This window comes from Equus przewalskii, chromosome 12 (genome assembly GCF_037783145.1).
Source record: "Equus przewalskii isolate Varuska chromosome 12, EquPr2, whole genome shotgun sequence".
NCBI lineage: Eukaryota > Metazoa > Chordata > Mammalia > Perissodactyla > Equidae > Equus > Equus przewalskii.
In genome coordinates, this window is record NC_091842.1 from 9,354,468 (window position 1) to 10,480,908 (window position 1,126,441).

Below are 1,126,441 nucleotides of genomic sequence, written 5' to 3' on the forward strand. Positions count from 1 at the left end.
ATGGTTCGGTCCAAAGAGCCCTGGACAACGAGTGGGTATTTTTCTGGCTTAAATTTTTTGAGCCTCAGTTTCCACTTCTGAAAAATGGGAGTGGTACCTCCTAACACGCAGGGCCATGTTGCGGAGATTAAACAACTTGGCCCCGGCGAAACTGCCAGGCACAGGGCGGGGGCTCCACAAGCGTTTGTGGGCTCGAATCGCCTTTGCTTGCGAAAGTTCTAGAAAGCGTGCGTGCGGGATCCCAGGCGCAAGGTCTGCCTCTCCGGGCACGAGGGACCCCCTGCGGAGCTGGAACCCGGGCTCAGCGGCCACGGCGCCTCCTGGGCCCCGGACCGCCGAGGGTTAATGAGAAAGCCCCACGCCCCCTTTGACGGCGCAGAGCCCACCTCGCCGAATTTGAAAAGGCGGCCCCGGCGCGGCGTGGGCGCCCCCCGACTCCTCGGCTCGGCCCCGGCTCGCTCGCTCGCTCTGCGCCGGCGGGGGCGCGGGTTCGGGCCGGCCGCGCTGCGCTCTCGCCCGTCCTGCGCCCGGGCCTCCGGGGCCCCGCGGCGGCCGCGCAAGATGAAGCTGGCCCTGCTCCTGCCCTGGGCGTGCTGCTGCCTCTGCGGCTCGGCGCTGGCCACCGGCTTCCTCTACCCCTTCCCGGCCGCAGCCCTGCCGCAGCACGGCTACCCCGAGCCGGCCGCCGGCTCCCCGGGCAGCGGCTACGCGGGCCGCCGGTGAGCGCGAGGGGCGGTGGGGCCCGGGGGCGCGCGGGAGGGGGGCTTGGGGCAGTGGGACTGGGGGCCGGGGACGCGGGACGGCCGAGGACTGGGGGGCTGTGGACTCGGGGCGACGGGGCTGGGGGTCGGGGGCTGGGGATCGGGGTGGTCCGGGGCTGGGGGCGCCGGGCGGAGGGACTGAAGGTGCGGGGCTGGGACTGCGGTGGGCTTCGGCCGCGCCCGCCCTCTCTCTTCCTTTCCGTGCTCTCCCACCCTTCGCCCCTTCGGCTCCCGGCTCCGAGCGGAGGTGGCTCCAACCTGCGGCGGGGGCGCGCGGAGGGGGCGCGCGGCGGGGCGACCGCGGCTCGCCGGTGCTCGGTGGCTGCGTCCCGGGACGTTGCCCGGCTCACGTGGCTCCGCCAAGCTCACCTGCGCGGCCCGGCTTTGTGTTGGGAAGCAGGTCCCGGGGCTGCCAAGGCCGGGTGCCCCGTCGCTCCTGTCGGCCGCCCGGGGACACTGGAGGGGCGATTCCGTTCGGTCTTTGGGGCTGGGGCCACAGGGGCCTCGGCTGCGGCTCGCTAGCCACCTGGGGGCATGGAAGCCGCCGCGATCGATGCATCCGCGGTGGGGTCGGAGGAGCAGCGGGGTCACCGCGGGACCCACGACGGCCTCCGCCGCCGCCGGCAGGTGGCGCCCTGGCCACCCCGGGACGGTTAGGGGAGCGTGTCCTCGCCCCGCCGTTGCCTTCCCCCAGAAAACGCGAAAGCATGCGAATGAGAGCTGCCGAGCGCCTCGTTTGCCGCGATAGCCTTCTAGAACACACACCTGCGTTCGTACCCTCCGTCTCTTTGGATCCTGGAACCACTCCGGGGTTTGCTGTTGAGTATTATCTTTCCGCTAACCGAGGAGAGGTCCCCAAGTCGGTGGCAGCTCAGGACCCACCTCCTGTCTTGTTTCTCCAAATCCTGTGCTTTCCAGGGCACCCACTGCCATCTTTACGGAGGAAGGCCAGAGACAGGTCCCGGTTTTTTCTCCTCCTGGGTGTTTACCAAACGCGAGAGGGCTACGCCGATGAACACGGGCGATGTCTTGTGGCCGGGAGACGGGCATGCGTCGTGCTGGGAAGAACGAACACTTCATGGCCGGATAAGGCGAGACTCAGAAAAGCATAAAAGTGCTTCTGGAAGCTTTGCATGCAACTTTATGTCCCTCATTTTGTTTGGAAATACTCACCCAAGACTTCTGTTGGTGTTAATTCTCCCAACACCGACAGTAGTGTGGCCTCTGCTCGCTTCCATGTGAGAGTAGTCTATAAAATAGGGTTCTCAAGTTACAGAATGATATGGCTAACATCATCTCATTTATGGAAAAAAGTCTTATGTATACTTAGGTATATGAATGCCCAGGAAAACGTTTGTAGGACACCCTTTCCGACAGTTACCTATAGAGAGACCTGGAGCTGGACCAGGGGAGAGAGTAAAGAGGGCTCCTGTGTTTTTCCTGTCTCTGCTTGTGTCTGGTTTGCATGTTTGGCAAGGAGCATATGTTCCTGTATTACTTTTGTAATTAGAAAGTGTAGGAAGGGAAAAAAGGCTCCCGCAGCCTGGAATGTGCATGCCGCGGGGAGCCAGCCGTGAAGTCTGTGAAGGGAGGGAGTGACTGGGGACCAGGCTGCTGGCGTCCGGTGGACTGGAACTCAGGGACGTCCACAGAAACCTTGAAGGGATGGGTTTATCATAAATAGAAAGTGGCCCAAACAAATGTGGTTGTCTTCCAGAACTCTTCCCACCAGGATGGGAGCAGGGAGAAGGTGTAATTAGGTTCAGGAAGGATCCGGCTGAATCTGTGGGAAATGGATTCCCGAATAGGATACGAGAAGGTGTTAAGGGGGCTCGGAGAAGGTTCCAGATGCTTGAGACGGATGCTCCAGAGGGTAACTGAGCCCTTCCACGGAAAGCCCAGCGTGGGCAATGCAGGCTTGAGCTGGCCCGGGTGTCACATGTTCGTGTGTCTCATGAGCCATCAGTCACAGGTGGCCCATGTCCTTGAAATTCAAGAGCCCTGGGAGCAGAGGGCTTGGGGACAGCCCATGACACAGCGCTCTTCACAGCTTTAGCTGCATACATGTGTTTGCAGTGGCTTGGTCTCCGTTGATGGGCAAAGCAACAGAGCTGTTTCTTGATAAATAACCTTTGTTTATTCCGTGGTTGTTGTGCCCGTTGGCGTCTGAATTTTGGATGTGCTCTGTGTTCTCCTTTCTGTGTGTGTGTGTGTGTGTATGTTTGCATGTGTGCCTGCCTGCGCACACCCTCCTGGGCCGGGCGTCTGGGTGTGACGTGCTGGGGGCCTCTTGCCTTACCCTGGTCACCTGTGTCAGAAGCCCAGGGTGGACCCCTCTGTTTAAGCTATTTTTGCAAAGAAGAAGAGGACCCATATTCCTTAGAGGCCTGTTTCCAGTAGAATCTTGCAGCCCCACGTGTGGACCGCTAATGGTTTTTGTGAGCCACAGAGTTCAGATGCCAAATAAAAGTTGAAGGGAAATGCACTGGTGATTGCCTGGAGGGCTGCGCGAGGATGGAGCGCCCAGCTCCCCGCCCCAGTTCTTCCGTTCCACCCTAGTAAGGATAATGGGATAATGCGTTTGGGAAACTCTTCAAAGTATGCAAATCTCACTCATTTCCCTCCCGTCCTCCCTCCTTCCTGTCTCTTTCCCTCCCTGCCCCCCTCCCCTCCCCCCTCCCTTCCACAGATGTTTATTAGGGGTCTTGTCTGTTGTCTCCTCCTTTATACCTCTATGTCCCACCCTGAAGAGGCCAAAACGGCAGTGAGTGACAGGGCGCAAGGGGTGGGCCTGCCCCCATCCCATGTTGCACAGCCCCCAGCTCGAGGAGGAAGAAGTTTTAATTTGGATAAAAGAGAAATTTATAATATTAATTCTTGGACGGGAGTATTCTTCTGACTAAGAGAAACCACAAGGGGCCGGCCTGGTGGTGTAGTGGTTAAGTTCACATGCTTCAGGTTCACAGGTTCAGAACCCTGGGCGTGGACCTACCACTTCTCGTCAAGCCACACAATTCTAGAGGAGGATTGGCACAGATGTTAGCTCAGGGCCAATCTTCCTCACAAAAAAATAAAAAAGAGAGAGAGAGAAAAACCAGAAGAACTGTGGGACCTACCTGGATTTCAGCAGAGGAGGGAATGAATACACCCAGTGTGGGCAGGAGACACGGACAAAATTGGTTTTGCTTCCTTCCCCCTGAAGAACGGTGCTCATTCCATAAACCGCTCACTCCAGCCACGTGTCTGCAGGTTACGAATCAAGCTAGCCAACAGTTCAATAAGTAGGTTCTATCCTTCAAGTGTGACAAGTCCCCTTTCACAATGACCTGGAAAGCCAAAGCCAGGTGAGGAAGGCTTAGAATTCTGGTCTGGAAAGTGGTGGCCGGGGAGGGCCGGCCTGGGCCCTGGCCCACCCTGTACCCCGGATTATTCCCACACTGTGAGGGGCTTCATGCACAGGCTTCTGGACCCCTCAACCTGCACATGCGAGTTCAGTCCACACCCCTTGGCCTCAGAGTGGGCACACTGGCTCAGGGTCTGCCCTGGAAGAGGCACGTGTTCCAGGCGCTGAGAGCAGAAGGGGAGGCACGGATGCTGGGTCTGCAAAACGCAGATCTGCCCTCGTTCCTCCCAGCCTGCATCCTTCGGCCGTGCCCACTGTGGTCAGGAGACAGTTTGAGCTGCTTAACCCCGGATGCTGGTCCTTGTCCAGCTGACATGGACCCCTGTGCTGCAGGCCGTCCCTCAGGCTCCTGTGGGTCATCCAGGTGCCCTGGGTGCTCTGCTCCAGGCCGCACCTTTAATGATGCTGGTACTAATGAATGAGTGACAGTTTCTCTGGACCTCTCACCAGGGGAGGGCCTGTTCCATCCTTGTGCTTTACCTGCAGCAATGGGTCATCCTCACTTCCCCCCTCGAGGCCACCTGCTCACTCTCTACCCGGCCCCCATTTTGCCATTATCCTGGCACCTGGACGTCCAGTTATGTGGCTCCCCCATGGCCGGTGTCACTCTTCTCGGCCTCTCCGTCCACGTCAGCCACTCTCCTTGGCCATACCCCGCTCTCACTCCCCCGCAGGAATCTCATACAGGATCTCAATATCTTCAACTCAGGACTCGGGCCCTGCGCCCCCATCACTCACGCTGTCCCTCGCTGATCCCAGGCCTCTACCCACTCCATCTTCTCTCAGCCCGCGAGCCTGTCCGGTCTTCACGGCCTTCCAGTCCAGCCCGGATCTCACTAGCATCCTCAGCTTCCGGTCCCCTGGACCTTTCTCCCAGCTGCCTAGAAAGGCACCCCCCCCCCCCCACTACAAGGGGACCCTCCAGCTTTCTGTGGAGGGTCAGGAGGGCTGTTTCTGCAAAGCCGCTGCTCCCTGGCAGTGGAGATGGGGTCTGGCACTGGGGCTTCCTGCCTCTCTGCCCAGGATGTGGAGGTGCCTGGCCACAGGGTGCTGTAAGTGCCAGCCCTGTGATGGGAGGCCTTGTGGCACAGTCTGTGACCAGCCTAGCTGCTGTCTGGTGGGGCCCCGTTTATTTCCATAGCAGTGTGTCTTTCTGCTCTGTACTGCTGCCCAATGGACCCTTCTCAGCTGCAATGGAGACCCTCTCTCGCCAGCTTAAAACCCTGTGGTGTCCTATCGTCTCCTATGTCCTCTTGGCAGAGAGGTCAACGTTTAGGTCAACTTTCACCGACTGGCAGGAGCTGCCCAGGCCGGTGTGTTAAGAAGGATTCTGAGGTGGGGCCTAGGCTCTGAGAAGGAGTGCCGGGACAATCTACTGATCACCGTGAGTGGAGGACAGGAAAGTGGAGGCAAGTGTGATGTATTTGCAGCCCTGGCCTTCGTGATAAAATCCAGCCCCTCCGGCATTACGTATGAAGGCTGGCTTTTGAAAGCCCATCTTCCGTCTCTCTATACCAGCTACGTTGTATTCGTTATTTCTGTCGCGCCTCTGTTTCTTGGCGTGTGCTGCATCTTTTGTTTGGAATGCTTTCCCTGCTGCATTAGATGCCCTCCTTTGAGCACCTAGAACATTCTGCTTACATCTATCTCAAGATTTCTCAACCTTGGCACTCTTGACGTGTGGGGCTGGATGATCCTTTGCTATGGGGCCGTCCTGTGCATCGTAGGATATTTAGCAGCATCCCTGGCCTCTACACAGTAAATGCCAGCAGCACCCCCTATCCCCAACTGTGACAACCAAGAACGTCTGCAGGGCCTGCCCAGTGTCCCCTAGGGGACAAAACCGCACCCAGTGATAAGTCACTGTTGTTTCTGAAGATGAACATTTTGATCTGGGGGATATTTAAAAATATTGTATTTAAGGGGAGGGCCACCTGGTGGCATAGTGGTTCACACACTCCACTTCGGGGTCCATGGGTTGGTGGGTTTGGATCCTGGGTGTGGACCTACACACCGCTCATCAAGCCATGCTGTGGCGGGGTCCCACATACAAAATGGAGGAAGATGGGCGTGGATATTAGCTCAGGGCCAATCTTCCTCAGCAAAAAAAAAAAAAAAAAAGTAAAAATTTTTCAGTGGAAGTTTGCAAGTCTATGCACAAGTAGAGATTAAGATGAACCCTCAGGTACCCTCACTTGGCTTTGCCAACCATTCCATCACACTTATTTCAGCCCCCCTCATATTCTTTTTGTGTGTGTAGGGTATTTTAAAGCAAATCCCAGACTCATGCTCATTTCACTTGTAGCATTCAGTACGTGCCTGATTCCTCCCCACCATGCCATCCTCACGTCTAACAAACTTAAAATCAGTCCTTATTATTATTATTAGTAATGCTTATTGCTTATAATTGGATCTAAAATCCGATCCACATTCAGACTTCTCCAATTTTCCAAAGAGCCTTTCTTCATTTTCAGTTTGTTCAAATCTGGGTCTAGATAAAGTCCGTGTGTTGGTGGTTGAGCGTCTGTAGTCTCTCCCCTCGTAGGAGAGTCCTCTCTCCTTTCAGAGAGTGCCCTCAGCTTGTTGGAGGCCCGTCGTCCTGTAGGATGCCCACGTTCCAGGTTCAGCTGGTTGCTTCTCAGTGGAGTCATTAATTTCATCCTCTCCCCCCTGTATCTCTTCTCTGTTGGAGATCGGCTGTAATGTTTTGCTTAGATTTAGGATCTTTTTTTTAGGGGAGGCAAGGGTGCTTCCTGGTTGGCCCCGTTTACCATATCATCTCAGGAGGTCTTATGGGCTGAATGTTTGTGTCCCCCAAAATCCATACGTTGGAGCCCTAACCCCCACTGTGATGTGCTTGGGAGTGGGGCCTTTGTGAGGTCACTGGGTTTAGATGAGGTCATGAGGGTGGGGCCCCCATGGTGAGATTAGTGTCCTTTTAAGAAGAGACAGAGACCAGAGCTCTCTTTCCCTCTGGCCTGGGAAGACACAGAGGGAACGTGGCCGTCTGCAAGCCAGGATGAGGGTCCCCCCCAGGAACCGAATCTGCCAGCACCCTGATCTTGGGCTTCCAGCCTCTATGTCTGAGAAATAAATGTCTGTTGTGTCAGCCACCCAGTCTGTGGCATTTTGTGAGGGCAGCCCGAGCAGGCTGATAGAAGAGGATGTGATTTTTTTCTGGAGAGCTGGGAGTTGGAATTCTCGAGAACACCGTCTGTAGGTTTCTTCTCTCTCTTTTCCTTGCAATTTGTTTGTTGAAGCAGCTAGGGCTCTGCTGATGGACAGCAGATGTTGTTCTAACCTTTTGTGTCACATATGATGCCACACTCTATGTTGTCGTGCCTTATTCGTCTTATCTTTTTGTGAATGAATCTTTAGGATACATTTTTGAATGTGAGTTTTCTGAGTTAAAGCGTTAACACGTGCATCATTCTGCCAGATATGTCAAATTTCCCGCCACAGGCGTTATCCCATTTGCATTCAGCAGTTTTTTCGTGGGGTACATTTTAGAGCCCCGTTTGAATGATGCTGGGTCAAGTGGCCTTGCCGGGGTGACAGTGGACTTCCCTGGCCCACACCGCCTGTGAGCCTGGGCCACCCTAACATTTGCAGGGCCTGGGGCAAGGGGACGGATGGAGGCCCACCCACCATGTGTGTAAATATTTAACAGTTATAAATCAACCTTGCAAACTGTTAAATAAAATATTTTCTGTCATCGACCTTGACAGACACACCATCCTCATGACCTGGCGCCAGGCTCACGTTTAGAACTCTTGACTGCCTTGCATTTTGTGCTGGAACTCGGCGGTGCAGGGAGAGCCACACTCCACTTCCCTTCTCATCCCACCTGACGCCTCGTCCCTAGTGGGGTGTCATGAACACATTTGCGGACACTCTAGCCCAAGTCCTGGCCCCACTCCTCATCCTGGCAATGGCCACTTGGCCGTACCTTGTCCCCACCTGTTTGGGGAGGAAATTCCAGGCCCCTGGGTACCTGTGCTTGGCCTCCAGTGGGGGCTGTGGGCTCTGGGGGTCATGTCCCCTGGGCCCCACAGTCTCCTCATCCTGTGGGTATGGCCAGAGGGGGCCAGAGTGGGCTCCTCAAAAGCACAACGCCAAGCTGGGGCTCCTCTTGCCCAGCTTTCAGGTCAGTTCTGTGTAAATGTCACCTCTGGGGGGATGTGGAGTGAGTCTCAGGGGTGGAACCAGGACACGTGTACCCCAGATCCTCAAAACTTAGATGGCTCTTCCCCAAACGACCCCACTCAAAAAGGCTGCATTACAGTGACTGAGTTAAACGGTCAGTGTCCCAGCGTCGCGTTCCCGTCTAGTACCCTTCTAGCAGGTCATCTCCCACTGGGCTGTGAGCACCAAGCGGGATGTCCCCTGCCTGTCGGGGACCCAGCCCGGGGCTCAGAATAGAGCTGGACTCCGCCGGTGGTGTTGAGTGAACTGGAGCGCCTCCATCAGGGACCCACCGAGGCTGTGAATCTCCAGAGGATGTGGGTCCTTCCCAGTTTCCTCTGCAGTGCCAGCAGCACCGGTCACACAGTCGCCCTGCGCCCGGACGCCTTTCAGAAATGACGAGGAGCGGCAGGGGGGGCAGGCTCCAGGGCTGCTTGTGGGGACTTGTTTCAGCTCTTTTAGGAACACAGCTGTATTCTGGCCGGATGCTCGGGGTTTTTACCCATTTTCACGCTATTCTACGAAGTGATGGAATGGAATTCAGAACTTGCGACTGCTTTTTGTTTTCCATTTAGAAACTCTGGCGGTCAGTTTTGGAAAGGGTCTGATCCTGATATGACAACGCTGCTGGATCTGGACTCTTCCTTCCCCCACCCTCCCCCTCATGTGTCCCCAGGCAGGGCCAGCGTCAGGGCCATGTGACCTGTGCAGATACCAGGGCCCGATGCTCAGAAGGGTCCCATGTTTGGGGTTTAATTCTTTGCATGCACCGTCTCAAAATTCTCAATACTCTCATCTTTAAGTTTGTGCTTTAGGGGCTGGCCTGGTGGCTTAGTGGTTAAGTTCACACATTCCGCTTGGCGGCCTGGGGTTCACGGGTTCAGAGCCCGGGCGTGGACCTACACACCACTCATCAAGCCACGCTGTGGCAGCGTCCGACATACAAAATAGAGGAAGATGGGTGCAGATGTTAGCTCAGGGCCAATCTTCCTCACCAAAAACATAAATAAAGTAAAAATATGTGTTTTGTACGTGAAGTCTGATGGGACAATGGAGCATACCCTGGGGACTTGAGCCTCTTAGCTCATGCCATGTCCCACCTCTCACCTCCTACCGCCTCCCTGGGGTGGAGTCTCTGCTGCTCACTCCCTACCCTCTGGCACCCCCTCTCCATCCCTGTCCAGTAGCCACTGTCACCTTCTGCCTCTGGCTCTGGCCTGGTGTGGGCTCAGGGAGGGGTGGGGCATGGTGGCTGCCGTCCCTGCCCTGGGCTGGCAGTGCCTGGTGTGGTCCGCAGGTGACTCAGCAGGGGAGAGCCTCTCACCACCCCGATCCTAGTGCATCCATGGCAGAGTCTGCACTGCCCTTGAAGGTTGCCTGTCCGCCTTAGGATGGTCGCCCTTGGGAAGGGGAGGTGCCTGCCTTGACTTCCCTGCTCCAGACCTGGAGATAGGTGTTTTAATGGCCTCCCCGGTCGTTTTCCTGGGCAGCCGGGTTTACAGAGCACAGCACAGAGAAAAGCTTTTTTTGAGATTCTTTCGCCATGACCCATAATAAGAAATACCTTTTATATGGTGACTGAGTGCACGTACATGTGCACACACGCACACACACATCTGAAACAAGTTTCACAAAATAATACTTACTGTTACCATATGTGGTACTCTCTTTTTTATGGTATTCTATCTAGTTCATAAAAAAGTACTTGCCAGACTAAGAAAATTGATTCCACAGCCCCTCTGGGTTCAGACCTGCCGTGGGAGACCCCTTGCCCTGGGCAAATGCAGGGGTCCCTTCGCCTCCTGTCTCTGTGATTGCTTGTGGTTTCGTCCTGAGAACTCACTTGCCACTCCCCCTCCCTGTTGATGGATTAATTTCTCCCGTTTACTCCCCAGCCTGGCCCTGAGCGGCCCGCCTGTGACAGGAGCATGTGCGCCCACGCTGCCCACCGCCCTCCCCGCCCCTTGGGAATGTGTCCTTGTCTGGGCCAGTCATTTAACCACCTGACCTTCACCCAGCCCACAGTAGGCAGGCAGGAGCTGGGGACTCAACCGTGAGGGTGGGGCACTCTCCCCGGAGGCCTGCTCGTGGATGGCTCTCTGCAAACTCGGGGAGCGAATGACCACGTCCAGGGGAGGCCTTGTCCCTGTGACTGGATTGTGGGTTCTCTGGTGCCTTACCTTCAAGAAGCTATAATTGAGCGCCTGCTGTGCGATTGGGGCTGGGGGAAGTGAGACCACTGAAGATGCAGAGCCAGCCTCTGCCCTTGAGGAGCTCAGAGACGGTTGGGGAAGACCCACGAGCAAGTGTGGAACTTCCCATGACGTGAATGTGTGTGGCGTGGGGTGGGCAGGCCAGGGCGTGTGCGCACTTACTCGTCCAGGGGAGTGTGGCTGTGTGGGAGCTGGGGCGTCTTTGTGTTTAGTTTTCGCCTCTGTAAAACGGCGGTGATCACGGAGCTAGCCTGGTGGCCCACTGGTTAAGTTCACACGTTCTGCTTTGGCTGCCTGGGATTCGCTGGTTCAGATCCTGGGTGTGGACCTACCCACTGCTTATCAAGCCGTGCTGTGGCAGGCTTCCCACATATAAAGTAGAGGAAGATGGGCACACGTGTTAGCTCAGGGCCAGTCTTACTCAAAAAAAAAAAAAAAAAAAAGGCAATGATCATAGTATTTCCTTCACAAGGTGGTTCTAGGGCTTAAATGAACTAATATTAATAAAGTGCTTAGAAAAACAAGCAGTAAACACTCTGTTTGGGCTTGTAACCAAATGTGTTAACATGCCTTGCAAAGGTGATGAGGAGAGGGGGTCTCACAAACACGTGAGGCCGCAGAATCCTGCTCTGAGAATGGGGTCCCAGCTTCCATACTTCGGGAAATGCTGGCCTGGTGGACCAAGGCTACATGCCGAGGACGTCCTGGAGGAGTCAGTGTCTGCCGTGGGTCCTGCGAGATGAGCAGGCGTGTTCTCGGAAGTGACTGGGAGGGCGTTCAGGCTGACCAAGGGCTTGGACGCGGGGTGGGGCCTGACGTCCGTTGGTGCGGCTGACATCAGAATGGCTGGACGTGGCTGCAGGCAGGTGGGGGGCAGGCAGGGCCTTTGAGGCCTGGGCGCAAAGCCCCTTTTCTGCCACCCTAAGGAGCTTGGGCTTTATGTGGAGGCACGGTCACAGTGGGTCCCGTGGGGCTTTGCTGGTGCAGAGGAGACCAGCAGAGGCAGGAGAGCGGAGAAGGGGGGCCGGCTGGCAGAGAGGCTCAGGGGACCTGGAGTTGGGCGGAGGCCGTGGGGATGGTGCCGAGGGAGGAGGGACCTCTGAGGCTGTATAGCTGGCAGCACCTGGCCACCTGGTGGGCCGCGCACAGGCGAGGACAGGTTGTGGACTGGGCCTCCTGGCTGTCCCCACTGCTCTGGGGGATGCCGGGAGCCAGCTGCTTTGAGCCTGGGAGCATTGCAAAGACTCTGCCGTGTTTTCTCAGTGTTGAAAAGGCAGCAAAACGCAGAGCTCAAGCCCTCGCGTTTCTGTAAAATACTCATCTTTTTCCTCCATGGGGTTTTTGTAGCCGAATTTAAGCATCTAGCCCCGGACTTGCACACATGAGGTATTCAAGGGCTGTTTGTTGAGTGAATGAATGAACGAATGCCTTGACCTCTCTCCTCTAGGAAACTGAGGCAGGGGCCTCTGCCTCTGTGCAGGTCTGCTGTTCTGAGGGGGCCTGGAGTGAGGTCCTTGCCTGTGCTTTATCCCCACTGGGCCGGCTCTGGAAGCCACTTTCAGAGGAACCACCGCTTCAGGGGATCCTGCCTCTTCCTCTGAAGCAGGAGAGGGTGGAAAAGGGGGACCTTTCCTAAAAATCATGCGGAATGACCTCGATATAAATATCTGGTGGGGCCTTTCTCAAAGGCTCCAGGGCTTTCTGAGTCTCCTCTCCCCCATCCCAGCTTGTCTGTTATTTTAAAATCCTTTCCCAGAGACACAATTCCTAAGGCAGCGAGAACCCCGCTCCAGGCTTCCCTTGGCTTGAGCTGGGCCGACACTTCATTGCCGCTTCGACCGTGTATGAGCTGGACCCTGACCAACTCCGCCTGCGCCAGGGACCAGAGGAACAATAACGAACTGTGAGAGGATTTTCTGGAATCCCGCAGCCGATCCTGGGGATGTAGACACATGGCACACTGTTCTCCTCTCCCAGGAGTCCGGGGTCCTCAGCCTTTCCTGCCTCCCAGAAACCGGGGTCTCGGTGTTTCTTTGGTGGCCTGTACGAGACCACCTTGCGAGGAGCTGGGCCCGGGCCAGGTTGATGCTGTCACACTCGAGGAGGGAAGCAGGGCGCCCACCTTGTGCGCCTCTCTGTCTGCCCCACCCACAGCCGCCTCCAGAGGGATCTGCAAGAAGGTGGGAGCGGCCGTGCTGCCCCTGACCTTCGCCAGCTTCCCCTGCCCGGATATTTCCGGAACTTGTTGCGTCAGGTGTTAACAGAAGCTGCGAGGAGAAGCTTGGGAAGTGCTTAGAACCAAGCTCAAGTTTCCTGAATAAAGAGGGAGGGCCTAAAGAGCAGACTCTGGAGCCAGGTTGCCTGGGGCTGGATCCCAGCTCTGGGTGGCCCCGACTGAGTCAACTGACCTCTCTGTGCCTCAGGCTCCTCATCTGTAAAGTGGGGGTGATCTTAGTTTTCACTTCATCAGGTCGTTCTGGGGCTGCATGAGCTAATATTAATAAAATGCTTAGGACCATATCAGGTGAACACTCTGTGCAGCCGTGGAAAAGGATAAAGGCTTTCACAGACAGGGTAGCGTGCCGACCGGCCTTGCCAAGCTTGGGAAATGGGGAGTTGCACAGACATCTGAGGCCTGGAATCCTTTTCTGGGGAGCGTTTCCTTAGGATGGTGTTCCAGACTCCAGACTTTGGGAAACGCTGGCCTACGGGTCAAGGTTAAAAGTCTCAGCACTTTGCCCTCACCCTCCGGGAGCTGGTCCTAAGCTCTCTCGCCGGCTGGGGTCGTTTCTAACCTCACCCTGCCGTCGCCCACCGTGGTGCTGCAGAGGAGCCAAGAAATACAGAATCAAGGGTCCTTTCAGTTTTTCTGAATCCCTGAGGACCCTACTCAGGTTTTGAAGGCCGCAGGTGAGGGCTGGGGACCTGTCTGTGCTCCCAGCCGAACCTCAGCCACTGGAGGGGGAAGCGTGAGCACAGAGGGCCGCCCCCAGAACGCAAGTGGGGAGGAGGTTGGAGAATCTGGGGGCCTGAGATGCCCACGGCAAGGTCGGTGGCCAAGGAGTTCAGATGAGCTTCGTGTCCCAGGGAACCCCGTGTGGCCCCGGAGTGAGGGAAGGGCTTCTCCGGCAGGTGTCTCCTGCAGCCGGCCTGTCGTGACCCTTCAGGAGCCACAGTCCAGCCAGCGCTTCCCTTCGTAGACTCACAAGTAACATGAAACTAATAGGATTGGGCCGAGATCAAGTGAGGAAATGTGTTTGTGAAATATGCAGACTAATTATTCCTGAGCGTGCTCCTGCTCCCTGGATGGGGCCCCGGGAGAGGGGGCGGGAGGCACCCACACGTGCATGAGGATGGTCGTTTGCTCTGTGTGTGTGTAAGTGGTTTGCATCTGGGACTGGCTGTGATTTGCAGCCCAAATATTTTATGTCTTTCTTTGAAAGTCCCCCACGCCCTTCCTCGTTCTGAAAGGACAGGGCCTGGGTGGCAGTGGCTGAGAAGCCCCCCAGGTCCTGGCACTCGGGGGGCCCGGCTGAGGGTCTGCCCTGCTGGGAGCTATTGTGGGAGCCTCGGGCTTCCCTCTTCCAGGGAGCAGCCTGTGGAATCAGGCCCCGCTGCGGGCTGCCTGCGGTCCCTGCCGGCCCCCGGAGGCGCCAGGGCCTGCCGGACACCGGTCTCACGTGGGCAGCCTTTGCCGAGAAGGTGGCGGTTTCCTTCTGGTTTGGCTCCGGCCGTCTGCGCCCCGGCCAGTTGCCTCTGGCATCTGACATTTTTGTCATTCCTGCTCCCCTGGAAGGGCTTCTCTGGGGAATCAGCACTTCTCTCTTCCTGTCCCTCTGTGATTGACTTGGCCACACGGCTGAGTCTCCGGATCTGAGAGGGCTCAGCCTGCTGGACACCCGCTGTTTCTGGGTGATGGGATCCTGGGCTTCTACAGGGTCTGCCAGGCTCTTCCTGTCTTTTGTCCTGTGGTTGATGCTGACAATTAGCTCAGACACTGAAACTCTTCGCACAAGAGCTCTGAATATCTGCCTTCCTGCAGAGGCAGCTGAGCAGGCGGGAGAGACCCCTACATCAGGGGCCCGGAGGGAGCTCATCCAGACCCCCCCCCCACAACCTGTTCCTTGTCTCTCTGGGTGCTCTGCTCCCCACCAGCTGCCTTTTAATCTCAAACTGCTTCCTGCCTCAGGGCCTTTGCACTGCCTCGATCAGTCTTTGCTTTCTCTTGGCTTAGCTAACTCCTGCTCAAAGCTCAAAGATCAGCTTAAACATCAGGTCTTCAGGGAACCTTTAGCTATCCCCCAAGGTGAGGTCAGTCCCCTTGGTTAAATGCCCCCGAGCTTGCTCTTGGACGTAGAGGCTCATGATAACTATAAGTCAATCCTATAACTGATTGATAATTGGTCAATAGTTGTCTACCCTGAGACTGTGAGTTCTGTGAGGCCAGGGATCCCATCCATCTTGTTTGGTGCCATACCTCTAGGTTCTTGCAGAGTGCCTGGTCACAGAGGGGACTCAGGAAAGGACTAACCGCTTTGCCAGCTGTGTTAGTTTCCTCTTGACGCTGAAACAAATGATCATAAACTTCATGGCTTAAAAATCACAGATTTATTATCTTACAGTTCTCGAGGTCGGAAGTCCAGAATAAATCTCACTGGGCTGAAAGCTGTTCGAAGGGCTGGTCCTTCTGGAGGCTCCAGGGGAGAAGTCATTTGCTTGTTTTTTTCTGGCTTCTAGAGGCTGCCAGCATCCCTGGACTTAAAGCTCCTTCCTCCATCTCCAGAGACCATCCTCTAACCTCTCTTTCCAACCTTTCCTCTCTCTCTGACTCTCATCCTCCTGGCCCCCACCCCCATCTTATAAGGACCGGTGTGGTTAGGTTGGGTCCAGCCGGACAATCCAGGGTCACCTCCTCCCCTCAAGGTCCTTAATTTAATCACACCTGCAAAGTCCCTTTTACCGTGTGAGATAGCACAATTCCAGGGATGGGGTGAGGCCATCACTGGGGCGCCATTATTTAACCTACCACACAAACAGAAGCGAAAAGGGAAAGACACACCAGACTTTCGGGGCCCTGCAGGGTCGGATTGATCCTAGGTTTCCAACAGTATTAAGACCGACAGTGGCTTTGAGCATCAGAAGCCTGTTAAGACTCAGCCTTGTGTGAAGAGTCATGATAAGAGCATCATGGCCTTCCCACCCAAATTTTTTACGTCGGCTGTGAGGTAGGGATATAACTTTAGGGGTTTTTTTTTTCCCCAAAGACCTTTCCCTCTCTGATTTCTATTGAATAATCCATCCTTTTCCAATAATTTGAAGAGCCACTTGTATCCTATAGTAAACTGGTCCTTTTTCTCAAGCCTTAATCTGACCTGGGGCCAAAACCACACTTTTAATCATTCTTGTATGTTTTGTTAGCTGATGGAGCAGTTCCTGCTTGGCTGTTCATCTTTATCCAAATGTTCCTAGCTGTGCTACATTTTTTCTTTTGGGTGAATTTTAGAATCATCTCTTCCAGTTCTATAAAGCCTGCCGCTGAGATTTTGATCTAGGCTGTGTTGACTTAGTGGATTAATGGAATCACTGTTTATAATCTCGTGTGTTTTTCAGGCACGAGGTGTGCTGCTCCATTTATCCAGATCTTGTTGGATTTATTCATGGGCATTTTGTAGTCTTTATTGCTATTGTGAACGAGTTCTTTTTGTTCCTTGATGTTTCTAAGGGTTTCTGTCTGGCAAATAGACATGTTGGTCTTATATCCAGCTACGTGCATTTAAAAAAATTGTTTTAGAGACCCAGGCCCTGATGGCCTGGTGGTCAAAGTTCCATGCTCTTGCTGCTTCGGCGGCCTGGGTTTGACTTGCGGTGGCAGGATCACACAACCCGCCTGTCAGCTGCCGTGCTGTGTGGCAGGTCTCACAGAAGAACCAGAAGAACTTACAACTAGGATGTACAACCATGCACTGGGGCTGGGGGAGGAAAAAATAAATAAATAATAAAAAATAAAAATTATTTTAATGGTTTTTAGGTTGTTCTCTAAGATTTTTGAGGTAGAGGATCCTATTGGCTCCCAATGTGTGTGTGTGTGTGCGTGTGTGTGTGTGTGTGTTGATCATTGTGTAAGTCAAAATCTTGGTTGAGCTAGAAGGATGGAGCTTCGTTTTTCCTACAATGGTGACCCGGCAGAGGCATTTTAAGAGAGAGAAAGGGCGTCTGGAGAACAGATGATGGTTTGGTCTCACCCGGAGTCGTCCTCTCTGCTCCCTCTTTCCTTCTCCTTGTTCGCTCTGAAGAGAGGCAGAGGTATGTAGGACATGGTTAAAAGACGAAGATATCTTTGCCCCAATTCTTGGTTTATAGAAAGGATATTTTTTGGAATCAGAGGACCCAGGATTCATTCACCTTTCCCTCCCCTGCCTCCTGCCATGTATTACAGAAGGAACCTAATAATGGACTGTGGATTCTAGACTCCTTGTCATTCTGGGCCAGTCATTCTGAATTAAGGCTTCATTGTTTCTTCCATCATCACCCATCTGTCCCCACTCCTCCCAGCAGCAGCCACCTGCTCTTCCTGCAAACAGCGCTGGACGTAGACCGCGAGCTGTCAGCTTCTCTCTGGTCTTTCTCTTTCTCCCCAACAGAGGCCAGCATCTGTCTGAGGGGGTCCAAATGCTGGGGGTCGGGATGGGGAGCATGTGAGTTTCCTCCCTCACCCTGCCAGGTTTGTCCAGTTAAAATGAAAACCAAGGGCCATCTTGATTAGCAGAGCTAAGAAGACAAGCTACATCCTTCCACACAGATGTCCTAGGCGGATGGCATCCCCTGAAAACCGCAGGTGGCCCAAAGCGTTCGTAAGGGTGAGAGAGCAGTGTTTCAGAGTGGCCTGACACGCTTTTAGAGACTGATGCGAGCTGTGTTTTAGTCCACGGGTTAGCTATCCAGTTGCCCCATACGGGCTGGGGCTGGCCGTGTGCACTGATTCTGGTCCTCCTGTGCCTGTCAGTGTGCCCGTGGGGGAATCATAGAGACGGCCAGGACTGAGTCACAGCTGTGTCCCAGAGAATGCAGAGGCCAAAATCGTGCATGCCTGGGATCTTGGGATGCCTTAGCAGGGAAGGTTTGGGGGTTCTGGGGTTGTCTGTCTGGGTTATCACTCTATCCCCGCCATCAATACAGAGCCAGAAAGAGGTGACAAAGCCAAGCAGGTTCATGCTGGGTGGGCACCTGCCAGCTGGGAGCAGGTGGGCGGGTCACTTTATAAAGGCGCAGCCAAGTTGGGCTGGTGGGCGGGCCCGAAAGCACAGAACTTTGGAGTCAGGCAAATTTCTGTCGGAATTTGGCTCCCCCTCCAGCTGTGGGCAAGTTACTGGTAACGTGCATCAGTTTACCCATCTGTGAGATGGGACTAATTGCAGCCAGTTCCTGTGGGAGCAGCAAAAGAGCCGTTTGAACGAGGGCTGTGTGTTGCACTTGGAGTCCGGCGAGAACAGTGGCCCCTGGAGTTGGTCGTGCCGCCATCTGGATTGTGTAGCATCTGGCCAAGTGGCCGCCATGAGCAGCTTCCCCCTGGGTCCTGTCCTGGCTTGCTTCATTCTTGTTTCATGTGCGTCTTCTGCAGCTGGGCTGCAAGCCCCTTGGGGTCAGGAGCCCAGCTGACCCCACGATGGCTTTGTCTGCCACAGCAGGTGACCCAAGACTGAGTGCAGAATGTGGGCTGAAACAATCCCTTATTGGTTCGACCACAGCAGGACCCACCGGGACCCCGCTGTGTGTGCCCTGCAGGCTGGGAAGTCCAGGTCGGTCCGGAGCTCATGGGTCTGGGTTGCCTTCTCACCTGGAGTGACCCGGGAGTGAACAGAGAGCCTGGTGGACCCTGATGCTGTGTGAGGGGCCAGGCAGTTGCATGAGCAAGAGATTTGGCAGGACAGCCCAGCTTTCTGCTTGACCGTTGGCAGGGAGGCGGCAGTGCTGGAAATCGTCTGCCTGCTGGCCTGGGGCAGCTGCACGTGGGGACAGCTGTCTCAGTTTTGGACACAGGATCTGCCCCAAGATTAATAACAGAGCCTGGCCGTGCCCGGGGGGAGCGGGGAGCGGTTTGGGTTACAGCGCACCAGGAAGTTCGCCTGCCCTGCTGACAGTGGGTGGGTAGCCTGCAGGATGGATGGGCTCTGGGGGCTGGAGGCGTCTGGGCAAAGCGGCTCACCACTGGCCGAGCCAAATCCACCCCCACGGGATGCAAGCTGACCCTCCCAAGGGCCGCTTTCTTTCCGCTGGACCCGAAACCGGCAGGCGCTGATCTCCAAGAATTATGTGAAGAGTTGGGAATGGAAACCAAATGTTGGTGTCAGGTAGAGAAGGCTGATGGGAACCGGTGGCCCAGCAGGCCTGTGAGCAGGGGATGGGGGCTTGGAGGTCGGTGGCCAGCACAGATGTTTAGGTGAAAGGGGCCTGACACGTTTTCTTTTAAAAAAAAAAAAGGTTTATTTTTTTCCTGATGATATTTATTATAGATCATTTGGAAACTATGCATAAGTGGAAAGAAAGCAATTATTTATAATTCTATGTTTTTCAGTTTTAGATTTTTTATTCTTTTTATTGTGGTAAAATACACATTACATAAAATTTACCATCTTAACCAGTTTTAAGTGTATAGTTCAGTGGCGTTAAATACATTCACGTTGTCGTGCAACCATCACCACCATCCTCTCCAGACCCTTTTCATCTTGCAAAACAGAAACTCTACACCTTTAGACGCTAACTTCCCCTCCCTCCTCCCCCGGTCCCCCGGTAACCGCCATTCTACTTTCTGTCTCTGTGAATCTGACTACTCTAGGGGCCTCATGTAAGTGAAATCATACAGTATTTGTCCTTTTGTGACTAGCTTATTTCACTCAGCATAATGTCCTCAAGTTTCATCTAGGTTGTACCATGTGTCAAAATTTCTTCCATTTGTAAGGCTGAATAATATTCCATTGTATACATACGTCGTTTTGTTTATTCATTCGTCGATGGACACTTGGATTTCTTCCACCTTCTGGCTGTTGTAAATAATGCTGCTATCACGTGGCTGCCTAATATCTCTCTGAGCCCTCGCTTTCAGTTCTTTTGGGTATATACCCAGAAGCTGAATTGCTGGAGCATATGGTAATTCTATTTTTAACTTTTTGACGAACCGCCATACTGTTTTCCACAGCGGCTGCACCTTTCTACATTCCTACCAATGGTGCAAAATGTTGCAGTTTCTCCACATCCTTGCCAACACATGTTTGGTTTTTTTTTGGATAGGAGCCATCCTAATGGGTGTAAAGGGGTGTCTCATTATGGTTTTGATTTGCATTTCCTTAATGATTAGTGATGTTGAGCATCTTTTCTGAGCTTATTGGCCATCTGTATGTCCTCTTTGGACAAATGTCTGTTCAAGTCCCCTGTCTATTTTTATTTTAATTAAGTACTTTATTTATTTATTTCTCCCCAAAGCTCCAGTACATAGTTGTATATCCTAGTTGTAAGTCATTCCAGTTCTTCTACGTGGGACGCCGCCACAGCGTGGCTTGATGAGCAGTGCCATGTCTGCACCCGGGATCTGAACTGGCGAACCCTGGGCTGCTGAGGCGGAGCACACGAACTTAACCACTCGGCCACGCGGCCAGCCCTCCAGTTTTAAAATTAGATTGTTGTTGTTGCTGTTGTTGTGTTGTAAGTGTTCTTTGTATATTCTGGGTGTTAATTCCTCATCAGATATACGATTTGCAGTTTTTTCCCGCATTGCACGAGTTGCCTTTTCACTCTGTTGATTGTGTCCTTTGATGCGCAAAAGCTTTAAATTTTGATGCAGTCTAATTTATCTATATTTTCTTTTGTTGACAGTGCTTTTGGTGTCATATCCAAGAAATCATCGCCAAATCCAATTGCCCTATGTTTTCTTCCAAGAGTTTTATTCTTTTAGGTCTTACGTTTAGGTCTTTGATCCATTTTGAGTTAATATTTGTATGTGGTGTAAGATGAGAGTTTAACTTCATGCTTTTCCCAATGCCATTTGTTGGACTTTCCTTTCCCTGTAATTCCATTTTTTTCAGTTGTATTGAGAAAGAATTGGCATCCATCACTGGCTAAGTTGAAGGTGTACGGCATGGTGGTTTGGTTTACATATATTGTGAAACGGTGACCACAATAGGCTAGTTAGCACCCATCATCTTGTATCAATACAATAAAAAGGAAAGCGTTTTCTCCTTGTGTTGAGAACTCTTAGGATCTATTCTCTAAACAGCTTTCCTATATATCAATCAGCAGGGTCAGCTATAGTCATCATACTGTATGTGACATCCCTGGTACTTATTTATCTTATGACTGGGAGTTTACACCTTTTGATCACCTTCCTCCAATACCCCCTCCCCGCCCCCCATCTCTGGTAACCACAAATCTGACCGCTTTTTCTATGAGTTTGGTGGGTTTTTTTTTTTTTTTAGATTCCACATATAAGTGCGATCATAGAGTATTTGTCCTTCTCTGTCTGACTTATTTCACTTAGCATAACGCCTTCAACGTCCATCTATGTTATTGCAAATGGTAGGATTTCCTTGTTTTTATTATGGCTGAATAATACTCCGTTGTATATGTATATACCCCATCTTCTTTATCCATCCATCTGTCGATGGACACTTAGGTTATTTCCACATCTTGGCTATTGTAGATAATGCTGCAGTGAACATGAGGTAGGATTTCCTTGTTTTTGTTATGGCTGAATAATACTCCGTTGTATATGTATATACCCCATCTTCTTTATCTATCCATCCGTCGATGGACACTTAGGTTATTTCCACATCTTGGCTATTGTAGATAATGTTGCAGTGAACATGAGGGTACATATATCTTTTCTAGCTAGTGTTTTCATTTCCTTTGGATATATTCCGAGAAGTGGAATTGTTGGCTCTTACGGTCATTCTATATAATTCCATTTTCAAGAGGCGTATTTCTTCTTGATCTTTGCCCTGAATGTGCTTGCTTATTTATTTCTTTACGTATTTATTATCCATACTTTGCAGAGTTGCGGTCACACAGGCTGTATTAAGGAAGAAGGTCAGTATATTTGGTTTTGGGTCCTGCCTTTTCTTTTAACGCATGTGCCCAGGAGCCTCAAAGAAGCCATCTTCATTCATTCCATAGATATTACAGATGCCCTGGTTTACCAGGGACTGTGTCAGTTGCCGAGTGTGCAGAAATGATCCAGAAAGGGTCACTGCCTTCAACGTCCCGATTAGGATAATAAATGAACAATGATCACAGCAGGGCCGGAGCCACACAGTTCTGGACAAAGGGACGCGAGGAGGCAGAGGTACCCCAGAGCACTCTGGAGGAAGAAGAGGCTGAGAGCGGGGAGTGAGCAAAGGCCCAGAGAGGGTGTGGGAGGGGGCCTAGCATGGCAAGGCCAGGGTTCTGAGAACAAGAGTGGGAAGCAAGGATGGAGAGCCTGCCTTGCCAGGCGTAGGAGCTGTGGATCATCCTGGGGGCCGCGCGGAGCCTCTGGAGGCCTGGAAGGAGGGGAGTGACATGGGCCACCAGATATGCTGCCCAGTCACAGGTGCAAAGAACTGGGTACAAAAACAAGGAATGAGAAACTGAGGCCCTCGCTCCTCCTCCATAGCAGGTCTGCGATTCCTGGAGTGAGGTCCTCATCTGTGCCTTGTTCCCGCCAGGCCAGCTTTCCAAAAGCCACTTTAAAGAAGCCAAGGAGGCCACCAGCTTTGGGGTCTTGCCTCTCCCTTTGAAGTGGGAGTGGGTGGAGAAGGGGGAGTTTTCCAGAAAATTCCTTGAGACAGCCTCAATGTAAATATCCGGTGAGGTCTCAGGGATTGGGAACCACTTCTCTGAGGCTGGGAAGCTGAGGGCCTGTTGCAGGGGGCTGTGTGTGTGTGTGGGCGGCTCCCACAGAACCCCCAGCTCTGTGCCCCTCTGTCCCCCGGCGTGGCTCAGGGCTCCCCCAGGAGAGCATTCCCCTCCTCAGGTCTCCTGCTTGGCCTATGGCCTTTGCCCCCGCCCTGCCCCTCTGGCCTGACCTGCTAACGAAAGCCTTCTGTGTGAGGCCAGCGCGGCCTGGCTGTGGGGGCAGAAGCCTCGTGGGGGACAAGGCCTCGGAAGGAAAGGGGGATGGGGAGGCCCAGCCCTCCGAGGTGGAGCAGATGGTGAAGGCAAACACGGGCCTCTGTGGGGTCTGGTTCTAGCACAAAATGGAGGTTTCTCTGGCCTTGGGGGCAGTTTGCTGACTCACAAGCGAATGTGGGAGTGTGTGGGGACGTGGGTCCCCCGCCTTTTTGCTGGAAGCACGGGGACCTGATGGGGTTTCCTGTTGTTGTTTACCTCCCTGAGGGCCTGACTTTGTCTGGGCTGCGAAGTCATCCCGGGCAACGGCCGAGACACACGCCCAGGCCCTGTGTGTCCTGCGGGGGGCGCCGTGTGTGTCAGCCAGGTCCCGTGGAGTGGTGGCTGGACCAGGAGATTTCGGGAGGAGAGGACAGTCTCCATGTTCCTCGTAGGTCTTCCCCGTGACTCTGCGGGCGGGAGCCACCTCTGCATTTGGACCCAATGTTTGAGGGCTTCCAAATTCTGAGGCTTTGGTTTGGGAATAAATGTTCACCTTTGTAGTTTTAGGCTGACCACGCGCGCCTGCATTTGTTCCTTATTTCACGGGCGGGTCTTGTTCCCCCTGAGCCCCCACCACCGGGAAACGGGGCGGGTAGACCAAGAGGGACTTGTCCAAAGACGCGACGCTGGGGAGTGGCCGGGCCGGGGCCCGAATCTGTGTGTTTTCTGGCTTTACATCCTGCGTATGCAGCTTAGGGTCTGTGTGTGGATTGATGGGGTGGTAGGTGTTCTAAAATAGAGTGTGCTCTTAGACTACGTGAGGTCTAGATGGCTGTTACTCTCAGTTCCCAAGAGGAGGGGGCACGCCGAGCCACACAGGGCTACTCAGGGGAGCACCAGCGTTGGTCAGGAGGCAGAGTGGGAGGAGTGGAGCAAGAGCCTTCTTGTGATTTTCGCTGCAAGGAACAGGTGAGGGAGGGTAAGCAGGCTTAGGATGGGCTCGTTTGGATAATGTCAACAGGCTCTGGGTGCAGGGGCTGCCCCTAGCCGGCTAGTGCCTGGCCCTGGGGAATTGAGACAGGCGGGCAGTGCCCCTGCGAGGGAGACACCCACAGAGGAGGTAGTTGGGGTGTGGACTCTGGATGGAGTATTTGAAATGCATGCCCGGGGGGCAGGACTTCAGGCAGGGCGGGCAATGAGGGAGCAGGAGGCCAAGGCGAGGTGCCTCAGGTGTGTCGTGGCATTGTCCAGAACAAGGCGTGTCTGGTGTGTGCCCAGAGGCAGATGTGAAAGCATGAAGTTCATAGAAGCTAGAAACACGGCTGATGCGCAGGGTCCTGTGGCAGCCCGTGTTGACTGTTGCTGACTCGGAAGCAAGTGTAGGTACGGCTGGTGCACGGCTGGGCAGGGGGCGGCCACTGTTTTAGCTGATGTGGATCCACGGGGGCCCCAGACAGGCAGGGGCGTGCAATCCCGCTGCCTGCTATTTTAACTCTGTAACTAAGTATTTGTTTAATATCCGTGTTCCTCTGTTGGACTATAAACTTCCTGAGCCTGGACACTACAGTGGCTGGAACATCCTAAATACCTAATTACAACGGCAGACACTTAATTAGTGCTTCTTATGTGCGGGGAGGTGTTCTACGCACGTTGGTACACTTGCTCACTTATCCCTCCCAGCAACCCCCACCAATGAGGAGCCATCATTAGACCTATTTTATGGGTAAGGAAACTGAGGCACAGGGAGGTTAAACGGCTTGCCCTGGGTCACACGTCTAATAAGGGGTAGCGAGGATTTGAACCCAGGCTGTCCTTAGTTCATGCCCTTAGCCGCTGTGCCACCTGCCCATTTGGTGCTTGAGAGTGGAGGGTGAGTGGAGAAGGATGCACAGACGAGGGTGACGCGGTCTGCTCAGTGCGGGGAGGGCCATGTGTACGTGTGTCTGCACCCATCATGGGCTGTGGGGTGCACTCCTGGAGTAATGCAGAGCAGGATGGGCGCAGGGAGGCGGGGGTGGGGAGGGCTGCGGGCCTGAGAGGCAGGAGGATGTAAGCGGCCGGGGAAAGAGGTCATTCTAGGCCGGGGGAGGGAGAAGTTGCTGTGGGTGTCACAGCAGAGCTGGGATGTGGGAGGTGGGTGCAGAGGCGGAGGGGCCCTCCAAGCTGGTGGGGACAGTGGGAGCAGAGGTGCCCTGAGGGCAGCGGGTCTGGCGCTTCTGAGCCATGTGCACCTCCCTCCTGCTTCCCATCTGTAGGTACCTTTGCACAGCTCCTTTTTGCATCAGTTATGTTGAACCACACGTTGTCTGTATTAACTAGGAAGCAAGTTTCCAAAAACCAGGCCTATGGTGACATCTAGGAACGCCAAAAGGGGGACAGGCGCTCCTGATCCAGTGCCCACTTGTCTGAACTGCACCTCCCTCCACAGGCCCAGTGTGGCCACCTCTTGCCCATGTGGTCTGGGGCCAACCATGCGTGGGAGGCAGAATAATGGCCCCCAAAGATGTCCATGTCCTGATCCCCAGAGCCTGTGCGTATGTTACCCTCTGTGATAAAAGGGACCTTGCAGATGTGATGAAATGAAGACTCTGACTTTAGAGATGATCCTGGTTTATCCTGGTGGACCCAACCTAATCCCGAGGGCCCTTATAGGAGGGAGGCAGGAGGGTCAGAGGGAATGGGAGATGTGATGACGGAAGCAAGAGTTCTGAGTGATGCGAGGAGGGGGCCTCGAGCCGAGGGATGCAGGAGGCCTCCAGAAGCTGGAAAAGACACGGAACAGATTCTCTCCTAGAGCCTCTGGAGGGAACCAGCTCTGCACAAACCTTGACTCGAGCTCAGGGAGACTGATTCTGGACTTCCGACCTCCAGTCCTGTAAGATATCAGTAGGCACCATTTTGCATCACTAAGTTGGTGGTAATTTGTTACAGGAGCAACAGGCAACAAGTACACTGTGTCCCCGATCTGAACCACAGCCTTTTCATCCATATCATGGTCACGACACCCGTGTCCTGACTCTGACTCTCCGGGGATCAGAAAGCAGGAGAACTTCCGGTCATCTGGGCTCTTGCCGGAACTTTCTGTCACCATTAAGCAGGTTTCCCTCCATCGAGGGACCAATAGATGATAAAGAAAATTTGGTATTTACATACAATGGAGTATTATTCCGGCTTAAAAACGCAGGAAATCCCTCCATTTGTGACAAGATGGATGAACCTGGAGGACAGTGTTCTAAGCCAGACACAGTAGGACAAATGCTACAAGATCCCCTTTATATGAGGAAACTAAAAGAGCCAAACTTATAGAAGCAGAGAGTGGAATGGTGGGTGCCAGAGGCTGGGGGCCGCTGGGGGAGACGGAGGAGGTCATCAAGGGTACAAAGGTTCAGTTATCCGAGATCAAATAAGCCCTAGAGATCTCCTGTGCAGCCAAGTGCCAACGGTTGACAACTCTGTGCTGTGTACTTAAACATTGCTAAGAGGGTGGGTCTTGTGTTAAGTGTTCTTATCACAAAATAATAATAATAACAACAACAAGAGGGCAGGAGGAAACTTGTGGAGGTGACGGGTATATTTCCCGCGTAGATTCTGGTGATGGTTTCAGGAGAGTATGCCGGTCTCTGAATTCATCGAGTTGTACCCGTTAAATATGTATTGCTTTTTGTATGTCAACCGGACCTCAAGAAAGTGACTTAGAAAAACAAAGGTAGGTTTCCAGGCCTCCCTGTCGTATGGATGCAAATGTCCCATTGTGAGGTCTCCTCTGGAGGAGAGAAAACCTTTTCCCGAGGAATTCTAACCCCAAACTCCGCCATCCCACCGCAGGACTGATGAAAAGAAACCTTTCGAGCTGGAAAACTGCAAGTCATTAGTTTTCAGCTTTTCCATGTGTGACCGTGGGGTGGCCTGGTTCAGAGCATTCTGCAGCTCGGGATGGATTTAATTTTCTTTTTTGATCCCACGGCGAAACCCACAATCAAATAGAAGCACATTAGGCGGCCCGGCCCCGGCGGTGCTCCGGGGACCCGGTGAGGTGCGGAAGCCGCCGCTCCTCCTGGCTGCTCTGTGGGAACTGCCTGTCTGCGGGGGTTCCTGGGGGGGAGCCCTTTAATCAGCAGGGCCGCGGGGCAAACCAGGAACTTGAAACAGCATCTCTCCTCCGGATGCAAATTCTCTCTTTGGTGATTTTGCGCCTTTCTTGTGGCCAGCCCCGTAGTGCCTGGAGGACTTGGGGGAAGCAGCCAGATGAGAGGGGAAAGGTGAGGGGAAGGTGGGCTGCCCGACCAGAGGGCCATCTGCCTTCAATCACAGCTGAGAACAAAGCAGGCCGAGGGATTGCATTCGACCAGGCAGCTCAGGGCTCTCTGGAGGCTGCAGCCTCCTGGTTGGGGCTCAGCCCTGGGGTCGTGCCTGCAGGGGCTGCTGGAGAAAGCTTTCTGGAGCTGGGCTCTGTTCACATCCCGCCCTTGCTTGAAAACTGCTCTGATGGCTCCCCTGGCCTCAGCGTAGGTCTCTACCCCATGGGTGGCATGGAGGCCTTTAGTGGTCTGGCTCTTCCCAGCCCACTCTCCATTCTCAGCCTCCCTTCCAGCCCCGAGAGCTGTTCCTCTGGCAGTTTCAGAGCTTAGGCCCCTGTGAATGGCCATCCTCTTCACGAACGTTCCTCAGCCTTGACTCAGAGTCAGGCTGATGCTGGATGCTGGGGATACCACGTCGTGGAGCACGATCTGGTCTGATCTGTCCCTGCCCCCACCAGCGTGGGGGACCTGGAGAAAGTAGGATTTCGTGTGTCCTGGGAGGCACCTGTGAGGCCTGGACCAGGGGCGGCAGGAATGAGGGGGGAAGGCAGTGGCCAAGTGAGTGCTAAGGCAGCATGAAGCCACAGTGCAGGCAAGGGGGCCGAGAGGAGATGCCTGGAGAGTGGAGCTGCTCCCCAGAGAAGGGCCTCAGGAGGGAAGCCCTCTCGGTGTGTGGGATGCTGAGTTTGCGTTTGAGCTGGGACGTCCTGGTGAAGATGCCCCAGGCCTTCCCGGTAGAAGTCTGGAGTGGACGAGCTCCCTCAAGGAAGGCACAGACGGGAGGAGGAAGAGTTCATGGACCTGGGGTCCCAGGGAAAGCAGGAGCTGGTGGAGCTCAGAGAATCGGGATGGAGACACGGGAGGCAGGGCTTGAGAAGTCTATGTCACCAAGAGGCTGAGGAAGAGGAGGACAGAGAAGAGGCTCTGGCTGGACCGCGCAGGTGTGGCTGGTGGAAGGGAGGGGACGGGGGCCAGTAGGTGGGCAGTGAGTCTGTCTGGGGGTGTGGACTCCTCTTTTGAGGACAATGGTCCCCAAGAAGATGAGGAGAGAGAAGGACGTAATCCTGGGCTGTGGGGACCAGGGTTTGACGGGCGAGCCTGGAGCAGGCAGATGGATGGAGTAAGACCCCGTGGAGAATAGACGTGAAAGCATGGAAAACTGGGAGTTTGGACGTGGGGGGATTCCTGGCTTGGTCTCCTGCTCCAGGTGAGAGGCGGCGAGGGCACCTGCTTCCCTGAGGCTGGGGAGTGGGATGGGGAGGGCGAAGCCCCTTGGAGGGGCTGGGGAGGAGGTCGGGGGGTGCTGCCCTGTGGGCTCAGGCTTCCCAGTGGATTGGGGGGCGACACCGCCTGCACCTGGGAGGAAAGAAGGAGAGGGGTCGGGGAAGACAGAACTGCCATTGGCATGGAGGGCTCCGCCCAGGGGGTCATGGGTCTCTGGGGGGCTCCACAGTGTGGCTGAGGGATGTTCCATCAGCAGCCCAGGCTAGGGCCTTGCTGGGTAGGCAGAGCTGCAAGACCAGGAGGAGGGGGAGCAAGGAGTGAAGACAGACGGGAGCCCGTGGATGCCTGGGCTGGGCTTTGTGGGTCAGAGTCCCTGGGCCGTGAGTGGGGTTGACCTTCCTGTCCTTCCCGAGTGGAGCCAGGCGCCTCCTCCTCAGGGCTCCCAGCACTCCAGGTCTTTGCATTTTCTCATCACCTGCCTCATATCTCTGGAGTTCTTTGCATCGTCTGTGTCCTCTCCCCAAATCCAGCTCTGTTAGCCAGTGACCCCATTAGGGTCTGGCTGAGCCCACAAAGGGCTCAATGTTAATTGACCAAAAGGCTTAGAATTGCCCTTGCCTGTTATTTGTTTGTTTTTTTAACTTTTTTTTTCAAAGCATCCCTTAAATACAGTAACGTGCTTACAGCTTGACGAGTTTCTACGTACGTGCACAGTCACGTAATCACCGTTCAGGACCAGAGAGACAGCATCTCCAGCACCCCAAGGCCCCTGCCCAGGGAGCACCCCCAGGGGGGACCTCTGTTCTTATTTCTTCACCATAGATCAGCTCTGCCTGTTCTCGAACTCTGTGTAAACAGAACCACATGGTGTAGACTGTGTTGTCTTGTCTTCTTTCATCGACACTGTACGTGAGACTCACGCTGAGGCGGGTATTGGTTTTGTTCCCTTTCTGCTGTATTCCACTGTGTGGATTCGATACTTTATTCACTGTCCTCTTGCTGGCCATTTGGGAAGTTCGCTGCTGTCTCCGTTTTACAGCCTGTTGGTGACTGAGAGCTGGACAGCTTCAGCTTGAGCCTGTCATTTTCAAATGAAGAGATTGAGGCCTGGAGATTAGGGGTCACGCACCCAAGGTCACTCAAAGCATGAGACCCCTGTTTCCTGATTCACAGGCCAGTGATTTTCCCCCAAAGAGGCCAGATATATAGACTCCTGAGCTTCCGCAGCGGCCCAGCTCAGCTGGTGCCTCTTACTGGGTTCAGGGTGGCCATATTCCCACGTCACCTGATGCTCGACTGTCCGGGGCCCCGTGAAAGTCAGCGGGTCACAGAGGCCTGAGCCGTCTCCAGGGTGTCTGAGTTCTTGCCTCCTGACCCGAAACAGCAGTAGAATCAGCAGGAGCAGCAGCCTCTCTTCCTGCCTTTACTGTGAGCCAGACCCTGTAGGGGCTTCTGTGCATTATTTATCCTCTCGTCCCCTTCCTTGTTGGTGCCTTGGGAAGCGCATTCCCAATTCCCTGCCTAATTTTTGTCTCTCCCCAAAGCCTCGTGCAGAGTTCTCAGAGGGACTCCACGGGGGCGGGGGGTGTGGACTTCACTGATCTGAGGCCCTTCGTGGTCAGATCATAATTGGGTGACCACATCCTCATTGATCTGATGCGATCAGTTGCCCGGCTGGGGTGGACGGGCGAGGACAGGCCACTTCAGCAGTGGGGAAGGTGGTGAGGCTGCCTGCTGGGGGTGGGGGGGGGGCATGCCCCCAGGGTGTGGGCAGGGCTCTGAAATACTCATCGTGGGTTGGAATCTTCTGGATTAGAGATGACGATGTGTGTGTAGAGCTATCAGAATACGACGGACATCCAGGTGCGTCATCCATCGACACCGGATTATAATCCTGGGAGGCAAATAGCAAGCGTGAATAAAACGAGCCACTATTTCCTGAGAATTTAGCAAGTGCCGGCCGCTCCAGTACCCGCAGGACTGAATCAGCCGCTCCTCACAACGACCCTTTGTGGTATTGGTCTTATTCTAATTGTGTACCCAGGGTTAGGTCACCTTCCCAGATGCCTCGGGTTATACCTGGTTTACAGGTGAGGAGAGTGGGGCAAGGGAGAGGTAGGGACCCCTGGTGCATGTCCCCTTCGTGTTCGTTCGCAGTACCCCGGCTGCGGAGGGTGCCCTCAGGGCGGGGGCGCGGTCACATGGCAGTCAAAAAATGGGTGGGCCCTCCTGGTGCACCTGGCCGGTCAGAGCTGCAGTTTTTCTCGAACACATCTGTGCATTGCACTTTGTGGCTTTCCTCCCCTCGTATATTATGTAGAGTCTCTCAGTGTGGGCAAAGCACATATTTGTGTAAGGAATCCTGTTTCTAATGAGCGTTCATTCTAATTTCCAAAATGCTTTCCCATGGGAAGTAATCGGATCGGATGGTAAAGGATGTTGAAATTTGAATGTACGAAGCTTAAAGTTGTTTCTTCCAATACATTATTGATGTACATTTAATCCTCCCACTAGCTCGTTCATTCACAAGCGCCTTGCTCATCACCCACTCCATGCCAGACACCGCCGTGCAGAGACAAGTTGAGTGGCTTTCTGCTCTCAGGGACCAGAGAGAGAAAGGGACGGCGGTGTGAACCCACAGGTGCCTGGCGGGGTACAGTGGCTGTGAGTGGTGGGCAGAGTTGAGGGGACCAAGAAATTTGAGAGAAGAGGGGCCGGGTGAGGACGGAGGGGCATTCCTGGGAGAGGCTACTGGGGGCTGAAGGCCCAGAGAGGGCACCGGCACAGTTTAGCCTGGGTAGGGGGTGTCAGGGGCCCTGTGTTCCAGAGGGAGCCGGGAGAGGGCCACCGGAGGGCCAGACAGGGCTCAGTCAGGAGACCTCAGGAGATGGTGGCAGATGTGGGCTTTGTCCCTTCCAGACCTCCTCCACACCATCTCTGCACCTCCTTCTTCATTCCTTTGCTCATTCGGCACACATTTACTGCCATGCACCCCGTGCTAAACACGGGCCGGGGGAGGGGGAGATAGGAGCTCGGGGCGTCTGCCCTCCGGGAGCCGTGGTTACACGGGGCAGGTGGACATGCCCCATACAAGTGGCTCTGTTCTGCAGGGAATTCTCCCCGAGCCCCTGGCTTGGGGACGATTTTGCAGACCCAGGTGTTTGCAGAACTGCCTGCCTGGAGGGGCTGGCGCACAGGCTTGCCCTGACCTCCAGCCCCATGGGTAGCGGAAGCTTGGCCCTGCCTGGCTGGAGGACAGGAAGAGGCCGCTGGCTCGGCCAGTCTTCTTTCCCAACCATGTGTGACTTCTCGACCAGCGAGGGGCAGTGTTGCTGGGGCCCTGCTGCCCAGGCCAGCATGGTGGCCTCTGAAAGTACCCCAGTCCTACTGCTGCCTTGCCTGCTCCATCTGCTGACGAGGAGGAGCTGGGGGCCTAGAGAGGGTCGGGCCCGGTGCAAGGTCACACAGCCATTCCCGCAGCGGGACCCCCAACCCAGGGTTCTGGGAGCTCTTCTGAGGAAGACCTTTGCATGTCGGACGGAAAGTGCAGGATCCAGCGGTGTCTAACCAGTGTTTCCCCTACCTGCTGGGGGGTTTAATGAGCTGCCAACGATTAGTGCTGGTAGAGGAGAAGGCAGGTTTAAGAGAAGTGGCGATCCAAAAGAAAAGGCGGACTTCCTCACCAGCAGGACTTAATTCGGAATGCAGTGTTCATACCCCGGATTCCGAGTCGCCTTGAGTTCCCAGGGGCCTGCCCTTTGCAGGGGAACTGAGGAACTCCTTAGAGCCCCACAGACAGCTGCGGGCGGCAGGGGTGCCGCGGGCCACCCAGCAGGGCCCGGCGCCTAGACCCAGAGCTCGGTTCTTTTGGAAATGGACACAAGTCCAGAAGGTGTGCTGCTCCCCAGAGACTCGCTCGCCCGTAATTGTGTGTGATCCTCCAGCGGGTATCGAATGCCAAATTCCACAGTCCCTTTCAGCAGTCACATTCCTCAGATTCTTATCAGTTTTTTTTTTCTCAAGTGAACACTGGGAACCAGTCTCCCCGCTGATTGCAGGAGGATGGGAGAAAATTAAAAACAGGAGTCCTGGCTTTCCTCCCGACCCTGCCACCAGCCTGCCCTGCCGCCTTGGGTCCGTCGCTTTCCAGGCCTTGTTTTCTCACCTCTGAAGAGGGGATTGGAATGAGAGCATCTATGCAAGGCCCCTCGCAGTGCAAGACTCTCATAATTCTCCATGCAAGTCCCTAGCGGGTTGCTTTCTGGAAAATACACCTAAACAAAAGTGTGTCTGCTTCCCAGAGCGGACGCTGTTCCAGCACACTTGAGCAGTGGGAGCCTAGGAGGGGCAGCCTCTCTGTGTGTCCCCTCCCTCCCAGGGAAGCACTCCTCCCCCTGAGATGCTGCAGCTGAGACTGTCAGAGACTGGCATTCCACGTTCCAAGGGGCCGGGCCCTCAGGGGAATGCTCCAGTGAGTTTGGACCTCCCCGCCCAGCGGTACGGCCTTGGCTGTACCTATTTGCAGTAATACCCCCGAGAGTAATTGCCGCTGATGTTCTTGTCCAAGTTTCAGACTGCTTGCACATCCATTAATTTTTGTGGGTCCCAGGCTGCATCTCATTATTCCCATTTTACACATGAGGCAACTGAGGCTCGGGTGACATAAAGCCTGTTCAACTGGGCAGAACTGGAGCCTGGTTCACCTTAACCCCCCCGGTCCTGCCCCTTTTCCACCGTCCCAGAGCGTGGGAGGGCACGCAGTGGCCACACAGCTGGTCTGGGCCTTGCGTGAAGCAGGGGCTCCATGAACGTTTGTGGGAATCAGTGAGGGAGGTCGCCTTTGGCCCATAGCATCCAGAGCCAGCACCTCGGCTGGCAGTTGGCGGTGGGGGTCACAAGGCACATGCTACGCTGAAGTTTATGGAAGTGAAATGTTTACACCCCGAGGAGCCTAAACTCCCAAACCAAGGGGCTGGTCAAGCCAGAGCAGTCTGGCCCTCACTGACCCAGAAACGGCCTACGAGACTGGCCGTAGTCTAGTGGAGAAGAAAATGCAGAGACCATCTAGGTAAAGACTACAGTCTCCTTTTGTTCCAGAACAGTTTGAATGAGTTCAGGATCGTGGTTGCATTTCCATCATGAAATACAATCATTTACCACCTGCGTAGCTTTGGGCAAATCTCAACTTCAGAGCCTCAATTTCCTCATCTGTGAAATGGACACCGTCCTTCCAAAGGCTGCCAAAAGTCTCAAGATGTCAGGGGGAGATGTGTCGGGGGCTGGCCGCAGTGCCTGGCACCTCGTAAGTGCTCAGTAAATGCTGATTACTCTTCTTTCTGCTTTAGTTTCTGATTCCCTCAAGTTCCTAACTTTGGTGGGCATCGGTGGGCATCAGTGTCACCTGGGAAGCCTGTCATATGTGCCTATTCCTGGGCCTGAAGCCACAGAATCCGAGTCAGTAGGAGGTTTTGAGAGACGCTGCATTTGAGAAAGACCACCAAGGACCACCACTGCTGGGTCCTGTCCAGATCTTGGACACCCAGAAAGCTCTGGTTTCTGCGGAGGTCACTCGCTGGCCAAATGCATCATGGTCCATGCTGGACACGGAAGATCATAGGTGGGTCTGAACAAATGCCTAGCGCCCTCCCGGAGCCTGGTGGGCTCTCGGTGAGTGCCGGTTGGTCCCAGTAGTGGTGGTGGGTCCTGTGTAGCCAGGGCGTTTCTCAGCGCGTGGCCTCCCGAAGCGTGTGCGGGAACAATGGTTCCATGGAAGGCATCTCACCATCTTCCCACAGCTTGTCGACCCTGGCGCTCCTCTCACGGGAGTAGCTGTGGATTGCTGTCGAAAAGCTCAAACCGCACAGTCTGATCGGCCAAATCATATACTCCCTTAGCTGCCTGCATGTGAATGGGAAATTCAATCCATACGTGGCCGATGTTCCATGTGAGGCTCTTTCCAGCCTTCTCTCAGGTGGGGGAGGCCTCAGGAATCCCCTGCCGCTGTGGAAGGTGCTAGAGAGTGAGTGCAGATGATAATGAAGTGGGAGGAAGCCGAGAGGCTGCCTGCGGCACAGCTGTGCTCTCTGGGGGCGCGCCGGCTCCCCGTCTCCCACGGACACGAACCCACACGCCTCCTTCTCCCATCAGGCCTCAGTGCTGGGCCCCGGAGCCCCTGTCCTCGCTCTCCTGTTTTTACAGAAAGATTGGGTCAGCTGCCCCCGGGCATTCAGCTCAGCATCCTTCCCCTCCAAAAGTCAGCGGCCTGACATTTCCGTCAGTTCCTCCCCAGTATTGCCTCGAAATGGACACTTCCAATAAAAACTATCGTGAGAAAATGCAGGCAAATTTATCTGCTTATGCAAACACTCCTACTGGTTTGTGTGCCCTAAAAACTGATCAGGACTTAGCGTAACACACACTCAGTCATCCTTATATAAACAAACCGTGGCTCCGGATGGTGCTTCGGGTGGATGAGAGGGAGAGCAATATCGGCCACAGAGACACTCACTTTGTTGGGAGATTGTGTGGCCGTCCGTGTGCTGGCCCAGTTCAGCCCCAGTTTGCCTGAATAGGGGGCGGATGATGAAGAAGACCATCTTGGGGGGGCTGCCATGGAGCTACGGTCATGAGCACCTTCATGGATTGGGTCCATTTATGCTGACTGGGTCCCCCTCCAGCCTCTGCCGCTCCCCACCACTCGCCACCAGAAGGTCCTCCTGGATCTCACTGACCCAGTTCCCCACTCCTTGAAAAGCCTTCTGTGTTCTCACTGCCTCTTTTCCAATGGGGTGGGTCGTGGGCTGATCGTGGATCTTCATCCTCCCCCCACTGAGTGGGTATCCCGCCTCTGCTCACCCCTTTCCCGGATGGGCACCCTCTACAAGTGCCGTGGGCAGCTCTTGCACCCGTGGCCGGCTCTCCCGGGAGCAGGCACGTCCTGAGCCTGAGTGCAAGTCTGTCTCCTAGGAGCCTTCCTGTTCTGACCCGACCCGGGGCCCTCTGGGGCCACGTGGGCAAGTCCCGGCTGGCCCCCCTGCAGGTATCCCGGTGTGGACAGCTGGGCTCCCAGAGCTGCCTTCTCCTGCCACAGCGCTCAGCTTGTTTCTGCTCCACTTATCTGAGGGACCCGCTGCTGGCAGTCCTCACCTGCTGGAGGGGGCAGATGTGAATCCGAGGGGCCCGGGGCCTCCCTTCCTCCTGGCCAGATCTTGGGCTTCTGACCTGTCTTCTTCCACAGACGTTCACCACCCTGCCGGTCGGCCTCCCCTTCCCCGAGCCCTGTCATCTCCTGCGGGTGGCACGGTGGCCGCAGCCCTGTCCTCCCAACACACCAGATGTCAGTTTGTCTATTTCCCTGTTGGGGCTCAGTGCAGACACCGGGTTGAGTGCCCACGAAGCAGACTCTGCATGGGGTCCATCACGGAGGATGCGTATTGGGGATGGCTCTTAGGACTAATATCCGTGGAAGGGAGGGGACAGAAGCAGGTGTGTGCAGAAGGAGGAGCTGGGCTGTGATGCGGGCCCCATGACAGCTACTGTCGACCTCCCGGGGCCTCTGTGGCTGGACTAGCCCTTCACAGTCCTGATGACCTGGCACTGGATGGGGCCCACCTCGGGAAGAGCTGGGCCTTGGCAAGGTGACTCTGCGCAGCTGGGACAGTACCGGGAGGGGCTGACCACTGAACAATGCCTGCTGACAGGGTTTCTGCTGCTGGGGCTGAAGGCCCTTCATTGAGGGGGCTCTGGGTGGCACAGCCCAGTGTCCATGACACGTGGGACGGCGTGGAGGGGAGTAGGGGTGTTCGTGACATCACTTTGCTAGTAAGACAGCCTGAGATCCCCTTTGTGCCCTGGAGGCCGCAGCTCACCATTGCCTCACTGAACCTACTGTTGGCGAGAAGCGCTCCACCCCTCCTGGGGCTCGTCCGCTGGGTTTGGGGCTGCAGTGCTGGACTCCACAGTCGCCCGCTCATGTTTCATCTCGTTAGACTTGGCTCCTGGCTCCGGGCTGGGGAGATCTAGCTTGGATCCCGACTCTCTCCTAAGACCCAGGCCCCCGTGTTTGTGAGCTCCCGGTCTTCCGCACTTGCCATCAGCAGCCCGCTGCCTCCATCACGGTCTGCAAAGCAGCCTTCTCCTGGCCGTGTGGCCCCAAGGGAAGAGACCACAGCTGGTGAAGACCCAGATCCTCTGGGGTGAGCTTCAAGTCACCAGTGGTGTAGCCAAGTGGCTTAGGGCTGGGCTTCAATCTTGGTTGCCTGTTGACTTGTTGGGTGGCCTTGGATGTGTTATGTACCCTCTCCCAGTGCCTCACTTTCCTTACCTGTAAAGTGGAATAATCCAGTCCTTACTGCCCAGGGTCATGTGGGGATGAATGGGAGGTAGGCACAGTGAGGAGGAGGCCGGGCACAGCCCACCCCATCAGCCCCACTGTGGCCTCATCTGCCCTCCACTGTTGTCTCGATGGTTTCACACATGGGGTGGAGGCGGTGCCTCCTGCTTGCTGTTTTGCGTGTGGATGGCCCCCTGAGGGACATAGCTAATAAGGGCCTGCCAGGGGCCATTGTACATCTCAGTGGCAAGGTGGATGTGGCATGGGGTTTGGAATTCAAGACCTAAACTGACCACGTGCTCGTTGTACGCCCTTGAGTCTCCTCCGGAGTGTCAGGTCCCCTCTCTGCCAAGTCCCTACATGAGAATCGTTGAGAAGATTAAATGAGGTCACGTGTGTGCTGGTTTGCTAGGGATGTCATAACAAAGCTCCACAGACAGGGGGCCCTCCACAGCAGAAATGAACTTCCCCGCAGTTCCAGAGGCTGGAAGTCCAAGATCAAGGTGTCAGCAGACTCGCTTTCTCCTGGGGCCTCTCTCCTTGGCTTGCAGACAGATGCGCTCTCCCTGTGTATTCACATTGTCTGCCCTCTGTACAGACTTGCATCCAAATTTCCTCTTGTTATAAGGACGCTGGTCATAGTGGATTAGAACCCACCCTGATGACCTCATTTTAACTTTAGGGTCTCTTTAAAGACCCTGTCTCCAAATACAGTCGCGTTTTGAGGTCCTTGGGGCCAGGGCTTCCACATATGAGTTTCTGGGGGGGCACAGTTCAGCTCGTAATGCTATGTGGAACTGCTTTGCGAACTGAAAAATGGGTCTTGGGATGTTGGACCCTACCCTGCCTGTGGGAGAGAGTCTCTGTGTGGTCAGGGGCCAGGCTGGCTGACGCTGTTTGTGGCAGAGTTGGCCTTCCTCTCGCTGGTAGGGGCTGGAGGCTGGCTCCTCTGCCTGCATCTCTCTGGGGACCAGCCAAGGCCCGCGGGCGCTGCTTCATGGGTGTGACCTCAGAGTCATCCAGTTTCCATCTGTTTGGCCATCGTCTTCAGGCTGCAACCTCCTTTCTCACGGAGCTTCTTGAGCCCAGCTGGCAGGCACCTCCTGGAACTGGCCTCTCTGGGGATCAGGCAGGGTGTGGCCAGGCAATGAGAACAGTGAGGGGCAGGTGGAGAGGGACCAGAAACGGGATACCCCCGACCTCGAGCAGCCATGGAGCAGACCCCACTGGGGCTCAGGGCCTGGCACATAGGAGAACCCAAGAAGCAGTGTTTGGTGAGTGAGTGTGGACTGGAAAAGGTCCTTCTGGGATGTAGGGTTTGGGGTCGGAGCAGCACACTTTACGAGGCCTGCCCGGAGCCTGCTGTCCTCAGGAGCCTGTCTGTACCCGGATGATGAGGGTTAAGATAGAGGTGCAGGGGCCGCGTGAAGCAGGAGGCAGGAGTCCGTTCTTGGCCAGGGGCTGGGGGTGGGAGTGGGGGTGGGCCTTGCGGGAGGGGATGGAGCCCGAATGAAGAGGGGTAGAGTAAGAGTTGGCCGAATGACAGAAGGTGACATGGCATGCCAGGGAGGACAACGTAGCAGTGTAGATGGCAAGATGGAGGATGGTGGGAGGTGGCACCAGGGAGGTGAGCGGGAGCCTGGGGGGATGGGCAGCTAAGAAGGCGTTTCAGGGAAGGCCACAGGGCCAGATTTGTGTTTTAGGGAGCGCCCTCTGGTGGCATGTAGAGAAGACTGCAGGGAGATGCGGCGGGAGGCTGGGAGCCGGCGGGGCGGAGGCTGCCCTGATGAAAGATGAGCATGCCCAGAATGAGGATTGAGGGGAGGGGCGCCTAAGGCAGACTTTCCCGGCCTGTTGGCTAATTTGGACATGGAAGTGAGGGAGGGAGAAGGTGGAGTCAGGGGCGATTAGCTCCAGGAGGTTTCTGGGTAAGGGGACCTGGAGCTTAGTGGTGCCCGTCGCCAAGATGGAGCAAGTTGGGGTTAGCATAGTGATGGGTTCGGTATTGAACAGATGGAAATGGTGGGTTTTGGGGTGTCCCACGGGCTGTGATGATATGATGCTGTCCAGGCAAGTGGGGCCCAAATGTTGGGGTTGAGAGGAAGCACTGAGGTGACTCCACATGGGGGCGGAGCAGGACAAGAATTGGGGGCAGAGTAGGTGGTCCTCATGGAAGGATGGTCTCCTTGTGAGGGGGAGGGCACAGCAAAGCCCTGGGCCTCCGTTCAGAGCTCAGGGTCCTGGGGAAGGAGGGGTCGCAGTGGCATCTCCCCGGGTGGCAGGTGACATGGGAGATGGGGTCAGTTAGTAACGTTCAGGGTTGGGCCAGGCTTGTCCTGAAGGCCCCTCCGTTCCGTCTGACATGATTTCCTTAGCGCTTGTTTTCTCAAAGGATTTCACGGCTTGGCCAAGCCACGGACCCAAATGCTTAGCCAAGTCCGTCGCTGTTCCCCATCAGGGAGTGGGCCTCTTCTCATAAGGAAAGGGACCTGGAGGGGAGCAGATCCGTCCCCAAGGCTGGGAGAGTTTCCCCTCCTGGACTCCATGGGAGCTCAGCTGGGGAGGGGGAGGGAGGATGACGAAGAGCTGTTGCCGAGATGATGTTCAGAGATGATGCCGGTCCCTTCCCATCCTGATGAAGGCTGCTGAGGGCACCTTCACGTCCCAGGCCCTTTGAGGAGCACTCCCAAAGTCTGTGCTCCTGGGCCAGTCCTTCCAGGGTCGTAAAAGGGACGTACGTCTCCTGCCAGGCCAGCCTCTGGGTGGAGGGCTTCTGTGGCCCATACAGCCCTGTTCACCCACCACTACGCACCCACCAGGGATGGTCGGGGGCGGGGGGGAGGGTAGAAGATGTATACATAGTGCTCAGGACGTGGGGATCCTGACTCTCTGGGGAGCAAGATTCCCCCAGAACCTCAGGTGCCTGGAGACGAACGCGGTCTTGAATTCCATCTGGAAAGGCCTGGAGCCCTCTTTCCTCATCTCCGCCTGCCTTCTTTGTTGTTTTTGGCCAGGTTTTGATTTTGGGAAGCCATTTACAGCCCATTAAAAGATCAAATGTCTGGGGATGATAAATCGAGGCATTTGAAACTGTTTTCCAATTCAAAGCTCGCTCCCTATGGAAAGTGCTGAGCCAGTGTAGTTCTGAGACGGCCGCACAGTCTGTCTGCTCCGGACCCGCAGGGGCAGCTCTCAGGGTGGAGCATTGTCCTCAGATTGACGGTAGTTCATCCTGAAAAGAATCACACAGAACGCCTGAGATGGCGCGACGCTCCTGGTAGGGATGAAGGAGGGGCTGGGGGCTGCTGATGTCTCGCGCAGTTTCCAGTTTCCCTGAGTAACTGGCGGAGGCAGGAGCAGTGGTTGGTATTGGGTAGGTGCGACCCTGCTGGTCCCGTGGGCAGGAAGCCTGGATTGCTTTCCCATCTCTGCTTTGGACTTTGGGCCATGAAGTCGAAGCTCCCAGTGCTTCTTTTCCATCTGCAAAATAGGCAGGACCATCCTTAGCTCTTAGGAATATCGTGGGCTTTCAGTAGCCAGCCAAGCAGTAATACCTTGGATTATGGAGTGCCGCATGGTTTACACACCATTAACCTGGATGTGCTCACTGAGTCCTCACAATAACCTTCAGACGTAGAATTTTTTGTTTAACTGAGGCTCAGAGAGGGGACATCACTTTGCTCAAGTCACACAGCAGGTTGGTGGCAGAACCGTGTTTTGAACTAGGTCTCCTGGTGCCTTTGGAGAGAGGGATCGACTTTTGACCACTTTTTCATTTTTTTCTATGGCATTTTTGACTGTGTCAATAGTGGTAATGTATATTTTCCTAGAAAATTGTCAAGATCTTGAAAAACTTTGCCTGGGTATAGAATTCTTGGTTCTAAATATTTCCCCTCAGAACTTGAAGCAATTGTGTCACTATATTCTTGAATCTGCTGCTGCCAGTAAGAAATCTGATTTCAGTTTATGATTGGGAATCTCTTACTCTTCTCTTTCTGGAGCATTTGGTAGTTTCTCTTCATCCAGAGTGTTCTGAAGTTTCACCACAATCTATCTGTTTGTTTTTCTTTATCTCCTTAGCACTCAGGGGGCCCTTTCAAATTAAGAACTCAGGTCTATCTTCAGCTCTCGGAAATTTTCTTTATTATTTCTTCAAGTATATACTTCCATTTGCTCTCTCCGATCTCCCCTTCCAGAGCTACTAACAGATCTATGTTGGAACTTGGTCTGTCTTCTAGGTCCCTCACGTTTTCTCCCTCATTTTCTATCTCTCTGTCCCTTTGCAGTGCACCCCTGGAAAGTTCATGGCTCAGAATTCCAGCTCATCCAAGGCTCACTCTTTAGCCATGTCCCTTCTGCTTTTCAACCCATCTGGTGAGCTTTTTATTTTCACAGTCATACATTTCATTTCTGAGATAACTAGTTTTTTCATTTCTTTCCTTTTTTTTTTTTTTTTGGGGGGGGAGGCAGATTGGCCCTGAGCTAATATCTGTTGCCAATCTTCCTTTTTTTGCTGGAGGAAGATTGTCACTGAGCTAAGATCTGTACCAATCTTCCTCTATTTTATGTGGGACTCTGCCACAGCATGGCTTGACGAGCAGTGCTAGGTCCACACCTGGGATCCAAACCCACAAACCCCGGGCCACCAAAGCAGAGTGCACGAACTTAACCACTATGCCACTGGGCTGGCCCCTATTTCATACTTTTTTTTTTTTTAAGATTTTATTTTTTCCTTTTTCTCCCCAAAGCCCCCCGGTACATAGTTGTGTATTCTTCGTTGTGGGTTCTTCTAGTTGTGGCATGTGGGATGCTGCCTCAGCGTGGTCTGATGAGCAGTGCCATGTCCGCGCCCAGGATTCGAACTAATGAAACACTGGGCCGCCTACAGCGGAGCGCACGAACTTAACCACTCGGCCACGGGGCCAGCCCCTCATAATATTTTTTGAGTGGAAAATTCTCTTATCTCTTTGAGGACATTAATTATGCTTTAAGAATTGTCTCCATCTATTTGCTTTATTAATTGTTTTCTCTTGTCTGTTGAGTTGGTGCCTTGCTTTCATAGTCTTGGCCTTTTTTCTCAAATGAGCTGAAATTCTTGATATTTGGGGTTTTCCACGAGCTTGTCCCTCTTTCTCTGTTTCCTGCTGCGTTTCCTCTTTGAGGTGGGTGGAGGTGAAGGGCAGAGAAAGAGTGTGCGAGAATTCAGTTGTCTGAACTTGAGAGGGTCCCCTTTTCTTCTGGAGGTCATCAGCTTTGGAGGCACCCACTCTGACCCCACCCGCCTCAGAGCAGGCGGATCCCGTGCCTGATTCTTGACCCCAGCAGGAGGGGTCACTGGGTCCTTCCTGGCTGGCTCTCCCTGTGGTCTTCTGACAGTCACCCCCAACTCCCTCCCCGATCCCACCAGCCACATCTGCTGCTTCTAACTTGCTCCCACCCTTAGCTCTGGTCTCCTTCCCTGTGTGTTTTGGGCTGCGCCCTCCTCCTTCAATTGAGTCCCACCTACTTTCAGTCTCTCCAGGATTCCTCAAAATTTCCGGCCCAATTCCTTCCTGTTTTCCAATGCCATTAGGGACTTATTTTTATCTATTTATATTTTCTGCTTTATTGAGTTATGAATGACACATAAAAATGTATATATTTACGGCCCAGCCCAGTGGCACAGCGGTTAAGTACACACATTCTGCTTCGGCGGCCCGGGGTTCATCAGTTCGGATCCTGGGTGCAGACATGGTACCGCTTGGCAAGCCATTCTGTGGTAGGCATCCCACATATAAAGTAGAGGAAGATGGGCACGGATGTTAGCTCAGGGCCAGTCTTCCTCAGCAAAAAGAGAAGGATTGGGAGCAGATGTTAGCTCAGAGCTAATCTTCCTCAAAAAAGAAAAAGTATCTATTTAGGTTGTACAATGTGATTTTTTTAAAAGGTGTACAACATGATGATTTAATATATGTATATATTGTGAAGTGATTATCACAAATGGTTGACACATCCATCGCCTTGCATAGTTGGCGTCTTTTTTGTGTGTGTGCTAAGAACACCGAAGATCGACTCTTAGCAAATTTCAAGTCTACAATACAGTATTATTAACTGTAGTCACCATGCTGTCCGTTAGCGCCCCAGAACTTGTTCATCGTATAACCGGGAGTTCGTGCCCTTTGACCAATGTCCCCCCATCTCTCCCACCCTCAGCCCTTATCTGATATCTGGTTTGCAAAAATCCCACAGCTCTCACAAAGGCATTTTTGTCTGTGGCTGGCTGCCAAATTATTGTTACTGTCGGGAGATATGAGTGGGGAACCTTCCACCCCCCCATTTTGCTGATGTCACAGTAGGGACTTATTTTTAGATTTTAAATATCTGAGATCTGCGGCTGGGAGGGCCAGATAGGAGTGTGTGCTTATCTGCCATCTTGATCCAGTCACATATTGTCTGCATGTGTCCCCTCCTCCCCACTGCAGCGCCCCAGCTCAGGCCACCTCACCTCTTACATGTTGCACCAGTGAGGCATTTTCTAAAATCAGGCCCATCTGAGTCATCCCCCTGCTCAGGATCCCTCAGTGACTTCACAATAAGACCTCCATCGAGCCTGATGGGTGCCATGCCTCTTTCTCTCCCCGGGCTGTCCCCTTCCTCCAGCCATCTGGCCACGTCTCATTGCACACAGGTCCCCGGACCAGCCATGGCCTCTCTCGCCTCCGTGCCTTTGCTCACACTGCTCCCTCCTCCGCTAATGCCATCCCCTCTCATTGCCCCACTTTTGGTCGCTGACTCTTATCTTTCAGTACTCCACTGGTTGGCCTTTCTTAGGACCCGGGTTGGGTGTCCTGCTCCGTTCCCATAGCTCCCTGAGCTCATCGTGTGGTTGTACTCGTGACCCCGAGTTCCTGTGGGTCGTAATCCTCTCCTCGTCCGTCTTCTCCAGCAGAGTGGGATTCCCCGGGGCAGCGGTTCAGTCTTTTTCATTGACTCCATACAGCGTTCAATGACTGAAATGATGCCAGGGCTTGGTGGCCAAGGGATGTGGGTACTCGCGCTCCCTCTTAGGCCCCGACAGAGGGTCTCAGCGCCCCCCTTACCCAAGAGGACGAGCCCCCCGGCTTGTGGAGAGGCCCTTCTCTGCCGGCACGGCCTTTTGACCCGCAGTCCGTGTCTCAGCGTCAGATAGGGCTGATGAGATTGTTGCTCTCCCACAGGCACTGGTGCCATCACACGGTGACGCGGACGGTGTCCTGCCAGGTGCAGAACGGCTCGGAGACAGTGGTCCAGCGCGTCTACCAGAGCTGCCGGTGGCCCGGGCCCTGCGCCAACCTCGTGAGGTAACGGCCGCGGGGCTGGCCTGCTCTGCCCTTCCTTTCTGTTCCCTTGGGTGAATCCAGCCCCAGCACAGCTGTCCGGGGAGGCGGGTGGACGCTCCGAAACCAGAGCTGAGCATGCATTTATGGAGCACCTTCTGTGTATAGGGCATGGGGGTATGTGTGTGCAAAGATGAAAGGATGCGCTCCCCACGACAGAACCTCACCACCCAGCGGCTGATTGGTGGGGGAGAAGCCAGCAATGGTCAATGAGTGGAGCGAGGGGACAGAGCGGCTTGGGAAGGGCCAGAAGAGGATGAAGAAGGAACTAGCCAGCCTTGCTCCAGATGAGAATGTGGGCCTATGATGCCCTTGCAAATCCGGCGTGCCTCCAGCCTTGCCCCCGTTATAAACCCTTCCCCTCCCGCAGCCCCGTCCCTCCCGCAGCCACGCCCATCTCTCAGCCCCGCCCTCTCTCAGCCCTGCCCCTCACAGCTCTGCCCCGTCGCAGCCCCGCCCCTTCAATCCCCGCCCATCTCGTCAAACCCCACCCCCCAGCCCTCAGCAGGTCCTCAGCATTCACATGGAAAGATCTGAATATGTGGCCCAATGCAGGGTCTCTGAGACCCCGGCCTCGCCCACCTCCCCATCCTCTTCTCTTCCAGGCCCTACTCCAGCTCCAGGGCTGGCTTCCTTTACCCACTCTCGCCCCACACCCATCCAAAGACCCTTCGCCATCTTGGATTTGACTCTAGCCCATCCCCATCAGGCCCCGTTGGGACACCCTTGAGGTTTGAAGGCCCAGCTCCCTTCCTCCCACAAATAAACATTTGTTGACCTCCTCCTGTATGCAGGAGGCGGGGGTGTTACTGAAATAAGAAAGGCTGAGGATTGTGTAGCCCCCTCCCAGTGTGCTTATTATGCTTCTTGGTGTAATTTATTTTTTAGCGTAATTTTAGCTTTTTTTGTAAAGAGTCTGGACGCTGCGGGAGTCTGTGCTGGGCTCATCTCCCTGAGCAGAGCCTCAGGGTGGGAGGAGCTTGCGGGGAGCGGGTTCCTGGGAGCACTTTGAGGCAGGGACTGTCTACGCGCCTGTTTCCTCGTGTGTCACAATGCCCCAGGCTGAAAGCGAGAGACGACATCACCACAAGAGGCTTGGATAACGGAGCCTATTAATCTCACGATAAATCTGGGAGAGGCGCTATGTAAGAAGCTCTCTGGGGGGATGGGAGCAGAGGTGGGGCCATGGCTGAGCCGGGAAGCGGATCCCAGACAGGTATCTCCCGCGGCAGCTCCATGCTGGCGTTCAGGCCTGGGCATGCTCTGAGCTTGCCTTTCTCTCCTAGGTTAGGGTGGCAAACCCCAGCGGAACCCCCCCACCCCCGCCGTCACCTCCCGGTGGGTGCCGTATTCTGTTGCTTATAATCCTGGCTGCTCAGCGCGTCTTGCACATTGCAATCTCAGTATTTACATAGAAATTTGCAGGGTTCCGTATTTCTTGTCTGTTTCCCCTCAGCACTTTCTGAAGCTGTGTGTGGCCCTATTCTTGTTCCCTTCATCTTTTGAAACATTCTGGATGCTTTCAATTGTGTTCACACAGAACTTTTGCAGGGAAAATGAGAGGGAATATGATCATGGTGTGATTGTGAACTGCCACTTCCAGTTCTCTGCTGTTCTGAGTTTTCCCTGTTATGGGGGTTGGGGCTAGTACAGCTTTGGAATCCGAAAGACCAGCTGTGTCTCCTTGAGCAAGTTACCTACCCTCTCTGGCCCTTATCTCTAAAATGCAGTCAACCCTTGTCTCATAGTGCCCTTGTTAGGATTCCACGAGAGAAAGTGCTAGTTTAGTGCTGCACGTGGCGTATTTCGGGACATGGTAATGACCGTGATTAACTGCTCCTTCCCCTTGCCCAGTGAATTCCTTCTTCCCTTGAAGGTCCACCTGCAGCCTCCCCTTTTTGAAGCTGTCGCCTGCACCCTCCCAGGCAGAATCGATCAGTCCTTCAGTTACGTTCTCCCAGAGCCTTATCTGTCCTTCACAGAGCGCAGCCGGGCTGGTTTTAGTTAATTGTCTGCCTGTCCATCCCTCCCGCTGGAGTCTCTCCCTCCAGGCCAGGGGAAGTCTGACCTTCACGTTTAGATTCTCCCGCAGCTTTGCGAGTGCCTGGAGAAGATGATCATGAACTTGGCAAAGTTTTGCCCACCTCCCCCCCCGCCCCGTTCTGCCTCCTGTCCCCACGCCCCCACTGTCCGGGTACTCACACTCTGCAAGGGAGGGACCCCCTCCGCTGGATCCCTTAGCCAGAGGTCCCCACACCTCAAGGGAAGTCATATCTAACTGAGGGCTCCTGGGCCAGGCCTCACCCGGTCATGTGTAGAATTGTGGGCAGTCCAACCAGAAGAAGAGAAACATGACAAGGCAGCTTGGAGAACCCTAAAGGGCATTTCTGTCTTCCTTCTTCTGGCTGGGTTTGGAAACGGGCTCTGTCCCAATTCCCTCATGTGGCTGTGACAGTGTGACCAGAAGGGACGTGGGGCCTTGGCCAGTGTCAGGAGAGAGTGAGTGAGTCCGGATGGAGAAGGGTTGGAGGAAGGATGAAGACTAAATGGCTGTTGAAGCAGAGTTGGAGTGGGCCCGGTAGAGGCCCCGACTCCAGGGCGGGGGTAGCTGTTGGGTGTGAGCCCCATGGGGACAGCCCCTGCAAGGAGGTGTCCCCTGGTCTGTCCCGGTTTAATCTGGCTGTGCTTAAGGGCAGAGCGCCCGCTGGTGGGGAAGGGCTGGTGGGGGGCGCGGGGCAGGAAGTGAGAGCCGAGGGGCACCTGGAGGGGCTGCTCTCTGACCAGTGTGCGTGGAGCCCTGTGGCCGAGTCAGAAGCGCTGCCCTCCTCCCTGGCTGTCTGCCGCCGTCCTCCTGCCTTCGCCCCAGCTTGGGTCTCTGAGTGGGCCCGGGACCCTAGCCCATCCCGCGCCCCCTGACTGGCTCACTCCCCATGAGCCCCAGCGAGGCAAGGGGCCTGGCGTGAAGTGGAGCTTAATGAACGGTTGTGGATGGGCCGGCCCAATCACCTGGACGCGGCTGTCCACGGGCGTCCCCTCCTTGGAGTCGTCGGGATATAGGGATATTCTCCTGGGGCACATGGGCTGTGCCATAATCCTGCCACTCGGAATGAGCAGTGCCTTCATCGTCACACCTCTTTCTCCTAGAGATGAGCTTAGCTTTGCCTAGAAATAGGTAACGTGATTTTGGGGTGCTAGGAAACCCCCAAGCCCCAGATATCCCCTCCCAGGGTGCCTGCAATGTTGTATTGGTTCACTCACTCACCATTCATTCATTCATCCATTCATTCATTCATTCATTCACATGTCCTGGAGGCTGGTTGCATGCCAGGTTCTGGCTGACAGCACTGCTGTCTGTCTGTCTGTCTGTCCTCAAGGAGGTGGCACTCCAGGGGCAAATAACTGTTTCCAAATGGTGGCTGGGGTCTAGGGTAAGCCAGGTTACTGTAGGAGGGCCACCCATCCTGACGGGGGGCCGGGGGAAGGCTCCTGATGGAGGTGGCATCTGAGCTGAGGCAGGGCCTGGCGGGCACAGGGAGGGAACAGCTGGAGCCCCGGCACAGAGGGGCTCATGGCAGGAGGGGCTCAGGAGCTCCAGACCCCTGAGTGGGGCTGGGCGATGGGGGACAGTGGGGGTGCATGAGGCAGGACGGCCACAGGGCCAGTGCACTCAGCTGAGGAGTTGGTGCTCAGCTGGTCATTCCCTTCGATTCGGCAGTGCCTTGTCCAGGAGCTTCCAGTTAAATATGATGATCTCCTCACCCCCTCCTGTAGAGGCAACTGGCTGAGGGACCCCCTACTGCCCCATGATGGGGGCACCTTGGGCAGTGAGGGCCCAAAGCAGAGGGTAGGAGGCAGAAAGGAGGGTGAGGGGGGTGAGAGCTCGTCCACCCATCACATTTGTGCCTGGGGGGGGTCTGCGTGCTCAGAGCTATGGGTTTCTGAGAGGAGCAGGACCGCCACGCTTTGCCACCTCCAGCCGTGGGAGATGGAGTCGGACTCGAGCGTGACCAGAAGCTGCCTGCCCCCTCGGGTTCCTGGGGCATATGGCCCTTCCCCCAGGCAAAGAGAACCCTTGTCCTGGACCCTGCCCATTGAGGAGGCCACTCTGGTCCTCCTCTAACCATGCCCATCTTCACAGGGTGAGGAGTCCATGAGGCCAGGTGGACGTGTCCATCCCAAGTCTGCGCCCATCTTCTAGACCATTCTCTGGATACCTGGCTAAACAGCCCTGAGTGGCTTCCAGGCCCGCCCTGGCCTCTCCCCTGAATCTGGGGGACTGTGCCTGTTGGAGGCACACTCTGAGCCTCAAGGGGTGGGTCAGGGGTGGCTATTTGTGAGAGTAGGGGGCGTGGATGGAGCTGGGATGTGTGGCCTGGGTCCACACACAGGGTGTGGGATGGAGCTGGGGGTCGGAGGAGAAGGGGTGGGGGTTGGGGTCTCACTTGTTTCATCTGCACAGATACGCATGCTGCGGTGCGTCCAGCCCAGTGTGTGGCTTTGATAAGCCCTTGGTGAGTGTTGGCTGCGGCCCTCTGAGAAGAGGTGTAAGTATCAAGTGAGCAAACAGTGGCCGGTGAGAGAACACGAGAACTGTTTGCTGGCTGAGAGCTGGGGACACCTGTCTCAGCGTCCTCCTGCCGCACACGCCTGCTCAGTGCGAGCTCTGGGCCAGGGCCATGCACGGGGAAGGGCCTTCTGCATCTCTGTGTAGCTGGATTCAGGGATCAGCCTGGCCGTCATCCTCGGTGGCGCCTCTCTCTGCAGGGCACTATGATGCCACACGTTATCGTGTTACATCCTGCATAGAAATGATGACCTTTCTACGACAAAAGTGTGCAGGTGGGGGAAGGGAGGTGTGGATGTGGAAACGTGAAGTGGGGCGCACTTAAGCCTATTTGGAATGCTCTAGGGGACTGGCATGTGCCCCCAGTCCCGCCTGTGCCCCCAGGAGCCCCATGGATGCCTCTTTCTTTCCATTTATTCATTCACTCAAGCTTTTCGACAAATACTTATTGAGGGCCCACTGTGCACCATGCGGGACTATGATGCCGAATACCGCCAAATCCTCTCTCTCATGGAGTTTATATTTATCTAAATAGGAAAACAAGAAAAAAATCTCCCCTCGTAATGATGGGGCCAGCCAGGTGGCATAGTAGTTAAGTTCATGCACTCCTCTTTGGTGGCCTGGGGTTTGGAGGTTTGGATCCCTGGCGTGGACCTACACACAGTTTGTCAAACATACTCTGGTGGTGTCCCACAGATGAAATAGAGGGTGAGTGGCACAGGTGTTAGCTCAGCAACAATCTTCCTCAAGCAATAAGAGGAAGACTGACAACGGATGTTAGCTCAGGGCCAATCTTTCTCACCAAAAAAATACCCCCAAAACCAAATCCCCTAATGAGTGTAGGAAATTAAAATAGGGTGATGTGACTGACTAATTAGGGTTACTTTAGAGGAGGTGGGAGAGAGATGCTTTGAAGAGATGACATTGATGCTGAGCAATGAGTCATGAGAAAGCCTCCATGTGAAGACTGGGTGAAGAGAGTTGGTGCAAAGACCCTGAGGCATGGAGGACCTGGATGAGGAGGTCAGTATCCAGAAGCAGACAGGAGAGGAGGAGAGTATAGGCAGAGCCTGATCTCAGTGGGTTTCAGTTTGGATTTTATTGTAAGCATATTGGGAAGCCATTGAGGGTTTTAAGTAGAGATGAGAAATGATCTGGTTTAGGGTTTTTTTAATTAAACTTTTTATTTTGAGATAATTTTAAATTCACATGTAGTTGTAAGAAACAATACAGAGAGATCCCGTGTCCTCTTTAGACTGTCCTCCCAATGGTAACATCTTGCAACACTGTAGGACGATGTCACAACCAGGGAATTGTGATATTGGCATTGATGCCATCAAGATACAGAACATTTCGGTCACCACAAGGACCCTCCCCCCCATGTTGCCACTTTATAGCTACATGCACTTTCTTCTCGCCCCCAACCTCTCCTTAACCCATGGTAACAACTAATCTGTTCTCCAGTTCTATAATTTTGTCATTTCAAAAATGACTCATACAGTATATAACCTTTTGGGAATGGATCTTTTCACTCGTCCTAATTCTGTGGAGATTCATCCAGGCTCTTGGGTGTATCAGTAGTTCATTCCTTTTTACTGCTGAGTAGTATTCCACGGCATGGACATACCACAGTTAGTTTAACCATTTCTCTGTTGAAAAAACATCTGGGTAGTTTCCAGTTTGGGGCTATTATGAGAATAAGGCTGCTATAAACATTCACGTCCATTCAGGTTTTTGTGTGAACATAAGTTTTCGTTTCTCTGGGTGAATGCCCAGGAGTGCAATTGTTGGGTCATATGGTAATTACATGTTTAGTTTTTTTTAAGACACTGCCAAACTGTTTCCAGAGTGGCTGGACCATTTGACATTCCCACCAGCAGTGTCTGAGCGATCCACTCTCTCTGTATTCCTGCCAGCATTTGGTGTTGTCACTATATTTTATTTTAGCCTTTCTGAGCCGTCTGTTTCATTGCGGTTTTAGTTTGCATTTCTCTAATAGCTAGTAATGTTGAACATCTTTTTATGTGCTTATTTGCCAGCTGTGTATCTTCTTTGATGAAATGTTTGTTCCTGTCTTTTGCCCATTTTCTAATTGGATTATTTGTTTTCTTTTACTGTTGGGTTTGAGATTTCTGTATATGTTCTAGATACAGCCCATTGTCAGTTACGTGGTTTGCAAATATCTTCTCCCACGCTGTGGCTTGTCTTTTCATTCTTTTAACAGTCTTTTGCAGATCAAAAATTTGTAATTTCATGAAGTCCAATTTATTAGTTTTTCCTTTTATGGACTCTGCTTTTGGGGTCAAGTCTCAGAACACTGCCTAGCCTTAGATGTTGAAGATTTTCTCCTACGTTTTATTCTAAAAGTTGTATAGTTTTGTGTTTGACATTCAAGTCCATGATCCATTTTGAGTTAATTTTTGCAGAAGGTGTGATGTTTAGAGCGAGGTTCATTTTTTTGTTTATGGATGTCCCAGATGTTCCAGCACTGTTTATTGAAAAGGCCATCCTTCCGTCACTGAATTGCTTTTGCATCTTTATCAGAAGTTCTTTGGGCATACGTATTTGCATCGGTCTATTTCTAGGTTCTCTGTTCTGTTCCACTCATGTATGTGTCTAGCATTCTGCCAATACCACACAGTCTTGGAAGCTGTAGCCACATAATAAGTCTTGAAATTGGTGAGACAGATTCCTCCCACTTTATTCTTCTTTTTTGAGATTATTTTAGTTACTATAGTTCCTTTGTCTTTTCATATAAACTTTAGAGTAATCTTGTCTATATTTGCCAGAAATCTTGATGGGATCTTTATAGGAATTGCATTAAACCTGTATATCCACTTGGGGAAGAATTGACATCTGTACTTTATTGAGACTTCCAATCCAGGAACATGGGAGGTCTCTCCATTTATTTAGATCTTTTTTGATTTCCTTCATCTTTCTTCATTGATTTCTTTGATTTTCTGTAGTTTCAGCATATAAGGCTATTCATTTTTTTTTGAGTGATTGTAAATAGCTTTTTTTTTTTGGTAAAATTGTGTTTTTAATTTTGATGTCCATGTGTTTATTGCTGGTATATAGAAATTCAGTTGATTTTTGTATGTTTATCTTGTATCCTCTGACCTTGCTGAACTCATTTATTAGGTCTGGGAATTTTTTTGTAGATTTCTTGAGATTTTCTACAAAGACAATCATGTCATCTGTAAACAGAGGTAGTCTTGTTTTCTCCCTCCTGATCTGTGTGTCTGTTATTTCTTTTTCTTGCCTTTTCACTGGCTAGAACCTCCAGCACTAGTTGGAGTGGAGAGAATATTTTGTTCCCAATTGTAGGGGGAAAGCATTTCACTATCAAGTACAATGTTAATCATAAGGGTTTTGTAGCTGTTGCTGATCAAGTTGAGGAAGTTCCCTATGTTACTACTTTTCTGAGGGTGCTTATCTTGGGGGCTGAATTTTGTCAGATATATACATTTTTGCATTGATTGATGCAATCATGTGATTTTTCTTCTTTAGCCTGTTAATATGGTGATTACATTGATTGATTTTGGAATATTGAACCAGCCTTGCATTCCTGGAATAAACTCCACTTGGTCATGGTATATAATTTTTTTTCTATATTGCTGAACTCTAATTGCTAATATTTTGTTAAGGATTTTTGTGTCTATATTCAGGATGGATAATGGTCTGTAGTTTTCTTGTTTTGTACTGTCTTTGACTGACTTTGGTATCAAGGTCTCATGAAATGAGTTAAGAAGTGCTCCCTCTTCCTCCATTTTCTAGATGAGATTATATAGAATTGGTATTAATTCTTCTTAAAGAATTAATTTGTTAGAATTCTCCAGTGAAACCATTGGGATCTGGAGATTTCTTTTAAGCTACAAATTCAATTTCCTTAATAGTTATAGGGCTATTCCAATGATCAATTTCATGTTGAGTGAGTTGTACTAATTTGTGTTTTTCCATGAATTGGCTCATTTCCTCTAAGTTGTTAAATTTATGTGTATAGTGATACTCCCTATTTCACTCCTGCTATTGATAATCTGTGTCTTCTCTCCTTTTTTCTTTATCATCCTTGCTAGAGGTTTGTCATTTCATTGATCTTTTCAGAGAACCAGTTTTTGGTTTTATTGCTTTTTCTCTATTGTTTTTCTCTTTTCAACGTCATTGATTTCTGCTGTTATCTCTACTCTGTCTTTCTTTCTTCTTGCTTTGGGTTTATTTTTCTCTCCATTTTGGAAGTTCCTGAGATGGGCTGATTTAGATTTTGAAAAGATCCCTGGCTGCTGTGGGGAGAATGGACACGGGTGCAACACAATGGTGGCTCAAGCTAGGAGGATAGCGGGGGAAGTGGGGAGACGTGGGCGGATTCAGGAGGTGTTCTGGAAGCTGAGGTGAGAGGAGTGTCTGATCACGTAAGGGCAGGGAGCGATCGGGGATAACCCTAGATTTTTGGTTTGGGTGGCTGGCTGGCTGGGCATGTCGTTCATTGAGTTGGGGCCACTGGCAGGAGGTCAGCCCTGGGAGGTGCAAACCAACAGCTTTGCTTTAGTCGAGAGAAGTTTGAGATGCCATCCAGCGGGAGGGGTGCAAGTCGGAGGTCGAAGACAAAGGTCTGGAGTGCCAGGAAGCCTCCGGGGCTGGGGCCATGTTGTGTTTTGTGGGTTCTAAGATGACTTTGGCAGGAAGAAGTACATTATCTTATCATCACTATGAACACTGCTAATTAAACTATATCACACCACCCACTGTCACACGAATGCCAACGTCAGAGATGTGAAAATGTCACAATCCGTGCCTTGCAGCCTTGAGGAAACGCGGAGTGACGGAGGATCAGGAGCGTGTAGACGGTGTTTAAAGCTGTGGGACTGGAGGTGAACTTCGGGATGAATAGATGGAGAAGGGAACAGTCGGGGCCCCCCAGCCTTAGAGGTGGGGCTATAGAGGAGGGGCGAGTGGTGGGGATGGAGGCCAAGATGGTATGGGCGGAGGAGAGAAATGAGAGGTGGTGAGAAAGTGAGAGGGGGACGACAGAAGAGTGTCTAGAGGTTCTGCTGGGAAGGGAGCGTGGAGCGGGGCTCAGAAGCGGGGGCAGCGTGGGGCCAAGGAGGTGCTCTGTTTGTTTTTAAGCTGGTTTCTAAACTCTAAACGGCCAGCAATGATCCGGGCGACAGGGGAGAAGATGGCGCAGGTGGCAAAGGGCAGCTGTTGGGGTGAGATGCTGAGAAGCCCAGAGGGGTGGGCTCGGAGCAGGGGGCAGTGGCCTCATCAGAGCAGCAATAGGAGGAAGGCCAAGAGTGGGAGCACCCGTCACCTGTGGGGGTCCATCCATGTGACACTCAGACCATCTGCCCTTGGGGCTCTTTCCACCAACCCATGAGCACCTGGAAGGCAGGACCATGATGTCCTCACCCCGCTGTTCCCAGGGCTCCGGCACATTAAGGTGCTTGACGATGGTCATTAAAGAAACACATCCATCCTCTTGTTAAGTGAACAAAAAATTGTAATACCACTGCGTCCCCTGTAGATTTGCCAATCCCATGATTTTTTTATATTGGATTCTTATGGTGTGTGTGTTGGAGGTGGGGGTGAGGGCGGCACCCACAACCAACACTCAGAGACATACATGAGCCCCAGAGGACTGGGCCAGGCGCCCAGGCAGTGACAGCTGGTGTGGAGAGATGCCAGTGGGGCCTGCGGGCCTGCTCCGGCCTGGGGAACTGCAGCCTCGCCCCCAGTTTCTCAGATCCTGCGTTTGGGCTGACGGAGCACCTGGATGCCAGGCACTAGTGCGCCCCTCCCTCCCTCCCTCATAGGGCTGCATGGAGAGAGGAGCGGCACGGGCCAGTCAGCGCTGGGAGCTGGTCCTGGGGTTTCCCTGGGGGAGGGACATTTGAGCTGAGACCTGGGGGATGGGGGACTGTCACTCGGGGAGGGCGTTTGAATGGGGGAGGGGGAACAGCCTGTGAGGGCGACGCGGGCGCCTCCCTGCTGGCTTCTGGGCAGCTCCATAGGGAGGGGGCTGGACCTGGAGACTTGCCTGTGAGGGACCCTCAGAACCAGCTCGCGACCCGGAGGAAGGCAGAGAGGACAAGCCACGCTTCCCCTGCCTGTGCCTTAGTTCCCCTTTCTGGGAAATGGGGACATCCCCCCCACCCACCCTCGTCTTGCTCCGGGGTGGAAATCACACCCCTGGCTCTGCCTTGTTCCTGGTGGCGGGATGTCAGGCGTTTCTGACGCTGTCCCCTGCCCTCCGGAGCCCCTCAGTCTGCTGCTGGAGGGGGTGGGCTGGGCCGCAGGGGGGACGAGCCCCAGGGACGAGGAGGAGGGGGGTTAAGTTTTCCTCGGCCTGACTTCCCTGCCCTCGGCTGTCTCCTGGCTCCTCAGAGCTCTTTGATGGCATTAGAGCCAACCTTTTCCAGATGTGCCGAGTGGAGGGGTTTTCCGGAACTCTCCGGGGCTCCATCTGCCTCCTCCACGCCCCTCTGCCAGACGGCCCCCCGCCAGCCCGCCTCCCCGCTCTGGTTGTCTTGCCTGCTGGTGAGGCCACATGGAGTCCTGGACCTAGTGCTTTCTTAACACGTGGCTTTTCTTTCCTGCCCCTCCTCCTCAGCTGGCCTGGGTGGGTCGGGAAGCTCACCCAGGCTGCCCCCGCCAGCAGTTGGGCTTGTCTGGGCTGCGAGCATCTCCCGCGCTGTGGCCCCCCACGCAGACTGTGGGCCTGGGCTCGAGTGAGGGGGAGGGCTGGGAGGAACACAAACCTGCTGGGCCCGCTGTCCCTTCCGTCTGGCACTTAAGAAGGACTAGCTTGGATTCTTGGAGGCCAGAGGCTAGAGGCTCCCGCTCCTGCCCCGGATCTGCAGTGGGACGGCCCCCTCCCTGTGCGCTGGCCCACTGCTATTAATCAGGAGATTAATAATCTACTGCTGCCCTTGCTGAAACCCCCACTCCCGTTTCCTGTTGAGTCTCCAGCCTGTCTCGGTACCTCCCAGTCTGGTCCTCCTTGCCAGGGTCCCTGGTGAGGAAGTGGGGCCAGGGCAGGAGCGGAGGCTGCAGGCTGGAGTGCCCAGAGATGGACGGGGTACCTGCTCCCTCAGATGAGGTCTCTGGGCTGGCACAGTCATTCTGAGCGGGCGATGCCTGGATGATGGCCCTGTCCTGGCATCCACCAAGGGACCTCATGATGCTTTGGGGACATTACCTTTGGAGGCCAGAGAGCCATGGCCTCTGCTTGCTTACCTCTGGTGATGGGCACCTCACTCCTCCTGGGATCCCTTTTTTCAAATGCCCTTTCACGTGATCATGTGCACCCAGGGCCACCTTTGGGGATGCATGGGACACATCTGCACCCTTTCCAGGACAGTCATTGGGCTGTAGGACTTCAGTGGGGTCCCTTGGAGGATCTCATGACCTCAGCTCTCAGTGTTTCCCACCCACCCCGCTTTGTCAACCAGCAGCTGCCTGACTCTCTTCCCCACCTCCCACCTCTCCCTTCCTATCCAGCTGCCACACCGCCACAGGTGGGACACTCCCACAGCTTGGGTCTTTCTTGAAAGCAGATCTGATCAGAATGTTCCTCTGCGCCACAGTCCCTGGGTGGTCTCCCCATGGCCAGAAGGGGTGGTCTCCCAATGGGTACACAAGGCTGTCTGTTGACGGGTGGAAAAACCACATCAAGTCTTCTGTTTATTTTTTAATCTGTGAAATTAAGCTCTACTGATTTTTAATATATGCAAAGACAGTAAGTAATACACATATATATACATGGAAAAATTAATATGCATATATCGCAGACTCAGAAATATTTTGCTGATCAGGAGCATGTTCAGGAAAGCTGAGAGGGCGCTGGCCGGTCTCCACAGGCCCAGGCCAGACTCCCTGCCTGCGTTTGAAGCTTCACTGCTGTCCTGGCTGTGCCCCATCTGCCCGTCAAAGCATTCTGCTCCCCAAATTTCACCCCAAACGACCTCCCCACTCTTCTGCTGTCAGCTGCCTCCCTGCCTTCTCGGCTCAGCAGAGCTCCCTCAGGGGTCCCCACAAGTGAAGGCCTTTTCTGGCCCCTCCTGGTGGCAGTGGCCACGCCCTGCTCCCCCATCCCTGCAGCCATCGGTTTCCACGGATGCTCCAGGGAGCCCCCGTGTCTTGGTCAGCGTGGCTGTTCCCAGCCTGGGACGCCATCTGGCACGTGAGTCACTGATGGTTTCATTCATTCCACCGGTCTTTATTGAGTGCCTACGACGTCCCCCGCCCGCCTGAGCTAGGCCTGGGGTGTGGCCCGCAGCTTAGCTGAGGAGACAAACGACATCAGGCAAGTGGTGGCCCAGGTAGATGTATAACGGTGAGGAGACTAAGTGTTTGGGAGGGAAGTCAGGGTTCTATGACAGTGGAAATAGAGGGGACCCAGCCTGCAGTGGGGCGCGTGGATCTGAGGATGGGCTGGCCAGGAAGGGCCTCTCAGAGGGGATGGCACTTTCACCAAGCCCGGGGGCTGCGTTGGAGTTAGGGGGCATCTCAAGCAGAGTTCCTAAACTCGAAGGCTGATGCTGGAGTTCTGAGCCGGCTCGAGGAGGAGAGAGCGGCAGGCAGCCAAGGTGGACAGTGGCCGGATCTTAGAAGTCCACGTGGTCATACTAAGGGTTTGGGTTTTGTCCTAAGATTGAACAGAGAAGTTGGGAAGGGTTCATGGAGGAAATCTGTGCGTTGATAACATCTCTGGAGCTTCTATGTGGAGGCTGGCGGTGGGGGTGGAAGCTGGGGCACCACTTAGGGGCCATTGCCACCATCTGGGAGGGCAGTGATGGAGGCCGGACAAGGGTGGGGTGGGCAGCGAGCAGAGGACAGGTGGATCCACGCGGTGGAGGTGGAATTCCCTGGACTCAGTGATGAGAGGGGGCAGGGAGGGGAGGGTCAAGGTGTCTGTGGATATTTGTTGAGTGAATGACAACCCCCAGGAGAATTTACGTCCTTGAATTGGCCAAGTGACAGTGAGGGAAGCCCCGGATCTGCCCATCTGAGGGAACAAATGCAGAGAGGTCAGAAGTCCCCAGACTTGGGCAGTCTTGGGAAAAAAACCATGGCTGGTGAGGTGGGAGACCCCAGATGGAGACTCCCAATTGCATTTGGGGAGTTTCAGGGAAGGAGGGGAACTTCGAGGTTGTCACGGCTCAGCCCAGACTTTCCGGGGGCTCAGAGAGGCAGGGCTCGCTCCACGGCTCACAGACGGGCAGAGACGCGCTGGAATCAACTAGAAGCAAGGCAGTCGGCCTGGGCTGTCCTTGCAGGGGTCGCCTGGGACATGTTCCCCAGTGTCGCCCTCGCTGGATCCCCATCTCGGCTGGGCCTCATCTCATCTCGGATGCATCTACTGTGGGGACGGGTGGCAGCTGATGAAAAGACAGGCCCTGGGGGTGTGCAGTCGCGGATGGGGAGCGGGTCACACCTGGATCCTCCACTTCCTGACGGTGGAGGCCCAGCCGGGGCTCCGCTGCCCACCAGCAGCACAGTGCAGGCAGGACTCAGTGTCCTTGTCCATAAAATGGGAAGAGACACTCACAGTGTGAGCAGGCCGAGCACCCAGGTGTTAGTGGCTGCAAGTCCCTTGCATTCTCCTTCCTTTTCAGAGCTGACTTTGCCATCTGTAAAATGGGCATAGATAGCACTTTCCGTGGACCAGCGGGGGCTCCCCCACCTTCAGCCCATTCACGCAGTTGCACAGCCTCTTGGCCAGCAGGCTCCAGGAGAACCGCCACGCCACGGGAGTCAGTAAATGGTCCGTCAGTGGATCCGTAGTGTTGCCCACCCACGGCGTGCCAGGCACAAAAAAGGTCCCTGCCCTCCTGGAGCCCACGGTGTGGCAGAGACACGGGCATCAATTAATAGCCACACGTGGGAGCACAGTTTGCAACCTGGAGTGAGTGCTATGGAGGCAGGGCACCAGGAGCCACTGGGAATGCTGATCTGGTTGGAGGCCTCAGGAAGGCTTCCTGGAGGAGAGGACCTTCAAGGTGAGAGTGGAGGTGATTGGGCCTTAAGTGGATAATAGAGAGAGAGAGAGGGGTGCAGCCTCTCGGGGGAGCCTTGGCAAGCTGGGTTCTTCCCGGAGTCCAGCGTCCTCAACGGAGACCCGCCTCAGGGCTGTCAAAAGTCCCACGAAGTCGGGAACCCCTGGGATTGTTGCCGTCTGTCATATTGTGGGGGTGGTCTGGGGGGCTGTTCTGATTTGAAAGGAATTGCTCCCTGGGGTGAGGGGTGGGAGTGGGGCGGGAGGCCTCTCTGCCCCTTGGGAACAGTCTTGAAGCAGCAACAGATGGTCCAATCACCTTCGTATCTCATGTGGGCGCTCAAGGTTGTGTGTGTGTTTGTGTGTGTGCACGCACGTACACGTGCGTCTGTTTGTAGTTTTGTTCATTGATCCATTTATTTATTTTTGACAAAAATGGTATATATTTAAGGTGTACAAGGTGACATTTTGATAGATGCATATACACATCGTGAAATGATGGCCTCCATCAAACTAATTAACATATCCGTCGCCTCCCATAGTTACCATTTGTGTGTGTGTGGTGAGAGCATTTGGAATCTATCCTCTTAGCAAATTTCAAGTATATGATCCCTTGTTATTGACTACAGCCGCCATGCTGTGCATTAGGTTTCCAGAATTTATTCATCTGGTAACTGAAAGTTTGTACCCTTGGATCAACATCTCTCCTTCCCCCACCTCCTCGCCTCTGGTAACCACTAATTTCTCTGTTACTACGAGTTCTGCCTTTTTATTTGGTTCAGTATTTGAGGTCTTGAAATATTGTCTTCTGTGTCTAGCTTATTTCACTTTGCAAAATGTCCCCCAGGTTCATCCACATTGTTGCAAATGGCAAGATTTCCTTTTTTTAATGGCTGAATAATCTTCCATTGTGTATGTGTGTGCATATATGTCACCTTTTCTTTGTCTGTTCGTCTGGTGATGGGCAGGAAGGCTGTTTCCGTGTCCTGGCTATTGTGAATGATGCTGCAGTGAACATACGGTGCCGATCTTTTCGAGATACTGATTTGGGTGCCATTGGATATATACCCAGAAATGGGATTGCTGCATCGTACGAGAATTCTATGTTTAATTTTTTGAGGAACCTCCATACTGTTTTCCATAGTGGCTGCACCAATTTGCATCCCCACCAGCAGTGCTGGAGTGTTCCGTTTTCTCCGCATCCTCGCCTGCATTTGTCATCTCTTGTCTTTTTGATGACGGCCGTCCTAACAGGGGTGAGGTGCTGTCCCTTTGTGGCTTTGATTTGCACTCCCCTTCATTGGTTGTTTCTTGACACGACTACACTCTGCCCAGTAGATGAGGCAGACGAGGTCACGCTTGGGGAGGACTTCCCAGTCTGGAGGTGGCAATTACTAAGTAACAAATAAATAGTTTCATTATCAATTATAATTGGCAATAATAGCTGTATTAGCCAGAGGTCTCCAGAGAAACAGAGCCAATAGGATATATATAGACATATAGAAAGAGGTTTATGATACGGGATTGGCTCGTGTGATTATGGAGGCTGAGAAGGCCCACGGTCTGCTGTCTGCCAGCTGGAGGCCCAGGAGACCCGGTGGTGTAGCTCCAGTCCACACCTGCAGGTCCGAGAACCAGGAACTCTGATGGCCAAGTGCAGGAGAAGTTGGAAGTTGTTGGAAAGAACAAATTTACCTTCCCTCCATCTTTGTGCTTTATTCAGGCCCTCAGCGGACTGGATGATGCCCACCCATGCTGGTGAGAGCGATTCTCTTCACTGAGTCTACCAATTGGAACGCTATTTTTCTTCCAGAAACACCCTCACAGACACACTCAGAAATAATGTCTTACCATATATCCGGGCATCCCTTAGCCCAGGCAAGTTGACACAAAACTAACCATCAGGATAGCTCACTTTCATTATCGTTTGCGTCTCCTGCCTGGACGCTGTGTTAACCACTTCGTCGGCTTGGGCTGCGATGGCAAAATGCCACACCCTGGGTGGCCTAAGCCACAGACATTTATTTCTCGAGGTTCTGTAGGCTGAAAAGCACAAGAGCCAGGGGCCAGCGCATTTGGGTCCCGGTGAAGGCCCTCTTTCTGGCTTGTAGATAGCTGCCTCCTGTGTCCTCACGTGGAAGGGAGACAGAGAGAGCTCTGGTCTTCCTCTTCTTCCGAGGGCACTAACCCCATCATGGGGCCCCACCCTCCCGACCTCATCTAACCCTAATGACCTCCCAGAGGCCCCGCCTCCGAATACCGTCACCCTGGGGGGTAGGGCTTCAGCATACGGATTTCGGGGGGACACAGACATTTGGTCCATCAGAGAATCATCTAAGTTTTTAATTTCGCATTTACATTTTTATTCCTTTTTGAGTGATTCGAAAGCCACGAAATTCAAAATCCAAAAAATATAGACGAATATCCAGTGAACACAAAGGTCCCCCCACCTTGGGGGCAATCCGCATGATCGGTTTCTTGTGTTTTTTTCAGGAGATAAAGGATCCCAACTGTATCCCTTATGGATATCGATGCAAAAACTCAAAACAATATATGAGAAAATAGAATCCAGTGAGATGGGGGAAGGGTGGTACGGCACGGCCGTCTGGGACTTAACCCAGGAATCCTAGGTCGGTTTCACATTTGCACACTGATTAATGTGATTTCATCAAAATCATGGAAGAAAGGAGAAAAACCATGTGATCATCTCAATAGATGCAGAAAAATCATTTGATAAAATTCAGCACCCGCTGAGTGAATGAGAAAAAAAACAACTCTGAGCAAGCTAGGAACAGAAGGGAACCTCCCCCCAGCTGACAAAGAGTATCTGTTACGAAACCTGCAATCAACGTCCTGCTTAATTGATGAAATATTGCACCTTCCCCCCTTAGTTTGAGAGTAAGAAAGCAATGTCTGTGGTTGCCACTTCTATTCCGCATTGTTCTGTCGGCAATAACGCGAGGAGAGGAAATAAAAGGCGTTTAGCTCAGAAACAAGGAGGGAGAACTCTGTTCACAGACGACATAATCGGGTACACAGAAAATCCAAAGGAAGAGACAAATACGGTGCTAGAACTCCGCAGGTTCACTGGATACGAGGCGCCATAGACCAAATGTCTGTGTCCCCCCACAGTCCATCAGTTGACATCCTAACCCCAACATGAGGAATTAGGATGTGGGGCCTTTGGGAGGTGATTAAGTCATGAGGGTGGAGCCCTCCTGAATGGGATTAGTGCCCTTAAAAAAGAGACCCCAGAGAGCTACCTCACCTCTTGTGCCGCCTGAGGACACAGCGAGAAGACAGCTGTTCCGAACCAGGAAGCCGCCCCTCGCTAGACCCCGACTCTGCTGATGCCTCCATCTCGGACTTCCCAGAACTGTGAGAAATACACTTCTGTTGTTTGTAAGACACCCAGCCTGTGGTGTGCCGTTACAGCAGCCCGAATGGGCCAAAATACAAGGTTAATAAAGAAAAAATGAATAACGATATACTAGCGGAACCAAAGCGGAAAAAGAAAGGTAAAAAACCTCCCCAGGTACAGCAAAGTATTAGAGCGTCAGATACTGGTGTGAGCTGAATGTCTGTGTCCCCCACGTTCATAGGTTGAAGCCCGGACCCCCAGTGCGGCTGTATTTGGAGATGGGGCCTCTAAGGAAGGAAGTAAGGTTAAATGAGGTCATAAGTGGGGGGAGCTTGGTCTGACAAGATTAGTGTCCTTATAGGAAGAGACCCCAGAGAGTTCCCTCTCTCTCTCTCCCTCCACACGCACACGCACACCGAGGAAAGGCCGTGTGAGGACACACACACTGGCCACTGCAAGCCAGAAAGAGTCCTCACCAGAAACCGACGTGGCTGTGAACTTGATCTCAGCCTTCCCAACCTCCAGAGCTGTGAGAAGATAAATTTCTGTTGTTCAAGCCCCCCAGCCTATGGTATTTTGTTACGACAGCCTGAACAGACTAATACAGAGATCTAGCAGTAAATTTAACGAAAAATGTGCAGACTGCTGAGAAAAAATCAAGACCTAAATAAATGGAAACTTATGCCATTTTCATGGATAGGAAGACAATATTATTAGGATGTCAGTTTTCTACAAATGAGTCTATAGATTCCATGTAATCTTTATCAAAATGATAATGAGCTTTTTTGCAAAGATTGATAAGCCAATTAAAAAGATCTTTGGGAAGGCAAAAGACCTAGAATAGCCTGAAAGAGAATAAAATCATAAAACTTACATTACCAGATTTCGACACGTACTATGAAGCTACGTTAATAAGGCAGCGTGGTTTTGGTGCAAGGACAGACAAACAGATCAGTGGAACAGAACAGAGAGTCCAGAAATAAACACACATTTAAACAATCACTTGGTCGTCAACAAGGCACTCAAATAATTCAATGGAGGGAAAAAAGGTCTTTTTAGCACTGGTGCAATTGGATATCCAAATGAAAAACAATGAACCTTGACTCCTACCCAACCAATAGTAAAATTTTTAAAGTGGTAAATTGGACTTCATCAAAATTAAAAACTGATTATGATAAATACTCCTTTAAGAAAATAAGAAGGCATGTCACAGATTGGGAGAAAACATTTGCAATGCATAAATCTGACAGAGGTCTCCCACAAAAAATATATATCTTACAAATTAATAAGAAAAAGCACAAAACCCAATTTAAAAGTGGGCACAAGTCTTAAACAGGAGCTTCACAAAAGGAGATGTCCATGTGACAAACATGAAAAGGGGCTCAACTTTATTTAGTCAACAGAAATTGCAAATTAAACAGTAAAGAAAAGTACTACGCACACCCTTGAAGGAGTAAAGTGAAAATGGCGGACAGTGTAAACGTCGGCGAGGTGATGGGGCAACTGGAACTCATTCGCTGCTGCTAAGATGCGAGCGGCTTCCTCCGCGTGGGTTCGGCACATCTGTTTGTTGCATCTACTAAAGTCTGACATATATCCATCCCTGGGTATATGCTCCAGAGAAATGAAAACCTGTGTTCACATGAGTTCTACGAGAACGCTCACAGCATCCTCTTTCATCATAGCTCAGAGCTGGAGACAACCCAGATGTCCATCAACAGGGGAATGGACAAACTGTGGTATATTTATCTAATGGAATATTATTTAGCAATAAACGGGAACAACATACAGCTACACTTAGCGACATGGATGAGCCTCACAGACATAATGGATGGAAGAGGACAGACACAAATGAGTGCCTCTTGTAAGATTCCGTTATAGGAAATTCTAGAACAGGCAAAACCAACCTCTGCTGAGAGAAGTCAGAAGAATGGTTAGCTCTAGGGGCTGGGTAATCGACTTGGAGGGGACGCAAGGGGACTTTGGAGTGATGGAAACGTTGGTGTACACATAGGTAAAAATGCATTGAGCTAGACATTAGATTGACCTATTTTACTGCATGTAAATTACATTTTAATAAAACAAGAAAAAAATCCATTATAATGTGGCCGTGAACTCAGTGCTTCCATCATAGCACTGACCCAAGTGTGAGGTCATCCATCCACACGTGTGGTCATATGTTAGTGCCACAGCTCTGGCAGAGCGGAGCCCACACTGCCGTATTCAATCTGTATTCCCAGTGCCTGGCACGCAGCGGGCTCTCGGTATATATCTGCTTAGTACGCGAATGAGCACTGGGTCAAAACCGAGCTCTGTGCAAGGTGTCATGGGGGCGCTGAGGAGGGAGCCTGTGAACTCTGGCCAGGGCGTAGGGGAGCTTCTCAGAGGAGAAGGGGACATTTGAGTCACACCGTGAAGTCCTTTGGAGACTTTTCTCAGGCCGGGTAAATGAGGAAGTGCAGGTAGGCAGAGGAAGCTGCTCGTGCAAAGGCCCGGAGGCAGGGAGAGCAGCTTGTTGTACTGTGGTGGTAGGAGCTTCGGCTGCTGGTGGTAGACGGAGGGGAGGGTAGAAAGGTAGGCAGGGCCTTATTTGCCGACCTGAAGAGTTTGGTCTTTAGTCTGTGGGAGTCATGGGAGGTTTTGAGAGAAGCCAGTCGCAAAACTGGATCTGCGTTTTAGAAAGATCCCTGGGTTTGCAGACTGGACCCCGGCAGAAGGGCTAGGAGTTCTTCGCGAACGTAGGAAAGCGAAGCTCCCTCAGGCTCTTGCCCAGACCGGGGACAGGCCACCAACCCTGAGCCTGCCTTGGGCACTCAGGTGAAACCGCGGGGGTCTGCCCTGCCAAGCCCTGGCCTGCTGGGCTGGTGGAGCAGCGCCACCTACTGGCACCCCCTGCTCCTGGACTTGGCAGACCACCTGGTTCCTCTCGGTCCCAAAGTGGGACAGGCCAGCCCCATGGCCCACAGATGAGGGGCAGAAAGAGACCTTCTCTGGGGGTCGAGCTCTCCCTCCGGTTCGGAGGCCTCAGATCAGTACTTTGTGCAGACGTAGGAAGGAAAAAATATTCCCTCGTCCTTAACAGACACAAACTAGCATTTTTAGGCTGTGCCGCTTCTGCCTGGGTTTGGATCCTAGTTCCACTATTTTCTAGCAGTGTGACCTTGAGAAAGTTACTGAACCTCTCTGTGCTTCGGTTTCCTCATCTGTAAATTAGGAATAGTCATAGTACCCACCTGTTAGGGTGGTTGTGCGTCAGCAAATATAAAACACTCAGAATGTGACTGGCGCGTGGTGAGCGCTCGGGCCAAGCTCCTAATCTATCTATTATTGTTTTTATCATCGTCGTCATTCAAGGTATGGACTGCAGAATGACCGGTGCATTTGAGGGCTCACGGGCTGGAGGCTGAGGGGTGGCCTGCGACACAGGGGGCCATGTCAGCTGAAGAAGGGCCAGTGCTCGTGACCAAGCAGCTCGGACTGTCTCCTGACCCCAGTGGGCACAGCCGAAGGGCGGGGGCTGGCAGGAAGGAGGGCACATCTGCGTTGTGCCGACCCAGCATCTGTGCCTCCACTTCTGCTCTCAGCGCCTTGAACATGCGCCCTCCCAGGGAGCCTCGCCCCTCCGCCCCGCCCCCACATCCTGTCTCCAGGGGGTCCTCAGCAGGCAGACCAGGAAACAGGCTCAGGGAGGTTGAATAATGTGCACAAGTCGTCCAACACCATGAGTTCGGGGTGAAGCCCCCGCATCCCGGGAGTCCGTCTGCCCCAGGGTGCTGAGGTGACAGGAGGGACCCCTTGGGATGCACAGATTCAAGCAACAAACGCTTTCCTGCCGGCATGTGGCCCCGGCTAGATTCCAGAGCTTTCCTGCTTTCTCTCCACTGGAGCAACGATCTCATTTCAGAAATTAGTTTTAAACCGGGCATCTTTTACGCAAATTAAAACTTCTCTCCTCTCCCAGCCTGACCTGCTTCAGTTGAGTGTGTGAGTGTGAAAGTGTGTGAGTGTGTGTTTATTCTGCAGTCTCTTTGTACTCCTTGCACCCAGGTTCATCAATCCACTTATGTCCCACCGAGCCCCTTGCTGTAAGGAGTGGCGATGGTGACACTGTTCCTCTGTCACCTCCCCACCCCCCGTTGGCCTACATCACTGGCTCCCTTGGGGCATCTGATGTCCAAAGGCCTGGGCTCGCCCTCCAGCTCCCAGCTGTGGGCACCTCTCCGTACAGACTCTCACTCCTCTCTCAAAGGTGCCAGCCGCTGGCAGCGCACACAGTGCTGTCATACCCCCTTTAGATTCCAGGGGCAAGCTGGTTTGCTGGAATGCTTATGAAACACGAGTGAGAAGATTTTTTTAAGAGAAAAAATTAGTGTAACAGGGTTTTTCACATTTAGTGCTGTATTTCTGAAATTCGAGACGTGACTTGTGTGTTTTCCTGTCCACGATGCATCTCAGAACGTCACGCCCACTGCTACCAATTAATTCATGATTTTTCCGTTCACCGGTTAAATTGCTTGGTGTCAGCAGATTCAAATTTTGTGAAGTCATACAGTTTTGTTTTCAACAGGAAGTCGTGCCAACTCCATCAAGCGGCAGGGTTGTAATGATGCCTGTAAAGCGAATAGTAAAAGCCCAATTTATCCCCCTTGTGAAATTGGGCCATGTATTTTATATTCACTATTTTTGCAGTTTCACAAAATAGTAAAAAGTTATTTGTAAGAAAAATTTCGAAACCGTAGGAGCGTGAGATTTGACCACGGAACCCACAGCAGTGTGCAAGAGCTTTCGATGGCCGCGAGGGCCCCACTGCTGGGCTTCGAGTTCTCCTTGCAGCGTCTCTCTCGGCCGCCGGGCTGCGAGTGTCTCGAGGATGGGCACTCAGTGTTGTCAATCTGTGACCACCGTGCAGGAGAGCATGTAGTCGGCGCTCAATAAATATTCATTAGATGAATCAACAAAAAGTAATAACGATTGGGAAGGAAGTTGGAGTCCAGTGACTTGCGAGTGGCTGGAGTTTGTACAGGTTCTAACGATGTTTTTCTTTTCCTTGTTCGTTATCTTGGTCAACGTCTCAGTCGGCTCGGGCTGCTGTAACAAAATATCCCACACTGGGTGGCTTCAACAGTAGAAATTTATTTTCTCAGATGGCCGCCTTCTCGCTGTGTCCTCCAGTGGCCCTTCCTCAGTGCGTGCGTGTGAGCGACGTCTCTCTCTTCCTCTTCTTATAAGGCCACCAGTCCCATTGGATTAGGGCCCCACCCTGACGACCTCAGTTAACCTTAACTCCCTCCTAAAGACCCATGTCTAGATAGTCACACTGTGGCAGGGGTAGGGCATCAACACATGGATTCTGGGGGACACGATTCAGTCCATAACAGTCGGTGTGGAGGACATTTACCCCTTAGGTGGCCACGTTTGGACGCTTGCAGGAAGGCAGAGCTGGAAGGAACTTAAGAATTCACCTGGCACAGAGATGAGTGGTCACTTGCCCGGGACCACACAGCTGCCCGCCACAGAGTCAAGGCGATGGGTGGCTCCCGGAGCCCTGGGCTGGGCTGTCCTGCAGGGCTGGAGTCTGGGGCGGCCGGGCGGGCGCTCACACTGTCCTGTCCTGACGCTGCCCTTGTGTTAGTTACAGGACTCTGATCAGACCCACATACAGAGTGTCCTACCGCACCGTGACGGCGCTGGAGTGGAGGTGCTGCCCTGGCTTCACCGGGAGCAACTGTGACGAGGGTGAGTCTGCAGGGGTGTGGGGGGCAGGGGACAGGGCGTGGCCCAGCCGGGCTGTGGAGTTCTGGGTGCTCCTCCCTCCTCTGCCCTCCTCCTGGGAGCGGGTCTCCATTCCTCCACATTCCTTCCTTCCTGTTCCCAAGCGCCTCTGAACCAGACGCTCTGGACCCTCCAAACTGGGGTGAGGCTGCCACCTGCACCAGGGCGTCGAGGTGGGGTCCCTGTGTGCACCGCTTGGGTGGGGGGTGGAGGAGAATCACGAGCCCTGGCTTGGGGGGGAGCGTTCGACCTACAGTCTGTTTCTTCTGCCCTGGCTCCCACTCACGCAGGGCCTGGGGCAGAGAGAGCTGGGTGTCCGGGCTCTGAGCAGATGCATACGAGGGCCCACCAGCCTTGAAGGCTGTTGTAGCTTGAGGCAGACAGACCTGGTGGCAGGCCACGGCAGGAAGGCCTGGCCCACTGCCCCTGCCCTCTGCCCAGCTGGTGCCCAGAGGGAGGATGAGAGGTCGGGGTCGGGCTCAGCCTGGCTGCGGAGCCCGATGGGGCCGGACAGCAGCGCTCACGTGGAAGTCAGGGCTGGCCCACAGCAAATCCCTGCCACCGTCACTGCCAGGGAAGGCGGGTCCTGCCCACCCAAGAGGCTTGCAGCCCGCCTCAATCCGCGGAACAGCTGGTCAGTCCCGAGGCTCAGGGGTCACTGTCGTATTTGGAAACAGTAGCTCTCCTCAACCTGACTTTCTGACAAAATCGTTCTCTCTTATCTTTTTTTATTACCCAGCATGTATTTTTGTCATATATATATATATATATATATATGCATATACATAGACCTATATATATGTTAGGTTATAATAAAGTTATAATAAGTTATAACATAAGTATATGCTTTGATTGTGAACTGCCTAAAATGCTTTGGGTTACAAATAATAGCATAACAACAGAAATAGCAGTAATAATAATGATGGTGGTGATGTTTTGACCAGCCGGCGGCCCAAAGCTGAGCTGCAGGACGGGGTTGGGATGTGAAAGTGTCGGAGGTGGCATCCTTCCTCCTGATCCTGGGAGGGCCGCTGGGCAGCCTCCGCAGCTGGGCCACACCTGGGGGCACAGACTGCCCTGGGCCTTTGCTCGGGGAGGAGCAGGAGGGAGCTCAGGGGCGGGGGGTGAGGAGAGGCCGTGCTACCCTGGGTGGAGGCGTGGGTGGCAGGACCCTGCACTCTGTGCTGAATGACCACAGCTCGCGCCAGGTCCCTCAGTGAGGTCAGAGGCCCTCGAAGCCAGGACGTGGGCCTGCCTTTCGGGTCAGTGCCATGGCCGCGGGGAGAGACACCTGGTCCCCCTGACAGACAGGAGTGGCCCTGCTGGCTAGACTCTGCGGGGCTTCTCGCAAATCGATTGATGACCCTTGAGTAACCGACTGAGCGCTTTTCAATGATCAATAAAATGAGTAACGTTGGCTCCACCCAACGAGGTGCCGGTTTACCATCGAGGCCTCATCGTTAGAAGCCTTCCCTCGGCATTAAGAAGGCTTCTGGGCCCTTCTCTCAGCCCGCAGAGCCTCTGAGCACCCCCACACCCCATCGTCGCCTCAGCTGACTATAACCTGTGTCTCCTGTCTACCTCCCAGCCGCCCCTCCCCACCCAGCGGGACTGTCTGGTTCTTCCCAGGTGACTGGGTCAGGCCTGAGTGGGGCCCCTTCCTCCTTCTCCTGGAAACCACTGAGGTGCTTGAGCTCGTCTAGTTTGTATCTCTCTTCACGTTCTCTTTATTGAAGAAAGGCGTGAACTCCTAGATGAAGTCTAGGTCTCAGAATGTCTAAGTCCTCATTCTCCCACGAGGAGCTGGTGAGCGTGTTTTACAGAACACGTTTCACAAGGGAAGCAGCAGACTGGCAACGCTGTTCAAAGGAGGGTTAGAGCAACTGACAGAGATGCAGACCAGGGGCCCCAAGACCACCCCTGGGTTTGGTAATTCACCAGAACTCACAGAACCCGAAAGCTGCTGTGCCCACGCTGATGGTTTATTACGGTGAAAGGATGCAGATGAAAATCAGCCAAGGGCAACGAGGCATGGGCAGAGTCCAGGAGGGCGCCACACGCACAGCATCCGGTGGTCCCCGTCCAGTGGAGAGGTGCACATGCTTAATTTCTCCCAGCTACAACACGCGACCATCTGCACGGAGTATTGCCCACCAGGGAAGGCCCCCAGAGTTCTTGGTGGGATTGGTGGTGTGTACATGATGGATGCGTGTGGCTGAGCTGTTCCTGGTGCTCTGGTGGTGGAGCTGGCATCACCTGGTCCAGGGATGTCCTTATAAATGACATTGTCGGTGCAGACCGTCTGGGTGGCCCAGGGCTCCCCGGTCAACAAAGACCCTCATTCCAAGGGCTCAGGAGCCAAGTGCAAACAGCAAACCTCTCTGAGGCGGAGGGTGATCCTTTACTGATATATATACATATACAATGTGAGTATATACATATATCATGTGAGATAGATTTCATATATGCGAACTATACGAAATATATGTGAAATAAGAAATATATTTTGTATATATATGAAATAAGAACCTGAAGTAAGATCATTCAATTAGATCCCACAGGACAGTAAAACAAAGCCTTTGGGGTTCTCCTCTCCCCCGAGCAGAAGGCATTTGCATCTTCCCAGTTTTCCAGAACCTGCGCTGTCATCCGTGGTCCACGGTAACTAAACAAAGCGACCTTCTCCCCGGGGGTCGGAGGCACTGAGGCAGCCTCATTCCAGAGTGCTCTAGCATGATGTTACCAGGCCGGGCCATCGCCTTGTTGCCATTTTTCCAGGGTTTGGATAATTCTTCTTGTGGGCCCAGTGAACCAAGCACAGGAGGCTGGCGGACCATTGGGAGCGATTCCTGCCATCCAGGAGGTTCTGCCCATTGGGGCAGGTGAGGGTTCGGCAGGGCTGTGGGCCCACCCTTCTTGGGTGAAAAGACGGGGTGACTATGAACTGGTCAGATGCCCCCCAAAGGTGCCCACCCTTGAGAGCTTGGCCCCTCACCTCCAAAAGGAAGCTCTTATCTGATAAACCACGTACCTGGCGATGACCAATACACTCACCAGAAGCATCTGAGCCTCCTGGGCTGGTTATTAAGAGTTGCTGGCACCTCTTGAGACACTCTCAGCCTCAGAGCGTCTGCCAGCCCCTCCCTGGTGGAGGAACCTTCTGCACTTGCCCATCTGGACCAGCCGTGTATCCATCTCAGGGCGAGGGCAAGGCTAGCCTCTTTCAGAGAGCCTCAGGGTCGAGTGGCCCCTTCCCGCTGGGAGCACGAGGGTCCTGAAAACCCTGAGGGGCTGAGGATTCCTGGGAGCCTGAGGGCCTGGGCTGAGTTTGGGGCCGGCTCCTGAAAGCCCTTGTAAAGATTTTACATCCCCAAATACGCAACAGTAAAGACAGAAGGCGAAATCAGAGCCATGTCTGTGACTTTAGGCACATTCCTAAGCTGGTTCCCCCTCAGTCCCCATGGTGGCCCCTCTGCAAAGGATGCAGGTCCGAGGCCCCCTCCTCAGTGGGTTTGCTGTGGTTCGGATCTTGTTCCCCGGGGAAGCGTCTTTTTCTTTGGCTGTGACTGGTCTTCCTTCCAAGTGTTCAGATCCCTCCGGTCTTGCGACTTGGGACTGTGACTACCTAGGGGCAGGTGGCCTCTCTCAGGTCCTCCTTCCCATCACCCCCCTTCTTCCTCCCTCCCTGGATGCCCAGGAGGGCAGGGCCAAGACTGCGGGAGGGACCTTCCTTCCTAGACATGTCTACAGACAGTCAAGGCTAATTAGTTGAGAATTCTGTGTTTGTGAATCTGCCTATTTGCCAAAATTTATTTGTAACCCCCAAATCAATGCTCGTGGCACTTGCGTGATCATTCAAGATGCGTGCAGAACAGCACAAACTTTGAGTCACCCGCCGTGCGTGCTCCCAGCTGAGGTCAAACAGGGCGACGCTCTGCCTCGTTTCACCTCTCAGACTGCAAACAAGTGTCCTCTTCATGGTCTGTTTGGTGCCATGCTTTTTGCATTATCGTGCTTTTTTGTGATCTCATTGTTTAAAATGTCTCCAAGCGTAGTGCTGTGTAGTGTTCTGAAGCGTCAGAAGGCTATGATGTGCGTTATGGAGAGAATACGTGTGTGAAATGAGCTTCGTTCAGACGTTGGTTACAGTGCTGTTGGCTGTGAGTTCAACGTCACGGAATCAACAAGGTGCCTTTAAGCAGAAGCACACGTGAAACAAAGCTACGCATTGATCAGTTGATGAAAACATCGTGACCAGACGCTCGGGGGAACCTAGTCCTGTCTTTCTCTCAGGAGCAACGGCTTGGTATTCGCTATTTCAGGGTTTCCTGTGACTTCATAGAACAGAACTGCTGTGAATCATGAGAATTAACTGTGTCTGTGTATCTATGTCTATAACTATTATGTATGTATCTAGGAATAATTTTTTCTTATTACAAAAACAAGTACGTGTTCAGTGTAGAAACAGTGACAGTACGCAGAATTCCACCGCTCAAGGTGACCTTGACTCTCACTTCGGTGGAGGGCTTCCAGCCCTTCTGTGCTTACACCTCAGTGGTACTGTACGTGCTGTTGGATAACTTCATTGTCACCGACATCTCTCCTTGTGAACAGATAGTGTTCTGTAGTATCATTTTTAGTGGCTGTGGAATTTGGGTGCACACTTTATAAACTAAACCCCTACTACAAGATATTTCAGTTGCTTCCAATTTGTAAATCATTAATAACATTGCTGTACGTGTCTTTTTTTCTCACTCAGGTAAAATTTACATACACCAAAATGCGCTGATCTTAAGCGTACAATTTAATGAGTTTTGATAAATGCATACACGTGTTATCACCTCCTAGCAAGTTCCCACCCCTTAGCAACCACTGCCTGCTCTCTCGCATCATGGATCAGTTTTACCTATTCTGGAGCTTCGTATAAATGGAGCCGTATAGTGTATACTCTTTTGAGTATGGTTTCTTTCACTTTACATAATGTTTTTGAGATTTACTCATGTCGTTACATGAGCATCAGTAGTTTATTTGTTTTGTTACTGGGGATCGTCCCATTGGGTGAATAACCACAATTTTACTCATCCATTCTCCTGAGGATAGATATTTGAGTAGTTTCTAGTTTTTGGCTTTACCAATAAAGCTTTTGTAAACTTTCTTGTATATGTCTTTCTGTGGACATATGATTTTACGTCCCTTGGCATTTGAGTGGAATTGCTAGGTCGTGGTGTGTGTTTATGTTGTCCAATGTGGTTTTACCAGGTTACACCAGCAAAGTATGTTCCAGTTGCTCCACGTCCCTGCCAACATTTGGTGTTGTCAAGTCTCTTTAATTTTTGGCTGTTCTAATGAGAATGAAAGGGAATGTCATTTCTTCTTCCTTTTAAAATGTCTTCTTTTTTAATACTGTTTTGACCACTCTAGTTCATTTGCATTTCCGTCAAAAATTTACAATCAATGTATCAATGTCTACCAAAAATATGCCTCTTGGGATTAGAATTAGGATTGTCATGAGTTTCTAGACCAATTTGGGGAGAATGGATGTCTAATAATGAGTCTTCTGGTTCATGAACATAGTATAACTCTCCATTTATTTAGATCTTTCATGTTTGTCAGCAATGTTCTGCATTTTTCAGGCTAGAAGTCTTGCTTGTCTTTTATTAAATTTATTAATAAGTATTTTGTATTTTCAGTGCTTTTTAAAAAATGGGATTGCTTTTTAAAATTTCATTTTATTATTTTGCTGCTAGTGTATAGAAATATATTTGATTTTTAAATATTGACTTTGTATGTGAAAATGTGCTAAATTCATTTGTTAGTTTCAGTAGCTTATTTATTGATTCCTTTGGGTTTTCTACATAAACTATCATGTCCTCTGTAAGTAAAGATATTTTTGCTTCTTCTTTTCAAATATTTATGCCTTTTATTTCTTTTTCTTGCCCTATTGGACTAGCTGGAACTTCTAGTAAGATGTTTAATAGACTCGATGACAATAAATGTACTTGCCTTGTTTCTGATCACAGGGTGGAAGTTCTCTATATTTCACTAAGTATGTTGTTAGCAGTAGATTTTCATCTATGCCGTTTATCCCATGAAGATAGTCACTTTTATTCTTAGTTTGTTGAGAGTATTCATCAAGAATAGGGGCTGAATCTTGTCGAATGCTTTCTCTGCATCTATATTGAGGTGATTTTTAATCCTTTATTTTGTTAATGTGGCAAATCACATTGATTTGGAATATTAAACCAACCTTTTGTTCTTGGGAATAACCTTATTATTACTGAGATAAAAACCTCATTTGGATGTGTTATTCTTTTTTATATTTCTATATTTGATATTTGTCTGTAATTTTCTTTCCTTATCATGCCTGTCAGTTTAGTTATGAGGGTTATGCTGTCCTCATAAAATGAATTGGGAAAATCTCCTCCTCTGTTTTCCTCCTCCTCTATTTTCTGAAAGCATTTTTGTTTTTGTAAAGTTGATATTACTTTTCCCTTAAATATTTAATAGAATTCACAGTGAAACCATCTGGACCTGGAATTTTCTTTGCAGGGAAGTTCTTGATAACAAATTCACTTTCTTTAATCTACATAGGGCTGTACATGTTTTCTATTTCTTAATTTAATAATCACTTATGCATTTAAAAAATTAACTTTACCAAGGTGTAATTTACATACCACTTATTGCATACATATAATTTACACACGTCACAAGTGTACAGTTCAATAAGTTTTGACCCTATACATAATTTTCTATTTAATTTGCTTTTCTCTGGTGTTCTGTCCACCGAATTTACCTCAGCCTCCCTGAACTCTGATTTCTCTTTCTTTAATTCAGAGAGATTGCCACGTTCTTCTTACTTCCTCCTCTATGTGCTCCGGGCCAGAAGGTGCCTCCAGGAATCACCTTGTGTGTTTCTCTTCCCTTAGGAATCACTTTTCCTAATTGCCTCCTGTCCGGTGTCTGTAAACATTTGTTTCATAAATTTTGTCCAGTTTTCTAGTTGTTTATGATGGGGGGGCAAGTTCAGTATGAGTTAGTCTATCATGACTGGAAACAAATTGCATGTTTTCCTTTATTGGATTTTTAGTTATACTTCTCCGTATTATTTCTCAGTTCTAGAAACAGTATGATTCCGTTTATCTACCCCCACTGGCCTTTGTGCTATTGTTATCATATGTTTAAAATCTAAATATGTTAAAAGCTTCACAGTTCATTATTATAATTTTTGTATTAACCAGATCACCTTTTAAAAAGGGAGGAAAAAAATAGTCTTTTATTTACCCAGTAGTTATCATTTCCATGATCTTTATTTCTCCTGGAATCTGAGCCTCCATCTGGTGTCCTTTCTTCTCAGCCCCAAGAAGTTCTTTCAGCATTTCTTGTAGCGTGGGTCTGCTGGCAGTGAATTCTCTCAACTGAAAAACATTTTTTAGTATCTATTTTGCCTTAATTTTATTTATGGTAAAATACACATAACATAACATTTACCTTTTTAACCATTTTAAAGTGTATAATTCACAATGCTTTGCAACCATCACTGCTATCTAGTTCCAGAAATTTTGTATCACCCCAAAGGGAGACCCCAGACTCTTTAGGCAGTCATCCCTCATTCCCCTCTTCCCCTAGCCCTTGGCAGCCACAAATCTGCCTTCTGTCTCTATTGATTTGCCTGTTCTGGCTATCTCATATAAATGCAATCATACAATATGTGGCCTTTTGTGTCTGGCTTATTTACTTAGCGAAATGTTTTGAAGCTTCATCCAAGTTGTGAGATATATCTGAATAATGACTATCATCTTGTTACATAGATATACCACATTTTGTTTATTTGTTCATCAGTTGATGGACATTTGGGTTGTTTCCACCCTTTTGGCTATTTTCAGTGGTGCCGCTGTGAACATTCACGTACAAGTTTTTGTTTGAGTACTGTTTTTGATTCTTTTTGAAATATACTCAGGGTTGGGATTTCTGAGCCATACGTGGTAATTCTATGTTTAACTTGCTGAGGAGCTGCCAAACTGTTTTCATAGTGGCTGCACCGTTTTACATTCCCACCAGCAATGTATAAGGTTCCGGTTTCTCCACATCATCTCCAATACTCCAGTTTTTGGATAATATTTGCATTGAGTTTCATTATTCAGAATTCTGGGTTGATGATTTTTCTTTCCGTGCTTTCAACAGATTGGTCGTTCCATTGTCTGTTGGCATCCATCGTTTCTGGTGAGAGGTCTGCCATGTTCATATTGTAGTTTCCTCTCTAGAACCTGTCTTTTTTTTCCTCTGGTTGATTTCAAGATTTTTTTTTATCCTTACCTTTCCACAGTTTGACTACAGTGTTACCAGGTGGGATTTTCTGAATCCTGCTTGGAGTTCTTTGAGCACTTTGGATCTCTTAAGTCATTTTTTTTTTTTTTTACCAAATTAGAAAAATTTCGTCCATCATTTTTTCAAACATTTTTTCTGCCCCATTCTCTCCTCTCCTCTTAAGCCTCCACTAGCATGCATGTTAGATTGCTTGATATTATCATTGAGGGTCTGTTTTTTCTCCTCTGTTCTTCAGACTGGATAATTTCTGTTGATCTGTCCTCAAGTTTGTTGACTCTTTCTTCAGACGTCTACAATCTTTTGTTAAGCCCATCCAGTGAAGTTTTCATTTCAGATATTATACTTTTCAGTTCTAGAATTTCCATTTGTGTGTGTGTTTTTGGTTAATATTTCCCTGATAAGATTTCTCCATCTATTCATTTATTATGACCATAATTTATTTTATATCCTAGAACTTATATATAATAGCTGCTTTTAAGTCCTTGTCTTCTATTTCCAACTTCTGAGTGATCTTATGGTTTGTTTGTATTGGCACTTTTTTCTTGGTTTGGGTTGCAATTGTTTCTGTCTCCCTACCTTTCTTCCTTCCTTCCTTTCTTTTCTCTCTCTTTCTTTCTTCCCATGTTAATGCCTTTTGCTTATATGCTGAACACTTTGGAGGATATGTTATAGAGATTCTGGTTTCTTTGAAGAGTGTGGATTTTCACTCTAGCAAGCACTTAATTGCTGTAAATGTGTGAAGGTTTGGTTTGTATCCTTTATGGGGTGGGTATGTAAATCCCTTAGACCTGGGTTATACTTTTTACTCGTAAGGCCTAGCTTTTCTGTGGTTTCAAAGGCAAGCCCTAGCTGTTAACTCTGCCCCAACTTGGAGAGACTCCGGTTCTAAAATGTCTCCCTTCTGTTGAGCAGCGGCGGCGGTCTCTGCTCAGCTTTCATCGCCTCCCACGATGGTCCTCTGCTGAACTCATTGGCATCCCCTCTACACTCACACAGTTCAGGGGTCAGCCAAGGACGTCAGGGGAGTTTGTACACCGAGTTTGGGGCTCTTTGTTCTATGTGGCTCCTCCCTTATTAGATTTCTTCCCTCAGTTTCCAGGTCCTCTGGCAGCCTTTATCCAGAACAACTGAAGTTTTTGACTTGAGTTCTGGCCACCCTGCACTGCCTGAACTGAGATGTGCCCTCAGGGACAAAGCCATGTCATGTGGAACTCACTTAGTTCTAGTCCAGTCTGCAAGAGTTGAATCCCCTCCAGTTTCTGCTGGCTCTTTGTTGCTCTCTAGTGCCTTCAAGTAGTTGTTTAAAAGACATTTATCTGGAGTTTATAATTTTTATCTAAAGTAGGCTTAGTCTGATATGAGCTACGCCATCATTCCTGGAACTGGAACTTTGTGAAGATCTTTTTGGCTAAATCTTTGTCAACACTTTTAATAATTTCATTAGGATAAATCCTATGCAGAATTATTGGGTCAAGGGGCATGGAGCCACATCAAGGGTTTTGAATCATATTTGCCAAATTAGACTTTACACTGCCGTTGGACAGGCTGAGAGGCTCTGGAGGGCAGAGGCTGTTGTCATTATCTCTTTGCTTTGCGGTGCCCAACACAGTGCCTGGAGCTTAGTTAGGGTTCTGTCAGGATTGTTGACTGACTCTGCACCTGGAGCGTGATTTTTGCCACGCTGATCAAAGGAGTAGCATCGTGCATGGGACACAGTGCGACTGCTTCACCACTAGATTTAAGTTTCAAAGTAGTTCCTTAAGCCACATTCTACCAGTAGATGTCCGTTCAGTTAGTTCGGTTGGCTGGAGCAGAGGTGACATCATCACCCTTATCAACGTCATATCATCATGTCATTACTGTTTATCTTTGAAATGGTGCTTCACACTTTGGGAAGAGCTTTAGGTCATGTTACTCTACATTTCCACGGTGTGGATGCTGCTTTAGATCGAATGTTTGTGTTCCCCCCAAATTCATATGTTGAAACCTCTTTCCCCACGTGATAGTGTTAGCAGGTGGGGCCTGTGGGAGGTGATTGGGTCCTGAGGGTGGAGCCCTTATGAATGGGATTTGTGTCCTTATAAAGAGGGCCCAGAGTGCTTCCTTTCCCGTCTGCCACATGAAGAGACAATGAAAAGACGGCCATCTGTGAACCAGAAAGTGGGCCCTCACCAAACACTGAATCTGCCAATACCTTGATCTTGGACTTCCAGCCTCCAGAGCTGTGAGAATAAGTGCTTGTTGTTTGTAAGCGCCCCATCTGTGGTGTTTTGTTATAGCAGCCCAAATGGACTAAGACAGACGCAGAAACTGAGCTCAGAGGTGAGAAGAGATTTGGCCAAGATCATCCAGCTGAGGAATGGCCACTGCAGAACTGGAACCTGGGTCGTTTGCTCCTGATTAAGTGATTTTTACTCTAAGCCAACTGGGACCTTTGAGGTCTTGGGAAATCCCTCCCAAAGTTGTCCCAGCACAAGGGACAGGTCCACTGGATTCTGGGCTGGCTCCTTCCTGAAATACCTAAGGCGGCCTGGTCCCTTGTGTTTTAGAGGCCAGATCTCACGTTGCCTTGGTGTCGTGGAGGAGATTTGCCATAAAGTTGATGGACTCTATCATCAGGAGATGATAAATTTAACTCAAGTAGGAGATTTTTCCTCTTTTTTTTTTTCTTTCAGCTGGAGTCCTGGCCAGAATGGGAAATGAATCCCTGGGCCCCCATATGGGCGAGGGCAGGCTCGGGGCGAGGGGGCTTAGTCGGTGCATCCAAGCGTTGAGCTGATTGATTTGAGTCCAAGGCGATGCTGACCTTTCACCCCTGGCTCGAGCTCTGTGTGTGAGTGTGTTTGTGTTTGGAATGGCTGAGGGTTCAAAGCCAGAAGGAGTTCTCTTGGGAGGAGGCTGCAACCTCCTGGCCAGTCTGCTGAGCTCAGCATTTTAGGGAAATGATTCTGGGGGGATCTGATGATGTCTCTGAGACTTGCCTACCATGGCTGTCATCAAGGGAGGGACAAGCAAGTAGGGCCATTTATTCAACTTACCCGAGTGCCTGGGAGGTTCCAGGCACTGTGCTAGGTGCTTGGGTCACATTCATGAAAAGGGAGCTCCCAGGTGGGGTGGGGTGGGGGCGGTGTAGGGGTCAGAGGAGTGAGCAGATAATCCTCAGGCTGTGAGTAAGGGCTTGGCCAAAGGTATGTTTGTGGTGCTGTGGGACCCGCAGAGTAGGGAGTTGGGGGGCTCCTCCAGTCCAAGGCCTGGTCCTCTGGACCCAACGTGGCTGACTTTCTCAAGGCTCCACTCCATGGGGCATCCCCTACTCCTGTAGGTTCCATCTTTCTTCTCCACTGGTTCCTTCCCGTCAGCCCGTGAGTGCATCAAGCATCTCCCATCTTGAAGGAAACAATCTTACCGACTCTGCATTACCCTTTGGCCACCACCCCATCTTGGGCTTCCTTTCTCGGCCAAGCTTCTTGGAAGAGCTATCCACCTTCCCTGACTCAGCTTCTGTGCTTCCAGGGTCTTCTCCAAGCAGCGAGGTCAGAGCCCTGCCCTACTTACCACTTAGAGAGTCTTCTCGCTGAGTGACCGCCATGCAGGGTATGTCCTTGTCATATTTATCTCTACTTCCCAACCCACTGGCAAAGAGTTGGAACTTGATGACATTTCTCGAATGAATGAATGAATGAATGAAAGCAAAGGCGATTTTCATGTGTGTGAGATATGAGGTTCGGATGGCGGATGGACGATTACCCCGACTGCGTAGATGAGGATCTGGGACTTACAGAAGTGTTGATAGTTTATGTGAGGCCCTGCTGGAGCCGATGGGGGAAAGTAGGGGTCGAGTGACCAGAAGAGGAAGGTGCCATCGCTGCTGCCAGCTCTCTGGCTGGTTGAGCTGGAGAGGACATTTCATAGGGCCTGCCCACTCGGTCACTTCTGACACCTGCCTCTTTCCTGGCATCTTCGGTGAACTTTGGGCCCTGGCCTGGTGGGGAGGACGAGCTGAGGGCCTGCTCCAGTCGGCATCTGCTCTTGCTCTCAGCTTCAGCAGACAGCATGGCCCTGCTGATGAGATCCGGGCCCTTTGATACTCCCTCCTTAGCCTGGACTGGTTCCAGCCATCGGCACGGGTTTTGTTGTCAGGCAAGCATCTTTCGGCACCTCCCGTCATGCTTTGTGGGGCTGTAAATATCCACAGATGTCACCTGCCTTTTCCTTTTCTGGGAAGCGCTTGCACGGGGGCTGGCCCAGGACGCAGGCGCATTGCTCGGCTGCTGGGCTGTCTGCACGTCCAGAGCGCTCTCAGCACTCCGCGCGGGGGCTTCTTCTTCACCCAGGGGCATTTCACAGGGGGAGGCTGGGGCCAGAGCAATGCCGTGGGAGATGATTGCTACACTCATGAATTTTCTGAGACTCCTCTGGGCCAGGGTTAGACCGCCTCAGGGGGAACCTGGGCATTTCCCTGTTGGCCACAGGGCTCCCCATCTCTCTGGGAGAGGCTCCAGGTGCAAGGCAAGGCTCTCCTGTTAGTCTGATGTGCTGACCGCAGGGAGGGAGATGGGGGCCTCTGCTGAGGTCTGGGAAGGGCGGGCAGAGCCTGGCGAGGGGAGTCTCTCCTTTTCTTTGAGAGGTGAAGTACAGGCTAGCCCGGAGACAAGGAGCTGGACCACATGAATGGTGCAGGCGCTCTGGGGGTAAGATGTGGGGGAGCTGTGGATGGGAGAGAAGCGGGGCCAGGCAAAGGGCAGCAGATGTGCGCTGCGCTTGGCTGAGCCACTGGGCCAAGGCGGCCTTTGGGAGGGCGGGGTCCCTCAATTAGCTTCTGAGGCTCTAAGGCGAACATGTCAGCCCCCCAAGTGGCCTGTTCAATGCCAGTGGGCTTCTCTCCAGAGCACTCAGCAGGCGAGTGGAGAGCCTTATGGAGCGCGGCCTGCGTGTTGGCGGGGAGAAGCGGGAGCTGTGTTAGAAAACCAGGAGAAAACATAAAGAAAGGGGTAGTTATGCTAATTCAGCAGATCAAGGAGCTGGTTTTCTTCTTCCCCTTCCTTCTCCTTCTAATTATGATCCTCTCTAGGGCCAAGGCCACACGCTGGGGCTCAAAGTCACATACTCTGGTTTCGAGAGGCTGTGATAGTTGCCAGGCCCAATGCACTGAAGAGGACTGGGTTGGCCAGAATGCTCAACCTGACCCACGACTGCAGGGAAGCATTTCCAGAACCTTCTGGCTGAGGCTAGGGTCCCAGGCAGTGAGCACATCACAACCACACTGTGGCCGAGAGAGGGGAAGGGCCTTGGCCAATGTCATCAGCCATGAACTCAGGGTCCAAGCTGTGCTGGCCCAGGCTGGGCAGAGCCAGTGACTGGCAGGGGCCATCTGTCCATCCCAGTCCCACCCTCAGGGACTCTGGGGTTGACTGTTTGGGGCCTGCCCATGCTTAGCAGGACGCTTGGCCTATTATGGTGGACGGCGATGGATGGGCTCCACCCAGACAGCACTTGTAATTTGAAGCTCCGTCTTCTAGGTGTTTCTGCTTCTCCTCCTGGGGCCTCCTAGACTACAGTGTCATCAGCAGCTCCCCGTAGTGCTTATCCGGGACCTCCATGCCTCTGGCCCCCGGTGACACATGGGAGGGTTGGGGGCTGGCAGGCCGGACCCATCATGACAGTCGTAGAAGCAGACAACAGAAGCATCCACACTGAGTCTGAGAGGAGCAAACCAGGACCCGCCGCCTGAGCTGGGGAGGGCATTCCCCCCGGTGACCCCCGATCTTAAGGGGTGATGCAGCTGGGAATTACCCTCTCTTTTCCCAGAAGAAGGGTCCAGACCTCTTAGAGGGTGAGGACGAGCCACGGCCCACAAGCCAGAAGTGGCTATCCATCTCTCCATCCCTCAATCCGTCTTATTTTTTGGTGCATTTCAAAGTAAACTGCAGACATGAGCCCATTTCTCTCTTAGGCCTCGCGTGCATTTGTATCCAGCAGGCGTTCAATGCTGGGGGCCGTGGGCTTTCATGGACGTGAGCCGTATAGCCCTCTGGACCACCTTGTGAGGAAGACATGGGCCGTCCTTTTCGTCCCCGCATCCCCTCTGTCCAGCCAGGACTCAAACAATGGGTGTGAGATGAATGAGGATGAAGTGACCCAGCTGGGAGGGTGGTGACAGAGCTGCGATGTGAGCCCCTCTGGTTCACCAAACCCCAACCCTTGCGCACGCCACTGCACCACAATGCCTCTCTGCTTTTCCTGCAATAGTTTACCCACCCGCGGCACACCCGAATGCGAAATCCACCCTGCCCGCCCCTCTATTTGGAGGTTTCCCGACTCTGCGCCGCCCTGCCCAAATGTAGTCCCCAACTCAGAGCCGCGGGCTTTTCTTTCCTCGAGGGAATGGCCTGTGCGCCTGGCTCGGTCTGCACCCGGGAGGAGTTATACATCCTCACACAGCCAGGGAGTGAAGGAGCTGGGCTGCGGGGCCGTGAGGAGCAGGGGGGCACCTTTCTGGTCCCGTCCTGAGAGCCCACTGAGGGCCCTGGCCTTCGGGGCTTCCAGGTTCTCCCCCCGGAGGGAAGAACAGCCGGAAGGGAGAGGAGAATCGTTTGCACATCCTTGAGTCTGCTTCCCGGCTGTCCTCAGCTGGGCCACTGGCGACTTAGGCATGGCCAACAGCACATGGCCTCCCAGCATGGGGGCCGGGGCGGGAAGGGCCCTTCAGCTTCGTCCGCAGTGAGAAAGGCACGCCTGCCAGTCAAATGCACGTTTTCACCTGATTTTCGTTTTCCAGGCAGGCACAGAGGTGTGGATGAAGGACCGGGGATCACCTGGGTTGAGCGATGTAAGATCGAATCCACGTCTCGCTCTCCTCATCCCTTCACTGCAGGTTGTGCCTGCCCAACCTCACCTTTGGGGTCGTTTAGCAGATGAAACGAGGGAGTATATAAGGAAGGACTTTGGGGAGCGAAACTGGGGGCAAGTGTTCTTTACTATTATCAGTGACTCTGATTCTATTAAAAGAAATAAATAGCATAGAGTCTTCTAAGAGTGGCATGTAATTAGACAGTGTTAGGTTGTAATAGCTCTGTTTTGGACATTTGAGGTCATTTGGGTTTCGTGGGACACCTGTTTGCAGGTAAATTGCTCACAGCATCCACCTGAAGCTTAGATAATATAATTTTCATTTCCTCCCTGTGGGGCTGTGGCCTCAGCTGCTGATGAGGAGGCTGGAGGGCGCCTCATGCTCCTTGCTCACTGGCCGACCTCAGAATCACCCAGAGAACAGATTAGACATGGAGACCTCCAGAACAGGAAACCCTGGGGCAGCTCCAGGTATCTGTGTGTTTAACAGCTATCCAGGTAAGGTCTCTGGTGCCAGTGGTCCAGGTCAGGGGTGTGACAAACGCTCCTGGAGCCCTGCCCTGGGGCGAAGCTGGCCTTTCCTGGGGCCACTGAGAGCAGCCCTGAAGAGAAAGCCAGAGAAACAGAGCCAATAGGACGTATGTAGATACATTGAAAGAGCTTCGTTATAAGGAATTGGCTCACGAGATTTGGGGGTGGAGAAGTCCCGCGATCTGCTGTCTGCAAGCTGGAGACTGGGAAAGCCAATGGTATAGTTCCGGTCCAAACCCGGAGGCCTAGGAACCAGGAGGGCAGGAGAAGATGGAGGGCCCAGCTCGAGTGGAGAGCAAATTTGCCCTTTCTCTGCCTTTTTGTTCTATTCAGGCCCTGGAAGAATTGGATGGTGCCCACCCGCATGGTGAGGGCAATCTTTACTCAGGCTGCCCATTCAAATGCTCATCTCTTTTGGAAATACCCTCATAGACACACCCAGAAATAACATCTTACCAGCTATGTGGGCATGCCTTAGGCCAGCCAAGCCTACCTATAACATTAACCATCAGTGTGTGAGACAAGGCCCCCACCCCTACTCACGGTGGCCCAAGTCCGACCACAGGGCCAAACACACATGGATTGAGAAAGTGGGGAGGCCGGAGAGCTGTGGCCGGCTGGGTTCCCCAAGATGCAGACCCTGGGAGGGAGGTTTGTGCAAGAGGTTTATTGGGGGTGCTCTGAGGATCAACACCTCTCAGGGCAAGGGAAGCAGGATGGATGGAACAAGCTGAGAGGCTGGGCTGCAATGCAGCCTCCGGGAAGGCCTCCGCCCACCCCACAGGAGCTCCGAGATGGACGGCCCTTCAGAACCGCCCCGAGTGGGGGTCCTGAGAGGAGACTTCGAGTTCCTGTGCCCTCCTGCAGCGCCGCCCAGCGGCCCGTGTCTGCCTCCCACTTGGAGGCTGAGGCGGGGCTGGCGGCTGCTGAGATGGAGAGGCAGGGCCGGGTGGCCTGGAAGGTGGTCTACACGGAGGGGCGTTTCCGCCTGCGAGAGCCTGGGCCTGCAGGGCCGATGCGGTTCTGATTCTGGGTCTTCCCGAGGGGGTTCAGCCCAAGGAGCACTGGCTCTGTGGCTTCTGGTGCTTTTCCAGCCACAAACTCCCTGGCAGGTGGCGGAGGGATAGCCGAGTCCCTGCCCCCAGCCCGAGACCACCGAGGGGACAGCTCAAGGCTGACAGGGGCATTTAGGCAGGGACTGGAGACCTGGGGAGTCTGCCCAGGCCCCTTCTGCCTCCAGAGAGGCTGCAGTCCCAGCCCCAGACAGAGGTCCCCGGGTCCTCACGTCCTGGGTGGGGGCGCTTGCCTTCAGAGAGGCTGCCTCTTTTCTGTCTCACCTGAATCCCAGCCCTGTGCCCCCTGTCTGCGCGTAAGCCATGCTGTGTATTTGCAGTCCCCCATCCTAGGCATCTTTGCCTCTCTCTTGCTGGACAGACTCAGTTTCCCCAATCCTTTTCCAGACCAGACAGGCCCCCGTGGCCTCCATCCTTGCTGCCTCGCCTGGTTCTCTCGCCCCTGGGGTGCGCGGTGCATGAACTACACCAAGACTGGTGGGCAGGTCTGGTTTGCCTTCCGCTCCATTTAAACATTTTCTTTCCGACACCACATGACTCACCAAGGCCAGTTTGAGGTCCAGTGGAAGCCCGGAAGCTCCTCTCTGCACCATTTTAACAGAGTCACAGCCCTGGATCCTGGGCTGCTGGGTGGGGAACTCCAGCTTGGCTGTCCAGCCAGTCCCCTGACCCTCCGACACCCCCATGCAGGACATCAGGGTGGCGGTGGTATAAGGCATCGGACCCCTTCCTGTGTAACCAGACACCCACGGACAGAGCATGGTGGCTTTCCAAACAGGACAAGCAGAATGGAGAACAGAGTCTCACCTCCCGGGGCCCGCATACAACCCCCCGGAGTGCGAGGATGAGCTGGGCCAGCTTGCTGAGGGCAGGAGCGCCCTGCAGCAGCCCTTGGCTGGGACTCTCCACCCTGCCCAGAGGAGAGAAAGGGCTCCACCCCCCTCCTTCCTCTTGTCACGTGACTGGCTAACTGTTTTGCCCGTGGTGACTCAGTTTCCCAGCTAGAGCTCCCAGGAGGGGATCTGGGCTTGGCTGGTGTATCATTCATGCTCCCAGCACGGTGGAGCCATCGGTCTGTCCATGCCGAGGGATTCTGTGTCCCTCACCCGCTTGGACAGTGGAAGGACCACAGGCTTCAACCCAGACCGAGGGTTGAAATCCTGGCTCCACACACTCGCTCTGTGGGCAAGTCAGCTCCTCTTTCTGAGCCTCCATTTCCTCATCTGTCAAGTGGGTACAATGATAGCTGCCTCACAGAGCTGCTGTTTGTCCTATTGTGTGTCAAATGAGGGGAATACAAAGTACCTGATGTGGCACAGACCGTGGCACATAGTAGGTCCTTAGTAAATGGTTCTTGCTGCTATTATTATCCTCCCAACCTGCCCAGGGCTAGGCGCAACGTGTTGCAGAGACACACTGACTGATTTTGGTGTCTTCCTCTTCAGAAAACAGGTGCTTAGAACTGAAATGGACCTTAAAATCTTTGTTGTGTCTGTGTGTGTGTGTAAGAGAGATTGATTCAGGCTCTGCTTTTTGTGAACGTGACTTGGGTCTGAGTGAGCATGGGGTTTAGGCCCACATATTGCCTGGGCACCAGGGGACCCCAGAAGTGGGGATCACTCAGCTGCCAGTGACCCTGAGCGCCCCGGCAGGTGGAGAGCATCAGGAGGTGGTGGCTCTGCTGCGAGTGCTGGAGCCCCGCCCTGAGGGCCGGGGGAGTGCCCTCACCTGCAAAGGTGAGCTCTCCTCTGGGGGCAGCTGGGGTCTGGGCTCCAACCACGTCCCCCTCGAGGCGGCTGATCAGCAGCAGGGATGCTGTGAATGGAGCTCGGGAGGCGGCAGGTGGTGGGCACTGAGCTTGGGCTTTGAGGCCAGATGCTGTGACTGTTCCTGGCCACAGGACCTTTGTAAGTCACCTGCGGTCGGTTTCTCATCTGGAAATGGGGTCCTCGTAGTCATTCTGCTGGGGGTCAGGGGGCGCCTTTGAGGTCTGTGAGCCCGTGGCTCTGCGCTCCCCCCACGGGGCTCCCCGCTGCTGCGGAGCGAGGCTGTCGTAAGGACGATGCTGAGCTCTGGTTATTGTAAACTTCCCGCAGAACGAGGCATACCTTACCATGATGTCATGTCTAGACGCCCAGGTCAGGTATAAATTATGGAGACAAAGTAGCATGTTCAGCGGTTAAACTGTAAAACTTTAACGAGAGATTTCTGGGACTTGAACGTGCTGGGAAGACTGTCCTGGGGGGGGAAGGCGAGGTGCCCACTTCCCTCTGTGCTTCCTCTCCAGCCATCCATGGGCGCCAGGCACCGCCTCGAACACTCTGGTCTCACGTGGCCGCTTCCTCCAAAGCGGGACGTGCCCGGCGCTGGTTTCTGGAGCCCTGGTGGCTGGAGCTCTGCTCTCCTGAGCTGGGTGGACGTGGAGCGAGTTGCAGCCTCACGGGGCCTCAGTTTCCTGACCTGTAAAGCGGGGCGGGAGAGAGAATCTCCCGGCACGAAGGGTTCCACCTCCTGATCCTCGGAGACCTGGCGGGGCGGATCAGTAGACACGCCTGTCGAGCGGAAGGAATGCCTTTTCGAGTTTAAGACCCACCTCCTGGGGCCACGGTGAGGAGAAATTTGGCAAGACAGGGACGACTTTGTAGGCTGTAAAGTGCCGTGCAGACACGAGGGGCCCTGTCCTGGAAGTCCTGGGGTCTGCTTCTCTGAAAACTGTGTCGGTAGCAACTTCAGGAATGTTTTTGTAGAAAAGATAGATGCTGTCGTGTTTTTTTTTTCCTAACTCCAAATTCTTCATTCCAACACCGACTCGCCGACACCGAAGGGTGTTCAACACTTCAATTCAGTTCTGACACCAACGACCCGGAGGTTCTGGAGACGCCACAAGTGAAGGGCTCAGTCCCACAGGACTGCCCCCACTTCAGACGCCAGCTGCAAATGAGGTCCCCGGGGGCCACCCACACATCCGCCTCCCTGCTGACTACCAATTCGTGGTTCCCACAACTCCCACCTCAAATTCCACGATTCGCTAGAATGACTCCCAGAACTCAAGCAAGCACCGTGCTTATGATACCGTTTTATTGTAAAGGATACAACTCGGGAACAGCCAAGTGGAAGAATTCCACAGGGCAAGGAGTGGGGGAAGGGGCATGGAGCTTCCATGTCCTCTCCAGAGGTACTGTCCCCCAGCACCTTGATGTGTTCAGCAGCCTGGAATCTCTCGCAGCCCCGTCGTTTAGGATTTTTATATGGGGTTCCACAATGTAGGCACGATTGAGTTAATCATTGGCCATTGGTGACAGAGCCCAATCTCCGACTCCTCTTCCCTCCTTGGAGAGGGAAGTCACGGGGTGGGATGAGAGTTTCAGCCCTCCAACCACACAGTCCGTTCCTCTGGCGACCAGCCCCCATCCTGGAGCATCCAGGGGCCACCAAGTGTCCCCTCCTTAGCACGAACTCAGGTGTGGTCAAAAGGGGCTGATTTTGAATAACAGAAGATGCTCCTCTTGCTGACGAAATTCCAAGGGGTTTAGGAGCTCTGTGCCAGGACCTGGGAATAAAATCCAAATAGGTATATTTTATTATGCCACAGAGATGAAGGCTTTCCGAGCTGCGACTGGAGCTGCTGAGGGGCCTGAAAACGCCCACTTGGGGCCTTAGGTTTGAGGTGGGGGGGCCCTGGTGTCTGCAGTGTCGTTCCATGGTACCGAAAGCCACGGGGCGTGATGCAGGGGTCTGCTCCCATGGATCACATGCATCACAGCACGAGGGCTCCGCTCCAGCCAGGCGCGTGGCTGAGGATGGCAGTGCCTTTGACAGAGTGTAGAGTTGCCTGATGCTCGTGCCTTTACTGTGTCGGTGGACCCATTAATCACGGACACATGGGTGCCACACGACGGTAAGCGATCCCAGTGCGTGTGGACTGCAATCGTGTTCATCACGCCACAGGAAAATGACTTCCAGGAGACCTCGGAGCAGCTGGGATGAGAACAGTTCTCGCCTCAGCCAAGTGTTCCATCACCAAGTCGTATTATGAAATGCCCACGTGCCCTCAGGAGCCCATAAACACGGGAATCTATGGTGCAAACCGTGACTCCTTCCAGCCGAAGTGTCCCGGGGTCCCACGGGACCCCCAGGTTCTGTGGAGGTGGTGCATTTGGCCCTGGGTCCCCTGTTCCCACAAGAACCTCCTAAATCTTCTTTATGGCCAGGCACTGCCTCGAGTTCCCCTCAGGAGGGGCTGCGTTTCCCGACGTGGAGTTGGAATGTTCCAGAATCACTGTGCCTCACTCTGCTGTGAATATTTATTTATTGCCTGGGCCTCTCATTCAACGCTCCTCTCACCGGCTTGAGGTTTTCCTCTTTGTCTTCTTCCTTTTCTCTCAATCACCTACGTGTTTATCGTCCCAACTAGTCTGGGGCTGCCTGAGAGTTAAATCTTTCTCTTCAAGGACGCACCACCCCGAGGAGAAAAATAGGGCTTTGGAGCCTCCAGACCTCCAGTCAAGTCTGGCCCTGCCACCTCCTAGCTATGAAATTCCGGACAAGCAAACGATTTCTCCGAGCCTGGCTTTCCCCATCAATGAGATGGGTTAGGGCATCCCCTGCAGGTGTGTTAGGAGGTCTAGAGGCTTCTGGAAAGTGCCCAGTTCAGCGCCCAGCAGCCAATGAGCACTCAGGGCATTAGATGATTAGATGAAACCCTCGTGGGTGTAAGTGATGGATCCTGGACCAGAAACCAGGTCTCGTGTTTCTATGGCCCCACACTCACTGAGGAGGAAATGGATGAATATGTGATTGACATACGGGGCTGTGCTGTTGCCGAGCTGACGCTGGGCTTCGGGGCTGTGAGGAGAAGCCTGGCCGTGGTGAAGAGAAGCAGGCGGCCAGCTGGCTGGTTCGGCAACAGAATAGGTCTCCAGAGGCCTCGTCCAGAGACCAAGGGCGACGGTGGATTTCAGGGCCATTGGTCACCGGGTCCACTCATGGAGTGGGGCTGTGTCTGCGTGCAACGTGTGTGTACTGTATGCATTGTGCGTATCTGTGTTGTGTTTATGATGTGTGCGTGTACCTAGTGTGTATAGGATGTGTGTGGTGGCTATGCATGTTGTCCACATATGCAGAACATTAGTGTATGTGCACACATGTGTGGGGGCGTGTACTGTCTGTGTGTGGTGGGTGTGTGTGCCCATGGGGGTGTGTGTCAGTGTGTGGATTGTAGGGTACTGTGTGTCTGTGGGGTATCCACGTGCTCTGTGTGTAGTCAGTGTGAATTATGCGTGTAACATTTGTGCGTACGTGTTCACGTGTGTGCATTCGTGGGCAGGGTGTGAGGTTTATGCGTGTGTGTGGCGTGTGCAGATGTGCTGTGAGTGTGTAATACGTCCTCAGTGACGTTCTCTTGGACTGGGAGATTCTCCTGAGAAAATGTGTCTAAATTTGTACTTGGAAGGTGTTCATCTGGCCATCTGCCTTCTGGAAGCTGCGCAGGAGAGGGGGGCTGGGTGGGGAGCGTCTCGACATTCACATATGAACTCGCACTTAACCCTGTTTTTCAGTACGGCTCCCTCACCCTCCATCGTACCTGGTATCCTTCCATCATGAGAGCCTCGTTTTTTCCTCTCCAGAGAATAAGTCTCCAATTTTCTGCCTGAGCAAGTCTGAGGACTCAGAGACTCACCTTATGGTCTTAGAAACTGGCCTATTTTTAGCACCTCTGCGTATCTTCACTTAGAGGTCACTCCGGACGTCTAGGTACCTGATAGGCCACCGTCTTGGGGAGGGGCTTCTGCAGTGTGACAGCTTTCCTCAGCTCTCCTTGTGCTGACTGAGGAGCATCCTTGTGCAGCATCCTTGGGTGAGCAAAGTCGCCCAAAGCCGGTGGAATTTGTCCATTCATTTTGCAGATCCCACATTTCTGCTGCTCTTGACTCCTCTCCTGTTGTCTTATCCTTGTCAATTTATACATTTTACAGAACCAACTCTTCCTGTCACTTCAGTGGGGAGGTTTCAGGAGAGTGTGGTGGTCAATGTGGATCTGCCATCTGTGCCGCAAACGGGTGCCGAGGAAAATGTCATGCCCCCTTGTGGAGGTAGGTCACAGCACGGGGCACTTTGGCTCAGCAACCCTTAGTCTCTCTCACCATCTTGATGTTCCAATTAAACTCTTAATTTTTAAAAATTTACATGGGAAATATCTCAGACTAACTAAGAAGTACATAAAACACCCAATAAGATACGTCTGTACCCACCACTGAGATTCAACAGTTAGCATTATGTCATATTTTCTGCAGAACAGTTTTTTCTTTTTAACTGCTTATTCAAAAATAATTCAGCACAGTGTATTTTAAAGACGTAAAACGTTACAGATATGGCTAAAGTCAGGCACAGTTGAAGCCCCACCCTCTGTGCCTTTTCTCCTTTCCCATCCCACATGGAGCTAGTACAAATCTCAGACTGGTGTGTGTCATTCTTGGGCAAACTTCTGTACTACTGTTATTTATGTATGTTTATATCTATAAATAATATATATGACTATGTGCTGTAAGATTTGAATACATGTTCTGCTGAATTCATCCTTCTGCCTTCTGCTTTTTCACTTAACGTATTTGTGAGATCTATTCATGTTGACTTTTTTTTTTTACCTCTAGTTCATTTACTTTAACTGCTTTATAGTATTCCACTGTGTGAACATCCTACAGTTTATCATTCTCCTACTGAAAGATAGATTGCTTCCACTTTTTCACCATTACAAGCGGGACTGAGAGAATACCCTTGGATCTTTGTGCATATGAGCAAAGCCTTGCCCAGAATGAAAATGCGTATCTGAACCCTTCTAGATCTTGTGAAATTGCTTTCCAGGGGCTGGCCCCGTGGCCGAGTGGTTAAGTTCGCGCGCTCCGCTGCAGGCGGCCCAGTGTTTCGTCGGTTCGAATCCTGGGCGCGGACATGGCACTGCTCGTCAGACCACGCTGAGGCAGCGTCCCACATGCCACAACTAGAGGAACCCACAACGAAGAATACACAACTATGTACCGGGGGGCTTTGGGGAGAAAAAGGAAAAAATAAAATCTTTAAAAAAAAAAAAAAAAAAAAGAAATTGCTTTCCAAACTCATTGTTCCAATTGCCACCTCACCAGCAGTATGTGAAAGTTCCCCACTGCTCCATACCATAGGCAACATATCGTGTTACCAGACGTGATTTTCTGTACTCTGATGGAAGAGAAATTGTAAAGTGTTTTAAAGATTTGCATTCCCCTGGTGCATCTGAGTTTCAGCTTCTTTCAGTTTTTGTCTGTCCAAAAATTATTGTGCTTAGGCATGACTCTCGAATAATAGTTTGGTTGGGTATAAAATTCTAGGTTGATGGTTATTTTCCCTCTGCCCTTTGGAGATTTCATACCTTTATCTTCTGGCCGCTGTTGTTACTGTTAGAGATCTACTGTAGATGTCTTTGGAGATAATTCAACTTTTTCCTTTGGTTGGTTGTAAGATTTTGTCTGTCTTTGGTGTTCTGCAAATTCACTCTAACTTCTCTAGAGATGGATTGGTTTACTCATCTGTTTGGGATTCATTGCAATCCTTGATTTATGAGGATCTGTGTATTTTTAAATCAATTCCAGAAAACCTCAAGCTGTTATCTCTCCCAATTTTGCCTCTTTGCCATTTTCTCTATTCTTTGCTTCTGGAATTCCTTGTAGACAGGTGGAATCCTCATTTGATCCTCCATGTCTCTTAACCACTCGGTCTTTCTATTTCTTTGTTTCAATTTTGCATTTTGGGCAATTTCCTCAGATCTAGCCTTGATTTTATTAATCTTATCCTCAGCAGTGTCCAATATGCCTTTTTACCTGTCCATTTAATTTTTATCTTTATTATATTTTTAATTTCTACAAGTTATATTTAGTTCTGTTTCATTTCTGTCCTATTTCCAACTCCTTCTTTCAGTTCTTTAATGTTTTAAAACATGCTTATTTTATATATTTTTGCATATTGGAATTCTATTTTCTCGTGTTGTTGGGGTTTCATGTTCCTGATTGTCTTATTCACCCTCTCACTCATGGTAGCTTATTTCCTTGTTTGTTTTGCAATTTCTGTTGGTGAGCTCATCTTTGTTGCAGCCTGTTTTCCTGTGGGAACCCCTCAGCGCCTGGATTGTAGAACTGTTCTCCCACAACATTTTACAAGGCACTTCAGAGTATCACTGGACAGGAGTAGACTTTTATGTTGATTTCCTGGCTTGTGGGTTTCTGGATAAATTCTCGTGGGTTTCTAAGATTAATTCAAACCCCATTAATTCAGATCCACGTAAGGCACAGGCCTGAGGTTTGGATGCATCAGAGGAGATTTTCTGTTTAAACTCAGGCAAAAAGGAGAAGCTTCATTATTGCCCCCTTGTGCTGATAGACTTCCAGCAAAGCTTTCACAGGGCTTGCTGCCCTCACTCAAGTTGTGGATGCTCAGAGCTCACAGATGTGAATCCCCACACTGAAGCAGCCGGATTCCTGTGATGATAACCAACCCCCCACCCAAGGTCCCGTACAGCAGCCGCTCATGTCTTACCTACTCTGTCTTCAGTTTCCTCTTTATTTTTGTAAGCACCTCCTTTCTTTCTTGGGAAACCAGCTATGCATTTAAAGTAATTTTTGTTACATTTTACCCAGCATTTCTAAGTGTTTGTAGAAAGTTTTTCTGTTTTCTTATATACCATCTTGTTAGAACCAGAGGTCTCCACTTAATCCCCTTGAGCCTCAATTGCTCCATTTATGAAGTAGGAATAATGTTGCCTTCTACAATGCATTATCAGGATTAGGTAAGGATTTGTGTAAACCATTTAGCCACATGGTAAGCACTCAATAAATGCTGGGAATAATGATTACTATTACATTGACATCATATGTGGTTTTTCCCTTTATTGGTATTTTTGTGGGGCCCTGCTGGCAACTTTTGAAAATAAAATAGCTAATTTTCTCCCAATGTAAGCTGTGACCTTTAATAGTGCCAAATTTATCCTGAGAAGGAGGTAGGGAAAAAGCAATGAAATTGAAAGTTGCTGTTCACGTTATGCTAGTTACATTAATATATCTTCTCTCACATCATCCCTATAATAACCCCGTGATGGGGGATGTTGTAACAGTCAGGATGGACCAGGTTACACTTTGGTAACAAACAGCCCCAAGATTTCAGGGAGTTGACCCAACAAAGGTTTCTTTCTTGCTCAAGCTACGTGTCCGGTGCAGGTCAGCGGAGGGCCCTGCATCACAGAGCATCTTAGGGCTCCAGTTGACAGACATTCCGCCATCTTGCAGGTGTACCATCTGCATCAGATGGGAGGCTGGGAAGTTGCCCATGGACTTTTCAGCAGCACTTCAACCTCTCGGAACTTACTGGCCAAAAGCAGTCATGTGGCCCTGGTCAACCCTAAGGGGTCAAGGAAACGTAAGGAAGAAAATGGGAGATTGGTGACTACGTCTATCTCTGGAAGAGACAGGAATGGAGAGAAATGAACGTTTCTCAAACCCCTTCTAAGTGTCCAGCCCTGTGCTGGCCACAGTCCCTCTCTGCTCCCAGCAGTGCTGCAAGGCAGCTTTGCGTATGAAGAAACCAGAGTCAGAGAGGTTAAGGAGCTCATGCAAGATGCCCCAGCTACTTAGTGGCAGAGCCAGAGTCTGGATTCTACCTTCTGATTCCTGATCGTATATTTCTACCACTGGAGAAAAAGACCAGAGACACGCAGGGAGGTGAGAGGAATCCAGAGGTCAGCTCTGGATGTTTGCTGCCAAGAGGCGATCTGTCTCTCCAGGTGAGCTCCAGGAGCAGGGGTGCCTATCAGCTCACCTGTGGGAGGGGTTGCCCCTCGGCTTCAGAGGCTGGTCATGCTTTGCCTGACACACACCTACCTGGAGACACATTCCAAAACAACAAGTGTGAGTTTGGGCCCTTTGTGCCATAGGCTGTTGTGCTGCAGGGGCCCCTAAGGCTCCCTTGGGACATACACTTGGGAGCTTATGGACCAGAAAGGAGGTGGTCCTCACGGTCCCTTCCTTCCCTGTGCTGCTGTGGAGCTTGTCCCGGCCTCTGTCCCCTGACTTGTGGCTGCCTTTGTTTGCTCGGCTGCTTTGGCCAGGATGCTGGGGACTCATTTGACTCACCTCTGTGTCCCCAGTGTCCAGGACAGGGCCTGGCCCTGGAGAGGCCTCAGGAAGGGCTCTTTGTTGGGACAGAACTGACTGTTCTGGCATCCCCGAGAGCAGGTCGCCACAAACGTGCAGGTGCCTGGGCTGTGGGGGAGTGGACGGAGGAGGCTTGGCGTTGCATCCGTGTGACTTTGGGAAGCTTCATCCTCTCCCTCAGCCTCCGACTCTCATCCTAGATGGTGGTGTTGGGGGCAGAGTGATCTCAGCGGGTCTGAGATTCTCTGGGATTCTGGGATCTGGCTTCACCCTCTGGGCGTGGCTGAACCTTGGGGAAGGGATGTTCGGGGAGCGTCAGCCCCGTGGAGGGACCAACTGAATACTTGGTGGCGCCTACCCCCAGAGCCCAAGGCTGCCTGTGTCCTACCCCACGAGGACTCCTCAGGCTTGGTCTTGGGGTTCACAGGCCAGGCTCAGAGGAGACCCTGGGGAAGGCAGGGGCTGGGGCCCTGACCCCGAGCTGGGGGTCCCCACCATGCGGTGCCGCAGGGGAGGGTTGGAGACAGCCCCCAGCCCCGCCACTGCCTTTGCCACCGGCAGCTGCTCCGGGAACAGGACCCGGCTGCATTTATAGAATTCCTGTCTGCAGAGGCCCCACAGTTGTTTTCGATTAGCATACAAATCGCCATTAGTGTCGTACATCTGTTGTTAATCCGCATCCCGGTGGAGGGGGATGCCAACACGCCGTCTATTAGGCACGTCGATCCTGGAATGTCCTTCCCGCTGCCTTTGTCTTCTGTCGGAGTCCGTAATGGGTTCCAGGATGTCTTTTATTTCGCTACAGACCACGTTTCCTCCTGCCTCGCAGATCAGAATGTAATGGATTCCAGGATGTAATTTATGCTCTTTTGGAATCAGACTCTGTACTATTAATTCTGAAGTCTCTGGACCATCTCCAGGGAGGCCGGAGCCCCGCATTTGCCCCCGTGGCCATCAGACAGGCACCGGGAACCCAAGCACAGTCCCGGGGCTGGAGGGGGAGGAAGGGAGCCTGGGCCGACAGCTCCCAATTAAGGGGATTCCAGGCGGGCGTGGGAGGGGAGGCTGGGGAGATGGACGAAGGAAGCTGAGAGGATGCGGGCTGGGAGGAGGCACAGCTGTTCTCAAAACCCGGCGACGAGGAGCAGACCCTCCGGGGCTGGTTGCGGGCACTGGACCACGATTTTCTAGACTCTGGAGAAGAGAACCTGGAGCCTGGGCATCCAGGGAGGATGAAGCCCCAGGGAGGTGCCTCCCGGAGGAGCGCGAGGCCATGTGAGCAGAGCACTGCCCTTGGGGCCACCAGGCCTGGCCCCAAGGCTGAGCTTGGTGACCCGAGTCCTCATTCATGGCTAACCCCGGGATGGTCACTCCCCCTGGCTGAGGCTGGCATTGTCTGTCGAGAGCCATCCCGGAGCCCGAGAGAGGCCTGGGAAGTGTCAGAGACACATGTAAGTTGTGGAGGAGTCTGCAGGGTTTGTTCCTGAGGGCGGAGCGGTGGCCGAAGCACTGTCCACAGGCCCTCCGCCCGCGTGGTCCCCTCACTCCTGTTTGTTGAGCAGGGGGCAGGGCTGCAGCCAGCCCACAGGGTGCCTGTGTGTGACTTAGAGAAAGGTGTCCAGGCTCTGGGAGCATGGGGCCCTGGGGGTCCTCTCCCATCGGGCCCTCAGGGCGAGAAGACACTAGGGTCTCTTCTGTGCCTTGGGCCACAGACCTCTGGGGAGTGGGGCGGCAGGAGGAGGCACGAGCTTCTGGGCGGCCTCCACTCTGCTGTGGCCGCTCACTGCTGTCCTGCCAGGAGCTCAGTGCTCTCTCCTCACTGGCCTGGACACCTTCCCACTTAAGCGGGGTTCGTCCCTCTTGGGGGAGGGGCTCAGGACCAGTCTCCTGCTTGGGGGTGTGTTTTGGGACGTAGGGAGTGGATGGAGTCCAGACCTCCCCTTCCTCCTCTGAGACGTCATGCTCACGCACAGACTCGCGGCCTTCAGTCACTTCGGCCACCGCTCTGTCCCCAGGGCCTCAGGCCCGCATGCTGGCTTTTGGTGGGCTGTCCTCCGTGGGAGGGAAGCCCACCCCCTGAGGCTGGATTTGGGGGGCTTCTAGGCAGAAAAGACCAGCCGTGGGGTGGCGAGACCTTCACAACTCTGGTGTTTGAGACCCCGAAGCGAACCCACAGTGTCACTTGGGTTGGGGCTATTGCGGTAGCTTTTAGGCTATAGAAATTGTTTTTTTAATTGTAATAAAACATACGTAAGATAAAATTCGCCACTTTAACCAGTTTTAAGTACACAGTGCCGTGGTAGTACGTACATTCACATTGCTGTGCGAGCATCAGCATCCTCATCCAGCACTTTTTCATCATCCCAATTAAGTTGCAGACTTTCAAAGGGAGAGAAAAGTGTACTGCACGTCCTGTCCAGCGTGCCCTCCCGGGCGAGCTCTCCCTCTCATTGTCTTTGAAATATTTTACACAACCCGGTAACGTTGCACAGCGCGAGGGAGAATGGGAAGATCCTTGTCCCTATTAACGTCCCTTAATTGAGGCCCGCGGATCGCAGCTGGTCACGCCGAGGGCTGGGCCTGGTCTGCATTTATTTGTAAATTCCCGGAGCGATCCTCGTTTGCCTCCGCGTTCTTGTGGTTCTCTGAGTTTTTCTTTGAACCGTTCGTAGCATCTTACTGCTTTGTCCCCGCTTTCATGAATGCGTTAAATAAAATCCTTGACACGTGTTCATTTTATATTTGTAAGGGAGCCATGGTTTCCCCTCTTGTTAGACTTGGTCCTTTCACAAGATTTCAGTCTGCAGAGTTGGGGGAGCTGTGGTTTAAGTCCTGAAATTCCTCAGCCGGTGTCCCCGTTCCCAAGGGGGTCGGAATGTGTCACGCCCAGCAGGTCTGCAGCCGCCCTGCATGCCTTTCACAGATTCGCCCTCGCTCATCGTGGGCCCCTGTGAGGGGCTCGCTGCTGACAGATGAGAGGGTCACATGGAGGCCCCCCAGGAAGCCTGGGCCTGAGTGGGGGCTGCGGGCTGGCCTTTCCCCGGCTGTAGGAAGGGCAAGGCCTAGGGTCTTCTGGGTTGTTACAGCCCAGCTGGGAAAGAGGTGCCAGATGTATTCCATCCTTTGTCACCCCAGGAGCAAACGACCGAAATGCCACCATCAGCCAGCCAGAGCCGGAGGGGGCCCTGAGGCCATCTCACCACCCCGCTCACGTTTTAGCCGAGGCCTGGCAGCCAGGTTCAGACCGGTGGGCTGTGAGCACCCGCTCTGTGCTCGGCACGTCCACTCCTGTCGACCCTTGGACACCCCTGGGAGGCACGGGTGTGGGCACTGGCTCCTGTTCAGAGATGATCCAGCCCAAGGTCACAGTGCGGCCGGGTGGGCAGTGGCGACAGGTACCTGGCCTCCAGCACTGTCCCCCAATGACACAGGGAGTCAAGGGGCAGAGGGACCCAAGGGGTCCCCAGTGGAACACAGCATTCCAGGGTGCCTGGAACTGCTCCAACAATGAGCTTTTGTTTGGTTCAGAAGAAAGGGAGCCGTTAAAGAAAAAACCGAAACAATAGAAAGGACTTGCAGGGGAACCATAAAGACCGCCTGCTGGGTGGCTGTTCATTTTGTTGGAAAAATGCATCTGTCACTGGGGGGACCTGTAGGCTCTGATTCCTTCCACAGCTGTCCCCGAGCAGGCAGGTCACCTTGGGCCCCGGGCTGCACCGGGGCTGGGCCCCTTCCGAGCATCTGTGGATAGCGCAGTGCCCCTTGCAGCTGGCCCCCACAACCGGAGCATCTCCCACTGTCCCTCCCTGTCCTTCTGTCCTTCTGCCGGCTCTCCAGGGCCATTCTGAAGCCAGGGCAGTTTCCTGGGAGGACTCGTGGTAAAGCAGAGCGACACAGATTCAGAGTCTCTAGGTGTGTGGACTTAACTCCTCTGAGCCTCATTTCCTCACCTGTGACACGGGGACCATCATGCTCTTCCGTCTAGTGTGTCATTAGCTATGCACTGAAGCTGTCCCCTGCTCTCTCATGAGGGCCAATTTTATGCATCACCTTAGACATTTTCCTCTGCGTTCTAGATTCTTCTGGCTGGTCTAAGAATGAAATTGACAAGAGACAGCTTAATAGGAGAAAATCAAATTTAATTGTGTGTGTGCAGGAGCCTCACATACACAAGAGGCTCAGAGAGCCCAGACACATGAGAGGTTCACAGACTGAAAGGAAGAACGAGGAATATCTGCCATCTTGAGCTGAGGAACAGGACAGGGGCCTGCGGCTGCAGGGGGGAGAAGGGTAATTCCTGGGACGACAGGAAGAGCAGAGGTTCAGTGATTAGAGGTTTGCTGGGCCCTACGGATAGGTCATAAAAAGTTATTTCTGGTAATAACTCTTATTATGGGCAAGGGACCCCCATTTAAATTCCTTAAGGGAGAAATAAAAGTTTCTCTTGAGTCTGCAGAATACTCCACATGCCAAAGTGGCGCATCTTAGGGAGACCCTGAACCCCTTCAACCTCCGACCTTTGTGTTCGGTGATGTCACATTGGTACCTTGAAATTGGCCACGGTGGGAGCATCTCCACCACGGGCATCAGCGAGCTCTACAGGCATGGGCTTGTTCCCACAGACAGCTGGTGGCTCACCTTTGCCAGCACACCACTGGTGGCCGTGCCAATGTGTAGCCGCTGTTTGGTGCCCGGCACTGGGGACGCTTGTTCCCTTTGGGGTGTGAGGACTATGGTGTAACAGGATGCAAGACCACTGGGTTTGGGTGGGCTGACAAGGGTGGGGTCCTTGCCTGGAGACACTAGGTGCCTGGGGGCGGCTCCCCGGGTCAGTGCAGATGGTGAATTTCGGAGGGTCAGAATGAAAGGGACACTGCCTGCTCTTCCTCTTGCCCATGCAGTGGGATCTTCTGGGAAGAGGCTTCTTTGTTTTTTCTTAAGAAAAAACCCAGTAGATAGAAGCAGTGGTAGAAATAATACAGATAATGAGGATGATGATTTGTCATCATTTCTTGGGCAGCCTCCGGGTACCAGCTGTGGTTGGCAAACTACAGCCCTTGTTGCATTTCATCCTCAAACAAGGCGGGCATGGTCATCCCCCTTCACGGAGGGGAAAACTAAGCCTTGAGAGGAGCAGACACTTTGCTCATGGGCGTGCGGTGGGTAAACGACTGAGCAGGGGTCAACCCTGGATCCGTCTGAGCCTGAAGCACGTCCTTTTGCCTCCTTACTGCAATAGGGAGCCAGAAGCAGGGAGAGAGCAGGCTGCCGAAGTGCTCCCACCTCATCCCCTCCCCATTCGCCCAGGGCTCCTACTTGCCTGTAGAGGCCCAGCTTAGAAGTCACCTCCTCCGTGAAGCCCCCCCTGACTCCCTGGGGGTCCTGTGGTGGTGGCTTCGCTCCATCAGTCAGAGTCCTCGCCACACTGAGTGCAAACAGCAGACTTGACAAATCATATAGAGAATAACGCATATGCTTCTCTGCTAACACCCAGACAGCAAGATCTAACAGTGGGTCCAATGACTTCTAGAATTTCAAAGTAGCAATGAACGTGAATGATGTCTCTAGATAGTTGCAACAATTGTGATGTGAATTCTATAGGGAACGAAGATCCAGGTACTCCTACTTCTGCCTCGGTGATGTTGTTAGTACATTCGTAATGGAAAGAAATGCTAAACGTCAGTTAGAAGTTGGTGAAAATAAAGACGTAATTCTGTTTCCAATCACAGTTCATAAACTCCTGATTTCTACCCTCTAAGAACCTGTGCTCCAGACTCAGGCATCCTTGAGGTCCAGGATGAGGTTTTGTCTGCATCTCCAGTACTTCGAGTCACACCTGGTTTGGACCATGCAGACAAGCTGAATATAGCGAACCGCAGGTTTGTTGAATGAGTGAGTGAGTGACTGAGTGATTTAAGTGAAGGAAGTCGTGGCAGGGGGCCAGGCCTTGCTCGTCCCCAGGCTCTAGTCCTCCAGCTGTGCCGGTTTAATGGCATGATCGTGACTTGGCTTGGCCCGGCACGAGACCCCCTCTCAGAATCAGTTTGTCAGGTGCTGCCCTGAGCTGGCTGTGATTTTCTCGTCTCCGGGGGAAGGGGCTGTGCTCATCCCGCCGGGCGTCCCTCGCTGCTTCCAAAACTTCCTCCTGGCAAAGGCAGCCTGAAGGAGCTGCTGCGGTTTTAGAAATTAATTGACCTGACGCTATTCTGGCCTGGAGAAAAAAACCCAGCGAGGGTTGTCTTAAAGAGCCATTACACTAACCCACTGAGAATGTCAGCCTATCAGGGAGCCATCCGCTCTAGCCGTCACCAGCATGCAGCGATGGGACATTATCTGCCCAGCACAGCCCGACGTCACTCAGACCCGGCGATGGAAGCTCTGCGGACAGAACTTTCCAGAGCACGTGGCCCCGATTCCTTTTCTTCCCAAGGGCAGCTGCTAGCTCCCTGAGTTTCCAGGGGACCTCGGGCAGTGGCATTTGGTGCAAGAGCAGAGGCAGGCACTCTGGGCAGCCTGGGGTGCTGTGCCACCTCATCCGGCCCCAGGGAATGGCTCCGAGTCACTCAGCGTGTCCTGTTTCCCAGCAGTCCCACATCTCCTGGCAAACTGGACATTACACTTCCAAGATCATTTGTCACCATCCAGAAGGGACCATTCCTCCCAGGCAGGGTTTCAAACCAGCTGACTCCTGGGCCAGTGGGCTGTGGCCAGGGCCGCAGGGCTGATGCCAGGCCACACCCAGCAAGAGCCATCAGGACTCAGGAGCAAAGAGTGGCTTGGACTACTGGCCTCCAACATGGGTGGGGAGAATGGTGCACCTGCCGGGCGCCAGAGGCCCCATGGGCTCATCAGAGTGAGACCCAGCAAAACGGCCCCCTTGGGTGCTTCTGTCCCCAAAAGGTGGACGCTTGTGGCTCACCAGCAGGCTCCGTCTGGCAGGCTGGAAACCTTGCATCATCCTGTGCCTTTGTTTCTTTCTTCCTCTGCGTTGTCGCTGGCAGGAGAGGCGGGCCATGGCTCTGCACTCCCCATGGTCAGAGCCATGACCCGGGGCTCGGGGAGCAGGAGGTTCGTCCTGTTTTGTGTTCGTCTTATTTTGGGTAACCTGCGCTGAGCACGTCCCATGACAGGCACCGGGCTGAGCCCTTTAAAGGCATTTAATCCTCATTGAATGCCTGCAACAGTGAGGAGAGACTGCAATGATTTTGTGGACGAGGAAACATCTCTCAAGGCCGAGAGAAGCTGAGTGGTTTGCCCAAACTCACCTAGCCTGTAAGTGCCGGGGCCGGGACTTGAACCTATAACCTGTAGCGATCTGTGCCCGGAACCACTGAGCTGTGTAGCCAGAATCTCTTCGTCAGAGCCTGTGCTCAGTGCTGGAGATTCAAAGGGGAGTAAGACCCAGGCTTTGTCCCTGAGGAGCTCGTGCCAGTCAGCGAGGAGGCAGCCACAGAGGCAGATAAACTGGACACGGCCTGATACATGCCGTAATAGAGGAGAACATGGGGTGGGGCGGCCAGCTCCCCAGGGGCCTGGGGGCGCTTCCCAGAGGAGGTGGACCTGGAAAGATGAGGAGGAATTGGCCCAGTGAAATGAGTTGGAAAGATCCTCTTGGGGGGGGAATAGCAAATGCAGAGGCTTGGATGCTGGTTCCGGAAGAAGCTAGTGGTTCTTTGCATGCCCTGGAGCGCCGGTGCTGGGGATGGACAGAGGGGACTTGTGGCTGGACGCAGTGATGCCGTCTGCCCAGGCTGACTCGAACTTGGTCCTGTCGACAATAGGGAGCCATTGAAGGTTAGTGAGTGAAGAAGTGAGCAGAGCTCAGACCCATGTTTCAGAAGGACCTCCTTGGTGTTCCAGGAGGAAGATTCCAGGCAGGGGAAGGGATTCAGGGACAGTGGGGGTCATTGCTCTGCTGTTTCCCCCTCTCCCTGTCCATCTGAGAAGAGCCATTGGACTGGTGAAAAGGGGGCACCCAGGACTTCTGGTCCAGGAATTTCCCCAAACTCAGGCCCTCAGTTTGCCTCATAGAAAAACTAAACCTGGGGCTGCCTCCTGTGCTGGGTTCATCAGTGCTTCCCCGGCATCCTGCCCCTGGGCTGTCAGAGTCACATTAGAGTGATTGACAGAGGAGATGCAGATGTGGCTAAAGTGGCCCTGGCGTTGAGGTGTGCGCACTGGGCATGGGGTAGGAGCCCTGGGTTCTCCTGTCGGCTCTGAGAGACCTGGATCCTCCGGCAGCATCCCAGGCCTCCAAGCCGCTTCCTCATCTGCACCGTGCGTGGCGCGCTGGAGCCGCTGCACCCTGGAGAGTTGCTCCCTGATGCTGGTTTGAGTTCAGAGATGGCTCTTGACAACCAGCGAGCAAGTGGTGTGTTTCCCTTGACGTGTTTGTGCCCAGCTTTGGTGAAATCCCAGTGGACGTTTTCCCAACACAAAGGCTATTGTCTTTTGGAGACAGCGGCTGGAGGCGGATTCTCTGGGGTGTGCAGACTCCATCCAGGGAGGCAGCGAGCGAGCGGGGCGGGAATCCGGTCTCCACCGAGGGCTCGCGGGCTCGGTGTAAGCTGATCCACGCGCGCCGTCGCCGCCGTAATGAAAGTTTTGACAGAGAGATTTCATCTTGGAGCTCGCGTCCCCTGAAGGGTTTGTAATAATTGCGCTTGAAATGGAGCCATCCGGCCTCAATGCTTTCCAGATTGGGCCAGCGGAGGCGCGCTCCTTCCCGGGAAGGCTGGGCGGGGGAGGGGAGGCTGCGGGAGGGGCCGCGCGGCGGGAGCTCCAGCCCCGCTCTGCGTGGATGCAGGGCCACTGCCGACCCCCGGGCCTTGTGTCCACCGCTGTGATACCCGTGTCCTCCCAGCCACCCCGGGACGGGGCGTCAGGACGCTCAGTTGAGAGCTGACCAATGGCAGTGACGGGACTTGCCGTGGTCTGTCACAGTGAGTAGGGGCAGATTTGGGGCTCCTGGTCCCTCCCCAGGCCTCTTCTTCCTTGCCCCAGAAATGCAATGGGGAATGCCTGCCTCCCAGAGCCCAACCCTTGTGTGCTCTGTTCTCAGGTACATGGGGGCATTTTCCAACTGGGCTTCTGCCCACCTTGGGGGGCAGCCACCAAACGGGGCAACCCTAGCACACACACCCCCCGCCTCTGTGGCTCCCTCTGCCTCAGCCCCACTGGCCCCTGCTTGTTCCTCAACACTGCAAGTCCACGCCCACCTCAGGGCCTTTGCACTTACCATGTCCTCCAGCTGGGACACTCACTCTCTTGTCTCTCCACCTAACTGGCGTGGCTGCTGCCCCATGGCCCCCACTCTACCTATCTCTTTACTCTGCTTTCTTCTCCCCCCAACACCCTAGCACTACATCACTGACTTAGTCGTTACGCTAATTATCCTTCTCTTCAGGAATGTCCAGCCCTCTAAGGCTTTGTCCACTCTTTTCCCTGCTGGATCCTGTTGCTCCATAAATACTTGGGGAATGAATGAATGAGTGAATAAATGAGTGAATGAACAAACCAGGCATCGGGAAAGGTGACCGTCCACCACATGTGGCTAAGGGGTTGGTGGAGGGGATGGAGGGGCTATTTAAGGAGGTTTGTTCAAGGTCAGTTTGGGCCACTTTTGCTTGCATTTGTTCTGCGTCGGAGCTGACACACTCAGGCTTCGCTGTGTCTCCATCCTCCTGCCCCCAACGCTGTGGGGAGTGAGGTCGGGCTCCGCAGCTCCCTGCATGCCTGCCTGTGCTCCCCTCGGCCTGGAGGTGACAAGGCCCATGATCGCCCCACTTTGCAGATGGGGAAACTGAGGTTCAGAGATAAAGGGAGATCTGACCCCTCAGGGATTAGTGTTGGGGACCACAGAGAGCACTGAGTCTAGCGCCCTCCCTTAGAGCCCCTGACGTGACCCCAGGATTGGGGAGGGGGTGCCACCAAGGGACCTCTGGTGGACCTGGAGGGATGCTGGCCAGGGATGCAGGCAATCCTGGGTTCAAGTCCCGGTGACGACAATTCCCAGCCGTAAGACACGGCAAGTCACTTCACCTGCTCCTTTGTAAGATGCAGATAATCACACTTTGCTCACGGGGTTGCTGGAACGTTGTATTTGCGCGACAGCTGTGTGAGCTGAGGAGTGCCACGCCAAACAGAGTTTGATGAGGGTCATGGGCACTAGCGTGATCATCCTGGCGGGGAGGTGACCTGGGCTCCCACAGCACGGCGGGCTCTGCAGACAGCCCGGCCCGTCAGGGGGAGGCTCCCTCCCTGCTTCTCTGGGAAGGGCTGGGTTCACCTGCAGGCCTTCAGCTACAGAGACAGGAGCCTGTCGCACATGGGGGAGTCCCACGACCATGCCGATAAAGGGGTGGCGGGAGCCAGGGAGCCGCCTTCCGGCCCCCCCGCTCTCCTGCCACATCTCTTCCTCTGTCTCTTGTCTTGGGGTCTTTCCCTGCAGTGCGTCCCCTTCATTTTCTCAGAGGAGTCTCTTCCTTCAGGAGGGGGCACAGCCATGAGGTTGCAAACTCAGCCTTAACTGCTCGAGGTCTGAGAGGAAAGGGAGCTCTTCCAGAGGCTGGAGAAGGAAAAACTCCCAGGGAAGGATTCCGATTGGCCCAGCTGGGTCACATGACCACCAGCCTCGGGGAGGGGCAGGGGTATTTAAGGGGATGGCAGTTCACACTTCCCAAGGCAGGAGGATGAAGGACCATCCCTGAGGTAAGGGGGGAACCTTCCCTGGGGCAGATGTCTTTATTCTAGAACTGGAATTGAGAAGCGGGACCGGCAGCTGTGGTGGGGAAGCACCTTTGTTATTGCCACCTATGCTCCCTTTCCAGTTTGCTCAAGGGGGCAGTTTCACCCCTGCTCTGGAGCAGGAACTGGGTATTCCCACGATTTTTCTGGTCCCTCGGTAGGGAACAGAACGTTTGACAGTCAGCTGACGTCACAAACTCAGTCTCAATCGTCAACCAGAAAAAACTGGAACCAGGTAATCCTCAAAAGTCTAAACTTGATTTATAATGCAATCTGCCCCCTTCCCCAGTTGGGCCTGCCGCGGGCTGGCTGCTCGGAGCCCAGTGGCCCAGGCGTCCTCGCCTTCTCTGCCTCATCCAACTCCCGTCTGCCGGATGGAGGCGGGTGGGGGGGGGGGGAGTGGGGAGGAGGGGAGGCCGGAACAGCAGGCATGTGGCTTCCTGTGCGACACTCATCAACCATTAACGGCTCCTCCTTGGGGCTGGCAGGCTTGGAACTGCCTTTCTCCTTGAAGGGGCGCCTCCCCCCTCCAATCACCTGGGCAAATGCCATCCTGCTGGCAGTTGCTGGGGCTTTTTTCAACTTCCAGGAATCCAGAGGCTGCCTCGGCCTCCTGCTGTGGGCTGTTCGTCCGCCGTGGCCAGGAGCTGAGCTGATGCGCTGGCCAGCTCGCTGTGTGCATGGCCCCCCTCTGGTCCAGGGAAACAGCCACACCTCACCCCATCCTGCAAACAGAGCTTGGAAACTCCTCTCCACCCCTTTATATGCTAATGGGGGCGAGTTTCCTAACAGGTTCTCCATCACATGCTCTGAACTGTCTGCGCGCTGGTTTGCTTCTGAATTCTCTTGGTATTCGACAGCGTGGCGCTCGGTGGAAACTTCCAGTCGAACATCCTGATGCATAGCGGAGACAATACCACAGTTAGTGAACACTTTCTGCCAGGCACTGTGCGAAGCACCCTGAGTGTTCTCCCCGGGGGTCCTCCCAACACCACCACGGATCAGGCCTTATTATTATATCATATCACATCATACCATATTAATATATCATATGCAATTATAGAATGTATAACACAATAGTATATAACACTGTTACTACTGTTGTTCCCAATTATAGATGACAAAACTGAGGCTCAGAGAGACTGAGTAACTTGCCAAAGGCTACACAGCTGGCCGGTGACCACTTGCAACCAGGCCTTTGTTTACCACCAAACTTGTCTGCCTTGATCCAAGTGTAAGGGCGAGAACAAGACCTGCCTCTTTGCAAAGGTCGTTTCTCAGGAGATGTTGCTGCCCAAGGGGCAGAGGCAGCCTGGGGACTCCGGCACAGCCTCAACGGCCGATCTGCTCATTCCTGGAAGGAGCTGGGTTATTCTTGCCAAATGCTCCCTTCCCTCCTGAGTCCCCGTGGACCTCAGGCTCCACTGGGAGTTGGCATGTTTGAGGAGGGGGGTGGAAAAATGTCCAGTGGGGTCTCCCTTTCCAGTGGCTGGTATGCCCAGGGCTTGGGTACGAGGGGCTAGGGAGCCATGTAGAACGGTGCCCTGGTGGGCATGGAACCAGGCCTGGTGGGCTGGTAGCAGCTTCTGCAGGTCATGGTGAGGCCCAAGGAGCCTGGCCTTATGTAGAGACCCCTGACCTGGGGAGGAAGGGGGTGTTTTGAAAGCAAAGCCTACAATCGCAGCCTTCTCGGGTGCTCCTTTTGCGCGTTAGTTAGTCTTTGGTCCCTGTTTGAGTCACATTCGTGTTTAATGTCCCCTGTGAAAGCAGCCCACCTGCGCATGTTGGTCCAGCAGCTTCAGCTCCAGGGTGGAGGCAGGCCTCCAGGTGGGGCCCTTAGCTTCATCAGACCCAGGTTCTTAGTGCCCAGCCCAGAAGAGGGGCCTCAGATCCGGAGGTGTTTTATTTTTATTCTTATTAAAAAGAAAATTGTCCTGATTGTCTTAAAGAGGCTGTTAAGTATTGCTTAAGAATCTGCCAACTAAAATAAGCCCGAGGATTAGGGAGGAAATGAGTTGGTGGCCGTGAGAGCTGTTGGCTGAGACCCATACACATTGCCACGCCCGGCCCGTTCTCGCCCCCACTTGCCCCCACTGCTCCCTGCCTCTGCGGCGGTGGCGGGGCGAGGCCGGGAGGGGCTGTGCGCTCAGAGGTGACGCCCCTCAGAGATGGCCCATGTCTTCAAGTCCAAAATGTTCCACCCTTCTTCCAGATTCACCAGGCACCTCCTCCAAGATGCCAGCCCCATCGGTCTGGAGGGAGCCAGGCTCTCTTTACGAGCTGTCCCTTTTTTTGGTCCTTGTCACTCTCTGCCTGCTGTTTCTGCCCCAGATCGGCCGCATGCTCCGTTTTGGCAAGACGGCCGTTGGGTTTATCCCCACCGTGCCCAGTGGGGCTTAGACTGCTGGTGGTGTTTGTTCACGTGTGCATGTGCGTGTGTGAGTCTGAGTGTGTGCCATGAGTCTTCTCTGCAAGCATGGGCTGTGTGTGTATATAGTACATGTGTATGCACTTGGGATGTGTGTGCATGCACTGTGTGTGCACGGGCCATGTGTGTACATGAGCTGTGCAGACCTGGGCTGTGTGTGCAAACATGGGCCATGGGTGTGCGTGGGTCATGTGTATACATAGGGTGGGGGGGGCTGTGTGTGTACGTAGGATGCATGCGCATGGGCTGTGTGTACACACATGGGCCGTGTGTATAGGGCTGTGTGTGTGCATGGGCTGTGTGTACACGGTTCTGTAGTCTTAGTTCAAAGCAGCTCTCTAGAGAAACACACGTGGGATAGATCACCCCTGCCAAAGCCTGGAACGTCATTTGGCCTACCCCTCTCTTTGTTCAAATGGAGAAACTGAGGCTCAGAGAGGGGACTGGGCATTCCATACCCACTGGCTCCTGACTCAGAAGTGGCTTCAAAGCTGGCGGCTGGGCGTGCTAAGGGACGGGGGCTGCCGGAGAGGAGCGCCGGGCTAGGGTGGGAGTGGGGCTGGAGCCCCACCATCCCCAGGGACGCACGAATGGGGCTGTGCAGCTGAAGCCTGGAAGGGCAGCTTGACCAGGAGCCCCCTTCCCCCACCCGACGTGGGTGGGCAGCTCAGCATGTGGGGGCCCTTGGGGGACAAGCCCTCTCCTTGGCATGCCCACCCAGCAGCTGTCCGCCCTCTTCTGGGCACTTCTAGAGATGGGCACGCCCTCCCTCCCTCCGTTTCCCCCTCCCCGGGGCAGCCCCGCCTCTCTGCAGGGAGCCCCTCCTCTGAGGGAGCTGGGACCTTGTGTGGAGTCTGCGCACTGACTCTGGTTGACCCAAGTGGGGCCCACCTGCTCGTTCTGCCCCATGACAGATACAGCCTGTGTCGCCTCCTCCTGCCCACGGTGAACGGCCCAGTGCCTTCTGTGGCTCCCCAGGGCCCTGCCTACCTGCTTCTCCCAGATCCGCCCCAGTTCGCCCGCCACCCCACCAGGCTAGGGCCCCGCCCCTACATGGTCCCCCCCATTACCCTCCTTTTTCATTGTCTCTTTTCTCATCAGTGATGGGCCTTCACCCCAGGCCTGAGAACTGGGTCTTGGGCATCAAGGCTCTGTGAGGCTCCCCCTCTCCTCTGCTCCTGCGACGCTTTCTTTCCTGTGTCCCCAATGACACCTGCTGGTGACAGCACCAGTCACTGCTCCGTTTGCTTGTCTTGCTGTTCCCAGTTTTGTGTGTCTCAGAAACGATGGCTGGAAAACGACCCAGCACTTCTCAGATGCCCGGTGTGCACGGATCCCCTGGGCTCCTGTTACGGTGCAGACTGGGACTGGGGGGACCTGGGGCGGGCCCAGGAGTCTGCATTTCTAACGAGCTCTCAGGAGACACTGCTGCTGGTCGGGGACCCCACCCAGAGGAGCAAAGGTACTAATGAAACACAGAGCCAAAGAAAGGGAGCCTCGAGGCCAGGTGTGGGGCCTCTCGTCCTTCAGTCCGAAATCGAAACCTACGTGAGCGTGCCCCCTATTCAAGGAGCTGGGCAGGGGGGCGTGGTTGGGCGGGGCTTGTTCTTTTCCTAAGAGAGTCGGTTGCTGGAACCCTCTTTCGGCTTATTGAATACAGCTCCGAGCTGTTGTCGCAACCTGTTTGGGCGACTATGGGTCTGCAGTTCCTTTTCACAGTGGATCGGAATTTACGGTGATTTCCAAGAAGGGGACCGCGTGTAAGGCGTCACCAGACCCTTTCTCTGCAGCGGGCCCACGACGTGGGGAGGCGGCCCTGAACCAAGTTGTGTCTGTCCATCTCCTGCGGACTCCAGCTTCCCAGTCCCCCTGGGTTGGAAACTCATCCGGCACCTGCTCTTGGCCTCAAGCTGACCCCTCCTCACACTTTGGATTTAGGGATCCAGGCTCTGCTCCGTCCCCCATCTTTGCCGTTCCTGATTCCAGGGGTTTCCATCACGCTACTCTCCACGCAAGAGCCTCTGGCATCTCTGTCTGTTGGGGTGACGCTGATGCTGCTGAGAGTGACACGTGGGCACTGTGAGTCACCAGCCATCTTCCTTTTGCCGCCTCATTGCTCCTTCTCCAGGGTCCTGCGCAGCCGGCCCGGCAGAGGGGTTTTTATGATCTTTTCACTTGCTCATTACACACGTGAGGCCCCTGAGCTCAGAATTCAGTGACTTGCCTGTGGTCCCCAGCCACCAAGCGCAGAGCCTGGTTCTTGACTGTTGTCCAGATTCTCCGACTCCAGTGGAGTCAGAGGGCCACGGTCAGCTCTGCCCGCGGTGGGTGTGCATGCACATGCGTGTGCGTCCGTGCAGGCCTGTGTGTCCATTCATGTGGGTGGAGGGGCCTGAGTGGGTCTGGATGTGCCCATGTGTGAACACTGTGTGCGTGCATGAGTATGTATGTGTGTGCATGAGTGTACACAACATATCCAGAGAGGGCCTGGAGCCTGGATGACTATGGGAAACTGCAAACTGCAATATTTGCTTTTCATTTTATTTGTGCCCCACCCTGAAGCCTTTTTGGCATCCATGGCAAATGGAACTCCCTTGGAAGCAGGCCCCAGAAGGTTCTGGTAAGCAGGGGCAGGCCATCCCATAGAACAAAAGGAAGAGGGGCAGGAAGGAAGGGCGGGAGCTGACTTGGGGCTCCCCCTCCTGGTCCGCCCTCAGCGGGGTGTGGGGCCTGGCTGACAGCTCCCAGGAGCCTCTGGTCCTCGGTCAAGCCCATGGGGTTTCGTCATCTCTCAAAGAAGCAGATGCCACTTATCTCTCCTCCTGAAAGAGGTCCTTTGTGCGGTGGCTGCCGGTGCCCCAGCACTCTGGTGGAGTCTGATGGAGCCGGGTCACACGGTGCCCAGCGCGGCGCTGTGACACTCTGTGTCCCACACTGTGCCAGGCGCTTTACGGAAACCAGATCCCACCACAGCCCACGGAAGTGGGTACTAATATTATCCCCATTTTTCGTATGATCAGTGAGGCCTGGAGAAGTTAAACAACTTGCCTGGGGTCGCACCGCTGAATAGGGGTGAGGACAGACAGGGACTCAGCACTGGGCTCTCTGCCTCTGGGCCCTTCTGAGTGCTATGTGTGAGCTGCGCAACTTTGGGCAAGTTACACGACTATAAAACAGAGGCACCCAGGAGGAGAGACGACAGATGAGAGAATCGTGTCTTGTGCATCTTAGGTGCTCAGGAAGCGTCTCCCGCCTCTGCCTTCTCTCCTCTGGACGTCCCTGTCGGGTGGGGGTTGGCAGGATGGCTCTTGTTCACATGAGCTGCCTGACATGGCCAGGCCTGGACACCGGGCCCTGCAGGTGGTAGTGTGGGGATGTCGGACCAAGGACACGGAGATCCAAGGCAGACCTGTCCGTGCTCCCCAGACATCCACAGGGCTGTCATGGGTGGGGAAGGGGGCCAGGGTCTCCCTGGGAGCACCAGCGGGCACACCCAGGACCAAGGGATGAAGACGGAGGGATGAGCTGGGGGCACATTCCCAGAGAGGCAGTGGTCTTCTTGTCAGTGGGGGGAGGTTGAGTCAAATAACACATTCGGGTGAGTTTGATAATATTTAAGGCACCCTCTGACCCTACATAACTGCAGGGACCCCACAAGATCCTGTCGGGGCTCGGGCCAGCCACCATCCCTGCTCCACTGTCTCCACCCAGAGAAACCAGAGAATGTCACATATAGAAGTCACCTTTTGACATCTAGGCCAAACACCTTCTCTTATAGATGGGGAAACCGAGGCCCAGCTGCCCTGAGATGAGCAGGCACTTACCCAAGAGAGCACAGTGTCGTTACAGGCTCCATCTCCCCATCGCCTGCCAGGGAGATCTTCCTGCTCCCTCATCCCACTGCGAGGACCCGAAGACAGGAGAAGGCATACCCCAGGCTGCCCCGTCCCCACGCCACACCCCAGCCCTGGAATTCTCCCACCCTGTCCTTCCTCCTCCCCCTGCCAGGCTCAAGAAAGCCTTGGGATTATAAAGGGAAAAGATGCAGGGTGGAAGCAGACCCATTCAGAGCCTTTAGGACAAATATTTGAGGCACCAATTACCTGACCCTCACCGACACGCCTTTAACTTCCTTCCTGTTGCTCTTGATTGCGCGGCCCCCTGGAATCCCGACGGTGACAGGCCATATTGCACGCACATGTTCTCTGTGAGCAGGGCTGCTCGCAATAAACCGACACTGAAAACCACATTAAAATGAGCTGGAGGAGAGGGAATCACTTTGTAACATGCTTTATTTTATTTTATTTTTGACTTGGAAAGAAGCACGTCTTGGCTGCTAATCAAAGACTTGGTGGGGGCCTCTCAGCAGAGACCAAACCGGTCCCAGCCAGACCTGCCGGCCCGGCCCCCTCGGACAGCGGCTCCGGCTCGAGGGAGCTGAGAGGGGGCCCCCAGATCATGGGTGGGCCGCGGGGCTGGTTCAGAAGCTGGAGGTGGGTCCTGGGCGCGAGCCCTGAGACCACTGCATCCAGCTGTGGGATCCCGGATCGCTTTCTTCCTTTCGCCCAGCTGCAGGTTGGTCACTACAGAAGAGATCCCTGTGGTGTCCAGACTCCATTTGTTTCCAGAAACATGACCTCCTTCTTATTAGTAAGCGGGCTCTGCAGCCCCCGTGGAGAGTATATTAAAGATCTTCTTGGTGCAGGAGGGGGACAGTGACTCGGGGTCCCAGTGTGGTGGGATGGAAGAGCATCCTGGCTTCACCTGGACTTGCTCCGGGACCACAGGTAGACCTGCTCCGTCCCAGGTCTCTCAGGGAGCTCTGCTAGACGGTTTGGACCACTATGGGATTCCTGTGGAATGTTAGTGTCTTGTGTGGATGGGTCATGTGCTGAGAGCCATTCCTTTCCATCCAGCCCCCTCCAGACGTCCCTCTTGGATTGCTGCCCTCTCCTCACTCCCTGCGTGTCCGAAAGCCACTCATCGCTGCCCCCGGAACCATTGCTGACTCCCCCTGCTCAGCAACGAGTGAGCGACGCCACTGCATCTGTCAGCTGTTGAGTCCAGGAACCTCAAAGCCCTAACGCTCTCCTTTCCTTGTGCCCCAGTTCCAGGGATCCCCATGTCCTGCGAATTCTTCTGTCTACGCAGCCCTTGAACCCATCCTCTCTTCTCTGACCCCTGCCCAATCTTAGGTTAGCCCTCGCCCACCTATCACCTGGAGCGCCCAGCTGTCTGCAGTCCCAGATGGCAATTAAACAGCCCCTCCCCGTTTGAGAGGCTTTGGGTACCAGCCAAGCGGCACCTCCGCCAGTGCCGGTTAGAAGGCGTCCTGCCTCAAGGCCCTTGACTGCCATCTGCTGGAGGACAGTTGTAATGAGCATACAAATCGATGACTGTGCAAGGGGTGTGCATGCACAGTGTCCTGAATCCAGGTGTCCCGGGGCATCCGAGACCCTGGGTGCCCTCACACCTCCCGCCCCTTGACCCACTCACATCTCACCCTCCACAGACATGGAGCTGTTTGAGGCTCCACACGCGCCCCAGCGGGGTGGCTAAGAATGTGGACTTGGGAGACAGAATCCCAGCTGGACCAGCGCCTGCTGTCCAGTTCCCTAACCTCTGCATCCGACCGGTTTCCTTATCCGGGAAACGGGGCTCAGAGGAAGACCCTCCTCCTTGGGTTTTTGTGGGGATTAAATGGTTAATATTTGTAAAATGTGAAATAGGGCTTGGCACGCAGAAGCGCTATGTTAGTCTTTTTCCTTTCTTACTCTTCTCCTCACCTCTGCCCTTTCACGGGCATTCTTTCTGCATGGCGTGCCTCCCTCCCACCCCGCTCTGCTCGGCTCTGCTTGGTCAGCTTCTTGTCACACCTCAAGGCTCAGAAAGCCGTTCCTCACCAGGGCCAGGAGGGTGTTCCCGCTTCCTCCTCCAAGCTCCCTCAGTCCCTGGGCGACCCTCAGGCACCACTCTAACAAAAGCTGTCCTTGTCCCTTAGGTGTCCCTGCCCTGTGAGCTCCTCACCAGCAGGAAGCAGGTCTTATTAGGGTCTGAATGCTCAGGCCCCAGCCTAAGGGTGGCTTCAGAGTAGGAATTCCCGAAGTTTGTACTGAAAATCACCTCAAATAGTTTTAAGTATTTTGCTATTGAATACTGATTTTTTTTTTTTTTTTGAGTAAGATTAGCCCTGAGCTAACATCTGCTGCCAATCCTCCTCTTTTTGCTGAGGAAGACTGGCCCTGAGCTAACATCTGTGCCCATCTTCCTCTACTTTATATGTGGGACGCCTACCACAGCATGGCGTGCCAAGCCGTGTGTAGATCTGCACCCGGGATCCGAACCCACAAACCTCTGGCCAGCAAAGGGGAACGTGGGAACTTAACCACTGTGCCACCAGGCCGGCCCTATTGAATACTGATTTTAAGCAACGTACCATTGTATGGGATCACAGTTCAAAATGGTAACATAAATTCAGTATCCCTCAGTAAATGTCATTTATTTAGTAGGTAAGCCCTTTAACAAAAGGGAGCTAGAGGGCAAAAGTGATTAATAACAACTAAGGGATTGACACTGTGGTGAGCTCACCATCCTATTCGGAGTCCCATTTTACAGAAGAGGACATTGAGGCCCTCGGGATTAGGGAATTTGCTCAAGGCCCCAGGGCAGTAAGGGGTGGACCCAGGATTGGAGCCTGGGTCTGACTCTGGGCAGAAGAGATGGGGAAGCTTGCAGGTCTGCAGGCTGCTGGCTCCTGCCCTGGAGTCTAGGGAACGTGGTGGGGAGAGAGCAGGGCCTGGAGCCCCAGGGCAGAGGAAGGCAGGTGCAGTGGGAAGGCCCGTGCCCAGGACTTTGCCGTGAGTCCTTGTCTTGGCGTCACGGCCATTCCCGTGGGAGCTGTGGGATTGTACACTGGGAGGCAGGAGGTGAAATGGGCATCAGGCACCACACCAGCCTGGGGGTCAGAAGCCTGGGCTCACGTCCCAGCTCTGCCGCCCTGCTGTGTGGCCCTGGGAGAGTGGCTAACCTCTCTGAGCCTCAGCTTCATTGTGCTAATACCATGTCCTCCTGGGGCTGGCCGATGAGAAAGGCCCTAAAGAGAAGCAGTGCCTGTGGGGCAGGAATTCTGTAGTGAGGTTGGCAGGTGCCTTTTTGAAAGGAGATAGAAGCCTGGGGCTGAGGGATTGACGTTTCAAACTGGAAGTGGCGCCATTTTAGACCAGCCCCTCTCCTACTGGGGCATGCCATGGTTTCTCATGGCTGAGGCGGCAGCCATGCGGCGGAGCAAAGCCCAAGAGGCCGGGCTGGACGCGTGGTGCGTGGCTCAGCTTGGGGAGAAGCTGGCGTGAGCTCTCCATGGGGTGGTTGGAGAGACCGTATTGGTTCCGGGGTCTGAGAAAGGATGAGGGTGGGGTGGGAAGCACCCAGCCTAGGGAAACATAGCCTGTGGTTTATAGTAAATTTTCTGGTTTATTTTTTAGCAATTTATTCAGGTAAAATTTACATAACAAAATTGACCATTTTACACTGAACAATTCAGTGGCGTTTGGTATATTTTTACAGTATTATGCAACCACCACCTCTCTCTGGTTTTAGAATGTGACCACTTCTCCGAAGTAAAACCCCTTAACCCGTTAAGACGTCACTCCCTGTTCTCCCCTCCCCCCAGCCTCTGGCAGCCACCAATCTACATTCTGTCCCCGTGGATTTATCTATGCCAATATGTCATATAAACAGAATCACACAATATGTGACCTTTGGGTCTGACTTCTTTCACTGAGCATAATGTTTTGGAGGGTCACCTACGTCGTAGCCCAGATCAGTGCTTCCTTCCTTTTTATGGCTGACTAATATTCCACCATTTGTTTATTCATTCATCCATGGGTTGGCATTTGGGCTGTTTCCACCTTTTGGCTGTTGTGCAAAGAGCTGCTATGAAGGGTGAGCGTGTTTGTACGTGCAGTTGTGTGAGTGTCTGTTTTCAGTTCTGGGTGTATGTCGAAGAGGAGAATTGCTGGGTCATACGGTAATTCTGTGTTTAACTCTTTGAATAACCACTAAACTGTTCTCCGTGGGAACGGAACCATTTTTTATTCTCATGAGCAAGGTACAGGGGTTCCAGTTTCTCCACGTCCTCATCAATGCTTGTTATTTTCTGGGTTTTTTTTTAAATATGTTAAATTATTAAGCGTCCTGGCAGATGGGAAGTGGTATCTCACTGTGGTTTTGATTTGCGCTTCCCCAGTAACTAAGGATGCTGAGCATCTTTCCATGTGCTCGTTGGCCATTTGTGTATCTTCTTAGGAAAACTGTCTATTCAAGTCCTTTGTTTTTTAAATTGGATTGTTTGTCTTTTTTGTTGAGTTGTAAGATATATTCTGAAAACTAGACCCTTTTCAGAGATACGATTTGCAGCTATTTTCTCCTGTTCTGTAGGTTGTCTTTCACTTTCTTGGTAACGTCCTCTGATGCACAAACATTTTTAATTTGGATGAAGTCCAATTGATCGATTTTTTCTTTCGCTTGTGCTTTTGGTGTCATATCTGAGAATCCGTCGCCAAGTGCAGGGCATTCCCTTGTGTTTTCTTCTCAGAGTTTTATGGTTTCAGCTCTTGGATTTAGGTTGTTGATCCATTTCAAGTTAATTTCTGTGTACGGGGTGAGGTAGGGTCTCACTCCGTTCTTTGCATCTGGACATCCAGGGTTCCCAGCACTACTTGTTGAAGAGACTATTCCTTCCCCATCGAATGATCTTGGCACCCTTGTTGAAAATCAGCTGGCCATGGAAATATGGCTCTGGCCTATTTTGAAGGCCTGGGTTCTTTCCGGGCGTGTGCTGTGGGGAGGGCCTCACTCCCTCTCAGGCTCCATTTCCTTGTTTGTGAAATGGAGACCTTGGGGTTACTGGCCGCCGAGGCTGTGAGGCACCTGCAAAGGCCACGTTCTGAGTTGCAGTTGCTGTGGGAGGGCCGGTTCTGAGTGGGCCTGGCAGCCTGGCGTGAGGCTTGCCCCTCGTTGCCCTGCTTCTTGCTAATCCCTCTCTGGCTTCTGCAGGGTTCACCTCTCCCTTTCCCTTTGGCGTGGTGACTGGAAATCTGCGGGGCCACCCAGCCGCCTGCAGCTCCCCTTTCCTCAGCCCTCGTGTTGGAGCTGGACTTTGCACCTACTGTTCCCGGGGATGCTGGTCTTCCCATCCACCTGCCTGTTAATTTATTCTGCAACACTGAGAGAATTTGCCCAATAAGTTGGAAGCGAAATCCCAGAATCAGGCCCAAGCCTCTGCTGTGTTGTCAGGATTACATTTCTGTTGGGGGTGCTCTGGGATTACTGCAGTCCTGAAGATGCCAGAAAATTCGAGATACCCACCCCGCATCTCCTTCCCTCTCGACAGTGCCTGGTGGTGATCTGTCCTGTTTTTTTCTCATCCAGGGAGAAAACTCACATCTGTATAGAGCGCCCGCTAACCGGGCCAGGCTCGGAGTCGGGGTAGGGGGGTCGAGGTGGGGCGGGGGCCGGGATTCAGGCCCGCTCATGCCTGTAATTCTCCCCGCAGCCACATGAGGGCAGTAGAATGCCCCGCTTGTATCTGATGATTGACAATCGTGGCGGTCCCCCCAGTTCCGTTTTCTGTACCCCCACTTACCCCGGCTTCATCTGACTTTTCTGCCTGATGTCTCCTCCCCTCCATCTTTCCACCTGGTTTCGACCTGTTGCACTCCACACCTGTGTCAGCATCTGCAGCCGGCCCCTCCTCAGCTCCTCATCTATAAAAGGAGAGGTTGAACTGGACAGTCGAGGCAATGGTCTTAACACATAGAGGGTCATGGATCCCCCTCTCTGAGAACTGGACAAGGCTTTGGACAGTTTCTCCTGAAACGGGCCCAGGCACAGTTTATCTTGCTTACACTTTCCACGTTTCAGAGACTGTGAGAACCTTGGGGTTCCCTAATCTCTCATTGAGAAGCTTCTACCAAAGGTCTTTCAGCTCAAGTGGTAGAATGAGGAAAGACTGCTGATCCTTGCTGGGCCCCATGGCACGTGGGGTAGCGGGCACTTTTCAAGTTCTCAGGCACTGGCCTGCCCACCTGCGTGGCCCGGACGTTCCCAGCTGGTCCTTGGGGATAAACACTTAGTTCTGATGGAGCAGCAGGCCCTTCAAGACCCCTCACCCCTCCTAAGTGGGGCAGAGCCAAACGCTCTTGGGAGCAGAGCAGTGTCCTAAGGAGGTGGCTGCGGATGGAACTCCACCGGCTTCCAGCTGCCCTTGGACGAGGCCCGGCATCTCTCCACTCCATCCGCGAAATGGGGCTGCACCGGGACAGCCCCAGTGGGAGCGGGCTCACCCGGAGCTTGGCTCTCCCTTTCCACTGAAGGGCTGGGAGATCCTCTGCCTCTTCCCATAAGTGGAGCCCGTGTCTGTTTTCCTAGCTGCGACTGAGTCACAAAAATCCTTTGATGATCCGTTTTTCTGGCCTCCCCTCCTGTTTTCTTTGGAAACCTGAAGCAGCATCCCAAATTTCCTCTGCCTAATTTTAGTCTCTGGGAACATCAGCCAGATGATGTCAGACTGAATATTAGATGCCATTGGTCTTCCCAGGCCCGGCTCTGTCACCCGCTCGCTGCAGCTGCCCCGTCCCACAGGGTCAGGTGTGAGCCGGGAGATGTCACGGTCGTCGGCCACAAGCAACGCCGAGGCTGGGAGTATGGGAACCGCTCTTCTCTTTAGGACGTCCCTCAGCCTTCGGCAGCCGCCTCAGTGCAGGGCTGGGAAAGGGTTTTTCCAAAGGGAAGGGGCAGTTCCCACGCGATCAGCAAGCTTTTCCAGAACACCCAGTGTAGGCCGAGAACCTGCTGTTTGTCCAGAGGTGTGCAAGACCTTGCTCTGTGAAAGGGGACCCCATCCGCCTCTCACACTGAGCCTGGAGCACTTTCCCACTGTTCTTTCTTTTTTTTTTTTTTTTGCTGAGGAAGACTGGCCCTGAGCTAACATCCATACCTATCTTCCTCTACTTTATACGTGGGATGCCTACCACAGCATGGCTTGCTGAGTGGTGCCATGTCTGCACCCGGGATCCGAACTGGCGGACCCTGGGCTGCCAAAGCAGAATGTGCACACTTAACCGCTGCACCACCGGGCTGGCCCCCGCAGTTCTTTTTGTAAGACTTCATTTTTGTGGAGCTGTTTTAGGTTCACAGCAAAATTAAGCAGGAGGTACAGAGATTTCCCACCCCCGCCCCGTGCATAGCCTCCCCCGTTATCAGTGTCCACCCCCCGACTGGCACATTTGTTACAACTGATGGACCTACAGTGACATACCACAATCACCTGAAGTCCATAGTTGACGTGAGGGCTCCTTCTGTGCCAGGAGCACCTCCCAGCAACCGGAGCTGATTCCCCATCCAGAGGCAGATCCGGGCCCGTGGATCGGATGCTTATCCAACTGGAGGGGCTTTTAAATAAAAGGAACACATAGAAAACTCCTAGGTTGGCAAATTTTATACAGACATGTGAACACATTGCCAGAGTCTCTCTCGGGGCCTTGAAGGGACCCTTGCCAGTGAAGGTTCCAGAAGTGTAAGCTTCATGGTGAAGGTCCCTCTGCTTCTCACTCCCTGTTTAACGTTGTTCCTCAGCTTTTGCCACCCTGAGGATAGATACCGGGCACCTTAGTGGGCTCGCAGGGCCTGGCACGATGCGACTGAGGTTTGTGTTCTAGCCGCCCTGACCTGGAACGTGCTGAGCTCTCTCCCTGCTCAGGGCCTTTTCACAGACTGGCCCCTCCACCTGACCAACTGCTCACTCCTGCTCTGGGAGCCTCCGCTGATAAATCACGTCTGGATTTGAGGCCCCTCTCCCTTTTCCCCCAGTGGCCCGTCCCTACGGCCACCACAGCACGTGGGACACTGCAGGACCTGTTTGGTGACCCTGTGTCTCCTCCAGCAGACTCGAAGCTCTCAAAGGGCAAAGAGCGTGTTGCACCCACGCCACTGTGTGTTGTAGCCCCTGACACTCAGCAGGGCGCAGGGAGCATCTGCTGAATAAGTGGCCCAATGGGAGGCTGGACATCGAGAGGAGGAGGGAGAAGCGTGCTGACCTCTGTTCTCCTGAGCGCTCCTCCGTTCTGGCCTCAGTGTGTGATCCTTTCCTCCCTCAGCCTCCAGTCGCTTTAGTGACCCAGCACCCTCGCCCTGGCCAGAGGGAGGGGTGTGGGACATGGACTCCCCAGACCTGCCTTTCCCGCCTCCCCTCCCCCCTTCAGCCCCAGACACTCCAGGTTCAGGTTGATGGAGGCCGTGATGCTGGCCTGTTGCCCGGCCTCATGCACTTCCCTGGATGGAGCAGACCAACGTCCCCTCCCTTTGCACACCCCAAGGGCCCCAGCTGCCAAGCTTCTGAGTCTCTTGGAGGTGCTGGGAGCCCCAGCTGGGCTCTGGCTGCCGGGCCTCCAAGAACTCACGGAGCTGGAGGGCGGATGCTGGAGATGGAAGCCTCTGGCTTGGAGATGCTGCTTGAGGTTCCCCATCGTCAGGTCGTAAAGCTTAGGGGTGCCGTCCCCTTGCAGGCTCAGAGCCACTGGGCTCCCTACACTCTGCCTGGTTCAGTGCGAAGCTTTCGGGATTTCTGCATCCTGCGCTGAAATGCTGGTCCAGGGCGGCACTGCCGACTCGCCATCTGAGGAGCCCGGCCCAAGCCCCCTGGCCTGGGGAGGCAGTGTGGATGGAGGAAGGAGCCCTGGGCTGGAACTCAGGCAGACCGGGCTCAAGGCCAGGCTTCCATGGCTAGTCTTGGCCAACTCCATCTCCTCTCTAGTCTCTACTGCTTTATCTTCAACGGAGGTAAGCGGCTCCCCCTCCTTTTTCAGAAAGTGAAGGATGCCTTGGTCCCTCCTTGAGTTTGCACTTGGCTGGCTTCTGCATCCGTTGATCAAGCCCGCAGCCCCCACATCCTGGCCCAGGGGTGGGGCTGCAGTCTCTGTATAAACAGTGGTGCAAAATATGGGCAGTGCCCAGCCCTGCCCGGAGCAGCAAGGGGTGGTGGCTTCCTCGCAGCCGCCGGGACCCCCAACCTCCCAACATGGGCCCCAGTGCTTCCGTGTCCCTTGCTCGGCCGTGACTGAGGTGTGTGGGAGGACGGCACACAAACGCAGCCTCTTCCCTTCCCCTCACACATGAACGCGCTCACACACGGCACGCAGCGCACAGTCCACACCCCTGCGTAGGAGACAGACACGGACAAGACCCACGAGCATACAAGCACCGGTATGCACAGCTGGTGTACACATGTGCCCATGGGCATCTGCACAGTTGGGCCAACAGGAATGTACCCATTTACATACTCACGTGCAGACACATTCACACATACGCACGCATGCCATGTATCTTCTGTATCTTCCTTCTTGAGGCTTCTGGCGGCTGCTTCTGCTCCTGGACGGGGCCGGCCTGGAGCAGAAAGAGCGCTGGAGCCGGAGCGAGAGCTCCTCGTCCTCCCTTTCTTTTGGGTGCACTTAACCCTCTGCCCGCTCGAATTCCCCACCTGTAAGGTAAGGATGCTCCGAGTACTGTGCGCACCGCCCTGGGTCGGAGGAAATAACGCCGTGGGTGCTGCCAGCTGTCCTCCGAGGGCGTGTTCTGGAGGACAAGCTGGGCCCAGCGTGTGCCCGGTTCCCCGGGGCCGGAATGGCGGGGCCCCAAGTGTGTGGATTCCCTCCCTGGACTGAGAGCGAGGACGGCTCATCGCAGCAGGTGGACGTGCTGAGGAGCCCACCCTGCCAGGGGCGGCGGGGATTGCTGCCAGCTGAAGGCTGGGACTGCTGAGGTCCGGGCAGGGCCCCGGCCCAGAATATTCCAGGCGGGCCCAGCAGTGGGCGGGATGGAGCTGAGAGCTGAGGCCCCAGCAGTATGGGGTGTGGCTTCTGGGCCTCTCAACACGGGGGGCTCTTCTCGGCTGTCCACACGGGGTGATTCGAAAGCACTTGAGCATCTCGCTTCTTTTCACGAGCGCTCCTGCCTGAGTCCAGGTCGATGCCGGGCGGCCGCACACGGGCGGGGGGCCTCTCTGTGCCTCCAGTGGCCCGGCTACGTGGAACCCTTTGGAAGGCTTCAACTGAGAAAGACAGAGGCCCTTGGGGGAGCTGACGGGGGTCCCTGGGAAGGCGAGTAGCAGGCCTGGACCCCATCTCAGGGCTGGGACTCCTGGGTGCTCAGTGGGAGGACCACAAACTGAATGCCCAGAGCAAATCCTGGATGGCTGACCTGGTGCCCTGGGGATGCTGGTGTCCTGAAGGTGCTTGATCTGGGGTCAAGTCAGAGTTTATCAGGCACGTTTTGGACGGTAGCCATCGAACTAGCTGCGTGACAAGCTGTGTGATGTCTTACCAGCCTGTTCTCTGTGCCTCAGTTTCCCTATGTGTAAAATGGGTGCAGCTTCATAGGGTTGTTGTGAGGATTAAATGGGTTAATATATGCAGTGTGCTTAGAACAGGGCCTGGCACCTGGGAAGCCCTGTGAGTGCCGACTGCTGTTATTGCTATTATTAATATTATCCTAGCAGGATGAAATCATGACAGAGGAACTGACCACTGGGTTGAGCCCTCTTCTGCAGAGGCCACACCTCTAGGGCCCGCAGCCCAGGCAGTGCCAGGAGCCGGCTGAGTCCTCCTGGGCTTGTACAGTGGCACTGCCATGCACTCCAGAGTGGGGGGCTCTTGGGGAACCTCGGTTTCCCCATCTGTCAGAGGGGACAAGAAGGCCCACACCACAGGGGTGGTATGTGGAGGCCAGGAGCCAGGGAAGAGTGAGGTCTGTTTGGGGACTGCAGGCGACTGATCCGGTGCAGAGGGAGAACGTGGGGAGGGTGGGAGAGGGGGAGACAGCCTGGGAGGCGCAGAGGCCACACTGCGAGGGCCTTGAAGGGTGAGCTGAGGAGTTTGCAGTTTACACTGCAGAGACGGGGAGCCCATTGTCCAGAGAAGTTGAGACTTTCTTTAAGGGAGCTGGTGACGGCCTGGGGAACCCCGATAGGGCTGAGAACAGTTTTGGGACCGAGAACTTGCAGAAGTCTGAGCCTGCAAAACTGGCATGTGGGCCCCGGCTCAGGCCCAGCTTTGCCCTGACTGGCTGGGTGTTCTTGGGTAGTTCCCTACCCTCTCTGGGCCATTGTTTCCATCTGCATAAGATGGAGTTTGGCTTCAGTGTTTGCTGAGGGACCACCTGTGGTTACAGCCCTCATGGACCTCCTGGGAATGCTGACCAGCCCCTTGTTGGGAAATGGGTCTGATGGCCGGGGGCAGATCCTGCTGCTTCAGACCACTGGACAACTGGCAGAGCCCTGGGCAGACCTGAGCTGGGGCCTCGGGCCCCCAGCATCGTCTTGGGAACTATTAACCAAATTAGGTTTGGAAACTACCTAAGTACTACTTTCCCTTTCCAGTAATTCCAACTTGTTCTTATATTCTGGTGCCGCCACCCTCAGGAAGGCCTCCTTGTGTACCCACCCTACCCTCTTGGCTTCCTCAGCTTGCTGTTACAATGGTCTCGTGGGTTGTCTCTCCCAGGGCCATGGAGCTCTCAAGGGTTGAGTCGTGTTCTCACTCCCTGAATCCTGAATGCCCAGGATAGTGCTTCCTGGCCAGGGTGCTTGGCAGTGTTTGTTGAATGAATATCTGTAAGGTCATTCACCATGTGTTTCTCCAAATGTTGGGTAGTGGTAAGTGCCTTACTTTCCTTAGAAAGGATTCTGTGCTGCAGAATTTTCCAAAATCATTTCTATCTAGAGAATGTTCCAGAAGCTGACGCTGAAAGCCTGTCTTCCCCTTTACATGCAGCCTCTAACCGGCCTCCCAGAGCTGGCCACTATTCCTGCCCAGCTCCCCCAGACCCTCCCATTCCATGGGCCTTGGGGGCTGAGGGAGGGGTGGCCCACCTCTCAGCTTATGAGTCAAGTCTCAGCCTGGAATGTTCTAGAAGGAAGGCTTAAGAGACTGCCATGGTACGTGTGTGTTTGTGTGTACATGTGCACGTGCATGTGTGTGACCCCAGCATCAGAGTCTTCATGCCCATACAGAGCTTGGATGTCAGAGCTTGGACGTCATATTTTGTGAATATATGTGTCTATTTATACATGTATGTGCTTGTATGTACATGTAAGCTGTGTAAAGAAGCCTGGGCCCATGGTATGGGACGATGGCCCAGGAGCAGGAGCCCTCGTCCAAGCTCCGGAACGGTGGGACCCCAGAACCCAGCTTCACACTCTGGGAATCTCTTCGTCATCTGGGCACAGATGTCTCTTAGCACCAAACCACTGAGAAATTCTACCAGCACTGGAGTCCTGCGTGTTAGCCTGTACTGGAGCGGCTGGCTGACTCGTAGCCAGCGTTTTCATCAAATTTCACTTATTCATCAGTGTTTTCCAGAACCATTTCTTTTACATTTTAAATACAACCTCAGCTTGGGTAAAATAATCAGGGACAAGGCTGCTGGCCCCTTCTCGGCCTCCCCTCTGGGACAGGGAGCAAGGGCTCCAGGCGTCCAGGTACCCTAGGAGACCGAGTGCTCGCTGCTGGTGCTGGGGGCACCAGTGGTAGGTGGTGGTGGGGTGGGGGGCATGGGTCTCAGGAACCCGGGACTGGAGTCTTCGCCTGAGCCGGAAGGGGGGAGACTCAGTGAAAGAGGAGACAGGAAGGGTCCCCTCCCGGCTCACGGAGGCCACGAGGGAGCTTGTCCGTCAGACTCTGGATGGGGAGAAATAGGCCTGAGAAATCAGAGCCCCAGGCCTCTCCCTCCCCCGGGTGCGGGACTGAAATTGACCTCACCTCTGTGGCCACACAATGGTTCCGGGTTGGAGCTATAAAGGATTCAAGTGAAAAACCCGAAATAAAACAGTAGCTATTCAAGTCGAGCGGAGCACAAACGAGTCATAGATCGCCACCAAGCAGCGTTCAGAACGGTGGCTCCTGTAATTCAGTTCATTCACAGTTTAAAAGATACGATTCAACATCTATTCGTGGTGAAAACTCCTGGCAAACTAGGCAGAGAAAGGACCTTTTGGCCACATAGATCCCGCCTACCAGTCCCACAGCCAATGTCACACACGTGAGTGAGTCTTTGGAAGTGTCCCTTCAAAGTCGCGAATGGGGTTCGGAGGCGGCTATGGCGACTTCACGAAATGCCTGGAGTTAAAGGAATAAATGGTGAATCAATTGGAAAACGTCTGCACGACAAGAGACAGTGTTACCGGGGCCAAAACACAAGCCACAGACCGGGAGGCCATATTGCAACGTGTGAAATCGCCAGCGGGTTGGTATCGGAAATACGGAGAGAACTCCTATGAATCAATATGAAAAAGACAGAACAGTCCAGTAGAAAAATGGGTCAAGATCGCAAACGGGCATTTCATAGAGGGGTCGGGGAGAGAAGCGGCTTGCAAACCTATGAAAAGATGCCCAGCCTCATTAGCAATGTGGAAAATGCAAACTCAAACCATGGCGAGATCGCATTTCACGCCCACCAGATTGGCAGACTTTGCAGTCTTGGACGGCTGCATCTCGGGGCTCCGGGGGCTCTGGGGTACAGAGCTGGGGTGGGGGTCGTTGGAGGAGGCAGGGGACTGGATGCTCCCCCATAGGGAGGCTCGTTCCTGACTCCTATCTTCGTTCGGGGCTTGGCTCTGGCTGGGACAGCGAGCAGCCCCAAGGCGGTGCTGTTTGGGTCCCCCCAGGCCCTCCCCACCCACCCCGTACCCCCGGCCCAGACCTGAGACTGCTTGCCTGGAATCTACTGGTGTCAGGGCCCCTTCCCGGGCGGCCAGGTGTGCCTCTGGCTAGTGCCTGGGTCTGGTCTGCAGGGCAGGGGGCAGGAGAGAGGGAGAAGGGGACCGGGGGTAAGTGGATCAGACCAGCCCCCTTGCACATGGACAGACCCCTTCCCCGGGAGAATCTGCAACCCAAGCCCCAGCCCTCCCCTAATCCCTGAAGCTCAGAGAGGCTGACGGGGGGAGATCGGGGCTCTCTGCGCCCCCCATGCACCAGCCCAGCTCTGAACAGGGCACAAGTGTCAGCCGCTGAGGCCAGCCTCTGGCTGTCCTCCCACCTCCCCTGTAGCGGCTTTGCTTCTGGCCTGAGCTTTCTTTCCTCTGCCGCTTGGTGAGTCCAGCTGGGCTCCCAGAAGGCTGGGGTAGGACCAAGTTTAGGCATCAGCCCCAGTCGTGGAGCAGAAGCTTCTGCCGCTGCTCCAGACCAGCGTCTGGGTGCTGGAACACGCGGCCAACAGGAGCCCCCTCCATAACTGTACATTGTGCCTGAGCAGAGGGCTTCCTGTCCCCTTCCTTGAACCTGCACACAGACGGAGCCACTGACTCAGAGGGATTGGCATTTCCAGATCCCGGACCACCCTTCACCTTTCTGGGCTGGATCATCTCCCACCCCTCCTTAGTTCTGGGGATAATATTATTTTCTTGGGCTCTCCTAGTGGGAGAGAGGGACGGGAGAGTGATTTGTAAAGCATTGTGACCTCAGTGGTACTGTATGGACTCATTCTTACTATGGTGTAAATGACTGAGGGGAAGTAATGTGGCGCCTACCCCAGGAGGGGGAAAAGGCCACTGGACGTATGCCCAGAACCAGATTTCAGACCTGGGTTGGCCACCATCTCAAATGTGTGACTGTGGCCGTTAACCATTTACCATTCCAGATCCGTTTTCTAATCTGTAAAATGAAAGGCCAGGGTGAGGTAGCGTGAGATCCTTCTGGACTGTATAACGGCGTGGGCGGTGTGCTTTCCAATGAGAGTCCAGCTAACAGCCGCCCTTCCTGGGACGTGCGGTCCGTGTGTATCCTGTTCCTCTCTAACTGGTCCGGGCCCTAGGAGGCGGCCTCGATTATTCTCCTCTTCCCAGCAAAGCAACTCGAGTTCAGAGAAGTAACTTCGCCAAGGTCACTCAGCTTGTCGGGGGGCAGGGCCCGGAGAGGTGACTAAGCCTTAAGCTATGAGACAACGACTGTAAATCCTGCACAAAGGCCTTCACGTTGTGTCGTTCAAATGTGTTTTCAACTATTGGGGGCGGGGGGTGGGGAGGAAGTGTCCCTAAGAAAGAGCCAGGTTGTGTCTGAGTGATCCTCCAGGCTGGAAAACACAGGCAATCAGCAGGGAGATCCATCGTCAGGGAGGGTCTGTGCCTGGTGAGGGGAGGGGCCCCATCAAGTGGTCCTTTAGTTGCCATGGCAACCTCTTCCGGGGAAAGGCCTGGTCCAGGTTTGACCCTGAGAGTCAGGAGTCTTGTCTACAGCCCCAGTGGGCGTGGGACGGGCCTCCTCACATGCTGCTCCCTTGGGGGTCTGAGGCCCCGGGGCCGGGGCACCAGGACCCGTCCACCCCGTGCCCACCTTGAGCCCAGGAGGCAGGAGGTAGCTGATTCGGGGGCTCTGGGCTCCCTCCCCCTGCATGGGAGCAGCTTCTCTTTGATTTGTTATCTATGAGGGTCCCTTCAGCTGCCTTTGGGGGAATAGGACCCCAGAGGGGAAGGGACCCGCCCAGGTGCCTGTGGAGATACGTGCAGACCTGCTCCCCAGGCCTCCCTCCCCTCTGCTGTGGGCTCCTCCGCCACCACGCTGCCCTCCTGGGACGGGCCAGGGACTTTGACTTGAGTTCTTAAAACTCTGCTACTGTTTCCCTCTGAAGCCCCGGGCACCAGGGAGCCCGCCCCTTCCTTTCTGTCTGTCTGGGCACCTCCCGTTTCCCCAGGAGAGCTCCCTGCGCCTCTGGAGCCTGGACGGGCACAGCAGGGGGAGGCTGCACCAGGGCCGACGCTGGGCTGCTCCTCCGGCCCCCTGGGGAGCGGAAGCCCCGGCGGCGTCAGGCCACCCCTCCTGGGGTCTGGAGGCCCCCGTCAGCCAGCTTTGCTTGATGGCCCCTGAACCTTGACCTTCGGCTTGGAGCCCTGTTAAACGGGATTCTTTCCCAGTGACACACAGCCGTGGTAGCCCCGACTCCGCGTGTCCAAGGGGGTCTAGGATCGCAGCTTATCTCCCTTGGCCGTGCCTGGTGTCATCTTTCAGGCCCGGGCAAGGCCGCCTGCCAGCTTCCTGGGACCTTGGAGATATTTATGATTTCTTTCTGGATGAGGAAAAAAGCATAGAGGGCTTCCAGCAATAACTTCAGATTAACCGCACGAACCTCAGGACTCCACCGAGAGAAGCGGCCGAATACAGAGAGAGAAAACATATGCAGGGAGGGTCCCCCGGCCCCCACCAGCTTCTCGCTTCCCCAAAAGGCCATAGAGACTGGACCACTTATTTTTGTTGTATGAAATCCCCTTCAAGACCTGAGGGACATTGCTGGAAAGCTGGAAACCCCTCTGTTGTCGCACAGCCGCCTTGGTCCAAGCACCCCAGCCACAGGGACGGAAGGCCACGCACTAACCGAAGGCCAGCGGCAAAGGTCTGGGCCCGGCCTCCCAGCCACACAGGGCAGGCGCTATTGCCCCATTTTTTTTTTTTTTAAAGATTTTATTTTTTCCTTTTTCTCCCCAAAGCCCCCCAGTACATAGTTGTATATTCTTCGTTGTGGATCCTTCTAGTTGTGGCATGTGGGACGCTGCCTCAGCGTGGTCTGATGAGCAGTGCCATGTCAGTGCCCAGGATTCGAACTAACGAAACACTGGGCCGCCTGCAGCGGAGCGCACGAACTTAACCACTCGGCCACGGGGCCAGCCCCTACTATTGCCCCATTTTGTCGTGGAGGAAAGCTGAGGCCCACTGAGAGGCAGCGGGTGAGCCGAGATGGGACTAGAGCCTCTGCGCCTCACCTGGGCTGCACACTGCCTGCCCCCTGCCAGGTGGGCAAATGGCCCCTTCAGCCCACGGAGGCCCCAGGCTGCTTCACAGGGGATCACATGTCACCCTAGAAGCCTGAGAATGAGCTGCCATGTTGTGATCCATCTGCTCACAGGAAGCAAGGCTGGGCTCCTTTGCCCACAGGAGAGAGAAGGGAAAAGGCGGATGTCCAGCTGATGCACCTTCTGGCTCCCGTTTGGGTTACTTACTGACTCAGAGAACGATGGGCGACAGGGCCCTGAGAGAGCATTGAGTCCGTCCCTGTATCTGACCTTTGGGAAGCTGAGGCCCAGAGAGGGCTGCACCCTGCCTGAGGGCACACAGCGCCATTCCTGATGCCTGACCCCACTCCTGGTCCATCAGGGGGTGCATGCTCACAGAGCAGGGGGCTGGTTCCCTGGCCTCGGCCGCCACTCCTCCTGGAGCCTCTTGTGGGTTCCTTTTGCTGGAGCGGCCGTGGGAATGGGGGGCGTGGTGGGGTGGGAGGGCCCCTGGCCTTCTCCAGAGGACACTGGCATTTGGTCACAGCACTGTATGACCTAGGAAAGACCCCTCCCCTCTCTGAGCTGCCCTTGACATGGCTATAAATTGGGACCGTGGATTCTGGGGCCTCACTAGCCACACGGGGACCAAGTGAGGTTGAAGGTGAAAGGGCTTTGTGAACCCGGGGCCCCGGGGGAGGGGAGAATGCTTCCTATTCCCTCCCAGAAATAGGACCAGACGTGCACACTCACACACACACACGTGCACGCACACACACACATGTTCTCGAGTGTCTGCACCGTGGTGCGTGGCCATGTGCATTGGTCTCCCTCCTGTGCCCCCTCCCCCTCAGCAGTGCCCTGACCCTCTGGGAGCCCTGAGGTCCCTCCTCAGGTGGCAGCCCCTCGCCCCTGCAGCCCCCACCCCCCACCACCGCCAGCTTGAGTGTCTTCTTGGTTGGGCCCAGCTGCCCTCTGGGGGAGAGGGCAAAGGGAACGTGTCAGCCCCGTCGAGCAGAGGGACACAGCTCACTTTGGGTCAGGGCTCATTTCCCAAAGAAATGCATTAATTTAATTCCTGCTGTTTCCCCACAGAAGTCAAGGGCCCTAATGTTTTCAAAAGGAAATGCTGTGGTGCCCTCAGCTGGGGCAAGGGGAGGAGATGGCATCTGGGGAGAGGCTGTGGAGCCCTCGGCGCGGGGGTAGGCATTCCAGAGGACAGCTGGTGGGGCTGGGGCCAGGAGGAAGCCTGGAGGCAGGCTCCCCAGAACCCCTGGGTCTCAGGTGTTTTCACCAGGCAGGTCCCCGAGGCCGGCCAGGGTGCCACCCCCTGACTGCCTGGGTTTGGATCCAGGCTCTGCCACTTCCTAGCTGTGTGACTTGGGGCTATCTCCCTAACCTCTCTGTGCCTGTTTCCTCATTTGTAAAGTGGAGGTAACAATGGTCCCTACCTCATGGGGTTAGTGTAGACATTAGACGAGTTTACACGAAAAGGGGGTGTCAGCACAGGTCTAGCCCTTTGAGCAGCGTCCGGCACACGGTAAGTGCTCCCTGGACCTGAGGGGCCATCTCTCCTTTGGATCGTTTTTGTGACCTGCCTCATGCCACGTGGGCCAGACCTGCTGCTCCTGTGAAATTGGAGGAGAGCGTTTCCCCCCTTCCTCCCGTCCCGTGGTGACACAGCCAGAGTATAATGAGCTTCAGCATCAAAACGTCCTCCTTATCTCTCCCTCAGCCGCTTCCGCTCCGTCTGGCCTTGGTGGAAATGGGAAACAGCTGTTCTCTGCTCGGGGCTGTGGCCCTTCCTGTGCAGGGAGGGAGCTCGGCACGGAGCTGCAGGGGGCACTGGGCAGACACCCAACCGTGCTCGCCTCCCCCACTGACGAGAGCGGCCCCCTCCCTCGCTGTCCCCCGAGGTCCTCCCCAGGGCAGGCTGCCCGGACTGTGAGCTGGGGGTCCCCTTCCAGTTCTGCTCATCCCCCAAGGGCAGCGCTGCCACCTCCCATGAGGACACATGAGCATCTTTGCAGCCCCATGTGACAGGGGAATATGCCTCCCCCATTTTTCTAGAATATGAGAATGGATGAGACATGGGCCCTGCCCTCAAGGGGTTCACAGCCCACAGGAAAGAGGGGTACACAAGAGGCCAGCCCCATCCAGGGTGCCCAGTGCTGTCAGCAAGGTGTGCACTGGGCGCGTGGCAATTGATGGGAAGGCAGGTGCCGATGTCCAGCTGGAGTGGTCCAGGAAGGATTCCTGGAGGAGGTGATGCTTAAGCAGGAGTTAGCTGATCAACGGGGTGGGCTGGGAGCCATTTCTTGATGAGACAACAAGGCCTGGGAGAGTGAGAGGTGCTCAGAGCATGGCAAGTAGCCCACACTGTTGGGGTTTGTCCTCAGAGTGACAGGGAGCCCTGGGGGCAACATGTCAGATTGGTGGTTTCGGATGAGCAGGGGAATAGTTCCACGTGTTTTTCGAACTGACGGCACCTGTGTCCCAGCACCCACGTCAAGAAAAGGAACATTGTCGTCATCTTAGAGGCCTCCTCCCGCCCTTTCCAATAGCCGCCCTCCCCAAGGTCATCTACCCCGAGGGTCCAGCACCTTAGTCGGTGCTGGAGCTTGAGAGAATGGGGCCCGCCCGGCGCACGCTCCCCCGGGGTCTGCCACCCTTCGCCCAGCCTTATCTTCCTGCGGTCCATCCACACAGCTGCACACGGTTCGTGCAAGCTCGTTACTGTGAGGAACTCCATCTCGTGAATATTCAGTTTATCTGGTCGGCCGTCGATGGGAATTTGGGTTATTTCTGGTTTTTGGTGATTGTCAGCAGTGAACATTCTTGCACACGGCTTTTGGTGAACGTGTTCATTCATTTTTGTTGGGTTTATACAGTGGCTCTCAGCCTCCCTAACACCGGTGTTGTTCATCTTTTTACTTGCACCCATTCTGATGGGGTGTGGGAGTGTGGCGCTGGGGGTCATTTGCATTTCCTGACAGGGCGAATGAGGTGACCCCTCTGTGTGTGATTATTGGCCATTTGGACATCTTGTGGACACGGGAATTCCAACCTTCCTCTTCCACCCAGTGGCAGCCTCTGCATTCTCTTAGTGGTGTCTTCTGAAGAAAAGAAATTCTTAATTTTAAGGCAGTCCACTTTATCACCGTTTTCTATGATGTTACTACTTTTTATGTCCTGTTTAAAAACATCTTCATCTATCCTGAGGTCATGAAGGTAGTTGCCCATGTTTTCTTTTAAAAGCCGTGTTGTTTGACCTTTTCTATTTAGATCTATGAGCCGTCTGGAATCGACTTGTGTGCGTGGGGTGGGTTAGAGGTCCGATTCTTTTATTTTTCTTTTCTATTTGGATATTCAATAGACCCAGCACCATTTATTGAGAGTCTGTCCTTTCTCTACTGTAATGCGTTTGTGCCTTTTTCCTAAACCGGGTGACTGTATAAATGTGGGTCTGTTTGTCTGTCTTTGCACCCAAAATACAGTCTTAATTACTATACTTGTATCATAGGTCTCAATTCTGCTAGCATGTCCTCCACTTTTGTTCAATTTCTTGCAGATTGCGTTGGCTATTCTTGGATCTTTGTATTTCCATATACGTTTTAGAATCAACCTGCCAACTTGCACACACACACGCCCTCTGAGATCTTGAGTGCAATTGCACTGACTCTAAAGAACAACCGAGGAGAATTAACATCTTTACAGTGTTGGGTCTTCCAATCCATGAACATAGTATTTCTTTCCATTTATTTAGATCTTGTTTAATTTCTCTCAATGATGTTCTATAGTTTTTGGTAGATTTATTCCTACATAATGATGCTTTATGATGCTTTTGTGAATGGTATTTTAAAATTTCATTTTCTATTTGTTTATCACCGGTATATAGGAATACCATTGATTTTTGTAAACTGTCTTTGTATTCCAACGACCTTGGTAAAGTAACTCAATAATTCTAATAATCCCTCTGTAGATTCTGTTGGGGAAAAGATGCTTTGGGATGTGGTCCAGCCGTGGTGCAAGACCCATCAACCTTGAACTCTGGGCTGGATGTGGAGGTAGAGAAGGAGGAAGACAGACTTGGCCAGCCAGAACAGCAGATCCCTAGGGCCATGTGGGGTGCAGAATTCACAGACTTTGCCCATGCCCAGCCAAGATCCAGGCACTGTCTTGACTTCGCATTGAGAGTTGCTGCCCCAGCCAGGGCACCTAGCCAAGCCCACCATGGCCTTATGGGAAGGGAAGACCTGGGTTCTGATTCTGGCCTTTAATTGACAAGCTGTGTGACCTTGAGTACATTGCCAAACCTCTCTGAATCTCATCCTCCTCACTTGCAAAGGGAGGGCAGTATGCCAGGGTATTTCTGCTTTTTACCCAGTGGGTGCCTGATAAACACCAGTGAACCAACTTCACTCACCAGTGTTGTCCCTCTCCCGGTGGGGTGTTTCTGAACATCGCCAGAAAGTGTCGCAGTCCAGGGGCTGCTGATGTGGGTGCCAGCAGTCGGGGTGGAGGTGGCCAGCTACCATCATGTTCTGAGAAGTTTCGGGGCATCCAGTCCTTCGCGCATTTGTGTTTCCAGTGAGGACACCCCTGCGAGGCTGCCCCTCTTGAGAAGGAACTCAAGTTACTCTTCAATAAAAGTCTTGGCAGAAGTTCCTAAAAAATCTTGCCTCCTCTGTGATCCCTGATATAGAAAAGGATGGAATTTAATTATTCTGTCCTGTCCGTGAACCCCACGGCTGGGCCTGGCATGCAGCCATGGCTCTATCGCACCAGCAGGCTCCCCAGCCCCCGATGAGGTTCATTGCTCTGGTGTATATTGGGGAGCACAGAGGATGCACAGGGCAAGGCTCCCCCCCCTTTGGCCTGACCTTGCCCCTTCCGCCTTTCCTTTTGGGGCATGTGGCTTCGAGAAATCCAGCCTGGATAAGTGGTGCTCTAGAAGCTGGCTGGAAAGGGAGCTTCCCAGGCATAGGTCTTCCCAGGGCCTCTCTGCTACCCATGGCGCTGGTTCAGAGCCCCTGAGGGCCCCGCAGAGCTGCAGGCTGAACTAGACACACATTGTTTCACCCCTGACCCATGCTCCAGGCCTTCTCTTCCTCCCCTCCTCCCAGAGAATTGTATCACAATTTGGGTTAGAGCGATAGACAATGAACAGAGGATTCTGACAAAGCAAACCACAGCTGATTTGGGCAGTAGACCAGGGTACTTCTCCTCGCTTTAGATTTTTCATTTTCCGGAAAGTTAATAGTTCGTGTTTTAAGTGCTCAGTTTTCTATGCCATGTTGTGGGTGTGCGTTCCTTGGCATATCACTAATTCACCCCAGATTTCCCCCAAAGATATTTGATTCTCCCTTCCTGACATTCCCACCCTCAGAGGCTCTCTCTTTTCTAGAACGCTCTGTCTCCTGGTCTAACGTGGTCAGGTTGTCCTCCAGGCCTCCTGTCCTCGCGTGGCATTCCTTTAGTTCCCTACTCAGGATACCCCTTTGTCTCTCTCCCATGTGGAACTTCTTGCCTCTGTGTGTCCCTGTTTCCTGTCCTCCTTTCTCTAGTTTACTCCTTTGTTTTGGTGGAGTACATCCTTTAACATCTTCCTGAGGGGGGGCACATGAGTATAAGTGTTTTGAGGCCATGCCTGTCTAAGATGCCTTCATTCTACCCTCAGACCTTGGTGGATAGTTGAGCTGGGTACAGAGTCTTAGCCAGGAAATCCTCTTTCCTCAGAAGAATACCTCTGTCTTAGAGACTGGAGGGAGCCTCTGGGCACTGGGGAAAGCTCAGGTAGTGTGTCCTGGCTGTAGGGGTGTGTCCTGGCTGTAGGGGTGTGTCCTGGCTGGGGGTGTGTCCTGGCTCGGGGTGTGTCCTGGCTGGAGGGATGTGTCCTGGCTGAGGGGAGTGTGTACTGGCTGGAGGGGTGTGTCCTGGCTGGAGGGGTGTGTCCTGGCTGGGGGTGTGTCCTGGCTGGGGGTGTGTCCTGGCTGGAGGGGTGTGTCGGCGGGTGTGTCCTGGCTGGGGGTGTGTCCTGGCTGAGGGGTGTGTCCTGGCTGGAGGGGTGTGTCCTGGCTGGGGGTGTGTCCTGGCTGGAGGGGTGTGTCCTGGCTGAGGGGAGTGTGTACTGGCTGGAGGGGTGTGTCCTGTCTGGAGGAGGTGTGTCCTAGTTGGAGGGTGTGTCCTAGCTGGAGAAGTGTGTCCTGGCTGGGGGCGTGGTATTGAGAGAGAAGAGAAAAGAGAGCCCCCATCTGGGGCAGTGTGCCCAGCCAAGACAAGGACTCTCTCCTGAGCACGTGGGAGCTGCTCAGGGTTCTGACAGAGGGGGAGATGACCAATCTCTCCAGTGGGGTGAGGTGCTGAGTGACCCCCAGGGTCCCAGTGGGTGAGGGAGGCACTGAAAGAATGTGTGGCCCAAGGCTGACCTGTGTCAAGGACAGAAAGGTGCCAGATGTATTTGTGCAGGGCCCAGCCCCACTCTTGTCATATTGGGGAAACCGAGTCCACTCAGGATCTCCTTGTTCCTGTGGTCCCCTGTGAGTACTCACGGCCATTCCAGTGGAGCTGTGTCCTCCTAACAGGGCCGAGGAGTCTTGGCTAGGGTCAGAGGTCTCCAGGAGGATCGAGGGATCTCCTCCAGCCGGGCCCCACTGGTGACACTGCCCCGCGCATGTCCCTGCCTGCACGGCCGTCTCTGAGACCTCTCATGGAGGGAGCTGGGCCTCTGGGGACAGGACCACCTTTGTGCCCTGGCTCCCCCTGTCGGGGTCTCGTGGCCCGAGCCTACAGTGGACTCACTCTGCCCTTTTAGTTTAGGTTTCGCTGCAATAGCCTTATGGGTGAAGCCAATCTCAGAGCCCAGGCCTCAGGAGTCTGGCCCCATTCAGGCGGCGGGTCCTGAATTCTGGGTGCCGAGCCATCACCAGCACAGTGCTGGCCAAAGGTGAATGGCAGGCGGACTGGCAACGACTGTCCTGCAGTGGACAGAGCCCGGCAGCAAGGCCCGAGGGTGAGGGCACAGGTGGCAGGAGCAGGGTCCAGGAGCCGGAGGCCCTGGGAGCTGATCTGGCGTGAACCCCTTTTACAGAGGGTCAAACCAAGGCACAGAGAAGAGGGTCTCATAGGCCGCACAGGGAGTTAGTGGCCTCCAGAGTTCTTTCCACTGAGTGCACCAAGCAGTCTGGTTCTGTTTCTCTCTTACACACACGCGCGCACACACACATGCTGGTTTGCCTGGCACATCCACACTTCCGAGACGCACATGCTGTTCTGGCAAAGATTTGCCGACAGGGGTTTCTGCACCTGTGTCCTAGCCACCGGGACGTGTCCTGTGGCCCGGGGCTCACGGGCCTGTGTGCGCTGGGAACATGGGGACCCTCAGAATCCCAGGAAGTGAGAGCACTGCCTTCAGGGGAAACCAAGGCCCGGAGCTCGTCCGCCCCAGAGCCAGGCCCAGTGCCACCTGTGCCGTTTCCGTGCATCCACTGAGCCGATGGGTAATTCGAGAAAGTGAAACAAACAGGCTTCAGTGATGACAGGATGCCAGGGGAGCCGCGGGGCCAGCCAGTGTCAACGCCTGCGGCCAGGTGCCCGCTGGCTGGGCCTCTCCGCAGCCAGGGAGCTGGACCCCCTGTGCCTGCCGATGGCCAAGCCGCCGCTCAACTGCCAAGCAGGGAGCCCAGTGCCAGGGCAAACTGGAAGCAGGCCCAGCACACTTTCCAGAAATAGGTCCCGCCCCTCCCTCTGCTGACCTTCTCCCCTGCAGAGAGTCCTATTTGTGGCCTGAGAGCCTGGAAACGCTCTGGTCATGGCCCCTAAACGCTTCTAGAATGTTCTCTGGGCAGGGCTGGGGCTCTGATTCACAGTCACCCGCGTCCATCCTGTTCCTCCGGCTCCTGCTCTTCCTGCCGGCCCCGGGGTGCGGGGGATGCCCTCTCCCATGCAGAGTGCGGACCAGGCAGCTGGGGCTCCAGCAGGAATGTAGCTCTTTCAAAGTCCTCCGGCCCGTCCTCCTCCGGAGTCGGCGCCTGTTCCCCCTCAGACACGGCTGCGGGGGACGGTCCATGGGCCTTTGCTCCGAGGCAGGCCCCCCGTGCATACTGCCCTGCCGCCCACCCCATCAGTGTTGGCACAGGGTCACCAAGGGGCACAGGGAAGCCGCCGAGCTCCAGGGGGGTGAGGGGATGGGCGGGGGTGGGTATGGTGGGTGGGTGAGTGGGGTGCAGAGCTGGTAGATAGGTGGAGGGCAGGGTGGGTGGATGGACACACGGAACCCTGTTTTGGTCTCCGTCTTTCTCATTACAGGCTTCTTTCAAAGGCCGGGGAGTCCTGGGCTGTCTGTTTCAGAGGGCCCGTGGAGCCCCTGGGGCTCTTTCCATGTGGTGTGGCCTTGTCGGCACGGGGCCTCCCCAGCTGTCAGTGCCTGTGGGCCTTTCCCTTGGGCAGGTCCCTTTGCTCAGAGAGGACCCCTCGCCCCACCCGCCTGGGCTGTCCCAGCCTCAGGGGAGCCTGGAGGCTCTGGTGGCCTCCGTGGGTGTTGGCGAGGCCGGGACTGGCCTGGCTGCCTGTCACTTCCTGGCAGCGCTGGTCCCCTGAGAAGCCCCCCAGTCCGTCTCTGCTTTGTGGTGGTACCTCTTTCTTCCTCTACCCTCCCTCTCCTGGAGCGACCAGAAGGAGACATGTGTGTTCAATCTCCCCGTGTTTAACCAGAACACCACCCCCGCCTCGCGGGTCCCCTGTGAAGTCGTCAGAGAGTCAGACGACTGTGTACATTCTTCTGTTCTTTAAAACTTTAGTGTTTATACCTTAGGCTTTAATCTGTTTTATGTGTCGGGGTTACTGAGAAGCTTTTACGAGAGGGGAGGAAGAGGAGGAAGAGTTCTGGTCCTAAAAAAATGCTAATAAACCACTGACTGAGCCCAGCCCAGGGAAGCAGAGGAGGGAGACGGGGAGCGGGGCGTCTGCCGGCCCCGCAGTAGGCCCTGCAAAGCCCCCTGGGGCTGCTGAGCAGAAAGCCGCAGGGGTCAGCCCCCCTGGCCCCGAGGCCGGTGGGCAGCCCTGGGGAGGACACGGCAGGAACCATCTAGCGCCGTGGTCCTGAAACCCCGGCACTCCCCCTCTCTCACAGAGCAATCGCCATTTCAGGATAGGGACGTTGGCGAGGTGACTCGCATCCAGTGATGGAGATGGGGGACCTTGCCAAGGACGGGGGCATGCGGGCCTCGCTGCCATGGTCAGCCCAGCACACGCAGGGGGACCTGATCTCTGTCGGGTGTCTGTGTGTCTGTTTAACCAGAATGAGGTTCCTGTGGGGTCAGCCTTTGAACTGACAGAGGCATTTCGGCGTCCCTTGACTTCCAGAGCAATAAAAGCTCTTTGGAACAGCTTTGAACCATCTATTTCCTCATTAAAGAGCTCCGGGTCTCCGGGGCAGACAGACAGAAAGAGATAATTACAGCCCAGGGAGAGGCGTGCCCGGGGGGTCGACGATTACCGCGCTCCTAATTGGCCCTCCGGCTGCCAGTCCCTCCCACTCCCGCCCTCCGTACACTTTGCTGCCAGAATGAGCTTTAAAAAACCCAAATGCAACCTTGACTTCCACCCCTGCCAACAGCTGCCCCCTGGCCTCAGGACCCTGCCCAGCTCCTTCCTCCGGGCCTCCTGTGTTAGGGGCCCCCTGTTCAACCTCGGGGGGCCTGCAGGGGCCCTCTGATTCAGCCAGGCTGCTGGTGGACCCCTGTTCTGTTCCCCTCTGCTGAACCTGACCATTCACTGTGCCTCTCCCGGGCCTCACCCTAGATGCCGCTGCCTCCAGGCTGTCCTCCCTGACCAGCCCCTCCCCCACTGCAGACTGGCCTGGGCGTCCCCGTGATGCTCACCTGCAGGTCCTGTTCTTACAGCCCCAGCACAGCCCTTCCCGGCCTGAGTCTATTCACCCGGCTCCTTTCCCAGACCACAGTTCCCAAAGGCAGGGAGCGCAGCTCATTGACCATCCATTCCTCAACTCTCAGAACTTTTTTGAGCCTCTACTTTGGGCCACACACTGAGATTCGTGGGCAAACAAAATAGACAAGACCCTGCCCTCGGGACGCTCATAGACTGACGAGACAGCCCAGGCAGCGGCCCGGCACCAGCTCAGAACTTTGCTGGAAAAAAGATGGTGCAATGTGCTGTGGGTACTCAGAAAGGAGACTCGGAGGTCCGGCGGGCTGCGCTGAGGATAAGGCCCTGAAGGATGGGTAGGAGTTTTCCAGGCACATCCGCAGAGATTTCCCTGCGTGTCTACCCAGAGGCCGTCCTGGTGGCTGAGCTGCTCTCTCCCCAGGGTCTACACCCCACCCTCACTGGGTGCCTCTTCTCTTTCAGAATGCATGAACTGTACCCGGCTCAGCGACATGAGTGAGCGGCTGACCACGCTGGAGGCCAAGGTCAGACGGCCTGGGGAGCTGGCCGGGGAGGCTGCAGCGGGCGCCCACAGGGTGTGGCTGGGGAAGCGCCAACCCCAGGGAGCCCAGCAGGCCTGAGCAGCCTGGGCCCGGGGCTGGGTGCTGCCGGGGGCCTCGGGGGCTGAGTGGCCTTCTCTGGGCTGGGCCAGCCTCCTGGGTGGGGGAGGGGAGAGGGGAGAAGTCTGGAGGCTCCAGGAAGCAGGCTGGTCTGGGTGCAGGACTCGGGGACGGGGAGGCTGGACGCCCAGAAGTCAACCCCTTGGAGGAAAGAGCGCGGAGTCACTGCCCCCCAGGGCCGCCACCCCCAGCTCCGGCTTCTCCTCCCTCTGTCTGGTGTGGAGCTGCGCACTGAGTTGCTGGTGGAGTAGGAGCCTTGGGCGCCAGGCAGCTCTTGGCCCCTGGACATCGGTGGGAGGGACGGGTCACCCCAGAGGGAAAAGGACTGGGATAAAGGACAAGTCATTTATTTGGCAGTGGTCCCAGGCAGCATTGGGCCAGGAGACAGGAAGCAAGCCAGGGAAGGGAGGGCTGGGCCAGGCGCAGGGTGTTAGCAGGCAGCCTGCCTAGGGGAGCCGGGCAGGCAGGTGTCCTCTGCAGACACACTCACACCACATAGACACACACACACATCAGACACACACTGCACAGAGACACAAACACACACACAGACACACACAGCACAGAGACACATACACAGACATACACGCAGCCCTTGCCAACCCTACCTCGCCCCTTGGCCCTGCCTCCTGCCCTGAAAGCTGGACTCTGAGGGCACTCACCTGGTCAGATGGAGGCTGCAGGTGCCTGTCGCTTGGGGTCAGATGCACACGGGACCACCCTCTACCAGCTGGTGGCTCTCGCCAAGCTCCCAGCTCCTCCCCCGTGGAGTTGACAAGAGGACCAGCCTCGCAGGGCAGCTGGGGGCCGCAGGAGACATGGTGGTGGGACCCGGCTTTGGAAGAGGTCCAGTGCCCGACAAGTGTGAGGGTCCGTGTTACCATCTACGCCATGTCGCTGTCCCCATCTTACAGCTGAAGACACAAGTGTGTGGGAGGCGTCCGTGTGGAGCGCATGGCACGAGGAGCCCCAGGGTGTGAATGGCCTCCCCGTCCTGGACCCCTGCTGCTGGCTGGGGGTCCTGGGCACGGGCCGGGGGTGGAGGACCTGGGCCCTCCTTGGGGTAGTGGCTCCCTGGGGGTGGGGGCGGAAGGGAGCAGATGCTGCCACGTGGGCCAAGCCAGGGCTGGGGCAGCCCTGGGACGGGAGTGGGTGCGGGGAGGGTGCTGGGGTGAGCTTCTGGCACCTAAGAGTTTAGGAAAGGGGGATCCCCAGGCCAGCCAGCCAGACATTTCCTAGGCCCCCAAAGCGGCTGTGTGGTTTGGCAGAGCAGCCCCGACAGCCAGCCCTGGCCCCACCCAGCGCCTCGGGGTGTCAAGTCACAGCTCCCCCACTGTTAACGCCAGCTGTCCCCGCCCACCTGGCCTGTGCCTGTGCCCTCCTGCCATGAGCCATCCCAGCCCCTGGTCCTCTCGGCCCTGACACTCCCGCCGGCTCAGCCCCGGCATCGCAGCTGGGCGCAGGGCTGGCTCGGTGGCACCTTGGTGGCTGAGGGTGAGGGTTGTGACCCCTCTGTGGACATCAGGGGAGGGAGGGAGGGACAGCAGGATGTGCTGGAGGAAGCAGAACGAGGATGCCCGGCCTGGCAATAAATAGCCCTGGCTTGGCAGCTCCCTTCTCAGCTCGGCCTCATTCTGCTGCCCTGTAAAATGGACACGGAAGACGTCACTTCCCTGTCCCTTGCTGGGTCCTTCCGAGGCTCGTGCACAAGGGCCAGCTCAGGGCGCTCTTGGGTGGGGAGTAGCGGGCGCAGCTTGAGTCTGGGGAGGTGGCTGCCTGCCCCTCCTGTGGGGAGCCCCTCTCAGCAGCCTACCCTCCTTCTGGATTCCAGGGAGGGCTGGCAGGCTCCTGGCTCAGCTCCCGTGTCTTGCCTGGGCCACCTTCCAGCTGCCTGCTCCATGTCCTTGTCCCCCGAGGATACAGGGCCACTGGGAGTTTTGCTGGCCTGGGTCAGAGGGCACTGAGAGGCAGCGGCCTGGAGAGGGAGGGGACACAAGCCAGGCTGGTGGTCAGGACAGCCCAGCAGCCCTGGGGCTGCGCCAAGGCCAGGCGAGCCTGCAGGGGTCAGAGAGAAGGTGGAGCTGGGGTCAGCCAGGCCAGAGGCTGGATCAGGAGGGTGACAGCAGAGCCAGGCAGGGAGAACCCAGACGGGGAGCCAGAAACGAGGCAGCTGGCATGAGAGAGCAGCAACACAGAGGCCTGGAAACAGCCTTCTGCTCCCTCAGACAAGAAGCCTGTTTTGGTTTGTCAGGAAGGAGGCATTCAGCTGCAAGTAACAGAAACCTAGCTAATGACAGTGTATTCCTTAAGGACACTTATTGTTTGTTTAACAAAGAGTCCAGGAGTAGGTGGTCTTTGGATTGGTTTGGTGACTCAAGAACCCAAGTTATTCAGGAGCCTTCCCCTCCAGCTCCTTAGTGAATTGGCTTTTGTCCTCATGGTCAGTGCCTCATGGTTACAAAGTGGCTGCTGCAGCTCAAGGCATCACATCCTCACACTTCCTCAAAGGCAGGAACTAGAGTGAGGGAAAACACCCCAGCAGACTCATTGGCCAGCACTGGGCTATATGCCCACCTCGTAGTTGCAAGGGAGCTGGGAAAATGAGTACCTGGCCAATCAGGATTCCTCCTCTGGGGTACACCCACAGACATACAAGAGGGGGTTCTGGAGCCAGGGGAGAGGGGCAGTTGGTGACCAGGCAACCATCAGGGTCTGCTCCATCTTCACTCCCCACGGGTGCCCGAGTTGCCATAGGACCCAGACTTAGGAGCTGATGTAGCGTTCCTGCCCCCCTCTTTCCCTAGGACAGGCGGGCCCGGCTGCTGGGGGCAGTGGGGTGGGAGGCCAGCTGGGGAAAGCATCCTGCCTTCCTTCCTCTCTCCCCCCTCAGTTTACACGCTGCCTTCAGGGACCACACGCAGGCAGTTCCCCCACGTGAGGGTCACAGGAGCCACTGAGTTCGGCTGGTCTCTGGTGCAGGGGGGCAGCATTCCGGCCAATCAGCCAGGCCACGATGACATCACTGGGGCCACTGCCCTCGAAGGCCGGCCATGTCTGGTTTTCTTGGGCTGAGTCCTCACGCCCACTGCTGCCCGGCCTGGTGAGCTCATGCCGCCAGGGTGGGGCCTGTCGCTCCGGGACCTTGGCCACGGCCTGGCCAGGGGGCTTGGACTCCGGCGGGGCCTGAGGCTAACTTAGCCGTGGCCAGCGCCCCTCTGCCTGGGGCCGTGGGCTCTGTGGACCTTGGTGTCTGCATGGGAGGTGGTCCAGGAAGGAGTGAGCCAGGCCTTTGGTGCAGGGGCCGGGCTGCAGGTGGTAGGTCCCCTATGGGGGTTCTTGAGCCCTGCCAGGAACGAACACTGGGGGTCAACCCCGGGAGCCCCGGCGGGGGCCCCTCCCCCTCCAAACTGCCCCACCCCTGCTACTCCCTGTTAGGTATGTCCATCTGGAGGTCCCCCAAGACACTGCAACTCAACGCGACCCCACACTGGTCACTGTCACCCCACACCTGCCCTCTCTTGTGCCCCAGTTTGACTGGCAGCAATCCCACCGTCCCCAGAGCCAGGCCAGAAACGGGGGAGCCGCTCCTGCCTTCACCCGCCCTCCTGTCCCCCAGCCCCGGGCACCAGTCCCGACGGTTCTCACCCCGTCCCCACGCCCACTGCCTGGCGTCCCCCATCACCTGCCCCCGCAGCCGAGTCTCCTTGCCCCCCTCGCCAACTCCTCCGCTGCCCGGAAGCCCCCAACCTTGGCAAGGCTGGTCAGCTTCCAGTGGACACTGGGCGGTTGGGGCAGGAAGGGACACCCTCTCCTCTTTGTGGGGGTTCCCGGGGTCAGGAGACAGGGTTCCACCCCAAGCTGCTGTGTGATCTGAGCCAGCTGCTCCCCTTCTCTGTGCCTCCGAGAAGCTCTGCTGAGGACAAAGCGGTGGCCAAGCTGTGACGAGGTGGACGAGGCATCTCATGGGGCCCATGCCCCACCACCTACTTGCTGGGTGACCTTGGACAAGTCACTTACAGTCTCTGAGCCTCTATTTTGGCCTCACCTGTGATGTGGCCACAGGGACCCTTCCTGCCTCATGGGCCTTTGTGAGGACCAGAGGGGAGGGGCCCAGAGACGTGGCTTGGGCGTCACCAGAGCCTCACGGCACAGGAGCCCCCTCAGCCAACACAGATGGAGGCCCTGAGACCTGGTGCAGGGGTGGCACGTGTTCCCAAGGATCCTGGGAGACTCTGTCACGCAGGCCCAGGGACACTGCAGAGTGGGGGACGGGGGTGCCCAGAGGGACCCGCGAATCCTCAGCGCAGCCCAGACCCGGGGGCTGTGCGGGCAGCCGTCTGTCCCCGTGACCCCCCAGCAGCGGCGGACTAACCAGGGTGCGCGTGGGCTGCACGCTCCTCCCATTTTGCTGAGGGGGAAACTGAGGCCCACAGAGGTCATGACGCTCGCACAGGTCCCGCAGGGACCACCTTGGGGGAGAACCAGGGTCCAGACTGGGCTGTGTCGCACCAGGGCCCTAGCCTCCCCACCACGTGGCACTTAACGCCAGCCGGGCTCTGGGGACCAGCAGCAAGGAGGGCGCGCGCCCCGACGTGGTCTCGTCTCCCCAGGGCAGGGCTGGTGGCACAAAGTGGTGGTGCAGGGGCTGAGGGACACACAGAAGGGGGTGGCCCCCTTCTGCAGAGGGCCAGGCGGAGGGGGCACTCAGAGCCTCAGCCGCTTCCAGGGGCTCAGGAGGGGGCGGGGCGGGCTGACGCCCCCTGCCGCAGGCGGGGGAGGGGCAGGCGGGGGTTGGGGGGCTGCCGCAGGCCTGGGCACCGGCTGTGGCCTGAGCGCGGGGGCACCGGGGGAGGCCACATGCAGGGCCCTGACCCTCCGCGAAGTGGGGGCGGATTCCGGGAATCCAGCAGGACGCAGGGGCCCGGCTCCCGAGGCGGGGGGTGTGGGGTGGGACCCCGAGACCCCGACTTCTTCCTCCCCGTCGGCAGATCGGGGGGGCTGAGACCAGGGACACAGGGGGTGGGAGCAGGAAGCCGGGCTCCACGTGACAGGGACCCGGGCACCCTCTGCCCGGGTTGGGGGCGCCCCTGGCTCTCGCACCTGCCGGCGCCCGCGCGGATCCCGGGCCTGCAGCGCCCCCTGGCGGCCTCTTCGGGGGCAGCAGGGACTCGCGGGGGCCTCCCGCCGGCTCCCAGTTCACCTGAATCGGGGACACGGTCCCCTGGGGCCTTCCTGGTCTCTGGCCCCTGCGTCCCTCAAGGGGAGAGGACATGGCTGCCTTCCAGGCCCTGGGTGACCACGACCACCTTCCGTTTTCCTGGAGCTCCCCTAAAGATCATGCGCCAAGCTGGGCACTTTCTTCCTCCCTTTTTTTCTTTCTTTCCTTCCTTCCTTCCTCCCTCCCTCCTTCCATCTGTCCACAGACATTTCCTGACCACCTTGCTTGTGCCCTGAGCCGAGCAATGTCAGGGACAAGTGCCCCCAGCGCCGCCCTGGGAGGACCAGTGAAGTGGGGTGACAAGGGTCGTTCCGCGACGGCCACAGGTCTCCAATCCCAGTGGCGGCCACTCCGGAGAGAAGTTCAGGGACTCTGCGAACATGTGACGGGCCTGACCCTCTGCCCTTCTCCGGCCCAGGTTCTCCTGCTGGAAGCTGCAGAACGGCCCTCAGGCCCAGACAACGACCTGCCGGTGCCCCAGAGCAGCCCACCGCCCTGGAACGAGGATTTCCTCCCAGATGCCATCCCCCTCGCCCACCCGGGGCCCCAAAGGAGAAGACCCACAGGCCCAGCCGGTGAGTGAGGCCTGCAGGGGAGGGCCCAGGCATGGCCTCCCAGGGCCTCCACCAGTAGGTCGCAGGGTAGGCCCTCTGGGTCAAATACGCCCACGTGGCATCTAGAAAAATTGAACTAACATTTAAAAACTGGAGGTTTTCACATGAATATCAGGATTTTTTAGCTTCTCTTAGGAAAATGGAAGTTCTGGCCATTGGGGCTGGCAGTCCCTCATGGAAACAATTCGCTGCAGTCTAGTTACGGCTGCCCCACAGATTCTGTCCAAGCTCTGCAGTTTGCCACAGGCCTCACCATTCCTTATTGCCTCCCAGTTCAGCTACTGTCCTCGTTGTCTGCCCTGCTGCCCCTTAGCTCTACACTTAGGCCCCCAGCCCAGCCCCAACCTTGCTCGGCTCCATCTTACGGGGAGTGACTGCCTCCCACCACCTTCTGGGGGTTCCTTGCTGACCTCTGACTACAGTCGGAGGACACCTGCCATCCTGTTTTCTCCCTTCCGGCCACATTGCAAAATCGGGGTAAATGTTTACTCTCTGCAGCTTCTATCCCCTGGGCTTTTCCCTCTAGGATGGTAGAATAGTAATAATAATTGTAATAATAGTCGTTAAGATTGTTGAAGGCCTACCTTGTGCCAGGCGCTTACCCTGGGCAGACGTTTAGCTGGCACCTGTCAGAATGACTGAACTCGGGGTTAAGGCTGATGTCCCTTTTCATTGTCAGTGTCCATGTTGTGCCAGTTATTAAATACTTTTATGTCACCCCTGGCTGTATGGATCTCATTTCTAATCATTCCACTAAAGCTGGGGGTTACAGAGGAGAAAACTGAGGTTCAGAGTGGGGGTCACCCAGGGATCCCGGGGCATTTTCTCTCCATGATTGTCAGCCCCATGAGAGCCCTTTGCAGGTGACACCTCCCTTCCCTCCTGGCTCCCAGTCGAGCCCACAGCATCTTAGCACCCCGGCCCTGTCTCAGCTCTGAGCACGTGCCCGGCCCCTCCCGGCCTCCTCTGCCTGTTTCCTATCTGTGCCTGTCCAGCCCGGCCAGCAGAGGGAACAGAGCACGAGGGAGACCCCCTGCTGTGAGGGAGCTGCCCTCCACAGGCCAGTCCTGGTACTGGGGGAGGAGCAGATATTCTGTACTCTTCCAAGGGGCTGGGGGCTGGGGGGCGTGGGGAGCATCTCTCCCTGGGCCCCCAGGCCCACTTCTCTAGCCGCTGTCCCCAAGATCTCACCCCCAGGGGCTGCCCCATGCCCGTGTTCTTCAGATCCTTCCTCTGGAACTGGGGAGGAAGGAGCCTTCCCGTCCCTGAGGCCCCAGGCCCCAAACCCGCTGGTGGGACGCTGGGAGAGGCTCTGGGTTCCCGCCCCCGCCTCCCCCCGGGAGGTGCAGTTCCAAGAAGTGGCCACCAGGTGGGGCACAACCCCCACAAATGGTGACACCCCAGCGCCTGGACCTCCTGAGAGCAGAAAACAGCAGCCTGGGTCAAGGCCAAGGTCGAGCCCTTATTCCAGGACCACAGTGAGGCGGTGGGAGCAGGAGGGGCCCGCGGAGCCAGCACAGGTCCCTCCCTCGGTTCAGCGAGGCTTCCTGGGCATCCTCTCTAGGCATTCCAGAGGGAGAGGGGCCGGCCCCCGCCACTCCCGCCCACCCTGGGGGCCTGCAGACCCCGGGGCTGGGACGCTGGGCAGGCGTGTCCTCCAGGGCAGCCCGGGGCTCCGAGGAGGCCTTACTGGAGAGCTCTTCGCCACAAGCCCAGTTCCAGACCCCGAGCAGGGAGACGGTAGGTCGTGGAGGGAGGAGCCTGAGTCACCTGCAGCCTGGCTCTGCGAGCCTGAGCAACGGACCACACCTCTCTGAGCCTCAGTTTCCCCACCTGTCAAGTGGGACAAAAGTAGCTCCTGAGATCACGGAAGTTAATAGGTACAAAAGTGATTTGTAAACTGTAATGACCGAGCGAGCCGACAGGGGTCCCGGCTCCTGGAGCAGGTCTGGCCGGACAGCCCAGGTGGTCAGGCCTGGAGCCACCAGAGGCAGCTTGGCCCACAGTGTCCTCAGGCCTCCCCTCATTCTCTCCCCAGGGCCCCCGGGGCAGACGGGACCACCAGGGCCTGCAGGCCCCCCAGGCTCCAAAGGTGACCGGGGCCAGGCGGGAGAGAAGGGCCCAGTAGGGCCTCCAGGTAAGGACCCCCTACCTGACTTTGTCCCGTCGGGGGGGGTGTTTCTCCCCTATCTGAGCAGGCATCCTGTGTACCCCGGATCTTGCTGGGGTTAATGGCCGCCATCTTGGGGGGCTCCAGCCTCACTTCCTCCCTCCAGCATCCCCATGGCTGCCCCATCCCAAGCGCCTTAGGGCCGGGGCTCACTGTGGCCTCAGGGAGAAGAGAAGGCTCTGGGACCGTGGGTGCTGGCATGGGGTGAGGCCGTGGGGGGCTGGCGGTTGTTCCCAGCCATTTTAACGACACCTCCAGAGAGCAGGGGAGGTACGGGTCCTGTCAGGGCAGGCACAGGGCTGGCCCGGGCTGACCGCCACCCTCGGGACCCCTGCCCCAGAGCTGAGGCCCCTGGAGGGGCAGACGGCGTCTGAGCAGAGCCTCGCTGGTTCCTGGCCCCCCCTCACTCCCACCAGCGCCCCGCTGTGCCCTCTGCCCTGGCCGGGGAGGGGAAGCCGTGTCACTCACATCCCAGGACAGCCCTCCGGGGAGACAGTGATCTAGACGCCCCCACTGACTCTGGCCCCCCAACCCGTCCTTTGGATGGGCCTGCTCCCATCTGCGATGTCAGCGGCCAGGCCCGGGCCTCATGTGACTCCTCTTCTCCCCCACAGGCCTCTTGGGGCCGCCAGGGCCCCGCGGGCTTCCTGGAGAGATGGGGCGCCCTGGCCCCCCTGGCCCCCCTGGCCCCCCTGGCCCGGCAGGCAGCCCTGGCCTCCCTCCAGGTGGCCCCCAAGGCGTCCTCTACTCCCTGCAGCCGCCCACCGACAAGGACAGTGAGTGTCATGCCTGGGGGGTCAGCCTCCCCTAGGGACCCGGGAAGCAGACGTCAGGGAGCAGGGCGTCGGCTGGGGAGCCAGGCGGGCAGGGGTCCCCTGGGGGCTGATGCTGGCCCCCAACCCTGCTCTCGGCCCCAGTGCGGCCTGTCCATGCCTGGAGCTCCTGCCCCTGGGTCCTGACCCCCAAAGGTCACTCTGTTCTCTGGCCCAGCCTCGGTTTCCCCGCCTGGTGACGGCAGCGCCCCCAGGTCATCCATTATGGCATCTGCTTCTTACAAGTCCCCTCGCTGTAGGTCACTTCACAAGTGTTGGTTGGGCACCTACTATGTGTCGCACACACTGGGGACTCATCGAGGAGCAAGAGACAGACGCCTGCCCTGGGGGCCACAGCCTGTGCAGGAGGGGCCTTGGCACATGGGACCATCCGCCACACTCAGGGCACAGGGACAGGAAGGTGGCAGGGTGCGGGTGGGCAGAGGGGCACTGTTTTTGTTAAATGCCCTGGGAAATCAGGGGAGGGTTTTAAGAAGCAAGTGACAGGGTTGACTTTAAATTCTGAGAAGAGAGGCTGGGTGGATGACGTCCCAGCTGCTGTGGGGACAGGTGGGTGACGTCCCAGGCACCATGGGGGGATGGGTGGGTGACGTCCCAGTTGCCGTGGGGGCAGGTGGGTGACGTCCGGGCACCATGGGGGTGGGGGGTGACGTCCTGGGTGCTTCGGGGGTGTGTGGGTGACATCCCAGATGCCGTCAGGATGGGTGGGTGATGTCCCAGGCTCCGTGGGGGGTGGGGACCTCCTTGTCAGCTGTCAGAGAAGCCCAGCCCCCTTTCTGCGGCTGCTTCTGTCCCCCCAGGCAGCACAGGCCTCAGCTGAGCGTTAAACCCTGGACCTGAATTGCACTGTCCTCCGAGCCTCAGTTTCCCTATCTGTAAAGTTGGGGTGGTACTACTCCCTGATGGAGTTGCTCTGGAGCTGAAAACCAGCCCCCAGCCAGTGCCTGCCCCGGAAGGGAGCAACTCATTCCTGGGCACGTGGGCGTCCTGGGCTGCGCCGGTGGGTGCGGCAGGGCCTGGGGAGGGGCTCAGCTCTCAGGGGCCTTCTGGAGCGAGTGTTAGCCCTGAAGACCCAGCTTCCTCAGCGATGCACCTGGGCAGGGAGAGAGCAGAGGGTGTTTGTGAGGCCCGCGTGGGTCTGCGAGTCCAGCAGCCGCACCCCGGACCACGAGGGGCCGCAGGAAGGTTCTAGCCTGCCCTGGCCTGGGCACCACGCCCTGCCGCTGCCACCTCCAGTGCCCGGAGCCCTCCTCAGACGGGACCCTCCTTCCCCCAGCCCTGGGGTTCCTGACACAGGGCGGCCATCCTGCAGGGCTGCGGTGTGAGTGTTTGGAAAGAGTGGGGAGGCCCCAAGCAGTGGAGGCAGCCAGTGGGGACTGAGCGCCCGCAGGAGGACCACCTGCTGTGTGGCCCGTGGAAGGAGAGTCCGGGTGTGTGAGGGAGGGGCGGAGGTGCCACCCCCATCCCAGACATTCCCTGAGCCTGGCCGCTCTGGGCCTGGCTGTGGGATGGGGCAAGGCGAAGTCACATGGGGCTGCTCTGGATGAGAGGAGCCGTTAGCCAGGCCTCACCACTGCCCAGGCGTGAGGGAGGCAGGCCAGGGCCCTGTGGCTGAGAGGAGTGGGCAGGCAGGCTTCCTGGAGGTGGAGGCCCCGAAGGAATGAGCCAGCAGGGTGCATCAGAACGAGCATGTGGGGTGGAGCCTGGAAGAGAGTGCCAGCCTTTCCAGCAGTGAGCGGGGTGGGGCCAGAGCCCAAGGGCCTGGAATGTTCAGGAGGGAATTTGTCTTGATAGGAAGACCATCAGGCTCCCCTGCCCTTTGACCGGGGCTCCCTTGCTCTTCTGAGCAGTGAGAGCATCCGTGTCCGCGTGCCGGGGCTGCTGTGAAGCCCAGCGGCGTGGGTCGGGGCCCGCCCTGGCCCAGCCCCCAGCCCTGGGCTCTGCCTGCCAGTCACAGGCGGCTCTGCTCTTACCACAGATGGGGACGCGCAGCTGGCCTCTGCTGCTGTGGACACCGTGCTGGCGGGCGTCCCGGGGCCCCGGGGACCCCCAGGTCCTCCAGGTAAGCACACAGGCCGGCCTGGACAGGGTGCCCCTCCTGGGGTGGCCTGGGCCGAGGGGCGCGAGGGCTGGGTGGGGCCCATGGCCTCCGCAGGGTGCCTTCCGCGTGTTCCTGAGCACGTCCCCGTCCCCGCTGCCCGGCGGTGTTCCAGGCTCCTGGCCTTGTTTCGACGGTGGCAGTGGAGCGAAGGCTGGAGGAGGCGAGGGCGTGAGCTTGGAGGGGACCTGGGGACCGTGAGGTCATCTGCTCCGACTGGAGGGAGGGCGTTTGTTTTTAACCAGACCACGTTCAGATCTGTTCCCCTCCCTGTGGGTCCTTGCCAGGCGTGGGGGCACGCGGGCACAGCAGGGGGCTCCCTGCAGCCCGGGAGGCACAGGCCTATGCTGGCGCCTGGGGACAAGGCCTCACGCTTCCAGACGTGTGGGAAGTTCAGTCACCAGCCTGACCCCCTGGGCGCTCCCTGGGCCGTGCCCCAGTTTCCAGACAGGGAATCTGACAGAGGCCGTGCGCAGCGGCTGGTCCACGTCAGGGATGTGTCTAGAGGGAGGAGGGAGTAGGAGGGCTTCCTGGAGGAGGTGATGCTCAGCCTGAGACTAGTAGGAAAGAGTTTGCCGGGATCTGGAGGGAATGGAGAAGCTCCAGGAGGAAGGAACAGTGCTGGCACAGGCACAGAAGCAGAGGAAACTTCTGGAAGGGCATCTAGGGAATGAGGGTGGAGTGGGCTGGGCTGAGAGGGACCTAACTGGAAGGTGGCTCTGGGTGGCCACAAGGAGGGTGGATGGTCAGGACGCGGTTGTAGTACCCCGGGTGAGGATGGCCTCGGAGGGCTCAGGTCTGAGGTCCCGATGAGGGGCAGACGCGATTGATCTGCCAGGGGTTGGGCTGGCTCGGGGTGGGGGTGGTGCAGCGCGGCCCCGTGGATGAGACCCTGGGAGGGGGAGCAGTATGGGGTGTGGGGGCTGCAGGGAGAGAAGAGGTGAAGGAGGGGGGTCTCAGCTCGGGGTGGGGCAGGGGAGGCCAGGGGAGCACGTGCCCCCCGCCCCTGACCATTCCTTCATCAAACCCCCCCGTTTGCACCAGTGGAGACAGACCCAGGCAGGCTGGGCTGGGAGCGGGGAGGGGCCTCTCCTGAGCTGACCCAGCTTCTCTGGGCTCTGAGACCACCTGTGACTCTGCCAACAGGTCCCCCTGGACCACTCGGTCCCCCAGGACCCCCAGGTGTGCCTGGATCCCAGGTAAGGACTTTCCCCTTTGAGGGGGACGGGGGGCGTTGTCTCCCGGGAAAGGAGGAGCCAGCTTCTTAGCAGCACGAGTTGCTCAGGAAGGAACCAGCCGCTGGGCCAGTCCCCTGTGGGGCCAGGGGCGCCCAGAGGAAGGTCGGCAGGGATCCTGGCTGTATTAGTGGCAGTGTCCCTTTGCTGCCCGCTCCCTCGTGCCAGGGAGGTGTTAGCGTCACTCCCATTTCTTAGATGAGCTGAGACCCGGGGAGGCCCAACGTCGCACAGAGGGTGTGGTGGGGCCAGGCCAGGATCACAGGACAGCCACCCCAGCCTGTCACCCCTCCCTCCAAGAATTCCCTGTGTGGGAGGGGGCACCCCAAAGCCTGCCTGGGTGGCCTCGAACCCCAGCTTGCTCTGCCTCTCTGGCTGTGTGACTTTGGGTGGAAAGGCAGCCTCTCTGGGCTCTGGCTTCCTCAGCTGCTAAGACGGGGGGCACAGGGCCTCCCTCGTGGGTTGTTAGAGGGAGCGAAAGAGAACTAAGGTGCCAGATGGAACAGCCTGTGCGGCAGGCGCCTGGGGCCTGGGAGCAAAATCGCCCCCGAGGGGCAGGACGGCCCAGGACGTCCTGCGGAGGCCAAAAGGGAGGGGTTTGGGGATGTCCTACCAAAGGGAGCTTCCTGCAGCCCCCACCCTGGGCCTTGTCCAGACCCGGGACTCCGCTGTACTGGGGCTCCGGCTTGGCTGGGGTGGGTGCTGAGAGGTGACCCCACACGGTGAGGGGCGTGGATCCGGGCCTTGACCTGTGGGCGCTGGGACCTGGGCAGTCCCCCACATTCATTGATCCCTTTAGTCGCCTGACAAGTGTTCCCTGAGCACCGCCAGCCTGGGACACAGCCAGCCCCGGGGCCACAGCCCAGCCCTCGAGAGCGGATGTTCTGGTCGTCAGAGGACCAGTGTCCCCACCCTGACCTGCTCCCCGTTGTCCCCCGTGTGTCACACCTGGAGGAGGCAGCGTGGAGAAGGGCTGGCGGGATGCACAGGCGTGGGAAGGGGCACACGGCACAGGTAGAGCGACGCTGGCTGTGCCACCAACCAGGCTGGTGGCAGGGCCTTGGGTGGGGCGGGGGCTGCAGGGGCAGGGGGCCCTCAGGTCTGCTCTGCTCCTGAGTCAGGGGGCTGGCCAGGGAAGCTGGGAGGCCAGGCCCGCATGGTCCCCTCCTAGCCCCTTGAGCCGCCAGCCACAGGCCCCGGCGGGGGGGGGGGGGGGGGCAAGGGGAAGAGAATGACAATGACAGAGACAGGAATGTGGGGAGGGATAGAGGGGCCCAGGGAAGCTGGGGGCAGCCTGGGGAGAGAGGTGTGGCAGAGATCTGTCAGCCACAGGAGCCCTGTGCGGTCAGGCCCTCCAGATGTCCCAGCCCACGGCAACAGGGAAGGCCAGGGACGTGGGTGTTCCCGGCCCTTCCCCCACCTCCTTGTGCCCACTGATTTTGGGCATCCCATCATTTAATCCCAGCAGCCACGGGGAAGTGGAAGCTCAGAGAGGTTCCATCACCTGCCGGAGTCACACAGCAGGGGAACAGAGTGGGGGTCCCGCAGGGCCTGGGCAGCTCCAGGCCCCTCTCAGGTTCTCTCCAGCTGCTTCTGGCCCTTGCCGAGGATGCAGGGGCCGATCTGGGGTGGCCTCATCCCGCCAGGTGGTCTGTTGTCAGGGTCTCCCAGGCCCTGCAGGCAGGGCTGCCTTGGGGGCTGTGCAGACCCTCAGGGCTTCAGGGGTTTGCTTTGTGGGGGCCCAGGCCTGCGAGATTCCAAGGAGGTTCAGGGGTCACGAATCCGAGCTGCTCGTCCAGCCCCCTCTAGAGAGTGGGACCGGGCATCAACATGAGGGGTCTTTGGGCTGCTGGCATCCTGACCCCTCCCCTCCTAGCTGTGGTCTCTCCCTACAGCCGGGGGCCTGTGGGCAGGGCTGGGATGCCAGAGGGACCCAGGCGGTGCCTGGCCTGTCCCTGGCTCCCCAGAGCCCACAGTCTAGGGACAGAGAGAGATTCCAAGGTTAGGAAAGAGAGAGATTCCGAGGTTAGCCCACAAACTGACGATGTCGGAGTGGCCAGCAGCCTCCACTGCTCCCATGGGAGGACTGGAATGTGGCTTCACTGTGGACGGTGGGGCCAGTCTGGTGCCCCAGCCACTGTCTCCTTCCGTAGCCGAGGGGTCGAGGCCTCTGAGCACTGGGGACGGGGTCCCCTAGACAGGGATCAAATAGGAGTGAGATGGGACAGTGACGGAGGACCAGGTGGCCCCTACTTTCTCCTCTGAGTGGGACAGACAGACCAGGGTTTGAAGCCCATTTCTGCCAGTTTCCAACTGGGTGACCCTGAGCAGGCCACTGCCCCCCGGGCCTCAGTTTCCCCATCTGTGAAATGAGGATAAAGATCCCTCCTGGGTGGGCTTGCTTTGAGGAGTAAAGGAGATGCCAGGTGGGAAACGCCAGGCCCTTAGGAGAACCTCCATAAACGCTGTTCACCCAGCAGATGTCTCCTGGGACCTCGGCTGCGTCAGACACTGTACTGGGCACAAGAGCAGGGCCGCAGGGAGCCCTGCCCTCCGGGGGCTGAGAGTCTAAGGGGGGAGGCCGACATTGAACAGTAAGGAGGTGTCATGAGAGAACCAAAGGAGGCCACGTGAGAGAGTGACTGGGAAGGGGCCTCCTGCGACACGAGGGAGTGACACATGTGAGGAGGGAGGTGACGCTTCAGCTGGACCCCAGGAACCAGAAAGAGCAGCCCTGCAAAGATGCCAAGAAAGAGCGATCCGGGTAGAGGGCGGAGTGAGTGCAAAGGCCCTGGGGCAGGGAAGTGGCTGGAACACGCTGAGTAGAGGGAGTGTGGGGAGAGATGAGGTGAGGTGGGCAGGGCCCAACCTGCAGGGCGGAAGCGTGGATTTTTGTCCCAGTGGGAAGGGGGCTGACTCATGGAGTGTCAGGGAGGTTAGTCCTTGATCTGATTCTCAGGGGTCATGAAAGACCCCTCTGGCTTTTGTGGGGAGAGTGGACGTTGGGGGCAGACGTGGAGCAGGGAGCCCCAGCTGCATTAAGGAGGTGGCAGAGTGAGTGACACGTTGAGAAAGTGGAGCTGATGGTTAGCTGCTGGAGTCGATTTGGCGAGTGAGGGGAAGGGGAGGCGAGCTCCTAGGTGGGCGCTGGAGCGGCCGGAGGACCTGGGGCTGGTCCGAGAAGGGCGACTGGGGAATGGGGGCGAGTGTAGCGTGGGGAGCAGGAGTTCCCCCTTTGGTCCGCTGGGTGGGGATGCTGGAGGACGGCTGGACGTCCAGGTCTGGGGGCGGGGGCCTTCCGGCTGGGCCCCAGCACTGACGGGCGTCCAGGGGTGGGACCGTCTCGATGGCCTTTGCTGTCACTCGATTCCGGGGGCCACTCTCCGCGGGGGTGCGCAGGCCATCGTTCCTTCCCCCAGCAATCGGCCTCCCTGGCGCGGCCCCATCTTGCAGATGAGAGGCGCCTCTTCCCAGGGCCCGGCCGAGGCTCCTGGAGGGGACGTGGGACGGGCCATCCTCCTCGGTCCTCCTTTCGGACGCGGAGCCCAGGGTCGGGGGGGCGGGGCGGCTTGGCGCTGGGCCCGGGCTAAGCTCTGTCTGCTGTCCGCAGGGTCCGGCTGGAGAGCGGCCCGGGCCGGTGCCCGCGGTGGCGGTGAGTGTGGGCCCTGGGGGTGGGCCGCTCCCAGGCACCGGGGGCTGGGGGTCTGTCCCGGCCACCTTGCCAGACCTCAGCCCCCAGGCTCCCCGAGCACGGCCTTGTCCCCCCGACGCTGGGCTGGGCCAAACGAGAGAAAGGGGCCCCCGGACTGCGGTCCCAGATGCCCAGGTTGGGGAGGGGAGACCTCAGAGCCCAGACTCCCCGGCTAAGGCGCGGTGTGACCTGCAGATCTCTCCCTTCTCTGAACCTCCCAGAAGCAAGCGTCTTAGACAGCTCACTTCTAAATTCCCAAGAATCTGAGTCTCAACTCCTGTCTCCAGGGCCAAGGAGGCCGCGCCTCCTACTACGTGCCCAAGCCTTACGTGGAGGGCACAGGGCGGGGGAGGAAGGATGGGTCTTTGCTGAGCACCTACTGTGTGCTGGCCTCCGAGGAGGTGCTCCTCATCCATAGTGTCTGTAAGCTTCACAGTGACCCAGAGAGACCAGGCTTTATTTTCCCCATTTGCCAGAACTGGCAGCTAAGGCTCAGAGAGGTTAAGTAACTTGCCCAAGTTCACACAGCTAGGCAACGGTAGAGCGAAGATTTAAACCCAGGAGTGTCAGCCTGCAAAGCCACGGGCTTTGTTTAGTAGCAAATAACAATAACGGTAAACACCTTCACAACACTTTTAGGCTCCAGTCTAAGCTCACTATTGGTATTGATTTATTTAATCCTCCTCATAGCTCTGTGAGATAGGCACTATTGTTACCCACTTTTTAGAGATGAGAAAACCAAGGCACAGAGAGGTAAAGTAACGGCTCAAGGTCACACAGCAGTAAGTAGCCACGTAGGTGTCACCGTGAGGCTGATATTCCTGGCCCCATTTTAGAAACAGGGCAGCAGAGTCCCGAGAGAGGCAGGGGACTTGCTCCTGGAAGAGCCAAGACATGAGCTGACTCCCTCGCAGCCCCAGGCTGTGCAGGGACACCCAGGCCTTGCCCTCCACTGCTCCCTGTCCCCAGGGCACTTCCCATCCAGCTCTGGGCCCCGGGCTGCTGCCCCCCGACTTCCTGGAGGCCCCCACGGTCTGCCCTCGAGGCTGGGGAGGGTCCCCCACACCCGCCGCCCCCCTGGTTGTTGACAGCCTGCCTTTCTTCCCAGGGCGAGCCTGGTGGGAAGGCTGAGGAAGAGGAGAAAGCCGCCGCCGAGGTAACTGCCGTGGCCCCTCTGCCTCCCTCCCAGCAGATCTGAGCCGACGCCCCTCAGCCGGAGCCGGAGCCGGCGCGGCTACGGGGTGACAGGGACCGGTCCATCGGGGGAGGCAGACGCGAGAAGCAGTGCTGGCGGCACTGTGCGAGGGTGCTGCAGTGGGGGGAGCACGGAGGGGGGACTGGCTCGGGCGGAGGGTGGAGGAGACCCTCGTGGAGAGGACAGGAGGGGCCACCGGCTGCAGAAAAGACCCCTCCTTGAAGGAGGCTTCACGCTGTGGGGTCCCTCTCCAGGGACAGGATCCTCTCCCATGACAGGATGCGCCCACTGGGTTACGGCTCTGGTGGACTGAAGGGCACATGGGTGCGTGGACACGTGGCTGGTGGAAGTGGGACAGGGCGGACGAAGGAGTGAGGATGGGAGCAGGAAGGTGGCAGGGCAAGATGGGGCGGGCAGGGGACACAGATGGGGCAAGGGCATGGCTGTGGGGCCCCCTGCCCTCTGGGATGGGGAGGGGTGCTGGGGACCAGGGTGATGCATAAAGGGGGCAAGGGCAGTGGGGCCAGCTGGGAGGCCTTGCAAGCTGGGAATAAGAGTCCCCTGGTTGTGTCAGTGCTGGCCAGGCCTGCCAGCATGGTGGGCACCCAGAGCCCCTTAAGTGAGCGAGCTTGGGGAGGTTCCAAGCAGGGGAGAGTCTGGCAAGGTGGGAGGTGGGCGTTGGAGGCAGACAGCTGCAGGAGGCGGGCTGGGCTGGAGGGACGAGCTGGGGCGGACCTTTGGAAGGTACGTGCAGGAATGGAGAAATGGAAAGAGGCTGGAACCACAGCAGCCGTGGTGGGTGCAGGAGGCAGTGGGAGGAAGATGTGCATGCAGGAGCGTGAGCACAGATGGAGACTAAGAGGTCACCGTGACTTCCCCCTCCCCATTTCTTAAGAGTGCAGCCTGTGGTCCAGGGACTTGGGGCTTAGCTGGCTCCCTGAGAGAGGAGGCTGGACCCCTGCTGCTCGCTGGGGACACTCCCATCCCAGACACTGTCCACAGTGTGTGCGGCTTCTCATGGCCTTTGGCTTCCCCGTAGGAAGACTTCTCGCCTGTAACCCAGTAGCACGCTTTTTGGTTTCCTTTTGTTTTTTAAGCTAAATTAATCTGAATGTCATGACAGAGCTGTCATGTTATTCCAGCAAAAGGCACCCATTTTGCTGCTGACCCAGCGCAGGGCCTTGACCCTTCACCGTCGCTTTTCTTTTCAAAGTGGCCTTGACACCCGTCTTCTCAGTAAATCAGCTCATTCAGGAGTCTTGATGCACAAGGTCTGTTGCCCATGTGTCGGCCGGGTCCCAGAATGTGGCCTCGCCATCATCGCGCCCTGCCGCTGGCAGCAGGAAGTGGTGGCTCCCCCTTCTCTTGTTCTTGCCGGGGTGGCTGCCCCGGCCTGCTCTGCACGTTTGGTTGGCAGAGAGCTCACAGGTGGGCAGCTCCAGGAAGGACACCAGCAGAGCACCCACACTGGGGGCCCGTGCCAGGTGCTCTGCCCGCAGCAGGGCATTTTCTGGAAGGAAGGGCACGGAGGGGGAGCAGCCGGGCAGCTTTCGGAGCAGGAGGAGCCCGACAGGAGGCAGGCAGGTCTGGGTGTGAAGCCCCGTCAGCCACTTCCAGGCTGTGTGGCCATAGGGACGCTGGTTACCTTCTCTGTGCTTCAGGTTCCTTGTCTGTGAACAAGAATTCGAACCCCACCCCTGGCACATTTTGGATGATGGTTATTTGTGTTGACGGTGACAGGAGGGAAGGGGGGGGTGGGGAGGGCTCCGATGACAGGTGCGCTGGGGTGGGACGGCCCTGACCCTGGTGGCTTCCTCCCCGGCAGGGCGAGGGGGTCCAGCAGCTGCGGGAGGCCCTGAAGATCCTGGCGGAGAGAGTCCTCATCCTGGAGCACATGATTGGGATCCACGGTGAGTGGCGACCACCTGGGGACTGGTGGACGGGCGGGCCCCCTCCTGGCCCCCGAGCTGGACTCTCCCTCTGCTCGTGCCTCCTCACTCCCTTCTGCCCTCCTGGAGGCTGCCGCTGGTCTCTGGTCTCCCTGCCTCCAGGACCCTCCACTTGGCTGCCGGACGGTCCTTCCCAGACCCCAGTCTGACCCTGTCCCTCCCCAGCTCGAGGACCCTCGGTGGCTCCCTGCTGCCCGTGACCGACATTCAGACGCATCAAGTCCCAAGTTCCTCCCCAGCATAGGCTGGTGCCCAGGGACACAGGCACCACCCAGTCACCCGGGTCCCCTCCCACCTCCATCCGTGCCTTTGCTCAGGCCGGTCCCTCCACCTGCTGGACACCAGCTCCCACTTCAGGACCTGCTCGAAGATCCCTTCTTCAGTGGAGGCGCCCTCTGCTCTCCCCAGGGCGCTCTGTGAATCCTTCTGTTCCCGCAGGAGGCGGGCTGTCCAGGTCTCCCCCTGGCACATTAGGAGGCTCTTGTGGCAGGGTGGGGACTGGCACCTCTGCAGCTGGAGCCCAGCCTTGGTCAGCGTTTGTTAAAGAATGAATGATAGATGAATGAATGAGTGAGTGAATGAATGGATGCATAGATGAATGAATGGGTAAGTGAGCAAGGGAATGATGGATGAATGAATGAATGGCTGGCTGAGTGAGTGACGGAATGGATGGATGAATGGATAGTGAACTAATGAATGAATGAATGGGTAAGTGAATGAGTTCATGGATGAATGAATGACTGAGCCCATGCCTGAGGCATAGGAAGCCGGCTGCTGCCTTGCCCTCTCCTCTCCTGGCACAGTGCTTCCCTCGCCGGGGACCAAGTGCCAGGGTGCCCTGGAGTGCCCCCAGGCCTGTGTTAGCCCACTCTCCCACTCTCCTTCCAGATCCCCTGGCGTCCCCCGAGGGGGGCTCCGGCCAGGACGCCGCCCTGAGGGCCAGCCTCAAGATGAAGCGGGGTGGCCCACCCCCCGACGGCTCACTGGCCGCCCTGCTCGGCCCCGACCCTGGGCAGAAGAGCGCGGGCCGGGCCAGCAGCAGGCAGTAGGGCCAGCTCTCCAGGACAAGCCCGGCCCCGAGAGCCCTAGCCCAAGAGCCCCAGCCCGAGGCCTGTGCCACTGCCGGCTCCTGAGGGCACCTCCAGTGGGCCAGGGCTCCAGGTGGACGACGATGAGGGACACTGGCTCCTGAGGCCTGGAGACCTTGGGGACAGATGGCGTCTCCAGGGGCAGGGTCCAGAGGGTCCCAGCACGCTTGGCAGAGCCCTGCCCCAGTCCCTGCCCCCTACGCCCCCTCCCTGCAGGAGCTGGGGTCCGGGTGGGCGGAGAGCGTGGGAATAATCGTAATCCCCGTCATTTCCTGAGTCCCTGCTAGACAGGCGCCTGTCCAGGGGCTGGCCCCACATTCTCCTTTAGCCCTTAGATAGGCTTATTGTCCCCGCCTGCTGGGGGAACGGAGGCTTGGAGAGGATGAGTGACCCGCCCCAGACCACCGGACCGTGGGCGGCTGGGGCCGGATTTGAACCCAGGCCTCTCCCTTCCGAACTCTCCACCCAGCCAGCTTACCCTCTTCACGGGGAAACTCGGCCAGCGCGGGCGCAGGGCTGGCGAGGCTGGACCGGCCGGCGGGTGGGGAGGAGGGTGGGGAGGAGGGTGGGCCCTGCCCAGCACCCCGAGACTGCATTCGAGGCACCTGGGCCACCTTCCGTGACGGCCCTCCCCGGGCTCGGGGTCTGCTCCGAGGGCTGGCAGCGTCTGGGCCTGTATCTGCTCCTGGAGGCCAGGAAGGCCTTGAATAAAGCCACGACAGTCACATGGACTTGGGGACCGTGAGAGAGGAGCCCTGGGGTGCAGGGGCCCTCAAACCGTGTTGGCATGGCCACCACAGCATCCCAGTCTCTCTGAGCCCACCCGCCCCCAGGCCCCCGTCCCCGGAGCCGGGAGGAGGTAAGATTGAATGGAATGTGCATCCTCCAGGGGCCACCACATGCCCCCTCGCAGGCTCCTGGGAATCTGTAGGCTTGGCCATTTCTGCCACACGGCAAGTCCTGTGTCCCCTTGACACAGAGGAAGGAGGGCTGTCTATGTCCCAGGCCCTGGTGGGGAGAGACGCCCCTGCCCTCAGGGCTGCGAGCCCAGGCAGGCCCCCCAGCAGACGCCCGGAGCAGCTCAGACCCAGCCATCTGGGCCACTCAGGCCTCTCAGGCCTTGGGTCCCCTGTGACCCGGACCAGCCCTGGTGCTGCTCCCTCGCTGGGCCTCACAGGTGCTGGCGCCCCCCAGGCATGTGTCCCCTCAGGAGAAGTGATGGTCCCCAGAGCCCTGGGTGCTCCTGGGCAGCTGTGGCCTGGTCCCTGGCCCCTGGTAACCTCTCTCTGCCCTCGAGGCCCTGACTGCCCTTCATGAGGCAGGGCTGGCCCTAGGGCCGAGGTGCGGCCTCCCGCAGGCCTGCTGTTACAGAGGGGCAGTCAGAAGTGGACAGGACGTCTGTAAGACTCTGACAATAAAGGTGGTCTCCTCATGTGGCTCTGGTGTCGTGTCGGGTAGCTGGTGGGGGGCCTGGCTGTGCCCACTGACCAACCGTGTCCCTGGTCAGCCTCACCGAGGCCCGGCCCCTCAGGGGTCTGCCAGGAGCCCTCCTCCCAACAGCGTGGCATCCAGGTTGGCCTGGCCCAGCTCTGCAAGACGGAGAGTGACATGGGGAGGCCTCAGGGTCCTGGGCAGAGGGACCCCTGCCCCCCTGCTCCGGCCCAAGCCTGGGGTCGTGGACATTTTCTTTCAGGCACAAATCCGGTTTGGGGCCCAGTCGCTGGGTCCTTTCCCTGGCCCTCAGCCGAGGTGGGGGACTGAACTGAATGCCACCCAGGGCTTCCTGCAGGCTGTCCCCGGCAGGACTCAGAGCCTCGTGGGGCTACCCACCCCTCGTGAGGGGCCCCAGGGGAGTTATTCTCTGACCACAGCCCCAGCCCAGGAGGAGGCCCACGCTTCCAGGGCCCAGGGAGACCCTGTGTTCCCAGCTGGAAGCTTCGGACTGGGCTCCTGCCCCTGGCCCCCATGTTACCCCTGGTCTGGCCTCGTCCCAGGGTGACATTACTGAGATCCTGATCACCAGCTTGTCTGGTCACCTCCCCCCTTCCCAGCCTCCTGCACAGAGCCTGGCCCAGACGAAGTGTCCGTTTTTTAATAAAGGAATGCCATCCTCCCTATGGGGACACAGACCCAATCACACAAGAACACTGAGGGACGGCTACTTAGAGCCAGCGCTGAGCCCACCCTCGTGCCCCACAGGTGGCGTGGGAGGCCGGCCCTGGAACGAAGGCCCCAATCTAGTGACAATGTGGCCGGGTTTGAGGACAGGTGAATTCCAGCCAGTGGGACATGCGTGGCTCACCATGTCGGAGAATGGCCGCGTGGTCACACCAACACAGCAGGGGGCGCAGCCAGTCTGCTGGGGGCCGGAGCAGGAGCCACAGAGGAGGAAGGGGTCTTCAGGCATCAGCAGAAGTGGGCTAAACAGGAAAGGACACTGCAGGCAGGGGAACAGCATCAGCAAAGGCTCGGGGAGTGAAGGCGGGTGTCTCCTTGGTGATCCTTTGTGCAAGGGGGACACACGGTGTACACACAAGGGTGCAGGAGGGAGAGGATGGCTCAGAGGGCTGGGCAGAGGTGTGAGTGCCCCCCCCCCGGAAGCCGAGCCCCTTTTTCTTCTCCAGGCCACACTCTTGGCTCCCTGGAGGCCCCCACCCCATCCCCCGCACCCCGTCCTTATTGGCTGAAGCCTCATGGAGGTCCCTGGGGCCCCCACGGGACCAAATGCCGTCTGACAAGCTGAGTCCTCCACCCCTTGGTGAAGCAGGCCAGGAGCATTTCATTCTCCCAGACCCAGTGGCAGACGTGGGACCCTAAGAGGGAGCCTGTCCTGTCTCACCCAGGACACCAAATGTGCCACCCCCCTGGTCCCAGCCCAAGGTCGGCGTGTGCCTCTCCCCCCGGATGTCTGGAGGGCAGACCGCGTCCCCACCGACATCTGCATCCTTAGACCGGGGGCTGCTGCTTCCCAAGGGTGACTGAGCATGGGTGTGCAGGGTGGGTGTCCACACGTGCACACAGGCCCTAGGTGCCGGACAGAAGCAAGCAGGGGTGGCCGTGGTTCAAAGGGTTGGGAGCGGCTCTCCCCGGGCCCTCACGTTCTGGGGTCACAATCTGAAGTCATCCTGGCCTTCCAGGTCCTCATAAAGGACGTTTGTCCAAGTAGGAACATTGAACATTTTATTTAACTGTCGGTTAACTCAACATCTAACTGAAATATTCAGATATATGGGACGCCTCCACGTACCCTGGCCCTGGACCCTGCGCTGTCCGGGGCAGGCCTGCGTGGGGGCTGGCAGAGTCTGGAGTGAGCCCCCAGGATGGGCGCAGGATCGACGTCCAGGTGCTCCCGGGCCCACTCGGAGCTGCTGGGAGTGGAGGGGCACAGGGGGAGCCAGCTTCCGACGGGAGCTCCACGGCCGCAGGGAGACAGGCCAAGTCTGCCGTGTGTGTGGACAGGGCCCAGGTGCAGGTATTGTGGACCCCAAAGGAGGCCCCGGTCCCCAAGGGCCAGGGGTGTGGGTCTGCCGGGGGAAGTGGATGTGAGCTGGTCTTTAAGGATGAGGCCAGGCAGCGTGTGAAGCACGTGGCATGCATCACCTCCCTTCAACTTCACAGACGCCTTCCCCACTTTGTGGAGAGTCAGCTAAGCCCCAGAGAGGCTGAGTGGCTCACCCGAGGTCACACAGCCAGCTGATGGTGAATCTGGGTCTCAGATCAGGTCCGTGGGACTCGGGGAGGCCGTGTTCTTGGCTGCTGGGATTCTGGAAGGAAGAGCGGAGCCCACGTGAACCGAGAGACTTGGAAGGATGGCCCCACTGGGAGGGGCGAGTATGAGCAGATGCCGAGGCGCTGCTCTGGGACAGGGTTGCTTCCCATGGAGGGGTTGGACGGCCTTGGTCAAAAACTCAGAGGGGTCCGGCCCCAGTGGCCTAGTGGTTAAGTTAGTGTCCTCCGCTTTGGTAGCCTGGGGTTTGCCGGTTCGGATCCTGGGTGTGGATCTACACACCACTCATCAAGCCACCCTGTGGCGGCGTCCCACACAGAGGAACTAGAATGACCTACAACTAGGATATACAGCTATGCACTGGGCCTTTGGGGAAGGAAAGAAGGAAAAAAAAAAACAGAGGAAGATTGGCAACAGATGTTAGCTCAGGGCCAATCTTCCTCACCAAAAATAAATAAATAAATAAAAAGCATACCTTGAAAAAAAAAAACAAAAACCCGCAGAAGTGGGCCAGAAGCCCTGGTCAGCCCCAGCAGGGGCCCTCTTGGGCATCCCAATGGGACCCCACATTTCCTGCTGCACCTCCTTGGGAATGGAACTCAAGAGAATTCCATGTGACCTGGGACGGGGAGGAAATCAAGGCGTGGCTGGAAGTTGGTCAGACACTTGCCTGACCCTCAGGGTCGCTGAGCATCTCCCTTCCCAGAATGCAGCGGGCGGGGTTGGCCCACTCCATGCTGGACAGGAGGGGTATTTGGGGGGCTCATTCTTCTCATCCTGTGTGTGGTGTGTTCCAAAGACCCACAAGGGGCTCTTCTCCTGCCGAATGGGCCAGGAGCACCAGCCAGAGGCAGTCCAGGCGCCAGTGGGGTCCCCCAGTCCCAGCCCTCATCTCCCTGGAGCCAAAATGTGCCCTCTAGGGCTGGCCTCACGGCCGGGTGGTTAAGTTTGCACACTCCACTTCAGCAGCCCAGGGTTTGTGGGTTCAGATTCTGGGTGCGGACCTACACACCACTGATCAAGCCATGCTGTGGTGGCGTCCCACATACAAAATAGAGGAAGATTGACAACAGATGTTAGCTCAGGGCTAATCTTCCTCACCAAAAAAAAAAAAAAAAAAAGTGCCCTCACAGCTCTGTCGCCCCCAGTAGGCTGTGATGTTCCTGTGGGCAGGGTCTCATCTTCGTCCCAGTGCCCTGCAGTGATCACTGCAGTGAGCCACAGAACATCCCAATAGGAGACCCTAAGAGGCAGTGGCTGAGGTGGTGGGCAGGGGTGCAGGCCCAAGACGGGCCTAGGTCAGAACAGAAGCCCCTCCCCAGCCTGACTCTCCCACACCTGCAGCCCCAACCACCCCCAGGGTTTCTGGAACACCTCTCTGCCAGACCTGTTTTATGGATTATAAAATAGAGAATTTCACAAGATTGTCAATTATTTGAATTCCAGGGAGATTTATTTCCAATGTTATTAATAAATTCTAATGCCACCTATAACTTTCAATTGCCAGTTAATTAACTTGCAATCGGTACATCGTAAAAGGCAAATTAAATACCTTTTCAGGCAGAGGCTGGGAAATCTAAGGAGCCAGTGTGCCCCGAGGGGACAGCCCGGGCTCACACATCTCAGTCCCTCCTCCTCCCTCACGTTGATGGGGGTGTGACATGGGCAAGTGACAACATGGCCTCGGTGTTCTCCTCTGTAAAAGGGGATCACAGAACCTGCCTCGACACTTGTCGTCGGATTTCAGGCTCACCCGGTAATCCAGGACGATCTCTTCATCTCAAGATCCTTAACTTTGTCGCATCCACAAAGACCCTCTTTCCAAACCAGGTCACACGCAGAGGTTCCGGGAATGAGGACCTGGACGTGTATTTTATTGTGGGGGCTGTTCTTCAGCTTCTGACAGTGACCTTGGGCAAGTCGCTTAACGTCTCGGGGCTTCCATTCTCCACCTCGTCCAACAAGGGGCTGCCTCACTGAACCGCGCGGGCAGCTGCCGACTGAGCGTCGGGCCCTGTTCTCACCGGTCGCGTGCTGACTCGTCTAACCCAGCCCGACCCCCGACCCCTGACCCAGGAAGCAGGTGCTTTATCAGCTTCTTGTTGCAGGTGAGCAAGCTCGGGTGCAAAGAGGTTAGGCCGCCTGTCCCAGGAGCCAGCTGGTAAGTGAGGGGCAGGATTGGAACCCAGGCCGTCTGCCCTGCGGCCCAAACTCCCCTTCTTTTGTAGTTGAGCTTTTTCAGTTGAGCTATGATTCACATACCATTCGACTCCCCCATTTCAAGTGTACAACTCAGTGGGTTCTGGTATATTCAGAGCTGTGCAGCCATCGCTACAATCAATTTTAGAACATTTTCATCACCCCCCCAAAGAAGCCCGATATCATTTAGTAATATCCCCAGTCCCCCCATCCCTCCACCCCTGTCTCTATGGATTTACCTATTCTGGATGTTTCGTAGAAATGCAATCATACAATGTGGCCCTTTGTGTCTGGCTTCTTTCACTCAGCATCATGATTTCAAGGTTCATCCATGTTGTGCTGTGTATCAGGGCTTCATTTCTCTTTTTCCCTTTTTTTTTTTTTTTTTTTGGTGAGGAAGATTGGCCCTGAGCTAACATCTGTGCCAATCTCCTTCTATTTTGTATATGGGATACTGCCACAGCATGGCTTGATGAGCGGTGTGTAAGTCCGATCTGAACCCATGAACCCTGGGCTGCCGAAGTGGAGCGCGTGAACTTAACCACTACACCACCAGGCCAGCCCCAGGGCTTCATTTCCCTTTTGGCCAAACAGGAACCCACACTCTTAGCCACTACAATGACCTGTAAGGTCCCCGGAAGCTCTGAAAGTCTTTCTGTAGGATTGGGATATTCCAGAAACCTCAGCCAAACCTCAAGGCCTGATCTGCAAGGATTCTGTAGGACATGGGGGACACGATCTATTACCCCTCTTCCCACAGCAGTGTCCTCTCTTTGGACAAGACTCCTGGCACAGCCAGCAGCCCAGAGACGGGGGCATCAGCTGGTGAGCTTGAATGCCAGCCGCCAGGCCTGGTCCGCCCCCACCTGGGGCAGAGCTTCTGACCTTTCTCAGGTCATGGCTCAGAGAGCAGGACAGTATTTGCACAGCACTTGGGGGAAATGGCAGGCCTGCCCAGCCCGGGTCTCTGGCTGTCCCAGCACGGCCCTGGGAGCCTCCCAGAGCCCCCACCCTCACCTCGCTGGAGCCCCCACGCAGCACAGGGCTGGGAGCTCTGACCTCAGGTGTTGGGTCCACACTGCAGGACACTCCTGTCGGATGTCAGCAGTGTGCTGGCTCTTCACCCCCCAGCCCTCGGACTGTTCTGTCGTCAGCTGAGGAGGGGATGGAGGGCGAGAGAGGAAAGACACTTGGGCCGGAGCTCCAGCAGGCCTTGGCACCTGGATCCTCAGGAAGAAGGGGGGAGGGGGAGGGGGTTAAGGCTGGAGACCCAGGGTCAACAGCGCTGCCGACAGACATGCCGCGTGGAGGGCCACAGCACCACTGCCAGGCCTCACACTGCCTAGGACACAGGCTGCTCCGATTGCAAGCAAGAGAAACCCACTCCAAGTGCCTCGAGTAATGGGGGCTAACTGCAAGGCTCCAGGGATCTCAGGGGACCCCAGGGCTGGGGGCCAGGCCCCAGGGGACAACGGCAGGAGGAGGCTGCTGATTCCCACAGCTGTCGCATGTCCCTCCCTCCTCTCACTGCCACCCGGGTTCTGTCCCTGGCCTCATAGCTTCTGCATCTTCCTGCCCCGGCTCACATGGTCTCTCGCCTGCTCTGCCCTGCAGCAGGCGGCTTTGCGATCAGCCAGCATTCAAAGTGGTCGTCAAGCATCCTCACCGTCTCCCCCTCCGCGCTCAGGCTCCCTGGGACCGCCCCCAAAGCAGGGCTCCTTCTCCTCCTTCCCGAAGGATGAGCGCAGGCCCAGGTCTCATCCCCACCCAGCTGGACACAGACCCCTAATAAGGAAGAGGACTCCAGGGGCCTAAGGCCGGAAGCCCCAGAGAGCAGGAAGTGTGGGCTTTGCTGCCCATCAGTGGCAGAAGCTGCCACCCCAGGAGGGGAAGGGGTGCTTGGGACCCAAGCTGGGCTCTCGCTGGGCCAACAGCGCAGTCTCCGCTCCATTTTAAATAGAGGTTCATTCTCGAACAGCACCCTCCAGCTGTTCAGGGACCTTGACGACGTCCCTCCAGTTCCTCAGGATGCAAGAGGAGCGAACCAGCATCCACCTTCTCAGCTTGCTGCCTCCTCTTCCCGTGCTCCAGCCACCCTGGCGGGCCCAGCTCATAATACACAGGATGTGAGGAGGCCTCGGTCTCCACTTCCTTCTGCATCGTGGCTATAAAGGGAGAATGTTTTTAAAAGACAAAACCAAAAGGTGCATCTTAATTAGGGAAGACGTGCAGTGAGGCCAGACTGAGCCCTGCTGGGCACCAGCCGCCGCTCTGTGAGAACAAATGCTTTTGAGGCAGCCCTGTTACCATGGCGACTGTAGCGTCTCCGCTTCCCGAGGTGGCACTGCAGATCTGTGGGGACAGAACAGATTATTCAATAAATGATGCCGGGACATCCGCTTAGCTATTTGGAAAGAAATGAAATTAGCTCTTTCCTTCACACCATGCTCTGATATAAATTCCAGAGGATTTAAAGAATTGAATGTAAAAAAGGAAAATCATAAAAAAACGAGAGGAAACTAGAGACAAATATTTGATCCGGGAGTGAGTAAAGACTTTCTAAACATAAAAGCAGGGGAAAAAATGACAAAGAATAAGATAGATAGAATTTAATATATAAAAATTTAAATCTCTATGAACCATTTAATTAAATTTATTGGGGAACTACAAACCAGGATAAAATAGTTACAACAAATAGACAAAAGGTTATCACCTCTAATATATAAAAAGCAATTACAAATCAATAAAAATGAACATTCCAGTAGAAAAATTTCTTGTTCTTCAACAAGAAATGTACAAAAGAAGAAATAAAAATATGTAATAAACTATTTTAAAATATTCGGCTTCACTGGTCATCAAATGCCCTTTAAAACACCAGTGAGAGTCTCCCCTATCAGATTATCAAAGATTGTTTAAAATTATAATACCTCGTCTCATTGAGTGGAGTGAAATTGAGCATCCTTAACTGTGAGGGTACAAATTGGTATAACGTTTCTGGGAAAAAATTGGCTTTACGAGACAAGAGCTTTCAAAATGTTCATGTTGTTAAGCCAGTACTCCCACTCCTGAGACATCCTAAGGAGATAAAGATTGAAACTAAGGGGCCGGCCCTGTGGGCAAGTGGTTAAGTTCGCGTGCTCTGCTTCAAAGGCCCAGGGTTTCGCCAGTTCGGATCCTGGGCATAGACATGGGACCGCTCATCAAGCTATGCTGAGGTGGTGTCCCACATGCCACAACTAGAAGGACCCACAACTAAAAATACACACCTATGTACTGGGGGGCTTTGGGGAAAAGAAGAGGAAGAAGAAAAAAGGAATATTGGCAACAGAGGTTAGCTCAGGTGTCAATCTTTAAAAAAGAAAAAGATTGAAACTAAATATGTGAACACAAAAATATTCATTGCAAGCATTTAACAGAAATTTATACTAGGGAATGGCTAAATAAATTTACTCAAATACTAGGCATGGCTAAATAAATTATACTACATGAGTACGGTGAAATATGCAACCATTAAAATAACATTTTGAATGATAATAGCGTGGAAATACGTCTGTGATATATGTTAAGTGGAAAATAGGATATCAATTGAGATTTTAGCTGCTGGCAATTGAAACCCACTCCAGCAGGCTGGGTAAAGCGGAAAAGGAATTCACTGGGAGACATTGGAGGGTCAGAATCAGCAGGAACACAAGAGAACTGGACTGAGAAAACAGTCAGGCAGCAAGACAGCCACAAACCCAGGCAAGATGAGGAACCTTTGGGTGAGGCACGTGCTCTGCACAGAATTTGGCTTCCAGTGGCTGCCGCTGCTGCCCCTGCAGGCCTGGTTGGTCAAGCGAAGCTGTGTGCCAGGATCTAAGAGAGAGAGAGAGTCAGAGGAGATGGGGGTCAGGACTCAGGGGAGATCAGGTATCCAGTTGTTTCATCTTTGGTGGAAGGCAGGCACCGCTGCCCTCAGAACCACAGTGGGAAATTCAGCACAGTAGGAAGGGAATTGATTCAAGTGCTGGGCGGAGGAGAGAGAGAGAGAGAAAGGGAGAGAGGGAGAGAAGAAGGAGGGAAGCAAGCAAGAAGGAAGGAAGGGAGAGAGAAAGAGAGAGAAAAAAGACGGAGAACAAGAAAAATGGAGAAGAGAAAGATAAAGAGAAGAAAGAGGAAGGAAGGAAGAAAAAGCGAGCATCCATCACAAGGAGGATACAAAAGTAGACCCAGTGCATGACCCTAAGTCACGGAGAACAGGCGATCCAGAGACGAGAAGGCACCCTGAAACCTCAGTGATGTCGCCCATTGATGTTCATTTCTTACTCACCCAACACAGTTCTTACCACGCTGGGCAGCCGTTCTCCATCCTGTGGCCGCTCCATCTGGAGCACATGGCCTCCGAGATTGTCACCACAGGGAAGAGATGGGTGGAGGAGCTCGGTGGGAGACCCCAGTCATTTCCCTGCCTGGTGCATTGGTCAGAACCAGTCATACGGCCCCCAGTTAACTGCAGTGGAGGAAGTGAAATGGGAGGAAGTGGTCCTTGGGGTTCCAACAGGAAACAGACAGCACACTCAGATTAGCATAATCTGAGGAAGATTTAATTCCAAGGAGACTGTTTATACAGGTGTAGGCGGGATGTGGAAGAACCAGCAGGGAGAAGTGATGAGCTAGAGCCAGGAAGACCCCAAGGGTCAGGGCAAGATGGAGCTTTAAAATCCTAAGTATACGCTGTTAACAAAAGGCACAGTTTGGAGTGACATCAGCAACATGGCAGAGTGAGCAGTTTTCTTTGTCTCTCCTCCTTCGAACTACAACTAATTGGACATTCATGGGTCAGCAAAGGATATCCACACAGCATCTCAGGATGCCTGAGAGACCCGGGCTGCTATACATCAGAAAACGGACAGACATCCCCCCCGGAGGAGGTGGAGATAGGTGAGAACTCTCCAACCCCCAGACAGCCTTGTACCTGCAAGCGGCTTTCTATTGGCTGACACGCCCATGGCATCGCCATGGCACCAAGGGCGCACATCTGCGGTGCAACTGTGGAAACAGGTGACTACAGCCCTAAGCCCCCCGTGATTGCTCCTTAGTCCAGTGGGAAAATCCACAGTCCCACAGCAGCCACAGGGAAAGCCTCCACTCGGCCGTAGGGGAGAGGCCCCGCCCAGCAATCAGACTTCTGGGAGGCCCTAGGGCAAAAGGGGACTGGCTGGCTGAGCACCCTGCTGGCTGCATCTAACAAACAAAGCCTGGCTGCAACCCCGAGGGTGCAAGGGAGACCCAGAGGGACTGTGTGAGTGGGCAGTGACAAGTTGGAACCCCAGCCTGACTGCTCCCTGGTCCAGGGGGAAAATCCACAGTCCCACAGCAGCGGCAGGGAAAGCCTCTGCTCGGCAGTAGTAGAGAGGCCCCACCCGGCACTCACAAGGCTGGAAGGCCCTGGGTCAGAAGTAGCACAGCTGGGTGGGCTAACCACAGACGGCAGTAGATACCCATAGCTCTGCTGCAGCCCACAGTGGACAAGTGAGACCCTGTGGGACCTGATGGTGGCAGAGCTGCGAGTCTAGGTGAACCTGCTCCAGGCTGCTGTGAAAGCCCATAACACTTTTGCAGACCCTAAGGAGGGAGTGCATCTAGGTGGTCTGCGACAGTAGGCACCAGCCACTGGAGGCCCCTTTGCAATTGTCCCCACAGCTGACAAGAGACCTCACAGGGCCACTGTGATCACAAGGAGGGGCCCAGGCTCGGTCAGGAACAGCTGACAGGGATCCTGGTTGGTGCAGATTACACAGCTCCTGCCCCACCACCACCACCAGTAGAAGCAAAAGGAAGCAGTAACCAAACTCTGTCTCTATGTGGAGGCACAAATCCATGCCATCAAGCAGTATGAAAAAATATATTAAATCTCCAGAGCAGAAGGAAAATGACAAGTACCCAGAAAATCCTGAAGACACTGAAATCTGTAACCTAAATGACAATGAATTCAAAATAGCCATCATTTAAAAACTCAATGAATTAAAAGAGAATACAGACAGACAACTCAAGGAGTTCAGGAGCTATGTCACAAAGGAGCTTGATATTATAAGGAAGAACCAATCAGAAATGTTGGAGACGAAGAACACAATGGAGGAGATTATGAAAAATCTGGACTCTCTGAACAGTAGGGTCAATAATATAGAAGGCAGAATTAGCAATTTGGAGGATAGGAATATAGAAATGCTGCAGATAGAGGAGGAGAGAGAACTAAGACTAAAAAGAAATGAAGAAACTCTCCAAGAAATATCCGACTCAATTAGGAAAAGCAACATAAGGATTATAGGTGTCCAAGAGGGAGAAGAGAAGGAGAAGGGGGCAGAAAGCCTGTTCAAATAAACAATGGCTGAGAAATTCCCAAACCTGGGGAGAGAGATGGAACTCCATGTCACAGACGCTAATAGATCTCCAAACTTTATCAGTGTGAAAAGACCAACCCCAAGGCATATAGTAGTGAAGCTCGCAAAAGTCAATGACAAAGAGAAAATACTAAGGACAGCAAGGCAGAAGAAAATAACCTACAAAGTGACCCCCAACAGGCTGTCAGCAGATTTCTCAGCAGATACCTTACAGGCTAGAAGAGAGTGGAATGATATATTCAAAACTCAAAGGACAAAAACTTGCAGCCAAGAATATTCTATCCAGCGAAAATATCCTTCAAATATGATGGAGAAATAAAACCTTTCCCAGATAAACAAAAGTTAAGGGAGCTCATCACCACAAGACTCCCCCTACAAGAAATGCTCAAGAAGACCCTCATACCTGAAAAAACAAAAAACGGAAAGGCATTATAAAACCCAGAGCAAAGGAGATAAGTAGAAAGACAAAATCAGAAAGTTGCAGCTCTCCATCAGAACAGGTTAGCAAAGGCTAAGTATAACTTTAAAGATAAAAGGAAGGGAAACACCAAGAATAAATATAATCTTGCCATCTTAACCACAAACCCACAACACAAGAAGGAAGAAAAAAAAAATCTGACAATAACAACCTAGAAGGCAAAGAGGAAAGGGATGGAATGGCTTAATCTAAGGAAATAAGAGGCTATCGGAAAATGGACTATCTCATCTATGAGACGTTTCATACAAACCACTTGGTAACCACTAAACAAATAACAAGAATAAAGACAGAAATTACAAATAAGAAGAAAGCCGATATAGAAAACTACCTCCCTGAATTGGTAGTCCAAAAATCATGGGACGAGAAACAAAAGAAATGCAAAAGAACCCGAAAACAAGCAATAAAATGGCAGCGTTAGGCCCCCACATTTCAATAATCACTCTAAATGTAAATGGATTGAACTCTCCAATCAAAAGACACAGAGTGGTAGGATAGATTAAAGAACAAGACCCAACAATATGCCGCCTCCAGGAAACACACCTCAGCCCCAAAGACAAACACAGACTCAGAGTGAAGGGATGGAAGATGATACTCCAAGCTATTAATGAACATAAGAAAGCAGATGTTCCCATACTAATATCAGACAAAGTAGACTTCAAAGCAAAACAGATAAAGAGAGACAAAGGGGGGCAGTTTATAATGATAAAAGGGACACTCCACCAAGATGACATAACACATAAATATAAATGCACTCAAGACAGGAGCACCAAAGTATGTAAAGTGACTATTAACAAAACTAAAAGGAGATATCAACAACAACACAATAATAGTAGGGAAACTCAACACCCCACTAACACCAATGGATAGATCATCCAGACTGAAAGTCACCAAGGAAATTGCAGAATTAAATGAAAAACTAGACCAGATGGACTTAATAGATATATATAGAACACTCCATCCAAAAACAGCAGGTTACACGTTCTTCTCAAGTGTGCATGGAACATTCTCAAGGATAGACCAAATCTTGGGAAACAAAGCAAGTCTCAACAAATTCAGGAGGGTTGAAATAATACCAAGCATCTTTTCTGACCATAATGCTATGAAAGTAGAAATCAACTACAAGAATGAAGCTAGGAAAGGGGCAAAAATGTGGAGATTAAACAACATGCTACTGAACAACCAATGGATCATTGAAGAAATGAAAGAAGAAATAAAATATTATCTGGAGACAAATGAAAATGAAAACACATCATACCAACTCATTTGGGATGCAGCAAAAGTGGTCTTAAGATGGAAATTCATTGCAATACAGGCTCACCTCAATAAACAAGAAAAATCTCAGATAAGCAATCTCAAATGACACCTAACAGAATTGGAAAAAGAAGAACAAACAAACCCCAAAGTCAGTAGAAGGAGGGAAATACATAAAAATTAGAGCAGAAATAAATGAAATTGAAACAAGAAAGACAGTAGAAAGGATCAATGAAATAAAGAGTTGGTTCTTTGAGAAAATAAACAAAACTGACAAACCCTTAGCCAGGCTCACTAAGAAAAAAAGAGAGAAAACTCAAATAAATAAAATTAGAAATGAAAGAGGAGAAATCACAACAGATACCACAGAAATACAAAAGATTATAAGAGAATACTATGAAAAACTATATGCCAACAAATTGGACAACCTAGAAGAAATGGATAAATTCTTAAACTCTTACAACCTCCCAAAACTGAAGCAGGAAGAAATAGAGAATCTGAGTAGACCAATCACAAGTAAAGAAATTGAAACAGTAATCAAAAACCTCCCCAAATATAAAATTCCAGGACCAGATGGCCTCTCTGGAGAATTCTACTAAACATTCAAAGAAGAATTTAATACCCATCCTTCTCAAACTATTCCAGAAAATTGAGGAAGATGGAGCACTCCCTAACACATTCTATGAAGCTAACATCACCCTGATCCCAAAACCAGGCAAGGACAACACAAAGAAGGAAAACTACGGGCCAGTATCACTGCTGAACATAGATGCAAAAATCCTCAACAAAATTCTGGAAAACCAAATACAGCAATACATTAAAAAGATCATACACCATGATCAAGTGGGATTTATACCAGGGACACAAGGATGGTTCAACATCCGCAAGTCAATCAACGTGATACACTACATTAACAAAATGAGAAACAAAAACCACACAATCATCTCAATAGATGCAGAGAAAGCTTTTGACAAGATCCAACATCCATTTATGATAAAAACTCTCAATAAAATGGGTATAGAAGGAAAGTACCTCAACATAATAAAGGCCATATATGATAAACCCACAGCCAACATCATACTCAATGGGCAAGAACAGGAACAAGACAAGGGTGTCCACTCTCACCACTCTTATTCAACATAGTACTGGAGGTTTTGGCCAGAGCAATTAGGCAGGAAAAAGAAATAAAAGGAATCCAAATAGGCAATGAAGAAGTGAAACTCTTGCTGTTTTCAGATGACATGATCTTATATAGAAAACCCCAAAGAATCCATTGGAAAACTATTAGAAATAATCAACAGCTACAACAAAGTTGCAGGGTATAAAATCAACTTACATAAATCAGTAGCATTTCTATACTCTAACAATGAACTAACAGAAAAATAACTCAAGAACACAATCCCATTCACAATCACAACAAAAAGAATAAAATACCTTGGGGTAAATTTAACCAAGGAAGTGAAATACCTGTACAACGAAAACTAAAAGACTTTCCTGAAAGAAATTGATGACGACATAAAGAGATGGAAAGACATTCCATGCACATGGATTGGAAGAATAAACATGGTTAAAACGTGCATACTACCTAAAGCAATCTACAGATTCAATGCCATCCCAATCAGAATCCCAATGACATTCTTTACAGACATTGAACAAAGAATCCTAAAATTCGCATGGGGCAACAAAAGACCCCAAATCACTAAAGCAATCCTGAGAAAAAAGAACACAGCTGGAGGCATCACAATCCCTGACTTCAAAACATACTACAAAGCTACAGTAATCAAAACAGCATGGTACTGGTACAAAAACAGGTGCACAGATCAATGGAACAGAATTGAAAGCCCAGAAATAAAACCACACATCTATGGACAGCTTATCTTCGACAAAGGAGCTGAGGGCATACAATGGAGAAAAGAAAGTCTCTTCAAAAAATGGTGCTGGGAAAACTGGACAGCCACATGTAAAAGAATGAAAATTGACCATTCTTTTTCACCATTCACAAAAATAAACTCAAAATGGATCAAAGACCTAAAGATAAGACCTGAAACCATAAGGCTTCTAGAAGAAAATATAGGCAGTACACTCTTTGACATCAGTATCAAAAGGATCTTTTCGGACACCACGTCTTCTCAGAGAAGGGAAACAATAGAAAGAATAAACAAATGGGACTTCTTCAGACTAAAGAGCTTCTGCAAGGCAAGGGAAAACAGGATTGAAACAAAAAAACAACCCACCAATTGGGAGAAAATATTTGCAAGTCATATATCTGAGAAATGGTTAATCTCTATACTATATAAAGAACTCACACAACTCAACAACAAAAAATCAAACAAGCCAATCAAAAAATGAGCAAGGGACATGAACAGACATTTCTCCAAAGAAGATACACGGATGTCCAATAGACACATGAAAAGATGCTCATCATCACTAATCATCAGGGAAATGCAGATCAAAACTATACTAAGATATTACCTTACACCCGTTCGAATGGCAAAAATAACCAAGACAAAAGTGACAAATGTTGGAGAGGTTGTGGAGAGAAAGGAACCCTCATACACTGCTGGTGGGAATGCATAATGGTGCAGCCACTATGGAAAACAGTATGGAGATTTCTCAAAAAATTAAAAATAGAAATACCGTATGATCCAGCCATCCCACTACTGGGTATCTATCCAAAGAACTTGAAATCAGCAATTCCAAAAGTCCCATGCACCCCCTATGTTCATTGCAGCATTGTTTACAATAGCGAAGACGTGGAAGCAACCTAAGTGCCCATCAACTGATGATTGGATAAAGAAGATATGGTATATATATATACAATGAAATACTACTCAACCATAAAAAAAGAATAAAATCATCCCATTCACAACAATATGGATGGACCTTGAGGGAATTATGTTAAGTGAAATAAGCCAGATAGAGAAAGACAATCTCTGTATGACTCTACTCACATGTGGAAGTTAAACATGTAGACAAAGAGAACAGATTAGTGGCCACCAGGGGAAAGCCGGGGTGGAGGGTGGGCACAAAGGGTGAAAGGGGTGCACGTACAACAAGACTGACAAAGAATAATGTAAAACTGAAATTTCACAAGGTTGTAAACTATCATAATCTTAATAAAAAGTAAAAAAAAAAAAGGCACATTTTGAATAAAGGACACGGAAAAGAAGAAAATAACAGAAAATATACAGCATGCAAATACTAACCAAAAGAAAGCTGGTGTAGCAAAATTAAGAGCCAAAATGGACTTTAAGGCAAGAAGTATGCTAAAGCTAAAGAAAAACCTTCTGTAATGATGTCAAGGTCAGTTCAACAGGAGGCTTTCTGTACACCAGTACCACAGCTCCAAAATACATAAAGAAAAAGTTTACCAAAATAGACAAATATGCAATTATAGTCTGAGATTTTAACACACCTCTCTCTCACTAACTAAGAAGACGAGGAGAAAAAAACTAGTAATAATATAGAATATTTGAAGTATATAATTATCCAACTTGACCTAATGGACATATACAGAACGCGCCTACTGATTGCAGAATACGTGTTCTTTTAAGGGGCACGTAGAACATTTTCCAAAATAGACCATGTGTTAACCAAATTAAGAAATCTCAGCAAATTTCAAATGATTAAAATCATACAGAGTATGTTTTCTGCCTGAATTGAAATTAAACTAGAAATCAATAACGATGAAAGAATAGAAAATACCCCAATACTTGGAAATTAAGCCACACTTTTAGGTAATCGATAGGTCAAAGAAGAAATCGCCATTGACATTAGAAAGTATTTTGAATTAATGAAAATAAGCGCATGACGTACAAAAATTGTGAGATGCTGCTCGTTCAGCTCTCAGAAGGAAGTTTATAACTCTAAATGAATAGATTAGAAAAAAGGTGGAAGACAAATGTTCTAGGCTTCTATCTCAGCTTGCCAAGGCTGCCATAAGAAAGTACCACAGACGGGGCGGCTCACACAACAGAAATTTCTTTTCTCACAGTTCTCGAGGCTGGAAGACCAAAAATCAAGGTGTGGGCAGGGTTGGTTTCTCCTGAGGCCTCGCCCCTTGGCTTGCAGATGGCCGTCTTCTCGCTGTGCCCTCACGTGGTCTTCTCTGTGTGTGTGTCTGTGTCCTATCTCCTCTTCTTATAATGACACCAGTCATAGTGGATTAGGGTCCACCCCAATGACCTCATGTTAACTTCTTAAAGGCCCTGTCACCAATACAGTCACATTCTAAGGCCCTAGGGGTTAGAACTTCAACATATGAATTTGGGGGCAACATAATTCAGCCCATAACACTCAAGAAACTAGATAAAGAGCAGCAAATTAAAAGAAAGAAGAGGAAAAAATAAAACAAAAATGAGAGCAGAAACCAATAAAATAGAAAACATATGTATAGAGAAAATTTTAAAGGCCACATTAACAAAACTGATAGATCCTTAGATTGGTTGATCAAAGAAATGAAAAGAAAAACACAAATTATCAGTATCAGTAAATATCACGAGACCCTAAAGACTTTAAAAAGATAGTAAGAGGATATTATGAACACCTTTATGCCAATAATTTGAAATTTTAGATGAAATGGATAAATTCATTGGAAAACACAATTTATCAAAATTGTCATAAGAAACAGAAAACCTATAGTCTTATATCTGTTAAAGAAATTAAATCCATAATTAGACACATTCCCTTAAAGAAAACACCAGCCTCAGATGGTTTAACTGGTGAATTCTACCCAACAGTTAAGGAAGAAATGTTACATATCCCGGGCTGGCCTGGAGGTGTCGTGGTTAAGTTTGTGCACTCAGCCTCAGCAGCCAGGGTTTGTGGGTTCAGATCCTGGGCATGGACCGAAGCACCTCTCATCAGCCACACTGAGACGGTGTCCCACATACAAAATAGAGGAAGATTGGAACAGATGTAAGCCCAGGGACAATCTTCCTCAGGAAAAAAAAAATAAAATCAACATTTATTTAAGGTGTTGGATAAGGAATATAAGGAATCTTCCTTACCTCATGAAGAGTATATTAAAAAAATTACAGCTGACACCAAACTTACTGGCGATCTAGTGAATGCCTTTCCCTTATGGTTGGGACAAAAGACAAGGGTATGAACTCACCCACCTCCATTCAACCTTGTGCTGGAGGTCCGGGACGACACAATGATGTGGGGGTTAGGAAGCTACTGCCCGTGGCCTGAATCTGGCACCTGCCTGTTTTTCTTTTTCAATAACAACTTTATGGAGATGTAATTCACATGCCGTAAAGTCCATCCCTTTAAAGTTCCAATTCAGTGGTTTTTCGAATCTTTAGAGTCGTGCAACCACCTACCTCACCATCTAATTTTAAAACATTTTCATCACCCTTCCCCAAAACCTGTATCCATTAGCAATTATTCCCCCGTCCTCCTCTCCCTCAGCCCCCGGCAACCACTTATCTGTTTTCTGTCTCTATGGATTTGTCCATTCTGGACATTTGGTACAAATGGAATCACACAACATGTGTCCTTCTGTGTCTGGCTTCTTTCATTTAGCACGTTTTGAAAACCATCCATGTTGCAGGATGTATCAGTTCTTAATTCATTTTGATAGCTGAAGGAATATTCCACTATATGGTTACACCAGATTTTTTAATCCATTCGTCAATTGATGGGCATTTGAGTTGTTTCCACTTTTTGGATATTATGAATAATGCTACTATGTGCATTTTTGTACAAGTGCCCTTTTTGCACAAATACGTTTTCGTGTTGACATATGTTTTTCTTTCTTTTGGACATAGATCTGGGAAAGGAGCTGTGGGGTGTAACTGTTTAACTTTTTGAGAAACAAATTATCTTCCAAAATGGCTGCCCCATTTTATAATCCCACCAGTGTATGAGGATCCGAATTTCTCTGTATCCTCATCAACACTTGTTTTTGTCTGTCTTTCTTGTTTAGCCATCCTGGTGGATGTGAAGTGGTAGCCCACTGTGGTTTTGATTTGCAGTTTTTTGATGACTAACAACGTTGAGCATCTTTTCATTGCCTATTGGCCATTGTGTATCTATGAAGAAATGTCTATTAGAATCCTTCACCCATTTTTAATTGGGATGTTTGCATTTTTATTGTTGAGTTATAAGAGTTCTTTGTATATTCTGGATACTAGTCACCTATCAGATATATGATCTGCAAATTTTTCTCCCATTCTGTGGGCTGTCTTTTCACTCTTTGATAGTATCTTTTGATGCACAAAGTTTTTAATTTTGAGGAAGTCAAATTTACCGATTTTTTCTTTTGTTGCTTGTGATTTTGATGTCATAGCAAAGAAACCACTGCTTAATCTAAGGCCACAAAGATTTATACCTATGCTTTCTTCTAACAGTTTTATAATTTTAGCTCTTACATTTAGGTCTATAATCCATTTTGAGTTCACTTTTTATATGGTGAGAGGTAGGGGTCTGTTGTGGGTTGAATTGTGTTCCCCCAAAAGATATGTTGAATTCTTAACTCTAATACCTGTAAATGTGACTTTATTTGGAAATAGAATTTTTACAGATGCAACCAAGATAAGATGAGGTGACATTGGATTAGGGTGGGACCTAAATCCAATGACTGATGTCTTCATGAGAACACCATGTGAAGACACAGGGGCACAGAGACACACAAGGAGAACACTCATTGAACACCTGTGACGATGACAGAGGCAGAGATTGGAGCGATACACCTACAAGCCAAGGATTGCTAGCAACCACCAGAGGCTAGAAAGAAGCAAGGAAGCGTCCTTCTTGACTCTTCAGAAAGAACATGGCGCTGACATGTCACTGATTTTGGACTTCTAGCCTCCAGAACTATGTGACAACAAATTTCTTTTGTTTTAAGCCACGCAGTTTATGGTAATTTCTTATGGAAGCCATAAAAACTAATACAGGGGATCCTTCAGTTTTTGCACGTGGCTATTCAATTGTCCCAGCACCTTTTCTTGACAAGACTATTGTGTCCCTGTTGAATGGACTTGACAGACATTGAAAATAAATTGACCGTAAGTTTATATCTGGACTTTCAGTTCTCTTTCATTGATCTATATGCCTGGACTTACACCAGTTTCACACTTTTAAATATGACACCTCAGTAGTAAGTTTTGAAATTGGAAAGTATGAGTCCTCTAACTTTGCTCTTCTTTTCCAAGGTTGTTTTGACTATTTTGAATTCCTTATTTTCCACATTAAATTCAGGGTCAGCTTGTCAATTTCTGCAAAATAAAAGCCAAGTGGAATTTTGACAGAGATTGATCAATTTGTAGAGGATTGTTATCTTGACAACATTAACTCTTTCAATCCATGAGCGTGCGATGTCTTTCCATTTATTTCTTCTTTCATCAATGTTCTGCAGTTTTCAGTGCACAAGTCTCACACTTCTTTTGTCATTTCCAAGTATTTTCTAAGTATTCTCTCTTTTTTATGGTATTGTAAATGCAGCTGTTTTCAACTTCCTTTTCAAATTGTTCATTGCTAGTGTATAGAAGTAAAATTGATTTTTTATGCTGATCTTATATTCTGAAATCTTGCTGAACTTGTTATTAGTCTAATTTGTGTGTGTGTGTGTGTGTTCTGTGGATTCCTTAGGATTTTGTCATATCACCTATGAATAGGAATAGTTTTACTTCTTTCTTTCCATTCTGGGTGGCTTTATTTATTTATTCTTTGTCTAATTACTCTGGGTAGAACCTCCAGTACGATGTTGAATAGAAGTGGTGAGAGAGGACATCCCGGTTTTCTTCCTGATCTTAGGCGGAAAGCATTCAGTCTTTCTCCATTAAGCATGATGTTAGCTGTGGGTTTTTGTAGGTGTCCTTTGTCAGATTAAAGAAGTTCCCTTGTATTCCTAGTTTTTTGAGTGTTTTTATTATAGTAGAGTGTTGGATTTTGTCAAATGGCTTTTATGCACCTATCAAGATGGTCATATGTGCTTTGTCCTTTATTCTATTAATATGTTGTATTACATTGATTGATTTTCAGATGTTAAACCAACCTTGCATTCTCGGGATAAATCTCCAATGGTGACAGTATATAATCCTTTTATATGTTGCTGGATTTGATTTTCCAGTATTTTGTCAAGGATTTTTGGCCACGTTCATAAATGATATTGGTCTTTTCTGGTGATGTCTTTGTCTAGTTTTGTTATCAGAGTCATACCGGTCTCACAGAATAAGTTGGGAAGCGTCCATTCTACTATATTTTCTATATTGCTAGATTTTTTGAAGAATTGGAGTTAATTTTTCTTTCTGAATTTTTGGTAGAATTCACCAGAGAGTCCATGTTGGCCTGGACTTTTCTTCATGGGAAGTTTTTTCATTACTAATTCAATCTCTTTACTTGTTACAGGTTTATTCAGATGCTCTATTTCTTCTTGAGTTAGTTTCAGTAGTTCATGTCTTGCGAGGAATTTGTCCATTTCATCCTAATTTTTTGGCATACAATTTTTCCTGGTATTCTCTTATAATCTTTTTTATTTCTGTAAAGTCAGTAATAATGTCCCACTTTCATTCCTGATTTTAGTAATTTGAGTCTTCTCTCTTTTTTTCTTAGTCAGTCTACCTGAACGTTTGTCAAATTTTATCTTTTCAAAAAACCAACTTTTGTGTTTTGTTTTTTCTCTATTGTGTTTCTATTCTCTGTTTCATTTATTCCATTTTAATCTTCATTATTTCTTTTCTTCAGCTCATGTTTAGTTTACTCTCCTTTTGTGATTTCCTTAAGGTAGAAATTTAGGTTATTGATTTAAGACCTTTATTCTTTTTTAATAAAGGCAATTACAGCTACAAAATGCCCACTAAGCACTGCTTTAGCTGCATCCCACAAGTTTGGGTATGTTGTGATTTTATTTTTATTTATCTCAAAGTGTTTTCTAATTTCCTTGTGATTTCCTCTTTGATCTATTGGTTATTTAGGGGGGTGTTGTTTAACTTTAACATATTTGTGAATATCCCAAGTTTCCTTTTGTTATTGATTTCTAACTTCGTGCTGCTGAGACCAGAGAACATACGTTGTATGATTTCAATCCTATTAAAGTTACTGAGTCTTGTTTTATTGCCTAACATGGGGTATAGACTGCAGAATGCTCCATGTGCACTTGAGAAGAGCATGTATTCTGACGCTGGGTGGGGTGCTCCATAGACGTCTGTTTAGGTTCAGTTGGTTGCTAGTGTTAACTCTTTAGACATGGTTTCCTTTAGTTCTTTGCACAAATTTATAATAGTGCATTTAAAGTCCTCATCTAGTAAGCCCAGTGTTTACACTTCCTCAGGAACAGTTTCCTGTAAATGGGCCATACTTCTTTGTTTCTTTGCATGTTTCATAAAATTTCACTGGAAACTGGGTGTTTGAAATAACAGAATGTGGCAAGTTGGGAAATCAGATTCCCCACCCCTTCACCTGCTTCCCAAAGGTTTGTTGTTACTGCTATTTATTGCTGCTGTTGGTTTCTTTCGTGGCTCTCCTGGACTAATTCTGCAAAGTCTGTGTTCTTCGTTGTTTTTAGCCACTGAAGTTTCTGCTCAGTTAGCTCAAAAAATGACAGAAATAGCTGTGAGTTCCCTGGTTTTTTGTTTTTCTCCACATCTCCTGGGTTAAACTCTAGCATGGACCAAATCCTGGGACCGTGAAATGGATGGAAACAGAATGAGCTTTAAGAAAAACCATCTTTCTGGCCAGAGAACCAGGAATGAGACATTTTTTAGGACAGAGGACACGGTGGGAAATCCCAGTTTTATTCTTTCACTTTTAACTGTCCCTCTCCTGAGGCAAGCCCCAGTTATGAATCTGTGGTCCTGGGGTGGCGGCAGCCCCACATGCACCTAAAACTCTGAGAAAAATTTCTCTCTGCTCAGAGAAACTGGGCAAGTGCCTCTGTGATTTGAAGAGGGTGGGGAATCCCATATGTTTCTCTTGCCACGTCTCCCTGAGTGGACCCAGTCAGAGGACATGCATGATAGAGAGATTAGACCCTCGGCTTTCTCACCAGAAAAAGAGGAGTGGAGAGACGGAGATTGTGGGGGAAGTCCTGGGGAGGAGGGAGCTGGCAGAACTTGTGAAGAAAAGGCATAAGCCTTGAGTCGTGCATGCAAGGAATAGCATAGGAAAGGCTTTGAGAACTGAGGTCGAAAAGTTCTCCATAAAAGGCCAGACAGCAACTATTTTAGATTTTGTGGGTAACATATGTTCTCTGTCACATATTTTCTCTTTTTTTTTCTTTTTCACAACTGTTACAAATATAACGACCAATTTTATCACTTAGGCCATCACAAAAACAATCCACAGGCTGGATTGGGCTTGTGGACCAGTTTGCCAACCCCTAGTATAGACCACTATCAAGGTCCCAAACTGGCCTCTGGGTAGTGTGCCATGGGATGGGCCAGGATAGCATTGCAAAGGCTTTAAAAACATAACTTGCATTGGAATCACAGCTCAAAGAAGGAGGACCATGACTTGAGGTCTGAACCTAGTCACAACGACTTTCTCCTTTTAGAAAAATCAGCATTTAACAGAATATTTTCACAGGACCCAGAATTTCAAAATTCTGGGATAAAATCCAAAGTTACTCAGGAGTGGGTGGAGCAAAATGGCGGGGTGAGCTGACCCGGGATTCTCTCCCCTCCAAAATACAACAAAAGATTGGAAGAACTGACTTTCAGAGAATAAACATAATGCCAGCTCGTTAGAGACCTACGATACCAAGAAGGCGGAGATCATAAACCTTGCTTACACCCTCGGAGGCGCTGGAAGGTAGGAGAGAACATCACTCCCTCCCCTTGAGTCTGCGATCGCTGCGGTGCGGGTCGGGAGGGAGCGGGGGAGGGGCCGCGCGACCAGGGGTTCATCCAGGACTCCTGCCACTGATTCAGTGGAGACCCGCTGACGGGGGAAATCTTCCGTCCGCGGGGACCCTATAAATCAAGGGCCTTGGGAGACCAGAGAACAGAACTGATCTGAACCCAGACCGGCGCGTGTGAGTAACAGCCCCTCCCCCCCAGCAAAGCCAGTGGGCGCAGCCATCTTGCCCCAAGGCGGAGAGCTAACACGCCGCTCTTGACCCACATCTAGTGGCGACAGGCTGTAACTGCAACTGAATTCTACCACCATGAGAAAAAACCGCTCCTCTACCATCCAGCAATTTATAAAAGCCCCAGACGAGAAGGAAAACAATAAAAACACAGAATTAAGTCCTGAGGACTTGGAATTAGGTAAACTAAGTGATAATGAATTCAGAGCAGCTATAATCAAAAAACTCAATGAGGTAGAGAGGAAGATAGAGAAACAAGCCGAGTTCTGGAGTTACTTCACAAAAGAGATTGAAATCATAAAGAAGAATCAAACAGAATTACTTGAGATGAAAAACACAATGGACCAGATAAAACAGAATACGGATTCCCTGAATGCCCGTGTAGACAACATAGAGGAGCAAATCAGCATAATCGAGGACAGACAGGCTGAATGACGCCAGACAGAGGAAGAAAGAGAACTAAGAATTTTAAAAAAATGAGGAAAATCTCCGAGAGATAATGGATTCAATGAGGAGTAAGAACATAAGGATCATAGGAATTCCCGAGAATATGGAAAAGGAAAATGGAGCAGAAAGTGTGCTTAACGAAATTATTGAAGAGAACTTCCCAAATCTAGGGATCAATGGAGAAATGTGTGTAGAGGAGGGTTTTAGATCTCCTAGATTTGTCAGTGTAAAAAGACCCACTGCAAGGCACATAGTAGTAAAGTTGGCAAATAGGAATGATAAGGAGAGAATACTCAGGGAAGTAAGGAAAAAAAAGAGAATAACCTATAAAGGAGCCCCTATCAGACTGTCAGCGGATTTCTCTACAGAAACGCTACAAGCTAGGAGAGAATGGAGTGATATATTCAAAGCTTTAAAGGATAAAAACCTTCAGCCAAGAATACTATATCCAGCAAGAATTTCCTTCAGATATGAGGGAGAAATTAAATCTTTTCCAGACAAACAAAAGTTAAGGGAATTTGTAACTAAAAGCCCTCCATTACAAGAAATCCTCAAGAAGGCTCTCATACTTGAAAAAAGAAAAAAGGGAAAAAGGGGACACAATCCACAGACTAGGGAGACCAATGGATAGAACCAGAACAGGATAGCAAATATTCAACTATAGCATTAGGGTAAAAATAAGGAAACTACCAAAACAAGGACGATCTTAGCACTCTAACTACAAATTAATAAGACGAGTTGGAATAAAAAATGAAAATAATTATTTAGGAGGGGAAGAGCAAAGGGTCTAAATCAGTATTGGTCGAGTAAGTAAGAGACCACCAGAGAATAGACTATATTATACACGAGATTCTAAATACAAACTTCAAGGTAGACACTAAAATAAAGTACAAAACAGAGTCACAAATCATAGATAAGGAAAAATCTAAGAAAACCAGCATAAGAAATTGCAGTATTAAATGGGTAGTCTAAAGCACACAGGAAAAGAAACACAGGAAAACAAGATAATGAGCGACAGATTGACAGCATTAAGTCCACATGCATCAATAATCACTCTCAATGTGAACGGATTGAACTCTCCAATAAAAAGACACAGAGTGGCAAAATGGATTAAAGAACCAGATCCAACAATTTGTTGCCTCCAGGAAACACACCTCAGCCCCAAGGACAAACACAGACTCAAGGTGAAGGGGTGGAGGACAATACTTCAAGCAAATAGCAAGGAAAAAAAGGCAGGTGTTGCAATTCTCATATCAGACCAAGTGAATTTCAAAATAAGACAGGTAAAGAGAGACACAGAGGGACAATATATAATGATCAAAGGGACACTTCATCAAGAAGAAATAACGCTTATAAATATCTATGCACCCAACACAGGAGCACCAAGATTCATAAAGCAACTATTAACAGACCTGAAGGAAGATGTTAAAAACAACACAATAATAGTAGGGGACCTCAACACCCCACTCACATCAATGGACAGATCATCCAGACAGAAAATCAACAAGGAAATAGTGGAGCTGAATGAAAAACTAAAACAATTGGACTTAATAGACATATATAGATCACTCCACCCTGAAGGAGCTGAATACACATTCTTCTCAAGTGCACATGGAACATTCTCTAGGACAGACCATATGTTGGGAAACAAGGCAAGCCTCTACAAATTTAAAAAAATTGAAATAACAAGCATCTTCTAGATCATAGTGCTATAAGGCTAGAAATTAATTACAAGAAAAAAGCTGAGAAAGGCACAAAGATGTGGAGACTAAACAACACACTACTGAACAAGCAATGGATCATTGAAGAAATTAAAGAAGAAATAAAAAAATACCTGGAAACAAATGAAAATGATAGCATGCCATACCAACTCATATGGGATACAGCAAAAGCTGTATTAAGAGGAAAATTCATCGCAATACAGGCACATCTTAACAAACAAGAAAAATTCCAAATAAGCAACCTTAAAGCACACCTAACTGAACTAGAGAAAACAGAACAAATGAAGCCCAAAGTCAGCAGAAGGAGAGAAACAATAAAAATCAGAGCAGAAATAAATACTATTAAAACGAAAAAGGCAATAGAAAGGATCAATGAGACAAAGAGCTGGTTTTTTGAGAAGATAAATAAAATTGACAAACCACTAGCCAGACTTACAAAGAAAAAAAGGGAGAAAGCTCAAATAAACAAAATCAGAAATGAGCGAGGAGAAATAACAACAGACTCTGCAGAAATACAACAGATTATAAGAGAATACTACAAAAACTATATGCCAACAGAATGGATAACCTAGAAGAAATGGATAAATTCTTGGACTCCTACAATCTCCCACAGCTCACTCAAGAAGAGGCAGACAATTTAAACAGACCAATCACAAGGAAAGAGATTGAAACAGCAATCAAAAACATCCCAAAGAATAAAACCCCAGGACCAGATGGCTTTCCTGGGGAATTCTACCAAACTTTCAGAGAGGATTTAATACCTATCCTTTTCAAGCTATTCCAAAAAATTAGGGAAGATGGAACACTTCCTAACACATTCTATGAGGCCAACATCATGCTGATACCAAAACCTGACAAGGACACCATGAAAAAAGAGAACTACAGGCCAATATCATTGATGAACATAGATGCAAAAATTCTAAACAAAATTTTGGCAATCAGAATTCAGCAATTCATCAAAAGAATCATACATCAAGATCAGGTGGGATTCATACCAGGGACACAGGGATGGTTCAACATCCGCAAATCAATCAACGTGATACACCACATCAACAAACTGAGGAATAAAAACCACATGATCATCTCAATAGATGCAGAGAAGGCATTTGACAAGATCCAACAGCCATTTATGATAAAAACTATGAACAAAATGGGCATAGAAGGAAACTACCTCAACATAATAAAGGCCATATACGACAAACCCATAGCCAACATCATACTCAATGGGCAAAAACTGAACCCCATCCCCTGAAAACAGGAACGAGACAAGGATGCCCTCTATCACCACTCTTATTTAACATAGTACTGGAGGTCCTGGCCAGAGCAATCAGGCAAGAAAAAGGAATAAAAGGAATCCAAATAGGGAGGGAAGAAGTAAAACTCTCGCTGTTTGCAGACGACATGATCTTATATATAGAAAACCCCAAAGAATCCATTGGAAAACTCTTAGAAGTAATCAACAACTACAGCAAAGTTGCAGGGTATAAAATCAATTTGCATAAATCAGTAGCATTTCTATACTCCAGTAATGAACCAACAGAAAAAGAACTCAGGAATACAATACCATTCACAATCGCAACAAAAAGAATAAAATACCTTGGGGTAAATTTAACTAAGGAGGTGAAGGACCTATATAATGAAAATTACAAGGCCTTTCTGAGAGAATTGGATGACGACATAAAGAGATGGAAAGACCTTCCATGTACATGGATTGGAAGAATAAACATAGTTAAAATGTCCATTCTACCTAAAGCAATCTACAGATTCAATGCCATCCCAATCAGAATCCCAATGACATTCTTTACAGAATTAGAACAAAGAATCCTAAAATTCATATGGGGCAACCAAGAGACCCCGAATTTCTAAAGCAATCCTGAGAAAAAAGAACACAACGGGAGGCATCACAATCCCCGACTTCAAAACATACTACAAAGCTACAGTAATCAAAACAGCATGGTACTGGTACAAAAACAGGTGCACAGATCAATGGAACAGAATTGAAAGCCCAGAAATAAAACCACACATCTATGGACAGCTTATCTTCGACAAAGGAGCTGAGGGCATACAATGGAGAAAAGAAAGTCTTTTCAACAAATGGTGCTGGGAAAACTGGAAAGCCACATGTAAAAGAATGAAAATTGACCATTCTTTTTCACCATTCACCAAAATAAACTCAAAATGGATTAAAGACCTAAAGGTGAGACCTGAAACCATAAGCCTTCTGGAAGAAAACGTAGGCAGTACACTCTTTGACATTAGTATTAAAAGGATCTTTTCGGACACCATGCCTTCTCAGAGAAGGGAAACAATAGAAAGAATAAACAAATGGGACTTCATCAGATTAAAGAGCTTCTTCAAGGCAAATGAAAACAGGATTGAAACAAAAAAACAACCCACTAACTGGGAAAAAATATTTGCAAGTCATATATCTGACAAAGGCTTAATATCCTTAATATATAAAGAACTCTCACAACTCAACCACAAAACATCAAACAACCCAATCAAAAAATGGGCTGGAGACATGAACAGATATTTCTCCAAAGAAGATATACTGATGGCCAATAGGCACATGAAAAGATGCTCATCATCGCTGATCATCAGGGAAATGCAAATCAAAACTACACTAAGATATCACCTTACACCCGTTAGAATGACAAAAATATCTAAAATTAATAGCAACAAATGTTGGAGAGGTTGCGGAGAAAAAGGAACCCTCATACACTGCTGGTGGGAATGCAAACTGGTGCAGCCACTATGGAAAACAGTATGGAGATTCCTCAAAAAACTAAAAATAGAACTACCATACGATCCAGCCATCCCACTACTGGGTATTTATCCAAAGAGCCTGAAGTCAGCAATCCCAAAAGTCCTGTGCACCCCAATGTTTATTGCAGCACTGTTTACAATAGCCAAGACGTGGAAGCAACCTAAGTGTCCAGCAACAGACGAATGGATAAAGAAGATGTGGTACATATATACAATGGAATACTACTCAGCTGCAAAACAGAACAAAATCATTCCATTTGCAATAACATGGATGGACCTTGAGAGAATTGTGTTAAGTGAAATAAGCCAGCGAGAGAAAGATAATCTGTGTATGACTCCACTCATATGAGGAATTTAAAACTATGGACCAAAGACAGTTTAGTGGGTACCAGGGGAAAGGTGGGGTGGGGGGTGGGCACAAAGGGTGAAGTGGTGCACCTACAACATGACTGACAAACATTAATGTACAATTGAAATTTCACAAGATTGTAACCTATCAATAACTCAATAAAAAAAAAAAAGAAAAAAAATCCAAAGTTACTCAACATACAAAGAACCAGGAAAATTTCCATAATTCTCAAGGGAAAGGATAATCAACAGATGCTGTATGCATCAGGGTTCTCCAGGGAAACAGGGTAATATGAGATTAGATATAGATGTAGATAAGAGGAGCTTTATTATAGAAATTTGTTCATGCAGCAATGGAGGCCAAGAAGTCCTACAATCTGTGGTCCACAAGCTGGAGACCCAGGAAAGCCAGTGGTATAATTCAGTATAAGTCCAAGGCCTGACAACCCGGAGCTGCAATGTCTAAGGGGAAGAAAAGATGGACGTCCATCTGCTGCAGATATGCGTTTGCCATCTCTGCTTGCATTCCAGCACCACACACAGGCTTATAAAGTGACTGATCTCCCAGTCTGGGATCCTGTACAGCCGTGCTTTGGACCAAGAGGCCTATTTTACAGCAGAGGAAAGACAATAAATGCATGACAATGGGATCCATTGTTCCTACCAACTACCACATCACGGGGAAGCAGCCAGCCCGGTTGACCATTGGAATTCCTGTTTAAGGCTCAGGTAAAGTGCCATTTGGAGGAAAATGCCCTGTGGGATTGGGAGCTTGTGTTCAAATTTTTCAAGATTTGTTTTAATCAGGTATGGTGAGGCCAACAGATCAGGAGAAGACTGCCATGAAGGAAGTTTTTATTCACAGTTCCCTAGAAACAGGAGGCATGGTGCACCATGCAGGGCCACATGGAGAAGCACCTGGGTTGGTCAGAAGGCAGAAAGAACAAGGGGAAAAGTGGGCAAAAGGCTTTATTGTGGTTTTCAAGAGAAGGAAAGGGTGAGGCAGGGGGAATGGGCTGAGTAGGTTTGGGATTGTTTAGTTTGAATGATTTTAGTGGGCTCTAGGGTGTCAAGGCTGTCCCTATGTGCCTGATGCCTGGCCCTGGCATGATTAGGGCAGAAGAATACTGCCTCCTGGAGTGTAAAAGCCAAATAGAGGAGGTTGTCCAGCGGCTTCTGGATTGGTTGGTTCGCATAGCAAATGTGTGCTTGGAGGCAAACTATTTACTCTCTCTAGGAATTAACTAGTCCTGGGGCTGACAGCCCCTAGGATTATCAAGGTCCCAATACATCAAACCATCATAAAATACAGAAAATAAAAAATATGATTGACACAAAGCTGTCCTACACAATGTGGTACAGTCGTGCAGGGCTTAACAACTAGCATACATCCTGAGAAGTGCATCATTAGGCCATTTCATCATTTTGCCAACATCATAGAGTGCACTTACACAAACCTGGACGGCATAGCCTACCACACACCTAGGCTATGTGGTACTAATCTTTTGGGACCACCGTTGTATATGCAGTCCATTGTTGACAAAAACATCACTATGCAGCACATGGCTGTATATGCATTGAACCAACAACTGATATGCTATACCCCTGTAGCTAGAACATCTTAGCTAGAACTCAGATGTTCAGGAACCAAGGATTGGTCCCTCTCACGTTACTCCCAGAGACCCTAGTGGAATCTGTGCTGCACCAGACCTGGAGCCCTGTTTCCAGGGTCTGGGGAGATATTTCCACTAGAAAACCCACTAAAAGTTCCACTGAGCCTGCACCTATAAATGTTATCTGTCTCTTTGGGTTTCTTAGGCTAGTAGAATAGAAGGCAAAGGAAGGAGTCGTCATACCGATGGGGGCGACTATCAATTACTGTGAGGAAGCTGGGTTGCGATATAGAGTAGGGCAGGGGCAGTGTGTCTGGAACTGGAGGTTCCACTGGAGCGTCTCTTGGTGCATCGATGCCTAGTGATATGGTGAACAGGCGGCAACAAGGGTCTGACAATGGCAAGGCAACCAAGGGCTCAGATCCCTCGGGGATGAGGGCCAGGGTCCCCACAGCGGCAAGCAACTTGGACCAGCTGAAGTGCTGACTGACATGAAGGAAATCTTGCATGGGTGATGGAGAGGACAGAAGATGAATATTGGTCATGGACTTGTGACCAGCTGTAGCTGCAAGGAATGTAGCTTGTTCCAATATACCTCTGTATTAAGGTGGGTTTTTTTCCAATTTTTTTTATTGTGGTAAAATATATATAACATAAAATTTACCATCTTAACTATTTGTGAGTGTACATCTCAGTGGTGTTAAATACATTTATAATATTGTGCAACCATTACCACCACCCAACTCCATAACTCTTTTCATCACGTAAAATTGAATTCTGTGCCATTAAACACTAACTCCCATTCCCCACTCCCCGCAGTCCCTGGAAACCTCCATTCTACTTTCTGTCTCTATAATTTTGACTACTCCAGGGACCTCATGTAAGAATCATACAGTATTTGTCTTTTTGTGACTGTCTTCTTTCACTCAACATAAGGTCCTCGAGGTTCATCCAAGTTGTAGCGTAACAGACGTCCCTTCTGTAAGGCTGAGGAATATTCCATAGTATGTATATGCCACATTTTGTTTATCCATTCATTGGTCGATGGGCACTTGGGTTTCTTCCACGTTTTAGCTGTTGTGAATGATGCTACTGCGAACATGGATGTACAAATATCTCATCAAGACCCAGCTTTCATTTTGTTGGGGTCTATATCCAGAAGCGGAATTGCTGAATCATATGGTAATTCTATTTTTAATTTTTTGAGGAACCACCATACTGTTTTCCAAAGCAGCTGTACCATTTTACACTCCCACCATCAGCACACAAGGGTTCCAATTTCTCCACATCCTCGTCAACACTTACTGTTTTCTGTGTTATTGCATTTTTTCAATAGTAGAAACAGTAGTTTCTGGGGACTTTTTAAAATAGTTTTTTTAATAGCAGTTTTTTTATAGCCATCCTAATGGGTGTGAAGTGGTTTTGACTTGCATTTCCCTAGTGATTACTGATGGTGAGGATCTTTTCATGAACGTATTGGTCATTCACATATCTTTGGAGAAATGTCTATTCAAGCCCTTTGCTCATTTTTTGATCAGGTTGTTGTTTTTCTGTGATTGAGTTTTAGGAGCTCTCTATATACTCTGGATTTTAATGCCTTATCAGATATATGATTTGCAAATATTTTCTCCCATTCTATGGGTTGCCTTATTACTCTGTTAATAGTGTCTTTTGATACACAAAGTTTTAAAATTTTTCTAAAGTTCAAGTTGTCTTTTTCTTTGTTTCCTGTGCCTTTCGTGTCATATCCAAGAAATCATTGCCCAATCCAACACAGTAAAACTTTCATCCTATGTTTTCTTCTAAAAGTTTTATTCTTTTAGGTCTTACACTTAGGCCTTTGATGCATTCTGAGTTAATTTTTGTATATGGTGTTGGGCAAATGCCCAACTTCATTTTTTTCCATGTGGATGTCCAATCTTCCCAGCACCATTTGTGGAAAAGACAGTCCTTTCCCCCACTGAATGGTGATAACACTCTTGTCAAAAATCACTTGGCCATATTTGCAAGGGTTTGTTTCTGGGCTCCCTATTCTATGCCATTGGTCTATATGTCTGTCTTTATGCCAGAACCACACCGTTTTGATTCCTGTGTCTTTGTAGCAAATTTTGAAATCAGAAAGTGTGAGGCTTCCAGTTTTGTTCTTCTTTTTCAAGACTCTTTTGGCTATTCGGGGGCCCTTGAGATTCCATATGAATTTTAGGATGGGTTTTTCCATTTCTGCAAAAAAAAAAAAAAGTCATTGGGATTTTGATAGGGATTGCGTTGAATTATAGATCACTTTGGATAGCATTGCCATTTTAACAATATTAAGTCCTCAAATTTGTGAATGTCGGATCTGTTTCCATTATTCTTCTTTAATTTTCCTAAGCAATATTATGAAGTTTTCATTGTACAAGTATTTCATCTCCTTGGTTAATTCCTACATATTTTATTCTTTTCAATGTCATTGTAAATGGAACTGTATTTGTAATTTCCTTTTCAGATTGTTCATTGTTAGCTTAAAGAAACACAACTCATTTTTCTGTGTTGACTTTGCATTCTACTACTTTTCTGAATTCATTTATTTGTTCTAACAGTTTGTGGGGATTTTTTTTGTGTGGAATCTTTAGGGTTTTCTCCATGTAAGACTATAGCTGCAAACAGCATTTTACTTCTCCCTTTCCTGATTAGGTACCTTTTATTTATTTTTCTTGCCTAATTGCTCTGGCTGGAATTTCTAGTACTATGTTGAATACAAGTGATGAAAACGAGCATCCTTGCCTTGTTCTTGATCTTAGAGAGAACACTTGCAGTCTTTCAATGTTGAGTATGATGTTTGCTGCGGATTTTTCTTATATGGCTTTCATTATATTGGGGTAATTTCTTCCGTTCCTAGTTACTTGAGTATTTTTATCATGAAAAGGTGTTGAATTTTGTTAAATACTTTTCCTTCATCAACTGAGATGATCACGTGGGGTTTTTTGGCCTTCATTCTCTTACTGTGGTGTATTATACTAATCAATTTTGGTGTGTCAAACCATCTTTGCATTCCAGGAATAAATGCCACTTGGTCATGGAGTATAATTCTTTTAATATGCTGCTAAATTTGGTTGGCTAGTATTTTGTTAAGGATTTTTGCATCAATGTTCACAAGAGATATTGATGTGTAGTTTTCTTGTAGTGTCTTTGTCTGATTTTTACATCAGGGTAATACTCGCCTCATAGAATGAGTTAGGAAGTGTTTTTTCCGCTTTTTGGAAAAGTTTGAGAAGGATTGTATTAGTTCTTCTTTAAATGTTTAGTGGAATTCATCAGTGAAGCCATCAGGTCCAGGGCTTTTCTTTGTTGAGAGTTTGTTGATTAGTGATTCAATCTACTTGCTAGTTATAGGTCTATTCAGATTTTCTATTTCTTTGTAATTTAACCTTAGTAGATTTTGTTTCTAGGAGTTTTTCCATTTTTATCTAGGTTATCTAATTTGTTGGCATATAGTTGTTCATTGTATTCTCTTATAATCGTTTTTATTTCTGTAGAATCAGTAGTAATGTCCCAACTTTCATTTCTGATTTTAGTAATTTGAGTCTTCCCTCTTTTTTCGTTAGTCCATCTAGCTGAAGGTTTGTCAATTTAGTTGATCTTACCAAAGGACCAACTTTCAGTTTCATTGATTTTGTTTATTGTTTTTCTATCCTCTATTGCATTGATCTCCGCTCTAACATTTTTATTACTTCCTTCCCTTTGCTGAGTTTAGTTTATTCTTCTTTTTCCAATTCCTTAAGTTGTAAAGTTAGGTTGTTGATTTGAGATCTTTTCTGTTTTTTAATGTGTTTATAACTATAAGTTTTCCCTTAGCACCACTTTATTTTCATCCTCTAAGTTTTGGTATGTTGTATTTTTATTTTCATTTGTCTTTGAGTATTTTCTAATTTCCCTTGTGATCCCTTCTTTGATCCATTGATTGTTTTAAAATTATGTGGTATGATTTCCACAATCTTGTGAATTTCCCAGTTTTCCTTCTGTTACTGATTTCTAACTTCATTCTGTCATGGCTAGAGAAGATACTCTGGATAACATCTGTCTTTTAAAATCTATTGAGACTTTATTTGTGGCCTAAGATATAGTCTATCCTGAAAAAAGTCTCCTGTGAACTTGAGAAGAATGTGTATGCTATTGTTTTTGGGTAGATATAAATCTGTTAGAATCAGTTGGTTTACTGTGTTAAATCCTCTATGTCTTTACTTAACTTCTGTCTGGTTGTTCTATCCATTATTGTGATGGATTATAGAAGTCTCCAACTATTATTGTACAACTGTCTATTTCTCCCTTCAATTGTGTCAGTTTTGCGTCATACATTTTGAGGGTCTGCCCTTAGGTGCGTAAATGTTTATAATTGTTATATTTTCTTGCTGCACTGAGTCTTTTATTAATATATAATGTCCTTCATTGTCTCTTGCAAACTTTTTTGATTTAAAGTCTATTTTGTCTGATATGAGCACAGCCGCTCCTCTCTTTTGGTTACTATTTGCACGGAATATCTTTTCCATCCTTTCACTTTCAGTCAATTTGTGTCTTTGGATCTAAAGTGAGTCTCTTGTAGACAGCACACAGTTGGACCATGTATTTTTATGCATTCTGCCAGTCTCTGGCTTTTAATTGGAAAGTTTAATCCATTTACATTTAAAGTAATTCTGATAAGGAGGAACTTACTCCTGCCATTTTGCTATTTGCTTTCTAGATGCATTATAGCTTTTTAGTCCCTCATTTCCTGCATTACTGTTTTCTTTTGTGTTTAGTTAATTTTTGTGTGTGAAATGTTTAAATTCCTTTTTCATTACCTTTTGTGTATATCCTATAGCTATTTTCTTTGTGCTTACCATGGGGATTACACTTAAGATTCTGAAGTTATAACCCTCTAATTTGGATTTATATCAGTTTAACTTCAATAGCGTACAAAAATTCTTCTTTACAGCTCTGTCCCCATCCCTTTCAGTTCCTGATGTCAGAAAATTACATCTTTAGACTTTGTGTTGCCAAAAACATAAACTCATAATTCTTTTAAATGGATCCGTGTCCTGAATTATGTAGAAAACAAGATTTAAAACCCAAAGTTACAGCAGTACTAACCTTTACACTAGTAGGTGGGTTTTTTTCCTTAAATATATTAGTCTCTTAAATCATGAGAAAACAAACAAAAAGTAGAATTACAAACCATAGTTACCATAATACTAGCTTTTATAATTGCCCATGTGTTTACCTTTACTGAGATCTTTATTTCTCCACACATCTTCAAGTTTCTGTCTGGGATCCTTTCATTTCACCTGCAGGACTCCCGTGAGCGCCTCTTGTGGGGTAGGTCTTGAAGTCACAGACTCTCTCAGCTTTTGTTTATCTGGGAATGTCTTCATTTCCCCCTCATTTTTGAAGGACAGTTTTGCCAAACATAGGATTCTTGGTTGACAGTTTTATTCTTTTGGCTCTTTGAAGATATTGACCCGCTGCCTTCTGGCCTCCAAAGTTTCTGATGAGAAATCTGCTGATATTCTTACTGGAATCCCCTAGACATGATGATTCCTTTCTCTCTTGCTGCTTTCCAGATTCTTTTTCTGTCTTTGTCTTTTGAAAGTTTGATCATAACGTGTCTTGGTGTGGATCTCTTTGAGTTCATCTTATCAGGAATTTGTTGGGCTTCTTGGATGTTTATATTCATGTCTTTCATCAAATTTGGGAAGCTTTTAACCACTATTTCTTCAAATATTCTCTCTGACCCTTTCTCTCTCTCTTCTCCTTCTAGGATTCTCACGATGTGTACATTGGTCCTTTTGATGGTGTCCCACAGGTCTCCTAGCTTCTGTTCACTTTTCTTCAATCTTTTTTCTTTCTGTTCCTCAGCCTTGACAATTTCCATTTTTCTACCTTCCAGTTCACTGACTCTTCCTTCTGCCTGCTCTAATCGGCCTTTAAATCCCTCTAGTGAATTTTTACTTCAGTTATTTGTACTTTCCAGCTCCAGAATTTCTTTTTGGTTTCTTTTTAGGTTTTATATCAGTTTATCATTTCCATTTTATTCACACAGCGTTTTTCCTGACTTTCTCCACATCTTCCTTTAATTCTTTGGGCATCTTTAGGACAGTTGTTTTAAAGTCTTTGTCTAGTACATCTGTCATCAGAACTTTTTCAGGGACAGTTTCTTTTGAATTATTTCTTTTCCTTTGAACAAGCCATACTTTCTTGTTTGTTTCTATGTTTTGTGATTTTGTTGTTGTTGAAAATTGGACCCTAGAATTTAATTATGTGGTAACTCTGAAAATCAGATTCTTTCCTTTCCCAGGGTTTGTTCTTTTCTGTTATTGTTTCTTTGCCTTTCTTTCTTTCTTTCTTTTTGATTGTTGTAGGCTGTCTCTGTGCTGAGGATCAGCCTGAGGTATAAGCTTAAGGTCTTCTATAGTCATTTCTAAGCCTTTCCCTGGGCTTGCTTTCTAATTTTCCCTGTATATGTGGTTGTTTTTTTAATGTCTTACTATTTAATGTCTGTCTCCCCAAAGGGGGGAAAAAAAAAAATGAAGAAGGAGTAGAGGGATGCTAGCCCTTTAAATTCCCCAGATGTCACTTCAGCTGGAGGAGGAGGGGTTTGCAAGAAAAAGGGGAGATGCAACAATAATGGCTGCTCACCTCTTTGTCTGCACCTCTGTGATCAGAAGCAGCAGTCAGCAATCAGAGCACAAATCCTCAATATTTGGCCCATCTGGCTCTCACCAGTTATGTGCAAGCTGCTCCAGGAACATATGCACATCTGCCTGCCATGTGGCTGGGGGCGAGGGATGGGTAGCTGCTACTGTGCTAAGAGCTGAAATCAACAGCAATTTATTGTCTAAGCTTCTCCCTGGAAGTTGCAAGTCTTCAATAGACCCCAGAGTTCCCAAATAGTTGTATCAGACAGATTTTGCCAATGCAGTTGTTGTCTACATGGAGAGAGAGATTCCTGATGCTTCGTACTCCACCACCTTCCCAGAATCCTGCATTAAGTTCTTTATAGATTATGGCTGTACACCACTTGAAGACTCAGTACACAGTGGAGTTAATGTGGACACAAAGAGATCCAAGTGCTGCAAGGGGTGGACCGTAGCAGATGCTTTTCGGTGCCCTGCATCACATTCCCTCAGCTTCCCTCTGATTTCATCAGCAGCTAGGACGGACAGTTATAGGTGAACTCAGGCACACTGATAGTGTTCCATGTCAGGCATGTGACATGCGTCCTTCCCCTTTCTGGCTCAGGCTCCTCTCCGACAACAAGGGTCTGCTCAGTCTATGAGCAAGTACTGCCCAGAAGTGTGGGAGGGTCAATCCTCCCAAAGGAAACTCTCAGCCACTGGGGCACAGGAGACAATGGACACATGCTCCATCCTCCTCCTTCCAGGAGGACAATTCTGGAAGACACTCTGTACTCTTCTCAAGGGCCCCTACAGAACCACGTCCCCGTCTCTGACAGCAGTGCCCACGATAACACATCAGGACTCTGGCTTTTCATCTTTCTCCTTAACACTCCCCTTGCTTCTACTTACATCCTAAAACACCTCCCAAATGAATTCCCAACTCCTAAGACTTTGTCCTAGGTTCTCCTTTGGGGGCAATCCAAATTAAGACACCCCTTAATCAAGGGGTCCTGGTGGAGGGGCTAGGATGGCCGAGGCAGCAGGACAGGCACTTCCAGTGTCGAGAGTGGTTGTTATTTACTGGCACGTCTGGAAGAGACAGTCATATGAGCGCCTACTGGCATAATGTCAGCTCTTGTTTCCAACTGTGCCAAAGTTCAGGGCTTAGTTAGAGATCTACAGGTCTGAGACCGGGGCAGGTTAAGTCATTCCCAATCAGTTCTTTCATTTATTCATTAAGTTCCAAGATAAAAGCCGCTTGTAGGTGGTTATTTGACTGGCTGGACCTACCTCCCTGGTATCCAGTGTGTGCAAAGCAGCTAAGTGGGCCTTCTTTTACCAAATGGGCTTCAGCCAGATATTTGCCTTGTTTGGTTTGGTTTGATGGTCAGGTTGTGCCAAACATTACATATGATGCTTAGAGTAATAATCACGATGACAACAGACAAAAAAACATTTATGGGCACTTACCGAATGCCAGGAACTGTGCTCGGCACTTTACATGCTGTGTCTCGCACACCTCCTAACTACTCTTTGGGGCAGCCATCCTTGTTAATTCCACTTTCTTGACGAGGAAACTGAGGCTCAGAGAAGTTAGGTAGCTCACCCAGGGTTACTCAGCAGTCACGTGACAGAGTTAGCATTCTCACCCTACCTCTGGGCTACCTCCTCAGCGTGCCTGTGAGACCCAGCACCTGGCTCCGTGCCTGGCACAGTGGGGTGCAGGCAGGGCCCTGTGAGGCGGGTGAGTCTCTGCACGCTGGCTCCAGTGCAGGGCCCGGCTCGGAGCGCCCGCTGGCCTGTGTCCGCCTTTCGAACCTGTGCACACACCAATGAGATCAGCTCCAGGCCTCCCCGGACAACTGGGAGAGCTGTCTTGAACTCCACTCTGGACCAGCGCTTCTTGATGCAGACAAACTACTGTTCGCATCCTTTGGACATAATTTGCAGCGAGACGGGATCATTTGGAGAGCCATAAATACACATTCAGATGCACGTGATGGGTAATAAACTTGGCTCCAACGAGTCACTTGAGCCCCCATAAATCTTGGCTGCGTTTCCTTCCCCAGTGCCTGTAAATCAGGCCCTATCTCCGCCACCCTGGTGGCCCCTACCTGCCATCCATCACGCTGCAGGTGGAGCATCTGACAGCCGGCCCCACACGCTGCCCTCATGCCCCGCACACATCCTGCCACCGTCCTTGGGGCGCCCAGGCGTCTGCCCCATTTTAGTCCTCCTTTGTGCTCTTCTGCACCCAGCCGCCCTGCATGGCATAGTTTGCATGAGCCTTATGGGGTTTTAACAACACGCAGTTTTTTACCAGTGGGCTGTAGCCGCTCCTTCCTCTCCCCTCTCCGGGGCCTCTGTCCTTGCACTGTTTTCAGCAGGCCAGCAATGCAAGGGGAGGGGAAAACCTCATGGGGGCTGGATCAGGCACCGCAGGCTGACGTGGTTCTGGAACTAAAGATTCCAGCCTTCTCCAGACCCAGGTGTGCTCACCTGCAGGATGGAGACCATAATCCCTATTTCCCAGGATGGCATGACTCAGAGTACTAATACTCAGGTAATCAACATTGGAGAAAGCCTCAAAGCTCAGTGACTTAACCCAGCACCTAGTTTAATTTTTGCCTCCTACAAAATCGGACGTGGAGGCCTTCCTCCGTCTTCTAGCCTTATTATCTGGAACGTATGTTCCTCCAAGATTGCTCCTGCAGGAGCGAGGGATGCTGAGAGCTCCTTGGCTCCTAACTGCTTCAGCCCAGAAGGGACGTGGGTCTCCTCTGCTCACATCCTATTGGCCAGAACTAGTCACATGACCCAGACTAATCAAAGGATGCTGGGAGGCATAACCGGTGAGCATTTACATTCCCGCCAGGGCGGTGCTGAGTGTTTACTCAAATGCAATTCACAAGAGAGGCTAAGGAAGGGCTCCAGCAGAGCCTCGCGGTGTCAGAGATGAACCCAGATCAGGACTGGCTGACTTACACTCAACTCCCTTCTGAAATGGTGGTCCCCGCTCACGGGGAGAGCGTTTGTCATCATGCCTCCCTTGGGGCCTGGCTGGGGCGGCACAGGGCCACACACCTGGGACACCTCTTTGGGCCAAATCAGCAACCTCTCCTCCAACATCGGCCAATGGGGAGGGCCCCGGGGTGCTCCCACCACTCTAAGTAGCCATCAGCGCAGGCTCTGAGGTCAGATAGATGTGGGTTCAAATCCCACATCTGCAATCGACTCCCTCTGTGCCCCCAGGTGGGCCACGGATCCTTCCCAGCCTTCTGAGTTTTCTTCTGTGTAAAATGGGGCCAATGAGGTCACTACAAGAATTCCATGATGGTCGTAAAGGACCCAGAGCTGGGTTTCCAATCGGTGCTCAGGAAGTGGGGTCATCCAAGGCCGTGCTGTTTTCCGTGACACAACGCAGGCTCCCTGAGGGTCCGGCTCTCTCCCACCACCCACCCCTCCCTTGGGCTAGCAGCTAGCAGCACCCATGGCCTTTCCAGCCCCCGGCTCCTCCCAGCTTCTGTTGTGGCTTCAGGCCCCCATTACTCAAGAAGACAACAGGAAGGCTCCCGCCCGCAGCTGGGCCCTGCCTGCAGGAAGCCCTCTGGGATTTCCCCAGCTCTTGTGAGTGTGGGGACAGAGTAGGCTGCTGGCAATCCTCCGGACTGGGGCTGGATCAGGAGGAGGAAATCTGGCATATGAGGGTCTCCCTTGTCTCCGGGGCCAGCCTGCTCGCTGGACAGCCTCCTACAGCTGGGCCATGTGGTTTCAGGGCTGGAACTCCGCACACACACTCTGCCCCCTTCTTCAACTAGAGACGCAGCAGCTCATGGTAAGGCAGGCAAGCAGGAAGTCCAGGAGGCCAGGGCCTGGTGTGGCTGGAGGAAATGGACGGGTAGGGTGCCCTCTGCTGTCAGGACAGGAGGCTGGAGATGCCTGGGACCCCTCTCCCATGGCTGGAGACAGCTGGGTAGAAAGAGCCAGGCTGGACTGTAGGGGCAGACGCCCTGAGTTCTAGTCCTTGCCTGGCTGCTAAGTCAGCATGAGGCCTTAAGCTAGCCCTCTCCTGCCTGGGCCTCAGCTTGCTTACCTGTAAAATGGGCATTGTGTTCAGCCCGCCCGCCTTACAAGGTGAGCTGCAAAGCATGTGAGAAGGGGTTCAGTGTGGGGGTGGGAGAGGAGGGTGTGAGAGCCAGAGGGACCCTCTGCTGGGATCCAAAATCCTGCCCGTGACCAGCTCTGGCAGCACCTCCGGCTCCCCAGGAGTCCAGGTGAGGCCCAGAGATCAGCGATGGACCAGAGGGGCTTCTGCGCCTGTCTCCGCCCTCCCAGCCCAAGGATGAAATGTGCTTCTTGTCGCTGGTGGAACTCTCCTCCGTCTCCCAGGCCCAAAAGCACCTCATAAAATACCAAAAATAAACACTGGGCATGGCTTTCATTTGCGGAGGGTTTGTCTTGCCTTTTTTATTACTTCTTACCACAACATACCAGCCTTTCATCTTTGCACGCCTGGGTCAGTGACCCCGGGAGGCAGGCCAGAGGTGGCGTGTCCAGGCCTCTTTGGTCAAATGAGGACTCGCTTCTTGGAATGCGGGGTAAGCACAGGGGCTGCCTGGGCAAGGCAGCAAAGGCTGAACAGACAAGGAGACACTGGGCCTGGGTTTTGAAGGATGAGTAGAAGTTTGTCAGGTGGAAAAACGGAAGGGAGAGCATTCCTAGCAAAGGGAATGTGCAAACGGATAGAGAGAGGAACAGACTGGCATCTTCTGGGAGCAACTAGAAGTTCAGCGAGTCTGGCTATTAGGGAGGAGAGGAGGGCGCTGAGAGACTGACCGAGAGGGCTGGGTTGTAGAGCCTTGAATGACAGGCTCAGGAGCCCAGACTTTATCCTGAAGGCCAAGGGGAGCCAAGGAGGAATGTAAGTGAGGTGGGGACACCTGCCCTCCAGGGCCAGCCTTTGTGACAGTGCCGATTCTCCTTGTGTTGATGGGAGGTGAGAGGCGGCCGAGTGATTCTTCTCCCCAAACTCAACTTTCCCAGCAAAGGAAGACTTCAAAGAATATAAAAGGAGCATCCACATAAAACAACTCTATAAAAAAGTCAACATTTCTGTGATTTTGTAGAAATTAATCAGGAACACATGCGTTCCATTTTTCATAAATTTCAAAGGATCAAAAGAGAAGGAAAAACCTCTTAGGGGAGAAGACAGCTTGGGCCCCATCCCCAGCTGACACGCCCACGCGGCTGCCTTGGGGTGTGGGCCTTCCTTCCACTCCGTGTCCCCTGTGCACCCCGACACATGTGGCCCCGGGCTGAGCGTGGGACACACCCCAGGGTCCCTGCAGACAGGAGGGAGCAGCAGCCAGCCAGCCGTGGCAGTCGCCGTGACCAGTGCAGAGAGAGAAAGCCAGGGGGCTGGCGAACCCAGAGGAGGCCTCTAGCCCAGCCGATGGAGGGAACAGGACAAGGGACAATGAAAGAAGAGAGCAGATGAGGGAGCTGGGGACAGATCAGGGCTGGCTGGGAGGCACTGCTGAAGAATCCAGATTTTCCCCTGCACTCTTCCCCACGGCCATCTGAAGACCAGGGCTTGGGGACAGAACTTTCATTCATCCTCCCTCTTGCAGTGGGACCATCCCTGAACCTCAAGCCCTCAAGGGGATAATCATGAGGAGCGGGGAGGAGCTTGGACAGGGGGCCCCCGGCTCGGCCTCTCTCGCCTGGCCTCACCTGGCTCTGTCCACTGTGGGGGCCAAGGTCAAGGGCAGGAGAGGTGAGGAAGCAGTGCCTTAAGCCGTGGCCCAGCCAATGCCCTGCGTGTCCCAAGGCCCAGCAGTTCCACAGCACGGGAGAGGGGCCAGGCATCGGGGTCCCCAGTTCCTGTGTCCCTCCCAGGGTGGCGGGAAGTCAGGAGGCGCGCCAGGACGCAGAGAGGCAAGGCCCCCTGTGCTTCATCCTCAGCGCGCCAGGTCAGGGGCTCCCCCCTCCCCCGACCGGGCAGCACCCAGCCCGCCCCCGTGGGCGCCCTGCCAGCCCCGCGGGCGCGCGGGGAGACAATCCGGCCAGACGGGCTGCCATGTTGGCACGGCCCGAGGCGCCCGGGGCCGCGGGGAACTTCAAAAGGAAAATGAGTGTCTCTCACCAGCAATTAGAGGAAATTATTCAGATAGAAATCTTGTTTTCTATCTCCTCATCCTTGTTTTCCAATCCCCGGGCTTTGATTGCTTTCTTCTTCGGGGGATTCTCAGAAAGACACCAAGAGCCGGGCGCGCACGGCGGCCTAATGAGCAGCGGCGCGCACCTGGCGTCGCGGCCTTGCCCCTGGAGGCGGCTTCTGGGGGCTGTGTCCGCGCACCCCAGCCCCGGGCTCCCGGAGCGCTGGCGGCCCCCTGGCGCTGCCGGGTGGGCAGCCGTGGGTGGGCCCCTGCCCTGCTGGCTGGCTTTCCCACTGCCTGAGGGGGTGGCACTGGGGCCCAGGCCTGGCTGAGGTCACAGTGGAGGCGGGGGGGGGGGGGGAGGGGGGGGCGGGGGGCGGGCTCTGAAGCCGGCCAAGGAGGCCAAGAGGGGCCTGAGTGAGGGCCAACACCGCTGGTCTCTCAGTGGGGAGATCCCTCTCACATCCCTCCCTTCAGCATCTCCCAGCCGCCTCAAAGGAGGTCCCAACTCTGCAGCCTGGCCCTCAGAGCCCCTGATCCATCCCCGCCAGCTTCCCTGGCCTTATCCCTGCCCCTTCCCCCACCCCCCTTCAGATGCCCAAGATGCCTGGCTTGCCCCAGAGGGAGCCGAGCTGCTGTGACTGGGGGTTCTGTACAATGTCGGCCATAAATCACCGGCCTTGTCCTTCTTGACCTGGCCAACTCCTGCATCTCCTTCCAGGTCCAGCCCTGCCTCACTTCCTCAGAAACACCGACTCTGATACCACCTTCCAGAACGGGTGGTGCCCTGCCACTTAGCCCAGGTTCTCCCCAGAGCCTGCCGAACTGTGCATGCCTTGCTCCCTAAGAGCGTCTCAAAGCCAGGAAGCAGGCGTGCTTGATTTCCGGGTCCCCAGCCCTGAGTGGCCCAAAATGGGCTTCAGCAAGCTTCTGCTTGAATGCATGATGCCCAGTGATAATGACTGCTTGAATAAATGAATGAATGAGGGACTGCACAGAGCTTTTGGAAGAGGCACCGGGAACAAAGTGTGAAGAGGCTAATCTTGACACATGGAGCAAGGCGCTTTACCAGTTTTTTACTCAGTGTTCATTCTGTGGATGTGATTGGTAGCTCCAGCCCAGCCTTCAAAACAGTTGTGAGGATAAAACAAAATAAAGGAGTTGAGAATGCTTTGCAATCGTATTAAAGGGCCTGTACTACCTCTCCCTCCCTTCCTTCCTCCACCCATCCATCCATCCACTCACCATCCATTCACCCTTGCAATTATCCATCCATCCATCCACCCTTCCATCCATCCATCCATCCACCTATCCATCCACCCATCCATCCACCCATCCATCGCTCCACCCATCCAACCACCCTTCTATCCATCCATGGATCCACCCATCCATTCACCCTTCCATCCACCTATCTATCCATCCATCCATCCATCCATCCATCCACCTATCCATCCATCCATCCACCTATCCATCCATCCATCCATTCACCCATCCATCCACCTATCCATCCATCCATCCATCCATCCATGCATCCATCCATCCATCCATCCATCTATCCTCTCCTGCATTCATTTAACAAGCACTCACTGAGGTCTCCTATGTGCCAGGTCTGCACTGGGATCTGGGGGACAGAGAGGAATCAGAAGCAGGACCTGCCTCCAGGACCCCCTCCCAGGGAGAGGCCACCAGTGTAGCAGAGAGGCGCAAGCGGGAGCTGAGGGGGATGCTGAGCCCCAGTCTTAGAGTGCAGCCCGAGAGCGTGGCCGCTTCTGACTGCCGCTGATGCACTGCCCCTCTCGAGCTCGGCTTGCCTGGGAGCCTGGGAGACCAGAAGCGTTTCCACCAAGAGTCCAGATAGGATGGGGCCTGGAGGGCGTGGACGTGGAAGTAGAGGTGAGATGGGGAAACCTGGGCACAGAGAGGTTAAGAAACTTGACTACCTGATCAGGAAGCTACTGAACGGGGCCGTGGGCCCAGAGCCACACTCTTAACCTCTGCCTTACACTGACTGGTAACAGCCTGCACTACGGGCCCTCAAGCCAAGTGCTCAGAAAGCCTCCAATCAGTGGCTGTCCAGCATCTGCTTACACACCTCCGCTGATAAGAAGCTCACTACCTTTCCAGGCTGCGAGTCTCATCTATGAACAACTGTGACTGTGCACTGCTCTTTCTTGGACAGAGGTCCATGTTGACCCTAGTTTTGTCCTCTGGACCCAGTATATTCCTGCTGTCCCAGAATGTCCCTGTAGAAACTTGAAGATGGCAGTGGTGTCCCTCAGCCTTCTCTTCCCCAGCCCGGGTCCCCTCCAGGCTGCCCCCAGACCCTCTCACCTCCCAGCTGTTGGTCTGGCACAGAAGGCCAAGTGTGTCATCAAGCCACAGGAAAGGGAGGCAGCCCAGGAGACCAGAGGAAGGAGAGTACCTTGTGACATTAACTTGGGGTCTTAACCTCACCCCTGGCCTTGCCCTACTGCTTCCAAATATTACCTTTTATCAGACTCTAAATACTGTTTGTCACTCCACCTTGTTGCAGTGTTTTCATTGCTGTAAACTGCCTGGATTCTGTTTGGGGGAGAGGAGAGAGAGATGAGTAAAGCAGCCAGCCAACCCTCCTAAGCTTCAGGGGATGGCCACATCTGGATCCCACCTCCCTCATGGTCACTAGCCCAGTCCTCCCATTATACCCACCATGGACGTCCCCGGGCACCCACCTCGCTCCACCCTGCTCTGTGGAGTAGGAGGGTGGGGGTAGAGCTCCCCTAGTGGTCCCGGAACCTGCCGGTGCCAGCTCTGAGAACCAGTTGTTAATTTCTCAGTATGTTGCAAGCTGGTTGATGTCATGATGAGAGCTTGAAATTAGCCACAGTGAGAGCATTTAAACCATGGGAACTGGCAGGTGCTACAAATTGCAGCTTTTCCCCACATTTTCCAGCACACAACTAAATCTGCCCCTCGTCTTTCCTCTTCCTGGCGTCTTCCAGCCACCACGTGGGGAGGGTCCTGGGTCTGCCTGACCCCAGAGACCCCAATCCTCCCAAGAGGCAGCCAGGGGTCCTCAGGGGACTTTCCCACTGCCAGCCTCTCCTCTGTGTGCACGCTCTCCTCCTCTGTTTCCTCCTAGGAGCTCAGGATGTGTTCATGATATGCGCATTCAGCTATGTTGAGCGCTGCTCTCCATCAGGCACTGGGCTGGGGACCCAGGGGTGGGATAGAGCTGCTGTCCTCCACCAGCTCAGGGTTGGGAGGAGGGTGCCCTGTACTCCGTGTGTCATACACATTATCTCACTTACTCCTCGCAAGACCTGGGCCCATTTTATAGATGAGAAAACTACAGGGGCTGGAATGCTAAGTGAGTAGTCCCCATGTGCCCAGATCCACAGACCCTCAGCACTTCAAAATGGCAGCGGTGGTGACTTTTTTCGGGTCTGACCTTCCCCGCAGCTCTGAGAGGAAGCCATTATCTGCTCTGTTTGCCGGGGAGCAGCCTGAAGCTCAGAGTTGACTGGTTCACCTTGCAAGTGTGGATGAAAATGCAGCGCTCGCTCCCGAGTCCCGGGGGTGATGCCACACCCCCCCCCCCCCCGCCCCCGCCGCCGGCCTGGGTTCTTGTCTCAGCTCCACTCAGGATGCTGGCAGTGTGGCCTTGGACAAGTCGCTTCCCATCATCTAAACCTGGCTGCCTCCCCCAGCCCTGATCTCCTTCTGAGCCCCAGCCCCTGCACCCCTACCACCCGGGCTTCATCCCCAGGTGTCCCTCGGCCCCTACAACTTAGCAGGTCTTGGGTGGAAGTCTCTAAGCCTCTATTTTCTCATCTGTGCAACCGGAATAACAATAGTTTCTGCATCACAGGGTATTATAAGATACTACAATATCACACTTTCATTGCGCCCATGGTAGGTACTCAATAAATGTTAGCTATTAACTGGCTGGGAACGTGTCCCCATGGTCCGGCCGGCTGTGTGTAGTCCCTGAACATTCAAGCATCCAGCAATCACTTGAAATCCACACCAGGTCATCCACCCACCTGGTGGCCTCAACAGGTGGGAGGGTAGACTAAAGATGGCCACAGAGTATTTGTCACTCCCTTCAAGGGGTCTGTTCCCTCTCCCCTCGAGTCTAGGCTGGCCTTGTGGCTGCTTAACCCACAGGATGTCATGGAAGGGACTCGGTGCCAGTTCTAGTCCTTGCCTCAAAGAAGACTGGCGGCTTCCGCTTCTTCCCTCTGGGACGCTCCTTCTCGGGGTCCGGCTATCCTGCTCCGGAACACATCAAGCCCTCAGAAGGCTGCAGCCCCAACGACCATCACGTGGAGCAGAGGAACCTCCCAGCCGAGCACAGTCGCCTCACAGAACCGTGAGACTCAGTGAGATGGTTATTGCTTTAAGCCAAAAATTTTGGGGGCAGTTTATTAAGCAACAATGGGTAACCAACACAGATGGTAGCCCCATCCATGAGATGTATATGCATTTCTAAGTGTTTATTTACTAGTTTTTAAAAGGCCTTTCTACACTATCAGACAACAGCCAAAAAACTACAGAAAACTGCCTGCTGCCTGTTTTTGTACAGCCTGGAAGGTAAGAATGATTTTTACATTTTTAAATGGCTGGGCAAAAAAAATCAGAGGGATATTATTTGGTGATCCGTGTGTGAAAATTATCTGAAATTCAAATTTCGGTCCCATAAATAAAGTGTGATTGGGACGCAGGCACGCTCCTTCACGACATATGGTCCACGGCTGCTTTCGCACGACAAGGGCCGACTTGTGTGGTTGCGGCAAAGACCGAAAGGCTGCAGAGACTAAAAGATTTACTGTCTGGCCCTTTGCACGGACTTCCCACCCCTGCAGCAGAGCATTAAATATGTGTCACCATTTTGGTCTTAAATCACTGCATAGAAAACGCTGCATGTGTTTCTGAGCTTCTATTTACTTACTCTACCAAGTAAAAAAAAACGAACATTGTGGACTTTTTTGCTTACTTGTTTGTTTGTTTATCTAAAAGCTTGGAAGCTTTAAGAAATCTAAAAAATGGCCAAACTGTGCAAAATTTAGCAAATTGTGGGAGGAGTGCCAAGAAAGTGTTCAAGGAGACATCAAATTAAAACTTTCTCATGGTGGGGAGAGACTGAGGATTTTGAATAAGGAGAACAGGGTTTGGAAAAGAGGCCCAGCTGGACCAGGACGCTCCCTAAGGCCCGCACTGCGGCCCTGCAGCCTCCTCCCCCGACCCCCACCCCTGCCCCATGCTCCAGGCCCCTGGCGCCTCAGTCCTGCACAGATTCCTTCACCCCTCCGGGGCCCCTTTCTCCACCTGGAAGTCCGTCATCATCCATCTCACCCATTCCCACATCCATCACAGGCTTCTCCAGGCACGTTCCTCTAAGTTCCCACCTGCCATATCGTATCGTCCAGACCCACCTCCTAGTCGTCCTGCTCCTGGGCTGGAAGCACTGCGAGGGCAGTGGTGGGGCCCCAGGGAGGCATCAGGGCCCAGGTGCTGAGTGAAGGAGCCCCCACAGCCCTTCCTGAGCATTTGGGTACCAGAAAATTCAAGGATGCTGAGTGGGCCCGACAGTGCAGGCCTCTGTGATCCGGCACCCCTCCCACCCACCGCCTGCCAGGACCAGCAGTGCAGACAGACTGGGGCCCCCCAACAGGTGGGCACGTTTGGGGCCGAGCCTGAGCTGCCTCCACCCTCACCTGGCCTCTGGCAGGGCCCCTGGCCTGGCAGGAAAAAGCCGGGTGCTGACAACCGGGTTCCGGAGAACAAAAAGCCCATTCAAGGCACAGGGAGGGTGGGCCCCCCTTTCAGGTGCATGACCTCACCTCACAGAAACCCAGTGGGCCTGCCAGAGGGCCTCGTAAACCCTTTGATGACCCCATGTGAGGGACACAAACCACAGGCCCCGAGGCTCCCAGGTCTGACTGACACCCCACTCCATGGACAAACGGTTGAGTTCTGAAAGGGGCTCAGATGGGTGGCACCGCAGGGCACACAGGCAGACAGCAGGGTGTCCACCCCAGACAGCAAGCCCAGGCCCAACTGGGGCACAGACCCCATGGGGCAGCCCAGCCCCCACCTGGCCCCCGCTCCCCCAGGACATGGCATCCCCTTTGTTCTGGTCAGTCCATTTTGGCACAGCTGACTGGTGACATCAGGCAGACACACACCACACCAGAGCGATGACATCGTCACATTGGGACCAGCTGGAGGCTGGAGCTAAGAGATGTTGGGTCTGTCCTTTGGTCCCCGATGGCTGCCAGCTCCCTTCGGGGAAGGGACGCACCAGGGGAGCAGCTGGCTCGTCTGGGATGGAATCAGCCCGAACTCCTCGGCCTGCAGAAGCTACTGCCCTCTGCCCTCCTGGTCGCCTTCTTGGTTCCACCACAGAGATGGGGCCACAGCCTTGGGCTTCTCCAAGGACCCCCGGGGCAGGAGTCCAGGACCATGCACACCTCTGTCACTGTGCCCGGCCTCGTGTCAGCAGTGGCCTCTGTCACCCCCTCTGGGGACGGCAGCACAGACTTCCATTCAGTCCCGGCCATGCCACAGTGCCTGTGTGGGCCCCACGCCCTCGAGGGCGGCTCCCTGTACCCTCAGCATCACCACCCAGCTCTGACTGGAGCCAAGGCCCTGCCCCTCCCCCAGAGGGCACGCTGGGCCTCCGGCCGCCTCCAGACCACCCGCCGAGCTTGGCTGTTGGCTGCCTCCCGCAGCAACTCCTGCCCTGGCAAGGCCGGCTCATCAGTGCCCGGCCTATCCCTCCGCCCCTGGCAGCGAGGGCCTCTCCATCCTCCGGGCCCCCAGGACTCTGCCCAGCCCAGGCCACGGGCTGTTATGGACCCACCCCCTGCTCTCTGGCCACACTGCTCAAGAGCAGAGGCTGGGGGTGAGCAGGCCCGACTCCCAGTGCCCAGGACCGGCCTGGCCAAAGGAGGAGCCCATTGGTGGTTTGCAAAGTGACCAGTGCATTCAGAAAGTTTCTGGTCAGCGGAAGGCATTCCAACCACCCCCTGGGAGGAGAAGGATAGCAGGCTGGGAGAGCAGACAGCCCTGGGCATCCTCGGCCGTTAGACAGGTATCTTAGCCTCTCCGAGCCTCAGTTTCCTCCTCTGCAGAATGGGCATAATTAGGGTCCATCTTTTTCATTTTAGCCAGTCTGCTGGGTGGCTACCTTATTGAAGTTTTAATTTGCATTTTCCTTGTGGAGAATGGGGTTGAGCATCTTTCCAGGCCTTTATTGGTCATTTGGGTATCCTTTTTAGCCACCTACCTGGTTTATGTTTTTTGGTTTGGGGTTTTTTATTGTTCTCTTTTCCTTATTGGCACGTAGGATTTTTAACAAGTATATTCAGGGTATGAGCTCGTTGTCAAGATCTATCACTTCCAACTTCACAGGGCTGAAGAGCGGTTTCAGAGAGACCGACCGCATGAAGCCCAAGGACAGGGCATGGCCAGCAGGTGTGCGGGAGACGGCAGCTCCCCCTCCAGCCCCAGGCGTCCGCCATCCCCCGTCCTCAGGGTCCACCTCTTTGCTCCATCCCCAGATCATCCAACACGCCCCTTCCTCCTAGGCCTGCCCCCTGCCCCGGTGTCTGCCTCAGGGCCCAGGACCAGCCCCATTCCCAAGCTGCAGCGCCCCAACCTTGAACACTCTCTGGGGACCCATGTCCTCCTTGTCCAGCCCCCAGGAAACAGACCTGAGCCAGGGGCTGGACCCCCAGAGCAGGTGATGGGGAGAGCCCTGGGCCCGGAGTCCTCATCCTTGGCTTCTGAGGTCCACTCTGCCACTTCCTGCCAGTGTGTCTAAAGGCAAGCTGCTTTTCCTCCCTGGGCCTCAGCTTCCCCATCTGTAAAATGGGTCCTCCTGCCTGCCTGGCCCACCCCCCAGGTGGCGGCAGGCCTGATCCTCAGAGTGGGGCCCCAAGGGCCATGGAGATTGTCAAGGGCTGTGGAGCAGGTGGCCCAGGCCACCCAGCACTCGGTGATGGGGAGCTCACCCCCTCACTGGCAGGTGTTCATGGAGAGACCCTGGACAGTGGTCCACTGAGGGTCCTGAGCCCCGAGCCAGGGCCACTCTGGGCCCAGCTTGATCCGCGGTCCCATCTCCCAAAGTCTCCCAGGCTGGACAGTGGGATTCGGGGGCCGCTTCCCTTTCCGTTGTATTTGGATGTGCCCAAGCCATCCTAGGCCTCCGGCTTTCACAGCACAGCCCTGTCGGTGAGCAAACACTTGACGAAGCTTGGAGGTGGGGCAGGAAGAAGAACCAGAATTAGAGAGCCAAGGAGGGCATTTCCGGGTAGGGGCAGTGACTCAGGGGTCAAACTGCTCTGACAAGTCCCTCCCAGTGGAGGTGTTGGGGGCCTACGTCCCTGGGGAATCTGACCCCTAAGGGGCATGTGAGGGAGGAAGGCAGAGGCTGGGGAGGTGTTAGAGCTGGAAGTGGCTGGAGGTATAAGGTCACCCCATGCGAGGGCAGAAGACGAGGCCTCGCAGGGTGGGTCACACGACAGATGGCGGCGGCCGTCTCCTCCCACCCGCGTTGTTCCCAGTGGGCGGCAGGGTTGGGCGATGCAGGGGACCCACAAGGAGAGGAAGCCTTCTCCCCACAAATTTGGAGGAAGGCGTGAATCAGGCTCTGACAGGTGAGGCCCCGCCATGGCTGCTTCTCTTCCACCCGAGGCCCCAGGGCTCAGGCCGCCTCAGTCCGGTCCCCTGGACACAGGAGCCAGGATGAAGGTCCCTTCTCTCTGAGCACCCAGCCCCCTCCCCAACTGTGGGCCTTCTCGTGCCCGGGGCTGCAGGACTGTGGCAGTGTGAGGACTGCTTCCTGGACCGTCTCTGGTGCACGGGCACCAGGAGGGGCCACCGGCCCAGAGGGGGACATCGCGGATACGTGAGAACAAGCAGGAGTTCACTGCCACCAGGTGCTGGGTGTCCCCTCCGTGCTTCATCTCTGACTGTTGCGCCAAGCAGCCACAAAGACACGGAGGCACCAAGCTTTGGGTGACTTGCCCGGGTCCCACAGCTAATAAGGAGAAGTGCGAGGACATGAACCCAGAGCAACGCAAACCCCGTGCTGGAGTCACTGGAACACACCACCTTGAGCCAAGAGCTGTCAGCCGAATTACCAGGAGGCGCTCTTACCTGCAACCCGGCTGGGCAGCTACACCAGCTGCGTTGTACTCGGTCTAGGGGTGACAACAAGCAAGGGCTGAGGAGGCAGACTTCCTGGATTCAAATCCCAGCTTTGCCACTCACTGGCTGTGCAGCCTAGGGCCAGTGTCTTTCCCTCTCTGGCCTCAATGTCCCGTCTGTAAAATAGGGGTAGTAGTCAGCTCCACTCCGAGTGGTTGTTAGGAGAGGTATCTGAGTGGAGGCACATAAAGTACCGTCCCCGGGGCACCGTGGACGCTCTCTAAGTGCTCGCTGCTGACTTTTACAGGAGTTTTCCCTGTCGTCCAGCCAGGAATTGAGGCTGCCGGGACTCACATTCAGTCTTGTCTGCCCCTAAATTGGGCTTTTAACCCTGTGCCCCTGGCTGCGCAGCAGACACCCAGGCTCGCGGGCCTTGGAGAAGCCGAGCCGGGTGCAGCTGCTCAGCTGTCAGTAGATGGCGCTGTGGGGCCACAGGGCCACCCTCGCAGCAAGCCGGTGCTCACACGCTAGGTCAGGCACAGACTGGGGTCCCCCCACCCCCGGGCCAGATCTACACCAGGTGCTGCCCCGAGAGGGAGGTACCACTCGCCCTTTTTCTCTGAGGGGGAATACAAGGGCCCAGAGAGATTAAGCCACCGCCCGAGGTCACACAGCTCTAAGGGGCTGGGGTGGGACCCAGATGCCCCCGCTGAGATCCCCAGCCCTGCCCTCCTGCCATCCACCCCACCCTCATGGCCCCCAAGAGGCCACAGTTGCTCTCTGGAGCTTGATGGGAACCAGGCATCCCCCTCCGCCCCCGCCATGGCTGGACATTCCAGCGAAGCTGAAGCCGCCAGCTTTGAAGTCAGAGCTAAGCCCCAGATTAGGGCGGCTCCAGGCTGGCCTGTGCCTCCCAGCCCCGTCGCCAGGCCCACGCCCACGGGCCCCTCTCCAGTCCAGCGTGCTCATGGCACAGAGAGGTCTGGGGCCCGGAGAGGGAAAGACCCGCTCAGCAGCCCATCTTCAGGACGCCCTCCCCCTGCACTGAGGAGCCCCAAGTCCCCCAGCGTGCCCAGGGCCTGAAGCCCCACCTCACAGCCCCCCAACCTCACCCAGGAGGCCGCAGGTTAACATGCTGTTCCCTGTCCCAGCCACCGACACACGTGCTCAGCACCCATCACCAGCAACAGGTCTGGGACAGGAATGTGGTCCTGAGCATGTTTCCGGGGCAACAGGAAAGAGGGAGGGCACGTGGATGGTCTGGAGCTGAGGAGGACGAGTTCCCTCGTCTGTTCACAGAGCTCTTGGCACCCGGTGACCCAGAGGGTCCCGGCTCAGCCTGCCATGGGCCCTGCGATTCTGGTTGGGCCACACCGAGGCCAGGCAGGCAAGTGTGGGACGGGAGGGATACCCACTGTGTGCCAGGCCGGGTGCTTTATGCGCCCCATCTTTCTGCCCCGAGAGGCAACTCGGGTCCTAAAAGCCAGCCTGCCCCGTCCCTGCCACATGATCACCAGTACCTGCTTGCATACCTCCAGTCACGGGCAGTTCACTCCCACTCGAGATGCCCATCCCCATGATGTCTCAGGCTTGCAGAAAGTCCTTCTGCAGAGCAGTCTGAAGACTGAGTCCCTGTCACCCCCAGCTACCTCCTCGGCTCTGCCTTCTGGGGCACCTGAGCCAGTCCCGCCTTCTGCCCCAGGACAGCGGTTGAAGATCGGGTATCCCCCACCCAGCCTGCATGGGCTCACAGGACACTGTCCCCAGCTCCCTCCCCCTGCCCCGTCCTGGCCTCTCCCCCTCGGGCTTGCCTCTGTCTTTGTCCCCCAGAGAGCGGGGGGGGGGAGCCTGTGGGGGGTGCCAGCCCTCCTGGGTGAGCAGGCCCATCCCCTCTGCATCCTGGCTGAGGCTGCTCCGGGAGTGCAGCCTCTGACACTGCGGGCTCCTCTGGTGGCCACATGCCCCTGCTGAGTGACCTCGGCTTCTGGTCAGTGAGGCCTGCTGACCCCAAGGAGAGGCTGGGCGGTCTTAACCAAACCAAGAACAAAGGTTTGACTCCCCCTCTGCTCCATCCTCGCCAAGCTGGGAGAGGCTGGGCAGAGGGGCCTGTGGCGCGGGGCGGCAGGCACAGGGCAGGCCCCAGGATGCCACATCCGCCAGACTGAGCTGCCCCTGAATCACCCAGGGAGACTGGCTTCAAGGCAACCAACTCTAAGCTCGTGTACGTGCCCCGCAACCAAGTCTCACCTGGCTGGGAGCCTGTCTGTCTGTCTGTCAGCAAGCAACGACACTCCCACCGCACCAGTGACCCCACCCGTGGCCCCACCCCACTGGTTTGGGCTCTAGGATGGAGCTTCTTTGTTCAAGGGGACTCAAGACTGAAAGCTGATGATTTCAGCATAGGCATTTTGGAACCTGTGTTCCAGAGAGTTCTGGAACATTCCCCTTCAGTGTCATCTCTCACAGCCTCTTCCCGAGACTTCAGCTCTTCCCAAACCTCAGTGATTTCCCATCCCCGCTTCATGATTTTTGCCCCTAAATATTGCTTACGTTGTTTTCTTTAAATCAACTCAGGCACCTATTTTGCAGAAAGCTTTTATAAAAAACTTCACTGCCAAAAATGAAAAGCTGGTCCCACACGCCACCAACAGAAGATGACCATAGCATTTTATATGGTGAAAACAATATTGTTCAAGTCCAGCTGGCTGCTGTGGCCAAAGGAAGGCTCTTGGCCTGTGGCCGGCTCCCGGTGGCTAAAAAGGGCAGTGGACTGGCAGAGATCCACTAGTGCCAAACTGAGCCTCCCGCTTGGTGTAATCAGGAACGGACTCTTCTGGAAGAAGGCTCCCTTTCTCCATCTTCCACCTGGAGGCCCGTCATCATCCCCTCTCTGTCTGCCTTTCTCCCACCCATTCTTCAGGTGATCACCTCCTCCAGGAAGCCTTCCAGCCTGGAAGGGGCATCTCCTCTGTGCTTCCTCAGTTCCATAGGCCTTTCCTGATTTTGTACTTGCTACCCGGGGTTATTAAACCACATTTCTGATCATGTCACTCCCAATGGAATGGAAGTGTCCCGACTCCTGGGATGAACTTTACCACGGCCTACACGGGTGGTCCACTCCCTCCCCTCTCCCCACCGGCCGTCCACCTCTCCACCAACTGGAGTCCTTCTTGCATCTTGATGTCATCATTGCTCGTGGTGTCTGCCTCCCCCGAGATGTAGGCTCAGTGGGGGCCCAGATGATGTCTGTCTGTCCACCATCGGATTCCCCGGCCTGGCCTGTGGTTTGTGACTTGCCCAGGGTCACCCGCCTAGTAGTGGAGCCCGATGAAAATTCAGGCCCCAGGCTCGAGAGCCGGCACAGGTCACCTTTGACCGTTTCCCTTGCAGGATTTTTCTCTGCTTTTGTCAACTGTGAACTTTATGCACGAGACAGACAGAAAGAAACAGATACTTGGGGGCTGCTTGGAGGCCCAGACTGACCCTCAGCCGGACTGAAACCTTGGCCCAGCCCAGGGCTCAGCTCACAGCAGCGATGGAGTGGAGTTTCCCGTCAGACTCTGCGGGGGCTGGGGCCTCCACCACCCTGAAGCCTGAAATTCCACCAGCACGGTTCATGGCCTGAGGTCTGCTGTCCCTTCACCATCGGCTCCCCCACCCCCACCACAGCCACTTGCCCCCAGGCTTGCCACCGAGACGCAGAGGAGCTACGGTGGAGCAGCGTCAGGCGGGGTCTCCTGCGGTCAGCAGAGGCTCTGGGGAGACTCCCTGCCCAGCCGGCTGCCGGCCCCTGGGGTCCATCCTGGAAGGCCCTTCAAAGGACTTGGCCATTCTTGAGTGAGCGCCAGGAGGGAATCTGCTCTCCGAGTCAATTTAGTCTGCCACACGGGTGGAAGGAATTTGCTGTTTCTCTTAACAGGGACCCCCTCGTGATTTATACGGGGGGCCACGGTCCGAAGGCCCGGCTGACGGATCGCAGTGGAAAATGAGATGCCAAGACCCAGGCGTCCCGCTGGGCCAATTACCCTCAATGAGACCCAGCTGGCTGGGGGGCTGGCGGGGCCAAGGCGGGTCGGATCCCTGCACACGGGGAGCCAGGGAAAGGAAGGCCTGCCATGGCCATGCCTGGGCTCCCTGCCCATCGCCTGCCAGGCCCTGGTTGGGGCCACCAAGAATTCCAGGGGAGCCGGTCTGGCCAGCTCCCGAGACAGGTCACCTCTGGGGAGGCACAGCCAGGAAAGCCCAGGGATGGCCATGGCCTCGGGGTTTGCTGCTGCCCGGGGATCCCAAGAGCCTCGAGGGCCCGTTGCTTGTGGGGAAACTAAGGCCCAGATAGACAGGCCAGGCCCCGTGGAGTCCCAGGGACGGCTCTGGACCGGCCTCAGCCTCTGGCCCACGGTGTCCTCTCGGAGGCCCAGAGCCTGCAGCGCTGGCCCCGGGAGCTGCCGCCACAGGCCTTGTGCAATTCGGGGGTGGGTCTCTGGGCCCCCCGGAGTCGGTTCAATGTTTCTCAAGAGTCCTGATGCGCCGGGCCCGGGGCGGGGTGCTGGGGGTGCAGCGAGGGACAGTCTAAGCTGCTCCCGGGCTTACAGATGAACACCGCTTAGTCTCTCTAGCAAAAGCACTTGATGCCATGAAAGCGCATGCAGGTGCCTGGGGAGGTGACCCAGAGCCGAGGGCGGAAAGCTGAGAGTTGGGGACTGGGCAAGAAGGGGGCGGTGCCGGGCGGGAGAGCGTTCCAGGCAGAAGGAACAGCATATTCAGAGACCCTCTGGCAGAAGGAAAGGCAGGGCACTCAAGTCGCCAAAGGAAACCGTGCAGCTGGAGCCCAGCAGCAAGAGGATAGGGGAACAGGGGAGGGGAGGGGGCCACGAGGAGTTCCTGTGCCTTTAAGAAGGTGGCTCCAGATATGACACAGGAGAGAGGATATGTCCACCAGTGTGTGTGCTCCTCCCAGTTTCTCTCTAGCTCTCAGGAGCCTCGGCCCCTACTCCTGGAAGGGGCAGCTCTGTAGACCAGCCCTGCTGCCTGGACCAGAGGGGGGCCCAGGGGAACACATATGGGGGTAGTGCAGAGCCAACCCAGGTGGCCCTTGAGAACTGGATGGAGAGTCACGGAGACTGAAGGTGGCTGATGGTGGGCCCAGGTCAGGCGCAGCCAAGAGCATCAATGACACACAGCTGGAGGGAAAGGGTCCTGAGCGAGCAGTGCTGTGGGGCTGCCGAGAGAGGCAGAGGCCAGGGCCTCGGAGCCACCAGCAGCCTCACAACTGGCCATCGCTCACCTCCCACCTTCTTTTCCCGGAGCCGGGTCACTCCCGGGCCTGTGGCTCTCCACTCCACCCCCACCACCCTCCCTCAGGGCCCCTTGAGAGCAGGTAGTGGGTGTTATTGGTGTAATCGATTGTCTCCGGGTCCTGGAGCAGAGGAGGTGTAAGTAGATGGATGTCTGAAGGATGGAGGGATGAATGAGCAAAGAAATGGCCCCCAGTCTCCTCTCCTGAGCTGCGTGGAGCCCCTCTGGCCTTCCCCACTGGCTGCCCCTGTGACCTTGTGGAGCCAGGCCGCTGCAGGGCAGGGAGACCTGGGTGTCATGAAGCAGGGCAGCCGGGAGCTGCCAAGCAGGCAGGCAGGTGCCCGCGGTGCCCACTCCCTCCAGCTTGGCTCCGGCCTGCTTCCTCGGGACACAAACAGGTCTGACGAGTTCGTCCGAGGCAGAGCCCTTGATTTCCAGGAAAGCCACCCTTTTAGAGAGCAGAGGGAGCCAGGCCAGTGGAGGGAGGGCTTTTTCGGAAAACTCCCCCTCTCTGCCTCAGCCTCCCCGGCCCCTGCTCACTGATCTTCCCCTCATGTCCCGAGCCAGGGCTCCAGGCAGAGGGGACACCTCCCTCCCCACCTCCCCCTGAGGGAGCAAGGAACAAGGAAAGGGGCCCCATTGTTAAGACCCCAAACTCAGTCCCCGCCCCCATGTGCCACTGCACCGGGTGGCAGTGTGGGGTAGGGCTTATGGGTGCAGGCTTGGAGCCGGGCTGCCTGGATTCCACTCCCAGCTCTGCCTTGACCTTGGGCAAGCTCTGTGCCTCAGTTTCCTCCCTGTACTCACAGGGATGAGATGATGAAGAGCACACGCAGTCCAGAGCCTGCGGCCTGGCCCTTGGGATGCAGCGTTGTGGACATTCCTCCACCTGATCCTGACCTCCTCAACCCCTCCAGCCCTCAGTTCCCACCTCCCAGCCTAGCTGACCACCGACTCTGCCCGGCGCACCTCCTGCTCCAAGTGCTCAGAGTTGGCCCACGGCCTCTTCTCGTCCCACTAGCTGCTCTTCCTGCACAGGCTCGCCCAGGCCCCGCTCTCCATCCCATTCTAGCCGCTGCCTGCCAGAGCTGTAGGCACAGCATCCGGCTGCCTCCAGGACTGCGCCACCTCACGCTCAACAGGCCCCCAGCCGAACTCGGCCTCTCTCCCCAGAGCCTCTTCTCCTCCAAGTTCTCCTCCTCGGGGCACAGTGCCATCAGGCACCAAAGCCGAGTCCCCACGACTCTCCTCCGCGTTGGTCAGTCTCTACCCTACCTCTTGACCACGCCATCTTTTCTCTCTTTCTTTCCTTCTTTCTTTCCCTTTCCTTCTTTCTTTTCTTCCTTCTTTCCCTTCTATTGGGATATAACATAAATATAGTAAAGTGCATGAAGTTCATGAGTCCTAAGGGTGCAGCTCTATCATCTTTCATATATGCTTACGCCTGGGTACCACCACCCAGATCCAGACATGGAGCATTTCCAGCTCCCATGTTTCTCTTATGGCCCTCCCCTACCGCAGAAGTAACTATTATTCTGCCTTCTTCATAAATTAGTTTTGCCTGGTTTTGAACTCCACATAACTGGAATCACTTACACCCTTAGACACAGAGACCAGCGGACTAGAAATGAAAGTCTAGAAATAAACCCATACATCTACAATCAACTGACTTTCAAAAAGGATGCCAAGACCATTCAGTGGAGGAAGATAGTCTTATCAACACATGATGCTGGAAGCACTGGATATTTACAGGCAAAGAATGACATTGGATCCCTACCCCACACCGTATACAAAAAACTAACTCAAGATGGCTCCAAGTCCTAAATGTGAAAGCTAAAACTACGAAACTCTTAGAAGAAAACACAGGCTTAAAAAAACACTATCAAGAAAGTGAACAGACAACCTACAGAATGGGGGAAAATATTTGCAAATCGTATATCTAAAAAGAGTCCAGTATCTAGATCATATAAAGAACTTACAACTCGACAACAAAAAGACAAATAACCCAATTTAAAAGTGGGCAAAAGACCTGAATAAACATTTCTCCAAAGAAGACATACAAATAGCCAATAAGGACATGACAGGGTGCTCAATGTCATAATCACTAGGGAAATGCAAAACAAACCCAACATGAGATCCCACTTCACATGTCTTGGAAGGCCATAATAAAGAAAAATAAAACAGAAAATAGCAAGTGTTGGTGAGGAGCCGAAGACATTGGAACCCTTGAACGTTGCTGGGGGGCATGTAAAATGGTGTAGTCACTTTGAAAAGATGCTTTGAAAAGTAGTTTACTAATTCCTCAAAAAGTTAAACATAGAGTTACTGTGTGACCCAGTCGTTCCACTGCCAGGTATGTGCCCAAGAGAATCGAAAACATGTTCTCGCAAAATTGCACGTGAATGTTCATAGCAGTGTCATTCATAATAGCCAAAAATAGGAGCATCCCCAATGACCATCGAGAGATGAATGGATAAATGAAATGTGGTGTAGCCACACAATGGAATATTATTCAGCTATTTAAAAGAAATAAGAACTATGACACAGACGAACGGTGAAATATTATGCTAAGAAGCCAGACACGAAAGGCCATATGTTATATGATTCCATGTCTATGAAATGTCTGGAACACGCAAATCCATAGAGACGGAAAGTAGATTAGTGGTTGCTTAGGGCTGGGGAGGAGAGAGCTGGGGAGAGCCTGCTAATGGATTTCTTTTGGGGTTGATAAAAATGTTCCGGATATAGATAGTGGTGATGGTTGCACAACCCTGTGAATGTACTAAAAGCCACTGCATTGGATTCTTTAAAATGGTGAATTTTATGGGATGTGAATTATATCTCAATAAGGAGGTTTTCTAGAAGTATGCTCTCTTATGCGTCTCTTCTTCTGTGCGATGTCGTGTGTGCGAGCAACACCATGTATGGGTGTGTCCAGGTTTCTTCTTATTGCTGTGTAGTGTCCCAACGCACGAACGTACTGTTCTTTCTTTATCAGCTCTCCTCTTGATGGGCAGTTGTCTTGTTTCCAGTTTGGACTCATAAATCGGTCCGTTCTTACACAAGTCTTTGGAAGGGTAGATGACGGACATTTCTGGTGGAACAGACCTATCAGTGGAACAGATGGGTCAAGTCAGGCATGTATTTTAACTTTAGTAGGCACTGTCAAAGATTTTTCCAAAGTGGATGACCACGTTTACACTCCTGCCACCAAAATCTAAGAGTGCTGTTTGTTCCACATCCTCACCAACACTTGGTATTGTCAGCCTTTTTCGTCTTAGCCATTCTGCCGGGTGTGCACCTTCTGGAAGTTTCCATTTGCATTTTCCTTGTGAGGAATGAGGTTGGGCATCTTTTCAGGTCTTTATTGGCCATGTGAATATCCTCTTTGTGTTTACCTGATCTTTCTTTTGGTTGTCTTTCCTTTATTGAGGTGTAGGGTTTTAAAAACCATATCTGGATGTAAAATCTCCGTCAAGACCTATCGTTGCCAATATCTTCTCCAGCCCTACCCGTTTTCTTGTCACGTTCTTACTGGTGTCTTGCTAAGCGGCAGGTCTTAATTTTGATGAAGTTCAATTCACTCCCTTTTTATTTTACGGCTGGAGCTCCATGTGTCCTCTTTGAGAAACCTTTGCCCACTCCTCAAACATCCCTGGAAGCCCCCCCCTCCTCGCCACCTGCTTTGCCTCTGCCAGGTCTCTCCTGGGCCGCTCCCTCCTCCCCCCACTGCACCTCCCTCCTCCCTGACTCTTGCCCTCCTCCCGTCTCCATCTTCCCTCCCAGGGCCAGGGCTGGCTCATCCCCGCGTCCCCGGGCCTGGCACCAGGTCTGGCCCGCATTAGATGCTCAATAAAAGCTTCATAAATGAAGGCAGTGTCCTGGGGCCCAGCTGGGGATCATTAAAACTGTCAATTGGTTCTAAACACCAGCTCATCAGGAACCTTTGAGCAAAGCCAGGGAAGTAAAAAGTTTTGGAAAAACCAACGACATAGGAATGTTTCGCTTTCTCCCCAACCGGAGCATTCATCACGAAAACCCAGACCTCGTTAGCATTATTTATTCTTGCTTCGCCCCGACCCCCGGGGCGCGGGGAGCGGGGGCCCCACCCCCATGTCTGCTGCCTCTGAATGTGGCAGGGGTCCCCGGTCGCCTCCTAGTCCTTCTCTTCGCCGTGCGTGATGACGTAGCACAGGTTCCTGTAGTCCAGGTTGCCGCTCACATCTGGTGGGAAAGCCGCAAACATCTGCCTGACCTGGGGAAGGAGCAGGGAGTCAGCCTGGACCAGGTCGGAGTGGGCAGCAGGACAGGGGCTCCCCCAAGGGTGTCAGGAAGGACATTTTTCCCCTCTGTGCAGATGAAGGCATTAGGTTGGAGGGCGCAGAGGCCAGGCCGGCAGGCCGGGGTCCCACAGCCACCCCCACCCATCCGTGTTCTCATCCAAGTTGTCGAGGGGGACGTCACCTCAGCATCTAAAGAAGAGTGACGGGGGTTGGGGGGACGAGAAGGGCAGGGCTGCGCCTCCCAGGAAGACCCTCCACAGCGCTGGGCTGCGCCCCCAGAAGCCAGCCCTCACCTCCTCCTCGCTGAACCGGTCTGCCTGCGTCATGAGCTTCTCTTTGATGCTGCTCAAAGGAGAGAAACGGTCATGCTCAGGGAAAGAGCACCTACGTGGACACGTGGCTGCCAGGGGTGAGGAGGGCAGGCAGGGGTGGGGGACCTGGCCCAGGAGGACAGCAACCTGAGCCTGGCCCTCCGGCCCCCAGATGGCCGTGTGGCCTCAGGCGGACACTTCTGCTCTCAGCCTCAGTTTCCTCCTTTGTGGCATGGACTCTTCTCCCAGCATCAGGTGCAGACCAAATGAAATGACCTCAGGACTCCAACACGACCTTGGGGCCACTCTGATTTCCCATCATACACTAATGATCAGCCTCCCGGTCCCCGAGGGGAGGTCTTTGCTTCAGTTCTGGAAGCACCGCTTTCTTAGCCTGTGATTTTCTCTGACGTCTGTGCGTGTTTTACGGTCAGCAAGATGCTCACTCAGCCGAGGGGTGGGAAGGTGCACTCAGGTCGGTGTCCTCCTGGGCCTGCTCTCACTTGCTCCCCACAGCCCTGGGAAGTGAGTACTAGTATCCTCTTTTACAGAGAGGGAAACTGAGGCTGGGGAAGCGTAATGATCTGCAGTGGCGGGGGGCGGCCTGTCCTCTGGGCGGTCCAGAAGAGCAGCTGCCCCCAGGGGCCAGAGCTGCCTGGTCCTGGAGGAGCTGCCGGAGGCGGGGAGGATGCTGCATTCGAGGCTGCGTGGGAGGGACTGATGCCCCCAGGAGCTCGGCTGGCCCTGCAGGGTTCCCAAGGGATTGCAGTGGGCGGCGATGGGATCCGAGGGCTGAGCCGGGCCCTGTGTACCCAGAGTGTCCCGTGGCGCCGGCGGTGGCGGGCCCGCTAAGGATGGATGCTCATTTTCCATTATTTATGTTACTGCAGCACAGTCACAGTTTCCAACTCTCCAAGCTGGAGACTTTTCACAAGACTCTGTTTCAACCAGAGCCTCCTCTGTGGCCTGCCTGGCCGGCAGCCACGTCTCTCAGGTCCCGTATCCCGGGGGCAGTGCCTTCGCTTCCCAAATTGGGTCCCCACAGGGTTCCTCCCAGCCCTGGCCTTGTGCTAGTGGGAGAGAAGGTGGGTGGCAGGAGAGGGGCTGGTCCAGGCCACTCCAGGGGGTGCCCCCCTTGCCTCCCACCCCGGGTCCCCAAGATGGGAGTGGGAGCCATGGCCCCCGAGGGAGGGGTGAAGTAGAGGGCTGCAGCCGGGAGAAACCCTGAGACTCCCTCCCTACCCCTGGGGAGAGTGTGACTCACAACTTTGGGGTCAGGAGATGGTGAGAACGAACGTCCGAGAGACAAGACAGACACTCCGTGTGTCCCCCCACCGCGCCTGCCCCTCATAACCCACCTCCAGTGCGTGATGGTTCTAAGAGTCAGCAAGGCCAGCCCCGAAGCCGAGGCCTGAGGCATCAGAACGACTGGTCAGGAAGCCTGTGATGGCGAGGAAATCCTGCCTGCCCGGGGCCACCGACAGGCCCAGCGAGACCTTAGAGGCTCTGAGTGGACTGCCTGGAGACAGCTCAGAGGTCAGCCCAGAGTCCGGGCACCTGGGGAGGCTGCCACTGCCCTGCCTGCCCCTGCCTGCCACCTGTGGCTCTCTGCCTTGAGCTCCCACTGGCGTGAGATTCTCAGGCATGGCGGGCATCAGGGGCCCCACCCCAATAACGCCAGCCCAGTGGCCTGCCGGACAGCTGGCTGCAGCCACCTCACTCTCTGTGCATCCCTGGCTGAGCTGGTGCCTCCATCCGGGCATCCACTCAGACTCCAGCTAACATCTGGCCCAACTTTCTCCCCAGAACCCTGGATCCCATGGGTGCTGGCCCCTGGGGCTCCACTTATCTGACCACTCCCCTCCATCGCTATGGACACGGCCCTTGTGGAGGCTGCAAACTTCTCTCCTCCTCCAGGCTGGCCTCCATGTTGCCCCTGCCTAACTCTTTCTTGGGTTCTCCATGTCCCCAGGGCAGACCCTGAGTCTAGAGCCACTCCACACAGGCCCTGTCTGCCCTCTGTGCTCAGTGTCCCCCACCCATGTCCGTCCACGCCCTCCAGCCACAGCCCAACCCTGCTCCCCAACCCCACACATGCCAAGCCCTGGCCCTTCACTCACTAAGTTCCCGCATCTAGAATGTTCTCTGCCCCAGCCCAGGCAACCCTTAGTCGTCCTTCAAGGCCCACCTCTGCCCCCACCCCCACTCTCGCCCCTGGGAAGCCCGGCCCTGGTGACCCCACTCTCCCTGTCCGCTTCCACACAGAGATGGAGATACTGAGGCCCAGAGAGGGGAAGGGACGTCAAGTGATGGCTGAGCTGGGCGGGGCAGCAGCCTCCTGGCTCCTGGCCCGATGCTGCCCGAGCCCACTGAGTTCTGGGCGGGAGAGGAGGCTGGGCTGCCACCCACCCTGACCCCACCCGGGCTCATTATCACCTGAGACTTTGGGGAAAGAAAAACCAAAACAGAGGGCAGGGGGAACTTACAAATCAGCCTTGACAAAACCTTTCCCCTCAGTGTCGAACACCTTGAAGGCGTGGAGAATGGTCTCCTCTGGGTCCGTGCCTGGAAGCAGCACACACAAGGCAGGGAGAGCGCCAGGATGAAAAGGACAGACAGGGGCGGGTCCCATGGCCCCTGCAGAGGGCAATGGGTCCGGGAGCTTCCTCCCCAACTTCCACTCCACAGTGAGGGCCAAGTCCACTTGAAGGTTTCAGAGAAACAAGGAATAGCAGTAATAGCCAAGGGCGCTGCGTATAGTTATGAACAACCTGCACAGCTGTCCATGGCGACCCTGACTGAGCACTCACTACGTGCTTAAGCCTCCTGATGACAGGTCTAATTTTACAGAAACTGAGGCTCAGAGAGGTTAAGTGACTTGTCCAAGTTCTCACAGCCGATGCTGCTGTGTGATTAGTGGGGCGGGAGGGTGGCCACTCTGGGGCTCTCTCATTACCCAAGATGTGCACGAGAGGCTGTGGGTGGAGGAGAAAGAGTGTCACAGTTAGGGGCCAAAGACTGGGGCTCGGGCAGGGCATTGGAGGGGTCTGCAAGGTTGTCTGGGCCAGAGGTGGGGCGGGTGGGCCAGCAGGCTGCGGGGTCGGGGCCCCGGGTAGGGGCCCCGCAGCCAGAGCAATTCTGGTTTCATCACCTTCACAGCGTGAGCTTCAGGAAAGATGTCGTTAGAAGAAATGGTTCTACTTCCACAAGGGGACTGAATACCCAGCGCCCTGGTTGTAGAGATGGGGAAACTGAGGCCCAGAGAGAGGAAGGGTCTCACCCAAGGCCTCACAGACTGTGTGAATGACAGCAAGTGACCTGGTGCTCTTTCCCCTCTGTCACACGGCCCCCCTGCTCACTGTGGACCAGGGGATGCCCCCTTCCTTCTTCAAGGTCCAGCTGCGTCACTGGTGAAGTGGAGACAACAGCAGTGTTGGCTGTCCACCCCCCAGGTAAGAAAAGACAACGGATCGTGGACGGTAAAGGTCCTGACGAACAGTGGTCGGTCATGGCCGCAAACACAGCTGAGGACTCTGAGCCAAGCTCCAGCCTGCAACTTCGCCGTTTTCTCCCACGGAACCCCCAGAAGCGCCCATGTGGTGGGTATTGATGTCCCCAGTTTATCAAAGAGGAAACTGAGGCTCAGAGGGGCTGTGTGACTCGCCTGAGGTCCCCACTAATAAGGAGAGGAAGGATTTGAAGCCCCCTGCTTGTTCTTCCGCTATATGTGCCTGCCCATCAGACTGGGTCAGGGCCAGCTGAGCCTCCCCAACCAGGCAGGATTGGGGCCAGCTGTGTCTCCCCCATCAGACTGGGAGCTCATCCAGGACAGGATGGTGTCTGAATCACTCTGCATCTCCGAGGCTGGCCCAGAGTGATGGAGCCTGGCACTGACCTGGGAGCCGGAGGGCAGAGCTGTGGGCATGATCTGGGCAGAGCATTGGGGAGCCAGTATGCCCGGCCTACAGGCTCAGCCAAGGGGCCAGCAGGGGCAGAGCTCCAGGCCCGGTGGCGGGGGGAAGGGGGGTGGGGGGCTGGCCAAGGGATTATTGGTGGGGGGTGCTGGTAGGGGTTTTGGCCTCCCGGGGTCTTTGAAGGGGCCTCACTGCTGGGGCAGGCTGGCTCCAGCCTGCCTTCCTGAGGACCAGCTCCACGTGGACCAGCTGTCCCACGCCCAGGCCTGGTGGTCCTGGTCCCCGTCCCCCCTCCCAGAGAGGGCCTCTGCTCTGCAGCCTTCGAAGCCCATCAGACAGGCTACAGAGCGGCTGCTCCCAGCTCCCTGTTGGGAATCTCATGACAAAGTGTCCTCGTCCCAATTAGAGGGATGAGGCGGCGCCTGCCCCAGCCCCCGGCTCCTGTCCCCACCGCCGGCAGAGCATGCAGGCTCAGCCGAGTTCGCGTGACAGGCTCAGCTGGAGCCTCAGTCCCTGCAAAAATGAGAAAAAGCTGCAGGCCTGCAGGCCCCGCCTGGCCCAGGGTCACATCTCCTCGCTCAGCCACAGACTCCGGCCCCCCTTTAAAGTCACCGGCTGGAGCACGCATGTCTGTCCCCGGGAGTGTACCCCTGGGCTTCTGAGCTCTTCGAGGAGGTAGCCATGGTCCTGGGAATAACCCCTAACAGCTGCCCGGGCGGGGGGCCCAGTGGCACTCCTGGTCAGGCGGAGAGCACCCGGCTCCCAGCCCGCCCCTCTCGGGCCCTCAGTTTCCTCATCTCTGACACGGACGGTGGGCTGCTTGATCATAGGTCCGTTGCTGGCCTCCCTCTGCCTCTAGGATCGGCCAGGACGGGGTGTGTGAGGCTGTTGCACTGTCCAGCAGGTCACGACCCTGAGAAGCTTGTGATTTTTCACCAAATAAAATCTGATATTAGGCAGGACACCACTTGACATAGGTCAAATGGTGGCCCCCAAAAGATACGTCCACGTCCTCATCCCCGGAACCTGTGCATCCCCCTTACTTGGAGACAGGGCCTTTGCACATGTAAGGAAAGGATCTGGAGATGGGGGGATCCCCCTGACTATGCAGGTGGCCCCTAAATCCAATGACAAGCATCCTTATTAGAGTGTGGCAGAGGGAGACAGACAGAAAGGGGGTGTGGACCACGATGATGGGAGTGATGCAGCGGCCAGTAGCTGGAAGAGGCGAAGAACAGATTATGCCCTGGAGCCTCTGGCAGATTTGGGACTTCTGGACTCCAGAAGTGGGAAAATACATTGCGGGTTTTTTGAGCCATCAAATCTGTAGTCATTTGTCACAGCGGCCTTGGGAAATGAACACAACCCCCATCTTACAGACAGAAAAACTGGGGTGCAAAGGGAAAACAAGCCTTGCCCAAGGTCACCCGGGGGTCGGTGGGATGCCAGGTCTGGAACCCACATCTAGCTGAGGCCGAGGGAGGGCATCAGGCAGGGGCAGCCTGAGGGCAGAGTGGCGACAAGGCCCACCTCCCAGGGCAGCCGCAGCCCAGGCTGGCCCCTCACTCTGACCGTGGAACCCTCGAGCCCAGGGGGAGGGGAGAGCTCCCCAGGGCCCGGAGAGAAAGGGACAGAGCTGTCCTGACCCCGCCCCCATCCTGCATCCCCAGCCTGATGCTGTGTCTCAGGAGGTACAGTGGTTAGAGCCAGGAATCGGGGTTTGGGGGCCATCCCTGTCACTCTGTTGCTGGAGCACCTGGGGCAGGTGTGGCAACCCCTCTGAGCCCGAGGCTCCTCGCTTGTGAATGAGGCCCCCCAGTCCTTTCCCTGGAGGCTGTGTGTATAACCCGTCCTGCACTGGAGTCAGCCATGGTAACTTCTAGAACCTCCTTCCAGGTACCCCTCCTCCCATCGGCAGTGGGTGGTGAGGCAGATCATGGAAGACGAACCCGGGGCCAGGGAGGTGGGGCTGGGGCATCGTCCTGATGGTGGGCAAAGGGCTTCCACACAAATCTTCCCGCTGGGCCCCTCACAGCCCCAGAAGGTGGAAGTTCCTATAGTTACTCCCCTCTCTGGGGTAGAGGGAAACTGAGGCAGGGCCCAGGGAGGTGTGTGCACCTGGGGGCTGGTGTCTGGGGGAGACACCACGCTCCCAGCTGTGATGGGCATCTCTGGGGGACTCGTCTGCACACGGGGCCCCACTGGCCCCTCCCGCTTGCCCAGCCCCTCCCCAGGGCCTCCTGGGGCCTCACTCACCCTTCAGTTTCTCCCCAAACATGGTCAGGAAGACAGTGAAGTTGATGGGCCCGGGGGCTTCCTTCACCATGGCATCCAGCTCCTCGTTCTTCACATTGATGCGGCCTGGGGGAGGAGAGAGGCGGGGACATCCAGGAGCACAACAAGGGTCAGCAGGGTCCTGCCTGCAGGCAGCCCGAGAGAGGGGAGCTCGGACCACAGAGCATCCAGGAGAGTCTCCCAGCTCCACGGCCACCCCTACTCCCACTCCCACTGGGCCGGGGCCCTGCCCACCTGCTGGGGACTTTGGAAGGTGGCTGCTCAGTCTCCCCACAAAGGAGAGCAAGGTGGTTGTTATCGCTATTTTACAGATGGGGAAACTGAGGCCCAAAGAAGCAGCAGCTGAGGTGCACAGAGGCTGGAAGGCCCGGGCCGCAGGGGCTCCTGTGCCCCAGGAGGGGGTCAGCTGGCTGCCTGGAGGTGGGGACTGTGGGATTCGTCATGGTCCCAGCGGACAGCAGACTTCCAGGGGCCCACAGGTCAGTCCAGACGTGACTTGATTGTGCCCCCTTACCCCCGCCTCACTCCCACCGCCACCCCATCCACGCCATAAGGCCCCTCCCTGGCCTTCATGCCAGAGCCCGCCAGGCAGCTGAAGCCACTACCCTGGAGCTCTGTGGACACCTCCAGGCTCCTCCCTCCCCCGCCCCCAGCGTCTCCCCCTGCTCTCTTGACCCCTCATCCCACCCAGCCCTCCCACGCCGCAGGCCTTTGCACAGGCCATTCCTGCCCCTGCAACGCCCTCCCCTTTCCCTGAGTCATCCTCTGACACCCAGCAGCCCTCCCAGGCAGCGGCCGTCCCTTTCCTGCGCCCCCATGGCTCATGAGCCCCTCACCACCCCCCATGTCTACTGCCCTGGCCTGCCCCCAGCCTCCCACTCTTGCTGGAAGGCCTGGGCTCAGCTCCACCCCAAGCCCCAAGCCTCCCCAGCTGCTGGTCACCCACCCAGGGCAGCAAAGGTGTCCCTCAGGTCCTCTTTGTCGATGAAGCCATCCCGGTTCTGGTCCATGATGGTGAAGGCCTGGCCGAGACACGGGCACTGAGCGGCCGCCCACCCAAGCCTGGCCCCAGGCCCCAGAAACCGCGCCCACCCAAGGGGCCGTTCTCCTGTGACCTGCCACCTGGGTTAACAGTGCAGCCCCCTGGGGCCACCCGGGTACCCCGCCTGGTGTGATAGCAGCGTGAGAGCCCTGGCCGACCTGCCCTGAGCTCCTACTGGGCACTGGAATGCAGCTCGGGCTTCATGCCCATCCCTCATGTCCGGCTCCCAGCAGCCCCGTTTTACAGAGCGGGAAACTGAGGCGCAGAGAAAGGAAGGACTTGCTCGAGGTCACACAGCAAGCAAAGGCTCTGTAGAAAGGGTCAGGGCTGCCAGAGGGCAGCAGCCACCCTACTCCAGCAGGTCCAGAGGTGCAGCGTGGCGCCCCTCAGAACAGTGACAGCATCGCCCCCAGGGACTGAGGGCTGACCCCACGCCTCGTGGGCTCCTGGGTGTTTTCCATGCAAGACATTAATCCCCCCGAGGGCCCCGGGGGCACTGACCTCTTTAAACTCCTGGATCTGGGATTGGTCGAACATGGAGAAGACATTGGAGCTGGCTGCGCCTTCTGCTCTCTTCCGGGCTCTTCTGGGTGCCTGTGAGGTGCCAGGGGAGGCCTTGCAGAAGCCCCCTCCATGGGAGGGCAGCCATCCACCCCCCAGGCCTCACCTCCCCCAGTGTCACCATCCTGAGTGACGCTGCCCTCCCTCAGGGCCCGAGACAGACAGACAAGGCTCCTCAGGAAGCCTCGCAGATAAGCGGGAGGGTTTCCCAGCCCCCCCAAGGGGCCGGACAGCTGCTTCCTGACCTGGGCCCCGGGGCTCCGGAAGGCGGGTGGTCTGCGCCCAGGCTGTGGAGCAGAGAGGGGCATCTTTTCTACCATCGGACCCTCCATGGGGCCCCCTCCTCTCCTGCCACCCTCCCAGTGTTCTCAGCATAGCACCTGGGCCCTCAGGCCCGTGAGCTCTGTCCTTTGTCCTTCTCCCAGAGTGCCCACCCCCACCCACCTAGGTGCCCACCTCTGCCCCAAACCCACTTGGAGCCTCCTTCTCTCCCAAGGTCTGCCTCCCTGGAATGCCTTCCCTGCCTTCCATCTGGAAGAATCCACATCCTGCAGGCTCAGCTCCTCTGCCACCTCCTCTGAGAAGCCTTCCCTGACTCCCAGGCCAGCTTAGAGCTCCTCCCCACCCCACGCCCCTTCCAACCAGTCTGGGGCAGCCGTGCCATACTGCCCTCTATGTCTCCCTGTGTCTGTCCCATCTCTGGGCTCTCCTGCCTGCTGCCCCTACCCCGGGGCCTGGCTCAGAGTGGGGCTGGGTTTGGAAACAGCCGTCCAGAGCTCAGCAGGTAAAACAGGTGACCACCCGCGTGGACTGATTCCAGGCTCTCTGGCCAGCCTCCCACCAAATGTTTCTTTCAGGATGTCACCGTGCCGAGGAGTCCACTGTTGGGCATTTACTGAAAGCTCTCGGTCCCCAAGACCCCCGAGGGACCTTCCACTCAGCAGCCATCACTAGGGCCGCTGTGCAAGGAGCCCCAGAATTGGCTCAGAGGGGTGGAAAAGACAGGGTCCCCACTCCCGGACCCCCACCCCCAGCTCCTGCCTCCATCTCAGCCTGCACCAGCCTCTCTGCCAAGCCCCTGTCTACCGCACCCCAGAGCACGGGCCTCCCCTGTCCCCCCAGTGCCTGTGTGGTCTCCCCTCCCCACAGTTCATCCTTGTCCCCCAACCCCAGCTTCCCCCACCCCCACACTCGCCCCCACTTCCCTCCGGCTCCCGGGCTCATTTCAAGAGCGACAGCGCCCGGCTGACTTATAATTAGCTTTTACTGGGTCCTTTGTCTCCACTAATCCTTTGAAAGGGGCTGGCAGGGCAGCCGGGACGTTATGATGCTGTAAAACCTCTGTAATATTTATAAATCCCTTCAGACATCATAAAGAAAGGAACCTCCCCGCGGAGTTCATCTCGCATAATTACATATACATTTCCCTCTGATTAATAAAAACAATCGCTTCCCTTCTGCCCTTTCTCTCCGCAGACCTGCCCTCAGCCTCCGTGTCCCCACCCCTGCCTCGACCCAGCCTTTCATGTCCATCTCGTGAACCGTCACCCTACTGTGTGCCAGGCCCTGTTCCAGAAACCTGCAAGGGAGGAAAGTGTTTTCTCTGACTGCGCAGAGGGAATCTGGGGCTCAAGGCCCCGGCCGGGCGTCGGATCTCCCAGACGGGACCCTTTCCAGCCCAGCTGGCTTGAAAATTCCCTTTTATAAAGTGTCCCTAAGAAATAAAACTCCCCCAAAAGGAGCACCTCAGGGCAGAGGGGGTCACCCCGACCCGAGAGCTAATCCTTGCTTTCCTGCTCACAGCCTCTGTGACGTTAAGAAACTCAGTTGCCTGGTCTGAGCCTCAGTTTACCCATTTATAAACCAAGACAATGCCTACCTCAAAGCATCAGGACATTTATTAGGGACCTGCCACCTCCAGCCAGGCCCTATGCCCAGTCTCGGGGACCCAGGGCTGAATCAGGCCCCATCTTTGTCCCCAAGGAGCTCACGGTCCAGCTGGGAGTCACACGGTCAGTAGAGGAAGATAGAGGGAGGGGCAAGGGCTGAGAACACAAAGAAACCCCTCTGCCACTGGGGCACTCCGGGCAGACTTCCTGGAGGAGGTGGCTTCTGAGCTGAGGCTTGACACTGAGTCAGAGTTCTCAGGCCAAGTGGCACTGATGAGGGCGAGGGCGTGTGAGACAGAGGCAGGACAGAGCAGGCTGTTAAGAGCCTGCAGGAAGACCCACACGTCTGGAGCCCAGGGGCGAGGGGAGGAAGCAGGGCGGGCCCCAGGCCGGGCTCAGTGGGAACCATGCTGTCATGAACACCAACCCCAATCCCCACAGGAACCAGGGGATGACACCAAGAGGGTAGAAAAGGTCAGGATATCAGGTCAAGGTCAAGGATGCCAGTGAGAGGAGCGAGGTCAAGGTCAGAGTGAGTTCAGGCAATGAGGTGAAGGTCGGAATCACAAACCAAGTAAGTCCACGGGGTGAGGTCAGAGTTGAGGAGTGAGGTCAGGGGCAGGAGGCAGGGTGGCCCCAGCCTACCATGGTCTGGAGGGCTCCCTCGCGACGCAGCAGGGCTGGCGGAGCTCGGGGACAGCCCTTTAAATAGTGCTCCAGTCCGGACAAGAGTTTGGAAGGTGACAAAGGACAGGATGGGGGCTTCCCTGCCAGGCACCTGTCTGGGGCCGTTCTGAGTGGGTGGGGCTGTGGGATCCAGAGAGACGCTCCAAGCCACCAGGATCTCCACCAGGCCCAGGCCAACCGGATCCCGGTAGCCAGGGACAGAGGCCCAGGACGGGGCTCCCAGCCGAGGCCTCAGGGTAAGTTGAGGCCTGAAACCATCTGGGAAGACTTGGCTATGAGCCGTGCAGGTCAGGAGAGCTCCCACGGCAGGGCCACCCATGCCAGCTGGGAAACTCAAGCTGCGACATGTGACGGGGCGGGGCGCCATCCTCCAGAAGGCTCAGTCCTCTCCTATGAAAAGTGGGGGGCACATGACCCCTCTGGTCAGCTCGTGGAGAGGGGTTCAACACCAACCTGGTCCTCAGGGGCCCCTCAACCATAGGACTACTGCTCTGTGGTCATCAGTGCCATCCTTACCCACCAGCCCGGGCCCCCTGGGGACGTTGGCAATGCCAGGGAGTTGAAAAAGCAAAGAGACAAAAGAACAATGGAGGTGACCCTGATGAGGGACCAGATCCCCATTCCACTCTGGCCACACACACATATCCGGACATGGCCTGTCCCCACCAGGCCTGGCCCAGCCCAAGAATTCTCCAGGCCACGTGCCAGGCCGAGCCCACACCTGCCCCTGGCAGGCCCCGAGTGTGGCCGACACAGCTCAGCTGCCCCGTCCGTCCAGCCGAGTCGCCCCCGCCCGGGGCCCACCACGTCTGATGGGCTGCCAGGGCCGGCAGTGCTGGGCTCAGGCGGCGAGTCCACCCGTCCCCAGACGCAGGACAGCTTAACTGTCCCCGGAGCTGGCCCCAGGCCTCCGGGCCCCGGTACGGCTGATCCCTGCCTGGGGGCGGGAATGCGATGATGAGAAGAGCAGCAAACGTTTATAAGACACAGGAAGTCAGGCCGTGTACTAAAACGTGTCCTCACTTTCAATCCTTACCCCGTTTTCTGGGGAGGGAAACTGAGGCACACACTGGTTAAGTCACTCACCCAAGTCTGATATGTGGTGGTGCCAGGGTGAAAGCCCCTCTTGCTAGTGGCTCCAGAACAAAGCTTCTAGAAGGTTCTGCCCATCCAAATGCCCCCCTTCCATAGTAGCCGTCCCTGACTAGCTGACTCTGACCTCCTGAACCTGTGATAGAGCCCTCTGCCCTGAGCTGGGCCAGCCCCTGCCGTGTTGTCCCCCACAGGGACCAACCACGTACTCCAGAGGTGCACAGCAGGCCTGGGTGAAGGGGACTAGACAGGGGGGCAGGGGCCCTGGGTTCCAGCCCTGGCCCCTCCTCCACCTGCTGTGGGAGACGGGCCACGTGGGTGAGGCAGGTGCCTGCCCCTTCCTGGGCCTGGCTTCTGGCCCGGTCCGTGAGCCTGGCCTTGGGGCCTCCTGCTCTGGGCTTGCTGAGCAGGGAGACACGCCACCCAGGACAATAACACCTCCTTCCTGCTGGCCACAGGCCTCTCCATGTGGGACTGGATGCCCCAAGGCTCCTGTCTCCAGGGATCACCGCCCAGGACCACGGAGGGCTCCTGAGGGCCAGGACAGTCCTGAGCGAGCAGTGAGCCGGCCAGCCCGCCCGGGGAGGGACATGCCAGAGGGGTTCATGGTGAGACTTGAGTTAGTCACCACCGAGCTTACAAGCGCTTAGCAAATTAGTCCCCCGCTTTCCTTCCCTGGCCGCCTTCTCCTCGGGATTACGAAAGCAGGAAGAGCGAGTCAGAAGTCTGGCGGGGACCATGGAACCCCCGGGAGAGATGGTTGGGAAACATTTGTCCCCGGGGCTTGGGCTGTGCGGGGCGTGGGGAGGATGCGATGGCCCTGGGGGCAGCGGGGGGCTCGGAGCTCTACCCTCGCCGTGGGACCCTCGCTCAGCAGCGTACAGACCCTCAGTTTTCTCCCTCTGAGAAACAGTGCCAGCAGCCCAGCCCCTCCGAAGCTGCCGTCGGGCAGCCCAGCACCGTGGCAGGAGCCCCAGGCGGTCAACAGCCCGAGTTGGGAGGGCAGACCCCCAGCAAGGAGGGCGTCCTCGGCAAAACTCACAGCCTCTCCAAGCTGCCCTCCCTTGTCAGCCGGAAGGGGCACGGGGAGGCCGGGTCACAATTTTGACTCAAGTGACCACAGGCGATGACCAGTTCTTGGGGTCAGAGAGAGCCCCAGGGTCTGTGCTCCCAGCCAGGGGGCCCCTGGGAGCAAGGAGCCTCGGAACTGGAATTCCGAGTCAGCCGGGGTGAGTCAGAGGAGTACTTAGCCCCTTGTGATGAGCACCCACTTCCTAGAGGGCGACCTGAGGTCTTGGGGGTGACCAAACCTGGAAGGCAGCTTGAAAGAGACCTTAGGACAGACCACACGGGAGCAAGCCAGGGAAGGTGACTTCACCCCTAGCCTCTAACTCCTCACGGGCAGCAGGCGGTCACCTGCCTCCCCGACGGCAGCCCGCCAGCCGCCCCCTTGACCTCCACTGCTTTCCAATCTCCATCCTCCACGGGCCTTTGCCAGAGTGGCGTCTCCCTCCCTCATCACGTCCCCATCCTCCTGCCTCCGTCACCTCTCACCTCCTCCCAGGAGCCTTCGCTGGTGTGCCTCTCCCCCTGGAACCGCTGCCTCTCTCCAACCTCCGCTCTGCAGAGCAAGGACCGCCAGCCTTTCCCTTGGCCATGGGGCCCCGTCTCCTTTGCTCCTCAGCCTCCACCTGCCTGGCCTCCAGGATCACAGGGGGGCCTCAGCAACTCAGGCTCCTCGGGACTTGTTCATACACGGCACTCCACGTGGAGAATCCTTGTTACAGACTTTCTGGCCAAAGGGATCTCGGAGGCCCAGTGGAATCCATCAGCCTTCTGAGTCCAGCCCTGCTAGATGCTGAGTGTCCTTTGCAGCCTCCCCATCAAGTGGTCTTTGTGTGCATACCACCTGTGACGGGGAGCTCACCACTTCCCAAGCAAAGGCAGCTCACATTGGCAAATGTTCATCGATTGTCTACTGTGGCCCCACACTGAGTGTGCTGGGGACTAAGCACTCATCTTTGACGATGCCTGCGTTTGGACCACTTTAGTAACCCAGTTAGACAAGGTGTGCGGAGTTCGTTCATTCATCAGATGCTTATGGAGTACTTACTGAGTGCTGGGCACTGCAGACACAGTGGTGCACAAAACAAGTGTGGCTGTCAGGGTGAGGGGATCCAGAGGAAAAGCGCCACCAACGTTCAGAGGGGGCCTTATGGGCTGGGGTCCAACAAACTGGGCCTTGAAGGACGAGGAACATGACAGGAGCTGTCACTGTGCTGGGAGAAGAGCAGGTGACTGTCCCAGGCACCCGCAAAGTGGCTCAGATGTGAAGCTGCACCGTGTGAGGGGCCAGGCTTGGGCTGGAGAGGAGAGCTGAGGGGACAGGACACGGCATCTGAACCATCGAGACGTGACCTCAGAGGACCTCGGAGGTAACGGAGGAGAGCTCAGCAAGGAGTTCCCAGACCCGGCTTGGGGATTCCCTCTTCTGGGTTTAGGGTGACCCTTGGCCCTCTGGGCAGATGAATCGTGCCCTCTCTCTTCCTCCAGCCATCCAGCCCACAGCTATTTTTACAGCAGGATGCTGCAGCCACAGGCCCCTTGAACGGGCTGCCTCTCTCATGCTTCTGCAAGACGAGTGCATCCGCCAGCTCCCAGCGCAGCTATAAAGCGGGCGGGAGGCATTCTTCTTAGCTTTAAAGGTTTCCCCGTCCATCCTGAGCGGCCCCAAATTAGAGGAAGGCTCCAGACAGGGCGGGCCTGGGAGGAGGGGACACCAGGGAGTTTGGGAAAAGACAGACCTCCCTAATTGTCCTCAAAGTTGCAGTCGTTCCATCTGGCGATTAGAGAGTTGGACGCAAAAGGCAATTTCCTTTGGGGTGAAAGGGAGGAAAAGGCTAATTGGTCCTCAGTCTGGGCTCTGCCGGGAACATTAACTGCAGGGTCGGGGCTGCTCTGGCTGAGCCGGACTCTGGACCCTGGTCCCGGGGGAGTGGGGGACGCCTCGACCACGAACATGGGCGCTCCTGTGCCAGCGGCACGTGTTGGTGTCCCTCGGCTTAATGCCAGATCTATTGGTCTAGATTCTGAGTGGGGAGGGTGGTCCTCGGGGAGCACGTACCCCCCTGGTCTAGGGCCCTGCTCCCAGGCGGCCGGGACAATCTCTGATCTCATGACTGAGGAAGCAATGGGGAGCTGGAGGATGGTGAGAAGCAGGTATCAGGACCCTGACCTCCTCCTCAGAGCTGAGTGGCTGCAGAGGTGGACAGGGCTGGCCTGGTGACTAAGCCACGGCCAGGAGGATTCAGGGGTCCAGGGTTGGAAAGGAGACCTCTCAGTGCTTCGTTGCTCCCTGGAGAGTGATGGTGACTTGTCTACCCAGCTATAGCAGCCACAAGGCAGGTCGAACCTAGCACTAACTTATGCTGAGAAGTTGCAAGGATTTAGCAGCACAGAAGCGGCCATGGATTGTAGTCACAGTCAGCTCAACTCAGACGTGGTTGTAAAAGTGAAGATATTCTTGGGCTGCGTTAATAGAGGTCTAGCTCCTCAATCCAGGGAGGTGACAGGGCTACCTTTGGTTGACCTACATAAACAGCAGAAGACTTATGCTTGGTCCTAGTACTGGGCTTTGTGAGGAGGGCTTTTTGGAGGATAGCAGTGTTCAGTCACACGAATTGTGGCTAAGGGGTTGGGGGCTCTGAGCCAGAGCGGAGCTGTCTTGGTGGGGAGCATAATTGTGGCGGCTGCGTCAGTTTGGCAGCTGGGCCAGGGCCTGTATACACACCCAACTGGGACCCACGCCGAGCTCTGTGGCTGCCATCTTCCTTCCTCCTGGTGTTTGCAGCTAGGCTCATAGCCCATCTCCAAGCTCAGCCCCTTGGGAAAAGCTTTCCCCCACTTACCCCATTTAAACCCCACTGTTTGGGTTATTAGCTATTGCCAGCTGAAGAATCACCCCAAAACATTGTGGTGTGCTCGCAGGTTCTGTGGGGCAGCCATTCCGGAAGGGCGTACCAAGGGCGGCCTGTCTCTGCTTCATGACATCTGGGACCTCAGCTGGGAAGACTGGACGGCTAGTGCTGGAGTCCTCTGAAGGGTCCACCAGCCACGTGTTTGGTGTCTGGGCTGGGAGGACCCCAGGTCAAGGTCTGCTGCCCAGGGCACTGACACACGGCCTCTCTGTGTGACCCAGGCTTCCTCCCGACATGGCGGCCCCACAGCAGCCAGCCCTCCAACACGGTGGCTCGGGGCCCCGGCACAAAGGTCCCGGTGATAAGGCGGAAGCCCACGGCTTCTCGTGCTCCAAGCTCTGGAGTCACGTGGGAACCCTTCTGGCCTACTCTCTTGGTCCAAGCCGTCACCAAACCCTGTCCGGCAGCAAGGAGAGACGACACGGACCCTGCCTCTCCAGGGCACGTGGCAAAGAACTTGCTGGAGCGTCTTACAGCTGCCGCTCCCACCGAGCCTGGGCTCTGGGGCCTCAGAAAGTGGCCTCAGGCTGCAGACCTGGGGGTAGAGGAGCCAGAACTCAGATCCAGGCCTGAGGGACTCTGTCCACAGGAAAGGACGTGAGCCCAGGAAGGCGGGAGCTCCCCTGGGGCGGGCAGCGTGGCGGCGGTCGCTCTCGCCCCACAGCCAGGACGGCCTGCGTTTGGAAAGCAGCAGAGCCGGGACGGGGGCGAGGGCCCTTTCTCCTGCTGAGAACAACCTTCGGGGTGGCCCCAGCCTTCGTCCTGTGCCAGCCCCTCCCACTCGGCCTGGACCTGGCCTCGCCCTCTGCGTCTCAGCGTCGCATCTGCCTATCCCGGGCCCCTGGATGCCGCCTCCTCTCACCCCACCCTCCTCGACAGTTGTGGAAACTGAGGCTCAGAGGCTAAGGGGCATTGGGCCTCCAGCTGGCTCCAGTCCCTTGCTCTTTCTGTTGTGTCAGAACCCTGCCCTCCACAAGTAGGCAACAGGAGGGGCAGGTGGGGTCAGGTGCGTGCACCCCCCAGGCCCCAGTGGGCATTTCTGTGGGGGCTTGGAGCAGACGAGAGCCCCGCGGTGGGAAGAGTCCAGGAGGTCACCCTGGTGGAGGAGAGAGGGGACGAGCAGGGCCACAGTGGATGGTGGAGGCCACGCCCCTTGTTCACAAAGCACATCCTTTTCCTTCCCCCAAGATGCTGGCAGGCCTCATCCTCCTGGACAGATGAGGCAACTGAGGCCCAGAGTGGGGAGGGCTGGCTCAGGGTGCCACTGTAAGACTTACACCCCATCCCCAAAGGGACGCCTGGGAGCCGAGCAGCCGGGAGGCTGGCACAGGCCCTCCCCTGAGACTGGGGGTAGCCCTGCCGCGGGCGGCGGCAAAGGCACCCTGTGCACTTGGGCCTCCCGGGGGCCTGGACGGTGCCAACAAGCCCAATTTGCTGTGCTAATGTGCGCTTTCTGCTGCTCAGAGCCGCCTCCCCGCTCTCCTGGGAGCCGGGCCGGCAGCCATGGGACAAACTGTAATTATGTCAAGCCGCACCCCGCCGCCCCGGCTTAGCAATTAGCCAGGTTACCCAGCATCCAGCAGCTTCCACCCCAGCCTGGCCCGGGGTGGGGGCATCAGAAGCTGGGAGGAGGGGGGTTCGCTTTTTAAACCCCCCACAAATCTCCCATTCTAGAGATGAGCCTGCAGATGGGGCTTCCTCCCCAGCTGGGCACCCAGCACCCCAGCCAAACCTCAATGACCCTCAGAGGGAGAACTCGGAGCCGGAGCCCCTCCCGCCCCACAGGCTGGGCCACCCTCACTGGAGGGGACGACGGAGGGCCCTCCCTGGAAGGCGTCCCCTCCCCAGCGCCCCGATCCGTGGGCTCATCTGTAGGGGCACCCCATTCTGCTCCCCAGGGCTCTGGGGCTGCAGAAAGACTGGAATGAAATCTTGGAATCCGACAGACCTGGGTTCGAGTCCTGCCGGGCCTGCCTGCTCGGTGACCTCACGCACATCCCTGGTTTTTGTCAGGGTCTCCGACGCTTCACCAGCGACACGGAGCAGGTCACATTCGCTGTGAAGGTTTGGTACGAGGACTCGAGCCTGTGCCTGGGAAGCGATGTGGGCTTATAAGCTGTGACTCGTCATTGGCAGAGGACACGGTTGTCAGCGCCAGGGTCCCCTCCAGTTTCAAGACCACACAGCCCCACGCTCCCTGGGCCCAGTGTCTATACGGGCCCTTATGTCACTGCCCTTCCAGAAGGTGGCTTCCAGGGGAACGCCGACGGGGTTCCCCCTCCCAGAACGGGCCTGCACGCCGGCCCCGGCCCGGCAGAGCCTCCATCGCCGACACTGGACGGCGTTTGCAGTTGATTCCTTCACCGTCCCTGGCTCACCAGCTTGCGCAGGCCCTGCACCGGCCTCTCTTCAAGAATCCGACTGACTTTGAACTCGTCCCAGTTGTGTGAAAACTGTTCGTTGCTGCCTCCTGGTGAGATCCAGGAAGAGCCGGCCTCCTAGACTGAATGGGGTGTGGGTGCACCGGGGGACGGTGGGCTGGGAAATGTGGATCGGGGCGTGTGCGTGTGTGTGAGGAGCTGAATGCTCACCTCCCGTCGTGGGAAGTCCACAGAAAACGTTGACGCTGAGGAGCCAGCTGGCAGCCAGGCCAGCGCGTCACTGAGTGCTGTGGAGGGAACCACGCAAAGAATCGGCTGGAAGGGAGAGCCGTGGCCTCCGAGGTGGGAGAAACGGGCGGGAGGAGGGGCCAGCCCTGGTAACCATGCGACGCTTCCTACACACCCTGAAAGCGGGCACCCCGGGGGAAGCTCCGCCTCTCCTTGGAGTCCCCAGGAAGAGCCGGGCGGCCCTACCTCACCCCCCAACTCGGCCGGCCTGGGGTGAAGCTGAAGGAGCTGGGCCACCCAGGCCCCCATGGTGGGGCCTCCGGCCCGACAAGGAGTGTATCATTTACGCCTCACTCTCTCCCTCTCTGTCCCGCCACTGTCAAGGGGTGAGGGCTGTCCTGTTTGCGCAGAGCTCCGGCCTCAGGAGGACAGGAAGACGGGAGGAGAGGAGGCCGAGGGGCTTGTCCGATCTTGTTTCTGCCTGGCTCTGGCCCTTTGTCGCTCGCCTCCCTCTGGTCTGCGCCTGAGCCCTGGGTTCCCCTCTGAGCCTCCGTCTGGCTCCACGCCTCCATCAGCCCAGTCCCTCTGGATCTAGAATCCCAGGTGTCCAGTGACTCTGAACGCTGCCTCTGCCACAGGAGACTGGGGCTCCTTGGACATGGCCCATAGTGACCCTCGTGTTTCAGTCTTTAATCCCACACCTCCAGAGCCGGTCACTGAGGCAGGGCCACCAGGCACAGCTCCGGGGGGGCCACTAACACACACAGCAATGACCTAGAACTTGGCCAAAATGGAAATGGTAGCTGCTGCGCTGCAGTTGAGCAGTGCACAACCTGAGTGGCCGTCCCCGGCAACCCTTCTCCAAGGCACAGATTCTCAATTTCTTCCCTCAACCAAATATGACACACATCCTGGAGGCAGGGGACCAGCCACCCAACTGAACCCTCCTGCGAGACTATAACTCCGGAAGGACTGCCCTCTCTTCTCCTCTCTCTTCTGGGTGGGTGCTATCTTTGAGTTCTGAGTACAGCTCTGGGCCTACTTTGGGAGAGAAACAGATACACCGAAGGAGAGATTCCAGGAACTTGGGAGAGGGTGAGGGCGCAGACCCACATTGTCCAGGCCTAGCAGACGGCCCAGCAGAACTTCTTGGACCTCAAGTTTACAGAATTGGATTAATCGTGAACTTTGGTCAATGGGATACCCTCATCACCGGCCCAAGCCTGGCCTTTTCCTCTTCTCCATTTAATTGATTGACTGGTTGACATAATGAACACCCACGAACCCACCACACAGCCGATAACTAGAACATCACCAGTAACTTGCATCACTTCTTCCTTCCTATCCCCCATCCTTCTCCAAGCCGAGAAACAACCAGCCTGAGTCTGGTGTTTATCATTCTCTTGTTTATTTTCATTATATCACATATTCACATGTGGTTAGATAGGATGCTGTTTGGCTTTGCTTATTTTTAAACTTGAATATAAAGGGGCAGCCAAGGTCTCTGAGCCTTGCTTTTTTCACTTGACATTATATTACTAAGTATGGGAAATTGAATGACGGGCTCCGACCTTTTCCGCCTCCCAGGTCAGCCCCCTCGCCACAGCCGGATCATGGGCAGACCATTCCCATGCCCAGACTTCGAGCTCGGCCGTGTTGTGTTGTAAGACCTAAAATATCGAGGCTTGCCTTGACACCTTGGAGCAGAGCAGCCGAGGCAGGGCCGCCAGCACAGCTCAGTCGAGATCAGGAGAGATCAACCAAGCACCGGCCGGGCTAAAGACCCGCGAGAACTGAGATTGTAGCTTTCCCCATCGGAGACTTGGGGTAAGTGGTGACGCAGCATCTTTGTGGCAATAACTACTGGTTACCCCAAAGTTCGTCTTTGCTGACATACAAAGCTTTCCCTGGTTTATTCTCAGCTGTGTGACTATAGCATCACTAATGTGTCTGGTTTTCTATTAATGGACCCCCCTTTGCTGTCACGAACAGCCCTGCCTCGGACATCCTTGTAAATGTCTCTCGGTACATGTGTGCAAGAGGATCTCTTGGGAACATAACTAGAAGTAGAAACGCACAAATTCAACTTTACAAGATAGTGTCAGATCGTTTTTCTAAGTGGCTCTATTAATTTTCGCTCTCGTCAGCTGTTGAGCCCGTCCTCTCCAACCCCTGCTGTCAGACCCGTTCCTTCCGGCCAATTCAAGGGTTCTAATCGGTATCTCATGGTGTGTGGGTGGAACTGTGTCCCCTCCAGAAAGGTATGTTGGAGTCCTAACCCCCAGGACGTCAGATGGTGACCTTGGGTGGAGGTAGGCTCTTTACAGAGGCGATCGAGTTAAAATGAGGTCGTTGGGGTGGGCTCTAACCTGATATGACTGTATCCCGACGAAAAGCAGGAGTTGGCACAGAGACATGCGCAGAGGGAAGGCAAGGTGAAGACACAGGGAGAGTGCCATCTACAAGCCAAGGGACATCTGAGGCCACCAGAAGCCGGAGGGAGGCCCAGAACAGACCCCCTCACAGCCTCAGAAGGCAGCAACCCTGCCCACATCTTGATCTCGGACTTCCAGCCTCCAGAACCGTGAGGCTGCAAATGTCAGCTGTTGAGGCCCTTTATCACAGCAGCCCCCGAAACTAACACACGAGGACGCGCACGCGCACCTACCTGATCGCGTGGTGAGGTTGAACGTGTCCTCGCATATTCATGGGTCTCATTTTTTCTTCTCGTATGAAATGTGTGTTCTGGTCTTTTGGCTATTTTTCTACTGGATTTTTTTCTCATTGACTTACAGGAATTTGTCATTTATTCTTGATTCCAAGCCTTAGCTGGCATTTTCTCCCAGTTTGTGGCTTGTCTTTTTATTTTCTTTGGTATGTCTTTTCCTGAGTAAAAGGTCTCAATTTTCACATAGCCAAATTTCTCCATCTTTTCTTTGGGGTCTGCAGTTTCTTGAGCCTTGTTCACTAGCAGCAAAAGACACCAATAACAGCTGGATCCTAAATGTTCTATAACAGGGAGATGTTAAATTCCATCAAATTCCCACGATGAATCTACTGCAGTTAAAAATCATAGTTCAGGTGAATATGATGGTATAAAAAGATTTTCACATTCTAATGAGAAAAACAGCAAGTGGCAAAATATTATGTATGCATGGTTCTGTTTTTGTATGTGTCGGGCAAACCGAAACCTCCTACCTTCCACGAGACCTGGACTTGGAAGAAAAATTAAATAATCAAGCAGGGTCCATTCCCTGAAGGGCGAAGAAGCCAGTCGTTTGCTGCTCGAGCCGGTTCTGTCGTGACCCAGCCGGGCTCTCGCCACCAGCAGGTGCACCATGCAGGAGGGAGCAAGGCCAAAGTCACCTGACCAAGGGAAGGACTTTACCTTGGCTTGAAACTGGCCTGGGTTGCTTCTGAGGCAGAAATCGTGAACTCAGTGCTCACTCTGGGGAGACGTTCGTAGCTCTCGTCCTACAAGAATGGCCCCCCAGCTCTCTCTGGGAGGGTCTTGAGCTGGGCCTGGGCGCCCATCTGCATCCTGAGCAGGCATCAGAACGGGGTGGGGGCGGGGGGCAGACGGGAGGGTCGGGATTTCTCTCTCAGAGAAGCCCAGGAGAACAATCGATGGGAGGGGCGGACTCGCAGATCCTCGTTGCAGTTACGTTCGTCCAACGCCACCCTGATTTGTTTACATTGTCTTCTTCAGGCGGCTGGGGTGGCGGCAGGGAGAGAAGGCACCTGCAGAGGTTGGTGGGGGGAGCCGAAGACCCTCTAAGCCATCTCTTGTGCCATGTCAGCTCTAGAGACAAGCAACAGGGTTTCTTTCCCCAGAGGGAACGGGAGGAGTATCCGAGATGAGGAGGCCGGCCGGGGATGCATCGGACGCCCTGACGAGGGGCTGGGGGTGCAGGGGGAGGGGACAGGAGGAGAGAGGCAGGAGCCCGCCCTTCCCCACGGAGGACACTTCTCTCCTAAGGATGAAATGCACGGGGTGCTGGTGTTTTCTGTTTCCTTCCTCCATGCAGTCCTGCATCTGGAGTCCCTGGACTCGGCAGTGGGGTGAGTGTCTCTGGCCTGCATGTCCCCATCTCACCATCCACCTGCCTGGGGACTGCAATAGTTCATTTTATGTGTCAACTTGGCTAGACCTGCCCAGATATTTGGTGAAACATTATCCTGGCTGTTTCTGTGAGTGTGTGCTTTGGGTGAAATTAACCTTTAAGTCAGTGGACTTTGAGGAAAACAGACTGCCCTCCATAATGTGGGTGGGCCTCATCTGATCAGTTGAAGGCCTTCATAGAACAAACACTGAGCTCCCTCAGGCAAGAGGGGATTCTGCTAGCAGACGGCCTCTGGGCCTGGACTGCGACCCTTCCTGGGGTCTCCAGCTGCTGGCCTGCCCTGCAGATTTTGGACTTGCATCGCCACAATCTCATGAGACTTAAAATACATCTCTCTCTTGCTCTGGAGAACCCTGACCAATACAGGGACTGGCAGGGAGCAGGCCAGGCCTTGCAGGAGGAATGGTTACAGGAGTCAAGTGCTCCTGGGCTGGGGCGGAGGGAGAAGTCAGATTTCCACCACACCTAGGAAGGAATGCAAGAGAGTGAGCTCCCCGTCGCTTCCACAAGCAGCCGCGGGAGGAAATGTAGAACCCGGCACACAGTCAGTGCTCAATAAACATCGTCAGATGAACGGTGAGTGAATGAGGTTGTAGGGGGACCCCAACTCTGGGGGAGGAGCAAGGGCTGGACTCTCCAAAGACAGAGGCGAGAAGAGGGTCTCGCTCCCCCTGCCCCGCCTCAGAGCCCATGCTGGGCTGGGCGCAGCGGGATTCTCGGTGAGGCCCCCGAGGTCACGCTCCTGCTCCCACCCGATGCCGGGGCAGAGGTGCAGCAGACGCCCTGAGCTGACCCTGGGTGCTCGCGCCGTGGGGAGCCCGCGAGGCGCCTCAGTGAACCGGGCTGCTGTTTGAAGTCCAGGCACCTTCTAAGGATTCCCTTTAACGAGCTGGGCGCTGCGGGCACCTGGATGGAAGACGTGATATAGACATGAGATAATTACCAATTAAAGCCATTTTCTTAGAAACAGGAAGGTCCCATCTGCCAAGAATAAACAGCGGGGGCAGGCCTTGCCCGCACAGGGCCAGGCGGTCGGGAAAGTCGTTCTGGGTGGGCTCAGAAGCTAGTGTGAGTCAGAGTGCAGGGTCAGGTGGGGCCAGAGCTTCTCCCATCCCAAACCCCAAGGGTGAGACGTGGGCTGAGATCCAGCCGCCGGCCCCCCGGGTGGCAGGAGGGCACCGCCCCACTGCCCTCCACCCTGCCTGGCAAGAATGGAGGGATTACTGGGCTGGCCCAGACAGTGGGGCGGCTCCATCTGACGCAGGGGCACCCCAACATCCTCTGCAGGATGCAACCTCGCTAAAGAGACAGGGGAAGCTGGCCTGTGGTTCCTGGCCGTTAATTTCACAAACACCTACTGAGCGCCTTCCGCGTGGCACTGGCGCTTGGGGTACAGCAGCAGGCAAGGCCTTAGCTTCTCACGGCTGAGCCTTGAAGGGGCTTAGAATGGACCAGACACTGTGTCGAGAACTATCCCTGGGCTGGGTCCCTTTCCCTTCACCCTGACACTAGAAAGTGGTCTGTTAGGGTCCCGATTTAAGAGGCGGCTGAGTGACTTCCTGAAGGGAGAAACTGTAAGTCCTGAGCTAATGACCACTGCACCGCCCTGCCCCTCCCCGAGTTCCTTGGCATCTGCCTGCCTGCAGCTTGGAAGCCCTCTGAGGCCTCTCCAGCATCCATCCCTCCATGGGCAGCCTCACCTTGGGGATTCTCAACCTCCAAACGGACCCCAGACTGCTCCCCAGCCCTCGCCTCTCCCCTGGAAGCCCCTCAAAGCCAGGTCGGGGAGTCAGGCGCCCCCTCCACACACCCACGCCGAGTCACCTTCGTCACTGAGAACCGTCCGTCCAACAAGCCAGGACCAGCTCCGGCGCGTCCCGCTCCTGCTCCCACATTCCGTCAGCACGCGGAGCGTGGAGGCTCCTTGTCTCCAGGGGGCCAGTCGGAACCTGGAGCCAGGAGCCAGCTGCCCAGAGCAGATCCAAGAAGAGACTCAGCTCCATTCGCCACCTGCCCTGCTTACCTGGCTCCGGCTTGTCACTGGTTCATTCCCGCTCCCCTGCCCAGCGGGAAAGCTCCCCCGTAAACCATAAGGTCACCCGTGATGGAAGCAAGCCTTATAACAGCCAAATCAAACGCGCAGGCGTAGCCCGGTTTCCCAAAGTCCCCTGGCGCTGGGAGACCACTGTATTCAACATTTCACAGAGGAAGTGACCTACTGTGGTCTGGCACCTACTGTGTGCCAGCTGCCATGCTGAGCGGACCCGGGACCTCGGCTGACCCAGGGTGGCTCCAACAACCCCCTCCTTACAGACAAGGAACTTGACCTTCAAGGAGTGGAGGCACCACCCCAGGTGAGGGGCAGCTACGTCGGGGACCCGCTCCCTCCCCGATGCCTCCTGGATTAGCTTTCTGTTGCGGCGTAAAACATGACCGTAGGTCCAGTGACTTGAAACAACGCACACGTCTCTCACTTGACAGCTTCCGCGGGACGGGGGCCTGGGCACAGCTGCGGAGTCACGTGCTCAGAGTCTCACAATCAGGCTGTTGGCTGGGCTGCACTCTCCTCCGGAGCCTTGACTGGGGAGGACTCCGCTCCCAGGCTTATTCGGGGGCTGCGGAATCTGCCCCGCTTCTTTGCGCCTGGATGACGGAGAGCTTCCTGTGGCTGTCCGCTGGAGGCTGCTGAAGGCCCTGGAGTTCTCTGCAGTCCCTTCCACGTGGCCATCTCCAACGTAACTCTTTACTTCACCAAGCCACCCCTGAGGGTTTCTCTTCAGCCGGCTAAGTCGGCGTCTCCTATAAGGTAATGGAGTCCCTGGAGTGACGTTCCTTCACTTTTGCCACATTTTTGGGGGTTAGAAGCAAGTCACAGGTCCCACCCTCACTCAGGGGAAAGGGATTACAGCAAAGCATGAACAACAGGAGGTGGAAATCATTGGGGGTCACCTTAGGGAGTGAGTCCTACATGCCCCAGGATGGGTGGGGGGCATTCCTGAGCCCAGTGGGGTTGTCACAGGTCAGGCTTCCAGAAGCGAGTGTGCACACACACACACACACACACACACACACACACACACACACGCCAAGCATCCCCCTGCTGGGAATTTCACATCAAAGGCCGAATGACAAGCTCTCACTTTCTTGGATTCTCATCTCAGGAGCTTCCTCTGACTCAAGGGGCCAAGTTTTAAGCTGGATCCCGTCCACAGGGAGAGCTTGAAGGACCTCTGTGACCCTCTGATCCACCCCCAGTTCTGTGAGGAGGGAAGGACTTGAACTGCTCTCCAGGAAGGCCACGCACCCCCTCCTGGCCACTCCAGTCTGAGCTTTTGGCGACATCTGCTCCATCCTCTCCCTCACCTTCATCTGATCCACACCACACACCTCTGGCCCCCGCTTGTCATCCCAGGGCCCCTGCCCAGGCCCAGTATATGCCCAGACACCCCCTGGGCTGCAGGCACTGCAGGAACCCCAGTCAACCGCATCCATCCCCACCCCCAGACACACAGGTCCTGCTCGCCAAGCCTTCCGCATCTTCCGGGACCCAAACACGGCCCCAGGAAGCCCTCCGTGACTGTGGGGGCCCACGCTGACGTAATCAGATTGGCCACTTGGAACTGAGGACACAGAAAGTGAAGGATCCAGTGTGAGGACTCAGGTCTGTCCTAACCTGGAATGAATGAGAGAATGAATGAATGAATGAATGAATGAATGGGAAGAGACAAGTCTGTGCAGAGGAATTCCGAATAGTTTCTCTAGCTCCTCCACCCTCAGGGAACTCCTTAAGTGTGGCCTGCACATTGTGACTTCTTCCCAGAGAGGACAGAGGGATAAAGGGTAAGTTTACAGCGGAGGAATTGGACAGACACCACCTCGGCCAGGAGGTACAGCGACGAGTTATGTCGACAGAATGTGCCCTTGTCCTGATGTAAGGAGGGCACGTCCTCCCCAAACCCATTACCCCGTCTGATGGTGAGAATATCAGACAAACCCCGATGGCGGGACAGCCTACACTGCCCTTGGCCCCAGTTCCTCCAAACTGTCACGGTCACCCAAAACAGGGAAGGTCTGAGAAACTGTCACAGCCAGGAGTTGCCTAGGAGACAAGGAGACTGACTGTGCCGCGGTTCCTGGATCCCGGAACAGACGAGGATGTTGGGTAGAAACTAAGGAAATCTGAATAAAGCACGGACTTTCGTTAATAAACATGTATCAGTACTGGTTCACGAATTGTGACAAGTTTACCATATTAAAGTAAGATGTTAATAATGGGAGAACGAGGTGTGGGGCGTACGGGGACCCTCTGTACTATCTTTGCACCTTTTCTGGAAATTTAAAAGTATTCTAAAATTGAGTTAATTTTTGCAAACCATACATATTGTATAATTGCATTTGTATAAAATTCTATAAACTGCAGACTAATCTTTGTAGCGACAGAAAGCACATCGGAGGTGGCCTGGGGCTGGCGGGAAGGGGCAGGGCAGGAGGGAGGGGCCCCCAAGGGTCAAGAGGAAAATCTGGGGGCGATGGACGTGTGCGTGATCTAGGATCTTCATCCAAGATTGGGGTGACGCTTTTAACGGCTATACACATCTGTCAAACTTATCAAATTCTGTGCTTTAAACATACGTTCTTATTGTGTCTTACTAAAGCTGTTTAAACATCTCCTGGGGGAGGGGTGTTGTCCCCCCCGGGATCCGCCCCGGGGCTGAGCCTGGGAGCCTCTCCCCGGTAGGTATTGGGATTCCCTCTTCCACCGCCGTGGGGCGTTTCTGCGTCAGGCGGACTGCCCGTGGCTCCCCAGAGCGGCAGGGAAGCCAGCAGGAGAAAGTGCGTGGGGGGGACCAACCCCGCCCCCAGCCCCCCCAGACCGAGGGGTTTCCAAGATGTGGGAGGCAAGAAGCTGCTCGCCTACGTGGCCACGTGGGCTGGGGTCCGCCAGCAGCCGCAGCTCCAAGAGGAGAGGGTTCAGGATGTGGCCTTCCCACGGGGAGGGCAGAGTCCCCACCGAGGTTGTCCCCTAAGCCCCTGTCCCAGGTCACCCTTGGGAGAGCTCTCTCTCCTGCCTTTCTGGAACCTTCTCCCTCCCAACGGGGCCAGAGCCCTGGAAAGCTGGCTGATAAATAGCGGGGCTGGGATTCAAACCCAGACAGCCTGGCTCTGCGTCCACTGCTGAGCCCTGCGCCCTCACCTCTCTGTCCTTCTGTGACGGAGTCCAGGACACGGGCAGCTCCCTCGCTTCCACATCACCTGCTCCTCCTTTGGGGACCAGGTTTCGCCTTCAGAGCTGGACACTCCGGAGGAATCAGACTCCACTCCTGCCGCAGGAGCCCACTCCAGTGCACAAGGACCCAGCCCGCCCAGCGGCCAGTCTTGGGGACCCCAGGGATCAGGAGGCTTAGGGAGGGTGGGCTGGACACTGCTGGCAGGCCGCCAAATATCCATCCCCCTCTCCTTCCTTCCTAACAGAACCCTGACTCTGTCAGGGGCATCAACATGCCCAGAGGAGAGACGACATTGCTCAGTCTCCCTTGAAGACAGACTAAATTCTTGTGAAGACATGACTAAATTCTTGCCCAGAACACGTGAAAGGCATTGAGTGCTGTTTCTAGCAAAGTACCTTCAGAGGAAGGCACAGACTCAGAGGGCTTGCACCCTTTTGCACGTCCCCTTCCCTCTTTGTGCCACTGAGGACGTGGATGTGATGGCTGGATCTGGAGCAGCTATCTCATGGCCAGGAGGTCTCTCTGAAGATGAAAAGCACACCCTAAGGAGGGTGAAGAGGAGAAGAGGAACCAGGGACATTGAGAACATCGTGGTGTTCCAGCACCAGCCAAGAGCCTCCTGTTTGTCACATGCTAACCCCTAGTTTGTTTGAGCCATATCTTGGAGAAAGGGCCTCTTACTTGCAGCCAAACACAGTCCCTAAGTGATACAAAATATTTTTCAGAAGAGGAGAGGCCTGAGCTTTAGACAAGGATAAGGAATTCAGTGGCAGACTGAGCAGCAAGGAACAAGCACCCTGCCCGCCGCAAGGCAGCTTTTCCCCCAGTGCCTCTGGAAATCCTCACGGGGTCCCCTGAGTCTGCAGGGGGTACTGTCCCTTCATGAGCATGAGGCACCAAGGCTCCCAGGGGCCCTGTGACCCCGCCATCCCCAGGCCTCCTGCCCTCACCCAGCTCTCCTGCCATGCCCTGAACTCCAGGTCCAGCGTGTGGCTGTCGGCCCAGGCACTGGGGCTGGGCCACCTCTCCCTGACCCAGAGACACCAGGCCCCAGCGTCAAGGCAGTCCGAGCCGCCGCCCTCTCTGAGCCCGGGAGGAGCCGGCGCCGCTCCCCGAGAGCGTTTCTGCGGCCCGGTTTACTGTTGTTGAACTATTTTTGTCAAATTAATTAAATACATGCTAAATCCTCTCCAATTTGTTGTGCGATAAATGAAAGATGCAAAGATTGTGCAACGCACAACAAAACCTGTTTATTCTGATAGCAGCCCGCACAACAGTCAGGCGTCAGACGACCCAGAATCTGCCTCCCCCGTCGCTTTATCAGAGCGACTGGGGTCCCAGGGAGCCCTCTGGCTACCCCAAATGGTGACTTGAGGCTCAAAGGGAGGGGACAGGCCCCAAGTCACCGGAGAAGCTGATGCACAGAGGCCAGGGCTGCAGAAGGCAGGTGCTGCCGCACAATCTCCTGGTGGGCTTCCTGCTGCGCCCGGGGCACAGGCCCCCCCCCCCCCGGGGAACAGTAGCAGCCGGCACAGATCTGGCGTCGCGGTACATAAATGCAAGCCATCCTCATGCAACCCGGAGGGAGGTGCTGCTTTGCCCCGCGGAGCAGGGGAGACAGTGGAGGCACAGAGAGTCACCCGCCAGGTGTGGGACGCGGGGGAGCCTGGGTGGGGCTGAGCCGTCCAGCTGCAGAGTCTCTGCTGGTGACCACTATGCATACGGATCCTCCTCCAGCTCTGGCCGCCCAGGCACCCATGCCAGGCCACACCCTCCAGAATCCCCTTGGGGTCCAGGACACGTACCACCACCACCACCCACCCCATCGCCCCTGCCTCACTCCATCCCTTCTCTGGGTGAATGTGCCCCGTTGGCTGACACCAGCATGGCAGGTCACCTGCAAGAATCCCCTTTACCCATACGGGGCCTCCCGCAGCTGCCTGGGAGGAAGAGGCACGGGTGTGCCAGCCAGAGAAACTGAGGCACAGAGAGCCCTGCTTCCATCAGTCGCTGGCCCAAACCCCCTTCTCCGAGCACGTGGATTTACAGATTCAAAGCGGCTCCCCAGGCACGGCCCGCGTGGGTCACTTGGCAAAGCCCGGAGCTGTGTCTTATTCCCACTTTGTGGATGAGGAGACCAAGCCCAGGGGAGAGAAGGTACTCACCTGACCCAGGAGAGGCGGGAGGAGACCTGAGTTCAGACCCGGGAAAGGCTGAGCTGCCACTGCCTGACTCCCAGCGCCCCACGGCAGTGCGCCCAGCCACCACATCATGGCCCCCACAGCCCCTCCGGGTGCCCTGGGAATCTGGGGCTCAAAGCGCATGGACAGAGAACCAGATGCAGCCTCCTCCGCTCCGCCCGCGCGTGGGCGCCGCAGGACCCCCCGCCAGCCCCTGAGAGGCTCACACCCGTGGATTCAGGGCGTCCTATAAACGCTGAGTCCCAGAGGGATGGTCACTGTAGCTGCTGCTGCTGCTGATGATGATAATGATGACAGGGACGAGCTCCAGGCCGGGCCTCCCACCGAGGCAGGCTCCCCCCACAGACCTTGGTCCTGCCCATCCCCTTGGCTGCGCAGAGGCCCACACCGCCCGGAGCCTGGCTGCCCACGGGCTTCCCAGGAAGGGAGGCAGTGCGCACACTCTCGGTGACCTTTACCGGAGCTCTCTTGCCCCTTCAGTGTCCCCCAGTGGTGGCCTCAGCTCCCCTGCAGGCTCTTTGATGACAGGTTGACCACGCGGAAATCTCCTGCTGAGAGGTCTCCATCTGCTCCCATTACCCTGGCACACAGGAGGTCCCCAAGCCTTTCTGGGTGCCTCCTCCGGGCCTGGGCTGAGCCACACCAGGACACAGGAGTAGATCAGAGCCAGTGCCTGCTGCCTGGTCCTCATAGGAACAGAGAGCAAAAAGGCCGCTGCCATCCAGTGGGACAGAGCTAGGACACGGGAAAGCTCAAGGAACCATAGGAGAAGCATAAAGGAGTGGGGCTGGTGGGGAGGGTGTGGCCAAGTGAACAAGTGAGCAGAGGTGGACACTGAAGCTGAGGTTTTGATGGACGAGTAGAAGTTTTCCAGACAGAGATGGTGGGTGGGGGTGGAATGGGGAGGAGGATTCAGACAACCTGTCTGCAGGACGCTGTGTGTTCCTCTCATTTTTCCTAGGATGATCACTGGAGACACTGATTCAGCTGGCTGACCCAGGTCACAGGATGAGTGAGAGGCAGGACTTGTCTGTGAAGGTGGCGAGTACCAGGTTCTGGGGGGGCCCTGGACCCAGGTAAGGGGCCTGGTCCTTGTGGAAGACAGGGAGCCACCGAGAGGTTTGGCGCAGAGACAAATATGAAGCAATCTCTGGCCAGACACAGAGCTGGACCAGAGCTGGAAAACCAGAAAAGACTCTGATGAAACAGTGCAGGTGAGTGGAGAGAGGGGCCCAGGAGGGCCAGGGTGTCAGCTAGAGGGACACTAGGGGGTCAAGCCAACAGCCTGTGGGGAGCAATCAAGTGCGAGCTGAGCAGGAGCGAGGCCGCCCCACTTGCTAAGATGTGGGTGACGTCAGACTTGGGCAGGGAGCAGCCATGGCGAGCATCGCAGCACAGGAAGCAGCCTCACCCCCAGGGGGGTCTGCGAACAAAGGTGCAAAGAAGGGAGCCGTGCGGGGACCAGGGGAGCATCTCCAGCCAGCCATCTCAAAGCCAGGGTGCAAGAGGAGCCCACAGAGAAATCCGGAAGCCAGGTGGGTCCAGCTGCTGCAGCGGGGCCTGGCCGGTGTAGACGTTGCCGGAAGCCTAGGGAGGCCCATGGTGTCTTCCTGGGAGCCAGCCCAGCCAGCAATCTGGAAGAGGAGCTGGCACACAGGAGGTCCCCAATCTGGAAGAGTGGATCAGGGACACTCAGAGGAAAGACGAGGACAAACTGGAACCTGTCCTCTGCTTCTGTCTCTCCCACCTCCAGCTGTGTTAGGTCAGCTCTGACTCAGACCCATAGAGGAGAGAGGATTCTAGAGACAAGGTTCCAGACAACTCGACCCAGAGAAAACCACAAGGGAAAGACGGAGCAGTTGGCTGAGACCAGACACCTGGGGAGGGGGCAGGTGTAGGGCCACCTGGTACGGTTGTGTGTGTTGTTCACTGCTCAAGGGCACTTGGCTAAGGGATCAGTGGGAGCTGAACCCCTGACCCTAGCATGAAGCTGCACCCACCTGGAGTCGGGGGTGTCTTTTCCGAATTTATATAAGACAACGTTTGAACTTGGGCAAGTGGGGAGAAAGAGGGTGTGTTCCAGCTGGGATGGGAGTACCTCGGTGTGTCGGGGGTTGAGCGTCTTCCAGTGTCTGTCTTCCCCATCTGTGGCCAAGACTGAGGAAGGACCATCCCCTCTGGAGAAGCGGGCACACATTTTCCTTGTTAACAGTTGGACTGACCACGAACAGGCTCGGGGCATACGGTGACAGTCCTACAATCCCCAGAGGGCAGAGGTGCAAACTCGGGCAGTGGCCCAGGCAAAGCTCTTTCAGAGACAAGCTGCCTTTGGATGTGATGAGCTCCCCATCACTGGAAATGTGCAAGCAGGGCTGGATGGAAGCTGGGAGGGCTTGGTGCAGGGTACGTTGGGAAGCGTCAGGTGGCAGTTCAGCGACCCACCCCTCCCGGGCTGTGAGTCAAACACGAGAAAGACCTCGAGGATGGGAGGGTGGGGCTCCCCCCGGTCTCTCCCCCACCCTTTCTCCCAGCTCGCTTCTTTCTGGAACCAGCTTGGGTATTTAGAAGATTAATTTCAGGTTTGCGCAAAGCGGGGGATTAGGAGGGAGGGGACCGAAGTTCTCTGTAGGTTGTTAAGAAAACATCATCTAAAAAAAGACTGGGGTGAAATCGCTCTGGATCCAAGTTCCGGCTGAATGCGCCACTTACCAACAAGACCCTGGGGCTTGTAGCCGGTAATTCCCTTTCATTCTCTGCAGTCTCAGGACCAAACCCCGGAGCTCAGGGACATTAAAAGACAGAGCATGGTGGGGTTGCCTCCATCCCTCAGAGCAGGCGGGTGGCGGCACCTACCTTCACGCCCACCCTGCCGGGGTCCAGGCTGCAGACCTCAGAAAGATTCTGCTCTGGGGACCACTGGTCCCTTGGTCCACCGCTGCCTCCTGCATCACTTCTCAGTGTTCCCGGCTCAGAGAGGGCACAGGCTCACCCCAGCACACACAGCAAGGTGCTGACTCCGGGTCCGGAGTTAGTCCTCTGAACAATGGAGGCGGTGGGAGCCGCTGGACCACAGCAGGCTGTTCCCAGGGCCAGGAGACAGAGCCCATGCCGTCCAGTGTCCTAGCCTTTCTTTTTTCTTTTATAACACCTTTATTGACACATAATTCCTACAGCACACAATTCACCCATTTAAAGAACACAGTCCAAGGGCTTTTAGTGTATTCACGTAGTTGTGCAACCATCCCCACAACTGACTTAAGCACCTTCCCGTCACCCCAAAAAGAAGCCCTGTGCCTTTGAGCAGCAGCCCCCCAACCTCTACCCACCCAGCCCCTGGCAGCCGATAATCTACAGTCTGTCTCTATGGATTTGCTCATTCTAGACATTTCCTGCAAATGAAATCATACGGTACGTGGTCCTTTGTGTCTGGCTTCCTTCACTTAGCGTCATTTTCGAGGTTCATCCACATTGTAGCGTATGTCAACACTTCCTTCCTTTTTATGGCTGAATCATACCCCCGTGTGTGGCTGCCCCACATTTTGTTTATCCTTCATCCACTGATGGACACTCGGGTGCTTCTGCTTTGGGGCTATTGTGAATAGCGCTGCTGTGAACGTGTGTGTACATTTCTACTTCTGTTGGGTGCCTCCATCCTTCTGAAGAGAAGAAATGAGCAGACTGGAAGTGTTCGGAACCATCCCGAGGGTGGGTGATAACAAGAGTGGGCAGAAAGATAACGGAGTATGGGGTGGCCTTGGCAGGCTTCCTGGAGGAGGGGGCATTACTCCAGAGCTGGAAGGACAGACAAGAATTTGGAGAGACGAATGGGCTGGGAAAGGCCTTCTTGACGGGAGAAACACCCTGAGCAAAGACCTGGGGAGGAGGTGTGAGGGCCCCATCCTAGAACTTTGACGTCTTCTGAAGTAGCCATGGACCCAGAACTGTGGGGGTGTGGGCCCTCCCCACCTTGGAGAGCAGAGGGTCTCAACGTGCGGACCCTGGACCGGCAGCATCCACCTGACTGGCGAACTTGTTAGAAATGCAGATTCTCGGGCGCAGCCTGATCTGCTGAATCGGAAACGCTGGGTGGGGAGGGGAACCAGCAACCTGCGTTTTAACGAGCCCTCCAGCGGACTGATGCTCTCTCGGTGTGAGACCCCCTGCTGTCAAGGCTTCGGCCAGCGCCCGGGTGTGAACAGTGTGAAAGGAGGAAGAGAGCGAAGAACACAGCCCACAGGCCCTGCCACTGTCCAGGCACCCGCTCAGCTCTGACCACCCCACCCCCGAATGGCACCACAGCTCCCTCCCCTGGGGACTGTGTCCCATGCTTAGGACCTGGCCTAAGGCTTACCTCCTCCTTGTCGTTATCAGCCCCCTCCGGCTGACCACCAGCCCTTTCCCCACATCCTAACCCCACCCCGCCTCACCCCTCCTTTATGTCCTCTTCAGGGGCCGGTACAGGCCAGTGCACACAGCAGGTGCCTACTACAGACCGGAGAGCAGAGGAACAGTCCATGAATGAATGATCCCTGATGGCGTCAGTGATGCGCCTCTGCCCGGGTCTGGGCGCTGGTGCCTCGGCCATTCACGGGGGCTGAGAACTCCCGGGTGCGACAGACCCTCAAGTACCACTCAGCAATTCCCGCAAAGACGCGACGAATCTCGCGGTCATCACTGTGACAGGAGCGAGCCAGGCACGAAGGGTGCGTCCTGCAGGATTCCGCTTACCTGCAGCTCAAAAGCAGCAAAACCAATATCCCGTGGGAGAAACCAGACCAGTGGCTGCCCGAGGGAGGGAGAGCCTAGCTGCGGAGGACAAGGGGACTTTCTGGGGTGAAGGAAATGTTTCGTATCTTGATGAGGGTGGCGGTCACCCAGGTATGCGTTCGTCAAAACCGTGTCACTGGACACAAAGTGAGTGCATTTTATCGTATGTAAATTATACCTTAACAAAGCAATCTTACTTTTTCAAAAATATCCCCCAGGATGGGGTGCTCCTCTCTTGGGAAGGGCAGAGACCTCAAAGATCCTCCGTGATCGGTGCCTCCTGCAGCCCCCCATGCCCTGCCCTGAGGGCCGAGCCCTCCCCGGGCCCTGCCAATCTGCCTTTTCCCCAAAGTGCTCTTTCTGCGATATTGGCAGATCCAGGGACCAGCTACTGGGTGGTAAAGTGGGTTCTGGGCCAGCCCTGCCCCCCCAGGGCCTCTCCTGTCTCCCCAGGCCCTGGGCTGCCCTCTCTAGACCCTCGGGCAGCACCCTGGCAGGTCAGATCTGGGTGTGGGCAGAAGCCAGGCGGAGGGATGAGGAGGCAGGGAGGCCCCCAGAAGGAAGTGACTGGATGACTTGGGGATCTCCATACAAGCAGGAACAAGGGATAGCCCTGGGTCCTCCCCTGGGACCCCCAGCGTCCTCGGCACCCAGGCAGCCAACCTTCCCCTCTCTCCCTCCGGCTCCTGCAGGCCCTGCTCCAGCTCTCAGACCCTGCCGCTTGACTTAGGAATTGTGTTCATTCATTCACTCAACAAACCTTCACTGGGCACCTGGTAGGTGCTGGGCAGAGCACAATACAAGCCGGGGCTCCAGCGTGAGCACAGCCACAGGGCATTGCCCTATGTGAGTATGACATGCGGGTGGGCACACAGGAGGGGCAAATGCCCATCTTATGGGTGTTGGGAGGGGGGCTCCTCAGAAGACAGAAGGACAAGCACCACTTGATCAAGCAGAGAAAAGGAAGAGAATTCTCGGTCTCGGGGTGGAAACCTCTGGCATATTCTGCATCAGCGCATGGCTTGTTATTGCTGGAAGAGCGTGCACAGACAACGGGGAGGTGGCCTGGGGGCTGGAGGGGCCTGAGCCGCAGAGCGCTGGGGACAGACCACGGCAGGGAAAACAATCACTGTCCCGAAGGTGGTGAGAAGCCACAGAGATCTTTAAGCTGGAGCCAATGTGGTTCGATTTGCATTTTTAGAAGCTCACAGTTTTGCTACAACGTGGGGAAGGAGTTGGAGGGAGAAGCTGAAGGCAGGAAGAGAGGCCAGTGATTGGACCAGGGTGGGAACAGCAGACACTGCAAAGATCGCTAGTTGTTCACCAAAACACTTCCTCTTCTTCCTGGGCACATGGCTAAACAAAGTTTCCCAGGGTTCCTTGCAACTGGGAGTGGTCTTGCGCCTGAGCTCTGGCCAATAATGTGACAGGGGGTGATGTGCACGCTTCAAGGCCTGGTCCACGAAAGTCGCCATTTTCGGGTCTCTGCGCTCTTTCTCTTTCTGCCACCGAAGGTCAACAACCAGGATGACCTTGGAAGCCTCCAGCTGAAGATGGCGGAGCTGCCAGGAAGGCAGGAAAGAGGCACGGGGGTGGGGCACGTGGATGGAATGGCAGCTTGGCCCAGACTCCCACACAGACAGACACATCTGGGGAAACTCCCACTGACCGCACATGAATGAAAACAGACATCTACGGAATTAAGACAGTCCCGGGGTTTGCTGGTTACACAGCAGGCCTTACACCGACTAGTACCGAAAAGAAGCAGAGAAGTACCACTGGGATAAAAATGGAAACCAGGTGACGTTGGCTTAGGGACTGGGCGGGAGATGGCCCAGAAACAGACTTCTCAGGTGGAAGGCCGAGGGGCTCTGTGAAACCACGACAAAACTTCGGGTAATCCTGCAAGGCTTGGACTGAGAAAATGTGGAAGGCAGGCCGTGTGCGCACTGCACCTGTAGCTTTAGAGAAAGTGGCTGGAAAGAGGCAGGGGGACGTGTGTGTGCCACTAAGGCTGACTTCAGTCAGGCACCACAAGAAAAGCTCGGGGAAGACTGGGCCAGCTCGTAAACACAAGTAGAAGGGGATAGACAGAGTCAAGAAACGAGGGGCTTTCCAGGTTTGAAAAGGCAATTATTTCTGGCTTTTAACTTTATGTGTGTTATACATCAATAAAAGCTACTCTGAAAAAAATGTGTTCCAAGGAAAGAAAACTAATTCAGGAGTTAAAGCATCATTTCAACAAAAACTCCAATGGACGTCCCCAAAGGAGTTCAATAGGTAAATAAAAAACAACTGTAGGAAATTTAAAACCTGTTTGCTCGAATTTTTTAAATGTAATAATAAAACAGTTAATGATGAAAGTTGAGCAATATCCCACAAAGTAGAGGAAAAAAGGGGAGAAAGATGGAAGATGAAAGAAAAGATTAATTGAAGGTCAATTAAGAAAATCCAAGGCCTAACATTGGGAGCCGCAGAAAGAGAGAGCAGAGAATACAGAAGGGGATAAACTGTGAAAGACACACAGGAGAGAAGTTTCCAGAACAGGAGGGCCATGAGGCTTCAGATCACACCTGGCTGAGCAGACAGCACAGTGAGTGAAACTAATGGAGAAATGCACAGAAACGTCACCGCGAACCCCACTAGGTGCACCAGCGGTGGACAGGTGGCCCTAAACATTTCTGGTGGCAGAGGCGGAAAGGAGTCACCCACAAGGGACTACAGACCAGCTACAGAACTCGCGTCCACACCACCTCCTACCAGAAGACAACAGAGCTATGCCTTCCACAGTCTGAGGGGCAAATATTTTTAACCTTGAATTCTAGACCCATTCAAAGCGGCGACCAAACTGGAGAACCAGACAGTGTTTTACACCTGCAAAGTCTCAGCAGGTTTACCACCTACCTACCCACTCTCCACCCCCTCCGCCCCCCCCCCCCGCCCCCCGCCGCCACGAAGGGAAAAAGTAAGTAAACCAAGAAAGACAAAGAATGGGCTGCAGGCAATGGTGGTTCCAGCCCAGAGGAATAATGACAGAAAGAGGAGGGTGACAGGGTCACGGTGAGCAAAGAGGGTGGTGGAGTAACAAGCACCAGAGCAAAGGGGCCCGGAGAAACGAGAGATGCTGCAGATTTGGTGGTATCCCAGCCCCGGAACGTCAAAAGAATTTAGGATGCAATAAATGTGAGCAAAAGAACAGCACCGAGAAACTTCCAGAGAAATAAAAGCGAGACTTCAAAGAAAAGACGCTCACAGAACCCCTCTGAGTTTCGAGGGGAGCACTATTTACATAATCGTAACAATGGAAGCCCTCTACTTACTTTCCACTTTCATAATCAGCATATGCACAAAGCAGAGAAGGCTGAATTAAGGTTCAAGGATGCAAACATTTTCGACCACCACAACAGAGAAGGACAAATGACAGCTGTAGGGAGGGCAGAGTGAAGAAGAGAGTTGACATAAGCGGGAGAGGCATCGATGGCCTTATCCTGTGCAGCACGTTGTCAAAATTGATGAAGCAATGGAAGTTCTGAAGATAAATAACAGTAACTAAAAAGGAGGGGGTAACTATGTGGGGAGGAGAGGTGGGGCTGGAGGGGCGATAAAGCAGTTGAATCTTCAGGTGTCAGAGCAAGGTGTCAGATGTCTAAAACTGATCAATCAAGAAGTACCAAGATGGTAGACATACGTCATCCCCCCTGGCCACTTGAGTCTGGGCTCCTCTCCATTTTTTGGGAATTCCTCCTCCTCCCATAGAAGGGGAAATGCCCAGGACTCCACTCCTGCCCAGCCGCCATCGCAGCCAGGCTCAGGGCCACGCCAGCTCAGCCAATCAGATGCGCTCGCTTAGACTGTGACGCCAAAGCCAGGAGATGGAGAAGCAGAGGCCACGCAGAGCCCATTCTGGCGAGACTGGAGGCTGCTTGGGGAGGCCACGTTCAGCTTCTAGAAGTGGCGGGGGCCGCAGAGCAGCGTCCGGCATCAGAGGGGCTGGAAACACAGGCTGCAGTCTGGGCCCCACAGGGGTGTTCACCAGGCCAATGCTGGGATGTGACTTGGAGTGTCGTTCCTACGCGACTTCCACGTGGATCCCCAGCCTCCCGATGACTTTGTGACTCTCATTATAGATTTCTAATAAATGTCCTTTCCGTGTCTGTTACCCAGCGTTGGTTTCCATTGCCTCCAACTCAAAATGCTGACAGATCCAAGCGATATGAGCACGTTCTTAGAGACAGAAAGGTAATCTCCAGGGGGAAGTGGAAACAGAATGGATCCCAGTGGGGTCACTGAAGAGGGGGAGATGAGCTCTCTGTATGAGCTTTTGTTAACCCATGTGTAATTATTAATTTGATTAACATTTAATTTATATACTTTTTTTTTAATTTCAGGGGTCAAGTTCTAGTTGACGACAAGGCTGAGGTGTGACAGTCAGGGGAAGTCGCTGAGTGGTGTGCGGAGAAAGTCACCGGCCGGGGTGTGACATGGGGGACCCGCAGGCACAGAGGCCACCAAGTGGTGGTGTGAGAGAAAGCCTGTGAGTGGGGCCTGAGTCTTCACCGCGAGAGGGGTGAGGTGGGTAGATGAATCCGGCCGCCACGGATCCTCAGAGCTGTGTCTGCTGCCAGGCCAGGCCGGCGCCCTGCAGCCCCGGGAGACCAGACTGGGCACTTGGTCCATTGCCCCAAGCTCTCCCCAGGCCCCCAGGCCCATCTTCCTGCCCACCCACTGGCCCCTCCCACCTCGTATCCAAGTCTGCCCAAATTCTGACCCAAACCTGCACGAAAGATTCCCCCAGCCTCATAAAGTCCCACACTGGTGTGTGCCCAAGAGCGACTGGATTAGGGTTTCAGACCAGTCAGCAGTGATGTGGGAATGGACAGAGGCTCTCCCAGAAGGAGAAGATGGGGGTCGGGGGAGGGGAGGACTGGGCTCCCGTCGCACATCTGCAGAATATCCAGGAAAGAGAGGTGGTCTGACTGTGGTTGGGACCTCAGATTGCCGGGCCGTAAGCAATGGGTAGATGCTACAGGGAGTTAGAGTTGGGTTCATTACAGAAGCCCATGTGGAGGAGTGAGTTGCCTGTCAGGGGAGGTATGTAAGCAGAAGCTGCACCTCCACCCAGCTGGGAGGGTGTTGGCAGGATTCATGCACGGGATGAGAATCTCCTGCCACCCTGAAGCTCTAAGAAAAGGAGGTGGAGGAGAAGAACAAGGGGAGAGAGGAGAGAGCAAAACAGGCCCCACGGCAAGAAGGGAGACGCCACAATAGCAGCTGCCGAAACAGCAGCTCAAGATGGAAACCCGCCCTTATTTGTGGGGAATTTATTTCAGCAAATGAGAGACAGTGATGATGCTCAGGCTGTCTCCTGAAATGAATACCATCTGGAAAGAAATACCACATTCAACAGGACCAATTTTTTTTCCCCCGCTAATGAACTAAGCCAAGTTTTGCGCCCATCTTGATTTATCTGTTTAGAAAGAAGCTCTTTATTCCCACGAGTTGGGCCTCCCTTCTGGCCAGATAAGGGCTCACCACCACAGAGAAGTGCCGTGTCTGAGCTTTTTGGGAAAATGATGTTTATTGTGAAATGTATCAGCTATACGCCTAGTGGATTAAATGGATAGGTCACTTTATATGATAATTATGAACAACGAAGTACCCATCCCCTGATTTAAGAACCAGAATACACTTAGAAGCCCCTTGTGTGCCTCTGAAGATTGCTACTGTTCCAAATTTCAGGTTAATATTGCTTGTTTTTCTTTAAAACCACCCACATATGTATCCCTAAATAATACATTGTTTCATTTTGCTTGTCTGTGACCTTAAGATAAATGGACTCATCCTGCCTACATTCTTCTATGACTTTCTTCTTTTGCTACATATTGTTTAAAGATTCGTATATATTGATGTGTGTAGCTGTATTCACTTTGTTTTGATTCTGTTTTCCACGCAGTGACCATGGATATTTTTCTATTGACTTGTGGATGGAGATGTTTTTCTTTTTTAATTTCCAAATGTATACTGTTTTTCCAGTTATCTATTTATTGTTGATCTCTAAGTTAACTTCATCGTGGTCCTAGAGTATAGTCTTATGACACACATCCTTTGGAATTTGTTGAAGTTAGCTTTCTGAACAAACACGTGGTCATTTTTCATTAACGTTCACGTGCCCTTGAAAAAAATAAGTATTCTCCTATTGTTGAGCTCTCTATATATGCGCTTGATCAAGTTTGTGATACATACTACTAAATCTTTTAAATACTTTCTTATTTTTATCTACTTGACTTGTAAATTATTGGAAGCAATAAGTTTAACTGTCCCATTATAATTTTGGACTTTCATATGTCGTTTTTTGTCAGTCAATTCTAACTTTACGTATTTTAGCCTATGTTATTAATGTATAAAAGATTAGAATTTTTCTCTCTTCCCAGTGAATTAACTCATTTATTCCTCATTGCCCTTCTTTATCTCTAGTAATGCTTTTGGCCTTAAAGTCTATTTTTTCTGACATTAATATAGCCATCCCATTTTTCTTGGTTTTTTAAATTTGCCTAGAATATATTTTTTCATCCTTTGATTTTCATACTTTGTGTCCTTATGTTTTCCGTGTGTCCTTTGTAAATAGCATATGATTGAATTTTATCTTAATGTTGTTCAATAGTCTTTGTCTTTTTAACTAGAGAGTTCAGTCCATTTATATTTTAATGGTTGGTGATCAGTTTGGGTTTGTTTCCACTCACTTACTATGTTTTCTTATTTGACCTGTATTTTCTACTTCTCTTCCCCTCCTCTTTTTTTTTCTTTCTTTCTTCCTTTTTTTTTTTTTTTTTTTTGGTGAGGAAGATTGGCCTTGAGCTAAGCTCTGTGACAATCTTCCTCCATCTTGTATGTGGGACGCCACCACAGCGTGGCTCAACGAGCAGTGCACAGGTCCAAACCCACAAACCCTGGGCCGCTGAAGCAGAGCATGAGAACCCAACCACTACGTTCCCAGGCCGGCGCCTTTTCTTGTCTTATTTTGATCTGTGTATTAATTAGATATTACTGCAATACTAATGTATAACACACAACACCAAAATCTCAGTGACTTACAACAAAGAAAACGTACTTCTCACTCTCGGGTCTGAGGCTGGCTACAGCTCTGCCTTATCTTCTCACTGTTCCACGCTGTGAGTCTGCTCCAAGAATATCCTCACCGGGACCAGGCTGACGCAGCAGAGGCCATCCGGGGCAGGTGGCAGAGGCAGAGGCCAAAGCACATGACACAGAGCCAAATCATGTGAGGACATTTAAAGCCCCTGAGCTATTTCTACTCCCATTCCATTGGCTGAAGCAAATCACGTGGTCTAGTTCGACGTCAATGGAGGGGTGGGTAGGCAGAGTGAATACTTAATGAACAATATAAATCCCACCATGAGTGATGGAGGTTTCAGGGTTTTTCTCTCTTTTTTTGCATTTCATTTTCCTACCTTGCCCTCATGCATTTGAGATATATTATACATCTATTCATTTAGCCATTATACTAGCTATTTTAACATGCATTCTTAATAAATTCTAAAGTTATTTCCTCCTGACAAATCTGAGAGGGCTAGAACTCTTTAAATTAAATTATGCTCCTTCCAATTTATGTGCTACTTTTTACCAGCATTTTTGTATTAAACTGTGTCCCCACATACATTAGATGTTATTATTATCGTATATAGTCAGTGTTTATTTTTTGCCCTCAAATTTACCATGATTTTTTTAAACTGCTCTTTTTTTTAAGGTATGCTTTTTTTTAGTGAGGAGAGATTGGCCCTGAGCTAACATCTGTTGCTAATCTTCCTCTGTTTCTTTTTCTTTTCTCTCCAAAGCCCCAGTACAGAGTTGTACACCTAGTTGTAAGTCATTCTAGTTCTTCTATGTGGGATGCCGTCACAGAATGGCTTGATGAGCGGTGTGGAGGTCCATGCCCAGGATCCGAATCTGCAAACCCCAGGCCACAAAAGTGGAGCACATGAACTTAACCACTCAGCCACGGGGCCAGCCCCACCATAATTTTTGTTCTTCATTCCTTTTTGCGTCTCAGTCTTTTCCCTGGAGATCATAGTCGTTCCTTAAGTATAACCCAATTTCATTTCCTCTAGCTCGAGCTGAATTTTTGTTTATCTGAAAATGTCTTTATTTCCCACTCATGCTGAATATAGAATTGATTCATTCCTTCAACATGTATTTATTTGGGGACCTACCATATGCCAGGACACATCCCAGACATTTGGGACACCTGAGTGAACAAAACTCAAAAACTTTCTGTGCTTGTGGATCTTACATTCTGGACCAGAGGATAAAAAGCATAAGCAAAATGGACAAATCACAGATCTTATATGCTACCATGTGGAGACCCACATCAGAAAGGAAAGTAGAGGTTAAGGGAGATCAGAAATGCCTGGTAGAAAGAGGACATATGACAGCACTACATAGGAGGGTCAGAGTGGACCTCTGAGAAGGTGACCCACGTGGGAAAACTCCTGTGAATATCTGAGGGGCAAGTATTCCAGGTGGAGCAAAGAGCTGGTGCAAAAGCCCTGACACGAGTGTGTGCTTGGCACAGTGAAGGAACAGCAAGGAGGCCAGAGAGGACGGAACAGAGTGTGCAAGGGAGAGAGTACGAGAGGAAGTCAGAGATAACAAAGGAACTAAATAACACAGGGCCTGTAACCATTGTAAAGACTTTGAGAAAATGAGGAGCTACTGCAAAGTTTCAAGCAGAATGACGTTTACCTGGGTTTTACAATGATCACTCTGATCCGTGTGTGGCATCCACCGTCTTCTGGCTTCCATCGTCCTGTTGAGAAATCAGCTGTCAACCAAATCCCCATTCTTTCCCTGATGATCTAACTTTTCTCTTTTTCTCTGGAGTTCTGCAGTTTCCCGGTGAGCTGTCTGAATGCGTATTTCCTGGGGTTTTTCTTCCTTGCAATTCACTGGAATCCCTGGATCTGAAGATTAGTCTTTCAATGATTCTAGAAATTCCTGCCCACTATCATTTGAAATGTTGACTTTCCCCGTTCCCCGTTACCTCCATCTAGAACTCTGATTAGACACACATCAGACCTTCTCACTCTATCCTTTATATTTTTCCTCTATTTTTGACCCTTTACATTATGTTTTGAATAATTTCTTTAGATCTGTCTTCCGTTTACTGCTTTTTCTCTTCAGCTGTGTCTAATTTTCCTCTTCATTTGTAAACACAGATTTGTTTCATTTTCAATTATCGTAATTTCTATTGGCAGAAATCCTACTTGGCTCTTTGGTTCTTTTTTCAGATGTGTTTATTTCAAGTTCATATTTTCAAGCTTATCTTACTTTTCTTTAAACATAGAAACATAGTTATTTTACATTCTGTCTAATGACTTCAGTATTGATATCTTTGTGGATCCATTTTTTATGTCTTCTTTTCCTGTTGGTTCTCACTTATGGTGCTTTTATTCTCCATAATTTTTGCGATTTTTGACTGTGAGCTGCTCATTTTCCTTGGAAGTTTGCGAGGGCTGTTTGAGCATGAAAGCTGCTCACCTGAGAGTTTCCAGTGGCACAAACCAACAATGTCTACTGATGTCCTAGCTCCAAGCTGCTCTTGCTCCCCGTCTCTTAACATCTCTTTCCAAAATTCCTTTGTCTTCTTTCTTGGGTAAATGTGAGAATAGTACAGTCAATTTTCATTTTTCATAGAATTTAAGCTCTATAAAGTTGCCACAAAGACTGAATGAATACTGAAACATTGCTCCTAGGAAAAATATATCTAAGCTCGTGCATGCATACACACACACACACACGTCTCTCACATAGATCATAATCTTAAATCTTAAGAACAACTCATCCTGGTATATTCTATTTTCTTTATTTTAAAAAAGATAAAGTTCAAAGTGTTAAGTGACTTGCCTGGGGCCTCGCCCCAAACAGGTGCCAGAGTTGGGATTCAAACCCCAGCCACTTGGTCCCACAGCTGAAGCTTCTCGATCACACTGCACTGCACCTGCCGTCTGACTCCTCTGGGCGCCTCTGGATGAGAGCTGAAACACGAAGGCAGAGCACGGCCTTGTTCCACCTCAGCTGGGGTCATGTGGATCAGGCAAATAAGACGTGTCACTGCTCTGCAAACGTCCATGATTGACAGCAAAAGCATCAGCAGTGTTGACTTTGGGATTACAAGTAAATTTTAGCGAGTAGGTGAATTTGCAAATATGGAATCCACAAATAATGAGGATCGACCGTGTCTAATCTTCTTTATCCTCTGCCACAAGTATCTACTCCCTAATCATTGGTCTGGTTCTTTAAGTCTATCTCCGGGGTTGGGGGTGCATGAGCAAAATGGTCTATATCTCTGTGCTTCAGAATCTTCACCTGCGAAATAGATGAATATCACCAGTTCAGAGGACCAAACGAATCACGTAAAAGTGTTTATCACACAGCATGTTACAGCTGCTCGTGTTCTTGTACCGGGACTGAGCCCACAACACTGGTTCCCGGCGCCGTTTCCAGTCATTCCCACAGAATGGAAGTCCACGTAGCCAGTAAATGTCCTAGGAGTGATCTGACCCCACTCCCCTTCTCTGGTTAGTCATTTAATAAACTTTCATCAAACGTTGATTAGGAATCCAACCCAGAGAGCTGCTGGATGGAAGGAACATCAGAGCTGAACTAAAGAGACAACAAGTACCAGATGCTGACCTCAGAGGACAGGCCAAAGGAAAGACGCATCCACAGCTGAGAAACTGAGAGGACAATCTGCCCACACGCACTGCCCGGGAGGAGCTGCAGGAACAGGCTGTCCGCCTGGACCACACCAGGCCTCCAGGAGCGCCTGCCCATCCTGACCGCACAGGAGCCACTGAGGAGCAGCCAGCGTGGGAGGAGAGCGCGGGGACACAGGCCGAGCGGGGAACGCGCTTCTGGGAGAAGGCAGGTCCATTGCGTCAAACGCTGATGAGAAGTCCAGTGACACAGACCAAGACCGGCCCACTGGACTGGCGCGTCATCTCATTTCATCCTCGTGCCTCCCTCTGTCTTCTGGAGGTGCGATCAGAGGGTCAAGCAGCTTGCTGCAGGCCACGCCGGTGGGAGGGCCAGAGGCAGGACTTAGATGCTTCCAGCTGTGGGCTCCTCTCCTGACCCCCAGGCAGCCTCTGTCAGATGACGGAGTCTGTCCCAGGAGGCCATCCAAACTCTTAGTCGCAGGGGATGTTTCCCAACCTCTTACCACCCAACAAGCCTACTTCTAAAGTCTTGGCCCATGTGGACTCTTGCTCTTCACAGGAGTTCCAGAACATTCCATAAGGTGACAGACTGGGCGGGGTGTCGACATTGCCTTTTGAGTAGAGTTCTCAGAGTCCTGCCTCATGCTCACTTCATGGCTGGGGAAACTGAGGCATGCAAAGCGTAGGAACCCGCCCGGCATCACCCAGCAAGGCCAGGGCAGAGCTGGGACCTGGACATAGGCGGTCTGGCCCCGAAGCCCACGCTCGTTGTCCCGAGCGGCAGCCAGAACTTTTCAGCCTGTCCTTCCTGGGTCAAAATCTCCTGAAAAGGCAGGAAGTCGGTTCCTGCCTTGTCTGGTCCAGGCCCGAAGGCCTCAGACCCCCATCTGAACCGCCCAGAGGCTGGATGGAGAAGAGGAAGGTGCCGGAGATGGCAAGAACTTGGACTTGTCTGAACTAATCTCAGAGGCCTTGAGTGGGGGTGGGGGGTTCCAACCCTACCCCGCAGCCCTGGCCGTGGCAGAGCTCTCTGGGGTTGATCTGGGGGGCTCATTTACCTTCCTGGTGAGACGTCATTTGAATCAAGGGTTGTTGAGGCAGAAAAAAGAAAAAAGGTTTGAAAACCAACGGCCTCAGATTCACTGGTCTTGAAACGTGAACACGATCAGGATGACCCTCACCTCGCACCTGGGACGGGATCTGCTCCATCCCAAGAGGCCCCAGGAGATCCCGGGGGCCACTGGGAGACCCAAGAGGGGAGCACAGCCTCCTTCCTAATGGCCTTGTAGCTGGGTTCTGCTGGGCTCCCCCTCCTGGTCCTGCCTGCAAACACCCATATCTGAGCCCGCCATCTCGGCTGCACCCAGCCCTTGCACCCTGGGCTGCAGGGTGTCCCCTGGGAGAACACACAGCCCCTCCCGTCTGTCAAGCCCAGCCCTGAGCATTAGCAACTGGAAAGCCGGCCCCACCGCCTCCCTGGGCCTGGCAGGGGCTGAGAGAGGCTGAAATGACAGCCCAGCTGGACCAGCTTCCCACAATCCACCACTGTACCCTCCCTCGCCGTGCCCCCATCAGGTAATTCCACTGTTAGTTGAGATCCTGCAGCCTTTAAGGACACAGCTCATACTCGCTGTTTCCCCAGCCCCGATGGGCTGTGCAACCTTGGGGCCGTCCCTTTGGGGGACACGGGGATTTGTTTCCCGGGCTCAGCTTTGCAAAGCTCTCAGGCAGTACACCCACTCACCCGCCCGTGCCCTCGAGCCCAGCTAGGAGGCCGAGTCCTGCACACGCTTCAACAGCGGGGTGATGGGGACCAGAGTCCCCACCCTGGGGCCACCCCAGAGCCCCCTCACCCCCTCCAAGGAAGGAGGCAGGCTCTCCACTCCCTAGAGGCGAGCTCCTAGCTCTGAGCTCTGAGGTTCAACCCCAGCAACACAGCCCAGGCGAGGGCTGGCTCCCGCGTGCACACGTGCACACGCACGCGCACACACACAGACATGGTGGTGAAACCCACAGAGGCCTCCCACCAGCCTTGTCTACAGGTGCCCAGGCTCCTTCACCTCCACGTCTCCTCCGATGCTCCCCACTGCCCCGAGCCCCAACAGAGCACGTGAGGAAGCTGAAGATCAGAGGGGAAGGAGAGTTTCCTGAGGCCACACAGCAGGCAGCAGCAGAGCTGGGGGCCCGGAGGCCAGAGCACTGGACTCCTCTCCTCTCCGCCATCAATTCGCCTGTTGACTGGCACAAAATTTTTCACTCTCTTGCTCTCATCCTCCACATCCCAGCCCTCCCCTCACAACTGCCCCACACCACTCCCTCCCCCCCAACCCGGGCCGTGCTTCTCTTCCTCGGCCGCTCTGCGGATGCCCACTTGAGAGGCGGGGGGAGAATGGGAAGGGGACCAGTGATCACGAAGGTCAGGGACTGGGGGCCCTGCGGCCACAGGGAAGCCAGGACAGATGAGTTTGGCCCTGGTCTAATGACCCGCTGCAGTGGCCACTCTGCTGCCCCGCCTGACCTCCCCGAAGGCCTGAAGGATTTCCCCTGTAGCTAGGAGGGCTCTCCCCTTACCCTCTGCTCAAGAGAGCCACCACGCCCCCCCCAAGGCCGGACCTTTCCCGGGGCTGCCCGTACCCTTGAGCCCAGCTAGGAGGTCCCACAGGGCCGCCTAAGGCCTGGCTGCAACCCCCAGCTCTCCCTCTGCCCCCTGCTGTCCCACCCCCCCAGGTGCTAATCCTAAGACCGTCCCCATAACCTCCCCGCACGCGAGTCTCCATCCGGATCCACTTCCGGGACCTGACTTTCCTGAGTCGTCCGTCCCTCTGGGCCTCCAGGTCCTGCTGCCTCCACTCTGCTCACCCCCACGCACCCCTGGGCCCCAGGCCCCTGACACCGCCGCCCGTTACCAAGCCCGGCTCACGCTTCTGGCTCCTCGGCTCCTCCAGACGGAGAGCGCAGTCCACTTGAGCTGTGGAGAGCCTCAGGTGCCCCCAGATGAAAATTCTGGAGGCCAAGGCCCCTTCCAGCACCCTCCATGCCTCTGAGGTCAGCTGTGTCATCCCCGTTTTACAGAAGGAACTGGAAAAGCTGTCACCCGCCCCAGTGTGCACAGATGGGAAGTGTCAGAGCCCGAGCTCGGGTCGCAGCTGGTTCCTGTCTCATCAAAGGCTTGGCTCCACTGCCTTGGCCGCCCCTCAAAGCCCCTCACTCACCACGGCCTCTGAGTACCACCTCCACCCCCAGCTCCCCAGCCCTCACTGCCCCCAGGGAGGTTCATCCCTTCTCTCATCCATTCATTCACTCACTCACTCATTCTCTCATTTATGCCTTCTCTCATTCATATACTCATTCACTCATTCTCTCACTGATTCTCATTCATTCACTCACTCATTCTCTCATCCATTCATTCACTCACTCATTCATTCCCTCATTCTCTCATTTATTCATTCACTCCTTTATTCACTCCTTCATTCCCTCACTCATTCAACAAACATGTTTTGAGCACCTATCTTGTTGCCGGCACTGGGTCTGGCGCTGGGGACACCTCTGTGAAGAAGATGGGCGAAGGCCCTGTCCTCACGGTGCTTACTTCTCTGGAGGGAGACACACAGTAACCAGGAGAAATAGGTAAACCATGTAATAGGTAGGATGGTGGCAGTGCTGATGAGAGAAAGGGAACAGGAGATATGGCGGGGGGGAGGTAGCGGGTGGACGTCGGCACAGGGTGGCCAGGGAAGGCCCTATGGGAAGGTGACCTCTGACTAAAGGCTGCGGGGTCCAGCCTGAGTGACAGGGCATCTGGAGCCCTTTCCCGCTCTTGCTGGGGTGGGGAAGCCCCCCGGGCAGCGCCCGAGCAGAGCAGATGGCCACCACGCCAGCCTGGCTTCCCTGCCTGTGGTCCTGGTGGTGGCAGTGCGCAAGGCCCCACCAGGGGAGGCGGCTGTGAACAGTCAGAGGCCGCCTTGGCCCTGGGCTCCGGCCACTGCAGCCGGCTCTGCACCCACCTGGGCCTAGCTCACCACTCTGAGCGGCCTTCCCCGCACTCAGGACCTCCCGCAGGTGCCTCCTAGCACAGAAAGACCCGCGGGCTCCTTGCAGAAGATTACTTTATGTTGGCAGGGCCCCCTAAGGTCCCAGATGAAGGGGATCACTTACCCAGAGGTGTTGTCAGTCCCACAAGCAGATGCCAGTGGGCCCCGACTACTCGGCTTCAAGCAGGACCCCCGGCACTGTCCTCCTGGGCACGGCTCCTGGGAACCCCCGAGCAAGTCGGCACATCCTGCAGCTCTGATTAGCTGGCTTCCATGTCTTCATCTCAGTCAGTGACAAGGCCCAGTTCCAGGCTAGAGCCCTGTGGCACGCCACCGGAGACCTTCAGTGAACCTGCGCTGGCCGCCCTCTCCGACAGCTCGCCAGCCTTCCTTCTCAGGAATCAGGGACACCCACTGAGCCCTCCCCGCAGTGGGAGCAGAACGCCTCTCTCTGGCTCTCACGTGGGGAGGAAAGGATGGAAAAGGTGGAGGAGCGAAAGCACGACAGATACGCGACCAACGGCCCGGGGTCCTGTTGCACCCACCAGGCCCTGGAGGCGGTGAGCCCACAAACAAGACTCAGGGGGAGTCACACAGAAGCAGTCTGCTGGAGACTGCAGGGCGGCTGGGATGAGCTTAAGCAGTAGTGGCGGACGGCCCCAAATTCCTGAGAAAGAGAAGCGCCGTGGATCGGCCAGCGGGGTTCCCCCCAGGGCCCGCCCGTAAAGGGGCATCGTCACCCCCTTTTTATTTTTATTCACGAGGAAGCTGAGCTCAGAGAACGGCAGCACCTTCCCCAGGGGCTGCAGTGGGGAGCCGCACCTGCACCCCTCTGACGCTCCAGAGGCAGCTTCTCTCCAACAGACACCCGGGCCCCAGGATTAGATCCCTCCACACTGGGGGGCCTGGTCTCTGCCCCTGGCCTGCAGCAAACCCTCCTCAGGTGTAGGGGTGAGCTCCCCGAAGACCTGAGCAAGGTTCTGTTCAGACTGTGGCCTGAACGGGAGGTTCACCCCCGGCCAAGAGGGTCACAGATTCCTCTCCACTCTGTTTGTGTTTCTCCGCCCCATTCCCAGCACCTCCCACCTAGAGTGCCAGCAGGAGGCCGTGTGGAGCGGAGGGAAAGAGCAGGGACACGGGAATCAGACTGATCTGGGATGAGGTGTCAGTGTTGTACCACCTGGGTCGAGTTACTGAACCTCTCTGAACCCAATGGATTAGCTTCCATCACTGCTGTAACAAGTTCCCACAAATTTAGTGGCTTAAAATAGCACAAATCTATTATCTTATAGTTCTGGAGTCAAAAATCTGAAATGGGTCTCACTCAGCTAAAAATCAAGGGGACTGCAGGGCCGTGTTCCTTCTGGGGGCATTTCTTTCTGCCCCAGCCCACCCACGTCCCTTGACCCGGGCCCCTTCCATCTGCAAAGCCAGCAGGGGAGCATCTTCAAATCTCTCTGCACCTCTGACCTCCTCTTCTGCCTTAAAGGGCCCTGTGACTACACTGGGCCCCGATAACGCAGAGTCACCTCTCACTAACATCGGCTGATTAGGGACCTTAATTCCGTCTGCAGCCTCAAACCTCCCCTGCCACACAGGTGCCAAAGTCACAGGTCTAAGATTAGGACATAAAGGTCTTTGTGGGGCTGGGGGTGGCATTGTTCTGCCCACCACGCCCACTCTCCTTCTTGTATCAGAAGAAACCCAAACACAGTCGCTGTCACAGCAGAGGTTTAATAAATGGTCCCTCTGAGTATGTGTTTTTATACTAAATTAAGTAAAAAACAGTTTAGAAAGCGAGTTCCTCACCAAAGGGATCAAAAGCCATAAGGGAGGCAGAGGCAGGTCCTCCCGACAGGCCACCCTGGTAAGTCACAGGCCTGACAGCGAGGGTCCCCAGGGCAAGGGCCCCCTCCAGCTGGGCCCCTGGCTGCTGTGCTATCCTCTGGGGCCGTGGGCCGGGCAGAGTCTGTGCCCGGACTTAACCAACCCCAGTGCAACCGCGTCTACAAGGCCAAGCTCGGGAGCTGCTGAGACTGAGCCCCCAGACCTGGCGTTTCCCCAAACAACCGCAGGGGCGACGGGCTTGGGGGCGCCTCCCAGTCAGCCAAAGCCAGCTGGCCCCTGGCCTCCGGAAGTGCTAGGACTTGGGGTCCACTGAGCTTTCCGACTCTGCCTCAGGTAGTTCAAAAAATCCCAGCCTAAGTGAATTTATTATTTGAGGTCTTATGCATTTAAGTGAAATTCAAGCCACTGATTCAGGAGTCTAATGTCACCCACTTGTTTTAGGAAAAGACAAGCAAAGTCCTAGAATCCTTCAGCACTTCTCCTTAAGAGACAGGAAGTCAGATTTCTCTTGTGAGGCAAGCCCTGAGCTTCCAAAGACGTAGCTTCAGAGATGAAGGACAGATTTAGGCTGCTTAAGTCCTGATAGCAGGGATAAGCCTCCACTCTCAGCTACCAGGGACAGTTGCGCAGTCTGTGCACTGCACAAATGCACCCAGCTGGGGTGTGGGGAGAGTGAGCACGGGGAATGAGATCCAGCCCACACCGCACTCACCAATGGCATGTATGCCCTGGGGTTGGCTCCTCCCAGAGGGGATACACAACGGCACAGTACAGGCTCAGACTCTGCTTCTCAAACTAGATGTCCATCATGGACAATACGTGGTCCTTCTGCACACGATCAGGGTGCTGCTCAGGTCAAATGTGACACACCACACAAGTTGACAATACTCAAACTGTTTCCTGGTCAAAGAGACAGGCCTATGGATCAAAGCTTAGCTGTCATGGCAACGTCATGACACCCACACTCAATTTCTATGCTCATCTTGTTTCTACCGGTTAACTGCTTCCACAGCCCCGGGCCTGGAGGCAGCCCTGCTCCTGCCCATCGAGGCCACCCAGGGACATCTGGGGCCTCCTGACCTCACTTTGGAGAGATGGGCAGAAACCGCAGGCAGAAGTGAAGTCTGAGAGGGACCTGCGAGGAAAGCGGGCCCCTTCCACAGGCCCTGGCCTTCCACCCCACCTTGCGTGCCCTCAGCCGCGGTGGACAGGCCCTCGTAGGGGAGATGCTGGCTCCCTGGGCTCTGAGAGGCTGCCTGGCGTGTGTCCTGTTTGTGAGAAGGCTGATGCTGGAGGCGGGGGCCAGGCCCAGGGGCATCAGCAGCTGTGTAACAAGGCGCCGCCAAACACAAAGGCTTTGAAATGTTTTATTATTATCCCTCTCGTGGTCCTACAGAGCTGACAGGTGCAGCTGGGTGGGAGGCTCTGGCCTAGGGTTGCTCACGAAGATGGATTATGTGGGGGCGGGGGCTAGAGTCATCTGAAGGCTCAGGGGGGCTAGAGGTCCAGGATGGTTTCTTCGGTCACATGACTGGTGCCTCCACTAGGATGGCTGGAACAGCCGGGGCCCGGCCAGAGCTCTCTCTCCCCACCAGGCTCCTCCGTGGGGCTCGCTTGGGCTTCCTCACAACGTGGCTGTCTCGTCACCATCAGACTTCTGACACGGTGATGGCTTCCCCCAGAGAGCCAGCTGGGAGCCACAAAGATGTCTTCTTGGCCTTGGAAGTCACACGGTCACGTCCACTACCTTCTCTTGGGCACAGAGGCCCAGTCCACTGTCAAGGGGAGCCGGATACACAAGGCACGAATACCAGGTGGCGTGGCTTGGAGTGAGGGCCATTGTTGGAGATGACCCACCACAAGGTGGGGCTTCCCAGGGCAGGGGCAGGGGGGTGCCCGCCCGACAGCTCCCTCTGGCTCAGGACTGAGCCGGGCTTTTTCAGAAATGTTGTCTTGCATTGATTCCACAATCTCTGCCGCCTGCCAGCGAGGCCTCGGCACCAGCCCTGCCCTCGGGGTGCCCAGAGTCACCAACTGTCAGAACACAAGTGCCTTTGTCCTCTCGGAAATTGTCCTTCCAGGTGAAGAACTACTCAGTCTGAATCACGGATGAAATATCTATATTCTAATAACTACAGCCCACTCCGTGGTCCAGCTGGTTTAGAAATGCCTGGGAAATTTTTCCTCAACCACAGTCTCAAAATTAGTTGACTGGCTAGTAGAGTGACAGCCGGACCAAGGAAGCACACAGCTGTACATCCATCCACACCTGCGAGTCTCAGTTTTCTCCTGTAAGAAAAGGGGCCCTGGGAGGGGGACGAGGTTGACCAGATGACTGGACTCCAGGAGCTGTCATCACGACCAATGGGCTCCAACTCCCTCTGTGGCCTTGGGCAAGTGCCTACCCCGTCAGGCGCTTCATCTCCCACCTGTAACATGGGAAGTCGGACAAGACGACTCCTGGGGTCCTTCCTGCGCTGCCATTCTTCAGTTCAGACTCCCACCTGGACCCACTTCAGCACACGCAAGAACACATCCATCACCGTAGGACTGGGACTCAAGCCCGGCTGTTCAGCTCAGATTGTTAGTCCCAGATCCAAGGCCCCAGCCGTTCAAACCAGCACAGACGGGCAGACACAGCCACAGAAACTGATCTGGAATCCACTCACTGGCCCCCAGCCACAGCTGAGTGACGGGCCAGGCTGGGACATGAGAAGATGAGGGGTCAGCCGGGCTGGGTAAAAATCCAGGCTCCTACTTGGTTCTGCTGTGACCTTGAGAAATTCCTTAACCTTTCTGAGCCTCAGTTTCCCCATCTGTAAAATGAGGGTTATAACACGCACCTCCCAGGACAAGCCCCAGGATTAAAGATCATATCTGAGAAAGCCTGTTGTAGTATCTGTTATTACTCAAACTGCGCGCTGGAAAGCAACGTCTGTTTCGAAGGCAGTGTGCTAAGTCTTGTCACTGGCGCAGAGCCTTCCCCGGGATAATTTAGGAGATCTGGGCTCCGGAGCGCTCCCTGGGCAGAGCTGCCGTCTCTCCTGTCGGCCGCCGGATGGATAGGTGGGAAGGGCTGTCCGCGCTGTTGCCTCCAGAGATGCCCCGGGCTGTGGCACTCTCCGGCACACCCAGCTAAAAAGTGACTCCAAAGACAAGTAAGCAGACACTCCAGGCCATAAATATTTCAGAGCGGAATGAATATCCTTTCTCCAGCACTGACTTGCCATATATATTATTTATAAAACCATAACTTGAGTTGAAAGGTTGTCGTCGAAAGAATAGACAGTCTTCCTCAGATTCACTCAGTGATTGGAAAAACAGTCTAGAAAGGGAGAAAATGGTATCTGGGCTAGATGAGGTCACAGGAGGTCACCTGGGCCCAGCCTGGTCCAGAGGGACTCTGGCCAGAGTGACAGGACAGGATAGCTGGCAGCTTGTCCCAAGAGAAGAGGCTGAGAAACACAGCCCAAGGCTACTGTGTGGGCAGAAGGGGCCTGGACAGCAATCGGGAGGCCTGAGCTCGAATCCTGGTTCTGCGCGTTCATGGTGCGACATCCGGCAGGTCCTGTGCCTTCCTGGACTCGTTTTCCCATCTATGAAATGGAGGGCTCGGCCTTCCTCAGTCTGTCACACCCAGCATCCCCAACCCGTAACAAGTACTCTGCAACGTCTCCTTTTCTCTCCAGAAATAAAGTTCATAACACAACCTACCACATACGCAATTTAAAAAATCAATATAGTCACGCCTTGACCTGTGATGCAAGGGAGAAATAAAAGGAAAGTGATTGATAATCAAATAAGATGTTGATATTAGATGCTTGGGCTGGTCTACACCGGAGGACAAAAGGGAGCTGTCGGGCTGGACCCGTCCACGTCTACTCACCACCGACATGGCGTTTCCAGGCACAGGCTGACGCCGTGCTTTTGCGTCGGCCACTCAAACGCCACGAGCAGCCTCGCGTTTGGGACGTGATCGTCTGACATGGTGAGCGCTCTTGGTAAAATCCCGCCACGAAACGAAGGACACTGTCCCCTCATCTTTTGCTGTGGTTGCAGCCCTGGGAGACCCGTGTGTGTTAAAAACAGCGCAAAAACAGACCACACGTTAATACGGAAAACAAAGTCTGGTTCTACGTGCAGAGCGTTTTCAACAGGTTTTTCATCCATAGCTATGTCTGGTGGGACGTTTGCAACTTGCGTGGGATCCAGTGGCCGTTCTCCACGGAGCGGCTGCCGGGCACACTACAGAGTCCTGGGCACCCCGGCCGCCATGTGCCTCCCAGCATGCTGATGACCATCAAATGTCCCCACGTACGTCCAAAACACCCTCTAGGGGAATGAGCCACCGGACAAGCGGTTTCCCAGGCCCTCCTGCACTGCTGTCACCATCTGATGCCACCCGCCGTCATTGACTGACTCAATGACAAACACCCACCTAAAGGCCAGACTGGCCATGCAGTGACCGCTTAAGTTCCTGCCCTGTTGTCACGCTTGGGTGGCAGCGGTGGCCGGAACCTTCCAGACACCCCCGACACTGCTTGAATGGAGCCTGGAACCAGGGTGTGTGGGAGGAATCCTGACCCGCCCCTCCCCCCCGCCCACTCCGGGAGTCTGATGGGCACAAAGGGACTCCAGCAGCCCACAGGCCGGGACTCCAAGCTGTCAGAGAGGGTGAGGGGCCCCAGCCGGTCTCCCAGGGCTGTGAACATCCACACCGCCCACCCCTCACCACCCCCAACTGCCAGCATCCAGCCAGTGCAAAAGGAGCAGAAACAGGACAGCTGACCACCACGAGACGTGGACGAAGAGCACGGGTTGCACCCCTGAGCTGGCAAAGGGGAGGGCTTGTTGCTTGATTGAATATATATACGAATCTTAACTCCTTCTCGCCCCCCGGCTGGGGTGAGCAGGGAGCTAGAAGATGAGGTGCAGCTAACTCGAGGAGTCAGGCGTCTTGAAGACAACAGCAGCTATGCTCCAGAAGCTCCAGGAAGCTCCTGGGTCCTTCCTGTGAATGAACATCTCCCCAACACCCCCACACCCCGTCCTCAGCCCCAGCTGCCCACCTGCCGCCAGACCGGACCAGACAGGCTGAGCCCGGGGGCCAGCTCTTCAGGCCCAAGAAAGGCATGCAGCACAACCGCCCCTGATGGCCGGAGAGCCGGTTTTGTTCATAATTTTTCTATTACGTGTTCATTATAGGAAATTTAGAAATTCCGGAATGCATAAAGATAGAAATAAAAGTCACAGGTCATTCCATGACCCAGAAGCAGCCCCAGTTAACATTTGGTGTGTATATGTGTGTGTACATAAGCGTTACATATATATGCATATATACACATGTACGCATATATGCATATACATATCTTTCTATATGTACACATACGTAGATATGCCTACGGGATAGTAAGAATGAACTTTAATTCAACTGTTCCCTAATTTTGTTCCCATCCAAGGGGTAGGATCTCCAGCTCCTGCTGGGGAGAGACTGTCACTGGGGCAGCCCCGTGGAGCCACTGAGATCAGTGGGCCGCAGCAGAAACGGGACCTCCTGGAGGAAGGAAGAGGGCTCAGGACACGCAGACGCTCCTGGCATCAAGGCCCCGCCCAGCTGCTCCTGGGCTGCAACATCTGGGGGTGACCGAGGAAGAACAGGCTCCGGTGTGGCTTCTCCCTGGTGGTGTCCTGCTAAAGCGAACACAGTGCCATCCTCAGCTCCCCGGCCAGACAGGCTGCCCCCGTTTCCCGCCCTCTGCTGGCAATCAGGGAGCTTCTGGGGACACACGCACCCCATCGGAGAAGATCCCCGTCTCTACAAGCCACTTGGGAGCTGCCCAGCCTGTGCCAGGAACCAAGAGGGTCCCAAAGCACGGGGGCTCCCCTCTGCGTTAGGGAGGGAGACTCACCCACGGGACCACAGTGTGACAGTGCAGGGCCCCATGCCACCACGGGGCCACCTGTGCAGGGCCTAAGGGCAGCCTTGCTGTCACCCTGCTCCACCACTCAGCAGTTGCCCTCGAAGCCTCAGTTAGTTCAGCTTCAAAATGGGTATAAAAATTGTACCCACACCATAAGTTTATTGGGAGGACCCAACGAGATACACGTAAATGGTCAATAAATGGTCTCCTCGTGATTAGCATATCCGGAATTTCCCCAGGCCTCACAGCCAGTTTCTTGTAATCAGTCTTATTTCCCTGTCTCTTATGTCCCTCCCAGATATTCACCCAGCACCTCGAAGTGCCTGGGGTGTCTCATGTGAGCCCGTGGTTTTCTCTGCTACCAGCCGGACCAATGGGCAGCTTCCTCCCACCTGATGAAGACCACCTGCCTGCACAGAGGCCCCTTCCTCACTGCCACAAAGATATGTGCCCCCTATCTGTAGTCCCAGGCCAAGTCTGGGGGCGGGTGCCTCCCCACTCTGAGCTGTGCCCTCTGACCCCAGGCCGTGGGCAGAGAGCCTGGTGCCTCGGGATCCCACAGCTGCTCAGGCCCTGTGTCCCAGCTCTTGCCTCCGGGCGCCTCCCCATGGACCAGACCCCAGGCCATCCCCTTCACAGCTCTGCTCAGATTGACGGCTCCTGGCGGTGGCCCAGCCCTCCCCACATCCTGTGCGTGCTAGGACGTTTCTCCATGCCCACAGTGGACACAGATCTGGCACCCAAGGTCAGCACACCATGGTACAGAGCAGTGGGCAACCGGAGGTGGGGGGAGGGGAGAGGAGAGTACACGGCTGGGAACAGACTGGAAGGCTCCTGGGAGAAAGCAGACCCTGAGCTGCTAGGGCCTGGACCATGATGGGGCCTGATGCCGAGAGGGGTGGAGGTGCACCCAGGCCCCAACCAGAGACAATGTCATCTGGCCAGCTGGGAGCTCACGAGGCCACGGTGTCACCCGGGGAGACCCCCAGGGTCTGAACCCTCGGGCACTCCAGGCACTTTAAGGTCAAATACATTTTGTGTCCCCCAACCTGGAGGGGAAGGGGCACACGCCGGCTGGGAGGTGAGGGAGCACGGTCTCGCGTGACCGTCACTTCTCGGAGGGCAGACACCTCACCGGGGAAACGGGGTTTGCAACCCCTGCCTCGGGGGTAGATGTGAGCATGAGGCTGAGAGTGGCCTTCAAAGGCCTAGAACTGTAGCCTGGGCCTCACCGAGCCACCCGAGTGACTGCAGTGTGACCGTCACACACAAGCTGGCCTGGTGGAATCTTCCAGACTGATGTCCTCTGCCAATGGGACAACACGTCCCGGGAGGCCTGCTCAGGCCCTGGGAACCCTCCACCATGTGCTCACAGGGGGTATTACATTCTTCTCGTCGGTGGGCACAGAAAAAGTGTCCAGGAAATGTGCTCTGTGGACAATGAAGTTCCTCCTACTCCACCGTGTCTTTCCACCCAGGTCCCAGCAGGCCCGAGGCCACACCGCCTCCAGGAGCAGCGGCCCTGCCCCGGCTTCACCGGACTCCCTCTCTCTGGAAGTCCGTTCGCAGCAGCCGCCCAGCTCCTGCTCAGCCTCTACCAACCTCCCCCCAGCCATACCCACCCCCCAAATTAAAAAAATAGAAATCCAAAACTGGACAAGTTAATTTGCTAAGTTGGAATGGAGTGCATTAACTGATGACATTTTTCCCCAAAGGAAACTTGAGTTAATTTGGCTGGTGACTCATATGCCAGGCTGCCAGTTACAACACAGCAGCCCAGACACAACTCCTCACCGGGCCCAGCTGGCAGCCGCCGCTGCGCGCACTGCTGCAGCCCCGTTCCCTCCTCCAGAGGGGGGACCCGGGGAGCAGAGCGCCCCTGGACAAAGTGGCACTTCTGAAGGGCAGGGCACACACGCGTGTGTCCGTACAAGCACGTGCGTCCACACCAACACCAGGCACAGACAGGCACACGAGTGCCCACACAAAGATGGACACGCACGCACGCACACTCCGACACTGCAGCAAAACTCTGGCGTGGGCCACTCAAAAATCATTGGATGACAACCTCTGCCTACCAATCCAGGGAAATCCAATCAAAGCAACTCGTCACTAAGCCGGTCCTGTTTCCTCAGCATCTTAAAGCTCCTGGGAGAGAAGGGAGGCAGACAGGGTGCTAACGTGAGCTCTGGGCAGCTCTGGCTGCAAACCCTTGGCCCAGCACCCCTTGGGGGTGGCCCCAGATGGGCTTCTCTGTCCGCTTGGGTGAAGAGAACCTTGGGACCGCCCCCCCCCATACTCCTTATGTAGCCACATTTCTAGTGAAAGCAGCACCCAGCTTGAGAAGGATCCCTCAAGGCCAGCCCTAGAGTCAGGGGATCCACGAGGCCGCATCTTGCTATGTGACTTTGAGCAAGACACTTCCCCTCTCTGAGCCTCCACTTTCTCTATAAAATATCTTCATCATCTGGTTGTACAACAATACGGACGTACTTAATGCCACTGAACTTAAGATGGTAAACCTTACGTTATATGTATTTTAACACCATTTTTAAAATTGAAAAAAAAGAAAAGAAAGGCATAAGCTTTCCCTTTCCTCCTTCCCCTTTGCCACTTAGCTGGAGTATAGAAATGATGGCAGGAGCTGGGGCAGCCTTTTTGGAGTCAAAGATGAAAGTCAACTTTTGAGCAAGATAAAAGAACAACAGTTCCTGTGACGTTGTGGGGCTGCCACATAACCCTGGATTGCTTGTGCTCGGACTGTTACATGAGAGAGAGGCAAATTTCCATGTTGTTTTAAACATAAATGTACACATATGATTGTACATGGAAAAAACTAAAACCACTTGTAGGAGTTCTTTGGGACAAGGACGAGAGAATTTCCAGGACCCCTCACCTAGTTATCCCCAGCAAGGGAACATGGCCCAGGGTTCTAGGTTCTGGTCTAACTCACCCACCAACTTCTCTGCTTCCTCAGGCAAATCATTTTCCTCCTGGAGCCTCAGTTTCCCTACCTGTCTTTTGACACTGATGCTATCAGCCTCGGTTTCTCAGATCTGGTTAATGAGAGGTCAGGCGGAGAAATCACTGGGCAAAGAGCGGGGAGGAGCAAGCTCAGTCCGAGCGGTCTGACGGAGGGCCGGAGCAGAGAGGGCAGAGGGGGCGCAGCACCTGCACTCGGTCCTCTGGCCAAACCCATCGTACCGGGGGAAAGCTGAGGAAGAGCAAGGAGGCCTGAGGAGCCGGCCAGGGCCCAGGGGGCGGCCAGGAAGAGCAAGAGGCCCAGAGTCCCACATCCTAAGGCCCACGTCGCAGGTGCGGGGGCTCAGAGCTTTCCGGAGCCCTCACTACTGGAGGAGAAAATGGAGCGGAAGTCTGCCCCCCCCCCCCTCGGAGTTCAGGGCTCTGAGTGTGCCCCGGGGCCCCGCCGTCAGCACTCACTCTGTGCGTCTCCCTGGGGCCCTGTGGAGGGGCTGACCAATCCCTGGAGGAAGACAGCAAGGAGCCTAGTGGCCAGTCCCAGCACTTGGGGTGGGGGAGGGGAGGAGGGAGAGAGAGAGAGGAGTGGCGGGAACGCGGGGAGAGGTGGGGACTTGCCTCCTGGGAAACCCCAGCCTTGTTATCAGGAAGGAAGGACAGAGATGCCTGTCCTAGGATAACTCCACGGAAATTGCTCCCTGGGGGCTGACACCCAGGTTGGCGCTCAGAGAGGCAGGGCCCCGCCCCCCACTCCTGCCTGAACGCGGGGCCCAAGGCCCAAGCAGAGAAGCCCAGTGTGCCCATGACCTTGCAGCCTGGGAGCAGCGGCCAGGTTTCCGGGCAGCAGCCACCAGCCGTGCCCACTCTGAGGCCCGCCCGGCCTGAGGCTAAGTGAGCTGTGTCCTTAGCCAGGGGGAGCCCCTCGCCCTCCCGGGGACACCGTGGCCTGCCGGCTCCTGGGAAGGGCATTACGAAAGGACAAACTATGCCGGTCAAATGTGTGGCCAGCATCCTCCGATTCCCACAACCATCCTCGTTTCGAGATCTAAAACACACGCTGACTTGCCCCTTCCTCTGCAGAAAGCAGACTCAAGCGGGGCTGAAAACTAAACAGGCACCTAACCGCCGGGGCGGAGCATCTGGGTCTCTTCTCCTCTCCCGGGGCCTCGAGCAGCAGGTTCTGGACTTTTCCGGGCCCCGGATACAGCAGAAGAAATGCGGCCCTCGTGCCCTGGGCCCTGTAAAGCACGCAGCAATGACTGCTGAATGGCCTGTCTTCCACCTGCAGGTCCTCAGAAGGGGCTCTGGACTGAAGCCGCACAGCTGGGGACCCCGACGGCCAGCTTTGAGGAGAAATTCGCCTCCGCGGCCGTGGCCTGAGCGAGCATCTGCGGCAAGCAGGGCTGTGCGGGGGGCCGGGGCGGGGCGGGCAGGGCCCACCGGGGGGACAGAGGAGGGCCTCCCGCTGCCCCAGGAAGGGGTGCAGCGCGTGGAGGGCAGGGTGTCCCAAAAGGCACAGCCCAAGGGGCCGATCTGCCACTACTTCACTCACACTCACACACACACGGAGGTGCATTTACACACACACTCACACACAGAGACACGCATTCACACACTCACGGGTACACACACATAGACACACACGCACACACACACCAACCTAAGGCCCCCACCGTCCTAAAGCAGGTGTGTAGGGCCTCGCCTTCCACTGAAGTTCCGGCTGTCATGGGCTCCCACTCACTCCTAGGCCCAGGGACCACGGACACCCCCAGCTTCCCTGGCCGGAATCACCCAGCACCAAGAGGACTTCTGCTGGTGGGAAAACTGGCCCAAGATCACTGGCAAATTCAGGGCAGAGCCAGAATTACTGGCCCCCCAGCATTGCCAGACAGAGCACACGCTCCCCCCACAATCCTCAGTGTCATATGGCCTGGGTACCCCCATCATGGGGCTCAGTGAAGAGGTGTGCATTTTAGCGACTTAAACACGGCATGTTGCTTGTATCTGGGCACAGAGGGGGAGCCAGTGCCGGGCAGGAGGGTCGGGATAGAGGTGGACCATGTCTGAGACAAGGGCTCTGTAGGAGGAGAGTGGGGGAGCCCTCCAGCCCCGGCCTCTGGCAGCCCCAGGCAAGTCCTTGACCTTCTCACATCGGGCATCCTCTGCCTCCTGAGCCCCCCCACAGCCCGTCCCTCCCTCCCTCCTCCCAGCCCCAACTCCACCCCTGCTGAACCCTCAGGGCTCTTCTTCCTCCCTGCCACGTCTGGACATCTCCTGCTTTCTCTTGCCTCCTCCTCCTGCCCAGAGGCTGGGGCTGAGGAGGGCAAACTACAGAGACCAGGGTCAACGTCAGAGCCTGAGGTGACCCCGTGCCTCCCTCCAGCCTCGGCCTCCAGCCTCCATCTCCTCCCATTCAGCCCCTTAGGTGTCAGGCGTCACCTCCTGCTCCTCTGGGCGAGGTCAGGGGCGGCCCCTCCCTCCTCTCTGCCTGTCTGCCCGGGTCCCGGGGGCGCAGTTGCGGCGGGAACCGGGGACCCAGCCCGCCGGCAGGGACGCAGTCCCGCCGCCGCTTCCCCCGGGCGCCGCTAGGTGGCGCCGCGCTAACGAGGATCGGGACGGGAGGGACCGGCGCGCGGAGAGCCGGAGCCCGGCCGACCCCCCCAGCCCCGCGGCTGCGCCCCCCGGGGTCCTCCTGCCCCCGGGCCCCGTACCCCGACCCCGGCCCCGCTCCCCCCGGGCCCCCGGCTCAGCTCTGGGGCTCAGGGCACGCGCCCCCGGGTCCCCTCCACCGCCTCTGCGCTTGGCCCGGGGCAGCTCCCCCGGTCCCCTGGGCCTGGACTGTTGTCCCCCGCCGCGCCCGGGCGCCTGGACCCTGTCTGCGCGGCCCCGCGAGGCGGCCTGCTTCTGGGCAGCGCAGAGGTAGCCAACTAGGAAACTCAGGGAGGGAGAAGAGCCTGTGAGTCTGGGCTGGGGGCTGCCGCCCCACCCCCCCCCCCCCCCCCCCCCCCGCCGCAGGAGGATCCTTTCCCCTCTGAGCCTTTGCTTCTTTATCTATAAAATAGGATAGATCCGGGTCCTCAGAGTTGATGAGGACAGCATGCATGAGGCATAGCACAGAGGGTGCTCAGTGAGCCACTGTGCCTCAGTTTCCCCTTTACATCGGCCTGGGAGCATCCCTCACCTCTGCCTTTGCCCCTCGGTTTCGGCGTGCTGGTGCCCCCAGGCATCCTCCCTGCAGCACAGGGGGCAGCTCAGAAGCAGCTAACGGACAGCCACCTGCACCCACCCTGCCCCCCCAACAGGAAGACCATGTTCCCCTCCTTGGGAATATTGGCCCACCCCCCAGCCCCCTGCAGAATCCAGAGACAGAGGAGGCCTTTAGGACATCCCCAACTCCTCCTGGCCTCTGAGTCTGTCCTGCGGGTCCACCTCGCCCCCATTGCCAGGTGCCTGGGACTGAGCTGTCTGGCCTGCTCAGTGTTGCCTGGCCCAGGGAGCGGGACACGGTAAATGCTTGTTCACTGGACTCATGTGAGAAAGAGGCAGGGCACTAATGACAGGTATTGACCCCGCTCTGTGCCAGGCCCCAGCCAGGGCTTCTTGAATATATTCCTCCCAATAATTCCACCAGGGGTTTGACGAGGAAGAAGCTGGGGCTCAGAGAGCCTGAGGTCACACAGGGTGTCAATGACACTGGTTGGAGCCCTGGTCCGCTGACGTCAGCTCCTCCCTGCTGTGCTCCGAGGAGCGGACGCTCACTGCAGCGAGCCCCTCCCCACCCCGACCCTGCGTTCCACTTCTGTCCTCTGAAGCTCCCGCTGTCCTCATAGCCACCTCCTGGCCCTTGCGGGGGCTGATCATCCTGCCAGGAAAGCCAGCTTTGCAGCCTCATCCCTCAGGGGCCACCCTGGCATCGCCGCCTGCAGGAAGCCTTCCATGATTAGTCCCTAAGTGGAGGCTGCAGTGGACCCCCCAGGGCTGGGTCCCCGGCCTCAGAGCCTCGCTGTGTCCCTGGCTCAGCCAGCTGTCAGGGACCAGCTGAGGACACACCACCACCGTGAGGCTGTTCCCTGGGGGAGCCTGCACCACCCACAAACCCAGTTTACAAAGAAGCTCTTAGAAGGGCATTTAGGGAACATTATAGACTGAATGATTGTGTGTGTGTGCCCCCAGTTTATATGCTGAAGCCATAACCCCCGAGGTGATGGCATTAGGAGGCGGGGCCTTTGGGAGGTCATTAGGTTTGGATGAGGTGGTGAGGATGGGGTCCGTGATGGGATTAGTGCCCTTATAGGAGAGGAAGAGACCAGAGCTCACTCTCTCCATGTGCACACAAAGAAGGCAGCCGTCTGCAAGCCAGGAAGGCTGGCGCCAAGGACTGGATCCGCCAGCACCTTGATGTGGGACTCCCGGGCCTCCAAAATCGTGAGAACCAAATGTCTGCTGCTGAGGCCCCAGACCATGGTATTCCATTCCAGCAGCCTGAGCTGACTAAGCCAGGGTAGATGATGACGCTAGGGCCCTGAGGGGCTAAGTGACTGGTGCAGTCACACAGCACACCAGAGCAGAGACTAGACACAAACCAAGGTCTGTCACTACATTTAGGGAAAGAAAAAGAAACGGATGAATTTAAAACACACAGTCACACAAGACAGGGCAAAGGGAAGTTGAGGAATGCAGCTGGGAGAGGGGGCAACTCGGACCGGAGATGCCCTGCACTGGGCCCGAGCCTCTGTCACCCCACCACACATCCCTTGTCATCACCCGGCTTGTGTAACTGAGAAAGCTCTGCCTTTCCATCACCAGGGCTAATGTCCCTGGACCCTTGGGGGTAAGCTGGGCTGGCTCAGGCCAGAAGCCCACCACCATCCATCCTCTCAGGGTCTCAGGCTGAGAGTCACTGGGCACCGTGGACATTCTGGAAAGTGCCCGCTGGACGGCATCATGGAGCCAGCCCTGGGCTGGGGGTTGGAAGTTGGGGCTCTAGCCCCACCGCACCCCTGCCCCTGTGTAGCTTGGGCCCTTCTCTGAGGTTCATCGACACAACTCCAGGCCAGGCGGGCGGGCTCTGAGCTGCGGCATGCTGGAGGCGGCTCGCATTGCCCCAGAGAGACCACGTGCACCTCAGCTCGGCAGGAGAACACACACCACGGCCAGCAGCAAACACGATCGCTTCCTCCTTCTCTGTCTCTGTCTGTCTCTCTCTTTTTTTTAGAGCAAGCTGTTAATCAATTACCTTCAGGGGGCAGCACAGGCCGGCCCAGGGAGCACACCAGCCTCTCCAGCAGCCGGCCTGGCCCCTCTGGTGTCCCCACCGCCCACTGGGCTGCACAGAGGGGGCTGCAACATCTGTTCTTCCACTCGCTTGGTTTCTTCCCACCCTTGCAGGAGCATGGGAAGCTGTGCTGATCCGCCTCAAGCATGGCTGGTCCCAGAGTATCCCCGGAGGAGACAATATTTAAACAGAGTCACCTCTGGGCCTCACAGGGACCATCAGTAGCAAGCAGGGGTGGTTTCCGAGGCTCAACGCAGGGGGACACAGCTGCCAACCAAAGCCACAGAGAATCCATCCGCCACCCCCATGATGGCAAAGGCAATTGGTCAGGGAGGTCGGCAGGCAGGGCCGGTGGGAACCCGGGCAGCACCAGGGCGGAGTTGGCCTAACTCAGACACAGGCTCCATTCGAGCTGGCTTTCAAACACTTTAGTGAAAAAGAGGCTTTGCTATGCTCTAAGCAGGACCGAAACGGACATGCTGAACCCGCTCAGGGAAAGCGATCACTTTCAGACACTTTCAACGCACGCGTTTGTAGGCACACCAAAAACTGACACCCGGATTGGGATCTGCCCTGTGCTCCTAGAGGTTGATGCCCTCCTTAGTGCAACCCAGAAATCAGAACTGCTGCCGCCCTGAGCGCTAATAAAACTCCCTTTTAAGAATATCCAGCCAGCCAGCCATTCAGTTTCTCTCTTTCCTTTGGCAGTATTTATGAAACGACAGCTGTGGCCAAACCCTGCGGGGAAATTTCTGTGTCACCTTGGCCTCGCTGCCCCCTCTGTGGGATCCGACAGCAGAGGCCCTGGGGACAGGACCTCACTGGACCACACGTCGCCACGCTTGGTGCGGGGGATGCTGCTGACCTCCAGCCCGAGTCTAACTTCAGCTCGTGGCTGCTCGGTCAGTGTTTGCCTGATGAATGTTGACTGGCCCCGCTCACACCCAAGCAAGTGGCTGGCAGGGAGGCTGGGGGAAGAAAGCCAGAGACTGTCTGCTCTGGCCTAGATCAGCGGCTTGTCGTTGGGTCCCGCCCTCAAACTCTCTTTACACATGAGATCGGACGCAGAACCCCAGGATGCACAGCGGACGAGAACAGAGCCACTCTGGCAGACCTGTGTCCCGCCAGCCCCTCCTCCTCCTGGGCCTTCCCTGGACCCTCCAGCACCGGTGTCTTTGGTTTCCACAGAGGCCTCATCTTCCCTTCATCCGGGAGCCCAGAGTTAGAAGTCACTCCAACCTGGAAATGTAAAAGAAATTACAAGAAACAAAAACTGGAGGTGACAATCACGGCCCCAACACTGCTCCCTGGGCCCCACCCTCATCTGCTTCCCCCTTATTCACTCCATGAGAATGCTGGCTCCTGGGAGCCCCCAGACAGAACCCTCAAGTTGCCCACCCAATGGTGGCCCGCTCCCTTCTCCTGCTCCAGGTCACTGTGGCGATGACATTTCTGTTACAGCCTCTGCCGCACCAATGACTGGGATGCTGAGGCCTGGAGAAGACCTTGCTGCCCCTGCCTGCCCCTGGGACAGACCGGGCGGAGGAGCCATCTCCCATGACCACGCGAATGACAATAATCATGCAATTATTCATTTATTCAATACCTGTGTGCCAGGCCCTGCTCTGGGCACCAAGGACACGGTGGGGCCCAGGTGAAGCAAAGCTACTGCCCTCAAGGAATGTGAAACGGGTGCTGGAAAGGATGCAGAAAGTTCCAGCCTGGAGCCACGTGTGCACATACGAGGGCAGGAGGGGGGCTTTGGGGCACAGGGGAGGAGCCCAACTCAATCTGGCAGTCAGGCAAGGCTTCCTAGAAGAAGTAGCCTCTGAGCTGATAGCTGAAGGGTTAGCCAGATGAAGAAGGTGTGGGTGAAATGGGTTTTGCCAAAGAGAAGAGCATGTGCAAAGGCCCAGGGGCAATCAAGAGTTGGAGAATGCTTGGGAGGAGTATGGGAGCTGGAGTTTGGTGTGGCCTGGAGTGAGAGAGCAAGACGAAGGGACAGGCCAGGTAAGGCTAGAGAAGGGCCTGCAGGCAGCAAGGGCAGACAGCCTGGGGAGGGTGGCAGCCAGCTCTCATGGGGAGCCAGCCTTTACAGTCAAGGTTGCACCCCGTGGGGCTCAAGCGAGGGTGGCTGTGGGGAAGCCAATGGCTGCACTGGTCCACGTATGCCTTGAGGAAGGACACAGAAAGGCAGCTGAGGACCTGGACGGGGTGCTTGGGGCTTACCCTTTGTGCTCCAGTGTCCCAGAGCCAATGTCCCAATGTGCCTCTGGAGTGGGGGTGTTGTCTGGAATGCTGCCCTCCACCCACCCCAGTGCCTGCTATGGGAACGCACAGGCCTTTCTCCCAGGCCTCAGGCCCTAGAAAGAACATCCCTCTGCCTGGCAGCTGCTGGGTCCCTGTGGGTCCGAGGATGTGATGACCGGTCAAGTTTCCCTCTTTGCTTGGCCTACTAGGACCTTCAGAGTCCCATTGTGAGACCCAGCAAGTGGCCCTCTGGGCACACAGGAATCATCACACTACTGATTGATGATTGATTGGTGACCGGTTAGGTACTGGGTCTCCGTAGCAATCACTGCGTTGATGGCTTTACCGGCTTCATCTCTGTTCATCCTCACAGTAGCCTGGGGGTCTGTATCACCCCCATTTTAGAGCCGAGAGACTGGAGGCCACCGAACCATGCAGACCTGAGGGTCCGACCAGACCCGCAGCCTTCTGCCTCTCGCTTCCCTCCCTGCTGGGGACCCTCCTACTTCCCCTTTGTGTTCATTTTCTTCTTTGTTTTTTGTCCTATTGTCTACACGCATCTCGGTACGCCTTGTGAAATCCTTCTCCAGATAACGTAAATACAACTAGCAAAAAAACCCAAATAAATTTAAAAGGACCCCTGCCCCCAGCACTGAGCCATCGTCCTCCACCCAAAGGTGTGTGTCGTGAGGCCCAGGTGACTTTATTCCCAGGAAGCTCCAGGCTTCTCCTGCAAACAGACCCCGGGCAGGCCTGTCTTCCGGTTCTCCACGCGCCCTGACATCTCAGGTGGTCGCAGATTGGACCCAGCTAGGACCTCCCCGCCAGAGTCATCCATTCATTCACCCAGCCATTCACGGTGCAGCACCTGGTCGGTCTGAGGCCCCATGGGATCCCCACACTAGATAGGCCGTGTTGGGGGGAGCCGGGCCTTGGTGGTTGATTGATGGGGTCAGCGGGGGTGACACTGCAGTCCAAGAGGAGAAGGGCAGCGTGGGCCTCCAGAGCCCGGATCTGGCCCCGGCTGCACCCTGGAGCCGATGCCTGCTCCCCGGCGGGGCCCCCACCTCGGCGGCTCTGCTCTCTGCTTGAACCTCCCTCACCTGCGCAGGCAGCCCCGGGCCCCCCTGCAGACAGAGCATCAACGTCCCAAGCACCACTCCAAGGCCCCCTGAGGAGCGGCTGCCACCCCAGCGGGCTCCCAGCCCCTTCCTCTTCAGAGGTCTCCCGGCCGCTGGGACCTGGAAGCAAGGCCATGGGTCTTGGAGAGGATTTGAGACACCCAACCTTGCCCCTCCTCCTACCTCAGCCTGGCTCTCCCTCCCCAGGAGGAGAGGCAGCGGAGAGGGGGAACTTCCGTTTCTCCTTTGTGCCGACAGACAGACAGACAGACAGACAGACCGGCTTGTGGGCAGTGCAGGACTCCCAGCCTGGCGGGGACTCTGACAAGACAGGGTGGCAGGTTTCTCCGGCCCCCTCGACTGCGATGATGAGGGCTGGGGGTAGCGGCCTCCAGAAGCGCAGAACTAAGGCGGGACGAGAGGCCCCCTGTTCCCACCCTGGGCCACCGGGGATCACCCCAAGGACTCCGCTGGCCTGTGAACTCTCCCTGGCTCCCAGAGGCCCTCGTCTTCCAGAAGGGCGCCTTGTGCGGCCGAGCGGTGGGGAGAGTGGCGCATTATTGTGCACTTTTTCTTAAGTCCGTGATAAGCTCCTTCTATTAGACTATAGATCTCGTCACATAAAATAGATTTGTGGACTCGCAGCCGGGGAGAGCCACGTTCCTGAGCCGCGGAAATGGCTCATTCTACCCCCTCTTCCTCGAGTAACTGATGGTCATGAATTTTTCACCCAAATGTCGCCACTAAAGATGTCACCAGCCTCCCACCCCTGGAGATTTTATGATCTGGCTCTAATGGGGTGGGGGTGGGGGGCATAGGGAGAAGGGGACGGCAGTGTCCTGGAGCCAGAAAGAGAATGCTGAATGGAGGAGAGTCGGGTACAGGGCGCAGAGGCTGGGGTTTCAGTTCAGACGACAACAGAGCCCTGTTGACTGAGCAGTTACTGTGTGGCAGACCACGAGTCAAGGGCTTGACTCCCACTCTCTCATTTCATCTTCCCAACAACCTGGTGAGGGAGGTGGCAGACGGGCCGGGACTCAGAGAGGCTGAGTAACTCGCCCAAGGTCACAAAGCCTACTACGGCAGCAGATCCACAAGCAAAGCTTGGGCCGTTGATCGCTGTGTTTCACTGCCCGGGTCACAGACTCAGGACCTGGGACAGGTCGTGTGCCCCCTGCTCTGGCTCAGGATCTTGATGAGCAAATAAGACAACCTGCGGAACAGCAGGGCGGACAGGTCGGACACACACGCCTTCTCACCTCCTTGGAGGAGGGACGTGCTCTTTTGTGAGGATCAGAGTCAAAGTCACATTCGATGGAGAAATAGCCTTTCTTCTGCAGGGCTAACCTCTGGGAAATTGAGATGCTCCCGCGGCAAGCTGTGTTTTGCTTTTGGGTAACTAGTTAGGGTGACGTTCACAGCTGTGTGGGAAAGGGGACGGAATTGGGACTGGAAACACCCCCTGTCTGCCCGCTCGGGGGACTACAGGCAGACTCCCCCAGGCCGGGGGGGGCTTCATCGGCTCCTGGCCAACGCCTGCAGCACCAGAAGGGGTGAGACCATGATCCCCAACCCTCTGAGGAGGGCTGGGTTGCTAGACTGATAGAGGATTGGGAAGCAGAGGGAGCAAGGGCCAGATGTTGGGAGAGAATGTCCTTGGGGTACAGCCCCCCGAAGGTTTCCAGAGCATCTTCATGTCCACTGTCTGCTCAACACACAACCCTTTGAGGTAGGAAGCACAGGCCAGGGGTACTGTCCCCATTTTCCAGGTGAGGACATTGGGGCCACACGTGGAGGTGGTGGAGGAGAGGACCAGAAGAGCAGGCTCTGTCCCCTGCACTGGGTAACCAGGGCCAGCTCCTGCCACCTCTGCTCTCCCCAGTTTCACGCCAGCCGCTCAGAACCAGCTCCATGTTGAGCCCTTTGGCCCCACTACCCCAGACCCAGGCCGCTGGCTGGGAAATCGGGGTCACCCAAGGAAGCCCCGAAACCCCCCCACAGCCCACCCAGCCTGAAAAGCAGGGAGATCCCTCTGTCCGTACCCAACTCGCCTCGGCTTCCTCCTGTGAAAGATGAAGAAAGGAGCTTATCTAACGAGGGCAGCCAAGAAAGCCGCCCTTGGTGACCTGTTGCCCTCGGAGTTGCCAGGGCCTGGGCTGGGGGATGGGCACACGTCAGCTGGGCCCCCGGAACCCCAGTTGGGCCTGCTGTGCCACAGTGAGGTGTCCAGGAAGGGAAGATGGCAGCCCTTCAGCTCTCCAGGACGAGGATCCAGGACAAGGGGAGGTCCAGGCCCTCAGCCACTTTGCAAAGCCCTCTCCCCAAGGTGAGGAGGCCCCTCGGGGGTCTGCGTGGAGCCTGGGGGGGTGGGGGGCAGCAAGGCAGAGGGGTGGGAGCAATTGGAAGAGGAAACACATCCAGCAGCGAGCCCCTAGAGGGAACTAGAAATGTCCACGGATTGACTGACACTTGACAAGAACCAAGAGCTTTGCACGTGGCACGTGGGCTGCAGCCAGGTTATTGCCCTATAAATGAGTAAGAAGCATGTTGAGCGACTCACGACCAGGAGGAACCCAGGCCGAGACGAGTAAACAGGTGATTACAATGCAGCCCAATAACTCTAATGGGCGCTGGGAGAGAAGGAAGGTCAGGGAGCTCGCCCAGCGCGTTGCTGACTCTGCCCAGGGGCAAGGAGAAGGCCAGGAGGACTTCCTGCAAGAAGGGCAGCCCAGCTCGTATCCATCAGGGACACTGGACCTGCAGCTCCCCTGATAGCAGAGGGTGAGTCACACCCTGCAGTGGGTCGGAGGGAGGGGCTGGGGCAGGGTGAGGGCAGGGGGCTGGGGGCTCAGAATCCCTTTGAAGCTTAGAATTTTATCTTGAACATACAGGCAAATTTTACATTCTGCTCCATAGTGTGGGCTTAGTGTTCATAGGAAAACAAGTTTTCCAATTACTTACCACCCACGAGTAGACAGATCAACGGGACAGAAAGCAAGCCCAGAAACACATCCCCACACTCACTGGAACTTAGTGTACAAGCGAGGTGACCCTGACATCAGGGAGGTAAAGATGAGAGTTTTAAGAACTGGTGTTGGCACAGCCAGGAAACCATTTGGAGACCAATACAGCTGGATCTGTTCCTCCTCGGGACACCAAGACAGACTCCAAGTGGATCCAAGATCCAGATGAAGAAATGAAACCTTAAGAGAATCAGAGGAAAACATGAGCAAATCCCTTTAGAACTCCGGCATGGGGAAAATCTTCCAACAATGACTCGAAACCCAAAAGTCAGAAAAGAAAAGATGTTGAATTAAATCAGTAATGATAGTAACTAACTGCTCCATGATAAAGAGCACCATAGGCAAAGTCAAAAGACAAACAGGGAGAAAAGATTTGCAGCTCACATCACAGCCAATGGGCTAATTTCCTTAATATATAAAGAGTTCCTAGAAAACAAGAAGAAAAAGACCAACAACTCAATAGAAAAGAAGTCCAAAGATTTGAACAGAGCATTCCAAGGAAAAGAAATACAAGTGGCCCTTCAGCCTATGAAAAGATAGTCCACCTCACTCATATTAAGAGAAATATGATTAAAACTACACCAGGATGCCATTTCTTACCTATCAGATAGGCAAAAATCCAGAACTATGACAACACAGCCTCTTGGTAAGGCTGTTGTGCTGGGAAACAGGCACTCATCCATTGCTGGTGGGAATGCAAACAGTCCAACCCCGATGAAAGATGATTTAGTCATTTCTTATCACAGTTCCGGACGCATTTACCCAGTGACCCACAATCCCACTTCTGGGAACTGACTCGAGAGGTACACCTTGAACCCGTGAGAGAGGATGTAGGTACAAGCTTATTCACTGCAGACTTGTGTGATGGCAACAAGCCGTCTGAAAGAGCTGGTGAAATAAACGGTGGTCCATCCACATAGTGGAGTACTACGCAGCCGTTTGGGGAGGGGGAGGCAGAAGAAGATGTACGAGGCAGCTCTCCGTGGACCGACATGCAAAAGTCTCCTGTGTATATTATTAGGTAAAAAGACAAGGAGTCAAATAGCATGTGTGTATGCAAATATGTATTGCTTTACACATTTACATAAAGAAAGACTAGAAGGACACGGAAGAAACTCATTCAGTGTTTCTCTCGGGAGCAGGGGGATGGCATGGCTGGGACGCGGGTGGAAATGGGACCTCTGATGGATGCCTCTTTATAGCGGTTTGGATTTTGAATCACGTGAATGAGCTGCACATTCAAACTTTGATAATGAGATCAAAATAAATAACCCGCCTGGTAAGTAAGCATCAGTGTGCACCAGGCATTTGTCTGATGGTTTGTGTGTCTCTAAACATCAAGTCCCAGACCCCTAAGAATCTGCCCAGCGCCCCTAGTTTGGGGAAAAGGGCTGTGGGCGGTGGGAGCCACTGTCGGGTTCTGAGCAGGGCAGGCACAGGTGGGCAGGAAAGCCCACAGCCCCATGGCCAGGGCTTGAGGCCAATAGACACCTGCAGGGCAAAGCGATCTGTGGCCGGAGGCCTGGGGACAGCCCTGGATCAAGTCGGGACCTCCTCTGGCCCAAGCCCCCACACCCTCCATGTCCAAGGGTCCCAGCTCCCGGGAAGCAGCCTAGCATCCGGCTCCCGGCTTCTCTGCGGGCTGTTTTCTGCTAAAGAGGAGGATTCTGTGATTTGGGGAGAGAGAGGCCACCTCGGTGGGCTCAAGCAAGCCCTTGAGAGCCAGTTTCTGAGCTCTGGGTCCAGGGACTGGGCTGACTGGACCCGTGCCCTTCAGCCCATAAGACGGCAGGTGGCCAGGGAAGCAGCCGCAGCACTCAGTGGGGACATGGTAGGTGTCCCTTTCCTCCCTTTCAAAATGAAGACTTCCTTCCAGCTGCAGACGAGGGAGAGGTGGGGAAGAAGGGAGTCCTAGATGGCTCTCCACAGCCCACCTCCTCCAGGCAGCCTTCCTGGGTCCATCAGGATGGGGGGACATCTTTTTGGAACCCCTCTGCTGGGCCACAACCTGTCCAGGGCTGGGACGCTTGGTCCTGATAGCATGCCACCCCATAACCCTCACCCTCAGCGCTGGCATGTGGGTCCCCTGACCTGGAGCACCCAGCCCCTCACGGTCCGGCCCCAGCGTGGGCGGGGCTCGTCCCTGTAAACACACCAGCAGGAGCAGTTTGCAAACTCTAAAGGGCTGTGCATCAATAATGTCTCCCTGGGGTGGGGTGTGGGGGAGGGGAGGAGGCCGTCTGACAGTGGGTCCCCCACAGGCCCGGGTTTTACTGCTGTGTAAATGCCGTGCTTGCTCGCACCCCACCCGGCGGCTTGTACACACCCGTACGCAGAAGGCTGTAATTTTTCTGTATGAGTCACAGGCAGGATCACACCCAGGTTACCGGCACCCCGCTCCTCGGGGCGGGCTGGCCAGGTAGTCGCCTTTGTCTTTCAATTATGCTGTTTTTTATTGCTCTTTTAACTGTAACAGAAACACCCATAGAGGCGAGGTCTGGAGGACAATTAATGCCATACGGAAAAGCCACGCAAAGCACCGGATTTGGGGCCCTGAGGAAGCTCTGTGTCTGGACTGGCAGGGGCCCTCCAGTTGGGCATAAGGAGGCTGTGTGGGGGAGTAGCTAGCGCGTGCGCTCTGGCATCCTGCGGGCCTGGGTTCAGATCTCGGCTCTGGTACTATCCAGCTGTGTGACCCCAGACAAGCCACTTCACCTCTCTGAGCCTCCATTTCCTTTCCTACAGAACGACATTGCTGGAGGTACCTGAGCTTCTTCGCCGACGTCCCATCAATGCTGGGTTCCCCACAGGCCCTCCCACAGTTAGCGCTCACTGTTTTACAGGTGTATGTCTCTCCCTCCAGCTCCTGTCACTTTCAACAGTCCCTCGCACACGGCCGCACATGCAGGGGGAGCACAAAGAGCGTGCACTTTCCGGTCCATTTTCCACCCATTCCATAAATAGTAACCAAATACCTCAATGTGCCAGGCACTGGGGATTTAGAGAAGCAATCGGTGCCTCCTAGGGGCTCACAGTCCTGGCCAGAGAGGAGACGGGGAGCAATAACAGGCGAGACAAGGCAGGTGGCAAGTACCACCATTAAGGGAAGCCCAAGGGTTGCTCCCCGCCCCCCAGCAGGCCCCGACAGGCCTGAGGGTGCAGGAAGGCATCCTTGGGCTGAGGCACGCCTGACCCTGGGCCCTGGAGGAAGAGCCGGAGCCAGCCAGGAAAGGAGGAGAGCAGATCCTTAGGCAGAACAACACGTGCAAAGGTCCGGAGGTGAGACACAGCCGGCAGAGGTCTGGGAACGGCTGGATCGTGGAAGGGAGGGTGGAGAGAGATGAGGCCCGAGGTGAACTCAGGGGGGCCTTTTCAACCAGGCTGAGGAGTTCCAGCTCCATCTAGAGAGCTGGAGGGGCCCCGGGAAGGGTTTAAAGTATTCTGATGCTCTGAGGTTGAGAGTGAAGGACGAGGCCGGGGTGGAGGCAGAGACGGTTCAGAGGCTGCGGCAGTGATCCAGGCAGAAGAGACACAGGGACTGAATCAGGGGAACTTTGAGTCCCTTCTCAGCCACCTACCAGGCGGGGGAACTTAGGCGAGTAATTCACTTCGTCCCAGCTGCATTTCCTCATTCCGAAGTCGCAATAATAGTGACGCCCAGTTCCCAAGGGAGCAAGATTTAATAGGGATTGAAAGAGGGACTATACCATACTGATATAAATAAATAATTGGGTAAATAAACAATCGGGAGAGAAAGGACGGCTCTTCCGTACACCAGAATGCCAATTAGGACTGTAGCAGGAAAGAAGGCAATGGAAAAGTCGTCATTAGACAAACAGCCCGGTCATAATTGTTGCAAATGATATCCTCCGATGGCTGCTAAAATTAATGGACAAAAGTTTGAAGAGAAACAGGATGTGTCTCATCTCAAAGTATCACTCCCCAGATGCTTATTAGCTAATGAAAGAAAGATGACAGTAACCGTACAGGCAGAAACCTGGCCGGCGCACTGCAGCCACGGGAACAGGCTGAAGCAATAAGACACACCCTCACGATGCGCCGAGAAGGACACAGTGCTGCTTCTGTGATATGCCTGCCCGAAATGCACAGCCTCACTCCAGTCATGGGAAAACACTGGACAAATCCAAATCGGGGGCAGTTCGACAAAACAACTGATCAGTACTCTTCAAGAAGTGTCGAGGTTATGAAAGAGAAACTGTCAGCCACTAGAGGAGAATGAGGCAAAATGACCGCTGAAAGCAATGTGGATCCTGGACAGGGTCCTGGACCCGGAAGAGGACGGTAGCAGAAAGTCAAGTGAAATTTGAGGAAGATCTGTAGTTTACTTAATGGTATCGTAGCAAGTTAATTTCCTGCTTTTGATAATTGCGCTGTGGTTATATACGACGCTAACGTGGCGGGAAGCGGGGTGAGGGATAGGCAGGAACTCTGCAACTATTTTTACAAATTTTCAGTAAGTCTAAAATTAGCTTACAATAAAAAGGTTTCGTGTTATGTTTTGTTTTGTTTTGTTTTTTGAGGAAGATTAGCCCTGAGCTAACTACTGCCAATCCTCCTCTTTTTGCTGAGGAAGACTGGCCCTGAGCTAACATCCATGTCCATCTTCCTCTACTTTATATGTGGGACGCCTGCCACAGCATGGCTCGACAAGCAGTGCCATGTCTGCACCCGGGATCCGAACCAGTGAACCCCAGGCCACCGAAGCGGAACGTGCGCAGTTAACCGCTGCACCACTTGGGCAGCCCCTAAAACGCTTTAGTTTAAAATAAAAAGTTTTGGCGTTTTTTTTTTTTTTAATGACTATTTCAGTGGTTCTTAGCGTCGGGGACACATTTGAATCACTTAGAGATTTTTAATGCCAATGCCCAGGGTCCTCCTGGACCAACCGGATCAGCATCTCCAGGAGAGGGGCCCAGGCAGGGGTCTTTAGAAGTCCCCAGGCGATGCCGGTGGCAGCCCCAGGTGAAGGGTGAGCTATTTGTAAACCACTTCACCCACAGTAGGCCTTCAATAAATCATCATTCCCCCACATCAATGTGTTGGTTCATCAATCGACACCTTGGTGCATTCACTAAATACTGTTGAGTACCTACTATGTGCAAGACACAGCAGAAGGGCAGCGATGGACAAGAAAGACAAGATCCTTATATTCTAGTGGCGGAGACAGACAATAAATGGTATTATTACACATGCAAAGGGGCTTTAAAGGAAATAAGTTCATATGATAGGGAGTAACTGCAGGGGTGGGGCTGCAACCCTGAGGAGGTGACATTTAAAATGGAATGATGAGCAGGAAGGAGCCCGGAGAAGAGAAGGGGATGAAGCAGCACTTGATACAAAAGAGGACAGCATGTGCCAGAGTCCTGAGGCAGCCCTGCAGCTACTGGGAGTGAGGGAACATGGGAGGGGGGTCACGATGAGGAGTCTGGGTTTCATCTTATGTGCGATGGAAAAACTTCTGTGAGGGTTTAAGCACAGCATGGTTGGGGGATGTTCTTCGTTCTGATTTAGGATTTTCAAAGATCTCTGGAAAACAAAGAGATCGCTCAGGTTGCCAGATGGAGAATGATTAGTGGGGACTCGAAGGAGGCTCCCAACTCTGTCTGGAGAGACACGATGGTGGCTCGGACCAGAGAGGCAGCAACAGACAAATGAAACCAGCCTCTGTGCTGAGCCGAGGCTTGGGGTGAGCAGCTCCCTGGCGCCCAGCTCTCCTCACCAGCTGCTGTGCCGGGCAGCAGAGCCAATGTCCCTTTCAGATTCGGCCAGCACCTTCTGTTGGATCCCTACTGTCCCCCAGTCCAGCGCTGTCATGGCCACGAGATCTCCTCCCGCAGAGGCACCCACCCTCCCTAACACATCCCGCATCAACGAGCTAAGTCACATGCCCGCAAGTCCCCAATACTGACAGGAAAACTGAAGCTCAGAGAGGAGAAGGCATTCACTCAGTATCATCCAGCAAGTGAAACCCAGGATGGACTGTCCCACTGCCCCAGGTGGGTCCCTGATTGGGGCCCCCTTCTTTCTCTGAGCCAGGAGGATGATGGGAGTTGTTGGCAGAAAGCTGCCCAGGCACTCTGGCCAAACAGGGGCAGGACTGACAGCCTGAACCAGGCTGGGTGCATGTAGCCTGAAGATGGCAGCACTATCATCTCAGGGTGCCTGGGGCCTCAGCCCAGAGATGTGGCTCCAGCCTGGTTCCTGGATTCCTTGACAGCCCAGCCCAGAGAGGCTGGGCTTCCAGGAAAGTCATTCTCACTAAGATGTGAATGACTGATAGCTAGTCCTTTCCTGAAAGGGAGAGAGTGCATGGGAGCATACACGGGGTTCCAGAAGCAGGAGAAAGAGGAAGGCACTAAAGACAAAAACTTTGTCCCCCCTCCCAGTTGCACCCTCTTGGCAGCTGCAGCCCCTTGGGGCTCAGTTATTAGCTGCAAACTGTTCCATTGAATTCCTGAAATCAACACCAGATGTAGGAGCTCAGCCTTGAGTCTGCCCCCCAACTCGTGCTGCAGTCCCCTCCACAGCTGGTGGCTGTGCCTCCCCTGGATCGATTAATTCCCCTTTTACAGATGAGAAAACTGAGGCACAGGGAGGTGAAGGATTGCCTGGTGTCACACGGTAAAGAATGGAGCTGGGATGAAACCCAGGCCAGGAACTTGATTCTGGAAACCCCTCCAGTAGGCGATCTGAGGGGTCCAGCCTGGCCCACCTGCCCCGCCATTAGCACCCACTGTGGCTAAAGCGTGGTCTCCCAAAGGCCACTGCAGGGCAGGGGCATAGGAGACGGCATGGTGGGGGCGCAGAGTCACAGGCCACATTCAAGATGAGGCTTCGTCCTTTTCTGGCCAGGGATGGGGGATGCTCAGGAAGTCCCTTCACCTCTCTGAGCCACACTCTCAGCAAAGTAGGGCCTGGATGCCAGGCCCCCCGTGGGCCCTGAAGGAGATCCCCTCCCCAAACCGTCCCAGCCTGCGGAGCACACACAGAGCTCTCCGTGGTGACGCTGGGACTCAGGGACAGGGGAGGCACCCCCTCATCCCCCAGGAGGCCCGACCGCCCCCTCTGCCTGCTCCCACCTTCCTCCCAGGCTGACCTAGCCCCTGCCCTGTTCTCTGGGGGGCCCCAGGCCCCGACTCCATCCCCCCCAGGCCTCGCAGCCTCCATGCAGGCCCCCTCCCTCCCTGCAAAGGCTGTGAAGCTTCCGAGGGCTGGAACATCTGGCTAATGACGGGGAAAGTGCTGAGACGACAGGTTATTTCAACACTGTCATCATCCGTTGGGTATTTCAACACTCTGCGCTTGTGCAAGAGACATAATGGAACCTGTCATAAACCCAGGCCGTCTCACAGCTCGGGCACGTCGCGGCCGGGCTGGCGGGGAGCTGTTGGGTTTACAATCGGTGCTGTCTTGGGGCCTGCAGCCTCCTTAGGGTTATTTTGGCTCCACTGCGGAAGGGCCGGGAGAGAAATCTCAAGGTGTCAGAGAAAACCCAGAGCAATTACCTCTCGGGGTAATTAGATGGTGGCGGAGATAGATGGCCTGCCTTCCCACCTGCCCTCCTGCCTGCCAGGGAAAGGGAGAGGGGAGGACTAGCCTGCCCCATCCACCCGGCTGGCCCCCACCCAGCCCGGCCCGAGCGAGCGGGAGGAGGCCTCAGATGACCTCATGGAGGCAGCAGCTGTGAATCACCACTCTGACCATGTTCCCACTTCACTGGGGTGGGCAGGCGTGTGGGTCCTCAGAGGTACAGCTCGACACCCACAGCTGGTCACCCTCCCATCACGGCGGCTTCTCTGAAGAGCTGTCGGGAGGCTGCAGGAGTCCGCCGGCCTCTACAACAGAGCAGAGTCAGGACTGGGCCTCAGAATCCTCGATTCAGCTCCGCCCTGATCTCAGATTCTGTCTGAGCCCCGACCACCCCTTCGGAAGGCCAAGTGGAGGGTGCAGGTAGCGCCGGCTGGGACAGGAAGTGAGGTCCAGGGCAGGGCGGCTGCCAACCACACGGGGACAGCTACACTGGGAGCAGTGCTGAGCTCCCCGCCACCAGCTCTCGTGGGAAAAGTCTCAGCACTGGCCCGAGCTGGCGAGGCTGAGGGATGAGTGACGAGAGACCCCCAAAGCCAACTGGAGCCCATGCTGAGCTCATCCAGGCCGAAAGCCAGCCCCCACCCTGGTGCTGACCCTCTATGCCCAACATGCCCAACACGCATGTCTCCAGAGTGGCCCAGGAGACGGTTCTGGTTGGAGATCTGGCGAGAGCTCGTGGAGGGCGGCCTGGGAAGCAAGACAAGGATTTCCACCCCTGGAGAGGAGGTGCAGGAGGCACCAGGAGAGGACGCCCAGGGAGAAGGAAGAGTGTGGGACTGGGGTCCGGGACAACAGGACGCAGGCCGTGTGGGTAACACGCAGACCCGGCCAAGCCAGGACCTGAGGCAGGGGAAGCCTGGGAGCATGGATTCCTTTGAGAAGGCACTGGGGAGCCAGGGCAGGTCTTTGACCACGGGAGTCCAAGTGCACCACGGTGCTCTGAGCCCCTTCTTGTGTTCCACCTGGCAGCAAGAGCAGGTGAAGAGCTCCAGGGGTGGGGAGGGGGAGGCAGGAGGCACAGAGCACAACCAGGAGGCCGAGCAATAGCCAATGGGGAGGGACATCGGCTGGCACGAGGCAGTAGAGGAGAGGGCAGGAGGGCGTGTGGGCCATTTGGGAGCAGACTCCCCGGGATTCGGTTCCATGCTGGGAGGACTGGGATGAGGAGGGGGCCCTTCTCAGAAACAGGCTGCAGAGATGGGGAGGGTTCGAGTGGGACTTCCGGGTCTTTGTGGAAATTCGCCCCTACACGAGCCCGCTGGTCCTATGCCCCTCCCCCAGCAGGGCCCTGATCCTCTGCTTGATCAGACCTTTCAGAGCCTCGCTTTCAACCCCTTCTCCCAAGGGGACACATCATTCAAGAAAATGGTTTTATATAGTTACGGGTTCCTGCTCCACGACGTAAGCTCCTTCCAGCCTACAAAGGTCTCTCTCCCCCAATCCTGCCTCCTGGCCCATCTCCTCTTTCTCCAGATTCGTCTCCCTTGGCCTCTCCTGGGCTTCCTTCGAGGTCCACCATAGGGTTACCGGGGAAGCCCTCCCCAGCCTGCCAGCCCCCTCCACTGGTCCCTACTGACTCCGCAACACAGCCCACGTCTGTCCCTCCACGTGCTGCCCATAGCTCAGCCCCCACTCCAGGCCCACCTCCCATTTGGGATCTGGCTGGAGCCTCTCCTCAGCCCACCTGCCAGGGCTGCAGCCACGTCGCCTCCCTCCAGGCCCGAGCCTCTGGCCCCAGCCAGCTCCCCCGCAGGAAGAGCAGCCTCCTTGCCCTTTGCCTGTGCCGGGGCAGGGAGCTGTCGGCAGGACTGTCACATGCCCTCTGCCAGAGGTTGTTTTCCAAGTGTTTTTACAGGAGAGCGTCACCACCTCCCGACACACAAAGGCTGGGAGGAGGACCGCTTCCTTGGACTGGCACCTGGGTCTCAGTTGATGCTCACACCTGTCCTAGGTGACAGGCACCGTCAGCATCTCATTTTACAGGGGATGGACGCGCCTCTCCAGATGGCAAGGCCCCTTCTAGCCTTCCCCGCATTCACCCAGCCCCTGCCCTTCTCAATGCCTCATCCGGGCTTCCTCTCAGGCCTCCCCTCTGATGCCCGGGACCACCCTTGCCCAAGTCAGATTCTGCGATGAAGCAGCCGCGAAGTGGCCGGGACCCTGGCATTGCGGTTGGCAGATGTGGTGGCGGGTCCCAGTTCCGCCCTTGATTTCTGCTCCATCATCTCGGGGGACGTTATGAACCATCACTGGGTTTCTAGTTCCTCCCCTAAGAAAGGAGGCAGTGGCCTCTCAGTTTCTCCGGTCAAGAGGCAACATCCCAGCCTGGTGGAGAAACTCCTCTGAGCACAGGCTGGCCCTGGGGTGGGGTTTTAGCTCTGCCACTCGGAGTTAGGGCCCCCACGGCTCTGGACCTCATTTTCTCATCTGTAAATGGGCTGTAACAACATCTCTCTCATACATAGCCCAGGGCAGGTGCAATAGGGGTACTCTGTGATGTTTTAAGTGTGATGTTCAAGGCTCTCCCAGGTTCTAGAACCATCTATTATGCCTCGAGAGACTGCCTCCCTGGGGACAACTCAGCAGCTCTGAGGCGGGACCACTAACCCCAGGCCGAGAACAGGTCTGTGGTCTCAGGAATGTCACAGCTGCAAAGCCAGAGATGAGTTCATTTCCCAGAAGCACTCAGAGACCTGCTGGGGCCAAACCAAGGGGTCTCTGTGGGGGCTCGACACCCCTGAGGCTGGGCAGTGACTCAGGGGTCCCCCAGCCCCTGCCCACCCGGTGGGGGTAGCCCAGCTGGTGCACGCTCCCTTGCTCGCTTGCTGGCTGGCTCTCCTGCTCACGCCCTCCCACACATACCCCAAGGATGCCCCACCCAGGCAAGGTCCTTCTTTGCACTTGACCGTCCCTCCCAATGTAAGGCACATTCAAGGGATTTGGAGGCTGACTCACTCGACGGGGTAACCGAATGCCCAGCGAGGTGAATGCGTAAGGAACTCAGGATGGGGAGCAGCAAAGGGAGACCTGCATCCCACACAAGGGCTGGGACGGCGGTGGACAGGGACAGCCACATTCCCTGACCTGCTCAATGCCAGGCTGCATGCCAGGCCCTGTGGCCAGAAGTCCCACTCCCCTGACTCCAGGAGACACAGCCCCTGGGGGGCTGCACACAGCATGGGGCTCCCAGCCCTGACAGAATGGGGCCCGCAGGGTGGCCGTGGTGTCCTGGGAGGTGTCCAGTCTCCCGTGATTCCCTGGCACCAGAAGGGCCTCTCTGCCTGGCCTCCTGCGTGGCGAGTATTGGTCCAGGCCGCGGGCCCCGTGTTGCCGCCTCCCCCACCGCTCTGCCGGATGGCACTCGTCTCCTAATGCATCTGCCTGTTTACATTCCCCCAACGAAAAGCAGCTTTGTTTATGGAAAAGAGCTATTTTGGTTCCACGTTTTCTCTCTCAACTCCTCCAACTCGCAGGCTGAATGGCTGCTGCTCTCTTGGAGAGCCGAGAGGAGCGAGGAGCCGGTCTCCACCTCCTTGGGGAGGGTGCCTCAGGCCCCCACCCAGGATAGGGCCCAGGGCACAGTGCCATCTCCTCCCACAAAGGCTCTAGGAAGAGGACAGACACAAGGGCCAACGTTCCACACAGCTCAGGCAAGTCTCACCCGAGGGCAGGAGAACGAAGTCAGAGGCCGTGACTGGGGACACCACCCCCCACCCCGACCCGGGGCTCACCAGCCTGGCCCCTCTCCTGCCCCTACTGGGTGACTAATCTTATCGCCATTACACAGATGAGAAACAGACTCCCAGAGGTAAAGTGGCACCTCCAAAGCTGGAAAGCTGGTGAGACCCAGGGGTTTTACTCGGATCTCATGATGGTCCCCACCGCACTGCCCCAGGATAGATGGAAGGTATGCATCTAATAGGGGGAGTGGGGTGGGAGTCCATGGTCACAGCCATTTCTATAAACAGCCACAGCAAACATTTCATTCCAGGCTCAGGAAACAGAACAAAGCGCGAGCGGGAATAATCGAGTTCTACAATACGGGCACTTCTCTAAAGGGAAGCTGCCATTTTCCAGATGGGAACCCCCAAGCTTGAGGGAAGGAGGAAACGAGTCACGACATCCCTTGGAGAAAGAACAAGAGGTGGCTCCTGTGCCCCGTGCACCTGCCTCCTGGGCAGGAGAAGGCGTGCTGGGCGGGCAGCAGAAGGTTCTAGCAAAGGCTCACCACGATCCCCACAGAACTCCACTCCCACCCTCCCTTCTGCCATGGAATTTGTGATTTCTGGCGCACGCGTGTTACCTGGACTGCTGAGGCAGGTCAACGGCTGTCACCATGACGACAAAGAAAAGGAAAGGCTGATGGAGGTGGAACACCTCTGAGGGAGACTGCAAGACACCTTCCCAGGCCCTAACTCCTCCCCAGGATGGGGAGCCCTCATGGGGGCAGGGACAGCCTGCTGGAGCCCCCCACGCTGGGGATGGTGATGAGATCGTGATTAGAGAAGAGCTTAAAAGTTCTCAAACAAGAAGCTGGCCACACTCATGGCCCTGTGCTGGTCCCTTCCCCTGGTCCACTGGGGGACTCAGCCTGCGGTCCCTGGCGTCTGGGACCTCCCGTGTGGCTAGAGCATTGACGTGGGCCTGGGACCACCCGCTCTTGATAAAGCCACCAGCTCTAAGCCTTGGGGAGACCCTCCTTCTCTCCGGGGCCTCTCGTCATAGGCTCCTCTCCCCGACGCCGCCCCCTGCACCACGTGCAAAACCCCAAAGGAAACTTTGAGAGCCCCCTGGCACAGGGACAAACAGTGCCAGGTGGCCTTGCTCCTTGGACAGACAGGTGTCCACTTCACAAAAGTACCTAGAAGCCTCCTGGCGCCAAAGCAGCCCAGCCCCAGATGCTTTTCCTCAGTCCTCTGGGGTCAATCCCTGTGGGGAGAGGCATCCCCAAACGAGGCCGACCCTGGGTCAGGAAGGGAGGGAGGCCCCGGGTTCCTCTACTCGGCCTGGGCCAGGGGTGGGCGGGCAGGGCTTTCCCAGCTGGACTTCTGGAGGCCACAAGACCGAGTCAGCACCCAGGGCTCTTCTCAGAGTGTCTCCTGCAGAGCCGTCCCCAGTAGAGGAAAATGTGGCCACTGGGCCTCGTGGCCCCCTGCCCCGGGCCTTTTCCCCACCAGTGATGTCTTCAGTCTATTTATAGGAACAGTGGGCTGGAACCTGGCCTCGCCTGCTCCCGGCAAAGAGCTGTGGTTGGCCGACGGCAGGAGTTTATAAAATATAGTCACAGTCTCGGCCACCCCTGCCACCCTCCCAGGTCACCCCACAGGGGAGGGACTCCTGTGACCCGGGAGGTGCCAAGGCTCCCTGGGCCCAGCTACACCCCACGGGCCCAGGGCCCAGATTCCAAGGACCCCTCACACTCGAGCACAGCCCTTCACAGTTTACAGAGGGCTTTCCCCTGCCTCACCCCGATTCACCCTTTGTGGTGGAAAAGGGAACAGAGAGAGACGTCAAACACCTAGAAAGCTCGGTGCCCAGACTCAGCCCGGCTTTTCCTCCAGCTCAGCTCCCCAGCACTGCCCAAGTGCCGACTCCGGCCCGGCGGTGGGCGGTAGAGGCCTGGGGTAGGGGTCGGCCTGGCCCTGCCCTGGGCTCAGCCCCTCCATCGAGCCCCGCATGCAGCAGGGGGATCCAGCCGAAACCCAGATCCCCTTGCACCCGGGCCGGCCCAGATCCTGCAGTGGCTTCCGCTGCTGAGAAGGTCAACTGATCCCTTGGCCTGACTTTGGTCACCCCTCTCCGCTGCCTCCTCCTAATTCCTTCATCACTTCACACGCTCTGCTTTGGCCAGGTAGACCCAGCGCTCCTTTCCCGGAACTGCTGACATACGGCAAGCACGCCCTATTTCCTGTCCACCGGGACTGTATTAAGCTGCCAGAATATTCCATGTACACACTCGGTGCGCCCATCCTCCAGGCCTTTGCCCACGCCGTTCCTGCTGCCTCGAATTTCATGTTCCCCCACCCATCCATCTGTCCACCCGTCCGTCCATCTTTGAATCCCACCAGAGTTCCATGCCCAGTTCAAATTCCACCCTCCACAAAGTCCCCCATGTCACAGCTGAAGGGGGTCACCCTCTGCCTGGCGTCAGAGGTGCAGGGTCCCCTCTCGTTCCTGCCACCAGACAGTGAGCTCCTGGTGGCGTGGGGTGGGGTATGCAATGAAGGATATGGCTCATCTCAGGGACCCTAATACCCAGCACAGGTACCCAAATACAAGATCTGTCGTTGGTGATTGGCCGAATGGATGAACGAGCAAAAGGATGAATGAGAGAAGAGGAAGCAGAGGCCTGTGGCAGGCTTTGGGGTGCCCATAATGGCAGTGCTCAGATCTGCTGGATGTGGGGGCTCCTTCTCCAGGCAGATCCCTCACTCTCTTCTTCGGAGAGCACGCGCACATCATTCTTTTGCCTGCCCGACATCTTGGACGCTCCTCCTGCGTCTGGAGAATTCTCTGCCTTCTGTGTTTCCATCTTCCCTCAGAAAAGCCACCAGCTCCCTTCCAGGCTCCCTTACAGCTAGGGTTTGGTCATGTGACCTGGCTCCACCAATCACCCACCAGCAGACTCCGGACGGGAAGGGGTGACCCAGGAAGCAGATGCTGAGCAGAATCCATTCTGGCTGGTGAGAGGTCATCTCCCATGTCCAGTTTCCAGAGGCTGGTGTGGGGGCCCACGGTGGGCCAGCCAGGGTAGCCCACCACAGCAGTCCCACAGTAGGATTTGGGGCCCTCTCCTGGCTCTGGTCCTCTGGCTTTCCTGGAGTTTCTGTGCTGTGGAGCATCCTTGAGTAAATTCCTCGTCTGCCTGATCCAGCCAGAGTTGCCTTGTGTGTCTGAGATTCCGGAGCCTGAGGGGTTCACCTCACAGCAATGAAAGTGCCCCAGGAAGCCTGGGCTGAGCCCCACTTAGAGAGGCATTTGTGGGTGAGCAAGACATCAGGGTGGGAGGGAACTGAGGTGTGCCAGGTGGGCCCTCCCTGGCCTGTGAGATGCCTGCCTACCGAAGTGGGACCAGGACCGGGGTCTGAGCAGGGGCTGCCTTCCGTTCCTGAGGTCCGCCCCACAGCTACGGGGTGGCTCTCACCTCTGTGCCTTCACCCCTACACGTGCTTCTGCCTATCGACACCCCCCCCCCAACCTACCCAAACTCGTTTTCATCATCCTTGAAGACTCAATTTCTCAGGTCTCTTTCAGGAAGCTTCCAGCCCCACCCCTGCTGGGCTAGATGCCTCCTCTGTGCTCCCAGAGCCAGAGCTGCCAATGCCCTTCCATGCTGTATGTAACTGTCCATTGCCACATCCCTCTGTCTTCCTACTAGATGGTGACCCCCTGAAAGCAGGGGTCATATCTGGTCCACTCTGAGCAGTGTGTACCAAGCACAGTCCTGGCACACAGGAGAGGCTCAAGGAATGTTTGCTGAGTGACTGAGTGAGTGAACATGGGAGAAGCAAGAGGTCTCTGGGCTCAGTGATTGCTGGGAGAGAGCAGCACAGTCGCAGCATGGCCTTGGGACTTGGTGGGCACGCCCACCCTTCCCTGAGCCCCACAGGCCAGCCAAAACCTACTCAGCTTGTCTCTGTGCAAAGGGAATGTGTTGGGCAGTCAGCGCCTACCTCTCTGGCTACCATGGGTTTCTGAGCAAATCCAATGGAAAAACATTGCCCAGGAAATAAATCTGGGGCTACTGACTGGCTCGAGGCCCCCCTGATCCCACACTGATTTGCATCTCGATGATTTAAACCTCTCCATGTGTTAGCCAGGGACACGTGTCAAGCAGACGTCCAGGAACGAGGCAGCCATGGCGGTTTCCTGGGCAGCCTTAAGTTGAAGCCAAGCGCATCCCTCTGGACTCACTCCTCCTCCCCTGACATGGGCAGGCAGGGGAAGTTCCCAAGTTGCTCCTCGGAGGGAATCAGGTCACCCCACCCCACCAGCCCGGCTGCCACAGGCAGCGCAAGAGGAAGTTCGACGACGGTGTCTGCTCCCCCAGGCTGCGGCCACCAGAGACTCATGCTGTGGTGTTGCAAGCCGGGGTCAGCGGGGTCATGCCTGCAAGGCTGCACCAGCGTGATTCACGGCCCACACCAGCCCGTGGATGGCGGAAAAATGTGAACTCGTTTCCCAAGATGTCTGTGGAGTGCTGTGGTCGGGGCAAGACAGGTCGCATCTCACCATTACCCGTCCGTGTGTGGGGACTGTCTCAGCTTCTTGCTCAAGGCACCTCAGTCCCCCACCACAACCACGCAGATGCCGAAATCCTTCTTAGTTTTTACCCCCAAACCCACTCACACCAGGCGTCTGTGTGGGTAGAGGGTTTACTAACGGTTGGAGAGACAGAGGGCTCTGCTTTGCAATTACAGGAACCTATTAAAATCTTTCTCTCTAGATGTCTCTCTGCCGTCTCTGCCCTGGCATACCACTTCCCCTTCCTCCTCCCGCCCCTCAAGTCCTGCCTGCTGTCAAAGCAGAACAGCCCAGCCCCCGTGGGCCTGTTTCCTCCCTAGAGAGTCCAGTCAATTTTCCTGAGCAGAGACGATTCGCCTCTAAGGGGAATTTGGTGCCAGTTCTCAAAACAATGGATTTTTATCCCACATCACTGGTCCCGGACTCACCCTCACGGCACACACAGCTCCCGGCACTGTTTGCATTCCGGGGGCCCCGAACTGAATGGAGCGCAGATCCAGACCTCCCGGAGTAGGGGGTGGGCGGCGGGACAAGCCCTAAGGAGATCACCCTAAGGAGACCGCGGCACAGCAGGTGGGGAGATGCTGGGAGGAGGGAACACAACACAGACCCGCTGAGAACAGAGGAGGGATGCTCCCTGTGCTTGGAGGAGCCAGAAAGGGCTTCACCAAAGAAGTGATGAGAAAGACGGCCTCGAGAGGGCTTCCATGAAGGGAAGCGGCAGGTAGAGCAGAATCCGCCATCAATATCTCTGTAGGATGCACCGCTCACGCTGGGCTGCGGTCCTCGGGTTTTGTGTCTGCCTCCCCCACCAGACCGGGAGCTCTGGAAGGTAGTCTCCCTTCAAGGGCCAACTTCAATCAGTCTCAGCCCAGGGAGGAAGAAAGGGAAGAAGACAAGCAGGAGTGGAGCTGCGGGAACAGAGTCCCTGGGCGCTCGGAAGCCACAGGACCCCTGACGCTGCAGCAGAGACAAGAGGCGGCATGGCTGGATTTGCATCCTACACAGGGCAGTGGAAATGGTAGCTTCAAGCTAACAGCGGACGGGATAGGGGGCTGCAGGGCCGGGGGCCTCCTATGGAAGGCCTCTTCCCTCCAGCATTTGTGACCCACCAACAATCCCGTCACAAGCCCTTGCTCTGACAAGGGCCACGAGCCCACATCTGCCCAGCACTCTACAGTTAGGAAGCTGCTTTAACGCCCATGAGCTCAGTGGAATCAAGGTGTGGACCCCACACTCCCCCCCAGGACCACATGGGATCGAGGTGGAGGGTGGGCAGGAATCACACGGGAAGCTGCGAGCACTGCGTGCTGTGTGGGGTCATTCGTCAGCGGGTTCTCCGGTCCGCTCGGTCTCCCTGCTCCTGGAATTTCCAGAGCAGCGAGCGCGGGCAGCACGCAGTGTCGTGGTTAATGCCAGGCTGCCTTGTGTTGTTCTCCAATTCCTGTTTCAGGCTTGGGAGCCTCCTCACCTGCACTGGGTCCTCTGGTGCGGAAGATGTACCGTCTGCCTCTTTGTGCCCACTCACGCCCTGTAGTGCCAGCCCGAACCAGGTCCACAGCATGCAGGCCTCCAAAACCGGCAGGGGAGCCTGGTTCCTCTGCATGGGCTGCACGCCAGCATCATCTGGGAGGTCGATAAAACACTGATGCCCAGCCCCCACCTCCAAGGAGACTGATTTAACCGGTGGGAGGTGGCGCCTGGGCAGGAGTATTTTATTAAACTAAAGTGCTCATTCTCGCGTGCAGGGAGTGCTGAGTACCTGTGCTGTAGCATCTCCTGCAACAAAGGCAGCAAATGCTCCTGGGAAAGGTGTACTCGGAAGACTGGCTCTTGGGGGTAAGTTTGGTTCTTTTCAGCTCTCGCCCACCTCAATAGCTGCGAGGCCTCACTGCATCCGTTGACTCCCAAATCTCAATGTCCAGCCCAGAGAGACTTTAGTTTCCAAAATACAGTCTCACACAGACAGATTTATACTGTACGGAGCTCCATCAGTACTGGGATCTCAGTGAATGGGCCCATCATCGTGGTGAACAGCTGTATTAGTCTTACGCTTTAGGCTCTTGGTGATGGAGAACCAGCTTGAACTAGCCTAGGCAATGGAAAGATTCGGGGTATCATCTGCAGTTATGGGGTGCGGAGTACAGGTGGGCCCAAGGGGCATTTGGCGCTAGGGCTCACTAACAACACCAAGAACCACATCTCTAGGGAAGGACTCTGATTGGCCTGGTCAGGCGCCCACTCTACACCAGTCAGCTGCATCCTTGGCGTCTCCTTGGCTGGACAGAACTGGAAGCCAGTGAGAGCCCAAGTGACGCAATCCACAGCGGTCAGTTTTCCAGGCACAGAGCAGGTGGAGAAGCACGGAGAACACATGAGAAGGAACAAATGTGCAACAGCCTGCACGTCGGGCAGCCGCCCAAATGGAGTCTACTCTCTTGGCTTCTGTCACCCAGGGGCAGTAACTTTGAAGCCCCCCCTGCCTCCCCCATTTGTGCTTCCCCCAAATTCCATCACCGAGTCCTACTGACGTCACCTCCCAAACATTTCTGGAGTCTACCTCCTCCTCTGTCTTCATTATCTCTCCCTTGGATGTTGCAAATTATTTCTCAACTGGCTTCTCTAGGTCTAATCAGAGCCAGCCACCAAGACGGTTGACTTGACCATGACCCTTTCCACTGAAACCCTTCCAGGGCCCACTGCCTTCGGGATAACAGGCGGCCTCACCCTGCCTGCTCCGGGGCCACAGATCTGCTCCAGGTGTTGGAGTAAGACCAACAAGGTTGGTGACAGTCTGGCTAAAGGATTAGGCCCTCCCTCCTTAGGCAATGGGAAACTGAAGGAGCTTTGAAAGCCAGAATTTTTTGTTCTTGTTAACTTTTTGTTGTGAAGTAATTTCAGCCCTTGCAAAAACTTGCAAAAATAATACAAAGAATTCCCATGTACTCTTTATCCAGATTCTGCAAATGTTAACCTCTTACATAGCACAATTAGCAAAATCGGGAAATACTACCACCTCACCTACAAACCTTATTTGAACGTCCCCAGTGGTCCCACTAAAGTCCTTTGGTGGTCCAGGACTCAATCTAGGATCACCTCGCTTTTAGTTGTCTCGAGTCTTTAGTCACCTTTGATCTGGAACAGTTCCTAGTCTTTGTCTTTCACGACCTTGACACTTTTGAACAGTTCTGGTCAGTTGTTTTCTAGAATGCCCCTCCATCTGGCTTTGTCTGATGTTTCTCACCATTAAATTCAGGGGATGCATTTCTGGTAAAAATGCCACAAAAGTGAAGTTGTATCTTTCTTGGTACATCGTACCAGGAGGCACACGATGTCAGTTTCCCCAATATTGTATTTTGACTATTTGAGATGTTGTCTGCCAAGTTTCTCTAGCATAAAGTGGCTATCTCCCCCTTCAATACTAATAAGTATCCTGTGGAGAGAGTCCTTTAAGACTGTAAGTATCCTGTTTTTCATAGACTTTTCGCCCACAAACTTTAACATCCATCAATGATTCTTGCCTCAAACAATTTCTACTATGGCATTTGCCAAATGATGATTTTCAAGTCCATCATTCCTTCTAAGTTTATTAGTTGGAATTCCACTGTAAGGAAAAGGAAAGAAGAATATCTACCAAGCCAGAAGATGATCTGAAAAACAGTCCAAAAATCATCTACCTGATAAGGCACTTGCATCCAGCATATATAAAGAACACTTACAACTCGATAATAAAAAGACAACCCAATGTAAAAATGGGCGAAGGATCTGAACAGACATTTCTCCAAAAACACATTTACAAATGACCAATAAGCACATGAAAAGATGTTTGACATCATCAGACATTAGGAAACTGGAAATCAGAGCCACAGTGAGGCGTCACTTCATGCCCACTCGGATGGCTATGCTGAAAAAAAAGAAGATAACAAGGTTGGTGAGGATATGGAGAAACTGGCACCCTCGCAAGCTGTTGGTAAGGATGCAAAATGGTGCAGCCACTTTGGAAAACAGGATAGCCTGACCTCAAAAGGTTAAATTGTAACCACACGATGGAGCAGTTCCACTCCTCAGTATACACCCAAGAGAAATAAAGGCATATGTCCACCACAAAAACCTGTGCACGAATGTTCACAGCAGCATCGCTCATGTCACAAAGTGAACAAATCCAATGCCCATCAAGGGATAAATGGATAAAGAAGATGTGGTCTAGCCACACAATGGAATATTATTCAGCCGTCAAAAGGAATGAAGCACCAGTACATGCTATAACCTGGAGGAACCTTGAAAACCTTGTGTTACGGGAAAGAAGCCAGTCACAAAGGACTACATACTATACGATCCCATTTATGAAACATCCAGAATAAGCAAATCGATAGTGACAGAAAGCAGATTAGTGGTTGTCAGGGGCTGGGGCAGGTAGGGAGTGACTGCTAATGGGTACAAGGTTTCTTTTTGGGGTGACAGAAATGTTCTAAAATTGTGGTGATGGTTGCACAACTCCATGAATATACTAGAAACTATTAAATTGTACACCCAAAATGAATGCATTGCATGGTGAATAAAGCTCAATAAAGCTGTCAATAAAGCTGCTACTAAAACACACACACACAGACACAGCAACAACCCTCCCAGAGCCTCCAGAGAACAGGAGGCCTCCACCTCCTGGCCCAGCCCAGCCGGCCTGAGCTCCTGCTCCCACTGCTCTTTGCATACAAAGGTGCTCACACCCAACGAGCCAGGCAGCAGCACAGCACCTCTCCGGCCAGGCACACCCGGTGCCAACTTGACAGAGTTTCCCGTGATTAAGATCGGGAAGATTCACGGCTGCATTTTTGACCAGCTATCGCCTTACTCCCCGGTGAAATACCCTGAGCCAGACTGTGGTTTTGTGACTCGAAGTCCAAGGCCATGAATCAACATAATCCACTTATCAAGACCAAAGGCTGTGGTCACTGTGCGTGCAGAAGGAACAACTCATTTCTTGGCGCCTTCCTGCCAGAGGGCGGGGCCGCACCCTGGTGCCCAGTGGGGGCCGGGCCCAGGGATCTTGCTGAACTAACCACACAGCACCCCGGGCCACACCTTTCCCACAGCCGTCATGGCTGTGCCACTCGGAGCCTGGTGATCTGACGCCCCACTTGCCGGTCAGCGGCTCCCGGAGGGTCAGCCAGGCCCGGTGAGGCCCATGCTGGGTTCTCCGGCTTTAGCTCTCTTGCTGTCATTTATACCATGTTGTAAGACACAACTCCATAGGGGGTGGGCGAAATGGGAGAAAGGGGTTAAAAAGTAAACTCCCAGCTCTAAAATAAGTAAGTACAGGGGATGTAACGTACAGCATAGGGACTATAGTTAATAACATGCAGTCACGCACTGTGTAGCAACACTTCCATCAACGACGGCCTGCGTGCACCACCGTGGTCCCCTACGATCAGCGCCAGTAGCCTAGGTGTGTAGTGGGCTGTACCCTCTGGGTTTGCACAAGTGCACGCTATGACGTTCACACCACGACAAAACCGCCTAGCGACGCATTTCTCAGAACACACCCCGGCCGCTCAACACCGCATGACTATACTGTACCTTTGAAAGGTGCTAAAAGAGTAGACTTTAAAAGACTTCGTCACAGGAAAAAACCTTTTGTAACTCTGTGTGGTGATGGATGTTAACCAGACTTACCGTGGTGACCATTTCACCAAATACAGAATCACGTTGTATACCTGAAATTAATGCAGCATTATAGGTCAATTATATCTAAAAACCCCACAACTCCAATCGAGGCCCCTTCCTCCGGCTTAAAGCCTTTCAATGCCTTCCCAGGAGGAAGACGGAGCTCCTGAACCCGGCCTGGTGTGACTTCTGGGAGCCCTGTCCCCACCGGGGCCTCACCAGCTCATGATCACCGTGGTCTCCTCACTCCCGACAACGCTGGCCTTATTTCGGCTCTTCCCAGTCCCCCTGTCCCTCTCACCTCCAGGCCCCTGGACAACCTTCATGCCCCACTATATTCTTACACCACTTAGTAGCTCACTCCGTTGAGATCTCTGCTGACACCCATCCTTCAAGGAAGCCTTCTCTGATGCCCCAGGACTCTTGAACGTCTCTTCCAAGCACCGGTCAGTGTGTCCATGTTGGTGAAATTATTGACTTCATGTCTGTCTCCCCCTCCAGGCTGGGCACTCTCTGAGGGCAGGGGCCTGTCTGCTCCACCCAAGCTGACATCCCCCTGTAGCTGGCCCAGAGCCTGGCACACAGCAGACATTCAAAAAGCCTTGTAGATAGAACGAAAGAATGTCGTTCTGGATTCTCACCGGAGCCCATTCCTGTGTTCAGCTTCCTGAATTACCCCATCCTTCCCAGACACAAATCAGATCACAGCCCTGTCTGCCTAGAGCCTCCAAGAGCTTCTCGCTGGGCTCCTAACAAAATGCAGACTCCTTGCCTCAGTCCACAAGGCCCTGCGGGGCTGCTCCCTCTCTTACCTCATCGGGGGAAGCCCCGGGGAGGTTATAAGCTGAGAAAGGCCTTGCCTTCTGAACAGCCACGTTGACTTCTTTGTGCCCCTTGACCTCTCCAAGTTCATTTCTGTCTCAACCTTGTGTGGGGCCAAATCAATGGAAAGGAGGCCCAGCACTGAGCACTGAGCACAAGCAGAAGAATCGCCCGCCAGCGGTGCAGGGGTGGCACCCCCGCGACACAGCAAGAGGCAAGAGGGTGGGCGCACACTGCCCAAGCCGGAGGCGTGGCTAATCGTTGACATCGTTGAGAATTGCCAGCACACAGCGACGATAACAAGCCAGCTGACTCGGAGTCAGTTTCGTTATTGTTACTAAATTCTCTACAGATGATGTACCTTCTTACCTCCTCCAGCTGGGAAGGGCCACTCACATACCTGGCCCCACTCAGCACGTCACTGCTCTGCGGGCCCACCGTTCATTCCCCTCTTGGTGAGGTGCAGAAGGGGGAGTATGCAACCTCTGGTTCACCCCTTAGGGGTGACCTGACAGGGCGTGAGGCAGGCGCAGGGATGAATTTTATGTCACCACACACGGCTGGTCTGGCCAGGCTGTTCCCTCTGCCCAGCATTCCCCTCATGCCCGACCTACACACATCTCACCCCCCGTTTTAGGGAGGCCAAGTTCTCTCCATTATTTTGGATGAGAAAATTGAGGCAAAGCCAGCCCTGGTGGTCCGGTGGTTAAGACTCAGCACTCTCATGGCTGCGGCCCTAGGCTCGTGTCCCGGTCAGGGAACCACACCACCCGTCTGTCGATTGTCACACTGTGGCGGCTGAATGTTGCCATGATGCTGAAAGCAGTGCCACCGGGCTTTCAAATACGAGCAGGGTCATCCGTGGTGGACAGGCTTCAGCGGAGCTTCCAGACTAAGACAGACTAGGAAAAAGGACCTGGCCACCCACTGCTGAAAAAATTGGCCATGAAAACCCTATGAATAGCAGCAGACCATCATCTGACACAGCGCTGGAAGGTGAGAGGATGGCGCAAAAAGACCAGGCAGGGTTCCGCTCTGCTGTCCACAGGATCATGAGGAGTCGGAATCAGCGCGAAGACACTAACAATAAAAAACTGGGGCAAAGTTATAACCAATGGGCAGCCAGCTAGCTGGTCAGGCTCCAGTGGGGGTCTGTGCAGCTTGCCTCACTCCCCCACTGGGCTCTTGCCACGCCTCTGCCCCCCAACAACAGAGAGGGAATAAATAACCAGAGGGAGAAGGGGCAGGATGAGGGCCCTCTTCTCAGAAAGGATCAAACAACGTCCCGCTTAACGACTGATCGGGCGGTGGAAATCCTTGTGAGTTGTAACATTTCAACAGAAACACCAGGGAAGGAAATACTGGCCAAGTGGGCAAAGAAACCTTGGCCAGGAAAACAGCCTCCTGTTCCAGTTTCCGCAGGGGGATTCAAGACAGATTCGGCCACTCACACCCAGCCCTTGCTGGGGGCCCGCCGCTGAGCCGGGCGTCAGCACACACATTGTGACTCATCTTGACCTCCTCACCTCCCGGCGGGGGGAGGACTAATGATGCCCATTTTACAGGTGATGGAACTGAGTCTCAGAGAAAGGCAGGAACTTGTGTCAAGAAGCCAGGCTCTCCACCTTCTAGCCCAGGGCTGTTATCAGGAAAACGGGACCCCTACCTCCCTAGCCCGCCCCATCCCCGCCCCAGCTCCAGGCTCAGGCCCCGCCTTGCCTGTCTTACCACCTGCCTGCAGGTCTGTGGCTGGCTGCTGCCAGAGGAATTCCAGGCCTCCCCCGCCCCCATCCCTGAATATTTAGTAAGAAGGGAGCGGCCCGGAACTTTGGGCCCAACATGAAGGACATTAGTAGGTGTTAGAAAAAATAGCCAAGTGTGAAATGAATTCCTCAACCTCCCAGGCACGCTGGGATCGTTTGTTTCACCGTCTGACAGTCCCACAGCTAATAAATCAAAGAGGACGGCCAGGGCTGGAAGGACCGAAACAGAGCTGGGGCCCGCAGGGACCGCGCTGGCCGCCGGCCTCGCCTCTGTATCTCCGGCTTCCTGAGGCCTCTGAGTTGGAGGTCTTGACCTCTCAGGTAAACCTAGACTCCCGGACGACCCCAGGAAGGGACTGCCCCATAGCCAGGCTGGGGGCCCCCAACAGGATGCGGTATCAGGGCTTCTGGACAGACAGGCCAGCTTGAGGGTCTCCAAGAGCATATAGCTCCCCCTCACGAAGCCTCTTCCTGTGATTGCAGCCCCCCCGAATCATATTCCCAGCTGACCAAGCCCCACCTCATCCCTTCTCACTATAAACCCCTCTGAGTCCACGAGGCAGAGATTTTGGTCCAAGGAGCAGAAGAGACTTGTCCAGAAGCTTTCTTTGACTTCCCTCCCTCTCTGAGCCTCAGCACGTTGGGTCTGTTTCTCATGTGGACATTTACAATCTGACTTCCATCTTGCTGGCCCACCCAGAATCCAGGCTCCAGGAGGGCGAGGCCTGGGTCTGGCCTTATTTCTGCGTGCTTGAATGCTAGCTCCGGGCCAGGCTGCAAAAGGAAAGGACAAGACAGGGAAGGGGGAAAGGCAGGAGATGGAACAAGGCAGGTGGCGTCATTCAGGGCCAGAGATTTTACTCTGATAGGGCCACCATAACGATGGGAACCATCCTCTCAGCAATCTTCACTGAGCACCCCCATAAGCTCAGTGGTGTAGACACTAAAGTGACAGCAGGGGACGATGCTGGGTCCCTGCTCTCATGGCACTCACATTCCAGTAGAACTTCCCAAGGGGCAGCAGTTTGGACTCTTTGGATGCAAGTGACAGAAACCCAAGTGGAATAAGCTTAAGCAAAAATGCGGAATCTGTTGACTCCCGTGGCCCACGTGTAAGTCAGGCGGGGCACATGCTGGTCTCCAGGCTGGTGGAGGCAGGGCTCTGCGTGCCTCAGGCTCTGTCTGTCATTTCTGCCTCTCTCAGTGGGCCAGCCTCGTTCGCTCCCACTGCAGACCCCTCTCTCCATGAGGCAGGGGACGTGACCACTGGCAGCTTCAGATTCACTTCTGCAAGCTCCATGGGCCAAACACGAAAAGGGTTTTGCACTTCCTGCTCCAGATTTTAAAGTCCCAGGGAAGGACTGTGATAGGTCCAGGCAGTGTCATGTGACCACCTCTTGGACCAATCAGAAGCCAGAGAATTGGGTCTGTTAGAAGAAGGAAAGAAACAGCAGAGGGCAGACAGACTAACAGACATCCACTACCCACGGATATGATTAAGTTTGCTCCTCATACCAGCTCCAGAGAGGAGGGTGTCTTAGTTCGTTCAGGTGCTATGACAAAAATACCATGGATCGAATGGCTTATAAACAACAGAAATTTGTTTCTCACGGTTTTCGAGGCTGAGAAGTCCAAGATCAAGGTGCCCGCAGATTCGGTGTTTGGTGAGAACCTTCTTCCTGGTTCATGGACGGCCCTCCTCTCTTTGTGTCCTCACATGGCAGAAGGGGCGAGGGAGCTCTCTGGAGCCTCCTTTCTAAGGGCACTAATCCCATTCATGAGGGCTCCACCCTCACGACCTAATCACCTCCCAACGGTCCCACCTCCTGATACATCACATTGGGGGTTAGGATGCAACATGTGAACTTTAGGGGCACTCAGACATTCAGACCATGGCAGAGGGCAAGAAGAAAGGTTAAGTCATGGGGCCCCCATTTTCTGGCTGAGAAATGGAGGCCTTGAGAGCTTTTCCCCATCATCACACTGCTAAGTGGAGCCTGAGCCTGCCTCAGACTCAGCCCCTGATGGCCTGGCCACACCCGACACCAAGGGAAACTGAGTTGGGACTTAATTCCTCCTGCAATTGAAGTGAGAGAGGGAAAATGGGTTTCAAATGTTTTGAGAACTTTCACCGTGATCAAAATGGCATTTTCTAGCACACATCTCAGCGCGAATCCATGCAGAGGGAGGGAGCCTCATTCGGATCAGCATCTCAGAGCCACACATGTTAGAATCCGAAGGGGTTTTAGGAATAACACCCTCCATCCAGGTGGGTGGTCAGAGGTGTCCACGCAAGGCTGGAAATGGGATAATAACAGCTACAGTTTATTGAGAGCTGGACACGCTCTATTTACGGGGGAGCGCTTGTTCCCCATCCCTGACGTTTCCACCGAGGGTGGGGAGCCCCCTCTTCACTTCCTGCTCCCCGTCCCACGCCCTCCCTGGATTGGTGAATTGGGGAGAAGAAAGTGACCACGCCCAGCCTAGTCCCGTCTGGGCATGCTCCCTTCCAACCCGCCGCCCACAGAGAGGGTCCAACTCCTGCTAGTCCGTCTGTCAAATGGGCTCTCAACTCAGGAGGAGAGGAAGTATATTTATTGACCTCCCTAAATCCCCACCAGCACGTACTGCTATAATGACCCAACAACACAGTAAGGAGAGTATTGTTATTAGTCCTATTTTAAGGACGGGGACAGTGACGCTAAATGACCTCAGATCACCCCACTAGGCAGGGATGGAGCCTGGCCTACCGGGGCCTCGCTCCAGGCTCTCTAGAACTCAGCCGCAGTTCTCTCTCCGTAGCACCTGGTCGTCCCCTCTCACAGAGCAGACCTCAGAGAAGGCCATCAGACGTCACCACCGCCTTCTGGAAACTTGCAATGGAAAACAGACACACCAGAGGTAGCATCCGAAAAGACCACAGGAGATGCCGCGTCCAATCTCGGGTAAAGACAGGCTGCTAGCTAACCACGGAGAAATAACACTCCCCACCTCTCAAGAGTAGCGTGTGAGCATTCAATGTGACAGCGCACGGTGGATGAGGAGAAGCAGGCACAGCACACAGTAAACGCTCGATACCTTCTGGCTCCTGCCCTTATCCTCTGTGTGACCTTGGGCAAGTCGCCTGCCGTCTCTGAACCTTGGCTCCTTCACCTGTGTGATGAGTGTGATAGCACACAGTGAGGGGGTCATAGGAGGGCCCTTTGGGGAAAAGCGTGGAGGAGCTCTTTGCAGTGTGTGCAGCTCAGGCCAACGGCAGGTGCTTGGGGTTCTCTCTGCCTTCAGCAGCCCAAGGAGCTCTCCAGAGTTCCTGACTAACCCGCACTGATCCGCCTCACTGAGGGCCAGACGGCCACAGCCTGGCAAGAAAGGGCGATGCTGGTGGGCAGAGCGCTGTCCCTTGGGCTGGGTGCTCTGTGTCACTCCCCTTGCCAGCCTAGGGATGCGGGCAAGACAAGGATGGCCCTCTGATTCACCTCGGTTTCCCCAAACCAGTGCGGGACCTGGCCTGGAGGAGGGGCTGGGTGAAAAGCTGGGGGTGAGTGAGCGATGAGCGAGCGTGTGAGCACATGAGTCAGATCCACCAGGATTTACTGAGTGCCCATTATAGGCCGAGCATCACGCAGTGAGACAGGAGTGACAATGGCCTTGTCCCTGGCCTCACAAAGCTTATAGTCCGCTGGGGTGGGATATGAAACAGCACAAAGAGAGACATCATGGAAGGCCTGTTGGCTGTGGCAAGGAATTTGGGATTTATCCTGAGTCTAACTGAAAGCCACTAAAAAGTTCCAACAGGGACAGAGGTGAGCAGACCAGCACTTTCTTAAATGACTCTGGCTGCTGTGCGGAGAATGGATGGAAGGCGGAGCCAGTGCAGAGGCCACCACAGAGTGGAGCCTGGGACATGGGGAGCTGGGCATGCCCTGGAGACACCCAGGTAGACGCGGTGGGGCAGCAGGGCACCTGGGTCTGGTACTCAGGGGTGAGATGACAGATGAACGACTGAAGGGACTGGATGAGGGGATAGATGCGTGAGTGGCTGCTGCTGCTGGGGCCAGGGAGAGAGGGGCCGGCTGTCCTGTCCTTGGAGTGAGCTCTCCCAAGGAGGTAGGGGACTCTCCGTGAGGGAGCCCTGGACGGCCCTGCCTCTCCTTCCACCTCCCTTTCAGGTCTAGAACATCACCGCTAACGTCGTGCAGTTCCAGGGAGAGAGCAGCATTGGCGGGAAGGGATGAAGGCAGTGTGGGGCAGACTCCGGGGCGGAGGAGGGGGCGGGGCACGGAGGCGGCCTGGGAGCCCCTCCCTCTGTCTGTTTGCACAGCTGTCCAGGCCGAGCTGGCAGGGTGAGTCACAGGCTGGCACTCCACCTCCTCCACCTCTAGGGGAGGGCAACTTGGTGACCCTGGCCTTGGGGACCCTCCTCCTCTCTCCCTCCTCCCCTGCCTCTCTGAGCCCCACGAACTGTGCCCCTGTGCCCTCTCCTCCCAGCCACCTCCCAAGGCCTAGATCTGGTTTCCCAGATCCCCTCCACTCTGTCACTTTCCCCCCTGGATGCACGGCCCTCCTCTGTCCCTCATGTCCCATCCCAGCTGCATTAGAGTCACTCGTTTCCAGTCCCTGCAAGACGGCGAGCAGTTGAGGACACACTGTGGGCAGCTCTGGACACATCTTTCCACTCTCTCGTCCCGCACACACTCGGTGCTTAATGAACGTTCGGTGCATTGAATTAAACCTGCTTGATTCACATTTCTCGAGCTGGGAGGAAGATCCATCTCTTTCTCTGATCTGACGGTGCTCAGGCTGGGGCAGGGTGGGGGACTTCTTCCCTGGGAGACCTGCCCCAGCTCTGGACGATTGAGGAAGATTTTTATCACCAGGTTCCTAGTCTGCAAAATGCCCCACCCAGCCTGTCTCCCAGCCCCCAGCCCCCTCCCCAGGTGCACAGAGATCTCCCCTCTGGGACTCCCACTGCGCTAGCCTGGGGCCAAAGGCACAGTGTCTCCTGCCTGGGAAAGAGAGGGCCACCCTCCCTCAGTGTCAGTGACGGTTTACCCACTCGGCTTCCTGTTAGGTTTCTCCTTCCTTCCTTCCCCACCAGGCATCTCTAATCTTAAGCTTCTTAGGGGGTTTGCACTGGGCTGTTTACCATTGGGTGACAGTTGCTGCCAGAACCAGTCTCTTGGGGAAAGTGAGGGAGAGAAAAGCAAGCCCAGGAGGACCCTAGGTCATCCACACGGCCACCGGGGCCAGACGGGAAGGGACAAGCAGGCCCTGCACAGTCAAGGCCAAAGCCACATCCAGCTGCCCCGAAGTGTCAGACTCCATCTTCCAAGAGGGGCCGACTCAGGCAAGGAGAAGGGAGTTGGCTGACCCTGAGCTCCCTCTGACCATGGGGAAGAGGCAGGTCGCTGTGAATAATCCACGATAATCGAGAGGCGGCTGGGTCTGCCGGGCGAAGGGGCTGGCTTTGGTCCCTGAATGAGGAGCTCTGGTTACTCGTGACTAACGCAGAGAGAGAGACTGCCCTAGAAACCAGGCCTGCCTCACCTCCCCCTTCCTGGCGCTCCTCAGGCAAAGACCTCTTGATGTCCCGGTTCTAATAAGTGTCCCGCATCCTCCTGGGGTCTGTACGGTGTAGCTGAGCCCCCGGCCCTGGCCTCCAATTGCCCTGGGCCCCACCTTGCCTTTGTCAGTCTGCCCAGAGCCCTTGGCAGTCTGGGGCCCTGTCTGCACCCCATCATCCTCACCCCTCCCAGACGCTGGAGCCCCAACCGCAGCTTCGCTCAGTGCTGCCAGGCTGCGGGGCCCTCCTCTGGTCTGCTCCTGCCCCCAGATGCCCACCCACCTGAGGGACCACCTCCTGACCACAGCTCTGGGCCTGTCCAGGCTCCAAGTTCAAAGCTGATCCAGATCTGACCAACCCTGAACCTCCATCTGATTCTCCCAACCTGTGTAGAGTCAGGGCCACGTAAGGAACAGAGGCAACAAATGGACAGAGAGGCAGACAGAGCTGAATGGTTCCATGGGGAGAAATTGTCCTACGGCAACTGGGGATGGAGGCACGGCCCAGGGCCAGGCTGGCCAAAGTCTGCCCCGAGATGGAAAAACAGCTTCTCTCTCCTGTTCCCCAGAAACAGCCCACCGGGCTAGTTCTCTGAGACCTAGGAGAGAGCTTAGCACCGAAGAGGGCCGCAGCGTCTCTCAGATGCTGCCTCAGACTATGGTCATGTAGAAGGCAAGGTGGCCGTCCCCAGCACCTCGCTGGCTGCCTGGCTGCTTCCTCACCCACACCCAGGCAGGAGAGTGCTGCCCAGGAGGCGCCGGAGGGAGGCCAGAGGAAGCCAAGGGAAGGAGAGAGAGCTGAAAAGGCGGAGACTGGTGTTCATGCACCGCCACTGTGAAGACACACACAGGGGTCGATGCGCCCAGGGCCGTGGGCGAGGAGCCTGCTTTGTGTGAAGGCCTCTGAAGTCACTCATTCATTTTCCCATTGGTTCCCTCCACAAATATTCACCGAGCCTCTTCTAGGCACATAGCATAGTGCAGAGACGAGAGCACAGACTCCGGGGCCAAAAGGCCCCGAGTTCAAATTCTTGCTCTGTTTGGTTTTTTTTTAGTGTGTGATAATATACACATAACATAAAATTTACTATCTTAACCATTTTAAGTGAGCACTTGACCCTGGTCTGTGCAAAGGAAACTTCTGTACTTCTGGCTCCACCTAACAATATCTTTCCAGTGCTTTCTGTCTCCTGGTAGACAAAGGCTGGGAGGGACATCATATTATGGGTAGAAATCCTGGGCCTTGGGGTTGCTCCAGCTGTGCCTCCCTTGGGCAGAGTAGGGTAATGTGCGTGTGTGTGTGCGTGTGTGCGTTGCGTGTGTAGGGGGTCCCCAGGGAAGACAGTCCTGTACTCCACTTCTGCCTCTCCCAGTTCCCCTCAGCCCGCCCCCCTCTAACTTTGGAAAGCTCAGAGGCCCCTTTGGAAGCAGGAGTCAGCCTGCAATCTGCTTTAGCTCTGGAGGTAGGACCAGCCCTGGGATGCGAGTTGCGGGGAGGGCGGGGGGTGGGGGGGAAGCTCGGGCCACCCTCAAAGTGCCTGGGGGAGGGGGATGAGCAGGGCTGGGCCACATGCTGACCACTGGGGGGAGGAAATCCCCGAGGGGCAGGTGGGCAGCGGTGGGTATCAGGGCAAGGCGCTTTAGGGGAGACAGGGATGTGGGGCCTGAGGGAGGCAGGGGCGTGTTGAAGACCCAAGAGGTGAAAATGAATAGAGAGGAGAAAGCTGGAGGGGTGGGGGTCACGTCTTCCCCTGAGAAGTGAGGGCCCCTTGTGCTCCTCCACATCGATGAGCAGTGACTGTCCAGGGAGGTGGACTTGGCCTGGCTCAGGTGACAAACGCTCACACAGACGACATCACTGGCTCTGGAATGTAGAGAGAAGGCTGGGAATGCGGTGACAGGGTCCAGGCAACTGGCATGACATGAGGAGGGCTCCTCCGGTTCCCCAACGAAGGGCTGGTCCCTCTCCCTCCACCAGGGCCACATAGAGAATCACAAGTGACAAGAAGGGACTCTTAAAATGTCCCCACTGGAAGGGCCCTTAAAATCCAGCCACCTCGTGGGACAGACTGGGAAACTGAGGCTCGGAGAGCGGCCGCCACGCCACCCCGCGCGTCCCCGCCGCGCCCGCGCCAGGCAGGGGGCGCCCTTAGCCGCCGCCGGCCCCGCGCCGCCCGCGCCAGGCAGGTCCCCGAAGGAAAACGCTCTTAAAGAGGCTTTCCTTCGGCGCGAACTTGCCGCCTGCATCCAGCCCCGCGGTCTCGGAGGTGACCATCACACAAATGCCTTGCAGATGTGCTGCCTTCCATTTTTGGCTACCGCGGCGCGGCGCGCCGGGAGCGGCAGCAGCCACGGCGCGATCCAGGCCGCGTTTTCCGTCCCGCCCGCCAACTTTTGCAAGCTGTAGTTATTTGATAATGATTTTTTTTTTTTAAACCTCTCCCAATAATTGTTATCCTCCCCGCCCGGTGCAGCTCAGGTGATGGGCACAGACTGCAGACGCCCCGTCCCGGTGCACGGCTGCCGCCCGGGGAGGAAACCACAGCCCAGGCGCCTTCTGCAAAGCCAAGGTTGAGGGTCCTTGTGTGGGACAGCCCAGCCCTGGAGCACGACCCGCGACCGACCCCCCACGAGGCCTCTGCACGACCCCTACACACACATACACACACACGCGCGCGCGCCCGCACGCACACCAGGCCACCTCCCCAAAGCCCACTCACCAGGGGCCGTGGCTGCCTGATGGATAACTGAACAGAGAGGGTGTGCTGGGCACAGAGTTCTACACTGCAAACATTTATTGAGCACCTACTGTACTCCCAGGCGCTGAGCAAAGCACCGGCCTCAAAAAACGAAGGAGAACAGCCCCTGCCCTCAGGGCTCCCAGACCAGGAGGAGACCGGGGGCCACACACCACTTATCTGGGAAGAGGAGAGGGGCTTCTGGAGCCAAATTCCGGACAGAAGCTGCTCACGGTGACGGGGCTGGACAAATGGCGCGTGACCCACAGCAGAAGAGTCCCCCGCCCCCATACCTTCATCCCTTCCTCTGGCCCTGCAAAGGGTCCCCACCAGCCTGGAGGGAAGCCCCTCAGAGCCTCCTCTAAGAAGCTACAGGGCTCAGAAAATAGGGTCCCACAGGTGGGAATAGATAAGGCCGGGGCCCAGGCTGCTGGGGTCCCTGAAGCCACCCAAGCAGATGGCTGAGAGGCAAGCCCGTGACAAAAGCACTGAATCCCCTCAGAGTTCACCCCCAAGGGCAGGGCAGGCTGAGAGCAGCCGGGTGAGCTCCTGCCTGCCCCCACCCCCACCCCACCGAGGGTCCCACGTGGATCTGATGGTCAAACACGAGGGGTTTGAGACGAGCCCTTGGCCGGAGAGAAGTGAGTCCAACCTTAGCTTGGTTACACCCCCAGAAAGCCTGACTTCTTTAGTTCACCCTGAATTCATTTTACGTTTTGAGATGAATACATCTGAGGCAGCGTTTGGGCAGCCCGCAGCGGGAGAAGGAGCAGAAGTGGCAGGTTAAGAAGGCGGAGGGGCGGGGTGGGGGTGCTGGGAAGAAAGACGCGCTAGTTGAGGGGCTACCCTCTCCAGAAAGGGGCATCCTCAGGCAAAATCAGATTGTTCTGCCCCTCTGCTCCCCTCACCAATGGCCCTTATGCAAGCCCCCCACCCTCTCGAAGCATGGCACCCACCACTCCCCCCACCCCCAGGGGCCCCACTCAGAGAGGCAATGTGTTCAAGAGATGCCAGCCGGTGCCAGTGAGTCCAAGGGCAGGTGAGGACAGGTCGGGAGGTGTGGCTGCAGCCCCCGTGGCCTTGGAGGGTTTCCTGGGGGGCTTGGGAGGGCCCTGACTTGCTAACTGATGGTGGCTCCCCGTCCTTCTCTAGATGAAACCAGATCCCCGCATGTGGCTTCCTGGGCCCCTCTTCCATCTGTCCCTCAGACAGGCCTGTGCCAGCTCCTGGTCAGGGCGGTCGAAGGGATACATGCCCTGCCCCAGAGCCACTCTGGGATAGGGGAAAGCCGTAGACTTACGAGAGTCGGGTACCACCTGGGTGGCCCCTCCTGCCTGGGCACAACTCCACCACACACCTCCAAGCACCGGGAGCGCCAGCCACACGGAGCCACTGCTGGCGGTAACACCCCTGGACCGCATTCTCTCAGATCCTCTGTGGGTGCCCCGTACACACACACTCATGCACACACATACCTACTCTCTTCCGCCTGGAGTCTCCATTCAGCCAGTGCTGGAAGGTACCCAAGCGTTTGCATATGGCACCAGCAGGACCCAAGAAACTAGGATAGAAACGTTCATTGATGGGCGTATCCAAATTTTCCAATCAGAACATCCAGAAAAAGCTTTTATTTGGGGTATAAGTTTTATGATTTAGGGTTTAGTACTCTGTTCTGTTTTTAATTCTCTATACGCGGAGCACATCATCTGTGCAGTGTGGAGCCTGCACAAGGTCTAGATCAGGGCTGCCTCCTCCAGGAAGCCTTCCGGGCTCCCTAGGCTGGGTCAGGTCCTCTCTGCTGACCCCAGGCTTCCACCATTGCCAGCCCAGCACACAATATGGGGGGCATCTGTTGCCCATCCTTCTCCCTTACCACAAGCCCCGGGGAGCAGGAAGTAGGTCCCATTCATCCCTACATCCCCAGCGTGCAAGGAAGCTGTCAGGGCTGTTTGTGGAACTGAGCCTGATAAATGGTCTAGTCTAAGTGGTTTTCCTCTTGCTGCAGCTTGGACCCCAGGGTCTTGCTGGGATAAGGCATGCCCAGCTGGCCCCTCCACAGCCTGCTGCCTCCCCCCGCCTAGTGGCGGGACCCTCTTCGGGGCCTTGGAGAAATCCCTGTCTTCCTGTCTCCCTGGGTCCAGCCATGGCCCTCACAGCCCTCCAGGAGAGGGCTCCCGGAGGTGCCTCCCGGCCCGTGCAGAGGGAGGAGGGGATCAGATGCAGGCCTGGAGGCCCCTTGTCTGTGCAGAGGCAGGATTTATCTCAGTTTGGGGAGGTCCGGGGCCCCGGAGCCCTAGATCATCATTAGTTCCATCAAAGAGGCGGCTGTGATCTGAAGGGGCAAGATGCATGCGTCCAAATTGGAAACAGCCTGGTGGGCTACGGGGCAGGAGCCTGGTGGGGAGAGGGCTTGGGCCGCCCCGGGGGGAGCCCGGGACACTGGAGGAGTCCCACAGACAGTGCACAGGAAGAGGAGGAGGAGGAGGAGGGAAGGGAAAACATTCCACTGGGGCTCCAGGGAAGAGAGCCGTGCGAGATGGCGCACAGCCAAGTCTGCGAGTCAGTGTGACCTCCCCAAGGAGTCTGGGGAGAGAAGGCGGCCAATCCCGCCACGACACGCGGCGCCAACTGTGTGTCACCTTTAGTGGCACACCGGCGTGCGCCCTTTCTCTCTGCCCATGGAAATAGAAAGCATTGCTTTTGCTTTACAGATGGGGAAACTGAGGCTGAGAGGGGTGTGCCCAAGGTCACCGAGGGCACCTGGCAGAACTGGGGTTCCAGCTCAGGTGCCTTGGTCTCCAGAGCATCACCACCTCCTTGGAAAGGCGGAGCAGAAGGAATACTGGGCTCGTAGGTTCTCCATCCTCATATCTCCCTATTAGCGCCCAGCACAGAGGCAGTGGTCCAATTTAACACAGAGATAGAGAAACAAGACAGAAATATCTTGTCAATATTGGGAAGTGGCGATACTGGTGGTAGCGGACAGAAATGGAATGGAAATGACACATTCAACTACAAAAACAAATGTAAAAGATTTCTCCCATCTTACTGCTCTTGGCTGATGACCACACTCTTTCTAGACCACCCCCTACTCCAGAGGATGTCCTGTGAGCCCTGCAGCCCCACAGGCTCCAGACATCTGCCTCTCCGCGCCCCCACTCACCAACAAGTTCCTCTGTTCAGGGGACAGGAGAACCTGGAGCCACAGTCCCTGGCGCTAACCAGCTGTGGGCCACCTGGGTCCAGGTGCCCGGCCTGGGAGGGAGGGTCTCTGCCTCAGTGAGCGAGACCTCCAGCCCCAAAGGGACCCCAAGAGGTGGCCCAGAAAGGACATTAAAATGTGTGTAATGGGAGATAGAGCCAGAGAAATGCTCAGGCTAGGAAGCCATCCTGAGGGAAGGGGGACAGGGATGAGCAACAAGACTTCCGGCCGAGAATGTTCCAGAGGCTTTATTCATAATGGAAAATGGGGAACAACCTAAATTTCCAATAACAGTTAAATAATTCCACATAATGGAATATCACGTAGCCATTACAAATGACACTTGTGGACCCGGCTCATGGACACGGGGGACATACTGTCAGTGCAACGTGAGGATGGAACAAGATAACTTTCGTAAAGGGCTCATTGCAGCTCCTGTGCGTTACAAGCAGGAGTGAAAAAAATATATGCGGAAACACCCCAATTTTGTAAAACAAGGACAACAAGTGCATAGAAAAAGCAGGAAGGAGACACAACAAAATATTGCTGAGTTGTAAGATTGGGGATTTGGAAGTTTTCTGTATTTTCCAATTTTTCTATAAGTGGATTTTTAAAATTCATTTTAATGAGTTAAGTTTTTTCCAACATTTTATTATGAAAAGTGGCAAACATACAACAGAGTTGCAGTGATGTCACCGTGAACGCACACATGCCCCTTCCTGGGTGCTGGCACTAATATTTGACTATTCTTTCTCACATATCCATCCCTCTCTCTTTTTCTCTCTCTCCATCCGTAAGTCTGTCTTATTTTTTTTCTTATGCATTTTAAAGTAAATTGCAGACAACAGTACGCTTCCCTCTAAATTCTTCAACACGCATGTCAAGGAAAATTGTGTGTAATGGTTTTCTAGAGGACAGAGGACTCTGAGAAAGGCAGCCCCAAGCCCACCTCCTCGCAGTATGCTGGACAGGAGGAGCTGGGGCCCGGGTGGGCTGAGAGCTAGCCCTCCTGCCTTCCTCTCTGGGTCACCTGGTCAGTCCCTGGAGCCCTGTGATTTCTCCCCAGATGAGGCAGGAATAACAAATCTGTCAACTCCCAGTCACCTGGGGGTGTGGCAAAGAGGAACTCAGATAAGGCCTGCACTCATCTTGGGCTTCTTCTGGGATGGAATTGTCAGATTTAGCAAATGACAGTCGGTTACCTTTGAATTTCAGATAAACAACACATTTTAGGCTAAGTATATCCCAGGCAATATTTGGGACATACTTATGCTCCAAAGCTATGCAGTCGGGATTTCATCTGGCAGCGCTATGCAGGAGGAGGAGAGGGAAGCCCTAGGAAGGGAAGCGTGCCGGGAGTGAGGAGGCAGGACGGGAGTTTTGATAGTCAAGTCTCACATTTGTGCTGTCCTTGGTAGTTCACAGAGCGTTTTCTGTCTGTCGTCTCCCCCGAGACTCCCCATCCTCCTCCAGGCAAGGATGATTTTATTCCCATTTTACAGTCGAAGAAACTGAGGCTCAGGGAAGTCCGGGGTCCCCATCCAGCTGACACGGTATGGTGCCCGGGCTTCGAGAGAGCCTCTCCCCACGCCGTCCCTCTCTTTGAGACATCAGCAGACCACAACGTCACCCCTGAATCCCGCCAGTGGGGCTCCAGGCCAGGGCCCGCACGCCTGCAGCTCAGTGCTCAGGGGCCCCATCTCTGTGATGTTCATTTTGTGTGTCCATTTGACCCGGGCGAGTGGTGCCCAAAGATTTGGCCGAACATTGTTTCTGGAAGTGTCTGTGAGGCTCTTTCTGGATGAGAGCAGCATTTGAATCAGTGGACTGAGGAGAGCGGATGGCCCTCCCCAGCCTAGGTGGGCGCCATCCAATCCGTGAGGGCTTGGATGGAAGGAAAAGACGGGGAGGAGGACATGGCGCTCTCCCTGACCCTGTGATCCAGGCGGCGGGCTTCTCCTGCTCTCAGGTCGGGACTTACCCCCGGCTCCCTGATCCTCAGGGCTCGGGTTTGGACTGGAACTGACACCATCGGGTCTCCTGGTTCTCGGGCCTGTGGACTCAGACTGAAACCATATCACCAGCTTTCCTGGGCCTCCAGCTTACAGATCATGGGACTTCTCAGCCTCCACAATCACATGAGCCAGTTCCTTGTAATAAATCTCTTTGTATCTCTCTCTATGTGTCCTGTTGGTCCTGTGTCTCTGGAGAACCCTGACTAATACAATCTCCCTCCAAGAGTCATGTCGGTCTCGGGGGGCCAGCCATTGGCCCCGCCCTGTGGAGTTGGAAGGAACAGATCTGAGTTGGCAACATCCAGCAGAGGCCTCGGCAGGTCACATGTCACATGGTGGGGCTGAGGCTCCCAGAGGTCACAAGGCAAGGCTGCAGGAGAACTGAGAAAGCATCCAGGCTTCCCACCACAACCTTTTCTTCAGGGCATCTTCAGGCCCAACTCATGGATTTGGGGGAAGACACAGCTGCAGGTAGTGGCAGTGTGGAGTGACAGGAACTACATGCCAGGTCATGTGAGTGGGCACGGCAAACAGAAAAGCAGGTGTGCCTGAGGTGGTAGACCGGCCAAGTCCTCCTTTTGACTCACCACCTGCTCTGTCCCATCGAGTGGCAGCCACCACCTGGTGCCCAGTGCAGCACCCCTGAAGGAGTCGGGCCCACAATGTTGAGTCTGGGCAAAGGAGGCTGGGCCACCCTGCTCTCCTCCTGTGCCCAGACTCCTGGGTCTCCAGCTCACCAGTCCTTCCTGCCTGCCTGCAGCCAAGCTAGAGACGCCCATTCACTCACTCACTCATTCACTCACTAATTCATTCATTCAGTAGAATTTGATCTCTCTGGTTAACTATTTTCCGAAGGCTTACTTATTTTTTAATAACCTGTGAACAGTTTCACAAAATAACGTGGTGATTTCTATTACGTCATTCCCACAACCACACCTCATTCAGCTGAAACTGAGGCAGCCAGTTGGGACCTGTGAGTTAAGACTTGGAGGGTAACCTGCAGAAACTGGGCCCACCCAGGGCCAGCTTCTCAGAGGTGGGAGAGAACGTGTAAAGCCCGCCCACCTCTCAGACGGGGCCATAGGTACCACTGAGCTCCTTCATTTCCCTCGTTTGGTATCAGCCCCTGCCCGGCTGTCCTCACTGTCAGCCACCACGTCTGACACAGGGTCTAAAATGAGCCTCCTCACCTGCTACACCGGGGCCAAGGACACAGCCGAGAGGTAGGCGCTAACCGGGTAAGGGCGTTGCCCAACCAGCCGCCAAGGCAAAGGCTCGGCTCTCCGCAGCTCCGGTGAGACTCCAGTTCTCCGGTCTTTCCTACGTCAGGTCTGCAAACCCATTCCACACGTCTGGCCACTGCTTCACACATCAGTTCTTTGCATTCAAACAGTTATTTAAAAATATAATTTGTTTTGCTGTAATCATTCGCTGAAAAGTGTTCATTGAAATTTCATAATAAATACGGAAACCAAACCTTTATGGGTTGAATATTGTTGGATGCTACTCTGACAAAGTGGAGAAAAATTCACTGAGTGAATTTCTGTGATCTCCCCACCCCCACGCACCCACTCTACCCACGCCAGAACTTTTCTTCCCTGAAGGGAAGTTTTCTTGTTTGGTTTTGTCTTTATTTTGAACCCCTGAGATTGGTATCTGGCAAGTTTCCTTCGTGCTCTACCAAGTGGTCTCGACAGAGTCCTCATTTCTCTGAGGTGACGAACAGGGAAGGATGGCTTCGACTTCGGAAGGCAATGAGGAAAAAAGGCCCCTAACATTTCGCCTGGGTCAAGGAGCGCTCGATCCATGGGCCACCTGTGTGTCTGCTCATCATTTGGTGCTGCTGCTTCCGGACTTTCAGTGATCCCTGAAGCCGCTCCGTTGAATGGCACCCGGCGGGGTACGACCCAGTGTGACTTCAGCCGACTGCCCGGCGTCCGACGTGTTGCCTCGCCACTCCTGAGACACGCGTTTTGGGTAATCGCCAATCTTTTCACAGATGAATGGAGAGCATAGAACAAAGAGTTGAATGCAGTGAAAGCACATCGCAGCTTTTTCATTTTCCTGCAAAGGCCTCAGCATCTCAAAATCTAACCGATGGTCGTGACAATGAGCCTAGATAGCGTCGTCTCTTCCTCCTCACGCCACATTGCAGTGCAGCCAAATCGTCACCACGTTTGTCCAGGCTTCCGTTGTGGGTTTGACCACCCGGTTATGAGCCCCACTTTGACTTGCTGCAGAGAAGTCTTTATGACCGTGTATAAGTTGACCTTACTCATCTCTCAATTCTAGCAAAATTCCTGTGTCTCTTTTGTGGAGATAGCGATTAAGATTTTTCTTACATAAACTACGGTGGTTCTTTCACTGCCCAACCTGTGGCCTTGTCACGTACATCACTGAATCAGGAAACAACGATTTCATATGTCATGCCCAGTAGTGTTTCTGGTTTTATTTTTTTGGGTGACTTCATTTTGAATTTGCTAACTTCTATAGGCATCAAACGATTCATACGTTAGAACACCTCGCTTCCTCTCTTCCAGCGACTCCCTCCAAATTGCCTTTATTCAGAGATGAAATACACATGTCATGACTTCTTAACGATAAACACTATTTTCCAGGGAATAAAAGAAGTTTAACTCTGAATATCAGGTAGCTTCTGGTTTCCTCAAGCTGTTCTGAGTGAGTAGATAATAATTCGTTAGTGACAGTTTCATCAGGAAATCAATATTCTCTCCCCCCACTGCAATGATTTCAGGTGCATTTTACGTCTCCGTGTTTTCAGAATTTTTATAGAGATTTTTTTTTTTTTTCCAAAACAGAAACTCCTTGTGCTACGTGAATGAGTCTCCTCCGCAGGTGTATTTTGTTGGCAATACGTTGGCACAAGTAACGAGGGAGAAGACGGTATCGTCATTTCCTACCGCTGCACTGGGTAGGGACACGAGGCGTCCCCAACGTTTCCGGATCGGCCTTAAACACCTCATCTGTTAACAATCAGTCTGAGCTTACCCATCACACATTTCAAACTTTGTGTAGTATCCTGGCTTGAAGCCGTATTATTTTGTATATCTATCTTGGCATCATTTGTATACAGATGAATTATTGGTGAGAAAAAGTACGTGGGGGCCGGCCCCGTGGCTGAGTGGTTAAGTTCGCACGCTCCGCTTCTGCGGCCCAGTGTTTTGCCAGTTCAGATCCTGGGCGCGGACATGGCACCGCTCATCAGGCCACGCTGAGGCGACGTCCCACATACCACAACTAGAAGGACCCACAACTAAAATATACAACTATGTACTGGGGGGCTTTGGGGAGAAAAAGGAAAAATAAAATCTTAAAAAAAAAATTCTTGAAGCACTGGATGGCACCATTTTGGCTCCATCATAAAAGAATAAGAGATCGATAACGTATTGTTGGTATTCCCAAGCTTGGAGTCAACCTCCTCAGAGTCGGATTGTCTTGTACCCGAAATACTCACAGGAGGCACGTTTCGACTCTAAACACGAGTTTTTAGATCAGCCGAGCTGAAATTCTTAGAAACGCCAACACAGTCTTGGATTTTCACATCTTTTTCCAATAATCGCACTCACCAAGAAAAAAACCATAGCAGACCATGACCAATATATCCAATAATTGAAGGAGAGCAAGACATTTGTCTTCCTGGCTACACAAAGCTACACAGTTGTCAACGTGAACATGGAGTTTAGCTGGGCGGGCGGGCAGGGTGTGGAGAGAGAAGGACCGTTGGTGGCTTCTGCCACCGTGCATGTGGTGGTGGTAGCCTTCGTCTTCTCTTGATGAGACGATGACTATTTTTTGATACTTCCACGGCATAAAGGAAGTATGAATTGTGTTTCACATGTACGTAGCTCATTCCACGTCTTTCTCACTCTTCTCTGCCCCTGCTGACAGTTCGAGTAGTTTTTTCTTCTCTCTCTTTGGGAAATGGGAGGCCCCGTTCATGCTCTTTCTCCCTGAGCTTTCAGGAGGCACTTCCACGCCGAGTCCACAGCTGGACCCTGGGCACACACTCGAGCCATCCATCTCACGTCCTGGGAAGCTCGTAGCTCAGCCGGGAAGGCGGATGTTGACGATTCTAAACTCTTCTCACCTACAACACTTTTTTTGGGGGGGGGAGGGGAAAGATTAGCCCTGAGCTACCATCTGCTGCCAATCCTCCTCTTTTTGCTGAGGAAGACTGGCCCTGAGCTAACATCCGTGCCCATCCTCCTCTACTTTATACGTGGGACGCCTATCACAGCATGGCTTGCCAAGCGGTGCCATGTCCGCACCCGGGATCCGAACCAGTGAACCCCAGGCCGCTGAAGTGGAACATGCAAACTTAACTGCTGCGCCACCGGGCCGGTCCCATACAACCCTTTTGATACCAAATGTGGGGGATGTTTCCCCAACACCAACCAATTCTGCGACTTTCTGGATACCAGCTTGGTGTCCACAATTCAATTCAATTCTGTCACTGACGACCTGGAGTAGGGCAGCCGACCCACAGGATAAGGGCTCAGCCCCACAAGACTGCCCCCGCTCTGGATGCCAATTGCCAGTATTGGGTGCCCCGGGTACCCACACTTCTGTCTGACTTGACTACAAAGTCAGGAGTTCCCATGACCCCCTCCTCTGGTTCGATAATTTGTCAGAATGGCTCACAGAACTTGGGAAAACACTTCAGTTGCTATTAGGAGTTTCATACAAAGGATATTATGAGGGCACAAATGAACAGCCAGATGAAGAGGTCCACAAGGCGAGGTCTCGGGTGGAGGGTGCAGGCAGCTTCCACGCCCTCTCCAGGTACACCCAGCACCTGGATATGGTCACCAACCTGGAGGCAATCTGAACCCTGCGGGATACGGGAGTCTATGGAGGTTCTACTATGAAGGCACGGTTGATTAAATGATTGGCCGTTTGTGATTAACTCCATCTCCAGCCCCTCTCTCTTCCCGGTCAGAGGATGGGGCTGAAAGTTCCAAGCCTCTAATCACCTGGTTGGTCCTCTGGTGACCAGCACGCATCCTGAAGCCTCTCGAGGCCCAGGAGCATCGCCTCATTAGCATAGACTCTGGTGTGGTTGAAAGGGGCTTGTTATGAGGAACAAAAGATGCTCCTATCTCCCTTCCCGCTCTGGAAATTCCAGAGGCTTTAGAAGCCCGGGATCAGGAACTGGGGACAGAGACCAAGTCTCTATTTCTTACTGTGCCACGACAATACAGTGCAGAAACTGCAGAAGACAGCCGGGCCATTTCGTCCCCGGCTGTGAGGGAGGAGGAAGGAGCCGAGGTTTCACAGAAGTGACGGGGGGCAGCAGGGAGGAGGGGTGACTGTGGCCACCATAATCCTCACCAAAGCCCCCCAAAATATACAACCTAAGTAAAAGGAGCCTGCATCCTCATCCTCAAGACCAGTTCCCGCTCCCTATCGCAACCTGATTCTGGCCCTCAAACCCCCAAGAGAAACGGGTGGGGGCTCTCTCAGGACTGTCTCCCCACCTTCGGGGAGAAACAGGCCCTCTGCTGGCGCTAGGAGGATGCTGGTGGCAGCTCACTCCATCCTTCACATCCAGAGAGGCCCCCCCGACCACCAGCACCCAAGGAAGGCCTTGTTTGACCTGTGATGGGTGCCTGTGACAGACAACTGCCTGGCCCCAGCTCAGACACTGCCGCAGGGTCTCTGGGCCTGGGACATCCGTGTCTGCATTTTAACCAACTGCCCGATTACCGGTTATACAGACCGAAGCGTCAGAACCACCGCACAGCACATTCTGTTTTGAAAAGAGGGGTGGGATTCCCTGGGAAGCCACCCCCTGGACTGCCACTGGGGTCGGTGATGCCCGTTCGAGGGCTGGCGGCTGCTCTGGAAAGGAAAAGCCTGCCTGGTTGTGACCTTGGGCTCTGCCCAGTGGCCTCACCGGGGAGCGTGTCCTCCGTCAGGTCATCCTGGCCCCCAACCAAGTCGATCTACAGTGTCTGGCTTCGGCCAGGGGCTGGGCCCCTGGAGAGCCTCACTCGCCAGCTTATCCTTTTGCTGTGCTCCCAGCATCCCCGCTTCCCCAGCCCCCTCGACACTGCCTCAGATCGGGCCTCACGGGCTCCTCCTCGGCCCTTCTGCCTCCAGCCTCTGCCCCTCCAACCCACAGGCCACGCTGCTGCCTGGGCAATCATCCATTATGCAAATTGATCTCATTTCTGCCCCATCCAGATCCTTCAGTGACTCCCCATTGTCTACAGGGTGATGTCCAAACTCATCAGCCCAGCATTCGAGACTGTTTAGAATTCTGAAAGGCCTTCCTTGTCTCTGAATAACCCCGTTAATGTCCCCACCCCCTACGCACCAGCTCCCTCAACGTGGCATGTTAGGGCGCCGTCCACGTAGCCCAGGACAGTGGTTAGGAACTCAGCTCTGCCTGCGGCCAGATCCAAGTTTGGGGGCACATGAATTTGAGCAAGCTGCTTGAATTCGTTCTGCCTCAGTTGCCACATCTTTAAAATGAGGCTCAAGATTCCTTCCTCATGGTTGTAGTGAGAACAGAAACATTTAACACAGATAGGAGCCTCAGAAGCGTGCCTGGCACCAAGTGAGCATCTAACGGGGATTTGCACTTCTTTTTGAGTCTCTGCTACACTGCTCCTTCCACCTGCAAGCCCTTCCACTCCTCTCACTTCGCGAACTCCTATCCATCCTTCAAAACAAAACACAAAGGCCAGCTGCAGAGCCCTCTGGGATTCTTCTGGGCTATCTAGTCCCTCTTCTGTGTTCCCTTCACCTCCTGGGCTCCCTCCAACCCAGCTTGTATCGCCTTAAGCCCTGAGTCCACTTAATTAGCTGCCTCCTCCCTTAGACTGTGTCCTATTTGCCCCTTTTCAGTGCCCACAGGTCCAGTTTGATGCATGAAGAAATAAAATCTCAGAAATGGCGAAAGTAGGAGATTTTTGCCTAGTATCATCGTTGAGAATAAACAGTAAAGACCACATTATAAAGGAGAAACCTGATTTCTATTTATGCAATCTTTCTTAAAGCCACAAAAGACTATTAATGCTTCCAAAAAGAAGACAAATGTGAACAACCGAATAAAAGGTTGGACTTTTTTTCTTATATATCAGAGAGGTAATGAAATAGAAAACCTTTTTTGTTTAATTAGTCATTATGATCAGGTATCTATGGAAACAACTGGATGTTCACGCTCAAAATAGACAATCGCCTTATTCGTTGAACAATGCGTAATCAACACGAAAGTTGGCGCCTCGAGCGTCAACATTTGTTCCTCCAACAAATGCTTCTTGACCATGAACGGTGTGATGAGAAAACAGAGCCCAATTCTTGCCTTCAAAGGCAGCGCAGGTCAATAGGCAACTTCAGCCCACCCTGTTCCGACAGGAAAGTGTGTGGGGTCAAAGGCGGCGGTGCCAGATCGGGATTGCGCAGCAACGGGAAAGACCTCCCAGCAAAGGAGCTGAGGTGGAAGAGAGAGAAGAGGAAGATAGGAGCAAAGTCCTTGAGAAGGTTGGCTGTGGGTAGGGGTGAGCAATAGCAAAAGGGCACGAGGGAATTTTTTGGGATCATGGAAAGTTCTAGAACTTGATAGTGGCGATGGTTACATGAGTGGATACAATTGTCAAAACGCACTTTAAATGGGTTTATTTTTATTGCGTATAAATTACACCTCAATAAAGTTGACTTTTTTGGAAAAGTCCTTGAGAGGAAGAGAATGGTGGGGAATACAGGACAAGGGCAGGAGAGGGCGTGGAAGGGAAGATACAGAACTCCGTCTCTACCATGCTGACTTTCAGGTGTCTGTGGTCTCCTACTGAAAGAGTGGCCCCTGGACGCGCAGCATCAGTGTCACCGGTTACAAAGATTCTCTCCCGGACCAAAGTCTACTCAGACTCCCCAGAGCTCCTTCTCAGCCAAGCCTTGACTTTCGGACTTGCACGTCCACTTCTGCGTCGTCCAGTCTTAGCAAGAATCCTGCCAAGTCAGTTGAACCAGAATCTCGCGTCCTCCGTATCTGATCGCCCTCCCTATCTAACCAAATTCCTCTCGTTCCCCGGTCCCCCAGCGAGGTCTGAGCACCCGGCTGCCTTCAGCAAGAATCCTGTCAGGGTGGTTCGGCCAGAGCCCCTTCCCCGAGGTTTCCTCTTAGTCATTTTCCCTCCGCTGACCCCCACCCTGCTCCTTGGCTAGAAATCCCCACTTTTTCTTGTTGTGTTTGGCCTTGAGCCCAATCTCTCTCCCCGGCTGCAAATCCCACTGCAGAGGTCCCTGCACCTGGCGCGACAGTCCCCCCTTGAATAAAGTCTGGCTCACCTCTCAACAAGTGTCCTCGAATAGTTTTTTCTTTAATATCAGGAGCTGGGTAGAAATAGCTAGATCTCAAGTGCCACCCCAGGCTTGCCAAACCAGAGCGCTCACACTAGCAAGGTCCCCAGGTGAGTCACATGCGTGTCAAAGTTTGAGAAGCTCTGATTTAAGGGGCCTGGCACAGCTCCTTGAAGCGAACGCACCCAGCTGTGAAAACCTAAGGCCACAAGGTAAGTGAAAGGGACGGACAGGGTGGTAGGCAGGCGGAGAGGGCAGAGGAAGGAGTCCGGGGCCCCAACCTGGGTCCTGGTCCTTTTTGCAGAGGAAACCAATGCGGTCCTAGGACCACCAAATTCACCAAGGGCTTTCCATGCGCCTGGTGTCACTTAAGTCTGGCTTCACCCGACACAAGTGAGGCTTTTCTCAGCTCCCCGGATGAAGAAGCTTCAGCTCGGAGCATGGGGAGCTTCCTCAAGGCAAGGCTGCTCAAGCTGAGAGGCGGGACCCGCTGGTCTTCGTGGGCAGCTGCAAGTGCCCCTGCGAGGGGGCCGGCCCCGGCTTGGAGGGCCTCCCAGAGCAAGCCCTTGCTTGTCCCCGTGCTTGCCAGTGGCTGGCTGGATTTCCAGGAACGCCAGGGCAGCTCCCAGCAACACCCAGGCAGACAAAGTGGCTTTCGGGTACCAGGCCTGCTCGGAGGAAACTGCACCAATGGCTGTCCCCTGGACCCGCAGGGGACCCTGGGAGAGCTCTGTGCAGCCACTTCTGCCCACTCTGCTGCTTGTTCCTGCAGCAGCTGAAACCAGGGAGAGCGAGGGGCTGGAGTCTAGGGCGCCATGGGGCATCGCTCTGCCACCTCTGAGTAGCGACGGTTCATGTCCCACCTTGGTGAGGGTGGTTTCCCTTCGCTCTCCACTCCACTCCTGATCTGCACCCCACAGGCCCGTTTGCTGGCCTCTAGATTTTAAGCTCACACACCTTAGAGGCCACCCTTCAAGCTCAGGCCAACTCTTCAATGTGCAGAAAGAGAACTAGAGCCCAGAGAGGGAAAAGAAGCTGTCTTTGTCACACAGCAGAACCAGACCAGCATCCAAGCTTTCCCTTTCCAAGGCTTCAGTCTGTGTGTGTGCTTGAATCTGGGCACAGCCAGAGCCTTGCTTACAGGAAGCACTTCCTGAACAGCATTGGTGACAGCAGTGCTGGCCCCAAATGCCAGCCGCAGGGCCTTTGCACCTGCTGTTCCTGCTGTCTAGGAGACTCTTCCTCTCTGCATCCCCAGGGCTTATCTTCTCAGGACACACAGGTCTCTGCTCACCAGTTGGCTGATCCGAGAGGACCTCCCTGACCCCCCTTTGTAAAACAATCCCCCGACTCTGCTTTGCTGTTCTTCGCAGGCCTGAACATTCCCTGACATATGTCCTCTACTAGTTGTAGTCTTTTGCTTACTTTCTGTCTCCCCTGAGCGGAAGACGAAAGCCAGAGTGGCAGGGACTTTGTCAATTGCTACAGTCTCAGTGCCCGAATAGTATTTGACATTTAAGAGGCGCTTACTAGGTGTCTGTCGAATGAATGAATGAATTCGACCCTGCCGTGGGGTCTGAGGGGAGTGAGGCCTTCCCTCACCGTGAGGCTGGAGACCTGTGAGCCCCATTCCCACCACCCCTCCCGCACCTCGCTGATCCCTCCAGCGAGAGGAGGGAGACAGAGCCTCATCTTCATCTTGCCCCTCCCCACGCAGCCCTGACCATGACATCCTTCTAATCACTCGTCTGAAGTGGCCGACGGCTGCTAATTCTGTCTCATTGCCCGTGTAATCCTCACAACCACTCTGGGAGACAGACGATGACCCCCAGAACCCAAGGCTCGGAAAGGGTAAGTAACTTCCCTGAGGCCACACAGCCGGGAAAGGAGCCGAGTGGAGACTCAAACACAAGTTCCAGGACGCTGAGCTCTCTTGGCCGTCCTTCTCTGCGCCAGCTCTGGGGTCTGGCATCGAGGGAAGACAGCTAACCTGGAGTCACCACGGGGGCCATCGACGTGAAGCGCCTGCTCGGTGCGGGCCTGAGAACCCAGACAGGGCTCTGCTCCTGGAGCCTGCTCTCTTGGAATGTGGTCTGGCAGGTCGGACCGCCCTCTTTGGGCCCTTCCTGTAGAACACCCCCCAGGAGCGGGGCGTCAAGGGGGAGGGGGGCACTCGGCGGGAGATCGGGGGTCACGCCACACTGGGTGCTGCTCTCCTGGCCCTGTGGATGATTCCCGGTGTCAGGAGCAGAGGGGCCGGGTGGGGGCCATGCCGCCATCTGGAGCAGCCCACCTCACTGGGTCCTGATCCTGGAAGGAGGAGCCCCCGCCTTCCTCCGTGACCAGCCTGTAAGCAGTGACAGACAGCTCGTTACCCCGTCACGTTTCCCCACAGCTCTGGTGACAAAGAGTGTCCTTCCTCACATTGAACTGAAGTCATGCTTCCTGGAAGCTATGCCCAGGGGCCCTTTGTGGTCTCACAGAACAATCTTCCTTTAGCGGGGGAGGATCTCCCACCCCACCAGAAGTGATCAGGGGTCCTGTAACCGCTCCCCACGTGACAGAACGCCCTCATCACTCTGCTCCTTCTCTAACAACTCTCAAATATTCCAGAGACCAGGACTGGCGCCTCCCTTTTTGTGGGTACTAGGCCTCTAGTAATGCAGCCTAAAGTCACATTTGCCCTTTGGGCAGCCATCCCCGAGACCATGAAAGGTGTGAGCTGAGCTTTGAAGAAGGACAGGATTATAACCCAGCATCCAGCACATTCTCAAAAGTCAGAGAAAACAGGCAGAGAGGAGGAAGGTGTGGCTGAAGCCGTCAAGTCGGAAATGGCCATCTGGGGGAAAACAGGTCTGGCCAAGCCAAGGGCTCGTGATGGGAGTCCTGGGTTGGACAGGGGAGTTGGGACAGATGTGAAAGCCTTGAACGATAGGTTCAGGGGTTTGAACTTCTGGCAGGCCTAGGGAAGTGACCGCAGGCTTGTTAGCAAAGTGACATGATGTCCCTTGATTCAGAAAGTCTGTGGAATAGACTGCAGGGGTGGGAGGGAGCCTATGTTAAGAGGCTGCCCTGCCGCCCAAGTAGGCAGTGAGGAATTATAGAATGTCACCCTAGGAGGATCATGAACGATGATCCTCGTCATCCTTCACCCGTAGGTGACAAAATGGGGGCCCAGAGAGGGAAAGTGACTTGCCCAAGGTCGCACAGCTATCAAGGAACAGAGCCTGGACCAGACAAGATTTTTGTTTTTTCAATTTGCAGCCTAGATGTCTTTCTGTTCCACGGACCCTCCCAGGGGGCAACTCAGACCTTCGTATACCCAGTAGGTGTTGAAAAAATAAATGTGGGCTTGGTTCGATGTGCTGCCAGGCTGGGCTTGGTGGCAATAAGGAGGCCTTATAGAATAAGTAGCAATGAGAAAAGGGCGGGCAGGGTGCAACTTGTGCGATATAAGGGTAAACTCATTCCAGAGGGTCTCCTCCAGGATCAAGAGGTTGGGAGCCCCTTCAGATCCAAACAGCTTCAGACACCTCTCTGGTCCGTGAGGCCAGGGTGTGGGCACACCAGGGACAGGCACCTGAGCTCTGGAGGGGGGCGATACACACGAATCCATGGGGGCTGCAGAGGGACACCCCGGGGCCTTTGCCATCCTCCCTCCGCGGTGGGGGACCCTGCACGGGGGAAAGGACTCCGCGGCATCCTGCCCGCTGAACTGGCGGGCTCTCCGGGGGACCTGGAGCTAGCTAATCACTCACCCTCTTTGTGTCTTGGCTTTCTCATCCGCAAAATGGGGATGATGATACTGACCTACCTCATCGCCGAGTTATGAGAATTAATTAATGTTTATAAAGGACTTGGAGATCCACAGATGAAAGGCGCTCTAGGACTACAAAGTAACATTCCGGTAATTATATTACACCATCGTATCGCAGGCCAAGGGCTTTCCGCGGCTTCGCTTATTACTGAGACTGGTGATGGGGTGCAGATAACACCCAATCTCCCCCACCATCACTCCAGCTCCAACCAAACTCCGTCCAGATCTAAGCTCCCAGAGATTCCGTCAGGCCTGGAAGACCTGACAAGCGTCTCCAGCCCCAGGATTGCCCAGGGGCAGAGAGACAACGAGAAAGCCTGCGTTCTGTGTCTGCTCCTGAAAGCGACCGTTCCGGGGGGGTCTTAGGGGATCAGGGGCTATTCTGGATTCATCCAGAGGCTGCACCCCACAGGCAAGCCTGACCCTGGCTCATCTCACCGGGCTCTCTCTTCTTGGGGGGCCCTCTTGGTGTTAAACCGGGCCTTTTGTCGGGGGGGGGGGGTCCCTTCTTGCAATTTCCCTGGCCCCAAGCCAGACCCTACTTCCAGACCAAGAAGAAGAACGCCGCTTGGCCTCAGATGCCGGGCTCCCCCGCGTTGATCGAGCTGCACCTTCAACGACTCCTGTGCTCGCCCATCATCGCTCGTTTCACAATCTCCCGGCCGGACTGGGTAGGCGAGAGCCAGATCAGAGAGAAATATAATTACCTTTTTACAAGCTTATGACATGGTTGCACCCTCCTCGCCTGCCAGCTTGTCCAGTCACTCCAAATGATGATATGCATGCTATAAATTATATCATTATCGACCTGTAATTACAGGCAACAGAGATCTGAATCCCCCTGAAGGAGACGGAGGCTCCAAGATTGCGTCCCCTCGCCCCTCGGTCCCTTGGGAAAGAGCCCGCTGCCAGGAGAGCTTACCTATTTCCAAATATCACAGACGCGCGGCTAAAACAACAGAGCCCCCTGCCATCCTCATGCCCACGCCCCAGGGCTCCCGCGGGGAGTATGAGCTCTCCCCACAGAAGGCATGGAGCCTGGGACGTTGGCGTGAACAGATCTGGACGTGTGAGGACAAACTCAGGGGGCACTGGGAGCAGAAGCACCCTGGCCCAGGGAGCCCCAGGGGGAAGGGCAGTGCCCAGACAGCAGGAGACCCTAGGACGCTCCAGCTGGGTGGCCAGCAGCCCGATGGCTCCCCTAGGGCCTTGGAGGACATCTTCAAGGACACCTCTGCCTTCCAGGACTGGCTAGTATCGGTGCCCTCAGAGATGTGCTCACTCCTCTGGGGCGATCCCCAGGGCCTGGCAGTGGTCTGGTGACATCCACAGCCTGCACTGTCCTGCAGGGCGGCCCTGGGGGCAGGACCTGGCTGAGGTGGGCTACCTACCCTCCCAGCCCCTCAGCTGATGGCAGGGAGCTGCAAGTCACTGAGTCTGGCTCAGTTCCTCATGGGACCCCTGGACAGAGGGAAGATAGTAAGTGGGAACAGGACAAGGTCTGCTCCTCCAGGCCGCAGCCCCAGCTGCCCACTGGGCGCAGGAGGCCGCCTGCCACTCCTCTCTTCCTTCCTTCCTTTCCCTCTTTCTTCCTTCCTTCCTTCTTTCTGCCGCCTCCTTGCAGCTCAGAGCCTGGCTCTGGAGGCAAACATGAAAAGGGCACAGGCCCATCCTTAGGGAGCTCCGAGGGACTCAGAGGGAAAGGCCCGTGGCCTAAGGAACACCTGTGCTAAGGTAAATATGACCCCAGAGCACCTGGGCAGAACAGGGGGAGCGGTGAGGGAAGGCAGCGGCAGGAATCCGCGAGTGGATCAGCAGCGATCCCACCATACCACCTGCTCGTCCTCAGGCAAACCCCCACTCGACCCCCTGACCCCTTGGCCTCCCCTTAGTTCCCTTTACACTCCAGTGGTCATTCCTCCTTCCTCCTCCTGCCAACCCAGTCGTGGCCCCTTCAGGCCCCAGCTCAGGGACCCCTCCTCTGTCACATCCCCTCCTCCAGGTCCCACCAGCACGTCTGGTCACACTTGGTGTCTGAGGGCCTGGATGTTTCTAGACCCTGGTCCCCAAGTGGCCTGGTCTCAGCAGCTCCCGGACCCAGCCCCCTGCCCCGTCCACCGGCAGCAGGGAGCCGGAGACAGCAGGGCCTCGCCGGGAGTCACAAGTGGCAGGCTCTGAGCAGCGGAGAGCTTCTCCATCTGGATGGCAGGCGACCCCAACTGCGGCTCGTCCTTGAATCACGTCTTGTAAAAAATCGTTTGCACATTTGAATTCAAAGCCCCTCAAAACAGTATAAACACCACCATTCCAAGTACCATAAAAACCACGTTGAGCATTTATGGAAACTAAAACATGTGTATTAACATATGGCAAAAATTTCACTGACTGCATCTTTTTAGCATTGGACTGATGCACGAGGCATCTGTGCTGAAAACGTTTGAATGGAAGCTTCAGAAAAGAGCAGAACGAGAAAAAGGCTGTCGCCAAGCCTGGGCTGCTTGGCAGGGCTGTAGGGAAGCCCGAGGATCGGCTCCCAGTGGGGCTGGGGGCTTGGCAGAGAGGCAGGGGGTGGGCTCACCCGGGGCAGGACTGGAGCACCCACGCAGCACACTCACTTCACAACCCCCCGAGGCAGGGTCCCTCTCTCCTGCCCGCCCTCCTTCCTCTCCCTTCTCTCGCTTTCCTCTCCTCCCACCTCAAAGAGCAGATGGGTGCCAGGGGAGAGGGTGGTCAGAGCTGGGAGCAGGAGAGAGAGGCTCTTCCGGGTCTTCTCTCCCACCTCAGGTCCCAGCAGGAGAGAGCTGAGTCTCCCAGTGCCCCACAGCCCCCAGATCCACCTCTGATGCGGGCCCCATGTAGGGCTTTCATCAGCTTCTCTCTGGAACCAACAGTTCCGGTGGTTCTTCTAGGTCGCTCCAGCCTCCCCGTTACTCCATCTAAAAGGCCAGTCAGGAGCCCTCCTCTTGCTGTTCAAAGGAGTGTTCAGCGTTCTGGGACACATGGGGTCCCCTGACTCCTTAAGCCTAGCTCTGTTTCCAGGGGTGGCAGATCCAGGTCAGAATGCCAAGGCCCATACAAAACCCGACGATGCGTTGGTTGGTCGGTCTTGAGCATCTCTCGGCTCCAGCTTCAGCCTCAACCTGGCACCTGGGGGGCACCTCCAGGCTTGCACAGGGAGCTCTGACCTGACTCCGCAGGTCAGCACGCAGCCAGGGATGCTGCGCTCGAGGATGTATGGGTCCCGCTGAATTGCTTTGGAAGAAGCAGCCAGCCATGCCACTTGCTACTAGCTCAGGGTGAGTTATGGCTTCGATGAGAGAATTAAGAAATTCACTCTGATTTATTTTGTTATGGTATGTCTTTGAGAAGAGGCTGGGTGGTCTTCCCACACCCCTGAAAGTGAGAGCTCATCCTGAAGGGTGATGCAGAGCGTGGCCGTGCCGCCACGGAGCGTGTGGGCTGAGGGCTTTGCAGCAAATTCATTCTTCTAATCACGTGAACATCAAGCATGGAGGTACTGGATCTGGACACCTTAACACCTTGTAGGTTCAGGCCTGGGGCTGGCCCTCTGCCATCTGATTGGGTCTCTCCTAATTGGGGGTGTGGGGGGTGTGAATGAAAGCCACATTCCTGGCAGCAAGTTGGAGCTCCATCACTATTTCACCATGACACTAGCCGCCAAGGAAAGCCCCTCCAATGTGGATGCCAACGGGCCCTTGGGTTCTCCTGCCCAGGACTGAGCAAACCTGTCTTTCTCTCAGGCGACAAGATCACAGCAGAAGGCAGGCAGCCTGGGGTAACCACGACAGCCTGGGGCGGGGAGCTCCACTTCTTCCAGGTCCACCCTGGCGATATGCTCTGCACCGGTGTCCTCTTTGTCAGTTGATAGTGGGCGACAGACTGAGGAGGGTTGGAAAGATCCCCACAGTGCGTGTCAAAGAACATGGAGGCCCTGGGCCGGCCCGGTGGTGCAGCAGTTAAGTTCGCACGTTCTGCTTCTCGGCAGCCCAGGGTTCGCCGGTTCAGATCCCGGGTTCGGACATGGCACCGCTTGGCAAAAAGCCATGCTGTGGTAGGTGTCCCACGTATGAAGTAGAGGAGGATGGGCATGGATGTTAGCTCAGGGCCAGTCTTCCTCAGCAAACAGAAGAGGATTGGCAGCAGTTAGCTCAGGGCTAATCTTCCCCCCACCACACAAAAAAAGAAAAAAGAACACGGAGGCCCAGCCTTACAAGGAAAGGAGGAAATGAATCGCTGCCCTCTGAACCATGAGAAAGATCCTAGCTGCGCCCAGACACGCAATTTGCAAAGCGCTTTTCCCAGTTGAGGCATGCAACCACCTGTGAGGGACGCATCGTGACGGTCAGCGCTTTCTTACAGATGGGGAAACCAAGAATCAAAGTGCTGAAGGGAGCGGCTGAGCACACGGTTGGTGGCCGGTAGGGGCAGCCAACAGTCTCAGGACTGTAGACACGTGCCCGCCCGCTGGCCCCTGATCCGCTTGCTCCACAGATAAGCCCCAGTCAGGAAAGCTTGACTCACCTCGAAAGCCTACCTCTGGAAGTGGATCCCACCCTCTTCCTTGCACGACGGGTGCCAGCTGGGTGCCTGCTGACTCCCCACCAGAAAGTGGCCCCTCATAGTGAACCGGTTGCCTGTGCTCCATCTCTTTAACAATCAAAACCTGACATGGAAACAAAATAACGTCCAGCTTTCCTGCCTTGCTTTGATAGAGATCACAGCCCCAAAGAGAATGTCAAAGCCCGTCAGCCCTTGCTCCGAGCCCACATCCTGGATTTGGGATTTCGCCTGGCCCCCTGGGGTCTGCGGCCAGAGACACAGAGCTTCCCAGCTCACTTTCCCTTTCTTTCCTGTTCCTCTAAAAAAAAACCAGCGAGAGAGCGTGGGGCACAAACAAGCTATAAGGAGATGAGATGACAGCCTCCTGTCACCCTCCTGGTATTTGGACATCCAGAGACGGAGGCCCAGTGCTTGCATTGGCAAAGAACGTGGGGTAATTGATCTCCCTTACGACATCTTCCAGAACGTGCTCCTCCCTGCTTTAATTTCAGCCTCAGGTGTGGACAAGCAGGCCGTTCTCCGAAAAACAAGAAAAACACATTCCCCACCCCTACCCCGTTAAGCAAAATGGCTGCCGGCCTTTCTCACGCCTGCGACCCGAGAGGGCCCCGCCAGTCCATGGGCCCCAGCAGCCTTTTCAGCTGGATCTCTTCCAGCCTCTTCCTGCTGGATGACCTTCCAGAACGCTCTGTCCTGAGTGGCCTTGGGAAGCCATGCCATGACCTCTGGAATGAAGGTCCAGAGACGAATGCTCAGAAAGGGAAGGACAGTGGTGGGACGGGGCAGTAGGGGTTGCTGCGTCTCTGGCATTCAATGACCCTGTGATGGGAGGCAGAGGTCCCTCCTGACTTCCGTGGGGAACTTGGGTTGCCTCATTGGAAGCAGGCATGTAGGCGTCCAATGGGTGTTTGCCAAGAGGACTGCAGGAGGCAGAGGCTGGAGCTGGCTGCAGGAAGTGCTCCCTGGGAAACTCATGTTAGAAAAGGGATGCTGCATAGCAGGTGGAGGGCCAAGCACCTGCTCAGAGCATTTAGCCCGCGCCATCCACTCCACGGACATAACGTGGTGGGGAAAAGGCAAGGTCGAGAGCCTCAACACCAACGGCCGAGTGACCTCGTGCTGTCAGTTCAGGTCTCTGGCCTCAGTGTCCTGCTCTGTAACAACAGATGACAACCGACCTTCCAGAGTCCCCAGAAGGCCCAAGTATGGTGATGGACGTGCAAGAGACTTACAATTGTAAAGCCTGCTTCAAAAGTCAGGAGGCAGCCAGGGCGAGAGGACGTTGGTCTGGACTGGAGTGACATTTCTGAAGTTCCCCCCGAATCCTCCACTGTCAGCATTCCTTTGGGAAGAGCTGGTGTCTTAGAACAGCCATTGGGAAGCGGACGGGAGTGGGCCCACTTATAATTTTCAGAGAGAAAAAGAGGCATCGCCTGTGCTGGCTGGCCGACGGTCACACAAAATTCCTGGGTCCTTCCCAAGCAGGCTATGACATCTGGTAACCCCATTGTCTGCTATCTGCAGGGAAAAAAGTGTTAGACACGAGGGGCAGATGGAGTTTGCCTAACGTGTCTGTTCTCTTCTTTGCTGCCTTTTCAAATCTTCTTGAGAATGCAGCAAAATAGCAGCTGTTTATAATTTCATGAATAAAGAACTATGTAAATTTCAACTAGGAAAATGTGTTGCATCTCTGGTGGGTAAAGTGTGGTATATGCTCCCATTCCGTCTCTATTTCCATCTCATGTGCATCTTGGAGTTGATGTAACGGCAGTCTCTGGGCAACTGCTCAGTTTCAGAATCTGTCTCAGATAATTGATGACAAAGGATGACGACCCATTCCTATTGGCCAGAACGACAGCCTTGCAGGCCCAGCTTCCGGGTTCCAACTCCAGCTCCATAGCCTCTGAGCCTGGTGTCAGTCTCTCTGTGTTTCTTTTTACTGATCTGTAAAATGGATATAATCGCCTTTCTCTCCTTCAAAGAACACCTGCAAAATAGTTGCGTATTTGTGAACTAACTTCCAGCCACCTTTGGACGAGAAGGCCAAGTGTGTTTTCAGTTTTCTTCTCAGTGCCTGCACGAGGCCAAACTCACCAGCTAAAGATTCCACCGTGACTGGGTCTAATCAGGTACGCGCGGTTCTGGAGCTGTCTCCCACCTCCCTTCCTCTGCTCCTGGGGGCTTCCAGCAGCCTCCTGGCCCTCCATTGACGCTATCTTTCCACGAACAATCTCAGCAGCTCAACTCAAAAATGGCAGGAGGGCCCGCCCTGGTTGATGGGTAAGCCATCAAGCCTGTTGTAAATGGATCCAAGGAAGCTATAGTGACTCCAGTTTCAGCTCCTTAGACGGGGGAGTTTTCCGGCCATGCCCTAAGAAATGGGCCAGGCCACTAGGGAAGGAGGAGGGCAGAGGCCCGGGGGCAGCTGGTCAGGGGGCTGCAGGGACTCACTTCTCATCCTTCAGTGCTCACACGAATTAGCCAGGGACCTTATTCGAATGCAGATCTTGACTCAGCGGGTCCACAGTGGGGCCTGAGACTCTGCATTTCTACCCAGCTCCCAGGCGATGCCAACGCTGCTGGTCCCGGGACCACGCTTAGGACTAGCTGAACTTTGATATCTCTTTCTGCCCCCAGTTCCTATATTTCTGTGATTCTATGATCGGGTGACCATTGAGCTAATCCCCTGGGGGATCCTGGGCGGCTTGGGCAAAGGAAGGCAGAAACGCGGAGATGGAGAGCCGGCCTCCACGGTGTGTTCCTCCTGGTGCCCCCCCCGCATCCTCTTAGACAAGTGGCTTTCTGTTTGGTGATTATCAGAGGGACACCTGTTGCTTCTGAGCCTCCTCACTGAGGCCCTTTGGGAATTCTTGGAGTCAGGCCATTTTAGAAACCTTGGTCCCAAAAGGCTTCCACCAAGGCTGGGGCTGGTGTGGCCAGTCGGCTTCAGGCAGCGCAGACAAAGATGCTTTCCACAGTCAAGGTGAACAAAGAGTGAGTTACAAGAATGTCATTGTGCCCACAGGCCACTGGCTGATCGGCCGAGGGAATTTGTGAACAAGACCTTGTTTCTGCCCAGCTGTCCTCTGTTGCCCCAGGCTCCGTCCCATTCTCCAAGCCCAGCGCATTCCTGCCCACTCCCCATCACACCGGGTCAAGCAAGCATTTTCCAAAGGTTTCCTGCCTCTTGCAGGTACCGGGTCTGGTGCGGGGAGCAGAGAGGTGGGCTGAGCACAGGCTCTCCTCATGTGGTACCTCAAAGACAAAGCAAGCAGTACAAGGAGACAGGGAAGAAGATCCCTGTGGACTTGGACAATCAGGGAGGACTTCCTAGAGGAGGTGAGATTTCAGTTGGGCCTTAAGGACAAAAAAGAGAAAGATCATTGTAAATGGGTCAGAGGTGAGGATGGGGAGGGGGTGAAGAATTCGCATCCCAGAAAGATCCCCACAGGAAAAGCCTATTCAAGAAGCATGAGGCTACGCACGCTGCTGGGAACGTCAAACAGTGCAGCCACTTTGGAAAACAGTCTGCAGTTCCTCAAAAGGTTAAACACAGAGTTAGCCTGTGACCCAGTAATTCCACTCCTAGGTGTGTACCCAAGAGAAAAGAAAAGATGTGGTCCCACAGAAACCTGTACACAAATGTTCATAGCGGCATTATCCACAATAGCCAACCAGTGGAAACAACCCGAGTGTCCGTTACCTAATAAATGGATAAACAAAAGGTGGTATTATCCATACAATGGAAAATTATTCGGCCATAAAAAGGAATGAAGTCCTGCCCCACGCTACAACGTGGATGAACCTTGAAAACATCATGCCAAGTGAAAGAAGCCCGCCACAAAGGACCACATGTTGTATGATGCCATTTCTATGAAAGGTCCAGGAGGGGCAAATCTAGAGACAGAAAATAGGATAGTGGTTGCCAGGGGCTGGGGCAGGGGCTGGGTTGGGGAGGAACAGCAAGTGACTGGTCATTGGTACAAGGTTTCTCTTTGGGGTGATGAAAATGTTCTAGAACTGATGGAGGTGATGGTTATGCAACTCAGTGAGTATGCCAAAAACCATTGACTGGAACAATCTAAATGGGTAGATTGTATGATATACGAACTGTATCTCAATAAAACTGTGAAAAAAGAAAAGAAGATGAGGCTTAAGGGTTGTTCTCTTCCTAAGAGTCACCGGTCACGTTCTTAGAGTTTAGAGTTTAAGCTTAAAGACAAGCGCCCCGGGACCCCTTAGGAGACAATTCGCAGGCTTGTCCCCTCCCACTTTCCTGCTTGTGTGAGCTCGGGTTCCCCAGGAAGCAGCCTCTGAGGCAGATTCGTGTGCAGGAAGTCTACTGGGAATGGATCGATGCTTCTGGATCAATATTTTTAAGGGAAGCAGGCTTGGGCAGGGGGAGGGTAGAGCTGTGATGGAGTCACAGAAAGGCCTCAGCCAATCCCATGGGGTCCCCTGGAACTGAGATGACCCAGAGGAGTCGTCCCACTTTGAGTCAAGGGGGTGGGTCTCTATGCCCCTTGCGTGGACCAGCCACGGGATGGGAGTTGCCCCCAGGGGAGGGGTACGACCTTGAGCAAGGTGGCTTTTTTTGGGCCAGGATCCAGCTGAGCCCTGTCAGCCATCAGCACTCCCAGCAGCAGGGGGACAAGAGGGTGCCAGCGCTGGAGAGAGGGCCTGGGCAGCATCCCCTTTATTCCCTACGTTTCTCTTCCTACAGCTGGGCTGATCCACCCTCCACCTGGTTGGAGCGAGGAACCTCACCGCTGAGGAGTGAGGCCGCTTGGCCTCACAACACAGATGAAACAGAAGCAACCAACTTGTTTCAAAAGGACGTGATAGGGATATTCTTGAAAATAGCTGCATTATAGGACATTTCTGGAACCCAATCCTTGAATTCTCTCTCGTTTCTTCCATGTTTTTTAAAAAAAATTTTTGAAATTGAGATAAAATCCACAGAACATAAAATTCATTCCTCCTCGTTTGTAAATCTTTTTTTCTCCTCTCCTGCTGTTGGAAGCATTTTGGCGCAAGGTTGTCACCCTTGCAAGAGCAGTAACTCTGACAGCAGAGAAACAAAGGTCAGCGGAGAGTTTTTAAATGGCAATAATGACGACAGGAATGAGTCGTCTTGCCGCTCATTGGAGAGTTGGTGAAGCCACTCTTTAGTCAAAAAGATGGGATTCCTGGCAGAGTTACACTATGTCCCTTACTCGTTATGTGCGTAAACCACCAAAAAACATAGGAGTAAAATAAAAAGAGATAGGCTGTTTCTTTGAATCTTCTTCCAGCAGAAAAGAGGAGAAACTGACTTTGGGGTGTTGCTGTAGCTTTTTGTTTTGAATAATATGTGATGTCCTGTCCCACAAATGAAAGCAAATTGGATCATCAAATTGCCTGAGTCACCTGAGAAACCACAATTTAATGCCACCTTCCAATACCCAGAGCTCCTATCTCTAAATCAAATTCAGTAGAAAAACAAGTAAAAAAAAAAATTCTTAAATAATTATGGCAGTGGGCAGAGGTTTTTTTTGTGATCAAAATGGTTGATAACGCTTGTATAAAGAGCGAAAAACATCTCCTATAAAAATTTAATCCGAGTGTTTTTGTTGTTAAAAATCTCATGTGAATCATGAATTATGAAAAACATGACTGGGGAAAGCTGTGAACAAGTCGGTTCAAGCATCTCAGGCATCTGATGAGCTCACGCCCGGTCCAGCCTGGCTTCTGGATGGAGGATGTTATCAGGTTCAGAGCTCGCTGACGGCCTAACGCTGGCTCCAGGCCTCACCCGCTGCTTTCACACCGGCGCCAGATGTTTGCAAAGAGCTCAGGAAGTGGCGGAGAACCGAGCTCGGGCTGGTCACCCTCGGGCGGTGGCTGGTGTTGCTTTCCCAATCTTCAAGACACAGAAAAAGAGACCCTGAAAACGAAGGACACAGCAAGATGGACTTAGACCTCGTGACCCTTGACCTTTGACTCAACTGAGGAGTGAACCTGGTTCCTTCCTTCGTTCCTTCCTCAAACATTTATGCAACACCTACTATGTGCCACGCCTAGAGGTGATGAGAATGCAAAGAGAAATGACAAGGTCTCTATCTTCAAACAGCTCAGGCCATGGGGAGAAACTGAAAAATAACTGAAATCCGGTTTGATTCCGGGATGGAATCTGTGTGACGTGCGTGGGGGCAAAGGGCAAAAGACGGCCTTGACCCGGAGAGTCGGGGTTGCCCACCTGCCCCAGGGAAAATGAGGGAGAGCCTGTAACAGCAGCAGGAGGAAGGCCAGGTGGGAGCGTTTCAGGATGCTCACCCAGGTGGCCCTGTGGGTGTGTCAAGTGGATGATTTGGTCCCTGTGTCTCGTGTCCTTGAAAGCACAGAAGCCGAGATAGAGGGAACGAGAGGACTTGAAAAGCAGAAGGGCCTGGACCGTTGGTCCCCATCTTCCTCTCTTTCTGAATGCAAAGCCAGCATCCGGTCACTTGATGTCCGCTTCCATCATGTCACCATTCTTCATGATCTAGAAGCCAAAAGCGAGAACTAGGCCATGCAGAATTGATTTCTTAATCACCTTCTATTCTCTGTTTTTCCAGCCTCATCTCAGACCTGGTGCAACCCAGCCCAGCCTGGAGGAGAAGTCCATGCTCACCACGCTGGCTAGAGGGGCGCTGCCTTCACGGAGGCGTGGGTCCATGGAGCCAGGCCTGCTTTGAGAGTTTGGCCAGAGGACTTGAGACGTCCCCAGCACACCAAGGGCAGACTAATGACATCAAAGTGGAACCACAATGATAAGTCCCAGCTCCCAAGGATTTGAGCTTCTCCTGTGGCACCAGACCACGTGCCAGGCAATTGAAACATATACTACTTAATTTATCCCCCACCGCACATTTGAAGTAGTCCCTCCTTCAAATCACAAAGTCGCAGAACACACTGTCTACCCCTCAAAATGGGTAGGCAGTGGTTAGTAGAACTCAATAAGGATGCCGGACCACATGCTAGACAACTCTTTGGCAAAGTGACCAGCTCCTGTGCACTTGCCAGCTGGGATCCGGTAAAACCACAAATTAGCACAGATCCCAGACCTTTGGGGTTGGTCCCGAATCCTGAAACCCACAAACATTAAGTCCACCTATTCTGAGGGGCTACAGAATTATCACCACTTTAGATGAGGAAGCTACTGCCTTATTTGCCGAGAATCCTTCCCGGTTGCCACCCAGGCTCAGAAACCACAAGTCTCCCTGGAGAGCAGGGGCTCCCTCCCAGGGTACCCTGTGAGCCGTTTGCAAGAGAGTGTCTAATCCTTAACTGCCCTTTTCTTCTCTCTGTGCTGCAGGAAACAGGGGTCAAACTGTCCCACCTTTCCAGGGCAGCCTTTTAGTGGCTCTCCCTTAGTCCTCTGAGCTCAATGCCCTCAGGTCAGACTGCAAAGGACCATTGCCTCAGCCCTAGCAAGAGATGCTGTTGTCGAATAAGACTGGCCATTGACAACTTCATTCATTCAACACCTCATTATTGACATAGTCAGGCCCTGGAGACAAAACAATGAGAAGGAGGGAGACAGGCCCGGTTCCCGCCTCACCACTCTTAGAGGTTGGCCAGAATGACGAGCGACCCAGGGATGCTTTCAAAGCTTGGTGTGATGCGTCCTGATGACAGGAATAAAATGGACCAAGTCCTGACTCAATTCCAATTTGCTGAGTTGCGTATGTGTTTTCTTTCTTCATTTTCATTCGCTTATATATAACTTAAACACATATTTTGAAATTCCTCCTGCATCAGTCAGGGGCCCAGTAGGAAACGGGACCAAATGTAGATGATTCAAGAGAAGTTCAGAAGAGACTAGGCACAAGGTGTGGGCCACATGGAGGGAGCCATCAAGGGGTGATGAGGCCCCCTGAGATTAGCAACAGCAGGAAGCTGTTACCACCCGTTGGTCCGAAGGGACAGCGGAGGGAAGGGACGGAGGAGAGCCGAGCCACAGAGGAGGGAGGGGTGGCTTGGTGAAGGGATAGCCTGGTGGAAGCCATAGTTGCGGGAGGATGCAGCCACCGCCCAAACTCCAGAGGCCAAGCAGGAGGGAGTGGGAAGGCAGAGTCCCAGCCTCTCCTTCCTCCCACTCTACAATATCCCACAAAGCCATTAGCCAAACCCAGTGGGAAGCCGGAGAGCAAGGGGACATGGCAATGTGGCTTTCGTAGGGCACAGGGCAGGGGAGTAAAGGGCGGAGACTGGCTGTAGGGGTGGGGGAGGTAAATGATAATAACCAGGAACTGTGCAAGGGCTGGAGGGAGGACTCCTCAGGGAAACGGGCTCAGATGTCAGGCCAGGGCCGGGGGTGGGGAGTGGGGGGGTTCATTCCTCCGGGGTGGATGCTGCTGAGAAGGTGGAGCTTTTGAAGAAGGAAGAGCCTTAGCACAGAAGGAAAGGCAAGTTAGGATAGCTGGTTAATCCGCGCTGTTTAGCTAATCGGAGCGCATAATTTAGTCTCAAAATGGGAGAAATGGGAAGGTGGGGGTGGTGACAGTGGCGGTTTCTCCCTATTCTGTCTATACCGATCGACTAAACCGATAACCGCCAGCTGTGCCATCCCTTCGCGCTGTGAATCCGCAACCATCACATGTGTGCATCTGGCCCATAACGCGAGTTCACAGAGGCTGAGTAATGTTTGGAAGGAGAAAAAGAATTATTGCATTTAGCAATATGATCCTCAGCAATCGACAGCTGGTGAAAAGAGGAGCTTTCAATCTTTTATTTTGTCTCAGGCTGAGCAGCTAAGTCTGGTGTTTCGCTGTATTTTGTATTGATTTCCAAAATGACAAAGAAAATTTCCAAAGCTGTCAAACAAACATGAGACATTTATGAAATGAAGTTGCGTTTCGTTGCAGGCTAGGCCTTCTGCTTCATCTATTATGGATATTTCATTAGTGATTCATCAGAAACTTTTGACGCGAGCTCTGCAGTTTGTCATTTAGAGCTTTCATATCAATTTCCTTAAAACACAAGAAATAACATTCCTATAAATAAAGCAGAAGGCTAAGTTTGTAGGCAGATAATGCAATGCGGAAAGGGAAACATCATTTCCAAACATAGGCAATTATGAAAAGTAGAATAAGAAAGTAGGCAATGTTTCAAATTAATTTCCTAAATGTACATTTCATTTAAGCTTAATAAAATATCACTTATATTGCAATAATACCATTTAATTATTAAAAATCCTATCCAACCTGATTAATAACTATGTAAAAGATGCTTGTCTAATTCTAAATTTTTCTTCCACTCAGCAGCCCCTCATTATGAAGACGATTCTTCATTTTAGAAAGAATTTTCTTCTGTCCATCAAAAAACCTGCTGTTAACTCATTTCTAACACTGTAAATTATTTACATCACAGGCTTGGGAAAGCAAAACAAAATAAAGAGGATGTCACCCATACATCATTTTATGCTTGTTTTTCACCTACTATGTCTTTTTGGGCTCAGGCAAATTTTAGAGAAACATTATTTATAAAGATTTGCAATGATGTTTTAAGGAAGAAAACCAGCCTGTGCTGGGACATGTGCTGGGGACCTTCCCAGACACTGGACATGTTTCATCTTAAACACTCTTTGCAACAAGTCGGTGAGGCAAGTTTTAGTGCTCCCATTTTACAGATGAGAAAATAGAGTCTTGAGGAAGTCACACGGCCACTAAGCAGCAGGGCCTCATCTGACTTCACACGTTCTGCTTCCCCATTTTGTGCTCTCTCCACTAAATCACGCCGCTAAAGCAGCTCGTAATAATTACCTACGTAATTCCCAACATGGCTGTTCACATCAAATTCCATTGCCTTATGATTTGGCTTTTGTTGCATCATTAGCAACCTTAACGCCCAGCAGCAATGACACGCCAAGCAAGGGTATCTAGATTGATGGTTTTATTCATCTGTGACAGTCCATGGAAATTCAGTCTCACGGGTAGGAGTTTGGGGCCTTGGCAACCGGACAGGATGTGCCGGGGAAGTTTCTGGCTGTGTTTAAAATAGGTTTTTGAAGTTTCTGCTGTCCTTTTGTGGTTCCTTTTTCCTCCATGGTTATTGTGATCTTGGCCTCGGGACACTAAACAATCTGCCCTCGGTTGCCCGGTGGGATTGGAGCTGGTGGGAAGGCTGGTTTCCTCCCGTGAAAGCTGTTGCTTCTTTCCCTGAGTTGGCCTTCGGAGCCTTCGGACTCAGAGAAGAGCTTCGGGGATTCACTGGACCAGCTCATCAAATCTTGAAGGCAGGATGATGAGGCCAGTGGCTCAAGGGTAGAGGCCCAGAGCCTGGGAAAGACAAGTCCATTATCATGGTTACAGCAGAGCCCAGGACTCGAAAGGTTGCATTTGTGTGGATGGTGGGGAAGGGAAATGACAGTTGGTCCCTCCCACTCTGTGAACTCGGAGACACGAAGGTAAGGGCCATCCACTCCCAACACTGTTTACTCCGGGCCTTATGAGACGTTGAAGGGACCTTGATCCAGACACCCCTGGCCAGGCCTGAGAATGCCTCCTGTCTGTTTCACTGTGTCCAGGGACCAAGCTGGCTCACTATGGGTCATGAGCATACGACCCGAGAACAAGATAACGGTTATTAATTTCAGGTCATCTGCGAAGGGATGCTGTCACTTCCTGGCCACTGGTCATTATTTGTGAGTGTGTTAGGAGGGGCAGAGGGATGGAAGAGCATCTGCTTTATTCATTTTTTTAAATTAATATGCTTTATTTTTTTAGAACAGTTTCAGATGTACAGAAAAACTGGGCAGATAGTGCAGAGAAGTCGCATATACCTCCCTCCCCACGCACGGCTCCCTCTCACGAACACCTCCCAAGAATATGGTCCGCTGCTTACAATGAATGACCCTGTCGATGTGTTATTATTAACCACAGTCCACAGTTTACATTAGGGTTCACTCTTTGAGTTGCGTATTCTGTGGGTTTGGAAGAATGCATCACGTCGTGGACCTACCATTGCAGCGTCACACAGAACCGTCTCTCTGCCCTAAAAATGCTGTGCTCTGGATCCTTTCCTTAGGCATATGCTTCATCCTGAAGTTAAGCAAAAACCGTACTCCTGGAACAAGAAGGCATGAACAAATATTACCCTTCTGATGGGCTATGAGCATTCTGTGACGTGGATCTGGGCTGGTGAACAAGAACGGTGACAGCTGTGAAAAGAGCTAGAGACAGAAGAGCGTGGAACAGAACCGTCAAGGAAGAGTGGGGCCAAAGATCTGGAGTGAGGATGGGGGAGGGAGAAGAAAATCTTCACTGAGTGATGTCCCAGCCCAAGGCCAGAGCTTTCTGTGTGTTAACTTTACTCCCACAAGGTGGGTGCGATAAGTATCCTATTTTACGCATGAAGAAGTGCAGGCACAGAGTTTAAGCAACTTGAATCCAAGGACACAGAGAAAGAACATGTTGGAGGTGGGATTTGAGTGCAGGCAGCCTGGCTCCAATGGACGTGCCCTTAACCTTGATCATTGGGCAGGAGTTTGCTACATCATTTCATCTCATTTCACTACAGCCCTATGGGACAGGTGAGTTGCGGTTGAGACATCACAGGTGAGAACAGGGAGACTCAGAGAGGTTAAGCAACCAGCTCAAAGTCACCCAGCTACACAGCTGCAGAGCCTAGAATTTGCACAGGGGCGGTCCCGTCAGATGTCCAGGCCTGTGACCTTCTCTGCCCCGTGGCCCTGTCTCCTCTGAGACAAAGGGCGGGTGAGGGTTTAGCACCTTTCTCCATCGGTAGAGTGGCCGCTGTGATTGTTCCAGGGAGCGTGAGGGAGGCAGTTTTTAAGAGAAGCAGCGACAGGAAATTTGGTCTATTGTTTGAAACAAGAGGCGCAAACAAGCCTCCGCTTTGAAGCGCTGAATAACAAATTCCGCTGGGAATGGAAAGGCGAGAAGCTACAAGATTCTTGAGCTGGTGTCAAATGCGCTCGGCAGAGGGCAGGAGGGAAAGAGGCGGCCCTGGGAGAAACTGGGACAGGATTTGTTTGAAGAGAACACGTCTTAAATAGATCAGGCTACAGAGGACAGGAGGGGGGCCCCAGGGTCAGTCTTTTTTTTTTCCTAGGGGAGCCCGTATTTGAAGAAAAACATCGCATCCGAAGATGGGGGCGGGAAGCAACTGGCTCAGCAGTAAAATGCAGAGCCGTTCCAGAAGAAAACAAAACCAAACCCCACCACCTGGTCCGACTCGGTTGGTAATAAAATGCTATCGGATAAACGGAGCTTGTGTAAACTAATCCCACCTCCCACTCGCAAGGCAGCGTTAAATTTAGGAAGGAGAGACGGTGAGATCCTGAACTTGGAGTAACTTGCAATTGCTTTCCTAAACTGCACGCCTTAGACTCTGATAGCGTATCCATGACCCCACCCTCCCAGGCGGACTTGTAGCCAGAAAGGGATTGTTAATCAGATACTTCCCCAGACAGTCCATTAGACTAGACTCCCCTAAAGTGAAGAAGTAAGAACCTTGGGCAATTAGCAAGGCAATTCCCAATGATGCCTAGAAAAACACACCCTTCTCCCACTGCTTAGATTGCCAAACATCTCGTCTTCCTGTACTTAAGGGGACTTTTGACTCTCCCCATTGTCTCTGACTTGCAATCGATGTCTCATTCAAGACCCAGGTCAGGTTATCAATCTTTACTATAGATGCCCTGGACCCGAGTGTCTGGAGCCTCCACTGCTGCAGAGAAATGTCTGGAGATAAAAGCTGCCCCCCGAAGGATTGCTGGCCAGCAGGCTGCTGCAAGGTAAGATGGAGGGAGCCCTCCTGGGTGGGCAGTACCCAGGGTTTCCTGAAGGGGTGGAAGAGAGGCGACCTGTCCCACATCCCAGGTAGGTTCTGACCAGCTTGGAGGCCAGGTGTGACAGAGCGGCTGCAAGTGGGTCTAGGGAGTGCACAAGGCAAAGACTTCAGCTCACCAATGAGGATGTCACATTGGAGGATTGTCTTTACCTTCTGGGCCTCAGTTTTCTTATATGTAAAAGGGTAATAATGCTTGCTGCCTTGCAAACCTGCTGGAGGATGAGAGGTAAAGCTGTATAAAACACAGGACAGATGGCAGGTGCTCAGTGGATGACAATTGTTGCTATTAGGTGGCTTTACAGACAAAGATGACTCTTCCAGGCTTGTGACTCTCAATCTGGCCTTTCCAGCCTCAGGACATTAGTAGATAATAGGATGTCCTGCATGGCTCTCTTCCCAATCCCCTTCCAAGAGTTTCCATAAATATGTTTTATTTGGGGGAAGCCTGACCTCAAAAGTCCCCAAAGGGGAAAGAAGTTAGGGAAGGTGCATGGCTGAGTCAGAATGGGGCTGGGTGCCTCGGACCCTGATGTCTCCAGAGCAGTATCGATGAGCTAGAGCAGTGGACCGGCGTGGAGCTGGGGAATGTGGGGTCTTTACCTCCATCAGATGTTATTTTCTTGTGCACATCAAATAACCTCTGGGATGGAACCGATGACGTGCTCCCAATGTCGTCTCAGCCAGATCTTAGATTCATTCCAGGGCAGGAGCTACCACATTTCATCTGGCTTGATATCCACCCCCACCTTGCCTTCTTGCCTGCCCCCAGTGTGCGTGTGCACGTGCATGTGCACACGCGCACACGCACCCTACACCAGCCTGATACAGCTTCAGGAGCAGTTGCAGATTTGAATTGACTTTATTTCACACCACAGTCAAGAAAGCAGGACACCCTGCTTCTCTGTCTGTGGATGTGGTCTTAGCCCTGAGTTCTGAAATAACAGGTCCAGGGTGAACAGGCCTTGAAGCTGAACAGGAAAATAGCCCTGGCCAAGATCAGACCTACCAGGGACTTCAGCAGGGTAATAAGTGCTTACGTTGCCAAAGCGAAGGGGCCTGAAGCATTACGATGCTCCGCGGCATGAGGAACGTGTGGCAGGGCAGGGAAGGACATTTAACAGCCAGCGATGACATGGCACAGGATGAGACCGCAGTGCGGGGGGATCCTCTCTCACCATGGGATTCCTCCCCATGGTGCTCAGCCCTCAGATGGAGGGGGAGCAGGGAATTCCCTCAGGCTCCAAACCTGGTGCACAGTAGGCCTTCAATAAATATTTGTTGGAGGAATAAATAAATAAAAGCATCAATCATTTTGGAAAGGTATTTGGGAGGGGGGCAGCTGAGATCAGGCCATTAAAATGTGGTCAGAAAAGTGGGTAGGTGCTTGCCAGCTTGGTTGAGAAATCCAGTCTCTCTCTCAAACAACCACTTTCTGGGGCTCTGAACCTCAGTCTGCCCGTCTGTAAAATGGTATTTAAATATCAGCGGGATTGCAGGGAAGCAAAGTGTGGATGGAATGCAGATTAAATAAGGAGAGCTGGCGTTTATTGGGTGCTTACTGCATGCAGGTAGCACTCAAAGTGTTTTATGTGGATTTTCTCATTTAATCCTCACTGCACACAAGGAGGTGTGCACTTCTGTTGTGGAAACTGAGACTTAGTGAAGTTAGATGACATGCTCAAGGTCAAACCATTCTTCACCAGAATTTGAACCCACATCTGACCTTGGGGTTGTTTGCTTCAGTGCAAACCACCTCTCCTTAGCTCTGTCGTTTAAACGCTGTCTGGACTGTTAAGGCAAGGGTCCTTGTTGACACTGTGAGTTGGAAAAGGGCGCTCACATGGGAACGGGTCGTTTGCAGGAATAGCACGTCACTTGCAGCACAGTGGCACATCGTCCAAAATGGCGGTCTCCCCACCTTCCCCTTCAGAGATGCCACCATCTGGGCAGCCTTTAAGATGCCAGCCTGCTCTCCACCTCCTGGGCTCCCAGCTGAACAGCCCTCTCACTGTGTCCCTTCTTCATATGTGTTTAGTCTGTGCTGTATTGTGCGTGCTTTCCTGACCCCAAATACCCTCCAGCTTTCTTTCTACCCCTTACATCCTGTCCTGTCCAAGACCCCATCATTTCTGGGATCTTTTGCTCATCTAAACTGAGAATGAAGCTCAGTTAATTGCTCAGATTGACGCTCATGCTACGGCACGTACTAAGATTTCATCAGCTCCTTTCCCGGCTGTTGTGTGTCTTGTGCTTAAGTTGAATCATTATATTTTTTCACACGTTATTGCCCTGTTCCCAATGAAAGCTCCTAAGGGCAGGGACCTCGTTCACCGCTTCTGTGTTTTTTACAGTGTCTGACACTTCTTTCCTCCACTGAACCGTAATGACTTCAGTTTCTCTCAAATGCCTTTGTATTTCATATTTACTTCAATTAGCACTAATACAACAATACTTTGCACCTTTATAGGATCTTTCGTTGGCGAGCTCAAAAGCATTTTACAAGAAAGGATTAATTATTCCCATTTTACAGGCGGGAAACCTGAGGCGAAGTCAAACAGTGACTCAGTGGCAAAATTAGGATACGATTTTCCCTTTCTGTTTGCAGCTGTCTGTTACGAGCATCAGACCACGTGACCCCTTCTCAGTTGGAGTTGTTACTATTTAAAGAAATGACATATCAGGCTTTTTCATCATCCTTATTTTAAATAATGTCTGCTATTTCCCTGCACTATAAAGGTAGCATATGCTCATGTAGAAATTATCTAAAATACAGGAATGCTAAAGAAGATAAAACTTACTCAAATTCATTGTCGAGAGTCACCCACTGTTAATATCATACTGTGTTTTCTTTTGGCATTCTCTACATCTATAGAATGTGCTATTTATAGTTGAGCTCATAATACATACTATTTCACTATTTATTGAATAATTTCTGTATTGTTGGCCATTTGGCTCATGCCGTTTTGTTGTTTTCTGGTTTATTTTGTTACCAGAAATATCTCTGTGATGAAAATATTTGCATTTTATTCCTTTATTTAACACGTATGCTTTTCAGATTATGCTTGTGTGTGTGTGAATATTTTAATAAGAAAAAATAGTTGCTAGATTCCAGGCCCATTTTCCGGGCTTCCTCCTTCTATCTCACACACAGACCAAATTTTCACATCCTATGAGACCCGCTAGTGACTTAAACCTCTAAAGATATTATAATACAGATCCTCAGAAACGGACACTAAATCAAATATTTAATGTGAATGGAGCTTGATGGAATGAAGAAAGTTTCTACCCAGTGCTAGAAATATCAGCTTCCCTATTTACGACCGGAACAAGCTTTCAAATCTTACAAACCACACTTACCCAGGAAAAAAATAATATACAATCTGACAGTGCTTATGACAAAAGAAAATCTAATTACATTTCATGCAAACAAGTCTTCATTCAACTGCAGAGACGTGTCATAAAAGATCTTGTGGAGAAACAAAACAATACTTTGCTTCATGTCGTGAATACAATTTTTAAAAAACCATGTCTCCGCCCTAAATGTCCTGGCCAGGGACATAGCTGTGTGTTTAAAATATCGGATGGCAAACTGATATTGTAAGAGCAATATTAATAATGAAAGGCCAATATAAATAGAATGCATACGGCTCATAGATCCCAGGAGGAGAGAAAAGGAATTAATATAAGATCCCAGCACAGAACTTGAACTTTACATTAAGCAACATAATAATAATATTTATGTAGTCCTTTACATATTTAAAGCCCTTTCAAGCTACTGATGATGTACACTATTCTTTCTAGTGATTCAGCGATGACATCAGTAAGAGTCACATAAGGGGGTATTTATTTCAATAGTTTACAGGAAATATGTAACATGACATTTACAGGGGCATCTTATGATGAGGAAGAAGCAAAAAAAGGCAAAATGAGATGTGATATTCCAACAAACTCTAAATTTCAAGAAAATTTATGTTAGAATATAAGTTTGGTTAAAGAGACTGGGGCAGGAGGTGGGGTGTGACTGGTGAGGTGGCGTCGGGAACTTGTGGGGTGATGAGAAGTCCCAGGTGCCTCCTAGGGGCTTGGGAGTCCCAGAACAGTGAGCAGTTGAGTCTGTTAAGCTAGACGTATTTTCCAAGCATAAGCCACCTCCACGTGAAAGATCGAGCGGCAAGCTCTCTTGTTTAAGACGAGTGGAGGAGAACAGAACGTAATCATTGGAGGTGTAGAAAGATACCTCGAGCTAGTGGCATCGACATGTGCCGTCCAGAAGTGGAAGGCAGAGTTAAACGGTGGGCCAGAAATTAGCCTTTGAAGATTCCGTAAAGGGTCTTGGAGACTGAGTTGCTGTCACCAGAGAGAGGCTGAGGGGGTGGTGAACAGCAGAGTCTACTGTTTAGAAATCATTATAGTCGGTTCTTACAAGTTTGGCAGGTTCTCGGGACAATTATATAACTACACATACATTTGGCGTATAGAGATGAATGATGTACCATGCATGTAATTACATGCAGCAAAATGTGTACTTTTATTTGGTGGGTATTTACATAGTACAGTGAATAGTGTACTTAGAAATAATTAACATAAAGTATTATTTAAAAAACAAAACAATTAAAAGTAGTTTGGTCTTCTTGAGCTCCAAAAAAGAAAAAAAAAAGAATCTGGAATCTTTCTTTTATTTATTCCAATAGTCTATGCCAAATTGTCCTGGAAGGCGGTCGCCAAAGACAAAAGGAAGACAGCGTAATTTCCCTTTGTTATTCATAATCTTTTGATTTAAGGAAAAGGCCTTTTCAAATGTAAAGTATCTCAAAACTTCTGTCTGACCTGAGATATTCCTAATTTGAAAACATTTACAAATTCAGTCAACTTGAATGATTACCTTGATATAATTTTCAGCTTCTATATTTGCAAAATTGAGATTCCCATATGATTTCTTCGGAGTATGATTTGTTTTTACCATGCATCAAAAAGTAGCCAGGTTTTTATGTTTATTTGTGAATAAATGATGATGTAAGCATTTAGCATTATGTATTGTCTCTGGTTATCTGAAATATTTTTTATCGAAAACTTTTCAAAACCAGTTCTCATTTGGGTACAAAAATATTCAGAAAGTGAATTAAGGTTTTAGAATGAATCTCTTGAAATTTCTTTTTAAGCTTATCGCATAAGATGGAAGATTTCTGACTATTTTCATTATTCTTGGAGTTGGGTTAAAAAACTCTACATTATTCTCCGACTTTTTCTGGAGATAAAGTTTCTAGGTGAAACTTAATTTTATGAGTCCATTATAAATAAGATCTCAGAACATAAAGACTCTTTTGTATGGGATAAAGAGGATGGCTTTTTTTTTTTATAATGCCCTACATTGTAAGACATTTTTCAGTCTGGAAGAAATTCTTGATGGTTAATTCCTTCAAGGAATTAGGTTAAGTGTATCAAAACAATTACTAAATTAGAATCTTTAGAAGACAATGTAATGTATTTTCATTTCGTGGGGCTACTCAAAGAGGGCCAATTTAGTAATAATCAACTCATATGGCATTTTAGAGAATTTGCAAATTTTTACCTTAGTGTATTTAGTCAACCATATGTAGATGTTAGAAGAGTGATGGGTCCACCGATGCCAGGAGCAAGGCAATGCCACTTTCCTAAAAGTATGAACTTTCGAAAGTGTTTTACAATTTTCTCTAAGTTACATCAATTAGTATTATCACATCCCCAATATGGCCACTGAATTTTTCTTGGGCAAAATAAAATGGGTCAGAAAAGAAACTTAGCAATTCTGGGCTCATATACTAGTTATTTAGTTGCCTTATTTGGTGCTAAGCTGGATTTCATTTGAAGATGTCAGGAGCAAGCACGACCCCCCCCCCCCCCATACTTGGGGCTTGAGGCTTGATTTTTGAAATCTTGGAATGACAGATTAGTTGAATACTTGGGAACTGTGAGCTTTCTTTCCCTAAAGGGAGAGCCTGAATGTCAAAAAGTAAAAATAATGCCTCTGAACTGTTTTTCTTGTGTTTCATTCTAAGTAATATTTTCGAGTCAAGGTACTTCTTGGTCCTGGGCCAGCTATTTTGCTAGCCTGCCTCTTTCTCACACTTTGGAGGCGGGGAGGTGATAGCCATTATTCTGTTGTGTTTGTAGGTACTAATGGAGATTTAGGTCCTTAAAGCTTTCCATTTTCTGAATATTTTATACAGTACACAGCTTTCTAGATCTACTGTAATTGGATGTTAGAGGGTCCTCCTGCCCTCCTCTATGGTGAAGACAAAAATCAATCTAAAAAAAAGAAAGAAAACAGCCTTTAGAAATAGATACAATTTGTTCTTATTCTATGTCTATACTCCAGAAAAATAACACGTACTTTACAAAGTTTTTAGGTCCCTGCTGGCTACTGCACTCAGCTGAGACAATTTTTGATCAGTGCTTTTCCTTTTCTAATGGTAACACGTTGTGGTGCTGGCCAAGTTATCCTAAACTTCTCCTTTCCCCTGTCAAGAGCAAGAAGCCTTGTATAACCCAAAACTTTGGTAGAAGAAATCTACATTTTATTTAAATAGAGCTTAACCGCTGGGCCGTTCAATGTAGCGTTTCTCTACTGAGTCAAGTCAGCGTGTAAATAATGTCAATATAACCAGAAACGTAACAAGGGTATTTAATACGGATCAAATTTATTTCTAAAATATTGCGGTGGATTCAGAACCCTGAATTTTAACCAGATGTACTCCTGGTGTATTACACAGGTCGTATATATTTCACTTTTTTGGTTCAAACCCAGGGGATCAACACGATAATTAGATTGAGAACATCTGCACCAAATCCAAACCATTTTCCTGATCCTTCCTCGGGCGTTCCCCACGGGAGGGATTTTTTTTTTTTTTTTTTTTTTTTAAAGCCCCTGCACATTTTGTCTAGTTACCTTCAGGGCAGTTTCAACGTCTCCTCTGCCTGCCACGACACAAGTAGGACGGGAGGGCAGACATCCCCAAGTGTGGGATAGGGGAGGAAACGTTAGATGCGGCGTTTCGTCGGCACAGGAACCGCCAGAGGTGGCAATGCCATTTCCCGCCAGGGGCCTGGCTCTGGGACAGGGCGTGGCCAGGCGCGGGGCGCGCGGGTGGGCACGTGCGCAGGGACCCGAGGACGCGAGTGTCGGGGCGGCGCTGCCCTCTACCGGGCGGCGCAGTCGGAGCTGCAGCGCGGCCACCGGCCGACGGCGCGCGCGGGCTCAGGCGCCCCACACCGAGGCTGCCCTCGCGTCCCGAAGTCGGCAGTCCCCTGCGGAGCGCGGCGTCGCAGCATCCGCGAACGAGGCTCCCGGCGCGCTCCCACCTACCTGCCTCCTGCCCCTTCGACTGACTATACAAAGCTGCCATGGGGACAGCGAGGGGACCCCCTCCAGACCTCGGGAGCAGCGCGTTTGACGAAACTGAGGCTCCTGGTCGGCAGTGCCAGTCCTGGGGGCACGTGCGTTCTCTACATCTCGAGGACTTTCATTTCCAGTCCCTTCATTCAAAAGTGCTGAATTCACCGCAACGACCCTCGAACTCAGTTGAAAAGCAATTATATTCCACTTAGGTGTTTTATTTTGTATTCCATACAGACTTTATTTACATATAATTTTCAAGATTAAGGAATTTGGGGATTTGTTTTAACTAATTACACGTTAAATGAAGTGCAGGAGAGTAAAAAGTGCAGTATTCCCACTGGAAACTCCAACTCACACGTGTGTGTATAATCAATTAAAGATAATCATAAAACGTGTGCTGTTGCAAGGTGTCTGCGAAGAAATCAAAAGAGAATGGACTTTTTGGTTGAAATGTTAGTATTTCTGGAAACTAGCGATCCCGCTTTCTGTTTTAAGAGCACCCACACTTTCCAAGTTTCTGCACCTAAAGGAGTGAAAACCCAGGAGTCTAAACTACAGGAAGTTTCTAGGGCCGTTCCGTTGAAGCGGTGCGGGGGGCATACACAGCTGGGCTCCAAGACTTTTCCGTCGTGGCCTAAGCTGGCGCAGCTCGGGCGCACAGGGGCCGCTGGGACCCCTGGCCACCGGGGACGCGGTGCGGGGACTGCGCGGCCACCGTGTGCAGCATTAACGTGTGTAGCGACACGAGGGTCGGGGCTGGTTTCCCCCAACGCCACTGCCACCAACGTGAAACGCCGTCCCCGGCCGTCTCGGACTCTAAGTCCGGCTGGGGCGCAAGGGGTGGGCGCGCGGCTGCGGGACCCCGGTGCGCGCGGGGTCGGGGCTCGGGCAGGTGGTCGCGGCGGCTCCGAGCGCTCGGGGCCCTGCAGGAGGGCGAGCGAAAGCGGCGCCGTGCCGGCGCCCGCTCCCGGGCGGCCACGGCCCGCCACCACGGTGCCGCCGCCGGCGCCTGCGCCCCCCGGGGCCCGAAGCCCGCTCCAGGTGAGCGCGGCCCGGGGCCTGCCGCGGGGCCCGCGCCCCTCCCGCCACCCTGCAGCGCCCCCTCGGGGCCGGGCCGGGGCCGCCGCGCGCCGGGGCCGGGGCCGGGGCCGGGGGCCGTGGGCCGGGCGGGGCGGGGGGCGCGGGGCGCGGGCCGGGCGCCGGGGAGGGAGCAGGGGCCGCGCGCGAGAGGCCGGGCAGCGGCCGCCGCGCCCTCGGGCTCCGACTCCGGCTCCGGCTCGGGCTCGCCATGGCTGCGGCGGCGCCGTGAGGAGAGTCCGCGTCCTCCGTGGCGGCGGCGGCGGCCGGCTCCAGGCCGGGTTTTGGCGCCGCCCGCCTGCTGCCTCCTGGCGGCTCCTGAACTCCAGCCCCCTCTCTATCAGCCTCTCACTCCGTCTCAATATGTCTCAAGATGGCGGCCAATGTGGGATCGATGTTTCAATATTGGAAGCGCTTTGATTTACAGCAGCTGCAGGTCAGGCTTCTCCTCGCTCGGCCTCTCGCCCGGGGGTGGGGGCTGCGGGCGGTCGCGGCCTCCCCCGGGGCCCCGGGCTGCCCGGCCGCCGGGGGGCCGCGGCGGCGGGGAGGAGGGGGGTGCCGGGGAAAGCGGGGCCGAGTCGGGGACAAGTCCCTCTCGCTCCCCGGCCCCCATTGATAACTCGCTTGATCAGAAATTGATCCTCTTTGTTCAATTCATCGATCAGCCCAAGATGGCGCCGGGAGCCGCCGCCGCCACCGCTGCCCCCGGGGTCGGCCCCCACCCCGGCGCCCCCCCGGCCCTGCCCGCCGCCGCCGCCGCCGCCGCCGCCGCGGCGGGACCGGGGAGGGGGCGGCCCCGGCGCCCGCGGGGCGCGCGCGCGAGCGGGGCGCGGGCGGCGGCGGCGGCGGCGGGCGCTGAGCCGGGAGGGGGCTGCGGCCCGGCGGCGGCGCCCGGCCGCGCGCCCCGCGCCCCCGGCCCGCCGTATTCCCGGGGAAAGTTTGTGGGGAGTTGCTGTGGGGGGTGAAGTGCCTGCCTCTCCAGGAGGAGCCGCCGCCGCCACTGCCGCCGGCGCGGCGGAGCTGGGGCTGGTGGCGCTGTGGTGCCGCCGGCTCGGGGGAGGGTCAGAGCGGCCACCGGCGGCGGCGGCGGCGCGCCCGGCTCCGGCCAGGCGGGCGGCCGTCCGCGCTCGCGCCCCGGCCCCGGCCGGCCCGGGTCCCGGCCGCCGCCCCCACTGTCAGCCGGCCGGGGCCCCGCCGCCGCTCCCGCCCCCGGCGCCGGGCTCTCCGCGCGCACCCCGGGGTTGTTTACGTCCGGGCGGGCGCCCCGGGGCCCCCGCAGACCCCGCGGCCGCCGGCTCTTTTGTGCGCCTGCACGCGTGTCGCGGACCGGCCCTCCGCGGCCCGGCAGCCCGGCAGCCCGGCAGGGGCGCTTCGGGGAAACTTGCGAGGGGTGGCGGGGGCGCACGGCGCGCGGAGCCCAGGGTGCTGGCGCCCGGCAGGCGCGGGTGCGGGCGGAGGGCTGCAACTTTCCCCGAGCGCAGGCCCCGCGCGGCGCCCCGGCGGGGGGCGCTTCCTCCCCGCCGCCCGGCCCGGCCGCCCTTGCCCCGCGCCCCGGGGCGCCCGCGGCCCCCAGGGACCCGGCCGCCCCCCTCGGGCCCTCTCTTCGGGGGCCCTGCCCTCCCCGCGCGCCCCGCGGGCGCCATGGAGCGCGCGGCGGGTCGGTTCCGAAATGCCTTCTCCGATCGGGTTCTTGAAAGCAAAGCCCCGGGGACCCCGCTGGACGGCGGCGTGCCGGGCCGTGGTCCACGCGCCGAGCCCCGGGCGCCGCCGGGGGATCCTGCCGGGGCTCCCCGTCGGGGGCCCGAGCCGCCGCCGCCCCGCCCAGGGGGTGCGTCCCCGCCTGCCACCCCCCACCCAGAGGAGCGGCGCGCCCTCGGGGTCCTCCCGGAACCTGCCAGCTCCGCGCTCGCGGCGCCTGGACAGCCCCTGGACTCTGCCAGGTGGATGCTGTGTGTAGCCGGAGCCAAGATGAAGGTGAGCGGCCTGTGGGCCAGAAGCTCCCTGAGCCCTGGGGGGCTGTGTGGGGGGGTGTCCGCGGTTTAGGAGGGCCCCTGGCTGGCTAGCGCTCCGGGGGGTCCCTCCGTGTCCCCGGGGGACGCTGCTGCTCTCAACTCGAGATGTGCGTGAGGGTGAACTTGGCTGAACTTTCCTACCCGGGAGGACGGTGATAGTGACCCGCGGTACTTGTAGGAGGAAGAGCAAATGAGGTCCAGATGCAGACCTGTATAAAACCCAGCGGATTGGGTTGAAACCTGTCTCAGTGGAGTCTGACAACTTTAATTGTATGTGCTTGTTTTCTGCTCTCGCCTGCGTGAGAACGATGAAGCAGGCTCCCAGGCGTTAGGAAATTTCTTCAAAATTCTCGCTTAACTAGGAAGAAGACTATGTGAACTATTTCCGATAAGATTAAAACTTAAAGGAGTTTGGGTCCTTATTGACTAAAATAGATTACTCCAAAGTGTCTATTGTGTAAATTAGATTCCTGGATGTAATGAACACAGCCGAATGGCATTTTTGATAAATTGGTCTACCCCGTTTTAGTAAAAATAGCTCCCTTTTATCATAATTTAATTCCTGTGCTTACTGTAAAACCCGTTGTGGAGTTTTAAGAGACACCCTTAATTTTTTTTCCCCCTTGTCTTCTTAAATGTGACATTCGAGCTTAATATCAATGAAGTTTCTTTTTTAAGCTTCCTAGCAAAACGGCCTGGGAGATGGGTTTGGTTTCCAGAGAGTTATTAGTTTTAGGCGCTCTTTCCTGCCCCCCTCCGGCCCCCGCCCCCCCAGCGATTAGCTGCTTCTTCAGGGTATCCTGAGGACGTTTAACTGTAACTCTAGGATTCGATTGAAAGTTTCTTTGTCAGTTTATGTGAATGAACGTTCAGGTGTTCGTCTTGAATAGGAAAGTCCTTTATCTGAGCATCATTCTTGTTGCTGAGCACCCGTTGGCTGTGGGTGGTGGGTGACGGTCTGGCCTCAGATGCCACTTCATGGCACGTTTGGAAACTTCAGTTGACTATGGAACACGAGAGTTCAAGTATAAGGCGAAACTGCTTCTTCCCCTGGGCGCCGAAGAGGCCTTTTGAGTTGATATCTAGTTTAGCGTCATCTCTGTTCCCACAGTCAGTCAGCGAGCCAGTGAGACTGCAGCTTGAAAAGAGAATTCATTCCTTTCAGACTCTTCTCATCTTTCCAGAACCCTTACGCTGAGGTCGAGTTTCCTGGAGCCCAGGGTGGGGTTCGGCATTGCCACCTGAGGGGGACAGGCTGCTCTCAGCTGGACCCAGGTCCAGTTCGAGACTTCAGGGTCCCCGGGGGGCAAGATGAGGCGGTGGTGCGCCTCTCCCTCGCCACGGTCCTCGGGGCTGCCGGCTTGTCCCTCTGCTTGGTCTGTCCTGAGGCTGCCTTGGGACGGGAACGGGTCCCCAGGAAGAGAGTTTCTGAAGACGGAGGTCTGTTTCGTTTCCTTTTTAGTCCCAAAGCCTGTGGTCTGGAAGTTTCGATGCCCTGGTGTTGCTAAGACTAGTTGGACAAGTTTTTATCCTACCCTAGACTTGTAAAAACCAGACTTTTTTTTTAAATAAGAAAAACACCATTGTATAAATTTTCCTTTTGAATACACTTTTGAAAAGAGGACATTTTAGAAAACAAGCTCATATAGCTGTATGTTAGTGTAGCTTTGGGGATGCGGCCTGCCGCCGAGTGGTTTTCCCTGGGGGACTATTCCCACATGGTGCCTAGCGTTTCCCTGGAAGGAGCTTCTGCCAAAGGGAACTTGAAACGTTTTCCTCTTTTTCAAAATAAAACAATTTCAGTTTTGCTGAAAAGTCCTTTTTCTGCTTGCTTTTATTTTGTCTTCTGTTATGGAAGCGTGTATGTTACCGACTCTTCCCTGTGAGAATTATATTATTTTGATTAAAATATGCATCCCCTCTAGCAGCCTTTTTAAGATAATGAGTAAACAAATGGAAGGGTCCTCCGCAGCTGCTGTCTTTGTTTCCTTGGTTCTTTAATATCAGTGTCTTGGAGATTGGATGTGGGAAGGGGTCATCATCAGTTGATTAAAGTTTTTTTTTCTGTGTGAAACCATGTGTAGGTTTTTTTTTTTTGAAGGTGCAAGTCAGCGAACGGAGGGAGTTATGCAACAACTCCTGATACAGTCGGATCCTTTAAGACCCCCTTCGCCTGTTTCCTTAGTCCCACATATCTCCCACCAAGAGTTAGCTACCTGAGAAAGATGAAAAGGGGACACGTGGCCAATCCCTTCAGGAATTCTTCTCTCCTGTCCCACTGAGCTAACCTTAAAAATGCTATCTGGGGAGCTGATTGAGCCCCAAACCTTTAGTGGCAGTTGAAAAAGTCCTCTGCTCTGTTGTATACAATTAAAACAAACCCACCGGGGTTTATGCAGGAGTTGTGCAGAAGCGAGTCTGTGCTCTGTGGCCCCCGCTCCGGCTCTGCCTGTAGCAGTCCAGTCAAAGCTGTTCCTGAGGCTGGGCTCACATTGCATCTTAGGAGAGAAAACAAGGCTCAGGGTAGAAAATCCATATTCGTTTCAGCTCATTTATAAAGCCCGAGGAACATCTGCAGTGAAATGAAGGAAGGACAAATTTGTTAGAGGAAAACGTATGCATTTTTTAAAAGAGAAATTCATCATGTGAAAAATCCTACAGAGCTAGGCCAGCTTCCTACCTGCGCTTCCATTTCATAGAGTTCACACATTTGGCCTCATGTAAGTTTCACATATTTAAAAGACAAGTGTGTCTGATGAACCATAGCACAAATGCCAGCTAAAAGTTACTATAAAAGTTAGTCTAATATCCAGGGTCATACATTTATTTTAGCATCTATTTAAAAACCTGTTTATTTAATGTCTTAACTTTTTAAAAAGTATATACTTGCTTTCCCTGTGAAAGGTCTGATTTTTACAAGTAATTGTCAACGAGAGTAATCCGTGTATCTCGTCCTGTTTTGTCTGAAGCTCTGCATTATGGCTACAGAGAGAGAGTTTGGGTTTCCACTGAAATTCCCCTGCCTCTGATTGTTTAAACCAGACCCTTAATCTTATTTTAACATACTTAAAATGTTCAAAAAACCCGGAAGAATTGTTTTGTATAAGTAGCAAGTGAATGTAGTTTAAACACTCAAGCAATTCTCGTATCTAATTGGAAACAGGTGGAATTCTTGGAATCCTGTGTTTGAATCTTATTCTCGCAAAGCAGAGAGACACTTCTTCCTTATGGCCGTTCATTCTGTTGAAGCTGTTTGAAGAGGGGCCCTGTGACCTCTCACTGTGCCCCGCTCCTGTTTACCTGGACGTTCCAGTCATGCTGGGCATTTTAGGGACCGGACGCCTGCATGTTCCACGTGGGTACCCGAGAGAACTGTGCATGCAGATCGTGGGGTGAAAAAGGAACTTTCGTGGCATAATTAGGCAAGCGATTTAATATCTGTATTATGTAACTTTTATAGCAAAGAAGTTGCGAATTCCTTTGTGATTTCTGATTGAATAAATATTTGTTGCCATAAGCGTTTGGGGTACATTTTATTATACCCTGATAATGACTTAGAATTCAAAGAAACGGCTTTCCCCAAAAGTTCTTCATTTAGAGATTTAAGCTTAAATAACAACCAAAATAAATTGGTTAGGAGGGTATTTCAGTCACATATTAACGGTGGGGCCCTCTGAATTGTCTAAATCATTTTTCCTATTCTAGTTTTCAAAGCCGGCTGATAGCTTCAGTTTTGCTGTATGTTTAAGAACCAACTTTTGGTTGGTGTTGATTCTGTCGGAGAGGACGACTACGATTTGTATTGAGCTCTTGGTCCTGGCACAGTTTTGGATTTGCTTTTCAGCTGTCTTCTGAGAAAGCTGGTGGAGGAGAGTGGTCTTCGGCTGCACAGGAGGTGATCTGGGACTGAGGGGGACCTGCGGTGTCACCCTCATTTGCGCCATACCTGAAGCAGCTTTGAAGCTGGACAAATGCACCTGGGCTGTGACTTAAAGAGTTTTAAAAAGTGCTTGTGCTCCCCTGTTCATGTAAGATGACACAGTTAGAAAACATAACGAGGGCGAACACCTCTTTCTGAAAGGCATCGGATTTGTTGCAAAACCTGTCAAGAACCTCTCCTTCGAAAAGTAGATGACTCTCTAATAAAAATAATTCTAATTCTTGCTGTAATTAGATTCCAGTAGGACGATGTTAGTGCACAGAATGAATGTGGTCGATTTCTTCATTTGAGTCTGAAGGCTTTCCTTTACTGCAGGAGGCCCGGGCGGTCGGCGGAATTTTGGTGTTTATTAGAGCCCTGGGCTATGGGCAGCCCAGGAAGTTCCTTGGACGGGATTGGTACAGATTCCTACTCAGAAGACACCCTCTTCCCCCCATCCCATCCCTGAAGTTGTTCCTCGGGAATACCAGCAGACAGGTGACTAGAAAGGAATGGAGTCAGGAGTGTTGGTTCCTTCCAAGGATTTACCTAACGCTGCAGAGCCGCTGGAAGGATAGCCAGGTAGGAGATGCACACGAAACTCACTAGGTTCTGCTTTCTTTCATTAAAGCATTTGTGGAAACAAGTTAGGAATACCAACCAGGTGGCCCATGGCTTTATAAAATATGAGAGGCCGCTAGGTCTTGCCTATGGCCCACTCAGCTGACAGTTGAGATCCTAGATGCTTTTGACTCTGTGATTTACGATGTTAATGTCGGAAGAAATCAGCAGAGCTCTCTCTCAGGCTGGCTCTTAGTACCGCCCTGAGTGTACCAGCGTGGTGGCCTCTTTCCTTAAAGACATCTTTCTATGGGGCCGTGTTTATTCAATAAGTAAAAGCACTTAATGTTTTTTAAAAAGTTATGTATGTCTGTGAGTTGTTCCGAGTTTGGTTAAGGGAAAAACAAATTGACAAATTAGCTCTTTCTTAAGTGAACATTGCAAAATTGTGAGAAATAGAATGCCATTCTTGCTGTCATTAAAATTTTCTTTGGGTGTTGACAGCTTTTTGCTAAATGTAGGATGTTCAGATCCTGTCCACCCAGCTGTAAAAAAAAAAAAAAAAACCCAAAACAACAACCCTCTCCAAAGCTTCTTCCCAGTTTCCCCCAAAAGCAAGATAGTCTTTCTCAGATTGGATCTTTCCCCCTTAAAAATCGTTAGTATTTTATTTTCTAACATAGTTTTATGTTTTTAAGACCAAAAATCTGAATCTGAACTCACTTTAGGCCCTTTGCTTCTTCACTTGTTACTTGGGACCTATGAGGGTCTGCCCTCCTGTTTTTAGGGAAGAAGTAGCTATTTAGATCAAAATAATTTGATTAAAGCTAGTAAATGACACCAGCGGTAAATCCTTGTCGTGAAGAGCCTGAAGCTGCAAATCGGAGCAGGGCTGGGGGGCTGTTGGTACAGGAAGGGCCACCCTCTGCCGGGGCGCTGCCAGCCCTGGCGCCTGCTGTCGCCACTGCCTGCCATTTCTTGCCCCTCTTCTGAGCTCCTGCTCTGCCAAGCCTGTCCCCCCACTTTGTTGTGACAACTGTTTTTTTAAAAGTATTTGTGGAGCGCCATTATTTTGAGATTCTTGGAAGAAAGATACTATGTAAATGAAAATTAAAAATAAATTTCTTGCTGGAGGGAGTTGTACATTTAATTTTTTGATTAGGTTTGGAAAAGACTTTTTTTTCCCCTTACCCTGAAAATAGGAACATTCTGTTGCTCCTGTCACCATTTTTGCTTCTTTCTGAAAGGTGTGGCAGACAATGGTGAAACACGTTCTTTATTGTCTACTTTTCACCTTGGTAGCTGACCTGCAGCTTGAACTCATGCACAGTGAGTTATTTCTGTGTCACATTGTTCTGCTCTGCCCTCACCAACCGTGTAGACAGCAACTGCCCGTAGAACACACGTCTTTTAAAGGGCAAAGATTTTGAGTTGCCAGCATGCAGAAATCACAGCTAAAATTATAAGTAGACCCGGAGTTCAGATTCCATCTTCTCTTGGTGTTCACGCAGCAGAGATGTTTATAAGTCTTAGAATTTTAAAACAGAAAACTGTGAGCACAGGAATGTTCATGTAAACCACTGTAGAAACATTAATTTACTGGAATTGCTTCATTTCAGCTGTACCTCAGCTCCTCGCTTACATAACATCTTGTGTTGTCACAGCGTTCAGCCAAGTAGGAGACAAGGTCAGGTTGGGAGTCTTGCTCTGCTCCATAGGCATGTGGGGGACCCGGGAGCCAGGCAGGAAGCCCAGGCTGCCTCAAGGCTCCCATTCCAGTCACCTGGTTCCCATGGACCCCACAGTTGCTGAAGAGCACAGAGGACCCCTGCGGTGGCGGAACCTGGGGAGCACTCACCTGGGAGAAGCCTCGCCTGGAGCAGGCCGTCCCGGGGGACACTCAGTGATCCCTCTTCTCCCCCACCTGCCCCTCAGCCCCGGCACCCCAATTTGTCAGCACTGACGTGGGATAGGCAGAGCAAGGCGACTGCCAGTTATGGTTGGACGTCATGGTCGGGCGTCCGAAGTGGTTTGCGATAGTTTTACGTTGCTTGGTGTTGGTATGTAATTATGCTGTCATTTTAAAACACGCCGATACTTTATTAAATCTTTCGTGTGTGTATGCAGTTAGTTTTGGGGGCTGCCCGTTGTGTGTGAGAGCCAAATCTTTCTAACACACACAAGCTGAGTTGTAGCCTTTACTTGTTTCACAATCGTCCGTTTGAAACAGGTTGCAGTCCGTTATAGATGTGGCTACCAGATTCGTCTTCCCAAACCATTGATTTTAAAATGTCGTTCCTCTCCTCCAACACCCACAGTGGCTCACTTTGGCACAGAATGGAGACCGCGTTCCTTAGCCCGGCAGGCAGCATTCCTTATGGTTGTGTCTACCTTACCTAAACCTTTTGCCCCACTTAGAAGCATCCCAGATTCGGGCTCAGTTTGGGAGACTCCCTCATCCTCCCTCTGCGTGTCTTGAGTGTGGAGCCTCATTTCATGCACTCCTTCATTTCACCAATGCCGTGGGAGCCCCGTGCACCAGGCCCTGGCATGCAGGGTGGGGTAGCTGTGGTTCCCACCCTGGGGGAGTGGGCAGCCTTCCGTGGGCAGAGCTGGACGGGGCGGCTGGGCTTCAGCTGTGATAGAGCTGTGTGTGTGAGATGCTGGGTGGAGGGGCAGGGAAGCCCCACCGGGGGAGGGAAAGCTTGAGCTAGTTCTGTGCGCCTGGGGAGACGTGGAAGAGAGCGTCTTCCAGCACAACAGTTGGGGGCTGGCTGGTGGTCTCCGAGGCGTCCCCTCTGAGCCCTGGCTTCCCTCTTTGGTGTTTCCGATGGACCCCACTGAGCACCCACCGCACCCTGGCCGTCCTTCCCACTCGTGCTTTTGTTCTCCACCTAGTGATGTTGTGCACCTGCTGTTTCTCCCCACCCTCTGCTGTAGCACCCACAATTCTTGGCACCCAGGATGTCCTCCGGTGTGAGAACTGTGGGCCTCTTTGAAGGGAGCAGTCCCGTGTATTCTGACTTAGGACTCATTCAGCTCATTAACTGAAGAGTGCCAACGGAATTCTTTTAAGGATTGTGGAAGACAGGTGGGCTATTTAAACATGGCTGGATTTGGAAAGCTACTGATAGGTGCGCGCCGACAGAACACGTATTTCTTCGTTATTCCCATTAAATTCCTTCTTTGCAAAGTGACATACACATTGGTTAAAATATACATAATTGTCTTTGTGGCACATAAAATGTAAAAAATTCCCGTTTTTAAAAATAGAAGGGGGCAGACAATTCTTTGACAGAGATTTATTCTCTGGCTCTGCTCACAGCCCAAATGGGAAGAAACTTCCCCATGTGAACAGGGAAAGTGGGTATCGTAATGATCAGGACCAAACCAGCGCAGGGGAAAGCGAGTTGCAAGAAACCCGACTGTTTGGGTGTCAGCCCTGGAGAGATGTTCCCTGCGTGCTCAGCCCCGGAAGCTGCCCCGGGGGTCTGGTGTGCGGCTGAGCCAAGGCTCCCGGCCAGCCCCCTTTCAGAGCTGTGGCCTTCAAAGCCTGTGAGCTTTCTCTGCTTCTTCATTTACAAAGAAAGTACCTAGGGTATTTTTGTGGTGATGACGTCACTGTCTGGCTGCAGAATCATTTGCATGGATTTGGGGAAGTGAGGGTAGCCAGGGCTGCACCTACCGGGCCTAAGAGGAGCCACAGACCCCATGTCCAGCGTGGGTGGCTGATGCAGGGTGGGGCCTGGCGTCCACAAGGACAGGGAGGAGGGAGAGGAGCTGCCCCAGGTGGGGGAAGAGGGTGTGCTCCTTGTGGGATATATAGGATTTGGGGGACCTGGGGGGAATTCGGGAGCTGGGCCCTGGGGGAAGGGAGGGTGAAGCTCGGTAGAGAGGTGGGTGCTGAAGTTCAGACGGTGAGCTGAACCCTGGGGTGTGGAGCCTGTGGAGGGTTCATTTGTGTGTTGTTGGATGCTGGAGTGGGCGTGATTTGCGGGGGGAGCGCTGAAGAGCTCATCCTCGCAGGGGGGCCCCACCGCCCTGGTCTTAGCTCTCCCAGTTGTGGAGCCAGGACTGCTCCGATGTTGAGTACAAGGAGGCGGAAAGAAGGAAAGCGTTGCTCGTAGTGCTGGATTCCACATATTGTAGCTGGTTTCATGTCCGCTGGCGACAAGACAGAAACTTAAAAAAAACCCTCTTTTTTTTGTCTATCCACCACGAGCTATCATTTCCTTAGTGTTGACCCTGGGCAGTGGTTGTCGCAGCTCCTGCTTTCTTTCCTGTCACCCACACAACAGCCCCCCGGGGGAGGCGGGATCCGACTGGGAGCTGGGGAGCTGGCGAGTGGAAGGTGGATCCGTGGGGCTGCTGTGCGCCAGTCCGGTCCCTGCTTTTCCTGCTGATCCCTGCTGTCCTGAGGCCTGCTCTCAGTAGAAGTGGTGGGCTGGCCATGACAAGGCCATGGGGGGACTCAGCAGGGGGCCCCTGGTCACAGGCCGCCCTAGATGAGCTCTGGGGTGGGATGGGGGGGTGAGTCGCTTAATGTGAGCGGCTGGAGAGTGGACTAGAGCCTGTGAGGCGGATGTGAAGGCACCTGCGTTGACTGGTGGGTGGAGCCCTGGGTGAGGCCTCGCTGGAGCCAAGAAGTTTTCTGGAGCCTCCGCTGGCCCAAGGCTTCAGTTGGCTCATAGGGAGAGAGCTCTGCCAGGTGGTGCTCCCTGGGTGAGGGGCACTCCTGCTGGCAAGCTTCGCCCGATGGTCGGATGCAGTATTGGCATCAGGCTGGGAGCAGCCCTGCTTAGAGCCCCTGCTCTCCCTGGTACTCTAGCTGTGCCGACAGTGTGTCTGTCGGAAGAGTCACAGGGACATGGAAGGCTGGAGAGAGGCCTGGTCGTGGGTCCTGGGCCTGAGGGAGGGAGGGATCTGGCGGTGGACAGGCCACCACCGTCCAGCAGGCAGTTCCCTGCAAGCCCGACCTGGGCCGCGGGAGTGTCAGCCAGGACTCTTCTCTGAGACTCGGGGCCTGGCACTGGCGTTGGCCACGATGGGCTGCTAGATAACTTGGATTTGTGGAACCCCATGGCGGCCAGACAAATCCCCGCACTCTCCGCCCTGGGGGTCTGGCTGATGGAGTCACTGCAGGGACACTGGCTCCAGATCCGTTCAGACCCAGGCCCCCCACAGCATGCACTGCACAGGGTCTCTGTCCGCACATGACAGTGGCACTGGGGTGAGCTCAGTAGGAGACCGGCTTTATAGGGTTCTGCGGGCGGGCATTGTCTGAGAGGAGCCTGGTCAGAGGACACTCCTTAGATCTTAGCTTATTTTCTTCCAGGAATTACCGTGGAGAAACGGAAGGTTTGGGCTGCTCGGGATTTGGGTGATTTTTTTGCATGCCTGACTTTTTGCGACAATGCAGCTTGTTTTGTAATGAAGTTCTAAAGTTAATAAGAAAACAGGTATGAAGGTGCACTGGGCTCGGGAATAACGCAGCATGTTTGAGGGAAGTTGTTTGCAGCTTGGTTTGTTTTGGGAACAACTCATTTTTTTTCGGACTGGTGGAGCCATTCATTCGTTCACTTATCGAGCGAGTCTCCGTGGTGCCCGATGGGTGTGCTGGGTCCTGTCCAAGCCCCTGGGTGCCAAGAGGAGTGAGCCCCCAGCCCTGCTGGTCAGGGAACTGCAGGACACACAGAGCACCCCCCCGCCCCCCCCCGGCGTCAGGTTACAAGGGCTGGGGCGTCTGATGTGTGGGCAGGCAGGTCAGCTGCCTTGAAGGATGGGCCTGGGCTGTCTTGCTCCTCTGACTTATTTCATCTCCTTTGGGCCAGGGACTGGTCTACAGGGCGTGCTCGGGATCAGAGCAGCAGGAAATCCCTGCCCGCAAGGAACTTACATTCCAGCAGGGGAGACAGACAGTAAACAGGAATAAGTAAAGTACAAAGTGCCCAGATTTGTGTTTAGAAGGATCCCTCCAGAAGCCCCTTGTGAAAGGCTGACCCAAGGGTGTGGAGGGAGAGGAGGTAAAGAACAGAGCCAGGAGGTGTGAAGTCATGGTCCAGGAAGAGAGGGGGAAGGCTGGCCCCAGGAGGGGAGATGACAGAGTGCGTGCTTGGAGGCGAGGGTGGCGCCCGGTCGAGGTGGCCGTGGCAGAGATGGGGCCGGGTCAGTGGCATTTAGACAGGCACTCGTAGGGGAGGCTGCAGTGGAGGAAACAGGGTGGGGAAGCTGCTGTGGAAGGGGCAGAGAGCAGTGCATGGACGGAGGGTCTTCAGGGTACAGTTGACGCTGACCGGGACTGGCGCCTGGTGCTGCCCTTCCAGAGGCAGCCCTTGCGCACGGCCGCCTGTCTGGGCCCCATGGGTTTATTAAAAGCAGGTGGGGTGACAGGCCCCAAACTCAGGCGTCGGGTGTGACTCAGATGTGCTTGGAGTCAACTGGAGTTTCTTTATTCATCCCTATTTGCTCTTTGTCGTTAATCCTTTGTAATTCCCCAGTCCATGATGTAATTTTAATGGAATTAAACTTGAACACTTCAAAATTATGTAATTAATTACGTTCGGCTTCAATTACAATGACTAATTATAGTGCGATACCTGGTGGCAAGTCAGGTACGTCCTGGGTGGGGGGGGTGGTTCGTGCCGGCTGGCTATTAGGATGGCCACTTTCTGTTCAGCCTGGAATGACTGCCTTTGGGCTGCGCAGGGTGCCTTCTCCTGTGGCCATGAGCAGCTCCCTGGGACATGCTGAGGTGTGAGACGAGTGGGAAGAGAGGGAGGAAGGGCGGGCGGGGGACAGTGCGGGGAAGGGAAGGGTCGGTTGGGGATGCAAGGGCTCGAGCTGGTTTGCAGGCTGCAGAGGACTCCTGCTGGGCCAGTGAGCTGGGGTGGCTGGAGGGAAGTGAGGGCACTGCTGCAGGAGTCTCTGTCCACTCAGGGATGTGGGAGGGAGGCTGCATGCGAGTGAATGCGAAGGCTTCTAGAACGGGAGAGACAGTTCGTGGAGAAAGGAAAAGGTGGGAAGGTCTTTGACCTTGGGGTGCAAGAGGAAGGTGGAAGCCAGGTCTAAAAATGTTCCTGTGTGCCATGAATTCCAAGAGGCCAAGGGCGCAGGGCTTCTGGGACCGGTAAACTGAGCCCCAGCTGCCGAGGCTGAGCTTTGTGTTCGTGGACCTCCTCTTTGCAAGTAGCGGTGCTTTTATTTTGTGTTAGGAGGAGGGCGTCTTGTGAAGAAATCTTCACCCCAGTTGCCCGTTGCCCCTAAAGCTGGGCACTCCCGTCTCCCGCCGATGAGGGATGCACAGACCCTCCCAGGATGGGGAGCAGTGTTTGCACGAAGGTGGAGTGGCCGGGCCCTCCCTTCCTGTCCCTGAGCAGCCGCTGCTCGCCCTTCCTTGTTCCCCAGGCACACCTGTTGTCCAGCTGTTCTTCCAGGGAAGCTTCTCGGAATGGACTTGAAACAGTGGTGCCCACGTGTGGCATTCAGTGGCCAGCGTCCTGTTTCCGAGAGATACCTGTTACTTATTTGACAGGCTCAGGGCATCTTTTCAAAAGCTGATCCTTGGGTCTCAAACTAGAGTGGTCTTCATGCCGTCTGTGAGTCTCCTGGTGGATGTACAGAGGGCGCTGCGCCAGGGGGCACTCTGTGCAGAAGCACAAGCTGAAGCCCGTATGTGGGGTACAGCCATTAGGATGTCTCAAAGTCTTACAGACTTCTGTTTTTAAGGGGGAGTGGGACTTGAAAACGTCCGAGTCTACAGCTAGTTTTCCATTTTGGGAGGCATGACGGCGCAGAGCACTCTTGGAAAGAATTTTTTTCTGTTGAACATGCTGCGTGTTGTCTTGGTGCAAAGGGCAGCTCCCTTGACACAAGGCCTATACCTCTGTTCTGTTACTTCGTATTTTTTAAGATAAAATTCACCATTTTAAAGTGTACAATTCATTGGTTTTTAGTACATTCACAGTGTCATGCACCCATTACCACAGTCTAATTCCAGAACATTTCCAACACCCCTACAAGAGACCGCATACTCATTAGCATTCACCCCAACCCCCCGCCCCGCCCGCACGTAACCATTCATCTACTCTCTGTCTCTGTGGATTTGCCTATTCTGGCGATTTCGCATAAAATTGGCATCATACAGTACAATCACATCTGGCTGCTTTCACTCAATGTAATGTTTTCCAGGCTCATCCGTGTTGTAGCTGTCCCGATACTTCATTGCTTTCTATGGCTGAATAATATCTTGTGGTATGGACGGACCCCGTTTTGTTGATCCATTTATAAAGTGATGGGCGTTTGGGTTGTTTCCACTTTGGGGCCGTTATGAACAGTGCTGCTGTGAACATCTGTGTGCAAGTTTCTGTGTGGATGCGTGTTTTCATGTTTCCTAGGTATACGCTTAGGAGGGGAATTGCTGGGTCATATCTGGTAACTCTGCGGTCAACTTTTCCAGTCTGTTACTTTTTGATCTCTTATGTGTAACTCCTCTCCACTTTCCATAGTGCTCTTTGTTCCAGTGTCTTCTCTTCACTCTGGTCTTTCAGACCCTTCCTTGGGTTCCTCACATGGTGGGTTGCCTCCCTTTGGAACCGCTGTGCTGTACAGGTGGATTTGTGGAAAGGCTGCAGAGCAGTTTGAGAGCAGACGCTGTTGGTTGCCCACCTGGGATCTCTCCCCTCCCTGCCTGCCTTCCTTGTCCCCCAGCAAGGGGCGTCTCTCCTGGGGAGGAGACTTGAAGTTTCTCTGAACTAATCCTGGTGGTGCCTCCTCCTGGCCGGGTGTGGTGGGCATTTAGCTTTGTTTTGGCTGAGAGAAGGGAATGTCAGGTAGCGTGGCTTATGAGAAGGTGCATCTTCTCTGATCAAAGGAGATGAGCCAGGACCAGCTGCCATTTTCTGGCTGTGAATGAACATGCCTGTGGGTGAAGAGGCTGCCCCGGCCTGCTCCCACCATCTCAGCCCTCAAGGGGGGAGCCTTCGACACGGGGCAGCTGCAGAGGACGGCAGAGCAGGAAGGTGGAAGGAATCTGGGCCCTCAATTCTGCTGTCGCCCTTGACCCCAGCTTTCCGTGACGTGAAACAAGAATATTACAGTGAAAATCCGGATCCTAGACAGTCTCTCTTGACTGCTTTGGCTGGGCGTGGACCTACAAGTCCTGTTGTTGAGACGCTCTGGTCCTGGGTGAAGCTCGACTTCAGAGTGTGAGAAGAAAAGGGCTCTCTAAGCTCCCTGTGCTAATAGCAAGCAGAATTCCCTTTGCTAAGCCAGATGTCCCTCCGTTCTTTAGATCCGGCCGATAAAGCATTAAGCAATTAGAATGGTTAATATTCAGTTAAGTATAATTAGAAGCTGGTATAAGTTGTGAATGAAATTGACAGGTTCCATAAGTTACAGCAAAATCCCAGATCTCTTTCGGTTGTGTGTGTGTATCTGTGTGGGTCTGTCAATTCAGATAGGCGGGTTGTCTTACCTGCTCAGGGGAACAGACATGAGGGGCTGTTACCAGCTCAGCCCACGGCGGTTTTGAAAGTTTAGGAACATCTTGCCAGTTGTTTTACTATGTTAAGGGTTGAAATCCTTAAGTCAAATTGTAAGAGTTTTAACACTATCATTTCTACACCATGGGTAAGAAAAACCATATCCATGTTTTCTGCTTGCCTTCGGGGGATGTGTGTTGTGTGTGTGCACACACGTGTGTCACCCTGCGTGCATCACTCCTCAGTTCACGGCACATTATGATTCATCTTATTAAATTATTTTCTCCTCTATGTTCCATCCCCATTTCTAGTCCCCTCCCCTACTCATTCTGGTGTGTTTCATATGCCTTTATATGGATGTATCCTTATAAATTATGTGGCCTGTTTTGTATGTCTAGTTGTAATTCTTAAGTATTGTGCTGTAAATCTTTCTCCCCTTCTTTTTCGCTCATCACTGTTTAGAGATCCATATTGCTCCCTATAAATTTCATTCATCATGATAAATTCACGATAGCTGCGTTGGCTCCGTCTTAAGAATCCACTTGTCTCAGCTCAGGCTGCTGTGACAAAGTGCCATAGACCAGGTGGCTTAAACAGCAGACATTGATTTATGGCTGACAGTTCTGGAGGCTGGAACCCCAAGATCCAGGTGCCAGCAGGCTGGGTTCCTGTTGGGGACCTTCTTCCTTGCTTGCAGATGGCTGTGTGCTTACTGTGTCCTGCATGATGAGGGGATTGAGGAGGAGGGAGGGAGCTCTCTGGGGTGTCTGTAAGGGCACTGATCCCATCATGGGGCCCCACCCTCATGATCTCGTCTAAACCTAATCACCCCCAAAGGCCCCACCTCCAAATACTGTCATCTTGAGGGCTAAGGCTTCAACAGATGGATTTTGGGGGCACTCACTTCAGTCCGTATGCCACCTTAGCTTACATGTCCATTTCCCTGGGGGCAGACCCCCTCGGTGGTCTCTGACACCCCAGTGCCTTGGGCATCCTTACACACATCTCTTATTGGATGTCCAGGAGTGGCTTCTTGAGTCCCAGGGCGAAAAGCGTTCTTAATTTCACTCAGCACGGCCAGATTGCTCCCCAGAGCGCCTGTGCCCCTCCGCTGTCCCTCTGTCTAGAGCCTGTCGTTCTGATGGTTTCAAAATGGTGCTTCAGCATCGGGTAAGTTTTCTCTCATCACCGGTGAGGGTCAGACTTGTTATAAACCTCATTTTATCCTTGTTAGCTTTCCAGATTTTCCCCTTTGTAAATTATCTGGTATATATTTTGTCCTTTTTTTCCTTTAAATAGTTTGCCATCTTTTTGTGGATTTGCAAGAGTTCCTTCTATATTTTACATGCTAAGCCTGTGTTGGTTTTCACTGTGGCAAGTTTGTTCTCCCAGTCTCTAGTTTGTCAACTGTAGTGTCCTTCAATAAATAGAAAAACTTAATTTAGATAAAGTCAAATCCATCAGTTTTTTACCCTGTGTTGTGTCATTTCAGTCTTGTTTGAGAAAATCTTTCCCCACTCAAGATCGCAAAGATGTTCATGTTTTGCTAGTCACATAGATTGGTCTGCATTTATTCTTTCGGTGGGAGATGATTTTCGTGCAGCATGCCCGGTAGTCAGTTTTTTGAGCACTGCCCGCCAAACAGCCATCTCCTACCGCTGATTTGGGAAGTGGCCTCTGTCATGCCACACGTCCCCGTGTACGTGTGATCTGTTTCTGGGGTCATTCTTTTGTTCCACTGCCCTATTTCTTTCTTCTTGCACTGGTACCATACCATTTTAATTACTGTAGCTTTAGACCATTTCTTAATTTCTGATCGGGTGAATTTCTCCTCTTTGTTCTTTTTCAAAATATCTTAGCTACTCAAAGTCCCTTACCCTTTCATGCACATTTCTGTCAAGTTCCCTCTAAGTTCTGCTGGAATTTTTACTGCATTTGGAATAAATATACAGATTAATTTTGGGGACAATTAAACACTTCAAGTTGTGCCATCCTTGAACAAGGATATTTCTCCATTTATTTGTCTTCTTTCTCCATAAAGGTTTTGTGCAGTCTTTGTTAGATTAATTCCTAGTTGTTTATAGTTTTTGTAATGTCGTGAACAGTGTCTTATTGATTTTTAAAGAAAACTTTCTGATTGATTATTGTGGTATAGAGGACAGCAACTGGTTTTTGTTTACTGATGTTGAAACTGGCAGGCCTGCTAAATGTCACTAATTTTACTGGTTAACTTGATTCTGTTGATTTCTCAGGAGACAGTCTCATATGCAAAAAAGTGACCCTTTTGTTTGCTCCCTTCCTTCCACCGCTTATTCTGGAGTGCCTCGTTTTGTCATCCGGAACCTCGAGGACTCTGCATAGTGGCAATGATGGCCTGCCTTCGTCTCCTGGTCTCAGAGGGTGTGCCTGCCGGAGAGTTTTAGTGGAAGCTTTAATCAGGTTAGGGAACTACCTTAACTCCGTTTTCCCTAGTTTTCTGAGAGTTTTTGTCATAAACACAGGTGTTAGCCTTTAGCAAATACTTTTCCTTAAAATCTATTCGTGTCCATGCAATTTTTATCCCTGGTCCATGAATGGGCTAACATTGATTGATGCTGTGATGTTGAATCATCCTTTCATTCTGGGATAAAGTCTTCATTGTCTTGTACAATAAAAATACTGTTTGGGGGCCGGCCCTGTGGCCGAGTGGTTAAGTTTGTGCACTCGTCTTTGATGGCCTGGAGTTCAATGGTTCAGATCCTGGGCGTGGACCTACACACTGCTCATCAAGCCATGCTATGGCGGCATCCCACATAGAAAAAGTAGAATGACCTACAACTATGTACTGGGGCTTTGGGGAGGGGAGAGAAAAAAAAGAAAGATTGGCAACATATATTTGCTCAGGGCCACTCTTCGTCACCAGAAAAAAAAAAAATTGTTGGATTTGATGTACAGTTTTCAGATCTGTGTTATTAAATGAAATTGGCCTATAATTTTCTTATCCTTACCCAGTTGGAATTGAGGTTATGTAAAATCGGTTAAAATAGTTCTGGAATCATTTGTACAAGATGAGGATTATCCGTATCTCCTTTTGGTAGGGCTCACCTGTAAGACCGTTGGGCCTGAGACAGCACGTGGTCTGGGCGGCCTTTCCCATCTCACCTGCCTTGTTGTTGGTCTGTCCAGGTTTCTCTGTTCTTACACCAATTTTGGCATTTTATAATTTTCTAGAAATGTATCCATTTCATCTAGGTTTCAAAACTTACTGTTGTATTATTGGCCATAATGTTTTTGTTATTCTTTTACATCTGTTTTTAGCTCTAGCTATTTCTGATTTTCTTCCTACATTCTCCATTTTTGAATTTGTCTAAATTTTTCGTTTTTATTTTCCATCTCATATGGAATTCTGTTTACCTTATTAATCGTTAAAAGAACGGCAGCTTTCACTCTTTTTAACTCCTTGTCTTTTTTGTTTGCATGGCTGATTGCTCACCTTTATTTCACTGTCTCTGTGAGGCCACTCTCTTCTCCTAACTTCTTTTTTTGAACGCTCAGCTTTTAATTGAATTCTTTCTTGTCTCTGATAAATGTATTCAAAGCCGTAACATTTCTTCTGTGTCACTTTAGCCGTATTCCACAAATTTTCACACGTAGCGATTTCATTTTTATTCAGTTTGTAATTTTGTTTTCGGTTTGTAATTTTCCTGATAATTTCCCCTTTAACCGAAGGGTTATATAATAGTATATTTCCTAGATTTTTGACATTTTCCTTTAATAACTTTTCCGATGTCCATTTTTATTGCATATTATCAGAGAACACAGTTGACATGATGCCGATTAGTTTGGACTGTTTAAGAGACCTTTTTGGTGTGTTTGCTCATGGCAGATTTTTGTAAATGTTCTATATGTGCTCAAAAAGAACGTGATTTTTGTTTGGGTATATTTTTTCACTGTGTGTATTATTTTGAGCTTATTCATGTTACATGAGTCTGTGTCTTTGCTAATTTTTTTCCGATGGTTTTCACACTTGTATTAAGGCTATCATGTCAGATGCATATATGATCATGTCTTTTTAGCTTCCTGATTTCTTGTTCCTTTTTCTGGTGTCTTTGTAGACTCTTCATCCTTTATGATGTTTTTCACCTTAAATTCTGTTTGCTTTGATATTAAAATTATTCTTCTTTTCTTTTCTTTTTTTGTTTCTATTTGCCTGATAAAGCTTTGTCTCTTCCATTATTTCCAGTCTTTCTATAGCCTCTTGCTTTAAATGTGTCTATTATAGATATACCATGCAGGATTTTGTTTTTTAAACCCAGGCTGAGAGTCTTTGATTAGTGGATTTAACTGGTGCACATTGATGGTAATTGTGATTATATTAGGACTTATGCAGTATTATTTTGTTTTCTTATCCTATTACTTTTGGGGGGTATCTTTTCTTGTATTATTGGGTTGAATTTTCTTCTGCTGGATTTTAAAATTGTGCGATTTATTTTATTCTTCTAGAGTTCAGAATCTGGATGGTTCCTGAAATTATTAAAACCCATTCCTGTGTTTCTTTATTCCCGTCAGTTTCTGAAGTTTGTCCATATCTGTCCCATTTCCTGTGCCCGCAGCCTCTCTCTCCTCTGCTGGTTTTTACGGTGCTCATCTTGAGTTCTCCTTCAGTGGCTCCGTTAGCTCTGCTTTCTCTGTGCAGGCTGTTGGGTTAGTTGGTCTCTCCTAGTGTTTCTCCTTCCGGCTCTTCTCCCGGTGACCCAGCTGATCCTTTGCCCCTGAGGGGAAGAGTTAAGGCCGCAGCTTATCAGCCCAGGAGTTTGGTGGAGAGGGGTGTGCCTTAGGCTAGAGGGCTTGTGGGGTTGTGGGGGTGGGGAGTGTGTGTGTGTGTGGGGGGGGCACATGCGCACGCACAGTTAGGCCCCTCAGGACCTCCTGGGGCCCTGCTCCAGTCACCTGTTTTCCTGGGGCTGCCTCCCTCTGCTGTTGTTTCGGGATCACCCCGGGTGGGGGAGGTCACCCTCAGAGATTCTGATTCTGTTAGTCTGGGGTTGGCGATGGTATTTTTAAAAAGGTTCTCATGACAGGAGTGGGGCACGGTATAGCCTGGCCATGACTTGACCGTCATCGAAGTTGGGAGCTGGGTACTTAACGGGTTCTTTTACTGTTTGCGTCTGAGGTACTGTCTGTACAGCTAAAATTCTGACTACCTCCTGGCTAAGCCCCACTGGCCCTGCCCACGGTGTGGCATAGAGGCTGGGGCTCCGGGCCCTCTCCCAAGCCTGTTGGAAACCTAGCTCCTTTCTACACACAGTTCTGATAGTACCACTGATCTGCTTTGCAAGGTCCTAACACGTTAAAATAGCAAATGGGAAGCAGGTGAGGGAAGTTCTTGTCGGCTTGAGAGCAGGAGGAGACAGAAAGGCGGGAGGATTGCAGGCAGGGCTGTGCCTGTGTGGGGGAAGGGGCGGGTCCCCCGTGCGGCTGTTGGGGATGTAGGGACTCACTGCCGCTTTCGGTGCTGACCTTCGGTAGGATTCGAAATGACTCCGCGATGTACCTGGTGTTTGCACCAATGTTGTCATGAATGTCGGGGCCAAGCCCGAAGACAAGCACTTCTTTGGAAAATGAACTTTGGGGAGCCTCTCCTCCACTCCTTGGGCCGGATCCACAATGTCCTGTCACCTGGAAATGGCAGCCCTTGGTGCTTGAGATCGAGGGGTTGTCTAGATGGCCCGCCTTTGGGATGTGCCCAGAACCATCAACTGCCCACCCCCAGCTGAGGGCGCTCTGGCCTGGGCGGCCAACAACCCGGGTGCCTTGCAATCTCTGCTCTTCCATTTGTTAGCTATGTGCCTCTGGGTGCTTAACCTGCTCCTCCGTAAAATGGGGCTGGCAAAACTCCCTGCTTTATAGGGGATTTGCTAAGACTCCACTTAGGACAATGCCTGATGGACGTTCCTAAGTTTTTTTTTAGCCTCAAAATGAAAGAGCCAAGGAGACTATTGTGGTATCAGCAGCTCACCAGCGGAGCCCTCCTGGTATTAAATAAAGCATGACAGTGGCGGTACCCAGCCTGGGAGGTCGTGTGTCACAGTGTCAGCATCAATGCCTGGGCCGCCCGGGTCACTGGGTGCATCTCAGTGTTGTGTTAGTTACTATTTTTACTTCTTTTATGCTTTTCCCCAGAGATTTTTTCCCCTTACATGATTAAAAATATCTGCTTACACGTTAAACCCAATTCATTTTGAATAATGTATTTTTTAAGGAAGCCTGCTTCTGGGTGTGAGTAACTTCCACGTCAGATGATCAGTGGGCAAATGAAAAATGTGAGTCACACGATACTTGCACCTTTGATTTTTCCCATTTGGTGGCAAACTTCAGTTTCAAAGTGGAGGTCTTCTTCCATCCAGATGGCAAATGGATTTTTCGGAGGAAGCAACTTGATTCTTGATGTTGATTGAGACGAGTAATTGTTTGAATTTTCTCCTCCTCCGATTTCCTCAGCCTGCTGGGCCTCCACGGGGCCAAATTGAGTTCAGAATTTACCATTCTGTGCAAAGTGAGGCTCTGTGCTAATGGACTGTGCTTAACTCTAAGGAGGAGAACAATTTCCAGTAGCTTCTTAAATGTATGGCACGTAGAAGACCAAATGTGCAGAGACCGACAGAATCCTTGTAAGGTGTCCTTCTGTCTGGAGAGCTTGCTCTCTCTAGTGATTGCCGACAGCGATGAGCAGGACACAGTGATTGTGCCCTGTGACTTACATGTTGGGCTCTGCGTTTTGTTTTCTTGGCCAAGATCTTGAAGACTGTTTCCAAGTAGGTGTTTCGTCCCTGGCAGCAGGTCTGGGGGGCCCTTGCGTGGTCAGTCCTGTCTTGTTCTGAGGGAGCTGAGTGAGCTGTGGGAGAGGGGCAGAGGGTGAAGGTTGGTTCATCTTAGCCTTCCCTCCTTTATCACGTAGTTTGAATGGAGTGGCAGGATTGCGTGAATTTCAAACGCAGCAAATTCATATAAAACACACTTTGATCTGACTTAGATATATAATGGAGGGAAACGTGAAATTTGGAGAAAGTGGTACAAGAGTTGTACCAAGTATGATCAGCAAGGATATCAGAAGCAGGGTCAGAGAGGTCACTGTTAGAAAATCTTGGATGACGAAGACAAAAGAACTCAGTGCCAGGCAGGGGCCCAGGGCTGTGGGAAGGGCCCAGGGCTGCCCTTCCAGGCCTGGCAGCCGCGGCCCGCCTCTGGGGAGGCCTGAGCTGACAGCCCCCTCCGCCTGCCATTCTGAACCCAGGTTGGAGCCAAACTTCCAGGTTCAGCCTTTAGAAAAGGGGCATGGGTGAGAGCGGCTTGGGAGTAAGACAGTTAGAAGGCAGAATTCACACTTTTTCTTGTGGTCCTTATGGTTGTCACGGTTGGGAATTGTTAAGGAACAAAAAAGAAAAAAGAAAGTTCTACATCTTGAGTGTATTTCATTTGAAAATAAAAGTTGTCTAAAGGTAGGCATTGTTTTTGCATCTTTTCTTTCTTTCTGAACACTTATCACAATTCTGGAAGGCTTAGTATTGAGAAGCACCAGCCCCGTCCTCATCCCGCCCTCCGTCCCCGCACCCGGAGCCTCTGTCCGTCTCGCTGGCCCCGGCTCCTCCTCCTGGCCTTTTCCGTGCTGGGTGCTTACTGCTGTGGTGCTGTGAGGTACACCAGGATGTGGCCTCGCCAAAGTCCCCTCCTCCTCTCTCCCCTTCTTCTCGGAGTTGTCGTATTTCTCTTTTTGGGTCAATCGATTTTAAAATACTCAGTGTTTGGATAGCTGCATCTACGTAAATATTAGTTTTCTGTGTACGAACCTAATTTATGCCTAAACTGTCCTCCAGCAATGTAAACCTCTTACAGTGTGGGAACCTATCAGATAGGTAAGTTTCATCTTTTCTTGGTGACACCTCCCCCGGTCCCTTGTTCTTCCGCTTCAGCTGGGGTGGCTGCTGCCAGGCCCGGGGCCCCGCTGCCCTCCTGCTCCCCCTCCCCGTCATTTTGGGACCTCCCTCGCCTCTCTCTTCTTTGGCTCCCCTGTCGTCTGAATTCTGTGGTTTTATCTTTCTCAGTTAATCTCTCCTTCGGGGGGGATCTCCTCCAGTAGCTTCCTGTTAAGGGGTGTCCATATCTGCGGCCCAGCAGGGTCTTCATTCTGTTCTCCCACCATCGCGGCCCAGGGTAGCATTCCAGGCTGGAAAGCAGTGCCCTCGGGACCGGAAAGATGGCCAATTGTTCTTCTAGCTTCCAGGATTCCCCTAGTCCAGGGCGGTCTGTTTTCCCGCCCTTTTGCTGTTTCTCTCTAATCCCTTTGAGAGGCGTCGTCGCCGCCTTCACCTTCTCGGGTGCATGAGGATGTGCCCCGTGGGTCTCCTTTTCTTCCCCGGGACGCGCTATTCAGATGTTGGGCTTCATGAACTTACCTGCTATTTGTCCTCACCTTTCATTTTTCATGTCTTTATCTCTTTTGATATATTTTCTGGGGAAATTTGTCAACTTTCTGATCTTTCTGGATCTTTGTCTGTCGTATTTTTAGCCTGCTTGCTTTCTGGTTCTCTGAATGTTCCGTTCGTATGACCCGGTCGTGTTTCACAGGGGCCGGGTCGTCTTTTGTCTCCCTGGCTCTGCTCGCCACCTTCTTTAAAAAAGTTTTCTTCTGTTCTCTACATTGACTTGTCTTTGTTTTTACCTTTTAGAATGTTTGTGAAAAAACATTATTTAAACATGTAAACAATTGTATGTGGCACGGTTTGGTTACAAAGAATGTAATTAACACCCGTGAACTCTGCCCTCAACCCAAAAACCAGGGCATTACCAGTAATTTGCATCCGCCTGTGGACTCCTGCCACTCCTGTTTCCCTGCCTGTCTATCCAGGACAGGTGACCGCCAACCTACGTTTGGTTTTTGGTGAGGAAGATTGGCCCTGAGCTAACATCTGTTTTCAATTTTCCTCTGTTTTTTTTTTTCTTTTTGCTCCCCAAAGCCCCCCAGTACATAGCTGTATATCCTATTTGTAGGTCCTTTTAGTTCTGCTGTGTGGGACGCCGCCTCAGCATGGCTTGACGAGCGGTGTGTAGGTCCATGCCCGGGATCGGAACCGCAAACCCCGCTGATGTGGAGCACATGAACTTAACCACTACACCACTGGGCCGGCCTCTGTCCTGAGTTTTGTATTTATTATGTCATAGCCTTAAAATAACGTTGTTTTGTCACAAATGTATGTGTGCTTAAATTCTGTGTTTATTGAGCTCTATAAAAACGTTATCATGGGGGGCTGGCCCTGTGGCCAAGTGGTTAAGTTCACGCGCTCCGCTACAGGCAGCCCAGTGTTTCATTGGTTCGAATCCTGGGCGCGGACATGGCACTGCTTGTCAAACCACACTGAGGCAGCATCCCACATGCCACAACGAAGAATATACAACTATGTACTGGGGGGATTTGGGGAGAAAAAGGGAAAAAAAATAAAATCTTTTAAAAAACAAAACAACAAACAAACAAACAAACAAAATGTTATCATGCTTCTCGTGTAGACTTCCGGAGCTTGCCTTTTGGACTCGTTCCGTTGTGAAGATGCCTCTGTGTTGCAGTAAATGTGGTCACTTTTCTCTGATGTTTGTACCCAGTTGTGTGACCAGACCCGCATTTATTATCCTTTCATCTGGTGATTCGTCTCTGCTCCTTTTTTCTGTTTTGGTCCCAGTTAGAGGTTTCCTCAAGTGTCTGGTGACATCCCATCGTCTGTCCCTATATAAGAGCAAGGCACTAGCATGTGGAAGCTCTTTGTGCACGTGTGTTTACATGAGCATGTGTGTCGGGGTGTTTTTGGGGGGCCGTCGACTGGTGGCCTTGACTGTGAGTGATCAGCTCCATGTTTTGTTGGGGGAGTCCCCAGGGTGTCAGTATCTGTGGCTCTTCTCTCTTGGGCTCACAGTTTGTCGGGTGGGAAGCCCTCAGTTTCCCTGCTGGGTGGGGTGGTTGACAGCTGTGCATCTGGCCACCTGTCTTCCAGGAGCCAGGCTGGGGAAGGGCTGGGGATGGTCACTCAGTCCCTTGCACATGGCCTGGAGAAACCGTGTCTTCTGTCAACAGTGGGGAAGGGGGTCCCTAGGCTGCATGAGGGAGGGAGGGGTCTGCCTGCTCCTGTCAATGGCATTTTGCCCACCTTGCACACCCACCTTCCCACGCCCCTGCCGCTCCACCCTCCTGAGCAGTGAGTTTGCGGCCTGCAGTCTCCGGTCTTGAGGCCGAGCTGTGAGCTTCCTCTGGTCTGGTGAGGCCGCTGTGGCTGCTCCAGCAGCTTCCCAGCTTTAGGATTTGGTGGATTTCTCCTTTGCCCCCCCTTTCTTGTTCCCTTTGTCCTGTGAGTTTGGACCTTACTGTTCGGAGGGAGCAGAGACAGCTTGGGTGTCAATCTTCCATATTAAACTGGAAGTCTCATTTGCACAATGCCTGAATTTTTGTATGGAGTAAGGCTGTATGTGGTGACACTGATTTTATAGGAAACAGATCAGGTTTATCTTTCATGGCAATATTTGAGGAGCTCCTTCCAACCAGGCTGCCAGCGAGTGACACGTGATGAACACATGTTGGGATCACCTTTAGAGCGACTTCATGAAACACCGGGATCACCAGTCTCGTTAGTGTAGGAGCCTTAGTTGTGGTGAGAAGAAGGAAGCAGTGCAGGCTTTGGCGCTGAGGCCTGGGTTCAAATCCTGCCTCCATCATTTAGTCGTGGGATGTCTCCACTCCCTCATCTGCAAAAGGCGAGACCTTCCTAACTGGGTTGTTATAAAAGCAAAATGAGAGAATAGACGTGAGGTGCCTGTGGGTAGCTGCTCTGTACATGGGAGCTATTCTTACTTAACCGTAGCATCCTTACTGGACTAAGAAATGACACCCCCATCTCACGTTTATGTGGCACCTCATTCTCCATAGTGGTTCCCACCTGTTTTCTTCACGTACACGCACACACGCCAGGACACAGAAGGACTAAAAACGGACTCGTTTTGCATTGCGATGGTCTGCCGCAGTGGTTGCATCTTCCCTCTCTGTTATTTCGTCTCCTTCCCTCTGGCTTGTAATCTTCCCCAACACGATGACATCTTACTTCCTGCCTTAGAACTCACTCTTCTCCCCTCGTGCAGGGGTGGACCACGTCAGCTCAGGCTCTGCGTCCTTGTGAAACCCTTTCTGCCTGCCCAGCCTCAGGAGCTCCCTCTCCCCTGAAGCCCCACGGCCCTTCGCAGCCTGCCTCCTGCCTCTGCGGTGCTTACTGAGTCCCTTGATCCGGCCTGGGGGTCTTGCCTGCGGGGGCATCCTCAGGTGAGCAACCACACCTGATGTGTGGCCTCCTCCACAGGGCCGGGTCATTTCTCATCGATTGACAGAGAAAAAGATGCTTAGGGAAAGGTCGGGTCTTGCTTGAGTTCCTGGGTGGCACAATAGAAGAGTCATTGATGGGTCTGCAAGGAGTTTCAAGTCACAGCATTCGGTCTGGTACTTTCTCTCTGTTCTCCTCCTGTGTTAAGAAACAGCTTAGGCCAGCTGGACGCGGGCAAGCCGGGCAGAAGTTTTAAGTTATCCACGATGCATGATGACCACGAGGTTATTCCACAGTTGCCGTCTGTTTACTTCGTTAGAGCTGCCTCTTCATCCATTCCCCTCCCTAACTTGACTTCATCCCAGCCGGTGTTTTCCGGTCTCTAATTGAAGGCTCTAGACCTGGGCGGGTCAAGAAGTCGGCGGCTTTGGCAGATGAAGCGGCCCGAGCAGACGCATGTCGTTCCCTCTAGATGGAAACCCCTCACAGGGCTGTGCCTCCCTGCTCGGGACAGACTCAGCCGTGCAATCTCCTTCCTGCAGGCCCGAAGGGAGTGCTTCCTCCTTGTGGTTCTCGACTTCAGAAGCTGCTCCGTTAGACGAAGTTCAACTGTTTCTCCAACTCGCACGACTTTGGGGCAGCTGGTCGCCCTGCTGTGCCACCGTTTCTCGTGCACTTGAGGAAAAGCCTCCTTCTGACCCCCATGAGCACTTTCCAAGGTTTCCTCTTCTCTGCTTCCCTCTTCATCAGTAAACTGAAACCGCTGTCTGGAAGCCGCAGCAGTTCTGTGGTCCCTCCTCGGGCCTCATCCTCCGTGACCTCCCGGTGTCCCCTCCCTCCGTTGCCTCCTTGCCTCCCACACGTGCCGGCTGATCAGGCCCCGGTGCTTGAGCTGGCCCTCCTCTTTTGTGGCCGCGCCTCCGCCATGCTGTGCCTTCTCCTTGGGGCACCCTCCCTCTCCATCCTTCTCCCTCCGCCTCGGAAGTCCTGCCCAGCTCAAGTTCCTGTTTCTCTTTGAACGGCTCCCTTCCGAGCCCCTCTGGCTGATGGAATCGGTCCTCTGAACCCCCAGGTACTCCAGCCCCGCCCTGTGTTTCTGCCTCCCTGCACCCCGTATCACAGCCATCTGGGGCCTGGTGGTGTTCCTCTTCTGGGTGGTCAGCTTATCCACGCAGGGCTGTGCTTGACTCTCAGACTCCAGCACCTCCCACGGTGCCTTGCACATAATAGGCATAGCATTCAATAAATGTCATATTTTTGAAATATCTGTAGAAATAAAAAGACATGGTTTTTTTTTTTTCAGGAGTCAAAATGCATGGCTTTCATCCACTTTCAACACATAAAAGATGTTTTCAACACAGAAAGGCCTTTCACCGCTCTTAATAGTCGGCTTTTGGAATGATGTGGACTAGAATGAAGGATGAGGACGAACGTCTCTGAAATCAGCTGTTTTGAATTAAATAAAGCAGAGCGAGGCTGGAGTCAGGCGAAGCGCGGGGCTGGGCTCTAACCAGTTGAGGATGAACGTGCTGGGCTCCTTAAACTTGGGGGGGGCCGTCTTCCCAGAAACGAGGCAGGGAGGGAGGGACGGCACCTGTCTGGCTCCCACTCCTGCCCTCACGAGGCTGTCACCCCCTTACGGTGACTTGGTTCAGATGACGCTGCCCCTCCTGTGGCTTTGCATAATGGCAAGGAAGGTTTTTTTTGTTTTTGTTTTTTTTTTGGCAGGGATTTTTTTTCCCTAACTGTTCTTCCTGGTGATTTTCAGAGATGAGCTTCATCAGGTTTACTTAACAACCATGAGGGCGAGTTGTAGGAAGGGCGAGGTGGCAGGAGCCCGCCGGGGACCCTCGCTGCCCTGTGGACGTCTGCAGGTGTGTTGGGCGGACTGCGCGTCCCCGTCCCCTGCTCTCCGTGGGTCTGCCTGCTCCACATTGAGCGTGGTGGCTTGGACGTCCTGTGTCCAGCAGCCCCCCCAGCCGCTGTGCAGTAGCCAACTTTGCACAGAAAGTGTACGTTCAGCTAGCCGTAGGAAACCTGATTAAAGAAACTAAATATGAAGCAAGCCTCACTAAGTCCCTACACGACGTGCTGAGCTGACCTCTGTCTCAGGGGGCCCTTGGTCTGTGAAGATGGTGGAGGTGATTTTCCCACCCCGAGGCAGGCTGTTTAATAGACGTCCCCAACACACTAGGGGTTCTCTTCTCCATGCTGGCTGGGGACGGGACGAGGCTGTGCTGTTGGCTGGCTGCTAGAACGAACCCCTGGAAATTCAGGGGCCTCCAGGTCTGCTGGCTTGTGATGAATCGTCTGGACCGCGGTGCAGCTGAATCTGTCTGCTGCCACGTGTTTCCTCCAGCCGGGCTTGTCCCCCGTGGGCAGGTGGCTCTTGGTGCCGGCAGTTCTTGCAGGAGCTGCATTCCTCCGGTAGAGCCAGCCCTTCCCTGGGCGCTGTCAGGACGGTCACCTGGGGCCATTCCAGACCCTGCAGTCCAGTACGGATCAGGCCGTGCGTCAGCGACCCCGGGCTGACGCTTCAGCTGAATGCCGAGAGCACACACCCCAGGCACACCTCAGTACAGTGCTAAGGCCAGGACAAAGAGGAATTTGAAAACCGGACACCGTCTTGCAGTTGTCCGGGGACTGGGCCCACGACCAGGGAGCTTGATTGAAAAAAAAAGTCATATCTAGATGCCTCAAGGTTATGACAAAGCCAGAGCAGCCTGTAACCAAGCAACTGGACAGAAGTCTCGCAAAGAGCGTTTCAGTTTCTGTTTTGGGGGTGCTGGCGGGGGTTCCGCTCTGGAGCCTGACTCTGGTCTGCGTTGGTGGGTTTTACTCTGTTCAGGTCTCAGCCCAGATGTCCCCTCCCCACCCTGTCTGAATGGCAGCCCCTCCCAGCCCCTTGCGCCCCTCTCCTGGACTTTTTCTTCTTTAATGACTTACCGTCACGTGAGCCACTATTTATAACAGCTGTCCCCTCCCTCCCCCTCCGCCCTGTGAACTGTGGCGGCGTAATGAAGGGACACTTGGCCCCTTAGAATGGGAACGGCTTTCTGATCCCAAGAATGTCTTCCTATTTGTTGATGGATCGTGAAAACCGGTACACATCTACTTTTTTTCGCTGAAGAAATCTGGTAACATTAAGCTTTCTAGCTTCAAAGTAGGTCAGATGGCTAATGATTGAAAATGGATTGGCGTCCGGAGTCTTTGGAAATGTAAAGCTGGACTCTGCTGTAGCTTTGTTTCCCTGCTTGTCATTAAGCGGCTCGGGTGGACGCTCAGGTTGCAGGAGCTGCCGACCCAGGGGCTGAGGGCAGAGCTGCGGAGAAACCAAGTGCAGGCGCCCCTCCCTCCACCTGAGAGGCCAGTTTATGATTAACTCAGTGAGTCTAAAAGGCGATTTCTGGGGGCTGAAAACATTCCCTTTGAAAAAATGATTTAAAATTACCAATTGACCGTATCCGGGGCCGAACCTGCATGATTCAGCTCCTTTTAAAAATATCTTTTCTCAACAAATTGCTTCCTTAACATTTTAATTTGTTGATCATGAAGGAAGCTTGCCAAATATTAGCTGTTCTTTTCCGTTTCCTACAGCTTCGAGCTTGCCTTATTTGGCATATTTCAGTGGAACTGTAAGGTCACTCCCTATTTTTCTTCCCAAATAACTATATTTATTACTGTCAAGTATTGGCGGGTTTGATCCAGCTGTCATCAGAATGTTTGGAAATATTGTTTTTTGCCAGAAATGTTGATTTAATGATCTAATACTGACATGGCTTGTTTTCTCTGCTGACTTGATAACTTGTTCAATAAACTCCCCTCTTAGTGAAACCACACTGCTCCTTTTTTTTCCCTCCTGCCGTAAACTTCATGGGCACTGTCTTCAAGACAGTAGTAGAAAGGTGTCTTTTTCTACGTGCCCCCCCCCCCCCCCGCCTTTCTGTCTCTTTCTCTCTTTTCTCTCTTTTTCTCTCTCCTTTTCTTTCTCCGTCTCTCCTCCTCCCTTCCTTGTCTTTCTTTTTTTTTGTGGAGGAGTGGGGTTGGGGGAGGACCTAGATGATAGCAAAGACCCTCCTTGAAGAAGCTAGCATTGCTGCCACTCGGTATTTTGAAGAGTACTTAAGAAAAATTTTTCCGTACGGAAACTTTCAAAAGATACAGCAAAGCAGAGCAACACCTGTGATAAACCCCACCTGTGCCATCGCCAGCTTTGCCAGTTATCAGCTCACGGCCAGTCTAGTTTCATCTCTACCCCCACTTGCTTCTGGAATTTTGAAAAGGATGCCTTTATTTTATCCAGAAATATTTCAGTACGTATCTCTAAAAGATAATGTCTCTATTTTTTTTAAAAACAGCCTAATACCATTATCACATCTGAAAAAATCAGTGGATGATATGAAGCAGGCGTTTTTTCTGCGCGCTGCCGCAGTGAGACAGCCTTGGCTGTCCCCGCAGAGAGGGGCTTGACGCAGAACCCCGCCACGGGGCCAGTGCTGCTGCTGCCCTGGCCGGCCTGGGCCTGGGCCTGGGCCAGGCGCTGCTCTTTCTGAGCCTCCATTTCTTGTCTGTAAGACTGGAGAGTTGCACTCTTTCTTCTGACTCTCAAGGTCTGGAGTCTCTGAGCGTGGGAGGTGCTGGCTGGCTTTGGACCTGGCCTGTCACTCAGCCCGGCGGAGGAGGAGCTGGGCAGGCGCTTCCTGTGCCCGGCAGGTTCCGCGCAGCCCTGTGCTGCCTCATTCCTGCCGGGTGTGGGAGTTTGTCTCTTCCTCCTCCGTTGCATCCTCCAGCGGTTGAATGCGCACTCCTGGCCATCTTTTTTGTCCTGGCAGGTGGTTTCCTGTGCCAGGGATTCTCCTGTATTGCCCGTGCTGATCATCTGAAACCGAGTAATAGCTGATTCTCTAAGTGGAAGATCTGTTTCCATGCTCAGTAGTTAGCTGTTAAGGGTCAGTAACAGGTGTCAGATTTGTAACCCATTTTCACCCCCATCTTTTGGAACTGAAATGTCTCCGTCATCTGAATTTAACAAACTGTCCGGCCCTGCGCCAGGTAGATGCTGGGGCTCCTGGCTCAGTCAGGTGCTGGCTGTGTCTCCAGGAGCTGCCGTCCTGTGGCAAGAGGGCCTGTGCCCAGCGCCGCACACAGCAGGCTGGGCTGGGTGTAGGGTTGGGGGCCCGGGGCTGGGGCAGGGCAGGACGACAGGTCCTGATTTGGTGGTAATGGTACTGCTGGGCCTTGGAGCATGAGTGGGCTTCCCACATATCTGGGCTGGTGGGGGATGGCGTGTAGTCACGTGTCAGTCACGCATAATCCACTGTGGGGTTATAATCACCGTTAACATTGCGATTCATTTCCTTTGGATATTTTTCTGTGAACGTAGGCATTTTTGACATCTACTCACGGAGTCAGTACCTCAAGAAACGTGTAATGAGCCTCTGGCCACGTGCCAGACACTTCTTGGCTCTGGGGTTGGTGGGGAGGGGTCAGGATCATTCTTGCCCTCAGGGAGCCTACATTCTGGTAGGTTTAAGTGATAAATCAGTGTCGGACAGTGGGTGATGTTTGTATTCTGTTTAGTTCACTTTACAAATGACACCAGGCTGCCAGTAGAATAGTCGCCTGCCTTTCAGCCTGCGATTGCCCTTCAGCTTGACAGAGGACAGCAGCCCGTGACGTGTGACCGTCTTCGTGCCAGCCCCTTATGCAGGCTCAGAAGGTGCTCACAAGGCCGGGCGGGCTCAGGACCTGCCCCCTTCCCCTTGGAGTTGCCTGCGAAGGGGTGGGTTTTTCCTCTTTTTGAGTAATGATACTGACCTGGTACGCATTGAGGGAGATATTTAAAATCCTGGTATAATTTGCAACCCAAGTATTTCCTTAAATTGTTTCATTACCAGGGTTGGTGTAGGGGCAATTGTGTTGATTTTCTTACAATTTACAAGGGCTGGGTATATGTTTGGAAATGTCAGACCTGAAGTTTAATGCTCAGAAAAGATACCTCTTACTGTTGGTTTATCTGGAAAATGTGGCTCCAAATTCAAATATATGCCCAAACAGAAGAGCATGTTGAATCCCTCAGTAGCCATTACGCAGCTTCAGGGATTATGTGCTCCTGGCCAACCGTGTTTTAGCTGTGCCTTCTCATTCCCCACCCCAGCTTAGCGTGGAAGCAAATCCCAGACAGCATATCTTATTTCATCATATTTCAGTCTCTCTAAAAGATAAGGACTTGTTTTGTTTTTAAACACAAACACAATACTGTTATCAGATCCCCCCCAAAATGGCAAAAAATCGTTAGTGTCAACTCTCCAGTCCATACTCACATTTCTTTTTTCCCATAAATGTCATAATCTGAAAAAGTTCGTCTGACTCCCAATCCATGGCAGATCCTGGTGTTGGGATGGGTTCGTGCGTCTCGTGGTCTTTGAAGTCTCTCAACTGACCAGTCCCCCCGCCCCCACCCCATGTAATCTATTGCTGGATCTGAAGATCAGATCTGGGTCTTTTTTTTCAGCTGGATTCTGTTTTAGGTGATGGTATATGTTTCCATCAGGAGGTGTATAATGTATGTGTGATGGCAGGGTTGTTTTTTTTCCCCCAATTTTTTAAAATGTAAAATACACGTAAAATTTACTATCATAACTGTTTTGAAGTGTACAGGTCAGTGGTCATAACTCCATTCTCATTGTTGTGTAACCATCACCACCATCCGCCCATAGCACTCTTCATCTTCCCAAACTGAAATGCTGCCCCCGTTCCACACTAACTCCCCAGCCTCCCTCCCCCAGCCCTGGCGCCCACTGTCCTCTCTGTCTCTATGAATGCCTGCTCTAGGGGCCTCATAAGTGGAATCATACACTGTTTGTCCTTTTCTGACTGGCTTATTTCGCTCAGCATAATGTCCTCAAGGTTCATCCATGATGTAACATATGTCAGGGTGTCCTTAATTTTTCAGGCTGAATAATATTCCATTGTATGGATAGACCATATTTTGTTGATGTGTTCCTCCAGGTACGGACACTTGGGTTGCTTCAACATTTTAGCTGTTGTGAATAATGCTGCTGTGAACATGGCTGTACAAATAACTCTTGGAGACTCTGCTGTCAGCTCTTTTGAGTATATGCCCAGAAGTGGAGTTGCTGGATCATATGGCAGTTCCATTTTTAATATTTTGAGGAACCTTCATACTGTTTTCCACAGCGACTCTGGCATTTTACATTCCCACCAGCAGGGCACAAGGATTGTGACTCCTCCACGTCCTTGCCAACGTGTTTCCGTTTTTTTTGATAGAAGCCACCCTAATGGGTGCAAGGTAGTATATCATTGTGGTTTGGATTTGCATTTCCCTAATGATGGCACTTACATTTAATACCTTACTTAAACTTTATATTTCATCTGGGGGTGCTTCAAGATGGGGAATATATTTAGTGAGCCACCTTAATTATTTCTAAAAAAAAAAAACTGGGAAATGCTGTTTCTCACACAGTATTCACAGTGTACGTCATTTGTTTGAAACATTTTGTAGAATCACCAAAATTAGACCAACCCTGTCAGTCACGCAGAAGCTGAAATCCAGACAGGTCGAGGCTTTGCCCAGGGCCTCGGCCCGGTGAGCTGGAAGAGGGGGCCAGGCCCTGGGCCCTGAGTCCCCTCCCGGCCCTGGCTGGCTCGTCCTGCTGCCCCCTTCGCAGGCCCTGTGGTCTTTTGGGGGAGGCCCAGGTGCACAGCGGCCCGGTGGTTGCTGCACGGGCCCACCCGCAGCTGCTCTTATTATAGCCTGGTTATTCTTATTTGTCAAGAAACCCAGAACAACTGTGTTCTTCACAGTGGATGCTTATGCACATGACCTTTTGAGAACATATTTCTGGATGCTGCAGAGGCACTGATGTTCATGTAGATTAGCCGAAGTGCAATCCTTATTTCTTTCAGCTGAAATTGCCTGTCTGTTCCTTTAAGACTTTCACATGGTGGAGTTATTGTTTCTCATGCCGTTAAGTGTTTATTAGTACCCCTGTATAATTTAGCATATTATTTTCAGATGACAGAAGAGCCCCGTGAGAGGGGTGGTAAAGTCTGATGTTGGTTAAACTTTACCGGCCGCATCGCTGTCGGGGGTGCTGAGTGCTGGGTGCGAATGCGGATGGGACAGGCAGGTTGGAGGGGGCGTTGGACCGGCCAGCTGCAGCAGGCATGTAGCACGTGTCATGCGCATGTCCTCCTGGGGGCAGCTGGTGTCTGTTGACACACTTGTGTGTAGTCTCTGAACACGGCTGCTTATGAATGTAGGAAGTGTGTGTGCACACCTGGCACGTGCAGAGACGTTGTCGAGCCCTATTTATGATGGCCATGGTGGGAAGTGCGTCCCCTTCTTCATTAAGCTAATCTGTTTTTTGTTTAGTAAGGGCCAGGCACAGTACTGGGGATTATGACAGCCCTGCCTTCATGGGACTTATATTTTAATGGTTTCCAGGGAAAGCCACACTTGTTCTTGAGAGACTTTGGCAAAGCAGATGACCTTAAAGTCTGCCAATACTTGGAATGCTTGTTTTACAGTCTCCAGACAAAAGCATCCTTTCAGACCCTTCATTGCAGACGAGAACATTTATTTTAAGGACTCAAATTAAGCCAGAGGAGATAAATGAGCAGGCCTGGTTGTTTGCTGAGCATTCATGGCCGACACAGCGAACCACTTATACTGTTGGTGACAAATGCAATCATGAGAATTTCAACCCTGAGACACTGTAAGCAACACGAGCCGTGAACCGTTGAGTTGAAGGTGATACTTTGTCCTCTGGCATTTGATCGACTTCAGAACCTACATGGAAGGCGGCATGGGGGCCTTTGGGGAAATTTCCGTGTAAGAAGTTTCAGAGAGTTTTATAAAGTTCATTTGAAGTTTGTGTGATTTGATTTTCCATGGTGATAATGCGCCGTGTGTTACTGCAGCCATTTTACTTCTGTTTTTTTCTGTGTGCTTAATGTGACAAAGTGGAGAAGAGTCCACAACGGTGGCTGAAATGATGGTGGATCCTTACACACAGGCACCTTCCAGAACGCGTGTGACGGAGCCAGCTCAGGCGGCAGCGTTTTGGTTGTTCAGGGGGCTCTTTGGATGCTCAGTTTTAATGGCAGACTATTTATTAGGTCTGGCCATCAAGCAGTGAGTCCCACAGCCAGAGCCACATAGAAGCCCTGCTCGTCCTGGGGGCCGGCAGCGTCCAGGATGAAGTCACACCCAGCGTGCCGAGTGGCATGGCCGTGGCAGACCTGAGGCTTTGTTGTGGAGGAGAAGAGGGAGGCAGGGGGGCAAGGACAGGCACAGAGGAGCCGCGGAGCCAGCAGGTGCATCAGCAGACCGACACTGCACCTGCTGCTCTTGTCCTTCGGGACCTTCGTCTCTGGGTGTCGCCATCAGAAGCTCAGACTTCAGAGAATTTGCTCTTCTCTTTTTTAGCCAGCTTCTTTCTAGAGTCATTCACTTGTGGCTTTAACTGTCACCGCAGTGTGGATGTGGCAGAAGTGCAGTCCCGCCAAGCTTGGTCACTTGGTGGCCCAGCTTCCATCAGCTGGGCTGGGACCGTCTCACCCGTTCTCATTCCCGTTCGTGGAGCTGCCTGTGCCCGTGTGGGGCTGGCTCGTATCCTCCTGCCGATCTGCTGAACCTTGGCCTCGGGGTGGCCTGGCACCTTCCCTGGCTGGCACAGGGCTTGAATTTGCCCCTCTCTGGTGTCCCTCTTCCCCTCCTGTCCAGGCGGCTCTCGCAGTGGGAGATGGTGTCTGTATGTGGCCCACCCTCCCTCCTCGGCCCATCTTTATTGCAGGTGTGCGAGCTGTGGGTGCTCCTGTGTGGGGTGCTTGCTGGACACACAGCGCCGTGACCCATGACCACTGCGATGCTGTCCCGCCCTCAGGGAACCCCTCACTTAACTGGGTATGGGAAAAGTTGGCCGTGTAGAACTTCGTCTAAGTTAACTGTGCAGGAAGTACTGTGAGCGGACAGACAGTAAGTGCTTTAGGAACCGACAGGAGAAAGGGCACTGCTACAGGAGTGATCAGGAGGGCTTCCAGGAGGAGCTGCTGGCTGAGTGGGAGACGAGGGATGGAGACCATTTGGCAGGCGGGGGAGGGAGCGGTGTCTTGGGCAGGGGCACATACCATGAGCGGGCTCCTGTGCACTCAAGGATCCATGGCTAGATCTGAAAGGGAGTTGGGGAGAGAGCCAGACGTGTTAGCAGGAGAGTAAGGCCCCGAGTGCCAGGCGCAGCAGCCCTCCAGGTCTGACCTGCTAGGCGGTGCCATCGAAGACTTCCAGAGGAATGTGGTATGGCTGCCGTGATGTGTCCCTCCCCGACTTCCGGAGAGTTCCGTGGGTAGAGGGCCTGGAGCCTGGACTCCAGGGTTATGAGGGCCCATGGCACCTGTTGTCGGGGGGCCAGGAAGGGAGGGGCCCAGGAAGAGCCGAGGTGTGCCCTGAGGCATGACTGGAGGGGAACGGAGGGCTCAGTCAGAAACACAGACGGGGGAGGAGCATGGAGAGCATAGCATGTGCTGCCTTCAGACATCCTGAATAAACAGAGCAGTGCAGGAGGCAGGGTGAGGCCATCCTGCCTGCTAAATTCCCAGTGCCTGGCACATAGTCCTTAGTGAACATGCGGCCCGAGCTTGGGAGGGGGCGGGGCAGGCAGCACTGGCCACTGGACTGTCCTAGGGCCTGGCAGCCTCCTGACTTCCATAAGCGAGTGGCTTCCCTGAGGCTCGAATCCAATGGGAAAGGCCGAGGGCTGAGCGCTGGCTCGGGGAGCAGTGCACTTAGTGGGCGTGGAGGGAGTGGAGGGCGCAGGAGGGGATGGGCACAAGGTCAGGAGGCTGCCTGCAGGCGGTGGTCACTGTGGGCACGGGAACCTGGGCTTCTGGCCGGGGGGACCTCGGTGTCCCCAGTGTGAAGAAGGCGGACACGTGGGCTGCCAGAGGGTAGAGTGAAGGCTCGTGGGCAGGGGCGCGGCGGCAGGGCTGTGCCTTGTTCCGTCTCTGATGGCTTCCCTCTGTCCCCCACCGCCTCGTCAAACAAACGTAAACACTGTTGCTAAGACTCCTCTTGTCCTTCTCCCCCCATCGCTTCATTTCCCACTCAGGTGTGCCTCCCACGTGCACCCGCCATCCCCACGCTCCCCCTCAGGGCTGCCGCCACCTGGGAAGCCAGGTCCTCGTCCCTTCTGGCCTGACCCCCCCTCCCTGAACGCCCTCTCTCAGCCCCTCCTGAGACTGCCACGCTGCCCCAAGGCCACGTCGCCCCCTTGGCCCTGTGGGCCCTTGAGCACCTTGCTGTAGTTGGTCCCTGCGTCTTCATCCCTGTTTGGCGCCTTACAAGGCCACGCGGGTGCAGAGCTCCGTCCTCATGGTTAGTCGTGTCGTCCACTCACCCCTGGGCCCAAAGTGGGTGTCCAGTGACCCGGAGGAAGTGTGCTAACTCGATCGGAGCTCTTTCTTCACTGCCATTCCTAAAACTGTCTAAAAATTAATGGGAGGGGGTCTAGGGCATCTTGTCAGCTTGTTTGTTGAGGAAACCTTGAGAACATGAACTTAAAGGGCAACATCACAGCTGTCTTGAGACTGTCGGACAGTAAATACCCTAACCTTAAGTGGCAGAACTGGTTTAACAAGATTTTTCCAACCCTTTGTGGTGTTTTCATTTTCCCCTTTTAAAGTCATCCAGATAAAGCCGGAGGGTAGTATAGAGTTTTGCTTTTTAAAGTTAGTAATGAGTAATTTTGGGGTAGATGCTTTTGAAGTCTGTAAATGATATTTAGGAAAACCCTTGCCTAGTGCCATGCACACATCGGGTTTATAAATATTTATGTAGCTGGACTCACCTGTCTGCTGTGGAGGGACCGAGATGCCCAGGGTGCGGGTGTCACTCAGAGCAGGGGGGACCGTGTTCTCCGTCTGATGCTTTCTTCCTGGAAGCCTGTGGCACGTCGTCATTGAGATGCTCTCTGAGCCCGGCTTTTGGGTTGATTTTAGTATCTGACCGCAGCGTCCAGGGCCGGGGAGACTGCGGGGTTAACCCTCCTCGCTCTCCGGCCTCGCTGGCGCTGTCGGATGCCAGGTCGTCAGCAAGATACAGGCTTTGCCTCAACTTAATTCAGTTCCGTCGTGAGGACTAAGAGGGGATGTGCTGTTAGATGATGGCTTTCAACAGTAAAAGCCGGGCTGTTTTTTTACACCCATCAGAAGGCAAGGTTTTAAGTCTGACTAGATTGAGGGTTTGCAGTGTGAACTCTGTCCTGTCGGTGGACGTGCAAGCCCGAACAGCCACTTCAGAGAGTGATTATTGAGGGTGCCTACAGGAGATGGCGCAGTCTCCTTCCGGGATGGAATAAATGTGCTCCAAGAGACATTCGCGGGCGTGTGCCCGGGGAGACACGCACGGGAACATTCACTGCATGTGGGCGGCGGGAGTAAACAACTGGGGGACATACAGGTGGGCGACCGTGTGCTGTGCAGGGGCGGCAGGCGACAGCAGGCCTCGTGCCACACCTGCAGACGGACCTCACAGTCACAGCACAGAGCAGAAAAGGCCAGCTGGAGGGTGTGTGCAGGGTAATCCTATTTATGTGGAGTTAAGTATGCACAACCACACCTGAGGTTGTTAATGGCACCATGAAGAGCTAGTAAATACAGGAAGAGTTTTTGAGAAAAGTAAATGCCAAATTCTGGGAAGTGATTGTTTGGGGAAGGAGGCGAGATTATGAGACCGAAGAGGGTATAATGGGGGCTGCAACTATAGTATTTTATTCCTTTAAAAATAGCAAATATGGCAGGATGTTACAATTTGATGAAGCTGGGTGGTAGGTACATAGGATGTTATACTTTTATGTATGCTTGAAATATATCATTATAAAAAATTACACACTATACCCTGTCTGTGTGTGTATGTATATGAATAGGCTTTGGTGATCTGTGGCACTAACTTTTTAGAGATTGGGGTGTTTTCTGGGGGCCCCTGTGGATCTCTCTTTTTCCTGCTCATTTATAGAATACTAAAGTTACGGTGGCTTTAATTGTATTTGTTGAAGAACTTTGATGTTCTCTGTTCTTATTTTAAATATTAGACGGTGGGTGAAACTGTCTAGGTTTTTCTACATTTTAAGAAGACAGTTTTAAGGTGTATTTCTCCTGTGGATTATGCCCTTTGATAGAGAAATAGGTCCCTGCCTCTGTTTCTCTTCTAAACAGTGAATTTTCTACAGAAAAATGAGGACAGAACTGCTGAAGTGAAGAGATCATAGTGCCTGCATGTCCTGATGTCGTCCTTAGAATATTCGGGATGCCTCGACAGAGGTAAACCGTAAATTATACTGAATGTTATCCAGGCCGCGAGTCTGGAATGGTTTCACATTGACCCTGAAACAAGAGATGCTTCTCAGAGTGTGGCTTCTGGCTTAATTGGATTAGGATTATTGCAATCAGGATGGGAGTAAGATGCTACATTCCTTTCGTGCCGGTCTGGGGATGCTCCTAAAGCAGGCCGTTGATAGAATAATATCCTGTGCTTCCTCGGTGTCTCTGTCTGAGGAAATAAGAGCTTAATATGCCCCATTCAATTAATCCTGACAACATCCTTAAAGCTGAATAGAAGGCGGGGGGGTGTTAGCTCCATTTTACCGAAAAAGAGCGGAAACTTGACGAGTGTGAGCTCCCCGGGAGTGCTTGAACTTCTCCCTGAGTACCAGTCAGGAGCACGTCACCTCGACCCATGGCTGAGAGGAAGAGGACACACAAAGGAGGAAGGGAGCATTTATGACCTATCGCCTTGGTGCCGGGCTCTGCCGGGAACTCTCAGGACTGTGATCTCTTGGCTCCCGAGAGCAGCTCAGCAAGGTGGTGGCAGAGCCATCCTGGGTTCTCCCGGGAGTCCAGGCATAGGCCCAAGTCCCCAGGCTGCTCAGGACAGGCTCAGCTCTGCCCATCAGACTCTTGAGTTATGCCTTCGCCACCAGGCCGTGCGTCCAGCCTGGTGGTGTGCGAGAGAAGCTGTGGGGCTCTACGTTGTAGGTGACAAAGGTTCCATGTATTTGAAGCAAAACCGACAGATTCAGTTGTGGTTGGGATGGTTGAAAACAGTCTTACCTAAGTGAAGTAATCTGGAATCATCGAGTCGAATACCAGAACGTTTGCTCTCTGCCTGTCCCAGAGCATCAAGAGCGGGTGCGACTCTCACAGCGTCTGTTGGTTGACTTTCTCCTGCTGCTTTAGCAGTGGTGTCCCACCGTGGGCCAGGAGCTAGCCGGTTTTCATTTCTAACCCTTCTGGGTAGTAATTGTTAGAGAAAGGTCAAGAACAGGGCCTTACAGACGTTCTGCCTTACAGGTGAGGAAAGGGACACTTGGCAGATGAGCTTGTCCGGGGCCACTTAGTATTAAGTGGCAGAGCTGGGATGCACACCCAGACCTCTTCGATTACAAAGTTCACAGTCTTTCAGGTAGAATAAACTGTGTGCCATGCCTTGGGTGGGGTGATTTTTAAAAACAAAATAGTGCGAATCGCTTATGAGAAATAAGGATGAGGGCTTAAATTTCGGCTGCTTTGAATGAGACAATGATTTCTCTTTTTATAAGCAGAGCTCTTTATTAACCAAAAACACTTGGCTGTTAGACATGGTGTTTAATTGCTGTTAGAATGTATTTTTGTCACACTGCCCTGTAATAAGCCAAAGAGCTGTTTGTGCCAAACATAGAAGGCAAGAGGAGGGAGGATGCAGGCGCTTCTCCTCCGCTCCCCGATTGAGCCCGTGGCTTTCTGTTTGCTATTTTGGTGCTGGTTTCTGTTTACCACGTCTACCTTTTACGGAAAGAACACCTGGTCTGAAGGCTGGTCAGGACCTGTGAGGGGGAGACCCCCCACCCCCCCGCCCCCCAGTGCCGCTCAGGTGTGCCCATCTCTGTGCTTTAGCCAAATGCTCTTTTTTTTCTGGCCTAAGAGGTTTTTTCCATTCTCTAATGTGTAGGCCTTAAGGTTTTACCCAATAGAGGAAGAACAGCTGTTTATTTGGCTTTTCTTTTGCAAAGTAGAAATGATTTTATCTCTGACTTTAAAAGTAAGAAATGTTACTAAAAATTAAGAAACTACAAAAAAGTATGATGAAGGAAATACAAATCACCTGAATCCTATTACTGTTAACATTTTGGTCTATGTCCTTCCAGACCTTTCTCCTGCTGTGGGCTTTTGTAAACATGAAACTAGGTGAGTAGAAGAACACTTTGGACAGATTGTTAATCTTTCCCCAACGGAGAGTTTACAGTACTATTAAGAGTATCTTTCGGTGTTAAAGAAGAAGTTAATACACTGTTTGTGGAAGTGACATGTACATTGTTTTCCACTGTAGGATTTCCAGTGTTTCATTCAACTGATCTTCTCTTTCCCAACTTTTTCCTACTCTAGATTACATTGGGATGAACATCCTCATACATCTGTGCATGTTTTTTATGATTGTTTGATGTCTGATTATTTCCTTAGGTTAAATTTCTAAAAGTAGAAGTGCTGAGTGAAAGATGTGTGTATATTTTTAAGACTTCGGGTATGTATTAACCAGACTTTCCAGACAAGGGGAACCAATTTATAGCAGCAATTGCACTAAATTCCTTGTATGACTTATTTCTGAGTAAGTAACGTAATCTCATGGTCCCCCCCACCCCAAAAAAGGCATAAAGGGAAGTCTCCTGTCTCTCTGCCCCCACCATTGCTGATTTCTTTGTGTATCCCTCAAGAGTTTCTTTATACATAGAAACAAATATGAATATATGTTATTTTTCCCTTATGTACACAGAGTCTAGCATGCTATGCGTACTCTTCTGCACCTTGCTTTTTAATTTTTTTTAATTAACAGTGTTTCTTAGACTTTCCAAATTAGTACATGAAAGCTTAAATTCTCTCTTTCCATTTCTCTCTCTCTGTCTCTCAAAGCTCCATGATTTTCCCTGATCTGAAGGTCCATATTTCATGTACCCAGTTCCCCATTGATAGATATTTGAGTTGCTTCCATCCCTTGCTCTGGAAACAACGCCGCCTTGAAGAACTTTGCACGTCCACCATTTGACATTGATGCACGTTGATCTGCAGGGTACCTGCCTGCAAGGAGAGCTGTGGGTCCGTGGACGTGGATTTGTGAATGTCATGGGTACTGCCAACGTGCCTTTATGTGTCCATTTAGACTTTCCCCAGCGCCATTGGAGAGAGCCTTGTCCACAGCCCTACGGAGTCCACTTTCAATTCTAATTCTTTCATGATCACTCTGGTCGTGCAAATACTGTGCACATAAGGAATGCAAAAAACACAGCAAAACAAACCACCCGCTCTTGTAGGAGAGTGTGTAAGTGCCCCTTGAATTCAATCAGGAGTCAGAAGAGAGAATAAAGCCGGTTACTGTGGGACGCCACCCCCAACACTCCTGAGCCGCCTCCCTCCCTCCCTTCCCCTTCCCCTCCCCTCCCCGTCTGTCTCCGAACTGAAATAACGCCACTTCCTTTTATGAAGCGGGCACTGGCTCCCCGTGTGTGCCACCAGCAGAGCAATGAGTCCTTTTAGAGCCCCACCTCGCGACTAGCAGTCACCTGGCTACAGCTTAGCTAAGTGGTATTTGAAGTAAACATTCCAACAGTGAAAAGCTTGAGGAATCCAAACAACTGCAGCTAAAACTGACAAAGCGTGGGCGTGGCCAGGTGGACAGGGGCCGGTTCCTGGTGGCTTTAGCCCCGGGGCCAAGCAGTGCTGCAGCCAGCCCAGCCCTGGGCAGAGGGCCACCTGAGTCGGTGGTGCAGCTCTAGCCAGCATCCTGGTGGACCAGACAAGCCCACCTTCATGCAGTTTTGTTCCAAGCACTATGGTTTCCAAACCACAGAAACAAACTGATACTTTTTAATACAGTGTGATTTTAAAAAATTCTACTAATAAAGAGAAAGAAGATGAACTGGTGGCTTACAAGTTTTTTAATAAAAGTGGGAGGAACTGTTTTCTTCGGAATACCGATAGGGTAAGAAGCCTGTGTGCGCTGATAGGCGATCCTGGCCCAGTCTGTTCTTTGTGCCCTACGTGCTGAAGTATCTAGAAGTGTTGCATTTCGGGCTTTTCCAAACTGCTATAGCAGCCAGTGTCCCCGGGGCTGACTTGTCAGTTCAGCTGAGCCCAGGAGAGTTCTGGGGGCTGCCCGTGGGAATGCAGGGCTCCACCTGGTAGCTTTGCGGGACTCTGACTCCATCCCTGCTGCTGCCGGTGTCCCTTTCTGATGGCTTTAACATGCAAACATTTGAGTCACCTGTCCCGTGCAGGAGTGAGCTCCTCTAAAACACGCGTTGGAATCAGGGCGGATCCCCCTACCCCCATTTTATTTCTAGTTTCAAGTCCTCTAAACTCATGTAACTTTCTACTTTATTCTTCTAGATGAGTACGTTCTAACCACGGGCCTTTCAGAGTTTCCTTCCCAGGGGCTGTTTGTTGTTGGCCCTTCCTGGACCAGGCTGGTTTCTCCAGGGCTCCGGTGGTCTTCGACGCTCTTCCGGGGCTTGCTGCCTGCTGCTCTGGAGGCCCAGCCAGTGGTCTCTCAGGCAGTGTGACCCCCACAGTGGGCTCGCCTGGTCTGACTGAGGGCTGGTTTGCTTTCTTCTGAGACCCGCTGTGGTCCTCGTCTTCCAGGGCCCAGCCGCGCTGAGATGAGACTGCTCCCACTGGGCACTTAGCGGGCTGCCCGAGGGGTCCCTGGTGGGGTTCCAGATGGAGCCTTGATTCACCCGGAGGCTCTGCTCCTGCCTGGAGGCAGCACAGCGGCTCCCGGTCACTCAAGGTCACTCCGTGCAGGCAGCCTGCTTCCGCACTGGGGCACGTGTCTGCGTGTACAGGACTGTAGGATCATGCTCTCGTCGTCCCCCACTTGGGGACCTCCATGGTGGGTGGAGACAAACAGGAGTCAGCTGGGACTGGAGGGGACGGTGACTTTGCTGGGGGAGAGGCTGTGTTTGTGGACCGCAGTGCACACCTCGTCCAGAATTGCGTGAACACCTGCGGGAAAGGCCTGCTTTCAAAACAGCTAAAGGCGCATGAGACTCTGCACAGGAATGCCAGAATGCGTTAGATAATGTGCTCCATCGAAAGGGATGTTTTGAACAAACTTAGGAAAGGATTTTTTTAAATGGCTTTCATAAAAACAGTCCTAGGAGTAGGTCATAGAGTTTGGAGAATTTGTCTTCAGAAAATTCAATTCCACCGTATTTATTTTTGATGGAAGCTTGTTGTGGAACCTTCAGAAGTCCCTGTTCCTTAGAAACGGCCACATTAGGAGTGACTGTGCACAGCGAGTTTGGAGGAAGGTGTGCATCCCCCTAGAGAATGGGCCTTGGGGCCTTTCTCCTTATCACGCATCCCCCAGACCCCTCACTGGCCTCGTAAAGAAACAGATGGCGTACCAGGAATAGCTCAGAAATCACCTTGGCTCCTGGCTGTATAAAGAGAAAGGACTGGGACCATAAAAATCTGAAATCTCCCAGGAAAGGAAATTATTCCCTCAGTGAAATATTGATGTAGGGGGAGCATTTAAAAAGACAAAAATTATGAATCCGGATTCGAGTTGAACCAGATCCTGTACTCTAACCTTTTTGAGGATTGTTCATTTAAGAGCAAATAGAATGAAATATAGACTGTAAAAGCAAATCATTTTTATGCTTCCTGGGTTTTTCTTGTCACGTGATTCAACGAACTAATACAAGAGCAGGTTTGGGAATGAGGACTGTGGGGCTTGCGTCAGGTCAGGCACACACTGTGACTTTTTAGGGCCGGGCGAGGGCCTGGGTGGGGAGCGCGGCAGAGCCAGAGAGGCCTCTGGAACGGGATCCTCTGTGAAGAGCATTCTGTTGAGCAGAAATTGCCTGTCCTGTGTCCGAGCAGGGGGAGCAGAGGTTTGAGAAGAGTGTCTTTGTCTGATTGATTTGGGGGGAGCCCCCCAGAAGCTGATGTTTTATGTGGAGGTGGGGAAGCTGGGCTGGGTTACATGTATGTACCTGTAGGAATAAACAATTCTTTTGAAACATCACTAGAAGGAAAAAAAAAAAAAGGCAGCTGAAGATTTATCTGAAAAGGAAGTGGGAAGTTAAACTTGCTGGAGATCTCATTACTGTCTGTCTCGCTAACCGTAATTAAAAAATGCCTGAATGATCTTAATAACACATGATTCAGCTGACAAGCACTAATTGCCCTGTATCAGGCCAAGAGAAGATGAATGTTGTCAAGAAAACCACAAGTCAGACAAGCTCATTCTCTCTGAGTCTGACACCGTGTTCCCATGTACAGACCAGTTTTTACTGGAGCCTTTCCAGCATCAAAAGAAGCTCTTTACCTTCCCATTAATTTCCATCGCTGGCAGGCCCGAGTTGTTTGTGACGCCCCGTTCTCATTCCTCCTGCTCGCCCGCTCAGAGCCTGGGTCCGCAGACAAAGTGTAAATATGTTTCTTGCTCTTATCTTGGTCCTTTTTAAGAAAAGAAATCCGTTCCCATTCAATACTAATGCCCCGGTGGGCTTGTCAGTGAATTACATGGCATTTGGGAATTGATTTTCTGACGCCGCCAATTTGTCAAGAATTTCTTCTGCCTTTTCAGCGATTTGACAGAACCTCTTGGGCCACGAGTCATGTGAGTGGGTATTCCGCCTGCAGAGAAAAGAACCAGCAGCTCCTTATTGCTTGGGCATCCAGAAGCCGCCTTGAAGGGGGTGGTTTTGAGGAAGGAGAGGGAAGAATACTGATATTGGCTCCTTCCTACACGTCTGAAGGATGGCACGTCATTCTGTCACGCTAGAACCGAGTCATAGTCTGAGTCTAATGTTGAAACTCAGTCCCCAAAAAAGGGGCCGAGCGTCTCCAGGCCCCGGGCGGTGGGCCTGTGGGAGAAGGGGCTGCAGCTTAGTAGCCGGCCCTGACTGCCCACCACGTCCTTTCCTCACCATGCACATCGGTCCCTTGGCACCCAGCCCTGTGCTGGGGAGGGAGATGGACATGGCACCTGCCCTCACCCGGGCTGGGCGGACGTCTGCTGGAACACGCAGAGGCACAGTGCGTGAAGTCCAGACCAGCATCCTCGGTGACAGCCCTGTCCCTGTCCTCCGGAGAGGCAGGGGAACTGGGGTGGGGAGATTGGCTCTGAAACCTGGCCGAGCTGGGCTCTGGCCGTGGGGCCAAGGGCACAGTTCTTGACATCTGAGCATGTCCTTGTCTGAGAAAGGGCAGTAGCCCCTCAGGGCCGGGGTGAGGTCCTGATGAGGGGCCGCTCCTTGTAAGGCTGCCTGGCACAGTGCTTGGTCTGCCGTCATCACTTCGAAGGTCAGGGAATTAGATGAGAGTGCTCACATTGCCCAGGGCGGCGAGGTGCACATGTTAGGAGCACAGTAAAGTGCTGAGAAAGGAACTCATGTCGTCGTAGAAGGAGGCCGATGAGGCTAGTAAATGAATAAGCGTAACACTGTGCGTCAGTCCGTCCACCAGCTTGGTGAAGTGATGCGACCAGTCCCCGAGTGCTCCCTGCTGGCGGGGGGATGACCATCTGCCAGGAGCACTGCGGAACCACCCCCACCCAGAGCTGTGGGTTTATCCTAGTTAGCGAAAGTGTCTCTTTTCAGAGACCTATTTTCTTGAAATTAAAGTGAAATTTGTGATGATTACCAAATACTGTCAACGTGACTTAGTTGTAGAAAAAAACAGAATCATGAAGTTGTGCGTGGACATAAAGCCAGGTGCCTATGGGTCCCTGCTCTGAGCCAGCCTCCTTGGTTGGAATCGTCTTTCTTGATGACCTGGTGACCTCGGGAGTCGCTGGAGGCCTGGACTTCCCCATGGCCGGGCACAGGCTGTCCCCCGCCTCCCTGCCCCTCTGGTTGTCCTGCAAGTTGAAAATCAGGAGTAAAGCCTCTGCAGACCTCGAGACCCGGCCGGTTCTGCGTATTCTAAGTAACAGCACCTCTGTGTGGTAGCATGTCACCTTTGTCATTTAATTTGTGTGTAGTCCTGAGTCACCGGAAAGGGGACCAGAGAATCCAGATCAGTGACGGATTCCAAGCCTCAGCCTCGCTGGCTCAGTTTTTAAATTTTAGGCAGTGAAGGGGATGGTTGTTCATTTAATCTTCAGATTTCACTGAGTTTTCATATGTGGGAGTGGTGCTCATCACACTGATTTTTTTTTTTTAATCAAGTTATTTATATTATGGGGCCAGTCTGTCACACGTCTGAACGCGGAATGTTGCCACCCTTTTAATCAGAATCCTGCCAGTAATTTCTGTTTACAATAGAGCTATTGAAAATTCTATTGGAATGAAACTAGCATAATATAGAAATTGTTGGCTTGCATGAGATCTTTATAATATGTACATGCAGACAAAGTTGGCTTTAGTTCAGAAGGCTATTTCTATTTATTGTTGTGCTTTTCTTAGCTAACGATATAGAGCCCCCACTGCGTGCCAGATGCACAGATTGAGAAACACGGGGGAATGGAGTCCCTGGCCACGGACCTTGGGACCTCGCCATCTCTCATCTTATCTCTAGAGTCCGGTGGACTCCCAGCAGTATCTGATTCCAGAACTCCTCTCTTCTCTCCCGTCACTTGATGTGGGCTTGCCTCTCGGGTAGTTGCTGCAGGAGTTTGTATTTGGGAGGGAAGGCAGCATGCCCATGGGGGCCTCATCGCAGAGCTGCAGGGCTGTTTTGGATGGGTAATTATTTAAGCCCCTGCAGGGTGGGTGAGTGTTAAGCTTCCCCTCTCCAGTGTCCCAGCCCACCCTGCACGTTGGACCGTGGTGCCTGGGAAAGCTGGCTTCTCCAGGAGCGCAGAATAGCTAACAGGCGGGGCTTTGAAACAAAACACATGTGATTGTCAATTTCATGGATTACAGTTAATTCTGTTTAATGTCCTCTTTTTTTCTTTCTGCAAAGTCCTGTGCATGATAGAACATTGACTTTAGCGTGGAGTGCTTAATACTTGATTTGGCGCTTTAATGGATATTTACACAGTGACACCACAAATGTTGAATAAACAGGGGATTTGTCCTAATGAGATCTTCAGCGACTCGAGGCCGTTTTCGCCCTTGCCTTCTGGATTGCTGCGCTCCACTTCTGCCTCGTTTCCGTGGAGCTGGTGGCCCTGCAGCAGCCCAATGCTCTCGGCTCTCCTCAGTGGGTTCCAGGCTCTTTGAAGCGCTCGCTTCCTCCCCTCTCTCCACGTGCCCTCTGCAGAGCCTCGTTCTGTGATTTGCATGTAGCGGAAAGATTTGTTGAACTGAATTATTTTTACACACAAGCCTTTCATGTGGCCAGCGTTTTGAGGTCTGTTTCCTTTGGCTGGAGGCTGGGAGAAATCTTCCAGTTCACCGAGGAGTGTCGGTAGCTTCGGGTACTGGGGTGCCCTGCTAGGGCCAGATGCGATGGTCTCGCTGGGAGGATTTCCAGCCGGGAGGGGGCATGAGGCAGTGCACATCCCCTCACATCCCCACTGCAGTGTTTTGTGGTGGAGACGAGCGCGACTTGTCAGTGGTGACGGTCAGTAGGGCGGTCCAGAAGGTCTCCGGGGTCCATGCTGTTGGAGAGGCAGGTTCCTCCTGTGGGCTGAGCGGGAGGAGGGCAGAGGGAGCGAATCAGAGATGGAAGAATCAGCCCAGGGAACCCCAGATCTCAGAGGCCCCCGTCCCGTTTAAAGGCCCAGCTCAGTGCTGTCGAGATCTCCGCATTTTGTATCTCATGGATTAGTCAAGAAATAGTCATGTTTTCCAAGGATATTTTGCTGGCTTTTTCTGATGAGGCTGTTGGCTTCAAGGAATAGTAACGATAGATTATACTTATGGAGTATTTACCTTGTGCCAGGGGCTCTTCTGAGCTCTTCTCATCTTCTGACTCGGTGCTCACAAGCTTTATTTGTAGAGGAGGAAGTAGGCACGAGCAGGTGGGAGGTCTGGTCCCAGGGTCCGCGCACCCCTGTGGGAAGACCCTCTGGGAGTGGCAGGTGGAGAGTTCCCCAAGCCCCTCCTATCTTCTGATGGAGCCGAATGTCTGCGCCGTTGTGAGCCAGCTCTGCCTAGTCACCTTTCAAAACGTCAGCCCCAGCCTCGCGGAGCTGCGGGTACTTACAAGGGGCGCTGGCTTTTTGTGCTGACTTTTACGATGACTCGGCTGCACGCAGTACCTATGGTGCCACTGAAAGCTCACAGTCCACTGTGAGGACCCACGTGTCCAGCAAGTATTTGGGAAGTCCTGACCTTGAAAGTCTGCGCACCAGCCTGGCTGAAGGTGGATTTCGTCCCCAAGTGTGCCGCCGCACCATGACAGTCAGGCGGGCCCTGGCCTTCGGAGGAGGCCCCGCACGGCCGCTCCTGTCCGTCTTTCCTCCCCCAGGCTCCAGGTCACACTCACCTTGTTGGGATTCAGAGGCAGCTTGAGAGCTCACACGTTCTCTGGCCCACCTGGGTTTAATGCTGCCCCATGGTGACAAAAGGAGCCCTCAGGACTCAGCCACGGTGCAGCCCCCACCCCGTCCCCAGCACAGAGCAGGGACAGCGCTGGTGCCCAAGGACATATGTTCTTGCGAACAGGGTGGGTGACGAATGCTGTTGGGAGTCGCGTCTAGGCTGGTGGGCACTGGCAGTGAAGCTTTACAGGGGCTTTGCCCGTGGGGAGACTTCTGGGAGGGGCGCCCCCACCAAGGAGGGAGGTGCCGGTGCCATTTCCTCCCTTCTTCCCGACATGGGCAACATCCTACCCTCTTTAACCACTCACTCCTTGTCCCCTCTCTTTCTGCATTCTGCGTTCACAAAGAGGGTGAGGGCCGCCCAGGACACTGGCATCAGCGTTAGGCCCACCTGCGAGAACCCAAGGTGGCAGATGCCCCCTGACCCTGACGGGGCCTGCGGGAGGAGCCAGTGGCAGGGCAGAAGGTGCACAGCTGTGTGGTCCAAGCCAGCGGCACAGCGTCGTCCTCTGGGATTCGTTCTCATCCGGCATTTCCTGCTCTTAGTACCAGGGATTGAAGAACCAAATCCCTAACTGTCACTGATGAGGAGAATGACCTTCGTTTGCCTAGAAGCTGCTGGTTCTTAGTGTCTCCTGGTTTAAGTGCAGCTCGCCGATCTTGGGGACCTTTGCGTGCTTGTTCCAGGAGGATGCATCCCACGCCAGGAAACTGTGATGGGTAAAGTTGAACTTAGGAACTTCCAGGATAAAGCTCATCGAGCATCAATAAGTTCAATAAACATTTTCAAGTGTCTTCCTTGTGCCTGGCACAGTGCTTTTTATCTCATTCAATTCCATTGGATTATAAATTCCTATTTGCTTCTAACTTAGGTACACCTGTTTATTCACGTTTACTTATAAACAAGTTTACTTAAGCCAGCCCTGGTTAAGGTTTGGTGCTTTCACGGCTGCGGCCCAGGTTTGTCTCCCGGCCAGGGAACCACATTACCCTCGTCTGTCGGTTGTCACACTGTGGCAGCTGTGTGTTGCTGTGATGCTGAAAGCTATGCCACCGGGATTTCAAATACCAGCAGGGTCACCCATGGTGGACAGGTTCCAGCAGAGCTTCCAGACTCAGACAGACTAGGAAGAAGGACCTGGCCACCGCTTCTGAAAAAACTGGCCATGAAAACACTGGCCTCTGAATAGCAGCAGAGCCTTGTCTGATAGAGCGCAGAAGGGGAGAAGATGGCACAGAAAGACAGGGCAGGGTTCTGCTCCGTTGGACACAGAGTACCTAGGAGTTGGAATCGACTCAACGGCACTAACAACAATAAATTTATTTAACACGTGAGGCTGTTGGTTTATCGTCTTTCTCCTGTTTGTACTGTCAGCTTGAATATCTTGTTCACTGAGAGAGTTTCAGTTCCTAAACTGCATGCGTGAATGAATGAATGAGTGAATGAATGAATCAGGCCCATCTTTTCCTTTCTCCCCAGGATCTGGCACACAGGACGGACACATGGTCTGGCACACATGGTCATTAAAGTTTGCTGACTTTAATCAGTGCTCACGAAACCCTACAGTCTTATCTTGCAGATTAGAAATTGATGCTCAGAGAGAGAATTTTCCCTGAGGACGGCTTGTGAGGGAACCCTGCCCCTCTTCCAGTCCCGGGCCTTCTTCCCCGTTGCCACAGCTTCGTCTCCAGGTGCACGTTAGCTTTTAGGATTTTTTTCTCCTTTAGCTTTTGACTTGCTTTAAGCTTTAAGGGATTCCTAACATAGATGTGAGAAGAGGAAACCAGCCTTTTCTCTTTCTAGAACGTCCAGTGCCTGTGAAGGGCTCAGGAAATGATTTCTCAGTAGAAGCCACTGCAATGGAAAGAATCGTTTAGCTGGTTGCATGCAGCTGCTGAAACTCTCCTTTGGTCCAATGACTGGAGATGCTCTGTTTTCTGGAAGTCCCAGCTTTTCCGCCCTTGCTTTGCTTAGACAGGGTTCCAGGGTCTTTGTAGCAGAAACACAGCTGTTTTGAAAGTAGAACCATTCCTGCTGGTCTGTGGTGGGGTGTCCTCAAGGATTTGGGGAGAGGGGAAGATGGTGGTAGGAACCCATTGGAAGAAGAGAATGCTGGGAAAAACAGGGAGTTTAGTATCAGGAGGCCTAATACGGGTTAGCAGACAGGTGTGGTGAGTGTTCAGAGATCCAAGGAGTCTGGGCAGTGAGGAGTCTGTTGGCTCAGATCAGGAACCCCACCCAGGTGCAGTGGAGTAAGAGGGCAAGGTGAAAGGCAGGGGTCAGTTCCAGAGGCACCAAACTCCCAGACGGTGACCAAAATGAGGACATGAGAGCTTGAGAGTCAGAGCAGAGCAGTAGGCGGGCTCCTCCTGTCCCCCTCTCTCCCTGCCCCCCTCCTGCCTTGGGTCAGAACTGGCTGGGCAGCTGCCCCCGCCATCTGCCCTGGGCAGGAGTCAGGGCTGGAGGGGGCGCGTGCCCGGCAGAGCTGTGCACTGGATCTATTCTCGGCATCAGAGGGAAACACGCACCTTACGTTTTTGAGCTGCTGCTTTTAGGGGTCAGCATGGGGCAAAGGGGTGGGTCTCTTTTAGAAAGCATGTGTAAAGGTTGGTTGCAGAATAGCAGCGTGGTTCTCCTGTGTGTCTTTTCGCACACTGCCGGAACACAAGTCCACCTCTGCTTTCTGGCTGTATGTATTGGAACCATCATTAATCGTTATCTGCCTAGCGAATCGGACGGGTTGACCTTGAACCTCTTGGTGTGGGTGGCCATTACCATCCACCCCTCTCTCCTCACGCGCTAACAGGAGATGGTTTTTATTTCTGAAGTGTGGCTCGACATTGTTTGAGCTGTTGCTTGCTTCTTATTTTTGACTCTTCTTTTGTCACTTAAGTAGGATGTCTTAATTCTTAATTTAGTGTTAGATCATTTAGCAGAATTTTTTTGCTTGTTTTTTCTTTTTCTAATATTTTTTGGATCGCATTTTGAACGCTTGCCTCTGGAGATATCTCAGAATTACTGTCGATCCTGTAGTTCTGCTCTCAAAGGCGTTTAGCTGTTCGATGTAGACGGACGCGCTTCCTTCAGTCGTTTCATTTAGAGCTGCCGTCCAGGGACACCGGCCCTTTGGAATGAGCTCCAGAGTCTGGGGCTGGACTTGGGGAATGTGGAGTGGACCTTCAGACTCCCTTGATGATGGGGTGTACTTCTGACCTGCATTCGGTGCTGTGGGGAACCCCACGATGAGTAAGACAGCCCCTGTCTTCCAGGAGCTGCGTTTAGTAGGGTCAGGAAGACCCACTAACACTAACAACCAAAAACCACCAGAATGTGATACGGGCGACAGGGGCGCAGGCGAGGCAGAGAGAGTTTGGACTGGGGCGGGGGAGCAGGGAAGGATTCACAGACATGGTGGCATTTGAATTCCAAGTTTGCAGCTTTTGCCTTCAATATTAATTTGGGGGCAGTAGTTCGTTATTCTTCCCCCTAAATTCAAAGAAATTGTGACATTTGGGTTTTTAGACCAATTGGGGTAGATGCTGAGTTTCTGTATGGAGACAGTCTGCTCACTTCACTTGTCTCCTCCATTGCATAGTGTCAGTAAATATTAAATGGAATCACTTTTAAGCCTTTGTTGTTGCTGCTGTTAATTATCTTCCTCTGGGTTGCTATATTTTGTGTCACGTAGACTGTAGACTGGAAGCCCCGTGTGGGTAGGGACGGTGCCCACGTTAGCTTTTTGTCCCCACAGATCGGCTTGTCGGAGGTGGGGGGCTCACTAAATGTTCGTTGAGTGAGTCAGACCCCGGAGCATCTTTTTTGAGTTTAAATGGAGCGCTTGTCCACGTTCTGTACCTCTGCTTGCTCTGAGCTGACCGTGGGCAAGCTGAGCACGGGCAGACTTAGCAGTTTGTTGGTCAGGTTCTTTTAATTTGAGGTTGAGTAGCGCTCCTTTTCCTCCCGTTTGGTGAAGTGGTGTGATGCTTTAGCACATTTTTGATGCGATTACGTAAGCTGCTGTTACTCACCATCAAGTGTCTTCTAATCCGGAGAGAAGATGTTCCCTCCTTCGTTTGCACAACAGAGTGTTTCTGGCACCGAGTCCGCAAGTGTCTTCTAGTGGTTCCGTTTTTCAAAACTTATTGTGGGCTTCTGATCACCCTCATGTAGCCGTCCAGGGCAGAAATCGCCACTTCAACAAGACAACTTTGTAATGAACGGGAGGAAATGGGCTCGTCATTACTGTGTTATATGCAGCCTAAAAATCTATGTGGATTTTTATTTCGTGAGAATGTGACTGTTTAATTGAAAAATGTTGTTAAAATGTGCTTTTCTTTCCCGTCAGTCTGTTGTTAATGCTTATATATCCAAACTCGAGTCGTTCACATCGGCGACCCTTTGCCAAAATACTTCTTTTCATTTTTTTATGCGGAATTTTGTGATGCTTGATCTGTTCTTGTTTAATTAGGCCCTGCAAGAGAGTGAAGGAGAGCTGTATTTAAATTTTTAGACAATTAAAGGGCCTAAAACTATCCTAGATGAAAGGCACAAAAAATTAACTTTAATATTTATTATATGAATAAAACCAATAGGGACAATATCTCCAGAAACCCTTTCTCTTTTTCCTTCTTCAGCTGGCTGGATAAGATTAACAGCAGGCTTGGAAGTGGCATTTTTGCTAGTTTTTCTTGTTCTGTTACTAGAAAATAACTCTAAGAGGGAATAGAAACTCTGGGTCTCCTGGTTTTCTGGGGGCAGGTTGTAGAGTTTATAACTCACTAATATAATAAAATGTTGATAACATTACCCTATTTCGTTCTTTGATAGAACAGTCCCAATTTCAACTTTTATTGGGATTCCTTCTAAAATTTTAATCTCGGAAACAAAACCATGTGCGACATACTCGCCTTGTACACGGAAAGTTCCTCGAACACCGGTTCCAGGGCTGTGGCCAAAAGAAGCTCGGGTGGAAGCACGTCGTGGGCCTGGCTGTGAACACTCTTTTCACTGTTTGGGCAGCCGTACCCCATCTGGGCTGTGGATTACCAGGGACTTTTCTAGAAAAATGGACAGATCCAGTGGCGTCAAATGAAGACGATGGGCAGAAAGAAGGAAGGGGACATGGCCTAGCTCAAGCGCTTGTATTTCTCCTGTAACGTTTGATTTCCCAGATTGGATTGGCTGTTGTGATGGAAAAGATTGTCAGCACTATGTAAATGAGAAGGAGAAGGGAAAGTGCATCTCATGCAGATAATTTCTATGTAGATAATTTGCCATAAAAATTTATATTGCAGTCCTTAAAACCTTCGGAGATTTAGTCTGTCTAGGGAAAGGTGATTTATACGGTATTAAAACAGTTTTTATGTTCCAGTCCTTTAGATTTAATGTTTATTGCCTATAAAAATGAAATCTTCTTGTGGATATTTAAAAGTTTTGGTACTGTGTGAAATATATATTCGAGTTAGACTTTGAAATGCCTTGGAGATGTTGTAAATAAGTGGCCCATCCTTTGCTCCAAAGTCCGCGCTGCTGTCTGGGCCCATGTCTCTGCTTTGCACACTTTGGAGGTTGCACAGGTGCGGTGTCTCATCACCATGGTGAGGTTGCCAGGTAGGCAGATGTCTTATGTGGGGATCATGTTGGTTTTTAAAGAAAATTTCAATTAGCTAACAAGTCTAGAAATATCACAGTTCCTCAGAAAGTTATGCAAGGTGTGACCAGAATTTCATTCAGATCTGGAGAACTGCATGAATTATGGTCCAGGTTTTAAAGCAAGGAAGTGCCTTGGCAATGCAGTATCAGGTGCAGAGCAGTTTGGGGCTTTTGCAGCCCCTTGGATTTATAAATAATGGCGTGCTTTAATGCCAATCTTAAATAAAACTCTTAGGGAGTAAATCATATGGTGGGAGGCGGTGCTGCTGGGAAGGGGGAACCATTTCAGCATTTTGGGGGCCCCCGAAGGATGTCTTGTGAACTGACAGGCCCAGAGACCAGGACTGGTTTGGTTGTGAACTAAAGCCTTGTTTCCGTAGCCCTGGGGTGTGCTTGGCTGGGCTGTCCTGTCTAGATGCGGTCCGTGCTGGGTGGGTTGGCCGGCCCCCGCGTTGCATATGCGCCAAGCGCCTGTCTCAGGCTGAGGCCTGCTCACCTGTCCAGCCTCTTAGGTGCTGGACATTTTAGAAATTACATGGGAAATGCTTTTCCTTGAGATTTGCAGGAAAAGGTGGAGCTCATCAGCAAGGCCACCCCATTATAAGCGCAGTGGGAATCCCCGCGGCAGGGCCGTTGGAAAACAGCCTGTAGTTGGGGTGAGCCTGGCCTGGGGTGCCGGCTGCTCTCTGCGGACTGGAGTGGCAGGGAGAGGAGGCTGGATGTGGAGACTTCACTTGGGCTGCCCGGTTTGGAATTGGGAATAAAATTTCAAAGTAATAATATTTGGATAATATCGGGAATCAAATCGGGGAGTTTGAAATTGCTGCGATGGGGGTGTTCTCAGCTCTCCAGTGGAGGATGCTCGTCCATGGGGGCAAGTGTCAGTAAGCTTCGCCGGGGGCTGCGCCGTGAGGCTCAGCCTCCAAGCACCAAGAATCACCTGCATTCTTAAAGAATGCTGGGGAAAGAAAGACTGAGAGCCCCTGAAATTCTGAACCTTCCAGATGGAACTCATGTGGCTTCCTGCAGTAATCTTGTCGAAGCTATTGGGTTTTAAGGCAGAATCAGTGAATTCAGCGACTGTTGCCTAATTATTGTAGCAGTGAAAGTGGTGGCGATACTCCAGGGGATGGATTACTGGTGGACTTGTGTCACCAATACAGTGAAGCCAGATCGGTGACTCACAGTCGCCAGCCTCTCAGCTTTCAGCTTGCTTTAACCTGCACAGGTGGCTTTCCAGGTTGGGCAGAGTTGTTGGTGACGGGGGTTGGGGGGGTGGGGGAGGCAGTTTGAGAAAGGGGGTCGGTGAGGGAGCAGGTGTCAGGAAGAAGAAGCGCCAGGCACTGTGGGGACAGTCCCCGCCCAGAGTTAGGTATGGAATCAACATGCGTTTGCTGAAAGTAAATGGGTGTGTGCGGTGACAGCCCCTCCCTGAGTCCGGAGGGGACGAAGTAACGCCACCGTCAGCTTTGTGCGACAAGGGCCAGTGAACAGATTGCCGGTGTTGCTTCTCCTCAGGAAGGAATCGTGGGCTCCCCAGCTTTAGAAGCTCCTTTGTCAGCGTGAACTGTACGATCTGAAAGGCATGCGAACATGCAGACTTTCCAATGACAGTGTGTGAAGCGAGGCCAGCAACATAGCTACATCGACTAATATTTTTGGTATAAAGCAGTTGCTAAAATTAATTCCAGTCTGAAACTTGATGAATTCTCAGTCATGGAATTAACAGGTTTCAAATGGAAAAAAAAAACTAGCTTGATTAAAAATAAATGTGTATGCAGGAAATTTGGAGCCTGTCCCTAACAAACTGAATACAAAGTTTTTCATTTTAGACAATTGGTTTGCCTTTTTGTATTTATGAGGAAAGTACTTATTCATATCTAGAAATTTGTAGATCATTAGCCATTTCCCGCCCCCAACAGTCTCTTCTGAGCAGTCAGTGTTGTCATTTGTGCCTAAGGCCAGCAGGAGCAGGCTGTCCATATGGGGAGTGAGACACAAGCTGGCTCCCCGGCCCTTGGCTGGCGCTGCTGGGCAGTAAAGTCATGCACGTGCCACCTCATACGATGCTCCTGGTACCCAGGAGGGGCAGCCTCCTTGCAGCCGGCACACCAGCTTACCTCCAGTCTTATTGGGCCTTCCTCTGAATTTACATCAAGTCAACTATTTAGGACACCTCTGTGTGTTTCACTTTGTTTTTAATGAGCTTTCAAACTCCCCCTGCCCATCTCTGTCCTCTCAGTGACAGCACAGAGTTTGACATCATGGGACATTAGACAGCTGTGGTTTGACACCCTTGCAGGCTTGGCCACTCCTGGGCGTGTTGGGTTAACACAGCAAGAAAAGAACAAGGGGCTCTTTGTTAGGCATTTGGAGATTCTGCACTTGGTTAATTAGAAGATTTCTAACAGTGGAGAAGGACTTAGGCTTTCTTCTTTTTGCTGGGTTGAGGATCACACGTGGGACATTGTAAACAGTTTACTCTTCCTGCCCAGCTTCAGTGTTGACTGACACCCAGAATGGAGCATGACCAGCCCATTATTGTCCCCAGATCTCTATAGGTTTTGCCATAGGAATCGAAAATCGAGTAACCAAATTTATTTCTAGCGTGTGTGCCTTTCAAGAGAATCCTGTGTTCCTGGATTCATTTAGGAGCAGCAGTCATGCCAAAAGCTGGACTTTATCAATTGTTTTGTAAAAAAAAAAAAAAAAAAAATCCGTACCCAGGTGCCACTGTAGTCCCAGGGCTGTGAAGTAAGGCGTCCTCCCCCGTCTGCTTGCTGGGAGACCCAGTAGCACACCCCAGTCTGCCCCGTCAGGCTTGCCTGGCAGCCGGCCGGGCGAGGGATCCAGCAGAGTGAGGTCACCCTGGGAAGCGCACATGCGCTGGGAGGGGGAAGCCCGTTCCCCGGCTTTAAACCGCAAATGTCTTTTGATAACTAGTAAAATTGGCAGGCAGAGTGATTGAAAACATGTGAGAGGTAACTGGATCTAAGTTTCAAGTAGTACATATTTGAAAAGTTTTCCCCAATGTAAAAGTTACTCTTTAAGAGCCTTAAACTAATAAAAACAAGGAAATTCCATGTTACGGCTGCCACTCGGCCTTTCCATTTGTATTCCAGCAGTCAGATTTGACAGGTCCGATGCTGATTGGCTCCGGGACCCCCTTGAGCACTGAAAGCAGGGGACGCGAGCAAGGTCTGGCAACAGCTGGGCTGGAGACAGCCTCCGGCGGCCTCCGTGCCAGGCTCCTAATTCCATTCGGGTCTATCCTATTTTCTCTTCTTGCGGCTGCTTCCTGTGTGTACTGTATTCACTGAAGCTGATTCAGGATTCTTTTACAGACAGTTCTTACTCCTTTTCTCCTTCTCCTCAGTGTTAGCCTGGGCCTCTCTGGTCCTTGGTGAGCCTGTCCCTTGTCCCCTGGCTTCTCTGCTGCACTGCTGAGCGGCATGGCCTGATCTCAGCCTCTCCTCCCTCTAATCCGTTCTTCCTGTCGCCGCCAGAGTGATCTTTCTGAAGAACTGCGGTGGCGGTCAACACCCTGGAGAGTCAGCTACACGTTGACTCGACACCGAGTCAGGAGCACATTCAAGGCTCCGACCAGCACCCCCCACCTTTTCCCTGATCCACCTCCCGCCTTTCTTAGTGACCCAACAAGTAAGAGCAACTGGCGCTTGAGCCCCCCCCACCCCCGTCTTGCCTTTCCTCAAAGCAGACCTGGCACTAGCAACCTGACGGAAGGGCCGCCAACCCCGCTTGGGGGGGACAGGCGACGGGGTTACAGAAAAGGAAAGCTGAGGGTATGCGGACCAGCCTCACCCACCCCGTGATGAAGACACAATCACAGGACTTTAGGAGAGGGAGGGACCTAGAGTGCTTTCCCCCTTGTGCCCCTGGAGCCCCCCCCCCCCATGTCCACCCCAAGCCGGTTGCACTTCAGAGAGCATCCTGCTGGAGTGGAGGGAGCAGATTTAGGTGCAGAAAGGATTGCCTCTAAAATCTCGCTCCACTGCTGTGTGACCTTGGTCAGGTCACCTTTCCCTCTGAACCTCAGTGTCCTTGCTCATTGGAGGAGCGTACATGTTGAGCAAGTTGTAGGATCGTGTGGGGATTACAAATGACACAGGATGAAAAGCCGGAGTCCCCCCAGGAAGCTGTGGCTGCAGCCATTTTTATTGCCTCTGCCCATTCCGGGCCTCTGGAATCCTCCCTCTCCCCTTCCCCACGTGGAATCTCACCCATCCTCTGAGGCCGTCTCTTGCTGCTGTCCCTGTGAAGTCTTCCCTGTTGCTCCCAGCAGAAGGCCTCTCTCCCCTCTCCTCCCGAGCAGTCTGGGGCCCTCTCCGTGGCATCCTGCCTCCCCGCCAGCCGGTGGTTTCACTGAGTCGTAAGCTCTGTGAGCTCCAGTGCCTTCTGTCGGCCCTTTTTGCCGCGTCTCTCCCGGTGAGCCCAGGGGGCTCGGGAACGCCTCTCATGAGTGGATAGTAAGTTGACCATGGGGCTGAGCGGGACGGGCAGATTGCCAGAGCATTCGGGCTGTCTGGCTGTCCCCCAGGAATGAAGCCTTTGGTTTCCTTTGGCCTTCGCATCCCCTAGGTGTGCAGACGAACCAACCATCTCTGAAACCGGTCATTTCCTTCCTTCTGAGAGTCTTTGGGATGCGGATGGATTCTCCCTGATCCCAGTGGGCCTTTCCAATTCAGGCCTTCCCGCTGCAGCTGTGCAGGCTGAGCCTTTGCTCTTGCAGATTGTGTGCGGTTTCTTAAGTACAATACAGGTGGGTAGAAATCCAGTGACACGCGTTAATTAGACACTTAGGGATGGGGATACAGCTAGGAGTAGAGTAGGAAGTCCTTTTTTGTCTCAGCTCTTGTTGAAAATCTTGATAAAATAAATATATTGATGTGCTTTCTAGAATTAATAGAGCATCCTGAACATAATTGGTTGTTTTTGTTTTTGAGGATTGAAGATCTTGATTATCACTTTGGATCTATGGCAGTATTTCCCTTATGTTTACATTAGCTTGGCAGAATCAGATACTCGCTGGCATAGAAGACAGTGGCTGCCGCTCGTGCATCGCCCCCGTGGCTTCCTGCCTGGGGTGGGATGACGTGGGCAGAGCAACAGAGTAACGGAGGTTGCTTGGCCAGCGTTGCTTCCTGATGCTCATGGGCAGTGTCCCGGCGTCCGGGCCTCTGCCCGGTATTGCCGGGAGGGTGATGGGGTTGGGGGCGGTGTCCTTTTGATCACACTCTACTGGGAGCTGCCTCAGCCCCCCAAACCAGATCAGAGCCCTCTCCTCCCCCCGCGCCTTAAGAAGTCACGAGAGGCACAACACGGAAAGAACCAAGAATGCAGAGAATAGAGGAATGTCATTCCCGGGCCAAATCAGAGCAGCGTCATTTCGCTGAATTTGATAGAGAAAAATCTCCTTGATGTCTGTGGAATTAAGAAAGGACGTCTAGAGTTAGAGAAACCAGATGATGAGAACCTGAACTCGGAGCAGTCACGGAGAGATTGGGAACGCTTTGTAATTGACATTAATTTCCTGCCTCAAGATCTTGCCCCCTCCTCCCCCTCGTCCTTGTGGGACCCCAGGGAGACCCTGGAGTTCAGACCTGGGATAAAGAAGGTCAGAACCTGGGGGGTCTGGGGGCTGCTCTGGCTGCGGGCACTGGACGTGGATTAACATCAGAACCACATCATAGTGTTAGGGGCGGTTTGTTGTAATGGTGCTTGTATCCTCATCGTTTCGTGTGAGTTTGGGTGGTTGGCAGGAGCTCTGTAGCGGGCTCTGCGAAGTCTGAGGTAGAGCTCCCCTCTAACTGTTCTTTAGAAAGCTCCCTGTACAGGATGGCTGGAGTCGTCATTCTGGTGCCCGGAGTGGGCAGACTGGCAGCAGCACTTCCCGGCAGCTCATGGACAGTCCTTTGCCTCCCTGGGTGTCCCTCATGTCTAGCATAGCTAGAGGTGACACTCTTTAAGGATGTAAATGGCCCCTTTAAAATCACATTTCTGTTCTTGGCACTGGGAGCCCTCGTGTCGTGTCACCTGTTGGTGCCCAGCACCCAGGTTTCCTGACGGCGGCCAGCAGCACTGGTGCCAGGAGAGAGTGAAGGAATCATAGGCGACATTCATGTTCTTTGCCATATGAGTGTCATTCTGCTGGGCCATCTGGCTGGCAGCAGCTCTCAGCCAATGGCAGAATGTTGCAAACCTTGCTTGCTGAACACGGCACCAAAAATCTTGAAAATTAACTGCAAAAATAAAATCAAAGCTGGCTCGGAGGTGGCATCTCTTGGCCTGACATCAGCTGTTCAGATGAACCTGTTCTGTGTTGTTGATCGATGTCTGTTACTGGGTTGCTTCTCCCAGGAGCCGCTTGGGGTCTTAGAACTTTTACTTATAAATTCCAGGCAGAAGCATTTCGAGAGCTTTTTGGAGTTTTTATTCGCTAATTAAAATGTGAGAAGGGAGTGCAGCTACAGGTGGGGTTCTAGTGCGAGCCACAGCTGTGATTTAAAAAAACCCAAACCTGACAGGTTCAAAATGAAGTTATTAGCACCTCACCTGTAACTGTGATGGCTTTTAACTTTCATGATCTGGCTCTCGAGCACCCCCACCCCCGGAGTAGACAAAAACGGAGCTCAGAGAGGAAGGTGGAGGGTGCTTTGTCCTTGCAGAATAAGAACTGCCATTTCTCTGGAGCTTTTTTAACTTAGAAGAGTTCTTCTTCTTTATGTCACGCAGTTTTCCAGCAACCCTGTGAGCCAGGGTAGGTGGTACGTTTTACAGATGAGAAAACCAAGACCCAGGGCATCCTGAGGACTTGTCCAAATTCCTGGAGCCAGGATGGAGCCAGGTCTCCGCAAAAGTCTCCTGCTGCTCGCCCCCTGGACGTCACTGACACCGGAAGAGACAGGGCCATGTGTGAATCCCGAAGATTGGGCCACCAGGCTTCTGCCACTTACAAGATCATTGAAATCGACTCTGATTGTGAAAATCACATTCGGCCGATTGCCCACCAAGCCCAGTTTCACATTCCTAATAATCCCCAAAGCGTCTCTGTGCTGGCACACACGCTGGGGGCGCTTTGATGCACAGCCGTGTCTGTGCCGGCAGATGTGGCTGGGGTAGCCCAAACAGAGAGCGAGCGACCGAGTGAGAGAGAGAACGAGCCAGTGAGCGCTGCTGGGCGGTGGGTGGTTTTGCGCCAAGCATTCTCCCGGAGAAGCGGAGGGAACCTCTGCCAGCGTGGCTGGTGCCCTAACAAATTGATTCCTGCCAAACAATAGAAATAAATATTTCCACCAGACAGAAATTTTGGCTCCTAGAGTATTCAAATTAAAGGCTTATTTCTGAAACAAATTGTTTAGGAGGAAAACATTTACCAGCATAGATGAGATCAGAGTTCTTCTTTCTGGCACTGGCATAATTAATTTTGAGATTAAAACACATTTTTTTCCTGCTCCTGCCTCTTTTAAAAAGGCCCATGGCCTTGCCTCCTGTTTCCTGGAGGAAGTCAAGTGTGTTAAGCTGGGGCACGGGGAAGAGGTGTCATCGTGGTATACTGTACAGAGCCTCGGCGTTAGTACCCAGAAGATCTGGGTTCGAATCTGGGCTTAGCCCTCGTGGTGTGGTTTGGGCAGAGCCTGTCATGTAATCATCAGTGTCCTCAGTCTGTGAAATGGGGCAGCAGTGTCTGCTGTGTAACCGTTAATTGCATCACCCTCAGAACCTGGAGAGTCCTTCTGGACCAGCGCTGTCTCACAGAATCTGCGCCATCAAATATCATTGCCACTGGCCCTCGAAATGTGGCTGCTGTGATGGAGGAACTGAGTTTTAGTTTAATTTCGATTTACGTAGCCACGTGTGGCTAGTGGGTCCTGTTTTGGATAGCATGGTTCTCCTTCATCCCCCTCATTCAACTAATTGGTCACTTGATCCAGTTAATTGGTTGACAGGCCAGCCCACTAAAGATCTCTCGCGTCTCACTCTTTTCCCGTTCCGAATGCAGGGTTAGATGGATCTGTTCCCTCTGCCATCCCTTTCCTGTCCTGCAGCTAGAGCAGGGGGACAGTTCCATCGAGCTGGACAGGGGAGTGAATGCTTTAGCCACAGACCGCCCCCCCCCCCCATCAACTTCATGGACATTTAAAAATTATAACATGTTCCCATTTGGTTTTAAAATTTGTCTCATAATATATATATACTAGGTATAAAACGAAGAAAAGCCGCGGAGTCAGGACCTGTTCCCTGGGCATTTGTTAGCAGGGGCAAGTGACATATGGGCCCAGCCATGGTCTCCTCATCTGTGACGTGGGATTAGCAGAGCTCCTGTGGCTGCTTCTCTCCCGAGTTCACCCAGAGGCCCATGGACAGGGAGTGCCAACAGGTCGGCCTCAGCAGCCCCTCCCCGGTCCCCAGTGCCGGTCCTGCAGGGCGAGGTGGAGGCTGAGGCCTGGGGAATGCAGTGGAAGCAGAAGACAAGGGACCCACCCAAGGAGCCCCTACGTCAACCCAGGACCAAGATGAGTTCAGGGATATGAGATCCCAGACAGCAAGGACCAATGCCGATGGCTCAGTGCGGGTGCTCATGAGAGGAGGAAGGGTCCTTTGGGCTCCTTGGAGAGCTCCAAGGAGGGGTGAAGCACTCCTGCCATTGGGATCCATGTGTCTGGAAGGCTGAGGCTGGCAGGCAGAGTTGAGGTTTGTTTTGCGATACAGCCAAAGAGAGCAATGAAGAATGCTGCTTGTGAAACAGACATTTTTGTAACTCAAAACTGGTCGGGTATCAGCAATTTCTCATGGTTCGATGCCCATGTAAAGCAGGATCCTTTTCGTTAGGGTTCAGAGACATCCTTCCCTCCCAGCCCTGGGCCACGAGTGCCTGCTGTCAGTGATACACCCGTCCCCTATCCGCCTGTGTTTCATTATGCGTCTCTGAGACACCGGCTCTCATGTCTCACTGTTTAAATGAGAGTCTGGCAAGTGTTCTGTGTGGTGCAATGCCTGCTGGATACATCTGGCATTTTTGTCTCCGCATAGTGGGTTTTCGACGGGGTGCAAAACAACGAAAAACAAAATCTTGGTTCTCTGTTGCAATTTCTCAATCCCAAGGAATTCACAAAAAGGCTTGTATGAAAACTTTGTACTCATAGCTTTTGTTAGGCCAGTTTATTTATTTTTATTCAATTTTATTTTCTGAATAGGTAACACATTCACTTGATGCAAAATCAAAATTATATTGAAAAATGTACCTTGAGAGACCCCCCTGCCCCCGTCCCCACCCTCCCGCACCATCCCCAGGCAGGTGGCCTTCAGACGGGAAGGCCACAGGTCGTACGTGTATGTTGAGTAAATTGTTTCACTTGACTTTCCTGGACTGGGAATTAATATCAAATCATCTCCCAGAATTGAGAAATATCCAGTATGTACCAGATGTCTGACACTATTGTAAGAATTAAAGGAGCATGAGGAGATCGTCTTTGTCTGAGGTGGGGTCGAGTTGAATGGCGAGAGGAAAGGAGAAACGTCATCAAGCGTTTTCTCTTATTTAATCCTCGAGGCAGCTCTCTGAGGTGTGCATCGACGTTCCCACTTTAGGGTAGAGAGGTGTCCTGGTCACAGAGCTGAGGGGTGGTGGGAGGCCCTGTGCAGACGCTTCTCCCAATTCCTGGTCCCAGACTTCCTCTCTCCTTGCTCTGGGCACTGGGAACAAGACCCACCCTCATGGGAGCCGGGGCTGTCAGCACAGCCGCCATGCTCTCTGAGCTCTGGCCAGCGGTGGCCGGCTGTTCCTGGACTCTGATCTCCAGGATTGGAGAGGATGGCTGACTGCACGTGCGGATTTCAGCGAGGGTTGAGACGCGCAGCCTTTCCGATCAAGCCCCCAGATAACTGGAAACAGGAGCTCTGGGCAGCCCCTTGCTTGTCCACCCAAGCTTGTCCACTTTTTTGTTCTCCGAGTCAAAGAACCACAGGGTCTGCTTAACCCAGATGGCTCACTTCTCATCCAGCCAGTTCAGCCAGTGTTTACTGAGCACCTGCTGTGTGCTGGGCGCCCCCAGGAACCGCACCTTGCCTCCCTGGGAGAAGCGCTCCCTCCCCAAGTGCCCCCTCCTGGGCTCTCCTGGGGGGCGGCCACGGGGTGCAGAGATGAAGCAGACTTCCCTTGGGGAAGAGCCTCCGTGGCAAACCCCACGGCTGCTTTGCCGCTCCCTACTGTCCCCAAAGCACTGTTGGAATGGCCTCTTCCCCTCCCTGTGTTCCTGCCTCGTTCTGACGGTGGAGCTGTGATGAAAGTTACTTTCCAGGCTGCAGGGAGAGCTTGCCCAGGCGGCTCCCGCAGGGAGGAGGCCCTCTTGCCATATGATCCTAATTCTTAGAAAAATGGTGCCATTCTAGGGCTCGACCCAAGATCCTGTGAGGCTGAGGGCGAGGAGGGTGTGGTCTCCCCGGGCACCCTGCCCTCCGTCCGCATCCAGTCTTGCCTTCAAGAAGCTGGCCCTGTCAGCCTGCTCCCTTGCTCCTCCTCAGCCCTCACAGCCTCCTGAACTGTTCCAGACTGTTCTTAGCCATCGAAGGCCTCAGTGCTTGGGCTGGCCTTTTCCTTGCAGCCGGCTCTCTTTCCCGCCAGAAGCCTGGCTGTCTGCAGAGTTTGTAAATCTGTTCCCTCTCTCCTTACATCGGTCTCTGTTTGCAGAGGTTGTCCCTGCCACCCCCAGGCTCTTCTGAGTTTCTCCCAAGCACAGTAATCTCTCCTCCTTTGAACCCTTTTGCACTTTTTCCTGGACTTCTGTTATAGCATGTTGTTTATTTTGCCGCCTTTTTTTTTGTTTTTTAGCTTTTTCTTTTAGCAAATTCTGACCACTTACCTGTGATGTGCCCCAGCACGGCATGAGGTTCTGGGAAGCCCGTAGGGAGCACAGGACAGGCCCTGCTGGAGCTCTAGCCCACGGGGAGACACATGTTAACCATGCCCACACGCACGGATGGAATTGCAAACTGGAGTGGCTGCCGGGAGGCAGGGTTCGGGGGGTTGGGTGCACACCTTACCGCCTCTTCTCGGGCAGGGGGAATGGAGTAGAGGGGTCGGGGAAGTGGTATTTGAGCAGAGATCCGACAGTTTCATGGAAGAGAGAAAGAAAAGCTTCCCAGTGGAGGGGAGAGCCTGTGCTGAGGGTCCGAGGGAAAGGAGGGGCCCCAGCCCTCCGGGGACACTAGAGGAAGGCCAGTGTGCCAGTGTGGGGGTCTGGTGGGCCGTTGGTGGTCTTATCCCAGGCCCTGGGGAAGCCACTGAAGGCTTTTGCGCAGGGAACGAGAAGCTCAGATTCGGGCTGGGCCACGGCACATCCCTTCTTCTGCAGGGAGGGTGTGTCCTGGTCATCGTTAGGGCTGTGCGGTGATGGGTGCCCGTGAGGGAGTGAGGGGCGCCTTGACCTCGCATCACGCTGAGCTTCTGCAGCCCTCACACTCCACACGCCGATGCCTCCTGCCTTCCTGCTTCGCTGCCTCTCTCCTCCATTCAGTTCGCTTTTCCCTCCTTGCCTTCTCTTGAGCTTCTCCGGGAGGCTTGCAGGGCGCATGGGAGCTCAGGGTTTGGGGCACAGCAGGGCAGGGCGGGTCTCTCTCCAACTGTCCCATCTTTGCCACTTGTGTGCTGCCCCTGACTGTCCCTGTTGGACGTCTGTCTAATTCCGTGGAAACCAGGGCTTCCTGGGTGGCAGTGCTTCCTGCCAGCCCATGTGGTGGACATCACGTGACAGAATAGCATAGCCATAATTCAGATTGTTGTGTTTTATGAGTGGGAAAGTGATGGGTAAGGATTAAGTGTCTGAAAAAAACCCCTTGGGAAATCTGGGTCAGACTTGGGTCTCTAGCTAAACTCACAAACTGAATGAAAGCACGGGTGTTTACTTTGGGAATTCTGCAAGGTTCGCCTTTAATGGAGCCAGTCGTCAGTCCACAGCCCCAGGAACAGCACGGTGCACTTCCCACCGGGCCACGTAGGAGCACCCTTCTGGAAGGGGGCATTCACAGGTCCTCGTCAGTCCTGCAGAGCCTACGTCTCATTATAGGGACAAAGTGAGATTTTGAAAGATGTGTTTACTTTTTGGAAATAGTCATTACATTTACCTGCTCAAAATTCAGAAGCTGTAAAGGGTAGAGGGGAAAGGACCTCCCTCCCCCCAGAGTCCCGCCCCGTCACTTTTCTCCAGAGAGGAGGTGTGTGTGTGAGCACGTTATACGTGTGCATGCCTGTCTGTGCCCCTACAGTGGGTGTCTTGGTCACTGTCTGGGCACATGTTTGGGGACGTAGCTTTTACATTTCTAATCGAACACAGTTATTTCTGTGTTGGCCCCAGCTTGCCTCTCGGAGGCGCCTTTTACCACCTCCATGCCCAAGCCGTGCTGACCTCTGCTCACCGATGGCACTTTCCTGTCATGTCCCCACCACCCCCACTCCCACCCCAGGGGGCCTCACCAGGCTCCTGGTTCCTGTGAGCCCCGTTCTTGGTCTCTGACAGCACCTGCCCCTCGGGTTGCGCGGGTCCCAGTGAGCCCGTCCCCGGCACTGGCCCCAGCCGAGATGGGCGTCTTTCACAGGAACGGGGACCCCAACCTCTCTTGCGGGCAGTATTTCTCCCTTTTCTAACATCTGCCTCTGTTCTCATTCCACCGGCCCAGTCCCTTCTGTCTTGTCGCTCTTCCATGCCTGCCTAGTTTCCTCGGCTGGGCTGTGGGCACTTGGGGGTCAGTGTCAGCTTCTGATTCATCTGCTTCCCTGGAAACCCTAGCCTCGTTGGGGGTACTGGTGGCCGAATGAATTCAGGCCTGAGGTCAAGCGCGTGGCTATGAGAGTACAGAAAACTTTTCTTTGATGGAGCATTTATTATGTGATGCAGTTGACATGCAGTATCTTCACTGTCTCCAGAGAGGGGATGTCATTGACCAAAGCTACACAGGTTACAGCAGGGGTGGAGGCTGGATTCCAGGCCAGGGTTCTCTGAGGCCACTGTCTGCAGGGTCTTCAGATGTTCTGTGTAGGGGGTCGTAGGGGTGGGGGTGACAGAAGGAGGCTGGTAAGTGGACTTGGGCCCTTCCCCCTCTCTAGCCAGAGCAGCTTCCATTTCTCCAAATGATTCTGTTGCTGGAAGCGAAACAGAAAATGCCCCAAGGACTTCCCGGTGCACGTGGCTGGCCTTTCGCTTTTCGCACAAGTGTTCTTTGACGTCACTGATGAAGCCATTTTAAATTCTTACATGGAATTTGCTGTTTGATTAGTGTAACAGATTAGCCCCGAAGAAACATCAGATGAACGAACTCTCTGGATTAAAGTTCGCGACACTAAAAAGACATTCCTTCACTTTCAGTGGACCCGGGTGTGTGTTTTCTCTGCTGGCCCAGGGTTGCGAGGCCCCAGCGGCCCCATGCATCTGTGCGAGAGCACCAGCAGGCCTGGCCCGGGGCCTTAAGGAGAGAGTTTCACAGGAGTGGCGGTGGCCCTGCAGGTGCCCCCCACTGGGAAATAGACACACAGCTGAAATACACACCTTAAAGAGGAGCAGTTCTAAACTGCTCACTGACATCCTTAAAAGACTTGTTTTGTTTGGGAAGATATTTTTCCCACCATTTCTTTTAAATAAGCAGCTACATGGTCCCTTTTTATCTTTTGTGTTTTAATAAATCTTTAACACTTGGCTGAGAGGCTGGATTCAGGCAGAGAGTAATTTAAAATGTTAAGAGCTTTGCCCTTTGAGGTCTGTCAGAAATGGACACAGAGCATCCCGGAACTTGTCGTCCGTGAGGAACAGTGGGGCGCAGTCAGCCACAGCTCTTCGGCAGGACGCCCGTTCGTAGGAGGAGGTGTGGCTGTTGCACGGAGCCGCTTGTTCCAAAGCCGGAGGTTTTCCCCACACCTCTCGCCTCCTGGCATCAGTCATCCCATGAGCACTTTGAGAGAAAACCCCACAGCTTCTGCATCCATGTGGCTGTCCTGGCAAGACCTTTCCTGAGCAGTCTTCAGGCCTCTCAGCCTGGCGGGAAGCGCACGTGTGTTCAGACCCCGTTGGTTTGCTGCCAGCCCTGCCAGCTTCCCATTCCCTCGCCTCTGAGGCTGTGGGGTGTTTCCAGTGGGAAAACAGTTTTAAATAGTTCTGAGGCGACGCGCCGCTCTGCCCTTGCCTGGGAGAGTGCTGGCCTGGCCGAGTGGTGTTCTCTGTGGCCGGCCGCCTCCTCCTCGTCCATAAGCCCTGAGACTGGCCCATGTGCAGTGCGTTGTGCAAGAACCAGCTGTTGTTTTGACAAAGGACGCGCTTGCCTCACTTTTTGAATCACAAGAGTGAGTCAAGAGGTCACCCATCTCTTCCAGGCCTCTGCCTCTGGGCAGGTGGACGTGCAGACCAGGAACACTCATATATGAGACAGCTTATGTAAATATGTTTCTATAACCATTAGTAGGATTTTTTTAAACTAATATATATATTGCAGTGTTTCCAGTTAGCTAATACATGCACATGGCAAAATAGTCTAAAGATGTGTACTGAAGAGCAGGTCCCCTCCTCCCGGGTGCCTCAGAGCCACACATTTTCTAATGTCTCCTGTATCTTTCTAGAGCCAAACAAAGCTTATGCAAGCGTATGTATAGATCCTCTTTTAAACAATGCTAGCATTGTTTTGTACTTTGTTGTGGTTTTTTTTGCTTAAATATATCTTGAAAATCATTGCATCTCACATAGTGCGTGTAGGACTGTAGATTCTTTTCTTTAACCATTGCAGAATAATCCTGGAGTGAGCATGCCGTCACGCCATTGCGGGACATTTAGGTTGGTTCCCGTCTGTTTTTGTTATTTTTTTCTCTTTGCGAGTTTTTACTGCCTTTCAGGTGTGGGGACTCTCCATGCTCCTTTTTACATGTGACCAGTGACTCAGGGGCTGAGGGTTCTGTATTTTAGGCCCCCACTGCAACCTTCTCTAAACACATTAAATTCCCCATTAATGTGTCATTGTATTTGACACTTTGAGTAAAGGCAGGCTAGGTAGATAATGAAACAGTATTTGGCTTAATGTTTAACAGTGTCGCTTCCCTTTGCATTGTCCCCACAGTCTTAGCCTTGGTGTCCTTCAAAGGGATTTGGTGGTGTTCTTTCAAGGGACTTGGTCAAAGACTGTGAGCCTTCAGTGTGACCTGGGGTGGGAGCAGCTCGGTATCTTCTCCTGGCTGTGCCCGTCTGTCTCTGTGGTGGCGGGTGGCGGCACCATATTAAATTTGGAGATCCTGTTGGTTTCTCGTGTGGACTGCATATGTGTGCATGCGTGTGGAAGGGAGTGTGGTAGGCCCCTGGAGGGTCCCCGACTGCCAGCAGCCAGTTGCCTCAGGCAGGCTGGCCCTGCAGCCCATGATAAAGGTGGGTTTGCTCCCCTCCATCAAGTGGCATGTTCCAGGCTCGACCCTCCCCAGTCGGGCTCCTCGGTGCTGGGCTGGGGCGGACCTTAGAGAGAGAGGGACATGTGGGGACCCAGCAGCAATAGGGGTCCCACGGACCATGTGCTCTTTGCCATCATGCGCGCCCCGCCCGCCACTGTCCCCAAGCTCTTTCTCCTAAATAGGAAGGCAGGGGCCGGGACCCCACAGTCACCTGTGTACCCCCAGCATCCAGTGCCTGGCGCAGAAGTCACCCTACATGCTCACAGGGTGACACCCCGTCCCGGGAAATAGCATCCTCGTTGAAAGCAGTCAGGGCTCTTTGTTTTTCTCGAAGTTTTCTGCATCCGTGTGTGATTGGAACGAAACATCAACTTTACTTTTTTTGTCATATTTCAATATTGGCTTTTTTCCCCCATCTTGAAGTCTCCTTTTATAACTTCTTCTGCTGCTGCTTAAATATAGATGTCTAAGTCCTCCTCCTTCCCAGATTGTTTATATTTCTGAGAAGCCTTCTGCTTATCTACGACTGCTCTCTCTCCTCTCCCTCGCCCGCGCCACCACATTGGTTCGCTGCTCTTTTTTCCTCCTTCCCTCGCCTGGGATGTGTTTCAAATGTGGTCTATCAGAATGTGCCGTGTTTCCCTCTTCTCTGCAGTAGCTTTGACATCTGTTCTTGAATGCTAGCCCACGGTATTCTTTGGGGCTTGTTTGCCCAAGATCTGCTGTCATGCCAAAAACGCTAAGGGGGAGAGTGTGGTGTGGTGGTATCTCCCTCCATCCCCAGTTTTTCTCCCCCTCCCCCCTTTTAAAACTATCAGCGATTTCCAAGTTGACAGCACCCTGGATGTTTGTCCCAGCCCTCTGTCATCTTGTCTGGCAGTGGGCCACCCCAGAGTGGTACGAATGAAGTGTCCACCGGGAGGGCTTCCAGACCACTTCGGTTATTTCCACCAAAAAGGAAAGCAGGTGGAACTTCATGAGCTGGGTGGAGGGTGGGTGGAGAAGCACACAGGTGCTTCTGGATGTCTGTGGATGGATCTTCATCCTTGATTTTCCTCGCCGTTCAGCCTTTGATTGGGTCCTTGCTCTCCTGGGCCTCGGGGGGTGGTCCAGGCATTGAGAAGCCATGTGGAGCAGCCATCTTTAATCCTGAGCAGAGTAACAGCAAGGAAACAGGCCTTTCGGCTGGCTCCAAGAGTGTGTCCTTGCGCTCCTGCTGTCAGCCTAGGGCACCCCTCCGGGCCCGTCTGCTGCAGGCTTGTTGGGAACAGATCCTCGTGGCAGCTCCTGCTGGGATTGCTGAGGCCAGGCCCAGGTTCTCTTGTGCTCTGAGGGTCTTTTGTTGTGTGCCACTCTTACAGGGGACCCACTCCCCTGGTGGCTGTCAAGAGTTTTAGTGCCTGTACAATCGTGTGAGGACACCTGCTATTTCCAGGGGCCTCGTTTCCGAAGTTTATGAGATATTGGAAATCATTCTTCTTGGAATTTGCCTTTCAAAGGTCACTCTTAAACAAGTGGCAGGTTCGTTTTAATGGTCCTGGACACGATGTCTGGCCTGTAGTAAACCCACAATAAGTATCCGTTGTGTGAAAGCAGATGAAGTGTTGCTATAGAAGCTTCCAAGCCCCCACTGGAGAAGGACAGACAAACAGAACACACCGTTGAGAAGCCCAGAGTAGAGCCAGGCTGGAGTGCGGTACCTGACGAAGGGAGACGCTGGTTAGGAGCAGAAGCGAGTGGCACCAGTGAGGGATGGCACTTGGGCACTGGCCTGACTCTGGTTTCAGCAAAGAAAAACGGATCTGCGTGTTCCGTGATATAAACAGTCTGTGTGAGGTGTGTGTCATACACAACATGTCAAGCCGAGCAAGTTTGTGTTCTCGAACCAGCATAGGGGGATGGACAGGGACCCCATCATTGCCGCCAGCCCCAGCCCCTCGTCTGCCGATGAGTTGATCCCGGACCCACGGGGGCTTCTCCACTGTTCTGGTCAGATGCACACAGGCCCTCCTCTGTACAAAGTACGATTATAATCTCCTCTTTCCTTTTTCTTTCTCTCGACAGAGGGAACTCGATGCCACCGCAACAGTATTGGCAAACCGGCAAGATGAAAGCGAGCAGTCTAGAAAGCGGCTCATCGAGCAGAGCCGAGAGTTCAAGAAGAACACTCCAGAGGTGAGGTGGCGTGACCGTCACAAGCTTTTTGAAGGGCTCTTACTATTCTGGTGTATTCAGAACACGTGTTGTAAGCATTTCATGTCTGTCAGTCTGCCGCCTTCTTTCGGTTGTCCCCAGCCCGCTCCAGCAGCCTGTGTGCCTCTGCGAGGGCTGGGGAGCGCGGGTACTCATAGGTTGTCTGAACGCATTCAAGCACCAGCTGGCATCCACGTGCAGGTACTGAGCAAGCTGGTCTGCAAGCCTGCAGCCAGGTATGTGGCCAGCCCAGGTCTTCAAGCTCACCCCCGCCTCTAGCCCCTGCCACATCTGTTAGCGTGCCACCTCGAGTCTTAAAGGGCATAGCGGGACAGAGGGGCCTCAGAGGGCCCCCTTCCCTGGTGCTGGGGCAGGCGAGTGCCTGAGAGCTGCCCAAATCTGAGGAAGCCATATGCCAATACTTCTTGTAGAACAGACATTTAGTGTGGTAGGGCCTTTTAAACGCCTCTGTGTTTCCTAAAATATGCTTTAAAGGGCGCTGGAAATGTGCTCTTCATGCGCTCCTGTCTTTTTCTTGTAAGTATGTGTTTGGAGGACACTGTTTTAGAGTGGCTGGGGCAACATTCTCCTGGTCTGTTTTCTAGGTCCCTTGTTCCCTCAGTCCCTATCAAAGGCTTCGTAGGAAATAAAAAGAAAGAGTTTTACAGACAGTTGAGCGGGAATTGCTTTGAGGGGAGCTTCTGCCAGGTGGCCCGCGATGGCTGTCCTGCATGGACAGTGCCCACAGCCTCCGCTCAGATGTCAGTGGATCGCAGCTGCACACAGCTTTGGTTCTGGCTTCCAGGCCTCCAGATTCTTCCATGGATGACAAAGGCACGGGCCTGGAAGAAAAGCTGCTGTCTGGGAGGATGCCTCTAACTTTTATAATATTCCTGAAAAATGATGTGTGAATTGAATTTTTGAAAGTGGGCTCATTTTAAGCGTTCTAAAAGAGTTTGCTGTTTAAGGGAGTGCCATCGTGAATCGTTGTGGGAAACAAATATTTAACCCTCTGTATATTCAGGACAAATATTTTGGAGAAAACTTCACAGCCCAGTGGAAAGAAAGAGGGCTCCCGGGGCAGAGTCACCGAAGGGTTTTAGATTTTAGACTCAGCTCTTCCGTCTCCTCCCCACCCTGCCGTTACACACGGATCTGCCACGTTCTGTCAGACCCACAGTGCGGGTCAGGGTAGCTCCTGCCTGGGCTCGCTGGCCTCCGTGCAGCTGTGGAGGGAACTGCTGTTCTCCACGTTCCATCTTGTTGTGAAAAGAAAGCAACCCAGCGACAGGACTCCCTCCTTCTGCTTGCTTTCCTCCGCTCAGGCTGCTTCAGGGCAGACCTTCCTGGAGGGTAGCTGCGGGTTTCCCATGTTCTCCTTGACTCCATTTCCCCAGGCTGACCCCGTCGCATCTGTCTCTCGATCCGCTCTGAGCACTGTTCTAGGAATTAGCCGTCGTTCACTGTCCTCTGTTCTTACTGCCCTCCTCTTGGTGACCGTATGTCCAAGGGTGTCCATAGAAAATCTAAAAAAGAGCAAGGTCACTCTTCTGAGGTGACAGACGATAAGTAAATAGAATCTGTCGTACAGCAAGTCCAGTGAAGAGGGTGAGGCAGAGACCTGGGTTCCTGGCCGTCCCGCTGGAGTCCCAGGGTCCTGGCAGGTGTCAAATGAGGACGGGCCTGTTCCCCTCCCGCCACCTGGGTCCCAGCCCTCGGTTAATAAATGTTCATTGGACCGAACCGGGCCCGCTCCTTCCACTGACATCTCAACAGGCTTTCTTCTGCAGGAACTGGGGATCGGTTCACACGGCTTGTGTGGAATCCTTGAGGAAACCCAGCCTTAAACTTTGCATTTTGTCTCCTGACCCCAGTAAATAGAAGAGGCTTAGGGAGGGAGCAGCCCGGTTGGTAAATGCCATTGGGGGCATTTCTTTTCAGGGTGCATTTTTAGACATTGTCTTCCGTGGAGAAGAGGACCCAGAGCCCCACCTGGAAGGGACGGAAGGTCACTGTCCTGCCTGCCCCAGCCTCTGCCTGCGGGTCGTGGCTGGTGCCGCTCAGGCTGCTTTCCCTGCTGTCAGGAGAATCTTGCTGCGGCATGAGCCTTGGGGAAGCGTGGAAGGTGGTCTTGCGTGCAGGCTTCTGTCCCTGCTCCTCCCACTGCGTTTTCCTGTCCCAGGTCCATTCTTGAAATCTGCATGGGGTCCCTGTGGGAGCCCTGAGGCAGGACCTGGTAGAGAAGGCAGGTCCACTTACTCCGCCAACCAGAATCTTCTGTAAATTTTGCAGCCACTTAAGGCCAAAGTGGAGGGGGAGGCGGGTAGCTGCGGCCGAGGTCCTCTGGGGTACACAGAGGGAGGGGTACATGGGGGGTCTTGGTGGCACATGGGGGCTCTGGCAAGTGTGGGGCCTAGGATCCAGAGGGGATATAGGATTGTCACTTTGTTTGGGGTTTCAGTCCAGGGGAGCCTGCTGACTGTACCACTGACTATTAAACAACCAAGGACAGGTTAGTACTTACTGTCGAAGGAACTCTTCTAAAAATTGGATGTGTAAAAATGAAGATTGCTGAGAACTTTGTTCTCAGGGATAAAAAAAAAATTGGCTTATTGGCAGGGAAGGCATCTTCCTCGTGTGGACACGCCCTAGGATCCCTGTGCCTCACACAGTCAGCTGAGTGAGCACCAGGCTCTCCTCCCCAGGGCGGCCAGCGAGGCAGAGGCAGGGCCAGTGGTGTCCTTGCTGGTGTTGCACCAAATGCGTTGATCCCTCCTGGAAATGCTGCAGTCCCTGTTTGTTCTGGGAAAGAGGAAAATGTCCTCCCAGTGTCTGTTGAATGTCTGGTAAATCTCATGTGCAGGATTAGGTGCCAGGGAGAAGTCAGCGGTCGATAAGGTTGTCCCCCGACAGGGAGTTTGTATTTTCCCAGATGGCCCCGCCCAAGGTCCAGGGGACAGGTGGGCTCTGACGGGAAGGCCAGTGAGGGGCTGCTGGCGGCTGGCCCGGCTCCACCAGGTGGGCTCCTTCACGTGGGACAACCCATGGTGCCGGGGAGATGGGCTCCGAGGCAGGCAGAGCCTTGCAGTCCTTGTTTAGAATGAATTTGTTTAAGTGGCGGTTTATGTCATTAGATTAATATGTTCATAGTCTGTTGATATTACTGCTTACGTCTTTTTAACCCCAAAACTGCAGTTAATTTGAAGGAGATTGCCATTACTCCACAAAAGTTTTATGTATTGTTTTGATTCAAAAAGAGAGTCCCTTTCGAAGAAAAACAGTTTTTAATTTTAATTTTGTAGCTGAACGTCCATTCCCTGTTGAATTAGTAATCAGTAGTTGAGCATCAAAGACTGTGGGGGTGTTTCTAGGTTTTGTCACTTCCCACGTGTCTTGCCTCGGGTGACTTACCAGCTGTGTCCCTGGGAAAATTACTAAACCCCCCCCAGTCTCAAGTTTTGTCACCTGTAAGCAGTGTAATGACCGGCCCTGGCTCACAGGGCTGCTGGACGTGTGTGTGCACGCACGTGTGCAGGGCTCCACACCAGCCTGGCCCCTGGAGTCCAGGCCACATTTGTTGCTGGTTTAACTTGGAACTTACACTACAGAACACATTAGATGCAGTTGATTTCTGCTTCTCAAAGCCCTGAGAACTTTAAAAAAACAACAAGTAGGGGTAGTTTCAACGTAAAGTGTTCCAAAAGTCGGTTTGTAATAACAGTTAATCATTTTACAGCTATTTTTTGAACACCTTCCATGTGCCAGACGGTACAGCCCTGGGGATAAAATCCTGTCCCTGTTCTTAAAAAGTTTCTTATCCAGGGCTGGCCCTGTGGTGTAGTGGTTAAGTTCAGCATGCTCCACTTCAGCGGCCCGGGTTCGTGGGTTTGTATTCTGGGCACAGACCTACACCACTTGTCTGCCATGCCGTGGAGGCAACCCATATATAAAATAGAGGAAGGCTGGCACAGATGTTGGCTCAGACTGAATCTTCCTCAGCAAAAAAAGAAAAAAAACGTTTCTTGTCTTTCTTGCCAGGCAGGTAGAACATCCTGATGTGGCATGTTAAGTGCTAGGATGGTATAGCTGGCACCTCCTGAATGCAGACTTACCCCAGAAACACTCTCATATGGATGGTAGTAAGGTTCTAAGCCATGTATGCCTCAGTAGCCCTTCTAGGTAAACAGGTCTGCTCTTTGAGCTTGATTCTCAACCTTTGAAATACTGGCGAATGTTAAGGACCCGCTCCCCTGAGAAATGCACGTTTGCGTACGGTTTCTCCTGGACTCCCTGAGACTCACCCGGGAGCTCCTGGCTTAGAACACAGCTCCAAGGCACACATTGGCAGTCTCGTGTGCCGTGCTGGGGGCACAGGGTGTGTCTCCTTCTTCACCCTCTCTCCTGTGTACCCAGGGGAGGGGAAATGGAACTGGGGGGGGGTAGGGGCTGTGTGAGAGATGGGCGCCAAGGCCCTGACCACTGGGCACTATGCTCCAGCCTCCAGGCTGGATGCTTGGGAGTGGGAGACAGGTGAAAGAACTGAGCCACCTTGTGGGGACCTCACAAGCTGGCAGCCGGGGCAGGCACCTCTGCGCTGGGCGACACTTTCCTTCTGCCCAAGGCCGGTCAGGCGCAAGGCTAGGCTGGCGGCAGTGTCACAAAGCCTGGAGGTGGTGGAACTGCGTGCACTGCGGGCCTGAAGTGCTGCCTTTTGCTCCTCTGTGGCTTTGATCTGAGATCCAAGGAGCAGGCCAGGGTCACCTTTGATGCCCCAGATGGCACCTGTGTTGATAAAGCCGACTGCGGATTGGGTCACCAGGGACGTGGAAGCATGTGGGCACTGCTCAGAACCAGTCCAGGGTGCTGGGCCACCTCCTCACTCCCAAAAACTCACTTATTTCCCACTGGGGACCGAGAAAGGGACAAACGTTAGGGTTTTGTGGTTCTGCCTGGGAATTGCTTTTTTCTTGCTATTCCATTCGGACCAGAGTTTGACTTGAGGATGTCACAGCTGCTACTCCGCTCAGCCGGAACTTGAACCCAGGCGTCCGGCCTCTGAGTTGAGGCTGTCTTACCCGCCGGCCTGTGCTGCCTCCCCGGCAGGCCGAGCATCTGAGTGACTCGGATGTGGCTGAGTGCAGTGCAGGCCGCAGACGTTTGCAGGGGCACGCAGCCCCTGCTCGGCAGCCCGTGCTCTCTGAATGTGATGCTCGACTCTCAGAAGAAAGGTCTTCAGGCTTGGACTTGCTTCCAGAAAGGGCACAGGGGATGTTTTTTGTTCCAATTCTTTTCAGCAAGGGAAGAAGCATCCTTTATAGGGGGAAGCGGAGAACCACAGTGCTGAGATGCAGCGATTCGATCGTAAAACTGTCCTCGGCGTTCATTTTTGTCCTTCGGTGTGTCCAGCTGCTACCCCCAAAGGTGTCTTAGGTGTCAGTCTGTCAGACTTGCCACATCAGTTTACGTTTTCTGTAAACGCGGCCACGTCTCTTCTGTGAGCTTTAAAACTGAGCAGCAGTTTGGGAGCTCTCACTGGCCGCTTTGTCCTCCGATGTATTTTTCCCTGAACGTTTCTTGCTCTCTGCAGCATTAATCCTGTGACACCTGGTCCATCAGGCTCCCATTCTGGGTCTGTGTTTTCTGCATCGTTCCTGCCTGAATGCATGTGACTTCTTTCCCATGTCACCATCTCTCGCTCCTGTTGTCAGCAGCAGAGTTCCGCCCTGGCCCTGACTGTTTGGGGCACAGCTCCCTGGGGTCAGCGCCGGGACTGGCCACCCCTTCCTCACTCACTGTCCCCACCGGGGAAGGTGGCCCTGGACCTGACTCCAGCCCCAGCCTCACGGCCCCGCTTCCTGATCAGCGTGCCCGGTCTGTGACGGGGAACATTCTCTTTGCTGCTGACATAACGGCCTGTTCAGTGGTGTTCATTTCCTGAGGGCCAGAATCTTAATTTGCCCTTTCTGTCTCAGGCTGGAGGGTTTCTCTGATTTTTACACTCTTGGGAAACTGTTAGAAAAAATCAGGCGTCATCTTGAGATACGGCTTGGAGAGAAATCCTGTGCCCTTGTTGAGCTAGATTCGTGGGTTCCTTCCCAACTTGGGCAGGTGGGGACAGGGGCGGGCATCCTCTGCAGGAAAGCCACTGTTGTCTCCTTATTGATCAGGACGGGCTCCTCCTGAGATGAAATCAGCGCCCCAGCGCCAGGTCCTTCACATGTCAGTCACCTCTTCCCCTTTTGCAGAGGTGAGGGAGCCAGCAGGACGAGAAGGCACTGCAAACTTTGTGACTCCTTTTTTACTCCCTGTGAGAAAAGGAGTCAGCAGGCTGGGGGAGGGGGAGTAATATATAGTTGTGGCCCGGGCCCAAATGCATTTAGTCACTGCCTCTACAGCTTTATATAGACACTGCAGGCAGTGACTCAGCCTGGAAAAAGAGAGTCACTTAAAAATAAAGTTGCGACTCAGATGGACACGTCCCGCACGGGCTGCCTTGAGACGGCGCGGCTGGGGCTCGGTGAGAAGCCTGGGTGGGGGCGTCTTCGCCCTGCATGGCGCTGCCGGGGGCCCGGGAGAGTCGGGTGACGAAGGTGAGGATGAGCATTAGCCTCGTGGAATTGGCATGGGGATTAAATGAGCTCACCTATGACTCCCTGTGCTTTTTAAACTGAAACAGTGTTCAGACATGATTAGCTCCAACCGGACACGGTTGTGTGTCGCATAGTGACCCAGCTCTCAGTTCTTCTCTCGTTTTCTGCAAATTGACAGGCTGCGAGACCTGCATGGCTCTTCAGTTTACCACTCAGCTTTTGTTTTTCCTTCCGTCCTCGTAAGGATCCAAACGACGAGCCACACCAGCGTAATTTTCCTTGTATCTCGTTGGACATGTGTGTGGGTTAATTGAAGACCACAGCACTGATTTGACTAATTGTGACTTTGAAAGAGGAGGCAGACCAGACATGGCCCTAGGGACAGGAGCCTTTCAGGGAGGGCAGTGATGGGAAGGAGATCTGGAAGACCTGGAAGATCAGAGGGTGCAGGGTGGACACCAGCCAGGAACACGAACACCCCACCACCCAGCAGACTGCCCGTCCTGGGGGTCCGGGAGTCTGCCGAATCCGCAGCTCTGGGCCGGTCACTCTGTCCCGCTTCTGAAGGCTGAGGGTCTTCGGGCCGAAGCTGGGCCTCCGCCGTGTTCGATTTAGCCGTGCACCTTGAGTACCGTGGGCACTCGATGGGGACTGGAGTGTGAAAGGTCCTGTCATATTTAGAGCATTCTTTACACAACAGAGATTTAAAAAAGGGGTCAGTTATGTTACTCGGTGAGATTCCTATCTCAAACAGGTAGATGATAAAGTTTTTTTTGATGCTTCAATTTATTTTTTGTACAGAATTAGAAAAAAAAAGAATTCAAGAAATGTCTTTCTTTGGCAGTTCCTTAAAATGTTAAACATAAAGTGACCCTGGGACCCAGCATTTTTACTCCTAGGTATGTCTCCAAAAGAATTGAAAACATGTCCACACAAAAACTTGGACGTAAACGTTCATAGCACCATTATTCAACATGGCAAGAAGTGGAAGCAACCCGGATGTCCGTCAATGGATGAATCAATAAACAAAATGTAGTACATCCATACAATGGAATATTATTCAGCCATAAAAAGGAATATAAGACTGACACACGCTACAACATGGAGGAACTTTGAAAACATTATGCTGAGTGGAAGAAGCTAGACACAGAATGCCACGTGGTTCCATTTATATGAAGTGTTCCGAAAAGGCAGCTCTGTGGAGACCGGTGGTAGATTAGTGGTTGCCAGGGCTGCGGAGTGATTCCTGATGCTCATAGGGTTTCTCTTTGGGATGATGAAAATGTTCTGGAATTAGATAGTGGTGATGGTTGCACGACTTTGTGAATAAGCCAAATGCTACTGAATTGTACACTTTAAAAGGGTAAGCTTTATGGGATGTGAATTATATCTCAGTTAAACTGTTAGTTGTTTTTAAATGCCTCTCTTTGCGGGGCTGTGGGAAATCCTTCTTAGGTGTTCTATTCGTTCTCTCTGATACTCTGAAGAACTCTCCCTTGTAAAAGCAGCTCATGACTTTTCATTTTTGCAGGAGTAACTCAGTTTTAAAAAGGCCACTGTAGTGTTTGGCAAAATTGTAAAGCCCACAGGGTGTTCAGTCATTCTGGAATCACCCACCGTTAAGGTATAATAAGACTTTAACTAGAAAAAGTTTAAAAATTAAAAGTGAACTTTTAACTGTTACCAATTAAACTCTTTAAGCCAATTTGTCAGCCCAAGAGGTTATTTCTTGTTCCTTTTGGGTTCCTAGGAGAGAAAACCTGTGATATAATGCACCTCAAACCTAATTCAGCCCCAAGTCAGTAAGTGGCTGGTGGCTGTGGTATTCCACCACGTTCTAGAAAAACTCTGTAGCATGCTCTGAAGGCGCGGGGGAGGCCTATGGAGCAGAGGAGTTCACTCGGGCTTGGGCACATTGATCAAGAATCCAGGCCTAGCTTCAGTGCTTGGTAGCCTTGTGACCTCAGTAGCACTGGGACAGAAACTTAACCTCAATTCCTTCATCTGCCTGCTTCAAGGGTCACAGTCAGAAGTGTGTGAGATTCCTGGAAGGTTAATGTCCAGTCCTGGGCCAGGAGTGGAGTGGATAGCTGGTGAGCGGTGACATGGATGTTCAGCCCGAGTGACCTTCACCAAGGTCACTAAGCATTCTGAGAGTCGGGCCTCATCTATATAAGAGGAGCTGATGGTGTCCCGGCGGCTGCTGGGGAGACGGATTCAGGTGTGCCGAGCATAGAGTAGGTGCTCAGTAAGTACTTCTTCCTGTGTTCTTTCCTCTCTTCCTTCCTTCTACACGTAGTTGTGCTCCCAGCCTCCCCTCACTCTGCTGGGCCTCCCACCCACACTCCGAGGGGCCCATGGGTGGGCCTCACACCCACGATCCTTCCCTTCCTCGTAGGCTTCTCTCCTGTTCAGTGTCACGGATCTGAAGCGAAGCTGAAGCTGAGCGTTCGACCGCACAAGCTTTGTTCAATGGCCAAAGAACAGGGAAGCGGGAACGAAGTTCACGGATCAGCTGTGAAAGAGAACGTGTTAGGCCTGTTCTGAGCAGGGTTGTGGTTAGTGTCACCTGGGGTCGGTGGGCTGGGGAACAGTTCTGAGTGCAGGGACAAGTGAACAAAAGACCACAGGATAACTTCAGGAGGTGCTAAGAACTAGAGCGGGACAATATGGCAGGGAGGGAGTGTGGATGGCGAAGGTCCTTCGGGAAATGAGGGAAGTTTTTTGAATCAAAAAATGGAAAATGCCCCTCTGTACCACCCCCCACCCTCCCACATTGACGAATTCGGGCAGGGTGTCAGCAGTGGGGGCCCTGACATTTCTTTGAGCCGAAGGGCTGCTAATCTGTGTTGGCTCTTACCACCCGTTTCCTTTGAGGCATCAGACTCAGTCCCTTCTCTTTCTCAGACCAGGGATGCTGTTTAATTTGGACGTTAGGAAGTTCGATCAAGGAACATTGCAGTTGGAAGGAGACCTTATTTTGTTCGATCACCTTCGGCCCAGAAAAGTGAATTCTTAGGTAATCCATGAAGAGTTAATGTCTCAGTTTCTGTGTTCGTGACACAGGAAGCAGTCAGAATGTGTGTGGAGCCCTGACGGGCAGGAGGGTGGCGTCTGAGGAGCCGCGGGCCACACTTTCCTTCTGTCCAGACTCACTGGCTGGACGCCGACAGGCCGGCATTCCCTTCCTTCCTGAGCCCGTATGTCGCTTCCTTCATGTGTCTAGCAGTTTTTAAAGGGCTATTTTAAGTATAACAGACAAATTATCTGAGAGTTTAATAACTGTCGAAAGGAAAAGACTGTAATTAGCTTCATGTGGCATGGAAGTTTAGTCGAGACCAGGCTGAGTTGTGTACCCTCTCTGAGCCTCCATTTTCTCATCCCAAAATGGGATTGATGACAACGAACTCAGAGTTCCTCTGAGTCAAAGTGTTGTAGAATGTCCAGAGTAATGTTGGCAAATAGTAGATGCTCGATAAATGGCACATCGTGTGTATGTTATTAAAATCTAATCTTTTGAAAGGAGAAATTTGTTCATGAGTGGATGTTAAAGCTATAAATGAACACTAAAGTTTAAAAAAATACTCTTTATAGAGTGGACCTATAGGTCTAAAAACTATAGACCTGGTTTCTACCGCAGACCTGAATAGATTCAGTCAAATAAAAATGTACTCCTTCCACATGTGTCTAGAAGGTCATTTTCTCCCCTTTTGCGTTAGCTTCACTGTTCGGAGAATGGAAATATTTGCTGCTGGACTCTCTCTTTGGAAGCTGTTCTTTGAGAATAGCCATAACTTGTCTTTCTGGTCAATAACCTCAGCTGAAAGGCATTTTGAATGGAGAAGGTCATTCTGTGTAGGATGTAATAACAACTTGGGTATAAAAAGAAGCACGCAGCTTCTTCTCAATAAATACCCTTGTTGTGAACAGTTTGTGAGATGTAATGGCTAAAGGTGAAAGCCATAAAATTTGGTTGAAATTGTGGTGAACTGTTATTTATTGGTATTTATTGAAAGTACTTACTAAGAACCAAGCATTATGCTAAGTGCATTCAAACATTTCACTGGCCCTCGCAGTCACCCTAGGAGGTGAGTGTCATTATTGCCACTTTGCAGGGTGTCAGCCACCTGCCTACCAGGCAGACAGACTCCCGAGCACCCGGCCATAACCACTGTGCAAGACTGTCTCCTTTTAGCTTCTAGAAGTCAGCTTTTAGTCACTTAATTGTGAGCAGTTTCTCTTCTATTAGTTAGGAAAAAAAAGGGGGGGGGGGCCGGCCCAGTGGCATAGTGCTTGGGTTTGCGTGCTCCACTTCAGCGGCCTGGGGTTCGCAGGTTCAGATCCCAGGTGCAGACCTACACACCGCTCATCAGGCCATGCTGTGGCAGCATCCCACATTAAAAAATGTAGAAGACGATTGGCACAGATGTTAGTCGGGGCGATCTTCCTCATCAAAAAAAAAACATGATTTTAAGTATTGCTTTGAAGTGCCATGCTCATTAAAGGGTTTTGTATATTGGGGAGTGGTTTTGTGGGAGTATGCCCAGGGAGGAGAGTTAGGATAAGATCTGAGATTCCCTTGAGAATGCTGGTTAACTTGTTATCAACCGAAGTGCAAGAAAATCTCCCATTCCGTCAGTCAAGAAAGAGACAATCGGATGCCAGGTCCTGCAGCTGGGGGCGAGTGGGGCTAATCCTTTGACTTTGCTTACTGACCAACGGCGGCTCTTGGTTTTAACTTGCCAATGAGAGTTGCATAAAAAGCCGGTTTACAAGGAGCATTACCAGCCTGCGGTGCAGAGTCTGATAATTTTGTTTCTGGCCCAGGGTTTGAACGGGAGGACGTTATGGTACAGTTGATAGAGTTAAAGGAGCATTTTATTGGGAATCAGGACTCCTGGATCCTCATTCTGGCTCTGCTGCTGGCTGGACTGGAGATCTCAGCACAAACCAGGGACCTCCGTTTGGTTTGAGACAGAAGGTGAGGGCGCCATGCCGTGTGGCCCAGCGCCGAGGGCCCTGGCGCCTGGCCCCTCCCCCTCCGCACCCCTGTTCATCTTCCCCACAGGCCCAGGACTGAGGTGCTGCCCTTTCTCCCTAGGAGGGCTCACCTACTATACCTCTTGGGGTTTTTCTCTTCAGAACTCACTTGCGTGCGGCAGGAGTCACGGTGATCCCTTTGTGTTTGGGCACGTGACAGGGCCTCTGCTAGGGCCCTGGTCACCGCAGAGACACAGCAGGGGCAGCTGAAAACAACAGCTGACTGCGTGCCAAGCACGGTTCCAACATTTTACACGTACTGGCTGATTTAAGACTCACAGGATGCCTAGGAAATAGGTACAGTATTCATCTCCATTTCAAAGAAAGGGAAACTGAGGCCCAGAGAGGAGGAGGAGGAGGACCCCCAGGGAAGTCACAGGTAATAAGTGGTGAAGCTGGCTGGATGTTTCGAGTCCAGGCCACCTGGCTGCAGGTCTGGGCCAGAGCAGGTCCTTGGGGAGCACGTCCTGAGCCCTGGCGGCTGCCGTCCAGGCACACTGAGCCCCCTGCTGTGTGCCATGGGTCCCCAGAGCTGCCTCTCCTGCCCCCAGGGGCCCAGCCCGCAGTTCCGGCCCCGCCTCCCCAGCAGATGGCCTTTCCGTGCGCTTAGGGGAGAGAACAGAAGTTGGACTACTTCTCAAGTGGGTGACTGGCATCCTGAGGCAGCTTCCAGTTGCAGGACCCCTCTTGGTGGTTGGTCCCCTGCTTTACATTTGAAAGGTCACCAATTCAGTTCAGGGGGCCTCTTGGGGCTCCAGTTTGACCCCGTGTTTGTTCATCCATTTCCTGACTGCGCTTGGGGCTCTTTAAAGAGGGCCGGCTGCAGAGAGCGTCTGCGATCAGGTGTCTGAGCATGGACAGTGGGTGACAGTTCAGCTCTTCGCTGGGGACTCCAGCCTTGGGGGGTCCTCTGTCAGCCCCGACACCTCCCGCTCTGCCGTCAACGCTGTGCCAGAGAGCGTTCCTTTGGAAGGTACGGGATACGTTTCAACCCTAAAAAAGTTTTGCGTCAAACAGACCCTGGCACACGTTTCTTCCAAGAACTCCTAGTCCCGGGGGGAGGCTGCTCAGGTGGAAAGACCCAGAAGGGACAGCCACCCGGGCCTCCCTGAACCCCACTCTCCCTCACCCGGGGTTCTACCCGCGGTAACTTGGTGCTTTTAGATGTGAAGCTGTGCAACTGGGTTTAATTGCTGTTTTTTGTGTGAAATATTTCTGGCATCCTGAAAAGCATAGAAAACAAAACCGACGTTTCTGCGTCTTCGCAAAGATTGGGTAGATGTTAATGTTTTGCCCATTTGCTTCTGATGTCTCTTTTTTGAAATAGAAATAAAACGTTACATAAACAGCTAAAATCCTCCTTCCATGCCTTCTCCCTTGCTCCTTCCTCAGGCCTAAACCCCATCCTGAAACTGGTGTTTCATTTCCATATGCTTTTTGCGTTCACAGCAATGTTTATGCATTCATAGACAATAGATGCTGCTTTATGGACACCTGTATTTTATAATTTACACAGGTGTTATTACGCACGTGGTGTCTTGCTCTCTGTGTATGTGTCCTTCGACACCTTGCCTGTTTCACCCAGCGTCACCTTGTAGAGATGGAGCTGTGTGTGCAGGGGATGCCTCTGGTTTATTTGTTTAAGCCGTGACCCAGGATTCCCGTGTGCGTCAGCCACAGAAGATACACCGCTTGCCCTACTGAGATGGCAAGCGGGCTTGGGGTCATTGTTGGCCCCCTTTCTTTACTATTATTCGTGTCCTGGGGAGTGGGTTCAGGGGTTTCTTGGGCTGGACACCCAGAAGTACAGCCCTGGTCGCAGCTTGACCAGGTAGGTGTTGCCGGTGACTTGCTCTCTGGGGTTCTGGGATGCTGTCACCCCCACGGACCAGCCCCGTTCCCATGATGTCCTGGCTGATTTTTGTTGTATTTCCTTATTTCTGATGTGGGTGAACATCCTTTTGTGCAATGACTGGCCTATCCAGGTTCATCTTGTGTGTCTTTAATAGCTCATATGCTTTGCCCATTTTCCTGTTGGGCTGTGTGCTGTTTTCTTACCGACTGGTAGAAATGTTAATATTCTGAATCTGGATCCTTTTTTCCCCCCCAGGAAGATTTGCCCTAAGCTAAGTGCCAGTCTTGCACTTTCTGTATGTGAGCTGCTGCCGCAGCATGGCCGCTGACAGACAAGTCGTGTAGGTCCATGCTCGGGAATTGAACCCAGGTGCCTAAGCAGAGCCTTCTGAATTTAACCACTAGGCCACTGGGGCTGGCACTGGATCTTTTGTTGCATGTGTACATTGCTGATATCCCCTCCCAGGCCGTGGCCTCTTGTCACTATGTTTATGGTGTCATTTGTCACATGGAAGATTTTTTTTTTAAGATTGGCCCTAAGTTAACATCTGTTGCCAATCTTCTTTTTATTTTCCTTCTTCTTCTCCCCAAAGCCCCACAGTACATAGTTGTATATTCTAGTTGTAGGTCCCTCTGGTTGTGCTGTGTGGAATGCCACCTCAGCATGGCCTGATGAGCGGTGCTAGGTCTGTACCCAGGATCCGAACCGGCAAAACCCCAGGCTGCCGGAGTGGAGCATGTGGACTTAATCACTCGGCCACGGGGCCAGCCCCCACATGGAAGATTTTAATTTTAATGTAGGTGAATGTTTTCCGGTTTTTGTTGTGAAGTTTACGTTTCTTGGTATCTTGTTTGAGAAATCTTCCCTAGCTGCTGTCATAAAGATGGCGTCCCGTGTTTTCTTCCAACAGTTTTTGGTCTTGCTTTTCACGTTGGGGCTGTAATGCATTTGTGTGGATGGCGCTGGGTGAGCCTCTCATTTATCTTGTCCATTAAGGGCCCCTCGTCCCAGAACCGCTTACTGTGGAGTTGCCTTCCCCTGGCGAGTTAGCTTCAGTGCATCTGTCAGGTCCTGTGCCCGGCTTGAGGCTCCTGGTCTGTCCCCATTGCCTGCTTGTTTATTCTGGCGCCAACCCCACACTGTTTTCATGATGATTACTGTATCATTACTGTAATTATTTCTGTATTGTTACCAAGTCTTGATGCCCAGTAGGGGAAGAGCCCATCTCATCGCTCTACACAGTTCCCTAGACTGTGCCTCCGCGTGACTTTTAGAATCATTTGTTCAGTTCCATTTTTAAGTTCTGTTGGGATTTTTATTGGAATTTCACTGGATGTGTAGATTAATGTGGATAGACTTTATAAAGTGTTTAGAGTTTTGATGGAATTACTTTAGCTCTTATTCTTAGGCGAATTTCATTCCATGTATGACTCGAGGGATCCATGAAAACTACACACTCTCTAGTTCATTGTGTGGATACGAAATAGCCAAAATTGAAGGATTGATCATTGTAGTCTGGAGCCAGGCATAAAAATAAACCCCAGTCTGTTATCATAGGTGGCTGTGATTAAGATCGGGGGAAAGGTCGGCTATGGGCCTCCTCACATTGACAGTTTCCTTCAGAAGATTAAGTGGCTCTTCATTTTTGGCCCAGGTCATCAGTAGCTTAAAGCCATTACTGTCTATTGGCTGTTTGGTTTGTCTGAAATATGGGGCTGGTCTCAGCCTATTTCCCTGGGGTCAGGTGTGTTCACATAATCAAAGTGCCAGGAACCCATATCGTATGCGCGAGCACGTGTGTGTGTGTGTGTGTGTGTGTGTGTGCGCGCGCGTGTGTGTGTGTGCGTGTGTGTGTACACAAATTAGCCTTCTCTGGGAAGGAGTGCACAGTGCCAGGATCCAGAGGTGTTCTTTTGTACTTTGCATTTTAAAATGTGTGTTCTTTATTAGTAGCGTGTTTTCAAGCTTATTTTTGAGATAGGCTTGTTCAGTCACAGCCATATGTGCTTTTGAAAATGACCGTTTGTGAAGCTGTCACCCACTGGCAAACTGAAGAAAAATGAAGATTCCTTTTCCGTTGGTGTGTGTTCAGAGATTTTCATCAGCCCGATGGAGTTCCCATGACCTATTCAGAGAAGGGTGATAGCTTTTGTTTCCTTTAATTAAAAGCCGAAGACCAGGATATTTTTATTTATTTTGTTTACATATAAATAGCCCATGAAAAATATTTCGTATATATTTAAATGATTACTTTGCCACAGTAAAGAAAAAATGCTAGTTCCAGCAGTGATATGAGGGGGGAAAAATGACCTGTGAATAGGGATGAAGAAATTAAAGTAAAAAATATGATCAGGGCAGGTTGGGCTAATAAAGGGAAGAAGGGGACTTGTGCTTTAACTCTTTTTTGCTGCTATGGGATAAGGGAAATATTTATATTTCTTTTTTTTCTCTTTCTTTCACATCCATTTGTACTTGAAACTAGATAAAAATGTTTGACTGTATTAATTTTCTTGATTACAAGTGTGGGAAATGAGTTCTGTGGTAACCCTTTTAAAGTAAATGAACTGATGTATTAGAACTAGCAGAGTCGAGAGTAATTTTTATTTTAAAATTCTTTGTGCATTAACACATCTGCAGTGTTGAGGAATATATGGAAAATTGAAATAGTGCTTCCATCCTGCCCAGCCTCCAGCACGTCAATAAATCACCTTTTTTTTCCTTTTAAAATGTCTGGCCTTGTAATTTATGTTTGCATAACCCATTACTAAATTCATAGTAGGTGTTTTAGTTGGCAGGCATTATTCCAGGGATTCTGAGGATCTTTAAAAAACGAGACAGAGCCTTTGTTAGTATTTATATTGAAGTGGACATTTTCCTTTTTAAAAAATGTAATGAGTTGGCTTTTTAAAAAATAATTTGGAGCTAGCTGTTTGCCTTTTTCTTAAGCAATATTGAGTCCATATTCCCACATTATGAGTTGTCATGGTTTTCTTAGTAGACATTATGGTTTTTCTTTCTTTGTATTTTTATTAAACCAGCAGAGGAAAATGATTCTAATATTAAGATCATACTAATTTCTGTATTGTTTTCAGTAGGTTTCATGTTGCATAGAAAATAAAAATTTCTGTTTTGGTAATTTTCTAATTTCCTAAATGCAGTTGACTGTTTTAGTTATAGAGTGAAGATGAATCTATTTGTTCATTTACAACACTATTTGTTGCTTGAACAGAAATGGACACGTTCAGGGTTAGTTACATACTTGTGGCTTACCTTTGAGAGTTTCTGATTTTTAACCAGACATTTAAAAATAATCATTATGTTTTCTAGCCCTAAGTTAGGAAAGCTTTTCGAGCTCCACTTTGATGCGATGAAAATAAGTTATTTCTGTTTTCTACTGTAAAATTTTTAAGTGATTTTTATGGTAAACAGCCAGAAAGACCACTTAGGGTTTTCTGAAGGAGTCTGCTTTATTCGGTCATGCCTCCTCTTTCCCCAACCCCCATCAGCTGGTTAATAATGTTTTCGATATAAAATACGTATCTCAGCCCATCGAAATCATGGTGGCCAATCAGAAGGGGAATCCTTTCTCCCCTCGGGAACCTTAATATGTTCTCAGGACGCCTGCGGCCTCCTCAGTCTCTGTGAAATAGAATGCATGTGACTGTCCCAAGGATAGTGGTATGTTTAAAAATCCAGAATTTAACATGTTCAAACTATGGTCTAAAAAGTCTAGTTGGGCTGTAGAAGTTTGAAACTCTCTCTCTGACTTCCTCCTCCTCAAGTTAGGGATTAAAAGAAATGACGGTTTTCTTATGTTTTTGTTTATTTTAAAGATATAGCTAATCTGATATTTTTAAAGTACCTTATTTCATTATAATATTATTTCATTTTCAGAGATGTGTATTCTGCTGTGTTGCTCTGACAACCTTCTCCACTTATCAAATAATTTCCATTGGGTTCAAAAGGAGCCTCTTGTATTTCTGCATTGATTTCTGGAAACTTTGGGGGTATTATTCACTTTTCCTGATGAGGTGCCGGGTTCCAAGAATCTGTCCGACTTTTAAAAACTCGGCTCTCAGACCGGAGCCCCTCCTGAGCCTTCCAAGAACGATAAAAGTAGATTACAGAAATGGTATTGCAACTTTGAGTAGGCGAGAAACACAGCTGATGGCTTTCTGTGACGTTTCCTCCCCCTGCTCCATCCTCCCTGGAGGTGGTGGCCCCGTCATCATGAGCCTTGTGGTTGTGTCCCAGAAAGTGTTTCCACCAGGGGAAGGTACTGTGCCAGAAGCTGGAAGAAAGGAAAAAGGAGGTGTTTATCGTCCCAAAGATGCCTTCCAACTTTTATTATTAACTCCTTTCCAAAGTAAACTTTTGGGTTTGTTTCAAGTCACTTCTGGCCAAAGTACAGTTGGGTTTGCTGTGTCCTCTAGGAGCAGAGGCGAAAACAGCATCGCCCGGGCCGGGGAGGGAGGAGGGGGAATTGTTCGTGCAGTGAGGCGGAGGAGCGCTGAATGACGGCTGCAGGGCCAGTGTGGACTTGAGAATCGGTGCTTGAGTGACCGAGGCCCACCTCGGTTAGCATTAGCCTTTCCTACACCTGTGCTGTGCCGTCTGCTGGAGGCCAGACCCTCTCAGAGGCGCTGGGTACCCAGAGCTCCCCTGGGCGCTCCTGGCCCTGCTAAAGATGGGTGTGAAATAGAGTGTTTCCCTAAAGAACAGTAAGTGACGAAATGGAGTGGCCAGTGCCCAGTGGATGCTTGGAGCACCGAGAAGGGGTCTGGGCGAGATGCAGGAGCCGTGGCCTGTCACCCAGAGTGAGTAGTCCACTGGAGGTGGCAGGAGGGAGTGACGGGGTGGAGAGGCTCAGGCCACTGCTGGAGAGGCTGGAGGGCCAGGCTGAGGATGTGCACGCTTAGGCGTGACACGGCCTGGTTTACGTCTGTAGTTGGTGCTGCATGCTGTGGTGTGGGAGCACAGATGTCCTGGCAACAGAGGTGGAGCCAGAAGGGCTGGGACCCTGCCAGAGTGGACTAGGAGAGAACCGGCTGCTCTCTGAAGAGGGAAGGGGTGGCTCCGTTGTACTCATGCAACAGATGCCCGTTGTGCGCCCTCTGTGGGCCAGGCACTCGTCTGGTCCCTGAGGGTGCAGCAGTGAAGAGAATACCGAAATCCTTGCCCTCTCCCTGCCCTCTCAGTACTTCCATTCGAGCGGAGGAGACAGATAATAAACCGGAACACAGGAACGAGCTCCAGGGCACGCGGGCTCCAGGGCACGCGAGCTCCAGGGCATGCGGGCTCCGGGGCATGTGGGCTCTGGGTGTGGAATTCTGATCATTGATTTGGGGAAGTGGAGGGGTGAACTTTGAAAATGCTTGGCTGAGAAGGACAGGAAAAAGGGCAGTAGCTAGAAAGGATGAGGTTTAAGAAGGCGATTTCCCTGCCCTGGGGGGACCTGAGCTTGTTTTGGGGGGAGACTGTGAAAGGGAGAACCCTGGTTGGGGGGAGCATGATTCTGGAGCAACAGTCAAGGTCAGAGGTGGGAGGCGAGGGGATCAGGCTCCTGGCTGGAGGGCAGGACTGGGCTCAGGTGGATAATAGGGGTGGGCCAGGAGTGTAGGTGGCAGCTAGTGGCATCAGCTTTTCTGGAGAAGTAGGAAAAAAACTGTCCTTGAAGGATGAGAAGGGCCAGTGCCAGGGGAGAGTTTAAAACCAGCACAAGGTTTCCAGTGGTCGTGCAGGCGGTGGGGGAGGGGTCGGAGGCCGCGCAGTGGTTGCGCCCTGCTGTGCCTGGGCCGGGAGGTCTTGGGTGTGTGGTGGCCCCTGTCCACCAGGTGTGTAGAGGAGACGGTGGGTGTCCTGTTGGGGATAGCGGAGGACAGGGTGCCCAGCCCTGCTGTCCCCAGTGGTCTCCTTGCCTGCTTTGCTGCACTTGGGTCTCCGGTGGCTTCACCTGCCTGCCCTGGGCCTGGACGCTTTTGCAGTCACACAGGACCAGTTCCTTACAGGTCGTGAAGTCGAGGCTCTCGTCTCTCCAGATTTTAATGGTTAAGAAATCAGCTTTTCTTCCAGTAAGCAGGAGCCACCCAATGTCAGTGTTTTCCTTACTTGGCTAATTGTAAAATCGCCTGGGTGTGTGCTGGTTAAAAATCCTGTCCCTGGGCCCCACCCTAGACGAGTGAGACATGATCAGCCTGGAAGGGCCTGGGGACCTGCATTTAGACCAACATCTCGAAGTCTTACTCAGAGGCTGGCTGGGGCACCCCGCCTCCCACGGTCTCCCCACTTGGGATGTTGCTTCCTCCATGAAGACGTAGGTGTTTCCCCTGCTGGGCCACCAGAAAGCCGAGGCTGTAGTTTGCATTTACCGTCTCCCTGCGACGTCAGTGCTCGGGGAGAGCGGCCAGCTGAGACCTGGGTGGTGCCAACCACGCCCTGGGGTGCCCTGGGCAGGTGGGAGGGCTTAGCCTCCCTCATGAAAGGTATCAGTGCTGTCATTCCTGGAGGGGGGCTGGGAACACTCGTGGGGTTCAGGAAGGCCCCGTGGAAGCGGATACTGCCGTGACTGCGTGGACCTGGAGGGGCTCTCCGGGGCTGTCTAGTCCAGTCTCCTCCTTTCATCCAGGCAGACGTTGAGCCCCTGGTGGTGGGGGCCCAGGGCGTCATGGGGTGCCCTGGAGGGGCAGGCGCCGCGAGCCAGAACTCCTCCTCCCTCGGCAGGACTGTGGGCGCTTGTCCCGCAGGGATGGCAGCTGCCTTCAGAGTGTGGTGAAGGTTAGAAGCCACGCTGGCAGGCCCTGCCCAGGGCAGGATGGAGTGGCACTGGTCTCTGGGGCGCTCTTTGTGCAACACCGCGCTTGTGTGTGTGTGTTTGTTGTTTGGGTGGCTTAAAGCAGCTTTACCAGCAGAAAGTATGCATCTAATAATGATCATAGACGCTAAGCGCTCAGAGCTCGCCCTGTTGCAGGCGCCGTGCACGTGTGTTCTGCGTCCTTCTCCCTGCAAACCTCAGGGGCCGGCTCTGGTTGCCCCCAAGCTGCAGAGGAGGGGACTGAGGTCTCATGTGCCCGAGGTCGCCTGCTGGGACATGGCAGAGTGAGAGTCTGAGTCTTGCTCCGCTCGCCCTCAGGCCAGGCCTCCAAGTCTCCTGTTTCTCCACTAACGATGTCAGTCGTTTCCTACCTAGTTGTTTGACCATCACAAGCCCTTTCTAGCAGATCTGAGTTAGCAGGCGCCAAGGATTTTTATAAATAATGGGAGACAATCTTAAGTTGAGAAAATTCTCTGTCTTCTACCCACACTCTTACCACCTACCTCGCCCCCGCCCCCAAGATAAAGCCAGAAGAGGACGAATAACTGAGTTACAGTAGTAAGTATTCTGGTCTAGCTACTCTTGCATGGAAATGATATCAGTCAGGAGCAAAGGTTTGGACCTTTTTTGGGTGACGCTCCCTCCTTTTCTAGTCCTGGCATGGAGATATTGGTGTAAAATCACCTCTTCACTTGGAGAGACTTTTTTTTAAAATCAGGTTTACATTCAGTAAAATTCACCCTTTTCAGGTGTCCACTTCTGTGAATTTTGGCAAAGGTGCCATCATGAACCACCACTGCCACAATTTAGATGCAGGGCCACTCCGTTATCCCCAGGTTCTTCTGTGCCTCTTCGTAGCCAGCCCTTCCCTCACCCCCAGCCCGGCGCAACCACTGATCTGTTTTTCAGTTCCCGTAGTTCTGCATCTTCTGGAATGGTACACAAGTGGACATACTTGTCTGCTTTTCTTTCGCGTAATGCACTTGAAATTCAGCATGCTGTTGCCTGTATCGTAGTTCTTCCCTTTTTAGGGCCAAGTAGAATTCCCTCGTGTGGGTGTACCACACTGGGGAGACATTTGTGAAACTGTTCGGACCGCACTTCCCTCAGGATCCCCACTATCCACTCCCCTGGGACATTTACAGCCTCACACAGCCTCGTACCTACTCCAGCCTGATGCCCTGATTGACGTCACAGGGGCCCGGGCGTCCTTACCCAGAAGGATCATGTGCCCCGCTCTGCCACTCCTGTTCGCATTGCCTGCGCACCCTCCTGAATGAGAGTGGTCTTCCTTGAAGGAGGAGGGGTTCATGTTGGTAAAGCTGACCGGTTTCTGCTCCCGTGTCCCGAAGGAAGAAAGGCTTTGAGAGTTGTTGGAAGGACGCTCACGCAGAGACACGCTCCGTGAAGGTGCCAGCCCCCCCAGGGATGCGGGCGCTGGCTGAGGCTGGGAGGCCGGCCTGCGCTGAGCACACAGCTGTGCTGAGGTGGAGGGTTGCGGTCTGCGAGTTTCTGGGAGGAGCAGCACTTCATTCTCTGAACTGTAGGTGCTTTTCTGGTGTTTCTGTTTATTGTTATTTAATTCCTCTCTCCTTAGATTGTAAACTCCGGGAAGGTAAGCACTAGACCTGGGATCCTCCTTCATCCTTGGTCGGGTTTGTTGATTGGTCGGTTGATTAAACGTGCACTGAGCGATCCAGACCCCTGCCTGGTCCAGGGATACTGTCATCACAGCTGGGGTGGGGGGGATGCTTAGCAATCAGTAGCCCACCCTGTCACATTCTTCAGGAGAAACCTGAGGCCCAGAGAGGGATGCCAACTTGCCCAGAGTCACACACTAGTCCATCAGAGGCCAGGACACGTGGAAAGGGTCTGCTTCCCACCCCCACCCCCTGGGTCAGCAGCTCTGCGCATCTCATCTTGGTGCTGTAAATTGGAAAAGTCAGAAGGAAGGGCTGTGTGCCGGGCTTCCTGAGGCAGGTGGCTCTTTTAAAGCTGGGGCTTGTTGCCAATCTGACCTCGTTTCCATGGAAGCAGCCAGCGGGGGCAGCTTGTTCCTGTCAACCTGAGGCCTGGTGGAGCCTCAGCCCCTGACAGGCTGCAGGAGCGCGCCAGCTCGCTCGGAGGAGGGGGCCCTGCTGGAGGCCCTCTCCTGCTTACTTCTGGCTACAGGACCTGGGTTTGAAGGGAAGGCTGGTGAATTGCTAGTCCCAGCCTGCGCTTTCCCAGAACTGGCACTGAGGGTACCTCCTTTGGGGGCCCTGCTTAATGTTGGGGTGCCCCTGTAGACTCTGCCTTTCCTCGTTGTTCCCAGAGAACCTTAAAGACAAAAATAGAAGAAACCTTTGTTTTGTTCCTCAAGCAGACTTTTCAATAAGCTAATCATCTCTATGGAATCTCTTTCTTGAACTTAATTTCATCCACCTCCCGGACTGTCTTTCTTGCTGAGGTCGCAGTTCCCAGTTGCGGTTTGATAACTAGTTGTGAGGGTAGATTTGCCTGCTCTCTCGTCCAGGAGTTTTAATGTCTTGGCATTCCTGAGCTTGGTCTGCTTCATCTCATGCTGGGATCACAGCTCAGTAACGAAGCCTTTATTATATTAACTAGTCAACAGATACATTCTTTGAAGAATTCTGAGTTTTTAATTACCCCTCTTAAGCCTGTGGACACATTGGTGCCGAGGGGCATTTTGCATTGCTAAATTCCAGAGTTGATTGCGGACCTTAAAAGACTAGAAAATGCTCAGAACGACTTGTTAAATCACAGACCAGCGAGGGGCCCCTCCCCCCTCCTGTTTTTCTGTCTTTCTGGTCGTTGTGCTGTAAGCGCAGTTTTATCAGACATGCCAGCACACATTGTTTCCCAGGCCTGTTTTTGCATTAGTTTGGGTAGAAATGGCCCCGACTCCGTTCCAGTAGGTGGAGAGAGCTGCTTGAATCCTAGAAGCACGGCTCACCTACCTTTTTAGGGTATTGCAGGTTTAGCTCGAGGGCTGGAGGACTTCCAGAAAAGTATGACTAAGGGAGAAAAGGACTACTCCCAAAGCTGACAGGGTGGAGTGTGTCACGGCCGGACAGGAAAATTCCCAGCGGGGGAACTGCCCGTCTGTAACGCAGACGCACTGGGTCGTGGATTTGCTTTCACAGAATAAGTGAAACGGAACACAAGTTTTTTGCATTCTCATTCCGAAAGGCCGTTTCTGCAGGTGTGTCTTTTGGTCTCAACTTGTATTCAGTGTTATTTCAAATGATTTTTGCTGTAGGCAGTGTCTCCTCCAAACCAAATTGCAGGCTGAAAAGGGGAGACATTCTGTCGCCCTGTCACTCTGCCAACCACTTGTCTTAGCACAGAAAGTGAGCAGCATCTTTCCTGAAGGTCCCAGCCTCCTCGCTTTTCCTTCCTCTGCTCTTCTTTCTCCTTTGCCTTCAAGAGCCAGCGTGTGGTGTGTGTTGTGTATTGTGTGTGTTTGTCTGTGTGTCGTGTGTGGCTTTGGAGCAACACAGACCCGATTTCAAATCTTGCCTCCATGGGCTGCTGGTGGATCGCTTAACTTCCCTGCACCTCAGTTCGACTGGGATGGGAATCTGTCCTCTGACGGTGGCTGGGATTAAATACTCGAGGCTCAGCACCCTGCACACACGTGTCTGGTGAACATCGCTTTCCTTCCCAACCTGGTAGGTGCTCATGTGCAGAGTTGCAGAGAAATCAGCAACTCATCTAACTAGGAGCAAAGACGTCGAGCTTTCCCACATGTGCTCAGCCCTTCTTTGGGCGTCTTTTGGCCCAGTTTTAGTGTTTTCTCTCAAGTGGGCTCTTTTCAGTTTTATGTGTCGTGGGCAGGATGCCAGGTGAGGAGCCAGGCTCAGAGATGTTGCGAGCAAAAGGGGCAACAGGGCCAGAGGTGAGGGGGGTACTTAATAGTATGAATGTTTTATTAAAAAAAAAAAAGGCAGGGCCCGGCCCAGTAGCACAGCAGCTAAGTTCGTGCTCTGCTTTGTTGGCGTGGGGTTCACAGGTTCAGATCCTGGGTGCGGAGCTAGTGCCGCTGGTCAAGCCATGCTGTGGCAGCATCCTACATAAAATGGAGGAAGACTGGCACAGATGTTAGGTCAGCGACAATCTGCCTCACCAAAAAAAAAAAAGGCAGACATTAGGTTCATGAGTACCTTTTGGCTTTTGGGGGTCCAAAATGTGATTTTGCCATATACACAGCACAGTGCCTGCCACGTAGGCATGCCATAAACATGCTTAATAAATGAATAAGTAACTTGTGAAAATGTTGTTAATACTCTTGCGTTTGCAGAGACAGACCTAATTGCAACTCTGTTGATTGTGACTTTGTCCCACGTAGATCTTCCTGTGCTGTCCTGCAACGGTGTAGGAAATCTGTTTGTACAGAGACCACCTGTAGAGTGCAGCTTTGCTTTTCCAGAATGGAAAAAAAAGCTTTGTTTTTCTCATTATTAGGATAATATGGATTAGTTATAAAACATTCAATTAGTGAAGAAACAAAAAGTCACCCCAAATTCTGCCATCCCGATATAGCCACCGTGAAGACTGTGCAGTGTTTCCAATAGCTCTCTATGCTTAAATGCACATACAGGCTCAGTTCTGCTCACTCATATTGAAAAGCACCTACTATGTGCCAGGGACTTTGGGGTCATACTACTTACATGCACTTTTGTGAGCTTGTGAATCAGGAATGTCTGTGGAGTCCATCTATGCTAGCCTGTACTTTTCCTGGCTGTATCATATGCCCATGCTTGGCCCACCCTGGTGCCTTCAGCCATTCCCCTCTCAAATAAAGTTGCTTGTTATTTTAAGTAAACCACGTCTAATCAAACCACACGACGACTTGAACCACGCACAGGTTCTTGCCAAACCCTCCATTAGTACCATGACTCAGGAAAGAAAAATTGTTTTTCGCTTCAGTTACTGGGCTCAGCCATTCCCAGGTGTCAGTGGTCCAGGCCTTGAGAGCAGGTAATTGACTTGTCAGAGGCATGGGAGGGAGCCCTGTCTCCGCAGAGAGAAACTGCCCCTGCCCCTCCCAGTGGCTCTTTCCAGAAAGGGAGGTGGGCTGTAGGCAGCAGAGGTGGCCGTGTCAGAGAGTCCTCCATGATAGAGCGGGAGGGGCCTGTGGTCTGCAGCTCCAGCTTTTCATCGGCTCCAGCATAATGGAAATAAAACCCCTGCTTTTCCCAAGGAGGACGTTGCTAAGTTGATAGGATGGTGTTAACCATAGGTGATGCGCCCCGGCAGTCTCGATGGTATTAATTATCTAGCCCTACCTGCTGGGAGGTGGGGAGCGAGCTGGGAAACTCAAGGTGTTGTGGTCAAAGGCCCCAGGGAGATGGGTGGTCTGGGCAGATGGACCTGTGGGAGCTGAGCAGAGTACCACCTGTTGCTGTTAAGAGCTCTCTGTTCTGCCCACACTTACTTCTGCTTTCCAGGGGCGGCCAGTGAACCTCCAGTTGAGACCAGTGGTCTGGTCCACCCCTGTCACTCCACGAGGAGGGCAATGGGGACCTGCTCCTGTTTGCACTTCAGCGAGTTATCAAATCGAGTCTCGGAGCTGGGCGCTGAATCTTTCCCCCCAGCTCCCGCTAGGAGGACAGTGTTGCCACATCTCCTCTGCTTTGTCATCGTCATCTGCCACGCTGTGTCTGTCGGTGATTCTGTTTTTAATAAAACTCTCTGCCTTGTGGTTGATGCTCTTACTCCTTGAGGCATCGGCAGACCCCTTAGCCTAACCTGAGAGCAGGTGGGCATGTCCAGGTTGCCCCAGGAGAGCCAGAGCCGCCCCCGTTGCCCCCTCAGTGTAGATTGCGCCCACCTCCTGCCTGCCGGGTCTGAGGTGAGAGAGCCCTTTCCCTGCAGCCAGGCTGCGGTTTGGCCTGAGGAAGAGCATGTGGGTCAAGGTCAGCCCTGCTTCTTCTGTTACCTGGAGGCAGGACCAAAGGCCACGAGAGTGAGAAAGTGTGGGAGCAGTGCCTTTTCCGAAGTGCTGTCATTCATTTATAGAGCACCAAAGCCAAGGGCTGTGCCGGGCCGTGACGTTTGTTCCCCCGGGATCCTCCGAGGTGGTTCCTAACTACAGATGAGGAAAACTGACGCCCAGGGCCACTCAGCTGGACTCCAGACTCGGTTCCTCTGACTGTGACGATGGTGCCCACCCCACAGCGCCACTGGCGAGGGCTGGGGGCAGGTGTCAAGTGAGACCGAAGAGGCCGTGCCCGGACCAGTCTCTCCACGGGCCTGGCGGTGAACAGAGGAAGATGCAGAGCAAAGGGAACCAATGGAAGCATCACGACGTACTGTCCACATTTTCAGCTGGGGACGGTGCTGGTGGCGAGGAAGAGGGAAGCGGGCCTAAAGAACAAGAAAGCAGTGACCAGCCTTTATTTCAGATGCTTTGGTGGCAGGTTTAAAACTTGACTAACTTCTCGCCAAAATACCCTCAGTGTCCCAGGAATGACCCCAAGCTTGACTATTTTCCCTATAAATCCATAAGTTATGTTGAGTGCAAATCCACCAGTTCCATAAAGGAAGGGGCTCCTCAGAACGGGACATGCCGATACCTCAGCTAGGCAGTGACTTAGCATGGGGTGGAAAGAATTCGGGCTTAAATTTGAAAGTACACAATAAAATCTCTAAAATTAAAGATTTATTTTTTTAGAAAGCCTACAGTGAAATAATTGTCTCAGTCTGTGGATAGAACCAATTGCGGGCGAATCACATATTTTCATTTCTGGAATTTTTTTTAAAGGCAACTTTTCAAGCAGTAAATTAAATGTTTTTGAATGTAACTAAGATGACTGAGTTGGCCGTTACATCAACAACATGGAAAGTACAAAGACAAATTTGGGGTCAGCGAGGACACCTTCAAAAAGGCTGGCTTCTGTGGAGTGTTGACCCGTAGCAATAAAATGTCTTTATTTTTGTAGGGCCCCTGCTTAAGAAATTAATTGAGAATAATGTCGATTGCACCGGATCTCTAGCCAAAACATTCCCATTTTGCCTCATCTACAGAGAGACCTGAGCTGAGTTTTATCTCTGCGTCTTTTTGTAAGTGCTCCCGCTCTGTTAACAGAGCTATAATTAACTCGCAGGACGCCAGGCAGCCAGATTCGGCCAGGCGCCAAGAAATCAGCCCAATTACTATATTCGCATTGTCAGTAATGCCCACTTCACAGCTTCTGCTAATTTGAAATGGCAAGTTCCAACTTTCCATAGTAAAATTACCATTTTTGTCCTCTTCTATTACATGGTGATATTTGTCCATTATTTTGGCTGTGTAAACTTGGTATTATAACAGCAATTAGTTGTTGAGCATTTTCTAAAATGATTTGCAATTGCATCTCTGAACGGGGAAACCCCTGTCTGCTCTGATGGAGAGGGCTGCAGTCCCTCTGGGCCCCAGAAACACTTCAGGAAGCAGCTTCTCACAGGAGAACGAAATGCCTTGGGATTTCATCATAAAGGGGAGTGTTTAAAATAAGAGGTAGCCTTCGAATGTTGCCTGTTTTGTGGGTTTTCAGCGTTAGTTGTCTGATTTCTTTATAGTGGTGGAGGCGCATCCCTCCCTCTGTCTCCCTGAGACCCCAGGGGGCTGGCTCTGGTGGCTTCGCTGGGTCTGCTCTGTGCCCCAGACGGGCAGCCCCGGGGCCTCTTCCCCGATGATCGCTGGCCTCCGGCCCGCCGTGGTGTCGTGACAGTGGTCAATTTTCCTGCTGGTGGGCAGGAAGGTTCCCAGTTCTCCAGAGGGTTGTCCCTGGGGACTCCCCTGCCCGAGTCCCGCTCAGCTCGGGGCCCGACTGTCCTGACTGAGTTGTGTGTCTTGCTCTCTTCTCAGCAGAGAAACTTCAGGAGGCCTGACCGAGGCCAGGGTGCCTCTCAGAGTGTGTGGGAGTCCGGCCCAAGGAATGGTAAACTGGCCGTACCGGCCTGCAACTAGCCAGGCACGAAGTTCAGAGCAGGCGTTTGAAAACGTTTCTAGCATCTCAACATTACGGGGACATCCAGGTGGCATTTTTATCGCCTTTTATAAAAGCACCAGTCCACAGCAGACTGGAAATTTAAATATCCTTGGGATGTCCTTCCCTACAGCCCATTTGAGACAAGGTCCTGGTCGTTATTGAACCCCTCAGCCCTGATTGGATTTCATCGTGTGGATTTATTTCGGATAAGGCAGAGTACCTTGTTTTTCTGCTGGGCAGTGGTCTGCAGGGCACAGCCCCTGGGAGGGGCTTCTGAAAGAGGGCAGGAGTCCCCAGAGGCAGACAGGGGCCCTTGGGGGAAACCAATGACTCCCAGGGGCTGGCAGCCCAAAGCGTGGGCCTCTCTGGGGGTGCTGGTATCTCCTGAGCATGTCCCCTGGCACCTGAGCGTTCTGTACAGGCATCCCTCTGAGTCCCAGGCCTTTCCTCTCACAGGCTGGCTGCGCATCTGGACCCTGCCTGCTTACCCGTATTCCCCTCCCTGATTCCCAGTCCCTGATGGGGAGGAGGGGGGACAGCAGCCCGGAGACAGAAGCCCAGACTCCTCCCTCCCCGTCAGCCAGGCAGTCTCCAGCTCCTGATTCGAGCCTGCCAGGCTCGCGTCTCTCTGTGCCTGTTGCCCTGGTGCGGGGACCAGCAAAACACGTACAGCCCACCACCTGTGCTGGGATGCCGCGTGAGCTTAGAATGGTGTTTACATTTTTAAATGGTTAAAAGAAAGCAAAAGAACAATATTTTATGATACATAAATTATGAAATTCAAATTTCAGTGTCCATATATATTGTTTTATAGTAGTGAAATATACCTAACATAAAATTTACCATTTTAACCATTTTTGAGTGTACAGTTTGGAGGTGTTAAGAACATTCACATTGTTGTGCGACCATCACCACCATCCGTCCTCCCATACTGAAACCCTGGCAATAAAGTTTTATTGGAACACGGCCCTGCGCATTGGTTTACCTATTGTCTGTGCCTGCCTGCGTGCTGCCAGGGCAGAGCTGGGTAGCTGCAACAGAGACTGTATGGCCTGCAAAGCCAAAAATATTTACTCTCTGGCCCTTTCCAGAAAAAGTGTGCTGACCCCTTCCCTGGTGCGTATTCTTGTCACGTCCTGTAAGTTACCATAGCAACCGTCTACCTGGTCTCCTTACCTCCAGCTCCGTTCCTTCTCAAGTCTCTGCTCCTAGACTGATTTTCCTGAGACTCAATTCTCTCAGTGAACCTCCTCGGTTAGAATCCTTTAGTGGCATCCCTTAGAGTCATGTGTTCCTGAGAACAGCAGTCCCAGAGTAACGACAGTAGTTATTAAAGGCTCTGAAAAGTCCTGCATGAAAGAAAGCTGCTGAACATTGATTAATCCAGTACCTTCCAAAACTAAGTGATTGTAAAACTATTATTATTTTCTCATCACTTATGATCTCCCTCTGGCAGGGCTTCGCTGACTTTCCCCATAAAGGGCCACATGGTGAAATGCAACAGGCTTTGCGGGCCACACGGTCTCTTTCGCAGCTGCTCACCTCTGCTGTATAGATGATACATAAATGGTGAGCTTGTCCTAGTAAAATTTTATTTAGAAAAATCAGATAGGCCGTGGACCAGATCTGGTGCGCCGATCCGTTCTGGTGAACAGTGATCTCGGGGTGTGGCCCCAGACCAGCAGCCTCACGTCGCCTGGTCCCCCCAGCCCTCCTGAGGGCAGCCCAGCAGCCTGCGTCTTGGCCAGCCTGCCTCCTGGCTGAGGTGAGGACCCCTGCTGCCGAGCCACAGAGCACACCTCCGGGAGCGTCGGCCTCAGGACTAAAGGCAGCAGAGCAGGGGCAGAAGGCCCTTCGAGAGCCCAGAGCCCGTCTCTGACCACTTCCCTCCCTCCCCTAGGAGCTGCTGCACCCAGGCTGAACTACCTGCAGGTTCCGGAACACACCATCCTTCTCCCGACCCGTGCATTCGCACAGGAGTCCTTCTGTGAGGAATGGCTCCCTTCTTGAGCCACCTGCCCCTTCCCTGGCTTCTGCTGCTCATGTGTGACTCAGCTCGGGCCTATCTGTCTTCGCAGTGTTTTCGGGGCCCCCAGTTCTCCCGCTGCCCCGCCTGCTGGGTTTTCCTCCTCGCATCTGTAGCTGCTGGTGCATCCCTGAGCAGGGCACTTCCCAGGTGTTGCCCTGCCATTGGGGGCTTTCTTGTTTGCCTTTCCCGTGTGCATGTAGATTCCTCAAACAGGGCCGTTTGCATCATCTCTGTGTTCCCCCACGCACCTTGGGCACCCCAAAAATGTTTGTGAGCTAGTTCAACGAGTGAGCCAAGGCGCCTTGTCCTGGAGGTGAGCCCTGGTTTCCAGGGAGGTGCCTGGTCTTGTGTGTGAGGAGATGGGGAGTCGAGGAGGCACCTGGGGGTTCCTGGCTTCCTGGGGTTCCGGGAGGCCCTGGCGGTGGATGCTCCCCGTCATTTCCTCCTTTCCCCCTCTGACTCACCGATTGATTGATGTTTGGAAACTGTGACTCATCTCGACAGAGAAGGAAAAGGAAATTTTATTCTCGTTCTCCCTCCCTTTCGAATAAGTAATAAATAAAAGCGGCTGGCATTCCGCTGGGTGCAATAAGAAGCGTTTAAGTGCATTTCTGGTTTTCATAATTGGTAGCTTCTTGCAGAAGGGTGCTTATTAGAAGAAAAAAACTTCCTTGTGTATTTGTTTTCGGCCTTCTCGTCAGTAAAATCATAAAGTGAGTTGATGTGGGAACTGGCCCGCCCTCTTTTGAAAGATGTTTGTGGCCGTTCATGTCTTACCAGTGGAGAATGAAGCTACTTCTCTTTTAGTAAGAAATGAGGTGTACCCTCTCCGCCTTCAGAGTTTCAAAATGAGTTCACCAGGGTGGTGAGTAATATGTCTTAAGCTGGTTTATTAAATGTGAAAGAATAAGATGTTCTAGGTTGACATCACGTACCAAATATAGGGAAGGCCTGGATCAGCTGGGCTCTAGGCCTGGGGCTCACGCCGGGGCCAAAACCCAGTTGCATCTGGTGATGTCTGTTTTGTCTCATGACATTGACGATGGAAGTGCATGCTCCGCCTGGCCTTTGCAGTCTTCTCCTGGGAAATCCAAAAAAAGGTGCCTAGTGCCCTTATCAGCGTGGTGCTGGAAGGAGCATGCCCTTCACATTTGCCTCTGGTCTCCTCCTGTTCAGCGTGTCCTAAATGTCCTAGGATCTTGATTCTGGAAAACTTACCAATGAAGTCAACATCTTTTCAAATCATAACTCAAAATAAGGGCTCAGTACGACTTCACCGTTGTAGTTATTTTCTTACCGTCATCCTTATTATCTGCCTGGCATAACGCCTAGCATCTTAGGTTCCCTGATGTGTTATCTAACTTGATGTGCATAACAGCCTTATGACGCAGGTGCCACGATATCCCTTCTGTAGAGAGACGATGTTGCAGCCTAGAAGGACTTCCAGAATCACTTGCTTCCGGTCACACAGTGGTCGGCAGCTGAAGCAGGGACGCACACCTGGGTCATCCACCGTGCCCACTGCTGAGCAGTGACTAGCTCCATGGCACTCGAGTGCCCTGTTGCTGACACCTGGCTTGTCTCAGGGAACACGTGGCTGGGGCCCCTCTCCTGGGCCAGCTCACAAGTCCAAGACTGTGACCTTACTGCTGGCCAGTCACCAAGCCCCTCTGCCATGGGCCTAAGGGCTGGGTGGCCTGGGGAGGAGGCCAAGGAGCTGTTCCCACAAAGGGGAAATCAAATGAGGGAACTCATGAGAGTGCCGGCCAAGGCCAGACGCGGGCATTTGTAGCTGCCCTCGAGAGGCTGATGTGTGACAGCTAAGAGGCCGGATTTACCCTCTACCCAAAGCATCTAATACTTGCCAAGCCTTGTTTCTAAAGTTAAGAAGCAAAGAGGGCAGCTCAGGAGGAGCGAGAATCAGCACGGCCCTCTCCTCATTGTGCGGAAGGGATGGCATGCGCAGGGCCGCACTGACGTGAGGATTTCAGTGTCTCCGTCACTCTGTGCCCTCGGCCGTGCCAGGCTTAGGTCATTTCCGTTTCTGTGTTGGGAATGGCCTTTTGCAGATACTGGTTATATTTATCACTAGCTAACTTATCAGCATATGACACCAGATACGCAAAATTGTAACCTGACTCATGAGAAAATAGATAGTTCGTGACTCAGTGGTGAAGTAGACCAGTTTTTAAAGTTCAGATGGATCACGGAGTCAGCTTTCCCTTAGAAAACTCTGCGGGACGGTCTGACGGGAATGTGAGTTCAGATCTCTCTAGACCTTAAGAGGGTTTATACTCCATTGACCCAAGAATCCCACTTTTGAGAATCCATCCTCAGAGAAAAAACTAGAAATGTGATCAAAGCTTTATGAGCAAGAATGTTCACGGTAGAGTTATTTATAACACTACAAAAATGGGAGCAGCCTGAGGTCCAATGGACTAGTTAATTTATGTTAAATTCATTCATTGAAATGGTTATGTAACTGATGTTGTTCTCCAAGAATATTTAATAACATGGAAAATGACCATGATAGAACCTACATAACAATTATAGATGCTGTATCACCCTAGTTTTATTTATGAAAGAAAAATATACAAAAATATAGACACGACAAGAATACATGTGCATATAGCATAATAATGCAAATATCTAGTACGCATTCGCAAGGCCTGGTGCGCGTAAGTATGTAGAAAAAAGACTGGGAGAAAAGAATTCAGAGTCTCAACAGGGGTTATTTCTGGAGGGTGTGAGACTGTTTGATTTCTTAAAGTTTGTTTGTTAGGCTGTATTTTCCAAATTTTCTATAGCAAGAACATTATTCTTCTTTAATTTGAAAACCATGGCTAAGAAAATGTTCAACTTTGCAAGAGTCTTTGTGAAAGACTGGTATTATTGATCCCTCCGCCACACATTTTGAAGTGGAAACAGGTAAGGTGCAACAGCGCAGAATGCCAGGCTGCCCTTCACAGGCTATAGCCCCGCGCGGGGACCCAGCCTCTCTTAATCTCAGTGTCCCCGCCTGTAAAATGGGAGTGTCCTGGCACCCATCACTTAGAGCTTTTGGAGTGATTAAGTGAGACGAGGTACGTTAGCCCCTGGCTGGAACACGCATCTGGAACCTCTGCTATTCTTACTCTACTGTTGCCATTGTGACGAAAGTCCCAGCCGTGTGCCAGACTTGGCGTGAAGTGCGAGGAGTGTTATCGTGGGTAAAAATAGTCCCACTCCCCCAGGAGCGCCCAGCCTGGAGGTGGGAAGGGGCGCTGACGCCTGGCAGGTGCTGTGTGAGTGAGGATGTGCGTGCCGGACCTTGGAGGGCTTGGGGAGGATGGATACTGGGGTGTCATGTGAACTGGGCCAGAACCGAGGAGCCAGCTGAGGGTCCCATCTGAGGCCACAGCAGAATTCGAGAGCATTTAGGAGATAGAAGAGTCTAGAGAACTTGGTTTGATGAGAGGGTGGCCAAAAGGGAGTTTGGGATGGCATTGAGGTTTTACCTGGGGCCTCTATCCAAAAGAGACTTCTGCCATTGTAAGGAGATGATGTCTTTATTTTAAGGGAAAACAGACTCTCTTCCAGAGTGTCCACCCCACTTGAGCTGTGTGTGTGTGTGTAACGGGCAGGAGCATGGCTGCAACAGGAGTATTCGCCTGGCATCACCACTTCTGAGTTGCCAAGCCTGTGACCCCCACCTCCCCTTAACTCACCTCCTAGGCCCGTCACCCCATCCTGTCTCAGAACAATCTCACCCCCTCCTCAAGAACCCCTTGTTGGCCCGTCATCTGTTACATGGCAGACCAGAGGCCCCCCTGCCCTGGGCCAGGCCTCCGTTTGTGTGGGCACAGCGGCCGGGGGCCCTGCCTCCTCTTTCTGCTGTTTGGAGCCGGGCGAAGCCCAAGCAGGATCTCTAATTATTTCTGTGAAAACGGATTACACTGAGGGTGGAGTGCGTTGGCTTTAATTTCTTTGTGTTTGTGTATTTTTTTTGCACAAGGAGTGTGTTCTTTCTTTCCCGTTTGTTCCTGCTTGATTTGGGGAGGCTGCTGTTTTTGTTGCCTAATTAATGGGGAAACATTCTGGGGAGGATTTCATGCCGTACGTGTTCTCTGTTTGAACATGGTGCGACCTGTGGGCCCCTTTACAACGTAGTTACACGGTGACTCTTTATGGGGCAATAACTAGGTTAATTTCAGTGCATTTCAGAAAACCATTGTTCTTTTTAAAACAATAAGTTTGCTGTTTTACTAAGACTCAAATGCCATCAAGACGCCTTCACTTGGCACAGTGGCTTTTTTTTTTTTTAATTTTTAAAAAATTTTTCCTTTTTCTCCCCAAAGCCCCCCAGTACATAGTTGTATATTTTTTTTCAGCTGTGGGTCCTTCTAGTTGTGGCATGTGGGATGCCTCCTCAGTGTGGCTTGAAGAGTGGTGCCATGTCCATGCCCAGGATTCGAACCAGCGAAACCCCCGGGCCGCTGAAGTGGAGCGCGCGAACCCAACCACTCAGCCATGGGGCTGGCCCCCACAGTGGCTTTATGATAGCATGGTCCCCTAACATGAATTTTCAAGAACTTTGATGGCTTCCGGGCTGATTCAGGCTGCCTCAGAGCTTCTTCCACCCTGGACCGCAGTGACTGACCGCGCTCACGTGACCTCGTGTTCTCTTCAGTTGCTTCGCTCACTGTCTTTTTAGCTTATAGCGAGGTTCATTGTGTTCGTCTTACCCCATTCTGGGTTTCACCAGTGAGATCATTTTGTAAAGGAGGATTGAAAATTAATTGGATGATTAATTGTGAGCTTGTTTTTCTTACCAAGGAGAGCTGTAGAAGCTGTGGCTTTGGACAAAATTCGCAATGAACCCTTATGTACGTTTTTTTATTTGTTATTTTTAAGAACCTGATCATGTAAAGGGAAGTGAGTTGGAAGATTTTTTTCTATGCATTTGCCGCCACTTTAATTCCCTTGTAAGGCAGTGTGTTGCCGGCACAGAGTGTAGTGTATGGAGGCAGAAGACCCCTCCCTTCCTCCCCATGTCCATCAAAGGTCTCTTCTTTGCCAGTCACCGCGCCCTGTGATTGAAGGAGGGCTCAGCCAAGGCCTTTCCGTATGATGGGGCTTGGGAATGGCTGGATGTAGGGGTGAGGGAGGAGGGAGCTCTCTGGCTTGCGCTGTTGTGGGTGGTGCCATTAATGAGCATCCAAAAAGGATAAGTTTGGGATATGGTGAAGGATGAGTTTGAAACAGTGGGACACAGATGTAGATACATAGACAAGGTATAGGTCTGTGGAGCTGTCCACAAGGAGAGACACGGGTGACATGTTTCCAAGATACCTCCGAGCAGAGCAGCCCAGTGGGATAGGCTGGCCCTCAGGAGAGTGGTGTTGACATGGGAGCCATTGACCTGGAGACAGCCCCCACCTGTGTGTCCTGCCTGTTCTGACAGTGCGGTCCTGGGAAAGGCTCTTCACCTCTCATCCTTGGTTCTCTCTGTCTGCAAAGTGGACGTAAAAAGAGCTCACGTATGAGGTTTCTGTGAGGATCGAATAGCTTGCTGCACATGAAATGCTTTGTGAACTCTAAGCTGGCTGTAAATATTGGTTATTATTGTTATTATCGTGCTTACGTTAAAATCTAATTTGCCCAAACCATTTGGGAAGCGTTGCATGGGAAAGCTCCACCTGGAGATTTCAGGGCCTGTTGCTCTCTGTTGGTTGAGTCAGTCACAATGCTGATGAGTATTAGAACAGGGAGCAGTCCATCTTCAGCAGCAGCCGGGAGCAGCCATTCTGTGAAGTGCTGTACAACCATTAAAAATTGCAGTGAGAGAGTTTGTAGTTTGTGGGCAGGCTTCAACAAAACAAGCAGCTTGGGAAGTTTAGAGAGAGTATGATTAGAATTATAAAAGAAATACACAGAAAAAGTACTGGAAGGAACTATGCCAAAATAATGAGTACCTTAGAGGGTGGGTCTTGGAGTAATTTTTCTTCTTTTTACACTTTTCTATGCTTTAAGCATATATAGTTGTATAATTAAGGCATATATGACTTCTGTAATCAGAAAAATTAATTAACATAATAGCAGCAGCCCCCCCCCCAATACAGGTGGGAATTAGACGTATGGAGAACTGAAAGGACAAATGTGTTGATTTCCTCTTTTTAATATTTTCCTACTTCTTCTCGCCTTAAACCTCATTTTCATCTGGCAGTGAGGACGTGAATCTGACTGCACAGAAACTGGAGGAGCGAACCCAAAATGTCCCCGAGCAGAGTCTCGAGTTGCTCTGCCCTTTTGGGATCTCCTGTTTAGATTTTTTGATAATGAAATTTGCTCTTGATTTCAGCTAAAGCCATTGTGTGTTAATCTAACAGTTCTGTTCACTGAAGGTTTTCAGCAGCCCATAGAGACCAGAGATAACGAATTGTTATCCATCTTCTGTTTTGCCCATGAGTGCCATGGATTTTGGTTTGCAGGCAAATATAAATGGATATATTTATGTGTGCCCTGTCATGCATAAGAGGATGGCGGAAGTGTGCAGAGTGTTCTTTTCTTGGAGAAGTGGGTTTCTCCAGTGCTTCTGGTAGTTCTTGCCTTGTTCCTTTCATTACGAGGAATAGTCATCTTACCGTATTTATCAGTCTCAGATTTCTAACTTGGCGTGAGGCACTGACTATTCAGGTGTAGCTGTAATTTGTGCCTCTATTCTGCATTTGGGGTCTCCTTGTTCCCCTCTCTAGGACTTTTCCCCGCTTGGCTGTTGCCACCTACATCTTCCGGTTCTCCCTGCCGACACCTGCTCTTTGCCACCTGCCGCCTTCTCCAAAACCATCTCTGACCTCGCAGGAAAATTCCCTGGATGGCTTCACCCCTGCCACCAATTTTAGTGTCAGGAAACATGCTGTGCTTGCTGTATTTGGAGAGCCAGTCCTCCTTTTAACAAATATTTTGTGCTTATTGGATGGTGGAGGCCTCATGCTGGTTAACTGCTCATCCATCCATTCATTTATCCACCTATTCATGGCATATCCATGGCGGGCTCCCATGCGGGCACGGTGTGAACCAGACAGACAGCTCCTGCCCCCTGTGTTGGACCCAGCAATTCACCCCTGGTCCACACTCGGCCTTCGTTCCTTCCCCCCACCTCTTCTCACCCTTCAGAGGTTACTGCCGCTGCTCGCGGGCGGACGCAGAGGCGGGAGGGCATTCCATGGCAGAATGGAGAAGCAGCGGGTCGGGGGTGGAGGGCAGACCTGAGTCTAGTCCTGAGTTGGTCACCAACCTGCCAGTTTGCCCACCTGAAATGGACTAAGAACCACAGGAAGGCTGCCAGCTATTCGTTCCCGATGAGCACAGGCCCTTCACCTGCATCGTTCGCTGCGCCTTCTCAGCACCCGTGCTGCAGGCTGGCGATTTTTGTCCCTATTTCACGTGCAAAGAACCTGAAGCTCAGAGACTTATCCTGAGGGGTAGAGCAGGCATTTGGCTCCAGGTTTGGGCCCGAGGCCTGCACTCTTTTCATTACAGTGAACAGCAGATTGGCCTGAAGAGCGCAAGTTGCAAAAGGCGTTCCTCGGACAAAAGGGTTAGTGACCAGTTGACTAGGAAACGCTGAGCCCTGAGTTCCTTGTCCACGATGGTGTTCCTTCCTTCGCATGGCACTTTGTCCATCTACTCAACACATATTCCCCAAACACCCAGGAGACAGTGCATAGTTGTGATTAAACGGCACACACTGAGGGCCAGACCCCCAGGCATGGATTCTGGCCCCAGCACTTACTGTGTGACCTTAGGCAAGCCACTTAACCTCTCTGTGTCTCAGCTGTCTCAGCTCCAAAGAACCTACCTTATCGGGTTGTTATTAGAATTGGATGAATTAATATAAATAAGTACTTGGAAAATACTTGACACATGGTCAGTGCCTTGTGTGTGTCCGCTGTTATTACTGTTGTCACTGGTATTGGCTCAGGGCATAGAATGGTGTGCAGGACACATCCAGGTTCTCAGAGTCAAAAAGAGAGAAAGCCAGCTTTGTTTTGTCCAGAGTTTCCCTTCTTTTTTGCGCTCATACTCTTTGATCACGAAAACGCCCGCCTGCACCCCAGAAACCACAGCTCCATGGGACACACTTGGAAATACTGGTTCAAGTGGTTTTGATGGTTTCACACAGATTCTGAATCCAGCAGGCAAACCTCACTGCCTTCAGATCATCTCCAGTCAGGGGCAGGTCGTCATGTCAGAGACGGAGGGGGCCACAGTGGTCCGCCAACCCACCCTGTCTGGTCGCAGGCCTCATGGAGGACAGTTTCATGTGGAGCAGAACAGAGAAGGACATCCCTTTGCTGCAAGGCTGTTAAGGAAAAGAAGGGCTTGAGAAGCAGCTTCTTGCCTAATCTCCACCAGATCGCTGGAAGAAAGGGGAACCTTTCCTTCCCAATGCGAGTGTGCACGCGCACACATGTGATGGGGGGTGTGTGTGTGCCTAGAGTTGGATGGTGATGGGGTGTGCGAAAGTTGAACAGTGGTGGTGGGTTTCGGCAGAGCCCTGGCCGCCTTTGCTGTTACACCTTTGCTCTGTATCAAAGCTGACTCGACGAGCGCCTGACAGCAGTGAACCTGTTTCCAGCCAGATAGTCGTTCCTGCGCCTCTGAGACTGCGGACCCTCAGCAACGGCAGATCTGTGCGTGAGGAATTGCATCTTCCTCGAACAGCAGCGTGTGGTTAGGGTTCCTTTCCTGACTCAGCTTTGTCAATCTCACCAAGAAATATCCCAAGGAGCAGAGCTGTGACACCCACCGAACTCGCACAATATCCTGAAATAATCAACTCGTGGTCCAAGTTCATGAAAACGGCATCGGCGTCGTGTCTGCAGTGTTACACGCTGGGCCTGGTGAGCTATCAATTGTAAATGGAATCCACGAAGAATACAACTTGAATGCGTCGTCACCACTGTGACCTGTCTAAAACAGATCTGTTGGGACATAAAAATTAGATATTTAATCATGTCGGAAGCGGTTTTGAGTTTTTAAGTATTGGCAGTCTTAAATCTCTGGGAAGCAGATGCCTCTGTATTCTTTAAGCAGTGAAGATAGAAGACGGTTCTTCTAGTTTTTAACGTGTTCACAAAATTGGGATCGTGCTTTTCAGAAGTGTCTTCTGAGGCTGTGAACGGGGACCGACCCGTGACCTTCACCGGGAGAGCTCAGGGAGGACGGGTGTGCAGCACTGGTTTTACTGGGCCCTTCTGGGCGCTGAAGGGGCATAGATCAGCACCCCGTGGGTGTCTGCTGCTGCTCCGTTGTGCATGAGGAGCTGGCTTGCTGGGTTTGCTCCCGCTCCAGCCCCTTCACTGCACTGTGACTTGGGCAAGTTGCTGTGCTCAATGTCCTCAACTGAAAAATGGGGATGACAAGGATGATGTTGTGTCCCTTTAATGAGTCAGCGCAGGTAAAGTGTGAGAACAGAGCAGGGCACAGAGTCAGGGCACGTGAGCGTGGGTTACTAATGTGGTGGAAGCTTGACATAGCGTTTGTGTGACTCCCAGGAACCAGAGGAAGCCATGGGGATGTGCGGGGAAGACGCACCGCCTGTCATTCAGATTTAGGGAGAAGCCGTGGCCCAGGCAGCCCCTGTGTGCAGGCTCTCTCTCATGGACACCGATCTGTGCCAGACACCAGCACCCTTGGTCTGGAATCTGTCCCCACCCTGGAGGCACCTGCATGCTGCGCAGGGACAGGTCTAGAAACAGACCCCTAAATGAGAGATTAGTTTCACCTGGGGACCTGAGGCAATCAGATGTGAGTTACACCCTCCAGGGTGAGCCACCCCACTGGGCGGTGCTCCAGTTAGGGGGTGTCAGTGGGGACATTATCTGGAGACACTGACAAGGAAGCATGGTTTTCTCCCACCAGTCTGGAGTCCCCAGGTCCCTCGAGAGTGGCTTCAGACCATCCAGACTCAGACGAGAGCCTCACTCACAGCCTTTTCACTCAGCGCTGTTGTCAGCGGCCTGTCCTTCCCTTGCCTCCTCCAGGCTGGCCTTCCGTCCTCACAGGTGGGTGACTGAGGGAGATCGGCACAGGCCAGCAGGCCAGGTAGGGGTCTGAGGACTTTGGTGCCTGGGGGCCTGAGGCTGGGACCATTGGAAGCAAGATCAGCTCCTCGCCAGTGCCCACCACCTTGGCCAGGACCAGAGACCCACAGCGCCTTCCGTCTACTGGCACCTGCTCCCAGAGCCCAGGGTGGTCAACCCAGTTCCCATCATGCCGCAGAGGCTCTGCCGGGGTCACCTCAGCTCGACTTTTCAGGTGCCTATGAAATTTCTCAGCCCTGAGCTCTTAGGTGATGGCTGAGGGAGCATCCCTTTAATGGGTGGCTAATCTCACTCATATTTTTCCTACAGTTTTATTCTTAGAGGGTAAGCTTGCCTCTGTGCTTGTGGCTATCTTGCCCTTGTTCCCTTTGATCACTGGCTGGTAGTGTCTAAAGTGGGAACATTCTAGAGAAAGAGAAACAGGCTTCAGGGAATGGTGAGCCATCCTGGATTACTGGGCATGGGGAAGACGTGAAGTCATGTGTGTTACGTTATGGAAAACTCTCTATAACTTATGAGAGAGAGAGAAGGCAAGCAGGGGTGAGTGTGTGCAGGGGTGTCGGGGTGGGGGAAGGTTTCCTACGGGATGATTGTGCAGATGGATGAGGCCCGCCCTGTCCCACCCGCTGCTGCCCGGGCCCCTGCCCAGGTGGTGCGTGCTGTCTGGCAGGGTTTGCTTCCTTGGCAGAGAGTGGGGTGGGAGAAGTACTGAGAGGGGAGGACCCGTGTGGGTTTCTGGATGCTTTCCTTCTAAGAGCTGCCCTCGCAGCTGATGTCATGGTTGTCCTGTGTCTGTGACGTGTCTGATCTTTGCTCAGACGTGCCTTTTCTTGGACCGTTGGTCCTGACCAGAGGACAGTGGCAGAGTGTGCTGAGTGACGAGGGCCTCAGATCAGGACCTCATTTCTTTCTCGTGCGTGATGGCGGCGTGATTTGCGCTCTGGAAAGGCCACCCTGGCTGCAGTGCAGACGGGGAGGTGGAGGCGAGGGACAGGTAACAGATGCAGGGGAACGGCAGGGCCTGGCCTCGCCCTCCCTCTGGGGCCCCTCGGCGCTGCCACATGCCCCAGCTCCTGTGTCCTGAAGTCCCCTCCGAGACCTGCTTGGGAAGGGAGGGCACAGTGGCACCTCATGGCTGCCCCAGTCACCTGAGCTCTCCAGGGGCTCATTGCTCTCTACCTGTTTTAATCCGTAACCTGGGGGTCCCTCTGAATAGATCACACAGCCGTCATCAGGTCCTCTGGGCTGAGCAGAGCTGCCGGGATGACACCTGACGATGGGCTCGATGGACGAGCTGACGGCTCCTTTTCAGAAGGACAAGGACATGGACCATTTCTTTTTTTTTTTTTTATTGAGTTATTGATAGGTTACAATCTTGTGAAATTTCAATTGTACATTAATGTTTGTCAGTCATGTTGTAGGTGCACCACTTCACCCTTTGTGCCCACCCCCCACCCCACCTTTCCCCTGGTATCCACTAAACTGTTCTTGGTCCGACATGGACCATTTCTTGAGCATCTACTCCGTGCTGGCCTCATACCAGGACGTCCCCACCCATCTGATAGGGACTTGAGTCCATCCCAGCACCGACACCCAGCCCAGGACTTGGGTCCCAGCTGCCTTCGGAAAGGGACTGTTTGGAATCTTTTTCCGTTTAACACATTTGCGACTTAGCTAAGTGTCTTTTTCAAAGACTAATAAAGCCTTAACAGCTTCTGAAACACCACACTAGACCTGAGAGTAGCTGACAATTTGGATTCCGTCTCCGGTGGGAAAGATTCAAAGCTGCAGGTTTTAGAAGCTTTTAAAAGCTTCTTGTTTGTATAATGTTCATTGAACACAAATTCTTTTCCAAATAATGGTCTGCGACTGCTTTAAAGAAATAAACTCAACTTGCTTAGCCGGGGCGTGTATCTGTCAATGGGAAAACCACAAAACACACATTCTATTAGCTGAATTGTGTAATTAAACCACATCCTTGAAATGATCCGCACCATATGAAGGCACAATATGCATACCACACTTTCTGAACAGATCTGGAAAGGGTCCCCAGAAACAAATAAGCAGAATTTATCCTAGACAAGTCATTTCCTCTCTCTGGAGCTGTTTCCTCATCTGTAAAATGAGGGAGTAGGCCTACGACACCCACAGAATCCTTGGGGTAATGCAGTTGAAAGATTCTATGTTATTTGGAGTAATCGTAATCCTTAGGGTTTTATCCATTTTCCCCCCTCTGTCTTCACATAAAAATTAAATGGTAGGAGACCCCATAGCAAATGCCTGTTCTCAGTATGAGAGGCAAGAGACCAAAACTGTGGGTCTCCTGGTCAACCTGTCCAGGCTGCCCTTGCTTTTAAAGTGGCTCCAAACCCTGGGCATGTGGAGGTGAGGGCACAGGAGACTTGTTAAGTTCCTGGAACCCTTCAGCCCGGTCCAGGATGCCCCTGCTGCCCGAATGGGAGGCAGAGCTGTGGACGAGCAGACCCAGAGGCCGACCCTGGCTCTGCAGCCCCTCAGCTGGATGGCCTTGGGCTGGACAGTCAGCTCTAGTCAAGTGGCCTGGCCAGGCCACCTAACAGGCTAGTGGTGGGAATTGATGGAGATAGAGCCGGGGTTGTCACAGTGAGCTCCCAACAGCTGGCGGCTGCCATCCCACTAAGGGTGTTAGACCCCTTGGGTGGAGTTAACTGAATAAGCACCCAGGTTTCCCTGGGCCTTAGAGAGAGATAGCTCGAGTCTAGATTAGGAGGGACTCTGTTACAGACCAAAGTGACCAAGTCATGCTTTTTGAAATTTCACCTCCTTTTTTTACTAAACTTGAATCCTCAGAATAAAGAAAACCCTGATGTCAAGTTCTTCCTGAATTTTCAACTTTCCCAACATGCGGGTTTATAGAATCATATGCTTTCAGTAGTTGAAAGGAACTTAAGATGTGCCAGTTATTTCAAAGTTGTGAAGCAGAGACTAAAATAGTTGGAAGCTAAATTTTCAGCCTCTTTTGGCCGGATCAAAGAAACCCAAACTTCTAAAAATACCAAATTAGCTTTTTAAGCATAGTTTCTATCTTTAGTTGAAAAATGTGTGCAGTGTGTGCTCCTGGAGCCTACTTAAATGTAACCACTGAAATTAGCATTTACCTTGAAAAATGAGGCTTTGGGCCTGCGCTAATAATTGTCGCTTTCTCTGCCCTTGACCTCCGCCTGCCCCAGTCCTGTGTCAGGATGCCACAGTGCAGACCGACCCTCCCTTTTCCTTTCTTAGTCCATCCCTGCCTTCTCCTAGAGTTATAAGTTATACTTTTGAAAACTGAGATAGACAGACATGGGCTAGAACTTTCATTTCCGTGGCACAGATTAGGATGGGTATTCCTACAGGGGGCCTAATCCGAGATCTTTGTATCTGGGTTTCGAGTGTGCTTGCACGACGCCCCACAGCAGATTGGCTTTCTAATTGCTGTGCTCGTTAAGATTCAAATTAGTCCTTGCTTTCTTAGCAAACGTTGACTGACAGCCGCAGAAGGTGGCCCAGAATCCTGTCGAGTGATGGGGGGCCGGGTGGCCTGGGGGAGGAAACCTGGGACGGGCCGCTCAGAGCCGTGGCTCTGACTTCAGTTCTTCACCGAGGACTTCAGAGCTTCTCGCCGCACCGGGCAAGGCAGCTGTGTCCCTGCGGTCATTGAGGGGAACGCTGTCTCAGACACAAGCTGCATGGGAGCAGGCCAGACCCCACCCACGTGGAGCACAGGGGTGTCGCAGTGGGCCGCACTCCCAGGATTGCCAAGCCTCGTCTCCAAGAGTGGGACACAGTCTCCCCAGGCCTCTGCTGAACATCTCAGACCTTCCCATTCCCAGCCAGGACTGACCGTTGGGTCAGCTGCCCTCCTTGGGGTGCAGAGGTGCCCAGGGCTGTCTGGCCTTTGGGTGGGATCTCCTCCAGTTGTGCCTTGTTAAGAGGAGCAGGGACAAGGGAGCTGGTGTAGTGGAAAGAATGGAAAGTGACTTTTCTTAAGCACATACTTTATGCCAGGACCAAGCTGAGCAAGTTCACACACATCAGCCAATTAAATCCTCAAAACAGCCCTGAAAAGATGCTGCCCCCATTTCACATCTAAGAAGACTGATGCTCAGAGAGGTCCCCGGCCTGTCCAAGGTGGGGCTACCGGTAAGTGGTGGAGCAAGTATTGAGTCCAGGCTTGTCTGACCCTACAATCAAGCTTGCCACTATGCCATTCCTGCCCTGTTGGCTGGTTGTGTTCTGCCCACTTGCCAAAAGATTTCAGATGGCTTACGAAGGTATAACAAGCGAGGTAGTGAGGTAGGAGCCAGCGGGAAAGAAGAAGAAATCAAGAGAGGGAAAAAGGGTGGTGAGACCCAGAGGTGGGCAAAAATCCAAAGTCATGTTCCCAGGCCCAGTACACGTCATAGCAATGAGAGACAGACGTGATTGTGAGCTTCCCAGCACCCAGTGCAAAGAGGGCAAGCAGTTGAGTCGTGTGACTCACACTACCCATGAGCTAAAAACTAAGCATTTCGGGAAAGCACAGCTCCTCTGGTGTCAGAAAAAATTTCTCTCCAGGATCCTCATAAATAGGCCTCGCTTGGTTTTATTGCTGGTTATAGGTTTCTGGCAACCCAGTGCCTTGGCCTGTATCTTCTGGGTTAATTGAGGCAGCTTTACATTTCTCTCAAAGAAGAAAAGAGAGTTGTAGGCCCATTGTGGGGAGTGTACACCTGTGTCTAAAGGTGGAGGAGCTTTGGTCTGGATTGATGAGGTGTGGGTGACACATTTTGATTTCAGATACAAGGCACACACGGCATGGAGAATACAGATGGTCAGAGGAACCCCCCCCCCCCCCGCCCCAGATCTGCCTGGTTCCCTCTTTCAGGGTGCAGCCTGCTGGGACAAGGAGGTCTCTAAGGATTTTCTTGGCCATAGGTAACAGCATGTGATGCTGGCAGGTTCAGGGGTCTGTTGGAGGGAGGGGCCTCGCTGCAGATGGCCCGGAGGAGGCCCTGACCATGGGTTCTTCTCTTTCTGACTCTGTTGACGTTGGCTCCGCCAGCAGCCTGTGCCGCCGCGTCCGCGTGGCAGATGTGCCCTCAGCGTGTCCTGTGTCTGTGTGCCTGGGGGCAGCCCCTGAGAGGGAGAGAGGGTCTCCACTCCACACAAGCTTAGTCCACTTCTAGAACTGCAGAGAAGGACCCTGGCCCAGCGTGGCCCAGTGTCTCCTTTAGGCCAGCGGGCTGGCCGCGGGGTCACTGCGTGGGGCAGGTGTGGTGGGAGGGCGGGGAGGCAGCTCCTGGGACCGGGCCGCCCTGGGCGCTGTCCGCAGAGGCACCGTGGTGTCAGGAGCCTGTTGTGTGGCGTCCTTCCCCCACTTTCAGCGATGCAGCCCGATGTCTTCAAGGAGTCCTGACTCCCTGTCACACTGCCCCAGGCAGCGTTCCGATCAGTGACCGGAAGGAGAAATCTCCAGGTCTTACCTCCGACCATCCAGCCAGCTCCCACCTTCCTTTATCACTTCTAAAAGTGACACTTGGGTTTCGAGGCCGCGGCATCACTGCTTGTACATTCTGGTACATTCCGGGAGGGAAGAATCAGGTCGCCTCGTTTTGTCCTCGTCCAGGCACTCAGATCCATCAGGGTGCCTTTCGGGCTTCGGCAAAGCTGGGCCACTTCCTCCGGCGGAGGCTGTGCACCTCTGTATTCTCCTCGTGGCCTGAACTCACCCCCAGTCCTTTTCTGCCCCTGAGTGGCATTGGCCCCCTCCCCCTGGCCCTGTGACCTCCGCTGGACTCGTGTGTTTCGGCCCCTAGAAGGCACGTGTTTTCCAGAAGAGGCGTGGGAGGGAAGAAGCGCTCCTCTTTGGCTTTGACCTTTGGGGTTAAGGTTGATAGACCTACAGAAGAATGCCTACTTCATGAATGTGCACTCAGTCCGTTTTCCCAAACTGACTGCACACACGTCACCAACACCCAGATCAGGAACAGTCCAGCACCCTCAGAAGCCCCTCTCGGGCCCCCCTAAATTGGTAAGAGTTTTAAAGAAAGAGGGAAAGGGAAACAGTATTTACTAATTAGCTCTTGCCCCAATCCTCGTCTTAAAGATTAGGAATCAGACCCAAAAAGGATGAGTGACTTGACCGAAGCCAAGAGCACAGAGCCAGTCTCCTAACATCTCAGTTCAGTGCTCGCTCACCTAAACCGCTCTGTTGAGCCGCATGCTCTCTGATCTTTTATAGGTTGTTAGGAAATGAAATATTAATATTTTCAAAACTTCTTATAAAATTGAAGTGCTGTATAATGATTGAGCTAGGAACTAGAGACCAGGAAACGAGAGCTTTTAATCCTAGCTTACAGGAAATTCTAACTAGTAGGAAATCTAATTCAGGCAGTCCTGGGAAACATCACACGCTCTGAGATGAAAGTCAGCTAAATTGGGATCTAATTCTATCGTCTAAATATAGATGTAGATATATTACAGGTTGGCCTTTTCGGCCTGGGAGAGGATCATTCACTCTAAAAAGTGCCTTTTGTGTCACAGAGAAGAGCGGCTGGCCGCGGTGACAGCTCAGGAAGGCAAGGAGGGGCTTTTCCTTTTTTATTCCTTAGTCTTTGTTTTCCTAAGTTTCGTAATAAGAATGTACTTGTGCATTACATGTGTAATCAACAAGTTGAAAGGACGAGCGGGGAGACCTCTCAGCAGAGCGTTTTCGCTGTGGCCTGCGGGAGGTTTGCAGGTGGTGTCGACTTTTCCTGCGACAGGGCCCGTGGAGGATGGAGGTGTGCTTGCTGCTGTCCCCCATCCCTGGGACACAGAGACCCTCCTGGAGTTGACTGGCTTGTTGGCCTGTGTGTGACAAGGGCTCATTTATTTAAAAAATGTTTTATTACAAAATTAATAAGCTCATAAAAATTAAACCACTACAGATGTGCATAACATAAAAGAATTTAAAGTCCCCCCTCCCTCCCTCATTTCGGAGGTCACCACTGTTAATTACGTGGTGTGTAGTTATTTATTTTGATTATTGTTTTTCTCTATGAGAATGTAAGGGCGGAGACCTCCTGACTTATCTCAAGCACCCAGAGCTGGGTTTTGCACGCAGCGGGTGGTTCATAAATGTCTGTGGAATGAGTGAGGGCTGCGGCAGACACCTGTGTGCACGAGTCCCTGACCACCGGTGCAGGCGAGAGTGTGGGATGGATTCAGGCATGAAACTGCCGGGCCAAAGGGTGTGAACATGTTTTCCTTTTGCTGGTTCTGCCAATTTGGCATCAAAACGGCAGCCTCGGTTGTCACTCCTCACCTGGTGGCCAAAAGGACAACGGGACTGTCCTTTTCTTCACAACCTCACTAGCACTGGATAAGAGAGTTGTTAAATCCTCCACTGGTTAAAATATATATATGTGTGTGTATATCTGTTGCTTTAAGTTCACGTTTCCTCAGTCACCAGGGAGGTTGGCCATCCTTCAGAATGTTTATTAGTCGTGTCTCTTGTGTAAACTGTCCTTTGACATCCTTTGCCCGTTTTTCCAGTGGGTCACTTGCCTCATCTTCTTGGTTCTTACTGGTTTTCAGAGAGTGTGGTATTAACTCTTTCTCTCTTAGGTATTGCCAGTATTTTCCCCAAACTTGTCGTTTGTCTGGTAGATAGAAACATGTTTTCCCACGTCCTCTTACAGTAATTGAGGAGTGCTGGGTTTTCAGCTGACGGTAGTTCTCTGTACGCACTGTGGTGGTGGGGCCGGGGGTCACACTGTTTTTTCCCAAGTGGATAGCTGATGTTCCGGTGCAATATTCTTTTAAATACTCTGAGTCAAAGAGAATCAAGATTTGTCTTTGAGACTTGGGGATTGTGAACCAAAAATGTGCATAGCAATTTTTATTTAAAAACCCACACGGGAGCAGGCTTTTGAAATGAATTTCCCCCATAAGCCAAAACTTGTGGGAGTGGTAGCCCGAGGCCTTTCCAGGGAGCTGTAATTGAATGTTTCTGCCATCCCCTTTCTCCTCTTTCCGGTCCTTTCTTGAGCAGCCATTAGATATCTGATGGCTGGTGTGGATGTGGCAGCCTTTTGGCATTTAGGATGGTGGCGTAATCACACATATTGAAAAACTTGACATTTGCATCTATTGGTCTACTGTCTTATTGTCCTGAGGTATGAAAAGTCCACATCCCTCTTAGTACAGTTGTCCTGCTGTATCACGGTTCAGGGGGAACAGAAATAACTCACATTACAGAGAATTATTTAAATTAGACTTTATTCCGTTTAGTTGGTACTGAAACTAGAATTTGAATGTCCTTTTCCTTTTCTTCTTTTCACTTCCCCTTAACTCGTGTGGTTTAGATCACAGAGCTGCCCAGCTTGGACCCTCTGATGCCGTCCTACATGACCCACCCCCGGCTGGAGGCCCCGGAGACTCACGGCGCCATGGGCTCACCAGCCCGGTCCACGGGCCTTGAACTTGCTTCAGTCTGTGGTCCCTTCTCCCTCCCTGGCAGGCCCAGGAGTTCCTGGCATCACATCCCAATCTAAGGTCATTATCCTGTGATGGACACGCCTTGTCCCCTTTTCTCCTTTTCTGCCTGTCTACCCTATTAAGATGTCAGGCCCATGAGGACAGAGACCCTTCTTGTCACTTCACAGCTATACCTCCAGGCCCTGGTACAGAGCCTGGGACATAATAGGGGCTCAGTAAATATCTGTTGACTGGGCTGGCCAGCTAGTCTTGTGGGCAGAGTAATGACCAGCGATCACACGTTACGGAGGGGCTACCCGCCCTCTCCCATAAAGCCGAGAGTACCCAGTTAATCGTTGAGGAACTTGACTCCTGGACAAGCTGTACAGATGGAAACTCTCAGAGGAACATTTTTACTGCTCAGGAAATGTTCCAGGAGGTGACTAGAAAGACACTGACGTGTCCCAGCCTGTGAGGCTAGGAAATGGGTTCTGGGCTGGAAAGCAGGCTCTCCATGGAGCAGGCGGGTGCGCAGGCCCCTGGGCAGAAGCGGGGCTTCACTGGGGAGGTCCCTGGGGCTGTCACCCCGGAGCAGGTCATCACACACACAGGTCGAGCCAAGTTTGAATTTGGTAATGCTTAAAAGTTTGAACTTTTGGCAAAAGCCCAAGTTAATGAAATAGCATGGAAATTGAATTGCAGTTAGATAAACCATGTAATTATCAGGATACTATTATAAATCAGATAGTGGATTTAAAGGATCACTTTTAGGGTCTTACCCATATAATGGGAACTCAGGAAGAGCCTGAAGTAAGAGACCTCAGGACTGACTCCTAGTGGCCCTCCCTGGGCCCCAATTTCTTATGTCTTTGTTCATTCGGGAACCATGCTCTGAGCGCTTGTGGATGCCAGCCCCAGCAGTAGGTTCTGGAGTGCATGGGGCAGGGCCTCCTGGAGAGCTGTGGCTCACAGGACCTTCCGCCCAGCACTAAGCCAGTGAGGCAGGGGCCAGCGGGTGGCTGCGGGCGGGGAGGCTGTGACGAGTATTGTGATAAAGAGGGCCGCCTGGGTGGCGACGCCCCTCTCAAGAACAAGATCGTACAGAGCGAGAACCTTTATGTTCACACATCTGACCAGTTCTGCACCTGACACCGGCGTGGAAAGTGACGATGCCAAGGCAGGGGCAGGTTGATCCCAGGCCGGCCGCTGTCGGACTGAAGACACAGCTGCTGGGATGTGACGGCCTCCTCCTGCTCACTGTCAGCTTTTCACTGTTTACAGTCCTCAGAGCCACGCTGTCGTCCTCGAGGTCTCGGAAGCACGGCTCTCTGCCCCGGGGAGGACTTTCTCCCCAAGATGAGCACACGCACCCCTGCTCCCCTCTGCCTGAATCCAGCCTTTGCATCCAGTTTCTTAGGGGCTTAACTCTGAGGGAGTTTCTTAGCCACCAAGTTGCACGCTTGTGTTCTGGAATTTTGAAAACCAATGGAAAATTAATGAGTGACCATCAGGCTTGTCCTGGGTCGCTACGCATGCCCCACACTTGCCACAGTAGCTGAGCAGGGTTCGGTCACCCCCCTCCTTTTCCTGCATCCTGATCCAGCACTACTCCCGCCCCACCCCCATCCCCTTGACTTTGCTGTCCTTTTCCCCACTGTACACACCATCTCCTGACACATTATCTGTTTGTCACCTGTCTTTCCCTGTTGGGATGTAAGTTCCATGAGTACAAAAACTCGTTCCATTTCCATATCCACAACAGTGGCCGACGTAGAGTTGGCACTGAAATATTCTATAGGGAAGGATGAGCATCAGGTCAGAGCACAGAACGTGAGTCTGGCCTGGGCCCCATGGAACCACCGGTTAGTGGCTGAACGAGGCTGGTGAGCCATTCCCAGGAGGGACCCTCCGTCACTCTCTTTGACGGATATGTGTGTCTTAAAATGATGTCTCAAGGGTTCTAAATAATGTTTAAACTGTGAGTGCAAATGTCAGGGACTCTGAAGTTTCAAGTCTTGACGCTGCTGAGACCAGGGCGGTTTTGCTGGGGCTCATACGCACGAGGGCAAATCGACGGTTGTTTTCTGTACTTACCAGGATGACCTCAAATAAGAAAATAGCAAAGGAAAGAAAGAGAACCAAACCCTTTGAGGTTGTGCAAGTGTACCTTTGCAGGTATCTTCTTGCCTGTTGATTGCTGGATTTTCTCTACCTGCATTTCAGGCTGAAAGGTATGACTCAGCTGTGGCCGATAACACACCAGTGAAGAATAGCTTCCCCTCCAAGCTTTCTCTTCTTCCATAGTTGGGAGTGCTGACGGTGCCCACAGGAAGTGAGAGAGCCTGGGTTTGCTCTGGCTGCCTGCTTTTTCTCGCTGAGCTGTTGTGGGCTGGGGAGGGGGAGGCTGGGAGCTGGTGCCCGGCTGCTGTGGTGCCTGCCATTGGCCTGCTCTGTGCTCGTGGGTGCAGGAGCCAGTGCCCAGGAGCTGCTTCTCCTTCTCCTCCACCTCCACCCTCCCACCCCCGCCAGCACTGCAGGCCCTGGAAAGCTCCCATCTCATAGTGCAGGGGGGAAGCAGCCCTGGAATTAGTGTCTGGAGAGGGGAGGAAAAGTCCCACGGCCTCTGGAGTTTCCTCATCTGCAGAACAGGAACTGTGTTGATCCCCTTGCTGGGCAGTGACAGGGCACCCACCAACCGGTGTGTGAGCGCCTTGTGATGGCAGCGCGCTGCGCCCAAGAACCACATATCTAGGAGCCGATTCATTCATTCAACCAGTGGTTATTGTCATCCCACCTTAACAGGAAGGAATATTACACAGCCACTAAAAACTAAAGCCACAGATAGCGTTCAGGAACGTGGAGAAGTTTATGTTAGAGCGATAGCGGGGCGGGGCCGCTGTGTCTGCAGGAGGTTGAGGAGTGAGGCCAGAGGGACAGAGCTCTGCCAGGGATGTGGGATGGCTCATGGGTGTTTGGAATATGGAATCTTTCTTTAATGCTGTCGTATGTGTTCTCCTTAAAATAATTACTGTTATAATGGCAACCTTTGGCTTGGAAATTAAACCTGAACAAAAGGGAAAAGCAAATATTTGCATAAAACTCAGCCCAGGTACAGTCTCATCCCCCAGGAGCCCTCCCTGCCACCCCCGTCACCAGTTGTTCCTCGTGCTGTGGGACGGGGGTTAAGTCCTGTTCCTCTGGGCCCCCCTAGTGCTCTGGGCCTGCTGCTGCCCGTCGCCCTCAGCTGCTACCTGTGTGTCAGTCAGACTGTAAAGTGTGGGTTTGGGCCGTGTTTCTCGTTGTTGTTTCCTTGTTGGTTAGCACACAGGTGTACCTCCTAGGGATAGGATGAGAGGGCGGGTCATTTTTCTGAACCTGTTTCCTGACCTGTAAAACGTACCCGCCCTGCGGATCCCTGCGAAGCAACGCACATAAAAACCTCAGTGCAGGCCCGGGAACGCAAGATGCACTCAGTAAATGTCCTCTTCCGCCTCTGTGGCTTTCATTTTCAAATGCTCAGATCATTCTCCAAAAAAAAACTGCTTACAACGAGAGCCTGCCCTGCACTCGAACAGGCTGCTTTTCCTTACCTGGGTTGTGAGGATCCGAGGGGACTGGGTCTGAAGCCACGCGGCCCCTGAGCTGCCCTGTGAGGACAGCGCCCGCGGGCACAGGCCCAGCCGCGGGAGCTGGCTCCGCCTGGGAACAGTAGATGTCGGTGAAAAGCGGTGGAGGAGGTTGGTTGGCATTGGCAAAACCTGGTCATAAAACCCGCGCTTTCTCAGTACAAAATGAGCGCTGTTAAAAATAAAACGTACAAGAAGAAATATATTTGAATATGAGGGCACTGCAAACAGTTTCGCAAGGTATTAAGATCACATTAATCTTAATTTTATTATATATTAAAGTTTCTAACTTTTCAAATAATGCAGTTTTCGTTGTTTTAAACCGTCTGAGAATTATAGAGCTATTTGGTGGGGCTGTCAGGCAAGGACTCCTGCCATTTATTGGGGCCCTGGTTTTATTTAATAGCCAGATGAATGGAACAGTTAATAAAAGAAATATTGCTTTATTCCCTGACATTTATGTCCTTGGTTTCCAATAAAGAATTGAAATTATGAATAGTTGATGGTTTAAATTGATGTTTTATGTTGAACGCTAGCTATAATTTGCCCTCTGAGGATTGTAATGCCGAGAAACAGATGGTTTTTCACAGTAACAAATTGCTATGTGTATATAGTCTATAGTCTTGGCTTTCAGATACTTTCACCTTCGATTCTGGCCTGCCCTGCCACTGGCAGACCGGGGGAGACGCAGAGTCGCTGGGCAGGGGCTTCCTCCGCTGGGGGAGACGTTGGCAGGCCCCGCAGCCCAGTTGCTGTTCAGGTCGGAATATGGGGAAGTGCTGTGCCCCATACACAGCTGGAACCTGTGCTTCAGGCCCAGCCTGGGGAGCCCAAGGGAAGAGGAGTGGTCTGCCTTTGGAAGTGGCTCATCTGAGGTCATAGTGGCGGCTCTGAGGCCGTGGCCACAGCCTTGTTGCCCATGACAGTCCGAGACCATGCACACTGCAGACTTCACAGTCCTGGAACAGGCAGAGATGTGCCGTGGAGACGAGCTGTTGTGTTTTGTGGGCACCCTGCAGTAGAGAGATTGAGAGCCAGCTCATGCTCCAGAGCCAGGTGGCCCGAGTCCATGGCCTGACAGCCGCTGGCCGGTCGGACGACCTTAGGGAGGTTTCCTGAGACCCCGAGTCTCAGTGTCCTCATCTGTAAAATGTGAGTGACAGCAGAAGCTGCCTCCTTGTTATGGAGATTGAATGAGATGACCCTGTAATATGACACTTAGCACAGTGCGGGGTACCAAGTACAGTAATGGTGCTGAACACAAGAAACAAAAATTACAAAGCAGATTGATGTCTGTGATTCTTAGCGTTACAGTAGCTTCTTGTTCATCCGGGCAAGTTCCCACAGGGCTTCTTTAATGGCAATGCGTTAGGGCTGCAGAAATGTACTTTCTAGAACATTTAAAGGAGCAGGGCTTCCATGGAGCGAGGCACTCGAACAGGGACTCTACAAGTGTCTCTGTTGTGTTGGCCTCTGCGGCGCACTCCAGGGACAAGGACCTGGGCTGTCTCCGGCTGACAGCCGCTGAGGCTGATGCATCTCCGGCAGGAGCTGGAAGCTTGTTAAACTGTTGCCGTGTGATCAGAGCCGCTGGTTGACAATTCAGGAACATTTACTGGTAGAAAATGGTGCCTGGTTTTATATGTAATTTTGCACAAGTGATAACAACAGTTGGTAGTTGGAAGTAGTAATGACGCACTTGGGGTTAGATCTTACTATTTTGTAAAATGTCCTCAGTTGAGATCGGTGGTTCTGTCTTCTCCAAGAAGAGTGTCGAGTGTAGTGTTTGCCCTTGTTTAGGTTGCAATCCAAGAGCTTGTTTTCAAGGCCTTTATTTATTACTTAGAATGCCAAGCTGTTTTCCACAAGGAAAGAAAACATCATAAAAATGTTTGAGCTCTTAGTTGACTGAATGAAAACCCTGCTCGTCTCCTGACTCACCTGGGAGAGAGTGAGCTGCGTGTCGTGAACTCTCCTTGGAGCTGCACTTTATCCTGCCACTTAACCCTCCCAGGGTGGATGCGAGGTGGGTGCTTCCCAAGCCCATCACCGTGCTGCCGAGTGACGGAGCCTGGACCAGACCCGCTCTTGCTCTGCCTCTTATACCCCTGTAGAGGCTCCCGGGGCTGAGCTCTGGAGCTCAGCTCGCAGGCACCACCCCTGGGAAGCGTGCCTCCAGCTTGAGTTCCTGCTCTAGCACAGAACTCAGCAAGTGGCCCTTATTCTCCAAATTCGTATGACCTGGTGATAGTTTGGAGATAGGAAGAGGTCCTGGGTTGGCCTAAGGAGACCAGGGCCCGATTCTGGACCCTGCTGCTCTAGAGCAGATGTATTTCTGGACCTCTTCCCCATCTGTAACTTGAGGGTGTTGATCTAGAAAGCTCTTTCTCCAGCACCGAGCTGGTTCTTTTGGGGCTTCTGCTTCAGATCCTTCAGCATCTGCCTGCAGCCTCAAGGACACGTCCACCTCCTTCCTGGAGAGCATGGGACGTGGCCCTGGCCTGTCTCCAGCCTTGCTGATCTCCATGGAATCCAAGTCCATCCCCCTGGGCTCTTCCTGCACCCAATCCATTGGCTCCCTCCCCACCCCCACTTCACTTCTTCATTCTTGCCCTTTGCTCATGACTCAGCTCAGACACAGCCGCTCCGGGAGCTCTGACTCCTTCCTGGCTGGGCCAGATGCCTCTGAGGAATGCCAGGGGCTTGCAATCCTCTGTTACTTTGAGGCTCCCGCCACCTCGTCCTGATACAGCGCCCAGCACACGGCAGGCATCCTCCGTGGAGAGTGGATTCGCGGACAGAGGCGCTCATGAGAGCCGTGTGCTGGGCTGGGAACTGTGCCTTTCATCCCGATTGGGAGATCCTCTGAGGGAGGGGATGCATCTGGCCCACTGTGCAGTGTGGGTCGGATCACGAGCACGACATTTACTGGCCATAGTTACTAAGAGATTTTCGTGTCTTCAAGTGGAAGAAACGATGAATCCAGGACCACCGCTTGTTTTGAAGTCTGTTGGAGAGTCATGTTTCAAAGCACTTGAATTTTTTTTTTTTTTAAAGAAAATGTTTCATGAGTTGGGTGGTCAGGGGCCATGTTTCATGAGTAACCAGGGGCCGTTAATCTCGTTACTCCACGTGACAGTGGGGACCCTCAGGCTCCCCTACAAGAAGCAAGGGTAGGGAGAATGTCTTTCTTGGTCACTGCGGTGTCCTGGCCACCTCAGGGACCCGGGAGCACTGGTCTGACAGGAAAGGGCGAATGAACAGAATCTGTCTGGCTCCATATGCTTCCTTACACAGATTAAAAACAAATATACGGCGTATTTTATGCTGGAAATAGGTCGAAGTTAACTATTGACAAGAAAAGCCGAGGTCAGGAGAGGTGAAGGTCTGGTGGCAGAAGCTGTTGTGTGTGAGTCAGCCGCGGTGTCCCCTCAGTGTCCCCAGCTCGTTCCTCACAGCTGGTGTCATCCCAGTCTGGGCCGGGGTGGGAGGTGAGAAGGCAGGCCGAACCCTGACGTCCTCCATGAGCCGCGAAGACAGTGCCGCCTCCCCGGGGCTGTGAGAGCTCGAAGCTCTATTTGTGGTGTCCACGCGGCAGTGGCTCGACCGTTCTGAAAACTTTCTCATCAGCTGCCTTCCTCAGATGCGTCAGTGCCAATTTTCCCTCCTCTGCACCTCCCGCCTCGGCTCTCTCCCCGAGGCTCATGTCTCTCCACTGCCGTTCTCCTTTCATTCCCCAGTCCACAGCCCTGCTCAGGCCTCCAAGCCCTGCAGCCATCTGACAGCCTGCTGGTCTCCGGCACGTGGGCTGGCCAGGCTTTTCTGTCCTCATCGTCCTCAGGATCTTCTGGTCCCCAGGCCTCCACACCCTGACATACACTCAAGGCTCTGCAAATGGGCCCCCCACGCCGGTACCAGGCAGACACGGCCTCGCTCCAGTGCTTTGGGCATCCGGTGCTCAGGATGCCTGGATCCCCTCTGGAAGCAGGGTTCCCATGTTCCCGGGCTTGGGGCCTCCTTGTCCTTCCTTTCTTCTGTCAATATCCTGCTCATTTCCCAAGGCCCAGCTCGGATGCCTGCCCCTCGCTGACCCTTCCCAGGCCCTCTCCCCTCCCGCAGCCCCTTCTTCCTTCCACCTGCATCTCTGCATGGCATGGGCCCCACTCCTCCAACAGCCTGTGGGCCCAGAGACCCCGGATGGTGTCTGATCCCACACGTTGTCCCAGTGGCACCTCGCCAAGGACTTTGCATGCACTGAGCACTGTTACCCATGACAGTAATAGCGGGAACGCCTGGCTTCATGGTGAGGCACGTGCGTAGCACTCTGCAGCCGTTCCTTCATTAACCTCCCAGCATCCCGGCGGGGTGGGTCATCATATCTTGATTTCACAGATGGGAAAACACAGGCTCAGAGGCATTAGGAGATTTCCAGGCTCTCACAGAAGGTCACGGAGCTGCCAAGGGACAGAGCTCAAACCCACCCCTGAACCTGAGCTTTCCACCGCTGGCCTTGCTCGGCGTTCATTTCAGCCAAAGGTCCGAGTGTTTCCGAGTCTGAAGGCTTTTTGGAGGTGACAAGGCCCAGTGCTGTCATTTGATGGAAGCCAAGACAGGTGTGGGGATTGCCCAGGTTCTCGCAGGAGGGCAGGTGTGATGTCCTGACTCCCAGCTTGGTTCCCTCCGGCTGTTCCACGTTCCCAGCTCCTGCCCCAATCCTCCGCTGCCCCTCCTGCGCAGATGGCAGGTGCATGGGTAGACTCGGGTGGGAACTGACCCACCCCCACAGGGGACTGCTCGAAATGCAGTGTGTCTCCACACACACTTTCTGTGACTGTAGTTCGTATATGGCTTCCTATGCTCTGGGGAGTAACTTGAAATGACAGCTTCCCCACAGTGGAGACAAGACGTGACTGGGAGAGGCTGAAAGGCGGAAGGCAGCCGTCCACAACATGGACTCCCACAGCCTCAGCCCTGCCAGGAAGAGCAGGAACCAACAGGAGTTACGTCAGTTCCACTGTGCGCGCTTTCCCGCTAATCTTCCCACGAGTTCTCCAAGTGCGTGTTGTTATGTCGCTTCGACAGATGAGGAACCTGATGCTGTGGAGGGCCCGGGCCCATACAGGTAGTACGAGAGAAGGCCTGTTGGGCCCTGTGGCCCTGGCTCTTCTCTTTCGTAGATGCTTCTGGGTGCATCTGTAGGAGATGAGTGTTTGAGTAAAAGGTTTTGTGTTAGAATGGCATCCTCATGCAAATGAGAGTCAAGGGGGTAGCTGGAGAAAATGAACTTGAAGCAAGAGCAGATAAGTAAACGAGCTGCTAAGCATGAGTGACGGGATTTCCCCGTGTGTGTGTCAGGGCACCACTTGGCTGTATTTCTTCTGTCTTTACCCCCCAGCTCTTAGCCTTTGCACCCGGTAACGCTGCTGATGTCCCTGCTGGAAAGCTCTGGGCACTGGACAGCCAGCCGTGTCAAAGGATGAAGGCCACAGAAGGATTTCAAAATTCCCTTTTCCTTTCCGTGTGTACTTTCCCTGAGCCTGGTCAAGGCGTTTCAGACTCCCACAGGATGTGAACTAGCACACGAGGGCGCAGGTGGCTTATCAGGCTGTCCAGGTGCTACTGAGGCAGCACCCTCCAACCCCCCTCTCCAGGCTCAGAAAGGACTCTCGTGCCTGGGTGGCTCCTGAGACCCAGCACTTCTGTTTCACTTCATTAAAAACACAAAACATAAGAAAAAGGCTATTGAAATACAAGCAACGTTTGAAGCAAACACTGTGTTCCCCACCACCGCTGTGGGCAGAATGGTTTAAGTGCTCCAGAATGCCAGCTAAAATGTTTTACCCAAGAGAGGCCAGGCACCTGGGCCAAGGGGCCAAGGTCACGCAGGTGTGTCTGTATCCCAGGAAAGTGTGGCCATGGTCACAGGGTCAGAGCAGAAAGAGGCCTGGGAGGCCAGCTCCTCTAGTCCAGAGGCTCTGGGGGAGGGGGAGGAGGCTGGCCCAAACCCCGCCCCCACCTGTCTTGCGCCATCTGTCCTCCAGTACCGCACAGCCGTGTAAAGCTTTGTTTGAAAATAGTGTTCTATAACTGAAAATGCAAAAGAGTTTGAAAATCACCAACTTGGACTCCAGCCTCTTTGTTTTTCATCTGGGAAACTCAGGCCCACGGAAGGGAGGTGACCAGCTAGTGAGCTGGGTCCAGGCTGTCACCTCCCCTCAGAGGCCACCTGTGGCTGGTGGGTCCCTGAGGGCTGGGCAGCGTCCTGACTGTGTGCCCAGTGCTGGCAAGTACCTGTTTGTACAATGAAATAGAGATGTTTCCCAAATGGCCGTCTGGCCCACAGAGTCGACTTAGGTCTTCCTGTGTCAGCCTGGCCAGAGAGGCGAAGTCAGAGGCGGGTGAGGGACCGGCGGGGCTGCGTCTGGAAGCGGACGCCACAAACCGTTCGCAGGTTGAACCTGGGTTGAGGGCTGCCAGGACTTGGATCTTTTCTTGTGTTATTTGAGGGGTTTCTGTTTACGGCAATTGTATACTATTAGAAAATAATATAGTTCCGTTTCACTGGAGAATAATACAGAATGTCTAAGTGTGTGTAATACCTCAGTCTTCAGATCTGGGGAGCCTCAGACCCCCCGAGGATGGCCCGGGTCTCTGTGCCAACGTCGCCAAGCTCAGGGTTTCATCTCCTTGGGCTTCCACTGTTCCCCTTATGAAGAGAAGGGCTTGGCCCCAAGTCCTCACCTTTTCTGACATTCTCTGACTTCTGTGCATGGTGAGGGGTCGCAAGAAGGCGGTTGTGACCCAGAGAGTCCAGCTGGCTGGTCCAGTGCAGAGATGGAGGAACGCCGAAGACGGGTCACAGGCCAGAGGCCACTGCGCTGGCGGGAGGTGATGGCTGAGGGCTGCAGCTGCTCTGACAGGGGGAGGGTGCTCAGGACCGTGTGGGGCTGGCTCCCAGGGGAGCCCTTACCTTCCCATTTCAGGATGTCACAGAACTGCTGATGCCAGAAAGCAGCAAATCGCTGCTCAGCCAGACTCGGCCGTGTGTGCGTTAATTAACGTATTCATCCCGTGGCAGGTTAGAAGGAGCAGCCCCTCCACTTCCTAGCTGTGTGGCCTACACAGGTTTCTGAAGCTCTCTGAGCGGCACAGACAGGTTTGGTCTTCCTGGGCGTCATCCTCTCCTTGCCACCCACTCCTTCCCCAGTTCCTTCTAGCCTCGGCCTCTGTCCCCCAACCATGTCTCCAAGTGTGGAGGATGCTCTCAGGCCTCGTGCTAACCAGCCCCTCATCTGAAGACTCCCAGGACCGCCCTGCCTGGCTCTCCTCCCGCCTCGGCAGAGCCTCGCTTCCATCACACGGTGCTCCTGGGAGCGCTGCACCAGCCCTTTGAACCTTCATTCTCTGTCCGGGAGCCCGGGCTCTCCCAGGCTCTGGTCATTCTCTGTCCTTTTGGCTCCGAGTGTGACCAGCTCTGGATCCGCTCACCCAGCTGCCTCCCGACACGGCGTGTCCGGAGCCGACCTGGCAGTCTCCACTTGCTCGGGCCCCGCTGCCTACCACGCTTCTCCCTCGGAGGCCTGGGCGTGACCATGTGATGACCCCCGCCCTTTCTCTCACCTCCCTTATCAACTCATTACGCAGACTGCCAGTTTTATCTCCCGAGGCCCTTGGCTCCTTCCCTTTCTCTCCCTCACACCTTTCTCTCCTGGGTGTCTGCTGGCCTTATCTTGGCAGCGATCTCCCTGGGACATGCAGCCGGCCTTGCTCACCTTGAGTCAGCTTTCTCTGCCCAAATCCTTGCCTTTGGGTCTGGGCTAACGGCTCAGTCTCTCCTGTTGTCACCTTCAGCAACCTGCTTGTTCCCTGCCTTCCAAGAATGTCACAGAAGGCCTTGGTTTAGTCTTTGGGGGCATTTGAGTTAAAGCCTTGTCTTGTTTGTCTAGAACAGAAACGCTAGAAAGGCAGGCGGCTTTGGTGCCTGGCTGCGGGCCACCACTGGGAACCGTGGGCACTGGGGTCTCCAGGCAGGGCCCCCACCCCAGCTCCCACGATTTTGCCTGAATCGCTTGGGACCCTGCCTCGCATTCCCCAGAGAAGGCTCCTTACAGCCACCCTGGCTTACTGTTCCTGCTCCGTGGACCCCAGAAAGCATTCTTTACGTAAACCGCAGCAGCCGTGCACGGCGCCAGAGCGTGTTGCTCGCCTCCTCAGGGTCTTCGTTCTTCCTGGTGTTCTTGCACAGTTCACTCATCTGGATCCCTTCTTCCCAGACATCACCGTCTGCACCTGCTTGCCTTCGCGTGCGGCCGGATGCCTCTTGATCCAGTGCCCTCGATCACATCTCTAAGGGAAGGTCATGTATGAGAAACGTCAGAGCTGCAGTCTGCAGTTCACTGGGGAAGTCATTTTCATCACAAAATAGAAAAACAAGTGTAAGAAATAACCCCGCAGACTATTCTGCAGTGTCTTAGACAGCGGTCGTCAAAGATGAGATTTGCGTGTCCAAAACTCTTGTTGATGTTTGAGAAGCGCGTGGGCCTGGCCCTGGGCCCGTAGGAAGACGACACCCTGGGGAACACAGCGCGATTTGTGTTTGCGGGACTTAGCAGATTGGTGGGGAGTTTGCAGTACGCTTGGCAGTGCTCGTTAGTATTTATCCAAGAGCTGCGGGGCCATCTGCCTAGTTTACATTTTGGTGGAGATGTCTGACCTTCTTCAGGAGGAGAACTCCCAGGGAGGCCGCACACGTGAGGATGGCTTTCCAGGTGACCACAGGCCCTTCCTGAGTCGCCAGCCTCTGCTCCAGCTCGGTCCCGGGCCAGGGGGCAGGAGGGAGGGCTGCTCAGAGTCAGGCCCCTGCTCCCGAGCCTGTCGACAGCCCCCCCCTGCCCCCCCACCCCAGCCTTCGGAGTGGACGGCCACCCATGCGCCCATGCCTAGGGGCAGCCAGGCCCAGCTGCTCAGGCATATTGCAGCGAGTCGCTGTTTTCTGGTTTGTCTCTGCCCAGCCTGGCAGGACCGAGCCTGGAAGGGGCCCCGAGCAGATCTGGAGGCGCCGTACCGAGGCGAATGCGGGAGCTGTGTGGTCCCCAAGGGAGAAAATGAAATGGGATGGTCCCCAAATCCAGCCTTTCCTTGTGACTCCCTCCCTCCCCTCCTGTCAGCCTTTTTTCCTTCCTTCTTTCTGTGCCTTGTCGATACCAGCCCCTCGCTGTCTTCTCTTTCTCCTCGACAATGGCCCTGTCCTTACCTTGCCGTCGGTGTCCGTCCATGAAATCTTGTACCGCTTTCAGTGTTCCTGCCCAAGCAGCCTCCTGCAGGCACTCCTCCAGCATGCTCACCCAGACGGGGCTGCACCACCGGGAACTCTCCTCACAGTCCTTGTGTGCGCCAGCCTGCCCTGCGTGCTCGCCTTACTTCCTCCCCATTTCACACTCGCCTCCCAGCCCGTGCTCGGGGGCGAGGCTTTCTGACAGTCCTCAAGTGTCTCCCTTCCTGGCACAAGGATCTCAGAGAGGGGTCACTGTGGGTCAGAGTGTCCGGTCATAAGGCTGACCCCAGGCTCCTACCCCTGACCCCACCTGGCGCCACTGAGCCCTGCCAGCACCCACAGCGCCGTTCTCGCTGGCCTGACTCCGTCCCCAGCCTCAGCGGTTCCCGCACCACAGGAGCACGAGCCGCCCAAGTGTCAGGCACTTGGCTCAGTTACTGTGTCTTAAACCAGGCACCTGTAGCAGGACCTCTAGCTCGGGGCTGTGTGCCTGCACCCCACGGCCCAGTGCAGAGCCAGGCACTGTGCCATCATGAGCCTCAGTGAAGATGGCCCTCAGCTCCACTACGCGTGTCCTGGCATCTGCGGTGCCCACTGCAAAGCTGAGCCTGGGGTGCAGAGATGAGGCGCCCGTCCCTGCCCTGGGGGTGAGAGTTGGTGACCAAGGCCTTGGGTGTCTCTCCCAGCACAGGACATGCCCCTGGCCGAGGTTCACCCAGGACAGCCTGCAGGGCATCCCTCCTCTTAAACTGGCCAGTGCTGCCTGTTGTGGGCGAAGCACTTTTTCCGCACCCCACTGAGGCCTCTAAGGTCTCAGGAAGGAGAGAGAGTGAGGGGTTGGCTTCCCGACTCCATCTTCCTGAAGGGGAACCCATCGCTGGTGGAAAAATTGGCCTTTTGGAGCCAAGAGAGCGGCCTCAGTATCTGGTCCCCGAGTAGGCCCTGGCTGGGAGGAGGGCCCACCTCCCAGGATGCTCGGTGGCGCATGTGGGCAGGGAGCCACTTCCTTGTCTAAATGTCAGTGTCCAGCTCTTTCTTCCTCCTTTTCTTCAATGGAGAGAGCCTGATAGACAAAGGCCCTGACCTCCCAGGTTTATGGCCCAGCTTTGAAGTGTGTTTCCTCTTGGCCCTGAGGCCACACCTCTGGGGGTGCCTCCTGTGGTGCTCGCTCCTCCAGCGCCTGGCACACCCGCCCACAGAGAGCTGCCAGCTTCCTTCCCGTTCTGCATACAGGCAGGAAAGACACATTGCCCTCCACCATGCCACCAAATCCTGTGTCTCAGAGCGTCTACTGCCCCCATGCCAGCTTGAGGCAAGGTGGTCTGGTTGCTGGAAGGGAAGGGGGCCAGTGCCACGGTCTCCGTCCCTTACGTCGGTGTGCTTCCGGGAGAAGCTGCTCTTCCCTGCTCTCTCTGAGGATTTTCATCGCTCCTCCCGTGGGCTGTGCCTCTGCATGGCCCTTTGAACTTTACTGACACCACTGTTTTAGAAGATTACTTTGAAATCTCATTTCTCTAGCAAATACACCAACTCGGGAGCTGACTTGTCTTTGATTTATGTGGGCTACATCCAGACGGCAGGATTGCCACCGCTCCCAGAGAGCACCCCACAATTAGAGTGAGTGAGTGAGGTTTCTGCTCCACCACGGCCAGTGACAAATTGCCTGAGAAGACCCCTGACAGAGGATGATGTGTTCCCCAGCAGCAGGGCCACTGTGGCCCAGCCGCTTCCAAGATTCCACTTCCCCGAAGGGTCTGTGCTGCCCTGTGAGTGGTCTGGCTGCTTGGTTTAAGATTACTGACAAATGTACTGAATTGAACCTACTTCAAAACTATATAGGTTTTGAAAGTTTTAGGTCTGGTAAGAAAATGAAGTCCTTTGTCCCAAACCAGGGCCAGTTGGTTTTGTCACCGTCGTGTGTGCGTGTTTTAAAGCATCTCTATTTTGAGCTATTTGGAAAAGCAGCTGCCCTGACTTGAGACACATGTGTCTTAAGCTTGTTTCCCGATGTTGGCACTAAAATAGAAATCGGACTCGGTCTGCAGTCCACGAAACCGCTTCCAAATGTGTTCTCAAGTCTGCGCTCTGACAGCTTCTTTCTCATCTGCCTCGTGTTGGAAAATAACATTTTAAGTTCTAAAGATTTTTAAACAGTTTCATACCTGGAGCAACATATATTCCATCCACATCGAAATTTGAAAACGCTCTTGTATAACCAACCACCCTCGCCCTGCGTTAGATTCCTCCAGAAACAACCAGATCGTGGACACGGGGGGCAGAGCGACGTCACTTTGCAGACGCCCGATTTCCTCCCTCAGACCTTCGTTTGCACTTGAGCAAACCATCCATTTGGTTGGCTTCGCGCAGGCCCCCGCCATCCTAATGGGCTGGGCGTCAGTATTTAGGGGAAGATATTTTTAAACATTTGCTTTTGACCGATGTCCTACAACCTTCACTTGGAGAGTGCCCGGGGCAGCTTGGGGTCTTTTAAAAATGGCTGAGCCCGCCCACCCGCCAGACTCGGGCTGGAAGGGCCTGCGCGACCGTCATCTTAGGCAGCTCCCGGTGACCTCTCCCTCTGGAGCAAGATCGTGTTTAATTTTTGTGTTCCTTGTCTTTTAACTGAGAAGCTCGTGTTTATTTCGCCGTGATCTGTGGAGAAGGCTGGGGAGTGGAGATGCTCTTTCTCCACCTTTAAGTTCGTTAATAAGCATTTATATTAAGTACGTCCTATTTGCCAGGTCCTGTGCTGGGAATAGAAACGTCTGTAAGGCGTGGCCCATGCCCCCGCAGGGGGCTCAGACCTGTGAACAGGGTGTCTTGGGCGTGGGGGACACAGGGCAGGTCCAGCACTCAGTCCTCTCTGGGGGGACGGCTGGGCTTCGTGCAGGAAGTGACCCAGCAGGTGTACTTAAGGCGCCCCCTCCTCTAAACTCTGTCTGTGTCTTGGAGGTGCCCGTTTTCTCTTTCTCGTGCTACGTTGCCGTTATTTGCGTGTCTCTCCTCCTCGTGGAACTCCAGTTTAAGCGGCCAAGACGCTCTTCTGGCCATGTGGGCGCAGGCACACAGCAGGCACTCTGTGCGTGAGTGCTGAGCAAACACCACTCATTCCTCTGGAGAGTCAGCCCGGGTTGCCCGAAGGAGCCAACCCTCACCCTGCTCAGAAGAGCTGACTTATTAATTAACTGCTTTTACTGAATGTGCTGGAGTTGGAGACGTTGCTCTTCATTCCGTAGTTACGTCAATGAAAAACGTGATTCGTTTACAAAAACTTGACTAAGAACATGGTCAGCGAACTGTTGTCTAAAATGAGGTAAAGTGGCGTGGTTGAAACTTCTGCATGTCGCTGGAGTCCTGGGCAGAGGGAAGACGTTTGGTGTGGTCCCTCCCCCATGCACCACAGGTCTGGGGTGGGGTGGTTCTCTTGCTCCGTGGCTCATTCCACCACATGTTTTCTTGCAGGTTTTGCCCCATTGGAGCTCTCAGGTCTTGTCCAGCTCTTATTAGTGTGAGCAGAATTCCAGGTGGTGGCCTCCCTGGCTGTCCCCATCCAAGGACATCTTGCTATTGGGCCACAGTCCTCTGAGAGCTTGGCTCCCCTCTTTGCCGGAGGCCAGCTTGAGGTCCACTTGGGTGTTCTGGATGGGGCCCCTTGTCAAAGAATCACAGTGTATCTGCGGGCCTCCAGGAAGTGGGCGCTCCCTGTGGACCCGAGGACAGCGCTGGGGTCCCAGCCTCCTCCCCCCGGAGCATCTGCATTCCTGAAAGGCCGCCCCTTGGGTAGTTCTTTCACTCCTTGGAAGAGGAGTCTTAGTAGCTGCCACCTGTTGGGGCAGTCTCTAGAGAAGATTCTTTGCTCCTTCTAGGGGGGGTCTCTGTCCCACCCCAGGATCCCCCAGACCAAAGGGGCTGCCGTGCATCTCCCTGCTGCTTCAGGCGACTGGGGGAAGCTGTGGTAGTGAAGGCAGTTACTTCTCAGCTGCCCAGGAAGTAACCAGAGAGGGGCTCACCACCAGCCTTGTGTTTGCAGATGAGAACAGCCCGTTGGCCATATTAGACGGTGCCGGGCATTGGAGGGCCGGGGCTCTGGTGCGGTGGACAGAGCCGGACCTTCCCCGGGTCAGAGGCCTGGGTTCCGTGCCAGCACCGCCCCCCCCAGCCTCAGATTTCTCATTCTCAGAGTGCTACGTGCCCTCCTTTTAGGCCATTACATTAAATGACCAGGATTCCTGAGGTAATCAGGTCACCGTGGTGTCACTTAAATTAATCTTCAGTTGCGACCCCAGTTTTAGAATGACCTCGGATGTAGCAGTCACCCTTCCCCCTGAATTATTCGGTGCTTCGTGTTATAGGATGTTTGGATGGTCTGGGCTTCCTAAAAAATGCAGCTTAACCCTCAGTCTCCTGTCACATATGTCTAGATGCAGAGTCAGAAAGATTTCCCAGGGGGCCAGCCCGGTGGCATAACAGTTAAGTTTGCGTGATCTGCTTGCACGGCCCAGGGTTCGCCAGTTCAGATCCTGGGTGCAGACCTACACACTGCTCATCAGGCCATGCTGTGGCGTCCCACATAGAAGAACTAGAATGACTCGCAGCTAGGATATGAAGCTGTGTACTGGAGCTTTGGGGAGGAAAAAAATAAAAAGGAAGATTGGCAACAGATGTTAGCTCAGGGCCAATCTTCCTCACCAAAAAAAAACCAAAAAGACAAAAAACAGCACCCTTCTAGAAGAGACAGGATTGATCAGACACCCACATTTCAAGCATTAAAAAAAAGGAAAGGGGGCTGGCCCCGTGGCTGAGTGGTTAAGTTCCGCTCTCTGCTGCAGGCGGCCCAGTGTTTCGTTGGTTCGAATCCTGGGCACGGACATGGCACTGCTCATCAAGCTACGCTGAGGCAGCGTCCCACATGCCACAACTAGAAGGACCCACAACGAAGAATATACAACTATGTACTGGGGGGCTTTGGGAAGAAAAAAGGGGAAAAATAAAATCTTTAAAAAGAAAAAAAAAAAAAGGAAAGAAAATTTCCAAAATGGCAGAATGGGCTGGGTGAGCTGTCTCCAGCGGGCGGGCAGCCTCTCCCGGGCAGATGGCTTCAGGGAGGTTGGAACAGAGAGGTTACCCTGACCTGGCGATGACAGCAGATCGCAGGAGCGTGGGTAAGACTGCTCAGGTCATCTGCTTGCCAAGTTCCCCCACACGTTCTATATTTGTGTAGACTGGGAGAGAATGTTTACGAGAGAAGCAAAGAAATTTTGGTGATAAATCAACTCATAAATAACCACAAATGACAATAAACTTTCATCCCCAACATGAGCTTTTAAAAAATACTTGCATATCCTACATCTCATTTGATGTTCATGGCAACCTCTTTGCCAGAGTCATTCCCAGATGGGGAAACTGAGGCTCGAGGGCGACCCCTGCCTGGGGTCCACAGGTCGAGAGTGACGGGGCTGATGGGGGCTCTGGTCTCCTGCCTCCAGCCACTTGGCCTGACTTCCCGGATGGGAGGCAGTGCTCATCCTTCTCACAGGTACACACACCTGTGACAGGGGAGTGTCGAGGTGACTATAAAGGAGAAGAACAAGGAATCCATCGGGGGCCCCAAACCTTCTCTTAAAGGGTCAGATAACTAAATATTTTAGGCCTGGCTGGCCGAGAGGCAAATTCAGGGTATTTTGTAGGTATTTATCTAACCATTTGAAATATAACCATTTGAAAGTGTAAAAACTATTCCTAGCCCACCAGCCATAAAAACACCGGCAGCCAGCTGAATTTGGCGGGCCGGCCGTGCCTTGCGACCCCTGGGGTTGAAGGTGTGCTGCTTGTGGGTGGGGTTCTGCAGGTTGTGTGCCCTCACGCCCCTCCTGTGCCTGCTGCAGAGGGCTTCTTACCAGAAGTCACTAGCAGTCGTGGAGTTTCCCTGTGTCACAAAGATCTTGGCCTTTGATAGAGGCAGAAGGGACCCACGGGAAACTCCTGTGGGCTCATCGGAATGTCTCCTTGTACTGCTCCTTACTGACATCACAGTTCCCTCCCCACAGACTTGACTGCTCGGCCCCGGGCTGGCCCAGGTCCTCCTTGTGTACCGTTTGCATGTTCTGTCCAGAAAGATGAGTTCTTTTGACCATTTGCAGGCGCCTGCCTGCACCAGCCTTTTCGGTTCCATGTTCTCGTCTAAGCTCAGTGCTGCCCACCCTCAAGGCTTGGAGAAGCAGGAACTGACCAGGCCTGGCCCCAGAGCGCCGCCCTCCCCTGTGGAGCCACCTTTGCATCCAGCTGGAGCTCATGTAAGGCCAAGTCTGGACTGCTGGCCTCTTTTCTCTCGAGGCCAGTTTTCCTGCCTGTGAGGTTCCCAGAGCTCTGCCCCGTTGATTCTGGGTCCGTCTTCTCTCTACCCTGTCCACCGTGGCCCCCCGGCCCACCTCCTGGCCGAGGCTGGGGGCTCTCGAGGAAAGAGTCCAACAGCACAGCCTATAGGAAGCACAGAGATCTTTTTGCCTTCTAGAAAGATCATGTGCCTTCTGGAACCTGCTCTGGAGGTGCGACTTGCATTAGGCCCCTTCCCTGAAGAAAGAGCAGCTCCAGAGGGTCCCAGAGAGAAGAATAGTGAGGGCTGGGCGGGAACGAGGGTGGGCATGTGAGGAGCTTAGCCAGAGCAATCTTTGGCGGGGAGGTGATGGAAGGTTAGCTCGCAAGATGAGGCCTCAGAGTCTCGGGAAGCAGCGAGTGCGAGGTTCCCAGGGGGAGCTGCAGCGTTCCAGAAGGAAGGCCCCCGCGGTTCCCTTTCTGCCTCTTCCTCCTCCTAACCTGGGAATGGAGGAGAAGCAGCCTGGCGGGGGCTGGCTAACACAGGGTCCACTCTGTTGGTTAGCACCAGCTCTGGAGGTTTGTTGGTGACCTGGTTTTTAACCACTAGCTACTGATTAAACAGGGCAGCCTCTGAGACTCGCTCGGTGGCGACTCCTCCCGCGCTGTCCCCTGAAGGATGCGCTGGAATGCCGGAACCTGCTGAGTCCAGGAGAATGGGTTCATTTCAGGGAAAATAAGGTTCTCAGGGAGTAAGTTTGGCCCTTTATCTTCCAAAACGGACTTAATCTAGAACAAGGTGCATGTGGCAGGAGGGGGATAAAACCGTTTGATACAGCAGATGAAGTGTCATTGCAGCTGCCTCGCAAGAGACTGTACGTGCTGGGGGCGCAAGAACAACGGGAAGCAGGGTCGTTGCCATCCTCCTCCCCCCGCAGAGGAAGCCTCTGCTTCTCCAGATGTTCCACGTGGAGGTGAAGCCTGGCTTCTCCAGATATTCCACGTGGAGGTGAAGCCTCGCTTCTCCAGATGTTCCACATGGAGGTGAAACCTCGCTTCTCCAGATGTTCCATGTGGAGGTGAAGCCTCGCTTCTCCACATGTTCCCCGTGGAGATGTCCTTCTTTCTGACTCGTTGTCTTCATCCTCCACATCATGATAGCTCTCCGTGAGCTGCATTGATGGCTCTCTCCTTATCTCTGCCACTAACTCTTCAGAATAGAGAACTCGCCAGCCTAGTTGCTCCCTCTGTCTAAAATGTTTTCAGTCAGGTCTGTCTTGACCTCTGACTTTTAACCCCTCTCTAAGGTCATAGCACACTCCAAGCCCTGTGGCTTTTTCATAGGCCTCATGCTGCATCTGTGACTTTCTGTCCTCTGTGTCCTCTTTCCCACTCCTGGCACGTGGACGTCACTTAGGGCTCCAGCCATCTCCCCCACCCGCCTCGGTCCCAGCCCCCGAGTCCCAGGGCCTCCGTCTGCAGATCATGATTTCCTCCCGGGAAGTCCTGCTAGTCCCTAAGTTTTCCAGAAGCAGGTTTCTCATGGTCTTCACCATTCCTGGGCCTGTTCCCGTCCCGTGTTCCTCACACCTGGCTGCAGGGCCGCCAGCCCCCTCCCCTGGCTTGAACCTCACACCCCCTTGTCTCACCATCTCTTTTCTCTTCATGTCGCCTCCCTCCCCAGGCCCGCTTGTCTGGGTTCTGGAGAACACCATGCTCCTTCCACCTCTCCACTGCCACCGCCCCACTTCTGGTTTGACCGCCTTTGCTTGAACTTCTTTTCCCGTCCGTGTCCTTGTCTCCGTGCTTTCGCCCTCCAGCTCGTCCTGTAAACTGCTCTCAGGCTAACCTTCCTAAAACCAGCCGTGGTCATCAGGTCACAGCGTTCCTTTGCCACGGGCGGTGGCCCTCCTCCCTCTTAGGCCGTGTCTGGGTCCCCTCCAGGGCCTGGCTCACTGGCCTTGTCTCCCACACACCCACCTGCGTTGGTTTTTCCTTGAACTTACCTTTGGCTCTTTCTCTTTCTGCCTCTGCGGTTGCCTCTTCCTACAAAGCCCCCCCACCCCACCCCGCTCTCCCCTCCATGTCCAAGCCTTGCCGGCTCCTGTTCTCCTCCCCATGATGTCCTTCCTTGATTCAGTGAGAAGGGCTGACTCTCCTTGAGCCTCCGTCGTATTTCACCTCTCATCCCCCGACCCCATGTCACATGTGCGCTCGTCTTTCTTCCCCTGCGTGACCTTTGAGGGGGACAAGCAGGCCCCATGAGGCCCTCTGCTCCTGCGATGGAGCAGACGTGCTTGTCCCCATTGGCAGGAGCACCTGGACACCGAGCCCACCCTGCTCTGCTCTGTTGTGAACTTGTGTGCCTGGGGACCAGGCCCCCTTCCTTACCTGGAGCAGGACGAGATAGGTGTAGGAACTTAACATTTAGCAAATAATCAATTGCACATTTAAGGTGAACAAAATATTCTCTCAAGAGGAGAGGCTACGGGACAGTCCAGTGAAATGACTTCGCACAGGCAGGCCCTTTGTGGGGATTTTGTTTGCCTGGTGGGCACAGGCTTCCGGAGCATACCGGAGGGTTCTTCATTCGCTCCCCACAGTTCAGCCTCGCCTGCGTGAGCTCAGGGCTCCGGACAGCCAGGGCCGAGAGCCGGCTCGGGGACCCTCGGACCCGCGTGCTGCAGCAGGTCCGAGCCACGAGCCTGACCGCCGTACGCTGGGGCCGCTTCCTGTGCACCGCAGCCTAGGAGACAGCGTGGCGGAGTGGCTTTGGCGCTAGCCGGCCCCTGAGTTTGTCTTGTAGCCACATGGCCTGGGGTGAAACAGCCCCTCCGAGCCCCAGCTCTCCTCCGTACACAGGAGGCTGGTCCTGCACACCCGAAGGCCTTTCTGCTGCACATGGGGGACTACACGGTACAGTGCCTGCCACAACGCTGGCCACAGCAAACTCCCCGCGGGTGTGGCCAGGCCTCACCCAGTCCCCTAATGTCCCTGCTGAGATGGCCAAGGAAACGGCTCAGTCAGACCGGCTCCAAGAGCAGTGGGTGAAGTGAGCTAGGGCCCAGGCCAGGTCTTGCCCTCCACCCTCCACCCCTCCTCTCCTACACTGCGGGGTCTTCCTGCTTCCCCACGCTGGGGCTGGGGAACTTGTTCATCTCCAGCGTATGTTTCTGTAAATTAAACTTTCTCAGTTGGGTAAAAGCTTTAGAATTACTAAGATTCCTTTTGTATTGCATAATGTTCTTGCCGTTTAGAAGATTAGCAGGCATAATTTCAGTGAGCCTTCGTGAATGGCATGCCTCACTTAGCTTAATCTCTCTTTGGTACATGTTAAAACACATAGAGAGCGCGTCTCCAGCACTCAGGGGAGCTTGGAAAGGAGGGGTCACTCTGCTCCCACCTCTCAGAACAGTGCTCTTCTTAAAAAGCAAAAACCGGGTGAGCGACCTCCTTCGCTGTCAGCACCCAATCCTCCCATATACAAGTACCAGGTGCCCACGGGCCATTCCCACATCGTCCGGGAGAAGAGGGCAAGGCACTGAGTTTGAGGTGACGCTGGAGGAAACTGGTGACATTAATGGACCTTCCCTGGCCACAAACTAGCAGGCAGAGATCCCCTTTGGAAATTTCTGTTTGGGAAATGCTGTCTGCCAAGCCCTGTGTAAGACATCGTGAGCTGAGTTTGGCAGCCTGAGGGACAGAGCAGGGCAGGGCTTGAGAGATCAGGGACCCTGACACCGTGCCGGCTGCCCAGAGGTGAGCAGTGTGCAGCGAACACCCAGTGAACGCCAGGCCCTCGACCGAGTGCCCGGGAAGAGGTCACAGCCTTGCTGTCCATCACTTAGACTTACAGGTAGACCTGAGCGCCTGCCTGTCACACAGGAACCCTCTGCAGACCACGTCGGTAAAAGACATAGAGGTTTAGGGGCTCTGAGCAGTGCACATGTTGGTGGGGACAATGTCGTGATCGTCTGTATCATCATCATCGTAACAGCTACAGTGACAACTTACTGTGTTCGTTCTTTCATAGTGTTTGCTGGATGCCTACTCTGTGCTGTATATTATCCTTACGATGGTGTCACCCCTGCCTGACAGGAGAGGACACTGGGGTTCAGAGGGTGGGTTCTGTGAGCAGCTCCATCCACCAGCTCTTAAACGGTGGGGCTGGGCCTCGCCCCAGGTCGGTAGAGTTTTCCTGCAAGGATGACTCTGCAGGTGTACTTACATAAGGACGGGAGACTCCCGGAGTGACTGAAGCGTGCACAGCATTTCTTGAATAACATCTATGTTCAGATAATTGGTGTATCAGGCGTCTGTTATTTACAAGGCCACACCCAGGGAGTTTGTCGTCTGCAGGGAAGGAGACAAGTCGAGATGGAGTTGTTTGTTGACTTGGTGCGTCTGTGCACATGCTCGTCTGCGTGACGCAGTGTCCCAGAGAGGCCCAATGGAAGCTCTGATGGAGCTCTGAGCGGGTCGCGCCTGTGGACACCCAGGGCTTGCAAACCTGAGGCAACTCAGAAGATGCCAGAAGCTGTCGGTGTACGTCGCTTGGTCCGGGGCGTGTATTATATTTGAATTTATTACACTTTATTTCTACGAGCCCTCGAAAGGAAGTTTTGTTTGGAAGAAGCCCTCTCTCGATGTGTCATTTTATGGTATATCCATGCTGCCGTCTCTCCTGACATTCCTACCAAGTAGTGGAATCAGATCAGAAAGAACCAGAAGAGGCCAGGGCGGCAGAGCACTGTGACCCCAGGACTTGACGGCGGGGCACACTTGCAGAAGGACATGCTGATTCCATGATCCTCCACCCGACAGAAGCCACCCATTCCCCCAGACTCCTTCCCCAAGACCACCAAGCACGGCCTTTCTGGAAAGGTGTCCCACTCCTAGGATGTCAATGGTACTGCAGAGGCAGAGATGGCCTCTTCAGCCTGCTTTTGTTAACTGCCTCTGTGTAAGAGGGCTCCCGTGCGGAGCTGGTCCCCAGCCAGGGCAGGAGACTGAGTTGTACCCATCTTCTTCGAAGGGGGAGCTTTGATTATTTTGCCTAGACACTGGAATTTCAAATACGTATTTTGTTGCACATGGTTTTGGACTACAGATAAAGGATGTCTTTCAAAATAATGTCACCAAATTAAGTTTTGAGTATAGGTCAGCGTATTCTTGATTTTGAGTTGTTTTTATGTAAACAGACCTTCCAGTGGTCTGCTGGACATGTGAACATTCCCAACAGTGCCTAGAGTGTGGACATGGAGTGTCAGAAGCTGCCGGGTGGCGTGGACTTGCATGTGGGGCTCGCGCGTGTGTCCACAGGGGAGTCATCGAAGCCTCAGGTTGGACAGCTGAAGGTTTCAGCCCCGTGCTCTGCAGCCGGTTTTCGTGACTTATCTTTTGCGGGCCTTCAGCATCTGTTAAAGTTTAGGTCTCAACACTTAGCGCTTGTCACAAGGGGGAGTTTGAGACTAAAAGGAGAAGATAGTCTGATCTGGCTGGACACCCTTGTGTGCGGCCAGGGGTCGTGAAGAGGCCTCGCAGCCTCCAACAGCACATGGACCCCTTGCCTGGAGGACCAGCGACCTGTGCTGTTCCTCTGGGCAGCTGCGTGACCTGGCCACTGCCCTCCCATAGCCTTGCCTGCACCTGCGCCCCTACCTCTCCATGGCCAGCTCCGTTTGTTCTCTCAAAGCCCTGCTAACCCCACCCAACGCCCCCACAACTGCAGCCCTCTCTGAAACCTGGAGCACTCTGTCCTCCCCTCCCAGTGTGTCCTGCTCCCTCCCTGTGTCCTCAGAGGTGGGGCGGCCCGGGGCCATTCATCCTCAGGCCTTTATTAGCTTGACCCTCAGTATGAATGAATGAATGAATGCAGTAAGCATTCCCTGGGCATTTCCTAAACTGTCTTAGCCAGTCATGGGATTGCCCCACAGTCGGCTTCTGGAGGCCTCAAAATATTTTTGATTATTTATCCATTTAGGGAATATGTAAAAAAACCCCATCACCAACCACTGTTTTCAGCTGATTCCTGAATGTGTGATAAGAAACACGATTTCTTGGGGGAGAAAAGTTGTTCAGGTTAAATTCTTATGGAAATCCTTCCAGCTCTGTGTTGTTCAGCTAAGATGTAGCAAGAATGTAAATGGCTAGGTAGTTTGACCAACCTCAAATATTTACCGACGTGAAACATTCTGTCTTCATACCAGAAAAAAGAAAACTCCAGCCCGGGGTTACGAATGTCAGTACTGTCATCGGGTGTACTGTCTTGTGTGGCTGAGTCGTAGAGCAAGAGAAATTCTTAAGAAAGGCAGTAAGGTAAGAAAAACGCCAAAGCCAGAGTCGAGATGATTGGAGATAAATAGACCTATATTCGCCATATATGGTAAGAAACGACAAGTCTGTACGAATGTTCTCGACATTTATGGACTTCTCTATGATTCATCTAGCGGGACCAGCAGCCCCGGCCAAGAGATATAGAATTTGTTAAACTGTATCTCTTTCCTGAATTGTTTCACCACAAGGAAGCCATGCTGTGTATTCAAAAGAAAATTCCAGGACTCTGTAAAAGTTAGTATTTGGGAACAGGCCTGAGAAAGATTGCTAGAGGAATTCCAAAAGCATTTTAAAGCCATTTGTTTACCAAAACACGTAATAATTCTCTAAGCGTTAGCAGTTTTCTGCAGCCCCAGGTCCACACGTCCACCCTGTTTCCTAGTCAGCCTTCCCTCCCCTGCCAGAAACAGAGGGCTCTGTGCTTTTTCGAATGAGTTGCTCATGTGCACACTCTTCTCGCTCTCATCTGTCATGGAGTTAGGTGTGAGTCCTGGCTCCATTTCCAGGGACAGGATTAAAAATGAGCCCCTCACCCTGTGTTTCCTGAAGTCCGGTGCTTTCTGAGCTGGGGCTGGTTTTTGCCACCCAGGTCCCTGGCGCTCCTGGGCAGCAGGCCCGGAGGAGACCGCCTTCTGTGGACTTCACCGTGGGTTGCTGCTGCATTTCTGCCACCTGAAGAGCAAGAGTAAGGGGCGCTTCATGTGCCCTTTGCTCCCACCACACAGCCCCGCTTCCCCACACAGGATTTCCTATGAAATGTGCTAATTTTGTAATGGCACTCGTGCTTAGAACTGCAAAGTTCGGGCTGTGTGTCAATACCAAGAAGACTTCTTTTCAGACATACTCCTTGAGCTGTGCAGACTAACAAGAGTGAAAAGTCCGTGAAGCAAGGATCTTTGGACCTTGAGGACGCAGCATCATCAGCATGATGTGTAACTCACCTTTTCTCCCCGCCCTTGCCGGGCGCATAAACTTCATCCCTGACCTCTGGGGTCTCGGGGCTGGCACCTGCTGGATAAGACCTGACGCCGCTGAGGAGGCACTTCCTCAGTGCCCTTGGAGGGCTGCCTTTGGTGGGAGGAAGTGGGTCTCTTCCCAGCAGCGTGCTCGTCTGGGCTGCTGAAGCAGAGGAGGCCCAGGCTGCCCCCGGGAAGCCTGTCTTTGCCCTGGAAGCTTTTGTTTTGTCCTAATTACCAGGTAGAGATAATCCATTAGGAAGCCTCTGAGCATCTCTAAACAGAAAACCCGATTCCAAAGGCTTAGATCCCCCAGTCGCTCACTGAGTCGCATGCATTTCTTAGACTTGGTTTCCAGCGTGTGATATAAATAATTCCATTTAGAAATTAAGAAATTATGGTCTGCATTTCATATGCCCGTGCCACTGTAGTATTTTCCAGAAAAGAAAATGCATGTAAAAATCGTAAGGTCCCTGTGGATGCCATGTATGTGGGCCACTCATTCTGCTGCTGAAGAGCAGGGCCTGCGGACGAAGGGCCTGCCTCTTGCTTCCATTTGTGCGTTTGAGCGAGTGTCTGAGAAAGCATTTACCGCGGCTCTGCATCTGCAAGTAGATTTTCCCATCGTTTATTATTAATTATTCCTCTGAGCAGGTCTGTGAAACAAGTAAATATTAGTAAACAATACATGCTGATTATTAAGCTAAGATGGAGCTATAGCTCCTTTATGCTCTTAGTTTTAGGTAAACTAGTTGCACACAAACAATGAGTAAATTTGGTGTGAGGCCTTCGGGTTGGGGGACAAAGAAAACTGAGGCCCGAGCTGAGAAGGAGTGTGTTTGCCATCTGATTCTAGGCCCTCCTGCTTCTCCTTGGCCACGTCGGTCCTCGTTTATGATCTGCCTGCTGAGTGCCAACCCCTCCTGTCTGGGCTGTGGGTGGGGCTGGCCCTGCCCCTTGGGTCCGGGTTTGAGATGATGTTGTAAGTCTCCCTCGTGTTGTCTGAGATCTGTGACACCGTCCTCTGCTTACAAAAAGTAGCAATGTTCATCATAGAAATCTGCATGTGGCATAAAGGAGACAGTAATAAATCACCTGTGATCCTCGACGGAACGTTAGCATGTTGCTTTAGGTCTTTCTTGTCTTTTTGTGTTCATAAATATTACATGTTTTGAAACAGGAAAGATGATGCTGTGCATACTGTTTTGTAGCAGTATTTTATGTAAATGGGAAAAAACATGAGACACGTGATGGGCCAGTGGGGCTCCTGCTAACGCTTGCTGTACTGCGTAAATAATTTTTCCTTGGAGAAACATGCATAGTTTAGCTGTGCTTTAGCAGGGGTGGTAGTTATTTTCTTTGTGGGTTGTGCACAGGCTAATGCTGGCCGTCTCTCTGGCCCTCAGTTGGCCACGTGGATGTCACTGTGTCTGGAGATCCTGTCGTTGAGGACCAGACGGGATAACTCAGTTGCTCTGTGAACCTCAAAAAGTCAACTGACTCTTTTAAACTATCACTTGATCCCCATCCTCAGTTTCAAAAGAATGTTTTTGATGTTAAAAGGATACAATTTATTTAAAGACAGAGAAGTGAAAAATAAGCCATAATTCCATTCATCTGCCGTTAACACTGATGTGGTCCTTGCCATTCTTTTCCAAACACGTACATGTGTATGTTTATTCATTTTTACAACGTTGGGCCCATTTTGTAGTTTGTGGCTTCTTTTTCCCTCTTTGTGCACATTTAAGCCCTACTCATCCTCCAGATCCGGGCTCAGGTGCCCTCTCCTCAGAGGGGCCCTCCCTGCTGTCCGGGGCCAGGTCTGCCTCGCGAACATACCGCCAGCACCATGCACCTCCTCACAGCTCTAACCATCGTGGAGTGTTCTCCCTCGGGTGGCGATGTGACTAGTGCCTCTCACCCCTCGAGACGGGAGGTGTAGGGACCCACTGTTGCTCCTGATTGAAGGGGCACTTGTAACAGTGTCTGGGGGCATGTCATAGCCACCCAGAAAATCCTTGTGGAATAAATGGCAATCACGTGCATTATTCCATGTTTTTAGCTATCCTTTGAACAATAATTTTACTGACTACCTAACATGCCAATGTCCTGCTCTACTAAAATTTACCTGATAAGTAATCCCCTACTGTTGGAATCTACAGTTTTTCTAATTTCTCTCTCTTCTAAACACATGCTAAACATTTCTGTGCATAAATCTCTGCCTACATTTCTGATCATCCTTATGATAAATTCCTAGAAGTAGAAGCACTGACTGAAGGAGTGAATTACAGGGTGGGTGGGTGTGCTGGAAGTCAGAGTCACACTTCCTGGTTCCTTTCAGAGAGTCCCAGGGTAAAATGGCGCCTCTGGGCACGTCCCCCGTCTAGCACACGAACCCCCTTTGCAGCAGTTCCTGTAAAGGGACAGCTTGGTGATGAGTTTGGGAAGAGCACCTGTCTGTTCACGCATTCCGTCCACAGGTATTCACTGAGTGTCTCTGGCCTGAGCACCATCAGGGGTCTCCAAGTGGAGTGGGGATGAGCACGGCCCCTCAGCAGTCTACTGGAAGTCTAGACCCGTTCACACTAGGATGTGAGCCCCACGAGGACGGGGACCACAGCTCCCTCATCACTGCGCATGGTAAATGCTCACGGTTTCATCATCAATTACACGTAGAATACGTGGTTCCTCTCTTTGACAAAGCCAAAACCTATGATGCCCAGACACGTGAACAAACCACAGCAGTCTTTTCAAAGTTCTGAACTAAAACCAAAGGTTTAGACATGAGTATTTATTCAGAAAGTGACCTGGAAGACTATTTTGGGATCAGACATATTTAGAAAATTAGAGAAAGATCAAGTGCCCTCCCCCTGCCCCACCACTGAACCCCTGGCCACCAAGAGTCCTGCAGGAAGTCCCTGTGCCACCAGCAGGGGCAGTGCTGGCCCACGCTGTGAGGGCCAGCGCTTCCAAGCCTGCAGGCCGGCGGAGGCAGGGGGAGGATCCTGTGCCCGGAGGCGGCTGGCTGTCTCAGCTGCTTCGTGGACCCAGCAAGACATCAGTGGACCCAGGGCCTTGACATCCTGACAGTGGCTTCAAGACTAGAAACCTTAGAGCTGCCGTTTCTCAAACATTTGCTCTCTGAAAATTGAGGGCTCCAGAGAGTTTTTGTGTCTTTGTGTATCTGTCAATAGTGACTGTGTTCAAGATTAAAACTGAGACTTTTTAAAGCACAAGAATCCACAGGCACGCGTGCTGTTACATCAGAATGATGACGTCATCCCATGTCACATGGTGTCTGGAAAACGACGCTTGTGAGAGTGGAAAAGACAAATGACAAAAACAGCTTTGACCTGGTGGACCCCTGGAAGCGTCTGAGGGAGCCAGGAGTCTGAGGACCGCTGGCTTGGCAGCATTTGGGCTCTCCCGTACCGCCGAGCTGCCGCCATGTGCTACCAGCTCTTCCTCCAAACCAGGGCCTCTGTGTCTGGAATCTGCCTTCTTCCCTGTTCTGGGCACCATCCTCAGCCTTCAGCACCTTGGGTCCAAGTCCAGGCATTGCCAGTCTGATAGACCTGCCACTTTTCATCATCAAACAAGTCTTCCTAAAGAAGAATGCCACTCACTCTCGCTCAGGAACCCAGGGGTCCTCCCCTCTGCCTGGCCCTCACTGCTCGCCACCAGCCCTGAGTACCCTCCTCCTCGCTCCTGCTCCCCTCTGCCTCTACGGAACCGGGCCCTCCCCTTACCAGTTTTGTTAGGCACAGTGCTAAAGGCACATCCATCAGTATTAGAGACTTTCTGCCAAGATCCAGAACATGTTTTAAATGGAGCAAAGAAATTTAAATGGGAAGAAATTATAGCATGAGTGAGTTGATCCCTTTCAAGATAATCTTATTTAATAACCAAAAACTCACAAAGATGTGCATTTTATCCAGCTACAAAGGCAGCATGGCAGGTTATATATTGTGCTAATTACATGTTTGGGGTTTCATTCCTTCTTTAAACTAGATTTCTATTATTTCAGAAAATCAACCATTGTAGAAAAGGACTATTCATTTATTTCATTGCTGGGTGGCCCATCCACTGTAAAAATAGGTCAAGAACAGTAATCTAAATTGACTGCTGATAAATAATTAAAGCTAATGGAATTCTCTCAAATCTGTGAACTAAAATCTTTGAGAAATTGCCAGGATATACTGTCTGCTGTTGTATAGAAAGATATTTTTTATTTAACACTTCGGTTTAAATGCCGTTTAAAATTACCCTTTTCTATCACAAAGACTGGAAGGAATAAGTGTTCATCTGTAAAAGTAACCGAAAGTATGCTCCAGTGACGGCTGCATGAGTCAGCTTCAGATGATGAGATGGGAAGCGAAGCTTTCAGTATCCTGGAACAAAGAGGAACTTCGCTTCTCGCTGAACTGTTTGAAGTTGAGCTCTGCAGTCTGCATCAGACAACATGGCTTGTCTTGTTTTAAGAAACTCCATCCCTGGTCTGTGCTCCTGTGTACATAAGGGGAATCCTAGTTATCTTAAATGACGTCCAGGGAAATAAGTATGAAAAACCGTTTTTCTTTTACAGATAATTACCATTGTCTTTCTGGTGCCTCCAGGACCTTATAAAAATACGTAGATGTTATTTTAGAAGAGATGGCTTATCAATAAGAAATCAGGTTGTTATGTTACAGTCAGTAGAATTAGCCTTAGATACGGTGCACTGTGTCGGTTTTTATTAATCAGGATGTCTCAGCCGCCATCAGGATGTTTTAGAATCTTTAGACATGAGAATAAAGGATCCATAGCTAGATGCTTTGAAGGTGTCTTTAGTATTTTGACTTTAAGTTGTAGAAAAACGGTCATTTTCTCATTTCTCTTTGATTGAATATCTTAGTTGAAAAAAAATCACCAGTTTGCTATTTATTACTTTTTAGAAAAGTTGTGGTTTTGTTAAACTGCAATAACATTGTATTACTATATTTTAACATATTTATAAATGGTGGACTCTTTCTGAAATTAAACTTATTTGCATTTTTCTTTAACAAAATACTCTATATAGAAATTTCTTGATTTAAGAGGAAATTATGCCATTCAAATTGCTCCATCTAGCATCTGTATAATCTAGAATCTGAGTATTTGTATTTTGTATTTTTAAAGATCTTTGACGTCCTTTGTTTCAGGGTAGCCCACCTGGCTGTGTAGAGGTCGTGGATATTAGTGGCCCATCAGAATCCCATTCTTCCTTCTTCTTTAGAGCTTTGTTCCCACGTGACTAAGTGGCTCCGTGCACAGTGCAAATCATGGGACTAGATGGCGTTAGAGGCAGAACAGGGACATAGAACAACTGACAGATGTGTCCTGTCCAGCGCGGGAGAGGGACACGAGACCCGGGAGCAGTCCAAGGAGCGAGGACCCTGGGCAGGAGGGCTTTGCTCACGGTGTCACCCAGGAGTGTCTAGAGCGGCCTTTGGTGCAGAGAGAAGATGGGGGGCAGAGAGGAGGGCGTGTGGAGGGAGACGGTCAGGTTCCCAGATACTTGGTTGGCTGGAGGGCGAGCTGAGCACTCAGCAGACAGCGGCGGTGGCAGAGGGCAGGCGTGGGCCTGGCGGGGGGAAGGTTCCACCGTTGGCCTTCCATGCGGCCCGGGGGTACCAGCGACTGCTGCTTCGATCTCCCACACCAGAGAGCGCACTATAAAGCAAGCCAGTGGGAGTGGAATCAGCTAGAATCTACTCTAATTTCTCTTTTTTAAATGTGTATTATTCACCGACAAACAGTTATTGGTACTACAGTGTTGTTTGCACGTGCTTTAGGACAGCTTTCCTCCGACTGTCAGCATTCGGAGGGTGCCGGTAGCCTGGTGTTTGATGCTCCCCATTCCGCGATGAGGCCCATTCTAACACCAGGACTGTCCCAGCACGGGACTGTGGCCTTGGCATGGTGAGCCCTATGGCCAGGACACCGCAGAGAGGCAGGAGACCGGACCAGGTGACCCTTAGATTTCCAGGGGGGCTTGATAAAGGTGACCGTTAACTAGCTGGGAGATTGTAAATTAGAGAGACAGTCCCTCGCTCTAATCTCATACTTTCTTTTCCTGTTCTGTCAGCTGAGACTTAGTGTGCCTCAGAGTGAAACGCAGTGACTTAAACACAGGGTAGGGTGAAGCGTACAGTGAACCCCGTGTCCCCTCATCCGTCTGTAACAACACCAACCCATCAGCACTCTTGTTTCGTCCTTATTCTCACCCAGTACCCCTCCCCATTAAATTATTTTGAAGCAAAAATTGTATTTCATCCATAAATATTTTAGTATGTATCTCTAAAAGACAAGAACCCTTTTAAAAAACATAGCCGCAATACCTAAAATATAGGCCACTACAGTTTAAACTAAAAACAGCTTGGGACCTGTTTTCCCCTCAGTTCATTTCGTGGTGTGCCATATTTTGATCATAACGTGTACACTTTTACGCATTTTACCATCTTCACAATCAGAATATTAAAATCAGTGACATCACAGTTGAATAAGCAGCGTTTTTTCCCTTAGTGTAGCATAAAATATTGGTCTATCTTACATTTGACGGGCTCAAATTTAATGAAATATGCTATATTATGTAATGGTTTTCTTTGAACATATACCTAAAACATTTTCAAGTCAGAAATGGCCTCTTGCTCTGAGGCCTGAGTGATGAGGGGAAACCAGGGGTCAGTAAGCCAGTGCGGAGGTCGTCGTTTAGCCTGGCGGGTGTGCCACACGTAGCCTGCTTATGCATCAGCCTTTCCTGGGGCTTCGGTGCAAGCCAGTCTCATGTGTCTGCCTGGCCCCTACCAAGGGTTCAGCCCATCCCCACCCTTCACCCAAGCATGACAAGGGGAGCTGAACCAAGACCAGGGAAGAGGGCAACGCTGAGAGTTCCCCTGGCCTGGGAGGTTCTGAAACAAGCTGAAGGGGTGAAGCCACGGCTGGCAGGGCCACAGCGCTGGGTCCCAACGTTTCCTACTCGTGCACCGGGGCCAGGGAGTGTCAGCAGCCCTGGGAGAGTCTCAGAGTCGAGCCCTGCAGAGGTGACCTAGTCCAGCCCCACCTGCCCCACCCGCCCCCAGTGCTCTCGGGATGAGCGTGTTGTCCCCAAGCAAGACAGGACCCCACTCGTGGGCTGCCACCGTAGAGGACGAGATGCCGCTGAGAGACAGCCAGAGCATTGCAAGTCTTAGGACAGGTGGCTGTTGCACAGAAACACACGTGAGTCCCTGCCGAGCAGACGTGAAGAGGTCACTGTAAGGTTCACTGGAACGTCCCCCAAAGTCTGGGTTCTAAGACGTATTGGAAGTAGAGATCATTTTACGACTTTGAAGATGCGTTTGTAATTTATAGCCTCCTTTTATTTATACCGAGTGCCTGGGCTGTTCTCCTTCATCTGCTTGGCTTCCAAACATAAACAGCCGTGTCCTGGGTGCCACTCTTTCCTGGACGCAGAGGGCCCTTGCTGGCCACCAGCTCTGAATCCGCGGTACGCGGTTCTGGGATGCCCGGCCCTGGCGTCGCATGCAAGTGTGGATTGGGAGAGACGTCGTGGGGTGTTGGGAGTCCCAGACCCCAAAGTGGAACAGAACCTTCCAGAGTCCACCCAGGCACCCAAAATGGGCAGAGAGCCAAAGATTCACACCACATGGGTCCAGGGACTCTGTGTCTGGGGACGGCTCCTACCTCACAGGTGCAACTGAACACTGCATGGTAATTTTGTGGTTTTGTTTCCATTTTGCTTTTAAATCAGAACAGTTTTCTCCAGCAATCGTCATTACATAGGAAATTCTGCAAAAAGGTTTTGCTGTTCAATTTTCTGATCTAAAAAAGTGAGTTGTGAATCAGTGGTTTGGAGAATAATGAAAATCCTTTTCACGTAGAAGCATGTCTCTATAAACATTGCTTATTATTTGCAGTGTACTCAAGGGAGAGAAGGTTGAAATGCACGGTCCTGGCTTTGCCGGCAGACATCCGATATTAATAATCTCAAGGACATCGCTTTCTACGTGTTAAGATGTTAGCTGCTTTTGCTCCATAAATGGTACAGGACCGAAGCAAGTTTAAAACACTGCTAAAAAATCTGTCCCTGAATTAGGTATGTAACCCTAAATTATGAAGTTGTTTAACTTTGCGTTAGGTCCCAAATTGTCATTCACTTGGTTTTCATTGGCCAGGACCCCACTTTCTTCAGTTTGCCACTGGAGAGAAGGGCGCGCAGACGCACATGGTGATGGGCGTGGCCACGTCTGCAGTTTGTGGATCTGAAGTGAGCGTCCTTGCTCCTGTCTCCTTAGTTTAGTAGTAAGCCAGGTGATGTTTGCAGGTAGCAGAATTGGGTAAGGAATTTCTCAAACTGCCAAAAGTAAATCGGAGTGGGCGATTTTTAGCTGGTGGCTTGAGTACATATGTATCAGTTCCTGTGTGTATGGGTATGAATATTTAGTGCTTTCTTTCTCTTCAGCTGTCTTTGAATATACGTGCGTGTGTGAGTGCAAACACACACAGCCGGCTTTAATATCTGAAAGGTGATTTTAGCAGATCTGGCAGGAGACGTGACTTTACCCAAAGAAAAGACGTGTAAATACAGTGGGCCGGTCGTAGTGGAGATGAGCGGGCTTTGTTGGCGGTCAGCATGCGCTGTGTGGCCCCTCTGCCGTCGTGGAGTACTGCAGTGGATGTGGAGACACTTTGTCATCTCCTGTGCTTCTCAAAGCTGGTGTTTCCGTGAGGCTGGCGCTGCGCCGGGTTGGCAGGGTTCAGGGTGGACCGGGGGCGAGCCTAGTGAGAGGCGCTGTTTTGTGGGCTGAGCGCCAGGGCGCTGGGTCTCGTCCCTGCACCTGAGGCCTCCCTCCCCAAGCTTTCCCTCCTCCACGGTGGTCTCACATGCCTTTGCCCCGCCACCTGTCGCCTTCCGTGACCCCATCCAACTTCGCCATTTCCCCTCTGAGTTTGGACCCATTATAAGGCTTCAGAGTGATCCATGTGTGGCCCCTGCCCCATGTGGCTGTCAGGTGGCCCCTGCATGTCATCCCTGCACCCACAGCCGACCAAGGTGGTCGACGCCTTGACAAACCGTGCCGTGGCACAGGCCTCGGAGATCTGCGTTTGCATCCTAACTTTTCTGGCTTTGTGACCGTGGACAAAGTTCCTCCCCTTTCTGAGCCTCAGGTATCCTCAGCTGGAAAATGTAGGCGTCAGCCCTTGGTGTTGGCAGGGTCCCCAGGAAAGCAAACGAACCTAGTATGTCTGAGTCGCCGGCCGCAGCGCTCAGCGCCTGGTGACACTCGCTGAATGTGACCCTCGTTAACTTCTGCTAATCCCCAGACCCCGCCCACCCCCTTCCCTCTCCTCACACTCCCTGCAGCCTCTTCCCCAGAACTCCATCACCGCAGCCTTCCCAGGCCTCTTTCCACCCCTGGCCCTGCTTGAGGTGGGCTCAGCGCTACCTGGAGCTCCTGGCGCCAAGCTAGTGTCCCCAGCCCCACGCCTGCAGCAGCTTTGGGCTGAGTGCCTTTTCCCCCTTGAAACCGCCTCCTCTGGGCCTTCTCTTCTCCAGCTCTCCCCTGCTTCTCTTGATTCCTGTCCTTTCATCTGTCCCTTGAGCGGGTGAGAGGCACCCCTGACCCTCTCTTCCAGGAGAGCCCAGCTTCCTGAAGGCTCTCTTTGCCCTGAGCTGCCCATGTGGTGGCTGCCAGACACACGAGGCTACTAGGAGGCACTCAACGTGTGGCCAGTCCAAAGTGAGACGTGCCAAAGTGTGACATGCACACCAGACTTCAAAGCCTCAATGCCCAAGAAAGGGGGTAAAACATCTCGGTAATTTTTATATTGATTCTGTGGGCAGTGATAATATCTTGGATCTATTGGGTTAAATGAAATTAGAATTAATTTCACTTGTTTCTTTTTGTTTTTCGAATGTGGCTGTAGAGAGTGTTAAGTTATGCGGGTGGTTGGCACTGTATTTTTGTTGGACGGTGCTGGCTTGCGCCGTGGAGCCCAGCCTTGAGGGCACGTGTCTGGGCGGGCGCTCTGACTCGCCCAGTCCTTGACGCACTGTGAGAGATGCTTTGTTGTTCGTGGACTCGCTCGTGCACCCATTCTGTGTCTTTGGAGCTCCCCCTGTGTGCCAGGCCCCTTCTAGGCACAGAGGGGACGGAGACAAATGCTCTTCCAAATGCAGCCAGATCGCAGTCCCTCTCTCGGCAGCAATTCCACGTTGATGGCTCAGATCAGTCTTTCTGCTGACCAGTCCGGAGGCCACAGAGGGTGCCTCGTGCACCAGGCCAGGGGCCACACCTGCGCCCTTCCCGCTCTGCAGTGTGGGGAGTGGGCCACTGTGGGTGGGATGGGCCCCTCCAGGAAAAGGATCGTCAGGCCTGGTGTGGAATGTGACCAGCTTCCACAGTCTGACCTTCTCGAGTTTTAAAACCTCTCATGTCTGGGTTTCCTCAGCAAAATATCGCCCAACCTGCATTGGATGCTGAAGATGGGGGCAACTGAAACCCACTCCTTGCTCTCGGGCAGCCCCAGTCTGGAAGGAGGAGGATGGGCTCCCAACTCTGGTCCAGCCGCGTTATAGACTCTGGGTAAGGGGCGAGGGGAAGCATGTCCCAGGGTGCAGGGGCCTGGCTGCGTCCACTTCTGCAGTGTCCAGATCCAGGCATGCTGGAACCTGTGGGGTCCCCTCTCCAGAGCCCAGGGGCCACCAGGTGCTACTTGCTGTCACATATAGCAAGGCAGGCCGAAGCCCACCCCTGTGCCTCCCGACTACCTGCGGGTGGGGCAGGGGCTCAGCCATAGCGCCCTGAAAAGTGAAGGGCCTCCCGGATGCCCAGGCCTGGGAGGGGCCACAGCTCCCACTGACAGTGGAAGACAGGTGTCCCATTGAGGTTATCATCCTTGCATTGTTCACATTGAGATGGGTTTGTGGCGTTTTGAGAGGAAGATTCACCACACGTCTGTGCGAGCTGGGGATGCGTGTCTGCTGTGTCAGCTCCAGCTGGCTTCATGGTAGTTTGTGAGTCCTTCTTTACCCAGTTGATACGAACCCTAGCCCCCCGCTCATTGGCGACAACACTGGGGAATATGGTGACACTTCATGAGCGAGTTGCCTTCATCCAGGGCAGCCTTTTCGGAAAACAAACAGCAAACAGACTCCATCCATCACCCTGTGTTTGCAGTTTGTGATCATCCGCCTGTTGTCCTTGCCCGGGGCGGGGGGCGGGGGGGGGGACGGGAGGAAGGGGACCGGGCCACCCCACAGAGTCCCGAGGGCTCTTGCTGCCCTCCTCCTCCCCTCTGCAGAGTCCACCCTGCACACAGGGAGCTGCTCATGTTCAGACTTCCCAGCTCATTACCTCTGGTTGCCAAGGTGCTGACCCAGAAGCCTGGCTTATTCCTCGTGATTAAAACGTGAGCTTTACTGTTGACCCTGCCCGGGAGCAAACAGTAATCTTTCTGCTGTCATTTTTCGCCCTTTTCCTCCGCCTCTCCCCAACTTTCCCTTCGGTGTGGGCTAAGTGAGGCAGCATGTTGTTTTCCCATTGCTGCCGTATCAAACCACCATGGACTTGTGCCTTAAAGCAACAGAAATTTATCCTCTGAGAGTGCCAGAGGTCAGAAGTCCAAAATGGGTTTTATGGCTGAAATAAGGTGTTGGCAGAGCTGTGTTCCTTCTAGAAGCTCCAGGGGAGAATCGTTATCTTGCCTTTTCCAGCTTCTCGGGGCTGCCTGCATCCCTTCGCTTGTGGCCCTGCATCATTCTGAGCTCTGCTTCCATCATCACATCCTCTCTGACTCTCACCCTCCTGCCTCCCTCCTCGGAGGACCATTGTGATCACATTGGGCCCGCCGTATAATCCAGGATAATCACCCCAACTCAAGATCCCTAACTTAACCACATCAGCAAAGTCCCTTTCACCACGTAACCTAATAGGTCACAGGTTCCGGGCACCAGGACCTGGATCTCTGGGGGCCATTATGGTCCCTACCACAGAAAGCCTTATTTATTTAAAAAGAGCCTAGTAAAAAGAGTTTGATTATCTTTTGTCATTGAACTTGGTGTAAAAATATAGAAGATTATCCAACAGAGGAACAAAAGTATTAACTTCTCCAAGGAAATAATGGGAATCACCCTTAGGAATGCAACCTATAGGAAAATGTGTAATTAAAAAGGGAGTTATAATGCTCCTTGATCAAATGCTTTTACAGGGTTGCAATACAAATTCATGTGGGCTAGTTGTGTTTGGGACAGAGCTATGGGACGGCTGTGTCCGGTAGGTCACTCTGCACCGACGGAGACGCTCTGCTTCTCTGTTGTCCAGGGGGTCACCACCAGCCTCGTGTGGTTGCTGAGCACTTGAAGTGTGGCTTGTACAACTGAGGAACTGAATTTTAAAATGTAATTAAGTTACATTTAAATATAAATTGTTGCATTTAAATATAAATAACACAGGCTGGAACGAGGGATCCTAAACTGGATTCTGCGCGCAGGTTTTAGGAAGGCTGCAGTGAAATAATTGGCAGAGTTTTGTCTCTGAGGGAAAGGTCAGTAGCTTTCCTCAGAGTCTCAGAAGGCTGCGTGACCCAGAAAGGTTTGGGGCCCTGGTCCAGAGGAAAGCCACAAAGAGCACTGGGTTGCACAAAATACCCAGAGCCATTCTGCTTGACGCGGCGGGAGCAAGACTGCAGCGCTGGCTCCCGGTGGATGAACGAGCTGCTGAGCGAGCAAGCTGGCTTCAGAGCGTAGGATGGCAGCCCTTTGATACAGGTGCTTGGCCAGAGGAACACAGAAGGCTGGCAGTCAGTCAGTTACCAAAAGAGCTGGCCCACGCGTGCCTGTGTGCACGCGCAGCTGACTAGGGCGGCTCACCTGGGGGCACCGAGCAGGCCCCAGGCCAGGGCTGCTTAGAGCATCACAGCATCGCAGAGTGGGGAGTCTGAGAGGTCATGGTCATCCCCCAACCCCACCACTTCTGAGTTCTCTCTTATCCACCCTCGTGTGATGCGGGAACATCCCATGAGAGAATGCTGCCTTCTGTGGCCCCAGATCCATTTAGGGTGACTTTAACTTTGCTAGAAAGCTTTTCCTTAAACGATAACAGCAATGTTGTTACTCAGAATAATAATGGTTAATATTGTTGAGCACTTCCTGTGTGCTACTCCTCACAGTTTCATTCCTTCTCCTACGAGGAAGACATAATTATCCTCAAGCACGTTGGAGACCTGAGCTCAGGAGGTGACATGGCATCCCTGTCCCCACAGTTCGCGAGTGGCTGAGCCAGAATTCGGACTCAGGGCTGTCCGGCTCTGCCCACTGCCTTCGTATCTGAACCTCTCCCCGGGCCCCTGCTGCTCCGGTTCCGACCCAGGAGCTCTGGAGAGGAGCGCAGACTGGTTTGCTCAGTAGCGCTCGCGTATCTCACGGCAGCGCTCATCGGCGGTTTAGAGGTGGAGGAGCAGACAGGCGTCCTGAGAAGTGGCTTCGTGGCCCTCTCCCGGTTCACCCAGGAAAAGCCCGCCCGCTTCCCTGTTCCCGCGAACTGCTGGACGGCCTCAGCATGTGTCCTGCCTCTTCCGTTCTGCCCGGAGCACCGGGCCTCTTTTCCTGAAATGATGTTTAATCCTCTTCCCACGTTCGTTGGCGCGTGTCCGTCTTTAGCACAAGTCAGGTTCAGCTGGGCGTGCGCAGCTGCCTTGGAACTTTCCGAAAGGTCAGTGCCCAGACTCGCTGACTCTGATCTGCCACGTAGACCCTGCTCGGTGAACACCTTCCGTGCCCATCTCTCAGGAAAGAAGTCGCCGTACTCGAGTCCTCTCAGAATATCTGAAGCACTTCCTCAGTTACTTCATTGTTTCCCGGGAGCTAGAACTGACCTGTGCTATTGTGGGAGTTTGGGGTGGACCCAGTGTTGGGTTGATATCGTGTATATTCCATGCGTACACTGCAGTGTGGTTGTGCAGTAGCGTCACCTAGCTCCTTTATCATGTCACCTAAGTATCATTTCTTTTTTGTGTTGAGAACAGTGAAAATTTAATCTCCTAGCAACTTTGAATCTTATAATAAGGATTGTTGACTATAATCTCTATGTTGTGCATTAGTCATTTGCTTCATTTTAAATAAAATAGTCTCAAGATCACATGGACTTACCTCTGGGATGTCCCGTTGTTATGAAATGGGTACCGGTGGCTTGGGGTAAAATTTCCAGTGACTCTATCCGACATGGATTCAAAATAGGTGTATCTCCCATTAACAGTGCTCGAAAGTGACAGCTGAAATGCGGGATGGTGGCCCAAATACATTTCAGATGCAAACAAGTCAGACCCATATTATCATGTGCTGTTTTCTAAGCAAATTGTCTGAGACTAATAATTCAAGAGGAGGTATATGTAGAAATAAAATCTGGGACCGGCTCCATGGCCAAGCGGTTAAGTTCACGTGCCCGGGGTTTGCCAGTTCAGATCCTGGGCACAGACCTACACACTGCTCATCAAGCCGTGCCGTGGCAGTGTCCTACATAGAAGAACTAGAATGACGTATAGTTAGGATATACAACTATGTACTGGGGCTTCAGGGAGAAAAGAAAAACGAAGGTTGGCAACAGATGTTAGCTCAGGGCCAATCTTCCTTGCCCAAAAACAAAAAAAGCCAGAATACCTTTAAAAAAAAAAGATAGTAGTATTGGTAAGTGAGTTCATTTAAACTATGGGGCACCAGTTAGTGTAATGTATGTCCTATGAATGAAGGAATGGGATGGGAGAGGTACCGGGATTGCTTTACATAACAATAACCATCACTGAAGTCAAAGCTGTTTTCAGGAGGCCTTAACGAATGTTTCCTTTCTCTTTCCTTCTGCAATGGCTGTTTCCTGACCCGCGGCTCTCACTCCAGGATTTGCGCAAGCAGGTAGCGCCACTGCTGAAGAGCTTCCAAGGGGAGGTAAGCCTTTATATTTATTTCGTATCCCGAGCCACCCTTCATAATAGTTCATTGCGCCTCCTTTTTATTCTCCTTAAATAAATGCCGCTGACAGAAGGTGCTTACCCAGGTGGAGCCTCCCCAGCTGCATCGGCCCGACGTCACGCAGATTCTGTGCTTCTCAGTGTGATGGTTCCACTGGGTCTTCTTCACTGGAGCCCAGCTGGAAGGCGAGGCCGTGTCCAGAATGTCAGACAGTGTGGTGGATTGAGGCGCGAAGGGGCCGGTGTGGTCGCCCTCCTCATGGTGGACCAGGCCTGTTCAGACCGCAGCCTCTAGGAGTTCACCGACCTCCTCAAGCTCCCCGTCCCCCAGCTGGTCTGGGGCCGCCGCCACCATCAGGCCCCCTGGGTAGAGGGGAGGGAGTGGAGCAGTCTGGTGCTTTCCCGCATGGCTGCTGGGGCAAGAGGAGTTTCACTCGATGAGGCTTAAGACACAGAGCACAGGGAGCTGCCACGCCGAGTAAGTCAGAGCTCTATCTAAGGAAAGGTTTTCTCGTGGGTCCTTCCCGAGGAGGCCTAGGCAGGACGGCAGGCGGCGGCCGCTTGTCTGCGACGTGTGCCCTGGCTGCTGGTGGTGGGAGTGGTGTCACGGAGCGGACAGGCGGCCCAGGCGGGTGACGCTCCAGCTCCTCCTCAGCCCTCTGCGCAGCGACTCGGTGAACTGCAGAAACGTGCAAAGTTTGTTCCTGCTGGGAGTTCTTGGCTCTCGGTCTGAGCTGCTCCCGTTGGAAAGATGAAGTAGTAAGAATGCTCAGAAGAGGGAGCGAGCCTTTGAAAGCTCTGTGAAGAACCCATATTGGTGGCATCTTAGGAATTGTATGTTCTTGCAGCTACGCGATTCACAGCACGGGGAAGGGGCGGGGTTCGGGGAAGGGAGGTGGCGAGTTCCGGAGCGACGCGAGGCGGCGGGCCGAGGAGCTGCGGGGGCTGGAGTCTGGGCCCAGGGCTGCAGAGGAAGAGGCCGGGGGGCTGCCGTTTGGCACATTCTTCAGCGCATAGGGACAGCAGAGGACGAGGGAAGGAACGAGGTTGGTCCGGGAGACTGCAGCGGGGGCGAGAGGAGGGGCTGGGACGGTGAGGGACCACTGTGATGGCCGAAGCTGGTAGAACGGGCAGCCGGGCCCTGCCCAGGAGGCCCCCGTGCGTAGCTCCCTAAGGCACAGGGGTTGTCGAGGCTGGGTCTGGGAAGGGCTCGATTGCCCCTTCCTCGGAGTTACACCTCCAGGCCCTCATTCTGAGAGTCAGACTGTCACCTTACCCCACCCCACACTCTGTCTGACCCCTTCTGCCACCTGCTCAGCAGATCTTGTGAGGCCCACTGGCTTTGTATTTCTCTAGCGAAACCACTCAGTGTGCTTTTTTTGTTTGCTTGTTTCTCCTCCTTTTTGAAGAATTTCAGATCTGCTTACAGTAGACAGAGCCATATGCTGAGCACCTGAGCCCCTTTACCAGACTCACCACTTCGTCACATTTTCCCACGTTTGCCCCCTCCACCCCCCACCCCTTTGCTAAACATTGGAAAGTAAGTTGCTGCCTGCCCTAAACACGTGCGTCCATCTCCTGAAATTGAGGGCGTTCCCGACGTTTCCACAGGAACCCCGAGAATCACACCTGGGAAGGTGACACTAACCCATGGTATCTGATATTGAGTCCAAAATCACATTCCCCCAGTGATCCCCAAAACGTGTGTTGTAGCCGCCCCACCCCATCAGGGTCCCATCAGGGTCATGCATTGCATTTAGGGGGAGATATGTATATATATATATTTTTTTCTCTTAATAAAGAACACTCCCTCCATCCCCTCTCACTTTTGTTATTGTTTTTTATTATGTTGAGTTTTGTGGATTTTATTAAGAATCTAAGCCAGTTATCTTATAGATTATCCCACATTCTGGATGGGATACTGGCTTTAGTTCTGGATATATTAAATTTGAAATGCCTGAGAGACATCTAGACTCCCCATTTGCCCAGTTTTTTAAAGGCTATTTGAAAAGTAAATATTTTTATAGCACCATTAATTAATGTTTGCCAAGTCTCTGCTAATTGCTATATTTACATTAAATAACTTGTGCTTTCTAGTAAGCTGATTAAGTAAAAGAGACGAAACCCTCCTTGTTTGTGACTTTGCACTTTCCTGGCGGAGGGTGACCGAAGCCAGGTGCCTCACAGGCAGGGGCAGTTTCCGGTAAGGAGGCCGGAACGCAGCAGGTCTCAGTGCGTAGATGGGGCAGGACCCAGTCAGCCGACTTTTCTGGAAAGCCTCCTTCTGTATCAGAGGCTTCTTCTTGGATCTTCAATAGTGTCTGCAGAGTGTGATTTTATTTTTGGGGTCTGTTATTTGAGCTCGTCCCAAGGTGCTTGAGTTTCTCTTAGAAACATGTACGGTGTTAGTGAAAACATGTTCCTTGCCCCAGAATTTGTATAGATGACTTCCCTATTTGAGCTCCCCAAAAGGAAAAACAAAACAAAATAAAATGAAGTTTTCAGACAGTAAGAAATTCGCAGAGTTTCTGCAGGAGCGTGTCTTTGTGGTGTGGTACATATAATGCCATGGGATGCGTTGACCTGCCCAGGGTACCGCTTACCCCCCGCAGTGTTTTCTTGTGGTTCAGTGTCACTCCAGACATCTTCCTTCCTGTAGTTTGTGAGACCCGCACGATTCGGTGACAGCTTACCTTTCTAGACTCCTCTGACTACTTACCCCATCGCTGGACACACAGCCATTCTGGATTTGTCAGGCCCTTGTGTGTTGGGCGTCCTCGCCGGCCTGCAAGCCTTCACACTGGCTGACCTCCTTCCTGAACTGCTCCTTCTTCCTTCCGCTTTACCTGGCTCACTGCAGCCTGGGTGTCACTTCCTCAAGGAAGGTCTTCCCCGAGCCCCAAGGGATAGGCCAGGTCCCCTCTACTATGTGCTTCCGTTGCACCCTGTGCTACTGGTGACAGCATTTGTCATTGTGCCTGAGAGCCACCTGTCACTTTGTCTCTGTTCCCCATTAGTCTGTAAGTGTGTGAAGGCAGCCGCTGTGTCTTGTCTGTTGGCCATCATATTCCCAGCACCCGACAACACAGCAACTGGAGCTAAAAAGTATTTGGGCTCTCAGGAATGGTTACTGAATAAATGGTTGAACAGTGGGGTTCCTCTGGAGGCAGCTTTTAAAATATTTTTGCCTCTGTCCTTTCTTGGGTTGTTAATAAGGTGAAAGGGACCCCGGAAGAGAGGTTCAGGAAATACCTTTAGAAGAAACTAGTAAATAACTGTTAGTTGCTATACCTAAGCTGGTGTGTTCCACCAGCCCGGACGGCTGGTTGGGACGGGGAGGAGGAATAACCGAAATGGTCAATCCAATGTAAGGCTTATTTTAGTCCAGTAATTAAGACAATCCCTTCAGGGAAGTAACAGTCGTCCTCTCTAGGAAAATGCTAAGTCTTTCAAATGTCTCCCCCCTCTCATTGCTTCTCTCCCTGAGAAGGGTCCTGGTCTAGAAGGTCGAGGGGCTAGAGAATTGGCTTAGGCTCTACCCTTCTTGGCTATAGGGGAGCTGGTGCTTAAACCAAGTGTCCTTAAGGAGAAAAATCCTCTTAAGAAGTAACTTAGGTGCTTCTATTAGAGGGAAAATAAAAGACTGAAAATCCATGAGCTAAGCATCCAGCTTGAAAAGTTCTAAAAGTACAGTAGAATAAGTTCGAAGAAAATAGAGAGAGGGAAATAATACATATAATTAATAATAATGATGAAAAATATAAGAATGAAAAAGAAAACAAAGACCCAAGAGAGAAATAGCCCAAAAGTTGGTTCTTTGAAAAGACTACTACAATAGACAAACAACCTTCCTAATCAAGAAAAAAAAAGGTTAGGAATGGAAATGGGGATAACTTTGTAGCTGCAGTGAAGATTAAAAAGATAATAAGGGAATATTGTAATCATTTTTATGCCAATAAATTTTAAAGCCTAGACAAAACAGACGCATTTCTAGATTTCTATAATGAACCTAAGCTGAGTAGAGAAGAGTGGAAACCATGACTAGCCCTCTAACTATTGCAGAACTATTCCCACACGTTCTGAACAGTTTTGTGAGAGTCTTATCCATCATTCATGAAACAGTTCTAATCTTTTGCAGACTCCTTCAAAAAATAGAAAAAGAGAGAACGCTTCCTAACTCATTTATGAGGCAAGTATGACCTCAATACCAAAACCAGACTAGAACAGTACAAGAAAGGAAAGTTAAAATTGTCTTATTTATGAATACATATGCAGAAGTCCTTTAAAAAGTATTAGCAAATTGAATCCATCACGATTCGTGTATCCCAAGAATGCTATTTGCTTTAACATTAGAAAACTTATTAATGCAAATTAATATGATTAACAGATTAAAGAGGGAAAAACTATCTCAACAGTTATAGGAAAAGAATTTGATAAAATTCAGCATTCATTCATGATAAAAACTACCAGCGAATTAGGAATAGAGGGGAACTTCTTTAATCTGGGAAAAGGTATTTATCCAAAACCTACATCGATCGTCATACTCGATGACGTTGAAAACATTCTCTTTAAAATCAGGAAGGAGAGGAGGAGGCCTGCTGTCGCTGCTTTTCTTTAACATTGTACTGGAAGTCTTAGCCAGCAGCGAAGAGGGGAAAGAGAAATAAAGTATAAGTCTTATAACAGAAGAAATGAAACTGTCATTTTTCAAGTGAGCCTCAATTATGTAACAAGGTTGCTAGATACAGAATCAATATATGAAAGTAATTACATAGCTCTACGCCAGCAGCACAGTGGAAAAGGTTACCACTGAGATAGCAGCGAACAATAACGGGTACCTAGAAGTAAATATAACAATGGGTAGGAACTCTTTCTGGAGAAAAGTATAACGTTTATATTGAAGGATATTAAGGAAGGTTTAAATGGAAAGAGAGAAAGTATTCAAGGATAGAAATTCCCATGATTAATAAAGATGCCAATTTCCCTCAAATTGATTATAGAGTGAATAATTATAGTTCCAGTGAAAATTGCAACAGGATTTTTTATGAATCTCGAAAAGCTGATTCCAGAATTTATATGCAAGAGCTAGTGCAGATAAAGGTGAACATAAGAGTAAATAAGAACAAGATGAAGGATTTGCCCCACCAGATTATCAAAGCTACGGTAATTGGCACAGGGATGGATCCAAACACCAATGGAACAGAATAAAGAAATGAGGACCTGGCCTGTGCATGTATAGAAGCCAAATGTACTGCACGGATAGCGCTGCAGGTCAGTGGGGAAAGGGTGGACTTTTCAGTAAATGGTCCTCTGACAATTGGTTGTCCTTATGGAATTAAATGAAATTGGATCCCTACCTCACACCATATGTGAACTTAAAGAACAGGTGAAGACTTATGGCAAAACTTTAAACCCTTTAGAAGAAAATATAGATTGTGATGAGTTTGGGTTGGGTAGGATCTCTTAAACAGGAAACCGTAAAGGAAGAAATTGTTATGTTCAACTACCTTAAAATTTAAAAGTAAAACCTTGTGTGGGTTTTTTTTTCATGGAAGGACATCCTAGAGAAAGTGAAGAGATCAGCCCAGGGCACTGCTAGCTCAGTTCTCCCTTTCTTGTGAACCAGAAAAAGGCTCCACCTTAATTCTCAAGACATTTTACATTCTCTCTTGGCAACTTGTCGTAAAGATTCAAACCTGTCTGAATCTTTCTCATAAATAACAAACATCAAATGCCTCTGAGGTGAATGGTGCCCCTAGGGCCGCACTGTGAACAGATCATAGGTGTGGTATCCCTGGCCGCAAGTCACAAACCAGGAGGAAATAGTTGCCACATACGTAATTGACAAAGGATTAGTTTTCAGAAAATATAAACAGCTTTTACCTGCTAATAAGAAAAAGACAAATATCCTCGTAGGAAAATGGGCAAGAGCCATGAATGGCATTCTCAGAAGAGAAAGTCAGAATGGTCAATAAATGTATGAAAAGATGCTCAACCTTATAATCAGGGAAACGCGAATTTAAATAATTTAAATGCAACTTATTCATATCTACCAAGTTGGCCAAAATTCAGAAATCAAGATAGGAGTGTAAATTGGTGTAACCTATTCACAAACCAGTCTGGCCTCGACACTAAAGCTGAGGAAGCGCACACCTTGGCACAGCACTTCCACTCCTGTGTGCCATAAATAAACTCACCCGTGGGCCACGGGAAACAAGTTCAGGAGTGTGCGAAAAGAGTGAACAGGTGGAAACAGCCCAGCTGGCATCAGCAGGAGAAGGAGTAAGTGAAGAGTGGCGTATCCATACGAGGGAGTATGACACAGCGGGGGAGAAGGAACAGAATTCAGAGATGAGCAACACCAAGCTGATGTCGCTCAGGGGTACGGATGTCATAAAACCATAAAGCAAAGGGTAAGGAGGAAATTCAGAGGAGAGGTTGTCATAGCCAGGTGCAGAGGAGCTTTCAGAGGTCGTGGGAAGGTTCTTACCCATGGGTTCATTTTGTTGTTTATACTTTATGTATTCTTTTGTAAGTGTGAACTGTTTCTTTCGAAAAGAAGTAATCATGCTTACAAGGCTGTCGCTACATAATCCTATTTTTGCGTGTCAGAAGCTGAAGATTATCTTTTTCCTTCTCTTTGCATTTCATCTATGATAAATTTTAATCTCCAGATGAATGGAGGCCTCCGCTGAGGCTGTGCACTCGAGAAGGCTGAGGGGGATGCGCATCTGTAATCATGTTCAACATGGTATTTGTGGGACCCTTAACTAGTCCGAGCGGGTGCCAGGTGCTTCTCAAGCATGTGCTGCCCCGTCTTCACAACACCGGCAGGGTGCTGCTGCCTTGACCTTCCTGTCACAGGGCCCCCAGAGCTGTATCCGTCTTCCCCACTGGCTTTCACTGGGGGAGGAGGTGCCCCATCCTCACACACCAGTCCCTCCATGTGGGCTTGGGGACCCGCCTCCTCTGGCTTTCTCAGGAGCCACAGTTGGCAGTCATCCCGTCTCCTGGATCTTCAGTCTCTGCCACTTCCAGGATTGTTCCCGTCAGCATTCCTCCAAGCGCTAGAAGGTTCCATCCTGAGACAGCACATGCGCCTCATCTGTCCCCTAGCCCTCTTGGCCAAGCTTCTCCGAAGTGCCGTCTCCATCCTGTGTGTGTACCGTTGTTCTCCAACCCCCCAGCCTGGCGCCTGCCCCACTGTCCTTTGACAGTCTCCGTCCTCAGCTCTCTCACCTCATCAACGTTCAGCCAACCGGACAACTCCTCTCTGGGTGTATTCTCTTCTGTCGACGTCCCGTGATGTGGAGCCCTCTGGTTTTTCCCTGTTGGTCTCCTTGGGCAGCTCCTTCTTTTCATTCAGCCGTCTGAATGATGGCGTTCTTTGCCGTGTAATCTCTCAGTTTCTATATGCCGAATCCTCTGATTTCTCTCTCTCGGGTTCCAGGCTCATAGGAGACAGCCTGTTTGCTGTTGCCTCTCAGGTGTGAAACAGGAAAGGACTCTTAAGGCACAGCCACCTCCCCTTCTCCAGCTTCCACGCCTGCTGAGCTTTCCTCTCCATGCTTTCCCCTCTCAGGAACAGCTCCCCAGGCCCCCAGCCGTCTCAGCTGGAAGTTAGGATCTGGGACAGCCTCTTCTCTCCCGTGGGCTCCCATTCCTCCATCCGACCTCCACAGCTTACTCAGATCTGCCCGATTCTCTCCATCCCTGCCACCCGCACCCTGTCCACAGCCATTGTGTGTCGCTGAGACTGTCTCAGTGGTTCCCTCGCTGGTCTCTGTTCCAGCTTGTCTCCACTCCACCCCTGCCTTTCCTCCGAGCATCAGCCTGGGTCGGGTCACTTCTGGCTTACAGCCCTTCCGTGGCTCCTCAGTGCCCTGGAAGCAAACACAAGCTCTGACCTTGGCCTTCAGGGTGCCCTGGCCGGGCCACAGCTCACCTCGCAGCCCCACGCTGTCCCCCCCAGCCCTCTGTCTGGCTCTCTCCAACTCATCCAGCAGGGCTCAACTCAGATGTCATGCCCTCGAACAGGTCTCCAACCGTCAGCCCAGACCAAGGCCGTCTGCTCTCCCTCTTGCAGCACCTCCTCCTCTTGTTCAGAGCACTCCTCTCATTGTGTTTGTGACTTTGCTGGGGCCACCGCCCTCTCTAGGTTTTCTGTGTCAGCATCGGCCTCCTCTCTGTACCAGTAGCTGGCCCTGGTGAGCATACAGTAGGTGTCCATGGGTGAGTGGGGGAGGCAGCATCCTCATTTACAGATGAGGACACTAAGGCCAGAGAGAGTAAGTCAGCTACCCAGAGTCACCCAGGCGATGATGGCAGGACTGGGGCTGTCGGCACCCAACCACATTCTCCAAGGCTGTGGCACTCTGACACTGCTTGGGGAGTGGGGAGGCGACGCCTTCTGCCCCTCCATCATCAGTCAACCCCCCCAGTCACTGGTAAGGACAAGTGACGTTCATCTGTATAAAATGCTTTGCACACGCACCTTAGGCATCCCACCCCTTTTGAGCAGTCCCTCCTGTATGGACTCTGGTACCCCGGGCCTTGTCCCACATGTATGTAAGTATCCGTGACTGTGCAGACCCTCCCTGACCGCGCCCCTTGCAGGGCTGGGGCCCAAGTTAACTGCAGACCGTGGCTTCATCCCTGTGTCAGTAGCCAACACGGCCCCCCTGAGGGACCAGATAATCATCTGAAACTTCCCGTTGTACTGACCGGAGGTCCCTGTACGCATAACACACCAGCAGTCTTCAGAGCCGCGGTCAGGCTGTGGGAAACCCCACACAGCCTCTGATGCTGGGTTTTACTCTCTGATATCTGTTCATTTCTTCATTCAGTAAAACCCTCTTGAGAGCCGACTGTGTACAGCTCTGGGCCATTCGGAGCTAAGGCTGTAGCTGTGGATACAGTCAACAAGGCCCCTGCTACCGTGAAGCCTGTGTGCTAGTGGAGGGAAATATACAGGAAATGCCAAAAGTGATGTCAGATGGGGACAGGTGCTGTGAGGGAGGTGAGGGGGGAAGTGGAGTCGAACCAAGGAGCAGGTGGCTCCTTCAGAGACAGGCGTCACGGAGACCTCTCCCAGGAGGGGACGTTGAGGTGAGGTTAGACCGAAGTGATGAGAAGAGCAGCCATGCCCAGAGCCGGGGAACGAGTGTCAGGTGGAGCGGGGCGGGTGCCGAGGCTGCGAGGAGGGACAGTGCTGGGAAGACCGGGAGGTGGAAAGAAGGCCGAGAGGGCTGGGGGACAGGGGGCTCGTGGGCCGTGCTGGTAAGCTTCTTTGAGAGACTCTAGACCAAAGCAGAGGTCTGAGTGTGGCGGAAGGAAAGGCCCCATGCACACTTGCAGGGCCATCTGACAGATTATAATCAAATGATAGAGGAAATGGATTAAGTTGGGTAAGAACTCCACGAATCAGTTAAAAGTGACGAGGAGTTTTGAGGGTGTCCTGTGGCCCACATCTGTTGCACTGTAATGTATTTAAGTGTTCAGATCTAAAGGCCACGTCTAAATAAAGCCGGGGTGTCTGTGTGCTCTCCTCCAGAGGACATTGCACAGGGAGCTCGAGGCCTGGGAGCCAGCCCAGGCGCTGCCGCTCACTCTCCCGTGACCTCGGGCCGCTCCCAGGCCTCTTTTGGCCTGACTTGCCTCCTCTGTAAAATGAATGCATGAGCACGATAGTCGGCAGGGAGCCCCAGAGCCCTGAAGTCTGGTGTGCCTCAGCACACTAGTGCTTGGGCTAACCGTCATCGGCAGAACAGAAGGGGACGTTTTCTGGCAATTAGAGCTGTTCAAGAAGGAGGAGCCACCATCTAAGGCAGTGAGTTTCCCCTCTCAACGAAAATAATCCATAACCAATCTATAAATGAAAATTTGGGAGAGTTTATTCTGAGCTAAAATCTGAGGACCATGGCCCGGGGCCTTTCTTCCTGAAGGAAGAAAGGGCACTGAAGAAGTGGGGTGCACAGAGTGGTTATATACCCCCAAACAGGATGTTTCACATAAGATTGAAATGTCCCTTTTACAATAGTCGCGAGACTGCTCTGTCAGCACGGCAATTGGTGGAAACTGCAGGTAGGTCTGCTGTCTCGGTGAATACAGCAGGGTGGCAGGTCTGTTGTCTCGAGCTAGGTGGTCACAGGTGGGCTGGGTGGTCAAAGGTGAGCACGGCAATCAGTTCCTAGCCTAAGGAAAGATGCTTATCCTTAAGGAAATGCCAGTGTGGGGGGAAGTTGCACCTTTATCTTAAGGCCATTTGTTTCTTGCCACAGTAAATGTTTAAAGCAGATATGCAATGCGTGCTTGATGACCATGTCAGGCCCTTTTGGAAAAACAAAGTCAGGCCGAATTAGGTTTACACCAAATGTCTTCCTCATATGCTCCGATATATCCTATTGCTTGCCATTTCTATTTGTCACCCTGTTCTGGGAGTGTTCAAGCAAGGGCTGAGGACCACCTGTCAGGGACATGGTCAGCTCATACCCATTCTGCTTCAGGGCCCAAGCCATGTGCCAGAGCCTCCAGGTCGTCCCCAGACACCCCCGCCAGAAACCTGCATCCCCTGCACATCGCTGGAGGGCTTCGTCTGCATCTCCCTTTGGATCTTGACCTGAAGACATTCTGCCTTTATATTTTGGTTCTTGGAACACAGGATAACTTGCCCTATACTAAGCTTGTAGGCTTCTGAAACCTAGAGAGTAGGAACGGTGTGTGTGCGCACATGCACACACACATGCATAATATTCGTGTCTCCATCGTGCCTGCACTTAGCAAGCGCTGCATGAAGTGTCGTGGGCGGGGTGGTATTAGAGAAGACTGGACCAGATGGATGGCTCCTAAAGCTGGTCCTCAGATGGACCAACTGGCTGCATGAGAATCACCCACATGTTTCCAGAAATTCCGCTCCCTGGGCTCCTCCCCCCGAGGCTCTGATACAGCAGGCGGGGTGGCACCCAGGAGTCTATCATTTACAAAGTCCGCACTGACTCTCAGCCGTAGCTGGCTGTAGGAACCACTGGGCTAGGTTCCCTCCAAGGGCACTTCCTCTAGGCCAAGTTCTGTGCCTGCGCCCACACAAGCACCTTAGGTTGCCGTGTAAGGAGCTCCATGATTTAGCTTTCAACTGTTTCCAGGCTTCACGTCCTTGGCTTGTGCTCTGGCCAAACTGGTCTATTTACTGTCCCCTGAACATGCCCGGTGGTTTCCTGTCTCTGACCTTTTCCTAAAGTCACGCCTCTGTTATTACAACCTTCTGCTCTTCCTCACCTACAAAAAGCATTTCCATCCTTTAAGACCCAACTAGAAGTCTGCCTCCTTCGTTCCTGTTCCTGTGCATCCCAGCCTGTTTCTCACTTTTTCCTTTCGAGGGCCTGCGTCTTCTCCTAGACTTTGCGTCAATCAGCTGCATTGCCTTCCCGAGCTGGGTTAGTCGGGTGTTCTTAGCTGAATTTCTCTCTCCCTCTCATCTCCTGCCCTGTTCAGTGCTCACTGAGTGCTGTGGGTGAGGCTCCACACGAGGAAAAGAAGGCTGCTTCCCCTCCCAGGGCGTCAGAGCCATCTGCGATTTGGGGCCCAGTGTCCCTGACAGGTGAGCACGGAGTGGACCAGGCCCCCTGAGGACACTCTGCAGCTCCGGCTGGAGCACGGGCTGGCATCCAGGGACCCCAACATAGTGGCTGTCTGACCCAGTTCCCGGGGGCACTTCCTTCTCACCCAGCAAGACCATCTTCAGACTCTTGGGCCTTTGCACCCATGGGGTAGTTGTGACGGTGGTGGCCGTTGTCGTGGTCGTGGCGGTGACAGTGACGGGGTGTGTTAATTTCCTTACAGTGAACTCCGAAGGCCCGGTGAATACAGTGTCTTCCATGACGGCTCAATTAGGGGAGCAGTAGGACTGTGGTTCAGCTTTCAGGCCAGCTTCCTAATTGAAAACACATTTTCTCCTGCAAAGCTGCAGCTGGTTTGCTTCTGCTCATGCAGAAAAGGATATAACCTTGCATAACATAGGAAATGAACGGTTGAGAGAGAAGCCAAATTCAATTTCAGTCAGATATGTTGAGGCTAAGCCCATGATCTATGGAAGCAGGGGAGCAAGCCGTGTGCATGTGGAAAGGGACCCACTCAGCAGTCTATTAATCACGGCCGCCCGCCCGGCGCTGCCGCCACCGCCACCGCCATGTGCCACCGCGCCCGCGCCGCGCCTCCGCCGGGGGCTGGACAGCAGCCAAGCTCTCCAGAAGTTAACCTCTTAAAGACCCGGAGCTGCTTTCTGTTGAATAAATGTAATTTTGTGGTCAGAAATAAATGCTTGTGATGTAGCAGGAGCTTGGAAAACAACAGCGAGCCAAAGCGATTACAAATTGCTCCGTGTTGTGGAAGTCAACAGCATGCTTCAAAATTCTGAACGTACGGCAAATTGATTTCGGCCCAGAGCTCTGCAGCTATTCAATAAAAGTCCTATTAAGCCATTGTATGTAATGAACAATCCAGAGCAAATCTAATATTTTCGGTAGATAATTATTTTTAACATCCTCTTGGTAACCAGCGGTAGAGTCCTTGGATGTTTACAGGCGGCCTCGCGTGTGCTGGCCGCTCCTCCGCTTTCACATGCCTCTGCCGGAGGACCCACCTCAGGCACCCCTGAACCCAGGCTCCCTGAGGGTTCAGCAGCACACCCTGCTCCCGAGGAAGGGCACCGGGGTTCTGGTCTCTCAGTGCCTGGCACACAGTGGGTACCTGGGGAATGTTTGTTGAGTTGGATGGGGCAGAGGGAGCTCAGAGAGCTCTAGAATAAATTAGCACCATGTTGGCAGAGTTGACTCAGAACGTGAGGCTCTAGACACCAGAGGGTTACAGGTAAGAAATTCAAGGTCCTGTGTGATGAAGGCACTCGTGCCAATGCCCAGAGGGAGCCCCACAACTTGCCCATTGCCTTCTGCTCCTTGACAGCTCGGGAAACAGGTTCTGTGTCAGAGCACCCACCCCAATGGAGCCACCAGGTGACCTTGTTGCCAGCTGAGTAGGGGTCACCTTGGCAGGGGCCCCCATGCCATCCTCAGCTGCTCCACTCTGTTCATGGCTGGGCTATGGCCCTGGTCACACTGAATTATGTCACACTCTTTATGTCGGTGTCCCCTTCCAGACCATAGGCTTCTGGAGAACAGGGTCTACTCATTCATTGTTTCATGCAGTGAGTATTTACTGAACATCTGCTGTGTGCTGGACTAGACCTGAGCTAGACTCTGGTATGTGGCGGTGAGCCAGTAACACTCCACTGCTTTCTTGGAGCTTAACAGTTGAGCAGGATCTGTACCCTGACACAGCACAGTGCTTGGCACCTAGTTAGTAGGCCCTCAGTAAATGATGGATGGAGGGAGGAATGGATGGATGGATGGATGGATGGAGGGATGGAGGGAGGGAGGGATGGATGGATGGAGGGAGGGATGGGGGGATGGATGGAGGGAGGGAGGGATGGAGGGAGGGAGGGAGGGATGGGGGGATGGATGGAGGGAGGGAGGGATGGAGGGAGGGAGGAATGGATGGATGGATGGATGGATGGAGGGATGGATGGATGGAGGGATGGATGGATGGATGGATGGATGGATGGAGAATTAACACTTCATAAAAATGCTTGATGCATACGCTTTCTTCTGTCTTCTTACACTCCCAGCCCCATTCGGGGAATCATGTGATGTCAGGAGGCAGTTGTGATATGAAGATAAGCACACTGGACCTAAGACTTATAAGGCCTAGGTTTGAGGCCTGACTTGCCACTGGCCTTCACTTTCACCGAGTCCGCTGACCTCCCAGTGCCTCTGTTTCTTCATGTGATAAATTGGAGGGGTTGGTGGCAATAGATTTGACTGAGGATTAGAAGTAGCATTTGTCTGTAAGAATAGACTGGTTCTAATAGGTTTTTTTTCCTGGACTAAAATTATCCAACTTGTAATATTCAGTCATATAGTATTTATTTGAATACTGTGGAATTTAAATTATTAGGGTATTTTCTGCAGATCTCTCTTCCCTTGGAAAAACTCAGTCTGGATGTTAATTAGGTTTTAGTAACCTTCCATCAATTTAATGCAGCAATTCCTTCAATGAAACCGACACCAAGGCCCAGATGGTCAAAAGGAGGACCATGACCGTGTGTGTGTCTCCGGGGTGGGAGCACGAGGACTGTTTGATAATAGCCGAGAGCCCAGAGAAGTTTTCGTGCTTGAATATGGAGTGTTCCACCTTTCCCAAGTCTATTCCAGTCTGTGCCACTGCTCTCTTTGCTAATAATTATTTGCACCACATTTTACGTCTACAAGTCATCATTTCCGTGATCTCCCACAGCCTTCCCCACTGTCCTGTGCCGGGGACATTATTGGCAACCAGCGTGACCAGGCGGGAGGGTAGTAGTGAGTCTGAGGAGCAACGTGGGTGCCTGGAGGTGAGGTCGCTGGCCCCGGCTCCAGGCTTGGCTCCCTCCAGCCCCGTTGTGCTCAGCCAACAGCCACGCTGTTGTATCTACATACTCACCACCTCCAGCAAGTGTCCCAGACTGAAGGAGCCCACCCCCAGGGACTTTCAGTCACATGCCTGTTAGCCACCTGCACAGACACACCTCACAACAGCGCTCGAGATGGGAGAGGGACTGAGCAGGTCACGGGTTCGAACCCAGATGTTTGGGCTCGGTTGAATACTCATTCCACTCACCTCCGTGGAGGGGGGGGCGTGACCACAAGGACCCAGAGTGCAGGACTCGGGGTGAGAGTCGAGTGGGGCCCCCTTGGAGCAGAACAGTAGCGATTAGATCCTACCATGTGTGTTTAAAAAGAAAAAAAGAAGAAGAAGACAATGTGTGTGTTCAGATGCTTGTAAATGTGTATTTTTGGAAAGACGCACAAGAGAGTCTTTGCCTCTTAGGCCGGGCAGCTGGGTGACAGGTGGACACGGAAGGGAAGAAAAGCCACCTTTCACTGTATACTTCTATGTTTTGGGGGGGTTTTGTTCTCTTTTCTTTTTACAGTTAAATGGTTTTCAGTATATTCACAAAGTTGGGTAACTGTCCCCACTCTGTGGTTCCAGAACACTTCCATCATCTTGAAAAGAAACCCCGTACCCATTGGAGCTACTGACCGCTCACCCGCCTCCAGCCCCGGCAGCCGTTCTACTTTCTGTCTATAGAGTTGACCATTCTTAGCGTTTCAGATAAATGGAATCACACAATATGTGGCCCTTTGTGACTGGCTGCTTTCACTTAGCGTAATATTTTCAAGATTCATCTGTGTTCTAGCTTGTGTCAGTGCTTCCTTCCTTTTTATGGCTGAATAATATTCCATGAATGAATATGAACATGCCACACTTTATATATCCATGATCAGTTGATAGGCATTTGGGTTTTTCCCACCTTTTGGCTATTATGAATAATGCTGCTATGAATATACAGTTTTTGCATAGATGTGCATCTTCATTTGTCTTGGGTATGTACCTAGGAGTGGACTTGCTGAGTAATATGGTAACTCTGTATTTAACATTTTGAGGAATTGCCAAACTATTTTCCAAAGTGCATCATTTTACATTCCCACCAGCGATGTATGAGGGTTCCAGTTTCTCGCCATCCTCTCTTAACACTTAACATTACCTGTCTTTGTGATTATGGACATCCTAAGGAGTGTGAAATGGTATCCCGTTGTGGTTTTGATTTGCATTTCCCTGATGACTATTGATATTGAGTGTCTTTTCATGGGCTTATTGGCCATTTGTATATCTTCTTTGGAAAAATGTGTATTCAGATCCTATGTCTGTTTTTTAATTCAGTTATTTGTCTTTTTATTGTTGAGTAGTAAGAGGTCTTTATGTATTCTGGATGCTAATCCCTTATCAGATACATAATTTACAAAAGTGTTCTTCCGTTCTGTGGGTCTTCTTTGTTTTCTTCATAGTGTCCTTCGAAGCATGAAAGTTTCAAATTTGATGAAGTTCAATTTGTCTTTTCTTATTTTGTTGTTTGTGCTTTTGGTGTCATAGCGAAGGTGGCAAAGATTTACACCTGTGTTTCCTTTCAAGAGTTTTGCAGTTTTAGCTCTTACATTGGGGCCTTTAGTTCATTTTGAGGTAATTTCTGTAGACACTGTGAGGTAGGGGCCCACTGTGTCCTTTTGCACGTGGATAACCGATTGTCCCAGTGTTGTCTGTTGAAAGACTGTCTTTCCCCAGTGAATTGCCTTTTCACCCTTGTTGAAAATCAGTTAACCATACGTGAGGGCTTATTTCTGGACTCTCGTTCTATTCCATTGATCTGGGGTCTATCTTTGTGGCAGTGCCACCCAGTCTTGGTTAATGTAGCTTTGTAGTAACTTTTGAAATTGGTGAGTTCTCCAACTTTTTCAAGATTGTTTTGGCTATTTTGGGCCCCTTGCCTTTCCATGTGAATCTTAGGATCAACTTGTCGATTTCTGCAGTGAAGCCAGCTGGGATTTTGATGGGCACTGCGTTGACTCTGTACACCAATTTGGGACTTTTGCCATCTCAACAATATGAGGTCTTCCAATCCATGAACGTTTCTTAATTTCACCTTCAGATTGTTTTTGGCTAGTGTATAGAAAGACAGTTGACTTTTGTGTATTGATCTTGTATTGTGCAACACTGTTTATGTTTTTATACCTTTAAAATTTTTTCGCTATCTATACATATATTATCTGTTCACAAGAATAGTGTTTCGAAAACCTCAGGTAGGCATTCATCCTTTGGGAAGCCTCCCCAGGCCCTGTTGTGATTTACCTGTTGGGGGGTATGGAGACGTCACCACCCATCCTGAGCCCTCTGGGAGAAGCAGGAGGCTCCGGCTCCAGAGGATAGGATGGCACACCACCTGGCACATTGCAGCCACTCCTTAAGTGATTTTATTGTCCAGGTGAAGGAACGAACGAACCAGTAGGTGAGACAGGCAGCCGGCATGTTCCCCCTCTGATGTCTGTGGAGGTTTTCTCGCTGCTAGGCTCTGATCTGCCTTCCTGCAGCTTCTACCTGTTGGTTCTGGGTCTGTGCTCTGCGGGGAGAGAAGGTGGCTGATCCTGCTTCCCCATCACAGCCCTTCGGATGGATGTTGACAGCTGGAATGTCCGATGGACATGACAGGGCTTTGTCAACCATAAAGGAAGACAGAAATGCGCGTTGCTGTTTTATCGTCTTTGCTGTTCTCATACTGTCCTCTGCCACAAAGCTCTTCTCTGTGGCCTCACATCCCTCTCGTCCTTCATGGCACCGTCTTCTGGACTTCCCCAGTTTTCTTCTCTTAGAAACTTGGGGGAGAGTTAAGGAAGACTTGCATCAATTTATGTAAGATGCGATTTTGTGTCACTACCCAGGTCTACACTGCGTCACCTTCATAACTGAAGCTGCCCTAGGGGATTTGCCCACGCTGCTTGGAGCAGCGTAGGGAATTCCAGTAAATCCTGTTCTGTTTTCTGCAATGGGGGAAGCATCATGGACGTGATGCTTCCTCACTGAACTCCGTCTGCGTGTTGGAAGTCATGATGGAACATGACCTTAAAAACAAAGCCAGCGGTGGCAGCTGGGCTCACACACACGTTTCCACTCTCTTCTCTCCACATCACTCCAGTGGTGGCCAGTGTTCCTGGAGGGGCTCCCTCCGCCTGGGACCCTCTCTTGTCCCCCCGTAGAACTCTTGCAGCAATGGCGGGCCTGGGGCTTGGCCCAGCCTGAACGACGTGCACTTAGAGGAGAATTGCCGGGCTCAGTGCTCTGTGGCCGTCCTTCCGAACACACGTCTGCTCCTTTTACGTGGCCGCGTTCAGGTCCAGTTAGGGCTCCGAAGCGGTGGCTGTGTTCCGTCCGTTTTGAACAAGACCTTGGCGATTCTGTGTTGACTTCTGGTATTCCACCTGGCTCTTCAAATCATGTTTTGCCCTTGAAAGACTTCTGCAGTCAGATCTAGAACAAGACAGAACTCTTCTCTCCTCTCCCTGCAGCTCTTGCTGATTCTTCTTGGCCTGTAGTCCAGCAGAGCCATGGATTCGAAAATTCTATTAAAGGTCTGTTTGTTTCTAAATCATTAGCTTGTGAATTCCCAGGGCATAGGCTAGTGGCTTGTTTCTGAGTGTGCTGTTGCCACCGTGATGTCTTTAATGTTGTCTAAGTGTCCCTGGCCCCCAGGACTTTATTTTGGCTTTCTGCTTGGTTTGGTAGCAGAGGGGACAGCCTGTGGTGTGGTGGAAAGAGAATGCTGGCTTTGGATTTATTGGGGAAGGTTACTGATGTTTACTCGGTTTCTGTACACTCCAGACTGTGCCAGATGCTTGATGTGGGAGGTGCTCACATTTCATTTTCATGACAACTCAGCAAGGAGGGAGTTACTCACTAAACAGATGAAGAGACCAAGGCTTGAATAGTTTAAGTAACCTGCCTCCAGATCATCTAGAAAGTGTGTGCCAGGGCTGGATTCTAAGCCAAGTATGTGTTTCTTCAAAGCACACATTCTTTCCAGCAACCAGGCGGCCCCGGGCCCCACGCCCAGCCCCAGTGCGCTGTGCCGGGGTGTCACTGTATCCTTGGCGGGCTTCCTTAGGGGCCTGGTTCTGAGAGACTTGGTCAATTTCTGCATCTGACAAGTGGCGCTGCCGGTGTGGCGGCGCCCTCACCATCCACCAAGTCCTGCCGTGGCTTCGGTCTTCACGGCACCTGAGACTTATTCTCCCCACTGTGCACACGAAGAAGCTAAGGCACAGAGAGGTTGGTTCAGTGGCTCGGTAGTGTACCTGTGTTATGAGCTGGGCTCGGCCCTCCTCTGATGCTGTATCCGGGCTCGTGGCCCTGTGTGGCACTGTCCTGCCTACCGCCTGTGCGTGGCAAGGCCCTGGCGACACCCTGGAAGGATGAGCCTTTTCCCCCTCAAAGCACACAGCACTAGGCAAGCATCCAGACCGGTCTTTCTGTTTCATAGTTTTTTGGTGACACCCAGGCCCTTGTAAAAAGTCCACACTGTTGTCTGTGTCTGTGCCTCACAGCTGGTGTGATAAGGCACCCTGTGTGTGGCCCATGGGGTGGACCAGCTGGGCAGCACCCAGGCGCCTGCAGCAGCCCAGTCAGCGTACCCCAGGGTGCAATTGAGCAGCATTCTTTTCATTGTGAGTGTGCAGTGGTGTGGCATACAGACTGAGGCCACCTGAGAGGAATTTGGGGGTCAACAGTGTACAAGCAGAGCATTCAGGGTAATAATAGCAGCCACAGAGTATTACACGCTTACCAAGTGCCAGGCCCAGTTGTAGGCACTTTGCACACATTCCTTTTTAATACTTACAGAAATTAATGAAGAGGCCTTACTTTCTCCGTTTCGGAGATGACGTCACCTGGCCAGTTCCTCTCCAGCCCCAGAGCCCTCCCACTCTCCTTCCTCCACTGACGCCCCCTCACCAGGGTTCTCTTGTCGGACAAGGACAGCGTGCTCTTCCCTGAATTAGGTCAGAGCACGGCTCTCCTGCCTCCCCAGTTTTTAGACTAGACTGAACTGTGGTGCAGATTAAAAGCTTTCTTAAAGCTCTCGATGGTAGGAACCTGCCTTCTCCACTCCGATCTTCCGAAGTAACCAATGCGCAGAATTCAAGAAGGACTTGCAGGACCCCATGGCTGGTGCAGCCGTCTCTGCCTGGAAGACACTCTCACTCACTCACAGACACTCCTGGGCAGCCACCTGTGTTAAGACCCAGGTGCTGGGGGTAAAGAGAGGAGGGGGCCGCTGCCCCCGGCCAGACCACAGGGTGATGGAGAGGAAGCTCCTCGAGTGAGTCATCGTCGCCTGGTGTGGGAAGTGGGTACAGAGGGATTTGCAGAGAGCTCAGGTGGCACAGGACTGAGTGAGCAGCTGTGCCTGGGGAACTCGGGGGCAGACACCACGAAGGAGGCGTCACCTAGACCAACTCGTGAAGGGAGAACTGGATTTCCCCGGGGTCCCTGGACAAAGAGCATTCCAGGCAGAGGACCGAGTGTGTAAAGGCCCGGAGACGTGAAGGGGCATGGCAAGATGGCCATATAGTTCTCTCTGGGCTCTGGGCCGGTGAACCAGGGCCAGCGTGGAGGACAAATCACGCTCTGTGGCAAGAAGAGGCTACAGCTAGGGAGACCCACTGGATACTGGTCTGTGGTGTCCCAACTGGAGGTCAGGGGGGCTTCAGTTAGGGCTGAAGCATCAAAGGTGGCAAAGAGATCATGTTCTGAAGTGCATTTCTGAGGCCAAACAAGCAGGAGTTCTTGACTGTCCGGTGTGAAGGCTGGAGGGGAAGGGAGATTTACACATCTGTAAATGTTACACTCTTTGGTCCTTTTTTCAATTCTACGCAGGCCTCTTCCAGTTAAAATTCAGGCTTGTGCTTGTTCTCCCACATTTCCTTCCTCTGCAAATCTAGAGACTCCTATAGAAAATTGGAATAACAACCCCCAAAGCCTCAAGCCCATTAATGTCTGAGTTTTAGGTGGGTGAGGGATTTTCTGCAGAGAGTGTCACTTTCAGACATAAGCATACCCCTAAAAAGCTGTAGCACCCCACTGTAGATGCTGTTTAAGAGACAATCTTAGGGGCCAGCTTGGTGGTGCAACGGTTAAGTGCACACGTTCCACTTCGGCGGCCCAGGATTCACCGGTTCGGATCCCGGGTGCGGACATGGCACGCTTGGCAAGCCATGCTGTGGCAGGTGTCCCACATATAAAGTAGAGGAAGATGGGCAGGGATGTGAGCTCAGGGCCAGTCTTCCTCAGCAAAAACAGGAGGATTGGCGGTAGATGTTAGCTCAGGGCTAATCTTCCTGAAAAAAAAAAAAAAGCCAATCTTAAAGGTTAATTCTTTTCCAACTGGCGATCTCTTTTGTACAATAGCTAATGCTGTGAGTGTGTGAATTCTCCTCTAACCAACCCTCCGAAATTTTGACACTTAATTTGGATGATATTTGCATGATGTTTCTCCTTCTAAATACATCATGGGTCAGTAATTATCACCAGCACTGAACACTAGCTTGTGACTAGCTCCACACTGCTGTCGCCTCTTCCGTCTCATTCAATTCTCCCAGGGCTCCCACATGGCAGGCCTTCTCGTCATTCCCTTTTCCTAGACGTAGAAAATCAAATTCAGAGAGGCAGAGTGTGCGTAGCTGGGTCACTATTCCAAAATGCGTGATGGAGGCGTGTCCTAAACCCAGTCTTCTGGTTTCAAACCCTACGCCCTTTCTACTTTATCATACTGTCTTCCCCTCGCCCTGCCCCTGGCAAAAGTAAACAGTCAAGCTTCAAGACAAACTTCCTTTGGCCCTCACAATGTTGGTTGGTTGGTCCCTGTTTTTACTCTGTGCTGTCTTAGAGATGTGACCACCTCTTACGACTTGTCCTAGCTTAACTAGATCATGCAGCAGTAACCGCAACCCCAAACCTCAGTAGCCTCTGGCACCAAAAGATTACTTCTCCATCACATTACACATTGGCTGGCTTGACTGTCAGGCTCTGGCAGCACGTGTTGTCTTCATTCGAAGATCCCAGTGGAAAAAGCAGCTCCTGTCAGGCCATGCTCTTCTCACCACAGAGAGAGAGCACCACAGCCAAACCCATGAAGTGGCCCTTAAATCTTCAGCTCAGATGTGGCATTTGGCACTGTCACTTACATTCCATTGGCCAAAGCAATTCACGTGGCCAAGCCTGACACAAGTGGGGCAGGGAGGCACCCACATGGAAGGTGCTGTTACGCCACAAGCCACGTGGCCGTGGGCAGAGACGGGCACTGCCTCTTCCAGGGAGCATGGACAGCGATTGGGAGCAATAACTCGATGCACCACGTGACTCCCAAACCCTGCAGCGCAACTCTGCAGACACCCAGATGGTGGGGCACCTTCTCACCCGTTCCAAATCTCAGGGGTCTCGCAGATGATTTCCATGAACTTGATCTCCAAACCTGGACTCTGAGTTCTTATACTACTGTAAGCAAATATTGATTGACTGAGATTTAGAATAAAATACCTTTCTATAGACCTTTATCTTTAAATTTAATTATTGCAGAAGAACGAACTCAGCATTATAAAAGTGATGCTGCTGAAAGGATACCCATTGGGTCCAGGAAACTTGGCAGGAAGGCCGTGGGCATCTTGCTAGAGAGGCTCACAGCTCACTGCAGGAGAGAGCACGCTCCGCTCCCGTGTGTGCAGCCGGAAAAGATGCTTCCAGTGCGCAGGCTCCGGCCAAGTAGTTGTCGTCATTATCAACACATGAAGCAAATGCTTAAAACAAAGAGCTCTTTACATATTAAGCCTTTTCATAAAGATTTAAAACTGGATACTTAAGCATTTGCTCACTTCTGCGGATCAGTTGACCAGTTTTAGTAGATTTTCATTCACGCAATAAACACGTAGTGAACACCTACTGTGTGCAACGTTGGCAGGAAAAGCGGTTGCCACAGAAGCATAGTGTGGCTTTCAAGGAATTCAGGATCTCCTGAGGGAGTCTTTCTGCGGTCCTGGCGTTTTGGGCCAGTCCCATATGGGGATGGGAGTGGCCGCCCGCCCCGGGAGATGGGTCAGCTGAGCCTAGAGGATCAGAGGAACATTCCAAGAGGCGCCTTCCAGGCTGCTCGGAAATTGCTCGTGTATTCAGGGAACAGGGAGTAGCTGGGTGGGGCTGGAGCGTGAGGCGTGGCCGGAGGTGAGGCTGATTCCTGGAGCAGAACAGGTTTTCCCTGGGGCCAGGGCCGGAGTGCAATCAAAGCTTTTCTCCTGATCTGCCCCAGTGCCACCATCACTGGAACCTCTGTCCTTGCCCTTCCGCAGAGGCTTTTAAGGGTGGGGACGGCAGGCGGAATCTCTACCTAAGGCCATCTTGCACGTAAATAGCCAGAACATCTAACCTGGGATCCTACTTTGAACCATCCTGCCCTGAGACCCATCTCTTCCCCTCGTGTGACGGCCGCTGCGCCCAGCCTGGCTGCCATCTCAGAGGCCCGCAGAGCACCTTCGCAGACAGGCGTGGAGAGTGAAGGGCATGAGGATGAGGGGACACTGTCTTTCCTCCCTCATTCACAGAATGGTAGGGGAGACAGACAGGACCCTGCTTCCCGGGCTGTAGCTGCTTTGACACCTGGAGGAAAGCTCTAGCACATGAGAGTCACTGTCAGGTAACCCTCCCTGTGCCAGACGCTGAACGCTTTACCCGCGTGAGGTCATCTAACTGCTCTCCAAGCTCAGAGCCCTGCCAGCCAGAGGGCACCCTGCCTGTGCAGGCCGGGGGCAGTGGAGCCTGCCTGGGTCCTGAAGCATGAATAGGTCTTCAGTGGGCACGAAGAGTGGTCAAGAAAGTGACCACATGGCGATAGAAAGTCCCAGGCAGCAGGGACAGCCCATCGCAGAAAAGATGGAGCTGCAGAGCATAGACCAAAACTCAGGCTCCGAGGCCTGATCTCGGATGAGGCTGGTGGCCATAGTATGGGGAGTCAAAAGAGTGGACGAGCATGGAAAGTGTCAGAGTTTCCAGAATCAACAAGTCCTTCCAGGTTTGGAAATCTGTTTATAAGGGGACTGGGGAGACGTCACCAAGTGGAAGCTCAGCCACACGTGGAGGACTCGTCATCTCTCTTAAGAAACCTCGTAGTCCAGTTGCTTAATGAATTAATTAAACTCATTGGTCTGACCCTGTTCTCTCAGGCCTGGGTTTTAATTCTCTTGCACTTGTGGAAAAGAGGCCAGGAAGAGGGCTCAGAATCACAGCCCCGTATCTGCTGGAGCTGCTGTAACAGCGCCGCACGCTGAGCGGCCCAACAACAGGCGTTTGATCCTCAGCGTCCTGGAGACCGGGAGTCCGAGCTCGAGGTGCGAGCAGAGCGGGTTCTTTCTCACGGCTCCGAGGGAGAATCCGTCCCAGGCCGCTCTCCCCAGCTTCTGGGAGTTGGTTGGCAGTCTTTGGTGCTCCATGGCTCGTAGACACGTCACCCTAATCTCTGCCTTCGTGATCGTATGGCTATCTCCCCGTGTGCATGACTGTCTCTGGGTCCAAATTTCCCCTTTTTATATGGACACAGTCTTACTGGGCTAGAGCCCACCGTAGTGATCTCATGTTAACTTGATCATGTGCAAAGACCCTATTTCCAAATTAGGTCACATTCACAGGTATTGGGGATTAGGACTTCGACATCTTCGGGGAACGCAATTCAACCCGTGACAGTCCCCGAGTGTGCTGTGTAGCTTACCAGCCCCACCCATCATCCGCATCAACAACCCAGACAGGATGAGAGAGCACAGCGTTTCAGTATCCTTCCAGATCCCGTCCTTTGCCCACCCCAGAGGCAGCCACCCTGTACACTCAGTCAACGAGGGACCCTCCCCAGGCAGATCCTCAGCCGAGTGGAGAAGCCTCTGAGGGTCCAGAGGTTCAGAGAGCAGCCCTGGCATCTGTCCTCTCTGGGCAGAGACCCTGCTCCCACAGGCACGGTGCTCTCAGGAGGTGACAGAAAGACCCAGAACGCAACGGGTGTTCCCAGACATGCGGGGAGGCCACTCCAATGCCATTTTTACTCAAAACGTCTATATATGTGGTGGCTTGGTACTGTTGAAATAGTACTATTAAGACGTTTTCCAAGTTTTGTAAGAGATGAAAAAGATTTATGATATGTGAGTGAAAGAAAGCACAATACAAAATTGTACATATGGTTTGCTTTCAAATACGCCATGTTTTTAACAGCTTGATTGAAGTATAATTCACATACCATATAATTCACCCATTTAAAGTCTACAGTTCATTGACTTTTACTATATTTACAAAGTTGTGCAACCATCACCACAGTCAGTTGTAGAACATCTCATCACCCCAAAAAGAAAGCCTGCACCCCTTGGTCATCGTCCTCCAAACCTCTGTCCTCCCCCCGCAGCCCTGGACAGCCTCCGGTCAGCTCTCTGGCTCTAGTTCGCTTTATGCCTATATTTCATTCAACTAGATAGCTTTCTTATCTCAGAAAAAATGACCGGAAATACAGGCCAGACAAAGATGACTTCCACCAGTGAATGGCAGAGTTAGGATTTTCATTTTCTCCTCTATATTTTTGATATTTTTCTAATTATACAATGAGCATGAATTGCTAATAATCAGAGGGGGGAAAACATTTTCTTTAAAAATAAAGAGAGAACTGTCTTGCTCTATTTAAGTAGTCCTTGTGGGTTATTCTGAAAACATCGCCAACACCTAAATCACAGCTGTATTTTATGGGGGCAAAAAATGTGAGTTCCAGACAGCTGACTTCTGATAGGAACTTCGGAGCACAGTTGTTAGAAGTTGGAGATGCCTGTGTGGCCCTTGTGTGCTCTGCCCAGGATTCCCAAGACCTGGCCCCGCCAGCCCTGTGTCCCCCTCCCCGGGGCCTTCCTGTCCTCAGTCAGGTGACTACTCTCAGCCCTTCACAGATGGTGGGATGGCTCAGGTGAGAGGCCCTGTAATTAAACCACATCCTTTCGCCTCTTTAATAACATTGGAGACGGAGAGTATAATTCCATGCGGGGACAGAAGGAATATATAATTTAGTGTCCTTTTCCGGAGTCAATATGAACTTCGCGCATGTAGCATCTTGCACACTTCGGGTGTAAAAAGTGATCTGCTGTCTCAGCAAGTGTGTTGTGTGCTCAGAGTGTGTACTGAGCCCGTCCCGCAGTCAGAGGCTCCTCGGACGCATGTCCCTGTGCCTGGGAGTTTCACATATCACTGTCTCTGATGAGTGGACTTTACACTGGAGGGAAGCTAGCCCCACCGACTTGGTTCACCAAACAAACTTATCCTGGCTGCCGTCACAGAAACCCGCCCGCCGCCTCAGCTAGAAACCTGGGCACCGTCCTTGACCCGCCTTGCTCCCCTGTGCTCCACATCAACTCAGATGGACCCTAATTTCTCTGATTGGCCTCTTCTCCTCCATGCCCACCGCCGCTGCCCCGCACATTTCTTGCCTGGGCGACGGCGGCAACCTCTGAATGGCCACCTCCTTTCTGCCCGCTCCTGCCCTCCTTCCTCCTGACTCATTCCCAGATGATCAACATCCTCCTCCTCCATGAGCTCTCATGGCTCTTCGTGATCTGACCCCCTCAGCTGTCCAGTCTCATCACCCACCGCTCCTCCCCATGTATCCGTGTTCCCGCTGCAGCGGACACCCCTTATTCCCTGGTGTATTACAGCCCCATCCATGGGTTCTTAATCCCAATTCCATGGACAGAACACAGGCGGACATGTGAGTGTCCTAAAGTAGAGTGCATGACCGTGTGTGTGTGTGTGTCTGTGTCTGTCTGTCTGTCTGTCTGTCTAGGAGGAGAGTCCCTGGCTTTCACAAACTTCTTGAAGAGGATCTATGAGATGCCCCCAGGTTTAAGAACTTTGCTCTGGTGTGGAAATGTGTCCTTCCCCTTCCATGCAGTGTCTCACCTCCCATGCTGGTGAGCTGTTCCTGAGGACTCCCCTCAAAGGTCACGTGCTTTCGTGCTTCCTGTCCCTTTCCATGTCCCCATGGCTCTGCTCACCCAGCACCTTCCCAGCTGGGCCTCCGTCCCTTGTTGATGGAACATACCTGTTTCCCCTCCTGGCCCACGAGCTCCTGGGGCCGGGGGCTGCCCCTCTCTGCCCCCGCCTCCAGCCCAGCGTCCGGCACACAGGCAGCTCTTAGAAAATGCTCACAGAAGAAGGAAAGAGACCGGGAAGGGCATGCCGGGCGGCTTCTCTGTGGAAAATGTGGGAAAGCCCCCACTTGATGGGCAGTGGCGCTGAGTGTGGTGAAGGCTTCGGACCCTCGAAGCGCCTCTGCTGCCTCGTGTACCCTCAGAACCAGACCTGTGGGGACTGTCTCCCCTTCGTGAGGTTGCAGGCTCTTACTCTCTGAGCTTGAAGGCCCAGTTGTCTGGCTCCTCCAGGGAGGAATCAGATTTGCATTTGCCGTGGGAACTCGCTAGGTGTGTAACGATTTTTAATGACAAATTCTGAGCCCTGTGTTTTTCTTTCCTTTCCTCCGTCCCCTTTCAGATTGATGCACTGAGTAAAAGAAGCAAAGAAGCCGAGGCAGCCTTCTTGAATGTCTACAAGAGACTGATTGACGTTCCAGGTAAGCACTGCGCCCACCGGTGGACGTGGCATCTGGGGAGGGCGTGGGCTTCGGTCTCGGTCTTCTTGGTGTCTCGTCTTGTCTTTCCTAAGGGAGTTGCACCATCCATGACAACTGCCCTGGGGAACCAGGGAGTTCCAGTAGGGGAATTCTCCAAAACCCAGACCTTGGGTGGGTGTGGAAATAAGATGCACATTTGCTACAGTGATCATGGAACCTCCAGTTGGTGCCTTTGTAAACGCAGAAACTCAACTCTGGGGGGCTCCCTTTGGCTTTGGTATAAAATGCTGCCCGATTCACAGAGAAGCAGTGGAACCTGTGTGTGTGCTGTGCGGACGCTGAGGATGTTCACGGTCTGAGCTGACCGATTCCCGCGTTCAGGAGCAGCCCTAATAGGCCCTTGGAATGCCCACTCCCCGCCCAGGTCATGCAGGGCATCAGTGCCCTCTGGCCAAGTCTTTCCCTTAAGAGTTATGGCCAAGGGCAAGTGGTAACCCCAATAGCTACAAGCAAGGATGTGAGTTGCTTCTTCTTTGAAAAGAGCTAGAGTTAAAATTTAGCAATGCTAGCTCGGCATTCGGAGCAATGATGCCTTCCCATTCCTTATCCTCATTTTAGAAAGTGAGACGGAATTTAGAGGGCCTTGAGCCCATTGGTCCCATTGCTCCCCTGTTCCCGGGTGTTCCCCTCACCTAGAATCCGTGGGGAGGTGATGGACACGATCACATTCCCAGCTCCATCTTGGAAAGACTCAGATCAGAAAATTAGGAAAGTCATTTGAGCTTTTTCCTCTGCTGACCAAGGAAACCGAATTACTACCACCACACGCCCTCCCTCTGGAGTTGCACGCTTGTCTTTGTCAGTAATCCTCTGCACATCACTGACATTATTAGAACTACTTTCACAAAGCGAAGCAGAAGCGGCCTCCTTTATACCTGAGCTTATGTTCTAATTGAGGTCCACCAGAGCCCACTGTGGGCTTTGCTGTTCCCTTCCGGGAGCTGGGGTTGATAGAGGTCACCCCCAAGCAAGGGGCAGCAGAAAGCACCTGGGACAGGGAGCAGAGAGGTCCAGGGCCTTGTAAGGCCTCTTGGTCACATTCCTTTTCCTCTCTGGACCTCAGTCTTCTCATCTGTAAAGTGGAACAGCTGGGGGAACAGCCTGGAGATGGAGAATGGTTTTCTTTTTTCTAGACTTTCACTGTCAGAGGAGTTTATCCAGCTTATCTTAGTTCCAAATTGTAGCCTTTTGATTCTCCGCAAGAGTTTGTAACCGCCTAGGGCTTCCCTGCGGCCTCAGACCGAGGCTCATGAGGGGGTCCTTCACAGCCAGTGGAGCACTTGATGCCCAGGGTGCACCGTTTCTCAGGCCCTGGCAGCTTGGTGGGCCCAGTGGCATTTTCCTGTGCAGATGCCAGTTTGGTGTTGGTGACGTAGTTGAAAGGCGGCTGTCTTATTTCATCTTTGCCCGAGACCTAGAGAGCCTTTAGCTACTGTTTTCTAAATAACCTGCACTCTATTTTTGAAAAGCCCAATTCGTACCTGGTTTCCCTTAGTGAAGTGTCTCAACTGGGCAGCCACGTTAACAAGTTGGTGGGTTTCTTTTTCTGCCATAATTTTCCATCGCCATTTCCTGTCGAAAAAGACAAGAGCGTTTTTCTCATCAACGTTCCTTTTTGCCTGAGTAGGCCTTATTCATGTAGATATATCACATTTAAAGAATTTTGATCATAACATGAAAATATATTTATATTCTACTCTTTTCACTTAATATTATACCATAAGCATTTTTCCCATATTGGTGGTGTTCATAATTATCCTTTTTGCCTGGAGAATTAAAGTTTGCATTTGCAATTTATGATAGTGGGAGCAAATAGTGTTTGATGTTCTCTGTGATAATAAAAGTCAGTCAAAGTATGTCTGCATGCCATGTAGATCGCTTTTACCCGCCTCCCACACATTTCTTTCTTACAAATGCTGTGGTCTGCCAGATCCAGCAGGGTACTTGAAAAGCAGGCGTGGAGCTCGGAGCACTCTACCTGTGTTTTGAAGTCTGCTTATTGCTCAGATGAAGTAATCCTGCGGCCGAGGCTTACAGGAAGGGTCTGGTCAATAGCGTTGCATTTACTGACAGTCACTCGCACAGTGGGGGGCCTCGGGGGGCCGTAACTGTCTGCGTGCTTAAGGCTTCAGTCCAGCCGAACCCAGAAACATTGGTGGGTGCGTTAAGTTCTTCTAGTTGCGAGAAACAGCGACTCACGCTATCTCGGAAAAGTGGAGTGAGCTCTTGGGAATAATGGAACAGGTATTTCGGCTGTGTGCCATGTGGCCCAGCCCCGGGACCGCAGGAAGAGGCAGAGCCAGAGTCCCATCGGCCTCGGAGACTGGCAGAGAGACCTGACCGAACCACCCCCACCCACCGCCCCTTCTGGAAGTCTTGTATTTGTGTGTTTTCTTGTGTCTTACCTGCTGGTCCTACTGGAGTGACGGCTCCTTGAGGGCAGCTGTGCTTTATCGCTCTTCGCCCAGCACCTGGAGCAAGGCCTGGCATACCACAGGTGTGACATGTTGCGTGACCCCACAAGTCTGCTGACCCAGAGCCACCCCAGAGTCCTCTGCGGCAGAATTCACGAAGGGTCACGCTAGGGGCTCCGAAAGCTTGGTCCATTTCTCACTCCTGAGTATCAGCTCTCATACCCAGTGGCCTCCTGGACATCCCCCCGGGGTGACGGATGGGCACCCCGAAACCACCACTGTGCCCCAAGGAAACCGCCTTCTTCCTGAGTTCCTTCTCTTGGTAAGCAGCACCACCTTGTACTCACCTGCTCACTCCAGAGCACTGGGTCACCGAGTCTTGGGCATTCTGCTTCCAGAATGTTCTCGGTTCCATCCCCTCCCCTCCATCCCAGCTTCTGCCCTCCTCTCTCGTGTCTACAGTATCAGGACATGAGTCTTGGTGTTTATGGGGTTGCCTCCCTCTGGCCCGTTTGCCGCTGTGCTGGCAGGCCAGGCCCCTTCTCACCCGTCTCCTCCTGCCCCTCCAGATTGGCTGTAGGAGACACCGCTTCCTGACCCCCAGGCCGGCTTTGGGGTGCCCTTCTCACGCACACACCCTGCACCAAGCACCCATGTCTGCCTCTCTCAGAACCCCACTTGGTGCTCGGCGGTTTGCCTACCTGGCCAGGCAGAGAGACGGACAGTGCAGTCTCATCCCTAGCGATGTCCCTGGCGTCTACCCTGGTGGCTGCCACGTAGCAGAAACTCCGTAAATATTTGTTGAGTGAGTGAATAAATTAGAGGCTGGAATTATTTCTGCAGAATGCCCTCTGAGGTTCTCTGGTCTTCGTCTTCAGTTGTTCGCACTGAACCCTGCTCCTGAGATGGACACTTTCCATTGAGGGAGAGTGCTCTGGGGCATTCGAACAGCCTAAATTGTGAGAGAACGGGATGTATCTTTCACTGCGTTGTTGCAGCTGAATAGCGCTCTGAACTCCCCTTTCGCTTTGGTGTCACTATGAAGATTTATCTGCCTGCATAGACGCTTCTGTGACACTTAGCAGTCGGGGTTCATCAAACCTTGGAGGCCTTGGGTTTCATGGCCAGTGCTGATGTCCAGAATCTGGGTTTGGTTTAGCAGCTCTCCTGCTGGCGTCCCAGGCTTTACACACACAGCGGAATGTGGCGTCCCCCTCCACCCCAACCGTTCATCTCCTGCAGTGGTGTGACTCGGCTCCTCCATCTTGTCGTCTGCCACATCCAACATCCCAAGTGATGTGGTTTCTCCTTCCAAAAGCTCCTTCGGGTTAAAGACCCTGAATAAACATTTAAATGCACAGTCGTCCTGATGAGTCCTCCAAACAGATAAAAGAGTTAAGACCCCTCGTTCACATTCTTTCTCGTTTGCCATCAGATCACTGCTCATTCCCTAGTCAATTTTGAGAGTATTTTAGGATCCCTTTGATTGGAAATATCCTGCTTATTTTGGCAGAGCATGCTGTCCTTCCGCACTGCTGTGGTCCTCGTGTCCTGGGGGTGACTCCTCAGCACCGTGGCACCTCCCCTCGCTGTGTCTCAGGAACCACGCTGAGCCCCAGGGAGAGAGCAGGGAGCAGATCTGCCGGGTGGCTGCCTGTTCTCATGGACGGTAGAGTCTGGTGGGAACACGGGCATTAAAAAGGAATTGCACAAGTAATGAGTTTGGGGGTGATGAGTGCTTCGAAGGCAGAGCCCTTTGGGCATGACAGTGTAGATCAGGAAGGAGTGGGCAAGCTCAGAGGCGGCCGCCCTGGGGCAGTGAGTGAAGTTGGAGAGAAATGGCAAATTTCAGCTGTCGGCAGGAGGTAGGACAGTGTGGGAGAAGGCGACTAGGACAGCTCTACCCAGGCCTCAGTTACCGCACATCAGTTCCTTCATCTCTCGATAACAGTCCTTGTTGCCATGGTTGCATCTGGATACAAAATTAAAAGGAAGACCAACAAAAAGTCTGGAGAACTAGCGTCCTGTTCCTAATTCTTGATCGTCTCTAATTGTTGTCCTGGTTGAAAATGGCCCTTGCCTCTGCTGTCAACGTCATAGCTGTAGGAGAGTAGTTGACATTTAGATTCATAAGCAAGTTAGAATTTTATGTCATTAATTTATGTGGCTTCATCTGTCTGTTTTATCCTGGACAAATTTTAGATCATAATGTGTATGGTCAACATACAGGAATTATCTTAAATTTGCAAATATGTAAATTTTTTTATTCTACATCTCTAATTGAGATTTATATTTATTAAGTTGCTAATGATTAGCTGCGTGAGGAAAGGCACTGTGGCTGTCTGCCAACATCATGACTTGATAAGGACACGTGAGCAAGGCCCCCCCACCCCCCCCCACCCCGCCACCGGACAAGGAGTTCCTCTCCGGCAAGCTCCCTAATTGGGAGACCAGCCTCCTTTTGCACTGGAACCCATATTCGTGGGTGAGAGCAGAGTTCCATGACTCTCTGTCAGCAACAGTAACCCCAGGTGTGCAAGAAAAAACTCAAGGTATACTCTTTAAAGAGCCATATTCTCTCATCCCCTCGGCCGCACTCCCTGCGGTCCACCGGGAGCCTCGGCCCCTGCTCTCCCATGTAGGTGCTGAGAGCCCACACAGTAGCTTCCAGAAGGTCTTCCTTGACTAAACAGGCAAAGTAGGTGGCCTTCATCCCTTACTGTAACGAAACAAGAAAAAAATGTCTCCACTCTTAAAGTGTGACCCTCTCTGATAGCTAGGAATATCCTGGAATGGCCCCTTAAAGGCTTTTGTGTAGCTGGAATTTTACTGTGTTCTGAGCAAAATTATGATGGTATGCATAATCTGCCAGTAATTAACCTTGCGTGGGTGACTTGCTCTTGCTTTTTGATACTTTCTCAGATTTTTTACACTGAGCCTGTATTTATCTCTACAATCGGGGGAAAGGCAAAAATCAGTAAAATACTCAACTTGTGACCTTAGTTTCTGAATACCCCTTGTTAATGGATTACAGATAAGAACTTAAGCAATAGTCGATGGACATTTATCAATTTGTGTAAAATATGACTGTGACTTCTCTGTCCCAGAAGCCTCTTGGTTAATGGTACTTTTTTTAAAGTTCCTAGAAATGAGGAAAAGAGAGAAAGTCAGTGGAGCCACCACCTGTGGTTGGTGTCACAGAACTTCTCTGCTTTGGCTGCAGAGTTCATTGGAAGGACCTCTTTGCAAGTTCTCGTTGCCTCCTTGCCTCTGGCTGTGGCCCCCTTAAAAGAAGCATCTTTTGGGACCAGCCCGGTAGCATAGTGATTAAGTTTGTAGACTCTGCTTTGGCACACAGGGTTTGTGCATTCGGATCCCAGGCACAGACCTACACACTGCTCGTCAAGCCATGATGTGGCAGTGTCCCACATACAAAACAGAGGAAGATTGGCACAGATAGTAGCTCAGGGCCAATCTTCCTCAAGCAAAAAAGAGAAAGATTGGCAACAGATACTAGCTTAGAGCCAATCTTCCTCACCAAAAAAAACCCAAAAAGAATCATCTTTCACTCCTTGCTAAGATGTGGTTTAGGTCCAGCAGACACAAACAGAAAGACAGTGCCTGGAAGGGTTTATTTTAAGATTTAAATCTTAGGAAGCACATTATCAGTGACATAAAATATTCATTGACTCTTGAAACCCTGCTAGAACTCAGTGTTTCGTGACTGACTTCTCTCACTTTATTTCCCTAGGATGACTGCCCTGCAGTTGTGTGCAGAAAGTCTTAGTTTTCATGAGTCCTGGGAGAGAACTAGTTGAGAACCCACTCCAAAATGCCCCTACTCCCTGGTGCCCCTGAGGGGGTTTGATTTGGGCTTAGGAAAACTTCCTCTCCTGTGAATATCCCCCCTGGCCCAGCATTGGAAGATCCAGAAATAAAGTGGAACATCGTCGTTTTTGAGAACTGCTTGTTAATGCCCCTCTGTAAGAATAGAACACTAATCTGGGCCTTTGCCCCTCACACTAGTTTCAAGCAAGGCCACGCTGTCGGTTAAAATTAGAAAACACCATTCCTTCCGTTCTTCTAACTTCTTCCCTATCAGCCGCCCGCTCAGGGATCCCATAGCAAGACTCCTGGGAAAAGGTGACAAGACCTTAGGATTAGTTAGAAATACCCAGTTGCTTCTGATACTGAGGTTTCAGTCCATGTGCTAGTCGGGGGCTTTTTTGAAGGCTGTGGAAGTGTGGCCGCTCCCGCCGGATCCCGTAAGGCTGCTCCAGTCCTTGTGTCCTGGGTCTCCTGGCGTTGGCCACGGAGCCAGTGCCCATGGCCCCTCCAGAGAGAACTCTGCAGCCTCAGGAGCCGGAGATCACAGGGTCCCCAGACACATTTTCAGTTTACTGGCATCAAACCTTGTGTTTCACGCGTAAGAGTCAACCACCAGCACCGTAACGGGACAGAAAGGGCCCTGGGGCTGCAGCGTGGGGTGAAGCCTGTGGGTTGCAGATGCTCTCCCGTCTCCCTCCTGGGCTGCGGGACGGGAGCTGGTCCAGCGTTGGGGACAAGAGGACGAGGGACAGTGATGCTCTTCCCAACACTGCATGCTGGCCGAGGAAGCAGCTTCTCCACCCTCCGTGAACAGCTTACAACAAACTTGGGGCCCGACAGCTCCCCATTTCACGTCCCCAGTGTTTGCAGGCTGAGCAGTTAGCCATAAACATTTTAAAGGAAGCAGCCTGACAACAGGGGCGTTCGCACATGTGCCTGCCCTCTTCAGGACCGTCCCTCTGCGTTCCTGTCCTCACACGGCTGGGGTGCGGGCACTCGCTCCGAGGGATTTGGGGACTCCGTGGTTCACTGTGTGGGGTGGTGTGTCGCCTCCTTCCCCCCTCGCCGTGACTGAGGTGGTCCTGGCACACTTGATATCTAGACAGCTTTTCATCAGTTGCTCATCAGCATGCTAATTGCTGTATGACTAATTATGCCCTGAATTCCAGTTGATTTTCTTAATGAGACAGCTGGGTTAATTATGTAATCGTATGATTACATTAGCCTAGAGTGCCCTGGCGAAAAGCAGCGGCTGCCACGCTGTGATGTCATCACAGGGATGGCACTCACAAGGGGCACGCTCATCCTCTGGCGGGTGGCAGGGGACGCCGTTGCCCGCAGGGCTTGCGGGGCAAACGTGTGCTCCGGTTTAGTGAGGTCCGTCTTTTCAGGCCTCATGACTTACGGAGAAGCGGCTCCCTGCAGGCCCCAGAACCCTGTCCCCGTTCCCCGGCGCACTGTGGCCCCCACGGAATTGGAAGCCCTGCTCTGCAGCCTGTGTAGCTCTCTGTGACCTTCGGCACTGTCCTCTCCGTCTTCCAGAACTCCCCTGCACCGAGACCGTTGGGCTTTATCGGGGCACAGCAACGCGTCCTTCCCAGTGACCCAGGGCGTCCGACACGAAATGTGCCAGGGTCCCTGGAGGGCCAGAGCAAGTTAGTTACCTGAGGTCTAAACTGCATAGCCGGCCCCACCCTCGTTCCCACTCTGGCCCATACCTGTCCTGTTTCGTGCCTTCTTTCTGCCCTGAGTGCTACACATCTCATGTTTTGCTGGGAAAATACATGTGATCAGAAGAAGAAGACGCCTTCCAGCCACTGGCCAACTCTCTACTCCCCATCCCGGCAAAGCTCCTCTGAGTCGATTCCGCCCCCTGAGCCCACCTGTCAGCCGCTTACACTCTTCTTCGCAGGCCTCCCTGGCCTTCCTCTCAGTGTGGGAGTCCCCCGGGACCCTGTTCTTAGCCTGTCTCTTTTCTCCGTTTACATTCTCTCCCTCGGTGGCTTCTGATGTCCATTGGGCTCTCAAACTCCACGTGACCACAGAGAAGGGCTGGTTTCCCCCAAGCCCTCCCAGAGAGGTGCATGGTGTCACCATTCATGCCACTGCTTAGGCCACGAATGCGGGGGTCAGCCTGAAGTCCTTTCTTTCCCTCACACCTATAGCCAGTCTGTCAGGAAGCCCTAGTGACCAGCTCCAGAATGTGTCCCAAATTCGACTGCTCAAGGCGTCGCCCACCACCTCCCTCGTCCAAGCCCCCTTCCCCTGCTCGCTGGGCTCACCACCTTCATTCAGCCCCCCGTCCATCCTTGACAGCAGCCACACGGGTCTGAGGTCGTGGTCTCCAAACTACTATTAGTCATCTACCCCAACAGTAAAAATCTTGAATTTGCACCCTTAATGTATTCTTATTATTTATTTACTTATTTAAATGTGTAATTACAGCAGAGTATTAAATACATTGTAAATCATATACTAAGAATAGAACTAAAAGGATGTGATGAAGAGTAAAAAGGACTTAAAATTTATATTTTATTAGGGGTACAAAAGCCTTTTCCTCACTATAAAATTAGATTTTAGGGGCTGGCCCCGTGGCCGAGTGGCTAAGTTCGCGCACTCCGCTTCAGCTACCCAGGGTTTCGCCGGTTCAGATCCTGGGCGCGGACATGGCACCGCTCATCAAGCCATGCTGAGGCAGCGTCCCACGTGCCACAACTAGAAGGACCCAAAGTCAAAATATACAACTATGTACCAGGGGGCTTTGGGGAGAAAAAGGAACAATGAAATCTTTTTTAAAAACTTACATTTTGGAATCAACTTGTTTGAGGCATAATTCATATAGGATAAAATGTACCCATTTAAGTGTGCAGTTTGATCATATGGCCAGCCTCACAATCAAGATACAGAACGTTTCTGTTGCCTCAAAAGTTCCCTATGATCCCAGACCCCAGCCACCACGGATCCGCTTTCTGTCGAGCTGGGTTAGAGTCGTCATTTCTGGAGTTTCACGTAAATGGAGCCAGTGGGTGTGCCCTCCGTTCTCGTGTGTCCGGCTTCCTTCACTCAGCCCGGTGTTTGGGTGTTGCTGTCACCGTAGTCTCAGTACCGTCTCATGGCTGGGTGGGCTCCACTGGATGGATGCACAGCGGTCTGCTTACCCGGCCCCCTGTTAGTGGACAGGTGGATTGTTTCCAGTGTGTGGCTGCTACGGGTAAACCTGCTGTAAGCATCACAGATAGCTGTCATGAGGACACAGGTTTGCATGTCTCATAGGTCAGCTCCTAGGGCTAGTATTGCTGGGGCGTAGGGGAGGTGCGTGTTTAGCTTGATGACAAACTGTCAAACTGAGTTTCAAAATGTTTGTGTCATTTTGTCCCCCACAAGGAACACGTGAGAGTGCAGTTGCTCCGTGTCCTCTCCGTCACTTGGCATGGTCCATCTTTTCAGTTTTAGACTTCCTAGTAGGTGTATAGCAGATTTCATTGTGATTCTAATTTGCATTTTCCTGGTGACTAATGATGCTAGATATTTTTTCATGTGCTTTTGGTCACTTAGAGATCTTCACTTGTAAAGTGGCTGTTGAAATCGTTTGCCCGTTTTTTTTTAGCAGGTTGTTTGTCTTACTATTGTTGTAAATTTTTAAAGTATTGTAGATATAAGTCCTTTGTCAGATATATGTCTTGTAAATATTTTCTCCCAGTTACCATTTGAAAAGTAAAAGTTTTTTATTTTAATGCATTCTAATTTATTATGTTTTTCTTTTTTTGGTTCTTGCTTTTTCTGTTTTGAGAAATTTATTGCCTAACTCAAGGTCATCAATTTTTTCTCGTGTGTTTTTAGTGAAGTTGTATAGTTTTATCCCTTACCTTTAAGCTTATGATGCATTTTGAGTTAATTTTCATGTAGGGTATGAAAGAGGGTCAAGGTTCATTGAAAATCAGTGGATGATACATATATGTGTGAGATTTTTTTCCTAGACCCTCTTATTTCCTTGATCTGTATGGCTATCCTTATTTAATATCACACCATCTTGATTATCATAGCTTTATAGTCAGTCTTGAAATTAGATGATATAAGTCCTTTATCTTTGGTCTTCTTTTTCAAAATTGGTTTTGCCAGTTGAGTTTCTATACTGATTTTAGATTTAGCTGATCAGTTTTTACAAACAAGCCTTCCAGGATTTGGAGCAGGATTCCACTGTATCTGTGGATCAGCTCGAGGAGCATTGACACCTGTAACGCTGCCGAGCCTTCCAGTCCAAGCGTGGTGTATGTGTTGACGTCTTCTTTCATTTCCCTCCGCAATGTTTGTAGTTTTCAGTGTACAAACCTGGCACATGTTGTGTTCAGTTTATCCCTAAGTATGTCATGTTTTTGGATGCTATAGTAAATGATGTTTCCTTTATAATTTTCCTTTCCAATTGTTAGTTGCTTTTGTATAGAAATGCCATTAATTTTCATGTAATAATGTTATATTTATGACCTTTTAAAACTCATCTATTAGTTCTAGAAGGTTTTTTGTAGCTTCCCCAGGATGTTGTATCTTGAATATTCCATGTACCCTTGAAAAGATTGTGTACTTTATAGTTTGTTGAATGGAATGTTTTATAAATGTAAGTTAGATCAAGTTGGTTGATACTGTTATTCAAGTTTTCTATATCCATATTGATTTCCAGTCTGTAATGCTGTATATTTCTTTCTTTTTTTTTAAAGATTGGCAGCTGAGCTAACATCTGTTGCCAGTCTTTTTTTCTTCTTCCCCCTCAAACCGCCCAGTACGTAGTTGTATATTCTAGTTGTAGGTCCCTCTGGTTGTGCTATTTGGGACGCCGCCTCAGCATGGCCTGATGAGTGGTGCCATGTCTGCGCCCAGGATCCGAACTGGCAAAACCCTGGGTGACCGAAGTGGAGCACGCGAACTTAACCACTTGGCCACAAGGCCAGCCCCACATGTTTGTTTTTCTTGCTTTTTTTGCAGGACTAGGACCTCTGGTACAATGTTAAATAGAAGAGGAGAAAGCAGACATCCTTACGTTGGTCCCAACACTAGGGAAAAGTGTTCCGGGCTTTCACCATTAAGCATGATGTTAGCTGTTGGGTTTTTTGTAGATATTCTTTATAAGGTCAAGGAAATTCCCTTCTATTCCTAGTTTGCTGAGAGTTTTTGTTGTGAATTGGTATTGAATTTTGTCAGATTTTTTCTGCATCTGTTGAGATGATTGTATGATTTTTCTCCTTTATTCTCTTAATATGTTGAAATAGTTTGATTGATTTTCGAATGTTAAAGCAATCTTGCATTCCTAGAATAAATCTTACTTGGTTATGATGTATTATGCTTTTTAGAACTTGCAGGATTCCATTTCCTAATATTTTACTACGGACTTTTGCATTTTAAGTTCATAAGGAATACAGGACGATAGCTTTTTGCTGGGTTTTTCCCCTTTAATGTCTTTGTTGGGTTTTGGTATCAGGGTAGCGCTGGTCTCATAGAGTGGAGATCAAGGGTGGAGATGTGCTCCCCCTTCCTCTCTCTGCTGAAAGAGTTTGTGTAAGCTTGCTATTATTTCTTCCTTAAAACTTCTCTAGTTCACCAGTGAAGCCATCAAGAGCTGAGATTTTCTTTGTTGCAAGGTTTTTAGTTACAAATTTAATTTAACAGATAGGGCTACTAAGATTTTTTATTTCTTCTTGAGTCAGTTTGGTAATTTTTCAAGGAATGATCCATTTCATATAAATTATCAAAATTTTTGCCACAATGTTCATAATAATATTTCATTATCTGTTAAATATCTGTAGGATGTGTCGTGATGTCCCTTTTTTCATTCTTGATCTTGGAATTTATAAATTCTTTTTCTTCTTTTCTTGATCAATCTGGCCTAGAAGCTTATCAATTTTAATGATTTTTTTTTAAGAACCAGCTTTTATTTGCATTGCTTTTTCTCTTTTTGCCCTATTTTCAGTTTTATTGCTTTCTCTTCTTGTGATTTGCGAACTTCTACTTACTTGGAGTTTAATATGCTCTTTTTCAAGTTTCTTAAAGTGGAGGCTGAGGTCACTGATTTATTCCATTGTGGTCAGAGCACATGCTTTGCATGATTTCTGTTCTTTTAAACTTTTCAGGACTTGTTTTATGGACCAGGGTATGTTCTGTCTTGATGAGTGTTCCGTGTGCGCTTGAAGAGAATGCATATTCTGTAATTGCTGAATGGAGCGCTCTGTAAATGTCAGTCAGGTCAAGTTGGTTGATAGTGTTATTCAAGTCTTTTGTATCTGTACTGATTTTGTATCTAACTCTACTATCAGTTAGCAAGAATGGAGTTTTGAAATCTTTATTATTGTGAATTTTTCTTTTTCTCCTTTCAGGTCTGTCAGTTTTTGATACATGTTTTTTGAAGCCTTGTTTTGGCATATATATCTCTTTAGTTATATCTTCTCAGAGATTTGATTGTTTTAAGTTTATATAGTGATCTTCTTTATTCCTGGCCATATTCCTTGTCCTAAAGTTTCTTTTGTCTGATTTTAACATAGGCACTCCAGCTTTCTTTCAATTAGTGTTCTCATGTTATCTTTTTCTATCCTTTTGCTGTTAACCTGTCTTTATCATTATGTTTAAGCATCTCTTGTAAACAGCCATGACTTTCTTTCTTATCCAGTCTGACAATCTGCCTTTTAAGAGGAATGTTAGATCTTTTACATTTGATGTAATTATGGCTAAAGTTGGGTTTTAAGTCTGCTCTCTTACTGTTTGTTTTCTGCTTATCTTACCTGTTTTTTATTGTATTTTCCCTGCTTTCTTTTGACTATTTTTTATGATCTTGTTTTATCTCCCCAATTGTCTTATTAGCTATAATTCTATGTCTTATTTTCTTAGTGGTTACTTTAAAGTTTACAGTAAGCATCTTTAATTTATCTCACTGTAGCTTCAAATAATCTTACATCACTTCACATATAGGAATCTTACATACGCTTTCATTTTCTTCCTCCTTCTGTTATTCATTTTACTTCTACCTGTGTTATAACTGTACAACATGTTACCATTTTTGCTTTTAAATAGTCAATTGTCTTTTAAGAAAATTAAAAATTAGAAAAATAGTATTTTATTTTTACCCATATATTTACCATTTCCGGTGGTGTTTATTTCTTTGTGTAGATCCAAGTTTCCATCTGGCTTCATTGTCGCTCAGCCTATCACGTCCGTTAACATTTTTCATAGTGTAGGAATGCTGGCAATGAATTCTACCAGCTCTTGTTCATTTGAAACAAAAAAATGTCTACCTTGTCCTCATTTTTGAAAGATATTTTTTGCTGGATATGAAACTATATGTTAGCAATTTTTGTTTTTTCTTTCTCAGAACTGACCTACTTATTTCTGATAGGAGGTCTCTGGTCAGTCTTATCTTTCTTCTCCTGTAGATAATGAGTCTTCTCTTCTCTGGTGTTAAGATTTTTTTTATTATTATTCTTTTCAGCAATTTGGTTATATTTATTGGTGTTCTTTGTATTTATCCTGCTTGAAGTTTGTTGAGTTTCTTCGATTTTTAGGTTTGTAGCTTTTGCCAAATTTGAAAAATTTCACCACTGTTTTTTAAATACGCACCTCCCCTTCCTGGGCCATGTATGTTGCGTTGCCTGATAGTGTTTCACAGGTGGCTGAGGTTTTGGTAACTTTTCCAGTCTCTTCTCTCCATGCTTCAATTTAGACACTTTCTATGACTGTGGCTTTGAATTCACTGATCTTTTCTCTTTTGCAGTGTCTAATCTGCTCTTAAGCCAATCTAGGGAATTTTTTCATTTTAGACATTGCATTTTTAAGCTCCAGAATTCCATTTTCTTCTTTATATCTTCCATTTCTCTCCTTATCATGCTCATATTTTTCTTTAAATCCTTGAGCATGCTTACAATAGCTGTTTTCATCTTTGTTAACTAATCCGTCATTCTTTGTCATTTCTGATTCTGTATTTATTAACTGATTTTTTTTTCCTGATTATCCTGCTTCTTTGCGTGTCTAGTAATTTTTGGTTGGATGGTGGGCATTGTAATTTTTAACTATCTGGATTTCGTTGTCTTTCTTAAGAGTGTTAAGTTTGTTTGGGCAGGCAGTTAAATTACTTGCAGATCAGCTCGATCATTCTGAGGCTAGTTTTTAAGCTTTTGGGAGTGAGTCTGGCATAGCCTTTGCTTTAGGATTCCTTTAGCCCTCCACTCTGGTATGGCCCTTCTAGTGTCTCTACTGAATGTCCTGGCTATTCAGCAAGTCTCTCCTCTCTGGCTGGGTGCAACTCAGAAGTCTCCCAACCCTCTGTGAACTCTGGGAGTTGCTCACTTAGACTTTCCATATAATTCTTTGCCCAGCCTTGTGGAGTTTCACCCTATGCGGCTGCACCTTAGCTTTTAGCAACAGACTCTGCTCCGCTGCAGATTTCTCTAGCTCTTTCTCTGCATATCCCCTTCCTTTCCAGTGCTCTGCCCTACAAATTCCAGCTGCCCCGGCCTCCCAATCTTCTGATCTCTGTCTTTTCCACCCAGGAAGACATCATGCTCTGCTTCGGTTCCCCCTTCCCTGTGTTGCAATCCAGAAAGTGCTTCCTGGCAGAAAGTCAGAGTGGTCAGAGGACTCATCTCACTTGTTTCCCTTCTCTTGGGGATTACAGTCCTGCTCTGCTGGTTGTCCAATATCTGCAATGGTTGTTTCATGTAGTCTGCCTAATAGTCTAGTTTTTCATGGCTAGAGGTCAAGTCCAGTACCAGCTAATTGTCATGGCCAGAAGTGGAAGTCTCCAGGTTTTGTTAATTTTCTCTTGGTTTAATGGCTGTCATAAATGTCAGGAAAAGATAACTCACAAAGTTACATAGATCCAAACCAAAGCAGTGCATTATTGACTATCTTTATGAAAATATGATTCATTTTTTTGAAACCTGTGTACCAATTTTAAGAAGGTGTTTGTTGAAATTCAACTAGTAAATTTTTATTTTCTCTGATATTCAACTTTTCTTGATAACTAGGCAGAAGATCTGTGTTTTTTATTTTATAAACAAATGGTTTGAGACTTCTTTTGGCAAATATTTAATCAGGTTTGAGTTGGTTAGTAACAGGTGACATTTATTGAGTGTTGACTCTGTGCCTGGCAATTTTCTAAGATATGCAGATATTAGTTAATCCTCATGGAAATCTCATGGTATAGGCACAGTTGTTATGCCTGATTTGTAGATGAAGAAACTAAGATACAGAGAGAATAAGTAACTTGTCCAAAGTTGTACAACCAGTAAGTGGCAGAGTTGGGATTCAAACACAGGCAGTCTGACCCACATTTAAATCATTGTGCTGCACTCCTCCCATGATGTGAGGCATTGAGATGTTTTACAGAGGATGTTATCTTTCCCTATAAGTTTATATGATGATGGGAACATTTCTAAATATGCATTTGTAGACTGCTGTCACTATAGCATGAGTTTCTTTTGAGAAGTAGTTTTTTTCCCACTAAGTATTAAAGCATCAGATTTACTTCAAAGACATAGGTTACGTATTTATTTTCTTCAAAAATGCCTGCCAGGCAGTGTATTACTGATAGCCGTCTGCCATCATAGAACAGGGCAGCTAATTTGGAACACTTAGCTTTTTCAAAGAAAATTGTATAATTCATCTCTAAGCTTAAAACTCTTACATATTTTGCCACTGGAAAACCAACAAACCTTTTTGTGGTCAAAGTACTACAGTTTTCTTCTCGTGCCCCAGCGGCTCATCTTGCAAGAGTCCTTTTCATCGATGGTTTTCCCATCGGGAGGAGAACTGAATCCAAACTCAGGCTCTGGCTCATTTCAGACACTGTTTTTATGAGACTGACACACTACCTGCTGTACTAACCCGACACCTCAGACATTGTATCTTCAGCTCTAGAATTCATTTGATTCTTCTTTATATCGTCCTTTCTCTGCTTGATTGTGTTCATATTTTTCTTTAAATCATTGAGCACAGGCCTCCCTCTCTAACCACTTGTCCGTTGCTGCTCTCCCTTCCCTTCACAGCAGCCTCACTAGCTTCGCTCTGTGTCTTGAGTATGCCAGGTCACACCCATGGCTGGACCTTTGCACTGCTGTTCTCTCTGCCAAGAGTGTGTTTTCACAGGTCTGAATCCCACTGTCACCTCCTCCAAGAGGCCCTCCCTGCCCGTTTGTGTCCAGGACCCATTCCCCATTCTCCACACCCTCTTTCCTCTCTTCATGCTTGCCAGTACCTGAAAGGATTCTGTTTTGTTGGGCTTTGCTTTTTGTTGTATTGCCCACTTCACTAGAACATCAAGTCTTTGAGAGCAAGGATTGTCGTCTTCACCACCACGTCCTCCTGGCACCTAAAACGGTCCTGATGCTGTAGAACGTGTACAGGGACCCCAGCAGTCAGACTGAACTGTTCTTTTGGGTGTGCTGGGCACTTCCCTGCTCCTTGCTCCCCTGCGTGTTGCATCTTCCACGTGGACAGACTGCCCCACCCACTCCACGGGTCTAAATTCAGTCTCTTCTTTGGGAAAAAAAAATCTCCTTTTCCCACTTCTCTGTCTGGGAGTGGTGTCCCACTCCTCTGCTTCGGGACGGCCCTTCTTGCTTTACCTTTGTTATTTGTGTATTTGTGAACATGCTCTATCCCTACGGCGAGGCTGGTCCCGGCCGTCTTGGCTGGTGTCCGTCCCAGTGCCTCACCCAGGCCTTGCCCAGAGCAGACGGATGCTTAGGAAATACTTGTTAAATTAGTACTTGAAGAGACAGTATAATCTGGTTGGCTGCTGGTTCAGGAAGCACAAATCTTAATTAAAATTTTGCATACCTGTTTGCCTGGCCATCTTCTCTCCTCCCCCCGTCCCTGTCCCTGGGTGAGATGCCAGCGCGTGACGCATTGCAGAGCCCCCTCCGCCGACCTCTGACCGTGATGGCTGGAATTAATGAGATAATGTTACATGGGCTTGGGAGAAGATGCTGAATAAATGCAGGTGACGGTATTATTTGTTTGTTGTAATTATGTTCTTTGAGTGTTGTGTTGCATAATGGGCCATATAGTGCCTCAAAGAGTGTTTGAGGAATTACCTGTTAGATGGTTGTCAAACACATTGCAAGTCTGTCCCGTTGGGTGGATGCATGTTGACGTGGAGGAGGCTGGGCAGACAGAGCTTGCAGGATTTGTGTCTTCCTGTTCCACGTATGGGTGTGTCCTCTTGCCTCCCCGAGACAATTCCCTAATTGAGCTGCTGAGATCGGAGGCTTGTGACGTTCAGAATAAGACCTAACAATACTTGTGTGGGGTTTAAATGGCATTGGAAATCATTAACAAGACAAAAAGCTATGATTTCGCCTAGATTAACGTTCAGGTTGGGGTTTGGCGTGCCGAAATTCATTGTTTTGGTCTCCAGCCCAAACATGCTGGAGTCATTATACTGTCATGCGGTAATTAGCTGTTCCTTTAATACAAGTAATAAAAATTAAGCCTAAGAGGTACTTTAGCAGTGCCTTTTACATAATCCAAAACAATGTTCAGATGCTGTCGGCGTTTAGGCATTCAGCTGTACTGTAGTAAAGTTTGAAGTTTAATGCCTAGAGATGTTTGAACATTCAGTTCATTCTTTATCCTGTGACCAGTTTTGCTACTTAGCATTAACCTTTAATCGTGTTAAATTAAATATACATGCCGTAATGAATAATGATGAGATTGCCAGAATTTTCATTTACAATATAATGCTTTGAAAATTTGTCTAAAGGTCTAGTTACCATTCGCTTGATAATGTGTATGTTATTTTCATATGTCACTGAATTCCTTGCTGAATCGAGCGAGGGAAGCTATTTTTTATTCGAAGCAGACGTAGCGGGTCCTGGCCTTTTAAAAGGAATGGACTGGGAAAGTTGTCGGCAGAAATTTTAGGGATGGAGGGCACTATACTAGCTGAGCTCTTTAAAAATATAATTTGTGCTGGCAATTGTGCCAGAAAGCCTCCATGAGTGGACGTTAATAGAATTTTATACAAGTGCAGCGTTCTTCTCAGTCCGTCCGTGACCTCTGCTTCAAGTTCAAGTTGTAGTTCTATATGAAGTGGGGCCATGGGCATGCTGTTTATGTCCTTCACGCCATTTTCCCAGCGTGAGGCCGTGGGCGGAGGAGTGAAAGGGGTGGGGGGTGGGAAGGTACCCTGGAAAGATGCTGAAATTAAAAAGAAAAAAAAAACTGCACCTGGAATGTTCTGAGGAATTCAGTCTTTAGTGTTATTACTACTCCTACTTACAAGGAACCGTCTCCCCGAAATAGCTTTTGAAATCTAATTAAATATAAATATTTTAATGCTGATTAAAATAATAATGAAAAGCCACAAGCGAAAAAGGGATATACTCGTAAAGTGTATATACACAGAGAATAAACGCCCGACAGCCAAGGGTTTCGCATGATGGACAGTGTTGGTGTTAAACCCCACGGGCAGGTCTGGTGCCGCTGGGCTGGATATATCCCAGTGCCTGCCTTTTATAAACTCTACAAAGACGTTGGCATCTCAAAGAGTTCCTGGCTCCTGGTGGACTCGCCAACAGAGGCACGGTGGATCAAGCCCTCGTTTCCAGGAACCAGGGGTGGTCTGAAAAATTAATGACTCCGGTATCTGAAAATTAAGTGAGCTCTTGAATATATACCCTTGTTGATCCACTGGCTTGGTGTTTAGCATTCCTCAAACAGAGACTAAATCTTTACAGCCATCTCCCCAGTGATGCTGGCCTCCATGCCAGGAATATCTTCCGTAATCTTTTCTAAGCCCAGTGGACTTGGGTATTCTTCTCCTCTGACAAAGCCTGAGAATTCCAGAGGAAGTGCTCCCCTGGTGCCCGGCAGGTGGATTATAAGTGCCTCATAGGCAGCAGAAGAAAAAATACAGATGCAGTTGACGCCAGGGAAACATTTAATGTCTCTCCATTTTGTGCTGAATTAATGGTAACTAATGGTAATTGATGGCAAAGGCCAACAGTTAGCACTGTAAATCCATGTCTGCAATCTCTAATTTTAGGTTAAAATTCAATTTTTTATAAGTAAATCTGATGGCAGATTGTACATTGAATTAACCACCAGACCTCATCTTACTGGCCCGGATGCCCTCTCCTGCCCTTTCGACTATAATCAGGAGGGCGGTGGCCTCCTGACTGGCTGGCTCGCTGGCCTAGGATGGGTCACAGCAGGCTAGTCACCAGCTGGGCCTCTGGGGAAGGGCAGAAACCTAGGGTCCTCCAGTCTTCAGATCACCAACTGCTGAGCCCTGGCTCTAAAGGAGGCTCCCGATGGATCATGTCCTAAGTAGAGTGGCTTCTCAGAAAGCCCATGTTTGTTTCCTCCGCTCCTTCAGGGACCTTCCCTGTTGGAAGAATGGTCACTTGGAATTAACAGACTTGGGTTCACGCGCTCTCTGCCCACTCACTGGCCCTTGGGCAAGGCGCTCGGCTTCCCTGAGCTTCAGTCCCACCTCTGTGAAAGGAACGTGATCGCATCTCACACCCCCTCCCAGGGTTGTTGTGGTGCTCAAATGAGAAAATGTCTGAAAAAGTGTCTTAGGACTGCCTGACGCTCTCCGGGTGTCAGGGGTTCTTTCCGACAGCATAGAATTGTTGAAAACAGATTAAAGCTCGTGAGCGCCTCCTGCACACCCTCCCAGTGGGGCGCTAGGGTCATGGTTGATGTTCCCAGGTCTTCTCGCCTTGCTCCCGCCCCCACCCCCTGTATCTCTCTTTCTATCAAATCTAAGGTGTCACAGCACGCCAGAGCAGTGGACAAACCCAGGGAACCACAGCCATTCCCACCCCACTTTCATGTGTTCAGGATCCTGGAGTGGGTCTCTGTGCCATGTCCTCACTGTCATCTGTGTACACATCCTTTGTAGGCCACAGAGAAGGCCCCAGCCAAACATGGGGCTCCCGGGGGCTCTGCAGGAGGCGGTGAGGCCATAGGGGCCCCAGCTTCTGGCAAGTGGTGGCAGCCCCGGGGGACCTGCTGGAGACGGACCTCCCAGGCGCCCAGGAGACCTGCCCCAGCTCTCCGTGTGACCCTGAGGGTGGCTCGTCTGTGTCCACAGTGGGGTGACTTGTGCTTTCCTCTCTTGCAGATCCCGTGCCGGCTCTGGAGCTGGGGCAGCAGCTCCAGGTCAAAGTGCAGCGGCTGCACGACATTGAAACAGAGAACCAGAAACTTAGGGAAACTCTTGAAGAATACAACAAGGAATTTGCCGAAGTGAAGAATCAAGGTTGGTGGAAGACGTGCTCGGCGCTTTTCTCTTTTCCTTTTTGTCTCCTTTCTTTTCTTTTTTTTTAATTGCCTTCGCCACACTGTTGGGACTAGCTCTAATTGTCGTATATGTCATAAAGTCGGGGTGGGGCAAGACTCGGAGCCTTTAAAGAGAGATAATAATAATGCTTCGCTGTTTAGAAGTAAAGCTTTCCTCTGCACATGTAACTACATAGGATTTTATTGCCCTCCGACGGGACGGGTCAGGATGCTTTTAAAATTCTTCCTGGATCAGCATGTGATAAGATCTGCCTTTTAAAGGACGGATGCGTTGCCTGCGGGTGACACCTGTCAGGGCGCCAGCTTATGATCAAAGGGCCACGTTCAGTCAGTCATTTAATAATTGCTGCCGATACATTAAGGCTGGAGACGCATCCTTCGAGTCTGCATGCTTGAGCACCACTGTTTCCTTGTCAGCGTCACCTACTCATTATGGAAAACAGCCCCTTGGTGCGGCGGCCCAGCCGCAAGCCCAGCAGAGAGGGCAGAGGCTGCCTGGCTTTTCCTGTCGGGGAGGAACAAAGAAACCTCTGCTACACCGAACATCCAGATGTGTTCAGAGTCTGGGAGCCTGTGGCTTCCTCGTCTTGAGGAGAAATCATAACCCCATCTGACCACAGCTGTTGGTTTTCCAGCCAAGTCCAGGGAGAAATTCACCCATTTGTTTTTGTTTAGGGGTGTCGGTGAGGAAGGAGCTAGAAAGGAAAGGCAGGCTGTTTGGGTGACTCCCTCTGGGTGGCCTCCCGTTTAATATGCTCCCGGGCCTGGATAAAGAGTTCACTGGTGACGATTGTGAAGAGTGTTCTCAGGCCTTGAGACCATTGGGGACAGGCTTGCAGTCAAGGCTTGTCCGGGGGAAGGGTCCAGGAAGAGGCTGATGGGAAGCTGGAAGGTTCAGGCCTGAGCGGTCCTGAGGGCCTTCCTCAGGGGAATGGGCTGGGGAGACAGCTGAGACCCCACCTCGATCTGGCGCCACAGGGAACGGCGAGCCTTTGAGACTTGGAGGCGCTGCTCTGTCCTTGCTTGGAAGTGAGGTGTCGGACTTCCCATCCTGGGGTCCGGGTGAGAGATGGGTGGCCTCCCCCAGCAAGAGTTATTTTTTGTCAGAATGGGCCACGTGCTCCGGTGAAAGATAACCCGTCAGTCTGTGCATTTACGGACCACACGGACGTTGTCGCTGCACCTACCCCAAGGACTGTCCTTTGGATTTTCCTTCCACTGACCTCTGGCATCTATTTTGACAGATCCACTCTGTGTCTCCTTTAGTTTGCTTTTGTTTTGTGGGAGGACAGTGCAGGTGGCCCAAGGTCTCCATGTGGCCACCTCCCCCACCTTGCCTCGTCAGCCCCCAGGGCCAGGTGCCCTACTGCCGGGTTGCACAGGGCCTGACAAGGAGCCACAAGCAAATGTGGGATGTCCTCCTCCCCAAAGGCCTCATCCGATGGGTGTTTTTAAATGAAATATATGATCCAAGACTTAAGAACAAAGGCACCTGGGGCAGACTGACCTGGTCGGAGCCCCTTCGTTGCCACAACTTAGCTGTGCGACCTTGAGCGAGTGATGTCACTGTGTGACAAACCTCCCTTTCTTGGTGGGGGGGACTCCCATTCTACCCACGCGGGATTGCTGTAGGATTCAGTGAGAGTGTGTGGGGGAAGCACTTAGAACTGTTCCAGACACTCAGTAAATATCAGCTGCTCTCATTGAACACTATTGTTTTTTCCAGAAATTTCCTCCGCTTCTCTTTACTTATTGATATCTTTACAGATTTTCCCAGCCTCCAGAAAAATGTCAATTTCCTCTCCTTTCTCCCCAGTATAAGATGGTCATTGTTTGGAAGGGTTGGGGCGCACGTCACTTGTCTTCATCATCAGAGCCTTACTGTAGGTTAATGAAAAGTTACGCAGGAAAGGAATTTCTCTACCGTGTGCCATAAGTCTCCCCCCACCCCATTTAAAGATGAGTAAATTGGGGCGCCGGGCACAGCAAATGAGAGCAGAGCCCCGCGGTGTCCTTTCTGCCCTGCTGTTCCTCCTCCTCACCTGCCCTCACGTGAGGATGCTGCTGGGCCACAGCTGCTGGACAGAGAAGGGCCGGAGGCTCCCGAACCAGTCAGCCACTGGTGTTGGCTTGGCCGGTCAGTGAGCAGCCCACCCAGGGTGGGGGTGGCAAAGAGACCCCATCAGACAGAATGCAAGCTCCCAGCTAGTGCCCCAACTTCCCTGGAAGGAGCATAGATGTGTCACGCTGAGAAACCCCATTGGAATGAGCACTGGGGCCCAGGAGCTCAACAGACATTTCCAACTGTTGTTAAAGGCGAAAATGCTGTACGTTTGCACGGTCATGTAGACCACTGACTTAAAGGAATATACGAGTGTTTTCAGAGGTGAGCTGTCTCGGCGTCCATCTTGGAAGTGTTCCACCCTGGCCCAGCTTTGGCCTGGTCAGTATGGCTTGAGAGTAATGTGTATCACTAACCATTACGTTCATGGAGCGTTTCGTTCAGGCTCAAAACAACCAGCCTAAAAGGCAGAAAGCCCCCCGTTCTTCTTTCAGATGCCCTGACGGTGTCATTGGTTTTAATCCCCTATCTCCCTCCAGGGAGAACCCTCTGGGCTCCACTTAATGCAAAGGGCTAATTTCTCCTCTTAACGAAAGAGCCTTTGGCTCTTCCACGTTCAGCTGTGTGGGCGCTGAATGCCCAAGTGATGTTCTCCTGTCCTGCCCAGCGTGTCCGTGCAGCCCAGGGAGCCAAAGCAGACATGAGTTTCAACCTGAGGGAACAAGGGCCACCAGTCCAAGCTCTTACTTCGGCAAAGACATTCTCCCGTGAGCCTGGAGCCCCGTTGTCACAGGTCCCGTCTGGGCCTCACCCTGGCCAGCCTCGCCTCGGCTCTGTCATTCGTTCATGCCCTGGCCATTTCCCGAGCGCCACCTGTGCCAGGTGCTGGACCTGCAGAGAGCCACAGCCTTGCCTTCTGAGAGGTAGATTTGTGCTCAGCAGGTGCGGTTCCCCAAGGGCTCCCCTGTCCTGAGAGCCAGGACCGCCCAGCGTGCAGAGTGGCGTGGAGGCGTCTATGGGAGGGAGCACGTGGAGTGGTCCTGCCCTAGAGCCACCGGCGGGTTGGAGTTAGGACCTGCCCCGTTCGTTTCATCTGCTTTGGTGTCCGCATTTGGGGTAATTGGAGTGACAGCTGTAAACGTACACTCGGCAGTGGGGACGCCTAGGCTCTCCAGGGACAGCTCTGCCCCTCAAGGGGCCCTGTGTCCTGAGCTCTGGGCGCTGCAGGCTCCTTTGTCGCACAGCACTGCTGCCCTGCCCCTGGTGCTCACCCTCCCTCAGGTACGGCTTCCCCAGGCCCTGCATCCTCTGCTCTGCATGCTCAGCCCCGGTCCACCCAACTCTGGCCAGGTGGGGGGTGCTCTCGGCACCCAAGCTTCAGGCAGGGCCCTTCCACCGAGGACGTGGCACTGTATCCACTTGGCGCACCGTCTGTTTCACCTCTCTCAAAACGGCAGAGCTGCGGCCGTGGCCAGGGAGGCCTGTGGCTGCACCGGACTTTGCCCAAGACCACTTCTTCCAGAAGGTGCACACGACTATGAGCTGTGTTCTTCGTAAGAAAGTACTTAAACCCATACTAAAACTTTATCAATCTTCCCTCAGTCGAGGACTAATTTAAGACTCATCAATAAGGTGATATTATATTTTACTGTTGATCCCCCCCCTTTTATTTTAAGTTGTATTAGAGAAACCATAGCTCTTCTTCCCAGCAAAAATCCATGGATCCTCCTCAGCCTCAACGTTTAAAGTTCAATTTAACATTTAGGGAGAAAAAAGGTCTCCGAAGGGACTCGTAGCCATTGATTTTGTGTCAGAGTTGAAGAGCGAAAGTTTAAAACACACTGGTCCGCCCAGGTTACGAAGGCCTTGTAAAGAGCCATGTGGAATCGTGCTTCTCTCACTGTAGTTTTTTTCTTTCTGCAGAGGTTACGATAAAAGCACTTAAAGAGAAAATCCGAGAATATGAACAGACTCTGAAGAACCAAGCTGAGACCATAGCTCTTGAGAAGGAACAAAAGTTACAAAATGATTTTGCAGAAAAGGAGAGGTGAGTGTGTGTTCAGGTCCGCTTGAACTGACGTAACGTTTTACCTCTAAAGCTTCACCTTACAAGACAGTTTTAAAAATTTATCTGTGAAATAAGCCCAGGTTCTAAACCAAAATCCTTGGGGTTCCAGGTAAAATTTTGTTTGAGAAACAAAAGTGGCCCAGGGTTTGCAGGTTCGGATTCCAGGCACAGACATACACACCGCTCATCAAGCCATGCTGTGGTGGCATCCCACATACAAAACAGAGGAAGATTGGCAACAGATGTTAGCTCAGGGCCAGTCTTCCTCACCAAAAACCCCCAAATCAAAGGTGTCTCTTATTCTGTAATTTCTGAGTTTCCCTTGAGTGACATTGTACCAGTCTTTCCTCATTGGGGGATGGTTTCCGGGGGTCAGTGGGCCATGCGAGTCCAGGGGTTGAGCATGTATGGCTGGCACATAGCAGCTGTACCTGAGCTGAGCAGAGAGATGGAAAGACCATCCCCCACTGCAGGTCCTCTCTTAAAAGAATTTTGCTATTTAACATCATACACATACACATAATATCTTGGGATTCGTAAAAATTTTTTGCCTCTTATCTTTTCCTTACATCACACTGCTTCATATGTCAAGGAGTGGATATCAGTAAAATATCCTACTGCGCCATCCAGCTTCTGGGAGTTTTAGATTTCTGCTGGCCTGCTTCACCCAAAACTTTTGCACAAATAGTGAGTTGGTTTTTCACTGGTGATGATTTAATGAAAGCACTGTCAGGACTGTTGAACTTACCAATTCAAAGGGCATGCCAGGTTTTTTTAGACCTCTGGTGAAATTAAGATTTTAAAGTTTCGCCCTATCATGGAGAAATGTGTACGTCCATTAACAAGAGGCATGAAAGGTATGCTGACAGGTAGGAGGCCAGCCTGACGGTGGCATGGGCTGTTGTCATGCTGTTTCCCATTGACTTCGCATGCAGCTCCTTGGACTTCTAGAAGTGGGCTCCGTGAAGCTCTCGGAGCACCAAGGCCTCTCTGGAGCACCGTTAAGCTGGCTCCATTTAGAAAAGAATGGCCGCTCCACTCACTGAGTGCCCATGGCAGACCTGCAGAGTAGACGGTCTTATTTTACAAACAGGGAGACCTGGCCTCAGATTAGGGACCTGCCCACACTCTCCCAGCAGGTCAGCCAGAGGTGGGGCTGGGGCCTGACCCACCACTGCGCCCCTGGCCTCCCTTGTGCTCAGACATGCTCAGAAGTCCTCACTGTGGGACCAGGGCCGAGCCCAGCGCTGAACAGAGACGCCACACCCACGCTGCTGGGAGAGCGGCACCAGGTGCAGCCCCGGAAAGGGAGGGGGCCACACAGAGGGTCAGGGCTCTGAAAGGGGAGTGGACTCTTGACCAGCAGGTATGGACCTAGTGCTCAATACGCCTCCTAGGAAAGCACTTTACACCCCAAGAGATATCTCACCACGTTATTGATAATGGCGGGGCGGGGTGCAAGCAATCAGAATGCCCTGCCAGTGAGAAATGGGTGAGTGAAAGATGGGCCGTCCCTACCTGGAACACTATGCAGCCATTCAAATAGTAGTTACATAGAATTTGCAGTATCACCAGAAATGTATCCGGCATCACGTGAAGTGAAAAATGCATGATGCAAAGTTATCTGCGTAGAGCAGGCTCATGCAGTACAGAAGTGTGGACATAAATTAATCAGTAATTCACTGTTATTAAGCTGCCTCTCCAAATTAGGCAAAAGGATTAATTATATTAAAAGATGTAACTGACTGACCGCTGGGGATGGAGCATAAAGCTAGATCTTTACCTCATTCTTTACACCAAAAAATTGAAATAGATTTAGGAGTTAAATATTAATAATTAAATCATGTACATACTGGAAGAAAACTTGGACAAATATTTTGTTTTTAATAATTTTGGAGGAGGGAATCTCTTTAAGCATGAAAGAAAAGTTATATTTAAAAAAAAGCTATGTAACTATGACTACCTAAAATTTAAAAGAGCTTTTTAAAAACAAATAACAATAAACAACATTTTAAAAACATCAAAAAACTGGAAAGAAATATTTTCACCACTTAAGAAAAAGGGCTAATTTTCTTTATATACAAAGAGCTCTTAAAAATTAATGAGAAAAAAATCAGTGCTGCAAAAAACGGGCAAAGGAGATAAGCAGAGAGTTCATACAAAGAGAAATGCTCAGCTTTACTCAGCAGCGAAATGAAGTTTAATTTTATCCAGTGTTGGCACAGGAAACGACTCTCACATATTGTTGGCAGGAGTTAAATTGGTGAGGTTTTTTGTTGGGAAGTTTCTCGATGTCTATTGAAAGAATTGCATATACCCTTTGACCATCATAATTGCTCTGTTACGGTTTTATCCAACAGATTCACTCTCAAATTAGGCAACAATATCTATATAATGATCATTGCAGACTTGTTTAGTAGAAGGTAACAGTAGACAATCTAAATGTCTGTGGAGGCTTGGGTAAGTTAATTATGTAGTAAGAGTGAAGAACTCTATATGCTGGAGTAGAACATTTCCAAATTATGGAGGTAAGTGAAAAAGCAAGCTGCAGAGCACCGTGTGTGCTGGGATCCCTTTTGTAGTAAAAGAAAGGTGGGGAGAGTGCATGTTACACCACACTGTATTACATATGAGTGTGTATTACATATTATACTATAATATGTTAAATGAGTGTGTATCACACTACAGGATATTACATATAAGTGTATATTATATTACAGTATATTAAATATGAGTGTGTTTTACACTACAGTATATTCCATATGAGTGTATCACACGAGTGAATATTATACCATGGTATATTACATTGAGTGTGTATTGCATGAATGTATATTACATTACAGTATGTTATGTATGAATGTATATTACAAATGACTATATATTACACTATGTATGTTGCATATGAGTATATATTACACTATAGTATATTCCATGTTGCATTGTGTTTCTGTACATATAGAAAATTGTTAGAAGGCTACAAAAGAACTCTGTCTGAGGAGGAAATACAGCCAAGGAAGGAAAAGGACATTTTACCTTCCACACTCTTGTAATATTTGTGTGTGTGTGTGTTTTTTAACTCAGAGCATATATTAGTGTTATAATTGAAATACGTGAAAATGTGAGCAGTCCTTTTCCATAGGTGATGGAAATTCGGGTGATTTTTTTTTAACTGTAATTTCTGCTTTTCTGTACTCCCAGGTTTATTATTATGAGAGCATGTGTTATATTCATATGATGTAAAAATAATAAACTTATTTTTAGAGATTTTCTGCGGATTAGGAGGAAGGAATGCTATTTATTGACCAGGGAATTCACTTGGAGATCATGGGAAATAGAAATATGTGGAATGTAGTTTAAAACATTCCTAATTTCCCCATTAGGTATTGGAGTTGCATTTGCATTCCATTACAACAGAAATGGAACAGCTGTCACATCTATTTAGTAGCTCCTTTCTTCCAACAAATTCCTTCAATTGTGTCAGCAGAATGTAAATGTATCATTCTTCTTGGGCTAACTTCAGAAAACAATGAGTGCGTGATGATGGTTGGGTTTTTTTGGGTTTTTTAAAAAATATCTGGCATTTCAAGAACAAGTTACATTTATGATAACCTTCTACATCAATTACCACCTGTCAAGTCCCACAGGATGCAACTTCATGTTATAACACGTGGGTACCAAGTTGGGTGTCAAGATCAGAAAGTGGACCCCCCAAGTGCTCTTGGCATGACGAGTGACACCCGATCGTACGCCTGTCAATGGCTGTGTGTATTACAGTGAAGATGCTCCAGCACACACACGATGTGTAAGTTGAGAAACAAGATGACCAATTTGGCTTTATTCTCTTCCTTTTCAGAAAGCTGCAAGAGACCCAGATGTCTACCACCTCAAAGCTGGAGGAGGCGGAACATAAGGTTCAGACTCTGCAAACAGGTGTGTTCGTCTTCCTCCTAGTCCAGGTGACGCAGGGAAGACTGGCATGCGGGAAGTTTGCTGGACCTCCTGGTCCCTCCAGGTCCCCTCTGACACCTGTTGAGCCTGGAGGAGTGAAGGGAGCCAGAGTGCCTCGGAGAGCACCCCCCCCAACCTTGACTGCATTAGTCACCCACATTGAGCTGTTAATGTTGAGGTGGGAGGATCTGAATTCCATTTTCATCCCTTCCGCAAGCCATCCTGTCTTCCTGCTCTTGTTCCAACAAACACATTGAAATCACCAAACTGTCAAGGACTGACAGTTCATTTGGAACAATAATAGGGAAAAAAACCTTATTTCTACCCTAAGTGAAGTTAAGGAGAACAGTAATAGCAGACCTTTAAGAGCGAAAAAATGCCAAAAAAGGTTATACTGAAGTTTTTATCATTTCTTTAAACTTCTTTTTTCTTCCTTTTCTTTTTCTTTTTGTTCTGAAAGGGAAACCACACTATATATTTAATTTAAATGTGGAAAAATAACTTAGAAGACATCATAGTCCACGTTAAAACACAGATAACAGAGTGGGAGAAAATAATCACAACAAATTGAAAAAACAAGTGAATAATATCCAAAAAATGTAAAGCCCTCCCACAAATCAATAAAAATAGAGAAACATCCCATAGAGCAGCGGGCTAAGAGTGCGAACAGGCAGGTTGCAAAAGAAAGAAATGCACGTGGCCCGTATACATATGAAGAAATGTTAACCGTTTCTAACAGTCAGGGAGATGCTAATTAAATCAGTGAAAGATTGTTTTGCCTGTCAGACTGTCAGAAATTCTTAAATTGATAATATCCAGTGTTGATGAGAATATAGGAAAATCGTCACGCTCGTACTATTGATGGCAATGTAAATTGCCTCTTGGGAGGCCAACCAGATGGTATTTCTCTGAAGCTGGAGTGTCTCGGCTCCTCACCCGGCACCCCTGCTTCTAGGTGTCCTCAAGTGCCCGGCACGTGGCAGGCTCTGTAGAAAAGCTCATTGTTGCTGTGACTGCCCGTGTCCTGACGTGGAGACGTTTCCACGCCATCCTGCCAAGGGGAAGGAGCGAGTCCCAGGGAGTATTTGGATCATCCTCTTTATCGGGGAGGTGAAAAAAATATATACGTATATGCAGTTACACATGGAAATATTTTTAAAGTAATAAAATATATTTAAAAGTGTGAAATCTACACGCTCAACTCTTACCAGTGGTCATCTCGGAGGAGGTGCTGGGCATCAGAGGCACAGAAGTGACGGGATTTTCTCCTCCTTCTGTGTACTCTGTTGTCTTTGACTCCTTCGAAGTGGGAATATATTACTTGTGTGCTTTTTCTTTTTTAATTTAATTTGAACAATTAGTATCTTATATTATGATTTTATGTCCTGTGCCTTTCAGCCCTGGAAAAAACTCGAACAGAATTATTTGACCTGAAAACCAAATATGATGAAGAAATTACTGCCAAGTAAGTCTCTGCCTGGCTGCCTCCGTCTGCATGGTTAGGTCACAGGTCCCTGATTGGCTGATCCTTGGTTGGGTCACAGGTCCCTGATTGGCTGATCCTTAGAAGGTTTCCCTGCCCCACCCTCCTGTCTGTTGGCTTTGCAAAGCGGTACCAGGATTAGAAGGTGCTTGGCCTCCGGGCTGCTGTGAGGAATATAGTATTCCTGTGAGTCGCTCGTGTCTATTTAATACGCAAGATGTGACAGCAAGCTCTGGTGCTCGCAGAACAATCCTTCCACCTGAAACTTTTTTCCATAATTATTACGAGGCCTGGTCAGCTCGGTGCTTTTTACTAAAAAAGTTGGGAAAGACTTAGCTTACAGAAGACATGATACATGGGATGTTTAGTGGAGCTTGGTCTGTGTAGATTGTGTCACCTTTTACCTGTGCCCGAGTCCTTCACTCCCATACAGGTGTATTTGTTCACACCTTACAACGTGGGGCGTCCCCGCGCAGACACACACGCAAAGGGAGCGTGCGTATTTGGGCAGCTCTGTCACACAGGGCTCTAGTCAGAAGGAAATCCATGCTCCGCTGCAAGTCCACTTGCTGCCGGTCCAGCCTCCATGCAGAACCCCAGAAAGGAGCAAGTAATGTTGACCGAATTCAAGAAGGATGAAGGTGCAGCAGAGAGCGTTGCTAGCACAGCCGCCTCTAGTGAGGTCCAGGCAGGCAGTGCCAGGCTCGAGTTTGAACCATCTTTTCCTGTTCTGGGAGGCTCCTCCCATCTCCCACAGAAACACGTGTCCCCCGCACTCCCTTCCCCACGTCCTGTCCCCCGCCACCACCTCCCCGCTGGGCCTGGCTGTGTCTCAGGCTGCCGTAGGCCAGGGAGAAAGGTCTCCTGCTGTGGTCACACAGGGCCTCAGGGGGCGCTGGTGAGTTGGGGTGCCTCTGAATATGCTACCCTCCTCCCAGGCTTCTGCTCCGTGTGGGGTGCTGGTACTTGGCTCCCCTCTGTCCCGTCCCTCGCCCTTGGCCATTGAGGCTGCTGCTGGGCCAGCTGCTCTCAGGGCCCGTGCAGGGTGGGCTCCTGACCTTTGCTCTGGCTTGTTCAGTAGCTCGAGAGCTTGGGAGCCCAGCTGCCCGGGCCTGGTGGTCAGAACCAGTTTTGATCATGAACACAGAACTCCTGCACAGAGACTAAAATGTCCTTGTCAGTCTCAGCGACTACGGCTGACCTGTCGGCCGGTCTAATCCCCGTGGAAACTGCCAGATCATTTTACCCCGTTCTCAGCTGCTAAAACGTGACTTTAGGTGACACAGGGCGAGCTGGTTCTGAGGTGTGGTAACTGTTAAAATTTCACTTTGAAAATTGGAGGCTCTGGGATGAACTCCTCCAGCCCAGGGCGTCACCGTCGGCAGGATGGCGGATGTGCGTCCCCACCTGCCCCTGACCCCACAGCTGAGAGCACCTCACCCCCTAGATGTCAGGTCGGCGGAAACCACACCCACTGCTGTCACCTTGACACTCCTCACCGTCTGTGCCTCGGTTCCCTTTTCTGCCAGTCTGTCATCTTTGTTTTTCTATTATTTCTGCCTGGACTGTCTTGTACTAAGTAGGTCGTTTTTCTCAGTAAATTCAATTTTTAAAAATTATAATACAGTCAGCTGTTGGCATCCTTAGGTTCTGCATCTAAGGATTCAACCAACCCCAGGGTCGAAAGGCCTGCAATGGTTGCGTCTGTACTGAACTCGTACAGCCTTTTTTTCTTGTCATTATTCCCTAAACGATACACTATCTCAACTATTTACGTAGCATTTACATTGTGTTAGGTGTTATCAGTAATCCAGAGATGATTTCAAGTATTCAGGAGGATGTGTGTAGATTATATTCCAATCCTATGCCATTCGTGTCAGGGACTTCAGCATCAGTGGACTTCGGTACCCGTGGGGGTCTTCCGCGCATGCCAAGGGACGACTGTGTTTTAATCTGATACGTAGCTCTGTCCTCAGTTGGTAGCATTTCTTTTCTAAAATAGTTTGTATCTGTAGGCAAAACCCTAGTTCCTCGATCCGTTCACTCTTATCCACATCATTTACTTGTCAAAATTCATAGTGACCTTGGTTGTGATGTATTTGATTATTTCACTAGTTTGCGTTAATTTATTTTACTTTTATTAAGCTACACCTCTTTCTAAAAGACATAGATACATTTTGTGTATCTATAATCAGCCAAAGTTTGCTTTATTACATACTTAAAAAAATCTTTTGTGCAACCAGCCTGTAAACCCTTCTAAGCCAATGTTGTTTTTCAAATTGTGAGTCACAGTCGTGACATCAATTTACTGCGTGGCAACCAGCTAGTTGGGTAATAAAGTAGAATAAAAAGCGAAATAACAGAATAGAAAAAAGTTGTCATAACACGTAATAAAGTTAGGTATTGTCGTGTGACATTTTTTAATTATATTTATAAAATCATGATGTAAAATGTCATTCCTCCCATGAATCTCAACCAGAAGCCGTTTTGAAAGCCTCTGCTCCCAGAGTGTGCTGAAAGCTCAGCTTCCAGAAGCCAGGGCCCCCTGCCGTGCTGTCCGCGTGCGCGCTGCTGAGGCGCTGTTGGCTGTGGACATCCACCTGCCTGGGGAGCACATCCTCCTCATGGCGTAAAGCACCTCCCGACGCTGTTCAGAATTGGCAGCAAAGAGTGTCGCTTGTCACGTGATGGCTAAGTGCTGGTCCCTGGTTTCGATTCATAAATTTCTCATCGGGCTCCTCAAGGCCACAAGGCAAAATTGTCTCCATGTAATTGGTTTATTTAGGGGTTGAGAAAGAAGCACAACAGAGAACTAGGAAGAGCTTAACTTTTCCTCACTCACAGGTTTTCATCTTCTCTAGGTAGGGAATATGGCAGCCAGGGAAGTGACCGGGAGAGAGGACCAGAGAGGGAGGGACGTTCTATCCCCTGTCCCCACGCTCTCCTGGCCTTGCTGTTGGTCAGGCTGATGCTGGGAGTGATTCACTTCTGTCAGCCAGACTGCCACTTAACAGAGGACAGCTCGGCCGCCTGCTCCCAGGTGATCCACTCCTGGACAGGCTCAAAGGTGCCTTTGAGATGACGGGGCTCGTTTTCAGTCTTACGTATTTCTAATTACTGTTTATGGACACATCGACTCCTGGGCTTTGCCCGAGGACCCACCTCTGTCATTTTACAGGTGAGAACATTAGGTCTTGGGATGGTCACCTGAATCAGCAAGGTCACCCAGGGGAATACCAGATGCTGGTCCTCCTGAGGCTGGGCCACTTCTAGAACCCTGACCCCACTGGCATCTGATGAGAAGTGGTGGTTATGGGTGTGGGCTCAGTGAGGAACATTTCTAGGCTGATACTTGCCATCATATCAGTGTGTTTTAAGGCCAAAAAGATTTTTTTTTCCAAAATCCAAGTTAATGAAAATCTATGTTACTTGCCCAGTTTCATCGAACTACAGGAAATGGAAAATAGAATCCAAAAGTATGGAGTCAGTTGTTCTATGGGGTAAAAGTACTCTGCCTCAGGACCGTGGCTGTTGTCACAAACTGCTGATGGGGCCATGGGCACTGTTGGGGTGTGTCCCCTCCTGTAATCATAGCAGGGAACTCTCTCATCTTCTTCAGCGATGAATGGGGAGGCAGGGTGTGGTGTACACGTCTGCGCGTGGAGAGAAGGAGCCTGGCTTTGGTGACGGGCACGACTCCCAGATCACAGACCCGCTCGTTAATCCCGCAGATGTGCCTGGAGGCCGCCTTGTGCATAGGTCTGTGCTGGGCTCTGGAAATCCTGAGATAAAAGGTGCAGGGGTGGGGCTGGCCCGGTGGCGCATTCCACTTTGGTGGCCCGGGGTTCGCCGGCCCGGATCCCAGGTGTGGATATGGCACCGCTCAGCAAGCCATGCTGTGGCAGGCGTTCCACATAAAACAGAGGAAGATGGGCATGGATGTTCGCTGAGGGCCAGTCTTCCTCAGCAAAAAGAGGAGGATTGGCAGCAGATGTTAGCTCAGGGCTGATCTTCCTCAAAGGCAAAAAACAAAGGTGCAGGGGGAGAAAAGCCATTGCAGTCCAGTGTGTTCGCTGCTCTGAGCGAGGGGACGTTAGTGAGCACAGCACTGTGCCCTGGGTCTCCACGGAAGACAGCATGCTCCAGCTGGGACAATCAGAAGAGAGTTCCATGTCGAGACCCTTCGCCAAGGCGTGGGCCGGGAGGAGGGAAACCAGAGGGAATGGGGCGTCCGAGCCTAGCACTGGCCGGGCTTCACCATGCCTAGGTTGGGAGGGCCCTCCTTGAGAGGAGCTGTGGTCTTTGGGAAAGGAGAGGGATCCAGGGCTGCACCGGCAACCTCTAACCTTACCCTCCTCCCTCCCGCTGTCAGGACTCCCCATGGCCAAAGTCAGAGGGCAGCTTCTGGTGGAGGAGCAGGGGGAGACAGGGGACAGGGCACTGGAGGTGGGAATGGCAGAGCTCGAGCACAGACCCCACGCAGCTGGAGCCAAAGGACGGAAGTGTCAAGGAAGTCTCCTGAAGGTGGTGACATGTGATCTGAGGTTGAAATGAGTCAAGGTGAGGGGTCCCTGGAGGCTAAAGGAATGTAATTTGTGGACACACAGGGCAGGCCAGGCTGACCTCCTGGAGGACCAGCCAGAGGCTCTGAAAGCTGACCCCCAGGGGCAAGGTGGGCACGCCCAGGAGGGACTGCCCCGATGCTCACAGGGGCGTCGGGCACTTCCCCAATCAGAAATGGACTGACTGCTAACAAAAGGCAGCCTGGGGCCAGACACTTACTGTAAATGGTCCCCAGAGTAAGTAATCCACAAAAAATGTCGAGAATGGACTGAGATAATAATTGCTACTTTCTTTTAACTTTGGAGGCGATTGCTGCAGTCTTGGAGATCCCATCTGAAGCCTCCCCCTCCACGTTCCTCTCCCCTTTTATTTTCCGGGAAAGGTTTGTCACTTTACCATCTGCTCCAGGCCCAACCTACATGTATTTTATTAGACTTGACATTTTTTCGTTAATACATGTGAATATAAGCCCGCCGGGGCACATCTTTTCACAAATGGTCATAAAACCTTTCAAAACAATTTAGTTTCTCTCTTTGAAAGGAGGATTCTTAAATATTTGTTGACAGAAAATGTAGGGAGGGGTGTGGCGAGGCCCAGTGGAGAAGGGCTGGCTTGGGAGTCGATCGCTGGGTGGGGTCCCCTGCTCACCCTCTGTGTGACCTTGGATACACTCATTGACCTCTAGCCTCACCTTTCCCACCTGTACAATGGGCATAATGGTAGCTGTCACTACAGCTGTTAGCCATCCTGTTGTCAAAAGACAGAAGCTCTTTGCAGCAAGCTCACAGTAGGCTCCGTGTGCGTTTCTGAAATTCCCAGGCCTCGGAGAAGATAAGCTCATCTCCCCATGAGATTTGAAGAGCATGTGTTGCCTTTGCCTCCCTGTCGCTGGGAGATGCCACTGCGATGACCAGCCCTCACCCCGATTTGGGAAAGCAGGCTGCAGGCCGAAGGCACCGGGGCTGTTCCGAGAGCCGCTTTCTTGCGTACAGGCATCGCCGCCCTGTGTCAGCTGGGCCGGCACGGGCTGACTGACGGCCGGCAGCAGTAAAGTTTTCCATGTGTAGGCTTGAAGCTAAATGTAATTAGCCTTTATGTGCAGAACAAGGACCCATTGATGAACACAGCTGGGCTCTGTTTTGTCCTGTCAGTGAGAGTGGGAGGTGAAAGTGTTCTTCTTCATGTTTATTAATGCGAGATTCCTTAGACAAATGGCAAGCACAGTTTAATATCTGTTGGAACACGGAGGGTTTTGCCAAAACAGTTGTTGTGTAAGAGGATTGCAGGCTTCGGATTATAACCATTCCTGGGTTAAATAAGTGAGTTATTTCTCTGCGTTTGGTTTTGCCTCTCCCTGAGCAGGTCCCCACTGTGCGGACCCTCCCGCTTCTCTCTGCAGATGGAGAGCCAGCACCCTCAGTGGCTGTCGCTGGACAGTCTAGCAAAGCAGAGCGGCGTGGATTTTCATATTTGAACGGTTCCCCGGGTGGCCTTGCGAGTGGGCAGACTTTGGGCACGCTAGCCGGCCCCGAGAGGCCGGGACAGCTCTCCCCGCCCCTCGGCTCTGCGCCTGTCCTCTGCCGCTGTTGGCTTGTTCTCGGCTTGAGGTTGCTGTTAGGTTGTGGCCGAAACTGCAGGAGGAGTGTTGCCCTCCCAGCCAAGATACCAGCGTTCTGGGCAAAAGTGCTGGAATTCCCATTTTTGCTCAAGTCCACGGCCACCTCTTTGCTCTGTCCCCCGTCATTCTGGTTGCAAAAGGAGCTTCGGTCGTCACACATACAGGCAGCTTATTACATTCCTCTTGACTTGTGGGCTGAGGCTTTGAGCCTCCGATGAAAGAAAATATTGAATTGCACTGAAATACTCCATTTTTTATAGCTAATGTTAGTCTTAGGAGAATTTGCACCTCCCAAACCTTTCCTGCCAGTAAAATTCATATTTCTTAAGGTTACTCGTGCTGTATTCCTTGCCTGTATGCTTTTTAAAAAGCACTGCATTGTATGTGCACACACTTACATCGTACATTACAGAAGAGACATTTATGAGGAACTTCACTTGGGTTCATTTTAGAGTATTTTCTTTATATCGTGTATGTAACCAGTGTTTTATCACAGAATGCAATATGCTGTGAAAAAGCAGGAAACTCCCCAAGCGAGCTGGCTTAGGGCTTGACTGACATTGTTTAGGGGAGCCTGTCCCCGCCTTGGTAGCTTGGGAACTCCAGGTCCCAGCAGCAGGGCGGAGAACCTAAGATACCCTGGCCACGGTGAGGAGACCGGCAGCTCCAGACCCGGCTCCCTGAGGGGGAAATGCAGACAGTGTGCGGGGGTGTGGCGGCAGGGACACCTTCCAGGCACACGGGTTCCTCTGGCCTAGTTCGCAGTGGTTCCTTGCGTGGCATCTTGTTTACTTTTTCCAGCAATCACTGAGGAAGCTTTTATTGTGCTCTTTGCACAGACGAGGAAACAGTCCTAGGAACAGAGTCAGGCCCCAAATCCAGTCCTTTGGATTCAAAATCTGGCATCGCACGCCGTCGCTGCACCCGGCCTGTGAAGTCCCTTTCTGGTGCTGCCTTCTGCAGAGAGCTGAGCAGCCCGGGGGAGGGCGGACCAGGTGACAGGCTGCTGGAAGCGGTTCAGGTCTCCTTTCTCTCTCCCGCGAGCCCCCCTTTCTTTACCCCAGCAGATGCATTTCTCTGTGATTTATTTTTTCACAGTTTCACATGAAAGATGCAGGAAACTTGGCCAGGTCGAGCCCAGTAATCACAATAACCATATTAGACAAATTTTGCTTCCCCCAATTGAATTTGAACAGACCAGCTTCAGCCTCCTGAAATGGAGTCCCCCTGCTGTACTTTTAAGAATGTAAAATTTCCTATTTCCTGTCTTTTTGATGAGTCATCAGTTTCCAGTCTGGGTGCTGTAATTATCCTGGTTAGATTAATTTCCCTAAAAATAGAGAAGCAGCTACTTTGATGGTTCTGAGGGGATGGTCTTAAATAGAGAGCTTACTGTCCCTTGAACCTTAAAGAGGACTAAATCAGACTTGGAGGGAACAACCAACGACTTTTTTTTTTTTTCCTACATCTTATCTCCAAAAGAGCCTAACTGTGCGTTTTGTAGAATTCCTGGGATTTTCCATCTCTGTCCAAGTGTCTTGCTTCCCACCTAGGAGTCGACGACTGGGGGAGCCCCGAGGGCTTCCCTTGGCTTTTGCACCATGGCAGCTGTTGCGTTTCCTCTGAGCAGTAGTTGGTCTCTCGGGAGTCCTCTCCAGCCCAGGGGACTGAGCAGAAAGAAGCGGGCGCTGCGTGATTCAAACCCCGAAATTCCTCGACCATGGAGTCCATGGACTCCAAACGGTTCTAGAAATGACATGGCATCAGTGAGAGTCGGCAGCCTTTCCTCCTCCTCCCTTCAGCTGGACTTCCTAAGGCCACGTTCCAATGGCAGGCGTTGGGTCCAGTGCTAGAACTAGGCGGTGGGGGGCCAGAGGGCGGCGTTCAGATGTGCTGTGCACACAGGCTCACGTGCCCTGTATACACCCGTGTACACAGCGCTGTCCGGTATGCATGTGTGTATAAACATATTTACGAACATAGAGATCGTAGTCCTCTTCCTCCAGCATCCTCGGAGGGGCGATTGGAGAGAAAAGCGTTGTTCGTAGGCTGTCACCTGGGTTTGGCATGCTTTTATAAAAATTTCGCCTCTTTTTGAGGTCCCTGAAGTTTTTCTGATTCACTATAAAGGTAACTCTTGGGGAACTCACAGTTTGAAGCTAAAGGAAACGGATTGGGGATTGTTGTGAAGATCCTAGTGCATGGAGCAATCTGTACGGTAGGCGTTCAGCGAGTGCCTGCCTGCCTCCCAGACCTGGGGGTCGGCAAGGGTGAGGGCGTGTTCCTGCAGACAGCACGTGCTGGCGAACACCGACTGACCCACCTGAGCAGAGGCCCCTACCCTGTCCACTGGCCCACGTGCTTGTTAGCGCAGTGCGGGACTTCCTCACCGTGCGGGCCTTTTGACTTAATCAATCAGTGTGGCCTCCACTGTGGATCCAACAGGTGGATCCAGCCTCGGCAGTGTGTGACCTAGGCTGCCTGGTGAGCTCCTTTGCTCTCTAGAAAGGACACTGAGGAAGCTGTTGGCTTCTCGGCAGAAAGCAGGTGCCATCGGGACTTCTAAAGGTGACGGAGGTCCAGTCTGGAACGATCATGCCACCTTCTGCCACCAGTGAAATTCCTTCAAAAGCCGTGCATTCCTGACTCTCCCCGGGCATCCCCGGCTGCTGCAGAGAGGGCCACGGCCACACAGGCCACTGTGATACAGCGCGTCTGTGCTTCTGAAGGGGCGGAGGAGGACGCCGTCCATGCACGCTGGCCAGTCAGGGGCCCTTCTGAAGGGAGGCAGGGAGGCTGGCAAAGTGAGAAACTGTCCTTCCAGTGGGTCACCCCGAACCAATGAAGACTAATTCCTTTCACATAATGTTTATTATTTTTAATTACAAGTCATACATGTTTATTCTATAAAATTTAGAAAATTCTCAAAGGCTTTTAAAAGCCGTCGCTCATTATCCCACAACACAGACATAACTGTTATTAACATTTTGGCATATTTCCTTCTGGTCTTTTTTCCTACTGTGCTTTTTCCTTTATTTTTTATAAATGGCATCAGATATGTAGGTTTTTCTTACTTAATGTGTTATAAATATTTCTTTTGTGTCATTAACTGTTGTTCAGAAATGTGACACGGGCTGCAAGCCCTGCCACCGTATGGGGGCTCCCTGAGCTGGTCGCCCTCCGGCTTCCCTGCTGTTGGGAGCCTGAGTTCTCGTACTGCTGTCATTGCCTCACAGGTTTAGACAGGAAGCTTCCCACTTGCTCTTTCTGTGCATTCATATTCTCCCTCATCAGACGAGAGAGTTTGGAGCCCCAGCATTCTCTGAGGGCCCCGCGGCACTGGCACAGGCGCCGTTTCCAGACTGCTGTTTTGTGACATTGGTAGACATCACAACCTCCTCTGGTCGGTGGACCGTGGAAGGTGCTCTAGGCCTGGAGTCAGCAGACTCCGGTTCCGGTGCCAGCTCTGTCACCAGGAGTGGCCTAGCCAAGTTCCCTCCCTTGGCAGCAGCAGTGTCCTTGTTCGGAAAACGAGAAAATTGGACCGGATGACAGACAGGACCGAAGAGCCTGACCGTTTTTTGGCCTCTTAAACCTCATCACCCAGTTGCTTCCCAAAAGCTGGGGTCTCCAGTCCTTTCTCCCAGCAGGGCCTGAGGGGAAGGTGCTGTCCACGACTTGGGGGCACAGTGTGAGCAGGGGGAAGAGTCGGGTCTCAGGGTCACCACAGGGTCTGACTCCTGACTCCAAGTCGAGTAACCCTGGGCACTCAGTCTCATTACTCAGCCCTTAGTTTCATGGTAAGTGAGATGGGGTAATGCCACGCAAAGTGCCTGGCACAGGATCTGCACACGTGCCCTCAATAAACAGGGCTGCCGTTACTGCTCTCATCTTCAAGGTGCCTCGCATCACGCTGGCCCTGTTTGAAAATGTGGGTTTACTTCCCCTGGCGCAAGGTCCGTTCCAACCCTAACGACTCCCACCATTTTCCACGTTGAACTTGTGAACATCAGTGCGTTTGCAGCTCAGACCTGCTCTTTGTCAGTATTAGCGTGCCCCCAGCGCCAGAGTGACATGTGCTGTGTCGCACCATCTTCCGGAGGGGCCCTGAGTCCTAACATCTTACCTCCTTACCATTTGGGTGTTGCTGCTGCTGGGGACAGAAAGTCCTGAGTTCAAACCATTGCAGAGCTGTTAATGCCCCAAGGTCAGGAGGTTAATAACCACAGCGCGACTGTCTTCTGGAATCCAAATGCCACGAGTGTGCAGCCCTGTCTTACACAGCGAGAGTAAGCTGTTCAATGGGTGGTCCCCTCCAGCCGCACTTTGGGACAACTCTTCAAGTTCAGGACAGAGCTGACTGCATCTGGGTTGGAGAATTTGGGGCTCTCCGGGCTGGTGTAAAACAACTCAAGAGAGGTGCCAAACATCTGGGCACCGGCGAGGGGCGGGGGAGGGGCTCTTGTTCTGGGACATCGTAAAACGACTGTTTGGAACCAGCCTTAAGAATGAAAAGTTTCCTATAGGAAAGTGAGAGCGAGCTGGATAATTGAACTCATTGATTTCCTTCACGGCTTGTTTGGCCTTTCATTCTCTTCCTGAGGTGCTGTTTGTTGAGGAATGTCTCCAATTGCCAGAAAGACAGTGGGGTGTCTCACATTTCCCCGCCAGCTCTCTTTTCAGCCAGAGCCGAGTTCTGAGGCGAGCCTGCCATATGAATTTTTAATGCAGAACTTTATAGCATCGTTCCTGCAGCCCGCTGCATCGCTCTCCTGAGCTTTCAGATTTAATGCTCTGATGCACGGAGCAGAGGCTGGGGCCTTCAGCCTCAGTGAGAATTAACCCCCAGGTGACCGCACCTCTGCCCTCTCATTGCCCAGAAGATAGACCTGCAGGAGTTGGAGAGAAAATTAAAATGGTGGCGTGTTTGCAATGTCATCAAAATAGCCTGAAGCACAAAAACAGAGTATATTCTTGAAATTTGATTGGATAGCATGTATTTTTACCTTTTCGTTTGCCTTTTTAAGCTTAACTATTTTCACTTTGATACATTTCTGTGCTCTTTCTACCTTTAAAAAAGCTGTACTATTTGTGGGATTTACAGAACATAAAGACTACTGGATCCTTCCATTTTCCATGGAAAGCCCAAATGTAATTAGAAATCCAGAATTTGTCATTGATGACAGAGAAAGGACCGGTTATGTGGAGTGGTTAATTCTGTGTGGGGGCATATGGTTGATTATTTTTTTTCTCCTGGTAGCTGTCTGTTTCTGAAGGTTTTGAAATTACGGGGGAAAATTTTTAGAAAAAGTTGTCTATAAAAATTGCTTGAGTTTAAGTAAGTTAGAGAAGAATGGAGTCTTTGATCAGTGGTGCCAGAATAAGTGACTAACTACGTAGAAGATAACAGAGTCAGAGCTGAGCCCCATGCAAAATCAAGTCTAGATGGTTGAAATATTTAAATGTAAAAGACAAAAACATAACACTAGGAGAGATTTTAGATGGATATTTATATAATGTGGAGGTAGAAAAAGCCTTTCTAAGCATGATGCCAAAAGTAGAAATTATACAGGGAAATTCACAGCTTTCTGGTGATTGATTGATTGAAGGATAAACTGGCAAAAATATTTACATTGTATATGACAGAGAAAAGGTTCATATCTATATAAAGAGCCCTTACAAAGCAATAAGAAAAAGTTTAATACTCCAATGGATAAAGCTCTATATTTTCAACTCCTTGCTAGACAGTTCTATCATAGGAATCTCACACTCAAGCGAACTTGCTCCATCACATTTCTCTTTCCTGCACACAGCTTCCCTTCCATTTTCTCCCTCCCCCAGGCATACATGGTCCACCTGTATTCCAGAGACAGAGAGTCCTTCTGGACTCTTACTACCCCTGCTATCTAATCCAGGTAAATTCCACCTCCTTGAGACAGTCTGCATTCCTCACTTTGTCTCCACTGCCACTACAATAATTTGGCTCTTTTCATCTCTTGGCCTCACTACTTCAGTATCTTCCCAACGGATCTCCCTCCTGCCAGTTTCTCCCTGGGCTGATCCATCCTCCAAGTATCTGCTAGAAATATCTTTGTCAAACGTAAATCTGATCCTGTTAAAATCTTTCTGTTAAAATCTTTTCTTGCTTCTGCTGAAAAATCACAGCACGGCGCTCCAGACTCTTGTGGTGCCGCCCCACCTTCCTGGCCTCATTCCTACCGAATCCAGCTCCCCCATGGACCACGGGCCTTTCCCCGGCTCCCCACACTCTTATCACATCCCAGGACATACCTACTCACCTTTCTGCACAGACGGATCCCTGCCCCTCCATGCCCCGTTCTGCGCCCGTGCCCATGTGCGCGAGCCTCTGCATGCGTGTGAGAGGGCCTCTGGTCTCTCCCATCCCATGGAGGGAACTCAGGGGCCATGAATTTGGACCTGGAAACACGTACTTGATTTTTACTAACTTCTGACTGCGATGGAACGTTTCCTTCCATTGCAAATGAAGTCAACAAATGAGAGTTCTGTGACTTTGTTGCAAATGGAAATCAGGTATTTTCCCATTGCATCACGGTTGTTACAGAGATCTCAAATACTGTTTATGATCATCACCACTCCGAAATCTGAGTAGTTCTTGGACCCGCCGCTAGATTCTTTATTAGTGCATCAATAAAGAACAGCTAGGGGCCAGCCCCGTGGCCGTGTGGTTAAATTCGTGCATGCCACTTTAGCAGCCCAGGGTTCACAGGTTCAGATCCTGGGCATGGACCTACACAGCGCTCATCAAGCCGTGCTGTGGTAGCATCCCACATAGAAGAACTAGAATGACTTATGACTGGGATATACAACTATGTGCTGGGGCTTTGGGGAGGAAAAAAAAAGAGGAAGATTGGCAACAGATGTTAGCTCAGGGCCAATCTTCCTGACCAAAAAAAAGGAAAAAGAAGAATATTTATTCCTATGTCACACATTTGGGTTTCTGTAAAGTATTGTAATAACTGCTCTTCAGAATAATTGTTTCCCCAGTAAATTTGTGTATTTAAAACATTATTCTCAGAGGAGGTCCAGAATCCTCACCAGACTGTGAGAGGGGACTGTGGCACAGAAAGGGGTAAGCATCCACAGTATTGGCAGCATCTCAGGAACCGACTGGACCCTCCTCCCTTTGTGCCCTTGAACTTTGCCCAGTCCTCACCACGTTGCAAAGACTTTTAATAATAGTCTGTTCGTGTGCTTTCACAGAAGCCACCTCTTGCGGGTCTGAAACAGTTGGGGTGGGGCTGGGGCAGGTCCTGTCCAGACCATGCACGCACTGAAGCCTCTGGTCACTGCCTGTTGTGCCATGTGAGCCCTTCCTCCGGGGACAGAGGATGCCTGCCGGCCCCTGGAGCCCGGTGTGGAGGTTGCAGGTGGGCAGAACTCGTTAAGTTGAGTGGCTGACGCCGTTGGCATGCGTGGGCAAGACCGGAAGTCAGCCACGACAAAGAACCAGCATCAGGAGGCCTGGGGCGGATTTTGACGATGAAGGCAGGCGAGTGTATTTCCAGTCTAGCTGAGGGACGTTTCTCCTGTTGCGCAGACGCAGGCCGTGCCTCCTGTGTCAGGGGTTGAACATTCGTTTATCCAGTAAGTATTTATTGAGTGCCTACTGTGTGCCAGGCTCTGCTGGGCCTTTGGGCTCAGTCTTCACACTTGCTCCTCACTCCCGGGGGGTCATGCACCACCATAACTGTAGAATCCATCTATATCCGACGCCCCCACATTCGTGTTTCCAGCCCAGGCCTGTCCCCTCGGCCTCCGGGCTTGGCAGCTGTCCTTCACAGGCATCTCGAGCGTCACTGGACTAGACGGAACTTCGGAGCTTTCCCATCAAGCCTGGCGAAGCAGCAGCGTGAGAGGTCCTCTCACGGTGTGAGCTTGTCCTGAGACCCTGCGATGGCTGCCCGTGTCAGGAATTGAAGGCGGAGCCCCTGCAGGGGCCGCCAGCTCTCGTGCAGTCCGCCGTCTCCTCCTGCCGTCTCTGTCCTCTTTCCCCACTTTATCTTTCTCCTTAGGCCCCACCCTGGCTTTCCTGGCCTACTGATCTCTCTCCTCCCCAGCATCTCAGCTCAGAGTCCTGTTAGCGGGTTCACCGCGGTCTCCCAGCGCCCAGCACGCGGCCTGCTGGGGGCTCCAGAATGTTCCTTGAATGAATGAAGACAAGGTCCCCGCCCTCCTGGAGGCAGTCCCTAAGCCAATAAGCAGACTGCTATTTAATGAAAGTTGGGCTTGTGTCAAGTGCTGAAAACTGAAGCGGGTTAAGGGAAGGAGCAGCGAAGGGGAGAGTGGGGGCTTCGAGCGTGGGCAGGGCGGGCCCCTGGCTGAAAGTTAGTGTAACAGCCTGGAGCGGGGGCTCCGCTCGGGACATTGTTGAAGGGGACCCGTGTGTCTTGCTCTGCGATTCGTCGTTTCATACGGGCATTTGCTCAGAGCTTATTTTAAGCGAGAGGGAGCCTGGGGCGCGGCCCGCTGTGAGAAGGCTCGCGCTGAAATGTGGAACTCCCTGATGCGCTCGGGTCGGGAATTGTAGGGCAGTTGCACATGTCTTCTGGAAGGGCAAGGATGCATAGTGGGAGAGGGAAACGAAGCCCACGTGACTTCTGACACTGTTTAAAATGATCCGTTCTCCCAGCTCTCGCGCCGACTCGGGAAGCAGCACAGATCAGTAAATTGCCCCTCGTCACCCATGTCAGTGACTCCTGAGCTTGAGTCGGATTCCTGAGAGCAGTGTGTAAAAATGCAGATCCCCGGGCCACGCCCCAGAGTATCTGAGAAGGACCCAAGACTCTGCCGCCCTCCACGTGCATGCGGCCTGGGGACCACCCTTTGGGGGGCTCCCGTCCAGTTATTCTCGGGTGATCGTTGATTTTTGGTTTAAGGAAAAGTTGTCCAAATAAGGACAAAGGACGGTGCTGTGACGGCTCTCCTGGAGCCACTTGTCTCTGTCCCAGTGCTCGGGCGCTCACCTCTGGGGCCCCCAGGTGTGTCAGACTTGGATGTCTGGTCATCCCATTTGCCACACCAGACTGGGAGCTCCCCAAGGGCCCAGCTCTGGGTTCTGAGGGTCCACGACTGTAGCACACAGCAAGACGTCGGTCAGTGTTTGCGTAGTCCATGAGTTAATGTGCCCGGTTGTGCAGACACCGCCCCACATCATCTCATGTCGTTGCCTTCAGGATGCTCACACAGCCACTCCCTCCCACCCCTCACTGAACAGCCCCAAGAGCAAGATGCTCAGAAGGTTAGCACGTCTCCAGAGCCAGTGAAGGTGAGGGCGCAGGTGGAAGTACGCGCTCAGGGCGGGGGTGATGGCTACAGCTGGCCTGGCCCCGGCGCCTGCCCGCCCCCTCTGCCCATGGCAGGCAGCTCTGTGGGCTCTGCGGCGCTGTCTCTGGCACTTCTCTGAACTTCTCCCAGGGGAGTCCCAACGCCAAGTGTAAAAGTACCAAATGAAGAGTGTCGTGATTCATAATTCTCAGTGCATACAGCCAGGTTGCTGGTTCAAGCCTGCAGAGTTCACTCGGTGGCCTGTGAGAGTCCCAGGGTTTGAGAGGCTCCAGAGTGGTGTGAGGGGCCAGTCGGGGCAGGGCTGGGTAGAGACCACTGAAGCCCTTCTGGTCTTCTAGAAGTCATCTTCGATTTGGGTGCTAAGTTATTTTATTACTCTCAAAAAATGAATGTGGAAGCTCTTTAGGTCCTGGTATGGAAAGATCTTCAACCTATGTAATTAAGTGAAAAAGCAAGATTCAGAACCGTGTGTTCTGTGTGCTGCATTTGCTCGTAAGTGCAAAAAAGGTCTCTGGAAGGAGGTCTGGGGCACAGGGAGAGAGGTGCTGTCACTGTATCGTCCTCTGAAGGTTGAAGGTCAGCTTACGTTGGACCCGTGTCAGTCCTTCTGCGGCCTCGCGTTGGGGAGTCTGCGGTGGCCTTGGTAGCCACCAGGACCCGCCTCCTCGAGGCCAGTACCCGTCTCAGCCTCTGTGTTGTAATTTCCGTCTCTCTGTCACTCAGAATCACCAGGATTAAACAAAAAAGCACTTCAAAGCATCTTCGTGAATGTGTGTATCTTTAAAGCAGTTTGTACTTCTGCACTGAAGTTTCAGTTAAATGCACCTCCAGACCCCGCAGAGCGGAGAAACGGTGTGCAGAGCCAAATCTGGGGGCTCCCTGGGTCTACCCTCCCTTGAAGAGCAGAGCCTGGAGCAAGTCCGTTAGCCTCTCCTGGGCCGGTTTCCTGTTCTGTATCGTGTCTGCCTGCACACGAGTTCCTGGGGGTGGACAGCCGTCAAGTGCTCGGTGGTGCCAGGCCTCAGGCGGTGTTAGTCACCATCATCATTATTAACGTCTCTGACACCCTCCACTCTGGCTCCCGTTTGAAATCTAGCAGCTACCAAGAATGCCGAGTGCACCTCCGTTGGACCTGTCGCTGTTGTTTGCTATTAAATAATTAGCCAGAACCTCTGAGAGGTATTTTTTCTCTACAGTTCTGTCGTCAAGAGCACACAGTTAGCCGTGTTTCAGACGTACACAGCTGTGCGTGCATGTTGCTTTGTCCCTGGACGTGCTCAGGACAAGCCGCTTTGGATACTATACTTTGTTCTTTTGGCTTGACGTTATTTCATACAATTTTTACAACACCTACTTATCTGCTGAATTGTCATTTTGATGGCAAAATTTTATTTTCCTCTCTTGATGAATTAGAGTTTACGTAAGCATTCTGGATTTGCGAGCTTTCTGGTTATTTCTGTTTTTGTAATGAATTTTTGTTTAGAAAAATAATTCCCGGACTATTTTTCAGAAAGAGAGATCATGAGGGCAAAAGCGATGCTGTTTTCAAGGCTCCTTGGCATGTTGCTTTGCAGAGGGATGGGCCCAGTACCATAGCAGCAACATGGGCTGGGTCCTCTCACCACCCCCACCCTGAATTCCGGATGTGTAGACCCAGCACGCCAGTCCCACCTGGGGAACAAACACTACTTGTCTCAGACCTTCTGTGCCAAATCCAGAAAATGATCTGTAGCGAACTCTGCTCTGCTCTCGGCCGTGCTGAGTGGAACTGCATAGATGTTTAAGTTGATGTTAGCGCAGAACTCAGCGTTTCCCCATCTGCTTCTTTCCTCTCTGTTTCCTTACATCCTGTGAACGTGGGTCCAGCGGGAGCTGAGCAGTAATCGTACGTGCATTCTGGATTTTAACCACTCATTCACGCTGCTCGTAACTTTTACCTATCAAGTGATTTTCGTTTGAGTTTTAGTGATTTCATTGTCCAGAAGCATTAGATATAGATGAGATAGAGTCCATCAGCCTTATCATTAATCATTTTTAGTATGGTTTCAATAATAGAAAATGGTCTTTTGAAACTTCCCAATCCATTTTCTTATTTTTTTTAGTGATTTATTATGTCTTTAACCTGTCTGGGATTTATTAGAGCATATAGGTAAGATATGTGTCTGTTTACTATTCTTCATATTAATACCCAGTTTGCCCAATAGTATTGATGATTCCTTCCTCCAATATTTAACATTTGACAAATCAGATGTCAATAATTAGATATGTCTCTGGATTTCTGTCTGGAATTTCATTCCCTTGATCTAACTTTTCATTCTAGTAAATACCATACTGTTTTGACAGTATCTGTTTGTTTTCTATCTTGATATCTTGTACAGCCAGTTTGCTGCTGTTGGGTTTTTTGGTTTAAAAAAATACAACCCCTTGGTATTTTTCTACATGCATCTTGTCATTTTACCAAGTTTTATAAATCGACTTGTGAGATCCATTTATGTTTCTTTATCTTCAGTGCCATTGCTAGTAAGAAATGCCATCGTGCACTTCCTCTGCCACCAGCATTTTATAATCCAGTTTTCCACAGCTGGGATTTGTACCGTGTTATTTTAGTTCCCACTTGTTTAATATTTATGTCCCTGTTGGAGATGAGGTAGATCTTTTATTTTGTTTTTTTGGATATTTCTTACTGGTATATGGGAGTTTATTGTCTTTACAAAGAAAACATGGGGCGTTGCCGAATTCGTGAGTTCTCTCTGCTCGTTTGCTCAGGCGAATCCCTTGGGTTTGGTGACACGTGGCCGTCTCACCTACAGCAGAGAGTTTGTGCCCTTTCGTGACAGCCAGCACATCGGGTCCTCTCCGGTCGTTCCTGTTTGCCACAGGAGCCTCTCTCCCCCTTCTCGTGGAGCGCAGTGGAGGCTCCTGGTTCGGAGGGTCTGTCGTGTTCCTGCCACACCCCCAGCGCCCTAGGGAGTCCCTCCATCTAAGGTCCCTGTGACCTGGTTTTCAGATTCCATGTGATTGCAGCCCCTAACTGTGTCACGTTCTCAGGTGGTGGTGTACATTTTCTAGTAGGACTCACTTCAGATATCACATTTCTTTCCATTTTTTCTTTTTTTAAGATTTTATTTTTCCCTTTCCTCCCCAAAGCCCCCCGGTACATAGTTGTATATCTTAGTTGCAGGTCCTTCTAGTTGTGGCACATGGGACGCCGCCTCAGCGTGGCCTGACGAGCGGTGCCATGTCTGCGCCCAGGATCCGAACCGGCGAAACCCTGGGCGCTGAAGCGGAGCGCACGAACTTAACCACTCAGCCACGGGGCCAGCCCCTCTTTCCATTTTTACATTGCATAGTTTGTAGATTTTCTTGCCTTATGATTTAAGACAAGTTCAAACTTGTTTTTTATTATTTTCTGTGCCTTTCAATATGACTTATCTCTCTGTTTTCATTTTGCTACATATAGTATTGGCAAGTGTGGCTTAAAACCTTTTCTCTGTCTTTCAAAAAAAGCTGGTCAATCTTTGCCTTTTTACTTGGTTTCTACTACATTTCATTAGATTTGGGGTTTTCTTCAAATATGTATATTATTGTTGTAAGTGGATTTGGCCTGGTTACATTTACTGATATAACTCTTAACTTACATTTTTCTTTGTTGTTGATACTTTTTTTTTTCCTAGGTCACAGTATCTCTGTCATAACTTTCTGATCTATTTAAGGAAGATGGAACAAAAAGCTTAATTGGCTCTGAATGTCCTGAGTCTTGCAGTCCAGTCCTGCTGTCGGTCTCCTCTTGTTACTGAAATGCACTGTCAGATGCAGAACCCCTGAGCCCTTTGGAAATGGCTTTAAGAGAAGCCATATATTTCCTTTAAGTTCTCTTACCAGCCATGCTGTTGGTACATTATAAATCGAGCATAGCCACAAGTCAGACTTCACTACGTTACCCTGGCCACTTCCCTCTGCATGAGACTCAGTCTTTCACAGAAGACTCTGAACCTGGGAATTCCTTCTGGTGAATTCTCTAAAGTTACTTGGATTTTCCAACAATTTCCTCATGCCTTCCCAAAGCAGCTTCCGTGCAGCAGGATTATCAGCTAGTGATGGGAATCCTTTATTCCTTAGCATATGGGGAAGGTTTTTCACAAAGCTGAGGTTGGCCATGTAGATCCCAAGGAGTGACAGACGTAGACAAATCTGTCCTTATTATCACATTGTCTACCTTTTATTAAACCCAGAAATGTAGTACCTGGGGATCGAGGTGCTTCTGTAAGGGTTAAACATGGGGAACACGCTCCCCTGTCATTAGAAAAGTGGATCCAGTTTCCTGTCCAGAATTACAGCGCCGTTGTCCCTCGCTGATCACAAGCGTAGCCGAGCTATAAACAGGCAGTGGTCTGCTCTGTGTATCTTCCTGATGGAGGGGCCTGGAGATTATATCAAATGAAGTTTTCCAACCGTGAACATAGGAGAGAGGGTTTGGCTTGTCCAATGAGAATCCTTCCAAAATGAATTCCACAATAAAACCAGGAAGGTTGTTTAACTTAGAATTTTCTTCACACCCGCCTCCACAAAGCCTCTGAGGTGGCTTGAATACAAGACCCAGAGTCAAAGAGTGGAGCCTGGGAGTTCAGGGGTGGAGCTCCGTGGGGAGGGTACCCTTAAAGGCTTGGATTTGGACAAAAAACTGAAGTCCAGGAACCTGGTGTGACTAAGACATTCCACACGTAGGGCTCTTCACGAGCTCACTGCTAACTTCGGTGCCCCATGTACCGTCTGCTTGACTGTGAGGGAAGACTTGATGTTGCAATTAACCTTTCTATTTTTTTCCCTATGTCTAAGTGTTGTGAACTTCCTTTGTGGTATTTTAGTGATTAGACAGGATGGAGGGTGTTCTTAAAGATTCACGGCCAAATCCGATGATGTCAGAATGAAGGGAAGGGCCGGTCTTCGTGGGGCCAGCAAGTCTGCCCCGTCTGAATTGTTTGCCTAACACCACCAAGTAGAAGAGGAACCGCTGAATTATTCATTTTCAAGTTGCCCTAAAAAAGGCACTTAAGCTGCCGAAGCGCAGACTTTCGGTGCCGGGGAGAAGAGGAAGGATGCTGAGTCCTCGGCATGGGCATGCGTGGCTGCCTTCATCGCCTCCTTCTCCAGTTTCACTTCCCAGCCCAGCGGGGAAACCGCCAGCTGACTTAAGTGCAGGCAGGGGGAGGGGCTTGTGGACAAATACTAGGAGCCTCTGAAGCCACAGGTGAGCTGAGGGTTTAAAGTGTTGAGGAAAGACAGGTGGAGAGGACAGTTTGGGGGGAGCTTTAGGTGTCGGAGGAGCTGTGGAGTCAGAAGGTCCCAGATGTGGGTGTGGGCGGAGGAGAATAGCCCCAGCGGGGAGGCCCGGAAGTCCACTTGACCTTGGGCTTGGACAAGGAAGGGGAGGGAGCTGAGAGTAATGACTAGTATGCAATCAGAGATCTTTTGTTATGCTTAGTTTTAGCTTCACTGCCACCAAACCTTTTCTTAACAGTTCTCACCAAGTAGTACTTAGGGGAGAAAGGGGGTAATTAGAATCCCTTACATTTGGGAGTAAAAACAGGGTCATTACCCTAGGCAGGCTGCTCGAAGTGACCTTGAGCTCCTTTATCACTGCCCCGCCCCGGGCCTCAGTTTCCCCACCTGCGAAAGCCGAGCTCCTGTAAGTCTGTGGTTCCCATGGAGCATCCTCTGCGTGATGCTGGGGAGAGAAGCAGTGCTACTGCCAGGAGTCAGCTGAATTCTGTCGAGCTGTCAGTGCGTGACCGGCACCTGTTGGCTGCAGGCATAGCATTCACAGGTTAAGCAAACAAGGAGAGGGAAGCGAAGTCCGGAAGACCGTCTGCAGAGAGCCGGTGCTCAGGTTGGGCAAGCGCTGCTCCAGCCGCCGGAGAGACGTGCCGACAAATCTGACACTAAGTATGTGAAGGAGACTTTCAGAAAAAATATTTATAGATGGCATAACAGCAGCCCTTCCAAACCTTTTTAAAAAATCTGAAAGTAAAGAAGCAGCACCCTGGGTGCACAGTCCCGCTAGTGTTCTCTCCCCAAGATCCCTGAACAGCCTGGCGAGCTCCCGGGGGACGGGGCGCTCAGTGAGAGGGCGGGGCTCAGTCTCCTCCATGGACGCAGCTCCCGAGAGCCCCTCTCCTGTGGGATGGAGGGTGGGCCTCGGGTGTCCCCTCCAGAATTCATTTTCTTCCCATTCTCTGTCCTCAGCTAAGTCTTTCTTATATCAAAGAAAAATATTCAAATGTAACTTTTCAGTCACATTCTTCTTAAGAGATGCACTTCTGTACCTTTTTCCTCCCCTTTGACGGGTGGGTAAGTTGACATTCTGAGAGGTTAATTGTCTTGAGTAAAGTTTGCAAAGTCCTGCGCTTCCAGCAGGAGATGCCCCCCTCTGATCTGTGTTCCCTCCCAGGAGGGGTCCCTGCAGCCTCCTCCCAGGCCCGCGCCTGCTCTCGCCTCACTTCTCTGCAAACCGAGCAGTCGAGGTGAACATCCACACAGACTTTAGAGTTGATGAGTGGGGTTGGAGGCATACAAAGTACGGTGATGATACTTGCTTTTTTGTCACCTTCTCCTTTTTTCTGTTTACTTTTTACCGTGTTAAATTTCCAACACGCACCAGAGGACAGAACCCCCAGGTGCCTGTGGTGCAGTTCCAGCCACCCCATTCATGGCCCGTCTTGTCTCACCTGTCCCCACCCCCACCCACATTTCATCTTGAAGCTACAGTATTTCCCCCTTATCCGTGAAACTTTCCATAGTTTCACTCACCCACGGTCACCTCCAGTCCAAAAATATTAAATTAACAATTCATAATAAATAATAAATAAACAATTCGTAAGTTTTAAATTGCATGCTGTTCTGAGTAGTGTGATGAAATCTCACGCTGTCCTGCTCCATCCCGCCCAGGACATGAATCATCCCTTTGTCGGGGATCCACACTGTAGACGCGCCCCACGCCCCACCCGATAGTCTCTTAGGAGCCATCTCAGGTATCAGATCCACTGTCCTGAGATCTTGGTGCTTGTGTTCAAGTGACCTGATTTTACTTAATAATGGCTCCGAAGTGCAGGAGTAGTGATGTTGGTAATTTGGACGTGCCAAAAAGGAGCTGCAAAGTGCTTCCTTTAAATGAAAAGGTGAAAGTTCTTGACTTACTAAGGAAAGAAAAAAGTTTGTTGAGTTTGCTAAGATGTACGGTAACTTGTTTCACAGTGTACTGTTCTAAGTGTTCTATTTTATTATTAGTTGTTGTTGTTAATCTCTTACTGTGTCTAATTTATAAACTAAACTTTATCACAGGAAACAACCTAGCATCTATAGGGTTTGGTACTGTGCACGGTTTCAGGCATCCACTGAGGGTCTTGGAGCATATCCCCCGCAGTATGGAGGGACCACTGTACTTCCAGAATCCCTTCCTCTCACCTCTAAATGTTTAGCATGTAGATCCTCACAATAAAGACTCTCTTTTTTAATATAGCTACAATACTATGATCACATCAAAAAATAATTTCTTAGTATCCTCAATACTTAAATTTCTAGTTATCCCTGAACATCATAAGTGGTTTTATTTTCTCTAATTTGTTCGAATCAGGATCCAAATAAGATGCACACGTTTCGACTGGTGGTATGCCCTTTAAGTCTCTTTCATTTTATAAATCTTCCTCTTTTTCTTTCCCTGCAATTTATTTGCGGGAGAAGCTGGCTCATTTGTCCTGAAGAGTTTCCCACAGCCTGGATTTGCCCACGGTGTCCCCAGATGTAGTTGAGCGTGTTCCTCTGTCCTCTGTCGTGCCTGTAAGTTTGTTTTTGAATCTAGAGGCTTGATCAGATTCACACTGGAAATTTTTGGCAAAACCCAATTCCTGGATGCTTGTCATTATCTGCTAATGGTCTCAGGTATTGAAAATGAGCTCTGACCAGAAGAGAAAGATTGTTATTTCCATGTAGAACAATAATAATGAATGTGAGTTTGAGTCTTTTTGGTCCACGAAGCCCTTTTCGGCCCCATCAGTGTTCTTGTTTTATCCTCGTGCAGTTTCTTTGCAAGAGGCCGCATTATTCTTCCCGTACAGATGTCTGCTGAGCTCCAGGGTCTGCCCAAGGTCAGACGACTCAAAGGCCAAGGGGTGGAATTGGCCCATTTGCTCTGCCAGCCATGCTCTTGCGGTTCTCTAGACCGCAATTTCCCTAATTTCACCTCCAGTAGCTCCATCCTCCGTGTCACCCCATGCCACTTGACTTCAGGAAAGAAAAGATTTTTTGTATCCAACCTGCTCCCCTCTGCTTTTCGAGCAACACTGTTAGAACTCTAGAGAAATGGCCAGAAGCATCTGAAGGTTATTCTAGACACTTGTCCCAGGAGGCCTTGCATGGTCTCAGTGGCAGGAGCAGAATGAATTAATGCAGTCTCATAACCCAGTTCTCTGGCCACAGCTGTCCCGTGTCCCTGCCTAGAGATGACTGAGGCCTGAGTGACAGTCACAGGCTGTTTGTGATCACACTGAAGGCCATGGTCTGGTGAGTGACCAGCCTGCTGGAGCTGCCCTGTTGCTTTGGCACAGGTGGAAAATTAACCCCGTGTGGGCCGTAGAAGACACTTCGTTCATCAGCGAGACTGACATGAAAAGGAGGAATTTGTTTAAGTCATTTATTCTAAACAAGTCAACTAAATAGTGGAGCAAGAAGGGAAATATTCTTCCCATTTGAGATTAAAAAGGTGAGGCTTAGCTAAAATTGATTTCCGTTACTGTTGTATCATTTAAATTTAATAGGATGGTCATAAAAATGAACAAATTGTGGTTAATATCTGAGCAGGCACAGTTGACATTCTGGCTATTTAACTGTCTCTCAGCACAGTTTCATTTCCTACAAGAATAAAAACCACTATTTCCAGAAGATTACCCCTAAGGGTCAAGCTCTACGGCCTTCTCTCTGCCCAGACCCTAGACTTGGTCAGGAGGGGTGGGTCCACTCTGGAGTGACACGTTTGATTGGCGTCTGGAAGGACGCGACCCCACCGCTCCCTCCACTCCTGCCAGAGCAGAGGTGGCTTAACCCCCGGCGGGACATGAAGCTGAACTGGTCATACAGAGGAGGGTTGTCAAGAAAACCTTTACCCAAAGAACACTTTCTCCCCGTCTACACCCCACACCCCCTCCACTCGGAGTTGGCTGAATCTCAATTAGTGCCCAGCTCTGTGGTGGGCACGGGGACACGCCGAGAGCCGGGCTGGCTGGCCCTGCCCTCCAGGAGCTACAGTCCCGTTTACCTGGGTCCTTACGTACTTTTTTCTAAGGAGATTGTTGCCCTTTTTTTTCAAAGGCTATGAAAAGTGGTAAGAAAAGTGAATTATTTTCCTTTTGCAAAAACAACATATAGACTCTTTCCTTACAAGTCGTATTTACAATTTGGCAAAACAGTCCTATGCTTTCTGCTCTTTAAAATACCAGCCAATGACTTATCACCTGTCAAGAGCAGAGTGGACTTCAGGTGGCACAGGTGTTGGTTAGTTTGCATATGTCATCAACTGATATTTGGCGAGCCCCTGCCGCGTTCTCTGGGGCTATAGCAGTGAATAACAAGAAATCAATGTTTGAACCAGATACTCTGAGACAGCGGTAAGTGCAGTGAAAATAAGTGAGTGGACGATGGGGAACGGGGCTGCCCAGAGACCTTTCAGAGGACGGCCACTAGAGCTGAGACCTGGATGGTGACAGCAGCCACCCATTGGGACCTCAGCAGAAGGGACCACTGTAGGGATAAGCATGTTGATTTCAAGGAACAGAACAGGACTAAAGAAACCATGAAAGTGTTGATTGAGCTGCAGAAGGAAATTTACACAGGATGCATGTTGCTAGTAGAGTGAAAAGCACATTTGCCCGAAACAGAAGACACCACACAATGGCTCTGATGAGGACACAATTCTGCTCTTAGGTTCCTATGGAAGACGAAATTGTTTGAAATATGAGAAATAAAGCTGGAAAAGGAGCCAGGTGTTTATGGGAGGTAATTCCATAATCAGCTGTGGACTCTCTGCTCCCTGCAGGGTCTGGGCCCACAGGGGTGTGAAGGGATTCCCCCCAGAAAATCCTTTGGGTCTAACCAGGAGGGAGCCGAAAAGAAACTCCTGGAACCCACCAGGCCGTCTAAGACAAGCTGCTGGCCAGCGGGCTGGATTTGAGCACAGCCCCCATGGGAATGCAGTGGAGGGAAGGACTAGTCCAGGTAGAGGGCCCGCAGCCCTCATGGTCCTCCTGGAGGGGGGGTGTTGGGGCAGCCTCCCACCCCCCACCTCCCCCCCCGGAGATGTTGGCCGGCAATGCGGGCCTGGGGACTGACACTGCTGGGCTTACCTGCCAGGCGACTGCGTTTAAAACATACATGTGGGACACGGTTCAGGTTTTTTAAAGGTAATGTCATCAACTCTGTGATAGTTCACTTTGTCTACAAAGAGAAGGAAGTGCCATAAAAGTATTTTGTATGATTTCACCTGATAAAGATAAGACGGGAGAAATTAAAGGCCAATCTCATATATAAATACGTATAAAGAAAAAACTTAAATCTTAGTGAATAGAGTTTAGGAGCATATTAACTGTGTAATACACCACAACCAAATGGGGGCAAACTGTCAGTATAATTTACCATTTTAGTGGGTCAGAGGAGAAAAACCATTTAATTAGCTCTATAAACGCTTAAAAGGTACTTAATGAAATCAATATCCATCTTTTATTTAAAACTCTTAATAAAATAGGAACAGTTGGATATTTCATTAACAAAATAAAAACATATATATTTAAAGTCCAAAATGAGCAACATGCTTAACAGTGAAATATCCGATGTGTCGCCCTTGAAGTCTCGCCCAAGCAGACAACCCTCTGTCACCCTTGCTGTGTGACGCAGCTCTGGAATCCCTTGTTATTGCTTTCATCCAAGAGCAAGAGGAGGTACAAAAGGGTCAGGAAGAGACTGGCCTCTCATTGTGTGCAGGTGAGGGCATGGGACACCCCGAAAATGCCAGAGAGCTGGAAGCTGTCGCTCAATTGACCAGGCCCCACCACATCATGCTTTCTTTCTCTGTCTAGAAGGTTGTACCTCCGTCTGCCCCACTCTTCTCTCCTCGGCAAACTCGTCGTCACCTCCAGGATGTAGACCAGATGTCCCCTCTTCCGTGTAACTGTCCCTTCTCTTGTTTGCAAAGCCATTTGTCCTCGTTCTGAGCTGTCACTGTACTGAAATTACTTAGGTCTCTTCACCTTCCTGCGCCTGCCACCAAGTAGGCAGCAACAGGGTCCCGTTCAGTGTGTATTTGCGAGCTGGTAGGATGTGCAGGGTGCATCCTGTGTGCTGAGGATGAGGCACGTGCTGGTGCCGCTCTGCACTGCCAACTCGGCACCTGGGACATGTTTCCCTCTTAGGTGTGGCATGCAGCAGGTGCTCAGTGGGCATTGCTGAGCAGAGTCTGCCCCCTCCGCCCAGGCCCCAGGCCACTGTTCGTGCTGGAGGAGGGCAGCGCTGCCTTCTCCGGGTCCAGTCTTGCCCTGCCTCTCGCAGGGGACTCTGCAGACCAGCCTTTCCTCTCGGTGAGCTCAGGCTTCTGAGCTGTGCCCAGCTCCTTGTCTGGGAGGGCACAAGGAGGTACGTTTCCTGAGAAACTCTCCCCCCGGTAGGGGGATTCTCGACCCATAGCCAAGAGGCCGTCCTCAGCGCCTGGCCCTCTGGCCTCCTCCCTTTCCTTTTCCTGCCTGCTCTTTCTGAACCCGGTCCCATGAGCCCCGCTTCTGTGTCTCCTCTACCCGCTGTGCTGAGAGAGCCTGGCCTGGGGTGTAGGTTGTCATGAAGGGATCATGGAAGTGAGAGCCGAGGCTGTCAAATGCAGCATCCCGGTGGAGGGGAGACACTCACTTTATTAAACATACTGGAGTTTTTTGGTTTGTTTTTTTTTTTAACTTTTAAAGCAGGGAGAATTAATCTTTAGATATTTCTTCTTTTGATGCCCAGGAACTTTACAATCTGGTATTGAGACTATTGGCTTTTGACTTGGGTCAAAGAAGACACACTGATCTCTGAAGGCCGCCCTGGACTCTTTGGCGACTGCCTTGTAGATGTCCTTTGTTTCAACAGCTCCTGATGTCGGTTTGGTTGTTTGGGTGCTGAAGTATGCGCCAGCCTTGCCCTGGTGCCATCCCTTAGCATCGGGAGGCTGGTGTCAAAGTAAATACAGAGTTTCTAGCCTGGATATAATTTCCCTTCCATCGACCTTGACCATGTCCTTTTAAGTTCCTCATAAACAAACATTGTGTGCTAGCCCAGAGAATACCCTGAAACGATCTGTAGGGAACTGATTGAACGAACTACATATTCTAGGCCAGGCTGCAGTGATCCGCTGTTTGGAGTCAGAGCGGAGCATAATGCGGTGCACGTTAATAGATCACTGAGAGCTGTTTTGTCAGCTCGTAAAAAGGTGAGAGAACTAAATTTTTATAATAAATAGTTTTGCTGAGCAAACAATATGTGTGGGTATTATGGACTTTGGAAAATAAATGATTTTAGACTAGTGTCAGGCTCCGGACCCTGATGTGCTAGTTGAGCCTTCAAAATGAAAAGAATGGGAAGCCTTTGGAATATTGTTGACACACGCTGGGAAAGCACACGCAATTTAATTCATTACTGCGCTTTTCAGATAACATTTAGAGTTGTAGTTGCAACCTCTAGGCATTTTTGTATTACTTATTGAGGGCAGTTTGTCTGGGGGGATTGTGTTGGGGGCGGGGGCAGCAGTTTGGAGAGGAGCGGGTCATCCAGACTCGCTGGCAGGTGTGTTCTGAGCTGAGCCCAGCGCAGATGCTCAAAGGCCCCGCCATCTTGGTCCTGGTCTACAAGTGCCAGTGGCCGCACTTCACGTCTTCAAAAGCCCTGATCACATTTCAATACCCAGCTAGTTGTGTTTTCTTTGACCTTTTAAAAGCCATGCCACTTGGAAAAATGAATCACAAGCCTACAGACTTTTAAAGTAACAATCTGAACTTTCCCTCGCCTGCTGCATCCCTGGTTCCTTCCATTGTCCCCTTCTGTGGTTTCTGGTCCGGTGTGTGCATGGGTACTGCGGCCCCTGGGGCCCTGTGCCGTCAGGAGAGCTGGGGTGAGTGGCCCCGCTCTCTAACAGCAGAGCGCAGTGTTGTTATGTAAGAGCCTGGAAATACGAGTCGCTTGCCTAATGAAAGGTGAGTGCAGAAGTTGTTATCACGTTCAGTATTTTGGTCAGTTTAGCGGTTGCTTAGTAACCAAAGTTTAACTGACCAGAAGATGGAAAAACTTGAAATTCGTTTCCGGGGTTTGCCTCAGACTGCCGAGAAGGCACTCTTCCTGTTTGAATGTGACTAATTTTGTGTAAGTGACTTGAAATCGTTTGGAGATGCTGCATTGTTTGCTGGATGTTAGGCATGAAACCATTCGCTGTGTGAGGAGGTCTTCAAGCCACCCAGGTCCCCTAAACCTGCTGGATCTGGACGCCGCTTCCCACCCTTGCCAATCGAGCCACTAGGTGAAGCTGGGTCCCTGGAAACCCCGCTCTTCTCCAGCCCTGGTGTGTGAGTGACCCTGTACTGGCCCATTGGCCACTGTCAGGAGAAGAATGGATGGAAACAGGTGAGGGTGGGCCAGTGGCCCCCAGGCAGCAGCCCCTCCACCGCTTATCTCCAGACCCCCAGGAGTGGGGAGTTGCACCCAGGGAGACCGCCTCTCCCTAATGCTGCTTCTCTCTGAGAGTGAAAGGCCAGGTTCAGCCAGGGGTTCTGCTGGTGGAAAAGAGTTATCAGTGAGGACTCTGGGGGCCTGGGGTTATCCCCTCCCCCCCGCTTCCTTCACTCAGCAAGATGCGCTGAACACCTGCTGGGCGCCTTTCTTCTTCAGTTCATGCTGAGAGACACGCAGCCGGGGGCCTGCCCCTCTCTCCTGGCTCCATGTACGATACCAGAAAGACGAACTGGTACCCCCACTGAGGAACAGCCAGGCCCCCAAGAGAAACTGCCCTGGAAAGACAGACCCCAGACCTAACAGTGTGTGACCTGAAGCCAGACAAGAAGGGCCAGGAGTACAAACTAAGCGTGAGAAATGCACTCAAGGAAACCTGAGAGGGCACCAGTAACGTAAAGCAAAAACAAGGAATAACCAAAAACTGAATGAAGTGGAAGTAACTGGTATGAAGAATGGGGTAACTGAACTAGGGAACAAAAGAGACGAGCTAAACTACAGGAGAGTCCAGCTCCAGTAGGTCAAACTGAAGAACCGTCCAGAAGGCAGCAGGAAATAAAGAAACAGCAGATGTAAAAGAAAGGTTGAGTGACATGGGGGATGGAGTCCATGTGCCAACAGCATCCAAATAATGGGAGTCCCAGGCAGGGCAGAAGAAGCACTGGAGTGACGAAGATACATTAGCCAGAATCAAAGACGGATGGGGGGCTCGTCACAGGAGACTCAGGAAGAGCCCTCACCGAGCCCTGGGCTCAGGTCTCTGCTCACTCAGCCCCGGCCGTGCCCGTCTAACTGCCAAGAGAAAAGGGAGACGTTGTCACCTACTCAGCAGCTTGCATTTCTGTCCTTGTCTTGTACCTTTGTGGCACTAGTAAGGTCTGCAGCAGCCGTGTCTCTAAGTGCCCATACTGTAGCCCCATGCAGGGCTAGGAAACATTCATAGAAGGAATGAATGAGTGAATGAATGATGCCAGTAGCCGGGGAGGCTCGCTGTGGTGTCTCTGGACTTTGTAGACACGCGATGAATAACTGGTTAAAGTTCAAAACTGCACTTAACTTGTTCTTTCATCCTGCTCCCGGTGAAGCTGACACTTCATCAGCAGGTGGTCAAGGGGGCAGCTTTCTGTCCCGGCTGTCAGTTAACCTTTTCTGTTATGTTTAAGACCCTTAACCCTTCTAATGATATTTTTGCCCTTTGTAGTCATTAAACTATCTTTTCTACGGTGCGGCAGTTTTTCCGGGAGATCTGGGAAGTTTCTGAAGGGGATGCTACGCCGAGATGTTGCATATGTAGTTTAGGCCGCCCCCGGCCCACCCCCTGCACCCAGCATTTCACTGCAGAGGCCTCGTCTGGGTGTTTCTCTTAGAAACACTGCCTTCTTCACCAAGTCGTCCTAAAAATAGCTTCGTGTAACTAGGCCATTTTCTGAGTGGTTTCGGACTTGGCTCAGACCAATCGGAAAGCAGGATACTGTTTCAAACAGATAGGTTGAGGCTTGAACCTGAGCACAAGGCGTGTGGCCTTGACTGCGTTTGGGCTGCTGGGAGTTGATAAGACGGCCGCAAATCGGAGTGTGCGCTTAAAAGCTGGAAGAGCCTCAGGGCCACAGGGGGCGCAGGATGCAGCGCAAACAGACCAGCCAGGGCCTGGATACAGTTTGTCCAGCTCTCGGATTGAAGGGGGGCGGTTAGGACCAGAGTGGCGGGTTTCGGGGACAGAAGAACCCTCTAGTCGGGCCTGTACAGATGCCGCAGGCCACCCCAGAGAGGAGACAGGCCCATCGCTGGCAGAACAGGCTGCATTCGGGACTATGGCCTCCAGCCTGACACCAAGCCCTGTGCAGGCACCAGGATGAGGGCTAAGGAGACACACAGGCGGCAGGGGCGAGGGGGCTGCCTACTTCAAGCCACTGGGAGGATTTGGGAAGGGCTGGGGGAGGTAGGAGGTGGGAGGTAAGGTGCCCAGGAGTGGAGGGGCAGACGGCGCAGGTTGAGGCTGTTCTTCAGGGGCCTGCAAGTGTGCGCATTGTCAGAGCCCAGGGCCCTGGGTTGAGTTGTGGGCCAAGGTGGGAGGTGGGCAGGAGGCTCGGTGTAGCAGGGCAACGTGTACAGCCCCAGGGGGCGGGACTGAGTCCCCTAGGCAGCACAGGGGCTCAGGCCCACAGGGAGTGTGGACTCAGGAGGCCCCAGCAGGAGCGAGCCCCAAGCCCCACTGTGGGTCTGTGGCTGCGGCATTCCGCTCCATTTCCGTGGGTGTGCTACACCAGCCTCGGGCTGCAGCCCGCTCAGCCATGGCCTCTGGACAATGGCCATCTTCAGGGCCTGCCTTGAAGGCAGCTTGCACGGGTGAGCTGTTAGAGCCTCTACAGACTTTCGGCATTGACCATGCCCTTCTCGGTAGGACTCTCAGCTTCCCCTCTCTCTCATGATGTTGTCTGTCGGAACCATGTATTTACCTTCACATTGCTCAAGGAAGTAATTTCAAAACAGAAAAAAGAAAGAAAAAGCCCCTGTGTGTGAGCAGGCCAGGTGATGGCCATGAACTCAGGTGCAGACTGAGAGAGACTGCAGAGACCCCCAACCTCCAGTCCCATCCTCCCCTCCACCTTTTCATGGTTCCCTCCGTCCTGGCAAACTTCTCCTCATCCTTAAAAACCCAGTTCACACGACACCTCCTCTGAAGCCTTGCCAACTTCCCTCTCTCTCCTCTGTTTTTCCAATCACTGTTCAGAGCCCTATTTGTCTCTTGGCAGGACACACTGTATTTTATCTTTTTACGGCTCTGCCTCCCTGACAAGATTGGGAGCCCCTTCAAGTGCAGGCAGGCCCTCCCCGCAACACAAGCCCGCCTCCTCCTGGTGGGCAGCAGTGTCTGCACAAAGGTCTGCCTGGCCTGTGTGACTGTGGGTCCCTCTGCTGAGTTTAGAACCGTGGCCACCCCGAGCCGTGTCACTGCTGACTAACCGCTCTCTCCCTCTCACCCCCCAGGGCCGACGAAATGGAAATGATCATGACGGACCTTGAAAGAGCAAACCAGGTAGGATGTCTGCTGGCTTCAGGCATAACATCGCGTAGCGTAGCCGTGTCTGTCATCTTAGAAAGGCTTCTCTCTGAGTTAGAAGGCCAGTTATTGTATTTTTACGTACAACTGTCACTGTTGACACTTTTTCTGATGTTGTGAGAAATACTTGAAAAGTCCCAGGCCTTGTTTCCTTGGCGGAGCCCTTGATGTGGTCCCGGGATCTCAGGCAGCCCATGGTGAACATCCACTGCAAAGCGGTTACTTTGTTTTCTTTTTCTTAATCCGTCTCTTCCATATGCGCCCCTGTTCCCATGGCCGGCATTGTGCTATAGAGTTTAGACCAATGAGTTAAGTCTGGTCTCTGCTTCTGATGTGTTGAAGCCACTGGCTCTGGCGAGGGCTGCCAGCTGATGGCTCCCCCCTGCCAGCTGACACTTGGTTGTCACAGATACCTTGCAGAAAGGACCCAGCACAGAAAGTGTCTGGCACAAAATAGGCACACAGCATTGGGTGGCTTACTCAGCTGCCTGGAAAATTCGGTCACTCTGCAGAACCCCTTCCCGACCAAGGACTCGGAGAACAGCAAAACATTTTGCTTTAGCAAATGGTACTGCTTCTTTGAAAAGAAAAAGGTCTCCCCGTTTCTTTTCTATGTTTGCGGGGAGAAGCAGCCGAAGCGGTGACGTGTTTCTCAGCCCCAGAAGGTCACAGGCTGTGGCCTCTCCCCACTCAGCTTCACAGCTGGGCAGCCACAGGCCCAGGAAAGCTTCGTGCTTTGCCTCAGGTGGCCCAGCCAAGCACAGACCCCATGGGATGGAAATCCTTCTTGGACCTGTGGTCTCAGCTTGTCACCTTGGGAGAGTTCCACAGGGCACCTGCCCCTTGGCTGGCATCGCTTACCTAGATGTTGGCCCTTGCTCAGGAGAGAGTGTCCTCTTTCGTTCTTTGGCCAGTAAAGGCGTCCTGAAGTGTGACTGAGAGACGAAAGTCACTTCGTGCGTAGGAGTGATCATGGCACAGGCCGATTTGTTTTTAAGGAAGACTTTGGGTTCAGTGTTGCCCACTCAGACTCAGCACTGAGGATCCGGCCTGCGCCCCGGGCGGCGCTCAGTGGAGACATGTGGAACGCATGCCCTGAAGCGGCGTCGTTGGGTGTTAGCTGTCCTCGTGCCGGTACCAGGAGCTGACACTTCCTGGGGAGCTTCTTTTGTGCCTGGCTCTTTTCTGAGCCCTTCACGTGAACTGAGTCCTGCAGCCTCACCACAGCCCACTGAGTCAGTGCTGTTGGGGTTCCTGTTTTACAGAGGAGGAAACTGAGGCCAGTGGCTGGTGGGTGGCAGAGCCAGGACTAGAGCCTGGGCTCTTCCCCACACTTGGAAACAGGGACGCAGAGCAGGGCCTCACTCTGCCTTTCTTTCCAACCGTCCTGCTCCCCAAATGCACGCGTCCACCCAGCTCCTTACAGTAAAGCACTACTCCTTCACTCACGAAGGCGCGTCAGGTTTGTTTGCCTTAGTCATGCCCCGCATGACAACTTGATCATAGATCAGTACCACGTAGCCTAGGTCTGTGGTAGGCTGTACCATCGAGGTTTGTGTCAGGACACGCTGTGATGTTCGCACAACAGCGACATCGCCTAACGATGGTTTCTCAGAACGCATCCCCATCGTCAAGCTCCGCGTGACTGTGTTTACTAAATTGCTTTGCATCGGCCCCTTCGTTTTCACTCAGCACTGCTCAACTCTGCAGAGACCTTAACTTAGAAGTAGTTGCTACAAGTTACTCTGCCACATGATTGTCATTTGGGTTCCTGAAATTTCCACCCGCGCTGTCTCCCCCAAGGTCCGCCGTCGGCTGCCTCCCCTTTTGAAGGCACTTTGGAGCAAGCTCTGGTTTGTTAAATCGACAGCCTCATCCTGTGCCGATCAAGGGCACCTTCCCCGAGGCAGTCCCCAGGGGCTGAAGAAGTTTGGCAGAGTCCCCCTGGGGGATCTGGTCCTAGGAGACACCAGGCAGGAAGGTGCCACCTCTGAAGTGACACTGAGCTCAGGTCTCGACTCGGTTCTTCCTGGCCGTGTGGCCTTGGGCAGGTCTCTTAACCACTTACGTTTCTTTAAAAAAAGGAAGGTGAACTTTGCAGACATATGCTAAAGAGAAATAAGCCAGTCACAGGAAGACAGAGGCTGCGATCCCACCTGGACGAAGGGCCTAGTCTAGTCAGACTCACAGCGACAGAAAGTAGCTTGGTGGGGCCAGGGGCAGGGGTGGGGGCGCGGATTGGTCAGTGGGGACAGAGTTTCAGTTTGGGAAGATGAAAACATCCTGGAGATTGGTTGCACAGCAATGTGAATATCCCTAACACTAGTGTACCATACCCTTAAAGATGGTTAAGATGGTGTACCTTATGTTGTGTGTATTTTACCATAATTTAAAATTTTTTTATTTTATTTTTTTAAGCTTTTTTTTTTTTTTGAGGACAATTAGCCCTGAGCTAACTACTGCCAATCTTCCTCTTTTTGCTTAGGAAGACTGGCGCTGAGCTAACATCCATGCCCATCTTCCTCTACTTTATATGTGGGACGCCTACCATAGCATGGCTTTTACCAAGCGGTGCCATGTCTGCACCCAGAATCCGAACCAGCGAACCCCGGGCCGCTGAAGCGGAACATGCGCACTTAACCACTGCGCCACCGCACTGGCCCCTGATTTTTTTTTAAATGAAAGAGAGAAATGGATGGAGGGAATGATAACTAGTACTTCCTCTGTAAGATGGCTTTGAGGATTAGAGATAAAATGGCTGGGTAAGAAATAGGTGTTTAAGTCAATGTTAGTTTACAGTTGCTAAAGAAGCGCAGATTTGGTGGGGGAATTGGAGAGTCTTGCTCCAGGGAAATGCAGCCTGGCGGGGCTGAGGGGAAGAATAGGAGAGTTCTAACCAACAACTCAGGGTGAGTTAATAGCCCGATATGGCGGCCAGAAGAAATTAATGCGACCTCAGGCTACATTAATAGAAATAGAGTTTCTAGAATGACGGAGGTGGTGGTTCTGCTCCAGTCTGCAGCACTTGGTCCCTGCCCAGGGAATTATAATTGATCCTGGAAACCACAGTGTAAGGAAAACAGGGATCTAGAGTGCATCAGGGGCCACTCCACGGCCAGGATGGGGAAGAGACCCTAACACAATAGAAACCAGGAGGTTTGGGGACACTCCCGATCTTTGGGGAGCAGGGAAAGAAGACAGAGGGACTTGACACCAAGCACCAGAGGAATAAGTTCAGGAAGTTGGGATGTTAAAAGATGAGAATGGGGAAGGGCTAGGGCGAGGACGTTGTGAAGTCTGTCCTTGTTGCTCTCCAGGGCTGGCCACGGGAAGGCGTCGGGCTTTCTCCTGGCCGAGCACAGAGGCTGGTGGGGGGGAATTAGGCCCAGTGTAGAGCAGCCGGCTCTGGGTTCTGGCTCTCCACAGGTGCCCAGGACTGCCTCCAAAGGGAGTGAGCTCCCTGGCACCAGAACTGAGCAGGCAGATGCGGGCCAGCCATTGCGGAGGGTCTGAGATGGGGGATCAGGCACAGAGTGAACAGAAAGAGGGACTAAACTCAATGACTCAACAGGCCAACGAGGAGAACTCCCCAGGTGGGCATGCGGAGGATGGTGTTGCGGGCAGGCGTGGAAGGGCACGGTGAGCTCTGCCGTGAGTTTCCGGGCCATTCCGTAAAGCTAGTGTAGGGAGGTGCAGGCTGGGAGAGTGGGCCCGAGGGAGAGGGTCTAGCCAGGTTTGGGGCCAGCGTTGAATGTCCGGCTCCTGCCTGGAGGACCTCATTCTGAGAGCAGTGGAGAATCACGGGTGGGAGTAAGGCTTCAGATCTGTGTTCTAGAAGGATCACTCTGACGAAACATTGGAGGACGGATGGGAGTGGGAAGACCGGAAGCAGGAGGGCAGTAAGCAGCTGTTGTGATAGATCAGGGCAAGGACGAGGCGGTCCCAGTGGAGGGGGCGGAGGCGGGCTGGGCAGAGGAGGGTCCAAGGTAGCTGCACGCCTGCGCAGGCGCAGCCAGACGTCTGGTTCAGCCGCCTTCCCCATCAGGGGAAATCCCCAGGAGGAGCAATTTACCAGTTCGTTGGCATATAACATTACTTTTGCACTAGGTTTATAGTCAGAATGTTCTTCCGAGACCTGAAGCTCTGTTTTATTGCTGAAGTACTGTGTTTCTGTTGGGGAGAATGGAAGAGCAGTCAGCGACTGTGGATTAGGGCCCGGTCCCCTTTACACCTGCGTGCTAAACGGCACTGCACTTGCATTAAAACGCGCTGTCTTAACTGGAGAAAGTAAAGGTTCAGAACTTCTGAGACTCCATGGGAAATAAGAAGCCACAACTCTGCAGTCTGCTCCACACGAAACCCTGGCCGCGGCTCCTCTGGCTGCGCCGGCGCCTGCCCCTCCTCAGAGCGGCTGTGACTTGAGCTGCCGGGGCGCTCAGCCACAGCAGCGGCGGGAGGAAGGCCTTCCGCTGAGTGGGCCTCCCGCCACTAGCCTGTCTAGTCCTTAAGGAGATGGCACTAACGGAGGACCCTTCAGGTTGACGTGCAGTTGGAAACCGCAGTTTCACTTTGGCGAGGAGGAGGAGCCAAGTATAGAGAGAAACGCAGCGAACGAAAAGAGCTCCTAGCAAGGTGTGGCATTTTCTTGGACCAAGGTTCCATGGGGCGGAAGGACAGGTTCCAGTGCCACATCTCCCTCTCCCGGCCCTGTGGCCTGGAGCAAATCTCCAGTCTCCCCGCGTCTGTTTCCCATCTGCAGAATGAGGGTGTAATTCACACGTCTGTGGAGCCCCCACTCATCGAAGCCCCCATTCATTCAACAAATCGTTCTGAGCACCTGCTGGATGTGGTCCATCCAGGCTGGGCCCTCCTAGGTGCTGAGGAAGTCCTGGTTTCACCTGGCTGAGTCCAGGGCCCCTTTCCCCAGGGCAAGCCACGCGTATGTTTCTGGTTACTCTTTGGGTCTCCTGGAAGGCTTAGGTTTTCCAGGGAATGAATTGGGCTCCCAGCCCAGCTCAGGCGTGCCAGCAAGGCCTGGAGAGAGCCCCTGGGGCCCCCGTGGGAGGCCTTTGTGACAGGAGAGGTAGGGACAATTGCTCTTCTGGCTTTCCTGAAATTGTGACTCAGGTTGTGACAAGCAGTGTTTATATGAGTGGCGTGGTGCCGTTCCAGCTTTCAGCCTGGCCGACCTCAGAAAAGAATTCAAATCAATGTGCGACAAGTCCCCAGAAACACAGGCAGTGGGTCTAAATGGGGACTTTGATCACCAGCACAGGGCCAGCTTGGGGCACATGGCAATAAATTTCTTGGCAAACATTTCTGACCTCCCTCCTGCAGAATCGCTGGAGCGGGCTTGCCTCTGGGATTCGAGCTGTTGTCTGGAGCCGCACGTGGGTATTGCTCTGGAAGGACGACCAGAAGCTGGCTGTGCACTTTCCAAAGCGATGGAGGCGGTTCCATTGGGAGGGCCGTTTGCTGGTCTTTGTAGTCTTGCTCCTCTTGTCTCTCTCCGTCCAGCGTGCAGGGCCTTGGGGGAGCAGGTCGTAGGGTTGTCCCCGAGAGCTTGCCTTCTCCTTGCAGTGGTCCAAACGTGGTGTTATTTGTCCTTGAGGAGCATGGTGGCCAGAAGAATGGCCCCTAAAGATGTCCACATCCCAACGCCCACGAGCTGTGAATATGTTCACTTACCTGGCAAAGAGGAATTAAGGCTGTCACTCAGCTGACCTTGAGATGGGAGATTGCCTAGGGTTATGGGGTGGGCCCTGTGCCATCACCAGGGTTGTTAGAGGCAGACAGGGAGGCAGAAGAGTCACTGTCAGAGGGATGTGCTCTAAGAAAGATTTGACTTAGCCACTGCTGGCTTTGAAGACGGAGGAGGGGGCCACGAGCCAAGGAGTGCGGGCGACCTCTAAAAGCTGGAAATAGCAAGAAAATAGGTTCTCCCTTAGAGCCTCAGAAAGGAACGCCGCCCTGCTGACACCTTGATCTTAGCCCATTACAGACTGCTGACCTCCAGTACCATAAGATCATCAATTTGTGTTGTTTTAATCCACTCAACTTGTGACATTTTTCAGCCTTAGGAAAAAAGGGACTGACCACCTGCTAACAGACACGTGTTACTAGCCAAGTCCCACCCTGGAAACTATGGGTCCACCTAGGGGGACAGCCCGTTGCCAGCTCACATGGCTGTAGTCGGTGGAGGAACTTGCCCATCTCGGGTGTCCCCGAGCCTGGGTTTTCATGGCCACACCTACAGAGCGGACAAGAGACAAAGTCTAGGACCACGTTGGGCAGGAGGCTGGATCAGAGACACCACCACCATCATATAAAACCAGGGACCCAAAGGCCACACCTTCAGTGGGTAAACTGGGAAGAAGCTCGCTCCATAGGGGCGATGGGGAGGATGCCCTTGGTGCTGGGCAGGAAGAAAACTCAGCCACCTCTCCGTGGATCTGGGACCTGCGTTTTACACCAGCCTGTGACCGGCCCCCCAGCCCTCCAGTTGCCCCGAGGCCCTGCCTTCGCCTCCTCTGGCCACCCCACCCAGCCAGGCTTGTCCTCCACACTGTATGAACCCAATTTGTCAGACTTTAAGGTCTGGAGCCAGCTGTCAGCATCCTGTATGCTCATTCCAATGTGTGCTCCTTGGGGACTGAGAGGAGGGGAAAGCCTTCCTTCACTGTCCTTCCCAGGCCTCCCAGGAGACCTTGAGGAGTGCGAGGGTCCCCTGTTGGAGGGGCCTTCCTGTAGGAGGAGGTGACACCGCGGGCCCACAGTTTGGCTGCCCTTCCTGACACGAAAAGCTCACCTGTGACTGTTGGGCCGGCCGGTGTCACGTGGGTGGGAGTCATCACTGCTGTTTGCTGGCTCGGCTCTAACGGAGGAATTCTTGAACCAGTTTCACCAGCCACTTCCTGCCCCCCAGGTGACTGCTGAGGGAGCTGGAGTTCAACCTGGAGACCAGCTACAGTCTCTCGTAATTTCCCCACAAAAGTTTTCCATTTTAAGGGGAAGAAAGAGTAATGACCACCAGAGGTAGCACATGTCAGAGGGCTTACTACTACTACTAATAATGTCCAGGCCCCCCGACACCACACGGTGGGCACTTGGCTTACGTTGTCTCCTTGGTCCTCAGTCGTCCTGCAAGGCGGCTGTTTCTATCTTTGCGGCCAGAGTTACTGCCAGAGTGGAAGCAATAGCCTCATTCATTCATGTGCCCGCCCTCTTTACTTTCCCTGTGCTTCCAGCATTTACTCACTTCTCAGAAAAGTACAGAGAGTAAGCAACAGCCAGCAAGAGAAGTCTCTCAGGAGAGCCGCTGGGCTTGGCAAAGCGCTGTTCTCATCGTGGGGCGGCTGCTGAATCACACTCGAGGCTGCTGCCAGCTGCTCGCGGAGCCCTGGCCTTGGTCCCCAGGCTGTGCGTCTGCAGGGACAGGGATGGGAGGTTCGAGGCAGCTCATCAGTGGGAACAGGGAGTTGGGTGTCCCACGGCAACCATAGCTCTGTCTGGGGGTCCAGATCAGAAAACAGCACCAGAGCTGTCCACCTCCTGTCATTGATTCCAGGGCCAGAAATAGAACTTCATCTGGTTGGCCTGTGGCCATCAGGAAGATGGGAGAACCTGGCAACGGGTGATGCATGGTGCTGACCTGGCACAGCATCCCGTGCCTCCTGCCTCAGGTGCCCACAGCAGGGCCCAGTGTACAGCTACAGAACCAGTCCGCCCCAGCTGCCTGCCAGCGTCCAGTTCCCGTCCCTCCTTCACTGCTCTCAGGCCTGTTCTTATTTTTAATTATTCTGCTTTGTGGATGTTTAGCGGCACAAACCACTTCCACTCATTTTGTTTGGTTTTGTTTTCGAGGTACTCAGGGTATAAATCCTAAATAAATAGTATAAATCCTAAACAATCAGAAAGTGGCACCACAGTAACTGAGTCAAGCCAAACGTAGTAAAAGGCTGTGACCATGATGGACAGGCCACGGGGTGACCGTATGTGAACTCGGAAACCGAGTGAAGTGCAGGAGCTCTGGAGAAATTATGCAAACCGAGGGTAGTCAGCAGCAGCTAGATCCCTGCCTCTGGGAGCCGTCTGCTCTGGCTGGCTGGCTGAAGGCCCGTGGGAGATCCTGGTGGTGAACCCACTGCCGGGGCCCAAGCCCAGTGGTTCCAGAACCCCTCAGAGCCAGTGTGCCCAGGTGGGATGGTGATACTGCCTCGCTGGGCTGCCAGAACAGCTGCTCCACCAGACTAAGAAATATTTTTCCTAGTCAGAGACTAGAAATGTCAAAATACACCTTATTCCTGGCAGAGTCATGGAGATTTTATGCCCAAGGGTTTAGCTAGCTGGAAAGAGAAGAGTAAACTTTTCAGAAGTAGGACATGATTATCAGAAAAATGTGGCGTGGCACATCTGGAAATAAACTGGGGGATACCTTTTTCGCTGAAGAGGAGACCTTCCTGCAGTTGGCATGAGCCAGAAGTCACCCTGCCAGCCTCACCATGCCGGTCACATTGCCACCTTTCCTGACAGGGGCTTTCAGATTCTGTTTGGAGCAGAGAAGGGGGGGAGGTGGCTGCTGGGGCACAGACAGGCCAGGCGCCGTGGGAATTAGGTTGAGTGCGATTCCAAGAGCCCCTGGAAAGGCAGGGCAGGTGGCTGCCAGCACCCCCTGGGCAGAGGGAACTGCTGTTAGGAATATCCTAATTGGTCTGTATGCAGAGCCCACGGCATTGCCCGCCACCACAGCATCGCTCAAGGCTGCCAGCCCAGGCCTCCCACAAGGGGACTGGTCAGCGAGAGCTGGTGCAGGCCAACTTCTTGTTTCTCTGTTTCAGTTCTGCCTTAGCAATTAGTAGACACATGCTGTCACACCACAAAATAAGGCCCCACACGATAGCCCTGCTCACCCGGGCTTTCCTCGTCCATCTTTTCTATTAGCGGAATGTAAGTCTGGTGCAGAAGAAGCACATTACTTCTCAGAGCGCATGTGCCCAGTGTCAGTTAGCTCCCGCTTTGCACCCATCTTAGATTTCGTCTCCATCATAGTCGTAACGTCAGGACAAGCCATTAAGAAAACACTTCCAAGTGAGTTCTGTGTACAGTGTCGGTGTTCGTCTTCGCAAGGTCCCCGAGAGGGAGACGGTGTTCCCATTTCAGAGGTGGGAAGGTGGAAGTGTATTTAGGTCACTTGCCCTCGCCCCTCTGTTCCTAGATGCCCATCTCCTGCCCGCTGCACCACAGTGCCCCCTCGGGTGCGGGCACTGGAGTGACTGATTCTCGCCATCCAGCAGGAAATCCTGGTTTGCTGCACAGTGGCGTTGGTTTCCTTGTCCAGGAATTACAGGCAAATAATGGAAGCATCCACTGATTGCTCTCGCAGCTCCTTCTTGCAGTCGGCTCCATTCCTCTTCACCCCCAGGGGCCTGGGCGCCCCTCCTGCCTGTGGCCCCAGACCAGCCCAGCGGGCTGGAAACGCCAGCATCGGCGTTAGAAAACTTTGTCGGGTGAAGGGTTAAATATGTTGAAATAAGCCTGGCCCTCACAAAAGAAGTGGCATTTACACCCTGTACATTTATGGAAATACTTGCTGGAGGAAAACAACCACAACATTGTGCGTGTTTTTAGGAAGAGAATGGCCAGAGTGTCTTTAATTCACTGTTCACCCGTGAGAATTACTCCCAGGAGTAATCCTGCAATAAAATCTTCTTGGTCTATGAGAATAGAAAGAAATTGAATCAAAAGACTCTATTTCCACTTGTATTTATTCAGTCTGGGAAATTCAGTGGGCCGGAGCATTAGTATCAGCAGGGGATTTCTTGCTCCTAGCGTTAAATTACTGTCATAATCGCTCAATTATTTCTTCCTTGTACTGTTTAAAATAAAAATCCATCACATTCTATGTTTTTTTCTAGCATTTATTAGCTTGAGTGTTTAGGAAAATCAATTATAGTCAGTCAGGCATGAATTGATGAATGTTCTTGTAATAATTGTCAGTTGTTAAACTGAATGTACTTTCTCTTTCCACCCCTTTTCATTTCCTTCAGAGGGCAGAGGTGGCTCAGAGAGAGGCGGAGACCTTAAGGGAGCAGCTCTCGTCAGCAAACCACTCTCTCCAGCTGGCCTCGCAGATCCAGAAGGCGCCGGACGTGGTGGGTAGCCCGGGCCTGCGGGCACTGTCCGCCTCGCATCTGTACCTCTGTGTCGCAGCCGCTTGCTTCTTGTGCTTTATAACATCCCTTTTTGGGCTCATCTTTTAAACAGAACTGCTGTCTTGGTGGGGAATGCTTTTAACAATTTGGGGATGGAGCTTGTTGGAGTCCAAGCAAGAGCTTTGCTGTTTAGGCCTCGATGCTACATGGTCAGCGTGACGCCCACCCAGTGGAGAGGTGGAGGTGGGAGACTCTGTCACAAGTGGGCGTCTTCCCAGCTGGCAGAGGGGTAGAGATCTGAAACCGGAACAGGAAAATTAGAGGTTTGGTCTACTCCTGGATGTGTCCTTCCGGGGTGAGGACCAGCTGGTGATGCACAGGGAGGGCCAAAGAGGTCGTCACACAGCCCCCGCGCCCTGAGGCTGCGTCGTAGCCGGACTCTCACCGGAAGTGCCAGCATTCAGGAGCAGCGAGGCACACATCTCGGTCCTTTTGCCTTTTGATTTTTCTAAGATTAACAAAAACTGCTCTTAGCCGGAACTTTCCCAGCTCGATCAAAGCAGCTTTGAACTATTGGGTTCCAGACTCTTTTCTTCAGTGCTGTGCAGTGAGGAGCAGCGTAGTAGCTAAGAGTGGATATAGGAGCCAAACCCCGGGGTTCAGACCCCAGCTCTGCAATTCGTCAGCTGTGTGACTTTGGGCCAGTGGCTTTGCCTCCCTGAGTCTCAGTTTCATCATCTGTAAAATGAGTTTTTGCGAGGGTTCAGGAAATCGTTACGAGCATAGTGCCTAGAGCGAGGCCTGACACATAGTCAGTCCTCAGTAAATCGTGGCAGTTACTCTTAGTGTGGTTGGCATCATTATCTCTGAGCTTGGAGCGCCCAGGTTGAAGCTCAAGTCCATCACTAGTTCACTTACAACCTCAGGTAATTAAACTTACGAGGCCTCAGCTTCCTGGCGTGCAGAGTAAGGAGTGACTGATCTGAGGTCTTCGGCTCTGCCAGCCTGTGATGGGTGAACTGCACTTGTAGGCGTCCTTTTATTCAACAAGGAAATGAAGAGCCCTTGCCATGTGCCAGGACCGTAGTGGACCCTGGGAGAGCAAGGAGGGGTGAGCCGGGCGCTCCGCAGAGAGCATAGTCCAGTCGGACCCTTGCTGCTGTCAGAAGTCCACATGTCGGTTTGATGGCCGTATTCCACCTAACTCGTGAAGCGAGGTATCGTTATTTCTTTATACAGATGGGGAAATGGATGTCAGCCCCTCGCCCCACAGCACTTGGCTCCAGTGGCCAAGCCAGGACCCAACTGGGGCCCTCTGTCACCCCAGACCAGGACTTACAAATTATTCCCCAGGAATGAATCGAAAGCAAAGTTTTAGTGTTAAGAACCCTTTTAAGAATAGATTTTCAGTCCGGCCTGGTGGCGCAGCAGTTAAGTTAGCACATTCCGCTTCTTGGCGGCCCGGGTTTCGCCGGTTCGGATCCCAGATGCAGACATGGCACCGCTTGGCACACCATGCTGTGGTAGGCGTCCCACATATAAAGTAGAGGAAGATGGGCATGGATATTAACTCAGGGCCAGTCTTCCTCAGCAAAAAGAGAAGGATTGGCAGCAGTTAGCTCAGGGCTAATCTTCCTCAGAAAAAAAAGAAAAAGAATAGATTTTCATTTTCTTTCTTTAAATTAACATTAAATAAAACATAATTTAAGGGATCAGCCTGGTAGCGTAGTGGTTAAGTTCACATGCTCCGCTTCACTGGCCCTGGGTTCACCGGTTCGGAACCCCAGGCATAGACCTACACGCTGCTCATCAAAGCACGCTGTGGCAGCATCCCACATACAAAATAGAGGAAGATTGGCACAGATGTTAGCTCAGGGCCAGTCTCCCTCACCTAAAAAACAAAGAAAAAACATCATTTAAGTGTTTCTGAATATAAAGGAAACGTTTTTATTTAAGGAACCATCACAGCATTCATACTTAATGGACTCTGGTTTTATTTTTACCTGAAACGTCCCCTTGGCTGTGTCACCATCCCCTCATCCGAGTTTACTGGGAGTGGACCCAGCCCCACAGCCAAGGCAGGAGGAATCCGTCGAGGATGGAGTCGGTACGGCCTCTCCCGGCCTCTCTGGTTGCTCCTGGTCCTCCAGAGAGAGCCGTCCATCCTAACATGTCTACACGGGGCTCCTGAGCTCAGTGTTTTGCTTGAAAGGGTTCCTGGCACCATCCTGGACTGGAGCAACCAAAACATTTCAGAAGGAAATGAATGTTTTTGCAGGTAGAGTAAGTTGTGGGTCCTCGGGGTGCTTAAACACTTCATCATCGGCTAAGTGCAGTGTTTACATGGCTCCGGTTCGCTCTGCCAAGAGCCGCCCTGCCAGGCCTCCCCTCGGTGTGCATTCCCACATAGTCAGTCAGCTCCAGCGCCAGCCCCAGCGCCAGCCAGGCAGGAGCAAACAGAGGAAACTGGGCCAGCAGGAAAATGTCTGTTGGGCTTGGCTGACCAAGCTCGGCAGAGAAACAGTGGAGTCTATAGATTTAGCAAAGGCCAAAGAATCCACTGGATGTCTTAACGGAATTGCCGGTTCGGGAAGGCAGCCGCCTCTCGGCGAGCTCCTGCTCTGCATCAGGGCTGTCTTGGGGCTTCATATGGTTGTCCCGTTTCTGCCTCCTGACACTAATTCGTTAGAGGTAGGTTGTGTCACCATCATTTTACAGGTAAGGGAACAGGCTCAGTGGAGTTCAGTATTTTGCCCAAGGTCACACAGCTAGAAAATGAGCAAGCTGGAATTTTTACCTCAGTCTGCCTGTTCTTAAGTCTAGTCTTTTTCACCCACATCGAGCCACCTCTCCTTCACGGGCATTAAATAAGACCAGATGTATGCAGGTCCTTTGTCACGTATGTACAGACAAATATTAGTTCAGGCCTCTGGGCCACCACGCCAGGCCACCTTCTTGAGCCCCAACAAACCGTAATATCAGAAAATACACCTCTGTGCCTGTCTACCAGGTGAGTCTCAGGTAAATACTGGATAGCATCCAGCTGACTTTGGCCACTTGATGTTGGCAGGGATAGAGGGGCGAAAAGAAAAGGAAGTAGCACCAAGGCTCCCACTCCCTGGCCCTCCCAGCGGGGTAGCTAAAGGAGGACCCGCCTGGACTTCAGGTTGTGTCTCTCAGGCTGGGGCCCCGGGCGCACCATCGGGTCACCCTCAGCTTCCCTCGATTGCGTGGCGCTCTTGCAGCTCGTTCATATTTCATGTGGAAAGGGCCACAGGACAGGAGAGATCAGTATCTTGCGTGTTTCAGCCTCGGTGGGAAGACTCATGTCAGTTATGCAACTCGTGATATTTCACACGCGCTCGTTCAAAGGGACGAAACTGAATGGGAGGCGGCAGCAGTAACTTCTGATTTCACCTTCATTTTCCCTTTGGAAAAAGACCCCTCCAGTTTCTTACCGTGTCTTTAGGCGTACGGAAGCATTCCCACATGGCCTCTCCTGGCTCCTGAGCCGTCAGCCCCACCCCTAAGACGCTGCACCCCTGAGGAATGTGGGACGCCCTCAGAGGTCTTGGGAGCCTGGAGCCATGGGAATGTCCCTGCTGGGTCAGACTCCAGGACCTCGTTCTGGCGCCCACAGGGGCCTCTGGTCAGACTTGGGGAAGTCGGTTTCTGTTCCTTCCCTTAGAGGCTTGTCGGAGCCAGGGTCCTGCCCCTGAGCCCATCGGAATCACCAGGGCGTCCCTGGGCCTTCCCCCAGGCCTCCTGAACCAGTCTCCAGGGTACGGCTCAGGACCCATTTATTTCCGAGAGCCCCCAAGGATTTGAGTTGAGTCCTGAACGGACACGGAGGGGTCAGGGGTCCTGGCCCTCTGAATCATGTACGCCTCCTCATGTGCCATACTTCTCGCCGATGATCCCATGTGAGACAGTTCAGCGTCTGAACTGCCTGGCGCCCACTGCCTGCAGTTTCCATGGTGGCCCTCCTCTCAGCACGTTCGCCCTGTCCACCCTGTTGTACGGTTTCTTCTCTAGCTTGTGCCCATGGACCGAGAGGCCCCGCTCCATGCCCCTTGCGTAGGCCTTGCCCTCCACCTGCCGCCCCTTGATCATTTCCCGGCCCTTGTCCGTTTCTCCATTAGTTTCCTGTCGTGTCTTCGCCTCGTGTTTGAGCTGGGTGGGAGCCATGTTTGGACTTAGAGCAGGATGATCTTTTTTAGTTTATTGCCAAGCTCTTGCTGCTTTGGGGTGTATTTCCCACCTCATCTAGTTTATGCCAGACACGAGTGATTTTTGCTATGTTCTGAATGAGGACTCAGTGGCCCAGGTCCCTGAGAGGAGGCTGATGAGCCAATGTCACCCGGTCAGCCTGTGACCAGGCCAGACTGGGCCCCAGGAGTCAAGCAGATGCCCTCTGGGACTGCCCAACCCCAGCCCCATCATCTCAGCACCGAGAGCTGTTGTTTTTAGATGTGTTATTTGAACTACTGGCCCCGGGTACAGTAACTCGCACTTCCCGTTTAAAACCCCAGATCATTTTTTGGCTGGTTTTATTCTCTTTCCCTAAGAGCACTTTTAACAGTTTTTATGGCTGGCATCCCTCAGGTGGGAAGACTGATGAAATGAGTTAAATTAGATAAGTGGCTCCGTCTGTACCCACCGTGAGACCAGCCTCCAGGACAGCACCTCCATGGTGTCCCCTTCCCGCTGCCCCAGGCCTGCCACCGCAAGTCCAGGCACCTCTGGCCGCCCTTCCAAGTGCTCACCGCCAGGCGCCAGCGTTGCCCGCTCCTTTTCCACCTGACCTCTCAGCATCGGTCACTCCTTTGTCATGCCCTGCTCCCTGCCCCTTCCAACCTCTGTGCCCATCTGTGTTGTCCCCACCCCGAAATGGAGTCCCTTCCTTCCGACGAGATCCATGGCCCTTTCCTGCTGTGTCCTTCCCTCCCTCCTCAGGACCCAGCTCCACATGCTTCTCGTTCTTCCCTGGCACCGCTGGGAGGACTTGCCTTCGGTCACCGTGGCTCTTGACCTTGGTCCCAGCTGGTGTTGGGACCAAGGGTGGTACTTCCCAAACTCTGTGGTGAAGGACAGTTTTGTTTTGATTTTTTTAAATTTCTAATCTGTTGCAGACTGATAGTTTTATAAAAAACAATAAAAAACGTCACAGCAATGTTGAATTGCTATAAAAATCTCTAAACACTTACTCTTAACTTCTGTACTTGTCTCACTGTGTACTGGCAACAGTTTGTGAGTTGGCACCAGGCCATGGAGCACACTCTGAACAGAACTGGTCTGGACAGCATGTGCCCTTTAAATAAGCCAGTGGGAAGATGCTCACTGGGCCCTGGGGCCAAGAGCAGATCTGCCAGAAGTCAGGAGAAATGAAGAATTATTCTACAATACTGTACAAATCAAAGAAGCAGAAAGGAGTCACTTCTTTGTGCAACAAAACTTTACATTCTTAAATGGCAAAGGCCTTAATTTCCCAGGAGGGAGATGTGAAAAATTATTTCCCAGGGTGACTGGCTGTCCCCAGGGTTAAAACCCAGTGACAAGCACATCGTGTGTGGAATGGCACGGCTGTGCCTGCCAACTGGGGCTGTGGCTGGCACCCTCCCCGCCCCAGTACAGGCAAGATGGAGCCGGGAAGCGGGGCACTTCGGGGGGCTGGCAGCGAGGAGATGCCATTCTATGCGGGGGTGCGCGCTGCCCCCAGGCCTCTGCTGTCGCAGAGACCCCTGCAGTCCTGTCCTCCCCGTCCCCACTGGTCATGCCCAGAAGAGCATCCACCTGGCAGAAAAGTTTCTAGAATTGTTCAGGAGCCATAATTACTTTTAAAACTTGAAAAAAGTACTACCTTAGTCCTTGGGAAGTAGAATTAGAGATTTGACTTTTTTTCTAATACCTTTTCCTTGTTTTGCATATTTTCCAAAGTGAGTAAATTAGGGGGAGTGGGGAGTAACTTTTTTAAAACATCAATTATCATTAGAGTTCCTAAAGCAAAGGAACCCCAAATATGCATCTTCCACATCTTTTAACTTTTTTTTTAAATGCTGACGCTAAGAATCAACTTGTCAAATAACATCTCCGTGTCGAGATAACTTAGTCACGAATCAAAAGGACATTGAATCCCACCTTATGTTAGAAAATCCGAATGCTTCAGAACATTCCAGGCGCCCTCTTCAGAGCCTTCCTGTCTGGCGTTGCCCTGGCCTGAGCCCTCGTCCCCCAGCCATCAGCAGGGCCCTTTCTGTCACCTTCAGATCTTCGCTCAGATGTCACTATCCCAATAAGGCTTTTCCTGACCATCTTATTAAAAACCCTGACTGTGTCTCCTGAGTCTGACCCCACGGCCCCTCCCTGCCTCGGTTTTTCTGTGGCACTTACTACCATCCTACACACTTTATCCTACTAATGAAGGTGTTTAATGCGTCTCACCCACCGTGCCCCATCCCACTGGCTGGGAGCCTTGGGGAGATGGGACTCCGTCCTTCTGTTCACTGCTGCGTGGCTGGTACATGTGGGTGCTCAGTAAATGCTGGTTGAATGGACTTACCCAGGTGGCAGCCCACCGTACAGATTGGAAGGCGGTGTGGGGAGGGTGGTCAGCGTCCAGGCCAGGCAGAGGCCGGAGGTCATGTCTCCGGGGGCTCAGCGTCCGCATCCTTCCTTCTGCGTGCTTTTGCCTCCGTCACCAGCACAGATAACCCTGAGCCCAGCCCGAGGCTGGTGCAGTTTGTCATTCCTCTCTCCTCCGCAGGAGCAGGCCATAGAGGTGCTGACCCGCTCCAGCCTGGAAGTTGAGTTGGCCGCCAAAGAGCGGGAGATTGCCCAGCTGGTGGAGGACGTGCAGCGACTCCAGGCCAGCCTCTCCAAGCTGCGCGAGAACTCGGCCAGCCAGATCTCCCAGCTCGAGCAGCAGCTGAGTGCCAAGAACAGCACCCTCAAAGTAAGGGCGCCCGGGGGCCTGCGGACGGGGGAGGGCTGGACGCAGGCACACCCCCTCTGCCTTCCTCCGCACACAGCCCTGGAGGGAGCCAGGGTCGGCTGGCACTGTGCTTCTGGTTCCCCACCAAGACCCTGAGCTCTTCGGTGGGTCCCTCCCGCCCCGGCGTCGGGGACACGTGCTGGGTGTAGTGACCATGCAGGAGGCATCATCTTGGAAGTTGTCTTATTTATCCCGCCTTGGCCATTGCATAAGTGTATCTCATTTTTGTGGTCTGCAAAGGTAATGGTTAAAACTCTTTCTCTCTTAAAGCCAAAGTGACTGCTTGGGTTTTTCTCAGCCTGAGCTCCAGCCGTCAACCAAGGTTCTCCCTCCAGTGAGAGCAGTACAAGGAGGCCTGAGGGGCCCTGGCCGTGTCACGCGGGGACCTGCTGTGTGAGCTCCCTCAGAGCTCTTCCTGGAGGGCAGCAGGTCTGAAACCGACAGCACATGGCAGCCTGGAACCTCTGTGAGGGAGCTAGAGTCCCGGAGCCCAAGGCCGGGGGGTGGCTTGAACCCCTCTCCCAGCTCCTGCCCGGGCGGCACTTTCCTCCTGATTGGCCGTCCCTCGCATGGGGCACTTGTAGAAACCGCCATCCTCAGGGCTCAGCCTGGAGAGTCCATGTGCTTCTCGTGTGGGCTGCAGCGGTCGCCCAGCTCACAGGCTGTCTCCAGAGACGTACCTGTAGTCTGACTCCGCTGGCCTTGCCTGGATTTTGGGGCGAGCCGCCAGCAGGAGGACCCAGTGCTCTGCAACTCCGAGAGGAGTGCCGAGAGATGCGCTGAGGGCTTGTCTGTCCAAGCCTCGTGGGCGGTGCGCCAGGCTGCAGGGACGTCTCTGACCCTCAGGCGTGTGCCGCACACCAGCGGCCTGGAGCGAGGTGTAGCTCTCTGCACGGGGAGCCCGCACCATCTCTTACCTCTCAGGCAGAGTGATAGGCGGCCTCACCAAAAGCTGGTTCCTTTTGGAGTTTCTCATAAATTTGTACCCCAAATTTTTTATTACTTTTTTTTTTTTTTTATACAAATTATACTTTATTTAAGGTATTTCTAATTTGTTGAAGTTAGTGTGATTTGAAGATTGTCCTGGGACCCTAGATTCATGGTCTGTCAGAGCCAGAAGGGGTTCCTCAGAGGTATCTTGTTTGACAAGGAAGAGACAGGATCCGCGAGGGCGCGGGGCCCCAGCTTCTAGGGCAGACTTGCCCGGCTCTGCCCTCTCTCCTTGGCCCGAGTCATGGCCGCTCGGGCCTCCTCCTGCCCCTGCTCAGCGTCCGTTTGTGGAGTGCGTGAGTGAATGAGTGACCGATGGGTGGATGACTCTATACTCAATAAAGCCGATCAAAGTTAGTTGTAAAAATGTCAGGACAACTTTTTCTTATGTAAAGTAATCCTAGAATCCTAACTGGGCCCATTTTAATGAAAAAACAATAGAGCTTTTTCTTCTCAATGCATGACTGTGTTTCTGACCCAGAACAAAGTTTCCGGCAAGTCTGTTCTCTGGCGGCTCGCTGGCCGGGCCTCGCTGCGCTCTCCCCGCCATTTCTCCTTTGCCTCTCTGGGGTGGATGGTGGACTCCATTCACCGGGGGCCCGCGCCCCTCTAAGGAGACCATCCTGCCAGCTTGGGGGAGATGGTTGAGACCTCATCACATTTGTCACCAACCATGGCGTTTATTTCTCCAGTCTCCTAATCTCTCATCAGCCTGCCCAGTGGGTACCAGGACTCGTTTTTTATTTCTAGATTAAATCTAATTTTCTCACTTTATAGCTGTTTTTGACCCTACCAGTGGTGTTATTATCTGATAATTTGCCTTTTTATCCTTTGTTACAGTTAAAGGGTCCCACTCAAATGCGTTCAGCATCTGACTACATGAGAGGGAGGTTGCAGACCTTACATTTTTTATTATAGAGCAATTTCTTCTAAATCTGTTAAGGTTTTAATGTTTGCCTTCACAAAAAATGAAACGCAGTTGCACAAATTAATGTTCTTTGTCCACGTCTTGGGGGAATCCTTTAACACTGCGCAGTTAATGGAACAATTCGGCAATAGTTCTTCCAAAGTTACTGCGCCTTATCTTAATCTGATCTAACAATCAAAACATATCCTCTAGTAACAAGACTTCTCTGATTTTAATTATCTCAACCTCTTGTCGCCGGGAGTGAAGATCTCCTGAATATCGAACTCGCACACAAAAGACATTAGCCTTCCCCAAACGAGGGCGTCTTCTCCCTCGCCCAAAGGAGTAAGGTTAATTGAATGAGATACCTTCCCAGGGCTTTTTTTTTCCTAATGTGTATAATTTATAGTCTCAAATCTAAACTAAGCAGCGATGCAATTATTAGGAAAATATTTTATGAATGAGACCTGTCACATTGGCAACCTGATGCTTTTGTGACAGGGTCTCTGCCCCCGAGGTGCTGGCTGCTCGGAAGGAGCAGGGGGCTGCCCCTGGGCCTCCCGAGGGGCCTTCCTCTCTGCCTCCCTCTCCCACGTCCTCTCTCCCCCGGTCCCCCAGTCTTTTCCTTCTTGGACCGTATCGTCCAGCTTGGGGGGACTCTGGGACGCACTGTGTGGGACTTGAACCAGGATCTCTGTTTGAGGATGCTGCAGCTTCCGGCCCATCTCTCGGTATCTGGGCATTGTGGGTGGTTTTGCCGAGAACATTTGACAGTGGTCTTTGACAAATGCTGACGCGCTTGATGACAGGCACTGATGGGGCAGGGGTGAGGGGTTGGTCTCTCAAGGGCAGAAGGCGTAATGGGTGGTATCTTCGGTCTCAAGCTCAGTGGGGTGTTCTTACCAGTGCACTCTGGTGGCCCACTCTGTAGTGGAATGTATTTAGGGACCAATTGGTTTGCTTTCTCTAGCACCTTGAAACTCCCATCTCTACAACTAATATTTCTTCCCTTCCCTGAGACATCCGATTTGTAATTCTGTGAGGAGAAATTGACAGTGGCTTGTTCACCAGCCTTTCTCTCCCCGTGGTCCACTTTTTCAAGCCAAGTTCACCATAAACGCATCACTGTCCACATACAGTGGTGCATCCCTAACCTTTAAATAGACATCAACACAGGCTCAGAAGTGGGAGATGTTTCTGCCTGCCTAATCTGACAAGCGCTCAAGCACAATGCCACTTGTAGGATAATTCTGGATCCCTAATTAATGAAATAACCCAACTGCCGTGACAGGGCTGCTGTTTTTGATAAGTCTTACTCTGTGGTCTTCTGTTGGAACCTTGAATACAGAGACAGTGTAATTAGGCAGTCACCTCACCACGCTCACTATAGCACAGAAAATAATGCTACCAATGGCTTCAGTTTAAAATGGATATTTATAAGAGAGGCTAGCAGAAAATTGCTGGCCTCCCATAGGGAGAATTGTATTTTCTAAAGTTATGCTTTAAAGAGCAGTGCTTCCCTCTGGGTGAGTGGGCAGATACTAAGATCACCTGGGAGACTTCCCCAAACTGCCCGTGCCTCCCACCCTTGTACCTTCACCCCTCCTCCTGAGGTTCCCCAGGTCCTGTGGAACACGCTGTGTCCCTCAGGGCTGGGACAGGAAATAGACTGATCACCGCTTCTCTGGACTCATCAGCACCTTTAATTCTGAACCCTGCCTCTTTGGTGTCGGAAGTGCCCTCAGCCGGCAGTATGTTTACTCTGCGCCAACGCTGCCCTCCATCAAGTTTTAACAAGCATCTCATCGACGTCTCAGTGTGTGCAGCTCTAATGTCAACATCTTATTTGACTCACCATGCCGAGGTTAGGAGAGGCCAGGCCCCGAGTGTCCAGCCTGTGGCACGAGCGAGTTCTAATGTCAGACATCCCGATAGAGAGCTGGGGGTCCGAGCCTCCCGGAGCCTTGTCCTGGCTGGGTCTTGAAGGCACTGTGAGCACAGATTTGAGGAGGGCAAGGGCACAGGAAAGAGATGGATCTACCCGGCAGTGGTGGAGAGGCCCCCAGGGAAAGATCACACTGGAGGCAGTCTTGGACAAACCGAAGGACTCCGTGCTAGGAGCCTCGAGGTCCGTATTGGGGTTGAGGTGGGAGCTGGAGGTCATGAGTGGGTCCCTATAAAATTGCTGTAAACCGGCAGGTGTTACTGGAAATGCTCAGGAGCTAATTCTTTGTGGGAATCTACGATGGGTCCTCTTGCAAAGACACCTGTGCCCCTACTCACTTGCTGAGTCAGTCCAGAAATCTCAGCTGCAGACAGTTCCCAGCTTGCTGCACACTTGGCTGACCATGACCTGCGATGTCCAGGTAGCCTAGGAATGGAGCCAGGCCCTCCTGGTCTGGGATGGCAGCGTTCCATGAGGAGGAGTTGGCTCCCATCCACCCTGTGCCTGGGGCACACCTGAACCCCAGCTCGTGGAAGTTGGAGGTGGCCTGTGGCAGGGTGGCCGTACAGGGCTCCTCCTCTTCTGTCCAGAGCCACACGTCTTCCGCCTGCAGCAAGCCCTCTGCCAGAACCGCCATTCTCCCCACCCACCCCATCTGGCCTGGGGGATTTCCTCTTCCTCGCCTCCTCAACATTCCTGTAGTGCATGCACAGCACCCACCTGGACGTCCCTGGGCTTCTCCCCCGTGCCCAACATCAGGAGATCCTAAATTTCCGTAACTGCTGCCTCTCACCCAGGAACCATGGAGACCAGGGAGGGTGCTCGTTCAGGTGGAAAAGAGGTGCATGCTGCCTGGCCCGGACCCCAGAGATGCAGCGTCAACCTGGAGCCTGTGCCTCAGACGCCTGCCCTGACCCAGGGAGCCCAGTCACACTTACTCAGTCATGACTGGTGGCCCTCAGCCCAGGAGCCCCCATGAGGACAAGGGGTCCCACCCTGACTCCCCTGGCCTGAGCTGTCCATCTTCAGAGAGCCGGGCTCTGGTCATCCTGGAGGAGGGGGACGGAGCCATCTGCAGGCTGCAGCGTGGCCGCCTCTCTGACCCACAGTCTGCTGTGGCACGGAGGGCTTGCTGCCGTAACCGCTGGCTGTGAGACCCGGAGACGAGGCCTCTCCCGAGGTCTTTGCAGGAGTCTCCCGTGCCAGAGGTGGCCCTAGAGCACAGACTGTCCTATGTTGTAATGTGACTAAGACACATATCTTTTATAAATGCAGTGCCTAACTCGCTACATGCCAAAATACTTTGCATTTTTAATTCAATTTCTTTATTATTTGAGTCTTAGCCAGGATTTTAAGAACTTCATATAGATAATTCTTCCAGCAATTGAAGACACAGTTGATGAGCTCCTACCAAGTTCCCGGAACCGTGTAGGTGTCCTGTCTCGTTACACTGTGTGCTCTGTATCATAGAACGAGCATGTTCGAGGGGGCGTGGCAGCCTGCACCTGCTCATCCTACGTCTCCTCAGCCCCGTGCTCTGAAAACACTTGTTCTTAACTCTCCCCAGTTTCCCGGTGAGAAGCATGAGGCCCAGCAGGCCCAGGCCGTCTCCCAAGATTACACTCAGCCAGCCCGTCTCTGGCCCTTGACCTGCTCTCGCCTCTGGCTAAAGCCCGTGCGTGTTCCTTGCACAGGAGCTTTTCAGGAAGATCACTCAGTCCCCAGACCCGGCCTTCACGGCACTGGGGCAGGCTGCCTTGGCGGCCATCAGCGTTTGAGAGCCAGAGCTGCTCCGGGCGCCTATGTTTTCCCAGAGCAGCGGGGACATTAGGAGGTGACAGCGGGGTGTGGAGAACTTCGTAAGTGGAGCCCCGGCTTCAGAAGCAGAGTCTCTTCAGAAACAATTTCGTCATACGCAGTACCAGCCACCAGGGATAAGTAATAATAACTACAGTAACAATAATAACCACCCTTACAGAGTGCTGTGCCGGCACCAGGCTAAACATTCAGTATACGGTATTTCATTTAATCGTCACAAAGCGCTGTATGCGGGTGCCATTATCCCCATTTTACAGATGAGGACACCAAGGCTTAGAGAGGCAGAGCCCAGCCCCAGCCTGTCTGGGACTGTGGCGCCCAGGCGGGCAGCGAACTCCTGGCTGGGCCTCGGCACACCAGCGCCTCACTTCCTCCAGGAATGGCTGCAGGTGGGCAGCGTGGCCTCCGCTCTGACAGGGTCTCCTTTAGAACTCAGTGACTTTTTTTCTTCCTTGGGACAGATCGATAGATGCTCTGAAGAAGTGTTGTGGTAATTAGTTAAATAAGATAGCGTATGGGATGTAGGACCAAGGCCCACCCTATGAGCGTTAGCAGAATCCGAGAGGAGAGTCTGTCCAGAGAAATGACGGGCCAGAGCGCCCACTGCTCTTCCAGATCTGGAGTCTCTGTGAGTAGACTTCCCAGGTTCCCAGCAGCAAGTTTCCATTCAGAGAATCTGTTCAGAGGATGGTTGGTCCTTTTTCCATGATGGGCATTTTCAGGATCAGAGGCCAGTCTTCCGCCCCATGCTGTGTGTTTCCTGTACCTCACCTGCCAGGTGAGCATGGTTCTGAGGCGTGGTACTCCATGGAGACCTCGGAGAAGACAGGCTAAGGGTGCTTGCGGCAGCCCCTGCCAGGCCTCTGTGCAGTTGTCCACCCAGCAAGACAGAAACGTGGTCCAAGGTTGACAGAGTGGTCTCAGGTTCTTTATCATTAAGCTGCCCCCAGGGAGGTGGCCGAAGTTCCAGTGGAAGCTGTTTAGTTCTCTGTGAAAACTGTCACATCCAACCACGTTACACAGACTCCAGTCTTAGAACCTGATCGGGGCTGATCACAGGTCTGCAGAGAGGCCCTGCAGCTGTGCCCCAAGGCAGACCAGACTGGGTCTCGGCAGTGATACTGGTCCCCCATCGAAGGTCCTGCAGTGCCAGCATCTGCCCCGGGTCGTGGCCCTGTGCCCCTTAGCTCAAGCCTCAAAGATAATTGCAATTCCCATTTTACAGATGAGAAGGGTATTAACGTGCCCAGAGGCGCCCAGCATGTAAGGGACAGAGCTGAGTCCGGGGCCGTGCCATGCCGGGTTCTAAGTGCTGTGTACGCCCCCTTGCTGCCCTCCAGCTTGCTGTCTCCTGTTCTCTGAACACGACCAAGTTTTATGTGTGTTCTGTGTCCAGCGTCAGTGATTTCCTCTGTCTGCAAGGTGCTTTGCATCCCGGCAGCCCCGGATAATCTTTGGTTAGGGACCACTGGCACGTTAGCGCCTCGTGCTATTCGACTGGAGGCAGAGAATGAAATAGTCACTTCTTGACGAGCACCTTCCGAGATTCTTTTTTCGGAAAATGAGCGCATGCTACCCCCTGTTTGGTTGTGATGAGAAACCATTATAATATAGAAAGTTGGCACGAGGTCTTCAAAAGGAACTAGGGCGAGCAATTTTACACGATGGAAAATACACACACACAAAACTGCCAGCAAAGGCAAGAGGAAAAGATGGTTTAAGTAAGTCTTGTTTACAGCACACCTGAATTCTCGAGACAGAGGCGGGCTGGGGTTCAGGCTGATGGCCAGATGGGCATCTCCCCAAACTCAAGAGTGTTCTCAGTCAGCTTTCAACTGTGATCATAGTCATGGCTGGTCAAGACAACCAGAAGCCCTGTAGGTAGGAAGGTGCGTTGATCCAGGCGCTGGAATTTGTTCACCCCTGGCTTGGAAACAGGCTAAATCGTCGGGATCAAACCCCCCCTCACACCACCTGGCCGGGTCTTTGTGTCTTATGTTCCACTGCCTCATTTCTGCCTCTGGGGGTGACCAACAGCAAACTAGTCCAGAGCACCTTTGTGGAGGGAAGCACCCTCTGCTGACCACCCTACACCAAAGACCCTTCCTGGCCAGAGAGCCCTGCAGAGCTGTGGGCAGAAACAGCCACATAAGTGCCTGGGGGCTCACAGACTTGAAAGGAGCACGTCAGAGCATCATAACGCCTGAGAAGTGGCTGGTGCTCCCCTGGGCCCTGCAGGGCTGTGTGGGCCAGAGCCCCTCACCCACCCTCTCAACGAGCCAGCTGTGCCCTGCTGTGGCCTGCTGGCCAGGGCGCCCCGGGACGGTCCGTCCCCGCCCCCACAGAACTCAGATGACCATCTGCTGGGGAAACCACTCACCGCCAGCGGACGGGCCTCCACTCCTAAAATGCCGCCATCTGGGGGATCCGAAAGTGCAAATGCTTTTTTCCCCAATGCCGACCTCAGCAGCAAAGGGGCTCGTATCTCTTGTTAGCAGGGTCCCACCAAAGGTGTTGACAACCAACTGCATGCGTCAGCTAGCCTAACAGATTTTGTGAAAAGCCACATGCTGCTTTTAAAACGCTAGGAGAGTTTCTCTTCATTCTGTTTGCCATTTCATGATATTTCATACAAAATGGCCTTTTTTTCCTCGTTCTGTTTTCCACTTCTGTAAAGCTTTTTCTGTCTGCTTTAAGTTTTATGTTCCCACCTTATGTTGCCGAGCGTGTGTGTGTGCGTGGACATTCGTGCCTGTGCCCACTCACACACGCTCACAACAGACCAGAAGAGTGAAGGACAACAGGTGACACCACACGTTGTCACCTTTCATTGTACGTGTTTGCGTTCCCTTGGGGACGGCTGGATGCTTTACAGGGAATGTAGTCAGTGAAGTCTATCTTAGTCCTGTCATAACAGAATGTCATAGACCTGGTGACTTATAAACAACAGACATTTATTTCTCACAGTTCTGGAGGCTGGAAGTCCGAGATCAAGGCCGTGGCAAATTTGGTGTCTGGCAAGGGCCTGCTTTCTGGGTCACACATGACCCTCTTCTCACTGTGTCCTCGGGCGGAGTGGACAAGGGAGCTCTCTCCCTGGGCCGCTTTTGTAAGGCACTGACCCCACTCAGGAGGGCTGCACCCTGTGGGCCTAATCTCCCCCCGAGGGCCCCAGCTCCTGATGCGTCACACTGGGGGTTAGGACCAGCGGATGAATTTGGGGGACACAGACATTCAGTCTACAGCAAAGTGCACTGACCTAGTTCACACGTGGCCACTAATGAAATTCCTCTCTGTTTGCAGCAACTGGAAGAAAAACTCAAAGGACAGGCTGACTATGAGGAGGTGAAGAAAGAACTCAAGTAAGTGTGGCAGTGCCTGCTCGGCTACTCCCAGCCAGGGCTCGTTGGGGACATTTGCTGAGGAAACAGCATGCCAGTGAGGGGGCAGCCACGGGTCCTTGCGCTTGGCCACAGCGGACACTCCGCCACTCGGCCTTGTCCTGGGCTACCCAATGCTGTGGGTGTTTGCACACAGGCCTGTGCCCAAATTCTTTGGACTTTTTATAGAAGTCTGTGCATTTGAAATGTGCCACTATGCACGGAGTCAAGGGAGACATTGCCATGATAGAAATCAGAAAACCTGAGCTTACTTTTCGGCTGTAACTTCTCCAAACAGAAGCAGAGCAGGGCGTCGAAACATTTTCCAGTCGAAAGAGTGCATGTGGCCTTAACCTTCTCGGCCACCTGGATTCCGGGACCTTCTTCTCCCAGCTTCCAGTTCCCCATCCGAGAGGCGGCCGCTGAAGGCTTCTCGTGACTTCAGTGCTCATGCTTACATTCTCCAGCTGAGAAGTTCCTTCCTCAGGCCCCACCACCCAGCCTGGCCCTCCCACCTCACGCTCCTTCCCCCGCCTGCCCTTGGCGCTCCTGGAGCTCCTGGACCCTGGTCCCTACCTGTCCCCAAGTCCAGCGCTCTCTGAGCTCACAAACCTCCTCCCCTACCTGGAGCTCCCAGGCAGCCTCCCACAGTACACAGGCCCCCCTTGTCCTCCTGCCATGCCTTGCAGGGTCTCACCCTGGGCTTCCCCGCCTGCACAGCCAGGTTATGAAACACTGCAGAGGACGTCACCGCTGTGTGTGGACCGGGCCCCGCAGGCCGTGTTCTGTCCTCCACTGGTTGCCTGCTCTGTGCTTCCCTGGGGGCCGTTCTGTACCCTCGGCAGATGCCCTGGTGCTCTGCCCTAGGGAGGAGACAGATGTCCCTCAGCTTCCCCCTTTGCCTGGCAGTCACTCCTCTGGTCTTCTGCTCCCTGTCTCTCCAGGCCAATCCCTTCGCCTGTACCCTGGGTCCCTTCCTTCCCGCTCCTCCCTGCTGTTCCCTCAGCTCCTTTCTCTCTTACTGACATTTTAATTTCTCCTTTTAAAAGCCTACACCCACTCGCCATGCCATCTCTGTTCGTAATTCCATCCCCTGGGGTTTGCTGAAACAGCCCATCGGAAGGCCTCTTCCGCCTTCTCACCACATCCAGTAGCCATCGCTTGGTGCTGACCTCCTCCAGCCCCTGCTTAGGTGGCTCCCCTCAGTCCTGTGCCCACCACGGTCTCTCTCGAGCATCTCACCCCTCCCCCGGCCACAGACGGCTCCTTCCTGGACGGTCCCTGAGCCTCTTGGCGGGTCCAGCCTCCTCAAGCTCTCTACTCCCCTGGTTTCCTACATAGGGGTGGGTATTTTTGCCTGGTTGACCTGCTATACCTGCCTCCTGTGCCAGTCTCTCCTTCCTCTCCCTCTCCTGATCCCCTCAAGTGAAAAAAATGTACACCTGCTCCTAGTGTCGAATCCAAGAAACGTGAGGCCTTCTCCCAGGCCCCCTCCCATCCCAGGCCGAGGCCAGTCCCACACCTCCTCTGAGCTCGTCTCTGTTCCCCGGGAACCACGGCTTCTTGACTCGGGCCTGCAACACGTCCCTCGTCTGTTCCCTCCCATCCGCCCACCTGCCCAGCTTCTCACTGGCCCTCGCCCTCCTCCCAGAACAGGCGCTTTCTGCTGCATCTGCACACCACGGCCCCCACTGCAATGTAGTGCCTAAAAGCCCCAGTGGGTGGCTTTTCTGATAAAATGTGTCCCTGGCCTCCCACTTGCTAGTGATCCAAGTGCCTCCTTGGACTCACACCCCGTTCCCATCCCATCCCTGCCCCAAGGTCCCCACCCCGCTCTGTGGCCCATAAAGCATCCTGCTCCTTCGAGGCCTCTCTCAGCACTAACTCCTCATGAGACAGCCCATCTACAGCCCCGTGAGGTCTCTCCTGCCTAGGCCCCCAGCTTTCCTCTTTCCCTGGCTGGCTGGAGTTGCTCTTCTCCTGTAATAGCCTGTAGAGTTCGTGAGGGTGAGTGGCAGCGTGGTTCTGGTTCTCCACGGTGCCTGGCACATGATAGGTCGTCAGGAAATATCTGATGAATAAGTGAAGAGACACTGGTGTTTTTAGCGTGAGCGCATAGACTCACTTAGTCTTTTCTTACATAATCCTAAAGAAGATCTCAGACCAGAATATAGCTGTAAACACGTGACAGTCACTAAGAAAGGACAAGTTCCAGACTGCGTGCTGCTTCTCTCCTGCCTGACGCCATGGTGCCGAGTTCTTTTAGTATTTCCAGGAGCTCACTGTAAAATAAAATGACATGCTCTACCTCCGGGAGCTCCTATTTGTTCCCATTTTGTTAGTTTACTGGACGGGGGCACAACGAGGATAGAACCACAGAGAAACTGGGAGTGGCTAGCTCCTTACTGAACCTCGTGGTGGCTGAGGCAGAGAGCGAGCTCCCGGGGCCCTGGGCATTTTTATACCCTGTGGTCTCTGAGTGACACTTCTATGGAGCTTAGAGGGGGCTGAGGCTGAGGTCATAGTGGTGAGGATGCTGAGAGCGCGCAGGTACCTGCTGTCATGCTCCCCTTCCCTCCTCGTGTGTGGCGGGAGCACCCCAGCCACTCGGGGCCACTAGGACTCACTGGTCCTTTGCTCTTGTTGGACTCACAAAAAGAAAAGAATGTCCACACGAAAGGAATGCTGGAAACCGCAGTTCTGGGCACCTGAACTCACTCCGTGCTCAGACTTGTTGAAACAGGCCGGAGACGGGAGTGGTTTCAGCGATAAGGAGAACAAAGGAGGAGCCCTCGTGCTCTCCCACGGCTTGCTATGGCCCTCCTCCCCCAGCCCGGGGCTGCAGCCCTCTGGTTGTGGGACCTCGCTCTGCTGAGTTCCCCTGGTCCGCAGGTGTCAGCTGCCACCTGAGCGTGTGGGGCCGTGGCCAGGGAGGTGATGAGGCTCCTATCTCTGGCTTCCTTGCTACAACTTTTTCATTCCCTCTAAGCTTCACAAATACATTCCACTTGCAACAATGTTATGTCTGTGTTAAACTTTAAAATTATACTCTGAACAGACCTGGTGTGATTCCATATGGAATGATTTACATGCTGGGCAAGAAACTTTTGCTGGCCAACTGCTAGTGGAATAGTTATTCTAGAGACACTATCAGATGATAATGCTGCCAGGGAAGTTGTTCAAGTTGTCAGTGCCTCAGTTCCTGGAGAGCAGGAAATTGTGATGTTAATGCTCACTAGCGTGGTCTTATCAGAGACAGGAAAGGAAATAACCACTCTGCTTGCTCTTCACAGCATTCTGAAATCCATGGAGTTCGCACCGTCCGAGGGAGCTGGCACACAGGTACACGGTCTCACTTTGCTTTGAGTCTGTGTCACCATCAGCATGAGGGCCGTCACTGTTCGTCCCTGGGCCAGCTTCGCCATCTCGATATTTCTATGAGCCCTCTCTCCTAGAGCTGACGAGTCATTCCTCAAGAAACTTTAGCCAAGTTAAAGCAAATTATTGTTAATTAAAAAGAGGCAAAGGGCGGGCCCTGTGGCTGAGTGGTTAAAGTTGCATGCGCTCTGCTTTGGCAGCCCGGGTTCAGATCCTGGGCACAGACCTACTGCACTCATCAGCCATGCTGTGCAGGTGTCCCACATACAAGATGGAGGAGGATTAGCACAGATGTTAGCTCAGGGCAAATCTTCCTCAACCCAAAAAAAGAGGAAGATTGGCAATGGATGTTAGTTCAGGGCAAATCTTCCTTACCAAAAAAAGAGGCAAGAAGAGAAAAGTTAGTTTTCCAAACTGGTAACTCAATTCAAGTGAAATTGAGGGTTAACTTGGGCAGGTACTCAGAACATGGATGAAAACAATTCAGATTGTGTTAAGGGTCGGCCCAAAGGGGCTGGCTTAGGAACTTTTCTTATTCACTGCCTCACCTGGAGAAGGAACAGGGGCAAGGTGACAGTGGCACCTGGTAACCTGGTAGCCAATTAAAATTTAAGTCATCAGATGGAATCCTGCTCCTGATGTCCAGAAGGCAGCTGACTCTGGCTGGCACCAAAAAAGGGTTACATTTACAGTGACTTTCTGATGGGTTTGTGGCTCGGCCTGCTCGAATTGGGGGATAGAATAGAGTAGTCGGTTGTCGAGAAGCTTTGCAAGTCTAGAAGGAGAAAAATTACTTCAAATGAAGTGAGTTCTTTTGGAAAGGAACTTGAATGTTTTCCACGTGCGTGTTGAGCATCCTCAGAGGAAATCAGACTTCTGTAACGTGAGAGAGTCGGCGTGGGTGGAAAGCCGTCAGAGAGCAGGGGTGGCGGGCCCTGGTATCCCCGGGGTGGGAGGGCGGCCGGCCCGCAGTGAGCCCTGCTCTGCCCCGTCTAGGATGCATCCAAGCCCCTGGAGGTGCTGCTGCTGGAGAAGAACCGCTCGCTGCAGTCCGAGAACGCCGCGCTGCGCATCTCCAACAGCGACCTGAGCGGTAGGTTGACAGGGTCTCGCGGGCCGCACTTAGTCCCTTCCAGGGGCCGAGGAAGCGGATGATGGCCCGTGAGTCTGGGCTGATGCATGACGGGAAGGAACATCACCGGCTGATGAGAACCTTGACTAATGAGCGTTTGGTCTCCTCCTCCGTCCTCCTCACTGCTCCTCCCCTCTCCCCCCTTAAAGCCGCGGATGCTGAGACGTGTGGCCGCAGGGCGTCTGCGGAGGTCGGTTAGGCCTGTGTGGCAGGTGATCCCAGGAGGGACACAGAGGACGTTGGCTTTTCTGAGCTTTTCCTAGTCGTGCGGCCTCTCTTGTGGTGTCTCCGGGGGCGCTGCCCTTCTGGGCTCAGCAGAGCTTTTCTTCCTTTGTCAGGTTTTCCTTGGGAACGCATCCCCCATCCTTAGCCTTTCTTTGCTCATCCCAAAATGGTGGCGTCACTGACTGCTTCTGGTTTTGGCAGCTGGTAAACCGTTTAAAGTGTCTCGGGCTCCGATGATAATTCATTCTTAACATGTGCGTGCCTTCGATCGCGTGGACTCGGTGCCGTGCCTTCGCCTCAGAGCAAGTGGTGTGAGCGAATCCGTTGGTCCCAAAATGTCGGTGTTTGCTGCTCCTCAGGTGGGGCTCTTCTGGTCGTAGCTCAAAGGCTAGAGGCCTGCGCCCTGCCGACTCTTTACTGTGTGTGGTACCGGCTCCTTGTCACTGTAGGAGTTTGAACGTATGTCAAGGGGACTCTCCAGGCTGCAACGTACAAGAAAGGCGCAAACATGAAATGCATGTTGCTTGTTTCGGGGGGCCTCGTTTGGCTGACTTAAAAATTCAATTGAAAAACAAACCAACACACCTCATTGGCCCTTGTGAAATCTGCACTTTTTTTCCCTTTTGTGGGGCAACCTTTGCATTTTGGTCTTGGTTTTTTTTCCCTTTTGAATCCCCCATAATGCATTATGTTTGCCCTTCCTTGTAGGGTCAGCCAGGAGAAAAGGGAAAGACCAGCCTGAGAGTCGGCGTCCTGGACCTTTGCCGGCCTCCCCTCCTCCTCAGTTGCCCCGCAACACGGGGGAGCAGGCTTCCAATACTAATGGTACACACCAGTTCTCACCAGCGGGGTTAACTCAAGACTTTTTCAGCTCATCCCTGGCAAGCCCCAGCCTACCCCTGGCTTCTACGGGAAAATTTGCACTAAACTCCCTCCTCCAACGACAGCTAATGCAGTCCTTCTACTCCAAGGCCGTGCAGGAAGCAGGAAGCACAAGCATGATTTTTCCAACAGGTCCATACAGCACAAACTCCATATCTTCCCAAAGTCCATTACAGCAAAGCCCAGATGTAAATGGCATGGCCCCGTCTCCCAGCCAGTCAGAAAGTGCTGGGAGCGTCTCCGAGGGCGAGGAGATAGACACTGCAGAAATCGCCCGGCAGGTGAAAGAGCAATTGATCAAGCACAATATCGGACAGCGCATTTTCGGACATTATGTCTTGGGACTGTCGCAAGGGTCCGTGAGCGAGATTCTGGCCCGGCCCAAGCCATGGAACAAACTGACTGTTCGCGGCAAGGAGCCCTTTCACAAGATGAAGCAGTTCCTGTCAGACGAGCAGAATATCTTGGCCCTCCGCAGCATCCAAGGCAGACAGAGAGGTGAGAGACTTGCGGGTGGGCGCCAGCGTGTGAGCCCGTCACGGAGTGTGTGTGCGCGCGTGCGTGTGTGTGTGTGATGAAACATTTGTGCATCACGTCAGGTAAAATTCGCTTCAGTTCTACCATTTCCAGAGTTCAGGGGTCAACAGGCATGAGTTAAAGCTGTAGAGTGGGGAGATCTGGCCTCTGAAACTTGCTCCGCACCTTGCATGGTAAACCCAGTATTGCCATTCAAATTCGGTACTGAATCGGAGGCGATTACATTACATACAGCGTCCCAACGTGTCTAGTGTCCAGTGGGTGCTGATCTCGTGTGGGGAGGAGCCCTGGGTACCATCTCGCCCTAGAGCAGCAGCAGCAGGTCGGTCCTCACACAGAGCTGGTTCCCTGGGGAGAGTGTCATCTCCCCCTCCCACCGCACAGGGTGGAGTGTGTCCCGCGGCCGGCTCCCTCCCAGCAATGATGTTCTGTTAGTGGTTCAGTTCGAGTCTCCAGCAAAACACGCCTGCCTTAGTGAAATGCATGAAAGTTCATTAAAACACCCTCCCCGCCCACCCTCCATAAAAAGACAAAAAGTCAGTCTCGTCCCTAATGGAAAGAATCCCTTCCCTCTTTAAGGATGGGGCCATTCGCTCCATCAACACAGAGAGAGGTAGTCTTATCAGATACCTTTGAAACACCCTGAAATTTAGACTCAAAACAGACAGAGAAGGGAGGCGTTCCCAACAGCGTCAATGTGCACAGAGCTCATGGAGCTCTTCGTGGCAATGTCCCCTGAAACGGACTGTCCTTGGATGATTAATGTGAGCTTCATTCCGGGGCTGGGGGGCGATTCACTTGTTGGCAGTGCCCCATCCCTTTGCCCCTCGTGGCGTTGGTGTTGGAGGCCACTCCTCGGGTCTGTCTGATCTCCTTCGGCAGCAGAGCCACGGCCTCTGCAGGCCGGTCAGCCAAGGAAGGGCCTCTCAGAAGCGTCTAGTAGCTCCCGAGTCGCACAGGAAGCCCTGAGCCCTTTGTGTAGGGACAGGCGGCTCAGATTTCATGTCACGCAGCCCATATCGTCAACACCACCATCCCCTGATTGTTTTGTTCTTACCACACTTGTTTTTCAACAGAGAATCCAGGCCAGAGCCTGCACAGACTATTTCAGGAAGTACCGAAACGAAGAAATGGGTCTGAAGGTATGTCGCAGGCAGGGGTTCTCTTTGCAGTCAGTCGCATAGGAAGCAGCATGTCCCTAGCTGTGTATTTGGGTTAAAACTGTACAGTGTGATTCTGGCCTGGAACCTGATGGAAAAACAGAGCTAGTAAGTATAAAACAAAGCACGGGTTCAAGTTCGCACGGTCCCTTCCTCCTGAGCTGCCTTGCTCTACCGAGCACGCGCAGAGGAGGGGAGGAGAGGGCAGTGCCCTAAGAGTGAGTCCCCAGGACAATCCCAGCCCCTTCAGATTCAATTCCGCTTCCCCCGTTTTCTCAGAAGCAAGAGAGAGGATAACAATTGTCGCTCTGAGAAAAATCAGGTGACTGAGTCCCGTGACGTCCTGCTGCTTCCTTGTACATCTTTTTAGCTCTAAACTTCATTAAAGGTGCCATGGTGTGGACCGATCCCAGATGTGATCGGTTCTCCCATGGGCCCCAGCGGGCCAGCCCCCTCTGCGCTCCTTGGAGTTGCATCTTTCTCGGGGCTTCCTCCTGGCGGTCTGCTTGTTTTCCAATGGTTTGGTATGGCGGTTCCTGTTTAGTAAGGGAGCGAAAAATTGAAATATGTGGACGGCTTCCAGAAAGAACTGGGGCCAGCCCCCGGGCCGCAGTAGCTTCAGTGCATCTGTACATGTGGCTACTCCGCAAAGCATCACCATGTGACCAAAAGACTGAATTCTTGTCCTTTAGGGATTTCTGCAGGCTTCTCTCCTCGTTCATAAATTTTTAAAAGACAGTATGTGATGATAGATCTGCAAATTTTAGGTGAAGCTTTCAGCCTCTCCCCCTGGAACATCCCATAATTGATAGATAATCAGCCTCGGCCCCTCGCCCTCCTCTCCCGTTTCTCCTTTCTGGGGATACCAGCCGCAAATACACATAAAGAACCTTGAACATCGTCCCAAGCCAAAGCAGCCATTGGAGTCGCTTTTTAAATAACTCAGAAAAAGCGTTGCCTTTTAATCCTTCATCTCTTCTACTGGATTAAATGATTTGCTCTCCCTGGTCCCAACCCACGGGTGAGGTGCAGCCTGGGTGACGGGAGAGCTGGTCCCGCTGGCCGAATGACGTTTAACACAGGGCAGACTCCACAGGAAGCCCCTCCCGCCCGGGCCCCAGGACCTGCTGTGAGGTTGCACGCACAGCAGGTCCAGGTAGATGGGAGGCCGCGCCTGCCTGCTCCCCGTCACCGGCCTCACTCAGGAGCTCCTTATCAGAATGACATCTTTGTGCAGCACTGCTTCTCGTTCCAGGTGTGGGTTTGATGTCGTTGCTCTGGCTCTCCCTGCAGGTAACATCACCACCCGGGTCCGAGCCTCAGAGACCGGGTCCGACGAAGCAATCAAGTCCATCCTGGAACAAGCCAAACGGGAGCTGCAGGTGCAGAAAGCCGGTAGGGATCCCGCTCTCTGACCACTGTCTCAAACCTAATTGTCAGGAGGGCTCACTCAGCAGTAATTCGCTTTTTTTTAAAACAATAGAATGTCTGTGTTCACACATTTGGGCAGGTGCAGAGGGGAGCAGGTCTGTGTGATTTTGCTGATAGTTAGCACTCTTTTCATAACGTCATTCCCAAGCATTGACTCAAGAATGTCCCTCGGCCCTAGAATCTCACTGACTGAACATTAGCAAGGAGTTTGTATCAAATTCCCTTTTCTTTTTTAAGGAAGATTAGCCCTGAGCTGACATCTGCTGCCAGTCCTCCTCTTTTTGCTGAGAAAGATCGGCCCCGAGCTAACATCCATGCCCATCTTCCTCCACTTTATATATGGGACGCCTGCCACAGCATGGCTTGACGTGCGGTGTGTAGGTCCACACCCAGGATCCAAACCAGCAAACCCTGGGCCGCCGACGCAAAGCATGCAAACTTAACCTCTGTGCCACCGGGCCAGCCCCTGAAATTGCCTTTTTGAAAGGCAATACAGGCTTTGGTTATTCTGATCTATACTTGACCAAAAAATACTGAAAAAGAAGGGGTGAAAAATAAATTCTGAACAGCTGCTTTAGGATGCGTGTGGCCAGGAAGCGGCAGAGGTTTCACTGGCTGGCCGTCCACCTCTGAGCCGCTCGGGCTGAGGAGGGGTCTTCAGAGCTCCCTGAGCACTGCCTGTCTACAAGGAGGGGACTCCCACGTTCCACCCTTCCTCTAGCATTTGATGAGAGGCTGCCATGTGGCAGATGCAGCTCAGATCTTCTGCTGGAGAAGAACCTAGTGCGCGAGTTCTCTTCCTGTGGCAGCTGAGGACAGGCCACCACCTGGTCACTCCCCTGGTCATGGGGTCCTCTCCCCAGGCCACCCTATTCCCATATGGCTCAGTCAGTGGGTGACCAGGCGTGGGCTGGGCATTTTCCCTTGCCTTATCCAGCTCAAGCTAGGTCCTCACAGCAATCCAAAAGATAGATTTTGTCATCCTCTTATTCCTGATTATCAAATTCAGGCTTAAAGTGAGAATGATGGGGCCAACCCAGTGGCATAGTGATTGAGTTCAACAGGGTCTACTTCAGTGGCCCAGGCTCACAGGTTTGGATCCTGGGCACAAATCTGTACTACTCATCAACCCGTGCTGTGGTGGTGTCCCACATACAAAATAGAGGAAGACTGGCACAGATGTTAGCTCAGGGCCAATCTTCCTCAAGTGAAAACAGAAAGATTGGCAATAGGTGTTGGCTCAGGGCCAATCATCCTCAGCAAAAAAGGAAAAAAGTTAGAATGATTTGCTCAAACTCATTACCTGGTGGACCCTGGATGGAAACTGTGACCTCTTACCTCTTGTCCCAGGACTCTGCCCTCTGCTGCTGTCTGCCTTCTTGTAGAGATCCCAGAGCCATAGGAACTGTCCTTGTGGGACCTCAAGCCTGACAACAAATGGAACTTTCAGTTTGGTGTCGTTCTTGCTCTCAAGGCCAGAGTTGAAGTTTAGGCCAGCCCCTCTTCTGACTGGCTGAACAACCAGAGAGCTTAGCAGGGTGCCCCCCAGCAGGGTAGAAGGAACCCCCAAATTGAGAGTCAAAAGGCCCAGTTTAAGGTGCCAGCCTGGCCTGGTGGTGTAGCGGTTAAGTTCACACACTCCACTTTGGCAGCCCACGGTTCACCAGTTTGGATCCTGGGCACAGACCTAGCACCTCTTATCAAGCCATGGTGTGGTGGCATCCCACATAAAACAGAGGAAGACTGGCATAGATGTTAGCTCAGCAACAGTCTTCCTCAAGCAAAAGGAGGAAAATTGGCAACAGATGTTAGCTCAGGGCCAGTCTTCCTCACCAAGAAAAAGGGCCCAGTTCAAGGTGTGGCTTCACTGGTCACCTGTCCCCTCCCCAAGCCACAGTTTCTCCTCCTGCACAGTGGTGATGGTGCTGCCCGCACTCGAGGATGCTGTGAGGGTCATGTGAGTTGGAAAAGGGAGGGCCTTCTGTTAACCAGTAAAATAAAGTCCTCGAGAGGCGTTAAAGGTTGTCACTGTTTGAAGCATTTTTGGGCCTCGTCTAAAGCAGATGAAGTGCCAGCTTATATGATTTCCTCGCCCAGACTTGAAGGCACATTACAGAGCCGGAGCAACCTGAGGAGCACCCAGCTCAGCGCTTCTCAACCAGGGCCGCCCCCGCAGGGACCCAGGAGCTGGTTAAAAATGCAGCTGCTGACCCAGCCCCACATCTGCTCCTCATTCAGCCACTCCAGGGCTGGGGCCTGGGCATGTGCATTTTAACAGACCCAGCTGGTGATTCTGGTGCACTGCCCTAGTTAAGAATCCTTGATCTGGTCCGTTAGCCATCCCAAGTTTACAGATGGAAATGCTGAAGTCACAGCCCTGGGCTCCCGGGCCAAGGCCTGCCCAGTGCCCCTCAACATGGGGCCCACTGTTGTGGCCACACCACAGCCACCCACCCAGAAAAGAATCTGAGCGAACCCAAACACAGCCATTTAATTTATTACTAGAGACTCTGGTCTCATGTGGCAGCTGTTAACAGAAATTATGTTTCTAAATTATGACAAAACCACTAGATTTTTGGAGTATAACACACACGAATGTTGTCTAAAATTCATCGGGGACAGGAAGTCCAGGATGGTGTGTCACCGAGTATTTGCACACTTCCCCCTCTTTTCACACTCAGTGACAATACACCCTTTCCGCTGGTGAGTAATAGGGCCATCAGGGCACGAGCAATTGTGTTCGTCCTTCATCACTGCTTAGACAAGATGCACGCGTGTTTCACTGGCGGAAGGACTGCTGGACAGAGCGGGGTGCTTCGCCCCACTCATCCGCATCCTGTGGAGGGTCCAGTTAGGATGAGTGGAGTGAGAGAAGCTTGCTCCCCGCCGAAGGGGGCGGCCCGCCACCATTTCACTTCCGTCTTTGCCCCTGCAGCGGAGCCGGCCCAGCCTTCATCATCGTCCAGCAGCGGGAGCTCCGACGACGCCATCCGCTCCATCCTGCAGCAAGCCCGCCGAGAAATGGAGGCCCAGCAGGCTGCTCTCGACCCCGCCTTAAAACAAACGCCGCTGTCCCAGACCGACATTGCCATCCTGACCCCCAAGTTAATCTCCACCTCGCCCATATCGTCCGGTTACTCTCCGCTAGCCATCTCCCTGAAGAAGCCCCCCGCAGCCCCCGATTCCAGCGCCTCTGCTCTGCCCAACCCCCCGGCCCTCAAAAAGGAGGCCCAGGACACGCCCGGGCTGGACCTCCAGGGAGCAGCCGACCCGGCACAGGGGGTCCTGAGACACGTGAAGAATGAGCTGGGCCGCAGCGGCGTGTGGAAGGACCACTGGTGGAGCACCGTGCAGCCGGAGAGAAAGAGCGCGGTTCCTCCCGAAGAACCCAAGGGCGAGGAAGCCAGTGGTGGGAAAGAGAAGGGCGGCGGCAGCCAGACACGCGCCGAGCGCGGCCAGCTGCAGGGACCCTCGTCATCCGAGTACTGGAAAGAGTGGCCCAGCGCCGAGTCGCCGTACTCCCAGAGCTCCGAGCTGAGCCTGACCGGAGCCAGCCGCAGCGAGACGCCCCAGAACAGCCCTCTGCCCTCCTCCCCGATCGTGCCCCTGTCCAAGCCCGCCAAGCCCTCGGTCCCTCCACTGACCCCCGAGCAGTACGAGATCTACATGTACCAGGAGGTGGACACCATCGAGCTCACCCGGCAGGTGAAGGAGAAGCTGGCCAAGAATGGCATTTGTCAGAGGATCTTTGGGGAGAAGGTAAGGGAGTTGATTTGGGGGCTTGGATTTTCCCATCTTTTCATTTCTTAAGACTAAGCAGCTGTCTGAAGGATGTGGCCGTCATCCATTTAATTAAGCCAAGAGCATAATATGTCATCCACTCCCAAACTTCCCAAGAGGCTGGCCAGTGGATGTTCCATTGGCTGTGTCCCCGTTAGGAGCCAGGTTCCAGGCTAGACCCTCTAGGTCACACTGTGAGGGGATGGTAAAGTCACCATTTGACAGATAAGGAACCCGAGGTTCAGGGGAGTTGACTGCATGCCCCAAGCTGGCAGGTGACTGACTTCAAGTCCTGCCTCCACTGCCAAGGGGAGCCCAGAGGCTCCTCTGCAGGCCGTTTTGGCTGAAGAAGATCTGATCTGATCACACAGAGAGATGGCCAGCGTGCGTAGAGCCAGAAGGCGCTCCTAGGAAAAGCTACATAAAGTGTAATTGTACCTTTCTCATAATTCAGAAGGCACCTGGTGGTGTCCCACCAGAGAGAAGACTTGCCCAGGAAGGCACAGCTAGAGGTGGCACGGGCAGGACTGCTCGGGGCCCTGGAAGCCCTTGTTTCCACCTGTCCTTCCCTGGCTCACGAAAGTACGCTGGCCTGGGGGTCAGCTCCCAGACCCTCCCGTTCTTGGCACTTCTGGTAACCGAGGTTCTGGGTAGTGGGGATTTACCAGGCCTATACACTGATAATTTACCCCGGGATTGCTTTAGATTAAGTAGTGAATGCTGCGCATAAGGACGAGACCTCCGCTCCCCTAGGAGGCAGCCTCCCTGAGGGCACGTGGTGGGGTCAGCAGGGGCCTCCCCTGCACCCACCCCTCACCCCCATTCAGTTCAGTGTTTGCAACATATCATGCTCTGAATCCTGACCATTATTTTGTCCTGATTTTGCAGAAGGTGATGGGGTGAATAGAAATGAGGATGGGAATTTAAAGTCCTTTGAAATTTCTAGTTCAGTGTTGTAAAAATATCATTTGAGAACATTTAAATAGACATTTGTGCTCATGCCTTAAATTTAGCAGAGACTTAATAGCCTTGAACTTGTTTGGCCCATGAGTGCAGTTTATTCTGGAACTCGAGAACTTTTCAAAGGAAGATCGGATGCAGCCCCTGAATATCTCTGGGCTACATCTGTGTCCTGTGGGGGGTGTTTGTGCCCATACATATGTATGGCCATATGGGAGCGTAGGAAAGCTCGGGTATGTACGTGCCACTTGTCGATCGTCTGCGATGAGTTTTACTCCCAGACTGGCTCACCCGTCGCCACCAGCTCACCTCTGGGCCCCCACCATAGAGCAGGATGTGATCGGAGAGAGCAGACCTTTAAATGCCAACCCGGCCCAGCACCAGCAAGGGAGACTGGCTTCCCACGTCCCGCCGGCGTCCACTGCTCCTGCGTCTAAAGAGGCCTCTGGCCCCAGCAGCTCAGCCTTTCCCAGCGCCACTAGGCAAAGAGCAAAATGGTTCGATGCCTCCTCCTCGGGCTGTCAGGATGACAACCCTACAGCCTTGGCAGGATGGAAACCCTGGGGCCAGAGCCCCTTCCTAGCCCGCCTCTCCCGGGAGCTGAAAGCTGTGACTATAACTATGGCTCCCCATGCCAGGGTGTCAGCCCACGGGTGACCTTGAAAAGCTTATTCCCTCACCCCAGGCCGTGGCCATCCACCTGGTGGTGGTTCTGTGCTCAGCCCCAGGAGCGCTCCCTGTGCATCTGCCACACCACCACTCACCTGTGTATGCTTCGCTAAAGTGTTTTGCAGCCTCTCGCTAACCCTGGGCACTGATGCCATATGTCTTTGGTGCCACTCCAGGTGCTGGGCCTGTCCCAGGGCAGCGTCAGCGACATGCTGTCCCGGCCGAAGCCGTGGAGCAAGCTGACCCAGAAAGGCCGCGAACCCTTCATCCGGATGCAGCTCTGGCTGAACGGCGAGCTGGGCCAGGGCGTCCTGCCCGTGCAAGGGCAGCAGCAAGGGCCAGGTAAGGGCAGCGCGGCCACGGGCCCTGCAGGAAGGAACGGGGGCGTCTCTGCCGGGAGGCAGCCGGCCTCACTCTCAACCTCGGCCACTGCTCGGAGGCAGAAGCGCCCCCCTTCCTCCACCACCTGTTGCCATGGGACTGACTGTAGTTTTTAGGAGAGAGAATGATTGTGCCTGGCTAATTTTATAAGCAGCAGAAAATGAGTTACCAATTAAGAAAATGCTATTTATACATAAATATAGGTAAAAGTCAAGTAGCTAAATCAGAGAATCAGGAAAGAAAATCAGCCAAAGGCACAGAGGGGGAAAGACATCATGCGCGACAGCGACCAGGTCCTGGCTTTCCACCAACAGCTCTGCCTGCCTGCGCGGCACCCCATCTGGCCCTCCCCATCGGGCGTGGGACCCTGCCTTGGGCCTCTGGGCCCCTTACACTGTCCCGTTCTGCTGGGCTCAGTGCAGTGGGAAGCTTGAAGCCCATGGCTTTCTTTCCTCATTTAATTGTGACCCTTTCTCTCGTTTAGTCCTCCATTCTGTGACGTCACTACAGGACCCCCTGCAGCAGGGCTGCGTGAGCTCAGGTAACTAGCCGATTTCCGTTGTTTTGTATGCAATATTTCCCTGCCTTTTCTGTCTTGCTGCCCTCTGGTCTGTAATGGGGAGACGCAAAGGATCCCTCATTCTGGATCTGAGGAGCTGAAAACACAGTATCCTGTTGGCCAACTGCATCCTCGTGGTCGTAGTTTCTCATGGAGAACGAGAGACCCCCAGCCAAGTGAGCAGCTCCTCAGGGTTTTCTTGCTCTTCACCGTGTTCTTTCAGCAGCGTCAGTTTCTTGGTGTGAATCCCTGTGTTAGGGGCTGGGATCCGAGTCAGGGACAGATTCTGTGGGGGGGCTCTGTTCTAATAGGAGGGGACAAGGAACAGGCATGCATTGCTCTCCCGGGGGGTCATGGTAGGGGGAAGTCGAGTCCATCTGGAAAACCTCAGGGCCACCTTCGAGCAAGAAGGAAATGGAGGCAGGAGGGGTCACAGTTCAGGGTATAACTGGATATGGAACCAGTGACACTCAGAAGAAGGGGACTGCGGCTGGGAATCCAGCCTGGCAGCAGGTGGTGGAGGGCCAGGAGTACAGGCTGAGAAGCTTGGCTGCTTGCTGTGGGCATCTGAGAGCCCGAGGTCACCTTTCAGCCACGCCCTCTCCTCTTCACGGCACCTGGATGTCACCGGCCAGGCTGGCCTGTGCTCCTGGACCCCCTTCCATGTCCTTCCTGCACTCTCCCCGGGCTGCCAAGAGCTGCCAGTGTGGTGAGCTGCTCCTCTGCTTTCCTTTCTTTCTTTTTCTAAACATGTTGATTAGTCTGCATATCCCATTGATTCATTGAAAACACAAACAAGGCTAAGTGAGGAGCGTGCAGCCTGCCAGCCTGCTGGAAGTTTTATGAGGGAAAACATGTGTCGTGAAGGGAACAGCTGGGCGGCAGCGGCCGCCACCGCCTCAAGATCCCAAACCCACGCACAGATGCAGCCAGAGTGTGCTGGTTGCAGCTACTTTCCTGGTTGAGCGTTTTTTGTGTTTTCGGTGTTTCGTCTTGGTTCTGGCCAAAATGGGGGACGGAAGGCTGTATCTTACCCAGGCCGTTGGTTTTCTTGGCTGGACATCTAAACAGCGTGGTTGTCCATCTGCAGGAGGACCAGGTGCACTCCCTCTCACTTCATTTCTGGGTTGGCCAATTTAATTAGCAAGTACTGGAGAACTTATGCAGCCCTGGCTCCCTTTCAGAATACATTAGGGGAAATAACGGACGTAGTTGTTTGTGCTAGTTCTGCGGACGTTTGCGTGGAAAATTAGCCGCGCCTCTTGCTCTCACGGAAAGTTGGCTTCCCCTTAAACTCTCCAAGGGCATTTGCCGCCCCATCGGAGTGAGGCTGGACCTGGCGGAATGTGACTAAGGTTTCTGAGATCAAAACCCCCCAGTCCTAAATGAAACAGGAAGTCCCCTGCAGTTCCAGGTCGATTACGGTCGATGCCAAAACTTTCTCTCTGTCTGAACAGATCTTTGAAGAATGGCTTTTTACTTTTTATTATAGCAGGTAATCGCCACCGTGCTGGAACATTTGTACGACTGTCACATTTCCAACCAAGGAAAAACACACATGGCTCCTAAGAGGAATGCCAATGACGTTTGTAAGATATCAAATTACTTTATAAAGTGATGTGAAACTCTTGGGGAGGCTGCCGATTAGAGGAGGGAGGGAGGAGCCTTGAGCCTCTGGGTAACAGTGAACACTCAGAAATTCCAGTGGTTTCTGTGAACAGGGGCCGGTGGGCCTCTCCCCGTGTCATCCCAGCAAGACAGGAGATGGATTGCAGATCCCCCACCCATCGCACCTGTTGTCGGTCTGCAAGAGAGAAGCCGTCAGTAGAAACAATAATTATGGTGACTAGGGATAAAAATGGAACAATACTTCTTAGATTCTAGGAAAAGATAAAATTTTGGATATCATGATGTTAGCTAAGCAAAATTGTTTCTCTGGATCAGGGAAGACTAGAAAGTGCTTGTCAAAACGGAAAGAATGATTATCGTACGGTGGCAAGATTGTGGGTGGCAGTTTTCCTTGTTTGAAATTTCTTTACTATCAGTGTTACCCTTTCAAGAGTGTTTCTGAAAATTAAGGTAGCAGTGCTTCTCAGGATGTGGAATTTAGATTCAAAAACAGAAGTACTTTATGATGAGTGTTGGTAAATCATTGGGATGAATGACTATAGGAGACTCTAGAATCTTCCTTAACAGCTTGAAAAATCAGTGTTTCTGAGGAAGCATTCAGGTCCCAAAGGCAGAGGAATAAAGCCTCGGGTCCTAAGATTTCCCCAGGATTCTGATTCCCTGTTCTCACCGCGGCTACCACGGAACCCTTCCGAGCGGCCCCAGCCCCAGAAAGACGCTCTGTCCTTGGCGGTGGCTCCAGGACGCCTCCCCGGGGCAGCTCAGCGTGGTGGAACCAGGTGGCTACAGGAAGGTACTTGTCACCCTGAGTTGGTTTGTTCCTGAATGTTGCTGACAAACACTCAGTGCAGTGTCTGAGAATCCAGGTGTCCGATCTGGCCGGCCGGTCGGGTTCGCCCCCCGGGTGTGGACGGACTTTGGAAGTCTTGTCTTGTGTCCACAGCCCTTCAGGAAGAGCTACAGGCTCATAGCAGAGATCGTGTGGGCCTTACGCATGGCTCTGTGCTTAGTCACCATGGCATAAGGTGCCAGGGGTGGAGTGGCCTCACTCATCGAAACAGCAGACTGCTGACACAGGAATCCATCTTCCTCACTAAAGAATTCCTGTCTGCCTCTTTCTGCCTGGCCCTGTTGCCCTCAGCATCTCCATTTTCCTTAATGATTTGTATGTCAAACTTGCTGATGAGCTTTACGATAAGGAGAGAGAAACTGAAGTTTCGATTGCATCATCATTTTTTCCTCTTGGTGGATACCACCCTTCCTGAATGTTCCTTTGATGGTCTGAGCGTTGACGGGATGGCCTTGGGCATTAAGGAAGGTTGATGCCTTTTTCAGCTAGTGACCTGTGCTTTTTCTTGAAGATGAAGAGTAAGAGCAGAGGGTTCCATGCCAATCATACGAGTAACTTTTTAAAAAGGGGAAGGGTTAAAAGACACCTTCAGATCGGTTACCTGTTGATGTATTTCCTGGTAGTCTGGTTTTTCTACCAACGTTTCTGTGTTGGTTCCTTTCAGAGTCCCCAGTGTCTCGGGGAGGGGCTGCGGTCGTCAGCCCCTGGTCGTCTGTGATCTGCCAGGCAAACCTGCGTGAAGGTCAGGTTGCAGGTAGTCCTTTGGGATTGGTTCTCGGAGTCTCCCTTTTGTCTGTCTGCCGTCCCAGGAGCATCCCCAGCTGCCCTCGCTCTGCTCAGCAATAGCAGTGCTTCCGGGAAGCAGAGGAAGCGCTTCTGGAAGGAGAAGGGAGGGGCCGAAGAAGACCTGTTTTCTGCGTGTGGCCTGCAGTCATGGCTGACCAGTTAGCAGCTTTTTTAAAGGGAAGGAAACCTTGAGATACAATGAAGACGTGCTTGTGTGCCTGGGTGGGGAGGGAGGGAGGGACAGAGATAGGATCTAGTAGACCACTGGATTTTTTTTTCCTTTTCATTCCTTAAAGCTCATTTCGTATTCACAGTTCCTTGGTGTGATTAATCTTTTTGCCCCAAGGGAAGGAAGGAGACAAGAGACAACTGTAAAAGGGGGAGGAAAAAGGGAAAGAAACAGATTTGCCTGACTGCGACTTAGTCATTACATACGGAGAACTGGTAGAAAAGAGCTGCCCGGAGCTCAGCTTCGTAAATTTAACAGGGGAGCATTTCCTTACTGTAGCTGATAAGCTCCCGCACAGCGTCAGATGGATCACTGCAAGCTGTACGAGCAAAAGGAGGGCCTGGTCTCCTCAGAGTCATCGTCAAGTACCAGGCTTTTTCCCAGCATGCAGCGAGGAACTGCGGTTCCAAGGCTTCTGCACCTGTGGGGAATTCCATGGCTCCGTGTCGCTGTTCCCAGGCCACAGGATATCAGTTGCTCTTGAGAAGACAACTGCTGCAGTCGCACACATGGGTGGTCCGTGGGTGCCACCTCCCTGACATGATGACCATGGGTGTCACGTGTGCTGTCCATGGCCTGACACAGCCAGGAGAGATCTGTGGCCACAGCTGCCAGGTGGGGACAGGCCAGCGTTCCTGTTCAGTATGCCTGCTGGCTCTTGCTTGGTGCCCATAAGATGACCAGGAACACGTCCAGGGCTTTAGCACTTTGAACTCCGCAGGATGATTCTGGTGCAGCTTCCTTGAGTAAGCAGTCAGTTCCTCCACTTTAAGGATGTAGTCAGGGTGGGGCATTCAGATGCATGTGAATAGGAATAGGAAGAGCTAGTGGCACCTCTAGAAAATTCCACGGCACTGTCTAAAGCAGCGAAACGCCTCATACCATGCCTTAGGCTAGATTAGCTTTGGTGTTTTTTTCCTTCTCTTGCATCAAAATAAATTAGTGAAAGTAACCATTGATTCTCTCCAAAAAGAATTATTCTAACCCTAGTTCTTTTGAATAGTGAAAAGATTTGTATATAACTGGTTTCTACATAGCCATAGACAACAGGTCAAAGACAAAAGAGAATTCTGGAAAGCCACGTGTGAACTAGACAGTGCCCCTCTCTAAGCAGGTGGTCACTGCTCACCATTTGGCCTGGGGCTCCACCATGCACACTCACTGCATCCTACGGCCAGGAGACTAGGTGCCCCATTCATTGCTTGCTTTCTTGGTTGTGACCTGCATTAGGACGTTTTTATTTTCTCCAGAGTGCCATAATAAAGGAATTCTCCACTCTAACGTCAGAAAAGACAGGTTTCTGGATTCAGGCACAGCCTGCCTTTCCGCTGTGTGTCAGCCGGTACGTGGGGGCGCCGGCCTGCGGGGAGGCCCGCTGGCACGGAGGGAGCCCCAAGGATGGGGCTGGGCCATGAAGGGCAAAGGCGTCCAGGAGGAGAACATCCCAGGTGGAGAGCTCTGCAGGTACAAAGGGTACATTGATGGGGAAGAACGTGGCACAGGTGGAACCTTTGAAAAAGGTGAAAACATTAGGAGCCCCTAATTCGGAAACCTTTTATTTTCCTTTTAAATTGACAGTGGGAAAGTGGATGATGGACGGATTTTGTCTTGTCTTTGTGTAGCATTCTGTTGCTGCCTTAGGGCTTGTGTAAGAAGAAGAAAAGTGAACGGGCAGAACAGGGCTGGGGTGTTCCTCAGCAGCCTGTCCCTGTGCCGGCCTCGGGCCCCAGGATGCTCAGCCACCACGTCTCACCCCAAAGCACTCCGTCCCCCTGTGGGTGGCTCCTTCTGGAAAGGAGGTGGGCCTCGACCCGTGCTTGGTGGCACAGCCCACCGGGGTTGTCACCAATCCCAGTTTGAAGAGATCACAGGCCAGAGGCAGGAGAGGGTGCTTGGAGTTTTGGGAGAAACCCCTCCCTAAGAACTCAGCAGGTGGCCCACCCGGAGCCAGAGTTGTGACCAAGGAGAGAGCTGCTCTGCTTGACCGTGGAGGAAGGGGGCAGGCAAGGTCTCAAGGCTCGGCGAGCAGTGTGGCCTCCAGTGCACGGAGCGCAGGCCCTGCCTGGGACACTGAAATGGCCTCAGCAGCCACTGAATGTGCCCAGGCAAGCTGGGCAGCTCAAGGAGAAATGGTCTAGGGCTGCACAAGGTGCTTGTGAGGCTCAGAAAACCTTCCCAGGAAAGCAGAGACGTGGTGAGGGTGATAGCCCAGAGGGTGGAGCACATGGGAGCTGGGGGCGGGGGTCTGGGGCAGGCAGGGAGCGTCCTCGGCTTGGGTGCAGAGCCCTTCTTGCTCCTGGGTGTGGTGGCTCCCGTGCCTGCCAACATGGTCTAGGAAACTGCTCTGTGAATTCATTTCTAATCAACATCTTTCAAAAGTTGTTCACCTCATCTCAACTGGGCTAAGGTGCTGCAACTGTGCTGCAGCTCAGGCTTCCAGAGTGATGAGAGGCAGGCTGAGGCCCAGCAGGCCCAGGAGCGGCCTCCGAGGAGGACGAGGCAGTAAGCTGGGGGCCCCGGCCGGCCGGCAAGCTACAGGAAAGGAAGATGCACTTCTCACAAGTTCCCCTGAAAAGGGACTTGTCAGGACCGCGTCCTGTATGCCCCATGTGCACGAGCTGCTTTTCAGCTCTCCTAGCCATCTCGTGGTGGGACCTGGCCACGTGATCCTGAAACAGAAGCATCAGCACAGGAGGGCAGAGGGAGGGTGGAGAGCCCGTCACTCCTGTGACACGGGGGTGCGACAACTCCAGCACAGCCTGCCCTCCCCTAGAGCATGCTGCACCTGCAGACCCTGCACAGGCATCCCCAGGCAGCCAGTGCTGAGCGTGACAGCCCACTCGATGTTTGGTGTCAAAGCAGCAAATGTCATCATCATGCTCCCTGGGAGAGGCTGCTCCGGCAGAAAGCAGCCCCCAAAGGCTCTGTTCATTGAGTGGGATCCGTCACCGTACCTCCGAAAAGAAGAGGAGGGAGTTAAGAGTCACCCAGAGTAAGAGACTTACTTGACTTTTTTTTTTAATTATGATTTGTAGGGAGTGTTTTTAATAAGTGCACCACGGTTACAAAATGCAAGCTGGAAAAGGGCTCACACTCTGAAAGGTCAGTCGCCCTCCCAGAGGCGGTCTGTTCCCGGGTTCCTGCAGACACTCCGCGCATCTAGGTGTTGGTTCCACAGAACAGAACAGACTGGATTCAAGGCATTGTGTCTTCTTTCCTCACCAGCAAGACCCCATGGGGACGCTCCTGGGCCAGGACGCGAAGAAGGCCCTGTTCTTTTCACAGCTGCAGAGATTTCCTGTATCTGAATTTACCAGAGTTTATGTAACCAGTCACTAGCCAGAGATATTTAGATTGATTTTAACAGCAAAACGTGAAACCCTCCTGCAGTGACCAGCCTTGAGCAGGTGTGACCAGCAGTGTGACACAGCGCGCTCAGAGCAGGCTGCCTAGGGCTGGTCCCACCTGCGCCACTGAGTGACTGTGTGGCCTTGGGCAAGTGACTTGACCTCTCTCTGTCTCAGTTTCTTCTGTCAACTAGGAAAAATGAAGTGCCTGTCTCCTGGACCATTGGGAGGTTCGTATATAAAAGGGTCCATAGCAGCGGCTGCCACAGAGGAAGCGCTATTTGAATGTTCACTTTTCTGCTGCTGCCAGTACAACGTCTGCCGCTAAGTGTCTTTTGTGTGTGTGCGAGAGCAGTGGAATAATATATGTGCACGCGCAAAATGTCAGGCCTCTGCCTTTAAAACAGAAAAGGAGTCCCACGGCTCACTCCCTGGGTGGAGACTGAAGTAGGAGCGTCGCTGGGTGGAGGCTGGCACGAAGGGTCGGCTAGAGGAGGACCTGCGTGCAGCTCCCTGACCCTTGGCTTCTCTGAAATGCTGTCTGTCTTTGGAAGTTGCCCGTCCATCTGCCATTCCTTAAAGTTGACCCAAAATCCTGAGCTTCGAGCGAGACCACAGGTCAGGCCATTTGGGGCAAACTCCTGCGGAACGAGGCCATCCTGTCTGGATGTGGGGGTGACTATCGGCCCCCTCTCGCTTGGTTCTCTCGGTGGCTTTGCCTGGACCCTCCTTGCTGGCACTCCCCGACTCCTCTTTGGAGAAGGCCCAGCAGGCCCTAGTCACGGGCCTCTGGGCACATCTCCTTTCTTTGCCCTTTAGATTTTCTTTGGAAAACAAAATTTACAGTACATTGGGCATTCCGCACAAGAGGCAAAGTAGGTCATAGGAGCAAATAAGGTCTTTCGTTTTCAATGGTTTGGTTGTAGAGAAGGATGAAGAAGCTTAAATGCCTAAAAATCCTCAGGTAGTTTTTTACAAGTGGTAAGAATAAAACAAGGAAACATATATTTGCATCTTTTTTTGTGTCACACACAGTGCTAAATACCTTTAATTCTTCGTCAGTAAGTGGAAATGATTTCCCCATTTTATGGACTGAGAAAACCATGGCTCAGAGATGAGGCCAAGGAGGAAGTGGAGGAAGCCCGCGTGGTCCTGAGACCAGAGGTCTGGCTGCCATGGAGGTGTCCACAGGAGGCCTGGGTCCAGGCGAGCCGTCACCAGCCCTGAGGACTTGGTCCCCCAAGATGGGGGAAGGGTTGGTCCCTGGAACTACACTCAAAACAAGGAACAAAACTGGGTTCACGTTATAAATGGGCAAATGTCAAAAACCAGACCCAAGACAATTAATAGAAAATCAGACGCATCCCATGCGCTTTAGCCAGGAGCTGGACAGAGGAGGAGAGAGAACCCAATGAAAAGCAGCAAGAGAGTCAGACCCAGCTTCATGAAGTTTTCCAGCTGAAAGTGTGTGACCATCTGGCCTGTGATGCAGGTCCACACTGCTTTGAAACCCCTTCCAGGCTGAGCCCAAGGAAAATCACACAGTGGCCCGGGGTCCTTTCCCTTCCTAAAGGACAGCCTCGCCCTTCAGCTGTCATGCTCTCTCCCTGCCAGGGCCCTGAGACAGCCCGGGAGCCCGGCCCCATGCTGACCAGCCCTTGGGCCCCAGTCAGCCTCCCCATGCAGAGTGGGGCGGGGTCCCAGATGGAGCAGCATGAGCCAGGAGCTCTGTCACCCGCTTCATCTTGATTCTGTGTTTTGTTCTTCCCTTTGGAACTGGATGCCTAAATATAACCTGAGTCTGAATTGGCAGATGTTGGGTTTGTCCTTTATGAGAGGGCCGAAATTAGTCTGCCATTTGGCTCCTAAATAAAGCAGCCAAACTGCCTTTGTACCAACTTTGCAATAAGGAGGGACTGACGTTGTAGCATTTCATTTGATAAGGGAACTTTCTCGGAAGCCAGAGCAGCGCCTCTGAAGCCGAAAGGCTGAGGAGAGAGAATGGACTCCAGAGGGACGCGCCTGCCACCCGGCCTGGCCCTCTCATCCCTAAGCTATGATCAGTTTAGTTTCATGCGGTTTAGGTAAATACATCATGAAATCGGAAGAAAGGATCGATACTCCACAGAAATAGCACTCAGAGAACAGCAGCAGGAACTCTGATTTTTGGAGGAAAAGAACAATCTGTCCAGCGTGCCTGGAGCCGGGTGAGCAGAGGGGCTCCCCAGGGGCAGCAGAAAGATGTTATAATCAATTACCACATCATAACACTGATGTATGATAATTACTGCGTGTTTCTCCTGAGATAGTGCAGCATTTGGCTGGGATGCAGTTCTTTCATGGTCCACTGCCTGATTAATATGCAAATAATAGGCTGATTGCATGATGAATGCAGAAAATGAGTTCGCTGATAACGTGCGCACTGAAGCGGGAAGATGATAAATTACTTTTACTGACTGTCCTACATTAAGTACCCTTTCTCAACAATTTCATCACAAATTAAGTAAAGCAGTATGGAGAGATTAGGAGGATGTGTAAAATAATGTACCTTAATAGCTTTTCGAATACCACCGCGTTCAACGAAAATGTCACTCGGTCCTGCTCCGCACAGCCCGGGACCCGTGTCGGGCCAGATCCGTTCACTCACCTGCGTGTGGTTGGGAGGCCGGAAGCAGCCCACCACACCAGTGTGTTTGATGGCTGCAGTCAGCCATGGATTCTCTAAGGAACATTCCATCATAGCCCAGACGTCATTACCTGCACGCTGGGCTGCCTGGAAGTGTCACTGAGAGGGGACAGGCTGCTCTTGGGGTAAACGGTGCTACAGCCTCTGCAAAGATGGACACTTCAGAGCTTGCTGTCCACCAGGTACCTGGAGGAAAGGAGAGTTTCTGAGCTGCAGGCCTAGAAGGCTCAGGAGAAAAACAACATTCAAAACCACCTCCTAGCTCCTCCAACTCTTAGAAATCCGGGAAAATTAATTCCACCATCGGAATGGTGCTGTGAGCTGCCTGCCAGAGTGTGACTGTTGGTGAAGGTTGGGCAGGTTTGCCCAAAGCCACAAACAAGCCCTGGAGAAAAAGAGAGGACACGCACGCACGCGCACACACACACACGCGCTCACACAGTGATTAATCTTTGATTACAGCAAAGCAATTTAACTAGAGGATTTGTTTTTTCCCATCTCAGTAATATATATTTAGACTGTTTGTATGACATACATTTTCTCTTAATGCACAGGGACGCATTGATAAGTGTTCATACACACAGCTGGGTTGGTAATAAGGTTATTGAAGGTAATTTGAAAGCACTATTTCTAAATCAGTATGGATCTGCGGCAAAGCCGGGAAGAGGGCGAGCCCAGCTCCTGAGGCAGGGCCAGCTGCATCGCCCAGCGTCGCTTCTGCAGCCTCGCCAGGCTGAGCTCACTGCCAAAGTTAAATTGTAATTTAAGGAGGGTTTTTAATTTTTAATATTGCCAGACTCGGCTTTGGACATGCACATTTCCTTAAGAGCTCATAAAACAGACACAAGAACAGTGATGAAGACTAGGGTGGGGACAGATTTACACCCCAAGTCCCCTGCAGTGCCCACCCCCGCGTGAGCTCCCCTCAGCTCAGGCCTGAGCCTCGGCTGAGGGCCATATTGCCTCGGCAGCTTACCCCGGGTGCCTCTCAGTCAGCACGGAACTGCTGAGATCTGTTCCCCGATGTACTTCCCAGTTCGAGGAGAAAAGAGGAGAGTGGAGAACAGTCCCAAGGGTGAGGGAAGCGCTGGGTGGCACAAGATGGGAGGAGCCGAGCACTGTGGATCTCTAGTCGACAGCTGTCTCAGCAGCAAGCATCTCTGGCACCCTGTGCTTCACACCAGGTGACCAGCCAAGGACGGTCCTGCCTCCTCCCTTGGTGTGTGACCTCCATTACCAGACCTCCCACCAGATCCACGTATTCAGCCCCTTCGCTAGAGCTGAGGTCCCCCATCTTAGCATGTGACCCGGCCCCTCCATGTCTTCCTCCCTCCTCCACCCCAGGCCTTGGCACACCCCAGTCTCTCCCTTACACCTACCCGCGGCCTCAGCTTCCATGTCACAGTGCTGTGAGCTCCCACCGCTCCCTGAATGTCCCCATCGTAGCCCTCATCACAGGGTCTTTGCAACAGTGACTTGCTTAATGAGGTCCGGCTGGCACTCAGAGGGTTCCCTTATTGAATAGAAGGCACAGGCCCTTTGTTCAAGTGGCTTGGAAGTCAAGTTGGGAAAGATAGCTATAAATAACAAGTTCAATAGAAACCTTGCTTTTATAGTAAAGTTTTCTTTGTTAATAACTAAAGTATTTTGGGTTCTGTGTCACTATGACAGTTCCTCAGGCAGACTTAAAAAAATGTATTGTCACAGACACACCAGGACCTACTATGTGCTCAGGCTGTCATCTCATCCTGGACCTCACACCAGGACCTACTGTGTGTCAGGGCTGTCATCTCATCTCACCCTGGCCTACTGCAGTCCCGGCAGGGCTGGGGCGAGTGAGAGAGTCGTGGCTCTTCTGTTTTACAGAAGAAACTAGAGCCAGCAGAGGGTGGCATCTGCCCTTCCTGGGACAGCAGAGGGTCCCACCCAGCCCATCTGGCTCCTCCCCAGGTCTTCCCACCAATCCCCCACATGCCCTCCTCCTCCCTACCCCCAATCTTTCTCAGGTTACTCTTCTGCTATGGAAAAAAAGAGTGATTCGGTAGATTTGCTGAGGTTTGCCGTGATTTAAGGCGATGCCAAGGTTGGCTGAGGGCCAAAGAGTATTGCCAACCCCGCCGGCAAGGAGGGCAGCAGACAGGGCCTGGGTGTAGGGAGGGTGTCCTGGTTCTTCACGCAGCTGCCTATCTGGGAATGGACCTTTCCCGGGGTGGGGGAGTGGGACCTGCGGCAGCGAGGCCCCTCCCTCACTCCCCGTCGGCGCTGGCATCAGATCCAGGCCCTTAGAAATAAGGCCGTTGTCTAGTGTGGCCACTTCCAGTGCTTCTGATACACTTTCATGTGTTGTTAGATGACTTCTGTGACTTCTCTCGAAGTGTCCGTGCATTTTGTTTCAAGCCCCTGCTAATCAGGCAAAATACCACTCGTACTCAAAAGAAAACAAGCCCCATTTTCTGTTGCCTGTGTCTGACATAGCTGCATGACAGGAGAGAGGGCAGTGGTCCTAGAGGGGCCAAGATTCTCTGCCGTTAGACTCAGAGGCAGGGTCAGGACCCGAGGCGGCCGTGAACGCTGCCACCACTGGGAAAAGGTTTGGAGCTGTCGGAACTCATCAGGAAGAAGATGTCACATTACTGGGCGGCACACGCCTGGCCAACTGATGACTGAAGTACAGGCGGGCCACTTAGGTTGCTGTTCACCTTTGATGCCGAGCAGCTCATTATTTCTAATGGGACCGTCCAGCAACCTCACATGGCGGGTCTCTCCGGAGATGGACCGCGTGAGCAGGCGAGCGGGTCCCCATGTTTCGGCTCAGTTTAGTGTCCACATCACAATCTCTACATCTGAACTTGGCTGGGAAGGGTTCCAGGCAGGTGGGCAGCCTGTCACGGCTTTTGAAGCTGTCAGCTGGAGAGGCCCTGAAGCAAGGCAGGGTCCTTCTAGGCTACCAGGGCTCCCGCTGGACCGAGGACACCAGCACCAGGCACTCCAGAACCTTCTGTACATCCTTGCTCCTGTCCCCTCTGGCTCCATCTTCCCCTCGCTGCCTCTCCTGCACTCCTGATTCCCCTTCTCTCTGACTCCCCCCCTCCTCGCCCACATCTAATGTGCCAGGCCTTGACCATGCTGCTCCCTGGCCACCCTCCCCGCCTCCCCCATCTCTTCCCTCCTCTTTCCCATCTTTCCATCCCTGTCTGTCTCTGTAGTCGCTTGGAATTTCCTGGCTTGGCACAGGCTCAAAGCCTAAACTATGGACGTAATGAAAAGTGGTGCATCAGACCAGCCGCCAGTTAAATAATGTTTGGGTTCTTGTCAGAATGTCACAGAGTACCCTGTCATTTTGTTTCAGCAACTTGTCCTTCTGAATGCACAGTTCGCCTTATGGCATGCCAGCAGTAAAAATGTCACTTACAATAATTACTTTTTGGTGAAAATGCTTGCTGACTTCCTACCTTCAAGCTGTTTTTTACACAGTGGGGAGATAATAAGAAATGACTTTATCCTGACTGCTCAAATGAACACTAAATGGAATTTGGGTTATTATTACTGCAGATAGAGGGCTGGGTATGGAAATTAAAACAGGGGATCGGATAAACTGCAGAGAGATTTGTCTCTGAAAATTATGGCGGGTGTGCATTTTCAATTGGCTTCTATTGAAAACTGAAGGCAGCTGTTGTTTGCCTGCTGTTTTTGGAATATAATATTTTTCATAATCCTTTTATAGTTCCTGAATGCCTTGTGTGTTTCAGAGGGCCCCGAGTCACTGTCTCTGTTCTCTCTGTCTTACTAACCAAGCTACTCTTATGTAAGATTCGAAGCCTCGCAAAAAATTTAATCCACGCGGATCACTTTTTAAATGTAATGCCTCACTTTGCTGTCAACATTGGATAGATGGACTGTGTAGCTGGGCTTTTAGAATATGCAAATGACCCATTTTCACTTGTCCCAGTCCTGCAGGCTGCAGACTCCTTGAAAGCAAGGTTTGTGTCTAATTTCTTTTATTTCCAATGCCTAGCAGAGTGCGTGACACAAAGTAGTAGGTGCTTTACATCTTGGAGTGAGTGAGGGAACGAGTGAATGAAGAGAAGGCAGGCAGGCTGTCGTGCCTGCGGTGACTGGCGGACAGAGGATGGGTAGAAACACGTAGGCTTTCCACTCCTGATCTGGTTCAGATCCTTGCTCTAGTCGTGGGGCCTGGATCAGGTTGCAATGCCTGTCTGAGCCTCAGTTTCCCCGCCTAGAGCGAGGGGTTTGTATTTCCGCCGCAGGCCTGTTATGAGAATGGAATGAAGCCGTGTGGACCCACCCTCAGCACACTGCTGCATTCATATGCCGTACTAGATGCGTCTGGGTTCCCTTCCCTCATCCCAGGAGTGGACTGGCTTTTTGTGGCTCACAGTTGTGTTTCTGAGGCTCATGCGCGTTGATATGTGGAGCGCAGCGGAGCCGTGTCCTGGAAGGTGGCTGGTCACTCCACCACTGACGGCCACGCAGGTGCAGGGGGTGGGCACCACCCAGCTGCCCAGGTGGGCTGCTAAGAATATGGAACATCTGACTGGTTCCCAGCCGTGTGACTCTGGGCACGACGTCTCATCTCTGTCAGATGAGGAAGATGGAGGTGCTGGGCTCACGCTGGGAGTCGTTGTGAGGACTGAAGTAGTTCATTCCTGTGCCTTAGCCCAGCGCCCGGCACACGGCGGCCCACAGGAAACGTGAGCTTGAGTAGCAGCTGCTCTGACGAATGATGACAGGGCTTCTCAATATCGCCTCCCCCACCCCTGGGTGCCTGCTGCAGTGTCCCCTCGGAACGGCCCCCCACACCCAGCTGCCCAGGCCGCAGTGTGGGAAGCGCGCCTGTCGCCCCTCCTCCGCGGCCCTCTCCCCGCCCGCACTCAGCCGCAGGTCCTGTTGCGGCAGTCTCCTATGTCTCCCTGGAGCCTGGAAACGTCTCCCTGCACTCTGCCCGTCCTCTTCCAGGCCCCCCTGGGTCCTGCCTCGCCGACACTACAGCCTCCTCGGGACCTCCGGCCCCAGCCTTGCTGTTAAGAAGGTCATTCTCTGTGCTGAAGCCACAGCGAACTTATTTCCTTCCTTACTTTTTGATGTTAGGTCTATGATATTTCAAACATCAAGAAAATGACAGAATAACTCAGTGAACACCCATCTTCCCATTACCCGATTTTCACCTTAAGTTTTGATCATAATTCAATCCTATGTTTTTAAAAGAAAGAAAACATCAAAGATAGAGTTGAAGACCCATCCCTAACCTCACTCTTCCTGGAAGCCGACGCTGAATTTGCGTCCTGTGCATCCTGAATTTGCTCTCTGTCACTCCTGCACGTGACTCCGCGCCCTGACTGCCGCTCTAACAGCCACACCCGGCACACAGCATGTGCCCGCGTCCAGCCCATAGACAAACGTCAGACTCTTCCATCCTGCACCTTGTTTCGTGGGCTCACCATTATGTTGTGGATGCTGGTACATGTGGCTCCAGCCTTGACGTCCTTGCTGCTGTTCCTAGCTTCTGAACACGCCATAGTGTAGAGGCCCGGTCTCCTGGAGATGCACACTGTTTCCAGGTCTTTGCTCCTTCAGGCAAGGCCTCAGTGCCCACTGGAGTGCCCACTGGAGTGCCCGGAAGAGGAGCGTTGTGGGGTGAAGGGTGTAGGCCCATCTTCGAATAGACCTTCCCTGGCTCCCGCCTGCACGAGGAGTAAAACAGACTTCTCAGCCCATTCAAAGGCCCTACACAGCCCAGCCGCTGGAGGCCTCTCTGCCTCATGTTCTTCCCACGCCAAATTTCATCCATGCCTCAAACCCACGAGATGTGTGGAACACTTTCTCCCTTCCTCGCCACTCCTATCCTCCCAACTTAGCTGGCTACTTCCTGTTCATGCCTGAAGTCCATCTGAAATGTCACTTGTCCAGGAGGTCTCTCTGCCCCCTAGGCCCCTGCTGTGCGCTCCCATCTGTCTCTCATCGGAACACTCATTGTCTTGTAGGTACTTCTGTTTAGTGGCTGTCTTCCCTACGAGGTGTGAGCCCCAGGAGGGCATGGCCCCCTCTGACCCGTTGACCGACCCAGTGGCCTGACTCAGCAGACTGAGGGAATGAGAGAAAGGGTGAATGGAATGACATACTCTCCATTCGTTGTTTCTGCCACCACTTCCTTCCCAAGTTTATATTGAAGTGTAATTTATATATGGTAAAACTGAGTCTTCTCTCATAGCTGAGTTCCATGAGTTTTGGCAAATCAAGATAAAGAATAATTCCATCGTCCACCCCCCCCCGAGAATTCCCACATGCCCCTTTATAGTCAACTCCTGCACCTCACCCTGGCAACCACTGATCTGTTTTCTGTCCCTGTAGTTTTCTACCTTTTCCAGAATGTCATCTAAATGGTCTCATACTGGACGTAGCCATTGAGTCTGCTGCCATCGTCTCAGTCTTGTGCCAGGTGCTGTGGAAGAAATAAAAATAAGTCATGAGATTTATGGTGAATGTCGGGGACCTTTGAAACCGAGATGGCCCAAGAAGTAAAGAATCAAATTCAAGTTCACACAGCCTGCCCGGAGAGGTTGTCCCCACTCCTGAGTTCAGTATCTTAATGCCAAGCCCAGGACTCCTCCTTTTTTCTTTGTTTTGTTGGGTTTTCTTTTTTTTTTTTTTTTTTTTGAGGAAGATTAGCCCTGAGCTAACTGCTGCCAATCCTCCTCTTTTTGCTGAGGAAGACTGGCCCTGAGCTAACATCTGTGCCCATCTTCCTCTACTTTATATGTGGGACGCCTACCACAGCATGGCTTGCCAAGCGGTGTCATGTCTGCACCCGGGATCCAAACCCACGAACCCCGGGCCACTGAAGCAGGACGTGTGCACTTAACCGCTGCACCACCAGGCCGGCCCTGTTTAATTATTTTTAAGTAGGGAGTGGAGTAAAGCCTTGTTCTTTCGAAAAGTGTGGTTTTGGAGCCGGCCCCATGGCCAAGTGGTTGCGTTTGCACGCTCCGCTTCGGCGGTCCAGGGTTTTGCCAGTTCGGATCCTGGGTGCGGACATGGTACCGCTCGTCAGGCCATGCTGAGACGGCGTCCCACATAGCACAACCAGAGGCACTCACAACTAGAATATACAACTATGTACTGGAGGGCTTTGTGGGGAAGAAGAAGGGGAAAAAAATGTGTTATTCTGATTAGAAGGCTCCATTTGCTAATTTTTGAAAAAGAAAAAACAAGTCCCATTTCCTCTTCTCTGTTACCACATTTCTTGTCCTGTAGGATGGTGAGTCATGCAGGCAACCACCCGTCGTCCTGCACCCAGGGCCCAGCCGCCTCACCAGGGGGCTGTGGGAGCTTGTTTAAAAGGTTTGGTTTTGTCACACCGGTCCTGCCACTGGAGCTGTGGCGCTCACTGGAAAGAGCTTCTCAAGAATGACTCTTTCCAGAGTGAGGTTCTGAGCCTGTGGATTTGTGGTCTCTCCAACAGGTCCATTTGCTGTTGCATCTGTCCATGCCTTTCCAAAAACACGGGCCCCATTCTGCTTTCTGTGACCCGAGACACAGTGACAGCTTGTGCACACGTGTCTGTCAGTGACTAATTGTCTCACAGGAAGCGCACTCAGCTTCGAGTTGTCTGTTGTAGTTTAGACACAGGCTCAGAGAGTGGAGGCACAGGTACGAGCCGGCCCAGCAGCCCTCGCCCAGGACATCTCGAGGCCCACGTGGCCTTTGTCTGCAGCCACGGTCGGGAGCACAGGGGGACACCAGTAACGTGTGGCAAGTGCCTCTGTTTAGTTCTCTCAGGGGTTCTTCATCGCAAAAACCCACGCGAGTGGCTCACTGAGAATGCCTGCAAGAAAGAAATGTATCGCCTCTCGAGTTATTTGGGGGGCTCTGCTCCAGCTGGCACCCCAAACAGGGAGCGCACTGGGGCAGCAGCGCCAGGCAGTTTCTCAGCCGGGCGGCCATGATTCTGACCTTGCTATGGGTTAAAGGACACAAACCTGAGAAGAAATCTGTTTATCATGTGGGGAATTCCTGCCATCCTTGACAGTACACAGTGAGCAAGATGGATGACCTGCCAAATTGGTCCCTCGCATGGGCGAATCAGGGCAAATTCACAGTACAATTCCTTTGCTGCTTCAGATACAAAAATAACATTTGCTGGGTTTTATATCCAGTTGTATGATGACCTGGAGGTGAGCAGAGAGAAGAAATCCGATTTGTAGGATTCAGATTGCCTTAAAGATTTATATGGACCATTTCTGCCGTTTACGTCTGTCTCTTACATCTTTCACAAACCAGTGTTTTTTTTTAACCTCATTTTCCAGGTTGAGGACGCAGGTTTATGTGGTGATGGTGGAACTCTGTACCAGTTTAGGATAATAAACGGGTTTATTGGTTGAATTACATTTCCCTTGTTTGGGATTTTATCTTTCAAGATATTTCTACAAAATACCCCTTATATTTGGAATACATTTTCCATCCTCTTGAGTTCTGAATAGGTTGCTATTCTGGATAGAATCTGTCCGGGAAAGGACACTCCAGTTACATGGCCAGTTGCAATTCATTTATTACTCGGGGTTACATTTTGTTTAGTCAGGTGGCAAGTATTTGGGAGCCACCCATGTGTGCTGATGTTCAGTGTGTGGCCTGCCCACTGCGACTTATCATCTCTCAGGGGCCGTGGAGCCCACGTGACAGTGCCTGGCCCAGCTCCAACCACGTGGCACTGTGGCGTCTTACCACGTGCCATTCTCAGTGGGGGTGGGGAGAGATCGCGCCAAGACGCCGTGCCAAGGGCAGATTGTACCTCGTGGATAGGCCCGCAGTGCCAAGTCACTTTGCATTTTCCTCTTGGACACCATCTTTCTCTGTATCGGGAAATTAGGAAATGGCTAAAGCCTTTATTCCAGACATCCCAAAACTAGGATGGATGTCGGTTTTACGGGTGATGCTAATGGAGAGGCCAGAAGGGCATGGGTCAGCACTCCTCACTGGCCACCAGCAATGAAACAGAGGCCCTTCTTAAGAAAGGGGCGCATGGGGGCCTGACCGCCCACACTGACCCCCTCTCTCCCGGTGCTGGTGCCAGCGTGGCAGAGATGAACTAAGAGCTCGGCTTTCGGGAGCACATCCTGGGGTTTGACGGAAAGCAGGGGGAGCGCTCCTGTGCTGTTGGTTCCCTCCAGGTTGGGTGCTGTGGGGCCCTCCGGGAGTCACAGTGAGAACCAGCCTGGGGTCCCAGAGTCAGCACTGGCCGCAGGGGGCCAGCAGCCCACGCCTTAGGTCTCCAAGGGGTCTTCATCCCTGCGTGACCACACATCGTGGGCAGCCCTCATTGAAAATAATACGTCCATTTGTTTTGTTCTAGAAATTATGGACAAAATAAGTATGCAAATTATAATCTAGCCAGGGTACTTCTGAATTACAGAATTAGGGGGCTCCATTAGAAGAAATCATGACAATGATAGCACATGATTAATATGACAGATTTTTTAACAGAATGCCCTTTTAATGAGCCTTCAGAAACCTTTTATTTAAACCCCTAGTTTTCCTTCTGTTGCTGTTATTTTTTATTTTTTAATGCAGAAAATGAGAGGGTACTCTCAGTCAAAAGACTATGAAACAGTTCATTTAGATCCGCAGACTGCTATACTGTATCCTCCTCGTTCGGTCGTTCCACGAGCATCTCCTAGACAGGGAAGGTAGACAGACGGGCCTGGTGAAACTCAGCTGTTTGAGCCTCGGTTTTCCTTGTGCTTGAATTACAGAAAGCACTCCAAAGACCTCTGCCAGCTGCAGCCCTGCACCCGAATCTCCAATGAGCTCTAGCGAATCGGTGAAGAGCTTGACTGAACTGGTCCAGCAGCCCTGTCCCCCCATCGAAACCAGTAAGGATGGCAAACCACCAGAACCCAGCGACCCGCCCGCCTCAGACTCCCAGCCCACCACCCCACTGCCGCTGTCTGGACACTCGGCCCTCAGCATCCAAGAGCTGGTAGCCATGTCTCCAGAGCTGGACACCTACGGCATAACCAAGAGGGTCAAGGAGGTGCTGACCGACAACAACCTCGGTAGGTGCCCTCCCCGTCTGCTAAGTCAGGAGGCAGGTTGTTTCCTGTGGGAGTTCTGGGGAAGAACAGGTGGGGGGGGGGCACTCAGGCTAGGCCAGCGAAAGGGTTTAAGCGCTTACAGGCTACCTGCATGAACACAGAACCTCCTACAGTTGTGAACACTAAGGGCTCATGAGGGTGCTAGAGTTCTACAGGCCAATCCCAGCCCACTCCCGCTCCTGCTCGGCCCCTGCGCCCTTGCCGGGACCTCTTGGAAGGTACACCTGCAGGCCGGAGCCCACTCAGGCCACCCACTCAGACTGCCCTGATTGGGACATGCCCAGGACAGCCCCAGATCCCTAGGGGGCGCCAGAGCTGGGGAGGATCAGCAGCATCTGGGTGGCGTAGTGGAAGAGGCTGACAGACTGGTTCACATCCTACCTCTCCTACTTCATGTGCTGTGATACTGAGCCAGCTGCTCTTGGAGCCTCCTCGGTAAATCCTGAATAACGATGCCGGACGTGGGGTTGTGAGTAGCAGCAGTTCCCAGCAGCCTGCCTGGCAGCGCAGTCTCTCTTGCTATTGTCCTGCTGTCTCCTGCAGCGGATCCACTCCCCAGGCTCCACCGGGGTGAGGCAGCCCCTGGAGAACTGAGCTCACCACCCCTCCCCTGGGTTTCAAACCTAGGCCGGTTGCCTCGCAAATATTAGGGTGTTTTGTCGTTTTAAACCATTGTGCTCCTGCAGTGAAGTGTGGACCAGATGGGGTTCCCCTGGTCTAGGCATCCAGAGCATGGAAACAGCTACTCCCCATCACTTCCATCCTTCTTGTTTCTGGTGTAAAAGTCAGTTAAATGAGCACCATTCTCCGTGGTGCATGTTAAGACAACCCCAAAGAGTGGCTAGAATTTGCCAACTACCTTCAGGAGGGGCCTTCTCTGTTTTTCCCAGGGGACAGAAAAAGAAGGGAGTAGCAGTGAAATGGGTTCCAGTAAAGTTTGTGTGGTCACCCAACAGCCTAGGGTCAGGCCAGCCTGTCTGGTTGAGGCCTTCTACCCACTGCTTATGCAAAACAGCAGGAGAGAAAACATTTTTAATTCAGTTAATCGTGAAAATTAATTTAATTCATAAAAATGAAAATTTAGCTGTTGATTTCCTTCAATGGCTGTGAAGTCCCGTGTGCTCAGCAAGTATTAAAATGTGCGAGGATTTCTAGACTTTAGTTAATCCTTTACCTTCCAGTCTTGTCACAAGTCCAGGGAAGCAGGCCTGGTACATTATTGCTGCCCACTTCCGCATGGGGAGTGTCATTTCATGTAAACGATGAAAATCAGCTGAGGAAAACTCTCATTTTCAAACACTGATCAGTTGTGAGATCGTGAACGTTCAGATCTCATCCTTGGTCTTCCCATCGTGTCTCCATCACTGCTGGGGTTTTAGCTGATGCTGTTCACGTGCAGCCACAGCAGAACCCCACTGGCCTTGGAGCTCTGTTCTCAGATGCCGTGAAGCAGGAGTCAGTGACCTGAGGGGTGAAAACCTTCATTCAGACAGATGACTTCTTCCTCTTCGTGAAGGAACTTCGAGAAAAGCCCCCTAGCAGCGTCCCCCGGGCTTAGCGATGCAAAGCAGTCTTCATGGTTGCTCAAACTGGTCTTAGCTTCTCCAGGAAAGAAGCTGCCTGTCCTACTGGGGTCTCAGTGGAGTAATGGACACAGAGGGGCCAAATTACAGCTGAGTTAGGCAGCGAAGATGACCCTTGGTCAAGACCCAGGCATCTTCTTAACCTCTGACCTGGGATCTCGGGGTGTTCGTGGGTCCATCTCTTGAAACCATATGCAGAATGTATGTGCACAGATTTTATCAGGCGAGGGTCTCTAGCTTCTTCAGGTTCTCAAATGAGCCTGTGACCCACAAATGATTGAGAGCCACCGCTGTGAAACCTCTGGAACTAATAGACATGATTTCCAAAAAGAATCTCTTGATTTCCCCCCATATAACTGGGTGGGCCAAGCAAATAGTAACTAGCCATTCATATATATCACTTTCCTGAACCCAGCAAGCTCCATGGAATGAAATGAGATTCATTCATTAGGATTAGGTAACATTTATTGAAAACAGTCACATCAAAAAACTGGTAAGAACTTGGGATGTTGCAAGCTAAAGTAAGAGTCTAAAAAGCAGAGAAACCATGAGTTTACAAATCAGTAAATGTATCTCTAAGTTAAAATGACTGACACCAAAAAGATTAATTTCTCAAGTGCAAAGCTTTCCATGCAGTCCACTTTTACTTGGAGTCCCGCTTTTTCCAAGGCAGTGCCCTGCCATTTTCTCACAACTACCTCGTGAGCACAGGTGGTGGTGTTTCCCACTGGCCGACGGAGGACGTGAGCCGGCCATCCCCGGGCACCCTACTACCCAGGGAAGAGCCGCTCTCTGCCCCGGTGTCATGTTTTGTACGCTTTATGGTACCAGACACTGGCCTCTCTGATCCCAACCTCCACTGCCACCTAATAAGTCCTGTTCGTTTAAGTTCTCCCATCAGGTCGCTCAGGCGATGCCTGATTCTCATTTGTACCTTTAAAAGTGGTGGCCCCCCTTAACCTGCAGCTGAATGGCTCTCAGAGAAGAGGAATTTTCTTTTTAAGCCTCTGACAAACGTTGCAGACTTAATGCCACTGTGCTCTCCAGAGCAAAATGCCCTCTGATCGGCCTGGGGAGCAGGCTGCCCACCACGGCCGCAGAGAAAAGGCCTCGAAGAAGGGGTTTTGATCCACTTTGAGCTCCAGTCAGCAGAGGCAGCTTAGACTGCGGGAACAGACTTCAGAATTGGAAATGGCCTGCTTTTCAGAAAAACAGAGCCGAGGAGCTCTTTCTCCTTCTCTTTCCTGCTGTGACCCTGGGTCAAGTGGTCTGTTTTCTCAGCAAGACCTGATAACCTCGCTAATCGTGAAAGGAGCCGGTGCGGACAGCCCTGTGGTTTGAGGTTGTACGAGAGAGGTCTCCTGCCTGTGTGCTGCTTAACCTCCTGAGCTCGGGTTTGGGATTAACCGCCTCTGATAAACGCCGCAGGCACTAGCCAGGCCTCAGTTCATCCCAAGCCCAAAGGCTTTTTTGAGAGAAACATTGTGTGGAAGCAGAATGCAAGAGTAATACTGATTCTGTCAAGTGGAGTTTGTCAGAAGTCTGGGCAAAGAAATGCTTTTGCAACGTGCTTGCTCCCAGCCAGGACCCAGCTGACCAGACTCTGGGCCTTTAAACCCCATGTCTGATTTTAGCCTTGACACGTGTTTGTCCTTCCAGAACCCTGGGTCTCAGTGATGACACCTCTCTCGGTTCTGTTTTCTCTCTAGGTCAGCGCTTATTTGGAGAGACCATCTTAGGGCTCACTCAAGGCTCCGTCTCTGATCTCCTCGCTCGCCCGAAACCCTGGCACAAGCTCAGTCTGAAGGGACGGGAGCCCTTCGTCCGGATGCAGCTGTGGCTGAATGACCCCAACAACGTGGAGAAGCTGATGGACATGAAACGGATGGAGAAGAAAGGTAACTCCCCACCACCTGCCCCAGCCAACTGGCTTCCCATTTATAAACACGCTGTTTCTTTTAAAGGCTTCCCACAAAGCTGATGGGGGACATTGATCCATGACCAAGGGACTGTAAGGCAAGGCAAAGGATTTTTTGACAATCAGCAGCAGATGAGGACCTAAGAGGAATGGCAAGATTTGTGGTTTTTTTCTCCCCAGCAGCCTGAACCCAAAGACATTTCGGCCCTGGGGGCCACCTAGTCAATTCCTCCTAGTCGCCCTGGGAGCCAGTGAAGCCTTTGTCTTTAAGGAGACTAAGGCCACCGAGAAGGGAGCACCACAGTGCTTGGTGACGGCTCGTTTGTTGACGTTTGTCTTGTTGGGTGGGTAGGGTGTGACAACATGTATTGCACACGTACCACATGCCGGGGCTTCCATATCTTATCAGAGAGATGATTAATAAATGCATCTGTAGATAAGGGGCTCGGGTTCAGGGAAGGTAGGTGCCTCCATTAAGGTTACTCAGCCTGAAAAATTTGCTGAGCAAATTCCTGCCAGAACAGCTTTCTCTCTCTTGCTGTTACTTTATAGTTTATGGGCTGTGGAGGATATGGCCTCCTGGAGGGCTAAGTGCACCTCTTTTCTCCGAATGCTTCCAGAGCCTTCTGGAACATTGATGAGCATTGTCTTGCCCCCTGGAGGCTACAACACAGGAGAAATCCTAAAGGATTTCCGTGGTGGTGGAAAGTAATACCTGCTCTGCCTCAAGGTCTGCACTCCCACACGCTGCTCCTCATCAGCAAGCCCTCCCCTCAGAGGGGACAGTCCTGGGGCATCTGCAGTGCTGTGAGCTCACTCAGTGGCTGAGTCCCTTGAATGTGGAGATGAGGCACCAGCTGCTGGTCTGGCCGTGAGAAGCTGTGACACCTCCTTAATCTAATCAGCTTCTGCAGACAACTTCAGCTAAGAGCAGGTATCCCAGCCACCCCTGGGGCTGATCCTGGCCCCATCCCCGTGCGTCCCAGCCATAGGGGGATGGAGCCCAGGCTCGTAGCCTCTGAATTCACCAGGAGCCAGCCAAACATCGCTGTTCTCACCCAACTAGGGAAAGGGCAGGAGCTCCGAGAAGGAGCCAGAGTCTCTGATGCGTCCTGCAGGAGCTCGGTGGGCTGGCCCTTGTTGTGACAGGAGGGCCCTCCAGTTCCGGAGTGCCTCCCATTTGCTGGATGCTGTGCTGAGACTTCACTCACTCCACACAACTCCGTCTAGTACACGTGTCATTATCGGTGAACGACGAGGCTGGGGCGGGACACAGCTTACCTGATTTGAACAGTTGGCATAAGTAGGGAGCAGGAATCCATGGCTGGGGCTGTCAGACTTCAAAGCTGGTGCTCTCAGGTGTGTGTGCTGCCTGCACTGAGCACCTGCCACACTGGGACCATGCGCCCATGCAGTCACCTTCACCCTATCCGGGGCGCTCCCGCGGGCTCTTGCCTGCCCCCAGGTGTGCAGACCAAGGCTCTGACACAGGCCTCAGTGCTGCAAGCTCCAGAGGCCTGGGGCCACATTACCCCCCAAATTTTTTAACTTTTTAGTATGGGAAATCTCAAACATAAAAGTAGGGAGAATGATATCATGAACCCAGTATATCCATGACTGAATTTCAACAATTGTCAGTACTCACCCAACAAGCGGTTTGACAGTTTTCTGCGCTCTGTGGGAAGGCAGTGCCCTCCCTCCTCGAGCTTGCTGAGGCTGCCGCTCCCAGCGCCAGGGAGCTCCCTCCTGGCGGCAGCTCAGCATCCAGGCTGGCTCTGCCAAAGGCCTCCTGCTAGACATCAGCACAAAAGCGAGCCCTGGTTCTCCCACTCCTTGGCGTGTTTCTCCTCCTGGGCCAGCAGGAAAGGCCCTCAGCCCCCACAAACAGATCTTTGGGGGCTTCCTAGACCTCCATTTCTCCTCCCTCATGGGCTCTGGGCGCCATCTTGTGTTACAAAAGAGTTATTGTTTCAGCAAGCCCAGGCCCCTCCTCACATCCCAAGGTCCCTAAGTGGCTGTGGCCCACTGTCTTCTCTCGCTAGTAAGGATGCTCACTAGAGGAGTCTTCACCAGCCCCAGCAGGAGACCAAGGCCCCTGATCCGTCACACACAAGATCAGGTGACCCGGAGCACAGCACTGCCTGTGGTTTCCCTAGACTCCTGGTCACCCACCCGGGGGGAGGGGGCTGGCTGGGCAGACCAGGGTCGTTTCTTTCTGGCCTCTGGCTCTATCATAGTAATTTAGCGGGGAGAAGATCTGCCTTCTCAGTGGTTTCCTAATTCTATTCATAAAATGGCAAGTGAATTCAGTCCCTAGCCTAAGTTTCTACACCTCTGAAATGAGGATAGTAATGGTAGCTTTTTCCGGTTGTGAGGATTAGAAAGAATGTACCTAGTATAACAAGCTGCTCCCAAGTGCTCAGTAAACGACCGTTATTAAAGAATTTATATTCCTTTGAAATAGGTGAATAAGTTGTGCTTCCTCTATTAAAAATTCTGCACCAGTAACCTAGACCGCAGGACTCACGTGTACGCTACGCTTGCTTCTTGTCCAGAAAGCCTTTGCTGCTTCTCCCTTCAGCGCGAAGCTTTTATTGCTCTCCTTCCTTCCTTTCTTGTAAACCTTTCTCTCCCCTCATCTACCTTCTGCGTTCTATTCCCTTCATGAGATGGCCCTTCACACAGTACGGGCACCTGGACACGCGCACACACATGCAGCCTTGGCTAGCTTGTGGTCTCGTGGAGGCTACAGATGGACCCTGATGATCCTGTCTTCTCCAGTGACACTGGAGACCTGAGTGCCAGTGCTGCTGACGTGCGTCTCCCTGGCTCGCAGTGGCTCCCACTGACACAGCCTCGGGCCCTGCTGCCATGCCACAGCTGGGAAGGCAGGCAGGGGCAGTGGCCACCATGTGGCAGGGCAAGTGGCCACCATGTCGTAGGGCAGGGCAGGCGGCGCTGCCCAGGACAGACTTAGGTCAGGCCTCAGTTCTGTCACTTACTAGCTGTGTGGCCTCAGGCAAATTGTTTCACCTCTCTAAGCCTCAGTTTCTACATCGGTAAACAGGGGTGATAATGGCCTCCCCCCGACAGCGTAACTGGGAGGATGAAGTGAGAAATGTCAGCTGCTGCTGCTGCTGCTGACAATGCTGCACTCTTATTACTATATAGTATGTGAATTGAATATTAGTTTTAGTCTTCTGTTGTTTTTAAGAAGTTTTAAAGAATTTTCAGACCGTATTCAAAACTAGTCCACTAGGAAGATCACTCTGGATGATTCCTTTGCTCAAGAAGTCCGAGTGGTTTTAACTTGCAGCATAGTTGGTGATTAATGACGGTAACAACCGGCAGGGGCAGATAAAGCACAGAAAGCACGGATAGAACAGAGAGAGCCTGAAATCCAGGAATCACCTCCCCTGTACTTCACAGTCCACTCAGCACGTCCCCAAACAAGAGTCGCACATGAGTCCCTGAGCCTTGGCACTGCCCTCTCCCACCGCCCCCCAACCTCTCTCCCACAGGAGAGACACAGTCACTGCACAGGTGCCCCCTCGTCCCGGCCTCTGCCGCTCGCTGTCTCTGCTGCCCCTTTCGGGTGGGCCTCGTGGCCCCAGGCCTGAGCCTGCTCCAGCCGCTCCTCCGCCTCTTCTCCTGGGCTGAGCCCTCGCCCCCTTGAAGTTCATCCCAGCATCTTCACATTCAGTCTCCTCCTCATCTCCATCACCTGCCAGCCTCCTGCTCCCTCTCTACCTCGTCTCAAGACTGGCTCCTGGATCACTGCCTTCCTCCGTGCCCACGTCCTGCCTCCTCCAAGGGATTTTAAGGCCCATCTGACCCGTCCAGCACCCCGGCCTCCAGTTCTTTGACCTCCTCAACCCTTGGCTGCTCCCTCAATCTTGTTATCACCCACAGCTACTCCACCTCAAAGCCCAAATTCAGGTACCCCACTCACTGACCACATTCTGCCATCCTTCCCTCTGCCGTGTTTCTCCGTTCACTGCACCTTACCCAGGGTGGCCTCCAGCCCCTGTATCCCCTCCCCTGCTTTCTCCCATCACATTGCCCTCTGCTGCCCTTGCCTCCTTCCCCAGACATCCCAGACTCCATGCTCCATCACTTCAGTACACTCTGGACATGGTCCTCTCTCTCTCACCTCCTTCCATTCCTCGTCCCCCTGCAATCCCAGCCTTGAATCAGAGCCCTGCCAGTTTCCTCCACCCAGCCTCCTTGGTGTCTGGGACCTGCTGGAGAATATCCCAGACCTTCACGGGTGGGTGCTGCCTCAGCTCAGTGGGGTCCTCGTGCTTCTCCCCACCCCATCCCCCACCACATTTCCCCTCACTTCAGATCACCTGTCCTCTGCCTTCCTACTTCGTAAAGAAAACAAACGCCATCCACTGCCCCCACCTCAGTCCCTACAGACTTGTCTGTATGTCACCCACCTTCCCTCCCTCCCTGCCCCTGTGCTCAGGCCCATTCTCCTGCACCATCAGTGATCACCCTCTCACCTGTATCACCAGCTCTGTCAGCTCTCTCCCCTCAGCTTGGAAACCTTACCAGCTCTCTCACCTTTAAAGACCCTCCTCAACCCTGGATTTCCCTTCTTGAAGCCGTCTGCTCTCTCACTTTCCTTTTACAGCTAGGCTTGTTTTTTGTTTTTTTGGTGAGGAAGGTTGGCCCTGAGCTAAATTCTGTTGCCAATCTTCCTCTTTTTGCCTGGGGAAGATTGTCACTGAGCTAACATCTGTGCCAGTCGTCCTCTATTTTGTACATGGGACGCCACCACAGCATGAGTTAATGAGCAGTGTGTAGGTCCACACCTGGGATCCAAACCCACAAACCCCAAGCCACCGAAGCAGAGCGCACAAACTTAACCACTGTGCCACCGGGCCGGCCTCTAGGCTTCTTAAAATAGTAATTCATGCTCACTGCCTTCACTTCCTCACCTCCCATTCACTATGAAACCTACTGCTGTCTGGCTTCTGCTCCCACAGCTCCACTGTGTCTGTTCGCCGCCGTCTCCAGTTCTAGCCTGATCACTGAATCCAAAGGCCATTCTGGGTCCTTGTCACACCTTCATTTCTGCAGCCCTGACATGTTGACCATCACTCCTCACTCATCCCTCTGTTACGCTGCTGTCTCCTGGTGTTCCTCTCAGCTCTCTGTATCCTTGCAGGCTGCTGCTTCCTCTGCCCAGGGGTGTTTTCCAGGATTCTGTCCTCGGCCCTCTCTTTCCCATCAAGATCATTGACTTCAACTACAATTTCTGCTCTAGTGGTTCCAGATTCCTCTCTCTAGCCCAGACCATTCTTCTGAGCTTGATACCTATCTATGCAGCTGCCTACAGAACTCTCACTGTGGATGACTCAGAGACGCCTCAAACTCCACATTTCCAAGACGAACCATCATCTTCTCCTTTTCATCTGCTCCTTCCATGGTGCCCAACCCAAAGATGCCTCCACCCACCTCATCGTCCAGGCCTGAGCCAGGGGGCCATCCTCAGCTCCCTGCTCCTTAGTCCTTCGTTTAATCAGTCCCCAGGCCTGTCAGTTCTACCCCGTAACATCTCCACAGTCCAGCTGCTCTTCTCCAGCCCCATCACCGCCGCCTTGGTTCAAATCCTCGTCATTCTTACCTCCTAACTGAACGCCTTCCTCCCAGCCTTCCCTCCCCTCCATCCTCGAGACTGTAGCCAGAGCAGCCTTCAGGAACATAGCGTTGATCATATCACGCCCTTGAGTCACATCTTTTCATTTCTTCCCATTGCCTTCAAGTCCAGACTTCCGGCCTACCGTGGCTCTGCCCATCTTGCCAGCTTTATGTCTGACGACAACTCCTCCTACCACCACCCCTCTGCATGCACACAGGCACACACACAACACACTTGAACCGTGCTGTTGCATGCCTCTGTGTCTGTGTACTTGCTGTTCCCATTTTCTGGAGCAGCCTCCTGCCATTTTCTGCTTCATCACCTATTTTTTCTGGTTAATCCCTCCTTGTCCTTCGCGGTTCAGTTTAAACATCATGTCACCTGGGAAGCCTCCCCCACCCCTCCCCGGGCTGCGCCGAGTAATCTCCCCCAGTGCGCCGCTCCAGGGGACCCTGCGCTTGCCTCCCTTAGTGCACTCTGCCGGGGTCATCTGTCTATACACTTCTCTGCGTCCCCCACTAAAGTGTCAGGGGGGACACATTACCACAGAGCAGCTCCTTGACGAGTGTGTCATGGGTTTCAGAATGGTTCCAGTCCGAGTGCTTTTTCTAGTCCGAGTGTTTTGAGATGCCCTTGGAAGAGCAGGGCAGAATAGCCAGCTACTCACGTCATCGCGAGCCGACACTATACCGTGTACCTGGGGTCAGGGGCTCGGGCGGACCTTCCAGCTGGGCCTGCGCCTCAGTCTGCCCTCTCTCCCTCCCTCAGCATACATGAAGCGGCGGCACAGCTCAGTCAGCGACAGCCAGCCCTGTGAGCCCCCCTCCGTTGGCATTGACTACAGCCAGGGCGCCAGCCCCCAGCCCCAGCACCAGCTGAAGAAACCCCGAGTGGTGCTGGCTCCTGAAGAGAAAGAAGCTCTGAAGAGAGCATATCAGCAAAAGCCATACCCGTCACCAAAAACCATCGAAGAACTCGCCACCCAGCTCAACTTGAAAACCAGCACTGTCATCAACTGGTTCCACAATTACAGGTACGATCCTGCCCTCGGCCCAGTACATGACGCTCCACACAACACGCATTCCGCCCTTGGGAAGAGGCCGCTCTGCTGCAGGGCGCAGCCACTAAAGGTGCACAGGAGTGAAGTTCTAAGAACTCGGCCCTGGCAGACTGGGGACTGAGAACTTGGTCCGTTCTCAGTGGTTCAAGTTCTCAGTGGTTTGGTCAGTTAGGCGGTTTTTTATGCTATTTTATTAGAGGTTTTGTTTGTTTGGTGAGGAAGATTGTCCCTGAGCTCATGTCTGTGCCAGTCTTCCTCTGTTTTTTATCTGTGGGACACCACCACAGCACAGCTTGACGATGGGAGTGGTATGTAGGTCCCTGCCTGGGATCCAAACCCGTAAACCCCGGGCCACCAAAGTGGAGGGCGCGAACTTAACCACTACACCATGGGGCCGGCCCCTTTGTTGGAGTTTTTAACTCCAAAGGTGTAGGGTCATGTAGTTAGACACAGTTCACATCTGCTATGATCAGAAAAAAGAATCCTCTCGGTTATGTCATTTAATAAGGGAGAGTGCAGGCATTCATGCTTCTGTAGGAGTGGATGTTTCTTAGTGATTTTTGGATGCTTTCTTGGGGTCTTTCACAGTATTGTTTTCCAGATTAAGTTGATTAGTTCGGTAATTAAATAAATAGTGTAAGACCCTTCTTTTGGGGAAGTTCATGAGTTAATGAAAATTTATTGAGCACCCAGCAGATCTCCAGACGCTGACCTAATGCTTTAAACAACCTGATCCTCACCCTATATAATAAGGGGCGTAGTATTATCTGCATTTTGCTGATGGCAAACGTAAAACCCAGAGGGGCTGAGTCACTTCCCCAGGCAGGGAAGGGCCCAGTGCTCCCTACGGAACACAGTCAACTGAGGGCACGTGTTTGGACTGGATCATGGAATCCACTGAAGATAACGAATGCTGATCGCAGCACTAACCAGGACTCCCCAGTAGAAACCAAGAATGCCCAGGGGCCTAAGGGAGATTCCTGTTTCTTTAATTCTTTGTATGGGGCCATCAATGGAGGTTCTCCTCAGAACATCATTTTCTCTAGGGCTCAGTAAAAATGGGGTCGGTGCTCCTGGTTGTGCCAAGGTGACAAGTACATGTGTGTAGCCAGGGCCAGCAGCGCCCTCAGCAGTTACTCACCTGAAACAGGGGGCAGGCAGTAGAAGATCCCAGACAGTCCTAGGGGCTAGAGGGAGGAGCTGTCTCTAACTGGGCCCTGCCTCATCTGATACGCTCTGCTGGAGTTTCTGGAGGGGCCCAATAAACCTCCCAGGCTCCGAACAAATTGGGAAACTTTAAAATATTAGATGGGAGCCAAACAACACCTGTATAAGGCTAAGTTAGTAGATGCAGCTTAGCAGGAGAGCCGAACAGACCCACTACCTGACCCTTGGAACCAGGCACATTTACCCATGATGGCCACACTGGCCCCAGGCAGGCCTCCCCATGTGTGCACTGGCTCACATGGGGACAAAGAAGGTACATGAGCTGAGCACAACCAGCCTCTGCATCCTAAATTTACCAGTCAGATAAAGGCGGAGGCAGAGCGAGGCCGGCAGTTAGAATAATGGAGCTCCCTCTACAGGGAAGGTAACTTCCAGAGTGGTAAACAAGCGAACTGAGGTGGAATGACTGGAAGTGTGGGCAGAGATTCACCGGAGCCCCTCCCTGCCAAGTGTTATGCAACCCCGTTTCACTTTCTAGGCACAAAGGTGCATTTGAATATGTACTTTCGAGTCGTCTGCAAGTTATGTCCATTTTAATTCAAGTTTATAACTCTGGACAGGAGAGCACGATGCTGTGGATTACCCAGTACCTGGGTAACTGTGCTACTGATTACACAAAACATCCCCAAAGCCATTTCCCCTGGCCCTGCTGGGCCCACCTTTTTCCCAGCTCCCCCTCAGGCCTCAGCTGAGTGGCAATTGCTGCCTCCTGGCCAGGGCAGGCTCTCTCCAGGTTTCCCAGCTGCTGTCACTCATCTTGCTGGCCTCCTGACAACCATGGTAATGCCCATCACATGATGATCAGCTGGTCCTCGGGGAGATGCCTCATTTATGCATTTCACATAAGCAACTTCAGCTCTACACCCTTGGCATAAAATAGAGAAGGAAGGAGAGGGGGGAATAGCAGTAGGAACTCAAAACTCAGTAAATGAGCTCAGGTCTGGATCTAGAGTAGATGCTCAGTAAATATTCTCCTTCAAAAATAACTCCACAACCAAGGGTGTAAGTCAAATAGGAAAACCAAGGGCAGAGATGAGTTTCAGCTGCAGACATCTGGAAAAATATCCCGGAAGAAGCAGGAGATGCACAGGGTCTCAAAAGAACTGAACTAGAGACTTTTATAAGCCACGAAATAGGTCAGATGAGAAGTGAGCACGAGGTCATTCAGAATTGGCATAAAGCCCAAAGAATGGAAGTCACTTGCCTTAGATCACCCGGGAGGTAAAGTGTAGAGCAGAGATTCCAGCTGAGCAAGCACTGTCTCCCTGGCTGTGGCTCTTCCACTGAACGCTCAGGACAGGCCCCCTTACCTGGTATACCCCACAGAGCTTCAAACGAGGACAGGCACAGTGCACTGAATGTGTTTCATTCCTAAGCAGGAAGGCAGTTCCTCACATTCTTTCTGCAGGAGTTAAACAGAAGTTGATTTTATTTTCTCCTGCCCCGACTGGAACTCTCAGGGAATAATGCTTGGGTCAGTTTTTGCCCCCATCGAAAACATAAAACTTGACTTCGTGTTATCCTTTCACCCTAAAGAAATTAGAAGTGTCTTACAGTGACCGTTTACCTAGAATTGGGGCCAGGAATGCCAGGACAACATACCACAGGACACCTGCTCTCGTCTTGGAAGGACAGGTCCACACCATAGAAACTCTTCTGGGCCCTAAAAGCCGTGGTGTCCTGTGAACTGTCTGAAAACCAGATCTGCTCCTGGGACCTGGTCTTTCTGGCCCAGATGACAGTATTCCTCAGACATGGAGACAAATCTAGGCTAAGAAGGATGATGTCTTGGGGCCGGCCCGGTGGTGCAGCGGTTAAGTTCGCACAGTCCCCTTCTCGGCAGCCTGGGGTTCACCGGTTTGGCTCCTGGGTGCGGACATGGCCCCGCTTGGCAAAAGCCATGCTGGGGTAGGCGTCCCACATATAAAGTACAGGAAGATGGGCACGGATGTTCGCTCAGGGCCAGTCTTCCTCAGCAAAAAGAGGAGGATTGGCAGTAGTTAGCTCAGAGCTAATCTTCCTCAAAAAAAAAAAAAGGGATGATGTCTCATTCTTTGGAACAGTAATATGTGCCAGGCACTGAGCCAAGAGCTTCACAGATGTGTTATCTTGTCAGAGCCTCCGGTCAGCAGTCAGGTGCAGTGCTGCCAGCCCCATTTTACAGAGAAAGGGTATGCTCACTAACCGAGCTGGTGAGGGTGGCAGCCCAGATCCCAAGCCCCAGGCATGACGCTGTCTCTTCCCTCAGCCCTTCCACCTCAGCCTTAGCACTTACAACAGGGGTGTGTCACTCAAAAGGCAGCTGGCTGGTTAGAAGAGTTCCCCTTTTTTTGGGGGGGTCTACTTTGTGTCCTATATTATATATTAACATTTTATTTAATCTTAACATCTCTGCAAGGAAGATACTGTTCTCCACATTTTTCAGATAAGAAAACTGAAACTCAGAAAGGTTAAGGAACGTACCCAAGTTGCACAGCTACTAAGTGACAAAGCCAGATTTCAAACCCAGGTGTGCCTGGTTCCAAAAAGCCTGTGCTCTGTTCTGGGCCAGTCTGCTCCTGAGACTCAGAGTTAGTGCTTGGGCCTGGGGTCTGGCTAGGGCCAAACCCTTCAGCACCTGTCTAGCCTCCCACCTCCCCAACCAGGGTTGGATGGGAGTGGGTGTTCAGCCCAACTGGCATTCTCGGCTGCCAAGGGGCCTGAAAACCAGTAAAGAGCAGGTCTGCCCTCCCAGGAACCTGTGGCAGGAGCTGCCATTTCGCAGGCTCCCAAGGAAGCCCCAGGGAAGGAGGAAAGTCTTCTCTTAGGCCTAGAGCTGCTGGGGGGGTTCAGGACCTCACCCTGCAGCCCTGGCTCAGAAACATCCTCAAGACAAGGATGAGAGCTCACCTTGTGCAGGGAGCAAACTATGGAACAGATCACCACCGCCAGAGTTCTGACACACTGACAGAAACGAGAGCCGGATTCTCCCCAGCCCTAGCCCTCCCCACATCCAGCACGGGTCCTGGCCTGTAGTAAGCTCTCGAAAAATCTTACCTTTATTGAGTTATATGTACTGCAGAAAATATTTCCATGCATGCCCAACCCGTGGGCTTTGTGCAGGCCCAGTCTCTGCGAGACTCTGGGTGGTGCTAAGGCACCTGAAGATGCCTGTCCACTAAGGGCTTGCACATCCTCAGAGGCTTTTTCAGCTCTTTGGAAGAAACACCTAGAGAGCCTTATGATTGAGCCTAGTACTGTGAGCATGATGGGAGGAGAAACCGTGGAGCAAAAACAGACATAACAAGAGCCCTTTCCTGACGTCAGCCAGGGCTCCAGAACAGGGAAGGCCACGGCCCTCGGCAGCTGTTTCCTTCAGACCCAACCAAGTACCGGAGCACATTTTCCACTGCAGGCTGACCTCGGCTTGATTAAAACTTGCTGGGTGTGCTGGAGTACATATTTGGTCTCCTTCCTGCTTGATCAAAAGTGACTGTTCCCTGGTCGCCTCCTTTCAGAGAAGGAAATTAGGTGAAAACACACAACTTGGTGGAATTCCACCTCAGCCTTGACCAGAGCCCCTGGCCTATGGCTCAGAGCTGGACACTGAAGATTTTCATTTGGGGCCCTGCCTAATAATTGGTTCTCTCTCGCGCCGTCCTGATGAGGAAGCAGTGGTTATCCGTCATCCTGCAGTTCCCTTTATTAATTCAGTCAGCGCTGATTCTGTATACCAAGCACCATGCTGGCCTGACATGCAGAGAGTAAAGGGCACCTCACCACTCATAGCCTCGGCCGAGGTGGGTGGGATGGCGATGGAGGCAGCGTGCCATTAAGTGAGTGACACTAGCTATGTCGGGGGAGGGAGGGGATTTCCCCCTTAGCCCTCGAGTTCTTGTGGCTGGACTAATGATAAAATTAATACAAAACAGATTAACAGGAGAAAACCCAACTTAATACATACATACAGGAGATCATAAAAATGATGCATGAGAAATGACCAAAGCAGGCAGGTGCTATAGTTTTTACACAATCAATCAATCAGTGAGGATCTGACAGGACAAACTTAAGTTTGGGGAGTTGATTAGAAAGCAATCTAAGCACAGCTGGGCTTGGGGCAGTCAATTCCTGAGAAAGTCAGGAGGTGTGTCTATCCAGGCTTCCCCCCGAACTCCCCTTCTCCGGTGACGTGACGAAGCCGTCTCCCTCTCTCGGGGCGGCGAGGGCACCTCCCGCGGGAGCCTGATCTCCTGCCTTGCGGGGGAACAGAGCGGGTCTTTAGTTCCGAATAATCAGTAGGCCAGCGTGGGCCCGTCGGGCGGCAGCAGCGGCTCCGTCCTAGTGGAGGGGGCACGGGCACCCGGCCGGGCAGCTGGGGCTCCCCTCGGGCTCCGGGCCGGGCGGGGCCGTGGGGGCCGGCGGGCTGGGCTGGCGCGGGCGTCGGGACCGGGAGGCGGCCCCCTCACGGCGCCCGCTTGTGTCCCGCAGGTCTCGGATCCGCAGAGAACTGTTCATCGAGGAGATCCAGGCCGGCAGCCAGGGCCAGGCCGGCGCCAGCGACTCCCCGTCGGCCCGGAGCGGCCGCGCGGCGCCCGGCTCGGAGGGCGACAGCTGCGACGGCGTGGAGGCCGCCGAGGGCCCGGGCGCCGCGGACGCCGAGGAGTCGGGCGGCCCCGCGGCCGCCGCCAAGTCTCAGGGAGGGCCGGCCGAGGCGGCCGCGGCCCCGGAGGAGCAGGAGGAGGCGCCGCGGCCGGCGGAGAAGGCGCAGCCGCCGCCCTCGGGGCCCCCGGCCGCCGCGGACGACGCCGACGGCGAGGGCCGGGCCCGGGCGCCACCGCCGCCACCGCCCGAGGGCCCCGCGGACGGCCCGGGGCCCGTGCCAAACCCCGCCGCCGCGCCCGCGGCCGGGGAGGACGCCGCTACCTCAGCCGCGCCGCCGGCGGAGGGCCCGTGCCGGGCCCGGGACGGCGCCGACAGGAGTTCCGCTTTGCCAAGCACCAGCGCGCCCGCGGCCGCCCGCAGGGCCAGCTCGCTGCAGAGCCTCTTCGGCCTCCCGGAGGCGGCGGGCGCCAGGGACTCGCGAGACAACCCCTTGAGGAAGAAGAAGGCTGCGAACTTGAACAGCATAATCCACCGCCTGGAGAAGGCCGCCAGCCGTGAGGAGCCCATCGAATGGGAGTTCTGAGAGGCGCCGCCCGCCCGTCGCGCCCCGCCGGGCCGAGCCGAGCCGGGCCGGGCCGGCCGAGCGGGGCCGAGCGGGGCCGGGCCGAGCCGAGCCGAGTCTGGCCGAATCTCGCCGGGCCAGGCCGAGTCTGGCCGAGCTGGGCCGGGCCGAGCCGAGTCGAGTCGAGTCGGGTCGGGTCGGGTCGGGCCCGGGCCGGGCCGAGTCTTGTCGGGCCGAGCTGGGCCGAGCCGGGCGGGCAGAGGGGCGGGCGCCGACTCCGCGGCCTGGACCGTGTTGCGCACTTACCGCCCTGCGGGCCACAGGGCAAAATCGCCATAGGCCAAGGTGCATATAGAAAACAAAGGAGCATTAAGCCCAATCTATGTCGTGTTTTCAAGGAAGAAAACGGAAATGTGTAGTCGAGCTTTTTTGTACCCTGAAGTGTTTTTTTTATTGCCCTAAGTGATTTCCACAGGTTCTGGAATAACTCTTACAGCTTTGCCTTGTGCCCTCCTCTTTCGTGTGGGCTTTAAAAAAAAAAAATCAAACCCACATATTAAAAGGGGGCTTTTTATCTGCCATCTAATGGCTTCAGAGCGATAATACACTATTATCTTCTTAAACCAGGAAAAAAAAGGGGGGGGGGATTTTTCAGAAAAATTAAAAAAGAAAGTTTTTGTAGCTGTTCAGTTGCCACTAAGAGATTGCACAGTCAAACCGACTCTAAACACACTAGTTTGGATTCCTAAATATTTTCAAGTAAAGAATCTTCTCGTTTGAAACTTTGAATTAAAATAAAACACATTTACTCCACATATTTTTTAACAAGAAGAAAAGTCACATCAGGAAACTGATTTTGTGGTAGCTGACGTAGTGTTTTCTTGTACGTGAATAGAATCCTGACATGTAGTGCACATTGATCCATAGCTTTAACTGACTCCGGGCTTTTGCTGCCCTGGGTCTGTTTAATACACTCCATTCTAGGCCAAATCAGGACAAAAAGAAAAGATCCGAATCTAGGTATTTTATAATCTGCTTTTTAACCTCTAACCGCAGAGCACGCTGATCAGACCTCATATCTCGGAGGTTTAGGAGACAAGTTAGAACTGTAGCATGTACCCGTTCATTTTGTTTAATTTATGGTGTCCACGTCTGTGTTAGTGCGTCTGCACGTGCGCGAGCATTCAAAGCAAGGAGGAAAGAGTAGGCCGCGAAGGTGGCAGCAGGCAGTTCTGGGGCCAAACGGGGCCGCCCCTCAGAGACAGCAGTCTTTCCTTGGCACAGAAGGCACCGCACCTCACACCACTCTCCTGGGCGCCTGATGGACTGAGCCCCACCAGGGGACGCCGCTCCCTGGGCCTGGGCAGGGCTGGCACGCGCGCTCTCTCTTTCCCTTCCTTCCCACCACAAGCACTGATGACTGTTGACGTCGTGGGAAGCTTCCTTCCCTGCAGAAGAGAGATCGTGGCAGTCTGGGCTCTGCTCCCACCCCTGTAGAGATGGCCCAAACTCACACCAAAACGCTGATGCTCTTCACTTCCAGACCAGACCATTGGCCCTTCATTCTTTTTGCCTCTTGGAGCGTTCCTTTATGCACAGTTTAGGGAGTCTAAGTACAAATCAGAAGTCTAACTTGTCTCTGATTCCTCCTGTTGTCTATGTGTATATGCGTGAGAATAGAGGCGGATGAGAGTGTGCGTGTGTGCGTGTGTGCAATTTTATACGTCTGTGTATTTTCTTAAGTACCTGTGCACACATAGAGTGCATTACTGCCACCTTTTTTCAATAAGCTGTTTTCTCAGTTATGGCTTCTACAAGTTTGCTAATTTAGACTCCTTTATTGCCATATCTTTAAACTAACAATAGATGATTTCGGTATATATATATATTTTTTTTTGCTTATTTATAGGTGCTGTATTTTATTATCTGATTGTTAGGAAGGGATGAAAGGGGCAAATATTCTTTAGAGGGATAGACTGCCGGCAGTATTGGGTATAATTTACAAGATGTAGTTGTCAAACTGTATATTACTGATTGAAAACTTTTTGACCGTATTGTGTATCATTGAAACTTTTGTCTTAGGTCAACATCTTTGGATGACATTTTAATGGTGCATTCATTATTTCTTAAGTTTAATTAATATTACCTTTTTTGATTTGGGGAGGGTGGGAGGGAGTTATAATTTTAAAGATATGCTCCCGCTATTACACCTCAGTGTGCTTGTATTAATTAACTTGTAGGGCTTGACTGTAAGATGTGAAACCACATTTCTTGCATGATGTTTTAGAAATTATGTATTTCATTTACAGTCTTTAACCTGCAACTGCAACACTTAGATCAAGTTTTCACCAATTTAAGAGTCACTACACTAAAGACAATGCCTTTTCATGAATGAGAAGTTTTCAGAAGGCTCTAGGAGGCTGGGAGGCAGGCCGCTTGTCTCTTGATAGTTGCATCATCTCCGAACTTGACATCTGGTTCAGTGAGAAGAGAATTCAAGATGGAGGAGCTTAAGGGGAAAGGGATGAACATCTGGCTGAATTCAGGTGCATTAAGAAGAGCGAGTTTGGGTTAGTGACCTTAGGACAGTGAGTGGCAGAGCCCCTGACAGTACTGTGGTGTCCTCTCCACGAAAACCTCGAGGGAATTTTGTCATCACGTGTGATGAGTCTCTAAATACCTGATTTTCATGAGAATGAAAAGCAGGGAGTAAACAGGAAATATTAGGGTAGTATTTTAGTTTTTAAAGGCATGACTGTTATTTACAAAGGTGTTAAATCCGAGGAAATGGGAAAAGTATAAATTTGTCCACCCTAGTGGCCAAAGTGTCACAGTGTAAAACAGCCACTTTGGCTCTTCCAAGCAATTCCGTAGTTTTTGTGTTTGGTTGGTTGGTTTTTTTAACTAGGTTGTTGTTGATTTCCATTCTGTCTTTTTTGCCAGACTTACATCTGGGTGCTCGATGCAATCAGTTGGTTCAGTTTTGCTCCTAGTTCCGTGGTTGGGTTTTCCTATTTATTTTTATTGCGACCCCAAGCCTGTGGTCTTCTGTGCTAAGCCGTCACCCTCTGCAATTCTTCTAAGAGCTGCCGCTAAGTGACAGCAACCTGTCGGGGCCAGGGCGGGGGTGCCCCTCCTCGACACACCCCTGAGTTTGAGCCTAAGGGTGGATCTTTCCTCTTGATAAGCAATATTCAAGTGCCTTGAACAGCATCCTCTCCGCGGGGTTTATCTTCGGCTGGCTGGCGTTCCAAGCAGTCGCTCCCACAGGCAGCCCAGCTCCTCCGCTTCATGCTCCACTGGTTTAAAAAGCTGATTTGTACCTCTCCCCTGGGGAAAACGGTTCCGTATAAAACACTAACACTTAATTACAAGCTCCATTATACCATTTTAAATGGCTTCTTTTTGTTAATTGGAGGCAGTGTTCATAACTTAAGGTTTTTGCCATTACTTAGCTGGCTAAGTGGAGGCTCAGCATCAAGTCAGTGTTCACGGTCAGCCTCTTGACCCTTGGTTCCTGCCCACGCTCTCGGTGGCATCTCAGGTGGAGGTGTGTGGCTTCTGTCCCAGACCGTGCCCACTCGCTTCCACCGCCTGGCTCCCAGGCGGCCTCCTCCCTCGAACTTCTGCATCAGTCAGGCTGTCTGTAATTTCTTTCCACCAGACCACTCTTCTTTAGAAAGGATTACCACAGCCATTTGGCTCAACTCAGTTATTATCAGAGCCCACCTGCCTGAGGAACATCACGACACGAGGTGGCTACAGTCAGCACACAGCCCCGGAATGCAGGCCGAGGAGACAGCTCCAGGAAATGCCAGGATCTTGACTCATGACTACTATCAAACCATGGCCACTATGTCTGGGAAAGTGACTGAGGCGAAAAGCTGACAGTTCGTGGCCTCCCTGGCACGGTTCCCTGTACTTGCAAAGCACAAATGCCTCCCTGCCCAGTCTCCTTCCTGTTGGCATCTTTGTTTTTTCCCCATTTGAAAACCACCCTGTCCGATGTGGACGTTCGGGCGGGTCTGCTGGTTGGTGGTCCAGACCCAGAGTGCTACAGAGCTTTGGGTTAAGTGTTCCTCTGTGTGCTCTCTGGCCATGAGAGGCCCACCCACATCCCAAGCCCAGCTGGCCAGCTCTAGAAGAAAGGAAACACCCCGACTGCCTCCTTGGCCCGGGCCACATCCCTCGTGCAGCTCACGAGCAAACCCAGCAGAAGGCAGATTGTGCTCTGATCCGGGGGAAGGCTCTGGCGTCGGACGACACCCTGCGATCATGTGGCAGTCATGCCCTAAGAGACTGGCACAAGCCACGAGATGAGCTCGGTCCACAGGCAGGTGCCTTCCCGGCTGAAGTTGGACTGGGTGTCTGTTCCCCCTGAACTCATGTCCTTCCAGGCAGAGGTGATCGATGAACTCTATTGACATTCTATGCAATGTTTTTCATTCCTCTGATTCTAGAAAAACAAACCTCACTGGAAACAGCAGAGGGCCCAAGGGGAGTGTACACGCGCCCTTCTGGGATTAGCACAAAGAACCAGGGGTGGTGACTTACTGGATCTTGAGCCGAGGACAACAGCCCTTGCCTTAAATGCACTGTGACAGGCGCCTCTCAACAGGCCTGTGAGAACAAGAGTCTGCCCTTAGCCATCCCAAGCCCCTACTTTCTGAGGCCAGTAAGGCAGCTGTGCGGGAGATGGAGCAAGGCGAGGTTCCAGCATGTGTGGCGAGCATGGTGGGCTGTTAGCCGCGCCCCTTCAGGCTGGAGGTTTGGCTCCCTCCCTGGATTTCCTCCCTTGTCACACTCCTCATTTGTCCCCTTCTACCTCTCTAACCCATGCTCCCACTCGATGTCACTCCTCGCCCCACACCCCTCAGAAGGAAGAGAAAAAGCTAGAAACGTGGCATCCATGAGTAGCTCTTGGCCTGGTGGTCAGGCAGGCGCCTTCTGTCTTTTGTGAGCTCAACATGGACAGACAGCTGCGCTCTGCGAGGCACATGGATTTTTCTCTTGATTTCCACCTGTTCCTGAAGCTCTGACAGCTGTTTCCTTTGCAGGCAGGGGCAGTCTCAGGCCTCACAGGGGCTTGTCTTTGGCCTGCCTTTGCTTTCTGCCCCTTTCTGCTCAGCTGTGAAGATCCGTCACAGCCGTTTCCCTTGCCCTGGGCTGCCCCTCAATGGCCACGTGAAGACACTTCCCCAGGATTCCTGCCTGGCTTCGGGGACCCCTGTCTTCGTTGTCTCTGGCACTGGGAGGTTGTGACTTCAGCTCCACTGTGAGCTCTCCTTTGGAAGCATCTCAAGGACAGGAGAGGATGTGGCGTTCTCCAGCTCCCACGCCCAGCCTTCAATCACAGGACCCTTTCCTCCCAAAAGAATGTACCGGTTTCCACCCAGGGCCGCTGGTTGGATGTGGGAGAATCCCCTCTGGTCCTGGATTCTCTTGATGAAAGAATTTGGAAGTGAGACCTTAAGGATTTGTGCCATCACCGTGTGCTTGGGCATCTACCAGGAGAAGCTCACATGTCGAAGTCCCCCCATGCTTCTGCAGTTTGGTTTGGGCCTCGGTGGCATTAGGGGAGCCTTCATGACCCCCAAGGCAGAGCTCCTGCCCTGAGTGGCAGGTGGTGGCCTGGGGCTCCAGCATGATGTAGTTCCATTTCCAATGCATCGGATGTCCATCTGGCCAGCACGCTCACTTGCTAAGAGAATGGTCCAGCTTGACAATATTATTTCCATTCCTATCAGTTTCTGCCTTTTTGTTGATGAAAACTACTGGGAAAAGAGGAAAACAAGTTCCCAATTAAAGTTCCAGAAAGATCCAGCCTGTGAAACCCTTTGAGATGTGCCGAAAGCTGAGGCCAAGGCCCTCGGGGTAAATTAAGACGAGGAGGAAAGGGGCGTGGGGCTCAGGGAGCTGGGCGTAAAATGAGCCTCACCGGAGTCTTCCCTACCCTGGAGCCCTGGCAGCCTCTGAGCGTCACGCCTGGTCAGGGAGGAAGAAGGAAATGTGGTCCCCCTGTCTGTCCCACCTGGAGGAACTGCCCCCACTGTCCAGGCCTTGCCACCGCCCCTCCCCATCACCTGCCCCCCAAAGATCCCGTGTCCACGCTGTCAGTGGCATCATCCCTATTTTCATTTTTGGATGAAGTGACATTTAGCTTTAACAAGACATTTCCAAAGCGCCTAGTCTCCTCCCAAATGCTAACTTTAAAAGTTGGGCATTATAGGCGAAGAATCCTAAAAAAGGCTAGTGAGAGAAAGACATTAGGCTATGCATAAATGTGCACTTCCCCACCCCCTGGTATTACACTTTTAAAGTCCCCTGGAGTTGCTTTCCATGAATCGTTTTTGTTTATCCAATAACATTAAGAAGTAGAGTCTGTGTTACTGTAATTTCTGTCGTGTTTAGGCTTTAATTTCTACCACAAAATATGCTGTATGCTATGTATCGAGCTTTCTGTGATCAGAAAGGAAAGGTGCCTTAAATCCCAATGTCACGGCTATACCCCTATGGAAAAGAATCAAAAGCACAGTGTGGACGGAAGCCATGGGACTTCCGCTGGTGAAACCAGACGCCAGTCAGCAGGACGCATTGAAGTGGCACGGGGCTGCTTTTGTTTGATAGTTCCGTTTTTCTCCTTCTTCATTGTCCTTTTTTTCTTCTTTATTTTTTTTTTTTGTAGTTTGCTTTAAACAGAAAGCACTTAAATAGATGACTATGTGTAAAAAGCTCTGTGCAATAGAAATCCTTTCGCTTCATTTTTAAGAGATAATGTATTGCACACCAAATGAACTCGAAGTAAGCTTTAGACCCGGGCGATTCAGGTTGTGGACGTTCACTGTAGTTCTGTTTGTTCATGAACTGAAGGGAAAACAGGCCTCCCCAGCACCCCCCCCCCGCCCCTCCCTCCCATCCCAGCCTGCCTGCTGTCGCCCACCCAGCTGGAGGTGCTGGGCCCACGGGCGCCGGCCGGAAGCCCAGGCTGGGTGGCAGGGCGGGAGTTTGTGACTCAGCAGCTGAGAACTCTGAGTGTGACACCACAGCCATCCCTTCCAGCACTTAACCTTTTCTTGAGATGGATTGACTGCTACTGACCTGCCAGCGTGCGTGAGGATAATTATAAAAGGATTATTTCCTTGAAAAAAAATTATTTCTATCCTCTTCTATTTATTATTAGGTTAATCATTTAAGTACTTATCAGGAGTGTATTGTTGTTTTGTATTGTTATTGTTATAAATGCTTTTTGCTATCACTCCAGTGGTTAACTGTCTTCTGCCTCCTGCCCTCCCCGCCCCCAAAAAGAACCAAAGGGTCTGGGGGTTTGCTGGGGGCGCAGAGGGGGCTTTTCCAGCAGAATCAGACGTCTGTCTGCAGAGTAGCCACTCAAAAACTGGTGGTCTCCCCGTGTCTAACTTTGTAAATGAGAGAGTTGAACAAAAATCTCCCAATGTAAGGAAGTGCCGAGTGGAAGAACACTCGAGAGAGGAGCTGCAGAGGAGACTTAGAAAGGCAGAGTTCAGTTCCCCAAAGCCTCCTAGAGCCTCTGGTAAGACTTCTGGGTTCATGACGCTTCGGGAGCCCTGGTGGGTGAGGGTGCGGCAGCCTGCCCCGGACCCACTGCCGAGTGAGGGAGGGCTTTCTTGCAAGGCTCCCGTGGGCTGACGTGTTTTAGTTGGCTTTTGTTGTCGTCGTCGTCGTTTTCCTTGCATACAAAGTTGGTCAAAACCATCTTGCAAAGCAACAGTGTTTCTTAGTCCAGCTATGGCTTGAGGACCTACACCAGGGAGGTCGTGGAGGGCCCCCAGTCCCCCTTGATGTGGTTAAGTGTGGAGGAATGTGAGATGTGGGGCAGAGCTCTCTGCGGCTAGAAGCACAGCCAACAAGACACCTAGTTGCTTGCTAAGCGGGTGTGAGGATGAGGTGGGGCTGGCCTGGGCCGGAGAAGGAGCCAGGTGGGGCCAGATGGCCGCCTGGGCTCCCACAGGCCCCGCCCCCCCCCCCCCTCGCATTCTGTGCCCTGACTTCTCCCCTTCTCTGCAGTTGCCAGGGGTCCTGATTTTGTTCTCATCTCTTCTAAAGCAAGCCCTCCAATGAAATGGCGGCCCCCATCCCCCAAAGGGTTTTCAGTTCTCTCTAATTAGTCTATGCATTTCTCTCTCTCGAGCCCTTTTCTGCCTCTTTCCTTGAGAAAACGGGCATCTCATGTCCCACCATCTGAGACCCCTCAGAAAATGCTGTGCATTTTGGAGACGTGAGGATTCGTTCCAAATTCTTAAAGCATTTGAGAATAACTTGTCATAAAAGTGGGAAAAAAAAAAGAGAAGGTGGTTTTCCCCACGTCCCTTTCCACTGAGTAAGACCTAGCTCTTTGCGATTGTGCAATAACTACTTGCTGTGAGAGCGGGTAGCGCCACGCCTGTCCAGACTACTAACACAGCACAAGACGAGCGCGCACCGAGTGGCCGACTTCTTCCGGAAAACTCTTAATAAAATAAGCTCAGCTCCCCCGTGTATTGTGGTGTCTTACATTTTAGCAGTATTTTATATTTTCTGTAACGCACTAAGTCTTAGATGTTTTTAGAGCTCGTTTGTTAATACAATCACAGACTTCTTTTTTTGTTTTAAATCTTCACCGAGACCCAATTGACCAAAAAAAAAAAAAGCATCCTTTTTGTACAAACAGCTTTGAGAAGCCTCTGTTCTGTTGCTGTGACCCACCTCTGGTAACATTTTCTTTCTTGCTCTTTGTTTTCGGCATTAAGAGTCAAAAGTTGATCCGGCTGGCACTGGGGTGGGGGAGGCACCCGTCGGCCCCTCGGCGTTGTCCCTTCTGTCTTTGGTTAGCCATACGATGTTTGTTCTCAGCACTGTACAACGGTCCCTATATGATATGGAGAAGCAATATCACTGTATGAAACTCACACCATGTATTATTATTATTCACTAGCACCCTAGGTGTGATAATTGAAGTAAATATCTTTTATACAAACACAAGAACGTGTGGGTTGTTTTTATTTAAAGGGCTCTGGCCTGAGGAGAAGCAGCAAACACTTTCATTCTGGGTCCAAAGGGCACCTCAAGACTTGCCACCCCGAGGTAGCCGTCCCTCCACCTTCCCGTGCTTCCACTGGCGTGTGGCGTCCGAGCAGGGCTCAGCAGAAACCGGGGCCAGGGTAGGATGCGTGGGAATCTGGGCACATGGTCTGTGCTCCATAAGGGCCTGCGTCCCTGCTTACTCTTGTCACCCTTACTGTTCAGGTATCCTTGACTCGCCGACCCCCTGGCAGCCGCTTCCTCGTCTGTGAAATGGAGACACCCTTACCTGTCTCACAGGCTTGTGAGGATCAGGAATGGTGGCCGACCATGCTGGGTGCAGCACGGGCCTGATGGCTGCAGCCCAGTAAGTGGGGCTTGGGTGCCCAGGGCCACGGGCAGGCACCTCTGCAGAGCGGCCCATACCCAGCCAGCATCCTGGCCTCAGCCTGCTCTGGGTTTGGCGGAGTCTCTTGCTTTGTCCCTGACTCCTGATGTGGAAGAGGACCAGCCAAGGGCTCCTGTTAATGTGGGCAAGTGAGTGGGAAGAGGAAGGAGGGAACAGTGTCTTGTGAGTTTCTGGAATGATCAGGCTCCTGAGAAGGGACGTTTCCAGCCAGCGCTCGGGGCTGGTGGTGAGAGAGCTCTGCAGAGTTGGCTGTTAGGTGGTCCACATGCTTGTGGCCAAGGATGTTTCTCATCTCAAGATCTACGGAGTTGGAAAAGAATTGCCATCCCCACCGATGTGACTGGTTGGGGTGGGGGTGGGGGGTATGAGTTCACCGTGCGTTAATATGTAGGATTCAGAACGTGAAACTCCCATGTGTGACACAGAACCATGGGCGTCTCTCGGAGTCGCACTGAACTCCATCCTCCAGTGGACACCCCAGAGCGCGGGCCAGCCTCCCACCAGTGCCTGGTGTTCCCAGAAGCCCCATGTCTCATCTGGTCACTCAGGGACGCGGGTGTGTCTAGAGCTGCCCCCTCAGATGGGAGAAATGAGCATAAAACCAGCAGAGCTCTCCGGTTTGACGGCTGACAAACTTAAATCTAACTCAGCTAACATTCTGCTGCTTTTCTGTTTGCTAGTGTGGGTAAGCCCCCACTTTTTAAAGATCCGTTAACTAAATGAAAATATAAAATGCATAAAAAAAAAAAACCTACTTAGCCCAAAGTCTTTTTACCCAGGAAGTCTCCCCAAGTGCTTCTAAAGTGAGATTTAATTGAGCTCATGGTTTTGCAGGCTGACTGTTTTTGTAAACTGCCAGCTCCAGAGGCAGAAAAGGGAGCAAGATTTCATGCTCTGGCTGCAGTTGGGTGATGTCCCCAGGCCAGGCAGGGTGCTCGGGGGTGGCCTGGGGTGGCCTTTCTCCTCTCTCTCTAGTTGAGGGGTCTGAACAAAATGCTGTGCTTATTTGATGCTCTGAGGAGCACAGTTGCAGTGTACATGCTAAGGCGACGTGATGATATAATTATTGGCGTGCGCGAGTCGTCCGCGACGCTTCTGTCTGCTTGTGTTTAAAAGGGCCTCCGAGTGGCTGCCATGGGTATGTTGCTCCTTCCTCCGCGGCCCTGGCATGCCGGCTTTGGGGGGCACGCAGCTTGCTGGTCTCGGCTTCAGCACGGCGTTGGTTCCTGTAAGGTGATGGGGCTTGCGTGTGGGGAACCGAGCTGAGAACCCAGAGGGCTGGAGAGAACTGCTGTGATGTTGCTGGGGGGCCCCTGGCCAGCCGGCCCTTCATCCGCGTCTCACCCACCCAGGGCGGGGTGAGCTGTGTTCATGGAAGTGGGAGACGCAGCCCGTGCCCAGTCTCGGGCAGGCATTCGTTCGGGAGCCCTCCCTCTTCCAAGAAGCCCAGGCTCTCGAATGTCAATAAGAAGGGCTGTTTTTCAAGCAAAATGGTTTGTGGACAGGTAAAAGCGGAGCTGCTCTGTTCCGGGCGGAGGACTCCAGGGAGTGAGGTTTGAGGACCCCACTCACTTTACAGGGAGGCATGGGGGCCCCTTTTCTGTGGTCACGTATCCCTGCAGTGCAGTCCCAGCATCTTCTCTTACCAACTGTGACCTTGGGCAAGGCTTAGTTGATACTCAGGAGATCCCTTCTGAAAGAGCTTCACTTCCTTGAGCTTCCGCTTCCGTCTCTGTAGAGGGGATGTGATAATGCCAACTCACGGGCAGCCGGGAGGACTAAGTGATTAAGCCTGCAGACCGCTCCGCACAGCCCCGACGCCCCCCACACACCCACAGCCTCTCAGGACATGTCGGTTGTGGCCGTCGACAAGGGTGTTATTTCATCAACTTTGGTTGCTGGAGCAGGAGGGCCCCCTGCCCAGGACCAGGCACTCCTGAGGGTTAGCCGGATCACCAGGGGCTGCCGGCCTAATGTCGCCACCACTGATGCCCATGATGTGACTGGCATGCAGGCCGGGCAGCAGAGTCCTCCATGCTCAGCAGCTGTCTCTGCAGCCTCCTGCTGAGACTCGAGTCTCGGGTTCCTTGGGTGGCAGAGGCTGCCACCCCTGGACTCAGCCACAGACAGGAAGGAAGGACCCTCCCTGGTCCTCACTCTTGTGGAGAAGGGACTGCACCTTCCATGGAGGTGGCTTCCTCTTAGAGACCCATCTGACTTAAGCATCCCCACGCCATTACAGCCAAACCCAGAAGCCTCCATGATTGAGGAGACTAGATTCTCTGGAGCAGGGGTTCTCACCTGGGGATGACTTGTCCCTCGGGACATTTGGCAACGTCTGGAGACATTTGGGGCTGTCATAACTTGGGGGGGGATGCTACTGACATCTAGCAGGTAGAGGCCAGAGATGCTGCTAAATATCCTACAGTGCACAGGACAGCCACTCAACAAACACTGACCTGGCCCCAAGTATCACTGGTGCCAAGGCCTATGGTGAGGGGCAGGCATAGGCTCGGCAGGGCCACTCGGCTTTGCTAAGGCCACCCCCCTCTTGGAGCTCCTTCGCTGATTTACTCAGCAGATGGTCACTGAGGACTGCTCTGTGCCAGGCTGTGCTCCAGGCTAGGTGTCCGGTGGCCTCAAGTCACTCACAGCACAGGGCAGATGGACCGGGGTGCAGACCACGGCCCAGGCCCGGTCCTGTAATTGGTATTGAGGGGGCATCTGAGCACCGACTTGGGAAAGGGCTGGCGGACTTCACGGGGAGCGGCCTTGAGACTGGGAGGTGGCATTTTCGGGGGACAGACAGGGAAGGCATGCCAAACTGGGGGGCAGCGCGTGCCCAGCTCCAGGGCAGCAGTATGGCAAGCGTGGTGACTCAGAGGACCAGGCAAGCCACGGGGCTGGGGAAGGGCGGCCAGGTGGGAGGGGACGACCTCATTGTTGATGAGAACAAAGCTGAGTCTGGCGGGTGGCGGCTCTGGGAGAAGCTTGTTCTTTCCATCTGTCTGGAAGGACTCGGGTGTAGCCGAGAGTGTCTGCAGCCCCACCTGGAGTGAGGGGGTCCCAGCCAGGGAGAAAGCACCCTTCACACCTCCAGCAAGTGTGTACTCAGTGGCGCCGGCGCAGGGTCACCCTGGGGCTTCATGACGGCAGATCTGTAGTCCCAATGCCAGGACGCAGCCTGGAAGGTTCCGGGTGAGACCTGAGCAGTTATCAGGTGGTGGGACCAGCAGAGGCTGGCAGGCCCTGCCAGGCTCTTGCTGCCAGTGCCCCGCCAGCTCTGCCCACCCTGGGAGACCGTCCAGCCCTTAGGATGCCCGTGCACCCTTCCACCCAGAGGGACGGGTGCTTCCCGGCTGGCTGGACGCAGTGAGGGCTCACAGTGTCCCACTGCTGTGGGCGCTGGGGCTATAGCAGGGGACAAACGAAGGGCTGACTTCCGGTGGAGAAGACAGATGGCAGACACAATAAAGAAGTGAGTTACAGGGTAGCTCAGACGGTGACAAACGTTATGGGAGAAAGATGAGGTAAGGGAGAGGGAAGAACACCTGTGGAGGTTCACGTCTTATCAGGGTAGGCCTCGCCAGGAAGGTAACATGGGAACAGTCCTGACGGGTCAGAGAATGAACCACGCAGATGCCCGAGGGAGGAGCATTCCAGGCAGAGGGAACAGTGAGTGCAAAGGTTCTGTGGTACAGAGGTGCTGGGAAGCCAGTACAGCTGGGGCAGAGGGACTAAGGGGAAGAGTGGACGGCGACCAGGTCAGAGGCAAGAGGTGGGCAGAGCAGGTGGCCCTTGTAGGCTGATGTAGGGCTTTGCTGTTCCTCTGAGGGTTGGCACAGAGGGGGTCTGATCTTACTGTTTAAAAGCTTCTCTCTGGCTGCTGCTTTGTGACTAGATCGTAGGGGGAGGTTAGGAGAAGGGAGACCAGTGTGGAGGCTGCTGCCATAATCAAGCTGAGAGGTCGTGGGGCCAGCCCGGTGGCGTAGTGGTTGAGTTCAGCGTGCTCTGCTTCGGCGGCCCAGGTTCGTGGGTTCGGATCCCAGGTGCAGACCTACACCATTGTCAGCCATGCTGTGGAGGTGACCCACATACAAAATGGAGGAATATCAGCAGCAGATGTTATCTCAGGGCTAATCTTCCTCACAAAAAAAAAGATGAGAGGTGACTCGGACCCAATGGTGGCAGTGGTGACAAGTGATTGGATTCTGGATATATTTTGAAGGTAGAGTCAAAAATAGGACTGGAGACAGGTTGGATGTCAGGAGTGATACAGAAGAGTGAGGAAGGCCCCAGGGATTTGGCCTGAGCCACTGAAGGGTGGCCGTGCCTCTGAGGGGAGGCAGCCCCAAGGATGCCGCCTCTGGGGGAAGCAGATCTGCGGAGGGGCGATCAGGCTTCAGTTTGGACCTGTTAAGGTTGGACATCCAAGTGATGAGCGTGGAGAGAGCTGGGGACTGCAGACAGACACTGGAGAGGCATCAGCTTCTCGGTGGCACTCAGGTGGCCAGAGTGACCGACAGGAAGGCGTGCAGGGCTGGCACCTGGGTGCAGCAGCGTTTGGAGCTTGGCAGAGAGGAGACCCAGCAAAAGAAACTGAGAAGGAGCGGCTCTTGGGGCAGGAGGCCCGGGAGGGTGCAGCGTCCTGGGCACCAGGTGCTAATGGGTCCATCAGATGAGGGCTGAGGATATAGTGATGTGCAAGGTCACCGGCGACCTTGGAAAGGACAGTTGGCCTCCAAGTCTGAGGGGAAGGTTTACGAAGTGGACACTTGAGAATAGACAGCTTCTTCAAGGAGTTTGCTGGAAGGGCAGTGGAGTCAAGAGAAAGGGGTGGGGGGGGGGTTTCAGATGGGAGAATAACGCACTCACATGCTCGTGGAAGGGAGAGGCCAGGCAGGTGGACACTGGGTGGAGGACACCCTTGCACAGGAGCGAGGGGCTGGCCCCTGCAGGCACTGGGAGCCCTCAGCACTTACCTCTGGCTGCCTCGGGACATACAGGTTCAGAGGCCGGAGGGGTGGATGTGCGGGCGGCGCAGCTCCCCTAAGAACCACCCCCCCCATCAAAGACCTGGGTTGCAGGCAGCAGATTGAATAACACAGGGACTCTGCCTTTGGGAAAACTGTGGGTTTCGACAGCCCCAGGCCTCGTCATCTGACTTCAATTGTGATAAGTTTCTTCATTTACTCCATCCGCAGTCAGAAATCATGCCCTGACCGTGCGTCAGAGTCGTCTCCCTAGGTCTTGACCTTGATGCTGCTTGGATTTCTTGCTCCCCTCTGTGAAATACACCCCTAGGAGCCTTCCCAGATTCTCCCAGAAGGTCGAGGTCCCATAAACTTTCTTAAAGGGATGGGAACTGTCTTGGACCTTCTCACACGGGCCACCTTTCAGAGGCGAGGGGTATGCTCCCCATGCCCTGGCGCTCATCTGGCTGTTGCCGCTTCCTCTCCTAGACACAGCTTCTCCCTCCCCAGCAGCTTTTCCCCGGCTGCAGATGCTCCATACTCCTGAAGACCCTCTCTCGAGCATACCCCCCACACCAGGTCTGCCCATCGCTCTGCCCTATCTGGCATCTGTCCGGTGTGGTCCCCAGGTCCCTCCTCCAGGCCCCTGCTGCTCCCTGCCCCGCCACTACCCCGACTGAACTCTCGCCAGTGGATTCACTCCAGCCCGCAGCCCACTCAGCCATTTTTGAGACCCCGGTAACTTTACTCATTGATGGCTGCTATTCAACTTGGGGCCTCAACACACTTCCTCCTGATTCCCCCTGCTTCCTGCAGGACAGCCCCAAAAATGTCAGTGTTCCAGAAGGTTCTGGCCATTCTCACTGCAGCACCTTCTGGGGTTCCATGTCCACCGCTGAGGGGCTCAGCCACCCCTGGCCCCAGAGCTCTCCCGGGCCTGCATCGCCTGCATCTCCAGCCTCAGGCCCATGGGTCCTGCTCTTCCCCACGCACGCCCCTTGGCTGTTCCACTAGCTCTTCACACTCACCAGAGCCAAACCATGCTGCTGCTCGCCCCTTCCCCCTTTGGGAGGCCAGTCCCAGGTACAGGTCTCCCCACTTGGGTTCTGTACAACAGTGGGGTCACAACTCTGTCCAGTACCTTCCACTGCCTTGCCCCAGGGCCAGAACTCAAGCTCAGTTCTGCCAGACTCCAGTTCAGGACCCTCCCTTGACACCAAGTGGCCACTGAAGACGTGACCTTAACTTCCTAGTCTGTGTGTTCCTTCTCCCAGCAGAGGAGGCAGAGGGAAGCAGCGGGTGGCGGCCAGGGGACCCGCACATGGCAGGTTTAAGTGGCTCCATGTCTCAGAGTGGGGTTTGTAATTGAGGCCTCTCCCTCAGGGATGCCCACACAGTCAGACTCCTGGCCTTCACCCCTCTGGCCTGGAGTGATGGCTCGCCGCTGGGATCCAGCTGGGCTCCCAGACAGCGTGCAGGCCCTGCCCCTGCGGCCGCAGCTTCCCCGCCCCCACCCAGGGCCTTCCTTCAGCCTTCCCCAATTAGCCCCACGGCCCTGCCCTCCCAGCCTCCTCCCTCTGCCTCAGGAGCAGCCATTCCCCACGTCTGCTGCCAGTGCATGCCACCCAGCCCTCAGTTTCACCCACAGCCACCTCTTCAGGGACAGCTACCCCCAATACTCAGCCTTGCTCCCCCAGAGATCCCCTGGGCAGCTAACCCAGTGTCTGGGAGCATCTGCTGCAGTGGCAGTGGCAGGCCCTCCAGGCCAGCTTAACACAGTGGCCCGGCCGCCGTCTGGCTGGGGCAGCCTGGGACACGCGGTTTGCTGTCCAGGCCCTTGCATGCACAGAGTGTCACCGGTGTGCTCAGGCAGGGACCTGTGTGCCCAGCCCCAAAGCAGCAGACACAGGCACAGGACGCCCGGCTGGGCATCCGCTCATCTCCGCTGTGCCCACAGATGGTTCTGGGAGCTGCAAGTTCCTCCCACCCCGGGGGCCTGGCTGAGACCACGCTGGAAAGGCCACAGGCTGGTGGCAGATAAAACAAGCAGTCCGAGGAGTCATCTCATTGGCATTTTATCCACCCCTCAGGCCATGCGTGGGTCCCCTCTACACTGTGCTGCGTGCACACATCCGGGGGCGAGGGCTCACTCTGGCTGGGTGATAGTTCCCCTCTCCATAGGTTCCCCACCTCCACCCTGTCCTGTCCGTCTCCGGGGTCCTCATCCTTCAAGGTGGGATGCTACTCCCCTGAGCCTTCTCTGGGCTCTGCACCCTCCACTCATGCGGGGTCTGTCCACCCAACCCCTCGGGACCAGTCCCAGCAGCATTTTTAGACCCATTCCTATTTGTGGTTGTCCCTATGGACTCCCAGTGCCCAGAACTGAACCTGCCCCCACCCAAGGTCCCTCTGCCTACATCTTACCATGACTTCCATCCAGCTCCCCTCCTAAGCATGTTCAGGGAGCAAGGTGTCCCTGCTTTTCAGTCCCATCCCGCAGGCCTGGGACCAAGGACTCCGCCCCCAGGCCAGTGGGTCATGGCATTTGGGGTCTCTCGGCCTCTCCCCCACAGGGTCTGCTTAAAGCCACTGTAGGCCACCCAGGGCATACAGACCGAAGGCAGACCCCAACCCTGCCACCCACAGCCGTCCCTCCATGCCCTGGCCCCACCCTCAGGTCCAGCCCCTTCCCTCAGCCCCACCTCGGACCCCTCACTTGCACCACCACCCACCTGCCAGGTACAGAGGGGGCTCAGTGATGTGTGAAGGAAGAAACCCACCCAGGGCCTGAGCGAGTGGATACCCCAGTGTGGGCAGGAGCTTAGCTATGGCCAGGGTGGACACCCTTGGGTTTGATCCCAGGCTGTAAGGCTCATCTCTTCACCTGTAACATGGGGGTCATCTTTTCTGACTGATCACACTGTTGTGAGGTGTGTAAAGAGCCTGGCGGCCAGCGGGCACCCAGGAGATGGAGCAGGCAGCGGGTAGGCCGCTGCCCCCACCCTGGCCCAGGCACCAAGCCCAGCTAGGACCAGGTTGGCCAGCTGATAAGCAGGCCCCAGGGTGAGGGGCGAGTCCACCGGGCAGGGTACAGAGGCCGGTCTCCCGGCGCTGCCCACAGCCTGGAGCCTTTGGCATTTCTGAGGCCACAGTGCCCCCTGGTGGCCATCCATCTATACCAAAGGACAACACCCAGGGCCTCAGGCTTGGGCCGCCCTCTCTGCGGCCCTGAGCTAGGTTTGTTGTCACCATTTTACAAATGAGGCCCAGACAGGGAGAGTTGGCTGCCCAGAGTCACACAGAAGTAGGGCCAGATCTCATACTCGGGTCTGCCCGGCTCCCAGGCCACCTCTGTCCTCCCTGCCAATGGCTACCGAAGGCATCCACGGGCCTGGGCTGGGAGACCTCCCAACATCTCCCACCCTCCAGAGGGGCAGGAAGGTCTCCACGCAGAATTATTTGGGAGTTGCTTCGTTGTAAAGACAACATCTGGCACTTGGATGGGGGAGAAGAACAGGACTGTGGGCCAGGGAGTTCCTGGGGGCCACCCCTTCCCACCACTGCCCTGGAGCCTGTTGGGGGAGGGGCTGAGCAAGGCTGGGGTGGCTCCTTCACCCTCCGCCTACCGCCCACTGCACCTCTCTCCGCCACTCCTATGCCGAGGCCTCCCTCTGGTCATCAGCCCTGGAAGGAACTTGGGGCTCGTTGGGTTCAGCTCCTTGCCCTGCTTGACAGGGGCACAGTGAAGCCTGGAGAGGGAGAGGGGCCAGCCAGGCTCACCCAGCTGGTCATGGCAGAGTCAGGGTGCCCTGTTTCTCCCAGATCCCTGACCTGGGGTCCGTGCCCCACCCAGGGAATTTCATAAGCACTGTGACTTCTTAGGGCCGGGAGTGCCTGCCTCTGCTGGTTGGTCTAACGGTGGCCCTTAGGCGGTGACGCAGGCTGTGGTGGGAGAGGTGGGGTGGGGTGGAAGGGCACCACGGGTCCCATGAGGCTCCCTCTGACAGCCACATCTTCCTTTGGCTCAGGGCGCTGTGCGGAGCTGCAGGTCCATGTCACCGAGGCCACGACCACAGCAGCTGAGCAGAGGGAACTGATCGCCCGCTTGGAGCAGGACCTCAGCACCATCCAGTCCATCCAGCGGCCAGACGCCGAGGTGAGCCCACCCCCTCTAAGCTGCCCCCTTGCCACCTGCCCAGGGCTCCTTCAGCCTCACAAAATGCTGGCTTCCCAGGTGGACCAGCCCGATCATCGGGCAGCTGGTGTCCACCTGCCCCCGCCCCAAGGCCCACGTCACCATGAAGGCCCAAGTCAGGATGCCAGGCCACAGGGCAGAGCGGCAGGCTTCCTCGAGCTGGCACAAAGCCTCCAGGCACTGGCTTAGACCTCTGCCCTGGGACCTCAGCGCCCAAGCAAGGCCAGGATTATCCACTGTCTCACAGCTAGAGGACCCAAGAAGGCTAGACCCTAGAGGGTCCTTAAGTCATCACGTCACCCACTCCATTTTACAGATGAAGAAATGGGGCTCCAGGAGAGAAGTGGGGCTGGCCCAGGTCACGCAGCAGGAGGCTGCAGGGTGGGGTCACCCTGCCTCTGGGCTGGGTAACTGGAGGAGACTTCCCCCAGAGAGCTCCGGCCTTGGGGTGAACTTGGGGCCCAGCCTTCTCTTTGATGACCCAGGCCAGGCGTCCTCTCCAGGCCCACCTATGGCCACGGCTGTGCCCAGACCCTGCCACCAGACTGCCCCACTGCTCCCAGCCCCCCGTTTGCTTGGCCCCCTGAAAGGGTGTGTTCAGTGCTGTAGGGGGGGGCGCCGCCCACCTCTTCCTCCCCCCCCACAGGGTGCAGCCGAGCATGGCCTGGAGAAGATCCCAGAGCCCATCAAGGAGGCCACCGCCCTGTTCTACGGTGAGGAGGGCCTGACCTGACGATGAAGGGCAGGGCGGGAGGGGGAAGAGGGAAGAGGTGGTGTAGCCTGAGCCCTGAGCCCTAAAGAGCACGCCCCTCCCTCGAAGGAGATCAAGGCCCCTCCGCCCAGCAATGCAGCAGCAACCTAAAACGGGGTGAGCCCCCAACCTGTGCTTCTAGGCCTTAGCCTGACACCACCACCTGGGGGCCCTGATCCCCTCGGCCCTGCCAGTGGCCTGTCGAAGGCTGGTGGGTGGTGGTCAACTCCTCGAGGAGGCCTCAGCACCGAGATGCAGCCGGAGAGCTCCCAGCGCTGGAGGGGAGGTGGTCTCCTTGGGCACCGAAGCCAGAACTTGGGGCTGCTGGGCCAGGACGTGGTAGGGGCGGTACCCATGGCTTCCCAGTGCCCTTTGCTTCCCCAGGAGCTAGGGGCCAATCTGACAGATGCAGGGGTCTCAGATTCAAGTAGAGAGCAATGGGGACAGGGCCTTGGGACCTAGCCCTTGGACAATGCCTGGGCTCTCCCCTCCCAGGGCCCCTGTTCTCATGTCACACCCCTCGCTCTTCCCCCGGCCGCCCCTCCCCCTTCCCCAACCTCTCAGTACCTTGTGCTCAGACACCTTCCTTCCACCCCATGGCCCTTGGCCAGGGCTCCCTCGGGGCTGGTGACCTGAGGGCCCACTGCTGGGCTCTGCCTCCCGCCACCCCAAGCCACTCTTCCCTACCTCCTAGGACCCTCGGCACCTGCCAGTGGCACTCTCCCTGAGGGCCAGGTAGACTCACTGCTCTCCATCATCTCCAGCCAGAGGGAGCGCTTCCGTGCCCGGAACCAGGAGCTGGAGGCCGTGAGTCATGTCCTTCCCTCCCCTGCACTTTTTGGACGGGAGGACACAGTGGGGAGCACACAGGCTTGAGGGAGAGAGAAGTGTCACAGACCATAAACCGCAGTGGGATTAGATTTGATCGGTGCAGTCAGGGAGAGCTTCCTAGAGGAGGTGATGCAAAGCTAGGCTTTGGAAAAATCAGACGCTCAAAGTAAAGGAGACTCTGTGAGCAGAGACCGGAGGCCAACAAGCCAGAAGCGAGTGCGGGTCGTTCCAGGGCTGCAGGAACAAAACACAGAGTCACCAGGCAATTACCCTACTGCCAGGCTGAGGTGCCACCAAAGCAGTTAAGCAGGGGACTGACACTGCAAGAACGGAGGGTAAGAAAGGTCAGTCGGGCAGCCAGTTTAGGACAGAAGGCTGGCCCAGGAAGACGACTAGGCAGAGGTCACATCGTCCAGGAGAAGCATCTAAATCAGGTGGAAATGGGAAAACAGGGGCAGGTCGGAGAGAGGAGGGCCTTTGAGCCCAAAAAGATGAATAGTCTAGAGATGTCCAGGAGCTCTGGGGGGTCAGAGAGGCCCCACTGGCTGCTGAGCGCCTGGCTGGTGGGCCTCCTAGAGGGGTACCATGAGGAACGGGCAGTCTACAAAGGTGACCAGTCCAGTTGCATCTGGGCCTTTAAGATGAGGTGCCTCCATGTGGGCGTTGTTGACACTTGGATGGTGGCTGCAGTGCCAGCAGATGGCTGTGGTCCCCGGAAGAGAGGGGAACAGGAGCCAAGAGAGCATCAGGGAGGGAGGGAGAAAAGCAGGAGCAGGGGGTGTCTAGGACACAGAGGCCAAGGCCGAGGCCAGGGTGTCCCCACGCAGCAAGTGGACACTGGATCCAGAGTGCAGAGGGCCCTGGGCCAGACCAGGGGAGCACCGGAGGTGGCAACCTCCCAGCCTCAGGTCCTCTGCAGGTCCCCCGTCCCACAGAGCCAGCTCAGGTCCCCTTGTTGGTTCTCCCAGTGGGAGCAGAAGCCAAGGAGGTTCCCATCCTTCTCACAAAGTCACTGCTTGAGCTGATGACAGAATTTCTAGACCCTTCCTCTCCAAACCCGGAGTTCCTCACGCAGGGTTTCCAGGCTCAGGCCGGGGAAAGGCAGACATCCGCTGGGCCAGGTCCAGTGCTGGGCCAGTGACAAGGGTGGGCCGGATCCAGTGGGACCCTCCGTGATCTGGGGTCCAGAGCGAGAGGCTTCAAATGAGGGACCGTCAGGGCTGCTCCCCTCATGCTGGCTGCCAGCACGATGGACTGGGGACACCCACCTGCCCATCGGGTACTGGGGCAAGCCACACATGGAAGGCTACACAGCCCTTCAAAAAAGGCCTTCAAAATAGAGGTGGAAGAGAAAAAGCAAGTGTTTATGCTATTCTATAGTTTTTACCATGTACTTTCTAAAAATTGTGGCAAAACACACGTGATGTAAAATTTACCATCTTACCCATTTTTAAGCATACAGTTCAGTGGCATCAAGTACATTCACATCGTTATGCAGCCCTCTAACCATCCATTTCCCAGAACTTTTTGATCTTCCCAAATTGAAATTCTGTCCCCATTAAACTAAGCTAACTCCCCGTTCCCCCTCCCCCCTCCCCCCGGCCATGGCCATTCTACCTTCTGTCTCTATGAATTTGACCACACTAGGGACCTCATATAAGTGGAACCATACGGCATTTGTCCTTTTGTGACTGGCTTATTTAATTAGCACAATGTCCCCCAGGTCCATCCATGTTGTGGCATGTGTCAGAATTTCCTTCCTTTTTAAGGCTGAATCACATTTCACTGTGTGTCTTGACCACATTTTGCTGCTCCATCCATCCATCAGTGGACACTTGGGTTGCTTCTACCTTTTGGCTTCTGTGAATAACACCGTTATGAACACGGGTGTGCAAACATCTCTTTGAGTCCCTGCAGTGAGTTCTTTGGGCTGTACACTCAGGTGTGGAATTGCTGGATCATTTGGTAAATCTATGTTTAAATTGCTGAGGAGCCGCCAGAGGACCATGTCCTTTCTGGTCCTGTGCGAATTTTTAGCAGTGTGAAGAAAACACCTCTTTAAGCATCTGAGTAAATTCACTTTGCCCCTAGATTGGCAAACATTCAGATCGCCTCGTCGAGGATTCCACTTATACAAAATGTCCAGAACAGGCAAATCCACAGCAACAGAAAGTAGATGAGTGGTGGCCAGCGGCTGGGACAGGAGGGACTGGGGAGTGACTGCCGACAAGTTTGGGGCTTCTGATTGGGGTGACACAGATGTTCTGGAATTAGATAGTGGGGATGGTTGCATAACATTGTGAATATGCTCAAAAACACAACTGAACTGTACACTTACATATGATGATGTTTATGTTATATGAATTATATCTCATAATGATTGTTTAAGGCTGGTAATACCATAAACGAAACATGAAGAAACCCGACGCAAGAACTGTGACTTCTCCCTGGGCTGGGGTCACAGGAGGAGAAGGGGGACTTCCCAGCACGGGCAGCTTTGAGCGGAGTCTAGTAGGTCAAGAAGGTGGCCCTGGGCAAAGAAGGGGCTCCAGGGAGATGGAGCCCCTGACCTGTGCCAGCGTGGAGGCCTCACCGTGTGCCACCCCCATCCACCCCTGACCCTGCCCACCCACCCACCTCCCCGCAGGAGAACCGCCTGGCCCAGCACACCATCCAAGCCCTGCAGAGCGAGCTGGACAGCCTGCGGGCCGACAACATCAAGCTGTTCGAGAAGATCAAGTTCCTCCAGAGCTACCCTGGCCGGGTAAGGGCCCTCCCCAATCTCAGCCCCAGGTGCCCCAGGCAGGGAGTGAGGTGGTCTGGGGCCACTGGGGCAGGAGGGACGGGGGCAGTGACCTGCTGGGCAGTCACTGGACAGTGACCCAGAGGGCCTGCCACCTGTCCTCCCTCCCTCCCTTGTGGAGGTTGACTCATCAGAACCAGCCAGGATGTGATGAGGTCCAGCAAGAGGGTCACAGGCCCCAGGCCACGGGCCAGGTGCTCCCTCTGTGAAATGGGGCTGATCCACTAGCTGACCCAAGATCTGGGAATTTACCCCCAGGGCTGTTGAGCGTGCAGGACAGGCCCTGGGGAATCTGTATGTTTTAAACTTACACTAAAAAAAAGAAAAACCATACCAGATGGGGCCGGCCCCATGGCCGAGTGGTTAAGTTTGTGCTCTCCGCTTTGGCAGCCCATGGTTTCACCGGTTCAGATCCTGGGCGCGGACATGGCACCGCTCATCAAGCCATGCTGAGGCGGCATCCCACATGCCACAACTAGAAGGACCCACAACTAAAAATATACAAATATGTACCAGGGGCTTTGGGGAGAAAAAGGAAAAATAAAATCTTTAAAGAAAAACCATACCAGAATTTGGTCCAACACCCCAAAACCAGTCAGGAGGAACCCCCCATTCCATTCCGGGCCGAGGACGGCCGTCTCTGGTTTCTCTCAGCCCCAGTCCTCAAAGGGGACCACCTTGTGCAAGGAAACCCCTTCTGTGACCGTGGGCAGACAGCGGGGGTAGTAGGAGGCGAGAGCGGTGACACTCACAGTGGGTACCTCCCTGGGACAAGACCCTCAGGCACTAGCCCCCCATTCCACTCGTTGAAGCTGTTCTTAGGCCACCAGAGGGCGCCCAGACTCTGTGCAAACTAGCACTACACACCGGGTGGCTGGCTGGGGGGGTCTCTCATCCCTCAGGTGCCTGCCTGGGCCCCACGGCCATCCTGCACACTCCCAGAACCCCCTCTAGACCCACCTCCCTTCACGGGGCCCAGCCCTGTCTGTCTCATACATTCCAGCCCATCTGGGAGACCCTGACCCCATGGGAACCTCTGACCCCGGGCAATGCCCCTGGACAAGTAGCACCAGCCACATTCACGCTGTCACTCTGGGCCCCTTCCCCTGCCCGCATTGTGCTGATGAGGAAACTGAGGCTGCCTTGTGATCCTGCCAGCCTGTGGTCCCTGGGCCCTGGCCTTGCTGTTGGGCCCCGGTGACTGGGTCTGTACTCCTTCCCCACGCAGGGCGGCAGCAGCGATGACACAGAGCTGCGGTACTCGTCCCAGTACGAGGAGCGCCTGGACCCCTTCTCCTCCTTCAGCAAGCGGGTGCGTGGGCCTGGCCTCCGGGCAGAGCAGGGACAGGCGGTGCTCAGCTATGCGCAGGCCACAGGGAAGCTCCAAGAAGCCACCCGCTTGCCTGGCCTCGCCGCCCCTCATTCCCCACTCCACCAGCCCTGGCCTGCTCACTCAGGCCCAGCCTCGCCCTGCACCCCGACATGTACGCCACACTTACCCAACCCCCAGGGCAGACCCCACACCCACTTTGGTGCCACAGAATCCCAGGGTCCACCCCGGACAGGCCCGGAGTGCCAGGAACACCTGTGGATGGCTACGTGAGGGTGTGCGACAGTGAAGGGGTTAACCCCAGGGGCACACTGCGGGGGTAGGCAGATAAGCAAAGAGCTCCCAGTGTTGAGCGACCTGCAGTGGGCCCCCCTCTGGTAGCTCTCCTCACTGACCTCTCAGGCTGTGGAAGCCCTGCCCACGAAGACTTTCCCGAAGGCAGAATGGGCCACCGCAGAGGGCAGGAGCCAGCTGCCACTGGGGGCGCTCACAGATGTTGGGGAGCCGAGGATGTCACAGCTAGTGGGACTGGCACAGGCAGGCCCCTGGCAGCCCCCAGGTTCCCTCTCTGCAGTGAGCCCTTTGAGGTCCTCTCCTCATCGTCCCTCCCCCTCCAGGAGCGGCAGCGGAAGTACCTGAGCCTGAGCCCCTGGGACAAGGCAACGCTCAGCATGGTGAGTGCCCGCCTCTGTGCCCACCTGGGACAGGCTGGAGCCTCTGTCTCCGAGAACCTCGTCCCTGCCCTCCAGCCCAATCTGGAGAAGCCCCACGGACCCCACTGACCCCTCACAGGCCCTGCTAAGGGTGGCTGTGTGACCCAGAGCGGGGTCCCACCCTCTCTGGGACAGCTCCACAGGTAGCACCATTCATGGTAGGTTCTGGAATCATGCACCATTTCTTAGAAGTCCTGCAGCCCAAGCTCTTGGCCTATCAAGTAGAGTGGGAGCCGGCTGGCCGCCCTGCCCTCCCCTGTGCCCTGAGGCCCTCTCTGCAGGAGCCCCAGGTCAGCCCTGCAGGAGCAGGGGAGGCCCGCCCCGCCCCACTGCACACCCTTCTTGCTCCCCAGGGGCGGCTGGTTCTCTCCAACAAGATGGCGCGCACCATCGGCTTCTTCTACACGCTGTTCCTGCACTGCCTGGTCTTCCTGGTGAGTGTCCAGGCAGGTGTCCCCAACCTCCTAGGGCAGCAGGGAGCCTGTTACTGTGGCCTGGCACCCAGGCCAATGCCAAGCCACACCATCTGCTCTTGGCCACTTCTCTCCCCTTCAAGGACCTCAGCCCACCCTGGGGGCAACAAGCCCACCCATCAGGCCCTCTGGCTGGGACAGCAGTCCAGCCACTCTGTGAAAGAGGCCTGGCTGACTATATCTGGGGCCCTGTACTGGAGGGGCTTGGTGGAGGGAAAGGCCACCATGGGAGCCGGAGGCAGACGGAAGGCAGGTCGGACTAACTCCACTATGGGACAGCCAGGTGGGCTGCACAGAGAGGGGACATGGTGAACTGAATGGGTACAGAGGGGCATTCCAGTCAGTGGGCACAGCACATGCAGAGGCCTGGTGATGCCTGCATGTCCACTGAGTCAGGGGAGAGCAGGGGGAAGGGGGTGCCTATGGAAGGCTCTAGCCTCAGGGACCCCAGCAAGGCCACAGTCAAGGTGGCCCCTACATGGCTAGCCTGGGCTCCCACTCTGACCCCAGCGCCCAGTGGGTCCTGGCCCTGCCAGTGGTCCGCCCAGCTGTGTTAGGGATGGTACCTCCGTGTCCAAGCCTGTCTGACCATCTGTGAAACAGGCGGGCACAGGAGCATCTCTAAGGCCCACCGCCCCAGGGCCTGGGCCATGAGAACCTTCATGAGCCAGGAAGCCAGGCCTAACGGCTGTGGGTGGACCACAGGAGTGGCCGTGAGGCAGGACGGGCAGCTCACGGCATCTCTGCCTGGCCAGGTGCTGTACAAGCTGGCATGGAGCGAAAGCATGGAGAGGGACTGTGCCACCTTCTGCGCCAAGAAGTGAGGACACCCACCCCGCCCCACCACAGCCCTGCACTGAGCCCCCCAGCACCATGAGCTCCTCCTTCTGTTCCTTGCCCCCCAGCCCTCCACCATTGCCCCCGCCTCTGTCCACCCCATGGCCCTCTGCCATGCCCACCCCATCACATGGTGCCTGCCCCTGGGAGACCTCCATGTGCCCCACATACACACACATTTCCCTCCTTTTTACACTCAGCCTCAGCCAAGGTTTCTGTGCCCACAGGTTTGCTGATCATCTGCACAAGTTCCACGAGAATGACAATGGGGCGGCGGCTGGTGACCTGTGGCAGTGACGTCCTGGGCCCCCCACATGACAGTGATGGCTGCATTCCCCACCCCTGCTTCTTCAGCTGCTTCTAATGACTTAGACATCCCTGGAGAATCCCCCACAAGAACTGCCCGTGCCCCCTGCCCTGCAGTGCCAGAGGTCCCAGGTCCCCTTGTGCCCCCTTAAGAGAATGTGTCAGCCACATCAGGCCTCCTAGGTCCAGGAACCCCCAAGGCCCAGCCAGGCTGAGCCAAAGGGACCCCTCAGCCTCATCTCAGGCCGCCAATCCCCCCTAGATCCCGCCCACAGCCTGACCTCTAGCCCTGGTGGCAGAGACCTCCCAGCTGTGGTGCTGACTGAGTTCCCACTGACTCTGGCCGTGGTTAATCCCCTTGGCATCTCCTAGACCCCTCTGTGCCAGGCTCTGGGATTCCCTAGGATCCACCACCACCCCAAGAGATGGAGGGCCCTTCTTTGCAGGCCAGCAGGCTTTGAGTCCAGCCTCCCGGCCTGCCTTTGTCACCACCCCTCCCCACCCCAAGAAGAGGGGGAGCCCCAGAGGGCAGGATAGTTTCTATTACCCTCTCCCTGCCCCCAGACCCACTGTGATTTTTGTTTTCTTCTTTAGCAAGATATTCTAGCTTCTAGGAAAGGAATCTCTAGTGAGCCACCGTGCCCCAGGCTCTTCAGACCCAAGGACTGGGCTGAGGCTCCTAGGTGCTTCTCGGCCAAGCAGACCTGGCTGGCGGCCCTCCTAGCATGGCCACCTCGGGGCCACTGCAGATCTCCTAAGTTAGATTTGCGTTTGCATGCTCAGCTTTGCACATTTCAAATAAACACATGGTTGCAGCCACACTGGTGTCCCCCGCTGTGACTCTGGGGCTACGGGAGGCTGGTGGGCGCCTGCGGCAGCACCCCTGGGACCAGGCACTGAACCTTTCAGCTGCTCTGCTGATGTGGGGCATGGCCCCCCGCACACAGAGGTCTTTTCCCCTTTTCCCAGCCCCAGGAATTCCATGAGTGGGTCCAGAGCTCTGCTGAAACCCAAACCCACCATGTCTGAGTTCTCCTGAGCAGACAAGGAACCCAATCAAAAAGAGAAATCCATTCCCTTTTTTAAAAACCACCTGTCAGGGGCCGGCCTGGTGGCGCAGCGGTTAAGTTCACACGTTCCACTTCTCCGTGGCCCAGGGTTCGCCGTTCGGATCCTTGGTGCAGACATGGCACCGCTTGGCATGCCATGCTGTGGTAGGCGTCCCACGTATAAAGTAAAGGAGGATGGGCATGGATGTTAGCTCAGGGCCAGTCTTCCTCAGCAAAAGAGGAGGATTGGCAGCAGTTAGCTCAGAGCTAATCTTCCTCAAAAAGTAAATAAATAAATAAATAAAATTTTTTAAAAATTAAAAATACATAAAAACCACCTGTCAGGGGCCAGCCCCGTGGCCGAGTGGTTAAGTTCACTCGCTCCACTTTGGCGGCCCAGGGTTTCGCCGGTTCAGATCCTAAGTGTGGACATGGCACCACTCATCAAGCCACGCTGAGGCGGCATCCCACATGCCACAAGTAGAAGGACCCACAACTAAAAATACACAACTATGTACCAGGGGGCTTTGGGGAGAAAAAGGAAAAACAATAAAATCTTTAAAAAAGACTTACTTTAGAAAAAAAAAAAAACCACCTGTCAGGCTGCGGTTGAATGTGTGACGTCAGCTCCAGGGGAATCCCAGCTCACCTTTCTGTGTGCCCTGGAGCCACACACTCTGCCCCTTTCCCTTGGGCTCCTGCTTGCCAGGAACCTCAGAGCCAGTGCCCACCAAGCCCCCTGAGTGCCAGCCTTGCATGGGGACGCCCCTGAGCCACAGGTCCCAGGCCACCTGGCCCCCAGCCCAGCCCCACTCCTGTGGGTCCCCTCCCACCCAGACTGAGGGGCTTCCTCTTGGTCTGTGGTGGTCAGTGTTACCCCACTGGCCAGGTGGCCCTGAGGCTGGCCCCACACCCAGCTCCCACCCTGTGGTCCACGAGGTCGGAGCCTCCTGTACTATCCTTGTTCCGTTTGAGTCCTGAACGCTCTAGAGCTTGTGCATCCAGGGGCCTCCCTTTGGACTCCCATCGCCGGCACCCCTCACTGTCTGCCCCGTCAGAACTTCCTCCAAGGTCCCAGAACCTCCTGCCCTCAGGGACCCCAGATGGACCTGTCCTCCCTGACCCTTATTCCTGTCCCCATGACAGAGCTGTTCTTGCCCAATCATGCACCCCCATGCCCCTCTCCCCGACGCCAGCCACTTCCACATCTCCCACCAGTTCCTCCTTGTGGGTCAGAGTTTCGAAGAAGCAGCTGGCTCCTCCTCACTTCCTCCTCCCTGGGGATCAGAGCCATTGTCCTGCCCAGGGCTCCACACCCCAGGACCCTGCCTGGCCAATGACAGCCCCCCAGCGGATCTCAGCCCACTGCTCAGAACAAGGTTAGTCCACTGGGGGCCAGGCTCTCCCATCTCCCAGGAGGGTGGGGGCCACAGCCAGGCCACCCAGTGTAGAGCCTCCCACTCTGCAGGTGGTCACCCTCCAACCCCCCACACTCCCACACTCCTCCCCGCCTCGTTCATAGTCTGGTTCTCAGCCAGACGTCCAGGCTTCTGTGCAGCTCCAGTCGATGGCTGGTCCACGCCGAGGCTTTCATTGTGTGTTCACTGGCCAAGTCCCGTGGAGGGAGCAGCTGGTGTGCGTGTGGAAAGGAAGGGGCTAGGTACCAAGGCCTCGACAAGGCCTGCCCCTGTGGAGGGCAGCCCAGGGCTGGCGGGCAGGCAGTGAGGGCCCAAGGCCAGTCTCCACCTTCACCAACCCACAGCTCCTCTCCTCCACAAGAATGGGATAAAAACCCTTCTTTGCCTGTCCTGCTTCCTGGGAAATTATAAAGGTGAAATGGCTTTGGGAAAGGTTAAAGGGCTGTCTACAAAGGTCAGAGGTCACCGGATGGTGGAGGACAACAGATGGAGGCACTCCCAGCTGGCAAGGAGACCACGGCAGACCACAGAACTGCCAGAGGTGGGGCTACAGAGGGTAAATTTAGTGAGGGCAGTGAAAAGCTGATCGAACAGCCTTTGGGGGTTGAGGGTCTGGGGCAGGGGCAAGAAGGGAGAGGAGGGGAGAAGGAGCTGGCACACCCCGACCTCTCCCCAGGAATAAGCAATAGGTTTGCTCAGGAGCGGCCCCTCCACACTTCTGTGCACACGGATGCCCTTTCGCTTCTCTCGGACCCCTTCCAGGCCTGCTGGAGCCCCCATCTCTTCTGAGAAGCCTTCTGGATCCCCCAGTTCACCAGGGATCACTCCACAGTGCCCAAAAAGGCCGGCAAAAGTCTTTCTTAGCCAGACTGGTCCCTACCCTAACCTATGCCCTGGGTTTGGGGGCTACGGAACCGAGCAGGGGTGAGGACGCCAGGGCTATGTCCCCACATGAGCCCTGTATGACCTCTGAAGATCTCTCGGGGTGGCGTCAGCCTCCTCATCACCGTGAAGGTGGGGAAGTGGGGACCATGCTCAGGTCTTCCCAGCCCTGTAGCCCCGGGGCGGTTTCCGGCACCAGGAGCGCAGGCGGGAGGGGGCGTGGTGCTTGCCCTCGGGATTTATGAGAACCAGACGTCGACTTTCCCCGTTGCGACATCTGGGCCTCCACGAGGCTCTCATTGTCCCCGCGGCGGAGGGTCCGGAAGAGCAGCAGCCCCCGCCAGGCGCTCGTCCCCGAGGGGTGCCCACGCCCCATCCACCCCACCATTCAGGCCACCCACCCGGCCCCACCCGCCGCGCTCCCGGGGCCACCACGCCGGGTCGGGGGACGCCTCCGCGCAGGGGGGTATTCCGGCGCCTGGCCTGGGGCTGGCTCCGCGAGACGCGGCGATCGCGGACCCTCGCCCCAAATGGGGCGCCTCTTGACCAGTTAAGAACCTCTCTGGGCCCCAGGCTTCTGCCGCCCCGCTGCCTCCGTCCAGAGGAAGTGAGCAGCAGCCGCCGGCGCCGCTCGGGCCCGGCGGAGGGCGGGGGGCGCGGCGCGAGGCGGACGAGGGGCGGGGCGAGGGCGGGGCGAGGGGCGGGGCGGGCCGGGGAGGCGCGCGCGGCGCGGGCGGGGGGCGCAAGGGGGAGCGGGCGGGGCGCGCGCGGCGCGGGGCTGGGCTCGGAGCGCGCGGGGCTCGGCCGCTGGGAGAGTCGAGCCGGGGCCGCGCCGGGCCCACGAGGAGCGCACTAGCCTTCGAGGTTGTGGACCAGGGAGGGAGGAGCCGCCGCCGCCGCCGGCTCCCGCCCGGAGGGAGCCCGAACCCGCCCTGGGCCATGAGCCGCCGGACCCGGGAAGCCCGGCCGCGGTCCGGGCAGCGCTCCGCCGGCGCCCCTGCCCGCCCGGCCGCAGCTGCGCGCCTGTAGGTACGGCCTGCTTGTCCTCAGTTCCCTCGTCCCCTCGTCCATCACCCCGGACCCCATCCGTCAGTCCCTAAGGGCGTGCGTGTGTGTGCGCACGGCTGCCCCGGGGAGCGCGGCCGCACGCGTCCTGGTCCGCGCGTGTCGTCTTTGTGTGCGCGGGTGGGAGGGAGCGCGGCGAGGAGATGCGCCCCGGCGGGGATCGGTTGCCAGACCGCCATCCCGGGCCGGGCGGGAGTGGCGGGAGGGGCTGAGCCGCCTCCGGAGCAGCTGCGCCCCCGTCCCCTCCTAGGGCCCAGGCCCCGCGGTTGGGCGAGAACAGCGGGCCCCCCGGAGGAGGGGTCTCTAGCCAGGGCAGAGGCGGGAGCCGGGGTCTCTTCCCTAGGCTGCGGGGGCGAGGGGAGGGCCAACCTGGAATGAGGGTGCTGGCCATGGGAGGGACCCCAGCCAGACCACTGTCAGCGGACCGGCACGCCCTCCATTCTGCCCAGGCCTTCTTTCTCACGGTCACCATTCTCGACCCGCCCACCCCGGGAGCTCTCCGGCAGCCTCCGATAGTGGGGAGGACGCCGAGGGTGCCCGAGAGGCGGGCGCCTTTAAGAAGGGGCGGGTTCGTGCCCTCCATTCAGGCCCTAGGGCCTCGGCCATTGATGAACCTGCGGGCAGCTCAGCGCGGGGCCGGGAGCCTGGCCAGACCCGCGGGCCGAGGCCAGGCCGAGGCAGGGATCCGTCCGGGGCTCCAGCAGCCCACGAAGTGAGGTCTTCAGGGGGAGAAGTCTTCAGTGAGCGGGGCCTCTCAGGAGCCGCACAGGGTGGACCGGGCAGTCTCAGGAGTGACTGTGAACATGGAAAAGGCAAAACTGTGTTCACACTGAGTTGGTGCAGGGGAGCCTCAAAGGCTAACCTGGGGTGACCCCTCTCTCTGCCTTTTGAGCCCCCATTATCTACCCTGTGAAATGGGGATGGTGCTGCCTACCTCCTAGCTGAGTGACCAGCAAGAGTGCCCACCCAACACAGGTCACTGAGCATGGGGTGAGTGAGGACCTCTGGGAGGGCAGCAGGGTGGAGGAGGTGATCTCCCCAAGAGGCTCTGGCTCCCTCTGTTGGGGATGTGGTCTGAACCCCCCTACTTTGCCCTCCACTTTGAACGAATCTTTTTCCGTCCTGGCCTCCTTGCCCCATCCAGGAGGCCACTGTTTGGAGGAGGGACCCAGAACCTTTCAACTCTAGGAACTTTGGGAGAGGTCTGGCGGTGGCACCAAGTGGCTGGTGTGGGTCAGGGCGGTTATGGGGTTCTCAGGGGCAGAGTTTCCCACAAGCTGCTTCCTTCTCCTCACCCCCTCTAGAGGGGGTGAATGATGGTGGGCAAGAGATTCTCATGCCAGGTAATGGAGTGGTTCTAAGTCATCGAATTAATACATATGCTTTTTTGTCACCTTCATTGTGAAAAATCTGTCTAGAGTTTCTAAACTCCTTACTTAGTGGGTCTCCTAGGGAGAACCCCCGCACACACTCCCAAGGGTGGGCCTCCCTAGGAGGTGTCGGAGGTGGGACCCCCACCCAGGTGGAGCCTGGGCCCCCCAGGGCTGAGCATTGGTTTCGAGCTGACTCCTGCCAGGGTAAGGACGTCTTTGCCACTTCTAATGTAGTCTTCACAACAACACTGTGGGTTTGTCACTATTATTATCTCCATCTTGCAGAGAAGGAAACAGATTGAGAGAGGTGAAATGACTTGCCCAAAGTTACTCAGCCAACAAGCCAGGCCTCCAAACCACTTCTCTCTGACAAGAGCCTGGTCCTTACCTGTTGCGCTATCTACCCATCCTGGCTTGTGGGCGCCTCGGGCCTCCTGGCGGCTGTCCCCATGGGATTCTGGTCCAGTCTTGGAGCCTGCCTCGCTTCCTGCTTCTCGCCGTCCATGTGGGACCAGAGGAGCGGTGGCAGCTTTGGAGCCTGGGGAGGTTTCTCTTCCCCCCTCATCTTGTTGGGTCTGTTTTTATGGCTGTGCTCTGTCCCAGGGGAGAGCAGGTGTGACTCCTCAACATCTAGAAGAGGTCTCAGCCCGCACCTGTTGGGCAGCGCGAGGCAGGGCATCAGTATGTGGGAGGCTCCTCTGGGTGAAGCGGGGTTTGGACCCCGTTCTTCAGATATTTCCAACACTCTGTGTGGGTATAACACCCAGCTGGGGGCTCATGGTCTGGTGGAGAAGACAGGCCACAAGCCATGTGGTGTTGTGTGTGGGGGGGGGGGTCCAGGGAGGAGGTAGGGACAGGATAAAGGGGAGCGTTCTCAAGGCCTCCATGGGCTCGGGGCCCCGCCAGCTGCTGGGGCAGAGGAGTAGAGCAGGTGGGGCAATGCCGGGCTGAGTGCTGACACTCCAAGCAGAGGACAAGCAGGGGCTGGAGGAAGAGGGTGTATTGGAGCTTGGATGTGGTGAGTTTGAGGTGCCTGGAGATCGGCCAGGCCGGGAGTTCACTTGCTCTGAGAAAGGCCGAGGGAACTTGACAAGCATCCTCAGTACCCAGAGTTCCAGCGTGCTCAGAACTGAGGGGAGGCGCTGGAGGGCTCAGTTAGGGGTCACCAGCATGTGTGTCATGAAAAAGTCAGAAGGCAGACTGGTGGGCTGAGTGGTGGGGGTCGAGGGGGCTGTCTTGCAGGTTTCAGGGGCTGGGCCAAGGGCCAGAGCTATCTGGGAGGGCTGTGAATCAGAGCCTAGGTGAGATCCATGAGACTGGGAGAGAGGGGGAGACCTCGAGGCTCAGGCCAAGGCTGAAGAGGGGTGCCTCTGCTCTGCAACCCCAGGAGGGCAGGGCCAGAGCGCCTAAAGCCATCCCCGCCTGCTCTCCACCTACAGCGCCTGTCCAGGAACTGTCCAGCACCAGGTGCTCCTGAAGGAGGATGGGCTTCCCTCAGAAGCCCCTGGGCCCTGGTGTAGCTTATGGTCCTGGGCCCTACTCCTTGCTCAGCTAACATGTGCTTCCTGCAGGGCCCAGCTTTGGGTTCCCCTGCCCTCCAGCCTGTCAGAATGCCCCCTTCTCTGAGGGTAGGCATCTCCTTTCCCGAAGCAGGACTTGGGTCCCCCACTGTGCCCTCAGAGTGAGAGCTCCCCAGGGACAGGGCCCTGTTGGGAGCATCGTGTGCTACAGAAAGGGACAGATCTGAACTTGGCTCCACGCTCTCCTCTCACCCATTCTGTGGCCCTTGACCCACCCACCTGCCTCCTGACAGGTAGCAGACAACCAGTAGAAATCCAGTGAGTGACGAGCCCCTCGCCTCCCTGGCCCGAAACCCATTCCCTCATCTGTGCAATGGGAGAATCCTCTCTTCCTGGCAGGGAAGATGTGAGGGAGAAGGGCTTTAAACAGGGGCATAGCCCATTTGGATGTGGGTCCTAGAAAGAATACCTTGGCCACACTATGGAGCATGAATTTGTTGGAGGTTGGAGCAACAGTGGGAAACAGGCTGAGGAGGAGACCTCTGCAGCCATCTGCCCAGAGCAGAGGGGAAAAAAAAGGAAACGGATGCAAGACATTTAGGAAGTAGAAGCAGAAGAGCTTTGATTTTTAAACAATTCACTTATTTCATCCTCATGACAGCCCTTTGAAGTCAGTGCTGTTATTACCCTCCGTTTGAACAGGTGAGGAAACTGAGGGCCCAGGAGCCCAAGTCACTTACCCACCGTCACATAGCCAGGAAGCAGAGGAGCTGGGATTCAAACCCGGATGGCCTGGCTCCAGATCTCAGGTTTTGAACCACTCCCCTGTCCCAACGTGTCGAATGACCAGATGTGGAGTGTGATGGGAGCAGCTGTGGGGTGCAGCTATGGGGCCCCCTATGATGGGGAGTCTGCAGGGCCCAGAGCCAGCAGGGCTTGTCAAGGTTGGGGGCATCAGTGAAAGCTAGGGGGCTCAGCAGAAGAGTTGCCACCCTCCCACAGTGTCAGAGGCTGGGAGTTGTGTGAAAGGCATGAAGGTGTGCTGGGCACAGGGCTGCTGTACCATCTTTAACAGCTGCCTTCCAGCAATGCTCCTCGGCACAGGCCTTGGGCCATGAAGCAATGTGAGTACAAGAGCAGGATGGTCCCACTTTACAGCTATGGAAACTGATGCTCAGAAAAGCCAGGACCACCTGAGTGCCCCACCTCCCCACAATCATACAGCGGCAGCATCCCAAGGGCTCTTGATGTGCACCTGTCACTAGTTAGAGCTCCCTCCCATACCCACTCTGCAGCAAAGTCCCAGCAGGTTCAAGGGTGTGAAGACCAGAAGCCATGCCCACTTCTGCCTTCTGCCAGGGTCATGGTTTGCACAGATATTCTGGTTGGGAGGGGTCGGGGAATTCCAGCCACACCCCACTCTTGCAGGAACCTTGGTTCAGAGCCTGCCCTGTGGGGAGACTTTCTGGGGGTGGGGTGAGGTGGGGAGTAGACTTGAGAACCAATGCCCAAGGACCCAAAAGTGAAAGAGAATGTGCCCTGTGTGCTGTCTGCCTCCATCTGCAGGGTAGAAGACTCAGGCAGCCAGCAGGCAGAGGTATCCTGGCTGAAGGACCGGGCTGCCCGGAGGTTGCCTCTGTCCTACAGGGGGAGGGGTGCAGAGAGAGGGCTGGAGGAGACTGTCCCACAGAGGCCAGGAGAGCAGCTGGAGGAACAGCAGGGTGGAGGATGGAAAGAGCCTTCACTGTAAAGTGCAGCGTTGAGTGGGCCGGGCCAGGCCAGTGGTCCTGAGAAGCCCAGAGGAGAGGACTCCGTGGGCATGATTGGGGCTGGCTTCCTTGAAGACAGGGAAGAGTATCTGGCATTCCTCTGAACCCCGTGATGAGTAAGGGTGCAGAAGAAGGGCGGGGCATTTTGGTGAAAGATGCTGCCCAGGGGCAGCCTGGCGGGGCAGGCTTCAGGGTACTGTGGCTAGTTGGCACTGTGGGGCCTCCTTCCATTCCCTGGGGTCACTTGTCTCCTGTGGTGGGGAGGCCGGCTCCAGCTGGGGCTCCCCAGGCCGCTGCCCACTGTGTGGTGGATCGATTGGTCACTCCTTGGCCCATTAGAGGGGGTGGCTGGGCAGCCTCATCAATATTTTAAGGAATGACCTGGCCGTGGGGTCCGGAACTGTGTGCCAGCAGGGCTGACAACTGGCTTTTTTTCTTTTCCAATTGTCAGCGCTATTTTTACCACCGGAAGGCCAGCCGCCCCCTCTCTCAGGCGTCTAACCGGGTGGGGGTGGGGGGTTCTCCCGACTGGGTTCCTGGCAGAGGGGATAGGAGAGTCTGTGGCTTGGAAAGGCAACAGGAAGGGACTCGATTAGGCTTCCCCTGCCCTCCTCATCCCCTGCCCCACCTCCCTGAAGCCCTATTCCATCCACCTGGGCCCTGGCTAGATGGGAGAAAAAAAACATTTTGCCAGGAGGAGAAGCCAGACAGCCCAGCTGAGCCTCGAAAAACCCCAGGGTGATGAATTAAGGAAGAGTGGCCTGCCCACCCAGGGCCCTGGGGAGCCAGCACCTGATCCCCGGACCCGGGTGGGCTCCCTTTATCTACAGGCCCGGTCCTCATAGAAGCCTGTGAAGGTGAGAGGCAATCACTTGCCTACCCGTGGTCCCAGTGGGGTGACAGTGGGACCCCGGTCTTCAGTGTCCAAGGGCCGTGACAGTCAGGGACCCCTAGAAGCCACTGCTCCAGCCCCACATTTTTTTGATAAGAAGGCAAGGCAGAGCACAGATTTCCCACTGCCCAAGCAGACGCTGTCCCGCAGGACACTGACTCAGCAGGTCTTCTCTTGCTCCCTGGGGCTGTAGTAGGAGGAGCTGGGACCCTGCCCACAGAAGCAAGAGGGCCAAGGACCACAGGGACTGTGAGAGCTCAGGGAGGGAGGGCGTGTAGGGGGAAGAATTCCTGGAAGAAGAGAGGGTTTTACACAGTTTCAAGGCCAAGTAGAATTTGAACAATGGCATGCGCTGCATAATGACATGTCGGTCAACAAGGACTACATATACGACGGTGGTCCCCTGAGATCAGTACCATGTAGCCTAGGTGTGTAATGGGCTATCCCATCTATGTTTGTGTAAGTGCACGCTATGACGTTCACACCACGATGAAACCGCCTAACGACGCATTTCTCAGAATGCATCCCGGTCGTCAAGTGACGTGCAACTGTACCGGGCAGAGTGAGGAAGGCAGTCCAGGCAGGAGAGGAGGACACAGGGAAAGACTGAGGTGGGAGTTCCCAAGGAATCCCTGGCGGAGGGAGAGCCCGAGCCAGCTGGATTCAACTCAGAAAACTTCCAGGCCAGTCCGGACAGTGGGGGCTGGGTAACTTTATCCACCCTGCTTCTGGTACCTCGGGGTTCCCCTCCCTCTAAAGCCGAGCCCTCTTCCCTGTGCCTTGGAGCCCCCCCTTCGCAGAGACCCATGTCTGGGCCTCAGTCTCCCCATCTGTAACTAGATGTGGGGCTCCCTGCGGGCTCTGCTGCTTGCAACTTTTATCTCTGGCTGCTCAACCCCTGCAACACAGAAGTTCTGGCTGGACCCAGGGGACACCAAGGGCTGCTGTGCTGGGCATCAGACCCATAGGCCCCTGGCCAGCCAGCAAGCGTGGGTGGGAGAGGTGAAAGCAGGCCCAGCCTCCCAGGGCCTCCGAGGCCAGCTCCTGCCTGGGACCTGGCCACAGCCACCATACCCTTGGCAGATTCCTCTGAGTGGCACCCCTACCCCAGTGAGAGTGAGCTGGGACCTCCCTGTGAGAGCCTCTCTCCAGGGCCCTGTCCCTCCACTCTGCCCCTCCTCCCTGCCAGGGATATTCCCAGCCTGCAAGAAGAGTGGAGGGGATGGGGGTTGATCCCTGAAGATGCAGCACGGGGACCAACTTCCTCCCTCTTCCCATCTGCCCCGTGTGGGGGCATAATTATGTCAAACAGAGGCGTCCACATTTCATGCTTGCTCCCGTGCTGGCCCTTCCCAGGCTGCCATGTCACCCGGTCTTACCTTCCTGGTGGTCCCAGTGGTCCATGGGGAGCACTGCCCTGCTGAGTAAATGGATGGGCTTGGAGCACACAGACAGGGCCTCCTGGCGTTAGCTGCAGGGCTTCTCCCTGACTCTCACCCCCCAAAATGCGCCCTGTCCGCAGGTCAGGCCACAGCTGCGGCTCTCCACCTTCCCTGGAGGCCTCGGTGGTGGTGGCACGTGCGTTCCTGCCTCCACCCCACTCCTGGCATGTGACTCAGGGCTGCCTTCTGCCCCCAAAGGGTGCCTATGCCAGATGGGGACTCAGACATGGAAACGGACACCTGGAATACCCTGCAGTTGGCCCCTTGCTAGAGGGATGGACAGGAGGGGACTGTGGGAGCTCAGAGGAGACACTCATGCCACCTGGGCAGGGGAGGCATGGAGAGGTCGGGGAAGGCTTCCTGGAGGAAGAGGCCCTTGGATTAATTATTGAAGGATGAGTAGGAGTTAGCCAGATGGAGAAAGGAGGAAGAGCAGGGCAGGAAAAAGGCCCAGCATGAGCCACGCTCATGGGTGCCTCAGCCTCCCTTCTCCCAGCCCCGCCCCCCATGTCCTGACAAGTCTTCCTCCAAGTTGTTGCTCACGCCTGCAGTGAGGTCACTCTGCAGCCTCCATACGGGCCCCGCCTCCCCTAGGAAACCTTCTTAACTCCCTGCTCCCCTCACCCCCAATACCAGGGCAGGAGTCTCCGAGGAGACCTGCTGGTTTGCAGAACTGTCCTCTGTGCTTAGTGGCCTCATCAAGTGGCCCCTTTCCTCCCTGGGCTGTCCTGTGGTTATTGACTGCAGATCATGGCGAGGCTGCCCCAAGGTGAGAGGGAATTCCCACGGTGCCCTGTGGCCCAGAGGCCCCACGGATGATCTCACAGAAGTGGGGCAGCTATTTTTACCGGCGTTTAATTACAGAGTTGGGATCCCAGGTCAGAGATGAGATGGTGCTTCCAGGGGCTGTGAGGGGAGGGCCATGCCAGGAGATGGGGGGGGCTCCTGGGAGGGCAGGCGGCGGCGTGACCCTGCTCTCAGTGCCCCTAATGCTAGACAGGCCCCCTCAGATAGGGGCTCCCCAGGGCAGGGCCTAACCACATCACCCCACTTATTCTCCCCGCGTGATTTTCACCCTGGCCCGGGAGGCAGGGGGGATGCATAAAGCCAATGGGCTGGGCCTGCGCCCCAGGGCTGATGCCATCTTAGGGAGGAGGAGGCAAGGCCCCCAAATGACTGGACACACACCCTATAGTTTGATGATCCAGGGTGATCAAGGACGGAGGGCCCTGGGAAGAGAAGGAGGCAGCTGGGTGAGGGGATGGCTGGGATTCTGGAGTGGGGCCTCTTCAGGAAGGTGGGATTGGATGGGAGGTCTGGAGGGGCAGGAGGGCAGGAGGCGGGAACACAAGTAGAGCGGGCAGGCCGAGAAGTCTGAGGAGCAGCACCTTCCATGCCAGGAGGACAAATTGGTCATACTGGATCCATACCGGGAGGTGACCCCTAGGCCTGGAGTCAGGGCAAGAATCCCAGGCCCGTCACTCACAAGCTGTGAGTTCTCAGGCCCCAAGTGAGGGCTTAGGCACCGACGGCTGTGACACACCTGGGGTGCTGAACACATTCATTTCTTCATTTATTCATTCAGTGTTTACTGATCACCTGCCATGTGCCCAGCATGGGGGACACAGCCACTTAGAAGACTCAAAATCCCTGCCTTGTGGAGCTGGCATTCTCAGGGGAAGGGTGCGGTGGGGTGTTGGGGTAGGACAACACAACCAAGTGAGTGAATAAATGGTATGTCAGGTGGGGCTGCCTGCACTGCTGGAGCAGGAGGATTTCTTATTCTCAGTAGGGTGGTGGTCAAGAAAGGCTATCGGAAACCGGAAGGAAATGAGAGAGTATGGGAAAAGAACATTCCAGGCAAGGGCAAGAGAGAAGGGCAAGTGCAAAGGCCCTGGGGTGGGACCCAGCTGCAGCCAGAGCAGAGTGGGCAAGGAGAAGAGTGGCAGGAGATAAGCTCAGAGAGGTAAATGGAGGCAGACCAGGTGAGGCCTTGGGGGCCATCGGTAGGACTCTGGCTCTTACGCTGAGTGGAATGGGAGCCATTGCAAGATTTTGAGCAGAAGAGGAACTGATCTGTCTTATGTTTTAAAAATGATGACTGGGTTCCTGGGTGGAGAACAGACCATAGAGGGGTGAGGTCAGGTTTCCGGGGCCCAGTGGAGAGGCTGCTAAAGGAGTGAAAGCAAGAGAAGGGGTTCTGAGGGTCCCTGGACAGCAGCCTGGACCAGGAGGAGGGGGGCAGGGGTTGGGCTCTTGGCGTATTTCACAGACAGAGCCATGAGCATTGCACATGACTTCTTCCTGTGCACCAGGCTGTGGGGGTCCTCAGAAGTTACCTAGGAAAGCATGGGGACCCCACTTCAAGGCACCTGTCGTCCCAGCGTCCTTGGCCAGCCCCAGGAATGACCTCGGGGTTCCCTGAGGCTGCTGTTTGAAGAAGGGGCTCCCCTCTTGCAGACACTGCTTCGGCCTCCCTGGCTGTCCTCTTCACACGCTGGCGCTGCTCCGAATGGCTGCATGTTGTAGCCGCCGCCCACCACACTCATGCAGACACACACAGCCCCAGGGAGCCCTGGGGGAGCTAGCCACGGTGGGGGGACAGGGGCGCTCTGATCAGACGTCAGAAGCTCACTCCGCGCCCTTCTCGCCTGCAGCCGCAGGGGGCTGCGATGGGACGGGAGCCATGAATGGTGCCGCCCCAGGCCCCGCCGCCGCCGCCGCCCCGGTCCCGGTCCCGGTCCCGGTCCCGGACTGGCGGCAGTTCTGCGAGCTGCACGCGCAGGCGGCCGCCGTGGATTTTGCGCACAAGTTCTGCCGCTTCCTGCGCGACAACCCGGCCTACGACACGCCCGACGCTGGAGCCTCCTTCTCCCGCCACTTTGCCGCCAACTTCCTGGACGTCTTCGGCGAGGAGGTGCGCCGCGTGCTGGTGGCCGCGCCGGCGTCCCCCGGGGCCATGGAGCCCGAGGCGGCGGGGCCCCCGGCGCTCAAGGCGGCGGCGTACGGCCACTCGCGGAGCTCGGAGGACGTGTCGGCGCACGCGGCGGCCAAGGCCCGCGTCCGCAAGGGCTTCTCGCTGCGCAACATGAGCCTGTGCGTGATGGACGGCGTGCGCGACATGTGGCACCGGCGCGCCTCGCCCGAGCCCGACGTGGGGGCCGCCCCGCGGGCCGCCGAGCCCCCGGCCGAGCCGCGTGACAAGTGGACGCGGCGCCTGCGGCTGTCGCGGACGCTGGCGGCCAAGGTGGAGCTGGTGGACATCCAGCGCGAGGGCGCGCTGCGCTTCATGGTGGCCGACGACGCGGCCGCGGGCCCCGGGGGCACCGCGCAGTGGCAGAAGTGCCGCCTGCTGCTGCGCAGAGCCGTGGCCGGTGAGCGCTTCCGCCTCGAGTTCTTCGTGCCACCCAAGGTGAGCGCCAACCCCCACCCTGGGTGACGGCGGAGGGGCGTGGGCAGGGGCTTTGGGGACCGCACTGCCTGGTCTGGTTGGCGGGACGGAGTATTCAGTGTCAGGAACCTGGGATGTAGGCCCCACTCTGCCTTTCCAACAAATGACCTCTCAAGCTCTCTTTCCCTGCCTGCCAGGTGTGGGAAGGACTCTCTGGCTGCAGGAGGGGTTCCGGGGTACTGTTCTTGGTGATGGGAGAGAACCTGGCTGCCTGCCTCCCTCTTCCGCTCCTGGGGCCTCTGGGTGGCTGGAGCCTTCCAGAGAGGAGGCCTTTGGGGATGGGGCAGGGAGCGACAGTGGCACACTCAGAGAGGCCCCCCTCGCCCAGAGGTCTGCAGCTGGCTCCGTGGAATCTGCTGGTCTCCAGCTTGGCCGCCAGGCCAAAGCCAAGCCCCTACCTGGTTGGCCCTTTTCTGACCCGGGTTTCAAACGCTAGGTTTCTAGCTGTCACCAGCATTGCTGCTCACCTGAGTGCACCGTTCCCACCCTTGCCCTGGGGGCAGCTTTGGGTCTCATCCAGGACAGCAAACCTGCCTTGTCTGGAAAGTGGGAGTACGTGTAATAACAGTGCTCGCTTTCCTAGAGCCCACTGCATGTCAGGCCCTCAGTCTGGGAGACAGGCTCATGGTCTCAGTGTCCAGCAAGGTAAGTGTCGTGGTCCCCAGGTCACAGAAGAGAAAACAAACGAATACTCAGAGAGGGAGTGTGGCCTGCCCAAAGTCACACGGCTGGTAGGTGGCAGAGCTGGGCTAATTTTACCCACCACCCTGGTGGTCCTGGGAATGAAAGGAGCGTGGAGGTGGGAGCTCCTTGTACACTGGGAGGCTGGGAAAGGTGGGAGGTTGTGCTGGCGCAGCAGCCAGCAGCACCCCCAGGAACCACCCAGGGCTCCACCCACCTCTGGGCCCACTCTGTCCCCAGGTGCCTTCAGCCATCCTGAGTCTCTGCTCTTTCTCCATCTCCCAGGCTGTCAGGACCCTGGGTCCTCCTCCTGTCCTCTCTCTGGAGGTGCAGGGTATGGGCTCCCCAAGGCTGGATGCCCATGAGCCCCACCATGAGAGGTGACTTCCCAGGGACACACTTTACTCTCTGAAGAGCTTTCTCTCCAAGTCTCAGGACCTGCAGACTTCCCAAGGGCGGAATGTGCCCCCACCTTTAGGTCCCTGAGAGGAATCATAGAGCACGAAGCCCAACTCCACCGCTTGTCACACAGGGAGCCCAAGGCCCAGGGAGGGCTGGGGAGTAGGATGGACTTTGTCCAGGGTCACCCAGAGGTCAGAGGCACAGGCCTAGGGCTTCACCGCCTCGCCTGCCTCTGGGCCCTGAATGACAGTCGCAGCTGCGGGGCTGTAAATAGCTGCGTCGCTGCCCTCCGGGGAGGGAATGCAGCAGCTGGTGCCTTCTCCCTTAGTCCCTCCCGGCCACCATTCACCCCTGGCAGAGGGCAGAGCTCTTGAGGGGCCACTTTCCCAACCTCTGAGGAAGGCGGGTGCGTTCCTTCCCGTGATCTAGCCTCAGACCCCCCTTTTGTCATGCAAATGTCTGAATTCAGGAGTGAGTCCCTGTGGGAAGGTGGCTCCTACCACAGCAAGGGCTCCTGGTGAGTTTCCCAAATGTGCTGGGTCCCAGGGTGAGCAAGCCCCCAAGGCACCCCTGCTGACACCCCCACTACCTTTTAGCCGCCTTCTCCCACCCACAGTCCACGTCTCCTCTTGCCCCTGGAGGCAGAGCTGCATTCTTGGAGCTGACAGGAGCTTGGGGTCTGCAGCTCAGGGGCTCTTTCCTTGGGGTCCTCAGACTTCCCTCTCACACAGCCCCATGAGTCAGGTCTCCAGCCTTCTGCCCCCTCATCCTGCAGGAAGAGTCTCCTGGACCCCAGGTCCCCTCATAGCCCTGTGCCAGACCAGCCCTGGGGACCCTTTGCCATTGGGGAGCCACCAGGAGGCTGGCATTTGCAGGACTGGATGGTAACAATGGGGTGAACACTAGGTGCTGTGGGGCCATAGGCGGTTTTGGAAGCACGAGTTGTGTGAGCAAAGGCCTGGAGTCTGAAACAACCCGATGGTTCTGTCCAGGGAAGTGGGAGCAGTGGGGTGTGGCTGGAGCAGGGTGAAGGCAGTGGGGCCAGGTCACGCAGGCCTTAAACGCCGGGCAGAGGGACCAGCGCCTGTGGCCAGCGGGAGCCCGGCCGAAGCCCAGTCCAGGCCTGCCCTGTGGACCCCTCTCAGCTCCACCCACTCCAGGACTGTGGCCCCTGCCCCAGGGGCTGGTGTGATGGCCTGCCAAGGTCAGCCGAGCCCCTCGGTCACGGCTCCAAGCCCAGCCCTGCGCCCACTGGATGGCAGCCAGTGCTGCCAGGAATTCCCATCCGCCTGCCCACCCGACGTGTGGCCCTTCCCTTTCCTCCTGAGAAAGTCCCTGTCCCAGAGCCCAAGCCCTGCCGGGAATCTCAGTCTCAAGCCAGCCCTGGTTGGGGGGAGTGGGGGGGGGCCCTCGGACCATGGCCAGGAGCTTTGGGGCAGAATGGGAGGGCCAGGCGCATGGTGCCCCCCCTGGAGCCCTGACAGCTCACCCTGGTTAAACCCCACGCTAGGCCCTTTTCCTCCACCTGGAGACATGTCCCTGCCTGGCTCCAGGAGCCCCATTCTGAGTCGGGGGCTCCAGAGCTGAGCTCTGGAAAGTCTGGTCTAAAGGAGGAGACCAGCATTTTTCTTTTAAATGCACTAGAATAGACTAGAAAATACCATACTCCATCACACACAGTCAGGGTAAATATTGTCAGGTGAAACCCTTGTTTCAGAGATATTTTTGCCTATGTGTGTACTGGGTCACAAGGTCAGATGTATTTCTTACTATGGGTCAAGGTCAACAATGTGAAACCCAGAGATCTGGTGGGTGCCCTGGGCAGAAAGGCAGCCTGGGCGGAGTTCAGCCCTCAGGGCTTACAGGTGGGAGATCCAGATGTTAGTGCCAGCTCTGTCCCCGAATTGCTGTGTGACTTTATGGGGAGGTCCCTTTGTTTCCCAGAAACTCCCTCAGCTTACCCATCTGTGAAATGGGGATTGGAACACCTCCAGGCCTGAGCTGCATGGCGTTCTGGGCTGAGGGCTGCTCTGACCTCTGGGAGGAGGGGAGGGGAGAGGGTTTCAGGAGGCCCTGGGGCCTCTCTCTCACTGCCCCTTCCTCTGGCCCCCCAGGCCTCCAAGCCCAAGGTCAGCATCCCTCTCTCGGCCATCATCGAGGTCCGCACCACGATGCCCCTGGAGATGCCAGAGAAGGACAACACGTTCGTGCTCAAGGTGAGCCCCACCCCGGGCCCCGCAGATCCTCTGGCTGCCCCAGGCCACCTCCCTCACGGTGGCACAGCTTGAGGTCACTGTAGGGGGTGTGAGGGTAAGGGGTAAGGGCGGTGGGGAGGGAGCCCTGATGGGGGACCAGGACCCTCAACAGATATCTAGCACATAGCTAGGTTTTCCATCTGGACTTAGTCTCTAAAGCCAAGTGCCCAGGTGTCCCCACCCCCTGGGCCTCTGTTCCCATTTCCTCCTGGGCCTGGGTGAAGGTCTTCTGGGTTTCACTTCCTCCCCTCCCTTCCCCCACCGCGGCCAATACACGCCCACTACCCACCCCCCGGGTGGGAACGGTCACCAGCCTGCAGCAGGTATGCAAATGTTCCTGTCATAGGGTACTGGAGTGTGGGAACCCGCCTGGTCCCACAGAGGGCACAAAAACGCAGAGGGTGGGCGGCCAGGCACCCTGGTGGGTCTGGGGGCAGCTCGTCCTTTTCCCAGGCCCCATGTCACCGGGGTGGCCTCCTCGGGTTGCTGAGGACACGGCTCCAGGCTGCCAGGGCTGTCGCCCTGGGCCTCCTCAAAGGATTAGAGGGTGTTCGTGAGGCCAAGTCCTCAAGGAGGCCTGGCCTTGTTCCGCCCACCCAAAGCTACACGGAGCCCCCACCCTCCCCTCCAGGCTCCTGGCTGGGCTTATGTTTTTACCCATCCCTATTTGCTTAGTCACGAACTCCCTTATTTATTTAGCAAACATTTGCCAACCCCATACCCTGAGTCACCCCAGGCTGGGAGCTGGGGACACAGCCCCTCCCTGCCTGGCATTCTTATCTGCCGGGCAAGACAGGTCCACAGCCTCACCCCCCACTCTGCTGCTGCTCATGCTTAGCAACCCTGAGGCAGAGGGTTCACCTGCTGGCCCACTCCAGGCCTCAGTTTCCCCATCTGTTCAGAGAGGGGTTGAAGGCGGTCCCTGCATTTTAACTGAGGGACACACAGGAAACTGAGAGCACAGGACCTTGGCTTCACAGAGACCTGGGTCAGGTCCCAGCGCTGCTGCTGAGTGCTGCTGTGACTTGGAGCAAGTTACTTGACCTCTCTGACCCTGTCTTTTCATCTGTACCATGGGGAATACATGTCGCCTCCCTCACAGGGCTGCTGAGAGGAGGTCATCAGACAACGTTTGTGGAGGGTGCCGCTCGGCCTGGCCCACAGCAGGGGCTGCCTCCTCTCTTCCCTTCTGGAGGCTGTTTATCCCAGGGCGTGGCCACAGAAGTGGCGTTCCAGGCACAAAGGTGTGGGAGTCCCTCACCTCAGTGTGCCGGGCCAGCGGGCCCCTCAGTTGACTTGACGGTTGTGGTACCCGGGCATGGGTTGGGGATGCTGGGCCACCCATCGCTTCCCCAGCCAACATGGCCGCCTCAGAAGCTGCACCTCCAGGGCCTGAGGACCTGAGGTCCACGGGGCTGGACGTCATCCCCAGTGATCCCCAGTGGTAGGCCTGGGAGGGTGGGACTGCTGAGAAGATGGGCTGCCACTCCACCCTGGGAGCCTGGCCTAGGCTTGGGGTGGTGCCTGATGGTGACCCCACTGTCCTCAGGGCTGCTCACCCTAGTGAGATGCCGACGGGGAATGGGGCTGAGCCATTTCTCCTGGGGTCCGGAGCCCCCTGCTGAGGGTAGAGGAAGTCAGGGTGCTGACTGATCTGGACTGGCCACCCCCTCCAGGTGGAGAACGGAGCAGAGTACATCCTGGAGACCATCGACTCCCTGCAGAAGCACTCATGGGTGGCTGACATCCAGGGCTGCGTGGATCCCGGGTGAGTGCCCAAGCCACCCTAGCATGGGTGGCCGAGGTGGGGGCCGGACTGGGGTGTGCCCTTGGCCCAGCCTTCACAGGGAGCAGCCTTCCGGTGAGGGCAGGAGCTGAGCTCGAGAAATGGACTTGTCTCATGACAATCCTATGCAAGTCGGTGCTGGCCAGGATCAGCCGTACCCCCACCCCCACCCTCACCCCAGCAGGCTCTGAGGCCCGCTCTGCAGGGCCAGGGCCTGGGGACCTGGAAGGAAATCGGACCAAGTCTTGTCCTCACCCAAGGGGAGCCTGAGATCACTAAGAGTTAGCCAGTGATGGGGAGAGCCTGAGAGGCCGGGCATGGACCAACAGAGGGGAGACCCCTTGCCCAGCCCTGGAGCTCAGAGACGGTCTGTGGGTAGAAGTGCTCGCTGTCTCCGAGGCTTAAAGAAAGAGTGGGCCTGAGCCAGCAGAGAGGGTTGTGGCTGTGGGAGGGCAGAGAGAACAGCCCAGCCAAAGGTATGGAGGCGTGCCAGAATTTGGGACTCACAGGGGACGTCAAGGCCTTCGGGTAGCTAGAATTAGGGCTGGTGAGGAGGGGACTCCATGAGAGCCCAGGAAGATGGTAGGTCGGGGGCAGTGGGGAGCCATGGTTAGTAATAAGCAGAGGGCAGCCAGGGTCAGCTGTGTAAGGAAGAGCAGCAGGGAGGCTGGCTGCACCATCCAGGAGCCATCCAAAGCCAGGAGGAGGAGGGGCAGGCGGGCCGGCACAGAGCATTTGGCAACAGCTCATCAGGCTAATGGGGTGAGCCAAGCCCGGGGGGAGGGGCTGCTGCTCTCTAATTAACAGCTTCATTTAAGGCAGCACAATTAAAGTCCTCAGTGCATCTCAGGCCCCCAATCCCCGAAGTGCTTGTAATCCCTGCCTTGCCACCCTCCCCGCCATGTGCTCTGCAGACTTTCCCCAGCCCCTGCAAAGGTGAACCACACTTTACAGCATTTCAGAGCTGGCGGGGACCCAGACACCCCGTGTCACAGACGGGGAGACAGAGGCCCAGGGCAGGGAAGGGAGCTGCCGTGGCCCCCCCACCACCATGCCCTGCCACCATTTGAGGGACTCCGTGGGATCCCAGGAGGAGGCCAGCCCCTTGTGGGTTAGTGGCCAGGGGTCGTGGGCCCTCAAGGAGGACTGCGCCCACTTGGAGACCTCTCCATATGGCCCCATCACTCTCATGGTGGCCACAGAGCAAGCTGAGGGAGTGACAGAGGGACATGGGGGCACAGGTACCCCAGGAGAGCAGAGGGCAGGATAGGGCTGATGCTGGCTGTGGAACTGTCAGCCACGGCCTGGCTCCATGAGCAGCCCGTGGTCCTTGTCTGTGTCCCACAGCAGGACATGGTTGTGCTTTGTTGCCTCCACAGGGACAGCGAGGAAGACACCGAGCCCTCCTGTGCCCGGGGAGGCTGTCTGGCCAGCCGCATGGCCTCCTGCAGCTGTGAGCTCCTGACGGACGGTAGGTGCGGGCAGAGATGGCTGGAGTGACGGAGGGCAGGGTTAGAGGGAGTGGTCACTCAGAGATGGCCAGACCAACAGATGTGCTTCTTACCTGCCACTTCTCCAGCAGTGGACCCGGCCCGGCCCCCAGAGACAACAGCAGCTGTGGTGACAGCCCCGCATAGCCGAGCTCGAGATGCAGTCAGCGAGTCCCTGGTCCATGTCCCACTGGAGACCTTCCTAGAGACCCTGGAATCCCCAGGCGGCAGTGGTGGCGACAGCAATAACACAGGTGCAGTGGGGGCTGTCCCTGCCCCTCCTTCCTGCACCCCACCCCTGGCCACAGGCACCCAAGGGCTCCCCCCAGAGCCCCTCCTGAGCCTCAGAAGCTGTGACATTTCATCTCATGGGGTCCTTTGCTCAGTGCCTCAGTACTTCAGGCTTTTGTAGGCCAGACCAGGAATGTGACTCCTCCCACAGGCCCTGGTTCCAACAGAAAATGCTCAGAGACAGGGATGCAAAGGGTCAGAACCAAGGGTTGGGGACAAGAAGCCTTTGATTTGTCCCTGTGTTTTTTGCTGACTTAGAGAGTAACCCCAGGATAGTCCTCTCTGTGCCTCAGTTTACCTCATATGCTTTCCTAGGGGGTTGGGTCAGCACCCTGTCTTGTTCTGACAGCGTTTTACATGCAAAAAGCCAACAAGATGTTGCATCCCTTCTCTCATTTATGTGCAGCCCCACGCCCCTCACACTGTCATCCCTCTGCAGGGGAGGAGGGAGCAGAGCCGGAGCCGGAGGCCGAGCCCGCGCTGGAGCTGTCCGACTACCCCTGGTTCCACGGCACGCTGTCACGGGTCAGGGCGGCTCAGCTGGTGCTGGCGGGGGGGCCCCGGAGCCACGGCCTCTTCGTGATCCGCCAGAGTGAGACTCGGCCGGGGGAGTACGTGCTGACCTTCAACTTCCAGGGCAAGGCCAAGGCAAGTGTTTAGAGTCGGGGGCGCAGGGGCCGACTAGCCAGCCCTGCGGGGAGGGACCAGGGTAGCCCTGAGCAGTAGGTGTGGCATGACTTCCCACAGGCCTGCTCTTTGAACCGCCCACATCCCTCCCACACCTCTGAGAGGTGCAGTCCGCCCCAGGCACGGCTTCCTCGCTATCCGGATGGCGAAGTCACCTGCTGGTGGCCGAGCCCACAGGCAGCCGGGTCCTTCTGAGGATTTAATTTTGACCCTGTGCAGTGAGGATTACTTTGCACTGGGGCTTCTGAGGGTCTCCGCCTAGAGCCACCTCAGTGCAGGGCTGGGGTCAACCAAGGCCCTCCTGCCCCACCGACCCCCAGAAAGCCCCTCGTCTGCCCTGCTCAAGTCGATTCACCAACCCCTCCTAGGCCCCAGCCCCGGGCCAGGCGTGTGCTCAGGCCAAGGGATGTGGAAGGGAACCGCACTTGGGTGGGCCCTAGAGAGCCAGGCAGGAGGGCTGCGTAGGGTCTAGGGCGCCGGAGGAGTCTCTTGAGCCAGCCAGCCAGAGTAGGAGGGGAGCTTGACCTGAGACGGGCAGAGGATGGAGAATCCTTGAGGTGAGGACCCAGTGGGAGGGTAACCCAGACAGGGCACAGCAAAGAGGGGACAGCGCGCGCAGACCGTGGGCTCCTGAGGAAGGGCATTCATTGTGTGTTAAAAATGACCGAAGGTGCAAAGGAAAATATGACAGAAAAGTCAGACGAGTGTGTGTGTATGGGGAGGGGGGGGTGTTAGTTACATTGTGGCCAGAGTGGGCAGGAACCTTAAGCCCCCCCAATCCCATGTTTCCGATAAGGAAACAGACCAGCTCCGGCTCCTCCCAGGACACAGTTCCCGTCATCAGTCCCTGCTGAAGGAGGGGGCACCCCAGGGCCCCAGGCCTGCACTGATGGTCACTGTCCCTACTTGTGGCCAGCCTGGTGCAGGCCCGCCACCCCAACTCCCTGGGCCTCTCTCCTTGGTGGCGTTGGCCCCACCGTGGGGAAGACAGCACCTCCCCAGGGACACCTCCTTGGAAAGCAGCCACCCCTACCAGTTCCTCAGACAACCAGGCACTTAATGCTGTCTTTGGCAGCCTGAAATGTGCTTCTTGGCCAGCAGTGCCCCAGGCAGCCTCCCCGGAGGGCCTGGATCTGACTCACGCCCAAGCCGGAGGCTAGGACGGTGCCCAGCCCACCACGGGGCATGGCGGGTATAGTGTAGGGGAGGGGACAAGGCAAGAGGATCCTCTCCTTCCTGGGGCAAGACCCAGCCTTGAACTGTTGGCCCAGGGTGGGCTAAGTGGTGGGGTACAGCAGGAACCCCAGCGTCCTGCTTGTACACCTCCTGGGGAGGAAGACCTCTGCCTTCTGAAGCAGTTCTTTCCACCTTCAGATAATAAATCTCTGGAAGGCTTTCCTGAAGACTGGGATCTACCCACCCGCTGGGGCCCAGCTCTGCCCCCGGCCTTGGCCCCAAAGGCCCTGCCAGATTTGAGGCTGTGGTGGGACCTCACTGTGCTGTTCCTCTCGGGCCAGGCCCCTGCCCTGGGCTGCCACTAATGTTCCCTAGATTTGTTCCCACTGTTCTGGCAACTTCTGGCCCTGCTGAGTGGCAGGACTCACTCCTGGGACCCCCCACCATGGGGTGGGGGGGCTTCTCTATCCTTTGAGTAAGCAGCTAGGCCAGCTCCGTCTCCTGGGCAGAGCCATGTGCATACCCTGAAACCTTCCTGTCACCACCCCTCTTGCCACACGCATCCCAGTGACAGCCCCTCTTCCTCCTGTGGGATATATATTGAGTAAAATAGGGCTGAAGCCAGAGACCTGCGGCTCACCACAGGCCTGTGGCTCCTCTCCCCGAGGTGCCCTGTCCCATGTGGGCTGGAGACCCAGAGAGGAGCCAGCCCTATTCCTCGTGCTCCAGGTGCTCCCCGCAGCACAGCTGAGAAGCACACGCAGCCACTCCGCAGCCAGCCTGGGGTGGGTTCCACCCCTCTGGGCCTTGTCTCTGCGGTCACTGCCGGTAGACCTCTCGCCTTCTGGGGTGGGAGAATCACAAACATGAGTTCTCCTCCAAGCTCTCTGCCCTGTGACTATGGGGGAGTCACTCACTCCCTGTGCCTCAGTTTCCCCATCCATAACATAGGGGCTGTAATCTCTACCTTCTAGGGCTTTTGGAGGACTAGAGATGGGGGGTGAAGGACATGATGTGGGTGCTCCCAGTATACAAATGCCTGCTCCCTTCAGTCCCAGCCTGGCTGTTGCCCCCATTCCCTACCCCCACAACAGAAGTGACACCCCCCACAAGATGGGGCTCACATGTGAGGGAGCCCTGGCTCTGACACAGCCCCATGGGACCTCTGTGAGACTTGGTCCTCCCAATGACCCCTAAAGGCACTTGCCAGGCAGGTGGCCAGTCCAGAACCCCACCACTGAGTCCGCCCACCTGTGCCCACAGCACCTGCGCCTGTCCTTGAACGGCCACGGGCAGTGCCACGTACAGCACCTGTGGTTCCAGTCTGTGCTTGACATGCTCCGCCACTTCCACACCCACCCCATCCCGCTGGAGTCAGGTGGCTCAGCAGACATCACCCTGCGCAGCTATGTGCGGGCCCAGGGCCCCCCACCTGGTAAGACACCCCCGCTCCTGGCCGTGGATGGCTCAAGACAGACAGGTGGGCAGTGCGGGAAGGGAGGCACCCTCAGGCTGTCACCTAGCATTGCTAGTCCCACTGGGATAAGCGCCAGCGCAGTTGTAAGCAACCCGGGCCGTGAGGCTGGAAGGCAGAGTGGCAGCCCCACGGGTGCGGGTCCTGAGTGGTTCCTGGCAGGGAGCAGGGGGTCGGAGTCCAGCACACACGGATTGAGGGCCCTGTGTGTGCACTGCCGTCCATACCCCTGAGACTGGCTGTCCAGGGAACTGGGCTGGAACCAGGAGAGCTGCATGCGGGGCCTGGCTCCTTGTGTGACACCCATTCATCCCTCCGGCTCTCTGGGCCCCCTGCCTGACACGCTGGGTTGGAGGAGAGGGGGCGCGGGGCAGGCTCGGCCCTCACGGGCGGCTGTCCCGTTGCAGACCCGGGGCCCGCGCCCCCCGCCACGCCCGCGCCCCCCGCCTGCTGGAGCGAGCCGCCCGGCCAGCACTACTTCTCCAGCCTCGCTGCCACCGCCTGCCCGCCCGCCTCGCCCTCGGAGCCGGGCGGCGCCTCGTCTTCGTCCGCCTCGTCGTCCTCGGCCGCATCTGGGCCCGGCGGCGCGCGCGCCCCCACCGAGGGTCCGCTCAGCGCGCGCAGCCGCAGCAACAGCGCCGAGCGCCTTCTGGAGGCGGCGGGGGGCGCCGAGGAGCCCCCGGAGGCCGGGCCGGGCGAGGGATCGCGGGGCCGCACGCGCGCCGTGGAGAACCAGTACTCCTTCTACTAGCCCGCCACGGCGGCGCCAGGGCCTTGGGGCCACCCGGGCCGCCGTGCGCCCGCCCTCGTGGCCGTCCATCCGTCCGTCCAGCGGACACTGCCGGCCCCAGCCCGCTGCTGGGTGGGAAAAGCGAAGCTCTTCAGTGAAGACATAAATGTTATTAAAGAGCCTGTTTTAGGGACTGCACCCGGCTCTCCTGTTGTCCTTTCTCCTGCCCCGGCCTCGGGCACCGCTGCTTCTGGGACTGCGGGGGAGGAGGGGCGCGCCAGACACGGGACCCCTTTCGAGCGCACCGTAGCCTTGCACGGCGAGGCCTCTGGCGTCCGGCAGACAACGAGCAGGCACCTGAATGAGGCACAGAGAAAGAGCGGGGACCCAAGAGCGGGGCACAGAGAGTCAACCCGGGGTGGAGGGATTGGGGAGGGGGCCTCACAGGAACTGAGAGAGAAAAGGGGGTGCAGAGCAGCGGTTTGGGGGCAAGAAGGAGGGGTGGCGGAGGGTAGGGCAAAGAGGAGAGGGGAGGGGTCGCTGGATGCAGGAACATGGTGAATGAAGGATGGGAGGAGGGCCAGGTCATGCGAGCCTTGAATGCCAGGATGAGGAGTTGGACTCTGGCCAGGAGAGAGTAACTACATCCTTGACCAGGTCAGTGGGGTTGTGGGCAGGATTCCTCCACGTTAGCCCACTGGGAGACTGGGCAACGGGAGAGGCTTGGTTTCCTATCTTTGACCTAGACTCAAACTTGGAAGTGGCCTCTAGGGCCCTCCCACCCCCACTCCCCCACCCCATGTGTCCCTGCAGGCAGAGGTCCAGCTGTGGCTCCCACCTGGAAACATTTCAGACCCCCAGACAGCTTATCCTCCAGGGACCCACGTGCCCTTCCCCGTATAAGAGGGCTAGCACCCTTGGTGGGTTTCCAGGGCTTTGCTGCTCCGGCTACGCAGTCCTGCCTCACGAAATGATGGGAAGTGACTGAGCAGCGCTCCTGCTACCCCCACGGAGAGGGAGACGGGCCACGCTGGTGCTCCGGAGAGCAGCCAGCCCCTGGGCTTCCAGCGCCTCCATCCGAGCTGCTGGAGCCCCTCTGCGCTCTTGCGCCCGGCCGGGTGGTTTGAGATCTGTGCCTGGCCAAGTGCCAGCCCACATCCCACCCTCACCGGAGCAGACGAGGGTCTGGGGCCGGCTCAGGCTGGGCAGAGGCTGGGGGCTGGTGAGAGCTCTGTGTGGCTGTCACCTTTGCTGAATTGGGGACCCAGAGTGTGAGAAAGTGAGAGAGGGTCTGCGTGCATTCTAAGGATGGCAATCAGGCAGGTTCCTGGGGTGTTCCCAGGTTAAAGTGAATTCAGAGGAGAATGGCAAAGATGACAGCCACCTCCCTGGGCTCTCCCAAGGGGTGTGGCCTGAAGGCCCAGCAGCAAGGAGGTCAAGTGAAAACGGGGGCTCTCTCCGCAGTGTGGCCCCCAGGGTGAGACCCTCAGGCCTGTCACACAAAGTGGTGCTTCCAGAAAGCTCAGACGTGGTGAGACTCTGGGGAAACCACAGCTGTTACACAGATGGTGGCAGCACCTTCAAGGTGACTGCCTTTGCTCCTTAACCAGCATTTCAGGCGCCTGCGCTGTGCCAGGCCAGGCCCATGGATAGCTGGGCAGGCAGCCGGGCAGGCCCATCGCAGTGTGATGGGCACCCAGAGGGCTGCCCATGCACTAGGGCCATAGGGAGGGTGTGCCCTGGCTGACTATGAGGTCATGGGGGCGGAGAGGCTGCAGGTGCAAGGGACAGGGAGTGGAACATGAGACCAGCAAGAGTGAGAAGGCCTTGAATGCCAGGCCAGAAATGGACAGCGTTAGGGAACCAGAGCCAGTTTGAAAAGGCAGCTGAGATGGTCAGTGTTGCATTTTAGACAGATCACTCTGGGGCCCAAGGGTGGGGAAGGAGATGGATTGGAAGGGGCAAAAATGAGTCCAGGGGGCCAGGGAGGCTGTGGTAAGTCTGGGGAGGGGAGGGGTGATGGGCTGGCCCAGGGCAGAAGAGGAGGACAGCGATGGAGGAAAGATTGTCAATAGACTGATGGGAGCGGGCACGGGGAGGGACGAGGGGCCATCTCTGGCTTGAGGCTTGGAGGACGGTACGACCCCTGCTGGACTCACTCGGATAACTACCTGGCAGGGGCTGTGGAGAACTCGGAATGCGATCCCCACCCCCAGGAGAAAAGGAAGAAACCTCTTACTGTCTCCAGCAAGGGGCTCCCAGGGTCTGCCAGGACCACACCATCCAGCCCTATGCTGTCAGATCTCCCAGCTCTCCCTTCAGGTAAGAAGTGGGGCTAGATATCCCCTATATGAGCCAGAGGAGGGTAATTTTGGCTACCCAAGGTCTCCAAGGCGAAGAGCTCAGAGCCATGGAGAGGCAAGCCACTGCCATTGACACACTCCCCTGGGAGGGGTCCTCGACCCAGAGGCAAGTCCACAGGGAGTCTAGGTCTGGGCCCATGCATTTGACGGAGGGTTCCCTCAGAGGGTAAACCAAGGGTGCAGGGGCTCCCTGGGAGGGCGCCCAGGCCCAAGCGCATGGAGTGGGTTTTCCCTTCCTCAGCCAGCCACCAGCCAGGCCAGCAAGCCGGAAAATGCTGCCTCCTGCCTCCAGGCATGAGGCTGAACTTGCTCCAAGGAGGTCACTGCCCTGGGAATCGAGGTATGTGTGCTGGTGGGGGCGGGGGGCGGGGCCACGCCTGTGCCTGCCCCATCAAGATGCAAAGCCGGGTATGTTGTGGCCCTGAAGGTGGACATCCCTTCAGAAATGGGGTTGTTGTGCCAGCCGTGAGTCAAATAAACAGCTTCCTCCGGCAGGCAGTCCGAACTCAGCCAACTTCAAGCCCTTTGGGCTCGGAGTAAAAGTCCTGGGATCTAGAGAGGCTCTTATATGCTTAGTATTAAGCAAAGCAGTGCACTAAGGCAAATTTTGAATAATGAATCTCAAGCATTCTCCCAAAATCCTTTAAAAAGGGAAAAAAGATGCATCTGACCAAAACTGGCATCCTGCATGTAGGATGTTTTCTGCCGTGGCCCTCACAAAATGTCAGGGGTCCCTAATCCCATCTGTGCCTCAGACTCCTTAGCAGTCTGGTGAAGCCTAGGGACCCTCTCCCGGAACGATGTTTTAAAACTCATGAAGTAAAATGTGTAAGCTTGCCAAGGAAACCAATTATACTGAAATTCAGCCAAAATATTAAATATAGTCAAAAAGTCATCAAAATATATTTTTTAAACTTGTGATGTGATAGTATATGTTTCTTTATTAACATTTTAAAAGCAATGGCTCTATTAACTGTGGTGATTTCAAAGGATGACGTGTGTAAACGGTAGTTCAAAGTTTCTGCAGCAACCAAGACGTGATATGAAAATCTCACTGATTTTGATGGGCGGCAAAGTGGCAGGTGCTGCCAATACTGCTATGGTTTCTCCTAAATGAAAGAGATGTCGTTTTTACTTAGAGGTTAATTAAAATCAAGATGTAATTTTACTCCCATTCGAGTTCATGGGCTTACTGAGTGGTTTATCCGTGAACCACTCCAGGACCTCAAGTTAACAACTCTGCTCTAAAGAGTGAAGACGGGGGCCAGCCCAGTGGTGCAGCGGTTAAGTGCACACGTTCCATTTGGCGGCCTAGGGTTCCCGAGTTCAGATCCCGGGCGCGGACATGACACCACTTGGCAAGCCATGCTGTGGTAGGCGTCCCACATATAAAGTAGAGGAAGACGGGCACGGATATTAGCTCAGGGCTAATCTTCCTCAAAAAAAAAAAAAAGATCAAGAATCCTGATCTTGCAAAACAAATTGGACAAGGACCCAGGTCTTTGAGGTAAGAGAAGGCTTGTGTGGTTCTGGAACATGATCCTTTATTGACCTTATTCTCCCTGTTTGTGACTGGATGGAGATAGCCAATTAAAAGAAAAAGTTAAAAGTTTTATGCCCATGTAGATTTATGCATCATAATTTTCCATTTGGAACTTTTAAAGTTGGATAAATGTTTTGAAAACTAATTGAGATTAAAATTTGGTGCTTGGGAGCTTTAAAGGATACTGTCAAATTTATATAGAGAGAAAGTAGATTAGAGGGGACCAGGGGCTGGGGGGGAGGGGGAGTTATTGCTTAACAGGTGCACAATTTCTATGTGGGGTGATGAAAAAGTTTTAGAAGTAGATATGATGGTTGCGTAACATTGTGAACGTAATTAATGCCACTGAATTGCATACTTAAAAATGGTTAAAAAGGCAAATTTTATGATAGATATATCTCCACAATAAAAATAAATAAAATTAAATAAACTGTTTTAAAAAATGAACAGAGCATCCATGAAATGTGGGACAACTTCAAGCAGCTAAATATACATGTAACTGGAGTCCACAAAAAGGGGAAGAGGAGAGACATAAGGAGACAAAAAAAAAACTGAAGAAATAATGGCTAAAATTTTTCAAAATTTGATGCAAATTGTAAACCTACAGAGCCAAGAATCTCAACAAATCCTAAGTGCAAGAAACATGAAGAAAATTATATTGACACATCTTTACCAAATTGCTTAAAGTCAGTGATAAAGAGAAAATCTTACAGGTAACTGGAGAAAAAAGACACATAGGTATTAGGATGATAGTTTTCCCATCGGAAATAATGCAAAAAAAAAAAAAACCAAAAACAGTGGATCAGCTTCTTTAAAACTGTCAACCTCGAATTCTATACCCAGCAAAAATATTTTGCAAAAACAGGGCAAAATATAGGGACAATCAATGAAACAAAAAGTTGATTCTTTAAAAAGGTCAACAAAATTGACAAACCTTTAGCCACGCTGGCAAGGAAAAAAAGAGAGAAGACACAAATAACTAAAATTAGAAATGAAAGGGGGCTGGACCAGTGGCACAGAGGTTAAGTTCACATGTTCCACTTTGTCAGCCCAGGGTTTACTGGTTCGGATCCCAGGTGTGGACCTATGCACCACTTGTCAAGCCATGCTGTGACACATCCACATATAAAGTAAAGGAAGATGGACACGGATGTTAACTCAGGGCCAGTCATCCTCAGCAAAAAGAGGAGGACTGGCACCAGATGTTAGCTCAGGGCTAATCTTCCTCAAAAAAAAAAAAAAAGAAAGAAATGAAAGTAGCGACATTACTACTGATCCTACATCATAAAAGAAGGTTATAAAAGAATGCTATGAAAGGTTGTATATCAAGAAATTAGGCAACCTAGAAGAAATGGACAAATTCATTAAAACACGCAAATTACCTAAAGTGACTCAAGAAGAAATAGAAATACTCAACAGAGCTATAACAAGTAAAGGGATTGAATCAGTAATCAAAAACCTCCCAACAAAGAAAAGTCCTAGACCAGATGGCTTTATGGCAAATCTACCAAACACTTAAAGAAGAATTAACACCAATAATTCTCAAACTCTTCCAAAAAATTAAAGACTTAGGAAGTGTATGAGGTGCCTAAAATAAGCAAATGTGCAGAGTCAGAAAGTAGAATACCAGGGGCTGGGGAGTTGAGGGAATGGGAAGTGATTATTTAATGGGGACAGAAATAGGTCAAAAGTAAAAGGAAAGAAAAAGATACTATGCTATCTACTAATCAAAAGGAAGCTGATGTGGCTATATTAATATCAGATAAAATAGATTTTAGAACAAAGAATTTTACCAAGGATCAAGAAGATCATTTCATAATGATAAAGGGGTCAGTTAATCAAGAGGACATAACAACCCTAAACAATTATGTAGCTAATAATACACATTCAAAATACGTAAAACAAAAACTGATAGAAGCTCAAGGAGAAATAGACAAATTCGTAAATGATAACCAGAGATTTCAGTACCGCTCAATAACTGATAAGACAGTAGGCAGAAAATCAGCAAGGGTATATCAGACTTTAACAACGCTATCAACCAACTTGACCTGACTCATATTTATAGAGCACTCCATCAACGACAGAAGAATACACAATTTCCTCAAGTGTACATTGAACATTTACCAAGAGAGACCATATTCTGGGCCATAAAAAAAGTCTCAGTAAATTCAAAAGGATTCAAATCACACACAATGACTACATGGAATTAAATTAGAGAATCAATAACAGAGAGATCCTTGGAAAATCCCCAAATATTTGGAAATTAAATAACACACTCCTAAATAGGTCAAAGAATAAGTCAAAAAGGAAATTAGAAAGTATTTTCAAATGAATGAAAAAGAAAGCACAACATATCAGAAGATATGGGATGCTGCTAAAACAGTACAGTCTTGTGTTGCTTAATGATGGAGATATGTTCTGGGACATGCACCATTAGGTGATTTTGTGAACATCATAGAGTGTACTTACACAAACCTAGATGGTACAGCTTACTACACACCAAGGCTATATAGTACTAATCTTTTTCTTTATGCCTTTTTTTGGTGAAGAAGATTGGCCCTGAGCTAACATCCATTGCCAGTCTTCCTCTTTTTTTTTCTCCCCCGAAATCCCAGTACCTAGTTGTATACCCTAGTTGTAAGTCCTTCTAGTTCTTCTATGTGGGATGCCACCATAGCATGGCTTGATGAGCAGTGTGTAGGTCTACGCCCAGGATCTGAACCAGCAAACCCCAGGCTGCCTCTATATAGTACTAATCTTATGAGATCACCATCATATGTGCGGTCCGTCATTGACCAAAACATCGTTATGTGGCACATGACTGTATTTTGGGAGATACTTATAGCACTAAATGTCTATATTAGAAAAGAAGAAAAGTCAATTGTCTCAGCTTCAACCTTAAGAAACTAGGAAAAGAAGAGCAAACTGAATCCAAAGTAAGCAGAAGAATGGAAATAATAAAGATCAGAGGAACTCAATAGAGAAAATCAATGAAAACAAAAGCTAGCTCTTTGAAAAGATCAATATCATTGATAAACCTCTAGTAAGACTGATTAGGACAAAAGAGAAATGACACAAATTACCAATATTAGGAATGGAAGAGTTGACATCACTATAGATTCTACAGATAGTTAAAGGGTAGTAAGGGAATATTAGGAACAACTTTATGCCAATAAATAAGACAACTTAGATGGAATGGACAAATTCCTTGAAAGACACAAATTACCAAAGTTCATTCAAGAAAAAATAGATAACCTCGGTAGCCCTATATCTATTAAAGAATTTGAAAATGTAGTTGAAAACCTTCCCACAGGGGCCGGCCCCATGGCCAAGTGGTTAAGTTCGCACACTCTGCTTCGGTGGCCCAGGATTTCACCAGTTCGAATCCTGGGTGCGGACATGGCACGGCTCGTCAAGCCACGCTGAGGTGGCGTCCCACATGCCACAACTAGAAGGACCCACAACTAAAAATACACAACTATGTACTGGGGGAGCTTTGGGAGAAAAAGGAAAAGTAAAATCTTTAAAAGAAAAAAACAAACCTTCCCGCAAAGAGGACTCCAGGCCCAGATGGCTTTACTGATGAATTCTACCAAGCATTTAATGACGCTTCACCAAAGAAGATGTATGCAAATAAGCACATGAAAGGATGCTCAACATCATGAGTCATTAAGGAATGCAAATTAAACTGCCTATTGTAATGTCTAAAATTAAAAAGATTGACCACACCAAGTGTTGGTGAGGATGTGGAACAATTGGAATCCTCATCCTCAGCTGGTGGGATGTAAAATGTTTAAAACACTTTGGAAAACAATTTAATGGCTTCTTAAAAAGTTAAAGATGTAAATACCACAGGATCCAGCTATTCCACTCCTAGGTATTCAGTCAAGATAAATGAAAGCGTACGTCCATGCAAAGACTTGCACGTGAGTGTTCATAGCAGCTTTTTTGTAATGACCAAAAACTGGAAACAGCTCAATATTTGAACTGAGTAGACAAACAGCTTATGTTATATCCATACAATGGAAAACTGCTCATCAATAAAAGGGAGAGAATGAACTATGATATACACAATAACTTGGACGAATCTCAAAATAAATATTCTGAGTGAAAGTAGGCAGACAAAAAGAGAGTACATACTGTATGACTCCATTTCCAGAAAATTCTAGAAAACACATTCTATAGTGACAGAAAGTAGATCAAGAGTTGCCTGTGGGCCGGCCCGGTGGCGCAGCAGTTAAGTGCACACGTTCCGCTTCGGCAACCCTGGGTTCGCCAGTTCGGATCCCGGGTGCGGACATGGCACCGCTTGGCAAGCCATGCTGTGGTAGGCGTCCCACATATAAAGTACAGGAAGATGGGCACGGATGTTAGCTCAGGGCCAGTCTTCCTCAGCAAAAAGAGGAGGATTGGCAGCAGATGCTAGCTCAGGGCTGATCTTCCTCAAAATAAATAAATAAATAAAATAAAATTGTTAAAAAAAAAAAAAACAAAGAGTTACCTGGAGACAGGAGAGTAGAAAGGGGCAAAAGGGAGAGATTATAAAAGTGTAGGAGCAAACTATTTGGGGTAATGCTCACAGTTATTATCTAGATTATGCTAATGGTTTCACATGTATACATATATCAAAAGCATCAAATTATACGCTATAAACATGCAGTTTATTGTATGTCAATTTTACCTCAACAGAGCTGCTAAAAAATGAAACAGTAAAACAACTAAGCGATTTTGGGTAGTCATTTATAATATTCTTGGATAAGATGTAACTTTCTTTTAGAAAACTAAAGCTTCCAAAACTTTAACACTGTTATTTAAACACAGGATTTGGTATAATCCATTAAAGTAAAGCACATGAAATTGGGTAAAAAGATGCTGTGTATTAGAGAGAAGAAAAGATTCTATCTCAGAAAAGAGGAGAAAATAAATTAAAAGACTTTTATATCACCACAAGGAAGGGTTTAGTAAATTATAATTGTTTAAAATATCTACATAAGTTCATGATCTTTTTGTTTTTAAATAAAAGATCATTTTTCTCTTCTGTCATCCAGCGATGCCCCCAGTACTCCTATGAAACTGTAAAATTCTGCATTCCCATGGCCCAAATTTTGGTCTCTAATACAGTGTTTGAAGATCCAGGGCCAAGGCTCCTTGGAAAGAGGAGCTGATTCCATGTTTGAGGCAGAAAACCTCAAACTGGGCCTAAAACTTCTTGCTGCCAGAAAGCAAGACTGCTTTCAAGGCTAACTGGGGACACATGACTACAAAGAATAAAGGGCCAGCTTAAAGGGATAGCCCCTGGCCAAAGAGTGGCAATCAGGCATCTAAAACAAAAATGAAATCAGGGTCAATGGACTAAGTTGAGTTTGTCAAAGCCCGTGAGTCTATGATGCGCAAAAGGGATAAATATTTTACGACGTGAGTAACACGATGTTAAAAATTTCCACTGAGACAAAATTGCCATAAATGTGAAATTCCAGAGGCAGATCATCAAATGCAGGATTTACAAAGGAAACGGTCATGGGCCAGTGCTGTGTCTGCTGAGTCCACTCCCCTATTTCAAGCACTATTTGGAAGAGTTGAAAGCAGAAGGGGAACGGGAGCCGTAGCCGTGCTGAGGCCCTCCCAAGGAGGCAGGGTCAGGGTGGTACTCTCCACAGGCTCCCTTGCCGTTGAGGACTCGGGGACCGTTCTCCAGCTCATGACTGAAAAAGCTAGAGCAGCCCGTGGCCTCAGGATGGAGGAGGCTGCACTGCTGGAGTTTCTCTGGGAAAGGCAGACACAAGTATTTCCTGTGGATCCCATCCCAGGAAGTGCCTCAGAGAGACCCAGCACTGGATCCTCTGAAGGACGCGAGAAAGTTCCCACTGAGAAGGAGTCAGCTGTAGACTTTGCCGAGGCTCGGAAAACACCAAGGCATCCAGCCACATAGGAACATCTCGTCACCTTACGTCTCCTGCCTCCTCTCTTTTTGACCTTACTAGGGTCAAAATGGTGGCTAATAAGTGGGGAAGGACATAAACAGGGAGATGGGGCAGAATCTGCCCACAATCACCTTCCTGGACTGAAGACTCTCTCCTGCCACCAGCCTTAGCTGGAAAAGGAAGAGAAGTCTTAACCCTTGCAGGGAGAATGGCTCCTCCGTGGGTCCTGGCGACCAGGCACATCTCTACATGCGCCATGTGGGCAAGGCTTAACCACAGCTGACCAGAACCTTCGCAGAATGCCCTATAGCTCTCCCCAGACATGAGAACATAGGAGGACCGTGAGGAGCTACCTCCCTATCTTCCAGGAGGCTGTCATGACGCAGTTTCTCATCCCCTCCTGGTTCTAACGAGGTATGAGGTTTTCTGCTTCTCCCGACTTAGGGTCCAGATGCAGCCTATCCAACTGCTTGGCTGTAGCGTGGAATTGGCTCCTCAGCACCAGGATGCCCCACCCCTCTGTTGCATCGTCATCTTTGGTTGGGATGTCTTCCTGTTGAACAAGGGACACAGGGAGCTGACACTTTTGTTGATGTTGCTTTCGGTCGAAGTGAAAACGATGAACTGTCTGAATCTAAAAAGGTCTTCTTGTTTCTTTACCAGCCAAATCTGTCAGCCTTGCTTGATACCCTTCAGTGAGTTTGAAGGTGCGTGATAACTCGGTCTGAATTGGGACTCTGTGTTGTGACTCACAGTGATGAGAGGACCCGTTAGGAGCAAGCTGAAGGACCATGGCTCCTGCCTAAGTCTTCATCCCGTGACAGGGGAAAGATTACCCAGCGGATAACTTTTTATCATTCAAATCTTTGCTATCGGCTCTTCTAGATTTCCACCTTGAAATATGAAAATGATGTTACATGTTTCAGAGAGCGTATCTTCTCACATAGAGCACAGTGATTTTGTTTTGTCTTGTTCTGTTCTGCACAGCAATTTTGAGTCATAGTTGTATCTGGACCGAGGCTAAATTCTCCTCTGAACCTCCATCAACCGCCCTTACTGCCCACCTCAGAGAAACCTCATCTCTGGAGGCTGAAGTTGGGCTGAGGGCACAGGGTAAGTTTCATCAACGTTGGAGAGTGCTTCCTTCGTGAACTGAGAGTGAGAAGGCTCTTTCAGCAAGCACTCAGGGCTACCAAGTTAAGTCTGTTTTCCGTTTCCCTGTCAAGCCATGAAAAAGAAAAAACACAACAAAGTAATTCCTAAAGATGGACAAAAGTGAAACAAATATCTTGACTCTATGTCAAGTCAGTGGCATAATTAAGCGCAGTCATTTGAGAGCACCTTCCTAGAGGACTATAGCCTAAGGCCAAAAGAGCTACAAGGAAATCTTAAGCAGCGCTCACAATCATATTGTTAGCAATAACATTGATATCGCCATTTTGAATTTATTTTACATATAGTATGGAGAACAAATAAGTAATTGGGTTAACATTATTAGGAGCCGAGATGCAGGAAAAGAGATACAAATATTAAATCAAAGAAGTTACCTTCAAACATTATGATTTTAAATTTAAAGGGGAATGTGCTCATGATTTTTTTCACTTTCTGAAATACTTATTTTCCAGCTTTGTCCAATGAAAACTTTCAGAAATTGTGCCAACAACCCAAGAGCAATTGCATTCCTGCTGCCTGACTATGGTCTCTAAGTACCATTTCCTGCTAGAAGAAATCAGGGCCCTCTGGGGAAATGCCTGTTTCCAGATTTGTGGCAGGAAACATAGAAGATAAGCCTAGAAAAGTCTTATCATGTCAGAAAGCAAAGATAAAATTAAAGACTGCTAGGGTCTTTGCAAAAGGACACAGGAGCCAGCTTGAAGGGGCTCCTACTGGCCCAAAACGTGACAACTTGATCCTCAAAAAAGAAAGATGGCCGCAATGAACATCACGTGTAACCCCAGTCTAATCGTGAGCGAAGCATCAGACAAATCCCAATAGAGTGACATTCTGCAAGATAGCTGACCAGGACTCCTCAAAACTGCCAAGGTCATCAAAAACAAAGTCTGGGAAATTGTCACAGCCAAGAGGAACCTAAGGAGACGTGACAATGAAATGTAATGTGGTGTCCTGGATGGGATCCTGGAAGAAAAAAAGGACATTAGGTAAAAATTAAGGAAATCTGAATAGTCTGGACTTTAGTTAATAATAATGTATCAATATTGGTCATTAATTATAACAAATATACCATGCTAGTTAGAGTAAGATATTAATAATAGGAGAAACTCTGTTTGATTTTTTCAATTTTTTTGGACATCTAAAACCGTTCTGAAAAATCAAGTTGATTTAAAAAATGGGAAATGTATTAAAATCCATTAATTAGTAATGACACTAAAGAAAGAGATTTCACTGGTCACCTTTGGAGGCTGTGAAGCACCAGCTCATTTTTTGAAAATGGATAAATAAAGGGAAAAAATATGTATGTATGCTGCATTTTCTTTTCTTTTTCTTTTCTTTTCTTTTCTTTTCTTTTGTGCTGCCTTTTCTGTTCCAACTCTCTTTCAGAGTGTCTTAGTTTGGGTTCCAAAAGCGGATCCTTTAATTAGAACTTGAGTGGCAGGTAGTTCATTTGGGAGGTAATGCCAGGAAGCATAAGTGAATAGCTTGGAAAGGTGAGACAGAGAAGGGAGAGAAGCCAATAAGGAGTGCATCAGAGACCAGATCATTGTCATGGGCAACTGAGGCTTAATCCTTCTAGGGACCCTCTGGGTATTGGGTCGAACGTGTCTCTAGTTGGCTTCTGTGTTTTTCTAACATGATCCTACCGGTCTACAAGGAAGCTGGTGTATTTGGCCACCGATCCTGTCTTCTACTGGTTAAAGATGGTCGCTGAGAGTACTAAATCCCCAGCACTTTTGGGCTGCCCTCCACATGGGCTGAGAAAGCTCCTGTGGTCCCAGAGAAAGTCCCCCAACATCAAGGAAGGGTGCCTTAGGTGGGAAGTTTTCCGCATGTACCTAACCTCTCACCCCATGACAACAGGTGAACTCAAAGTAGACTAAGGGGCTACGGGGTTGGGCATCAACAATGTTGGCCATGGTCCACCCTTCCTTGCACCTCTCAAATGCAATCATATCATATGTTAAATCCACTCTTTTAAGCTTCAAGATGGTGGCCAGCCACAACCTTTAAAGCTGTAAAACAGGAAGATTAGTTACAGCCCCCACCGCTGCAGTGGTCCTGGACCCACAGTGTGAATCGTTTCCCTCCTCTACTATCCATTCTAGATTCCTCTCACATTCGTCGTGCACTTCCACTGGTCCAGGTGTGACGATACTAGACGTTCATCCCTGAGAAGTCTCACCCCTGGGTACCTTGCCATTGTTAGGTTTTGGTTGCTGCGCTTGCCTGTTTACTGTTACCACCTGGTACAGAAGCACCAAGAGGCACCCCAATGAATCCCCAAATCCTAGACACGTTCCTCCCTGTCCCATTGTGTAGCAGCAACTATAGCTCCTCATGTTAATCAGAATCAATTGCATGCATCACAATAGTATTCCACTCTTTGCTTGTTCCTCTACTGGCACAAGGAATCCACAATGACCGAAACAGTTGTACCTTTATGTTCTGTGGAACTCTTGGTGAAAGCATTTCCCACCCATATGGAAACTAGGACCTTTAACCCAGAAGAGCTTAATGGCACAGGGACAGGAAGAAGAAATTTACCAAACTGGGCACTGGTCACTAAAGGTGGGAAGAGTTAATTTCACTTCCACCCAGTGGTTCCAAGACCCATATATTGTAACTGCTGGGTACAGCGCTAAATAATGGTCAATCACTTGAAGTGTATCACGTTCTATTAGGCTTACAGCTTTGGGGCAATGTGGTATATGGAAGGAGTAGTCAAGCCCATAGCTATGCACCCACTCTTGCACCTTCTTCACTCTACAATGTTCTTCTTGTTCCAAAGATTTTGTTCCCTAAATCAGGCCTGCTGTGAGCTAAGAGAAGTACAATAGACGGGAAAGGCAAGCCCATATCCAGAATAATTTTCAATCCTAGTAAGGATGAATTTCTGCCTCCTCTAGGGTGGAAGAAGTCAACTGCCACCAAATGGTGGCTTAGTCTCCTCAAGAGATGGTACCATATCAAGGGCTCAGTGTTGGCTTCTGCTACGGACAAATTTAACATTCAGCAACTGCAGTAACTAGATCAGCTCGGTGAGTGGGAGCCCGTGCTATTGGTCTGTGCATAGCCTACGTTTCTACTCTCATGGCTATTCCACTGCCTGCACTGGGATGGCTGACGTCTATCAATCAAGTCACCCTACTATCCTGTGGTTTGGTGCTATCTCTGGAGTATGGGTACTCTGATAGACATTGGCATGAGACATAAGAATCCACACCATTTTTTATCCACGCTCACATGTCATTCTCATATCTCTTTCCCAGTCAAGCCATTCACCACTGCCCAAGAGTCTACGTACAGCCTGACCTCAGGCCACTTCTCCCTGAACACAGACTTGCTGGCCCCTCTACTGCTCAAAGTTCTGCATGCTGGGAGGATTTTTATCCCCCATCCTCCTTTAGGGCTACCCATGAGTAAGGCTGTTAGTGGAGCAGAAAGTCCATTTTTGGCTCGCACCAACATATCAAGCCAACCTTCTTTGAACTAGACCCAAATTTTTCTTCCCCCATCAGCTGATCTTGATGCTGCCCACCCCTTCCTACACAGATGAACACTGAGAGGTGCCAGTGCACCAGAATAAAAGTGGGCTTTCTATTCATTTCTTTTACCTGTGTCCTCTGGACATGCTTGAATCGGATCCCAAATGCACCATTTCCATCATACAGTGATTGCCCTGTGCCCACCCAACTTTGTGGGCTGGTGGATCTAACAACATCCAGCTCCTGACAGCCCCTCCAGTTGCATAGACCATGACTTCCATGGACAGTACTCAATTTCTTCCAGTAACTGGTAGCCTACCAAGAGCTGCTCTACTTAATTTCCCAACAGTTAGGGACTTTCCAGTTATCCTTTTGTGGTTGATTTCTACTTTGATTCCACTGTGGTCAGAAGATATACTCAGTATGATTTCAATGTTTTGAAATGGAGAGATTGTTTTATGATCCAAGCACGTGATCTATCTTGGTGACTGTCCTATGTGCACTTGAGAATGTGTACTCTGCTGTTGTCGGATGGAATGTTCTATAAATGTCAGTTAGGTCAAGTTAATTGAGAGTATTGTTCAAGTTTTCTATATCCTCATTACTGTTTTTGTCTACTTCTTTTTAATCAATTGCCAAGGGAGCCGTCTTAAAATTTCCAAATACGATTGTGTTTGCCTATTTCTCATGTTAGCTGTGCCAGTTTTTTCTCTTTGTACTTTGAAGTACTGTTATTAGACCCATATACATTTAGGACTGTTATGTCTTTCTGTTGAATTGACCCTTTTACCATTAAGAAAGGTCCCTCTTTATCTCTGGTAGTACTCTTTGTCTTACAATCTGCTTTGTTGTTGATCTAGCCACCCCAGCTTTCTTATAATTGGTATTTGTAGGGTATATCTTAGTGTATTTTTATATTTTCAATCTCTCTATGTCCTTATATGTAAAGTGTGTTGCTTGTAGGGGCTGGCCCCATGGCAGTGTGGTTAAGTTTGTTCACTCTGCTTTGGCAGCCTGGGGTTTGCTTCTTCAGATCCTGGGCATGGACCTACACACTGCCCATCAAGCCATGCTGTGGAGGCATCCCACATAGAAGAACTAGAAGGACTTACAACTAGGATATACAACTATCTACTGGGACTTTGGGGAGAAAAATACAAGAAAGAGGAAGATTGGCAACAGATGTTAGCTCAGGGCCAATCTTCCTCACCAAAAAAAAAGAAGAAGAAGAATCAGCTTTACCAATTTTTTAAATAAGTAAATAAATAAGTAGCGTTAAAAAAGTGCGTTGCTTGTAAAAAGCGTATAATTGTTTTGTTCTTGGTTTTTCTAATTCCAGTTGGACCACCTCTGTCTTTTGGAGATTGGCGCGTTTGGGACACTAAATTTAATGGGATTATCATCTTATTACCTGTTTTCCATTTGCTGCATCTGTTTTTTGTTCTTCCTTTCCTTTAATCTTTTGGATAAATCAAGTATTACTTTTATTATTCTACTGTATCTCTTCTGTTACACCTTTATTATGTTATACCTTTCTTGTTGCTATGTTACTTATATTTTGGTTATGCCTTTTCATATTTTTCCTCATGGCTAATCTGGAGATTATAATATGCCTTTTACCTCGGTACAATGTACGTTGCATTAGTCTTCTACCACGTCAGGAAAGATGTGAGAACTTTACAATAGTATCATTCCGTTCTCTCGTCCTTTCCCCTGACCCTTTGTGTTGTCATATAGTTTACTTCTGCGTAGGTTAGAGAGCCCAGCACACACTGTTGTTATTGTTGTCTCAAACAGTTAATAGTCTTTTTAATTGTTTTATTGTGGTGAAATATACAAAATATGAGATTTACCATTTTAACCATTTTTAAGCGTACAGTTTAGTGGCATTAACTACATTCACATTGTCGTGCAACCATCACCACCATCAACTTCCAAAACTTTTCTATCTTCCCAGACTGAACTTCTGTCCCCACTAAACACTAACTCCTCCTTCCTCACTCCCCCAGCTCCTGGCAACCACCCTTCTACTTTTTGTCTCTATGAATTTGACTACTCTAGGGACCTCATATAAGTAGAATCATACAATATTTGCCTTTTGTGTCTGCCTTATTTCACTTAGAATAGTGTTTTTAAGATTTATCCATGTTGTAGCATGTATCAGAATATCTTTCCTTTTTTTTTTTTTAAAGATTTTATTTTTTTCCTTTTTCTCCCCAAAGTCCACTGGTACATAGTTGTATATTCTTCGTTGTGAGTCCTTCTAGTTGTGGCATGTGTGACGCCGCCTCAGCGTGGTTTGATGAGCAGTGCCATGTCCATGCCCAGGATCCAAACCAACGAAACACTGGGCCGCCTACAGCAGAGCGCGCGAACTTAACCACTCAACCACGGAGCCAGCCCCAGAATTTCTTTCCTTTTTAAGGCTGAATAATATTCCACTGTATGTACATCCACATTTGTTTATCCATTCATCTGTCAATGGACATTGGGTCATTTCCACCTTTTGGCTATTGTAAATAACGCTGCTATGAACTCTGGAGTTCAAGTATCTGTCTAAATCCGTGCTTTCAGTTCTTTTAGGTATATACTCAGAAATTGAATTGCTGGATCATATGGTAATTCTGTGTTTAATTTATTTTTTTTTGGAGGAAGGTTAGCCCTGAGCTAACATCTGCCAATCCTCCTCTTTTTTCTGAGGAAGACTGACCCTGAGCTAACATCCATGCCCTTCGTCCTCTACTTTATATGTGGGATGCCTACCACAGCATGGCTTGCCACCCAGTGCCATGTCTGCACCTGGGATCCGAACCTGCAAACCCTGGGCCGCCGAAGCGGAACGTGCACACTTAACCTCTGTGACACCCGGCTGGCCCCTATGTTTAATTTTTTGAGGAACTGCAAGGCTGTTTTCCATGTCTTTAACTTTTTCCATTTATTTACCCATTCCAGGCTTCTTCTTGCCTTCCTAAAGGTCCAAGCTAGCATTTGGGATTATTTGCCTTCAGCCTGCAGGTCTCATAGTACAGGTCTGCTGAAGACAAAGTCTTTCAGCTTTTGTTTGTCTAAAAATTATTGCCTTAATTTTTGAAGAATATTTTCACTGGGCATAGATTGCTAGGTTAGCAGGGTTTTTTCCTTTTGGCACTTTAAAAATGTCATTCCAGGGGCCAGCCCCGTGGCCAAGTGGTTAAGTTCTCACACTCCGCTTCAGCGGCCCAGGGTCTCATCAGTTTGGATCCTGGGCACAGACACGGCACTGCTTATTAGGCCACACTGATGTGGCATCCCACATGCCACAACTAAAAGGACTCACAAGTAAGAATAAAAAATATACAACTATATACTGGGGGGATTTGGGGAGAAAAAGCAGAAAAAGAAAGATTGGCAGCATTGTTAGCTCAGGTGCCAATCTTAAAAAAAAAAAGTAATTCCATTTCTTCTGACTTCTATAATTACTCTGAAGAAGTAAGCTGTTACTCTTATCATTCCCCTGAATTTAATGTATCTTTTTTTCTCTGGCTGTTTTAGAATTTTCTCTTTGTAGCTTTGGTTTTCAGAAGTTTGACTCTAATATGTCTAGATACGGTTTTCTTTGTATTTATCCTGCTTGGGGTCTACCGAGCTTCTTGAATATGTGTTTTCATGTCTTTCATCAACTTTAGAAATTTCTCAGCTCATGTCTCTTCAAATATTACTTTCTCTCTAGTCTCTCCTGCTGGGTCTGATTTTGAGGATAGACTTTCCTCCAGCTACTAGAAATGAGGGTCTCTAGGTGCTGCCATATAGGTGCTTTGTCGCTGCTGGGTTTCATTAATTGCCCTGAGCCTGTTCTTCTCTTTCTTCAAGTTTTCCAGGGCAGTAAAGAAAAGCCAGCCAATTCCACAATTCATATAATTGCCATTGCCCCCATATGCTTCAAGACCTTAGGCTACAACGTAAGTGAAGACTTATCAATCCACCATGGATGAGATTCTTGGCCACTGTGATACCATATCCAGGGAACCAGAGAGACACGGACACTTGAAGTGGGCAGCTGTCAGTGTATATGGCCAATTCAAAGACAAGCCAAAGAGATGTGGGTTGTAGCATCAATAGCATCCTCTATACAGGGTAACCAAATGGGCAATGAGGAAAGTTCTTTAGAGAAAAATAGCAGGGGCTGGCCCTGTGGCCAAGTGGTTAAGTTCGCGAGCTCTGCTGCAGGCGGCCCAGTGTTTCGTTGGTTCGAATCCTGGGCGCAGACATGGCACTGCTCATCAGGCCACACTGAGGCAGCATCCCACATGCCACAACTAGAAGGACCCACAACGAAGAATATACAACTATGTACTGGGGGGCTTTGGGGAGAAAAAAGGAAAAAAAAAAGAAAATCTTTAAAAAAAAAAGAAACATAGCAGCTAATAAATGCATAAAGAACGAATTAATTAGAAATTCAACATTTTGTAGCATTCAATGAAATAATGGATCCAGGAACAACCACTACAAAATCCTTTAGGTAAGGCTTTCAGAGATTTATAATGGATAGGTTAGACTGCCAACTTCTAACCTACAATCGACCCTAACATGGCTAGAAGTAGGATAACCAGACACGACAGGGATCCTGAGGTGAGATGATGGAAAGAACACAGCATCTCTTATGAAACAAATTTAAAAAATTGAACAGGAATTTAATGAAGTCTCTAGATCTAACTATGAGTTTACCAAAAAAATTAACATTAATAGGGGGATGGATGAACATATCAAAGGACACTAAAAAAAATGCATTTGGCCAAATCCAGAACTGAGAAATTCTATAGGAAAAAAACCTTTGTTTCTTCAACAAATAATTGTCATGGAAAAGAAAGAGAGGAGGAGAAGCAATGTAGATAAGACATAGGAAATAAATGTAATAATCCAACTGTAAAAAAAATTTTTTTTGAGACAATTGGGAAAATTAAAATGTTGACTGGGTATTAGATGATACTAAGGAACTATTGTTAATTTTGTTAGGTGTGATAGTGGTATCGTGGATTTTTTAAGGGATACAGCCGGAAGCATTTACAGATGAAGCAATTATGGTATCTGGAATGTGATTTACAAGACTCCAGCAGGAGGGCAGGGAGGGCAGACATGGAAAAAAATGTTGCTAATTGTTAAAGCTGGGTGATGGGTACATGCGAATTATTTCATATTCTGTCTTCTTAAGACTAGTTTTTATATCGACAATTAAAATTTTTAGAAAGCAAAAGTTTGATGGTGAAGGGAAGCAAGAGTCCCTGGAAAAGGATGTAGAGGCTGGGGAGACGAGGCACGTTTATATGCTGAAGGAGAGAGCGAGAACACCAGGAAAAGAAGTCACTGGGGGAGCTGGTTCTGGAGAGTCCTGGGAAATAGGATGCAGAGCCCAGGTGGCAGGCTTGTCCTTGGCAAGGGTGACAATTATATACCAGCCTCCATTAGCTGAATTCCAGCTTGTGTCTTGTTCACACATTTTATCTTAACTGGCTCTTACAGCGTTCCATGAGAAGAGTGTAATTATTGCCATTTTAGAGATAAGGAATTAAGGTTTAGAAAGATTGATGACTTGCTCAGGGTCAAATAACCTGTAAATGGCAGATCCAGGATTCAAACCAACGTTGCTGTACTTCCAAAGCTTAAGGTCTTTATAGCTGCGAGACAGGATGAAAGGGGGAGGTGTGAATTTCAAACACCAGAGGGGAAAGAGGGGGCAGCCCATGCAGCCTTCATGACTGATGGTCTCTTTTCCTTGTGAAGTTGGCTGGGAGGCTCTTAAGGACAAGGGTGCAGGCCCTGCTGATCACATTGGGGCTGCCAGGGAAGTGAAGAGGAGTGGACCACATTCCTGGTCCAAGATTATCTGGGCCAGCCAGTGAGACAGAGATGTCCCCACAAGGAAATTCAGCAGGGAGAATTATTAGGTCCCTCACGTGGCCCCCTCCCACTCTGCAGCAGCTTTAAGAGACATAGGTACAAATATAGGAATGTGAGTTGACCCATGCTGCATATGAGTCAGCAAAGGGTGGAAGGCTTCCAAATAAAGCTCATGCAAATTCAGCTGCTACCCAGAGCCCCAGGAAGGGGAGGCAATGGCCAAGCCTGCCCCCATCTCACTGTGCCCTGATCACACCTGACCTTCTCTTCTCCTCTGCACAGTCCTGCCCTGCCCCTGGATAGAGACCTACATGGAGTGGAATGAGGCCAAAGGAGGAGCCAAAGAGTCGTGGCTGGGTTCTGGGGGTGCCTTGGGCGATGGAGAAGAGAGAGATAGGCAAGCTTCAGGGAGGAGGCAGGGTCCAATACATCAAGAACTTTAAGCCAGGGGCCGGCCCAGTGGCCAAGTGGTTAAGCTCGCGCGCTCTGCTGCAGCGGCCCAGGGTTTCTCTGGTTCGGATCCTGGGCACGGACATGGCACCACTCATCAGGCTGTGTTGAGGCGGCGTCCCACATGCCACAGCTGGAAGGACCCACAACTAAAATATACAACTATGTACTGGGGGAATTTGGGGAAAAAAAGCCGAAAGAAAAAAAAATAGATTGGCAACAGTTGTTAGCTCAGGTGCCAATCTTTAGGGAAAAAAAAAGAACTTTAAGCTAAGGAGCTGGGTTGCCTAGCAGAATTATAGCATAGTAATTAAGAACACAGTCTTTCGAGTCCGACTCTATGTTATTATTCCAGCCCCATCATTTACTGCCACGTGACCTTGGGCAAGTTATTTAACCTCTCTGAGCCCAGTTTCTTTATCTGAAAAACAGAGACTAAAAAATAGTATCTACCACTGAACAACAGAAAAACAAACAGCCCGATGAAAAAATGGGCAGAGGAGATGAACAGACACTTTTCCAAAGAAGAGATACAGACGGCCAATAAACACATGAGAAGATGTTCAACATCGCTAATCATCAGGGAAATGCAAATCAAAACTACACTAAGATACCACTTTACGCCTGTTAACATGGCTATAATCACTAAAACTAAAAATAAGAAATGTTGGAGAGGATGTGGAGAAAAAGGAACCCTCACACACTGCTGGTGGGAATGCAAACTGGTGCAGCCACTATGGAAAACAGTATGGAGATTCCTCAAAAAACTAAAAATAGAAATACCATATGACCTAACTATCCCACTACTGAGTATCTACCCAAACAACTTGAAATCAACAACCCAAAGTAACATATGTACCCCTATGTTCATTGCAGCACTATCCACAATGGCCAAGACATTGAAAGAATGTCGACTGATTGATTTATCCCATCGACTGATGATTGGATAAAGAAGATGTGGCGTATATATATGCAATGGAATACACTCAGCCATAAAAAAAGACAAAATCATCCCATTTGCAACAACATGGATGGACCTGAAGGGAATAATGCTGAGCGAAATAAGCCAGACTGAGAAAGACAAACACCAGATGATTTCATTCATGTATGGAATATAAACAAGCACATGGACAAAGAAAACAGTTGAGTGATTTGATTACCAGTGGAACGGGGGTGGGGGGTGGGCACAGGGGGTGAAGGGGAGCACTTATGTGGTGACAGACAAGAAATAATGTACAACTGAAATTTCACAATGATGTAAACTATTATGAACTCAAATTTTAAAAAAAAAATTTTTTTAAATAGTATCTACTGCTAAGACTTTAATTCCCGGTAATGGCACATCAAGTAACTGCAACCAACCTCCCCACTGAAGAAGTAATGAAAACTAGCCAAAATATTTTTTAAATCTGCTTTAAGCATTGGGGTGTTAAGAAAGTAGCGACAAACTATTAGGCTAAGTTCTGAGAGAAGACAGAAATCCAGAGAAGTGAGCCTAGCATTTCTGACTACATTTTCCTGGAGCTGTTTGCCAATTTGGAAGAAGTCAATGAATGTCTGAGGGCCTGAGCAGCCTTTTGACAGTCTTGTTGGGCTAGGGAACAATTATTTGAATATAGTACCTGCCAAGACAGGGGTCCCTATGAAAACCACAGAAGGCTGCATCCTAGGGGTCGGAGTGAACCAGAAATAGATCAGCCTTCACATGGATTGAAGTCCAGCTTCCAGTTATCTCAATTCCTGAAATTGAATTAAGGTAATCAGGAACTGCTAAAACTCTCAAGCACTAGCAATGTGTACCCTGGCAGAAGCAAATTTAAATCCTCTCTGGAAGTAGTTAACATAACCCTAAATACCCATTAAAAAACAGCCAGGCACACTAGGAGACAAGATATCAAGGAGGAAATCCAGAAGAAACAGCAGAGAATAGAGACAGATCCACAGGGCCTCCAGATATTGGAGTTATCACCACAAAAAATATTTTTTTAATGTGTTTACTATATAAGAGGAGATCAAGAACTTCAGCAGAAAACTGGAAACTATAAAAAAAGGCATAGCAAATCTGAAAAAGAATGAAACTATTTAGAATAAAAAATAAAATAAGTTAAATTAAGAATTTGATGGATGGATTTCACACAAATTATATACATATGAAGAGAGTATTAGTCAACTGGAATATATATCAGAACAAAAGAGGGGCTGGCCCCGTGGCCGAGTGGTTAAGTTCGTGCGCTCCGCTGCAGGTGGCCCAGGGTTTCGTTGGTTCGGATCCTGGGCGTGGACATGACACTGCTCATCAAACCACGCTGAGGTGGCATCCCACATGCCACAACTAGAGGGACCCACAACAAAGAATATACAACTATGTACCGGGGGGCTTTGGGGAGAAAAAGGAAAAAATAAAATCTTTTAAAAAAAAGAAGAAGAAGAAGAAAAGATGCAGAATGAAACATAGAGAAATAAAAGTATGCAAATTACAAGAGTGTAGATACAATACATGGAGGATACAAGTTATGATATACCTTCTAACATACATGAAATTGGAGTCCCAGAAGCAGAGTAAAGAGAGAAGGGAACAGAAGCAATATTTGAAGGAATAATAGCTGAAAAAGTGATGAAGGATATCAAGTCACAAATTCAAGAAACCTCACAAACTCCAAGTGGAATAAACAAAAACTTCAGGTGTGCTAAGGTCTTTGCTTGTCCTAAAAAGGGTAAAACCATTTAAGTTTGTTGTCACATGCCGTCAAGTGTGCTCCAACTCCTGGTGACACTATGAGTGAGTGATGTCCACGATGCCCTGTCCTCAGCAGCCCTACTCAGCTCCTGTAGACTCATGCCTATGGCTTCCTTTATGGAGTCAATCCATCTCATATTTGGTCTTCTTTTCTTGATGCCTTCTACTTTTCCCACCATAAGAATCCTGGCTTCTCATGAGGTACCCAAAGCAGGACAGCCTCTGTTTTATCATTTTTGCCTCCAGCTATTGTTCAAGGCTTAATTTGCTCTAGGACCCACTCATCCGTCTTTCTGGCAGTCCAGGGCATCCACTGAGCTCTCCTCCAACACCATCTTTCAAATGAATCCATTTTTCTCTCATTGGACTTCCTCACTGTCTAGTTTTCGCACCCGTACGTAGTAATTGGGAATATGAGGGTGTGGATAATCTTGACCTTGGTCTCTAATGACACTTCCTTGCACTTGGTGATCTTTCCTATTTCTTTCATTGCTGCCCTTGCAAGTCTCAGTCGTCTCTTGATTTCTTGGCTGCAGTCTCCATTTAAATTGATGGCGGAACCAAGAGAAACAAAATCTTTAACAATTTCAGTGTCTTCACTGTCTACGTCAAAGTTGTGTAGTTCTTTAGTCATGGTTTTTGCCTTCTTGATGTTTAGACTTTCATAAGTCTGTTACATATTGCGATCTCTGGGGCAACCACTGAAAGAATGATAAAGTGTGTCTAAATGCCAAACTAACAGAGGAGGAAAAATGAAGTAAAGTAAAAATAAGCAATCAAAAAGTAGGCAAGAAAACAGGTTAAAAAAAAGAAAGTAAGAAACACAGAGGGGCCGGCCCCATGGACTAGTGGTTAAGTTCAGCGCCCTCTGCTTCGGCAGCCTGGGGTTAGTTCCCAGGCATGGACCTACACCACTCATCGGTGGCCATGCTGTGGTGACGACCCACATACAAAAGAGAGGAAGATTGGCACAGGTGTTAGCTCAGGGTGAATCTTTCTGAAGCAAAAAAGAGGAAGATTGACAACAGATGTTAGCTCAGGGCAAGTCTTTCTCAGGAGAAAAAAAAAACGTAGAACTAAAAGGACAAATAAAAAGCACATAGTAAAATAATAAATTTTAGAATCTATACATTTACATTAAGTAAATTTAATCGTCAATTAAAAGATAAACATTCTTATTCTATTTTTTAAATCTAGCTATATGGTGTTTCTATGAGAAAAATGTAAAACATAATGATACATAAACGTTAAATGTAAGAAGATAGCAAAGGACATAGCTTACAAACGAAGGACACAGCCTGCAACCAAAAGTTGGTATAGGGGTAGTAACATCAGGCAAAGAGGACTTTAAGGTGAGAACCATTCCTCAAAACAAAGAGGAACTCGTCACAGCAATAAAAAGTTAACTTCACCAGGAAGATATACCGCTTCTAAATTTGTATAACCGAATCGCATTGTCTTAAAAAAAATAAAGCAAAAATTGACAGATCTGCGAAGAGAAATAGTGAAATCTAAAAATAGTGGGAGATTTTAACACACTTTTCAACAGAAACTGATAGAACAGTCAGACAAATAATCAGTAAGGACATAGAAGATTTAACCAAGTTAACCTTATGGACATACATAGTCGCAATGATGTGCCTATATGATATGATGTGAGTTGGTTTGTATCTGCTTATGAGAGCCGATTTTTAAATTTTGAAGAATTTTGTAATCTGGTTGATATCACATTGGTAGCTTGAAGTTGACCGTGGTGGGAGAATTTTTACCACGGAAGGCAAATGTTACAAATCAAGATTTTATTCCCTCCCCCACCCTCACCACCCGCCCTCGCCCCAGCAAGGCAGTTAAACGTTTATAAGCATATCAGGGCACATGGAAAACTGTATCTAATTGCAGATTGCAAGTTATTTTTAAGTATATGAGACATTTACAAAAATTATATACTGGGCCATAAAGTAGTCTTACACATTTCAAAGGATTGAAATTATCAGAGCATGTTTTCTAATTACAATTCAAATAAGGTAGAAATCAATAACAAAAAAGATAACTAGGAAATTCCCATATATTTGGAAATTTAAAAGTACACCTCTAAATTACCCAAGTGTCTAATGGTGAGTTCCAGAGAAAGCAGAGCTGAGACAGAGCTTGCATGCAGGTATTTTATTTTGGGGGTGGTCCCAGAAAACAGGAAGGCACGATTGAGAAGACTGACAGAAGGAAGAAGAAAAAAACCAATGCAGAGTTGGTCATCATTGTGAGTGACTGGGACTTGATCCCCGGGACCCTCTGAGGAGCTGTGTAGAACATGCCTCAGAATTGTCAGCCCAAGAAGTGGAATAAGGGAGTATTTATCCACCGGTTCTTGTCCCCGACTGCTCAAGAGTTGCCCCATGCGCCATTAAGACTCCCTTGCACTTCGAGCTCTGTGAATGCTTGGGTGCCGAGCAAGCCCTGGGGCAGAAAGCAAGACATATGCGATTATACTAAGACAAGGTGTCCCAGGTTACACCTCTTCGAAACTGGTTGGGGCTGCAAGCTATAAAGTGGGCACAAGAACGTCCCGTACAGTCCAGCTCTTTCAGCTCTCCAATCCAGTCATGTGTTCCATTGTTACCATCCATCACAAAGCCTTGAAATGCTGCTTGGCCACAGTCCTTACTGAAGACTTCATAAAGGAGGGTTAGCGAAACAGCCACTGCTTTAACTGGTCCCAGAACCACAATGATATTCATCATCTCCCTTCTCCACCCTCCATTCTAGATTTCCCTCACCAGTGGCCAGAAACTTGACATGGTGGAGAGACCCAGACCTCCGTTCCTGAGAAGCCATATCTCTGAGTTGCCATACCCCTGTCAGGCCATAGTTGCTGCATTTATCCATTCACAATTATCATTGGATGTGGAAACATTGAGAAATAGTTCCCAGGGGCGGGCTGGTGGCGCAGCGGTTAAGTTCACACGTTCCGCTTCGGCTGCCCGGGGTTCTCCGGTTCAGATCCCAGGTGTGGACGTGGCACAGCTTGGCACACCATGCTGTGGCAGGCATGCCACAAGTAAAGTAGAGGAAGATGGGCATGGATGTTAGCTCAGGGCCAGTCTTCCTCAGCAAAAAGAGGAGGATTGGCAGCAGTTAGCTCAGGGCTAATCTTCCTCAAAAAAAAAAAAGAAAAAAGAAAAAGAAATAGTTCCCAATAAATCCCTAAAGGTCTAGACATACTCCTCCACAACCGCATTATAACAGCTCCTAGCTCCAACCTCATTGTAATAGCTCCTAGCTCTCATGATCATCAAGGTCAATTATCCCCACCCCTTCCTGCTGTTTCACTGGCAAGAAAAGCCCAAAATAAATAGGTGGTAATCATAATTTCAAATTCACCGGAACCCTTACTGGGTCCCCCAGCATTTCCCTGACACCCATGAATCAAAATCTCTCATCCAGCTGAGACAAAGTGTGAAAAAATGAGAAGTACAGGTTCCCAAGCAGATCTCTGGGGTAATAGTGAGAGGGGCCACTTCTACTGCCACCTTTTGCTTCCCTAATCCATGAATTCCAACTATAGGGGAGGCAGCGCCGTATAGCACCTATAGGTTCCACCCGGAGGCTATCACTCCAACCTCTCAGGGGGTTGTCCTTAGTGGGCAGCTTATCTAAGAATATGACAGTCCACCCCATGCTCTGTTAGGTCGCCTGCTTTCAGATATTATGGTATATAATTTCATCACGTTGCGTCTCCTTTGCCATAAAAGAATCCCTTTGTCTGAAGAGATGTGTGAGATCCCTTGCAAATCAGATGCATTCTGCAAGCCCTTGCAAGATGCTCCTGGCAGAGGTACTGCAGGTAGGGAAGGCAAACCCATGTCTGGAATAGCATAAATTACAGCTCCCTCTAGGATGAAAGGTGGTCGATGTAATCAACTTGCCACTAAGAGCTTGACCAGGCTCCTTAAAGGATAATGCTACATGAAGGTCATTCAGTGCAGGCATTCAGCAGCAGCAGTGATATTTCAGCCGTGGTGAGAGGGAGCCCATTCTGTTGTGCCCAGGCACAGGCTTCAGCTCTGCCTATGGCTACTCTGCTCATGGACCAATTGCACAGTCACCGGAGTGGCTTAGGACAGAGGCTGGATGCCCTCCCCTAGACAAGCCGTGTTGTCTACCTGGTGCTGAATGCCTCCTCTGCAGTGGTCGCCACCTTGGATGCCTTCTGACTTTCATAGCCTGCCTTGAGTTGATGGTTGGCTAACCTGAGCCTGCATTTTCTCCTTTCAAGCCCTCCAAAGCAGTTAACAGAAAGCCACCAACAGCACAATTCTCATGATTCCCATTGCCTCGTGTCTTTCAAGTGTCATCAATGCACATAAGCCAACGCATCACCTTCTACCTGAATCTCCGCTCAATCCATCATAGGAGAAAATATGAATAGTCATGTTGCTATTGCATGCCAGGGATTGTCGCCATCCTACTTACCCCCAGCAGAGGGGTCTTTATTGCAGCCTGACCAGTGCATGGTCCCATCCTAAGGGACCGCTTTCTTGAGTCACTTCCAGTACCAATTCTCTTAGCTTGGGTTCCCTCCAGAAGTGTGAGCAGTTTATTTTGGGAAGTGCTCTCAAGGAGACAGAAACTAGGGGACTAGGCAGATTGAAACAGAGAAGAAGAAAAAGCCAGTACAAGAGGAAACGATTGAGCTGCTCTCTACGGTGGACTTTCTGGGGCTCAAGCCAACTGAGACCCTCTGAGAAGCCATGTAGAATACATTTCAGAATTTTCCACTCAAGGCAGAAGACAGAAGCGCTTAGCCGCCAGTTCCTGTCCCCGCTAGTTAAGCAGTCCACGCATAATGTTAACTCCCTCACGTGTCCAGCTGGATGTGTGTGATATCAAGGGCCCCAGGGCATAAAGCAGGAAGTGTGAAAAGCGCCTGAAGCAAGGGCTGTCGGCCACGCCCAGAATAAAAGTTGAGATGAGAAGATCTGAAGCACGAAAGCACTGAGGAAAGGCAATTTTTTCAATAAACAGCTCTGGAAAATTAAATATCGATATGGAAATACAGGAAGTTAGGCTCCTACTTTACACCAAACCCCAAAAACAATTGGAGGTGAATTGTAGATCTAAATTTGGAAGACAACACAGTATCTGAAAGATAATAGAAGAGAGTTTCTCTATAACCTTGGGGTAAGAAAGGATTTTTTAAAATAGGACACAAAAAGCCCTAAATAAAGAAAATGGTGATAGATTTGACTGCTTGAAATGAAGAGCTGCTTTTTGACAACAGATAGGAGTAAGAGAGTAAACAGATGAGCTACACAGTAAAAGGAAGATATTTAAAATGCATTCTGACAGGCCCGGCCCAGTGGCGCAGCGGTTAAGGTCGCATGTTCCACTTTGGCGGCCCAGGGTTCCCCAGTTCGGATCCCGGCTGTGGACACGGCACCACTTGGCAAGCCATGCTGTGGCAGGCCTCCCACATTTAAAGTAGAGGAAGATGGGCATGGATGTTAGCTCAGGGCCAGTCTTCCTCAAAAAAAAAAAAAAAAGCCTTCTGAGTAAGTCTAACTATGTAGAATTCCAAAAACAGGATAAACTAAACAAATTTTATAGATGCATGATTAGGCAATAAAAGTATAAAAATATAAAGAAAAGCAGGGAAGCAATTACCATTCAAGCCAGGAGAGTAGTTAATTCTGGAGAAAGGGAAAGAATAGTGATTTGGAGGGTCGGGGTGGGTTCTGGGTGCTGGCACATTCTACGTCTTGACCCAAACGTGCTATGCAGTTGTTTGCTTTGTGATCCTTCATTGAGTTGTATGTTTTGTTTTTGTACATTTTTCTGTATGTATGTTTTATTTCACAACATAAAAGTTTAAAATAGTGTCTATTTCATAAGATCCTTGTGAGAATTAAATGAGAAAATGCATACGACCCAGTTGCAAAGAGCCTGGCATGTTGAAAGTGCCCACCAAGGTTAGTGACTCTGATTCTCATTGGATCCGGGGCATTTTGTGTGGCCTGCCCAAGCACACTGTGCCCACGTGTGTGGAGCTCAGCAGAAGATTTGTGGATGGTTCACATACTCCCGGGAGGTCAGCCAGGGAGGGTGTGCAGAGCACAGGTGGGGTGGGCAGTGTCAGGGGCTGAGAGATCGCGGGCCAGACAGGACAGAGCAGGCATCTCTCCCACTGGGTCCTTCAACCAGCAGACTATGGAGTGTCCCAACCGTGGGGGCCGAGTTCATGGATAGAAAGGTAATTTAGTGAATCAGATTGGGAGCTCTGAAGGATGGGGGTCATGCCAGCTGCAGCTCTAAGAACCTCCTACCGTTGCCCAGCGTGGCCTGGCTCAGAAAGACCCCTAACCTGTGGGTGCTGACCAGCCTTAGCCACAGCAGCCAGGACCCTGCCCAGTAGGTGTCCAGGGCCAGAAGCAGAAGCGTGGGGGCTTCATCCACGTTGGCTTCTGGACTTGGGAAAGCCTATCACTGCGACCACCCGTTGGCCCAACACTGGATAGGGCAGGGCAGAGCAATTTACAGGATCTGAGCTGCCTCAGGTGGGCACAATGGGATAAAAGCTGGCAGTGCTCCCCAAAGCCACATGAGAATGGGGGGTGGCTCCCCCACAACCTGACAAGGTGACCTGTGTTTATTATATAAGTGTATGGAGGTATAATTTTCATACAATTCAATTCACCCTTTTTAAGCATATAGTTCAACTATTTTGGCAAATATGTGTGTTCACATAAGCACCGCCACGATCCACAACATTTCCATTGCCCCAAAAAATTCCCTTTACAATCAATCCCTTCCACCCACCCTCGGCCCCTGGCAACTGCTGATTGATCTGTGTTCTGTCCCTATCATTTCAGTTTTTCCAGAATGCCAAGTAATGGAATCACTCAGGTTGTAACCTTTTGAATCTGGCTTCATTCATTAACCATAATGCTTTTGAGAGTCATCCATGTGGTTGCAAGTATCAATAGTTCCTGCCTTTTTATTGCTGAGCAGTATATCACTGAATGGAGATATCACAGTCTGATGGACATCTGGGTGGTTTCCAGTTTTTGGCAATTACAAACCAACCTGGTCACATCCAGGTCTCTCAGTGGACATCTATTTTTATTTCTCTCAGGTAAATACCAGGAGTGAGATTGCTGGGTTGTATGGTAAATGTATGTTTATCTTTATGGGAAACTGACAAACTCTTTTCCCAAGTGAGTATATTCCATTTTTGTTTTTATTCCTGTTGGTAGAACTGTTCTTTTGTCTTCGAGAGCACGACCACTGCGGAAAAACCACTGACTCACAATTTCAGGGAGAAACTCAAATTATAGAATAGTTGTAAACATTTTTGCTGTTTTCATTCTTTAAGTCCCAACCACAACTTGAAGGATCGAGGTCGGAGTGCTCATCCCCAAGGGTGACCAAATGTCTGGTTTGCCCAAGACTCTCCTGGTTTTAGCACCGAAAGTCCTGCATCCTGGGAAACCTCTCAGTCTTGGAACCAAACTGGGACAGGTGCTCACCCACTTGAGTGTCAGGTGCTGTGCCGCGCACTGTACGTCTGTCACATCATTTTATCCACAGGCCAGTGTCGAGGGTAGGTTTGCTCGTCCCCATCTTGCGCATTGGGAAACAGCCTTCAAGAGCTTAAGTTGCTCCCCCAGCCCACAGTCCAGAATAGACGGAGCCAAACTTTGGCACCACGTCTGCCAGACTCCAAAGCACTGCTGTCTTCCAGGGCTAGAGCTCAGTCCCTGGGTGCCGCGCTCAGGGCCCCGGGCGCACCAGAGCAGCAGGTAGGCCCGAGTGGAGATTTGCTGCCCTCTGGTGGCAGATGGGGTGACACCCCGGGTCTGAGTCCAGTCTTGGGCGACAGCTACCCGTGGGGGTTGCCAAGAGGAAAGGTGCCCTTTCCTTCCAGGGAGCAGGACCTCAAATCTGGTCTCAGTCCTAGGAGGGTAACACATGGAGGGCCCCCACCAGGGTCTGCTGGGGGCCTTGGTCCAGCCATCCGTGAATCATGTGATCACTCAGGCCTTCACAGACCCAGGGCCAGACTGCTGGGTTTGAGTCTGTGTGACCCTGAGCCGTCACTCACCTCTGTGGTTCCTTATCTGTAAATCAGGATGATAAACATGTCAACACTTAGACCAGGCTCCGATATTGAGGCTGTTATTACCAGCTCCTTCACACCCATATCCTCCACCTTCGTGCATTCATTCACTTAACTTCTATCCAGCAGCTGTCTGCCAAGCACCAGCTCTGAGCTGGACCCTGAGCTGTGGGCACCAGGGAGAGGGCTGCCCTCCTGGCTCTGTAACTCTCTGCTAATCCCCTGTCTCTTGTGTTCATTCATTCACGGAGTATCCGTTTATTACTGAGTGTTCACTCATTTTTTTCTCATACTCACTTGCTTAACTTCCTTATTCATTCTTTCACCCATCACTTGGTCATCTCATACACAGTCATTCATTTTTTATCTATTTTTTTGAGGCGGTTGTTGACTCCCTTTCCTCCCTCCCTCATTCCCCTGTTCTGCAAGCATTCTAGAAGCACCACTATACTCTAGGCCAGGATTAGATGCTGAGATGCTGGCTCAACCCTCCCCCCAGACTTGTGGGTAGACAGTTGGTGAGGACATGCTGTGATAACTACCACATGCCAGCCATCAGGGACCCAGAGCAGGGGGGAGCATCAAGAAGGGAGTAACTGCCTGCCTGGAGAGTGGGCTGGGGGGCAGTCAGAGAAGACTTCATGGAGGAGGTGGCATGTTTGGGGAAAAGTGAGGTGCCCAGGTGGCTGAGGTGTGTGATATAGAGTTGTGTGTCCATGACCACACCCAAGCCAAGCCCTCCCTAGGTCCCAGTGACAGACCTGGGCCACTCAAGGACTTCTGATTATTCATCACCCTTGGCCCCTGAAAAACTACCACTATTGGGCAGCTAGGAATGGCCTTAGATTGCTAACACCCTGTCAGAGGGGTCACCTTCCAACTCCTGGACACTCACTGGGAGAGCTGTCCTGGGCTGGGCAGGCTGAGCAGGCAGCTGAAGCAGTCATATCTGAGGTGCCTCGCCCCAAGATTCCAGGGTCAGCCAGAAAATGTTTATTTAGTGCCTTGCTGTCAGCCAGGCCTTGCCCCAGACGCTGGGAGTACAGCAGTGAACAAGCCAGAACTCCCACTCTCTAGCAGGCGACAAATGATACACAAGAAAAACAACTGTGAAGACCACAGGGACACACCCGTCTTTGAACAAATTGGGTCTGTTGCCTCTTTTGAGAAGGAAAACTGCACTTACTCCAAGAGAATGTTAAAGAGAACTTAGTAAAGAATTTGGGCTTGGGTTAAGTGATTTGGGAGAGGGTTCAAGTAAGTGGGCTTTTATTCTGGATTAGATGCTGTCATCAAATGGGGTCAATTCTATGATTGGATGTCTTAATAAATAATAAATATTTAAAGTGGAAGGAATGAATGGAGGCTATTGCTGTAAAGAAGCAGCAGTTACTCAAAAATGTTTGGTCTTTTTCCGGTTCCAACAATAATCTTGTTTTCATCTGAGTTCAAACATGATTACAGAGCAGTCTTGATTATGCCTTGCTTCCATCACAGTCACAGAATGGCCTTGTGTGATGTTGGTGTTCCAGGAAATTATATCCAACAAGAGAACACCAAGGCCTAGCTGTAAGTGCCAGGCCAGCTCCCAGATGTGAGAAACAGCTTTCTCATAAGAAAGGCTCATTCACTCGACCGAGGTGTATTTGCTGGGTGCCAGATGCAGAGTAATTCCAGGTGGACAAAAGAGACGCAGCCCCAGTCCTCAGGGAGCTCACAGTGACATGTTTGCAGCTATCTTAAATAAAGAGATTGTCAGAAATGGGAGGGGGAGGGGACCGGAGCCGAGAAATGGCCAGAACAAAGGCCCGGGGGCGAGAGGGGATGCTGAGAGCCATTAGCAGGGCAGCCGGCGGAGCCAGGAAGCGCCCGGGGACTGGAGAGGTGGGCGGGGCCCGGACCCCCAGGCACGCAGGGCCACCTCCCCCCACCCAGGGGCGTGGGCGTTCGGATCCCCGATTTGCTCAGAAACAGGAAATGAAATCAAACAGCCTTGATCAAAATAACCGGCTCCACCGTGGGCTTATGAATATTCAGCAGCCTGCTTCCGGCTTGAGACTCCGCCCCAGCCCCGCCCGCCTGGGAGACTGCGCTTGCGTCCCTGGCGCGCGGCTCTGTCGTCATACGTGCGCGCCGCCGCTTGCCGGGGAAGGAGGAAAGCTGTCATGGCGAGCTCCGCCGCCTCCTCGGTGCGACCACCGAGGCCCAAGAAAGAGCCACAAGCGCTTGTCATCCCCAAGAATGCGGCAGAGGAGCAGAAGCTCAAGCTGGAGCGGCTCATGAAGAACCCGGTGAGACGGGGCGCGGGCTCGACGGCCCCTCCGAGTCCCACTCCCTTCCCTTCGGGCGCCTTTGGGGGCCCGCGAGCCCACCTCCCCCGCCTCCAAACTCAGGAACGCGGTACCCGAAGCCCAAGGCCAGTCTTTAGGAGAGAGTAAGCTACCCCGGAGATAGTGAGCTTCTTCCGTCCTTATGTTAGAGCCCCGCCTGGATAAGGGTTCTGTGCAGCGGCTTCCCGCGCTCTAAGACCCTTTCCAGTTTAACTTTCTATGAACAGAAGTATTAGACTGGAAAGATGGAATCTGTGCGTTAGCACAAGGGTTTATTTTCTTCTAAACAGCGCCGATTGTTAGGCGTTGGCCGAGACACCGGGGACAAGTCACTCCCCCCGTCCAAGCCTGGTCCCCTCAATCATGAAAATAATTGGATGAGAAGGTCTCTTAGACCTTTGACTGAAAAGAGTTGACTCTCTTACAGTAGGGTTAAAGTTCGGGGTTTCCAGCCATGAAGGGTGTCTTAGGTTTCTGAGTTCTGCTCTGGAAAGTTAAGTGTAGCCCTGGCAACGCTGTGGGCTGTGATAGACTCCCAAAAGTATACAGGATGAAGTAAAGCTGAGACAGAGGGAAGATAAAATCAGCTTTGGGTCCCAGGAGCAAAGCAGCCTTACTTCACAAGTCCAGTTAAAATTCTTTAGTTAGAAGAGATGTGACTCTCTCCGCAGGTTTATACTTAAAATGCTTTCCTGTTTAAATGTTGCAGGACAAAGCAGTTCCAATTCCAGAAAAAATGAGTGAATGGGCACCTCGACCTCCCCCAGAATTTGTCCGAGATGTAATGGGTAATGTCTTGGGGGAGGGGAGGGCAGTATGTAAATATAATTTTTGAGGTGTAGATATAAAAACCCTGCAGTTGGTATTTGTTAATTAGATCTCTAACAGGAAAAAAAATGTTCGCTAGTTCAATCTTTGCTCACAACGAAGGGGTATTGTTGCTCATGGTTTGGTGTTAGAGAATTTTCTTCTGTGTTATTTTTAATAATATGTGTATTGTTTTTTTCTAAATGGGAATAGTTTTATCTTGTTGGGTTGTAAATTAACATATCCTAATTATAAAGAAAAATAAATAATAGAAGTATAAGAAAGTTTGAACCACCTGTAATTCCAACATCATACTTGTAACATTCTGATACAGCCTTCCAAACCTCTTTATAGTCAAAATCACTCATGCTAAAGAAAAAATGTTTTTACAAAAATGTAGTTGTTCTACACATACTGTTTGGTAACCTACTTTTTTCACTTAATATATCATGGACATCTTTTCAACTCAGTAGAAATTGAAAAATGTGAAATCATCTGGCTGGGCAGAGAAAGGTCATAGGCTCTTTTCTAGGTTTCTGGTCACTGAACTGCAGGCTGTTCCTCCTCTTAATACTGCATTAGAGTGGAATTTTTAGTAACTTCACATTCAACATTCGTGCAGCAAATATTTAATGATGCTTCCACTATGCCAGGCGCTGTGCTAGATTCTGGAGTGCATTGGGGAATAGGGCAGGCATAGTCCTTTCTATTATTTCCAGTGTCTTTGGTGCCCTTTTGATTAAGGGTGCCCTATGTTGGCAATTTTCATCAAGAACTATGGACTGTCCTGGCTGTAGGTTCAAGCGCAGGGGCCGGCAGTGGAGAGTTCCACGTGTACAGGCATCTTCGCCGGAGAGAGTACCAGCGACAGGACTACATGGATGCCATGGCTGAGAAGGTCAGTGAGCGAGGAGGCTGGCTGAGCCCTTGGTGTGGGGTAATGTGCGCTTATAATTTTACAGAAAAGTGTTTGAAGAACAGTAGATCCACCTGGTCGTTGCTTGTGCAAGTCCTGCCTTCTAAAGTTGGTATGGGAAGCAGACCTCAAGTAGAGTGCAGGTGACTCTCAGGTCAGACTCGGCACAGCAGGGTGCTCACACTAGGAGGCGGGTGAGAGGAGGGGGACGTCCGTGTGTATAGAAAGACACGGCAGAGTCCACTTTCCCCTCCAGGCCATTTGCCAAGAAGTGGAATAGAAAGCAGGATCTCCCACACCACTTGAGTTACTATTTTTCTGTTGTTCTCGCTCTTTTTGGCTGAATGCCTGTAACTCCAGTTAGCTGTGTGTTTGGTGTGACTAGTAGTGTGCTTTCGTGTGTCTGCTGCTTTGAGTTTTCTAGCTTGGAGGCTGGCACTTCTTCATGACCAGTGTCTAATAATAATTGATTTAGAACTGAGAAGTGCTTTAGAAATTGTACTTTAAGAACTATTAACCTGGGGCTGGCCCGGTGGCACAGCGGTTAGGTTCGCACGTTCTGCTTCTCTGCGGCCCGGGGTTCACCGGTTCGGATCCCGGGTGCGGACCTGGCACCGCTTGGCGCACCATGCTGTGGCAGGCATCCCACATATAAAAGGAAGATGGGCATGGATGTTAGCTCAGGGCCAGTCTTCCTCAGAAAAAGAGGAGGATTGGCAGCAGTTAGCTCAGGGCTAATCTTCCTCCAAAAAAAAAAGAACTATTAACCTTTCTGTTAGTTGACTGGGAGAGCCAGAAACCTCTCTCTTGTTGCTCTGAAAATTACTCTTTTGGAGATTTCGCTTGTTTTATTTTATTTTATTTTATTTAAAGATTTTATTTTTCCTTTTTCTCCCAAAGGCCCCTGGTACATAGTTGCATATTTTAGTTGTGGGTCCTTCTAGTTGTGGCATGTGGGATGCCACCTCAGCATGGCCTGATGAGTGGTGCCATGTCCGTGCCCAGGATCCAAACCAATGAAATCCTGGGCCACCAAAGCGGAGTGCAGGAACTTAACCACTCAGACATGGGGCCAGCCCGTTTTATTTTTTTTAATTGACTTTTGGAGCTATTTTATCCACATCAAAAATCTTGTTGCGGGGCCGACCCGGTGGCGCAGCGGTTAAGTGCACACGTTCTACTTTGGCGGCCCGGGGTTCACCTGTTCGGATCCCGGGTGCAGACATGGCACCGTTTGGCAAGTCATGCTGTGGCAGGTGTCCCACATATAAAGTAGAGGAAGATGGGCACGGATGTGAGCTCAGGGCCAGTCTTCCTCACCAAAAAGAGGAGGATTGGCAGCAGTTAGCTCAGGGTTCATCTTCCTCAAAAAAAAAAATCTTGTTGGATTTTTTACTAGAATTGAGTTGGCTCTATAACTTAACTTGAATGAGAATGGATATTAGAGTGTTTAGTCATTTCGTCTAGAAACTTTGTCTTTGGGGCTGGCCTGGTGGCACAGTAGTTAAGTTAGCACATTCCACTTCGGTGGCCCGGGGTTTGCCACTTCGGATCCTGGGTGGCACCACTTGGCGAGCCACGCTGTGGCAGGCGTCCCACATATAAAGTAGAGAAAGATGGGCATGGATGTTGGCTCAGGGCCAGTCTTCCTCAGCAAAAGGGGGAGGATTGGCGGCAGACATTAGCTCAGGGCTAATCTTCCTCAAAAAAAGAAAGAAAGAAAGAAAAAACTTAGTCTTTCATTTGTTTAAATCTTTTTGTATCTCTCCATTATGATTTATGGAAACTTTGCATATATCTTACCACATTTGTTCAAAGATATTTTACGTTTTCTGATTGCATTGGTGCTGGGTGGTCCTTTATATTTTGTTGTTGGCTACCAGTGAGAATCAGGAAAAAAATACTATCCTGTGTGTAGTATTCCTATATTTGCCCACCTTACTTAATAAAAATCAAATATCATTTGGCTAATTCTTTGTTATTTTGTATATCTGATTTCATCTCCTTAACGCTGTGCGTGAGAGATTGCCCCTTGTTCTTAATCTTACAACATGTGCTGAAAAGTCCTTTTCCTCTATCTGACCCTGATGCCATGGAATACATTGGTGCATTTTAGAGAGATGCAGATACTTTAAAATAATGTTTATTTGTCTCCTTTTTATGAAAGAGGAAACCACTTTACCTGAGAGCATTTGGTTTTCTGATAATTTGGTTTAAAAAAATACGACTCTCTTGCTGTATAGGAAATTAGAATTTCTGAGGCCGGCCCCATGGCCGAGTGGTTAAGTTCGTGCTCTCCGCTTTGGCAGCCCATGGTTTCACCAGTTCAGATCCTGGACGCAGACCTAGCACCACTCATCAAGCCATGCTGAGGCAGCATCCCATGTGCCACAACTAGAAAGACCCACAACTAAAAATACACAACTGTGTACCGGGGGGCTTTGGGGAGAAGAAGGAAAAAATTAAAATCTTAAAAAAAAAAGGGAAAGAAAATTAGAATTTCTTGTTATATAAAGGAGATAAAATACTTTAAAAAATTAAAACAAACAACGTGTAAAAATAGAATACTACTTAGCAATAAAAAGGAAGAAATTACTGATACATGCAAGAACATGGGTGATTCTTAAAGACTTTATGCTGTGTGAGAGAAGTCTTGCACAAAAGAGACCAAATTGTGCAGTTCCATTTATATGAATTTCTACAACAGGTAAAATGAATCTGTGTGAAAAAAACATCAGCACAGTAGTTGTCTCTGGGAGTTGGGTGAGGAGTTGACTGGGAAGAGGCGTAAGGGAACTTCTGGGCTGATCCAGTTGTACACTCGAGATTTGGGTGTTATATATAAGTATTACCTTAAATGGAAAAAATAGAAAACCCATACAAAAATATTAAACTCTAGTTAATGATATGCGTGCTTAAATCTTTAGAGGTGAAATGTCCTGATGCCTGAAACTTACTTTGAAATGCATCAAATAAAATAACATGGATTGATGGATGGATAGAGGTATGGATATGTGATAAAGCAAGTAGCAAAATGTCATTTGTAGAATCCAGATGGTTGGTATATGCACTGTGTAATTCTTCAACTCTTCTGTGTTTGAAAATTTTCAACATAAAACACTAGGGGCAATAGTAAAGCAGAGAGACAGACAAGGCCCAGCCCCGGTGGCCTAGTGGTTAAGGTCCGTGAGTTCTGCGTAGGCAGCCATGGTTTGGTTCCTGGGTGCAGACTTGACACCACTCTGTTAGTGGCCATGCTGTGCCGGTGGCCCACATACTAAAAAGAAAAAAAGAGGAAGATTGGTGATTAATTCAGCCTCTAGCCCCTCTCCCCTCCCTGGAGGTCAGGAAATGGGGCGGAAAGTTCCCCTGGCAGCTGTTAGCTCAGGGCAAATCTTCCTCAGCAAAAAAGAAGAGACACAGACAAGATACAGAAGAAATTGTCTAAATATTGATAGGAATTGCCAAAATTGAGTTTGAAAACTATCTTTATGATTTTGAAACAGAATGGGATCATTGCCTTGGCAGTTTTCACCTGGTATTTGCTTCTCCTGCAGCCTTTCTTGGCCCCCAGATGTTGGTGGTTCGTCTCCAGCTCCTGCCACCCTCTGGTTGTGACATTCTCAGTTCCTGTGGGAGATTTCAGGTGGCTTGTCACGTAGCTATACCAGGTCACTGTGATGAGTTTGTACTGTCAGGAATAAACCAAACTTTATATATACAGACCACTGGAAGCACTTTTTTCTTTTAAACTACTTTAGAGGGGAAGATAGAGCAGGCTGTTGTCTCAAATACCATCAGTTAGTCTGAAGTTTTTATATATTGATCAAAGACCCAGGGAAAATACAGAAAAGACAGAATGTTTCACAAACCTTGAGTCCATGCAGACACAAAGGTTTTTATTTCACGTGGTGAAAGATAGGCTCTGAGGTTAGAAGGAAAAGAAGAGGCAAGAGAATCCTCCTTTCCCAGTGACAGATGGGATGTCACCGCCCATAGGCTGCGTCCCACTTGCTCCTGCCTGAGCCCTTGCCACAGCCGGGTCACAGGCGCAGCGGCCCGCCGGGCCCTGTTCCGTTCACTTGGTAAGTGCAGCTGCTTTGGCAGCACAGATGGAGATGTTTAGAGCTCCGCTTCCGAACAGACCAAGTGCTTGTAGTTAGCCTTCTAGTTGTCCTGTTCAAAGCTATTTCCTTCTTGAAAGGAGACCCTTCCTTTTTCCTTCATGATTCCTGTCCTCAGAGCATTTCTCTGTCACTCTGAGCAGATCCACACAGCCTGGCAGTGCAGACTGTTGACCTTTATGGCTGTGACTGGAAGAAACAGAGATGACACTTGATATCAGTAGATGTCTTTGTAAGTTTCCAAGTGCTTTCCTAGGTTATCGCATTTCTTTATTCTTCCTCAAGACTTTGGGAGAGAGGAATTATTATTTCTCCCATTTTCTAGATGAGGAAACTGAGGCTTAGGAGCAGAGAGCTGCTAGGAAGAAATAATACAAAGGATGGAGAGAGGCATATATGTATGTGTAGGTATATCTACTCACATATACATATATGGTCTGTGTCTGTGTTAGTAGCAGGTGATGGCAGTACGTGTTAAACAGCTTTAGAATCAGTCATTTGATATCTTGTAACACTTAGGACTTGAAAATTCCACAGTTCTGGCCCTCTGACCAGTCCATCTGCTGAGCTCCGGTCGCTGTCTATAAAGAAAGAACACACTCTTGTGTGTCTCTTCTTCTCTCAGTAGTCTGCTACACTTCTGACACTTCTGGTCACCAAATGTTTGGGGATTTTGCCCCACACCAAGCAATTCTGTGACACCAGCTGAGTGTCCTACAGTTGAGCTCAGTTCTGACACTGTTTACCTGGAGACAGCGTCAGATCCTTCAGGTGAAGAGCTCAGTCCCACAAAACTTCCTCCCCCCCCCCCATCACCACTTGAAAGGTTGTCACCTGTGCTTCTGAGGGACTGGCTGTAAATTGGAGGTTTCTCACGATCCCCTCCTCGGGGTGAATTAATTTGCTTAGAGGGGCTCACAGAATGGAAGAAGCTGTGTTACTTACTAATTTCTGGTGTGTTATAAAAGGATATACCTCAGGAACAGCCAGGTGGAAGAGGGGCGCAAAGCTTCCATCCCCTCTGCCAGCACCATGGTCACCGACCCAGAGGCTGTCCGAACCCCATCCTTGTGGGACTTGGAGGCTTCACTGCACTGGCACGATTGATTAGGTCATCGGCTGCTGGTGATGAATTCAGCCTCTAGCCCCTCTCCCCTCCCTGGAGGTCAGGAAATGGGGCAGAAAGTTCCCCTGGCCACCAGCCCTCTTCCTCAGGGGCTTTCCAGAAGTGACTCAGAGGGGCTTGTTCGAAATAACAAAAGACACCCGTTTCACCTTTATCTCAGGAGCTATTTCAGGAACCAGGAACGGAAACTATTACGATGAAAGATGCCCCTGCGGCTCTTAGATAGGAAATTTATAAGGTTTTAGGAGCTGTGTGCCAGAAACAGTGAGCAGAGACCAAATACATATTTCTTAGTAAATCACACCAGCCAAGGCCCTGGCCACACAGAGCTATAGTGCTGCGTCTGCCCTCGAGGACTTTGTCTCTCTCATATTTTGTGCATGAGTGGTATGTTAACAGACTGAAGAGTTCCTTAGCCCTCAGAGAGCCATTTATTGATTTGCTGCCCCACCTGTGGGGCAGCCTCTTACAGTGGCCCTGGAGACGTAGATGTGCCTTATAGCACCCCCAGTGGTGTGGCTTCTAGGGCTCTCATACCCAGCCCAGAGTGTGTCTAACTGATGGGGGGTCTTTTGCAGCAAAAATTGGATGCAGAGTTTCAGAAGAGACTGGAAAGGAATAAAATTGCTGCAGAGGAGCAGACTGCAAAGCGTCGGAAAAAGCGGTAAGGGCTTTGCAGTGTCCCGTATCTAAGGAGACTGAAGCGCGGGAAGTGGGAGAGTAGATGGCTGGGGAATGAGTCCTTGCGGTCCAGAGTTCACCTGTGTGACCTGTAGAGGTCTTGGGTGTTACAGCCCACTGTGGAGCATCCCAGTAGAGGAAGAGCTTTTCTTCTAGTACTTGGGGAGAGATCAAGTCACTTAGTGCCCATCCCCACACCTCCCTCAAAATTGTTACAGATTCTCCAGAGCTTGGCGGTCTGCACTTTGGTGATCACGTGGATTTCTGTGTCCCATTCATGTCTGTAGTTTAACATCAAGTTTAACAAGATGCTCTGAGCAAACTTCCCATTTAGCTGCTTCTTTGGGGTCTGTGACCTCCTTGAGTGACTACATGAGTATACAGGCTGCTCCTGTGTGTGTGTTTTAATAAATGCTCCCTCAACTTTTAGAGAGCTGAGGAGATTCTCAAGACAGTCCCTAAATATCTTGGATGAAAAAGCATCTCCAGTATTTCTGAGATTGCTTTCATTACCTCAGGACTCACGAGGATTTGATCTTGATTCATGAAGAAAACAGTTTGATGATGATGATGATATTGGAGTAGCAGAATGATGGGAAAGTATTTCTTTTGTTTTATTATTGTAGTGTTTGTGTAATTATAAGTCTTTAAAGATCCTATAAGTAGATGTTTATTTTCTAGAATATACAATGAGGTGGTTAAGGAGTTAATGTACGGTCATGCGTCACTTAACGGTGGGGATAAGTTTTGAGAAATGTGTCAGGTGATTTTGTTGTTGTGCAAACATCATAGAGTATACTTAACGCAAACTTAGATGGGATAGCCTACTACACACTAGGCAACATGGTACTAATCTTACGGGACCACCATTGTATGTGGTCCGTCATTGACTGAAATGTCGTTAGTCAGCACATGACTGTATTTTACATTTGTAGCCAGAAGTTAAAAGAGAAGAAGTTAATGGCAAAGAAGATGAAACTTGAACAAAAGAAACAAGAAGAAGGTGAGTGGTACCCACTTTTCTTGCTTGCAACCTTCTCAGTCTTGATCATAGTAGCTGACCTGTCAAGAATGAGATTTAGAGTTTGGAGCTGGGTGGCTGACTGCCGAAGAAATGAGGGCTTATTTCTATTATTTAGGACTCATTTAATTGCAAGTGTCGGAAAGCCAGACTGGCTTAAGCTAAAAAGAAAGATAGTGGCTCACATTAAGTCCAGGATAAACCTCCCTTCAGGCATGGCTAGTAAAGGAGCTCAATGAGGTTGTTGGCATTCACTGTTTCTCGCTGTCCCCTGGCTCCCTGTCCTCAGGCAGGCTCATGTCCTCCCTGTGGTTGTGAGATATCTGTAGCTGTTCCTAGAAGGAAAGACTGAGGGGATGTCCCTAGGAAAAGTGTTTTTGTGTCTCTTTGGCTCTGTTTGAGTCACTTGGCAAGTCAGTTAAGAATCCTTTTGGCTACAAGAAACAGAAAAGTCAACTAGCAGTAGTTAAACAAAGAGGAGTTCATTTTTCTCATGTAACAACAAATCTGGTGGTAGGTGGCAGCCCAGTGGGGTTCAGCAGCTCAGCAGTGTCAGGCCCAGCGTCTCAGCAGTTCTCTTGGCCTTTATCCTGTGGGCATGAGATGGCTGCTGCCACTTCTGGCATCATACCTGTGTTCGAAGCAGGAAGAAGGGGGGCAGGGGGTGGGAAGAGGTGACTGGTACTTCTCTGTGTTTCTTTTTTTTAACTGAAGAGGAAAAGATCCCCTAGAAGTACCCAGCAGACATCTCCTTACAGCTCATTGGTCAGTACTAGGTCACTTTATCATCCCTTGCTGCCATCAGGTTAGATGACTAGAAAACAGAATTGTTGTGACTGTATTTAACCTTCCGTGATCCATCACTGGGAGCTGAGTACACTGCCACCCTAGACAGACAAGAGATTTTGTTAACAAGGAGGAATGGGAGTGAGTAATGTGTCAGTATCCTGTCCCACAGTGCTGCCAGTCCTGCCCACCTCTGAACCCATCACAAGGCCGGAGGTGCCACCCATTTTCCTGGGAGCCCCTGGGCTGAGAATCAGGGAGAGAGGGACCCCAGATGGAAAGGACCAAGAATGCAAAGAAACCAAAAAATGACACTGTCCTCTACATTACTGAATCAGTGGCTGTTTCCTGATCGACTAGGCATGGGTCCTGGCTGGACAGTCGTGATTTTTAGTCTTATGATAAAGTCAGACTTTCACTGACGTGCTGAAATATGATTGGCCCCTTCCAGGACCAGTTTCCTTCTGAGCTGTAAATGTACCATGTGACACAGTATATATGGTATGGTTTTAGACTGTTCCCACCATTTCCTAGAAGAAATTACTTACAATGTCAAAATGTGATTGCTAGGACCTCATCCCTCAAATAAACCACCTCATTACTTTCCCTGCCCTCCCCCCTGCCCCACACACACACGCACAGAGCAATGTGGAAGTATTTGTTCCAAGGGCTGGAGGATTGGGCACAGGAGCCAGTCTCATCTTCTGTTGGAGGAAATACTGTAGCTTGGACCCATTATATTGAGAAATAGAAAAGTCTCCTTGGCTCTGGGTGATTTGATCCTCCCTTTCCAGGGTTTGTTGTTTTTGCTGGTTATCATTGTTGCTATTTATGTGTTTACTGACCTTCCTGAACTAATTCTATAAAGCCTGTATTTTTTGTTGTATATGGCTACTGAAGTCTCTGCTTGGTTAGCTTAGTGGTCAGCTGAAGATTAGAGATTTCCTTAAGTGCCTTGAACCAGTAAGTCTCCCCAAATCTTTGCCAACAGGCTCTGGGTGTGTGTTGGAGCATGCCTTCCACATTCTGGCAGGCAGTTTACCATTTTGCTTAAGCCTTTACTTCCTCTCAAAGTCAGCCAGAAGTGAGATTGGGGCCATCACTTGTCTTTCTTAGACATCTGCACAGCTCTGCACATGCATGCGACCTTCGAGATTCTCAGCTTTTCCTCTTAAGCTTGTGGTCAATTTCTTGTTTGCTTCAGCTGTTAGCACTGCCTCAGGCAGCTGTGATGTTAACCCGTTGCCATTGATTGTTTTGGACAAACACCCGGGTGCAGGGTGGTGGGGGGGGTGGGGAGTGATTTGCACTGAGTCAGATTGAATAAAGACAAGCCTTGAAAGTGGAAGCTTCCAGAGAGCTGCCAGACAGGTCAAATAGGGACAGTGCGCACGGTATGGAAAGTCTGAAGAACTCCCAGTGCAGTTTACCTCCTCCAGTGGCTACTAGGCTGCTGGTTTTCACAGCTACTGTGATTATGAGGCTGTTGGCTTTGGGGCCATGTCAGATCTGGGAACAGAGGGTAGGGACTAGGGCAAGTTAAAATGCCACAAAGCTTACTGTTGTTACAAAACTTCAGCCGTTTTTCTCAAACAATCCAATGAACGTTTCCAGAGTTCTGAAAAAGTTGTTTTTGATGATTATTATCAGTGTTGTTGATGCTTTTATGGAGGAGCAGATTTTCAGAGATCCTTACTCTGTCATTCGGAAAGTACTTTCATCCCTTTAAATTTTAACTTACCTGTAGTTGAGTATGTTTCCTGTGGGCATTAAATGTTTGGGTCATGTTTTTTAATCTGTTCTGACAATCTCTATCTTTTTATTGATACATTTAGATTTTAGGGCTACCATTTTATTTATGTGGTTTTTTTCTTTTGGTAGTTCCCTCTTTTTTATTTCTGTTTCCTCTTTCCTGTCTTCTTTGGGATTATTTGAACATTTTTGTTATTTCATTTTAATTATCTATTGTGTTTTTAAGTATACCCTTTTTAACTTTTTTATAGCTTTTTAGCTATTCCTCTAGAGAGTACTATATATATGCTACTTTCACAGTCTACTTAGAATCAGTATTTGACCACTTGAAGTGGAATGTAGAAACTTCCACCACATAGGTTCCTTTACCATTTATGTTATGTACCATTTATGTACTACATCTACATACATTGAAAATCCCATCAGATAATGTTATTATTTTTGTTTTCAATAGTAAAATATGTTTTAAAGATCTCAAGGGGGCCAACCCTGTGGCATACTGGTTAAGTTTGATGTGCTCTGCTTTGGAGGCCCAGGTTTGCAGGCTCAACTCCCAAGCGTGGACCTACACCACTCATCAGCCATGGTATGGCTGCGACTCACATACAAAATAGAGGAAGATTGGCATAGATGTTAGCTCAGGGCGAAAAAAAAAAAAAAAAGAAAGAAAAGAAAAGAAAGATCTCAAGGGGCGAATAGTCCAAAATAGTTACGCTTTCTGTTGCTCTTCCTTTGTACCTGATGTTCCAAGCTTCCCTCTGGTATCATTTCTTTTATGTCTGAAGAACTTCCTTTAGTCCCATTCAGTTAGAACAGGTTTGCTGGCTATGAATTTTCTCAGCTTTTCTTCATATGAGGCTATCTTTATTTCACCTTCGTTGCTGAAGGACATTCTCCCTAGATATAGAATTCTGGATTGGCAGTTTTTTGTTTCGGCACTTTAGAAATGCTCTTCCTCTTCCTCTAGCTTCCATGGTTTCTGATGAAAAATCTGTGATCATTCAGATTGTTCTCCCGTCATTGTTTTTCTCTGGTTGCCTTCAAGAATTCTGTCTTTAGATGTCAGCAGTTTGATTATGATGTGTCTGCACATGGATTTTCTTGGCTTTGTCCTGTTTGGAGTTCACTGAGCTAATGGAACTGTAGGCATATGTGTTTTGTCAAGGTTGGGAATTTTTTTCCTATTTTTTTTTTTTTTTGTCTTTGTTGTTCATATTGAATAATTCCTGTTGATCTGACTTCAAGCTGTTTCTTTCCTGTGTCCTCCCCATTCTGCTATTGATCCTATCCAGTGAATTTTTTTTTTAATTTTATTTTTTTCCTTTTTCTCCCCAAAGCCCCCCAGTACATAGTTGTATATTCTTAGTTGTGGGTCCTTCTAGTTGTGGCATGGGGGATGCCACCTCAGCGTGGCTTCATGAGCAGTGCCATGTCCGCACCCAGGATTGGAACTGACGAAACACTGGGCCACCTGCAGCGGAACGCGTGAACTTAATCGCTCGGCCATGGGCCAGCCCCTCCAGTGAATTTTTTATCTCTATTATTGGGTTTTTCAAAAAAGTTCTAAGATTTCCACTTGATTCTTTTTTATACTTTCTGTTTTTTTCCTGCAGTTTTCCATCTTTCCATTTGTTTCAAGAGTGTTCACCCTTACTTCCTAGAAAAATTTTTAAATACCTGCTTTAACGTATTCTGTAATTCCAACATCTGGGTCATTTCGGCATTGGCATTTGTTGATTGTCCTTGCCTGTGCATATTCAGATTTTCCTGATTCTGTATGCCGGGTAGTTTTCTATTGTATCTTGGGCGTTTTGAATGTTATATTATGAGGCTCTGGTCTTGTTAATGTTGTTTTAGCAGGCGGTCAGTCTGGTTGTGTTTGGAGCACAGGTTCTGACCAGCCTTTTGTGGGGTTGTGGGTCCACTGTCAGTTTGGTGTTCGAAGCTTTTGCTGTGCTCTCCAGATGTGTCTTGCATGTGCCCCCCAGTGGCCATGCAGGGTTTGGTTCTTTGAATTCAGTTCTCAGAGTGTTTGGTGTGGTGCTTAGGGCCAGAACCACGCCTGCTCTGTCAGGATGAGCCCAGATCCATAAACAACTTGAGAATGTCTCTTCTAATCTCCTCCCTCTGTGATCTCCCCGGTGGTTTCAGGTTTCCTAGGGCTCCCCTTTTCAGACCTCGACCCAGAAAGCTGGGGCTTTACTTACGCAATCTGCCACGTGCTTCCTACATCTGCACCTGTATCCAGGGGCGAGCGGTGGGAGGATGGAGAAGAAAAGCACCAGGGGCTTGCCTGACCATCTTAGGACCACAGCTCCTTTGATCAGAGAGAAAGGTTCCTGGACGTCATCTGAGTTTTTGTGCCTGCAAGCCCCCGTTGCCATCCCGGCCACTGTTGCCACTGTGCCCCTGGTGGGCTTGCCTGGGAGCTAGGGTGTAAGAGAACGGAGAAAAGAAACACAAGGATTTCGCTCACTCTGGGCATTAGGAGTCCCCTTTTACTCCTCAAAGCAGAACTGGAGGGTTTCTCTTGGAGCTCTGTGTGTATTCAGTCTCCACTTCTGCGTGTTGGATCACCCTGAGTCCAGGCTCAGGGATACTGGAGGGGAAAAAAGGCCAGGAAACTCAGTGCTGTTCCAGTGGCACTTTATATTCTGGTCTTTTTCCTCAATCTGCTTACTTTTCAGAGTCCATGTCTTCTGTCCCAGTTCTCTAGCTGTATTCAGTCTAGAGACAGGGTCGAATGTGCTTGCTCTATCTTACCTGGAAGCCTCTATTTGGTTTTTTGAATTCAAATGCAGGACTTTACATTCAGCTCCTCTGTATTTCAACTTGGTGTTATTAGCTCTGTTAATGCAGGTTCCCAAAATCCTTTGGAATTCTGATTCTGGAATTCAGCATGTTACCATGTCTTTCCAGTGTTGTCATGGCAGGTTTGATAGACTTACCTCCTCTGTCCTTGGTAACAATGTTGAGCCACACTGTGCTGGGGCCAGAGCCCTCCAGCGTCCACTGGAGAGCTCCATCGAGGCTGGACGGACATGTTCACTTACTCTGCAGCTGGAGGTGTTCTCTAGCTAAGAATCAGCCAGACTCACTCTTCTTTCGTCTTGTCTTGTCACAGAGGTGTCCTAGGAAACTAAGAGGTCATTTGAAGTCAGGGAGTGAGTACAACAGATGTTAAGTTCCAGGCTCAGCTCTCACTCTGGCTCACCCTGGCCTCAAGCATCTGGCTTCTCCTGTTTGAGCAGACTGGTTTTTTAGCTTGTAAAATGATGAGCTCTTTCTAGATCTAAAATTCTGCGATTTGATAACTTTGCCGAACGTGTTGCTGATTTATCGTATTTTGGGGGAGTTCCCTCACTGGTAAATCTAAGAACGCTTTCAGAACGAGAAACTGAGGTTAGTTTGCTCTGGGCTTGTACTTCATGAACCTGTACGGGGTCTGTGGAATCACGTTAGCTCTTTAGGAACCGCTCCCAGAACCGCAGGAGACAAGTGGCAGCATCCACAGAGCTGGGCTTGCTTCAGCCAACCCTTGCTTTTCTGACCCCGCTAGACATGAGGTGCATGTAACCATGCAGTTTCAGTGACCTTTCTTTAATTTGCCCCAGGCTGTAAAGAATAGTTGCGATCACAAAAACAGGTTTGAATACTTTCAGGTAGATTTTGTCCAGAGCCTTCCACTCTTGCGCCCTCTCTTGGGTCTCCCCTGTCCTGAGCTTCAGTCTATCAGGAAGATAGATGTCTGCGCCCATGTCACATCATGGAGTTACACCATAGCAGGATGGTGTCTTTTCACACTGGGGGTTGTGACCCTGTACTCACTGGGTGAGAAAACAGGGTGGGAGTTACAGCTGTCGCTGTTTCAAACGTGGATAAAATAGACTAGAAAATAGCAGAGTACCACACTCTGAATAGGTATTTTGTGAAATTTTCTTTCGGTTTCTATGTGGGCTATGGGCTGTAGTCAAATTTGAAAATCATTGTTAGAGTACGTGGGCCCTATTCTTATAATTGTGAAGTTAGCACCTGTACATACTAAAAACTGATTAGTAATAATACATGGTTGTATTTGCTTCGTACCAAGTGAGCAGGATAGAGAGTGCTAGAGGAATAGCTGTCACAAAAATGGTTTGTGTGCCTTTTACCTCGCCTTCTCAGTTTCCTTCCTTATTTTTCATCTCATGAAAGAAAATCGATTTCCCAGCTGTCTGGTTGAAATGAGTAGAAACTTAATGTCGTGACGCTCAGTTGTGCCACAGGGTGGCGCTGTGCACCGCTGGGCTCTGGATGGACCGGGAAGGCAATCTCTCAAGCTTTTTGGCTCTTCTCAAAAGCTGTAAGGGGCAGCCAGCTAGGAGTTCCGCTTTGTTGTTGGAGAGGAAGTGTCCCCGCTTGCTGTCCACGCGGGTCCAGTAATTCAGTGAAGAGGCCCTGTGGTGTGGGGCTGCTGTCTGAATGACACCACGGATGGCCTTAAGCCCATGTGGATTATTAAGAAAGCCTTGGACTCCCAAAACGATGTATTCTAACACCAGTGTTTCTTATCCTGACATAGGCCTGCCGACCAAAGACACCCAGGGTGACCTTAAGGTGATTTGTTACCAGGTGTATAAGAGCAATTTCTAGCCTCAGCACCATTGCCATTTTGGGCTGGGTGATTCTGTTTTGTGAGGGTTATAGCCTGTTCATTGTAGGGTGTTTACCAGCGTCCTGGCCTCTACCCTCTAGATGCCAGTGGTCCCCTCAGTCATTGACAATCAAAAATGTCTCCAGACATTGCCGCATGTTCCCTAGTCAGAAAGGGAGACAAAATTGCCCCCAGTAAAGAATCATATCTCAGGGCCGGCCAAGTGGTTAAGTTCGTGCACTCTGCTTCGTCAGCCCAGGGTTTTGCCAGTTCAGACCTTGGTCGTGGACATGGCACTGCTCATCGGGCCATGCTGGGGTGGCGTCCCACACAGCACAACCAGAGGACCTACAACTAGAATGTACAGCAATGTGCTGGGGGCTTCGGGGAGAAGAAGAAGAAAAAAAGATTGGTAACAGATGTTAGCTCAGGTGCCAATCTTAAAAAAAAAAGAGTCATATCTCAACTGGGATCTGGTGTTCAGAAGGCACTTAATGTATGTTTCGGATTGAACTGTCTGTTTCAGTGCCAAAGTTTTATACGTACTATGTTGGAAAACTATCCATATCCATTGTGTCTTTTGAGAATAAAGGTATGATATTTTGAGAATAAATAGATGATCATTTTAGAAATTTTTGGAATATGCAAAAAACAACGTCAAAAATAAAATTATCTATAATCCTTACTAAAAATAATCACTTTAACATTTTAATGACATTTCTTTTGTTTCCATTTTAATGCATATATAAACCTATTTATATAAATACCATATTTATAGCTGTCCTCATTTTATCATATAACATTGTATTACAAATATTTTCTCATGTCTTTGCAATTCCCTAGTACAAGGAAGGATTTCTTTCTAGTCTCTCTATTTATCTGGTTAAAAAAAGTTAATATCAGTTTCAGTTACACTCAGTGGCATCTTACATAGTATTCCTGTAATCTGAATAAAATCTCAGATTCCTGGATTTTAAGATATGTGAACAGTAGTATAAGAGTAATGGGAAAAGCTCAAATATCATCATCCCAATAGATCACCTTTCTATCCATTTTCTTTTAGTCTCTCTCCATATGCACATGGCATTTGTATGTAGTTCTAATCATAATATATGAACAGTTTTCCGTTTTGCTTATTTTATTTAACATTGCAGGCATTTCCGCTCCTTCGTAATTTTTTCAGTGACTGATAATATCCGGCAGTTGATATGCTATGATCTACCTAACCCTTTCCCTTTTGTTAGACATTAGATTGATTCTAGTGTTTGTCGTCTTGAGAAGACACTTGAATGAATATTATGTACCTGGCTCCCTCCTGCCTTTCTGGGTTTTTTCCTGAAGATAAATTGCCAGCAGTGGGAATTACTCGATCACAGACTATAAAAAGATTTGCATGGGTCTTGAAATGCGTTGCCAGTTTTTTTCCAAAGGAGTAGTGTCGATTTTTACTACCATCAATCCTGGGCAATAGGGTACACTTTTATTATATCCTTGCCAGCACTGGCTTTTAAAAATTATTCCTCTTCGTGGATAAGAATGTGACTTCAGAAGAAGTTATGGTCTCACTGAGGATTCAATAAAAACCTTACAGGGGCCGGCCCGGTGGCGCAGCGGTTAAGTTCGCACGTTCCGCTTCTCGGCAGCCCGGGGTTTGCGGGTTCGGATCCCGGGTGCGGACATGGCACCACTGGGCACACCATGCTGTGGTAGGCATCCCACATATAAAGTAGAGGAACATGGGCACGGATGTTAGCTCAGGGCCAGGCTTCCTCAGCAAAAAGAGGAGGACTGGCAGTAGTTAGCTGAGGGCTAATCTTCCTCAAAAAAAAAAAACCTTACAGAGGGGGCTGGCCCCGTGGCCGAGTGGTTAAGTTTGCGCGCTCCGCTTTGGCGGCCCAGGGTTTTGTCATTTCGGGCGTGGACATGGCACTGCTCGTCAGGCCATGTTGAGGCGGCGTCCCACATGCCACAACTAAAAGGACCTGCAACTAAGATATACAACTATGTACCGGGGGAACTGGGGGAGATAAAGCAGGAAAAAAAAAAAAGATTGGCAACAGTTCTTAGCTCAAGTGCTAATCTTTAAAAAAAAAAAAAAAAAGATAACTGAAAAAAAAGAACAAAAAACAACCTTACAGAAATCTAGATCCAGATGTGGCAGGACCGCAGTACAGCCTTCGCTGTCTTCCCACCTCACCTTCCACACCACCCACCTTTGTACGGCCTCCACACTCTTTGTAGAAACAGAGAGTGGGTTGTCATCCGTTCCTCTTCTTAGATAATAACAGCAGCTAACACTTACTGAACGTTTGTGTACTAAGTGCTTTGCGGGTGTTAACTCACACAGTCCTCACAGCCCTGGGAGATAGGCGGTGGTGTTATCCCTGTTTTACAAATGAAGGACTTTAGGCGCCAAGTGGTGACAGAAGGCGCAGAGCTGCAGGGGGCCTGAGCAACTGGGCGGGATTTGATCCCAGATAGTGTGTCTCCACTGGCCCAGCGCTTACCCAAAACCTAGTCAGCAGCCCCTGCATTCCTGGCCCTCCCTGTCTGGCCCTTTCTCATCTCTCCCTCCGCCAGTTTGGCCTGGCCACTTCCTTCCGCACACCCTCTGCTCTCACTGAGCTCACACCTCTGTTCTCCCGCCTCCCTGAGCCTGCCCAGACTCTGTGCTCCTTTCTTTTTCATGCTGCCTGACTCCCCATCTTGCTGGAGAGCTTCTGCTCATCCCGCACCTTCCTCTTGCAGTGTTTTCTTTGTAAAGCCTTTCCTAACCTCCCTCCCCACCCAGCCTAACCCATCTAGCCTTTCCCTCCCCCTTGCTCCCGGAGGGTTTTGCACACACTTGGTTATAGAATCTGCTAAATCACATCCTGTGCTTATCTCTTCAGCTGTAATCTCAGTTCCATGAGGGTAGGACAGTGTCTGGTGTTTTTTTAATAAAAAAAGCTTTTTGTCTTAGCTTTACAGAAAAAATGCAAAGACAGTATAGTACAGAGAATTCCCATATACCCAGTCTTCCCTATTAATATCTTAAGTTAATATGGTTCATTTGTCACAATTAATGAGTCACTATCGATACATGTATTAGCTAAAGTCCATACTTTCTTGAGATTTCCTTAGTTTTGACCTAATGTCTTTTTCTTATTCCAGAATTCCAACCAGGATATCACATTACATTTAATCATCATGTCTCCTTGGGTTCCTGTTGGCTATGACAGTTTCTGAGGCTTTGCTTGTTTTTGATGACCTTGAGAGTTTTGAGGGTCAGGTGTTCTGTAGAATGTCCCTCAGTTGGGATTTGTCTGATGTTTTCCTCATGATTAGACTAGTGGTATTGATTCTTGGAAGGAAGACCACAGAAATAAAGTCCCATTCTTTATCACATCCTGTCAAGGCTGTATACTGTCACGATGACTCGTTACTGTTGATGTTGACCTTGTCACCTGGCTGAGGCTGTGCTTGTCAGGATTCTCGACTGTAAATTTACTCTTCTTTCCCCCTTCCTACACGGTCCTCTTTGGAAGGAAGTCACTGTGTGCAGCCCACATTTAAAGAGTAGGGGTTTATGCACCCCCTCCGTGAGAGCAGAGTAGCCACATAAATTATTTGAAATTCTTCTGCACAGATTTGTCTCTTCTTCCCTGTTTGTTTATATACATCACTATGGACTCGTGGATATTTATTTTATGCTTCAGGCTTAATCCTGTTTGTCTTTTATTGCTCAGATTGCTCCAGCTTTGGCCATTGGGAGCTCTTTCATTTGGCACCTGTGTCCCTTTTGCACATTCTCATCATTATGGGCTTTGGGGTTTTGTTTTGTTTTGTTTCTTTTTTCTTTGTTTAGCACGTCCTTACTTTCTGGCATTACAAGATATTCCAGACTTATCTTGTATATTTCCTGCCGAAACCTAGAATCAGCCATTTCTCCGAGGAGTCCTGGCATTAGAGATCAAGATCTGGGAGCCAGGTGTGCACTTTGCTACTGGGGTGGTTGTTTTTAGCCCCTCTTAACTGCAAAGCAAGAAAATATGTATGTGTATACTAACCAGTGTATATACACATATCTACAGATACTCGAGTATGTGTGTAACCATCTGTGTCTATTTATATTAAGCTAAACATGAGTTACTGATGTCTGCGACTCTACTCCCTTGCCATATGGATCATTCTAGCCGCCTCAACTTGTTTGCCTGTAACCTCCCACTCAAACAGTGAGTAACCTGGCTCCCACCATCCACCATCCGTTTATTTAATTGGTCAGTTCCAGGATACGTGGATAATGGTTTCAGAATTGTTAACCTGTTGCCTTTGGGAAACAACTTTATCAGCTAGAGTACAGTTCCTTTTGCATTGAGTTTTACAGATTCCACTATTTCCAGAATTACTTAGGTCGGCACCTTTCCCCCACTGCCTTCACAGAGGTGGTTTCATCCATTTGTAATACAGTTGGATTCATATGTCACCTTTTGCATTCCATCCTGGGATCCTTGACATCCTAAATGATTTTTTAAATTTGCCTACATTAAGGTTTATTCTTTGTGCCGTAAAGTTCTGTGAGTTTTGACAAATGCATGGTATCATGTACCCACCATTAGAATATTATACAGGATAGTCTCACCACCTTTACAAACAATCCGCTGTGCTTCACCTGTTCGGCCTCCTCCTCACCCCAGTCCCCGGCAGCCACTGGTCCGTCGACCATCTCTACAGTGTTGCCTCTCCCAGAGTGTCATATGGTTGGAATCATGCAATATGGAGCCTTTTCACACTGGCTTCTTTCACTTAGCAAAATGCATTTTAGGTTCCTCCATGTCTTTGTGTGGCTTTATACCACCTTCCTTTTTATCGTGGAATAGTATCCCGTCGTATGGATGTACCGCAGTTGTTTATCCGTTCACCTATGGAAGGACATCTTGGTTGCATCCAGTTTTTGGTGATTGTGAATAAAGCTGCTACAAACATTTATGGGAAAGTTTTTGTGTGGATATCAGTTTTCAGATCAGTTGAGTATATATCTAGGAGGGTGATTGCTGGATCATATGATAAGAGTGTGTTCAGGGGCCGGCCCGGTGGTGCAGCGGTTAAGTACACACATTCAGCTTCGGCGGCCCGGGGCTCACCAGTTCAGATCCCGGGTGCGGACATGGCACTGCTTGGTAAAAGCCATGCTGTGGTAGGCGTCCGACGTATAAAGTAGAGGAAGATGGGCACGGATGTTAGCTCAGGGCCAGGCTTCCTCAGCAAAAAGAGGAGGATTGGCAGCAGATGGTAGCTCAGGGCTAATCTTCCTTAAAAAAAAAAAAAAAAAAGAGGGGCTGGCCCCGTGGCCGAGTGGTTAAGTTCGCGCGCTCCGCTGCAGGCGGCCCAGTGTTTCGTCGGTTCAAATCCTGGGCGCGGACATGGCACTGCTCATCAGACCACGCTGAGGCAGCGTCCCACATGCCACAACTAGAAGAACCCACAACGAAGAATACACAACTATGTACCGAGGGGGCTTTGGGGAGAAAAAGGAAAAAATAAAAAAATCTTTAAAAAAAAAAAAAAAATACATCCTTTAAAAAAAAAAAAAAAAAAAAAGAAAGTGTGTTCAGCTTTGTAAGAAACTGCCAAACTGTCTTCCAAAGTGGCTGCACCATTTTGCATTCCTTTCAGCAATGAATGAGAGTTCCTTGTTGCTCCACATCCTTGTCAGCAATTGGTATTGTCAATTTTTAAAATTTTAGCCATTCTAATATGTGTGTTGTGGTATCTCGTTGTTTTGATTTGTGTGTGATAGCATCTTTTTAATTCTGTGTCCTCAGCATTAAGCAGAGTAGTAATAAGCACTTTATTATTTATTTATTATGTTGAAAGAATGAACGGGTGAGATAATTTTGTCGAATTACGAAATGACTTGAATGTGCGCCAGATTCCTAGGCTTCTCCTCTTTGAGAGTGATACTTCTAAGCCCTGGTGGCTTGTTTCCACACACAGGAATCAGCTGTGTTTACTGTTAGGCGAGGTACTACATTTTCAGGGGCTCATCAATCCCAAGGAATGCGCGGAGCCCTCCTGTTCCTCAGCCCCTCAGGCATCTAAAGCACAGCTTTCCACAAACATCCGGTCAGTCAGGGTTGCACTGTTTCTTTAAGATCAGAATTACAGATCGCACCCTAGGCTCTGTCCTGCTGGGTTTAGACCTTTGTGGGTGTGGCTGGTTCTTAGAAAGGCTCAAGGCAGACAGACCAGGACTAAGTTACAGGACACAGCAGAAGTAACCAGCAGCTTCAGCCTTGGCAGACCAGGTTCCAGAGCAGAGCTGCCCAGCTGGTGTGTGGGGAACGGCTACAAGTGGCAGAGCCCTAATCCCCTGGGCCTTCAGGGTGGAGACTGCATGCCCAAGGCCTTCGACCAGGTGCCCCAGGGGCCCCAGAATGTCCTTTTCCACGCATGTCTCGACATGAGGGAGCTTTGGAAATGCTGCCCCAGGAGTCCAGGGAGCTCAGAGCTAGGCTTTAGATCCATCTCCAGCTTCTCACTCAATCTCTGCATAGCAGGCTTTTTCGCTTTTTTATTGCGGTAAATACACGTAACATAAAATGGACCATCTTAACTGGTTTTTAAGTGTGCAGTTGAGTGGTGTTAAATACATTCACGTTGTTGTGCAGCCGTCACCATCATCCATCCTCATAACCCTTTTCATCTTGTAAAACAGAAGCTATGCCTATTAGACACTAACTCCCCATTCTTCCCTCCCCCCAGCCCCCGGCAGCCTCCGCTCTACCCTCTGTCTCCATGAATTTGACTGTTCTAAGTACCTCGTGTAAGAGGAATTCTAGAGTATTTGTCTTTCTGTGACTGGCCTATTTCACTTAGCGTACTGTCCTCAGGGTTCGTCCATGTTGTAGCACGTATCAGAATGTTCTTCCTTTTTAAGGCTGAATCACATTCCATTGTGTGTCTGTCCGTGCAGTGTGCTCACCTCACTCCTGCCTCCACCTTGTCTTTCTTTTGCCTCAGTCTGCTTTTCATTTCTGCAGGCAAGGTAGGCAGAGACCTAGAGTCAGCTACTCCAGATTTGAATCCTAGGTCCTTGTTTTACTGATCATGAGACCTTGAGTAGCAAATTATTTAACCTCTCTGAGCTTTATTCCTCACCTATAAAATGGATTGCCTCCTAGGCTGTTGTTAGAATTAAACAATGTATGTAAAGGTTTACCCAGTGCCTGGCACATAGTAGGTCTTCAACGAATAGTAGCTATTGAAACATGCTCACCGTTTGTACTTTTGAAATTTCTCGTTCCTTGACATGAGATTGAGGAGAAGGAGGAATACCCTGCATTAATTAAATTAACCTTTGAGGTTGTTTCAGCCCATGGCCATGAGCGCTCTTCAGTGTCCCCTCCTGGGGTGTGAGGGTGAATTTTAGCCTGTGCTGTGCCTTGGGTGTCCCGGGGCCTCCCACCTGAAGCTCTTTGTCTGACCCTGTGATGACAGCAGTAGCGAAGCTCTGGGTGCCTGTGGGCTCTGGAGTGCTGGAGTGAATTCCGGCCTGTCTGCAGGGAGGAGGCCCATTGGCAGGCCCAGGTGAGCCCACCGTGCCTGCTGGTGGCCACAGGAGTGGACTGTGAGCTGGAGGGCCTGTCTGCCTCTCTGGGCTCTGGCTCTGCCCTGTTCCAGCTCTCGCCCACTGCCCTGCTCCCGAGAGGAGGGGAAGGGGAGGCGGGGTTGGGAGCAGGTTGTCTTTGTGCTCTGCTTCTGGCTGGCTCAGCTGCACTGTGGGTACTGGCAGTCAGGCCAGGGGAATACTGGAATTCAGAGCTGCATGTAGAGTGCAGAGAGAAGGCTTCTGGGTCTGTGGGAAGAGCTGGCAAGGTGGCATATCTGTGGTGGGCAGAGCCCTCTGCTATGCAGTTTTTGAAAATCCTTTTGCAGACTGCGGTGAGAGCTTGAGGCGCCAGCAGGAGTGTTGTCAGCCCAGCGTTAAATGTTAAAGGGCTGGCTGGGGAACGTCGCCTTGCCAAGGTGACAGACATTGGTGGTAATGGTGGCCATAGAAAAAGCACTGAGGCCCAATTTATGGGGTTCTTTTTTTTTTTTTTTTTTTTTTGAGGAAGATTAGCCCTGAGCTAACTGCTGCCAATCCTCCTCTTTTTGCTGAGGAAGAGTGGCCCTGAGCTAATAACCATGCCCATCTTCCTCCACTTTATATGTGGGATGCCTACCACAGCATGGCTTGCCAAACGGTGCCATGTCCGCACCCAGGATCCAAACCCGCAAACCCCGGGCTGCCGAAGCAGAACGTGCGCAGTTAACCACTGCGCCACCGGGCCGGCCCCTATGGGGTTCTTGTGTGTGCTTTGGGACCTTTTTATAAGGATGAGATCCACCCACTAGCAGTGGTGGGTCAGTTTTGTGACTGACCCGTTATACGCAAGGAGTGGCACTGGGGACTGATGGACGTGAGGACCTCCTCTGGCTCTTCGCTGTCCTGTCCGGAAACAGCTAGTTCTTAATTTTCCCTCTCCTCCTGTTTGAAAGTGCCCCTTGATTCTCCAAGTGAGTTTGTACGTCTCTAATCCAAATGTCTTGTGATTCCAGGATCCAGTCAGTCCCAGGAGCAGCCGTCCAGCAGCTCTGAGGAGGCGTCTGGAACAGAGGAGGAGGAGGAGCCCAGCTTCATCATGGGGCGGTGACGACGTGTGCCACAGCGGCTGTCTGGAGCCTGGCACACCGTGACCACGGCTTCAGAAAACCCTCCGCACGACTGAGGGGAGGGCGCTGTTTCAGCTCAGTTTCCCTCCCAAGGCCTCACTGGGTAGAAGCACGTGGGCACCCGTGCTGGCTGCTCCCAGTGCCCGTGTGGGCAGGACTCAGAGCCTGTGGGACAGATGACGGGCTCCTGGACGCTCAAGCGCACTGCCAAGCAGCATTCGTTAATGTTCCCACTGGAAGGGGGAGATGTATAGCCCTCTGCCCCTGCTTCCTGTGCTCCCGTATTTGGACAGTGACGAGTTTGGGGCTGGTTTCTGTGAAAGGAATGTTTATTTAGTAAAGAACAGAAAAAGTTTGTTTTGTTCAGGCCTGTGTGACATCAGTTACAGAAGCTGTAGACAAGGCTGTGAAATGACTTGATAGGGATGGGGCCTCGAGATTTCCTATTACATGGGCCTGGTCCCAGACTCATGAGGGAAGTGGCCTTGGCCCTGGGGCTGACTCTCACTGCAGGGCGTCCTGCAGCTGAGAGCACAGACTGCACCCCCAAATACGTGCTCCTGCCCAGCAGCTCCCAGTACACAAGTGCATACTGGGAAGCCCCAGGCATGCACAAAGGGAGGTATGGGCCTGACCAGCGGGGCTGAGCCATAAGAAGCCTTGATGTGTGAAAGGAGTTTGGGGAAAACAGCTGGAGACTACAAAACAGGTAGAAAATCTAGTCTGGGCTGAAACAGAGTAGAGGGCATGGGGAACCCTGGCTGAACTGGAAGGGACGGGGACGGACTGGCCAAAAGCTGCATTTTCATCCTAAAATCAGAGGGGATCTGAACAGAAAATGGGAGGTGACCAAGGGCAACCTTTCAGACCAACAGGAGGGACAGAGTTGGTTCCTCATTAGAGCCGTTGCTCACTTTTTGGATTATTTATCTCCAAGTTTCTGAGTACATTTTGTGCCTTTTGTGGAATTTGATCGGATTAAAGACATAACGGTTTTGAGTGAAGGGAAACTAAGAAACATTCTACTTTTTCCTTCACTTGGGCTGTGTTGATTTCCCTGGCTCGCCCTGAGCCACGTGGCATCTGGCCTAGCTGCTGTCCCTTCAACCGTTCAAGTCACAGGAATTTGTCTTTCCCAGGAAGGTGCAGTGGAAAGTCAGCCCTAATAAATGAGTGCACTCCCTGGCCGGACATTTTGAAACCCTTGTTTCTCTGTCAGGGCCTGGCTGCATGTTGTGTGTTTTGTTCTCCTGTCTTTGAACTGTTGGTTTCCTTATCTGCCTCCAAAACGTGTGTCCCGACTCTTGCTTTGAGTCTGCGGCCTGGATCTCCTGGGTGTTGTCTTGCACTGGGGGCTGTGGAGGGGGCCAGAGCTTGGAGCCTGAAGGCCTGGGTTTGAGTCCTGCCCCCTCCTCTGCTGCGATGGGGACTCCGGGCCAGTCACTTCCTGCTTCTGCCCAGTGCCCCTGGCCAGGAGCTGAGGGAAACACCCCAGCAGGTGTGTGTGGCCTGATGGGCAGATGGCTAAGTAAACAGGATGCCTGGTGGATGTGTGTGTTTTACACCTTTACCAGAGCTCAGAAAATGATGTTTACCTAGTAGATGACCTGCAGCCATTTCTGACCGTTCTTAAGGGGTCATCAGTACCTTCTGTTGAGGGACTCTAGGTCTTTGTTCTTCAAGGTAGTGTTTATTTGGGAAAGGGGAGCAATTAGCTGTCATCAGTGAAAAAGGAGTGGGTGGTACTGGGCCCGCCCCCACTCAGAAAAGCCATGACTGGGGAGAATTGTTAAGTAATGCCCTTGTCGATTGGTGCATGGGCGGGGAGGAGTCTGGAATTGAACAGAAAAGGTGCACATAACTTGATTGTCTCAGGAAGCCTCATGTATAAGCATTCTGAGACACCAGACAAGTTAGGCCTACACTCACTCACCAAACTTCTGTGATCACTTCATGTGACAGCCCTGTGCCAGGCCTAGTTATTTGTATTAGAATACTCTTTGTAGGGGCAGCCCTGTAGCATAGTGGTTAAGTTTGGCACATTCTGCTTCAGTGGCCCTGGTTCTCAGGTTCAGATCCTGGGCGCAGACCTACACTGCTTGTCAGCCATGCTGTGGCAGCAACCCACATATAAAGTAGAGTAAGATTGGCACAGATATTAGCTCAGGGCTAATCTTCCTCAGCAAAAAGAAAAAAAGAATACTCTTTGCCCTTCAATTAGATATCTCATAGGGATTTATCAAACACAATTTCTAAACAGAAAGGTCTGGAAACTTGCCCAAGTCACTCAACAAGAAAGTGGTAGAGGTGGCCTTTGAACCCAAGCAGTGTGACTCCAGAAGCCATCATCTTAGCCCTCACCATAGCACTGTGCTGCTCTGAGGGTAAAGCTGTGTGGAGCCCACACCTGGCGGGGAGGAGGGTCCAGGTACTGCTCTCCAAACCTGGGGGGAGGGGGTGCTGCTCTTCCTGTGCCAGGGCTGGGGGCTGAAGACCCCTCCTTTGATAAGCCCCCTGGGGCGAATGTGTGCGCGCATAATGATGGAATAGTTCATCATAATATGTAAGGATTTTATAGTGGTCATTTGCAGACGTGCACAGAGTAGCAAAAACTCTGAGTTGCCTGATCCCCATTCCCAGCTGAGGTCAAACAAGGCAGTACTCTGCCTTCTTGCTTCAGCTCAGACTTGTCTATCATAATGACAGGTTTTTTGCACTATTTTGCAGGTAAGTGTCTGCAGGAGCAGGGAGAAAGCACAGCTTCAGGCCAACCCTTGTGCCCACCACACCACCCACCGGCTCAGGGCCTCGGAGCCAGTGCAGAGCGCCCCCGCCCAGCACCCTGGAGCTGCAGGCCCTCCCAGCGGCAAGCAGCTCTGGTGTCTCCCCTCGTCCCCATATTCCCCCACAACTCCCACCCCATTCACCTGTTGCCCCTCTCCACAGACTCCCCAGAAGTTCTGCTTGCTGCCACCGCCTCGCTCTCCTCGCTCTCCTCCCTCCGCAAGCTTTCATCCCCGTCACTGCACTGGGACCCCGGGCTTGCCCAGTCCAGGCCCTTGGTGGCGCTCTATAGTTTCCAAGCTCTTCCTGGCCTTCCTGACAGTCCTGCCTCCTGCCCTTCTGTCTGCCTTGCCCATGCCCGCTTCCATGCTGCTCTAACTCAATGTTGGGGTGACCCAGAGTGCTGTCTTCTGTTGTCAACCCTCAGGCCTCAGGAGATCTTACCTAACCCGTGGCTGTAAATCCCTTCCTCACTGGTGTCTTCCGAGTTTGTGGCTTCACCTTCCCTTTGAAGCCCCAGGCTCCCGTCCAGCGGCCGACCCGACGTCTCCCCATGGATATCTGCTGGGCACCTTGAGCTCAGTATATGAAAAGCTTGGTTTTACCCCTAAACACCTTCCTCCTCTGCCTTCCTGCCTTGGTAAATAGCACCACATCCACGATTGCTCGAGCGCCGAACCCAGGACTCAGCGGCATCCTCGGGCCCTCTTGTCTCACCCCCTGCCTGCATCCATCCATCAGCAGATCCTGGACCTGCTCAGTCATCGTCTCTACCCCGTTCACCCCAGTCCACACCACCAGCATCTCTCGCTTGGATGGATGCTGTGGCCTCTTTGTATTCATGCCCCTCCCCTCAAAAGAAGTCTCTTCTCCACGCAGCAGCCAGCAGAACCAGATCTTCTCGCCCCCTGTGTTAAGTGCCAGTAGTTCCCTCACACTGTGAACAGGGCCTCCAGGCCTGCTCTCCAGCCCCTGCCTGCTTCTCTCGTGCCCACTACCCTCATCCTGCTCCCGGCGTCCCTGGAAGCTGTTCCTGCCTCGGTCTTTTCCCTCCATCAGCCTCAGCTTCCCTCCAGCCCACGACCACACTTCTGTTTCATGTTCTCCCTTGGCACCCATCACTTGTTTTCTCTCTGCACCCTGCCACACCAGCACCCCCACACCCCAGGCTCTCCTCTGAGCCCTGTGAGAGCGAGGACCTGCCTGTCCTGTTCTTTGCTGCACCCCTAGTGCTAGCACAGTGATTGGGACATCATGGGTGTTCAGGTGTCAGGTCAGTGACTGAGCAAATCTCAGTGACTGAAAGCCAGCAGGGAGGTCGTTGACCCTGAGAAACGGTGTCGGCGGGAAGAACCGGAGGTAGATGTACACAGTTAGCTGTGTGCTGGAGGCTGCTGACGGGGTGCCCAAGCGCAGCAGCCCCAGCAGAGGAGCCTGCTAAGAGATCCAGACTCCCCGGCCACACCCCAGAGACTCCGAGTCACCGCACTGCAGGCCCCAAGTAGGCACAGAGACAGGCACCCCGGGAGACTGTCCTGCGGAGCCGCTTCCCATACCTTGAGAAACATTGGTTTGGAGCATACTAAGTATCATTAACTATTTTACATTTACTTCCCTGTTTTCAACGTTTATCTTCTTGGAAAAAACAAAAACTAGTGAGTTAAAGGAGTGATGTTCTATTGACTTTTGGAAATAGGAATATAACTAAATCCAGTTTCTAGGCTGAATGGGAGGGGTGCTGGGTGGAAACTGTTTCCTTTGCCATCTTTGTGGGAAACATGCATCTCTCCTCCTCCCCCCCTTTGGAAGTGAATTTATGTTGACTCTTTGGCTTACTTGATAAAGTGAGCTATGATGCCCATGTATTAACATACTTAATAAGGAGAGCATCCTTAGAAATTAAACTGGGTCACATCCTGAGGCAGTCTTCAGTGTTATTATTCCATAGAATGTGGCGAATGTTTCTTGAGCACTCCGAAGTGCTAAATGCAGCGGATTCCTAAGTGCACTTTGCTGGGCATCAGGGATGGTGCTGAGCAAGATGCAGTCCTTGCCTTCAAGGAGCTCCAAATCCGATCAGGGACACACACAAGGAAAAGGTCACTGTGGTCGGGTGGGTGTAGCACAGGGTGTCGTGTGGGCCTGTGACCCAGGCCTGCGGGACGAGCTCCTGGGTAGCACAGTAATGCAGCTGTGCTAAGAGAGCAAGCCCGAGGAGGGAGGGGACGCCTAGCCTGGGCCTCTAAATCACCATGTGAAGGAGACTGCAGTGATCTAAGGCTGCAGGGAAAGTGAAGGGCTGGAGGGGGAAGGGGGAGAAATGGCGGGGGGGGGGGGGGTGCAGTTCTCTGCAGTGTGGAGAGCAGACTGGAAGGGTCAGGTGGAAGGCTCTTGCAGTAAGTAATGCAGAACAGAAGTGATGATGGCCCGCATTAGTGTAGACACCAGTGGGGACAGGCAGAAATCAGGGAGATGCCAGAGACATTTAGGCAGGAGAGTTCACAGGACCCGAGGGGGAGAGGGGAGTCAGGAATGACACCAGATCTATACTGTCATCAGCTGGGTGGATGGTGGAACAGGTATGTGAGGGAAGTGACTTGGGGCAGGTGACCCAGGAGGTGGAGCAGGTATGTGAGGGAAAGGTGAGGAATTCGGCTGTGGGCATGCAGAGGTTGGGGGCCTGTGGGACACGCCCTGCCAGCCTGGGGAGAGATCAGGGCTGGAGGTGTGACTGGAGAGTCATGGGACTCTGTGAAACAAGGGGAGTGGGGAGACCAGTCAGGGTGAGTATAGAGATGGGGGCCCAGACAGAAGCCTGAGAAACACCCATATCCAGGGGACAGACAGCAGAGGAGGAGCCAGCACAGGGGGGAAAAGAGTCAGGTGGGGTCACAGGAGCAAGGAAGGAGTGTGTCCAGATGGAAGGAAGGGTACCCACTGACAGACAAGGCAGCAGCCGAAATATCCTCTGGCTTTAGCAACACAATGTCGGTGGGCTGCAAAGGGCTGGGGAGGACCTGAAGCAAGTGACGACAGCTCTCCTGAGATGTCTGGCGTGACGGAGGGAAAGGTGGTGGCAGGAGAGGTTGGAAGGGGTCGGGCCGAAGAGGAGAGGAGGCAGAGCGGGAGAAAAGAGAGTCAAGGAAGAGAGGTGGGGGGTTGAGAACTGAGTGAGAAACAAGAGGTCCGAAAGTGGGATATTCGAATTCAAAATTTCACAGAGGGCAAGGTCAAGCAGCTAGGGCAATAGCTCAGCCTGCAGCCGACATCCCAGCTGGCTGGCTGTACTTGTGTGCCTGCACCTGAACCCCCTTCTCTGGGTAACTCCCACTCCATTACCTGTGCCCCGAGGAGCTCTCCAGCTATTAGTATTGTGATCCGTAGAGCTCTCTCCTTCCAACATGGTGCCGTCCCCTTCCTGAATCTTCTAGAGGGGAAAAGCCACTTTCCGTGTTTGGTTAGGAAACTTGCTCTGAGGAGCACTGGTAATGGGACTTGCTGTGCTTTTGTGCAGGCACGCTGGACGAATGTGCTGGGGGTGGGGGCGTGCCTAACCGGCAGAGGAAGTTTTCCCAGGGAGGGGCAGTCAGGCTGCAAGGGTGGGAACTCAAGCCAGCGGAGGCTGTTGCTGAAAAAATGTTTATCTATGATGCAACTACTCTAGTCTACAAAGTGCTTTCTTCCTGTCCTACAGGTCATTTCACCAAGAGCTGGAGGTTTCAAAGCCACACACTATGACTGCTTTTTGAGGACTTTGCCCCCGGAATTCAAATGATCCCTTTCCCATAGCCAGCCATGGTGGGGAGGGAGGGGCCAGTAATGAGACCCCAGGATTTGATAGGGCAGTGACCAAGGAGAAAGTGGCTTAGTCTGTTTTTAAGTGTCCTCCTGGATTAAAAGGTATCATTCGGGCTCTCAGCAATGGCTTCTAAAATGAGTCTTTAAGTATAAATGCATTTGGCCTGGCATCTGTAACATCTACTCTTCCAGTTGTCAGAAAACTCAGACTGGCTGACACGAGTGGAATTTTTCTTTCGTTTGGATAAATGTGTCACAGTCCAGTGCTGTTGTGACAGATGGAGAACTCCTATGTAGGCCACACAGGAAGGACTCTGAGGGCCCGTCTGGCACGGCAGGTTGATATGAACCCATCTCACCTCTTAGTGAATTACTCATGTGCACTTCCTGAAAAGCACGTTCCTGTCTGAACATCTCGGTGGTAAAACCGGAGAGTTCGCTATTCCGGGTGAGCGGTTCTCTGCAGGAGCGAATGGAAAGGGGCCGGGGCGCCGCAGAAACGCTTTCTCCCCCAGGTGCTCTGCCGACCCAGAACACAGAACAGCTCTGGGCGCGCGTCTACCCGGTGTCGAGAGTGCTGCACCCGGGTTAGGGCCCCCTGTGGGTGGGGGTTGCAGTCTGGGCGCCCACCTGACCAGCTCCGGTGCGCGCTCTGCGCGCTGGGAAACCCGGGTATGGCTGCCTGGGCCCTTCCCAAACGGAGCCTCCCCTTCCGCCCCTGTTCCGCACGCCACCCACCTCACACCCGCCCACCCTGTAGTCTGATAACGGGATACCTGTTCCCGCTCCCTGCAGGGTGCGCCCTTTTGGCTTCTCCCCAACCCTCCACGTGGCCAATGGCCGGTCCCGGGCATCCTCCGGGGCTCGCCCTGGGAACCTCGTGCCCCCATTCTGCACTCAGACCCACACCTCGAGCCGCGCAGGACACACTCCGCCCTGGACTTGCTGGCCAGACCCAGGCGTCAGAGAAAGCGAGGCCCCATCGTTCTGTCGCCCAGGCCCAGGGCGCCCGCACGGCCGGCGGGGCGGAGAGCGAGGGATGCCCAGGCTTCCGGCGGGCCTCGCCGCCGCCGCCGCGCCACTCCACGTCCCCGGTGACCGCGGCGCACCGGGGAGCAGGGGAGATGCGCACCCTTCGCGGGTGTCCGTGCTCCGGCTGGCAACCTGGGGTGCTCCCGCCACGCAGCAGGGACCCCCAGCTCCCCCCGGGAGGGGCCGCGAGCTCCGCCCCTCCCGCATCGCCGGGTCACGTGGCCCGCAGCTCCCCCGCGGGCCGGTCACGTGACGGCGGCGCGCCGTTGCCGTGGCAGCGGCTGCGGCTGGCCGGCGGGGGCGGGGCAGCCGGTGGGGGCGGGGCCGGGGGGACCCCGCGGGCCGGGCGGAAAGAGGGAGGGGGCCGCGCTCGGCGCCCCGGCCGGGCCACAGGGCCACGGGGCAGCCGGGCCGCACGGCCACGCCAGCGCCGCCTGCCGCGAGCCGGAGCCCGAGCCGGAGCCGGGCGGGGCGGGCAGGGCAGCTCGGTGAGTGCTCGCCGCGGGGCGTCTGGCGCGGGGAGCGGGATGGCACTGGGAGGCTCTGCGGGGGAGGGGACCGGCTTTCTCCCGGGCAGGCTTGAGGTGGGACGGCTGCGGGGTCGGGGGACGGCCAGGGGATCCCATCCCCGCGGGATCCCCGGGCGGGGTGCGGCGCCCAGAAGTCTCCGAGGTCGGAGCGCGGGTCCAGTCCGGGTCCTGCGGCCGCTGGGGCTTCCCAGGGGAAGGGACAGAGATGCAGTGGACGCCGCTGGGAGACCCTTGTCGGGGCTACTGGGCCCCCGCCTCGCGCCGGCGCGACGAAGACAGTCAGAAACAGACGTTTCTGCGTGGCACTCGCCATTGCTCGTGCCCCAGATGTTTAAAGGAAATTAAGACAGGCAAACCCCAAAACCCACCCCTGGGAATGTTTCAAACAGGCCGGCCAAGGACAGTTGCTAATCTTTAGAGAAGGGGTCACCCGTTACCCTCCTAGACCTCTGTTCTCTGACTGCTTCCTATTTAAAAAAAAAAAAAGACCCACAAGGTTCAGCCAGGACTGCATCGTTTGGAGCCTCTGCCACCTGACAGAAATGTCGGGCTCCGTCTGGCCCCCCCTCCCCCATCCACCCTTCCGAGCCTTGAAGTGAAAAGAGCAGCCTCTGCCCCTCCCGGAACAGGAGGAGGAGTACAAGATAGGCCGCTGGGGCTGGTCAGGATGGATTTGAATCCCGTCCAGGCTGCTCCCTCTGCAGGATGTGGCTTCTCTTTCTTCTGGACCCACAGGCCTGCCTCAATGCCCAGCTCTAAGCAGGCAGGCAGCCCTTCCTTCCCTCCCCCTGCCAGTCTGAGGACATCTGCAGCTCCACTCTCCACCCTCGAACTTGAGCCCAGCCATGCTCACTGACGGCCCCTGGGCTTCCCTCCTCTTTGCTCCAGACATGCCTTCATCCTTTTGGAGGCCACCAGGCCCTCCCCCACCTCCAGTCAGCTAACCATTTCAGTGGGCGCACAGAGCAGGCTCACCCCAGACTGTTCCCCTCACCGACTCCTTCCACACCCCACGGCCGGGCACCGCCAGAGAAAGTCCAGCACAGTCCGACTGTCTGGGCTGCCCTGGGCTCCACATACTCCCTGCATCCTGTCTTTCAGCCCCTTTACCCTTGACCCTCGCGGCAGCCAGCCTCCCTGCCATGTCCCCCTGCCTCTCAGAACCCTCCCATGCACACAACATCTTGTTTTGAGGGAGAGCCCCTCGTTGCCAGTGCTGCCTTCACCGCCTACGTCCTCGTCCCCTATATCCTTGCTCCCTAGCAGGCATCTCCTCCTTGCCCAAGGTGGAGGCAGCCAGCCAGCCCCTCTGCTCCCTAGGCCCTTCTCCCCACCTCCACTAAAGCAGAATTTAGCTCACTGGATGAGAATCACCCCCTTACCTTTCTCCCGCAGAGGAGCCTCACCTCTTTCATCGTTGATGCCTAAGTACCAAATGCAGTTTTACTTTGGGGTCCAGTAACCATCTGTTGGATGAGAGATGGAGAGACGGATACTCGGGGCAAAGGTGGTACCTTTCACCCCTCCACACGCCATATACTGCCTTCCTCATACCTGTAGTCTCGCTTCTGTGACATGTGAAAAAAAAAAAAGAGAGAAAGCCCATTTCCATCTGCTATTCTGAATTATTTCGAGCTACCCAACACATTGGTTAGTGAGCAGCATTTCTGAATTCTCCCCAAGGGACGGGGCGTTCCAGTGATCGAAGTGCTTGAAAGCTGTGCTGCTGGCTGCAGGTGTGGGCAAGGGGTTAGTGACCCAGGCTCCCAAGTCAGCATTCCTATAAATGACCTAGGAATTGGCATCCCCTGGCAGAAAGAGAAGAGCGCAGAACTGTTCCCTGGGGATCCTGTTGGCCAGTAAAAGCTGTGCCTCTGAAGCCTGGCGGAGAACAGAGGAAGGCACCCCAAAAGAGAGAGCTTTTCCCCTCCTGTGGGAAGGACCCCTTCCCATAGAGCCCTTTTAGAGAGTGCCATGAATAGATCCATTTGGGGCATTTCCTCAGCCTGGTAAATACCCTCACCACCACCCCTCAGCCACCTCCAGCCATGCTCCCTAGGACGTAGAAACGCTGATCTGTTTGTAACAGCCTTAAGTAGGCTTTTCATGAGGCCTATGCGGGCCTGAGCATACAAGTTGATATCTGATGCCAAGTGAGCTGTGAGGTGCCTGTGCCCTTGAATCCTGCCCTGCACATTAATTAGAGCCGATCCTGGAGAGCTGCTGCTCGGGTGGCCCTTGGGGCCACAGGACACCACCAATCCTCTATTTGGATTAGTGGAGATTTGGGTTTAAATTCACAAATCTCAACAGATCAGTCCTTCTGATCTTGATTCCGTGTTATTGTCAGACCAGCTGTCTAGCTGGGATGACTCCTGGGGTCTCCAGTCTCCATTTCTTTTCTTTTTTTTTTTTTTTGAGGAAGATTAGCCCTGAGCTAACATCTGCTGCCAATCCTCCTCTTTTTGTTGAGGAAGACTGGCCCTGAGCTAACATCCGTGCCCATCTTCCTCTACTTTATGTGTGGGATGCTGCCACAGTATGGCTTGCCACCGGTTTGTAGGTCTGCACCCGGGATCCGAACTGGCAAACCCTGTGTCGCTGAAGCGGAACATGTGAATTTAACTGCTGCGCCAGGGCGCTTGCCCCCCCATTTCTCCATAAAACGTGTTCATGTCAGTTGGTGGATTTAGTTTTTCGTTTTGCTGAAGGCTCCCGTTGCAGCCTGGATGTGGCTTCACTGTGGTTCTACAAACCAAGTATTTTTTGGGTGAACCATGCCGATGACAGTCTAAGCTGGATTTGAGAAACGAGCGGCTACTTGGGAATGTTTGTTTTGTGGTTGGCGCCTGAACATCGAAAAGCAGTTCTGAGTCTTCAAGTCCATTGTCTTGTTCAGGAGCCCTATGTTGGGTGGGGATGTCTCTGTTTGGGGATGAGTGAGGTCGCAAAGGTCAGAGGTCATGCTCAGGATCACACAGTCGGGTCAAATCTAGGTTTGGTAAGTTTAGCTCCTAGGATCTTTCCTTTTTTTTTTTTAAAGATCAGCACCTGAGCTAACATCTGTTGCCAGTCTTTTTTTTTTTTTCTTCTTCTCCCCGAAGCGCCCCCAGTACATAGTTGTATACTGTAGTTGCAGGTCCTTCTAGTTGTGCACCTAGGATCTTTCTAAAGGCTGCAGCTCCCTGTTCCCTGAAGGCAGGTGCGAACCAGAGGATTCCTTAGATGCTTTTGGCCCACCTTGGGATTCCATTTCCCCGCCAGCCACACTTGATTGGAGCCTCTCTGAGCACTGGGATGGGAGGCCGGAGTCCAGCGTTTGGAACAGCGTTGGACGCTGCGGTGGTTCCTAGAAATGCACTCCTGACCCTCCCCTCCTGCAGATAGTTCGCACATTCCCGTGTGGGGATGGCCTCGGAGACCAGGGCCCCACGCTTGCTACCGCTGGACCGCATGGTCCTGGCACAGGGGCTATGCAGCGGACCCCAGGGAAGGTTAAGGGTCTTGGGTTCTGGCTTTTCCAGGCCCCGGGAACCCTGTGGGAGGCCTGAGTGTGTCTCTCCCGCCCCCAGTCTGGCTCCCACCATGAGCGCCGAGCTCAACGTGCCTGTGGACCCCTCCACTCCTGCCTGCTCCGAGCCAGGCCACAAGGGCATGGATTACCGGGACTGGGTTCGCCGCAGCTACCTGGAGCTGGTCACCTCCAACCACCACTCGGTGCAGGCCCTGTCCTGGAGGAAGCTCTACCTGAGCAGGGCCAAGCTGAAGGCCTCCAGCCGCACCTCCGCCCTCCTCTCGGGCTTCGCCATGGTGAGTGCAGGCGCGCAGGGGGACGGCAGCCCGCCCGAGGGGCCTCTGCCGATCCAGATCCTGCCATGCTGCGGGAAGCAAAGCACGCTCTCTGGGCCCCACTGGCAGCCAGGATGGACGGTTAGGAAGCGCCCCCAGGTCCCAGCTCCTCCAGGGAGACTGCTCTGTCAACTAGAGGGCTTTCCTGGCAGATCCAAGGGAGTCCCCGAGCTCAGAGCCTGCAGGAAGCCCCACTCTCACATTCACAGCAAGTATTTCCCTGACAAGGAAGTGGGGGGGCTAATGAAAATAGCTACAGTGTACAGGGCTTCCTGGAGAAAAGCGCCCACATCCGCCCATCTCAGGCGCCAGCCGAGGGTTTGGAAATTGAGGGATTTGAGCAGGAAGTGTGGGATGGATTGGGGTTTGCTCAGTTTAGCCCAGCTGGGGACGCAGATGTTCCCCAAAGGTGGCCTCCAGGGTGATGGCGCAGAGCCTTGGGCCTGGCTCCTGGCTGCCGCTTCGGCTTTCCTTCTGAGTCATCCCCAGGACAGGAGTCCTTCTCGGGCACGTCTCTGGTTGACCCACCTCCCTTCAGGGAGTTGTCCCGGAGGGAGAACACAGCTGCAGCCACCCGCTTTCTCCGTTGTTGCTCAGAGGTCCTGGAAACAAATATTTTTTTTGATGTAAAAACAATTTGCATTTTCCCCTAGCCGAGCTCCTCAGTTGTCAAATTGGAATGCGGAAAATAAAAAGCTGTTAGAGCAAGCCACTGTGGCCACTCCTGCGGCGAGGGCCTGCCTGGTCATCGGGTGGCCCACCCTTGGAGAAATGAGACACCACAAAGTCAGTGCATGACTTCATCCGGGAGGGCCGAGGTCACCAACTTGGAGGGCAGTAAATGCGGGTTTAGGTCTGTAGTTTAAAGCAAAGCCTTAAATAGCTGTTGCGTTTTACTTTTTCTTAACATAATTACAAACCGTATGATCATGTGGTGTCCAAGTTTGGCTCGTAGCAGTTTTCTTCCCATGTTTCAGTCACGTTAAAAAGACAGAATATTTTCTCAGACTTCACGTTAAGGAATATGTGTGAGAAGTTTAGACATCGCTGTTTAAATCAGAAGGACTATAGTATTGCATTAAATTTTCCTGGCCTATACTTATTATTATTTTTAACTTTGGGAAACTAACTCCAAGCAGTGTCGCATGATGTAATTGCCGCGAGAGGCTCTCCTCTCCAAGTCACTTCCTGTCGGCAGCCGTCTCTTTAGACCTCGGCCTTCCGAACATTTGGGTTTCCAAATTTGAGGAAGCTCCACTGTTTTCCAGCCAACGAAAAGCTCACCCAAGCTGAAGGCTTCAAAACCACAAAAATTTGAAAACAAGCCTGTGAACAAAGTTAGAAAACAAAGGGTGAATCTGGAGGAGTCGTTTGAGACGGAAGGGCAGCCACAGGGCCGCGAAGCGGTCTTAGAATGAGAGCCGGGTGGGAAACTCCGGATGCCACCCCAGAGCTGTGTGTCGCCCTCTCCAGTAATAATTCACTCCTCCAGCGTTTATGGAGTATTGCCTCGGTACTAACAAGTGCTTCCTTAAGCAGTCTGGGGATACATTTCAGAAGCCACACAGTGCCCCTGCCCTCTCTTCTAGAAGGTTCCGCTCAGGGAGGCTGCCCCCCCCCCAACGTGTACCCGAGATTCAGCCGAAACAGTGAAAACTGGGAAGCCACGCAACCGAGCCCAGGGGTGGGGCGAGCAGCACCGTGCCTCCTGGGTTAGATTAATGTGCACCATTGAATCAGATAATTATTCAGACTGTGGAGAAAGGAGTGACAAGTACGGACCCACAGCATTTCAGCAATGGAAGCCATAGCTGAGGGCAGGGACCTGGAGAAGCCGTCGGGCAGTTTGCTGGGCGGAGCCCCTCTTTCTATTCTGCATGCCCTGATTAGCATTGCAAAGCTGCGCCTTTGTCCAACAAGCGCTATGGCTGACCTCAAGCATATTCCTCCTTGTTTATCCTTCCCCTGAGGCAGAGAACCACTGATCCGAGGCCCCCTAGTAAGATCTTTGCATAAACACACTGGAAAATGCCCTTTTGGCCTTTTCTCTCTTGAGGTGGACAAAACTGCTTTCCCTGTAGACCTTTTAATCATCTGTGTTTATCTCCGTGCCCTCTGCGGTTTCCAACATCCTTTTTTTGGGCCATATCCTTTGTGGTAACGAGAGCCTACCCAGGCCACAGGGGCACTGAGAAAAGATCACCCCTCAACTCGTGTCGGATGGCCACTGTCTTTTTGGAGCAATAATCGCTGCTGAGTTTTTCTCTTCGGCTGTGGTCCACTAGGACTGCCATATCTTCTTTTTATTTTCCAAAAGGTCCAGCTCCACTGAGAGGATGAGGTTCTCACTCTAGGAGGTGGTAGTTGCTAGAAGAAGTTGTGAAATCTTTCTTGTAAATTTTCAAAAACAAGGACGGCCCAGATCTAGGAGGCAAACACAATGGGTGTAAAAGCCTCGCTCTAGCTTCCCTCTTTCTGCCTCCCCGCCCCCTTTCTTTGACTGGTCTGGTTTCTTACCTTTGGGTGACTGAGAAGGCCTTTGGTGAGCCCTGGAGCGCTTGCTGGGTCTGGACCAAACCCTCCACTGGGGAGGGCCACAGTGCTGGGGTGCGGTGCTGGGCCGGGGTGGGGAGGCAGAGCGGGGTGGGAGGAGCCATTCTGAAGGGACTGGGTCTGACCTGGGGAATCGTGGAGGGGCGTGTTGCCTAGTCTGTAGTTTGAAAGCTCCTTAGGGTTGTGGTGAGCAGCTCCCGCCTTAATGGCTATAGACATTCGCTGCTACAGAGAGAAGCTGGGCTTCTGGTTCTCCCCGTGGGCCTTTTTACCCCTTGCATTAAAAAAAAAATTATTTTATCAGTTAATACATGCACGTAGTTTAAAAATTAAGCACAGGTGCTGCTAAAGGGCTTATAACAAACCCCACCAGCCCGTGTTTCCCACCCCCTGGAGGCAGCCCCTTGCAGCTCCTTCAGTCTGCCCGGCTCCAAATAACATTTGGAGACTGCTGTGTCTCGGTTTGTCCATTTCAGACATTCCCTGTTGGCATCTTGTGACTGTGGTCAATGATTCAGTTTGCTTTCCCACCCCAGCCCCCTTCCTCCAGCTTCCCTCCTCACCCTTGTCCTCATTGATATCACCATTCCTGGCCTTTAGGATGTGGGTTTTTCTCCCTTCAGCTCTGGGTCTCAGCTGAGACATGCACCCTGTGGCCTGTGTGAGGCCGTCTAGGTAGGCAGCTCTGAGCCTGGGGGCCATCAGGAGCCTCGGGTTTTTGGTTTTTTGGGTTTTTTTTTGAGGAAGATTAGCCCTGAGCTAACTGCTACCAATCTTCCTCTTTTGCTGAGGAAGCCTGGCCCTGAGCTAACATCTGTGCCCATCTTCCTCTACTTTATACGTGGGACACCTACCACAGCATGGCTTTTGCCAAGTGGTGCCATGTCTGCACCCGGGATCCGAACCGGCGGACCCCGGGCTGCCGAGAAGCGGAACATGCGAACTTAACCGCTGTGCCACTGGGCCGGCCCCAGGAGCCTCAGTTTTTATTTTACCTTTTGAAAGGTCAGTTTTTGTTTTTTGAAAAATAGCAGGGATCTTGCAGCTAAGCCACACTGCAGCCTGGCTCCGATGTCACCAGCAAAGCTGCATGTTCCCGGGGAAGTGTGGCCTCTGCCCTGGGTCGTAGCTTGGCACCCAGATACACCCAGACTCTGTGTCTGCGAAGGCCCCCAGAGGGTGGCCCCCCTACCCCCCTGTGCTTCTTTAGTCTCTTCTGGACTTTTTTAGATTTGTCTTTGGTGAGATCCTCTTTAACTCATTAGAAAAAGGGAAAGTTCGAAGTGGTTGAACAGTGAGGCCTGGAACGCGCTGAGTCCCGCGGGCAAGTTCGGGGGGGCCCGGCCCGGCCCAGCAGCGCCCGCTCTGCCTTGCAGGTGGCCATGGTGGAGGTGCAGTTGGAGACGCAGTACCAGTACCCGCGGCCGCTGCTCATCGCCTTCAGTGCCTGTACCACGGTGCTGGTGGCCGTGCACCTCTTCGCCCTGCTCATCAGCACGTGCATCCTGCCCAACGTGGAGGCCGTGAGCAACATCCACAACCTCAACTCCATCAGCGAGTCCCCGCACGAGCGCATGCACCCCTACATCGAGCTGGCCTGGGGCTTCTCCACCGTGCTGGGCATCCTGCTCTTCCTGGCCGAGGTGGTGCTGCTCTGCTGGATCAAGTTCCTGCCTGTGGACGCGCGCCATCAGCCCGGACACCCGGCCGGCCCCGGTGGCCACACGGGCTGGCAGGCGGCCCTTGTGTCCACCATCATCATGGTGCCCGTGGGCCTCATCTTCGTGGTCTTCACCATCCACTTCTACCGCTCGCTGGTGCGCCACAAAACTGAACGGCACAACCGGGAGATCGAGGAGCTGCACAAGCTCAAGGTCCAGCTGGACGGGCACGAGCGCAGCCTGCAGGTGGTGTGAGGCGCCGCCCTGCGGCCTGAGGGCCCCGCGCCAGGCCGAGCCCGGGTCGCCTGCGATTTGGAGAATTTCGAAACTGCAGATTGCTAAGGAGGCTGCCTAGACACTGCCAGATCGTTCAAGACCAAAGTTTGACTCCTGTCTTAATGCTATAAAACCTGGATTTTCCCTTAGAAAAAGGAAATCTTTAATTAAATGAGAGACTCTGTTGCAAAGAGCTTAGGGGAAAGATAAGCCTAGTCTTTGGCCCTGGGGATTTCCTGCAGGGCTCCGAGCAGCCCCCAGCAGTCAAGGGCAATCTCAGAGACATGGACTGGGTGGCCAGCGGGTGCAGAGGCCCAGAGGCTCGGGGCAGGGCCGTGAGTCCAGGGAACGGATTGCCCTGTGACACCCAAGGTGGGTTTTGTGGTGGTCGGGTGGCACATCTGATGGTACCAGCTTGCTGAGATTAGATGGGGCACAGGATCACAGTTTGGCCTGGAGCTTCCCTCCCCTGTCCTGGAGGGAGTTGGGTGGCCTGGCTTGTGGGAGAGGGCAGGAGCCCGGGACCCATGTCAGCCCAGCAGGTACGGGGCTCCAGCAGGCAGCAGACTTGTCAGACCCCAGGGAGACGGGGAGACTTGCAAGGTAGAGGCCTGGCAGAGTGCAGACTTGTCTGTGCACGTCCCGTGTGAGATGCCCGCTTGAGGAGGCTGTTAACTGGGGGGTGCTCCCCACAAGGCTCAAATTCTCTCTTCTCAGCCAGCCTAGAGCCCTGGTCATGTAGACCCACTGGGGCCACCAGGATGGGAAAGGGCCCACAGTCCAGAGGCTTCTGTCTCTTGGCCACAGAATGTCCTCTGAGCCTGAGTCAGCTGCCCCTCTGAGCTGTGGCTGCAGAAGGCCAGGGGCACCTGCTCAGGTAGCAGAGCCGGCTCATCTTTCTGATACCCGTGGTCCCAGCTGTGGGACGGGGCAGCCTGGGGGACTTCCTGTCTGGACAAGGCTGTTGGCCTGGCCTGGTCTGTGTGTGGTGGAGCCCAGGGCCAGCCCTGGCAAATGCAGGTCCTGCTCACAATGATGTGGAACAACCACAGGGAAGGCAAGAGCCCACATAGTGCCCCACGCCTGGGCCCCCTGGGCCTCGCAGCCAAACGCAGGGCCCAGCCCACACGTTTACACAGCCATGCGCATGTGGGTTCTGGTGTTTTCACTCGGGCATCGGGGAGACCTGAGCCCAGGTTCTTTGGCTGTACACACTTATGCTACAGCCCAGCCTGGGTGTGAGCACGCTGCACCCTGAGCTGCTCTGAAAAACCACCTTTACCACATTGGCCAGCAGCCACCTGGAGGGAGGCCCTTTCTTCTGTTTTCCTAAGTAGTATTGGACTTCGTGCTCCGATGGCCTTTCTCTTGACAGCTTACTATGTCTGTGGGGTCTGGGTTGCCTGTGCCAAGAAATCTGGGCTGGCCTGGCTGAGGTTTCTGGGAATGTGACACACTGTTGCTCACAGAAACCCTAACACGTGACTCTGAAATGCTGAGGGCCCCTGGGAGCTGTGCTCAGAATCCCCAGTGCAAGTCGTGACATTTACGGGGAGCCCAGGCAGCATGTCTCGTGGGGCCAGAGAAGAGCCCTGGCATCTTCTGAAGGGAGAAGGGTGTGTCCCTTGCATCTTCTGCAGGCGTCTGTCGTGACTTGCTTGCTCTCTAGCGCATGCCCATTTTGTCCTGGAGCCTTATTAAAAAGGCTTGTCTGGTTTAATATGTGCTTGCTTTGTAAAGAATGTCAGCATCACTGCAAGACAGCTACTTGGTGTCCTGGCAGGGACAAGACAGGCTGGCTCCTCCCCACAGCTGGGAGGGGACAGCAGGCCCTTCCTCTGGCCTGAGCCTTTTGAGAGGGGCTGTGCTGGGTCTGTTCCCACTGCCCACTTTCCTGGGCCATCTGGTGCCCCTGCCCCAGGTGTGTCAGCCTCATGGCCCAGACCGTGGGAAGCACCCCATCAGGGCCAGCTGGGGGCCATTTGTTACATCTGGTCCATGGGCAGAGCTTTTGGCCTGGCCCAGGCAGCATCAGGGTCAGCTCGGTGCCCAAGGACAGTGCCACGTGTAGGAAAGATGCCACATACCCCGTTTTTAACTCCGATTAGGAGAATAACGTTCCTGTGATTTCCTGTTCTCTTTTGTCCAGAGGGCTCTCCCAGCTCCAGCCTTTCTAGTTCCCAGCGGCATGGGGCAAAGGGCATTTTTACGGGAACAGAGGTGACCGTGGTCTGGAGACTGGTGGAGGGCGGCAACCTCAGGGCAGCCTGACCTTGTCGGGAGACAGGATGAGCTGCAGTCTGAACAACTCAGCAGGCGGTTTGGGAGAGGGAGAAAGCAAATTACAGGCCAGAAGTTCAGTTTCTGGAGGTTTCGCCTGATGACCAAGTGCTCCGAGTACAGGGCCTCCTCTCGGTGGGGAGAGGCGCAGGGGCTGCCCTGGAGCCTGCTCGGGCTTGCCCTCTCCCCTCCAGCACAGCCTCCTGGTGCTCACGGCACATGCCGCCGAGGCGGAGCCCTCTCCAAAGTGGAACACCGGCTCCCTTTAGGACCCGACCAGAAGGTTCAAAACTCATGTTTCTATTTTAGAAACTGCAAAGGCAGAATGTACTTTAGTGTCTTCTAGGAAGGTCTGTTGAGGACGAAACCGCGTGGGCCTGAGTGGATGGAGTTCACCTGCCCCAACCCATCCTGTGCTGATCGATTATGCGTGACATGGTGTACGTCACGTCCGGTGTGCACACCCTGTCCCGTGTATGGGTTTTGGAGACAGTTGCCCTGGATCGAACTGAATAAACAAGTAAAGCTAAGAAACGTGCTTGTGCTCTTGGTGGAGGTCGTGGAGGCCCCAGTTCTTCCCTGGTGTCTGCCGCATCCTCGGTGACAGATGGCTTCTGCTGAGGCCCTCCTGCTCCTCCTAATATTGCTGGTCACCAGCCGGTGTCCTAACAGACGCCCCAGGCTAGGGGTTGCGGGGGAAAGGTGGACTGTGGAATGGACTGCAGGGCACTCAGACCCAGACATGCCGAGGTCTCCCAGGTGGGACCCCCAGATCTGAGTGCCTCTGCCTGCTGCTCCCTTCCTGAGGGAGGCTCTCCTGTCCCAGAAACACGGCAAGGGGCAGCCCATGTGTGGCGGAGCACCACCAGAGCCCCTCTGGACAGGGCGACTTGAAGGCCCCCACACCCTCCCGGAGGAGCCTCCGGAGCTCTGGCTTCATGGGGCCTTCTCCAACCCGGGGACCTGTGGCGCAGGGGCTGGGGTCCAGCCGGGCAGCAGGAGTGCGATCCCGCCCGCAGCCTGGTGACACTCAGGAGGAAGCTCCCAGACATTCTGTTTTGTCTTTATTTTTTCTTTACCTCCCCAAAGCCCCCAGGTACATAGTTGTGTATTTTTAGTTGTGGGTCCTTCCAGTTGTGGCATGTGGGATGCCACTTCAGCATGACCTGACGAGCAGTGCTGTATCTGCGCCCAGGACTTGAACCAGCGAAACCCTGGGCCACGAAAGCAGAGCGTGCGAACTTAACTACTCGGCCACAGGGCTGGCCCCCACCAGACATTCTGTTTTGTGACAGTCACTCACCCACTGAGGTAGAGGCCCCCTTCTAGGGAAGAATTTCTGTCCTTTATTATTTTTAACTTCCTGGCACTTCAACCCAGAGGCTCCTAGGAATCAGGTGTGCAAAGCAGCCGGCACCACTGTATGGACAGGTTCTGCCCATCCAGGGGGCAGACCGCCTCTGCAGCCAAGGAGGACTCCCCAGGGCTCAGGAACCCGAAGATCTGGGCTCGCTACAGAGCCGTGGCCGGCAAGCCCACTCCACGGACCATTTCCCCAGTGCGCTCAGCAGCCTGCCCTGGCCAGGACCACGTACCGTCCAGCCGCTGCTCAGAGAAGCATCAATCTTGACTTGGCTGCTTCCGGAAGGCTGCGAGGTAGGGTGCACAGAGCCCTGGGTGGGGCCCAGTGGGCGAGGTGGGACAGGAGCGAGGCCAGAGCCTCCTGCTAGCCCTTTTAGAACCCGCAGAACCCTCCTAGCCCCCGATGTCTGTGGGTCCCCACGCGTCGCTGGGGACGGTGCAGGCAGGTTCTACACGAGTCTGCGCAGGAATAACCCGGAGGAGTCTCCCTGGACGGAGCTCAGCCCTCCCGCCCCATGAGGAGCAGCCTGTGCCTCACCGCTACCCCCCCTCCCCCACACCGCCCGCCCAACAAATAAACGGCCTGAGTTTCCTCAACATTTTTCTACAGCAGGGCAGGCTGAGGCGTGTCAGCTGAGCTCCCTTCGACTCTGGAAGAGGGGACTTCCATACGAGCATGTCCCCGGGGGCCTGTGCCTTCTAGTCTGTCACTGCAAGAGCCTTGGAACAGGCAGACAGTCAGCACTGCATCCGCCTGGCACTTAGGGAAAGCGTGCTGAATGCAGGAATGGCCACCTGAAATACGGGGTTAGACCGCGTACCCCTCAGGCTGTGGCTCCTGGGGGCAGCCCCTCAGACCCGTCAAGGGCAGTGGCTGAAGCACCCCAGCCACCTCAGTGGGTGGCCTGAGCAGCAGATGCTCAAGTGAGACAGCGGGCACACATGCCTGATGGTCTTCATGTAGTAGCTTCCAGGTCACAACCTTGACTGTGACGTGATGGAGCACATCCCGCGGTGTCCCCTGCAGGGCCATACTGACCATCACGGCAGGGAGCACGTCCTGTGCTGTGTTCTGCATGGTTTTGAAGGGCCCACTGTCAAGCCCTCACAAGCACTGGGTGATTCCAGGGGTAACGGGCTTTGCCGAGTGGCTCCCCTAGCCTTAACAGGCCTCTCCCCAATGGGTCTGGGTGTGCAGCGTTCCCCCCGGAGCCCTCTGTCAGCAGAGCATATTGCAGGCTCCAAGCAGCAGAGCGGGCTGCTCCAAGGCCCAGCCTGTGAGGGCAGCGGCTCCCCGCTGGCCCCAGTGGAACAGGCAGCCCGCAAGCCTGCTTGGCTGCGCAGATGCAGCAGGATCGCTGGAGCTCCACCCAGCCTTGCATCCGAATGGGACCTGGAGCCGGAGCTAGAGGGCTTGCATGGAGGTCACAGTACCTGGGAGGAAGCTGTCCTCAGCCCTCCTGCTCCGAGCAAGCTGACCCAGGGAGCGGCAGTCAAGGTGGCTGGGAGCCCAGCACCCCCGCACCGGCAGCTGGGCTCCCTCAGCCACTAGAAGCCCAAGCAGCCTCTCCACTGGGTCTGTGCAGGGTTCCCCAGCCCGAGCCAGTGGCCTGGCAGCCGCGATGCCACTCTGCAGATAGTGCACAGTGGTCAGCGGCTCCCCTACCCTGACAGCTCTCAGAAAGTTCCAGAGTGACTGTGAAGACCAGTGCTGACGTGAAGCTTTCTGGGCTGTGATGGGGCCCTGCTCCCCAGAGTTTGGCTCCCAGCATGTGGCCAGTGAGCCGAGTGTACTTTGTCATAGAAGCAGCAGGAAAGAGGGCTGGCCATGCAAGCCAGGGCCCACGCCATCGCCCTCAGCCTCCACGACCTGCTCCCCACCTGGCCGCAGGTGCATCAGGACAGCCACCCATCCAGAAAGTGCCAGAAAGTGAAGCACTTTGTGCTGTCCTGGGAGCTGAAGAGATGTTCCCCTCCCCCCCAACTTTTTAACAGTATTGTGGGGGCGGGGGGGTACCCGACTCTCAGGAGAGAGTTCCCTGTCCTCATGGATCTCGCACCCCCAGGGTCAGGCACAACCAAGCAGAGCCTGACTCAGAAGCTCTCACCCGCCCTGAAGTCTGAAACAATAAAAACCTCAGATCATCTGCCAGTTCCGTTCTCCAATCCAACACGCTACCCAAATGACAGGACCACAGGTGGGACGTTGGAAAACCGTGTTAGAGGCAGATAAAGGAGAGGGTTTTAAGTGGTGCCAATGATTTTTAAGCTCAAATTATGCCACTGCCCTCAAAATGTGACAAATTAAATAACTCGAACAAGTGGCCATGGTGCAGGTCAAAGGGGACTGACCTGAGAGACCCATCAAAACCAGTGCCCAGGCAGGGTTCCCACTGCCGTGGCCTCAGGGGGTCGTGCAGTCTCCTCTCTAAACCCAGTGAGCTGGGAAGAAAGGCCCCAGTGCCGGGCTCCCCCTCAGCCCTGGCACGTGGTCAACTCTGGCGCCGGTGGCCCCGGCCACACCCTGCGCCAGCTCCTGTCCCTGGCAGGCGGCTCACATGGGCCTCCCTTGGAAGGAGAGAGAGATTTGCAGGAGCTCCTGCCCCAGTTCTTGCTGCTTCCCGCCAGGACAGAACTCAGCCGACAGCTCCCTGAAGGTGGCACACACGCGGCGGGCCTGGATGTGTCGCCGGTGGATGGCGTGCTTCCACTGGTGGCGCGCGGCTCCCGTGAGCACGAGCAGAGAGCGGCAGGGCAAGGGCACGGCCACCTCCACCTCCTGGCACAGGACGGACCTGCTGGGGGCCATCACACCTTCCACCAAGGCCTCTGGGAAGCCCGACGGGGCCAAGCAGAGCAGCAGGCTGCCGGGCGCCTCCCGGGACATGGAGAGCACCGTGGGGGACAGGAGGTTGAGGCTCACCAGCCGCTCCCCCCACAGCCAGGCGTCGTCCAGGTGGGGGTCAATGGCCGAGCCGCGCTCCGGGCAGTAGTCCAGGTTGCACTGCTCCACAGGCCGGAAGTCCTCCAGGATGGGGTAGAGGCCCATCCTCCGCACCACCTCCCGGCTGAAGCTGGGGAGGCCTCTGAAGCCAGCGGTCTTTAGCTTCTGCTTCCGAAAGTTGACTTTGGGGCCGTAGTCCTGAAGGACGAGGACAAGAAAGAAGTGGAGAAACGTGTGAGTTTACAGAAACAGGATCACAGACCAGGTAGGAAGAATTCAATGACAGCGACCAAGACAAGCAAAAATTCCTGACTTCGTGGATCTGACATTCTAGCAGGAAGAGGCCAACACCAAGGAGGTGTAAATAAACGGCCAACAGCAGACAGCAGTAAATGCTAAGGAGAAAAATAAAGCAGCGAAGGGGGATAGGAAGTGTCGAGGGGATGTCCTAGCCCAGGTACTGCAGAAAGCAGAGCCGAGACAAGGCCCGTGGGCAGGCGGCCTGTTCCAGGACATGATGCAAAGGAGTAAGGATCTGGGAAGGATGAGCAGCGAGGGCGGGAAAGCCAACCCAAGGCAGCAGCATTGCCGGTCAGCGCCGGGCACAACTGGGGTTCAGAACCACGAGGGCAAAGAGAGCACATGACTCAGAGTTCCACTCCTAGCTACACACCCAAAGGAACTGGAAACAGGCGTCTACACAGCAACTTGCACATGAACGTTCACAGCGGCACTATTCACAACAGGCAAAAAGTGGAAACAACCCAAGTGTCCACCAACGGATGAATGGATGAACGACGCACTTCTGCACAGTGGAATATCGCTCGGCCCGAGAAAGCAGTGAGGCGCTGATGCAGCGCCAAAGTGATGAGCCCTGAAGACGTCACGCTAACTGAAAGACACCAGACGCAAGGGTCACGTCTTATATACTCGCGTTTATGTGAAACGTCCAGGACAGGCAAGTCCACAGAGACAGAAGGCGGATCAGTGGCTGCTGGGGAACAGAGGAGTGGGGAGTGACTGCCAATGGATTATCACCACCTTTGGGGTGATGAAAATGTTCTGGAACCAGGTAGTGGTGATGGTTGCACAATATGGTGAATATACTAAAAATCAAACCACTGAATTGTGCCCTTGAAGTGGGTCGATTTCATGGTAGGTAGCCGCTTTCTAAAAAACAAAAACACATCAGAGAGGAGCCTTCTGGAACACAACTCAGATTTGTAGGCTGAGCGATGAAAGAGAGGAGCGTTTATCCGCAGACTCCTGCCCCCTCGGGTGCCCCTCCTGTGGAGGGGGGCTCCGCCCGGTGGAAATGTCCTGGCCCCCCCAGGCTCTGCAGGTCGCAGAGTGCCGGGGCGAGGCAGCTCCTGCAGGCCACCCCTTGTGGCAGCAGGCAGAAGCCTGAGATGGAGTGCAGGGCGTAGAGGAGCAAAGCCCGAGTATTTAAGGAACACTGAGGAGGCTGGGTGACTGCCCTAGGCGACACGCTGAGAGCAGAAGTAGACACGAAGGGTGGGCTGGCGGCCAGTGCAGGGCCTTCCAGGGCCCTGTAAGGACTCTGCCTTTGGGCTGAGAGGGGAGGCTCTGCAGGCTCTGTGACAGAGCGGTGACTCGACTGGACAGGACATCAGCAGGTTCACTTTTCTCTCTACTGAAGCTGACCGCAAAGGGCGAGGGCTGCTGCGGGAAGCTCCTGCACTGGGGGTGGCGATGGGGGGGGTGTGTTCTCAGATTCGGGGTATGTTTGAAGGAAGAAAGAGCTGACAGGAACTACCAAGGAGAGACAGAGAGAAATCTGGAAAGACCCATGGCTTCCGGCCTGAGCAGGTGGAAGATGGAGCTGGCTGAGATGGGGACCCTGAGGGGCTGCAGCTGGGGACAAGGAGCCAGAGCCCGGTGCAGGGTGTGACCAAGAGAGAAGCCTGGGTGGGAGGTACGAACATGGGTGTCCCGAATACGCCAACAGCGTGCGCAGCCTCGCGCAGAGCAGCCAAGGAGCGTCCACAGAAGGGAGAGAAGAGCCCCAAGGACCGAGCCTGCAGATGGGCTGGGTTTAGGGCATGGAGGTCAGCAGTGGACGCGGGTTTTGAGAGGGTTAAGGGAGGAGAGGAATTGAAGAGATCCAAGAGCTCTTGCGAAGTTGTGCTCCAGAGACAAGAGAGATGGAGCTCACCGGTAGGCTGGTGGAAAAGACCCAGCTGAGGCAAATCTGATCTCGAGGAGAGAGAGGGGAACAACGCTGGACAGTGTCTTCCGAGCGGGAGGGGACAGCATCCAGCTGGCCAGGGGCTCAGGTAAGGGGAACAGTGTCGGCACAGCACAGGCAGCTGTGTTCTCAGGGAGGCCCGGTCGTCAGCGGAGTGGGGAGTGAAAAGAGAAGGTGTGGAAGGAGAGCAGCAGAGTGAACGAGCCGGGGTGAGGGCGGTGTGACTGCCGGAGCAGGAAAGGCCCAGCTCGAGGTAGAGAGCAGAGCTGGGGAGCCCCGCCAGCAAGCCTCAAGTGGGTGCCCAGGGGCGGGGTGGGGCTGGACTCAACCAGGGCTGTGGGTGAGGGCAAAGAGTACAACAAATGGAAGTGACAGTGTAACTGGCCATGGTATGGAAGTTGGTGAGGAAAGCCGACGGGCCGGGGAGGCAAAGAGAAAGGCAGCCTGATGGCTGGCTCGAGGTCCTTGGGGAGTGGAGGATCGCTGGAGCCCAGGAACGGAGGGAGGAGGGAGCTGTGACCCCCGACACAGGGAAAGTGCAGGATGTGGAGGCCCGATCAGCAGAACAGGTGCGAGGAGACGACAGTGATGGGGAGAGAATTTCAGACAGGAAGGCACCTGGTAGCCTTCAAGAAACCCTCCTCGATCCTTAACCCGACCATGACCGTGACAGTCACCAGCACCAGGCCAGCTAGAGAAAGGCGCGGAAAGAGCTGAGCGGCTGTCTGCTTTAGATCCCCCTTGACAAGGCACACCACTCAGCAGCCCTGCCCACCGTGCTCTGAGGTCAGGGGGCTTGCCCCTCGATGGCCCTGGGGGCCGAGGGGTGTGGCTGAGGAGGAGAGCACTGAGAGGGAGGTGAGCAAAGAGGCTCCGGACAAGGAGTCTGGAGGGGCCCAGCGGGGCGACCGTCCTCCCAGCTCTGGGCCCGCCTACCTGCTTCCTCCGTCCAGACTGTGAGGGCTTCCAGGGCTCCCGGTCCATGAGCTGCACCATCTCGGCCTCCTCCTCCCGGGTCACGAAGTCCTCTATCACCGTCACACCCGGGAAGGGGAAGGCCCAGCCTTCGAAGTCAGACTCCTCGGCCCCCACGGCCCAGCCAGTGTCAGAGTAGTAAATGAAACGGTGTGTTTTCTGCACAAGAAAGAAGAGGTCCTGGAGCCACTGGAGCCCTGCCTCAGCACACGGGTGCCCCTGAGGCCCCTCGCGAGCAGCCCCTGCCGGATGGGTCATCCTTCCCCGAAGCCACTTTGGAAGGCAGCTGGAGTCCAGAAGGAGGCAGAACCTCCTGGGAAGGGCCCTAAGCCCTCTCCTTTTTCACTTTCCTCATAACAAGGAAGAGCATCTGCATGATCATGTTTCACTCTCCAATTTACAGATGAGGCTCAGCAAAGTTAAGGAACTAGCCCGAGGCTGCACAGCCAGGAAGCAGCCTCAGATTCCACACTGTTGCCCCCTGGCAGTGGCTGTGGCTGTGGGGCATCTTCTGTCCTTCCAGCCTCTGAGGATTAAAGTGTGTGAAAGCATTCTGCCTAGACCAGGAGTTCGAGAAATATGCTACCCCTAAAGCTGAGGCTCCGGGGCTGCCCAGGGAGGGAGCGGCACACGCTGGGAGGCTGGAGGGGAGAAGCCCTTTCCAGCCGAGGCGGGGACGTTTCTGGGGCCTGCCCTATGCTGTGGCAGCCACAGGCGCTGCCTCAATTTCCCTTCGAGAAAGATCAGAATTTGCCAGTCCTCCTCGAGGAGTGCCAGCCTAACGACCTCCTGCCACAGGGCCTTCAGGACCTGCCTCAGGTTTCAAGGGGGGCCATCCTCGTCCTGGGCAGCCCCTGCCAGTGGTTCTGTCCAACACGGGACTCCCTAATGGGCAGTCTTTGCTCGGGAGCTTCCGGCTGGGCTGGCTGTGACTGTCAGATCTACAGGCAGTCTGGGGTCCTCCCTGCCCAGTGAATTCTGCTTCCTCCCCTTTATGTTCCATAGGCATTGCTACCACCCCACCCCATCCTGAACCACCACGTTCTCTCTCCTGGCACCTCACACGGGACACGCTGGACATTTCACTTGTCCCCCAGCCATCAGGTTGGGAAGGTGCTACCCCCACAGAGCCTGTGTCTCCGCACCCATAGCCACGGCACTGTTCAGACTTTTGGCTTTTTTTTTGGGGGGGGGGGGGGTGAAGAAGATTGGCCCTGAGCTAACATCTGTACCAATCTTCCTCTATTTTGTATATAGGATGCTGCCCAGCATGGCTTGATGAGCAGTGCCATGTACACCCAGGATCCGAACCCGTGAACTTAACTGCTATTTAAAGTTTTTAATTGTGGTAAAGTAGCACATTCTGTTTATCCATTCATCTGTCAATGGACACTAGAGTTGCTTCCACCTTTTAGCTGTTGGCATAGTGCTGCTACGGACATGGGTTTGCAAGTATCTCTTCCAGACCCCGCTGTCAGTATCTTTCGGGTATCTACCCAGAAGTGGAAGGGCTGGACCGTAGGTAATTCTGCTCGTAATTTTCTGAGGAACTGCTAAACTGATCCCACAGGACCTTCCAAGCTCTTACCAGGAACACTGCCACAGTTTCTTGTCTGGCTTCCCAGCCTCCACACCTTCCTGTCCGCCCCACCCCTCCCACGATCTTTCCCAAATTCACTTGCAACTTCCTTTAAAACCCTCAGGAGTTCTCCACAGCCTCAGGACCAGTGCAGCCTTGCCAGGCCCCGGCGACCGTGTCACCCCCTCACCGGAAGCATCACGCCGTCTGAGCACACGCACCTCCCCCAGGCCTTTGCCCAAGCAGTCCCCCCGCTGGAACGTCCTTGCGCAGCTCAAAGGCTCTGAGTCCTTTTTGGTTAATTAATTGCATTAATTTCCTCCTTGCCCATTTCCGTCCAAGGCCTTCTGGGGCCCTCTGCCCTGGTTTTCGGACCCCCTTCTCGTTCCGTGTCGTGTCCCCGAGGGCCCGTGAAGCTCCAAGCCCCAGATACAGGGGGCGACATGAAGGTTTGCTGTCAGACTACCCCGCAGCCCCAGAGGCGCGCTGTGGTCGGACTGCACCCGCGTCCCAGCCCCTTCCCGACTCCAAGCCTCCTCCTCAAAGCCCTCACCTCCTCTCCCCGCAACGCCCCACCGCGAGGGCCCCTGACACCGTTCGATCTGGGGCCCGTCTTCATGGCCAACCTGGGCCTCAGTTTCCCCATATGAAGAGCGGAGCCGCGGGCGCGGCTCCTCTCCCAGACCTCACCTGCGGTGGGTGCTGCCAGGGCGGGTCCCCTCCGCGCTGCCGCTCGCAGATCAGACAGGTCCGGATGCCCTTGCAGCCGCATTCCCGAAGGACCTCGGGGGCTGCCACTGCCGCAGCCGCCATCGCCGCGTCCTGGCGCGCAAGGCGCAGGCGCGGAGCCGCGGGCCGGGGGGCCGCTGGGAGTTGTAGTCCGCGCGCAAGGGCGCGAGGTCCGCAGGGCACGAGGTCCGCGGGCTGCTTCCTTCCGGTCGTCTCTGCCACCAGGCTCGCGCGGCGCCACCTCCTGGGCTCGCGCGGCGCCACCGACGGGAGAAGCGGGCTCGGCCGCCGCTGGTGCCGCCGATCGGGCCCGCGCGGGCCGCGCCTCCTCGCCATGGGCCCCCTCTCAGCGCGGCTGCTGATGCAGCGGGGGCGACCCAAGAGCGACCGGCTGGGCAAGATCCGGAGCCTGGAGTAAGAGGCGGGCCGGGGATGACTGGGGGTCCGCGGCGCCGAGGCCACACAGCCCGCCTCCCGGGCTGTGGTCGCCGGGCGGGCGGGAAGAAGGGCGGGGACCCTTGCCGACTCCCTGCCCTGCCCCGTAACGGCTCTCTCGGTTCGGCGAACTCTCCTAATCGCTGGGGCCAAACGCCGTCCTCTCGTTACGAGATGGGCCGAGCTGGCTCCAAGTGGCCTTTCCCCTGAAGAAGGCCCGGGCTGCTGGGGAGTCTTGCAGAAAGAGTACTGAGCAACCTGTTGCGACAATTACAGAGGAGCGCCCCCAGAGAGTCAGGAAAAGCATCCTGAGCGGGCCATGCTGCCCGAGTTCTAAGATTTAAAAAAAGCGGGATGTTGGGGAGAGGCTGTGCATGCGCAAGAGAGGCCAGGTGAAAACGCCTTCGGAGGCCCCTGGGCTGCCAGAGGCGGGGCGAGGAGGCCCGCCTGCCCCTGAGCCCTCCTGGTCTGCCCCTCATCTCACCCCAGCCTGTCAGGGCTGAAGCTGCTCTCTGAGCACTTGGACCCCAAGCTCCTGAGCCGCCTGACACAGCTGCAAGAGCTGGACCTCTCCAACAACCAACTGGAGACGCTGCCTGCCAACCTGGGCCTGTCCCACCTGCGCATCCTCCGCTGCGCCAACAACCAGCTGGGGGACGTCACTACCTTGTGCCAGTTCCCACAGCTCGAGGAGCTCAGCCTAGAGGGCAACCCCTTCCTGACAGTACGTGGGGGACCCCCAGCCCCATGCCCAGGGCCAGCATTCTGTTGGGCTCGGGCTCAGCAGCCCCTGAGCCTGGGGCTAGGCACCCCCAAGCCACTCCTTCTTCATCCCCCAGGTCAGTGACAATCTGAAAGTCTCGTTTCTCCTGCCCAAGCTCCGTAAGGTCAATGGCAAGGATGCTTCCTCCACTTCCTCTCAGGTGGAGAGCCTGAACCGGGAGCTGACCAGCAGGGTGAGGGAGCTGGGAGGGGTCTGGGCCTTGGGAGGAGTCGGGGACCTTGGGGATGGGGTGACAGAAGTGCACATTTGGAGGACTCTTGGGGGTAACAGAGGCTCTTCGCCCCTTAGCCCCTGGCCTGATGTGCCGCTCTGAGCCTGGCTGTGGTGTTTGGCCTCTTGTGCTTGGAGGTCGTGCCCTCCCGTGTGCAGGCCGGGGCCCCGCAGGGGAGGCTGAGACGCCGTCACAGTGCCTTTACCCTGGGCCAGCCCCTCCTCCTGGGGCTGGTACTCGTGTGTGTTGCTTAGGCTTGTTCAGCCTGCAGCTGAGAAGGCTGTGGTTTGCAGGAGACAGGGAGGTGGAGACAGCTGTGCCCGTGAGGTTGGAGGCAGAGGTGCCGTGAAGGGTCCGGGAGAGCTGGGGTGGGCTGGGCCTGAATCTGGTGCCTGGTGTCAGGTCACAGCTCACTGGGAGAAGTTCATGGCTACACTGAGCCCAGAGGAGGAGGCGGAGAAGGCCCAGGAGGACTTTGTGAGGTCTGCCATCAGGGATGTCCGCTATGGGCCCGAGTCCCTCAGCGAGTTCACCCAGTGGCGGGTATGTCCTCACCCCACTGTGCTGGGGGTCATTTCTCCCAGCTCCTTGCTGGCTTCCGTGCCCTGAGCTTCCCTGGAGGTCTCTGGCCATGAGGGGCAGTGGGGACCAAGGCGGGTCAGGGAAGGCAGCCCTATGGGCTGGAAAGGGCCTTTCCTGCCTTGGGAAGCACAAGCTCCCGCTGTCCAGGCATCTGGGGAGGGGCTGGGGGCCCCCAGGACTATGCTCAGCTCCCTGATGGCCTGGCCCCATCCAGGTGCGGATGATCTCTGAGGAACTGGTGGCCTCTAGTGGGATTCAGGTACATGAGGCAGACAGCCTGGAGAGGCCCTCAAAAGCCACAGCTGCCCAGGAGCCCAGGGTGAGTGTGGTTCCATGCATCTCCCCGGGCTCCTAGGGCCTGCCTTGCCCTTCCTGCCTAGGGAGGCTGCAGGGAAGAGGGGGCCCAGGAAATGAGCCGGGAGACAGTCTCTGATGCCTATGCTAGTTCCCTCTGACCCTGGACTGGCCCTTGTCTCCCACACCATGGAGGGTGCAGTCCAGCCTGTGATGGGGAGGAGGAAAGCCTGGACGGATGAGCTCATGGTCACCAGGCCCTCAGCCCGCCCCTGGCCCCCTGCCCCCTCCACAGGCCAAGCCAGGTGCCTTGAAACGGCCGGATGATGTCCCACTCAACCTCTCTCCCAACAAGCGGGTGTGCACCGCCCCGGTGGAGGGCAGCCCCGTGGGCTCTGATGACAGCCAGGTAACCTAGCAAGGTGGCAGGGAGCATGTGGTGGGGAGCTAGGGCTGGGGCTGCCATGACCCCACTCTGCCCCCACAGCCTGCCCCGAAGCTGGAGCCCCTGCACTTCCTACAATGCCACAGCAAGAACAACAGCCCTCGGGACCTGGAGACGCAGCTCTGGGCCTGCGCCTTTGAGCCGGCTTGGGAGGAGGGTACATGCATGGTGGGCAGGCAGGGACAGGGCGGGGGCCACAGGGAACAAGAAGGGAACCTAGGAATGCCGCCTGGAGGGGGCCGCCTGCGTGGATGGGGAATCTGGAGGAACAGAGAGCTTAAAAGTATTGTCAAGGCCAGGAAGAGGGAGCTGCAGAGGGGAACTTTACAGAAAATGTTTTTACTAGGCTGACCCCCCAAAACAGGGCATGTAGGGGCCACATCCCAGACTGTGGCCACGTGTGGCGGGGAGGCTGTGTGTGTGATAGACTGCCAGACGGGCATCGTACTGCACAAGTACAAGGCGCCAGGCGAGGTGAGTGCCAGGGCCTGCTCCTGCAGGGTGGCAGGCAGAGCCTTGACTCCTGGGGGCGGGAGTGTTGTCTTGGGGGTCCAGGCTCGGCCTCCTATGCACCAGGTGACCTTTTCTTTGCTGCTGGGCCTCAGTTTCCCAGCCTATCCTGCATGCCTGTGCACACACGCAGCTCTGCCCCTCGGTGACCATGCCCCCTCTCCCCCTAAGGAGTTCTTCTCCGTGGCCTGGACAGCCCTGATGGTGGTCACTCAGGCAGGCCACAAGAAGCGCTGGAGCGTGCTGGCGGCTGCAGGCCTGCGGGGGCTGGTCCGGCTGCTGCACGTGCGTGCCGGCTTCTGCTGCGGGGTCATCCGGGCCCACAAGAAGGCCATCGCCACCCTCTGCTTCAGCCCCACCCACGAGACCCACCTCTTCAGTAAGACCCTCTCCCCATCCCCCCGGGGCTCCCCAGCACCCCCGTCCTGCAGCCCAGTGCCTCAGTGCTCCCTGGGATGGTGGGAGCTCATGTGGCTGGTGGGCCTCACACTGGGCTGCGAGATCGGCTCTGTCTGTGGTGGGACCAACGTGGCTTCACGGACAACTGACTGGGCTTCGGACCCTGCTTTTCCTCCTGCTCTGTGGCCTTGGAGCTTTCCAGCAAGCTGAGCCACTCTGTCTGACCCGGGTGATACCCCTGGCCCTCAGGAGTGGTGAGCCCAACAAGGGTGTTGTGTGAGCAGAGGCCTCCAAAAGATGGCTGCCTGGCGTGGGGTGCATTAGGTTAGAGCGGGACAGGGACTGTAGGTCCTTGAGTTCTCTGTCTCTCAGCCATGGCCCTTCCTCCCGCCCTGGAGGGTTGGCCTTGGGACCATGGTCTCAGCCTGGGATATAGCCTGCGGGAGGGAGCAGGGCCCTCAGGGCCACCCGTCCTCTTCCCGTCGCCCCTTCAGCGGCCTCCTATGACAAGCGGATCATCCTCTGGGACATTGGGGTGCCCAACCACGACTACGAATTCCAGGCCAGGTGATGCTTGGGGGGAGGGCTGGGGGGAGGGAATGGCTGCTAGGGTGAGCAGACCCCTGGGCCCATGGGCTCATGCTGTCTCTCTCATGTGCCGGCAGCCAGCTGCTCACGCTCGATACCACCTCCATCCCCCTGCGTCTCTGCCCAGTGGCCTCCTGCCCAGATGCCTACCTGCTGGCTGGCTGTGAGGGTGGCTGCTGCTGCTGGGATGTGCGGCTGGACCAGCCTCAGAAGAGGAGGTGAGGCCAGGCGGGGATGCCTTGAAAGCCAAGCCTCTGAGCCAGGTGGCTGCCGGTCCAGATGTCCGACCCCAGGCACACCTGCCAGGGGTGGTGCCCAAACCACATGCCCCATCCCACCTCCTCCTAGTCTCTCGAGGAAACGCCCAAGTGACCCATTCCTTCCCTGGTGTTGGGCTGGGGACTGGGCTGTGATCACCTCCCCTTCAACCTGGGGCTTCACCAACCCCAGGTCCTGCCACCCCCCCAGCAGAGTGACCTTTCTCTGTCCTAGCATAATTTTCTCATCTGTAAAGTGGGGACAGCAACTTGCATCCCAGGACTAATGGAGGACAAGAGAGATGTGTCTAGACAAGGATGAGGCCCTGGGAAGGCCAGGGTGAGGCCTGTGGCCCATCTGTACCACCCAGAAGGCCTGAGATGGCTTGGCATAGGGTCCCTGCCCTCGTGGGGCCCACAGCCTAGTCAGGGAGACAGGCCTTAAACAAAGGTGGCCACTTCAAACCCCACAAAGCTACAAAGGAAAGAGAATCAGGTCTCGGTCTGAGAGGGGGACAGGGAGGCCAGTGGGCCTCTGCAGAAGGACTGGTGGTAGACAGATGGGTTCTCAGGCTCCCAGTGTCCCCTGCAAGGGCATCAGGCAGGCACAGGGAAGGGAACGTGCTCACACAGAGGGAACAGCATGTGCCAAGGGCCGGTGGCGGCGAGAGCTGGCTGACCACCGAAGACTGGCCATGGAAGTCTGGCCACAGCTTGGAAAATTGGAGGAAATGGCACAAGATGAGGTGGCAGGGTTACCTGGGCCAGGGTAGGCTGGTGACGTAGCTGCTTGGGAGGGAAGGAGGGCAGGTCTCCACACAGGCTGTGGCTGTTGTCCAGCCATGTGTTGGCGGTGGCCCTGGGCCTGCCCCCTCCCTGCCCACCCACGTCTGCCTGGTCTCCAGCCCTGTGTGTGGCCTTCCTCCTGCATCTCAGACGCATCTGCTTCTCATGGTTGCTACTTGCTTGCCTTTCTGGCTCCAGGTGGCCTCTCAGGACTCCAGGCTGCTGCTGCATGGCCTCTCCAAGCAGTGTGACCCCACACACAGTCTCAGCTTGGAAACATTCAGCAGCTACTCCCACTGTCCTCAGGCTCCAAATCTCCCCTCCGGTCCCCAGTGCTCAGCTGCTTGGCAAACTCCTGCTCATCTGTCACTCAGTCCCAGAGACACTGCCTCTTTCCAGAACCTTTCCTGGCCACACAGCCCACTCCCATCCTGGAAGCAGCAGCCCCTCATGCTTCTGAGTTCCCAGCACCTGGGACTCAGTAGCCTGAGGTGCTGGCTCCCACGTCCAGGGCAGAGCGGAACCCCTCTAAGGCCCGGGAGGGGTCTCTCTGGTTGCATCTGTTGACCTTTGCACAGGGCAGAGCCCAGAGTAGGTCCCTGGCAGCCACTTGAGTGGATGAGCAGCTTTTACAAAATGTGTAAGGAGTAGCCCACCAGCGTCTTCTGCCGCCGCAGGGTGTGTGACGTGGAGTTCGTCTTCGAGGGCTCCGAGGCATCTCGACGGCGAGTGGACGGGCTGGCGTTTGTGAATGACGATGTCGTGGGTGAGTGGGCCTGACTCAGAACAGCCTGGCCTCCTGGGACCCACATGGGCCCTGGTAAGGCCTTCATGGGTCACTTCTCCCTGGCCTGGGGTTTAGGTTTGAAGGCTTCAGAGGGGTCCCCACTGTGGGACAGGAAGTGACTGGAGAGGGGGCCCCCCCAGGCACAGTTCTCTATTCTCCCCGCACAGCCTCCAAGGGGAATGGCCTGGGTACCATCTGCCTATGGAGCTGGAGCCAGACGTGGCTGGGCCGAGGAAGCCAGTCCACGGTGGCAGTAGTGGTCCTGGCTCGGCTGCAGTGGTCCCACACTGAGTTGGCTTACTTCTCACTCAGCGCCTGTCCTGGTGAGCCCACCCGCACCGTCCCACCTGCCACCTTTTGGAGCTCTGCCCACCCCCTGCCCCACCTGAGATTCCACTCTCTGTGTCCTGGCAGATGAAGGGATTGTGCTCTGTGGGGACGAGGAGGGCAACGTGTGGGTCTACGACATCAAGCGCATCCTGACGCAGCAGCCTCTGCCACTGGCAGCCCCGCAGGCGCCCACGCAGGTATGCACAGCTCACTCCCACCGCCCTGCCGGGGCCTGGTGCAGGACAAGGGCCCGGTGTCTAGGAAGCCGGAGCCCAGCCCCCTCTCCTCCCACCAGATCCTTAAGTGGCCCCAGCCCCGGGCCCTCGGGCAGGCGGTGACGAAGACCATGGTGAACACAGTGGTGGCCAACCCCACCTTTACCTACCTCACCGCTCTGACGGACTCCAACATCGTGGCCATCTGGAGGAAACACTAGCCTTGAGCACAAGCTCCTGCCTCTACGCAGAGGCCCATGGACACAACTTAACTTATTCAGCTTTTGCTAATGACAGGGAGCTTTTCACAGTTGACTATTTTTATTAAACTCTACTGGGGTAGAGAAGCCTGTGGTGAGCCGTTTGTGGGCCCGTCTGCTCCTCCTACTTTGAGTGACAGGCAGAGCTGGCAGCTGAGGCTTCCAGAGCAGAGACTCACGGAAGTCCACAGGTTTTCCGTCCCCTTCTGCTCAAGACCACCTCCTCCCGGGTTCCCAGTTGTCCAGAATGAGCTTGTTCCTACCACCCTCTGACAGAAACCTGAGCCTTTGGGCCAATTCACTCTGAAATGTGGCCGCAGAGTGGCTTTGCAACAGGTCATCTACCTCCACCGAGACTGACAATCCATTTGCTGTGAAGTCCCCCCTGCTTCAGGCCTCATCCGGGTCTTTTCCCTGCCACACTTTATTAGGAAGATAAAACAATCTATGTACAGGACACGTGGGTGTCGGGGGTGAGGGGCTCACTGGGGTAGCTACAAGGAGGCCCACAGCTGGGAGGAGCTGCTCTCCACCTGGCACCTGGAGAAGGCCCAGTGCAGGATAGGAACTGGCCAAGCGAGACTCCTTCCAGCCCACTATTCGATCCCTTCTTGCTTGTCTTTGATGGCCACCTGGGGGAGGAAGAAGACAGCACACTTAGCTGGAACGACCAGGGTGAGGGCATGGGGAACGCAAGCCCAGCATCCCCGACGGAGGTCCGACAGGAATTCTGGCCCTGCTCCAGAACGCGCCCATGAACTGAACAGAGGCTGCAAACCGGGCCTGAGCAGCTCCAGGGAGCAGGGAGGCCGAGCCCCAGGGACCCTCTGAGCCAGCCCTGTCCAACCCATTATTTGTGTGCAGCACATGTCCTGCTGCCTGGCGGGAGGCAGTGGGGCAGAGGCGCCTCCTGGTGAGCATCTGACTTAGATGTAGAAATCTGACGGGATGGATCTTTCCCTCTAAATCCAGTCTAGACTTTGAGGTCCCTGCAGGAACAGGTGTGACCATACCATTTGGCCCTTCCTGGAGCCCCACCCTAGGATGAGCTGCCCCCTAGCCAGACAAATGCCCTAGAAGCACCCAGGCCTTACAAACCACAGAGCAGCCAGCACCACAGACAAGAGACTTGGAGGAGCATCCCCATGGGGCACTGCACCCCTTGCTCCCACAGGGACCACAAAGAGCTCACAAGCAGACCCTGGAGCGCTAGGTAAGGTCCCACCCATGGGTGCAGACAGCAGGCCCCGGGGCTGAACTCCATAACCCCTTAGTCTGTGCTGCCTGAAGACTGTGGTGGAGATCCCTGCTCTGTCATCACCTCTGTACACCCCCAAATGAATCAGGAAACCACCCAGGGGTCATCCTAGGCATGAGCGTGAGAACACTGCGGCTCTGGCCATAGAGCCTGCGCATCTGGTTCCTCACCCGGAATCGCTCCTCCAGCAGGGAGAGCTCGCTGATGAGGTCTGTGATGGCATTGGTGAAGGCCTCCTGGGGGCTGTAGTCTGGTGTGGTCTGCACGCGGATGATTATCTTGTGCTCCAAGGGGTGGGGGACTTTGTAGCCAGCAAACAGCACCTGTGGGTCCTTCAGCAGCTGTCTGAGACACAGGGATGGGCAGTGGGAAGGAGGCTGAGCCCAGTGTCCCTGGGGCTTACCAGGCCTTCTAACCAAGGGAGCTTCTTGGTGGGTTGAGGCCTGTAAGCAAGTGCACTGGGGCCAACGCCCCCAAAAACATCTTCCTAGGCAGTAAAACTCCAGTCAGTATTCAGTAAACTAGAACACAAATGCCCCATCCCAGCCCCCAGAGAGCATCTGGCACAGCAAGGAGAGGCAGCAGGGGAGAAGGCCCGGCTCCCAGCAGTTAGTGAAATGGAAGTGGAAGTCCTTTGGGCAACATGGGCTGGCAGCTGCCGTCCACACACGTGGGGACCGTTCTGCAAGGCTGTGGGACGTGAAGTGCACATTGTGTGCTGTGCCCTGGGCAAGCACAGCTGTTCTCCAGAGCAGCTCAGTCAAGTGTGAGCACCAAGAGGCAGCGCCCCAGCACAAGTGGGGACACTGGGCTCACATAGGAGTGGAGCAGCGGGGCCCCAGAAGAGCCCAGGTGCACCACTGGTTTGGCTGAGGGCGGGAGGCATCCGAACAGAAGACGGGCAACCCTGCTCCCTACCTATACCAGGAGACCGGGCAGCTCCTGCTCACGGCCTCGGCACGCAGACCGGGGCGAGCCAGGCCTCACTGATGGCATTTTCAGCAGAACGACAAGTCTCCGGGCCAGAGCGGCACTCACGTCATGACCACCACCCTGGCCAGGACTTCACAGGTGTAAATAAATACTCACCAACCAATGTCAGGTACCCACCAGGGGCACCAGATGACCACAGAGCCCTCTCCCACCTCCTACTCTACTCAGTTCCAATCTCTGCCACACACATGGGGAACGCCAGGTGTCACCGGGGTCATGTCACAAACGGGCTGGTGGGTGGGAGCTAACCCTGACTGCTTCTCCACGCTCATTAGCACAAAAACACAGTCAAGAAAATCTTCTGGAACTTGCGCTTTGCCTCAGAAAGCCCCACAAAACGCAGCCCGGGAACCTTGGACCTGGAACTTACGATTTAATGATGTTTCCCAGGGTGTGGTCTTCTTTGTTGATGGTGAACAGACAGGCATTGGGCACCTTGGTGTCCTTGTTAATGGTGATCCTAGGAAGAGGAGAGGCAACAGATGGGGGGCAGGGGCTCCCCTCCTCCCCTGAGTCTAAACCCTGCCGTTCACGGCAGGCTCAAGTCCCACGTCCTCCTGGAAGCCTCTCCCAATCTCTTCATCCCATAAAGACCCCTGACTCAGAGCGGCAGGGTGTCTCCATCCTGACCCCAGCCACACCCTCATCCTGGGGGACCCTTGCCCACTCTGGATGGCTCCTTTTTCCTGAAGCAAACTTTCTCAACCTTGGCACCACTGACATTTTAGGCCAGATAGTTCTTCTTTGTAGGGGCTGTCTTGTACGTTGTAGGATATTAGCAGCACTCCTGGCCCTACCCACTAGATGCCAGTAGCACCCCCCCACCCATGACAACCAAAAATGTTTGCAGGCATTGCCAAAAGCCCCCTAGGGGCAAAATGGTCCCCAGTTGAGAACCGCTGCTCTCAGGGAGACTGAAATGGCTGGCAAGGGCTAGACCACAGAGCCCTGCAGGCCAGGCTGTTCAGAGAAGGAAAGCCCAACCTTTAAGAGGGTCTTCCACATGCTAAGCCCTGGACTAAGCGCGTGATATAAACTACCTCATTTAATCTCCCCTTAGAGAAAACCCTGTGGTTCAATGCAGTAATAAGCCCATTTTCCAGATGAGGAAAGTGGGCCTCAGGCAGACTGAGTCACTTGCCCAAAGACACAGAGTCCTTAAGCGGGAGATCCAGGAGCCAAGCCCAGGCTGTCCGACCCCGAGACTACACTCTCCTTCACCCCGCAGGCAGTGAGGGGTCACTGAAGGTTCTACGCAAGAGAATGAAGATCGGATACGAGTCTAGGAACCGCCACCCTGGCTGCAGCACGGAGGACAAAGGCGGCGGGCAGGGAGACGAGCGAGGAGGCTGCCAGATTCCAGAGCAAAAAGACTTTGGAGCCAGTCTGGGTTCGAATGCAGACCCGCCACTTCCCGTGTGCCCAGGGGAGTTACTTAACCTCTCTGAGCCTCAGTGTCCTCATCTGCAAAATGGGGAGACTCACCACCATCTCGCAGGGCTGTGCTTGGTAATTTTTTTATATGCAAGAAATTGTGACTTTAATCTTGTTAGTGCTGGATACTTTTATATTCCTATAAATATTCGTGAGGTTCATTTTGGGATGTGGTTAAATTACAGTTTTGTTCTTGCTGTCATCTTACGTTTGGCAGACTCGGCCGAGCCGACGCTCAAGCCAAAGCTGTTTCATTCCCCCCCGGCAGGGGACCGGCAGGAGAAGCCCCCAAATCTGCGACCGGCCCTCGGCCCGACCCTCCCCGCCCCGGCCCGCTCCACCACTTACTTCTTCTCGCCCTCGAAGAGCAGGAACGACTCAAAGGCGGGAGGGGCGTTCATCGTAGCTCCGCAACCACCTCCAAAGTAGCAGCTGCCGCCACCGCGCCCTCCAAAGCCCTAAAACACAACCTCTTCCGGGTTAGCGGCTGCTTCCGGGTTACGCCGGCGGTGCCAAACCCGCGTGAGGACCGGCTCACTGCCCTCTATCGGACTGGAGGATCTTGCGCAGGCGCGGGAAACGCCCGAGGGAGGGACCGGGGTAGGGGGGGCTGGTGGCTCTGCGCATGCGTGAGTCCGGAAGTTCCTCTCGGGGGTTCGCACCTGGGCGCGCTTTGGCGCATGCTCGGAGCGCTGAAGGATGCTTTGTTCGTCCTGAGACGTGCTCGTCCAGGCTAAGCCTGAACCATGAGCTGTGCCTCTCTCTGCTCCCCAGGACCCTTGATCCCTCTTTGGAAGTGTGCCCTGGAATACGTAGCAAGAGGCCCCTGAATGGAGAACGGAGCCATGAGGGAGTAGGCAGGTGTGGCCGGCGTGGGGTGGGGGGGGGGGGCCGGCCAGACAGTTGTGGATGGATAAGCCCCCTGCCCAGGCAGACTGCTACAAGACCCCCGGCTGGCTTGTCACTGGCTTGCCAAGTGGGCTTGTGGCCTACTGAGCTTCTTGTTAGGAGGACAGTTGGGTGAGGAGGCAGGTGTACACAGGTGTGAGAGAGGCACTGCGAGGGATAAGTGTATCAGTCCCTGTTTTGATTTGTTGCTATTTTGCAGGCTATAGCTTAGTATAAGGCCCTACCTGAGCTCTGTGAAGCAACAGGGGCTGGGGTCTCAGATTAGCGACTGGAGCCCTAACAGCTTTCCAGCTGTTCCTCTATGGCTGGGCAGCAGCCGAGGAGCCCCCAAGGAAATTTGGAGCTTCCACCACCACTTCCTGGCAAAGGCCATTTCCTACTTGAGCCTCGGGCGCTGGGGAGAGGCAATGTCATTTGCTGGAGGCCCACACAGAACCCTGACTCTCCAGCCCAAGTGGGTGGGGGTCTCTAACTGATAAGGAATAGGAGGCAGGGAGGGTAAAGATGCCCCGAGGTTGTAACCCCCACCCTTCTGGGTCATCCTGGAAAAGCTTGGGCCAAAGATTGCCAGGATTACTGTGGCCTGGAGGTGATGAGGCTGGTCACCCTTAACTGGGCTAGGGACAGAGTGGGAAGAGGATTCTTACCCAGCAGGGGCTTCACTCACTCGCCCTTTGATTCCCAGACCGACATGAAAGCCTGGGCTCAGAAGTTGTCAGCCCTCCAAAGAATCTTCAGCAGCTCAATGCAGATGTGCCCAAAGGGGAGGTCAAGGGACCATTCTCATCTCCTAAGAGAGATAGACCTGCCTGGCACTGCTGTGAAAGGGGCTGCTAGAATGTGGGTGTCAAGAACCATTATCCAACCTTGGAAATAAGGTGAAGGGGGAGAGTGTGGCATAATCTATCAATGTCATACTGGAGCATTGTTGAACAGGCCTGGCCAAGGGTTATTTCATTAACTGGGGCAGAGATCGTAAAATGTGAGGGCTTGTGGACCAAACCAAGCCCGCCACCTGTTTTCTTGTTTGTTTGTTTGTTTTGAGGAAGATTAGCCCTGAGCTAACATCTGCTGCCAATCCTCCTCTTTTTGCTGAGGAAGACTGGCCCTGAGCTCACATCCGTGCCCATCTTCCTCTGCTTTATATGTGGGACGCCTGCCACAGCATGGCTTGCCAAATGGTGCCATGTCCACACCCGGGATCAAACTGGCGAACCCCAGGCCACCAAAGCGGAACGTGCGAATTTAACTGCTGTGCCACTGGGCCAGCCCCCAAGCCACCTGCTTTGTAAATAAAGTTTTATTGGACTCAGCCACGTCCATTTGTTTACTCATCGTCTGTGGCTGCTTTTGTGCTACAATAGTAATTTTGACCAAAACTTGCACGCCTGGGCCTTTGCAGAAAAAGCTTGCTAATCCCTAATCTCGGGGAATGGACCGTGTTTAATTTGATGTATATTATTCCATTAGAGCCCAGACACTGAAGTTACCTATTAACCTGTAGGTTTCTATCTCATAGAGAAGAAAACTCCATTTCCAGTTTTGTATCTAGTATCACAACCTTCTTCTAGCATTCTTTTCTCAGAATGCTTACAAATACCCAGCTTCTCAAAATGCTCTGCACACCAGCTTTGCCAAACACTCGTTTCCTCCTTAAAGGGTAATAAATCTCTGACACGTGTTCATTCCATATTTGTATAAGTCATTTTTTTATATATCTGAAAATTGTACTTTGAGAGGAATTTCCCAAGAGGAGGTTGGTGGGAACTGGCCCAGATTTCCCACGGGACAGGCCTGGAGGATGAAAGACGCATGTACCATGTGAGCCGGGCCCAGCCAGGGCTGCCCAGGGTGCCTGTCCTGTGTCGAACACCAGCCCCCTGGTCTGCAAGCCTGTCTGAGGGTCCACTCAGACCCTCAGACCTCTGGGGTACCTGCCCCAGGCCCCAGGTGAGTAGCAGGCTTGGCAATCCAGGGGGGTAGGTGGGGGGTGTAGGATCTCTGGGCAGGTGTGACCTTCACAGCCTCCTGTGCTGTGAGCAGGCAGGAGTCTTTTCTGTCCCTCTCCTTTTCCAGGTGGCTTTCAAAAAGAATGTGGCACCCTGAGCTGTAGGAGCCTGAGAGGAGAAGCTGGGGTGAGGGGTCCATGAGCGTGGGGGCAGTGCCAGGCACTTATTCATTTTAACCCCACTTCTGGCCGCAGTGGCCACGCCCACACCAGGATCCGCTGCAGGAGAGGGTGGTGGCTGTTGTCGGGTGGCTGGCCGTGTGTGTCATCACAATCCAGACTTGGACTTGTCCCCAAGTCAGAGCTCACCTCTCTTTCCCTTCACTTTCTGCGCCAGGGCTCAGCCACCCCTGGACCCAAGCCTGGGCTACAGGGGGAGGGGCCTAGCTCTGCAAAGAGGCCCATGAGGCCCCCACGATAGCAGCATCCCCACCAAGGGGCTGAGCTGGTGGGCTGCTTGTGGGGGGACAGTGTCCCCATCGAGGCTGTGGCCAGGAGAACAGGCGGATATGGCCTCAAAAGCCACACAGTAGAGGGGAGGGGGCAGCCTCTTGCTCCTTCGACCCCCTTTGCCTTTCTGTACCATCCCTCAAAGAACCCAGCATGCAGCCTGCCCAGATGGCCCTGCCCTGGAGCCTGGCTGGTCAGCTGGCACAGGGGGCCTGCCTGTGACCTGGGCCTTCAGGGCCTGTCCTAGGCTAGGATTCACAGGCAAGGTTCCAAGCTTGGCTGGATGAGTTTTAAGAAGGTGCTGGAAGCCCCTGCCCCTCCCCTGCCTCGTTAATTACGTTGGAGGTTACCCTGTACCTAGAGATGGATGGGGATGAGGGTGGGGACGTGAGGACAGAGGGGACCTTGCTTTGGCAGAGGGGGTTGGCATAAGGGACGCTGCCAGGGCCAGGCCACATGATCCGAGGTTCTGAACCCACCCGGCTGTGCAGTTTTCAGGACACTTGCAGGAAGAGCCCGCTTGGGGGCTGCGAGGAGAGGACAGCTGGTGAGACACATCAGCTCTATCGCCTGTGGGGAGTGGAGGAGTGGGACCAGGGGGTGTGGTGGGGACCACAGCTGGGAGGAGAAAGGAGCGCCCCGCCCCAGGGTGGGGGGACGCAAAGAAGGGGCAATGGGGATGCACAGAGGCTGTGCTGGTGGCCCCAGTCCTTGGCCACTCCCACCTACTCCCTCCCCTGACCCCCACCACGAGAGCCCCGAGTTGCGACAGTCAGAGCAGGTTTATTGTTGGCAATAGAGCACCGCGATGCTCTCCCAGGGGGTGCAGCCAGCGGCCATGAGGGGAGCAGGTGGGTGGTGGCAGTGAGCAGAGAGGGTGCTGAGGTCAAGTCCTCGTGGCCTCCTGGGCCCCATGCTCCCTCCCGCCTCTCTGGGTCCAAGGAGTGTCAGCCCACCATGCTCGGGGTGGTTCCTGGCTAGGTCTGCTGTGGGCAGGAGAGGAGGGTCCCTGGGGAGTCTGTGATAGTGGTGGCAATGGCTGCAGGGGCTGCAGGGAGCAGCCAGGCCTCACAGAGGAGCAGGAGCTCGGAAGTCCCCTGGAGACTTGAGGTGGGCGAGGTGTCAGTTCTGCACTTGTGGAGCCCCTGGGCCCTGGCTCCCCCGACTCAGCCAGCCCAGGAGGGACGGAGGCCCTGCACCCCGGTGGCGGGGCTCTCCAAGCACCTGGCCGGGCTCAGCGAGGGAGTGTGCGGCAGGCCTCACGTCTGCAGCGGCAGGAGGCAGGTGGGTTCTGCGGGCGGGGAGCCGGCTGGGCTGGATGCATGGGCCTCCCGGAGGTCGTGCAGCACCTGGAGCAGCTGAGCCAGGGGGTCCTCGGGGGCTGTGAGCAGACGCAGGGTGAGGGCAGGGCGGGTAGGGCCTCGCCTGCCTGTGCCTGTCCCTGGGGCCAGAGGGTCTGGGAGTGGGCCCGAGGAACCCCAACCACAGCATCCCCGAGGGGGCTCAGGCCACCGCGCGAGTCCAGAGGGGAGGGACCTACCTTCGCCAGGGCCGGTGGGCACAGAGCCTGCCCCTGCGCCTGCACTCAGCTCCTGGTGCTTTTCCCTGCGGGGAGGGCAGAGTGAGGGTTCCTGGTGCCCTTGAGGGGAAGGCTGGGGGCCCCCGTGCAGCCTCCTGAGTGGGAGCTACGGGGCGGGGTGTGGGGCTGACTCTTTCCATCGATGGGGAAGAAACACGGGCCTCTCTTCTCCGGTCCTTCCCTCTCCCAGCCTCCTCCTCCGGTCCTCCCCACCCTAACTGCGGGTCAACGGGAGGCACCTGGAAACCAAGCTCCAGCCGAGTCCCCGCTGTCTCAGAGGGCCCTCGGGAAAACAGCCACTTGAGGCCTGAAAACCCGCTGATTCACTGGCCACGGCTTGTGGGAAGAGCAGACAGTGGCGTCTCAAGTACTGTTCCTAACCAGAGTTCTCCAAGGTTCCCTGGCCTCCCAGGTATGACCCGAGTGCAGACCGGAGGGAGGGGAAGCAGCCACGGCCCCGGCCTGAAGGGCCTCACTCAGGAATTCTCCCCGCTCAGCCTGATCTCTTCTGGGAGACATGTCCCTCCGCTGAGTCTCATAGGTTCCTCCTCCTCAGATGCTGTCTAGGCTCTGTGGGGTCTCCCTGTGGGGTCCCCTGGCCTGCATCCTGCTTCTCTCAGGTGCAGTCACCTTGACCTTTCCTCCGCGTTGACCCCGCTGCCCAGAACTCGCCCTCCCCTGCTTCGCTCCCTGCGAGATGCTGCCCAACCTCACAGACCAGCCTGTTCCGTCACCCACTCTGCTCATGCACTGATCCTACATTTACTGAGGGGCCGGGATGTGCTCAGCACCGTCTCAGAACTGAGCTCAGCACAGCAAATTCCAGACATCTGCTCTCAGAGAGCTCATGGTGTAGCTGAGAGGCAGGCAGAAAGTGAAGAAACAGCACATATCAATGAGTTCCCTAAGGTTTGAGAGTGATGGTGGTCCAGGAAGGCCTCTCTGACAAGGTGGCATTTAAGCAGAGGCCTGAATCAGGTGAGGGAGCAAACGACATGAACAGCTGCGGAAGAGGCTACAGGCAAAGGACACAGCATGTGCAAAGGCCCTGGGGTGGGGTGGCCCAGAGACAGCAAGAAGGCAAGGGCAGCTGTGGCAAGCTCAGCACAGAGAGAGGCTGGTGGTAGATGATGAGGCCAAGAGGCAGGCCAGCTAGGGCCCAGGGGAAAGCCTTTGGATTTAAGTGTGTGGGCAGCCATCAGGGGTTTTAAGCACGGGAGTGATATGATCTGTTCTAGGTTTGAGAAGATCACTCTGGGGCTGTGTGGGGAGTAGATCCTAGGGAGGCAGGATGGCCAGGTAGGAGGCCCCTGCATCGTCCCAGTGATGAGAGATGTGAGGCTCATGTGGGGAGGCGTGGTGGCAATGCGAGGGGAGGTCGAATCTGGCTCATCCTGAAAGTAAAGCAAGGGGCTGGGCTTGCTGGGGGCTGGATGTGGGGCAGGGGAGGTGAGGAAAGCAGGCCCCAGGTACCCACAGGGTCTTTATAGGAGGGAGGCAGGAAGGTCAAAGGAGGAGGTGGCCACGTGACAATGGAACAGGGACTAGAGCGAGGCACTTTGAAGAGCAGGAAGGGGCCATGGGCCCCTTTGGGTTTTAACCCATGGAGACTGATTTCTGACTTCCAACCTCTAGAACCATAAGAGAAGAAATCTGTGTTGTTTGAAGCCACCAAGTGTGTGGTGACTGTTACAGCAGCCACAGGAAACTAACACAGCAGGGCCGTGGACAGGAGGCCGGGTCAGAGATGAGAGGTTCTAGCCTGGAGGCCGGGTCAGAGATGAGAGGTTCTAGTCTGACGGCATGAGCTTTGAAGGTTTTTTTTTTTTTTTTGAGGAAGATTAGCCCTGAGCTAACATCTGCTGCCAATCCTCCTCTTTTTGCTGAGGAAGACTGGCCCTGAGCTAATATCCATGCCCATCTTCCTCTACTTTCTATGTGGGACGCCTACCGCAGCATGGCTTGCCAAGCGGTGCCCTGTCCGCACCCGGGATCCGAACCAACGAACCCCGGGCCGCCGAAGCGGAATGTGCAAACTTAACCGCTGTGCCACCGGGCCAGCCCCTGAAGGTTTCTAACGAAGAAATAAACCCCAGGAGAGTCAATGAGGGGCCAGGAGGATGCCCACCACCCCTGCAGGCCCCGGGTGTCGGGTGTGGGAGAGAAACCCCCCACTGGAGCAGGCTCAGGGAAGCAGTGCTCTTAGGATCCCTTTAAGAGATCCCCCCGCTGGGCCCCACCCCCAGAGCCTCTGAGTCGATGGGGTAGGGCCAGGCATCCTGTTTTTTAAAGTTGCTTCTGAAAAGCATCCTCTCTTTCCGAAACTGGAGCCAGGACCGAGAACCAGTGAAATGAGCGAGATGGCTGAAGAACTCCGGGAACCGGCTGAGGGCGATCCCTGGGCTCCGAGGACACCACCGGAAGGCAGGGTCCGCCCAGGCGGGAAGCAGCCAGGGCCCTGACCCGGGGCTTCCGCAGCCCTGGGCACCTTCGTCCTAGCGGGGGCCGGCCTCATGCTGCAGGATCCGGGGCCCCTCCCCAAGTGTGGCTGCCAGAGGCCGGAAGGCGCCGGGCCTGATTAGAAGGGAGGAGACCAGCCACCCCAGGAGCCCCGAGCCCAGTGCCAGCTCCGGCCCCGCCTCGCACATTCCCTCATTCCCTGGGGCTGCACAGGCCTCCTCACCGCAGTGCGGCCTCCAGGCCCAGCAGGTGCTGGTAGATGAGCTGGGCCTCCAGGTCATGGTCGAGGGGGTCATTCCACTCCTGCAGGGTCACCCGTGACCGGGTCTTATCGCAGCCCAGATCTGGGGGCAGAGAGAGGGCAGAGTTGCGGGCAGGCAGTGTGAGAGCTCACGATGAACTTCCCGGTAGTGCAGATAGGGAAACTGAGGCCTATAGACGGAGAGGGCTGGACTCAGGGGCCCCCAGTAAGGAGCTGGGCTGGGAGCACAGCCTGGGAAGCCGGGCCTAGGGCCTGCCTACAGCTCCCCTTGCTTCCGGGGCAGCAGCTTATCCCCCTTGGGTTCAGCTCCTGAGCCATGGGACACGTGACTGCAGAGCACGGGAACTGAGCAGGATCCAACCCAAGGAGCTGGGTAACTTCTGGAAGGCTGCCTACCTGGAAGGAAGCAGGGAGTACCCAGAACTGTAAGATCACGTGAGGGGAGTCAAGGGGTTCGTGCTTTGGGATGAGCTGGCCCTGCCACTTGCTGCCTTTCTGCCCTTGATAACCTCAGTTTCCTCCTCCACAAAATGGGGCTACCAGCCCCTGCTTCGTAGTGCCCTAGGGAGCCCCACTTCCCCAAGGACGAGGGTTACTGCCACAAAGGTGACAGCCAGAGACGGCGGGTCAGGCCCACCAGCCAGCAACCCCTGTAAAGAGCCACCACTGCTGACCCGCAAGGCCAGGGCTGGGCTAGAGTGGGTGGTCAGCTTCCGAGGGCCTCCCCCACGCCAGGCTCCGAGGGTTGAGGCTTGGCCTGGCCTGGAGGCCGCAGGATCCAGGTGCTGGGTCTCCTCCATGACTGGGGAGCAAGAATTTCATAAAGCAGGTGGGGATAAAGGAGGATGATCCTGAAAGTTCTAGAACCGTGCTGTCCCATAAGTTAGCCACTAACCACATAAGGCCATTTAAATGTAAATTAATTAAAATAAAAAAAATAAAATTTGAAACCCAGTTCCTGTCCTAGCCACGTTTCAAGTGCTCGGTCGCCACCTGTGTTCACGGCTAGCACGTGCACAGCACAGGACAGTGCAGACACACCACTTTCATCACCGCAGGAAGTTCTGGTAGGAGCTCCTCTCTGCCATCCCTCTAGTGCCCAGGGCCCAGGGACCCCAGCCCACAGCTCCGGTAACAGGCTGCCAGCCCGGGAATGCGCAGGCTCGGGGGCCCTCTTTAGCCCTCATTAGCAAGGAATTCCTAAAGTGTGTTCCTCGGAACCCCAGGTCTGCAAGAGGCTCATGCTCTGGGCCAGAAAAGGCTTCCCTGTCCAATGAGTTTGGGAAGCGCTGGGTTAAACAGTGTTGGAAATAGGATTCTAACTCGTTTTCAGGGCTCCTCGGCACCTTCAACATACCCACACGCATCACACATGCCACGTGGCATCTCCCCAACTACCCAGTCACAGAACCCTCTTTGCCCAGAGCTTCTGGAAGGGCTGGTTTGCTGCAGGTGAGTTCTCACAGGTGCACAGGTGGTTCCCCAGCCAGGCCAGCAAGCCAGGGTTCAAGGGGCCCATGTCCCAGCCAGGGGCCCAAGGCCTGTTGTGGACAGATGCAGCACAGAGAGACCCAGGCCTCCACTCCCACCTGTCTTGTCCTTCTGGTGACAGCAGCTCCACTTGTCCCCGCGGAAGATGCCAGGGTGGTAGGAGCCCAGCAGTCCCGAGTTGTTGATGCTCACCTTCCGCAGCGCAGACAGCCACTGGTTCAGCTCGTTCACACTCTGCAGGGCACGTGGGGGTGCTGTTTAGAGGTCACCTCCTCCAGGAAGCCCTCCCTCCCTGGAGTTCCCGTGCTGCTCAGGACCATGCATCCCCCAGAGTGAGCCAGGAAAGGCTGCCCCTTCTCCCCAGACGCAGCCCACACCTAGCACATGGCTTGGTGAGCAGACTGTGGGCTGGCTTTCGGCCACCCCTGGCCCCCTCGGCCATGCCCCTTGGGCAGTCCACAACCTGCCAACTATACGTGGCGGCCCTGCTGTCACCATTTTTTCCCTGTGGCTCTGGACTCTCACCCAACAGGGAGTTCCTAGAACATGGGGCCCCGTGGCACAGGTCTGTGACCTCCTACACTTGCACAGGACAGTCACTCCCGGGAGCAAGCCAAGCCCCCTCCAACTTCAGCCTCCCTACTTGCTCCCAGCTCATCCCTTGGATGCTCCGTCCCTCACAATGTCCCTGCTCGAATGACCCCCGTCAGAGGCCGTCCCTGCCCACCCTTTACAAACCAGCACCCGTTCAAGGTTCTACCACCGTTTGACATTTTAAATATTTATTTATCGGGCCATCTTCTTCCCTGGGCGTCAGCTCCATGAGGCAGGGCCTCTGCTCTGTCGGCCGCTGTCCCCCCACCACACAGAACAGTGCCTGCAAGCTAGCGGGTGCTCCATAATATTTTTAGATGACTGAATGAATGAGTTAATACATGAACAGATGAGAAGGGGGCTTGAGAATATGCACCCAGAGCACCCACTTGCATGTACGTGTAATTGTCGGGTGTTGATACACACACAGAAATGGACAGGCACCAACTCAGACGCTTGGAAATAGATTCCCACAAACGTGTAAAAGGCGAAGCTCTGAATCTCAGGGCCACGGCCATCCACGCACTGGACCACACGCAGACCTACACGTGGGTGCCTAGGCAGGCCCACGGAGAGACATGGGCACGGCCTCCCGGGCACCCCGACCCAGGAGAGACACACACACACGCACACACGGGCAACGCATGCACATCAGATCCCACACACCCTGTTGTGCCTGATGTGGCGGCCATGGGGGTGGGAGACACGTGCTCCTCATTCCAGCCCACTGCAGGGGCTCCCACAGCATCCCGTCCCGAGCGGCCCCTCCACAGCCGCACCTTGCACTGCAGGTAGGCTGTCTGCAGCTGGCCAGTGTCGTCTGTGTAGATAACCTGCATGACATGTGAGCTGCTGAAGCTCTTCTCCTCCACCTTTTCTGCTGCCCGGATGTTGGCAAGCTTGATGAGGGTGCTTTTCTGGGGCGGACAGGGGAAGGGAGGCTCAAGGTCCACCCCACTTCCCATCTCTGGGCCTCAGTCTCCCCTCTTGGCACCAGGGTTGGCAGACGGGACCCAGAGTGCCTATCCCTCCCAGGAACATGCTCTGTGAGTGACCTCAGCCAGGACAGAGCGCAGACAGATGGGGACCAAGTACCCAGCCTCTTGGGGGCTCCCAGCAGCCCTGGGAGGTCAGGACTGGGCTAGGCACATCTGGCAGACCGTCCCCAGAGCCCGGCTGACTGGGGGTCAGGTTCGCCCAGCTCGGGGTCAACAGGTCCATTCAGAAAGTATGTGCTCAGCCCTTCTTGGGAGAAGAGTGCTCCTGGGAGGCCAGGCCGGGGGATGGAGTGTTGTTAGTAACACTATTGGTCTAGATGCTGCCCTGATTCTGGACCCTTGGAGAGACCATCTCATCTAAGCCTCAACAATCTGGTAAGCAGGACCACCATCCCCAATTTATAAGCTGAGACACCAAGGCTCAGAGAGGTTGAGACACTTCACCTAAGTACATCAGCCTGGAACCCGGGACTCCTCTCAGCCCTTCTGTGCTTCCCTGATCTTCCAGAAGCACCCCTGAGCCCCCACTCCATTCATGCACCTGACCAAGGAGCCAGGGCTGGACACGGCAGCTGCTGCCGGACCCATGCCCTCCTGGCCAGGGCAGCTTCTTCCTCATGGGTCTTAAGTGACCTTGTGGCTGATACCAGAAGCCTGTCCTGCCCAGCTTTCTTCTCTGACCCCGGTGGACCTTGGGATGGGCTCCGAGGAAGGGACAGGAGCCTCCAGGGTGTTAAAGCCCTCGGAGCCACACTTGCTCACCTCCTTCCTTACCCACCTTGGAGCTGGGAGTCTTGGCGAAGCTGAGGGCCTCGGTGGTGAGGGAGAAGTGGAGCTTCTTGAAGGAGGAGGACATGAGGGGGCCCTTGCCCTTGGTCCTGTGGATGAAGAGTGGTCCCTCCTTCACTGGCGGTGCCTGCAAGCTCAGCGCCCTCTGCAGGTCGAGCTCTGCAGGGCCGAGAGGGAGGGAGGGCGAAACGTGAGGCCGGGGGAGGGCTTGGGGAGGAACCGCGAACCAGAGGCGGTGGGTGGAGCTGCGAGAGACACAGAGGTGGGCGGGACCATGGGACGGGGGCGGAGCAAACGTCAACAGGAGGCCCCGGGCGGGCCGCACAGGCCTCACCCTCCTTCTCCTCGATGTCCACCAGCTTGGTGATGAAGTCCTTAAGCTGGGCCACGCCCTGGCGCACGGTGGGCTGCAGCGGCTCCATCCACGCCTCCTTGGCCCTGGAAGTCTGCATGTCCATGTTGCCCACGTTCTGGACCGCCTGGGGATGACAGCAGGAAGGGCCAGGCTCTGCTGGGTCAGGGGCCCCCACTGCAACCCCCGCCCCACCACCAAGTCTGTGCTACTCCCACTGTAGAATGAGAGGCAGCGGCGGCATAGACTCTGCTCGTGGACCCACTCCATCCCCACTGGGAATCAGGGGTGAACAGATCCCAGAGTTGGAGGCATTTGGGGACCTAACAGTTGAGACTACTTGCGCCCAACCTATTGACTTTCCTCTGCAGGTATAATGTCAGACTCTGCTCCACTAGGCGTCCCCGCCCCAGTCCAGGGTCAGGGAGACAGGCGCAGCTGGGGAGTGAGTAGATCTGAGGGTCAGAAGACCCCGATTCACCACTGATAGGCTGTGTGGCCTTCGGCAACCTCTTTCCCCTCGCGGACCTCTTTCTTTATCCGTGACATTGGGCGACCATGAGAAAGCTTTGCAGACTGTAAAGTGCAGTGCCACGGGAGAGCATCAGTGTCCCCACCACAGGTCCCCGGAGCCAGGTGGGAACACACTGCAGTCCAGGCAAGGACCCCTGATGTTCAGCACCCAGTTGGGCATCCCGCCCGGGCCCACAGGCCCGCACCTTGGCCAGCAGGAGCAGGGTGCGGCTGGTGCGGGCATCGGCGTGCCGCTCCCGCAGGTGGAACAGCTTGGGCGCCATGATGGCGGGCGAGAAGAAGCGCAGGCACAGGAAGCTGGTGACGGCGATGAACGGCAGGTTCTGGAGGTGAGGACAGCGGGGGCTGGACTCCCCTAGGCCTGGGCTGCTGCAGCCCCCTCCCCATTGGCGCTGTCCCCGCCTGTCCCCATGACCCCGCCCCCGCCCCGCCCTCCGCCGTAGGTGAGCTCGGTCCTCCCCACCGCGCCCCCTTCGCCCACCGCTCTCCCCTCCGCCCAGCCCCGCCGCCAGGGGGCGCACCTCGTGCTGGGCGCCGGGGAAGCGCTCGCGCACGCGCCGGAAGAGCTGGCGGAAGGTGGCGCGGACCACCGCGGGGCAGGCGCGAACCGAGCGGCTGAGTGCGCTCAGCAGCGCCCCCAGGTGGGCGCGCAGCGTCTGCGCACTCTGCTCCAGCACCTCGGCCTCGGTCTGCGGGCGGTGCAGCCCCGAGCACCTGCGTGGGCCGGGGACGAGCCCGCGGAGAGGGCCGCGGTCAGCGCCCGCACACACGACGAGGACAGGGGCTCCCAGGGACACACGCACGGAAGGCATCAGCCGAGACCGGACACAGAGACGACACACAGGTGGACAGCGACGAGGGGCAGACCCAGGCAGAAGGAGCCATAAACACACATTTGCAGACAGGTGCTGACCCCCGCCCCCGGCACCACCAAGAATCACCCTCGGCCTCACCCTACATCCTTGACCTCCACTTTGCTGGGGTCCAGCTCCACGTACTTCTTCTCCTCAAACACCTTATTGATGATGGGGCCCAGGACACCGTGCAAATACCGCATCCCAGCCACCTGGGGGCCACCGCGAGCCACATTGGTCCTGTCTCCCATCTCCACTGCCTCCATCTCCCCGCAGCTGGCCTCCCAGGCACCCCATACACCACCTGCCTGCTGTATCCACCCAGGATGGGGCCGGACACACGAGGAGGACAGTGCAACAGACTGCTACTACATGAATGAATGAAGGAAGGAACGAATGAATGCAGGCAGGCAGGCATGAATGAATGAAATTCTTAGCTTTTTTTTTTAAAGATTGGCACCTGAGCTAACAACTGTTGCCAATCTTTTTTTTTTCTGCTTTATCTCCCCAAATCCCCCCGGTACACAGTTGTATATCTTAACTGCAGGTCTTTCTAGTTGTGGCATGTGAGATGCCGCCTCAACGTGGCCTGACAAGCGGTGCCATGTCCGCGCCCAGGAACCGAACCAGCGAAACCCTGGGCCGCAGCAGCGGAGCGTGCAAACTTAACCACTTGGCCATGGGGCCGGGCCCTGAAATTCTTAGCTTTAAAGAGCCCTGGATGTGGAGACAGAAGACTGGAATTTAAGTTCCAACTCTGTCTCTTGGCCTCTCTGAACCTCAGTCTCCTCATCTGTAAAACAGGAACAATATGCCGTGCGCCCTCACCTTCAGAAAAGACTCCATGGACTTGGAGGCCAGAGAGTTGCTCCGGAACAGGGTGTTGGCCTCACCTAAAGCAGAGGTTCCAGTGGGTAAGGGGTTGGGAGAAGGACAACGCTTTGTGGAGGACAGAAGACCTTGGGTCTGGGGGGTTCTAAGCTGGCCCAACTCACTGCCCCTCCTCTGCCTTTTGCTGTTTCCCTTTCCCCCTAATCTGACCCATCAGCCTCCTACAGGAGGACTTCCCAGATTTCTTCCCTCCCAGCATCTCCGGAGTCCTTGGCTCCAGGCTCCCCTCTTCCCCATGCCCTCAGACAGGCCACTCCCCACCAAGCCTCACTGGTGCGACCCAGCTCCAGCTGGAAGAGCAGGTCCAGAAAGTCTTTGGCCAGCCCCTGCCCCAGGAAGAGCTTGAGCAAGTTGGTGGCCACGTTCTGGCGGCACTCAGTGCTCGTCATCTCCTCAATGAGTGGGATCAGCTGCCCTGGGCCCTGCAAGAGGCGGCAAGGAGAGGTAGGGCTGGAGGACGCACAGGGAACCCAAACCCTTCACTCTGAGGACCTCAGAGGACCCGGGGGGAGGTGCAGGGGGCCACACTTTCCCATGGGATCGCGAGGGACCCTAGGCACTGGCTAGTTCATCACCATCCTGAGCACTCAGGTTTTGTTCTTCAGAGTGGGCTTAGAAGGACAGGGAAGACAGGCCTGCAGCCCGTGGACCCTCCCACCTTCCCCTGGGCCCCCTCACCTGGACGCCCAGCTTCACCTCCCGGCACAGCAGCTGCACCAGGGGCTGGTAGCAGCTAGAGGGCAGCACCGTCTCGTCCCGCAGCCGCACCTCCAGCTGCAAGGAGCCCAGGTTGCCCCTGGAATGGGCAGGCTGTGACCTCTCCACCAGGGCCCCAGGCCACCCTGGGTTGTGCCCCCGCCCCACTGCCTCTGTCCTCCCCACGGGGGTGAGCCTCACAGTCTCTCTGCTCATGCCCTCCACCTCGGCTCCTTGCACTGCCCACCTCCCAGATTCTTTGCCCAAGCTGTCTTCTCTGTTTGGAAGGCCTTCCTGCCTCTACACGGTGGAAACCCCATCCATCTTCAGGGCCTGGCTCCCAGCCACCTCTAGACTCCTGGGGACTCTGAGCTTGGCCCACGGGGACACGCTGGGCTCCCCAGCCTCCTTCATGTCTACACTTTACCCTGGAAGCCAAACCCCAATCCTCGTGACAACCTGCCGGGGAAACTGAGGCTTGAGCAGGTTAAGCAACTTGCCACATTAGGTCTAATTTCTAAGCTCCCCTGCTCTGAACCCCCTGGTGAGGGCGCCCCCCAAGGCTTAACAGTGTCTAAGGCCCTGCTGCCCGCAGCACAGCATGGTTCACTGGGGGATGCTGCTGGGCACACGACCTCACACACAGCAGAAGCCATCAAGATGGCCCTGGCTGCTTCTAGGGAAACGCCGCGGGGCTGGACACAGCCATCCGCCCTGCGCCTGCCCTGCTGAGGGGGCGATGGGCGTCTGGGCCTTCTGCAGGGAGACTGAGCTGAACCATCTGAGGTGGTGGGCACTGCTGAGCCTCTACTTCCGGTTGAATGGTGGGCAAGGAGGCCAGAGGGCTTCCTTGATAGAACTGCCAGACTTAGCCAAACAAAAATACAAGACACCCAGTCAAATTGGAATATTTTAAATATAAGTTTGTCTCAAAGATTGCATGGACAGACTTATACTAAAAAGTTGTTCATTGTTTATCGGAAACTCAGTTTTAAGAGGATGTCCTGCATTTCATCTGGCAACCCTATTCCTGGAAAATCTGGGGGAGGGTCGGAGCTATGGTGCAGGGACAGTGACTCAGGGCTTTGGGGACTTGAACTCTCGTCTGAGGTCTGCAGAGAATCCCTTAAAGGGAAAGGGTCTGAAGGCTTGTTCCAGAATCTGCCAGCAGGCAGAAAGCAGGAGACCTGTCCTGCCTCAGAGCTCAGAGGACAGGGCTGAGCCCAGGATGGGGAGGAGGGGGAGGAGGCAGCATCCAGCCGGGATGGAGAAGGATCCTGGCCTGGTGGGGCTGCACCATCCACCCGACAGCCCACCTGCCTGCCCGCTGCAGCCTGCTCTCAGCCTCCCCATGGCCTGGGGCCCGCCAGCCGCCCCCTGCTGCCAAGCCGCAAGCACTCACTCTTCCCGCCGACTCTTGGACTGGTCAGGCTGCAACCGGAACCAGCCCTCCTCCTGCTGGGCCGCCCACAGTCTCTGGACATTGACCACCACCTGGGGGCAGGGCAGAGGCAGGGGGCCACGCTGGGGCTGGGACCCTCAGGTCTCTTCCTTGCTGACTACTGTTCTTTTGAGGGGGTACCTTCCGAGGGTCCCTGAGTACAAGTGGCTGGTTGTGGGGAGTCTCAGACCCCCTGAGTGCCCCCTCTGGGGCAGCTGGAGGGACAGGATGACTGGAAGGGAGGCCAGGTGTAGCCTGAAGGGGCAAGGTGCTCACTTTGCCCAGGAAGTCGTTGCGGCTGACGAGGTCCCAGTCCCAGGCCTCCACGCACAGTGCCTCTGCAGCCCCCTCCTTGAGCTCAAACTCGAACGTCTCGTTCCAGCGTGGGTAGCATGACTTCTTCACGACCTGCCCAGAACGGGGTGAGTGGGGTGGAGCTGACTCCACAGGGCTCCCCAGGCCCAGCCAAGGGCAGAGCCACCCCAAATGCCTCCCTCGGGTTCGCTGCAGGGGCTCTGGTTCAACTTCCTCTCCTGGGTCCAGAGGCCCTGTAAAGCAGGTGTAAAAACCTCCTGACAAACCCGTATTCATTTCTCACATGGGAAAACAGGGCCAGAGTGGGTAAGGCACTTGTCCAAGGCCACAGAGCAAAAAGATGGCTGATTGCACTGAGAACCCGGGTCTTGACGCCCTCCCCCAGGGCTGAGGCCACCACCCCAGCTGAGTCCCGGAGGCGAGAAAAGCAGTGTGAGCAGCGTTGGACCCCGTCTGCTGTCTCAGCCCAGGCTAGCCAGGAGTGAAAGGCAGCTGAGGCCACAGGGGTTGGTGCCAGAAGGGCTGAGACCCGCTCTGCACCCTCAGAGAGGTCTCCCGCTTCTCTGAGCCTCCTCTGTGTGATGGCAGTCCCAGACAGAGCTCCCAGGTGATGGGGAGGGCCCAGCCCTGAGCCTCCCGGCCTCCTCCACAGCCCACTGGCCTCCTCACCGAGGTCTCCTGTGTCCGGCCGTTGTAGCGCACTCGGACGAAGGGGTCAGAGGCACCATTCCGGTCCTTGGGCGCTAGGTCCCTGGGGGGAAGCAGAGCATCCACGCGTCACCAGCTTCCCACCTAGGCTGTCACCCGACCCCTTTCCAACCATACAAGGCTGGAAAGGCCTGGGCTCATCCACGCCCTGGCAAGCTGGGTGACTAGACAGTGCCTCTCCCTTTCCTGGACCCTGATTCCCACAGCGTTCACCCCATGGTGCCCCATGTGGCACCCACACCAGGCTACAGACCCCCCAAGGTGGAGGCAGCTGCAGACCGGGGGGTGGGGGAGGCACGGGCAGCCATGGAGCAACCGGGCCATGGCCCCCAGCCCACCCTCTGTGCCTAGGGCAGCCCTGAGCAGGGACCACCTCTCCGAGCTCAGTTTCCTCACCAGATTCTTGGAGACAAGAATCCCTGTAACTGAGATAACGGGCTTCTAGAAGTCCTGCCCCACAACAGCCCCCCACTTGAGGGGGTCTTGGTGAGCAGGCCCGATCGATCGTCCTGCCCTCTGCACAGATGAATCTTTAAAAAGCCCAAATCTGGTGGCAGCAAGCCCAGCCTTTCTGGAGGAACAGCAGAGCCCACCCCTCTTCCATTTGCCATAATACTATTTTCTGCTCTTTTCCATACTGTAAGTTGTAAGCCTCTCCTGCCCACTTTTCTTTCCTCCCCAGAACCATCTAAGAGAATTCCAGAGCATGGCCTTGAGAATCTGCCCAGAAGGAGGAGGACAAGGCGTTCTTTCTGTCTCTGCAGCCAAGACAGCCTCTTACGCTGTCTCAGGATCCCCGCTGGGGTCTGAGCTGGCAACAGTGGGGGGCACATCCCTTCACACTCTGAAGAGATGCCTGGCGGACCACTCACTCCCCCAACCCCAGGGACTTGCTAAGAGGAGGCCAGGCGGGTCCAGCCACTGTGTCCCCAACAACCTCAGCAGCAGTGTGCATGAGTGTGTACTCGGGCCACAGAGCCTGTGTTGGGAGGAAGTGGGTGAACAGGGGATGCGCGTGTGAGAGAACGACTGAGTGTGAGGGGTGTCACTGTGACTGGGACCGTGACCCTGCCCAAGTCCGACCAAGTTCCCTTTGGCTGTATCTCTTCCCATTCCAGCCCTGGGACAGAAAACAAAGCCGGGGGGAGCCACGGTCCTCATTTTCAGGAGACGGCTTCCTCTCAGAGGCTGACCACCCCATGGTGGGACACGCTCCTCCATAGGTGCTGCTAGCTGGCATCCCTCTACGGTGGCATTCCGGGGACAAGGGCCGCCCTCCTGCCCCGGAGGCAGCAAGGCCCCGGTGGTGGTGGGCTGGAGCCAGAAAGGAAGGCGCTTCTCTTGGAGTGCGTGTGACTCACACTCAGGGCCGGGCGGGAGAGAACTGGCAGCTAAAAATACCCTGGGGGGGGTGGGGGAGTCCCTGTCACAGGTGACTCAGACCCACCTGCCCATCCAAGTCACTGTCTCTCCTGGGGAGAACCCCATCTGGGGATTTTCAGCAACTCCTTTCACCCCCCACCCCACCGAGGACCCCCCCGCCCAAAATATGTCAAGTTCATATTGGCGTTAAACCTGGGGAAGCCCAGTCTCGGCACTGGGGTTCCATGGTCAGAGTTCAGGGTCCTCCCTCCCCCGCGACACCCACTGTGCTGTGATGTCTGAAGTTCTGACATTAGAACATCACCCCTTCCCCTAAGGGTCACGTCCTCCTGAGTGAGGTCATCCAGGAAGCATCTTCAGGTCAAGGAAACCTCCCCAGGCTGACCCTGAGAGCAGGCTTTTATGGAGGAGGCACCGGGCCAGGAGGTGGAGGTGGGGAGGGGAGGCCCAGCATCCACAGCGGGTTTCTCTAGTTTCGTGGAGCCCACTGTCCCACTCCCCGGCCCCCACGGCTCACCTGGCCTCCAGCACAGAGCAGCGCAGCAGGCAGGCCTGGGTCCCCCTCACCACCTCCAGCCGCAGGTGGATCTCGCCCTGCACCTCCTCGTCGGGGTCGACCTCCGCCAGGTGGGCCCACCCGCTGAAACCTGCGGGGCTGCAGCTCAGCCAGGGGCCCAGGCCCCTCCCTCCAAGCCCTTCGCCTGCAGCCCCGCCAGGTGCCACGGGGCCCCTCTGTAGTCCCCTTGGAATCCTCTCAAGCCCCTGTGAGGCAGTGGCTGTTATCCCTGATGACAGATGGGGAAACTGAGGCACAGAAGCTGAGCAACAGCAGCTGGAAGAGCTAGGATTAGAATCCAAGTCCAGTGACTCCTGTGTCCTCACTGTTGTGCCACGCTGGATTTGGTGGCCCTGACCCTGACTCATCATGGAAATGCTCTCTCTGTCCTCAGTTTCCCCATCTTAAAACAGGGGGCGAGTGGCTCTTGCCTAGCGCTGCCAGGAGGAAGGTCTAAACCCAGATGGGCAATCTTAACAAGAGAATGGCATCACTGGGCCACTGGACCCCGAGGGCCTGGCTGGGGCCATGGGCAGGAGAGGCCTCTGGCAGGGGCTAAGTGGCTCCATGAGTCAGCAAAGTCCCCCCGGCCCCGCAGGCGTGCCCCAGCCTCACAGACAGGAGCAGGTGTGTGCTGGGGAGGCCCCGTAAGAGTCACAGGGGCTCGGGCTGGCAGAGTGTGAAGCACCTAAGAGCTCCTGGTCTGAACCTTCATGGCAGCTGGGGACTCAGCCCAGAGAAGGCAGCACCTGCCCAAGGTCACACAGCGAGGCTGGGGCAGGGCTGGCCCCTCAACATAACGTCAGCATCCCAGACTTAAGACAGAGTGGCACTGGGGGGGCTGTGGGGACCCCACGGGGTACAGAGGAGCCAGCCGGATTGGGAAAAGCGGATACCTACACCTCAGCAATGGAACATAAGGAGGCCCCTTCCTCTCCCTGCAGAGGCCTCAGGGGGTATGTGGTCCCAATCCAGGGGCAGAGAGGGGCCCAGGGCCTGGTGGCTGGGGTGTAGGAGATGGCCACAGGCCCTTCTGGGGAGGGAGAAGTAGCTTTCCCTGAGCACGGGGCTGGAAAGAGTCTAGAGTAAGGTCTCTGAGTAGAGGGGAGGCTGGGGACTGGGCAGACAGTGGGGTGAGAGGCAGGAGGCAGGGGAGGGGGAGCAGGAGCGGGCCACGGGCTCCCCGGGGGATCTTACCCTTCGGGTGAGCAGCCAGGATGTCCCTGGTAAGGCAGACCTTTCCGATAACGTCATCCCGGCTGGAAGTGGAGAGGGAGCCAGAGCTGGGCAGGGCTCTGCGGGGGCCCAGGACCACCCCCCCACCCAATTCAGGGTCCTGTGGGGAGCAAGGAGGCTGACGCTCCAGTCACTTAAAGGAGCCTATTGGAGCAGGACCCACGACCCTTCTGCAGGGCCAGGATTCTGGACACTCTCGTGGGCATGTGATGTGTTTCTGCACACGGACCAACACGTGTGCCCACACACATGCTAAGCTCATGCTCTCTGGGTGCCCATTTCCTAGCTCACATCCCCACACACACAGCCCAGCGTGCCTGTGCCTGTATCCCGCACATGCGCAGGTGTGATGTAGTGTGAGCACTGTGAATGCCCCCCACACACAGACACCGCACGCTCACACCCTGCACCCTTCCAGACCCTCCCGGGCTCCCCCTCCCTCCAGGCTGCAAAGAGAATACAGAGCCACCAGCTGCCCCAGCACTGAAACAATCTGGAGGGGCAGATGGCAGTGTCTGGCCCAGCTGAAAGCGGGGCCCACCCACCTGAGGGCATCTTCATCCATGACGTAGAAGGCCACGGCGTGGAAGCTGGGCGACAGGTACACCTGATACTCCTCGCCCCAGAAGGGGCACAGCGTTTTCCACACAGTGGCTGTCCTACAGGAGAGCACACTCAGCACCTGCCCAGGCCACCCGCAGGCTCCAGGCTGGGGCAAGGCAAGGCTGCGTGACTTGAGCCCAACTTTCTCCACATCCCCCTCCGCTCCTGGGAACAACAGCTGCTTTCGTGATGTTGATTTTTTTGATGACTTGATGGTTTAATGATGTGATTTGACAGCTTGAGGAGTTTCCTTATCCCAGACCCCACCGTTCACCACTGATCACTCCCCCCGATCTCTCTCTCTGCCCGGGGTGGGGTGTAAGGCTGCCTCTCTCAAGCCATTTTCCATTGGGGAAACTGAGACCAGAGTTGACAGCTGGCCCTAGGTCACACAGCAGGACAGCAGGAGTGCTAGGACCAGAAGCCTGGCCTCCCAGCCTCACCCTGGTCCTGATGTCCTGAACAGACCCTCTGAGGATGGAGGCAGGGGGATGGCCAAGTTAACTCTGGAGCCAGTCCTCCTGGGAGGCCTGGGAGCACAGGTCGAGGGCCTGACCCAGAGGGGTCTTGTCTGGGCAGAGCCTCGCCCAGCCAGGGCAAAGCCTTTAACTCACGGAACTCAGCAGGGTATATGGGTGGCGGGAGCTGAAACCCCCAACAACCCAGATGAAGGCTCAGGGGGCCACCTTCACCCCATCCATTTCTCGGACAGGTCACGTAAACTCTGGGGCCTCGGTTTCCCTGTCTGTCATTGAGACAATCAGAGCCATATGTCTCTCTCCCCCATTGACGGCCACAGTTTGGAGAGAATCTAGAAAAAGGCCGGGGGCCCTGTTTGCAGGTGGGAAGAATTGAGAGTCTGGCGACTTTGGATGAAGGTCAGCAATGGGCACGCAGGCGGGCAGAACAGCAAAGCGACTATGAACTCAGAGGCAGAGGCCTGCGTGAGGGCGGGGACAGGATAGCAGAGACCTTGCCCAGAGTCATGGAACCCATGGAGAAAGAGAGTTCCGGAAGTGGGCCTTCTCAGTGCAGGCTGGGGACGCCCAGCCTGGAGAGGAGTTTTCTGGGGGATTACCCCTGTAGGACCCTCTCATGGAGCGGGGACCCCAAGTCAGAGCAACGACCAGGGAGGGGAGAAGGAGCTCATGCTTTGGGGTGAGCCAGACTTGGGTTCCAGCCTGGCTTTGCCACCTACTAGGTATGTGACTTTGGGGAAGTGACTTAGTTTCTCTGAGCCTCAGTGTCCTCATCCGTAAATGGGGTTTAACGGCTGGGTACAATGCGTACCCAGCGCATTGTAAGTATTAAACAGCTGGACTCCTTTAGCAGAGGGCCTGGTGGAGACAGTTCTCCAGAAGTGACAGCTGTTCTTACTCATCGTCATCATCACCTGTCCCTCTTGGGGGTTGCAAAGAGGAACAGAGCCGAGGAGAAGCCCCTGGCCAAGTGCCCGGCCCACAGCAGACAATCCCCGGATGGGCATTAAGGCCGGCAATTAGGAGGGGTTACAGGTCGGTCTTTCTCACGCCCCAGCAGATGTGTAGGGCGTGCTGGGGCCAGGGGTTAGATGCCCATCTCCAGACACACTGCACACCCCTCTGAGGTGCACGTACTGGAACGGGCTGCAGGGGGCGAGTGGTCTGCTCAGAGAGGGAGCCCACCTCACCGCCCTCAGCCCAGGGCTGGGGGTACCTGATGATGGGCTCATTGTCCACCTTCACGATGCAGTAGGGGTCACTGCTGCCGGTGCTGCAAGACAGACAGGGGGCGGGAGAGGAGGGGCTGGGGGCGCGGCCAGCTGCAGGCGGGGCCTCCCAGCAGCTCCCCTCCCTCTGCCAGGGGCCCTCAGGCACCCCAGGAAAAAGACAGTCGAGGCTCAGGCACTGGGTCCTGGGTTGGGGTCCAAAGGCTCCTTAGACCAAAACGTGTGCCCCCACCCTCAGCCTGGGAGGCGGTGGTGAGGGAGAGACAGGAACCTGCCCCAAGGCCCCCACGTGCAGGAGGAGGCTGTTCCTTCTGCTGAGGAAACGATGCTTCTCCTTCCTGCCACTCCCACCCCACGCCAGGGAGGACACAAACGAGTCCCAACAGTGCCCAAGCCACAGCCCCAGGCCAGCTCCTGACACCCCTCCCCTCAACACCAGTCAGCCCCTTACTCTCCTCTGAGCCTTTGCTCCTGCTGCTCCTCCCACCTGGACTGCCTTGTCTCTCCTCCCGGCCTCAGCCCCTCCTCTACAGCCCGCCACTGTCCCAGAGGCAGGGAGTAAGGGCTCCTCTGCCATCCCACTGCCTGCCCCTCCCCATTAGGTTTCCCTCCATCCCAGGACAGCTAGCGATGCACTGCCTATGAGCGGCTGGAGGGTGGGGACCACTTCTGTGTCCCCAGGGCCTAGGACAGGGCTTGGCACAAGACAGGGTCCCGTGAGTGTTTGTTGAATGAATAGGTGAATGAACGAACACATATAACAGTCTGCCCTAGAGCTCCCAGCCCTCTGGGAAAGAAGGAAGACGGAGGGGGAACTGGGACCGCTTGGTGCCACCTGTCCCAGGTGGGTGGGGGATTCCGGGCATTGAGGGCAGCCAGGCCCAGGGCTGGTACTGGGCAAGAAGCGGGGCGAGGACTATGCAGAAGTGCCCTTCAGGCCTGGTGTCCATACAAAGGAAGTGGATTTGCTTGCTGGAGGTTGGGGACTTCCACGTTCCACTTCCCTTCTCAAAAGGGGCTCCTTGGGCAGAGGAAGCCTCTCGAGACAGACAAACAAAGGCTCTCACGACTCAGGGGGGAACTGACTGGCAGGACTCAGTTTCCACCCGTGTGGAGTGGGACTTGTAACGCCAGCTCACTGGGCAGCTGCCCTGGGCCCTGACATGAGCTGAGGGCCAGCCTGTGGGAGGTGTTTAGCAAATGTTGGCACCGCCCAAGACTCCTTGCTCCTCTGCCTGTAACCCCATCCCCCATCACTCAAGAGCCCCCTCCTCCAGACAGCCCCTGGGGAACACCCCCACTTGCATCCCACCACCCCAAGGCCAGGGGACTCTAGGCCTCAAGTAGAGGGCCCTGTGCGCCCCACGTGCTGGGCTGGGCAGCAGGGCCCAGAAGCTGCACGTCTATTTGAACAAGGAGCTCAGAGGAAGGAAAGAGAGATCAGTATGGACTGAGACCTCTGTGGGCTGCCCCCTCCACGGGCCCCCTCTGCCCTGCTTCTGTCTCCTGGTCTGGGGGGGGGGGTCCCTGGGAGTCCCCGGGGACAGGAAACCTCTTGTTTACCCCTATGAGCCCAGCACTGCCCACTGCTCAGCTGTCACTCAATGGATGAATCCATGAATGACCAGTGAGGTTTGGGGCTCATGTGGAGGACAGTGGGTGGGCAAAGGCCCAGGGGCAGGGACAGACTCGAGTCTGCAGGAGCAGTCATGAGCTGGGAGGCTGGAGCAGAGCAGTGTGAAGGGAACAGTGTCAAGAGTGGGCTGAGGCCAGAATTAAGGACCTGAGCCCAACCATGGTCGCTATGCCCTCTGCCCTGTGCCCTCTGCCCTCTGCCCTAATGAGGTCCCTGGGCTGGTCCGCTTTCCCACTTCTCCTTCCCCAAGCCACTGGCGGCCGCTGGCCCAGCCTGGCTACTTGTAGGGCCTCTATATTTAGGGTCTTGGCAGTTTCCAGGCTGTGGAAGGTAGAGGATCAGGGCAAACCCTGAAATAGCCCCAGGGCTGTCCCCAGGGCCACTGGGCGTGGGAGCCAGTGGGTCACCAGTCACCGTAAGACTCAGCTTCTGTCTGGCTGACCCAGGCACCCAAGGATGGGTGATGGTGGGAGGAAACAAGACAGGAACAGGCGGGCTCTGAAAGCTGTCGGTGACAGGGAGCACAGCCATGCTCTGTGCCCTTAAGAGGACTAAAAAACCAATGAGTGGAAGTGGCAGGGAGACAGATGGCAGCTGTGTCAGAAAGGCTCCCTCCTCAGAACTGCCTCAGGCAAGATGGGCCACTATGCGAGGTGGTGAGCTCCCCGTCCTCAGAAGTGTGCGAGCTCTGGCTGGAAGGGATGCTGGACAGAAGATAAGCTGGGACTGATGAGGTGCAGTGAGGCAGGCTCACTACCACCCCTGCCTCCAGCACTCAGTGAGGGCCTCTTGGGATCTCCAAACCCCTGCCACCTGTGCAGCCAATTGTTTTGCATGGCATTCATGAGGGTCAGTCCCTACTGAGCCCCAAGGCAAGCCTGCAACCATGGTCCAGCTAGGATTCTTGGCCTGTCAACAGCAGCCAGAGTGGGTTAGAATCCTGACTTCTCTACCTACCTGCTGTGTGGCCTTGGCAAATGGCTTCCACATCCTGAGCCTCAGTTTCCCCATCTATAATCTGAGCATATCTACTGTACGGGACTAATAAGAGGATTAAAGCTGAAGGTCCTAAACACCTCTTATTCGCCCCTAGTATGGACCAGGTGCCCCTCAGGGCACCCAGAACACCCAGACGAAGGAATCATGGTCCCTACCATTGCAGTCACGTGGCACAGGCAACCCAGGAAGGAGCAATTGCTACCCAGGGCTTCATCCTAACTCCAGCTGCCCCAAAGTGCTGGAGGGCACAGGATGGGGGCAACGAACCCTGCCTGAGGGCACCAGGAAAAGCCCTGGGGTGGGGAACAGGAGTTTGAGAAGGGTCCTGAAGGATGAATAGGAGTTTTCTGGGGACTCTGAAGGGGAGTGCTTGAAGGCAGAAGGCAAGGCTGTGAAAGGCAGCAGCCCATATGTGAGGTGCTGAGGGGCGTCACAGCTGGATTTAAGAGACAGTTGACAGATCAGAGCTGTGTGCACTGGCCACTACGGGAAGGCAGAGGAAAGGAGGGGAGAGGAGGCGGGTAGGGCAGGGCAAGGAAAGAGATTCCGGGGGCAGAGCCAACAGGACATGGCGGCCCCTCCCCAGGATGAGGGGCACCTTGCCCAGAGTCCCTCAGCTGTGCAGAGGCAGGGCAGGGCTGAGCAGGGAACCAGCACCCCTGCTCCCAGGAAGACATGGTCCTCAGCTTCACCGCCCTGGGCGGGTGAGAGCCTGGAGCCAGGCACTAGGGCCAGCGCTGCGGGATAGGGAGGGAGGCGACAGACGGAGGGTCTGCTCCTCCCAGCCGCCACCAGCCAGAGGAGGCCACGCTGACCTAGTTACAGTGCCAGCGTGAAGGGTGCTTAGAGGATGGGCCTGGAGGCTGAGACCCTTCTCAGAGCTCATCTGCCTTCCCACCCCGCCTCCCCCTACCCGCTGCACAGAAACCCACCTTGAAACAGCCTGCCCACCCCCTCCCTCACCCACTGCCATGGCAACTGTTGAGCCCAGCCTCATCAGGCCCAGGGGGCCTTGAACTGGAACTGCTCAAGGCGCTGAGGGAGCGGGGAAACTCACAGGGGTCACTGTCCGTGTGAAAGATGTCCTCACCCCCGCCTCCCACACCCCCGCCTCCCACACCCCCCTCTCCAGCTTGCCACCTCTCTGCATCCGGGAGCCGGCTGAGGAGCCCAGGGAGTGGGGAGGCCCCAGCCCAGCAGACTTTGGACCCTATGCTGCCTCCGGGCTCCCCTTCCCCCTCCTCCAGGCAGCTAGCACCCCTCGCTCGAGCTCTGTGCTTTCCACCGCTCATACTGGAGACAGATTTCGACCTCCAGTTTACAGAGGGGTAGCTGGGGCTTTGGGGACAGGGAGCTGCCTCAGGCTGCATCTGATGGAACCAGGGATGGGATCAGGCAGCTCAGCTCTGGGACCTACTGAGAAGAGTGGGACCAGGGGCTCCTGAAACCTCAAATCTGACCAGGGACCAGGGAAAGCTCTTAGAAGTCAGCGCTTGTTAGGAGCCCTACACTCAAAACCTTGCTTCGCCACTTAGAGTCAGCATTTCACGTCTCTGAGCCTCGGTTTCCTCATCCATAAAACAGAATGATGAGAACTGCCTTGCTGGGTGGTTGTGAGGATTAAGGGCAATGGCTGGGGTAAAGCCAAGGGCAAGAGCAACGGCTATGACCCAGCCAGCCCCTCTTGCACTGGTCCTGGCCTCCCGACCTGTAAGTCCACTCTTCAGGCCAGTCCCTCGTATCCCCTGTGCACAGCAGGAAACCCCGGGGCAAACCCTGGGCCCTAGGGCGTGTTTCAGGTGCACACTCCCAGGTACCAAGGGTTCCAGAACTAGTGAGGAAGACCCCTCCTTTCTAGGGGGGCACCTCACCCCCTCCAGCCACACCCCCGGCAGTTAACCCAGCCGTCTCCCCTGCGATGTCTCCCTCACGCCCAGTTCCCGTCCTATCAAAGCCCCTTCTCCCCGGAGCCGCCGCCGTTCTCTGCCTCCCCGCTCACTAAGGCTCCTTACAGATCCCCGCCCCTCCCCAGGCCCGGGCCCTTCCCTGTCACCCCTGTCCGGGGCTCGCAGCAAATCTTCTCACTGTCCCCATTTCCCCGCCAGTCTCCCCCTGCGGCCACACTCGCCACGCCCTCGTCGCTGCTCTACTTGTGGGCGGGCCGTGCGGACCCCGAAAAGGTCAGGCGTAAGAGGCAGCGCCCCTTCCCGGAAAGTTGGGGCTCCCACCCAGGCTGCGCTCACATGTCCTTGGCAGGCAGGTTCTTCCCCTCCACGATGCGGATGGACAGCGAGCTGCGCTTGGCCATCGCAGGTGCGCGCCGTGGGGTCCTGCCCCAGGGAGCCGGACGCAGGAGTCCCGCGCTGCGGGCAGCGGGCAGCGGGCAGGCGGCGGGCGGGCGGACCGGCTGCTTCGGGACTGTGCGCCGCGAGGGGCGGGGCGCGCGGGCCGAGGCGGAGGGTGGGGGCGGGGAATCGCGTCCACTCCATTCACCCCCCGCTCGCCCCCGCCCCCGCCCCACGTGCGGGGACACTGCGCCCAGCGGGCCAATCGGCGGCCGGGGCTCCCCTGGTGGGCGGAGCCGGCCCCAGCCGCCGCGCCCATTGGCCGCCCGCGGGAGGGGCGGGGCCTGCGCTCGGGGGCACAGGCGGGCGCGGGGGGAAAGGCGGGCGTCCCTGCGGGCAGGTGGCTGCGCCGGCGCCCTGTGGCCTGTGGCCCGGGCACGTGTGGGCGGCGGGCGTGGTTCGAGTGCCGACCTGGCGCCCCCGGGCTCTGGATCCGAGTGTGTGCGGGGACACGCGGGCGGGGGGCGTGAGAGGAGGACCGCCCCGGCGCCGGGAGCCTGCCGCGTGGGAGGCCCGGCGTAGGTGTGAGTCGACTGAATGGACCGTGGGACGGACTTAGCAAACAATAGGGATGTTTGTGTTAGAGCCGCCTGGATCCAGGAGAGCAGGCCAGAGGTTTGGGGACCCGGCATTCGAGTCTGAAAGACGTCGATCATTTTTGAGAGCCTCCTTGGGAGGAGGGGATGTCCTCGGTTGTCATCTCACTTACGCCTCCTCCGTCTCCCGCAGTGGGAACCTGGAGGAGGCGCTCAGGTTCACAGAGGGAAGATTGCTTGCTAGAGGTCACACAGCTGGCCCCAGGCTGGGCTAGGCTTGACCTCCCCAGTACTCAGGGAGTGACCCTGAGCCTTTCCACTGGGGCAGGATCCTTCTCCCAGACTCAGTGTCCAGAGCTGAGTTTCTAGAATTGTCCCCCTCGTGGTTCCCTCCCAGATCTAGAGGGCACAGTCCAGCGGCCACTGGCCCTGGACAGCTGGCTCCCCCAGAGGACATTGTCCCAAGCATGGCAGACTTGGGTCCCAGACCCAGCTCCACCACTCCCTTGCTGGGTGATGCTGCACAGCTTCTTGAACTTCTATGACCTGGTTCCACTTCCTCACCTGCACAGAGGGAGCAGCGACACCCCCGGAGTTTCCAGGAGATGCTGTGTGTGTGTGTGCTGGCATCTAGCACAGCTTCTATTTTCTGTGACGTTCTGTTTTCTCTTCCTATTTTGTTATTTGTACACTACATGCACACTTTACCAAATTCGAAAGATAGTGAAAGTTTACAATGCTTTCAATGAAATCAGTCTCTCTGCCCTCCCAGCCACACAAATTCCGTTCCCCCCCCCCCCCCCCGCCCGGGCATCCACTATTTCCTGTTTCTTATGCATCCTTCTGGAGACAGTCTCTGCCCACAATGCATCAGCAGACATATATTTTTTTATTCTGTACACAAATAGTAGCTTATTGGTTACGTTTCTAGTTTCACTTCTTTTATTTTGGAGAGCTGTGCATATCCATTCATAAAAAGCATCCTCATCCTCTTTGCCACATGCCCAGTTTCCATTGGGTGGCTGTACCATCATCCCTGTGATGGGTCCCCTGTTCGTGGATGGGCAGGTTGTTGCCATCATTTGCTTTCAGCAAACAATAGCATGACTCACACATCATTTTGCACATGAGTGAATGTAGCCAAGGATAGATTCCTAGAAATGGAATCCCTGGCCAGACGACATGTACATGTGGGACTTCCATAGGATTTGCCAAATTTCCTGCATCTGGTTGTTCCAGTGTACACGGCCACCAACAGCCGAGAGAGTGCTAGCTCTCCCATGTCATGCCCCTTATCACTCTGTGATCTTGTCTAAGTGATCAGTGGGAAAATAATGGTTTCTCAGGGTGCTTAGGGCTGTTTTTCTTAGGTGGTTTATCAGGGCCATTATCAGCCATCCTTGGTTACTGAGATTTGCCCCCTCTGCCTCATCATCTTTCAGGCATGTCCCCCGCCCATCTGATACCCCTAGGTTTGGGCCAGGCCACCCAGGAAGTGAGAAAAGCCGTGTTGGCTTCTTGGTCCACTGGGGGCTCACTCCCCCACTGTAGGCTGTTATGGAGGCCTGGGGGTGGGTGGGGGTGAGGGTTGGGCCGGAAGGGCCTCTGCTGGGGCCTGGTGTTGCCGAAGGCCAATCCCTTTCCCTAGCCTGGAGATATACCCCCAAGGCCGAGCCAGGGAAGCCCAGGCTGGGCTTCTTTCTCCGCTTCAGGGCCCAGTCCTTACTCACCTCTGGTGCTGGGGAGCTTACGTCCTCCAAAAGTAGTGCTATCTTCAAACTATTCCAGCTGTGAGCAAGGCCTGGACACCCCCTCCTCTGGCCCCCTGCAGCTGCCATGAACCATGGCTGTTCTCCCCAGAGCCTTCAGCCTACTCAGCTCCAAGCCAGGCTGCCTCCCCCCCCATGAGTTCTAGACCCCACACTGACCTGGTCATTGTCCCCTAGAGAGCCTCCACTTTGTCGCAGGCCCTTCTGGAGTGTGGCTTCCAGAGCAGGCCTGGGTCTCCCTCCTGTGCTCTGTGCTGCACACATGAATGGACCAAACCCTCCCTTCTTCTGGTCACTAGACCTTTAATATGCCACTCACAATCCCCTTAGCTTTTTTGGGTCACACTGCCCTGGTTTCTGCTTCCAAATAACAGAAACCAGTTCTGACTAATTTAAACAGAAAGGGGTTCATTAGAAAGCTATCAAATGTGTTCCAGATTCTCTGGACGGGCCAGAGAACCAGGCCCAAAGGCCACACCCAGCCAGGAACAATGCCCTACATCACGCTCCAGAAGTGGCCTGGTGCAGACGCCCCCGCGGCCGGCCCTGGCCAAAGACCCCTCACCTGGGTGCTGCCGCTCCAGCTCCTGCGCTGCTTCCACCCCCTCCTCACCACGAGGCAGGGAAGGCCAGTGACAGCATGGCCAGAGTCTGTGCTGGGCGGCCCACCTCAGAAGGCGGGGTGGGGGAGGGGGAGGAGGGCTCTAGACAGAAGAAGGGGGTTCTGGTGCCGAGCATCCCAAAGAGTGACAATTTCTCCATGTTACACCCCAGGTGACATCCCTTTAGCAGCCCCTAGATGCCACCTGGACTCTGAGCACCCACATAGTTTTCCCATTTGGTTCTCATGACACCCTGTGCTGTCACCCCCTTTGCTGTGAGATTCCCGTGACGTCTCCAGCCTCCTGCAGTGCACTCCTCTTCAGAACAAAGGAACGAGGCTCCGTGGGGGATGCGTGGCGGGTCTCAGCCTGCTGTCCCCCTCACCCCAGGCCCGCTGACACGTGAGGCCCTTCCCTCTGCACTGCCCCATCCCTGGCCCTGAGGCCTTGGAGCACAGAGACTCCTGGGGCAGAACATGGTTGACACGGATGATGCAGCCAGGGAGGCGAGCCAAGCTTCCAGCACATTCCCAGAAACTAGTCTCTGGGGAGGGGGTGAGTCAGAGGGCGGGGCCCGTAGGGGAGCTCAGCCCCTGCTCCACCATCGGTTCAGACCCTCCGTCTGGGGGGGGTGCTATGGAGGGGACCCCTTTGCTGAGCAGACCCCTGCCCTCATTTGCTACCTCCCTCATTCATTCGATCACTCATTCACTCACTGTCATCTGCTATGTATGCAGCCTTCATTGTGTACCTGCTCTGTGCCAGGCCCTGTGCTGGGCGCGGGGGATCCAGAGAAAAACCATCCGTGGGGACTCTGCTCTCCAGGGGCTCCCAGTTGAAAGGAAGAGAGGGACTAAGAGAGTGAGTCAGTGCCAGAGCGAAGAAGTGAATGAGGCATAGAGAGAGGGAGGGGGCTGAGGATCTTCCCAGTGAAGTGACATTTGAGCTGGATCTAGAAAGATGTGCAGGTATGCATGACATGGCCAGGTGGGAAGGGAATGCTCCCAGTGGAGGGAGCAGCTTGAGCAAAAGTGTGCAGGCAGGACGAAGGCCGCGGTGTTCTGGAAACATCCAAAGGGGAGTTGTAGGAGGCTTATGGTGTGTGAGACTGAAAAAGCAAAGAATCAGCCAGTGAAAGACCTCGACTACTGGGGAGGGGTTTGAGCAGAGGAGTGACATGGATGGACTTGGGTGCCGGAAGCACAGTGCATTGACATTTTGACGTGTTAGCATATGGGTCTCCTTCCCACGCTGAACTTCCTGCACCCCTCGCCCACATGGGCAGTGGAACAGAGTATCCAGGCCCTTATATTTTAGGGACTCCCCAAAATGGTTTAATTTCTTTTAGAATCAGACAAAAAAAATGAATATAATAATAATGAATATATAACAATGAATCCAGCCTGGATTGTATTCATCTTTATACCAAAGCATGTATATAAGTCATAGAATAAAAGTTTTAGTATGGTGACCCATGCCGGTCAAAAGGGTCCGGGGCTCGTGGAGGTCGCAGCGCTCCTGGCACAGGACGGGAGGCAGCTCCTGAGTTTCAACACCTGCCGATGAAATTCACGGCTGATCAGTAACGTTGAAAGAAAAAAGTGTTTGAGTTGCAGAGTCTGCGTCTTTGAGCATCAGAGGAGCCTCGGACGGACCAGCTACCCCTCCGGCCTCTGCCAGGGATGGGGAAACAGCCTTAGACAAGGGTGAGCCCCGTGGGTGCTGCCCCAGGGAGGCGGCTGACTGCCAGACTGACTGAGATGAGAAAGGAGGGTTCCATCCAGATTACATTGAATGATAGAAGAATAAACTTCTACTTTGGGAACTCCTGAGCTCGTGCACTTCATGCCTTGCCCATCACACAGGGCTATTTTTGGACCTGCATCAGCCAGGGCTCCACTCCACACCCCAATAAACATTTAAAAATGTGCCCAGTGGGGGGCGGGTGAAATGGGTGAAAATGGTCAAAAGTTATAAACTTCCAGACAGAAGATAAATAAGTCCTGGGGGTGTAATGTACAGCATGGCAACTATAGTTAACAATAGTGTATTGTGTATTTGAAAATTGCTGAGAGTAGATTTTAAAAGTTCTCATCGCAAGAAAAAAAAGGTAACTATGTGAGGTGGTGGACGTTAACTAAACTTCTTGTGGTGATCTCTTTGCAATATATACGTATAGCAACTCATCACGTTGCACACCTAAAGCGAATACAATGTTATGTGTTAATTATATCTCAATAAAACTGGAAAAAATTAAATCATTAAAATGCACCCACACCAGGTTCTTCAAAAAATTTACACAGAATTATAATATGACCCAGCAATTGCCCTTCTGGGTGTATAGCCAAAAGAATTGAAAACGGGATCTTGAAGAAGTATTTGTGCCCCCATGTTCATTGCAGCATCATTCACAACAGCCAAGAAGTGGAAGTGACCTAAATGTCCATTGATGGATGAATGAATAAAGATAATGTGGTATAGACATATACAGTGAAATATTACTGAACCTTAAAGAAAAAGGCAATCCTGTCTCATGTTACAACATGAATTAACACGGGGGCATTATGCTCAGTGAAATAAGCCAGTCACAGACAAGTGCTTTGTGCTTCCCCGGATCTGTAATGTCCAGAGGAGTCAAATTCTTAGAAATAGAAGGCAGAATGGTGGTGCCGGGGTTCTAGCCGAGAGAGGAAGGATGGGGAGTTGCTGTTCGATGGGTACAGAGTTTCAGTTTCACAAGATGAAAAAGTTCTGGAGATCGGTTGCACAACAATGTACGTATAACTAAGACTGCTGAGGTGTGCTCTTAGAAATGGTTAAGATGGTAAATTTTATGTTATGCATTTTTTACCACAATAAAAAAAGGCAAATATACCCCAACTTTATATGTATTCTTTTGGCTGAAAAGTATTTGAAAAGAAGAGTTTGATAACTCAGCTTTTGAAGCTAGCTGGGGACCAGGAACTCGTTAGATTTGCTGGTGGCCCTGACCTCTCTCCAGACATCGTGCATTCTTGGGACTGTTGGGGATTCATCCAAAGTGAGAAAATGTGACCTACAGATTGTTTTCACGCACAGTGACACGTTTTAAAATACTAAATGTAACAATGGATGAAGCTGACATACTGTTAGATTTAGAAGAAATTTGAGTCAACATTTACTATTTTTAAAAAGTTTGCAGTTTTGGGGCTGGCCTCATGGCCGAGTGGTTAAGTTCACGTGCTCCGCTGCGGTGGTCCAGGGTTTCGCTGTTTTGGATCCTGGGCGCGGATATGGCACTGCTCATAGGCCATACTGAGGCAGCGTCCCATGTGCCACAGCTAGAAGGACCCATAACTAGAATATACAACTATGTACTGGGGGAATTTGGGGAGAAAAAAAAAAAAGCAGAAAAAAAAAAGTTTGCAGTTTTAATATTTTGGAGCCAATGCATTTCCCCCCACCAGACCTCAAGGATTTTCCCGAGCTGGAGGCCCCATGCCCACAGGGCCTCCTGGGGGACTGTCCCTGCCCAGAGGAAAGGCCTTCTCCTGCCCTGCTTCTGTCCTCCCCGCTCAGTCAGTGCCAAGCCTTGGCCCAGGGCCCCAAGAGAGGACTTCTGGGAGGAGACAGGACCCAGGAGGGAAGCCACAGAGAGGATAAGAGCGGGGTTGGGGGGGGGAGGAGGGGGACCTGGGCCGACGTGCAGAGGGTGGCGAGGGCAGCCCCCACACAGAGGTCAGAGGGGCCCTGCTATGGACCCCTGAATGCTAGGTACAGGTCTCTGGACTGAACCCAGGGCCACAGGGAGCCCCGACAGGCTCTAGGCCGAGTGACAGCAGTGTGCCAAGAAGTCTGGCCTTGGGGCTGGCCCCGTGGCCGAGTGGTTAAGTTCGCGCACTCCGCTGCAGGCGGCCCAGTGTTTCGTTGGTTCGAATCCTGGGCGCGGACATGGCACTGCTCATCAGACCATGCTGAGGCAGCGTCTCACATGCCACAACTAGAAGGACCCACAACGAAGAATATACAACTATGTACCGGGGGGCTTTGGGGAGAAAAAGGAAAAAATAAAAAAAATCTTTAAAAAAATAAAAAAAATAAAAAATAAAAAAAAAGTTTGCAAGTACAAATTATTTAAAAAAAAAAAAAAAAGAAGTGTGGCCTTGTCAGCTGTGAGAAGCCAGGAGGGCGCAGGCCCAGAGACATTCACAGGCCAGACGGATCTCTGTCCCTAGCTTCCCCCTGCCCCACCAATCTTGACACTCCCCCCACTCCATTTAAACAGACAGCATTAAATACAATTTCAAAACCAAGACCCACAGCGAAGAGTGTGGGCCCTGGAGCCAGACTGCTGAGTGCAAATCCTGGCTCCACTCCTACAAGAGGACCTGCTGTGTGACTGTGGGCAAGTGACTCAGCCTCTCTGGGCCTCATGTGTCTAATCTGTAAAGTGGGGCAATGGTGGCTACACCCCATGGAGTGGCTGTGAATAGAGCATGCTGATGTCACCAGGTCTCAGGAGACACCTTCACGTGCTGAGCACTTTGGGGACACTTTCTCGTTGGTCCTCATGGGAGCCAGGGGCTGGCTCATCATCCCCTTTCTTGGATGCCCTACTCCATGTGGGCCGTGCCTCATCGCCCGGATCCTCAGCACAACTCCGGGACTCGGCACCGGTGTCACATCTGCTTTGTCGGCACAGAGCTGCAGAGTCACCTTGACAAAGTGGCCGCTCCCAGCATGGCCCCCACCTCCCTGGGAGGACAGAGAAAAAGACCCCGCTCAGAGAGAAAGACACGCAGAAGCAGGGAGAGAGAGGAAGTCAGAAAGAGGAAATCCAGAGGGGACTGTTCTGGACTCCAGACTGACGCGGGGTGCAGAGGGAAGGGGGATGCGGCTCCCCAATCTCCCCAGGGACCCCTTGTTGGGGGGTGGGGTCGGAACAGGTTGCAGGTCCCCCTGGGCAGCCATGAGGTGACAAAGAGTGGTCTTGGGCAGAAACCAAGGGGGCAGAAGCGGGCACAGGGCTGGTGACAGGCGTCCCTTGGGGGCCCTGTGGGCGTGGGCATCCCAAGATGGCAGCATGTGGCTTCCAAGAAGGAGCTCTGAGGCCTCCCCAGAGCTGCAGTCCCTTAAGCCCCTCAGCCTCAGTCCCTGTGGGTGAAACTAGTTTCCCACTTCTCAGAGTAGGAAACTGAGGCATGGCAAGGCAGGTGAAGAACCAGGAGTCCTGGGTGATGAGAGCTGAAGTGTGGGAGTCTCGAGTCTTGGGTCCAGATCTCTATCACGGCCTCTGGAGCAACCAAATGCCCACCCTTCCCATGGAGGGTGGAGATGTTCCCAGTGGGCTTCCTGGAAGAGGTGGCACCAGGCTGACCTTGAAGGAGTAGAGATAGGGCTAGGAAGTGGGGCAAAGTGGCCAGACACAGCTCTCAGAGCATCCACTGAGCAGAGATGGCCAGGTCTGGGGGAGACAGCGTGACTCTGGGGAGACCCTGGCCTCCAGGCTCATGGCCGGGCCTCTCCTGGCCCCAAGGGGAGAAGGATATTTCTGTGCAAGCCAGAGGACTTGGCACGGGGCCACTGCAGCTGCAGCCGGAACATAAACGTGTCGTGGCTTCAGGCGCCACCGCTCTCCCACTCCAGCTGGGGACAGGACCCTGGCCTGGCTGACAAGAACCAGGAGCCTTGGCGTGAAGGGTGGAGGCTGGCAGGGGGACAGGAGGTGGCGGTGGCTCCTGCTTCACAGCCTGATGCCTGCTTAGAGAGCTCCTCATTCTGTGCACAGTGCTCCCCTCCACTGCCACCCCCTCCTCCGCTTCCACAGCTCCTGGTGCCCTGTGGGCGCTTGGGACCCCGGCTTCTGGTTGCCCCAGCCCTCAGCTCCTGGGGCCCCTGCCCTAGCCACCTGGAGCAGGGGCCTCTGTCTGTCCACCTCGAAGGCCGGAGTGGCATACAGTGGGTGCTCCCTAGATGCTTGAGGAATAAACATGGTACAACACACAAATCTTAAGTGAACAGCTCACTGTATTTTTACACATGCGTATACATGGGTAGCTATCACCCAGATGAAGATCTAGAACATTTCCAGTCCCCAGGAGGCTTCCTGGCGCCCCAGTCCAGTCACTGCCACACTGAGGGCTAACCTCCGTGCCAACTGTGTCACCGCGGGTTGGTCCCGCTCGCTCTTGCTCTCTACTGAGTGGACTCACACTGTATATGTTCCTCCACTCCTGGCTCCGCTAACCGAGCGTTGACCGGGACAGTCATGCACGTCGTTGGCGTAGCCACAGTCCACCTGTCTTTACTGCTGAAGGGTTCTATGCGGTGTGGCTGGAGCTGCACAGCTTCCCCCTCCTGCACCCGTGGGGCCATCTGTGTTGCGTCCAGCCTGAGGCTGTCACGGATAAGGCTGCTCTGAACTTAAGTTCTTGCATATGTCTCGGGGCAGACATGACTGCTAGTCTCCCTTGGGAGACACCTTTGAGCGGAGGTGCTGGGTCCTAGGGTGGACATAAGAACACCGAACCCCAGACAGGTCAGTTCTGACCCTCCCGTCCTGGGCACTTCACACCTATCCCCGCTGTCTCCCTGACAGGCCCGCGAGGTCTCCTCCGCCTCCCTGCAGCGGCCCAGGAGCGGAAGCTCCGGGTTCTTTAGCCTTTTTTGGCAGAGCAGGGCAGCCCTCCTGACCTCCCTCCGGCCACCCTTGTGGGCCCAGGGCCCCCGTCTCACAGCTGAGGGACCCACTGGCTTGGTCAGCAAGGAAAGAGCCCTTTCCCCTAAGAGGACCCAGAATTTTCTTCCTGCAGGCTGAGAGCTCCTCTCATGACACTTTGGGACTGTCTACTTGGGGTCTGTCCCTCTGTCCTGGCCACCCTCCCCCCATAGGACAAGGTCAGTGGCCAAGCTGCTCCTACTCGCAGTGCCCAGCATGCAGCCGGGGAGGACACCAGGGGACGCACAGAGAGGTGGGGTGGGGGAGAGCAGCCTGGAGACAAATGTCCCCGCCTTGGGGACTGAGGCTGGAGATGGAGGCTCGAGGTCCAGGCTCTCTGCAGCTTTTAACCTCCCGGGGCCTCAGCACGGGCCTGGAATCCCTCCGGGGTCCAGGTGCGACCCAGAACCTCCTCTTTCCTTCATCCTGGCCAATTGAGCCTTAGACTCAAGGCAGGCGAGTTGGGGACGACTACGGCCGCTGCAGTCACACCTTCCCCGGGCCCTGAGAGCCCACCTCGCAGACCGCCCCGGCTGGAACAGGTCCCCGGGGGGAAGAGAAGAGGTCTCCTGCCCTGCTCAGGCAGAGAAGGCCTCCATCCAGCGTCTCTGACATTCTTGGAGACTCCCCGGGGGCCCAGTGGCTGCTCAGAGAGGCCAAGTCGTGGCCCTGAGGCAGCGGGCCGTGAGGCTCTGTGACCAGAGGGGCCGTGGCCCACCCCGCCCTTGGCCCTCAGCCCAAACCCAGGTTCCTCTCTTCCCAGAAGTTCATCCCCCTGAATGGAGTTACGTGCCTTGTCTTCATTAACCTCCGGAACCTTCCAGAAAGGAGTGGAAATGCCCTACTTCATTCTCCCGCTGAGGAAGCTGGGGGTGGGAGTCAGGAAGGATGGGGAGCCACCCAGGCTGCCGGCTAGATCACAGGCAGGGGTAGGAGAGCTAGGCACCCCTGCCTCCCCATCCAGAGGCTCCTGGGCTCGCCCCTCCAGCCGAGCTCTGAGACCCGTCCCCTGTGTGCCCTGGTGGCACTTACCTCCGTTTCTTCCTCTGTAAAATGAGGGTAATGACGAGATTGCCCCTTGGATTTCGGGGTTGACATCTGTGAATTGTTCAGGCCAGTTCCTGGTGCCCAGGAAGTGCTGTTCAAAGGGCAGCCCTCTTCTGAGTCACCCACCGTACCCGCTGTGTGTGGCATTCGCTGGGTTGGGCTGGACTGACCAGATTGGCTGACAAGGGTGGTCTGGGTCTCCCCGTCTCTGTTTCTGCTGTTCCCCATCTGTCTCTCTCGGTCCCATCTCCCCACCAGGCGTGGATGGAGCCAGCCTGGAGTCCTTGAGATTCAGAGGGGACAAATAATTTGCAGTAGAAGGAGCCACCGGTGGCCACAAGGAGAAGGTGACATCCGAGCTGGGCTTGAAGGACCAGGAGGATTGGGTGAAGAGGGTGGGAGGTGGGAGCAGCACATGTGAACCCTTGGGCCAGCAAGATGACACAGGAACCTGGGGCCCAGGGTTCTGGCCCCTGCAACCTCAGTCCCCAGCATCCCTACACGTCCTCAGGGGGACCCCAGAAGCAGCCCACATCTCGGCCTGGGGCTCACCAGTGGGTCCCAGGTGGGCAGAGGTGGCCATCCCCTTGGCCCGGACTGTCCTCCCTGGGAGGTGCCTCCCAACAGGGTGGCTGGGACCCTGGAAAGACCCCTCTCTCAGGTCACAGCCCTGCATCTTTGGGCCTGACATGGAAACATCCCCCAGGGAGCTTAGGATGATGGGGTCAGACCTAGAAGCACCCTGACCCCAGATTCCGGGATGAGCGGATTCCTTCCTTTCCCCGGGCCTCACAGCTGCGCCTGCCTGCCTGGCTCTGGCACCCCCCTCGGCCTTCAGACCCCTGTGCGTGAGCCAGCATTCCCCGGGGAGCCCTAGATTGCATGCTAAAGAGGGGGTGCAAACGCACACTGTCGGGAGGAGGGGGAGCTGCCTAATCTCCCACAACGGTCCCTCAGGCCACCTGGGCTCCTGCTGCAGGGGACAACTGGGTGTCTGGAGAGGGAGCAGGGCATGGAGATGGCGAGACTGGAAGCTGAAAGGGCACTGGGGGCAAGGCCAGCAGGAGGGGGGGCCCCGATGACCCCCTCTGTACCTGCCGGTTTGGGGCCGTGGGCTGTGAATGGTCACCATCCCTGACACATTCTCTTTCTCCCTTCTCCTTTCTGCTCCATTTTTGCCCCTGTCCCCTCTTGAGCCCAATCCTGGGAGAGAAGCCAGCTTCTGATCTTATCTGGTGTTTATTAGGAAATGGTGATGCCTGTCTCTGGGCCAGCTCGGATGGCTTCCCCCAAGGAAAGGAGATGAGCTCCCACGGCCGGTCAGAGTCAAAAATGGAGATGAGGCAGAGGGCGAAACAGGCAGAGAAACACAGGAGAGGGGGATAGAGACAGAGAGAGAGACAGCCAGAAAGACAGAGAGGGGCAGAAAGACAGCAGGAAGCAACAGGTCCCTCCCCTACCTGTTTGTTAGTTTATCAGGCTGACGTCAGGTGATGCGTAGCCCACGTGTCAAGGTCCTTGTCACCAAGTCTGTTTTCCCCAGGTTTGTGCTGAGAGCTGGTCAGCGTCACCCCACCAGCCCCTGCAGCCCCTGGAAGGCCCGCAGTGTGTGCTTCTCCATCTCCAGAGGGTCCGCTTGTTATCTCTGTGCGTGTATCATCCCCACTGAGGGGGGCTGACCCTGAAGGCCAGGACCACACGTCTCAGCGCCCAGCAGGGCTGAAGTCAGTGCCTGTCTGCCGAATGTGGGAATGAGTGGATGAGTGAATGAATGAATGAATGGGGGGCGCTTAATGATCCTAGGACCACAGCTGGGCAGGAGCTTACTGCTCTTCTCTCCCATCCTTTTCACGGATGAGAAGGCTGAGGGGGTCAGGCAGGGTGCCAGGGCTGGGGCAGAGACATGGACCCTCCCAGGGCCCTGGCCGCTGTGTGGCCCTGCTCCGCGCGGCTTTCCCCGAGGGCAGGTCCCACGAGACGGCTTGGGAGCTGAGGCTCCCTCTTCTGCTCCACAGGGAACATGGCCGGCAGCTTTATGGGGCTGGGCACCCTGTCTCAGGCCTTCCCCTCCAGCCAGTCCTGGACCCCCAGGCCCCTGAAGAGCCCAGGGAAGCAGACCCAGGCATGGCTGAGCTTCCAGTGGGAGTGGGGGAGAATCCCACCCACACTGCGCTGGGCTCTCCACCAGCCCTTGAGCTTGGGCTCTGAGCTCAGCACTGAGCAGGTCCCAAGGAGGTGGCTTAAGCTTTGTGGCCAGGCTGTATCTGTCACAGAAAGTGGTGCATATCCCCAGTGGGGGCCTGTGGTCAGGGAGAGGTTGACGGGAGGACCAGGGAACCAGGAGGCGGCGTGGGGCTGGGGCAAGCTCTGGGTTTGGCTGTGGGGGTGGCCTGGTGGCGTGAGGGGCCTCTGGGATGTCCAGTCAGAGGTGGCCAGGGGACCGAGGACATATGAGAGGCAGCTGAGAGGAGAGACTGGGGGATCATTAATGCACATGGGGCTGGCTGAGGCGGTGGAGGGCATGAGTGCCCAGGGATAGGGGAGCTGATGAGGAGGGGTCCAGAGGTCAGCTAAGTTGCCCGGGATGCAACAGGCCTGGGAGAGTGGTCGGCTATGAACAGGAGGCCAACATCTCCCAAGGACACGGTGCAGGCCCAGAATATGCGCAGTGACCGGTGACAAGGGGCGGAGGAATGGGGTGGGGAGGAGTTGTGAGGTTGGCTGCACAGGGCATTTACTCCAAATGGGGTTGAGGAGCAAGGAGGACCCCAACATGCACCACCTCTCAATCTGGAAACATGTGGGTAGATTCCACTCAGGAGGGCTTCAGGGAGAAGGTGTCCGCAAGGAAGAGGCAGGAAAGTGGTGAAGGGGCTATTCAGGGGCCCCAGCTTCTCCAGCTGGCAAAATCCCCCATCTTCCCAAACCCTGGGGTCAGCTCCTGCAGAGTCCCCTCTGCACGTCCCCACCCCAGCCTCAGGCAGCCCTCCGTCTGGGATAGGACTTCATGGTCCTCTGTCTGCACCTCTCTCCAATCTGGAGGCCACGGGTCTGGGGAAGGGTCTGATTCCACAGGATGAGCACCAAGGCGCCTGTGCACCTCTGTGATATTGTGATATAATAAGAAACATATATTTGGTCTTTGTTCCGGTTCCTGGCACAGAGCTCCTAAAACCCTTGGAATTCTCTGAGTGCTGGGGTGAGAGGAGCATCTTTTGTTATCCATGACGAGTTCCTTACAACCACACCTGAGTTCATGCTAATGAGGCGACTCTTGGTGGCCCCTAGATGCTCCAGGATGGGTGAGGGCTGGTCCCAGAGGAAAGACAATGTGATTAGAGGCTTGGAGCTTTCAGCCCCATCCCAAGCCCCCAGTGACCACCAGGGAGGCGATTGGGACCGGAGACTGATCTCAGTCACCAGTGGCCAATGATTTAATCAATGATGCCTACATAATAGAACCTCCATACTGACCCTGGACCGCGGGCTTTGGAGAGCTTCCGGGCTGGAGAACAGGTGGAGGTGCTGGGAGGGTGGGGCTCCCCCGCCCCCCCGCCCCCCCACCCAGGGCAATGCAGCGCCACGCCCCTCCCCCGCCCTGCCTGTGCAGCTCTTCTCGCGGCTGTTCCTGACTTGTATCCTTTATCATAATCTGGTAATAGTAAGTAAATTGTTTTCCTGAGTTCTGTGAGCCATTCTGGCAAATCATCGAGCCTGAGGAGGGGGTCATGGGAATCCCTGATTTGTAGCCAAGTTGGACGGAAGTGTGGGTACCTTGGGCCCCCAATACTTGCGACTGGTGTCTGAAGCAGGGGTGGTCTTGTGGAACGGAGCCCTTTACCTGTGGGGTCTGCACTGACACCAGGTGGTTAGTGTCAGAGTTGAATTAAAGGGCGGTACACCCAGTTGGAGAATTGGTTGGTGTGAGAGAAACCCACATGTTTGGGATCAGACGTGCTGTGAGTCTGCTTTTGGCCCTTCTCTGTCCTGCGCTGGGCCCAGGAGGCCAGGACGTGGACCACACCATCCAGACCCCTCTGCTGTCTTGCTTCTGGTGAGGTGTGGTCAGCCGAGGTGTTAGTATGTGATGCTGGAGGCAGGAGGGAGGCGCCGGGGTATTTATTCGCCCAGCTCCCTCCAGCGGCTGCGTCCCTCTCCCCACAGCCCCTGTTCCTGCGGAGCAGACTCTCGCCTGTGGCTCCTGTTCACGGGCTCTGGAAGCTGAACTCCCTCTGGTCAGCCCTTTGGTACAGGAGTGCTTCTGGCCCTCCAGTGCCCTGGGCCACACTCTCCTGTTGCTTCCCTTAACACGCTGCCCACTCCTTTGTAAACACTCTCAGTCGCCTGCTGGACTGCCATCTGTTTCCTGCCATACAGGGCGACGGTTTGCAAAGTGCCTCAGAGTCACCCAGTTCAACACTTGCTTTTTACATAAGGGGAAACTGAGGCCCAGAGAGGGTAAGGGGTCCGTCTAGGGTCACCTAGCCTCAGGGTCAGAGCTGACAGCTGCCATGAGAGAGGCCGAGGCTGATGTAGGCAGACAGTGGAGGTCTGTTTGCCGGCATCCCCTCCCTGCCCCTCGCAGCCCGGCTCCCCTCTGGTCCTGTGAGTATTTCCTCCACAGCGGGAGCAGGATGTGTCTGTACCAGATAATAAATCAATTAGGGCCATTTGCACCTCCCAGAGACAGGCACCTGGGACCCCACCAGCACCTTCCTTCCCTGACCCTCTGCCCCAGAAGGCGAGGCCCTCCACATGGACAGGGTGCCTCCTAGCCTCCCCGCATCCCTCACCCCACCCTCTGGCTGTCCCCAACCTGCCACCAGTCCCCAATTGCTTCCAGGCCTTGGCCCACGCTGCTGCTTCTGCCTGGGCACCCTTCCCACGTGCACCTGGCACAGGGCCGCTCCTTCTCCACACCACGCTGCCCAGGGATCTCCGCCAACGGCACTCCTTCCATCCTTGTGCATGGCGGTTCCCTCCCTTCCCCTCGCAGCGGTGGGCAACTTGAAGACAGACCTTGTCTGGGTCATCTCCAGCCCCTGGGGGCCCAGCCTGGAGGGGGGCTGATGCTGACAAATGCTGGGTGTCCAGAATTAGGTTTTGGGCCGAGTCTGCTCTGAACTGAACGCAGGCTTCTCCAAATGCAGCCTCTTCACGTGCACTTCCTGCCCCCAGGTCCAGAGTGAACACGGGCGTGTGTGGAGCTGAGAGGCTGCACCTCCTGTGCACCCAGGAGGAAGTGGAGGAAGAGAGGCAGTGGCTCTCAGCCCTCCAGCCAGGAGGTGAGGCCAGCAAGGAGGATGCTGGGCTGGGAGGGGGCAGCAAGCACCGGACTGCAGCCTCTGGTGAGCATGTCCACTTCCTTGGTCTAGCCTCATGACAGCCCAGGAGGGCCTGTGTGATCAACCTCGCCTTACGGATAGGGACAGTGAGGCCCGAAGAGAGCTTGCCCTGCCCCAGATGGCTCAGCTGGCCTGGACGCTGGGCCCCACCCCTAGTGCTGGAGCCTCCTGAGCATCCCCCGCCGCCAGAGGAGCTGGGACAGGAGCGTGGGGAGTCTGCTCAGGTGTACAATGACACAGACATACAGGTGGGTGTTGGGGACATTTATTTCTGATGGGGAGAGGCCCGAGCTTTGGGCCAAGGACACCCTCCCCCCTCATTTGGAACCAATCTCTCCCAGGGCTTCGTCTGAAGCTGCAAGGCATGCCCCCAGCCCACGTTCTGCAGCCTGGACCAGCAGGGAGGCTGCAGGGCAGATGGGGATCCTCAGGAGCCCCCCACGGCTGGAGGGCTGAACATGTGGTGGGTGTTATATCTTCTCACACCCACCGGCTCCCCTGGGCCCGAAATAGGAGTGCTTTGGCAGGTGTCGTAGCTGCAGGGGGAGGGGAAGGAAAGATGGAGAGAGAAGGATAAAGGGGAAGGGTTGGGGGTGCTGATCCAACCCCCTCGGCTGTTGCCTAGAGCTTGGGGCTCTAAGTATAGGAGCACTGGGGAAACTGAGGCTCCACTGGACAGACTGGATTAACTAAAGGGAACCAGGCTATTTCTCTAAACCTCACAAATCCAGCTCACATCCCTGTTCTTTGTCGTCACCCAGCCCCCAGGATGCCTCTGAAACATCATCTGCCTGTCTCCCCAGATCAAAACCCACCACTGGCGCCCTCTGGCCTTCAGGATACAGCCCATTTCCTCAGCTGGGAATTAAGTCCCCGGCCTTGCCTGGCTGCTGGCCACCCACCTGCCCCAGACACCTCCCCACCTTCCCCCACAAATCCTGGGACCAGGTTTCCCTTTCTCTCTGGCAGGCCTTGTGGACACCCCCTCTCCACCAGGCCCCAGCACCCACGCTCTGAACGAAGTCTCCAGACCAGGCCAGCACTTGGATTAAAAGCAATTCGCCTCCACCTGGGTGTGTCCCACCTCCCTGTGTCCCACCTGGAGTGTCTGCGGCCCGCCCCCACTAGCAATCCCAGCTGTTGTCACCAGGGGGCGGCTGGCAGCCGCTCAGAAAGTGTGGATGCCGCGGGCAGGCGGCGGGCAGAGATGGACAACGGAGGGAGAGGGTAATGCACTCTCGCCCCGCCTAGAGGTTCTGGAACCTCGGGGATCCCTGGCTCAGTAATTATTACCCTTGTCTGGCCTTCGAGGAAAACCCCTCGGGTATGGTTAGCAGGGGGGAGCCGAGGAGGGCGGGTCCAGGAGAAGATGGAGGGAGGAAGGGAGAAGGAGATAGAGGCGGTTCAGGGGAGGGACCCCACCCCTCCCAGGCCCCGGGCAATCTCGGCCCTGTCCTCTTACCAGGTGTAGACGAGCAGGGCGAGGAGAGCAGTGAGGACGAGGGCCAGCAGGATGGACAGGACGGCAGTGATGACCACGGTGCCAGCACTCTGAGGCCCTGGGGCAGCCTGGAGGGCCTGGGCTGAGGGCGTGAGGGGGCCCCACAGGCAGGGAGGAAAGAGATCTGATCTGAGCTAAGATCGGGTACCTGGAACAGACTCCAGACTCGTCACCCCCACCCTGTCCTGCCCCCTGGCTCGGGGAGAGGCACCTGCAGACAGCAGGGTGGTAATGGCAAGTGACTGTTGGGGCCTGGCCCATCCTCCCTAGCCCCCCCTACCCCACCTCCCTCCTTGAGAGGCCCCCAGGCCCCTGCCCCCAGCCCTAGTGCCTGACCTGCTCATGTGGCCCCTACCTTGCTGCAGGCGGGTCTCACTAGACCACTGTGTCTCAGCCACCGGTCCTCTGTCACTCATCACTAGGAACTTCACCCTGAACAGGAAACCCAGCGTTCAGGGTGGGGGTTCCCCCATCCTGAAACCCTCTGGCCCCCGTGCCGGTCTGTCCCCATGACTCCCAGGGCCCGGGGGTGGAGGAAGCGGGGACTGGGGCTTAAAAACACAGGCTTAGAGCCCCCCAGATTGGGCTCCAATTCCAGCAGTGACATTGCCCACCTGTGCGGCCTTGGGCGCATCCCTCACCCTCTCTGGGCCTCCAAGTCCTCATTTGGGAAAGGTGTGTGGGGAGTAATCAAGCCCTTAGTGAGGGGCAACAGGGCCAGGGCCAGCCCTGCCCCGGGGCACACACTGCCTGGATGGGGACACTCCAGGTGTGGGGTCCAGGGGCTTGAGCGGGGGTCCTCTGCTCAGGAAAGAATTCATGGAGGCCTCACTGGCCCCTGCCCCCCTCCCCCTCATGCCCCCCCAATGGCAGAACTAGAGCAGGGAGCCCAGGCCCCCAGCTGGGAGCTGCCCCCAACTGGGGTTTGGCACAGGCAGGAGCTGGGCCTGGCAGCACCTCACCGGTAGGGGCCTGGGCCCGGCAGGGGGTGGTTGCAGCCCCTAGTCCTTGGGGAGCAGCGGGTGTCGTTGCCTACGCGGAGGACCTGGAGCTGAGTGCTGGGCTGGCTGCCCGCGTACAGAGCCCGGTTGGCCATCAGCGTGAGGTAATAGCCCCTCTGGGGGAAGTCGGCAGGCACCGGGGTTTCCTCTGTGCTCCGTGGGGCAGTGAAGTTCTGGGTGGCTGAGGGTGGTACCGCGGGTCAGATGGCAGGGGCCACACGGGCAGGGCTCCACCCATCCCGCCAGGCAGCAAACAGCCCTTCAGCCACAGCCCCAGGACACCTCCCCCATCTACCCCCACCCCTGCTCCTCGCAGGCCCCTCCCCATTTCACAGGCCTGCCCCCGGCAACACCCACCGTTGCCGTGGGCCACCACCAGCCAGATGGCATCGAAGTCGGAGATGCTGGGGTGACTGAACTGGCCGCGCGGCTGCTCCAGGGTGAAGGTGGACTGGGTGACTGTCCCTGCCAGGGTGGCATTTGAGAGCTGGGGCACATAGCTGATGTGCTCTGGGGCAGGGGGGAGAGGAGCGCAGAGAGAAGAGGTTCAATGGGACAAACAAACCCCCACAGCCCAGTTTGAGCGGGAACCCACAGCCCTGTAAGCCCCAGTTTGAGGGAGGAGGCACAGCTCTGCCCTGGCAGCCCAGTCAGAGTGGGGAGACATGGTCCTGGGAGCCCCCATCTGAGGGGGGAGATGTGGTCCTGGAAGCCCCAGTCTGAGGAGGGAGGCACAGCCCTGCCCTGGGAGCCCCAGTCAGAGGGGGGAGACTTGGTCCTGGGAGCCCTAGTCTGAGGGGGGAGTTAGGGCTTCTCCTGGGAGGGCCCCCTGGTTACCCTGTGCCCGTGGGGCATGGGTGGGCAGCCTGAGTCCTGCCCCTGGCCCCTGCCTTGGCAGCCCACTAGGGGTGGGCACTGTGGGACGTCAGGGGGTGGCTCATCCAGCCTGCCCCACCTGGGTCACTGGGGTCTCTGTGATGGGCGGGGCCGGGGCTGGGGGACAAATGGAGGCACTCCTCCCAGCTGCAGGCGCAGTTCTCCTGGGGAAGGGGTCTGAGGCCTTTTTGGGGTGAGAGTCAATTTGGGGGAGCCTGAGCCGCAGGCCAGATTCTTGATGGAGCCCAGTGACCTCGAGCTCTGACTTTCTGAGCCTCAGTTTACCCACCTTTCAAGTCCCTCCAGCTCCACCCACATGGTCCAGTTTGGTTTGTTTGATGAAAAGAATGAATAACTTGTCTGGGGGGAGGTGATGCAAGAAGGTCCCCGCCAAGACCCCAGGCCTGGACATGGCCCACCCAGAGGGCGGCCACATCCTGGCTCAGAGCCTGGGACATCCTCTCCTCACCCAGGGCTCTGACACCCCCCACCCCACCCCAAGGCACCTTCCCCTTCTGGAACCTGTCTTCCTCAGCCCCTCACAGCCTCACCTCGGGGGAGGGCAGGGACAGGCGAGGACAAGAAGCCTGGGCCCCCCAGGCAGGGGGACTCAGGACGGGCAACCGGCCTGGGGCCAGCCTTGCTGCTCTGAGAGCTCAGAACCCCCAGCTCCTCCTGGGCCCCCAGAGAGGAGTGCTCCTCTCTCCAGCCCCCAATACTAGAGGGCAGCAGAGACATGAGCTGGGCTCTCATGCAAGTCTCCAGAACCTTCTCCCCCTTTCTGTTCAGATCAATACGATTCATTTCCATGTAACTCAGCTCAGCTCCAAAGATTCAGGGCTGGATCTCTCCTTTCTCAGAGCTTCTGGTTCTATCTCTGAGACACAGGGCACACTGCATACAGCAGGTACTTAATGTTCGCTTAACGAGGGAAAAGGAGTGGAGCGGCAGAGATGGGGGCGCTGCATCTAAACCCCTCAGTTTACGAGCCCCACCCATGGACGACACCTGCAATCTCCCTTTGGGGTAAGCATTGTCCTTGTCAACTTCTTTAAACCTCTCCTCAGGGACAGGCAGGAGGGAGCCATGGTGAGAGCTGGGGTGGGGGCTCTGGATGCATAGGGATGAGAACTCCAAAGAGAGCAAGGAAGCATTACCCACTCCTCCTCTTGGGGTGGGGGGCAGGTGTCTGTCTCATGACCTCTTTGCTGGGCTGTCTCCCCTCACCCACCCAGGACCCAGTCCCCAGACTTGGGGCTCGAGAGGTGGCTGGGGGAGGAGGGGTCTGTTCTCCTGAAGCCCGAGGCACAGTGGGCACCCCTGTCCTGCCCACACCCTCACTCACCCAGGCCCGCCCCGGGCTGGAGGCTGGTCAACAGCAGCAACAGTGGCATCAGCAGCCGAGACTGTCCCCCACTGAGCCCCATGGCCAGGCCAAGTGTCCGACTGTCTGTCCGTCTGAGGGTCTGTCTGCAGCATCCAGAGCCCCAGAGGCTCAGCCGTCTGTGCTGGGCTGGGGGAGGCTGCTTCTGGAACCTCCTGCCACCCCTCCCAGGTGCCCCCTCCTCCCAAACAACTGGTTGGACAGGTTTGGGGCAGAATCAGCTGGCCCCATGGATTTAGCATCGCCAGGGAGGGGTCTGAAGAGAACAATCAGTTGCTGCCTCACAGACAAGCCCGGACACCCCCACCCCGACTCCAGGAGGGCTGGTCAAGGAGGGGCCACCAGAGGAGGCAGCCCCGGGGACAGCCCTGCCATGCCTTGTGGAATCTCCTCATCTGGACAGTCCCCAGCCTGGCAACCAGGGCTCCCCACACTCCCTGTGTGGAAGGGAGTTGCCCTCATTCTCTAGATGAAGCATAGAGGGGGGATGGGGGCTTGTCCAAGATCACCGAGTGAGGCAGGGCAGAGCCCAGAATTGGAGGGTCACACTGAGGGCAAGTTTGGGGGCACTCCCTGCTGGGCTCTGCTGTGCCCCCTGCAGCCTGGCTCCGGGAGGGGGCTCCCCGAAATCACTCTCCCACACCTCCTTATCTAGGTGGCCTGCCCTCTCTCCTTCCTCCATCTCTCTGGCCACCACTAGGGCAGGGCGATCCCTCCTGGGACAGAAGGTTCCCAGAGGGGGCCTAAAGTGAGCGGGCAGAGCATGTACTGACCGCTTCTCAGCTGGATTGGTGGAGCAGCCGCTCATGGGCTACCTGCTCTAAGCCCCTCGGCCCCCTCAGCCCAGCCTCTGCACCCGGCCGGAGTCCCCCTCCAAAAACTCGTCCTGCCCGCTGTCATCTCTCCCAAAGACCCGACAGACTGTCATCCCCTGTGGTCTCCATTTTGAGGTGAAGAGGAGGCGTCCCCTAGGTGACATAACTTAGTCCACTGGGTGGATTCAGATATCCACCTTGACCCACTAGGACCAGGGCTGGAAGGAACCTGTGTAATGAGCAAAACAGGCCAGAAACCTAAAGTGCATTGAGGCAGGAAGAGGTTGGGAATCACAGGCCACCAGCTACTTAAAGCTCAGAGTCCTCCCAATCAGACTCATTCACTCTTTGCTGCTTCCTTCTTAAAGCCTCCCTTTAAGTGCTCCCTCACACCTCTGAGCCTTTGCATTTACTATTCCCCTGCCTGGAATCACTTCCTTCCCAAAAAGAAAACTCCTACTGCTACTTCAAAACCCAGTTCAGATATCAACTCCTCCGTGAAGTCTTCCTAGCCTGCTTCCCCAATCCCGAGAAAGAATGAATCCCTTCTTTCTCAGTACTCCCACAGCACTTGGCACAGTCTGGTATCCTTCTTGCTGCTCTGTAACCGGTTGGCCATGCACCGTTCACCCTCTCTGGCCCCAGCCTGCACTGGGGCAGGTGGAAGTTGTCAGTGTTACAATTCCCAGGAACCCTGACTCATCATAGAGAAAAGCAGTGTGGTTGCCAGACCGTGGGAGGTGCTGCTGCTCATTGAGCATCTCCAGCCTGGTTTCAAAGTGTCACATGACACAATAGGACCCAAGGTGAGAACAAAGCCCTTCCCCATTGCGACGTGTCACCGTCCTCTCCCGCACCACAGCACTCATCACCATCACAGCCACAGCCCGCGGCAAGCAACAGAGCATGGTGTGGAGAGAAGAGAGGCGTCATCTTTCTCTCTAACTTGGATTTAAGGACCCTTCAAGCCAAGGTTCTTGAGAGGGTTGTCTACACTAGGTGTCTACACTTGCTCGCCACCTACTCGTCATGCTAGCCCTACCGCCGTCTGGTTTCCACCCCCACCCCCTCCCAGGGTCTCATCAAGGTCACCAACCGCTCTGTCTTAACAAAGGCCGGCAGACCCGGTCGCCCACCCCACCCTCGCTGAGCACCAGATACACTCACTGCCTCCTCGTCTCTCCGCTTTAACTAGCTCACTTACACTCTTGTTTCTCTTCTCACCTCTCTGGCTGCTCTGTCTCATGCCCTTGAGGGCCTCTCTTCCGGTCCCTGAAATGCAGGGCTTTCTCTGGCCGCAGTGCTGGGCTTGCTTCTCATCCCCCGGGCCTGGCTCTCCCTCCGGGATCACATCCACTTCCACAGCTGCGGTTCCTGCCTTCGTGTCTTGCCCAGTCCTCTCACCGTGTCCCCACCTGTCGACCCGACAGCTCCACCTGGTCCTCTCAAATCTTCTCATTCTCAACAGGACCAACACAGAACTCCAGCCAGCTCCCCCGCCAGACCTGCACCCCCTCCCGCAGGCTCCCCAGGCTCAGCTGATGGGTCCCGCATGGACCCATCACCACACGGTGAAATTGTGACTCCTTGTCAGCGACCCCTCTCCTCACAGCCCCCTAGCATCTTGGCTGCTCTGCCTCAAGGCCCCCCAAGTCCTTCCCCACCTTTCCCGCTGCCCCAGCCCGGGGTCAGTCCTCATCATCTCTCACCTGCACGCTTCCAGAGGCTCCCTGGTTGGTCTCCCTTCAGTAAAGCAGCCATCCACATCATTCATTCATTCATTCATTCAGTAAATGTTGATGGCGTGCCTGCCATGTCTCAGGTCCCTGCTGGATGTGGGACCCCAGAAATGAACACAACTTTCCCTGACCTCTTGGAGTTCAGGGGTGAACCTATGGACAAGTCGGACGGATGGATGGACCGATGGAGGACAGAGACAGAGCCCAGATGTGGGAGTGGCTCCCTGGGGAAGAGAAGTCAGGGAAGGCTTCAAGGAGGAGAGGTTGCAGGGGAAGGAGACCCTGACACCCTCTCCCTACTCTCTTCCTCAGGAACATGGATAGGGCCATGGTGTCCCAGCCCACTCCTTTGGGGAGTACTTTTTAAAAAATTTTAAAACAATTATAAATATTCTCTGGTTATTATAATGCGTTTACACTCTATTTGATTGCCAGCCCATGTATATTTTTCTTCCCCAAAATACTTAAGCTGTGCCAATTGTTCATTACAGTGAACTTCAAAAGAGGAAAATATTCCTACCGACACTACGTAATCACCTGCTAGATTTTGTGTGACCAACTCTTTACTCGGACATGCTAGCACATAGTGTCAGACTTTTCAAGATTAAAATTACTGTATTTCACCAGTGATTGACTCGGCCCCAAGGAGAGCGGGGGCCCAAACCAGGGCGAAGGCCCCAGGAAGGCCAATGAGGTCGGTGGGTCCCGCTGCCCGGGGTGAGCTTCAGCGGAAGGCCATGGAGACGACCTCTTACTGGGCTCCAGCTGCTTCGCACCTCCACCCCTCTGCTCCGGCCAGGCCCTCATGACCTTGCAAGACCCAGGGAACTTTTGTCCTTCAGCCCTACCTATCCTGGGGGTCAGCACTACTAGAAATCATCCCCTGGTTGGCCTTGATGTCTCCCACTCAATGGTCCCCTAGCACCTAGCATCCCTTCCATCTTTTTGTTGTTGTTGTTGTTAAGGAGAAGATCTTAAAGATGACCCACTCTTTTTTTTTTTTTTTAAAGATTGGCACCTAGGCCAACAACTGTTGCCAATCTTCCTTTTTTTTTTTTTAAGGATTGGCACCTGGGCTAACAACTGTTGCCAATCTTTTTTTTTCCTGCTTTATTTTCCAAACCTCCCCCCCGCCGGTACATAGTTGTATATCTTAGTTGCAGGTCATTCTAGTTGTGGGATGTGGGACGCCGCCTCATCATGGCTTGATGAGCGGTGCCATGTCCACGCCCAGGATCCGAATCTTGGGCCGCTGCAGCAGAGGGCGCGAACTTAACCACTCGGCCACGGAGCTGGCCTGCCCCCCCCCCCCCATCTTATAATCATTGCAACTGAACGTATCATTATGTCGAGGGGCGGCCCTACCCACGCCTGTGCTCTGCTCCAGCTGAAAGCTCAGCAGAGGCTGGAACTGGCCTCTGGACTCATGGGGGTGCAGGTGTGGGGGGTGGGGGGCTCCCATTGTCTCCCACAAGGCCCTCCACGAAGCAGGCATTTCAGCAAGCCAGTGATACTGCTGGGTTTCGGATGCACGTCATCCTGCCATCAGCATTCAGTTGTAGGACGTGGAGGCAGGCAGGCAGGATTCTAAGCAGACTTGTGGGCCTCTGAGAGAACATGACCAGCCCAGCCCGGGCGCAGGGTCGGACATGAGAGGGGGCAGGAGTGGGTCCGAGCCCTGGAAAGGCTTTATTTCCCCAGCTTTTTATGATAGAAATGGTCCCACCTATAGAAAAGTTAAAAGTATGTAATACAATTAATGCCTGTATACATACCTCCACCCAGATTCAGCAATTAACGTTTTGCTATATTTGCTCTCAATTATCTCTCTCCTACTATGTACATATATGTTTACTGTGTATATATACTATGTTACTCTCTTTACATATCCACATATCTCTATATACATATATGTAGGTATTATATATATGCTTACATATATTTTTATATTATATATAAATAAATATATATTCACTTTTTTCCCTCTGTCTACCTTTTGAAGGGCAGTTGAAAGCAGACATGACACCATGGGAAGAACTTGCTTCATCCTTTTGAAAGCACGTTCTTACTCATCTGCTCATCGTCTGCTCAGATGCCCAGAAGTGGGCAGGGCGGACATCCTCATCACGCAGATGAGAAAAACAGGCCCTGCCAGAGAGAGGAGCTTCTAACAGCCCCTCTGCGGTCAGTGTAGAGCTGGAAACCAACCCAGGTCTTCTGATACCCTGGCAGGACTCTCTCTTTACTCTTTGTCTGTGTTTTATTTGGGGCCTGAAGGAGTAAATGCTTAATTTTCCTTCTCGGTTTGTGGCACAGTTCATTACTGCTCTGCACAAGGCCATTTTTATTTTTTATTTTTTCACTTCATGCTCATCTCCATCCCACTCCTGCCGCCTCCCCCAGAAGCCCCCCTGCCAGTGTGGAGTCTGTCTTGTACCAGTTACTGTGGCTGCTGTGACCATATTATGATCTTCCTCTGTGGTGCCCAGCACAGAGCTGCTAAGGGGCATCTTTTTGTTCCCTGAAACAACCCCAGAGTGATAAAGGTGAAATGGGTGTTTTATATTTTTCAGAACAAGCCCCTTTCAACCACACCTGAGTTTACCTTAGTGAGGTGATTTTTGGAAAGCCCCGAGATAGCAGGATGGGGCTGGTTGCCAAAGGAACGAGCCACGTGGTGGGAGGGTTGGAACTTTCAGCCCCTCCCTCCTACCTCCAGGGCGTGGAGAGGGGCTGGAGGTGGAATTAATCCCGGTGGCCCAGGGTTTAATCAATCATGCCTATGCAATGAAGTCTTCATAAAAACCCAAAATACCGAAAAAACTTAAAATACGGAAAAATCAGCTCTTTCCCTATGATTTGAAATGCTGTTTTTATCATACACCGCAGACGTAGGCAGTCCTCAGTGTCTGCTCTCAGCTTGATCTGGGACAAGCTCTCGTATGTCCACACCCACAGCCCGCTCGGGGCACCTGCCTGCTCAGTTTGTGCCCCTGGGCGCAGGGCTGAGGGCTCCTTCTCAGACCCACAGGGCTCCGGAAGTCCCCCCCACCCGGGTCCTGCATTCATCCTGGGGCCGCTGCAGGTTGACAACAGAGGAGTCAGGCAGCAGACAAGCAAAGACTCAGCAGGCCCAGGAATGCCCCCTCCCGCAGTCCTGGACAGGGGCCTGGCCAGCAAGCGGGCGGCTGGCTCTCACTCGGGGACAAGTGGACGTCACCAGAAAGGAGCTCCCAGCAGTGCCACTGTGTGGGAGAAACGACGACAATAACAGGGGGACCAGGGCAAACCCAAGGCCAGAGACTCCCTCCGCTCCCTGCCGTTTTGCTAGCCCGGGTCAGCACTGGGGCTTCGGCACAAGCTCGGGAGGTGAGAGAAGCCACACAAAGTGACCGGCACTGGACCCACAGCCCGAAGGAGCAGATGCCAGGAACCAGAGTTGCTGTGATACAGAAAACAAAGAACTCTGATGCTCCTTACTCCACAAGGGTCACAGAGACACTCATGCCTGATGTGCACGTGTGTGTGTGTGTGTGTGTGTGTGTGTGTGTGTGTGTTGCGTGCAGGTCAGCTTCTGGACTTTGCTACTCGTTTCTTGGACCAATCTGTCTTTTCAGGCATCAGTATCTGACCATTTTAGTCTCTGTAACTTTACACCAGGCTTTCCTCCACCGCAGGATGAACCATCTCTCACCGTCGTGAGTCGCCGGTTGGCCACAGCATTACTTGCTGGATGCCTCTTTTCTCCCTTAAACTGTAGCTCCCTGAGGGCAGGGACGGGGTCTCTTTCGTTCCCCCACTGTGTCCCCAGGCCTGAGCCCAGGGTCTGGTGCAATAGTTGTACTCAATAATTATTTCACTGCTGATACGGATCCTCCTTGCTCTGTGTATCTGGCCAGGTGGCCCGTGGGTGCCATTTTGTTTTACAGCATCAGGCTGATGACCAGAATGTCGTGGCTTCTGGGCAGAGGCCAGTTTCTCTGCTGTGTCCTCTCTTCGTGGTCCAGACATCCCCAGGTCCACTGAGGCGCAGTGCGAAGGGAGGGGGCCCAGGATGCCCAGAGGGGCTGGGCAGGGCGAGGGAGGTGGCCATGCCAAGCCCTGGGGAATATTCTGTTCCTAAGGACCTACCTTTGGAGTGACTCATGAGACAGGGTGGAGCTCCCACCCACCCTGTCATGCAGGGCAGCCAGCTAAAGGCTCCCAAAGGCCCACCCAGCCCTGTGTCACCAAACAAGGCCCTGGCTCCATGGTAACCATCACACTGCGTCATGAGGAGGCGCACGGGGGTAGCTCTGGGCGGCTCTGAGGGCCACAAGGCTCTCTAGACCCTCCCCAGCCAGATCTGTGACCTGGGACTTTGAGCAGAGAGGGAATGTACAGATGACCCAGTCCCTTCCCCCGCCACACCAGACCCTGACAGAGACCCACCTGTGCCAGTATTAAGGGGAAGAGACCCCACGGTTCACTGACCCTGCCCTGGCCCCAAATCTCTACCACACAGTGGTCCAGCCCCTTCCAGGTCTGTTTGAACATCCCTTATGACAGGCAGCTCACCACCTCCCCAGTCTAGTTAAAGCATCATACACCTGGAATCATAAACTAGAAAGCTCTTTTAGTAGAGGAATGCCTCCTTTGAGTAAACTCTCACAATTTCCGGGCCAAGAGGCAGATGCCACTGGCTGGTCACTGATCCACCTAAACCTGGGGCCACGTCCTTCCTGCTCCGGGCCTGTGTCCCCCTGCTGGACACCAGGTGGCTGGGGGTCAGCACACTGAGGGCTTTCTAGTTGTTACACCCAGTACAAGTGGCACACCGTTCACTGAGGGCCCACCGTGTGCCGGGACTGCCGTGGCCATGGGCTGAGGGCAGAAGCTCTAGAGGAGATGTGGAGGGTGGCAAAGGGCGGGCACTTCATCCATCCATTCCGCCAACAGGTCATCATGGCCCCTGCCCTGGGCCAGGCACCCTGCCAGGCTCTGGGTTACCTCAGGGAACAAAAGCCAAGTCTGACAAGCTGGTTGGGAGGGACAGACACTAAATAAACACATACAGGCTTGATGGAAGGTCTGGTGGTGATAAGGCTTCAAGGACACAAAAGCAGGGCTGGGAGGTGGCAGTTAGGGAAGATGGGGCTATTTCAGACAGGGAGATGGTGGAACCCTAACAAGGTGACATGAACTGAGCCTGAATGGCCCAGGAGAGGGAGAACCATGGGACCCCGAGAAAGTCCTCCACTGGCAGAAGGAGGCGTGTGCCGAGGTCCCAGGTCAGTTGTCTGTGCCGTGTAACAAATGCCCCCAGAGCTCTGAGATTAAACAACAGCCATTTTATCATCTCTCTTGGTCCCGTGGGTGGGCTGGGCTCAGCTGGGCGGTTCTTCTGCTCCCTAGGGTGTCAGCTGGATTTCCTCCTGTGGCTAAATCCAGCCGGGAGCTTGGCTTCACCCACATGTCTGCAGTGGCTGGAACAGCTCGGGGCTGGCTGGACCTCCCCTCTTCTCTTGTCCTCTCCCCTCGCCTCTCTCTTCCTTCTCCCCCACCTCTCTTGCTGTCTCTTTTTCTCTCCGTGAGATTGCTCATCATTCACTGGTCCAGCCTAAGCTTCTTTTCATGGCAGTGAGAAGCCCAAGAGGGCAAAAATGGAAGCTGGCAGGTCTCTCAAGGGCTGAAAGTCACACAGCATCATTGCAGCCACATTCTATGGCCAGAGAAAGCCACAGGATGGCCCAGGATCAAGGAGGGGCGGAGACGCCACCGGAGGGAGCTGTAGCACCCACACAGGGCTGGGTGGAAATGCCGGTGCCCATAGGGCCAGAGGAGGGAGCATCTTGGTGGCGTTGGGTTTGCTGGGGTCAGTGTGGTTGGGGGATTAAATAGGGAGAAGAGAAGTTGTAGGAGATGAGGTCCTCGAGGGCAAGGGGCAGTGCAGATGCTGTGGGACTGTGCAGGTCATTGTCTGGACTTTGGTTTTGACCCTGAGAGAGACGTGGGTCACTGCAGGGCTGGAGCAGAGGAAGGGTTTGGCCCGGCCCCCTCGGGCTGCCGTGGGGAGAGCAGACTGGGGCTGGGGGGTGCCATAACAAATGACCATAAACTAGGGGGCTTAGAGCTCCACAAGTTTATGCTGTCACGGTTCTTGCAAAATCAAGGTGTCACGGGGCCATGCTCCCTCCAAAGGCTCTGGGCTCTGGGAAGAATCTCCCTTTTCCTCTTCTCATTCCTATGGTTGCGTACATCCTTGGTGCTCCCTGGCCTCACCCCCATCTCTGCCTCCATCTTCACATGCTGTTCTATCTGTGTGTCTGTCTCTGTGGCCAAATTTCCCTGTTTTTATAGGGACATCAGTCCTGCTTGGTATAGGGCCCACTTAAACACCTAATCCAGTACAATCTCATCTCAACGGCAAAGACCCAAGTTCCAAAGAAGGTCATACTCACAGGTTCTGCATAGACATGAATTTTGGGGGATGCTATTTAGCCCAACACCGGGGGCAAGGCTTTGCGGTGCCCAGTGAGGAGGCTGCTGCGGTGGTCCAGCGGGGAGACAAGCGTGGTGGCAGCGAGACCCTCTCTAAGGTCATTTTCCACCCCGGGCTGTGCAGAGGCCCGCCCTTGAGAGGAGGTGTTTCTGAAGCTCCGAAGCCCTCTGCACCGGAGCCTAAGTGGCTGGGGCCACCTGGCACTGGCTGCTGGCTGCAGTGATGCTGTCAGGGGCAGAGGGGGATCCTCTGTCTTATCAGACATCCCAGCACCCCCGTGCCAACCCTGGGAGCAGCTGGGAGGTGTTCATGGGAGACACTGTCCACCGAGGCCCTGCTGAGGCCACCTCCCTGCTCTGCCCTGGACCCGCCTCTCCTGTCACTCATCCCACCTGGGCCACTGAAGGCCTTCCCCAAACCCAGTCTGCCCCGCCTCACTTGGATCAGCTCCTCTGGGTGGCATCCAGGGCCTCCCACGCATGGCCCCAGGCCACATCTCCTACCTCACCCTTTTGACCCCCAACTCCACACCTGCCTCATCCTGGCCAGCTAAGCCCATCAACAAACCCACTCTGATGTCTCATTCCCTGCCTTCCTCCCCTCCATCCTCAACAAAGGCTTCCACTCAGATACCACATCCTCCAGGAAGTCCTCCTTGTTCCCCCACTCTTCCAAGCTGGGCCAGATGCCTGCCCTGGGCTCTCACCACCGCCTTGTTGCCCTATCACAGGTCCCCTTCCTTTGCACTGTACTTTCTGTGCTGGGTTTTGTCTGCGCTCCCAGCTCTGCCTGGCAGAGGACCCCACACGGAAGAGGCCCCCAGAGACCTCTGCTGACCTGAGCCCACTCTCAGCCCCTCACCCCTCCTGCTCATCCCCCAGCCCGGCCCACCCCCTGCCCTGGGGGCTCTCCCACTGGCCCGGCCCATGGAGTCTCAGACCTGGACAGGCTCCAGGCACAGGGACTGGAGGGCAAAGCTGAGCCAGAGCTCCCAGGAAACAATCGTTAGGCCTGCGGGCCACCTGCACCGGGAGCAGAAGGAGGGGGCTGGAGACAGGGAGGGAGAGGCCAGGATGATTGATGGGAGGTTCCTCTCCGTCCCTCAGGTGAGACGTCAGGGAGAAGAATGGTTGTCAAAGGCAAGGCATTCCCCCCACCCCGTGGATAACCAGCCCGCCTGGCGCACAGGGAGCGGTCGGCAGGAGCTCTGAGAGCTTCACATTTTACAGACAGGCTGAGGCCCGGGGAGGCAGTCAGGGCCGCCCGGCGGGGCTTACAGCGGAGGAGGCGCCAAAGGGGCCCCCAGGCCCCTGTCTCACTCCCGGGGCTCTGAGGGAACATGACTCAGTCTGTGACAGTGGTGCGCCTCTCAGCAAGTGGGACACTCCCTGGGGACAGGGACCAGATCCGAGCCCTCTGCATGGCCTGTGGGGTCTCTGGGCTGGTCCCTAGGCCTGTCGCCCAGCCCAGAAGTGGGTGCCCGGCAACTGCCCTCCCCCAGGGAGGGTGGGGCAGGCTGCAGAGTGCGCAGTGAGTTGTGACGAGGTCCCTCTGCTCCTGTTTCAGGCTGGTGCCTGCACCACCCATACGACAGGCCTGGCCTCTGTGGGCAGGGAGCGGAGGGGGCTCCAGGGGGCCCAGGAGGCAGCGGGCTTGGCTGTCAGGAGCCCACGGCCCAGCTGTGTGGCCAGGTGCTGAATGTGCCCTCTCTGTGCTCCAGCTTCCTCCTTGGACGTTGGCAAGGGGCTGAGCTCTGCAGAGGGTCCTTGTGTCCCCATCCTGGGGAGGGGGTGGGGGATGTGAGCTGACAGCTACGAGTGGTCAAAGTCACAGCTTGGTCTTCCTCTGAAATAACAAAAAATATCTCAAAAGAAAATTTAAAAACTCATGAGACCCTTCAACCACCTCCTCTCCCTGCCTCTCACGGCAGCCCTGCGCGATGACCATCACCGTCCTCATTGTGCAGACGTGAATGCTGAGGCTCGAGGTGGGGTACGACATGCCCCTGGCTGATCCCTAGAGAAGTCGGTGGTCACCCCAACACTGGCCCTGGGCCCTCGTAGAAGGCGGACAGTCACAAACGCCAGCGAGGCTCCGAAGAACTCCCGGCATTTAATGAAATGCTGTCATTAAGTGGTACTTGCAGACAGTCAGTCAGTGATCGTAAACCAAGCTCAAGCCTGTCATGCTCCCGGGCGTGAGGGAGGGCTGCCATTCCTTCTGACGGCCCAGCCCTGCCACACCTGCCTTGTGTCTGGGACATTGCCTTCTTGTGCACGTGTTCCCAGAGCCAGCACTAGCCACATGACGTCTTTGTGAGAATCCCCAGAAGGCGTCCCTTCTCCGGGCAGACTTGGCCCCCTCACCCACACCCAGGCGCCCCGGTGCCCAGCCCACCTCCCACGGTAGCAGCCACAGTGGGTGACTTTCCAGCCTTCCGTGCAGCCAGGGAGCCCATCCATCACGCTCCCACACCTGACAAGGAAGCAGGTACCATGGCCAATCCATTCTGGCCAGGGCAGTGGCCACCATGCCCAGCTTCCAGAGGTGACAGGGCCAGAAGCTCCCACAGAGGGACCCTGGGAAAACAGCTTTGTTCCGCGCTCGGATTCCTAGGGTGGTCTCCATGCCTGGCTGTCGGAGCCTCCAGGGGCTCCCCAATCTCCTCTAGAGTGTTCTTTCCCCACCTAACTCACTGAGGTTGGTTCCTGCTGTTTGCGGCTGAGCATACACTGGGCTGGGGGTCCTGGGTCCCTGGGGAGACTGAGCCTACTTGGCGGCTGTCCTGGGTGGTTGAAAGAGACTCCAATTTTACCAGACTGGACGCCAGAATGCAGTTCCACCCAATTAAAAATGATTAGGAAGTGATTCAGCCAAGTGACAGCAGCAGTGAGTGACAGAGCCCACAACAGGGGACATCAGGGCTTCTGTTTCCTTTCCCCCAAATTCCATGCAGTGAAACAAGCCAGTCACAAAGGACCACATAGCATGTGACTCCATTTCGATGAAGGGTCCAGAAAGTAGGTGAGTGCTTGCCCAGGAGTGGAGAGGAACTGAGCGACTGCTGGATGGGGACAGGGTTTCTCTTGGAGGTGTGAAAATGTTCTAAAGTTGATCATGGTGATGGTTGCACAACTCTGTGAATATAATAAAACCCCTTAAATTGAATGCTTTAAAGAGGTATATTGTATGGTATTCGAATTATATCTCAGTCAAGTTGATATTAGAAAAGGAGTGTGGAGATATATTTGCCTTTGATAAGGCATTCAGTCAATAAATATTTAAGGACTTACTGGGAGCTGGGCACTGTACTAGCTCTGGGGGCACCTGGTGACAACCGCCCCTGCCCTCCTGGAGTTTACAGTTTAGCCGGGGAGATGCAAAACTCATATTTTAAATGTCTAATTACAAAATAGAAAATGTGCTGAGAAAGAAAAGAAGATGGTTCTAGGAGAGCTAGGGGTCAGGAGGGGCTTCCCTGAAGAAGCGACATTGGAGCTGAGGACTGATGCACAGGCAGGGGAGCGAAGCGAAGGAGTGTTCTACAGTGAGGGAACAGCAAGTGCAAAGGCCCTGCGGCCCATGCAGTGGGAATCCAGGGAGCAAAGGATGGATCAGGGGGCCTCACAACTGAGACAATGAATCTGGATTCTGTCCTTGCAGCAGGAATTCTCTGAAAGCTGTGAGCAAGGGTGTGACACCATCAACTTTACAATCTGGTCCCTCCGGATGCTGGGAGGGGAATGGGGATGAAGAACGCTGGTGTGGGGAGACCAGTGAGGGGGCAGCTGCAGACATGCCAGTGAGAGACAAGGGTGGCTGGCCTGGGGTTGCAGGATGGTGGAGAGAAACAGACAGCTCAGAGATGCAGAGGAGAAAAGTGAAGCCAGCCGGTGAGAGGGAGGGGGGTGGTGCCGGGCCACCTGGTTTCCACCTGCTGTCATCCCAATTCCTTTGATTTTTGGCCTGATGACTCACCTTTGAGTCATCCCCACAATCGCTGCTGTTTTTTCCTTTTTAACAATGAACTTGTTTTTAACCACCGAGCCATTTCGTTCCAGGTCGATGGATTTGGAGGCACTTCCCCAAATACAGCCGTGGAGAAAATTTGAAATGCCATTTAATAAAAGATTCTCCACAAGGTGGCTGTCACTGTGTGCTCTGCTCAAGGCTGTCACAAGCTGTCACGAGCTGGCCCGTGCAGGGCTGGGGTCCGGCTGATGACTCTCTCGAGCGTGACTCGGGCCCAGCGTGACACTGCCTGTGCTGGGCGATGACGGGTCCTGCTGCCCCTTCTCTGTGTGATTCTGTGACACCCCGCCATGCTTGCCAGCACAGCCCTGGGGCAGAACACCCACAGTCAGGCGGGCCCACAGGATGGCCTCCCACTGACCAGGTGGTTTCCATCTTTGTAAAAGATTAACCATTTTTTGAACCTTGGGATCTGCTTTGAAGCAAGCTGGGGTGATATGACCACATTCAGAAGAGAAGGGCCTTCATTTTGCATTCACCCCCAGCCCCACATCAGAAACCCGGGCACGGCCTCTCCTTCTGACTTATCTCCCACATCGAAGAAGTCTCAATTTCTCGGGTCACTCCTGAGTATTTCTGGAATCCACCTCTTCCTCTCCAACCCCCTTCTTCTGCCCTGGTTCATGGCTGGTCCCATCTGCCTGGAAGACCAGGCCGGTCTCCCTCTCACTGGCATCTCAGCCCTCAGTCCCTCCTGCCACCCCCAGGCACCATCCGGGCTGCCGCAGGGCAAGACTATTCACATCTGGTCTCCCCAAGTCTCGCTCTCTCTTCCTCCCTCCTTCTGGACCCCTCTGCTTGACTAACTTCCATTCGCCTCTGAAGGCTCAGCTTGGAAATCTTCCCTAGGAAAGCCCTTGACCCTCAGGTGGGGTCGGGTGCCTCCCTGGCCCCTGGGCTACACTTCAGTCTTCGCCCAGCGTGTTGAGCTGTCTGTTTAGAGCCTGACCCAATGGTCAAGCCCCCGACTGGATGAGAGCAGCTCCTCAGCCTCCGGAGGACCGTTCAGAAGCGATAGGCAGCCGCTTGCGTGCACAGGATGTCACTGGGGCTGTGCCAGGGAGCAGCACAGATTCTGGCACTAAGAACAAGCCACAAGAGGGCCCAGGGACACACAAAAGCCTGGGGCAACTTCTGGTCCTGGCTGATCCTTTGGCCCAGGGTGGGTTCATTCATGTTTTCACCCAGCAAATGCCAGTGGACCCCTCTTCCTCTTGTCATACCCCTCCTGGGCAAGCCCCAGGCTGGGCGTCCGGGCCTCGAGGGCCTTCCTGTGTGGTGTTGGAGCCAGGCCTGGACAGGACAGTATGAGACAGGCTCTACCAGGGGTAGTCAGTGAGAGTGGGGGGCACTTTTAACTCTCCTCAGATTCCAAGATGCCAAGAGGGACCTGGGCTCACAGTGGCAGAATTTCAAAAGTGGTACCCAAAGGGGCTGGCTCCCATGGCCAGATGTCATGCAGGATTGTGGGGGTCTGAGCTCCTGATTGCATTTGAGTCTGCTTGTGTCTGCACCTGGAGTAGGTCTTGTGGCTGGTGGCGGTGCAGGCAGGATGGCAGAGACCATCAGGGACTAGGGGGTTGACCGGTTTTGAAAGCAAAGACTCCCCCGGAGCGTTTGCCTGGGAGGTAGTCCTGCTAAATCCACCTTAGTGGCCGGCTTCCTGACCAGCAGCACACGGGTGGGTTTCCCCGGCTCCCCTCTTCCAAAGTACAAGTCGGGATAGCAATCAAGGGGACAGCTCAGGGCAGCCCCGGGGGTGGTGGCGGGCCGGCTGGGCACAGTGAGGCCGGGCTGGGTCCACGCGCAAATGCTCCTCTCCCCATACCACGCGGGCACCGCTCGGAGGTGATGGAAGAGGCGGACCGTATTTATTTAGCTCCAAAGACGGGGCACCCCTACTGGCCACCGCCGGGCCCTCCGCGAGGGTCTGAGTGCTGGGAGCCCCGGTCACACTGGGAGACCGGGACCCGCCCAGGGACACGAGGTGGGCAGCCCGTGGAAGAGCGCGGGGGCAGGTCACGGAGCCTCAGTTTCTCCATCTAGACCGTGGCGTCTGCGAGGACTGGACGGCACAAGAGGCTCTCAGGCGGGAGCGCTGATCCCTCCGGCTTGATCCGCTCTGCGACGTCAGGTCACCAAACCTGAACCCGCGGCCAACAGCCCTGCGGGTCCGTGGAGAGGAGTGCGCATGCGCAGGGCCGTGCGGCTGCGGTGCACTCGCTCCCCCGTGTGGCCACGGCGGGCACCAGCGGCCTTGGGGCAGACGGAAGCGCGGGGGCGCGTCTGAAGCGGGAACTCCCCGGTGATGGGGAGGGGGCGGGGCGCGCTCCTAAGCCTGAGAGAGCCCACTGGGGTGGTTGTCTGAGGGAGTGTGAGCCCCAGGGTATGTGACAATCTGAGGGCGTGACAGCCCCCCAGCAGTAACAGGTCACATCTGGACCGGTGGTAATCTGATGCCCAGAGCAGAGTGAATCGACCGACTGTGCCTGAGGTCCCATGTCTAACACTGCGTGGCATACAGCAGGCGCTCAATAAATGTTTGTGGAGTGACTGGATGAGCGTGAGTGGACAAGCAGTGAGCCATCTGTGTGCAAGGGGGTTGGAAGCAGTGCCCGGATGGTCATAATGGACAGACGTCTACACTCTGTCCACCTTCCAGCCGGGGAGGGCCACCCTCAGCAAGGGCTCACTCCCAGTGACAATGGAGGGGCCTCTAAAGGCTTGACTGCAGCCCCAGCCGCTGGGCGGTGGGACACAGGGACAGAGGGTGGCTCAGACCCCACACACCCCATGACGGGCCCGGCCAGCCCCCTGCCCAGGGCAGAGAAGGGCCCTGCAGGCGTCCTCCTGGGCCTGGAAGCTTCGGGTCAGGGCAGCCTCTCCACATCACCTCCAGTCTCGCACTCGCAGGAGGCCAGGCAGAACAGAGGCAGAGGTGGAAGAGGGGGCTGGACGCCCAGCCGGACCGTGGCCCTCCCCTCAACTCCCCTAAAGGCAACTTCAATTGCCTGGAGAAGGTGGGGAATGGGAAAGCCAAGGGCAGGGCTGCTATCGGTGACTCCAGGCCCTGGGGGGGGGGGGGGGGTGATGGGGTAGGGAGCATGTGGATGCAGAGGCTGGCAAGGAGCCTGGTGCACTGTCGCCCCTCACCCCCACTGCCCCAGGCCCAGCCACACAGGCCAGGCTAGGGGCTGAGGCTGGGGAGGGAGTCCAGGCTAGGCTCACAGCCCACAGGCAGGGTGGCGGCCTCGCTGGGCGGGATGTGGTGGGTCATGTAGCGCTTGCCCATGAAGGAGCCGATCCGCAGCTGTTCCGGGGCCTCCTCAGGCCACCACAGGCTGGAACTGGATGGGGAGAGGAGGGGAGCTGTGTCCCTGCTGGGTGGAGCCGGCTGCCAAGTCAGGGCCTCCTCCCCACTCCCAGATCCTCCCCCTGCAGCCTCTGATAGCCCTCTCCTCCCGGGTAGAACCAGCTGGAGGCACACCTCCTCCAGGTGGCTCCCTGACTACCCTGGTGTCGGTTCACTGACATCACGGAGGGCTCACTGGAAGGAAAACAAGGCCCAGGAGGACAGGGGCAGAGCGAGGTGGCTCCTTCTCTGAACCTGTCGTCAGAGGAGCTGCTCACCACCTCTCTGACGTCCCAGGTGAGAGACACTCAGTGGCAAGTCCCTGCACATGCCTGGAAGGGACACTGCCCGACTCCAGCCCACAGAGTTCGCAAAGGGCTTCCAAGATCTGGGGCCCGTGAGAGAGGAGGAGTTCTGGGTAGAAGAGGGGCCCACGGGATGTCACCACTCACAAGCGCACAGTGGAGGCAGCCAGGAAGGCCAGGAGTAGGAGGCAGGCCAGAGAAGAGAGGATGGAGGTGATGATGATCATGTCACCACTCCGCCGCCCTGGCCACGTGTCGATGGAGCCTGGGGACTTCCCTGCACACACAGCGGCTGCTCAGAGGCTGCCCCTCAACCCCAGGGCAGTCACCTCCCCACCCATGTCACACCCAAGGCCTGGCTGCTCACATCCCCAGACAGCCTCTGGAGCCCACCCATCAGTCCATCTCAGCATCTGTGCTCTGCCAGCCTGGACCACCCACAGCTCCGGCCTCCACCCTGGTCTCACTGGGCTGTTCCCACAAGTGCGCCGCCCACTGCGCAGCCCATAGCAGGCAGAGTGGTGGCAGACCTCAGAACTGATCATGTGGCTCCCTGCTATCTGGAGCCTGGCATTCAAGGCCTTCAGACAACAAGGCCCCCCACCACCACCCCTGACCTCCAGTTTGTCTTCTGAGCATCCCACACACCAGACACTCTGGCCTTCCCACATGCAGTTTCCTCGGCCTGGTGAATCCCTAGCCCCTTGGGGTCCTGCTGAGGGAAGCCCCCCAAAACCCATGGCCCTGACTCTGACCCCGGCCTCCTTTCTGCCCTGGCCCTTCTCCTGACCGCTGGCCATGGGGCTGGCTCCCCATGAGAGGCTGTTGCTGCCCACAACTGGGCTGGAGCCTAGCACCCAAGGGTTGGCAAACATTTAGAGGTGGACAGAGCTGGTGCCTCTGCCGACGGGGCTGACCGGTGCCCTACCCTCCAGCGCTAGGTTCTTTTTCGGGGGTGGGCCTGATTTGGACACTGCCTCCAGGCCCCCAGTCCCATAGCAGCAGGGGGATGGACTGGCCAACGATGACCATTTTGTAGGGGTGACCAGTCCACACAGGCCAGACTGGAGCCAGACACCCCCTCCCCCACCAGCACTACCTTGGTGGAGAGCGATGGGGTCGGACCACCTGGTCTCGGCCTGGGGTGAGCCCCTGGCATCCGTCAGAAGGAACTTCACCCTGGGGAGAGGAGGAGGGTGAGGCTCAGAGCCTCAACTGCCCCAGGCAGGGCACCCACCGAGGCCAGGCTCCAGGCAGCTCTCTGTGCCAAGCTGTGGGCCTTTCCCATGGGGAAGCGTGGGAGCACACCAGGACCAGCCATGAACTGGCCCAGCCCTGACCTCTCCGGCCATGGTGACTTCTGCCAGCAGACACCCTGTCTGGTTTAGGGGCCCCAGTCACCAAATGTTCCATAAGGGGTGCTGCAGAGTGGCTTATGGGGCTGGGGCCCCCAGGCCTCCTGGAGAAGAATCGCTGGCCGTGTGGAGTCATGAGGCTGTGGAAGGCCCCCCAGTAGGGGCGGGCACCCCGGGCAAAGGCCCAGGGAGGGGTGTGGTCAGGGCGTACTCAGAGCCCAGGATCACAGGCAGGGGCGGGCTGAGCATAGAGGGCGCCAAGAGTTGTATCTTTGAGCAGGGTGGGGAGCTCTGGAGGGTTTCTGAGCATCGAGGGAGCTGGTCTGAAGGGGAACGGCTCTGGTGGCTGCTAGGGTTGGGGCGGGAGGTGAGACTGGAGGCCAAGCTGGGGAGTGGCCACGGGGCGGGGAAGGTGGACCTGGCAGGGCTGGGGGAGAGGGCAGAGGGAGGCGGCGGGTGGAGGAGCTGGTCCAGCCCACACCTTGCCTGGCCTTCCCTGCGCCCCTGCCGGTTCTCCCAGCTGGACCTGGTCCCCCTGAGGACACTGGCCTCCTCCTGTGGTGGGGGCAGCCCTGGTCTGGACACCGGCTCTCCTACCCTGGCTCCACCCTGACCTTGACAAGCCACTTGGTGCTCTGTGCCTGTTTTGTCACCTGTGGAAGTGAGTGGTAGTTTCTCTCTTGCTTCCCCACCTCACACCCCCGGCTGGGTCTCCACCTCCGCCAGCTCTGTGGTGTCCACCTCCTCCTCATGGGCCCCCTGGAAAGGCTGCGTTCTGCCTGCCCCCCCACTCGGATAAGCACCAGCGTGAGACCCCACAGAGCAAGAAACTGAGGCTTGTGTAGGGGAGGGACCAGGACAAGGGCCTGAGGAGAGGCTAAGGAGGGCAGGCTTGGTGCCCCAAATCCCTCCTCTTCCAGCACAGGCCCTGTCCCAGGGTCCGGGCAGGGTGACCCACCTGTACGGCCCAGGGCCGGGGAGGGGGGCGTTGCAGTAAGGCGGCTGGTGGAGGTCAGCAAGGCAGCCAGGGTCATTGCCCACCCGCAGCACGGGGGCGCTGCTGCCATCCACGGGGTCCTCGCAGGGCAGCTGGTCCAGGGACAGGGGCAGCGTCATATAGTGGCCATCGGTCAGCAGCTGTGGGGAGGCTGGGATCTCAGCCAGCGTCTGCGGGTTCTGGAAGTCCCTGGAGGCTGCAGGAGGGAGGGACAGACAGTGGGGCTGGAGGGCATAGCCCCTGGCTGGGTCCAAGGCCTCTGGTCCTGGCCCTCCATGCCTCAGGGCCCAGAGACACAAATCAAGTCCCTTTGTCACCCTCTCAGAGCTGCCTGGGGTAGAGCCCAACTCCCACTGCAGCCCTATTGTAGAAGGTGATGGTGAGGGAGGGAGGGGCTCCCAGGAGCCTGCAACTCTCCTTGGCCCCACCCTCACCCCAGGCCCCAGACTTGCACCAGGACACACCATTGCTGAAGGCCACCACCAGCCAGACGGTGTCGGCACCACCGGCACGCCCGTCCAGGACACAGCGCGGCTGCTCCAGGGAGAACGTGGTGGCCGTGACCTTTCCTTCCAGGTCCCAGGCTGTTATCCGCGGCGTGTAGGGGATCAGCTCTGTGGCCATGGAGAGAGGCGTGAGGGTCCCAGGCTGCCGCCCCACCCCCGCCCCTGGGCTGCCTCTCCCAGTCGGAGGGCATGGGCTCCCAGGGTCCAATCTCTCCAGCAGGTCCCCCAGCCCCAGCGTCTGGCCAGGCGCATTCATCCTGGGACCCCCACTCACCCAGGCTCATGCAGGGCTGGGGCCAGACCAGCGCCACCACGAGGAGCAGCAGCCGAGGGTGAGGCTGTCTCTGGAGGAGCCCCATGATGGCCGCCTGACCACAGGCCTTCTTCCACTTCCACAGCCTGGGGCTGGTCTGGCTGCCTCCTGCTGCAGCCCCCACCCTCTCCTTGGGCCTGGAGGAGCTGGTTAGTCAGGCTGCCAGGCTGGCCGAGAGCTGGAAAGACCTGAAAATGTAAATGAACCCCCCCACCCCTCCCACCAGGCCAGCCCACCGCGGGGAGGGGGCTGGGTAGCGATCTAGTGCAGGGCAGGCCAGTGCCAGGCCCCACAGCCAGGGCTGAGGGAGAGGCCGCCGAACCCCTAGATGCCAGCCCAGCCACCCCAGAGTCCCAAGTCTGAATTTGGGCTCTATGCAACCTCCCAGCCCTGGGGAGGACGCCAATCTCCAGAATACGGGCTCAGGGCCACATGCCTGAAATTCTTGCACCCCAGGTGCCAGGAGCCTCCCCCGGACTTCCATCCCCGCCCAGGGAGCAGGCGCAGGCCCAGGAGCAGGGCGGCCCCAACCTGCTGGGCTCCAGCCCCATCACAGCCCCTGGCCCTGATGCCCTCCCTCCACATTGTCCCTCACTCCTCAGCTCCCCTGTCCAAAGAAGCTAGAGTCAGAGAACTGCAGAGCCCTTGACAGCTGACAGGCCCCCCACTTACATTACTGCCGTGCTTGTATTTTTTTATCAAGATGTAATTTACATACCATAAAATCCATCCTTTTAAAGTATACGGCTCAGTGGTTTTTAGCATATTCACAAGGTTGTGCAATCACCACCACTAATTTCAGAATATTTTCATCACTCCGAAAGGAAACACCATACCCTTGAAAAGTCACTCCCATCCCTCCCTGCCCCCCGCAACCACTAATCTACTGTCAGCCTCTATGGATTTGCCTATTCTGGACATTTTGTATGAATGGACTCACAAGATACGTGGCCTTTTCTGTCTGGCTTCTAGGATGTTTTCAAGGTTCATCCAAGTTGTAGCGTGTATTGGGGCTTCATTCCTTTTTTATGGCTGAATGATATTGCAGTGTGTGGAGGGTTTTGTTTTTTTTTTTTTTGGAGGAAGATCAGCCCTAACATCTGCTGCCAATCCTCCTCTTTTTGCTGAGGAAGCCTGGCCCTGAGCTAACATCCGTGCCCATCTTCCTCTACTTTATACGTGGGATGCCTACCACAGCATGGCTTGCTGAGTGGTGCCATGTCCGCACCTGGTATCTGAACTGGCGAACCCTGGGCCACCAAAGCAGAACGTGTGCACTTAACCACTGCGCCACCGGGCCAGCCCCAGAGGGACTGTCTCATGGGTACTTGGGTTGTGGCCCTTTTTTGGCTATTATGAGTAAGGTTGCCGGGAACATTCACATACAAGCCTTGGGTGGACACGTTTTCAGTTCTTGGATATACACCTAGGGTGGAACTGCTGAGTCAAACGGTAACTACTTTTTGAGGAACCACCTGAGTGCTCTCTGAAGCGGCTGCTTTGCATTCCCACCAGCAGCGGATGAGGGCTCCCATTTCTCCACATCCTCACCAGTGTTCCCCATTTCTCGTTTTTTTGGTAAGAGCCATCCTAATGGGTGTGAAGTGGTATCACTTTGTGGGTTTGATCTGTTTCCCTAAGGACGCTGAGCATTTTTTGTGCGCTCGTCAGCCATCTATCTTGGAGAAATGTCAAGTCCTTCAATCATTTTTTAACCTGAGCATCTGCCTTTTCCTTCTTGAGCTGTAAGGGTTCTGTATATGTTCTGGAGACTAGACTCTTACCAGACAGATGACTTGGGAACATTTCCTCCCCTCTGATTCTCACGTCACTCCCAGGGTGGGAGCCAACAGGGCGGCACTCAGATGCCCCCCCGACTCCTGTGCTCTAAGCCAGCGGAGCGAGCCTCACTGTGGAACCTGACGGGTCTGGGGTCCAGCCAGGTCTCCCCGCCGTCCCCAGGACCAGCTCCTCTGCGAGGCACAGTGGGCTCGGGGCCCAGGGCCCACAATACTCTTAGGGACCCACAAAAATGTTTTATTTCAAACTCGGAAGGAAACCCGCCCCCCCACTTAGGTTAAAAAAAATGCTCTTATATATAATGTATTCATCTTTATACCAAACACACCGTAAAACAGAATTTTCTTACACAGAAAGGGGGCTTATAAAGGCAGAAGTGCCCCTGGCCACTTCTAACAGGCCCTGTGAGTCCCTCCAGCCCCAGGCCACAACCACACTCCCTTGGCAGACAAGTCTGGGAAGATCTGATCCTCCTAAGAGGGTTGAGAAGAATTAGAACTTTGAGGACAGCGTCAGATGAACCCTGCCCCGGGTTCCAGCCCCGGCTCGAGCACTAGCTGGTAACCTTGGGCCATCACTGCATCCTTGAACCTCATCTTCCTCATCTGTAAAATGGAGACAGTGGCACCCACCCCAGGGGAGAAGCGTTAGTAAACCCGAAGCCTGGGGCAGTCAACGGGACCGTGGGCTCTGAGGGGCTGGACCGCACAGTGCAAGGAGACCGGAGTGGGCTGTGGGCTCTCCGGCCCTCACCGCAGCCTCAGTGTCTTCCTCTGGGAGACGGGGGTGAATGGGCAGCCTGTAAGGTCCCTACCTGCTCTGATGCAGCAGGACGTGCCTGCTGGCCTTCACACATCAGATCTCACATGCACACTCACACACAGACACAACCAGAACCTCTGCACTGACAAACATTCCCAGGCCTGATGACTTTGGCTATAGGGCATTTATTGCAAACAGAACATGTGAGGTATGAGAAGCTGACCCAGAACCCATGCCTGCCCCTGGCTGGGGACGAGGCGGTCTCTCCTCACCCTATGCCAGGCCCCAGGCACTAGGGCCCCGAAGCAGCCTGCTGAGGACAGAGGGCCCCGTGCACTGAGGTAGCTGCAACTTAAGCCCCCACGAGGACAACTCCCCAGCTTGTCCACTTCCCACACAGGTCCAGGCCCAGGAGGGGAGGAGGAGGGGGAAAGGCAGGCAGGAGAAGCTCTGGCTCCCAGAGGAGCACACCCGTGCCCCCGACAATGCTGCAGCCTGAGCAAAGGCACCTGCCGCCTGCCCACCCCAGGAGCAGCCCCACCGGCAGGGGGCGAGGAGCAGCTGGTGCCAGAGGCAGGTGTGGCGGGGCAGGGAAGGGGCCAGGCAGGCTGGTGGTCACTGCTGCTCCAGGCAGTCCTCGGTCACCCCCTGGGCGGCCAGCTCGGCCAGCACGTTCTGCAGGTAGTTGGGGTCAGGGTAGCCGTGGCCTGTCACATTGCGGTCCATCTCTGTCTTGTGGTGGATCTCGTTCCACACCACTGTGTCGGTCTCGCCCGTGGTGCTGGACGTTCCTACTGTGAAGATAAGTCGCCTCTTCCAGGCCACCTTCAGCAGCTCCAGGACCTGCCCGCAGAGGGGAGGGGGAGGGCAGCCTGGTGAACAAGCACTGGCCCGTGCCTTCTGTTTTCCACCCTAGGGCAGAGGTGGTGAGGCCACAGGGTGGGAACGTCCACTGCCCTGCCTTCCCCCCGCTGCCGGTTTGATGTGCCCCAGCGATGGGGACAGGACAGCAGCAGCAGCCATCCACCAAACGCCAGGTGTGAGTCAGGCACCTTGCCGGTGCTGCGGGACGGGGGTCCTCCTCTCTGTTCCATTCCACTCCCTCCTGAGTGATCTCATCCAGTCCTGGGGCGTGAAACTCCATCTGTGGGGGTCTCTGTCTCCAGCTCCAACCCTGACCCCCTGAACTCCAACTGCCAACCCACTGCCCAGGACCTCACACTGGGCACCGCCAGAAGCCTTGCCCCACCGCTCGCCTGGCCCTCCCCGTCGGAGAGGCTGCCCTTTACTCAGCTGCCGGCAGGTATCCTGACCCTTCCCTACTTCCAAGTGCATCCTGGACGAGCCCCCTCCCCTCCGCCCTCCGGAATCCAGGCCTCCCTGCTCTCTCCCAGCCCTGCTGCCCTCCACACTGGGACCTCAGTCCATCCTCTCACAGCAGCCGGAGGGGGCCTTTTCAAACCTAAACCCAGCGGCTCTCACTCCTCTGCTGGCGTGCCTGCCTTCCCCACCCCTCGCTGCCTCACTCCCCGACCCCGGGGGCTGCTACGGTCCTCGCTCAGGCTCTTCACGCTCTCCCACCTGTTCCCACCTCAACGCCAGTGCACTAGCTGTTCCATCTGCCTGGAATGCTCTTCCCCGGCCTTCTCAGAGCTGGAAAATCCCAACTCAGGTCTCAATGCAGAGGTAGCGCCACATGCTGCGTGGTCACCCAGGCTAAGGTGGCCTCAGTCTCTCCTGTCGCATTACAATAGCCTGACTGAAGAACACATAACCTGGCCCAACAGCCTGCTGGAAGACGGCCTGTCCTCCCCGCTCTAGCACCTGTGAAGTCTGGGACATCTCCCCCTGTAACCCGGCACCCAAAGATGTCTACCCCACAGTGGGTCCCTGGGAAGGAGCAGCTACCACCCCAGCCAGGTCTCGGCCCTCCTCCGGTCACAGTAAGGTGAGCGCAGGCAGAGCTGGTGTGGCCACCAGACTGGGCCCTCCCTGCCCCACCCTGCCCTGCACCCGAGCAGCTGCGGTGAGACCCTCGGGCCACGGGCCCTCCGCAGGCACGGTGGCCAGGCCCTCACCTTGCGGCCCTGGGCGTTGTCCGGGAGGTAACACTGACGGGGAAACCCTCTGGCGGTGAACGGCTTCCCGGGGTTGGGGTGTTCGGGGCCCTGCAGGAGGAACACAGACCTGGGGAGTGAGAGTGGCCAGGAAGGGCCTGCCGCGGCACAGCGCACAGGGCACACAAGCCCAGCCTGCCCCTTCGCCTTCCTGGCTGGGGCAGTTCCTGCGCTCCAGTGACCAAATAAATCACCGTCTCATAATCCTAACGCCTGAAGACCCACCGTGACCATGGCCTTCTACCCACGGCTGCCCTCCCTGAACCCGTGCCGCCCACTCTGCCTGGCATCAGACACTCCTGCTAATGTCCCCTTTTCCTGATGAGACTGGACCCGTCCAAGATTGGGATGGATGCTCCTCCAGGCACGGGGCTCTCTGGACTGGGTGGCAGGGCCCTCCATGACGCATGTCCTCCGGCACACAATGCCCTCCACTCCTCCCTCTAGAAGTGGCTAGGGAGGGACCCTGAGACACTGGCAGGGTGGGGGGCCGGGACAGCAGACGGCCCTTGCTCCCACCCTCTGCGACACAGTGACACACCCATGTACAGCTCCAAATCCCCCTCCCACTCTGGGGCCCTAATGCTGTCTAGAATGTTTTTAAATTGTACTTTGAGCCACAGAGAAGTGGAAGAAAACCAGGGGAAAGTACGTGATTAAAGCAAACAAAGGGAGCCCCCCACCCCCATCCCCACCTGTGACAGATGGGCCCCATCGGCTCCTGGTCCCTACTGCCCTGCATCTTCCCAACTTGCCCAAGGCAGGAGGTCTAAAGAGACCCTGGGGCTCTCTGCTTGGGTTCTTGTCTTGTTCCTGACATCTAGATCCAGCCCTGCCATTCTCAATGGATCTGGGCACTGGGCCAGTCTCTCGAGAACCATCAGTCCCCACTGCCAGCACCTCTCCACCTCACACTGCCCCTGGGAGGGGTCCTGCCCATGGGCTCCCCAGTTATCCAGCCCCTCAAAACAAGTGTTCTTCCTGCTTATATGCTTGGCCTTTGCCCAGTACAAGTCCAGCTAAGATGTCTCCACTTCCAGGAAGCCCTCCTGGGCTCAGGAAAGGGCTGAAGGCCATTTCTTTGCTTCCACGGCCCTAAGAGCTTGCTCTAACCCCAGCACTAGCACCTCCTGGTTCCTGGGGGCCTCAGCTTGGCAGCATGAGCATTCTCACAGTGCCCGGGGCAGACTGGTGGGAGAGGGGTGAGGCAGGAAGAAGGGCGCCCGAATGATTCTGGAAAGGTCTGAGGAGCACCACCCCGACTCCCTGCCTCACCTGAATGCCATGGGGAATGTTGTAAACGATGAGTATTGTCCCGCAGTCCTCATGACCTGGGAGGGACACCTGGAACTTGAACACCTCCATCTTCCCCCGGGGCTGGGTCCCTGTTTTCTCTCCGTAGATGGTTTTGCAGGAAGGACACTGTAAACTTCCGTCCTGAGACAGGGCAGACCAGCATAGACTGAGTTGGCAGCCCTGGGAGAGCCCCTGAGCACAGCCACCCCGCTGTCTAGCTGTCTAGACAGGAAAGAGGCCCACAGGGGCCCGGGTCGGCCACTGTCGCAGAGGGTTCCGGGCAGACTGCCCCACTCCCAGCAGCCTCCTCGCACAGAAACTCGATTCCAACAGACTGCTTGGAAGGGCAACTTTTGCACCAGAAACTCATGATGCAATTCCCACTAAAGAGGCGAGGTACCGAGAGACTGGCGTCAAGGAGGACAATTAGGTTTAGGAGCAGAAGCCTCCACAGTCCAATCACGTTTAAAATGGAACAAAATCCTGCAACTGATCAACTGTTGGTGCTGGCACCCTGGCTGGTACATGATGGCACAGGGAGAGCGCGGAGAGGCCACCCCAGGCGGGAAGGTCTGCCCGTGATCGGTTCTCTCTGTCCTCCCAACCTCTGTCCACGCTGGCTAAACTCCACTGGAGGAAGAGAGGCCAGGCACCTGCCACCCTCAGCCCCCAGGTGTCAACCCCATCCTGCTGCAGGGCAAGGGCTGCTCCGAGCCTGGGTCCTTCACAGGACAGCTGGTCCTGCTCAGATGCAGCGGGACTGCGACGGGGCTGTGGCAGGGCCCCTGACCCCACCCGGGGCCTGCTGTGGGGCACCTTGTTCCCGTTGCAGTACATGGCCAGCAGGCAGAGCAGGTGGAAGGCATGGTTGCACTTGGCCAAGCGGCCCACGGCCACGGGCCCGATGGTCTTGCTGTCGGTCACGTCGCTGTACCCAGATACCACAGAGAGCTTCTCCATACAGATGATGCAGTCCTGGAGGAAGACCAAACACAGGGCATGCTCAGCAACGACCCGCCGCAGCCGAGGAGGCGAGTCTCACAGGAAAAGCCCTTCATCTGCAGTCAAAGGCAATTTGACAGTCATTTGCTCCAGAGGCTGGGGACACAGAAGAGTCACGGGGATCTGTGTCCTCAGAGGGCTCACGGCAGCGGAGGGGACGACAGGCAGCGTGGAGCATGGGCCCAGCGTAATAAGAGAACCACAGGCCAAGAGGGCAGCAAGAACAGCCAAATCAGGAGGAGAGAAGAGCGGAGGCCCTCAACACGGGGCTTTGCCAGGGAAAAGGGAACTTGTCAGATGGACAAGCACGAGAATGGGCATCCCAGGGAGAAGGAAGAGAGTGTTCTGGAGCATGAACCAGCATACAGTTTGGGAAGGCTGGTGACACCTGCAGGGGCCTATGGCAGAAGAGGGAGTAGGAGATGAGGTGGGAGAGGACCAGATCCTGGAAGGTTCTGATCACTGTGCTCAGGCGTTGGAGCTTTATCTTACACGTCAGCGGCCCCGCTGACGGCTTTTAAGCAGGGGGTTCCATCATGACCACGGCCGTGTAGACCGCAGCATGGAGGGGAGGAGCCTGGGGACAGAAAGCAGCCCAGTGGGGCTGGATGAGCACAAAGAGACAGAGAGAGTGATGCTGCGAAGCAGGAGTAGAGAGGGCAGGAGGGACAGGTTTCTGCCCAAACCTTTACCAACCAGGTGTGTCTCACATGCCTGACTTGCACGAGAAAGAGGCAGGTGAAGACAGTCCTCAGATCTGTCTGGCACCACTGACCTTTGACCCAGCCCACTAAGCCCCTCCAGATTCTCCAGAATCTTCCATTCAAATCGGAGAAAAGTGGCACTGGAGCTCCAAAAATGTGGCTTGGGAAAGAGTTTCAGGTCATACCAAAGCTGTGACAGGGGTCTGGCAGGCCCCATTAATTACGGGAACGCTAACCAGCTCCCCCAACAGCCAGAGGGCAGGACCGCTCCCTGAACAAGGCTGCTGGCTTCCACACAGCATCAGCCCTCGGGGACGGGGGCAGGCTCTCCCATGCCTCGTCTCCAGGAAGCCTGGCCCCCAGGGTGGCCCAGGGAGGAGGATACACAGAGGCCTGGGTGCGGAAGGAGCTTTGCTCAGGATCACAGCCCGTTTGCGGCAAACCTAAGATCGGGATCCAGGTCTCAGAGGCTGAGTCCTCCTCCTGTTAAGGCCTCTTAACAGGTTAACCCAAGTGCCAGGAGCTTGGCACCTGGCACCCAGAGCCACCTTGGGAAGTGTCCTTCCAGCAGAGAACAGGCTGCATCCTTCATCTGGAGCTGCCCCTAGTTTCCAAACAAAACCAAAGCAGCGTGGCTCCTGTGACACCCACCTCATCCGGGGCTGTTTTCAGCTCTTCAGTATAGTTTCTTATCACCTGCTCTGGCTCTGGCTTTGGAGTCCCTCCTAGAAGAGAGAAGAACATAAGCAGGATCCTGAGGAACACTAACTGGAGATGCTGAAGCCAGAGAGGAAGGAGGACAAGGGAGAGGTCCAAGCTGCCAGGAGGGATGTTAGAGGGGCGAAGACACGAAGGTTAGCGTGCAAGGGAGGAGAGAGCTGGTGCCGGGCGCAGAACACGCCAGAGCGCTGCCTGGACGAGCCCTATCCAGCCCACCACTGGGGGCCCAGACCCAGGAGCCCCGCTGGAGGTGGAAGAGGGGCAGAGACAGCAGCTGGTCACGACCCTCAAGAGCCACAACCCTGTGCACTCTGGGTCAGGAGACTGGACTCAGGCTCCTCGGAGGATGCACGGAAGACTCAAATAGCAGCTTCTAAAACGAACTACTCTTGTGTGAAAGTCTTGGTAAGAAAAGTAAGTTTGGGGGCTGGCCCCATGGCATAGTGGTTAAGTTCAGCACACTCTGCTTCAGGGGCCTGGGTTCCCAGGTTGAGATAACGGGCATGGACCTACACCATGCATCACCCATGCTATGGTGGTGACCCACGTATAAAGTGGAGGAAGATTGGCACAGATGTTAGCTCAGGGCAAATCTCCCTCAGGGAAAAAAAGAAGTTTTGTAAGTCGAGCATGTAGCGGGTGCCTACTCTGTGCAAGCATCTGTGTGCATGCCAACTGCAGACAATGGCCACACTGACTCTACCACGATAAACCGCAGACTTCTTGCACCTGTGCCTGGACTGTGGGGTCTCAGTGACACACCTACTCGGTTCCTAAGCTGAGCAGATCTGGGAAGCTGCTGAGATGCAGCAGGAAGGGTGCCTCACCCACCCCACTCCTCTCGAAACCTCTCATCTTCTGTGCACACAAGTGCCTGAAGATGGGAGGGGCCACCCTGCACCAACGGGACCCACCCCAAGGACAAGAAACTCCCCCGCTAGCAAGAGAGAATCAGCATGGCCCCGAGGCTTCTCCAGGTAGCGGCAGCACCAGAGAACAATAGCCAAGCCCATGGGGGAGCAGAAAGGAGGGGCCGGGGAGGCCAGTGCGGCCTGGGTAAGCAACCCTGGCAGCGCGCCTCACCCCGCCTCCAGGTCTCTGGGGAGCTCCTGGGCTTGGCCTCTGTCCGAGACCAAGGCCTCTGCTCTGAACCCAAGCTCATGGCCATCAGCCTGTGGCTGAAAAGACTCACAAGTCTGAGGGCTCAACAGCTCAGCTCCCTCTAGACCAGAGAAGGCAGGTAACAGTTATGAGGGGAGCAGAGAGGCTGGGACCAGGTGACATCAGGTTTGATTCTGGCTCTCAAGCTGTGACCAAATCATGTCACCTCTGAGTCTCAGTTCCGTCATCTAAAAAGAGACCTAATACTAACCAAAGCTGTGGTGGTTGTAAAAGCTTAGCTGCTATGACCTGAATGGCAGCTACAGGCAAAGGAACACCACACACACTCATATACACACGTTCCCAATACACACCCACACACGCCCCATACCCACAGACTTCCAGGACCCCGACTCTGGTCACTGTGCTGAGAAAGCCAGGTCAAAGCACAGGCCAGCTCAGGGTGGCCGTCCTGGTAGCTGGAACTCTACTCAGATTGAGGCGAGGGGCCTTTTAGAAAAGCCTGGTGGCTACAGGCCAGTTTCCAGATGAACCCCAGGACCCGCCATCTGCCAGGACCAGCTCCTGGCCCACGTCGAGAGGCCCAGCTCAGCATGCCACTGCCCCCTACTTGCCTACACCCAGGCAGCCTTTCAGAACTGAAGGGAGCTCTCCACGAGCCACATTTCTCCAAGGGCGACAGCCAGCGGACTAGACTAGACCTCAGAGACTAGGAAGGCCTGGGGGTCTGCTGAGAGCCTGTGCACTCCCCGGGCAAAGCCGAGTGCCTCAGAAAGTGGCCAGCCTGCCCTGCCCACAGATCCGTCTCCACCCCTAAGGAAGTGAAAACGGGAACGGAGCCAGCCCCCAGGCCCGCCCTGATTGCTGGCAATGGGGTGGGGGGCTGTGCAGTTGGAGCCCTGCCTCTCCCCAGGCCTCCCTCCCACCCTGAGGGGATGATGTCAGCCCAGGTGATGGACACGATCGGAGCAGCGACCATTACGGCGTGCCATGCGCTTCACGTGTGTATTTCCTATTCCTCCCACAACCAATCTGCTAAGTAGGAGGCAGCCGGCTGGTGAATGGAGATGACTGTGTGAGATCACAAAGTGACACGAAGCCAGTGAACGCTGGAGCCGAGACCGACACCCAGGACTGGCCAAGCCAGGGCCTTGCTCCCTGCTCCCCACACCACCCTGAAGGTCTCTGGGCTTTCAGAAATCCGTGCTTCTCCGGCCTAGTGATGAAGGCAAAGGCACAATCGGCTTTAGAAATGGCAAGTTTAGAACTTACTACCCACAGGCCCCTCCACACAAGTCTTGTTAAACCTCACAGCACCTTCCACGGTCCTGACACACCTTCTTCCCTGGCCACACGATGGGCAGGGCAGGGGTCAGCAAGGGACCCCTTGGAAGTAGCCCCACATTCGTGGCCAGACAGGGCCAGGAGGCTTTCCTGAGACACAAGCTGGCCCCAGTGGAAGGGACCGAGTTGTCCCGCATCCTGAGCCAGGACTCACCCCACACCTGTGCTTAAAGTCACAGAGTGGTCAAGAATGGGCCCCTCGTGCTCTAACTGCCAGGAAAACACGACCTGAACTCTGGAGCGAAAGCAGATTCCCAGGGGCCACTTCTGCTGCTGAGGGTGGGGCGAAGGGCCACTGAGCCCATCCCCCAGCGGAGTAAGGGAAGCAGAGAAGAGCCAGGGGAGTCAGAGAAGAGCGATTGATGCGGGAGTCAGAGGCAGCAAGACTCGAGGATGCTTAGCAGAGGCCAGAGAGTATTGGCGAGCAGGAACTACCTTTCACGGACATTTTCCTCAATCTCTTAACTGAGCTGTGACTTTTAGAGGCCAGACAGGAGGCGGGAGGGCTGGCGGGCTGGGGTGCGCGGCTAAGACACACAGGGAGTCCAATGGCTGACATCAGAATACTCGTCATGCCTACACGGGGTACGAGATCAGACATGCAGAGAGGGGAGAAACGTTAGAAGGAGTCATTCAGCATGTGACGTCCACAAACCCCGGCTGGGTCCAGGTGGCACTGTGAACAGCCATCAGGACCCACCGATCTCCCCAGGGAACCCAGCTGCTGGATTCCTGGGCCTACCCAGGTGGGCAGGGCTAAGCCCCGGGCCAGGAACCAGTGAAACACTCAGCTCATCAGAGCCCTGGGCCCGAGTTCCACAGGTGTCAAGCAACCAATCAGCCCGTGCTGGGAGCAGGCGGGGCTAGAGGGCAGAATGCCTGCCCAGGAAGCCGCCTGAGCAGTTGTGGGTGGCGTCTCCCTGTGCCAGGCACAGGAAGGAGAGCCATGAAGGGTACAGCCAAACTACAGGAAGGTGGACAGGTCTCAAGCTCACAGTCCTCCCTGTGTGCTCCCCTTGGCTGTGCTCCTTTGGCTCCCAGTTGCCTTGCCTCCAGTGGGGTGCTTGCTGCCTGCTTTCCACGCCCCACCTGGCTGTCTCAGTGCCTTCAGCGCCCTCACCAGGGTGGGTGAGCAGGCATGTGTCCCCAGGTCTGCTCCAACACGGAGGCATCCCACGGCCCCTGTGACTGCTCCTCTGGAGCAGCAGAGGTCCCGGGCTGTGGCTTTCTTCTCTGGTGCCCTCAGCCGAGGCTCAGACAGCTCGTCTGCCCTGGGCGGTAGCATGGCGGGCACACCCACAGGGGGAGGGAGTGGCGTCAGGCAGTGTGCCAAGGACTGTCCGTTCTTGTCACTCCTTTCCGATGCCTGCTGGGGGAAGCCTCACTCCCCAGCCAGGAGCTCCACACCCGTCCTAGTGGGATGCTCACCCCACAATGCTCCTTTCTCACTCCCTGAGGACCCGACATACACTTCCTGGAACACAGGACGTCCTCCTGCTGGAGCCCCTGTTACTGCCACACCCTCCATCTACCCTGCTGACTGCAGCACCACCTACCCAACCCTCCCTGTCCTCAGTCTGGCTCAAAAGCACCTCCTGCCCAGCTCAGGATCTGGCTGGAAGGCTGGGCACAACAGTCAGCCTGGGGTAGGAAGTGGAGGGCCTGGCCCCGCTGGGCCCCATTCTTGGCCCAGGACAGGACAGATAGACAGCACTACCCCTCCGGAGGGGTGAGGGGAAACCTGGCCTAGAGATCCACCAGGGCCAGCCACTGTGACCTCTACCCAAAGAACAGCTCTCAATGCAGCATACGCGCCCAGTCGGGCAGAAGCGAGGCCAGTCGGAGCAGCACAGCCAAGATGGACAGGGTGTGGTGCGTGGCCGCTCAGCAGGAGACGCTGAAGCGCACATCAGAAGACCAAGGCTGGACCCTGAGCGCCCGTTCATCAGGTAATGCAGCACCAGCAGCATCCCAAGGTTGCTCCCAAGCGTCCCAAGGGGCTCAAAGGTGGGTTCCCCTGGGAACTAACGGTCAGCAGACCGAATGACAAGCAGGCACAGGGGGCGGAAAGATGGAGAGAATGGGAACAATTCCTTAGGAGATCCTGGGCCTTTGTACTGACCATGACCTCTTCCCCCAACATCTACTAGCTCCCTCCCTTCGACCAGACCGCTCTTTAAACATCACCTCTGCAGGCAGCCCTTCCCTGACCACCCCATCTAAGAGGGCCACGTCCTCTCCAACTGTCCCCTTTACTCTGCTGAGCATTCTGACCACTGGAAGGGACTCGCCTATCTGTTCTGTGACTGTCTCCCATTTCCACTGAGCACCTAGAGCAAAGCCTGGTCACAGGAGGTGCACAGTACCCGTCTGCTGGGAACAAACACATCCCTGAGGCCACCACATCAGCCCCCAAGAGGCCGGCATGAACACAGCTCCTGCCTTTTTCAACGCAGGACACATTTCCATGAATCCAAGGCACTGATGGAGAAGTCTCAACTTAGAAGGCTACAGAGCAGCAGGTCAGCCCTCTTAGGAAAAGTGTGAGTCTCCCACGCCCAACACTCTACAAAAGCAGAGTCCAGTGGCCAGGATGTGAGGGACAGTAAGAGTGGGCCATCACATCTTCCCCAACAGCAAGGGTTCAGGGACAGCCCCCTAAACTCCTAACATCCCCAAGTAACTCTGACAGCTCAGACAGCTACGGCCTTTCCTTCGTTCCCGAGAGGATTCCCACGTGATCTGTCAGAGCTCCCAGAGTCCCTGTACAGTCAGCTGCGCAAACAGCCCCTCCCTGACACCAAGGCTCGGCCTTCTGTCTAGCGACCAGGGTTCGGGTCCAAGCTGACCCTCCTTCGGTTCTGGCCTTACCAAGCTGGCTTCACGACCAGCACACTCCTCCCCGGCTGACTGGTCTGGTCTGGGCAGCAGCGGCATAAAGCACAGAGACTCCTCCTCCCGCGTGGGGTGGGAACCTGGTGCCAGCCTCAGCAGCCATTCCACCACACTCTCATAAAGGAGAGGGTGGGCCACGCCGCCGCTGGCAAAGCTGTCACCTGAGACACTCTGGGCCTGACCTGGAGGTGGCTCCCCTGTGGATCTCCTCCTCCGCCAGTGCAGAGGGGCACACAGTCCCTCCCCGGCACAACCACTTGTTTGTAAGCCCACCTGCAAAACCCTGTGCCCCAGCGCTCTGCCCACTGTGGCCGTGTGTATTCCTCGATTCATAAACATGGTCCAGGCTGAGCAGACACTCTCCAGACACCACTTCTCAGCGGTGCCCCAGCCAATGGGCCCACCCACAGGTACCAGCCAGAGCCTTGCATTCAGGGAGGCGGTGTCTGGCCACAGGCTCCCATCCCTTGTCTTTCCTAGCTGGGACCAAACCCTGAACCTCTGTAATCTGTTTCCCCAATGAGTAAAATGGAGGTTAAAATACGTGGTGACCTCCAGGATTGCTGAGAGCCAAGGCGACAGGGACACTGAGGACAACCTGGACGCAGCTTGGACAGGGTCCTCAGCCTCAAGAGCGGAGGAAAGGGAGCCAGAGCTGCTCAATAGCAGACCACTTGTGTGATGCACTGAGAGAGGATGTTATAACATTTGTGTTAAAGCCGTAGTGATCACAGAGCTGCATGGATCATGTGTGGCCGGGCCTACTCACCCACAACCCTTCACCAACAAGATCACCACCGCACACACGCGCATACACACACAGGTCCCACTCACCTATGGCACGAGAAGACCTACACTGGGCAGGAGCTTTCTAGTCACCATATCTTTGCCCACTGTTCTCTCTGCCCCAGCAGAGGGCTGATGGCCGAGCAGCTGAAGCAGGCTCCACAGAGCCCGCTGGGCAGGGGCTCCCCTCTGGGCTTTCCCGCCCCACTCCCACACCTTCCACCACCTCTCTAACTGGTCCTTCCATTTCCTCCAAGGGCTCTTTTTCCCGGCGGCCCACTGCGGCCTCTGAGTTCACACGCTCCCCGGGGGGCAGAGGCCACCCCAGCCTGCTCCTCTGAGCTGCACATCTGAACTCCCACTGCCCCAGGACAGCTCTGCCTGTCTACAACCACAGCCAGCACCCCACCAGACTCAGGAGTATCCACGAAGAGCCCAGATTCTGAGGCCAAGAGGACCTGGGGCTGAATCCTAGCTCTGCCACCGACTGGCTGGCTGACCTTGGGAAGTTTGTGGAATTCTTTGAGCCTCATTTCTTCAAACGTAAAATGGGAATAAAAGCTCTTACCTGACACAGTTGTTATTGGGATGAAAGAATTCACACACATGTGAAGGCCCTAGTGATCCCCATCAGTGATGGTGACCGGTTACAGCAGCGCCATGGGCAGCTGCGCACCAGGCCTCATTCTACTCCTCCTCGCTCAGAACCAATCCAAGCACCAGGTCACAAGCTCTCACCTCTGGCCCCCGGCCCCAGCCCCACCAGGCCTCAGCTGGCTCACCTGAGCATGGAGTCAGGCTCCACATCGGTCTCCCTGCCCTGGGCCTGGTCCCTCCTGTGCCCTGTGCTAGCACAGTGACCCACCTGACACACAGACTCTGGTTACCTTGCTCCCTTTAAAGGATGGAGGTTCACCACACTCCTCAGTCTATCTTTCTACATACTGTATATTTCCTACAAGTTAAAAAGTAACTTTCAGTGGCTCCCTAACACCTGTAAAAGGAATTCTGAAAACAGTTCAAAGACGTATGGTTAACAAAACACCTAGTTGGATACAAAAGCCACTATCTGAAGCATAACTCTAGCCAAAATAGTCCTCTGCGTCCCCCAAAGGGCCCCTTAAGGGAAACGCCTAAAGCATTTCAGGACAGAAAAGTAATTCTGGAACCCTAATTCAAGGTGACGCAAAAATTTAAAGGATGGGGAGAGGTCCACACCAGGGCACCCACAGTCATCAGGCATGACTCCTCTTGAGAGACAAAGTAGGGGGCACCACAGGCTCACTCACTAGGGGTACATCATCACCAAAAAGAGGTACTGCCCCCCATGGAGCCCTTTTGGGTTTCCATGAGAACACAGAGGATAACAAGACCCCCGCCCACAACGTCCTCCCCACCCTACCAGGCCCTGCTGGACACAGTCTGTTCCGGAAGCCAGGAGCAGCGTGCCTACCTGCGAGGGCTTGCTGGACCCTGCTGGGCTTCGGCATCTGCACGGGCACAGTGGTGGGGACGTTCCCAGGGCTGCGCAAGGGACCGCTGGGGAGGGAGGCACTGGGGGAAAAGAGAGCAGAACTTAATATGCACAGCCAACTCGGCAGGAACAAGAGTCAGAGAAATACAGCAAGTCAGGAATAACTCAGTGCTGCCGAGGCAGCTCACAGCCTCACTTTCTATGGCTTCTGTGAGTGAGGGCTTTTCTTTTCTTTTTTTAAATTAAAGACCCTGAAGAAAAGGATCTAGAAAGAGGAGCAAAGAAATGTGAATTTCACCACTCTTAGACCCAAACTACCTTAGAGAATCTGAATACTTAAGATGTTAAGCCCAGAGCCTGGCCCATCACTTGCTCTGGGAAAATTAAGTGATGAAAGTCACATTCCAGGCCAGGTGTTGGGGAGGGGAAGGAAGGGCAGGCGGGGACAAGACAGTGACAGGAAGAACACTGCGGGGCACGAGTCTCTTCCTTGTAAAAAGAAGGAAGCTTTAACTGTCAAACAAGGTTGCCCTGGGCAATTCCGAGACCCTGCAGACAATCCCGGAAGAATTTTGAGCTCGCTAACTTCATCCAAATAAGGGCTCCACGGTACCCATAGAGGGGAAACCGGCAGGAGTCACTCTAACAAGTGATCAGGACCAACACCACCAGTAATATGACCCGTCAGCATCAGGAAGCCCAAGAAACGATGCTCCGAGAAGGACAAGCGCCATGTTTGTGGTTCCTGCCACGGCTGCGTAACCTCACTCCAATCGTGAGAAAACACCGACAAGCCCAAATTAAGGAACATTCGACAAAGCAACTGTTCAAAGGTGTCAAGGTTATGGAAGATGAAGCAAAAGTGAGGAACTGTTACTGACAGAAGGAGGAGGAGAAATGACAACCAGATGCAAAGTGGGATCCTGGAACAGACAGAGAACAGTAGCGGGAAAACTGGTGAGAATCGAAAGAAGTCTTTGGTTCAGCTAATCGTATCGCACCGATGGCAGTTCTCTGGCTCTGACCACTGCATTGTGTTTATTATGAAAGATGTTAACAGGTGAGAAGTCGAGGGAGGGAGACAGGGAAACTGTACTATTTTTGTAACCTTTTAGTAAACCTAAAATTAGTTCAAAATAAAGGGAACTATTTTTTATTGAGGGTCTTGCTTCCCACAGTGACTATGTTTGAGTCACTCGTTTGGTTTTAAGCCATTATATTTTTAAGATGGTAACAAATCCTTGCCGTTATGGCTGGGGGGAGCTCCACACTGGAGAACAGTTGGTGTAGACTGCCCGAGATGCCTGCCACCTCCTCCCCCTGCCAATTCCTGTGTCCTCCAATGCATCCCTACCCACGTGACAGATGATGAAATGGGAAAGGTTAGGGAACCCTCCCACGGAGTCCCTACACTGCAGCTCCCCAAGGACAGGGCCTGGGCGCGTTCACCTCTGTTCCACTGGGCCCAGGCTGGAGCCAGGAACTGGGAAGGTGCTCAGGAAATAAAGGATGGCTCCAGTCCACTGTGCCACTCTTCCAGCTGCCAGCAACCCGACAACCTGCCTGGGTACAGCAACTGCTTCTGGAAGCTGCCCCAGATCCTTCCCTACGACCAGCCATGGGTCACAGAGCCCACGGGTGGAAACTACAGGGAGCTGGCTGGTTCTGATCCAAACCAGAAAACCTCATACCCTGCTGGTGCTGAAGCCGCCAGGGCCTCACACAGGGTCTGGAGCACAGCGAGTGCTCCGGTATTCGTCCGAGTGAAGAAAGAGGTTGTTCTGTTTTTATTTCTGTGAACAACCTGAAAGAGAATAACCTGTGTGGCCAGGTCACTCAAATAGCAGCTTCTCGCCCTCCTCAACTATTCTCAACACCAGGAGAAGGATGGAACTGGATCTGGAGTGCTGAAAATGCAGTGGAAGGCAGGCTGGGCCTTCACCCCTGGGCTAAGGTTTCAGCCCCACTAAACTACTTAATCTGGAGCAAGTCCCTCCACCTGCTGAGCCTGTTTCTCCATTTCATTTTCTTAAAGGAAGATAATCTCTGATGGTCTTTCCAATTCTCAGGTTCTATAAGTGAAGGAATTCGAGAAGCTACAGCCCTTGCCGGCACGCTTCCTCTCCCAAGCCAACCCTACAGGGAGCACTGAGCTTGAGCCTTTAGCTAGGAAGCTGGGAAGCCGAAGCCTGGCTCTACAACTCCCCAAAACTAGGTGGCTACTCAGTGAGCTAGCCATCACCGGAGGGGGCCACGAAGTGGGGTCTTCTTTCGCCAGGGAAAGGCATGCATCTGAGGCAGAAGGCCTAGTTTCAGGTTCCACCACCAAGAACTGGAGCAGAAAGCAGACAGGGAGTGAGGCTTCCAAATGGCAGCCCGGCCTGGAACTGGGACCAGGAACCAGTATGCTCTGCACAGGAGTCTCACAATGCTGCCACTTCCTTCGTGACTTATCCCGGGTTCCTCCTCCATATGTTCCTGGATCAGAAGGAATGAGCAGTAAAAGCATCCAGCAGTTCCTAAGACAGGGCCTCTCAGGGGTGGACAGAACCTCAGAGGTTACCAAGCCCCCTCCACCGTCCTCAAAGGCTCAGACTAGCACAGTGTTCCCCGATGTAGGCACCATTTGCCCCATGAAGTGCCCTGCTTTGAGAATTTCTCCAGTCACTGCCTCAGGCACCCCCGCCCACCTCCAGCTTCTGGGTCTACCTAGTAGGCCCTACCTAGCTTTCCTGTCTGGGAGCATTTGGAGGAGCTTCCAAACGGAGCTGAGAACATGAGACAGGAGGATGTCTGGGCCTCTCTGAAGACAGGATTTGACAGCCCCAGGCAAGGGGCAGAGCTGGGAGGCTGGGCAGTAAGGAAATGCAAAGCCTTCCTCAGCCGCCCCCAGTTTCTGGTTCAGGTTGGCCCTGGGGAACCTGTGACAGCTTGTGCAATACAAGAAGCAGAAGGTGTGAAGCCTGGAGACCCCACTTCTAGTGCCCGTTCCACACAAGGCTGTGTGCCCTCAGGGCGGGCATGAGGCTCAATCTGCAGCCTGACACAAATGTGCATTGTTTCCCAGGTCTCAGAGGAGCAAAGTGGGTACAGGAGAGCTGAAGGGCCCTCACTACATCCTGAAAGGCACAGTGATATTAGAGCAAAAGGAAACTTCAGGAACTGTTCGGCCCACTCCTCAGTCTTACGAGGGGAAGAGAGACGTAGACCAGGAACAGAGCTGACCCGGGGCCCCACCTGAAGCCCAGGTCTCCAATCACTCCAGCCTAAAGAGCCAGGCTGACGGCAGGCGGTGGGGGGGGGGGGGGAGGTGGGGGCACTTTTAGAGGCTAGAGAGCAGCAGCAGCAAGAACATGGCCGAAGAAAGCAACCTGGGAGAGGCACTTCTAGTGCAGAGCAAAGTGCCTTGAGGCTCAGCCACAGCAAAACTGCAACAGGCCACTGGTCATAACCATCACCCCAAGTCATCGAAATACTCGACAAGCCGGCACACCCTCTATTAAAGACAAGAGTGTGCGTGACACATTTTGGAAAGTTTTCCACCTAACATCATCAAAACAAATATTGGTGCTTAAAGGGATAAAACTTCAGCTACCAGGAATTTACTTAAGCCCTGCAGCTGTGTGACAAATGACGCACCTTCTTGATGTATTACTGTCTACCGAGAGAGCCTCCCGGGGCCCAAGGAAATCAGTCAGCCAGAATTTTACCCAGATTGAGCAAGAAGCCATTTGAAACCACAACACTTCCACAAATTTTGATTTCGCTCGCTCCAGTGTTATTTCAAGAGGCTACCAGCAAATACAGTCAGTTACTGGGCCTCCCCAGCCCATGGCGTTGCCCGCCCCACTGCGTTCCCACATGGCAACTTTCACCTAATGCTCCTGCCGTTCATCTGGCTTGGAGAACTCTATCACAGCCTCCAGGGAGACCAAAGTGTCAAGTGTTGTCAATCCTCCCAGCCCTGCTGGGTTAAGAGGTCAGGTATTTACTAAGCCCCCTCTGGCTCTACAACACCCATCAGAGACAGGTTAACTCAGGATGGCCCCACTACAAATTAGATAGGGGAAAACCCTGTTTTTCAAAGCAAGGATAGGCCCATGCAAGTGAGGGCCACCCCTCCCAGCTCCTGAAAAACTGGAGGAGATGCAGATGAACACCCACCTTAGGAGGCAGGCCCCTTTGAGGCTGTTTCGACTAGCACAGCCAGCTGGCCTGGTTCCCTCCTGGCTTACAACACAGGGCAAGCAGCAACACGCATGGCCCAGCAGCAAAGGCAACACCGCCTGGCCCACCCGCCCTCCCTTCTGTAACTTGCCTGGCCTGAGCCAGGAGAGCCCACATCAGCAGTCTCTCAGGCCCTCAGGGTGGGGAGGGGAGACCCCAGAGAAATATCAGGGGAGACCAAGGAGAGCCCCACACCAGAAGAAAACAACAAAGCCCATTAAGTCGCCTGGCTCAATCCCAGAACCCCAGCTCTAGAACTATCTAGAAATTTGCCTCAAGATAATTTGTAAGCCCTTAAGAAGCCCCAGGAGGCGAGGCAAAGCCCACCTAGGAGAAGCAGCTCCAGCCCTGCTGAGCAGCACTCTGGGCAGAAAGCCACAGCACACCTCTCTCAGAGAGGCCTCGTGGAGCACTGGGGGCCCGGACAGCGCAGACTGCTCAGGCCCACATGAGGGTCCACAGGGAAGGCCCGAGGGAGACCTCCTGTGCTCCCAGTTCCCAGAAAGATCGCCGATCCACACGCCTCGACTCCCAGAAGACGCCCGCCCCAGCCTGGCCCGTGCCCCTCGGTCTACGGGACTCCTCCACACTCAGCCCCAGGACGCCTGCTGCCTCCCTCCCACCCTGACTCTGAGAGAGCTTCAAGAACTCTATTGTCCCCCACAGCCCACTCTGGGGCCTAGGTTTAATTCCAGCTCTGCCACTTGTTGGCTGTGCTGCCAACCTCCAGCCTCAGTGTGTTCACCTGCAAGCTGAAGACAACACCCACCACACGGCCGTCGTGAGGATTCATGAAATCACTCACGCAGCCTGCTCAACAGGGCCCAGCTATAATATGTGCTCAGTGAATGGCAGCTGTCACTGTGTCCTACAGAAGCTGGCAGGGTCCTCTGAAACCTAGCTTGAAAAAATGCTAGAGGCCCAAGAAGCTGCTGAGAATGGTCTTGGCCACACTGGGCAGCTTCAGCCCTCACTGTGGTCAAGCAGGCAGGGTTGGGGCTGGGTGAGCGAGGCGGCACCACGATGCCGACTGGCCGATGTTGGTTCAAATCAACAAGACATGACTGACTCCCTAGGGATCAGGGCAGCCACAGGCCGACATGTCCCATCACCTGCTGCCCAGGTCACCCTCTCTCAGAAATCAGCCCGATCCCAGCTAACACTCTGAATTCTCAGAATGTTCTCCTGGCCCAAGACTCCCAGTAATGATCAGTGATGAGGCACCTCATCAGTGACGGGCCTCTGAGCACCTGGGAGCAGCCCACTACACACACATGCTGGCCATGCCAGGGGCTTTCTCACTTCAAAGTGCCATGTGGTCTGGAGGGGGCCTATTTTATCATCCTTCTCAAAGTGCAGAGGGCTCTGGGCTGGACTGCACCAACACAGGGGCTGTCCCGTGTCACCTGTTGCCACTGCCCCTAACTCGGCATTTTGTTTTCTCTTCAACCAACTTTTAAGCACCAAAACTGGGTTCACAGCCTTCCTAACCGTGGGCTTAGGGAGGGGGCTGAATCTTTCATGTCTGTGTCTTCAGGGCCTGGCACACAGGAGGAGCCAATGAAATGTGCTCAGGTACACGGCACCAGCTATGCGGCACACAGGCACAGCCACAAGGCCATGAACTGCTCCACACAGAGGGCCTGATTCTCCTGAGCGAATGAAGGCATTACCGGGTTTAAGCCCTACGGCAACTACCAACCCTCAAGTACAAAGGTCAGCTAGGCTCTGTGGGACGCAAGGCCGTGGACGGCCTTTGAACACACAAGGAGACGCAGGAGGGACGACCAAGGAGGCAGGTTGACTGACAGGTATTTGGGCAAGAATTTCCAGCTAAGTAACAGCAGAAACCCAAACCTGCTAAGGCATGCGGGTGGACAAAACAACCCTCCATAAGGCAAGATACCTGGCTCCACTGGCAGTGGACGGTGCTGGGGGCTGGTGCTGCGCTCCCAGGTGGGAGAGGCTGGAGCGGTAGAGGGGCTGGTTCCCCAGGGAGGGCGGCGGCACCCCACCCCAGGGGTTGGTGGTGTTCAGCCTGGGCGCAGACCTGGCCCCAGAGAGTGAGGGCTTGTTGTATGGGGCAAAGGCCTGGTGGGCCCCAAAGGCAATGGCGGTCCTGTGGGGATGCTGGGAGACAGGGTACGCGGGGAGGTTGGTCATGGAGTGGCGGTAGCGGCCCGACACGGGGCCAGTTCTGCCGCTGTTGAGGCACTGATGGCAAGAGCAGGCGACTCCTGTGTGGCCTGGTGGAGCAATGATGGTGGTCACCGGGTAAGGGGGCCCTGCCTGGCGCCGCACGCTACGGCAGAAGCTCGAAGTCTTGTTGGTCTGCGTGTGGGTGCTGTAGTTGACAGTATAGTTGTACCCCAGGGGGGCCAAGTCCACAAGCTGGTTGCCCCTGGCCACCTGCTGCTCCAGATAGTCACAGACGCTGGCTTCATACGCTGTCCAGGAGCCGTCGTCACTCAGCCACTCCCAGATGATGCCCCGACCAGGGGCTGAGTGCTGGGGAAACAGGTGTCTCCGCACAGACCGCATGGTGCCTGTTTTAAAAGGAATATTTACACATAAATGGTTAATCTGCAAGCCCCCCAAAACCAAGAGAGTTTAAAAATTCATTTTCCCACAACCAAAATAAACCAGTATGATCACAGTGCATCTATGGTCATGTTGTTATTTGACCTAAAGGCTGGCATTGGTTATTTTTCCCAAATTTTGGGTGAAGGGTAGACAGCTCTCGAGGTAAAGAAACTGGGGCCCAAAGAGATCAAACAGCAGAAGGGTAGCTGCGATCCTCGCCAGGAGGCAGGGATGCTGGAAGCTTAGGACAAAGAACAGCTGTGGCTCAGACTCCAGGAAGCTCCTCAGATTTCTAATGCTGAAACCTATACAGCCCCACTTAAAAAACTGAAAACAAAAGAGAACAAAGAAAATTAAATCACCTGTAACCCAACCACCAAAAGGAAGGCACACAGTTTATATGGCAAGGCCTTTCTTCCCATCCAGTCTTTCAAGCACGTGCACTTAGGTGGCTGCTGACCACACTGGAAACTTCCTGCCGTTTTCATGTATCATGCCTTAAGGACTTCCTATGTCTCTACCACCTCGTAAAACTCAATAATTGTTACATAATTCTTTTATATGGATCTGCCATTCCCTTCGACTTCTCAAGTAGCAACTACTGGGAAGCACCCCATGGGTAGCTATTATTCTTAATAAACCAAACCTGAAGATTGAGGAAAAAAAGAAAAAAGACCACTTTGGGCCATGCTTCCAACAGCACTTGCCAAAAGCTGATCCCTGCAAACTTAACCACTCGGCCATGGGGCCAGCCCCTGGGCCAATAATTCTTTGTCATGGGGCCAGTCCTGTACATTGTAGGATGTTTAGTAGCATCCCTGGCCTCCACCCCTAGATGCCAGTAGCACCTCTCCCCACCATAGTCACGATAATCAAAAATGCCTCCAAACATTGTCAAACGCCCTGGGAGACAAAAATCACTCCCAGTTGAGAACCACTGAGTTAGACGGACAGGGTATAGCACCGGGAGGAAGCCGGTGGCCCCATTCACAGTAACACTGACCAAAACACAAAGTGGGGCCAGCCTCATGGCCGAGCGGTTAAGTTCACGCACTCCACTTTGGCGGTCCAGGGTTTCACCGGTTCGGATCCTGGGTGCGGACCTAGCACCGCTTGTCGAGCCATGCTGAGATGGCATCCAACAGCACAACTAGAAGGACCTACAACTAGAATATACAACTATGCACTGGGGGGCTTTGGGGACAAGAAGACGAAAAACACACACACACACAAAACAAACACAGGTACACAGGAGAGTGAAGCAACCTGCCCAGGACACAGAGTTACAGTGCAGTGGAGCAGTATTCAGCACCAGGCCCTCCTAATCAGCATGGCATACTACCTTCATGCCAGCCTGCTTGCCTTCGAATCTCTGCAGGTAGAGAGAGGCATCTTTGGTTTGGAAGACAAGGGAAAAGGGGCTGGGAAGGCCTCTAACTGTGCTCCCAAGGCATGCTCTCCTACTAAGGGGGACATTGCATACAGTGTGGTACCTGCCATCACTCACAGCACCCGCCTCCCGATCGCCTGCATTTCAGGGACAGGACGAAGCTCTGAGAGTCACTTCTATAACCCCGACACGTAGCATGGCACCCACCCCAAAGCAGGTGTTCAGACATGTACTAGAGGCAAGAAGTGTCTTACCCGTGTCCTGGCGGAACTGGGTCCAGCTGGGGAGGTCGATGATGTACGGGGCCAGTGAGGGGTCAGCTTGGCCTAAGGGGATGCTGTGGGCCAGGCTCCCTAGGCCAAAGCGCTGGCCCTTCTGCTGGACAAATTGCTGCTCGATGTAGCTGCAGACAGTGGCACTGTAGGGATGCCAGGTGCCCAGCCCGTCCTGCCATTCCCACACGGCCACTGCCACGGGGCTGGCATACACCTGAGCCAGGGAAGGGCTTGGGGCCATGGCCATCTTCCCCAGGACTCCTCCCAAAAAGCTTTAGACCACTCTGGGCTGGAGTCTTGGGTTCATCGCCCAGTGCTTCCAGCAGACCTGCAAACAGGACAGACAAGCAGTTACCGACACACACAGTGGCCCTGCCAGAGATGGCCTCAGAGCAGGGAAAAAATCATGCTCTTCCACAGTCGGTTTTTTCCAAACACCTTAAGGGCATCGTGAAGCAAGTACCTGATCCTGCTTTTTGCTCAGTCAGCCACAAAGAATTCAGAGTCAACCAAGCAGCCTACCTACCTCTGCGGATGTTCAGGAAGATACAGTAGAGTGAATTTTGGGTCCTAATCATCAGCCCAGCTTGTCTTTTTACCAATAATTTCCCTCTGACCCAACTACTACATGTGTATCCTTTTATACTGTATGTATTTTCATGAGTCACCCCAAATCCTTCGTGGGCCAAGGCCATGATGACCCCTGAGATCTGTGTGAGGGCTCTACGGTTCCCAAAGCTGGTTTGTTTATTAACACCTGCTAGGCTACAGATGGGAACAAACTGTGTCAGAAAGAACCAGAGGCTCAAGGACACCCAGGGGGTCAGTGGCAGAGCTGGGACTCAAAGCATGGGTCCTAGCTCCACCCAGGTCTCCAGGCTGCCCCTTGCGGCATCATTAACCACAAAGGATGCCCTAGGCGGACATTAAAATCTCAGCATGCCAAAGCCCTCCCTCCCTGGCCTCTCTGCATCCCTCTCCCTGTGCCTGTGCCTCACTGGCCAGCAGGCAGGTCCAGAGAGCTTACATTCATCTCCCGAGACTTTCTCCCAGTCACTCCACCCCTCCCTCTTCCCTTGGAAACTCTACCGTCCTTCAAGCCCAGCCTGCGCCATTCAGGGAGCCCTTCCCCGGCCACTCGGCACATGAACTTCTCCTTGGCCGCACCAACCAGAAGGCTAATGCCCATCCACACATAAGTACAATGACGTTCCATGTCTCTCTGCCCCCCCAGATGGCAGCCACCCAGGAGACTGCCTTGTCCACAGCCGTATCGCCAAGCCCAGCACAAGCCCTGTCATGTATAAGGGTCACAGTTCAAAACACGGCTGAACGCAAGTGGAGGATGATTCTATGTTCTGCGGCTATCTGCAGGAGCAAAGAGGTCTGCGAACGCATTCCATCGTGTGGTACCCCGGAGCACCAGCTCTAGAGTCAAGAGGAACAGGACCAACATTTAGTGACAGACGCCAAATGTACCCGTCTCATTTCAGCCTAACAGACTGACAGATGGTACTTCTCCCACTTTATGGACAGGAAACCAAGGCTCAAAGAAGTCAAGGTCTTATTGAAGGTCACAGTATTCTGCTAAGTGGCAGCACAGAGAACCAACCCAGATCGATCTAGCTCTAACGCCCATTTTCTTAGAGAGGAAGGCTCAGCCTGAGCTCTGCCTTAGGCTCCACTTACAGGCCCCACTTGGGCAGAAGAAGGAAGGGAGAGAGGAACCCTCATCTCAAGCCCCAAGTCCCCTCAGCTCCTCGCAGGGCCCTGGTGCCAACAGGTTCCTAGTCACACCATCTGCTCTGATTACCACACAACCCCCTTAAGCACACACATCGAATTTTATCCTTTTTGCAGAGGCCCAGGGAGTTGCAATGGCTTGCTTACGTGGCAAGTAACAGGGCTGGGATTGAGCTTGTGCTGCTGTCCCTCGGACTGCAGACACCATCAAGGTTTCGGTGAGAAGCCACAGGCAGCTGCCCCCCAAGGGAGGGAGAGCTGGAGCAGCGGCGAAGAGGAGCAGGCACGGGCTCTGGCGTCACCTCGCCGCTTCCTTGCTCCGCTTGCTGTGGCATCATCTTGAGGATGGTATTTAAGCTCAGCAAGCACCTTGGCCTCCCTCCCTTTCCCTGCCCTCACCCCCCACACCTACCCACCCTTCGAGCCTGGGTGAGGAGTGGCAGCCCCGGGCGGCCCCAGGCTACACAGTATGAGAACGCAGGCCATGAGTCAGGCCTGCAATCACCCTGAGCACACCTGTGGGTGGCAGGCCTGCCACTGAGCTGCCAATTGATCCAACAAAAGCCCATATCCAGCCCTGGAAGATTAGACCTGGGATGCCCTCAGGATGGCTGGTTGGCTTATTAACTCAGTGCCTGCAATTAGGAGTCTCTGTAGCCACATCCAAGAACAAATCACAGGACTGGCTTCGGAGCCAACTACTCCTGAGTCCGGACTTTCCTCCTGGCAGCGTCACTCATCCCTCAAGCAGCAGGGACCTCCCACACACCAGCGCATGTAGATGTCCCAGCATGCCCACACATCCCCAGATGAACCAACTCGCAGAGCTCTGCCAAACAGCCTGCGAAACACAGTCAAGAACTTCAGCTAAAGCTTTTCATGAAAGCGTTCAGCCCCCAGACTCTGGGCCCACCATGGTCCAGGCCCTGTCGGGGTCCTGGAGACCCAGAGATGAGGAGGTCATGGTGTACAAGCCCCCCCATGACTGGCCACGGTCCCCACTCATACCAAGGCCTCCACCCTTGGTACCTATATCCAGCCCTGTCAAAATCCAGCAAATGCCAGAAGATTAGGAGCCATTTCTCGCCTCCCAGCCATTGATCCTGCTGGTATATGTGTCCAGACTCCTGTCCTCTCTCCACCTGAGCCCCCAAGCAAACAGCCATTTTTTCAGACTCAGCCACCTCCTCTCCTGAGCCCTCTGACCCACCAGAAAGGGCTGACTCCACCCTCCAGTGCGTCTTCACTGCATAACCTGCTCACCCAAACACGACTGTATTTACTGGTTTCAGTATGTCTCCCCATTGGAGCAGGAACTTCCTGAGGGCAGAGCTGCGGCAGACCTAAGCTGGGGCCGCGGCTCTTCAAATGCCCAATATCCCAGAGGGTCTGAACCCCCAGAGGACGAAAGCAAGGAGAACCTTCCGCTCTGGGGGCCTGGGGCACGTTTGGTGCAATGCCCAGAAACACCCACTGGTGTTCCACTTGAACACAGCAATTATGCACACACAGCAGTTGTGTCAATGCGCCCATTCTCTGCAAAACCTCTGCCATCACGAAGCTGCAGTTCAAAAACCTAATTTGTCTTGGCTCCTAAGAATGGCGGCTATTTAGGGTGTTCTTAATTATGACAATTATATTATAATCGGCCAGGGAGAAAAGCCTCAATTAGGAGACAACCTAAACATCTTACAATAAGAGAATTCTTCATAAATTATGGTACATCCTAATGAGGAGATACAAGCCCTGCAAAATGTTTAGCAAAAGGCTTACAGACCTGAGATCATGCTCACAAGTTAACACAGAATGCGTAACTGGACACACTATGCTCTCAGGCAGGTGAGTGTGCCATTTACTGAGCACCTACCATGTGGCACACACTGGTGCTTTTGTCATCCAGTTCTCTCAACCCTCAACTGCCCTCGCAGGTAGGGACTATCCCCATTCTACAAACGAGGGAGCTGAGGCCAAAAGAAATTCAGAACTTACCCAAGGCCAGGCGGCCAGTCTGTGGAACCATGAAGCCTGTGTTGTTTCGATCTTATATAAAAAAATTTTTAAACGGCTGGGAGGTACACTCTTAATAGGAGTGATTAAATTCTAGGATCATTTTTCTTTAGCTCTTTCTGTACTTGCAAATGTTCTACAACGATCATATGACCTTTCATGATCAGAACAAAGTTATTTTTTTTAAAATATCAACAACTTTGACCACGAGAAAACCATCCTGCTTTCCCCTGCATTCTCCTGTCAGACATAGCTGCAAAGCCCTGTGCCCAGCGCTGTGGCTCTGAGGCACAGAGGAAGGCCGCCAGCCAACCATTTTCACACAGAAGAAAAAAGTTGCACGTGCCCACCAAGAGCCCTTCTATTTGCAGAGGATTTAGAAAAGCTTTAGAACAAGGTCTGAGCTGGCACAAGAATCTCAGCGAAAATCATCCTGCCTAACTGTGGGCCTCGGGGAGGGAGAACCACCCAAACGGGTCCCGGTGCAGTTGCGGCCTCCGGGAAGAAGGCCCCAGGTGTGGTTTCTAAACCGGTGCTCAGATCAAGAGATTATCAACTTGCCAACAAGTGAGAAGCCCGTTTCAACACTCCCGAGCCCACCAAAATATGTAACAACCTGGACTCCGCCTGGGCCCGGCCATTTACCTTCAGTCCCCACTGCTGCCGCAGTGTGCTCCCCAGCTGTCCTGAGCAGAGAGGAGCCCAGCTCACCCCTGTGCCGCAGCGAGGGGCACCTCCACTCGGCCTCCCCCATGCTCGGTGACCTCAGGACAGTCACCTCCCCTTCTCCACGCTCTACTACTCAGGCAGTGGGATGGGCTTTCCAGCCTTGTATGAGCAGAACTTTCCTCCAAATGTGTTCACACACCACCCACTGATATGTAAGATGCAGAAATGTGCGGGTGCTCTTTTCGACACAAAAGTGGCCTCCATTCCTAATCTTTGCAGAACAGAGACGTCTTGAGGAGCATGGATTGGAAACCAGTGAGACCAGGAGGTGACTTCAAGTCCTATTTCCTGAGCTGCCTCTTTCGGGCGCTTTCCTGGGCCTGAAACTCCACACCCCATGCCAAGCAGGTGACACGGTGAGCATGACCTTAACTACAGCACGGCCTGCGAGGACTCCTGACAGTGCAGGCGGCCCCCGGCACCGTCAGGAAGCCTCCCCACGGACCTGGGAAAGAGGAAGGCCGCACAGGAACATCCAAGAAACCATCTCCTTTACTGAAATCGCTTTTTAATACAAATTTAAAACAATGAAATATTATTTTTTGCCTATCAAAATAGTAAAAATAACTTAATTTCAACACTCAGCGCTGGGAAGAGTACACTGAGACTTCACACGGCTGGGAAGGATAAAACCTTTCCAGAGAACAGTTTGGTAATGTACCAAAAGGTTTAAAAATGTTCACTTCCTTTGACCCAGTAAAGAATCTAACTTAAGGAGATTACAGAAAAACTTTGACATACAGACATATTCACCACGGCACTATTTTATCCAGGTAGAAGAGAAGCACAGAGGAAACTCAATAGAAATGTACCAAAACGTTAACAACGGCTGCCTTTGAGTGGAGAAACGATAGGAGACCTTTTGTTCAACTTTCTTATATATCTGAACTTTTCACATTTTCTAAAGTGAGAAAGTATCACTTCTGTTATCGGAAACAAACCTCTTTAAAATGCCCAACACTTTTAAAAGATCATAAATATAAACCCGACCACCACCACTGTTACCTACCATTGTCACTTTATTATTTTTTATTAATTTTGGGGGGTAAGCTAACATCCACTGCCAATCCTTTTTTTTTTCCTTCTCCCTTTTTTTTTTTTTGCTGAGGAAGACTGGCCCTGAGCTAACATCCATGCCCATCTTCCTCTCCTTTCTATGTGTGATGCCTGCCACAGCATGGCTTGACAAGTGGTGTGTAGGTCTGCACCCAGGATCCAAACCAGCAAACCCTGGGCCGCTGAAATGGAACATGTGAACTTAACTGCTGCACCACTGGGCCGGCTCCACCATCATTACTTTAAGCGGCTGCTACTACCCCAGGGGAGTTTCACTAATAACAGGACTTGTCAAAGTACCACAGCATCTCCCTGCCAAGAGACGCATCCCCCATCCCTGGGCTCCAAGAAAATGCGTAAAACAGACCATGCAGGTGCCTAAACCATTGCAAGGTAGAGCACTGCAAGATGGGCCTTTTGTCTTGAGAGAACTGGCTCAAGCCCACGCCACCCAGGACTTACTAGGTCTCTGAGACGGAAGGAAACTAACACACGACTTGTCCCTTGCACACTGGGCTGCTGGAAGGGAACTGACAACTCGTCTTCTAGCTGGTGCCCGCCTTGAGCCCCCCAGGGGCAGGTCAGGGCAGAACCTTCCAAACGGGGCTCAGGAAGCCACAGGGTGGCCGGGGGCGGGCTCCAGCAACCTACAATTCCCTTGTGGGCACATCCTCCACCAGCACCAAGAACCTGCAGCTCCTTCTCCGCCAGGAGCAACCCGACCACCCACATGTAGTCCGAGGGCAGAGCCCCCTTCCCAGGTCTATGCATGGGCCAAAAGGGGGACTGTGGCAGCAGTGGCAGGTGCACTGGCAGTGAGCACAGCAACGGCTACCAACAAAGAGCTTACTATGCACCAGTCAGCGTGCTAAGTACCTCATACATGTTCTCATTTAATCCTCATGATCCCAGGGGGCGGGTGTTAATCTCTAATTTTATAAATGAGAAAAGTGAGGCAAAAGAAGATAAGCAACTTGCCCAAGAATAAGCTGTATATGTAAATGCGAATCAGTTTCCAGAGTCCACCAAGACAGAAGGGGTGAACTGATACTGGGCAGATCAGCAGGCCAGATGTGTGTCTGCCAACATAATTTCAGTTTTTTAAAATTGAGCCAATGTTTAAAACTTGGAATATTTGCCATTAAAAAAAAAACAAAAAACAAAGTCCAGATCTCCAGCTTCTCTTGAAAACCAGAAAAGTTGGCAACATTTGCTGGCCTGACCTAGATTCATTACCCAGCCAGCAACAACGAGCTGAACCACCACGAGGACAGGGACGTCCTCTGCAGGTTGCCACAGTTACCATGACTCCTCGTGGCAGGGGTCAGTCAGCAAACACTTCCTGTAAAGGGCCAGAAAGTCCACACTCACGACGGGGATCCGTTCTGAGAAACACATGCACTGTTAGGCGATTTTGTGGTTGTGCGAACACCACAGAGCGTACTTACACAAACCTAGATGGTACAGCCGACTACACACCTAGGATCCACTACAATCTTAGGGAACCCTGTCTTATATGCGGTCTGTTGTTGACTGAAACATCATTATGTGGCACGTGACCGTATTTTAAGCTTTGCAGGACAAAAAGCGTCTGTTGCAACTAGGCGACTCTGCCATTATAGTGTGAAAACAGCCATAGACAACATGTAAACTAACCAGAGTAGTTGTGTTCCAATAAAATTTTATTAACAAAAACAGGCTGGGGGCGGGATTTGGCCCACAGCACATGGTGTGCCAACCCTGCCCTACTGCCTCTCCACAGCTATCACAGCGCGCCCACTGCCATCGAGTTGAGAAATCCTTCTCTCAACCCATTTCTCTATCACAAAGTGGGCGAGCGCTTACGCCTCCGGCTAGCCTCCCCAACAACACGCCCTGCCCTCTGCAGACATGCCAGTCTTTGCCCAGCACCTGAGGATGAAACATAGCATGTTGTCAGGGCCACCCCCAGGCACCCCAACTGCTTCCCAGAGCCAGACCAGGCCTCGACACCTCCCCCTGTATGGGGAAATCGGGCCCTGGCCTACCTCTCTAGCTCTGCACACTTCCCCTGGACCCTTTTCCCTGTTCCCACAGCTTCCATAATCCCGTGCATGCAGATCACCCAAATCTTTCTTCAGATACCTGCCTGAGTCCCTCGACTCTCTGCTCCAGCCATCAGCAACTCCATGAAGGGCCCCGAACTGGCCAGGCTTCTTCATGCCCCTCACCCCCACTGAGAGTGTCCATCCCACCTGTCCACTTACTTATTTCTTAATTCCCAGCTTGAGCCTCTCTGCCCTGTGAAATGTTTCCTACACCCACAGGGAGAAGTGGCACTTGTAACAACCAACAACCAAGTGACTTCTGAGTGCAATGATCTACCGTCCCCTCCACTAGGACATAGGTTCCTGAAAGGCAAGCATTATGGCCAGGAAAAGATTTTTTTTTTTTTTTTTGCTGGGAAAGATTCACTCTGAGCTAACATCTGTTGCCAATCTTCCTCTCTACTTTTTTTTTCCCCAATGCCCCAGCCCATAGTTGTATATTTTAATTGCAAGTCCTTCTGGTTCTTCTACGGGAGCTGCCGCCACATCACAGCTACTGACACACAGGTGGTGTGGCTCCACGCCCAGGAACCGAACCCAGGGTGCCGAAGCGGAGTGTGCCGAACTTTAACCGCTAGGCCATCAGGGAAAGATTTTTCGAACAAGACACACAACACTGACCATAAATGAAAAAATACATTTCATCATGTTAAAATTAAGTATGGTTGTTCAACAAAACATGCCTTAAAGAAAGTATAAAGATAAGTTACAAGCTGGAAGCAGATATTTAGAATAAGCACAAAGGATTAAAATCAAGAATATATAAAGAACTCCTACAGGGCTGGCCCCGTGGCCGAGTGGTTAAGTTCACGCGCTCTGCTTTGGCAGCCCAGGGTTTCGTCGGTTCGGATCCTGGGCGTGGACACGGCATCGCTCGTCAGGCCACGCTGAGACGGTGTCCCACACAGCACAACCAGAGGCACCCACAACTAGAATATACAACTATGTACGGGGGCGGGGGGTGGGGGAGACACTTTAGGGAGAACAAGAGAAAAAAAAGAAGATTGGCAACAGATGTTAGCTCAGGTGCCAATCTTTAAAAAAAAAAAAAAAAAAAGAGGGACCCGGCCGAGTGGTCAAGTTTGGGCACTCTGCTTCGGCCAAGGTTTCGCCGGTTCAGGTCCTGGGCGCAGCCATGCTGAGGTGGCATCCCACATGCCACAACTAGAAAGACACACAACTAAAAATACACAACTGTGTACCAGGGGGCCTTGGGGAGAAAAAGGAAAAAAAAATACAATCCTAAAAAAAAAACTCCTACAAACCAATTTTTTTAAAAAAGCACCAGGAAACCCACAGAAAATTTGGTGAAAGACATGAACAAATATTTCACAGGAAACACATATGCCAATAAACTTATGAAGAGATGTTCAATGTCAGGGCTCGGGGACATAGAAATCAAGATTCCAAAGAATCCATTCTATACCCACTTGATTGGCAAAAATTTTAAAAGCTTACATACAGCAAATTTTGGGAAGAATGTGGAGCAACTGGAAGTCCCAAACTCTGCTGGTGGTGGAGTGGAAATTGGTACGACCACCTCAGAAAAGTCTGGCAACATCTACAAACATTATTTACCCTATGACCCAGCAAAATAACACCCCGAAGTTCAGACCCAAGCACACTTCTGCACACGTACAAGAGGAACCATGGATGCAAATGTCCACAGCAACACGCTCGCAATAGCAAAAACCCAGAAAGCACCAAGTGCCCGTGGACCGAGGATCAGACGCATAAACCATGTGCACACCATGGAATATTCCTCAGTAGTCAATACAAATGAACCAGATGCCATGCAATAACATGGATAAATCTTACCTATATATTTTTTTACTTTCCTTAGAATACACAGGTACCAAACTATATATAAATGAAAGCAAGGAGACCATGGTTATCTCAGGTGGGAACAGGGGAAAGATGAAATGATTAGATGTAAATTTTGTTTCAAGACCATAGCTTTTGTTTTGGGTGGATGGAATGCAGGAGCTTAATACATTCACTAAAAATAACTTAGTAAATAAGTAAAAGCAAGCCACACGTGACCACCGATGAGTGTGTATTAATCTATTTCTGTCTACCTGAGGTAAAAATGAAAACAAACACACAAAAGAGACCGTTTCCTTCATCTTTGTACTCCTAGGCCTGGCCCCCGATTTCTGCAGGCGCGTGTGGAATGAATGAGGACTTTTCTCCCTAGTCCACGGCCCCACCCCTGTTGGTGCCCTGAGCACCATGTGCGTGTCTGAAGCCAAACACCCTCCCTTCCTAACTCTCCTTTTCCTCCGAGATTCCCTGGCTCCACTCTGCCCCAAGCAGTTAGGAGAAAACCTGGGATTCCCGCTCCTCAGCTTCTCCCCTACAGCCCCACAGCTGCCTCGGCTTCCTCTCTGCTCCCGCCTCACCTCGTCAGCCCCAGCGGCCAGCATCTGGCTGCGACCTTGCTCAGTCCTCTCTCCCACTGGCCTCTCTAATTCTTGTCTCTCCTAGTCCACCTCAGAGGCGGGTGCAAGACTGAGCTTCCTGAAGTATTGCTCTGACCCTGTCTCCTCCACACCTGTGCTGGACTTCGGGGACAAAGTTCAAGTTCCTTGGGTTGACACTCAAAGCCCATTGCAATGCCTCCCTATCAAGAGTACTTGCCAGGGCACTTCCCTTCAATACACTCTTGCATCTTCATCTCCCCCTTCTTGATCCCTCCCAGAGTTGAAGTGATGACCCGCTACCCTCACATACATCCGGTTTGCCCACCGCCATCCTCACCTGACCCATACTTCCAAGGCCCAATTTAAACAGCACCTCCACGATGCCTTGAGGTGCCCAGCTGAAAGAACACACCTCTTACTAACTTCCACAGCATTCTGTCGGTCCCTTACAGTTCTCTATATCCATTCTAGCTCTTCAACGAGACTATGAACCTGAGGGCAAAATCTCACGTCCACCCCCGTGTCAGGGGCAGGCTCGATGGAAGGAATAGTCACAAAGAAAACAATCCAATCGAATGCACGCCACTTTCCAGCCGGTGTGCTCACTGAAAATGCCCAGTGTGGAATTCTGCTAAAATCCGCTGCGCCCCAGAGCCTTGGCGTGGGCCGCAAAACCCTCACACTCAGCCCTCGCCTCCCCTTCCAGCCTCCTCCACCCTACACCCAAGCCTTGTTGCTCCAGCCACATGAGCTGCTTACAGGGGCCCACGAGTGCCATGGAGCTTCACGACACCGCGCACGCCAAATCCTCTGCCAGCCTACTCCCCCACTTTCTGGGTCCTACTCTGTCTTCACAACTCACCTTAGTTATCATCTTCCAGAAGCCTTTCTGACCTTCCTACCTTCCCTCCTACCCCTTCTTGGAGGAGTGGGGGCTCTGCCCTGTGAGTCCCCCACCTCCCAACACACATCCCACTGACAACACCTTCTCACTATCTATGGTTCATCTGTCTTTTCCACCAAGCAATGAGCTCCCAGACGACAGAGCTCTGGTTCCTCATCTCTCTACCCCCAGGACTGAGCGTGGGGCTTGACGCAAAGGAGGCATCCTGTTGTGTCCATGTAACAAAAGAAATAAAACTTTCCAGTTCAAATGCAGAAACCATGACCTATGTCCTTCATCCCGAAAAGCATGTGTTAAAGTGGAAACCATGTGGAAAGGATCTTCTAAGACTGGTTAAACAGGAGAAGCCGTTGGCAAGAAGCCACTTGAATTTATTTGAGAGAGTTGGCAATCAACAATCAACTCCCACGGCTCACCTTTATTCTGGAGACCTCACATTCCCCCCTCATCAGTCCCCACCTTATCTAATGAAAACCAGATTGAGAGGCAGCCGTGTCAGCTCCCCGTGGCTCTCACCTTTTCTCTCTGGAGAGCCGGCACAAACTGTCCCTTCTGGATGGAGACACCAGATCCTTAGGAGGAATGACTTGTTTGAGTTCCCATCTTGATATAAAATGCAAACAACAAAAACTGGGCAAATCTGAAAGTCTTGCTGACTCAGCAACACAAATTCCAAGGCACCTTTGCCAACAAGGAAGAAGATGGTCAGGTTTTAAATTGAGAAACAGCAGTTGGTGAAAACGAATGCACAGATGTTGGGTCCGTGTGCTACGGCTGGGGACTGGAAACCACCAGATTTATTGTTCAACAGCCTGGGCAGAGCAGAAGTACAATAGCCTCCCTCTGCCCACTACAATAATCAAGGGGATAGTTAAAAAAAACCTCAGCCCTTTCACAGAAAGGCCTAAAAGGACTTCATAAGCCAGTCTGCAGTGTAGGTCCCCAGGAAATTAGCAGAGAGGGTAAAAGTCTGACGAAGGTCACACAGCAAATAAAGAAGAGGCCTAGTTACAGTTACCCTGACGGTTTAAGTAAAGCCTGGTTTTGGCTATCAGAAAGTCCACCTCACAGAACTCTAGAGGAGCTAGGATGGCACGCAGAAATACCGAGTTTCTCAAGGGTCTAAGTGTCCGTGCACACACACTTTCCACTGGCACCGGCACTTGGGGAAGTGGAATCAGTGTGGAGGACAGTAGGTGGCTGAGAAAGGCGGGATGAAACGGGAGCTCCAGAAAAAGTCTCCTAGGTTCTCTTCAGCATCCACGACCCCCCAAAAGTGACCCCGGGCCTCAGGAACAGCAGCTTCCTGGAAAGCGGACCCTACTGGAGACGAGGGAAGCAGAGTTCAGAGGCAAACTCCTCTGAAGTACAGCCCCCGGCTCCAGCGAGTCGTCCACCAGGAGGCAGACCCCAGCAGAACCCGCACCCTAACCAGGCAGCCCGGTGGCAAACCTCTCCACCGCCTCCTCCGGGGCCTGTGGGAAGGGTGCACGCCTCCCGACAGACCCAAACTCGGGGTCTGCGCCCCTCCCCTGAGAGCTCTTCGGCTTCCACCCCAGCGCTCACCCTCGCACCCAGCACCCAGTCCTGCCCCGAGCTCCCAGCGCCTCCCAGTTCCCCCAACTCCCGCCTCCGGGACCTCCAGCCTGGAGGCCAGTCCTCACAATCCCCCCGGACCTCACCCCGGGGCTCCCCTCGGCCCGGCCCAGCCCTCCCTCACTCCCACACCCGCCCCCTTCCGGCCCCAGCTCGGCTCGGTCTCCCCCGAGCCCTCGGGACCCCAGCTCTGGCGACGAGCCCGTGGCCTGCCTGCCCCTCTCACCGAGGCTGAGGACGGCGAGGGGGCAGGCTGAGGAGACCGCCGCGCTCGGGCAGCAGCTCGAGCTTGGCCTGGGCTCCGCTCCGGCTGCCGCTCTGACTCTAAGGAGGAGGCAGCCCGAGTGAAACTCGGCGTCGCAGCTTCCTTGTGCCCCGGTGCGCATGCTCAGGACGCGGGGCCTTCTGGGAAATGTAGTTCCGGTGGCGCGGCGGGGGGCGGGGCTGAACTCGACACATACCTAGTCAGGTGTATCTATTTTTCTTAGCCTGTTCACTCGTTACTTACTCTTTCGTTAATTTGCCGACTCATTTTAAATAGTTTTTACCGTCACAGACATGGTGCCAGGCCGCGTGCTAGGTACTGGGGATTAAAAGGTGAATCAGAAACTTGTTTTCTCTTCTGGGAGAGCTTCGTATCTACTTGACAGACATTTAAACACACAATTACAATATAGTGGGATAAATGTGATCAAGAAGTGGGAGCACGGGGGCCAGCCCTGTGGCCGAGTGGTTAAGTTCCTGTGCTCTGCTTTGGCGGCCCAGGGTTTCGCCCGTTCTGATCTTGGGCGCGGACATGGCACTGCTGGTCAGGCCATGCTGAGGCGGCAACCCACATCCCACAACTAGAAGGACCCACAACTAAAAAAAAAATACACAACTATGTATAGGGCGGGGGCGGGGGGGCCTTTGGGGAGAAAGAGGAAAAATAAAAAAATGAAAAAATTTTTAAAAAGTGGGAGCGCAGAAGGGTGTGCCTAATGGGGGGGCAGGGGTAGTGTCAGAAAGACGTCACAAAGGAGGTGACCCCCGAGTTGGATTTTGAAGCCCATGTAGAGGTTTGACAGATGGAGTACAGGGAAGCCCTTGCAGAGGAAGAGAGCTAGGAAAGTGCCCGAAACATTCAGGAAGCAGTGAAATTGCTGTCCTTGTGGCCAGGACAGAGGGTACATGGAGGGGATGAGGACAGAGAAAATGGATTAGGGTGTGGCAGGATATGAGTATGAGGAGAAGGCTGAGTAAGATTATGATGAACTTTAAATGCCATGCAAGGAATTTAGGCAACTGGAGCCAATGGAAGGAGTTTAGCAGGGGAATGACAGGGTCAGCATAGCACTCTAGAAGGGTACCCTGTGTGGTGGGGTAGGATAAATTAAAGAGAGAGAAAAGAGCCAGGAAACCAGTTTGGAGGCTATTGCTGTAATCCAGGTCAAAGGTGATAAGACTTGAACGAGGCTGGTGACTAATCTTTTGGGATCACAGACCTCCTTTACAAAGCTCAAGATAGCTACTCCCAGAAAAACGTTTGCTGTAACTATTCACACGTGTACCCACACATTACACACACACACAATCTTTTTTAAAATTAATTAATTAGTTTATTTTTTTGAGGAAGATTAGCTCTGAGCTAACATCTGCTGCCAATCCTCCTCTTTTTGCTGAGAAAGACTGGCCCTGAGTTACCATCCGTGCCCATCTTCCTCTACTTTATATGTGGGACACCTGCCACAACATGGTTTGCCAAGCAGTGCCATGTCCGCACCCGGGATCTGAACTGGTGAACCCCTGGCCACCGAATCGGAATGTGTGAACTTAACTGCTGCGCCACCGGGCCAGCCCCTAACATGCACACAATATTGCATACAGTTTCAGGGGGTTCAGAGTCCTCTGAATCTTGGAGTCTAGGTAAGTATCCTTACGTAATCTAAAGTCACTCATACTTTATCAGGGATTTGAGGAAGATTTAGACTGCTGGAGCTGGAAGAAGAGACCTCCCCCATCATCCAGTTCTAACACTTTGTTTTATAGAAGAGGAAGCTGAGGCCCGAGAGGGGGAGTAACCCGCCCAAAGTTCGTGAAAGGACGAGGGCCTGCATCAGGCCATCTTTAGTGCCCTAGGCCAGGCGTCTGCCGCCCAGGAGCTGACTTACAGGGCCCAGGCCTGAGTCTAGGACTGCACCAGAGTCACGTTCTCCCACTTACGCCCAGAGCCAGCCCTCCCTCGAGAAATGAAGGGTAGCATTTTACCTGTGATTTATATTAGATGGCTGCAATGCTACAGATTAGGATGGGAACGTTTCCCCTCCCCTCTGAAAGTGGCAGTTTTCTCAGCCATAACCATTGACAAATAGAAATGGCAAGCAATAGGATATATTGGAGTGTATGAAGAAGCCATTCGGTGTAAACCTAATTCGGCCTGACTTTGTTTTTCTAAAAGAACCTGACATGGCCATTGAGCAGGCATTGTATATCTGCTTTAAACATTTCCTATGGCAAGATCAGTGCCCTTAAAATAAAGGTGCACCTTCCCCCCAAATTGGCATTTCCTTAAGGATAAGCATCTTTCCTTAGGCTAGGAACTGATTGCTCTGCCAACCTGTGACCACCCACCTTAATACAACAGAACTGCCACCCTGCTGTGCAGACAGAGCAGTCACGTGACTATTGTAAAAGGGACATTTCAATCATATGTGAAACATCCTCTTTGAGGGTATATAACCTCTCTGTCCACCCCACTTCTTTGGTGCCCTTCCTTCCTCAGGGAAGAAAGGCCCCAGGCCATGGTCCTCACATTTTGGCTCAGAATAAACTCACCCAAATTTTCATTTATAGATTGGTTATGGATTATTTGCACTGACACCATCTGTAACATTCCTCGAGCACCTAACATATGCCATGCACTTGCCATGCATCACCTCATTGAATCCCCTCAAGGAGGTCAGTGCTATCATTATTCCCATTTTATTTTATTTTTCTTTTTTCAATCTTTTTTTTTTTTGAGGAAGATTAGTCCTGAGCTAACTGCTGCCAATCCTCTTTTTGCTGAGGAAGACTGGCCCTGAGCTAACATCTGTGCCCATCTTCCTCTACATTATATGTGAGATGCCTGACACAGCATGGCATGTCAAGCGGTGCCATGTCCACACCCGGGATCCGAACCGGTGAACCCCAGGCCTCCAAAGTGGAATGTGCGAACTTAACTGCTGCACCTCCGGGCTGGCCCAAATTATCCCCATTTTAAAGATGAGGATACTGAGGCCCAGAGCTTAAGCAATGTGTCTAAAGTCACACAGTTGACAACTGGCAGAGTTGGTCTTTAAATCGAGGTGGTGTCTAACTCCAGATTTGAGCACCCTCATGTGACTGGCCTCATTGCCAGGGGGTTGCAGAGGAAATGGTCTGATGCATTAGAGAAACCTCTCAACATCCAAAACATATTTTCTTAAGTGCTTCCTTTTCCCTCAGCCAAACACTGGAGTAATAGTTATTGTCCAAAAACCCCACTGCACACACACCTAGAGCCTCGGAGAGAACAATGGAGGAGGCTGGGCTGGAAAGGCTCTGGAGCCCAGGCTCTTCCGAGGGGAGGACTCTAAGCACAGCGAGCTGGAGGAGCTCCGGGGAAGGCTTCCTGGGGCTGCCAAGGTTGGGGACCAGTGTGGGAGCCAGGGTAAAGGCTGGAGTAGAGAAGTTTCACAGAGGCAGGAAGCAGGACACAACCTGGGTGCATGGGAGTGCCCTTCCACAAGATGGAGAACATTAGAAAAGGGGTGGGTTCATCAACAAGTTGAGCGTGAGGTAGGAGAGCGGGAAGAACATCCAGATGTGAGATTCTCGAGAGATCTGGGCCAGAAACAGGGATTCAGGAGTCACAGGCAATGAATTCATCTGAGAGGACCACAGAGGATGAGAAAGAGAAATCCAGGACTGAGGAACTCTGACTCTCGAAGAACAGGTGAGAGATAGAAGTGTCTGGAGAGAGGCGGGACTGGGGAACATCGGGTGAGCATGATGGCAGAGAACCAAGGAGAATGTCCCAGAAGGCAGTGCTCAGTGCTGACAGACACTTCTGAGAGGCCCAACCAGCTGGTCCCCTGGGAGGGCCTCCCAGTTCTGGGCTCATTTTTTCAGTTAAACAGCTGACTTCAAGAAAGGTCCCAAGGGGCTGGCCCCGTGGTGCAGCAGTTAAGTTTGCACGTTCTGCTTCAGAGGTCCGGGGTTCACCAGTTCAGATCCCAGGTGCGGACATGGCACCGCTCAGCAAGCCATGCTGTGGTAGGTGTCCCACATATAAAGTAGAGGAAGATGGGCACGGATGGTAACTCAGGGCCAGTCTTCCTCAGCAAAAAGAGGATTGGCAGCAGATGTTAGCTCAGGGCTAATCTTCCTCAAAAAAAGAGAAAAAAAAGAAAGGCCTCCAACTTCTGACTTAGGTACAGGGAGGCCATTGGTGACCACAGAGTGGTTTCCATTGAGAGGTAGGGGCTGGAGCAGATGTCTGTGGTTGTGAAGGCTAGGAATGCAGTCTGGGAGTGTAGACAACTTTTTCAAGAACAACTTTTGTGTTCCATACACTGGGCGCCGGGGGGCAGGGGCCAGCAGAGGATACACCCACTCCTGTGGGATGACGCCACTTACATAAGGTTGCCCACAGCTGTGTGTGTCTGAAGCATGCTAGCCCACACGGTAGGTAACAGCTCGGGGTAGGGGGACAGCAGGTGATTTTTCACTTTCTTTATCCTTTTCCTGTATCATTTGAGTGTCCCAATGAATAGTTCCATTTTTATAACCTGAAAAGAAAGACTATTTTTATTTGGGAAAAATAAAGAGTTCTGATCGTGAAAGGGAGCAAAATAGGGCAGCAGCAAGTGGCGGGGGGCGGGGCACGGCCTCTTCGGTTTTAGCCAGGAAAGAGTGAGTGCGCTGTGTTCTGAGGCTGCAGCAGGATGTCCCTCAGGAAGCTGGAAAGGAGGAAAACAGGACTGGCCACTTGCAAACAGAACTTTAAGCCAATATACATAGGAAAAGACCCAAAACCGCTGACCTGCCCTGCAGAGGCGGGCTGGGCAAGTAACCAGGGAACACTGGGTAGAAAGAATGAGGAAGACACAGGTGCTGATGGAACAGGTGGCCAAGATCTATTGTCAAGTAAAAAAGGAACTTTCAGAGCAGAGGGGCACCTATTTGTGTTTTTGGGGTTTGTTTTTAATGCACAGCCAGGCTTGCAGGCATAGAAAGTTTCTGGGAGGAAACCTAAGAAGCTCCGAGAAGGACGGGGATGAGCTGAGAATTTTTTAAAATTTCTTATGTACTCATGCCGTTTTTTTCTACTAGAAAAATGTGAGGTTGCCCCCCCGCCACACACACACACAGTAGGGCAGCTTAGGTGTACCTTGTGCAAAGGCACGAAGCCTCGGGGTGCGCAGGGGCTGTGTCCTAAATGGTCTCCCCAGAAGGGGAGCCTTTTTTTTTAATGTCTCAAAGGCTGGAGTCTGTGCCGCCCACAGGCCTTCGAGGCCAAGCGACTGAGAATGAATGACGTGGTCCAAGAAAGAATGTGGCTGTTGGCCGTGGGGAGTGGTGGTGGCCAAAGAAACTTAGATTGAAAAAAAAGTCCTTGAACTCCACTCCAGGTGTCAGGGCTTGCTGCTTCGGGAGGTTCCAATCCTGGAACCAGCCCCGGCTCACCCAGGAGCAAGAAAAGACCAATGTAAAGCTGGGGAAAGGTAAGACGCTGGGGTCCAGTGTCGCTGCGAAGGGGCTCAGCACTTTTGGATGTTTTGCTTGCGAAGGCAGAATTCTGTTGCTTGGTGCCTCTGCTAATTGGCCCCCATCTGACACGCTGGAGGGATTGGCTGATTAGAAGCCACAGCTGCCTTGCTCATTATTTCTGATTAAGAGACAGCACCTGGCATCTCTGGGCAAGGTGCCGGCTCCGGACCCAGGTGTGAGCCACACAGTCAACAAAAGCGTGATGGCTTTGCAGCCCTGAGGAGTGAAGCAGCCTCCTGAAACAGCACTGCCTTGTGTAAGTTCCGGCCCCTTGGAACACATTTGGAACTGGCTCGTCCTTCTTTCGAGTTCCCTTGCTGCAGGTCTGAAATTAACTGACGTGCGCTCAGTTCACTCATCAGAGAAGTTTAACACTCAGCAATCGCACTGGGCCTGTTCCCCTCATCCATAGTTATTGTTCTGGTTGTGAATTAATGCTCTGGCACCCTGGTTGGGATCTAGAATTGCTCAAGGGGTCAGCTGTGGTGTGTGGACAAGCCAGGCTTCCTAGCCTAGGGCTGAGGGCACAATGTTATCTTGGGAGACGCAGTGCTATCTTTCTGCTGGTATTACCTCCCTCTGAAAACTTCCACTAGCCTAGGAGTTGCTTAGAATCTATTACTAAAAATACGTGACAAATCTAACAACTATCAGGAAAAAGTCTGAAATGGGCAAAAAGATTCCTGGCTGTCACCTTCCCAGATTATCTGAGTCCATAAATTGGTGCCTTTCCTAGTATTTGACTAAGGTATTTTGCAATTCTGTGAATTGCAGAAAACTGATAGTCATGCAAATGACTGCAAATGATTCTTTTCTGTATAGAGATGCAATTGACTTCTGCCCGATGGAAGAAGCCATTTTTGCATCTATCGGCAAATTCACTTCTGCCTTTCCTGATTAGCTTTGTAGAAGTCTGGTCTTTGAATTCTCCCTTGAACCAGTTTTTTTCCATCTTACAGTTTCCCTCAGTGAATGAGTTAAAACAAGATGTTTGACACATTTTCATTTTGTATTTATATGATCATGATTTTCCCCCCATTGTCCATTAACATACCTCATTTCCCTTTTTTCCCTGGCTACCAGGAAGCACAAAAGCAAAATTTTAAACCCACAAAGTGTTGATTCACCGAGAGTTGCACAGGATATAATGGGAAGCTCCCCCAAACAACAGGGAGAGGTGATAGAAAGTGGGACAACCCTCGGCTGCCTGCCATCTCCCTCCCTTTCCTGCTCAAGTTCCACCTTGAGGTCGGAAAGCAGGGCCCTGTGACGTTACTGCCGGCGGCTGTCTCTCCTGCCCTGACCGGGGCCAGGTTCAGCCTGAGCTGAGGCCCATCTGGAACTGCCTGGGGCTGACACTCAGGGTCATGTCCTAGTCACACTTCCTCCCCACACCATACACAGCCACTTCCTCTTTCTGCTGAGGACAGCAGAAGCTGAACGAGAGATGAGTTTCCAGAATGTTGCAACACCCGGGAACAGGAGGGCAAATAATGGAGGCGTGTTTGTGGCAGGGACAGTCCCCCAGGATGTCTTGGGAGTAGCCCTAGCTTAGAGAGCAGCTCCAACTGAACACATGTTGGGTACCAAGTATCACATTAGTCCTCACAATAACCCTGAAGTCAAGAACTCCCCCATCTGAAGCAGGACGATGCTAAGAGAGGAAACAGAGTCGGGGTAGAGCTGGTGGGGGGAGGTGAGACAGGCCATCTGGCCCCAAGAGTCCTGTGCATGGACCAGGAGCCCACCAAGTGCCCTGCTCACAACCTCCAGACAGTCCTGTGTCAACAAAAATAATCCATAACCAACCTATAAACGGAAATTTGGGTGACTTTATTCTGAGCCTAAATGTGAGGACCGTGGCCCAGGGCCTTCCTTCCCCAAGGAAGGAAGGGCACCAAAGAAGTGGGGCGACAGAGTGGTTATATACCCCCAAAGAGGATGTTTCACATGATTGAAATGTCCCTTTTACAATAGTCACAAGACTGCTCTGTCTGCACAGCAATTGATGGACGCCGCTGGTAGTGGGTCTGCTGTCTCAGTGGATACAACAGGGTGGCAGGTCTGTCGTCCTGAGCTGGGTGGTCACAGGTGAGCACAGCAATCAGTTCCTAACCTGGGAGAGATGCTTATCCTTAAGGAAACGCCAATGTGTATGTGGGGAGTTGCACTTTTATCTTAAGGGCATTCATTCTTGCCATAGGAAATGCTTAAAGCAGATATACAATGCATGCTCAATGGCCATACCAGGCCCCTTTGGAAAAAGTCAGGCCGAATTAGGTTTACACCAAATGGCTTCCTCATATACTCCAATATATTTGATTGATTTGTATTTGTCACCTGTTACCCCCATCTTACAGATGAGGTGACCTGCAAGCCAGACAAGGGCAGGGAGCCCGGCTGGCTTTCTCTCAGCCTCCAGGCTACCTTCTCTGCTCCTCCAATTCATTTCCCTGACGGGGACGGTCCATCCATGGCAATGAGAGCACTTCAGTGTCCTTTCCACGTTGCCATCGTCAGCCCTGAGGCTTCCCTCTCCCCTCTTTGGACATCGAGGCCCTCCACTGCCCCAGGGCACAGGTTCTCCCCATTCTCACCTCCCTCCATACTCATCTCCCCCATTTTGTCCAGCTAGGACCTGCTAGGTCTTTGAAGATTTGCTCTAAGATCGCCACCTCCAGGAAGCCCACCCTTCCTACCCCTAGTCTTTTACTGCCTCATGCAGCACACCATAACCTGCTTTGGGGGCATGATTCCTTCTTGATGCAAATCCCCTGGCCCACTACACTTCAACACACGTGTGAGTCACCTGGGGATCTTGTCAAGACATAGAGGCTTAGGTCTGGGGTGGGACCCTCAACTCTGCCCTTCCCACAAATCCCCAGGTCATGCCAATGGTGCTCACAGGCCACACTTGGAGGGGCAAGGACCTTAGGTCAAGGGCCTTCCTGCACCTCCCAGACCCAGAATCACACAAAACCTTGCTCTGCGTGTATTTGAGAGCCGTTTGGCTCTGATCAGTTTATGCCTAACCACTGTGCCCAGAAGGTTCCAGCCCTGTTTTGCCTCTGAGGACCCTTGGGCTCACAGCAGGTAACTAGCAAAGCTGGGATTCCACAGCGAAGACGACCTTCACTCAGTAAGAAGTGGGGTCTGGGTGAGGTTGGAGCCAGCTAAGGGCCAGGCCACAGTGAGGGCCTTCACAGCGCTAGCAGAGGGAGCTTGACCACCTGCCCTGCAGTGGGCGCCACAAGCTCCGTGGGCTTCACTCCCTTGCTGAGCACTCCCAGGGGCTGTGGCCAGGACCTGGGGGAGGACAGCAGCCTCTGTGGGGAGACCGACGTGAAGGTGGCAAAGGCCAAGAGGCAGCTCCCCTCGGTGACAGGTAGCCCGAAGCAGGTCCCAGCCCTGCCGAGGCACCCACCTCAGAGTGACTTGGCCACAGCACGCTCACCACCCTCAGAAGTGCTCCTCTGCAAGGTGAGCCCTGCTCAGACCACTACCCTAGACCCGGTCCCCTCTGGCCCTTGGACCTCTGGCATGTGGACATGTGGCTTTCTGCCCGCTGCCCCTAGAGAAGGGGACTAGAAGTTCTTTCCTTCCTTCCACCACCCCCAGAGCCAGATCCACTGGGCCCGGAGATACGCAAGACGCTTGGCCAGCCTAGAAGCTAGGGCAAAAGTTGGGTGGACCCCACCAGCCCCAACAGCTTTCATCTCAGCCCCTTAGAGACACAGGACTATTGTTGCCCCTGGGAAGATGAGCCTTGCCCCCGGGAAGGACGTGTTACCCAAAGCCAGGAAAGTGCTGGCTTGCCTTCACAAGCCAGTCTGGCCTCTCCACTGTGTAGACACTAGAGGCACAGCTGCACTTAGACTGGGTTTCTGAACCCATGGCGCTGTTTTACGGTCTGCCCCCCTCCCAGTAGCCACTACGCTCCACCCCAGAGGTCACTTTCTTCTTTTATTGGGGAGCAGACACAGGGCACAGCACAGGGTGGGAAGCGGCCCGGCGCCTCCTGGCGAGACCCAGGCCAACCGTAGCCAGGGTGAGGGATCCCACTGCCGCCAGGCCTAGGCCCAGCATCACGGAGGCGGGAGAAGAGGTCGACCCCTCCTCAGCACGGTCACTGGCCTTTCCCAGGAAGATCAGCGGCCCCACCGTGACGTCTGCTTCTTCTGTCACTGGAAGACAAGACATCCAGGGCTCACCTTAGTCGCTTAACCAGGAATCGGCTTAGGGGTTTTGCTGGGCCTCTGTGGGCTGGACTGGTAAGGTTTTGTTCTAAGAGCGGCATTCTCCCCTACCCGCAATTGTGGGTCAGAACCCCAGGATGACAGCAGAGCTGCCCTGGCTGACACTTGGGTGGAGGCTTAGGGCCCCCCCACTTAGCCCCAAGACTTTTATGTAGGAAAGCCCCAGCCTGCATCCCCTTAGGGGTGAGCAGCATTAAATAGGCGACAAGGGAGAAGAATGTCCCCCTACCCAAGACTGAGGTGAGAGCAACAGCCCTGCGGCCGTCCTAAGACCTACCGTGCCTGCGATTGCGGGAAGCAGACTTGTGCCACTGTCTCACTGTGCGGGACTGCGTGCCGGAATGGCCCGGAGTGCCACAGCTACCGTTGCCACAGCATTGACAGATGTCAGCAGGGCCTTCTACTGGGGACCAGCTGAGAGGGAAAGACGAGGGTTAGACATCTATGTTGCGTGCAAGAAGCAGTTGCTGATAATGCGCACTTTGAGGGGATAGACACGAGGGTGGCAGATTTGGTTTTCTGCCCCAGCCCTGTCCCATCTGGTCTCACCTATTCGAGGACTTGCTGAAGGAACAGGCTTTGTTTAGTTGGTCTGGGACATGGTCAGCCAGAGTGACCTTCAGATGGCAGGTGATATATACCTGGAAGTAAGAGCAGCTATGACCAGGCAGAGTTCTAGGCTGTGCCACTGACTATAATAAGCCACTTCTTACATAAACCTTAACCTTTGGGGTGGGAAGAGCCATTTTAGAGATTAGACAAGAGAGGTTCAGAGTTTAACCTGCCCCAAACTTCAGAGCAAGTAGCCAGTTGGATTCTAAGTTGGAACCCATCACCTCTATCCCCCCCAGTCTTTTCCAGACTTGTCACTTCACATGCCCAGCCCTGGTCCCACTAAGTCAGAACCTCAGGACAGAGCCAGGGATCAAGCCCATAGGGGCCAATTCCCATCCAGCCCCCTGGGATAGGGGGAACTTTGACAGAGCCAGGGCCTAGGTGGGCCCGGGTCCTCTTAGCAGAGGCATCCCCAGCCAGGGGTTCCCCTTCAAACACTGGGTAGGGCTTCCACAGGCCCCTACCGACCCTGCCAGGGCATGAAGTTCCACCCCCTTCTCTCTCAAGCCTTCTGCAGAGCCACAAATCTTGGCCACCACCTAGTGGCCAAGTGCACCGGCAGACAGGGAAACCATTTCAGGAACTTGAACAGGCCAGGATACGCTTCTGGCCACCTGCCGTCCATCTGCCCCACCAGAGAAGGGCTTCAGGGTCCTTTAGATTCCCTATTCCAGGAAGGCAACTGCTTTTATCCTCAGCTTCTTCCCATTTTTCTGATGCTAACTGGGGCCTAAGACCCTAGGGTGGTTCCCTGTTAGTTTTTTTTTTTTTTTGAGGAAGATCAGCCCTGAGCTAACTGCTGCCGATCCTCTTTTTGCTGAGGAAGACTGGCCCTGAGCCAACATCTGTGCTCATCTTCCTCTACTTTATATGTGGGATGCCTACCACAGCATGGCATGCCAAGCTGTGCCACGTCCGCACCCAGGATCAGAATCGGCAAACCCCGGGCCGCTAAAGCAGAACATGCACACTTAACCGCTGCGCCACTGGGTCGGCCCACCCTGTTAGCTTTTGAATAAGGGCCTTCCTTCTCCCTTGTGCCATGGCAAGAGTCAGCCAGGCCATCCCACCCACCTTTGAAGGAGAACCCTCCCTGAGCTCAGGCTACCTTCCATTGATCAGCAGTGTCCTCTGGTCTCTTGGTTACTCCCCCTACAATCCCTGGACATGCAGATACCAGCTCCAGTTTCACCCATGGTGATGGCCACCACCTGTATGAAACCTCATCCATTCCTCCTCCTCCCCACAGGATTACCCTCTGAAGGCAACGTCAACTCTCTACCCCAACCAGGATCCTCTACCCTAGGACCCAAGGTCATTGATGTGGGGACCAGGGCCCTTTCTTCGAGTCTGTTCTTTTATCCCCAGCCCCATTCAACCCAGGACCTGCCATCTGAAGCTTCAGGACACGTCACCAATAGCTTCAATTCATGCTCCTCCTGCTGTTGACTACCAGTCTATATCAAGCAACTTGTTCTCAGGACAGAACTGCTGGGCGAGGCGAGGCAGCAACGATGTTCTCTTCTACAAATCCAGTTTGTCTCTTAATGCCACCCAGCCGTAGGAGCCTCTGGTTCGGTGGTTTGCAAATCTGGCTGCTTACTAGAGCCACCTGGGAGCTTAAGTGATTTTTGATGCATTTCCAAGTAAAACAAGATAGACTAGCAGATGGATGATAGTAAACAATTAATGGTAGAACCTAGACAGTAGGTGCATAGGTGTTTGCTGTCAAGTTCTTTCAACTTAATGTTTGAAGACTTTCATAAGATGTTGGGAAAAGGTGATGCTAGGCCCTACCCCAACTGAGTGAAAACGTATGGTATTATTATATGCAAGCATCAGTTTTGACCTTTCCAGGTGACTAGTATAGAGCCAGACCTGAAAACGCCTGCTTTAATCATTTTTTCCTGACCAGCGATTCCAGCCTTCAACATCCCCCACTCCTATCTTGGGGAACTTGTTTAAAAGCTACGTTTTATTTGTAAGATTCTACTGGCACTTTCTGGCTAGAGGCCAGTCCTTCGACCTGCCTGTCTGTCCCCGTCTCAGCCATCAGGAACAGGCCACATGGTGGCTCCCTCCTCCTCCACCCCCCTTAGTTTCAACCTGGGCTTTCTAGCTGAGTGGTTCTCAAAGGGTGGCCCCAAACAACATGCACCTGCAGACTTAGGAATGCAGATTCTAGGCTCCACTCCAGACCTACTCAACCAAACCCAGGGGGTGGGGCCCAGCGAGCTCCTTCAACAAGCCCTCCAGGTGGCTGATGCACTCAAGTTTAAAAAAAAAAAAAAAAGTCACTGGTCTAGCCTATGGTGAAGTTAGAGAGGCTAGCCTGTGTAAGAGTTCATACCCACTTTCTTGACTTCCAGAAAGCTCCAGGAAGGTGGACACTTGCTTTTGTCAATTCCTTTACTAAACCCATCATCTGGGTTCTGGCCCTACTGACCCTGACAAGGACAGGATGAGTGACCTGGTCCCCAGATGCCATGGTTGTTGGCTCAGATGGGGACCGTCAGCTGAATCTCCTGGGTTCCTCTTCTCCTAGTTTGTTCTATTTCCGGGACTCCTGACACTCCATCCACATGGATTTCCTACTTTCCTAGGGCTCTGAGTCACCTGTGCCTTCTCCTTAAGGATCTCACTAGAGCCCATGGCTTTATCTACTTGGTAAGTTTGTGGAGTTGCTAGGACGGGGCAGAGCTGTCCAGTTGTTAAGGAGACGGCTAGCGAAAGACCGCAGCAGAGAGCAAGCCTGGTGAGCCCTCCCTATGGTTCAGTCTTATTCCCAGCTATCAAAAAGAGCCATTACCATGTTTCTGGAGTCATTAGCAAAGTGGAACACAGCCACCATGAACTGGAGAGTCTCTGGCCCGGGTCTGGGGGCTTTGAAAGCAGAAGAGGCGTCGGAGAGACCATCCACGAGACAACTGTGAAGAGAACAGGTGAAGAATAGGGTTAAAGGCTGAGGAAGGTGGCACGGTCGTGTTGTTACAAAGGTTCTCTAGAAAGGGAGCCCAGCCCTCACCCGTGGAAGTCCACGATGGTGTGATAAGGGGACGCGTTCCGGTCTGGTGTCAGCGTGGCCACACAGTGGTCCACGAACAGTCGCAGTGGCACGTGGCTGCCCGTGTGGACTTCGGCCTGCAGGTGGGCTATTTCTCCCAGCTGGAAGGTGGGGGACCTCTTCTCAGCGCCCCAGTCCTCTGAAAGGCACAGCCAGGGATGCAAGATTGCCAGAACTCTCCCTGTCAGCTCCCCTTGCCAGCCCTCCTTGCTTACCTTCCATCAGGAGCAGAGAGAAAACCAACTTCTCCTCCGAGAACATCGTGGTCTGGAAGGGCACCCACGTGGGCAGGATGGCCTGGCTGCTCACGTTGCCCTGCCTGGGAAGAGAACAGCGGCTGCCCACACTGGCCCGGCTCACCCCATATGACCCCACCTTGGAGGGGGTCTAATTTCTACTTCATTGCAGAGCCTCAGGTGTGGCTTGTCCAGGCAGCTGGTCCAAGCCTGTTGAACACATACCTGAAGCCAGAGCCTGTCCCTTGATCTCCTGAACTCGACATCTATGAGTGGGCCCAACCAACCCAGCCATGACGACACCTGGGTCCAACAAACCCAGCCATGACGACACCTAGGCCCAACCAACCCAGCCATGACGACACCTGGGTCCAACCAACCCAGCCATGACGACACCTGGGCTGCAGTGTGAAGACCGATACATCGAGTTAGTTTCTAGACCCAGATCTGCTCCTCATTAAGGTTAACCTGGAGGCTCAGGTGTGGGGCCTGAGGCAGCAGGCCGTCTCTGCACCACTCAGGATCCTTGAGGCGAGTCCTAGACAAGGTCCTTCAGACATAAATGCAGACAGGCCTCTGGTTCTTGAGAAGCCACTGAGACAGCCTGAGCCGGGGCAGGAAGGTCCTTGGGAGCAGGTGGATGTCTCCAGATGTCTGCCCCGCTGAACCCACCGGGTCCCATGGAAGAGGCTACATCCAAGTGATGCATCTGCTCAGATCCAGACCTTGGGTAGCTGGAGCTTGGTTAAGCCTCCCAGCCCGTGGCAGGCCACCCTGCCCTGTCTGCAGCCATCGGGTGAGCCAGCGTCCTCAGCTCAGTCCCAGGCAGAGCTAGTTTGATGTGAGCGACAGCCGTGGTCCTAGAAGAGCTTCGGCCTCCCCGGCCAGTAAGAGGGCGAGCTGGGCATCTTGCCCTGGGCTCCTCCGTCTCCTCCACCCAACACGGTCAGACACTGAGCTCTTCCAGTTCCCCCTAACTCCCTCAAGTCGGCCCCCTCCAGCCCTGCTGCTGCAGGTCAGAACTCATCTCATCCCAGTCTCCCAGCTGGACCAGCTCTCATCCATCTTCTGCACCAGCTACCAGCTCACCTTCTCAGTTGAGAAACAGTCCTCACCCACTCTGCTTGGTCCTCGGAAGGGGCACTCACTGAAGAGTGAGCCTGAACACCTTCACTGCATCTGATGGGCCTTTAGAACCCACCTGTCCCCCTCCTTGTTGATGAGGCCCTGAGCTCCAGGCCCCCAGGCTGCAGCCCCGATCAGTGACATGCTGTCCTCCTCAGGTGTGAGTGGCTCTGCCCAGACCACCTGTCCCCGAGTCCCCTCCCAGGATCTGTTTGGGAAGCCCTCCCCAGGCATGAGGCTACCCCTTGTGCCCTCATGGTATCAACACCATCTCCCCTACCTCCTCCCGGAGGAGCAGGCAGGGATGGAGGCTTGTGCACTGCCCTCAGCCCAGCACCGGGCCGGGCATTGGGCATAGTCACCCTCCTCCCATCTCAGTGCTCAAGTTCACAGGCACGTGCTTAGTGCTCAGGGCTTGAGGCTCTTCCCCGCCTGCACCTGTGTCTTGGGAGAAGCCATAGGTAAGTTGCTGGTTGCCACAGCCAAGTTCAGAGCCCGGAACGTACCCCTGCACTAGTGAAAGACTCTGAACTCTGGGAGGCCCGGGCTGGACAGCCCTGCAGCCTCCACTCCCAGGCAGCTGAGGCCCTGGTGCATTTCAGAGGCTCCCAGCAGACTCAGCAGGCCCCCGACTCCCACCAGGGGCTGAGGGCAGTGACCACAGCCCTTCCACCTGCTCACAGCCGTTCTGCCAGGAGGCCAACGTGCTGCTGAGGGGCCTCTGCACCACGTGCGGGCAGCAACAGGCCTGGTCCCACACTGACCTGGGGTAGCGACACTCGATGGGAACCTCGGCGCGGTTAGTTCTCAGGATGGACAGGTTTCCCACGGGGCGGGGGTTGTGGAGCAGGAAGGTGCTGTACACAAGGGCGTCCTCAGTCACCTGAAGGGGAGGGGTGGGGTTAACCCTGCCAGCATCACCGGCAGCCCGCTGGGGTGGAGAGAACACAGGCCCTGGAGACAAAGCCTGCTCTGCCGGTGACCCATGGAGAGCCTGACCAGGTACCACCTTCCTCCTCAGTCTGTTCCACCCTGAGGTGTTGACATCGCGGCAGGGGTCTGGACCTGACGAGAGGCTCCTCTTCTCAGGCTGCCACCCCTACCCCAAGACAGTTTCTTTTTTCAGGAGAAGCCTGGGGCTAAGAAGTCCCCAGGAAGAAGCCAGAAAGTTCCAGGACCTTTACTTCATCACCACAGCAGTTAACACTTTAGTTGCCCTCCTTCGGTCTGACTTATCCTCAAGCCATTTCACCGAAGGAGCAGGAAGAGCCCAGGCTGGTGCTATTGGGGCAATTTGCACATTCCAGTCCAGCTTCCCAGGAGGGCACCTGGGCCCTACTAGCTGGGAGGCCTCAACCACTCAATCTTCAGAGGGGAGGTCCTAGCTTTCTATCAGTGAGTGCCCCAGTCGGACTAGCTGCATAATTTGTGGGGCCCAGTGCAAATGAAAATGTGGGGCCCCCTGTCCAAAAGTTAAGAATTTCAGGACAGTGGGCATCAGACAGAGCATGGGCCCCATGGGACTGCACAGGGAGCCAGCCTGGGCCATGCTTATCAGGCAAGACTGGGAAACGCTGCCACCAGAGACAGGAGTGGCCAGGCCGTGCTCCATGCTGGAGTCACCTGGGATCTTAAAGATACTGATGTCTGGGAGCCAGCTGTAGTGGTCAATTCCCACGCTCCACTTCAGTGGCCCGGGATTTGCCGGTTCCGATCCCGGGTGTGGACCTACATACCGCGCATCCTGCCTCATCAAGCCAGGCTGTGGTGGCATCCCACATACAAAACAGAGGAAGATTGGCACAGACTTTAGCTCAGGGCTGATCTTCCTCACACACACGAAAGATACTGATGTCTGGCTCCCACTTCTGTTGCGATTTAGTAGGGGCTATGGGAATCAGGATTTTTAAATGTTCCCCAGGTGACTTTAGTACTCAGCTAGAATAACTCCCTAAAAATAACTCCTGCTGCCCTCTGGCCTCCCTCTCCTCTCCCCAGGGATACAGGGGCCAGGAGGTCACAAGGCGCCCAAGACCAGAGCTCCTTGGAGGGCTCCTGGGCCGAGCTTGTCCCCGTCCCAGCCGAGCTACCGAGACTCCAAGAGTCCAGGGTCAGGGAGGCAGGAGCGGGGGCCTGATGACATGAGGGGAGGCCAGGCTTTCTGTGGGGTGACAGGAGATTGTTCCAGGGGATCATGGACCAGCTGGCAATCTGTGCCCAGCTCTGCCTTGCTGGAGGGCCCCTTCTTGTAGTCTGAATATCTGTGCCTCCCAACCCACTTGAGGAGTGGGGGTGAGCCTGGCCTGGACCCCAACCCACGTACCCAATTTTGGCAAATAGAGGCAAGAGCTCCCCCCCCATTCACCCCCATGAAACCCACAAATGCCCACCTTCAAGCCTCAGGTGCGCTTCCCGCCTCACTCCCGACAAAGTGAAAGGGACCCACCCCAGCCCCACCCTCACTAAGCATCCACACTCCCCATCACTGGCCACCTTCCATATCCTCCCACCAAAGCCAGGGCCACCGAGGGGGCCCAAGCCTCACCTGCACGCTGTTGCCACACTCATGCAGTGCGACCTCAAACCTGACCACATCTTCTGTGTCCATAGAGACCAGTGGCTCACAGTTCTTGGGGCCCAGGGTGAGGTCTGCAGACTGGATGAGCTTCCCGGTACCAAAAAGGTCTTTGCTGACAGTGACCACCAGCTGGGCCTCCAGACACTCCACCACCACCGGCAGCTTAGATGGCATGGGATGGGGATGGTGGGTCCCAGCCTGCTGGATGGGCTGGGGGTAGCACAGCTCTGTGCCTCCCCAGAGCAGAAGGCAGACGAAGAGCCCATAGCTCAGCCCCATGGCATCTACAAAGTTACCTCCACCGGTAACCACCAAGCAGCTGCCACTCAGCCGTCTTATACCCCAGATCATGGCAACTCACACGTGTGCCTCCACCTGCCTCCCTTCCACAGCCAATCCAGTTGGCTAGGCCCTTGCTGCTCCAAGTGGCCCCCCGGGGCCAGCAGCATCTGCAGCACCTGGGAGCTTGTTAGAAATGCAGACTTTCAGCCCCACCCCAGGCTGACTGGGTTAGAGTCTGGTGTTTCGCTTTCTCCCCAAGTGATTTGTATTTGTGTTAAAATTTGCGAGATGTGGGCTGGCAGCCTGCTCAGTCAATTTTTCATCCTTGTCCTACTCCCACCACACGTGTCCGCCCTTTGCTGGCCCTGCCCTCACAGCCCAGCGAGGGAGCCACAAGCTATCCCAGGTCAATGGGGGAGACCAGGAGAAAGGGCTTGACTGAAGAATGGAGAGAATTTGAACAGAGATGGCAGGGAGCTCATTCCATGTGAGAAAACAGGAGGAGGCATCATTAAGAAACCAGAGAATTTTATGGACTACTGCCCAATCTTATGGGAGGTAGGAGGAAAGGTCAGTTCGAGCAGAGGCAGGTGTGTGAACAGAGGTGTAGAAAGGGCACTGGGTGAGCTTAGGGGAAAACCCCAGAAGCTCAGAGGGGCTGGAGCCTCAGGTCCCCAGGTATGAGACTGGAAGTTTAGGAGGCTGGGGAGGTGGGTGGGACAGGATCATGAAGGTAGCCAGCTGAGATGCTGGACTTTGCTCTCTGGACGAGGAAGGCTGTGGAAGGGTGCTGAAGCAGATGAACGATCTGGCCAGCTCTGTCTGGGAAGAGCTAGGGCTGGAGACAAGAGTCAGGAGGCTACTGCACCAGTCCTGGCGGGAGACAGTGGGGAAAGCCTGACAGGGTCAGCATTTACGCATGGCCTACTCGGCACCAGGCCCGGATGAAACTCCTTCAGGAGGGAAGGAAGAATACCAAAAATTAATGGCACTTAATTCCTAGGGGCAGAAGTGTATCCTTGCTTGCAAATGCTGGCTTCTAAAGTGATTGAACCATAATTTAAGTTGCTTAAATACCCCCTCGGTATTCTTTTGTTTTTGCTTTTTGAAAATACTCTAGTTTGCTTGTGGGAAAATAAATAGAGGGAAGAGATTACCCCCACAACTTCCTTTGACCTGATCAACATGGGTGAGGTGGAGCACAGGCAGCCAGCGGAGAAGCAGGCCAGAGCTCAGAGCTCAGGCTCCCAGCTCCCCTGGGTGGCCTCCCCCTGTGGAAGCCTTCCCCTCTGGGTTTCTTGCCTGCCAGGTCCAGAGGGAGGGAGGCAGCTATGGCCTGAGGCCCCTGAGGGACAGCTAGCTGGAGAGGCTGTCTTAGAAGTGGGGGCCCACTGGGGAAGGGGCCCTCTGTACTTGGTACCCACAGCTGTGTTTGCTGATTGTGCTGGGAGAAGGGTGGGGTGGGCTGGGAAGGAGAGATCAGGGCCTCCCTGAAGCCTCATATCCATCCCCTCTCCCTCTCTGCCTTGGAGCTAAGCCCCCTTAGGAGGCTTCACACACACAAAAGATATGAAGAAGTTGGTGAGGCGGGGGTGAGGCATATACTGGTGGGGAGAATCTGTATGCACATGGGGTGGTGGTGAGTATGTGGTGGGGGGCCTGTGTTCCCCTTTTCCAGAAAGAGGATTAGAGACATCCCCAGTAGAGAGCGAGGCCAGTGTAGCACCCACCCAAACCAGCTCACATTCTGGGTCTTTCGCATTTTTCTGAGAAGTGCTGCCACCTGGTGGCCAGAATGCACCAAAGGCTCAGCCGTGAGCCCAGAACATTTTCCTTAAAATTCCTTAGAGCCCTGATCCTGGTTTCTAAATACAATTCCTCTCTAAAAGCAGGACCCAGGGCTCCTTGGAGAAATGGCTGGTTCCAGGGCTAGAGTCAGGAAAGTACAAGGTGAATCTGGAACATCATGTTATACCAAAAAAATGCTCCCAAAATGATGAGGATGTGTCAAAAGAACAAAGGTGCCAAATTGAATAGGGGGGAGTCCCACTGACCAAACTGGGGACAATTGTGCATCAAAATGAAAGAGGACAAAGAGCTGGCCCTGAGGCCTAGTGGTTAAGTTCAGCGTGGTCTGCTTTGGTGGCCCTGGTTCTGTTCCTGGGTGCAGACCTACAGCAATCGTTGGCAGCCATGCTGCGGTGGTGACCCACATACAAAATGGAGGAAGACTGGCACGGATGTTAGCTCAGGGCAAATATTCCTCAGCAAAAAAAAAGGAAAAAGAAGAAAAAAGAATGAGGACAATAAGGACTACACATTGAATAAAATAAGAATCTATGAACATTCATGCTGATGAGAAATACTTACCAAAAAACACATAAATGGGAAATGTTTGCCCATAAAAGAGAAACTTCCTTATGGTAGGATGCCACCTAATAATTGTAGAGTGACAGATTTTGAACATATCCATTTGCAATCATCATAGTAGTAAAATAGATTCAGGCCAGAATTATCAGTGCATGTTGCAAATTAGTTGATGTCACGATAGTGACATCAGCTAAGTCTTTCGTGGGAACCATTTTGCAATGTATGAGTATCAAATCAACACGTCGCACACCATAAACTTATACAATGCTATACGTCAATCATTTCTTGATAAAGCCAGGGAAAAGTTCGCAGATGGATGGTGGCAATGTTGCACGACAGTGTGAATGTACTGAATGCCACTCAACCGTACCCTTAAAAGTGGTTAGAATGGTTAATCTTAGGTATATTCTACCACAATGAAAACAATAAAGAAAAACAAAACAAAACTAGCCGATGGAAGTTTGAATACATAGTCTCAAATTTTCTCCCTGAAGATTCTTTATGAATTACAAAGGAATAAGTGGTTACTTTACAGTGGATAAATCTGGGCGGGCATGACTTTAGCCGAGTTATCAAAGTTAACTATTAGTGAAATAAACATTATCCCATTAGTGGGATAAACTGACATTCTGTGCCTCCTGATGTGAGGGATTGATGACCAGTGTTTAGAAAAAAATCTGTATGTGTATATATAGTTTAGATGTATGTATGTGTGTGGATATACACACATGCATGTGCATATATGTATGCGTGTACACATATGTGTGTGATTTATACATATATCTGTGTATATATACACATACATGTACACACATATAAAGAGATACAGAGATAGAGAAAGCATATGTAGCAAAATGTTCATTTCTGATGAATCTGGGTAGAGGGTAAACAGGATTTCAAAATAAAAAGTTAAAAATAAACCCTCTCTAGGTTACATCCAAGTGAAAGAGAAGATAACGAGATCCATTTTCATGAGAAGGCTGTTAACCAGGTTCCAAAAGAAATTGCTGAAACAAAATACCATATTTGTAGGCATATAACAAACGAAAAATGATCTGTAAGATCTTTGAGGAAAAATGTGCAAAACTTTATTGAAAGTCTTCAAAGAACACCTAAATATACAGAGAGATAGACCATATTCATGGACGGTAAGTGCAGTATCATGAAGTATTAATTCTCCCAAAATTAATCTATAATTTCTATCAAAATCCTAACAGGTTTTGTGCGTGTGTATGTGGGCGGAGTTTGACAAATTAATTCTAAAATTTCTATGGAAGGGCTAAGGGCCAAGGAAACCAAGACTTTTGAAACAAAAGAACAATGTGAGAGACACACCCTAACAGATGTTAAGATGTATGATCGAGCATGGAAATTAAAGGACGATGGCATTAGGATGAAAAACACAACAGTGTTGTAGACAAGAGAGCCCAGAAACAGCCGTTTGCGTATGTGGAAATATGATACACGATAGAGGGGACAGATGGATAACTCAGTAAAAGGAGCTGTGACAAATACTATCCATATGGGAAAAAATTGGATTTCTGCTTCATAACATAGAAATAAATTCTAGATAGATTAAAGAGCTGAATGGGAAAGAACAAAACTTTAAAACTTCTAGAATGAGGGGCCAGCCTGGTGGCGTACTGGTTAACTTCCCATGCTCCGCTTTGGTAGCCTGGGGTTTGCGGGTTCAGATCCTGGGTGCAGACCTACACCCCGCTCATCAAGCCACACGGTGGCAGCATCCCACATACAAAACAGAGGAAGATTGGCATGGATGTTAGCTCAGCAACAATCTTCCTCAAGCAAAAAGGGGAAGATTGGCAACAGGTGTTGGCTCAGGGCCAATCTTCCTCACCAAAAATAAAAAAATAAATAAAACTTCTAGAATAAATAACCTGCTAGGGCAGAGTGAGGTGCAGGGTATTTGATAAATATGACCTCCTTTCCCATCCACCCCCAAAAGCACAAATCATAAAAGAAAGGTGTCTTTTTAGGGCACTTTTATAAATAATGACAAAAAATACCTATAATAATAACTATCATTTATCATTTACTCATAATCCACCAGTACCGTAATCTTTATATCTATCTAGGGAAGTGTCATTGGCCCATTTTACAGATGAGTGAATTAGCTCCCAGAGAAGTTGTGCCCAAGGTCACACAGCCAGCAAGGACCCAAATCAAGATTTAATCCCAGATTTAGGGGATCCCACTTCCTGTTCTTTTGCCTCTACACCTTACTGTCCCTCTGACACTTTATATTACAGTTAATTACACCCAACACGTATGTGTGTGGGAGATACACCCGGATAAATAACCTTTTTTTTTTTAAAAGATTTTATTATTTTTTTCCTTTTTCTCCCCAAAGCCACGTGGTACATAGTTGTATATTCTTCGTTGTGGGTCCTTCTAGTTGTGGCATGTGGGACGCTGCCTCAGCGTGGCTTGATGAGCAGTGCCATGTCCGCGCCCAGGATTCAAACCAACGAAACACTGGGCCGCCTGCAGCGGAGCGCGCAAACATAACCACTTGGCCACAGGGCCAGCCCCGGATGAATAACCTTAATACAAACAAGTGTTAGGGTTTCCATGCCCATCTCCCCAACTAGTTCATATCAGATAGTCACTAGGTGCTTAAAAAATAGGACTTTTCTTTCTGCGTGTCACCCTGGGGAGAGAAATAGCTGGCGTGTGATAGAGAATAAGAATAGTCACAAGTTGTGGGGCAGTCGGAATTTGCCAGACACACATTTGCACACGCCACTGACCCTACAGCCATTGCATTAATTCTGTAGCCAGACTTTAGCTGAAGGGACCCCAGTGGGTTGAGACTCGGCACATTTTTTTGGTGCAGTAGGTGAGGTAAAAAGAAATTTAGGGGTGTACAAAGAAAGGGGCCCTGGAGTGTGTGGGAAACTCTTCACTATTTCATTATTAAATGTCAAATGGTTACAAAATTTACAGCCCACTGGAGCGAGTGTGTGACAGATTACAGCAAAGGAAAACAGATATATTTGTATAATATTTTGGCTTTTTACTATAAAGTGTTTAAAATTACCTTAAAAAATAAAGAAGCGTCTAAAGTAAAAATGCAATCCACTCCCTCCCACCCCCACCATTGTTAACGGTTTGTGGAGAACGCTTCCAGACATTTTTTTCTATGCACATAAATCATTTAAAAATACACTTACTAAATGCAATGTGGTACCCTGGACTGGATCCTGCAACAGAAAAAAGACATTAGTGGGAAAACTGGTAGTATCCAATTAAAGCCCAGAGTCTGGTTAATGTTAATGTACCAATGTTAATTTCTCCATTTTGACAAATGTATCGTGGTTGTCTAAGACTGTCAACAGCAGGGGAAACTAGGTGAAGAATACATAGAAACTCCATGTAGTATTTTGGCAACTTTTCTATAAGCCTAAAATTATTCCAAAAGAAAAGGTTTACTTTAAAAATACAGTTAAAAATGTGGATCATATTCAATCTGTTATGCAGCCTACTTTTTCATATTGTAAGGCGTAGGGGACATCTTTCATGCTGAAAATCACCTCATTCTTTTTGATGGTTGGACAGAACACCGTTACATGCACTTACCGCAATTTATCCAGCCCAGGTCCTCTTGCTGAACATTCAGATGGTTGCAATTTTTTCACTTCTACAAACAAGGACTTCCTTGTACATCTATCTTTACATGTCTTCCTGGATATTTCTGTAGGATCAATTCTTGCAAGTGAATTTGTGGCTCCAACGGTATGTGTGTTTGGGCCCAGCCCCATGGCCAAGTGGTTAAGTTCACGCGCTCCGCTTTGGCGGCCCAGGGTTTTGCTGGTTCAGATCCTGGGTGTGGACATGGCACCGCTCGTCAAGCCATGCTGTGGCAGCATCCCACGTAGGGGAACTAGAATGACCTACAACTACGATATACAACTATATACTGGGGCTTTGAGGAGGAAAAAAAAAGGTATGTGTGTTTAAACTTTTCATAGATGCTGCGATTGAATCTATTTTGTTCCCAACAACCTTTTATGGACAGACCTGTCTCTCCACGCTGGGTCTTTATACTCCCTATCCCTGATGTCCACGCTAATCCAGCAAGGGGGAATTGTTATCCGTATTGTATTCCTACCCAGCAGGTTATTGTGTGGGGCACATTCTCTTCCAGCTATGGGTATGGCCATGTTGTCCATGCTGAGATCTAGGTCAAAGGTCCTATACTTGTGGGCCTTTCTCAGGGGTCAAGCTACACAGACTATGTCTCTTGAACCAGAAGCAAAATGTCATTTGAGCACTTTCCAAGAGGCTGTGTGTGTGCTTGACTGGCTGGTGTTTAGACTGTCTGTTCACCTTCAACAGTCAAGGGCGTGGTACTGGAACTTCAGGAGCATCAGGCTTTTCAAACAGGATCATGGGGGTAGAGAAGACTGCTAATTTGGAGAGAGTGGTCAGGAAAAGACATTCTGAGGAGGTGACATTTGAGCAGAGCCTTGAATGAGGTAAGGGGGTGAGTTGTGCAACTATCTGGGGATGACAGCTCCAGTGCAAAGACCTTGAGGCAGGAGCAAGCTTGGTATGTTCAAGGAATGGCAAGGAGGCCAGTGTGGCTGAAGCAGAATGAATGAGAGAGGGAGTGGTCGGAGGTGAGCTCAGAGAGGTAGCCAGGGATCAATTCACGAAGGGCATTGTGGGCTTTTAGATCTCATTCGCATGGGGAGCCACTCAAGGATGAGAGCAGGAGAGTGGCAGGATGTGATTTCCCTTTCAAAGGATACCTGGTCATGGTGCAGAGAGTACCTCTAGAGGGGGAAGCATGGAAGCAAGGAGACCAATTAGGCTACTGCAGAAATCCAGGCGAGGTAGGATGGTGGCATATATTACAGCAGAGTTTCTCATCCTCGGCACTATGGATAATTCTTTGTTGTGAAGGCCTGTCCTGTGTATTGTAGGATGTTTAGCAGCATCTATCTAATTGCGATAACCAAAAATGTTTCCAGAAGTTGCCAAGTGCCCCCTAGGGGGCGAAATCATCCCAGCTGAGAAGTGTCTGCAGCAGACTGACATGCAGGAGGAGAGAAGAGCTTGGGCTCCGGAGATATTTTGAAGCTGAGGCTGAAAAGATTGGCTGGTGGAATGGATGCCGATGGTGGAATGCAAGAAAAAGAAGACTGGAGAATGACCTCAATAGATAAATAAAATGTAGTCTATCCATACAATGGAATAATTCAGCTTTGAAAAGGAAGAAAATGCCGACAGCTGCCACAACATGGATGAACCTTGAAGACATTATGCCGAGTGAAGTAAGCCAGGCACGAGAGGACCAACGCCGTACGATTCCACTTATATGAGTTACCTAGCACGTCAAATAGAGACAGAAAGTAGAATAGTGGGTGCCAGGGGCTGGAGGGAGGGGGGAATGGGGAACTGTTTAATGGGTACAGAGTTTTAGATTTGGAAGAGGGAAAAGTTCTGGAGATCCATTATTGCAGAACAATGTGAATATTCTTTTTTTTTTTTTTTTTAAAGATTGGCCCCCGAGCTAACGTCTGCTGCCAATCTTCTTCTTTTTTCCTTTTATTTTCTTTCTCCCCAAAGCCCCCCAGTACATGGTTGTATATTCTAGCTGTAGGTCCTTCTGGTTGTGCTGTGTGGGATGCTGCCTCAGCATGGTTTTTTGTGGGTTTTTTAAAAGATTTTATTTTTCCTTTTTCTCCCAAAGCCCCCCGGTACAAAGTTGTGTATTTTCAGTTGTGGGTCCTTCTAGTTGTGGTATGTGGGATGCCGCCTCAGCATGGGTTGATGAGCTGTGCCATGTCTGCGCCCTGGATCTGAACCAGCAAAACCCTGGGCCGCCGAAGCTGAGTGCGTGAACTTAACCACTCGGCCACCGGCTGGCCCCGACAATGTGAACATTCTTAACATTGGTTAAGGCAGTAAATTTTCTGGCACATGTATTTTACCACAGTTAAAAATTAAATTAAATTTTAAAAAATATTGCATTAAGGGGCAGGCCCCGTGGCTGAGTGGTTAAGTTCGCACGCTCTGCTTCGGAGGTACGGGGTTTCGCCGGTTTGGATCCTGGGTGCAGACATGACACCACTCATCAGGCCATGCTGAGGCAGTGTCCCACATGCCACAACGAGAAGGACCCATAACTAAAAATATACAACTATGTACCTGCGGCCTGTGGGGAGAAAAAGGAAAAACAAAATCTTAAAAAATATATATATTGTATTAAATATATATATATATATAACAGTTTCTGGCCAGTAGGGTCTGCTTGATTCTCAGAATGTGGCAGCTGCTGCCAGAAGCTTCCTCTGGGCCATTGGCTCCCGAGTACAAGAGCACCTTCTCTTGGGATGTTTCCCTTAGGCTGCTGTTGAAAGAAAGTGCTGGTCAAACATAATGGCCCCTGGTACCGGCCACACAAAACTCTCCTTCAACATCAGTGCTCCACTCACCAACATGCTCCCTGCAGTTGTCTGTGGAAGGGTCAAACAATAAAGCGCCAGTGAGTCTAAGGGGAAATCTTTGGCACTTCTCTTCTATCCTCTGGATTTCACTTTCGCGTGTTCTGTGAAACTTGCATTTCATGACCGTGCAAATGCATTTCGCAATGTGACTTTCATTTTGCAACCACGGGTTTCAGCGAAGTCCCACGTCGGCCATCTTGCCTAGATAAACACACCAAGACACAGCGTGATTGAGGCGCTTTGTCGGACTTAATGCAACAAATTTCCTGAGAATAGGGAAAGCTGTGAGAATTGCAGTAGGAGGTCTTTTCATAACTGCCCTAAATGGAATCATCAAAGCATTGGAGTGTCACTGTCCCCCCAGGGAGCTGAAGACAGAAGAGGTGCTCCACTTGGGAAAGGCATTCCAGAATGTGGAGCCCAGCGGAAATCCATTCAAACACTGGACACCGCATTCTCCTACACCCCAGCCAAGCCGGGCAGCGTCTCATACCAGGAGAAACCACTTGTCGGAATCCATTTTTCACACCTCAAGGTGATGATTTGAAGCACTAAAAATATTTGCTTTGATTTTATTTATTTATTTATTTATTTATTTTCATGATGTTGAAGTGTCTTTTTTTTTAAGATTGGCACCTGGGCTAACAACTGTTGCCAATCTTCTTTTTTTTTTAAGGATTGGCACCTGGGCTAACAACTGTTGCCAATCTTTTTTTTCCCCCTGCTTTATCTCCCCAAACCCCCCTGTACACAGTTGTATATCTTAGTTGCTGGTGCTTCTAGTTGTGGGATGTGGGACGCCACCTCAACATGGCCTGATGAGCGGTGCCATGTCCGCGCCCAGGATCCGAACCCTGGGCCGCCGCAGCGGAGTGCGCGAACTTAACCACTCAGCCACAGAGCTGGCCCCTATTTATTTATTTTTTTGAGGATGATTAGCCCTGAGGTAACTACTGCCAATTCTCCTCTTTTTGCTGAGGAAGACTGGCCCTGAGCTAACATCTGTGCCCATCTTCCTCTACTTTATAGGCTATACTTTATAGCCTACCACAACATGGCTTGCCAAGTGGTGCCGTGTCTGCACCGGGGATCCGAATCGGCGAACCCCGGGCCATTGAAGAGGAACGTGCAAAATTAACCGCTGCGCCACCCGGCCGGCCCCTGCTTTGATTTTAAAATATAAGTCTATTTTGTTATTGTCAATCAGCTAAGACTTTTTTTGTTTTATTTTGAAATAATTATAGAGTCACAGGAAGTTGCAAAGAAGTGTATGGGGAGGTCCCCTGTACCTTTCATCCGGTTTCCTGTAATGGTTACATCTTACAAAATGGTAGTACAATATCAAAACCAGGAATGAGACATTTATACAATGTATGTGTGTAGTTCTGTCATTTTATCATATAGGTAGATTCCTGTAACCATCGAGTCAATCAAGATGGAACTATCCTATCGCCACAAAGATCTTTCTGGTTCTCTCCCTTTACAGTCACACCCACCTCCCTTTCCTCCACAATCCCTAAACCCTGGGCATCACTACTTTGTTCTCCATCTCTGTAATTTTGTCATTCCGATACTGTTGTAGAAATGCAATCATATAGAGTGTGACCTCCTGAAATTAGCTTTTTCACATCGCATAATGCCCTTGAGATCCGTCCAATTGTTGCATGTATCAATAGTTTGTTCCTTTTTGTCACTGAGAATTCTTTGGAATTCTATTCCATAGAATGGCTGTACTATGGTTTCTTTAACCATTTACCTCTTGGAAGATATTTTGCTTGTTTCCAGGTTTTGACTATCACAAATAAAGCTGCTATGAACATTCATGTACAAGTTTTTGTGCAGACATAAGGTCTCATTTCGCTGGGATAAATGCCCAGGAGGACAACTGCTGGGTCGCAGGGTAAGCGTATGTTTAATTTTTTTTTTATTAAGATTATGATAGATTACAACCTTGTGAGATTTCAGTTGTACATTATTGTTAGTCATGTTGTGGGTACACCACTTCACCCTTTGTGCCCTCCCCCACCCCCCCTTTTCCCTGGTAACCACCGATCAGTTCTCCTTGTCTATATGTTAACTTCCACCTATAAGTGGAGTCATATAGAGTTCGTCTTTCTCTGTCTGGCTTATTTTGCTTAACATAATACCGTCAAGGTCCATCCATGTTGATGCGAATGGAACAATTTGGTCCTTTTTTATGGCTGAGTAGTATTCCATTGTGTATATATACCATATCTTCTTTATCCAGTCGTCAGTTTCTGGGCATTTAGGTTGGTTCCACGTCTTGGCTATTGTAAATAATGCTGCGATGAACATAGGGGTGCATGTGATTCTTGGGATTGCTGATTTCAGGTTCTTAGGATAGATACCCAGTAGTGGGATAGCTGGGTCATAGGGTATTTCTATTTTTAACTTTTTGAGAAATCTCCATACTGTTTTCCTTAGTGGCTGCACTAGTTTGCATTCCCACCAACAATGTATGAGGGTTACCTTTTCACCACAGCCTCTCCAACATTTGTGACTCTTGGTTTTGGATATTTTTGCCAATCTAACGGGTGTAAGGTGATATCTTAGTGTAGTTTTGATTTGCATTTCCCTGATGATTAGTGATGATGAGCATCTTTTCATGTGTCTATTGGCCATACTTATATCTTCTTTGGAGAAATGTCTGTTCATGTCCTCAGCCCATTTTTTGATCGGGTTGTTTGTTTTTTTGTTGTTAAGCTGTGTGAGTTCTTTGTATATTATGGAGATTAATCCTTTGTCGGATAAGTAGCTCGTAAATATTTTTTCCCAATTAGTGGGCTGTTTTTTTGTTTCAATCCTCTTTTCCCTCGCCTTGAAGAAACTCTTTAGTCTGATGAAGTCCCATTTGTTTATTCTATTGTTTCCCTCATCTGAGGGGTTATGGTGTCCGAAAAGATTCTTTTGAAACTGATGTCAAAGAGTGCACTGCCTATATTCTCTTCTAGAAGACTTATTGTTCAGGCCTAATCTTTAGGTCTTTGATCCATTTTGAGTTTATTTTGGTGAATGGTGAGAAAGAATGGTCAATTTTCATTCTTTTACATGTGGCTTTCCAGTTTTCCCAGCACCATTTGTTGAAGAGACTTTCTTTTCTCCATTGTAGGCCTTCAGCTCCTTTGTCAAAGATTAGCTGTCCATAGATGTATGGTTTTATCTCTGGGCTTTCAATTCTGTTCCATTGATCTGTGCACCTGTTTTTGTACCAGCACCATGCTGTTTTGATTACTGTGGCTTTGTAGTATACTTTGAAGTCAGGGATTGTGATGCCTCCCGCTTTGTTCTTCTTTCTCAGGATTGCTTTAGCAATTCGGGGTCTTTTGTTGCCCCATATGAATTTTAGGATTCTTTGTTCAATTTCTGTAAAGAATGTCCTTGGGATCTGATTGGGATAGCATTGAACCTGTAGATTGCTTTAGGTAGTATGGACATTTTAACTATGTTTATTCTTCCAATCCATGTGCATGGAATGTCTTTCCATCTCTTTATGTCGTCGTCAATTTCTTTCAAGAAAGTCTTGTAGTTTTCATTGTATAAATCTTTCACTTCCTTGGTTAAATTTATCCCAAGGTATTTTATTCTTTTCGTTGTGATTGTGAATGGGATTGAGTTCTTGAGTCCTTTTTCTGTTAGTCCATTGTTAGTGTATAGAAATGCTACTGATTTATGTATGTTGATTTTATACCCTGCAACTTTGCTGTAGCTGTTGATTGTTTCTAATAGTTTTCCTAAGGATTCTTTGGGGTTTTCTATATATAAGATCATGTCATCTGCAAACAGCGAGAGTTTTACTTCTTCATTGCCTATTTGGATTCCTTTTATTTCTTTTTCCTGCCGAATTGCTCTGGCCAACACCTCCAGTACTATGTTGAATAAGAGTGGTGAAAGTGGGCACCCTTGTCTTGTTCCTGTCCTCAGAGGGATGGCTTTCAGTTTTTGTCCGTTGAGTATGATGTTGGCTGTGGGTTTGTCATATATGGCCTTTATTATGTTGAGGTACTTTCCTTCTATACCCATTTTATTGAGAGTTTTTATCATAAATGGGTGTTGGATCTTGTCGAATGCTTTCTCTGCATCTATTGAGATGATCATGTGGTTTTTGTTTTTCATTTTGTTAATGTAGTGTATCACGTTGATTGACTTGCGGATGTTGAACCATCCCTGTCTCCCTGGTATAAATCCCACTTGATCATGGTGTATAATCTTTTTGATGTATTGCTGTATTCGGTTTGCCAGAATTTTGTTGAGGATTTTTGCATCTATGTTCATCAGTGATATCGGCCTGTAGTTTTCCTTCTTTGTATTGTCCTTGTCAGGTTTGAGGATCAGAGTGATGTTGGCTTCATAGAATATGTTAGGGAGTACTCCATCTTCCTCAATTTTCTGGAATAGTTTGAGAAGGATAGGTATTAAATCTTCTTTGAATGTTTGGTAGAATTCTCCAGAGAAGCCATCTGGTCCTGGACTCTTATTTTTGGGGAGGTTTTTGATTACTGTTTCTATTTCTTTACTTGTGATTGGCCTATTCAGATTCTCCATTTCTTCCTGGTTCAGTTTGGGAAGGTTGTAAGAGTCTAGGAATTTGTCCATTTTTTCTAGGTTGTTCAATTTGTTGGCATATAGTTTTTCATAGTATTCTCTTATGATCCCTTGTATTTCTTTGGTATCTGTTGTGATTTCTCCTCTCTCATTCCTAATTTTATTTATTTGAGATTTCTCTCTTCTTTTCTTGGTGAGTCTGGCTAAGGGTTTGTCGATTTTGTTAATTTTTTCGAAGAACCAACTCTTTGTTTCATTGATCCTTTCTACTGTCTTTTTTGTTTCATTATTGTTTATTTCTGCTCTTGTTTTTATTATTTCCCTCCTTCTACTGACTCTGGGCTTTGTTTGTTCTTCTTTTTCTAGTTCTGTTAGGTGCGTTTGAAGTTGCTTATGTGAGCTTTTTCTTGTTTAGTGAGGTGAGCCTGTATTGCAATGAATTTCCCTCTTAGGACTGCCTTTGCTGCATCCCAAATGATTTGGTATGACGTGTTCTCATTTTCATTTGTCTCCAGATAATATTTGATTTCTTCTTTAATTTCTTCAATAATCCATTGTTTGTTCAGTAGCGTGTTGTTTAGTCTCCACATTTTTGCACTTTTCTCTGCTTTATTCTTGTAGTTGATTTCTAGTTTCATAGCATTATGATCAGAAAAGATGCTTGATATTATTTCAACTCTCTTGCATTTATTGATGCTTGCTTTGTTTCCCAAAACATGGTCTATCCTTGAGAATGTTCCATGCGCACTTGAGAAGAATGTGTAACCTGCTGTTTTTGGATGAAGTGTTATATATATATCTATTAAGTCCATCTGGTCTAACTTTTCATTTAATTCTATAATTTCCTTGTTGATTTTCTGTCTGGATGTTCTATCCATTGGTGTTAATGGTGTGTTGAGGTCCCCTATTATTGTATTGTTGTTGATGTCTTCTTTTAGTTCTGTTAAGAGTTGCTTTACAAATTTTGGTGCTCCTGTGTTGGGTGCGTATATATTTATAAGTGTTATGTCTTCTTGGTGGAGAGTCCCTTTTATCATTATATACTGTCCCTCTTTGTCTTTCTTTATCTGTTTTGCTTTGAAGTCTACTTTGTCTGATATTAGTATAGCGACACCTGCTTTCTTTTGTTCATTATTAGCTTGGAGTATTGTCTTCCATCCCTTCATTCTGAGTCTGTGTTTGTCTTTGGGGCTGAGGTGTGTTTCCTGGAGGCAGCATATTGTTGGGTCTTGTTCTTTGATCCATCCTGCCACTCTGTGTCTTTTGATTGGGGAGTTCAATCCATTTACATTTAGAGTGATTATTGAAATGTGGGGGCCTACCACTGCCATTTTATGTCTTGTTTTCTGGTTCTCTTCAATTTCCTTTGTTTCTCATCCCATGGTTTAGTCTGTTCTGATGGAGAGCTGCTACTCTCTGTTGTTGTCCTTCTACTTATCTCCTCTGCTCTTGGTTTTGTAGCCCCTTTCCTTTTTTTGATTTTTCAGGAATGAGGGTTTTCCTGAGCATTTCTTGAAGAGGAGGTTTTGTGGCAATGAATTCCCTTAATTTTTGTTTATCTGGGAAAGTTTTTATTTCTCCATCGTATTTGAAGGATATTTTTGCTGGGTAGAGAATTCTCGGCTGCAGGTTTTTGTCCTTCAGATTTTTGAATATATCGTTCCACTCTCTTCTAGCCTGTAAAGTTTCTGCTGAGAAATCTGCTGATAGCCTGATCGGGGTCCCTTTGTAGGTTAATTTCTTCTGCCTGGCTGCCCTTAGTATTCTCTCCTTGTCATTGACTTTTTTTTTTTTTAAAGATTTTATTTTTTCCTTTTTCTCCCCAAAGCCCCCCGGTACATAGTTGTGTATTCTTCGTTGTGGGTTCCTCTAGTTGTGGCATGTGGGACGCTGCCTCAGCGTGGTCTGACGAGCAGTGCCATGTCCGCGCCCAGGATTCGAACCGACGAAACACTGGGCCGCCTGCAGCGGAGCACGCGAACTTAACCACTCGGCCATGGGGCCAGCCCTCCTTGTCATTGACTTTTGCCAGTTTCACTACTATATGCCTCGGGGTTGGTCTTCTTGCATTGATAAAGTTCGGAGATCTATTGGCTTCTGTCACATGAAGTTCCATCTCTCTCCCCAGGTTTGGGAAGTTCTCAGCCATTATTTCTTTGAACAGGCCTTCTGCCCCCTTCTCATTCTCTTCTCCCTCTGGTATACCTATAATCCTTACATTGCATCTCCTAACTGCATCAGATAATTCTCGGAGAGTTTCTTCATTTCTTTTTAGTCTTAGTTCTCTCTCCTCCTCCTCTGCCTGCAGCATTTCTATATTCCTATCTTCCAAATTGCTAATTCTTTCCTCCATATTATCGGCCCTACTGTTCAGTGCGTCTAGATTCTTCTTAATCTCTTCTATTGTGTTCTTCATTTCCAGTATTTATGTTTGGTTCTTCTTTATTGTATCGAACTCTTTTGTGACATAGCTCCTGAACTCGTTGAGTTGTCTATCTGAATTCTCTTTTAACTCATTGAGTTTTTTAATGATGGCTGTTTTGAAGTCATCATCATTTAGGTTATATATTTCATTGTCTTTGGGATTGTTTTCTGTGTATTTGTCATTTTGCTTCTGTTCTGGAGATTTAATATATTTTTTCATATTGCTTGATGGTGTAGATTTGTGCCTCCGCATAGAGATAGAGTTTAGTTACTGCTTCCACTTGTTTCTACTTGTGTGGTGGGGGGACAGCTGTTTGTACTGCACCAACCAGGAACCCTATCAGCTGTTGCTAACTGGGCCTGGGCCCCTCCTCGTAGTCACAGTGGTCCTGTGGGTTCCCTCTTCAGCTGTGGGGGCCGTCACGGGGGGCTTCAGGCTGCTGGTGCCTACTGTTGCAGGCCACCTAGATGTGCTCCCTCCTTAGGGTCTGCAGTGGTGTTATGGGCTTTCCCTGCGGCCAGGGGCAGGATCACTTATATTTGCAGCTCTGTCACTGTCGGTGACCGCAAAATCTCACTTGTCCACTATGGGTCACAGCAGAGCTATGGGCATCTTCTGCAGTCTGTGGTTAGCTCGCCTAGCTATGTTACTTTTGTCCCAGGGTCTTCCAGCCTTGTGGTTGCTGGGTGGGTGCTCTCTACTAGTGCTGTGCAGAGGCTATTGCTGAGGCTGCTGTGAGACTGTAGAGTTTCCCCCAGGCCACAGAGCCGGATCGCTGGAACTCTACCCAGCCCCAATCCTCTCCTCTAGGATCTCAGGGAGCCCCTTGCCCTGTCTGGGGTATAGCCGGAGACCTTGCGTTCAGTGGTAGCTGGCCGGCTGCTGCCCTGCCTAGGATTCGACGTTGTGGATGCCGGGCAGGGCCTCTCTGCTACCCACCCAGCCCCAGTCCTCTCCCAGGAGATCTCCGGTAGCCCCGAGCCCCGCCCAGGCGAAAGCCCGGTCAGTGGGGCCGGCGGGTCACCGCCCCGTTTGGGATTCTCTCCGGGAGCCTCCTGGTGTTGTGGATGCTGGGAAGAGCCTCTCCGCTAATGGTGGGTAAGGGTTTTCCCCACCGCCTCTGGTGTGTAACTCTGGAGCTTCCCTCCAGGCTTAGGTGTAATTGCGGGGGGCTTAGGTAGGGCTCTGGTCACCTGTTTCCACCGTTACTCCTCTGGTGTGCGCTCCCTCCTGCCCTTGGTGTGTGGCGATGTTCTGGGGGGGTCCGCTGTAAGAAAGTCACTTGCAGGTACTAGGCTGTTCGGGGGTTGGGGTCGGAGAGTTTTCACCTATCTCCACCTCCTCCCGGAGGGAAGTCCGTCCGCCTTCCGATGTATAGCAGCGTGGGTCTCTCAGGTGTCCTGAGATGCTATATGGATATCCTTTGTTAAGCGATGAATGTCCAATTAGTTGTAGATTCGAAGGGGAAGAGACAAAGAAGACTACTCATGCCGCCATCTTGGATCTTCTCATGTTGTATGTTTAATTTTTAAAGAAACTGCCAAACTTTTCCAGAGCAGCTGGGCCATTTCACATTCCCACCAGCAATCTATGAGGGATCCAGTTTCTCCATATCCTTGTTAGCAATTGGTGTTGTCACTATTTTTATCTTAGCCCTTCTTTTTCTTTTTTTTTTAAAGACTGGCACCTGAGTTAACAACTGTTGCCAAACTTTCTTTTTTTTCCTGCTTTTTCTCCCCAAATCCCCCCAGTACATAGCTGTACATTATTAGTTGTGGGTCCTTCTGGTTGTGACATGTGGGATGCAGCCTCAGTATGGCCTGATGAGCAGTGCCATGTCCACGCCCAGGATCTGAACCAGTGAAACCCTGGGCCACCGAAGCGGAGTGCATGAACTTAACCACTCGACCACGGGGCCAGCCCCTATCTTAGCCCTTCTGATAGGAGTGTGGTGATGTCACATGCTGGTCTTAAATTGAATCGCCCTAATGGCTACTGATGTCAAACATCTTTTCATGTGCTCACTTGCCATCCATATGTCCTCTTTGGTGAAGTGTCTCTTTATGGCTTGCCCATTGTGTATTTGGAGTGTTTGATTTTTTAAAGGTTGAATTTTGAGAGTTCTTTATAGAGTCTGGATAGGAATATATCAATTCATATATGTGGTATATCCATACAGTGGAATATTACTCAGCCATAAAAAGGAATGAGGCACTGATATAGGCTACAACATGAATGAACCTTGAAAACTATGCTAAGTTAAAGGAGTGGGACACAAAAGGCCACATATTGTGGATTCCATTTATCTTAAATGTCCAGAAAAAATCCATAGAAATTTGTCCAAATGTCTATGTCCACATCCATAGAGACAGAAATTAGATTAGTGGTTGCCAGGGGCTAGTGGAGGGGGGAATAGGGATTGACTGCTAATGGGCAAAGGGTTTCTTTTTGGGGTGATGGGATAGATAATGGTGGTGGTTGTACAACTCTGTGAATATATTAAAAACCAAAAAAATTGTACCTTGAGCTTGTTCAGGATCTCTCAGAGAGGGGTTATGGATGAGAAGGCCTAAGGCTCCCCTCCACTTGCCAGGCATGCTTTGCCATGGGCAAATAACTGGATCTGGCCAATGAGACTTGAAAGGATGTCTGTTGGGAATTTTCTGGGAAAGTCTTCCTAGCTTTTAAAATAGGACATAGGATGGAGACGTTCCGCCTTTTCTGGCTCTGAACATTGCCGTATGTGTGAGATACTCAGAACTGAGGCCGCCATCTTGAGCCATGAGGGAAGCCAGCCGAGAGGAGGGGCCACCTTGCTGATGATGGCAGAGTAGACTGATGGGAAGGACCTGGGTCCCTAATGATGTCATTCCACTGAATGAACCAATCCTGAAATGGCTTTACCTCTGGACTTCTTGTTAAGTGAGGTAAAAACTCCCCTTTCTGAATGGCTTTGATTGTGTTTTCCATTACTTGCAGCCCAAAACACCATAACTGAGAGAGTATCAAATGCTGCTGAGATATCAAGTGATACAAGGACAATGCAGAAACTGCAGTTGCCCCCTGCATCTGCTCTCCCTTCTCACACAGTAATAGAATTCTTAGCTGGGCTATGGCTGTGAGAAGTTCTAGCCATGAGATATGAGCAGAAGGATTGTGGGTGTGCCTGTTAGGGGAAGGGGCAAGCCCTTCATTCCTCCCTTCTTTCTCTTTTCATTGGCTGTCATGGACTGAATGTGTCCCTCCAAAATAATCTTGAAGCCCTAACCCCCATGTGACTGTATATGGATAAGGTTAAATGAAGTCATAAGGGTGGGGCCCTGATCCCATAGGATTAGTGTCCTTATAAAAAGATAGAGAGTGCTCTCCCCCCACACGTGAGGACACAGTGAGAAAGTGGCCATCTGCAAGCCAGGAAGAGGGTCTCACCAGGAACCAAACCCTGCTAGAACCTTGATCTTGAACTTTCCAGCCTCCAGAACTGTGAGAAAATGAATTTTTGTTGTTTAAGCCGCCCAGTCAGTGGTATTCTGTGACAGCAGCCAGAGCTAAGTGATACCCTGGCTGAAATAAACGCACGAGGGCGGAGGCTGGAGCAGCCATCTCAGATCGTGAGAAGGAAGCCCTGTGTTGAGGACGGCAGAGCAACAAGAGAGAAGAGATCTGGCTCCTCAGTAGTCGTGACTGTCATACCATTTCTAGATCTCCTGCCAGGACTCGGAGGTAGATACTGTTTGGATATTCGGATATCGTTTAAGCCTCTGTTAGTTTCTGGTGCATCACTCTCTCCTCCTCCCCTCTATGGGAGGGACACACTTTCCCTGCCTCACTGATGGATAACAGGCTTGACCATGTGACTTGCTTTAGACGATGAAATGAGCAGATGGGATGTATGCCACACCCAAGCAGCAGTTTTAAATGTGCCTGCATGGTTTGGCCGGGTCTTTGGGGTTTCTGCCTTCCTCTACAGGAGGAGCATGCCCCAGGGGACTGCTGCTCCTTTAGCCTGGGTCCTGGAATGAGAGGCACACAGAGCGGACCTGAACCCAACCCACGGCCTGAAGTAGAGCTAGCACAGCCGATGTGCAGAACCACGGGAAAGGAACTGTTGCTGTAAGCCATTGCCATCTGGGGGATGTGTGTTATGCACGTCAACACAGCAAGGACTATGCATATGGGTTCTCTTGGTTACATTATCAGAGCTCAGGGGATAAAACAAGGGATGAAAGCTGTCCCTTGAATCTCATGACATGGAGGTCTCTGGTGACCTTAGGAAGACTTGCCTCAGTGGAGTAGAGAGGACCGAAGGCAGACTGGAGCAAGTTGAGCCGTGAGTGAGAGGTAAGGAGATGGAGATGTGTGTGCAGGCAACTCTTTGGAGAAGTTTGGCTGCGATGGGAGGAGAGAGGTGGGCCACTAGCTGGAGGGGGAAGAGGAATCCAGTGGCAGCCGTGGAGATGTGCGGCTCACATCTCCCGCGGAGACAGAACCTGCTGATGAGCCATGAGGAATGCCGTCAGGGGACAGACTCCAAGGTGTAGCCCCTTCCAGGTCTACTGCAGCATCGGAGCCAAGGCCACACTATCCCCAGCATCCCTGGGCCAGTGACAGATCTCCGGAGGGATACCAGGGCCTGGCCATTTCCACCCTAAGGACCCACCAGACACAGGTTGAAAGGATTTTCTCTTGGTTGCTTTTAATGACAGAGACCAGGGTATGCTTAGAAGCCCTTCGCGAAGAATCCAGTTGGGAAAGAGCAGCTGAACATGGAAGAGAGAAGATGTGCAGATGGAGAGAGGGAGGTCCCTGGAAAGGCAGAGGGAGACGGGATGTGGACCATGGGGGAGTGGTTCCTCAGGCCAGGGGAGGAGGGAAGAGGCAGGAGAAAGGAGGGATGGGTGCAGGCCCATGAGGACGTATAGGTTTGGGAGCAGGGTGATGGCAGACTTCCCATCACCGTTTTCTTTTTCTGAGAAGTGGGAAGCAAGATCAGGCCCGAGGGTCAGGAAACTGAGTCCCGCAGGGCACACGGGCTGTGTCTCTGTCTTCCTCTCTTGGCTTCAGTCTTCCCACCTGCACCATAAACAGCTCAGGCTAGACCCCAGGTCCCCAAACTCATTTAATCCTCAGGAGCTTTTCAAAAATATACTTTCGGGGGCCCCCATCCCTGAACTGCTGGATCGGAATCTTGGGGGCAGAAGTGGTGGGAGCAGGAATCTGTATATATTTTAGAAGTGCTCCCAGGGGTGATGTGGATGCACAGCCAGGTTTGGAAGCACCTGGTGGGGTCTCTTGGGGGCCCCTCCAGCTCCGAAAATCTGTGGTTCCAGTTGGAAGGTGGGAAATTCCAGTACTGCATTTTATTGATGCTACAAACCACAGAATAAGCCACATGCCACTTCTTGTCACCTATAACTACAAAAGCCCAAAAGATACCAGAACTTAAGAGGAGCCACAGAAAGGCAAAATCAGCAGCAAAATAAGTGGCCCTGCCTCTGTGGGAAGCCCACGGCACACACTCTTGACTCCAGAGACCGTGTTTCCAAAACCCCAGGTGGGATGTGGGTCAGGACATGAGCAGGGGACCCCCCTGGGCAACAGGACGAAGGGCTGGATCAGGGCTGTCCTAGGAGATCAGGGATGCTTGGCTGCCCTGCAAAGGGGTGGAGACCTGTCCTGGGCTCTCTGAAACCTGAGCCCTGGGGGAGGAGGAGAAGGAGGAGGGGCTCCCTGGCCCTGAGAGTCCCAGCCGGCCCCCCACTGCCGTAGCTCCTCCTCTGCCTGGGTATCCCTTCTTTGCGGCAGTTCCAGACGCGCAGGCCACCTCCACCCTCCCTTTGCCTCCCTCTGCCCCTAAGGTCGGGTGGGCACAGGCTGGGGCCACCAGCCAGCTCCATGGACAGGGACTTTGCTTCTGCTCACCTTCCAGCTTTGGGAAGAAAAGAAGAAAGGTCTGTGTTGATTTCCATTTGGGGGATCCTTCCCCCTCCTAAACTTTTAGAGGCAGAAAAAGTGATTTGACTTTGGATTGACTGTAGAAGAAGGGACAGAAAGAGCCCAGAACATTCCCCCAGGTATGAATCCTTCACTTTTGCTGATGTGTGTGTGTGTGTGTGTGTGTGTGTGGAGAGAGAGAGAGAGAGAGAGAGATAGAGAGAGAGAGAGAGGGAAAGAAAGAAAGAAAATATGACAAGTTTTCCAGGGCTCAGATGTGGAATCGTCCTTGATGATCTCCCGGGCCCCTTCTGACTGCTTCATTCTATGATTCTGCAGCCCTAAACTTCATTCAGTCATTCAACAAACATTTCCTGAATATCCACCCTGTGCCAGGTGCTACAGCTGAATAAGATCTGGTCCCTGCTCTTGAGGGTCCACAGTCTAGATGGGGAGACAGTAATAATAACAGCTACCTCACTTATGGTGGGTCAGGCACCATTTTATAAATTATAACATTTTATAAATGTTAGCTCATTTCATCTAGCAATGGTTGTTAGAGGTAAGTGTATTACTAAGGCCATTTTACAGATGAGCACAGTAAGGCTGAGAGAGGTGAGCTCAAACAGCTAGCAGGTGGTGGAGCTGATGTTTCTAACCACTGTGTTTTGCTGCCTGCCCCACACTGTGAAGAGACAGTTCAGGGCAGAGGTGCACTGAGCAGGGCGGGGAGGGAGAATGAGAGCTTTAGAGAGCCACAGTTCATGGAGGGAAGGGCCTGGTTAAGCCTCATTTTGGCCAAGGTTCCCAGGAAGTGAGGCAGGAGCTGGCTTGGGGGCCAATCCTGGAGCTGGAGGTGAGGCAGGCTCCACAAGGCCCAATGAGAGATCTTGGGGCAGCTGGGACTTGAGGTCAGTGGGGGTCTGGATCAAGGGTCCTTCTTGGGGCTGGCCCAGTGTTGTAGCAGTTAAGTTCGGGGTGCTCCACTTCGGGAGCCCCAGGTTCACAGGTTCAGATCCTGGGCATGGATCTATACCACCATTCATCAGCCGTGCTGAGGGGGCAACCCACATACAAAATAGAGGAAGGTTGGCACAGATGTTAGCTCAGAGCTAATCTTCCTCGGCAAAAAAAAAAAAAAAAAAGGTGGGGGAGTCCTTCTCCCTCACTCCTGGGCCAGAGTGGCAGGAGAGAGTTGGGGGGACTTGAGGATTCCCAGCCAGGTTCCCTGGAAGCTGTGTGTCCCCATACTCACATAGTGGGGTCTGACCTGACCTGGGGGGCAAGTCTGAGATTTGAACCCAGTAGCCTGAGAGGTGGGTAGCCCCAAGGGCTTGGAGACAGAGGCAGGCCCAGATCACTATGCATCCTCTCAGCAAAGACTGGACCCTGGCTTCCCCCTCCTCACAGCTCTCTACTCCCATCTCCCAGCTGTCCCCAAGTTAGGCACAGCGAAGACAAAAGCTGATTATTCCACTGGGGGCTGTACTGGGGCCCCATGAATGGGGTATTGAAAACCCTGTGCCCACATCCAGATAGGTTTTCATCTTCTCCCCAACCAGACTTTGTATGCCAGGACCGAGGCAAAGCCAGGGAGAGATGGGTGTGTATGTGTGTGTGAGTGTGTGTTCGGGCTGGGAGGGGCACTCATGTCCCCGGGCACCTCACTCTCAATATATCCCAAACAGAATCATCCTCTAAACCAGCCCCCCATCTCCCCGCCACCTCCAATCATCGTCCACACACTCTGCATCAGACTCCCGCTGGAAGTCTGCCCAGAAGGGGATGTGGGCGTGTTTCTGGGATGCTGGCTATGCCGTGAATGTTCCCTGAGATTTATGCACTTATGATTTATGCACTTTTTGGTTTGTATACCTTAATCCAAAATTTTAAAAAAAAATCTTCAAGGGCTTCCCACCCCTAAAGGGCAGAGCATCCCGAATGGCATTTACTTTCCCAGCCCTTCATTTTTGCATATTCCTGAGTCATGGGAACTATATTTCCTTGATTTTTTTCTTCAAATTGACTCATTTCTTCTGATTTAAATTAACTTTAAAGGGAAACTTTATATTGCTCCAAATAAATAGAAAACCAGAATGCTTTGCCATAAATAGAAGTCATTGTAAAAAAAAATAAATGAAAAGAGTAAATGTCCATCTCCCCCTAAAATTATGTGAGTTGCCCCCAGTGGCACCAACACCAGGCTTTGGGATGTGCTGCCCTGGAGGATAAACTTGGAGCCCTTAGCACAGCCTTGAGGGCCTGTGTTGGTTTGGGCCAAGACAACCTTCCAACATCATCCCCCACCACTTGCTTTCACACACTCTTTGCTTCAGCCAAACCTAATTCCTCAGAAGTTTCCCTGCCCCCGTCTCCTGTCTTCCTGGTCTCCCAGCTGTTGCCCCCGCTGCTGCCTCCACTCAGAATGCCAAACCCATCCGGAAATGTCACTTCCCCCTGAATCTATCGCTGGGCCCTTCCAGCTGGAAGAAGTGACTTGAGATCTTGAATTCCAGATGTTCCAGCTGTGACTCCTCCAGGGCCCCTTGATGGGACCATCTGAAAGGTCGTCCACCAGCTGGACGCCAAAGGAAGCAGAGATGTGCATTGGTTCCCAGCTGGATGAGAAGAGCAGGGGGTGGAGGCCAGGAGACGGGAGCACCACCCCTCCCCTCCTCCCCCCAGCCCTCTCCTTCCTCTTCCTCTTGCCGCTGGGTGAGTGCTCTCCCCCTCACCTGTCCCTCCCCTTTCTGGCTTTCAGTCTCCCCAGCTGTAAATTATGGTGGGAGGTGGTCTGTAAATGAGGTGGCTTCCAGCATTCTTTCCAGCTCTGACAACTAACCAGGGATGATGAAAGCCAAGGGTCTGAGTTGGGGGAGGGGAGGGCTCGATCCTGGAAGTGAGGGCTCAATGTTCGCAGGGTATGGGCGGTTAGAGGACACTGGAAATAGGGAAGGAGGGAAGGGGGTGGCCTCCCCAATGGCTGTTGGAAAGGCAGCTGGTAGAACAGATGGAATCCATGACTATCCTAACTTAAGAAAGAAGAAACTGAGTCTTGGTTTTTTCGTCTGTAAAATGGGTACACTAGTACACGCCTCAGAGTGCTATTGTAAGAATGCTATGAGGCAATGGATGTGAAAGTGCACAAGGGAGGGGCTATTCCGGGGTTTTCATTTTCCCATGCTAGGCCAGCTTCCCTGTTTCCTCCCCACCTCTCAGGTCATGTGCTCTACCCTTTGTTTGCTGCGTGGCCTTCAGCAAGTTGCCTAACCTCACTACACCTGAAGTTCCCCCATCTGTAAAATCCTACCTCCCTCATAAGTGGCCCCAAGGATTAAGTGAGCCAGGCCACATAAAGCAATGAGCACAGTGCTGGGCATATGCGTACATGAGAGCTGAAGCAAGAGGACTTACATAGGGAAATCTTTTGGGGGAAGTCATAATGAATCCCAAAGGCAATTTACACACTTAAGGCAGAGATCCTGAGCATCTGCTGAGTCACAGGCTCTGGGCAGGGGGCCGTGGGGGACACCCAGATGAGACATGCATGGCCCACATCACCAGGCAGAAGGCTCGGAAAGGGGCATGTATATGGTGCCCAGGGATTCAGAGGGAATAGAGACCACTTCCAGCTGAGGCTTCCCAGAGGAGGGGCCTCCACGCTGGGGCTGGAAGGACCCGCAGGGCTGTAAGGAGCAGGGAGAGCCAGAACGGTTCAAGCAGAGAAGACTGCAGGGTTAAAGACTTGGAGACAAGATTGATGGGAGATTAAGAAGTAAGGTAAGGCTGCTCAGAAGATACCAGAAGGCTCTGTAGAGAAAGCTCAGGGTCTAGGACTCCTGCAGGAAATGGGGAGCTTTTGAGGAAATTAGCAGTAGAGTGGGATGAACAGATCCATGTCTCAGGCAGACCTCTCCGGTGGCCCACGGCCCAGTGGGCAAGGGGTGAAGAAAGGCAAATTAGGACAGTCAGGGAAAGAGAAGATGGGGCTTCAGGGAAACACGGGTAGTGAAGAGGAGTGGGACAATGGTGAGGACCATGGCGGGAGGGGAGGCTGTGTTCCTGGGGCCAGGCAGCCAGGGGAGGGGGCAGAGGGGCCAATGCTCTTCCTCACTCTGTTCCAGCCAGCGCCCTACAGCTTACTCCACTGCCCTTTCCAGGTAGGTGCCCCTGGCCCTCTGTCCCTCCCCCAGCCCTGCCCCTCAGGTAGGTACTCAGATGCTCAGACAGAAGAGCTCAGGGAGTAATGACTACGTAGTGCTCCAGTACCCTAGATACCCCCAAAGGGGTGGCACCAGTCTCCCCATTTTACAGAAAGGGAGGAACAAGGCCGAGAAGGGTCTGTTCCCAAAGCTCCCATGGTTTCATGGCAAGGTGAGCATCCTGTAGGTTGGGCCCGGTCATCCCCCTGGTGCCAGATCAACCCTCTCCACAGAGCTAAGGCTGGTGGGGGGCCCGAGCCGGTGCCAGGGGCGCCTGGAGGTCCTGCATGGCGGCTCCTGGGGCAGTGTCTGCGACGATGACTGGGACGTGGTGGACGCTAATGTGGTGTGTCGTCAGCTGGGCTGTGGTCCGGCGCTGCCGGTGCCTCGGCCCCTCGCCTTTGGCCAGGGTCGAGGCCCCATCCTGCTGGACAACATTGAATGCCGAGGGCAGGAAGCTGCGCTGAGCGAGTGCGGCAGCAGAGGCTGGGGCGTCCACAACTGCTTTCACTATGAGGACGTGGCTGTCTTGTGCGATGGTGAGCAGAGGCCTGTGACCCAGGAGGGCAGACAGACTGTGGCAGGCAGCAGGGCTGTAGGCTAGATAAACGAAGGGACTTCCCAGCATTAAGACTGTTCCACGCAGAAGACCAAGCCAGTGGCTGCATTGCATGATGCTGGGGAAGAGCTTCAGCTGGGCTGTCAGGAGTCCTGGGCCCCAGTGGTGCTTCTGGCTCATTGTGTGATCTCAGCCGAGAACCAGTATTGCTGCTTCCATGTGGGGTCTTGACTGTTCCAGCAGAGCCCTCTCTCCATTTTTAAAACCAGATGATTGGGGTAAACCCTGGCCATAAGGTTCACTTGGTATAGAGCTAACTCAGAAATCTCTGAGAGGCTTTGACTTGAGAGCAGTAGTTCCGGTTTTCAAGAAAATCCCCTGCAAGGATCATTAAAACACAGATTGTGGCCCCATCCCAGAGTTTCTGATTCTGCAGGTCTGGGATGGCACCTGAGAGTTTGTATTTCTAACAAGTTCTCAAGTGACGTGATGCTGCTTTAAGGACTCAAAGAACTCCTCTAAACCAAACTCCTCGAAAGCTACTGCTGCCAGGACTCCTCTCATACCCCAGGGTTCCTGGCTTTGACCCTTTGTGTGGCCAGAGGCCCTGAGGGGCAGGTACCTTAGGGGTCCATGCCCTGCCCCTCACACACCCGTGGGAATGAGGATGGAGAACAGAAAGATCCATGCATCTCCTCCCTTCTACCCTGCTTCCTTCCCAGAATTTTTGCCCACGCAGACCCCAACAAGGAAAGTGTTAACCAGTAAGGCACCCTCTACAACTTCCCAGAATGGGAAAGGTAAGTAAGGGCGATGTGGGGGACCACCGGGGTCTGGGGAAAGGGACCCAGGGAGGAGTTCCCCGCCCCTCCCCTCGTGGGAGGAAGAGAGGGATTACCGATGGGCCAGTTTGGTCATTGCCCCTCCCCACCCTGCCCTCTGCAGCCCCTGAGGCCCAGCATGGTCTGGATGGGGAAAGAGGATTCATTCCTGTGGGATGATTTAAAAAAGCACAAGGTCGGAGAAAGTGAGAGAGGTGGGGACTGGAGCTTAATCTAACGGGAGAGTCAGATATGCACAGAAATGCTGATAATGATGTAGAACGAGAAAATGAAAACTACCCTAAAAGAGAGACAGGTCAAAAGGCAAGGAAGAGCAGAGGAGGAAGAGGGTCGCATCCGTCAGAGATCAGGGAGGGCTTCCTGGAGGAAAAGTTGCCCCATTGAAATAGTAAATGAGGAAGCCATACATCCTAGACGGTTAGGAGAGCATCGACACGGGCATACGCGGAGGGTTGGTTTTAGGTAGGAAGTGACACAGTCAAAGCCGATCTGTCCCCTGATCCCACAAACCACCCCCAATCTGAACTGCGAGGAGGTAGTGCCCTGGGGAAAGTGGGTGAGCAGCTCCTCCTGGGTTTTAGGTCCCGGGGCACCGTGCACCATGGGTACATGGAGGGCCTGGGGCATTTTGGAAGTGTTGAGTTAGACGCACTTTTGGAGGAGATGGGAGGCAGAGCCCTGTGGGAGACGCTCCCTGACCCCGTCACCAGGTGAGGGCAGCGTGCGCCTGGTGGGGGGCGCGGGCCCGTGTCAGGGCCGAGTGGAGATCCTCCATGGCGGCCTGTGGGGCACCGTGTGTGACGACGACTGGGGGCTACCGGACGCGGCCGTAGTCTGCCGCCAGCTGGGCTGCGGGGCCGCTCTGGCCGCCACCACCAACGCCTTCTTCGGCTATGGCACGGGGCACATCCTGCTGGACAACGTGCACTGCGAGGGCGGCGAGCCCCGCTTGGCCGCCTGCCTGAGCCTGGGCTGGGGCGTGCACAACTGCGGCCACCACGAGGACGCCGGCGCGCTCTGCGCAGGTGCGAGCTCTGGGGGCGGGTGGCTGCCCTGGTGCTTCCCAGAGCTCTCCAGGAAGGTCCCAAATTACTTTTAATGTCTCGGTACTGCTTTAGAAATGCCTCAGAAAATCCCAGTACTCTGTGGTAAGCTCCACAGCTATGGAATACTGCAGTATTGCTCTGCCAATACTCCAGAATTATCTAGCCGTACCCCAAGAATGCTTCCGGAATTTTCCAGCAATTTCTAAGTACTCTTCATCGGGTACTTCAGAGTAAAGTAATAGTAGTCTAGAATTGCCCCAGAGATACTCTACAATTCTTTCACTGTAGCCCCGGTATGTCCCCAGAATTACCCAGCACAGCCCTTTCTAACACTGCTGCTCTCGTAAACGTATTTCCCCGCACCTAGCCCCTCTGTCATTTGGAGAAGTTTTCTGAGCAATAGGAATAATAGGGCCAATAACGGCACTTCACAGATGAATGTCGCTCCGCAGGATGTAAAGTGCTTGCCCGTGCCACAGAGCAAACCAGGGACAATCATCCCCAGTTTAGATGGGAAAGCTGAGGCCCAGCAAGGCAGAGCCTTACCTGCCCGTGGTCACACAGTGAGCCCTGGCCAAGCCATGGCTAACCTTGCTGCATGGTCTCTGGCATGCCCCTTGCCCTTTCTAGTCCTGTTTTCTCTGTAAGATAGGGATAATAAGTCTTGTTCCGCAAGCATAACCCTCCCTCGTTGGCAAGGCCTTCTCTCTCTCTCCATCTTGGACACACACTTGGCTTCTGAGAACACTGGAGAGAAATGAAAGCATGTCTGCATAAGCCCTATATAAGCTGTGAAGTGCACACCTGTGCAGCACGAGTAAATTACAACCACTGTCAAAGTAGGGAGACCTCCTTGGACCCCAGCTGGGGCTGAGCCCCCAGCTCTGGAAAGAAAACCTGTTGTTTTCTCCAGAGAGACCCTCCCATCCTTCCCTGCAGCCCAGGGCTGACTAGGAACCAGAGCCTGGGCCTCTGACCCTGCTCCCTTCCCTCTTGCTCTAGTCCTGGGCCTCCCGACTCTCGCAGCACTGCCACCCTCAGCCACCAGAGAGGACTGGGCCTGGCACACACAGCCAGAGGGTAAGGAGGCTGGAAGGGTAGGGGCAAGGTGGGTGGAACTGGGAATTGGGAAGGCTGTTCTGGATCCCCAGGGAGGGGGGGCCTGACTAGCGGAGCAGGACTTTGGGCCAGATGGTAAAGAGGTGGGTGAGAGAACAGATGGGCAGATGGAGCAAGGATGAAATCCAGAGCTCTGAAAAGTTCAGCAGGGTGGGAGGAGGTAGGAAGAGATTTCTTCAGAGCTCTGAAGTAGAATTTGAATTGGTGCTGAGGTTGGAAATCGAGAAGCCTTGTGAGATGGCTGAGATAAACGGTGAATGAAGGAATTAGGTTGGAATTAGGGATCCAAGTATCATTAGGATTGAAATTAGGATGATGGCTGGAAATAGGATTCGGTTCATTCCTGCCGTTTCTGAGGACCCCCATCACACCAAGCAACATGGTGACTCTAGGATGGAGGCTCAGTGTGGGGTGCAGGTGTGGTACAGCTGGGGATCTCAGGAGGCGCCCCTGTGCCCTGCTGCAGGCCGGAAGGCCTCCTTGTTCCCTTCAAATATTCTAGATGTCCTGTCTCCGCAGCTACAGGAGTTGGTGCCCTGCCTTCCAGGGAGACGGCACTGTTCACCACACCTGCCTGGGCCTTGGGGAAGAAAAGTAAGTGGCAGAGCCTGGGTTCCACAGCGGGGTGGGAAAGGCTGGGGCTGGGACTCTGCCCCAGAGCTGGCAGCCCCAGCCCAGACCCTCGGCCGCGGGCCTGTGCGCCCCGCAGGCAGGCGGCTGCGGCTGGTGGGCGGCCCGGGCCCGTGCCGCGGCCGCGTGGAGGTGATGTACGCCGGGGGCTGGGGCACCGTCTGCGACGATGACTGGGACTTCGCGGATGCGCGCGTGGCATGCCGCGAGGCGGGCTGCGGGCCTGCGCTGGGCGCCACAGGCCTGGGCCACTTCGGCTACGGCCGCGGCCCTGTGCTGCTGGACAACGTGGGCTGCACCGGCACGGAGGCCCGCCTGGGCGACTGCTTCCACCTGGGCTGGGGCCAGCACAACTGCGGCCACCACGAGGACGCGGGCGCGCTCTGCTCAGGTGAGGCCGCGGCGGGACCGCACAGAAACGTTAACTGCAGCCTGGGCGGGGCCCGTCTGCCTCAGAGGAGTGGGCGGGGCCACGCGGAGGCACGTACTGCGGCGCGGGCGGCGTAAGGCAGGATCTGAGAAATGGGCGTGGCCGCGCGCAGGCGCGTACTGAGACCTGGGCGGGGCGAGGCAGGCTCTGAAGAATGGGCGGGGCCGCGCGGCGCTCTGCCGCACTGTAGCGTGAGCCGGGCGGAACAGGACGCAGTCCGCAGAGAGAGGCGGAGCCCGACCATTGACGCGCCCTGCGGCTGCGCAGCGTGGGCGGGGCCGGGAACGGAGAGCCAGCTGCAGGGAGAGGGTGGGGCGGGGCCTCGGGAGGGCGCGCGCTCTGCGGCAGTGACGGGCGGAGTCCGAGGGGAGAGAGCGAAGGCCCGGGATAGAGTGCGAAAGTCTTTACAGGGCGGGGCCGCGGCACTTGTGCTTTGCCGAGTCAAGGACGCGCAAAGCTCTAAGAGGCAGAGACGGTTGATTAGCTTTCGGGGAGCAAGCGTCTGACCTTTGGGAGGAATCAATGGAAAGGGACGTTTGCAGAGTCGGACACATTTTTAAATGCTTCTCTTCACTAATTGGTGTGGGAATTAACATCTTCACCCTCGTGTGGTGCCCCGGACCACAAAGGGGTAGGCCACAAAGGGTTCTGCTCTGGGTCCCACGGTGAAAGAAACAACCCCATTTCTGATCCAAGGGGCAGAGAGCAGTTCTTCAGGGTCCTGTGAGGCCCCTCTGTCCCTAGGTCAGGCTTCCCTTGGGAAGGTAGGAGGTGACCTGGCCTCAAGGAACATGTTCCCCAGTGTGACAGCCACTTCTGTTTCTTTGTCCTGCTGAGCCAGGCCCAGAGGAGCTAGGACTGCAAGTCCAGCAGGACGGTTCTGAGACCACCTGGGTGCCCACTCCTCGGCCCAGAGACGGTAGGTGCCCACAGGCCCCAGGAGGAAGGCAGAGGCATTAGGATGTGAAGGACCAGCGTTGAGGGAGGTCACAGCCTGGGGTAACGCAGCTCGCCAGATCCTGGAACCTTTGTCCTTTTATGCTAATCTCAGACCTTATTAATAGGGGTAGGGTGTCCAGAAAGAGGGAAGTGGATTTTAAGCTAGACCAATCTAGAGATTTCTAGAGATGAGACCAAAATGAGGGGATGGGGCTTCTGTCCTGAGGAGAGAAATGAAAGAATTCACTCTAACCCAGGAAGTCCAGAGGGCGAGGGGAGACAATGACTTGCAGGGGAAATAATCACAATCTCCAGAGATCGGCCCTGGGGCTGAAGTTCTGGGATTATGAACAGAGGACTAAGGGGGAGCAGATATGAAGCACTCTGCATGCACACAGCACCCCACAAAGTCTTTTACACGTTCCTCCAGTCCAGAGACTGAGTCTGGACTGATGCCCATTCTATTTTAATCTCATTCGTCTGCCCTCCTCCAGTGGCTCCCAGGGTGGTGCTCTGTCTCAGGCCACCGCCCTTTGCCTCCTTTATCTACCCCTTCCCTGGCCTAGCTTGGGAGTGGCCTGGCATGGGTCAGCCCCTTCCAGCCCCAGGCCTTGTCCTCCCACAGGGCACCTACGCCTGGCCAATGGAGCCCACCGATGCGAGGGGCGTGTAGAACTTTTCCTAGGGCAGCAATGGGGCACTGTTTGTGATGATGCTTGGGACCTGCGGGCAGCCAGTGTCCTGTGCCGCCAGCTGGGCTGTGGCCAGGCCCTGGCAGCTCCTGGCGAGGCCCACTTTGGCCCAGGCCGAGGCCCCATCCTCCTGGACAATGTCAAGTGCCGTGGGGACGAGAGTGCCCTTCTGCTCTGCTCTCATATCCGCTGGGATGCCCACAACTGTGACCACAGCGAGGATGCCAGTGTCCTGTGCCGGCCATTGTGACCCAGCCTGCTCTGCAGACCACCTCTTCTGGGAGCCTACTGTGGCCTGCCCCTCTTCCTCCAGGAAGCCCTCCTCCTGTGACAACTGCAGTTCACTCTGCCCTTCCCTCCCTTGCCTGGGTGAGAGCCTGCTCAGACAGTGTGGTCCTGTATAGAGGAGGCTGGCTCTACTCCATCAACTTACTGTGTGACCTCACCTGTCATCAGCTATTGTAGGCCCAATTCAATGAAAGCTCCCACTTTCTGCTCAGCCAAAACAGAAAACGAGGGAAGGGAATGATTCCTAATTCTCCTCCTTGGTGGGGCTCCTGTTACAGCACCTCGACCCTGCCTTCCTAGACCTCGGTCCAAGAGATTCGGGAGCCCTCCGTAAATGGATTCCCTCCCTTCCCCCTACCCATCTTGGGATCTTCAAGAAGAGGGAAGGCAGGAGAGGCCTACGGCTCTTACCTTGGACTGCCTGAGCCTGCAGAAGAACCTGGGTCCTTGCCCTGGCCTGCTCCATGAGGGCCCAGACTCAGATGGTGCTTGGCTGGACAAGGGGACTGGAGGGGCCAAGACAGGGACAGCGGCCCCTCCCTGCAGCTAGAACAGCATCTCTGATTTATGCTGCCCCCACCACAGAGCCTCCACTTTGCACTAGCAAAGAACCCTGGGGGCCTGTAGCCACCCGTTCATAGGTGCCAAGTCAATAAAGCATTGTCCCCCCGTCTTTTAACTGAGGTCGGTGTTTGGGCACAAGTGCATCGTTTGTGGCAGCAGGAAAGACTCTGGTTAGGACTTGCTGGAGGAAAAGGCTTGGAGGTGGAGGGTGGTTCAAGAACACAGTCAGAGAGCTCTCAGCAGGCCCACACATCCTGGAAATGCTGACTCGCAGTGTCAGGCCTGGAAGGCCCCTAGAGGTCCCCTAGCCCATCCCCGCTTGCCTTTTGCACATAGAGAAATCTGGGTTCTGCAAAAGGAAGGGGTGTGCTCAAGGTCACATGGCAAGGTGCCGGAGTCACTAGAAGAGAAAAATCGATAGGAGGCAGAAAGGGATTTGAGGAAGAGCAAAGCAGCTTTGGGGCTTCCCCACAGGCTGCTCCTGGGGCACCTCACCTGGAGCTCCAGGGGCAGAGGGAAGTGGGGGATCCTGCCAGAGCCTCTCTCAGCCCCAGGGCGGGGGACTTGCCAGTAGCAACTCTCTAGGTCCAGCCTCTGCCCTCCAGGTCCAGCGTACAGGCTTTGTACTAATTTCCTATAGCTGCTGTACCAAATTACCACAAATATAGTGGCTTAAAACGACACAAACTTATCCTACAGTTCTCGAGGTCACTAGTCTGAAATGGGTCCTGGGCTAAATTCAAGGTCTCGGCAGGGCGGTGTTCCTTCTGGAGGATTTGGGGAAAATCCGTTTCCTTACCTTTTCCAGCTTCTAGAAGCTGCCTGCGTTCCCTGCCTGCCCATGACCTCCTTCCAGCCAGCAGTTGCATCACTCTGACCACTGCTGCCATTATCTCATCTCCTTTTCTGACTCCTGCCTCCCTCTTCCATCCTCTGAGGCCACTTGTGATTATATTAGGCCCACCTGGGTAATCCAGGCTAATCCCCCATCTCAAGGTCCTTAATTTAATCACACCTGCGAAATCCCTTTAGCTGTGTAAGGTAACAAATTCACAGGCTCCACGGATTAGGCTGTGGACATCTTCGGGGGGCCATTACTTCTGCCTCCCACAGGCTCCAAGCCTGGGTCCTGGCTCCCAGCCAAGGAGTGAGGCAGACACTTTAGCTCCAAACTCCATCAGCTCTTGGCAGTAATGGCTTTGTCTCCATTTGTCAGAGAGCTCTCTGAGACGCACTGTGTCACTGGAGGGAGGAGGACTGGAGGAATGAAAGGAATGAAAATGCTTAAGAATTCAGGGAGTCAGCACAGAGGGGCTCCAGCCACCCTGCAGCCCCCAAATTTGAGTGCAGCACACTCAGATTCTGCTTCACCCATGGTCACAGCCTCTCCAGCCACACCTGCATTTGAGTGTGTCTCTCCATTATCCTGAGAAGTGTCACAGCTTCCTAGCCCTGGACACTCCCTTCCCCTCTAAACAAAGTGTTTTCATCCACACTCTCTCAATTAACCCTGATAGCAGCTCTGTGAGGGAAGTATTATTGTCCCTTTTTACAGACAGGAACAACTGAGGCTCAGCAAGAGGAAATGGCCGAGTTTGCACAGTGGACCCAGGACTAGAACCTAAGATTCTTGATGCCCGTTAATACTGGTCACCAACATGCCTAGTTCTTCCCTTTCCTGGCCCCTGGTAGATTTGCACTTCCTGCCCTCCGGAAGTGAGGCATGGCCCTATGACATGCTTCGGCCAGTGAAATGTGTGTGGAAGTCTCTCCTCCTAGGCAGAGGCCGTCAAGGACCCGACCAATTTGGCAACTTCGCTTCCTTCAGGGTGACCAGTGACATTCCAGATGGTGGAGGCTGCATCGATGTGTGTCCCTGAGTGAGGGCCACCTGGAGCAAAGCCTCCGTTGACTCAAGATGGACATAGGAAGGGAGGAATCCATCTTTGTTGTTGTAAACTACTGCGACTGCGCAGCCTAACCCAGCCCCTCCTGGCTGACACTCTCAGCCTCCTCAATTTTTGTCTGTCCTGTGGGGTTTTCTGAAACCTGTTTTCCAGCCAGTTATTAAGGCTGGATCTGCTCACTGTTTTATTCAGCACATTTGTTGTTCCCTGTGCCGGGGCCTACTGGAATGGAGAACACACAGATAAATAAGACGGAGCTTCTGACCTCAAGAAACTCATAGAGTAATCCAATGCTGATTTGAGTGTCCTGTGCTCTCCTGAAACTCAACCTGTCTCACTCAGAACTTTGTCACCTCCCCATGAACTTGGGTTTCTCTGTTTAGTAACTAGCACTACCAACCAATAGCTTAAGCTGGAAACCTGGGTGTTATCTCCAACAATCCCCACCCCCAAAAAACTAGTCACTAAATCCTATTGATTCTATCTCCCAGGCCCTGCTGGAAACTGTCCCCTTCTCTCCATCCCCACATCTCTTATCATGGCTTCCTCAGTGTCTCCCTGTCTCTAACCTATTCCCCACATCACAAGAACAGTGAATCGTCTAATGTTTACAAATCTGATGGTGCCACTCCCCTGCTTAAACCCCTTCCATGGCTCCCCAGTGCTCTTCCTCAACTCCTTAGCTCAGTTTACAAGGTCTGGCACAGCCTGGCTCTGCCTGTGTTTTTGGCATCATCCCTCACCACTTGCTGCCAGGATCTAGCCAGGCTGAACTACTTCTAATTCCTCTAATGTCTGGGCTCTCTTCCCACCGGGCCTCTGCACATGCTGTTCTCTCTGCCTGGAATACGCATCACCCTCTTCCCTCCTTCCCTTGAGTCAACTCTTATTTAGCCTCACATCTCAGCTTTCATTTTCTCCAGAAGGGCTTTGCTGCTACCACCCCCTCCCGGTCTGGACTAGGAGCCCGCATCACACCCTGTACCTCCCCAGAGACAGCACTCACCCCTGCATCTCAGCAGACTGCTGACTTCACGGTATCTTCCACTAGCCCGGGGGCCTTTGAGGATTGGGTCTGGGTCTGTTGGGCCCAACTTTGTGCGTAGGAACTCACGCACAGAAGGTGTTCAAATCATATCTGTCAAGTGAATGGAGGATATGAGCAAATATTTCTGGAGCATCTGTGTGTTGGGCCAAGGGCGGAGCTGGAATCTTGGGCTGAGGAGCAAGAAGAGGTCTAGACCAGGTTCCCGTTTGCACAGCACAGAGATGATTTTCAAGAGAAGCTCGATGATACGCCATAGAACCTATCAATAGCCCAGAGAATTTGAGCTAGTGATTGGTGCCATGAAGAACACAAAGCAAGGGGTTGTGGTAGGGAGCGGGTGGTCAGAGAGCCCTCTGAGGAGGTGAGGCTTGACCTGGGCCTGAGTGGAGAGGGAGCTGACCATGAACCTTTTGGCTATGAAAAGGTTTGGGGAGACCATTCCAGGCCCATCGGTGGGGATTTAGCCTGGCCTGCAGAAGGACCAGCGAGAAGGCCATTGTGATTGGAGCAGAGAGGAGCGTGCTAAGAGCTGAGTCAGAAAAGCTGGTAAGGGCCAGACTGCTCAGGCCTTTCTAGGCTGTTGGGGGAGCAGGAGTTTTACTCTAAGGGCGATGAGAATCCATTGGAAAGTGATACAGGTGCCCCAGATGTCAGCCTCTTGAATATCTCCCACCTCCTTCAACTTGCTGAGTGTGCCTTGCCTCTTCAGATTTAATTAAAAGGACCCAGCCAGGTATCTCCCATTAAAGTCATGAAACCCAGCATCCCTACCCAAAACCTCATGAGTTCTTAGGGAGCGTAGATTCTGCTGAGCACCCCTGATCCTGCTGATTTGTGAATCTCCCATCCGCTTTTGCCTCCTCCATGACTCCTTTTTCCTGTTCACTGACTAAGCCCTTCACTCCTGAAGTTCCACCAATTCCAGGCTGTGTGTGCAACCGACTTGGCTGATGATTTGGAGCAAGGACCCAAGAAACAACTGAAAATTGAAAATCAGACACCCTGTTTTTAAAAAGCCCTTTTGGGGGCTGGCCCTGTGGCCTAGTGGTTAAGTTCAGCGTGCTCTGCTTTGGTGGCTTGGGTTTGGCTTCCAGGCACTGACCTACACCACTTGTCAGTGGCCATGCTTTGGCAGCGACCCACATACAAAACAGAGGAAGATCGGTGGAGATGTTAGCTCAGGGTGAATCTTCCTCAGCAAAATTAATTAACTAATTAATTAATTAATAATAAAGGGGCCGGCCCTGTGGCCAAGTGGTTAAATTCACATGCTCTGCTTCAGCGGCTCAGGGTTTTGCTGGTTCGGATCCTGGGCATGGACATGGCACCGCTCATCAAGCCATGCTGAGGTGGCGTCACACATGCCACAACTAGAAGGACCCACAACTAAAAATACACAATTATGTACCGGGGGGCTTTGGGGAGAAAAAGGAAAAATGAAATCATAAAAAAATAATAAGCCCTTGTGCATTCACATACACCACCACTATCACCACACACATACACATTCCCAGGTAATTTTCACTCATTTTCTCTACTCCAGCCCTTATATCCTACCCCAGTGGGGGGACTCTCCCTCTCTCCTGTAACCTCCTTCCTTCTCCTCCCTTGTTTGCAAACTCTCTGACTCTCACATTTTTGCTCATTGCTTTTTTTTTTTTGGAGGAAGATTAGCCCTGAGCTAACTGCTGCCAATCCTCCTCTTTTTGCTGAGGAAGACTGGCCCTGAGCTAACATCCATGCCCATCCTCCTCCACTTTATATGTGGGATGCCTACCACAGCATGGCGTGCCAAGCAGTGCCATGTCCGCACCCGCGATCTGAACCGGTGAACCCTGGGGCTGCCAAAGCGGAATGTGTGCACTTAAGCGCTGCAGCACTGAGGTGGCCCAACTCATTGCTTTTATTTAAAAAAAATAACAGGTTTATTGAGATAATTCACATACTGTAAAATTCATTCTTTTAAACTGTACAATTCAGTGGTTTTTAGTAAATTCGCAGGTTGTGCAACCATCACCACTAATTCCAGAACATTTCATCACCCCCATCCCCCCAAAAAATTCATACACATTAACACTTACTCCCCATTCCCCACTCCCCTCAGCCCCTGGTAACCACTAATCTACTTTCTGTCTCTATGGATTTGCCTATTCTAGATATTTCATAGACTTGGAATCATGCAATGTGTAGCCATTTGTGTCTGGCTTCTATCATTTAACATAGCGTTTTCAAGTTTCACCTGCATTGCAGCATGGATCAGTACTTCATTCCTTTTTATGGTGAAGTGATAGTCCTTTGTATGGACTCACCAAACTGTGTTTATTCAGTCATCTGTTGATGGACACTTGGGCTGTGTCCACCTTTTGGCTGTAATGAATAATGCTGCTATGAACATTCATGTACAAGTATCTGAGACTCTGTTTTCAATTCTCCCAGGGATTTACCCAGGAGTGGAATTTGCTGGGTCATATGGTAATTCTATGGTTAACACTGAAGAACTGCCAAACTGTTTTCTATGGTGGTTGTACCATTTTACATTCCCACTTGCAATGCGCAAGGGTTCCAATTCTCTACATCCTTGCTGACTTTTGTTATCCCCTCCCTCCCTTTATAAAAAATTCTAGCCATCCTAGTGGGTGTGAAGTGTTAACTCCTGGTTTTGGTTTGTTTCCCTATTAATAACTAATTATACTGAGTATCTTTTCTTGTTCTTATTGGCTATTTGTATATCTTCTTTGGAGAAATGTCTCTAAGTCCATTGCCCATTTTTCAATCAGGATCTTGCACATTTCTTTTTTTTTAATTAATTAATTAATTAATTTGAGGAAGATTAGCCCTGAGCTAACTACTGCCAGTCCTCCTCTTTTTTTGCTGAGGAAGACTGGCCCTGAGCTAACATCCATGCCCATCTTCCTCTTCTTTAAACCTGGGACGCCTACCACAGCATGGCGGTGCCAAGCAGTGCCATGTGCGCACCCGCGATCCGAACCGGCGAAGGCCGGGCCACAAAGAAGCGGAATGTGGGAACTTTGCTGCGCCACCAGGCCGGCCCCTCTTGCACATTTCTTATGCAGAACTGTCTAGCTATCTTGTTTACTGCTTAGCCTCCAGGACCAGCTTTCCACAATTGCCATTTTTGTTTTGCTAATCATAGCTGGCTCTCCTAATTGGAATTCTGCAGCCACTTACAAAACTAAGTCGTTTTGTTTCCCATCCCCATTTGTGTACCACTGTCGCATTTCACTGTCCCAAACTGAGAGGCGGAGGTGAATCGTTCTGATTTTACACATGAGGATTTAGGGATTGGCCAGGATCACACAGCTAGCTAACTAGGGGGCAGGATTTGCACCCTGAACGGTCAGACTCCAAAGAGCCCTACGCTCTTTCTACTAACTAGTACTATCCTGTCTCATGACCGCCCTGGTGTTTATCCTCATCTCCACTGTAGGGAAGGGGAGCCAAGGGTCAGAGAAGGGTCAAGAGTTTTTCTGGGTCACACAGAAAGATCAGGGACCAGGTCTTGGGACTGCCACCTCAGCCCGCAAAGCCTCCTCCCAGCTCCACCGGCCCAGCCGCGTGGACCGGGACGAGTGGCGTATCTCGGCCCTTCAGGCCCGGTCCGGTCACGCCTTCCTGCTGAGTCACGGCCGTCGGGCGGGGCGGGGCGGGGCGGGCACGGCGCGCAGGGTAGAGGAGGCTAGGGCCGATCTCGCGTGGGAACCGAAGCCCCACTCCTGGCTCCACAGTAGCCTTCTGATTGGAGAGCCTGGGAATAGCACGGCCAATCACAGCAAACTGAGGAGCGTGGGCGGGGCGGTGCCAAAGGCAAAGGAGACGCCCACTCCTCCCCTGGAAGCCGCCCTACCCGGCGCGCCCCTCCGGGGTTTTGGGAGTGTCCAGGGCTCGCCACTGGAAGGGAGGGGTTAGCTGGACCTCGGTTGCAGAGCTGTGGTGCGGCGTACGCGGGGACAAGAAGGAAGGCTCTGGAAGGGCCCTCGAGAGCCTAGGGTGAAGGCGACCTCTTCTAGTCTGTGCAGCCATTTGCGGTTTACAAGGGCGCTTGGCCTCCGAATCGGGCGGGCTGGGCTCTTTACTTTTGTTCTCAGAGGGGAAGATTAACGTACAGAGGCCTGTTAAAATTGTAAAGTCAGTTTTCTATAAAAGTGGGATTAGCAAGGGGTGGGCCCGGACACTCGCAGACATGCGCACTAGACTGATGGTTTAATACAACCGACTGAGTAGAGGCACCCCAGCGAAGGCATGGGGATGCGGGGTCACGCTGAGGATGGGGACCCTGTCGTCTCCGGAGTTGACCCTGAGGGCCTTTGCGATGTACACAAGGCGGCGAGGGTGGTCTCCGGATCTCAGCGGTTTGCTTCTCAAACTCATGTAGTCAAGGCCTTGTGCCCTGGCTCCCGTGCTGGCCCTGCCCTGCTCTCCACCCACCCCGCCTCTGCTCTTGATTTGTCTGGGTGGACTACAGTTTATCTTGCTCCTTGCAAGTCTTTCTTCCTTTCCAGCTCACTCAGCTGCTCAGCTAGGATTTGAGCCCCTTCCTTGTGTCAGACAGGGGTCAAAAGGCCCATTACTGGGCAAACCAGGTCCTTGCTCCTCCACGGTTTACAGTGTAGTTGGGAGACTGACTAGTGGTAACATCAAAGCCTGATGCGAGTTGCAGTGGGGAAGAACAGAGTGCTAGCTCAGGGGCTGGTTGCAAGGACCCCTAACTTAGTCTGGGGAGTGGGTCCAGGGAACGCTTTTGGAAGAAAATAACTTCTAACGAGAGGAAAGTGAGCCTGGCCTTATGAGAGGAAAGGAATGAGAATCAGATGGCTGGAACAGAGGTTTGGGAGATGGTGGATTGAGATGGGAGGAGAGCCATGTAGGCTCATTAAAGATAATGGAGATTATCCTGAGGGTACTAGGAAGCTAATTAGAGGATTTTAAGCAGAGGAGATACATAATAAGATCTGAATTTTAAAAATGGGCATCCTGTGGAGAAAAGATAGATGGTAGGGGAGATAAGAGATAAGACAGAAGCAGGGGCACCAGTTTGGAGACTGCTGCAATAATGCAGGGGAGAGATGATGATGGTTTGGTCTCTGGTGGTATAGAGACGGGGGTATAGAGGTATAGACGTGGTGGACGTGGTATAGAGACAGTGAGCACAGGCTGAATTGCTGACCTGTCCAAAGGGGGCTCCTTCCCTGGGGCCCCATTTATTTATTTGTTTATTCTCTCATTCAACAAATATTTGAGCACCACTCTGGGCCAGAAGTTATGCCTAGTCTCCCAAGGAGAGGGGCTGCTGTCTGACCCAGTCAGAGGGTGGGAGGGAAGGGGTGACGGCTGCGGAGAGCTTGGTGCACACCTCACCGTGACTCCACAACTGCACACCATTTGGACACTGACGAGGGGGTTCCTACGTGTTCTTCCTTTCACCAGGGCTTCGCCTCATCTCTGCTGCTCGCCAGCCAGAGATCATTCTTCATATTTGGCAGATGGAGAAACTGATGCTCAGAGAAGAGACTCACCTGCCCAGGGTCCCTCGCCTGAGCTAGAGGCCGACTTGGAACCTGGGTATCCAGATTCTCCCTGGCTTCTCTTCCTACTGCAGTCTGGCTGCCCACATTTGGCTTGTTTCAGGCTTGGACAGCCCTTCTGCCACTGTCAGGCAGGAGGAGAAGCTGCAGACAGAGGGGCGCCTGCTGCCTGTCTCTCTGAGTCCCACTCCTGCCCCGAGATTGCTGTATTATTAGCAACAGCCACGGCTGCGCAGAGCTGCAAAGCCTCTAGCTTGCCAGGGGACTTTGCATGCACTATCTCATTTGATCCATCTGGCCGCACTAGGAAGTGAAAATTATTATCCCCACTCTACAAGTGAAGAGACTGAGGCTTAAAGACATGAACTATTATGCATCTGTTGAGCTCCATCGAGGTTCAGAGACACACAGCTAATATGTATCCATTGAGCTATGATCCCCTGCTACTGTGCTGGGCTCTGGAAGATGCAAAGATGAATGAATGGGACCTGGGCTCTGCCCCAAAGAGGAGACACTCTATAGAGATAGAATGTATATACATTCCCCGCTCTTGTATAAGACTCCAGTGTGTGGGGCTTTGGAGAAGAAGTGTCACGGGCTTAGAGGCAGAAGAAGAAATCACTCCTAGTAGTTCCGGGGATGGGGCTGGCCCGGTGGTGCAGCAGTTAAGTCGCACGTTCCGCTTCGGCGGCCTGGGGTTTGCTGGTTTGGATCCCGGGTATGGACATGGCACCGCTTGGCAAGCCATGCTGTGGTAGGTGTCCCACATATAGGGTAGAGGAGGATGGGCATGGATGTTAGGTCAGGGCCAGTCTTCCTCAGCAAAAAGAGGAGGATTGGCAGCAGATGTTAGCTCAGGGCTAATCTTCCTCAAAAAAAAAAAAGTTCTGGGAAGCCTTCTGGAAGAGGGAGTGTTTAAGCTGGAGTTGAAGACCACAAATTTGGAAAGGTGGGGATAGGGTGATGGGTCCCTTCTACGTCCTCTCCCAGCATCCTGGGCTCACCCCTCTCATCACATGTCATTATTTGTCTCACCTACGAGCTTTTATGCATTTGTAGGCACTCAATGTTTGAATGAATGAAGGGGTAAATGATGGGCAGAGAGGCAGGATGAGGCCAGTTTGCAGGTGGCCTTCGTGATCAGGAGGGTCTCTTGCAGCCCCATTGTGGAGGGCCACCATCTGGGTCAGAACCCTTAGACACTGAGGACAGAGCGATGGAATATGTCCTTTCCTCCTGGTGCGGCAGGGCTCGGCACACAGCATAAGGGCTCAGTGTTGAGGTTTGGGGGAGAGGGGAGGTGGATAGGACTCCTTAATTGGTGGGACCTTTATCACTGGGGTCACAACCTACTCTCCTGACTTACTACTCTCAGCCCAAACAGCTTGGCCAGATTTTTGGAACTGTCCCAAAGGGTGCTGGGAACAGAAGGCATCTGTTACCTCCAAGTTCTTGTTGGACCTGAAGGGCACCCTTAATGCCGGGTTATCCAGGTCCCTGTCTCTGTGGAGAGGGGAAAAGATCAGGATCACTGAGGATTGGGGTGGTTCTTCCCATTTGAAAGCATGAGAATGACGACTCTGCGGAGCTCAGTGGCTGCCAAACCTCACAGCTAGTGAGAGGCAGAGGGGCGGGGGAGGGAGTCCATGCCTTCAAAGCAGCCCCCTTCTCCGACCTCCTGCTGCCCTTGAGGAAGCCACTCCTCAGTCTGGCTGTGGGCAGACAGGGTCAGCTGGCGGAGCTTCCCGCAGCAGGTCGTGCAGATGGAAGAGAGGCCCCAGCTGCCTGGCCTGGAGGCCACTGCCTTCCCAGAGCAGCGATCCATCTTGCACTGATTGGGTCCAGCCCAGCAGCTCTGGGATGAGCCATGGGCACCTGGCCAGGCTGCTCAGCACCTTCTCTCCCCGTCTCTGTCTCAGGCAGTCTGTCTTCCTGTCTGTCCCTCTGTTGGATCCTTGTCTCTCTCTCTCTCTGTGTCTGTGTCTCCACCACTGTGTATCTGTCTCTCCACCATTACTCTTTTCTCCTCTGTTCTCTTTGTCTGCCTCAGGGCCTCCTCCCTGGCCTTTCCCCTGCTCCAGGAGTAACGCTAGGCATCTAGTCCCTCAGGAATCACGGTTGCCCCACTCCGTCTGATGCCTCTCCTCAGCCACCTGCATGACCCAGTGGATAAAAAAATGACAAAGCAGGGGAATACCGTGGTCAGGCCCTAATCTGTTCAAGTCCTTGGCTTCCTCTTCCCTCGTTATGAAGCTCGAGAGGCCTGAGTTGTCCCCGTCTTAGAGGTGGAAGTGCTGGGCCAGAGATCACAGTTAGGGGAGCAAGATGTGATGGTGGCAGGGCCACTGTGCCAGACAGAACTGAAAGATGTGAAGGTCCAAGCCACTTGGTGCCCTGCCACCACGCTGCTTCTTCCAGACGCCTTGGGCAAACCCCGCCCTTGGGGCTCCAGCCTTGCCCTTTGCCTAAACCGCCGTTTCTGGTTGGCATTCCTGAGGACTTCAGGCCCTGCTTGTAGATTGTCTCCTTCCCAAGGCCCTGCCTCATTCTGGGGGATTCCAGCATCCACAGGACACAGCATCTTCCGCCGGAGCCTCTCAGGGGAACCTCCTCAAATTGGGCCTCACCCTAGCCCATGTCTACTCCCCAGAATTTTCTGTGGGTCTTGGTGGGCCTCCCAGAATGATGCCCTACTCTCCTGATCCTCTGGCACCCCCACTTCACTGCACCCCTCTACTGTTCTGCTGTGTCCCCAAGGCCTCCAGCCCCTGCTCCCCTCCTGGCCTCTGTTTCCCCCAGCTCACGGGGTCCTTGGCCAATCCCAGCGCTCATTCCTTTGATATACTGGACTCCCTGTCCCCTGGTTCCTTGGCCATAGCTGACCACTGCCTGCTCTGGGTCGTCTGACTTCAACCTTCTCAGTTCACAGCCTACCCTGCTGAGGGCTGCTGGAGAAAACCACAGGGCCGGGCAGATGGGGGTCCCTGTGTGCATGGCCTCCAGGCCCAGCTGGTTCTCAAATGGCTGGCCTTTCCCCAGCTCACTCCCCCACCCTCCCTAGAAGCTCCTTCAAACCTTCCGCCTGTTCGCCAGCCTCTCCCCCCTCCTCCTCCCATGACTCAGCAGATGACTTCAGCTTCTCCTCCTCAGAGAAAGAGGTTCCCAGGAACCTCCCTACTCTCCACTCACAAGTCCTTCCATCCCAGCTGACCCCTCCTCCAGGGATCCTGACCTCCCCTACCTCAATTCACCCACGTGTCCCTTCCAGCCCCCCATCTTTCCAGCCTCTCTCTCTCCAGACTCTTTCCCCTGAGTATTTAAACAACCCCCAGCCTTTTCCAGACAAATGAAACCCTCCCTTTGCCCTGAGCTGCCAGCAATATCAGCTTCTTCGCCTTTAAATTACTGATGAAAACAGTCTTCTCCAAATCCTAATTTGTCGCCTCTCTACCCCCTGCCATCCTGAACCACTATAGTTGGGCTCCACAAAAATTGCACTTGCCAAGGTCAACAAAGACGCCCTAACTCATGAAAAGGCCTCCTTTTCTGTCCTTACAGGAGTTTTCCAGAGTCATTTGGCACTGTGGAGCACCACGAGCGTTGGATGGTCACTTCCTTCTGTGATCTCTGAGTCACATGGACTCCTGGTTTTCCCAGTGCTTCCTCCAAGTTTCCTTCTGAGCCCATCTTTGCTAGCCCACCTCCACACCTCACCCCCGTCCCATTTATACTCTTCTAAGACCCACGGGGCCGCCTCCCACTGAGAACTCAAATTTCTGTGTCCAGACCCAACCTGGGCACCTCACTTGGATATATCCTTTCACACTCATTACTTTCCAAACTGAACCCATAATTTTTCCCTTAAACCTGCTCTGTGTAGGAGAATGGGACTGTCCCTGTCCACCAACTTTCTTAGGAGTCATGCTGGGCATCTCCCTCCTCCCCCAGCCACCACTGCTGCCCTAACCCAACCCCCACCACCTCTCCAGGGGCTGTTACAGGAACCTCCCAAATGGTCTCCCTTCCTCTGGTCTGCCCATCCAATCCACCCTCTACTCCAGCTGCAAAAGTGACTGCTCTAAAATGCAGATCTGACCCCGTCTCTCCCTTGCTGACATCCTTCCTAGCTGAAGAATCCAAAGGGCGGCATCTGGTCCATTCTGAGATTCCCAGCCTTGGTGTCTCTCACTACCCATTTTATTTATCCTCCCTTCCCCCATCCCTAGAACCCAGGAAATGCCCATGATGTCACTGATAGCCAGGAAACCCCCCTGATATCATTGAGCACTTCTGATTTGCACAGAATAACTGGAGTTTATATCATTTCAGTGAAGGCCAGAGAATGTGAAGATCTTAGTATTAACCCAAGTGGCTTGTTTTGAGCTGATGGATCATTGTTTCCTCATTTTGCAAAGGAGGAAATTTGTTTAAGTTATTCAGCAAATCACTCATGGAACCAGGCCTTCAGTGGTCTGTTTGCTGTCCCAGGCCCCTGAATCCAGCATGGATGGCCATGGCCTTGGGCGGGACACTTGGAAACTGCTGTCCCTCCAGCTTCTCCAGGAGGGCCTTGGCTTTACCTCATCCCCCTAGAGACCACACTCCTTCCCACTCACATGAGTGAGCGGGTCATTCACTTCCTCTCTCTGTCCCCGTCTCTTACCCAGCTTTATCTGCATCCTCCCACAGGAGAGGTTAGAAATAAACCCAGCTGTGTGTAGGGAGTCAGGCCTGCCTTCATTGGCTCTGAAAAGAGGCCAAGAAAGAAGAAGAAATTTCCTCTACTGAGGTGGTGCTTCTGGATGGTGGGATGAGGGATGGGAGACTCATGAACCTCCTTTATGACCTAGCCCTTCCACTTACTAGCTGTGTGACCTGGACAGATTACTTAACCTCTCTGTGCTTTGGATTCCTCATCCGATGTTTGGCTTCTCTACTGTCTATGGGGGCATGGGGCAAATGCATTTGTCCTGCTGTTGTTTCTCGCTTATTGGCCTTTCCTTGCCATCTGAGTTGTAGAAACCGAGATATGGACTGAGGAGGAGGATAAAGCATTGATTATAGACCCTGAGGCAGCCAGTGATATAGGCATCTAGCCCAGCCTAGGTTGGGGGTGTGTACCCAGGGATTGGAGGCCAAACCTCCACTCGTCATGAAATGCTCCTAGGCCTTATAGAACCCTCTGGGCACACATTTCTGAAGTGGCAGTGGGGGGTGGGAGGGGTGGGGAGGTGGTTTGTCAAGAGCTCAGTAGCGCATATCTTGGCCATCTCTCCATTCCCTCCTGCACCAGGCATTATGGATGGAGAAAAGCACATGCTAAAACCCCCTCTCCGCTCCTGGGGAAGCTTGTCCAACGTGGACACAAAAGGGCTTCGCATGTGCTGGCCTCAAATGGAAAAGGCTGTTGGGGAGAAGAGTTCTCCTTTTCTGTAATACCAGAAGGTAGAATGAGGAACAAAGGGCAGAAGGGTCTGGGAACGGGGGTGCTGTCCCACAGAGGAAGGGGGACCTCAGGGAATGGTAACTGCCTGTGGCTGGAGGTGTGCTCGCAAGGACTGACACCCAGGAGATGGGGTGCTGCATAAGGGATTCCTCTGCTAGATGCACAGGAGTCCTTCTGCTGTCCCCTCTAATTACCCGCCCCAAACTCCAAGAAGATAGGGAGGGATTCGGCTGGCTCTGAAACCTGGAAGACAGTGCAGGCCCCATGCTCTTGAGTCATTTTGATTCGCTCAAGGCTTGGCGTGGAGCGGGTGCCTTTTGCCCCTGCCTGTCCCCAGGCTCTGAGCAAGGAGTTGGTGCTGAGTGTCTGTGTCCACCGCTTGTCCCCTGGTGCAGCCTGAGCTCCCGTCTGCCTGCTGTGTCAGCACCAGCGTTCCTATTACATGACCAAGTGGGATTCGCACTCTGGAAGCGTTAGAGCTGGGCTCACTCGGCAGAATGGCCAGCAGAAGAAAATGCCAGTTCCCCAGCTCTTCCAGCCAGCTCTGAGAAGGCCTCATGGCCATTCCACTTCCTCTCTAGGCAACCCCACCTAGCCTGCTTCAGAGTTGCTAGAGTCTTTTGAGGTCACCCTGGCAGACCACTGTCGGTGGAAGACTCCTCCAGAGAGCTTTGAAAACATACAGGTTCTTAGACCCCACTGCTGGAGATTCTGACCCAGCATGTTGGTCCTAGGACTCTGTTTTCTAGACAAGCTTTCCTCAGGAACTGGAGGACTGCGACGCACAGTCAGGTTGAGAACCACTGCTCAGCATCGCCTATGAGTAGCTGGTCTTGTGGCCCTTCTTATCTGCTGGTTCCTGACCCCTGATTCCTATTCCATCCCCTCCAGACTCAGTCCATGCCATCCCTGGATAGCTCCGGCTGATGGAGAAATTGCTTCCTTCAAATGAGCTGAAACTGGTGGGCTCTCTGCAGCTTGCACCTACCTCCCTCTTTGTGATCAGCAGGCTGCCACCATCCCCATCACCGGGGGTCTCCCATGAGTCATTTGCTCTGTGTTGGAGTTCAAGCATCAAAACATTGGTTTCAGGGGCCGGTGCGGTGGCGCAGCGGTTAAGCGCACACATTCTGCTTCGGCGACCCAAGGTTCACCGGTTTGGCTCCCGGGTGCAGACATGGCACCGCTCGGCAAGCCATGCTGTGGCAGGCGTCCCACATATAAAATAGAGGAAGGTGGGCATGGATGTTAGCTCAGGGCCAGTCTTCCTCAGCAAAAAGAGGAGGATTGGCAGCAGACGTTAGCTCAGGGCTAATCTTCCTCAAAAAAAAAAAAAAAAAAATTTGCTTCAGACCCTTCCTCTACTAAGTCAAAGAATGCATTCATTTCACAGTCCAGTTCAGAGGACAGGGTAGAGATTTTTCTTTAAGATTCAATGGGGAATCCCGTCCAGATTAGGGAAGCAGTTGGCCGCAGTTCACGCAGCTGAGTTTTAAAAGGGAGAAGATTCTAGCCCAGGCTCTTCTGGCCTGCAACGTTGAGTCTCTTGAGAATGGGGATAGTTTTTTTTTTTTTGTGAGACAATGGCCCATTTTTTATGGTGACAGACATTCCCTTGGTGTGATAAATTTTGAAGTTGGCTCTTTTTCAGGGAATGCAAAACTTATAGTGTAAAGCTGTAGTAGACTTTTCAATCTCTCCCTCTTTCCAGCCCAGTCAGTTTTAGGGAGTCTGAGAGTTAGGCCCTAGATTCAGGGAAGCTGGCTTGGTAGGGGTGGTCAGCCCCAGGTACTCGGAACGGAGAATTTCTGTGGGTCGTCAGCCCCATGTCAACAGGCCCTTCTTTAAAATCCTCTTGAAGGCCATCCTGTGTGGCTGGTCTGTTTACTCCTGGGATTGTGTATAGTTCTGCCTTCCTGAGTTTTTGCCACAACTTGGCCGTGGCTGCTTGTTTTGGGACAAAACCTGTCAAGTCTTCCTCAAGAGGAAAGACCGTCACCAGGTTGATCCTTTCTCGAAGCAGAATCTTTTTCATTGAATAAAACTTCCCTAAGAACTCAGGTGACTCTGATGGATCTCTGTCTTCAAGGAATCCATTTGTAGGACCCTAGGGGAAGACAGACTCATACACACAGGTGCATTAGGAAGGTGTAGACGCCATGCTGTAAGCACGTAGCATGAGAGCGTGTGGGGTGGGGGCACTGAGGGGGAGTGATCAGTTCAATTCACAGTGTCTGAGTCTGAAAGATGACGAGGGCAGTGTTGAATGGGGGTGGGAGTAGGAGTTCCCCGCAGAAGGAACAGCTTTTGAAAAGGCCCAGAGTCGGAAGAGTGGTTGGGAAATGCCAGTTGAATGCCCTGTGTGAGATGCAGCTGGACAGGTAGACTGGAGCCCTCAGGAATGGCCTTGAATTCCAGCCTAAGGAGCAGGGACTTTGGCGCATATATGATGGGAGTGGCATTAATGGTGGACCCAAGGCAAAGGAGGGAGAAGATGGGATGTACATTTGGAAAGATCTTTCACACCTTTTACTGGGGAGGCTGGGAAGACACTGAGGCGGGGCAGTTGAAAGGCTGTTGCTACAAGCTGGAAGATCTTAAGAAGGATATATCCAATTCTTTTATTTTGTAGATGCACAGTCTGAGGCCCAGAGAGGTAAAGTGACTAACTCAAGGCCACCCAGCAAGATCAATAGCAAAGTCCAGGCTTTAACCTATGGGTCCTACCTCCCAGCAAAGTCTTCCTTCACTGCCCCAGTATCCTCAGGAGGAGAAGCACCCTACTGGGATTTCTCTGTTGTCCTTTGCCTCTGAATCTCTTATGTGCTCTGCCCTACTGCAGCCCAGCCTGCTAGGGCAGTGACGAGGGAGTGTTCCCAGAGGACAGGGTGGGGAGCATTGCTGGTCTGCTTTGGAAGATGCTGCAGTTGCTGCTGCTGCTGCTGCTGCTGCCTCCACACCAATCAGGGAGCTTTCTAGCCGCAGGAGGAAGCCAGGAGCCAGGGGATGGGGCTGCAGTGATTTACGACTGTACAGAAACAGCAGGACACTAATGTGTCTGGCTGGCCTGCTTGTCTGCCAACTCAGCCAGAGAGGATGCATCTAAAGGTCACGTCCTCCATCACTGGAGATGGGGCGAAGGGTTAGCCATACAGGGTGCCTGCCCAGTGCCCTTGTGTGAGGCCAGTCACCAGAGGTCATCTCTTTTCCTGAACAGATGCCAAGGGGTAGATCCTCATAGCCTGGGCTGGAAAGGGTGCCCCAGCTCCTGGGAGTCCAGAAGATCTGCCTGGGTTTGAATTCAGCCTCTATCAGTCACTAGTGTGTGAACTTTAGCTGGTCACACAGCCTCTCTGTGTCTCAGCTTCATGGTCTGAAAAACAGGGACAATTCTGAGCCTCTGAATCCTTGGGAGGGAAGCATCTCCCAGGTCTGCAGATACAGATTCCCTGTTTCCACAGCTAAAGAATGCCAGTAGCCTTCCATTTCAGAAGATGAACATACTGAATCTAGAACTATGACTGTCACAGCTGGGCGGACCACTTACTGCTCATTTCGTGTAATTTCTCACTTTAAAGGTGGGGGAATTAAGACCCAGAGAGGGGACAGGCCTTGAACATAGAGTTGGGAGCGAGGCAGAAGCCAGAATGCTGGTTCTCCGCCTCCCTGCTCCAGGTTTCTTTCAGTAGTACCAGGCAGTGGAGGAGGAAGCCAGAATATTAAGCCATTTGCTCTGTGTAATGTCACCATGCCTCTGAAGCAGCCCTCTAAGCAGCCAGGGGCTGCTGGGCAGCTGCAGCTTTAAGCCTAGAGTCTTAAAAAAACCAAAAAGGGAACGGAGGGCAGGGCCAGCTCTCCCCTGCACCATTGGAGGGGAGCCTCCATGTGGAGACTGCAGGTCAGAGAGGCAGCCTGAAATGTGCCAGGAAGTTCCCGAGATTTAGCATCTGGGGCCTGAATCGTTAACACACTTAATCTACATGTGGACAGCCAGGGTTGGCTGTAAAGGGCTCATTCCCACGGACCCGTGATGCCCAGGCCAGAATGGTTTAAGCCTGGCCTGCAGGGATCAAGAGAAAGGAAGAGGAATGACTTGGCGAACACTCATGTAAGAGACAGAAGGAAGTGGGAGGGTTTATTCACCAGCACGGTTGCATTTGGCTGGGTGGTGTAGTAAGAGAAAAGGGGCTACAGCCTATGTTGGAGGAGGGGGAGAAGATAGCTATTTCTAGACTTTCTCCTCCCTCAGTCCATCTCTTCCTCTCTTGCCAAAGTAGTCTCCCTAAGGTGCATGCATTCATTTGTTTATTTCCATTTCTTTGTTTCATATGTTCTGCATATTTACTGTGTGCCAGGCACTGTCCTAAGCACTGAGGAGGCAATGATGAATGATGATGATGAAGACAAAATGCACATCTCATTTTCTGCCCTGGTTAAAATCTCTCACAGGCTTTCTATTTATTTCAGAAGACTTCACTCCCTTGCCTGCCATTCAGGGCTCCTCATGTTCTGGCTGCAGCCCCATTACACATCCCTTCAGGCAACAAACACATTGGATTCTTTGCCTATCAATAAATATTGATAGGAACCTGCCTCTGAGTCTCATTGTCTGTGCCCTCTGCCTGCTCTCAAATCCTACACGTCTTTTCAGGGCTGGGCTGGAAATGTCACCAATCTCCCTGGAGAAGCTTTTCAGAACCTCTTCCTATCCAGCCTGAAAGAATTTTAAAAAATACTTAACAGCACTTAACACGTTCTAAATTCCTCGAGGGCAGGGTTCCGTGCCCTCTTCCCCCAGCACCCAGCGCAGAGCCTGGAATATTCCCTCACAGAAACGCCTTCATTCTGGGTTCTCATACACAGCACTTCATCTCCTTTATTTTTTCACTCCTTATCACTTTCTAACGTACTCGACATATTCACCTTTATCTTGCCTCTTTTCTTGGGTAGGGATTCTTTGTTTTGTTCGCAGCTGTACCCCGTTGCTTAGAACATAGGGCTCAATAGATAACTGCCGAATAAATGAAGTAAATAAAATGTGCATTCAAAACTACAGGGTGAGTGAGCTACATGGAACGTCAAAAAGGGAAGCGTGTGAGCAAGAATTTGTCAGTCTGACCTCAGTGTGTATGTTCTAAGGCAGAGAAGGGTTGGTCAACCTTCAAATACAACCCAGTGTTAGGCATACGGTAGGCTCCTGATAACTGAATTGAACCTTTAACGCTCCACCCTGGAGAGGAAGAAGAGGCTCCCCAGGGGTCAGCCTGCAGGGAGCTACATCCTTTCTGCAAATTAACCAGTACCCCGGTGGAATCTATCCTTCCATGTTTTCACCTCCTCAGGTCCAAGAATCTCAAGCTAGGGATGGGGAGCTGGAAGCTTGTATGGGAGGGTGACAGTCCCCCAGGGTTTAGCTCCTTAATTCAACCATCCTGCGGGCGGGCACCACCCTGACAGTTTGGATCTACAGCGGTCGCGCCCCCCTCCCCAATCCCCTCATGGCCTGCTACTATATCTGGGGAAGGGGCTCCAGGGCGGACGCCCTGGGGCCCCTTCCCCTGGTAATTTCTCAAAGAATATGGGGCGCGGCAGTGAATCAGCACTCGCCCGGACTGACGCAGCCTTGGTCCCCGCCAGGGGTCCCCAGCGGCTCCGAAGTTAGACGCCCCCCCCATCCTCCTCCGCCTGCGCGCTATGACCACTGGGAGATGTAGTCTTGACCGCCCCTTTGTCCTTGATCTTTTCAACGTATCACCCCCACGCGAGGATGAACTACAACTCCCAAAGGCCCACGCGCCGGGGCCTAGCAGGGTGGGGGTCTGCAGCGGGACAGGTCGGGGGCGCGTCTGGAGAAGCTGGGGCGCAGCCACTGGGATGAAATGAAGAACGAGAAGTGCTGAGGGGCAGCGGCGGAGGAAGGGACGCCCACAAGGCGGTGGCGAGCTGCGCTGCGGAGGGGAGGCCGGAGAAGCGGAAGGGCCGGGGCGGGGCCTGGGCGGGGTGCGCAGGCGGGGGGCGGGGCCGGCTGCGTCACGCGGCGTGGGCGGGGCCGCAGGGGGTTGTCCGCCCGCGGCACGCACAGCAGCCGCAGCCGCCTCGCGCACGGTCCCGCGGTCGCAGCTCGAGCCGCAGCCTTCGCGTCCCCACCGTCGCCTCAGCCGCTCGCTTCGTGGGTCGGTGTCTCCGGCACACGGGCTCCAGCCGCGCCGCAGCTGCCCTCTAAGCCCTTCAGGCCGCCCAGGTCTCCTCGCCCGGCCCGACCCAGCCCCCGAAGATGGTGGATCGCGAGCAACTGGTGCAGAAAGCCCGGCTGGCCGAGCAGGCGGAGCGCTACGACGACATGGCCGCGGCCATGAAGAACGTGAGTCTCTCTTCCCCTCCCCCCGCCTTGCCCCAGCCCCTTCGCGGACGCGGGCCTTCGCTGGGACGGCCCGGGGACGAGTCGCCCGTCGCGACTGCAGGGTGGGCCGCCCTTGCTCACCCACCGAGGGGGCTGGGGAGGGTCCCGAGAGCGCTAGAGCCTTTCCCCGAGCGTCCCCCGGGGCGGCGCCGCTGCCTCCTCGGCCCTTCCCGGGCTCGGGCTGGGGCGGGGTCTGGCAGGGCTGGGCTGGGCTCGGGAGCCGGGTCTCCGGCCGCCGCGTCTCCGGGCGTGCCGGGGACCTGAGCGGGGGCCGTGCGCATCCTTTGTGCCCCACTTCCCCTCCTCCCAGCCTGGGCGTGGGGGCGGGGGACCGCATGGATGCGGTTCCTCTTTCTCTCCCTGGTGTCTGGGCGGCGCCTTTCCCATTCACTCAGCAGGTCTCCGGTTTTCTAATACTCCCCCCCACCCCCCCATTTTCTTCCCCACTGCCTCTCCTGACAGATCCTTTAGGACCTCCCCGGGAAAAATGTAGGGTCTCCCGAAAACCTGGGCTCAATGGTGCAAAATCGAAACCACCTCGCTCACGTTTTTCTTAACAAAAGGCTTCCCTTTCTCCGTTCTCCAAAAGAAGTTCTCTTGCTTTTGGAAAGGGGCAACGTTCGTCTCGCTAGCGTTTGCATTGATTGTTCTCAACATGTCATCCCTATTTTCCCCCCCGTTTTTGTATTGAAAAGGGTAAGGTATTGTCTTTAAAATAAAGGTGGTGAATTTAGCTGACTGGTTCAATTTGTGACATATGCTGTTTCTTTTTAAAATACAGGCACACATCTGTTGAAATTCCTATAAGTTGAAAAAATATTCTCTCTGTTCTGATATTGCAAACAAAGCGGTGGTGGGAGGCAGTATCAAGTCATTCCAGAAGATTCTGCATTTGTCATATTGCAGAGAGCCTAGACTGGGTGGAGGCTGGGAGGAGTTATTTTAAAGGGGCAAAAGTCTTTTTTTTTTTTTTAATTTGTTTTGTTAGATACATCTGAGGCTTTAAAGAAAAAAAAGCTAACGCATCCTCATTCTGATGAAAAGCGAATACTGATCTCCAGGTGTCGCATTTTGTCCAGGATGCAGATTCCTGCCTGTATTGCACCATTTTGTCAGTAACACTACATTTATCTGATGGGCTGTCAACCAGTTTGATATTCGAGGAGGGGGGACTTTTTGAGCATTATTCAGTTAAACGTGGAAAATTAATTAATGATTTAGGTCTCCCACTATCTTAATATTTAACTTTCTGCCTTATGTAACAAAGGTTTTAAAATGCATCTCCAGTGTGAAGTGGGTGTAGGAGTGTACCTTGCATGTTAAATCTTTTTAACGAAGCAATATAGATGTTTTGTAATTATTAATTATAGAATAACTTTTTACAAAATAACTAATTACAGAATAACTTGAATAACTTTACTGGTTCCCAAAAGATGATGATGCCGATGCCTTTATATTTAAGCCAGCTACATTAACAAAAAAGGTTTTTATCTCATTAAGGAAGAGAATTGGTTCTGAAATTAGGAGTACTGCTGTATTATCATATTGCCACAGTCACTATCTTTAAGGCTCAAATGATGTAAGTTGCACTTTTAATATCAGTATTGAAAATATCTTTGGTTTGTGTTATTTAGACTATTCTAATTTTTCCATATTTCTAGGTTCACAGGAAAGCGAGTGACCTCGCACCTATAACCATAGCAACCCAGTGATGTCACACACAATGACACAGAGGCTGCAATGCACCTAAGGGCTGGTAGGGAGTATGCAAATGGCATTTGTCCAAGGTAATGCAGAAATTAACAGATTAGCTGGGTGGAATTAAGCACTTCATCTTCCACCAGATAAGAATTGGTCCAAAAAATAAGAATTGCATTTAACGTTAGACTTGCAAATCAGTGACCTTTAGATATGTCTATTTGCCTTCTTATTTCTAGTTTTCTCACGAAAGTTTATAAGATACATTCCTATTTTTAAGCATTAATCTCACTATTAAAATTGGGCAATGACGGAATAAAGATAGACGTTTTAAGTAAGAATGTTGTATGATAGTGCAGGGGCGGGCTGTATGCTTAGATTTATTGCAAATTAGTAATTTGGCAAGTTTTAATAAAAACCTTTAAAAATTAGGACTTCCTACTTGGTCGTTTTCAGTAAATGTTAGAGAATGAGAATCTGTTACAGAACACTTTAGGTGGGGATTTGGAAAAGGTCTCTTTTGCTATATTTATGCTTCTGCTCCCTGACAGAGTATAGAGGAAAGAACAGTTTATAAAATAAAGCAGACCTTTTTCAAACCTGTTTTACTGTGACTTTGAGGAGTTAGGCTCTCCTCTGGCCCTCATTATCCTCATCTGTAAAATGGATCAATATCTACTTGGAAAAGTTATGCGGATTAAATAAGAAATGTGTAGGTGCCCCCAAATGGTAACAACTTATAGAACTTTGTTTCTTCCTCTGTTGGAGAATTTCGAAAATACAGGCAGATACAAAGAAAATACTCAGTCCTACCACTCAAGTGAGCTCTTTTCTCAGGCTGAAATCATCCTGATGATAGAGGGATTAAATTTATTTGCATTCAATGAAGTTATCCTAGTAATAACACTGTTGGGACTTGTGCCAAGTGGTAGTTGTATGTGGATGACCAGCATAGAAATAATATGCAGTATTTTGAAAAGGAAGAAAGAGGGAAGTTTAGTCTTTTAAGACAAATATGTCATCTTGCATTTAAGGAGAGAGTGAACACCTAGAGGTCTCCTACTTGTTAAGATAGTACTGTCCTGTCCTTTGGATTTTAATAACCTCTTAAGTTACTATTCTAAGTAGGCTACTGGTACTTGCCTTCCGGGGGAAAGGTTCTGGGCTGCTAATTTTGTTGAAGTTACTGGGTTAAGCAATTTAACTGAGGGGTGTATGGGGGGCATTGGTGCCAAAAGGCTATCTTAATTATGTAAAAAAGTCTTTCTAGTGGAATCGATAGACTTTAAAATTCTTGCTATCTTAAATACTCTGTTTTTCCTGTTAGCTCTTCCAGGAGGCCAGATCAATAGCCATTATCACTAATGGAGTAATGACACCTCTGTAGACTCTTCAGAGGTGGAGTTCTGCCAGCCATTATTCTGGGTCATGTGGTTTCAATTGTTCTCTTCTCTGGAGTGGAAAGGATACAGATAACAGTTTGCTTTTTGTGTGTTATCTTTTGCAAGAACTGTAGTGACTATTTAAGTGTTTTTTCTAATTATTTAAAAAAAATCTCCTGTGTATCTTTTGAATTACATTGAGATGAAAGATGGTAAATGTGCATCCTCATTACAGTCCTTTGGATTAACTGCAGAGGATTTCATCCCATAGCACTTGGGGGAAGTCTTATTTGTTTATTAAATTAAACTCTAAATTATTGAAGAGTGGAGAAATGATTTTGTTTTTATTGACGTAAAAGTCATATAACGTAAACTAACCATTTTCAAGTGGTGATGGTCTGGCTGCAGCTGGCTAGATTTCAAAACCTGATTACTGATTCAGGAATGTGTCAGTAATGAAGTGCCCTACAGCTCACAGCCAATGGGAATCGCCGTCCCTTTGTCTTTGTTTTCTAACATCTGAACCTTTTCAGCATAGATTTTAAAAAGGGGTTATTTTAGCTAGGTTTATATTTCCGTTTAAAAAGTTATAGAGCTTACAAAACATGATGCTCATCCAAATAAGTAAGAACAATTTACCTGAAACTAGCGGATTATTAACTATTTGGAGATTATGGAAATTTTGCTGGTGTCTGTATTATGACTCGCTTTCCACCCCAAGGCTGACTTTGTTATAAGTGATTTCCCTGCGGTGGCAGCTGTCCCCTGGTGGACACTGCGGCACTGGGTGGTGAGCTATTGAAGCATGACATTCTAAACTGATGGGATTCCCGTAAATAAGATGTGTTAAATACGTTGTTTGGGTTACCAGAGTGCTTCTGAGGCTGCCAGGAGCTGCTGCCCACCTCTGCTGTCACCAACCCTAATCCTTTTATCTGGCAAGACGGCTGTTATTCCTGTGTCCTGCCACAGTCCAGGGGATGTGGAAGAAAAGCAAAGACCACTTTGTATGTTTAATAGTCAAAGGGAAGAAATCACGTATAGACCACTATCTTTTCTTTTGTCTTGTTTTCTAAGTTGTTTCTTAGTGCTTAACCCAATACTTGAAACTATAGCTTTGGGAAGCTATATTTATTGTCTTTTTAGGTGATAAAGGCTACCACTGCCAGCTGCTTTGTGGCCTTTCCTCTCATATTCATTTTCCTGTTGTCTTCACCAAATTCCATTTTAGAGATCAGCTGTCATTTTGGTTCACCACCAAACTGTATTATCGTTAAACTGGCACTTGTAGAGACCCTTGAAATTTTAACTTTACTAATTTATGAATTTGAATAGCAGAAAAATAGTTACATGAAAAGTGATCAATAAAAACTCCCAAAAGAAAGCTTTAATTTTAAGATAAGTGGTTAAATAAGTGGTTTGGTCCCATGATTTTGCAGAAACAATAAAAATTGTAAATCTTAAAGACTTTGCATGAGTCTTTTTTCTTCCTTTTTAAAGAACTGGTGAAGTCTAAGCCAAATTTTCATCAGCATTTCACTTGTAAGGGTGTGTCCCACAGAGGGAGATTTTTCTTTACCTAAGTTGACTGCTGTTACTGTGCCACTTAGCATTAATTGGGTTGTGAATTGGTAAATAGAAATGAGAGTGCTCTTACATATACAGATTTTTAACATAATGTTAATAAATTTCTAGATAAACTCGTTGGTCTTGTCCTCTTAACCTTTGGAGCGATATCTTATTTTTGGAGAGCTCTAAAGCCAAACTTAGTGAGTAGGACCCAGTGTAGTGTCAGCTTTCCCCTCTTAATAATTCTGTTAGTAGAGCAGTGCTGTCGGAGCTGGGAATGACAGTGACAGCAGCGGGCAGCTGAATGTATAATGACAGTAGCTCCAGAGGAATCCCTTCTCCAGCCTCCCCCACGAGCTGAGTGTGAAGAGCAGCTGCGGTGTGTAGAGAAGTGAGAGAGGGCTGAGAGGTAACGAGACGAAGGCTTTAAAAATGCAGGTTTATTTTGAAGAGATATTTAAATTTCCTTAGCTTTCTGAAAGGAATTGTTAATATTACGCTTAAGCTGCCATATTTAAATAACCTAGGTGTAGGAAATAAGGTTGCCCCTGGTGCCAGGATTTTAAGGACGGAGAAGTAGGCTTTACTTTTTTTTTCTTGGCAGGATTGCTTCATTGTTTCACGTTAGTTCAGTACAGTGCTCCTTTTGTGGCAGTCTAACTTGAAGTAGTGAGTGTGTCTGCAGTGAAGACTCAGCATGGGTAGTAGCCATGCAGATAATCCCTGTTCCCTGCCGGTATCCTTTCCATGAGGGCCTGCCGGCATGGGTAGACTAGTGGACAGATGTTGTTTTCGAGTCATCCTCCGCTCGCACGTATGACCTACGTCTGGTCTTCCTAATTACATCTGTGTGATAGAAACAGACTTTAAAGGTTAGACACTAGGGTTTTTTTTACACTAGGGTTTTTTTTACACTAGGTTTTTTTTTTTTTTTTTTGCGAGGTTGAAAATGTCCCAATCCAGAACGGCAAGAATTAGGATAGGAGGATGAGAACAGCAGAAAAGGACGTTCTGATGCAAGGAAGGCTAGTAGGGACAAGTGAGCAGACAGGGAATATTCTAGAATATTTTGAGTTTTGGGATGCTGTGATTTGCTAAGAGTCTGGTTTTGGGAAGGCTGAGACTGCTGATGACAAAAATGCCTGGCCTTTCAGAGGCTAGAAAAATTGGGGGGAAAATGACAAAAATCATTGCCATAGTCATTCCCCATGTAGGGATATTTCCATCATGTCTTTTTCTACAGAGTTTAGGCTTTTAACCTTGCCTTTTTCACTTGACATTATTTCAAGGATATTTTCTTCTGTCATTAGTATTTTCAATGGCGGAATAATCCTGTGGCTGTGTCGTAATTTAATTATACTTTTATTTAGCCTTTAGGCTCTTTTCCAAATTTATATTTATAAATAATAGTGCCGTAAATATCTTTGGCTAAAACTCAAACACAGTTTATACATTAGGACACAGACCCAAAAGTGGAGCTGCTGAAGGAATAGCTAAGAATAAGTTTTAAGGATCTTGAAACTATCACTAGTACTGGGTATTGTCTCTTAAAAGTTTTGAAAAATGTAATTATTTGACTAGGTATTACATAAACATGGTTCAAAATTCAGCATACCGTATTGCCCTTTCTACTCCAAGAAGAAAAACAAAAAGAGGTTGAAATGGGGGAAAGCTTGCCTGTTAGCTTATTTGTGGCAGATGTCCCTTTTGCTGGTTTTCTTGTTGGAATGTTTACCCTAAAACCCAAAAACTGATATGGAGACTTTCAAATATACACAACATAGAGATGAATAGTAAAATAGACCCCCATGTAAGCAGCTTCACCATTTGTCGGCATGTTGACCAACCTTGTATCTGTGTACTTTCCTACTCTTCTGGCCCCTTTGGGATATACTTTCTTGGAAGATGGCTTTTTATGGACCTAAAATTACCCTTTATTTGCCACAAATGCTCAGATTATGAACAAGATCTCTTTACGTTCAGATTTGGCGACTTCAAAGTGTAGTTTTCTTCCTTAAAGCATTTAATCCAGATGGCAGGTAATTTCATTTTTCTTTGATTTTAAGGGGAGTGCTTATTTTTTTTTTTAAGATTGGCACCTGAGCTAACAACTGTTGTCAATCTTCTTTTTTTTTTCTTTCTGCTTTTTCTGCCCAAATCCCCCCAGTACACAGTTGTATATTTTAGTTGTGGGTCCTTCCAGTTGTGGCACGTGGGACGCTGCCTCAGCATGGTCCTATGAGCGGTGTCACGTCCACGCCCAGGATCCAAACCAGCGAAACCATCATGGGCCTGCAAAGCAGAGCGTGTGAACTTAACCATTCGGCCACGGGGCTGGCCCCTGGAGTGCTTTTTTTCAGTTGACATCCACGTGCTGCCTCCCATCAGCCTTTACTCTCATGAGGGCGTGAAAGGCTGGGTGGGTCATGAGTGGGCACAGGAAGGATGATACAGTGTCTGTAGGTTAAGAGACGAGTTGTATCATTACAGGACTGTTTTCGCTTCCTTTTTTACTGCCTTTTTTTCCTGGAAAGGACAACAAAGTTGGATTCTTCTCTCAGTTCTTGTGACTTTTATCACTAATCTGATAGAAGAACTAAAAGCAAATTGATTTGTGGAGGACGATGTAAGTTAACAGGTTTTGCTTTTATTGGTTTTGTTGCTTGCCAAACATTTTTTAAAAATGATTTTTGCCTTAAAGTCTGAGTATACTTATACTCTTATACTGCTGAGTGTGTGTATGTACAGATAGGTAGGAAGTATATAAACCAGCCATCTGGGCCTGGACAGCCTGGATCTGAATCCACGCTCAGGAGTGTGCAGCTGACCAGTTTAGCATCAGGAGTTTAGGTGGGGATGCTGCTGTTTCATTTACTTTTTTAACACTTGAAGGGTCTGCAGAAAAGAACTTTAGATTTTTGGAACAGGATCCATTTACTGAGGAAGGGAAAACAATATGGTAAACTTCAAGCTTTAGTAACGGATTGAATTTTATTTAAAACTTGCATAAGATACACTTCTATTCACATTACTTATTTAGAACTCTGTCTAGCATGTAGATTCTCAAAAATAATTATAACTAGTTCTTATTTTGGACTTACGGTACTCATACATTTTGATCCTGTTTTTGTCTGTTAATCTGACTGGATATATATACACATACGCACTCATTTTTTAATAAAGAATGATTAAAGACTAACTTTTTATTTAGCAAGTGTTTCCATCTCTTGTGAAAATCAAGTCAGTACTGTTAGTGAGTTGCAGCGTAGCATTACTGTGCAATGTTAATGAGTTAAACTCAGCATTTGGAACACAATGAAAAACCTGGGCTACTGGTTTTTTTTTTTAGAGATTGGCACCTGAGCTAACGTCTGTTGCCAATCTTTTCTTTTTCCTTTTCTCCAAGCCCCCAGGTACATAGTTGTATATTCTAGTTGTGAGTGCATCTGGTTGTGCTGTGTGGGATGCCACCTCAGCCTGGCTTGATGAGCGGTGCCATGTCCGCGCCCAGGATCCGAACTGGCAAAATCCCGGGCTGCTGAAGCAGAGCGCAGGAACCCAACCACTCTGCCACAGGGCTGGCCCCCCTATGGTGCTTTTTGGTATGACTTTTTTGACATCTGTTTATAGATTTCTGCACTGACAAAAATCTTTTTGGGAAGAGAAGATTTTAAGTTACACACTCTTAGATAAAATATGGAATATAGTTTGACATTTACTGTCATTTGGGAAGCATCTTTGTATACTTTTCTCATTTAATTTCACAGCAGTTTTATTAAGTGATGCTCCCATTTTACAGGTGGAAACGTTTAAGTGATTTGCCTAAGGCTTGAGCTGAAAAGCTAAATCTAAGCTCTCTTATAGGGGCTGGCACCATGATGTAGTGGTTAAAGTTCTGCATGCTCAGATTCAGTAGCCTGGGTTCGTGGGTCTGGATCCCAGGTGCAGACTTACACCACTCATCAAGCCATGCTGTGGTGGTGACCCACATACAAAATAAAGGAAGATTGGTGCAGATGTTAGGTCAGGGCTGATCTTCCTCAGCAAAAGAAAAAAAAGGAGTAAAGTGTATATCTGGGTACTATTGATCTTTTTTTTTTTTTCCTTTTTCTCCCCAAAGCCCCCTGGTACGTAGTTGTATATTTTTAGTTGTGGGTCCTTCTAGTTATGGCATGTGGGACACTGCCTCAGCATGGCCTGATGAGCAGTGCCATGTCCTTGCCCAAGATTTGAACCGGTGAAACCCTGGGCTGCCAAAGGGGAGCCCGTGAACTTAACCACTCGGCCACGGGGCCAGCCTCTGATCTTTTAACTGTTGTCTCATTAATTGATCTATTTTGGCTAGTTTTAGTAAATGTCCCATTGTTTGCAGAAGCACTGAAAATCATTCAGACTACTGCATATTTAATATTTTCCCACTTAGTTGTCTTTGAGAGGATCGTTGTGTAGCCTAGGTTTAAATACAGAACAAATTTCTGTTAGGACAGTCCTAAGATATCTTACCCAATATGAGTGTAATCTGGTTTCTTTTATAAAACATTTGACTCCCGTGATTGTGGTATATTTTATCAAGAGAGAACTTCAGATTTTTAACATCAGGAGGTAAGTACTGTACTTCTGCCATTGGAGTCTTATGGGTATTGCCAAGAGGTGAAAGGATGCCACTCAGAACTGAATGGAAGAGTATACCACGCTTGAAAGAAATAGGGGGAAGCTGTGACCTTTCTGTACATCAAAAATAATGTAGTCTTGTGTGGATTTCACAAACTGGAGTGTGGAAACAGTGTTTTGATGGGATTTGGTTGAAACAAAGGAAGAAAAAAGATGCTCATTTGAATATTTTGTGTACGATCTAGGCAGGTGAAAGAAGTGAATGATACTGATGCACAGTCACACAGGGAAGATAGAGTTGTGATGGGGTATTATTGAACACTTGTGAGAATATTCATTCCACGCATAAAAATTGAAGTAAGCTCAGTGCTGTGGGATCAAAAGAGGACACTGATGTCACACTGGGCGTGAGGGGAGATTTCCTAGAGAAAGCGATGCTGGAGCAGTGTCTTTGGAGTCTGGAGGGGAGGGAGAACTGTTGGAGGAAGGACTGTCCAGGCAGAAGGAACAGCATGTTTAGCTTCAAGATGTGCAAGGAGCAGAATCTGTTGCCTGGTTCGTTTATTTGTTCACCATTGGCTGTGCTCGGAATGCTGCAGTAGCGTGTGCATTTGAGGGACTAGTTGGAAATGAGTCAAAAGATGGAAATGGGGGCCAGTTCATGAAGGGCCTTGGGAGTTTGGGCTCCTGCATAACCTATGGAGAGTCATTGAAGTATTTTAGGCAGAAGAGGATCATAATCTGATTTTTGGTCTGGAGAGATCATTGGCAGCAATGTGGAGATTGAATGGGGCAGTGAGGTAGAGGGAGGGACACCGATTAGTAGGGGTCTAGTCTCAAGGGATGAGTACCTGGGCAAGGATAGTGAGGGCAGGTGTGAGAGAGAATTTGAAGGCTGGAGCTAGAGCAAGAAAGGGGAGGAAGGAAAAATGATGGAAGCGATGATTTCAGTTGTGGCGTGCTGAGTTTGAGGAAACATTTAAGTGAAGGTAAATAGAGATGTCATGGTTACAATTTAACATGTGAAAAGCACTTAGAACAGTCCTGGCAGAGTGTAAGCGCTCAATGTTCCCTATTATTAATTCATTAAGTAAACAAATATTTACTTAGGACCTGCTAAGGGCCAGGGTATGGTCTAAGATCTGGAGAAAGTAATATCCCCTGTCCTCATAGAACTGACCTTCTAGGGGAGCCTTCTATATACCCATGCAAGTTAAAACCAGGCATAGTGAAGTCACCCAGGGAAAATGGAGAGTTGAAGACAAAATGTGAAACCCTGGGAATAGCGCTTATGTGGTAACTGAGGAAGAAAACACTAAGTAGATAGTGATATATGCAGAAAACTGGAAAAGAGTGCTAATAAAGAGAGTGTCAAGAAAGGGATTGTAGGGGCCAGCTCTGTGGCATGGTGGTTAAGTTTGGTGCGCTTCACTTTGACGGCCTGGGTTTACGGGTTTGGATCCTGGGTGTGGACCTACACCACTCATCAGCCATGCTGTGGTGGCATGCCACATACAAAATAGAGGAAGATTGGCTCACATGTTACCTGAGGGCTAATCTTTGTTAAGCAAATAAAAAAAGATTGGCAACAGATGTTAGCTCAGGGCAAATCTTCCTCAGCAAAAAAAAAAAGGGGGGGGGTGTAGTCAACAGTGTTAGATTACTTTATGAATTAAGATTTAAGATGAAGACATAAGAGAGCAGTGGATATGTGAAATAGGAAGACGTTTACAGCTTTTTAGAGTGGTTAGAGTGGTCTTGGGGTAAAAGAGTGAATGAAATGTGAAGAAATGGTAACAAATATAAACTTATTTTCAGAAACTTAATTTTGAAGGAAATAAGAAAGATGAGATTAAAAGGCATCATTTATTTATATTAATCCTTTAGTTGGACTGTATGTAGATGGGAAGGAGCAGGAGAGTAGAAGGGAAAATACAGGAAAGAGAACGACTGATGGGAATATATTGAGGGGAAGAAACGCCTTGTTTGGTCTACAGGGAGGAGGCAGTGATGGGTGCCGTTGTTTGTTAAGTAAGGGCCTTGAAATTGGCTCATCTCATGGTCACTTGCTTCTGTAAAGAGGCGGTAGAAGCGAGACTTGCCAGGCAGTGAGCGCCAAGGGCCCAACTGAGGTTAAGAAATGCTTAATTTGTAGTGGCTGTAATCTATAGTTTTTTGTTAGTGTCTCCCTCTGTCTCTCTCCCTCCTTGCCTAAATTTTGGGTATGAGAGTAGAAAGCCTGGGTAGTTGGCTTGATTGTGCATTTGGGTGTTTTAGAAATGGTGGAGGAGAAGGACAAAACGTAGGACAGTGTATACTAAGGCAGAAATAATTGAAGTGATGAATCTTGACGAACCTTGGAAAGAAGGAATAAAGCCTCCAGGGACAGGGCTGAGAGAAAAAGCATGGGGCTCAAGAGCAAGGCCAGCAGGTGAGAGTGAAGACTGGTAAAATGGGAGGTTATAGGAGTTTGATTTTTTTTTTTTTTAAGATTTTATTTTTTCCTTTTTCTCCCCAAAGCCGCCCGGTGCATAGTTGTATATTCTTCGTTGTGGGTCCTTCTAGTTGTGGCATGCGGGACGCTGCCTCAGCATGGTTTGATGAGCAGTGCCGTGTCTGCGCCCAGGATTCGAACCAACGAAACACTGGGCCACTCGGCCACGGGGCCAGCCCCTATAGGAGTTTGATTTTAAAAGTAAATGGTTCTGAATGAGGTCAAGGTGTGGTTTGGGAATAAGTTGTCAAAATCAAGATAACTGAACTATTTATAATTAATTTGGGGGAATAACCTTGGATAATGGAAGTGGAACCAGAGGTCTGGACCCAGGTAACAATCCCAAAGAAGGTGAACATGACATTGATTCCAGGAGAAATTGTAGAAGCAGAGAAAAGCTGTGGAAGAGGAGATTATTATGAAGGAGTTGATATGGGTTTGTGTAAGAACCTGTGTAATTTGAATTTAACTAATTTTTTAGGCTAATAAAGTGTCCTTATTTTTGCTTAAAGTCCTGTACCCTGGCCCCCAAATTCAACTGTTTTTTGTGTTTGGTGCAGATGGCACTTCACAATAGCACATATGGGGAAAAAGAGATACAGGGTTTTAACTGAAAGCTCAGTAGAATTTGAGTATAATTTGATTTTCGTAAGTTAATGTAACACTGCAAATAAGGTTTTTTTTTTTTGAGGAAGAGTAGCCCTGAGCTAACTGCTGCCAATCCTCCTCTTTTTGCTGAGGAAGACTGGCCCTGAGCTAGCATCCATGCCCATCTTCCTTTACTTTATATGTGGGACGCCTGCCACAGCATGGCTTTTGCCAAACGGTGCCATGTCCGCACCTGGGATCCGAACCAGCAAACCCCAGGCTGCTGAGAAGCAGAACGTGTGAACTTAACTGCTGCACCACTGGGCCGGCCCCAAGAAAAAATATGGAATAGATGGATACTTTCTTAACATGAGAGGTATCTTTTAAACCAAGAGTCAGTATTTAAGAATGAAACGCTGAAAATATTCCATTAAATTCAAAACAAAACAAAGATGCTCATTATGAGCGTTAACATTCTCCTTGTCCAGGCAGTATGATACAAGTGAAAGAAGTATACCTGGGACAGGATAAGTGATGTTTGGAAACTTATGATTATGTTGGGAATAAACTGGAAAAGTATTAGAATTAGTATTTGGTACGATGAAAGAGGGCCGTAATCTATAGTATATATTCTGTATAGCAACTCTAATCTATATAAAGATAAAATGAAAGATTTTTTTACAACTAAAATAAGGGAAAAAAGGCATTCTTGGTATAGTTGGGGTGGTAAGCACAAAGCATCAGATGTGGGTTTGAGTTATTCACATTAGTAAACTTGTTTATGTAAAACTATTCGTCTGGGGCTCTTTTTGAAAACCTGCTTTTCAAAACAGCTTTAAGCTTTAATTGTGGATAAGGTTAATGGTAAATTATGGAGAGGATTTGTTTGAATAGGTACTACTGGTAACAGGTACAAATTTGACCACCTCAACATTGAGTACCTCCCAGTCATTCTGTTTTTCAGACCCTTCTAGAAATACACAGAGAATATACAGATTCTTTTTCTCTTTTTTTTCTTTTTCTTTCTTTCTTTTTTTTTGGCGAGGAAGATTGGCCCTGAGCTAACATCTGTGCCAGTCTTCCTCTATTTTATGTGGGATGGTGCCACAGCATGGCTTAATGAGCAGTGTGTAGGCCTGCACCTGGGATCCGAACCTGTGGACCCTAGACTGCTGAAGCAGAGCATGCAAACTTAACCATTATGCAACTGGGCCGGCCCCTACAAATACTTTTTTAATGGCAATCTAGGATTCCTATTGTATGGATGTATCATAATCTAACCAGTCTCCCATCAAAGACCATTTAGGTGGTTCCAGACTTTAGCTGTTAGAAATAATGCAGTGAATCAATTTCTAGAAATGCAATTGCAGAATCAAAAAGTTTTTGAGTATTTGTAATTTTGACCGTCATTTCCAAATTGCTCTCCATAAAGGTCCTATCAGTTTAGTTTCCACCGTGGATGAGAGTGCCTGTTTAGCCACACCAGTTTCACAGTGAGTCATCAAATTTGAAGTTTTGCCAGTCTGATTGGAGAAAAATTAACATTTATAAGGAATGACGTTGTGTGCTCTACCTATGTTTTCCTTTCCTTCAACCGTCCATTCGTTTTGCTCATTTTTGGGTTTTTTTCCCTTTTCCTTCTCCCCAAAGCCCCCAGTACATAGTTGTATATTCTAGTTGTAGGTCCTTCTGGTTGAGCTGCGTGGGACGCTGCCTCAGCATGGCCTGACGAGCAGTGCTAGGTCCACACCCAGGATCCTAACCGGCGAAACCCTGGGCTGCTGAAGTAGAGTGCGTGGACTTGAGCACTCGGCCACGGGGCTGGCCCCTGCTCCTTTTTCTGTTACTGGTTGATCTTAAATTCTTTTTATGTCGTCTTTATGTATTAGAGAAAGTAGCCATTTCTCTGTGATGTGTGCAATGTTTACATCATCAGAGACTCAGCATGGAAGAAAGAGCACAGAATTTGAAGCCAGAGGGCCCCAGTTTGTGTCCCTACTCTGCTGTATGTTAGTGGTCTGATTTTTGAGAAAAAGTCATTTCATTTCTCTACATCACACCTGTAAAATAAATATAATGTCCACCTTGTAGGGTAGTTGTGAAAAGAACTGGACTTGGGTGGCTGTCAGAAAAACCCAGGTTCTCAGCCAGCTCTCCTCTCATCTCTCAGACCTTGAGTTTGGCCCTGAATATGCCGTGGAAGTTTCATGACTCTTCTGGGATGTTTGTCTTCCTGGCATGTTCCCCTCCTGCACAGTTTTTATCCAGGTGATTGCTGCTGGTTTTTAAAAACCTGCCTAATCTTGTTACTTCTTAGTTAAAATCTCCTCTAAGCTTCCTGGGTGGTTTTGCTACCTTAAGAACATCTGTGTTACTGATAATGTGAACAAGTTTGTGTTTCCTTCCCGTGAACTAGCACCTTGGGGATGTCTCTCTAAATTTTCTAGCATCCGTACAGTGTGGTGCAGTGTGGCACATGCTAGATGCTCAGTGAACACTTGACGGAGTATCTGATGAGTGGCCTTTAAGTATATTTTCCTTGTCATTTCGCCTTACGGGACATGTTATAATCCAGTTTTCTAGAGTGAATACGTGTTGGTGGTCCCCAAGACAAACCCCAGGTTCAGTGATTTGCTAGGACTCAGCATATAATTTTACTCATGGCTATAATTTATTACAGTGAAAGAAAGCCACATGAACCAAGGGACAAGTTGCTTGGGCTGAAGGTCTGAGTAGACCAGGCGTAAGCTTCCAAGGGTCCTCGCCCAGGGGACTCTCAGGATGCAAGTGTGCAATGTGGCCTCCCAGAGAGGCTCTTTAGGGACTTGGGGCCCAAGGGTTTTATTGGGGCCTGCTCCTATAGGCACTTTCTGCTTAGCACGTACCAAACTCAAGACTCCTAGAAGGAAAACAAGTGTTTAGCATAAACCACATTGTTTGCACAAACAGTTTGAGGGACACTGAGCCATTCTTAGCTGGGAATGGTGGGAACCCTTCCAAAACCCAAGTTCTCAGATGCCAGCCAAGGGTCAGCTTTGCAAGCAGACCTCTCTAAAGATAGCAGTCTCAAGCTTGTTCTGTTAACTCTTTTCTGCACAGACTGTAATTCAGGTTTAAGGCATTTTTCTCTGATGTGCAAGGCCTAACTTCATATTTAAAAATTGTTTAGTTATTTAGTGGACAGGTCATCTCTAGAATACACGATTAATTATACTGAGGCAGAACAGTGTCACATATATTTGTAGTGGTTTATTCTGTTGCCTGCACTGTATATAGACACCGTCCGTTATGTGGACACTGATGCCCATCTTGCACCTTGTCATCTTATTTCTTATTCTTATGTTTTTGGTGTAGGGTGTTCATATATAGCAATCACTGCATTTTTTTTTTTTCATGGCCTCTTGGCCCTTTCAGGTAATAGTATTCCAAACCTAGGAGGACAAAAAATGCATGGTGAGGCCAAATGTTATACTTAATGTCTGCTAGTTTTGTTTTTGTTTTTTGTGTTTTTTTGAGAAAGATTAGCCTTGAGCTAACATCTGCCGCCAATCCTCCTCTTTTTGCTGAGGAAGATTGGCCCTGAGCTAACGTCTATGCCCATCTTCCTCCATTTTATATGTGGGATGCTGCCTCGGCATGGCTTGACAAGTGGTGCATAAGTCCACGCTCAGGATCCAAACTGGCGAACCCCAGGCCGCTGAAGCAGAGACCGCAAACTTAACCACTACACCACTGGGCCAGCCCCATCTGCTAGTTTTTGTTTGTTTGTTTTTTAATAGACTATTTTTTAGAGCAGTTTTAGGATCATAGCAAAATTGAGCGGAAAACACAGTTTCCATACACTGCTTGTCCCTACACATGTACAGCCTCCCCCACTATCAATATCCCACAGTGGTACCTTTGTTAGAACAATCGATGGACCTACATTGGCACGTCATTATCACCCAAAGTCCATACTTAATATTAGGGTTCACTTTTGGTGGTGTGCATTCTCTGGGTTTTGACAAGTGTGTAATGACATGTATCCATCATTAGAGTATGCTGGAGTATAATTTCACTGCCCTAAAAATCCTTTTTTCCGCCTATTCATCCCTCCTGTTTTTTGGATGTGAACTTAAATTCTTTGGCGATTTTCAGCTTTCTTAAATCAATGTGTCCTTTGTTCACCACCATAACTGTTACTTTGTAACTTGTACGCAAGATTCTGCAAGATAGAAATACCTTTAAATAAAGTAAACTTAGTTTAAGTTTTATCTTATTTAAGACAATTAAACATTTGAAGTTGCATTCATTACAATTTAAGGTTCTTGATAGATAAGTTGAGGAAATTGTGAATGAGTTGGTACTCCAAGACTTAGGGTCGGAAAGTCACATAAATAGCTCTCCAAGAATCTCAAGGGTTTCTAATCTTAGGTAGGAAGGATTTTTCTCTTCAACTCTTAGGGGAGAGCAGTTGATGCTGGTTAAGATCTGATTCCTTAGCAGCTGGGCTTTGGGGAGTTTTGTTTCTTAACCTGTGGCTGAGAATAACAGATTTTTCTAACCTTTTTGCTAATAGCTCTCTGGCTAAAAGAAATTTGGCCTTGAGCTGTTAGCATAGGAGTTGATTAGTTTTGTTTGTTTTTAAGGAGACCACAATGCTAGAGAAGACAAACTACACGTTTTTATTTATATACCTTATAAGTGCAGTGCCGGAGAATACAAACTATACGTTTTCCAACAGACGTGACAGTGAATTTGGGGGATTTTATTTGTGAGTGTTGCATTCTTAGAAGCCATTCAGTGACTGTTTTGAAAATGTTCCCTCCCTTCCAAAGTGAGACATTTCTTACATCTTCCCACATTGAATAACCATTCTATCTTGCTTAAATCTTTTTTGGACACTGGAGGAATAATTCTTTTCCTTTTAAAAAATTATCCTTTGACCTTTTAAAACTACTATAGTTGGGATCTCTACTTTATTTTAATGTAAAAATCACAGATTAATTCTTATGCAAGCCATTTTGATCTTAAGGATTTTTAAAAATTCTGATTTACAGTTCTTAGAGAAACCTCACTTTCCTTTGAGCAGACTTTTTAAAGTTTTTCCCTCTAACTTAGTTTTTCAGTGGCAGAGAACATCTGGGTATGTTCCGAATGTGCTTGAGTTAGTATATCTAAAGGTGACATTGGCATTTCATAATCTGCAGGTTCCAGTTGGTGTGAGGCAACTAGGCAAACTTTACACGAGCACAGCTTGCTACCTTTGGGCTCTGCCACCGAACTTCTTTTGCAGCGGGAGGAGACCTCACCCTATAGCATACTGGTGAGGTAATTTGAACCTTAAATAGTTGCTGGCTCTTGAAAGAAGGATAACATGATTTAGGGGACAGGCCAGAACTCAGTCTCAGTGGCCTCAGGCACTCTGGCTTCTTGCACTGGAGACAGTTGCCAAGTTGCACCAGAGGCGGCTGTCTTCACTGTCTGCACAGGCAGTGAGTGCGGGCTCCAGTTCTATGGTGTGCGTGCCCGAGGCCTGCAGAGGCCCCAGCTTGTTTGAAAGCCAGTCTGGGGAGTATTTTCAGGCTATATGATACTAAGGCTTATGGAAGGGAAGTGATGTAAGGTAGCTAAGGAAGTTTCAGCGTAGAATAGAGAACAGGATGAAATGGAGAAGAGATAGTTGAAATAGGAAGATAAGCTAGGAGATTGTTACTGTAAGAAATTTAGAGGCCTCCTGTGTGAGAATTAAAATGAAGGAAAATTGTTCAAGATATTCTCAAGAGTAATTGCCCACCTCCCTACAGCACTTTACTTTGTCAGGAGTGCTTTATCATTTGTGTGATATATACTTAGAATGTTATGAAAGAGGCAGAGATCTCTGTTTTGCAGATAAGAAAATCAAGACCCAGAGAGATGAACTGGTTTGCCCCCAAAGTTACTTTGCAAATGGTGAGACTGGGGAAACCCCAGTCTTCTGGGTTATTTGAATATACATCAGAAATCAATAGAAGTGACAGCGGTCTCAGGGCTGAGAATAGTGTCTTAAAGCCTAGAATATATGAAAAATTGGCTATGAGATAATAAGCCTCGTTATTCAGGAGAAGCAGTTTCCACAGGGGAGTGGGGTAGGGGGTCATGGAGCAGAAAGCACCTCTGTCCTGGTTTCCTTCTGCTCTGAAGCCCGGCGGTACCAAACCCCCGTTCTGCCACACTGCAGTCTATTTCACTAGCCTGTGTCTGGTAGAGGTACTGTTGTCCTCTAGCATTATAGTGGGAAATCGGTAAGCATAGTGAAAGGTTAACATAAGAAAAACGACTCATTTAGGAAACTACTAGTTTAGGAGATACTTGACTGTCTATCATTTACTGGCTATTGTGAGCATTAGTAAGCAGTGCATGATCAGTTCAAAGACTGAATTGCTTACAGTAAACTAATAAGTATGATTTGGTTTACATTGTGATTTAATTATTTCTGAGAGATGCTATTTGAATTACACAACCAGTTTCACTAAGTATAACCCTCCTCTTCCCCCTCGATTATAAAAGTGGAGTATAGGGGCCAGCACTGTGGCTGAGTGGTTAAGTTTGTGGGCTCCGCTTTGGTGGCCCGGAGTTCTCCAGTTTGGATCCTGGGGGTGGATCTGTACACCCCTCATCAAACCATGCTGTGGTGGCGTCCCATGTAAGAACTAGAATGACTTAGACTAGGATATACAATTATGTACTGGAGCTTTGGGGGGAAACAAAGAAGAAGAAGATTGACAACAGTTGTTACCTGCAAGGCCAATCTTCCTTACCAAAAAAAAAAAAAAGTGTTAAAAAAAAAGATCCTTTAGGCTTAAAAAAAATGGGGTACGTACTGGATGGAAATGGGGTATACGTACAGAGTCTCTTGGTATCCTAACCCACCCCAAAAGGGTTTGATATGTCTTTTTGGATTATATCCCCGCCTTTCACATCTATAAATAATATAATGTTATGTTGATGCTATGGTTCATCTACACGGGGAGAGTGAGGACTTTAGCCAATTTGACTGGGAGTAGGAGGAGGAGAGATGGGAAAGATTTCATAGAGGACATGAATATTAACTTGGTTTTTGACCACTGTGAAAGTATTTTCCAGGCAGGAACACTGACACGTATTCTAGGCAGGGGCAGAAGAACAAAGGGCAGAAGTATGCAGTTTTGGCAGTTAACACGTTATGACTGGGTACATGTGGGGATGAGGTGAGGAAGTGTCTAGTCTTATGTAAGACTTAGGAAATAGTGAATGGTCTGGGATTCCCGATGTTGTAACTGAGCCATGGACTTAGCATACAGCGGCGTGGATATGAGAGTTTACCAGACACGTAAAATTGTGGCCTCACAATAGGAATGAAAAGTCAGAGCTCTTGCCTTCTTGTAAAATTTTCTGTTTCCTGTGGTTATCAGACAATGGTATATGACGGATATCACAGAAATCAGGTAAAATAAATCAAATGTAGCGTTGTGATGACTTAATTTCTTTATTATAAGCAGTTGTTTGGTAGTCATAAAAATGTAGAACCTTGGTGTGGTGGTGCTTGTTTCCTTGAGGTGATTAGTCTTTGGGATGATGAAGATAGAAACCTTTAGAAATGCCCTTATTGAAAGAAGGTTAATCCCTGTTGGCCACCTCAGCTCCGAAGTACTAGCTCATCCCTCCATCTTTTGTATTGCTAATTGTGTTCAGTCAGACACTAAGGAATACGAGTTCCCCAAGTGGCGAAAACATCTCAGTGGTCAGACTCAATCCCATGGTCCCAATTTTGACTTTCTTTCTGAGGTTTATAATTCATATGATCAAACACGAGCACAAAAGCCTCCTAGTTTCTTAAAAGTCATCCTGAAGTTGACTCAATATATTCTCACCCAGAAGGAGTGGGACTCAAGCTTAGCAGACAGGGCAAGATTAGAAGGCAACTGTCATTCTGTTTTCTTAAAAAACTGTTGAGGTTTATAAGCCATCTAGACTTAAAATACCCAGGATTGGTATGTATGTAATGTTACATGATAGAACTGTGGACTTTTTGCCATTTAGATCAAAATTTGATTTCTCATGTAAGAGCTAGACTTGCTAGTTCTTTCATGGGACAGCTATGTGGTAAGCATGTGTCCTCTTCTAGGGAGGAAGCAGGGGTTCAGGCACCATTGATCTGGCTGCAGTTTTTTCCTTCTTTGTTGCTTGTTCCACCTCCATCCGCCTTCCATACAACCCCATAGCCTGACTTCTCTATCTGTTAATCACTGTTTGTGTTTTAGTGGCATAAACATGATTAACCCAACTGACATCATCTGTACCATAACAACTCTTTATTCTGTCTCTATTAGGTGACAGAGCTGAATGAGCCGCTGTCCAATGAAGAAAGAAACCTCCTTTCTGTGGCCTACAAGAATGTGGTTGGGGCACGCCGTTCTTCCTGGAGGGTCATTAGTAGCATTGAGCAGAAGACCTCTGCAGATGGCAATGAGAAGAAGATAGAGATGGTCCGTGCTTACCGTGAAAAAATAGAGAAGGAGTTGGAAGCGGTCTGTCAGGATGTGCTGAGCCTGCTGGATAACTACCTGATCAAGAATTGCAGTGAGACCCAGTATGAGAGCAAAGTGTTTTACCTGAAGATGAAAGGGGACTATTATCGCTACCTGGCTGAAGTAGCCACTGGAGAGAAAAGGGCAACTGTCGTGGAGTCATCTGAGAAGGCCTATAGCGAAGCCCATGAGATCAGCAAGGAGCACATGCAGCCTACTCACCCCATTAGATTAGGCCTGGCTCTTAACTACTCCGTTTTCTACTACGAGATCCAGAATGCCCCAGAGCAAGCATGCCACTTGGCCAAGACCGCTTTCGATGACGCCATCGCTGAGCTCGACACTCTCAACGAGGACTCCTACAAGGACTCCACTCTCATCATGCAGCTCCTCCGTGACAACCTAACGCTCTGGACAAGCGATCAGCAAGACGACGATGGTGGAGAAGGCAACAATTAAGGCCCCCAGGTGGACTGGCAGCGCACGCTGATGCTACTACTGCAGTCTTTATTTTTTTCCCATGAGTTGGGGTCGGGTGGGGGAGGGAAAGGGAGGGCTGACCTTCCTAGGGAGAAACCCACGACCTGTCCTGTCTTTGATCGCCTCTTTGACATTTTTGCCAAAATACCACTAGTGGAAAGTCAGGCTAGCTGTGCTGGTATTGGAATAGCAGCCTCACACTGGCATATGGACTGTTCTGTAGATTCATGCAAGTGGAGCTGTCTGTCTTTAATTTAACTTATTGCTAGGTAATAGGGTTTAAGATGAAAAGAAAACTTAAATGGAATGGCCCTCATTCAATAAGTTCTGTGGTTCCAGTAAGGATTTTTATGTACATATGCTCTTGTCTTAAGTTTTGGGTACTTTCTATCTCATCTGTTTTAGCTGTGCAGTTTTTTTAGGGCGTACTCTACCAGACATGGAATAGTTTAAATCCCAAACTGGCAGACTTAGAACATAAGGTGTATTTATCCTTGTGATTTAGGCCTTGCCAGTTTTCTGAAGTCTCTGATTAGTTGACAGTATTAACACTAAATTGCAGTTTACAGTATTTCTACATTACAGCCATATGTAACATCAAGCCATCGATTGTGTATTTTTCTTTGCTAGTTATTTTGGCTTTACATCCTTATTCAGCCTTATCCAGGTTGGTTTTGCTGTTATCTGTCTCCTAGGCCAAAAGGCTTGCCTGAGGAGAATCAGAGCTACTTTAGGTTTTGGTTAATAGGTGCTTGGCAGGTGGCTGTGGGATTTTTGTCCTTCTTTCCTCTCAACTTAAATCACCACAAAAATTAGTAATCACTTTAATAGAAACGTTAAACACCACAAAAATAGAGAAAATTCAGGTCTGTATGTCATTTATTGTGTTGATATTTTCAGAGAAATCCTGATTTTTAAGCTGCCACAGCTCCTTCCTCAGGGATTACGCTGCCATCTCACTCTTCACTTGGGTCTTCCCCACTGTACCTTACGCCGATGGCTCTCAGTTGGGTGTACCTTAAGGTGCGCCACTGTACCTTGTGCTCATGGCTCTCAGAGAAGCTAATGGGTTGTAGAAGCTGGGAGATCATTTTGAGAAAGTTGGTGGTGCAGTGTGTGAAAATTCAGGTGCTAGAAGCTTACTGGTGGAAAAATCCAGAAGGAAGAGCTCTATTCATAAACATTCTGTCCAATTTCGGGAGCCTTGTAAGTGTGTCAGTTTTTCCTCCCTGAAGACACTCCTTCCCCAAGTAATTGTTGTAGGAAGATAAACTAAAATCAGCAGATAATAAATACTTAAGTCCTATTTGACCAAAACTTTTTCTATATGTTTTTTTCTTTTTAATGGAAGCATAGAAGTTGGAGATTCATTTGTCTCTTGTGCAATCAGTGCACATTTTGGAATTGAAGGAAAGAAACTACATTGCTATTTCCACAAATTTGTTTTCAGTTAGCCTTGGGGCCTTCGTTCTTGTTTTGGATAAATCTGTCTGAAAACATGACCTGTTGAGTGTGTGTTCAGCCGTTTTTATAAGATCAGTAACTGTGAACTCCCGAGATAGGTAACGACACCAGACTTGTTTTGTTTGTTTTAGTCAGGCAAGGAGAGATATGAATGATAATTGAGGAAAAACTGACAGTTGCTTTTGCTGATTCTAAAATTGGGCTTACAAGTATGAAGTGAATACATTTAACAGGATCCAGGTGACAGTGAAGATAGAAGAATGATGGTGATACTCTGTAATATTGCACAGTTTGCCCAGCATGACTTTCCTTAGAAGGTTCCCTCCACATGCTAGAGCAGAAGTCCCAATTACCTGAACCTACCAGAAGAACTAACAGAGGAAAGCTTACCAGCTTTTGTGCCGTTATCGGGGCCTACAGTCAATGCCATGGATGGGAATAGATTTGGGGGGGTAGGTGGGGCTTTCCTTAACTTCTCTTCATGTCCCGTGAGCAGTGTTGTGTCCTTCCTTGTAGCATTTGGAAATGATTTACTGGAATTACAAAACCTATTTTTCTTTTAAATTTCAGCTTTGGCTCTGGCTGCTTTTTAGAATAATGCAAGATAAAATCATACCTGAGGGCTGAAAATGAAGAGGGAGTGGGAGACTTGATATTTAAGCAGCTTGAATGGTTTCTTTTCTTTCTTTATTTTTAAAGAAATGCACTTGCCTATGATACTGTCTCCCCAGTGAAATGGTTACTCCTCCATTACTCTATTGATACAATATTGTGCATGCTAGTGTTGTATTTCTATACAGTAGCTTGAAATTTATTAACTTATACTGTAGGTGTTATGTATTCCTATGACAAAAAATTAAGTCTTCAAATTTTTTAAAGTTTTTTTAATTTAATTTTTTCTTTTGGGGGTAAAGTTTGCTCTACCAAATAGTGATCGTAACAAATTGATCTGTTTTGGATGTTGCTATAGTGACATGCAGTTATATATTTTGTTTTTAAAGGGTGGGGGGGGGGAGCAAAAGAAACACCAGTGTTAGCTTAATCTTAATGTCTGGTGTTTGTCATGGTGAAATTATAACTATTACAGTGTAGGAGAACAATGACTATGTTCTCTGAATGAGCCTTTGTGCTTTTTGTCATGTTATGCAGTGAACTATTTTTAAGGTCTAATCAGTGATTATTTTTCCAACTCCGTGTTTCTCTAAGGAATTATTTCACACACGGACCATTCTTAGCAGTTTTCCTCAGTGATGGAATATCATGAATGTGAGTCATTATGTAGCTGTCGTACATTGAGCAAATAAACTTACAGATCTGATGTCAGTGCTACTTAGTTTTATTTAATGACTTTAATTTTTGCTTTGCTTTCACAGTTTCGATTGGACATTGGTATTCCTCCTCCCTCACTCAAAGAATGAGTTTGGATTCGAGGGAAGAAGGGGCAAGACAGTATATATTGGAAAGCACCCGAATCTGGGAACTACACCTGGGTTTACTGACCTGGAAAACTCACTGCCCCTTTTGGGCCTCCAGTCTTTCTCACAGAATGAGCGCTTTCACCTAGATCTCTGAAGGCCTCTCTGGAGGCCCGAGTTTGAACCATGGCTCCTTTTGGTCCTTGGGCAGATTACTAAACTGAGCCTTGGAGGTGTGGGTCTGAATCCGGCTGGGTCCCGTGCCTGCTTTGGCATCTCAGTTAGGTGCGCCGTATTGTTGGAGATCTCACTAAGTCTTAGATGAGCTGGTTCTTTGCACTTAAAAGTGTTCTTAAACAAATTGTCTTGGGTCTTTTAGTCCTTCTGAGGTGGTCAGCAGCCTTAGTTGGGATGGGCCGAGCTCTCAACAGCCCGTCGTTGCGGATGACAGCTGTCAGGATGTGCCCACCTCGTGAACGCCTCCCTAGGTGTGGGGGGTTCTGCCATGACCAGCTGTGAGGAGAGATTTGTCTACAGGAAGGAATGCCTGGACAAAAAGTTTTCCTCTGCCACCAGCTTGGGCATGCTCCAGCAAATGGGAGGGAGCATTGGTTCGCGCAGTAGAAGAGGATGGCTTTTTAATTTGGGGGGTAATTTTAATTCACATTTTAGGAACAACACTTGGTGTGACTAGGTTTTTGCCATGTACTGAATGAATCCGCCTGTGTTGGCTCACTTGTCACTCTGAAGCGCCCTAAGCATGCTGCTACAAGTACACCTGTGGAAGTGGAAGTGACAGGTGTGCCTAAGGTCCTGCAGCTCCCTGGGACCCACATCGGAGCCCCAGGCTTCGGTCCTTCTGAGTTTTGCCTGCTCACACCAGGCTGCTTCTGCCCGAGTGAGCAGCAGGCAACCTGCAGCCCAAGTGGACTGAGCTGTTTTACTGTGGGAGTTACGGAGGGCACAGAGACAAATCAGATGTCTTGCCAACAGGAAAGTACGGGTGTGGGCAAGGTCAGAACAGTCAAGTTTATTTAAAATACAGGCTCACCAGAGCTCTTCAGAGAGAAGGGTAGCTCCTGGAAGTTGCCATGATTACTCTTGTTCCTTGGTGTAACTTCCCATTACGAATGCCTGGAATTTGACATAAGACTGGAATTTGGAGAAAAAAGCTGGGGGCTGGGGTAGCCCCAAGGCCAAGTAGTTAAGTTTGGCACACACTGCTTTGGCAGCCCAGATTTGGTTCCTGGGCACAGACCTACACCACTCAGTGGCACCCATGCGGTGGCAGCAGCCCCCATACAAAAGAGAGGGAAATTGGCCCCGATGTTAGGGTGAATCTTCCTCAGCAAAAAAAAAAAAAAAAAAGACGACTGGAACTTGCTCAGAGGATTTCCACAGACACTTAAGTTTCTCTTGAGATAAAATGCTGTCGCTGCGTTTCTACCCAGTTTTAAGAGTTCCTGAATGCAGTGGTTCTCAAACTTTTTCATCTCAGGACCCCTTTACACAACTCTTAAAGAGCTTTTGTTTACATGGGGTATATCAAAAACCAGAAATTAAAAATAGTTGTTTAACTCATTACATGTTAAGATACAGAAGAATTTCATGGAAACTGATTGTTTTCCAAAACAAAAAATAGAAGAGTAGCATTGTTTGACAGTTTTGCAGATCTCTTAGCAGAAATCATTTGGACTCCCATAGCTGCTTCTGCATTCACTTTGTTGTGGTCTGGTGTTTGAGCCAAAGTATTTGAAAAAACATCTGTCATCACAAGGACAGGTAGTTAGGAAAGAATAGCCCTAAAGAGCTGAGGTTAAGGAAGTTCTCTGGGGGCTGGCCCAGTGGCACAGTGGTTAAGTGTGCACATTCCACTTTGGCGGCCCAGGGTTTCGCTGGTTCAGATCCCAGGTGCGGACATGGCACCGCTTGTCAAGCCATGCTGTGGCAGGCGTCCCGCATATAAAGTAGAGGAAGATGGGCACGGATGTTAGCTCAGGGCCAGTCTTCTTCACCAGAAGGAGGAGGATTGGCAGCAGATGTTAGCTCAGGGCTAATCTTCCTCAAAAAAAAAAAAGAAAGTTCTCCTAATTCAGGAACTGAATGGTGCCCTGGATTAGGCACCAATGACAGAGGTCCTCGTCCTCAACGGACTCTAGAACTTAAAAAATAACTGAGTGGAGCAATTAAATAAAGGTGATTGGTAGGGCACGAGAGTAATTATAAAAGAGTGAATAATCCCCTCTGCTCTGGGCATGCACACAGAGCAGAGCTCTCCATTCCTAGCACTTTGTGGGTGGAATCGAATGAGATTTAGTGGCAGGGGACCATCTGTAGCAGATAAGGTGCAGTGCAGACAAGTGCAGTTTCCCCTACTCTATTTGTGTGTAATTACCACATGCATTGGCCTCTGCGCTGGTCAGCTGAACCTGCGTGTTGACTCACCAGCTGATCTGATAGCTAAGAATGGCAGCTCCCTCCTGGGTGCACAGTCCTCAAAGCAAGCTTGGAGAAACAACCTGAAAACCGCTGGGTAACACTGTTCTCTGTTTCTAGGAGGTGACATAAGTCGTCACCAGCCTAATCAGAACGTTTGAATGTGGTAGACCAGCTTGCTAATTAGCCTGCTGGTTTGAATTTTCCAGTTCTGGTGTGCATAAATGTGGTTGAAGCTGAATGGCCACAAACCCTGCCCCCAATGAACCAGATACCTGTGGTGGGGCAGGAGTTGTGGCGAGAGTGGCTGGGTCACTGACAAGAGTCCTCAGTACCAGGTCAAGGATTGTTGGTATCTCATCTTCATGCTTAATCTACACCTGGCAAGACAGATGGACCAGGATTTCCCAGTTTAAGTAATATTCTGAAATGGCACTCAATTATCCATAGTATGGGAGAGGAAAATCAATAGGAGTAACTTTGGGGAACATTATGATTTTTTGGTTTTTATTTGAGTAGGTAGTGCATGCATGTTAAAAATACAAAAGGGCGGGCCAGCCCTGGTGGCCTAGTGGTTAAGTTCCACGCTCTGTTTCAGCAGCCCAGGTTCAGTTCCCAAGCGTAGACCTACACCAGTAATCTGTCAGTGGTCATGCTGTGGTGGCAGCTCCAAAAAGAGAAAGATTGGCAACAGATGTTAGCTCAGGGTGACTCTACCTCAGCAAAAAAAAAAAAAAAAATGTGCGAAGAGACACAGTATGGTTGCCCATGAAGCTTAAAATATTTACTCTCTGGCCAGTAGGGTGAGCCCCAGTTTCTCAGTAACTCTCTCCCATGCCTGTTTCCCAGCCACCCATTTCCTCTGCCTAGAGGTAACCACAGTTCTCTAATTCTTCCTAATCTGGCTCAGTTTTAGACAGTAGACTTGACTCTGGCTTTGAGGTGGAAGGAGTTTTGCTGCTTTTGAGCATAGAATGACTCTTGGATCCTAAGGGATCCAGTCATGATCCTTGTGATTTTAACTATGGATAATGGAAATTTGGTGGTCCCAGTAAGTACCTCTTGAACTAGATTTAACCCTGTTTAAAGGGTGGCTAGGTGGTATTGAGGCACTTTCCCTCCAACGTTTTATTTAGAAAAATATCAAACACAAAAGTTGAAGATAATGGTACAGTGATAATCGAGTACCCGCTGCTTGGTAGGGCAGTTAACCTCTTGTCATGTTTTCTTTCTCATTCTCTATGGCTTGTGGAACCTTGAAATTAAGTTCCTGTGTCACATTTTACTCCGTGTTCATATTTCTTCTAATAATAAGGACATTCTCTTCCATAACCACTACATTGTTATCACACGTAAGGAAATCAACAATAATTTCCTAATAGCCCCATATTCAGATGTTCCCAAATTGTCCCCATGCCTTTGATAGCTCTTTCTAACCATCCCCCTGTGATCAAATTAAAATTCATTAATTGGATTTCATTATTAGGTTTCTTTAGCCTCTGTTCCTTCCACCTATTCTCTTTTACGACATTGACTTTTTTCAAGAGACCAGGGTACTTGGTGGTCTGAGACAGAATATCCCTCATTCTGCATTTGTCCAATTGTTTCCTCCTCTGTCATTTAATTTGTCCCCATTCCTGTCCCCACCCCACTGTTTTGCCTTGCATAAGGATTTTGCTTTGTCCCTCCATCCAGCCTTTTCAACAGTTCACGGGGAATTGAATGGGGGCTGGCCAGGGCTCTCGCCCAGAATCAGGTCTTCTTAAGCCACAGCTAGCACCAGGGCCTAGTACCTGAGTCTAGAAGGACAAAGATGCAGCTCTGAACAGGCTAGGGGGAGTGCCTGCCACCCATGGGAACCATCTTGATTTCTGACTGGATTCTTCTAGGCTGGGGTGTTTGCCTCCTCACAACCCTCTCCTGCCTCCCCCAGATAGGCAAAGTACTAGATAGGTGCTCAGTCAGCTCTTGCTCCTATTCAGCAAGCCATTTCACGCATGGCCTCCTGACCCCTGGTGGTCTGCAGCTGTTCTGCCTCTATGCCTGGGGGAGGTGGCAAAACAGGCAGGTGTGTTTGAGGGGCTGCCTTCTTAGTGAATCTGCCTTAGAAGAATGAATCTAGACTTACCACAATCTTGGTGTGAACTGGTTCTTCCCACCATAATGGACAAATTACCCTACTCCTTACTGGGTCTTAAATAGGGGCCAAGAAGAGACATCAAAACTTTGTACCTCTTTGCACTCTCTTGGCAAGCCAGCTTTTACGGATGGGGTTATGGTTGGTCACTTCCTACAAGCCTGATGGAAAGCTCATCATGGATTCCATTAGGTTTGTTATCAAAGCAAATTGCCCTCCAAAAGTCTTTGCCTCCCCAAATACGGAGGTATTATGTTATTACCGTTTACAGGTGTTTTTGCCTGCTCAGTTTGGAAACTGCTGTTTTTAAAACATTCCTTATGTGGGCCAGCCCGGTGGCATAGCTCTGCCAGTTCATGTGCTCTGGTTTGGCAGCCCAGGATTTGCAGGTTTGGATCCTGGGCATGGACCTAGTGGCGCTCTTCAAGCCACGCTGTAGAGGGATCCCACATAAAATAGAGGAAGACTGACACAGATGTTAGTTCACGGACAATCTTACTCAAGCAAAAAAAAAAAAAAGGAAGATTGGCAACAGATGTTAGCTCAGGGCCAATCTTCCTCACACACACACAAAACACATTTCTTGTGGGAATGCTGTAGTCCCTCAGTGAAGAGTTCTAGGTTGGAGAGGGTTGGGTAGCGGGCAGACTAAGAATGAAAAATGCATTCTTGTCCTAAATTAGGAGATAGCATTTGAAATAGAGACAACATAGATTTAGGAAATTCGGGCTGGGTAACCGGTATAAAGGATGAGCAGCTGTGGCTGGCTGCAAGCATTTTGGGTGAGTCCCTTTCCATGTCATCTGCCTAAATACCGTCCCGAGATCAAACAAACACATACTATGTCCCACTGCTCGGGGAAAGCAAAAAGAGTAATAATAATAATTGCTTCCCGCGGGAAATCAGGATTTATATTTCTCTAGCCTAGTAGTGACAGGGCAAAAATGAACCTAGATAGGAAAACAAAACTGAAAAAACCCCAGGCTTGGCACATCCATCAGGGCTTCAGCACCCAAGAACGCACCAGCGACAACGGGTCAGGCCGCCCCTGTGCCATTACTTGGGTTACCAAATGGTTCGCAGGGCCCTGGGGTGAGGAGAGGGGTCAGCATCCTTCCGGGCCCAGGTCTGGGCCCCGGCCCCACCTAGGGGCTGTCTCCCGTGGCGCCGTCCTCTGCCGCCCCCCGGCGGCGCCGCCCGGCTCTGCAGCTGGTCGGCACGGACGGAGCCCCGCCCGCCCGGCTGCCCCAGGCCCTGCCCCCGAACGGCGGCAGCGCCCTCGAGCCCAGCCCGCCCCCAGCGCCAGCCCATCGGGGAGCTCCGTCCTCGGGTTTCTCTCTGGTCGCCTCCCATCCCCAAGTCCCTGGGGTCCCGACCTGCACGGGCTCTACGCGCCCCAGTAAGGCCTGGACGAGACCCTGCTCGGAAAAACTAACTAGGGGCTCTCACGAGCCGGGATCGCGCAGATTCCAACACAGGCCAGACACCCGGATGTGAGCCGAGCGGGGACGCAGCCGCCTTCCATTCGCGGGCAGTGGCGAGAGCCAATCACAGGCCAGCCTGCTCCGCCCCTCCAATGGCCGGCCTGTTGCTAGGGCTCGGGTCCCCGCGCCAGCGTCTGCCTGCGCAGCCGCCCGGCCCCCCTCCCGCCGCAGGCATTCTCCTCCCTTCTGTCCCCTCCCCTTTCTCCTCGGTCTCCGCCCTCCGAGCGCGCCGTCGTCACCCGGAGTAACGTGGTCTGGCCTCTGCAGGGCCTTACAACGCTTTAGGGGGCGTTGTCCTTCGCCCCGGTCAGTGGAAGGGGCTGGTTTGGGAGGGCGAGGCCGCAGGCTCCTGCTGGGCCCTTGACCGGTGCCTGCCCCTCAGTTTCCCCGTCTGAGCGACGCCACCTCTGCTGTCCTGTGCAGGTTTGCCATGCTTTCTTACCTCCATGGCTCTCATCCTGAAACCAGCCCCGGGAGGTTGCATTATGCCCACAGCCAAGAGGAAGCCAGGGCTCTGTACAGCTTGCCCGAGCCACGCGACAGTTGGAAGGGCTCAAAGGGGGATGGTGACTTGGGTCTGTCAGGGACCATCACCTCCCACGCTGGCCCCATGGCCGGGCGGTGAGGTAGGGGGCAGACTTGGTGTCCAGAGGACAGTAGGGCCAGCCCCTGCATCTCTTTGGCATTCAAGGCCCTTCACAACTAGGCGCTACCTACCTCTCCAGCCTCACCTGCGCCTGCGCCCTGAGTCACAGCCCCATCCTCCTCCTGCGCATGTTCTTATTCCTCCCCCACGCTCCTGGAGAGACACCTCTAACTTTGAAATGAGTGGTGGCCGGCCAAGGCTCTCCCCGAGAAATGTTAGCGAGTGCAGACACCCCAGTCTCTGCCCTTCCCATCTCCCCACTTAGAGCTGAATAATCTGAGGTCCAGGAGGGGAGATGGGTTGCCCAAGGCACAATCACACCAGGATTTAGCAACTGAAGATCAGCTTCAGTGTGGCTACTGTTTAGAAGGTGACATTGCCATCACTCAGCAGTGTCTGTCATTTTCCAAATGAAAGGCTGTCGGTGGCAGAAAGCTTAAGAGCTCAAGATTTGAATTCCCATCCTACCGTGTCCTAGTTATGTGGTGAAACTTCTCTAGTTCTAAGGAACTCTCAGAGGGTTAGTTTCCATGTCTGTAAAATGGGAATAACACAGTCTACCTCGTAAACATGCCTCGCATTGCTTGGGTGCTCCTGGCACTGTTCTGCAGGCTTCACATGTACTCATTCATATAATCAGCTTCATTTTGCCGAGGAAGAAACAGGCTTAGTAACTTGCCCACGGTCCCACGGCTAGTATGGACCCCAGCGGGGATTTGAGACCAGGCAGTTGGACACCAGAGGCTGCCAGTGTCACCGCAATCCTCTGCTGCCTCTCAGCGGTGCCCGGTTGCTATGAGGATTGAATAAGCTAAGGAGTGACTGGCAGCTACAGGTGCCCAGTACATGCCGGTTGTGATTAGTAACAGAAACAGAAACACCTATGGGGCAGGGCAGGGCAGGGGCCGGGGATCCAGCCTTGGCTGCCAGAGCCTGCAAAGGCAGAGTCAGGGGTGGCCGTCAAAGGAGTGAGTCTGGTCCTCCGGGAGGGAACTTCCAGGGGGCTTGAGGGCTTTCGGAGACCAAGGCCCAGAGCAGAGACGAATGTGGCCAAAGGCATGGTAGGTGTGGGGCTGGGGGGTGGCAGTGTTTTCCACGACTGGATCTCCTGCCCCCATTTCTGCTCTGGGCCTGGCAGGACCTGGGCCGAGATTCTCAAAGGTTCTGGGGTGGGTGGTGTCAGGTATCTGGGTGTCTCTGGGAGAGCACCAGGGGGCAGTCACTTACTGTCATATCTAGGCCCAGGGAGAGGGGAGGGGAGGATGGGGAGGCCCAGCCCCAGGGTGCCTGCACGGGCAGTCTCAGCATTGGCACTGCTCCAACCCCTTCACAGGTGAGGCCAGTACAGCCTGAGGCCTGAGCTGGCAGGCTATGCTGCCTGCTTAGTGGGGACTGAGTGCTCCTCTTTCAGAGCTGCCCTTCCTCCCACCCAGGCTGAGGGATTGGCCTGGGGCGTCCCTTCCGGGGTTCAAGGCTTTCAGGCTGGTGAGGCCTAGAGAAGGGGTCTTCAGGATCTTTAACAAGGCCACTGAGGGCATTGTAAAAGGATAGCTCAGCCACCAGGGCTCAGAGAGAGATGGGGGTGGGGTTCAGAGAGGGAGAGGACAGGAAGAAGCGAGAAAGTGAAGTGGTGGGGGTGGGGGTTTAGAGAAAATGAGAGACCTCTGAGAAAGGAGGAGGTTACCATGTGGGAGAGGGACCTTGGTGTCCAGAGGGGTGCAGTGATGGGGGAGGGCTAAGTCAGGGAGATGGAGGATCAGAGAGGGACAGGGAGACCCAGCATGGAGGATGGGAGCTCAGAAGGGGAGCAGGGCTGAAGGGGTGGGAGAAGTCAGAGGGAGGCGCTGGGTGGGGAGAGGGCTCAGTGACCTCTATGGTCATCCATTCACCTGATTAACTTCTCAATCTCCCTGTCCTATTGTCTCTGTAGCCTGAACACAGGCTCTCCCAGCTGTCCCTAAGGGACTTTTGAAAGGACTTCCCTATATCTCTCTTGTGGAGGGGGATCATGTGGCACAGAAAGGGTTACCCAGACCCACCTGGGGTCAGGGCCAAGGCTGAAGGCCTTCCTCATGCCAGGCCCTTGTTGGTCCTGCATAGAGCTGTCCTTGTATCCCTGGGCACCCCTGGGACTTTGGCCTTCCTGCCATTGTTAGGGGACCCTGGGAAGCTGCCAGTCTTTGTGATTCCCCCTTGGTTCCCATCCTGCATAGGGCCGACAACACCAACAGACAGTCAGGGCAGAAAGGGCCTCTGGGGCCACCCAGGCCCCTCAGAATGGACACTGAGCCTAGATCAGGGCTGGACCCCAGGCCATGCCTCCAACAGGGAAACAGCTGGCCCAGACCCAGAGCTGGCCTCAGCCCAGTGCGTCTTCCAGAACACAGAGCTACTCCTGCCACCTCTATCCGTTCTTTAATCGAAGCCTTCCAGGCACATTCTGCCCTGTTCAGCCCTGAGGCGGGGGTGGGTAGATGTCCTTCCACTGAGGCAGCCCCTGGACCACCGGTGCTGCATCTTGACCCAATCACTGCCACCTTAGCCTGGGCACATTCCCCAGGGCCTCTTGTCTGGGAGAGCAGCAGGAGGGCTAGGCTTGACCCCCATTTCACCCAGTACCAGACTCCGACTAAGACCAGCCCAGGCTCGCCCAGCTGCCCTCACCACGCAGCCTCCTCCCTCTCCTCTGCTTTGGTCCTGAGCTGCCAGCTCAGTTGCTGCTGTGCAAGTCTGGGCCTAGGGCCCAGCCCTAAGCTCGGGGGCTGTCCGAAACTCCCAGGTCCCACTGTGTTCATGTGGGGGTGGGGTAGAGTACAGAGGTGCAGGGGAGGTCCAAAGTAAGGCCAGCAGATAGGACCCTCTACAGGCTGATCCCTGTCCTGGGCTCTGCCGGGTGGGGACAAGGGCTTGAGTGGCTGCCAACAGACCAGGGGATCCAGGGTGTAACTGTCAACCCCATGGCCAGGGACTGGGCAGGCTCCAGTCCTGCCTGACTCTCCACTTCTTTCTTCGCTTGGTTGCCCCTCCCCCCATCATGAAGGCGCTCTGGCCGAGCCCTTTGGACCCAGCACTGGGGTCCTCTGCAGCCATTCTCTGGGCAGCTTTGGCTCCCTGACCTGCACCACGGACAGTCTGTGCCAGGCAAACCCTGAGCCGATCCCGTAGCAGGGAAGATGATGGTATCTGGAAACAATTTACTCCCCAGCAGCCAGGGCGTGGGGTCTGCCCAACCTTACAAGAGTGTGAGGTCAGCAAGCCCCAGGCAGGGAGTCACGACCTCAGCAGATCCCCTCCTTCCACCACCACCCTGGACCCCCACTTCCAGTCTGTCCCCCAACACTGCAGAGCCTGCTGCTGCCACATCCTGGCCAGGACCCCCTTTCCCCCTCCCCCTGGTGGGACCTATGCCTACTACACCTCAGCACACTGACCCCTGCCTCTCAGCTGGCCCCTCCCAGCCACTCTCCTCTAAGGTCTGGATCTTGTTTCTAAAGCTTAGAGAAGCTTAAACCCTTTGATGACTTGGTAGCCTGCACTCAGCATGGCCTTCAGTGCCTTCCAAGACGGGGCCCTGCCTGCCTCCCTCACTTGCCCTCTCCTCTTGGAGCTTCTCCAGCCTGAAGGTGCCAGCCTTCCAGCCCTTGCCCATGCGATTCCTCCTCGCCTATCACACAAGGGTCACTTCTGGAAAGCCCTCTTTCCCTCTCCACTGAGATCCCGCAGGATGTCCCAGCCCCTCTCTTATGGCATAATGCTTTGTCACTGAGCTGTTTCTTCCACTTGTCCCCTTGAGAGCAGGGACTTGGACCAACTGGCTGGTTGCTGGGCCCAGAGGAGGTGCCAACAGGAAGGGCAGGTTTCACAACTGGGAGGGAGAGAAAAGGAGACACCCAGGGATCAGCCTGGAACTGAGGGTGGCTTGAGTACCCCATGGACCCCTGGGGGAGCTGGAGCTGGTGACAGGTGAGCAGCAGCCACAGGGGCTTGATGTCTTTGAGGGAGCCTTCGTCATCAGCATGGAGCATGGAGCACTGGCCCTCAGACACCCTTCAGCTGAGCAGAGGGGCCCAGATGCTAGATTCATTGAATTAAGGCCAGCGTCTGAGTCTGTAGACCTGAGGGACATCAGAGGCCTTTTGAGGGGGACCCACTGAAAATCAGGGAAAGGCCTGCAGAGGCTTGGAACTGCTCCTACACCACCACAGCGGCGTGGGGACTCATCAGGTCTCCCAGTGCTCACTGCCAGCCCCTCCCAGTGGAGACCTGCAGACCTGAGCCAGCCAGCCCTGTCCACTCTGTCCAGAGGTGCTGCCCCACATCCCATGCCTTCTGAGCTGAGCTCTGGGCATAGGGCCAGCCCACCCTTAGCCTCCCCTCCTGCCGTCTGCACAGGCCAATGAACCACAGGGCATCTGAGTTTCCTTGACTCCTATTTCAGTTTCTACTGGAGACTGGGGCCTGCTTCCTTTGCAGGGACTGAATTCGTCCCCTCCCACCTACTCCATGCCCCAGCTGTGTCCCAGATGATGCCTGAGCCCCCAGGACCTCAAAGCTGCTGCCCTTGGACTCCACTCCTGTAGCACCAACTGACCCCTGTCTGCCCCAGGCCACGGCCTTGGACTCTGGGTGTGAGACCTCTGGCAGCTCTTTCCAGGCCATTTGGCAGCCTGTCCCCCTTGAGTGGCCCTGGTCCCCAGGCTCAGCTGTATCCCTGTTGTCCTCCTCCTGAGGCTCTGCCAAGCCTCACTGGGCAGGACTTCAAACTGTGGAGACCCCCTCTCTCTCCCCAGCGCTGTGTGTGAGTTAATCTGCCCTCCCCTGCCCACTTCAGGACCAGCTGTGTGGACCCGGGACCAGAAGTCTCTTCACTTCTCTGAGGCTCCGTGTTCCCAGCTGTTAAGCAGGACTAACGGCACCTCCTGGCAGGGCTGACATGAGGATCACCTGGTCAAAGGCTCGGCACCTCCCCGCAGGGCTGACGAGAGGATCACCTTGTCAAAGGCTCGGGACCAGCTTTCCCACGCTTCAAGGGCACCGGCGAAGGAGCTGGCAGCCTTGCTATGGCTCCCTCTGACTAGGCTGGAGGATGCAGCCATGCCCCTGGAGGCCAGGGCCATCCAGTGGCCAACAGAGCGAGGGTGAGAACTGGACGGGCTGGCTCGAGGTTGTGCCCCCGGGACGTGGGCATGTGTGTGTCGGGGAGAAGGGTGACAGATTTAGGAGATGGGAGCTCAGGAAATGAGGGTGGAAGGGCTGGTGGACCGGGCAGCGCCCTGCTTGACAGGCCCAGACCCATGCTGCCAGCTTGTTCCATGTATTTATTTTCCCATTGGCCTCCCTCCAGGTCCGGCGAGGCCTCCGACGGCTGGTGCCTGCTTTAGCTTTACGCCCGCTCCACATAGTGGTATCCCAACAGGGAGCCCGTACCAGGGAGTGGAAATGGAGAAGCTGGGCACTGAGGGGGGGTAGTGTGTGTGAGTGCTCCAGGCCCTTCCTGCGGGGTGCTGCTCCTCCCAGGGACCTGGGAAAGTAGGGCTGTGGGCTTAGAAAAGAACCGGGGCATGTCTCACCACAGCCTCAGGTTCTGGGACCTTGTTGATGGTGGCAGGGTGGGGTCTCTCAAAATCCTGGGGACTTGAGACCGGGCTCCAAAGCCCCCGTCTGCTTTCTCTCTCCCCCAGGTCCCTCGGAACCCCTCGTGGGTCAGATGAGAGGGTGCTGGGTAGAAGGAGGGCAGACAAAGGTGGGTGTAACTGTTCCTGCCTGGGCCACTCAAGGCAGCCCTCCTGGAGTGACCACCTTCCTCATTAGGACTTTGCCTGTCTTCCTCCAAAATCAAGGCCACAGTGCCCTCACTCTCTGTAGGCCGCCCTCGGCCTGAGAGCCCAGGTCCCACCCTGCAGGCATGGGCATGGGGGAACGGGTCCTTCGACAAGGCCCACCTCCCCTCAGAAACTTCCCTCAGAAAGTCATCCACGTGGTCCTGCCCCTCTCTGGAAGGATAATGAAGGCCGTAAGGGACTCCAAGCTCCCAGGAAGCTCCCTCCCTCAGCCCTGCTCTGTCCCCCTTCCTGTCACCTGACCCCAGCCTGGGTGCCCCTGAGTGTCAAAGCCTGGGCCAGGCGCCTCTCCTGGTCTCCCCGCTCCCACACCTGGCCCTGTGAGGGACACCACTGTAGCCACAGGGCCCAGCTTGGGGCTTGGCACACAGCAGGCCCTCAGCAAAGATGATGAACGTGTGAGCCAGCAAATGGCAGCAACCCCTAGGCCTCCACAAACACCAGGGTCTGAGGCAGGGGCAGGCAGGTGCTTCAAGCTTTATTTGAGAAAAACAGAAGGTAAACGTATCAAAAGAGTATACAGGCTGGCAGGTGGGGATGGTCAGTGGTCGCTACTGAGGGTGGGCAGCAGGGCTAAGGCCTTTACTTGGCTCCAGGCTGTTCCGACTTCCCAGCTTCTGGGCCCCCCAGCTGAGCACGCGCCTCGAAGGTGACAGGGATGGTGATCTCCGCCGACTGGGTGGCTGACTTGGGCATCGGGGCCTCGATGGTCAGAGTGCCCTCGGGGGACAGGGAGGAGGAGACCAGGGTGGGGTCCACACCTGGGGGCAGCCTGGACATGCAGAGAGCAAGGACAGGAGTTACACACCGGTCTGTCACTGCACCCTCCTCCGGCCCCCACCCCACGATCTGGTACTAGGACTCACGAGTATTTTCGGGTGAAGCACCGAGAGATGTAGCCGTGCTCGTCCTGCCTCTCTTCGTGCTTGCCTGGAAGGGGAGGGAGAGCAAAGCTTTCAGGAAGAGGCCGCCTCGCAGGCCCGCCCACCACCAAGCCTGCCCCACCCCGGGGCCGGGATTCATGGAGGAGGAAGACTGACTACGGAATTTGGGGGCCCCAGGACTGTCCTGGGCCCTGAGAAGCTTCTGGAAAGTTCAGGAGGGGGCTGGGGCGCGGCGCCAAGATTGTGCACACGCCCCTTCCGCAGACCCGAGCTAGGGTCAGGGACAGCGCCGGGGATAACGTCCTCTCCACACTGGCCGCAGGCCGGGTGCGCGGGTAGGCCCCAGACCCGATCATTTGGGGGTGGGGCTGGGGGTTCACCCCGGAAAGGGGCGTTTCTTCCCTTAATAGCGCGTTTTTAGGGCCGAAGAGACCTTTAGGAACTACCGCAGACCCCATTCTAGAGCAGGGGGCACAGGCCAGGGGGCAGCGTGCGGAGGCTGGGCCCCCCCCACGGCTCTGGCCAGCAGTCCTTGGCTAAGTTTTCCCGGCCCAGGCCTCTCGCCCACGTCCCACCCCCACCCCGCCAGCTTCGTCCCCGCGGGGCGGGGGGCTCACCAGTGATCTCCACCACGCCGTCCTTGGTCTTGACGGTCAGCTCCTCGGGGGCGAAGTGGTTGACGTCCAGGGACACGCGCCAGCGGTCGGCCGTCTGCCGGATCTCCGAGACGCCGCTGCTCAGCTGCCGGCTGAGCGCGCGGCTGTAGGCGGGCCCGGGCACGGCCACCGCGGCGGGGCCCTCGATCGCCACCCCGGGCAGCGAACGCACGTAGCCAGGCCAGCCGCCGTGCCGGAACCACTCTGCCCACTCTTCAGGCATCCGGGGCAGCCCGAAGGCCTGGTCGAAGAGGCGGCTCTGGGCCGGGTACCAGTCGCGAAAAGGGTCCCAGCTGGGGCTCCGCAGGAGCGAGAAGGGCACGCGGCGCTCGGTCATCCCGGCTCAGCTCTGCGCGTCCGGCTGTGCTGTGGCTCGGAGAAGTGCGCGGCTCCGGGCCTGCGGCGCTTTTATGGGCCTCCAGCCGGGTATTTTTAGCAGGCGGTGTTTCAGGTCTCTATTAAAGGCAATGACGGGCTGGGGGCAGCCCCTCCCCCGCATTCCTCCCCCTGCATACCCCGGCGGGGGCGGGGCGAGGAAGGCCCGGCCCACATCTGGAACCTTCTCTTGCTCAGGAAAACAAATGACTGGAGCACCGATGCTGGTGCAGTGCCCACTGCTGGACGCTCGCAGGCCTGGGCGCTAAAGCGCTGGGCGGCCGACTGTGGACAGTCCCATCCTTTTGTCTAGAAGGACAAAGTGGAGAGACGTTGGGCTACCTATTCCCAGGCCACGCAGCTAGAAAGTGGCAGAGCCAGGATTTGAACCCCAGGTTGTCTGTGAAATAATATGTTAAGGAGCAGGCTGGTATGATTGTTGGGACTGTGGGCTCTGGAGCCAGACTGCTTCTGCCACTAATTGGAGGAACTTGTGCAAGTTAGACACTGGGTGCCTTAGTTTCCCCATCTGGCAAATGGAGACGATGATGGTGATGATAATGCTTACATCTTTGGGTTGGTGTGAGGATTCAGCAACTTCATGCAAGTAAAGACTTCAGTCCAGGGCCTGGTGCATGGTAATTATTGTTTACTGTTAGTATCATCAACCTGAAATGGAAGGCAGGGAGGAGGAGGGAGAATGTGTGTGTGCCCCTGTTGCAATGGCAGTGGTCGTGTGGGTCTGGCCATTTTCTCTGTTCCCTCCAGGGGGGCTGGTGCAGGTGCGTGTCCCGGGGCTCAGTGCTGAGAGAGGTCAGGAGGAGGTTCTCGTCTCCCCATTGTATGTGTCCTTCCTGGAGGAGCCCTGCACTGGGAACTGAAGTGCAGCAACCTTGACTCCAGTCTGGGCTTTGCCATTGACTCCCCCTGTGATGCGGGGCAAGGCCCCTTTTCTCTAGGCCTCAGTTTCCCTTTTTGCAGATTAGGATCTCAAAGCTCCTTTGCTGTTGATGATTGCGGTGGCACAAAGGGAGAGGGGGCTCCAGGTGGTGACCTCCCCTCCTCTCTCTGATCACCTTGGGATCCAGGCCTCTATCTCCCAACTCTGGGAGAGGGCACTGCCCCCAGCTCCCACCATAATCTTGACGTTCTCTCTCCCCTGCCTTCACAGGCATGACCCGGTCGAGCCTTCCTTCTCCCGACTTATGGCCTATGATCCCTCCTTTTTAGATGAGGGAACAGGCTCAGAGAGATTAAGTGACTTGCCCACTGTCTCCACTGGGACACTAGCAGAGTAAGCCTCTTGCCTCTCTAGTGCCCAGGGCTCACACTTTTGGGGTCCAACCGTGCAGTCCCCCAGTTCCTCTCTTTCCGAGGCCCACTCTGCTTGCTGTCCCTCTTCCGGGGCTGGGCTGGGGCTGACCTCCTGCCAGTTCTGCAGGGGGCCTTGCACTGCCCAGGATACCTGAGGGGCTGGAAGCCAGACTCCAGACCACTCACCTCGATGAGCCAGGGGTAGCAACAAGTCTCATGCCCTCTCTGGGCCTCAGTTTCCTCTTCGAGAGAGAGCTCCTGGATGCTTTTCTTTCTTACCCACCTGCTCCCCATCAGGAAGGAGCTGGGGCTGGCCCATGAATCTGAGGTCACCTCTGGAAAGGCCTCTGAGCTCCTGGGGCTCTGGTGGACCAAGGGTGGGAGGCAGACAGGACCCCTACCCTCTGCCTTACCTCCCTTGCTGGATCATGTCATGAGCCCAGTGGGTCTCAGTTGGGAGCTACTGGCCGCTCCCCAAGGGTCTCAGCTTCGGGAAGCCCCAGGCCTTTGCTCCCTGGCACTCCCAGCCCCACCCATGCCCAGCTCTATAAAGTCGAGGTGAGGTCAGGAGCCTGGGGGGCCCTCGTCCGCCCCTTCCTGCCCACCTTGGCCCAGACTGGAGCCCAGGTGCCCCACCCTAGAGGGAGCTGTCAGGTGTGGTCATGGATGCTTTCAAGTGTGGCCCTGCCAGGCCCAGCGACGCTTTGGGTGGGGGCCGGCCTGGCTGGCTGCCAGCACTTTGAGACACAAGCTCCTTTCATAGCTCCCTTCATCTTGCCTGAAACCAGGGTGGGGAGGATCCATTCCTGCTGCCCCAGCCAGGGGAAGTTGTGCAACCCGGGGTGCAACCCCTCCTGGCACACTGCCCACAGTGGGTGGGAAGGCAGAACCGAGAATTTGCATCCGTCCTCCAAGGGGCAGTTCTTGAGGGACTCTTAGATCACCCTGCCAATCACGAGGTAGGGAACAAGGGTGGCTCTGGTGGTGGTAAGAGGGGGTGGGGGTGGGAGGAACTGGGTTTTGGGGTTAGACAGGCTGGGCTTGAACCTGGGTGCTGGTGTTCACTGGCCTGTGACCTCTCTGAACCCCCAGGTCCCCATCTGCAAAACGTGACTGTTAACACGCTCATCTTGTGGGGTGGTGGTGAATCTCAGATGCAATAATAAGTGTGAAGTGCCCTGTGCTCAGGAAGTGTCCATCATTATTAAGGGAAGAGGGCCTTTCGTTGTGCATGTTGAGACTTAGACTAGTGAGAACTGCCCAGTTGTATGCGCTTTATAGAATGGCCAAGTCTCTCATGAGGCCTCCTGGTCTCTGGGCAGGGGAGAGACTTCCCAGGCAGTCCAGGGAGGGCTGTAGGCTCAGGGTGAGGTGTGCAGCCAAAAGTTGCCTGTGGGGACTGGGAGGATTGGACCAGGCTCTCTGGGGTCCCTCCAGCCCTGCCCAGGTGCCTTTCTTCCAGGAGGTTGCACCCCTGCATCCAGGCACAGGGCTTGGAAAGAGGAGCAAGGGCTGACGTCAGCCCCACCTGCCCGCCTGGCCAGGTATTCTTTAACAATCTTCCACTCTAGCATTCAGGCACTGAGCTGCCAGGCGTAGTGTTTCTGGGATTAAGAGGACAAGTCCACCCCCAGGTATTTCCCAGAAGCCATGGGGGGTGGGGGAAGGTGGGCCCTGCAGGGTCTGGGATTCGTTAATCAAAGGGGCCCTCCCCACAGCCCTAGCCCCAAAGTATGGGGTACTCTGCAGCAGCCCTAAGACCAGCCTCCTCGCCTGGCAGTGTGCCCAAGGCCTTGGCCACATAGCCACACCCTCGGCAGATCTTTGCCAAGTGCGCTGAGCCGGTCCCTGCCTCACTGCCCCACCTCAAAGAAAGTGGGAGAGTCTTCAGGCAACTGCCCCAGCTCCCCAGAGAGGCCTGACAGCTGATGGATTGTGCCAGTCGCTGGGCCTGCTGGGAACTAAAAACGTGGGCAGCAGTAATTAGAGCACATGGGGGTGGGGGGGCACCAGGTCTTTCTGGAAGCATCTAGACACTGCCCCTCGGGGGAGTCCATTTCCATCTCCAGTTTGCTTAATCCCCTAGGCCTCTGGCTTCTGGCTGGCCTTGGGATCACCTTGCCTCCATCACCACTGAGGGGGCCAAGGAGGGGCCAGGTGGAAGGGCTGGGGATCCATCCTCCGGCCCCACCTGCCCCACTGTCCGGCAGAAAGAATCTCTCTCGCTTGGGAGTCTAGGGATCTGCATGTCTCTCACTCTGTGACCTTGGCTGGCAGCCGGCCCCCGTGACTCATTTTCTTCATCTGTACAATGAGACCATTGGACTGGATGTTCTCTAAGGCTCCTTCCAGCACCGTGAATCAACAGTTTCTCCTGCACTGTCCTTCCCCCTCCAGGGCCCCTGCACTGCCTGCTCTGCCCGCTAATGCTGCTGGAGCGGGTGTGTATGGTGAGTGGAGGCAGGGCTGAGGGAGGACCTGGAGACGTGGCATCCCCTGTGGTGCTGTGGAGGTGGGAGGCCCTGCGCCTGGAGCACCTCATGTCTTAGGTGTCCTGAGAGCCCTTCTCAGGTGGAGGGGTCCTGGAGGAGGAAGGGCAGGGGCCTGGACTTGGGACCCTTTTGCTGAGTATGCCCTCAGCCAAGAGAGGCCAGTGGGAGGCCGGGGGACTTCCAAGAGCATCTCAGAGATGCAGGGGATGCGGGACGCCAGCTGGGACACCCAAACTGGGCACAGGGCACTTGTGGCTTGCTCCCCTGCAGCTGGGGCCGCAGGAAACCAATTAAGGGAAACAGGACACAGGAAAGCCCTATCCAGCCTTCTGGCTGCTGGGAGGGAAAGGATGGGGGGGTCCCCATGGCCCCCATTGGCGGAGAGACCAGGAGAGGGCCTACTGTACCCCAAAGGCCCACGTCCCGGCAAGGTTCCCCCACCCCCACCCCATCTCCTCCTCCTCACTACCCGATGCAGAATTGCAGTTTCCTGTTTTCCTGCCTGCCTTCCTGGTTGTATTTTTCCCTTTTCCCAAGGTACAGAGCAGAGGCTGAACCCTCAGTCTGTGGGAAGGACAGAGGCCTGGTATCCTCCCCATCCTTCCCCGGGGAGTAGGTGCCGCTTCCCCAAATAGTCAGGGAGGGTGTTGAGGACAAGAGCATCGGGCTTCCAGCCTGAGACGGACCCTGCCCCTGCAGGGTGCTCTCCTCTCTGTCCAGCCTGTTTCGTGCCTCCTGACAAGCCACCAACCCGCAGTTTTTCCTCTCTCTGTCGCCCTCTAGTGTCTTGCTGTGCCACCATGCCTTGCCTTTGTCCCCATCCTCCCTCAAGGTTTCTGGAACCACTGGAACCCTGGCTCCCTCGTTCACTCGTTTACTCATTCAACAAACATTTAAAGGGTGCCTATTTTGGGGATGCAGAGACCGAGAAGACATGGCCTGGGTTCCAGAAGCTCACAGATTTAGGGAGAGATAGACATGCCAACAAATAACTGGAACAGTAGCTTGGGGCCCTAAAGGCAGGAACAGACCCAGAGCTGCAGGAACCAGAGGCGAGGGTGGCCACTGCAGCTGGGGATCAGGAAGGCTCCTTGGAGTAGGCAGCCCTGAGCTGGGCCTTGAACCATGAGCTCACCTGAGCCTGTGCAGGTAGAGAGGGGCATGCATGGGGGCCCAGGGAGGAGGGTCAGCTGGACTGAGGTGTACTGGAGATAGGGACAGTGATGGGAGGAGGTTGGAAGGCTAGCAGGAGGAAAGGATGGCAGTTCCAGGTGGAGCCATTCGGAATGCCTTCCAAGCCCTAGGAGCTGATGGACTCCGTCACAGGATGCAGGGTCCACAGGGCAGGGAGTCCTATTTCCTTAATTCAATACTGTGTCCTCAGAACCAGGGACTGTGCCTGGCACGTAGAAAGTATGTGTGCAATAATAATATATAGTTATATAACATAATAAGTATGTGTGGAATGAGCAAATGAATGGTCAGATTTGCATTTTAGATATAGTGGGTTGGTTTGGAGGGGCAAGACCGAGGCTGGCCAGCTAGTGAGGAGGCGGGCATGGGAGGGGACCAGGTGAGGGGTCTGAGGGTTGTTGGGCCAGAAAGGGAAGAAGTGGCACCGGCTGGGGGCAGCCTGGTTGTGGGTGTGGAGCAGAAGGCAGTCAGGCTGGGCAGTTAGGGAACGGAATGGGCCAGCAGAGGGAGCCTCTATGGGCTCACTGTGAGAAAGGCTGAATTTCTATACCCACCTCTGGGTATGTTTCATGCCCCCTGTCCAAGAGGTGGCATCTCCAGAGCAGGGCCAAGTCTGCTCTCCCTGTAGCCCCAACCGCTTGCCTGAGGCCCAGTTTTGCTGAACTTGTATAAAGGGTTAGAGATGAGGGGTGCTTCCTTGAACAGCTCCCTCAGCAGAGTGGAAACAGCCACTGGCCAAAGGCTCCCTCAGGTACCCCTTCCAGTCTGAGGGAAAAGAAACTGGAGTGGGGTCACGTGCTGTCCCCACCAGACCAGACCAAGGACATGTCCTATAGCACAACTCACACAGATCAGAGCCCTGGACATGTCAGCTGCCCCCTCAGCAGAGGTGGACCAGGGTTCTTAACTTGCAGGTCCGTAAAGTCTTCAGGGTTTGAGAGCCAAAATTGCACGCCATATTGTGGGCACGTGCACCTTCTTCTGGGGAACGGGTTCCCAACCTTCATCAGATTCCCTAAGAGCAGTAGATTCAAAACAAGGTTAAAATCTACCACTCTAAACTCTCCCTCTCCTGTCCCCATCCTAGTGCCCAGCCAGGGCCAGACACACGGTGTTTTCCTTAAGTGGCCACTTCTCCAATGCTCCCTCTCTGCCAGTCCCTGAGCCCAGCACTCTCGGGACAGTATTTCCTTTTAGCTTCCTCTAGTCCTGTGTGTCCCACAGCTGGAAGGGTGGGAGCCCAGATTCACAGCCACAGGATGCTCCAAGCTGTGTTCTAGTGGCTCTGGACACCCCACCTGTAGGCAGGGTCCTGTGTTGGCCTGTGCCTCCACTCTCTGCCCCCGCCTCATCCACTGCTGAAGCCGGGCGGGCTGTGGGGGTTGGGGGGTGGGGGTGTTCGAAGCCCACAGGGTCTCCAGGCTGGAAGGAAGTTCTTCTTAGGTCCCTGTTTTCCTCCTCACCGAGCTGCAGGTGCTGCAGACTCAGGCACGGAGGCAGGGCGATGGATGCACTGGGCTCTGGTTCCAGGGTGCCAGCTCTTCTCTCTGCGGTCCTGAGGAGTCTGAGCCCTTCTCATTTCTCGGGGGGGGGAAGGACCTGAGGACCCCGCACCTTCCCCAACTCTCCAGGTGCCCAAATCCACAGAGGCCTGGTCTCACCACCTGCCATCCGGGCACCGAGTATTTTATTGGAGTCCAATTTTTATCCGCACCGCGGAGAAAGAGGGAGGGGGAGATAGAGAAAGGAACCCGGACAAGACCCCAGACCCCTCCCCCCACCGGAGCCCAGGGCATCTGCCCCGTAGGGCCAAGGAAGACTTTGTGAGATCCCTGAGGGCCCCGGGAGGAGGGGGCTGGGAGCAGCAGAAGAGGGCTAGGGCCACTGCTTCCCTGTTGATGTCCCAGGCCAAGGCCCTCAGTCTAGATCCTACCCTTTCTCCGAAGGGCTGTAGCACCCCTCCCTGGGAAGCCTTGGCTGGCCACCTCCCCACCAAACCACGAGGAGGAAGTGCTCCCTTGGGCACGCCCTGAAGCACACATTATCCTATGCCTGTGACCCTGTCCTGCCATCTGGCCCACGACCCAGACACAGGGACACCGGGGCCTGCTGGGTCATCAGACTACATTGCTTTCCCTCTCCTCACAGGCTCCTCTGCCCCTCCTCTCTTCCACCTCCTGACCTGAACCCCTTTTGATCTCAGGGTCAGATGCAGTTGTGGTCTGTGTGTTCCACCTCGTATCACGCAGAAGGCCAGGCTGGTGTGGCCTTGGCCCAGTGCATGGCGTGAGGGCTGGAGGAGAGAGCCTGGCCTGGAGAGGAGAGGTGGGACCAAGAGGGAGCTCCCTGATCCTTCAGGCTGGGGTTTAGGGGCCCACCTAGTCTGGGTACTCCTGGGCCAGGGGAGGCTGTGGGACCAGCCTCCAGCCCTCAGCCAGGGTCCTCCTGTGGCCAGCTCAGAAGGAAGCAGCTCCCCAGCCTGGATGGTGGTGCACCAAGGGTTAGGCCATTCTTCTTTCCGTCTAACTTAGATCCCGCTTGCTGTCCCACCTCCTTGTCTGCCCAATGACAGAGAGGAGCCGAGGACCCTGTGGAGTGGGTATGGGAGGCTCCCAGGTCTGGCACCTTCAGAGGCGTCCCTGGGTCCACTGAGCTGAGGTCTCTGGCCTGGTGAGCTGGCATCAAGCAGGCAGCGGGGACAGGGGATCCCTGTGTTCGTAACGGCTCTTTGTTCCCTGGACACGGTGGGCAGGCAGGAGGTGGGGGTGGGGACCCTCTAGAAGCAGCAGAACCCAGCTCCTCTTTGTCTGCAGGGCACCCACCCTCAAGGTCTTCCCTGGCCCCGGGACCTCTTTGTAGCAGTGGGGAGCAGGCCCCTCTCGGTCCTGGGACCTGACTCCTCGCCTCTCCATGTGCCAGGGGGCACCAAGCTGTGTGTGTCTGGGCTCAGAAGCCCCCGCTCTCTGAGCTGCTCCGGCTGTGGTAGCTGGGACTGGGGGTCCGGGAGGGGCTGCGAGTGCGGCTGCGGGTCCCACGACTGCGGCTGCTGTAGCTTCCGTGGCTGTGGCTGTGGCCGGGGCTGGGGCTGCGGCTGGGGCTGCGGCTTGAGTAGTCGCTGCTCAGGCAGCTGGAGGAGGATGAGGGGCTGGGCCGGTAGTAGGGGATGGGACGCTTCCGGGCACTGCCGGGAAGGAGAAGCCGATTACAGGTCATCCAGAGCCCTGAGCTCTGCCCGGTGGGCCCTCGCTCAGGCCCCCAGCCCCTCCCCAGCAGTGGCCAGGGCTTCCCTGCCTCAGTTTCCCCCGAGCCTTGACCTTGTAGTGCCCCTGCCCAAACAAGACTGGACAGTCAGTGGTTATTTGCCAATTTCATGTCGACCATTTTGTTCCTCCTCACTTGTCTGCAGGAAAAGGGGACCAAGTCTCTGCTTGATCTGAGTAGATGCTCAATAAATATTTGTGGTATGAGTGAAACTTTAAACTATTGACAACTCACATTAACTACGCTAAGCAGTAGCTTCTGTGCATGGAAGGGTTTGTGGATAGTGCCCAGCCCTGCTTCTCTGTCCCCCATAGAATCGAGGGTTTGGGTTTTTCAGGTGACTCGGAGGGAACAAGGAGGAGACCCCCGGCCACTGCTGCCCATGCCCACGGCCCGGCCCCCTCTCCTCACTCAGCTACCTCCCGCCGGCCCGGAGTTAGTTTGAAGCCAGGAAGCTGTGACCCGGAGAAAAGAAAAGAGAGTGGTTAAGGGGGCGACAATGCCCCATGGCGTGGGGTTAATTCTGAGGAACAAAACAGGTGTACGTTAGTGGGAGGAGGAGGCAGCCTGGGAGAGGGGCTGAGGTGGGTGCCAGGTGGAAGGTCTGGGGGTCCGGCTGTCTTAGGACCCCCCCACCGCATACAGGTGGGGTGTGTGACCTGTCTTGGGGGTGGTGTCGCAAGCCTGGGGGTCTGGCCTCTAGCTCTGGGGGTGCCGAGAGGAGGTAATGCCCTCTCCTCCCTTGGTGTTCTGGACCATCAAGGACTAGGAAGGGCTAGTTTGAGAATCAGACCATGTCAGAGCTGAAAAGATGCTCAAGGAGACCTGCTCCTTGTTCGGACATGAGAACCAAGACACAGAGAGGCACGTCGATCTCACAAGGCTGTGGCAGAGCTAGGCTCAGAATTTTGCCTGTGGCCCTCTACCCCATGTCATGGGTCTAGGGATTTCAGTGTGATGCAGACTATAATCTCCCTTGGAGACCCAGGCCCAGATCCTCCAGTTCTGGCAGAGATGCTCTGATCATGGCTTCTGCCATGTCAGCCACACTTTGGGCACAGCCCCACTGGATCGTGAGGGGAAAGTGGGAGGGACGTTTCTCCCACACCATGCTAGAGACCAGGCTGCTGGTGCCTCCTCCTCCAAACTCCCCAGGGGGCTGGGAGGTTAGTGAGAAAAGGAGAGGCAGACAGACGGACGGACAGCTGAACAGAGCCAGATCAGCTCACATGGGCATCTCCCCTGCAGCCTGTGGAGAGGGGGTCCGCCTGGCCCCCAGGCTGGCCACAGGCTACTCGGCAGGCTGGACCTTGAGATGAAGGAGAAAAGGAGACGTCATTGCCAGGAGATGAATGTGGGGAGGGAAGGAGGGCGGGAGGGGAGCCAGGAGAGATGGCTGGAATCGTCCAGAGCTGAACTCCATGCCTGCTGCTGCCCACCCAGACCCAAGTACAGAGCCCCTCGCCTCCATGGGCCTTCAGGCCCCCACGGGGGACCCTTCCCTTCTTGAGGCCTCTCTCCTTCCGCTCGATGAACCTCCGTCCTCCATCTCTGAGACCCACCGGTCCCCAGCACCTCAGTGCTGGCCTGTGTCCTCCCTGGGCCCCCTTCCCTTCACTGAATCCCCCTTCCTCTCCGTCAGCCCCACCCCTCCCTGCACCCCGGGGTCCCTGCGGCTGGCCCAGGCCTCTCCATACCTGGTGATGCGCCGCGGCTCCATGAAGCTGGGCGAGTCCCGGCGCCGCTTGCGGATGGGCGAGTAGCTGCGGGAGCGGCGCCGGGCGCGGGCGGCCTCGGCCTCGGCGTGCCTCGCGCGGCCCTCGCCGTCCTTGTCCCTGCGGGCCCGGCCAAGGTGAGAGAGGCGCCCCGGCCGGCCCCACCGCCGCGCGCACCAGAGCCCCCGCCAGGCCCCGCCGCCACCCGGGCCCGCACTCACCGGCCCGGCGGTTTCTTGGGCGACGGCGAGCGGCTGGGGCTGCGGGCCCTCTTCTCCGCGGAGCGCGAGCGGGACTTGGAGGGCGAGCGGCTGGAGCTCCACGAGCGGGGGTGCGGGCCCGGGCTGCGCGACGAGCTCTTCTCCTCAGGGCCGCCGTGCCGGCCGTGCGCGCCCGGGGACGGGGAGTTGCTGGCCGGCCGGGCGCGCGGGGGCCTCTCCTTGGGCCTGGAGGAGGGCATGGCGACAGGGGACTCAGCTGGGGAGAAAGGGGGCTTAGTAGGGGGAGAGGGGACCCCGGGAACAGGGAGGGAGCTCAGCTGGGGAGAGAGGGGGTTCAGTGAAGGAGCGGGACAGAGTGGGGAGAGGGGGCCCCGGGGACAGGGAGGGGGCTCAGCTGGGGAGAGAGGGGGCTCAGTGGAGGGGAAGGGATTCAAGAGGGGAAGGGTTCTATGGGAGAAGTTTATGGAGGAAGGGAAGGGTTAGTGAGGGGGTGGAGGTTGTGTGTGAGTGTAACGGGGGAGGAGAGTCAGGAGGAGAAGGATGTTCCTTGGTGGGGATGAGGGGCTGGGGGGGGCGGAGAAGGATCGATCGGGATGAGAAACTCTGTTGGGGCGAGAGTGATCAGCGAGGGGAAGAGAGGGCTCGTTATGTGTGGGGAGTGATCGATGGTGGGGGAGGGGTCGGTGTAGGGAGGGTGCTTCCTGGAGGTTGGTGGGGGGCGTGATCAGTGGGAGGGGTCGGTGGGGGGGGAAGGGTTCTCCCTGGAGGTTGGTGGGGGGAGCGATCAGTGGGGGGAAGGAGTCGGTGGGGGGAGGGTGTTCCCCGGGGCCGGGACAGTGCTCAGTGCCGGGAGGGGGCCCCATCTCCCAGGGCGGAGCGCGCTCACCGTTTCGCGTGCCCGCCGTGGCCTCGCTCGGAGCCGGGCTCGGGCCCGGGCCCGGGGGCGCCGCCGCCGCCGCCCGAGTCGCTGCTGGAGCGGGCCCTGCTGAGCGAGCGCGACGAACCCCTGGGCGGTGCGGGCCGGGCGCGCCGGCGGCCCCTGCGGCGGGGCGCGGACGCAGAGGACCGCGAGCGCCGCCGCCGCCTCCGCCGCCGCCGCCGCCGCCGCCTGGCCGGCCCGCCCGCCGCGCGGCCTCCTCTGCCCTGCGACGACGGCGCCGAGCGCGGGCTCGGGCTCTCCTTGCCCCGCGCGGGCGGCGTGGCTGCGCCCGCCTCCGCCTGGTCGCGGGCCCTGGGCGAGGGCGAGCTGGGCTTCTGGCGGGGAGAGAGGCAGAGAGGGCACGGAGGGGGCGGCGAGGGAGACAGAGATGGAAGCAGAGACAGAAGAGAGAGGAGATCGCGAATGCAGAGAGAGAGGGAGGAAAGAGACAGAAGTTAGAGAAGCAGCAGACAGAGACAGAGGAAAAGAGGAGAGATGAAGAGAGAGAGAAAGAGGACAGACCAAGAAAAGGAGCAAGAGATGGAGGGGGAGAGAGCGGACGGGTGGGGTGGGGGGAGAGAAAGAGAGGGGGCTTTCACCGGGCCCGGGCCGGGGGCTGCCAGTCCCGGAGCATCGCACACACGGTTCCCCGCGCCTGCCCTGCCTCTGCCTCTCCTGAGTGTCCACCTTCTGGCCTCAACAGTGCAGCTCATGCAAGGTTCTCGGCATGCAAAACACAAGAGGGACGGAGCGGTGGGGGGAGGGGGCAGAAAGGGAGGGGGCTCCAGGACGGGTTCGGGGGCTGGCATTGCCCCCCGATGGGACGGACGATCCCGGCGGAGAGAAGAGAGAGGGCGGGCACGGGGAGGCCAGGCCAGGGCCAGCCCACCAGGCCAGGCCCCCCAGCGCGTGGGGGTGGGTGAGGGATGGAGGGGGCACACGGCACACAGATGGGGGTGGGGGCGGGGCGGGACAACTGAACTCAAAACTGAACGGAAGAAAGGGAGGAAAAACAGAAATAAAAAACAAAATCCACAAATGTCATTAGATACCAAAATCAAAAACAATGTCTGAACTCCTGGGGAACTGACATTTTTCTGTTAACATTTTTCTTTCTTTGTTTTCCGGCCCTGCAGAGACCTGTGGAGCTGTCAGTAGCACCCGACTGTCTTTCTGTTTCTCTCTTTTCTTTTTCTTTCTTTTTTTTTTTTAAGTTCTGATTTTTAAGTCCCTCTTGGTTAACGTCCACTTACCAATAAAGTGGCACTTCCTCCTTTAGTAGGTAAGATGTGTAAGAGAAGGGAAAAGTGTGGTAGCGTAAGTTCATCATTAGATTCACAAAAATGCAAGAGAGATAGAGAGAGAGAGAGAGAAACGCAACCACCCCATTCTAGGCCGAGAGGAGGCCACACCGCCTCTGGAGGAAGGACTGGCAGCGCCCGGCTCGTTGGGCCTGAGCAGGCACCTCTTGGGTGACCACTGGATAGAGAAGTCAAATGTTTTTCCAAAAGCGGAGTTCGAACACAAGGATGGGAGTGGGGGCACAGAAAACCAGAAAGGGTACCTGGTACCGTGGAAAGGGCCCTGGCTGGGAATCAGGGATCTGAGAGCCTGCTGCTACCTCACTGAGTGACCTTGTCCAAGTCACTCTCACATTCAGGCCTCAGTTTTCCCATCCACAAAGTGAGAGAATTCCTGATGGCCCTGCCAGAGCAAATATTCTAGAATTTTCTGCAGGTCCCTTGACCCCCCCCCAACCCCCCACCCTCCAGAGAGTTGTTGAGTACACTTGTCTGTTTATAAGTCTGTCCCGTTCCCCCTGCCCCCCCAGTCACCAGCACCAATTTGACTTTGAACATCTCCAGGGCAGATTTTGGGGTGGATTCAGCTCTGTAACCTCAGTTTTTATCACAGAACTTGGCATCTAGTAGGGCCTCAATGCCGTTTGCAGAGGAAGGAGGAATGCCCTCACGAAGGCCAGGGCCAGGGCCAAGCCAGGGAGTCCTCGGGGAGGGGCAGGGTCCGGGACAAGCTCTTTCAGCAGCCTTTTTGGAATGAAAGAACAAAACCAGCTGCCACCCCTCAGGGTACCTTGCTGCCAGGGACTGGAAGGAGGGTGGTTTCCTTGGCACGGACCTGGGTGTTTCCTGCAGGGGGCAGGGTTGTGCCAAGGCCACTCTGTGCAAGCCTGGCTCCAGCCTGGGTATGGAGGTAGAGTCAAGAAGTCAGCCCCATTGGTGGAAAGGCACAGCCGGCTTTGTGAGCAGTGAGCACCAGCCACAGCTGGTGAGAGCAGCTGGCCAGAGCCAGATGGGCCATGGATACCTCCTGGGAGAGCCTGGTGTTTCCTTTTGGGGCAGAGGCAGGCATGGGTGGGCAGAATGGATATCGCTGGGTACCCACGTGCCGGTCTGAGCACCCAGATCTCCTGATCACCAGCTCACCCCTCCCCCTAGGCTAAGGAGAGATGAAAGCTGGGCTCTTCAGCCATGACCCCTCTGAGATGGCAGTTCCATTCTCAACAGACATCACTAGGAGACCCTTGGGTCCCCTAACACATACCCCCTCCACCCCAGCAGGTGGCCAGTGCCTCACAGCTCCCAAGCCCCCAGCACTGGGTTCTGTCATCCAGCATCCTTTTCCCTCCAGAGGAGGCAAACGACAGAGATGTCTCCAGGTTCCTCAGATTGCCTGTTTCTTTCCTGTCCCCTGGGTTGTCAAAGAGTATAAAGTGGTACCAGGTGGGAAGTGGGGGACCCCTGGAAGCCAATGCGTAGCAACCAAGGAGACGCTGGAGCCCGCCTTCCGGAAGCCTTTGCTTTGGTGGGTGGGGGCAGCGAGGCAAGCGGGCAGAATGCTAAACTGGGGAATCAGGTCCTGGATGTGAATCCTGGCTCCACCCCGGACTCTGGATTGGAGCTAGCTACTTCTGCCTCCAGGGAAGAGGCCAGCAGTGGGGGAAGCAGACCCAGAGCCTTGAGGTTCCTTCCCACAGGCATTGCAGGGCCCTCTCTACTTCCCACTGTAGGGCTGGGAGTGTAAGAAACAAAAAAGGTCTGATTGGGTGGATGCCCACCCATCCTGGTGCGGCCCCCAACCACGGAGGTCCAAGCCGCTGTGTTGATCTAGAGGCTTCCTGCCTGGCATGTCTTGAAGTCCAAGCCCTTCCTCACTTCCCTCTCACCTCCTGCAAGCCAACTGGCTGCCATAGCCCAAGATGATAGTACTTGGCAAAGTGGAACACTCTGGAATCAGCCCTGAGACCTTTAAGGATGTGACCTGACTCTGGGGGCCTCAGTTTCCCCATTGATAAAATGGGGACGACTAGGGTCTTTGCTGGGTGGGCCTGTACGGGGGCTGAGAGGTCTTTTTCAGAGTACAACTCACTGTCCCCTCGCAGACTGACAGGGTCAGAGCAGTGCAGGAAGACCTTGGGCCCCATGGGGCGTCCCCCAAGTGCCAGGAAGGCGGACGATGGGAGGAAGGCACTGCTGGGCAGGGTGACAGGTAGAACCTCCCTAGGGCCAATCTCACGGCCTTGTCCACCTATCCCTCCAGAAGGCTTCCAGGAAAGGTCCCACGATCCTGCCAGAGGGTGAGCCTCGTCCTCTGCTTGGCTGGATCTTAGTCTTCCCAGGAACTGAGGGAGATCCAAGCCCAGGAACTTCATCACCAGACAGGACTGGGGTGGCCAGGGACCGCCAAACATCTCCTCCAAAAGCCTGCTCTTTGTGACTCCTGTCCCTCTTGCCTGGAACTCCTCTCCTCTCCTCCTTCTGCCCCCCCACACCCCGCAGCCTGGCTAATGCCTATCACCTCTACCCTCAGCTCAAGGCCACTGCCTCCAGGAAGCCTCTCTTGAGCCTCGCACTGAGTCAGATGCGCTCCTCTATGAGCCCTCAGACCCTTGTTCCTTCCTTCAGTATGGACTGTGCCAGGCTGTGCTCAGGCTGGGGCTGCCATGACCAGCAAGACCTTCCCATCCATGGTTCAACTTTGCCCCTCTCAGTCCTCCAGTCTGGCAGGTGGGGCCGTGAGCCCAGGTCTGCCCACCTCTTCCCTGGCACGGACACCCATCATGGGCCCTGGCCCAGGGGCGTGCTCAGCGGATGCTTGCTTAGTGTGTGCGTGAATGAATGAATGAGTGAGTGAGTGAGTGAGTGAGTGAATGAGGGATTAGCCGGCCCCTGAGCCCTGCTCCCAGGAACCCCTCTGCTCCTTGGTACCACCTGCTACCTGACACCTTTTCTTTTGCTTAGGTAAGAGATTTTTGAGGGGAAAGAATGAGAAGAGAGGAGGAGGTGACAGTGTGCTAGCGGATGCTGGTGTTCTTAAGGACAAGACCAAGTGAGCGTCTGGGACAACCACCCCCTCTATGCAGCACTTGAGGATCCCATTTCTGGGGCCCTGGTCACATCAGGCACTCCTTGAGGGTGGGGCCTCCACTCCCCCCATTAGGCTGGGACACAGTCTCCTCCGTCAGACCAGCAGTGCTTTCTCCCTCCCTGCACAATTTCCTTGTCTGCCCTCCCAGCACTCCCCAGGGCTGAGGAATATTCTGAGGGGGTGAGCTCCCCAGGACCTGCGCCTGGCGTCAATAGGAGGGGAGTGGAGTGTGAACAGCTGGGCCTTCTCTTTTTAAGGCTGAGGATGGACGCCTCACAGGGTCGGGATGTCAAACTTCTGTAGCTGCTCCCAGATAGGACAGGAAACAGTTTAAAGGGCAAGGCTGGGGAGGCGGGGGTCCCTGAGGACCTACTTCTGATGTGTACCCTTAGTGTGGCTGGAGGAGCACTGGGCTGCAAGTCACAAGTCCAGGGACCTAGGCCTGGTTCTGCCTCGACACCTTGGGGGACCCTGACTCCTACTGACTGTCCCTTCTGGATCATCCGGCACTGAGGGACCACATTAAGCTCAAATTTGGAAGATGGAAGGATGCTGGGGGACTGAGGGAGGCCCTGTCCAGGTTGGGTGGTCCAGGCAGGGGGTAGGTGAGCTGAGATCCTCTCCATCTCCCAGATTGCCCCACAGAGACTTTGCTAAGTAGGCCCTTTAAGTCCACTGCCTGCTCCTAGCCAGCTCACATCCCCCTTGAAGTTCAACTACCATTACACCCCAAAGATGGAGCTGTGAGACTCAGCCCTGGTGCCAGCTGTGGCCCCAGCGCCCACCCTAAAGCTTGGCCTGCTGCAAGAGCAGGACCCACGGGGGCCCAGGAGGCCCCAGAGGGTGGGATGGGGCTCTTTCCTCAGGCCTGACCTCAGCCAGAACTCCCTCCAGCATCTGGAGGCCAAGAGACCCAGCACAGGCCCCTCCACCACTGCTTAGCGCCCAGGTGGGCCCCAGGGGCCAGCAGGGGTGAGGGCCTTAGCAGCTATTCCAGACAACAGATCGGCTCAACCACAGCGAAAGAAACACAAACTTGGAATGCTAAACCACACAAAAATGCATTCAGACAACAAAATGAGAAAGAGAGGAAGTGAAGGAGGTCAGGGGGTAGGGGTGGAGAAGGAGTGGGGAAGGTGGAAAGGAGGGAAGAATGAACCAGAAAAGTTGTCAGGGAAAGTCAAGAAAACCAAACGACAAACCAGGAAACACAGCTTTGTAGCTCATTTGGAGAAAATGCAAGTTACAAATGAGTAGTCACTAAAATAAAGAAAGAAAAGGGAGGGGGAGAAAACCAACCAGAGCAAGATTGAAAGAGAGAGAGAAAGAGAGAGAGAGAGAGAGAAAACCACATTCAAACCAAGCAGAGTGGCCGGGCTTATCTGAAGATGGGAGCGAGCGAGCGCACAGCTGAGCCGGGTACCTACCTTCTCAGCGGTCAGGGACAGGAATGCAATAATAAAAAAGAAAAGAAGGTCTCCGCATTGGGAATGCAGAATCGGGGAAAGACAGTGACTCTAAGCTGCGCACCCCCTCTGAATTGGCACGAGGGCAGCCAGTGTGGCTTTGGGTCTAGTCCCAGGGATGGGAGGGGGCTCCTGCGCAGCCATTTCGGTTTGCTTTTTAAATTTACCCACAGGCTCCAGTAGCCAAGCTTTCCTTAACTCTTTAAAACACAGAAAACCTCCGGAAGGCATGCAGGAAGCAGCTGATGGAAGCAGAACCACAGGGTGGGCTAAGGAGGGGCTGGCAGCATGGGGAGAGGGGTCCATGTCAGAAGAGGGAGACGGAGAGAGAAAGAGACGACACATGGAGAAACAGAGAGAGAGAGAAATAGACAGGGAGAGAGAAACAGAAAGACAGAAGGGAACGGAGAGAGACAGGCAGGGACAGAGAGAAAGGTGGACCCAGACAGAAAGAAGAGAGAAAGCTGTTTAAACAAGGCCAGTCAGAGTGGACGGGGGCAAGGGGGACCCACGCATTTAAAAGGGAAGGCAACCGCGGATTCAATTTGTTGGATTGATCCTGCCTCATTCAACCCCACTCCCTTTCCTTCCGGCTTTGGCATCATTTTAGCAACATTCATCCCTCCTGCCTTCTGGCTTCATCCTGGGAGAAATACCGAGTGGTCCCTTCCTGTCTGCCTGCCTCACTCTCCTTCCTGGGGGTGGGAGCTCTTTCCCCGGGGGAGGCCTGGGATGAGGCAGGTCAGGGAGTGCGTTGGGCACCTCTTCTTGGGGTTCCCCAAGGCTGCCCATCTCGTGATGAGATTTGAGCCAGAGCCGGAGAGAGTCCAGGGGCCTTGCCCACGGACCTTCTCTGCCACCCTCACCAAACAGTCGGGCTTCCCTTGACACTTCCAGTGCTAGCAACAGGTGGAGCCAAGGAGTAAGTGGCCTTACTTCTGAGCCTACAAACCCTGCACACCCTTTCTGGCCCACGTGCTGGGGAGAGCAAGGCTAGCACCATTCTGTGCTCCTGGGGGCGGAAGGGAGCAGGCGAACAGGGATGGAAGGCCATTTCCCTTGAGGTCTCAGGCTCAGTATCTTACGCTTCCATCCCACCTCATGTGACCTTGAGCAGCTCCCTTCCCTCTGTGTGCCTCACCATTCATTTCCCCACAAGTGTGAGGGCTTAGGGCTCCCTGAGCCGCTGAAGCAGCCATCATATAGAGTCGGCTTGTGTAATGTGTGCCCACCTCAACCCTGGTCTCCGCGTAGGCAGGTCCCAGCGCTGGGGAGCTCAGAGAGCTGAGGGCATGCTGTAGACATCTGGAGGGCTCCCCAGGGGGAAGGCAGGAGCGGAGACAACTAGCATCTACCTCCCAAGTCCTCCTCCCCCGTTCAGGGCTCCTGGGGTGGGCTTTCCATTGACCACCCTCTCCACATCTGGGCTGTGGCTGGGGGTCTTAGGGTTAGAAGGCTGGGGTCTCCCTTTGGATCCACCTCTAAAAAGCTGTGTTACTTTGAGCTGGTCATCTGACCTCTCTGAGCTGCCCAGAAATCCCTTGGGGGTTCAGTCCTGGCCTGAGATGGAACAACTAAGAGATGTGTCAGGAGCCAGCTGGCCTCAGTATCAAGACCAGGATGGACTTGCCTCTTGCCTCCAGTCCCTTGCCTCAGAGTGTCTGGCTTTGAAGCCCTGACCTGAGTTAAACTCTCTCAAGTGTCTTCAGTTCCCTCCTCCAGGGCCCCCTAAGGATCTGAGGCCTGGCAACGGAAGGTGCTGAGCAGCTTGTTCCCATCATGCCATCTTCTATTAGACAGAACTGAGGAGACACAGGAAGCTCATTGCTCCAGGAAGCTGCCCAAGTGACCTGGGACAAGGTCCTCCCCCTCCCTGGGTCTCCCAGCCTCTCTCCAAGGTTCCTTAAAGACTGAGCCTGTGGTCTGCACCCCTTTTGTTAATTTAAAAGCTGCAGCAGCTCCGAGTGTGTGTCCGGGCTGAGGGAGGGCTGGCTGTGGCCGCAGAGCTGGCAGACGCTGTTGGCGTGGGAGGCATTTTTTAGGAGTTACCTTCCCTTTTAAATTCTGATTACAAAGGAAAAAAAATAAGTATAGATAGATATGTATATGCTTAATGTTCACTGGAGATTCAAAACCATCTGCCTTAGGAGGAGAGGTTCCCACAGGAACACGCACAAAAGCAAAATTCTAGGACAACACAGAAGAGAGAAAAAACCCCAGAGAGAGAGTTTGCATTTCTGTACATTACAAAAGGCAAAAAGAAAAAAGAAAGGAAAAGGAAATACAAACAGAAACAAAATAACAAGAAAAGTTATATAAACTTTCCCACCCTCTCCCCTTGCCGCTAAATGAGAAATGGAATCACAATATTACCACGTTTCAAATGGGAGGCTAAAAAAACAAACAAAAACATAGACGGGGTTAAAAACGGTGAGCTTTGCCTTTGTTCCGTTTGTTTCTCTCTCTGTTTTTCAAAGGTAGCGTCCAAGAATCCCCCTCCCGCCCCTGTATACTTTTTCCCAAAGACGTTTTTGGTGAATGGCAAAGCCTGTGACCCTGGCCCCCATCACCTCCCTGGAGGCGGAGGCGAGCCAGAAGTAGCCTCATTCCGCTCCTCAGAAAGGCCTGGCAGGCAGAGGGGAGCCGGGTGTGGGTGAGCAGCCTGGGATGTTCTCAAGACCCAGAGTCCCAGGGCCCAAAGGGTAGGGGAGGATCCGGGGACCACGCTTTGTGAAAGGAGTGACAAAGTGCTGTCTCCTAGAAAACTCCCAGGGCTGTGCCCAAAGGAGCCCCATTTTGGAGGGAAACAGACTGGGGTGCTGCCCCGAGGCTGGAGGCTGGGCTGCCTCCCCTGACTGCTCTCTCCTGGGGTCTATCTAGTTGCTGTGCCCATTTTTTCTACATATATGCCCAGGGCCCTTGGGGGGTATTGCTCTGGCCTTGAGGGCGGGGGAGGGATCCACAAGTGGGAAGGGGTCTCCTTTCTGTCCTGGCTGAGAGAACCTGCGTTTCTGTGTCTCTCGGAAGCTGTGAAGCTTCTATGAGAAGGGGTCTGGGGCACTGTGCCCATGGAGGGGCTGGTGGCGATGCTCCTTTCTGGGTTTGCTCAGGTTGGGCATCATCTCTGGGGCTGATGGCACCAGTCCCTGTCCTGGGCACCCTCAGCTACCGCTGTGAGACTTCTCTCACCCCTGAGACAGATCCAGGAACCTGGTGTGATCTCCACATGGCCCAACCAGGCCCCTGGGAGCTCGGGAGCCTGGAGCTCAGGAGCCTGGCACCCTGTCTGGGTGGGGCAGTCTCTCCAGACAGGTAATGTCCTTAAATAAAAATTAACCTGGAGACCAAGAGGCTTTTGTCAGCTGCCTCTGGCTTTCCTCACTGAGGCGGTGGGAGTAGGGGTGTTTGAGAAAAGAAAGGGAGTGAAAGGAAACAGCCAAAACTCAAAATGGAACTGACCAACACGAACACGTCTGCTGCTGAGACCTGAGGTCTGGGGAGGGGCAGCCCCCTTCCTTCTGAGGCTTCTGGGGCAGCCTGCAGATCTGCACCCCAAGTCCCCTGTGCCCACCTAGTGCCCCTGCCAGTACTGCAGCCCCCTCTCCCTCCGGGGGCTCTACCCTGCCCTCTAGATCAACAGACAAAAGGGGATGTGGGCTTCCCCTGGGGCCTGGGAGAGCCCCCTCCCTGGCCCAGCCCATCCACCAGGGAAAGGCTGAGAAGCCTGTGTGCTCTGCCAGCTCCTACCATCACCACACACGCCTGTGGGTCTCAAGGAGTCTGTGCCCCTCCTGGAGGATGGGCGGGGACAGTTTTGGGATGGTGTGGGTGTGGAGTCTCTGAGGGAACGATGGTGCCCTGGGAGGTGCTTTAGGAAGGATGGGCCGTAGGAAGCGGAACCTGCAGGTCTGAGACACCTGTCCGAGCATGGGCAGTGCCTAGGAAACGACAGACTCTCCTGGGGGCAGGGACTTTAGAAATGCAGCTCTGTGGCTGCGAGGGGACTGAGGCGGGTGAGGGATCTGAGAGAGGGGGAGGAGGCTAAGGAAGAGGTTGAGGGAGGCAGGGCACTCAGAGAGGGGGAAAGGGCTTGGTGGGGAGAGGGAGGCTCAGGACCCAAGTGATGCCCAGGGGAGAGCCCGTCTCTTGAATCCTGTTCCTGACTGTAACCCAACCAATGTCCAGGCCCCCTCCCACCCCAATATGCCTGGGGGGAGGGAGGCAGGAGACCTTGGTTCCTCTCCAGTTCTTTACCAAACTGGCTGAGTGCCCCATGGGCAACCTTCTCTGGCCTTCAGTTTGCCAACATCAAGGGTGGCCCAAGCCTGCAGGCCCCCCACCCCCACCCCCGGCACCCTGACACTAAGGGCCAGGTGGGCGCAACACCCGAGCACTCCTGGGCCCTCTCCGTGCAGGGAGGGCGCATGAAGTGGGGGAAGCGGCCCCGCCCCCGTTACACACTCACTGCCCTCTTCTTGCCCCCTGCCGAGAGGCGACCCTGCCCCGACCCGGCACGGCTGACCCAGCCCGGCGCAGCCCGCGCGGCGCGGGAACCCTCTGCAAAGCGAAGCGTACGTACATGGGGCGGGCTGTGCGCCGAGCCGGGGCGGCCGCCGTGCGCTCCGCTCCGCTGCCTGCCGCCGCCGTTCTGCTGGGGCGACCCCCATCCGCTGCCGCCCGACGGGGAAGGCGACCGGCTCCCACTGGACCGCTGGCTGCCCGTCTTCCGCCCGTCGTCTCGGTGCTTGGGGCTCAGCCTGGGAGGCAGAGGACAGAGGGAAGCCGGCGTGGGACGCCCCCTCTACAAGCAGCCGCCGCCCGGCGGGAACGGCAGCGCCCCACTCACCCCCTCACTGGGCTGGGAAACCCTTCCACAGAGAGAGCGAGGCGCAGCCCTCACACGGCGGATTTCCGCTTCAGCGTCTGGGGGTGGGGGGGCCTTCGGGCAGGGCCGCAGCTCTTCCTCGCCCAGTTCCAGGTGGGCACCAGCACACCCCTGGTAAACTTCTACCCGCTGATGAATTGCTATTCTGTCCACCAGCCCGTCTCCAGCCCTTGGGGGTGTTCAATCTGCAAGTCCCTTCCCCCAGCAGAAAGCCCAGCTCAGCCACATCTTGAGCGTTCCTGCCGCCCAGGGCCTACCTGCTGGGTGATCTGGAATCACTGTAGTGGGAGGAGAGTGAGGGGCTGTGGGAGCTGCCGCTGCTGTGGCGATGGGACCTGCGGCCTGGCGACTCCGCGTGTGGCCTGGGAGAGAAATCAGCCAGTACCTAAGTTCTGCCCACCTCCCCGCGGGGGATCCCTGTGAAGGCCTGAAGGAAACCACTGCTGACCAACCCCTCCCTCCACAGTCTCCTACAGAAGGGGCCCAGCTAGTCCACCTGGGTCATTTGTTGGAATTAGGAAAAGGCGCCCTTTTCTCTAGGCAGCCCCAGGCCCCCACGACCTCACTGCCCCTCAGCCGGTGCTCTTGTGACTGGAGTGGGGGGAGGGACATGGAGGGAGTCACAAGGACTGAGCTTGAAAGGCCCCTGGCCTGGGAGGTGAGAGACCTGGTTCCAGCTCTAGCTCTGCCACTGCCTCACGGGGCCCTTGGCTTCCTCTCTGGGTATGAATTTTCCCATCTGGGTGGGAGTGACAAAATGAACTATCTCTAAGGGCCTGATTCTGGGATTCTAGAAGGCCAGATTTGCTGGGGGGAGGGGAGGGGGAAGAGGCTAGAGAGTGGGGAAGGGAGCTCACCTCTTCCTCTCTTTGTTCTTCTCTTTTCTTTTGCTCTTAGGGCTTCGAGATCTGCAGAAAGCAGAGGCTACGGTGACACAGCGTGTGACAGCATGGCCTGAGCCAGGGAGGGGCAGGGTGGGGCCTCCCAGCCCTGGAGCCAGGCTGTGCCCAGGTATGGATCTGAGATTCTTTCCTCTCTGGGACCTGAGCCCCCTGCTGGAGTCGACTTGCCCACGCCACCCCACTGCCTTGGTCCTTTTCACTTGGCCACGCCTGTTCCTTCCTTCTCCTAAAGTCCTGGCTCCTAGTCACCTCCTGCCTGGGCCCCACCTGCTGCTCCCTCTGGCAGTGCCAAAGGTAATGTGGCCACGGCCCCAGAAGGAAGGGTGCCTTGCTTGTCCTTCTGGAATTGGTCTTGGGACGGGGCCCTCTGATGAGTCACCACGGTGGGAGTGGCCCCTTCACACCTCCTTTGTGTCCTGTGTGCTCCAGGTCCCCTCAGATGGGGCTCTGGCAGAGTGCAGGCTTCCTGCTTCTCTGTCCTCTGAGACTGTGGCCTGCCCCGGGTCAGCTCACCAGGGCTTTAGGAAAGAAATGCTTCCCCTTGGGCACGATCGCTTTGCTTTTGGGTTTACTCCTCTGACTCCCATCCAGGGCTGCCCCAAAGCTGCTCATCCATCCCATCGCATCCCCTCCCATCCAGGTCTCCGGAGTAGGCCCATAGCCCAGCTCCTTCTGCCTCTGACAAAAGAATCGAGAAGTTTCTCATTAAGCCTCGAAGGTCTCACCTCACCCCTGGGCCCTGCAGGGTTCTCAGCCCCACCCTCCCCGATGCCACCAGATTCCAGCTCTAGCATTCTAGGCCTGGACAGATGCCTCCTCTGACCAAATATGAGCTGATGCTAAGAAACAAAGGAATGTATTTTCCTTCTTTTCCTTTTTTTGAGGAGGATTAGCTCTGAGCTAACATCTGCCAATCCTCTTTTTGCTGAGGAAGACTGACCCTGAGCTAACATCCATGCCCATCTTCTTCTACTTTATATGTGGGATGCCTGCCACAGCACGGCTTGATAAGCAGTGTGTGGGTCTGCACCGGGGATCTGAACCAGTAAACCCCCGGCCGCTGAAGTGGAACATGTGAACTTAACTGCTGTGCCACTGGGCCGGCCCCACAGGAATGCATGTCTCACAGGAGCAGAATGGGTGGGGGGCAGGCCGGGAGGTCAAAAGTTTGGGCTCTGGAACCCATGCTGCCTGCTTTGGGCCTCAGTCTCCCGTCGGGGAGCTGGTCTGGCCCTGGCTCACCTCTAGGTCCTTCCCAGGACTGAGGGTCGTTGGTCAGAGGATCTGTGCAAGCTGATGGTGACCACTGGGGGGCAGTAGGGGCCCACACTGGCCCATGAGAACCGGGTGGGGCGGTGGGTGAGGGGTGGGAGGTGGAGAGGAGATGGGAAATTGGGGAAATTGGAGGGCCAGGATTTAGGAGTTTATTTAGGCTCCTCCTTCCCCACTTGGGAAGTGGACATGGGCAAATTCCCACTGCAGGAATGGGACTGAGGACTCTGCCCCTCCTCAGGGCTGCTGAGAGGGGTTCTGGTTACCATGCCAACAGTGGGGATGCAACTGTCCCCCATCTTCCTTCCCTCTATGCTTAGTTTTCTACTTTCCCCACCCCTGCCCCTGAGTTCCTGCCTTTCTCCTCCTCCTCTCCCCTCCCTCACTCCATCCTGAACAAGTTACTGTCCTGCTCAGGGCCCCAGGCTGGCTCCCAGCCTCGCTTGGTTGGGGGCCAGCTCTGTAGCCTGGTAGTTGGTCCTCCTGGGGGCTGGCACCTGCCCCCAGAAACCCCACCTCCAGCCACAGCCAGCCCACCCTGTCTCCTACCCACTGAGCCTTTCTTCTGTCTGGCACGCCCTTTCCCTCCGAATTCGAGGTCCTGATGCTTCTGTCTTTCCCACTGACATGTCCACAGACATACCCCTTGGACACCAGAACTACCATGTTTGGAAATTCTTGGGGCCCTCACATCAAGGCTGACTCATGAGGCAGACAAGAATTGCCAATAATTGGCCTTGCTCCTCCTCCCCCCTCTCTCTGTGCCCTGCCTGGCTCTGGGAAGGAGTCCCTGGAGTGGGAGGATGGAGCAGGGCAGGACCCTCACAAACCCCCTCCCATCATGGCTTCTTTTGGGCCTTGGTCCCTGCAGGGGGCGCTAGCTTCTGTCCACATCTCGCAGGGCACCACTCACCTGTGCCGTCTCTTCCTCCGGGACCCAGAATCAGACCTGTAGGGTCATAAAAGGGTTCTCTTGAGCCCACCTGGGGTGGCCTGGGGGCACGGATGTGCAGAGCCCTGGTCCAGGGCCCCACAGGGGTGAGACGAAGCCCCGGGGGGGGCGGGGAGCGGGGGGGAGGGTACCTGTCTCTGCGGTGCTTCCTCACGCTTTTCTTCTTCTTGCGCAGAGGTGAGGCGCTCCCACAGCTGCGGACACAGAAGCGGGGCTCTAGTGATCTGGGGCCCCCGAGAGGGAGGGGCAGCGGGAAATGGCTGGGGAAGCCTGCGTGCCTGGGGCATCGAAGCTGGAAAGGGGATTCCAGGCCATGAAGCCAACTGCCCGTGGTACAGAGGGAACCAAGGCCCCAGGGATGGGCAAGGTGCCTAAGGGGATCTTTCAGACGCCTTGGCATTTAAGCAAAGACTGCTTCAAACCCAAAAGTTAGAGGCTCCAAGGGTGGGATTTCTGGCCTCTGTGGGGAAAAGCTGGCACGTTAGCGGTGTCCAGGGTCCAGACCTTGAGGTGGCAGGCCTCCTGCCCTCTGGGGGATGGCCTTGGAGTCTCTCCCACCCGCAGATGTGCCCCCAGCCCCACCAGGTCCCTGCCCGCCTTCATCACTGACCTGCACTCTGAGTCTAGTCTCCTCTTTTTGCTGAGGGCCAGGGGAGAAAGGACAGACAGATAGTTGGACGGGGTTAGTTGGGGCCCCAGACATTCACCAGGGTCTCACTCAGGGAAGGGGAAGAGGGGCGGAAAGATGGAGAACCACAGCTGAGACCCAGCCAAACCCCTCCTCCCCAGGCCACTCCCACTCGAGGTGGTGGGTGCCCCACAGCTGGTGGGGTGGTGCAGGGGGACTCCTAGCAGGTGGGGTAACACAGGGGCCACATCAGTGTGTCCAGTTCTGGGGCGGATGAGTGTCAATGGGGGGCCTCAATGTGGGGAGGGGGCTTGAGGAAGGGGAGGGGCTGAGTGAGGGGGGAGGAGCGAGGTTGAGTTCTTTTAGGGGAAGGGCACTTCGCGGGGGGCAGCACAGTGAGGGGGACGGATTCAATAAGGGCAGAGCGGCTCAGCGAGGGGCGGAGCCCACGAATGCCAGAAGAGGGGTGGGCACCTGGGGGCCCCACCGCGCCCCTCCCGCGGCCTCCCGCCGGGTAGGAGGCGCTCACCGGCTTCTCCGGTGGCCGCCTTTCTTTTTCTTCTTCTTCTTTGGAGGCGGCGACACCGAGCTGCTGGACCAGTGCTTGGTCCTGGGTGAGAAGCGCGGGGAGCGGCGGTGAAGTGGGAGGGGCGGCACTGTCCCCAAGGCCCCCCCCCAACCGCGGGGGGCGCTGACCTGTACCCCCGGTGCCCGCGGTAGCAGGCGGCCGGGCAGTCGCAGTCCACCGGGCCGTCGTCCTCGTCCAAGGGGGCGTACTCCAGGCCCGGCTCGGCGCCCTCGGTCAGCCGCGGGGTCTCCACCACGCTGCCGGCGACAGGACGGCTCACCACCTGTCCCGGCGGCCCGCCCTCCCCGCCGCCCTTTCCCAGCGCGGCGCCCACAGGTCGAGCGGGGCGGGGAGGGGCTGGCGGCGGCGGGGTCTACGCCGCGACCCCTCCAGGCTCAGGCGGGGATTTGGGGAACCCAATGGGGAGCCTCTCTTCCAGGCCCCCCAGACTCAACGGCGCCGCGCCGTATTTTACAAAAGAGAAAAAAGAGCGCCGGCCCTCGCTCCTCACTTGGCCCTCACCCCTTCTAAGTTCTCACCCTTCCAGGGAGCCTCCTCCTCCTTAGCGAGGCCCCTCCCTTCACTGAGTCCCCTCCCGGCACTGATTCTTTGTCCCTTCGTCCCAGTCATTGCGCTCCACTCCCCCTCCCCAGCTCCCTTGCCCTCACTGAGCCCCCCTCTCTGAAAGGTGTCTTTCCTTAACCCAGCTGTCCTAGTCCCTGAGCCCCCTGCCCCAGGACATCTCTGAAATATTCATAGCCTTCCTCCTCTCCTCCTTGCAGCCTCCAGAGCTGCTCCTGTCCCGCGGCCCCGCTGTCATGGCCCCGCTGTCATCAATCACTGCCGGGTGGCGGTGTCTCGGGCCTCAGCCCTCTGCCGCCTCCGCTGCGCCCCATCCATCTTGCAGAGCTCTTCCCCTGGCTCAGCAGGGACCGCCACGTCCTGTCCCCACATCCGGCTGGCTCAGGAGCCCCCAGCCATCTCTGCCACAGATGTTTGCTCCCTGCTGGCACTTTGCGGAGTGGTGCTTGTTTCCTAAAAGTGCCTGGGCTTCAGGCAGGAGCTTGAGTTTGAAGCTGCACGTGTGCCCTCATCATGCACTGTCCCTGAGTCACTGTGTGACCTGCTGCCTGCCATGCCACTCTCTGAGCCTCTTCTCCGAGATGAGAGTGAGGACTGTGTTATAGGGCTGGGGGAGAATTCGCTGAGGTAACAGCGCTGTGCAATTTCTTTTTTTTATTGCACAAGCCCAGAAGTGACCCGCAAAGGCCTAGCTCCAGGATAACGGCTCCAGGGTGGTGCCCCCCACCCCCATCTTCCATTTTTCATTCCATCTGGCTCAGACGGTGCCCCTCCCAGATGGAGCCTCAGCCCTGGTTTCAGCAGAACTGCCCTCACTGCTGGGTGCTGTTCACCTGGCTGGCGCTTTCCCGGCCCAGAGCCAGGGAGGCCGGGGCGTGGGCGGCGGAGCAGTAAGGATGGGACATGAGCTTTGCAGTCACACAGACAGGTCTGAGTCCAGGCATGACCATGCTCCCTGAGCCTCGAGGTCCTTATCTACCCACGGAGGAAAAGAATATCCTAGCTTTGAGGCCAGGATTAAGGAAGCGTCTGTCTATGAAGCTCCTGACAGGAGGCCTGGCCTGTGACTGTTGTCCCACACATGGTTGCCATCCTTAGACAGAGGGACCTCTGTCAGACTCTCACACACCAACACCTTCTCTTCCTGGGAGAAAGGCGGTTGTGACCCATGAAAGGGAGACGGAGCAAGAAAGGCAGACCACAGCTACAAGGTGACAGTTGTCAGGGACAAATTTCCAGCAGAGACCCACTAATCGGCTCTTTGAAGACTGATTTTGTATTTAAAACAAAAGAGAATGTCCCCCGAATCTGACATGACTGGCCAGCCTTGAGGCCAATCTCAAGAATGCCATTCAATTCTCAGATGCCAGCCTGGCCCTGGCAGCTGGAAGTCGCACAGGTGGCAGGAAGGTTTTTCTGGTGTGATGGAGGCGAGGCTCCTGTCATTCTCCTTGCCCCCAAAGAGCCAAACTCCCCCACATCCCTTCCTTCAAATCTCTCTGCTCTTCCCCACGCTCCTCTTCCTGGAGCCTCCTGCCTCCTGTCTCTGAAATCTCCAACTCCCGGGCCTGTCCAGCCCCCCACCCTCCCCGGGCCGTCACCCCCCACACAGCCCTCAGCCACACAAATGCCTGACACATAAAACACAGTCTTTAGCAAAACTTAAGGGTCCCTCCAACATTGTGTGGGAGAGCCAGTGGGTGGAAGGAGCTTCCGTTTATCCTGACACAGAAATGATGGAGGTTATTTACAACATAAAATAGCTTTGTTTGGGCTCCGCCTTCTGCAGGAATCCTTTCTTGCCTCCTAACGACAGAGCTCCCCCTCTGCCCCACCCTCCCTCACTGAGCATCTGGCCTCTGTCACTGTCCAGTCCCTTCTGGGAGGTTTACTTGGGATCTTGTCTGCGGGGAGCATTGAAAGACAGGCATGGGCCAGAACCCTGGGTTCTCCTATCCTGCCCTTCCTGGCTGGTAAGACCACTAACACTAAGGTCCTCTAATGTCTAAATACTCTCCACAGCCCATTCAGAGTCACTTCCTGACTTAGAGAAATTGCACCCCCCCCCCATTTTACAGATGAGGAAACTGAGGCCCAGAGAGGGAAAAGAACATCCCGTATGGTTTTAGGACCTTTGAGTAAAAGATGTAAGTTCAGCAATGCGGTTGGCCTTGAAAATTCCTCTGCAAACAGGCCAGCCCTTGAATCAGCTGGGCTTCCCCGCTGTGGGTGTTAGCTCGGCCACCCCTCCCTGCTTTGTAGACAAGGTGAGGCTGTGTGCACTGAAGACTAGGTTTGTTCAATGTCTCCTGCTCTTAAGTTCATATCTGTGATGTAGTTTACTCCTCGTCACGTCTGTGGAATAGGCAGGGGAGGCACGACTCCTCTGTGACAGAAGAAACTGAGCCACACAGAGCTGACCAAGGCAGGCCCCAACAGAGTGCACTACAGAGGGACCAAGAACGTCTGGGACACGTGTTGGAGCGGCCACCATGGGCAGAACTCCGACCTGGGTAAAGACCGCCCATCACGTGCTCTTCTTCATGCCCGTGGCTTTGCTAATTAACGGGCTCTGTTTCCCATTAGCCAGGAGCCTAATGGCCAATTGACAGATGAATGAGTCCAGACAGAGGAAGGGCAGGACGCCAGGGACAGGGCTGCCCTCTCTGCTCATCACTCAGCCCTCATGCCAGACCTACCAAGGGCCGGCTGGGGTGGGGGTGGGGTGGTGGCAGGAACAGGGATGCGTCAGGCCTGGGGCCTCTGTCCTAGCTCCTCATGGTGCAGGGTAAAAATATGGCACAGTATGTATGATAATAATAACTAACGCAGGTCTGGGCACTTTCTAAGCACTTTATGTATATTTATCTCATTTAATCGTTTAATGCTCAGAACAAGCCTCTGACATGGGTACTATCATTAATAGTCCCATCTTATACGTAAAATAATGAGGCATAGAGAGGTCACACTAAGGATAAAATTAGATGCATAGAAAAAAAAGACTGGAATTTGCTCACTGTGTTAGGAAGTAACTTATGAATATTGTTTTCCATGAACCCTCTCTCCCAAACATTGTGTTATATTATGTAACTATGAAAATAATCATTCTTAAAAGTTGTCTGTTAAAGTGGAAAAAAAAAAAGAGAGAACATGGGGCTGGCCCTGTGGCCAAGTGGTTAAATTCCTGCACTCTGCTGTGGCAGCCCAGGGTTTCGCCGGTTCGGATCCTGGGCACGGACATGGCACCGCTCATCAAGCCATGCTGAGGCGGCATCCCACATGCCACAACTAGAAGGACCCACAACTAAAAATATACAACCATGTACCGGGGGGCTTTGGGGATAAAAAGGAAAAAATAAAATCTTTTTTTTTTTAAAAAAAAGAACAGATAGCAGCCACAAGTAAAGAAAACATTGTATATATGCCAAAGAGGAGAAGATTTTACTTTTGTCCTGGAATATGGGTAAAGTGATTTTTAGAGGCAGCCTTGGATGATGGGGTGTATTTGGATCTGCACAGAAGGGGCTAGGGTGTTTCAGGCTGAGGGCCAGTCTGAGCAAAGGTGTGGAAATGAGAATGTGCAGGACATAGCTGGGAACTGCCAGTGGGTCGGGGTGGCTGCTGTGTGATGCTGGAAGTGAGAGACCAGGCTGGATCTAGAGAGCCTGGAATGCCATCCAGGGAGTCCAGACTTGATTGTATGGATGGTGGGGAACCTCAGGGGGTTTCGGGGGCAAAATAAGACTCTCTACATCAGTCAGTTTCCAAGGACAAAAGCGTGTCTTCTCTCAGTGTCTCTGGGACCTCACTCCTGCTCACTATCACCTCTCCGCCAGATCAGAGTACCAGCTGCCCCACTGTTCTGCAGTTTCACTCATCAGATCCACTTTCCAAAGGGAAAAGTCCCCATCACCTGTCTGACCACATCACACCTCTTGAAAACTTTCCACTGGCTCCTGCCATCTTTGGGATCACATCCAGACACTACAGCAATATGATGTTCTAGTAACCAGGATGGAGGGCAGACTGGAGAGGACTCTGTCATTCAAAATAGCTGATTAACTAAAGGAAAGATGATGCCTGGGGACAAAAAGCCCTGGGAGTGGCCCTGCTTCTGTTGAGACTCTTTCCTGAGTGGGAGGTGTCATGGCTCTTATAGTACATGGAGGGTTAAAATCAGACAACCCCCACCCCCTCCTCCTATGGTGGAGCCATTCAGCTGGCTCTGGTCCTGTCATCTCATTCTAAGAGGGCATTGAATTTCTCCATGTCTCAAAATGCCATTCTATGAGGGGGGTGGGTTTCAGCGCTAAGAAGCCAGAGGCGTGAGCACAGGGGCTGCCCAGTGGTCAGAGGGCTTCAGAGACTCCCAAGAGAACCCTACAGTTGGCAGAGAGGGTGGAGGCAGCCAGGCAGAGGAGTAAGTGAAGATCAGTTTAGTACCATTGCCAGGCAAGTGATCATGAGGATGACCGTTGTTGTGGACTGAATGTTTGTGTTCCCTCCCCCGATTCATATGTTAAAACTTTAATCCCAATGTGATGCCTTTGGAGGTGGGGCCTTTGGGAGGTAATCAGGTCATGCGGTGGAGCCCTCATGAATGGAACTAGTGCCCTTATAAGAAGAGATGTGAGAGCTCGCTAGCTTTACCTCATGTGAGGTTACAAGAGGGTAGTCGTCTGCAACCTGGGAGAGGGCTCTCACCAGAGTCCGACCATGCTGGCACCAGGATCCTGGATTTCCAGCCTCCAGAACTGTGAGAAAGAGATTTCTGTTGTTGATAAGTCACCCAGTCTATGGCACTTTGTTATAGCAGCCCAAGCTGACTGAGATGGTGGTGGTGATCATTCAGTAGCGATGTATGTCTGCTGTGCGAGCCACTGTTCCTCACGCTTACATTCACTGCCACATTTAATTTCCTCAACAATCCTGTGAGATAGGTGCTGACATCTCCACTTTATAAATGAAGGGGTGGAGGCCCAGAGAAGTCAAGGACCTGCCCAAGTCACACTGCTGGGGTGTGGTGGAGCTGGGATCCAGAGCCCAGGGGTTAACGTTGAACTTGGAGGTTTAGACACGTGGGATGTCTGATGCCAGAGCCCACACCATCCCTCCACTACCCGACACTCTGAGCTAAGAAGTGAAGACCCAGTCAGACACCAGGTCGACCGGAAAGCACACAACCAGCTGTCGCCAGCCCTCGGTCACCTCTCCGCCTTGGGCCTTGGGTTCAGCACCACAAACAGCTCCTCTTAGCCCGGGAGTAATCCAGGCTGCCTCAGCCTCCTTAGCTTGCCGCGCTGTTGAGAGTGGTATTTTCACATTATTTTAGGCTGCCTGAGCTAGAAGAAGCCTCTGATCCAACCCCTCCCCTGTGTAAAGGAGGAAACTGAGGCTTCAGGGAAAATTAGGCAAGCTGCACTGTTCTAGGCACCAGAAATACGGCAGTAAACAAAAGTGTTACAGATCTTGCCTTCAAGGAGCTAACATTCTAGTGGGACCCCAGGATTCCGCCAGGTCTATAGTGCCCCTGCCTCCAGAGCAGAGCTGGGAGACTGGCCGCCGAGTCTTCCAGACACTGCCTCTTCTAAGGAACTCTTTCTGACTGACCACTCTAGCCTCTCTTTTTCTCTCTCTTCCCCTACTGAACATGGGCAGGGCCTGAAGGATAAACAGTTCAAGTGACTGTGTTGTTTTTTCTTGTTGAGAGCTGCCAGTAATTCCTGGTTTCAGGTTGGAGGTTTGTGGTTCCACCCAGAGAACAGGGCACATGTCTTTCTCTCCTCCTCCCCCTCATAGCACCAGCACAGGGTTAGCACAGGGCACAAACCCTCAAGGACTTTTCTTATGATGATGGACACTGCAACCTCTCCATGGCATATTTCCCAGGGTGTTCTGGTTCTTAAATGCATCATTCATTCATTCAAGGAAAGAGAAGATCATTCAAGATCAAGAGAAGACTACCGGAAAAGACTCGAGAGTCATTCACTAAGAGGAGAGAGTTCCAGCAGGGGAATGGACGAGATCCTCCAGGGAGAAGAGGGGAGGCAAATGTGAGGAAGAGACTTGAGGACACGAGAACCCTGGAGGAACCAACATCTGGGAAGTGGACAGGAATGAGGGAGAGAGCAGAAGCCATCAGAGGGGCGGGAAGAAACTCTGAGAAGTGCATCTTGGAAGCCAGGAGGAAAAGCAGGTTTCCGATGGTGGCATGTACCAGAAAGAGGGCAGGCCTGCAGAGAAGCACGGGGCATGCAAAGTAGGACTCTGGTGGCCATGGGAGAACAGGTCACGGGAGTCTTGGGAGCGGAAGTCAGATCTCCATGGCTTGAGGAAGTGGAGACAATGCGTGCCACACACTCTACAGAAATTTGCTTGATAAAGGAGAGGAAACTGTGGCCTGGGAGCCAGAGGGGAAAGCAGAGTTGAGGAAGGACAGGAATTAGATGAAGAGGAAGGAGCCTGGGAGAGTGAAGAATGGCAGGCTTGAGCTGGAGTGGGTGGTTCTCGCTGGAAGGGCCCGGAGAAGGGGCAGGTAGAGTCCAGAGGATGGAAGAGGAAAGGGCGGCTGATTTTCCAGAGGAGCTCTGGGGAGGTTTGGTCAGACAGCCAGGACCTCCTGGGTTTGGAGGTGGTGCCGGCAGCAGCGGGAGGATCTGGTTGTCGGAGGTTTGAGAAGGAATAGAGGGGCTGGCCCTGCTCTTGGGGGAACCAGCTGGGCATCACTGAGGGGGAAGGTGCAGGAGTTGCTGAGGAATGCTGTGAGTTCTGGAAGGCTGCAGAGAAGGAGGTGATGGTGGCATCAGCTCTTCCCACCAAGGGGGAGGAGAGAGCAGGCCAGCTGAGCCTGGCTCCCCCAGATCACCCATGAGGCCTCCACACAGCTGGGGCTGCCCTGACTCTGCTTTTGCTCCAACCAGAGCCAGAGGGGAGGTTTAAGTGGGGTAGGGTGGGACTCCCCTACCCTTGGAGCCCCCAGCAGTCCAGAAGGTCTTCGGAAAATGCTTCCCTGCTGCCCATCGAGGGCCGTCTGCTCCTGCGATGCTGTTTGCCTTAAGACAACAGCAACAGGAAATCTCTCCAAAGGCGCTGTCTTCATTTTATTTTTGTGTGAGTAAAGGTGACAGGGATTTAGGGCCTCAGCAAGATGCCCGCTCCCCAGACTAGTCCTACTCCAGAGGAAATGACCCGCAATCACCGTAACCTCTCACCCAGCCTCAGTTTCACTTCCAGCTGGAGAAACACGGGATGCCAGAACTGGGCAGGGAAACAGGCTTAGCAAGGGAAAGGCCCATCTGAGTGGATTCGACAAGGCTCCCTGAGCGCACACTGCCTGCCATCCAGCCAGGCCTGGACGCTCGCACCGACAGGCTGCCCCGCCCTCCCACAGCAGCCTGCTCCACTGTGTGTGGTTTTCAGCAGTTCCCAGTTCTCCTCACTCTGAGACCAAGTCCGTCTCCAGATGACTTCCCTGTCTGATCCAAAGCCCACCGGGGGGGCCACAGCACATGTGCGCTTCCTGTCCGAGGACAGGGCCCAGATGGGACCCTCACAGAGCCTTGCCATCTTTGCCTGACAAGCCTTTGGCCAAGTTACCAATGGCATTTGGTGTGTTGGCTCTTCCTTTCCAGAGTATGTGCTTCCTCTGGAGCCCATTTTACAGGTGGTAATGATTGGGGCAGAGGGACTAGCCTGGGGTCATACTGTCAGCCTGTGACAATGCTGGGGTCAGAACAATTCTGAGTTTCCTGGTTTTCACCTCAGGATTCCCTGAGCTGAGATCTGGGCTGCCTCCCCTGCTGCTGGACCATAGATAGAACATGGGGTGGCAGGGAGTTGGGGTCCTTCAGTGATGCCCGGGCGCCCAGTGGCCCCTGCCTTGTGCCTGAGCCAGGCCAGAGCTTCTGTGGACAGGGCCCATGCCCTCTCCTCCTCCTCCTCTTCCTTGTGCCCTCCAGCCCGCAGAGGGAGCACTTGAAAAGGCCCCTCTGGCACTCTGCTGCTGCTTGAGCCTGCACCCTCTCCCTCCCCTGCCCCTACAAAGGTGAGCACTCACATGTGGCCCCCAGGCCGGTCCTCCCTGGTGAGCATTCCTTCCTTCTCCATCAGCATCTGCCGGAAAGTCCTGACCTTCTGCCGGGTCTCCTCCTCTGAGTACCTGTGGGGGCACAGGGAAGGTGAGGGCTGCTCTCTTGCCTGTGGTTCCCTCTCTGCCTGTCGCCCTCCCGAGGGCACTTTCCAGCTTGCAATGACCTGTCCACAGTTACACCACTGAGCAAGGCTCTCAGCACTGGGGATGCTCAAGACCTACCCATTTTGCACCAAACCAGCCAACCAACCAACTACACAAACAAATGAACAACCAGTCAAACAAACAAATAACCTTTTTCTTTTTAGGAAGAGTACCCAGAGGTGGGGAAACCTACGAGGGGAGGCTGTGCCCTTCCTCCTGGCCCTCCTCCACCCTCAGGCCGGCCTCTCTCCCGCATCCAGGCTGCAGTCACTCTCTGGAGACATTTTAGGGCAGAAGTGAGAATCTTCTGCCCTCCTGGCCTCAGGCACATCTGATCCCCAATAGCCTTGGGACGTCCTCAGAGTATCCCCACCTCTGCAAGGTCAAGGCTGCCCAGTGGTTGCCCAGGATCATACATAGATCCATTGCCTCCTGGTTTGTGTGTGTGTGGGGGTGGGGTGGGTGGATGAAGTCTGGGCCTTGACTGGAAGCTCCTGATTTCTCTCCTCCCCTCTCCTTCCCTCCCTGAGCCTGGTCTGGCTCCTCATCCTTGCTCCCACACCCTGGGGTCAATTGTCCTTCTCTCTCACTGCACGACTGTGACAGCTGCTGCCCAGGCCTCCCACCTCCTCTGGCGTTTCCCCTCCAGCCTGTGTCCATGCTGCCACCCTGGGTGGGGGGCGGTGTGGGGGGAGGTCTATGCTTGTCCAGCCCCTTGTCCTGTGCCTGGCATGCAGCAGGTGTCCAGTGTCTGACACCGAATGGATCTTAGGCTCCTAGACCCCCTCTTTCCCCTTCCTGGGCTGCAGGTCGGTCATTCTCCTCTACAGAACACATGGTGGCAAAATGGGAACGGGGGTCCCATCATGTCTCTGTCATCCGCTCACCATCCACTCTCTGTCCACACAGCAGCCCAGCCCTCCCCACTCAGCCTGTCCATGAAAATGGTATGTTGTTCCCTCTCAGGGGCCCCATCTCTTGTCTGCCTCCTTTGCGCCTCCCTCATTCCCTCCCCTCCTTCAGCAAGCACTTGCGGATTGACTCAGCCTTTTTGGAGAGCAATTTGGCAATTCTTTTCAAAAGCCTTAAAAAAATCAACACATCCTTTGACTCAGAAATTAACTTCCAGGTTTACCCAGTGGAAATAATCATGGCTGAGCACAAAGATATGACTCACTGCATGTTTACAGCAGGACGGATGCCCCTGACCAGGTGAGGTGCGAACGTGTGTGTTTCCATAGCAACCTGTCCCTCCTGGATCCTGGCAGGTGGTTCATGTGCTAGTCAGTATCTGTTGGCTCCTGTGTATCCTGCGCTGGCCTGGGAGTTCCCTGACGGCAGGGACCTTATCTGTCTGGATGGCCATTGTGTCCCCAGCATCTGACACCTTGCCTGCCACATGTGGCATCCAACATTTTTTGACAAATAAGTGACTGGTGATGGAGGGGCAACGAAGAGTTTGAAGGTTGGATTTTCATTTTGGAAAGGTGGGTCTGGTGGCCGCGTGGCTGGAGGAGAGGGACCTGGAGGCAGAGAGGCTGGCATTGGGCTACTGCAGGGGTTCCCGCAGAGATGGTGAAGTCAGAACTAGGACTGGTTGAATATTTCATGGGGTTAGATGAGGAGCACTCCCTGCTCCTTAACCAGGTGTCCCCTGACCCCCCGCTAAGGTCTGTCCCTTTGCAGGTTCAGGCACCGTGTGGCCCACCATAGGGAGGATTGAAACTTGCCCGGCAGGGGGAGGGGCTCGTCTCTTCCAACCCCCCACCCTCACCACAGGGGTGGGTATGTGTGTGGCTCAGGCCATGCTGTGCTGACACCTCTAACCCAGTGTCACCAAGCTCTGTGTCTTGGCTCATAAGTGTCCGCCTCAGGCCCTATTTAGCCTCAGGCTCAGGCATTTGGCCAGAGGTCCCTTGATCTTGCTTGTTAGGCAGTGCAGAGCCCTCGGTCAGCTGGGCTGGCCTGGTGCCCAGGAAGAAGGGGTGATGGCCCCTTTCTGAGCAGTGGAGGCACAGAGGAACTGCTCTCATCTTACCTTCTCCCCAGGAGACCAGCTTGTTATTGACATCAGCACAAACAGCACAGGCCCTTCAAGACTGCCCAGCCCCTGACTCCTAGACCCCTGGGAGGGAGACATAGGCTGGCTGGGCCATTGGCATGGGGCCCTGGGCCTGGTGGGGTTGGGGAGGAGATGGCCCAAGACCAAGACTGGGCCAGATCTCCAGATGGGTGGAAGGGCTTCAGGCCAGGCTCCAAGCCCCCATGCCTGGAGTCTTATGGAGCATGAGAGGCTGGGAGGGGAGAGTCAAGCTCAGTTTCATGAAGACCTGGAGCAGGACATGTGCAGGAACTTATGTCTCATCCCAGAGCCGGCAGCTCTAAGGCAAGTTGACTAACTCCAGCATCTGCCATTGGGGGCTGGAGATGCTGGGGTGTACAGACACAGAGGCTTGGGGAGGACCCCTCTATGCCCCAGGGCATCTTGCTGGGAGAAAATTGGGACCTAGGGATGACATCTGGTTATTGGGCATAGCAGTCTCAAGTGCGACCACCACCTCTGAGTCTCCCCTCCCCTCATATCTCTTGAGGTCAAGCCTCAGCTGAGGTCACATGGGACAGTGATTGTGGGGAGAGGCAGCAGAGCCCAGCAGTTCTGTGTTTGAATCCTGGCACCCCCACATTCCAGCTCTGTGACCTTGGACGAGTCCATACACTTCTCTCAGCCTTAGCCTCTACATCTGTGAAATGGGCTAGTAACCTGCCTTGCACGGTTGTCATAAGGGTTAAGGGAGATGATGCATATAAAGCACTTTGCACATGCCTGGCATACAGTAGGTGCTCAATAAATGGTATTGATGGAGGATTACTTGTCCCAGAGCAGTGGGGACAGAGGATCTAGGCATCCCAGGCTTCCTGCCTTTTTCCACCCCAGATCCCCGCCAGGTGAACGTGGTCCCAGGCCGAGAGTCACCTGCGTCCCTTCTCTCTGCTTTCCCAGGAGGCAAAGTCTGAGACAGAGACGGAGGCTGTAGTGATGGAGGCGGCAGTGCCTGCCAGCGGAAGACCAGGGAGGAGCCTGGCTGGCCAAAAGTCAAGGCCTTGGACGGGAGAGGGGGATAGGGAGGGCAGTGATGTCTGTCTCCGCGCCCCAGACTCCTGGCTCAGATGCTCACCCAGCCAGTCTGGCTCCCTCCTCCCCACTCCGCTCTGTGGGAAGGACGTGCCAAATTCCTTGTTGCTTTGCGGACTTCCTGGCTTGCCCTCTGGGGCTGGGGTAGGGGGAGGCTGCATTTTAAAAGAGGTCCCCAGAGTGGAAAATGTTTAATTCTGCCTGTCTTTGCCGGGACCCAGCACTTCCTAGCTAATTGCTTCCTTGGTTGTTAATTTGAACTTCACCGCAGCTCTGAGGGGGGCGGGGTGGCCTTCCTCTTCCTATTTATTTTACAGGTGAAGAGACGGACAGGGAGAGGCTCAGAGCTGCAAGCCCAGCCGTCCCAGAGCCGGGGTGGGAGCTGTCCGGCATCGCACCCGGCCGGCTGGGGCCTCCGTCCCTGCCCCCATCGTGATTGCCGGCTACACGCAGAGGCTGCCCGGGAAGGTGACTCCAAATGCAGCATCAATCAGCAGTGAATTAGCCTGCCATCCATCAATATTAAGGGAGGGATTGCTTTTTAATGGGGCCAAAGAATGTGTGTTCCTGTGACTAGTGGGAATATTTGTCAAATGCCTCAGAACCTGGTAAATAAATGTGAATGAACCAGTGTTTCTAGAAATGGATATTAATGACTGGATTTTAGAATAGGGCAAGGGTCCCTTGTGTTTGTGGAGCACTTTCTGGGGACTGGCTGGGGGCGGGGGAGCCCTGTATGTGCCTTAGTCCACAGGACTCAGAACAACTCTCTACTTTATAGGCGAGTAACTGTGGCTTGCCCAAGGTCCCAGGCCAGGGCTGGAAGCCTGGATTGTTGGGTTTCAGAGTGGCTGTGCCTCCACTGATCAGTCTGCTGCTAAGGGGTAGGGAGGGGAGGGGGATGGTAATTTGTGGGGATTCCAGCCTGAGGACCACCTCCAGCCAGGGCTTGGCTGGGGAAGGGGCCCTGAGTGAACATCTGGAGACCTAGTGGGGCCTTCCCAGAGGCATGGGTCCTTGACGCCGGGGGACTGACACCAAGGACATGGCCATATGCCGTCTCCCTCTGCTTGTGGCTGCCCTCATCTGATAATGATCCCCCTGGGAGCAGTGAGGGGCTTCTGGAAGAGGAGGAGATTCAGCCAGGGGGAGGAGGCTTGAGGAGGGAGGGAGGTGCCGTGAGGGAGGGGCCTTAGAGCTTCCCAGAAACCATGGGGCTCTGCGAGGGGGAGGGCTTTCAGAAGGAAGGTTCCTGTGAGGAGGAGAGGGCTCAGTGAGGGGAAGGGGGCTCAGGAAGGGGTGGGGCTCCATCAGGGGAAGGGGGCAGTTTCTGAGAACAAAGCACAGAAGGCTGGCCCTCTTCTGTCCCAGTTATCCCTCCTGTCCCCCAACCACGCCCACCTGCCCACACTCCCTTCACTCCTGGAGTCGCCCAACTCAGCAGGATTTGCAGGTATCATTACGGTCTGGGGTTCTCTCTGCAGGAGGACACTCCCCTCTCAGCCCCTACTCAACTCTGCCCCTGGGGATCTCATTTCCTCTGCCCACTTCCACAGCTCATCAAACCTGTTCTCACCACCAGCTGGAGGCCTCCTTTCATCTATCTTCAGCAGCCTTCCATCCATCCATCCTTCTCTGCAGGGACCTCCCCACCCCTACCTGGTCCCCAGCTGGAGGTGAACACCAAGTCCCTGTGCCTTAGTCTTTTTCTTACAAGTGGCCCTGCCTGGCAACCCTTTGGGGGCCCTGGATCCAGGCCTAGCCTTGGCCCTGCCTTCCTGATGGCCTTCAGCAGGTGACTGTCTCTGTCGCGGCCTCAGTGTCTTCCCAGGCTCCACAGGGACTGTGAGCCATGTCTTGGCTGCTTCCTGGGAAGCCCAGGAGGCCTGGAGGGACTGACAAAGGTGCAGCTTGGAAGGACCGCTGTGCACAGGCTGTCTGCCATGATGCGGCTCCGGGCCCCACTGCTCTGGGCATTTCTGATTTCTCAGCTCACTGACAGGGCCAGTCTGATGAGCCAGACCTGCTCCCCACTTTGACTCTCTTAACAGCCAGCCCGCTGGTTTCAGAGTACTCAGGGTAGATGCAAGAAGGAGCCTTGGGACCACCAGCTTTCCTTGGAGCTGCACAAATGGGAAGCCTTTGTTCTTCGTTTCTTTGCCTCTAGCTCTATGTGTGAGAGCTGTCCTGTCTCCTCTGGACTTTCAGGGGAGGTCCCTAAATCCTTACTGACTGAGCAAGACACAACCTGTCCTTCTCAGCCTGATGAACTCCTACTCACCCTTCAAAGCCCACTCAAATGTCTTCTCTCAGAATCTCTCCTCTGAGCTCCTGAAGCACTTGGCCCTCCCCTGTTCTGTCCTACAACCACAATTCTGATCTGTCTTATGGCGGAGTTGGTCCTTAACATACTCGTTTTCCTTCTGAGATGGGGAGGGAGCAGGGGAGCGGGGGCCGTCTTTGAGGAAGTGACTCCAGTCCGGCTCTGGGGCCCAGAATTGCCCAGCACAGTGTCTGGCACACTTGTGTGCCTCTCTGGCTGGTTCTGAACTAGACAGAGTGAACCTAAGCTCGTGGGTGTGGCTGCCGGCTGGGAGTTCTCTGCTGAAACCACACGCGGCCCTCCCACAGAGCAAGGAGCCACTGTGCTTTCCTGCCTGGCTGCGGCACCTGCTTGGCAGAGACCCGGCAGCCTGAGCCTCTCATTTTATAGAAGGGGAAACTGAGGCCTTGCGCTGTCATTGATGTTGACATGCCTCTCTCCCCAAGAGGACAAGATGTTTCTGGAAGGCATGGACTGTGTCTCCTTGGTTTCTGTGAATCTGAGCCCAGTTCAGAGTTTGACAAAGAGCCGACGTTCAAGACAGCTTTTTGGTTGAATAAACAAAGTTCAGCGGGGCTTGCCATGGTTCTACCCCGCTGGTTCAGACTCTGGCCCTTTGCCTGACTGGCTCCCGGGTCCCAGCGCGCCCGGCCCCGCCCCCGCCGGCCAACCCCGCTTGGCTCACCCCTGCTCCTCCATCATCTCCTGCAGCTCCATGCACTTGAGCTCTACGCGCCGCTTGCGCTCGTGGTCCAGGATCTCGCGGTGCGCACGCTTCACCAGGCCCGGCTCCGCGGCGCGCAGCTCCTCCTCGGCCCGCGGCCAGGTCCCGGAGGAGGCGCCGGGCTGCGGGAAGCCGTTGGCAGCGTCGGGCGGCGACGGCATGCTGGCCGCCCCGTTGTTCACGCTGGAGGACATGGCGGCTGGCCCCGGAGCCGCTGGCCTCGGCCCTGTGGGACAGACATGGACACCAGGCGGGATGGTCACTTCTCGGTCACCTGCTAAGCTCCTCTCTGCGCGGGTTAATCCTGGAGCTTTAAAGGCCCACTCACGGCTCTAATCCGCTTCCTCTCCTGCTGCAGAGGGGCTGCCGGCCCATTCGCACCTTTGGGTCACACCTCAGGGCACGAGCGGGAATTGGACCCTGGGCTTTCCCCATCTGTAAGGTGGGTGGGTGCAGGCTGGACTTGATGGCCCCTGAGGGCGCTTAGCTTCATCTCCAGGGACCTGGTAACCCGCTAGGGCAGCCCTCTCTGCCTGTACCAATTCCCGGGCCTGAGCGCCCAGCCCCTGCTACACAGCTGCTTGCAACTACGGGGCAACCAGATGGGTCTCTGGGACAATTTTTAGTTTTATTTTTCTTTTTCCTACAGGCTCAGTTTAAATGCCTTCTTCCCCCAAACACCCGTCGTCCTGACTCTGGCCTGTGGGGTCACAGACTCCACATGCTCCTGCCTCTGTGTCTGCTCCCAGGGCAGCCCCCAGAAATGAGAAGATGGAGCCTTCTCTGGGCTCCCGTCCATTCCCACCACGGATGCAGTTTTTGGTTTCCACTTTGATCTGTCCAACTTCTCCAAAGCCAACATTCCAGGGGGGGCCTGATTCAGACGGAAGCCCACCAGTCTGTCCCCTCCTTTGTTCTGAAACACGGCTTCTGAGGATGTGACCAAAAGTGGCACTGACATTAGCTTTCCAGACAGCCACATCCTCCTGCAGGCTCAGGGTGATGTGGGTGTCAGCACAACCTGGGAGGTAAGAAGCCTTGGCTCCACGCTAGACCCAAATTAGAGCATGGGCTCGCACACGTGTGCACACACACACATACACACCAAGGAACTATCTTAACAGAAGGGAGGCACCTCCTGAGCTATTTCCATTTCCTTTCTCCAAGGCTCTGCCAGTTGCTAAGCAACAGAGAGGCCTCCTTCCCAGGGAGTGGGATTGGAGGGAGGGAAGGGGTGGAGGGAGGTGGGAAGAGAAGAAGGGATGGGCATGTCTGGGCATCCCGGATGGGGCCTTCCCTGCAACGCAGCCCCCCAACAACACTCCCCTCACTCAACACACACTGGCTCAGAGTGATGGGGTGGAGGATGGTCAGAGCCACCAAGACTGGAAGGCAGAGAAGAGAGAGGGGGACCACGAGAGGCACAGGAGGCTCTGAAGGGTACAGAGTGAGAGGCAGTGACAGTGGTGATGAGAACATAAGCTCCTTTCATATGTCCATCCCCCTAAAGCCCAAGTCCCTGGGTTCTAGGCCAGGCTCCTCCACTCTTTGCTGTGTGACCCTGAGGACATCAATGACCCTCCCTGAGCCTCTGATCCCTACCTGTGTCTGGCAGCATCTTCCAGACTCTTCAGGAGAGGAGGGTTTTGGGGGGTTTACAGACCAAAGCTGTCCTAACCTCTCTTTCCACCCGTGAACTCTGCTGGCTTCCCGCCTCTGTCCTAGCCTAGCCCTGCACCTCAGCTCTGGCAGGGCTTCTCCTGGGGTGCCCCACAAGCATCACCCACTCACCAGGCCTCACACAGAGTCTGGGAGCCCTGCTGCCCACCTGCCTTGACCACGGTGCTTGGCTCAGGGGTGGCCCTTCCGGCTGTTGGTTACCTGAGCCCAGGACATGTGTGGAGCTTTAGATGCCTGTTGCCCTGGCCCACTGCAGCTTATCTGTCACCAAGTTTGGCCCCTCATCCCGTCTTCTCAACATCACTCACATTTATCGGCTTGCTCTCCTCCAGTCACTACCTCAATCCAAGCCCCTCACTCTGGTCTATTGACTCAGCATCCTGCTGGCCCTCCTGCCCTCTCCGTCCTGCTCCATCAGTAACCTGGGAGATGGATCCAGGAGCAAATCAGACTGTGTCATGCCCTGATTAATAGCCTCTAGTGGCTTCCATCACCTTGGCTTAAAGTCTTGACGTGGTGTGCCTTCTGGTCTAGCCGTACCCCTCCCCACCCCTGACTCCTACACAGATTCTCCATCTCTCTTGCTTCCAGGATTTTCCAATTGCTGCTCTCTTCCCCTGGGACACTCTTCTCCTGCCTCCTATGTGTCCTCAAAGTCACTGCTCGTAGGCATCACCACCTTCTGGAAGACCTCCCTTGGCCCTCTGGCTGGTGCCACCCTCCCAGGGCTCTCACCACTCACTGTGGTCACTGAGGGCTCACAGGTCTGGTTCCCTCTGGGCTAGGGGCAGTTTAGCTTTCAACTCCAAGTGCCAGCAAAGTGCCTGGGCAGGTAGGGCTCAATGCATAGGAAGTGAGCAAGAGAAGACTATTACAATGGGAGGTAGGATAGAGCACTGCCTGGCACAGTCGTTAATACAGCCTGCAAGACCCCTTTGTATTTTGCCCTAGGCTGTCTTGCAGCTTCATCCCCTGCTACATCTCATCCTTCAACCAACATCCAGCCTCTCAGCCTTGGTCATCTGTACCCAGACACTTCTCACTCCTTTGTGCCTTTGCCCATGAGATGCTCCTATGCTGGAACTCTGTTTTCCCTCCTCTCCACCTAGAGGTTTCAGCCCAAATATCACCTCTTCTGGGAAGCTGGGCATGCCTCTGAGGAAGGATGAGTCATTCCCTCCTTGTGCTCCCACAGCTTTTGTCCTCACCTCTTTAGATACTGAGGTTCAACTTGTTGCTTGCATCTTACCCCTGTTTTGGACCATGAACTCTTGGAGGAGAGGAGGGTCCCTTCATTCTGGCTCCCCAGAGCCTACCCAGCACCTGGCAATGCAGGAGGCATGCTGACAGTGTGGGGAGAAGGTGCTCAGGCCCCAGCAAGGGCCCATGGGGCCAGGACTTGAGTGATGCTGCTCTGCATGCTACCCCTCTGACACCAGCAAGGCTCCCAGCCTAGAACTTGGCCTGAGGTCCTTGAGGGCAAGGGAGGGGAAGCTGGTGGGAGCAGTTCTGAGCGCACTCAGATCTCCAGACCCTGAGAAATTCTATCCCCAGCACTCGGAGAATGCCTGGGTAAGATTGCTAGGCTGCTGAGGACCATCCTTCAGGATTGACTGAGGAGGAAGGGAGGGAGTGAGAGGGCGCAGGGGACAGATGCAGTATGGATTCACTGGGACAGCTGGTGGGATCTACCAGCTTCACCTAGTGACTTGGACAGCACCAGGCAGGAACCTGAGGCAGATTATTAAAAAGATGACCCCTGAACCCCTAGAGGAGGGGCCGGGCTCCTAAGAACGAGTCATTGCACACCATTCCCACTTCTGTCCAAGTTGGGGTGGCTGGGCCAGCAGACTGGGGAGTTACTGCGGGCACAGGGCCTCCCTGCAAGGCATCCGACGTTGTCTTTTACAGAATCCTTGTGAGATTTCAGAGGGAGAGAGAGACACTGTGCTGGGGAACTAGTTCTGCATGGTTGTGATTAGTGGATAGGTTGGCCTATGCTGGAAGGGAGCTGATTAATGGGTCAATGTCACGTTAGATGGAGGTGTTGAGTGGAGGACCATAGGGCACTCTCCTCACCCATGTCTGATCCAACATGTTCACCTTGACCGATGGAACGTTGATCACCTGATGACCAGATTCACTGAGGATGGCACCTTGGAAGGCTCATAAATAGAGTCAGAATCTAAAAGGGCTGAATTGACTGGAAAGATGGAATCTAAGAAGGTGAAACAGGATGGTGAGAAATGTCTCATTCTGAAGCTGAGTCCCAAACTAACTTTCTAAAATTGGAAGGGATAGACGTAGTTTAGAAGCAGAATATTTAGGAAGGACTTAGGAGTTTTCAATGGTCACAGACTCAATTGGAGTCAGTATCATAATGTGGCTGCCAAAAGTGCATGTTATCTTAGGCTCCATCAACAAAAATACAATATCTAGAATGGGGAGATGATAAGAATATACAGACATTCAGAATCCCTATCTTCAAATACTTGAAGGATTGTCGAGGATTTAGGCCAAACCTAGCTGAATCTGCTAGGAAGCTTGTTAGAAGTAGGTAGCGTTGCCAGATTTGGCAAATAAAAATACAGGATGCATAGTTAAATTAAATTTGAATTTCATGAATTTCGTATTTAGGACATCCTTATACTAAAAAAAATTCATTGTTTATCTGAAATTCAAATTTAACTGGGTGTCTTATATTTTCTATGTCAATCCTACCTGAGACCCACCCCAGACCTACTGAATCCAAGATCTCTGGGGGTGAAATTGTTATTATTCCCCGAGTGATCCTGATACAGACTATCCATGGACAAGCAATTGGGAGCTGGTGTCTAGAGCAGCGGTTCTCCAGTTTTATTAGGTATCAGTGTCATCTGGAGGGCTTGTTAAAACACAGATGACTCGGCTCAACCCCCAGAGTTTCTGATTCAGTAGATCTGGGGTGGTGTCTGAGAATTTGCATTTCTAAGAAGTTCCCAAGTGACCCCGATGCTGCTGGTCCTTGGACCACACTGAGAGGAGCAAGGACCTAGCCAATCTGAGTGGTTCCAGAAGAAAGCCAGGACCTCTGCAGGGAAGTCGTCTAGAGTGGACTTCAGTGAAGCCCAAGAAAGGATTTTTCCCCCAGCAATCAAAACTTAAAAAAAAACCCAAACACTTCAGTTCATCCCAGAAGGCGGGAATTCCCCATTATAAGAACTGTTCCAACAGGAGAGAGACACTATATTCACTCAACAAACACCCAGCATCTATTCTGGGCTCCACCCTATGAAAGGCTGGGGATTTGGAGATGGAGAAGACCCCGTTTGGCCCTCTAGGAGCTCACACGCTGGTCTGGGAGACCAAAAGGTATCAGAGTGTAGTGTGAGAAAAGAGAATCTGAGAAAGGTCTGCAGCTCTGCCTGGTCGATCGGGGCAGGTTCCCCAGAAGGGGTGGGAAGGGGCCAGAGATGGGGACACCAGAGCAGGTGATGCCTGGACCACGATTCAAGAAATAAATGGACAGGCTTGGCAGGACTGTGACTGACTGGTTGTGGGGGTGGCAGCGGGGGGCGGGGGAAGCATGTTGGATGACGTTGGGTTTCTCCCTGGCTTGGGTGACCAGGTGGATGGTGCAGCCATTTACTGTGATGGAGAACATGGAGGGAACTGTGGAGGTACGTTGAGAGTGGGGAGCTTGCTGGGGTCGAGCAGGCAATGGACTCTAGAGCCCTAACCCTGACCTTAACTTTTTTTTTTCTTAAAGATTGGCACCTGAGCTAACAACTGTTGCCAATCTTTTTTTTCTTTCTTCTTTTTCTCCCCAAATCCCCCCTGTACATAGTTGTATATTTTTTAGTTGTGGGTCCTTCTGGTTGTGGCATGTGGGACACCACCCCAGTGTGGCCTGACGAGCGGTGCCATGCCCACGCCCAGGATCCGAACTGGTGAGACCTTGGGCCGCTGCGGTGGAGTGTGCGAACCTAACCACTCGGCCATGGGGCCGGCCCCCTGACCTTAATTTTTAAAGTCTTTGGGGACATTGACACTTCATGAGCAGCAATGAGAGCAGAAAATTTCTCTACTGCTAATTGGCTGTGAGACCCTGAGAAAGTCTCTCCTCATCTCTGGACCCTTATTTCTCCACTGGACAATGAGGGGGTTGGACTCAAAGATGCCACATGTCCTTTCCTATTCTGGAAATCTAGGTAATACTAACTACATATATATACTACCAATCCTTCAGCCCGCCCCCTTCCTGCTGACTTAGTCGGTGGCCGGACCCACACCAGCCACCCCCAGAGCTCAGCCCTGAGGCTGTCCCCAGCACTGGGTCAGGTCCCAAGGGTAGGCCCAGATGCTGAGCTGGCCAAAGCCATGTGCAGATTAAGTCACGAAGCTCTAATTTAGCCAGCAGACAGGGGAGCATCTCCTCTTCTGCCAGCCAGGAAGTGGCTAAAGGACCAGAGCCCTGACTTCCAAGCCTCATGGCTGAGTCCCTGGGTTTGCCTCCCTCTCCCAGACTCAAGTGCGAGTCCCTTAAGGAGCCCCGGCCAAGGGCAGGATGGAGCACAGTCTGGCTGCTGGAACTGCAAGTCCAGCCCTGCAGGTAGAGATTAATTGAAGGTGAAACAGCCCATCTGTACAGCAGGGTCCAGTCTGCTGACAGGTACAGAGGCCTCTCAGCTAATGAGATCGTCACTCACCCTGGGGCATAGAGGGGTAGGATGCTCAGGCCAGTAGTGATCTGGCTAGGTCTGGGGAGAGGGAGATGTGGACCACATATATGTCTGAGGGGGAGGCTGGGCCCTGCCTGGGGAACCCTGGTTTGACGGCGACACAGCGCCACGCTCTTCGGGAACTCATGAGCTGTGTGACTTTTGTCATGAGACTTAAACTCTGTGCCTCAATTTTTTTGCCTGTAAAATGGGACTAATAATAGCACCCTCCTCATAGATTTGTTGTAAAGAACTAATAAATGTGAAATGCTACCACAGGGCCCAGCATGCAATGAAGGTCTCATCAGTGGTACCGGTGGTCGTTATTATTATTATATCGGTGGTGACTGTCCTCTTTTGGACGTGGTGGGTGCAAGGAGTCCCTAGACATCCAGGGGAAGATGCCCAGGAATCCTTAGATCATGGGTCTGGTGCTCAGGAGGCTGAGATTTGGGAGTTGCCATTATGTAGCTGGCGACTGAAACCTGAGAGTGAACAAGGTTGTTGACTGTGGAGGGAGAAGGAGAGGGCAGAGGCCAGAGCCCAGGGCATGGGGTGGGTGTCATTCCACCCCAGGGATGGAGGGATGACCTGGGCCACTTTCCCCTCGCCTCCCTGGCAAACTCCGCCCCTCCCCATCTCTCGCGGCGCCTCGGCCTCCAGCACCATGGACAGCACCCACGGCGCCAACCCGTGGCCCCGTTTGCTGCCGGTTCAGAAGCCTTTCTCGCGCGGGGGGGCAGCACCCATTCCCCTGAGGGCTCCTTCCCTGCCCTGCCTGCCAGACACTCATTCCCCCAGTGACAACGCTAGGACTCAGGGCCTGCACACCCTCAAAGGTACAGATCCCCACAGCTTCAAGTAACCTCTCAATCCACAGTCACACACAATTTAACTACCTTCTTGCCACTAAAGTCTTTCTGCTGTCTCCTACTGGCCCAGGAAAGTGGAGGGTGGACGAAGAGCACTGAATTTGGAGCCAGAAGACTTGAGCTTGAATTAGGCTTCACAACTTCTGCCTGGGTGACCACAGAAACTTATTAAACCTCCCTGAGCCTCGATTTTCTCTTCTATAAAATGGAGACAATACTCCCTACCTCACAGCATGGTGGGGTCGTTCATTCTTTCAGTGACAAGCTTGTTATGAATACAGATCTTGAATTCCAACCCCTGCCCCGTTCCGGGGGTGGGGGGGGGGAGGCAAAAAAGAGACCAGAGAGGGTCTACTTTCACCTGCAGTGGTCAGGGAAAGCTTCACAAAGGCAATGGTGTTTGAATTGGCCCTTTGAAGGATGAGTCTTCTCTATGTAAGGAAGGAGGAGTCCAGGCACAGACAGCACAGGCTGAGAGGAAGGGCATGGCAGGGTCCAGGGACCGGGGACTAAGAGGGCCAGGGTGGCGTGGGATGCTTCCCATGAGGGTGGGGGCTGCAAACACAGAGTGAGTCTTTCCAGAGAAAAAGCCGAGTGTGAGGAGAGGGGGTGGGGAGGGATGTGCCTCCTGAGTTTCCTGGAGGAAAAAAATCTTTGTAACTGTCAGAAACGTGATGAAACTGACAAACACACATGAAACCAGGTACTTAGGTTGTGAAACTAAGTCTGGGTTTTGCAGAACGAGTATACAACAACAAAGGTTTGAAAAGACATTTTATCAAGCTGGAAAAGAAAACCGATCTCCATTGTGTACAAGGAATCTAGGCATGCCCCCACCCTGCCCCAGTCCTGGGCAGTGAAGCCAGCCTGCACCTACAGCACCAACGTGTCCTCTGGAGCACTGTAGGGAGGGGGCTCTCTTGTCAACCCTTCCCTTCCTTGTGGGGACCCTTCTTCAGACCTCCAGCCTGTGAGCAAGAGCATGGAGAGGGGGCAAAGGTAATCAAGCAGTAGCTAGAACAAACTGGAAGCCCTCCCGATGCTCCCTGACCAAGAGGGTGGGGCTGAGGGGTAGGGACCACAGGACCGGGAGATAGCCCCTCAGCTTTAGGGGTGGGTCACTCATTCATATCACAGTTAGTCAGTGAGTGGTCACTCTGGGGCCCACCAGAAGACGAGAGAATGCAGGGGGAGAAGGACTGATACCAGCAAAGTAGCAAGATAAGGGCTGGGATGGGGGACATGGTAGAGACCTCAACTAAGTTGGTGTGTGTGGAGGGGAGCATAGCTGGGAGGTCTTCCTGGAGGAAAGATCTTTTTTTTTTAAAGATTTATTTTTCCTTTTTCTCCCCAAAGTCCCCTGGTACATAGTTGTGTATTTTTAGTTGTGGGTCCTTCTAGTTGTGGCATGTGGCATGCCGCCTCAGCATGGCTTGATGAGCGGTACCGTGTCCGCACCCGGGATCCGAACTGGCGAAACCCTGGGCTGCCAAAGCAGAGCACACGAACTTAACCACTCGGCCACGGGGCTGGCCCCTGGAAGGAAGATCTTGAAGTGTATGTAGGAGCTGGTGGGATAAAGAAAGGGAGCAAGGATGTCTTGGGAACAGTGTGGAGCACGTGGGAAGCTGATGAAAGCACAAGGGCTCCTCTGATTTCACTCTAGGGTCAGCCACAGAGATGAGGCTGAGAGATGAGGGAAGAGAGATGGAAGAGCATGGGCTTGTGCACAGCTGAGCACCATGGGACAGGAGGGGACTGGGGAGCTAGGGCTGGAATCTGTAGGCAATAGGGAACCAGTGAAGGCCGAGGAGCTGGGAAGTCACAGTCAGATTTGCATTTTGGAAAGAGTTCTCTTGCTGCCTTGGGCCCTCACTTTTGGTGACCCCTGCCCTTTGGAGAAAGGTCTGACCTTAAGGGACAGGCTAGTCCACATTAACCAGGACAGACTTGTACAGATCGGCAAGTGGCAGAAGAGCCAGCCCGGGTTCAAATCACTTCCTATGTGCCCTTAAGTGACTTAACGTCTGTGCTCAGTTTCCTCATTTGTAAAATGGGGTTAAAATAAGTAACCCCTGAGGGGTGAAGGCATTAACATATGTACAGTGCAGCGCCCGGTAGTAAGTTCTATGTATAAGTGTTAACCGTCAGTATTACCCACAAACACCGCCAACCAGGCTAAACCACATGAGTTCATCAGTAAGAAACATAAATCAGCGTCCATCAGAACGGATCCGGTAGACAGTGTGCATTCCAAATCAGTACCAACTGGTGAAGACGCGTAGGTCATTTTTCACAGATACCAACCAGTAGAGACCAGTACTTGCTGGGAGAAAGGCACTGGGGCAGCCAGCAGTGAGAGAGTTAGCAGAGGGAGCTTCTTCCCTGCCTCCTTGGAGTCTCTCTCGGGAGGCCTGGCACCGCTGTTTGTTACCCAACCCTCGAGAAGATGCTGCAGGGAGGCAGGGAGGAGGTTGAAAGCCTTCTTTTCAATTATTCAGCAGCCCAGCTTCCTGCCGCCCCTGCTGGAGCCAGAGGAAGGCCGTGACCAGAACCCCCAGGCTGGGTCTGGCTGGGTTGAGGGGAGGAGGCCTGCGCCACAGCCCTCGCGGGCCCGCTCCTGCCCTCCGCCATCCGGCCCTGCATTGGGCCCAGCTGTCCCTGGACAGGGCTGCGAGCTGTCCCCTTCCTTGCACTCTCAGCCTGTGGTTGCAGCGGAGGCCGTGGGGCTGGACAAGTTCCCAGGGCTGAGATGGGGTGTCCAGGCAGGCCAGGGAGGGAGGGCAAACCCACTGTCCGCGGGAGAAAGCCCAGGCAGCTTAGCTGGCACCTGGGTCCTGGGCAGCCTGTCCAGACCGCTCTGCATCTCGAACACATGGCACTCTGCTCCGCCCGAGAACACACTGGCCCATGCTGCTCCCTGCGCCTAGAACGCCCTTCCTCTCCGTTCATCCTGCAAGACTCTGTTCAAGCATCACCTCCTCCGTGAAGCCTTCCCTGACCTCTGGGGGACACATCTCTGCTGTGCTCCCAGAGCCTGACCCTCTGGTTACCATTCTCACTGCCTACCTTATTCTATTGCGACTGTGCACTCCCTGGCCTAGTGAGGGCTCTCCACGGGCAGTGACTGGGTTGCGTGCATTTTTGTGTCCCTTGTGCCCAGCACAGAGCTTGGCACAAAGCAGCCATCTGCGAACACATGTTGAAATTCAGCCTGTGTTTGAGCTGATTGAAAGCTCACTACTTGTTTTTCACTAGCTCCAGCCCTGGGGACCTCAGTGGACAAGGTCCCTGGTTACCACTCTCAGTATGTCTAGACCATGTGCGTGTTGACACCTGTGTGGGTCACATCGTCATATACTTTGTAAGCCCTGGAGTGCAGCTCTGTCTTTGAATGGATAGGAAAGACTCGCCTGGCACCCAGGGCCCGTGTCCCTGTTCCTGTTGGCTCTGATTTGGATTCCCAGAGCAGAGGCTGGGATCTGGGTGGCAGCTCCCCAGGACAAGGAGGCCTCAGCTGTCTGCTCCCTACAGAGGGGCCCACAGATCAGGCAATATAGGCTGGGGAAGATCAGTGCAGACTGATGAAGCTCAGGACAGGCCACGGAGAGCCTGAACCAGGACTTCAGACTGGATCCAGCAACAGAGGACAGTGGGAACCCACAGACCGATGCAGACCAGTATGATAGGCCAGTGGAATAGGGTAGAACATGCAGGACTGCTCACTGAAAATAGTACACACCAGTTCAACCCAGTAGGCAGACCTGTATAGACCAGTACTGATACCAAACTAACACGTGGTCTCCTCTTCCTACACTGCAGTGGAACAAAGGAACCCTTGCCACACCAGCCCGCTCTGCTTCTCCATGGGGCCCTCGCTGGCCCGGGAGCTGCAGCTTTTCAGCCTTTCACCCTGTGGCTGCCTGAGCTGGAGTGGAGAACTGGGGAGTGGGGAGCCTGAGAAAGAACCTTTTCATGGCTGAGCTGTCACTTATGGCATGGGCTGCTAGGGAGGTGGTGATCTCTGTGTCCTGGGGAGGGTCCCAGCCAGATGGCCTTGGCAAAGTGTCCTAGGGAGAGCGACCTGTGTGTCAGGACTCCATGCTCTCCCAGGTCTGTCCCAAGCTGGCCTCTGAGGCTGACCCTAGAGTGAAATCAGAGGAGCCCTTCTGCTTTCATCAGCTTCCCTCACCCCTTCACCTCCTTCTCCCTGCCAGGAGCAGACCCTCTCAGGCTTACAGCTGGCAGTGGGGCTGAGGAAGGGTGAGATGGGCTAGAAACCGTCTGACCAGATCTCTTTTCCTTTTGGGGCTTCAGTTTCTCTATCTGGATGAAGTGTCCGAAGGCTGGGGCCAGGGTAGGGCTAGGCTCTGGGTCCCTGGCGGTCCAAGACTGAGAAGAATCAAACTTGGGTGGTGATGTGCCTCCCTAGCCCCTATCAGCAGGAAGGGTATGTTCTGGACAGACAGATAAGCCCCTTCCACCCAATGGGGAGAGTGATGGGAGAAGCCAGGGGCGGCTGCCTCCACTGCCCACACAATCTCATTATGGAAAATTCCCTCTATTGACTCAGCTCTAATCAGGCAGCTGCCCTGGGCATCCCCCCCAGGTTTCTGCTGGGCTGGGTGAGATCAAAGAGAGAGCCGGGCTGGGGGCTGGAACCTCAACTGCCATTCCCATCGATCCAGATGCGCCTCTCGTTGCTAGGCAACAGCCTCCAGTCTCTTCTGGTCCTTCCTCCCCCAGGGGCTGCAGGATCGGGCAGGAAAGGGAGAGACCCCACATTCATTCTTCAGCCTTCTCTTACTAAGCTAGAGCTCTCTGTCACCAAAGCGGGAGCCTCTCCTCCTGTGCAGGAGGTGCCCCTCGTTCTGGGAGCTTGACTTTCCCCCCAATGGACCCCTTTTCCTCCCTCACATTTGTATTCATCTCCAGAATACTTGAAATCCACACCTGCTCTGCCCCATGTAAGCACTCTCTCAGGAAGACAGGCCAGGGAGTCACCAGAGAAGGGAAGGGATCTTCAGGGGGTCAGAGAAAAAGTCAGGATGAGACCAGGCTACCAAACTTCCAGCCCAGCTTTGGACGAGATGTGGGAGCCATTTAGTCTCGGGAGAATGGCTCTGAAGACAAATTCACACTCCCAGTTTTGAGTGGGTTGGCTTTTTTTTTCTTTTTCCAAAACGTAGGATGCATTTCATAGTAGTTTTTTCTTTTTTGTTTCAAGTGCTATAATTTAAAACTGTAAGTTGTGTTTTGAAACAGGCATAAAAATGTACTGTGGATTTTGGGGGCTGTAATTGACTAAATAATGCAAATTGATCATTTCATCACAGTTTAATATTTTGCATATTTTATCTACCCTATACTGCTCATCCTCCCCCCACGCTCCCTCCTTTTTTAAACTGCATATGTGTGCTTCATCCTAGCGGTTGTTACGTGGTGACCTACTTATATCATGGCTGGTTTAGGATTTTAAGGTCTCTCCCCTCCAAGGTCTTCACAGCTCTTGGGGATGGAAAGTCGCTGGTCCCTCTGGGCCCTCATCAGACCTTTTTTTAAGCAACTAAGGGAGAGAAAGGGGTGATACGCTTCCCAAAGTGTGAAGAGCCAGAACTCAGGGGTCCAAGGGCCCAGCCTGGAGAACCGCCGGGAGGGGCACAGTCCCTGGGCAGCAGTCCTGGGGCTCCTGGTCCTGCCACTGCCTGCCACCTGCTCCCCCAGCTCCACAGCACAGTGACAGCTCCTCCCCGCCTCCCCTGCCCAGCTCCAGTCACACACTTCAACTCTGAGAGGCACAGCTTTGTAGGGTCCTTGACAAATGGTAGCCAATTAATGTCAATTAATCTGATTAGCCTAAATAGTTAATTAAGCAGTTAATTAACAACATCATTGACAATAACCTACGGCTCCTCGGGGATTGTGGGTGCGAGGCAGGAATGGCAGTGGGGGTGCCCTCCTTGCTCTGGGAAGTGGCAAGCCCCATAAGGTCAGATTGGGTTCGGTTGCTGCTCATGCAGCTGTGGCCTCTCTGAGCCTCCACCTTGCTCTACCATCAGCCCCAGAATTGTCACCAGGGCGTCCAGTCCAACCCCAGCCACAAGCCCTCCGCAAGACCATGTCCAGGGGTGAGAGGGTCTGAATTCTGTGGGAGAAGTGGAACCTCAGCACAGCAGAGAAGAGAGAAAGGCCTCCTGTCTGGGAAACTGTTCCCCACTAAGATCCCAGAGAGGAGCTCCTGCCTCCACTGCCACCGTCCCCACCCCAGACCGTGCACCTCACAGCTTACAGCACCCATCAGGGCCATGGGCTTCCCCAAGCTGCAGAGCAGCCCTGGAAAGAACTGTCACCCTTAAGCCAATCTGACAGACGTGGAAACCGAGCACCTCCCATATGCCAGGCCCTGTGCTTGCAGTGGGACCTGCAACAACGAATAACACGGGGTCCCTGCCCTCAAAGAGCTCCTCGTCTAGGGCATCACAGAACAGTGCAGCCTCTGTGGTTCTACCACGTCTTAGCTGAGCGATGCTGGTGACATTATTAAGCTCTCTGTGCCTCAGTATCCTCTGCTGTGACCTGGCTCCTTCATAGGATGTGTGCGGCTGAATGAGTTGGTACACTTGCAGCCCTCAGAGCAGTGCCCAGCATGGGGGAAATGCCAGGTGAGTTCCTGAGGATTACTGGGGGAGAGAGAGGGTAAACGACCGGGCAGGATAGAGTGTAAACGGTGCTGAGATGGGGCAGCACAGGGCACTTGGAGGAATGCGGAGGGAGGAGAGAGCAAGATGTTGCACAGAAGAGGCGAGCAGAGGCTGAAGCTCAAGGAGAGAGAGGATGAGGGACAAAGGGCATGTGCAAAGCCACAAGGCACTAGTTCTCAGCTCTAGCATGGACAGACCCTCAGGCCCTACACTCAGACTCTGAATGGGTGGGTCCCAGGAATTTACTTTTCATAGACTCTTCTGGAAATACCAAGGCAGGTACTCTGCCCCTAGAGACCACAGCTGCAGTGGTTCTGGGTGTCCCAGGTTGGGAGGAGCAGAGCCCCAGTGGGAGAGGCCCCAGGCCATATGACCCATGTCCTGAAAGCACCCCACAGGCCCCCCTGTTCTCTCCATCTGTCCAAGTCACGCTCGCCCTTTGGGGGTGACCTTCCTGAAACAGCTCTGGCCGGTGCTTACCTGCTGGAAACATCCTTTGGTTTCTCTGCTGCCCACAGAAGGCCAGCCTCTCTCGACTGTCACCAAGGCCCCTTATGAGGCCTGCCTCTCCAGCTTGGTCCTCTGCCCCTTGGCTCAGGCCCCAGCTCTCCAGCCACACTTTCTCCAAGTGCCCAGAGCTCTCTCCTCCTCCCTATCTCTGCTCATGCTGTTCCCTCTCCCAGAAATGCCCTTCCTCTTTTTCTTCCCCCTGCAAGCCTGCACTCATCCTATAAGGTCCATCTGTGAAGCTGGCTCCAAAGTCAACCAGGGAGGCAACCCCACCCCACACCCTCCCAGTGCTCAGCAGCCCTCAGGATGCTCCCACATAACCCACATCCCAACCCCAAACATCCACCAGTGTGTGGGCCTCGCTCCCCACCAGGCTGAGGGCAGCTCCTCCCTCTCCCCAGTGCCCAGCACAGGGCTTGGGGATCACGAGGATAACTGAGCGTTTCAGTTCAGAAGAGCTGCTGAGCAAATATTTGATGAATGAAAGAATGACCATCTCTGCTTTCTGATGTCTGAGAAGCAGGGGACAGAGGAAGAGAGAATTCAGGAAGCAGAGAAGGGAGGCGTCCTGGGGACAAAAATGAATGGATCACAAGGACCCAAAAGCATATGTCAAACTGCGCCAGACAGGGAAGGGAGACAGGACTGCCTGGAGGCAGGACCTGCCAAGAGTCCCAGCTTCCCTACCATCCCAGGAGCCCCCTCTGGCACCCTTTTTGGAGAAGGGGTGGCTGGGTTCCTCTGCCAGTCCTGAAGCCCACTCCCCCAACCTGGGGTCTCTCTGATACTGAGGGCTGTGCCAGCAGCTAGGATGGACACGGAGGGCAGGCTGCCCCATCTCTCATCCTGCCCTTGCCCCTCCCCACGGGTCTTCCTTTCTCCCTGGGTGAACCTAGCCTGGAGCACGTGCACAGACACCCCTGTCAAATCACCCTGAGGCATGTCTCCGGTACCTGTGTCCCCTCTTCCACGGTGCCATCGCCTCCTCCCTGGTCTCTTCCATGACTCCCATTGTTTCCCAAATAAATTCCCAGCTCTTACAGTGGTTTTCAAGGTCCTTCAAGACCTGACCCGGCCCTCCACTCCCCCTGGGCTGCCCTCTGTTCCCAGGCACGCCCCTGTGCTGTGGCGATGTCAGATCATTCATCATCCCCTTAGGTCACAGGATGTGTCATTGCCCACACTATTCTCTAGAGTGCCATGCCTCTGCCTTCTGTCTGGCACCTTCCCTGTCATTCTCCAAGGCCCAACTTAAATGTCCCTCTTCCAGAAGCCTCCTCTGGCTGCCCACATGGCTGTGGGCATCTTAATCCCAGCAGAACCTCAACAGGATGTCACTGTCAGTTCCCTCACACCTCCCCTCCCGCTAGTCTGGGAGCTCCTCAAGGTCAGGGTCGGTGTCTGATTCCCCTTAGAGTCCTCACTGTTCACACTCTGCCTGGAAAACAGGAGGCGCTCAGTAGATGTTGACTCTGTGGTCTCAAACACTCAAATGGCAGCCGTCTCTGGGAGTGCACTGGGTTTTATCCTCGCTCAGTGCTTTCAGCCCCATTCCCTGAGTCACTTCTCATAGCACACCTGGAGACAGGTGTTATTACGCCCCCTTTGCAGAGGAGGAAAGAGACCTGACTGTGGAAGTTGGGGCCTAGATGTGATTGGAGCCCAGGAGATTGGCAGTGGCTTGATTCCCAGTTCTGAGCTCTTTCTTCTCAGGTCCTGCTGGATCCACGTTCTCGCCCTCCCAGCGGGCGGATGACTCTCTCATGCTCCCCCTCCCCTGGCAGCTTTGGCCCTCCCCACCTCTGTCCCTGGCAGAGGGTTGTGCGGAGGAAGCAGGCCCACCTCAGTCCCTGGTTTACCCTGTCACGGGCCGCAAAGCCATCCTCTCCAAGGGAAATCCACAGCCAGCAGACCCCAAAGGTGTGCCTCACCCAAGAGGGCAGGGGAGGGGCAAGGTTCTCCCCACAGCTCTCACTGGCTCCCTGGGAGCAGTTCCACCAGTATGGCCATTAAAAGGATGGCTTTTGAAGAATCTCCAAAGACATTAGAGAATTCTCACAATAGGGGGAAAAAATAGGATGCCAACTTCCCCCGACAGCATATTCGCAGCTATTTAATGCTGGGCGTCTACGAACACATGGACAAAACCCCGGGCGGAAATACCCTCGCCGTGTTCACAGCAGCTATCTCTGGGCGGTGGGACTACAGACGATTTTTATTTTCTCCTCAGTTTCTCTATTTCCCAAGTCTTATACAATGAAGATGTGCCATTCTTCAAATCCAAAGGATTCAATGAAACTTACTTTTACCTGTCTCTATCCTGGGGAGTCCTGGGGAGTGGTGGTGGGAATGGGGCTCAGTGTGAGGAGGGGTCTCAGAGCCACAGGCCATGCTCAAAGCTGGAAATGGGCAGGCCCAGAGCTCCCAGCTCCGCAAGCTGCCCGTACCCCAGGGTCCGGTTCACTGGGCCCAGGCCGCCTCATAGCCCTGCCAGGCCCCGGCAGGATGCTGAGGGAGCTGTGGCACTGCCCGCCGGCTCCAGCTGGCACAGCAGCCTCTGCAGTGGGCAGGAGGCCAGGCGGGGGCGGCAGGAGGCTGAGGCCAGGCTGGCTGCCGAGGAAGCAGCATCGCAGACGGTGGGCTGGCGGCTTTGGGCTATGGGGTGGGGGAGTCCCTGAGGGCTGGGGGCTGCTCCGGAGCCAAGGCACACAAGGTCACCTAGGCCTTCCTCCCAGGCCAGTAGTCAGTCTGGACAGCCTGAACCCCCTTCACCTGCCCAGGCCCCCTCAGAGCCCCGTTCTGGATGACATGAGTCAATGGGCCTTGGCCTCTGGGGATGGGCTGTCACCCTCCCGTGCTCATCACCTGGAAGAAGGTGAAGGGGCAGGAACCCAGAGGTCTCAGCAGGCACTGAGCCATGGTGAAGACCTAGGCTGGGCCAGGCTGGGGTCTGTCATTGTTGCTAACAAGTCCCTCCCTGTCACAGGTGCCTCTGCTCTTCTGGGCCTCCTGCCCTCTCACAGATCAATCTCTCCCCTCACTGAGCACTCTCTCTCCCCAACCCGCTTCCTCTCTGCCCGCCCCCCCCCCCCCACTGAGTGCTCCTCATGGATCCTTTCTCTCTTCATTCAGCCCTTCCACCTCTCTGAGCTCCCCACCCTTTCCCTGAGCCCAGGTATTGGAATTGAGAAGGAACTTCTCCATTTCTCGTCTGGCTGCTCCTCCTTGGCAAGCCTGGACCAGTCGCCATACCAACCCACTCCCTCTGCAGGGCCCTGTGTCCTCTCTTCAGAGCGTAAGCTACAAAATCCCTCCGTCTCCCCAGGACTCCATGAATAAGCCTCCATCACCACACCTCTGCTAGGGCGCACAGCGTGGGATAGGGCACCCGCGCACGTGTGTCCTGGGGGCCTCCTGGACTGTGGTGAACAACTCTGGGAGGTGTGTGGAGGGCATCTTCAGTTTCCTGCAGGTTGCCTCAAATCCTGAGCCACCAAAGAGC

At 53.0% G+C, this 1,126,441-nt stretch overlaps 17 protein-coding genes and 10 long non-coding RNA genes across 83 annotated transcripts in view; 15 read left to right on the plus strand and 12 right to left on the minus strand.

Annotated features, from left to right (window-relative positions):
- Positions 1-272: 272 nt before the first annotated feature.
- COL26A1 (collagen type XXVI alpha 1 chain) lies at positions 273-160,565 on the plus strand. 2 transcript variants are annotated; one of them, XM_070566357.1, is made up of 13 exons: positions 273-719; positions 43,691-43,813; positions 67,401-67,504; positions 138,842-138,903; positions 144,675-144,831; positions 146,909-147,007; positions 147,655-147,816; positions 149,852-149,935; positions 151,118-151,170; positions 154,817-154,858; positions 156,006-156,053; positions 157,918-158,002; positions 158,930-160,565. In XM_070566357.1, exons 1-13 carry the CDS (start codon positions 346-348, stop codon positions 159,088-159,090), a joined length of 1,554 nt encoding a protein of 517 aa, XP_070422458.1. In that variant the 5' UTR covers positions 273-345; the 3' UTR covers positions 159,091-160,565. The 2 variants fall into 2 exon arrangements, with proteins under 2 accessions (XP_070422458.1, XP_070422459.1); XM_070566358.1 differs by having other exon boundaries at positions 274-719; positions 67,407-67,504.
- Positions 160,566-222,358: 61,793 nt separating this feature from the next.
- Positions 222,359-244,272, minus strand: MYL10 (myosin light chain 10). Of its 2 annotated transcripts, none has more exons than XM_070568918.1 (7): positions 243,643-244,272; positions 230,661-230,753; positions 230,064-230,139; positions 229,079-229,183; positions 225,395-225,473; positions 222,779-222,939; positions 222,359-222,569 (listed from the first exon to the last, which is right to left on the minus strand). In XM_070568918.1, exons 1-6 carry the CDS (start codon positions 243,778-243,780, stop codon positions 222,780-222,782), a joined length of 651 nt encoding a protein of 216 aa, XP_070425019.1. In that variant the 5' UTR covers positions 243,781-244,272; the 3' UTR covers positions 222,359-222,569; position 222,779. The 2 variants fall into 2 exon arrangements, with proteins under 2 accessions (XP_070425019.1, XP_070425018.1); XM_070568917.1 differs by having other exon boundaries at positions 222,365-222,569; positions 222,891-222,939; positions 243,643-243,792.
- A 106,395-nt stretch (positions 244,273-350,667) lies between these two features.
- On the plus strand, positions 350,668-356,512 carry LOC139074712 (uncharacterized). Its single transcript, XR_011524377.1, has 2 exons — positions 350,668-350,948; positions 355,416-356,512. It is a non-coding gene; the product is annotated as an uncharacterized lncRNA (long non-coding RNA).
- A 3,627-nt stretch (positions 356,513-360,139) lies between these two features.
- On the plus strand, positions 360,140-729,100 carry CUX1 (cut like homeobox 1). Of its 19 annotated transcripts, none has more exons than XR_011524378.1 (32): positions 370,226-370,544; positions 444,048-444,158; positions 534,444-534,491; positions 561,542-561,620; positions 582,033-582,170; positions 586,197-586,320; positions 590,195-590,271; positions 591,688-591,754; positions 624,057-624,105; positions 634,176-634,280; positions 641,044-641,232; positions 650,235-650,293; positions 653,605-653,653; positions 654,686-654,782; positions 655,755-656,426; positions 657,542-657,607; positions 658,919-659,020; positions 661,992-662,815; positions 664,642-664,807; positions 665,331-665,387; positions 684,700-685,002; positions 688,334-688,522; positions 694,961-695,225; positions 720,069-720,196; positions 720,882-720,948; positions 721,681-721,793; positions 724,465-724,581; positions 725,849-725,932; positions 726,568-726,624; positions 727,017-727,097; positions 727,892-727,956; positions 728,201-729,100. XR_011524378.1 is itself a non-coding variant. In XM_070566369.1 (31 exons), the coding sequence occupies exons 1-31, from the start codon at positions 361,544-361,546 to the stop codon at positions 728,268-728,270; spliced, it is 4,410 nt and encodes a 1,469-aa protein (XP_070422470.1). In that variant the 5' UTR covers positions 361,100-361,543; the 3' UTR covers positions 728,271-729,100. The 19 variants fall into 19 exon arrangements, 17 of the variants coding, with proteins under 17 accessions (XP_070422476.1, XP_070422470.1, XP_070422465.1 ...); XR_011524379.1 differs by having other exon boundaries at positions 641,050-641,232; XM_070566369.1 differs by lacking the exons at positions 370,226-370,544; positions 694,961-695,225 and adding an exon at positions 361,100-361,600.
- LOC139074713 (uncharacterized) lies at positions 374,668-375,637 on the plus strand. Its single transcript, XR_011524389.1, has 2 exons — positions 374,668-374,840; positions 375,284-375,637. It is a non-coding gene; the product is annotated as an uncharacterized lncRNA (long non-coding RNA).
- LOC139074714 (uncharacterized) lies at positions 397,253-401,243 on the plus strand. The gene is made up of 2 exons (XR_011524390.1): positions 397,253-398,481; positions 398,713-401,243. It is a non-coding gene; the product is annotated as an uncharacterized lncRNA (long non-coding RNA).
- On the plus strand, positions 450,638-454,446 carry LOC103551708 (uncharacterized). Its single transcript, XR_545060.2, has 3 exons — positions 450,638-452,129; positions 452,785-453,014; positions 453,165-454,446. It is a non-coding gene; the product is annotated as an uncharacterized lncRNA (long non-coding RNA).
- LOC103551709 (uncharacterized) lies at positions 665,021-676,297 on the minus strand. Of its 2 annotated transcripts, none has more exons than XR_011524388.1 (3): positions 675,909-676,297; positions 674,795-675,118; positions 665,021-667,209 (listed from the first exon to the last, which is right to left on the minus strand). It is a non-coding gene; the product is annotated as an uncharacterized lncRNA (long non-coding RNA). The 2 variants fall into 2 exon arrangements; XR_545063.2 differs by lacking the exon at positions 665,021-667,209 and adding an exon at positions 671,920-672,203 and having other exon boundaries at positions 675,909-676,078.
- A 1,456-nt stretch (positions 729,101-730,556) lies between the features above and the next one.
- On the plus strand, positions 730,557-813,838 carry SH2B2 (SH2B adaptor protein 2). Of its 18 annotated transcripts, none has more exons than XM_070566378.1 (17): positions 730,565-730,707; positions 742,347-743,101; positions 746,338-746,439; positions 748,155-748,246; positions 749,644-749,735; positions 749,844-750,008; positions 750,452-750,693; positions 753,172-753,343; positions 756,291-756,434; positions 756,717-756,815; positions 787,812-788,065; positions 788,814-788,892; positions 789,709-789,809; positions 795,656-795,741; positions 796,694-796,761; positions 808,068-808,164; positions 812,534-813,838. In XM_070566378.1, the coding sequence occupies exons 1-17, from the start codon at positions 730,665-730,667 to the stop codon at positions 812,571-812,573; spliced, it is 2,631 nt and encodes an 876-aa protein (XP_070422479.1). In that variant the 5' UTR covers positions 730,565-730,664; the 3' UTR covers positions 812,574-813,838. The 18 variants fall into 18 exon arrangements, 12 of the variants coding, with proteins under 12 accessions (XP_070422486.1, XP_070422489.1, XP_070422488.1 ...); XM_070566379.1 differs by having other exon boundaries at positions 749,847-750,008; XM_070566380.1 differs by having other exon boundaries at positions 730,567-730,707; positions 750,485-750,693.
- Positions 797,246-802,428, minus strand: LOC103551707 (uncharacterized). 2 transcript variants are annotated; one of them, XR_011524387.1, is made up of 4 exons: positions 802,081-802,219; positions 801,525-801,746; positions 797,536-797,666; positions 797,246-797,410 (listed from the first exon to the last, which is right to left on the minus strand). It is a non-coding gene; the product is annotated as an uncharacterized lncRNA (long non-coding RNA). The 2 variants fall into 2 exon arrangements; XR_011524386.1 differs by lacking the exons at positions 797,536-797,666; positions 801,525-801,746; positions 802,081-802,219 and adding an exon at positions 802,266-802,428.
- Positions 813,839-818,109: 4,271 nt separating the features above from the next.
- On the plus strand, positions 818,110-819,353 carry LOC139074715 (uncharacterized). The gene is made up of 2 exons (XR_011524391.1): positions 818,110-818,214; positions 819,126-819,353. It is a non-coding gene; the product is annotated as an uncharacterized lncRNA (long non-coding RNA).
- A 1,240-nt stretch (positions 819,354-820,593) lies between these two features.
- Positions 820,594-831,944, plus strand: ORAI2 (ORAI calcium release-activated calcium modulator 2). Of its 3 annotated transcripts, none has more exons than XM_008521261.2 (3): positions 820,616-820,749; positions 824,316-824,601; positions 828,570-831,944. In XM_008521261.2, exons 2-3 carry the CDS (start codon positions 824,377-824,379, stop codon positions 829,107-829,109), a joined length of 765 nt encoding a protein of 254 aa, XP_008519483.1. In that variant the 5' UTR covers positions 820,616-820,749; positions 824,316-824,376; the 3' UTR covers positions 829,110-831,944. The 3 variants fall into 3 exon arrangements, with proteins under 3 accessions (XP_008519484.1, XP_008519483.1, XP_008519482.1); XM_008521260.2 differs by having other exon boundaries at positions 820,617-820,749; positions 824,364-824,601; XM_008521262.2 differs by lacking the exon at positions 824,316-824,601 and having other exon boundaries at positions 820,594-820,749.
- A 3,382-nt stretch (positions 831,945-835,326) lies between these two features.
- On the minus strand, positions 835,327-841,098 carry ALKBH4 (alkB homolog 4, lysine demethylase). The gene is made up of 3 exons (XM_070568933.1): positions 841,033-841,098; positions 838,862-839,059; positions 835,327-835,914 (listed from the first exon to the last, which is right to left on the minus strand). The coding sequence occupies exons 1-3, from the start codon at positions 841,096-841,098 to the stop codon at positions 835,327-835,329; spliced, it is 852 nt and encodes a 283-aa protein (XP_070425034.1).
- LRWD1 (leucine rich repeats and WD repeat domain containing 1) lies at positions 840,773-848,175 on the plus strand. Of its 2 annotated transcripts, XM_008521259.2 has the most exons (15): positions 840,773-841,622; positions 842,133-842,367; positions 842,483-842,599; positions 843,041-843,181; positions 843,435-843,539; positions 843,810-843,923; positions 844,002-844,116; positions 844,324-844,433; positions 844,641-844,848; positions 845,363-845,435; positions 845,534-845,674; positions 847,177-847,265; positions 847,454-847,609; positions 847,701-847,813; positions 847,912-848,175. In XM_008521259.2, exons 1-15 carry the CDS (start codon positions 841,126-841,128, stop codon positions 848,050-848,052), a joined length of 2,355 nt encoding a protein of 784 aa, XP_008519481.2. In that variant the 5' UTR covers positions 840,773-841,125; the 3' UTR covers positions 848,053-848,175. The 2 variants fall into 2 exon arrangements, with proteins under 2 accessions (XP_008519481.2, XP_070422493.1); XM_070566392.1 differs by lacking the exon at positions 842,483-842,599 and having other exon boundaries at positions 841,399-841,622.
- A 322-nt stretch (positions 848,176-848,497) lies between these two features.
- POLR2J (RNA polymerase II subunit J) lies at positions 848,498-852,330 on the minus strand. Its single transcript, XM_008521258.2, has 4 exons — positions 852,125-852,330; positions 850,713-850,802; positions 849,520-849,694; positions 848,498-848,723 (listed from the first exon to the last, which is right to left on the minus strand). The coding sequence occupies exons 1-4, from the start codon at positions 852,175-852,177 to the stop codon at positions 848,688-848,690; spliced, it is 354 nt and encodes a 117-aa protein (XP_008519480.1). The 5' UTR covers positions 852,178-852,330; the 3' UTR covers positions 848,498-848,687.
- A 3,576-nt stretch (positions 852,331-855,906) lies between these two features.
- On the minus strand, positions 855,907-879,799 carry LOC103551714 (ras GTPase-activating protein 4). Of its 3 annotated transcripts, none has more exons than XR_011524392.1 (21): positions 879,472-879,717; positions 874,581-874,637; positions 872,828-872,941; positions 872,244-872,305; positions 871,008-871,137; positions 869,069-869,150; positions 868,361-868,492; positions 868,046-868,137; positions 866,626-866,743; positions 866,219-866,369; positions 865,885-865,949; positions 865,156-865,268; positions 864,724-864,916; positions 864,388-864,525; positions 863,651-863,795; positions 863,306-863,475; positions 862,196-862,446; positions 861,034-861,169; positions 859,406-859,526; positions 856,684-856,748; positions 855,907-856,524 (listed from the first exon to the last, which is right to left on the minus strand). XR_011524392.1 is itself a non-coding variant. In XM_008521280.2 (21 exons), the coding sequence occupies exons 1-21, from the start codon at positions 879,534-879,536 to the stop codon at positions 856,403-856,405; spliced, it is 2,409 nt and encodes an 802-aa protein (XP_008519502.2). In that variant the 5' UTR covers positions 879,537-879,799; the 3' UTR covers positions 855,907-856,402. The 3 variants fall into 3 exon arrangements, 2 of the variants coding, with proteins under 2 accessions (XP_008519502.2, XP_070422495.1); XM_008521280.2 differs by having other exon boundaries at positions 862,309-862,446; positions 879,472-879,799; XM_070566394.1 differs by lacking the exon at positions 862,196-862,446.
- A 16,019-nt stretch (positions 879,800-895,818) lies between these two features.
- Positions 895,819-900,774, minus strand: LOC103551702 (uroplakin-3b-like protein 1). Of its 3 annotated transcripts, none has more exons than XM_070566396.1 (6): positions 900,293-900,774; positions 898,429-898,581; positions 898,033-898,252; positions 897,426-897,502; positions 897,032-897,147; positions 895,819-896,105 (listed from the first exon to the last, which is right to left on the minus strand). In XM_070566396.1, exons 1-6 carry the CDS (start codon positions 900,372-900,374, stop codon positions 896,040-896,042), a joined length of 714 nt encoding a protein of 237 aa, XP_070422497.1. In that variant the 5' UTR covers positions 900,375-900,774; the 3' UTR covers positions 895,819-896,039. The 3 variants fall into 3 exon arrangements, with proteins under 3 accessions (XP_070422497.1, XP_070422496.1, XP_070422498.1); XM_070566395.1 differs by having other exon boundaries at positions 897,032-897,152; XM_070566397.1 differs by lacking the exon at positions 898,033-898,252 and having other exon boundaries at positions 897,032-897,152; positions 900,293-900,728.
- Positions 900,775-915,247: 14,473 nt separating this feature from the next.
- UPK3B (uroplakin 3B) lies at positions 915,248-921,264 on the minus strand. Of its 2 annotated transcripts, none has more exons than XM_070566406.1 (7): positions 921,167-921,264; positions 920,188-920,404; positions 919,872-920,021; positions 919,369-919,603; positions 918,155-918,234; positions 917,203-917,332; positions 915,248-916,745 (listed from the first exon to the last, which is right to left on the minus strand). In XM_070566406.1, the coding sequence occupies exons 2-7, from the start codon at positions 920,270-920,272 to the stop codon at positions 916,586-916,588; spliced, it is 840 nt and encodes a 279-aa protein (XP_070422507.1). In that variant the 5' UTR covers positions 920,273-920,404; positions 921,167-921,264; the 3' UTR covers positions 915,248-916,585. The 2 variants fall into 2 exon arrangements, with proteins under 2 accessions (XP_070422507.1, XP_008519501.2); XM_008521279.2 differs by lacking the exon at positions 921,167-921,264 and adding an exon at positions 920,945-921,007.
- Positions 921,265-922,953: 1,689 nt separating this feature from the next.
- On the minus strand, positions 922,954-957,684 carry DTX2 (deltex E3 ubiquitin ligase 2). Of its 8 annotated transcripts, none has more exons than XM_070566398.1 (11): positions 957,495-957,665; positions 956,189-956,353; positions 944,703-945,051; positions 942,382-943,021; positions 936,228-936,328; positions 931,529-931,669; positions 928,559-928,632; positions 927,018-927,176; positions 926,181-926,342; positions 924,867-924,956; positions 922,954-923,631 (listed from the first exon to the last, which is right to left on the minus strand). In XM_070566398.1, exons 3-11 carry the CDS (start codon positions 944,968-944,970, stop codon positions 923,404-923,406), a joined length of 1,863 nt encoding a protein of 620 aa, XP_070422499.1. In that variant the 5' UTR covers positions 944,971-945,051; positions 956,189-956,353; positions 957,495-957,665; the 3' UTR covers positions 922,954-923,403. The 8 variants fall into 8 exon arrangements, with proteins under 8 accessions (XP_070422499.1, XP_070422500.1, XP_070422503.1 ...); XM_070566399.1 differs by having other exon boundaries at positions 956,189-956,275; positions 957,495-957,658; XM_070566402.1 differs by lacking the exon at positions 931,529-931,669 and having other exon boundaries at positions 957,495-957,684.
- LOC139074717 (uncharacterized) lies at positions 932,452-937,409 on the plus strand. The gene is made up of 2 exons (XR_011524393.1): positions 932,452-933,042; positions 935,032-937,409. It is a non-coding gene; the product is annotated as an uncharacterized lncRNA (long non-coding RNA).
- A 9,306-nt stretch (positions 957,685-966,990) lies between the features above and the next one.
- ZP3 (zona pellucida glycoprotein 3) lies at positions 966,991-975,334 on the minus strand. Its single transcript, XM_070566407.1, has 8 exons — positions 974,882-975,334; positions 973,101-973,219; positions 971,191-971,294; positions 970,937-971,114; positions 970,721-970,838; positions 967,846-967,937; positions 967,574-967,710; positions 966,991-967,224 (listed from the first exon to the last, which is right to left on the minus strand). Exons 1-8 carry the CDS (start codon positions 975,263-975,265, stop codon positions 967,004-967,006), a joined length of 1,353 nt encoding a protein of 450 aa, XP_070422508.1. The 5' UTR covers positions 975,266-975,334; the 3' UTR covers positions 966,991-967,003.
- A 7,283-nt stretch (positions 975,335-982,617) lies between these two features.
- Positions 982,618-1,008,384, plus strand: SSC4D (scavenger receptor cysteine rich family member with 4 domains). 3 transcript variants are annotated; one of them, XM_070566409.1, is made up of 15 exons: positions 982,618-982,866; positions 984,407-984,577; positions 985,828-985,942; positions 993,724-993,957; positions 996,960-997,104; positions 999,481-999,679; positions 1,001,089-1,001,124; positions 1,001,400-1,001,705; positions 1,002,448-1,002,525; positions 1,003,278-1,003,592; positions 1,004,616-1,004,693; positions 1,005,252-1,005,326; positions 1,005,442-1,005,753; positions 1,006,634-1,006,711; positions 1,007,357-1,008,384. In XM_070566409.1, the coding sequence occupies exons 6-15, from the start codon at positions 999,514-999,516 to the stop codon at positions 1,007,671-1,007,673; spliced, it is 1,761 nt and encodes a 586-aa protein (XP_070422510.1). In that variant the 5' UTR covers positions 982,618-982,866; positions 984,407-984,577; positions 985,828-985,942; positions 993,724-993,957; positions 996,960-997,104; positions 999,481-999,513; the 3' UTR covers positions 1,007,674-1,008,384. The 3 variants fall into 3 exon arrangements, with proteins under 3 accessions (XP_070422510.1, XP_070422509.1, XP_070422511.1); XM_070566410.1 differs by lacking the exons at positions 982,618-982,866; positions 984,407-984,577; positions 985,828-985,942; positions 993,724-993,957 and adding exons at positions 994,542-994,753; positions 995,001-995,143; positions 995,304-995,371; positions 995,737-996,584; XM_070566408.1 differs by lacking the exon at positions 982,618-982,866 and having other exon boundaries at positions 984,220-984,577.
- Positions 1,008,385-1,026,104: 17,720 nt separating this feature from the next.
- Positions 1,026,105-1,026,807, plus strand: LOC139074719 (uncharacterized). The gene is made up of 2 exons (XR_011524395.1): positions 1,026,105-1,026,327; positions 1,026,687-1,026,807. It is a non-coding gene; the product is annotated as an uncharacterized lncRNA (long non-coding RNA).
- A 1,405-nt stretch (positions 1,026,808-1,028,212) lies between these two features.
- YWHAG (tyrosine 3-monooxygenase/tryptophan 5-monooxygenase activation protein gamma) lies at positions 1,028,213-1,052,751 on the plus strand. The gene is made up of 2 exons (XM_070566411.1): positions 1,028,213-1,028,580; positions 1,049,292-1,052,751. Exons 1-2 carry the CDS (start codon positions 1,028,494-1,028,496, stop codon positions 1,049,946-1,049,948), a joined length of 744 nt encoding a protein of 247 aa, XP_070422512.1. The 5' UTR covers positions 1,028,213-1,028,493; the 3' UTR covers positions 1,049,949-1,052,751.
- A 6,976-nt stretch (positions 1,052,752-1,059,727) lies between these two features.
- LOC139074853 (uncharacterized) lies at positions 1,059,728-1,067,934 on the plus strand. Its single transcript, XR_011524711.1, has 2 exons — positions 1,059,728-1,060,612; positions 1,064,383-1,067,934. It is a non-coding gene; the product is annotated as an uncharacterized lncRNA (long non-coding RNA).
- Positions 1,065,851-1,067,314, minus strand: HSPB1 (heat shock protein family B (small) member 1). The gene is made up of 3 exons (XM_008535358.2): positions 1,066,893-1,067,314; positions 1,066,258-1,066,321; positions 1,065,851-1,066,163 (listed from the first exon to the last, which is right to left on the minus strand). The coding sequence occupies exons 1-3, from the start codon at positions 1,067,266-1,067,268 to the stop codon at positions 1,065,974-1,065,976; spliced, it is 630 nt and encodes a 209-aa protein (XP_008533580.1). The 5' UTR covers positions 1,067,269-1,067,314; the 3' UTR covers positions 1,065,851-1,065,973.
- A 6,042-nt stretch (positions 1,067,935-1,073,976) lies between the features above and the next one.
- Positions 1,073,977-1,126,441, minus strand: part of SRRM3 (serine/arginine repetitive matrix 3) — a 55,600-nt gene continuing 3,135 nt past the window's right edge. Inside the window, exons 2-15 of the mRNA XM_070567691.1 lie at positions 1,108,438-1,108,702; positions 1,102,120-1,102,221; positions 1,093,610-1,093,738; positions 1,093,443-1,093,523; positions 1,092,896-1,092,925; positions 1,092,417-1,092,479; positions 1,092,247-1,092,282; positions 1,090,017-1,090,067; positions 1,089,417-1,089,521; positions 1,088,854-1,089,031; positions 1,078,390-1,078,757; positions 1,077,504-1,077,728; positions 1,077,265-1,077,402; positions 1,073,977-1,075,487 (exon numbers count right to left, since the gene is read on the minus strand). Coding sequence (XP_070423792.1) covers positions 1,075,253-1,075,487; positions 1,077,265-1,077,402; positions 1,077,504-1,077,728; positions 1,078,390-1,078,757; positions 1,088,854-1,089,031; positions 1,089,417-1,089,521; positions 1,090,017-1,090,067; positions 1,092,247-1,092,282; positions 1,092,417-1,092,479; positions 1,092,896-1,092,925; positions 1,093,443-1,093,523; positions 1,093,610-1,093,738; positions 1,102,120-1,102,221; positions 1,108,438-1,108,670 — 1,974 coding nt within the window. The 5' untranslated portion in view covers positions 1,108,671-1,108,702 and the 3' untranslated portion in view covers positions 1,073,977-1,075,252. The remainder of the gene's footprint in view (positions 1,075,488-1,077,264; positions 1,077,403-1,077,503; positions 1,077,729-1,078,389; positions 1,078,758-1,088,853; positions 1,089,032-1,089,416; positions 1,089,522-1,090,016; positions 1,090,068-1,092,246; positions 1,092,283-1,092,416; positions 1,092,480-1,092,895; positions 1,092,926-1,093,442; positions 1,093,524-1,093,609; positions 1,093,739-1,102,119; positions 1,102,222-1,108,437; positions 1,108,703-1,126,441) is intronic.

Coding starts and splice junctions, on each gene's coding strand:
- COL26A1 (XM_070566357.1), top strand. CDS start 346: ATGAGAAAGCCCCACGCCCCCTTTGACGGCGCAGAGCCCACCTCGCCG. Junction 720..43,690: donor AGCGGCTACGCGGGCCGCCG/GTGAGCGCGAGG, acceptor GCTCTCCCACAG/GCACTGGTGCCATCACACGG. Junction 144,832..146,908: donor AAGACCCACAGGCCCAGCCG/GTGAGTGAGGCC, acceptor TTCTCTCCCCAG/GGCCCCCGGGGCAGACGGGA.
- MYL10 (XM_070568918.1), bottom strand. CDS start 243,780: ATGACAAATTCCTGTAAGTCAATGAGAAAAAAATCCAGTAGAAAAATA. Junction 225,474..229,078: donor GTTTGGGGAGAAACTGAAGG/GTGAGTGAGGCC, acceptor TGCTGCTTCCAG/GCACGGACCCAGAGGAGACC. Junction 222,940..225,394: donor GGTTTTGTCAAGGCTGATTT/GTAAGTTCCCCC, acceptor TCCTTTGAGCAG/CATCAAAGAGAAGCTCATGA.
- CUX1 (XM_070566359.1), top strand. CDS start 371,750: ATGGAGCGCGCGGCGGGTCGGTTCCGAAATGCCTTCTCCGATCGGGTT. Junction 444,159..534,443: donor TCAAGAAGAACACTCCAGAG/GTGAGGTGGCGT, acceptor CTCTCACTCCAG/GATTTGCGCAAGCAGGTAGC. Junction 657,608..658,918: donor ACGAAGAAATGGGTCTGAAG/GTATGTCGCAGG, acceptor CTCTCCCTGCAG/GTAACATCACCACCCGGGTC.
- SH2B2 (XM_070566378.1), top strand. CDS start 730,665: ATGACAGCCCCCCAGCGGATCTCAGCCCACTGCTCAGAACAAG. Junction 749,736..749,843: donor CTGTGAGCTCCTGACGGACG/GTAGGTGCGGGC, acceptor CCACTTCTCCAG/CAGTGGACCCGGCCCGGCCC. Junction 753,344..756,290: donor GGCCCAGGGCCCCCCACCTG/GTAAGACACCCC, acceptor ACTACCTGGCAG/GGGCTGTGGAGAACTCGGAA.
- ORAI2 (XM_008521261.2), top strand. CDS start 824,377: ATGAGCGCCGAGCTCAACGTGCCTGTGGACCCCTCCACTCCTGCCTGC. Junction 824,602..828,569: donor TCCTCTCGGGCTTCGCCATG/GTGAGTGCAGGC, acceptor TCTGCCTTGCAG/GTGGCCATGGTGGAGGTGCA.
- ALKBH4 (XM_070568933.1), bottom strand. CDS start 841,098: ATGAAGACGGGCCCCAGATCGAACGGTGTCAGGGGCCCTCGCGGTGGG. Junction 839,060..841,032: donor GGGCGTTGCGGGGAGAGGAG/GTGAGGGCTTTG, acceptor TTTCTTGTGCAG/AAAACACACCGTTTCATTTA. Junction 835,915..838,861: donor AGTCTGGACGGAGGAAGCAG/GTAGGCGGGCCC, acceptor CTCGTCCTTCAG/GACTACGGCCCCAAAGTCAA.
- LRWD1 (XM_008521259.2), top strand. CDS start 841,126: ATGAAGAGCGGAGCCGCGGGCGCGGCTCCTCTCCCAGACCTCACCTGC. Junction 843,540..843,809: donor CAGCTGCCCAGGAGCCCAGG/GTGAGTGTGGTT, acceptor CCCCCTCCACAG/GCCAAGCCAGGTGCCTTGAA. Junction 844,117..844,323: donor TGAGCCGGCTTGGGAGGAGG/GTACATGCATGG, acceptor CCCCCAAAACAG/GGCATGTAGGGGCCACATCC.
- POLR2J (XM_008521258.2), bottom strand. CDS start 852,177: ATGAACGCCCCTCCCGCCTTTGAGTCGTTCCTGCTCTTCGAGGGCGAG. Junction 850,803..852,124: donor CTCTTCGAGGGCGAGAAGAA/GTAAGTGGTGGA, acceptor TCCTCTTCCTAG/GATCACCATTAACAAGGACA. Junction 849,695..850,712: donor CTGGGAAACATCATTAAATC/GTAAGTTCCAGG, acceptor CCTGTGTCTCAG/ACAGCTGCTGAAGGACCCAC.
- LOC103551714 (XM_008521280.2), bottom strand. CDS start 879,536: ATGGCCAAGCGCAGCTCGCTGTCCATCCGCATCGTGGAGGGGAAGAAC. Junction 864,917..865,155: donor GTGGAGGTCAAGGATGTAGG/GTGAGGCCGAGG, acceptor CGGCCCACGCAG/GTGCTCGGGGCTGCACCGCC. Junction 864,526..864,723: donor TCCCCGGCGCCCAGCACGAG/GTGCGCCCCCTG, acceptor CCTCACCTCCAG/AACCTGCCGTTCATCGCCGT.
- LOC103551702 (XM_070566395.1), bottom strand. CDS start 900,374: ATGGGGCTCAGTGGGGGACAGTCTCGGCTGCTGATGCCACTGTTGCTG. Junction 897,503..898,032: donor CCGGGCCCAGGCCCCTACCG/GTGAGGTGCTGC, acceptor TTTCCTGTTCAG/GGTGAAGTTCCTAGTGATGA. Junction 896,106..897,031: donor GCCCTGCTCGTCTACACCTG/GTAAGAGGACAG, acceptor CTCCCCCTGCAG/CTACGACACCTGCCAAAGCA.
- UPK3B (XM_070566406.1), bottom strand. CDS start 920,272: ATGGGGCTCCTCCAGAGACAGCCTCACCCTCGGCTGCTGCTCCTCGTG. Junction 920,022..920,187: donor CCAGCCCTGCATGAGCCTGG/GTGAGTGGGGGT, acceptor CCATGGCCACAG/AGCTGATCCCCTACACGCCG. Junction 919,604..919,871: donor GGTGGTGGCCTTCAGCAATG/GTGTGTCCTGGT, acceptor TCCCTCCTGCAG/CCTCCAGGGACTTCCAGAAC.
- DTX2 (XM_070566398.1), bottom strand. CDS start 944,970: ATGGCCATGGCCCCAAGCCCTTCCCTGGCTCAGGTGTATGCCAGCCCC. Junction 943,022..944,702: donor CCAGTTCCGCCAGGACACGG/GTAAGACACTTC, acceptor CTTTTAAAACAG/GCACCATGCGGTCTGTGCGG. Junction 931,670..936,227: donor GGTCCAGCAAGCCCTCGCAG/GTAGGCACGCTG, acceptor TACCCCGTGTAG/GCATGACGAGTATTCTGATG.
- ZP3 (XM_070566407.1), bottom strand. CDS start 975,265: ATGATCTGGGGTATAAGACGGCTGAGTGGCAGCTGCTTGGTGGTTACC. Junction 970,839..970,936: donor ACCATCGTGGACTTCCACGG/GTGAGGGCTGGG, acceptor TTCTCTTCACAG/TTGTCTCGTGGATGGTCTCT. Junction 967,711..967,845: donor TTCAGCAAGTCCTCGAATAG/GTGAGACCAGAT, acceptor TTTCCCTCTCAG/CTGGTCCCCAGTAGAAGGCC.
- SSC4D (XM_070566409.1), top strand. CDS start 999,514: ATGGGACCATCTGAAAGGTCGTCCACCAGCTGGACGCCAAAGGAAGCA. Junction 999,680..1,001,088: donor CCTCTTCCTCTTGCCGCTGG/GTGAGTGCTCTC, acceptor ACTCTGTTCCAG/CCAGCGCCCTACAGCTTACT. Junction 1,006,712..1,007,356: donor CACTCCTCGGCCCAGAGACG/GTAGGTGCCCAC, acceptor GTCCTCCCACAG/GGCACCTACGCCTGGCCAAT.
- YWHAG (XM_070566411.1), top strand. CDS start 1,028,494: ATGGTGGATCGCGAGCAACTGGTGCAGAAAGCCCGGCTGGCCGAGCAG. Junction 1,028,581..1,049,291: donor TGGCCGCGGCCATGAAGAAC/GTGAGTCTCTCT, acceptor TGTCTCTATTAG/GTGACAGAGCTGAATGAGCC.
- HSPB1 (XM_008535358.2), bottom strand. CDS start 1,067,268: ATGACCGAGCGCCGCGTGCCCTTCTCGCTCCTGCGGAGCCCCAGCTGG. Junction 1,066,322..1,066,892: donor CGGCGTGGTGGAGATCACTG/GTGAGCCCCCCG, acceptor CTCCCCTTCCAG/GCAAGCACGAAGAGAGGCAG. Junction 1,066,164..1,066,257: donor TGCTTCACCCGAAAATACTC/GTGAGTCCTAGT, acceptor CTGCATGTCCAG/GCTGCCCCCAGGTGTGGACC.